At 43.9% G+C, this 1,153,433-nt stretch overlaps 1 protein-coding gene, 3 non-coding genes and 3 pseudogenes across 4 annotated transcripts; 5 read left to right on the top strand and 2 right to left on the bottom strand.

Annotated features, from left to right (window-relative positions):
- Positions 1 to 373,358: 373,358 nt before the first annotated feature.
- On the top strand, positions 373,359 to 1,142,176 carry LOC126416244 (zinc finger and SCAN domain-containing protein 22-like). The gene is made up of 8 exons (XM_050083860.1): positions 373,359 to 374,177; positions 800,928 to 801,066; positions 804,178 to 804,333; positions 869,274 to 869,612; positions 875,298 to 875,467; positions 965,278 to 965,443; positions 1,123,707 to 1,123,790; positions 1,140,293 to 1,142,176. Exons 1-8 carry the CDS (start codon positions 373,971 to 373,973, stop codon positions 1,140,529 to 1,140,531), a joined length of 1,500 nt encoding a protein of 499 aa, XP_049939817.1. The 5' UTR covers positions 373,359 to 373,970; the 3' UTR covers positions 1,140,532 to 1,142,176.
- Positions 510,085 to 510,159, top strand: Trnat-ugu (transfer RNA threonine (anticodon UGU)). The gene has a single exon. It is a non-coding gene; the product is annotated as a tRNA-Thr (tRNA).
- Positions 738,262 to 738,379, top strand: LOC126417312 (5S ribosomal RNA; annotated as a pseudogene).
- Trnal-caa (transfer RNA leucine (anticodon CAA)) lies at positions 868,964 to 869,038 on the top strand. The gene has a single exon. It is a non-coding gene; the product is annotated as a tRNA-Leu (tRNA).
- Positions 917,819 to 917,893, bottom strand: Trnas-cga (transfer RNA serine (anticodon CGA)). Its single transcript has one exon. It is a non-coding gene; the product is annotated as a tRNA-Ser (tRNA).
- LOC126417284 (5S ribosomal RNA) lies at positions 937,078 to 937,195 on the bottom strand (annotated as a pseudogene).
- LOC126417349 (5S ribosomal RNA) lies at positions 1,128,431 to 1,128,548 on the top strand (annotated as a pseudogene).
- Positions 1,142,177 to 1,153,433: the final 11,257 nt, after the last annotated feature.

The raw sequence follows: 1,153,433 nt of genomic DNA, 5'->3' as shown, positions 1-1,153,433 counted from the left end.
ACTAACACAGTCACTGTGGGATAATGGTTATGGTGCTAGACTGTGGCAAGGAGCCGGCCGAAGCGGCCGTGAGGTTAAAGGCGCTGCAGTCTGGAACCGCAGGACCGCTACGGTCGCAGGTTATAATCCTGCCTCGGACATGGATGTTTGTGATGTCCTTAGGATAGTTAGGTTTAACTAGTTCTAAGTTCTAGGGGACTAATGACCTCAGCAGTTGAGTCCCATAGTGCTCAGAGCCATTTTGTGGCAAGGAGGGTCGTGATTTCAAAACTCACACCAACTGTCGAATTTTAATTTCTTTATTCGAGCACATTCTAGAAGTATTCACAAATGCGAAGAATCATTGTATTGGAATGTTCTGTAACTGTATATATACCGTATGTGTTCTGGCCGGAGGCAGTTAGCTCCACGCTCCTGTATGTGCAAGTGCTAAATAACCTTCGTTAAATGAAGTTAGTGTTAGTCATTCAACTAATTACACCTTCTTCTACGTGACAATAATATATTTACTATCATCTGTCAATGGGAATCAGAAAGGTAATCCAGTCACGACTACGACTGGCACTAGTATCAGGCAGTGTGCAGGAGAAGACGTGAATACATATTCCTGCCTATCGCAGGGAGTCATTAGCAATCTACAAAGCTTTCATGGAGCGACTCAAGAGTGTCAGGCTATCACTGCATCCTCTCAGTATCTTCAGGAATTTAGAGTCCTTTCAACATGCAGGTCATTAGAGTCCGAGCGAAAAGTCGGGGTGGAGAATCATGGTGAACAGAAATCGGCCGTACGCTTTCAAAGGAACCGACAGTTCATTCGCCTTTAGCGTTTTTTGGAAAGTAATGGAAAACTTAAATCTGCGTGGTCGGGCGGAGATTTGAAACATTGTCCTACTACGTACATCAAGGAGCTTACTCCGCAATCTATCTTACGGTGGGTGGCGGATGGTGGTTGTTGCGCCACTGCAGTTGCCCCTTTTCCTTTTCCAGCCATGTATAGTTCGCAGGAAAACGATTGCTGGTGAACCGCCGTTTGGGCTCGAATCTCTCTGATTTTATCTTCATGGCCTTTTCTCGAGATACACTTAGGAGGAAGCAATACATTGTTTGACTCTTCTAAGAACGTACGCTTTTGGAATTGTAACAGTAAACCATACAGTGAGATGAAGCGGCTCTCTGGTGAAGTTTGCCACTGGAGTTGACTCAACACATCCACGAGGCTTTCGCATTTATTGAATGAACATTTAACAACACCTATTGCTCTTCCTTGGATCTTCTCTATGTCCTCTATTAGTTCTGTCTGTTGCGGATCCAAGACTGAAGAACACTATTAAAGTATTTATCGAATGATGTTTTGTAGCTACTTCCTTTGTTGACGGTCAACATTTGCTAAAGATTCTTCCACTGGATCTCAATCTGGCATCTGTCCCAACCACAATTAATTTTATATGACTTGCATTTCAAATCGCTCCGTACGCGCCTTTAATGGAAGTCACCCCTTCCAGTGATTTTTCTGAAATCATACACTATGTGATCAAAAGTATCCGGACACCTGGCTAAAATGGACTTACACGTTCGTGGCGCGCTCCATCGGTAATGCTGGAATTAAGCATGGTGAAACTTTCTAGTAGATTAAAACTGTGTGGCGGACTGAGACTCGAACTCCGGACCTTTGCCTTTCGCGGGCAAGTGCTCTACCATCTGAGCTATCCAGCACCACTCACGCCCTGTCCTCACAGCTTTACTTCTGCCAGTACCTCGTCTCCTACCTTCCGAACTTTACAGAAGCTCTCCTTCGAACCTTGCAGAACTAGCACTCCTGAAAGAAAGGATATTGCGGAGACATCGCTTAGCCCCTCCATGAAAAACACGACCACATCATAACACCACCACCTCCGAATTTTACTGTTGGCACTACACACGCTGTCAGATGACGTTCATCGTGTATTAGCCGTACCCACATCCTGCCATCGGATCACCACATTGTGTACCGTGATTCGTCACTCCACACAACGTTTTTCCACTGTTCAATCGTCCAATGTTTACGCTCCTTACATCAAGCGAGGCGTCTTTTGTCATTTACCGGTGTGATGTGTGGCTTATGAGCAGCCACTCGACCATGAAATCCAAGTTTTCTCACCTCCTGCCTAACTATCATAGTACTTTCAGTGGATCCTGATGCAGTTTGGAATTCCTGTGTGGTGGTCTAGATAGATGTCTGCATTTTACACATTACGACCCTATTCAAGTGTCAGCGGTTTCTGTCAGTCAACAGACGTGGTCGGCCTGTACGATTTTGTGCTGTACGTGTCCCTTCAAGTTTCCACTTCACTATCACATCGGAACCAGTGGACTAAGGGATGTTTAGGAGTGTGGAAACATCGCGTACAGAAGCATGACACAAGAGACACCCAATCACCTGACCACGTTTGAAGGCCGTAAGTCCCGCGTAGTGCCCCATTCTGCTCTCTCATGTTGTCTAATGACTACTGAAGTCGCTGATATGGGGTACCTGGCAGTAGGTGGCAGCACAATGCACGAAATATGAAAAACGTATGGTTGTGGGGGTATCCAGATACTTGTGATCATGTAGTGTATGAATATATAATACAGGCTCTTTCTATGTATTGTCAATACGTTACATTTCGTTATTCTGAGGGTCAGCTACTATTCCCTGCAACACACGTCAATCTTCTGCGAGTCTTATTCTATTCCGCTACAGTTTTCTAGCGTTGCGATGTCTCTGTATACAACAGCATCATCCACGAATAGCCTCACTGAACTTCCGACGTTATCTGCCATGACATTTATGTACAGGATGTTTCAAAAAGAATTCCTTCATCTTGTGTGGTAATAATTGTGAAACATGGGAAGTGACGGCATCGAAATGTGTGTTCTTCGAATGGGCGTGGCCAAGAGTTTCAGGCTGGCTCTGAGCACTATGGGACTTAACTACTGTGGTCATCAGTCCCCTAGAACTTAGAACTGCTTAAACCTAACTAACCTAAGGACGGCACACACTTCCATGCCCGAGGCAGGATTCGAACCTGTGACTGTAGCAGTCGCGCGTTTCCAGACTGCGCGCCTAGAACCGCTAGACCACCGCGGCCAGAGTTTCAGGAAATACGCCGTTAGCTATCAGCCAATGCCTCTTCCCAGTTTGCAGACAGCTAGAAGTAAGATGGCGTCCGTTTAACAGAGGGTGTTTCGTGTGCTGCAGTTTGCAAAGAGTGAGTAAGTGATTTCGGTCCAGCATACTTTTCGTCGGCGATTTGGGAGTAATCCGTCCGCACCCAAATGCATTCGTCGTTGGTATCACCAACTGGATGCTTGTGTATATTTGAGAGTCCGGGTCGACCTCGTACTTCTGATGACATGGTGGAAAGTATTCGGCAAACATTTGAGCAAAGGACAGTGTCTCATACAACTGTCTGGCAAGTGTTAAGCATACAGACTAAAATTAGTGCAAGCTCTTCTGGTAAGTGATAAAAGGAAACTGATTGACTTCAGCAATGTTCTGCTAGAGCACGTTTAATTTTCAGTAATGAAGCCACATTTCATGTTAGCGGTAAAGTAAACCGATCTAACGTGTTCATGTGGGGACTCAAGTACTTCATGACATTACCGAACACGAAAGAGACTTACCTAAAGTTAACGTTTGCTTGTGCCATTTCTAGTGAAAAATAGTCGGTCCCTTCTTTTTTGAGGAAAACTCAGTGACTGGAATGAGCTGTCTTCACATACTGCAGACTTGGCTTTTTTCACAATATCAGGAGGGCTCCGATGATTTATTTTTCCAGTAGGCTGGAGCTCCACCACAATGGTACGACAACGTACCTCGGTTTCTCAGTGACATTCTTCCTCAACGTGTGGTACGGCGCACGGGACCCCGAGACGCTGCCCTGCATTCATGGTCTCCAAGATTTCCAGACACAACCCCATGCGATATTTTCTTGTGGCTATATGTGAAGGAAAGTATTTTCATCTCCTGGTGACGTAGAAGAAGTGAAGAACAGAATAATAGCCCCCATAACTTCTGTAAAAACACATCGGGTAACAATTTTGACGATTTTAGTTATCGTCTGGATATTATTCGTGCTGCTGCAGTTGGAGCATTTGTAATAGCATAGCTAAGCATTTAAGACTTTGTATTCTTCAATTTATTCCATGAAACTTCCTGGCAGATTAAAACTGTGTGCCGGACAGCGACTCGAACTCGGGACCTTTGCCATTCGCGGGAAAGTGCTCTACCAACTGAGCTACCCAAGCACGAGTCCCGCCCCGTCCTCACAGCTTTACTTCTGCCAGTACCTCGTCTCCAACCTTCCAAACTCAACAGAAGCTCTCCTGCGAACCTTGCAGAACTAGCACTCCTGAAAGAAAGGATACTGCGGAGACGTGGCTTAGCCACAGCCTGGGGGATGTTTCCAGAATAAGATTTTCACTCTGCAGCGGAGTGTGCGCTGATATGAAAGTTCCTGGCAGACTAAAACTGTGTGCCGGACCGAGACTCGAACTCGGGACCTTTGCTTTTCGCGGGCAACTGCTCTACCAACTCAGCTACCCAAGCACGACACATGCCCCTCCTCGCGGCTTTACTTCTGCCAGTACCTCGTCTCCTACCTTCCAAACTTAACAGAAGCTCTCCTGCGAACCTTGCAGAACTAGCTCAGTTGGTAGAGCACTTGGCCGCGACAGGCAAAGGTCCCGAATTCGAGTCTCGGTCCGGCACACAGTTTTAATCTGTCAGGAAGTTTAATATCAGCGCACGCTCCACTGCAGGGTGAAAATCTCATTCTGGAATTTATTCCATGTTTGAAGTAAGTTTTTATCGATACATTTGAAGTTTTGAAATGAGGTCATTCTTTTTGAAACACCCTGTATATTATGGAAAGTTGAGTGGCTTAACTGCTGCGGGTACTTCGCATGTTATTACTGCTGCAGTTATTTGAGACGGTGCGTCAGCAATAAAAAGTGGTGCAGTCGCAGCTACAGTATCGAGGACACGGTAACGTTTCAGCGGTAGCGGGCCTTGGCTGCCTCAGTACCCAGCAGCGGGCCTCTGCCGGCGAGGAGGCCACACGGGTCGGCGCGACCGTAGCGGCGGTTTTTCCGCGCGGGTGGCCTGATCGACTGCGACATCGATACCCGGCGGTACCTGCTGGTCGCTGCCGCTCCGCTGCCGCCAGCACGCGTGTCCGGGGCTACTGTCATCCGGATCCCGGTCGGCCGTCTCCCCTCCTCTCATCTCTGACTTGGCATTGCCTGCATTCTCTGATTACTCCCCCGACCGCAGGAGCAACTTTTTGGCCGTGACACATCGAGTACCATCTATACATTTCCTCATCCTGTTCTCCTTTGTTCTTATGGAAATCTTCCTCCCTCGGTTAATAGTGTAGTCCGGTTTCCTGAGGGTTAAGTAATGGAGAATTGATGCATATTGGATTCATAGTTCCTGAGGAACATGTCTCGCAAATATACAGAAGAATGGAAAAGAAAATTTAAGGTCTGTTATGTGACAGTCAGGTTGGCCTTAGGAAAGGTAAAGGCACCAGAGAGGTCGTTCTGATGTTGCAGTTGATAATGGAAGCAAGACTGCAGAAAAGTCAAGGCAGGTTTCATACGATTTATGGACCCTGATAAACCGTTCAACAGTGGTCAATGGTGCAAGATGTTCGAAATTCTGAGGCAAGTAGGGATAAGGTATAGGGAGAGATAAGTGACACATGTGTACAAGAACCAACAGTGAGTAGTAAGAGTGGAAGAAAAAGAATGAAGTTTTCGGATTAAAAAGAGTGTAAGGCAGCAGTTTAGTCCTTCACCTCTAGTGTTCAGTCTATACATCAAATAATCAGTGGGGGATATAAAAGTAAGGTTCAAGAGTGTGATTAAAATTCAATGTGAAAGGGTGTCTATGATAAGATTTTCGCTGATGACGTTGCTATCCTCACTGAAAGTGAAGAAGTTGTTGTGTCGGTATCTGGGCCGACACCGTGAAGTTGAGATGGCTGAAAATGAACTCAAGACTAAAGCAGCCGGGCGTGAAGTCTGGAACATGAGAACTTATAAATGAATAAGAAGAAAAGTATGTAGATGCTTATTACTTATCTTTTAATTGTTCTTTGGAATACATCTCTCTTGAATACTCGTAAGCTATAGGCACTGATACAACTGGCGCCTTGCTAGTTCGTAGCCATTAACTTAGCTGATGGCTATTCTGTCTCTCGGCTAATGAGAGCGAAAGGCTTCGTACATCTGGTCGGTAGCTAGGTTCTCGTACAACTGGGCTGTAGCTAGGTTCTCATACAACTGGGCGGTAGCTAGGTTCGCGTACAACTGGGCGATAGCTAGGTTCGCGTACAACTGGGGCGAGTCCACTCTCGTATCACGAGACCTGCCTTGGTGGTGGCGCTAGGTCTGCGATCACAGTGGCGACACGCGGGTCCGACATGTACTACATGGACTGCGGCCGATTTAAGCTACCACCTAGCAAGTGTGGTGTCTGGCGGTGACACCACATTCCTCCCCCGCAAATCGGCGAACGGTTGTGTGATAAGGCTTCCGCCCGCCGTGGGGAGGACCACATGTTGACGTATGCGATGAGGTGGGGAGCCTAACAACAGGCGAGGCTGTGCCACCCGCACCCGGCCATTCGGTCCGAGGGGAGCTAGGAAACGCCTGAAAAACTAGTCCAGGGTGCACGTCAACATGCGGTGTATGCGCCCGTAATGAGACAGGAGGGACCGAAGGGTCGATTTCCATTGCGTCGGGGTAGCCGACGCGCGATGACGTCATGTGGTCCGGAGCGGGCGGGCGTTCCATGGCGGAGGACAGCTGGTCACGGGAAGCGATCGGCGGCGCGTGACCCTGGGAGGCGCTTGGCGGCTGCAACGAAGCGTCGAACGCGGGCGGCGCCGGCGGGAGAACAAGCGGCGGCGGCGGCGGCTGCTGCTGCTGCGGCGGTGGCGGCGCGTCGCCATGGGGCAAAATGGAAGGCAACACCTGGGGATGAGGCGAGCCAGTAGATGGGTCCCCAGGACGCTGACCGGACGGCACCGTCGCTGAAAGCAGACGGGGAGCGGCAGAACCCGAGCGACGACAGAGGCGCAGCCGATTGAGATGCCGACGCACCTCACCAGAGGCCCCCAAAACCAAATACATCGCGCGGCCGAGGCAGCGAAGAATGCGCCCTGCGAGCCAACGCCGTGAACCTCGATAGTTGCGATAAAATACAACGTCGCCTGGAGCAAAAGCAGGAGTCTGCCGCTGCACAGGAACCTGATGCGGCGGATGCAGCAAAGACATCAAGGTGCGATGAGGACGACCGTGGAGCAACGCAGCCGGCGAGCGACCATCTCGGGGCTGAGAGCGATACGAAGACAAAAAGAGCAACAATGCGTCCTCCCGAGAATGCGACTCTTTCAATTTCAACATCTGTGACTTGAAAGTCCGGACCAATCGTTCAGCGGCACCGTTGGACTGTGGTGAAAACGGCGCGGATGTCAGATGTTGAATACCATTGGCCTGGCAGAATGACTGAAATTCTGCGGACATGAATTGTGGGCCATTGTCGGAAACAATAGTCTGCGGAAGACCTTCAATGCAAAAGATAGCAGACAACGCTTGTATGGTGGCGGAGGACGTCGTGGAAGACATCCGGACAACAAAAGGAAAATTACTGAAGGCGTCGACCAGAACTAACCATCGAGCATTCCAGAATGGACCAGCAAAATCAATGTGCAAGCGTTGCCAAGGGGAAGTGGCTTTTGGCCACGCAAAGACTTTCCGCGGCGGTGCGGACTGTTGTTCGGCACACGCCGGGCACGAAGAACACATATGCGTAATCGCAGCATCGATTCCGAACCAAGTACAGTGCTGACGAGCAAGTTGGTTCGTTCGCACTATACCCCAATGTCCTTGGTGAAGAAGCCGTAAAACAGAGGACTGTAACGAACGTGGGACCACGACTCTGGACTGATCATTATCAGAACGCAACAACAAAACACCACGTCGAACAAAAAGTCTCTCCTTGTGAGCAAAAAATCGGCGAACCAACGGATCCTCGATCCGAGACTTTGACAAAGGCCATTGCGTAGCAACAAAACGTAAAACAGTAGCAAGGACAGGGTCAGCAGCTGTGGCTGTAGCGACACGACGAAAATCAATCGGAAACGATTCGACCACTTCATCGGTTTCCGAATCAATGAACATGCAAGCAAGTTCGGAAGAATCGAATGCTTTATCCTCAGCAACAGGCAAACGGGACAACGCATCGGCGTTTCCGTGCTTAGCAGTGGACCGATACAAGATATCGTAGCGGTACTGCGAGAGGAAAATAGACCAGCGAATGAATTTCTGCGCTGTACGTGGAGGTACAGGCTTGGTCGGATGAAAAAGCGATGTCAAAGGTTTGTGGTCTGTGATGATGGTAAAGTGACGACCATACAAGAAATCATGGAACTTAGTAACACCAAACACGAGAGCCAAAGCTTCTTTCTCTATCTGTGAATAATTTCTTTGCGCAGACGAGAGCAATTTGGACGCAAAGGCAATAGGGCGATCATGGGAGCCAACTTTGTGCGCAAGCACAGCACCGATCCCGAAATCCGATGCATCTACCATCAACAAAAGGGGTTTCTGGGGATCGAATGGCGTAAGGCAAGTATTAGACAGCAACGCCGATTTCAACTGGCGAAAGGCGCGTTCGCATGCCGTCGTCCAGAGAAACGGAACACCTGTGCGGCGTAAGCGATGAAGCGGAGCTGAAAGAGAAGAGGCATTGCGCACATTCACTCACACCTTGTGATTCTAGATCGTGTAACGTTCTTGCGACCTCATCACGCAATGCGTGGGGAACATTGCGCGCCCTGAAAAATTTCGGTTGCGCGTTTACCTTCAGTTCTAAATGTGCTTCATAGTTTTTAGCGCAACCTAAGCCCGGTGCAAAAATGTCTGCAAATTCGTCACACAGCCGAGAAACACTGTCTGTAGGCACAGTCTGATTCACCGATAGGACCTGATTTACAATAGACATGTTAAACAACTTAAATAAATCTAGACCAAACAAGTTCACAGCAGAAGAAGAACGAAGAACGTAAAATGACACAAGTTTTGTTTGTCCCTTGTATGTTGCAAGAAGGCTGCACTGTCCTAACACAGGAATTTTCTGTCCGGAATATGTAGTTAGCTTAACATTTGCGGAACGCAACGGAGGTTTGCCCAGTTGTTTGTACGTGTCGTGATTGAGCAATGAAACTGCAGCTCCGGTATCGAGCTGGAATGGTATCACTTTGCCTTCAAAGTCTAAGTCCACAAAAAGTTTATTGTTCGGCTGACGACAAGAGGGACTGTTTTGTGCAATTGGAACAGACACTGGTACAGAAGCACTTGCTAATTGACGTGATTTCCGGCGACGTCGACGCACAGTTTTTGTGGGACGAACACAGTCACCGTTAGAGAAAGTGTCACTGGACGAAGTGGAATTAACGACATGAATGTCCATAGGCGAAGGTCCACGAGCCTGAGTGTCCTTGGTTCTATTCCGGCGCGAAGCAAAGGGCCTGGAATGATTTTGATTGTCTGATCTGAGCTTTTTCTGGCAAACACTTTGAACATGTCCTTTCTTATTGCAGAAAAAGCAAATAGCTTGGCGTGACGGGCAATGTTCACGCGAATGTCTAGTAGCACACCGCGGGCACGATTTCACTACATTTGTGGGCTGGCGCGGCACACCTGGCTTAGCACGCGGCGGTCGCTGTGTCGACGTGCGCAAGGCCCGGTTACCGGGCCGCGCAGCGCGTCCAGCGGGCCGGTTAATGTTACACACGGCTGGCGAAGTTTCAAAAGATTCCTGAGCACAGTCAAGTGTGTCCTGTCTATCCAAGATGTCTATCACTTGTTGAAGGGAGGGATTAACTAGTTTCAAAATTTGCTCCCGTATGCGAACATCAGAAACGTTCTGTGCAATTGCATCACGCACCATTGTATCTGAATAAGAAAGACCACAGTCACATTCAAAGGCACAGTCTCTAGTAAGTCCTTGCAATGTTGCTACCCACTCCCTATTAGTTTGACCGGCCGTACGTTTTGTACGAAAGAACGTATACCGTTTTGCAACCACATTAACTGTTTCTTTGAAATAGGCATCTAATGCAGACAAAATTTCCTCGTAGGACAAAGTTGCTACGTCGCGTCGGGGAAACAATTTCACTATTACACGGTATGTGGACACACCGACACAAGAAAGCAAAAACGGCTGCCGCTCATTACCTTGAATTCTGTAGGCAGCAAGGTGGAAGTTGAACTGGCGAGACCACTCTTGCCACGTCTCATCGGCTGCCACGTATGGTCGAAAGGGAGGTGCAACAGCGTTTAGTGGCAGCGGTAGCGAAGAAGCGGCGGCGGCCGCATCGGTTTGAATGGTACGTTGACCCTGGACGAGCTGTCCAAGGGCATCCAGTAACGCCTGCGTCTGCTGATTCTGCAAGCGATAAAATTCGGACAGTACATCTGGAGAATGTGGCGAAGCCATGACACAATTAAATGTAAGCAATCAGAACACTTTAAATCGTCGCCAATAAATGTTGCAAACGAATTAATACAAACTCTTTTGCTCGTCGCCAATAAATGTTGTGTCGGTATCTGGGCCGACACCGTGAAGTTGAGATGGCTGAAAATGAACTCAAGACTAAAGCAGCCGGGCGTGAAGTCTGGAACATGAGAACTTATAAATGAATAAGAAGAAAAGTATGTAGATGCTTATTACTTATCTTTTAATTGTTCTTTGGAATACATCTCTCTTGAATACTCGTAAGCTATAGGCACTGATACAACTGGCGCCTTGCTAGTTCGTAGCCATTAACTTAGCTGATGGCTATTCTGTCTCTCGGCTAATGAGAGCGAAAGGCTTCGTACATCTGGTCGGTAGCTAGGTTCTCGTACAACTGGGCTGTAGCTAGGTTCTCATACAACTGGGCGGTAGCTAGGTTCGCGTACAACTGGGCGATAGCTAGGTTCGCGTACAACTGGGGCGAGTCCACTCTCGTATCACGAGACCTGCCTTGGTGGTGGCGCTAGGTCTGCGATCACAGTGGCGACACGCGGGTCCGACATGTACTACATGGACCGCGGCCGATTTAAGCTACCACGTAGCAAGTGTGGTGTCTGGCGGTGACACCACAGAAGTATTACAGGATGTGTTGACTACAATGAACAGTCTAATTAGTATAGAATATGGATTGAGAATAAATCGAAGAAAGACGAAAGTAATGGAAAGCAACAGAAATAAGAACAGCGACAAACTTTTAATGAGTATGGGACATAAGTTTTTAATCTGAATAATAAATTTCGGAGAATGTATGTTTTGAAAGTGAACGCCCGTTAATTTTGTCTTTATGTAAATATGTGCACCGAGACAGGCTGTTCACAATAGTAGTTTCAGTTCTGACATTGACAGACTGAACAAGCAAATTATTCTGTTTCGCTTTACACTGCTTATACACTGCATCAACGAACAAAATAATTCCAAGAGATGCACTGGAAATCGACAGATATGTTACTATATTAGTCAAACGTTTAATTGTGTGTAATACGTTAAGTCAGGGGTCGTAAACAATACAAACGCCTCTTGAACTAAGTTGAAATGATTAAGCTTGTCCAGCACTGATTTCTCAGAACCAGTGACAGTGTGCTGAATATAAATACAGAAAACCAGAAATTTTTTGGAAGTATTGCAGCTGCGAGATGGACACCAACTACAGGGCCACCCACAGCTGTGAGTAATAGAGCCATTTTTCCATCCAGCTTTTCCTCATGTCGATACATCAGGGATTCTCATTCCATCGATCGCAATGCCCGTATGAGTCGGAGTCGATCTTTCAAAACCGTTGTTCTAAAGCTACTTAAATGAGCTGTTGTTGTAAAATACCACTTTGCTGACAATCATCCCGTTTAAATGGAGATTTCGTAAACCGATTTCCAATTACCGCTTTTGGGTTGAGACGTAAATACTTCAAAGTCGGTTCTGGAAAATCGCTTCTAGTTGCCGTTTTCCAATTCCGGTATCGGTTTTCGCCTCCATGTAAAAGCAACCGATTTTGAAACATGCTTGGGTTCTCAAGTCACTTCGTTTGAAGGACAAGCAGAAAAATCAAGAATGAGCATGAAGCTGTCAGACTGTAATACTTACGTGAAGAGAAGTAACAACTGTGTTGACTGAATCAGCAACTGGATCAGCTGTTTTCCAGACGGCATATTTAACTGAGGTAGCAAATCCGCTTCAGAGCCTAACATGTAAACACGACAGTGAAAACTGGTATCTCAAAATCGGTTTTCGTCTTTTGAAAAATATGTCGCACGCAAACATAGTGAATGAGTAGTGCACACGGCGTTCGTAGGCGGTAAATCTGGCAGTACTGTCTCGCCCTATTTTGTTCTCATCTGCGTTTCACTGCCTTTAACCGTTAACACGAGTTGTAGAGTTCTGGAGCTGCAGGGAAGTATGAGGTTGTAGTAACTTCCGTATTTGTCGACCATGGAGTATGCGCTGTTGTACCTTCCTATGTTCGGGGGACACGCTGAGTGCTCAGCAACTGCAGTCTGTTACCAAGACAAGCATTGTAAACAACGAACTTAAGAGTCCTCGGGATTGAGGGACGCAGTTAATGTAGTATTTTAAACTCGGTTAAGTCTGCCCCCGGTAGCTGAGTGGTCAGTGCGACATAATGTCAATTCCAAGGGCCCGGGTTTGATTCCCGGCTCGGTCGGAGAGTTTTCTTCGTTCAGGGAATCATTATCATCTCATCCCCATCGACGCGCAAGTCGCCGAAGAGGCGTCAAATCGAAAAACTTGCATCCGGCGAACGGTCTACCCGACGGGAAGCCCTAGTCACATGACATTTTTTATTTAGTTCAGTGAATATGTCCTCACATTGAGGAAAGCGTATGAATGGACTGAATAATGAAGACGAAAAATGCGTATTCAATGCATTGCATATCTACAACATTCCTAAGCATGATCTCTTGTTTTATGCGTGTTTGGACCGTTGTCAGTATTTTACAGCTTTCCTATGGAAGTAAATGTGTGCTGCAGCAAAGCACTCGACACAAGCGAATATTTTGCTACACACCTCGCAACGAACATCTCCAAATCACTACGACGCAAAGTTTCCCGACAGATGCCGAGGGAGTTCACGTGTCTTCCCTGATGAGAGTGAAGAATAATTTTTTGTTACAATGCGTAAAGATGGGTATATGTTTGATATGCAGTGCTGTTTAGTCACACTTAAAAAGGGAAATACTGATAGCCATTTTAGAACAGTTCACAAAGACTTCGAATCGGAAACAGCTCTTACTGTGCGCTGAGGAGGAAGAAACTTTCTAATCTTAAAAGTAAACTGCACCCACAGCAGTCGTTTTTTGTGAAACCTGTGCAAAAAGTCTCTCGTCAAACGCAGCACATCGCGTGTCAGAAGTACTGATAAAACGTGCAAAACCACTTGAGGGTGGCACATTTGTTAAGGAGTGCTTTCTGGCGGCTAGTGAGTTCAAGGCAATTTAAAAACAAGACAGAGATAATACCGGTCATTACCGAAATACATCTGTCAAGATGTGCTGTAACAAGAAAAATGGAATTAATGGCGGAAAATACAAAAGGTCAACTCATAGCAGATTAGCAGTCATGCTTTTGTTTCTTATTGCACTTAGACGAGCCAGTAGATGGAGTCGATTCACCTCAAATTGTGTTTGCAAGAGTTATATAATCGGATTTCAGTGTAAAAGAAGACTTCCTTACAATTTTGCCTTTTAAAGGCACTACAACATTAGAAGATTTTTATAATGCGCTCAGATGCTTCATTTCTGAATGTAATTTCCCAAATCAGAAACTTGCGTCCATTACTGCTGATGGAGTGCCTTGCATGGTAGACAAACACAAAATATTTGTTATCTTGTGTGCGAACGACGAATCTTTCTCACATTTCCTTAAGCATCTTTGTATTGTGCATCAGGAAGTGCTCCCTTAGATACAGTCAGAACTGTCGTGTCAATAAACATCATTCTATCAAGAGACTGCAAAGAAGTATACAGCCAACTTGACAGCTCTGCAGAGTCTGAAAACCAGTTTTTAGACTTCAAGGCGATAGAACCTGTTCTAGCTTTCACAGCTCAACCTTTCCAAAAACTGAAAGTACGAAATGAGTACTTTTTCTCTTGTAGTGAGACTGAACTTCAAGAGAAAACAATTCTATTTCAAAATGACATTTACTTTAAGTTAAAGTACAATGAAAGTAACCTTTGGAAATCAATGAGAATAAATACACTCCTGGAAATTGAAATAAGAACACCGTGAATTCATTGTCCCAGGAAGGGGAAACTTTATTGACACATTCCTGGGGTCAGATACATCACATGATCACACTGACAGAACCACAGGCACATAGACACAGGCAACAGAGCATGCACAATGTCGGCACTAGTACAGTGTATATCCACCTTTCGCAGCAATGCATGCTTCTATTCTCCCATGGAGACGATCGTAGAGATGCTGGATGTAGTCCTGTGGAACGGCTTGCCATGCCATTTCCACCTGGCGCCTCAGTTGGACCAGCGTTCGTGCTGGACGTGCAGACCGCGTGAGACGACGCTTCATCCAGTCCCAAACATGCTCAATGGGGGACAGATCCGGAGATCTTGCTGGCCAGGGTAGTTGACTTACACCTTCTAGAGCACGTTGGGTGGCACGGGATACATGCGGACGTGCATTGTCCTGTTGGAACAGCAAGTTCCCTTGCCGATCTAGGAATGGTAGAACGATGGGTTCGATGACGGTTTGGATGTACCGTGCACTATTCAGTGTCCCCTCGACGATCACCAGTGGTGTACGGCCAGTGTAGGAGATCGCTCCCCACACCATGAAGCCGGGTGTTGGCCCTGTGTGCCTCGGTCGTATGCAGTCCTGATTGTGGCGCCCACCTGCACGGCGCCAAACACGCATACGACCATCATTGTCACCAAGGCAGAAGCGACTCTCATCGCTGAAGACGACACGTCTCCATTCGTCCCTCCATTCACGCCTGTCGCGACACCACTGGAGGCGGGCTGCACGATGTTGGGGCGTGAGCGGAAGACGGCCTAACGGTGTGCGGGACCGTAGCCCAGCTTCATGGAGACGGTTGCGAATGGTCCTCGCCGATACCCCAGGAGCAAGTGTCCCTAATTTGCTGGGAAGTGGCGGTGCGGTCCCCTACGGCACTGCGTAGGATCCTACGGTCTTGGCGTGCATCCGTGCGTCGCTGCGGTCCGGTCCCAGGTCGACGGGCACGTGCACCTTCCGCCGACCACTGGCGACAACATCGATGTACTGTGGAGACCTCACGCCCCACGTGTTGAGCAATTCGGCGGTACGTCCACCCGGCCTCCCGCATGCCCACTATACGCCCTCGCTCAAAGTCCGTCAACTGCACATACGGTTCACGTCCACGCTGTCGCGGCATGCTACCAGTGTTAAAGACTGCGATGGAGCTCCGTATGCCACGGCAAACTGGCTGACACTGACGACGGCGGTGCACAAATGCTGCGCAGCTAGCGCCATTCGACGGCCAACACCGCGGTTCCTGGTGTGTCCGCTGTGCCGTGCGTGTGATCATTGCTTGTATAGCCCTCTCGCAGTGTCCGGAGCAAGTATGGTGGGTCTGACACACCGGTGTCAATGTGTTCTTTTTTCCATTTCCAGGAGTGTATCTACCCCAATATCCTAAAAGAGGCATCTCATGTTTTATAGTGTTTTCTGATCAATTTATCTATGTGAGGCAACACTTTCAACAATAAACATTTTAAAATCTAAGTGTAGAAACGAACTGACTGATCCTCATCTTTCAGACGAAGTATTCACCAGATAAACGTGCCAGTGATATGCAAAGCCAAGTAGGCTTTTTTGAGCATTTATGAGGGTGTAGATTTTAATTTTTTCATTTGTGTACTATCTTGAAAACTGAGTAGCAGGCCTACGATTTTTCGTGGAGAGAAAATTACATTTGTGTGGTTTTTGTAATTAAAATGGTTAATTTTGGCAACGATTTTGTTTTGTGCTTCTGCCTTTAAGAATTTTAAGTCAGTAGATGTCTAAATGGACTGAATTGCGAGCAGTAGATCTCAAGCGTATCTTTTTGCACAGATCCATTATCCTGCATCATGCTAAGGAAATAAAATGGAACTTACTAATGGTTAACCTGAAAGTTTCGAAAACCATTTAAACGAACGTATTGTCTTTAAGCATCAAGCGCCCATTCCCATGTACAAACAAAGGATGTATCTGATGGCATGCTTCAAGTATTTGTTACACATTCTGATCCAAACGGCTCCTTTGATGACGGTATCACGGTAGGTAGACACATGGGATAATATTTCCCTTTATGAAACATAAACGTATGTTTGTTTTGAGGCTGTGATTGATGCAACGTTCGAAGAGGGAAAGTGGTAGCTACTACCTTCAGCTGTCCAGCTACCAGTGGTTAGTGCACAACGTCAGAAAATTGTAAGAAGGCGTGTCCATCACTAACGTCAATTTGCAGTAGTGTTTTGGAGCATATACTGTATTCGAACAAAGAAGAAAACGATTTATTGATACATAGTCAGCACGGATTCAGAAAATACTATTCTTGTGAAACGCAACTAGCTCTTTATACGCATGAAGTAATAAGTGTTATCGACAGGGGGTGTCAAACTTATTCCATATTTTTAGATTTCCAGAAGGCTTTCCACACCGTTCCTCACAAGCGTCTTCTAACCAAGATGCGTGCCTACGGAGTATCGCCTCAGTTGTGAGACTGGATTCGTGATTTCCTGTCAGAATGGTCACAGTTCGTAGTAATAGAGGGAAAGTCATCGAGTAAAACAGAAGTAATATCTGGCGTTCCCCATGGAAGTGTTACAGGCCCTGTATTGTTCCTGATCTATATTAACGACATAGGAGACAATCTGAGTAGCCGTCTTAGATTGTTTGTACATGATGCTGTCATTTACCGTCTTTTAAAGTCATCAGATAATCAAAACGGCTTGCAAAATGATTTGATAAGATATCTGTATGGTGTGAAAAGTTGCAATTGACAATGAATAAAGGAAAGTGAGAAGTTATTCACATGAGTACTAAATGAAATCAGCTAAATTTCCATTACGCGATAAGTCGCACAAATTTGAAGGCTGTAAATTCAGCTAAATACTTAGGGATTACAATTAGAAATAACCTAAATTGGAACCTTCACGTAGATAATATTGTGGGTTGGGCAAATGAAACACTGCGATTCATTGGCAGAAAACTTAAAAGGTGCAAGAGGTCTACTAAAGAGGCTGCTTACAGCACGGTTGTCCGCCCTATTCTGGAGTACTGCTGTGCAGTGTGGGATCCGCACCAGGTGGGACTGACGGATGACATCGGAAAAGTACAAAGAAGGCCAGCTCGTTTTGTATTATCGCGAAATAGGGGAGATACTGCCACAGACATGATACGTGAATTGGAGTGGAAATCATTAAAACAAAGGCGTTTGTCGTTGCGACGGGATCTTCTCATGAAATTTCAATCACCAGTTTTCTCCTCCGATTGCGAAAACAGTCTGTCGGCACCCACCTACGTAGGGAGAAATGATCATCACGATAAAATAAGAGAAATCACGGCTCGCACAGAAAAATTTAAGTGATCGTTTTTCCCTCGTGTCGTTCAAGAGTGGAACAGTAGAGAGACAGCATGAAGGTGGTTCATTGAATTCTTTGCCAGGCACATTATTGCGAATAGCCGAGTAATCACATAGATGTAAATGTAGATGTAGGCGTAGGTTCGGTTATACAATTTTGCATTATGCCCATACGTAAACGTCAAAGTTTATCATACGACATTAGGAACCAATCAGTGAACGGTTGTCCAGCCGTGTCGAAGTATCTACCTTCCTAGATCGAGGGCTAGCCTTAGTTTTTCGGCTGTTTCTCAGAGAGACAGGCTAAGCAGCTGGCGAGTGCTAGTAAGTCTCTCTAGACCTGCCGTGTGGTGGCGCTCGGTCTGCAATCACTGACAGTGGCGACACGCGGGTCCGACGTATACTACCGGACCGCGGCCGATTTAAAGGCTACCACCTAGCAAGTGTGGTGTCTGGCGGTGACACCACACAAACAGACCGGCGAGCTTGAGCGTGGCGTGGTGTGGCTGTCAGAGAGGGGGACTGTGGTCGCGAGGAGAGGGCGCACCGAGCCGAGCACTACGGTAATGCTGGACTCTGACACACGCAGCAAGGAGAGCGGTGGTCTCCGCAGGTGGGGGCGAGTTGGACAGCGCGGGAACGGAAGTTGCATCCGTTACTTGCTGCTCGACTATCCTGCATCATCATACTTGGACCCACAAGGCATCAGCGAGGACAGAGGAACGTGCAGCTAATGTTCGCCTACATGCCATGACAGACGGTACGTGAATCTAGAGAAGCAGCAGATTTAATAGCCAGTGAAGCGAAGTTTTTGCCCTGTGACTGTGCTCGCGAACATACACCACTGTTCATTAAAATTGCTACACCAAGAAGAAATCCAGATGATAAACGGGAATTCATTGGACAAATATATTATACTATGAACTGACATGTGATTACATTTTCACGCAATTTGGGTGCATAGATCCTGAAAAATCAGTACCCAAAACAACCACCTCTGACGGTAATAACGGCCTTCATACGCCTGGGCGTTAAGTCAAACAGAGCTTTGATAGCGTGTACAGGTACAGCTGCCCATGCAGCTTCAACACGATACCACAGTTTATCAAGAGTAGTGACTCGCGTATTGAGACGAGCCTGTTGCTCGGCCACCATTGACCAGACGTTTTCAGTTGGTGACAGATCTGGAGATTGTGCTGGCCAGGGCAGCAGTCGAACATTTTCTGTATCCAGAAAGGCGCGTACAGGACCTGCATCATGCGCTCGTGCTTTATCCTGCTGAAAAGTAGGGTTTCGCAAGGATCGAATGAAGGGTAGAGGCACGGGTCGTAACACATCTGAAATGTAGCGTCCACTCTTCAAAGTGCCGTCAATGCGAACAAGAGGTGACCGAGACATGTAACTAATGGCACCCCATACCATCACGCCGGGTGATACGCCAGTATAGCGACGACGAATACACGCTTCCAATGTCCGTTCACCGCGATGTCGCCAAACACGGATGCGACCATCATGATGCTGTAAACAGAACCTGGATTCATCCGAAAAAAATGACGTTTTGCGATTTGTGCTCCCAGGTTCGTCGTTGAGTACACCATCACAGGAGCTCTTCTCCGTGATGCAGAGTCAAGGGTAACCGCAGCCATTGTTTCGTGCTGATAGCCCACGCTGCTGGAAACGTCGTCGAACTGTTCGTGCAGATGGTTGTTGTCTGTTGACTCAGGGATCGAGACGTGGCTGCACGATCCGTTACAGCCATGCGGATAAGATGCTTGTCATCTGGACTGCTAGTGATACGAGGCCGTTGGGATCCAGCACGTCGTTCCGTATTACCCTCCCGAACACACCGATTACATATTCTGCCAACAGTCATTGGATCTTCATCAACGCGAGCAGCAATGTCGCGATACGATAAACTGCAATCGCGATAGGCTACAGTCCGACCTTTATCGAAGTCGGAAACGTGATGGTTCGCATTTCTCCTCCTTACACGAGGCATCACAACAACGTCTCACCAGGCAACGGTGGTCAACTGCTGCTTGTGTATGAGAAATCGCTTGGAAACTTTCCTCACGTCAGCACGTTGTAGGTCTAGCCACCGGCGCCAACCTTGTGTGAATACTCTGAAAAGCTAATCATTTGCATATCACAGCATCTTCTTCCAGTCGGTTAAATTTCGCGTCTGTAGCACTTCATCTTCGTGGCGTAGCAATTTTAATGGCTAGTAGTGCAATAAAAGTGTATTACAGTTCCGTTCAATACGGGTAGAATCTCACTGTCAAGGAAGTAGGACTCTTGCTCTACTGGAGCTAACGATTGGTAATTTGATAAACTCTGTTCTATTTTGCTGTCTTGTTCATGTAAAGTCATAGAGAAAGGGTGTCCTTGAAAGGAGTCTACTGGGACACACTTGTATGTTGCACCAGAATAAGATAAGAATACTATTAAATTAAAATGAAACTGGTATACTATAAACGATGAATGTCTCTGATAGGCTCCATAATGCGGATCTCTGACTGAACGCGGCCGCAGAAGCAAAGATTATAGTGCTCGAGTAAGAGAACGCTTGGCGCACAGTTGTAGGTTGCTGTCTGTGAGGGAAAGACGATGGAGTAGGTAGTTTTTGTGGTGTGCTGTGTGAAGCCACCCAGTGTTAGATTAATTTAGGTCAGTCAATATTATTGAACCAGGAAGCAGAAGTCTTCATGCAAGCAAGATAAACATGTTAAATAATAATAGTTTTTGTTTTTGCCAGCGCATTAGTAGAGATGAGTTGACTGATAATTCGTAATTGTTGAGTAACACCAGAATGTATGTAAACTGTTCAGTTAGTTATTTCACTTTTGTAATGCTTCTTAGATTTGTTAACAGAGTTTTATGTAATTTAATGATTTGCATTTATACTGATTTAATGAGGATAGATAATACTTGCTATATAAAACTCATTGTTTGTGAATCAATTGTGAGTAATGTGACTTCAATTGTCGGATGTTTTTGAAAAGCCAAACTTAAAGGGTACTACAAATTTGCTACAAAAAAAGAGAGAACTCGGTGTCAATAATTCACCATAATGAGTACCGCTTAGTACACTTAGTGTAGAGTGTAACGTTCTTTAAAAAAATAAAATAATAAACTTCACGATTAGGTTGAACGAATGTCCGATCTGTGGAATGAGTACTGAACTCGAATTGTCGTGTTGCGTGTTGTAAGTGCAAGTGGTGTCCTTACTCTGTGTTAATGTTAGCAAAACTTTGCACGACTTGAATGGGCAATGCAACGCCCAATACCAATAAAGGAATGCAGTCACTACAAAATGCATTCAGCCCCTTAGGCACTGATTCATCTGGCCGTGTTCAAAACGGATAAGATTGGTTCCTGTGCACATAAAACATAAATTAAATAGTATTACCAGTAGAGGAGCAACGGTGTAACGCGATATCTTCTGGTCTCTCATTAAAAAAAAATATATAATTGCTAGCTACAGGCTCAGTAGTGAACATACCAGATGAGGATGTAACGGGCTGCTCCTTTAATTCGTCTGCAAAAATGGCTATCGCAGTCTAGATTCTCGATCACAAAAGTCGATAGGCAGACTCTGTTGTCTTCGATAAAGCATGTACGCTTCATAATGACGTCACACATGACTTAAATAGTGTGCAATAAGACTGACCCCAAGAGTGCAGGCAACGAAATGAACCCTGAAATGTACCGGCAGGAACTGACCATAGCAGGCATTACGACAAATCAAGCGCGAGGGGCGACTTCCAGTACTTTTTTCATCTCGAGTCCTCGCACATTGCATGCTTCCTTCTGACATGTGAAGTGCTGCGTTCGACGAAAGACTTCTTGTACAGGTTACACAAAAAACCGACTTCTGTTGCTGCAGCTTACTTTTATTAGAAAGTTTCTTCCACCTCAAGGCACAGTTAACAACTATTTTCGATTCGAAGTCTTTGTGAACTGTTCTAAAATGGCTTTCAGTATTTCCCTTTTTAGGTAAGACTAAATAGCACAGCATATCAAACATATACACCCATCTTTACGCATTGTATCAAAAAATTGCTCTTCCCTCTCACCAGCAATGAGACTCACATGCACTCGCACAGCGGTATACACCTCTTTGCGCTACGTGAGTTCGTTTCCACCATTATGGAAGCAAGCAGGCACAACTGCGCCCGCCGGCCGGGGTGGCCGAGCGCTTCTAGGTGCTACAGTCTGGAACCGTGCAACCGCTACGGTCGTAGGTTCGAATCCTGCCTCGGGCTTGGATGTGTGTGATGTCCTTAGGTTCGTTAGGTTTAAGTAGTTCTAAGTTCTAGGGGACTGATGACCTCAGAAGTTAAGTCGCATAGTGCTCAGAGCCATTTGAACCATTTTTGAACAACTACGCTCAGTTTTTATCAAGTCACTCACAGCAGAATGTTGATAGCATAGCCAACCGTGTTCCAGATGTAAATATGACAGGTGGCATGCCTTTCCGACGCACATAGTGACCTGCCCCTTCTCATGTTTACAGCAATCACCTTACTCTTAGTAATTCGATTTGGGGAGTTATAGCCGAGTGCTCATTACAATGCTTGCATTGAGAACTCGGAAGATATGAATGTTTTCCTCTCTAATTGCATGCGGTGAAGAGTTGCTATTCCTTACCACGTAGCGTCTCTCGTCGCCTGGTTAGTCCAGAAAGACAAGAGGGACCTGCTGGTCAAGAAAGGGTTATGCCGGCTGTTGTGAGGGACTGGCTAAATGGAGGGATGCTGCCCCGACGTCGACATTGTCAAAAGAGCGGGAACCCACAGTGGGTTCTGAGGGAGTGCCTGGGGTGAGGAATTGCGTTTCTTCGCGGAAATTCGATAAACACACCTTCTGGTGAGCCACGAGCGAGGCGTGGGAACGACATGAGTTTCCAGGGAGTTTTCGCGGGCAAATTCCCGCGTTTTCTGTAAAAGATTACCTATGATCGTCTTGCTCAGGGAAAAGCTCCATGACGTAGCAAAATTGGCGCAGAAATTGGCGCCAAGTATCTCCATTGGTGTAGTAAAATTGATTGGTGCCAAGTATCTCCATTGGTGTAGTAAAAGAGCTTCGGCAATAGAGTGAAATTTTCCGCTGGTTATCAATTTGCCGACTGGCACGTTTAACTACGGCCACTGTGGTGGGGTTGGTAATGTACTGGGTTCGGCTTGTACGTGTTCTCTGCAAGAGTCTGGTCTCACCTTTCAGTCTGAATAGGTTACAAGACTGAGCACTCGCTGCTCTTGACAGTCTGCCTTCCGTTGTCTGTCTAATATACTTCTGTTTAGTAGCACCTGTTTGATGAAGTTGCTGAAGATTCCGCTTCAACGTAACTTTCTGAGTACAGTTGGCAATTGAGCTTTCTGCGTACAAACGGCCTATGCTGTCCGTCTTGAGCAGTTCTGGCTAAAGTTTACTGTATCGGAGTTACTGTGTGACTTCGCTTGTTAAAATCAATCACTGTACCGTCAGTGACTGTGTGGCGAGCTTTCTTCGACTTCCTCAGAGGCGCATTTGAACTGCTAGGAAGTCTTTCGTTTGCAACAACCAGGCCAGGATAATTAGTATCGGGCTATACTCGCGACATTATCATCACCTCGAAGCAACCAGCCATCGTCTCCGGTACGCCAGATCGTGTTCTTGCAGTAAAGAAGACAGCCTGGTGACGTATGTCCGCAGCACCGGCAGATTAGGGAATTTTGCTACGTGATAATCAGGGCTCAGCAGAGCGCGCCTGTTTCCGTTCATTCTATCTTGATTCTGTCTTGCGTTTTCATTGTCTGAGTTCTCACTACTGTTGCAATTAATGTCGGGTTTGCTGGGTGTTTTTGTGAAGATTTGAGTTGCAAGTAATTGGCTCCACATACCGCTTGGTCATAAATATCACAAGCTAGTTTATGGACAACTTCACCTTCACAGTAATTACCTGTGCATAAAATTGACGTATTGCACATGTTTCATGTGTTTTTCATTTTGAATTTAGTCAGAATAAACCCAATTGTTATCTTGAACAGAACTTCCATTCTGTAGTTAGGTAGAGCAACCCTTTCACCTGTCACAACATTAATTAAACTTTCCACTGTCAAATTAATTTTTATCAAATTAAGTTATAGCAGGTTCCAAACTCTTCTCTACTCGACTTGCAGGGTCGATTAGAATCAGTTCGTTTTTCTTTTGTTAGTCCATGTGCAACAGTAAAAGTCGGCGTTAGGAAATGGGGGGGGGGGGGTCTTAGGGAATCATTTCCATATGCAAATTCTAGCTGAGTTTAGTGCTAAGCACACTGCTAGCCCCGGCTCCTCGCAAATATTCAGCTTGGACCACGAGAGATCAGCTTCCAGCTTTTATCAATGTAAATTCGGTAGTCTGTGTCGTGCTGGCCTGCCCGTGTTTTCATTCATGGCTCTTTATCATAGCTTGTGTTCATTTTTGTTACACTGCATCAAAACTTTCTCTAGGGAACTGAATATTTATCGTTATGTTTGTTCGTATTTTGCGTCTTTCCATGTACTAGTAGCTTGGCTCATAGACAACATGCGGATCGCCTGTGTATTCCGAAATTGTGAACTGACTAACTACCACCTATCTGTATCAAGACTAAATCTCACTTCAATGTGTTTAGGTGTCTGTTACTGGTCTCTAGTCTCACGCAGTTCCCGTCGTTAACCAATTAATTTCAAACAGTAATCGAAAATCCTGCTGCACGTGACTAAGAATCTGACACCATCAGAGTCTGGAGAGCAGCAATTCATCAGGAGAGGTTTTTCTAATCTGATGGTACGGAACACAGCGATAGGTAGAACTCCCCTATTTCTACCGTTCGGATCCATTAGGAGCCAAAGTGAACGAGCAAGCTACAGGTTTACCAGCTTAGACTAATTTCAGAGTGCAGCAACGCAGAAGATTAATAAAGCCCAACATTGTCAGGGTGGAGACGGCTGCATTAATGTAATTTATGTAATAAAAATTTCTCATTTAAAATAAAAAAATTAAAATAAGAAATAGTCATTTAAAAAGTTTTTGTGGATTTTTAATGCTGAAACCTGGTTGGTAGGTACTCAGAGAGCGCACAGGATAAAGTTACGATTGTGAGTGGGGCTGTAAACAGTTACTGTGAGTTGCACAATCAAACACGCAACTTTATTTTTCTAAGAATCACTTATTTACACATTGCTTTAAGAGAGCACAATTAGACAATATGGCTCAAGGCCTAGATAAAGAAAACTTGAGGTGCTTTCTGGGCTGAAGACCCAAAACCACACCAAAAACAAGAACGGCTGAAGGCCTGGCTTATAAATCAAAAGCAATTAAAAATAGAAGGTAAAATTTAAGAAAAAAACATGCAATTGAAAACATTTAGCGGCTGATGGCCTACACTACACGTCTGAAGGACAAATATAATTAAAACACATTAATATACAAATTTTCTAACTAAAACATTTCTTTAAAACTACAACAGAACAGCCAAAATCTTAATTAAAGAAATATCAACTTATTGCACGGCTGAAGGCCACAAACAAATTTGAAACAGTGGCTGAAGGCCTGAACAACAAGTCAGACAAACAATTTAAAATAAACCCCTACCTTCTTATAAAAAATTTTCGTATAAGGAACACACACGGCTGAAGGCCTTATTGAAAGGGGTACACTTAAATCCACGGTTGAAGGCTACACATAAGACATTGAACAACTAACGGCTTAGGACCTGGATTACAAACAATTGCAGATAGAACAAATTTCAAGAAAAAAAAAAGAAATAAAATCAATCTTCAGTATTTTGATTTAACACAGCTTTATGTAAACTTTAAAAAGAACTGAATTAATACATGGCCGAAGGCCTCGCACAATACTTCAGACCAAAATGAAAATCAAAATCTAAAACAAACAGAACAAGTGATCCTCAGAAGTGTTCCAAGGGGCTGCCTGAGAAGGTAGCTCAAATGTAAGGTGAGGTGAGACAGGCAGCCAGCAGTTGAAGTTAAATAATCGGATGGCAACCCAAACTTCCGGCACAATGATGGAAAACACCTGCCAAGGACGAGGATACGAACAGCACTATGTCTTCAGAAATTGGCATCTAAGACAGCCAAGGGAACAATAACCACTCTAAGCAAAATATGAACCAAACAACTTAAAAGGCTGTCAGACTACACGCTGTGCCGGACAGCATCAACACGACGAGGAAGGCACACTGCCGGAAAACTACGCTAACGACCATGGCAGGTAAATGGGGTGTTAACGGCCACAGGGCAGAAAATACCGTTGGTGCGCTACACTGGCAAGTTAAAGTTGATTTAATAATTAATCACAATACAGGAAGATGGCTGCAAGATTTCACCGACTCCACCACATCATACGTTGCTGCTAGCCTGAACGGCCCAGGGAGCAACAACCCGCAAATGAACGAAGAGATGAAACTTCCTGGCAGATTAAAACTGTGTGCCCGACCGAGACTCGAACTCGGGACGAGTTCGAGTCTCGGTCGGGCACACAGTTTTAATCTGCCAGGAAGTTTCATATCAGCGCACACTCCGCTGCAGAGTGAAAATCTCATTCTGGAACGAAGAGATGTCACAATAGTTGAGGTTTCATAACAGGTTAACTGATCACTCAACTTCAGCGTCCAGAGTCGATGGGGAACGAACTTCGTCGCTATCACATCTAGCGCCTCACGATCCAACAGCGCGTGCACACCGCCAGCGGCCCCTGCATGGCCACGTGCCGTGGAGACTTCGTCGCTGCTCCGTCCCAACCGACTGAACCTCACACACATCACCACCATCCGGAACTACTAGCGGTCACACCAAAGATAGTACGACAGTACTAGTATCGATAAGCGCTGCTGCTGCTGCCTCACCAGGAGGCAAGCCAGCAACTTCGTTACTCCAGTAAGTAAGGAAGAAACATGACGCCACTCGATGTGACAAAATGCCAAATAACAAACGGCATGAACGCAAGCCGCACATGGCTCAAATGCCTAGAATGCGATTTTTTTCTCCTTAAACAGTTAAAACACTATAGCTAGTTTCGGTAGCTTTCTACAGCCATCTTCGATTCGTTGAAACCAGTAAATATGCGATAAATATGTAGTAAAAACTATAATCATTAGTTGAAATCATTCAAGAACATGCATTCGGATTGTGGGCCGACAAGATAATGACATCATGTAGTCACAAACACCAACGAGATCGACCCAGGTTGTAAACCATAATCTCGATTGGTGACGGCAATAGGCAATGCGAATGGCCAGTTCGTTTAGGGAAAATTACTTGGAAAAATAATGCAAAATGCAGTAATGCAAAAACTCGTCAGGCATTCAATAAGTACCCCAACACATATTTTTATCGACCAAATTCGGCTAAAAAAATTCGGAATTTGTTGTGTGACATTGTGTAATATTCTAGCTTAAACTCCAGCAGTTTTATGAAGTTCCAGTAGGTAGCTGCACTATTCGTAGCCCTCTAAATGGTGCCTGTAACGGAGGCGCATTCCAAGCAGAGAGCTCTCATTGAGTTTCTTTTGGAGAAAAACCAGAGCATCACAGATGTTCATAGGTGCTTGCAGAACGTCTATGGAGACCTGGCAGTGAACAAAATCACAGTGAGTCGTTGGGCAAGGTGTCTGCCATCATCGCAAACTTCATTGCACTGTTCTTACTCGTACACTCTACAGCCCGAATCTCGCAACTTCCATCTGGTTGAGGTACTGAAAAATTCACACTGCGGAAAGCAGTGCGTGGGTGATGGGGGGTTACTGACGCAGCATTACGTTGAATCCGACGTCGACCAGTGGAGTGGTACCACGCGCGCATAGAGGCCCTCGCGGTAAGGTGGCGATGGCCGTCGCACTGAACAGAGGCCGGCCGCTGTGGCCGAGCGGTTCTAGGAGCTTCAGTCTGGAACCGCGCGACCGCTACGGTCGCGGGTTCGAATCCTGCCTCGGCCATGGATGTGTGTGATGTCCTTAGGTTAGTTCTAAGTTCTAGGGGACTGATGACCTCAGATGTTAAGTCCCATATTGCTCAGAGCCATTTGAACCATTTTTGAATGTAACGGAGATTACGTTCGAAAACAGGTTTTTGTAGCGAAAAGAGTGCGGTATAATATGGTGCATTGGAATCCTGAATAAAACTTCCCTGCTTTCAGAAAAAAAGTGTTACATTACTTATTGAGCGGTCTTGCACTCCTCTTCTACGACCTCCTGCAACAAATTTTGCGGGTAGTATTGGCACAGACCACTGAATGTTCAAAAATGGTTGAAATGGCTCTGAGCACTATGGGACTTAACATCTGAGGTCATCAGTCCCCTAGAACTTAGAACTACTTAAACCTAACTAACCTGACATCACACACATCCATGGCCGAGGCAGGATTCGAACCTGCGACCGTAGCAGTTGCGCAGTTTCGGACTACAGCGCCTAGAACCGCGTTGCCACCGCGGTCGACCCACTGAATGTACCTGCAAAGTTATATCGTTGTAAGGCAGAAACTTCGAGTTAAGCGAGAGTTCTATTTTTTCAAGTGTCGAGTGTGTGTGAGAGTATGCTGATTTAGACTGATTTAAGAGCGTAGCAGTGCACGAGATTAAACAGGACGCGGGAACAAACTTTGCTGAGTAGATTGGCGGAACAATATGACTAGTGATTTTTTTCTGGCTTCGCACTTATACCACTGTCTGTAAAAAGCGAAATACTCAGATACAATGGCCTGCAACACACCACGATAAGAGGACGTGCAGAACAGCGGAACCGTAATAAGTGATTTACACTACTGGCCATTAAAATTGCTACACCACGAAGATGACGTGCTACAGATCCAATATTTAACCGACAGGAAGAAGATGCTGTGATATGCAGATGATTAGCTTTTCAGAGCATTCACACAAAGTTGGCGCCGGTGGCGGCACCCACAACGTGCTGACATGAGGAAAGTTTCCAAGCGATTTCTCATACACAAACAGCAGTTGACCACCATTGCCTGGTGAAACGTTGTTCTGATGCCTCGTGTATGGAGGAGAAATGCGAACCATCACGTTTCCGAGTTCGATAAAGGTCGGATTGTAGCATATCGCGATTGACGTTTATCGTATCGCGACATTGCTGCTCGCGTTGTTCGAGATCCAATGACTGTTAGCAGAATACGGAATCGGTTAGCTCAGGAGGATAATACGGAACGTCGTGCTGTATCCCAACGGCCTCGTATCACTAGCAATCGAGATGACATCTTATCTGCATGGCTGTAACGGATCGTGCAGCCACGTCTCGATCCCTGAGTCAACAGATGGGGACTTTTGCAAGAGAACAACTATCTGCACGAACAGTTCGACGACGTTTGCAGCAGCATGGACTATCAGCTCGAATACCATGGCAGCGGTTCCCCTTGACACTGCATCACAGACAGGAACACCAGCGATGGTGTACTCAACGACGAACCTGAGTGCACGAGTGGAAAAAGTCATTTTTTTGGATGACTCCATGTTCTGTTTACAGCATCATGATGGTCGCATCCGTGTTTGGCGACTTCGCGGTGAACGCACCTTGGAAGCGTGTATTCGTCATCGCCATACTGGCGTATCACCCGGCGGGATGGTATGGGGTGCCATTAGTTACATGTCTCGGTCACCTCTTGTTCGCATTGACGGCACTTTGAACGGTGGACGTTACATTTCAGATGTGTTACGACCCGTGGCTCTACCCTTCATTCGATCTCTGCGAAACCCTACGTTTTAGCAGGATAATGCACGACCGCATGTTGCAGGTCCTGTACGGGCCTTTCTGGATACAGAAAATGTTCGACTGCTGCCCTGGCCAGCACATTCTCCAGATTTCTCACCAACTGAAAACGTCTGGTCAATGGTGGCCGAGCAACTGGCTCGTCACAATACGTCAGTCACTGCTCTTGATGAACTGTGGTATCGTGTTGAGGCTGCATGGGCAGCTGTACGTGTACATGCCATCCAAGCTCTGTTTGACTCAATACCCAGGCCTATCAAGGCCATTATTACGGCGAGAGGTGATTGTTTTGGGTACTGATTTCTCAGGATCTATGCACTCAAACTGCGTGAAAATGTAATCACATGTCAGTTCGTAGTATAATATATTTGTCCAATGAATACACGTTTATCATCTGCATTTCTCCGCCGGCCGCGGTAGTCGTGCGTTTCTAGGCACTGCAGTCCGGAACCGTGGGACTGCTACGGCCGCAGATTCGAATCCTGCCTCGGGCATGGATGTGTGTGATGTCCTTAGGTTAGTTAGGTTTAAGTAGTTCTAAGTTCTAGGGGACTGATGACCACAGCAGTTAAGTCCCATAGTGCTGAGAGCCATTTGAACCATTTGAACCATTTCTCCTTGGTGTAGCAATTTTTTATGGCCAGTAGTGTAAATGGCAGAGAGGTTCCGTGCAGGTCCAACAACAAGGCTACTTTGTATGACCGGACAGGTCAGTCATACCTAACGCTCAGTCGGTGCGGAGCTGTTACACGTCCGCAGCTCGTGGTCGTTCGGTAGCGTTCTCGCTTCCCGCGCCCGGGTTCCCGGGTTCGATTCCCGGCGGTGTCAGGGATTTTCTCTGCCTCGTGATGACTGGGTGTTGTGTGATGTCCTTAGGTTAGTTAGGTTTAAGTAGTTCTAAGTTCTAGGGGACTGATGACCATAGATGTTGAGTCCCATAGTGCTCAGAGCCATTTGAACCATTTGAGCTGTTACACGAAGTAGAAACGTATAATCCAGTGCCACTATGCCTCAGCGACATCACAGGGCGGAATATCGGCATGTGAGTGCGTTCGATTGGGCCAGAATGATTGGTCTCCGGGAGGCGGGTCTGTCGTTCGGTGGCACTGCCGCTCGTACAGGGCACGCCGCTTCAACAATCATGCGTTTGTGAAATCAGTGGAAAGAAGAGGGTCGTACACAGCGCCGGCAGCGTAATGGACGGTACAGAGTGACCACAGGGTGAGATTACCGCCATCTTGTCCGATTAACCGTAACGGACAGCACAGATTTATCCATATCTTTGGCGCGACGTTGGAGGACTGCAACCGATGTCGCCATCTGCGTCGACGGTTCGACGCCGTTTTCTGCAGGCTCTACTGGTGGCACACAACCTATTGCGTCGGCTTCAGTTTACCGGTACCCACCAGCGTTGCATATTACAGTGACCACATGAATGCCGACTCTTCAGGTGGCAAGTGACAAAATATAGTGTTCTCGGTCGAGTCCTGCTTCAACGTGCGCTGCGGTGATGGTCGTAGAAGCGTTAGACGTCGCTGTAATGAACACAGTCAGGCAGACTATACTGTTGAGCGACATAGCGGACAAATGGCAAGTGTGATGGATTGGTGCACCATTGCCTACAGCAAGCCATTTTGCCTTGCACTTCTTGTAGGCAATCTGAACAGTACCACTATATCAGGAAGGTTTGACAGCCCGAGTCCCTGGCGCCGGCCTGAGTGGCCGACCGGTCCTAGGCACGTCAGTCTGGAACCGCGGGACCGCTACGGTCACAGATTCGAATCCTGCCTCGGGCATGGGTTTGTGTGATGTCCTTAGGTTAGTTAGGTTTAAGTAGTTCTAAGTTCTAGGGGACTGATCACCTCAGCTGTTAAGTCCCATAGTGCTCAGAGCCATTTGAACCATTTTCGAGTCACTGCCCTTCCCGCAGGCCGTTCTGCATGACAATGCCGGTCACATGTGGCGAGGAACGTGCAAGCCGCCTTCGGAAAACAACGTGTACCACTTCTGAGGCCTGCCCGTTGTTCTGACACGTCGCCGATTGAACATATCTGGGATATGGCTGAGCGTCAACTTGTTCGTTCAGTTCCTCCTTCAGCTCAGCTGGCGCTCTGTGGACGGGCCTGCAGAGTGTTCCGCACCAGGGTATTCGGGCGCGCTTTGATTTCATGCCACGACGTGTAGCGGCTCTGATTACAGCACGTGGTACCCACTCCGTACTGAATTTCGACGGTCACAGCGCATGTACAGCTTTTTAAGGCTAATGATTTTTGTAGAGTCAAGTTCCTAATGGTGAGCCGTGTGCGGCTCGTGTTCATGCCGTTTCTTGCTTGACAGCTTCTCTTTACGGAAGTGTCGTCTCGTTTATTCGATTTGCAGGCATCACTAAGTTGCTGGCTTGCCTGCCAGTGAGTGGCAGCAGCAGCGCGTGTCGATAAGAGCACTGTCGTATTATCTTTGAAGTGTCCGCTAGTATTTCCGGTTCGTTGTGTGTCAGGGTACACTACCGTCCGCTACTGCTATACCATAACCTTAAAGTTGAAGGCAGATAATGAAATAAAAGCAACTATGGTATAAAGCAACAGAGCAGTGTTACCCTCTGAGAGGAATTTTGTTATGTTGACCGTATTGTACCAAACGGAAGTGGCTTATTAGTAGTGAAAGTCAGAATTATGTAAATATTTGAACAGTAACAAACAATATTTTTGACTAGCTATACTGTTTAAAGAATAAGGAAAACGGTCGCCAGCCTAATTAGGCAAGAGAATCATTAACATTCTTGTTCAAGAAAACAGTTATTAGTAACTTTAACGGATAAACACAACCTATACTTTGTCACACGCGAGTGCAATGAACTCTGACACATACATATGTTTACGGTAAGACTGAAGCTAACAGCTAGAGCAGCACAAACTATTGGCAAAAATATAACAGATACCGAAAGTCACTATTAATTTCAGGGCTTGTTCAAACTGAATGGTCTTTATAACATTACTATTAACATTCACTGCAGGATCATAAATAGGACATAGGTTAAGTCTCTTTCAGTTAAATACTTTACTATTTAAAATGAGAGTTAATTGGAATCCACTAACAGGTTCGTGAAATCTTCTCGGGTGATCAGCCGAGTAAAGGCGTCGTCTTCTCGCAACGTTTCGAAGGGTTTCGTACCCATCATCTTCGCTTGAAGATGATGGGTACGAAACCCTTCGAAACGTTGCGAGAAGACGACGCCTTTACTCGGCTGATCACCCGAGAAGATTTCACGAATGGAATACGCCGAGAAAGTCTCAAATCACACTAACAGGTTGCTTCTCACTAACTTTTGAATAAAGAAATTATGGTTTTCATAAATAATGGTCTTCCCGTTACTTGTTACCTAGCATTAGCACAATAGACAAACTGTGAATCCTGTTATACTATTAATATGCACTTCCAATACACAAGAGAGACAAACACTTAGCAATCATGAACATATAATTTTCTACTATTGCAGTTTTCCACTTTTACTTCAGTGAAACACAATGTTGACAAATTTGCAAGAAACTGACTCACCTTTTAAAATTTACTGCAGGTAGCACTATGATCGTAAACTAAGCAAAACTTTATAAGCCACAATTTTAAGAACTTTAATTTATAAAAGAAACAGCAAATTGTCTTTATTACCACAGTCTTCTACTTTCAAGTAAATGATTAAATAGGTCACTTTGAAAATTCACAAAACTACATTTACTGCCTCCCACAATTTCACTAAACCCACAGTAAATCTGAATACTCCCTTCTCATCAAAGATCAAACAACATTATGTAATTAACTGTCTAACTTTGAGGCTTTCATTTTTTTCCACAAAATAGGACACTCGGTAATCATAGTTCAAATGGAGAGGAACCTGAGAGGTGTTGTGATAGAGAAAAAATCAAGGTAGGTACATGAATTCAGTTATAAGTTACCATATATTTGTGCACACAAAAACATCCTATACAGTGATTGCGCAATGTGGTGGCAACTGCATGTTGGTAGGCGGATTTGCAGACAGAATTGCTGGACTCTGTCCCTTCTTGGTGGCGATGATGGATACCAATTCCAGAATCGTTCCAGCTATTTATCCATCCATCCGAGGCATTGGAAACTGACAGAAAAAGCCTCTCTCGGAATCAGCACAATATGAAACTTTTAAACGGCAGTGCACAGGTTGGTAGCTCGTCCCCGACTGACTCTTGGTTCCACCTTTTCTACCTAGGCCAGCCACAATTTGAGCGATCTACACATTTCCGTTCCCGAGGGGAACCACACTACCTCTTATACACAGAATAACAAAGAACCCTAAGTGAGGATCAGCAGTTTACACGGCAGCAAACAATCATTTTAAACAAAACATATCATTTGCACATATAGGTAGTTCTGAACCAAATTACTTAAACAAAGTCCAAATATACAGAGTACGTTTTGTCTCCCTTCAATTGGGACAAAGAATTTAAATGACAGATATACTACATTGCATAGAATCAAACCACGACATCAAGGTTTTAACAAAGAAAGGAGTATACAATTTTGTGTTATCGATTCAATCAGACATATTTACAGAAGCTCAACGATGTAACATTAAATGAAACAAAAGCAAAATAAATCAGTAATGAAACAAAAGCAAAATAAATCAGTAGAGCACTAGAGTTATGGTGTTACAAGGGGTTCAGTCAAGATGGAGCTCCATTGAGGTCTGCACAGCCAGTACTCCCCGACCGCTGGCGACACCGATGCACTGTCCGACGAAAGCAGAATGGAGCGGGAACGACCGTTGATTGGTCGTTCGGTCGGTCGTCCCATCGGGCGACGTGTATTTGGTCGGCGACCGCTTATGGAAACTCTGCGTGTGACGACTTGTGATTCGTCCTTGTTGTTCCACAGTGACTGGTTTTAGAATTGTCGGAGTTCTTGGTGCAAGTGTTTTCGTGGAACTGTGTCTAGCTTGTGTAATTTCGACTGAGCAGTTATGTTAATGCTGTCTGCGTACTAGAGTAGGCAGTCGGTCGGTTGGGTCAGGGCAGAAAATGTGTGTTTCCTCGCCGTTTTGATGCTGTCCGGGACGGCGTGTAGTTCGACAGCCTCTGTGTTTGTTCATATTTATGAGTGGTTATTGTGCCTTGGCTGTTTCTAGACGCCAATTTAAAGACGTAGTGCTGCTTGTATCTTCGTCCTCGGCTAATATTTTCCGTTGTTGTGCCGCTGTTAGGCGGAAGGAAATTGATTAGGTTGTTGGTCGGTCCTTCAGCCATCCCTGAGTCGAGTTGTCTTCCGATTACTTAATCTTACTTTTGGATGCCAGTCCCACCTAACTTTACGTTAGAGTTACCTCCTCAGGCCGACTCTTGGAACACTTCTGAGCACCATATTTCTGTTGGTTTTAGACTGTGATTTTATTTTAGTCTGAAGTACTGTGCGACGCCTTCAACCATCTATTAGTTTACTTTGTTTTAATTTTAAAATAAGGCCTTCAGCCGACTTAAACCAAGCTTTCAAGATTCATTTGTTTAAAACTATGTTAAAAAAGAGATTAGGCTCCATTTGAAATCTTTGTTAAAAGCCCTTAAGCCTTGAGTTGTTCAATGTTTAGTATGTGGCCTTCAGCCGAGCTTTTGGTTCAAATGGCTCTGAGCACTATGGGACTCAATTGCTGTGGTTATCAGGCCCCTAGAACTTAGAACTACTTAAACCTAACTAACCTAAGGACGTCACACATATCCATGCCCGAGGCAGGATTCGAACCTGCGACCGTAGCAGTCTCACGGCTCCGGACTGCGCGCCTAGAACCGCGAGACCACCGCGGCCGGCCAGCCGAGCTTTTACGTGAAATGTTTTTAAGATAAGGCCTTCAGCCGTCTTAAGTTAAAACCTTGAAGATTCTTGTTTAAACTAATTTCGTTTAAAGAAGAAAGAGGAATTTTGCTCTATTGGAAAGGCCTTAAGCCTTGAGTTGTTCTGTGTTCAGTGTGTGGCCTTTAGTCGAGCTTTTACGTGAAATATTTTTAAGGCGGGCATTCAGCGCCGGCCGGGGTGGCCGAGCGGTTCTAGGCGCTACAGTCTGGAGCCGCGCGAACGCTACGGTCGCAGGTTCGAATCCTGCCTCGGGCATGGATGTGTGTGATGTCCTTAGGTTAGTTAGGTTTAAGCAGTTCTAAGATCTAGGGGACTGATGACCTCAGAAGTTAAGTCCCATAGTGCTCAGAGCCATTTGAACCAAGGCCTTCAGCCGCGTGTATTCCTAAAGCAAATATAGTAACTTGTGTTCGGGCCTTGAGCCGTGTTGTTTTTGAATCCTTTTAAGGGCATGTTTGATTAAGTGTCTTCAGGAAAACAACGTTTGTGTGTTTTGTGCAACTAACAGTAACTGATTTTGGCCCCTTTCCACAATCACAACCTGATCCGCTCTGTCCTGCGAATCCAGATTTCAAATGGATGGAATAAATTTCACTGTTATCACATCTCACTGTTGCTTCACCTCTTGTTATCGCATCTCACTCTTATCGCGTATCGTGGTGTTCCAATTTTTCCAAGAAAATAAAAAAAGGAAAATCGTCCGAAGGGGCCTTGAAGGCCCAGCGGTACCGTCCGGCCGCCGTGTCATCCTCAACCCTTAGGCGTCACCAGAAGTGGATATGGAGGGGCTTGTGGTCAGCGTACCACTCTCCTGTCCGTCCTCATTTTTCGTGACCGGTGTTGCTGCTTCTCAATTACGTAGCTCATCAATTGGCCTCACAAGGGTTGAGTGCACCCCACTTTCTAACAGCACTCAGCAGACCAGGTTGGTGACCCATCCAAATGCTAACCACACCCGACAGCGCTTAACTCCGGCGATCAGATGGGAAACGGTGTGCCGCTGGACAATTCCTCCAAACAGCGGTGTAGTAAGGGCTGCAAGGATTCTGGCCGCGGGTTCGATTGGGACTTACCAATACGCAACGGCGGCTCCGGAGACAGACAGAACTGAATGTGTCAAGCTCACCAGTTCATTTGTCTCCTTTTATATGGGTACTTCATTCCCTTTTTTCTCGCCGGCCGTTGTGGCCGGGCGGCTCTAGGCGCTTCAGTCTGGAACCGCTCGACCGCTACGGTCGCAGGTTCGAATCCTGCCTCGGGCATCGATGTGTGTGATGTCCTTAGGTTAGTTTGGGTAGTTTTAAGTTCTAGGGGACTGATGACCTCAGATGTTAAGTCCCATAGTGCTCAGAGCCATTTGAACCATTTGAACCCTTTTTCTCAGCAAAAGAATCCATCCAGCGGGCAGAGTCGACGCTGGAGAGTGATCCGTCCCTGTTCGTGTGTTCTGTTTAAGGGCGGTAGGATGAGAAACGGGCCGACTTGGAGCAGGAGAGGCACCACAGGACATCTTAATTTACACTGTCTATACTTTTACAAATAAATTCATAAAACTTTGTTAGCATGACCAGCAAGGACACTCATAGCAGAGAAAGTTCAAAAACATAACAAAACAAATTTTTTTTTACATGTGAAATTTCATCATTTTTTCACTTGGTATTGGCTGCATTTGTTGCTGTAGGTACACTTTTCTTCACAAGTAAGAGAGATTCTTCGATGAATTTTGCACAGCTTACAAACCATACTTACAGGTGTATGAAACTCTAGAATTTCCCAAATCTGTTAAAAACTGTGGTAGAAATTGAGGTAATTAACTATAAAATTCGAGTTTTCTCTAAACACGAAATTCATTTTTCCATAGATTAAATAAATTCTAGAGTTTCATACACCTGTAAGTATAGTTTGTAAGCTGTGCAAAATTAATCGAAGAATCTCTCTTACTTATGAAGAGAAGTGCACCTATAGCAACAAATGCAGTGTGGTGGGCGTACTGTAAGACCTTCGGTACACACACCATCAGATTATTTGACTTGTCGCTCTAACGAAGTAGGCGAGTGTCAGCAATATGTCTCGCGGTCTTATAGTGGCGTGTTTATCTTCTGCCGTTAGATCAGATGATAGAAATGCCACTTGCACGCTTAGAGTAGCAGATGGACGGAGGCCAACTTTAAACAGAACTTGATTAATTTTCACACACATTTGTTAAAATAATAAAAAGCATAGACATTACGTAACTTGATTCTGGATGCTGTTTAGAATTGACAATCTGAAGTTTCTTTGGTCTTGGTACGTTAATCTTATTCTCACATATCTCTGATACTTGACGAAGTGTCTGTATAAAGGGTGATTAAATAAAAATACCACAACTTTAAAAATGTGTATTTAATGAAAGAAACATAATATAACCTTCTGTTATACATCATTACAAAGAGTATTTAAAAAGGTTTTTTCTCACTCAAAAACAAATTCAGAGATGTTCAATATGGCCCCCTCCAGACACACGAGCAATATCAACCCGATACTCCAACTCGTTCCACACTCTCTGTAGCATATCAGGCGTAAGAGTTTGGATAGCTGCTGTTATTTCTCGTTTCAAATCATCAATGGTGGCTGGGAGAGGTGGCCGAAACACCATATCCTTAACATACCCCCATAAGAAAAAATCGCAGGGGGTAAGATCAGGGCTGGCGGCCGATCCATCGCCTCGGGTAGTTGACGTTCAGGTAGTTACAGACAGATAAGTGCCAATGTGGTGGCACTCTCCATGCAGTTGATTGTGGAATTTGCAGCTCTCTCCTAGCTCTGCGAGTCGATTTTCCTGGGCTGCGAACAAATGCTTGCTGAATGCGTGCTACATTTTTATCACTCGTTCTCGGCCGTCCAGAACTTTTCCCTTTGCACAAACACCCATTCTCTGTAAACTGTTTATACCAACGTTTAATACACCACCTATCAGGAGGTTTAACACCATACTTCGTTCGAAATGCACGCTGAACAACTGTCGTCGATTCACTTCTGCCGTACTCAATAACACAAAAAGCTTTCTGTTGAGCGGTCGCCATCTAAGCATCAACTGACGCTGACGCCTAGTCAACAGCGCCTCCAGCGAACAAATGTACAACCAAATGAAACTTTATAGCTCCCTTAATAGCTCTGCCTTTTGTCTTTGCATAGTTTTAAATTCCTAAAGGTGTGGTATTCTTTTTAAATCACCCTGTATTTCTCTTCATGGTCTATGTACAGGAATATGATAATCTTATTAGGCGCAGACTGAAAATTGACTACAGACATGTGCAGACTAATGCAGACTGACTAATCGGAGGTCTGTACACTCGTTATAATACGTCGCGCGTTCATGTATCACTGCGCGAGTGTGATCCGCGAGGAGAAAAGGTTCTACATTAGCAGCAATCTCATTGGCTGCGTTACTTATTAATACGCGGATCGGCGGAAGCAGAATTTGGTCCGTCTCTATGGCAGCGCCATCTCGTAGAGCGGAGACAGACGAGTGCTGTGCCTGCGCTGTTGTGCTTAGCAGGGCGCGCTCTAGTGGGAAAGTTGTGTAAGCGCTGACTACGCGGAACTATGTACACAACATGCAGCCAACAGTAAGTGAAAAAAAAGATCATGAAATTTCACATACAAAAAATATTATTTTTTCGTGTTTTTGAACTTCCACTGCTATGAGTGTGAATCCTGAACCATTTATTTGTAAAAGTATAGACAGTGAAAATTAAAATGTCCTGTGGTGCCTCCCCTTCTCGAAGTCGGCCCGTTTGACGTCCTACCCCCCCTCCCCCCCCCCTAAACAGGATCAGACTATTATGTACAGTTGGTGCAGAGGCAGGGTGAAAGTTCGCGTTTCCACCTGGACCGGCGCTGTGGAGCTGTCAGTGAGGAAGGGTAGCAGTAGCAGCAGCAAAGGCAGCGGTTCCTGGCGGCTACCGGCAGATGTAATGGGATAAGACGGCGGCGCACGGCGGCCAATAACTCAGGCGCGGCTATCGCGGCCGGCGCGGCCCGGCGCACTGCGGCAGATCGGCAGGCGGGTCGCGATGGCGCGCCCAGATACCGCCGCCGCCGCTGCCGGCAGCTCTCTGCGGGCCTCGTTTTATTTGCGCGGTGGCCGGCGGTCGCCCCTCCCAGCACCTCACCGCGGCAGCAGCAGCAGCAGCTGATGACTATCGCCGCGGCTGCCGATATTCGCAGATTACGAAACGCCGCGCCGCGCCTGTCTAAATCATTGAGGCCCGCCGCGCGGCCGCCGGTACTAAATATCTCCCCGAGGATCCAACTAACGCCGTAGCAGCCACCGTTTCATAATTGGGAGTGCCCGCGGAATAAATGAGACTATTGACACTGCCAGTTAAAGTACTGCTACAGCGATCCGCGAGGTCGGAAAAAGATCCAAAAATACCTGTAACGAGCTCTAGGACAGCTATCGTGAGCATAAGTACTATACGATGGTGTTTCAGTACCTGGCCCGGGAGAAATCTTACAACCGTAACTATCGCCTTTGGTTAACTCTAGCCATCCTTCGTTGCGAAAACGCCTCCCTTCCTGGACCTGAATCTTTCGCCGATCGAAATGTCATCGCCTACAAGACGTGGCATTGTGGTATTGACCCGAAGACGCAAAGTAGACCTAGTTATATTTATAGTAACATGTCATTTTCATTGTATACACGTCCCTGTAGAAAAGTTAGTAATGATAAAAAAATTCATGTATGGATCAAAGGACTTGGTATATTTGCTGAAAATGTAACTGTTACTGGAGATATTACTTTGTACTATAATTATTAATAGAGTGTGATCCCTGACCCCTGTAACCGGGGAGCGTACATCGCGAACCGGTGGCTCAAGGATGGAAATTCTGGTAGTGGTTGGTTTACTCTAGGCATCGTTCGTTGTGAAAACGCCTCCCTTCCTGGACTTGAATCTTTCACCGATCGAAATGTCATCGCCTACAAGACGTGGCACTGTGGTACTGACGCGAAGACGCAAAGTAGACCTAGTTATATTTATAGTAACATGCCATTTACATTGTGTACACGTTCCTGAAGAAAAGTTACTAATGATGAAAAAATTCATGTATGGATCAAAGGACTTGGTGCATTTGCTGAAAATATAACTGTTACTGGAGATATTACTGTGTACTATAATTATTCATAAATTGTGATCCCTGACCCCTGTAACCCGGGAGCGTACATCGCGAATCGGGGGCTCAAGGATGGAAATTCTGGTAGTGGTTGGTTTACTCTAGCCATCGTTGGTTGTGAAAACGCCTCCCTTCCTGGACTTGAATCTTTCGCCGCTAGAAATGCCATCGCCTACAAGATGTGGCATTGGCATTGGTATTGGTATTAACCCGAAGAAGCAAAGGAGACCTAGTTATATTCATAGTAACATGCCATTTAGACTGTGTACACGTTCCTGTACAAAACTTAGTAATGATGAAAAAATTCATGTATGGATGAAAGGACTTGGGGTACTTGGTGAAAATGTAAGTGTTACTGTTGGATCAGGAGAAATCTTACGGCAGTAACTGTCGCCTTTGACCAGAGACGTGAAGGTGATGGTTGTTGCGACCTTACTTCCTGCTGGACTGCACTGCCACTGCAGCGTTATTAAATTTTCACTGGTGTTGTGTGTCATCCTACTCCACCCGTAATTTTTTTAAAATTTCTTTCCGATAAACAGGGTGACTCAAAAATATCTGTACACATTTCGTGGATGTAATGTATGCTTCAAAATAAGAGCAGAACATCAGATAAAGTCTTTTCTGGAATTGATTTGTTTCAGAATTATGCAGTAGAGTAAGGGTCACAAGTGCAACACAAGCAACACTAAATTAATTCTTCTCAGAAAGCAACCACGCAGATGGAACCGAAATTCTACTCAAGGACGTACTGTACGCTTACCCCAAGACATGTTCAGAATGACGTTCATGAAGACGGAGACAGTGACGTGCTCGATTTCTTACTGCCCACGGAATGTTGCAGGCTCATTCTGCACAGTTCCATACCCGTTTTCAGTTCGCTGCTGTAGTAGTGCTACATTGTCATTTGCAACGCCGTATAGGAGTTCCTTGAGACTGTCCCATAGGACTTATAGATATATTTGATAGATATCATTGAATTGCAGTATTCTTTGTTTATGTGTGCTTGAAACATTTTGGAAAGTAGTGTGTTATATGCTACTACCCATCGATTAACTATTCCCAGTTTGTCGCTGTCTCGTGTTCGTATCTTTGCTGTGAAGCCACTGTTTTTGGGTGATCGTCTTCTGTATTTGGGATAGCCATCAAATCCATTTTGCGTGTTGTCGTCCAAGTATGGTTTTGGTTGTTTTATTGTACATTTTCCATCACTCGTACACTGCGAATTGGGATTTCGCAGCCCGCATGGTACGTGAATAACGTTTTTCATTAGTATTTCGTACAATTACGGATCTTCTTGTGACTAGAGGAATTCAGCCAGGACGATTTTGTCCATACCCGTGGGATGAATTCTGTCGTGTAGCCATATGAGATTGTTTGAGTGATGCAGTCCTCGTTTATGCCATTCGATTGTGTACACCCAGCAACTAACGGTTCCAAAGATGTGGTATTTTGTGATGACAAAAATAAAACTCATTTGTTTTTGTCGGAAAACTCGGGCTATTATGTCGTGTCGACGCGTGGAGGCTTGTCCGCATCTTCCTTGTTCTTTGATTTCTGACCAGGACGTGTTGCACGGGATGTTTTCTTATGTAGGTCACAGCATCTTTAGTGTACTCGTGCATGTGTCTCGGACTTCCTGTGTATGATGAGGGTAAGATTGCCATTGTTCCAATGTGGTCAATGTCTCCGTCATTTATGATTGCGTCTCGAATGAGGATGTATTCTTCCGCAGTTTCTTTCAATTCTCTGTTATATAAAGCATCCGTTCCGCTTACGTTTTTGCATAAATATCTACCAGGAATTGTTGGAATAAACAGCGAGTGCTGAGAATGTTTCATTGTCTCTGATCATGAAGCAGTAAGCGTAGAATTGCTTTGGAGTGACTTTGTTTCTAAGCCTGTTTCATGCTGGATTTGTTTCACATTAAAATAATATCCTCTCCGTGCACAAATATTAACGTATCTCGGCAATGCGTTGTAGTCCTTCTCTCCTAAGCTGTACAATTATGTTTTTATAGTCCACAATTACGTCGACGACTCTGTCTACCCGAGGTGCCTTAAATCGATGTCACTGCACTACTTTCTCGTTTCCTCCCTGGTAAGAAACTGACGTTCTAATCCATGACGAGTATTGATTTATATACCCCAACGAATGGGTAGCTCCACCAGCGGCGAATTCCAGAACATACCAAAAAGGCTTCTAATGGTCCACAATGTTCCAGAACATTCCACAACATTCGAGAGTGTTCTGGAATGTTCCAAAATGATCTGGGTTGTTCCAGGATGTTCCCTAATATTCTGTAGTCTTCCCGAACGTTCCAATCTATTCCAAAATATTCCAGAACGTCCCGGATCATTGTGGAACATCCCGAAACATTATGGAATGTTGTGGAACGCTTCCGAACACTATTCAATGCTCTGGAATGCTCTCCAGTACTCCCAAATGTTCTGAAATGTCTTAGAAATTTCTAGAGGGCAAACTTCCAGCATCTACATCTTCAAAAGCACGCTCTTCAGGTAAAAACGGGGACCTTCTTCATGGATGGGGAATAGAGGGCTACCAAACGATATAACTACTTGATCTTACCGGCACTCGTTTCTGAGTTTTAGCGGCACACCCATTGGATACTTACTTTTATAATATAATTTACTGATTATTTAGAGTACATTTAACTCAAGACAATACAGGATGAGTCGAGATGGAAAAATTAAACCAATTAATGTATAGCCTGTATCAATATTGGCCGCAACTATAAGTCATTAGCCGAGAGGTTAATTATAATATTAAGGTTTCTCCCATACTCACGATCATACAAGTCTGTCTTTAGATCGACGGACCTTTGACAAGATTTATATGAAATGCATACAAGTTAGTACAAAAAGCAAGTCGGGAAACGCAGCTACACCGCTGTTGCCACGACCCCGCGGTGCGCGTCAAAGGTATCACAGTAATAAAATAATAAAAAATTGAGTAATTAAAATCAGAGGTAATCAAGTTCTAGACGAGTCTGAGAAGTGACAATTAACTGTTTAAAGGTCAGTGGTCCCATTTAGAACTGGAAGAAAGAACTTCCAGGACAAATAACCATGGTTAAGATTAATCGTGAATTTACTTACGTAATGTAAACGTAAACAAGGCTGAGATATAAACGTGACGCAAGGATCTTCAAGCAATCATCGGAATAGACAGAAAGCAGTACGTGTCACATGCAATAACGACCTAATGACTCATTATGTGAGGGGATAAACAATCAGTAAGCTATATCTGTTTTCACTATTAAAGGGGAACAGTACAGAGTTTTAATTTTTGAAGAAACCAACTGAACGAGGATCATAACACTGGTTACCCCAAGTAGAGAAGTATCAGAGGCAGTTTTCAAAATATTCAAATCTGTGTGAATTTCTGAGGGACCAAACTGCTGAGGCCATCGGTCCCAAGAGTTACACACTACTTAAACTAACTTATGCTAAGAACAACACACACACCGATGCCCGAGGGATGAGTCGAACCTCCGGCGGGAGGGATACAGTTTTCAATCACGTTATCTTTTTTTACAGTGACAGTCAACTGCCAGTTTTAAGCTTGACAAAAATAAGTGTCCAGATATCGTAAATAACAACGAGACTGGTTATAGTCGTGAAGTAATAGATTACAGCTAATGACGAGGTCAGTAAGATTTCAGTAGATAACCACATCAACACAGCATCTAGAAATCTGAGGCATTATTTCCAGTCCACAACCTTCGAAATGAAAGGGCCACAATAATACAAGAATAAGTCAGATGGAGGGAAGCGTTCCTCGATGCAGGCAAGTAATGGCGTCGGCTGTAAACACATTTAATAATAATAATGGCACGGCGTCTTCATGTGAAAATACAGTCCCTGAGGAACACAGTTTAATCACGCAAATTAGGTAGTAATTTATCTTAAAACCTATTTAAGGACTACCCTACATATACAAGATTAAATAATAGTAAATCGAACCAAAACTTTCACCTTTTGAGATAGTGCCAGCCGCTACAGCTGAATAGCTGTAGATATACAGTCTGAAAGACCATCGTTGAAGATCTCCGCAGCAAACGATAAAGTCAGTGGTGTATGAATACACTGTGCCGATCAAGGTTTTGATGGTTCAGAAACATAATGCCATGGCTACCTGAAACTTATTGCGCTAATTACACGAATAAAACAACACCAAACTACAGGAAATTGACTGTGCCAAAAGGTATAATCGCAGCACATTTGTACACAATGTAACCGCTCTCTTCAACTACGAGCATAGTATAACAGCAATTCATCACGAAACGCCACTAAGGGGCACTCCGTTTCTACAGCTAATTTGCATGGTAATGACAACTGAAGAACAGAATGCGGACTAAATCCACAGGTGTATCATTCACCAGAAAGTGCAATGCGACAGCTCTACGGACCTTAACTCAAACTTGGGAGCTATAACAAACCGTGCATTTCTCAGTTTCGGCTGTCGCCATCGGCACTTCTCAGTCGACTATATGAACATCTACTGCCACGGTCTTGCACCCACGGTCAGGCACCACCGCAGCTGTCTACATTCACGGCGTGCCTCCGATCTAACTCCAACTTCCTTCACTCGTCCACGCAGCCAGACTTAAAATCTCCTTTTTCCGGCAACTGTCCTGAGCTCTCGTGGATGCCCGTCTGCTACAGATATTGCATCCTGCCGCTATATCCATAAAAACCTCCAAAGTTTTTGCGACGGGTGGCGCACTGTACAATTTACCCATAAAAGTGCTTGTGTTCCACATCTATAGTGGATAATCGTTTTGTACACTACTTTTTTGTGAAACGTGAAACACTCTGAAGCAATGGTCTGCAACGTGTCACGATAATGGGACGTGCAAAACAGCGGAACCGTAATAAGTGACTGAAATGCAGAGAGGCGGCGTGCAAATAGGTCCCACAGCGCCCTCTTTTGTGCGACTAGAAAGGTTAGTGCTATGCAACGCTCAGTTGGTTAGGAGCCATCATACGACGTGGAAACGTGTGACCAAGAGTGCCACTGCGCCCTCCTGCTATGACTGCAGCATGAGATGAACGTTATCTTGTTTATATAGGCCGTAAATGACAGAACAGCTTTAGTCATAGTGTTGGCACGATATGGGAGCACTGCAACGGGCTAGACATGTCTGCGTCGAAGGTTCGACGACGTTTGTGCGGGATCGACTACTGGCACGCATGTTTAATGCGTCGGGTTGCCGGGTCGCATCAACTCCACGGACTGCAATGGCACGCGAGCGACGACACTCGCATGGTGAGTGGCAAAATGTAGTGTTTTAGGATGAGTCCTGCTTTAGCTTGTCTTATAGTGTTGGCGGCATACGCGTTCGCCGACGCCATAGTGAAAGCAAAAGGGCAGAGAGTAATGTTCAGTGGTTTAGCGGACAAACGCAAAGTGTGGCGGTTTGGGGAGTTATTGTCCATATCACGCGATTTTGCCCCTTCGTCTTGAGGGCAAGCGGAGCAGCTACCTCTGTATCAAGAGATTTTACCGCCCGAAGCACTGCCCCTCCTGCAGACCGTTCCACATGTCGTATTTCAACAGGACAACGCCCGGCCTTATGGGGCGAAGACTGTGAAAGTCTTCTTCGAATAACGACGGGTAGTACTGTTTCCATGGCCTGCCCATTTTCCTGACATGTCACCCATCAAACACATATGGGGTATGGTCGGTCGGCAACTTATTCGTCCAGCCCATCCTGCAGCCACAGTTAATGCTTTGCGGACGCGCCTAAAACCGCATGCCTGAGTACTCCTCAGCACCATATTCAGGTGATCTTTGATTCCATGCCACGACGTCAAACCGCTCTGATCGCAGCACGTGGTGATAGTACTTCGTCCTGAATTTCAAAAGTCATTGTACTTGTAAAGATCTGTGATTCTAATCATTTGGGTAGTGCCATGCCTGTAATCGGTGTATTAAATGTCGTTGTGATCACATCTCTCGGTCTTGGTGTCCCATTTTTCCCAAACATCAATGTAGATACCATTTCACTGTCGACAAGTATTCCGACTTCGACTTAATGCATTTAAAATTAGATTAGATGGTCTAGGGTTGCCGGCACGGTAGCTCAGCACGTTCGGTGAGAGGGTTAGTGGCCCTCTACAATAAAAAAAACGAAAAGAAAAAAAAAAGAAACCAGAGTTAACGGATGAACGACGAACTTGAACAAACTTCATGGGACGTACGCCCGAACAAATACAACGAACAATAACGAACAAAATGAGATTTAAAAAAAGCCAAGAAAGGGGTTAGTAACCAAAACACCCTCGGTCGCGGGTTCGAAACCCGCCACCGCATAAATTTCGATTAATAATCGGCATTTGGTGGCCGAAGACTGCCGGCATAAGAAGTCTCATTCTGCCGACGGCCTTGTCAAAGAGGGCGCAGGAGCGGACAAAGCTTCAGTGCAAACTCTTCTCTTGTTGGTGGGAAACTACCCCTAAAGGCGGAAGAATCAGTAATGGTCAACGGGATGAGGATACTGAAGGCAATGGAAACCACTGCATTAAAGACACATAACGTGTATCCTCAGGTCATGTGGTCTGTAATTGAAAAAGTGTCATGATGATCTCTCCATTGGCAAAAGATTCCGGAACAGTCCCTCATTTTCATCTCCGGAAGGAGACTGCCACAGGGGAGGTGACCATGACAAAAAGACTGAATAATCAACCAAACGATAACGCTTTACGAGTCGGGGCGTGTAATGTCAGAAGCTTGAATGTGGTAGGAAAGCTAGAAAATCTGAAAAGGGAAATGTAAAGTCTCAATCTAGAAATAATAGGGTTCAGTGAAGTTAAATGGAAAGAAGACAAGGATTCCTGGTCATATGAGTACAGGGTAATATCAGCACCAGCAGCAGAAAATAGTATAACGAGTGTAGGATTTGTTATGAATAGGAAATTAGGGGAGAGAGTGTGTTACAGTGAACAGCTCAGTGATAGAGTTGTTCTTGTCAGAATCGACAGCAAACCGACACCGCCAACGATAGTTCAGCCGACGTCACGAGCTGAAGAAGGGAGATGAAGATCGAATAGTCATGAGGGCCTGGAATGCTGTTGTAGGGGAAGGAGCAGAAGAGAAGGTTACAGGAGAATATGGGCTTACAAGGAATGAGAGAGGAGAAAGACTAATTGGGTTGTGTAACAAATTTCAGCTAGTAGTAGCGAACACTCTGTTCAAGAATCACAAGAGGAGAAGATATACTTGGAAAAGACCGGATGATACAGGAAAATTTCAGTTACATTACATCATGGTTACACAGAGGTCCCGATACTGGACTGTAAGGCGTGCCCAGGAGCAGATGTAGACTCTGATGGAAATGTAGTATCGATGAAGAGTAGGCTGAAGTTCAAGAGATAAGTACGGAACAATCAATACACAAAGAAGTCAGATAAAGAAGTACTAAGGGATGACGAGAGATGCTTGAAGTTCCCTAAGGCTATAGATACAGCAGTAAGGAGTAGCTCAGTAGGCAGTACAGTTGAAGAGGAATGGACATTCTAAAGAGGGCAATCACGCAAGTTGGAAAGAAAAACAAAGGTACAAAGAAATTAACTGCGGAGAAGTCATGGGTAACAGAAGAACTATTTCTGTTTATCGATGAAAGAAGGAAGTTCAAAAAAGTTCAGGGAATTTCAGGAATACAGAAATACAAGTCGCTGAGGAAGAAAACAAATAGGAAGCTGAGGGAAGCTACGACGAAATGGCTGCATGAAAAATTTGAAGAAATCGAAAAAAAAAATGATTGTCGGAAGGACTGATTCAGCATACAGGTAAGTCAAAACAACCTTCGGTGACAAAAAAAAAAAAAAAAAAAAAAAAAAAAAATTGCTCTGAGCACTATGGGACTTAACGTCTGAGGTCATCAGTCCCATAGAACTTAGAACTACTTAAACCAAACTAACTTAAGGACAGCACACACATCCATTCCCGAGGCAGGATTCGAACCTGCGACCGTAGCGGTCGTTCGGTTGTTCTAGGGGACTGATGACCTCAGATGTAAGTCCCATAGTGCTCAGAGCCATTTGAACCTTTCTTTTCTTTTTTTTTTTTGTAAAATCATTAGGTGAAGTGGCAAGAAAACGACTATTCACGTTGGTGTGTAGAATGTATGAGTCCGGCGACATACCATCTGACTTTTAGGAAAGTATCATCCACACAATTCCTCCTCAAGAGCTGACATGTGCGAGAATTGTCGCACAATCAGCTTAACAGCTCATGCAACCAAATTGCTGACAAGAATAATATACATAAAAATGGAAAAGAAAATTGATGATGTTTTAGATGACTATCAGGTTAGCTTTAGAAAAGGAAAAGGCAAGAGAGAGGCAATTCTGATGTCGCTGTTGATAATGGAAGCATGACCGAAGAAAATCAAGACACATTCATAGGGCCGGCAGAAGTGGCCGTGCGGTTACAGGCGCTGCAGTCTGGAACCGCAAGACCGCTACGGTCGCAGGTTCGAATCCTGCCTTGGGCATGGATGTTTGTGATGTCCTTAGGTTAGTTAGGTTTAACTAGTTCTAAGTTCTAGGGGACTAATGACCTCAGCAGTTGAGTCCCATAGTGCTCAGAGCCATTTTTGAGCCACATTCATAGGATTTGTCGACATGGAAAAAGCATTCGGCAATGTAAGATGGTGCAAGGTGTCCGAAATACTGAGAAAAATAGGAGTAAGCTATAGGGAGTGACGGGTAATATCCACTATGTGCAGGAGCCAGTAAGGAATAATAAGAGTTGACGACTAAGAACGAAGTTCTCGGATTATAAAAGGGTGTAAGACAGGAATGTAGTCTTTCCCCCTACTGTGCAGTCTGTACATCGAAGAAGCAATGATGGAAATAAAAGAAAGGTTCAGGAATAGAATTAAAATACAATGTGAAAGGATATCAATGATACGATTCGCTGATGGCATTCCTCTCCTGAGTGAAAGTGACGAAGAATGACATGATATCCTGAATAGAATGAACAATATTGTAAGTACAGAATATGGATTGAGAGTAAATAGAAGAAAGACGAAAGTAATTAGAAATAGCAGAAATGAGAATATGGAAAAACTTAACATCAGATTTCATGGTCACGAAGTAGATGAGATTAAGGAATTCTGCTCTCTGGGCAGCAAAATAACCAATGACGGACGGAGCAAGGAGGACGTCAAAGGCAGACATGCCCTGGCAAAAAGTGTATTTCTGGCCAAGAGAAGTCTAGTAGTATCAAACATAGGCATTAATTTGAGGAAGGAATCTCTGAGAATGTACATCTGGAGTACAGCATTGTATGATAGTGAAACAAGGACTGTGGGAAAACCGGTACAGAAGAGAGTTGAACCATTTGAGTTGTGGTGCTACAGAGAGGAACTCTTGGCGGGCCCCGTCAAACCAGTCACAAGACTGATGAACCCTCACAAAAAAAAGACAGCAGCCGCCATTTATACAGCCGCTTTCTTTACGATAAATATGTTTTCCTTGTATCGTCGTCTTCACTCTTCCTGTACGACACTCGATTCGCTATCTTTCTGATAAAGGTTTGTTTTGTGTATTTTGAAGTTTTCTCACCCTAATAATATCTTTATGAGTTTTCGAAATGACAGCTGGATGACGTCGACTTCTTCCACCGAATGCCAACTATACCCAATCTGCTTGCAGCCGAGTCCAACACGTAATGCAAATTGTAACCTATCTGCTTACAGTCGGGTCCAACACTTAGTGGAGGACGGTTTGGTGAGAAAGGATTCTCGCCAGATTTTGCTGGCACACTAAAAATAATGGCAGGAGTGATGTAGTGTTTGATGCCTCAACAACATATCTTAAGTCGCAGTCAAATATAACTGGTTTAGTGGGGCTTGGGGTAGCGTCATACATTAGTAATGAAAGCGTTCTCGGTACGAGGTTCGAAACACGCCACTGCTTAAATTTCGAACAAGAATTATCAGCAATGGTGGGTGAAAACTTCCAGCTGAAGACATCACCCTCATCCTAACAACGGCGGCCTTTTGAAAGAGGGCGAGGTAGTGAACAGAACTTCAGGGCATCTCTACCCCGTGGGCTGGGAAACTGCCCACGAAACATTAACGAAACAGCAGTGGTCAACGGCATGAGGATGCAGAAGGCAATGGAAATCACTGCCTTGAAAACAAATAACCTGTATCCACAGGACATGTGGCCTGTAATTGGAGAAGTGTCATGATCAGCTCTCTGTGGCGAAAGATTCCGTACTGGTCCCCCTTTCGGTTCTCCGGGAGGGGGCTGCCATGAGAGAGGTGACCAGGAGAAAAAGATTGAATAAGCAATTAAAGGATAACTCCTACAAGTCGAAGCGTAGAATATCAGAAATTTCTTCACCGTCAGGCAGAGATTCCGAAATCAGATATTGTACTGTAAGCCGTACCCAGTGCAGTATATAGGCTCAGATGAAAATTTGACCATGATATAGACTAGGTTGAGGTTTAGAAGACTAGTCAGAAAGAATGATTGCACAAAGAACTGGGATGCGAAAGTAGTAAAGTATGAGGAGATACGCTTAAAGTTCTACGAGGTTATAGGTACTGCGATAAGAAACAATTTAGTTGTAGAGAAATGAAAGTGCAGTCACTGAAGTTGGATAGAAAACCGTAGGTGCAAGGAAAGTAAATGCGAAGAATCTAAGCTGGAAGAAATACTTCAGTTAATCAACGAAAGAAGGAAGTACAGAAACGCTCAGGGAAACTTGGAATTGCAGAAACGTAAGTCACTTAGGAATGAAACAAATGGGAACTGCAGGGAAGGTAAGGTGAATTCGCTACATGAAAAATCGAAACAGCAATGATTGTCGGAAGGACTGGCTCAATATATAGAAAACTCAACACAGCCTTCGGTGAAATTAAAAGCATGGGTGGTAACATTAAGAGTGCAGTGAGAATTTTTCTATTAAATAAGAGGGGAGACTGGATAGGCTGAAAGAGTACACTGAAGGCGTTTTCGAGGGGGAGACTTGTCTGTTGACGTGATAGAAAAACAAACAGGACTCGATATAGAAGATGTAGTGGATTAGCATTAGCATTCAGAGGAGCTTTGAAAGACATAAAATCGAAGAAGGCAGAAGGATAGACACATTCCATCAGAATATCTAAAATCGTTGGGGGCAAGTGGCAACAAAACCATTATTCACGTTGGTGTGTATAATGTATGAGACTGGCGATATACCATCAGATTTTCGGGAAAACGAAGTGCACACAATTCCCAAGATTGAAAGAGCTGTCTAATGCGAGAACTGTCGCAGAATCAGCTTAACAATTCATGCATCCAAGTTGCTTACAAGAATAGTATACAGGATAGTGGAAAAGAAAACTGAAGATCTGTTAGGAAGATCAGTTTGCACAATTTTGGTAAACAGTTTTGGAAAACAGTGATCAATTAATTATTATATTTTGACTAAAGTTCAGTCTTGATCACACCATTTATGTTTTAATGATATAGGTAACCGGTTTCGGTTCTTTTTACAAAACCATCATCAGACCCAGCCCCGCCTACCATCCTAATGGAGCCATGGGTCTGATGATGGTTTTGTAAAAAGAACCAAAACCGATTACCTATATCACTAAAACATAAATGGTGTGATCAATACTGAACTTTAGTCAAAAGATGAGTTTGCATTTAGGAAAGGTAAAGGTACCACACAGGGAATTGTGACGTTGTGGTTGTTAATGGAAGCAAGACTGAATAAAAATCAAGACACATGCATAGGATTTGTCGACCCGGGGAAAGCGTTCGACAATGTCAAGAAGTGCAAGATGTTTCCAGAATGAGATTTTCATTCTGCAGCGGAGTGTGCGCTGATATGAAACTACCTGGCAGGTTAAAACTGTGTGCCGGACCGAGACTCGAACTCGGGGCCTTTGCCTTCCGTGAGTAAGTGCTCTACCGACTTTTTTTCTTATTTTTATTTATTTATTTCTTTTTCCGACGCTACCATCATTTTTAAATAATTAATGTAAATGTTAGGCTACTTCCATTTCAGGCGTTGGCCTCTATCACCCACACTACCCCCAAAAACGCTGTCGTAGACCATGAAGTGCAGGCGAAGAGAAAAGCTGACAAGGGACATCATTGACGCTCTGAGCGCTCAATAGTGAACGGTGGCTAGCAGTAGCCATTGACCAAAACTGTGGAAGGGGCTCCGTGGATTAGACAGAGAACCACACCTGCCGATATTGGGGACAGTCACATCTTCTCTAAGACAGCCTGCAAGAAATGGTGCTCAACTCGGTCAAATGCTTGGTCTAGGTCAATTGCCACGAGGGCGCCTTCTAAGCGCCACCACATCTCTACAACAGCTTAACGCCGTGTGTATATTACTGTCACCTCCCAGCCATGTTTTGTCGGCATGAATGGCATCTTTGACAATAGCGAGGATGCGAGCACGAAGAATGCGGGCGAACAGCTTGTAATCCGAATATAATAACTTCAGCGGCCGGAAGTCTTGCGGTCTGCACCTCACGTTTGGTTTTGGAATAGGGATGATCATGCCCTCAAAAATTCGGGAGGGGGGGGGGGGGGGCGGAAGTCTGGATCCAAGAGTTCGCAGCTCATCTGCCGCCAAACTTCCCCCATCAGATCAGAAAAGAGGCTATAAAATTCAAGCGGAAGACCATCAGGTCCAGGTGATTTGTTTCTCGCGCCCCGCGAGAGGGGCATGCGCATTTCTCCCCACGTGTTGGCCTCCAAGAATGTGGCGTCACCTTGCGCACTACCCGAAGGTTGGAGGTCGTGCAGGACGTCCTCAATGCCACTGTCACGCCGTTGATCTTCTAGGTAGAGAGTGGGGTAATAATCTGTGAGCACGTTCCTCTGGGATGGAATCTCGCAATCTCGAACCCGCGTGCCATCCAATCTGTCAGTCGCGATCTGTAGAAGCTGTGCCTGTGTCCGGTCCATTTCGTTCTCTGGCTAAGGTTGTTGCGGCGCTAGTTCCCGCAAGACCTTGTAGTAAAACTCAGAGGTGGATCGGAGCCAAAGCACCCTGTCTCATCCACATGCCATGAGCGTGCGGCGGAGAGCTAGTTTGGCGCAATATGTCCATCATCGTGTCGTGGAATCATAGGTATGACGCCGCCGCTCACATTTGTGCCAGGTATCAGTGTCGTCTACACGGCAAGCCTCTTCTCGGAGAATGTTAACGTTAAGAGTCCAAGGTCCTCTACTACGGCTCGTCTGTTGTCGTGGCAGAGTCAAGGCGCAGATAAAGGCCTGATGGTCAGTGAATACAGTGGGCTACAGCTCAGCACCGCCAATTACTGCCCGAAGACCTCGGCAGACATAAATGCTGTCCAACTAGTTAGCCGAGTGGCTGGTGAAGTGTGGATATCCGCGTCGGTCACCGTGGATTAGCGTCCATGTATCGTGAGGGATCTGATCCTCAGGGCGTAAGACGATGTTAAAGTCCTCGCCCACCGCTAGATGTTCTGTAGCGCCTTGAAACAATGGAGCTACCTCAGTGGAGTAGTAGAGTGTTCGCTCTCGACGCTTCGCAGTACCAGACGGGGCATACAGATTCAAAAGGCGCTCTGCTCCGATAGTGAGCGCAGTGCCTCTCGCTGATGGCAAAAACTGAATATCCGTTGGTTCGATGCCATCGCGGAGTAGTATCGCCGTACCACCACCACTGTAAGAAGATGGGTTGACGTAAGACGCGTATCTATAAACATCCAGGCGCAAATCATGCCGTACCTCTTAAAGAAACACGATATCAATGTCCGCTGCCCGAATCATGTCCTTTCACAACTGAGTTTTGATCGTGGGACTAATGCCTTTGACATTGTCTCTACTTATCCAATACACCAGGGTCATTTGACAGTACGAACACGTATCCTGTAGTCGTTTAAGACAGTATGCGCCACGTCGTCCGTCCGAGCCACCCGCACCGTATATATTATTGATCGACTGTTACAAGATGTCCGCCCGATGATCCGCCGGCCGCGGGCATCTGGTTGTCGCTAGAGTCTGATATCATTCTTTCCATCTCCATCTCGGACGCCCAATCACCAAGCTGGAGGTGTGGTATGTTAGGCGACGCATGACGTTCATCCCATGTTTTAGCCGCAAAATCGCCATGGGGCTCGTCGGTGAGCTGAACATCGTCAACTTGGCTTTGTCCTTGGGCGGACGTTGCCAGCAGAGAACCAGGAATCGTTCATGTGAGGTCCACAGCCCAGGCCGCAGAAGGATTTTCCTCATCCTCTTACAACGACTTCTGCTTGCGGGAACGCGTGTCCGCGTCCTGTGGATCACGAAAAACAGTAGGCACCTCCTGCATCTCCGTGTCCGAGCTCTAATCGATTTGCTGATGCTCTCCTTCAAAATGGTTCAAATGGCTCTGAGCACTTTAGGACTTAACTTCTCTGGTCATCAGTCCCTTAGAACTTAGAACTACTTAAACCTAACTAACGTAAGGACATCACACACATCCATGCCCGAGGCAGGATTCGAACCTGGGACCAATGGAGGCTGCGTCGTTGTAGGTGCGGAAACCGGGCCCGCGGCTGTCGGCAACTGGAACGCACAACTCCCGCGGCCGACATGTTCCTCTCTGCAACAAGGTATGCAATAGGCAGCGTTGTCGTTTACAATGCAGTTGTCGTGTCTGCGCGTGGTACCTGGACGATACGTCGCTGCAGGCATTCAGAGCGTACATGCTCTTCCTGCCCGCACCCTGAACAAGCCCGCGGTTGAACGTCATAAATGACGATCGCTCGACAGTCACCAACGGTCACGTACGATGGGATGTATTTATACAGTTCGATTCGCACCTGACGCTCTCCATTCAGAACAGGATACATCTCGAACGTAAGCCACTTTTCTTCCACGTGACTTAGTACTAGCCGGCCGTTGTGACTGACCGGTTCTGGGCGCTTCAGTCCGGAACCAAGCGACTACTACGGTCGCAGGTTCGAATCCTGCCTCGGGCATGGATATGGGTGCCGTCCTTAGGTTAGTTAGGTTTAAGTAGTTCTAAGTTCTAGGAGACTGATGACCTCCCATAGTGCTCAGAGCCATTTGTGCCATTTTTGACAGTACTTCCCCTTCAGGTCGCAGCGCGTTCACGACAAGCGTGGGCAGAACTTCAAACGGCAGCTCGAAGGTACGTATGTTCCGAACGCCGAGTCCTGCATGGTCGACAGTCCCTACACTCTCGTTGCCGTTAGAGTGATGGAAACGATATCCATCGGTGGAACGACGAAGAAGTCGTTCGCACGCTGCTTCATCGACAAGTTTCAGATAAAATGTGCTGGAGACGATCGAAAGATGTATATCGATACGTTCCTGTGGATCGAAGTGCATTACTTCACGCACGAAACGCTCTACTTCGTATGCCTTAGGTCGTGGGTACTGGGCGTCGAACGTTATTTTGATCGTGGTCTTTCTATAAGAAAGCGCCATCGTCGTTCAAGGTGATTTGTTTACACTGTAACACCACTACCCGCGCGAGTAAACAGCGGCCCGCTTGCGGAGCTCCGTACAGAGCCCCGCGCACGTCCGCTTCACAACACGGCTGAGAGCCGACTTTGTTGGCCGGGAGGTCCCATTCGGTTTCAGCCACCAAGTGAATGTCTTATTTCAGTCGACGCCACATTGGGCGACTTGCGGCCGATGATGAGGATGAAAGTATGATGAGGACAACACAACACCCAGTCCACGAGCGGAGAAAATCTACAACCCGGCCGGGAATCGAACCCAGGCCTAGTGTATGGGGGGGCAACCACGTTACCACCCAGCCAAGCAGGAGGATAACAGCCTGATAAAAGCAGAATATTGGTTGGGAGTGCATCTACGAAAGATTAAGGTAATAGGAAGTAGTAGAAATGAGAACAGCGAAGAACTTAACATCGTAACTGGTGATTTCGAAGTATATGTAGTTACGGAATCCTGCTACCTGGGCAGCAAGATAACCCATGACGGATGGAGCAAGGTGGAAGTAAAAAGCAGACTAGCACGAGTTAAAGAGGACACTCTTGCTCAAGAGAAGTCTACTAGTGTCAAATATGGGTCTTAATTTGAGGAAGAATTTTCTGAGAATGTACATTTGCAATACAGCACTGTGTGGCAATGGGACTTAGACTATGGAAAAACCAGAAGGGAACAGAAAAAATTGAGATGTGATACTACAGAAGAATGTTGAAAGTTAATGGACTGATACGGAAAGGAATGAGGAAATTCTCCGCACAATAGGTGAGGAAAGGAATTGTGGAAAACATCGACAAGAAGAATGGATAGGATGATACGACATGTGCTGAGGCACCAGGGAATAACTTCTGCGGTACTGGAGAAAGCTGCAGAGGGTAATAACTGTAGGGGAAGACAGAGATTCGAATACAGCCAGCTAGTAATTGAGGACGTAGGTTGCAAGTGCTAATCTGAGATGAAGAGGTTGGTACAGGAGAGGAATGCGCAGCGAGACGCAGCAAAGCAATCAGAAAACTGATGGAAGAAAAGGCTGCCGGCCGCGGTGGCCGAGCTGTTGTAGGCGCCTCAGTCTGGAACCGCGCGACCGCTACGGTCGCAGGTTCGAATCCTGCCTCGGGCATGGATGTGTGTGATGTCCTTAGGTAAGTTAGGTTTAAGTAGTTTTAAATTCTAGGGGACTGATGACCTCAGATGTGAAGTCCCATAGTGCTCGGAGCCATTTGAAGAAAAGGCTCGCAGGCGTGTGGAAAGTCCCCTCACTAGCGTCCGACTATCTTTGATGTCTTTGTATTTGACTCAGCAAGTGTGAAGGTGTTTACCTTTGTGGTATCAACGTTGATACCACACTTATTAGGGGTTGCAGTTATCGGCCGCGGTCCATATTAGTATCGTTGGACCCGAGAGTCGCCGCTAGCCCCCCCTCGCTGCTTGTATCAAGTTTCTATCGAGCTCTCTTCCACTCTTGGTTGGGACGTCAAGTAGTAAAGTAGCATAGCCTTCAGTTGATAGGAAGCAACCTCTAACAAGGGGTTTAGTAACGAATGGCCTAAGTGAGGCCTCCATAGCTATCTGTTTATAATTATATGTATGCAGCCAAGAAGAATCCTGTACAACCAGTTAAGCAAAATATATCTTATTTTTTACCAACGACTTCTAATTATTTTGATCGTTGCCGATCCAGACCGTGCAGCCAGCACCTTATCGACGTTACTGACAAATCTGCTGTGATTTATGTGTTTCTATTAAGCATTGGCCACCAGTCAACAATGGTGACGACTCATTCGTCGTCATCATAACATATCTTATGAATGTTGTTGAAGTTGAATGCGATCACTGTACCCAAATAAATTAGGGTCGAAAATATACGGCCTTACCTGCCTCCGTGCTATAGTTTAAAACTCCCTCGTAGCCTGACACGTCGGCAAATGTAGGTGTCACGACCTCCTGCAAGAGAGAATTATAATTACCTACATCTCATATAAAAGTGTTGAAATTCTGATGGCTTATACGAAAAAATTATGAACACTAACACCTTTAAATTTCTGCACACCAATTATTCCTTCATTTCAGTGGCCATTTCATCCCTCCATGTTAACGTTTTGCGTGGCAGAAGGCCAGTTTTGTACTCCTCTTGACAACCATTTTGTTTAGGGTGCCAAAAATCTCCCGACTCTTTTCTTCCGCTTTACTACAATGAAAAATGAAGATGAATATTAGTGACCTCTTTACCTCCACATCCAATGTAAATTATTTGTTTTCTTAAGTTAATGTATATCTTTTGTGTACAATAGAGTAGACTTTTGCTAACTTGAACCGCGATAAAACCTCCATAAATTGAACTAGTAGTCAGCTCCTTTAAACACGCTCGATTCATCGAAGACATCGTGTTTGGGTACGCTCGATACATGGAAGCGATTGCCGTAATAGCATACATTCTACAATTCCAAGTCAACAGCTGTCTGACCCTATGTCATTCGAATTGCTTCTTAATTTCTTTTCGTGAATGTGTCGTCATTCAGCTGTTCAATGCACACCTTTGTCGACTCATCAATACATTATGCACTAAAGTGCATAAGCCAGTTGTAAAAGTAACTTAAAACGTGCACAAGGTTTTTAATCTTGTAGAAAACGAAATAGATACGGCGAAAGCTTTCGAGATCACATCTCCTACGATTTTGACAATCTTTAAGTAACGTGTAGTATAGAGGGAGGAAGAGGATCCGGGAAGATAAGTCCCGCTTCTTAAAAAATACTTATTAAAATGCCTTAGTCAACGATGTCAAACAGTAGCTGCCGAAGATTCTATGATTAAGATAAGATTAAGGCATTCCCTATTAGTATGGCGTTGATGCATTTTGCGCTGGGGCTCACCAAATTAAGGAAGATACATAAAACAGTTTTAAAAATATTTGTAGATAAGGTGCGAACGTTGATGAAAAAAATCTTGTTAGAAAATCACGAGTATGCGGTGTGTTCAGTACTGGCGAAACGAATTTTCTTTCTTAAGTCTCTCCCAGACCGGAAACGGATTTTTAAAGGCGAAGAAGTCATAGGAAGGGAAGTGCAGGTGAAACTAATTCCGTAGCTTGCAATGCACATAGACGTGTCTGAGAATCTAAAACCTCTTTTGGTACCGAAAGCAGCAAAAAAAAAAGATGTTTCAACGTTATCAGATCATTTCTGTGTCTTTCATGCACTAGAATTGCCCTGGACCATAGAATGCGTCTTCTTCAGTGTCACAACAGCCCAGTGCTTGCCTCCTCCTTTTCTTTCTTGCTTCTTTTGTCATTGGCTGAACATCTAACTCTGCTTCACGTACACGAAGCTCATTCAGTTCACACAGTCCTTAGCTGTGTTCTGTCCAAATCTTACTCCAGAACCTTAAGTCTTACATAGTTCCCACCATTAAAAGTTATTACAGCATCAGACACTGTTAACTTTAGAGTCATAAGGCCAACAAATACATTTTTAGGCACATGGCACTACACAACATTATTGAAGGACTCATTCACATTCTGGGTCTTCCCATGTAAACACTTATTTAGTAGCTCAGGATTTGACAAATCTCTGTAAATAGCTTTGATTGCCTCCATTACTGCCAAAGGAAGAGAATGTTTATGTGTAAATTCATGCTGGGTGCCAGAAAATTCAGCTTGCCTATATTTACACCAAGTGTTTGGTGCAGGTGGACACAAAGCATGACATGGATTTTCATCGGTAGATATTCGATGGAAGAAAGTGCTCCACACAGCTTCAAAAAATGGTTCAAATGACTCTGAGCACTATGGGACTTAAGATCTGAGGTCATCAGTCCTCTAGAACTTAGAACTACTTAAACCTAACTAGCCTAAGGACATCACACATATCCATGCCCGAGGCAGGATTCGAACCTGCGACCGTAGCGGTCGCGCGGTTCCAGACTGAAGCGCCTACAACCTCTCGGCCACAAGGGGGCCGACTCCCACAGCTCTTTTCATCTTCTCTAAATTGTCACAGTTATCTCTAATGGCCTTCCCATAGTATTCCTGTAATTCATCAGTTACTTTGTCCGTTAGTCTTCCACCACATTTTATTGTCTTGTCATCAGACAATTTTGTATCAGAAAAAAAGGACCGATTTGTTTACTCGTAATGCCAACTTCTGAGACGTACTAGTAGGCACAAAACAAAGCGATTCACAGCCTTCTAGACACTGTAATTCCCAAGATATGACCGCTGAACTGTGGCAGTACATGCGTAGCCACGAAATTTGACAGTCACACATCAAATTGAAAATATTATTTGAAGGTCTCACAATTGTCTGATTTTAATGTATTCCATACCAAAATGTTCAGGAAAGACCAAACTACATTTTCTTTTTTTTTTTGGTCATCAGTCTACTGACTGGTTTGATGCGGCCCGCCACGAATTCCTTTCCTGTGCTAACCTCTTCATCTCAGAGTAGCACTTGCAACCTACGTCCTCAATTATTTGCTTGACGTATTCCAATCTCTGTCTTCCTCTACAGTTTTTGCCCTCTACAGCTCCCTCTAGTACCATGGAAGTCATTCCCTCATGTCTTAGCAGATGCCCTATCATCCTGTCCCTCCTCCTTATCAGTGTTTTCCACATATTCCTTTCCTCTCCGATTCTGCGTAGAACCTCCTCACTCCTCATTCCTTACCTTATCAGTCCACCTAATTTTCAACATTCGTCTATAGCACCACATCTCAAATGCTTCGATTCTCTTCTGTTCCGGTTTTCCCACAGTCCATGTATCACTACCATACAATGCTGTACTCCAGACGTACATCCTCAGAAATTTCTTCCTCAAATTAAGGCCGATATTTGATATTAGTAGACTACTCTTGGCCAGAAATGCCTTTTTTGCCATAGCGAGTCTGCTTTTGATGTCCTCCTTGCTCCGTCCGTCATTGGTTATTTTACTGCCTAGGTAGCAGAATTCCTTAACTTCATTGACTTCGTGACCATCAATCCTGATGTTAAGTTTCTCGCTGTTCTCATTTCTACTACTTCTCATTACCTTCGTCTTTCTCCGATTTACTCTCAAACCATACTATGTACTCATTAGACTGTTCATTCCGTTCAGCAGATCATTTAATTCTTCTTCACTTTCACTCAGGATAGCAATGTCATCAGCGAATCGTATCATTGATATCCTTTCACCTTGTATTTTAATTCCACTCCTGAACCTTTCTTTTATTTCCATCATTACTTCCTCGATGTACAGATTGAAGAGTAGGGGCGAAAGGCTACAGCCTTGTCTTACACCCTTCTTAATACGAGCACTTCATTCTTGATCGTCCACTCTTATTATTCCCTCTTGGTTGTTGTACATATTGTATATGACCCGTCTCTCCCTATAGCTTACCCCTACTTTTTTCAGAATCTCGAACAGCTTGCACCATTTTATATTGTCGAACGCTTTTTCCAGGTCGACAAATCCTATGAAAGTGTCTTGATTTTTCCTTAGCCTTGCTTCCATTATTAGCCGTAACGTCAGAATAGCCTCTCTCGTCCCTTTACTTTTCCTAAAGCCAAACTGATCGTCACCTAGCGCATTCGCAATTTTCTTTTCCATTCTACATAACTACATTATGGAGTGGAAAACAGAAAATGTCAAATTTCAATAAATGTCATATACTTTGTCCCCTTAACAATATTTTTTTTTTTTACTCTATACCCTTGTTTTCTGTTTTTCTTGACTCTACCTTGATCAGTCAAATTTCCACACAAAAATCACATAGATGCAGTATGTATTGACTCAAAACCATTTGACTCTGTACCACACCAATGATATTATCAAAACTACGATTGTATGGGGTATCAAAGAATATTTTTGACTGAACTGAGGATTTTTGACAGGGAAGACACAGCGTGATATCTTTGATGGTGGTACTATGACAGAATTAAAACCATCCTACATCTACATCTACATCTACATCTACATACATACTCCGCAATCCACCATACGGTGCGTGGCGGAGGGTACCTCGTACCACAACTAGCATCTTCTCTCCCTGTTCCACTCCCAAACAGAACGAGGGAAAAATGACTGCCTACATGCCTCTGTACGAGCCTTAATCTCTCTTATCTTATCTTCGTGGTCTTTCCGCGAAATATTTGTTGGCGGCAGTAAAATCGTACAGCAGTTAGCCTCAAATGCTGGTTCTCTAAATTTCCTCAGTAGCGATTCACGAAAAGAACGCCTACTTTTCTCCAGAGGCTCCCACCCGAGTTCCTGAAGCATTTCCGTAACACGCGCGTGATGATCAAACCTACCAGTAAAAAATCTAGCAGCCCGCCTCTGATTTGCTTCTATGTGCTCCTTCAACCCAACCTGATAGGGATCCCAAACGCTCGAGCAGTACTCAAGAATAGGTCGTATTAGTGTTTTATAAGCGTTCCCCCCCCCCCCCCCAACCCCCCGTACGTGACTGGAACGAGACGAAACTCAGGCACATCCCTTTGAAGTGTGCTGAGACGCTTGACATTCGTAATGGATATCAATGACCCACCAGCAAATATTAAGATCTTTGCAAAAGATGGAGTTATCTATAACGAAGTACTATCTGAAAAAAAGTTGCATAAATAACCAATCACATTTTGATAAGTTTCAAAGAGGTGAGAATACTGCCAAGTTGTTTTATATGTTCAGCAATGTAAACTTGTGGATTTTACAAAGTTCAGATGATAAACGCCAACTATCCCAGGATAGCCATCTTTTTTAGTTTTAGATCCAGTATTAGGGAAAACATCTAGAAAAATTCTTCAAACTCACACTTAATGCTCCCATAGGGGACGTGAAGACGAAGCTGGATTCATTATGACACGATCAGAGGCAGGGTCGCCCCCCCCCATACGTGACTGGAACGATACGAAACTCAGATGAGTGATAGCATGCTTAAGTACCCTCTCCCAAGCAATTCACAGAGGTTTGCAGACCATATATGTGAATGTAGAACAATTCACTGTTTGGTTGATGGCTGTAAGTATAGTAGATTACAACTAGTAAATCCCAGATTATTTAAGGAACCTATCTCCCATGCTTGAAAAAGCTACAGACGTCTGATCAATTTACAAATATGTCAGACAGTTAAATATTTGATTTTAAGCATGTAAGAGAGAAAAAGTTTAGAAAAAGTTTGTAATTATGGTTAAAGTTAATCGGAAGTTGCTAACTGGTCTAATTATTAGACACTGAGTACATGAATTGTTGATAATTCGCGCATCATTTTACGCCAAAGTTAGTTTTTTGCGAATTTACATGTTTATCTCGTCATATCTCCAGAACAGTGTGTCGACAATGACACGGTTTTGAAGTTACTTTCAGTGTATCACAGAGTTGTTGGAGGTGGTTGACGAAAAGAAGAAATTATGTCATACATGATCAAGTTCTGGGAATGACGAGAATTGGAATAGCTACAAGGTGTATAAAAAGAGGATTAAGAAATTAATGAGTGCAGGGAGGCAGAATGGGAAAGAGCATGGGGCGAAAAAGAACGTTCGCTTGGATACAGGAGAGTGGTAGGGGCATGGAGGATGATATGGAAGATGAAAATCGCATCCACAATACAACCTATATCTGTTGCTCAGTGGAAAATGCACTTAAAAAAAATTTCGGTGGAAAAAGGAAAACACAATATCACAGATGTCTGCCGCAAGAAGAGTGCATTAGGTAATGCAGAACATATTCTAAAGGAAGAAGTAAAATAGATGCTGAAACGAAAACTAAAGTGGACCGGGAAGAGACGCGACGGAATCATGGAAATATGGGCCGCCTCAACTGGTGAGTATCATTTGTAAATTGTTCAATCATATTGTAAAGAAGAGGAAATGCCAAGAGCGTTGTGTGTATCATACATATCTGCTATCTATGAAAAAAGGAAACAAGAAGCACACAAATAATTATAGGTGAATTAATGTTGTGGCGTCTATCAGCAGACCTTTAGCCCTATACTGAAAAACAGGTTGGAGAATCAGATTCAGGGAAAGACGTGAGAGGAACAGATGAATTTTACAGTTGGGCGATCTTGATGAATTACAGCGTTAGACAAATAAGTGAGAAGGCGTATTCTAAGGTCAGGAAGTACACCTAATACTTGTGGACTTATAAAAAACGTATGATTCTGTACCCATCAACGCACTATGGGATGCGATGGAGAATATACCGCCAGTCATATTCCGTAGTTAATGTAGGCAGAAAGTTGACTGCGACATTCTAAACTTCAAGGGGATTTGGGCAGGGCTAAAGAATGTAGCCGACCCTGTTTAAAATATATATGCAATATATATTGGAAAGTGCAATCAGTCACGCGAAGGCGTAGGAATTCCCTTCTGGCGTAGTGCTGCCTATTCGTTATTTTTGCAGATGATCAAGTAATGATACCACAAAATGTAGAGGACGCCAAACGTATGTTAACGAAGTTAATGGAAACATCTGAACGAGGCGGGCAGAAAATAAGTGTGAGCAAAACAGAGGAAGTGATTTAGTACTGCCGCAAGAAACTATTAAAGCTGAAAAGCAGTTTAAATACCTACGGTCGATTATTCATTCCATGGAAAGCTGTGAGTCAGGTGTGAACGCACAATACAGCAAGCAAGAGAAGCTTTTAAAATGCTAAGTGGACTTCTGTGGAGCCGGGCATTATCAAGAAGAAAAAAAAGAGGATTCTGCAAACATTAGTGAAAGTATACATACGTTCGGTGCAGAAGGATGGACCTTACGGGAGCGGCAGATAAGCAGAGTACAGGCAGTGTAGATGGATGGGATAAGGAGAGCAGCCAGGATATCCAGAAGAGAAAGGAGAAGAAACGAGGAAAATAGGGAGATAATATACATATGGAATAACCAGTCGTGCAAAGAACTGGGAACAGAGCTCTTAAATAGTATAGCCAAGTACAGAGAATGGAGCAAGGACGATGGCCAGAACCAAAACTAGAATGGCAACTGCTGAAGAATGGAAAAGCTCTCAGCGGTATACTTCGATACAGTCTGTGAAATATATTGCAAAAGAGTTAGTAGTGAAGAAGTAATAAATTAAAATTCGGCCTGATCCTGAAGTTTTATTACATGCCATTTTAAACAAAACCTCATCTAAACGTTTATGACGTCATATTTCCTGAACTACTTGTAGTATAGTAATATTCACTGTCCAGTCACATTAATGGGGTCACCTGCCAAAAGCATGAATAAACACCTACTGCAGTACAGAGCGCTGCCAGTCGAGCAGGAAGATAGTCAGTGAGGATCTGTAACGTACCGACGGGGATGTGAAGCCATGACACCTCCAGTGCCGTGGCCGGCTGCGCTAGGTATCTCGGTTGACGATCCATGGTGCCATCAGCACGACCGATGTGGTACACAGATTCTCGATTGGATTTAAATCCGGGGAGTTTGGTGGGAAGGAGTGTACGGTAAGCACATCCCGCTACCCTTCTAACCACGCATGTACACTGAGAGCTACATCTACATCTAAATGGTTACTCTGCAATTCACACTTAAGTGCCTGGCAGAGGGTTCATCGAACCATTTTCATACTACTTCTCTACCATTCCACTCTCGAATGGCGCATGGGAAAAAGGAGCACCTAAGCATTTTAGTTCGAGCTCTGATATCTCTTATGATTATTTCTCCCTACGTAGCTGGGTGTCAACAAAATATTTTCGCATTCGGAAGAGAAAGTTGGTGATTGAAATTTTGTAAATAGATCTCGCTGCAAAGAAAACTGCCTTTGTCTCAGTGACTGCCACCCCAACTCGCGTATCATATCAGTGACACTCTCACCCATATTGCGCGATAACACGAAACCAGCTGCCCTTCTTTGCACTTTTCCGATGTCCTCCGTCAACCCGACCTGGTAAGGAACCCACACCGTGCAGCAATATTCCAGCAGAGGACGGACAAATGTAGTGTAGGCTGTCTTTTTAGTGGGTTTGTCTCATCTTCTGTTCTGCCAACAAAGCGCAGTCTTTGTTTCGCCTTCCCAACAATATTATCTATGTGGTCTTTCCAATTTAAGTTGCTCGTAATTGTAATTCCTAGGTATTGTATTGACAGCCCTTAGATTTGTGCGATTTATCGTATACCCAAAATTTATCGGATTTCTTTTAGTACCCATGTGGATGGCCTTGCTCTTTTCTTCGTTTAGTGCCAATTGCCACTTTTCGCACAATACAGAAATTCTCTCTAGATCACTTTGTAATTGGAATTGATCGTCTAATGATTTTAGTAGACCGAAAATTACAGCGCCATCTGCAAACATTCTAAGGGGGCTGCTCAGATTATCACCTAGATCATTTATAAAAATCTGTAAGTAGGCTGTTTAGGTTTTTTTATTGGTAACGCCACGTAGCGCTCTGTGTGAGAATCACTGGCTGTGCTGTGTGCAGTCTGTGGCTAGTTTGCATTGTTGTCTGCCATTGTAGTGTTGGGCAGCGGCAGCTGGATGTGAACAGCGCGTAGCGTTGCGCAGTTGGAGGTGAGCCGCCAGCAGTGGTGGATGTGGGGAGAGAGATGGCGGAGTTCTGTAATTTGTCATGAACTGCTATAGATATTATGACTATTAAGGTAAATACATTGTTTGTTCTCTATTAATATCTTTCATTTGCTAACTATCCCTATCAGTAGTTAGTGCCTTCCGTAGTTTGAATCTTTTATTTAGCTGGCAGTAGTGGTGCTCGCTGTATTGCAGTAGTTCGAGTAACCAAGATTTTTGTGAGGTGAGTGATTTGTGAAACGTATAGGTTAATGTTAGTCAGGGCCATTCTTTTATAGGGATTTTTGAAAGTCAGATTGCGTAGCGCTAAAAATATTGTGTGTCAGGTTAAGCACAGTCTTGTATAATTTTTCAAAGGGGACGTTTAAAATCGGCCGGCCGGGGTGGCCGAGCGGTTCTAGGCGCTACAGTCTCGAACCGCGCGACTACTACTGTCGCAGGTTCGAATCCTGCCTCGGGCATGGATATGCGTAATGTCCTTAGGTTAGTTAGGTTTAAGTCGTTCTAAGTTCCATGGGACTGATGACCTCAGAAGTTAAGTCCCATAGTCCTCAGAGTCATGTATGTAAATCAGGAACAGCAGAGGGCCCATGAGACTACCTTCCGGAACGCCAGATATCACTTCTGTTCTACTCGATGATTTACCTTCTATCACTAAGAACTGTGACCTCTCTGAGAGGAAATCACGAATCCAGTCACACAACTGAGACGATACTCGATATGCACGCAATTTGATTAATAGTCGCTTGTTAGGAACGATATCAAAAGCCTTCTGGAAATATATGTGACACGCTGCGTTGTCCTGACGGTAGATGCCATCGTGTCGAGGAAAAGAAAAAGAATCTTCATGGGGGTTTGGACAGGGTCCCCAAAGGTAGATGCATACTTGAGTTGATGCCTTGTGCCTGCCAGAATGACGAGCTCACTCAGGGAATAACACGAAAACATAGACCATAACGCTCCCTTTTCCGGCATGTCCACTTCCGACGATCCAGTTGCCATCTGTCCGTTAGAGCACGTGATTCATCTGAAACGGCCATCTGTCACTACTCAGTGGATGACAAGTTGTGGTACTGGCTTGCAAATTGCTGTCTACATTGCCGACGAACAACCGTCAGCGTGGGTGCATGAACCAAGTGCCTGGTGCGGAGGCCCATACGCAGCAACGTTCGCCGAACGGTCCATGAGAAGAAACTGTTGCTAGCTACTCGTTTCATCTGGGCGATCAGTCGCTCAACAGTTGTACGTCTATTCGCCCCTACACATCTCTGCAGCCGTTGTTCGTCCCTGTCATCTATGACCTGTGATGCATCGTAGTTGCCTTGATGCCAGGTTTGGATAACGCCATTTTTCCACCCACAGTATACTCTAATCGTGGCGACACGGCATCAGTTTACAAACTTAGCCATTTCGGAAAGGCTTCCACTCTTGGCCCCAAAGCCGAGTATCATGTCCTTCTAGACGTCGGGTAAATCGCTCTGTTTCCGCATTACGACAACGACTGCGCTCTTTTCCGCGTACTCCTGACCCATTTTATATAGCCTCCACTGCTAGTGCTGCCACCTGCTGTCTGAGTGTAGTATTGCACGATGACGTCGAAAGTAACTAGTGGTCGCGTTAATGTGCGTGGGCTCTGTAATTTAGTAGGTACGTTCAGTGGTATATACGGATACTGCCTGCAAACTGCGATGCGGGTAGAGTCGGTAGTGAAAAAGTAATAAATTAATACGTCGTACTTGGCTGGCCGGTGTGGCCGTGTGGTTCTAGGCGCTTCAGTTTGGAACCGCGCGACGGCTACGGTCGCAGGCTCGAATCACGTGTGTGATGTCCTTAGGTTAGTTAGGTTTAAGCAGTTCTAAGTTCTAGGGGACTGATGACCTCAGATGTTGAGTCCCATAGTGCTCAGAGCCATTTGAACCATTTTTACGTCGTACTTGATGCTAAAGTTCGACTGCATACACAGCAAAAATATGTAAGGTGTACAACTATGCTTCCGCCGTTTGCCTTGAGGTGGCGACAACGGTAAGCAGCGGTCGAAAGAAACAGATCGCAGACGTCAGGCAGTTAGCTTGGACCTCGGTCAACATAACCTCAAAAAATGTTCAAATGTGTGTGAAATCTTATGGTACTTAATCGATAAGGTCATCAGTCCCCAAGCTTACACACAACTTAACCTAAATTATCCTAAGGACAAACACACACACCCATACCCGAGGCAGGACTCGAACCTCCGCCGGAACTAGCCGCGTAGTCCATGATTGCTGCCACCTAGACCGCACGGCTAATCCCGCGCGGCAACAACATAACCTCATTCAAACATTAGTCGATTTGTGTTTGCATCATAAAGTTGTTCTTGATTGAAAATGTCAGATTACGAGCCTAATTGTCGTCATTTGCGGGAGGTGTTACTGTTTTGTTTCAATAGGAAGAAAACAGCGGCTGAGTCTCATCGAATGCTCTCAGGTACGTGTGGTAAGGACACCTCACCTGTCGTGAGTGGTTTCAACGCTTCAAGACCGGTGATTTTAGCGTCGTTGACCGGCTTAGTGGTTTTCGAAGATGCAGAATTGGAGACATTGCTGAGTGAAGACTCGCGCCAAACTCAAGAATAATTGGCACGATTAGTGGGAGTGAAACAGCAAGCCATTTCAAAACTTCTCGAGGCTATGGGCATGATTCAGAAAGCAGGAACTTGGGTCCCGTGTGAGCTGAAAGCAAGAGACGTTGAACGGCGTTTGTGTGTTAGTGAACAGTTGCTTCAGAGGCAAAAACGGAAGGGATGTGTTCATTGCGATAATCTTAAACACAAAAAAAATCATAGGGGTAACCCGGCCATGCTTCCACGTCGACGGCCAAACCGAATATTCAAGGCTCCAAGATCATGATCTGCATTTGATGCGGCCAGCACGGCGTCGTGTACTATGAGGCGTTAAAACCAAGTGAAACAGTCACAGGTGCTCGTTATCAAACGCAACTAATGCGTTTGCATTAAAAGACATACGGTCGCAATACAGCGAGAGGCACGATAAAGTGATTTTGCAGCACGACAACGCTCTACTCCACGTTGCAAAAGAGGTCAAAACGTACTTGGAAACGTTAAAATGGGATGTCCTACCCCACCCGCCGTATTCTCCAGACATTGCTCCCTCTGACTATCACCTGTTTAGATCAATGGCGCATGGAATGGCTGACGAACACTTCCGATCTCATGAAGAAGTCACAAATTGGATCGATTTGTGGAGGGCCTAAAAAGATGAACAGTTTTTTCGACGCGGGTTTCGTACACTGCCCGAAAGATGGGAGAAAGTAGTCACCAGCGATGGAAAATACTTTGAATGATACATCTGTAACCGATAATTTTCATTAAAGCCTCAAATGTTGGGGAAAAAACGACGGAAGCAAAGTTGTACACCTAGTAGTAAGCGATCAACTTTTAGCTTTTTTCGTTTTGCGTGGGTGGTGGTGGGTTTGGAGGGGGGGGGGGGACGGGGGGGGGGTGTCAGCGAGAAAAGTTTCGTAGTGGTACGAAAACATGCATAAAGTTTATTGCAAGTCTCTACGCTCTCTCATTCTCAAGTACTGAATGGGTATGTGTACTTGCACACTGTCTGTAGCTTTGCCTCAAGACAAAGACACAGTCTTTAACTGTTGTACTTATCATACTATAGTCAGTTTTTTAAAATAGTGTTTAGTTTGTGCCACCACATTCAATTTTCTAATTCGGTCAATAATTACCCCTAATATTAAAAGTTGTGTTTCCCCTTGAATTCGTTCGATAGGCAACCTGAACCTGTCATCTGGTTCCGTGTTGGTCGCTTAGAAATACAAAGAGAAAAAAATGCAACGCCGAAAAGCACAACGTCATTGTGATGTAACAGATATTTCATCGTCAGATACGTATCACAGTAAAGAGTGCCAGAACAGTAGCATGAATACGTAGTGTACACCCTCTGTTAATAACGTAGGCGTGAACTCTGACATGTAAATGATCATATATGACGTATGTTGTCCCATGTATCTTGCGCTTTGTCTTGCAAATTGGCAATGGTTCTTGCATGTTCTGGAGAACAATTCTCGCTTCATCAGTTCCCCCGACACGTGCTCAGTTGGCGAGGGATCTGGTGACCTTGGCGGACCTGGTGATCTTGCTGGTCAGGACAGCTGCTGTGCACCAGGAAGAGCAAGATATGTCGCAGCTGCCGCTTAAGAAAACATAAATTTCTGCTTCTGAACATTACAGTCGTTACATGTCACAATTTTTTATAGACTTGTACCTGTTAAAGGAGATGTTGCAAGTTTCATTGTCACCTTTGAATGCAATGCTATTCCAGTCTTTGCAGTGGGTTACGAATTCTTTCAACCAACCCCTTCTTCTCGTATGGACTGTAGAAAGTTCGAAGAAAGGCAGCATGTTTTGTATTATCGCGAAATATGGGAGAGAGTGTCACAGAAAAGACACAGGATTTGGGCTGGACATCATTAAAAGAAAGGCGTTTATCGTTGCGGTGGAATCTTCTCACGAAATTCCAATCACCAACTTTCTCCTCCGAATGCGAAAATATTTTGTTGACTCCGACCTACATAGGGAGGAACCATCAACACAATAAAATAAGGGAAATCAGAGCTCGTACGGAAAGATGTAGGTGTTCATTCTTTCCACGTGCTATACGAGATAGAGAATTGTGAAGTTGGTTCGATGAACCCTCTGCCAGGAACTTAAATGTGATTTGCAGAGTATCCATGTAGATGTAGATGTAGATGTAGAGTATGAAAGACGTTTTTAACAGACCCCTTGCAAGGTCAGTGGTGGCTAGAAATCACACATTCGCAATTTTCAAACGCATCGTTTCTGTAGACATGTTTACTATAGTGGTGTTTCCTCCTTTTATTGTATGCTTTAACCTGTACCAGTTATCTCTATTGATTATGGTACACCGCGTATATGCAAAAATATTAAAAATTTGGTCAAATGTATTATGAACAAAATAGATTAGAGGAAGGTTGGACGCACCTCATCTTCTGTAAATGACTTCAAGCATCATTCAAATGCGCGTCAGATGTTTCTTTAAACTATTTTACCTGTTACTTTAGACAAATCATTTCACAAAACTTTGGACTGCTTTCTTTTTCCAACTTTTTTTATTTTCGAGTTTTGTTCAGAAAGCATTATTTTATTGACATTTCTTTGCTTTCCTAGAGTTCTCTGTTCTTGAAATGTATTGAATGTAGCGCCTGATTCGAAGGAAACCATTTTGAGACTTAAATATTACACCAATGTAACTACTTAAGCGCTAGATAGCTAGGAATTGAAATGATAAACATTTTGACACTTCAGTTGTCTTTCTAGTCGCTGTCATTGTCGAAATGTCCTAAATGCGGACTTGATTTTAAGAAAGTCGTTTTAAAACTGAAATTTCACACCGGCGCAAATATTTTTATATTCAAGACAGCTACGCCCTCAGGAAAAGAGATTTCTGACTCGCCACCTCCTATGTAGAGTCCTTTGTCCTTGAAGTATTGTAAATGAAGAACCTGATTCGAACAACACCTTTTTGACAATTAAGTATCAGACCAATCTAAGTCATTGTGCGAAAAGCTTTTGTTGATTACCTGATTACTTTCTAGCAGTTGAATACTCTTTTTGCTAAACTACACCCCACGCTGGTCAGTGTGAAAACCCATTTGCCCCTTTCACATACTTCTCTTGACTATCAAAACACTAATTCGTTTCTTGAATTAGCTTCATCAATTTCAATCACATAAATCCTTTTATGCAAAACTAGACTCCCCGACGGTCAGTTTTATACGACCTTTGTCCAGTTACCACTATTTGCTTGTCTATTAAAATTGTACAGTCTCCGTACTCCAACGATTCCGCTTGGCTGCTGTTTTGTTTCACATGTGACCACTAGAGCACAACATATCATTTCAAACTTCAACGACAAGACATAGCCATGCGTCAAGCAGATAAATGCAACATGTTTTCCTAAATTTCGTTAGTTTTGTGCAATTATTGCATTATCTTAGACTTAGACTGTTTCATTCATCGTACGTAAGATATCCAAACACATGCATGAGGTGCCAGCTTAATTTTATACATGTCTGAAAGTTGAGTAGCACTATAATGCTATTGACTTTGAAACGTCCCCTTAAAAAAGTTATAAATGACTGCGCTTAAACTGACACAATATTTTTAGCGCAACGCAATCTGACTTTCAATAATCCCTACAAAAGAATGTCCCTGACTAACAATAACCTATACATATCATGAATCACTTACCTCACAAAAATCTTCGTTACTCGAACTATTGCAATACAGCGTGCGCCAATACTGCCAGCTGAATAAAAGATTCTAACTACTGAAGGCTCTAACTACTGACAGGCATAGTTAGCAAATGAAAGATTTTGGTAGAGAACAAACGATGTATTTACCTTAATAGTGTTCAAGAGTCATTATATATATATATATATATATATATATATATATATATATATATATATATATATATTAAAAAAATCAGTTCATGACATCCAGTTTTACAAAATTACTGTCTCTGATGGACACACGTCCAGATCATCCGCTCTCAAAACTCCGCCATCTCTCTCCCCACATCCACCACTGCTGGCGGCTCACCTCCAACTGCGCAACGCTATGCGCTGTTCACAGCCAACTGCCCAACACTACAATAGAGAATATTTCAACAATGCCAACCAGCCACAGACTGCACACAGCACAGTCAGTGATTTTCATACAGAGTTCTACGTGTCGTTACCAATATAAAAACCTAAACAGCCTACTTACAACTTTTTGAACAAACTATCACCAACCTAATTTATTCAGTATGTTTAACTAAATGTACAGATCATAATGTATGGAACTTGGTACATCTTTACAAACAAAACGCAATGTCCTGACGAACGGACTGACTGACTCATCTTGAAACCGAACCTCCAAAGATAAAAACTTGAAATATGGAGAAGGTTTGTACATTACACTCTAGTCGTCGTGTATGAGGGAACATTTCGAAATTTCTACCCTAAGGGGTAAAATTGGGGTTGAAGTACTACTTGTTTCAGCACTTTTGGAAATTTAACTTTATGGGGTGAAATAGGGGACGAAAGGCTTTTTAGAAAATATGACGTTATTAAAAAAACAAGTAAAGTCTTTTAAAAAGCTACGTCTATGAACATTAGTATTTGACTTCTCGGCTACAAGTAAAAAAATATGTATTTCAGTGTTTATGGAAATTGAACGCCTAAGTGTGTGAAATAAGGGATGCCATTTTTTATGAAAATATTTTATTATGAAAGCATTTTAAAAGGTAAATCTGTTAAAACTTAAATTGGACTTCTCAGTTAGAAATAAGAAATACGTGTTTCACTGTTTTTGGAAATTGTGGAGGTGTAACGGAAGATGCAAGTTTTTACGGAAATATTTCACTGTGTAAGCATTTTTGAAGCTAAATCCATGGAAATTTGCATTTGGATCCTCTGTTGGAAATAAAACATACACATGTCACTGTTTTTGGATATTCAACCCAGAGGGGGTGAAACGATTTATGTAAGTATTTCATTGCAAAAGCATTTTTAAAGCTAAAATTTTGAAAATTGGTGTTTGGCTTCTCCGTTAGGGATGTAAAAAAACGTGTTTCGCTATTTTTGGAAATTCAACCCGGAAGGGAGTAGAATAGGGTCAGACTTATTCACTGACTCATCATCGGCCAGTGCAAACCGCTAAGATTAGAAACTTGAAGTTTCGAAAGGGCGTGGATCTTATACCGTAGACATAGTTTAAGAAGGTTAAGAAGGGATTGTCCGAAATTCCACTCCTAAGGGGATGAAAGGCTTTTTGAAAGTATGTCACAATTAAGGGAATTTTGAAGCTAGAACTACGAAAACTGATATTTGGTTTCTCAGTAAGAAATTAAAAAAATATGTGTTTCAACATTTCTGGAATTTCGACCACTAAGGGGGTAAATTAGTGGGTGAAAGCTTTTTTGAAAATAAATAATTACTGAAGAACTACGAAAGGATTTTTAAGGCTACGTCTATGTCAATTGGTATTTGACTTCTCAGCTAGAAATAAAAAAAAAAGAGTGTTTCAGTGTTTCTGAAAATTCTACCCCTGATTGAGTGCGACAGGGGATGAAAATTATTAAGAAAATATTTCGTCACATTAAAAAATTGTTAAAGCTAAATTTATGAAAATCTGTACACTTCTCGATTAGATAAAAAGAAATATTTGTTGGGGGATGAAAGTTGCTGTGGAAATATTTCCACAAAAGCGCAAAAGACACGAATAACAACAACTCTGGAGTCCAGCTACCAGAATCGGTTTGTCGTCAGAAGTACATTCGGAAGAGACCATGCTTGTATGGCCTTAATTAGCGCGAAAAGCTTAGAAGGTGTTGCAATTTTTGAACACCATAAAAATTAGATTAAATAAAAAAAATCTCTGCAGGTCCTGAAGTCTACGCGATAGAAGCATCGGGCGCTAAGCTAGTAATAGATAACTGTTTAAGAAATGTTCTATCAGGGTGGAAGGGCATAGAGAGTCTTGTTTTTGCTCCGCTCAAACATCTGACCAAAACTAACAATGTATTGAGTCGGCTCAGCATACTGTATTCCGGAGACCCAAAGAGGAACACTAATAAGTCAGAAACATAGTTGACGGGGGTAGTGTGGTAGACTCGTTAATTATTCATTGGATCGTGTGGTAACAACGCCTGAACGAGTAACATTAGGTGCGCAGACTGTTGGTGAGTGTAGAGCCTAGGCTCCGCAAGCGCATCCGTCATCGGTCCGCTCGACGGCGGCGCAGCTTGGCTGCCCCGTGGCCGGACAGGCGCAGTTCAGTTCGTTGCTCCGGTTACCTTCAGCAAGGTCGCAGGGCGGGTCTGGCACGCACTCGCACGCACACGTACGCACTCACTCGCGCACTCACTCACTCGGCGCGGTGCGCCGTTCCAGGAAACGCGGAGAGAAGCGCAGCAAGAACGGCCGCAACGAGACGGGCCGGACGGACAATTGACTTTCCTTGACACAGAGAGAGCGCAATGCTGCCCGACAAGTCGGCGACATTGCGCCGACCGGCTGGGAACTGGGTCTGGCCGGCCGTAGCTGGAGTGGCCGGAAGCGAGGGGCCGTTCCAGGGAAAGGCGACTCTTCCCGGCCGCTAATTGGAGCGCTCGAGTGCATGGCCTCACTTCAATCTGGAACCCACAATCCGCACTACCCTCAAACTGTCTGAAATGATACATAACGATTAACGCTCTCATGTGACGATTATTCTGTTGCAGTATTTACTGTTCGTGACAAAAGCTATTATCCTGTTCCCAGAAACCTTTGTTTTGTGTATTTACTAAATTTTTCCGCTTATTTTTAGAGGGAGATTTCAGTGTTTGGTGTCACTACCAATCTGCGTTGACGGTGGACATAAAACAAATTGAAGACATGAGCGGAAAAACGGGCTCACCCACAATATTAAGAAGTGCAGAAAAATGGGGTTGTGAAAATGAATCAGGAAAAAATACATTCTTTCTTTCCCTCTTACTTTCGCTGGCGTCTTTGTCCCGCAGTTTGCGGGATTTGGCACGTTAATTTAATTCGAAGGGGTGGCCGGATGCCCTTCCTGCCACCACCCCGTACCCCTCCCCCCCCCCCCCCCTCACCACAGGACAGAATCAGTGTACCCCATCTGTCTGCGTCTAGTGTAAAAGTGTGAAATAGTGCGAACGTGTTTCAAATGTCCGCGACGCGTGTAGCTGAGGCCGGAATTCACCGAGCGGGATGTGGAAATCTGCCTAAAAACCACATCAATGTCGGTCGGCACAGCGGCCCTCGTCGTTAATCCGCCGGCAGGCCTACCCAAGTCCAGCAAGCAAGGCGTTAGCGCTCTCGGCTAACCTGGCGGGTCTCAGGAAAAAATATATCAAGGCATTTTATTCTTATTTTTTAACTGAAATGCATACAGTAAGGACCAGTTGCTGTACATGATCTGTCACATCCTTTATATTGGAATGTAATATGAAAAATAATAATTCATAAAGAAGAACAATAATATACGAAGATCTGTTTTGTACTTTATCAAACATCCGCAACCAGAAATTGCCGTTAACTGTAGTAAGAAGTACTGTTAAATGGAAAATTGGTGATAACACATCACGTATCGCTCAAGGAGATCGAGCCAAGGGCCACTATCATAGTCTGATGTCACAAAACAATGCATCATTTGGTGAAAGCAATTACCATAAAAGAATTATTAGTATTTGAACATTCTGATTCTGTTCTTAGATTTTCATAGCCTGTCTAACATGGGACTTGAGTTTTGCTTTTAGTTCTTCTGACCGTTTTTCTCACACGAAATTCAATTGTTAACGTGATAACAAATTTTATAGATGCCACTACGTGGTTTTGGAAAGCCAGTACTGATAATCGGTAAAATATTTTACAGAACATGCCAAGGCTAAGAGATTCCACGCTGCTGTCTTTGCACTTATCTGTTTAGATCTGTACACAGATACATCATGTTGGAGTTCTTTTTCCTCGAGTAGTGATTTGACTGCGTAGGAAAACTATTGACTCCTAGATGAGCCCACGCAAATTCCTTATCCTCATCGCTGCATTTATTTGGGCGATTGTTGCGTCTCACCTGCTTATCCACCTTAAACAAAATGTTTAGCTCTTAATGTAATGTTACACATAAATCTGCCGTTGTGAATGTACTTATAGTGTTTTGTTGCCAAATGAAACACAGAAACTAAATTCACGAGTTCCAGATGTTTTATTTTGTTGATTCACGCGGGATAGGCGTCCACTGCTTATACCGAAGATTGGATAGACAAGTTTTCTTAGAAATTTGAACGTCTCATTCACTTACAGTAACTTTATAGATGTTGGTTGTCTGCCGCTGACTGCTCAAAAATGTCTCTAAGCACTATGGGGCTAGACATCTGAGGTCATCAGTCCCCTAGACTTAGAACTACTTAAAACTAACTAACCTAAAGTCATCCCACACATACATGCCCGAGGCAGGATTCGAACCTGCGACCGTAACAGCAGCGCGGTTCCGGATTGAAGCGCCTAGAACCGCTCGGCCACAGCGGCCAGCGCTGACTGCTCTCTGGATCATCAGTATACCTCCGCTTCACAGGATTCATATTCACACAACCAAAAATATAGGAATTTTCAAGATTTCGGAATTTCGAAACAGTTTCTTCCGTGTACCCGCAGGTACAACATCGAAGCATTTTCTCCAGTAGCCTCAACCTGAACATCGTGATTTTGTCTTTTTCACTATACCCTTGTAATTAACTGTACTCTTTACCTCTTTTTCGCTTCTTCTCGTCAACTTCTTCGCACCAATTCTGTGAATTCCCATTGATTTTTCACGCTTTCGTCAACATTTGCCATTTCTAGCTCCGTCATGTTCGCTATTTTTGTTCTGTATTGAATGTGCCAACTGAAAACTTCAAACACTCTAAAATAGGTTCATAAAGTGATTAATATTACTTATTAAGAAGGATCATATCTCGTGTTTATACTTTCATTAATTCCAATATAATCCACATCAGCCCCCAAGCCTTTTCAATTTACAGTTAGTTATCTATTGTCTGTTGATCGAATGAAACAGTACTGGCCCCCCTCCTTCTCAGCTATTCAGGGAGGGAAGTCGGAGTGTTGCGGAAGATTAGCCCGTTTCTGACGCTATAGACATTATATCTGGCGAAACGGCAGAGATTTCCTATGTCCTATCACATCCTAATGTGACATTTATGGGTAACCCCAATGTCAATTTTGATAGTTCCTCTACCCAGCAACAGATGGCAGCACTTATCTCTAGTTTTTACATTTGAGGGTTAGCCTGTTTCTCCGCGCATGTCTTCAATTGTGAACCCGTTATTGCGGAGCACAAGTAGGGCCCAAAGTGAGAGGAAAAAAATTTTCATGAGAATACTAGTGAAAATTGGTATTGAACTGAAAATTAATAAATAATAAAAAGTGTCATAGTGATTAAAATTCTTCTGGGTATTATGCCGCGTCATTTTTAAAAACTAACAGCAATAATAAACTAAAACCGACGTTTCGGCCGAATTGAAACGGCCTTCCTCAGGGCACGACTGGTTTTGCATGGGGATAGGTGCTTCTATTTATTACAGACTATCGATGTCTGACGTCACTTCGAAAGATCGGTTTGAAACCTCGTCAGCGGAGGACGTTGCATAGCCATTCACTGACGCCTTTTACATATGGTAAGTGTAGCAGTGGAAGCTTCTCTTCTTTGCCTTCTTCTCGTGTTCTGCTCTCTTTGGTTTTACCTATCACGAGATCCATGAAATGATAGGTTCTTCCAATGATGTAGTCAACATTCTTAACACTGCAGGTGTTTACGAACTACGGTGTGAGTGCGGAACTGCCTACATAGGAGAAACAGGGAGACCTGTCAGCTTACGAGTAGCAGAACTCGAACGCTATGTACGATTACAACAACATAACAAATCGGCGTTAGCCGATCACCACAGTGACTGTCGGCAACCCATCAGGTTCCAGGAGGCCCGAGTACGCGAGAACGCAAAATACGGGAGGCGATCGAAATTATTAAACAGCCTGAAAACATAAACAAAGAAGATGGCTTCAAACTCCCGGCTTCCTTGCTGCCGGCCATCCCAGTCCAACGGGCCGCGAGCGGTCGCGGGGCAGAAGCTACACGGGACACGGACGTATCTGCACAAACAGCTGTAGAGCAACTGTCAGTCCACTTCCGCGCACACCAGGAGGAAAACTTGCGGACCACAAGCCGAACGGTGATTGGCGGACAGCTACCAATCGTTGACGACATTGACATCCACGAACAGCCTCTTTCTTTCCATCTTCCCTTACGTCATGACTAACCAATCATATAAGAGGACCAATTAAAAGTCTTACAACAGTGACGTCAGACATCGATAGTCTATAATAAATAGAAGCACTTATCCCCATGCAAAACAGTCGTGCCCTGAGGAAGGCCGTTGCAATTCGGCCGAAACGTCGGTTTTAGTTTATTATTGTTGTTAGTTTTTAGCAATGACCAGCATAATACCCAGAAGAATTTTAATCACAATGACACCGGCCGAGGAAGCCTACTTTCTTATAATGAAAAGTGTTGTCATATATGTATTGTATGTATTGTATTGTATGTTAACCGGGGATCTAGAAACGCCGGAGAGACTCCGTCCCCGCCGCAGTCGCAGTGGCCCACAACCCCACGACGACTACCACAGTACGCTTCACCCCTCCGCCGCCCCACACCGAACCCAGGGTTATTGTGCGGTTCGGCCCCCGGTGGACCCCCCAGGGAACGTCTCACACAAGACGAGTGTAACCCTTTTGTTTGCGTAGTGGGTAATGGTGGTGTACGCGTAAGTGGAGAAATTTGCGCAGCAATCACCGACATAGTGTAACCGAGGCGGAATAAGGGTAATCAGCCCGCTTTCGCCGAGGCAGATGGAAAACCGCCTAAAAACCATCCACAGACTGGCCGGCTCACCGGACCTCGACACAAATCCCACGGGCGGATTCGTGCCGGGGACCAGGCGATCCTTCCCGCCCGGAAAGTCGTGCGTTAGACCGCACGGTCAACCGGGCGAGCTACGTTGTCATATAAGACTCGTAAATATGTTTGGAATTATAGAAAACGCTAGTCAGAGGGAAGCTTGTGTGTAAAGGTGAGCAAAAAGCCTATAAGATCCAATGCAGAGCGAATGCGAGGGCTGTAGATGCATCGAAAGGGAAATGAGAAAACGGTGTCAATAGATTAAGTAGTCGACCCATCGAGCATACAGCGGCCAGAGATTGTCGAAACCTCTACGGATGATGTGCAGATGTTGTTGGAAGGCAATACAGAAGACAGCGATAACATAAATATAGTTGGCAACATTACAGTGCCAGACGAATGTGGTTCGTGACTACCAGATATCGTCCGCTTGCCAACGAATGCAGACACTTGACTGCATATCTTGGGAAGTATTATCTCTGTTGTTGTAACAAATAAACAACCACCAACGTTTTCTTATCGACCGCCAGTAGTTATTAATGAACATTGTGATGCACACTGTTTTTTCATTTGCTTAGCGTTAACGCTTGGAGCAGTAATTCCGTGTGTCGGTTGAGGAAGCTACAGCGGGCTGTGGTGTTGCTATGATTTTATCTCGACATTTTCACGGAAACTCTTCTGCGCTAACTCGAATGCCATGCACATAAACTTTTTGTCTAGTGAAGTACTAGTTTTGAATCTTTGATGCGAGTTTTTGTGATTTATAAACCGAGGGAAAGCTGATTTGTGTCTGTGTGTGTGATAGCTTTAAATACCGGCTTTTAATTTCCATATATGAAAAAATAATAAGAGATCATTCTAACTCCAGATAGTTATTGCAGCCATCCAACATTCACCCGTTCACGAAGAATTCCACTAGACTTTCCCACGTATTACAGTCCTGAAAATTTTCTAAAGTCATTGCGTTAGGGCATAACCTGGATCTTTTCCAACGCAGCAAAGAACCTCCTTGACTATAAATCACCTACTTCCTTAGTTTAATGTCGCCGCACCCATCACATTAATAGTCCATGTCTCTCTTTTCTACGTCGAACATAGTAATCAACATTGTTAACTTGACGCTGCAGGAGGCGATGGAGTGGAATGGCAAAGAACTCGCTTTGTGATGAATGAAGTTAAAAAGTCCTTTCGAGCCACCTCAGTTTTACTTTTCTATGGTTTGCATTAAGTATTCTTGTTGCTCAGACCGTGTCGTGTGTGAGTTTTTATTTCAGGTTGGGGTTGGGTTGTTTGGGGGACGAGACCAAACAGCTAGATCAAAAAAATGGCTCTGAGCACTATGGGACTTAACATCTATGGTCAGCAGTCCCCTAGAACTTAGAACTACTTAAACCTAACTAACCTAAGGACATCACAAAACACCCAGCCAACACGAGGCAGAGAAAATCCCTGACCCCGCCGGGAATCGAACCCGGGAAAAGCTAGGTCATCGGTCTCATCGGATTAGTGAAGGACGGGGGAGGAAATCGGCCGTGTCCTCTCAAAGGAACCATTCCGGCATTTGCCTGGAGCGATTTAGGGAAATCACGGAAACCCTAAATCAGGATGGCCGGACGCGGGATTGAACCGTCGACCTCCCGAATTTTTATTTAGGTTCTACGGTTCGCCCAAGTACGCTAAAGTAAATGAAGGGACCTTAAAAATCTAATACACCAATCTTTTCTGTAAACTTCAGACTCATCTGTAGTTTAATCTTGAAAACCCTATTTATTTTAACAAAAGCACTCCGGGACATCTTTTCTCCTCCGTGTATTTCGTTAGAGGTCCATTCAGCCATTGTTTTCAACTACTCACTGTACAAAAACTCAGCAACTGGTGCTATGACGTATTTGTCAATTTGTACAATTTACTTTTCAGTCTCCTGATTTTTCCTTATTGCCTCACTACTCCAAGCTCCCTGTAATAATATAAATGAGTAGACTTACGGAACCAGTATCCACTGGGATAAAATCGACTTGTTTACTCATCAGTCTTCTGATTGGTCTGACGCTGCCTGTCAAGAATTCCTTTCCCGTGCCAACCTTTTCAACTCAGAGTAGCACTTGCAACAAACGTCTTCAATTATTTTCTGGATGTGTTCTAATCTCTCTCTTCCTCTACAGCTTTTACCCTCTTCAGTCATGTCATAACGAAATACTAAAACAAGGAGCACTGTGGTACAGGGTTATCGGCTTAGATTCACAACGGGAGCGTGCTGGGTTCGAGCCCAGGTACTAATGAAATGGCGACCGAAGACTACCGCGTCTAAGGAGAAACCCTCGTTTTTCCATCGGCCTAGTCAAGGTGTGCTATATGGACAGTGACTGGGGATGCCCCATTGCTCTAGAGGTGGGAAATGACCCCTAAAAGACGAAAGAATCAACAGTGATCAACTCATAAGCATGCAGAAAAGAACCCTGCCTAACACATAATGTGTATTTAAAGGATGTGTGTTGTGATGACATCTCTTTTAGGAAAATATACCGGATTAGACACGATTCAGATTCTGGAAGGCGACTCCGAAGGATGGGGTGACCACGGAAGAAATACTGAATAACCGACGAGAGTGTAATGTTCGTAGAATGGAATGCCGTAAGTCTCAATGTCGTAAGGAAACTAGAAAACCCCAAAAGGGAAATTAGAAGGTGCATTCCATAGTGGGGAGTCACTGAAGTGAAATAAAAAGGGAAATAGGAATGCTAGTCAGACGAATGTAGGGTAACATTAGTAGCAGCAGTAAACGGTTAAGGGCAGTAAGACTTGTCATGAATAGAATGGTAGGGCAGAGTGTATGTTACTACTGAAAATTTAATCATAGGTTTATTCCCATCAGAACCGATTGAAAACCAATGCCAGAAACAATAGTTCAGATACACATGGTGAAATCACAAGCAGAAGATAAAGCATATTTGGATATTGAATGGGTGACCCAGTATGTAAATGGTCGTGAAACTAGAATGGGGTGGTAGGAGAAGGAAAGAAAACAGAGTTATGAGAGAATATACGCTCGGTGTTGGAAATAAAAGAGAACAAAGGCTGGACGACTTGTTCAGTACTTTTCAATTAGATGTTGCTCTTGATAAGTGAAACAAAATTAACTCTCGGTCTACGGATTTGTCGACCTAGAGAAAGTTTTCAACACTGTAACCCGGTGTAAGGCATTCGAAATTCTTAGGAAACTAAGAGTCATCTGTAGGAGAAGACTGGCAATACACAGCATGTTCAAGAACGAAGATGCAAAAATAATAGTGGAAGGCCAACAACGAGGCGGTCTGACTGCAAGAGACGTAAGGTTGTGGTATAATAAGTGTCCACTGTCAATCTACACATCGAATAAGCAGTCGCAGAAATAAAAGAAAGGTGAAAAACCAACGAAAATAGCCGGCCAGAGTGGCCGAGCGGTTCTAGGCGTTACAGTCTGGAACCGCGTGACCGCTACGGTCGCAGGTTCAAATCCTGCATCGGGCATGGATGTGTGTGATGTTCTTAGGTTAGTTAGGTTTAAGTAGTTCTAAGTTCTAGGGGACTGATGGCCTCAGAAGTTAAGTCCCGTAGTGCTCAGAGCCATTTGAACCATTTCAACCAACGAAAATATTTGTTGACGACGGGTATGAAAGCGAGAAAGAATTCTTAGTGGGTTGAACAGCGTTATTAGCGCGTACTATGGAGTGAGCGCAAACCACAGGCGAACGTAATGACGAGTAGTAGAAATGAAATTAGCGATAAACGCAATATCAAAACTGACGATCGCGAAATAGAGGAAGTGAAGGAATTCTGCTACAGAAGCAAAAGAACACAAGATGTACGAAGCAAGAGGACTAAAAAGTATACTGTCACAGATACTGGTATCAAACATCAATTTAATTTTAAGAACATATTACTGATAACGTACGTTTCGAGCGCAACACTGTATTGAAATGAAGCATGCGGTGTGCAAAAACTAGAGAGGAAGAGAATCGGAGAGATAGGGATGTGCGTCAGTTGAGGGTGTTGAAAATTAGGCGGGTGAGTAAGATAAGCAAAGAGAGTGTTTGTTTGCAAAATAGTTGAGGAGACGAACATGTGAAAAACGTTGGCAAGAAAAAGGGAAAGTATAGTACACATGTGTTAAGACATCAAGGAGTAACTTCCATGGTGCTTGGGGAAGTTGTAAATGGTAGAAGTTGTGGAGGATGACGTGGGCTAGAATATATCCAAACAAGAAATTGAGGACAAACAGAAGAAACACCAGTTCCAAAGATGGCCTTATATCACAAACCGAAAGGAAAGAGGAACATAGGCGGCCAGTTAAAAATAGATCTGAGACCGCAACAGGTTGACGGGCCTAGTTTGTGAAGGGCAGGAGGAGAAAAAGAAGATATTACCAAGGCAGAATAGGGCCATCTTTGGTAGTGGAAATGAAGTAGCTAATATCTTTGCAAAGTTAACAACACTACCTTCGACAACTCAGATATTATAGCCGATAATAGGGATGGCGGTTAACTCTGAAACAACCCGGTTTTTGGCATACTGTTTTTTTCTCCACATCAGTTTAACGGAACTGTTAAAATCGCTCAAAATAACCAGTCTCTGAAAAGAAGATTTTAGTTTTTCTATTCCTGTTGGAAATAGAACTAAAACTGAAAAATTTTGACTCTCTCAGTTTCAAGATACATTGAATCAAAATATCAAATTAAATAGGTAAATGAAAGAAAACTTAGTCCGTCCATCGCTCTCTGCTTTTCTCAAAAAATGGTGAATACTACAAAAAAATCATCTGTATTACCTTATGTGTTCTAATTTTTTTGGAATTCAGCTCAGAATCAAGTTTTAGTCGCGGATCATACAACTGTTTGTGACTTACGAATAGTCCGTGCAAAAGGGTGGATACTAAGGATTAATTAGCTTGTTTTCAAGGGCTACAAGTAAATAAAGGCGTATTACCTAGACACAGATAACTAATCAGCTACTTTGTGTTTTTATTGTATATTATGAGTGAATTGTGAAGTTTTTAATGTATTACTGTTACCATAATTTCCTTCTTCATGTTATTTCATAGAAAAGGCAGACAAATTTCTGATTTTTAAAGTAAATGATGCATTATACGTTACTGCTAAGTCACTTCGTAAAAATATTTCCCGACTGGGATTGGTGCCACTCTGCAGTCCAACGGATGTCCGGTGACGACAGCGAGAAATCACAGTATAGACCAGATGGCGGCACGTCTTGCACACTGCACATAACACGCGTCTCTTAAGCCACGACACATGGCGGCAGTAACATTTTTGTCACAGCAATGCTGTAGCAATTCTTATGCCATGTGTTTGTTCCTCGCTTCCGTCGATATTTTTATTAAAACAGCACTTATCGAGTTTCCCATTTTCTATAATAAGCCACTATTTCAGTCCAGTGCAATTTTATGAATAAAAACTACTCCTTTTTTAATAAGATCTATTTAAAAACGAAAACATTGGCTACCTTTTATTTCGTTTTTTTTCCCAGTTATTAATGAGAAATAAGAACAATCTGTTATAAACGTGACCGAACAAATACCAGAAAATACCGGTTATTGAGAAATAAGACACCGGTATCGGTTTTATCCCGTCTGTTTTTCCCATCCCCAGCCGACACTGCATACGCAATAGTTGTGCTGGACATTACTGAAGAATGTGTCCTCAGGTCCGTGTTGTAACTGAGAGTATAACTTTTCATACGTTAAGGGTGGCGGTTATGGAAACTGACGCATGCCTGTACTTCCTTAGTATGGATACAGCTATCGTGATCTGTAGCAACGTTTCCAGCGTACTGGAATAGTGTAATGCTCCTTATGTCGTTAGTTATTAAAGGAAATAGTTTATCTTTCCTTATTAGCTCCTCGTGAGGGTTCATGGAGTGCCAATACTACAGCTTCTTGCCTCACGGAAGTTGAAAGCAGCGACGAATAGTATCTGGGGACCTTCGTGGTGGCTATTACGGAAATTGCAGTTATTCGATGTCCTCATAGGAGGCAGCATGTTGTGAGAATTAGCGATATAACATTGATCACTAAGCAGATTCTAATCAGTTTGTAATCACACTTCTGTTTGGCCTAAAGATCTATGGTCTGACAGTTTTATGGAGCTTACTCAGGGGGTCGAGCGTGCGTTCCTTTATAATTAAGCTGTGAAGCTCTCATGGACTACGGGATGAAGAAAGAAAATGTCTTCCGTAGCTTTGCCTTACCTGCAAGAGAAAGGTGTTGGTATACTGCATTCGGAGTGCTGAGAGCTACTGCGGAATCGCTTTTAGATTTCTTTTTGTGGAATCCTGGTTTAGATAGACCATCTGCAGAGACTACGTTCTGGGTTAATTTAAATGTGTGAGCTTTGTCAGCGAATCGTATGTGTAAGGAAGTAATACAATTAGGTGGAGGAAGCTACGGTCGAAGGAACCGTTTTGACTACATTTTGTGATGGAATACTGTGTATTTCTGCGGTCATAAAGTGTTAACAATTGGAAGGCGGTGGACTGTATTCGCAGAAGCTATTTCCCATAGACACTTATCCCATCGAATTCAACGAGATTTTCATTGCTATCAGAGGTCTGCTGAAAGCAGAGAAACAGCCAGTTTTTATCTTTCGATCCAGTGGTCTAATATCTACAGCGCCCATATAAGTGATTTTTAAGTTGTGGCTGTGATATTCATTTTTATTTCATTTTCGTCAATGACATGGAATTTTTTGTATTTTTAAAGAGCTCAAATTCATTTGTTCCTGATTTTGGTATCTCATTACTGTGACTTAATATTAAAAACTACCAGAAGATACTGAATGCCATCAGAGTACTATACGGCCTGCAGTTGACACAAGAAAACAGGTTTTCAGAAAACAAATAAAAGAGTAGTTGTGACTAATTAATCTTATGTCTCAGATGAAAATTGGGCAGTCGACAGATATTTTAAGCAGCCTAAGTAGCTGCGAGTACGGGAAGCTGATGCATGAGAAGAAATGCTCGGTTTGCAGAGCCAGAAGAATCACTCCCGTTGTGTAAACAGCGTCCACTTACCAGTTCACATTAATTGCAGCTGGCCCCCTTGTTTCGAATGTAATATTGGCAGACTGAATCTATGAGTATAACGGTGGTGCATGTTTGTGTGACTCAGTTGATAAGGTCTTGTAGGCTCAAGACGGAAGTTAAAGTCCGTTTTCCATTCAAGCAAACAGTGTACCTGAAACGTTTAATGGTAGTGACACACCAATATCACAATAGTAATCCGTTGTAGTTGCTACATATTTTATTACAATGAAAAGCATTATAAAATCACAATCACAATAAAACAGGAGACTGCCTTACAAGGCCAGATCACTTGGACAAATAACAAATAAATTTCTTTAACCGAAACAAGACCCATAAAACTTGAAATCTGAATATGACTAATGACTAGGTAAATATACTCAGGTAAAGCTTTACTTAAATAGTACAAATGTCCATACAACTCCCATCAGAACTCTCATTACTTCCAATCGGCTGAGGAACAGATTAAGGATAAGAACACAGATCTTCTAAGGTTTGGCTAGCCAACTTTCCTAAACAAAACTGTATACAAATGTCTAAAACAATTAAGGAGGTGCTTGAATTTTGACCAAACCAATCTTCAAATTTACTTACTCAGTCGATTAATCAACAATATTCTTAGAATGATTACAACTAGAACATGACCATATGACAATACCTCTAAAATGAGGTTGCTTCGATATTGCGTGTGCATTAGCGATAGACGCGAGCAGACCAGGATTTAAATCAATACAAGAGGTCCGCGAGACAGGAAATGACATAGAAATGTACTCAACTTTGCACTGCAATTGAACTTCAGATGTTATAATTCTCCACCGGAAAGATGGAATCACGCAAAAGTGACAACATAACCCAAGATGTAGAGGAGAGGATAGGACCTTAAATATCTCTCTGCCCCCGTGGTGCTCTGCTCCCAGTATGCTCGCGTCGACCGCTGTCAATTATCTGTAACACAACACACATCAACGGCAGACAGTATTCTGAGGCATAAACTACACAATATTATCTAAAGAACAGGTGATCAATAAAGTCAATAAAAACAAATTATCCTCCGTTGAGTTACTTAGTCAGTGCCAGCCCTGAAACTTTGATTAGTAAGTTCGCTAAAAATCATGCCCTAGAGTTAAGATGACAAGAATTATCTCGGCGCACACTTACACGCCAAACTACCAAATGAACTACAATGTAGAATGTAGGACGTATCTCAGAGTGTCTTGAAACGCCAGAGCCGGACTTACTACTCGTTGCACATCTACCTACGGGCCACGCATCATTTCGGTTGGTTGGGCGTCAAGATAGTTAGTCATGACACCGAGGTAAGTGATAAACAACTAAAACAATTCCAAAGGATTTTTAGTACACTGGCGTATTCAATTAAGCCGCACGCAACTCGGCGAGTCCAACTCACTCGGCCGGAGTAGCTTATAACAGACACGAAGGAGCTTGTCCTTCCGACCTCTAGGAAAACCAAATCACCATGGGCGGTGGATCTGCCCTCACGACTCAACACGACGTAGCCGCTGGCCCCGTTCCTTCGTTGTCCGACTCGTCCTCTTGCCGTCCTGCCTACGTACTCAGTCCCACGTGACTCTCGGTCACCGCCGATCCCGACACACCTCCCGAGCAGAGCGCACGCGCTGCCGTTAAATCCGCGCCGCCAAAGATGAGCAGAAGATAAATAAGCATCGAAGTCGACTCAAAGATCAAAATGAGGATCGATGGAAACTGGCGCCAGACATGCACCAGCTGAGTACCTCCTTCAGAAAATTTCGTTTTCGCGTGCATTCCTTCACACAAAGAAGTATTCAGTCTCTACTTTAAGTGCTTCTAAGAAAATGTGACCTTAGCCGTCGTTTTCCCCATTATATAATGAATGTTAATTAATTTTCTTCCACGTACTTTCACTGGCTGTATAGTGCCGTTACTAAAGACATACAGTGAAGGTAAGTAGTATACAACTGCAGTAAACTAATTGGAAATCTGCAAAAGGACCTTGACGTCAAACAAAGCGCAGTACAGTCGCACTCTACACCAGGAAAAGCAAGGACACGCTCTGTATTAGTAGAGTGTGATGTCGAACAATGGGGCAGTAATGTGCTATTCTGCAATTTCATACGAAAACACCGCATACCAGGCTAATTATTACACTAGTTTCATGTTTTGTAAACAGCTTGGTCTCTTCTCGGGCTTTTAAGGTGTTTGATGCGACCCGTCAGTATTTCCTCCGCTGTACCGATTTCTTCGTCTAGGGCTAACACGCCGTATGGCCTCAGTTTAATTTACGTATTTCAATCTCTGTCTTCCCCTACAATTTTCACCCTCAGTGCTTCCCGGTACTATTTTATGAGTTATTCCCTTACGTCGTAACACGTGCCCTATAACCCTGTCGCTTCTTTTAGTTCGTCGCAAACATACATTTCCTTATCTGTTCTTCCTTATTGATTACAGGCCATTCACTCTTCAGAAAAATTCTGTTACATCACGTCTCAAACGCTTCGATTCTCTTATTTTCCAGTCCTGCTCCTTATTCACTTCCATACAATAATGTGATGCAGATGACACTCACCAGAAATAGGTTTAGCGAGAAATGCTCCACTTCCTTGAGCTCGTCTCCTATATCTTACTTTCTGCTATCAACGCAGCGCAATTCATTTACTATGTCTTCTAAACGAGCAGAGAAGGTACGACAGCTCAGTGAAAGCAACTTCTCTATGGAAGAAAACCTCCATAAAAAATCCCACAAGGAGACAATGAGGTGGCAGCCTCGTTATCAGAGGGCGCTAGCATAGGGTCCGAAATTCCATAAAGCAAAATTTCCTTATCAAAAAGCTTCATAAAAATAAGCTGGATGGACAAAAGAGTAAGTCACCTAGGCAAGAAAAGGGATATGAACTTTTCAATATGGGGCAAACTACTCATGGGAACATGAAATGTTCGTGGTTTAGCTAGTAAGGAAACAAAAATTATTAAAAAATTATTTGACAAGAAAACCAATGTAATGTCTCTGACAGAACGAAAAAGAAACTGAAAGGAAGTCAATATAAATGCACCCATCCTTCGTTCATAGCAGAGTTAGTAAACAACAAGGAACAGCTAGCGGAATTCCAATAATTATTGATAAGAAGTTTGATAATAAGATAGAATACTGCACTTTTCTAGATACATTCAACACTGTCATGTAAAATAACTAGTGGTCATTTGACCGTAATTGGAGTGTATGCCCCTGTAGAAGACAAAAATGGAGGTAGTAGAAGATTCTATGAAGAACTAAATAAAGAAGTGAGTAAATATGTAAAATGAAATGAAATCGTTTGGCGTCAGTGGGCGGGTGGCCCCTTACGGGGTAGGTCTTATTACATTAGACGCCACATTAGACGACCTGCTCGCCGGATGGGGATGAAATGATGATGAAAACAACACAGCACCCAGCCCCTGAGCGGAGAAAATTCCAGACCCAGTCGGGAACCAAACCCGGGCCCCTTAGGACGACAGTCCGTCACGCTGACCATTGAGCTATCGGGACGTACCAATATGTAAAATGATATCAGCTCATCACCGGTTAAGGACTTTATAGGTACTTCTGGTGAAGATTTATGAATGGCAACTAAGAGAAGCTGAAACAATTCGCAGGATTTAAGAAATTGAGGACAGCAGATATTTAGAAAAAAAAAGGCATCCATAATTTACTTAGTGAACATGAGCACGTGGGTCGCAACTGACTTGTCATCACGAATAACAGAGTGTCATCACAAGTGAAAGATGTAAGAGGCTCTCGGGGAAGTGACGAACCAGCAGATCACTATGTTCTAACATCAAAAATACATGTCCTGCAAAGGTGGAAGAGAATGAAAAGGTATAGAAGAGCGAATGTAGAAGTGTTGGGGCAAATTTACAAGCACCGTTGAAGGATACAAATGATAGCCTATAAAGAGCTTAAACGTTTAGATAGTGATGGAAAAAATGTAGCAAATATAAATGTAATCGAAGGAGAACAATGGTACAACATCATAGAGATTCAAGGACTAATAACTCGCTGGAGAAAGAAGAAGGAAACGATGGGCTTATTTATGAAACCGTAGATGCCATTATCACAGAGGAATTAGAAATAGCATTAAAAGAGGAACAGGAAGGCTATTGGAGAAAATGGAATTTAATGCTGTAATAAGGAGATAAGGGGGCCCAATACTCAATAGGAGAGTTCTGCAGCTGATTAATAGACGTTGAAATGGATGTCAGATTCCAAGATTAAGGCCACACGCTCAGGCTAGACCTATAATTAGAGAGGGTGTTAGAACAACTGTGAAAATTATAGGGAATATGTGTTTTGACTACAGGATGTGAAATATAGAGTATTAAATAAAAGGTTACGAGCCACCACAGACGTTCTATTACTAGAAGAACAAAACTGTTTTAGATCCTTTAGTTAAGGAGATAAACTATGAAACTCATGCAGCCTTATTTATTACGAAAAAGGGTTCCGCAGAGTAAGCAAGAAGAAATTATGGGAAACTATGACTCTAGAGGTTATCCGAATCATCTAATTAAAGTAATAAACTGTATATATAAAGGTACAACAATCAGTGCATATGTCGGAAAGGGAAGGTAGAGCAAAAATCATACATATAAACCAATATGTAAAGAAAGGTTGTAGCCTGTCTCCTACTTTGTTTAAAATTTGTATTGACCGTCTAATTGGAGAATGAATGTATAAAATTGACGACGTATTTGTATTGCTCCAAATTTTGCGCTTAAGATGCTCCAAATTTTGCGCTTAAGACAAAGCTGTTCGATGGTGATCAGATTCTTACAAGTAAAACTGAAGACGATCTGGGAAGAGCAGTATATACGTTACAGAAGCTACGCAAGGGTCATAATACTAAAATACTAAAATATTTCCATAAATAAGACAGAAACAATGACCTTACACCGTTAGAACCAAAATTGCAATCAGTTAAGGGTAAATACACCGTTAGAACCAAAATTTTAACCAATCATGGCTTTTAATTACCTATTATTAATATGTCAATAATAAACACGGAATGGATTTTAGAAATAAATTATCCATCTTCCGGCATACATGCGGAACAAAAAATCGAATCCTAATAGCTGAAACCAGAAAATGAACACGAATGAAGTTTTATCAAGTAATGGATCTGTAACGTTTATCTTGACAAATGCTGATGAAACGGATACCGGTTATCGAAATGCTGTTCTTGAGAACAGTGAACTTTGTACCCATTCAGTTAAAACTGCAAATGAAAAAAATAGGAGAAGAAATATGAATAAATTCTTTGGCAGAAAAACACTGCAAACTATAGAAATGATTGGAGACAGAATGTAGACAGGATGCCGAGAGAGAGGACCCCAAGAAGAGTGTTGCGCTATAGGCTTAAGGGAACAACATATTCTGAAAGACCAAGAAACGGTGGTCAGGCATGCTTTAAAGCTTGAACAGGTAAAATTCCCTTATTTTTATCCATGGCTTGTGCAGGAGGAGAAGAAGCCTATGTCTTCTAAATCTTCCCCGGTTTTAATGTTAAGTTTGCCACTTATCTCACTGCTAACTGCGCCATCTGTAATACTGCAGGAAAAATTATAATCATTAAATCGGCTAGGATCTCTTATTGAAGGAAATAGTGCGCATATAGTATTAGGAACGGAAAGTTGGTTAAAACCGGAAGTGAACAGTAACGAAATCCTAGACACAGAATGGAATATATACCGCAAGGATAGGATAAACGCCAATGGTGGAGGAGTATTTATAGCAGTAAAGAATTCAATAATATCCAGTGAAGTTATTAGCGAATGCGAATGTGAAATAATCTGGGTTAAGTTAAGTATCAAAGGTGGGTCAGATATGATAGTCGGATGCTTCTATAGACCACCTGCATCAGCAACCGTAGTAGTTGAGCGCCTCAGAGAGAACCTGCAGAACGTCGTGAAGAAGTTTCGTGATCATACTATTGTAATAGGGGGAGACTTCAATCTACCAGGTATAGAATGGGATAGTCACACAATCAGAACTGGAGCCAGGGACAGAGACTCTTGTGACATTATCCTGACTGCCTTGTCCGAGAATTACTTCGAGCAAATAGTTAGAGAACCAACTCGTGAAGCTAACGTTTTAGACCTCATAGCAACAAATAGACCGGAACTTTTCGACTCCGTGAATGTAGAAGAGGGTATCAGTGATCATAAGTCAGTGGTTGCATCAATGACTACAAGTGTAATAAGAAATGCCAAGAAAGGAAGGAAAATATATTTGCTTAACAAGAGTGATAGGGCACAAATCGCAGAATATCTGAGTGACCATAATCAAACGTTCATTTCTGAGGAAGAGGATGTGGAACAAAAATGGAAAAAATTCAGAAACATCGTCCAGTACGCCTTAGATAAGTTCGTACCGACTAAGGTCCAAAGCGAGGGGAAAGATCCACCGTGGTATAACAGTCATGTACGAAAGGTACTACGGAAACAAAGAAAGCTTCATCATAGGTTTAAGAGTAGTCGAATCATAGCTGATAAGGAAAAGCTGAACGAAGCGAAAAAGAGCGTAAAGAGATCAATGAGAGAAGCATTCAACGAATTCGAACGTAAAACATTGGCAAACAATCTAAACAAGAACCCTAAAAAGTTTTGGTCATATGTAAAATCGGTAAGCGGATCTAAATCCCTTATTCAGTCACTCGTTGACCACGATGGCACCGAAACAGAGGACGACCGAAAAAAGGCAGAAATACTGAATTCAGTGTTCCGAAACTGTTTCACTGCGGAAAATCGTAACACGGTCCCTGACTTCAGCCGTCGCACGGACGCCAAAATGGAAAATATTGAAATAAACGATATCGGAATTGAAAAACAACTGCTATCACTTAGTAGCGGAAAAGCATCCGGACCAGACGAGATACCCTTAAGATTCTACAGTGATTATGCTAAAGAACTTGCCCCCTTTCTATCAGCAATTTATCGTAGATCGCTGGAAGAACGTAAAGTACCTAGCGACTGGAAGAAAGCGCAGGTCGTTCCCATTTTCAAGAAGGGTCATAAATCAGATGCGAATAATTATAGGCCTATTTCGCTTACGTCAATCTGTTGTAGAATAATGGAACATGTTTTGTGTTCTCGTATTATGACGTTCTTAGATAATACAAATCTCCTTCATCATAACCAACATGGATTCCGCAAACAGAGATCATGTGAAACTCAGCTCGCCCTATTTGCCCAAGAAATTCACAGTGCCGTAGACACTGGCGAGCAGATTGATGCCGTATTCCTGGACTTCAGGAAGGCATTTGATACGGTTCCGCACTTACGTTTAGTGAAAAAAATACGAGCTTACGGAATATCGGACCAGGTTTGTGATTGGATTCAGGATTTCATAGAAGAAAGAACACAACATGTCATTCTTAACGGTTCAAAATCTGCAGATGTAAAGGTAATTTAGGGAGTACCGCAGGGAAGCGTGATAGGACCTTTATTGTTTACAATATACATAAATGACTTAGTTGACAACATCGGTAGCTCCGTGAGGCTATTTGCAGATGACACGGTTGTTTACAAGAAAGTAGCAACATCAGAAGACTCGTACGTACTCCAGGAGGACCTGCAGAGGATTAATGCATGGTGCGACAGCTGGCAGCTTTCCCTAAACGTAGATAAATGTAATATAATGCGCATACATAGGGGCAGAAATCCATTCCAGTACGATTATGCCATAGGTGGTAAATCATTGGAAGCGGTAACGACCGTAAAATGCTTAGGAGTTACTATCCGGAGCGATCTGAAGTGGAATGATCACATAAAACAAATAGTGGGAAAAGCAGGCGCCAGGTTGAGATTCATAGGAAGAATTCTAAGAAAATGTGACTCATCGACGAAAGAAGTAGCTTACAAAACGCTTGTTCGTCCGATTCTTGAGTATTGCTCATCAGTATGGGACCCTTACCAGGTTGGATTAATAGAAGAGATAGACATGATCCAGCGAAAAGCAGCGCGATTCGTCATGGGGACATTTAGTCAGCGCGAGAGCGTTACGGAGATGCTGAACAAGCTCCAGTGGCGGACACTTCAAGAAAGGCGTTACGCAATACGGAGAGGTTTATTATCGAAATTACGAGAGAGCACATTCCGGGAAGAGATGGGCAACATATTACTACCGCCCACATATATCTCGCGTAATGATCACAACGAAAAGATCCGAGAAATTAGAGCAAATACGGAGACTTACAAGCAGTCGTTCTTCCCACGCACAATTCGTGAATGGAACAGGGAAGGGGGGATCAGATAGTGGTACAATAAGTACCCTCCGCCACACACCGTAAGGTGGCTCGCGGAGTATAGATGTAGATGTAGATGTAGAAAATCCACTCAAATAAAACGAAAGACATTGCTTCATATCAGAAAAATTCAATGATTTATTCAAGAGAAAGGGCATCAGAAACTGAGCAAGTCAATAACGCGATGATCCACCTCTGCTTCTTATCCAAGCGGTTATTCGGATTGTTGTTGATTAACAGAATTGTTGGATGCTTCCTGAGAGATATCGTACCAGATTCTGTCCAGTTTGCGCGTTAGATCACCAAAATGACTAGCTGGTTAAAGGACCCTGCCCATAATGCTCCAAAGGATCTGAAATGGGCAGAGATCCGGCAACCTTTCCGGTCAAGGTAAGGTTTGGCAAACACGAAGACAAGCGGTAGAAACTTTCGGAGTGCGCGGGCGAGCATTACACTACTGGCCATTGAAATTGCTACACCAAGAAGAAATGCAGATGATAAACGGGTATTCATTGGACAAATATATTATACTAGAACTGACATGTGATTACATTTTCACGCAAACTGGGTGCATAGATCCTGAGAAATCAGTACCCAGAACAACCACCTCTGGTCGTATTAACGGCCTTGATACGCCTGGGCATTGAGTCAAACACAGCTTGGATGGCGTGTACAGGTACAGCTGCCCGTGCAGCTTCAACACAATACCACAGTTCATCAAGAGTGGAGACTGGCGTATTGTGACGAGCCATTTGCTCGGGATCCATTGACCAGACGTTTTCAGTTGGTGAGAGATCTGGAGAATGTGCTGGCCAGGGCAGCAGTCGAAACATTTTCTGTATCCAGAAAGGGCCGGACAGGACCTGCAACATGCGGTCGTCCATTATTCGGCTGAAATGTAGGGTTTCGCAGGGATCGAATGAAGGACAGAGGCACGGGTCGTAACACATCGGAAATGTAACGTCCACTGTTCAAAGTGCCTTCAATGCGAACAAGAGGTGACCGAGACGTGCAGCCAATGGCACCCCATACCATCACGCCGGGTTATACGCCAGTATGGCGATGACGAATACACGCTTCCAATGTGCGTTCACCGCAATGTCGCCAAACACGGATGCGACCATCATGATCCTATAAACAGAACATGGATTCATCCGAAAAAATGACATTTTGCCATTCGTGCACGCAGGTTCGTTGTTGAGTACACCATCGAAGGCGCTCCTGTCTGTGATGCAGCGTCAAGGGTAACCGCAGCCTTGGTCTCCGAGCTGATAGTCTATGCTGCTGCAAACGTCCTCGAACTGTTCGTGCAGATAGTTGTTGTCTTGCAAAGACGCTCCTGTCTGTGATGCAGCGTCAAGGGTAACCGCAGCCTTGGTCTCCGAGCTGATAGTCTATGCTGCTGCAAACGCCGTCGAACTGTTCGTGAAGATAGTTGTTGTCTTGCAAACGTCCCTATCTGTTAACTTAGGGTTCGAGACGTGGCTGCACGGTCCGTTACAGCCATGCGGGTAAGATGCCTTTCATCTCGACTGCTAGTGATACGAGGCCGTTGGGACCCAGCACTGCGTTCCGTATTACCCTCCTGAACCCACCGATTCCATATTCTGCTAATAGCCATTGGATCTCGACCAACGCGAACAGCAATGTCGCGATACGATAAAACACAATCGCGATAGGCCACAATCCGACCTTTATCAAAGTCGGAAACGTGACGGTACGCATTTCTCCTCCTTACACGAGGCATCACAACAAGGTTTCAGCAGGAAACGCCGGTCAACTGCTGTTTGTGTATGAGAAATCGGTTGGAAACTTTCCTCATGTCAGCACGTTGTAGGTGTCGCCACCGGCGCCAACCTTGTGTGAATGCTCTGAAAAGCTAATCATTTGCATATCACAGCATCTTCTTCCTGTCGGTTAATTTTCGCGTCTGTAGCACGTCATCTTCGTGGTGTAGCAATTTTAATGGCCAGTAGTGTATTTTGATGAAATGGAAGCCCAGGATGGCTTGCCATGAAGGACAACAAAACGTTGCGTCGATTACCGTGGACGCTCCGCTTTGCCGTACGGATATGAGGATGACAACCAAAGGGGTCATGCCTCAGACCATCCCAGAGGCGGTCGACATTCAGATTGCTATTCCACTGCTGCCTGTGGAGTTCCCAGGCACGTCTTGGACTTGGAATTTCAGTAACTGGAGTAGCATTGTCTTCATTGTTGAGCCGCACTTCGAACTGAGTTTCGGCGATCAACGAAGACTTATCTGGGGACGCCCCTGACAGCGGTGCGATACTAACCCGGCTTTCACCCGCCGTGCAGTCCGACAGCCTGAGGTTATAGTCTGAGGCGCGGTTTCTTTCTATATCAGGCCCCATTTGATTCTCATCCGCGGCACCCTTACGGCATAGCGGTATGTCGACGATTTCCTTCACCCGCGCCAGTTGGATAGAATTTTGCACAATATCCCACAGGAAGACATCCAGCATCTCTGCCAACAATGCCAAGCCGGATAACTGCTTACATAAGGGCCACAAGCGGGCCAACTGGTTACTGACTGTAACACCTCGGTTCAGTTCACAGTGATAAAAGCTATAGAAAGAATAATTTAAAATTAAGAATAGAATTTTTAGAGGGGAAAATAGTGTAGGATCAGAGTTCGGTAATTGCAGATCAAAATTATAGCATATCAGCAAGTAGTTTAACGTCTAAGTACAGCAAACCCACGGAAGCTCCGTCATGGAGAAGGCAGTGACGTTAAACTCTTGTGACGAAAAACCTATAAAAAGGCCTGATCGTCATTGTTGCCGCCTTTTTTTCCTTGATTGTTTCGTTAAAGGGCGGGGAACCCGTGTCAGTCAGCGAGACAATAATTAGATTGGACTTTATCGTGTTAAGATTCACGATAAACTGTTAGAATATTAGGGAGATTAAAAGTGAAGTAGTGTATGATTTCTGACTGTTGGTAGCAACGGAGTATTAAGGGGATTTTAGGACTTTAGTGCTAGATTAGAACTTTACGGACATATAGATGATAGAAACTCAAATTATCTGCTGATACGAGTGAATTCAGAGGCACCGGTATTCAGATATTAACGTGTGGACTTTTGAATGTGTCGTGTGCCGTTAGTTGCGAATCTGGACGTAGAGCGCGTGCATATCGGCATTTGCGAACTATTTAGATTCCTCCAGGCTAGGAACCTTTTAAATAGACCATCATCCATCACCATCTTAACCCTTGAATATAGAGTGAAAGTGAAATACAAGAGTGTTTTACTTATTTTATTTACCTAGTACTAATCAGCGAAGGTTTTACGGAACCAAAGCTATTCAGCAGTAAGTCAGCACCATCTAGCGAAAAGCGTAGGCATTAACTAACACGCCAACTGAAGTGAACGTTTACGTGTTTTACGGACTGTTTAATATGAAATTTTGTGACTCTTTGACGTCCCCACTCCCTCCGAAAGGTGGCGCAGGCTGTACTAATCATAAAAGGGAAGAGTTTTAGCCGGGTAAATTAGTAAATAAAATCGACATTTACAAGACTCGCAGTAATAGCAAAACGCAAGGCCGGCACCTTATCCTAGAGTCGTCGCTGTCACGTCGGGAAGTAAAGCCGGAAAATCTACCGACGATACGTGTCTACGAGCAGGCGTCGACGTGGAGTACCTAAAAAGGGAACCACAAGAGAGTTGGGGATGCTTCATGACTCGCTCAGTTTTTAAAGCTCTTACTCTTGAATAAATCATCTAATTTTTCTGAAACGGTTATTATTTATTAGTCTCTCCAGTCGTCACAGTTCCACGAGGAGAAGAAAAATGGTTCTGAGCACTATGGGACTTAACATCGGAGGTCATCAGTCCCCTAGAACTTAGAACTACTTAAACCTAACTAACCTTAGGACACCACACACATCCATGCCCGAGGCAGGATTCGAACCTGCGACCGTAGCGCGAGGGAAGGAGTCCAAGAGTTTCTTCAGGTATAGCAAAACCAGCTGAAGTCATTTTTTCATGATTAGATGCTGCAGAGTTACCAATTGGTGGATATTTTAGCTGTTACGGTTCACCTGTTGTTACAAACGTGGGATGGTGCGTGTCTGTTCGTCGAACAAGGAACTCATGCTTGTAGCTCTGTAAACACGGTTGTTATTATGCTGGAAGTCGATAGTGTCAGTTGGCTGCTCATCTTCTTTTAAGACATAAAAGAAAGGGCAACACTTGATCGTCTAGCATGTTGAAATACAAAGGTATGAGTGGGGTTTCTGGGGTTTCCTCACGGCACCAAACGTCGTAGAACCTTCTCCGGCCTGAACTACATTGTGGATTAAAGGCCGCATTTCGTCGTCGGTAAACTCAACGTCTCCCAACATAAATATATATATATATATATATATATATATATATATATATATATATATAAGATCGTCGGGCCACATTTCATGTCTCCCGTGACCTGCTACCTAGTATACTAATATTTCTCTATGAATTCGAGGTCTGGTATGTCCCTGTGGCCTATTTTAGGGAACAACCTTCTTCAAACACCGCAATAAAAGCATGCACACAATTGTTGCTGTCAGAGGACACAGAAAACTTCCACGCCAGATATATCTTTAAGAAACCAATTGATTTCTTGAACTCAAACGTTCCAGCTGCCAGTTAAATCAATTGCATTGGTGTCTAGATGTCAAGGAACACAAAGAAGATTGCGTAAGGAGCGGTTTATACAGCAGTGCAAGGGGATTTGATCGTCTAATGTAGACCGTAATGATATGTACTAACAGACGGATGTGTATTTATCTGAATATCCGGGATACCTGAATTACGGCGTTTATCTGAGTACGACCATTTTCTGGAGACACAAGTTTAATCTGTCATCTTGGTAAACTTTAATTCCAGGCAGTGCCAAGAAGATAGTTGTTTCAAAAATACTGAAACTTAGAAGTTTTAGAAAACGTACAATCTGTACCACCAAAGTAAGACACAAATATCCAAATGCGAGAAAGTAATCTCTTATGGCCTGTTGTTCGGCTAGGAACCCAGCAGGCGCACGCCTTTTGACACAGGTTTATTGGGAGTTTGTTATTCGCGTTAAGAGGGACAGTTTTGAATCGCTTGTTATTCGCACGCAGTCTTCTGTCAGAGTAGCTCCGTCGCTAGAAGACGTGTTTGTTTCGTCATCCCTGCTTGGCAGCGAGGAGCGCTGGAATTCTATCGTTACAGGAGCAGTGAGACAACCGCCAAGTACAGAACTCGTGTGAATGTAGACGTAAAATTAAGTTCATTTGTGTTTAAGCAAGGTGGTTCGTGGTTGAATATTGTGAAACAGAGGAATAGGATTTGATTAGTGATTTAGAATGAAATGAGATGTAATGAGATTAGAAAAGAATATGAAGAGGACTGGAGATAATATTTTTAGTTATCGGCACTGCCGTAGCGAATAGCTAGAATCATTGTTGAAGGAGACATTCATACCAGGGAAGTTTAGATTTTTCATTAAAGATTGAGTAATTTTTGCTGTAAGGTAATTTTCATGTTTATTAATGATTTGTCTAACATTTGTGAGAGTAAGAGTTTGGTATCAGCGTTGCCATTCGTGAAGAGCCTCTACTTATGGGCAATTACTAGTGAGTATTCATTCTGAAGTACGACATATGTAATCTGACTGCTGTCTAAAGCTATGGCTTCCGATAATATTTTTTTTGTCAAATTTCTATACGACAAGAGCCGCTCGGATTTTTCTAATCTAATGTATCATCATGTGATGTAACAGGGCCCACTACTTCTGAAGAAGATACTTTTACATATATCTAAAACTAGGTGAAGCGCTAATAAACCTTTGTTTGCAACTGGTTGGCTGATTTATCAATCTTTTATCATGCACAATCGCTGCCAGCTATTGGACATCAGTATGAAAATATCAGCAAATCAACCGAGCAGAGTGCAAGAACTAGTGACCAGAATAGACGGATGTGGATGATTCGCTGTATTGAAATGCGTAATTGAATAATGCTGCTGTTATTTTGCATTGTAATTATTGAATGATCGTTTTACTATTTAGTACAATAGAGAATTTTTCGTAATTAGTTATTCTAGTCCATTAAATGAAAAGAAGGGTACAAAGGATGTTTTGACAATGGGTACATATTTTTGTATAAATTTTGCATCTAAAATCAGTAAAAATTCAGCTAAGAACATTACCACATAAAGAAAAATTTTTCTTTCTCCATAAAAATTCAGATCTGAAAGGGGCAATTTTTTATGTGTATTTTTTTAGGATTTTATTATAATGAACCTCGTTATCGAGTTTGGAGTGCTGTGATGGGTTGTTATGCGAAGTGATCTAGAGCTACACACTTAAGTAAGCAAAGCTCGATAAAACGTAGTCATACACAGCAAACACCTATCTAACGTCATGTAATAACGCCTGTAGCCCTGATAAAGACCTCATTTTGGAGAGAAAGAGAGTACACAAGTTTCTGCACGTATGTCATTACCATTTAAAGCCATTCATTAGTAATTAGATCGCGGTCATCTAGCAAATTGTAAAGATTTTGTCCGCTACGTTGCATCCAGTGTTACAAACAGTCCCTCACATGTTTCATGGCATTAAGTTCGGGTGATGTAGCATGCCGGTCGACGTGAGATGTGGTGCCTGTCTATATGTTGTAGTGCCACAACGACGAAAAATAATATTACAACGATGTCAAACCTTATTGTCATGATATAAAGGAGAATTGACGATATTGAAAATGTAATTATAATTTTATTATTTTAATTTTTGTGCTCAGTGAATCAAAGACTTTATAGTGCACGGAATAAACTAGCATTGTTTGTACTACGAAACTATATATGATTGTTAAGTGAGAACTGATTCTATGTAAGACATTTTGTCTGGGCGGATTTTGTTCTCGTACTGGTCGGTAGAGAAAGAAGAGTTTCTTAATCGATGTATGTAATGTGAATGTATAACGGCTGTAATAAGGAGAGAGAGAGATAATCCTGGCGGACTATCACCATGTTGCATAATAAAAGGTAAATACAAGCTATTCAAAACAAATATCTCTAAAGTGTATCCTCTTGCGATTTCTAAAGACTGAAAATTGCGATGTTTAATCTGAACCTGTCCAGAATAACAGCGAAGAACATTTATGTCATCATATATTTTCTTCGTTTGACGACGGTTGTGATTCGCATGTTACTTTTTGTTACGCGACGTGTTAGGAATATTTTCGTTATACGCGCAAAAGTGCACACAGCTTTAATCGAACCTGCATATTTCGGAAACGATAACTCTTAATCAGTACAATTACGCGAATACCGTCTAAATTTCAACCGTGATCACAAAAGTGTTTCCTGGGCCTGATTTTTATAAATGTGCAGACTTGAAAGCTAACAGCATTGCACCATCGCTGGCTCGCAACAGTTGAAAGAAAACAAAACAGGGACTGAACAACTTTAAATTTTAACGCCGTCAGCGTTATGAAATCTGAACGACTTAAGTTAATTAATTAAATATTAACAGGAAGAGAATTATTAAATTTTAAAGCTTAAATCATAGCAAGAATTTAAAGCATTTTAGCATCATTACTTTTCTTTGCATTAGTACTTGAGTATCAGATACCATCATAGCTATTTAAAAGACAGTGCGTAAATAAAATTGACACCTTTTATAATTATTATTATAGCAATTCAATGTCAAAGTATGAACTATACCTGCAGTTGTGTGTACACGGCTGATTTCATCTTGGAATGCGAAAGTACCCATAGGGTACCCCTCATAAAGATCTGGAAGAAAGGGCAACACTTTATCACAGATTACGTTGAAATTAACAACCAGGAATGAGTGGATCTTATTCATGGTACGAAAATTGTTCTCAAAATGCCTCAGAACCTTCTCCAGCATGAACTAAATCTTCGACCCGCTGTGGGCTATATGGCTCATTGGGCCATCTTTCCACTCGACATCTTCTATCACTTTTTTTTGGACTACATTATTTTATGTCTCCAATCAGTTGCTGTCCAATATGCCAACAATTTTCTATGACTTAGAGTTCTGGTTCCCGGTCTGTCTTGTCTACGTTACGAAACTACCTTCACATATCACTGAAGTAAAAGGCATGTGCACACCTGTTGCTTTTAACAAACAGGAAAAACTTACGCTCCAAAGATATCCTACGTAAACCAAATTCTTCCTTGAAATGAAACGCTTCCGTTGCTAGGTAGATCTTTCGGACTGGTTACCAGGTGTCATTGATTACAAAGAATGTTTCCCGACGGGTAGTTTGAAGCAGAGCGTCTGCGATTTATGCAGCAGTGCTAGGTAATTTGACGTTGTAATGTAGACTGTAACCAACATTTTTGCTTGTATTTGAACACTCCGAATACATTAAAAACGACATTTATGTGAGTATCTTGTGACAGCTATGCAAATTAAGTTTTAGAGAATGTTAAAATGTACTTGAAAGACATGATGTTTACACCAGTGACTGATAAACTTTTTATTTCCACCATTGTAATTTCGACCTTAGGCCATTATCAAGTGCAACTGAAGTACAAAATGTTTATAAAAAATTTTACAAAAATCGTTGTGTATTTTGACATTCGGCTATGTCACTATGTTTACTTACATATTTTGGTTTTAAGCCATTTCTACTTTATACATGTTGTACAAATTAGACATGGCTTAAAGCTAAAGCATGTAAGTAAACATGGTTAATGGTTCAAATGGCTCTGAGCACTATGGGACTTAATATCTGAGGTCATGAGTCCCCTAGAACTTAGAACTACTTAAACGTAACTAACCTAAGGACATCACACCTATGCCCGAGGCAGGATTGGAACCTGTGACCGTAGCGGTCGCGCGGTTCCACATTGAAGCGCCTAGAACCGATCGGCCACACCGGCAGGCAAACATGGTTACATAGCTGAATTTTTCATTTTGTGTATTCGGCCGAATGTCAAAATACACGATTTTTGTAAAATATTTTATAAAGATTTTGTATTATAGCTGCACATGATAATGGCCTAAGGCCGAAATTGCAATAGTGGAAATAAAAAAGTTTAACAGTCACTGGGGTAAACATGGTGTTTTTCAAGAAATTTCACATGACTGTGAATCCCAGTTATGAAAAGTTATTTGAAATATACGTTGGAGTTCGTGTTAGTAGATAACAGCATGCATCTCAGATGGTGGTAACAGCTTTTCTGCAGTCGAAAGTTTAACTTCTTCTTTCAGCGCTATCAAGACTGCATTCGTCTGAAAAACACTGAAAATCAGAAATTGTATAAAGTGTACAGCTGCCACGACAAAATAAGACATAAACAGCCAAATGCGAACAGAATTATCTTACAAAAATAAAAAAAAAATGAAATAAAGAAAGCATTGCGGTGATGTAACGTGTGTGTATCGCAGTATCATGCAGTGAACTGTATTTTGTCCAAACCATGGTCCTCAAAGTAGTTTATATGAATCGTGCCTTAGTTCACGGTAAAGAAAGGCAACGGTTTAGATTCGAAAGACACAGGCTATACTAGCGACCTATCAGTAAGATGCTGTCTTTAAACTTTAGCGAGTACTGCGGGACTGGAGTAGGCAGAGAATACTTTGTCGGCAATAACTTGCCTGTAACAGCACCAAGTTCCCTATAAGGAGGCTCCACTTCCTACGGACGAACGACCGATGCAACAGACGCACAAAATTTATACTTGTGCCGTTTAACAGCCGTATTACAAGCGGCGTTAATCTGAGACCGGGTGGCTGTAATTTAATTACATTACGCTGGCCTTGAGACCACTTTTATAGCTGCCCCAGGCTACGTTGGCTGCTAGCGCAGAGCACGACGTACTGAACCACGAAGGTCAAGGTATTCTGACAGATACAATGAGACAGACCAGTTTCGTAGTACCCATTGTGCCTGTTCTTACCAAACGTGACAGTAAACCAAATGAAAAACTTGACTATAATTCGGTCCGTTGTCTTTCTAATAGTTTTATTGCGTCAACGTGTATTTCAAAGTCACAGCTTCGTCATTAAGGGCTTCTATTGTTATTTAAAGACCTTCACTGCGATACAACATGATATGTTTTGTGTGTAACATCCTAATGAAGCAGTTCAGTGCTGAATATGTAAGAGTTGATTCAGTAGTACTACATATCAACAAATTTCACAGACCTGTGTGTCCAGTGCGTTGACTGACCTGTTGTGAGATTACGGCTACTTTATCGGTGCCGCAGGGCAGCATTTCGGTTGCTGTGTCTGACTCATATAGCGTCTTTGGACACTAATAAGAGCATCAGCGGGCAGAACAACGAGGAACAGTGTGGAAAAGTGGCGAAAGTCAGCGAAAGTCAGCGGGCAGCAGCGGCACTGCCGGTTACAAGGGGTTGACATGTGAGAGGACTACCTCTCTGAAGAGAACGGCCTGGCAGTGGTAGCCACGAAGACCACGACTGAAGTTAGGCCGCAGCGTACCCATTGTAACCTGTGTTCCAGTGTATAACGGATCTTTTACGTTGGGATAAATTTATTTTATTTTTTGTTAGATGTTTTCGTTAAATAGCTGAATAAATTGTAATTAGGAATAATTTAACTAAGCAGAGTAGAAAAGATAAAATCAAAGAGATGTTCATTGGGCGGACATTGTCGTAATGTAACTTCATTGCGTTGTTCGGTTATTAAAACAAGTCGTTTGTGTTCCGTTCTGCTGTTCGGTCGTGAGCGTATCTGAAAGGAATTAATTCGTGGACTAGAATAAACTTTCACATAATAGTTACGATTAGATGATCCGACAAAAGGGGTTAACGTCAGTGTTACCTTGAATAGCGGGCGACAGGACTAGTTTTGACAGATACGTGAAAACGGACGTAACGAAAGTTGTTCCCATATCATCCTTGAACGTGACTTTTATTTAATTAACGATTGCGGGCTCATTAAAAGCTATTATCTCATGATTAGGATCAATGCCTCTTTCCTTCTAGATAGTGCTCATTCATTAAAATTTACGTCATGTAAAACGGATTATTAATAAAAGTGATGTTAAATGACAATTACGTGTTATTCCGTTAGTGTGGAACCGACGTAATGTCTCTGAAATGACACTGATATATAATTTATGTTAAATACTGATCTGAGATAGGAAGTAAATTGAAATTAATGAACATTTGATACTGAGACTGTAGAAGCTGAAGCGCTTAAGATTTCTCTTCTCTAAAATGGGAAAATAGGTACGAACTTTAACTCAGTAGTCGACATTATGTATTGCAAAGACATTAGCATTTCATACTTATTTTGACGACTCGCTGTTAAACAAAGCAACGTTGAGTCTCTGTACGAATAATAAAATTAAATCTAAAAACATAATTAATAACGGCGAACTCCGCTTTAACAAACTGTATTGCTTGTCGTCATCGTGCAATAACTGCTCAACCCTGGAGACTTGTGTGTTGAAATTAGAAGTCGGTATATAAAACAAACTTAAAAATCCATTCAAGCTGCAGTGGAGTCGGCACGACACGACGTGGGCAGTTACAAGTGCTAGGAGCTCAAGTACAAAAGGAGCCACAAAAGAATTGCCGTAAAATGACAATTCAGAGAGCTATCATACGGTGTAGATAATTTTCAATTTTATTGTCGTTATCGCCAAGTTCGTTTAACAGAATCACCGGTGTCAGCAATACAATCTCCAACGTCAGAATGCACATTATAAGAAGGAGAAGAAATATTACTACAGGGGGCGTTCAGTAAGTAGTGCAACACTTTTTTTTCGCTGGCCGATATCAGTTGAAAAATGCGGAGTTCGTTATGGGACATCGTGAAATGTTTCCGCTTCAGACACTATAGTTTCATGAACTTCAGATAGCTCCAAAAAGACATCTTGAATGAAGCTGTTATTGAGTTTCTTTTGGCAAAAGACCAGAGCATCGGAAATGTTCATAGTTTTAAAGAATGTCTAAAGAGACCCGAGAGCGAACAAAAGCACGTCGAGTCGTTGTGCGAAGCGTCTGTCATTATCGCTACAAGGTCGTGCAAACCTCTCCGATTTCCCGCGTGCCGGGCGGCCACACGCAGCTGTGATTCCCTCTGGAAATTTAAGAAACAACTTCACCGTCCGTATTCGTCACCAAAAAAAATGCAAAAGAAATTCTTCTTCCCCATGATAAAGTACGGCCTCGCTCAAGTCCCTGTACTCGAGAGCAGCTAACAAAACTTCATTGGACTATTCTCTCTCAATACCTCACCTTCCGACTTCCATCAGTTAGGTCCAATGAATGATGCACTTCGCGGGAAGAAATACTTGGATGATGGGGAATTTATTGATGCAGCAAGACGCTGCATCCGAAACTGAGCGGCAGAGTTTTACCATGTGGACATACAGGCATTCCCAGTATGGTGGCGTAAGGCTTTCGAATTGACTGGGGGTTTCGCTGAAAAACAAAGGTTTGTAGCCAAAAGATAGCGTGGGGAATAGTACGGCGTGTTGGAATCCTGAAAATAACCAAGTTCCTTTCCGAAAAAAATAATGTATCGCATTACTTATTGATCGCCCCTCGTATGCAATTAGACATTACAAAAAAAAAGGACAGAAAGCACCATTTAAGCTTATTCTTCAGCATTCTGCTGCAGAGCAACAAGGCGAAACCATGTAAAAAGAAGTTCCAGATAATACATTATTGAAACGGACGGGGGACAGCTGGTGATCATAATCTTGTACAAATAAGGGATACCAACACACGCACATTATAAAGTATATTAATCGTGACGGATTTCGACACTCCAGTAGTGTCATCTTCAGGCCCATGTCCTTCAGAAATCAGAATACGTATCGTTATGATGACGACTAACGAGTCGTCGCCAATGTTGACTGGTGGCCAATGCTAAATAGAAACATGTAAATCACAGCAGGTTTGTCAGTAACGTCGATAAGGTGCTGGCTGCACGGTCTGGATCTGCAACGACTAAAATAATTAGAAGTCGTTAGTAAAAAATAATATATATTGTGCTTAACTGGTTTTACAGGATTCTTCTTGGCCGCATACATATAACTATAAACAGATATCTATTGAGGCCTCACTTAGGCCATACGTTACTAAGCGCCTTGTTAGGGGTTGCTCCCTATCAGCTGAAGGCTATGCTACTTTACTACTTGACGTCCCAAGCAAGAGTGGCCGAGAGCTCGCTAGAAACTTGATACAAGCCGCGGAGCGGCGCTAGCGACGCTGGTCGCGACTCGCGGATCCCACGATACTAATACGGACCGTGGTCGATAATTGCAACCCTCTAACAAGTGTGGTATCGAACGTTAATACCACACATATAATGTACTACAAGTAATCCAAAAATGTTGATGCTATTGTCATCATAAGATAAAGGATTTTAAAATGGTTCTTGAAAACATTAATGCACGTGTTGTTGTTGATGTTGTGGCTTTCAGTCCAGAGACTGGTTTAATGCAGCTCTCCATGCTTCTCTATCCTGTGCAAGCTTCTTTATCTCCCAGTACCTACTGCAACCTACATCCTTCTGAGTCTGTGTAGTGTATTCATCTCCTGGTCTCCCTCTACGATTTTTACCCTCCACGCTGCCCTCCAATACTAAATTGGTGATCCCTTGATGCCTCAGAATATGCCCTACCAACCGGTTCCTTCTTCTAGTCAAGTTGTACCACAAATTTCTCTTCTCTCCAATTCTGTACAGTACTTCCTCATTAGTTACGTGATCTACCCATCTAATGAAACTTCCTGGCAGGTTAAAACTGTGTGCCCGACTGAGACTCGAACTCGGGACCTTTGCCTTTCGCGGGCGCACACTCCGCTGCAGAGTGAAAATCTCATTCTGGAAACATCCCCCAGCATGTGGCTAAGCCATGTCTCCGTAGTATCCTTTCTTTCAGGAGTGCTACTTCTGCAAGGTTCGCAGGAGAGCTTCTGTAAAGTTTGGTAGGCAGGAGACGAGATACTGGCAGAAGTAAAGCTGTGAGGACCGGGCGTGAGTCGTGCTTCGGTAGCTCAGATGGTAGAGCACTTGCCCGCGAAAGGCAAAGGTCCCGAGTTCGAGTCTCGGTCGGGCACACAGTTTTAATCCGCCAGGAAGTTTCATATCAGCGCACACTCCGCTGCAGAGTGAAAATCTCATTCTGGAAACATCCCCCAGGCTGTGGCTAAGCCATGTCTCCGCAGTATCCTTTCTTTCAGGAGTGCTACTTCTGCAAGGTTCGCAGGAGAGCTTCTGTAAAGATTGGAAGGTAGGAGACGAGATACTGGCAGAAGTAAAGCTATGAGGACCGGGCGTGAGTCGTGCTTCGGTAGCTCAGATGGTAGAGCACTTGCCCGCGAAAGGCAAACGTCCCGAGTTCGAATCTCGGTCGGGCACACAGTTTTAATCTGCCAGGAAGTTTCATATCAGCGCACACTCCACTGCAGAGTGAAAATCTCATTCTGTACCCATCTAATCTTCAGCATTCTTCTGTAGCACCACATTTCGAAAGCTTCTATTCTCTTTTTCTCTAAACTATTTATCGTCCACGTTTCACTTCCATATATGGCTACACTCCATACAAATACTTTCAGAAGCGACTTCCTCACACTTAAATCTATACTCGAGGTTAATAAATTTCTCTTCTTCAGAAACGCTTTCCTTGCCATTGCCAGTCTACATTTTGTATCCTCTCTACTTCGACCATCATCAGTTATTTTGCTCCTCAAATAGCAAAACTCATATACTACTTTAAGCCACTTATTTCCTAATCTAATTCCCGCAGCATCACCCGATTTAATTAGACTACATTCCATTATCCTCGTTTTGCTTTTGTTGATGTTCATCTTATATCCTCCTTTCAAGACACTGTCCATTACGTTCAACTGCTCTTCCAGGTCATTTTCCGTCGCTGACAGAATTACAATGTCATCGGCGAATCTCAAAGTTTTTATTTCTTCTCCATGGATTTTAATTCCTATTCCGAATTTTTTTTTGTTCCTTTACTGCTTGCTCAATATACAGAATGAATAACATTGGGAATAGGCTACAACAATGTCTCACTCCGTTCCCAACCACTGCTTCCCTTTCATGTCCCTCGACTCTCATAACAGTCATCTGGTCTCTGTACAAATTATAAATAGCCTTTCGCCACCTGCATTTTACCCCTGCCACCTTCAGAATTTGAAAGAGATTATTCCAGTTAACATTGTCAAAAGCTTTCTCTAAGTCTACAAATGCTAGAAACGTAGGTTTGCCTTTCCTTAATCTTCCTTCCAAGATAAGTCGTAGGGTCAGCATTGCCTCACGTGTTCCAACATTTCTATGGAATCCAAACTGATCTTCCCCGAGGTCGGCTTCTACCAGTTTTTCCATTCGTCTGCAAAGAATTCGTGTTAGTCTTTTGCAGCCGTGGCTTATTAAACTGATAGTTCTGTAGTTTTCGCATCTGTCAACACCTGCTTTCTTTGGGATTGGAATTATTATATTCTTCTTAAAGTCTGAGGGTATTTCGCATGTCTCATACATCTTGCTCACTAGATGGTAGAGTTTTGTCAGGGCTGGCTCTCCCAAGGCTATCAGTAGTTCTAATGGGATCTTGTCTACTCGCGGGGCCTTGTTTCGACTCAGGTCTTTCAGTGCTCAGTCAAACACTTCACGTAGTATCATATCTCCCATTTCATCTTCATCTACATCCTCTTCCATTTCCATAATATTGTCCTCAAGTACATCACCCTAGTACAGACCCTCTATATACTCCTTCCACCTTTCTGCTATCCCTTCTTTGCTTAGAACTGGGTTTCCACCTGAGTTCTTGATATTCATGCAAGTCGTTCTCTTTTCTCCTAAGATCTCTTAAATTTTCCTGTAGGCAGTATCTATCTTACCCCTAGTGATGTGCGGCTCTACATCCTTACATTTGTCCTCTAGCCATCCCTGCTCAGCTATTTTGCACTTCCTGTCGATCTCATTATTGAGACGTTTGTATTCTTTTTTGCTTGCTTCACTTACTGCATTTTTGTATTTTCTCCTTCCATCAATTAAATTCAGTACCTCTTATGTTACCCAAGGATTTCTATTAGCCCTCGTCATTTTACCTACTTGATCCTCTACTACCTTCACTATTTCGTCTCTCAAAGCTACCCATTCTTCTTCTACTGCATTTCTTTCCCCCATTCTTGTCAATCACTCCCTAATGGTCTCCCTGAAGCTCTCTACAATATCTCATTCGTTCAGTTTATCCATGTCCCATCTCCTCCATTTACCACCTTTTTGCAGTTTCTTCAGTTTTAATCTACAGGTCATAACCAATAGATTGTGGTCAGAGTCCACATCTGCCCCTGGAAATGTCTTACATTTTAAAACTTGGTCCCTGAATCTCTGTCTTACCCTCATATAATCTATATGATACCTTCCAGTATCTCCAGGCTTCTTCCATGTATACAACCTTCTTTCAAGATTCTTGAACCAAGTGTTAGCTATGATTAAGTTATGCTCCTAGCAAAATTCTACCAGGCGGCTTCCTCTTTCATTCCTTACTCCCATTCCGTACTCACCTACTACGTTTCCTTCTCTCCCTTTTCCTACTGCCGTTCCAGTCACCCATGACTATTAAATTTTCGTCTCCCTTCACTGTGTGAATAATTTCTTTTATCTTATCAATCTCTTCGTCATCTGCGGAGCTTGTTGGCATATAAACTTGTACTACTGTGGTAGGCGTGGGCTTCGTATCTATCTTGGCCACAATAATGTGTTCACTATGCTTTTTGTAGTAGCTTACCCGCATTACTATTTTTTATTCATTATTAAACGTACTCCTGCATTACCCCTATTTGATTTTGTATTTATAAACCTGTATTCACCTGACCAAAAGTCTTGTTCCTCCTGCCACCGAACTTCACTAAGTCCAACTGTATCGAACTTTAACCTATCCATTTACCTTTTTAAATTTTCTAACCTACCTGCACGATTAAGGGATCTGAAATTGCACGCTCATTCCGTAGAACGCTAGTTTTCTTTCTCCTGATAACAACGTCCTCCTGAGTAGTCCCCGCCCGGAGATCCGAATGGGGGACTATTTTACCTCCGGAATTTTTTACCCAAGAGGACGCTATCATCATTTATCCATACAGTAAAGGTGCATGCCCTCGGGAAAAATTACGGCCGTAGTTTCCCCTTGCATTCGGCCGTTCGCAGTACCAGCACAGCAAGGCCGTTTTGGTTAGTGTTACAAGGCCAGTTCAGTCAATCATTCAGACTGTTGCCCCTGCAACTACTGAAAAGGCTGCTGCCCCTCTTCAGGAACCACACGTTTGTCTGGCCTCTCAACCGATACCCCTCCGTTGTGGTTGCACCTACGGCACGGCTATCTGTATCGCTGCCGGCCGCGGTGGTCTCGCGGTTCTAGGCGCGCAGTCCCGAACCGCGCGACTGCTACGGTCGCAGGTTCGAATCCTGCCTCGGGCATGGATGTGTGTGATGTCCTTAGGTTAGTTAGGTTTAAGTACTTCTAAGTTCTAGGGGACTGATGACCACAGCAGTTGAGTCCCATAGTGCTCAGAGCCATTTGAACCATTTCTGTATCGCTGAGGCACGCAAGCCTCCCCACCAACGGCAAGGTTCATGGCTCATGTGAGGAGGTAAGCACGTGTATGAGGAGATATTTATAGATCTATGGTTATGTACATATTACTGACAGGTACTGTTGAAACAAAATAGGTATAATACACTGAAAAAGCGAGAGAGGTGAGTGTAAGATAACGAAAAAATGTAAAGTACGAGATAATTTCTCTTGAAGAATATATTGTATGCTAGAAGACGACGTTCGTAGGTATGGCCTTGTACCATTAAAAGTCTGGAACATAGTTATTGCACGGGGAGAAAGAGTCTTACAAAGGAAAATTAGAAACATAGAATAACAGAGGACAATCATGACTGAAATCTTGTATGGTTCCAAGTTGGGGATACAACGGAAATAATATTATTACCATGACTGTACCGTAGGGCGGTTTGTTAAAAAACTGTATGCAACTAAATAACGGTATCTATTGTGTTAGGAAATCTCAATGTAAAGAACATTGTACCGTAAAGCTGTAAAACACAAAAATTTTGTATAAAGCCATAGTGAGCGCAACGAAAAGAGAAATAGGTATGAAAAGGCTCAGTTACCTGTAAGTAACTCGAAACTAATCCAATCACAATGCTAACGTGCCAAGACTACAATAAATCTCTGAAATACAACTAACGAAAAACATTTCTGTTCGTCATTAATATAAGTCTGTATTTTTAGATAGCAGGGGAAAGAGATAGTCAACAATACATTCGAAAAAGAGAGGTGGGGTTGGGGGGGGGGGGGGCTAAATCGGCAGGTGCAGGCCATACCTGACTCAAACATAGGATAGGTACACACACGCGGTCAAAAAACGTTATAAGGGGAAATGTCATGACCAAAATGAATTTCCAAAATATCACTTCCGATAATCTACTCCGTGCGCCCTCCAATAAAATCTGCGTTTCTAGGCAAAATTAAACCACTCATCCGCGAAATGCGGGGAGAGTCCCATATAAAATACAAAGTTCGCCACCAAATTGTACATGGGTGTACCGTTGGAAAATAAGGATGTTACAGTTGAAAATTACTGTGTGGGATTTCGTATGTAGCTGTTTTATTTTGTAAATATTGCAGCGATTGTTCCTTTGCATTTTACGTTTTTCACAATACTAGTGTATATGACTAAGTGATATTGCATTGCGGATTCTGTGTCTTGGTCCTCCTTATAATGTTTTTCTTCGTTTTATAATGTACAAATGTCCAACTGAGGACTTAATTTCTTCTGTTCGTTTTCTTGAGGCTTGTCCCTGTAGCCCCTGAACAATGTGTGTACTTTTCCTAGTGCGGTCTAACACAGATTGTTTCGAGATTTAACAGTTCCTTTCCTCAGATATCTTCAGTTGTATTTGTATGTGCGTGCTCATTAACACCTTATCTGTTTGACGACTTGACTAGTTTCATATGCTAGTCACTTTGCTTTATTTCTGTAGCATAACATTTCGATGGCGGAGGTCGTGCATCAGTGTGTTACCACATAATTCACCTTATTAATAGTGATTAATACTCTCATGAAATATGTTTGGGCTCGATACTGCAGGCCTTGATATTATACGTATATATAAAAATTCATTTTGACTTATGACACCGATGAGCTAAAAAACCAAAACACTATCACCACCTGCTTAATAGTTTTCTTGGAACGAAGTACATCACTGATTCTGCGTATGTGGTAGGTTTATGGTGGTATGTGACATTTGATGGCAACGCCAAGTTATGTAATTCACGCAAATAACGGGCAGCGGATTTGCCTACGTGATGATGGCGCCCGATAGCGACCCAGATGGGTTCCATAGGATTTACATTAGACAAATATGGTCGCTGAGACATCAACGTGAATACACTATAATGATGCTCAAACCACTGTAGGACTGTTCTGGATTTGATACACTGACAATTATAGTGCTGAAAGCTGACATCGCCTTCGGGGAAGGCGTCTAGCATGAAACGATGCAGGTGACTCGAAGCGTTCAGCGTGTCTTCGATTGCTACCACAGGTCCTATGCAAGCGCAGGATAATGTCTCCCATACCATAATACTGCTCCCGCCAGCCTGCGACCGTGGTGCGCTGCACGTTTCGAGCCGCCGTTCGACGGCGACGTCTGTGGAGACAACCATCGACCTGGTGTAGCAAGAATGTGATTCAAGCCAACACGTTTCCATAGATCTAAGATCGAATTCGGATGGCCCCGTAGCACTGCAGTCGTAATTGACGATGTCGTTGGGTCAACATGTGAACACGTAGGGGGGGGGGGGGGGGGGGGGTCTGCTGCCAAGCTCCATGTTCAGCAATGTACGATGAACGGCGTGCTCCATAACAGTTTTGAGTGTACCAGCGTCGTGCTCTTTCCTTAGAGATGCCACGGATCAACATCTATCCTACTTTACAGAGCACACAATCCTGCGAACGTGTCGTTCTGTGAAGGGTTGTGGACATCGAGCCATTTACCTCCAGTGGTAGTTTCACTGTCCTTCCAGCTCTACCTACTTACGGCAAATAAATAAATTTCACTCTCGTTTGTATGTCTGACGCAGACGTTAAAAAACTATCGTGCTTCAGTCCCCAAGCCAATGCTCCCTACCGTTTCATCGAAATCACAAATGAGGACCTTCACTAACACAGAGCCTTTCATAATCAAGCTGGTACTTCGAAATGCACGTTGACATAATAATAATGCTATAAAGAAAATCGATGGAATTTATCATTAAGCTCTACAATGAAAGTAACTTTCAGCAAAATGGGAGGTCACTCAAAGATAACAAAAATTCTGTGTGTTTCAAAGAAGTGGTGGATGCCTCTCTATCGGACAAAAGTTTGACGACTTCCGTGTTTCTAGCCTATGCAAGCAATCTAACCACACGTCGTTCCTGAAGAATCTTCACATCAATGAGAGGCTAAGGTTGGGTTAACGGCAGTCTGAAATATTTTGCGGTCCAATGAGTTTCGATCCCTTGTTCTATCAGTTTCCAGCAACGTGACTTCCTGCTAGACCGCTCATTCCGATTCTTGGAAAGATGAAACGCAGCCGTTCGGCGGTAATATAAGTCACTTCTCTTTATTCGCTTTTCTTTCAGTTACTTGTACAGAAACTGGGGGAGAGACCTCAGAAACAAACTTAGCAATCAAGGAACACGATCCAGGTTCAGATTTGGTAACTATAGCCAAATGTATAAAATAAGAAGTTGTCATGTAAATCACAGAGTATTAGTTTTTGTCCTTCCTTGTAATACTGCTGTAGTTGAACGACAGGCTATATAGAGGACGTCTGAAATGAGCGCCATGTTAAAGTACTACTTCAGAAAATAGATAGAAAAAGCTGTCAGACTCACCATGATATGAATTTACTTAACGCGGAATACAAAATCTACGCCAAACAGTTACAGGAAGACTAAATATTATGTCAAATATTATCCTGTTGACTGGGAAAAACAGCTCTATAAAAGGATGGTCCTATGCAGACGATATATTTAATATTACACAAATTAATGAAGAACATAGAATACCAGCAATCTACATTTATCGATTTCATAAGCTAGGATCAGCGGTCAAGAGCCAGACTATGGATCCAAAAGTGTCGATCTCAGTACGTGGCCACTCATGGGACTTTTATCTACTACTTTTACTTCTTTAACCCCTAACAGTGTTTGTTAACGTCAACAATATCGAATTACTCCGTGGTTCAGAGTTCACGTTAAGCTGTAGGTCCCACTATGCAGCAGTACACTGGGCAAATAAGTTCAAAGGAGGGAGGGAGGCAACGACATAACATATCCAATAGCATCGTGCCTAATAACCTACTAAGATGACTAAATCAACATTGAAGATGATACCTTTAGCTTTTAGACTACGTCAAAACTTTTGACAGAGTGGTTAAACGTAATCGATGGGCAAATACGGAAGATAAAGGAGTGGCAGCCCATCTGATTAATGCTGCAAGCCATGAAAGCTTATACAGCGAAACAAAGACTGAAACGAGGTAGGCAAAAAAGGTATCAAATAATTATCAGCCAAGCGTCAAACGTCGCTGTCCTTGCTCGAGCCCCACTAATGTGGTCTTGGGTTCTATTCGCGGCCGTGTCAGTGTTTTTCTTCGACCCAGGATTGAGTGTTTATGTTGTCCTAATCATTCCTTGAGACATAAGCCGCCGAAGTGACGTCGAAAAGGAGGACATGCATCACGTGGTAGGAGAATCCCAGATGGGGTCTCCCGGTCAGTTGTACCGTACGATCATTTCATCTCCTTGCTGACTACATTATTTGCTTTTATACAGATAACGTCATGTAAAGCTGGGAAAACTACTTGGCTTTAAAATATGATAAAAAGTTATCAAAGACGATTTTACTGTCTCCAGATGGCCAAGTTATTATGGGAGAATCAGATGATAATTTACAAATGTTGCTGCACGAGCTGTACTTAATGACAATATCATATAATTTCAGTACGTAATTTTGAATTATCTCTACAAAAGACCAAGACACAAGCGTTCACCAGGACACAGTAGATAAGAGCAAATTCTTAACGGGAGACACACTTGAGGAACATGTCAGTGTTTTTAAATACCTTAGTTTTGAACAATTCCAATGGGGCTCAACCAAAGATCAAATAATTCTCTGGTTTATATGGCATGACTACAAGTATTTTATATGACAAATTGAGTCTTCAGTTAACTATACAATTTTACAAAACAGTGCCAGTTCTTAAAATCCCTTATGGAGCAATTATTCAGGCTTTCTCAGTGAGAAGTAAGCTAAAAAACGTCTTTTATTTGGTTTATATTTCAAAGCGGACGCTCAGAATATGCTAGAATATTACTCAAGTATGTGAGACGCATACATTGTAAGAATAACAGGTAATACAGAGAGAATATAATTAAGGGCAGCACGAATAGTCACAAGTTTGTTCGGCCCACGCTAGAGCGTCTTTCAGATACTGAAAAAACTAAACTGAATGGTACTTGAAGGTAGACCACTAACTATCACGTGAAACCCAGCTTACGAAGTCTCAAGAACCAGCTTTGAGTGACGAATCCGGAAATATACTGCAGCCCTCTATATATCACTCCCGCAGAGACTATGAAAACGAGATCCCAGCTCGTACAAAGACATTTGACCAGTTGTTGTTCCCACGGTACATACCAGAAATGAACAGGAAGAAACCTTAATATGTGGTACAATGGTCATACACTTCATAGTGATTTGCCAAGTTTGGATGCAGATGTACGGGAAACTTACAAATCTTTTACCAAGCATGAGAGCGGAACCCTCTCGTTAAAACGAGAAAGTGTCCCATATAACTACACTACTGGCCATTAAAATTGCTACACCAAGAATAAATGCAGATGATAAACAGGTATTCATTGGACAAATATATTATACTAGAACTGACATGTGATTACATTTTCACGCAATTTGGGTGCATAGATCCTGAGAAATCAGTACCCAGAACAACCAACTCTGGGCGTAATAACGGCCTTGATACGCCTGGACATTGAGTCAAACAGAGCTTGGATGGCATGTACAGGTACAGCTGCCCATGCAGCTTCAACACGATACCACAGTTCATCAAGAGTAGTGACTGGTGTATTGTGACGAGCCAGTTGCTCGGCCACCATTGACCAGACATTTTCAATTGGTGACTATGGCGGAGGGTACCATGTACCGCTACTAGTCATTTCCTTTCCTGTTCCACTCGCAAACAGAGCGAGGGAGAAACGACTGCATACAGCGGCGATAGAACCGTTCTGCAGTCGTAAAATGCTGGTACTCTAAATTTGCATAGTAGTTACTCGTAAAGAAAGCGTCCTTCCAATGACTCCCATTTGAGTTCACGACACATCTCCTTAATAACTGTGTGCTGATCAAACATACTGGTAACAAACCTAGCATCACGCCTCTGAAATGCTAGATTGTCTTCCTTCTGTCCAAAATTGATGGGATCCCATACACTCAAAGAGTACTCAAGAATGGGCCACACTAACGTTCTATACGACGTCTCGTTAATAGATGAGCTACACTTTCTACCACCAACCTGACCTGCTCATACCATTTCAAATCGCTCTGCAACGTTCAACCTAGATATTTAATCGATGCGACTGTGTATAGCAACACCCTACTAACGCTACATTTGAACGTTAGAGGATTGTTTTTCCTACGTATCCGCGTTAACTCTCATTTTTTAAGTATGTTTGACGGAAGGTCTTATTAATCGTGATGGTGCTTTCAGGGTGATAAAGTGTGGGGCAAGGTGATTTCTCTAATACCTACAGAAAGGAAACATTTAATGACGTGTGACACGTTCAGCTGCAGCTAATTTTGTTAGTCTGGCATCTGAATTTTAACTCTCCAAGCCCACATTCCGACATAGAGCGCACATGTATTATCACCATTACGCATGCGCCTGCTCGCCATAGATGACGCAATATCCGAAGAGAGCGCGAAACTCGACAGAGGTCTCTCAGGCGGTGGCTGCCTTTGCGCATACGTTTCCACGCCAGTTTATTTTGGTATGAAGTTAGCTGTGTACTAGCAATCTGCAAAACAGACACTCGAAGATGACTGAATGGTTGTTAGCGGAAATATCGTGGCAATAAGTTGACGTCATCCGGCTGCAGTCCCGAAACTCAAAGGGATGAAATAAAAGATATCAGAGTTCAGAACGCAAATAATATAAAACAAGATTGGTTCAGTGAAGCAGCTCACAGTAAAGCCAGGCAGACAGAGAAGTTTTCACATTGCCTTTGTTAAGGTATGCGTTACTCTACTATTACGTCACTAATATCGTCATCATTATCTCCACATTAGGTCTTTATTTTGTTTTGCCTGTTACGGTACCCATCGCATCCACAGTCTTCCTTGAGTTGTTCTACAAACTGGCTTAAATCTTATTTGGCGGAGGTAGTCTTTCTCCATTCATTCTTTCAAGATGTTCATTCCAGTTCTTCTATTTTCTTGTCTAGATCTGTCGGCCCTTTCGCATTCCTTTACTGCTCTTACAAACCTTATCTACGTTGCTTGCATGCGACTTTCTTGACGTTTACATATAACCCACGATTCATTTCCGTAGACAAGCAACGGAACTTCTATTGCCTTATAAAATTTCAGTCTTGTTTCTTTTCTCGTTTTATTTTTTAGATAACTGTTTACTGTTTTACACATATTTCCAAATTTCGTTAATTTCTTCCCTGTGTCTTCGTCATAGCCACACGATACGTCATAATAATTGAAATGGTTGACCTGTTCTAATGTTGATCACAGTTTTAGCCCGTACAGGATATTTTCCTTTCAAAGCCATTGACTTTTTTTTTCTTTTCTGTAATGGTCAAATGGTACTCTCCACAATCCTTACCTAAGAAATCTGTTCCGCTTTGCGGGTCAGCTTCATTAGCCGCTAGCAGTTTGACGTCGTCTGCATGAAAAAGACAATTCAAGCGGGAATTACTGGTAATTTTATTTCCCCAGTTAAAGATCTCCTTCCAGTTCCGAACTGCATCTAAATAAATGTTAAAAAGTGTGGGTCAAATGCTGCACCCTTGTCTTACTCCTTTGTCTATGGCTTTAGGATGTGTTAGAATGCCATTTGTATGTAAAATTACAGTCGTGTGTTTGTACTGACTTTTTAAAACGTTTGTTAGTGGTATCGATATCCTTTTTTTCCCATAATTTTCCACAGTTTCTCTCTATCAACTTTTTCGAATGCCTTAATAAAATGAATGAAAGTTAAATGGGTTTCCCTGTTATACTCTTTCTGTTATTGGATTATTTGTTTTGTTATAAATGCTGTATGTATCGTCGACCTGCCCTTCCGATATCCCATTTGCTCTTCGCCTAATAAGCTCTCGACTATAACCTTTAATCTCATGTTCACTATTCTTGCATCACCTTCGTGTGTGATGTCACGTAATCTGATTCCTCTTTGGTTCTCGCAGTTGCTACGGTCTCTTCACTAATGTTTCTGACGTAAACACACTCTGAAAGCACCAAAACGGGAAAGCATTTAACTGGACAAGGTGCCTATAAAACAACTTGCCCTCCCACAGCAAACGATACTGTTTTACCAGAAGAATGACTGGGCACCTGAAGAGTTCCGCAAGCCAGCGATTTGGAGGGAAACCCGACGTTTACGAGGAAACTGCAGTATGGTAGCGCCGCCTGCTCTTTAATGGCCTTTACAAATAGCGGTGCTAGCAGAGCGCGAGCTATGCCGAACATTCACACATACCAGTGGCAACGACTGAGCAGTAGTAAATCAACTGTCAGCGTGAGAAAGCGCCAGCCGCGCACGGGCACAGAAGAAAAGAAAGGGGGGAAGCGAACGGTCGGCGAAAGAAGCCGCTCCATCATCCGGCACGGCACACGCGGCCGCAGCTGTTGGAAGCGCGCTCCGCCGCACACCGATAGCAGTTGCGACAGAGGTGCGGCGTTAAAACTACAAACGCAGCGAGAGAGAAGCAGAGCGCCGCAGCGTGCTAACTGCCTCTTACCGATGACGACACCACGTGATTGATTACCGCTGGTCCGGCTCGTCGGGTAAGTGTAACACTAAAGCGCCACCAAGGACGAAAATTACTGTTAGGTGCGTGTGTTTGCCGCAACTAGGGTACTGCAGCAGTTTCCGTCGGGACGTATTTGTATGACGGTCGAAAGAAATAGAGTCAAATGAAAAGGGGAACAGGAAAGGAAAGTGTGAGGGGAAAGACGAAGAGAATTTATAACAGGAAGGAACAGGAGCAAGGAGGGAATAACAGAGAGGATAAAGAAGATGAGGTTAGCCTTTTGCATGACGAGAGAGGTATACAATAAAAAGAATATATCCACAGAGGCGAAGATAAGCCACTACAACGCAACAGTGAGGAATGCAGTACTATACGCTACCGAGACGATGACATTAGGAAGAAATGGGGCAGACCAACTAGAGAAAGAAGAGAGGAAAATACTGAGAAAAATACTAGGTCCCAAAAGAGGTGGAGAGAGGTGGATGCGAAGACCTAGGGAAGAATTGTATCAGAACATGAGAACAATATCCGGGGAAATCAGACTGAAAAGGGCAAAGTTTGCTGGGCATGTAGTTAGGATGAGTATGGACATAATGACGAAGAGAGTGTGGGAAACAACAGGGAGGACAAGGGGAAAGACAGAAACCAAGTGGGTTGTTGAATTTCTGAAGGACTGGTTGGAATTGGGGATCAAGGTCGAAGGAAAGGAAAATTGGAGGAACAAATATACACCGACAAATATGCCGGAGATCAATGGCAAAGAAGAATACAGGAAAAGATTAGAATGTCACCAGTGGAGCCGCCAGGAGAAACGGAAACTGAAGATCTCGGAAGAAGAGCGGGGAGGAGAAGAGAAAGAATGAAGAGGTTCTGGTAGATGAAGAGGAAAATGCAGTCTACGAAGGGGCTACCCGTGGTCCTACAGAGGCCGTAACGCAATAAGAAGAAGAAGGAAAACTGGAGACTAGCTGGGAGGGTCCCCAGCGGAGGGATCGACTTTTTGAAATAATCTTATGAGTGATGTATGTTAAGGTGTAAGGAATCACACTGTAATACGTCTGGCTTATTCAGCCATCATATTAGGCTCCAGGACGCTATTCCCAGGGCAGTGGAGATGCAAGAAGCATAGAGATGACGCAATGTGGGATGAGGTAGCGGTGACAGATGTTAGATTCGGTATCATTCCCGTGAGAAAGACCGCCTGCATGATGCTGTTGCTCTGTGATTGGCTGCTGTGTTCGGCGGTAGGGCGCCAAAACGTTAAACTTTAGTTGCTATTATTAATTAAACCTGTCATGCAAACTACTTAATTTTTTTAAATAAACATCTTTCAACAGCCAGCTATCAATCAGTCATTTCAAAATTATTAAAATCAAAGTATTACTAAAACAAAAGACTGACGATATTGCTGCCGATGAACTTGGGTGGCTTTCGGGTCACGCCTTGCTGGCTTGGCGCGCGAAGTGTCTCGGGCAATGCGGCTCTCCAGTTCTGACCGTTCCAGTAGACAGACATGTTGTCTGTTATAGTAGTATTTGTTTCATACAATTTTATTTCTACAGTTCCGACCGTCGCTAGGTACAGACATGTTGTCTGTAATAGAGGCATTGGATTCATGTAATTTTATTCTCCAGTTCTGACGGTTCCAGTAGACAGACATGATGTCTGTGTCAGGATGTATTTCATGTTATTTTAGCCACATATAATAAATCTGGAAAGATATGTTCAATACGTTGTGATCAAGAATAGTTTCTCGTGTATATATCAATAAAAACGCGAGTGGCATCCCAAATGAGTTATAGTTTATTCGTAGCAGCAGTTCCTTGCGACGTTAATTTCAGCCTCAAGAAAAAGAATCCACGACCTGCGTGCTGCTTTCTGCGCTGGGGACATCATCATCATGAAGACAGCAGGTTAGTGAAGTGTACAAGAACTTACGTATTCCACACAGGGCAGTGGAAACAACTAGGCACCTCAAGTGTACTGCATGCACAGTACAAATGTGCTCAGTGACACGTCATCTGCAGTAATGCAGATGAGGTAAAGAAGGATGAAAGTATTAACACTATCTCACTTTTATTCCTTTTCTCTTGCCGTAACACCCAGCAACCACTCACCCTCATGGGACCATGTTTGCGAGTAATCGACCAAAGGAAATTTAGGAATTTCGCATGGTGCTCTTTGGCTTTAAAAATAGTAACAATTTTTTGACTGCATGTACAGTGTCGTGGTTCAGGTAGTGATCTCGTATAAAAAAGGTTTGTGATTCAAATCTCGTAATGTACATTCACATTTTTTATCTTTAACTCTTTATGAAAATGAGTTTGATCATTGTTTTTATTCAATTAATTGGTTTAAATGCAATTTTTTCTATTCTTTGTCAAGCCATATTTTTCTTGCTGTCATTCTTTCTCCATTTGGAAGCTTTGTGCATGTGAATTTAGTTATTTTTATTTATCTGTCATAATGGTTAGACATTTGAAAATGCAGATCTGTCGGTGAAAAAAACCAAAGAGGAAATAGTCTGTCTACATTGACTGTGTAATGGTGTCAGGAATGTATTTTTCGTTGCAAGATGTATACTTTCTGGACGGTGATGGTGACACAAACATTTAAAACATAAATTCTTATTGCACTGCGGACAAAATAACGTGAATGATAACTTAAACAAGAACAGTGATTATAAGTAAAACGAAATTCAAGCAAAATGAGAAACAGAAAAAACGAAATTCCGAAATTTCTTTCGTCGATTACTCACAAACGACGACCAAAAATGGTACAAATGGCTCTGAGCACTATGGGACATAACTTCTGAGGTCATCAGTCCCCTAGAACTTAGAACTACTTAAACCTAACTAAACTACGGACATCACACACACCCATGCCCGAGGCAGGTTTCGAACTTGCGACCGTAGCGGTCGCGCGGTTCCAGACTGTAGCGCCTAGAACCGCTCGGCCACCCCGGCCGGCCAAAAGAGGACCCACGAGGGTGAATGGCTGCAGGGTGTGATCCCTTGGACCTTAACCTCCATCACCGTACAGACTGCTTCAAAACATTGTTGCCCCCACTGGGGACCGCTCTTAGTGAGACAGGAAAGGGTTTTTGTGATCATCAGTCTTCTGATTGCTTTGATACGGCCCGCAATGATTTATTATAACGCTCCAGCCTCTTCATTTCGTGGATGGTGGAGAAAAACAGGTGTCAAAAAGAATTTGTCCACTACAGTCAGTTGTATACTGTAAATGACTCTCCTTGTGATATTATTGTATTGTATAGTAAACTCCGTGCGAACAGGCCTCGGAAGGCCCAACGGTACCGACCGGCCGTCGTGTCATCCTCAGCCCACAGGCGTCATTGGAAGAGCATATGGAGGGACATATGGTCAGCTCACTGCTCTCCCGGCCGTATCTTGGTTTACGAGACCGGAGCCGCTGCTTCTCAATCAAGTAGCTCCTCAGTTTGCTTCACCAAAGGCTGAGTGCACCGGCTTGCCAACAGCGGTCGGCAGACCGAATGGTCACCCATCCAAGTGCTAGCCCAGCTCGACAGTGCTTAGCATCGGTGATCTGACGGGAACTGGCGTTACCACTACTCTGCAAATCCTATAGCTCACCCACCGGTGTCTCAGTTCACATTTCAGTTTGGAAGGAATTGCATTGGAACTGCGTTTGTTGATCGTAAAGACATTTTACGCAAATTCTAGACGTATCGTCGGGCTCAGAAGCGCATTCAGCTGGACATTAGGTCCAACGTCGGCACCATGCGGAACGACCACTTCTCTATTAGAATAAAGTACACAACATAAGTCAAAATGTCCAGTTGTAAATCTGGAGGAAGCGGAGCGAGTGTGAACGTTATTCACCGAGGAGTCTACTACATCAATATCACATGCAAAATATCACGACGGGTAACGAAACCGACAGAAAAGTGTCTCTCACAAAACTCAAGGATCGACTGATATTTGGAATGCTGATATTCTTTTGGAAATGATATGATTGGGGCTTTTAAAATAGAACAGTGGGTACAGATCAAATCTGGTTAAGTGATGACACACTTCCACCTCCTTGGGTAGGTCGAACTAGGGCCACTGGGCTGCTGAGAATCCACAGGTCAAGCTGCTGCTCCACCTCATCAATAGAAAGCCACTGTTTGCCACGCAGTCAGTGCATAATGCATTATTGGGCCCATTTTTATTGGCGAACTTGTCACAGCGGATGAACAGAGACATGTACTGGAACATGAATTTATACCGGCTGCACGACGTGACTCAATTCTCCGTAACTACTGGTCCATGCAGGATGTAGCACGTCCACATCGTATTGCAGACGTCTTCGATTTCTCTAAGGAGACGTTTAGAGATCAGATTCAGATGGCCCCCCCTGCACACCTTAGTATTATCTGCAGATGGTGTGATTATTTCTGATGGGGTTATCCGAAGGACAGAGCCTTCAAAGATGTTGTTGCTGCAGTTTCCAGAGAGATTCAAAATATGTGTGAATTCCTAAGGGTACAAACTGCTGAGGTCATCGGTCCCGAGTCCTACACACTGCTTAATCAAACTTTAACTAACTTACGGTAAGAACAATACACACATACCCGTGCCCGAGGGAGGACTCGAAACCCCGGTGGGAAGGCCGCGCAATCCGTGACATGGCGCCTCAAAACGCGTGGCCACTCCGCGCGGCCAGAAAATTCATGCTACCTAGTAGAATGTTCTTTACGTCATCACGGAATTCAGTTCAAGACTCTACACACTCAGTGCTGCAGAGGGAAAGTACTTTGAAAATATTCTGTATTTAATTTCAAGTTGTTTGCTATAGCATATTTATAAAAACAAGAATTTATGACCTGATATTAGGTTGTAGTAGATAAAAACGTTCTAACAACTATTTTTCGCCACTCCCTAGTTGCACAATCATCCCGCATCCTATTACTGCGCGTATTGGACCTCTGCTTGTCCCTACAATTTTTACACTTCATAGCTCCATCTGATACTGTGGAAGTTATTCCCGATGTCCTACCCTCTAGCCCATTCTCCTTATCACTCTAGTTCCTTTCCTCGCCGTTTCTATTGGGAATCTCATTTCTTATCTCATGGGCCCATCTAATTTTCACCGTCCTTTTCTAGCATCACATCTCAAACGCTTACATTCTCATCTTTTTTCGGTTTTCTCACAGTGGGATGTCGAAGTTTCCCCTGGGCGCAAGTTACCCTGTATATTAAATGATCACACTAAGAAGATTCTCGGCAAGGTGACTAGCGGGAGTTAGTGTTTCCCAAGAGGTCGGAAGGCGATGTATGACGCTGGTCGCTACCAGCTTTTGCTTGCCATAATGTGACCAAAGAGTGTCGTCATTCAATATATCAATAAATTTAAACACTTTCAAATTCAACTACGCATAAAATTTCTTCTATCTTTAACTCCTCTAGTTACAACTGCTTTCGCGTACGACTACGTAACTAACTAAGACTGACAGGGTTGGAGGCAGCGGCAAAGATGTCGCTGCCAACCGAGATCGTTTGACTTTTCTTACTTCTGTTCCCGTGAGCTACCTGGCTGAGAATTTTCTTTTAATTGAAAGAAAAGCTACATATTGAGTGCACAGTATGGTCAGTTGCTGAGATACTCTCTGTTTCAAAAGTAAAATGTAAACGTCGTGTGACTAGGGCCTCCCGTCGGGTAGACAGTTCGCCGGGTGCAAGTCTCAAGGTTTGACGCCACTCCGGCGACTTGCGCGTCGATGGGGATAAAATGATGATGATTAGACCAACAAAACACCCAGTCCCTGAGCGGAGAAAATCCCCGACCCAGCCGGGAATCGAACCCGGACCCTTAGAATTGGCATTCTGTCGTGCTGACCACTCAGCTACCGGGGCCAGACGTTTCAAAATTTATATTTAATAACGCAATTATAACGAAAATAATGGTTCAAATGGCTCTGAGGACTATGGGACATAACATCTGAGGTCATCAGTCCCCTAGAACGTAGAACTACTTAAACCAAACTAACTTAAGGACATCACACAGTTCCATGCCAGAGGCAGGATTCGAACCTACGATCGTAGCGGTTGACTGCAAGTATACATCTATGCTAGATTCCTTCTGTAATATTTGTAGTTGGACGTTTAATATTGTGATATAAATATTTACATACTGTCCCAAGGCACATATCTGCCATGGATACAACTGGGTCATATGATTTTCTGGGCAAAAGAGTACATACGTGTTCATAGAATTTCGTCAAAGAGATCATAAAAATGTTTTTCACGAAAATCAAACTATTTATTAAGAAACACTGACGGTTCATCTCTATAATGGGCATATATCTCGATCTCCTCCAAAATATTTAATAATATGCCTTTATTAGCGTAATGAAGGACTTGCATATTCTGTTGCACCATCCCTTCAGCATGCTGATTAAAACTTAGGTTTTGGCCGAAGACTGATATTGCTCGTGCGGTACCTAATGTATGTTCTTTGTATCGTGTGGTAAAGCTTCGGCCTGTTTGGCCAATGTATATTTTTCTACAATCACCACATTGGATCTTGTGAACCCCTGATCTGAGAAATCTATCGTTATCATTACCTACAGTATATCTTAAATTATTTTGCAAAGTATTGTTAGTTTCAAATAGTATTGTTATTTCAGAATTCTTAAATAAATTACTAATCCTATCCGATATGCCCCCATGTACGTCATTTTTGTGTATTTACGAGATCCTATTAGTGGTTTACTTTGTGACTGTTGCATTTTATTAAACATAATGTCAACTTGACGCGTATCGAAGCATTGGTCTTCGCAATCTGTTTTAGAATAGTTGTTTCTTTTTTAATTTCATTTTCTTCAAGGTGTTATTTTTATCATCCGGTGGATCATTGACTTAAAAAATGCTTTTTTATATTTGTCAGAATGACATGACCTAGCATTAACAATAACATCAGTAGTTGTATGTTTTCCGTATATGGCGAAGCAATGTTTGCCATTGTTAATGGGGATTACGTGATCCAGGTAGTTAATACGTTTTCGATTTTCATGTTCAACTGTAAATTGTAGTTTTGGATGTACAGAGTTCCATTTTGCAGTAAACCTTTCGATTTCACCTTTTGGACCACTATAAAGTATTAAAGTATCATCTACGTACCGTTTATAATACAAAACTTTGTTTGCAATGTCTGAATTATTTTTACAAAATTTTATTTCAATGTAGTTTACAAAAATATCTGAGACTGTGCCAGCTAAAGAATTACCCATCGCTAAGCCATCTTTTTGATAGTAGATTTTACACTCCTGGAAATTGAAATAAGAACACCGTGAATTCATTGTCCCAGGAAGGGGAAACTTTATTGACACATTCCTGGGCTCAGATACATCACATGATCACACTGACAGAACCACAGGCACGTAGACACAGGCAACAGAGCATGCACAATGTCGGCACTAGTACAGTGTATATCCACCTTTCGCAGCAATGCAGGCTGCTATTCTCCCATGGAGACGATCGTAGAGATGCTGGATGTAGTCCTATGGAACGGCTTGCCATGCCATTTCCATCTGGCGCCTCAGTTGGACCAGCGTTCGTGCTGGACGTGCAGACCGCGTGAGACGACGCTTCATCCAGTCCCAAACATGCTCAATCGGGGACAGATCCGGAGATCTTGCTGGCCAGGGTAGTTGACTTACACCTTCTAGAGCACGTTGGGTGGCACGGGATACATGCGGAAGTGCATTGTCCTGTTGGAACAGCAAGTTCTCTTGCCGGTCTAGGAATGGTAGAACGATGGGTTCGATGACGGTTTGGATGTACCGTGCACTATTCAGTGTCCCCTCGACGATCACCAGTGGTGTACGGCCAGTGTAGGAGATCGCTCCCCACACCATGATGCCGGGTGTTGGCCCTGTGTGCCTCGGTCGTATGCAGTCCTGATTGTGGCGCTCACCTGCACGGCGCCAAACACGCATACGACCATCATTGGCACCAAGGCAGAAGCTACTCTCATCGCTGAAGACGACACGTCTCCATTCGTCCCTCCATTCACGCCTGTCGCGACACCACTGGAGGCGGGCTGCACGATGTTGGGGCGTGAGCGGAAGACGGCCTAACGGTGTGCGGGACCGTAGCCCAGCTTCATGGAGACGGTTGCGAATGGTCCTCGCCGATACCCCAGGAGCAACAGTGTCCCTAATTTGCTGGGAAGTGGCGGTGCGGTCCCCTACGGCACTGCGTAGGATCCTACGGTCTTGGCGTGCATCCGTGCGTCGCTGCGGTCCGGTCCCAGGTCGATGGGCACGTGCACCTTCCGCCGACCACTGGCGACAACATCGATGTACTGTGGAGACCTCACGCCCCACGTGTTGAGCAATTCGGCGGTACGTCCACCCGGCCTCCCGCATGCCCACTATACGCCCTCGCTCAAAGTCCGTCAACTGCACATACGGTTCACGTCCACGCTGTCGCGGCATGCTACCAGTGTTAAAGACTGCGATGGAGCTCCGTATGCCACGGCAAACTGGCTGACACTGACGGCGGCGGTGCACAAATGCTGCGTAGCTAGCGCCATTCGACGGCCAACACCGCGGTTCCTGGTGTGTCCGCTGTGCCGTGCGTGTGATCATTGCTTGTACAGCCCTCTCGCAGTGTCCGGAGCAAGTATGGTGGGTCTGACACACCGGTGTCAATGTGTTCTTTTTTCCATTTCCAGGAGTGTATTATTAAAGGAGAAATAATTGTAATTAAGGGTACATTCAAGTAATTCTATAAATTCAATTATTTATCGTTACTCATAGCCTTATGTTGTAATAAATTGTCTTTAATTATATTGATCGTCTCACTAATAGGTATATTTGTGTATAGATTTTTAATGTCCAACAAGGCAAAATTAGCAGTTGCTGGAATCTCTATATTATGGATTTGTTGAGCTAGTTCGTAACTATTTCTTATGCTTCAGTTATCTTCATATACATAAAATGCTTTCAAGACTTCATTTGGGTTATTATTCAATTTGTATGATGGACAACTCTTATAATTAATTATGGGTTGTATCGACTTCTCTTCCTTGTGCAACTTGATCTGGGACCTTATTTTGGTTGTTGGGGATTCATTATTTTTATAGAATTTTTTCCCCAGGTGTCAATAGATGGTCATTGTTATCTACTAATTTTTTAATCCTTATCTATGACTTTGGGGTGGGATCTTTAGTTATTTACGAGATTTCGTTTTCGTTAAGGAACGAAAGTGTTTTAGAAATATAGTCTTCTTCTTTAATGACAACAAGTGTATTCCCTTTATCACCTTTCACCACAATAGCAATTCCAACTAGTAATTTATTGATAATGTTTTTAAGTACTTTATTTTGGGTTTTTCCCCGTAATTTATTCTTCACTTTGATAATCAGATCTTTAGTTTTTAGAGCTGTCTTGCATGCGTCAGATTTATTTTTCTTTGATATTTTACTTGTAGCTATGACATCAGCAATTATATGCTTAACATTAATTTTATTTAATGGCGGTATTAAATTATATTTCAGACCTTTGTCTAATAGAGACATTTAGTCTGTCGTAAACTGTATGTCTGTAAGATTCATTGTCCTTTGGAAAAACGGATGCACATCGTTAACTTTTTCTGAAAGCTAATTTTGTTGTTGGCTCATGAGCGAGTCCATTTTTTTTGGTGTCCCTCAATAATTTTTTTACTTAAAAAATCGATATTCCCGTCAGCGCTGCCCAATAATGTGGAATAAATTAAAGGCGAAACTTCATTATTTATTAACTAATGTGAATTGTACATTTCGACATTTAAACGATCTTTCTCTTTAAAAGCTTCTCTAATTTCGGATTTAATCCATAAAATGCTACTCTCTTGTTGTACTATTTTGCAACATGAGATTTAGATTTGATATTAAATTTAGCATACTTTGGTATCACATATTTGATGACACATAATTTATAGCATTTAATTTTCATATTGAGCTTCCTGATTTTGGTTCTAGTACTTTTAAACTATTTATAATTTCCCATTGGCTGACTAGACAAACTTTGAACAATTTTAATAAACATTTTTGGAACAGTGATAAAAAAATTTATAAAAACTTTTTCTTTTTAAAATTCACTCTTGATCACACCAAATATGCTACAAGAACGTAGGTGACCCGTTTCGGTCATATCACATGACCATCATCAGACCTGTAATTTAATTTAGAAAGTGATAGAAACCTTACTAGATTGACAATAAAATCTGACAAAATGCTTATAAGGATTAAATACAATAAGACTTGTTATACCCATGGCATCCTTCGAAGATGGTAGTTGGAGCACTCTTCTCAGCTGCTGTGATGTCAACTGGGTCCAGCAAGTGATGGACATACGCTTAAATACGAAGAAGCTCCACCTACCTCTTCTCCCTCTACCTCACGTCAACCAATCAGTGTAAAACGGGTTCACATAATCGTCAAAACGTAAAAAAACAAGTTACAATAATAACATAAAAATAGTTATGTATAAAATATCTCTTTACAACCGTGGAACGTATTAAATATTGTATAAAATATCAATTGAAAGCTTTAAAATAACTGTACAGATGATGTATACTCAGTGTACCCTCTATGGGCTAAGGTGGTACTACCACATTGGCTTCAAAGCTAACGATGTTGTGAAGGTCTTTAGCATTGCGGCATCATATTGATTGTTAGTTGTGACTCGACTGCAAGTATACACCTAGGCTAGATTCCTTTGTCTGTCTTATATTACCTTTATTTGGCACTGGAGATATATGTCATAATGGAATGATCAGCTGCATCTAAAATGTCATAAAACTGATTTATTAAAAATGGAATCATATTTCGTAGTATTTCTACATGGAAGTTTAAGATTGTGATATAAATATTTACATACTGTATGATCTCTTTAACGAAATTCTATGAACACGTATGTACTCCTTTGTTCACAAAATCATAGTGCCCAGTTGTATCCATGGCAGAGATGTACCTTAGAACAGTATGTAACCCCAGATGTAGTATGGACGGGCTGCTGGCGGTCTCTACGCGGTGTCGGAGTGTGTGGGGCTGTTCCCATTGCTACCAGGTCCGGCTCACCGACCTTGGAAACGGAAAAAAAAGAAATGGCTCAAAGCACTATCGGACTTAACAGCGGAGGTCATCAGTCCCCTAAACTTAGAACTATTTAAACCTAACTAACCTAAGGACATTACACACATCCGTGCCTGAGGCAAGATTCGAACCTGCGACAGTAGCAGCCGCGTGGTTCCGGACTGAAGCGCCGAGAACCGCTCGGCCACCGCGGTCCGTCCCTGGACACGAAAGTAGAGTCTTGATTTAATCGACCAGCAAGTCAAGACTGTTCACATTGTGTCGTTTGGAGTTAGTTGTCGGCTGTTGGGATATCCCCGCGAACAACAATGTGGTTTTCAGGTTGGAATATTCTAGCCACCTTTCGGTGGAGTTTCACTGTATTTGGTTATTTGAAGTGAAATAGCGGAATCTTCTGCCTTCTGGCCATTAACGTTCCGTTTGCCTGCCCTGCCCACTGACGTAAATTTCAGGCAGTGTAGTTTCCTCATCGTGTTGTTGCTGTCCACCACGGTGTGTAGTTTGACAGCTGCATGTATGATTGGTTGTGGAGGTCAATATCTTCAACGTTGTTCCGTTGAACTCCCTGTTGTGCCGTGGTCGGGTGAGTGGAAGTTATCTTGTCGGTGGGTCCGTTGACTGTCGGTCGGTTGGGTTGTCGTCGGATCGTGAATGGTTGGCCCGACTGCCTGTCTCACCTAAGCGAGCGTTAATGTTTGAATTCCAGGCCGAACCTCGGACATCTGAGCGTCTTTGGGTGTACTACCTTTTATATTTGTTCTTGTTGTTTGTACTTCTATGGCTTTTTTTTAAATTAAGGTTGTTTTTCCCTTAAGGCGTAAGATTCTTTAGGTCTTCAGCCTAATATAAAGAGCTGTTTCACGTAAGACCTTTGGCATTTTAAAGGTTTAAATGTTGTTGAATTTTCAGTGTTGGGCTTTCAGCCGATTTTGAGTTTGAGTTTTTTTTGCTCTTAAGGTCTTCAGCCTAAATTAAATAACTGTTTCACGTAACGCCTATGGTATTTAAAAAAATTTAATGTTATGGAGTTTTAAGTGTTAGGCCTTCAGCCGATTTGAATTTAACCTGTTTGCTCTTGAAGTGTCTGATTCTTTGGGCCTTCAGCCTAACTGAAGAACTGTTTTAAGATAAGGCTTTGCCTTTTAAATTTCTGTTTTGGTTGAGTTTTGCCTAATTAAGAACTGTTTTATGTAAGGCCTTTGCTTTTTTTTAATTAATGTGTTTAGCTTTAAGTGTTGGGCTTTCAGCTGATTTTGTATTGAAATTTTTTGCTCTGAAAATCTCAGATTCTTTGGGCCTTCAGCTTAAATAAAGAACTGTTGTAAGATAAAAGGCTTGTCTTTTAAATTTCTGATTATGCTTGCGTTTTAAGTTATTGGCCTTCAGCCGTTTTTAAATTAAAGTGGCTTTCAGCCAGTAATTAAGTCCCAAAGATGAAAGCTGTATGTTTAAAAAAAATTTTTTGCCTCTTATTATATTTGATCACATAATAAAGTTGTATGTTCGAGTGTAACTGACAGCCCCTTACTCTGGCCCCTTTCCACAAAAACTACCTGTCCGTCCTGCGGGTTAAGCTGGGCGTCTCACCATTCATTTCCTTAAACATGTACAAAATATTGTTGGAGTCTTTTCCTGTATCGATATTTATCAAGAACTTTCTGAAAAACATCTCTGTCGGTATTATTCATGCAGTTAATTCGAATTTCCTGGTTCTAAGTCTTTGGGCAGTCTTATCAGGAACAACGTTCTTTTCGTCTGGTATGTATCTCATCTGTATTCTTGAAATACTAATCCTCAACAAGAAAGCCAGTTCTGCATTAGCTTGCATTTTAATAAGACTGGCGCAGTCATGCGATTGGTCTTCACGATTACGCGCCAACCATCCAACCAAATAATACCGGAAAGTCTCAGACCTCCAAGCAGCAGAAAGTGATTCGTATTGCCTGTAATGTTTCCATTAGCATTCCACAATACATAATATGGAAACAGTTATTTGCTCAGTCGCATCTGCCTCAATATAAAATGATCCTATTAAACCTGGGTGATTTAGTGAGGTTGATTCCATTAATTTACGGTCCAGTGGACCGGCAGCGTTGAAGATATCTCTTAGGGACATTGTGTAAAAAAATCCAAATTGCTGCTGTAGCAGTATAGATTTTTATTGTGATGGATTCAGTTCAGCTAGGTTATCACAATCAGACCATTTGCGAAACTAAATAATGTTTTTATATAATTTTATTATAATGTTATTAATCGTGTTTTCAGGTATACAGATATTATACTTATGTTCATATATCATCAGTGGTTGGTGTCACTCTGCATTTCTTACAGTGTGGTGAGGATTTAAAGCTCTTGTTTTATAGACTGTTTTTTGGTTCGCTGTTGCTTTTAATCGTCTTTTCTCGTAATTTTCTCTAATTTGATGTTTTATTGTCGGATTTGACAGACTGGTGGTTGTGACAGACAAAGATGCTGTATCTTTCCAATGGCTATGGTGTTTTGATGTTTTCATTTTGTAATCGATATGCCTGTGGGAAGTTGTTTGTGACCGTCCTTTACCTTTGGTTAGGAAGTCAATAAGATTTTAAATAAAATGTTCATGTTTTAAAAATGTCATCTCGACATTATATTGTATATATGGATATTTCTCTCTCTCAAAGGACGTTTATTATTAAACCTTTAGGTAATATGTGTAAAATTTTCAGTGCTAATTCCATTCGTTCTACGTTTGTGGGTATCGTTCATGAAGTCGTTGAACAATCTAGACGGATTACTTTCACTGATTCTTGTGTGGTGCTTCAAATGTTCCAAATGACTCTAAGCACTATGGGACTTAACATCTGAGGTCATCAGTCCCCTAGACTTAGAACTACTTAAAAATAACTAATCTAAGGACATCACACACAGGATTCGAACCTGCGACCGTAGCAGCAGCGTGGTTCCGGACTGAAGTTCCTAGAACTGCTCGACCACAACGGCCGGCTCTCATGTGGTGCCAATATCTTATAGTGAAATAGCGTCCTGTCTGTCCTAAGTAAAATTTATTGCAATCCTGACATTCGATTCTGTTTATGGCTGCGTTTGTGTATATTGGTGGGATTTTTTTCCCTGTCTGAAATCTGTGGCGGGTATTTTTGTTGTTTCTGTATACCAATTGGATACTTGTGTTCTTCATTATTCGTCTGTTTGACATTGTGTCCTATTCCAATATAGAGCTAACAACAACATCCGCCATAGATATGGAATAAAATAAAAATGCCATGTAACTTTCGCAGGTGCGCTGCAGATGGCAATCTAGCCGAAATGGATCCATCGCAGTGAAACACTATACTCCTATAGTAACTACTTGGATTGTATTACATAATAAATTGATTCCATAAGGGGAACTTAAATTCACATTTCGTTAATGGTTTTCTACCGCTCAGCTTTTCACATAAACTAGGAATAATTTTCTAATAAATTTAGTAAAGCAAGTAAAACAACGGTTATTCATGAAGAGATAATGCAAGCCCCAGAATCCCAATAAAGATTTATCGTAGTTTCTTACTTGTTTAGCCGGCCGTGGTGGTCTCGCGGTTCTAGGCGCGCAGTCCGGAACCGCGCGACTGCTACGGTCGCAGGTTCGAATCCTGCCTCGGGCATGGATGTGTGTGATGTCCTTAGCTTAGTTAGGTTTAACTAGTTCTAAGTTCTAGGGGACTGATGACCTAAGATGTTAAGACCCATGGTACTCAGAGCCATTTGAACCATTTGAGCTATCTTACTTGTTTAGATGGAAAATTCTTGACTATTGCGAACTTTTTTCAATGCTACACAGCAAAATACATGACTGAGAAACATAACTCGTATGCATGAAGATTGCCTCTTCTGCAGATTAATTGTAACACCAGTGTGCAGTTCTAAAGCATCGAGTGCACACCTACCAGCGCAGCGCCGCGAAACGCATCAAGAAGGCGTTGATCGCGCGGAGATGGAAAGAGCGGGCAGCACACCACCTCCAGGAACACAGAGTTCAGCGTCCCCTGTCAACGCTGATTTAACCAGCCGACAATAGCTTGTGGGGTTTAGTTCGGTTGCAAACTTAGAGAGGGGTTGGGTTGTTTGAGGGAAGAGACCAAACAGCGAGGTCATCGGTCTCATTGGATTACGGAAGGACGGGGAAGGAAGTCAGCCGTGCCCTTTCAATGGAACCATCCCGGCATTTGCGTGGAGCGATTTAGGGAAATCACGGAAAACCTAAATCAGGATGGCCGGACGCGGGATTGAACCGTCGTCCTCCCGAATGCCAGTCCAGTGTGCTAACCACTGCGCTACCGCGCTCAGTGCAAACGTTGAGAGCGTTAGTACAGAGTATTATGAAGGTGATGCTTAGTCTCAGTTGTCCGAGTAGCAATCGAGAACACAATAGGAGGCGCAGGGAGCACGCGAATCAAGAAATATATACTAATATGGATATTGTGTCTGTTCTTTCAGAAACGTCCGAAAGAACAGACACCGTATTCATATTAGTATATCTGCAGTCGCACTTTCCTCTGTGGCCTCGGTGGCTCATATGAATAGAGCTCTGTCATGTAAGCAAGAGATCCCGGGTTCAAGACCCGGTCGGGGCACACATTTTCACCTGTCCCCGTTGATATATATATCAACGCCCGTCAGCAGCTGAAGGTATTAATATAAAATTCTGATTTCGTTCCAGACGGCTGCAGGTCATCAATGGTGTCTGTTCTTTCGGACATGACCGAAAGAACAGACACCATATCAGTATAAGTATATAGTTCTGGCAATACTGGCCATGACCTTCTTCTGTGCGGATGCACGCATATTACCTGAACTCTTGCGGGACTAGGTAAAAATGTCTTCCACGAGTAATGAGTGCGCTGGGTAGGGACACTACGAATGTAGTGTGTGGAGATACAAGGTGAGAATGTGAGTCTCGCGGGAGGCGTGCGAGAGATAGTCTCTGCAGTCGCACCATCTTCTGTGCCCTCGGTGGCTCAGATGGATAGAGCGTCTGCCATATAAACAGGAGGTCCCCCGTTCGAGTTCCGGTCGAGGCACACATTTTCACATGTACCCGTCAGCAGCTGAAGGTATTAATATATAATTCTAATTTGGAAGGAAGAAAAGTTAACTCCATTTCCTTTTTAGAAATAAAGAGTCCAGTTATTCTCCAAGTGATTTGTATAGACGATTTTGTTCTTGATACCGGCCATCGCACATTATCTGCTTCCTTATTTCTATCGATGCTGACTTCCACAGCAGCTGCCCAGAGTTCCAGAACCAGCGCTGCCTTCGCTGTACGCCGCTCCGTCACAGCATGTCAGTAATATTGCTCTCCCTTTTCTTTCAAAGGCGCGTTGCTATTAATTGTTCTTTCTTTTGCCCTTGCTTCTACCTATAACTTGTTGCAGTGCTCTTCTCATTAAAATGCCCTCTAAACCGCCTCCTACACTAACTGCGCCTACGCCTGCGGCTGCTGATGGCTTTGATCTAAGGCAGGTTCAGAAACACCAAATGTTGCAGTTGATGATGGCCGTCTAGCATCTCATTAATGCACAAGACGACGCTGCATCAATCCCGGCATCACAGCCAGCCACATCCAAGGCACCTCCTCTGTGCGTTCCACTGTTCTTGGCCTACAATGACCAGCAACACTCCAGCAACAGGAGTGAAACCAGAATTATACTCAGTTCAACGCTCAGTGTGCGACACAAGGTGCAAGGTACTGTGAAGCTTTCCTATATCTCATCAACGACCGGCACAGGAGTTTACCGCCTCACTCAGACGTTATTCCCGACTAGTAGGTAATGGTTAGCACACTGGACTCGCATTCCGAAGAACGACGGTTCAATCCCGCGTCCGGCCATTCTGATTTAGGTTTTCCGTGATTTCCCTAAATCGCTTCAGCCAAATGTCGGGATGGTTCCTTTGACAGGGCGCGGCCGATTTCCTTCCCTATCCTTTCCTAATCCGATGAGACCGATGACCTCACTGTTTGGTCTCTTCACCCAAATCGACCCAACCCAATCCGACTAGTAGGCCGGAGTTGCTGGTTTTAGATTTAGTTACCGCCCTCACTAAGTATTACTATGATTGGGTACAGCTTGATTGAACTCCTTACAAGTTCTCTATATTGCAGAAAAAGCCAGAACAGACATACTGTCAGTGGTCACTGAACTTCATTGTTTAACACGACAGTGTCGCTTTCAGTGTAGCTGTGGACAGTACTATGGTGGCGCAATGATTTGGCATGTCGTTACGTACAGTAGGATTCACGAACAAATTCTTAAACGTTCTGATCCTACTTTGAAACAAGTGTTAAGAATTACTGAATGTCAGGACTCGTGTGATAGTACCGTGGAAAACTTTTAGATAACTCCCATTTGCAACGTAACGCGAAATGAGAAACAAGCACGGCCTCGCGACCGACCACCGTGCTCAAATACGCCATCACTCCGCAGTCAAAGTAAACCAGAGTCAGTGCATGTATCTGGTGTGAAATCATGTCCCCGGTGCTTTTCCACGCATAAAAGACAACACTTTCCTTCGCTGAAGGCGAGTTACTTTGCTTGTGGAAAGCCAGGTCATGTACCATCCGTGTGCTTGCAGCAGGAAAAGAACTCTACCCATGTTCGCTCTCGTAAGCGCGGAGCACCTTCTAACTCAGTGAATGTAGTTTTTTATAAACCGGCTACCGGTGCTAGTAATGATCACATTTAGGATGTGCCTTCACCCTGGCCAAGTGCTGTGCAAACGAACTGTTTGTGCACTTAGTCACTGCCGGACGCTAAGTGCGACTTCAGTTAGACACTGGCGCTTACACTGCATAATCGTGCCACTTATGAGCAGTTAGGCTCACCGCAGTTGACAATGTTTTGCACGTCTCTTACTGCGTATAATGGTCTGGATATTCCAGTGCTTGGTACATGGTTTGTCTGCCGCATTCCAGTCTCACAGTAGGACAGTGAAATTTACAATTAAGCGTTCATGAGAATGTAAAAATATTTTTGGGTTTCATTCATTTGATTTGTTTGGACGTCGTATTGGTGTGGTAAGACAGTGGTCTTATTGCTGCTGTCCAGGCTAGTCAATGGGCTTCTCCCTCAGTAATCTTACCAAAACCTTCTGCAAGGCTTCGTGTTTGTATTCACTTTAAATCCACTGTGAATCCGCAGGCAATAATTGACATTTATTCGCAGCCTCGCTCTGAGGAATTAATAGAAGGACTTAGTGTGCAGACCGCTGTTTGTCAGAAATTGACTTCCGCCATGCAGATTTCCAAATTCCTCTTGATTAGGAGTCACAGAAAGTGTTTGTGGTCAACTCACATTTTGTGCTGTTGAAACTTTTGCGATTACCCTTTGGCAGCGCTTCCACAACTGGCATATTATAATGCTATTTAAAAAAGCTCATTGTAAAAGTTCCCTTCTGGACGATATTATCGTGTGACAACTTACACATGAGTAACATATCAATAACCTTAGTACACATTATCAAGTGCTTTCAGCTACAGGTTTGAAGTGTCTCCACAACAAATGTGCCATTTTTCAGACTGAAATTCAATACTTGGGCCACATTCTTAATAGCGAAGGCATTCGTTCCTTCCAATCACACTTGCTGCCCATCTGGGACCTCCTAGTCCCCAGGAAGTGACGGAATTGTAGTCAGTTCTAAGGAAGATGACTTTTCTTTTTGTCAGCAGTCTACTCACCGGTTTGATGCGCCCGCCAAGTATTACCCTCCTGTTCCAACCTCTTCATCTCGGAGTAGCACTTGGAACCTATGTCCTCAATTATTTGCTGGATGTATTTCAATCTCTGTCTTCCTCTACAGTTTTTGCCTTCTACAGCAGTCACTGTACCATAAACGTCATTCCCTGATGTCTTTACAGATTTCCTCATCCTGTCCCTTCTCCTTGTCAGTGATTTCGACATTTTCCTTTCCTTTCAGATTTTGTGCAGAATCTTCAAATGGCTCTGAGCACTATGGGACTTAACATCTACGGTCATCAGTCCCCGAGAACTTAGAATTACTTAAACCTAACTAACCTAAGGACATCACACAACACCCAGTCATCACGAGGCAGAGAAAATCCCCGACCCCGCCGGGAATCGAACCCGGGAACCCGGGCGCGGGAAGGGAGGACGCTACCGCACGACCACGAGCTGCGGACTGTGCAGAATCTCCCAATTCCTTACCTTATCAGACCACCTAAATTTCAACTTTCGTTTTTAGCATCACATTTCAAACACTCAATCCTCCTCTGTTCCATTTTCCCCACAGTCCATGTTTCACGGCCATACACTGCCGCGCTCCAAACGTACATTGTCAGGAATTTCTTCCCCAAATTAAGGGCTATGTTTGAGACTAGTGGACTTCTCTCGGCCAAGAATGCCCTTTTTGCCAGTGATAGTCTGCTTTTAATATCATCCTTGCTCCATCCGTCATTGGCTATTTTGCTTCCTAAGTAGTAGGTTTCTGTAACTTCATCTACTTCGTGATTATCAATCCTGATGTTAAGTCTCTCGCTGTTCTCATTACTTTCGTCTTTCTTTGACTTACTCTCAATCCATTTTCTGCAATCATTAGACTGTTCATTACGTTCAGGAGATCATGTATTTCTTCTTCACTTTCAATGATGACAGCAATGTCATCAGCGAGTCGTTTCGTTGATATCCTTTCACCTTGAATTTTAATCCCACTTCTAAACCTTTCTTCTATTTCCTTCATTGCTTCTTTGATGTACAGTTACACCTCTTTTAATCAGAGCGCTTAGTTTCTTGTCGTTCCTTTTGGTTCTTGTACATACCACATGTTACCCGTGTCTCCCTATATCTTACCCCTATTTTTCTCAATAATTCGAACATCTTGCATCGTTTTACATTGTCAAACGTTTTTTCCTGGTCGACAAATCCTATGAATGTGTCTTGATTTGTCTTTAGTCTTGTTTCCATTATCAACCGCAACGTCGGAATTGCCTCTCTGGTGCCTTTACCTTTCCTATAGCCAAACTGATCGTCATCCAACGCATCCTCAAATTTCTTTTCCATTCTCCTGCATGTCTTATCAGCAACTTGGATTCATGAGCAGTTAAGCTGATTGTGCGACTATTTCCGCACGTAAAATCTCTCACAGTCTTCGGGACTGGGTGGATGATATTTCTCCGAAAGTCAGTTGGTACGTCACCAGACTCATTCGTTCTACACACCAATGTGAATAGTCGTTCTGTTGCTACTTTCCACAATGATTTTAAAAATTCTAATGGAACGTTATCTGTCCATTCTGCCTTATTTGCTCTTAAGTCTTCCAAAACTCTTTTAAATTCTGATTCTAATCTGGATCCTCTATCTCTTCTAAATCTACTCCAGCTTCTTCTTCTATTACAGCAAACAAATCTTCCGCTTCATAGAGGCTTTTAGGGCACTCTTTCCACCTATCCGCTCTCTCCTCTGCATTTAACAATAGAACTCCCGTTGCCTTCATAATAATACCACCCTTGCTTTTAATTTCACCAAAGGTGGTTTTGACTTTACTGTATGCTGAGTCAGTCCTTCCGACAATCATTTCTTTTCGTTTTCTTCACATTTTTCATGCCGCACTTATTCATGCAGCAATTCCTATTTATTTCAGTCCTCAGCGACTTGTATTTCTGTGTTCCTGAATTTCCCTGAACATTTTTATACTTCCTTCTTTTGTCGATCAACTGAAGTATTTCTTCTGTTACCCATGGTTTCTTCGCAGTTACATTCTTTATACTTATATTTTTCTTTCTAACCTCTGTGATGGCCCTTTTTAGAGTTGTCCATTCCTCTTCAACTGTACTGTCTACTGAGCTATATCTTATTTCTGTACCTACAGCCCTAAAGAACTTCAATCGCATCTCTTCATTCCTTAGTAATTCGGTATCTCACTTCTTTGCTTATTGGTTCTTCCTGACTAATCTCTGAAGCTGCAGCGTACTCTTCATCAGTGCTACGTTGAGATGAATCTATATCTGCTCCTGGGTACGACTTACAATCCATTATCTGATTTCGAAATGTCTGTGATGTAATCTAACTGAAATATCCCCGTATCACTCGGCCTTTTCTAACAAGGGGAAGGCCTCAGACACGGTCAACCGATTCGGCTCAAATTTGGCAGGTCGCTCGTGTACAACCTAAAACGAAGGAATCTAAGGTATTTTGGGTCAACACCCCCGCGTTTTTTAGAAAATCACCCCTAAAAGTTATGACGAGCAATCGGCTCAAAATTGGCGGGATCGACAGATAATTATAAATAGAGCATTTTTCATCATCAGGTATGGGGTCCGAAAACACATACTTTTCCAGAAATCGAGGTAAGAAACTTTTACAACTGCCGCTTCTGTACCCACATGGTAAACGCTTTTCAGCGACAGCACCGATACCGTAACGGCTAAGGTAACTGACTGGGAATTGGAGAACCTGGGTTCGAATCTCGTAAGAATCCTAGCGGATGTTCTCCTTTTCTTTTGTATTTTTCCATATCTCAAATGATGAGGATAGGAGGGTTAATAAGGCAAGTAAATCAATAAAGAATGATAGTAATATGGTGGGCAAATAAATTTCTCAAACCTCTTGGGATAGTAAGCAACTAAAATGCTACTCCAGGTCACTTTACAATGGCTCTTCCAGTCACTGTTTCGGGTCCTCACTTTTCTTCGAACAAATAGATGGGTGGTACTTGTCATATAAACATTCAAAACAAGTGTACTCACGGCACCAAAACATCTAACGAATGCGATCTTTCGACAGCTGCATTGCTCCTTCCGAAGAGCAGGCGGGAAACAAACCTGGTTTCCATTTAAAAATACGTCTTTTTCGGGAATTAATTTTGATGCGTATCACGCATACGATATCATTGCCTGAAAAATCGGTGCTAAAAGTTGGTTATGAATTATGCTGTGAATAGTTATTGCATCCGTGTAAGTGTGCAATTCTCGCTAGGTTTCCAGAAGCACACTGCAATTCTGAAGCCTGGAAATAGAGTTTCTAACCTGGCGACAGAAATAAATATCACACGGCTGGCACACAGGTGTGCAGTTTGGCGGTATTACTTTTACTGTGAACGTCGTTTCACCCTCGCCATCTATAAATATTGTGTCATATATTGTAGCATTAATTTGTCCACGCTAAGAATCCAATATTAGACAAAACTTGTTATCAGTAACGTATGGTTTTAAAACATTGTCAAGAAATGTTCTGTAAATCGCATTCGTCAGTTTCCCGGATTTGGAGCAGGTAATGTAAACATTTTTCAACGAGTCGGTTAAACGAGTGACCTCTTCTATAACCCGAGGACCAAATGTAACATTCGTTTCTTGTAAACACAGAAAAACCTCAAGCAACACTTTTCCAGAGGCTGTGATGGCATATCGCGCCGTGTGCGAATGTGTTAGTTTGATAGGTGTTGATCACGTAATCACGATTGAAACCGGTCATAAGTGACGCCGTTTACGTGCTGGAAAGAGCCGCCACTTTTTGTATATCTTCTATATTTTGTGCATCCTTAAGAGACAGTTATTTAGTGACGTGACGTTGACGAATTTTATGCTCCGATTTGAAATTTCTTGCAGCAAACGTAAAATCCTTGTTGGCCGTATATTAAAGCCCACTCCTGAAGTATTCTAGTTGTTACATTCTCGTTACGTCAACGAGATTAGACAAATAGGTCGTATGTCCACTTATTTATCACCTGGTATTTGTCGTATCTTGTCCCTCCTTTAACGATATCACTTTCCCACAATTTCAAATCCCTCTTCCTTTTCAGCGCTGTTGTTGCTCCATTCATTTGTAGCGTTTGTAAGTTCCAATTTGGATGATTCCTGGCTAGCGCTACATCCTTTACTTTTACTTCAAGGGGTATAGCGCCGTGGTTCAAGCGTTTAGCAACCGGTTCGTAATACTCATCGGGAAGAGATGAAGCACATATTCTCAGTGACGTGGAGATTTCCGAAGTGTTATGACCATTTTGCGATTCACTAGTCGGTATATCTTCCACTGAATCACCTCCTGCTTCGTCTTCATGGTATAGTACTTCAAGATCAACTAAAGTCATTTCGTTCGTCAGCTCCAAAATCGCTCGACGATAGCCGCTCCTATGAATCTGGAAATCCAAGAAACAGAACTGCCTGCTTCCGGTAGTGTATTGATAATGCATCTGTCTTGCAACACTTTTACAAACCAAAACACAGTGTCGGTAACTTCCCGCTTGCCATCGCCTGTGACAGGCTCCCAAACTACATGTTACAGCGCTAGTCGAAGGGTGTACATCCTCCATTATTCAGACTGTGCACCTGAAAGATATGACACGACAAACAATAGCTAGTTACTACGGCATAAATAGACAAGCTAATTACTGCAAACTACAAACAGTACTCGTCATATGTTACTTATGGAAGAACACTGTATTCATACACAAAACGTATTTCATTCGGCGCATTAACGATGGAAAAATCACTACATGTATCGGCGAGGTTCGCGGCAGCCTAATTACGGGAAACAACTCTTTCCGACTGACTTCTATAAGGCTCGTGCTGGACACCTTCACTCTTCCAGGTTCACAAGTATGATATGACGAAGAGGCAACCGGGACAACATAACTCTCCCTGCGTGCATTCTGTCCCGTGCCTCGCTGTAAACAAGCGTCGCGCGGTTGGCTATCTGTGATGCCTCGTGAGGCATTAGCAGCACTCTTACTCGGAGTTGTTTGTGTGTGACAAGCCTTAGGAGTTTAATACTTTTCTAACTCACGGCGTTTGAGAAATTAGTTTGCCTACCTTATTATTATCATTCCTTATTGATTTACTTACCTTATTAACCCTCCTATCCCTATCAATTGAGATATGGAAAAATACAAACGAAAAGAATAACATCGGCTAGGTTTATTCGAGATTCGTACCCGATTCTTCCGATTCCTAGCCAGTTACCTTGACCGTTGCGCTATCGTCGCTGTCGGCGAAAAGCGTTTACCATGTGGGTACAGAAGCGGCAGTTGTAAGAGTTTCTTTCCTCTATTTCTGGAAAAGTTTGCGTTCGCCGACCCCATACCTGACGAAGAAAAATGCTCTATTTACAATTATCTATCGATCCTCCAATTTTGAGTTGATTGCTCGTCATAACGTTTAGGGGTGATTTTCTCAAAAACGCGGGGCTGTTGTCCCAAAATATCTTAGATTCTTTCGTTTTAGGTTGTACACAAGCGACCTGCCAAATTTGAGCCGAATCGGTTGGCAGTGTCTGAGGCCTTCCCCTTGTGAGTATGCCTCCTCCTCTTGTGTGGTTATTACTAGCTGAAGTTTATTACTGCAGTCAATTAGTCTTTCTCCTCTCTCATTCCTTGTCCCAAGCTCATATTCTCCTGTAACCTTTTCTCTTACTCTCCTACATCTGCATTCCAATCTCACATGACTGTTGATTTTCATATCGATTTACATACTGTATTACTCTTTCAGTATCCCCATATACTTTCTCCATCTCTTCATTATTAGCTTGTGTCGTCGGCCTGTATACCCGAACTATCGTTGACGGTGTTGGTTTGGTATCGGTTCTTATAACAAATTTGTCACTGAACTGTGCAGAGTAATACAGTCTCTGCCCTACCCTCTTATACGTACCGAGTCCTACTCCCGTTATACCATTTTCTGCTGCTGTTTATATTACTCAATAATCATCTGACCAGAAATCCTTCTTTACATTTAATTTCACTGACCCCTACTATATCTAGATTGAGCCTTTGCAATTCCCTTTTCATATTTTCTAGCTATCCTACCACATTCAAGTTTCAGACATTCCAGGCTCAGACTCGTAGAACGTTATCCTTTCGTTGTTATCCAATCATTTTCTCGTAGTCACCTCCTCCTCTGCAGCCCCCCCCCCCCCCCTCCCTCAGAGATCCGAATGGGGGACTATTCCAGTATCTTTTTCCAATGGAGAGATCATTACACTTTTCATTTACAAGCCACATTTCCTGTGGGTACACGTTGTGTGTGTTTAATGCAGTGGTTTCCATTGCCTTCTCATCCTCATGCCTTTGATGATGGCTAATTGTTCTGCCTTTGGGGACAGTTTCCCAGCCTGATGACAAGACTGCGTTCAGGGAACCTCAGTCCGCACCTCCGCTCCCTTTGAGAAGACTTTCGGCAGACTGAGGGTGATTTTTTATGCCGGAAGTCTTCGGTATGCTGTCAGTGCTGATTACTGATCAAAATTTAAGCTCTTGTTTTTGTTTTCTAACTCGGAACTGAGGACGTTTCGGAGAGAGACATATTGCATGCTGTTCATACCCAGATAGCGGATCCGTTGTGTCGTTTGCTCGGGAAGAATGTGCCTTTCGTTTGGACCAAAGAGTGTCAGGATACATTTAAGAAAGAACTGCCATGTTGAGTGTCAGATGCCTTATTCACTTCGATCCCGCTAAACCTCTGGTTTTGGCAGTAGACGCTTTTTCGTACAGTATCAGAGCAGTGTTCCCGCACAGTTTGGTTCACAGGGTAGTACGATTGCTTTCGCTTCCAAGTTATCACCCAAAACTCCATGTAAATATTCCCAAATAAAGGAGGAAGCACTCGCTGTTATCTATGGCTTGACTAAGTTTCACTATTGTCTGTTTGGTCGGAAGTTTTACCTAGTGACGGACTAAAAGCCACCTTTCTTTCACCTGCCCAAACCTGTTCTGCAATGCACAGCTCAGAGGCTGCAACGTTGGGTCTTGTTATGTCGCAGTATCAGTACTAACTACTGTACGGAGCTGTACCCATCGACTTCGTCGCCGCAGCAGATCATTCCCGGCGCTCATACCAGCGCCCGCAGTGTACCCGCCATCGTCATTGACGCCCCTTCCATTTTTCGTCAGGAGGAGAGCGGGCACCTTTCCGGGGATTTTTCGATCGACATCCCCGTCTAAGCGTCGGACGGATGTCAGAGTGCGGTCGGGGCGCGGTAACGGTCCCGCTTGTAGCTCCCGGCTCTTCACGCCAGGCAGCTTCCTGCCTCCCCCTGTCACAATGTGGCACCCTACACGGCAACTGTGAGGCATTTTGGTGGTGGGGGGGAGGGAGGGGGAGGAAAGTGCAGTCCTAAAATCGATTGCACACCGATCAGCGCAGCGCCGCGAAACGGCATCAAGAAGGCACTGACTCACTCGCCGATGAAAAAAGCGGGTAGTGTCACGTCTCCAGGAAGACAGAGTTCAGCGCCCACTGTCAACGCTGATTTATCCAGCCGACCGTCGCTAGTCGGCCCCAGTTCGGTTGCAGACATCGAAAGCGTTGGTGAGTGGACGATTTTGATGGGATTCTGTTAACGAAAAGGGGACATACAATTCGAGGTTTATTTCCCCAAAACAATTAAATAATTGTAATAAATTACACTGTGGCTTACAAATTACAGTGACACAAACAAATCAAGCTGCTTACAATATGAGGTAATAAACATGTTATATACCACAGGTAAACAGAGAAACTTCAAAACTGTTTACACTTTGATACATTAACAAATAATCATTGTGCATTAAACTACATACTTTCACCTAATACAGTTAAATTTTTAAATGTGAAGCACAAATGTATAATTTACAATTAAATTTTCAGTTGAAGTTACTCCTTCCTATACCTTCTTTAAAAGAGTGATAAAATTTTCAACAGGTATCTTAGTTAAAAAAGCCCTAAAATCCTTACCACAACAATACGTACATGACTAAATATATGTATGGCAAGGCCCAACATCAACAGCGCAAAACACATTCAAACTTTCGCCAACATGGGCCGCTTGCCGGTCAAAACATGTTACGACTACAGCAGCGGGCAAACTTACAAAGGTTATAACACAGGCCACCTAGCAATCTTGCCAAAATCAGTTTACACGAAGGATGAAGAAGGGGGGAGGGGTAAACACAATAAATACCATGCGGAAGTGCACTTGCCAAACCTGCTACTGAAAATACAGTATAAAAAGCTCTCAATTAATGACAAATCCGGGATAGGCCCGGCAATATTGCACCTGAGCGCTAGTAGCCAAAAAAGGTTGACGGTTACCAAGGTCTGACATCATCTTAGGGCTAACTGTCACAACAAATAAATAAGAGTAAAAGAACAAGCAAATGCCAATGCCCCAGAATTTAAATAGGATTAAGTACACACGAGGCCAAAATCAATTGGTAGCACCTTGGACATCGTCTTAGGCTTAATTGACACTACATATAAATAAAGGTAAAAGAACACACAAACGACAACTCCCAGCAATTTAAATAAAATAAGTAAGCACAAGGCTGAAAGCAGTTGCTAGCAACTTAACAAGCACACATAAAAATATCAGACTGCTGCCACATCACAAACGGAACAGGCGCGCGCGCAGTCCCCAGCAAGGCAGAAAACCAATAACACACACTCCAGCAACCGAGCCAGCCTGACCACAGTAATTTCAACTCAGAATCAGGGCGCGTGAGCACACCGGGTCCACGCAAAACACACACTGCTAAATAATTCCCACCAACAGATACGGCTGATCCCTGGGCGGGAAAACAGGGGCGACGACCGGGTACACGCCAGCAGACACACCCAGACTCCGGCTAAAACGGAATCATGCAGAAAATATAAACAACAGCTGAAGTAAGGTGAAACGAACCCCGCCACGCAGACCGGACAGAGCAAACACACAGAAAACCTGCCCTGCAGTCCTTACAACTCCTGGGTGCGGAAACCCAAGCGATATCGTGGCACCCTTTTCAGAGGCTGAGAACCTGGAGCGATCTCGCGAGGGAATCCAGCAGTTGTCCACTACACCACATCATCAACACCATCAACACGCCATACCGCCCGACGCCCAAATCAACGAGGCCCGCCAACAACGCGCCGGGGCGGAAGGCAAAATACCACCAGCTCGGTGCGAATCCAACTGCCGAGCCGAGCGCGCACGGCCCCCCGCGAAAACGCTCCAGAGGGCATCAGCCGCCTCAGCGCCTGCGCAGGCCGAACCAGACAGAAACAGAAATACAAGCCGCTATCGATAGTGCCGGATACGCAACGCGCCAGAGAAATGGCACAGTTGGTACTGTATTAGTAAGATGATAGTCAGTCTGCGCTCTCCAAGTAGTAAATAGGATACAGTAGAAGGGTCAGGACGCACAGGAATCGAGAGAAGGTTAACATTATTTTCTTTTTAAAAATTGCTAGTGATACGTGGGGAGGCGCTGGCGCCAGTCGCTTTCTCCGTTCGAATCACCCGGCCTATTGTTTCCCTCTGGCGTTGCTTATCTTCGCCTCATTGGCCGGTAGTGGTGCTGGTGAGCTGGCGGGCGGACTGGGTTTTGGCTTCGGAACGGCCGGTACATGTCGCTGCTCAGAGAGTGAAACTTGTGTTTGCGTGGAGTTAGCTGGATTTGACCGGTGTATGTGGCTCGGAGTGCGGAAGCGGGCCTGTTATTGCAAGTTCTTGAGGCGTGACTGGGCCATGGTCTTCTACACAGGACGCTGAGCAATGTGTTATTCATTTTGACTAGTGGAGTTGAACTATGTACCACGCAGCTGTCTATTGAAGAAGTAGACATTCAAGCCTTCTAGTTTTGCACTCGATCCTACCCGTGTTATCACTAGCTTCTACCTTTTCTTATGAGTCCCAATATTGTATTGGAACTGCGACGTACTGGTGTAATAATATTATGCTTTGTTTTATCATTGACCTTTTAAAACTAATCTGTTTGTCCTGGGGCAGTTTTACATATTTAGAAATTTGAGGTCTACAATTAATTCTTATAACCATTTTTAATTTGCCTTTGTCTTGATGTGAGCCGGCCGGAGTGGCCGTGCAATTCTAGGCGCTACAGTCTGGTACCGCGAGACCGCTACGGTCGCAGGTTCGAATCCTGCCTCGGTCATGGATGTGTGTGATGTCCTTACGTTAGTTAGGTTTAAGTAGTTCTAAGTTCTAGGGGACTGATGACCTCAGAAGTTGAGTCCCATAGTGCTCAGAGCCATTTGAGCCATTTTTTTCTCTTAATGTGATCTATCTTTGCAGAATTTTATCTCACTATATTCTGGGGCTGTTAACATTGTATCTTTTGGCTGTGGCTGAGTGTTTGTGCTTTTCTGTTGTAGTACTGAAGCGGGTACCTAGTCCGTGTCTAAATCGATGTCCGGAGTACGACGCCTTGGCCGACCAGTACCAGAGGGAACGGGAGGTTCTTTTGGCAGCGGGGAAAATGGCAACCGATACGGAGGCCACTGAGTTCTTGGGGTTGCAGTGAGTGGGGATCTTGCATTAAGTTAAGTTTCCTCTGCATTGGGACGCCAAGGCGTCTGTTCCGTTTCCTATACTGCTTATATATTTACCTTCAAAACCGTAAAGGAAGGAGAGTAGTTTTCTGAATTATACCTTACGTGCAGCGGGAGATGAACTCATGTACACGTTAAAGAGAAATACTTGATGGGTAGCGTAAATTGGAAATTATGTGAATTGTCCTATTGCGCTTGCCCAGGTGACCTATTTAAAAGAAACTTATTTCACCTTTATTATTCAAGTGCCCTTTGTTAAATGAAACTGACTTTACCTTTTATTATTGAAGCTCTTACAGTTAGCATAAAAGTTATAAGAAGTTCTTGTTTGCACCTAATTCAATTAGAAAGATATTGTGTAATGTATTTCTCTGACTTGTGAATAATAGACACTTATAGAAAATTTTTGGTAAATACTGTGCCCTTTGGGTTAAACAGTTGATCAGTAATAAATTAATTGTATCTTGCAAGTCCTCTGTACTTGTTATTACTTCACTTATCACCGGTTTGCACGTAAACTCCACGTTGCATCTAGTTCAATTAATCTTCAAGTGATTTGTACAGATGATTTTGGATTCTTGCTACCGATCATCGCGCGTCTTTCATACCTTGTTTGTGTCGGTGCTGACACTCACAGTAACCAACACAACAACCATATTATCTAAAAGCATTCAAGTCTTGATGGATCATTTCTGTATGAGCTTCCCATGTATTAGTCGTAATAAACTATTACTACCTGTAGCCATTTTTCAACCAAAATCTCATCTAAAGCATCCATGGAGGCTGCAGATGATACATTTAAACCACATTCAAATGGTTCAAATGGCTCTGAGCACTATGTGACTTAACATCTTTGGTCATCAGTCCCCTAGAACTTAGAACTACTTAAACCTAACTAACCTAAGGACATCACACAACACCCGGTCATCACGAGGCAGAGAAAATCCCTGACCCCGCCGGGAATCGAACCCGGGAAACTGGGCGCGGGAAGCGAGAACGCTACTGCACGACCACGAGCTGCGGACCCACATGGCATTCTTTTGAATTGGGGGCGCCTACTAAAAGCGGTGTGCTTTCGATATCTAGGAGCAGTGGTGCCCGCATCTCGTGGTCGTGCGGTAGCGTTCTCGCTTCCCACGCCCGGGTTCGATTCCCGGCGGGGTCAGGGATTTTCTCTGCCTCGTGATGGCTGGGTGTTGTGTGATGTCCTTAGGTTAGTTAGGTTTAAGTAGTTCTAAGTTCTAGGGGACTGATGACCATAGATGTTAAGTCCCATAGTGCTCAGAGCCATTTGAACCATTTTGGAACAGTGGCATTTGCCAGTAGCTATCTGTCAAGTTCCAACTTCTCAGATACTTGACACCTTTGAACTCTTAGTATATTTTTTGACTGGCCTCACTGGGGTGATAAAAATCATTTCGTGTGGCTCAACGGCCTGGTGAAATTCTATCAATTGGACGTCACTTCCGCAGTTTGTGTGTCCCTAGCCTGCCTCAATTATCCAACCAAGTAAAGGGGACCAACAGTTTAGTGTGGGATCCGAGCCCCATGTCTTGTCAAGCGAATCCTCTATAAGTTAGAATGAACAGTCGAGATCGCAATAATGCTTATTTATTAACCGGTTTGGGCTTATCAACAAGCCGTCTTCAGAATTTTTTGGCCCCCTGTGGTTGGTGCTGGCGGCTTGTAGGGAAGCAGCATACTCACGCCTTATAAAATTCACATCAGCCTTTCCATTGTGTGCCAGCCTAGTCCGCTGTAACTAGCTCTGACGTCATAAATATTGCGCAATACTTTAAAATGAAGTAAATAACCTGAAACGTTTCTAGCATGTCAGGAGTAATTCAAAATCAATATGTGTTGGATATCAGTTCAATAACTTTAACCATTTTCGAAATTTGGATGGTTTTCTGTAAAAATCATTGGCGCAACAGAAAAGAGCTAGAAACTTAAAAATTTATATTTAGATTTCTTTTGCATAATAATTTAGTAGAAACAGTATTCTGGATCTCACAAATTAAAATTTTAGTTGACATTCATGATTTTCTGGCTTTTATCTTAAAAATTAAGGAAGCAAGATAGATTAAGTAGGCGAATAAATAAAGCTATAGATTAAGTAGGCGAATAAATAAAGCTAGGATGTTTAAATTTAAGTAAAAGGGAGATCCGCTATAACCATAAAGATGTGAGAAGTTTCGAGTGAATAACTATAAAACTACAGTGTTAGCGCATCTCCAAAGGGCAAGTTCAGAGCTCGTCTACTGCGTGTAGTGTAATTAAATTAATTCTCTCGCCCAAAATATTTGACTTAGCCATTTCAGACTTTTATTATGATTACTTACTTGTGTGCTGATTGCACAATTAAATTGAGAGCTTCATCAGCCATCAGCAAAGGAAGCAATGATTTATTCGATAACTTAAAGTGGTGCATTACTAGCCCAGCGGCTAGTCGGGAGAGCAGATTTGATCAGGCGTTCCCTTAGCCGTCCGCACCGCGGCTTTATATGTAAGAACGCTGCGCGAGAGGAGGAAGGCCCCAGTTCTCTCCAGACGCCGATTAGCGCACCACCTGTGCCAGGAGTCGCGTCGCGGTATCGTTGATATAAACAGCCTCGGATGCAGTAATAAGTTACTCAGGATACGCGTAACCATGAAATCGTTTTCGAGTGAAGTGTTAATTCTGGGATGACTTTAATGATCTATCTTCAGTTTTCATATGCCGTATTTTCACGTGCGGCTTCAGGAAAGACATTCTACCATTATTTAGTGTGGCGTTTGATGAACATTATCATCAAATTATGGCGAGCATTCACTTAAACATTTAATTTGAACAGTTATAGTTGCATCAGCGCATTAGACTCTGAACTGCTCTGGTAGTTGGATTGTGTGGATTCGTTTTGGTCTGTGACTTTCAGAGTATAGTGAACATTTTAGAGTGAATGGTTTTTGATTATGAATCCCAGACAATCTCCTATTCCTCAGAGCTATAAGCTGTAGCTATAAATGTATTTCTCAGATGAAGTGGGCACTAGGAATTATAATTACATGTTTCACGTTTTGCTAATCACTTTCTGGTTGCGAATATTGTAGTTAGAGATCTTGTGCTGAGAATGGCAAACAGCATAATTACAAAACATTTATTCTATTATTCCACCCGTCGCCCCACAGGCTCTTCAAATTTTTCTTGATATTACTATTTGAGTGTACGATCATAAGATACACACAAAATTTTTAGAACCTCATGAAAATGAGTGCTGCCTGTAAGAAGTGTCTCATGTTGTGCACATGAGGTCGGTGTCTTGGGGAATGAGTGTCCGCTTTTTATCTCCATCACTTGGTGGCAGTGACCTTTGGTGCGTGTGGACACATAGTTGGTTAGTGCTACACTGTGAACACATCCAGGTTGCAGGCGCTGGCTCCAGTGAGGAGAACATAAAGCAATACCATTAAGCTGTGTTTTATTGCGCCAGCAGCAAGAATTAATGGCAGTCGCAGCCTGAGTGCAGTACACGCCCGGCTTTCTGCCGTTTTGATTTTGTTTCTCTTATTTAGCAGTCTGAGAAACGTAGGCCCCTAAACCTTTATGAAGAAAGGGACAGCTTTAAGTGCCAATGTACGACAAACACCTTGTACATTCGAAATATATGTAACCGGAAACGGAAATTGAAACGAATTTTTAATGAAATGCTTCCATTTCTTTTATTTTGGAACTTGGGTGCGAAGACGGTCCTGACGTAGTTGTTATTCGCTGTTGTTTATTGTTATTATGTTGGATGTAAGAAATGTCAAAACATCGCCTGCAGTTCATTAAATTTACTTCAACATTTCGTAAGTATTCTGCTTCACAGTGTTCATATACTTCATAAATAGCATGTTTTGACATGTAGCCAACTTTCATCTGGATACAAAATATTTATTATTCAACTAATGTCCAGATACTATCCTGCTATCAAGAAACTGACAGAAGATACGACAACAAAAAAATTAAATGGTTATAAAACCACGCTCTAATAAACGTTCGACGTAAAGGCTATAGAGAGGTACGGCGGCTCCTGAGAAGTTATATTATTGTTTACTTCAGTCAGAGTTGCGATTTAATATACGTATTTACTGATTACGACCGTTACGAGCCACATTCACAACTTTTCGGCTTACCTGTAAACTTCGTCGCCGAACATGGATGCCTCTACGTTACAGTACTAAACCCTCCATTTTGAGGTTGATGAACCCGTGCAAAGACACGAATTTGCCGAGTAATACTTTTAATAAGCTGAAAAGACCTGAAAATGTCCTATAAAATATGAAACTTGTAATCACCAAAATAAAATCGACGCTGAAATAAATAGCGTTATAAAATCGCAGTCAATGTATTATGTTGCGGTCTTCATACTGAAAACTGGTTTTATGCAGATCCCTGTGGTAGACTGCCCTGTGCAGTCGTCTTCATTTCCGCATAACTGTCACAATCTGCTTGCTGCATTCCTGCCTTGGTCTCTCTCTACAGCCTTTACCCCCATACTTCCCTCCATGATCAAATCGAAAGTTCCTTGAGCCTCAGAAGCGACCCATCAACCGATCCTTGCCTTTAGTCGGGCTGTGCACAAAACATTTTCACCAGAGTTATATTTAGTGTATCATCATTAATTATTCGATTTACCCATCCAATTGTCAGCATTTTTCTGTACCAAATTTTAGAAAAATTCTGTGAACTGCTTATTCTCCACTTTTCAATTCCGTACAAGGCTGCACTCCAGACAAATAGCTTCAGAAAAACTGTAACTCATACTACGCAGAAACGCCAAAAAACTGGTAGAGGCGTACATATTCTAATACAGAGATATGTAAATAGACAGAATAAAGCGCTAAGTTCGGCAACGCTTATACAAGACAACAACTGTCTGGCACAGTTGTTAGATAGGTTACTGCTGCTACGATGGCAGGTTATCGATATTTAAGTGAGTTTGAACGTGGTGTTATTGTCGACGCATGAATGGAACACAGCATCTCCGAGGTAGCGATCAGGTGGGTACTTTCCCGTACGACCATTTCACGAGTGTACCGTGAATATCAGGAATCCGGTTAAACATCAAATCTCGGACATCGTTGCGGCTGGAAAAAGATTATGCAAGAACAGGACCAACGACGACTGAAGAGAATCGTTCAACGTGACAGAAGTGCAACCTTCCGCAAATTTCTGCAGATTTCAATGCTGGGCCATCGACAAGCGTCATCGTGAAAGCCATTCAACGAAACATCATCGATATGGCCCGCTCGTGTACCCTTGATGACTGCAAGACCGCCGGCCGCTGTGGCCGAGCGGCTCTAAGCGCTTCAGTCCGGAACTGCGCTGCTGCTACGGTCACAGGTTCGACTCTTGCCTCGGTTGTTGATGTGTGAGATGTTCTTAGGTTAGTTAGGTTTAAGTCGTTCTAAGTCTAGGGGACTGATGACTTCAGATGTTAAATCCCATAGTGCTCAGAGCCATTTGAACCATTTTTGAACTGCACGACACAAAGCTCTACACCCCTGCTTGGACGGATGAGTCTCGTTTCAAATTGTATCGAGAAGGTGGGTATGTACGGATGTGGAGAGAACCTCATGAACCAATGGACCCTGCATGACAGCAGGAGACTTCAAGCTGGTGGAGGCTCCGTTATGGTGTGGGGCGTGTGCATTTGGAGTGACAGGGACACCTACGCGTCTACTTACGACTGTGACAAATGCACGTAAGCATCCAGTCTGATCACCTGCATCCACTCGTGTCCATTGTGCTTTCCGACGGACTTGGGCAATTCCAGCAGGATAATGCGACACACCACATGTTCAGAATTGCTAGACTGGCTCCAGGAACACTCTTCTGAGTTTAAACACTTCCGCTGGCCACCAAACATGAACATTATTAAGCATTTCAGGAATGCCTTGCAAAGTGCTGTTCACAACAGATCTCCAGCCCCTCCTGCTCTTACGGATTCATAGACAGCCTGCAGAATCCATGGTGCCAGTTCCCTCCAGCACTACTTCAGGCATTAGTCTAGTCCATGCCACGCCGCGTTGCACACTTCTGCGTGCTTGCGGGGCCTACATGATATTAGGCAGGTGTACCAGTTTCTTTGGTTGTTCAGTGTAGATGTTAACAGATTCCTGTTTTTCAGAAAATGTTTATTGGTGTTGCCAGCCTGCATTTTGTATATTCTCAGCTTTGGACACCTTCACTTATTTTTGCTAACCAAATAACAAAATTTGACTGTTTCTTTGGGTGTCTCATTACCTGAGCTAACGTCCTCAGGATCAACTACCTCATTTAATTCGATAACATTCCATTAGTCTTATTTGACTTTTGTTGAAGTTCATCTTAGTCCCTTTCCAAGACATTACCTAAGTTCTTTGCTGTCTACGATATATCACCAAGTTTGAAATTTTTGTTTCTCCTCCGTGGACTTCTCTGTCCTTGGTTTCCTATATCACCTAATTGATGTGCAAACTGAATAACATCTCCTTACCTTCAGCATCACTTTCATGTCCTTCATTCTTATAACTGCAGTGTGGTTGAAAGCAGCTGCCCCTCTTTTAGATCACCTTACAGTACATAGCTGTCGTCATGAAAATATCCTATTTTGATTAAGATGTGACCCATGAATGAACAACGACGTGTTCTTATTATTGGTAAAGAAATATGTCATCATTAGCGGATTTCCATAACGCAGCTGAACATGTAAAGTGTCGTTTAACATGTGTTAAAGTAATATAGAATTATAACTAAGACTTCCAACCGCCCCAATATAGCCTGTAAGTACGTATGCATCGCTTCTTGTAGAAAAAAGCTGCGCAGTGTAGATGTGACTGCCCTTTGTATACCTAACTCTTATCAACAAGAAGAATCAATCGCTGAAATACAAAGTCTCGTTATATTCATGAGCGCATCACGTCTTTTGAAGTTCTCTGCAGCCTGCAACCTTGGGCAGCTGAAGAATTACATGCAAGACTAAAAAATAATCTGTTTGGTGAAGGTAGATTTATAAGCATTAATTCTGGTAAAGACAGATTATTTTGCAACAAGCTGTGATCGCCTCTTCTCCTACTGAGAATAAACACTAAACAACCACATGTGGATGTGAGCCTGAAAATTCATAAAACTGAAAAGTGGTCTTAGCAGGAAAAGAAATTGAAGATCTTTGAAATTAGCTTTATTATTCAAAATAAACACAAAATATCATGAACAGTCAATACAAAAGGCCTGATGTAGTCCACATAGATATAAAAAAACACATATCGAAAAAGAGCAGAAAATTAATTCCATATACTCTTACAAAACAGTAATACCATTTAGTGAGTGGAAAAGAGTGTGAATGTAAGCCTACGTCCACGGACGACTTAATGAAACACCGATAGTAATCTTTGCATATTCAGATAAAGGCGCCATCGGAACTGGGGACCTAACCTTGCACATAAGGATACACAGGTGCGTACAGATAGTATAAGTCCCTACGCTTCCACGGCCGGTGTCATTTTTAGTAAAATAATTTTGGGCATTGGGCATCTTCATTGTAAACTACTAAAACAATTAAACTACCGACGTTTCGACAGACTTTCTGTGGTCATCTTCAGGGCGCCCTCACCAATATTCCTAGAAGCTGCACTTTAGAAAGGCAGATCTCATATCGTTCACAAGACAAATTGAACTTTAGAGTCGTCAGCTAGCAGCACGATGTAAATATTAACTCGCCAGCTCCATCTCAGTTTGGAGGAAGTATGTAGAGTAAAAATGGTTCAAATGCCTCTGAGCACTATGGGACTCAACTGCTGAGGTCATTAGTCCCCTAGAACTTAGAACTAGTTAAACCTAACTAACCTAAGGACATCACAAACATCCATGCCCGAGGCAGGATTCGAACCTGCGACAGTAGCGGTCTTGCGGTTCCAGACTGCAGCGCCTTTAACCGCACGGCCACTTCGGCCGGCTATGTAGAGTAGCTCCCTACTATGCTGCCCAGTCGAGACTCGGCACTAAGAGACCTTAGTAGTTGAAAAATCTCTGCATTCACTGTACTGCTTGCAGATACGCTGTTTAAACGATGATTAGATCTCGTTCCCAGATGAAAGCCTTGCGTCTATAGTTTTTGTGCCGTATAAATGACTCGCAACTATAGAAGTCATACACAAAATGAAAGGCGTATGTGAAAGATGGCTTCCATTGTTTCTGTTTTTATTTTTTTATTATCCCTGCTAACTTGAAACTTCCAAAGAGTGTGGTCCTGTCAACATTCTCAAAAGCTTTTTCTAAATACACAAATGTTGTGGAAACAGGTTCACCGTTCTTCTGTCAAACTTCTAGTATAAGTTACAGAGTCAAAATTGCCTCATGCGTTTTCTACATTTCTACGGAAGAAAACTGATCTTTCCCGAGGTTGACTTCCACCAGTTTTCCCATTTTTCTCTAAATAATTTGTGCCAATATTTTACTACAATGACTAATTAATCTGATGGTTCTGTATTATTCACTCCTGCCGGCACCTGCGTTCTATGTGATTGTAATTATTATATGCTTCTTGAACTCTGAGGGCATTTGGCCGTCTCACGTATCTTGCGTACCATGTGGTTTCCCTCAAGGATCTCACTAATTTTTAGAGAGTGCCATCTGCTCCAGGGGCCTTCTTTCCACTTCGGTCTTTCAGTGACCTGTTCAAGTTATCTCGTGGTATCTCTCATCTCATCTTCGCCTACTTCCTCTTCTCTTTCTATAACAATGTTCTCAAGTTTATTTCCCTTATATAGTCCCTCTACATATTCCTTCGACCTTTCACCTTTCTCTTCTTTGCTTAGTACTGGCAAGCCATCTTAGCTCTTGGTGTTAAAACAGCTCTTTTTCTTCTCTCCAAATGTCAATTCAGTTTTCAGGTCACTTTAGTTTTCCTATAGGCAGCACATACCTTTCCTTTAGTTACGCATGCTTCTGGAACCTTGCGTTTGTTCTCTAGCCATTCCAGCTTAGCCATTTCGCACGTCCTATCAGTCACAGTTTTCGGACTTCTGTATTATTTAGTACTTCTCGTGTTATTCGAGGGTTTCTAGTGGGCCTTGTCCTTTTAGCTATTTGACGTAGCACAAAGACGCTGCCTGTTAAACATATAATGTGATATCTTTTACCCATATCAGTAGCAGTAATGATAAATTTTGCAGTAGTAACTCCCTGCCGTAAAAGCTGATAAGGGTGAAACAGTGGTTATAAATAGTTCAAAATCTTTAATAGTTTTTAGTTAAGAAACCATATTACCAGCTATTTTTCCTTTTATTTCCCCATATGGGCAATAGTATTGCCCTAACAGCAAAATCAACAGTGATCAATTATATAAAATACATACTATTCTATTAATCATCCCACCAGTGCTGCATTTCTATGTTTTACTTTCTGCTACTGCTTTCGAGTGATGGCTCGTTCTCAGTTGCTATATTTATACAATGAACCTATTATTGGCACACACACACACACACACACACACACACACACACACACACACACACACACACACCGTTCTGAACTGTACCGTACTCCCTTTTGTAAGGGTAGTGCTCGTGAGGGGCAGTCTCCATCTCTCCCACATATTTTAAATCCAGTATGTGTGTTAAGTATAATTCCAGTTATACATGACAGTCGTTCGTCACGTATATACTGCACTAAAGTGTCTATGAGCCTTCAACGTCTTCTTAGAACGACGAGTCTAACTGATAAAAGCTTGGAAATGTATGTGGTACATTTTACATCTATGTACATGGTAAATTCCTCAAATTCATCTCTCTGAGTGACAGTGCCAAGGCAGCACAACCATTTTCCCAACACGGGGAAGACAATTTCAGAGCAGGAAGAATGATGCGTGAAACTACTAAGAAATAATGGTTAAAATCGGTAAGGAAACATCGCGGGAGCATGCCATATAAATGGGAGTTGATTGACGTTAAAATTGGTGCTATGATAGATCACCTGTCTGTAATATCGCAGTAGCTCTGTTTTGTTCGATGTATAGGATCATATGTCGGTTAGTAGGACTGTGTCTTTGCTTTATCCCATTTTAATCCAACTATGACGCTCTTGAACTTACGTTCTTATATGTTCTTCTTGTTTACTACAATTATTTTCCTGTAACCTAAACTTATTTTTCTTAGAATTCCAAACATCTATTCGCTATTCTTCAGAAATCTACAGTCCTGACAGTAGAATCTTTCGGAGACTCTTCCACCTCTGCTGGAAAGTGATTCGAAGAAATGCTATAATGTCATCTGTTGGAAGAAACTGCGAAAAGCTGAACCACAAAATCTCATTCTTAGACCTTTCGTTTCAGGATGAAATACACACCGCGTCGTTTCGGGTATTATTTATCAAAATACTTAAAAATGTATTGTATAATATTATGTGGCGTACTACTGATCTAACTACTTCTGACCTTTGCGGTAGGCACAGTGGAAATTATACTAGTGTCCAAAATGAAAGCAACAAACCGTTACTTCCCGACCTGTGTCTAATTCACGATATAATCATACAGACTGTTTACATATATCCGTTTGATCGTGTTCCTCACGGAAGGTGCCAGTCCACTCAACAGACACCCACGCCAACGATGACGTCAGGGCACCTGTCAAACGGGGTAGTGCTTGCCGGGTAGTCCCACATTCAAAGACGCTGTGTACAGAGTCACAGACGGCGCAGCATGACACAGAGAAGACGCCTACCGGCTTCTCTGCGGTGGACTGCCTTAAGAAGAATGCAACCAGGACAGTTGCAGACTGACGTGTCCCGATGGCTTAATGTGAATCGTTCTGTTGTCTCTAATATGTGGTGATACGTGGCGACGGTTAAGAGCGAAACTGTATCCCGAAGACCAGGGCAGGGCCAACCACGTCTGACATCAGACAGAGATGTCCGTTATTCAGCTGTAAGGGCACCACGGCACCGCCTTAGTACTGCGCGGCAACTGGCATCAGACCTCGCAGCATCCACTGGACGTTTTGTATCGAGGCGGACGGTAAACAGAACGCTTCAGCAGAGTGGCCTTTATTGTCGAAGACCTGCTGTATGTGTACTTCGGACGCGTTTTCACGGTAGGGAACGTCTAGAGAGGAGTCGTCAACATACCACCTGGATGGTCGAACGGTGGACCAATGTTCTTTTCCCAGATGATTCCCAATTTGGTCTGGAGAGTGATTCTCTATGGTTTCGCATCCGGAGTGGACGTGGAACACGATTTATGGACCCAAGAATTGTGGAAAAGGGATTGATATCGAGGAGCATCCCTAATGGTGTGGGCAGGGATTATGTTGACCACGCGAACACCTCTTCATGAAATTGAACCGGTGAATCGACAAGGTTTAACACTTGTCAGGTATCGTGACGAGAGCTATTGTTGCGAAGTGCTGCGTGCCCAGACTTTGTACTGATGGACGATAATGCTCGACGTCATACTACACAGGCGGTTGTTTTCTTGGCTATGGAAGATATTGCGCGCATGGTATGGCCTGTTCGTTCTCACGATTTGAATCCCATAGAGTGTGTCTGTGATGCACTAGCGAAACGGGTTGCATCACGTCAGCACCCACCATCCACCATCCACTCTCCAAGATTTGTGAGCAGCTGTCCAGGAAGAAAGGGCGTTATTGCCTCAGCACGAGATTGGTGACATCATTCACAGCATGCCCCGTCGCTGCCAGGCCTGTATTGCTGCCAGAGTTGTCACACCCCACACTGCCCAAATTAACCAGTTGTCGGAATGCGTATGCGAATCCATTAAGTTGGAAAAAACGAAAAACGTTTTTGTCTACCGTTACACATGTTCAGGTAGGTTAGTACGTGGTGCGTAACGCAATAAAAATACCGTTGCTCTGCAAGTGGTTAACTGTGTTGCATTAATCGCGAGTGAATAACATATTACTAGTCTCGAAATAGTTCTGTGGAAAATGTAGGACAACTGTAAATAGCTTATGGAACGTGCTTCTAGTTTGGATATTCTGTGCTGATTACTATCCGTAGAGTAACAGTTTAGGACAATGTAGACCAGAAATAGCATCCTTCGGTTTACTATGTTGGAAAGCCACGTGTGAATATCATGGTAGAAATTAAGAGAAAAAAGCTTCTTATGAAGGCTAAGCTCTATAAAGCATCACCCGATAATTTCATAATTGCTTACACATAAGGACATCACATGCTGGATGGTTTTGTTGACATACATTGGGTTTCTGAAAGTTAATTGTCTGCCTGGTATTCTAGTTATCGATGTACATTGTATTTCACAGGTCTTGGGTAGTTGTCATACATATTCATGGTAGTCCACTGAGCTTAACATTGCAGTTATTTGTTACGAATTTGTTTTTAATTGATATCGGTTATAATTTGACAGCCCTACCTTCATGCCACCAAATCGTGGATTTTCAAGAAATTGAAACTAAATTGACCTCTCAGTGCGATGACAGTCCTGTAACAACGTATTTATCATTGCAGAGAATAACGCCACATTCATCAGTGCGCTATGAAATGGTGGTAGATGTGGGGGGGGGGGGGGGGCAGTCGAAATATAGTCTGGAAACAATTCTGTGTCTCCTACTCCAACGTATCGTGGAGATTGTTCGAAACCAGTTCTGCGAGCTACTCCAGTATATCAGACACTGCATCTGATGTGTTGATTTCCGCTTTTTAGTTATTCTTCCTTTTATAATGTTACTTAAAATCCGTCTTGATTACAAAATTTTTTTATTCATATGACCGGTTTCGGTTCATTATAGCCATTATCATACATTTTGTTCTTGGTTTTCAGCAATTCCACACGGTTCTCCTACGATTGTACATCACTCTACGTAACAGCATCATCCCCGAACAGTTCTGTAGTATTGCTAAATCGTTTCTGTATATTGATATGCGAAACACTCGCCGTCCAGTATAACACATTGTGTTCTACTAGTTAATTTGTCTGTACTGAGGACTTAGAACGTTTCAGGTAGGTTGGTTTTAGACTGTTCCGAGCTCCATTAGTATGCTGCATGCAAATGGACATTAGCATTTACGTGCTTCATGCCACAGTATCAGATTTTTTTCTGCCTTATGTAAGGCTAACCTATTTCATTGTATTGATGCCCTTGAAGTTTGATCGTGACTGCACGTTGATCAGCAGGACCTGCAGAGGCCTTGAATGCCCCCAGAGGCGTCTGAGAATGGTACATAATTGGAGTTAATACCAGCAGGTTGTCTTCTAGCAGTTAGTCAAAGCCATGCATTCCAACCGACTTGCAGCTGCTGGGTCGCAGGAAAGCAGTACAGGGCCGCGGTTGATGGATGTATAGACAAGATCAACGGTATGGTTGTTGGTATCGCAGTCGGTGCAGAGACTGTCTACCTACTATGCACATTCACATAATTGAAATAGATCATCTGTGGTGTCACCGCCAGACACCACACTTGCTAGGTGGTAGCCTTTAAATTGGCCGTTGTCCATTAGTATACGTCGGACCCGCGTGTCGCCACTATCAGTGATTGCAGACCGAGCGCCGCCACACGGCAGGTCTAGAGAGACTTCCTAGCACTCGCCGACTTTGCTAGCGATGGTTCACTGACAAATTACGCTCTCATAGCCTTCAGCTACGTCATTTGCTACGACCTAGCAAGGCGCCATTATAAGTTGCTATTGATATTGTAAATAATGTACAGACAAGAGCTACGTTCAGCATTAATGGATTAAAGTTAAGTATTCCACCAAGTACCACCTTTTTTCTGAAGTCTAAATACCTTGTCCTGTTCCAGACCTCACGCCAGTCTGCGTGAGCTTAAACGCGTGCCTTTCGGCTTCGTCCAAACCCCGTGGGTTGGCTCCTGCCAATCCACAACATCTTCCAAGTAAATAAAACAATAATACAATCCTAAAACAAAACGCCAGCCCAAACCCCAGCTTAGCATGCCAGGAATAACGCTACGTTTTAATAGTTAGTTATACCTGTGCGCTAAACACATGAAATTAACCTATTATTCCCAGCTACAGCCTAAGTAGTGGCTGTACTGCTCATGTTTCTTCAAGTGCAAACCTGTGACACTGGTCATAGTTCATCTAGATGTAGCACGACAAGTACATTATGTAACCATAACATTCAGTAACATTATACCGCCGAGTTCGAGCTTTCTTAAATGTAGTTACATTGTCAGTTCCCTGTATATTGTGCAGAAATCGTCAGGTGGCTATACAGCTCCTAAAGGTGTGTGCACTGTAGATGAATGAAGTGCCGCTTTGTTGATTTTGCTGTAACATGTGGACCTAAGGACTGATGGACGGCGTTAGATCATCATGAACACGTTCGCATTGTATGTTCTGCGCTGTCACCTTGAGTGCATGCCTTGGAATCAGCAGGAAACGATATCATCTAAATTTCAAAGAACAGTGAAACCACAGCAATGCTTTCGAATCTTACTGGGTTATATAATCCACAAAAGCGACAGCGCCCTTATTGAAGGAAGCACATCCACATTCTTCGGAAGTTATGAGGTTGGTGCATAAGTTCGTTGTGGTTCTTTTTTTCATATTGCTATTCCGGTTACTATGGGTTTATTTGTAGATTGTCACTTTTAATTTGTAGTTCACTGTTGCTGTTTGAGTTTACACATTGTCTTTTTGCCACTTGGAGATAGGGAAGCTGTGAACGCTAGAAAATTGAGGTCCAAGGGGAGAAATCGGATCATTTGCCACATATCCCACTGTTTGAGTTCATAGAGAGGTGACAGCAGCGGAGGTAGCAAGAAACATTTGCAGCGTTTCTAGGAAATGATACTGGACAGGGCAAGGCAAGAAAAAGGATTTTCTTAATTTTAAGGATGGTCTTCTTGACGTTAGTAACCCTCCACGTGCAGGAAGACCTTCGGACGCTACAGTCTGGAACCCCGCGACCGCTACGGTCGCAGGTTCGAATCCTGCCTCGGGCATGGATGTGTGTGATATCCTTAGGTTAGTTAGGTTTAAGTAGTTCTCAGTTCTAGGGGACTGATGACCATAGCAGTTAAGTCCCATAGTGCTCAGAGCCATTTGAACCATTTTGAAGAGCTGCGGGATGTGATGAAGATTGTTCAAAAGCATTAATCCACAACGATCCACATCAGTGTACTCGAGAATGTGATTAATTGTGATCATTCCACCATCGTGCAACCTTTGCAAGCAATGGGGAAGGTTCAGATGTCGGATGAGTGGGTACCGCATGATCTAAGCCAAAATCGCTGAAACAAGCGGTTGGCCATATTTGCATCTCTGCTTGCTCGTCATCAATAGGATCGTGAACAACACAGATCATTCCTATCCTGTATCGTAATTGCTGACGATAAATGCTGTCTTTATGATAACATAAGGAAAAGAAAGGAATGGTTGAACCCAATCAAAGTAGCAATTAACCGTACAAAGACCTTCGCACATTCAACGAAAATAATGTTGTGCATATGGTGGAACACTGACGGTGTGGTATACTACGAATTGCTTCCCAGAGGTGTAACCATTACAGCTGACATTTACCGTCAACAAGTCTGATGTCTTTTAGACGCAGTCCTAGGACAACGACCAGGAAGACTGTGTGCAGTGATGCTATTTCACGATGATGTCCTCCCGCATTCTATTAAACTGACAAAAATCATTACTATCTATTAGGAACATTACGTATGTCGATTGTGGACAGTTGGGAATGTGGGTCTCACACGAAGCGTGCAAGCGATAAGTCCCTGCAGTCGCGCTACTGATCCGTGTCCTGGGTGGCTCAGATGGATAGAGGGTCTGCAATGTAAGCAGGAGATCAAGGGTTCGGGTCCCGGTCGGGGCACACATTTTCTGCTGTCACCATCAACGTATGTCAGCAACACCTGTCGGCAGCTGAGCGTTTCAATTAATTATCATTCATTACTGAAGAGCTGAGTTGGGAAGTTATTCCGCACCCATCTTATTCACCTGATTTTGCACTCTCAGAGTTTCACCTTTTCCGCTCTTGGTCGAACACCTTCAGGGCATTTCCTTTCCGGATGGAAATGCGCTCCGAAAAAGACTCGACGATTTCTTCGCCACAGAACCACGTTATTTCTACAGACGCGCAATCGAAAAGCTACCAGAGTGTTGGCGGACTGTCGTAAATAGTGAACGAGAATACATTATTGGTGACCGAAGTCACTGCTACGTGTATCTTTTATGTTTATCAAACTTACGGAAAACGCTACGAACTTCTGCACCAGCCTAATACACTCCTGGAAATGGAAAAAAGAACACATTGACACCGGTGTGTCAGACCCACCATACTTGCTCCGGACACTGCGAGAGGGCTGTACAAGCAATGATCACACGCACGGCACAGCGGACACACCAGGAACCGCGGTGTTGGCCGTCGAATGGCGCTAGCTGCGCAGCATTTGTGCACCGCCGCCGTCAGTGTCAGCCAGTTTGCCGTGGCATACGGAGCTCCATCGCAGTCTTTAACACTGGTAGCATGCCGCGACAGCGTGGACGTGAACCGTATGTGCAGTTGACGGACTTTGAGCGAGGGCGTATAGTGGGCATGCGGGAGGCCGGGTGGACGTACCGCCGAATTGCTCAATACGTGGGGCGTGAGGTCTCCACAGTACATCGATGTTGTCGCCAGTGGTCGGCGGAAGGTGCACGTGCCCGTCGACCTGGGACCGGACCGCAGCGACGCACGGATGCACGCCAAGACCGTAGGATCCTACGCAGTGCCGTAGGGGACCGCACCGCCACTTCTCAGTAAATTAGGGACACTGTTGCTCCTGGGGTATCGGCGAGGACCATTCGCAACCGTCTCCATGAAGCTGGGCTACGGTCCCGCACGCCGTTAGGCCGTCTTCCGCTCACGCCCCAACATCGTGCAGCCCGCCTCCAGTGGTGTCGCGACAGGCGTGAATGGAGGGACGAATGGAGACGTGTCGTCTTCGGCGATGAGAGTCGCTTCTGCCTTGGTGCCAATGATGGTCGTATGCGTGTTTGGCGCCGTGCAGGTGAGCGCCACAATCAGGACTGCATACGACCGAGGCACACAGGGCCAACACTCGGCATCATGGTATGGGAAGCGATCTCTTACACTGGCCGTACACCACTGGTGATCGTCGAGGGGACACTGAATAGTGCACGGTACATCCAAACCGTCATCGAACCCATCGTTCTACCATTCCTAGACCGGCAGTGGAACTTGCTGTTCCAACAGGACAATGCGCGTCCGCATGTATCCCGTGCCACCCAACGTGCTCTAGAAGATGTAAGTCAACTACCCTGGCCAGCAAGATCTCCGGATCTGTCCCCCATTGAGCATGTTTGGGACTGGATGAAGCGTCGTCTCACGCGGTCTGCACGTCCAGCACGAACGCTGGTCCAACTGAGGCGCCAGGTGGAAATGGCATGGCAAGCCGTTCCACAGGACTACATCCAGCATCTCTACGATCGTCTCCATGGGAGAATAGCAGCCTGCATTGCTGCAAAAGGTGGATATACACTGTACTAGTGCCGACATTGTGCATGCTCTGTTGCCTGTGTCTATGTGCCTGTGGTTCTGTCAGTGTGATCATGTGATGTATCTGACCCCAGGAATGTGTCAATAAAGTTTCCCCTTCCTGGGACAATGAATTCACGGTGTTCTTATTTCAATTTCCAGGAGTGTATTTACAGATCTTGTGGAAATATCTGACGTCTGCACCAGCACCAGCATTCGTCAAAAATATGTGTAAAAGTCACAGCTTCCTAGTTCTTTTGGTTTTGAGTCTGTAGCAGAAATGGAACACGGTGATGTGGTAATTCAGTGGGTAGTACTGTAACATGATAGAACTACATCTACCAATTTCCACCTGTTTTGTTACCTGTGTTTTTCTCTGTTGTTAGAAGACCAGAGCATAAATCTACATGGCCACCGTCATCTCGTGTGGAGCTGCTGGCTGGCGAATAGGTCGCGAACTACATTGAGGACGAGAGCGCCTTGGTGGAGCTGTCGGCCAAGTGGTTAGCATCCTGCCTGGAAAGACTACGCCTGCTGATCTTCCGTCCCGCATCCTGTCTGATGTTAACTCCGCCAAGTGCTCCGGATTGGAACACTTGCACTGAGTGACACTTGCACGGAGCCTGGGGCTCTCGCCAGGCTAACCGGCTTTCCAAGGTACAGGCACGCTAAGGAATCTAGCAGTTCTGCACAGCTGGTCGTGCGAGCTGGCTCTCGCTCACACCACAGCAAGGAGCAATCATGTATCGCTTCAGGGTGGCTCACTAGCGCATTTCGCGGCAGATTTCTTTTTAACACTGTTGCGTAAAAGAGAAGTGACAGTGAAATTCAGTATCTATTTCAATATTCTGATGACACATACAACGGGGGACCGCTAATCAAGAAACATGGTTGATACCTGGTAGTCAAGGGTAGGCAGGATTCGATTACGATTGTGGACGGGGCCGTGATCAGTTCCTAAGGGTTTCCTTTTACAATTACACACAACTTATTTTAAACCAGTACTTCCAGACTCAAAAGTAAATATAAAATACCACACGTTATTAACGAAGGAATAAACAACAGTGTAAATAATAGTGTTTTCAGTGAGTTACAATTTAGCAAATCATCATTAAATACAGATACGACAGATTATGTTTTAAAAGCAAGCCACTGTGATCTGGGCAGAAGGCCTTACACGACAAGAATGGCAATGAATTAAGAGTTGGCCGGCGCTTCCATCTGGAACCGCGCGACCGCTACGGTCGCAGGTTCGAATCCTGCCTCGGGCATGGACGTGTGTGATGTCCTTAGTTTAGTTAGGTTTAAGTAGTTCTAAGTTCTAGGGGACTGATTACCTTAGAAGTTAAGTCCCTTAGTGCTCAGAGCCATTTGAACCAACCAAATTAAGAATTGTTTAAGAATTCGCTGCAATTTCGAGGTATTTAAATATTAAGGTAAGTCGCCACAAACACAGCAGAAGGCATCAGACACTAAGAATGGCTGTAAATAAAGTTTTAAGGTTTGCTGCTAAAATACAAATACCAAATTAGAATTTTACGGCAAATGACCATAATCACGGCTGAAGGACTTACACGCCATGAATGGCAATAATACAAAAAAGTTTCGAAACCTGCTGTAAAATAGCAAATACAATAGCAAAAGTTAATTAAAAAACAAGCAACTGATCCAGACAGTGCTCCAGGAATCGACCTCTGAGAAAGTCTGGCAACAAGAACTTTCGTGAGCGATGAGGCAGGCAGTCAAGAGTTGCATTCACTTCATAAGATGGTAACTCAGACTAGTGGCAATCCAACCAATGACTAATGATAATAACAAGAGCTTTCGCGAGCGATGAGACAGGCAGTCAAGAGTTGCATTCACTTCATAAGATGGTAACTCAGACTAGTGGCAATCCAACCAATGACTAATGATAATAACAAGAGCTTTCGCGAGCGATGAGACAGGCAGTCAAGAGTTGCATTCACTTCATAAGATGGTAACTCAGACTAGTGGCAACCCAACCAATGACTAATGATAATAACAAGAGCTTTCGCGAGCGATGAGACAGGCAGTCAAGAGTTGCATTCACTTCATAAGATGGTAACTCAGACTAGTGGCAATCCAACCAATGACTAATGATAATAACAAGAGCTTTCGCGAGCGATGAGACAGGCAGTCAAGAGTTGCATTCACTTCATAAGATGGTAACTCAGACTAGTGGCAATCCAACCAATGACTAATGATAATAACAAGAGCTTTCGCGAGCGATGAGACAGGCAGTCAAGAGTTGCATTCACTTCATAAGATGGTAACTCAGACTAGTGGCAATCCAACCAATGACTAATGATAATAACAAGAGCTTTCGCGAGCGATGAGACAGGCGGTCAAGAGTTGCATTCACTTCATAAGATGGTAACTCAGACTAGTGGCAATCCAACCAATGACTAATGATAATAACAAGAGCTTTCGCGAGCGATGAGACAGGCAGTCAAGAGTTGCATTCACTTCATAAGATGGTAACTCAGACTAGTGGCAATCCAACCAATGACTAATGATAATAACAAGAGCTTTCGCGAGCGATGAGACAGGCAGTCAAGAGTTGCATTCACTTCATAAGATGGTAACTCAGACTAGTGGCAATCCAACCAATGACTAATGATAATAACAAGAGCTTTCGCGAGCGATGAGACAGGTGGTCAAGAGTTGCATTCACTTCATAAGATGGTAACTCAGACTAGTGGCAATCCAACCAATGACTAATGATAATAACAAGAGCTTTCGCGAGCGATGAGACAGGCGGTCAAGAGTTGCATTCACTTCATAAGATGGTAACTCAGACTAGTGGCAATCCAACCAATGACTAATGATAATAACAAGAGCTTTCGCGAGCGATGAGACAGGCAGTCAAGAGTTGCATTCACTTCATAAGATGGTAACTCAGACTAGTGGCAATCCAACCAATGACTAATGATAATAACAAGAGCTTTCGCGAGCGATGAGACAGGCAGTCAAGAGTTGCATTCACTTCATAAGATGGTAACTCAGACTAGTGGCAATCCAACCAATGACTAATGATAATAACAAGAGCTTTCGCGAGCGATGAGACAGGCAGTCAAGAGTTGCATTCACTTCATAAGATGGTAACTCAGACTAGTGGCAATCCAACCAATGACTAACGATAATAACAAGAGCTTTCGCGAGCGATGAGACAGGCGGTCAAGAGTTGCATTCACTTCATAAGATGGTAACTCAGACTAGTGGCAATCCAACCAATGACTAATGATAATAACAAGAGCTTTCGCGAGCGATGAGACAGGCAGTCAAGAGTTGCATTCACTTCATAAGATGGTAACTCAGACTAGTGGCAATCCAACCAATGACTAATGATAATAACAAGAGCTTTCGCGAGCGATGAGACAGGCAGTCAAGAGTTGCATTCACTTCATAAGATGGTAACTCAGACTAGTGGCAATCCAACCAATGACTAATGATAATAACAAGAGCTTTCGCGAGCGATGAGACAGGCGGTCAAGAGTTGCATTCACTTCATAAGATGGTAACTCAGACTAGTGGCAATCCAACCAATGACTAATGATAATAACAAGAGCTTTCGCGAGCGATGAGACAGGCAGTCAAGAGTTGCATTCACTTCATAAGATGGTAACTCAGACTAGTGGCAATCCAACCAATGACTAATGATAATAACAAGAGCTTTCGCGAGCGATGAGACAGGCGGTCAAGAGTTGCATTCACTTCATAAGATGGTAACTCAGACTAGTGGCAATCCAACCAATGACTAATGATAATAACAAGAGCTTTCGCGAGCGATGAGACAGGCAGTCAAGAGTTGCATTCACTTCATAAGATGGTAACTCAGACTAGTGGCAATCCAACCAATGACTAATGATAATAACAAGAGCTTTCGCGAGCGATGAGACAGGCGGTCAAGAGTTGCATTCACTTCATAAGATGGTAACTCAGACTAGTGGCAATCCAACCAATGAGTAATGATAATAACAAGAGCTTTCGCGAGCGATGAGACAGGCAGTCAAGAGTTGCATTCACTTCATAAGATAGTAACTCAGACTAGTGGCAATCCAACCAATGACTAATGATAATAACAAGAGCTTTCGCGAGCGATGAGACAGGTGGTCAAGAGCTGCATTCACTTCATAAGATGGTAACTCAGACTAGTGGCAATCCAACCAATGACTAATGATAATAACAAGAGCTTTCGCGAGCGATGAGACAGGCAGTCAAGAGTTGCATTCACTTCATAAGATGGTAACTCAGACTAGTGGCAATCCAACCAATGACTAATGATAATAACAAGAGCTTTCGCGAGCGATGAGACAGGCGGTCAAGAGTTGCATTCACTTCATAAGATGGTAATTCAGACTAGTGGCAATCCAACCAATGACTAATGATAATAACAAGAGCTTTCGCGAGCGATGAGACAGGCAGTCAAGAGTTGCATTCACTTCATAAGATGGTAACTCAGACTAGTGGCAATCCAACCAATGACTAATGATAATAACAAGAGCTTTCGCGAGCGATGAGACAGGCAGTCAAGAGTTGCATTCACTTCATAAGATGGTAACTCAGACTAGTGGCAATCCAACCAATGACTAATGATAATAACAAGAGCTTTCGCGAGCGATGAGACAGGCGGTCAAGAGTTGCATTCACTTCATAAGATGGTAACTCAGACTAGTGGCAATCCAACCAATGACTAATGATAATAACAAGAGCTTTCGCGAGCGATGAGACAGGCAGTCAAGAGTTGCATTCACTTCATAAGATGGTAACTCAGACTAGTGGCAATCCAACCAATGACTAATGATAATAACAAGAGCTTTCGCGAGAGATGAGACAGGCGGTCAAGAGTTGCATTCACTTCATAAGATGGTAACTCAGACTAGTGGCAATCCAACCAATGACTAATGATAATAACAAGAGCTTTCGCGAGCGATGAGACAGGCAGTCAAGAGTTGCATTCACTTCATAAGATGGTAACTCAGACTAGTGGCAATCCAACCAATGACTAATGATAATAACAAGAGCTTTCGCCAGCGATGAGAGAGGCGGTCAAGAGTTGCATTCACTTCATAAGATGGTAACTCAGACTAGTGGCAATCCAACCAATGACTAATGATAATAACAAGAGCTTTCGCGAGCGATGAGACAGGCGGTCAAGAGTTGCATTCACTTCATAAGATGGTAACTCAGACTAGTGGCAATCCAACCAATGACTAATGATAATAACAAGAGCTTTCGCGAGCGATGAGACAGGCAGTCAAGAGTTGCATTCACTTCATAAGATGGTAACTCAGACTAGTGGCAATCCAACCAATGACTAATGATAATAACAAGAGCTTTCGCGAGCGATGAGACAGGCAGTCAAGAGTTGCATTCACTTCATAAGATGGTAACTCAGACTAGTGGCAATCCAACCAATGACTAATGATAATAACAAGAGCTTTCGCGAGCGATGAGACAGGCGGTCAAGAGTTGCATTCACTTCATAAGATGGTAACTCAGACTAGTGGCAATCCAACCAATGACTAATGATAATAACAAGAGCTTTCGCGAGCGATGAGACAGGCGGTCAAGAGTTGCATTCACTTCATAAGATGGTAACTCAGACTAGTGGCAATCCAACCAATGACTAATGATAATAACAAGAGCTTTCGCGAGCGATGAGACAGGCAGTCAAGAGTTGCATTCACTTCATAAGATGGTAACTCAGACTAGTGGCCATCCAACCAATGACTAATGATAATAACAAGAGCTTTCGCGAGCGATGAGACAGGCGGTCAAGAGTTGCATTCACTTCATAAGATGGTAACTCAGACTAGTGGCAATCCAACCAATGACTAATGATAATAACAAGAGCTTTCGCGAGCGATGAGACAGGCAGTCAAGAGATGCATTCACTTCATAAGATGGTAACTCAGACTAGTGGCAATCCAACCAATGACTAATGATAATAACAAGAGCTTTCGCGGGCGATAAGACAGGCCGTCAAGAGTTGCATTCACATCATAAGATGGTAACTCAGACTAGTGGCAATCCAACCAATGACTAATGATAATAACAAGAGCTTTCGCGAGCGATGAGACAGGCAGTCAAGAGTTGCATTCACTTCATAAGATGGTAACTCAGACTAGTGGCAATCCAACCAATGACTAATGATAATAACAAGAGCTTTCGCGAGCGATGAGACAGGCGGTCAAGAGTTGCATTCACTTCATAAGATGGTAACTCAGACTAGTGGCAATCCAACCAATGACTAATGATAATAACAAGAGCTTTCGCGAGCGATGAGACAGGCAGTCAAGAGTTGCATTCACTTCATAAGATGGTAACTCAGACTAGTGGCAATCCAACCAATGACTAATGATAATAACAAGAGCTTTCGCGAGCGATGAGACAGGCAGTCAAGAGTTGCATTCACTTCATAAGATGGTAACTCAGACTAGTGGCAATCCAACCAATGACTAATGATAATAACAAGAGCTTTCGCGAGCGATGAGACAGGCAGTCAGAAGATGCACTCACTTCATAAGATGGTAACTCAGACTAGTGGCAATCCAACCAATGACTAATAATAATAACAAGAGCTTTCGCGAGCGATGAGACAGGCGGTCAAGAGTTGCATTCACTTCATAAGATGGTAACTCAGACTAGTGGCAATCCAACCAATGACTAATGATAATAACAAGAGCTTTCGCGAGCGATAAGACAGGCGGTCAAGAGTTGCATTCACATCATAAGATGGTAACTCAGACTAGTGGCAATCCAACCAATGACTAATGATAATAACAAGAGCTTTCGCGAGCGATGAGACAGGCAGTCAAGAGTTGCATTCACTTCATAAGATGGTAACTCAGACTAGTGGCAATCCAACCAATGACTAATGATAATAACAAGAGCTTTCGCGAGCGATGAGACAGGCAGTCAAGAGTTGCATTCACTTCATAAGATGGTAACTCAGACTAGTGGCAATCCAACCAATGACTAATGATAATAACAAGAGCTTTCGCGAGCGATGAGACAGGCAGTCAAGAGTTGCATTCACTTCATAAGATGGTAACTCAGACTAGTGGCAATCCAACCAATGACTAATGATAATAACAAGAGCTTTCGCGAGCGATGAGACAGGCAGTCAAGAGTTGCATTCACTTCATAAGATGGTAACTCAGACTAGTGGCAATCCAACCAATGACTAATGATAATAACAAGAGCTTTCGCGAGCGATGAGACAGGCAGTCAAGAGTTGCATTCACTTCATAAGATGGTAACTCAGACTAGTGGCAATCCAACCAATGACTAATGATAATAACAAGAGCTTTCGCGAGCGATGAGACAGGCAGTCAAGAGTTGCATTCACTTCATAAGATGGTAACTCAGACTAGTGGCAATCCAACCAATGACTAATGATAATAACAAGAGCTTTCGCGAGCGATGAGACAGGCAGTCAAGAGTTGCATTCACTTCATAAGATGGTAAATCAGACTAGTGGCAATCCAACCAATGACTAATGATAATAACAAGAGCTTTCGCGAGCAATGAGACAGGCAGTCAAGAGATGCATTCACTTCATAAGATGGTAACTCAGACTAGTGGCAATCCAACCAATGACTAATGATAATAACAAGAGCTTTCGCGAGCGATAAGACAGGCGGTCAAGAGTTGCATTCACATCATAAGATGGTAACTCAGACTAGTGGCAATCCAACCAATGACTAATGATAATAACAAGAGCTTTCGCGAGCGATGAGACAGGCAGTCAAGAGTTGCATTCACTTCATAAGATGGTAACTCAGACTAGTGGCAATCCAACCAATGACTAATGATAATAACAAGAGCTTTCGCGAGCGATGAGACAGGCAGTCAAGATTTGCATTCACTTCATAAGATGGTAACTCAGACTAGTGGCAATCCAACCAATGACTAATGATAATAACAAGAGCTTTCGCGAGCGATAAGACAGGCGGTCAAGAGTTGCATTCACATCATAAGATGGTAACTCAGACTAGTGGCAATCCAACCAATGACTAATGATAATAACAAGAGCTTTCGCGAGCGATGAGACAGGCAGTCAAGAGTTGCATTCACTTCATAAGATGGTAACTCAGACTAGTGGCAATCCAACCAATGACTAATGATAATAACAAGAGCTTTCGCGAGCGATGAGACAGGCAGTCAAGAGTTGCATTCACTTCATAAGATGGTAACTCAGACTAGTGGCAATCCAACCAATGACTAATGATAATAACAAGAGTTTTCGCGAGCGATGAGACAGGCAGTCAAGAGTTGCATTCACTTCATAAGATGGTATCTCAGACTAGTGGCAATCCAACCAATGACTAATGATAATAACAAGAGCTTTCGCGAGCGATGAGACAGGCAGTCAAGAGTTGCATTCACTTCATAAGATGGTAACTCAGACTAGTGGCAATCCAACCAATGACTAATGATAATAACAAGAGCTTTCGCGAGCGATGAGACAGGCAGTCAAGAGTTGCATTCACTTCATAAGATGGTAACTCAGACTAGTGGCAATCCAACCAATGACTAATGATAATAACAAGAGCTTTCGCGAGCGATGAGACAGGCAGTCAAGAGTTGCATTCACTTCATAAGATGGTAACTCAGACTAGTGGCAATCCAACCAATGACTAATGATAATAACAAGAGCTTTCGCGAGCGATGAGACAGGCAGTCAAGAGCTGCATTCACTTCATAAGATGGTAACTCAGACTAGTGGCAATCCAACCAATGACTAATGATAATAACAAGAGCTTTCGCGAGCGATGAGACAGGCAGTCAAGAGTTGCATTCACTTCATAAGATGGTAACTCAGACTAGTGGCAATCCAACCAATGACTAATGATAATGACAAGAGCTTTCGCGAGCGATGAGACAGGCAGTCAAGAGTTGCATTCACTTCATAAGATGGTAACTCAGACTAGTGGCAATCCAACCAATGACTAATGATAATAACAAGAGCTTTCGCAAGCGATGAGACAGGCAGTCAAGAGATGCATTCACTTCATAAGATGGTAACTCAGACTAGTGGCAATCCAACCAATGACTAATAATAATAACAAGAGCTTTCGCGAGCGATGAGACAGGCAGTCAAGAGTTGCATTCACTTCATAAGATGGTAACTCAGACTAGTGGCAATCCAACCAATGACTAATGATAATAACAAGAGCTTTTGCGAGCGATAAGACAGGCGGTCAAGAGTTGCATTCACATCATAAGATGGTAACTCAGACTAGTGGCAATCCAACCAATGACTAATGATAATAACAAGAGCTTTTGCGAGCGATGAGACAGGCAGTCAAGAGTTGCATTCACTTCATAAGATGGTAACTCAGACTAGTGGCAATCCAACCAATGACTAATGATAATAACAAGAGCTTTCACGGGCGATGAGACAGGCAGTCAAGAGTTGCATTCACGTCATAAGATGGTAACTCAGACTAGTGGCAATCCAACCAATGACTAATGATAATAACAAGAGCTTTCGCGAGCGATGAGACAGGCAGTCAAGAGTTGCATTCACTTCATAAGATGGTAACTCAGACTAGTGGCAATCCAACCAATGACTATTGATAATAACAAGAGCTTTCGCGAGCGATCAGACAGGCAGTCAAGAGTTGCATTCACTTCATACGATGGTAACTCAGACTAGTGGCAATCCAACCAATGACTAATGATAATAACAAGAGCTTTCGCGAGCGATGAGACAGGCAGTCAAGAGTTGCATTCACTTCATAAGATGGTAACTCAGACTAGTGGCAATCCAACCAATGACTAATGATAATAACAAGAGCTTTCGCGAGCGATGAGACAGGCAGTCAAGAGATGCATTCACTTCATAAGATGGTAACTCAGACTAGTGGCAATCCAACCAATGACTAATGATAATAACAAGAGCTTTCGCGAGCGATCAGACAGGCAGTCAAGAGTTGCATTCACTTCATAAGATGGTAACTCAGACTAGTGGCAATCCAACCAATGACTAATGATAATAACAAGAGCTTTTGCGAGCGATGAGACAGGCAGTCAAGAGTTGCATTCACTTCATAAGATGGTAACTCAGACTAGTGGCAATCCAACCAATGACTAATGATAATAACAAGAGCTTTCGCGAGCGATGAGACAGGCAGTCAAGAGATGCATTCACTTCATAAGATGGTAACTCAGACTAGTGGCAATCCAACCAATGACTAATGATAATAACAAGAGCTTTCGCGAGCGATGAGACAGGCAGTCAAGAGTTGCATTCACTTCATAAGATGGTAACTCAGACTAGTGGCAATCCAACCAATGACTAATGATAATAACAAGAGCTTTCGCGAGCGATGAGACAGGCGGTCAAGAGTTGCATTCACTTCATAAGATGGTAACTCAGACTAGTGGCAATCCAACCAATGACTAATGATAATAACAAGAGCTTTCGCGAGCGATGAGACACTCAGTCAAGAGTTGCATTCACTTCATAAGATGGTAACTCAGACTAGTGGCAATCCAACCAATGACTAATGATAATAACAAGAGCTTTCGCGGGCGATGAGACAGGCAGTCAAGAGTTGCATTCACGTCATAAGATGGTAACTCAGACTAGTGGCAATCCAACCAATGACTAATGATAATAACAAGAGCTTTCGCGAGCGATGAGACAGGCAGTCAAGAGTTGCATTCACTTCTTAAGATGGTAACTCAGACTAGTGGCAATCCAACCAATGACTAATGATAATAACAAGAGCTTTTGCGAGCGATGAGACAGGCAGTCAAGAGTTGCATTCACTTCATAAGATGGTAAACCAGACTAGTGGCAATCCAACCAATGACTAATGATAATAACAAGAGCTTTCGCGAGCGATGAGACACTCAGTCAAGAGTTGCATTCACTTCATAAGATGGTAACTCAGACTAGTGGCAATCCAACCAATGACTAATGATAATAACAAGAGCTTTCGCGGGCGATGAGACAGGCAGTCAAGAGTTGCATTCACGTCATAAGATGGTAACTCAGACTAGTGGCAATCCAACCAATGACTAATGATAATAACAAGAGCTTTCGCGAGCGATGAGACAGGCAGTCAAGAGTTGCATTCACTTCATAAGATGGTAACTCAGACTAGTGGCAATCCAACCAATGACTAATGATAATAACAAGAGCTTTTGCGAGCGATGAGACAGGCAGTCAAGAGTTGCATTCACTTCATAAGATGGTAACTCAGACTAGTGGCAATCCAACCAATGACTAATGATAATAACAAGAGCTTTCGCGAGCGATGAGACAGGCAGTCAAGAGTTGCATTCACTTCATATGATGGTAACTCAGACTAGTGGCAATCCAACCAATGACTAATGATAATAACAAGAGCTTTCGCGAGCGATGAGACAGGCAGTCAAGAGTTGCATTCAATTCATAAGATGGTAACTCAGACTAGTGGCAATCCAACCAATGACTAATGATAATAACAAGAGCTTTCGCGGGCGATGAGATAGGCAGTCAAGAGTTGCATTCACGTCATAAGATGGTAACTCAGACTAGTGGCAATCCAACCAATGACTAATGATAATAACAAGAGCTTTCGCGAGCGATGAGACAGGCAGTCAAGAGTTGCATTCACTTCATAAGATGGTAACTCAGACTAGTGGCAATCCAACCAATGACTAATGATAATAACAAGAGCTTTCGCGAGCGATCAGACAGGCAGTCAAGAGTTGCATTCACTTCATAAGATGGTAACTCAGACTAGTGGCAATCCAACCAATGACTAATGATAATAACAAGAGCTTTCGCGAGCGATGAGACAGGCAGTCAAGAGTTGCATTCACTTCATAAGATGGTAACTCAGACTAGTGGCAATCCAACCAATGACTAATGATAATAACAAGAGCTTTCGCGAGCAATGAGACAGGCAGTCAAGAGTTGCATTCACTTCATAAGATGGTAACTCAGACTAGTGGCAATCCAACCAATGACTAATGATAATAACAAGAGCTTTCGCGAGCGATGAGACAGGCAGTCAAGAGTTGCATTCACTTCATAAGATGGTAACTCAGACTAGTGGCAATCCAACCAATGACTATTGATAATAACAAGAGCTTTCGCGAGCGATCAGACAGGCAGTCAAGAGTTGCATTCACTTCATAAGATGGTAACTCAGACTAGTGGCAATCCAACCAATGACTAATGATAATAACAAGAGCTTTCGCGAGCGATGAGACAGGCAGTCAAGAGTTGCATTCACTTCATAAGATGGTAACTCAGACTAGTGGCAATCCAACCAATGACTAATGATAATAACAAGAGCTTTCGCGAGCAATGAGACAGGCAGTCAAGAGTTGCATTCACTTCATAAGATGGTAACTCAGACTAGTGGCAATCCAACCAATGACTAATGATAATAACAAGAGCTTTCGCGAGCGATGAGACAGGCAGTCAAGAGTTGCATTCACTTCATAAGATGGTAACTCAGACTAGTGGCAATCCAACCAATGACTAATGATAATAACAAGAGCTTTTGCGAGCGTTGAGACAGGCAGTCAAGAGTTGCATTCACTTCATAAGATGGTAACTCAGACTAGTGGCAATCCAACCAATGACTAATGATAATAACAAGAGCTTTCGCGAGCGATGAGACAGGCAGTCAAGAGTTGCATTCACTTCATAAGATGGTAACTCAGACTAGTGGCAATCCAACCAATGACTAATGATAATAACAAGAGCTTTCGCGAGCGATCAGACAGGCAGTCAAGAGTTGCATTCACTTCATAAGATGGTAACTCAGACTAGTGGCAATCCAACCAATGACTAATGATAATAACAAGAGCTTTCGCCAGCGATGAGACAGGCAGTCAAGAGTTGCATTCACTTCATAAGATGGTAACTCAGACTAGTGGCAATCCAACCAATGACTAATGATAATAACAAGAGCTTTCGCGAGCGATGAGACAGGCAGTCAAGAGATGCATTCACTTCATAAGATGGTAACTCAGACTAGTGGCAATCCAACCAATGACTAATGATAATAGCAAGAGCTTTCGCGAGCGATGAGACAGGCAGTCAAGAGTTGCATTCACTTCATAAGATGGTAACTCAGACTAGTGGCAATCCAACCAATGACTAATGATAATAACAAGAGTTTTCGCGAGCGATGAGACAGGCAGTCAAGATTTGCATTCACTTCATAAGATGGTAACTCAGACTAGTGGCAATCCAACCAATGACTAATGATAATAACAAGAGCTTTCGCGAGCGATCAGACAGGCAGTCAAGAGTTGCATTCACTTCATAAGATGGTAACTCAGACTAGTGGCAATCCAACCAATGACTAATGATAATAACAAGAGCTTTCGCGAGCGATGAGACAGGCAGTCAAGAGTTGCATTCACTTCATAAGATGGTAACTCAGACTAGTGGCAATCCAACCAATGACTAATGATAATCTTGATGAAGCTACCTGACGTCCGATAAGCCAAATTCAATGATGGAACAATACGCCAAAGCCGGAACCGGCGGTCTGCACTACGTCCCCAGAATACTGTGCTTACAGCGCCCGGAACAAGAAAGGAATCACTACCACCAGAGTAGAAGAATCACCAATAGGCCTAAAATCAAGAAAGCTGTCCAAACTACACGCCTTACCGGAGAGCAGTGGCAGGGCGAGGAAACGTACACTGCCTTACATACACTTACCTCCGAAGGGTAGGTAACTGGGGCGTTACCGCCACGGCAAGAAAAATTACCGCTGGTTGAACTTAACAAATTATAAAAAATTGGGCGCAGTAAATAGTAATAAAAAGTCGAGGAAAGCTAATCAGAACCGTCTTTCCCTAGCACACCACTCGCTGCTTTTTGCCTCGACGACACTACTAACAGCGACACGAACCCAACTCACTGGAGAATCGCGGGATATCACAATGGTGGAGGTTTCTCTACTTGGACTGAAATGCACTCATCTTAAAGCTTTCTGGATCCGGTTTACGACGAAGTCGTGCACCCTCGTGACCACAGCCCTTCCATCCGGCGCAGTGTGGGACTAGCCGAGCGGTCTAGGGCGCCGCAGCCACGGACTGTGCGGCTGGTCCCGGCGGAGGTTCGAGTCCTCCCTCGGGCATGGGCGTGTGTGTTTGTCCTTAGGATAATTTAGGTTAAGTAGTGTGTAAGCTTAGGGACTGATGACCTTAGCAGTTAAGTCCTGTAAGATTTCACACACTTTTTTTTTTTTTTTTTTTTTTTTTTTTTTTTTTTTTTGCATCCGGCAGTCCATGCGTGCTGCCAGCAGTCCCGGCGTGTTCTCCCACTTGCAGACCTGGCTCCTCCTCAGTCCCCAATCGAACTCGCCACTCACACAACTGGCCAAACAACGACATCGCCCCAAAGGCAGGGCAACTAGAGGACAAGCAACGCTTGCGAAGCCGAGTGGCGCCTGTCAACACGAGAAAAAAGACAAACAGCCGCAACCATGCCAACTAAACGATAGCGTCTGGCCTCCAACAAAGGGCGGAAACCTACAAACAGCACCAACGTGAGCCGCAGCTCGGCTCAATGCTGTTTCTTACAACTGCCGTTTTAGGACAAAACTGAAATTAACAAATTTATATTTTGTTGCCAGTTAATTTAAACGTTAAATATAAAAACACAGAATGTCAATGAGTATTACTTATTTTGTTTTCACTAAGTGATCAGTGTCTGATACCACTTTTTGAGGGACACTAATTCGAAGACGAGCTCGTAAGTTTGCCAGTGAGCTTCTGTGGAAGGATTTCGTTTTCTTCATTAAGTAAAAAAGCAGCATGTATATGTAAGTCTAAAAATCGACATAATCGTAACTGCAGACTTGTAAAGTCGTGAAAATGTACATTGAGGAAACAAAAGTCTATAAGTTCCAGCTGCAGCTGAGTTTCCACACTGTCAACATAACCCGAAAAATCAGCGAAACTGTGCAACTCTTTGCAAGCTGAATACCAGTATGATAACTTGGTATAACTGCAGAATCATTCGTTAAGTGTTCCTCCTAAAAATCATTTACATAATGAAAATGTTGTGAACATTCTTGAGACGTTTATTTCTCTGCCCCCATACGATGAATACATTCTTCAGTCACATCACTTAAAACCATGAGATTGCAGGGCACTCTCACTTCTGATTTGGTATAGGGAATACGATCTACGGCGATTTGACTTCATACATTGTGATGAAATGGTGGGCAGCAGTTTATGGCCTTGTTTGCGTGCTCTAGGGAAAGAAATACAGTAAGCTTTACCTGCGTTCAAAGGAACACGGTGGCAACTTAAACGACTGCAGTAAAAGCACGGCATTGGTGGGACGACAAAGCGCTTTTTTTTTCTGGAGAACGATGAAGAGACATTTTCAGACGGCCGCATGCTGCGGTCGTATTGTGCAGAAACACATTAAGCTTGGCGCCACAGACAGGGGCAGACGTCCAGGTATACAGCTTAGCGCCGAAAAGTCGCCGACAGCGCATTGTAGGCCTCGTTAGCGAGCAAGCCGCCAAAAGAAATGTAAACGTTCTGCAAATGTGTGTGGGACAGGAAACCTGGCGCCCCGACTCTGTTTCAAAACATGTTTTGTCAATGCTAGTTTATGGCCGTTCTTTGCAAACTTTGAAATGGACGCAGCAGGGCAGATACCAAGTTGTTTATGAAGGGCTGTGCTTCCACCCTGTATTGTGTTAGCAAAAGACACAGCAAACATGTGGGAAAGAGGCTGTAAAGCTAATTTTTTTTCCATTTTCTGCCAATTAACTTTAAGTCTCTGATTGATCAAATCAGTTTGCAGTGCTAACACCATACACCAAGCTTAGAATGCAGGGCTCCAGCTCGTGATTGGCTTGTGCGAAATTGGGGGGAAGTCAAAAAAGAGAAATGTGCGTTTGGAACCGAGCACAGGAGGCAACATAGAAAAAGGGAGATCGTCTCTCTTGTACAAGTCTCTTGTACTGGCGCTTGGCTAGTAAAGAACTTCAGGTCTCCATCTACATGGTGAGACTTGTGTCCTTTACTAGGGTTCAACTTAGAGCCTGTGCCAGTCACCTTCTGAACCGTCAGAGGTACTGCTTATATCATCATGGTCACAACGAGTGAAGCATGCATGTACTTATTTGTCTTGAGTCGGCTGTCCAAGCATTTGACGTATTCTGACACGCACAGTCATGGTAAGGAGTCAAATTGGTTTGGCAGACCAGCAAACGGGTCCATCTGCACACTGGAGTCCGTCGGGGTTTCAGAGGCTCTGAGAAAAGTACCTGCGTTCTGAATTAACTGAACACGAGACCACGTACTTGCATTTTTCGGGAACACGCATTTAATAACAGATCTCCGTCATCCATGACTTCAGTCGTCGAACGCATCATAGTGTGTCGCATTGACCAGGAGGATGGTAAAGTATACGCTGATGTGACGTAGGGCTAGAATATCTATTTCTCAGCATCCTGTTCTTGTGAACCATATTTTTCCTTTTTTCTTGTATAGTAGAATAAAGATGCTAGGTGGTGGCGTAGTTTGATGCCGTAACCTGGATTCACGTGCATGAAGTGAGATAGAGTGAGTAGTGTTCTGGTTGTGTCATGTGTCGATGCCCGTCAGATCACTTTGACCACCATAGATCCCATTTTAGTAAGGCTTTTGTAAAATAAATGCCGCGCGGGATTAGCCGAGCGGTCTAAGGCGTTGCAGTCATGCACTGTGCGGCTGATTCCGGCGGAGGTTCGAGTCCTCCCTCGGGCATGGGTGTGTGTGTGTTTGTCCTTAGGGTAATTTAGGTTAAGTAGTGTGTAAGCTTAGGGACTGGCGACCTTAGCAGTTAAGTCCCATAAGATTTCACACTTTTTTTTTGCGAAATAAATATTTTTTTGTTGATGATTCTTTAATTACTTTGTTGTCTTGTCTTGTTTAAGATCAATAAATCGATTGTGAATTAGACCCCAGCTTCTCCCTGAGTTCTGATTAACAGTTACTTCGCATTTTTATGGCAGTCTAGATCAGAAACATAAGGACCAGCTTTTTAATTTGGTGTCCACTTCGTGGGTTTTTTACTATATTTACAGTAATCTTCTTACAACCGTTTTTTTCTCCTTTTAAAATTATTTGTGACCATCAGCTTCTCGCTTTTCATTTACCAAGCGTCCATAATGTCTTGCGTGGAATCTGTTGTAATGTTGATGTAAACTGAACTTTTTCATTGTGTTCAAAGGTTTGAAGCACATTAAAAGAACAGTGAACGTATCACGACGTCATCGCATGCAATAAAAAGATTGTCTGCAATTCTCCTGCGCTACCAGGTGGTCGTGCTGGCCTACGTAACGGCCTCTCACTGTTTCATTTTACCGCGGCCGCTTGCAGCCGAGCGAGCGTGTGGGCTCTTGCTTGCCTAGCTGCAACCTCGACAGGCCTGCTGTAGTCTACGACATGTTTAACAGACACTAGTTGTAGCAAATGCTGAGAGATTGAAAAACTGCGACCAGTCACTTTTTATGAAATTTATTTTGTCCTTATCAGTTTCATGTCAGTTTCCTCGTCTTCTAACGGATGGAGAAAATATGGATTAATTGAAAGTCATTTGCCTGCCTTTCGGATGCAAATATCTCATATTCGGTGACCACCCATACAGATTTTGATTCTAAGAACCTCTCAAGGCGAATGCTGCGATTTATGAAATATTTTACAAATTTCATGAGGCACTTAGCCGGTTCTCTGTCACTTCCGCGGGATACCATGAGTAGGTAGTCTTTTTTCGTCCCCCATTAAATTTGTTTACAATATTTACAAGATTATCAATGATTACATGAAACTACTTTTCAATACCTCCAAATTTTTCAATGATTCCGACGTTTGTCTTCGTCATTCTAACTTCTGTGCGTAGGCTACAAAATACAGAAATGAGTTTAAGTTACCATTAATTTGAATTTTTTTTCGAGCCTTCTGAAATCGTTTCACGAGTCCTCACTGCATCTTCTCGAAGGTTTTTTATTCATGAGTACACATTCGGATGCCGGCTAGAGTGGCCGAACGGTTCTAGGTGCTGCAGTCTGGAACCGCGCGACCGCTACGGTCGCAGGTTCGAATTCTGCCTCGGGCATGGATGTGAGTGATGTCCTTAGGTTAGTTAGGTTTAAGTAGTTCTAAGTTCTAGGGGACTTATGACCTCAGCAGTTGAGTCCCATAGTGCTCAGAGCCATTTGAACACATTCGGATGAACTTTTGATATTAACGTATTTATTCTTCTGTTATTATGTGACAGTGTATTTCCTCGTTCTGCTTATAGCCTGGAAGGCGGCCCAAACACTGAACTTGTTTCCACAAACATTGATTAAAATGACAATAGTAGCCAGTAAACTCTATTACGGGAGATAAACTGTCAGCTGCTTGGACGATAGCAATTTCTAAGTCTTTCATCAGAGATGCAGGGTCCCATCCATGGGCGTTAGTATTAATCGCATCAAAAAATCGCTTATGTTTTTCTGGCTGTTTATTTTTCAGCAAAGCTTAAGCAACTGGAATGCTGTTGGCTTCCTCCTAAGAACTTAAAAATGGCTCTGAGTACTATGGGACTTAATATTTGAGGTCATCAGTCCCCTGGACTTACAACTACTTAAACCTAACCAACCTAAGGACAGCAGACACATCCATGCCCGAGGCAAGGTTCTAGCCTGCGACAGTAGCAGCAGCGCGTTTCTGGACTGAAGCGCCTAGAACCACTCGGCCACAACGGCCGGCTCCTAAGAACTATTAAAGTCGGCGTGGAGTAAAAACAACTGTGCAAACTACTTGTTCGAGCTCTTGAATATTCCATCTACAAAGAATGATTCGCTGTTTGATAAGAATGCTTTTCCCTTTTCCCTGGCGAACACCAGCAAACTGAAACCTCCTGGCAGATTAAAACCGTGTGCTGGACCGAAACTCGAACTCGGGACCTTTCCCTTTCGCTGGCTAGTGCTCTACCATCTGAGCTATCCAAGCACGACTCACGTCCCGTCCTCACAGCTTCAATTCTGCCAGTAAACTGTCATTCGGTCCCCTGTTATCATCTGTAAGTAAAAAATTGTTCTTACCATTCATCAGCAAATTATTTACTTGCAAGAATATTCCTCCAGAATCGGTGGGATCTTGTGTAGTTCCCACATATTTTCTTCTAATGCGATGTGACGATTGCCGGCCGATGTGGCCGAGCGGTTCTAGGCGCTTCAGTCTGGAACCGCGTGACCGCTACGGTGGCAGGTTCGAATCCTGCCTCGGGCATGGATGTGTGTGATGTCCTTAGGTTAGTTAGGTTTAAGTAGTTCTAAGTTCTAGGGGACTGATGACCTCAGATGTTAAGTCCTATAGTGCTCAGAACCATTTGAACCATTTGATGTGACGATTGTTACGCACTTCTTTGTGACGGTAGCCTCGATTGAAAAATGTTCAAATGTGTGTAAATTCCTAAGGTACCAAACTGCTGAGGACATCGCTTCCTAGACTTATACACTGCTTAAACTATCTTATGCTAAGAACAACAAACACAATCACGCCCCAGGGAGGACTCGAACCTCCGGCAGTAGGGGCAGCGCAATCCGTGACATGGCGCCTCAAACCCCGAGTCCACTCCGCACGACCCTCGATTGAAGAGCTGCCCTGTTTCTTTTACGTAAACTGATGTATCTGTAAAATCTGTTTCTTTTGTCCACTTCTTTGCACTGACAAAATGTTTTAGCACTTCATTTTCTGCTTCATCTGGACTATGAACATGTCTAGCTTGTCCTGAAACTGCGTTATCTTTTGTGAATAATCTTCCTTTCCATTTGTTCTTCTTAAACTTTGCGCAATGTCAGTTAGACGTATTCTTTGTTTGTGTTGTCCGCTGTATATTAATGTTAGTTGTAAATCAGTAAAGGTTTCTCCTTTATGGTCTCGGCAAGCTCCTTTATCTAAGCACTAAAACTCGGAGCACTCCTTGCTGGTCAGAGGTCAACTGCTGTACTAAACTCTGGGAGAAAGCCAGGCACACTACGAACTGGTGCGGGGACAGGGAACTGTGTGCAGGAAATGGACTTCGGCCTTCCCCTGAATATATCGCAGGTAGTGGCGGATAGGCCGGCGTATTCTGGAACACTCAGTCGGCTACTAAAGTGTTCTGGGCTCCGTACAAGTGTCCACACATTCCGTCTCCGTACAAATGTCACTCCCTGCGAGTGTCGCAAACTGAAGTGATCCGTCCCTGACCAAATCAAGGGTCATCAACGCCGGTGAATCAGGTGGGTCAGTAACTACCAGCCACTCGTGCGACTCTGGCCGCTGCCGGTCAGCGCCATGGAGGAGCTATTTCGCGTTGTATAAATCCTGACAGTCAATGTATTAACAGCTAACACTGTCCTCCTGACGCCCTTGGGTATACTATCGGACCACACTCTTGCAATGTGAGCTTCGCATCCTTCACACGTCGAGACCACAACTCCCTGGGTCGCCACAGTATTACTGTTAGAAACTGTGATACGATTTCGTGCAGCGCAACTCACTATGCGCAAAATACCCAGACTATACTCATCCAGTATTTGAGAAAGAGATCACTTATGGTTGCAACGAACTTTACACGCAATTTCAAAACTTTTGTGAAACTTCTTATCACTGAGAAAAATGTTTATCGCTTACTTTGTTTTCGCTGGTCGTGTAGTGCAAATGTAGCATCAGGAATGAAGTTTTAACCTATCACTTCTTTACTAATATCTGTTAGCAACACATTTTGCAGGAAGTATTCACACATATCAGAAAATGTACCGGCTAAGTTATATAACTGCATGACACACAGTGCAGGAGATATGACATCATAGACGCTGGAATGCGAGAAAAATCAGATGACTCAAAGCTAGCGTTTCATAAAGAGGAGGACAAATTAGTCAGACTATACTCACACTGAATTAGTTTTGACTCCTTCACTACTCTCTGGGTGACTAGTCCGAAGCTAATAAATCCAACACATTTTGGGTTTCACGTCTTCAACCATACTGATGGCACATGCTTAACGTCAAATACTGAACTCATTAAATCTTTTGTAATCAGACGTGTAAAGCTGCTTTTAACATGAGTGTTAAGTTCCGTAACGAACTGGTGGGGAAGATGGGAGGGGCAGTTGCTGATATCGCATGTCACGCGACAATTTGAGTATCCAAGGACAACAACAGTGTCTAGGGTGGATCTTCAGTATAGCAGAGTTTGTGAGTCCCGATTGCGTGGGCGAAGACGCAAATGTGTGACGGGCGGACGTCACGTCGCCTCGGTAGAGCCATACGTGGCGATCCTCCGTGAGGTAGGTTTGAATGTGTGGTGTGTAACTGTCGTATCATCCAAGCGACGCCCTAAGTATTATACTAACTTCCATCTCACTTGCCATAGTTCATCTAGACACCTTTTCCAGCCGACATTCATCACAAACTTTAAAATGCAGAAAAAGTGAGACGAGCAAACGTAGCGTTTGGTAAAGCTGAGTGTAAATGAGCCAGACTATATTCATTCTGCTTTAGAGTTGACTTTTCATTTGTCTCTGGGTGAATAGTTCTAAACTAAGAAAACTAACACGTTCAGGGTTTGCGTCTTCAACCACACAGATTCTACGCGAGTAACACCAACATACTGGGTCGACTGAATAGCCTTGTATATGTTATGAATAACTTATTTAGTATTACTGATTTAGCCGTAAGAAAAACTGCATATAATACATATTTTATTTCGGTCATTAGGTATAGTATAATTTTCTGGGGGTCTGAAAAAACAAATTTACTTAGAGCTTTTAGACTACAAAAAAGAATAATCCGAGCAGTGGTGGGAGCAAAACCAAAGCAACATTCTAAACCTTTATTTGTAAAACTAGATCTAATGAGCATTTCAAGCATATACATCTATGAAACTCTCACTTTCACGAAAAGAAATCCACAACTTTTTGAGGGCAACTGCTTCTCGCATCAATATGATACTAGATATAAAACGAGCTACATCTTACCTACCCACCGATTAAAACCATATGAAAAAACCCCATAGTATATGGGCATGAAATTTGTAAATAAAATATGGAAAGGTATGAGTGACAGAAATGTAAAAGGTACCGAAAGAGACCTGGGAAAATATCTGAAAGATAAATGTTACTATAGCGTTGAAGATTTCTTTGATGGCAACAATGCATTAAATTGTAGTTAAAATGCCTCTTTGAAGATGTTACACCATAGGTATTATTAGTTTACTGTCTGTTTTTAGTGTTATTATGTTGTTGTTGTTGTTGTTGTGGTCTTCAGTCCTGAGACTACTTTGAAGCAGCTCTCCATGCTACTCTATCCTGTGCAAGCTTCTTCATCTCCCAGTACCTACTGCAGCCTACATCCTTCTGAATCTGCTTAGTGTATTAATCTCTTGGTCTCCCTCTACGATTTTTACCCTCCACGCTGCCCTCCAATACTAAATTGGTGATCCCTTGATGCCTCAGAACATGTCCTACCAACCGATCCCTTCTTCTAGTCAAGTTGTGCGACAACCTCCTCTTCTCCTCCTCTCCTCCTCATTAGTTATGTGATCTACCCATCTAATCTTCAGCATTCTTCTGTAGCACCACATTTCGAAAGCTTCTATCCTCTACTTATCTAAACTATTTATCGTCCATGTTTCGCTTCCATACATGGCTACACTCCATACAAATACTTTCAGAAACGACTTCCTGACATTTAAATCTATACTCGATGTTAGCAAATTTTTCTTCTTCAGAAACGCTTTCCTTGTCATTGCCAGTCCACATTTTATATCCTCTCTACTTCGACCATCATCAGTTATTTTTCTCCCCAAATAGCAAAACTCCTTTACTACTTTAAGTATCTCATTTCCTAATCTAATTCCCTCAGCATCACGCGACTTAATTCGACTACATTCCATTGTCCTCGTTTTACTTTTGTTGACGTTCATCTTATACCCTCCTTTCAAGACACTGTCCATTAAGTTATTATATACAGGGTGAGACACCTAACATTACCGCTGGGTATATTTCGTAAACCACATTAAATATTGACGAATCGATTCCACAGACCTAACGTGAGGAGAGGGGCTAGTGTAATTGGTTAATACAAACCATAAAAAAATGCACAGAAGTATGTTTTTTAACACAAACCTACGTTTTTTTAAATGGAATCCCGTTAATTTTGTTAGCACATCTGAACATATAAACAAATACGTAATCAGTTCCGTTTGTTGCATTGTAAAATGTTAATTACATCCGGAGATATTGTAACCTAAAGCTGACGCTTGAGTACCACTCCTCCGCTGTTCGATCGTGTGTATGGGAGAGCACCGAATTACGTAGGGATCCAAAGGGAACGGTGATGGACCTTAGGTACAGAAGAGACTGGAACAGCACATTACGTCCACATGCTAACACCTTTTTATTGGTCTTTTTCACTGACGCACATGTACATTACCATAAGGGGTGAGGTACAAGTACGCACGTGGTTTCCGTTTTCAATTACGGAGTGGAATAGAGTGTGTCCCGACATGTCAGGCCAATAGATGTTCAATGTGGTGGCCATCATTTGCTGCACACAGTTGCAATCTCTGGCGTAATGAATGTCGTACACGCCGCAGTACATCTGGTGTAATGTCGCCGCAGGCTGCCACAATATGTTGTTTCATATCCTCTGGGGTTGTAGGCACATCACGGTACACATTCTCCTTTAACGTACCCCACAGAAAGAAGTCCAGAGGTGTAAGATCAGGAGAACGGGCTGGCCAATTTATGCGTCCTCCACGTCCTATGAAACGCCCGTCGAACATCCTCTCAAGGGTCAGCCTAGTGTTAATTGTGGAATGTGCAGGTGCACCATCATGCTGATACGACATACGTCGACGTGCTTCCAGTGGAACATTTTCGAGCAACGTTGGCAGATCATTCTGTAGAAACGCGATGTATGTTGCAGCTGTTTGGGCCCCTGCAATGAAGTGAGGACCAATGAGGTGGTCGCCAATGATTCCGCACCATACATTTACAGTCCACGGTCGCTGTCGCTCTACCTGTCTGAGCCAGCGAGGATTGTCCACGGACCAGTAATGCATGTTCCCTAGATTCACTGCCCCGTGGTTTGTGAAACCCGCTTCATCTGTAAACAGGTAGAACTGCAACGCATTCTCTGTTAATGCCCATTGACAGAATTGCACTCGATGATTAAAGTCATCACCATGTAATTGTTGATGTAGCGACATATGAAACGGGTGAAAGCGGTGACGATGCAGTATGCGCATGACACTACTTTGACTCAGTCCACCGGCTCTCGCAATGTCCCGTGTACTCATGTGTGGGTTCATGGCAACAGCAGCTAACACACCAACTGCACCCGCTTCTCCTGGGACGGGCCTGTTACGGACCCGTTTGCGTGCTACGACCATACCTGTTGCATACAGTTGGCGGTAGATGTTTTGCAATGTGCGGCACGTTGGATGCTCTCTGTCCGGGTACCGTTCTGCATACACCCTGCAGGCTTCAGCTGCATTTCGTCGACACTCACCACAGATGAGTATCATCTCCGCCTTTTCAGAGTTCGAATACACCATGGTCACAGTTCCTACAACACTACACTGTCACAGACGTCTGGTAACACGGTGTACTACAGTTGGTCTGCGTGCGGAGACGAATGCAGAATAACAATAGCAGCAAGCGCTACATGCGGACACTGCGACAGCTAGACAAAACCACAACAGTGCACTACGACCACACTCGTAAACACGGTCGTCATCGTAAACATGTCCCTGCAGATGCTGCTCGCCGACCGTGGCCCGTGTTTGTTACAACACGCAACTGAACGTCGGAGGTTTCAAGCGTCAACTTTAGGTTACAATATCTCCGGATGTAATTAACATTTTACAATGCAACAAACGGAACTGATTACGTATTTGTTTATATGTTCAGATGTGCTAACAAAACTAACGTGGTTCCATTTTAAAAAACAGGTTTGTGTTAAAAAACATACTTCCGTGCATTTTTGTATGGTTTGTATTAAGCAATTACACTAGCGCCGCTCCTCACGTTCGGTCTGTGGAATCGGTTCGTCAGTATTTGATGTGGTTTACGAAATATATCCAGCGGTAACGTTAGGTGACTCACCCTGTATAGTGTAAAACTGACAAGTCACCAATGTGATTTGATTGTATAAGGCATGTTATGTGATAATAAAAATGAAAATGGAAACACACCGATTCCTTTCTATTCAGACATGTCAAGCTGTTTTATACATCAGTGTTAGATTCCTGAAAGAACTGGTAAAATTGGGGAGGCGATTTCTGGTATCGCAAGTCACGCAAAATTTGGGCATCCGAGGACAACAGTGTCCCCGGTTGACCTTCAATATCGCAGAGTTGAAATTTCCGCCTGCGTGAGCCACCGCCTCTGTGAAACAGTACGGGGCGATCCTCTGTGAGTCAGATTTGAATTTGGGATGTCAGAAACCCATAAAATCCTTTCAAGACAAATACACTACACATGCTTGAACAGCCGACGTCCGACATGTGTTCCAGTGCCTTCCCACGAACACTCATTACAGACTGTTTTGGGAAGAAACTGGGGTAAGAGAGACCTTCACCTCTGCTGGAAGCGAGCGTCCGTCTCATAAGCTGACTTCAGGGCGCTGGCGGGCGGACCCGCTGGCATCTGCACGCTCGGGGCGGCCCGGCCCACGGCTGCTCGCCTCCTTCCTTTTTCCTTGTCTCGGAAGCGAAATTCAGTGGGCAGCCGGCGGGCCATAAGTCCTCGAGAGGTCAACGGAATCCTGAGGGACGCCGCCTATCGGAAGCCGCAAAAAGGCGAGGCCAACGCCGCCGGCCGGAATCCGGCAGCTGCGCGTGTGCCCGGCATAGCAAGCGGGCGGGGCCCAGGAGATGTCGGCCCGGCCTGTTGTTGTGGGAACGGCGGCCTCTGTCCTCCAGTTGCGACACCGCTCTCACCCTGTTTGGAGAAGGTTCCACACGACTAGAAGCTTCTGCGAAGAAGTTTCTTCATTCGTTCTCTAGATTTACATCTACAGTGTGAACCTGAACCGCGTCAAAGTAAAAAATATTGTTGTGTACATAGTTCCGCGTAGTCAGCGCGTACACAACTTTCCCACTAGAGCGCGCCCCACTAAGCACAACAGCGCAGTCGTAGCGCTCGTCTGTCTCCGCAATACGAGATGGCGCTGTCACAGAGACGGACCAAATTCTCCTTCCGCCGATCCGCGTGTTAATATATAACGCAGCCAATGAGATTGCTGCTAACGTAGAACCTTTTCTCTTCGCGGATCACACTCGCGCAGTGATACCTGAACGCGCGAGGTATTTTAACGAGTGTACAGACCTCCGATTAGTCAGTCTGCATTTGTCTGCACCAGTCTGTACCAGTCTGCATTTGTCTGTACCAGTCTATAGTCAAGTTTCAGTCTGCGCCTAGTAAGATTACCATAATCCTGTACTTAGCTATGAAGATAAATGAATAGACACTTTGTCAAGTATCACAGATTTGTGAGAATAAGATTAACGTACCAAGACCAAAAGAACTTCAGATTGTCAGTTCTAAACAGCATCCAGAATCAAGTTACGTAATGTCTATGCTTTTTATTATTTTAATAAATGTGTGTGAAAATTGATCAAATTCTGTTTGAAGTTGGTCACCGTCAATCTGCTACTCTAAGCGTGAAGTGGCATTTCTATCGTCTGACCTAACAGCACGTCACGATAAGACCACGAGACATATTGCTGACACTCGCCTACTTCGTTAGAGCTACAAGTCAAATAATCTGATGGTGTGTGTACCGAAGGTCTTACTGTACGCACACCACAAAAATAAATAAAAAAGTTCTGCTATTCACACTTTCATAGTACACTGAAGCGGCAAAAAAACTGGTATAAGCATGCGTATGAACAAACAGAATACGGCGCTGAGTTTTGCAACGCCTATACAAGACAACAAGTGTCTGGCACAGTTGTTAGATCGGTTATTGCGGCTACGATGGCAGATTATCAAGATTTAAGTGAGTCTGAACGTGGTGTTAGGGTCGACGCACGACCGGGACACAGCATCTCCCAGGTAGCGATCAGGCGGGTACTTTCCCGTAAGACCATTTCACGAGTTTACCTAGAATATCAGGGATCCAGTAAAACATCAAATCTCCGACATCGCGGCCGCCGGAAAAAGATCCTGCAAGAACGGGACCAACTACGACCGAAGAGAATCGTTTAACGTGACAGAAGAGCAACACTTCCGCGTTTTGCTGCAGATTTCAGTGCTGGGCCATCAACAAATATCAGCTTGCGAACCGTTCAACAAAACATCATCGATATGGGCTTTCGGAAACGAAGACCCACTCGTGTACCCTTGATGACTATACGACACGAAGCTTTACGCCTCGCCTGGGCTCGTCGTCACCAACATTGGGCTGTTAATGACTGGAAATATGCTGCCTGGTCGGACGAGTCTCGTTTCAAACTGTATCGAGCAGATGTACGTGTACGGGTATGGAGACAACCTCATGAATACATGGACCCTCTCTCTCTGTCAGCAGGGGACTGTTCAACTGTTCAAGCTGGTGGAGGCCCTGTAATACTGTGGCTGACATACTATTTACTGCATCTGGGATTAGTTAAGATCCTCAGACGGCAGGAAGGTAATTTCGGGAGTACCGCAGGGAAGCGGTAATTTCGGGAGTACCGCAGGGAAGCGTGATAGGACCTTTATTGTTTACAATATACATAAATGACTTAGTTGACAACATCGGTAGCTCCGTGAGGCTATTTGCAGATGACACGGTTGTCTACAAGAAAGTAGCAACATCAGAAGACTCGTACGTACTCCAGGAGGACCTGCAGAGGATTAATGCATGGTGCGACAGCTGGCAGCTTTCCCTAAACGTAGATAAATGTAATATAATGCGCATACATAGGGGCAGAAATCCATTCCAGTACGATTATGCCATAGGTGGTAAATCATTGGAAGCGGTAACGACCGTAAAATACTTAGGAGTTACTATCCGGAGCGATCTGAAGTGGAATGATCACATAAAACAAATAGTGGGAAAAGCAGGCGCCAGGTTGAGATTCATAGGAAGAATTCTAAGAAAATGTGACTCATCGACGAAAGAAGTAGCTTACAAAACGCTTGTTCGTCCGATTCTTGAGTATTGCTCATCAGTATGGGACCCTTACCAGGTTGGATTAATAGAAGAGATAGACATGATCCAGCGAAAAGCAGCGCGATTCGTCATGGGGACATTTAGTCAGCGCGAGAGCGTTACGGAGATGCTGAACAAGCTCCAGTGGCGGACACTTCAAGAAAGGCGTTACGCAATACGGAGAGGTTTATTATCGAAATTACGAGAGAGCACATTCCGGGAAGAGATGGGCAACATATTACTACCGCCCACATATATCTCGCGTAATGATCACAACGAAAAGATCCGAGAAATTAGAGCAAATACGGAGACTTACAAGCAGTCGTTCTTCCCACGCACAATTCGTGAATGGAACAGGGAAGGGGGGATCAGATAGTGGTACAATAAGTACCCTCCGCCACACACCGTAAGGTGGCTCGCGGAGTATAGATGTAGATGTAGAAGGCATCTGCCTAAGACAGTATCTCTGTAAGAGTTTTGTTGACTATGATACAAATACAGCACCATTCTTATCCATCATCTGTCAGAGATCATTCGAACAGCGGAAAGTTCCACGGGACTGGAAGGAGGCCCAGGTCATAGCAATCTATAAAACGGGTAGAAATTCGGATGAACATAATTACCGGCTAATTTCACTTACATCGATTTGTTGTAGAATCATGGAACATATTTTGTGTTCGGACATAATAACCTTTCTAGACTCGGGGAAGCTCATCTGCAGAAACCAGCACAGTTTTAGGAAACAGCGGTCATGCGACACATAGCTGGCCCTCTTCGTGCATGATATACAACAGGCTCTAGATACCGGCTCCCAGGTTGATGCCATATTCCTCGACTTTCAAAAGGCGTTCGACTCAGTGCCGTACTGTCGCTTGCTACAAAAAGCGCGCGCTTACGGTCCATCCAATGACATATGTATTTGGATAGAAAGTTTCCTAACAGGCAGGGAGCAGGATCTCGTCCTGAACGGGGTGACTTCAACAGATACAAGTGTAACTTCAGGTGTGCTCCAGGGCAGCGTAATAGGTTCGCTGCTTTTTACGATTTACATAAACGATCTCGTTGATGGTATAGACAGCGGCATTAGACTGATTGCCGATGATGCTGTAGTCTACAGCAAAGTAGTATCACACAAAAGTTGTTAACAAATCAATGAGGATTTACAGAAAATAAATGCGGGGTGTAATGACTGGCAGTTATCTCTCAATATTAGTAAGTGTGATCTACTGCCTATAACAAGGGGAAAATTCCCATTAATGTACGGGTACAAAACAAATGCCCAGTCTTTGGAAGCGGTAACATCCGTCAAGTATCTGGGTGTGACTATTCGAAATAATCTCAAATGGAATGATCGGATCTGCCCGCATCTCGTGGTCGTGCGGTAGCGCTCTCGCTTCCCACGCCCGGGTTCCCGGGTTCGATTCCCGGCGGGGTCAGGGATTTTCTCTGCCTCGTGATGGCTGGGTGTTGTGTGCTGTCCTTAGGTTAGTTAGGTTTAATTAGTTCTAAGTTCTAGGGGACTGATGACCATAGATGTTAAGTCCCATAGTGCTCAGAGCCATTTGAACCAATGATCGGATTACAAAATAACGGGTAAGGCAAATTCTAGATTGCCGTTTATTGGTAGAATCCTGAAGCGACGCAATCCTTCAACAAAGGAAATAGCTTACAATACATTAGTTCGTCCAGTCTTAGAATATTGTTCGTCTGTATGGGATCCTTACCAGTTGGGTCTGATTCAAGAGATTGAGAAGGTCCAAAGAAGAGCAGCAAGATTCGCGACTGGTGTAAATAGCCATCGTGTGAGCGTTACAAATTTCATAGAAAGTTTGAAGTTTGACACACTTGCAGTTAGACGACGCGCTAAACGGAAGGGCCTGCTCAGGAAATTCCGAAATCCGATCTTCACCGAGGATGTAGAGCATATATTATTATCACTAACTTTCAAATCGCGCAATGATCACCATTCAAAGATAAGGGAAGTTAGAGCTCGTCCTCGGGCGTTCAGACAGTCGCTTTTCCCTCGTGCGATCCGCAAGTGAAACAGAGGGGGTAAATACGACTTTGGCGCGAATTGTGCCCTCCGCCACACACCAGTTGGTGACTAGCGGAGTATATATGTAGATGTCTGTCTAGACAAGACTTTGACAGGTAACACGTAGGCCTACGTAAGCATCCTGTCTGATCACCTGCTTCCATTCCTGTCCATTGTGCTTTCCGACGGACTAGGGCAATTCCAGCAGGACAATGCGGCACCCCAGACGTCCAGAATTGCTACAGAGTGGCTCCAGGAAGGCTCTTCTGAGCTTAAACACTTCCGCTGGCCACCATCCTCCCGAGAAATGAACGTTATTGAGCACATCTGGGATGCCTTGTAACGTGCTGTTCAAAAGATATCTCCACCCTTGTACTCTTAAGGATTATCCAGAGCCCTGCAGGATTCCTGGCGTAACTTCCCTCCATCACTACTTCAGACATAATTCGAGTTCATCCCAAGTCGTGTTGCGGCACTTCTGCGTGCTCGCGGGAGCCCTAAACGATATTAGGCAGATGTACCAGTTTCTTCGGCTCTTCAGTGCATGAAATCATGGATACAGGGTGTCCATAATTAAAGTTCCACTTTCAAAATGCTGTAGAAAGGAAATCACTTTCTGCTCAGAATGACATTAAACTTAAACGGCGTATTCCCGACTCAAGGGGGAAACGTCTGGCAACAAAAAAATAAAAATAAAAAATTAACGGACATTTGAGAATAGTTGGCGCTGCAAGCAACAGAATATGCACATCAACGGACTGTCGGCTCCTCAGTTCGTGCCCGATAATCCAACACGAAGGTCTCCCGGGGATTGCTCGCTGCTGTTAATGCTCCTTTACAGAACGACGAATGACGCCAGCAACCCTGTAGATGTTTCGGACATTCATGGGTATGAAGAAAGGGTATTGGTCCGACGTCTGCTAAGGTTCTGGGGAAAATGATTACAAAATTCGAAAATACACAAACGTTCTTTCTTGAATTTCCTGTTCGCGTGGAAGTGGACAGACAAAGTCCATTGCCATCTTGAAAGACTCATGATTACATAACATGGGAACGGGAAGCCGGCACGCACATCAAGCAGTACCACTTCATCCCGCAAAGGTGTGTGGAGCTAGCTGACGGCTTCGTTTATCGTAGAATCGTACACTACTGGCCATTACAATTGGTACACCACTAAGGTGACGCGCTACAGACGCAAAATTTAACCGAAAGGGTGAATATGCCGTGACATGCAAATGATTAGCTTTTCAGAGCATTCACACAAGGTTGGCGCCGGTGGTGACACCTACAACGTGCTAACATGAGGAAAGTTTATAACCAATTTCTCATACACAAACAGCAGTTGACCGGCGTTGCCTGGTGAAACGTTGTTGTGATGCCTCGTGTAAGGAGGAGAAATGCGTACCATCACGTTTCCGTCTTTGATAAAGGTTAAATTGTAGCCTATCGCGATTGCGGTTTATCGTATCGCGACATTGCTGCTCACGTTGGTCGAGATCCAATGCCTGCTAGCAGAATATGGAATCGGTGGGTTCAGGAGGGTAATATGGAATGCCGCGCTGGATCCCAACGGCCTCGTATCACCAGCAGTTGAGATGACAGACATCGTATCCGCATTCCTGAAACGGATCGTACAGCCACGTCTCGATCCCTGAGTCAACAGATGGGGACGTTTGCAAGACAACAACCATCTGCACCAACAGTTCCACGACGTTTGCAGGAGGGTGGAGTATCAGCTCGGAGACCATGGCTCCGGTTACCCTTGACTCTGCATCACAGACAGGAGCGCCTGCGATGGTGTACTCAACGACGAACCTGGGTGCACGAATGGCAAAACGTCATTTTTCGGATGAATCCGGGTTCTGTTTACAGCATCATGATGGTCGCATCCGTGTTTGCCAACATTGCGGTGAACGCACATTGGAAGCGTGTATTCGTCATCCTCATACTGGCGTATCACCTAGCGTGATGGTATGGGGTGCCATTGGTTACACGTCTCGGTCACCTCCTGCTCGCACTGACAGCACTTTGAACAGTGGACGTTACATTTCAGATGTGTTACGACCCGTGGCTCTACCCTTCATTCGATCCCTACGAAACCCTACATTTCAGCACAATAATGCACGTCCGCATGTTGCAGGTCCTGTACGGGCCTTTTTGGATACAGAAATTATTGGACTGCTGCCCTGGCCAGCACATTCTCCAGACCTCTCACCAATTGAAAACGTCTGGTCAATGGTGGCCGAGCAACTGGCTCGTCACAATACGCCAGTCACTACTCTTGATGCCGTGTTGAAGCCGCATGGGCAGCTGTACCTGTACACGCCATCGAAGCTCTGTTTAACTCAATGCCCAGGCGTATCAAGGCCGTTATTACGGCCAGAGTTGGTTGTTCTGGATACTGATTTCTCACGATCTATGCACCCAAATTGCTTGAAAATGTACACATGTCAGTTCTAGTATAATATATTCGTCTAATGAATACCGTTTATCATCTGAATTTCTTATTGGTGTAGCAATTTTAATGGCCAGTATTGTATTTTTTCAAGGAAGTAAGTCCTTCGGTCCTGTTACCTGTACCGTCTCTGGTAAACGATATGAGAGTCTTGCATCTACATTCAGCAAACCGTTTAAGATCTGTGTAGATGTGAACCATCCTCATTTCTTCCGTTCTATGTTCGGGTAGGGAATAGTGCGAAGGAAGCCCCAACCTCACTGTTGTAGTATATGCCACTGGAGGTGGATGGGCATCTCTGTGACGTTTTCGCGCTTATAAACGAACCGCCGACGTAACGTGCTATTTATCTTTGTATCTATCAATCCTATCTGGTAAGAGTGGCAGTTGAGGAATAATTTGCAATTACTGGTCGAACGAAAGTTTTGTGACCTACCTTGTTCGTGGATATATAGATCCTTGCAATGAAACTCCGTGAGAACTCAACATTACGGTCGAATCTTTTGCTTAATAAGTTAGAAACGAATCATTCTACAAAAGAATATCCACTGCTGGATTATTATTCAGTTTATGATTCTTTACTGACAACAAGCAATATGATGGTTCCACTATCCTATTGAACATACACGAATACAATGCAAAAGGAAACTTTTTAATTCTGAAACAGATTGGAGCTAAAAATGTTCACTAGCACCGTACACTATAGGGCATTCCAGAAAGTAGCTACATAGTCAGTTATATAATTGGGCTATAAGTGTACTTTAAGTCCTACAGAAATGAATATTGCGTAAGTAGTTGGCAGCCTGTTCAAAGACTGTGTAAAATACCGACTCACAAGACATATCTACATCTACATACACACTCCTCAATCCACCATACGGTGCGTGGCGGAGGTTACCTCGTACCACAACTAGCATCAGCTCTCCCTGTTCCACTCCCAAACAGAACGAGGGAAAAATGACTGCCTATATGCCTCTGTACGAACCCTAACCTCTCTTATCTTATCTTTGTGGTCTTTCCGCGAAATGTAAGTTAGCGGCAGTAAAATTGTACTGCAGTCAGCCTCAAATGCTGGTTCTCTAAATTTTCTCAGTAGCGATTCACGAAAAGAACGCCTCCTTTCCTCTAGAGACTCCCACCCGAGTTCCTGAAGCATTTCCGTAACACTCGCTTCATGATCAAACCTACCAGTAACAAATCTAGCGGCGCGCCTCTGAACTGCTTCTACGTCCTCCCTCAGCCGACCTGATAGGGATCCCAAACGCTCCAGCAGTACTCAAGAAAAGGTCGTATTAGTGTTTTATAAGCGGTCTCCTTTACAGATAAACCACATGTTCCCAAAGTTCTACCAATGAACCGAAGACGACTATCCGCCTTCCCCACAACTGCCATCTGTAATGCTACGCCCAAATATTTAATCGACGTGACTGTGTCAAGTGCTACATTACTAATGGCGTATTCAAACATTACAGGATTCTTCTTCCTATTCATCTGCATTAATTTACATTTATCTATATTTAGAGTTAGCTGCCATTCTTTACACCAATCACAAATCCTGTCCAAGTCATCTTGTATACTCCTACAGTCACTCAACGACGACACCTTCTCGTACACCACAATATCATCAGCAAACAGCCGCACATTGATATCCACCCTATCCAAAAGATAATTTATGTAGATAGAAAATAACAGCGGACCTACCACACTTCCCTGGGGCACTCCAGATGACAACTTAACCTCCGATGAACACTCACCATCGAGGATAACGTAAGAAGTCTTCGAGCCACTCACATACTTGGGAACCAATCCGATATGCTCATACCTTAGATAGGAGTCTGCAGTGTGGCGCCGAGTCAAACGCTTTCCGGAAGTCAAGGAATATGGCATCCGTCTTATACCCTTCATCCATGGTTCGCAAGATATCATGTGCAAAAAGGGCGAGTTGCGTTTCGCAGGAGCGATGCTTTCTAAAGCCGTGCTGATGCATTGACAGCAACTTCTCTGTCTCAAGGGAATTCATTATATTCGAACTGAGAATGTGTTCGAGAATCCTGAAACAAACCGGTGTTAAGGATATTGGTCTGTAATTTTGAGGATCCGTCCTTCTACAGTTCTTATATACAGGCGTCACCTGCGCTTTTTTCCAGTCGCTCGGGACTTTACGTTGGGCAAGAGATTCGCGATAAATGCAAGCTACGTAAGGAGCTAATGCAGTAGAGTACTCTCTGTAATACCGAATTGGAATCCCATCAGGACCTGGCGATTTATTTATTTTCAACCCATTCAGCTGCTTCACAACCCCAGGGATGTCTATCACTATGTCCTCCACACGGGAATCTGTACGAGACTCAAACGGCGATATGTTTGTACGATCCTCCTGCGTGAAAGATTTCTCAAATGCTAAATTTAGAATTTCAGCTTTCGTTTTGCTGTCTTCCGTTGCCAGGCCAGACTGATCAGTGAGTGACGGGATGTAAGCCTTCGACCCGCTTACCGATTTTACGTAAGACCAGAATTTCCTTGGGTTTTCAGCAAGATCTTTTGCTAAGGTATGACGGTGGTAGTGGTTTAATGCGTGGCGCATCGCTCTTTTTACAGCAACACGAATCTCTACTAACTTTTGCCTGTCCTTATTCTCCCGATCTTTCTTGTACCATATAACAAATGTCTTCATTCTTGTACTGATGGTCTTCGAACGACATCGTGTCAGATAGCAGATTACAAGCGATGGTTCGTTCATGACTTATTGCATAATAAGAAAACCTGCGAAATAGTGGATATTCAGATTATGTTACATAGTCAGGATGGTTTATGTAACTTTCAGAAAAGTATCTGAACGTGCTGCACAATGTATCTACATTTGCCATGTCATATGAGAACTTTGACAGGCTTTGTTATTGTCTATAGTGGATTGGCTCACATTTTGTAAAATAAATTTTTTACAATGGATAATTATTTTAGTGTCAGTGTTACTACAACTTTTTTACGATCTAAATAACTTAAACGAGGGCTTTTATTGTGCGAAATCGGTGTTTAATAAAGAAAAAAACAGTGGTGTAAATATAGAACTAAGTTTCTCAAAAAGATGGCTTTGAGCACTATGGGAGTTAACATTTGAGGTCCTCAGTGCCCTAGAACTTAGAACTACTTAAACCTAACCAACCTAAGGACGTCACAAACATCCATGCCCGAGGCAGGATTCGAACCTGCGGCCGTAGCGGTCGCGCGGTTCCAGACTGAAGCGCCTAGAAACGCTAAACCACAACGGCCGGCGAACTAAGTTTCTCAGATAACGTAATGCTACCAATGCGAATCTACACAAAATGTTACAAGGAAATCATTCTGACACATTTTAGATGACATTAGTACAGCCTAACAAATGTACTACACACAGCTCGACTTGCACCACTAGTAGGGGCATAATGGGTTGTGTCACTGTCAGTTCTCAACTCTGTTGGTGTTTCGATGGTATCTACCTCAATAATATACTCGATAAGAAAAATTGTAAATTTGTGGTAAGGTCTTATGGGACCAAACTGCTGAGGTTATCGGTCCCTAAGCTTAAGCACTATTTAATCTAACTTAAACTAACTTACGCTAAGAGCAACACACACCCATGCCCAAGGGAAGACTCGAACCTCCGTCTGGGGGAGCCGCACGGACCGTGACAAGACCCCTGAGACCACGCGGCTACCCCGCACGGCTAACATATAAGTTTTTTAAGCGAAAAAGGGCTAACTGCACAAGATGTTTGTAACGATAACGCTTTATTAGCTATTTAAAAGTTGTTTGTGATTACGGTAACAAGTTATTGGATCAGACTGGCTAATTATCATAAATATTCACATTAACACTTTCGGCGTGTTAGAGCTATCGACACGTGTTGAACATTCATAAAACAATGTTTCGTCGAAAGCAAATAGTTCCTTGCATATCAATGTCGTCAATAATAAACACAATTTTACAGAAATGTAGGAACTCATGCGACCCAGTTTCGTCTTCAATAACGATCTTGCTTTAATGAAAAAATTATTGAAGACGAAACTGGGTCGCAAGAGTTCCTAGTGCCATCGCGCCATTCCTTGGTTTGTGGCTATGCACAACTGTGAAGTCCATTTTGAAGCATAGAACTTTCGCTTGTGTGTATCCAATCGTTTCTGCGCAAACTTGCGGTAGTAATTTAGTTTCTCATTTCTGCGTATGTGGAATCAAGAAAAAGATGTCCAGTGAGTATATAGCGAAGCGATTTATGCGGTTTTTTTTTAACCAGTGATAGGATGAAATAATTAAATGTAGTTTTTTTTTCGCGCTAAGTCATTCGATTTCGCTCCCGATAAATGATATTTAAAAGAAAATATATTACTAATGCAAGCTAGTTGCGTTACACTAATATATGGTATTATTAAAAGCAGAGTAACTTCGGCAAAGCACCATTTTCTCGTGTTGTATATGATACCATAGATAAATTAAGCAACTATGGTGCCCCTCCTAAGAATCGTCAGGCACATTTCCGTCGGTGTTTCAGCAGGTATTTCCACTTCCGTTTTTGCAACGTGTATATAGAGCCAGCCCAAACATTTGCTGTACATCGCGTCTTTCACGCGACCCCCAGTGCACACGGAGAGCATAGCTTTGTTTCCCGTTACGAATAAAATGATTTTTAAAGCTGAGTTTAACTTTCATTATCGAAACGCTCCGGGACAAAGCAGGGATACAGAAGAATGAAATGCTGGAGCCGGCAGGGCCCTCTCCGTAAAAAATACCTCGCGTGGCTGCCTACCGTTCCTGGGACGAGGGTGCGTGCCCGATGCATCCGGAATACTTGTACAACGGTAGTCTCCGGCCCGCTTGGGGAGCATATGGAAGGCTGGCAGGAATCTTCCGAGGCAAAAACAGCTGCCAGGGGCTACAGATTCCCGGCCGCCTCCGGTATCCCACGCACGCCATCACCCATCGGGTCTTCGAACTTATGCGTGCTCTCTCTCCCAAGGGCATCGCTGTGCCCTCGGGAACCTACAGGCAAACAACACAAGTATTTAAAAAGACACTGATTTGTTTACAACAATAATGTCATTCTAGCTTAATTAACATAACTGCAACTTCCATTTATGACAACCTCTATTATCCCACCTACAAATCGATTCTATTTACACTTTTTCAGTTTCTGTCCTGCACATAAGTACTGCTTCTAATCATTATTTTCGTTTTTAATCTGTAAGTACAAGCATCACTGAAGAGCAAAACAAAGCACAAAATTAAATTTTTAAACATAACTCAAGTTCTGTTGTCAGGTGACAGAAGTTGCATAAAAACTTATCAAGTGTGTGCTTCAGTTGTACCAAATAGTCGATCGCTGAACCACCTCCGGCTCGTTGAACACATCTTGTCTTAAATGCAAACCTAATAATACTAACAACTATGATACTAGGAGTTATAGCCTACTTTAAAGGTGTTTTTTGTAGATAAAAACAGAAATAAGGGAACAGTATCAAGATACAGAAATCAGATCTACAAATCGCTCAGGGATGTTGTATCAGTACTTTTTGTAAAATTTATAACTAGTTTCAAATTATGATCATCATCAGGCGGATCTACACATCGCAGTATATAAAAGTACATGACATATCGTCGTAACCGTAGTAATAAAAGGATGTCGATGTTACATGTGACCATAAGAATGTAAATGCATGGTTTTGCAAACACAGCATGCAAGCGCAGGTCGTTGACATCAGAAATAAAAGGGAAATACAGCAGCCCACTGTACTGAAGAACTTGTCCATCCAAATCCTTCAGGTATTTCATATACCTTATGTAGGCAAGAGTTCCCACTATGGAGCTCATAATGGCTATAAAATAAACTTCAGTAATAAAATGAAGGGCTATATAAAGATAATATTGTAAAATCGACCAATATAAACATCGAAATACCACACACACATTCGCATACTGAAGTGCAAGCATGGTTTCGTGTAGCCACTACAGGCTTTAGTCACGTGTCCCTGACTTAGGTTTAAATGTGACAGCAGGGGCCTGTACTCTTCTGATGCTCTTTGTACCATGTGCTGTACATGTATAGCTCGAGACATGCCGGGTCAGTGATCCAAAAACATTTAATCTTTCAACGATATGCTTGATCTTTACGTGTTCAAAAACAGTCTCTCCTATACTTAAAAGCTAAGGTCAGAAGTAGAAAAAAAGTCCTGTAAACCTACGTCCGGAAACAAATACTTGTTGAGGTATGGGAAATTCTACCTGCGTCGAGAGCAGTCATTACATAGTGATGTTTGCTGACGCCCGTTGGCTATCTTTTATTTGTGGTGTTTATCTCAGTACTCAGTTCTCTAACCTATAAAAATTCGTTATCGATCTTGGAAGAAAATCATCACGATAACTTTTGTATCAATTTGTAGGCTGAAATAACCTGTGGCAAATTCAGACGGCCATACGATTTGCCGAACAAATTAACAGGTGCTGTTTATCACCATTTTCCGCACTATAAACTACCCACGCTATTCGAAACAATTACCCTTGCGGAAGGACGGCATTTGTGGTTTATGAACGACACGGAACCATGTCGTATTCTATGTCTCATACGACAGTACCTGAGACAAGCATTTACACAGCGGTACAAAGCTGCTCTGTTCATCTGAGCTTAACCCCATGGATTTCCGCCTGTGGCGACATTTAAACACACTGGTGATTCCACACCCATCGAGAACGTGGACGCGGTACAGGAGCGTGTATTCACAGGAATTTTTAATTTTTTGAGAAGGAAGTCTGAAGGACTTGGGCATATTTCGTAGTGTCGTGAACAGATACTCGTTAGGGGACAGTTTGGATCCAGTTAAAAGTAAAGCTGCGAGTCGTGCTTGGATATCTCAGACGGTAGAGCATTTGTCAGTAAAAGAGTAAGGTTCGAGTCCGGATCCGGAACACAGCTTTAATCTGCCAGTAAGTTTCAAATCAACGAACACTCGGCTGCATTGAGAAAATTCACTCTCGAATTAATTCCTTAGGCTGTGGCCAACCAATCGCTTCGCAGTATCCTTTCTTTCAGAAGTGCTAGACCCACAAGCTAAGCAGAACAACTCTCGTGAAGTGTGGAAAGTAGGGCAGAGGTAAATATGGAAATACAGCTGTGAACGAGTGTCGAGAGCCGTGCTTGCACAGCACCGTCGATACAACATTTGGCAGTGAAAAGCAAACTTCTTGGGTTCGAGTCGCTAACAGGCACATAATTCTAATCTGCCGCGAACTATCAATAAGAAGGCTCGCTGGAGTCGCAATGGAAACACTGTAAGATCTCAGAAGTAGTAGCTAGTTCACACATGTAACAATGCTGGAACAAGGTGTCATTTTATTATTAAAAGAAAAGATGCCTTCATTCAACAGTTGGTGAATAACACATAGGGAAGAAGGGGAAATATTCCAGGCTCTTTCAAAGCAGGGCGTCAAATACAGAGGTGACTAGTAGCTATCATTCAAGCCGTAAGTACCAAGCTGGAGAAACTTAGGAAAATGTGTCTTCAGCCTCCAGAACTGCAGTTCCCAGACTTTTCCTCTGACACAAAAATTTGAGAATCTTGGTACTTTGATGGAACACCTTTTTTATTTTGAAGGCTAATAAAATTTTAAAATATGAGAATCTTGTTTTATTTAGTGATTACTTCAATTTTAAATCGTAATTAACAATACACAAATCATAATAAAATTTTAAACAAAGTAATTAGTATCGTCAGGAGGTCGAAAAGAACGCCTTATTATTAATACTTTTTCGCGGAGCACTTGTTCTCCACGCGCAGAACACGAGCGTTTTTTGTTGTTGTGTTCGTCCCGAAGGCTGGTTTTGTGGCACTCTGCACTGTAATCTGTTTCGTGCAAGGTTCTTCATCTCTGGATAACTGCTGCAACCTACATCAGTTTGAATCTGCTTACGGTGGTCAAACTTACCCTGCAACCCTCCCTCCCCCGCTATTTCCCTGGTCTCACACACACTTCCCTCCATTAACAAATTCACTGTTCTTTGAAGATGCGTCCTGTCAGCAGGTCCTTTATTAAAATCATTTTCCCCATAGATATCTTTTCTCCCTCTTCCTAATCCTTTTTCGTCTCCACATTATTACAGTGTAATAGTCGGGTCCTCACACTGAACGTTTATTCCCTTCCTCTCATTTCTCCTTGGTTTACTTTACTATGGGAGACATTATACTGCTCTTGCAGCAACAGGAGATAATTTTTAAGTTCTGCGACTGTAGCCAATATACATAAAAATTCCTGGGCTGTAGACCGAGTCACGTTGTAAGATCATGAACTAGCGTTGCGGCTGCTGTTGAAAACAATCCTTCAACAGGACATTTGACTAATCATATGGCGGTTTAATGATACACAATAGTAAATCAATCGGTCACTGTTTACAGATATTGTTTTCACAACATTTCATTGTGGCTATATTTCTGACATGTTATCTACATCCACATTCACAGTTTCTTCGTTGGCTGTTGTAGAATTAAGCTAATGGGAGGAGAAAACTTATTGTACTTAAAAGAAAAATCTTCCTTCGTATTGAGTTTTCTGTAGCTATCAGAAACGTACAGAAAAGTTCTGGCCTTGTTGCTCCAAAGATTTTCCACAGATCATTCAATGCAGTCGACGCGTTGTTACTTAATTTGGGTTTGCATAAATTTTATAAATAATTTTTGACTTTGCTTAAATCTTAAGAAAAATTTATGGATATACACGTAAAACGTGGTTTAACTGTGATGACACTGGTTTGTCAAATGTCACTAAGAGGCAACGTATATAATCATTTTATCTTGACTTCTCGTAAACTTTCTGAATGGAAAAATAGGACCTGTGATTTCTGGCATATTAGTTGATGCTTTCCTGAGTTCATGGAATGTGGCGACGCGTGGCACGTGCAAGTCTTCGGCAGTGGGCTGACAATAGCGGAATTCCGAGAGGTTTCCCAACAGAAGTTCTCACGGATATCGGTCGCACGAGTAAGCCACATTGAGTGTCTCTTAAGCCAGAGTGCTACAAAAGCGTCTTTCAGAGCCGTTCTAGCCACTAGAGGTCCTGAGAGACTTGGACAAAGCCAATTGGTCGTCTGGAAGACAGAAGCAGCAGTAGGGCAGGGCCACCGCTCTGTTCCTGTTAACAGCATGGGAAGCGAGCTACATTTATGCGCCTGGATATCTTTCCGACAATCGCAAGGCGAGGGCCGGTGTACTGCCTACTTCAGTTTCTTAACAGAGAATACAACAAATGCTGAATAAGAAAACTCTGCAGGCTTTCCCTGTACGTTGGAAGAGATATGTAGATTTTCGGTTGTCACTGTAGCAAGTATATCAATTTCCTCCCCATCTACGGTAATTTTGAACAGTATGCTAGAGACAGTACAGTATACACGAATCAGAATAACTAAGTGATTGACAGTGTAGATTTGAGCGTGGAAGGGGGCAATATTGTCTGTTCGCCGGTGTGTGTAGTGTGGTTGTAGCAGCAACAGCTGTGCGGTTCCTTAGCGGACTACCATCTCACGCCGCGTTTTAATGTGCGATATTTTGTTCGCTTTACATGATCGTGATATCGTTTTGGCTTAGCAAGTGTGTAAAAGGATACGTATTCATATTAGTTGTATACTTCAAGAAAAGCAACAGGAAGAGCATTACCTTTTACAATAATGAGAATGAATCACATTCAGTTGTCGTATTCGATACGCAAGGGGTGTTAAAATCGATCTCAATCGTTCAATTAAATACTAACCAGCAACATTAAAATAATATAAACTGCTTGAGCACTTACCATTCACCGGAGTGTGCATGTAGACTGGCACACTTGTGCAGAGGAGTATTTCTTAATAATGAGATGAGATTTATTGTGCAAATGCATAACACACTATTCAGTCAAAAATACGAAACACAAATACAAAACTGAAGACAAATTATGGCAAAGGGTAAATGCCACTTAATGCTCCCTTAAGAATCTTTTCTCTGAACAAAATTACTCTATTTCTCTGGCATTACTTGTGGCATTGATTCCTCTAACACTTTTAGAATTTCTGTCACAGTGAAGCTTTTGTTGTCTGTTAACACGTAATGTTAATCTGTGCCCAAATCATTTCGATAAAGATGAATTGGTTGTACTGTGGTGGAAGCCTAAGAACCCTTTGGTCACGTTCTTTAGCTATCTCTTCCACAACATACAGTCGAAACTGTGGATGTTCTTTTCACAATTTGCATGATCTCCGCCTTACATAAATCTTCCTGAATTTCCACATTGTGAAGTTTCAGACATTCAACAACGTCGGCGTTTTCATTGCCACGTTAGAACTTTATGTTTAAAAACTGAATGGTATGGGGAATTATCCATCACAATGACATACGGGCGATTTAAGTTTTGTAGTAGTTGGCCCTTCAACCACTTTAGAAAACTGTCGTGGTTCATCTCCTAGTGATAGTCACTTGTTTCTGTCGATAGTTGCGGAACCAGATGCAGTTTCAGGATGTAAGATAATAAGTCTTGCTCCCTTTCTCACGGTAATAGCAAGAATTGACAGATGTGATACCATCTAGAATGATATTGTCACTCTGCAGCGGAGTGTGAACTGATATGAAACTTCCTGGCAGATTAGAACTGTGTGCCGGACCGAAACTCGAACTCTAGACCTTTGCCTTTCACGCGCAAGTGCTCTACCATCTGAGTACCCAAGGACGACTTACGACCTGTCGTCACAGTTTCAGTTCTGCCATACTTCGCCTCCTACCTTCCAAAGGCACCCAGTTCGAGTCTCGGTCCGGCACAAAGTTTTAATTTTTTTTCCGAAAACCGAAAGATCTGGCAACTGTTAACAATGGAGGCTAGCCGCCACTGTATAACTCTGTCTTCCAAAGAATAACGCACTGCTTTTTTATGGTTTGATGTTCTTCTCCCTCTTAACATCCACTCATGTAGCCATGAACAGCATCTTGCTGAAAAGAATTCATGTTTGTTACACATGATTCTGTTCTTCTCTTCTTTCCGGGTGTCCGCGGTTTGGATGAACGAGGCTCTTCCCCTTCTGCACAGTATTTCTCATTACAAATTTTCATGACAGTATTTTTTAATTAGCTTCAGAGTGCCTGCAGTTCTTTCGACTACCCTTACTAGAGGCAACAGAGTTGCACCGTTGTCTCTCTCTCCTTCTCAAAATATTCCCTCACCAAGCACACAAAGTCACGTGTCTGACCACGCAAAACATTTGCAGACCGATGAACTTTCCGTTTAGTCCCAAACATTTTGGCACACTTTCACTACAAGTTTCAAACATTCTGTGGTGCACAATAAACTCGCTGCACAGAGAATCAAAGGACACGACGAAACGGCCCCAGACTGTTTACGTTAACGGACGCGAGCACCGGCTATGGTAACCACTACCCTGCAGTAACAGTGAGATTCCACAACGGTGAACGGAACAGGGTGTGCAGCCAATCGCGTCCTCTGATTGGCTGTTGCAATGGTAGCAGCCCTGTAAACAGCTAGACGTCAATCACTTTGTTATTCTGATCGGGGTACATACGTTCGCTAGGAGTATGGAGGTGTCTATTTCTGGTGGATCACAAGGCGGCTACTCGTGTCTCGTTCGTTGGTAGGGTTGCTGTTCGGAGCACGGCTGCAGCCTGTGTATCTTTAGCGATTTTCGAGTAAGGGTCACGTTTAGCGATTGCGTTTGTCTTAGCATTGCATTGCTCACAAGGTGAGAGTCCGATTCGCAGATTGTCACTGCATTTTATCGTTATTTCTTTATCACACTACGATCTAAAGTTGATACGATCCAATATGTGCTATTTTGTGAGTTACCTAGACTTTGGAAAGTGATTTGCACATCAATCTCCAGTCTTTCACAGAGCATTCAGGTTCCTTCTACACGAATACAAGTTTCATTAACTTGAATATTATCATGTTGGTCATCCAAGGTAGCCTGGAAATTGTTAGCATATTACTGTTTATGTTTTAGATGAATGTAGATACGAATCAATACCACCTCAATTTAAATCATAGTGACCGACATCAACCAAATTAGTATACCTTAAAATAGCTTTTCTCACTCCGTCTTTACCTCCCACAACATTTTGATAAAGCGATACTTATTTTAAAAATTCCTCATTGGATTCTTGTTCGTTGAATTGCAGCCTCACTGTGACGGTGTTTCCAATGTATAGTTGCCGTAATGAGAGACACACTGTTGTTTTACAATCATGAAAACCACCTAGACCATTTTTAATTATATTAATGTAATTCAATTTTTGTGTTGATGATGACATTTCGGCTGAATTAGTACATAGCTGTATGAATATTTTCAACTCTTGTACGATTTTGTTGGATTCTAGCTGAACACAGAATCGCTTGTTTGGTCTTTTGTGTACTGAGTTCACGAGTGTGACTGGCAGACTGCTGAAGCCTGATCGCCTGACACAACAGCAGAGATACCCTAAACGCATCATAATCACCGCAAAATTGTTTCACTGCTCATGACAGTGTACTTAAAGTATATTCTTCAGACATATTCATTAATAGTCTTCTCATTTTTCTTCTAATACACTACTCGCCAATAAAATTGCTGCACCAAGAAGAAATGCAGACGATAAACGGGTATTCATTGGACGAATATATTATACTAGAACTGATATGTGATTACATTTTCACGCAATTTGGGTGCATAGATCCTGAGAAATCAGTACCCAGAACAACCACCTCTGGCCGTAATAACGGCCTTGATACGCCTGGGCTTCCCGTGCCCGGGTTCCCGGGTTCGATTCCCGGCGGGGTCAGGGATTTTCTCTGCCTCGTGATGACTGGGTGTTGTGTGATGTCCTTAGGTTAGTTAGGTTTAAGTAGTTCTAAGATCTAGGGGACTAATGACCATAGATGTTAAGTCCCATAGTGCTCAGAGCCATTTCTTGATACGCCTGAGCATTGAGTCAAACAGAGCTTGGATGGCGTGTCGAGGTACAGCTGCCCATGCAGCTTCAACACTATACCATAGTTCATCAAGAGTACTGACTGGCGTTTTGTTACGAGCCAGTTGCTCGGCCACTATTGACCTGACTTTTTCAGTTCGTGAGAGATCTGGAGAATGTGCTGGCTAGGGCAGCATTCGAACATTTTCTGTATCCAGAAAGGCTCGTACAGGACCTGCAACATGCGGTCGTGCATTATCCTGCTGAAATGTAGGGTTTTGCAGGGATCGAATGAAGGGTAGAGCCACGGGTCGTAACACACCTGAAATGTAATGTCCACTGTTCAAAGTGACTGAGACGTGTAACCAATGGCACTCCATACCATCACGCCGGTTGATACGCCAGTATGGCGATGACGAATACACGCTTCCAATGAGCGTTCACCGCGATGTCGCCAAACACGGATCCGACCATCATGATGCTGTAAACAGAACCTGGATCCATCCGAATAACTGACGTTTTGCCATTCGTGCATCCAGGTTCGTGGTTGAGTACACCATCGCATGCGCTCCTGCCTGTGATGCAACGTCAAGGTAACCGCAGCCAGGGTCTCCGAGCTGACAGTCCATGTGGCTGCTCCCGGCGGAGGTTCGAGTCCTCCCTCGGGCATGGGCGTGTGTGTTTGTCCTTAGGATAATTTAAGTTAGGTAGTGTGTAAGCTTAGGGACTGATGACCTCAGCAGCTAAGTCCCATAAGATTTCACACACATTTAAGCATTTGATAGTCCATGCTGCTGCAAACGTCGTCGAACTGTTCGTGCAGTTGGTTGTTGTCTTGCAAACGTCCCCATCTGTTGTCTCAGGGATCGAGACGCGGCTGCACGATCCGTTACAGTCATGCGCATAAGATGTCTGTCATCTCGACTGCCAGTGATAAGAGGCCGTTGGGATCCAGCACGGCGTTCCGTATTACCCTCCTGAACCCACTGATTCCATATTCTGCAAACAGTCATTTGATCTCGACTAATGCCAGCACCGATGTCACGATACGATAAACCGCAATCGCGATAGGCTACAATTCGATCGTTATTAAAGTCGGAAACGTGATGGTACGCATTTCTCCTCCTTACACGAGGCATTACAACAATGTTTCATCAGGAAACACCGGTCAACTGCTGTTTGTGTATGAGAGATCGGTTGGAAACTTTCCTCATGTCAGCACGTTGTAGGTGTCGCCACCGGCGCCAAACTTGAGTGAATGCTCTGAGAAGCTAATCATTTGCATATCACAGCACCTTCTTCCTGTGGGTTAAATTTCACGTCTGTAGCACGTCATCCTCGTGGTGTAGCATTTTTAACGGCCAGTAGTGTAATTTTTGAATAACTTATAACACAGAAGAAACACGTACAAACCATCCATTATACTACTGGAAAGAAGAAATTAAAAAGGGAGTGAAATTAAAGAAATAAAAATATTTAAAATGGTTAAATACCAGAAATCTTCAAGATAAAATAGAGCTTAATGCACAACAAGCGAAAATCCGGAAAAAGGTTGCAGAAGCAAAAAACAAAGTTTAGGAACAGTCATGCCAAAAAATTGAATCCTATATTGGTGGTAAAAGAAACACAGAAGCATGGAAAACTATAAAAAAAATTAAGAAGGAATTCCAAGGAAACAACACATTAAATATATTACTCATGACTCTTGGGAAAAATATTTTAAAAGTTTATTAACAGAAAACAGGAAGAATACTTGGAAAACCCTGAATATAATGAAATGATAGATCTACAAGCAGAGAATTACATCCGTTTGGAAATAGAGACAGTAAAAACTGCAATAAAATCTTTAAAGAATGGAAGGGCTACAGGCATTGGAGGTATTCCTGCAGAATTATTAAAATTAGGAACAAAGAAATTAATGGAATTGTTAAGAAACCTTTTCGAAAGATGTTTAAATGGGGAAGATGTCCCAAATGATTTGAAAGTAGGATATATTTCAGTGATACATAAAAAAGGAGCGAAAGATGAGTGTAAAAATTATAGGGGAATAACAGTGACCAATACCTTCAGTAGATTATATGGAAGAATTATTAAATATTTGTTAGAACAAGAATACAAAGAAAAGGAGGCTGAAGAACAAGCAGGTTTTAGAGCTGGAAGATCAACAATTGATCATGTCTTTTGTCTACAACAAATTATTGAAAAAAAAAATGGTTCGGGCACAACCTATACATTTAGTATTCATAGATATAGAAAAAGCCTATGATAGTGTGCCTTTATCCACTTTATGGAAAGCTTTAATATCAATAGGAATAAATCCAAGAATAATTAAAGCAATTCAAAATTTATATAAAAGTTCTATTTCAAAAATAAAAATTGGTAAATATCTATCACATGGATTCCAAGTCACAAAAGGATTACGTCAAGGATTTAGCATCTCACCTACATTGTATAAAATATATACAGAAGTAACTTTACAGAATTGGAAGAAAAAATGTCACGCTATGGGAATACCAATAAATGATAGAACAATATACTCGTTACAATTTGCAGATGACCAACTGATTATAGCCCAAGACTATGAGGACATAGAGTATATGACCAGAAAATTGATTCAAGAATATAAAAAATCAGGTCTAAATGTAAACATGAATAAAACAAAGTACATGGTAATTGGTGGAGTGAATGGAGACTTAATATTAGAAGAAGGGATGGGAACAATAACAGCTACTGAGGAATATAAATATTTAGGTGTGAAAATTACAAATGATGGGAAACAGGACAAAGAAATTAGATCAAGAATAAATTCTGGAAAGACGACATCTCTTTATTGAATGGAATTCTCTGGGACAAACACATAACAACTGATAACAAAATAAGGATTTTTAAAACAATAGTTAGGAGCATTATTACATATGGTTCAGAAGTGTGGACAACAAAATCGCAACTGAAATCAAAATTATTAGCCACAGAAATGGATTTCTGGAGACGTTCAGCAAGAATATCAAGATGAGAAAGAATAAGAAATGAAGTAATCAGAGACAAGATGAAATGTAAAAATTCAATTATTGACTTCATCGAGCACAAACAACTTAAATGGTATGGACACATCAGACGAATGGAACAGGAAAGGCTACCAAAATGCATAATCGACTGGGTACCAATTGGAAGAAGAAAAAGGGGACGACCACCTAATACATGGATACAGGGAATTCAGTCAGCAATGAGGAAGAACAACATTCCTGAAGATTTATGGACAAATAGAGAAGAGTGGAGAACAATAATTAGTGACTTACTGTAATCTAGAATAGGTGCTGGAAAAATGTACTCACATTGTAAATCCAGAATAATAATAATAATAATAATAATAATAATAATAATATAACACTTCCTTCACCTATTATATTTAGTAAAACTCTTGTTAGTCAACTTTATAACTCTCTCTTCCCAAGTACTGACCCGTAGTATATCAGAATACCTTCTGTCACAATAAAATGTAATAATTTCAATGCCGTTAATACCCTGACAGGTAGAACAGACTACATAACGGTAGATGATACAGACTAACTTGTTTACCATTTAATCGCAATACATTAAAGGAATTACTTAGAAATAACGCAAGCCAACTATCGTCACGCAACTCGACAGGAACGCAGTGCGCTGAGAATTTTGGCATCCACAACACCACATCCTCAAGGATGATGGATGAACTGAAATTGAGTGTAGTAGAGTAAACGCAGAACTACTGGACAGCACATTCATATGTTCCATTACTAAGAGCGACACAGCTTTACGGTTCCACTTTGTCATACCGTTGCAGAATGATAATAGTGTCACTGACTGTGAGAAACCGCTAAAATCACTAAAATTAATCAGGTCTCCAGAGCCCAATTCGGTCATTGTCATATTATATGCAGAATTTGCAACTGAATTAACTCCACTTTAAATATACCATAGATTCCTTTAACAAGAAACTGTTCCACTGATTGGAACAGCACACTACAAGAATGGTAAAGGAAGAGATCCACAAAACTACCATCCACTGTCGTTGACTTTCTTCTGAAGTAGAATTCTACAATGTTTTCGAAGCTCAAACATAATGAGCTGTCCTTAACAGAATGATGTCCCCGTCACCCAAGGGACTGATTACCCTGTAGTCCCCTTCATTCTCCAAACCAACCAACCAACCACGTCTCTCAGTAGATTTCAATTTACATGACGTCCATGGATCGAAGAAGTTATTCAGATGCACTGTTTCTTAACTTCTGAAAAGCGCTTCGCTGAGCACTAAACAAACGTTGATTAACATAAGTGCAATTATGAGGGTTATAAAGTAAAATTTATGACTGGATTTTGGATTTCTTGGTAGGTAAAGCGCAGCACGTTATTTTGGACGCAGACTCACCGACAGGAGTGAAAGTAACCTCAACTGTGCACCAGGAAAGTGTGAAGTGACCATTGCGTTCACGTCGTATATCAACAACCTGGCAGACAATATCAATAGCAACCTTAGACTTTTTTGCAAGTGAAGCATTAATCTACTGTGCGTCTTTCCTGTGGGTAGTCAGACGCATTTTCTCTGGTGTTTCCCCACGTATGCACATTTTCGTTTTCGCAACATGTAGCTGGAGTCAGCCCAAACAAATCCTGATCATCACATCGTTCATACGACGCTCAGTGTCGATCGAAAGCGTCGGTTTGTTTCCTATTACAAATAATAGAATTTTTAAAGTGGAATATTGCGTACCCATTCGAGAGAGGGGTCGCAGATTAGTCTAGTGCGTTATTCGTTTTATTGATATATATTAACAGAAACAGTAAAACACGAATAATAACAAGTACTGTAGCAGAGACTAAGCAGCGCTTCAAAATGGCGGTAGCGGTCAACTTCGACAAGGGCGGAGCTATCGCTGCTGGAAGTACTCGTTATTCTTCGGGTTTTACTGTCCCTCTTAACACACATCGAAAATAGGGATACCGCGCTAGATCACTTGGTACCACTAAGTCGAATAGGCTTTAAAAATCACTTTGTTTTTAACGGGAAACAAACCGAAGCTTTCCATTGACAATGGGCGTCGCATAAGAGACGTGATGGTCTATATTTGTTTGGGCTAACTCCTGTTACAGGCAACAAAAAAGAAATTGCAAATATCCGCCGAAACACCACAGAAAATGCACCTGACCACAATTAGAAGAGACACCCTGTATAACAAGTTTCTGTCTGGAAAAAGCTACAAAGAAATCTCGATAAGATTTCAGAACGGTGCAAAGATTGGTAACTTACATTAAACGTACGGAAATAAACTATGTACTACACAAAAGCATCAGGGGTTTACTGGTTCTAAACTAATCTGTCACTTGTATGACCATGTATGACCAGGTAGAAACCACAACAAGAGAAGACAAAGACAATAATTCAAAGTCGAATCGGTAGACAATGTGCTAAACCAGAAAAAGGCAAAAATTGGTGACCCACATATTTACTATAGTTCGCGGGCTACCACATCATATGACGTGACAGCAGAGCTCCTGGCGCATAAAATCAGGGGTGAGAACTGTGTTTGTTGGCAATTCTTCGGTGGGATCGTCAACTGTCCACTGGCCGCTATCCCACCGTGTTTTCGTCCACAGGTACCGTTACCACAAGTTATCTAATCCTGCCTTTTCCATGGGAACACTCGGCAGAGCTCTACAACATTTCCAGAATATCCGACAAATAAGTCTGGTCATGGGAACGGGGCGACACTCCGTTCTCATCTTTTACGTGATGGTGGGAGCTAACGAATGGACTTCCAGTTCCCTCACTGGAGGATCAATTAGACCCTTTCTGGGATTGGCTAGAAAGATTGTGCTAGGTGTCTTCAGAGGTATCGAGTAAGTCTAGCAGAAAATTTAGAGAGGCATTCTATTTCGTATTCTTATTCGAATGCTCATTCTGCTTCGGATTCCGCGCTTACACACGTCTTTCTCGACTTCGATCTTACGCCAATTACTGGCATCCACAACTGGTCATCAGAAAGATGGTGAGATCCACCACTGGCCATCACACCACAACGGCCCAGGACAGCAACAGTTAGCAGCCATGGCAGCATGGAGCACAGTGACTCGTCTGCAGTGTAGCGGATCAAACACTGTCATTCAGTGACCATTAAAGTAAATTATTCAACTTAAAAGCCCCAGTCCTCCAACCATATGCAATAGTTTAATATGTTATAAAATAACGTTTCCAGTGGGCAGGGCAGTTGATTTTCCAAGTAACGTATTAGCTTCATGGGGGTAACTAACGTTTTACATGATGTGAGGTGACACAATTAGCATGAATCTAATCTGCACAATCACGATGCACCTGATGAGCAAGTGTTCGTGATCACAGCACACCCGGCTTCTGGCAACCAAGAAAACAGTAAAATTGATGCCACGTAGAGGAAAGCGAAACACTGGGGAATATGACGATGACTGGAAATGAAAACACTGTTTAATAACATTCGTACTCCTCAATTAAGGAAAAAAAACCTCCTTACATAATACCAATTACTTGGGCGATGCTACTGATAATGTGTACGGCAGTCAACGACGGTTCTTTAAATTCTAAAATTATTGTTTTAATTACGTCTCTCCGCAATTGCCTGTAAGCTGTTGTTGAGCAAAAGTGGCTTTTTATGTTATATCCCTTCACTACAGATAGTGATTCGCTACGGAACATCCAAAGAGCTTTATCTTTGCACATCGTAAAGAAATAATACTCCGTCGATTTCTGCTGGAACTGGGAACATTCAGTATGTACTTTCTCTTCTTAATGTGAGAGATTATGCGGAGAAACTTAGATAAGACGTGCGGAAACACTTGCGCGAAATTAACAAACAACTTTATGCGTGAACCGGCCACAGACGACTGTTTTGTTATCGAGCTTATGGTTCACATTGGCACATTCCGTGAGCAATCGGTAATTTTCGTGCTCTTGTCACCTACCAACATCTGCGATCTGTCAGTGTGTAGCGTAAGCAGTAAATAAGGCACTGCTCTCCTCCGAGGTAGTGGACTGTTTCCTCCACACTCCGTAGGCACAGCAGATGGCCCATAACCTCGGGTCCAGACTGGAAAAAGTGTTTCTCTTTGTTGTTCAAATACAGCCACGGCGAAATAGCATCGCACATGCGCTGAGTAAGCGTTAACTTCCACTTGTCTGCGCCATCAGCTGCAAACCAGAGGCGTCGGTGGAAATATCCGAAAACGCATCCCGGGCGGAGTACAATGCGAACGCCTCGTTCTCTCTACCACGAATTTTTTCGGCGGCATGAATTGAAATCAATTGTGTGCCTCATCCGGCCCGCGAGCTACCAGTTGCCCACCTGTGCGCTAGGCGAATACACTGCGCAATGACTTAATCCCCAGAAAAACGCACGTACTTGACTTTCAGCGGTTTTTATAATTCGATTCAAATGAGCAGCAAGGTGCTCCGGCCAGGAAAGCCTACCGTACAATTGTCAACTTGGTGACGAAGGGAGTCTAAAACCACTAATCTTTCTGTTTCTTTTTTTTTTTTTTAAATAGACAGATAGAACTCCATAATACGCGAATATATTTTATGAAATGTACAAATGACAAAGACAATCTCAGGATTATCTTGAAATATAGGCTGATTTAAGACAGAGAATATAAGAAAAGCAGTCAAAAATATTTTATTCACCTCGGTGGAACAAGATAAAAATCCAACCATCGTAAAGAGATGAGAATATGTACTGTAGAGGTTTATACAGACAGAAGCCTCGGTTAAAAGATCAGCGAAAGAAAATCTGAATCCGGTCGGAAACTGAATTGCGTCAGTTCAGCAAACCACCTCCTGTTTGTTACATACCAGGGCGGAAGTCATAGCTACGGAGCGGAATCCTGAAGTTATCAGTCTGTATTCAAATAATCTTAGGAGGGCTGTATTTCGCAGAATCCTACAAAATAATATATACCTTCTCAGATTCCAAAAAAACGTATGATCGAGAGTGGCTAAAATGGCTCAGAGGACAAAATCCAAATTATTGTCTGAGAAAATCAGGACTGTCTTAGCAAAACGCAATAGTCTTAAACGATATGAGTGAATTCTTTTCCTCAATGAGGAAAACTGTGGAGGATATTGATTTGCAGAACAAATCTCAGCTGACCTATATGCAGATGAATAAGGTTGTCAAATGAACGACAAGCAGACGAAAGGAGTTTCTCTGAAAATGGAAACAAAGCGGTTTATGCAACGACTTGCGTAGAAACAGCCAACATGTCACTATCTGAATTTGCGGTAATACCACAAGACGTTTTGTCCTGCCTACGGCTACATTAAAATGTACAAAATTTATCTGAATATCGTGCCATTTTTCAAATGGATTGCTGATAACAATTAAAGAATCCGAATGTATTAATGAAGACAGATTCCTAACGCAGCTGAAACATTCTCAATCTCACCTTGTTCCTGGACACCGCATCTCTGTTGTTTATGGTCATATGTCTCATGAAACTTTACAGCCGCTCCAGAACAGAGAAGAAAATAAAGCAAGTATCGTGTACTAAGCAATCCATACAAGCCTGCAGTCATGTGGCAGATCATTTCAAGCCGCTAAAATCGTGCTAAGATAGTGAATTATGAATTTCATTCCTAACACAAAAAGGGAAACGAAGATCAACAAACTAAGATTTCGAAACATTTCCAGCACAGCGTGGATGTAAATGACGACATCAGCTGTTGTAGAAAATTGATTTTGTTGGACGAGCTTCTTTTCTAGCGAATGAAAATGCTTTGGCTGAACACAAGCTCTTGCCGGCTACTACATCGTCGTGCAAAGGAAATTGAGCTTCAGCCTGTGTCACCTCCCGCTAGCCTACTTCATGATAATTCTCCTGTCTCTTTCCACGACTTCTTGCAGTCTCCAATGAATCTTCAGCCAGTAAACCGAAAACACCTTATTACCTTCCCAGAAAACATGAATGAAATCCGATAAACGTTGTAGAAGAAAATAAAAACGTCATCTCAGTCACACTGTTCCAATAAATTTCAGGCTAATAAGAGACTACACTTACAGGATGAATCATCAGAATCTTGTAGAGAAACAGGTGAAGGTGAAGATACAATTTATAAACTACGGCCCACTAGTATCACCGAAATTTGATAAATGAATTCAGTGTCGAGGCAACGTCAGGGAATGGTCTCATGAGAAATTTGTCTCTGCAGTAGGGAAGGATTTTTTGTGGAAAATGTGTTGTTATTGTAATGTAATATATACATCGTTGTTCTGACAAGATTCACTAGACTGATGACCTGATTCATCTTAGTTCAAGAAGACGAATTGAGTCATCCAGCCCATTCTGCAGATAAAATATGTAAAATTGTGTGAAGGATATGGTTGGTAAGGAATTACAAATAATTTTTTTGGGGCTGTAACAAATTTTTACCCGATTCAACCGACCTTACCCCTAGACATCAACAAAGTGGAGACACAATGGGCGTCGTAAAAAGAGCTGTCCCCAAAGGAAGTGACCGTTCCTCTGCGAACTGGTTGCATATCTTGCGCACCACTTCTACGGCAGTGATTACATTAGCACGGTCGGTCAAGCACTTGGGGAGCGGAAATGGGGCCATGACGTCATGCCCATCGGTCGATATAAGAGGGTCCGAAACGACCGTGCCGACCAGTACGACAGAGGGCAGCGTCAATGAAGCGTCACCCAAATGTATACCATTCCCAGGCAATACGATGGACAGCGGTCTACCCAGCTGCATCGAGTTGACCGCGTCTTGGAGCTATGGAAGACTGGGTGGTTCTATCGTCGTATGGAACCACACGCGTCGTTGTTGACGGCAATGGATATGGGAAGGCACGCATGCACGACATGTAGGATCTAGGAGTCCGACACGCACCACAAGGAGGAACAGCTGACGGATTGCCTGCAACGAGCGAAGAGATCGAACGTCAATGATAGAGTCCATTCAGAGAGCTGGCCTACCTTCTCTGCAACATCCCGTAAATGCTAGTACCATAGGCAGGCGGTTTAAGACTCAGGATTAGTCTCATGCCGACCGTTACGATGCCTACCACTCACACCACCGTATCGCCATGCACGACTCTCCCCGTGTCGGCAAAAAAGGGCATTCGGCCCTGCGAAATGTCGGTGGGTAATTTTCTGTGACAATTCCTACTTCTGCTTTGGGGTCGACGACTGCCGAGTCCGCGTATGGGTTCGCAGTGGAGAGCATCACGATGAGCGGCTTGTGGTCTGCAAAAACACGTCCTGCCAGCCTAGTGTGATGGTGTGGGAAGCGACATCTTATGCTTCAGTTTGTTCTTTTATGCTCCTAATGGGCTACATGACAGCCTCACGGCACATGGGAGAGGTCATGAAATCGGTGGGTGTGCCATTAGTAAGCGCCAATGACCATGCCCTATTTCACTGGCAGAAAACTCGTCCCCATACCGTTGCCACCTCCCAAGTATGCGTCGCAGCTGTAGATATTCTGCCACGGCCAGCCCCATATCCAGATTTCTCCATAGTTGAGAACATGTGGCGTGCTATGTAACGTGTCATCACGATTACATCTCCATCCACCAATCTGCGGGCACTGTGTACTGAGGACCAACGGATCACAGGACTACATCCGAGATCTGTACTGCTCCATGCCGCGACATCTGGACGCCCATATTCACAATCATGTGGGTCTGACGCCATACTAACACGGACGTTTTGTGACCGGACAGTGCAACAAATGTTGGTTCTTCAAAGATGCAAGTGCAATCATTTCGTGAGTGTGGTAGTGTCTACACGCCTATCAACGATGCTCCCAGTCCGCTTCGTTCTTTGGGATGCAGCTCTTTTTAAGGTGATCAGTCCACCTGCAATTGAAATAGCGTAGCGAACAGTACTAGCACAAAATCCACTGGTGTTCAAAACTTCAAGACAGAAGTAATTTTCACATCATCTGTCACTGCCAAGTACACTACTGGACATTAAAATTGCTACACCAAGAAAAAATGCAGATGATAAACGGGTATTCGTTGATACTAGAACTGACATGTGATTACATTTTCAAACAATTTTGGTGCATAGATCCTGAGAAATCAGTACCCAGAACAACGACCTCTGGCCGTAATAACGGCCTTGATACGACTGGGCATTGAGTCAAACAGAGCTGGGATGGTGTGTACAATTTCTGCTGCCCATGCAGCTTCACCACGAAACAACACTTCATCAAGAGTAGTGACTGGCGTATTGTGACGATCCAGTTGCTCGGCCACCATTGACCAGACGTTTTCAGTTGGTGAGAGAACTGGAGAATGTGCTGGCCAGGGCAGCAGTCGAACATTTTCTGTATCCAGAAAGGCCCGTAAAGGACCTGCACCATGCGGTCCTGCATGTGCAACCAATGGCACGCCATACCATCACGCCGGGTGATACGCCAGTATGGCGATGACGAATACACGCTTCCAATGTGCTTTCACCATGATGTCGCCAGACACGGATGCGACCATCATGATGCTGTAAACGGAACCTGGATTCATCCGAAAAAATGACGTTTTGCCATTCGTGCACCCAGGTTCGTCGTTGAGTACACCATCGAAGGCGCTCATGTTTGTGATGCAGCGTCAAGGGTAACCGCCGCCATGGTCTCCGAGCTGATAGTCATGCTGCTGCAAACGTCGTCGAACTGTTCGTGCAGATTGTTGTTGTCTTGCAAACGTCCCCATCGGTTGACTCAGGGATCGAGACGTGGCTGCACGATCCGTTACAGTCATGCGGATAAGATGCCTGTCATCTCGACTGATAGTGTTATGAGGCCGTCGGGATCCAGCACTGCGTTCCCTATTACCCTCCTGAACCCACCGATTCCATATTTTATTACTAACAATCATTGGATCTCGACCAACGCGAGCACCAATGTCGCGATACGATAAACCGCAATCGCGATAGGCTACAATTCGACCTTTACCAAAATCGGAAAAGTGATGGAACACATTTCTTCTCCTTACACGAGGCATCACAACAACGTTTCACCAGGCAACGCCGGTCAACTGCTGTTTGTGTATGAGAAATCGGTTGGAAACTTTCCTCATGTCAGCACGTAGTAGGTGTCGCCACTGGCGTCAACCTTGTGTGAATGCCGTGAATAGCTAATCATTTGCATATCACAGCATCTTCTTCCTGTCGGTTGAATTTCAAGTCTGTAGCACGTCATCTTCGTTGTGTAGGAATTTTAATGGCCAGTAGTGTAAATAACATAGCTCGGTGAAATTTGGACCATACAAAGCAGGAACGATGTTAGTGTGGTACAGGAGCTAACTGGAAGAAATACTGAATGAGGCGTACAGATGTGACATTTTTATGCAAAAACAATAATTACACTGAAGTCACTGCGATTTATGGTGGTCCCCTGGACATTACAATACGTGGGACATGGTCCATAATGATGTGTGTGTGTGTGTGTGTGTGTGTGTGTGTGTGTGTGTGTGCACATTCTTACAGACTACAGACAAAGTGCTTCGTGAAGGCCGCCGACTGACCAAAGGAACAGAAGGGCAGAGTCTTTTTCCGCCTGTCAGGTACTGCTGCGGCCGCTCATAGCTAATTGCTGACGTGGCATAAACTAATTAGTTTCCCCTGCCGCTTACTAACAGCGACTCAACGGAGACGGCAGCGTTTACGGGCGTACTCCTGCGAGGAAGGAGACGTCAATTACCGCCGCCTCGCCAGCTCCGGCTGTAGCGCTGCCCGTGGTCGTTAGGAACGACACTGACATCCAAAATTTCATATTCCGAAGACAGATGCCGTTCTCGCATGACACCAGATCCGAACTTCCCCTCTCCTCCTCCTTCCTTCTCCGCATCTCCTCCATTACACACTTTCGGTTTCTCCGGCATCAGACACACACATACGCGCGCGCGCGGGCGTGCGCACTCGAATGCACGTGCTAACAAACTGAAATATGTTAGCAGCAAGAAACAATCGATGCCTTCTCTGCGCGATAGCGATGGAGATACAATCGTAGACAGCGCTGGCAAAGCAGAGTTACTAAACACAGCCTTCCGAAATGCCTTCACAAAAGAAGAAGTAAATATTCCAGAATTCGAATCGGGAACAGCTGCCAACATGAGTAACGTAGAAGTAAATATCCTCAGAGTAGTGAAGCAACTTAAATCACTTAATAAAAGCAAGTCTTCTGGTGCAAACTGTATACCAGTTAGGTTCGATTCGGAGCATTAGTTCCATACTTAACAATCATATACAACCATTCGCTCGACGAAAGATCCGTACCCAAAGACTGGAAAGTTGCACAGGTCATACCAATATTCAAGAAAGGTAGTAGTAGTTATCCACTAAATTACAGGCCCATATCGTTAACGTCGATATGCAGCAGGATTTTAGAACATACATTCTGTTCGAAAATTATGAATTACCTCGAAGAAAACGGTCTATTGACACACAGTCAACATGGGTTTAGAAAACATCGTTCCTGTGAAACACAACTATCTCTTTATTCACATGAAGTGTTGAGTGCTATTGACAAGGGTTTTAGAACAATTACGTATTTCTGGATTTCCGGAAGGCTTTTGACACTGTGCTTGTGGAATATGTGGAATATGTGACTGGATTTGCTATTTCCTGCCAGAGAGGTCACAATTCGTAGTAATTGACGGAAAATCATCGAGTACAACAGAAGTGATTTCTGGCGTTCCCCAAGGTAGTGTTATAGGCCCTATGCTTTTCCTTATCTATATAAACGATTTTGGAGGCAATCTGAGCAGCCGTCTTCGGTTGTTTGCAGATGACGCTGTCGTTTATCGACTAATAAAGTCATCAAAAGATCAAAACAAACTGCAAAACGGTTTAGAAAATATATCTGAATGGTGCGAAAAGTGGCAGTTGACCATAAATAACGAAAAGTGTGAGGTCATCCACATGAGTGCTAAAAGTAACTCGTTAAACTTCGGTTACACGATAAATCAGTCTAATCCAAAAGCCGTAAATTCAACTAAATACCTAGATATTACAATTACGAAGAATCTGAATTGGAAGGAAAACGTAGAAAATGTTGTGGGGAATGCTAACGAAAGACTTAGTTTTATTGGCATGACACTTTGAAAATGAGACAGACCTACTAAGGAGACTGCCTACACTACCCTTGTCCGCCCTTTTTTAGAATACCGCTGCGCGGTGTGGGATCCGTAGGACTGACGGAGTACATCTAAAAAGTTCAAAGAAAGGCAGCATGTTTTGTATTATCGCGAAATATGGGAGAGAGTGTCACAGAAATGATACAGGATTTGGGCTGGAAATCATTAAGAGAAAGGCGTTTTTCGTTGCGACGGAATCTTCTCACGAAGTTCCAATCACCAACTTTCTGCTCCGAATGCAAAATTATTTTGTTGACACCGACCTACATACGGAGGAACGATCACCACGATAAAATAAGGGAAATCAGAGCTCGTACGGAAAGATATAGGTGTTCATTCTTTCGTCGCGCTATACGAGGTTGGAATAATAGAGAATTGTGAAGGTGGTTCGATGAACCCTCTGCTAGGCACTTGAATGTTATTCGCAGAGTATCCATATAGATAAAGATGGATGTAGAATAGAAGTAAATGACTCATTGGCATCACAACAATGACAGGCGAATACGCTCTCTGATGTAGGCACTATTCACAAAAGGTGAGGAAGCATAATCCAACACAATTTGGTAGCACGTAGAGTGGCTGTGTTGAAGGACTGCCACTTCTGACTCCAGAGTGCCGTGTGTGGGAAGCTGTGGAAAGACATCTCCAGTACCGCCGCGAGAGTCTGTCAAGAATGCTTTTTTTTTTCCAGTCTACTGACTGGTTTGATGCGGCCCGCCACGAATTCCTTTCCTGTGCTAACCTCTTCATCTCAGAGTAGCACTTGCAACCTACGTCCTCAATTATTTGTTTGAGGTATTCCAATCTCTGTCTTCCTCTACAGTTTTTGCCCTCTACAGCTCCCTCTAGTACCGTGGAAGTCATTCCCTCATGTCTTAGCAGATGTCCTATCACCCTGTCCCTCCTCCTTATCAGTGTTTTCCACATATTCCTTTCCTCTCCGATTCTGCGTAGAACCTCCTCATTCCTTACCTTATCAGTCCACCTACTTTTCAACATTCGTCTACAGCACCACATCTCAAATGCTTCGATTCTCTTCTGTTCTGGTTTTCCCACAGTCCATGTTTCACTACCATACAATGCTGTACTCCAGACGTACACCCTCAGAAATTTCTTCCTCAAATTAAGGCCGGTATTTGATATTAGTAGACTTCTCTTTGCCAGAAATGGCTCTGAGCACTATGGGAATCAACTGCTGTGGTCATAAGTCCCCTAGAACTTAGAACTACTTAAACCTAACTAACCTAAGGACATCACACACATCCATGCCCGAGACAGGATTCGAACCTGCGACCGTAGCAGTCATGCGGTTCCAGACTGTAGCGCCTTTAACCGCTCGGCCACTCCGGCCGGCTCTTGAAATGCCTTTTTTGTCATAGCGAGTCTGCTTTTGATGTCCTCCTTGCTCCGTCCGTCATTGGTTATTTTACTGCCTAGGTAGCAGAATTCCTTAACTTCATTGACTTCGTGACCATCAATCATGATGTTAAGTTTCTCGCTGTTCCCATTTCTACTACTTCTCATTACCTTCGTCTTTCTCCGATTTACTCTCAAACCATACTGTGTACTCATTAGACTGTTCATTCCGTTCAGCAGATCATTTAATTCTTCTTCACTTTCTCTCAGGATAGCAATGTCATCAGCGAATCGTATCATTGATATCCTTTCACCTTGTATTTTAATTCCACTCATGAACCTTTCTTTTATTTCCATCATTGCTTCCTCGATGTACAGATTGAAGAGTAGGGGCGAAAGGCTACAGCCTTGTCTTACACCCATCTTAATACGAGCACTTCATTCTTGATCGTCCACTCTTATTATTCCCTCTTGGTTATTGTACATATTGTATATGACCCGTCTCTCCCTATAGCTTACCCGTACTTTTTTCAGAATCTCGAACAGCTTGCACCATTTTATATTGTCGAACGCTTTTTCCAGGTCGACAAATCCTATGAAAGTGTCTTGATTTTTCTTTAGCCTTGCTTCCATTATTAGCCGTAACGTCAGAATTGCCTCTCTCGTCCCTCTACTTTTCCTAAAGCCAAACTGATCGTCACCTAGCGTATTCTCAATTTTCTTTTCTTTTCTTCTGTATATTATTCTTGTAAGCAGCTTCGATGCATGAGCTGTTAAGCTGATTGTGCGACAATTCTCGTCAGCTCTTGCCGTCTTCGGAATTGTGTGGATGATGCTTTTCCGAAAGTCAGATGGTATGTCGCCAGACTCATATATTCTACACACCAACGTGAATAGTCGTTTTGTTGCCTCTTCCCCCAATGATTTTAGAAATTCTGATGGAATGTTATCTATCCCTTCTGCCTTATTTGACCGTAAGTCCTCCAAAGCTCTTTTAAATTCCGATTCTAATACTGGATCCCATATGTCTTCTAAATCGACTCCTGTTTCTTCTTCTATCACATCAGACATATCTTCACCCTCATAGAGGCTTTCAATGTATTCTTTCCACCTATCTGCTCTCTCCTCTGCATTTAACAGTGGAACTCCCGTTGCACTCTTATTGTTACCACCGTTGCTTTTAATGTCACCAAAGGTTGTTTTGACTTTCCTGTATGCTGAGTCTGTCCTTCCGACAATCATATCTTTTTCGATGTCTTCACATTTTTCCTGCAGCCATTTCGTCTTAGCTTCCCTGCACTTCCTATTTATTTCATTCCTCAGCGACTTGTATTTCTGTATTCCTGATTTTCCCGGAACATGTTTGTACATCCTCCTTTCATCAATCAAGTAAAGTTTTTCTTCTGTTACCCATGGTTTCTTCACAGCTACCTTCTTTGTACCTATGTTTTCCTTCCCAACTTCTGTGATGGCCCTTTTTAGAGATGTCCATTCCTCTTCAACTGTACTGCCTACTGCGCTATTCCTTATTGCTGTATCTATAGCGTTAGAGAACTTCAAACGTACCTCGTCATTCCTTAGTACTTCCGTATCCCACTTCTTTGCGTATTGATTCTTCCTGACTAATGTCTTGAACTTCAGCCTACTCTTCATCACTACTATATTGTGATCTGAGTCTATATCTGCTCCTGGGAACGCCTTACAATCCAGTATCTGATTTCGGAATCTCTGTCTGACCATGATGTAATCTAATTGAAATCTTCCCGTATCTCCCGGCCTTTTCCAAGTATACCTCCTCCTCTTGTGATTCTTGAACAGGGTATTCGCTATTACTAGCTGATACCTGTTACAGAACTCAATTAGTCTTTCTCCTCTTTCATTCCTAGTCCCAAGCCCATATTCTCCTGTAACCTTTTCTTCTACTCCTTCCCCTACAACTGCATTCCAGTCGCCCATGACTATTAGATTTTCGTCCCCCTTTACATAGTGCACTACCCTTTCAATATCCTCATACACTTTCTCTATCTCTTCATCTTCAACTTGCGACGTCGGCATGTATACCTGAGCTATCGTTGTCGGTGTTGGTCTGCTGTCGATTCTGATTGGAACAACCCTGTCACTGAACTGTTCACAGTAACACACCCTCTGCCCTACCTTCCTATTCATAACGAATCCTACACCTGTTATACCATTTTCTGCTGCTGTTGATATTACCCGATACTCATCTGACCAGAAATCCTTGTCTTCCTTCCACTTCACTTCACTGACCCCTACTATATCTAGATTGAGCCTTTGCATTTCCCTTTTCAGATTTTCTAGTTTCCCTAGCACGTTCAAACTTCTGACATTCCACGCCCCGACTCGTAGAACGTTATCTTTTCGTTGATTATTCAATCTTTTTCTCATGGTAACCTCCCCCTTGGCAGTCCCCTCCCGGAGATTCGAATGGGGGACTATTCCGGAATCTTTTGCCAATGGAGAGATCATCATGACACTTCTTCAATTACAGGCCACATGTCCTGTGGATACACGTTACGTGTCTTTAATGCAGTGGTTTCCATTGCCTTCTGCATCCTCATGTCGTTGATCATTGCTGATTCTTCCGCCTTTAGGGGCAATTTCCCCCAGGACAAGAGACTGCCCTGAACCTCTATCCGCTCCTCCGCCCTCTTTGACAAGGCCGTTGGCAGAATGAGGCTGACTTCTTATGCCGGAAGTCTTCGGCCGCCAATGCTGATTATTTATCAAAATTTAGGCAGTGGCGAGGATCGAACCCGGGACCGAAGACCCAGCAAAAAGATCACTTTTATTCGATGCATGGATGCAAGGGCTCCTTAACACCGATGACTATGGACCGTTGATGTAGGGTCTGATGGCCTTAGTAGTTTAGTCTCCTTAAACAACAAACCAATCCACCGTGCTTGAAGTCGGTAATTTAACAGTCAGCATATCAGTCGAATCGCAGCAACGATTTAGATAACTTCACATTACCCGTGAGAAAAAGAAAAGTCGCTTATCTTTTTCCGGTAACATTTGTCTAAGGGAGAAAAAATCCCTTCAACAACTCCAAGAATGAGGACCGAGTTTGAACTATAGACTGAAACACAGTTTACATGTTCCACCTTTTAATTTATCATCATATTTCCAATTGATTGCAAGATGACATAATTGTATTAGCCAGAATAAACAAATACATAAATAGTTCTTCAGCAACGAGTAACATTTTTGTAATAACCAATTCGCGTAAACAACTGACCTTTCTTTATAACGTGGCTGCTAACTTCTGTGTACAACATGGCTTGGCTACCTACCTCATACTATCGCTGCCATTGCTGTTCTGGCGTGATCTCAAAACGATAGATTTTAAACAACGAAGATGGAATTTAATACGGGGCTGCGCTTCAGCAACGGTGCACGCAGAAAATTGATAAGATTGGAAAAATTACAGCCAAACAGCTGCAGAAAGATTTATTAACCCTTTACTATGCCTTTGACACATGTAATTTTGTCTACTTCAGAAGGGGGGACTCGTAGAATCCTAAGGCTCTTGTCTAGTACTGTGTGAATTTCATCTACAACTATGAACAGTTAAAATGTGTAGTTGATGAAACTAGTGCAATGCTGTAGGATTTTGACATAAAACTTTTAAAGTAAAACACAAGTGCCACTGGCTCCAGCTGACATTTAGAATGGGTTTGACGTAAAACTGGTGTTACATTTCAAAGGATTTATGACGAAGTCATACTAAATGTCAGCTGGATCTAATTACGCTTCCGTTTTATTTTAAAAGTTTTACGACAAAAACCTATAGTATTGAACTGCTTCCTTCACTTGTGCGTTTTAGCTCCTCACATATGTGGTTGAGATGCAAATTGTATTACAAAAGAGCCTTTTGGCTTCATCATGAGTTTTTGTCAATAAGTAATTCTACGAGTAGACTCCCTTCTGAAGAAGACAAATTTATATTTGTCGAAAACAATGGTTAATAAACCTTCAGTTCTTAGTTGACTGTTATTTTCCAGATACACCACAGATGCAGTTCATTATATCTACAGACACTTAAATATAAACAGTGATGAGTATTGTGCAGAATAAAAAACAAAAAATTAAAAAAAGAAGTTGATGTGTTGTTGTAAAATACAGTTTGTGTTAAGTTTCATAATTATGTTTTTTACTGTTTGTTTTAATTACACGTAAAAGTACCAGACTGACTAACTTTCCAATAAAGAAAAAGTAAAACTGAAAAGTGTGTAAATACACCACGCATTCCTCCAGAAACCGAGAATCCCGCAAATACCAATAAAAGCTTTACTAGGTTAACCATATGAAAAGATGTTGTCGACAGATTCAATTTAGATTCGAGAGAATTAACCATGTATCTTTACAAGTTCGATAACTGCGGCACAGGTGCAGCTACATCTACATCTACATTTATACTCCGCAAGCCACCCAACGGTGTGTGGCGGAGGGCACTTTACGTGCCACTGTCATTACCTCCCTTTCCTGTTCCAGTCGCGTATGGTTCGCGGGAAGAACGACTGTCTGAAAGCCTCCGTGCGAGCTCTAATCTCTCTAATTTTACATTCGTGATCTCCTCGGGAGGTATAAGTAGGGGGAAGCAATATGTTCGATACCTCATCCAGAAACGCACCCTCTCGAAACCTGGCGAGCAAGCTACACCGCGATGCAGAGCGCCTCTCTTGCAGAGTCTGCCACTTGAGTTTGTTAAACATTTCCGTAAGGCTATCACGGTTACCAAATAACCCTGTGACGAAACGCGCCCCTCTTCTTTGGATCTTCTCTATCTCCTCCGTCAACCCGATCTGGTACGGATCCCACACTGATGAGCAATACTCAAGTATAGGTCGAACGAGTGTTTTGTAAGCCACCTCCTTTGTTGATGGACTACATTCTCAACCTGGTACCCGCCTTACCAACAATTAATTTTATATGATCATTCCACTTCAAATCGTTCCGCACGCATACTACCAGATATTTTACAGAAGTAACTGCTACCAGTGTTTGTTCCGCTATCATATAATCATACAATAAAGGATCCTTCTTTCTATGTATTCGCAATACATTACATTTGTCTATGTTAAGGGTCAGTTGCCACTCCCTGCACTAAGTGCCTATCCGCTGCAGATCTTCCTGCATTTCGCTACAATTCTCTAATGCTGCGACTTCTCTCTATACTACAGCATCATCCGCGAAAAGCCACATATAACTTCCGACACTATCTACTGGGTCATTTATATATATATATATATTGTGAAAAGCAATGGTCCCATAACACTCCCCTGTGGCACGCCAGAGGTTACTTTAACGTCTGTAGACGTCTCTCCATTGATAACAACATGCTGTGTTCTGTTTGCTAAAAACTCTTCAATCCAGCCACACAGCTGACCTGATATTCCGTAGGCTCTTACTTTGTTTATCAGGCGACAGTGCGGAACTGTATCGAACGCCTTCCGGAAGTCAAGAAAAATAGCATCTACCTGGGTGACTGTATCTAATATTTTCTGGGTCTCATGAACAAATAAAGCGAGTTGGGTCTCACACGATCGCTGTTTCCGGAATCCATGTTGATTCCTACATAGTAGATTCTGGGTTTCCAAAAACGACATGATACTCGAGCAAAAAACATGTTCTAAAATTCTACAACAGATCGACGTCAGAGATATAGGTCTATAGTTTTGCGCATCTGCTCGACGACCCTTCTTGAAGACTGGGACTACTTGTGCTCTTTACCAATCATTTGGAACCTTCCGTTCCTCTAGAGACTTGCGGTACACGGCTGTTAGAAGGGGGGCAAGTTCTTTCGCGTACTCTGTGTAGAATCGAATTGGCATCCCGTCAGGTCCAGTGGACTTTCCTCTGTTGAGTGCTTCCAGTTGCTTTTCTATTCCTTGGACACTTATTTCGATGTCAGCCATTTTTTCGTTTGTGCGAGGGTTTAGAGAAGGAACTGCAGTGCGGTCTTCCTCTGTGAAACAGCTTTGGAAAAAGGTGTTTAGTATTTCAGCTTTACGCGTGTCATCCTCTGTTTCAATGTCATCATCATCCCGGAGTGTCTGGATATGCTGTTTCGAGCCACTTACTGATTTAACGCAAGACCAGAACTTCCGAGGATTTTCTGTCAAGTCGGTACATAGAATTTTGCTTTCGAATTCACTGAACGCTTCATGCGTAGCCCTCCTTACGCTAACTTTGACATCGTTTAGCTTCTGTTTGTCTGAGAGGTTTTGGCTGCGTTTAAACTTGGAGTGAAGCTCTCTTTGCTTTCCCAGTAGTTTCCTAACTTTGTTGTTGTACCACGGTGGTTTTTTCCCGTCCCTCACAGTTTTACTCGGCACGTACCTGTCTAAATCGCATTTTACGATTGCCTTGAACTTTTTCCATAAACACTCAACACTGTCTGTGTCGGAACAGAAATTTTCGTTTTGATCTGTTAGGTAGTCTGAAATCTGCCTTCTATAACTCTTGCTAAACAGATAAACCTTCCTCCCTTTTTTTATATTCCTATTAACTTCCACATTCAGGTATGCTGCAACGACCTTATGATCACTGATTCCCTGTTCTGCACATACAGAGTCGAAAAGTTCGGGCCTGTTTGTTATCAGTAGGTCCAAGATGTTATCTCCACGAGTCGGTTCTCTGTTTAATTGCTCGAGGTAATTTTCGGATTGTGCACTCAGTATAATGTCACTCGATGCTCTGTCCCTACCACCTGTCCTAAACATATGAGTGTCCCAGTCTATATCTGGTAAATTGAAATCTCCACCTAAGACTATAACATGCTGAGAAAATTTATGTGAAATGTATTCCAAATTTTCTCTCAGTTGTTCTGCCACTAATGCTGCTGAGTCGGGAGGTCGGTAAAAGGAGCCAATTATTAGCCTAGCTCGGTTGTTGAGTGGGGAGCGAGCGACTTATACGGAGAAAGTGCAGGGCTCCAGCACTACAACAGCTATTGGGGTTGACGGCACCCATACTGACATACGTCTAATGTGAGCTATGCACAACAGTGACGCTTTGTGGCTGGATTGGTGCATACTGCACATTGTAGGAACCGTGCATGGACCGCGATGTGACCCCAGGATCCTAGAAGACTGGTTAGATTGTCAGGTGATGACACCCACTGGGTGACCTCGCCTCTGAAGATCCAGTTCAAATCCCTGAACAATCAGTGCTAGCTGACAGCTTATAGACCAACAGCTTCACCAGCCTCTGTGGCCGAGCGGTTCTAGGCGCATCAGTCCATAACCGCGCCACCGCTACGGTCGCAGGTTCGAATCCTGCCTCGGCCATGGATGTGTGTGATGTCCTTAGGTTAGTTAGGTTTAAGTAGTCCTAAGTATAGGGGACTGATGACCTCAGCTGTTAAGTTCCATAGTGCTTAGAGCCATTTGAACCATTTCTGAACCAACAGCTTCATCTAGCTAGCGGCAGTGCTCGACACCTCTCTATGAGGCTATAGTAGCTTAGCCGCACATTCACCCGAAGAAAGGAGCAGAGAATGTTCTGGTCGAATGCATGGGTCTGGAGGAATGCTGATCTGAGACCGTATGTCCTCGATTCAGCTAGATGTGTTATGCAAGAGGCTAGACTCTCGTCGGGTAGCCAGCTGTAGAAATGCTGCGTTGTGCTTCGGTGTATAGCAACCCAGTCAGCGATAACGGTAGAGCGCTTTATTGCAGATCGATGGCTGCCCCGCATACCATGTAGCTGCTTGCACACGCCTCGTCTGAAGCTCTTGCTGCAACAATCAAGTTCTGGAAGAACAGCCTACTAGACTGTAATGCAGGATTCAGAGAGCACAAAAGAAAAATGCAATTAAGTTCATAAGTAAAACATAAAAATTGAATCATAAAATACGAAGTTGTACTTTTTCTTACACAATCGATTTCGATCCAACATCAGACCATCTTCGAGTCTCAAAAACAACTCAACTATACAGATTCACTTGTAATGTGTTTCTGCTATCGTATTTTCAGCTTCCGGAGTCACAGACATGGAAAGTCCGAGAATGACTCTGTAGGTACCTTCGGGAGAATGGTACGATACTACTGGGAGAGAGTTGTGGTCATTCATTGCATATTTTCCTCTGTACATTAGCACAACTATTTTTTTCTTTTGAGCCAGTAGTCTTCTAACTGGTTCGATGTGGCCTGCTACTACTTCCTCTTCCCTGCCAATTTCTTCATCTCAGAGTGGCACTTACATCCAATCTCCTCGATATTTTATTGGCTATACAATCCCTTCCTTACCCTGCAGATGGCTTCCTATTGTACCGTGGAAGTTATTCCTTGACTTCTCAACACACGGCCTATTAAACTGCACTTTATTCTGTCCGCTGTTTTCCAAATATTCCTTTCTTCGCTAAATCTGTGGAGGAGCGCCTTACTTCTTAGTATCACTTCACTCAATTTTCAAACGCTTCCATTTTCTTCTTTTATGGATTTCTGACATGTTTCTCTCCGTTCGTATGTATTTATTCATGTACTTTAGCTAGCTTTCGGATTGTAATATTGTTCTTTTAACGAGTAAAGGCCCCTTTGTCTTTGCTGATATGCTTCTCATATCATCTTGGCTTTCTCCGTCGCGCATTGGTTTACTATGGTAGTGGCTCTATTTTTTGTTTCACATTCAGCGTGGACAGCGATGTCTTCGGCAAATCTTATGACTGATGCGCTTCTGTTGAGCCCCCACACTTGAGCCAACCGAGGTGGTTGTACTTACATCCTACAACTAAGTAACGTACGGTTGCTGGATCTCAGCCCATAAAACTGTTTAAGATTTCTCATTTTATATGTCAAACAGCTTACACCTATTTTCCGAGAATTTAAAAAGCTTGGCCCAATCTGTTGTAGAACTTCATTAATCGGCAAATCTAATGAAAGTGTCTCAGTTTTTCCTATCATCTGCTTCCATCACCTACCGAGATGTTAGAAATGCCTCTCTGATATCCTCACCTTTCAAAAAATGGTTCAAATGGCTTTGAGCACTATGGGACTTAACATCAGTCCCCTAGAACTTAGAACTAATTAAATCCAACTAACCTAACGACATCGCACACATCCATGCCCGAGGCAGGATTCGAACCTGCGACCGTAGCAGTCACGCGGTTCCGGACTGAAGCGTCTAGAACCGCTCGGCGGCAGCGGCTGGCCCTCACCTTTCCAAAATCCAAATATATCATTGAAAGATCTTCAATTTCCTTTATCTTTCTTATGTACATTATTCTTGTCAACAAGCTGGATGCACGATCTGTTGAATTGACTTACCTGCCAGGGCTGTCTTAATGTGTCGATGATAGTTTTCCTGCATTCAAAAACTGATAATAGTCTTGACCACTCTATTGATTAATTATAAACTGCCTTTTGCGTTTCGGCCTCGCTCCATTCTCAAAGGCTGAATATATCTGTAACATATTCTTGGGTAAATCGGAACTAAATTTGTTAGACGTGGATACAGATTCAGTTTGTTTTACCTAAGAATGTGTTAGCTGAATCAAGAATGAAATTTTCACTCTGCAGCGGAGTGTGCGCTGATATGAAACTTCATGGCAGATTAAAACTGTGTGCCGGACCGAGACTTGAACTCGGGACCTTTGCGTTTCGCGGGCAAGTGCTCTACCGTCGGAGCTACACAACCTGCCTGGAAGTTTCAATGTGTTAGATATTTCGAGCCTTTAGAAAAGCGTAAAGCTGAAACGCGTAAGGCAGTTAACTTAATAAATGCAGTGGTCAAGACTCAAATCAGTTTCTGAGTGCATTAAAAAGTGGCCGCAACATCTCACAAAGAATATACATATTTTCCTACTGTTAGTCTCATGGTATATCTTTAGTCTCATTGACTCTAAATACCAACTTGAACAGTCGTCTACATAAGAAAATGAAACACATACGGCCGTCCTTTTAATGTTATTTTATCATACTGCAGGCAGTTTCATGACTCAATGCATCACCCTGAGCCCTTGACTGAAGCTGAGGGAGTGAACTCCAGTCGTATACATAATCAACTTCAGTGGTCACGTCTGTGAACTGGCTTCCTTAGAATACTGTAAAACCGACGTTGCATCTGCAACCATCAACAACCAGTTTGGCAGTTGTGGCTGCGGAGCAGCAGTCGCGAAGCATGTGGCAGCACCGGTGGCCAGAGAGGAGCAGCGGCGGCGGCTGCGGTTGTTCAGGCGGGCAACGCTTGACGGTGCGAACAGCTGAGCAGGAGAGGTAACAACAGCAGCACAGGCCTCCGCCGAAAAACGTAGTACCCGCGGCTGATGAGTCGTGGCGAGGCGCCGGGCCTGTACTGGGGCGTTTACTCAAAACATCTCATTCAGCATAGCAGGCCGAAGTTGTCGCACTGGTGGCAGATGCAGCTGCCGGTTTAAGAAGTGGACTAGTCAGACTGTCGACAGTCAAGAAAGTGAAGCCTACTCCAACGCTGGTACACCCAGAAGCCGAGTTTGGGACTTCACTAACAGTCGGCACGAGATGTGGCCGCTGTGTTGGTTACAAGCAACCCGGTGAGGTAGTTAGTGTCTTTTCCCGGGCGAGAGGGTGGCGATTCCAGAGGAGACACAGACGGGGGCTTCCACGACACAAGAGGAGCTCTATCAGGACGCTTTAGTGATGTTGTCATTAAACTGAAAGTAATTATAATCGAGTACAATCTGCAATAGTGACATGCGTTCTGACAACTGCAACTCACTTAAAGTTTTTTGTTGTCGAATATTATTTTCAATAATTTTAAGAGTGATATCTACCGGAACATTAGTGCATAAACCTACAACGTCAAACGAAACAAACCGGGAGGAGGTAGTGCAATCTACCGATTTTAGCTTGTTTATTAACTCAGCACTAATTTTAACGGAATAATTATCTTCAAAAACGAAGGCTTCTTTAATTTTAGTGTGTAAGAATCTCGCTAATTTATGATGTGGACTCTTTACTCCACTGACGATCGGATGAATTGGGTGTTGACTTTTCTGTACCTTAAATTGACTATCGGCGTTCATGTTAATTAAAGTTTTATTTTGAAACTCTTTCATAAGTTGTTTAGTTTAGCCTAAAATATCCCTAATTTCCTTTTTCAATGTCGGCGTAGGATCCTGCTCGATTTCAGAGATCCCATTTTCCTCTCGGTGAAACTGTGTGCCCTAGTGCTTCCACACTCTCTTCACGCTAGTTCACAGGCTAAGTACCAATAGTATGCCATGTTCGTATCGACCATCTCTTCATAATTATACTGTACAGATGGAGATGATATTTTAATTTAACAACCGACGACGGCTTTGACACGATTGTTTTATGCATCTCCACTGCGGGATGTGACTTTAGTAAGTGACTAAAAGTTTTTGTACTTATAATACTTTGGTAATTTTCATGGTAACTTAAAGCTATAAGTGTTTGTTTTTTTCTTCAATCTCAGTTATGTTGCTAAGTTTTTTGCTAATGAAGGTGTCTTCCTGTTCAGGTGCATTTTTGCTTCTGATGAAGGTATATTTAGATATACTGAAACCGTGGTCAAGGATTTCAATAAATCTTTATCGTGCAACTGTTTGGCTGTTATCATTTACCGTGAAGATTCTCAATAGTTGATGCTTCAGCCATGTTTAAAATTTTGGCATATATGGTCATTGTGAGGCATTTCGCCATTATTAAATCTTGGTCATGATGATTTATGAAGTTTCTAAATAGACTTAATTTATGAAATCCCTTCTTACAAGTTATTTAGTAGTTAATATGGCCCAAACAAACTCCGTCGTATTATATTCACTCCTAGTAACAATAAACTTTAGCAGCCGCTGCTGCATGCTGCTCCGAAAAAGGCAGCCATCTAAAGAGGTGAGTGCAAAACGTAGGGCCAAAACAAAGAAACAGACACACCACAACATGTCATGTACTTTAATCCAGTAAATTCCATTGCACAACAGTATCACTTGTAAATTCTTATTCAAATACGCAGTCAGATGGCATATCCAAATGTTAGTTTTAAATTTTCCGCGTAACGATCTGTTGAGGGCTTAAATGGCAGTAAAACTGGCACTCATACAACATGCACACCGTGTTATGCAGCTTAGATTCGTTTACTGACGGCTGAGGCTGCTTATCAAGCCCGTTTTCACAGACTAACATAGGCATATTTGTTGCATATACGTCACATATTGATTCCCTATAGGTTGTAGCCTCTCGACGGTTGTCATCAGACTAAAATGTCGTTAAACATCGACTGTGAGTGTCCTAAATAAAATCCGTAATCTGAGAAAATTTGGGTGCAGAAGTTCCTACAGTGAAAGAATGGTGCCGGTCTGGAACCAGGACTCGTTTATTAAATTAAAAAATTAGTCAAATGAACCGCAGTTGCTACGGTAGTAGCTGTATGGCTAGAATTTAAATATAACTCATCAGTAAGCGGCAAGAATGATCAATAGAATTCATATAAAATTGCATAGGGTTATTTTGACAGTAATGTGCGTATAAAATTCTTCGGCTGAGTCAGATCGATCTTCCGTGAATATAATGGACCCATATAGTAGAAACAGACCGTGGAGAGCATGGATAGAGATCCAGAATTGCACCTAACGTAGTGACAAAGTGCTGTCGGAGGAACAAGTTGTTTTTGGTTGAGCGGAAGCTCATTTACCGTAAATATCAGGGGCTTCGAGTCAAGATGCCTTAGAATCGTGACGTCTGCTGTGGTTATTGGTATAACGGCAGCAGGCAGACGTGCTATACGTTCCCCATTATTTTACTTGAAGATGCCTCTTTAAGGTGTGAAACCGGTTGTGAGTCTTTGCAGGCTTATGGACTTTCATTCAATTTAATTATAATTTTCTAACTGCACCTTGCTTAACATTATGGTATGAAAGTTCCAGTTCCATCAATCATTTGTTATGTTAGCTGTGGCTGCCCCACCTATAGAGTATTTTGTGAGCTAGACTATTACAGTGTGACAATTAAGATAAAGAAGCATAGCGATACATCTTACACAGGTGATTATGAAGATCTGTGGTAACACAAGTATCCAAATATATGGAGATAATGAGAAATGAACAGAGGATATTAACTAAGTTCACGAGGCTTTAGCCTTTCGTCACTGCCCTTTAATATTTTCACTAAGGAAATTCCACGGTAATAGAGATTGAAACTCCAGAATGACTCATATGATCTTAACCAACAAAATCTCGAACAGTGAAGATGGGTTACAGAGAGGTGCCTATGTAGGAGTGAAGATTACCACTACATTTTTGGCAATATATTCCTCAAGTTGAAAGATGCATTGATAGGCCAGTTAAAAGATGGAAGGACCAATGTAGCTGCAACAGTCGAGCAAGGACTAATGTACGACAGAAAAGTAAGAAGAATATTAATTTTACTTCATGGTCCCGTTTCTTATTCTCTTTAAGTAGTCTGATTTAAAATTTTATCACGACCTTGATTAGCAAATGTGATGCACCAGCAGAAGAAATAAATTCATATGCAGTTTGTAAAAGTTTAATACGTTTGGCATGGTGGAAATATGTTTATATTACACTGGCCGAGCGGTTCTAGGCGCTTCAGTCCGGAACCACGCGGCTGCTACGGTCGCAGGTTCGAATCCTGCCTCGGGCATGGATGTGTGTGATGTCCTTAGGTTAGTTAGATTTAAGTACTTCTAAGTTTAGGGGACTGATGACCTCAGATGTGAAGTCCCATAGTGCTCAGTGCCATTTGCTTAAACACTATATTACACTGAGACCCATAATACTCGCACATATCCGTCATCGAAATAAATTGTTTGCAAGTGTTTCCTTGTTAGTCTACTGTTTCCCATTGGAAGCTGTTTTGGAGAGACGTTCGTTCGCGTCGTATAACGTGCCTTGCATTAGGAAACATGCAGTCAACAGAATTTTTTCCACACCGACTACTGTCCTGCTACCAGCAGCTCTTCTTATGGCTCTTATAAGTATCACTTCAGGCAGTAAAACTCATTTGTTGAGAATACGAACATGACGGGAGCTATTTATTAGCTTCCGAGAGCCCGGGGGCACGAATAGGGTTTGAGGTATACACCAAGCGTCTGGAATGGGAGCTCGAATGTATTTAAAAAGACATAACAGTCCTACCTGCAATAAATAACTCGAGATAAGGTCTGGGAAGAAGATTGAGTTCAAAATCTGCTTCCTAATACGAAGCGTTTATTTTGTTTAAGTCTCGCACTGGTTGCGCGTAACTTCTGAAACACGGGCAATATTTATGACTTTTTCGCATGACGCGATGAACTATCATTAGGAAGCGCAGTACATTTCTCTTACAATCCATTTTGTTTCTTTTCACAAAAAGAAATGTTAGCTGTTACACGCTGGCTCTATTCAGAATTATTTAAAATGAAGAATAAACTTCTTTGTCAGAGTTAAGTTCCAGTTTAGTATTTGGGCGGTCTTATTTCAGATGTTACTGAATGTATGAAAATAAATGTGAGGCTAACCACTGCAAGTCTACGCCTTTCGTTGGCCCTAAATTTGAAAGTAGGAACTTTCCATGGAAAATATTTCCGTACTCTTAGTACTGTTATTCTAATTCCGGAAGCCCAGATTAATTACAGATTAAATAAGGAAAGGCGAGAGAGACGAATGTGTGTCAGAGGAAATGACTGACGCTTGAACAACTTGCAAAATCATTTTGGAAAATATGGGTAAGGGAAGACAATTCCGCAGTCAGAAGAGTAAGATAAATTGTTGTGTTTCACATTAGTCACCTCTCCATAACGTCAACAATTTTAATTAAAATTGTCAACAACCGTGCAGGAAAACAATGGACTATCAAAAACTTCATAGGACAATGCTGTCTTCAGAATTGAGTGCAACGAAATGGATCATACCCAAGCCGTAGGAAGTTATAGAACAAAGCAGTGAATGTGTATGCCACTTTCTCTGGAATTCATATATTTTGTAGAAACTTTTGACTCAGTTTCATTGAAATGTGTCCGTGGGACAAAAGAGAAAGTCAGTGATTCAACCTGTGATAGTATACAGAGGGGCGTTCCATGAGAAATGTACCACTTCTTTTCTGAAAGCAGGTGGGTTTTATTCAAAACCTGCAATACACTATACTATTCTCAGCTCTTTTTCTGGCAAAACCCTATTTTTCTACATGATCTACGTTCAATGCGACGCCCTTGCGCCACCTGTGGGAGGGCCTGTGTACCCGTATCGTACCGCAATACTTGTGGACGTCGGAGGCAATAACTTGCAGCATCACTAACCTCCCCATCATCCAAGTACTGCTTGCGGGGAAGTGCATCCTCCATTGGACCAGACAGAGGGAAGTCGGAATTGCGGCATCGGGCGCGATCTATGCGGCCGCGCTTTCAATTACGCACGCCGCCAGTTAAGCCGCTGCATTTCCTATAGCCACCACCGTAGCGCGAACTATTGCGCCCCTGCCACAGAGGTGCAAGAATCCCCTCTCTGGAGCTCCAGCGGCGTGTGCACTTTAGTTCGAATGTTTACGCCCTGTCCCTATTTCGTGCGATTGTCTGTTGAATAACATGCGTAAGGTGGTTATAAATTCGCACCTTACAAGAACTCATCTACATACTTTGCTGTGATTTACAACCGGAATTAGGTATCATTTGATAGGTTGTACATCGTATATATGAATATTTAAAGAACACTGGCATTGTCACGTACACCTTGTAAATAATTATTAACGCCTACTGCATGAAGTGTGACGGAATGTCTTTATTATCAAAACGGCAGAGGTTGGAACGCCGGTGGAATTGAAACGGCAGGCATAAATCAAGCCCTAGGTGGAAAAGCCTGCACAGGTGTGTTGGTCCTGCATCACACAGGAAGTGCCAAGACGGACAGTCTGGGCACCTGAACGCGGAAGCACAATACATCCGGCGGCCGGCCGGATGTAGTGGGGGCCGGAAGCATAACCAGATAATACTTCGGAAACTCTGAAAATCTTGGACGCAGCAGAAAGGAACGAGGAAGCGTTACCTCGGAAATCGCAGGCTGTGTTATTTCCGAGGATTTTTACTCTGAGAAGCGTACCATTGTATGATTATAGGATTTCCTCGCAAACTTTCCGCGCTGAACGACAGAAGACTAAAATATGGTTGGTCGGCGTGTAGAAGAATCTGTAGAGAGGGAAAATATTCCGTGGTTTCGACAATATGATTCGACTTCTGAGTTACGAGGGAGGGGAGCCGAGCTTTGCTGGGAAGCCAGCAGTGGAGAGAAGAGGTCTTCCGTTTTGAGCGCCTGGGTATGACGGTCGCTCAGTATCAGCTTTTGTTGGTACATATGGACTTGCTGTCTTTACTCTCAGAAGATTTTATAGTTAGAACGGTTAGGCACTGTACTGTTACGAACTTATACCATACTGGACTTCGCCTTAGGGTAGGGAGTCGTCGTTGAGCACGTAGCGTTCAGTGATTGAGAGCTCTTCTTCTGCCTATACTCAAGTTGAGACGATATCTGAACTCTGTCATTTTTGCTGAGAGTTCGCGTTTCTTGCCTGTAGAACACAGAGAGGAGGAGACAGTATTAGATTATAACAGTCAAAGGACCGGCTTCTGCAGTCCTAGTGTTTGAAAAAGTTTGATTTTGTGGCTAGGGTCCTTCCATCTTTTCAGACGTGTACAAGAACCATCACTACGACATACCAGATGCAGTGCATACTATTGTATTGCTAATTGCTTCAGTTTATTAGGGCTACACTGCTGTGATCACGTAAATTTTATTTCCACTGAGGTTGCACACCATTGTAGATGATATTTGAAAGTAGTGTCTTCTACTGTTTCGTATGTAGTCAGTCTTCTCACGTTATTTACCTTAGATCGCGTAGCCATAAAAAGGGACAGATTTGAGCAACTGGTAAATCGTATTAGTTAGTAAATTTATTCGTATCTCTGTATGTCCATTAGTCATCGATACATAATTATGTGGAGTATAAAGGGGTTTTAATCTACAATAAATGTATTAATGGAAACAGCATTCATCATATGGTAGTTACTAGTTCCCTTAATCATTCATTTATGTGTATGTTGTAATTTATACGTTAAAGAGCAAGAAGGAGATGATTGTCATTAAGAGATCCTAAGATCTATCCCAGGTGGTAGTCAAACAGGGCCCAATCTTCATTTTCGCGTTCAGTATTTCCTTTGCACACATTCATTTTACATCCGCCATCTTGGACATGTACAGACATTCATAGTGGCCATTACTCGATACAATTTTTCGTGTCTGTGTACATCTCTACATTCAAAACGTGTTAGCGACTGACCTCTCAAAGTTACGTATTTTTATTACTAGTTGATATTAGGTAGAATAAATTAATATCTGAATTCTCTGTTCATGGACTGAATGTGTTCATATCTCCTGCATTCACTTAAGAACCACAAAGCGCAGGAAGGAAATTAGAATGGTGCGAGGTACAAGGTGTAGCGTGGACGAGGAAGAACAATCAAAAAAAATTTTGTGAACTCCTCACGCTTGCTCAGAGATGTATGAGGCCTGACTTATCATGCAGAAGGAGAAGTTCGTTTCCATTTTTGTGGCGACGAACACGCTGAAGTCGTTTCTTCAATTTCCTGAGGGTAGAGCAGCTGTGTGCAGCCGGCCGGCACGTGCAAATAGGACAGGTTTGCGCTGCCTTGTTGCAATGATGTCAGACGGCACGTCCAACCACTCACCGTGCTTTTGTTCACTGCCAGGTCTCTGTAGGAATGCACCTCCGTTATGGATGCCATTCTGAAGGCTACGTATAGCGCCACCCCCTATCGGAACTTCATGAAACTTTAGGGCTGAAGCGGGAATATTCCGCGACGTCTCACAGTCAAGCCTGCATTTTTCAACGCAAACCTCGCTGAGAAAAAGAATGTGTTGCGTTAATTATTGAATTCCCCTCGTAGAAAAATATAGAGGGGGAAGAAAAAGCTCCTCACTTGGCAATCGGCATGCGATTCCTCATCTAAGTTCAAGAGAAAAATGCCGAATGATACAACGATGGAAAACAAAGAGTTTCATCAGCATCTTCGCTCTGAATTACTAGAATACCATGTCAATAACAATGTTGTGATTCCATTAGTCCAGGAGTATGTGAGACTGACAATAATGAGGTTAAGAAGAACTAAGCACGAAGACCTGATAGAATACTGGCAGAAGTGTTGCATCAGCTAATGGATCAAATTGTCTCACATACAACAGTGTTACTACACGAATGACTTTTCCAAAATCAGGAAAATCTCGAATATCATTATAGTAGGCATAAGCCCAAATCTTGGAATAGCACTTTAACGGAATGGACAGTGTCTTGATAGGAGGATATAAGATGAACATCAACAAAACCAAAACGAGGATAATGGAATGTAGTCGAATTAAGTCAGGTGATTCTGAGGGAATTAGATTCGGAAATGAGACACTTAAAGTAGTAATGGAGTTTTGCTATTTGGGGAGCAAAAAACGAATGATGGTCAAAGTAGAGAGGATATAAAATGTAGACTGGCAATGGCAAGGAAAGCGTTTCTGAAGAAGAGACATTTGTTAACATCGAGTATAGATTTAAGTGTCAGGAAGTCGTTCCTAGAAGTATTTGTATGGAGTGTAGCTATTATGGAAGTGAAACATGGACGATAAATAGTTGTGGTGATGTCTCGTGTAAGGAGGAGAAATGCGTACCATCACGTTTCCGACTTTGACAAAGGTCGGATTGTATCCTATCGCAATTGCGGTTTATCGTATCGCGACATTGCTGCTCGCGTTGGTCGAGATCCAATGACTGTTGGCAGAATATGGAATCGGTGGGTTCAGGAGGGTAATACGGAACACCGTGCTGGATCCCAACGGCCTCGTATCACTAGCAGTCGAGATGACAGGCATCTTATCCGCATGGCTGTAACGCATTCTGTAGCCACGTCTCGATCCCTGAGTCAACAGGTGGGAACGTTTGCAAGACAACAACCATCTGCGCGAACAGTTCGACGACGTTTGCAGCAGCATGGACTATCAGCACGGAGACCATGGCTACGGTTATCCTTGACGCTGCATCATAGACAGGAGCGCCTGCGATGGTGTACTCAACGACGAATCTGGATGCACGAATGGCAAAACGTCGTTTTTTCGGATGAATACAGGTTCTGTTTACAGCATCAAGATGGTCGCATCCGTGTTTGGCGACATCGCGGTGAACGCACATTGGAAGCGTGTATTCGTCATCGCCATACTGGCGTAGCACCCGGCGTGATGGTATGGGGTGCCATTGGTTACACGTCTCGGTCACCTCTTGTTCGCATTGACGGCAATTTGAACAGTGGAGCTTACATTTCAGATGTTTTACGACCCGTGGCTCTACCCTTCATTCGATCCGTGCAAAACCCTACATTTCAGCAGGGTAATGCACGACCGCATGTTGCAGGTCCTGTACGGGCCATTCTGGATACAGAAAACGTTCGACTGCTGCCCTGGGCAGTACATTCTCCAGACCTCTCACCAACTGAAAACGTCTGGTCAATGGCGCCCGAGCAACTGGCTCGTCACAATACACCAGTCACTACTCTTGATGAACTGTGGTATCGTGTTGTACACGCCATCCAAGCTCTGTTTGACTCAATGCCTCAATGCCCAGGCGTAACAAGGCCGTTATTACGGGTGGAGGTGGTTGTTCTGGGTGCTGATTTCTCAGGATCTATACAACCAAATTGCTTGAAAATGTAATCACATGTCAGTTCTAGTATAAAATATTTGTCCAATTAATACCGTTTATCATCTGCATTTCTTCTTGGTGTAGCAATTTTAATGGCCAGTAGTATATATATATATATATAAAAAACCTCCAGTCAGAGCATGAACTTCCTTTATACGGCGAACGCATCATCATATGGTGTGGCTACACGGCTACCTACATCACCTTTTTGAAAAGGATGGCGCTTAAGGACCAAAGACGTGCAGTGTGACTGGCCAGCGTTACTGCGACATCCTTCGCCAGCATGTCATAATCGCCCTACAGGAGAGAGACGCATTGAACTCAACAGTTTTCATGCAAGGTGTGGCCCCACCGCACGTCGCTCGTGAAGTGCACCTCATTCTCCGAAACACATTTGGAAACGATCCAATTGTCACTGATAAATTCCAAATGCTTGTCTGGCACGATCACCTGATCTCGCTCCCTGTGATTTGTGGCTGTGTGGCTACCTGAAGGACAGGGTTTACCAGGGGAACATTCACACATCTGCTGATCCGAAGCGGATCATATCAAGAGAGGCAGCTAATATACCTGCGGACATGCCTCGTTCTGGTGTGCAGGATGCAAGCCTGCGCTTTCAGATTCTTCTGGACAGTGATGGGCGCCGTAATGAGCACCTTTTGTGTTTGAACCCCTTTTGTAGCAGTAATGGTACCGGAATGTAATGGTATGATGTAGACGCACGTTAAAAGTGTTTCAATTGAATTGATCCTGATATCTCTTCCCCATGTCCTTGACATTAATGCTACCAAGTATGGTCCTCGTAAAGTAATTAGTTTCAGTGTTATAATGTGTTAAATAGAGAAAGTTTAACCATAACCACCCGATACATATATATACAGGGTGAAGCGAAATTCGCTCACTCAAACTTGGCAGCGCGACTCCTCACATGCCAGCGATTAAGAAATGTCTGTCACAAAATTTCGTCTGGCGAGTACATCCGGAAGAAAAAGGATGTTAAAGAGCGGAAAAATGGCAAAAATGTAACCACATGTGCGGTAACTACCTCTCTCAGCACTTATCAGTAGTGCTGTTCGGTTGGTGCAGTGAATAGAGTTATGGGTTCGCATGCAGGAAGTCGATGGTCCGATTCTCGATTGGGGTGCATTTCTTTTTTATTTGCTAATTTCATTATGACATTTCATACTGTAATATACAATGTTTCTTAGGTCAGATGTATCCTAAATTTACAATATTTTGTAACGCTGAACATAACAAGTACGTGGTTAGACAAATAAGTAGACAATTGAAACAAATGACCTATCATAGAACAGAATAACTACAAAAACAATATCAGTTTCGAGAGGCTAAAGATGATAGCAAAGCACACTAACACAACATGTGCTTGTCATTTATACTATATGTAATATGAGTACTCAGATGTCGCTCATTAGCAAGCAGTGACAATAATAATGTCCATATTAATGAGCACATGACCTTCACAACAGAATATGTTGCCCTCAGAACAACAGATGCTCAAAGCGACCTCCCTGTCCAACCATTGCGCAACCTGCCGGATCATACAGCTCTGGAAGCTTCACAGCAAAGTTGCATACACAGTAACAAGAGCAGTATGAACACGTGCTACCGATTCTTCCACGTTCATCAGTGGAGTAGAGTACACATGCTCTTTCAGATGTCCCCACTGGAAGAAATCCAGGGGATTTAGGTCAGGTGAACGCGGTGGCCATACAACTGGACCTCCACGTCCGAGCCATTTCCCTGGAAAGGTTCTGTCCAAATACTGTCGCACATTAATTCCAGAGTATGGAGGTGCTCCATCATGTTGGAACCATATCCTCTGCCGAACATGTAGTTGAACATCTTCCAGTATGTCAGTCAGTTTGAGAGGAATGCATGATGCCATCGTGCTGTCAACCGGTCAGACAATGTGTAGGGTCCATAACACCTGTCGCCAAATATTCCGGCCCAAAGTGAACTTGATATCCACAATCGGTCACAGATGACGTACGGGTTAAGCTCACACCAACACTAGGCACTGTGCATACTGAAGACACCTTCAAGAATCAATGCAGCTTCATCCGACCACATTACGGTGTTCACGAAGTCATTGCTGGCTTCCTGTTGTTGTTGGAACCATTCACAGAATTGCATCCGCTGATGGCGGTCTGCAGGATGTAGATGTTGCGTGAAAGTATGATAGGGTTGCAGCCCATTCTCGTGCAGTATGCTAACGACCGTGCATTGCGAAACAAGCAGATGCCTTGCTACGCTATGTGTACTTCGCTGAGGTTCTTGGTGTATGACTCCAGAATAGCTTCCCTAGTAGCTGGAGTATGGCGAGTCCGTGAACGACCTCTGTCACGCGATGGTGGAAGGAGAGGACCTGACTTCTGAAGGCGCACCTTCAGACGACGAAACACATTTTTATCTGGATGGCGTCGACGAGGATATCTAGCAGCTTATTCACAAGCTGCAACACAAGACCAATTATCAGATGCACCAAGGACCAGAAGCACATCCACATAATCATCGTTTGTGTATGCCATACGTCTGCCACACTCGTTTACAGGTTTAAGATGAGAAAATTCGATACATGTACGCATGTACATTGGAGTCTGTCACGGGCGCGTTACTCCGCTCGCAACTTGTCCCTGTCTGGTGGACAGCGAATACAGTACAAACACGCCATTAGCCCTGCGGACAGTTCCACCTAACTCGCATTACCCCTTTGACAGATATTGTTCCGCATGATTCATCCCGAACCGCTAATTGTGAAATGTTCCGCTTCGAATTACACTGTTTCTCTAAGGGTAATAGACGTGATGTTATCACAATCCCATCGATAGAATAACAATAATAATAATAATAATAATAATAATAATAATCCTTTGAGATACGTACTAAACAGCATGCAGTTACCAGACTCAGTGTTGAAAGGCAAAATTAGTGGGCCATGGTGATGACACAAACAAACAGTAACCGAGTTTGGAAATTATTTGCAAAACACGTTGCTAGTGCTACTGATAACGAAAGACCCTAACGAAATATAATGAGCCTGAACGAGGCAAGAATAATAGTTGGTGCTAATCCATGGGACCATTGGAGAAGGGTACAAAGAGAAAGCAGGTTTCGCATCTACTACATGAAGTGGTGCGAATAAATTCACGCCCCGACATGGCAAGGGCTTCTTTCAAAGCTGACCAATTTTCCATTTCTACGATTGTAGTATGTAAGTGCAAATGATTTCTAGAAGACACTCTGCAGTCGCTGTTGACGATTAAGATGCCAGATATCGTACCACCTGGACTACATTTACCAAATGAAAACAATATACCTCAACCTAGGATCGAACCGTCCATCTCCTGCATGCTAACCCAAAACTCTATCCACTGCACCAACTGTACAGCGCTACTTGCATCCGCTGACAGAGGCAGTTACCATACATGCAGGTACAGTGTTGCCGAGTGCGACTCTTTAACGTCCTTATTCTGCCGGCCGAAATTTTTTGACTGACGTTATTTTACCGCTGGTGTGTGAGGAGTCGCGCTGCGAAGCCCGAGTGCGCGAATTTCACTTTGCCTGTGTGTGTGTGTGTGTGTGTGTGTGTGTGTGTGTGTGTGTGTTCCAAGTCTGCCTCTAAACCACTGAACCGATTTCAAGAAAACTTGGTACACATATACGAGGGCAGTTCAATAAGTAATGCAACACTTTTTTTTCTGAAACAGGGGTTGTTTTATTCAGCATTGAAATACACCAGGTTATTCCCCAATCTTTTAGCTACACAACACTATTTTTCAACGTAATCTCCATTCAATGCTACGGCCTTACGCCACCTTGAAATGAGGGCCTGTATGCCTGCACGGTACCATTCCACTGGTCGATGTCGGAGCCAACGTCGTACTGCATCAATAACTTCTTCATCATCCGCGTAGTGCCTCCCACGCATTGCGTCCTTCATTGGGCCAAACATATGGAAATCCAACGGTGCGAGATCGGGGCTGTAGGGTGCATGAGGAAGAACAGTCCACTGAAGTATTGTGAGCTCCTCTCAGGTGCGAAGACTTGTGTGAGGTCTTGCGTTGTCATGAAGAAGGAAAAGTTCGTTCAGATTTTTCTGCCTACGAACACGCTGAAGTCGTTTCTTCAATTTCTGAAGAGTAGCACAATACACTTCAGAGTTGATCGTTTGACCATGGGGAAGGACATCGAACAGAATAACCCCTTCAGCGTCCCAGAAGAATGTAACCATGACTTTACCGGCTGAGGGTATGGCATTAAACTTTTTCTTGGTAGGGGAGTGGGTGTGGCGCCACTCCATTGATTGCCGTTTCGTTTCAGGTTCGAAGTGATGAACCCATGTTTCATCGCCTGTAACAATCTTTGACAAGAAATTGTCACCCTCAGCCACATGACGAGCAAGCAATTCCGCACAGATGGTTCTCCTTTGCTCTTTATGGTGTTCGGTTACACAACGAGGGACCCAGCGGGAACAAACCTTTGAATATCCCAACTGGTGAACAATTGTGACAGCACTACCAACAGAGATGTCAAGTTGAGCACTGAATTGTTTGATGGTGATCCGTCGATCATCTCGAACGAGTGTGTTCGCACGCTCCGCCATTACAGGAGTCACAGCTGTACACGGCCGGCCCGCAAGCGAGAGATCAGACAGTCTTGCTTGACCTTGCGGCGATGATGACACACGCTTTGCCCAACGACTGTACCGTGCTTTTGTCCACTGCCAGATCACCGTAGACATTCTGCAAGCGCCTATGAATATCTGAGATGCCCTGGTTTTCCGCCAAAAGAAACTCGATCACTGCCCGTTGTTTGCAACGCACATCCGTTACAGACGCCATTTTAACAGCTCCGTACAGCGCTGCCACCTGTCGGAAGTCAATGAAACTATACGAGACGAAGCAGGAATGTTTGAAAATATTCCACAAGAAATTTCCGGTTTTTTTCAACCAAAATTGGCCGAGAAAAAAATGTGTTGCATTACTTATTGAACTGCCCTCGTACCTTACTGTCAGGTGACAATCGCTGTTGTTGGGGTAAGAACCAAAGGGGTAGTAGGTACGGGAGTGAGAAAGGAGCACAGCCCGCCAAACGTGAATTGCCCGACTTCATTTATCCAGCAGCTGAGAAAGAGACTGTGGGGTCCTGCCCATTCGTCTCTTACAGGGTGCCTAAAGGATGCTGTTTTCTCGGATAGCTATACAACAATTCAAGCAAATCACATTGATGATTTTTATTACAATAAAGTAGAGCGACAATACTTAACTTTCGTTTACATCAAGTTGTCGCAAGCGATGGGCGACATTCAAGTAATCAGTCCCCTTCGCTAATTACAGTGTCCGCGCAAGTTATTCACACTGGCTCGTAAGTCACTGCTATCGTTAATATCACTGTTCTTCTTGGCCTCTGCGCTAGTGTCCGTCTTCTACTGTCCGCCGAGGCTGGCAGGAGTGGCGCTTATATTCCCTTCGGACAAAGGCCACTCCTGTCGTGGTGCGGTCCTAGTCAGCGTGCTATTGGCAGACGTCGTCTCACAGCCTTCTCTGTTCTTGTGTTCATTTTCGTGCCGGCGCTTGTTGTTACGCCGGAACAGACACCATTTACCGACTTGAAATAAACATTACACATCATTTCAAGCCCTTCCAAAAAATTTTCTAGTTGACAACCCCTAAAAAATGATGAAAGGGAAAATATTTGTCACTTACTACTTTCCGTTGTTCACGCAATAAAAGCACCTCATTAAGCATGACGTTATAATTTATTACTTCGTTACTACTAATTGTACTCACGACGAATTTTACAGACAGTATACACGTGTACCACTGAATGAGAGTAAAATACAGGGTGATTAAAAAAGAATACCACAACTTTAGGAATTTAAAACTCTGCAACGACAAAAGGCAGAGCTAAGCACTATCTGTCGGCGAATTAAGGGAGCTATAAGGTTTTATTTAGTTGTACATTTGTTCGCTTGAGGCGCTGTTGACTAGGCGTCAGCGTCAGTTGATGCTAAGATGGCGACCGCTCAACAGAAAGCTTTCTGTGTTATTGAGTACGGCAGAAGTGAATCGACGACAGTTGTTCAGCGTGCATATCGAACGAAGTATGGTGTTAAACCTCCTGATAGATGGTGTATTAAACGTTGGTATAAACAGTTTACAGAGAATGGGTGTTTGTGCAAAGGGAAAAGTTCTGGACGGCCGAGAACGAGTGATGAAAATGTAGCACGCATCCAGCAAGCATTTGTTCGCAGCCCAGGAAAATCGACTCGCAGAGCTAGCAGAGAGCTGCAAATTCCACAATCAACTGTATGGAGAGTCCTACGAAAAAGGTTAGTTATTGGCACTTATCTGTCCGTAACTACCTGAACGTCAACTACCCGAGGCGATGGATCGACCGCCAGGCAGCCCGTGACAGAGCACTTCATCATTGGCCTCCAAGAAGCCCTGGTCTTACCCCCTGCGATTTTTCCTTATGGGGGTATGTTAAGGATATGGTGTTTCGGCCACCTCTCCCAGCCACCATTGGTGATTTGAAACGAGAAATAACAGCAGCTATTCAAACTGTTACGCCTGATATGCTACAGAGAGTGTGGAACGAGTTGGAGTATCGGGTTGATAATGCTCGAGTGTCTGGAGGGGGCCATATTGAACATCTCTGAACTTGTTTTTGAGTGAAAAAAAAAACCTTTTTAAATACTCTTTGTAATGATGTATAACAGAAGGTTATATTATGTTTCTTTCATTAAATACACATTTTTAAAGTTGTGGTATTCTTTTTGAATCACCCTGTATTATAACATTTTAAGACTCATAGTTCAGGAGATACGACGCCTTAAACATTAAGCACGAGGCCAGACGCTGTGTGGCAGCTGCGCGGATCCACAACTATAAATAAATAAATAAATACCTGTGCGTCATATTCACAGCAAGTTTAATATAAATTTAAGTGTAGGTAAGTGATTTATGAACTTGGCGGACTGAAGTAAAACGAGGCCGATGTGCGGGCGTAGACAAGAAGAAAACAGCAGCATTTGAAGAGTGGCTTTACAGAAGAATTTTGATGATTAAGCGGTTAATTTATACACGTAAAGTAGAGTTATTGACTCTAACTTTCGAAACACGGTTTTCAAGTTACGACTTGACTAAAATAAAGTATCGGAATGTGCAGCACACAGGCAACGAAGAATATCAATTTCGTTACGCAGGAAATGGTTGGCGATAAACGTTGATTGGACCTGACTGCAGTAAGAAGGTTCATGTGGATGTAGTGTGAAAACAGCTATGAATTAATGAAGCGGTTTGAACAGGGTATACTAATGCAGAGAGCTGCACCAAACCATTCTTCCGACAACAGCGTCTGTGACTAATGCTGTTCTGCTAACGGATTCGTAAACGTCTCAGAGGACCATCTTGCACACAAGACAAAAAGCTGCATCGTGAACATACCATGTAACGGGCAGGCATCGACAACGACTTAACTATACACCTGGAAATAAGACACCTTTAATAAAGCATTTGATTTTGAATTTCCGATGTAATCAAAGACCAGCTGTGTGATTCACAGCAATAAAACGTCAGAACGTAGTTCTATAAGCTGCCTCCTCAAGTTAGTATTTTACTGAATGTATAATTAGCATAGGTTTATCACACATCTCTATAATACTCCCTGCGATTTCTGCAGAGTAGTATCTTACGTATGAATTTATGGCAATATTTACGCTTTTTATAACATCCAATGTAGCGCTTTCAGACGCTTTTAGTCATTTAAGCATGTTCTTCTTGCTGCAGATATCAGAGTCATAAATTGTCGACACTATCCACCAAGGATATTACGTGAAGTATGGAAGGTAATCCTTGTCGCACTAAACATTCTGTTTCCATCACAAGTTCATAAAATACTGACCGTTGTGTTTTCTCCCTTGACGCATGCGTAGGAAGCGAACCAGTTATGCTCGTTTTATTGTCATCCGGTAATTAAGTTGAGCGTGATAGTCATTTAACAAATCACTGTCACTTCCATCATAATCACTTTATCACACATATACCAATTTTTTATCCCCCAGGTATCCATCATATACACACTGTAAATGAATAATGGTCAAATGAACTAAATTTCTTACTACAACATTTGTATAACGATTTTATTGTCAAATACACGACAACAGTACGTAACTATTGATGACAATCCTTTTTTATGGAGAAACCAATGTATTGATTTCAGTTACCTATTACAGATTACAAAATAAAACATGATGATTATTAGAAAATTACGCGGTAAAGCTGTGAAATATATTCCTCGAAATATCACTTGCATTTTATATATCTATGGATACATTAGTTTAAGTTTTAGACTACGTCAGCGACTTTTATCAGTTGGAATATCCATGAAACAATACCCGAATTTAGTCTCCGATAGGCTTATCGAAGTTGACAGTTGAGAATTCCAAAAACCGTTACGCTAAGCACAGATTCGTAGAAATTTAGATGATAATGTGACACATTTCGGTCGCGTGGTGACTGAGTGAATTTAGATTACTCTCACCAAGACCCTTCCGTAGCAACTTTTTCTTCTGGGGAACCAGATGATATTCTGTCATCCTTTTGGATGTGTAATGAAAGGCCGTAATATTTGATAATGTTTTGCATTTTTGTTCGACGAAGTTGAACCATGAAACCTACGTACATTCCTGGGAGTGTGATGCGAAGAATGTCATGAGTCCATCAGTCCACGCAGAGGGAGATGGGGTGAATCACTGTACTGACAATACAATTATATCCAACAGTATATTCGAATCATGGAGCGCTGTGTTACCCAGTATAGGCGTCGGTACCCAGAAACGTGTAATACGGCTTACGTCAGTTCACTCTGCCACCGAGGCAAGTGAACAGTTCATGGCTAAGTTGTTCCAAAATGCTGGAAACCAGCTCTTCCACTGACCAGTAGACAGAACCATATAAAACTCCTTTGAGAATGTATGCTGTAAATGGAACTAGCCACTCCCCCATGGTTCTCAGACAGTCTCTGAGTGAGATTTTGTGCTCCATGAATGGCTGGCGAACTTTAAAAAATAATCTGTTTCGCTACTGTGGTGACGTCAACACCGAGGCTGATAGAGTGCTGTGGTATTTGTCTTTACTCAAATATGAGCCCTTTTAACCAGTGAGAGTACTGGGACAAGGGGGACATCAGCCAAAAGTGCCATTATCCAAAATGGTGACGATGACGTCATCCAAGATGGCGGCAGGGACGACAGTTTATGATTGATGACATCATCCAAGATGATGATGCAAGTACCGTTAACCAAGATGGCGGGAAAGTGCCACACCCCCGATTGTGGAAAGTTTGAATTTTTGAGGGAAGATAGGTCAATTGGGCTATCTCTACTAACCTAAGAAAATGGTGGGAAGATAGGTCACTTGGTCTACATCCACTAACCTAAGTCACCTGACCGCCACCTCTTCCTAGGGATTGGTGGGAAAAGGACCCAGCCTGCACTAGGCTGCTGGACAGAGGAAGGAGTGTACATTATTTATTTTGAAAGGGTACTGGGACTACCTGCACTAACCTAAGTCATCCAACCACCTCTTCTCCCTAGGAAACAGTGGGGAGAAAACTCAGCTTTTGTTGGACATTACTCTTTATTTTGCACGCACTATTTTATTTAAACAATTAGAAACAGTACAGTCATCCAGTGTGGTCGCCAAGGGGTCTTGAGTCCAACTGACCTAGTACGTAGTGCCACCACCGGAGGGTGCTGTCATCCATTTCATGATGTAATCCAAGACGGTGGGGGAAAATTGAGGGAAACAGTGTGATCGCCATGGAATCTGGTCCTTGTACACAGTACTGCCACCAGAGGGCTCTGTCATCTGTTCTGTGATATAATCACATATGGCAGGGGGAAATGGTGGCAGACAGTGTCTTCACCAAGAGAACTAAAGTCCAACTGACCTATTACACAGTACTGCCACCAGAGGGTGCTGTCATCCCCCCTGTGAAGTTATCCAAGATGGTGGGGGGAAATGGCAGGAAACAGTGTCGCCAACATGGTGTCCAGAGTCAGGCTGACCTAGTACACAGTACTGCCACCAGAGAGCACTGTCCTCCATTCTGTGAAGTAATCCAAGATGGCGGTCTGGGGTGGGGGGAAAATGGCGGGAAACAGTGTGTTCACCACGAGGTCTGAGCCCAACTGGCCTAGTACACAATACTACAACCAGAGAGTGCTGGCATCCATTCCATGATGTATCCCAAAATGGCTGTCTTGAGGGGAAAAAGACTCAGCCTGCACTGGGCTGCTGCAGAGAGCAAGGAAGAAGTGTAATTTACTTATTTTGCAACAATTTATTTAGGGAAAGGTTTAAAGAGATAGTGTATATATTACACTGATACAAAACACACTCTCTGACATGCTTGGGGTCACACCAGACAGCCTACAGAGCGAAATAACGCACTACAGTCACACAAATAACTCCTAATTTACCAAAATAATTTCAGCACACAACACACAGACATGCAAACTCCTCCTAAATAATGTAGTACAGTGATGTGCAGAGACGAAATCAACTCATAAACGGTCCAAAGCATAGTACAGCCTACAGACCTGCTCACAAAATAATGCAACAGAGACGCAGTCAACATGAGCAAGCACACCCTGTCCACTGGACGACACAGGAGGCTACTGGCAGCCTCCGTGAAGTGACGCGGCTGTCAACTGCCAAGCCAATCGGGTCCCTCTAGCATGAGGCGGCAGCATCCCTTTCATACTTGATGTGGTGTCACCGCCAGACACCACACTTGCTGTCACTGTCAGTGTCAGTGATTGCAGACCGAGCGCCACCACACGGCAGGTCTAGAGAGACTTCCTAGCACTCGCCCCAGTTGTACAGCCGACTTTGCTAGGAAGGGTTCACTGACAAATACGCTCTCATTTGCCGAGACGATAGTTAGCATAGCCTTCAGCTACGTCATTTGCTACGACCTAGCAAGGCGCCATTATCAATAGATATTTAACTTGTGATGCCTGTACCGTAAGACCGATGTACACCGATTATGGATTAAAGTTAAGTATTCTACCAGTTACCTCCTGTTTTGCTAGTCTTATTTCTCTGACCTGTTCCAGACCTCACGCCAGACTGCGTGAGCTCAAACGCGTGCCTTTCGGCCCCCTCTAGCAACACGGTGTTGGCTCTTCTGCCAACACTTCACTTGACTCCTGAGAAATTCCTCTCAAAATACTTGATCATCTAGGCACCATTGCTGACGTGACAGGATGGGAGCAAAGACCTATCTGCAGAGTGCAGTCGCTCCCAGGGCACGTGCACCGAAGCTACTGCGAGACGCAAGCCAGCATGAGCCAGTGCTCTCACGCTGCTGCTGCCTACAGCGACCAGGTGAAAGTTGGGTCTATTTTCGGGTATACAGTTAGAGTTCTTCGCAGAATGGCACAGGGTGCATAGTACCTAATGGGGCATGCAAGCTATGTCTAGGCGTGCACACATTGTAAGGTGGTGTGGTCTCCTGACCTTCATTTCTTACATATTCCAGCCTTACCATCGTATTCTGCATATCAAGACGTTTCATTCGAGGCCAAACTCGATAGGGTAGTGACATTTTACATATTTCCATTTAATCGATATGCAGATCTAATAAATAAATCGCAAGTGTGCACCGAGATAAAAAGTCGAGGCTGGCGTACACAAACATTCAAGACATGATGGCCACAGGAGTTTTCGTTCGGCGGAGGCAACCAGCTCGCTGGAAAGTCCGTAGGAGGGTGAGTTAGCATGCAGCTGCGCTGGCCTGCCGACTGCCCATGCGCCCATGGACCAAAACTGTTTTTGCCAGAGAAATGGATAATGGTGTGCGTGTTGACCTTAAAAAGCAAAATCCGCTGTATTGTTTGGGAGAGCCCCAGCATACGCATTTTTTTGAAGGACCTAGTGTGCAGTTTCAGAGTCCTCACAGGGGGGCAGCAAACACCTAAAGCAGATGCTATATATTTCCGGATTTGTCGGCTTAAATGGAGCGCCATTCTCCTGTTTGTAAGAGTAATGGTGATTGGTGGACTATTTCTGACGCAGTGCACCAGAAGAATGAGTGAAAGACAGCAGATGGTATGCCCTTTCGCTTTTTGCATGGAGGGAAGTCGTTCCGGTGATGCTCTTGTAGTGGGATCACGTAGCGGGAGCGAGTGCGCTCGTGAGTGTATGCAGAGAGCGAGGAACAAAGTCTCTACTGAGTACTGCACTGAGAGATCACCTCTGTTGATAGCGAATCGGAGTGATAATCTATATTGAGTCGCTCATGATTAAGCGTTTGTTCACTCTGTTGGCCACCACACTTAATGTGCGGTGTGAACACAGACAGAGTATTAGTTAGTGCCAGTGAGCAAACATTGTGTGGCATCGTGGTGGAATGGTTATCTGACCGGTGTACCACGCCAATAGTTACACTAGGGGCAGATAGGAGTCCTTGACTTCATCAAGGCATAGTGAGAGTTCGATTGGCGAAGGTCAATCCAGATAGAACGAGATAGTTTTGTTATTTTTCAGCGGCGAACGACGCAGGCAGCAGTCATTGCAGCTCACTGTATTGTCCGCTATAGCATAAGCGAGCCCCATCTTTCCTCCATTAGAAATAACATACTTCATTCATGTCACTCCATACATTTCTCACGTGACAGCCTCCGCCGTACATAGAAAAATTCAATGAGAAAGTTGAGTAGGCGCTGCTCTCAGCCATTCTGCCGAGTAAAGAAAAGGGATTAAAGAGCTTTCCCACACGTTCTATATGAATGTCATTAAGAGGATTCCTATCCATAAGAGGCAACATCCTATTCCAAAAAGAACCCAGAAATTTATGTATTAGTTTATAAATAAAAGTTTCATTTGATTTTTCTTAAATTTGGCAATAAATAATATTTTCAGTTCGTTTACTGTTTTTCTTACACTAACTAGCAATACTCCAGTACCCAAGTATCCCATTAGTTACGTAAGAAAACAGAATATTTTTGTGTCTTTTCCTTACAGTGAGCGACTCCAGAAGATATTTATTGCTGAAAGTTTTTCAGGCATTTCCTTTTGGTACGTCACGAGCATTCGTCTGACTTCTGTGGTAGTGTGGGGTGGATATTCCTTCTTGCAGGAGCCAAAGGGTACTTGTCAGATCAATCTGTTGCGCACCTCATCAACATGAAACCCTCACACAGACACAAGGTAGGTAAGATAGGTAGGTTACCAAAATAGGACAGTGTCAGAGTAGGTGATAGATGATAGTTAGGTACGGCAGGTTACAATCTCAGTCCAAAAAAAATTTTTGGGGTGTTACAGGAAGTTTCTTGATATTTATGCAATGTTAAGTTAAGTGAGAAGAAAATAATTTTAGTTTTTTTGCAAAAAAATAAATTTAGCTAATAGGAGAAAAAAATTTATGTTAGGGTGCATTATCACATTGAAAAATTTTCTTTCATGTCTTAAAAGTTATTTGCAAAAAATTTAGGATCAGAATAGATATAAGTAGCGAGAAAAGCAGAATTTTAGTAAAAAGATCTTGTGTTATTGTGTTGGAAAACTTTTGGATTTTTACGATTTTTGAGTAGCTGCTAGGGCATAGGATTTTATGGTGATAGGCACAGACGCAGAGTGACGCAGAGGCGCAGAGTGACGCAGTATCAAACAAGTTAGAATTAAGAAGTAATATTTTTACACCCTTTGCAAGTACGCAAGTGGAGATTGGAGACTGTAGCAGAGCAGACAGAACAGTAGCCGAGAATTCACGACGTTGTTGTTGTGGTTCAACCAACTGGTAAGTGGTCGTACAGTTTTGTAGATAGGGTTGTGGTGTGTTGAAAGAACTTCCATGTTAACGAGAACGCTACCCAAAAGGTGACGTGACAGACAGCAAGTAGACAAGATGGGGGAGAATCAGCCAGATAAACAGCAAGTAAACGAGCTCGTTGAGAATAGGACAGACGGTGAACCAGAGGACAGTCGGTGAGCTGCAGAATCAGCAGGCTCAGGTAGATTTGGATAGAATTGAGGCAGATCAGGCAGATGGGAATCGAAGGGACGGGAACTCCGAGTTTTCATAATACGAAATACCGTGTAGGGCACATTCTGAGCCAGAAACAGACAGCCCATGAAGGAAATGGCAAAAATTAGCATCAAAACGAGCTCAGAAAACTCGTTTGCTTGCCGCATATTCAGAGACAGAGTACGCGTCAATACAGTCAATGAACCAGCAGTTAGTTAACGTTCAAAGAGAAGTAGACAGTGAGGAAGAGGGGGAACATTTAGAATATGTCGAACCTCTTGTACACATTCTAAATATGCCTCAGCAACAGCCACAGAATTCTGTGGAGTCTGTGGAGTTACGAGGGCCGTGAAAAAGTACCGTAACAGATACAACTGTACCTGCTAACATAAGACATACACAACAGAGAGGGCGGTGTGCGGAGTTGTTAGCGCCACGAAATGGTTCAATGACTAACGCAACTTCCGGCCGGTGTGGCCGAGCGGTTCTAGGCGCCTCAGTCTGGAACTGCGCGACCGCTACGTTCGCAGGTTCGAATCCTGCCTCGGGCATGGATGATGTGATGTCCTTAGGTTAGTTTGGTTTAAGTAGTTCTAAGTTCTAGGGGACTGATGACCTTAGATGTTAAGCCCCATAGTGATCAGAGCCATTTTTGACAAACGCAACTAGTCATCAACATAAAGAGCAACAGAGGGAGAACGGAAGACAGCACGGATTGTTGCAGTTTTCGAACTTAGAAGCGTCACAGCACAGTCCAGTAAACGATGTAAGTGACCGAGTAGAAAACAATAGATACAAAACACACAGTTCAGCAGAAAATAGTGTTACAGGACAAGACGCTATTATGGAGATGTACCAAAAAACGAACGATAGAACGACACAAATAGCGAAACAGAATCAGGATATTAATACACAGATAACGAAACAGAATACACAGATGACGGAACAGTATCAGGAATTGAAACAGGGTAATCAGGAACTGAGACAAGAGATTAAAACACAGATTCAACAGGTTAAAAATCCAGATGGAAGACGGGATCTCCAGAACTGATAGTCACATCACTCAGATAAATAAAGACGCGAAGAATGTAGGGAAAGAATTCAGGTACTAACACAAGGTCAGCTGCAATTACGCACTGACGTGAACAAGGTCCAACTGGATATCGTAAACGTGGACAAAAAGGTGGAACGTTTTACGAAAAAGACCACTCGAACAGCAATACAAGTTTCGGAAGAACAAGCGATTCAAAGCAAGATCACAAAAGTTGCACTGTGAAAATATGATCAGCGGATCAATAAAATAGAGCTTAAAAATAAAAATCGGTTTGAAAAGCTTCGAACAGAGTTGGTACAAACTATCGAAGAAAAGATCGAAACCGACTACACCTGTAGCGAAACAACTGATACGTCAGCATTAATTCAGAACATGAACACGCGCCGTCTAAGAAAGTTCAAGTAGATCAAAGGCCAGGAGTAACACTCGCACAGAAGTCGATACAGAAGGCCCCAAATAAGTGACACATGACACGCCACAGAACCAGGCACAGTGTCTAGGAAAACGGGACACATACAGTCAGCCAATACCAATGGAAAGACAGGCGACTGAACCAGTAAACCCGATGACACAATATGACAGTAGCACAGATACAGTACGCGAACGACGAGAGTAGAGGCAAACGGACAACAGTTTTGTTTACCAGTGTTACGATATGATGCGAATATGGGTCAGGAAATTGAGAATATGCAGACAGGCAGTAGATTGCCAGAGAATAGGCAAGACAACACAAGCAGTGGCAGATTATTTGAGTCTATGAATCAGCCACAACCCGGATCTATGAGTAGATACGATGCAGATCACTTTTTGACCGTTAGAACATTCCAGCATTTCAAGTACGAAGGCGGTAGCTTGCATGCACGCACATTCATCTATCAGTTCCAGGTAGGCTTGCCAAATCATTGGAGCTTGGCTCACAAACTTGACTTTATTTGCGCACACAAGTCAGGGTCAATAGCGGAGGTGATGCAAAATATCGCTGCTACCTGTACGTCTTACCTACAGTTCAGAACAGAACTTCTCGAAAGTACAATGAAGGCTTTCACGACCGGATGGTACTGTTGTTGATAATTTTTCCGGATTATATGGCCGTGGTCCATGGAATACTTCTATTCCTAACGTTTCGTCCAATACTACGTTGGACATCCTCAGAGGTATGGCTGGTCCTGTTGAGTCGGCAGAACTCGAAAGATATTGGTCTAAGGAGGCACGAAACAAAATTAAATACGAGTTACTTCAGATGACACCATATGATAACTCAGGGGAAAAAAGCGTGGTAAAATTCTTTGACACAATGGACAAAAAGAATCAGTGCTTAGATAAACCATAGAGTAACGGAGAGCTAATACGTCTATGTAGAATGAAGCTACCGCTAAAGTATCAACAGGCGACTGTAGGAAAAAATGAAAATACCCAGGAATTCAAAGAGGTCTTAAGGCTACGGCTCTGAGCACTATGGGACTCAACTGCTGAGGTTATTAGTCCCCTAGAACTTAGAACTAGTTAAACCTAACTAACCTAAGGACATCACAAACATCCATGCCCGAGGCAGGATTCGAACCTGCGACCGTAGCGGTCTTGCGGTTCCAGACTGCAGCGCCTTTAACCGCACGGCCACTTCGGCCGGCCAGGTCTTAAGGGAGCTAGAATTCATGTTTAAAGAAAACGAGGCGAAAGAAAAAAGAAAAGAAAGGGAACAGTAAAAAGAGAGGACTAGGAACGAATATTCTAATAATAATAATCGTAATCCTAATAATAATAATAATTTGAGGCAATTTAACAGCTCAGGACAATGGCATAGTGGAGGTAATTGGCTTAGAAATGGGAACCAGAATAATTGGTACCGAAATAGTAATGGTAATGGACACTCATACAGTGTTGTGTATAGGCCTAGGAATCAAAATGCCAACGGTCAAGGGTACTTTGAAAGAGATCACGATGCCAGAAACAGCAACTGGCGACACCAGGGTGCGAATAATTACAGAGGAAATCATGGTCCACAGAGACAAGAACAACACAGCAAAGGGAGACCAGAAGTTAGGCCACCGAAGCCTGAAAAACGTAAGGATTGACGGGAAAATACGGAAGGTGTTAGGCAAACTAACGTCCACCCATTAACACAATCAAAACAGAACATTCGTTTCTTCGTAGTTAATTTTCGGTAACGCGGCGCTCTAGTTTCACAAGCGCCGCGTTACTGAAAATTAAGTTGGTTCCAGACAGGCTGTTTAACATTTCAACTAGAAGAAGGAAGCTTTTGAATTCTGATAAGTATTTGTTTATTTGGGCGAAAGTAAGCAATGGCAATTGTAAGATTAAGATTGTACTCTATGTTGTATTATAGACAATAAATGTTTACCTTCTTATCTCTTGTTTTATTTATATGACCTTGAACGCAAACGGTACCACACATTGGTCTTCCCAAAAGCTGAGAAGTAATTATTCTTGGTGCTCTCAGGGGCACTCCGGGATTCACAGAGTATCTCTGGGTACCTCTGGGAGTCTCTGTGTCCTTGAGGATAGAGCTGGAAACGTGCTTTTTCCCTTTTCTTTGGTCTCACCTATAAGGCGCTGTGTGGACTTGAGCTGAGCAGGGAACACGGCACTCTAGTTTTACAAGCACCATGTTACCGAAAATTAACTTCCAGTGATGGTGCAACCGTTAGGTAGCGGCGTACGGAGGTTATAAATAGGGCGGAAGTCGTCAGATTTCTTCTAACAAGTAGTAGCAAGAAGTATGGGTACTATCTGCTGTACTCCAAGTCTTCTAAGCCAAAATGTTTGCATCAGGAAATGCTTCAAGGCCACCATAGTCTGCATGACTGCCCCATTCAACAGCCAAGGTCAACCATGTAAACTATAGTTACCCTATGGTAGCTTCCACCCTGTTTATAACCTCAGTATGCCATTATCTACCACTGTGCTTGTAAAACTAGAGTGCTGCGTTCCCCGCTCAGCCTAAGTCCGCTCAATGCCTTATAGGTGCGACCAATAAAAAAGGAAAAAGGCACATTTCCAACACCATCCTCAAGGTCACAGAGACTCTGCTTTTTCCTTTTTTATTGGTCACGGCTACAAGGTGTTATATGGACTTAGGCTGAGCAGGGAACGCAGCGCTCTAGTTTTACAAGAGCCACATTACTGAAAATTAACTTCCAGAGATTGCTTAACTGAAGTTGCGCTTAGATACAAACGTACTGATGTTATAAATTTCATATCTTGATGTGCACATTTTGACTTGGAAGAACTGGAATATAGCGGAGAGTAAAGGACTACTATTGAAGATTCCCTATGGTACCGTGGTACCAGACACGCCATTTAACATCTCAACTTGAAGAAAGAAGCTGCTTACTTCTGACGAGTATTTGTTTATTTGGGCCAAAGTTATCTGTTTATTCAAAAATCTGAAAGCTCTGCTGTCCCATCTTATAGTAAAAAACAAACAAATAGTGGTTGCTGGTGACTTTAATGTGAATTTGTCGAAAAGCTCTGTCAGTGAACAATTATTGCAGTCAGTAATACTATCATTCAAGTTAGTTCCTACTATGAACTTTGCTACTAGGATAATGCTCTGAGACTGCTATTGATAATATCTTTGTAGACAAATCTAGGGAAAAAGTCATATCACAAAACCAACAGTAGGTGGGCTACCTGATCATGACATACAGCATCTTGTGTTAAATGTTGAAACTTGTCAGCATAAAACTCTGTTAAATCTGAGTACAAGGAGGGGGGGGGGGGAATAGGTAAGTCAAAGATTGAGAAATTCAGGAAATTGCTTAAAGACGTCACAATGGTACTTGAATTACGTAACCATTACGGCACCTCAACTCAACCTCGCGATACCAGCAATACTCTACTGCGTTTCTGTAAAGTAGTTAACATACTTCTGAGACAACATTCAGAGTTGATTTCATTAATGTAGAGGTACTTTGATACATCGCTATGTTTATATTGCAATGATATTATTCTTATGTGTATTCTTTCTTTTGTCACTATCATCTTTGACGTACTTGTAACTCTTGATTTTTGGGCGCGCAAGCAGTTTGTTAGAGAATTAGAGATTGAAAGGTCAAGTCTTGATCGTCATGTTGAAAAGACGCATATTGTAGGCAGTTTATAAAATGTGAACTTTAACAGTGAGGAAGATGTTTTCAAGTATGTTTTGCATTGTGAAGTGATGTTTTGTATGTTACGTGATGTTGCAGCAAAAGTAATAAAAAAGAAGTGTAACTTAAATTCGGAGTGCTGATTGCTTTTTTACATCACCATTGTGCTAACTTTCAAAGGTTTAATCTTCAAGAATGGTTTGTGAAACACATCTACAAAACTTTTGAATATCGCAGAATAAAACCTAGGCCTCTTTGCATCCGAGCTTGGAATCATCACCACCTACATTTTCGACGATTTAGCCATCATTTTACAACGAGACCAGCGTGAGAAACACGAAAAGATGAGTGCCTAGTTTATTCACTATTACATGAAATGACTTTGTTAACTGTGCTCTAATGACACCTGGCACATAATAACTTTGTTGTTGCCCGAAAATGCAGTATTTAGCAGCGTGAGCAACACCACAATCATTATTAAATTAACGAAAATTTCAAACAGTTGAATGAAAAACAGGACAACCTCAATCAATCGAACAAACAACTTAATGAAAATTTCAAACAGTTGAATGAAAAACAAGACAACCTTAATCAATTGAACAAACAACTTAATGAAAAACAAGAAAACAGTTTCAAACAGGTTAGTGAACAGATTACAGCCGTTGCCGTAAAATGTCATGATACTAAAGAACAATTACGCGAGGAAATTAAGGCTTGTGCTAGGAACAGTAGTGAAGAAATTAGATCTGTTGCACAAGAATTAAGTAATACGCAAGCAGCCACAACAAAATTACTTAGAGATGAAATTAGTGCAGTTGCTAAACAATGTTCAGAAAACGCAACACAGTTACCCGACGAGTTTAAGTTAATGTCAGCATAACTTTCACGCACATTGGATGCGAAAGTAGACGAAATTCGACCAACAGAAAAGCCAAATTGATGAACGTTTTAATCACCACTTACAAAACAATGAAACGCGTTACCGTAAATTTATACAGGAACAGAATAAAGTATAGAAACAAGTCATGGAAACAATTACTGCACAGAGAGAGGAAGATAAGCGTAAAATGTTTACAAATGCAAAAACATACGTAGACAACAATATTGCTACAGTATCAGACGAAATCAAACAGTTGAACACCGAATTGCATGATGAAATTTCCGATCTTAAAACAAAAACAGACACACACGCATTAGACTTTCAGACAATGACCAACAGACTTGAAAAGTTGGAACTAATACAGGATCCCGATGCCATCAAAGCAGACGTTAAGAAATTGAACAAAACCACATGTAAAATACAAAAACAAATTAATGCTTGTGACACTAAAAACGACGATCACGTAAAAGCACTGACTGCAAAATTTGATGAATTGGCCAGTCGTATTGACGTTATCGAAAATAACAATGACATCAAATCAGACGATACTTCACCAGTTTCGTTTAATCAAACACCCGAATTCCAAAATTTACAGCAGACAGTCAGTGAGATAGGTTCGTCCAACAACACATTGCGTAGAAAATTGTCATCTTTACAGCAATAAGTGACAGAAATAAAAAAAATTTCAGCATCTAACACGTCACCGCATATGCCACATTCTGAACATTTGTCACACTTACACAGCCAGTATAGCTTAGGTAATTTACAGAGAGTATGTGACTTAGATTCCGAACAGTCACAGACAAACAGATTATCATTCAATCCTGAACCTGTTCAGACATACAGAGACGATAATTTTGATTACAAGCACTTTCTATCTGTTAGGAAATTTAAGGTATTTAAAAATGACAGAACACAGATTCACCCTTTGGATTGGATACAACGATTTACTTTGGTATTTTCACCGGCATTGCCTTTAAAGCAGAAACTGAAATTTATTTGCAGCGCGTAAGAGACCTCAGGGGATTCATTACACTTCGATGAATATGTGCCGCAGCGTGCACAGGGCCCCGAGCCGTAGCAGTGCTATTTCATGTTTAGTTTTCTGCGCTGCTGCCTTCTCTTTTACTATCCTTTATATCTTTCAAAACAACTCTTCAGCTATCGGTCTATCTAGGATTAAGAATGAGTGAAGAAAACCTGATATGACAAGTTTTACCGAAAGTGACAGTTTTCATTAGACACTCCCGAAATAACAAGAACTACCAGCATAATTTTAACATCAGAGAAAATTTTAGTTATCAGTAACCTCATAATTATCAGCAACAGCAACAGCATTTTGGCAACAATAGAGGGTTTTCCCCACATCAGCAACAAAACCAGCCGGTTAGCATACCTAACAAACGATGTATTGTGCAAGGCCAACCAAGCTTTAATGTTTCGCCGCCTACACATATAGCGTCGGCTCCACCAAATAATAACGCACCGCAACAAAGGAATCGGTACCTACAGAAAACACATAATTTCAATTCCAATCGCAACGCGCCGTATAGCAATGACTATCATGACAGGCGTAAAAGTAATGAGCACAGTTTTCGGCGTAACAGTCGGTCTTACCAGCAGCAGAATCATCCCCAACAGGTTATCATGAATGAACCAGACAGTAGGTATCATCCCGAACCTAATGCGTCAGGACGAAATAGCAGAACAGTACAAATAGTTGAAATGCCACAGTATCCTCCCGCAAATAACGGCACGTCAGAAAGAGTTTGACTAGATATAGTACAGGTTGCATCTTCCAACAACGTAAGCACTACTTTTGACACGCAGAATGTTGTTCACGAAAATGTTATTACTTTTGACGACATCCGAGACACTCTTTTGCATGAAAAACCTGTTATTCAAAAAACCATTTCCCACCCTGTCATTGAAGTAAACACTGGATCATCCACATTTTCAGCAGTAATCGATTCTGTATCACCTACGTCAGTTATAAATGAAGAAACCTTCAACGAATGTAAGAAAGAGAATATTTATCCTACGTTACCATTAGGCAAAAGTAAAGTAAAAGGACCAGTATCTAGTAAAGGAGTAGATGTAAAATTACAAACACACTTATCATTTTGTATTGCAGGTCATACGTTCCACTCAAATTTTTGGATTGTTCCGTTGTTGACAAAAGACGTTATTTTAGGTACGAATTTTCTGGTACAACATGACGCAATTATTGACTTTCAAAATTTCTATTTAATGTTAAAGGATGAAAATGTACAACTGGCATTAGAATTTCAGCACGCTTTATCTGCAGAAGAACAAGCAATTAATCGAGCAGAGGTCATTTCGACATCGCGTAACATAGACTGTCATTCCACATTGTTCACAGATACGTACGTACACAATTACAATCCACCAGACGAAGCCGACTATGACGTTATGCAAACGATTTCTGAAAAAGTAAAGCAAAGCAGTGCAAATACAGACGACGAACGTACAGAGCTACGCAATATTCTTTTACAGCAAGCTCCAGTTTTTGGCAACATCCCTGGTATTATGTCCGGTTTTATGTATGAATTTCAAGTTAAACAGCATGACACATTTAAACCCAAACATTATCCTATTCCGTATATCTACAGAGAACAAGTTAAGAAAGAATTACAAGCAATGCTAGACCAAGGAATTATTGAACCGGCAGTTAGTCCGTACATAAACCCGCTCCATCTTGTTAAGGAAAAGGATGGCTCACTTCGCCTCGTACTTGATTCACGTCACATCAACGACATTATTATTAATGAAACAGATCGCCCACAGACACTAGAAGAACTTCTACAGAAATTTTATGGTACTGCTGTTTATTCCACATTAGATTTGAAATCGGGATTTTGGCAAATTCAGCTCCATCCGAACTGCAGGAAGTACACAGCTTTTCTCTGTTTTGGTGATTGTTATCAATTTTGCAAATTACCGTTCGGATTAACAATTTCTTCAGCAGCATTTATTCGCGGTTTAAATACTATACTTCCGATAGAACTCAAAGACAGAATCAGTGCATATGTAGACGACATCCTTATCGCCGAAGCTAACTGGTCTGAACACAATCTGATTCTTGAACAACTGCTGCAAACTTTTCGTGCACAAGGACTCACAGTTAATCTTAGCAAATTCCACTTTGGCAAAACTTCCATAAAATTTCTTGGACATGTAATTTCAGCAGAAGGCATTGCGCCTTAACCGGAAAAACTTCAAGCTTTACGTGACATTACTGTTCCAACGACAAAGAAACAACTACGCAGTCTTTTGGGTTTAATTAACTTTTCCGTAAATTTATTCATTACTCTGCTTTAGACACTCCTAGATTATGCCAATTACCGGGTAAAAACGCTATTTGGTTCTGGGATAGCCAAGCACAGTTTTAGTTTGTTAATTTGAAACATGCCTTGTTGAATGCACCACTTTTATCACATCCAGATCTTACTAAATAATTTTCCATTGCCAACGACGGTTCTGACACCGCTTTAGGCGTACACATTTTTCAGGAAATTGAAGAAGACGGTACTACAATAATTAAAAACATCGCCTTTGCAAGTCGCAATCTGTCACCTCCTGAACGCAATTATTCTGTCACAGAACTTGAAACATTATGTGTTGTATGGGCATTTACGAGATTTAGGCATTTTCTTTATGGAAGACATACGACCGTTTACGCAGATCATAGGGCTACACAGTTTTTACTTTCCGCAAAATTTACACACGACAGATTAAGCAGATGGAAACTTTATTTACAGGAATTTAATTTTACAATTGTTCACATTCCCGGTACACAAAATGTTGTAGCAGACGCACTCTCCCGTTCTCTCAGCAACAATCAGCAAGACATCGCAACGAACTTCTGCCAAGCAAATTTTAGCGTCATGTATATTCAACAAGTTGCATTCGAAAATTTCATTTCGTCGTCATTACGAGACATAGCACAAGAGCAGAGTAGAGACAACGTATGGAAAGAAATTAAACACCTTTGGCAAGATAAGAATAACGTTACCATTAGAAACCATTATACTGTTCGCAATAATATTCTGTTTCGCCGCTCTCACCCTGACAGCAACAACTGGATATTACGTATTCGTGACGAGTTTGTTAACAAATTAATTTGGTATAGTCATTTAAGTTACGCACATTATGGAGCCAGGAAATGTTTTCTTATACTGAGACAAAATTGTTATTTTGCGAACATGGAGAAACGTATTCGACGAGTTTTAGCGTCATGTAAAATCTGCCAGAAAGCTAAATCAGACACGACTTCACATATTCCACCGTTACATCCCATTGTACCCCTTAAATTGAGACACATGGCCGCTGTGGACATTTTTGGTCCGATTCCCAGATCTAATAGAGGTTTTTGTTACATCTTTGTCGCTGTTGAACTCACTTCGAAATTTGTTACCTTCATTCCGTTACGCAAAGCTACTGCTAAATCTGTTTCGAATGGATTTGTAAAACATTTTCTATTTTATGTAGGGCATGTATTGAAAGTAATTTCCGACAATGGACCACAATTTCGATCTGTGATATGGACACGTATGTTACGAGCTAGAAACATTTCACCGATCTATATATCCAAGTATCACGCTTCTTCGAGCCCTTGTGAAAGACTGATGAAAGAAATTGGTAAACTATGTAGAATATGCTGCCATAAAAAAAATATTATTCGGGACGCGCACATACTCTCATTCCAGGATGTAGTTAACTCCGTACCAAATGAATCTACTATGCTATCTCCGACTGTTACACTAAAAAATGTTGAACCACCCAACAAAATTAAAGAATTAGTATCCTTTCCTACATCTCGTCGACTACGCCACCATGAAATAATTGACATTATACTCAACAACATCAAACGTGCCGCAGAGCGCCGGAGAAGACAGCAAAAACAGGTTTGTACACGCTGTGACTTTCTCAATGGACAGAAGATATTAGTACGCACGCATTATTTATCCAACAGAGGAAAGAGTAGATGCAGTAAATTTGAACTTCTATTCGCAGGTACATATAGAATACGAAGCATTCCTCACCCTAATGTAGTGCATGTCGAAACTTTAAGAACCAGAAAAAGCAGAGGCAATCACCATGTCTCCAACATAAAACCCTTTATTGAATGAACATACTTTCTGATTTATCACACTGTAATGCCATTTCCAGATTTTTATATGGCCACTTATGCAATTATATTTATGTGACTACTTACTGATAATGATCGTATTTTTTTTCTTGGCAAGTGTCGGGCAAGATAAGGTTAGCAGGTCGCTTTTCTTGTCGTTATATATCAGACCGCGCACATTTTCGATTTTTTGTGTATGTATGATTGTTTTCCTATCGAAAGTAGAATTTTTGTCTGTATGCACTATGAAATGTTTAAGATGTAACAGACACCAGTTGACTTTGACATTTTGCCTTATGATATCTCAACATCTTTACTATTCTACATTTTTTGCTACTACATTATGATACTGTGTATACATTTTTTGCACTTGAAAACTGTCTATGTTTTTGACGTAATACGTTTTCTGTCATGCTATGCCGTATGCTTAGTCGTATCACTACGAAACAAGTTTTTATTTAATGGGTATATGATTAAAATGCAACATATTAATCCTTATTCATCTTTTTCATAAAGCAATAGCGTGTAGAAGAAATAAGTTAAACAAACCACAGTGGTTTACTATGAAATGGGAATTTCACCTTCGTAATGAAGGAAAGAAAATGCAATATCTTGTCATGAAGAGTAAATGGATCAGAATTAACAAGCATCAACCAGAATATACTATACACATCGTATGATAGCAGTCTTGACTAATTATTTCTTTCAGAATACGAGCCGATTGATGCAAGCTGTGAGAGAGAACTACACATGTTAATTTTAGTGACGAAATATGCTAGAAATATGAAACTCTATACTATGAATAGTTGTATGAAGTAAATGGTGATACGAATAACGAATAATAAAGTGTCTATTTTTTGCAGATGATAATAAATGATGATGAATAGTTATATGAAGAATATGGTAATATGAATAATGAAGTTTTTCTTTGCAGATGACGATAATGATGACGTTTATATATTTACTGTTAGTTAAGAAATGCTATGTAGTTATTTAAGTATTTGTTGCGGTTCCTTTTGACAGCATCTCTAATGTCGCATAGTATAATGACAGAATGTTTTGGAAAAGACAGCTGGAGTACATACATATTGAGTACACGTTTCATTACCTGTTAATTCGAAGTTTATTACTTTTCAGCATAATATGAATACATTTCTTCTTTCAGCTCAATAACCCATTTTGTAATTTTTCCAGGAGAAGCTTTTTATGATGTTAATATGCTATAAGCAGTTAATACATCCTATCTTTTCTCTGTTCTTCTTTGCAGGACTAAATTTTGTCAGAATTGTATCTATATTATAATTTCCCTGTCGAAAATGAAATTGATCCTCCTCCTATACCTTTTCAGCCTTTCGTTTACACTCTTGAATACTCTCATTTATAAGCCTGATGGGTCATACTGGCTGTCCCATAGATTTCACATTCATCCGTCGTCCTTTCTCAGTTAATATTTGGCTAATATTTTTTCAGGATTTTTTGAGCTAAGCCCGTTCTCTACAATATCCATTCTTCTACGGGTTGTAGTACTATAAGGTATGCAAAGGACCGTCTACGGAGTTTGGAAAATACTATAGAGGTACTGGTTGGATAAGTTGTGAGGGTGGCTCCTGAGTCATGAGTAGAAAACGTTGTAAGATGTAAGAGTTAAGAGCTCACATGTTAAGACTTTCTTGGAGAGAAACAAACTTTCCTCAAAGAATCAGCGTGGGAGTAGCAAACATCCGGTGTGAAACACAGCTTGCTTCATTCATATACGACATGCAGCAAATAACAGATCCAGCTAAGCACGTACGTTCCATCTTCCTATATTTCTGAGATTTCTGTAAGTCGTTCACGCTGTACCACATGGTCATACAGAATATCTTCGTAAATATACACTGAAGTGACAGAAATCATAGGATATCTCCCAGTATCGTGTCGGCCCTCCTTTCGCCCGGCGTAGTGTAGAAATTCAACGTGGCATGGACTCAACAAGTCGTTGTAAGTCTCCTGCAGAAATAGTGAGCCATGATCTTCCATAGCCGTTCATAACTGCGAAAGTGCTGTCCGTGCAGGAGCTGGTGCACGAAGTGATCTCTCGATTATGTCTCATATATGTTCGATGGGATTCACGTCGGGAGATCTGGGTCGCCAAATCACTCACCCGAGCTGTCCAGAATGTTCTTCAAACCAGTCGCGATCGAATGCGTCGAAGTGACATCGCGCATTGTCATACATAAAAGTTCCATCTTTTTGGGAACTTGCCGCGCGTGGGGTAGCCGCGAGGACTCAAGCGCCTTGTCAAAGCTCCCCCCCCCCCCCCCCCCCACCGACCCGTCGGAGGTTCGAGTCCTCCCTCCGGCATGGGGTTTTCTGTTGTCTTTAGCGTAAGTTACATTTAAGTAAGCTTAGGGAGCTATGACTTCAGCAGTTTGGTCTCATAGTTCTTACCACAAGTATCCAGTTGGGAACTTGAAGTCCACGAATGGCTGGAAATGGTCTCCAAGTAGCCGAACACAACCATTTCCAGTAATAATCGGTTCAGTTGGACCAGAGATCCCAGTCCATTTCAAGTAAACACAGTCCACACCATTATGAAGCCGTCTCCAGCTTGCACAGTGCCTTGTCGACAATTTGGTTCAAATGGTTCAAATGGCTCTGAGCACTATGGGACTTAACATCTGTGGTCATCAGTCCCCTAGAACTTAGAACTACTTAAACCTAACTAACCTAAGGACATCACACACATCCATGCCCGAGGCAGGATTCGAACCTGCGACCGTAGCAGTCGCGCGGTTCCGGACTACAGCGCCTAGAACTGCATGGCCACCACGGCCGGCCGACAGTTTGGGTCCATAGTGTTTGCGCCACATCCGAAACCGACCCCCAGCTCTAACCGGCTGAAATCGGGACTCATCTGTCCAGGCCACGGTTTTCCAGACGTCTAACGTCCAACCGAACCACTAGCCCAAGAGGGGCGCTCCAGGCGAATCATGCTCTTAGCAAAGGCACTCGCGTTGGTCCTCTGCTCCCACAGCTCATTAAAGCCAAATTTCACAACACTGTCCTAACGGATACTTTCGTCGTACGTCCCACGCTGCTTTGTGCCTTTATTTCATGTAGTGTTGCTTGTCTAAAGGCACTGACACCTTTTTGCATACGCCACTGATCCCGGTCGTTAAGTGAAAGCCGTCGACCACTGCGTTGTCTGTGGTAAGAGAAATGCTTGAAATTTTATATTGTCAGCAGAACTGTTGACACTGTGGAACTCTGAATATTGAATTCCATAATTATTTCTCAAATGGAAAGCCCCATGCATTTACCTCCAACCATCACTCCGTGTTCAGAATCTTTCTATTCTCGTTGTGCGGCCTTGACCACGTCCAAACCGTTTCATGTGAGTCACCTGAATACAAAAGTGGCAGCTCATCAAATGCAACCTCCATTTGTACGTTGTGTACACGACACTACCGCCATCTGTATAAGAGCATTTCGCTAGTCCATCACTTTTGTCACCTGAGTGTCTGTTTGGCACAGGGGAAATTTGACCAACTGAGCGCAGTACGTTGTACTGGACAATCGATGTTCCCCAGAAATTAAAGAAACATCGAACTTGTCCCAAAAAAGCTATACAGTATCTCCAGTGTTGCAATATACATAAACGACTTACCAGATACTGTCAGTAGCACTATAAGGTCGCCGGCCGGGGTGGCCGAGCGGTTCTAGGCGCTATAGTCTGGAACCGCGCGACCGCTACGGGCGCAGGTTCGAATCCTGCCTCGGCCATGGATGTGTGTGATGTCCTTAGGTTAGTTAGGTTTAACTGGTTCTAAGTTCTAGGGGACTGATGACCTTAGAAGTTAAGTCCCATAGTGCTCAGAGCCATTTGAACCATTTGAACCACTATATGGTCGTACACTGACGATGCTGTTGCGTACATGAAAGTTTCATCGTTCGACGGTCGTAAGGAATTTGTAGAAGACTCAGGGGTGTCGTGGAAGTCAAACGAATGAGAGCTCTCTCTAAACCTGGATAAATGTAAAATGATACCTGTTTCATTTTTCAGTCATCAGTCTCATAACTGGATTGAAGCAGCCCGCAGCGAATTCCACACTTGTGCCAGCCTCTTCGTCTCAGGTGAGTGAAAGGACCGGGCTGCTTACATGGGTTCTAATTCAGAAGATTTATTAGAGAAGAAAACAACTTTCATCTATCATTTTGAGGCACCACGGCCCATTAAAAACGCAAAATCAGGTTGCTTCGCAGACAGTTTTCTTCGAGTTACAAACGACATTAATTAACTTACTGGTTGTCTTCAGCAGCCCTATTCTGATAACAAAACTACCTCCACAATCTCCTCGAAGGTAGCTTGTCGCTACTGCTTAACTGCTGGTGACATTACGGCAAGTTCAAAAAGAGAGAGTGAAGGAGAAGTGATACATACTGAAAGGTCTCTGTTGGATACCTTTCAAGTTAATTTTTTAAAACTGTTGTCATTTACGGCATACATTCCACTTCTAAATTTACTATGGTGTTTCTGACTATCTGGGAGGAGACTGAGCAGTGGAACGTGTTACTTTTACACATAATCAAGGACGATCTGTCACACTACTACTCTTTAAAGCACAGTTTATATGTAACTCATGTCACACGGTCTCATACGGAACCTACATCCGCTTTCTTTTATATACTGTATATGATAAGATACTGTCATCCCCCTTCCCTTCTGTGTGAGAGGATGAATGAGCAAATGTATTTCTAGTTGCATGCTTGACGGTAGCAGACAAGCCTGTCTGCTAGAGAATAGTAGGACCAACGTCGGAACAGGTAGCTACGCTTTCTAAAAGCAGAGAGGTTTCTATTCTTAGTATGGTCCTGTCCGTCCCTTGTCATGTTGGTATAGCACTTGCCCGCGAAAGGCAAAGGTCCCGAGTTCGAGTCTCGGTCAGGCACACAGTTTTAATCTGCCAGGAAGTTTCATATCAGCGCACACTCTGCTGCAGATTGAAAATCTCATTCTGGAAACATCCCCCTGTCTGTGGCTAAGCCATGTTTCCGCAATATCCTTTCTTTCAGGAGTGCTAGTTCTGCAAGGTTCGCAGGAGAGCTTCTGTTAAGCTTGGAAGGTAGGAGACAAGGTACTGGCAGAAGTAAAGCTGTGAGGACATGGCGTGAGTCGTGTTTGGGTAGCTCAGTTGGTAGAGCACTTGCCCGCGGAAGGCAAGGTCCGGAGATCGAGTCTCGGTCTGGCACACAGTTTTAATCTGCCAGGAAGTTTCGTTTATTATTCTGCTGCTTATTAATACTTGTGAAATAATAGAATGATAGCACGCTATTGAGCAATGCTTTAATTTGAAATTCAAGTAAATGCGCTGTTTAGTTTGTCTGATATTAATAACAGAAGATCGCTGTTTTGTCGGGCAACTACCAACGCAGCAGAAATCGCGGAGGAGCGCAATTTAGGCGGTCTCTCTCATGATACCCGTACTGAACAAACCATATGTCATCGGTACTTCACACCACATTACGTCACCTTTCCACAGCTGCCATTTCAACTGCTCTAAAGAGCACATCATGTAACCTAATATGATGTCTGCAAAGCCATAAATATTACAACATGTAGAAATATTATAACACAGAGATTGTATAAGACATCGGTTTAGTTGCTTAACAACCCGACAGAGGGAACCTTGGTCCTTCATGCAATGTCCATAAAGAATTAGTTTACTTTGAATCCTTGAAAAAAATGGTTCAAATGGCTCTGAGCACTATGGGACTTAACATCTGAGGTCATCAGTCCCTAGAACCTAGAACTACTTAAACCTAACCAACATAAGGACATCACACACATCCATGCCCGAGACAGGATACGAACCTGCGACCGAAGCGGTCGCGCGGTTCCAGACTGAAGCGCCTAGAACCGCTCGGCCACTGCGGCCGGCCTTTGAATCCTTGACTGAGATACACAAGAAGAGACGTAAGTTCAGCTTAGGTCCCGCGTTCATCAAAGATGTTTCATACCGTCTGCCAAACGTTGGTTTATTGACAAAAAATTAAGAGTGTACGCTGCAGTAAGACAATGACTCGATGCGCCGCAGCAGTCTTTGCAGCGACTGGAGAAAGGTGAGAGGTGTGCAGATACTGAATTGACCTTCACAGTCGTCCGACTCTAACCCAATTGAAAACATATGGCTTTACACCAAAATAAGTTGTTGCAATAAAAAAATTTGTTCACTTTGAAACAACTATCAACACAAATTCGACGCATTTGGATGTTTATTCCACGTGAATACCCAGAAAATTTGGTTTCAAGCATGCCTCGGAGATGCGAAGCAATTGTCAACGCAGCAGGTGACTGGACGTATTATTGGTTATAATTGGAGTTTTCTTTTGTTCCTGTATGATGTATGTATGTATTTTAGTTTGTTCTCAAACACTTTTTCAAGTGATTAACCCGACCAAACTCTTACTTAATGGACCGTGACTGTGGTGTCGTTACCCCACCACACTCAGCAACATTTACAACCAGATCGGCCACCAACGTTTGAGCTCTCGTCCAGATGCAATCATGGAGCCGGCGGCCTGTTCGACTTCCCTCCGCCTAGCCGCAACCCACAAGACTCCGCCGCCACTCGTAACCTGCTGTCGTCAGTCGAATAGACACAACCACCCTTCCCACAACGCATAGCGCTGTCACTCGGCGTAGCCTCTGCGAAATTCAGCTGCCATGCCGGCAGTAACGGGTTGGTGCAGTGTCCATCACTGCACAATTTTGCTGCTCCAGGTTTCCAATACATTGCAAGAAAATTATTGAGTCTGACACATTAGGTTTCGGGCAAGGTGTAGCGCAACGAGCGATACCTACAGCACAGATTATATCTCCTGCTCTCGGTTCGCCGGAAGTCTAGAAAATGACTGCGGCGGCCTTGGGCCGGTCCATCTGATACGCGCCGGCCCCGGGCCTAATGAAGCGGCGAGGAGACGGGCGCCTGGGACGGGGCGATAGGGGAGCTTGCCGCCTGGGGCAGTGGCAGAGGGGGCCGCGGATGACACATCTGCATAATGCGCGCTTAATAAGCGGCCCGCTGATGACATCCTGCCGCGCGGACACACCCCGCCGGCTAATGACAGCCCTGGCGGGCCGCCGTAATGGCACTCGCCAGAGGTCCGGCCGACCCAGCGGCTCTCAGGCAGCACTGCGACGCGACACGCCACTCCGCTGGTCTACCCCGAGCAGTAACGCTCTCTTCGCCGTGCATAGCTTCCCAGGAAATACCGACGTATACGCTCAGGGGTGTCGTGGAAGCCAGATGACGTACAATTTAACAACTTAGCTTACGTCATTTCTACTGCAAAATACACTCTAAGTAAAACAGAAGGAATTATCAGAATGGGGAAGAAATCAGTAGATGTGATTTGCATGTCTAGGCAAACAAGGACTACAATTTCAGAAAAAGTGGATGATTTATTAAAGAAATTCACAAAATAAGCGCATCAGTAACTTGTTGATCCACCTTTGGATCCACCTTTGACCATTATCGAGCAGTTTTTCGACTTGGCATTGAGTGACAGAGTTTTTGGACGTCGTTCTTATAGATATTGTGTTAAATTCTGTCCAACTGACGCGTTAGATCGTCAGAATTCCGGGATCATTGGAAGACAACCGAAGAGTCCTGCTGAAAGTCATGTGTATACATTTACTTTAGTGAAAGTGTCTCTGCAAAGTTAAATGTGCTTTTAATGTTAATTTGTGTGTTAAATACGAAACTTTGGGCTTCCTGATTCGAATGGTGCGCATACCAGACCTTTGCTGACAGACGTTGGTGAAAAAAATCAGCTATGAGTATGCATAGAGAAATCTGTTCGTTTTTTATCGCAAAATGGACAGCAAAACGGGGCTTAGAAAATCGTCAACGTACCGCTGTGCTGTGAGGGCGCCGCTGATGACAACCAAAGGGGTCCTGTTATGAAATGAAATGGTTCAAATGGCTCTGAGCACTATGGGACTTAGCTTCTGAGGTCATCAGTCCCCTAGAACTTAGAACTACTTAAACCTAACTAACCTAAGGACATCACACACATCCATGCCCAAGGCAGGATTCGAACCTGCGACCTTAGAATTCGCGCGGTTCCAGACTGAAGCGCCTAGAACCGCTCGGCAACCGCGGCCGGCAATGAAATGGCACACCATCACGTCTGGTGCACACCAGGCCTTCATTTCTGCTTGTCGGGCCGTATGGCGGGAAACAGTCAGGTTGGTACCCCGCTGCTGTCTGGGGTTTGTCCAGACACGTCTTCGAACTGAAACCTCGTCGACTGTAGTAGAACTGTCTTCAGTGATGACTACCACTTAGAAATGAGCACATAGTACCAGCGATGAGTGTCTACAGACGACCTGATTGTTGTTCGATATGTGGTCAGTCGACTAGGAGTACCAGCGTGGGGTGCCGTTACTGTTGTCTGTAGATGTACATCTCATCTACCGATTTCCATTCCATCCTGACAATTCCTTTGTGTGTTCTTCCTTTTTTCCCCCCTTCTTAAAGGTTAAAGAGCTTCATTTTAGCAACCATGTACGTCAACGTGTTTACTGGTGAGGCGAACGGTACATTGTCCATCAGCATCATTTCGCTATATATGATTCCATCTACTGAATTAAGAAAGATAGGCTACATAATATACCTGGAATACACTGCTGTGCAAAACCTAAGGGCGAAAGTAACTGCCGAGTAACTTGGACCATACGTAGAAAGAACAGGTACAATAACAGAAGGTAACTGAAAGAAGTAAGCAATGAGGCCAACAGAAATGACTCTTCTATTCAAGGAAAATAATTACAGTGAAGTTTCCGCGATTTATGATGATTCCCTGAACATTACAAAAAGCGGGAAATGTTTCTTAATACGGGGTGTGATCACTGCAGACGACAACGCATGCTCTGTAACGCGCTCTCATGCTAGTCACATGACTGGAAGGAGTTTTCATGGTGGGGTGTTCCATTCTTTCACCAGCGTCATTGACTAGCACTGGATAGTCGTTAGTGCATGTGAACGTGCTGTTATAAGACTCCCCAACAAATCCCAAATGTGCTCCATCAGATATAAGTCGGAGGGAACGGGCAGGTCAGTCCATGCTCCGTTCCGAAAGCATCTCCGGGTGAGGCATGTTGTTGTTGTTGTTGTGGTCTTCAGTCCTGAGACTGGTTTGATGCAGCTCTCCATGCTACTCTATCCTGTGCAAGCTTTTTCATCTCCCAGTACCTACTGCAACCTACATCCTTCTGAATCTGCTTAGTGTATTCATCTCTTGGTCTCCCTCTACGATTTTTACCCTCCACGCTGCCCTCCAATACTAAATTGGTGATCCCTTGATGCCTCAAAACATGTCCTACCAACCGATCCCTTCTTCTGGTCAAGTTGTGCCACAAACTTCTCTTCTCCCCAATCCTATTCAATACTTCCTCATTAGTTATGTGATCTACCCATCTAATCTTCAGCATTCTTCTGTAGCACCACATTTCGAAAGCTTCTATTCTCTTCTTGTCCAAACTATTTATCGTCCATGTTTCACTTCCATACATGGCTACACTCCATACAAATACTTTCAGAAATAACTTCCTGACTCTTAAATCAATACTGTATGTTAACAAATTTCTCTTCTTTAGAAACGCTTTCCTTGCCATTGCCAGCCTACATTTTATATCCTCTCTACTTCGACCATCATCAGTTATTTTGCTCCCCAAATAGCAAAACTCCTTTACTACTTTAAGTGCCTCATTTCCTAATCTAATTCCCTCAGCATCACCCGACTTAATTAGACTACATTCCATTATCCTTGTTTTGCTTTTGTTGATGTTCATCTTATATCCTCCTTTCAAGACACTGTCCATTCCATTCAACTGCTCTTCCAAGTCCTTTGCTGTCTCTGACAGAATTACAATGTCATCGGCGAACCTCAAAGTTTTCATTTCTTCTCCATGAATTTTAATACCTACTCCGAATTTTTCCGGGTGAGGCATGTTGCATTGAATTTAACGCCACAAGAACTTGCCAACCTTGTGGCCAAAAATACAAAAAATAGAGCAAGTCCCACAGCATGCGTCGCCGTCCGTGGTGACCATCCACCGTACTGAGAACCATTCCCCCCTTTTTGTAATGTCTAGGCAACCAACATGAATTGCAGTAACTTCAGTGCAAATATTGCATTTGAATAAAAGTGTCATTTCTGTTCGTCTTATCTCGTATTTCTTCCAGTTTCCTCCTGTCTTGTACCGTACCGTAATATACGAGGCCTATTTGGAAAGTAAGGTCCGATCGGGCGTGAAATGGAAACCACAGTCAAAATAGGATGAAGCTTTCCACAACGTGTTGGGCTGTGTCTCTGGTATTCCCATCGATCGCCTTATGTCGCTCTTTTCAGATCTGAGAGCCCAATCACCGCGTAAAGATGTCTAGAAAATAATGTCTCCCTCCGAATATGAGGGCCTGGTGAGAGATTTCGCCTGATGTCATGCAACCCACATAACACAACTGTCATGCTTTTCCTTCTTGAAGACAGTTCTCGGCCACACTCTGCGGGGTCAATGAAGATGCTCCTGCGGCGTTTTCGATTGTGAAGTGTTTGATGACCCATACAGCCGATAATTTGCTCACCCTGAGTTTCATCTCTGCTCACACAGACCACTGGCTACGAAGATAACATTTTTGGCACAGACAACGAGCTGCAGACCAGCGTATAGAGTTGGTGGAAAGCACGGACAGCTGCCTTCTACGGCGAAGGTATTGGAAAGTTGGTACAACGCTACGTCAAATGTCTAAGCGGAGCGGTGACTATGTAGAAAAGTAGCTGGAAGGTGAAACTAACTCTTGCAAATAAAACATTTTTTTATTTTCACAGTGGTTTCCATTTCGTGACCGATGGGACCTTACTTTCCGAATATCCCTCGTAATGTAGCAGTATTTCTTTGTCACCCTCTACACTGTAGCAGTCCTTTCTGTGTAAGGTCCACGTTTCGTTGAGCTGCGTGACATGGAACTGGCTTATCATGCGAAAGGTACCTTCGCCCTTAAGCCTCGCACACAAGTGCACTTAGGACTCTTGGAGGTAAGCGCATCTATGTAACTGTGCGTATTATAGGTTTTTGGGACCATACATGGTCTCCAAATGTGACACGTTCAACTTTCCGCTGGTTTTGTACCCTATCTGGTAGGAGATGGACGGTACGCTAATTCCAGAGCCATAGGTACACTAAGCCATGTGCTCCACTAATGTGTAGTCTACAAGCCCTTAAGTCTAGAAGGGAGACAGCAGCTTCAGGGGACCCATGTCTACCAGATAGTGCGTAATACGCTGAAATTTCAGTACGTTAATGTAATATCTTCTGTCTTCTCACAGGGAGAATAAAAAAAAAAAGAGTGCTGACCAACTACTGTGACACAGGAATGTGACGTGCCTTGGAGGAGTGATAAGGTTCAACGAAAGGATAGGAATGGAAGGAAGATGGTTCAGGAGAACTTGTCTTCGTTTCCGAAGTCATGTTGCCCACAAATGCGAAGTCATGTTGCCCACAAATACAAAGTCGAGACTAAAAGGAAGACCAGACAATGGGGGCGACTGTTTTCGGCGTGCACTGCCGACTTCTCTAGCGTAGAGGTGGTGTGATGGGAGATACTCCAGTACACCGCTGGAGAGGCTTGTAATGGCAGTATGGGAAGCAAACTTTATTATTATTATTATTCTTTTATTATTTCTCTTATTCTTAGTTTTTTTCTGGACATTAGTCGGAGCATAGTATCACTGAGTATTTCTAATGAATAAATCAGTTACGGTTCATAGCTTCTTTTTAGAAGAAACAAATGCAGGCTAACGCACGCTGCCGGAAAGATAGTCCGCCGGCAGGTAAAGAGGTCACTAGTATAGCATGGGTTTCGGAATTTGTATTACAGACTTCTATGGGTTGCTGAGGGGTCTTAGTAGATAATGTTTTGACAAGAAACGCATTTCTGGGAAGTTATCGTTTGGATGTAGAATAACTTTGACGGATCACTGTAAATCTCCCGTTTCACGATATGCACTCAGCGGAGCTATACAGTCTCGCCTTTGTTCTCTGCTGGGGCCAATTGCATAATCAGTTTTTTGAGTACTCATGGTTGGGTTCTCTCCTACGTGGCGAAGCACATACTCTTCGAAATCGTATACGAAGCGTTGTTGGAGCACCACAGTCAAACATCCTAGCTGTGAACTACCAGTTCCTCGCAGCCGTCATTTTAATCATACGAAATTTGTGTGTGATGATTACGAAAGGGTCTGACGACGACGTCTTCTTTACTGTATCGTGCGTACTGTGAAGCGGAAGATTGGAAAAGTTTTCCGATCTTCAAACTTATTTTGTACCCAGATGGTACATCTCCAGATGTGGGTTACTCATAAAAACTTTGTCTACTAAGTCCCTTTTGCGATTCCCAGAAGACTGTAATAGAAATTGTGGAATACCCTGTGTGTTATGTACTCTATGTAAATATTCTAGGTTGCAAGAACATGACTGTATATGTGTGCTTTTTCCAGCTCGTTTCATAAAGTAATGTATAGAAATCAGTCAGTGATGGCTATCAATGAAGATAACAAAATGTAAAATGATTTCTCCTTTCCCATTCCATTTGTAGATGCTTAGCGAGACCGAATATATGAATCCGATTATCTCTTATTTCAGTTTCGTTGTTGTTATACAAGGTGTTTCTTCAAGAAGTAATATGCTCATTGACTTGTTTTAGAATGTTAGATCTCGTAATTGTACGTGTAAGGCCTATCGTGATCCAAGGTGCCTTTCATATTACGTCTCCCCTTGCAATTTCTTGAACAAATCTGTGATTCCCTCACACTCCCTAGATAGAACCAAGACGAATCGTGCAGTCCTGCTTTCAACCTTATCTCCCTGTTTCATAAATCCAGTCGATTTCAGTGACTGGCTGACTCTACATCCAGTTTGCTTATCACACTAGCTTTACGAGCTTCATAGATGGTGTATTGAAGTACCTCTGTTTTCAGCGTGTGTGTGATAGGCGACTCTATTAGGCACAACAATTCCAATACGTAATAATTTCATTTCTCTAGAATTATTCTGCTAAGCCTATGTCATCACCCTTTTCCACTGTTTGATGTATGATACAGTTACGCAATAATTTCTTCGAACAGAAACTCCAAGACGAGGATTGTGGCAAATGCCATGGGTCTGTTCGCCATTCTCGTAGTCAAACTAAAACGTATCTTCTCTCTGCTCACAATTAGAGACAGCTTCCTACACTTGCACCAGGGGCTTGCCATCAGCAAGTCTCTCATTCATGACAAATTTCTGTGGATATCACGTTCTTGTTGACAACTACGTATCTTGCAAATAATTTCCTGAGACTGAAAACGTTATTCACTAGTTCATTTATGTGTACCGTAACACTTGCGACCCTATCACACATTCGCGGGTTACACTGGTTGCTACCATTCTTTACGACGACGCCTATGTATTAATGAGTAAGTAGTATAAATGTGCCAGTACAGGCAACCGGGGGAAAATTCAAATAGTTGTGAGGGTATCGAGCACTAGCAAAGACTGTACTGTTGTCAGATTTCCAGTGATGTCATTCATGATGTCAGTATGCAACATTCCCAGATACCCCTCCCATAGCCCACATGTCTGACGCCACAACCCAATGTATAAAATGGTGGCAAATTCAACAAATGGTTGGTTGGTCGGGTCATGGGAGGGGACCAAAAGTGAGGTCATCGGTCTCGACAAACAGTGGGAAATTAAAAATATCTTAGTTGTACTACATTGTTTTCCCTCATTCCTATGTCAAATCTCACAGATTAAACTGGCATAAAACTAAAAAAAAGCTCTTGATGGACAATTATCCCATTGAGTGAAAGTCCATGATGCCTAATCTAGAGATACCATCACAGCTTCATGACATCACAGAGATGACTGAGCTGGAGACACTAGCGCAACCCAGTGACATCACAGTCCAACATGACTATCCAAGATGGCTGGGAAGATGAGCACAGCCTGCATAGTTGCCAAGTTACTTGATTAAAACATTTTCAAGATTGTGGACCTCAGCAGGCAAGCCTAACCTGTACAGTTGCCAGATAGCATGTCCTATGTTAAAAATGATGATACCCCAGTTGTCATAAGTTAAACAATATTCCTCACACCCCTAATGTTACAGCTTGACATCCTAAATCTTGAACCCAAGAGGTGACAGCCTCAGTCCACTTGTACTGCGCTCCAACAGTTTCCCCCAGCCAGTGTTACCACCACCACGGTAATGGGATGGGAACAAGTGTCTTCACTAAAAAAAAAAAAAAAAAAAAAAACTCACACAGCGCCAGGGGACACGCCACACAGCCCTACAAGTCCGGCACAACGCCATACAGGCAGCCACTAACAGGGCAGCACACAAGACTGCTGAACACTTGCTGCCGATTAGACTAAATGACGTGATGTACGAGATAGTACCTCCCACGCCTGCCTCTAATCCGTTGTTAGTGGTGACACTACTGCCACCACCACAACACGTTTGACATCACAGCTCACTTCACCTACGCTAAAATGGTGAGAAAAGCACACCTATGATTCAGCCCATATCGAAAAAGGCAATATGAACAGTACCCCGCATAGGCGTTCTGCAGGGCAATGTGAAATCATACTCATCTCCTGCGAGACAACAAGTTCAGATAGCTAATGAACAAAAAAATGGGCTCTTAGTGCTACGTTTATTAACTGCACCATCAAAAATTAAGATGTAAGACGTGCAACAACTATTACAGCAGCAGTAATCTTCTTCGTTTATAACAAAAACCCGGACCTGCCAAAAAGGCGTCAAACTTATACGCACTCACCAAGTATCAAGCACATTTGAAGGCAAAATACATAAGAATGAATAAAATGAATCATAACGGTCATAAACATACTAAATGCATGTAATGGTCGATAGCATTCGTATTCACAGCATCTCAACATAAAAAGACTGTCACCACTGCCACACGCTGAACCACAGTGAATCGTAGTGTTAGGACCTGGAGAGTGCAAGGAAAGAGTCCAGAGTAACCAGATAAGAGGTAACGATGCACGAGAGTATGAATAATGTCCCCATAAGACTCCAAAGTCCACCGCGCTGAGGGCATCATTCAGCTACCGAGTTTGTGGCAACAAGTGCACAAGTGCTCCAATGCCCATGTGTCCTGCAGTAGTAGTGATAAGCGTTGCATCTGCTTAGCGAATTCTGCCACCAGATCCTGTCAGTTTAGCAAAGTGTTTTCATTAGTTTTAACTATGCTTTATTGCCTGTAATACGCACAATAGCATTTAGACACAATGTAACCTTTTTATTAAGCAATGTAATAGCTTTCACAAAACTGCTGACCGGAAATTGCGGTAAAACTGAAGACAAAAACATGGTTAATTGAAAATACATCACATTTTACAGGAAAAGACACTTGAAATGTATATTCCACATCACGCTGTGAACAGTTACGTATGGCAGGATTGAGACAGAAAGAAAATCACTGACTATTGTTACACAAAGCAGATTTTTTCTCACAGTCACTTTAAAGTCCATCAATTAATGTATTTGTAGAAAACAAGGTACAAAGCGGTGTGCAATCTTCACACAATAAACAGTAAACAAAAGAATATACACAATATTTATCTCACAAATTGCAGCAGGTTCACAGACTGGCGCATTTATTTTTGTTTTCAACAAACTGAACCACTCTTTATAACCCGATGAACATCCACAGTTTACAGTTGATGTTGACGAATTTCCGTATTTTCGGCAGCTTGTAATAGTCACAGTCAAATATTTCTTTGTCTAATAGTTGCACTGATGCACTCAGGTATGTCCTCAGCAGTGTCAGGGCCTAGAGCCGACTCTGACAACAGTCGTAGGTTGGTCGTAGCTCAGGGAAACGTAGCATTTCCTAGCATTGTGGAGGTGGTGGTGACTGAGATCGCATGATGAAACTTTACTGAAACATCTCTGTTTATAATAGTCATTTAGTAATTTTGAAACGGCTATGGGGTTGCAGAAAATGGGAAGCTGTTGCACGTCGATGACGTAGTAGACTGCAGATGTGCCAGACACTGATGTCAGTAATTGCTAGCGTAGAAGGCAGCACGCACTCGTAGCGATGGGTGCCGCCATCAGCGTGGCCGCCAAGAGCTAATGCTGCCGTCTCCTACCAACGATTTGTGACGGGTGCAGCTCTTGCTAGCCTACCTGCATTGCGGTTTCAGTGTACAACACTGGGAAGGGCGGTGTTGGAATTATGGTACACGCCATGGCCAAAGTTGAAGACAAATGCCTGGACTACGAAACTATCGGAAACAATGAGGGCTCACAGGAACCGGTGCACAGCAACAGAGAGGCAAGGCAGCACCCAGGCCAGGCTCAAACTTGCGATCCACCAGGGAGGTGGTCGCCCGCAAGAGGACAGTATCCTGGCAGGTCACTGAACAGTGCTATCGCATTGTCTGCATACGGTCGTTAGCTCTGGCAGAAGCCTGAAGCTATTGGACGTGAATTACTTGTAAGATGATGGATCTTGGAAGCCGACGGACGCTTTTTCTTCTAGGGTGACGGATGTTGAAGGTGATGGATGCTTCACCTGGTACTGCAGGCCTTCACAAGTAATGAAAGAACTCCGATACGATTGGGTTCAGAGAACATGAGCAAGCATCAGAGTGGTGAGGGTGGGGGGGGGGGGGGGGGCAGGATTTATTCATATGAGCCTGCTGGCCAGCGCTTCTCCAGCTGCACAACCGCCACACAAAAAATGGTTCAAATGATTCTCAGTACTATGGGACTTAATATCTGTGGTCATCAGTCCCCAAGAACTTAGAACTACTTAAACCTAACTAACCTAAGGACATCACACACATCCATGCCCGAGGCAGGATTCGAACCTGCGACCGCAGCGGTAGCGCAGTTCCAGACTGAAGCGCCTAGAACCGCTCGGCCACACCGGCCGGTGAGCTATGAACCGTAACTGATTTATCAATTAGAAATACCCAGTAATACTGTCATCCGTCATCAGTCCCCTAGACTTCTCGGTACTTAAACCTAACTAACCTATGAACATCACACACATCCGGCAGCGCGGTTCCTGACTAAAGCGCCTAAAACCGCTCGGCCACAGTGGCCGGTACCCCCACACAGAACTGGCAGTAGCAGCCTGATATCGCCACTGAATGGCGATGGCTTCTTTTGATGTAATTTTCCTCTTTAGCGAGCTGTCAGAGCCACCATATTGCCAAACGTGCACTTCAGAGGCGCTGATTAGTTTCTTCCACTTCGTCACATTCTTGTAAAAGTTCTCTTTTATTTTGAATACATCTTCAACAAATATCTCAACTTATTTCTGCAAGTCGACAATAACATGCATTTTTCTTCTTCTTCTACTTCTTGCTATAATTCTTAGCATATACCGCCAGGTTCGTTCGCTCTTTCTTGATCTAAATGTTATGTACATTGTTTCGCCTAGTCCAATGGCAACTGGTGCACTGGAAGCTCTAGAGGTCGTGTGGTTTTCTGCTTGATGTAGAAACTGGCTATAACACAAACCAGGGTCAGAATCATAACGGTATGAGAAATCGACTCATGGTCATAATCCTGTTACACTGCTCGTTGTCGTACTGTCGCACATGCTAGAACATTTGCTCTGCGGGAATAGCACTTTTCTACATGGCTGCCAGTTCATCCACCGAATAGAGGAAGTTTCGTTTTAATGTGTTCTTTAAGCAGGCTGGTTATTTAGTCGGCAACGAGCCTGATGGTTTTTCCAGCGAATACAAAGAGGGCTGCATTGCGTTCTTTATAGTTATCGCAATGATAATAGTTGAGAGACGGAATGTGGTCGCCACTATTTCGCCGGTTTTACCGTTAATTACTATGCCAGTACTTCGGAATTCCTTATCATTACGCCCTTGGGTTGGGATCGACGCTGATCATAGCAATTCACAATCACTATTTCTAGCGCAAACACAGAGTAAATCCGGTATTCCTGCGCTTTGGAAGTACGGTGCAGCGTCAGAACTCTTCGACATCTTTTTACGCATAAGTATAACTATATATAACACGTTTAAATGTCAATCTGGACTATCGTACTTTCGTGTGCATAACTCGTTTTTTTTGTTTTTTTTTTGTATAATTCGAGCTCATTCATTGGTGTCAACACCTAACATTCTTTCATTCTGGAAATTAACAGTAGACTACTTCCTGAATCTTCACCTGTTTATATTTGCACATAACTTCCCATTGTACCGGGTAAGAGAGGATAATAAACATACCCCTATTCAAATTATGTGAATTACCATCTACCAGTCTCATTAGACGAAGTCGTAGCAGCAAATGTAAAATAAATTGCCTTATACTAATAAAGCATAACAACTCCATTAGAGGATGCTGTTATAGCCGTAACCTTTCTTACCACAAACCTGATCTTCGTTACTTCATAAAACTTGATACTCACTGTCACGACGTGAATGCGTACAGCACGTAGTATACATTCTGCATGCTAGCTTCTGTCTCCTTCCTTCTCATTTTGCCTTTTGCTTGCTTCGTAGTTAATAACAGACTACCTTTAGAAGGTTTGACTCACCCTTTGCGGACAACGGAAGTTCGCGTCGGTAACTGCAACTTCATATTCATAGGAGACATCTATATGACCTGCTATGGCCCTTGGTACCATATAAGAAATTTCGTCATTTGTCCCTTTGTTGTATGGAACTTGCTGACATGATCCATTAGCCAATCCTGTACTCAGGTAACTTAACAATATGTCACCCCATTCTTTCTAGCTACGCGAGGGCTTTTGTATTTGCTATATTCACTTACTTTCACACATCCTTCAGCGGTTTTGCAACATTTTGTACTGACTGTTCATTTTTTCCAATTTTAGGTTTAAGAACTCTGAAAGGCTATGACATCTTCAGAACTTTTACCACCTCATACTGTGAGAAGCCAACGTTCTCAAGCACATTTGAATCACATGTAGCGATGACATATGGTAGATAAATGTTCCACTCATCGTTGTAACTATTCACTTTATAATTTAATATTTTACTGATGGTACGGTAGATACGCTTAGTCCCCCTATTTTCCTGAGAGTGGAAGGGACTGCTCCTCAGGTTGTGGATTCGCGATAGATGACATAGCTAGTTAATTAGTTTATGTATGAAGTTGTTGCTCTGATTCATGACTTTTGCGTCAGGTACACCAAACTCCAACAATAGGTTGTTCTCTGTTGCTCATACTACTGTACACGCTTGTTAATTCAGTAAGGTAATTCCATTCCGCTTTATTTCACTTCTTTGACATATACACTCTCAGGAGCTCATTGATATATCTGGTTTTTGACTCAAAATGCATACCACTACCAGGTAGCTCCCATCACAGCGTGGGATAAGCTCGTTTTCAAATTCAGAAATACCAACACAAAGCTATTTGTTAATGCCTTTTTCAATTCCTTGAATACAGATTGACAGTCAGCCATGCACTGAAATTTCATATCCTACTTCAAGAGAAGTGTCAGTGTTCTAACAATGTAACTAAACTCGTTGAGGGATTTTCTACAACAACTAATATCCAAAAAATGGCCGAAACAGTTTTGTAATTTGTGACACGGAGAAATAATGGACAGGACAATCTATCTCTGGTCAGTTTTCACACTGTTTAGGCTGATCAGATGATCTAAAAGCTCATTTTTGTCAATGGGAAATCACACGTTTCAATTCTTAACGTTAAGCGTGTTCAATGCAGTATCTTAAAGTCTTTTCCAGCTGCTGCGTGTACTCCTCCAGATGCCTACGAAAAACAGCAATAATGTCTAAATAGACTATACGGTGGAGTGGTTTTGACCCCTCAATACCTTATTCAATCATCGCTGAAATATGGTCGGAGATCTCTTAAGCTCGAAAGGCGTGTGCCAGTATTGACAATGCCCTCATGGGATGGCAAATACAGGTTTACACTGGTACTCTGGTACTACTTCCAGAAACCACTTTTTAGATCCACTGCTGAAAAATACTTGCATTGAACCAGACTCCCCAACATTTCCTTGATATTCAATATAAGTCATGCACCTGTGACAGCTGTGGTATTTACGTAACGATAGTCACAATGTAATCTTTATTTCCTCGTCCTATAAGATGATTTTTTGGGCAAGATGACAATATGCATTTTCTTCAATAGTGCCCCCATTCAACTGTCAGTTGATGAAATCCTTCATTTTTGGTTATAGGTGACGAGTTATTCTGATGGCTTCTAATATTTGGCACGATTATACCCGGTCAGGATACTGTGTTGTCACAGGTGTCACAGGCAGTTTCCACTAGAAACTGTATCAATAGCGTTTCTATAGCTACCCTACATTTTTCATTCAAATGCTTTACTTCTCCATGTAATGCCATTATTGAAGGTTTGCTTATGGAAAAGGTCCACACTTCATCTGCCAAAGTATCCTTGCCCAGGACGTCCAAATTGTCGTTTAATAAACCCTTTAGCTAAACCACCTCGACGGTGTCAAAATTACCACACTAACTAGAAGCACACATTCTCCATTCGCTTCCAGCGTGTATGCCATACTCCTACATGTAAAACAATGCGATGTTTCCAAGTTGTCGTTAGTTTCCTGTGGTCTCTGACATACAAGGTATCACCAGTAGGTCAATACCTATACTTACCCAGGGTAGTTTTCCTCAGTCTTTTGGCAGCTCATCATGTGAACTAAGCCTTCAGTATCATGTACACATTTTAATACGTTTATCTCATGCTCGTAGGACCTTGCAACAGCCTACTGTTTGCAGCAATCTCTTCCAGTCAGAACAATATTCCAGTGAATTCGACAGTGTGCTGTGAACGATCAGTTTTTGAATGATGCTTATTCAAGAAATCCAACCTGGAATGTAGCCTGCTACTTCTTTTCTGTACATCAAGTTTGAGTTTACACTGCATTGATTGCGATGCGCAGAAGCTGCCAGTACAGCGAATACTTTTATTGTTGATGCTCATCTGTTAACTAGCGAATTGTCTTGACCAATGTGCGACATTTTCATACTAAAAATTCTCCTTTCTTTCCCTGGGCATTGGAATAAGTAGGACACATACTATGGCTGCTTGTCTTATTATTAATGTACTAATTATTCATGTTTTTCATAAATAACAAAATGAAATTTGAAGGCAATGTCCCCAACACTAGCACCACTTGACGGCTAGAACTTACATCCTTCTACTGACAGCTGTAAGCTGACACCATCATTAAGCGCATGTTTTCATACTAACACAGAAACTTTTCTGCTAGTTTTTGGTACATGCACTCTTAATAACATATTTTAACTTTCTAATTTTTCATCTGTCCTACCTTCATGTTGTATAACAAACACCTATCACTCTTTATGTTCCTCTAATCTCTACTGATGCCTGACGATGGCAGAATCCAGAAGGTGAAGTAAATAAAGCAAGTATTCATAGCAATCTAGGCCGTTATATTCACAAAATTTTCCTGTGGGAATACTCTTTTTTCTGTTATGAGCTGAAACTTAGCATCATCAGGATGACAGTTTAAGTGATGTGAACATTCTCCTAATTTACGACTTCAGCAAGTTTTTAAAGTGGTGCCTGCGTGAATTTTAGTGAACGAGTCCAGGAAGCGCAGCATTGTATTTTGGTGATTTTGTTAGAAAATGAAACATATTTCTCTGTGCTGTCGGTACACTGATCCAATACTTGCACAGACTGAAACCAACCAAGTTCTCAGTGAAGAAATAAGCATCATATCTGCCCAAAATATGGATGAGAACTGCCATTTCTCTTGGTATTTTGCAACTGCAGTTGCAGGAATGGTATTTACAACCAAGGAATTTGTTTTATGCAGTAATTCCTTTGCGGTATTTTAGGTTTATGAGCTAACTGCTGATCACAAATATAGCAATGAACTGCTTTCTTGTACAGTGATCTGTCTCCGTGCATGTTGGTGATAGGAACGTTGGCATAATAGATCACATCAACTTTCCTTGCAAGGTCTTTCAGAGAGCAACCATGCCACTGTATACAAACCAAAACGGTTAAAACTCAGTTCATATGCATGTACAACTTGAGATGGTGTCACAAAAGACATGTGTAGTTCAAGCAGGGTAGTATGTGAGGCAGGGAGGAGCCAGGAGGCACTGGAAATTGGCGTATGTAGCAAAGGGTTCTCGCTTCTTGAAGAGAAAAAACTTAAACTTTTATAATTTATTTGCTTCAGTGGACACCTGTAACGATACTGTGTCCTGTGAAGAGCAATCCATCAGATTTTTTGTTAACTGCTAATTCATAATAAATGTGTACAGGCACCCAAGGGGTAAACACAGTTTGTAGCTCAGTTTTCCCAACTGGCGGGGAAAGAAGGCAGGACATGTTTCTTATCCAGCAGTAGTTTCGTCCCTCATCCTGAGAGCTCAACAACAAATCTCCATATGTTGCACACTGACCAACAATTTGTAGAAGTGACGATAGTCAACAACTTTTTGCATATAGTTGTGCTGCACATCGTCATAATCATCATCTTACTTGCCTTCACCCAAACTATACACGCGAATAGATATGTGGGGATTCTACCTCCCATATTTACCAATGTCTTCGAGACTTACGAAGAATTCAAAACCAACACATTTATAATGCTGCTTCTTCTTCTTCTTCTTCTTGACTGCAACGAGTAAGATACAGTTTGTGCAGTCTTCACAGAACTGATTTCTTGGTCTTTCTGTATCTCTCTTCCCTATAGGTTTGTAATCTGTTACATATCCCATTTTTTCACTATGCTTCTACCATCATGTTATCCAATTTCATATTATTTCATTCATGAAAAATACATTTAATACTTTCCTTATTTTAGAATTCTTTATCTAGTCCCTCAGGGAACATACTGTTACCTTCGTTAAGAACTTCATTTCAGTTGACCGTGTCCTTCTCTGGTCCTTCTTATTGCTTGTCCTGGTCTCACTTTCCTATGTGAGCATAGTTGTCGCCATTATTTTCTATACCTTCGTCTTTGTCTGTTTCCTGGTTTTATTGGCTAATGTCCTATGTATAGTGCCACATACCAACTGGAACTTTTTAACATTTTGGAGATGTCATCGTATTCTCAACTTACATCACATTGTAATAGCTGAAAGTGAGATACCTGTTCAACTGACTTACCATTTAGCATTATTTTAGAGTTCTCTGCGTATTTTCCTTTGAAAGCTGTACCTTAGCTTTTGTCTTCTGTATTTTCGAGTTACAGAATTTACATACAGAATCCATACAATGTAGAAAAAATTAAAGTCATCCTTCGTCTCTTGCGCCGGCCGGTGTGGCGGAGCGGTTCTACGCGCTACAGTCTGGAACCGCGTGACCGCTACGGTCGCAGGTTCGAATCCTGCCTCGGTCATGGATGTGTGTGATGTCCTTTGGTTAGTTAGATTTGAGTAGTTCTAAGTTCTAGGGGACTGATGACCTCAGAAGTTAAGTCCCATAGTGCTCAGAGCCATTTGAACCATTGTCTCTTGCAAAATTATTTGGTCATCAGCAAAGTTTAAATACTTAAATAAGTGTTTCTAGAAATTAATTTTACGCCTCAGGTAATTTATTGTTTTATTTCTCTAACAGTGTTGTACTCATTTGTATAAATTTTAAACAATGTGGGTCCTGTTCGCCTGTATTAATTAAAATTTCGTTACTTAAATACAAATCTTTTATTACTTCCTTTAAATGTGTAGGGTAACTCCGTCCTTCCATTGCATTTCACAGTATGTATCAATTCACTCTATCAAAGGCATTTCATAAACTAAGAATGCAATGTGGTTCTCCATATTACGTTGTCATCTCTTTCCAGTTATCTGCTTATCTACTGTAATACTATCACTGCATTATTGTCCTTTTGTAAAACCATTTTGTTCCTCCAGTAAGAGAGAGTCAAACATTCTTTTCAATCTGTTATTAATTATATGTCCACATAATTTACTGTCAGTGTACAACAGATTTCCCTGTGTAGTTTTAAAACATATCTAGCGCTTTTACACTGTGATATACTTCCGCCAGTTTCCACAAGTTTGACGTCGTCTTCCATTTCCAGCACTCATTTAATAAATGCACACCCTCAGTTATAACATGAAACTTCCACATTTAGGAATGTATACATTAATACTCATATTATCAAGCCCTGTTGTTTTTCTATTCTCCATCTGCTTTAATGCTTCTTGTATCTGCTCCAGTGTAATATTGTTCCTTGGTATATTTCATAATGGTGTTATTTGTCCTGGTCTATTTCCATTAGCTCGATTTTATTCTTGTTTTCTACCCATAATACCTGCCAGTGTTTCTTACAACTATCTTTGTCTGTTATGTTTAGTTGTGCAGAATCCTTTTCCTGTTTGTTGAGTTGTTTCAAGAGTTTATAAGCCATTTCTTGTCTACCATGCAGATCATTTTCAGTGTTTCATATCTTTCTATCCCAGGTATGTTGAAGATCTGCTTTCACTATTTTCTCAGTATAGTTATGTTTCTCTTTATACTGCATTTTCGTTTTTTTGTATTGTTCTGTAGATTTGTAATGAATCTTCTTGTTTTCATTTTCTATATATTCATTTCATATTTTGACACTCTGTCTCCTCCTAATCCTTTTTCCTCCCAAATGCCCACATCGCCATTTGGATCATACTTGCTTTTATGTTTTCCCATTCTGTGTTTCTGTTTAGTTTTATTCTGTAAAAATGCGTGAGTCGCTACTGCAACAGACTTCATACCCTGTCTTGTTGCAGACGGCAGACTTTGAAAACTTCGTCATCAAGTTTACTGTTCGTAATAATATGTTCCTTCCATCTAATAATCAGGTTTACATTGGCAATCTCCAGGAAATGACGTGATTCAATGCCGCTACCTCTATGTACAGTTAGATCCTCTATCAGTCCTCTCAGCTTTTGGTTCACCACTGAGCCGTGACTGCTCCTGTCAATAACTCATGCGTTTTCACTTTTTCACTGTTGCTGAGCAACAGCTTCGGGCATGACACCACAGAGGGCGTGCGCGTCAATTCCGAGACTTTTACGGACGTACTGGTATCACGAATGGAGTCATGATCTACTGGTCAAGAGTCAAGGTAGCGACTCTCAGCTAGAGCACCCCCGGCAGACAAGCTAAGCGGTTGTCTTCAGAGGAGGGCATGGCTGATTATATGGAGCCAGCGCTGGCAGGTGCATCAGTGAGGGCACAAGAAGCAAGGTGGGCAGCTATACACCGAGGAGCCAAAACATTATGAGCATCTTCCTAGTAGCTTGTTTGTCTGACTTTGGAAAGAAATATGTCACTGATTATGCGTATCAGGAATCCGACAGTTTGTCGACAGCTTTGTGGATGTGTGTGGTATTAGATTACGCAGCTGATTTGCGAACGCAAACGAGTCCCGATGGTTTCCTGGCCACTGTAATCGAAACTGACGATGTCTTTGGGTCAACATGTGAACGCGTCCGGGTGGTCTGCTGCGGAGCTCCATGTTGAACAACGTACGATGGACGGTGTGCTCCGAAGCAATTATGCTTGTACCAGCATTGTGCTCTTTCCGCAGAGATATCACAGATCATCGTCTACTCTACTTTACAGAGCAGTCAGCCTTCTGAATTCCACGTTCTGTGAAGGCTCGTGGGTGTCCAGCCATTTAGCGAATACTGGTAGTTTCACTGTGCTTCTACTTCATTCCGTAGGTGCTCACGACAGTAGAACGTGAACATTCTACCCGATTCACCGTTTTCGAGATACCAGTTAACAAGCTCTGCGTAATAATAATCTGCCCTTTGTCCAAGTAGCTTATCTGAATGGATTTCCTCATTTGCGGCCAATAACTTCGCTAGGCTGATCTCCCATCCTTGTGTGCTCCACCTACATACTTTCTTTACTGCGTCACGTGACCGTGGTCGGTGATCACAATGTTTCTGCTTATCAGTGTAGATAGGGTGAAGAAATTGCCGTACCTCTTGAGTCTGCCAAAGGAAGATTGGTGTACCAATGCCCACTCAGGACAGCTTCTGTTAAACCGGAAGAACTATATTTCATGACGTTTCAGAACTTTGCCTGTCGTAAGTGTGCCGCAAAGCTGACTTCATAATACAGTACAATCTCTTCAGTGTAGTTTACCAAACCTTTTTTCTGTTAAGGGCATCAACATGTTACTTGGTGGTTATTACTTGTCGATATTTTCGAAAGCAGTGGACTACTTTCTACCTTGCGTGGTTTCCGCCCATCACTTGTTCTTGTCATTAGGGATCATTAAATGTTTCGTGTTATTTTTTAAACTGCTCATTTATCAGTTCATGCCCTGGGTTGGACAGGAGAAAAGTTTGTGTGGTACAGCTGTTCTTACCTTGCTTAGTCAGTGCGTTTGTCCCTACGTTTTGCTGAAGTGATTTCTTGTGACTCATCTTATTTGAGGCTCCACATCGCTTCAGCTTCTTTAAAATCCTCAAATAACTCTGTCATCGTAAGTTTCAAGTTAGCTGTATTATGCTTGTACCATGTTTATTTACCAGGACTTCCTTTAGCTCTTCAAGAATCTACTGCAGTTGCTGTAAGTTATAACTACTATGGTTTGAACATGTTCTTATTTTTTTAATTATTTACGATTTGGCTGTTGTTGGACTGTCGTCATATAGAAGAACTGTTTTAATTAGTTCGTATTTGAATTTTCGGAATTTAAATTATTCAACCGTTTGTTGTTTAGCTATTCAAAAGTTAACAGCTTCTGTCATAATAAAAATGCATTGTTGGTTTAACTTCCCTCTTTTATTTATGGGGTTAGTACCTTGAATAATTAGTCTTAGATATTTCTGGATAGAGCAATGTAATGTGTAATTTTGGGAGAGTTTGAATGAGGCGTTCGCTTGATGAACTGGTTCCTGTGTGTTTTTGTTAGGTTTATTTCTATTTTTGTTTTAGAAGTAAGTCACTGTGTTACTTCGCAAGATCCTGTGGAATGGTGCTCCCGGCATCTCGAACAGGTGCCAGCTTTGAGTCCTGACACCATTTTCTCCATTGTAAAGACTAATTTATTGGGCGTTTATTTGACATTAAATTGTATTGCCATTTATTTATGCTACAGTGCTGGGGAATTGAAATAAAATTTTCTTTTATGCTGCGAATGATACTTGAGGGTCGAGTCCTATCACTCCCCAAGACCTTGCTCTATGCTCATTTCAACTACCGTAGTCAATAATCGGTCCAAAGCCCCTTACACTAAATTTGATTTACTAATATCCTTATTCCTAAAGAAACGGTTCGTAATTTTTATTTCGTTATATGTTACAATATGGCAGCATATGCTCAATAGGCTGGGGCAGTAACACCTCAGGTAACGCCTCTGTGACCACTTAGCAGCTCTACCAGGAAATCCTTTTGCAGCCTCCACGAAGGTGTAAACTGCGTAGCCCCCAGAGCAATGAACTCGCTGCAATAACTGTTGTAATTTTGGGCATGAATAATGCCTTTTTTATCAGCTATGTCCTATAAATGTGGGATGTAGGAGGACACCCCCACAAAATGGATCAACACATGCACGTGAACATCGAAATACAGGGAAAGAGCTTCCCCCCAATCTGTTTCTTTGGTTGGTTTCAGGATATACTTTCAAACCACTGATTGACTGAGATGCCCCACGATATCATGCCATTATCACGTGGCTTATGTATGACGGTGTTTTTAGAAAGACCATCAGGTTTCAGCAGAAGAATAAAGTCATAGCATTGCATAGCACTACACTTAATGGCGGGTTACAGCAGATTTACAGTCTTGGATAGTTCCCTTTCCGCAACTGATACGTATCCATTTCGCAAACCGGTAGGGTCATAATACCCGACTATATTATCGATGCAAACAATATCCTATCCCCAAGTGCTCCTCCAAGTGTACCATGATCAGTGTGGTGAAACTGACGCCCCAGTAGACAATAAAGAAGTTTACTGTAAGCAGAAAAAATTATTATTCACCTTCCAAAGAAAACAAAAGTAGTAAACCACTCGTAGTCTCTTATAAAAAACTACTGACACTTCAAGTCACAGTCTAACTGTTTGCCAGGAGTGGCTAAGCATTACGGAAAAAATGGTGAGATGACTCTCTCTAACACAATCACAATATGAGTCAAAATAATAAAGTCTGGGAGATCTCAAGCATCTAGATGGCAAGTCTGTACATTGCCAGGATGAAGATTTGTTGGCTGTTGCAATTGGATCTAGAGAGCGTGATCCCAGGCAGGCAGGCTGACTGGCAGGCTCGTTGGCTGGCTGGCTGCAACTGCTTGATACAATCCAGGACATTTGATTAAGTATCAGTGGACAGATGAACTGCTAGTGAACTATTTGCAGTCACGTGATGTGGTGGAAGCAAATAAAACTACAGTGACTATGTTTCCTAGGAGTAAAGTTGCTGCCATCTATCAGTGAGATTATGGCCAGTGGCATAGTGTTGGTGCATGGAATTGTGCTCAATAACATGGCTTGTAATTGTCACTCCTGGGATTGACACATGATGTTTTACTCGTGTCGTCGTGGCTCCTGGACTCTTCGGCACATGCAACCCATGGCGTAGTAATGTCATGCCCGAGGGCTATCTATATGCCCCCCCCCCCTCCTAAAGACGAGATGTTGCCACATCTGGGCATCCCAGAAGTCTATGGTGCTGCTGTTAATGTCCAGCTGCTGAAGAGGCACCAGCCAGGAGATTTATCTGCAGGTCTTGAGGCTGTGGCAGCCTAGAGCAGTGGCCACCATTCCTGGATGCTGCGTGGACAAGATCTGGAACAGAAATCCTCCCCCTGCGCAGCTGTGAGTGTACCAACGGTGTACTTGATTGAAGAGCTTGCAGCATCAGTGTGATCTGTCAGCTGGACCCCGACTATTTCCCTGCCTAAGAGGCATGAGATGCTAGCTGGCACTCAGTATTGGCGACCCCTGGAGAATACTGTCCCATGTCGTCCAGAAGGATACAGCGATGACAGTAATGGCGCTGGGAAGCTGTATGTGTGAGTGGATGAGATATGTAGTGCTGGGACCATTGCAATCGACCACATAGCTTGTTGAGCTGGACCCATTCTGTATTTTGGAGAGGAAGAATAAGAAACACAGTAAGCAGCTTTTCGATGCTTAGCTTTGAAAGTGCAGACTGACCACTGGAAGCTGCATGGAACAGTGCTGTATGGACCAAAATGATGCCGTTCTCCTCACCAAAGTACTGAAATTCTACTAGTGTGAGTTGAGGACCATTATCTGCTACAATGATTTCTGGTAACACTCCAATAAAAAATTGTGTTACAGGACCTGTACAGCTTTTTCGATTTTTCTGAGGCACTCAACTGCTTTCGAGAGGCTCGGGGAAATTTGCTCCCAACATCAACCAAGAGGAATCCAGACAAGACCTGGTGAAATCAAAGTGAATCTGGGGCACTGAGTTGTTGCCTCGGAACATACGAAATACTGACATGTCAGGCTCACCTGCTTACCCTGCCATGTCCACTTCTGATCTTCATAATTCTTTTACTTGGTTTGCCGGCACTTATTTGTTCACTGTGCTTGATCTGAATCAGGCCTATTATCAGATTCTCTTAGCCGAAGAATGTAAACACGTTACAGCATTTTGTACTGATTGGAATCTGTTTGAGTTTAACAGGATTCCCTTTGGTTTAGCTACTGGCGCAGCCGTTCTCACTTGTTTGCTGGATAATATTCTTGGAGACTTGAAATCAGTCTGTGTTTATAATTACTTGGACGTCTAGGTGATTTGTAGCCGTTCATTTCAGAAACATTTGGAACATAACCAGTAAGTGTTTGCTAGGTTGCAGGGGACCAGTATGACTCTTAAACCCAGTAAGGTGACATTAGCCAGGCAGCAGGTATCCTTCTTAGGTCACTTAGTATCAGGCGAGAGCGTTAGCATTCCTCAGGAGCGTACTAAGGCATTGCGAGCTCAAAATGGTTCAAATGGCTCTGAGCACTATGGGACTTAACATGTGTGGTCATCAGTCCCCTAGAACTTAGAACTAATTAAACCTAACTAACCTAAGGACATCACACACATCCATGCCCGAGGCAGGATTCTAACCTGCGACCGTAGCAGTCGCGCGGTTCCGGACTGCGCGCCTAGAACCGCTAGACCACCGCGGCCGGCCATTGCGAGCTCTCCCGCCGCCTATTGATAAACGTGGGATTGCTAGGTTCATAGGCATGACGAATTATTTTAGACGTTTTGTCCCTAATTCTGCTCAGTTGGCGGCTCCTTTAAATGAATTGCGTCGAAGAGGGGTGCGTTTTGAATGGAGGCCATTTCCAGGAGACCGCGTTTGAACACATTAAGGCAGCTATAGCCAACCCTCCCGTTCTCGAAGTGCCTCATTTTAATAAAAAATTTACTGTACAAACCGACGCATCTAATGCGGGAATTTCGGCCGTCATCCTGCAGCAGTCCGAGGGTCAAAGGCAGTCATTAGCGTACGCGTCTCGTCGGTTAACCAGTGCCGAACTTAAATATTCCGTTTATGAACGTGAGGCATTGGCCATCTTGTTCGCGCTGGAGAAGTATCGCGTTTCAGCTCGAGGTGAAGCATATTAGAGGCACTGAGAATGCGCTCGCGGACTGAACAACCATCTAGTGAGGCCGCTCGAGAAGCTGCGGAACGCAGTCTTAGTTGCGACGTGTTAGGCGATATTCCTCATTTGTTTACTGACGTTGCCGACCCTCAGGATCAGGACCCCACTTGAGGGCCGGTTAAGAAACGGCTTTCGGCAGGTGAGCATTTGGATGCATATATTGTCAGGAAGGGTATTTTGTGTAAAAGGGTGGGACGTACCAAGGAGGTTAAGATCTGTCTACCAAGCACCCTAATACACTCGTTTTCCATTATTTTCACAACTCGTTGATTGGCGGGCATTTATTTTATTTATTTATTTATTTAACCTGATCATATTAGGGCCATCAGGCCCTCTCTTACATCTGACCAGTGTTCCACACATGCAGCATTTCAGACATCAGAGTTACATCATGACCATAGTTTAAATGAGAAAATTAGCTTACTCTAGTGACAATATGTATAAAGAGTAGTGACTAAGACCTAATAAAGTAAATGCGGCAGTATTTTTACAACAGGTGCTATACATACAGATTATGATAAAAGCAATAATAATAACAGTAAAAAAAATCAAATAATAATGATAAACATGACTGAGACCTAATAAAGTAATGCTGGCAGTAATTTTACAACAGGTGCTATACGTACAGATTATGATAAAAGCAATAATAATAACAGTAAAAAAATTCAAATAATAATGACAAACATGAGAAAGATTGGCAATAGTAATGAAGGTTTGTGCAGATGTACATAATATCTTGGTGTGTAAAGTAGAAGTTTACTAGTATAGCGAGTTTTGGGGAAGGGAGATTTAAGGAGGGGGAAAGAGGGAAGTAATGAGGTGAAGTGCATTCATGTACAGAGGAAGGCATTACTGTTGCTTAAGTAGATACGTCATTAACTGTTTTTTGAAGCCGGACATGTTTTTAAGTTCTCTAACATAACGAGGGAGGTTATTCCAGAGTCGGGTTCCCGCTACTGTAAAGGACTTGGAGAAGGTGACTGAGCGATACAGTGGAACGGAGAGGATTTTATTATAATGGGAACGTGTGTTTCTGTCATGTTGTTCCGACATGAGCGTTAGGGACGAGGAGAGATATGAGGGACAGTGTACATTTACATGGCAGTAGATGAGACAGAGTGTATGGAAATCTCTGCGTTTGTCTGCACGCAGCCAGGACAATTTTGCATATGCTGGTGAAATGTGATCAAAAAGTCGAGCGTCATAGATATATCGGACGCAGGCATTCATGACCAGTTCTAGACGTCAGGAATTTTCCTGAGAGAGGCCTTGTAGGATAATATCGCTGTAGTCAATGATTGGGAGTATAAGCGTTGATACTAATTTCTTTTTCAGATCGAAAGGGAAGAGTTTTTTATATTCTTGTAGGACATGAAGGGATGCTGATGCTTTCTTGCACACTGCAGTTACGTGCTCTGTCCAATTTAGATTTTCATCTATTATTACTCCTAAACTCTTTGCTGAGGGAGAGAAGTTAATATTTGTTCCATTTAGGACAAGAGCTGGTACGGATTTCCGATGTTTTGGGCTAATGAGCTTAGAGTGACCAACAAGTACCGCTTCGGTTTTAGATGGGTTTAGTTTTAGACCTATGTCCTGTGCCCATTTTGACAGTGCATCGAGGTCAGTATTGAAATTTTCAGTAGCTTTCTTGAGATTGCTTGGTTTCGCACTTAGATACAACTGAAGGTCATCAGCATACATATGGTTTTGCAATAGGTCAGAACCGATGACACATCATTGACATACAGAGAGAAGAGTATAGGATCTAATACTGAGCCTTGGGGAACGCCTGACACTACCTGCCACCATTGTGATTTTATATTCCCAGACAGGTCGCGTTGCTGAAGAGACGTCATGTATGAGCGAAACCATTGCACTGCACTTGGTGAGAAATTTAGACCACTAAGTTTGGCCAGTAAGATGTCGAAGTCGACAGTATCAAATGCTTTGCTGAAATCTAAGAAGCAAATGATAGTCGCTTCTTGTCTGTCCATGGCAAGTTTCAGGTCATCTGTCACCTTTATCAGAGCGGATGTTGTGCTTCGATGTTTACGGAAACCTGATTGGTATTCGTCTAGTAGGTTGTTAGTAGTTAGGTATATGGTGAGCTGGTCATGAACTATATATTCTAAGGCCTTTGATAGTGCAGGAAGAAGGCAGATGGAGCGGTAGTCAGAGGGTGCTGTGGCGATGTCCTTTTTAGGCAGTGGCTTAATTTGTCCCAGTTTCCAGGCCTCAGGGAAAACACTTGTGATTAATGAATCGTTGAAAATGTCTGTTATAGAGGGCAGTAGTTGGTCAATAATAAGTTTTACCATCTGGATAGTGATACCATCATGCCCAGTAGATGCTGATCTAATCCACATTATGGCTTTCTTGACAGTACTGCAAGTGACGTGCTGTAGACAGAATTTTTCTTTGCCACAGTCGTTCATCCCCATGAAGTAATCAATGATCCTCTGTTTTTTTTTTTTTTTTGTTTTTTTTTTTCCGGTTCAAGGCGGTTTAGTTCTTCAGCTGGGACCATGTGATTTTCTGAAATTTTTGTTTTGCCTAAACCGAGACTACGGAGATTTTTCCACAGGATAGCTGGTCTACATCTATTGTCAGCTAATGTACGTGCATATCTGAGCTTAGCGTTTCTCAGCGCTTGACTGACTTTGTTTCGTTTCTGCTTGTATACAGCATGATTTTCATGTGTAGGGTGTATCTTGTATGCTCGATGTGCAGCATCTCTGAGATTCATGAGCTGTTTTAGTTCATCAGTCAGCCAAGGTGCAGGTTGCCTTTTTACTTTTCTGGTCTTTATTGGAGCATATTTGTCATATAGTTGAGTAATTTTGTTAGTGAAATCCTGGAGTTTGTCGTTTATGTCTATGAGGGGAGTAGAGGTCATCCCCCAAACTATTTCTTGTGCCTCAGTTTCGAGTTCAGGCAAATTTATGCGTTTGAGGTCTCGTACGTAGACAGTTTTTGTTTCTTTCTAGGACATTCTAGTGAATACGTCATGGAAATGATGTTATGGGCAGACATGCCAGGCGCAGATATTTGAGAGGCGCGGATTATTCTGTTCGGAGATTTCGTTTCGAATATATCTATCAAAGTGTGACTGGTAGTCGTGTGATGAGTAGGTGCCAGCTGAAGTAGCGTCATATTTGAGGAAGAAAGCATCCTCTTAAATTTCCCAGTGGAAGGACTATTGCACAGAAAATCGATGTTAGTGTCACCTGCTATAATTACATGTTCATATGACGATTCGAGACTAGAGAGGGCAGTTTTGAAGCAGGCGAACCCACCTACTTTAGGAGGTTTGTAAAGGACACATATTAAGCACTTTCTGTTAAGTGATTTGATCTCTATGAACATATATTCCACTTGTTTATCTACATTGTTATCGGATGTGTGCAGTACTGTAGGTGACAAATCAGAGCGTATGTACGCCCCTACTCCGCCCCCTCGTCTGTTGCATCTGTCGTGCCTGAGAAAGATATGGCCATCTAGGTTTACGGAAGTTGTAGGAATACTTGGTTCGAGCCAAGTCTCTGACAAATGTATTACGTGTATATCAGCAGTTTGAAATATATATTTGAACTCGTCGAAGTGAGCTGGCAGAGACTGGACATTTGCATGTGCAATATGCAGCTTGGTGCGTTCGGGTGTTGATTGCCCGAGGAGGCTGCCGACCGATGTTTGCGGGTCGTGGTTGGCGGTGACAAAGAGGGACCTATAAGGCCTTGCAGAAGATAAAGAAGCATCTGACTTGGCCGTCTATTGATCGAGACGTTAGAAAGATTGCGTGTCGGTGTCAGTTGTGTCGTATGGTCAAATCGAACAACGCTCTTCAGCAGGGGTTCCTTAGCTATGAGAGCGTGAGTCTTGCCCCTTGGAGAAACTCTATATTGATTATGTGGGACCCTTACCTCTCACCAAAAGATGACATCGGTACGTATTGGTTGTTATTGACGCGTTTTCGAGGTTTACCTGGCTCCTTCCGAGTCGTAACGTGACTGCTGCTACTACTATCGCGCATTTAACTAACATACACTCCTGGAAATGGAAAAAAGAACACATTGACACCGGTGTGTCAGACCCACCATACTTGCTCCGGACACTGCGAGAGGGCTGTACAAGCAATGATCACACGCACGGCACAGCGGACACACCAGGAACCGCGGTGTTGGCCGTCGAATGGCGCTAGCTGCGCAGCATTTGTGCACCGCCGCCGTCAGTGTCAGCCAGTTTGCCGTGGCATACGGAGCTCCATCGCAGTCTTTAACACTGGTAGCATGCCGCGACAGCGTGGACGTGAACCGTATGTGCAGTTGACGGACTTTGAGCGAGAGCGTATAGTGGGCACGCGGGAGGCCGGGTGGACGTACCGCCGAATTGCTCAACACGTGGGGCGTGAGGTCTCCACAGTACATCGATGTTGTCGCCAGTGGTCGGCGGAAGGTGCACGTGCCCGTCGACCTGGGACCGGACCGCAGCGACGCACGGATGCACGCCAAGACCGTAGGATCCTACGCAGTGCCGTAGGGGACCGCACCGCCACTTCCCAGCAAATTAGGGACACTGTTGCTCCTGGGGTATCGGCGAGGACCATTCGCAACCGTCTCCATGAAGCTGGGCTACGGTCCCGCACACCGTTAGGCCGTCTTCCGCTCACGCCCCAACATCGTGCAGACCGCCTCCAGTGGTGTCGCGCCAGGCGTGAATGGAGGGACGAATGGAGACGTGTCGTCTTCAGCGATGACAGTCGCTTCTGCCTTGGTGCCAATGATGGTCGTATGCGTGTTTGGCGCCGTGCAGGTGAGCGCCACAATCAGGACTGCATACGAACGAGGCACACAGGGCCAACACCCGGCATCATGGTGTGGGGAGCGATCTCCTACACTGGCCGTACACCACTGGTGATCGTCGAGGGGACACTGAATAGTGCACGGTACATCCAAACCGTCATCGAACCCATCGTTCTACCATTCCTAGACCGGCAAGGGAGCTTGCTGTTCCAACAGGACAATGCACGTCCGCATGTATCCCGTGCCACCCAACGTGCTCTAGAAGGTGTAAGTCAACTACTCTGGCCAGCAAGATCTCCGGATCTGTCCCCCATTGAGCATGTTTGGGACTGGATGAAGCGTCGTCTCACGCGGTCTGCACGTCCAGCACGAACGCTGGTCCAACTGAGGCGCCAGGTGGAAATGGCATGGCAAGCCGTTCCACAGGACTACATCCAGCATCTCTACGATCGTCTCCATGGGAGAATAGCAGCCTGCATTGCTGCGAAAGGTGGATATACACTGTACTAGTGCCGACATTGTGCATGCTCTGTTGCCTGTGTCTATGTGCCTGTGGTTCTGTCAGTGTGATCATGTGATGTATCTGACCCCAGGAATGTGTCAATAAAGTTTCCCCTTCCTGGGACAATGAATTCACGGTGTTCTTATTTCAATTTCCAGGAGTGTATTTACTGTTTTTGGACCCACTAAGCAAATCGTTAGTGATAATGAGCCGGCCTTTCTTTCGGTTCCCTTTTTAAAGTGGTGTGCAGCACGTGACGACCACTCTGTATTACCTGCAGGTCTTATTCGCAGAGAGGGTCAATTGTAATCTTTAATCCGCACTCATTATCTTCCATCATAAGGCTCCCAGTAAGTGGGATTCTAGTCTCCCTTGGCTCAGTTTTGCCTTCAATACCGCCAGCCATTAGGCTTCGAAAGCTTCTCCAGTTTCCTTGATCTTTGCTAATCCTGTTAATTCCCATTCAAAATCTAATCCCTGTGGATATTACCACTCAGATCGTCAAAGAAAACTGGAATAGTTCGAGGCGCAATATTCTCAGAGCCCACAACAAACAAGGTGACCGTCACAACCGTAATCGACGAGTCTTTAGGGGTAAACCAGGAGAGCAGGTGTATGTTCGTAATTTTCCCAGGAGGGAGGTGCGTGTTGGAAACCTTGGTAAGTTCACTCCCCGTTTCCTGAGTCCCTGTACTATTATGCGTATTTTATGCCCAGTTAATCTTCTGGTTAAGGACAACAGAACTAGTAAGCAATACCGGGTCTATCTTAATCAAATTAAGTTTGGTTAGGCCATTTCTTGGGTTACCCCCCCCCCCCCCTAGTTCGTGTTTAAGGGGGGGGGTATAGCCGTGAGCAGTTCGTGTTAGTGCCGTTGGTAGGTTGGCATCGTGTAATAGGGATAGTGGCATCTCGTTATCTTCTTCTGCTTACTGGAGCCACTACATTTGCTAGCGTTGTCTGTCGGCGAGTGTCAGCAGCATCGTTTATCGATATCTAGTACCCGTACTATCTTCGGAAGGACGTGAGGTATTTTCCGGGTCGAGTGTGTTGGTAGTTCGGTTGGGACGGAGCAGGAGGAAGGTCCGGCAGTGCGCGGACATGCCAGGACCGCTGGCGGCACGCAGGCATTGCCGGATCAAGGGGCTGTATGTAGTTGCGAGGGCCACGACCACGTTGTCCATCGGATCCAGCACGTTGAGCTGAGTGAACATTAATACAGTAGTGCAACCTCCACTATCTTGTGAACACGCCGTCTGTCTGTGCGTTGTTGCTCGAGGGTCGCCGTGAGATGAACAGTAGCAAGTGGAGCGTGTCAAGTTGGCAGAATCTATTAACCGTCTTCTACTGCCTGTTATTAGTTTTTGAATTTCGTGTTATTGTTTGGTGAAGTGCAACCAGCGGCATCTTACTGCCTAGTGGCCGCTAACACCCCAGTTACGTGCCCTGGAAGTTAGCGTATTTTGCGGCAGTGTACTTCTCATCGTCTTGCCGATGCTACCCGGCATGGCGTGTAGTACGACAGCTTTCTCACTTGCGGTGTGAATTGTGGTTTCTTTGGTCTACGTTTGTTGTAGTGGTTCCTCATGCCTTTCGACGTTTTAAACACCGGATTCTGAAGACGCAGTGCTGTCTGTCCCTTCACCCTCACTTGAATTATTCCATCATTGTACTGGTTATCACACATTAGGTGCAGTTGGTAAGAGGATTGGTCGGCATTTAAACTGTCCCTAGTTTGAGCTGCTATCCTCTTAGGTGAGCATAACTTTTTTAATGATTGTTTTAAAAATTATTTTGGTATTTTCAACGTGTAATTGTCTTCCTCATTTGTGATTCAAGCCTTCAGCCGTTAATTGTTCTGAAGTATTGCTTGTGGCCTTCAGCCGACAAATAATTTTGAATTCTCTCCTAATAAGGCCTTCAGGCGTCAGTGTATCTTGTGTTACAATCAATTTTTTTAAATGATTGTTTATAAAAAATTATTTCCTTAAATAAAGTGCATGTGTTTACTGTGCAACCAACGTTAACTGATTAGGCCCCCTTCACAGGTTTTCCTGATTCCCTAAGTCCCACGTTTAAAGAAAGCTTATATATTGGAAATATCTCATAACATAGATAAGAAGTAATATTGGATGTAAAAGATTTAGTTTGGTATTGTAAAAAACGGAAGTGGATCTGTGCATACCTTAAAAATCCTCTTGTCATTAAACGTGTTCATTTTAATTTGGACCTCACGCCAACTGTTCATGAGAGTGGAAGCCAGTGGGTTAGAAAAGATTTGTCATAACTAAGATATTTAAGAACATAAAGCACCTTATGCAGATGGCTATGTGCATATAAAGGGTGAGTCACCTAACATTACCGATGGATATATTTCGTAAACCACATCAAATACTGACGAACCGATTCCACAGACCGCACGTGAGGAGAGGGGCTAGTGTAATTGCTTAATACAAACCATAAAAAAATGTACGGAAGTATGTTTTTTAACACAAACCTACGTTTTTTTTAAATGGAACCCCGTTAGTTTTGTTAGCACCTCTGAACATATAAGTAAATACGTAATCAGTGCCGTTTGTTGCATTGTAAAATGTTAATTACATCCGGAGATATTGTAACCTAAAGTTGACGCTTGAGTACCACTCCTCCGCTGTTCGATCGTGTGTATCGGAGAGCACCGAATTACGTAGGGATCCAAATGGAACGGTGATGGACCTTAGGTACAGAAGAGACTGGAACAGCACATTACGTCCACATGCCAACACCTTTTTATTGGTCTTTTTCACTGACGCACATGTACATTACCATGAGGGGTGAGGTACACGTACACACGTGGTTTCCGTTTTCAATTACGGAATGGATTAGAGTGTGTCCCGACATGTCAGGCCAATAGATGTTCAATGTGGTGGCCATCATTTGCTGCACACAATTGCAATCTCTGGCGTAATGAATATCGTACACGCCGCAGTACATCTGGTGTAATGTCACCGCAGGCTGCCACAATACGGTGCTTCATATCCTCTGGGGTTGTAGGCACATCACGGTACACATTCTCCTTTAACGTACCCCACAGAAAGAAGTCCAGAGGTGTAAAATCAGGAGAACTGGCTGGCCAATTTATGCGTCCTCCACGTCCTATGAAAAGCCCGTCGAACATCCTGTCAAGGGTCAGCCTAGCGTTAATTGCGGAATGTGCAGGTGCACCATCATGCTGATACCACATACGTCGACGCGTTTCCAGTGGGACATTTTCGAGCAACGTTGGCAGATCATTCTGTAGAAACGCGATGTATGTTGCAGCTGTTTGGGCCCCTGCAATGAAGTGAGGACCAATCAGGTGGTCGCCAATGATTCCGCACCATACATTTACAGTCCACGGTCGCTGTCGCTCTAGATGTCTGAGTCAGCGAGGATTGTCCAAGGAACAGTTATGCATGTTCCGTAGATTCACTGCCCCATTGTTTGTGAAACCCGCTTCATCGGTAAACAGGTAGAACAGCAACGCATTCTCTGTTAATGCCCATTGACAGAATTGCACTCGATGATTAAAGTCATCACCATGTAGTTGCTGATGTAGCGACACATGAAACGGGTGAAAGCGGTGACGATGCAGTATGCGCATGACACCACTTTGACTCAGTCCACCGGCTCTCGCAATGTCCCGTGTACTCATGTGTGGGTTCATGGCAACAGCAGCTAACACACCAACTGCACCCGCTTCTCCTGTGACGGGCCTGTTACGGACCCTTTTGCGTGCTACGACCATACCTGTTGCATACAGTTGGCGGTAGATGTTTTGCAATGTGCGGCACGTTGGATGCTCTCTGTCCGGGTACCGTTCTGCATACACCCTGTAGCCTTCAGCTGTATTTCGTCGACACTCGCCATAGATGAGTATCATCTCCACCTTTTCAGAGTTCAAATACACCATGGTCACAATTCCTACAACACTACACTATCACAGACGTCTGGTAACACGGTGTACTACAGTTGGTCTGCGTGCGGAGACGAATGCAGAATAACAATAGCAGCAAGCGCTACATGCGGACACTGCGACAGCTAGACCAAACCACAACAGTGCACTACAGCCACACTCGTAAACACGGTCGTCATCGTAAACATGTCCCTGCAGATGCTGCTCGCCGACTGTGGCCCGTGTTTGGTACAACACGCAACTGAACGTCGGAGGTTTGAAGCGTCAACTTTAGGTTACAATATCTCAGGATGTAATTAACATTTTACAATGCGACAAACGGCACTGATAACGTATTTGTTTATATGTTCAGATGTGCTAACAAAACTAACGTGGTTCGATTTTAAAAAACGTAGGTTTGTGTTAAAAAACATACTTCCATGCATTTTTTATGGTTTGTATGAAACAATTACACTAGCCCCTCTCCTCACGTTCGGTCTGTGGAATCGGTTCGTCAGTAGTTGATGTGGTTTACGAAATATATCCAGCGGTAACGTTATGTGACTCACCCTATACACACACACATATATATATATATATATATATATATATATATATATATATAATTATTGTTTCGTATTTCGCTTTATATTCTTCAAAACAATAAATATATTGCACTACATACTTTCTGAAGTAGCCTATGTTCTTCCTCAGCGGTCAAGCTACCTCCACAGCAAATTTCGTCAAAATCGGTTCAGCGGTTTGGTCGTGAAATCTTAACAGTTAGTTACTTTCACGTTTGTAATACTAGTAAGGATTAAGCATTGCACCATGGTGGAAAGTGGGAGGGGGGGGGGGGAGGAGAAAATAGCGAACATGTACCCTGGCCGTAGAAGTAGCAGTGCATAGGTTCAATAGATACCTTCAAACTACAAAATATATACAAACTTTCTGTCAGCTGTGTGTACCAGCACATAATCATCAGAAATGGTAACAGAGCTCAACTGGTAGTAACTTATACCAGAAAATAAAAAAGAGAGTACACAACAAAAAACCAGAGCAAAGAAAAATACTGTAACAATAAAAAGTTTATCATTACGGCATAGCGAGGAAGACAGTCAGAAAACACTTTCGAAAATCAAATGTCTCATTTGAATTCAATGCCTCCAACAAAATTAGGATTCAAACTTAACCATAAAACAGAAGACCACGAGCATAAATACAACTGCAAAGGTGTTTACAAATTAGAATATGTTAAATGCAAAGGGTTTTAAATAGGTAAGACAGGCCGTTCATCATTCGTCCTGTACAGGGAGCAGACTGGGGACAATAACACCGCCAGCTTCGGAGATCACTTAAAAGGATCTAAAAACAGTATAGATGATGTGCAGCATAACACGAAAATTTCACACTGTACGCCTAAAGGGAAAATTCACGCGATCTCGAAATATTATAAATATACAGGGTGGTCCATTGATTACGACCGGGCCAAATACCTCATGTCAAACGAAAAAACTACAAAGAACGTAACTTGTCTAGCTTGAAAGGGGAAACCAGATGACGCTATGGTTGGCCGGCTAGATGGCCATAGGTCAAACGGATATCAACTGCGTTTTTTTTTAAATAGGAACCCCCATTTTTTATTACATATTCGTGTAGTTCGTACAGGAACATGAATGTTTTAGTTGGACCACTTTTTTCGCTTTGTGATAGACGGCGCTATAAGAGTCACAAACATATGGCTCACAATTTTGGACAAACAGTTGGTAACAGGTAGGTTTTTTAAATTAAAATGCATAACGTAGGTACGTTTGAACATTTTATTTCGGTTGTTCCAATGTGATACATGTGGCTTTGTGAACGTATCATTTCTGTGAACGCATGCTGTTACAGCGTCATTACCTGTAAATACCACATTAAGGCAATAAATGCTCAAAATGATGTCCGTCCACCTCATTGCATTTGGCAATACCGGTAACGACATTCCTCTCAACAGCAAGTAGTTCGCCTTCCGTAATGTTCGCACATGCGTTGACAATGCCCTGACGCATGTTGTCAGGAGTTGTCGGTGGATCACGATAGCAAATATCCTTCAACTTTCCCCACAGAAAGATCCGGTGAACGTGCTGGCCATGGTACGGTGCTTCGACGACCAATCCACCTGTCATGAAATATACTATTTATTGCCAGTTCAACCGCACGCGAGCTATGTGCCGGACATCCATCATGTTGGAAGTACATGGCCATTCTGTCATGCAATGAAACATCTTGTAGTAACATCGGTAGAACATTACGTAGGAATTCAGCATACATTGCACCATTTAGATTGCCATCGATGAAATGGGGGCCAATTATCCTTCCTCCCATAATGCCGCACCATACATTAACCCGCCAAGGTCGCTGATGTTCCACTTGTCGCAGCCATCGTGAATTTTCCGTTGCCTAATAGTGCATATTTTGCCGCTTTACGTTACCGCTGTTGGTGAATGACGTTTCGTCGCTAAATAGAACGCATGCAAAAAATCTGCCATCGTCCCGTAATTTCTCTTGTACCCAGTGGCAGAACTGTACACGACGTTGAAAGTCGTCGCCATGCAATTCCTGGTGCATAGAAATATGGCACGGGTGCAATCGATGTTGATGTAGCATTCTCAACACCAACGTTTTTCAGATTCTCGATTCTCGCGCAATTTGTCTGCTACTGATGTGCGGATTAGCTGCGACAGCAGCTACAGCACCTACTTGGGCATCATCATTTGTTGCAGGTCGTGGCTGACGTTTCACATGTGGCTGAACACTTCCTGTTTCCTTAAATAACGTAACTATCCGGCGAACGGTCCGGACACTTGGATGATGTCGTCCAGGATACCGATCAGCATACACAGCACACGCCCGTTGGGCATTTTGATCACAATAGCCATACATCAACACGATACGAACCTTTTCCGCAATTTGTAGACGGTCCATTTTAACACGGGTAATGTATCACGAAGCAAATACCGTCCGCACTGGCGGAATGTTACGTGGTACCACGTACTTATACGTTTGTGACTATTACAGCACCATCTATCACAAAGCGAAAAAAGTGGTCCAACTAAAACTTTCATATTTCTTAACGTACTACACGAATATGTAATAAAAATTGGGGTTCCTATTTTTTAAAAACGCAGCTGATTTTCGTTTGGTCTATGGCAGCGCCAACCATAGCGCCATCTGGTTTCCCCCTTCAAGCTAGACCAGTTTCGTTCTTTGTAGTTTTTTGGTTTGATACTTATTTCGTGAGATATTTGGCCCGGTCAGTATCAATGAACCACCCTGTGTATCCATAAAAATGACAAGCCATTTTGAAGACTACTTATCGCACCGCCACCTATCGGAACTTCATAGAACTATAGTGAGTGAAGTGGAAACGTTCCACTATCTCCCACAGCACATTATGCTTTTTCTTTCAATCTAAGTAGACCGAGGGAAGAAATGTGTTGCATTGCCCCTCGTACATTTGCTGTGGTAACGATCACGTACAATTGTTCTTTTAAAACTCAGTCAGCCAACTTACGCGAGTTAGAGTGAATAAAAGGAGAAACTTACATGTCACGTGCATCTGACACGTTTCTTTTTACGGTGATGATGTTTGAAACCTTAATTGTGCTAGATACACACTGAATGCATTTAACATTAACACGTTTTTAGCAAATTTTTAGCTTGCTTTCGAACATGCTAGGTTGCTTCTGGTTTAATAGCTGTCGCCCATCCTACACACTCATTATTCTTGTTGAATTTTATAAACACGGTACTAGAACCCCCCCCCCCCCCCCTTTATTTTATTTCTCACCTGTCTGCACTAGTTCTCTATGAAGACACGCGTACATAAATTCAGCATTTCCCTTCGGCACGTCTGTCCGTGTTACTGCTTATTTTAAACTTAGAATAAATTTGAATTTCCCGCCATTTTCAAATATGGGCTACATGATAACTGTGCTTCCGACATTCTCAAATTTCCACAATACTTTAAATCAGGTCACGTGGGTTTTGATGTCAAAGGGATTGTGGTTACTGCTGCAGAGTCATCTGAAGCAACGTATAAGAGGTAGAAATTGGAACTATTATCCTGCACTTTGTGGCAAGCTGTCTCATCAGCAGCGGGTGCTCCTCATTCATCAGTGGCTCTGTGCTTTGAGCTGTTAGGGGCTTTCTGCGTCCTGGATCGTGCTGTGTCAAACTCGTATGTTGGTGCTGACAGCTTCCTGGCGTGGTTCGAGCAGTATTTGCTGCAATAGAGATGCACTTGTTCCCATCGTACAACAGTGGAGGTGGGGTAAAAACACAAATTGTTCGGCAAATGGGTGGTGAAAATAGTTTAAGCATAGCACAGATTTGGGTTCCAAACTTAGGGTGGCAAGCTGTGACGTCCGATATGTGCGGGTAAATGTTTAAACTTAGGACAATTGGGCTATAACCAGTTTAAATATAGGGCAAATGATCTGGCAACCTTGCATGCTTTGCTTGTATTCCCATATCAGCCATCTTGGATTTGACATCATTAAACTGTGCTCGTATCTCCAAGTTGACCATCTTGTATTGTGCTGTCATGGAGCTGCGCTCATATCTCCAGGTGAGTCATTAAGTATTTTCAGCAAATAAGATAACTGTCCATCTTCGTATTTTTTTTTCTCACCATTTTGCATGTAGGACAATTGAACTCTGAGATGTTACATCATAGAAGCCGATGGAGAACCCTGTAGCACAGCTGAATTTTGTTTTGTACAGTACTGTCATTGTCGCTGGAGAAAGATTGTTCAGCAACTCTGTTAACGCACTTCTAATGAAGTCATCTTCATAATATCAAAGTTGTAGGAACCTTCATACACGGTTTGGTGTGATGCACAGCTACCAACTTCAGAATACTCAGTTGTACTCTGATGTTGTTACTTGTGCAACACACCATACCACGTGTATGTAACTAAATCCAACGACCATAATAGCAGTGTACAAAATAAAGTTACATACCTATAAAATGGTCGCATGCCTCTTACGTGACTACATCCCACACCTAAAAAAAATTGAAGTTCCCACCATTTTTTGAATTTCCTACGATTTTATACGTTAGCCTGTGGCGTTAGAGGCGTGGGGTCGGCGTAGTAGAGGAATCTGGCAACATTTCATGATGATGTCACTAATTAAATCAGTAGAGATCTGGCAACAATGCATGCTGTACCCTTACCCCCAGTACTAACTGAATTTCCCATTATTCTGCAGAGCAGGTTGCCTATCTGCTTCGCCCCTGGACTAGCACCAGCACAGCTGTACTACCATAGTAAGTTCTTTTTCGTAGTAAATAATAAACTCAAATGCATCTCCGATTACAGTCTATGTTTCCCAAGTAAAGAAGAATTCGATGTGAGTGAGATAAATAGATAGTTCTGCGCATAGATCTTGCCATCTTTCTTGTGGATTTTCTGATCCTGCTCAGCTACAATATGGCGAAAACATCCAAATTGACTGTATACACACCGAACATGTGATCTCAGCAACTGAACGCTCACTGTTGTTTTTGGAGGCCCTTGTGCTGTTTGCAGTGTCGCAGAGATCTATGTCTGCTGTCGAAGGAGGATCACGTCATTGAGGATTGACAGTGTAGGATGCCCCGTTTTAAATTTGTTTCGACTCTACAATGCACGACAACGAACTGCTGCCCACACTGTTCAAGTGAATAGGAACTTACAGCTCTTTTATCGCACTCAGTGACTACCACTCCAAACTGCACATGCGAAAGTTACTCTGTTCAGCGTTTTCAAGGCCATATCATGATGACTACTGCAGCTATATTTGAAGCTGATTTACTTGCTTAAGAATCACGCCTGATTCCCGCCATTGTCAAGTGGGGACATATCCTTAATTGGGTGTTGTAAACTTCGTTAAATTGAAGTGTGTGATCGTCATTGTCAATGTCGTCATCCATTTCCTGTATTGACTAATTTCTGTGACCAAACAAACTGATCACTGCATAAGCGAGATGATCTTCCGGATTGCTGCTTCTTCGAGGTTAACACTGGGGCACAATGTGACAGCCGATTGTCCTGAAACGTGACAGCACAGTGCCGCAATTTAAAATGGTAATTTCGGAGCTCTAATTTTTCTGAGTGGAATTGTTTTCTTCTTTCTTTTCTTTGTATGTACACTTCATGTGTCTCCCAAACTTACAGAACTTAAGAATACATAAACGTCTCATCTGTGAGCTGTTTATTCTTAGTTTTAATTTGGCTAAGAGTTCAGAATTCACTGGCATATGGAAGAATGTGTATCGATGTTATACTGTGACATGGATATGAATTTCTTTTTCCATTTGTTTATCCAAGTTTCTACTGGAAACATCATTTAATTTGATGATAAATTCTACACAAAACTACTCAATCCTGCGTCCATTTAAACTTGCTTATTTTATTCCATTCTTGGTCCTCTTCTACAATTTTATCTCCCACTCCATACATGCACACATCCCTCAACTACCGAATTAACTATTTCTTGATACATCAGTATTTGTCCAAGCGATCTATCCCTTCTTTTAGTCAAGTTTCCCCAGTTCCATTAAGCATCTCTGCATTCATTATTCGATCCACTCATTTAATCCCTAGTATTCCTGTACAGCACCACATTTGGAAAGCTATTCTCTTCTTGTCTGTACTGCGCGTGATCCATGCATTACTTACACACAAGACTTCATTCCAAACAAATTCTTTCGCAAAAAATTTCCTAACGCTTAAATCTGTATTCAATGATGACATTATTATTTTTCATAGAGAAACTTATTTTACTCTTTCTGTTCAACATTTTATAACCACTTCACTGTCACCGTAATTACTTTTTTCTGCCTTAATTGCAAAACTTATCAACTCCTTTCTGTGCGTCACTTCTTAACCTACTTCCTTCAACGTCACCTTACTAAGTCTGATACAGTTTTAACCTCGTTTACGTTTGTTGAGGTCATCGTATAATCTCTTTTCATCCTTTCAACTGACCTTTCAAGTCCTTTACATCACTGACAGAATCACAATGTCATCAACAAACAAAACTTTTCATATTTTCACCCTGAAATTAGATTCCTATTCAAAATTTCTCCTTGGTCTTGTTTACTGCTTAATCAATGTACAGACTAAATACTATGATGGACAAGCTACAACCCTGTATCACTCTTGTGTCAATTACTCTCTCTTTTTCATGGAATTCCACTACAATCTGATTTCTGTACAAGTTTTAGATAACCATCCGCCCCCTGTACTTCAATAATAATGAGAGGCTATTCCCTTAACATCGTCAAATATTTTTCCAATATTCCGAAGCTGTTGTTGTGGGTTAACCTTTCTTGAAACATCTTCTCAGAAACGTCCATAGTATCAGAATCGCTTCCCGTGTTCCTACGTTTTTCCCGGAAACCAATCTGATCCTTCCTAGCCCCGTCAGCTTTTGCCAGTCATTCCAACTTCCTGTACACATTTTGTGGCAGTATTTTGCAAGTATATCCTTTTAAAGTGAGTGATAGTTCGATGATATTCACACCTGTCAACTCTTGGTCCCTTCTTGAAGCCTGAGGATATTTCGCCACTCTCATATATCTTCCATTACAACTGGAACAGTTTTGGTGTGAGAGGTTCTCCCAGAGTTATTAACAATACTGAGTAAATGTTGTCTAGATGCACCGTTTTGATTTACGCCTTCCAATGTCCTGTCAAATTCTTCAGGCAGCGTAGCATCCTCCATTCGCTTCCTCTTCTCTTACCTTGGTATTGACTTCAAGTTTCTTTCCTCCTTCATGTTTCTTCTATCCTTCAATTTTTCCTTCTTTGTTCAGTACTTGTAGGCCATTTGAGACGTTGTGCTTCGGTACCGCTGCTTCTCTTTTCTCTAAAGTCGTTTTTAATCTCCTTATGACATCTGCCTGTTCTACAGTCAACGATTCTAGACTTGTGCATTTTTCTTTATGCCATTCTTCCTATGGCACTTGGTTCTGTCAATTTCATACTGTAGGCATTTATATTCTATTTTGCCTCCTTCAGCTGCTGAATTTTGATATTTTATCATTAATCAGTCTAATGTAACAGCTTCTGTGTATCCAAGAGCTTCTTCTAGATCTTGCCTTTCGCTCACTCTTTTTCTTTGATTCCTTTACTATTTCGTCGCTCAAAGCTACTCTTGTTGATCATTTTGTATTCCTTTCGCCTGTTTCGTCTACTACTTTCATAATACTCTGAAAGTCTCAACGAACTCAGTTCTTTTCATCTATTCGTGCGTCAAAAAAATGGTTCAAATGGCTCTGAACACTATGTGACTTAACATCTGAGGTCATCAGTCCTCTAGAACTTAGAACTACTTAAACCTAACTAACTTAAGGACATCACACACATCCATGACCGAGGCAGGATTCGAACCTGCGACCGTAGCGGTCGCGCGGTTCCAGACTGAAGCGCCTAGAACCGCTCGGCCACAACGGCCGACATTCGTGCGTCATCTCCTTAATTTTCTACTTATCTTAAATTTAATCAATTTCAGTTTGCATCTGTAAATTACAGAGTCCTTATGTGCTCCTCGAAATGTTTTGCGTTTGACAACTTGATTCGAAATCTCTATCCTACCATTATATAATTTATCTGAAACCTTCCAGTGTCTCTAGGACTCTTCTTCGGCCTGAATCTTCATACAAGATTCTTAAAACAAGTTACACTGTTCCAATCGTGGTCGGTGCAAAAATTCTGCCACGCAGTTTCCTCTTTCATTTATTTCCACCAGTCTCCGTTCTACTGTTTTCTTATTCTTCCTTTTACAGGTATTAAATTGCAGTTCCCAATCACAATTATGATTTCTTCTCTTTTAGTCTACTGAATGAGATCATTTAACTCATCAAAGTCTTTCTCACTATCTTCATCATCTTAGGAGCTAGTAGCCTTATAACGTTGTACTACTGCGATGGATCGTAGCTTTGCATCTGCCTTGTCTCTCATAATCCATTCACCATGCCGTTCACAGCAGTTTACCCGCATTCCTACTTTCTTGTTAATTGCTAGTCCTACTGCTGCATTACCCCTGTTAGAGCATATGTTATGTCAACCGCACTTCAGTAATTTCCGTTGTATCTAAATTCATCCTCTCTATTTCTCTTTTCATGAGTTTAAAGGGTCTACCTTTCATCTCACTGACCCGTGGAACGCAAGTTTATTTTTCTTCAAGACTCGGCCAGAGTCCATAAAGATTTTATCAAATAGCGTTAAGCCAAACTGCTGAGCTGCATGTTATGAGGAAGTATGGAAAATGGAACAGCTATAGTGTTTCCTTGCATTCAGCGGTGAATGACTGTAGTACTTTCTTTCTTTCATCGTAATGACACTACCAACATACCAAAGACTGACCAGTCGAACACTAGGATGTTGCTATGTAACTACTGAAAAAGACTACTGTACGCCTTCAGGGGCTTGTGTTAGTATGGCCTCTTTTCAGATACTCTTTTGACATGGTTATACTTAACGGTCTGACTATTTGTGTAACTGAGGGCCGGATTGTGGCGGTACGCCACATAACGTGAAGAACTTCGCAAATATAACAAAACTGACGTCATAACTAAATAAATATTGCGCAGAAAAATCACAAAGACTCTATAATTAATTAATGTGATCTGCTACTGTAATTGCAATCTCTGTTCTTTTTGAAAAAGGATCGACTCACTTCCCTTCTGTTTCTTAGTAGTTCAAGAAGCTATTTTGTGACGAGGCATGAAAATGTGCAAGTTTCATGTAATATTGCTTAAAAGTGTAGCTAATGTTTTACTGTGACGGATCTTACATCCATGAAGTGAATTACTTAAATGCTTTATGCAAATTATATAGGGGAACATTGGTGCAGAGGTCAACGCCATTGTTATAAATGATAACGGCCCAGATCGTAATAAATATTTTAATATTTGCCAATTTTGACAAATAAAAATAAATGTAAATGTAGGAGGATTCTCATGATTAGCGGTTCTTCCTTTGAAACAGTAAAATTAATCCGTTCTTCCAATACTGAATCATATTTCTGTAAAGTGACTCCAGTAAATTTTTGGAACCTTGTTTAACGGAAATTTCGAGAATCTCCTCAGCACTGCAATTTCACTAATGCAAAACAAATAATCAACAAATATCAACTGCAATAACAAATTTATTTGTATGCACGGGATATCAGGTGATAGTGGTGTCCTTTAATATAACGGAAATTTCGAGAATCTCCTCAGCACTGCAATTTCACTAATGCAAAACAAATAATCAACAAATATCGACTGCAATAACAAATTTATTTGTGTACACGGGATTCCAGGTGATAGTTTTGTGTGTGTGTGTGTGTGTGTGTGATATGTTACAATACAGCATCACCGGTCTATTGCGGTCTAACTGTGTTGGTGAGGCAGTAAATTTCCACAGGGCAGTGACTGCGTCACTGAAATTCACTTTGAAGGTGTGGCGGTGGGACTTGTAGTCCCGTACCACCCTCTGACGGTGACAGTACTACATGAGTCAGGCAGAAAAATTTAGCCTAACATGGGCAGGTATGATTGGAAAGTATTGGACGTAGAATGGGGGCTAGTCCCGCCAAAGGATGCGTCCGTGGTGGGCGTGCCAGACCTATCGTGAGCCATGGTCGGAATCCGTTTCCTCTAGGATGGTTAGGGGAACCGGATGTCGATGCCAGCGGCGTGGAAGTGTGGTCCCAACACGGCGTAACCCATGGACAGTGTCCCGCAAGGCATCCACTTTCTCATAGAGCCGCCGCGCGTTGTTGCGTATGGTCGTCTTTAGGGGGACGATATCCGCTTCCTCGTGGAGAGTGACAATTTTCGTGAGTGGCGGGGCGTGCAGGCTCCACCTGAGCACCTTGTTCTGCAGGCGCTGGCCCATGCAGCAGATCCATACGTGAGGGCAGGCAGGATAACTGTTCGGTATATGCGGAGTTTGTTATGCAGGTTAAGTTCCCTACTGCGAAAGAGCGGGTACAGAGGCCTGGTTAGCTTTTGCGCCTTGTTGGTGACATACTCCGCATGAGAGTGGAGGGGCAGCTTGTGGTCCACCTGGACCCCGAGATAGGTGGTTGTCGGGGACCAGGGCACCTGCACGCCTGCAATCGAGATATTGCGGCGGAGGGCTGGGCGCCGTTTCGTGAGGTAAGCTGCCGTAGTTTTGGCGGCATTGACAGCTATTTTGTTTGACCGGCGCCAGGTGATAGTGGCGTCCGCATGTCGCTGGGGGCGGGCGACGGCGGCGTCAGTGGTGCAGCCAGTGGTGTATAGCGCTGTGTTGTCAGCGTATTGTGCAAGGGGGCACTCGGGGAATAGTGTTGTCTTTTAATATAAAAACATCGTAACGAGCAAACGAACTGCGAGAAGTACCACAACCCAGTCACTGACCTGAATGATTTTCCAGTTGTGAAGCAGGCAGAATAATACCAACTCCAACTTCTGATTACATATAAATACCAAAATACAAAAAAAGAACCACCACAGGATCTCACCTAACTGAGGCAAGGCTCAAAGTTCGCTGAAGAAGGGAGGGTGAGGGGTAAATGTATCTATAAAATCTATTACTTGTACTATTGTTCAGTTAAGTAACAATTCAGTTCTTTGGTTTTACTTGAGTGCAAATTGGGCCAGTGTATCTACCCGTTGCAGAAATGCAAAGAGGAAACCTTTCAAGCTCCACGAAAACAGCACACACCACTGCCGTCCTTCAGGATAACTGATTACTCTGGCGCAGGAAAGGCATGTTATGGCAGAATTAAAATATTTCTAATTACACTTGTACAGTAATAGCTGCCCATCGGTAGCGGACCCCGTCAAAGCGGGTCCCATGTTGAGGAAAAATAAGTGAAGACTTCGCAAGAAAATTAGAAATTACTATTTTACTATTGTGGCTTTTTCGAATCCTCTGCACTTTGTTATTTGTATCCCATCGTTATCAAGTAATACGTGTCTGAAATTAATGAAGCATTGGTACTTTCAGGCCATTCTATTTGTGAGGTTTCATGCACTCGGAGTTTTGTGTGGTAGTGGTGTCTTGTAATACAAAAACATCGGGTCGGGCAAACTAATGCGAGCTGCAGAAATATTTTCAGAAGAATGAGCAGTAAGTGGATGCGCCTGGCTTTCATAATGAATCTCGTCTCCGCATTTTAGAAGTTTTTTTTTTTTAACAAACTGATTCATATTTCCGTAAGAGGCACACAATTTATAATCGGTTAGCTCAGATACCACATACATGTATGCTGCATTCACTGTCAACGGATCGCACCAGTATATTTGAAAGAATCCTTATGCTGCAATGTTTGTCTGTGACGCATACAGTGCATCTCCTGAAGTGAAACCTCTGGCCACTGTAGCAGCTTAGCGAATAATATTCGACAACCCACAGAATAAATTATGTGCAGATACTGCTGCACGCATTTTAGGACGTTTGGTGTATTATGCGTGCGCTTTCCGTTTACGTTTTACGTGTCTACCACTTTACAAGCTTAATCTCACATCACCATCACTTTTTGCCGTATCTTAAGAAGTAGTTTCTCCCCTGTTTTCAGAAGATTTTTTAATGAACACTGAAATAATTGTCTGTGATTAAACAACATTCGAAAGCAAATAATTAATGTTTCTTTCTTTTCATTTCATCGTCACAACCCAAGTATGGGTATCTTTTTACAAACTGTTACTAGTTGAGGACCATTGCATACTGGGTCTTTTAGATTATTTTGTTGATCTGTAGATGGGTATAATAACGCAAAAATAGGTATCACTTGTAAACAGCAAAAAATGTGTGCGATCTGTGACGGTGAAATAAACATAACTTTGAACTGTAGGTAAAATGTTCTACTTTTTTAGACCACGTCACATTCCCCTCAGTTTCTTCCTACACATTCGACGCTTTGACGCCTCTGCTGGCGTCTTGTTCAGTTTCTGCTGGTTTTGCCTATTAGCTGAACATAGATAACCGGGAAGCTCCCAGTAGAGGCGTCGAAATATCCATTGTGTAAGAAGAAAGTGAAAAGGAACGTGACACGATCTAATTACCTAGATTTCGTCTTCAATGACTTACAAAACTTTTTATTTTCAAGAAGACTGTTAAAAACTATTAACTTCGTTCCTGAACTGTCAAAATCTCAGGCGAGAAAAGTCTTTGTAGAACTTTTAAGAACGTCAGGTTTGGTTTGAAAATAATGGAGAACATTTAGGAAAATGGGCATTGAAATTAAGTAAATAAGGCTGTCATCAATCTACTTTACTATCCATGATCTTTTTTAGTATGCTGATGCCTTTTTCTGACATTTTAACTGGCTTAGCAAACCAGCAACAGTGGCTAAACTGTTTAACGTGTATTCCGAACTACGCTGCAACTAGATAATTTTCACTTCCATAAGCCTTGCCAGAGGTGACAGGAATAATAAATGAAATGAAAAACCATGGGTGATCAGGTACGAAATTGCGACCTTTCCATGCGCTTGCATATTATAATTTTTTTTTTTTTTATCTCTGTCTGTGATGACCATTAAGCCTTTGGTTTTGTGGCAGACGTCGTATTCAAGATTTTCAAGTTCCAATCGTAATACCAACGAGACGACTTTCATTTGTCATTTGTCTGTCCCCGTACAGCCACCCATAGGACATACAGGTCATTGATCGATGCACACATTCGGTAGTCGGGTAAGGTCGGGTAAGTTGACGAGGAGCGAATTTTGAATTTCTCCGATAACTCAACAGATGGTGTTACGTGCATTATGGTACTGCTTCCTTAAGGTGAATTTACATCTGTGCGACTTGCACCTAGTCGCCGTGCGGCTGTGCTTGCGTAAGTAGAGGTACTAGTCTCCCCGTGTGGTGTGGGGAGACTCTCGCGACCCAGTGCACAAAATTCAGAGACGTGTGCGACTGTGCACCGCTGCATGCGCCTCCTTGCCTGTTCGTGCAACAGCTACACGCGCCTAGTACGCACGGAAAGTTGCACAAGTGGAAACGCAACCTTAGGGCGCTCTGCAGGCATGACTATTTAACTGCACTCGCTTGGTCGCATTGTTTTGTTGAGAACAGAGCCATGGAAGTAGACGCTGCACTTGTAACAATTTTCCCTACACCTTAAATAACTTAACAGAGTGAAGTGGTGCAGTGGTTAGCGCACTGGTCTCATATTCAGGAGGACGACGGTTCAAACATACGTCCGGCCGTCCTGATTTATGTTCTCCGAGATTTCCTTAAATTGCTTCAGGCAAATGCCGGAATGGTTCCTTTGAAGGGTGAAAGGTATCTGTTGGATTCCTTTCATGTTTAATTTCTTAAATCTGTTGTCATTTACGGCACAAATTCCTCTTCTAAATTTACTGTGGCGTTTCTGACTATCTGGGAGGAGACTGAGTAGTGGAACGTGTTACTTTTACACATAAACAAGAACGATCTGTCACACTACTACACTTTAAAACACAGTTTATACGTAATTCATGTTACACAGTCTCATACGGAACCTACATCCGCTTTCTTTTATATACTGTATATGATAAGATACTGTCATCCCCCTTCCCTTCTGTGTGAGAGGATGAATGAGCAAATGTATTTCTAGTTGCATGCTTGAGGGTAGCAGACAAGCCTGTCTGCTAGAGAACAGTAGGACCAACGTCGGAACAGGTAGCTACGCTTTCTAAAAGCAAAGAGGTTTCTATCCTTAGTTTGGTCCTGTCCGTCCGTTGTCATGTTGGTATAGGAAGCTGCCCCTCTGGCCACTTCCGTTTGTATTTGTGAGCCACCCCTCAGGAAGGGACCAGTCAGTCTGTCCGTGGCGAGCGTCTGAAGTGGTAAGATCTCCGGCTAAGCGCGTGTCTGGTAAGTCCGTAGGACAATGGATTTCTTAAGTTCAGCCTAACTAAAAATTTAATTACCTTTATTTCAGGTTTAACTCTAAAATATCTAATGTTATCTTAAATTGCAGCGCAGTGTAATTCTCGTGTGAAGTTCAGAATATATTTCGGTAGTTGCTTTGTCACTACTTTGTGAGTAAAGTGGAACCACGTGTTGATCAGTAACTCTAACTAAGTTAATCAATCTTAAATGAAAATGTGCGTGAGATTATAACGTCTCGTTTTGACAATATTTTTCAATATAGCAACTTTTCTTTATGTTCAACCCACGTGGGGTGTACTTTGTGAGACCACTACCACGTGCTTATATAATTGTTTGACCCATCAGGTTAATAGTAAGACGTTAGTAACCAGTTCGAGATTTTTCTTTTGTAAATTGCTTTTCGATCTAATTTATTTTAATTATCAGAATTATTGTGGAGTTATACGCTTTGTGTAAACCAAGTTGACCACGTGAAGCATGTGGTGTAATCATCAAAGTAGCCCTCAGCTATTTTTTTTTGGGAAGATTTCACAGAGAGTTAGTATGAATTTAGTACACCAGTGTGTGGTAATTACATGACGGACAGGATTGTGCTACGAACGTAATTTCTTTGGGTGAAAATTGAATCGGTTGGTTGTGGTTAATTTCATCTTGCATATGTTTCAACGTTCTTCGTGTGTTATTTTATGAATGCAGTGTTGTATGCAGTCTCCCAATCTTGGCTCCATATTTGATGTGTTCCGTAAGATTACAATCTCACATTTTCACAATCCTAAATAAGGCACCAGCTTAGTTACGACTCGAGTTTAATGTGCTGAAATTTCAATGATCAATGTTAAAATAAATTTCCAAATATAAACTGATTTATTTCTTTTTATTTAAATTCTCTTTTTTATATATATATCACCGGTTGTCGTATGACTATTAAAAGATTATAATTAATGTTTGTCTGGTTGGGAATTTGGTAAGCTAGACTGGATACCTGGTGAAACAGTTGCGCAGTAATGCAAGGTTAGCATCCCCAGACAGCTCACAGCTTTTAAACCGCTTTTATTGTCTATCAGCAGCGCTTTCATAGCAAATTAAAGTAACAACGTTACAAGGGACACGGCTCACTTCCTTTCCCGTCCTTTCCTAATCCGATAGGACCGATGACCTCGCTGTCTGGTCCCCTCACGCAAATCAGCCAACCAACCTTAAGTAAGTTTCATGTAAGTAATACTTTATATAAATGAATAGTAGTTAATTTCTCTTTTTCCTTATAGATTTACTGATGCTTTAATAACTGTTTAATGAAATTATTCTGCAACACTTTGTACTTGTTTAAGTCAGCATCCACAATGGCGATTGCGGTTAAGATGGCGAAGTATGCAGAGGCTAAGATGGTGAATTAGTCATCTTATCCGCTTCTCCCTGTTGCCAGGCTTCTAATTCATATGTTACTGTATTTTGATCACACGCTACGTAATAAACACGGGGAAAGTGTATATAGGGAAGAAAGACCGACAGAAATAGAGCAAGAAATCAACGGAAGAGGCAATGCAGCATGTAAAAAATGGCACTCCGCCGCTAGGAAGTTAACGCCACTGCTAGGAAGTTCAAGCTCCCTGAGCTATTTTACGTCGCTACGTAAAGAAAAAAAAGAAAGCATACCGATGAAGTAGCGTCTGCTGTTATTCATATCTCAGTATATTTGAAAATCTCATTTAAAACTAATACTTCACCTACTCATTTTTCAGTGAAAGTAAAATTAAAATCTTTCTCATTTAATTCCTGAAAAATCTCGTTGTGGACCTAATAATTCACACTACATATTTTATTTCATGATGCAAAATGGTGGCCCATTTAAAAAGGCATTTGATGATGATCATTTACAAGAACTGGAGCAATGTCTCATTGATTTGAAATGAAGAGCTTTTGGATTCGCTAGAATTGTCTACAATTATGCTGAACTTATGAATATAGAGTGCAGATTCATCAAAGCTAAAAGGACGGCAGGGAAAGGTTTTATTCAAAATTTCACGACAGAGTTCAATTTTCCCTTTTGTAAACCAGAACCTAGTCGACAGCTAGACTGGCTGCACTTAAAGACGTATATATTGATGGATTCTTTAAACCATACAGAGAAATAAGAACAAAATACTAATTTGAACCCCACGAGATTTTTAATATTGGTGGGACAGAATGTTCAAGTGTTCCCGCAAAGGTACCACCAGCAGTGAGTCCTACTGTCAAAGAAAGAGTCACAAACGTTTTATCTACAGAGAGGGAAACAAATTTAAGCGCTTCTTGCTGTGTTGGTGCCATAAGTCAGTTCAAACTTCCATTTTTTATTTCTCCGTGGCTAAGAACGCAGCCAGCATATTTTGATGGTGCACCACCTGCATCTGTTGGAATCGGCCCTGAATCTCGCTGGATGAATGCTGAGAGCTTTGTAAAATAGCTGGAGCATTTCATTAAACCATTAAGACCATCAGAAAGAAATCCAACTCTTTCGTTTATGGATAAACGTAATTCAGATCTCACATTGGAAGCTGTTACTCCCTGCAGAGATAATTTCATAGCTCATTTGTGTTTCCAACCTCACACAAGCCACAGATCGCAACCGTTGGGTGTGTGATTTTGCGCACTTCTGAAGACTGCCTATAGCCAAGCTGGTACAGACTATCTTGCTAATAATCCAGGCATACCCGTCATTGCATTATTTAACTTTGCCTTTAGCAAAGCTGTATCTTTAAATAATGCGATTAAGGGTTTTATAGACGCAGCAATTCATCCATTAAATTCACTGATGTTTAGTGATGCAGGCTATGCTCCATCAGTAACAAAGGACAGTGCCATCAATGAAATTCGGTCCGAAACTCATGCTCTACCTGGGATATGAGCAAACCCAATTCCAGAATTTGATGCATTACCAGGGCCTTCATCTAACTCCACAACTACCTCTACGTTGCCTTCGTTACCCCAAGCAGGATCTCTACCAGGGCCTTTATCTAACTCTGCACCTGCTTCTACTTTATCTCCATTACCCCACAAAAATTTGCGCCATACTTACGCCTAACTCCGCATCTACCTCTGCTTTACCTCCGTCATCTCAAGCTGCATATAATGGAGGTCCATGGAGACGAAGAAATAAGTTGCCATCTCTACAAGTAAAAAGCACACCCGCGATAATAGCTCTGGAAGGAAAGACACAAAGAAAAGAGGACAATGAGAAGCAGAAACGAGAAAGACAAATAATAAGAAGACAAAAAATTAAAGGAAAGGACGAATGCAAAAAAAGAAAGTGAACGAAGGTCCTAAACGTAAAGTTGCATTCAGCGGTGGATTCGGAACGAAACAAAGACTTCTGGGAGCCATCTACAGTCTCATCCACCGAAACTGAGTACGCCGACAGCAAGTCCGATTATGTTGATGACAGAAAAGTGGTATCAATATTCTCGGTGTCAAGAGTGGGCTCACGTTCAGTGTTCGGGCTAAAATTACAGAAAAGTAAATAAGAAATGATATACTTGTGAGTTTTGTGATAAATAGATAACCATCATTAATTTTTTTTTCTAAATGAAATGTTTATTTCTTCAACTTCATCATATCCCAGAGTCATCTGACAGTCCGTGGAGGATAAGTTGACAAATGTTACTACCACCAATAAAAATAGATCTATGTAAAAAAGTCTTTAGTTTTATGAATTGTTTAAGAACTTCAATCTAAAAAGGATACTTGAAGTAATATTTTTTATGAATAAACTATTTGACTTCACAGTAAGGGCCAGAAAAATCATAATATATCTTGTTGTTGTTGTTGTTGTGGTCTTCAGTCCAGAGACTGGTTTTATGCAGCTCTCCACGCTACTCTATCCTGTGCTAGCTTCTTCATCTACCAGTACCTACTGCAACCTACATCTTTCTGAATATGTTTAGTGTATTCATCTCTTGGTCTCCCTCTACGATTTTTACCCTCCACGCTGCCGTCCAAAACTAAATTGGTGATCCCTTAATGCCTCAGAACATGTCCTAGCAACCGATCCCTTCTAGTCGTGCCACAAATTTCTCTTCTTTCCAATTCTGTTCAATGCCTCCACATTAGTTATGTGATCTACCCATCTAATGGCTCTGAGCACTATGGGACTTAACTGCTGTGGTCATCAGTCCCCTAGAACTTAGAACTACTTAAACCTAACCAACCTAAGGACATCACACACATCCATGCCCGAGGCAGGATTCGAACCTGCGACCGTAGCGGTCACGCGGTTCCAGACTGAAGCGCCTTTAACCGCACGGCCACACCGGCCGGCTACCCATCTAATGTTCAGCATTCTTCTGTAGCACCACATTTCAAAAGCTTCTATTCTCTTTTTGTCTAAACTATTTACCGTCCATGTTTCACTTCCATACTTGGCTACACTCCATACAAGTATTTTCAGAAAAGACTTCCTGACACGTAAATCTATACTCGATGTTAACAAATTTCTCTTCTTCAGTAACGCTTTACTTGCTATTGTAAGTCTACATTTTATATCCTCTCTACTTCGACCACCATCAGTTATTTTGCTCCCCAAATAGCAAAACTCATTTGCTACTTTAAGCGTCTCATTTCCTAATCTAATTCCCGGAGCAAAACCCGATTTAATTCGACTGCATTCCATTATCCTCGTTTTGCTTTTGTTGATATTCATCTTATATCCTCCTTTCAAGACACTCACTGTCCATTCCGTTCAGCTGCTCTTCAAAGTCCTTTGCTGTCTCTGACTGAATTACAATGCCATCGGCGAACCTCAAAGTTTTTCTTTCTTCTCCATGGATTTTAATTCCTACTCCGAAATTTTCTTTTGTTTCCTTTACTACTTGCTCAATATACAGATTGAGTAACATCGGGGATAGGCTACAACCCTGTCTCACTCCCTTCCCAACCACTGCTTCCCTTTCATGCCCCTCGACTCTTATAACTGCCATCTGGTTTCTGTACAAATTGTAAATAGCCTTTCGCTCCCTGTATTTTACCCCTGCCATCTTCAGAATTTGAAAGAGAGTATTCTAGTCAACATTGTCAAGAGCTTTCTCTAAGTCTACAAATGCTAGATACGTAGGTTTGTCTTTCTTTAATCTATTTTTTAAGATAAGTCGTAGGGTCAGTACTGCCTCACGTATTCCAACATTTCTACGGAATCCAAACTGATCTTCCCCGAGGTCGGCTTCTACCAGTTTTTCCATTCAATGTCGTCGACTTACCCGACTTTCTCCAACATTTCACCAACAACACTGCATGAGTTTGACAGATACGGAAGGAAACAGGCCAAGCACTATTTAAAGGAATTGTCCCAGCATTCACTTGAACTGATTTAGATAAACAAGGGAAATCCGCCGTCGTGGACTTGTAACTGGATTCTTCCGAAAGCGAATCCAGCGCGTGAACCTTACCTCGACCGAAGGAAATGACCTTGTCGACGTAACTTACTTCAAAAAACCGATTCGTGAGTCCCGAAGAAAGTGAGAACACGGACATGTCGATCAGTCTCGACCACTCTCTTCCTCGATCGTTTCGTGCTTATCACTTTCGCTCCCTCTCTGGGGCAGTGTGCTCGCCTCGTGCGTTACGTAACCACAGCTCTCGCTCGTCGGCGCTGGCCCATCGTAACCTCTAATCTCCCGTGCCACTCCACCTCACTCCCCCCCCCCCCCCCCCATATGCTGTCACCGTCGCTTCCACACGACTACCCGTCAGCCGCGGCGGAGGCAGGCCGGGAGAAGAGCCTGTGCTCCTGTGACGCTTCTGCTGCCGACCCAGTAGCAATTATGCTGCCACTTAATGATACAGTATTCCAATCAGGTACTCGGTCTGGAAACAAAAATAAAAAAAAAAGCCTGGGAGGTAGCGCGCGCCGCCGCCGCTGATGATGATGATGAACAAGAAAAGCGAGCGCACGCGGGGAAGGAAGGAGCTAATTTTCTTTTTCTGTTTTTGTTGCTGCCCCCTCCCCCGTTTTAATTCCGGCCACTCTTTTCGTATGACGGCGGCGGTCTCCGGCGCATGCTTACCAATTTGTAGAATAAGAGCAAAAGGTGCCTCTGTGTGTGTGTGTGTGTGTGTGTGTGTGTGTGTGTAGTGAAGTACAGTGGCCCCCGGCTTTATTACGAGGGCAGGCGGTCGCCTCGCCTTCTACCTGTGTTACGACGCCGCTTTTTTGTGGCGCGGTCGCATTCCGGCCGCGTGGCGATGACTCCACGGCGCCCCACCATCGCTCGCGTGTGCGCGTGCACAGCAGCCTCTCCTCTCACGCACACGCACGCACGCCGCTGTCCCCTCCCGCCGGCCAGCAGCGAGACACGCGTCTCGTCGCGCGCCTATCTGATGTTTGCGGCCGTCGGCCGTCGGTCGGGCGGAAGCGCACGCCGCCTCCGCGGCCGCCTTTTGTGGAGGTGGAGGCGGCCCCCCCGAGTTGATTTGCATATGTCAGTGAGCTTCGGGAGCCGCCGTCGAAGGCCTGACGTGACGACAAGGACGGGCAGGACTGAATATTAAAACACAGTCCCTACCTGTCTGCGTCAGTTTCCTCTGCGTCATTCCGCAGCAGTAGAGTGGGACGTGTGAAAGTGAAGTAATAATTCTGAAGGTCGTTAAATACCTGTGTTCGAGGAATTTCATTCTGTCCATAACAGCTATTCTTGTTTTGAGGGAAATACTGCGCAAACACCAAAATTGCAGATCAATAACACTACATGCAAGTCCAATACGCTTCGCTGCGAAAGTCAGATACCTCGGTGTTTGGCTAGACCGGAAGCTTACATGGGGGGACCACATACAATACATGACCAACAGGGCAAACGCGAGGCTCAAACAACTCTATCCTGTGCTCAACAGGAACAGTACACTGAATAGGAGGGTGTCTAGGACATTAGACATGACACTGATTAGACGGCTGATGACATACGTAGCTCCTGTCTGGGGATACGCAGCGTCCACACACCTGGACCGCCTCCTGAAAATACAGAACAAGGTATTACGTATCATAAGCAATGCTCCCTGATACACACGGACAGCGGACCTTCACCGAGAATACCGACTGGAGACTCTCCAGGAGGTATTCAAAAATACTCGCCACACGACTGTACAAGAAATCAAGTCACTCGAACAATCCTCACACCATACACCTGGGCAACTACGATCACATCCATAGATGGAAACACAAGCGCCCAAAGACACTCCTTAGGGACTAACCATGTATGGTAACTTCGTAACTACGCAGACACAATGAGGCGAGCCCCTGCACTTCAGCCACTGACTAGCTTGCTAGCTGAGCCTCTGCCATGAGAACTGGCAATCGCAGGGAAGCCACACACGACACACAAACAAACTCCCAACACATATCACGCTGCCAGTTCCTTCAGGACCATCGAACTGACAAACCTACAACGACATGGCTATGTTACAGGAGCAGCAGCAGCAGCAGCTGGCCCAGGAGACATCGTCGGTGCCCAGCAGCAGCAGCGTTCACCTCCTCGAGAAGACTGATCATTCCATAACAATCTGGCATTGCTTCTATGATACTGATGCATGATACCCAACCCCTAACATAACCTTACCTTGCACGATCTGTCGCAGATAACAAGAAACCGCTACTGCCCTTACTACCCAGAGGTTCTTTTCCCTTGGCACTTGCCTTGGCACTTCTTTACCCTCTGCCCTACAAACTATCACCAAGATGCGCCCGTATTAATGGGTAACCCTACCCAGACGTACGGATAACATCGCAGTTCCTCGCTCCTGCGATCTCCTCGATTCTAAATACTAACAATGCAGAGGTGACAGTAGACGTTTTGAGTTGGTCACCATGCTTGTGCGAGCGTGGAGGGGCTCACACCAAAAAAAAAAAAAAAAAAAAATGAGGGACCCGTATCTTAGTCGGTATATGTAGTGCGTAGGATATACACTCTGTGATCAAAAGTATCCGGACACCTGGCTGAAAATGACTTACCAGTTCATGGCGCCCTCCATCGGTAATGCTGGAATTCAGTGTGGTGTTGGCCCACCCTTAGCCTCGACCACAGCTTCCATTCTCGCAGGCATACGTTCAATCAGGTACCGGAAGGTTTCGTAGGGAATGACAGCCCATTCTTCATGGAGTGCTGCACTGAAGAGAGGTATCGATGTCGGTCCGCGAGGCCTGGCACGAAGTCGGCGTTCGGAAACATCCCAAAGGTGTTCTGTAGGGTTCAGGTCAGGACTCTGTGCAGGCCAGTCCATTACAGGGATGTTATTGTCGTGTAATCACTCCGCCACAGTCCGTGCATTATGAACAGGTGCTCCATCGTGTTGAACGATGCAATCGGCACCCCCGAATTACTCTTCAACAGCAGAAAGAAAGGTGCTTAAAACATCAAAGTAGGCCTGTGCTGTGATAGTGCCATGCAAAGCAACAACTGGTCAAGCTCCTTCCATGAAAAACACGACAACATCATAACACCACCGCCTCCGAATTTTACTGTTGGCACTACACACGCTGGCAGATGACGTTCACTGGGCATTCGCCATACCCACACCCTGCCATCGGATCGCCACCTTGCGTACCGTGATTCGTCACTCCATACACCGTTTTTCCACTGTTCAATCGTTCAACGTTTACGCTCCTTACACCAAGACAGGCGTCGTATGGCATTTACCGGCGTGATGTGTGGCTTGTGAGCAGCCGCTCGACTATGAAATCCAAGTGTTCTCACCTCCCGCCTGATTGTCGTAGTACTTGCAGTGGATCCTGATGCGACGGCCGGTGTGGCCGAGTGGTTCTCGGCGCTCCATTCTGGAACCGCACTATCGCTACGGTCGTACGTTCGAATCCTGCCTCGGACATTGATGTGTGTTATGTCCGTAGGTTAGTTAGATTTAACTAATTCAAAGTTCTAGGGGACTGATGACCTCCGATGTTAAGTCCCATAGTGCTCAGAGCCATTTGAACCATTTTTATCCTGATGCAGTTTGGAATTCCTGTGTGATGGTCTGGATTGATGTCTGCCTATTACACAATACGACCCTCTTCAACTGTCGGCGGTCTCTGTCAGTCAACAGATGAGGACGGCCTGTACGGTTTCGTGCTGTACGTGTCCCTTCGCGTTTCCACTTCACTGTCATATCGGCAAAGTGCACCTAGGGGTACTTAGGAGTGTTGAAATCTCTCGTACAGACTTATGACACAAGTGGCACGCAATCACCTGATCACGTTCGAAAGTCCGTGAGATCCGCGGAGCGCCCCATATCGCTCTCTCACGATGTCTAATGACTACTGAGGTCGTTAATGTGGAGTACCTGCAGTAGGTCGCAGCACAATGCACCTAACACGAAAAACGTAATTTTTCGGGGGTGTCCGGATACTTTTCATCACATAGTGTATGAGACAGTCGAAATACCCTCGGACTTCAACAAGAATGTAGTAATTCCAATTCCAAAGAAAACAGTTGCTCACGGGTATGAAAATTATCGAACAATGAGTTTAGTGAGTCATGGTTGCAAAATATTAAAACAAATTCCTTACAGAACAGTGGAAAACCTGATAGAGCCCAACCTCGGGGAAGACCAATTTGGATTTCGGAGATATGTAGGAGCAGTCGAGGCAGTACTGATCTTACGATATATCCTACAGGATTAGGTTAAGGCAAGGTAAACCTACGTTTGTAGCATTTGTATACTTAGAGAAAGCTTTTGACACTGTTGACTGGAATACTCTGAAATTCTCAGGAGAGCTGTGGTAAACTACAGGGAGCGAAAGGATATTTACAGCTTGTACAGAAATCATACGGCTGTTATAAGCGTCGAGGCCATGAAAGGGAAGCAATTGTTGAGAACGGAGTGAGACAGATTTGTAGCCTACAACTGATGTTATTCTACCTGTACAGTGAGCAAATCAAACAAAACCTAGGAGTGAGAATTAAAGTTCAGGGAAAAGAAATAAAAACTTTGAGGTCTGCCGATGACACTGTAATTCTATCAGAGACAGGAAAGGCATTCTAACAGCATTTGAACGGAATAGACAATGTACTGAAAGGAGGATATAACGTAAACAACAACGTAAGGAACACAAGGATAGTGGAATATAGTCGAATTAGGTGATGTTGAAGGACTTAGCATAGGAAACAAGACACTTAAGGTACTAGATAAGTTTTGCTATTTGGGCAGCAAAATAACTGATGATGGACGAAGTAGAGAGCACATAAAAGGCAGACTGGCGTTTTTCTGAAGAAGGAAGTATAAATTACAGTGTTTTGTGGGAGTATTTGTGTGGAGTTTTGGCATCTATGGGTCAAATATGGACTACGAACAATTTAGACAAGAGCAGAATGAAAGTTTTTGAAATGCGCTGCTACAGAAGAATGCGTAGATCACGTAGTTAATGAGGAGGTACCGAATATAACTGAGGAGAAAAGAACTCTATAGTCTAACTCGACTAATAGAGGGGATCGATTGATAGGACACATTCTGAGACATCAAGAGATCCTAATTTAGTATTGGAGGGAAGATAGGGGGTAAAGATTACAGTGTGGGATTAAGAGATGAATACAGTAAGCAGATTCAGAAGGATGTAGGTTGCAGTAGTTATTCGGAGATGAAAAAGCTTGCACAGAATAGAGCAGCATGGAAAGCTGCATCAAACCAGTTTTTGAACTGAAGACTATGACAAACAACCTCAGTCAGTAAAAACGCCACCCTTGTGGGATCACTTTGTTGTCTGTGTGTCTGTCTCTCTGACTGTTATAAATCCTTTTTCTCAGGAACTGATTGACATATCAAGCTGATATTTATGCCACATACTAAGATCTACGGCCCGTTGGCGGTGTAAAAAAATTGAAGCTTGTAAGTCAATGAAATCAGAAAAATACGGACACATATTTTTGTACTCGCAATCTCACTCGCGAAAACCCTTAGGGTACTTCTCGTTGACCTGGTATCATGAAATTTGTTAAGCAGAGAACTTTCACAATACAACTAAAGGAAAAAGTGAAAATTGTTGACTGCAATTACATTAGACGAAAAACACTTATTTGTTTATTTGTTCCCTGACTCTCTGACAGTCTGTCTGTCTGTTAATATCTCTTTTTTTGAGGAACGGGTGGAAGTACCAATCTGAAATTTGTCACATACTAAGGTCTAAGGTGTCTTGGCAGTGTAACAAATGTAAGCTTCTAAGTCAGTGCTGTCAAAAGATCCTTCCATTTACGCCACAAACCTTGACACTCGAAAACTCACTCATAACAATCTATAAAATATTTCCGCTTCGCCTAAAATCTCGAAATTTGGCAAGAAACAAGGTTTCACAGCTCAAGTAAAGGAGAAAAAAAGGCAAAATTGTTGTTTTCTAATTACGTACCACAAAAACTGTATTTCTTTTGTCATTAGCTATCCGACTTCAAACTCGAAAGTAAAATATTCTCAAAAGTCTTGGAATTCCCAAGACCAATATATTGCCAGAATCATTGTCGGTACAGGCAAATATAGTCAATATTGTAGACTCCCGAGATTGATGAACTATCTATATACGTAATTAAATTTGTACGGAACCCTCAGAGCGGGTGAACTAGTCGCACCTGGCCAATTTCTTTATTTCTTATTCAGAAAACGCGGTTCGACAGGCATATTAAATTAAAACAAGAAATTAATCGACGTACTGTCAGTGACTCTGAAATTTATTACAGTCTGAAACGTCTGTCAGTTAAGAGTAAAGGTAAGGCCTATAATGTGTTGATAATACCAATGTTGTGAAACGGGACGGAAACAGTCGCCATTACACAAAAACATGAAGAGAACTTGTTGATCCTGGGTCAGAAAATCAGGAGAAAGATCTTTGGACAAATCCGCCAACAGAACATCTGGAGACGTAGAAAGATACAAGAACCATACGACCTGATGAAACTGCTGAACATCGTGCAGAAAACAAATCCGGAGAACAAGCCTTACAAGGCAAATTCCTAGAAGGCCAAATATTTAGCGGGCCTAAGCGGGGCTTACGGAAAAACGTAGTCCAATTGGGAGGCCAAGAAAGAGATGGAAGGTTGAACTGTAGAACGGCCGTTAGCAGTTGGTTGTCCATTAGAACTGCATCCAAAATATACAAGACCGTTATCTACGGAGAACACTGTAAAGTCAGCACATGATCTTCAGGCCCCGCGATCGCTAATGTTTGTATATGTTCAGCAAACCAGTTACAGTCTGTCTTTGACCATGTTCAGGCCTAAAATGTTATTTCAGAGCCTTTGAATCAGACACCTAGGGGTGACAGAACATGTCATGGGGAAGAACGTTTGTTAGATGCAAAATGTTCGTTGACATTTCCCAGTGGAGCTAGGAGTTCTTTAGTATTCGCTTGCCCTGTGATGATGAGACTTCACCGAACCAACCAAGTGTACTAACTAGGTGCCACATTTTTCCATTTTTACTTTCTTTAACATTCAGGTTCCTACAGGTTTGATGCGGCCTGCCACAAATTCCTAGCGTGTGTTATCCCTTCGAGTAACACCTGCACCTTAGTCTTCAATTGTTTGCTTGATGTATTGCAATCTCTGTCTTTCATCACTGTTTGTAGTCGCTGCAGCTCCCTCCAGTGCCGTAAAGGTTGTCCCTTGATGTCTGTCCTAATATCCTGTGTTTTCCATATGTTCCTTAGTTCGCCGATCCTTCGGAGAACCTCCTCATTCCTTATCTAATGAGTCTACGTGATTTTCCATGTACTTCTGTGTCACCACATCTCAAACGCTTCGATTTCATTCTGTTTCGATTTCCCAATGTCAGTGATGAACTACCATACATGCTCCAAACGACCATCCCCAGAAAACTTTTTCTCGAATTAAGGCCCGTGTTCGATAACATCGACTTCGCTTGGCTAGGAATGCCACTTGCCAGTGGCAGTCTGTTTTTTATGTCCTCCTTGCTTCGTACACAGTGGATTTGTTTTCAGCGTAGAATTCCTTAACTTCGTCTACTTCGTGATCATCAACACTATGTTAAGAACTTTGCTATTCTCATTTCTATTATTTCTCATTACTATTGTCTTTCTTCCGCTGACACTCAATCCGTATTCTGTACTTATTAGACTGTTCATCCCATTCAACAGATCCTGTCATTCCTCTTCACTTTCACGTCGTTTGATATTGAATTATAATCCCATTTTTGAACCTTTCTTTTATTTCTTGCTTCTTCGATGTACAAACTAAACAGTAGGGGCGAACGACTAAATCCCTGTCTGAGCCCCTTTTTAATACGAGCACTTCGTTCTTTGTCCTCTAGTCTTATTGTTCCATCCTGGTCCTTGTACATAAACTACGTTACTAATCTTTTCTATAGCTCAGTCCTATTTTTTTCAGAATGTGGATTATCTTGCATTATTCTATGTACATTGTCGAACGATTTTTTCAGGTGGACAAATCCCACGAACACGTCTTGATTTTTCTTCACTCTTGGCCCCTTTATCAACCGCAACGTCATGAATGACTCTCTGGTGCCTTTAACTTTCCTAAAGCCAAACTGATCATCATCTAAATGTTACACAATTTTCTTTTCCATTCTTCCGTGTATTATTCTCGTTAGCAGCTTGGATGCGTGAGCTGTTAAGCTGATTGCTCGATACTTCTCCCACTTACTTGCGTTTGCTGTTTTCGGAACTGAATGGATTATGTTTTTCCGAAAATCTGATGGTATGTCGCCAGTCTCGTAGTACTACACACCAACCTGAATAGTCGTCTTGGTGCCACTTCCTAACATGAAATCTTCCAAAGCTCTTTCAAACACTAATACTGAATCTCCGATCTTGTCCATAGCGACTACAGTTGCTTCTTCTACCACGTCATCAGACGTTTCCCCGCCTCACAGAGATCTTCTACGTCTTCTTTCCATCTACCCGTTCTCTCCTCAGCATTTAATTAAGAGGTTCCCATTGCACTCCTATGTTACCATCCTTGTTTTTCATTTCACCGAAGGTTGCTTTGACAGTTGTGTATGCTGAATCAGTCCTGCCAACGATATCTTTTCCATTTCTCCACATTTCCTGCAGATGTTTTACATTCGCTTCCTCCACTTCCTATTTATTTCATTCCTAAGTAATTTATATTGCTGTACTCCTGTCTTTCCCTGAACATTTTTGTACTTCTGTCCTTCGTCAATCACTTGAAAGTTTCTCCTCTGTTACATTCTTTGCACCTACGTTTGTCTGTACAACATCTGTGATTGCTCTTTCTGGAGATGTCCACTTCTCCTCGACTGAATTGCCTACAGCGATCCACATCTTTAGCGAGCTTCAAATGTGTCGTGTCATTACACAGTATTTTCGTATTCCACTTCCTTTCACACTGATTCTTCTGTACGATTCTTTCAAACTCCAGCATATGTTTCATTACTAAATTGTGATCTGTATCTGCTCCTGAGTGCGCTTCACAATCCAGCATCTGATTTCAGAATCTCTGCGTGACCATGACGTAATCCATGTGGAATGTTCCAACTTTTCCAAGCTTTTCCGAAAATATCTCCATCTCTAGTGATTTTTGATCAGTATATTTTCTATTACTCAGTCTTTCTCCTCTCTCATTCCCACTAAAAGTCAGCATTCTCTCGTAAATCTTCCCTCCCCCGCAACTGCATTCCAATACACCAAGTTCAGTAGATTTTCATCTCCCTTTACGTACGGAATTACCCGTTCAGGATCCTCGTACTTTTTCGTACCTACCGCAGTAAATTTATAGAGTGGGTTTGAACAAGAGAACCTTGAGAGAGAATATCAGTAAGAGGAGAAACGCATTTTATAAGAGAATTAGAAACTCGACCCACCTCCTTTCACACAGAGCAGACGACGGTATTATAGGTAACACATTTCACATACACATGCTGCAGACGGCCTAGTCCCTGTCGCCTCTGAGAGGCATTACCTGTAATAAAAGGCACCTAGTGTTGCCGGGAAGTGTCAGCGGACATGTTGTCGCTAACAAAAGTTGTTACCCACGATGTGACCTGTCAACCCTAGACGTTTGAAGTAATACTTTTGGAAAATCCTGCGTAAAGCATGATACAGGACAGAAATTGCTGTATAATAAATAAAACTCAAAATTTCACACTTATACTCTGCCTGTTAAAATAGAAATGATAAAGAAGGGATAAAATTGAATGGAATGCACAGGGAACTGTATATGCAGTGAAATTCCTACTATAACCGTTTAACGAAAAATACCAATCTGTGTTTTGCTATTTTATGCCCTTCTGGTGGACGCAAGCTATTAATCAGTGTGAGCAAATAGATATCGGAACATTATTGAATTGCTCGACCTGTTATTAGAAAGCTATGAGAGAAGAACCTTTCATAAAAGTACTAGCGTGGTATGATTTAAATAATAAAGCACTGCATCAGTTACATTCCTTCATGAGTACCACGATGTGTTTCGGAATTAATTAATTTATTCTCGTTATCAAGCGCAAATATTTACAGTGGTATTTTATGTGATGTTTGCGTGTGCGTTGCTTTGCGTCTCTTGCCCTGCTGTCATCTTTCTGTGGTTTCACAGTCCTGTACCACTTTGTTTATGCAGAATACCATATACAAGCAAATCATCATTCACCGTGTCTGTTTACTTTAAATCAAAGTATGGTACAAAGGTATTCGACAGTATCGTTGCCCAAACAGCATGGATACGGTCAGAGTTGTTCCGTTTCCCGTGGATTACATTAACTGCACCGTGTTATTATTCATAACTTCTACCCTAATACTTCTGACAAAATTATTGATTGTACTTCATATTCTATTGCATGCTACACTCATGTTCAGAAAAAAACAGAAAACCTTGACTGACTAGAGACAAGATGTTCATATTCATAGGACATGTCCATTAGTATGTTCTGCAGAAATCATTATCAGTTCAGTCACCTTGGTTCAGCGTGTGTTCTGTTGCCTACTAGACACAGTGTCTCCCATGGGCCCAGATAACTTGTTCCATTCTTGATGGCATCCTGTGGTATAGCCATCCATGTTGCATTCACCTGGTTCCAAAGTCCGTACGTGGTGTTTGGCATTCGATCACAGAGCTGCACCCGTCGTTTCACGATATCCCACAGATTTTCATTGGCGACAAGTCTGGTGATATGGCCAGAGCAAAACCAAGAAGGCACGTGTTCTCGTAGCAACATGTCGTCGTGCATTGTTTTGCTGAAAAATGGCGTCTGTGGTGTTGTGCAGAAAGGGTATGGTTACGAGTCGCAGAATGTCATTCACATAGGCCACAAGGGTCCAGTGAACTGGACAAGCACCAGCTACGATTTGTCGTCGTACCCAATAGCGCCCCGCATCATAAGGCCTTCATATGGTGCTGTATGTCTTGCGCGAATGCAGTCATTGTGACGCTACTACCCCTCTCTGTGACGAACCAGTTCGGCCATCATTTTCAAACAAACAGAACCTGGATTCGTCCATTCGGTGATACCAAAATTACCCTTGCAAACTACATTAGAGGAAAATGTTAAAGGCAAACAAGGAATATAATTTTCGGGAAATATTACCGAAGATACAGAGTGTTATAAGATCAGCACAAAAATGAAAGAAATGGAGATCCGTTTCAAAACAACTAATGATTCACGCACATATACGATACAGCCAAGTTTCTATGCATTCGAGACACAGTGCTACCACACAGTGCTTTGTATACGAACAGTACATGAGATTTATAGGGTAGTGAAGAAAAAAATTAAGTATGTCCTCCATTCACATGTTTCGTAGATGAATGGAACACACGATTTTAGATATTAGGTGCCCAATAACATCCAACAAGTGGTATAATGCTGAGAGACGAAGGTTGTTGTGGGATATTACCATTTTTCCGTCAAGACAGTCAGCTTTCCTAAAAAAATTTGAATTTTATTACAGCTTTACTAGCAAGTTTTGAATTAGGAAGCCAATGACACGCGCATCAGCATGAAATTCATTCCAGAGCTCAATCACTCCTCAACTCCATCATCATCGTCAGCTGCAGTATCAGTATCAACACTTGCTCGAAAATGTCATTGTCTGAAAATTCTCCACGCAAACTAAACGCATAAAATTTGTTACTCTACGTTTTCTAATGCTACCTACATACCTTGCTTTCTTCCTTCTTCTAGCTTTTTTCTTTACCTATTAGATCCAGCTAGCAAATTCATTTCCCTGTAATCATATGTCCCGCCTCCAACGTTTAACTTTCGTTAAAATCTTATATAAGCCTTCAACTCTAATTTATCCGCTGCTTGATACATTTGTTTGTCTTTCTATTTCTTCCAGTAATCTTCAAGATGTATCTCCCCACGTTTCGCTGAGAAATAGTTTTTGAATGTTTTTCACATTAAAAATCCACGTTTCACCGCTTCAAACCAAAATTGGTAATCTACACTCATTGTAAACTTTCCTTTCTAGATGTATCAGAAATTTTTCATTCTTACTCTTCTGTTTGTTTCTACATTCGTCCGTTCAGGCGATGTCTTCACTAATTTGTTCCACTTTATTTACTGTGTGTCGATTATACAGTGTTTTAGTATTATCGTAATTGAACTCCGATTCAACCTTTAGGTGCTGCAATAATTTCTTCCATAAGTTGTTGAATTTTTCGCAGTAGAGGTAGCAGCTTAGTCACCAAAACAAAATAAATTCTTGTAAAGTTCCGTTCACACACATTCCTTCATACTCCTAGCATATCGATGTGAAAATCTCTAAGGCTGATGAGAACGTTTTTGGTGATGTGGAATCAAATTATCTAGTTTCTTTCTCCAATTTTTTTGCCATCCTCATAAAGCCCAAAGGAAGGCACACATACTATGCGCCCCCCTCCCCCCCCCCCCGCCCCCCACAGTATTTTATGGCTGTGGAATCCAGAATCTTTGTCAAATGAAGACAACCGCACAGCAAGAGCTAAGATATTATTGGACGAAAGAAAATCCTTAGAAAGGAAATAGAAAAGTGAAAATTCTTGCCCCTTGCACACACGGAGAAACATGTTCCCTATGGGCGTTTGTTTATCCTCCAACTGCAACATTAATGCTGCAGTAATTGCAAATATGTGAAATTTTTAGGTCAAGTTAGGAAATATCACCTGATTATGAAATTGATAACCTGGGATTGAAAAAGCTTTGTGGCTATCTTCCATTGCACGCCATTATTCGTACGGAGGTGGTAAGTATAGTCGTCATGCAATATATCCAAATACTTGTGGGCCAAAATAAGTCGTTTTGAATTTTTGTGAAACAAGAGAGGACATGAAAACTCTGCGATTAGGCTCTGAGGACCCACGATAGTTACCCGACCGCCGTGTCATCCTCTGTCATTCATCGCATGAGGAAGAAATGGCATGAGGTGAACACCATCCCTTCCCTGCCGTTCATTAGGTAAACCTCCAATTGGCATCACGATGTTGAGGGTACTCTGGTCCAATCATTCCACCAAGGAAAAGTCCGCAGCAGTAGCGGGAATCGAACCCGGGTCTCCCGCAAGAGGGTCTGTCACGCTGCTCACTTTTTAACGAAAAAGGAAGTGGCACAACGATTCTCTGGTAGTATGGGGGTGAAGTGGGCAGCAGTTACAATTCGATGCCTGACCACGACGACGTCCCCATAACCAGTGTTAAGAAAAGAATAAAAGCTTTTATTTTCGTACCGGCTGTGCTCAGTCAGACTAGGCTTGTGGACTTCCCTAACGGCTCAAGGCCTGCAACATTGGGGGCATGACAAAAAACAAAAACAAAAAAGGGGGAATAAAGGAGAAACCAAATAAAGATTAGTGGGTAGGTGTAGCGTGCACTTCTTCGAGCGCGTCTACCGCTCAGTGGATCACTCAGTTAAGGACACTGACTTAGAAGTTGTATACAAACAGGATACTATGGTGACACGATGGATGTCCTAACATTTTAAAAGACCAAAACAGCTGCTGATAAACTTATAGTTCTTCCTCGCAGTACTTCAGTATCATGTCTGTCTCGGGAGCAAGAAAATACCATCACGTGACACTGTAAACGCTCTAGTAGTTGCAAATTTAATGAACGCCACTATGTTGAGAACTACCATAGAGCGTTGACCATAACAGTATTGTGATCTCCCATGACGATTGCAATCAAAGCTTCATGAAATGTTCCTCCCAAAATAATTCCGTGTCTGTCCTGGTTTGCCGAGCGGTTCTAGGCGCTTCAGTCTGGAAACGCGCGACCGCTACGGTCGCAGGTTTGAATCCCGCCTCGGGCATGGATGTGTGTGATGTCCTTAGTTTAGTTAGGTTTAAATAGTTCTAAGTCTAGGGGACTGATGACCTCAGCAGTTAAGTCCCATAGTGCTCAGAGCCATTTGAACCAATCTGTCCTTGTTTGAATCGTATTTACATGGGAAAAAAATTCAATGATGGTGATTTTGTTATAAGTATTATCATACATAATTTAACATAAATATCTGACGTGTTTGTTTACATGTCTTGCGTAAGTTTCTTCATCACTCCATTACTGTCATGTCTCTTTTGACTGGCAGGTGGGGAGAATTTCTGAAATTGGTGTATACAAAGAAAAAAATAATATTTTTATGTGAAGAATAACGATTATTTTTTAACAAAAACGGTTCAAATGGCTCTGAGCACTATGGGACTTAAGGTATGAGGTCAGTCCCCAAGACTCAGAACTACTTAAACCTAACTAACCTAAGGACATCACACACACCCATGTCCGAGGAAGGATTGAACCAGCGACCGTAGCAGCAGCGGGGTTCCGGACTGAAGCGCCTAGAACCGCTCGGTCACAACGGCTGGTATTTTTAAAAAGACCCCTTATTTTCACAGAAAGACACTGCTAGCGATGTCAGCGATTTTGCATGAAAAGTCGCACAACACTTAATGTCACGTCGAACGCAAGTTTGATTTGCGAGTTTTTCACGTAATTTGTTGTTTCTAAAAAAGGTAATAAGGTTAGGGCGTGAAATCCCGTCAACGCTGAAGTAATTAGGGACGCAGCTCTTACTAAGTTCGAGGAAGTATCGTTCGTTTAGAGACAGGCTAACTATTACGTAATTTACTTGTGGGCGTATCGTCCTCAAATTTATCGAAATAGGCATTTCTTATAGACAATACAGTCTTAGGTGTTTGTCAGTATCCATTACAACTACACAGCTATGAAATAATAGATGGGTAAGTCCGACAGCAGTGTGGGCTGTTGGAAAATTGATATTGCTCATTTAATATTTTTTTCTTTTTTACAGGTGTACTATTTGCCTTTTATTTCTAATTTTTTTACACAGATAATTAATAACGGGTACACTATCCGTGTGAAGGAACAGAAGCAAATTTACAATAGAAGTGACTGGGCAAGAGTCTGGTTTTGTTTCGTAGACATTACGATTCCACGATGGAAGAGCGCTCTTATTTTTAAGGACAGCTCCGAGCCAGATGCCCTGTTGCGTGCATTCCACAGATAGCAAACATCGCTATTTGAGAAATCAGTGGTGTCAAGCGAAAGCTCATTGGAGGACAGAGTGGCGGCGTGTTGTGTTTCTTGGTGAAAGCTGATTCCGCTTCGGTGCCAGTAGTGACCAAGCTTTGGTTAGGTGCAGACCAGTTAAGAGCCAGCAACCAACCTGTCTGCATACTAGACACTGGAGGTACACCTGGAGCTATGATCCGGAGTCCGATTTCGTATGACAGCAGGAGCACAACCGTGGTTATTCCATACCCTAACTGCAAATTTATACGCCAGTCTGGTGATTCGACCTTTTGTACTGCCATTCATGAACAGCATTTCAGGAGGCGTTTTCCAACAGGTTAATGCTCGCCCACATACCGCCACTGCAATCCAACAAGCTCTACAGAGTATCGATATGTTGCCTTGGCCTATTCGATCACCAGATCCGTCTCGAATCGAGCACATGTGAGGCATCACCTGACGAGCATTCCAGCGTCACCCAGAAATATCGTTAACCGTCCCTGTATTAACCGACCAAATGCTACAGGCAAAGAATTCCATCCTGCAAATTGACACCCGGCACCTGTACAATACAACATTCTGGCGGTTGCACTGGTTACTAATGTACCAGCATTTCACATTTGCAATGGCTTATCTCGCACCTACATTTACCTGTGATTTTGAAGAGTTACTCACTTAAATATGTTACATCGAAAATTGTATTCCCGAAATTTCATTATTCTACATTAATTATTTTCTGGCTTTGCAATTTTTTCCGACAGCATATAATCCATTCATTTAGCCGGTTCACTCATGTGCAACACCTGCATGCTACAAAATAAAGAGACACGTTTTTTCGTGACAAGGTCAGAGAGATATGGTGCCCACATGCCAAAACACAAGCACACATCCTCAGTTCGGATGCCGTGACATATTCTAAGAGCAAAAGGACTTCCGTAAACTGGTTAAAGGTACACGCAGTAGTCTACTATATTCTAAACGATGAAGAAGAAAGTACGGAAGATTTCCTGGTGTATCTCACAATACCGCATCAATGGCTATAGGAAACAAAACAGTATAAAAAAGTTTTGCAGACTGCTGAAGTAAAACGATAATGTAGTAAATACGGTAGAAAGAAATAGTAGGAGGCGTGTTTTTTAAGTAAATACCATTTTGAAACTAAAAAAAAGACGTGCTAAGATGTGTCAATAATTTTATTGACATAATTTCCGTCAATATTGAAGCACTTGTCATAACGTTGTACCAGTTTTTGAATACCCTCCTCATAAAAGTCTTCCGCCTGACTTGCTAACCACTGCATCACCACTGTTTTGACTTCGTCATCGTCTTGACGACGCTGACTGCCCAGGTGTTCCTCCAAGTGTAGAAACAGATGGTAGTCACTGGGCGCAAGATCGGGGCTGTACGGAGGATGATCTAGAGTTTTCCATCGAAAAGATGTGATGAGATGTTTGGTCTGACTCGCCACATGTGGACGGGCATTGTCTAGCAGCAAAACGATGCCCTTGCTCAAATTCCATGGACTGTTGATTTGATTCTCGTGTGACGTAGACCACCCATGTTTCATCACCGGTAACAATTTGGGTTAAGAAACCATCACCGTCGTTGTGGTACCGCTCAAGGGAAGTCAACGCAACTGTCTAAACGTTTGGTTTTGTGCACATCCGTCAACATTTTCGGTACCCAACGTGCGCACAATTTTCGGTAATTCAAGTGCTCAGTCACAATGCCATACAAAACACTACGAGAAACATCAGGGAAGTCATCCCGCAATGAGGAAATCGTACAGTGTCTGTTTTGTCTCAACTTCTTGTCCACTTCCTGCACCAAACTTTCATTAACGACCGAAGGACGCTCACTTCGTTGTTCATCATCCACATTTGTACGGCCATCTTTAAATGCTCTCACCCACTTCCTTACCATTCCATCACTCACAATGTTTTCTCCGTAAACTGCACAGATCTCACGATGAATATCGATCGCTTTTAGGCCTTTAGCACTAAGAAACCTACTTCACAGTCGGCGGTACGATTATCGGAGGGCCGGCCGCTATGGCCGAGCGGTTCTAGGCGCTACAGTCTGGAACCGCGCGACCGTAACGGTCGCAGGTTCGATTCCTGCCTCGGGCATGGATGTGTGTGATGTCCTTAGGTTAGTTAGGTTCAAGTAGTTCTAAGTTCTAGGGGACTGATGACCTTAGAAGTTAAGTCCCATTGTGCTCAGAGCCATTTGGTTATCGGAGGCATCTTAAACACTCAGTACACAACGTAAACAAGGAAGAATCAGACTGTATTGGCGTCAGTGCGTAGATTAAGGTACAGGCTTTCATTTAAAAATAAAATTATTGAGATATCTTAGTACGACTTTTTTAAATTTCGAAACGGTACTTACTTAAAAAACACACCTCGTAAAAGAAGACTGCCGCAGACCCAATCGAATAGAAAGGAAGTGTCGTCTTAAGTGATTTTAAAGACTTTCTACGTTACAGATCTGGGGACTGTACCTTCAAGTAAAAAAGGAGAAGTGGAAGTGACGTTACGACGAATTATTTCATAAGGGATCTCCCTGCCAATAATTTCTTCCATTTTCGAAGATTTGTTTTAAGTATGTTTAGCTTATAATTTGTGTGTTCCATGGATTGTAATTGCGACCTCTAGCTATGATGTAGAACTACTATCACTCTTTTACCAAATGTTCTACATTCTAATGAATGTAACGAAATGAGACTGCGGCACAGTTAACCAATCTGTCAAGCAAACTAGTCGATATCAAGGTGGAAAATCAGCATATATTTATTGCTTTTATAACAGGACCCTAGAATTACGTTAAACCGTAACCGGGGAAGTGAGATTACTTCAGTGGGCACTATATGTTTCCACTTTTTCCGTGCTGTTCTCCTCCTGCAAAGAGAAAAATTAAGTAATAAAATTACTCCATACCTGTTTCAGTGATGGCACTCAAAACGCAACTATATTGAATGGTACCTATTTTTGGTTGTTTGTTTGCAAAGACGAGCAGGTGCACTGCTTCCGAAACCGGCTCCCGTTTAACAGCGAGAAAGTCAAATCTCGAAACTGGAAACACTGGTTTAGGGCCACATGCCTTTCGTAGATTCTGTTTTATGTTACCTGGAGAACATCCTTCCGAAAATTACGGGAATTGTCAACATAATTCTTATATTTCTTATAATAAATGTGAGCGGAGAGAATTTAGTGCGACACAGAAAGAGTGTTCCGATGCTACGCTCTGATCACTGTCATGGTAAATATCTAAATTGAATGCATTAGTAAAATGGTAGGAGTGCCACTTCTACTTGTGGCAATTACGTGGTCACGAATTACGTCACATAGTGTGACATTTACGGGCACGTGTGTCTCACGCACTGGAGTGCAATGAGAGTGTCTGTTCCGACATGCTAGAACTGCAGTGATATAAACTATGAGGGAACACAGAGATTTCTAATAACAAAGAAAAAGTCGTCCCCCCTCCCTGCCCCTGAACCGTGGACCTTGCCAGTCGATGGGGTGGGTAGCTTGCCTCAGCGACACAAATAACCATAGCATAGGTTTCAACCACAACGGAGGAGTATATGTTGAGCGGTCAGACAAACGTGTGTTTCGTGAAGAAGGGCAGCAGCCTTTCGAGTAGTTGCATGGGCAACAGTCTGGATGATTGACTGATCTTGCATTATAACATCAACCAAAGCTGCCTTACTGTGCTGGTACTGTGAACGGCTGAAAGCAAGGTGAAACTACAACCGTAACTTTTCCCAAGGACATGCAGCTCTACTGCATGGTTAAATGATGGCGTCCTCTTAGGTAAAATATTCCAGAGGTAAATAGTCCTCCATTCGGATCTCAGGCGGGAATAACTCAGGAGGACGTCTCATCAGGAGAAACATACCTGGCGTTCTACGGATCGGAGTGTGAAGTACTAGATACCTTAATCGGACAGATACCCTAGAAAATTTAAAAGCGCAAATGGATAGGCTGAAGTTAAATATAGTAGGAATTAGTGAAGGGTTCAAAATGGCTCTGAGCACTATGGGACTTAACAGCTGTGGTCATCAGTCCCCTAGAACTTAGAACTACTTAAACCTAACTAACCTAAGGACATCACACACATCCATGCCAGAGGCAGGACTCGAACCTGCGACCGTAGCAGTCGCGCGGTTCCGGACTGCGCCCCTAGAACCACGAGACCACCGCGGCCGGCAATACAGGGTTATAAGCACAAAATCAAATAAGAGTAACGCAGGAGTAGTTTTGATAATGAATAAGAAATTAAGAACATGACTATCATACTACGAACAGCATAGTGGACACATTGTTGTAGCCAAGGTAGACTCAAAGCCAACACCCACGACAGTGGTACAAATTTATATGTCAACTAGCTCCACAGATGATGAAGAGTTTGAAAAAAATGTAGGAGGAGATGAAGGAATTATTCAGATAGTTAAAGGTGACGAAAATTTAATTGTGATGGTGGAGTGGAATTCGATAGTAGAAAAAGGAAGAGGAGGAAAAATAGTACATCTCTGTATGCCCATCTTTTCGGAGATGGTTGCGGGACTCGGCTGTTCGATACAAGATGTCAAATCAAACACCTGTCTGCCGTCTACTTTCCAAACATATTCTATTTGGCTACCAGTTTCGGCGATTTAGTACGCCATTTATAGGCCCCTGGCTGCCTTGCAGGTAGATTCCATCTCGATTCTGGTCAAAACAGGGTCCACCAATACTGGTATTAGTAGATTACTGCTTGCTACGGCGATCAATTCAACCATCATCTGACGAGTGAAACGTTTGATTTGACATCCTGGACAAACAGTAGGTGGATATGGACTGGGGGAAAAGAACGAAAGGCAAGCCACCTCGTAGAATTTGGCACATAGCATAATTTAATCGTCGAGAATACTTGGTTTAAGAATCATGAAAGACCGTTGTATATGCAGGAGAGACCTGGAAACACCGCAAAGTTTCAGAAAGATTGTATATTGGTAAGTCAGAGATTTAGGAACCAGGATTTTAAATTGTAAGACGTTTCCAGCGGCAGGTGTAGGGTCTGACTACAATTTATTGGTTATGAATTGTAGATTAAAGCTGAGGAAATTGGAATACGGTAAGAATTTAAAGGGACGAGACCTGGATAAGTTGATAGTTTCAGAGGGAGCATTAAGCAACGGATGACTAGAACAGGGAAAAGAAACACAACGGAAGACGATTGGATAGCTTTAAGAAATGAACCAGTCAAGGCAGCAGAAGATCAAATAGGTAAAAAGGCCAGGCCTAGTAGAAATCTTTGAATAACATAAATACTGAATTTAATTTCTGAAAGGAGGAAACTTTAAAATTCAGCAAATGAAGCACATGAAAGGGAATGCAATGGTGTAAAAAATGAGATTCACAGGCAGTGCAAAATAGCTAAGCAGGAATGGCTAGAGGACAAGTGTAAGGATTTAGAAGCATATTTCACTAGGGGAATGGTAGATACCGCCTTCAGGAAAATTAGAGGCGTTTTGGAGAAAAGAGAAGCAGTTGGATGAATACCAAGAGCTCAGATGGAAAACCAGTCCTAACCAAAGAAGAGGAAGCTGAAAGATGGAAGGAGTATACAGAGGGTGATGAACATGAAAGCCATAGTGTAGAAAGGGAAGAGGACGTGTGGGAGGAAGGGATGGAAGACATGGGATAGCGAGCAGAATTTGACAGATCACTGAAAGACCTAAGTCGAAACAAGGTCCCGGGAGTAGATGAAATTCCGTCAGAACTAGTGACAGCCTTGGGAGAGCAAGCCACGACAAAACTTTTCCATGTGGTGTGCAACATGTATAAGTCACGTGAAATACCTCAGACCTCAATATGAAAGTAATAATTGCAAATTACAAAGGAAGCAGGTGCTAACAGATGTGAAAGCTACCGAACTATCAGTTTAATAAGTCATGGTTCTAAAACAGCAACACGAATTCTTTACAGAAAAATGGAAAAACTTGTAGAAACTGACCCCGAGGAAGATCAGATTGGATTTCACAGAAATGTAGGAACACGTGAGGCGATGTTGACCCTACGAACTTATTTTACGCGATAGGTTAAGGAACGGCTAAACTATATTTGTTGAATTTGTAGACTTAGACAAAGCTTTTGCTAATGTTGACTGGAATACTCTCTTTCAAATTCTAAAGGTGGCAGTGATAAAATACAGAGAGCGAATGGATATTTACGATTTGTATGGAAGCCAGATGGCGTTTATAAGAGTAGATAAGCACGAAAGGGAAGCAGTGGTTGAGACGGGCGTGGGGCAGGGTTGTAGCCTATCCTCGATGTTATTCAATCTGTATATTGAGCAAGCATTAAAGGAACGGAAATAAAAATATGAGTAGGGATTGAAGTCCAGGGAGAGGAAATAAAAACTTCGAGGTTTGCCGATAACATTGTAATTCTGTCTGAGACAGCAAAGAACTTGGAAGAGGTGTTAAACAGGATGGACAGTGTCTTGAAAGGAGGATCATGAACATAAAAAAAGCAGAAGAAGATAATGTAATGAAGTCGAATTCAATCAGGTGTTGCTGAAGGAATTAGATTAGGAAGCGACACACTTAAAGCAGTAGATTACTTTTGCTACTGTGGCAGCAAAATAGCTGATGATTGGCGAAGTAGATAGGGTATGAAATTTACACTGGCAACAGCAAGAAAAGAGTTTCTGAAGAAGAGAAATTTTTGAACATCGGATACCGATTTAAGTGCGAGGAAGTCTTTTCTGAAAGTATTTGTATGGAGTGTAGCCATGTATGGAAGTGAAGCGCGGATGGTTTTACTGTGTTGACAAAAAGAGAACAGAAGCTTCTTAAATTTGGTGCTACAGAAGACAGCTGAAGATTACATGGGTAAATCACGTAGCTAATGAGGAGGTACTGAATAGAGGCGATGAGAAAGATATTTGTCGCAAAACCTGACTAAAAGAAGAGATCGATTGATAGAACACATTCTGAGACATCAAAGGATCATCAGTTTAGTACTGAAGGTAAGTGTGGGGGAAAGTCGTAGAGGGAGACCAAGAGATGAATACAATAAGCAGATTCAAAAGGATACAGGCTGTAGTAGTTATTTGAAGAGGCTTTCACAGAACAGCGTGGTATGGGGAGCTGCATTAAACCAATCTGCGGACTTAAGAACACAACAAAAACAACAACAACAAAAATCATAACTTATAGAACTAGATAGTCAAACAGATGAATGAACCTTATGTTTGTCAACTTTTTATTTTAATTGAGAAACTCATATTATCATAGCAGACATAGGCCACATATAAGGACGAAATGTTTCATATGTAGTTGAAGAAAAAAAAAAGAGGGTCAAGGGAAGGTAGTATCTGCGACTAACAGCTTTATATCAAACGACCTAAAAATATAAAAAGTGATGGAGGAACACAACGAAAAATAATAATAAATATCATTAAAAACAGTAAGATAAATGTTGACGGTGGGAAATCAGGATGATAACATAAATAATTCCCGTATTTTGCAAACATTGAAAGGAAACAGGCATGTTGTTGTTGTTGTGGTCTTCAGTCCTGAGACTGGTTTGATGCAGCTCTCCATGCTACTCTATCCTGTGCAAGCTTCTTCATCTCCCAGTACCTACTGCAACCTACATCCTTCTGAATCTGCTTAGTGTATTGATCTCTTGGTCTCCCTCTACGATTTTTACCCTCCAATGCTAAATTTGTGATCCCTTGATGCCTCAAAACATGTCCTACCAACCGATCCCTTCTTCTAGTCAAGTTGTGCCACAAACCTAAGGACATCAAACACATCCATACCCGAGGCAGGACTCGAACAGGCATGGACACTGTTAAACAAACAGAAGTTATTCAGGTCTGCAAGTTTGTTTCACGACAGTCTAATGCTTCCATTGGCCACGGGAGATTTTGTTGTCAATTCATGCTGACGAAACGCGTAATATCAACGTTGGTAGTGTCGAGTGCCTCGCTGAAATCGGTTGTTCAAGCACCAAATTTACTTTAAATAAGAAAATGACTGTGATTAATATCATCTTCTGGCTAAATAGATCTAAGTGTTCAACCCAGTCACTCGTTGGCCACTCTGGTGTGGCAGTAGAAGATAGCGGAATTTCGAAATTTCGTATTTAAGACTTCGTTGAAGCGGGAGAATCGTGCAATCAGTTCGTCATTTGATCATCCCGTATCGAGGACGTAGTAATAATTACCACTGGTGTAGAGAAAATGAAAGAGTTGAAAGCAAATAAGTCACCTGGTTCTGATGGGATCTCAATTCTGCTTTACAAAAAGTACACTACAGCGAATATCTCGGCCAACGCAAACTCCCAAGCGATTGGGACAAAGCGCAAGCGATTCCTGTAAAGCAGACATGTAGTATTACATACCAATATCTTTAACACCGGTTTGCTGCAGAATCCTTGAACATATTCTCTCTTCGAATACAGTAAATTTCCTTCAGAGGGTAAAGCTTCTGCACACAATTCAGCACGGTTTTAGAAAGCATTGCTTGTGTCCTCACATGATGTCCTGCGAACCACGGACGAAGGCCAAAAGGCCGATGCCATATTCCTGGATTTGGCAAAGTGCCATACTTCTGACTGTTAACTAGGGTACAAGCAAACGGAATAGGTTCCCACACAAATGAGTGAGTCGAAGACTTCTTAAGAAACAGAATCCATTACATCACATCAGATGAATTGGAAATTGCTAGTAAGGACCACCATCAGCGCTAGAATGGAAAGACAACAAAGAAAATTTGGGTCTGGCCTTGAGTCGTGGACGGATAGCCAAATGACAAGATAAAAATAAAAAAATTAAACATATTATAAAAATTAAAGAAATAAATAAATAAAACAACATAGACGAACCCACTACATCCTCTTCCTGATAGTTTGATGCTCGAACTCGTTGCTTGGGCATGGAGGCGGGATGGTCACGCCTCGGGTGTCGATCCCTGCCCTACCCGTCGTCCTGCTCCTGCAGCGGTTCCTTACAAAAAAAAAAAAAAAAAAAAAAAAAAATGGTAAGGCGATTGTTTGTGATAAGAGGTAAATCAGGGTTCGAGTCCCGATCCGGCACAAATTTTCAATGTCGTCATTCCATTCTACAGCTGATACAGTCATTATTCGAAATTTCGAATCCATCTGATATATTTAGTAACGGCTGTGGTCGCCGCAATGAATTGTCATCAAAATAACACAGGCATTGCAAAATCGCATTGAATCCACTATGTTGTTCTCGACGGCCAATGTTCGTCAGAGACAGGGGTACCGTTAGGGGCGTCCCGGGGAATTGTGACAGGACCGCTGTTATTTTCTGTGCGCATAAATGATCTGGCGGACAGGGCAAGCCACAATCTATGGCCGATGCTGTTTGCTTGAGTGACCGCAGGAGGACACGAGATGACTTGGACAAAATTTCTAGTTGGCGTCATGAATGACAGCTAGCTTTAGATGTAGAAAAACAAAAGTTAATGCAAATGAGCAGGCAATACAAACACATAACGTTCGGGTACAGTATTAGCAGTGTGCTGCTCGACACAGTCACGTCCATTAAATATCTAGTGTAACGTGGCAAAGCAATAGGAAATGGAATGAGCATGTATGGATTGTTGTAGGGAAGGTGAATGGTCAACATTGGTTTCTTGGCAAAATTTTAAGAAAGTGGGGTTCATCCGTAAATGGTTCAAATGACTCTGAGCACTATTGGACTTTACTGCTGTGGTCATCAGTCCCCTAGAACTTAGAACTACTTATACCTAACTAACCTAAGAACATCAAACACATCCATGCCCAAGGCAGGACTCGAACCTGCGACCGTAGCGGTCGCGCGGTTCCAGACTGTAGTGCCTAGAACCGCTCGGCCACTACGGCCGGCCATCTGTAAATGACACCGCATATATCACACCAGTCCGACCAATTATTGAGTACTGTTCAAGGGTTTGGAACCCGCAGCAGGCTGAATTAAAGAAAGAGATCAAAGCAGTTCGGAGGCGGGCTGCTAGATTTGCTACCGGTAGGTTCTAAAAGCAAGCAAGCATTACGTAGATGCTTCGGAAATTCAAAAGGAAATCGCTCAATGGAAGGCGACGTTCTTTCCGAGGAGCATTATTGAGAAAATTCAGAGAACCGGCATTTTAGGCTGATTGCAGAATGATTCTATTGCTGCCAACGTAGATTTCGCGTAAGGACCACGGAGATTATATTAGAGGCATTAGGATTCGTACGAATCCACGTAGATAGTCGTTTTTCTCACGCTCTGTTCGTGAGTGGAACAGGAAAGAAAATGACTAGTAGCGATGCAGAGTTCCCTCCGCCAAGCACAATACGTTAGCTTGCAGGATATGTCCGTAGACGTAAATATACGAGTCTTTGTTACCTTGATGAAACTTGATTTATCATTAACAGAAGCACAACGGTTGGCTTCTCAAACATACCTATCGGTGGCATTGCGAATGTTAACCCACCACCTCTGCTGCCGCTACCGGTTTCAGAATATAAACACCCCATTTCAGTTATGAAGCCAGTAGCGTCAGTAAAGACAGAGATGGTAGTTTACATTAATATTCTAATGACAGTGTACTGGCGACACACTTATCTAAAGATGGAGAAGCAGTATCCTTGGTAGTAACGGAGCCATATCCATTTGAAAACTTATTCTCTAATGGCTGTGACTTCGAACGCAATTTACAGCTGTAACTTTTAAAAGAACACGAAGACACTGAAATGTGACAATAAGCGAGGTAGCGTAGTGGTTAGGCCTCGCATTCAACAGGCATTGCGTTCAAATGTCCGTCGAACCACATATTTCGTTTCTCCATAAATAATTTCAGGCGAATCTCTGGAAGGTTCCCTCTACAGGATCACAGCCGGTTCCCTTCTCCATATAAGTGAAATGCGAGCGTGTTTACCGTCTCCACCTCGTTTAAGGTATTCTTCGTTTTCCCTTCGTTGGATCCTGCAGGCAATTTTTCAGATGTTTAAAGTAAGATACACATACGATCTAATGCTACCCTGTTGAGTAACAGCTGCATCGTTTTTTGTAGCTTTATTACAAAATAGTACCTGAAAGTTTCTCCTATCACTTAGTGCAAAACCATTCATCGTTTAATTCACTAGCAAAGTGATTTAAACATGACTGCTCGGGCCGGCCGGAGTGGGCGTGCGGTTCTAGGCGCTACAGTCTGGAACCGGACTACCGCTACGGTCGCAGGTTCGAATCTTGCCTCGGGCATGGATGTGTGTGATGTCCTTAGGTTAGTTAGGTTTAAGTAGTTCTAAGTTCTAGGCGACTGATGACACAGAAGTAAAAGTGCTCAGAGCCATTTGAACCAATTTGACCGCTCGGCATCAGTTTTCAGTCGGTATCAGGAAGCACTGTTATCTGATACGGTCTCGACGAACATCGTAGTCAGACAAGAAAAGTGATTTATTTGTTAGACCACACACTCTCAATGACCGATTTGCTAAGCTATTCTGAGCACTTACAATAATTTCTGGATATACCTGTCGAGGTGAATGTGTCTTTATAGCAGAAGTCTCCATTTTGAAATACTATGTTAAATGCTGGAAACTTGTGAAACTTTGCACCTGAGTTTACTCCTAAATTTATTTCGTTAATACTATTTTTCTTATCACTCGTCCCTTATTATAAGTCCTTGAGTGGTTCATTGTCTTCATCATTTCACCTAAAAGTATACACCTATAGTTGTTCAGTCAGCGCATTAACTGCATAACACATCAGTGTGCAGTTACTCGTTTCTACTTCAAAGAGAACATGACGCACATTAATAGAAAAAAAATTACTCTCTTCATTTGTTTTTCGTTTTCTTGCTATTCCTATTGGCTGTCGATGGATTTAGTTGTATATTATCGAGTTTTATCCGAAATCTACAGCCACCTTCGGGTCATTATTACGCGGCCTCTTATGCTTCAATACTGCTCTGACCTCCCAGACGAAGCTACTGAATATCGGTAGGTATAATTGAAACAAAAGAATAGTCACTTTCCTGTACGGCCTTCTCGAAATCTACTTGGAAAGAATTTACACTTTTTATGTTTTAAATCTTGATACGTTCAGCGGAAATCACAGGTGCAACGTGACCTCCGTTTTTGCTTCCTGTGGGATATGCAGGCCTTGCGTGCGGGCGTGAAACAAACTGGATCATGTTTGCGAGGGAACACAGTCGTGAAAGGCAGAGGTGTTTGCGTGGTCGTTTCTCAGTCGGCTTTCATCCCACGTCATTCCTTGTTCTGGCTCACTCCGCTTCTGAGCAGTCTCCTTATGTCCACTAGTGATTTCTTTAGTGAGCGAAGAAAATGATCGAGTATTAAGTAGCACCATTTTTCTCTCCTTTTGTCAACTTCTTTTAATCGCTTCCAGTGGTTAGAAAAGCATTTCGAGATCCTTCGTTAATCCTTGATCGCAGAATAGCTATGTCTCGTCACTTCGGTGACGGTTTTCCAAAGTAGATGATGATGAAGTCCCATACTCCTTTACAGAGCATAGGAGACGATGCGGGAGACCCACTAGGCAATGTCGTAGCGGAGGTCGTTTGCCATTGCCTTCCTCCGGCCGTAATGGGGATGAATGACGATGCTGAAGACGACACAGCAACACCCAGTCATCTCAAGGCAGGTGAAAATCACTGACTCCGCCGGGAATCGAAACCGGGACTCCATGCTTGGGAAACGAGAACGCTACCGCCGGACCACGAGCTGCGGACTCCAAACTAGAAATGCTTCAAATATGAAGCACACGTAGGGAAACGTTTAACAGCACGTGGACGTACTGAAAATTACAAACACATGGCAACATTCGTGAGGGACTGAATAACACGGAACCGTTAATTCTTTCCAGGCCCGAAATCCGCTATACACTGCGAGCAGAAGGAGTACTAGAGCTTGTAACGAAATAGGTTGAGTTTTAATCTGTAAAAAAATGATGAATCCGTAAAAGTGACAGAAAATTGTAACAGTCAGGCCACCTTTCTTAAGCTATATTGGCAATATTTTCCAATAGGGTCACTACTAAAGAAATACACGCATTATGTGAACTATCGTGATTGCGTAAACAACTTATAACACGACATTTCGAGAGCAAAAAAAAACTGATTTCTTGCATTAATGTAGTACTATAACATATCTCAGGGGTGCCGATACCGACAAGTAAAAAACATTTTGATGAAGGAGGATGTAGTTGAAGGGCTGATGGCAGGAGCAGCGACTCATTGTTGAAGAAGAGAAGGTTCTCTCTTCTCCTTCTTTTTTCTTGTTTTCTGAACGGCCTACCCAACGATAGCGAAGCACGTTCCGATAATTTATCAAGTGTTCCTTCGCTTAATGTGTGCGATGGGGGACTGCCATTGCTGCCGCATGACTTTCCCTATACACTGCAATCGTATTTCATCATTTCAACCAGTCTTTAGTCAAGGGGCGAGTATACGACGTGGTCTTCTGCTTGCAATAGAACAGTGCTATGTATGTTAGAAGAAAATGTAAAAGTATTCTACACTTTATCAAAAATAGTTGATAATAACCTCAATGTATGGCAGTCCTCTTACTTCACATTTATGCCTTTTTTTCAAATTTTGGCTTTTCTCCACATTTTCTGACTATCAGTCATGAAATGTCCCCGACATCTTATATTTATAATTCTCATACACAGGTCTATTTAATTCGGTTTCCAATGTGACTCATTTATTTTTCGCATGTTAACTATTCATCATATGATATTTGAAACCAATGGAGATAAAGATTTCAATTCTAAATTATACACCAGACTTACACAGTGACCGAACATCTAAAAGCCACACGAACTGGCGATCTCCTATGCCCAGATCGATACTTCTCGATCTTTCTCGTCGAGCTATCGTACTGGTTCATAATCCATCTCGGAGGAAACTGAATCTGCGAAGATGCCTGTCTCAGCAGAGTCCTACTAGGAAAAAATAAACTTTAGCCGTTAACGACATGCCGAAGAATGCTGCAGATCGTTCCCTGCTTTAAAGACTACCTGTTGCTACTATAAAACACGCCAAGCGACGAATTTGATTAGTACGTCTGCTGCGTTCAGCGCCTAGTTAGACCGTAATACTTGGAAGCACTATAGTATTGTAATATTTCACATGTTATATGTTGATATTAAGATGACTTCCGTTTTCATTTACTTGATTTTAGTACTGTTTAACAAGTAGCGAACATCCTACATCACGCAGAAACAATGAATCAATTTATGACACTTCACGTTCCTTCATCTCGCTTCTCCAGCTTTCTTTCATTTACTATTCTTTAATTACAACCACAGAGTTAGCTGGCATGTCCGTTTAGACATTGTGCTCGTATTTTGGACGATGATGGTTCAAACTCCAGCTGTTGTTGTTGTGGTCTTCAGTCCTGAGACTGGTTTGATGCAGCTCTCCATGCTACTCTATCTTGTGCAAGCTTCTTCATCTCCCAGTACTTGCTGCAACTTACATCCTTACTCCAGCTAGTCTTCCAGATTTAGGTTTCACGTGGTTTTCTAAATCGTTCGAGGCAAATGTCAGGATCGTTTCATTTAAAAAGGAAATGGCCTAAATTATACAGAGTGAAAAAAAAGCGAAGCATCCAGAAGGTGAGGAGGAAGTGAAACTTCACGGGTTCAGAGAGTATGCGATACTATCGGCAGTATGAGCCCAGTATCAGCATGATATTGCAGCCCATATGGAGTGTATTTACGCTGTGATTCGATTGAGCTGACCCACAACTGTTACAACTGGTCTTTGTGTCCCGGATATTGGCAGTGGAATGGAGGAACTGATCCCATACATTTACTGGGGACAGACCTGGCCACAGGAGTACCTCTGCATCACAGTTAATAGAGATACGTGCCTTATGTGGACGAGCATTGTCCAGATGAATAACGGTACCACGTTACTGTCGCATGAGGGTAACAAATGAGAATGCAGGATGTCCATGACTTACTGTTGTGTCGTCAGAATTCCCTCAATCACTAACAGCCGCACTTCAACTCATACCCGAGAGTTCCCTCACACGAAGCACCAGAACTACCAATGCTGTTCCTCTCCGATACATTAGAAGACGAGACCTTTCCTGCTGACTGCCATACTCGCCGACGACGGTCATCTGGGGTAGTATAAAACCACGATTCATCTCTGAACACAATGTGACGCCATTCATCGGCAGCCCATGCTTCCCAGTCAAGGCACCACTTCAGACGAAGCCGTTCCTATTGTGGAGTGAGACAGTAATTCCCAAGGACGGCTACTGCTACTCTCGGACCATTGGCAGTCAGAGTGTGCCTGCCCACACGTTCCCATGCTGTCCACTTATGAATGTCCCTCAGATCTGGATATTGCACGATTCAATCAACCGGCTTTTCGGGACTTGATCGTGCCTTTGGCGGGTAGGTGCCCTGCCGACTCGCGTGCTCCCCTCACAGCTTTACTTCAGCCAGTGACTCAAATCTTAACTTCTAAACTTCAGAGAAGTTCTCCTGCATATCTTGCGGGACTAGCACTGATAATGTAAAGTTCAGCATGCTGGCCCTAGACGGGACAATCTGGCCTATTGACCACCGTGCCATTGTCTGTCTATGACGTCACTGGATGCACCATCGTTTGACATGTGCTCAGCACACAACTCTTCCGGTCGTTGTTGGCTTTCTGGAGCTCGGAACCCCTACTACTCGGTCAAAAAGCTCCTCGGATGGCCTCACGAGGCTGAGTGTACCCTCTTCCTTCACCAAGGAAACATCCCTGGCAGTAGGTATGGCTTAGCACAGCTTGGAGGGATTGCTTCCGGAATGAAGAGTTGGCGGCCACCGCTCGTGCCTCTCGGCAAGCCGCGGCTCGTTAGCAACAGCTGAGAATTCCATGGTGACGTTGTGTCAATGAAGGAGACATGCCGGGAGTGCCAAAGATGGCGGATTTTGTGAAACCTTTATGGAAGACATTTCACAGTTCGTATAGGAATTAATAGTAGCCGATGAATCACGGTGCCTCAAAAAGAAACATGTATGGTTCAAGTGGCACTGAGCACTATCGGACTTAACATCTGAGGTCATTAGTCGCCTAGAACTTAGAACTACTTAAACCTAACTAACCTAAGGACATCACACACATCCATGCCCGAGGCAGATCGAGGTCTCGCGGTTCCAGACTGAAGCGCGTAGAACCGCTCGGCCACACCAGAAACATGTACATTACCATTATTTGCACGACGGTTCTGATGATGTAATCAGATTTTCAATATCTTTTTTAGTTTAAAGTTTAGTATCTGACGATAAATTATACAAGTAACACCCAGAAACGAATTTCCAAAAAGCTATTAGTGTAAGCCCAAATTGGTATGAATTACAGGCATGTAACTTCAATAGTACATGAATTATTGGACATCAAAGTGGCCGATTACTATCAAATACGTCAGGTCATAGGTACCCCACAGATACAACAAAAAACGATACCAGCATACTTATAAATATATTTATTCGTCTATGTCTTTGTTTATATCCGATACATACTATCTATGAAGAAATTGGTTAAATATTTACCGTGTTTTAGAAAGCACAGAGACATTATGCTATTGGCCTATCTTTTGTTTCTCTTCCTTTTATAAATGTTTATTTGATTTGGTTATGTATTTAATAATATGTGTTAGAGCTTGTTTATGGTCCAGCCGTAGAAATACTTATTTCGTTTCAAGTCATTTAAATGTAAATCAAGTATTTCGTATGTGTTTCAATACGTTTGGCTTGGAGACATTGCGGGAGTGCTCTAACCAATCACAGCATTCGTTAACGGGGTGACTGTATGGAAGTGGGGGAGTATGGCACAGGACAGAAGAAGTGCTGAAAGTACGGTCGCGGGAGAGACTTGGAGAGTGGAGCAATTTCTGCATGGTCGCGGGAGATAGAAATATTTCGTAGTGCGACTTGTGCACTTGTGAGACTTCCGTGGCTTCTGCAGTGAGGACGTAGTATGCGTTTAGAAGTGAATATCTCGCGAGCTGTGTCGTTCATATCTAATTACATGAAATAGGAATCTATTGTTTCCCTGTTATTCAACTTATATTTTATTTAATTGCTGGACCATCGACATCAATAAGTGTTTTACAGTAAAAAAGGGCATTCTTAAAGGTACTTCTGGTATCGTACTCATCATTTAAAGTCGTTAAATAGTACCTGCAGAATTTATTTAAGTGCAATTTTTCATTTATAAATCCATGTTACTTTTCAAATTCTCAATTGCCGAGTGATAGGAACCTTCGACCATTCGATTCCTGAGTCTATTCATATTGTATACTGTAGACTCAGCAGTATTTGCCCTGTAATGTGGCAACTACGTATCCGAGCCCCTAGACAACTAAACGAGCCAAAACTTTTAATATTTCAAGCCAGAGTCAGAGGGTACGTAGTTGAGGGCCACCACACCACTCATCATTTAATTTTAAAGCCCGCAATTGGGGGCTCGTCCGGGATTTGTATCCTGCAAAGTGGTAATTCCTTTGCTCTCTGTTATTCAGCGTACTACGCGAATTGTAAAAACCTTTGCAAAACCAGTAGAGATTTTTGTAGAGTGAACCTCTCACAAAACACAGTGTGAGATCGGGATTTTTCGCAAGCGGGTATCTGCAAATAGTGAAATTGCGCAGTAATTTTCACAAATCTCACATGCTATCGATAGAGGTCCTAATCTATCACGTTAGAGGCAGTTTGCGTGGGGGCTCAGAGTCTAAATAAGTTGAGTGCAAGGAACAGTAGCGGTTAGCGCGCTTAACGGACAGCAGTATCGGGGACGGTTGGAACATGCGGTAACCGTCAGCAGCTACAACTACATCAGGCGACTTCTCCAGTGGCGGACGCAGATCAACAGCAATACGACGGCAGTGTCTTCGAGTAAAATGTCGACTTCCACTACAACCAACGGCAATCACCATGGCAGAGGGAACCATCTCAGATTAGATAAATACTGCGCAAATAGTGAGATAGTGTTTAACTCTGAAGTTCAAGCTCCACTTACAGATCTCGCGAATATAAAACAGTCACCTAGTATATGTAATTCTGAAAACGGAAGTGAGCCGGTTAGTCCGGAATCAGAGAGAGAAAGTTAACTAGTAGGAATTCAGGCAAGGGGAATGAATGTGAGGGAGATATGATGTCTCAGCTAATGCAAATGATCCAGGGAATGGCAAATAATATGAGTACAATTTGAATAGATATGGTTACAATGAGAACTGAAATAGGTTTCGCTGTGAAAGAGGAAGTTTAAAAAATTGTGGGTAACCTTAAAAAGCAATTGATGATAAATTACAATGTGTCTGAGTGGATATGGGGAAAATTACAGATGAAGTTGTAATAGTAAAATCTAAAATCGAATCAGTGGAAAAATATCTCGGCGAAAAATAGATAAGGTACAGACGGAACTTCGGGGAAGGTAAGCGGCTGTATACAAACGCAAGATGCTCATAAAAGCAATATAAGTTTAGCAATTTGTGAGACTGCCAATCGTGTAGGTGATGGGGAGAAAGAAGTGGGCAAAATTAAAGATAAAATAGTCTAGTATCACTAGTGAAAATGAATTTAAAAAACAAATGCAACAGATGAAAAGTGATTTAAATTCGTTAGCCTCCCAACAGTCCACGCCGGTTATAAATAGCCCTTGGGCGAATATCGGATCTGTGAAATGTTACACAGATGATGGAAGATATCACCCAGTAAATTTCTTGGCTGCGTGTAGGGACGCTTTTGTTCCTATGTTCTTCACTCGGCAAAGTACCACAGTGTACCACACTGATGGCTGGTAACTGGGTCTTATCTTTGCTGTTGAAAATAAACTAGGTCGTGGTGCTCTTCACATGGTAGGAAATCCGATTCATGAAGGACTTCAGAGTTTTTGTTAGCTATGTAGGACACTGCACACCACTCTATGCAGGCAGTCGAAGGAGCAGTAGAGGCAGCTGAAAGCAGGGTACAGTCTTCAGTTGTTGTTTTCTGTGCAAGAATTGGTCAGTAACGCAGGAATGTAGCCGTTTGTTGAGCCAGTTAATTTTGTTACCTCTAACTCTACTCTGAAATCTTTACACGAACAAATGTGATGTATTATCAGAAATCAATAACTATGGCGTCAACGTGCCTATCCATCAGTTCACCGGGAGCGATTATTATTGGTGCTTGTTGTGTTAATTATTGTGTTTTCTTACATTAAAAAACATGAAACATTTATCAAAAATCTGTAAGAAACTGACTTAATCGAATGAGGTTTGCAGTTCTGCACATCTGCCCCACACGATCTTCTTAAAGACTGGAATGACCAGTGTCTGCTTCCCATCACATGAGACCCATCTCTGTCGAACAAACTATCAACTTCCAATCTTTCTGTACACCATGTCGGTCGACTGATTATTCAGCAACAGTGACATTCACATACCTAAAGAGCACGATACTACGACATTTCGTGATAGGCTCCATCGTCACACGTCGGTTGTATCTTCTAACTAACTAGTATGTAACGTAGCTAATTAGGAAAATGTGAAGGAATAAGATTAATTTTGTTCCCCATTCTTGTTCATTTGGCATTACTGAGAAGCAAGTACTTTGATTCCTATTTAAATTGAGCTATAAATAATGTAATATTCACATCTTATTTTCTTAAGCCTTGATTAACATACAATAAAAAAGTTTCTTTGTTTAATTGCATTTCACAGATACTTTATCAGATGTCTAAGAAACCTAAACGAAAGTAGATAATACACTAACATTGACTCTTTCATCACTCATGGAATTTGACAAGCAGAATAAAATCTTGAGTGATGAAATGAACGAAGCTGTTCCTGAACTTGCTGTTTTAACATCGTTAACTTTGAATCAGATTTAAATATTTGAGAAGGGTAATCTTTACTCATATTACAAATTGCAGGCAAAACATCACCTGCTAAATTTCAATTAGCTTAGTACATAAAGTGATTCATACATTCCCGAGTTAAATTTCGATCACATTTACGTCTGACAATCTCAACTGTAAACAATATAACTAACTACCAGATTATATAAGCAAATTCGTTTCTGAAATTGAAGGCTACAAGTCCGTTAGACAGCTTTGCACAAGAGGAATAACTTTAAATACCCTCTAGGACAAATCCTTTATTGTTAAATTGTGGAAACAGCTTTTATTTCTGAATCGTATTTTCACTATTACTAACTTTTCATCATTGCTGGCATTAATGTTCCAGCAATACGTAAGAAGGACGCTGATTGATTACAAATTAGCAGTTACATTGTCGAAACACCCACTGTGCCTTTCGTCGCTAATCCATTAACGTGTGACAATTATGCTGAAGAGGGTACGGCAGGGTGTGGGGGGGGGGGGGGGGGGAGTTAATGCAGATTCTCTCGAATCGAAGCAGCTGTCTCAAGCAACACCTGCTCTTACAGGACTATAGGTAATCTTCCAGTATCACCGAAAGAACATGAACTTTCCAAGGATAAAGTAAAACGAAACAAAACTTCTTGGTGGCCTCATTACTCCACTTGACGAGAGAAATACTCATTTTCTACCTATGAAGTCAGTTTATTAGTCACGAAATTGTTATTTTCCCCTCTTGTGAAGCCCACTTTTCCATTGCCATTAAATACGTTTAAAAGTTTCATTGCAAATGTAACGTTTTTTCCTATACCGTTCATTACGTACACACATACACAAACACACACACACACACACACACACACACACACACACACACACACATACAAGCGCTCACGCGACAACGCGCGCTTGCACATCTGTACGTACTGATCATACGTGTTATAAAATAGTGCAAGATGCCGTCATACGCTGCAGGAATAGTGTACTGGACAGCACACAAAACAAAGAAATCAGAGACGGAATCAGCACAACACTCAAGTGAATAAACGATCTCGTAAAATTATTGCTTAAAAAGTAAGTTGAAGATAAAAGATTAGCTAGATCTTGAAATCTCTTAGTTCAAGAGACGGAATTTACTTCTCAAGAAAATCACAAATTGAAGTGGAAAGTATTGCTGTTGTGACTTCAACGCATTTCAGACCCCATATGGAAATACGCACAATGTTTCATCTGGTGACTTCGATGCACGGTTGAGAAACGAACCGTCTAAGAAATAAAAATACGATCTTTCAGCTGCTTTTTAAACCTTTTGTTCTTAAAAAATGTCAATGGTGTCTTCTTTTTCAACCTTTCTGAATAAATATAAGGAAAAATCGGATTGTCTCCGATCTCAGTCCCCGTACGGAGACCAACAGAGTCCTATGCGGTGATTTCTATGCCCGATTAAGCAAGGAGCTCCCTAAGAGATAATATTGCTATCTTCCACTTGTTTTTTTCTTTCCATTCTTGTTTCTCAAGAAGTTTCAGCACAGCTTTCCTTGAAACCCTTCTGAAGAAATACAAAGAAACCACAAATTTCTGCCAAACTAGTGTTTCTCAATCCAGCACTGATAAGACCTTGTTAAAAAAAATTACCGAGCAGTTTCACTCGTTTACTTCGTGAAAATACGTTTCACACGTCATTCTAAACCAACATTTTGCAGGAAACACTTACTGGGTATTTTTAGTAACTAATCAAGGGATTATTTGCTTTAGTTCTCTGTGTTAAACAGTTCTGCTTGGAACAATTCTTAAGCAACAAGTCATGTAATTTTGTATATTCCATCCATTACGATATCTTAAACTGATAATCTAGATCACTGAGTCACAGAAATTTCCTTTCCGTCTGAAAACAGAGGCCTTGAAAATAAGTTAATGACAGTAAACGTAGAGGGAATACTGTGAATTGCCAACCAGAAACGATTTGTGCAAGTAGTGTTTACAGATGTTACTTCGACTACTTATTAGATAAGTAAGATAATTAAAGTGAAATTCTGGCATAGGTCAGACTGTTTGGTAGATAAGTTAGATATTTAACTGAGCTGTATAACTGGCATCCGTCATATCGAAAGTAACCCGTGCAAGTATATAGGGTGATTCAAAACTAATTTCGTGGGTGTAATGGATGCATCAAAATAAGAGTAAAACATTAAATGAAGTTTTGCCTGAAATTCCTATATTTCAGAGTTGTGTAGTAGAATAGGGATCACAAGTGCAACATAAAAAACACAAAATTAACTCTTCTCGGAAAGCAAAGAAACCAAGGGATCCTAAATTTAACTCAACTACGTGCTGTACGTTTATCCCAGGACATGTTCAAAGCGACGTCCATGTAGACGAAGACAGTGACGTGCTCGCATTCTTACCGCTCTCGAAATGTTGCATACTCCATTCATTCTGCAGAGTAGCTGTTTTCAATTCGCTGCTGTAGTTGAACTACGTTCTAAATATCCTTGAGAGATGTCCATGGGTTAAGATCCGCAGATCTGGCGGGCCAAGCAATTGGTCCTGCACGACCTGTCCATTTAGCAGAATAAGCAATTATACACTCTCTTGTTTCCTGAATGAAATGTGCAAGGGTACCGTCGAAACAACATCAGTCAATATATAGGCGAACACGACACGCCAAATGCTTATACTGACCCATGATGTAAGGCTACGAAAATGCCATTATCATCATAACAAGGAAATAAATCAGTCTCAGAGAAAACATCATTTAACATTTTACTCTTATACTAATCCATACATTACACCAACGAAATGTGTATGTTTACTTCTCAGTCACCCTGTACAAGCTGTAACGAAATTTATGATACATTACAATGACAGTGACCGCAGTTAGCTAAGAGAAGTGTCTAAGAAAAACATGTTTCACTGTAGATATTTCTTAGAAAAACGTACGTGGATTTTATTGAGACATGGCTATACTGGTTTACAAATTCACGTAATATGTAGCTCGAGGGCTTCTTATTACAGTCACTAAATCTATGAACAGTAATTAGCTTGTAAATTAAATGAAGAGTGGTTCATCAAATTTGTGTGTACAATATCTAAAATGCCAAAGAAATTAACCACCGAAAGGGAAGTACTTGTAAACGAAAAAGTGCAGCAGAGGAGGTGGTTCAGTCACGTGCGTTTCCTCGTTGCCTTCCCCCTCCGCTCCTTCATATGAGAGAGGGCAAGCAGCAGTTGCGTCAGTGCACGAGACTGTACCCCAATCTAGATTACATTTTACGATAGCCCCGCCGCGGACGTCTTCAAGGACTAGTGTAGCCTGGTAGCAGAAGCCCTCGCACTCGCATTCTGCTCGATGCTTCTTTTATGACAGTGCGGCGCTCCTCGCTACTAGCTGATTGTGTACGTAGCGGAGCTCTCCTATTGGCTCGGGCGCCGGCAAAAAGGAGAAGGGAATTCCGTTCTGGTTGGTAGATACTCTCTCCTTTGCGCCGCCTTCCTGGGAGCTTTTTTGCTCTTGCGCGGCCGGTTTTTTTCTCCCCCTCCTCCCCCACTCTTCCTTCGGCGCCAGGCCACCTGCCGCCGAGGTGCAGCACTTGTTTTAAGGTACGGGCGAAAGACAAGGAAGCGGTAGAAGTAGCAAGGGGGGGAGCCGCGCAAGACGTTAAAAAACACCCGCCGAGTAGGGGGGCCAGGGGCAGAGGTAGAGAGGGGACCGGCGGGTGGTGGGGGGCGTCTGGCACGGGGACCCCAGCTGTTTTTTCGCCTTGTTGCCGGTAAGAAGGTAGCGGCCAGCGGTAGTCGGCTGGGGCGACCGACGTCTTGCGGCGCGGCCACAAATCGTAAGGTGGCCGGAGAGGGGCGAGGTGGGGGGGGGCGGGAAGGGGAGAAAGGTGCGGCGATGGTAGCCGCTCGCGGGTCGGGGCAGCAGCACCACTCAGTTCTGCGCCCGGCGTTCGCCAGCGCGATACTCGGGATACAAAAATCCTGCCCCTCAGCTCTGACGTCGCGCGATCGGAGGTGGGAGAGAGAGACAGAGAGGTGCGGAGGGGGGTGGCTCCGAAGAGGGGGGTAGCAAGGTCAAAGTCAAGCTCGCGCAGATCTGCTCCTCCCGCGATCGCCAGCGGACGGTCGTGTGACCCCGAGCGGCTTCCTCCGGCTCTCAAGAGTGGGCGTTGTCTCTTCTCGAACTGGTGCCTACTGGCGGACAGCAATGGGTACAGCACGTGGACTTGGCAGCGCGGCGACCGCGGAGTGACACTGTGCGCCTCTTCGCGCTCTCGCCGCCACTTGTCTCTGTCGCGGTAGCGTCTTCGCGGGTTGACGTTCGTGTTCAGTGACAGTGCGTTGGTTTGCGCCCGGCAAGCGAACGTCGTTACGCTCGGACTCGGACGTATTTCCTCACACCCTTTCGGTCGCTGTCAGCGCCGCACTGCTTACACGGCAATTTCCAGTGACACTGCGTGTGGAGTGAGACGTGTTGAATGGAACCTCTCCCGACTGACGAGTGCGCGCGCTGAGCCTTTGACAGTTGACAAGACGGCCCTTAGCGACTACCAGACTCTCACGATGGAGACGTGCGTGCTGATCCCTCAGGAGTTCTCACTCGTGCTGACGGCCACGAGCCCCGTGGACAGGAACGCCAACCGCCTTCCCGAAATGCGCGTCAACGTGTGGACCAACGCTCGCATCCCGCAGGGCACGCTCATCTACCCGTTCCAGGGCACCATCCGGCTCGACAAGCTCGAGGTCTACGGCTACCTGGACGACAATGACGTGAGTACCGAAATGCCTTTTGATCTGTCAGTGCGCGAGGACCACGTGGTGCCGCCGGATCCACGCGCTGCACGCATCCGACGCGGAAGTGTACCGACCACTCCCGTGAAACTCGCCAAGAAAGCGATCCGACTAGTTGTGCGGCATTTCCCTTTATCCGGATGCGAGGAGCTCCGACCTTCGCGCATGACGCTCTCTTCTGTAATTCTTGGACGCTGACGCGGCGGATGACCGTGCCTCGCGTTGTGTAATCTCCTTAACAGTCCGCGATGACAGGTGCAGTACGCCGTTCACGTCTCGATGGCATCGAACTCTGTCGATGCTCGTACTACACAATAAGCTATAGGAGTATTGCGTGTCAGCTCCAATGCATTTTACCTTTCGCTTTGCATACTTTGCGCAGCACGGCATCGCTAATTTGCTTAATACAGTGTACCATAAAATTTTCTCGATTCCTGTACGAAACCACAGACCTTTCTCTCCGTTCTCACCCCAAATTAAATGTTGACGACGTCATGATTTCTTCGGACGTGAACATTTCAATGCCTGTACAAGTACCTTCCTCAATAGTCATCTTTCTTGAGATTACTGAACACCAAATGTTTATTCCTCTGAAGAATAGACTTGAAGGCTTTCCAGGCAGTGTATTTGAGTTTTGGGTGAAAAGTTTGGAAATATTCTTGAATGACTACCCTTCGTTTCTTTCGAAACAGCGACCAGAAGACTGAGCAACGACATGCATTGTTAATTTCTTCGCTAACCAAAACAAATATCTGTACTGCAAAAGTATTATCACTGACTCGGACCATACAGTGTTTGTACATGATCAGGCAGTCATGTGCGAACAATATATGGTCTTATGCTAGTGAGTGATAATACTTCTACAATACAGATATTAGTTTTGGATAGCGAAGACATTAATAATGACACACGTATACAGGTATCCTACCATTTTAACAAGCAACATGTCTGATGAATTCTTTTCGGGTTATCAGCAGAGTGGTGGCGTCGTGATAACCAGAGAAGAATTCATCAGTGGAATACGCCGAGAAAGACTGCAGTCGCAAAAGCAACATGTCTGGCAATGTAACGCTGCCACTGACACAACTGTTCAAACTTTGACAGATATGAAAAACTCTATATTTGACTTTTATTTGCCACCAACTACTCTGTGAATGAATTTGGGCAGGTTCATTAGTTCCTTCGCATTATATTTCAGAAATCGTTCTGAGAACACAAATTTTGCATAGCGCGACAACTCTGTATGACCATTGATACCAGCACTCATTATTTGTATACTGTCTGACACATTACTCGCAGCGAAACGTCACAGCTTTTTCGAGTGTACAACAGCTTTACAGCAGGAAAATTGTTTCACATTAACACTTTACTAAATCTTGGCAGTTCCTCAGATTTTATCGAGTCAGAATGACAATTCATTTGTTTTACCATTAAATTTTGATGCTGAATCATACGGACCCCATTTTGCACTCTGTTATTTCCCAGTGAAATTCTTTACAATTCTACATACTTGTTTCTAATCTCTTTTGTACTGTCACTTTGTTATATGTAACAGAGCATCATCGTCCTCAGTCATTAAGTGTCACCGAGGGGATGTAAGAATTTTAAAAAAATTCTGTTTTTGACTTCATAGATATTGTAATTCAGTGCTAGAAAAGCTGTCCCTATGTTTTTCTCGGTATAGCGGTTATAATAATACGCGTAGATAAATGAAAGCTTATCGGATGAAGTTATCGGACGTATCCACAGACATGAAGTTTCAAATACGAAGAAATATAGTTGCAAATATTGCACTGTCCACGTTCAAATCTAGCGCCTTTAAAACCTTTCACATACAAACGATAGTTACAAAATTAGTCCAATGTGTCAGTCATCAAATATTTCACATGAATTTTAGCATTAAGACTGTCATCGTAATGTCTGCAAAAATACGCCAAACTGACTGGAAAACGTTTACTGAAATGCGATCATGACATGCAGAAGTTGAAACAGTGACACGATGGCAACATACACACAATGAACTCAGGACGTTTGTTAATTTTGAAACTATCCAGTTCATATCACTACGGAAAGCAAATATTGTTTAGATACTAAAGCTTTTGAGTATTTTTTTCGTTTCAAAAATATCAACTGCCAGTAGAAATATCTGACACAGTCCTACAACGGTAGAAAAGTGTTGCGAATTTCTGAGCTTACGTAGAGAGGACAACATGGCTATGTACACGTCTTCCGGCTATCCCCTATTGTATTGAACACACATTCACCTTCAATATTACGGTACAGCTGTATATAAGTCCTATTTCCCTAGCGGGATTCGGTTATTGCGAAGAAAAGTTTTCGCAGATCTGAATATCGGAAAAGAACTTTTCGATGCACGCAGAGAAAAGCTGCAATACTCGATATGTTGAAATGTTGCCAGTATTTGTAGTAGACATAGAAGGGTCGTCAGAGCCACCGAGATTGGAAGATATTTCGTCAGTCTGAAAACACTAGAAAATAATCAAGAGAGATTATTTTACACGTATACTGTTCAGGCAGACATTTATGTTTTAAATCTACTTGGGCAGTTCATGGTGCAACATGACGCCATGTGCTACATTGACTAGGATAACGCTACTTGTTACAGCGAAACTGCCAATGTTCTTGATACTTCGGTGGAAGTCATAATTAACCTACAAAATAATGAGTTGATCGTGTTTTGGATGAAATACGTATCATACGAGAACATTTTTATGTGCCAACTGCAACTGATTATACGACGTCTGAGAAAGAGACAATAATAGTAGAACCGAGAAATGACGATTGTGAAACTGCTCGACAAACTGAACACCGCCGTTTACGCATTTCAACAGACTTAACACAACCACAGTAACCAAACCAAATCATATTTCAGTTTACCATTACGTAAGTTTCAAGAGGGTCAAAGTCACAGAAACTTAAAGACTTCTTAGGATGGTTCAGTGGATTTGGTCAGTGAAAAAAATTAATGCGTTATAAATATTGCTCGGTTTGCAGTAGTAGTTACGGTGATAACGTTGGTAGCCAAAGTACGAACAATGATTTGCCGCGGATGAGGGCCGGCTACTTTGTGGATAGATCTGGGCTTTCTCCGTTCCAGCGGTATAGCACGGCGCGAGGCGTCAGAGTGTGACGGCTGTTAGGGAGCTAGCAGACCGGCAAACTGCCGGATTGTGCCGCTCCGCTTGCCTCCTGCGCTGTGTGCCCCACGTGCAGACCACGTGCGATATGCAGGGGGTACCCACCCTCTTCGTTCCACCCTAAACGTTCGCGCGCGTACCTTATGGCAGGAGGGGAGCCGTCGCGGCAACAAGTGGTCTCACGTGTCAACAGGTGCAATACACAAATCCCCTAGAGTCAACAGGTGGGGGCCAGTGGCACGTGGGGTGTGGTTTACCGCCTCTACAAAACAAGAACTGGTCGATACGTCAGCTAAAAGCCCTGTTGAAATCATTTGTTTAAAATTAGTCTACTGTTGATAAAACTAAAAATATGTGTTCTGCACCACATCTTATTGCCAACGATATATCCTAAGTTATATTTGCATGTTTTCGTCCTTGATCTAAAGGAACTGAAGAACACACAGCTGCTTTGTGCTATTTCGGGTTCATTCGTGGAAAATTACAGACAAACGTAAAAAACAGGCCTGGATTTTTCGAGTTGTCCATTAAGTAAAAGGTAGCAATTAGCTTACGTCTTGTACCCGCACTTCTCGCTTAAATATTTCCAACGCTCCACCTGCGTAGCCTTAAGTTGTTGCAAGCAGCTGGCTGGTATTCTTCATTTTAAATCCCTGTCTTATTCACGGATGTAGCATATAGGCGAGAGATAAAATAAGTAAATAAATCAGAAACGATTCGAAGCCACATCTGCCATCTTATAAAATCAAGAGGCAAAATCTACGCTATCATTAGCTTTGTAGCCCGAAATGAGAGCTGCTAACATTGTAATTCTAATAGTGTGAAATGAAGAAATACAAAGATTTCCATTTTGACGGTATCATGTCTCTAATTTGGAATTCGAACTTTCGTGCTTATCAATATTTACGGTGTCTTCTGCGATAGTTTAGGTAGTTATCAGCGGAAGAAAACTACAAGATTTTTTTAATTGTTATTTTACTACGTTACTGCGGGGTTCGTTGTAAATCATGACCGTGAGCGTCCCATGCCTGAGATTAGACGTAGCTAATAAATTGCCAGATACATAAACCGCTTATCTATGATGAATTTAAAGGTTTTCAGTATTACCTCTCTGCACGGCTGTCAAATATGACTGAGTTTACATGCGTAATACATAATAGTGTTATTTGCTATGTCATTTACGAATATTCTGTAAGACAGTGTTCTCAATGGGAGAAGACAGTAGATTAATATTCACGTTTCCTCATGCGGAAGTTTTTAGCCATGATGCAAAAAGAGAATCAATGGGGGTGACAGAGAAAAAGGGCTGTGGAACCAGCAGAGATTATTATCACTATATTCAACAACTGTTGCCCGACAACAGGGAGTTCGAAAAGTCAGTAGGGGCCCGCGACAGTTCGCAACACCCCATTTAGCGCTTGGAACCCATTTTTAATAAGGTAGTTGAGATAAGAGTGGACTTGACATTATTTTTTGTGTGCGTTATTTCTTGAAACATACGGTAACTCGGTATTCAGTCAAGAAAAGTCCCTATTGTGTACCTCGTGTTGTGTATGAAAACTGAATAAAGAATGGGCTACAATAGAAATCACTGCACTTTAATACACCATCAATGTGCCATTAGTGTTTCGTTTAAGTGTATGGTTGAAAAACCATACAGAAACAGCTTAAGTCGTCAATGTCTTCTTACGCTTTATTGTTCTTTGTTCAGACACCCATTTTTATTGAGAGAGAAAGGAAACCATAAATACAGTTGCCAAATGTAGTCCTAAAGTGCTTATTCATGTATCTCGTTGAGTGACAGGAGTGTGAGTTATGTTCGTCGGAAAATGTCAAGTGTCATAATGCATGCAGCTTTCTGTTCTACTGTGTAGATACTTCAGGCTGGATAATCGGTACGTCACAATGATGAACAAAATACTTGTACGATGAAACTGTTGACAGCAGGACGCTCCAGCAGTACTGAACACGACGTCGATGTCGGATCACAGAACCATTCAGTACCGACGTAAACTTACTACCCTCCAGTTGGCACTGAATAATGAATACCGAAAAGAAGTTTCAGTTTCGACAATACCTTACTGACTCTGTTATTTAATTCCAAATATCTGTGCTGTCGTCTGCAATGGGAATCTGAATCTGAAGCGTATTTGTTTTGACGATGAACTTACCTTCTGTATGTCCTGATGATCCTTTTCTGTGTACGGTTGTCTTCAAAACGAGCCTCGATTCACGTGGTTCAATCATAACAGACCAACAGGTTTCCTAAGTTTTCTTCTTCATTTTCTTCCTCTTCTTGACTTCAAGGACCAGCTTGCAGTCCGTTCCGTCATCACTGAAGCCATCTGTTCCTAAGGCGTCCTACACGTCTCTTTCCTGTTGTTTTATAATATGTTACTTGTTTAACGAACCTGTCTTCCTCCATTCCTTGTTGTTTCCACTTCATGCATCCTTGCTCATTTTGTTATATTTTCATTGACACAATATGTACTAAGCTCTTCTCTTATAATACTGTTTTGTAGTTCATCTCATTTTACTTACCTTAAAAATTCCATTTTTGCCGCCTGTATTCCTCTTTCGTCTTTCTAGTCAAGTGGCAGATAGCTCAACAAGAGAGCACCTAAATAGTGCAAACAAATTTACTAAATATGAACAGGCTTTCTTCGGCAATGGACTTTGTAGAGAATAAAGTTCGCGTTTTTGTTCAAAGCCGTTCATTCTTAGGTTCATTAATACGGACTACCGGTGTCTACGAATAAAGTATCTCTTTGTGAACAGACTCTTTTGTGGGAATAATCGCCATCAGATGTAAAATTAATGCTAAGGCAATTAAGGTTCACCTCAGTATCTGTATACAGGATTGAGGACTGAGTGTATACCAATGGCTTTAAATGTTTTATCAGCTTTCCTATTGGTTATCCATTACCAATTTTACAATAATATAGCTCAAGACTTAACGATCGAAATAACATTTTCCCTCCGGAAGTCTGTGTTAATTTCTGTTTAAACTTTTATCCACAAGGCTCCAGAATGGCGCAGGAATTGCTTGTTAATTACGAAACACGAAAAACATCCTTTTAGTGCTTCAGTTACTTTTTATTTTAAAGTCAGTCATCCGTTAACTTCGTAAAATACACTTGCAGCAGAGAGGTCTGTTTTAAGAACGTATTGTGTCGTCTTGGAGAAAACATTAGCTTCGGTTACCGCAACTATTTTGCTGGAGAACAAAGTCTACATCAGTTCTAGGAACATACCAATTACACTTATTAACTGGTAGCTGGGACTTCTACGTATTTTTACATACAACGTGTTGACTTGAGAAAGCTTTTATATAACTTTATTTTGCTGTTATCGTCTTCGATTTCATCAGCAAGAGTTTGAATCATAAAATGGCATACAGCAAAGAATATTGAATATGTGTATTTAATGCTGTGAAAGCATGTGCGCCTGATGTATGGCGCAGCACCGAAAACTCAGTTTTGTTATAAATAGATGAAAGGGTCGAATCTAGAAGAATAATGACTTCTATCAAAGCTGTGGAGCACAACTTACTCATGATTTTATCTGTCAAAATAAACATTGCTGGTAAGTTCCAAGTTCTTACTCTTGGGACATGCGGGGTTCTACTGTGTTGTTTTACATGCAAACACCGTCTTCCGCGGCCGTTGTTATCTTCCATAAATCTTTTCCGGGTATGTGGCGGAATCATCACTTTGCTCTGTTGACCAACGTGTCGCCCACATTTTTAAGTCGCCATCATCAGATTGCTATACATACTGCAGGGCCACTGCCGCATTCATGTTTTGTATAGTGTAACTTAATCCTGCTTATAGAGCCAGTTTGTCAAAAACGTCATTCAGCTCTATTTTCATACGTGTTTGGTATGGGAGAAATTTAGCATCTACGATGGTATCTATTAGGACTATGTGACTCTAAGACTTCTTAAGTAATAACACCCACTACGTTGCTCTCAACGCGAATGTTCATCAGAGACAAGGGTATCATCAGGAGCTACCCAGGGAAGTGTTCTTTATACACATAAATGTTCTGACGAATGGGGTGAGCCGCAGTCGGCGGCTTTCTGCTGATGACGCTGCGGTGTACGGAAGGCTTTGTCGTTAAGTGACGATAGGAAGATGCAACATGACTTAGACAACATTCCTAGTAGGTTTGATTAGAGGCAGCTTGCACCAAATGTAGAAAAATGGAAGTTGATGCAGATGAGCAGGGAAAACAATCCCACACTGTTAGAATACAGCATTAGTAGTGTGTTGTTTGTCGCAGTCGCGTCGATTGAATATCTAGGCAAAACTAGGACTTAGGGACGGTAGTAGGGAAGGAGAATGGCCAACATCGGTTTCTTGGCAGAATTTTAGGAAAGCGTAGTTCATCTATAACGGAGAACGCATGTAGAACATTCTTCTTCTTCTTTTAATGTTCAACCCTGAGGTTGGTTTGCAACAGAGCTCCATTCCTCTCTTCTGTCTGCATTCCTTGTCTGCATTCCTCTTGATTTCCACGTACGTGTTACATCCAGCATCATTCATGATCCGTTGCATGTATTATATCCTTGGTCGCCCCCGCCGATTCCTTTCCTCAATACCTCCTTATGCTATTGTTCTAATGATGATGTTGTGTCTTAGCTTGTGCCCTACAAGTTTGTCTATAGTGCAACTCGATCTTGAACACTGCCCAAGTATTTCGGATAACCACCAGGCCGGAGTAAAGGAAGACATCGAAATAATACAAAGGTGGGCTGCGGTATTTGTTCCAACTCGTTTCGATCAATACCTGAGTATTATGGAGATGTCTCGCGAAGTCAAATGGGCATCTCTGGAGGGAACTCGACGTTCGTTTCGCGAAACACTATTAAGAAACCAGCATTTGAAGATGACTGGAGAACGAGCACACATTTTGAGTAAGTACTACGCAGATAAGAGAAATTAGGACTTGTAGGGAGGCATGTAGGTAGTCATGTACCCCTAGCTCTGTTTGCAAGTGGACCGGGAAAGGAAATGACTAGTGTTCGCAAAAGGTACAAGCCGCTTGCACGATACAGTGCCTTACGGAGTATGGACGTAGATGAAGAAGCGGCTAAAAATACCTGAGTAACTGTACAGGGTAAAACCGAAATCCACCAACCAAATTTCAGAAGGTGTTCAGGGACGTTATCAGAATATTTTGGAATAACGTACCTCTGAATTTCGGTAGCTCGTTTGAGACTTAAAATGTAATATTGACGCACTCCGCCTGTTCCCCCAGTTGACTTTGTTTCAGTGATAACGTCTTTAGAACAGTAAATAATCCTGTAATATGGTACCAACACGACGTACAACGCATGTAGATATACAATAGCACTGTGACTTGGTAGCCGCCCATGCGTGAGCAGCTAGTGTCGTTGTTGTGCCCCTTCCCGATTTCACTCGATAAACCGTGCTGGAGGTGCACTTTGCTCAACGCATCGTCAGTAAATATACCTTCACCGCTACGTATCACTTATAGCGTACAACAAACACTGATGGAAAAACAAACCCGATACGTAATCGAGCAGTAGGCCTACTAACTGTAAGCTTGACAGCGAAGAGTGGTTATTGCTATTATTAACAGCAAGTATGAAATCACACGAAATTTATTTACTCTCTGACGAGCCACTGCAGAAAATGCCCATGAACAGCTTCCGCAATTTTGTCGGTGGATTTCGGGTTCAGCCCGTATAATAAATTTGTTGGGTACAGATATATATATATACATACACTATCAGTTTTCCTGAACAAGAAATGCCTAGCGGGATTCAGTTGGCGCTGCAGAGGCGCCGAAGACAAGCAGCCCCAGAGGAGACGAGAGGCAAGGTGTATTGACGGACATCCAGTACAGAAGTTGCGCTACGCGTTGCCCTTTATTTACTGCTTCGATAAATGACACGTGTTTCGCTGGCGAACCACTTTTTCTCCTCCCTGGCATCGTCCCCGCTTGCACGTCATGCGCGCCATTTAAATTGTAGAGAGCGTGTACTCGGGTGAGGAAAAAAGCCAGTGCCGCCTTAGCAGAACCTGCTCGCCGCTTAATTGCTGGCATTGTCTCCCGCCACGCGCTGAGATCTGGGATGAGACTCACTGCTACTCACGGCATCTCGGTGCCGCGTCAGAGCCCGCCAGGCAAACACGGACAAGTCCGACGTATTCTGCGAGATGATGCTGAAACGCAAGGCTAGCTGGCAGGATATAGAAACGCCAGGACGGCTTCTGATATACACTACCGGAAAAAAAACCGCAGCACCTCCTAGCACAAGGACATTTTATTTACAAATGAAGTGCTAGGTAGTTATCATTCCAAGAGTATATAATCACAAATTCAGATCAAATAAAATACATACGTCACAGAAAAGGGTGCCCAAACAGTCGCATCGGGACACAGAGTACCCTCAACTCTGATGGCAATGTAAGCATTATTCCCGTATGCAAACGATCATAAAGCTGCCGTTGGCATCCTTCGACGGGCTGTCGCAAGCATTTTGCGCCTTCCGTTGCAAGTCAGCAATGCTTCTCTCTGGCCCTAGAGAACGAGTAGGTTCCCGCTTTACCATGTCCCATATGTGCTCAATTGGTGAGAAATGTGGTCTTCTCCCTGGCCATGGTAGTTCAAATGGCTCTAAGCACTATGGGACTTAACATATGGGGTCATCAGTCCCGTAGACATAGAACTACTTAAACCTAACTAACCCAAGGAGATCACACACGTCCCTGCCCGAGGTAGGATTCGAGCCTGCGACTGTAGCAGTAGCGCCGTTCCGGACTGAAGCGCCTAGAGCCGCTCGGCCACAGCGGCCGGCTTGGCCAAGGCGGTTGCTGTACACTAAGAAGAGCGCATCGCGTCGCAGCAACTATATGGGGATGTGCATTGTCTTCCTGAAAAGACACATTAAATTCCTATAGAGGAAATGGCAGTAGGATGAGGATAAACACCGGTGCAGTGTAGGAGACACTGATTACCTTACTCTGCACAAACAGCAAATGTGACTGCGAGTAACTGATGTCCCTCCACGCCATGAAACCTAGGCTGGGATCTATGTGTCTAGGGGGAGTAAGTCTGGAGCAGGCAGCTCACCAGATCTATGCCATACAAGTGTACGTCCATCACTCGCATGCTGGCAGAACCTATTCTCATAACTGGAAACAACACAGCGCAATTCCACTTTCCAGTGAATTCACTCACGACACCAAAGTAGCTATGCTTGGCTGTGTCGTGGTGTGAGTTTTAGCCTAGCCAAAGGCACGCATGACTTTAATCCTGCTGCAAGCAGACGGTTCCCAACTGTCCCTAATGACACAGCTGGTGCAACATGTTATCCCCGGACGATGTTCCGTCAGCTACCGCTGCTCTCACAGTGAGTCGATCTTGACGTGCATACTTACTACACGGACGTCCAGAATCTGGTCTACATGGGGAAGGAATGTTCCACAGACCGCTCCTGAAAGTAGCGACACACGACCGATACGTTGTACGCAGCATATGCATCAGTCCATCGATATATCCATCCAGCTTTGCCCAAGTCCACAATACGACACCGTTCAAAAGATATACGTACTCGTCATTGGGGCGTGGTTGTACCCTAGAATGAATGTTAAAATATTGTTCATCTCTAACCTCAGCACAGTTACTGCGTGCAGTGCAAAAAACAAAGAACGCACAGCCAGTCTCTGAGCGCCATCTGGCTACCGATGACCGTGATAAACTAATCACTAGCACTACAACCTCCCTCCTGCCACTGAACACAATCCCTGAGGCCGTCAGCTCTCACGGGTCAATAGCGACCGTGTCATCCTCTTCCAAACGGCATCATGCGGTTAATGTACGGGGAGGCAGGGGGTCAGCATACAGCTCTCTCGGCCGTTGTCGGATTTGTAAACCTTGTAGCCGCTATTGCTCACCAGTCTATCTCTTCAATTGACACCACAAGGCTGAGTGCATCCCGTTTCAACCTCACACTACGGGAAAATCTCTGGCCAGTACCGGGAATCGTACACGGGTCCTCCACATGCAACCAAAAACGTTGACCACTGAGCTTCGGATGCGAGCGTGTCATATATGTGCGTGTGCAGTGAAAAGTACTGTCCGCAGCTCGTGGTCGTGCGGTAGTGTTCTCGCTTCCCGCGCCCGGGTTCTCGGGTTCGATTCCCGGCGGGGTCAGAGATTTTCTCTGCCTCGTGATAACTGGGTGTTGTGCGATGTCCTTAGGTTAGTTAGGTTTAAGTAGTTCTGAGTTCTAGGGGACTGATAACCATAGATGATAAGTCCCATATTGCTCAGAGCCATTTGAACAATTTTTTGAAAAGTACGTTTCCAAGAAATATCAGCTAGGACCTGCAGTCTCTTAAGTCATTCATTATTCTTTTGATGAGTGATCCGGTGTTAAGAAGAGAGCCCCCTAGTGTGCTCAAGATCTATGTAATCAGTACCAGGACAATTACTTAAATAACAGCGCCATGGAACCACCAAATGTTGTTGTTTATTCACAGGCAACTAGTTCCGGCCAAGACACTCTCTCCTATACATCAGTCTGGAACCGCGCGACCGCTACGGTCACAGGTTCGAATCCTGCCTCGGGCATGGATGTGTGTGGTGTCCTTAGGTTAGTTAGGTTTAAGTCGTTCTAAGTTCTAGGGGACTGATGACCTCAGATGTTAAGTCCCATAGTGCTCAGAGACATTTCCTATACACGATTACCATTCCTTCAAATCTAAGGAAACTTCCTCCCCGTCAAATATGTGTATTTGGGACTTCTGTCACACAGATGTGCGTCTATTACCTTACGCATTTTTCATTCGTCATCAAGTGCAAAAATCGAAAGCACATTATAGCGTTTACAATATTGTGTAGCCAAAGTGTTATCAGTTACCATAAACCTGACGTAGTGTTAATCCGTGACTTGCGTGTGACTACTCGAACTAACCTAACCTAACCTAACCTAACCTAAGCTATTTGTGTATTTGTTGGGTCCGTGACGCCGTTCTTTAAAGACACTGAAACCGTGCAACAAGATAGACAGAAAATATTTTGGACATTATCTCGTAGATCCTACCACCAGCGTGTCGCTATATACCTTTATCAGTGTGGAATCTGGGTTTTAATTACATTGTCTGTGCATCCAATCACGAAACATCATTTGGAGAGAACCGTGATTGTGTCTGGATATCAAAATATTTTTGGCCGATACAGCAATCACATATATATTGCCAGTTTCAACAGTGAAAAGACAGGTCATCTTCACATTAATGTGCAGCACAACAAACATAGCCTCATTGAGTACCAGGAACTGCCACTTGTAAATTGCGCTCTCTGCCTAGGGTGCTGCAAATAGGTCTGAATTTGAACTTTTGTAACGGCTCAAGCAAGTAATCTAAAAGTATAAAATTGATAATGTCTGGAAATAAAAATTATTTTAGTAAACGCGCTTTATGTGATTCTTCATCGTTTTCATGCCGCATACAAATGGCAATCTTCGGAGAGAAACTGAAAACGTTCGTTTTCATTTTACAGTAAAGTTCCTCAGAGCGGAAGGTTCAATAACAGGAGGTTTGAGTTGTCTTATTCGAAATATGAACTGGTGAATTAGTAGGACGCATTCAGCTGTATTCCTCTTGTTCATTGTTATTCTGCATTATGTGAACCGAGCGATTCAAGATTTAATAATATGTTGACATATATGTGTCTTTGTACGAAGTATTCGACTGCAGTAATACGATAATTTATGTTACCACAAGAAGGCAATTGAAACGGTTTTGTTCTTGAAAGAGAGACGAACGATCCTGCGCCTTCCTGAACTGTGTCATACACTACAGAATATAGTCAGCTTTGGCTCTAAGAAGCATACGAATAATAAATGTGACTTATTACCCGGAACTTTTGACTCACAGATTAACCAGCCATTTATAATCGAAAAACTGACGGTATTTCTGAGTGGCTCCTCACATTGCGTCTCCAAAGCATCTATTAATTTTGAAGACGAGATGTTATGCATTGATTATAGAAGTAGACGTCTTCTGAAGGAGACGAGCGCCAGTTTTTTTCACACTGATGTCGTGATGATTCCTTGACAAATATTGCAATTTTATTTCTGTACACTCTCGCGTGATAATCCTTGCTGGGCACAGTTAGAGAAAATCCAGATAAAAAGATATACGATTATATATGAATGAAATGTCAATTGGATTTACTGGAAAACCAGCAATGTATTGTTCGAATTCGAATTTCTAGATTTCAAAGCGTTATCAAAAATCCACCGACTCTTATGTATCGCCGATATTATGCCAATCTCAAGTGTCCTGTCCATGGGCCATTGCAAGTTGCGAAGAAAAAGTTTTACAGCGTTTTGTGTGAGTTCTTTTGCTACCTAAGCTTTCTTGGATGTTTTCTTTCTACAGTAATTTATACCAATCTGATGGTAACGCTAATATCTTTTCTTGCACGATTTTTCTTTATGAAGCAAGGTGTTCAATTTCTAAACTCGTCACAATTTATTTCCCCTATGGTTAAGCAAGCAGTCTACGGTGTTAGGTGGTACTGCGCTCCTTGAACGAAAATCGGTAATTACACTCTAAATGGCAGCTTCATCCAACTAGTGAATGAGATAACACCAGAAAAAAATTCAGTACTCAGGGAATCACCACAGTCACTAATGTCGAAATAGAATATAAGGCAGATGACAGCTGGTTACTTCAGCGTTGGAAATAAGGTTTTAGTTTTAGTTAATGAAGACACTAAATTAGCTCGTAATGGCAAAATTTCGATTTGCGTAAGAGGTTCAAGTGAGATCGAGACAGAATGTTAACTAAGCTTCTCGCATCGACTCATACAATAATATATTCTCAGTAACGCACATAAGAAGTCATGGAACAATATTCCTGTCCTGTCACAATCACAATTTTGAATAATTACGTCCAAATCCACTGTAGTGACAATCTGTATGTCACAGGCAGCACTTTTTTAGCTTTCATCCACACGTTACAACTAACCTTAATTTACATTGGTGATCATTTATTTTCTGTATTTCCTGGTACAACAGATTCTAAAACCTTAAGCTGGGTTTGATACCCACAATACGCTAGTAACGAAAACAGTCCATCCATTAGCTGCAGCACTTCGTACAGCAATGTTTGGAGGGAAAGGAGCATCCCGACGGTTTTAACCGTGCATAGAATTTCAGTTTGGGAAGGGATTTGACTACAAATAAGTCGATGTTGTTTTAGACACCATTTGTCTAAGTGACTAAGGGAGTCGACTTAAGCCATAAGTGTGTATAGGCAGACAGGGATTTATAACTTCATTCCTGCCGATTGCAAGACCAAAGTCTTCGCTTTTACTTTACAAAACGAGTAGAGCATACAGTAACCACAATTATTGTACGGAAAACACAACTAGAAAATTATTCCCTCTTTCTTTGATAGACGTTTTTGTAATACTGAAATGCAGTCCATTTGCATTTACGGCGAATGTGCGAATCGTCTTTTAACACCAAACACATCCATAGAAGAATTTCTAGGTTACAATAACGAAATACGTAAGTTTTATCGTAGCATGCACTTCAAAAATGAATGCTTCTTGTGGAACGTTAGTACTTTCTTGTAGATACATTTTTGGGATGTGTTTGACGATTTACAAAACGAGCACATAGTCAGCTGTGTATTCTACCTCAGCCACACCTCAGTGATGTAAATACGGCTGTTATTTAGAAGGCGACAGAGTAAAACCCTCAACCCTCTAAACGAATCATCGTTAAGGAAAGTTGTTTTGGTAACTGTAAGCAATGCATTTTATGTACTTGTAGTTTAATTTGTAAGATTCAAAGGCCTCTCTTCAGAGCCAGTATGGATATTTTTACGTAAAAGTGTCTGCTATTTATAAACAAAATTATCAAACATATATATCTGTCGACGAAATTTGTGATACGCATAGCAATTCTTGTGGACATTTTAATAAAATACCGCGTTTGCGATAAATCTACGGTTGTTGTTGCAGGCGTCCTGATGAAACTCACTGCAATAATGTCGGCAGTTTTGTCACACCATAGCGCAGCAATACGCCCAAAAGACTTTTATTGAAAATTTGTGGACATCCTTCACTGACGTTTCGGTCGATAACCGAACTGCCTGCAAAGACTGGCATTTTCTCGTCCACTGAGTCGCAGAAAATCTGTAAACGTCAAAGACGTTAGCATATTCTTCAAAGATGAAACCAGCACTCGTAGAGTTTCGGCGGTTGTAAAGATGTCTGCGTCGATTTTTTCAAATCACAAGAACACAAACACACACACACACACACACACACACACACACACACACACGCACACATACCCGAACACGTACATGCAGAGTATGCAGCGCCCTGGTTGCAGGCTGTATCTCGGGTTGCCGCACGACTTGATGACAGGCGCAACGTTGTTGTTCCACCCAGCTGAACTGCAATGAAAGTTGCGGAGAGGAAGAAGATCGAAACCGCGCATGCCTATAATGTCCTCGGAACACGGACCACATCAGCGTTATTACATGGTCATCAGCTCCCAAGCAGCCTCCAATCCCTATTAACATCCAGCGATATATCAATGCATAAAATGCTGCAAGATTTCGTCAATAATGCCAATGTCCACATATAGCTCGCTGCATTACTAATCTAACGCTCTTGGTACGTAGAATGGGGAAGACCAAACTATGACCACGTGCTACTCAGCAGAATATGGTACGCTCAGCCTGTAAATGCATGTCACTATGTACTTCCAACAAGTACGTGTCTAAGTACGAGTGGAACTATACGTATAGCTATGATACCCAAATCTATTTACTCTGTATTGTTCTCATGTTCTGCCTTGATGCTACTTAAAATGACATATTTAATTCTGTATCCGCCTCTTTTGAAACATTTCTTACAGGACACATAAAAGAAGTTTTTATTGGTAATTTGGATGCATAGTCATTATTATGGATTGAATTTGGAATGCCCCAGATGTCCATCAACTGTGATATATCATTTATTATTGTTTACCAGTAGGATTTTTATGGCGCACTGCCTCTATGTACCCTATGTTACATTTTCGTCTTGTTCATTTGTTTCAGTATACAGTAGACGTAAAATTTCTTTAATGTCGTAATCTGTCCTTTCTTAAGCCTATGTCACATCGTACGAAGGTACTACTTAAACGAATGTGTACTCTAGATTGTCAAAAGAAACAGTAGTGTAACATTTTCATTGTTGGGATGGCTGTATGGGCAGGTTCCGAAAGCCAATTAACCAAAATATAAAAAATAAAAGGAAAAAAGGTCAGAGTTTAGTACCCCACTGACATCGAGATCAGTAGCGGCGAAGTTGAAACTCATAAATGCAGGAGGGAATCAGTCAAAGACCTTGCGGAAGGTATCATTCCAACTTTAGCCTGTAGCGATTCAGATGGACAACTGAAGAACTTAAAGAGTGGGCAGAGAATCTTCTCATTCCCAGTACGAACACCGTGTCTCGCCAGTGACTTACGTAGGAGTTGGTGTCTTGTTTGGTATACAATTTTGCAGGTGTATCAGTCTGCTGAAGAGACATAGAGATACACCTGTCACGCGAAATGGAGACCTTCGCGAAGGAATACTATATCCGTCGCTTTTGCGTCATGTCTTCCTCGACACAAATGGACAGCTACTGTCGACACGCTGATATTTTAATCCCGCTGCGAAGCATCCCTAAAAATTGATGGAAGGAGAACCGTTTCTGAGTCGAGACGTAAGTTCGTTTGCGTCACTAGCACCTGTAGTTTCTTCGAACGTGACGCAGCGATGCCATAAAGGTTGACCGCACTCTCGGATCGTGGTCTCTTATTCGACGTAAACTGCCCGCTTTCCATAACAAGCCGCATATCTCCGACCGCTGCTCGTGCCCAAGTCAAGGTAAACAGCGAAGTCGTTAGAAAACCAACTAATGGGATCAATCAAAAACGTTGCGTCTAATAACTTCCGACGATACGATCGTTGCTCACTCTACCAAGAATGACACACGGTGCATTGTAAGGCGTCCACAAAAAATCAAAGCGTCCTGTGATGAAATAAATCTTCATAAGTGCATCTTGGGTAGTTTTCCACATCATGCGCGTCGTTGGCATGCATGCTTGCATTATAATCCCACCAGCATTGCCTATTGCTTCCTCCAGTGGCTGTAATGACTTTGCTATCGCAACTGGCATATTCCAATCCTTAAAACTAAAATAAATTATCCATAAGCATTTTTTATTGACGACAAGAGGGCTAAACAACCCGATCTGCGTTTCATATAGACAAGAAGCATTAGGAAGCGTGTCTTTTAGCTATTTTCCTTTCCTTTGTAGCCTATAGCAACAACTATTACATAGCTACCGAGTTGTGTTCAGTTGGGCACATCAACAGTGCGATTACGAAAATGCGTGGAAATGAAGAAGTTCAAAATAAAAGAGCAAATGAACCACATTCACTTCATAAAATTTACACTACAATAAAACTTATCTTTCCTGGGGAATCACATCAACTGGTTGTTTTTGAAAGGTGCATGTTCAAAAAATTTTACAAACAGCGCTTTACAAGTAGCTATAAGTAATAGGAGGCAAGTAATAGTGCACTGAAATCAGCAATCACTCTACCTGGAGCAGCTAAAGGAACCATGTGAAGCAACATCTGTATGTAACAACACCTCTGAAAAATCAAATACACTCTTAAGTCTTGGCATACATATTCGATATAATAAGATCTCGCGTGGATGTCGTAGTAAGGCAATTTCAGTAGCGCTGTTCATCACACCACATCCTGATAAGTTTGTTCTGCAATTTATGCTATATGTTGCATTGATTTTGTTATTATTTTGTGCATAGAAGACATAGTCAAACGTGATACAGCTCGGTTTGCTTTTCGAAACGCCTAAGTGACTGCAATCCAACATCAGTCACGTAACATTTCTCCTTGTTACCCGGTTCTTCTTCTTATTATAGTTAAGTAGTTTTCGCTGAACGCTCAAGGCTCAAGTTTCGTTACTGAAACTACCAAGATAAAAAATAAAAGCCAATGTCATGATCAGAGAAGGAACAATTTTTTAAGATTCTAGTAGCAAAGCTGTTAACATTGTTTGTGGGTTTTGCAACATGTAAATATTCGCGAGCTGTTGTAACCATTTCCGTGTTCACATTTCATTGTTATTTCACGTAAAATGATCTGATTTTATGAGAGGTGTTACCGACGTAAATAATTGATCGATATGAAGCACGAAATAAAGAAAACTACTGGAACAATTAATACGTACAGTGCGGTTGAAAAGTAGATCCTAACACTCCTGTTGGTAAACAATTACCGCCGTTCGCGAACTAGACCATTATAAAGATGCCTTACAAAAATATAATTACTGGGTATTGAGATGATTTACAGACGCATTTGTGAATTCGCAAAGTAATTCCAATGTTCGATCTTCTTGCGTACACATCTTTTCAAGTCATCTTAGCGTTCTAAACAGATTCCGCATATCATAAATCTCAAGAACAAAACCACCATAAGGGCCAAGCAGAATTATCACCGTTGAGCTATATTATTGTTTGGAACATATCAAATTACACGGTTTATCTGTTATTTCAGGGTTGAAAAAACATATCCTATTATATGACCAAAGCACTGTCTTCTAAAATAATTCAACGTATTTTGGAGGTAGTCTCTGTTCGTTCCATCCTGTAAACAGTGTTCAGTAGCAACTGCTCGACTTAAATTATTGTTCTCCACACCACTATACAAATTTTCGGAGCAATACTTTTGGAAATATGCATCAAAGTAGTTTGCGGATTTTCGAAGACACACAATATAAGATCCATATACATAATATTGAAATCTCGTGAGTGACAACATCTTTGTCCATAAGTACAGTTAAATGCATTTATACATGATTATGAACGGAGCAATGGTAACCTCTTTTCATCTACTCTCATTCCATTTGCATATATAAGTATACTGCATCTGCCAGTGCAAATATGTAGCTTCATATATACGAAAATGATATCTTTAGATAAAATTATCCTTATTACCAACTCCTCTTAATATCTACTGCATCCCTTTCAAGAAGAACAATGAGAAGAATCGGAGCTCAACATAAATTTGATCTACGCACTCGATGTTATATGATACGAACTAGTGTCAGATGTTCACAAGAAGTCATATTAATTCATTTTGCCAAGTCATCTGGGTTTTTATACAAGTAATGGCAAATTATAAGTAGAAGCGACAGTTTGTCAACGAATTCACTACAAGTGCATTTGCTGACAAATCAAGCTTAATACTTTTCTAAGAAAATTATTGCGACTATTTGTTTATGAAGGAAAATAAAAATTCTAGAAAGTCAACAATTGTTCTGTATAGCAAGTCTAGTCATAGTGTCGAGGGATACTTTCTTCTGACGACGACAATTTTTCGACTTCAGTCATACCACCAAAAACAAACAACCATTATTCAATTACTTCCGATTGAACAAATAAGCTAAACGTCTAAAGTCACAAATGTCTGCATTAATTTCAGAAAAGTTGGCTTCTCTCCCCGAAAATAATCTGCCATATGTGAAACTAACGCGTTGTGGGGGCATGCTTAATTTGCACGGAGGATTCAGAAGTTTACAGATGCTAACCCCATATTAGGTAATAGTAAAGTTCAACATAAAATGTCCATGTTAATGGTATAATCGGGTATGCAGATTGTACTATAACCAATTTGTGTTAACGGGTACAAAATCCGAAAGAAGCATAATAGCTTAGAATTACAACTGTCGTTGATACCAATGATAAAGTTAAACGTCACACCAAAGGGCATTTCAATAGACACGACGCAACGGCTCCGAATGGTCAAGAGAGGGTGGAGAAATCTGGACTGGCCAAGTTTTTAAAAACTCTTCCACTTTTTGCCTGACATCTTTTAATGAAAACACGGAAAAGCTTAATCTGCATGTTTGAGTAGGAGTTTGAAAGATAGTCATTCCAAATGCGACTTAGTGCCTAATCCATAATCGCGCCAGTATTCAGTGCCGTTTTTGTCGGGGTCAGTGTGCTAGATATTGTGCTGAGCGGCAAGATTTTTTTAATACCACACAACGCCTCTGCATCTGAAATTTTAAATCTTAGACATTGATTCACAGTTTTTCGGCATTGTGCTGCAACCGAAAGGAAAGAGAGGGCTGTTACGAAGTCATAGACGAAGCTGTCTGTTTAAATATTCGCACAAAAAATTAATTTTGTTATTAATCAATGATTTTCCGTAATCTGTATTTGCTTTCACTCGTAAATGGGTTTTCTAACTGTACGATGTTATTACTTCGACACGTCAATCTCATTTATTAAATATATACCCATGTCTCATTATGCTGCTTGTTTTCTTACTAACAGATCACGTCAATTTATCTTATGTGAGTGTCTCAAAATAGTTCTTGTTTATCATATCTAACTCTTAAGACGGAAATCATTTAACATTTGAAAATACGTTTATCTATATTGGAAGAAAGGTACTTGTTATTCAGTCATTTTAAATGTCCGATGACCTGATATCTACTTAGAAAGAAGATTTCTATTTAAATTTTGCATTCAATGCAGCATATAAGGCAAATCTTAGTCTGCTGTAACAGCAGCAAAAATTCTGAGCGCTTCTGTAGTTTTCTATAGCAATTTTATCAATAAATAATATTTTCTTCTTTCTTACACTATTTTCGTTTGATTAACTGCCTTTATGCGTGCCATGTAATAAACTCCATGCTTACATTTACGTAAGATTGCGGAGATGTATACTGCTGCAAAGGCTTTACTTCAGAGACATGCAATCTCTAACACCCGTGTAATTATTTGCAACTACGTTGAGCATAGTATTCATTTCAGCCTCGCGACTGCACAGTTTTGGTTGTACTGTTTGTAAGCAGAGTTATGTCTGCCTGGGCAGCAAAAGATACCGATTCGATCTCGGCTTGCGACTAACATTTTAAACAAATGAATCATACTGGCGAAGACTTCCTGTATCAAAAGAGACGGTGAATGTGGTAGTGTGTCACACTACCGCACTGAATCTGCCGTGCATAATTTCTCCTAGAACGAGGAGAAATCAGTAACTGACTACGGTATTGAGATGTGTAAGGTGGGAGCGAAATCAGCATTAATGGCTTGATATATATATATATATATATATATATATATATATATATATATTTCACGCTATTAATGCTGATATATATATATATATATATATATATATATATATATATATATATATATCACGATGATTTTTGCCAGTCCTCTGTGCAGATGTCGAGTGGAGAGTACTTGGTTGGCAGCTATCGCTGGGATACGTTTCGCCATAAATATTTTTTGGTACATTATGGGTTTTGGTTTTGGTTTCGGTTTTCCTCTCGATAAACATTCAGAAGCGGATCTTTAAATTGTTTCAGACACGTTTTGGTCTTGTGTGAACAAATGAAATAAGGTAATTACTCTTTTGCTAATAAAACTGAGACTAGAGTTCCTTTAGGTCCAGGAGGCATTGGAGTACAAGGTGAAGTGTTATTTTTTTCTTTCTTAGCTGTTATGGTGAGACGAACCATGGACCAGGCGTTAATTTCACTGAACTCGCTGCAACAAAAACAAAATGTTTTGCATTTTTACTTCTGCATTTCTTGTTCGAAAATGTTCAAATGTGTGTGAAATCTTATGGGACTTAACTGCTAAGGTCAGCAGTCCCTAAGCTTACACACTGCTTAACCTAAATTATCCTACGGACAAACACACACAACCTTGCCCGAGGGAGGACTCGAACCTCCACCGGGACCAGCCGCATAGTCCGTGACTGGGTCGCCCTAGACCGCTCGATCATTCCCCCGCGGCGCATTTCTTGTCAGACGTAGTAAACGGCTTCATCACTGCTTTTGTTTCATCTAGAAGTATACCGTCAGAGCTGAAAAGAAGCGTAAAGTAGCAAAGAAAACAAAAATACATGGGATGATTTCCAAAATGCTGGTGGTTAATTAGACGACGAAAACATTGTTCCATTAAACGCTCCTGACAACTAGTGTAGGTAAAGCTGTTGACTAATATCTCTAACATGTCGAAAGGTACATCGCTGCTGACTTCTCTGGTGTTCAAAATTACATAACATTAAATGAAATGAAACAGCTGGGTATGCCACAGTACATATCACTGATCGCGTTTAGTTGTAGATTCAGTGGACGTATCTTCAACCACTAGTACGTTTAACCTCTATTACTTCTCTTTCATCAGCAGATTAAAACTGAAACGTACACCATTTTAGGTGCCCATTCAACGCGGAGGATACACGCTCTGTATGCGTTATAGTATCCTATATCTTACCGAGGACGCTGTACATGGAAGGAAATGTACTAGAAGAAGGAAGTAAGGAAGTTTAGGATACAAGGTTCCGTGGATAACAAGGACACTAGAGAGTACAACGTCAGATTGAGGGAAAATGAGGAGGGATATCTGCCGTACCTTTTCATAGGAACGATTTTGGCTTTCACATCGAGCACTTTAGAGAAAGCATGGAAAACCTAAATTTGGATGGCTTGGCGATTGTTTGAAGTGGCATCCTACCGCCTGAGTGTCGAGTGGCTCACCACCGCTCGTGGGAGGTGATGCCCCGAGCGCCCTGGACCGTGCAGCTGCGCCGGGCACACGTGCGTCAGCGATTCGCCACGAGTCGTCCCCGGCGACCCGTAGAGCGTCCGTCTGTCCATTACCATTACGTACCGCGAGGTGATGCCCGCCGTTCCGTGACACGGCCGCGGGGGCGGAGACGCTAACGTGGCTCAACTTCTTTTGTTGGTCCATCTCGTTCCCCACACGTGCCGCCTTCCGCGTTCCTCGCAAAAATACGTCGATGGAGATGTCGAGACATTCCTCAGCGTCAGTGTCACTCACTATCTTTCGCCTCAAGTCAAATCGTTGTAAATTGGATCCCACATGCAACCATCGTTATTTTTTCGCTTCCGTTTAGAATGGTTTCGCTATGCCTTCCAAGAATATCCTGCTAGCACCGAAAAACCGCACTTAATTATGTGTGCTTCAATAATAACAGTTCAAAACCAACAGCTGTATAGTATTCCAACGTCGTTTATTCAAAACATGCTACCATTTCGACGCCAAAAAGCTTTACCTTCAGGCCCCAAGAGTTATTTACCATCAGCGAACGAACCATAATTACAAAGACCAACGGAGTATTCAAATAAAAACATTACAACTTACTAAGATGTGCAGTCATCATGGCCAGACGACAACTGGTTTCAGATTACGCTTGGGGCCTGAAGATGACGCTTTTTGGCTTCGACACTGGTAGCTTGTTTTGAGTAAACGACGTTGGATTACAATACAGCTATTGGTTTCAATTATCATTATACAAGTACTTGACGTCAGGCTGGTCTCCCATTGACCCCGATGCATTACCAGAGACTTAACTCGTGTGTGTGTGTGTGTGTGTGTGTGTGTGTGTGTGTGTGTGTGTGTGTGTGTAAAAATTAAAATGTTTGTATGTGATCACTAGTTTTTGTGTCGGGTGTGCCTTCAGTTTCCCCATTGTTCACTATAATAATTGTGAGGTGATAGTTGTCATATGTTGAGCTACGAGTGTTTTAAGTGGTCCCCTCACGTAGCTGTGGTCTTCTTTCTCATTAATTCGTTTTTGAAGGAATTAAGGAAGAGCTGTATAATGCTCTCAAGCTTTTACTGATATTCTTGAACTTTAACGAATGTTATCAACTGATCTAGAATATTATTCTCGAGCGTTCTAGATTACAACTTGTAAACGGCAGACGTCGCACTGAACTGCATTCCTCCAGAGTCATTTCAACTGATGAACTGTTTAAACGTAGTAAAAACAGACGAATAAATCACCGCTTACGGAGAGGATCTGCGTAAACAAAGAAACACCGTATGAGTGAACAATTTTAACAACAAAAATGATTCAATTCAACATAAAATCGGCGAATACAGAATATGATAGCAGGGGAAGGAAGAAATAATGAAATTCATTGATACAGTGGTGGATATAGACGAAAGCATTCAGTGATCGACAGAATTCATAAGTTCGCTCCAAGTTCCCGCTATTCCCTCGCAAAAAAAGTGAGAAACAACATCATAGGACCAGAAACATTAACTGGAACAGAAAAAGACAAGTTGGTATTCATATCTCGAATCCCAGTTACTTCAAATTACTATTTATTTTTAAAAGGTTCTGATTTCCGGTAAGAGTACCGTGCAGTATGATTATCAATAAGCCATAATGGCAAACATTCCAGTATTGAGGGGTGAAGGTAAAAGACTTGTGTATCTCGAACGGACAACTATACATAGTGTGTTCAAGTGTTCTACAACAACAGGAGCTATTCGTCTTTGTAACCAAGAGCAAAACATCAAATATAGTTTGTAAGATTATGCTTCGAATAAAAGGCTACGCAAATGAGATGATTAAATGTACATTCAGAAAACAAATGAAGAAGGACTAAGTGAATCGTATCCTCCTTAGTTAGCAACAGCAGTAATGACAGTATGCTCCTGCAGTTTCCTCCAGAGCTCTTTCACATACTATATTCATCCATACGTCTGTAACATTCCTTAGCTTTTGTTCAGGTGATCCAGTCATTGTTAACTGTAGAACGATCACACGTTTATTATTTCGTAATTATTTTACGTGCGCAACCAGTATCCCTCCAGAAAGCAAAATCGTGAGTTATTTTAAAGGAGATATGTCACATGCGTCTCATTCTATGTCAGTTGCGTAAATGTATTCCTGTTTATATTTGTGTTTCAACTGTCAGTCTGAGAAGCAGACTGAGATTTGGCTAGAAGACTGTGGAAAGTGTGCGAATGTGGTCAATCACACATACAATATTGGATAAAATTTGACTGGCGAACGTTTGTAATTTCAGCCATAGAAGACCATAACATAGGTAATGTACCTATACTGTTACAGCGATTGTCATGGAAAGTAAAATAATAACATCCATTTTCACTGACTCGTACAATATAGCGAAAAATTTTGATATACTTGCTTTCACAAATCAATCTGGTTTGTAGAAAGCCATTAAAACAACAGCTTTCTTTTAAATCGTACTATAAGCCCACATGTGCACTATCTGCCTTTTGTTCTGTCCACTGACTCGAGGAAAGTGAATGTTACTAGAGACTAACCCACCCCATGCGTACTGTTCGTGAAGTCGCAATTAGGAAGCTTTTCAGTTTTCATATGGGGAATGCTAAATTAGGATCTTCATCTTGAATTGTTCAACTATGCTACTGTGTTAGCAGAAAATAGTAGTTACTAATGTCGCCTTGTTTGGACAGAAACAAGTATAAAGTTCTGTTCTTGTAAGAAATAACATCTTGATAAGCATAACGAAGCTTGTTTGAAATTATAAACATTTCGGCAACCGATGAACCTTTCACTGAGTCGTTTTCTGGTCTTCGTCTTTTATAGCTACAAGAGAAGAAATTGTAAAGTTTTTCTTTTCTATATGTGACGATTCTTATATAAGCAAAGCACCTACTTTACTCTACCACAAGTCAATATCCTAAAGGAAGCTTAAGGTTTAACATTCCGTCGACGATACAGATCTGTTGAACAAACTAATGCCCTCCTTTCTTTGAAGTATCCATTCCAGCTTTCATCTGAAATGTTTCCGTGAAACCAGATAAAACAAGCAGCTGCAAGTAAGGACTGGTGAATTTATACATCAGTCGAGTGCTGAAACTAGCATTTCCACCTGGTCTGTGCAACAGGACACTTACCCTCTCCCAACGTTCGGGTTAGCTCAGTCCAAGCTTCAATTTTCGAAACACACACTGCAGACAATAACAAGTCTCATATCATTACAACCTTCTATTCTATGGGGCACGATGTCATTAGTATGTGAATAGTTAAATATAAAACGATCATAATTGGACCAAAAACTTGGGGGACAGAAACCTTTTGGCTATCGACCACAAAGAAGAATTTTCGATCCTTTTTGTATTTCCACGCGCAAAATAGTTTCGATTTTGTCAACGATTATGAAAACATTTGAGCCTCTTATTATTATTTTTATTATAATTATTAACTGTGATAGAAACATCACATAAATCATAAGTACCCAACATATTTCGACAATAAAAAGTAAGAATCAATTAGAAGTTACTCTTATGAGGGAATAGAATGAATGTAATAAAAAAGTTAAAAGTATTAGACCGTTTAGCCTAGAAACGTATCGCTCAGTGCACTTGTGGTGGAATAAAAAATCAGAATTAATAATAAGTTAAAAGTGTTACATACTCTGAGTTTATCCCAGAACTATGTCACATACAATTTACATGATTTCTTTTTCAGGTTTATTGTATAGGCTTTGAAGCCGGGGGTGTATGAACATAATTGTATTTTGGCACAATTACGTACTTTTCGGACATTAAGAAATTCTCAGCCGCACGGGATCTTGCTACACCTAGCAACTCTAGTTCCCTGGGTTCAAGCTATTCTCCTGGTAAGACTCAATGGAAGGCCATTTAATTTAAAAGCCTCTCCAGTCAAGCAATGGATAGTCGCTTGAAGTCTGCAATTGCAACGGAATGACGATTCTTCATTGATCATCCACTCCATGATCCAGAAAGTACATGATACAACCAGACTCCTGTGTGACACATCCAACTTTACATTCGTCAATGACGAACATTCGACACTAAGAATTTAGTTCCAATGGTAATGAGTTGAGTATGCGTTGAATGTCTGCGAAGATGGAATCTTTTCTCATCTTATATTGTCAAGATGTCGTGTTCGAATAATACGAATTATGTTCGATACGAATGAAGCCTCTTAAGATAGTATGTGCACGTCATTTTTCATCATTATTGTAATGTAAAAGGACTAAAAGGGGGAAATCGGATTCATTCTTTGCGGCAGTCATCAGATGGCAGTAGACGCGATGTAAACACAAAATATTTTTCAGATGTTGAGCTTGGACATTAAGCACGTGTAAGGTCGGACACCCCGCGGTGTACTAAGTCCAACAGCCGTTAATCACAGCACGCATAAACGACACGGCACAAAACTTGTGAGTTTACTGCGGTCATTCCACATGCAGCACAATCCGCAGGCGAGAGATCCTTTTGAGATTTATAAGGTTTGCAGCGTACAACGGGAGCGACTTTACCAAACGGAATTCAGGGTACTTCATTACACTTCGTTTTATTTTCATCCTGACGCATCTAAATACAAACTAGGGCTTATTCTAAGCGCAAATTCAATTACGAAAACCTCAACAGTCCTTAGAATGTGCTTTGTGAAGGCAATCAAATACCTTAGTAGGCTTTATTAGCAACCACACAATTTTTTGTCATGAATCACAGTAATTTTTCTTTTTCAGATCTTAAATAGAAATAATGTTCCTTCAAATGACATGTACTTCTAAAAATATACCTAAATGACCGACGTTACTGACATGCTAATGCCGTCTTCTGTACCCTATACGTACAGTACTTCAGCGTAGCACTCCCTGTCTAATTAATAACTTGACAAAATATAACAGTATACACAGAGTATTATAAAAAGGATGACCTGATTTTGGACGTTAATAATTACAAGACTGGAACATGTTGGCTAGGAAATGTGCGTTGTTTGAATGGGCAAGGCCTAGGGTTTCAGAAAATTGCAGTTAGTTGTCAGTCAAAGCGTTTTCTCAGTCAGTTCGCAGCCAGTCAGATGTAAGATGACGTCCGATCTACAGAAGGGGTTTTGTGCACTGAGGTTTGCAAAGAATGAGTCAATGATTTCGGTCCAGCGTGCTTTTCGTAGGCGTTTTGGCACTGATCTGCCTGCAACGAAAAACATTCTTCGTTGTTATCGCCAATCGCAAGAGACAGGAAGCTTGTGCAAACGTAAGAGTCTGGGTCGACAACGTACTTCCGATAACATGGTGTAAGAAATTCGACAAACGTTTGAGCGTGGTATACGAAAGTCTACTCGCACCGTAAGCAGAGAACTGGGAATGCCTCATACAACTGTCTGGCTAGTGTTAGGCGTCGTTTGGTCTATAAACCATAAGAATTACAATTAGTGCATGCTCTTCTGGAGGTGACAAAAGGGAACAGTTTGACTTCAACAATGCTCTGCTAGAAGACATGGGAGACTATACGTTTTTACAGCAGTTAATTTTCAGTGATGAAGCATCAGTCCACGTTAGCGGTAAAGGAAATTGACATAAATTGCGCATATGGGGACTCCAGGACCCTCATGGCGTTACTGAGCACGAAAGAAACTCACCTGAAATGAACGGTTATGTGCCATTTCTCATAAAAATGTGTACGGTCCCTTCTTTTTAGAGGAAAAGACGGTGATTGGAATGGGCTATCTTCAGATGCTGCAGAAGTGGCTTTTTCCACAGCTTAGGGAGGACTCTGACGACTTAATTTTCCAACAGAATGGAACTCCACCACACTGGCACAAAAGCGTACGTCAGTTTGTCAATGACACTCCGCCTCAACGCTGGATAGGGCGTAGGGGACCACGAGACACTGCCCTGCACTCTTGGCCTCCAACATCGCCAGACATGACCACGTGCGATTTTTTCTCGTGGAGATATTTGTAGGACAGTTTGTTCCTCTTCCCTTTACTCCGTAACATAGAAGGAGTGAAGAACATAATAACAGCCACCATAGTCTGTGTAAAAGCAGAAACGTTGTGTAAAGTTTATGACAAATTTAGCTATCGTCTAGATGTTATTCGTGCTGCTCCTGGTGGAAACGTACCGCAATAAATATGGAATTTAGAAATCAGGTCATTCTTCTTGAAACATCCTGTATGTTATGGACGACAGACGGGAAGAACGTAACAACCACGTTCTAGTATGTGGTTGACCCTGTCATGGATCGTACTCTTTTTTTTTTTAATACCTTTTTCTACGTTCTTTTCACTCTCCAGGTAGAACGAGCTGTTTAAATAATGACCTGTGAAGACTATGAAATTTTTTAGCCAAATACTAGGCGAGCTACTAGTGCGACAGACGGAGTCCCACTCCGGGATAGATATATTCGAAAGGCATTAACAGGTACATATACATATAAATGTTTTCTGGCGGGAGGTTTACGCACCGGAAAAAAAGTTGAAATTCACGGATTCGGTAAAGGAAGGAAAGGTGCAAGGTCAGTATTTAGCATCCCATCGACGACTGGGTCTTTAGATATGGAGCTAAAGCTTGGGTTTTGGGAGGACTGGAAAGAAATTTGTGGTGTCCTTTTTAAGGCAAATATTTCAGAATTTGCCTATGTGAAGAAAACACGGCTCGAATACAGTTTCCTGACCGTTGCTCTTGTTTATGGTAATTGCCAACCAGGTAGCTCTGTAGATGTTTCCACTATTTATTGGTGAATTCTCAATTCAATTATGTTTAAGCTAATATTTTCACTGAAAATGTAATTAACTGTTCACAAGACTGTGTTGTTGCGTGTAAAAAGGTCAGTAAATCAAGATTTACATTTTCAATTTCGGTGATGAACCTATCATGCTAACACCTTCGCACTTTCTGAATTTCTTCGTTCCCAAACATCACTGTAGACGTACTAGGGTACTCCGACTTTTCTTGAAAGAATTGGATATTTGTCTGTGCCATGTTCTATGCTGACAACATAACTACAATGGCGTGGCCTTTTACTGTTATAGCGATATGATTAATAGCGGTCTTTTTGTAACTTCTGAAAGCTAATAGTAGCTGTAGCGTCACACCTGCAATGTTTCCGCTTGAATATAATAGCAGGACAACTGTCACATTCACTCCATAAAACAGGTAATATACACTTCAAAGCTATTCGAAAATTATGTGCCTTACAAGCACGTGTCTTAAATACGAAGACTGGCGTTTTATCTTGCTTACCAGTTGTGTAATTTCAGCCACAAAATTTGAGGAGCGAGCACTTTTTGTACTTTAATGCAATATTGGATAACTACAATTACCGTCAATAAAAGTCCGTAATTACAGTATGACGAACATCTTTGCAAATTGCTTCGTCACAGGCGTATTTCAGAAGTTACGCTTAATATTCTCCAAACAAATGATTTTTTGCGTCGTTAGTGACCATAATAAATATGGTTTTCTCTAAGATAATTAGGAACTTTTAAAACAAATGTACATTCTCTCTTAGATAAATTTTATTCGTATGCGTCCAGAGAACTGTTCACATATCCTGTGGATGAACATGACGTAAAGCAGTGGTCAAAGAAAACCACAAGTGTCCCCCTCAAAATGTTTAATGAAAGGCACATTTATCTACGGAAACTGACTATTTGCTGGAACATTAATTCTCATAACGAAGGAAAGGGACTGTGTCTATTATCTCACTTTTCTGCTGTCTCTTTACATCGTCATAAAGGTTAGCAAATTGTTCTATTACGTACTTAAAAAGTAGCATAATTCATAAACTTTATAGTAGGTCATAACCTGCGTTTTTCGTTGTCAAGGAGGCTAGCTGTACGTCAGTATTTCGTAAATTTTACAAGTTTGTGACGTAGCTTCTGTTCTCACCTATGCAGCGTTTCTGACTACTAAACTAAAAGCTGCAGTTATTAGTGATCGGCACATAAGTTTCTTTAAGAATTATGTATCTCGTTTCATTTCTCTCTCTCTCTCTCTCTCTCTCTCTCTCTCTCTGTGTGTGTGTGTGTGTGTGTGTGTGTGTGTGTGTGTGTGTGTGGTTCATTCACCGTCTTATCGGGTGAATATTATGACAAGTGAAAATGAAATATGATTAAATGAGTATTTCGTCTTTTTTCTTTAATATTATTGTCATAATAGTGCCAAGTGTCTCTGATAATGTCCCCTAATGAATTACAAACGTGTGACCTTTCGCTACACGTTGAGCACCTTGAAGAGAAGTAGATTTGACTTTTACATTGAATCCAGCAGTTGAAATCGGTAGCTCCAATAAGATTTAAAAAAATTTTGTTATTTAAATGAGCCGTGATGTAAGACTCAGGAACGGTTTTCACCTTCATTGTGAATTGAGTAACTGTGTTACAATAGAAATGTAGAAATATTCACTAAGTGGTACACTATAACTGGTAAATTGTGGTGACGTGCACAGCTCTGTTTATGCTGCCAATAGGGTGTAGAACTTCCATGAAGAGTGACAGATACCAATTCGCCCACATATCGAGCGATCGAAAAATCATATATATATATATATAACGTATACGTGTAGGTTTTGTCGGCCATTAATGATAACTAGCGTGAGAGTTTTGTTGAGCGGCATTTTAAAGAACTTTTGACGCAGACTGGCTTGAGAAACGCGTTTGGCAATCATAATGTGTAATGTTCTTGTACGTAAAAATGATTTGAAACACCGAAACTGATTGTATAATGAACTAGCAGTTGTCTCAGTCTACACATTATCGGTTTCATACAGAAACGTAGAAATCTTATCATCCATTAATCGGTTAAAATGTCAGTAGTTACATTCATTTCAAAATGTGAATACTTAACAACATACATACATTCAGGGTTAAGGTTCACTTCTAAGGTACACTTTACAGACTGCGTTAGCCTTTTTTTAACTGACATACTAATTTGTATGCAAAACTTGTATGGAGGTTATTGGACAACTATGATGGCCGAACGTTGCTACAGTCCTCAGGAACTCGTTCAAGTGAAGGTGATGCTTAGTATGCCTTTCAGGAGACCAAACAGTTATGCTCATTAGCCTACTACTCTAGCCCCCACCCCCATCAACTCCCAAGACAGAAGGGGTGTACCCAAACTGCCTCCTTATAGCTTAAAATCTGTGTGTCAGCGTGAGAAAGTGATCTAAGTTAAATGAAGCTGTATGTATCCAGAGACCATTTAAAGTCTCGAACATCTGTGATGTACATATACGGACTGAAGCAATGTATACAATACCGTTCGATTTTAGGAGAAATAAGAAGGGGGCTGAGACTTTGATGGGAATTTTAAATTGAAGAGGGAAGCTTGCTAGAATACCCTGTGCAATTATGCTAAGCCCTTGTGCCATGGTGGCGTAGCGGTTAACGCAGTTGCATAGTGAGCAATAAGTATGGCCTGGTACAAATTTTCATTCGTCGCTTCTAAATATTTTGTATCTGAGGCAGAACATGAGAACCAGCCCAGTGTTCACCTAGTGAGATGTGGAAAACGACCTAAAAACCACGTTCGGGATGACCGGCTTACCTACCCCTCGTCGTTAATCCGTCAGACAGTTTCGATCCCGGGTCGGAATACCTTCCCGTTCCGGAAGCGGTCACGTTAACACGAACGTCTACCCGGGCGGGTCCTTCATGTGAGTTACAACTATTACCTACTTCAAAGTTTGCGGAGATGACTTATTTTCGTCCCTGATGCCGAGGGAAAACATTAAAATTTCCCGAGGTTCGTTTGGTTGAATAGAACTGTCCAAGTTGATTAATGCACAAAAGAGGCCTTGAAACATGTGATGTAACACTCACGTAACGCAGTACAAGCCTTAAAACGTGTGCAGTGTGCTCAACGTCTGCGGTCCTCGTGGACTGTGAGAGGCCGACAGCTGGATGTAAATCCTGCGACGGAACATCAACGCACGCCGAGCTGATTTCCGTTTCCGACGCGGGCGGAGCGCCAGCTATGGTAATTTAATCGTCGCTTTGGGCCGCAGGGTCAACGGGCAAGGGCCACGGGTCAGGAGCGCGATGCGCGTGCGCCATCTATTTCACTCGCGTATCCCCGCCCCTCACAGGCCAGCGGCCGTTGCACTCGCTTTTTGACATCTTCAGCTGCCAGCGCCGGGGACGGGTCATCGCCGTCGCCTGCCCCGCAATCCTACATTTCGTACGCGTTGCTCTGATACAACGTTTTCACCGCAGGAACAACCACATTCCCTTTCAATTTTTTACTCAAAACAAACATGTGGAAACTGCTCTGATAGACCTAATTAGAGAGGGTCGTCAATACTTCTACTCCGTCAAAACTGACCTTGTTGGGGAAAGAAATTTTATTCTCTTTATGCTGGTTTATCTGTGTCCATACCAAAGGCATCCTACTTGCTGGTTAGGAACAAGCGCCTCAGCCACTAATGACGATCGACTCAGTGATCTTGTGGCTGATGTCATTGGCATGCAATGCTGATCTGTAGGTTAAGAGCTATGTATGAGGCACACATCACTTTGAATAGCCCTTCAACATCAACTTCTGCAACTATATTTGCAGGCTACAGCCCTAACTGATTTTGCATAATTCTACAACAGAAAAATCCAAATTTACAATGATTTTGTGCTTTCTTCATTACAGTCCTCAGCCTCTACACTTAATTTATTAATATATTATCCTTTCAGGATACATTTCCGGAATTTCTTGAGGCCCTCTCGTCATACATGGTAACTTTCTGATAAATCGTCAATAATGTAGAGTATTTTACGGTTTTATTCCAAAGACAATTTCTTTTTCTGTTTTCATAAAATATATGTGTCATCGAAATTATTACTGTAATTGTTCGCTTTTTGAGTAGTTACACGTATTCCTTTTATTCTCAGACTACTTCAAATCATAATTTTTACCGAAAACGTCTAGTGGTAAGCCGCGCGGGATTAGCTGAGCGGTTTAAGGCGCTGCAGTCATAGACTGTGCGGCTGGTCCCGGCGGAGGTTCGAGTCCTCCCTCGCACATGGGTGTGTGTCTTTGTCCTTAGGATAATTTAGGTTAAGTAGTGTGTAACCTTAGCGACTGATGACCTTAGCAGTTAAGTCGGATAAGATCCGACAAACATTTGAACATTTTTTCTCGTGGTAAAGAAACCTGGTAGTTTAACTTTTGGCGGACTTCATCAAGCCTCGTCGCTAATGTAGTTAACACAACTTGTGCTATTGTTCAGCTAAGAAAATTGAAGAAAATCTTTATCATTGAAAAACAATATCGGAAGCAGTTGACATTCAGAGTCAAAAATATGGTATATTAATTCAATAATTCTCTTATATTCACTCTTAATAACACACTGGCTACTAGTACAACTATCACCACATTACTAACGTCAATTATCACATCAATAATCTTAAGAATAGTATTATAGCTATATTAAATTTATATTTCAACCGTATTTCCCCTTTCCCCTTTGACGAACTTGCCTCTTCCAGCACTGTATACAGTTTATCGTTCCCTCTGCCTATCAGTTTAACATATTCGTGGGATACAGCATGAAAATGTTGGGGTCTTTTAAAACGGCCAGCAAGGTAACGATACAGGAAACGTAAATTTTGCTGAAATTTGATTGTGATGCCAATGTTTCGGAATTTTCTGCTTAGTAACACGGAAGTTGGCACTGCAGAGGTACATGTAACGGTGATATAACTATAATAGTGTCTTAAAAAGCATTAGTTTCCAAATGTTACTAAAAACTATATCTGTATCACGGATGCGAAATGCTTGGAATGGTACGAATAGTTCTCACTCCAAAGAAACTTCTCCAAGTGTCGTTAGCACTCTACAGTTCTGTTCGCTAGTACTCACTCAGTACTTCTCTTACTCACAGCAGTAACTCTGAGCTGTTTTACTGCGGTATAGCTTAGTCAAAGACACTGAAACGCTGATACGAGATATTTTATGGAATAATTCAGAAAATTTCTGATACTCCTTCGAGCTAAACCAAGACAATGCACATCACTGCACTGTAGAAACGTCTACGAAAGTATGTTGCGGTTACGCAACTATTTTGACATATTTCTTACTGTTATAAGTTATTCAGGCGACTCTTACCTGCACCATCCTCGAGCGATCGTCTCTCTTAAAGCTCATTTCCATTAGGTGTCACAAATGAACCAATATTTCTTCATAATATTTTCTTCAGCCATGTCCAACACGATTCTTCCTGCTAACCTGCTAACCATTCGTGAACGATCCAAAGCGAAACGTCTACACGGTACACAGGATCCACCACAAATATGGCGAACAACGACGTTAAGGCAACACGAGATACTAAGTTTGCGTGGAAGTAAAAATTAAATTAAAGAAAGCTCCCAAACTTCCCACGATTGCCTAAGTAAGTATTTCTTTAAGTTTGAGTATGTGTCCTATCAACATATCCTTCCTTTTAACCCAGTTGAATCGAAAAGTCTTCCCTCGTGGTTAGATTGAGTATCTTTTCATTATTGACCCGATCGACCCACCTAATCTTCATCAGTCTTGTATTTCAACACATTTCAAAATATTCAGCTTCTTCATATCGCTTCCGTATAAGCATCAAACAAAGATATACTATTATAAAAGGCTTTTTAAAAACTTTAATTTACATTCGAAGTTTGTTTTTCGCTATTGTCAGTGACATTTTATATCGCACTTAATTTTGCACTCGTTATTTATTCTGCTTGACAAACAGCAAAATTCGTCAGTTAACTTTAGTGACTCATTTTCTAACCTAATTCCCCGGATCACTTCATCTAATCTGGCTACTCCCCATCACCGTTATCTTGCTTTTACTACAGTCGATCTTATGAAACCTTTTTTAATACTTTTCTTTCCGTTTAATTGACTTCTGGCCCTCTGCTCTCTCTGACACATTTACATTGCCACCAGAAGACCTTAAAGGCGTTTATTTATTCCCTATGAACGTTATTTGCATTTCCAAGGAGTAAATAACGATGTAAAAATTATCTTTAACTTTCAGAACCGCGAAACTGTATTGCCCTATGTTAAATCCTACATTAGGTCCTAAATTTCCCCACTTCATAGATCAAATAATGACTTTTTGCTTAGAATCCTTTGTTCAGTGCGCATCAAAGTATTTTGTGCCCCTCTGAAGGCCATAGATCTCGTTTACTTTTCCAATACCACTTTGAATATGTTCTTTTATTGCTGTTTGCTTCCATCAGCAATCACAACCAATATTGCTGTCGGGGATCTACCATGGGCAATCAGTAACCCTACAAAGATCGTACTGCTACACAAAAAAATTTTATCGTGACTTAGTGCGTATATTAAAACAGTTGGAAATTACCATAATTTAAGACCTTCGTACACTACAAACATTCGCTTGTTGAATTCGCAAAAACGTTACAAACATTTCCAATAAAATGTAATCCTTTTACAAAATGAAAATGTGATATGTGATATAGGTTATATGTAGTTTCAATTCATGGTTAGTTCACAAAAAACTGTTAGCCTACGGTTCAGACTAACAGGGGAAGATCCTCTTACATCTATAGCAGGTTTACTGATTTTTCTCTCGTTTGTTATGCGAAAATTATTTTGCCAGGCGTAACTTTCTGCTGAAAATTTAAAAAGATTATATCTTGCAAATACCACAATGATGTGATACACTTGAGCAAAATGGAGCATAATAATAATGATAACACATTTTAACACATGAATCTCTTTTTATGTCATGAGTGAAGTTTTATTGAAACTGAACGTGCAAGAACACCATCAATGCTGTTATTCTCCTAATGGTGTGCTATTTAATGCTGACCTCCTTACGCTTTTAGAGCACTTCACATTTTTCAGGCTGCTCACCCCATGACTTTCAGAAAACTGTACACATATTTTATCTGATAACTTTCCAACGTAAGAGTTATATACATTTCCGAATGTTATATAACAGCTACATCGGCCTTCTGAATAAATGCTATATTAGATGAATTTTTCTTGTCTCTGCTGATTTTTAGGTGTTCATTATCTTCTGATCCTCTACCAACAGATTCCCAAACAAATAAATTCTTGCTTTATTTCGTCCTGTGCATTGTAAGCTTTGCACTTTGTGATTTTTTTTCGCAGTCCTAACTAATTTCTCCGTCACGTCCTTAGTTACATTCTCTCTTGTTCAGTTTTTTCTTTTCTTTTTTAAAAAATTCCATAATTACTGATGCTACTGATGCGGAAGTGAGATAATCTAGACTTAGTATTTGTAGAGTTTCTTCTCTTGCACGATCCACCACTTTATTGTGTCACGTTACTCGGTACAGCGAACAGTAATTGCTTGTGAAACATAAATATCTAATTAGTGATTTATTGGCACTATTTGTATGACCGTCCTATAAAATGTTGACAGCGATAACGATATGAGACTGCCAAATTTTAATTTTAGAGTAACTGTGGACTCAATCTGTTATGTTGATTGCATTATTTGTGTGGTTCAACATTATAAAAGGAATAGTCATAAAAACACATTGGCACTGCAGAAACTTAGCAGAAGCAAAAATTCTCAGATTATTAATGAGAGGAATGAGGTGTACCCCAGCTCTTTCGGATTCTCGTATGTTGTATTCCACATACCTCAAATATTTTTACGTTGTGTTATTAAGGCAGAGACGGAAAATAAACAGACACTGGAAACTATTTGTAGCCTACAAGCCACCGTACGACGTACAACGGAGACTACAAACATTTTTGCTCTCGGAACAATGACTGTCAACGTTTGTCGAATTTTTCAAATTTTAACGATGTGGTCGTTGCAAGGGGTAACACTACTGGAGCGTAGAGTAGCATAATTTGAAGAGGAAAGGTTTTTTCGCTTTGTACAACACACTTCTTGCAGCGTATTCTGTTGGTATTTAACATTTCATTGACTGCCTCGCACTTACTAAACAATACCGTCACGCTCAACTGTTTTTTGAATTTTTTTTCTGTCTTTTACATTAGTTCATCTCGGTGAAAGTTCTAGACCGACAATCAGCGCTAAAGATTTGGTCAGACGGAAGTTCCATAAGCGACATCCTCCGTAAGTGAATTAAAGTTTGCTAAAATTCTTCCGATGAATCTCAGTCTGCCACCTGCCGTCTTCACTGTTAGAATATACAGTAGATCTAATTTACATCACTCTGGTCAGAGATTCCTAGATACATGAAGGCTGTCATTAACAGGCTGATCGGTGCCGTGTTGTGAAACAACGGGAGGTTTCGTCTAGTTATGCACATTATATGGCATTTACTGGCGTTTTATAGTTAGCTGCCAGTCCTTGTGCTGACCTTTCATCATCTGTAACCTACTCTGCATTTCAAACAAATTTTCTAATGACGACTCCTCCGAGAACACAATCGTTACGGCAGATAGTTCCGGGAGATCTAGGCTGAGAGGCTGCTCTCGATATTGAAAGCTATTCAGTGCTGTTTCACCTCCATCTCCGAAGACATCTTCAGGGATGAATCAACGTTTATTCCTGGCGATGTTTGCGACAGAGTGGAACGAAACGTCATAGGGTTATTTCATACATCGTCCGTACAAAAGTTTAGAGACTTTTATTCCTGGCGTGTAAGCGACGTCAGCGCAATAGCTAAGGTAGCAGCTTCAACAATAGAGGTGTATTCGAGCAGTTGTGAGCAGACATTTTAAGTAGTGACCTTTCGACTGTAGTGTGTCAGCGTTGCTTGTGCCACATATCGCAATGAAAGACATCTCTAAATCAAGTGTTCAAGACATTCTCCAAAGTGCTCTAAGGAACAGAAAACTGTGCACAAAGTTTGTCCCGCACACCTTGACTCCACAAAAAAAGGACGGTAGACGCCTGCAGCAATTTCATTGAAACGCAAAACTATTTTCTGGAAAAAAACATCACGAGTGACGGAATTTGAGGTAATCAATACGAAATACCAAAAAACGACAGCGTGCAGAGATTCACATGAAAGTTCTGCGCTTTGACGACATAGCGGACATTCAACCCAATGTGACGCACGAACTGAACAACATCCTACAGAAGAATTTTTCTGACAGTTCCATACGGTTGCACGAACGCTGGGTGCGCATTGTACTCAAATCGTGGAAGACTGTGTTGAACATCTTAAGCATTAAAACCACCATCTTAACCTTTGTCTACTTTTTATTAATCCAGTATCGAAGCTTATTTAACTGACGCGTTGTGTCCTTTCAAGGGCATAATCTATATTCCCTCTTGAAACTGAAACGCACACCTCAGAACTACCGCTTAATTCCTACCATGAGAGCATTCAGAGTCGATATTGGTATTATAGCTCAGACACTGACACTGAAATATATGATTTTATTTATTTGTTTGGATCATCAGTATCCTGACTGGTTTGATGCACCACGTCACGAACTCCTCTCCTGTGCCAACCTTTTCATCTTAGAGTAGCACTTGCAACCCATGTCCTCAGTTGTTTCGTAGATGTATTCCAATTTCTGCCCTTCTCTTGAGTTTTTAGCCTCGACAGCTCGCTCTAATGTCATAGAAGTTATTCCCTGACGTCTTAACATATGTCCTATCATCCTGTCCTTTCCTCTTGTCAGTGTTTTTCACGTATTTCATTCCTCGTCTATTCTTCGGACAACCTCCTCATTGCTTACCTTACTGGTCCACCTAATGTTCAACATTCTTCTGTAGCACTACATCACAAATGCTTCGATTATGTTCTGTTCCGATTTCCCCACAGTCCATTTTCCACTACCATACAGTCCTGTGCTACAGACGTAGATACTCAAAAACTTCTTCCTCAAATTAAGACGTATGTTTGTTACTCGTATACTTCTCTTGGCCAGGAAGCCCACTTCGCCAGTTATAGTCTGTTTCTTACTTCACTCTTGCTCCGTCGGTCATGGGTTACTTTGCTGCTGCGTGGGATTAGCCGAGCAGTCTAAGGCGCTGCAGTCATGGACTGTGCGGCTGGTCCCGGAGGAGGTTCGTGTCCTCCCTCGAGCATGGGTGTGTGTGTTTGTCCTTAGGATTATTTAGGTTAAGTAGTGTGTAAGCTTAGCGACTGATGACCTTAGCAGTTAAGTCCCATAAGATTTCACATACATTTGAACATTTCTGGTTACTTTGCTGCCAAGGAAACAGAATTCATTTACTTCATCTGCTTCGTGATCACCAATTTCTCAGTTTTCTCATTTCTGATTCTTCTAATTACCTTCGTCGCTCTTCGATTTACTTTCAGTCCGTATTCTGTACATATCAGACTGTTCAGTCCATTCAACAGATCGTGTAATTCTTCTTCACTTTCACTGACGGTAGCAAGGTGATCAGTGAATCTCATCATTGACAGCCTTTCACCTTCAATTTTAATCCCACTTTTGAACCATTGTTTTATTTCCCCCATTGCTAGATGGAACAGTAGGGGAGAAAGACTACGTCCTTGACTGACACCCTTCTCATCCCGAGCACTTCGTTCTTGGTCTGCCACTCTTATTTTTCCCTCCTTCTCGCAAATATCGTCTTTCGCTATAGTTTCCTCCTCTGTTTCCCAAAATTTCAAACATCTTGCACTGTTTCAAACCGTCCAACACTTTTATTCATATCGACAAGTCCTGTGAACGCGTCTTGATTTTTCTTCAGTCTTGCTTCCATTATCAACCGAAAAGTCTGAACTGCCTCTCTGGTGCCTTTACCTTTCCTAAAGCCAAACTGATCGTCATCAGACAGACCCTAGATTTTCTTTCGCATTTTTTTTATTGTCAGCAACTTGCCGCGCGGAGTGGTCCCGCGGTCCATGTCACGGATTGCGCGGCCTTTCCGCCGAAGGTTCGAGTCCTCCCTCGGGCATGGATGTGTGTGTAGTTCTTAGCATAAGTGAGTTTAAGTAGTGTGTAAGTCTAGGAACCGATGAGCTCAGCAGTTTGGTCCCTTAGGACTTCACTCAAACACACACATGTTGTCAGCAATTTAGCTGCGTGAGCTGTTAACCCGACTGTGCGATAATACTTGCACTTGTCGGCTGCTGCAATCTGCGTAGTCATGTGCTTGATGTTTGTATAATGTTGTAAAATCTCGCATGATCGATCCGTCAGTGGAGCATCTGCCTGTCTCATCAGTATCTCCATAAGCCACTAATGAGCGTACTTTCACCGGCCAGTAAAGATAAATAAAGAAAAAAAGTTAGAGTTACAGCTTCGCAGACACTGACTGAGGATACCAGTCTGACGTCGTCGCTCGCCTGTCCGCGACGTACTTGTTGACGGTGCTCAGCATACCGCAGTAAACAGCAGAGGCAGGAAGCGGCGCGCCCCGCGGCGAAACTTGGCGTGTAGTGCGCGGTGCCGCCCTGCCCCTAGCAGCACGGAACCACGCGGGAACCGTCAGAGCCAGGCGGCGACGCCTGGCGGGAAAACCTCAGAAACTGTCTCCGCTGAAGCAGCGCCAATTAGAGCACAGATCCTGCCGCCTCGGGTGACTCGTGTCGCTAATGGTTGCGAAATTACTTCCTGCTACAGTGGCTGTACCGCAACGTAAAGCAGGGTCTTTGTCGCGAAAAGCGTATTCCGCAACCAACAGGTAGTTTTCTCGCTCTTCCCGAACAGCGATTTACGCTTCATTGCCTTTATGATTACACCAGTTTTGAAAATTTATCACTGTCACAAGATCTCTTTTTTCGGTCACTCACAATAGGCTTCACCCATTAGTGGACTACTTTTATAATGAGTCGACTTATTTATCCAAGGTACGGTTGTGATAACGTTAATCAATAACTGCAATGCCACAATGAAAAGCACCTATCACAGCAGAAAAAAATGGGTGAATATGTCTTGCCGACCAGAGTGGCCGAGCGGTACAGTCTGGAACTGCGCGACCACTACGGTCGCAGGTTCGAATCCTGCCTAGATCATGGACGTGTGTGATGTCCTTAGGTTAGTTAGGTTCAAGTAGTTGTAAGTGCTAGGGGACTGATGACCTCAGAAGTTAAGTCCCATAGTGCTCAGAGCCGTATGTCCTGGGCAGAGTTAAGGATGTAAAAGAGTGCATCTAGCTCTTCGACTTATCTGGTAGCTTCAAAGACATATAAATCAAAAAATCTTGACATATCGGCGCTTTTCATTAGTATCACTACCATCGTCACGTCATGTAATATACATAGAGGTGACAAGTCTGGGCTACCTCCCAATATCGTTCTCCAGGCATAGTGCAGCAAATAGACGTGGAATGGACACAACAAGGTGTTGGAAGTTCCCTGCAGCAATATTGAGCCACGCTGCCTCTATGGTCGTCGATAACTGCGAAAGTGTTGCCTGCGTAGGACTTTGAGCACGAACTGACCTCCCGATTACGTCCCATAAATATTCGTTGGGATTCAAGTCGGACAGACTGGTTGACTAAATATTCCACTTGAACTGTCCAGAAAGTTCTTCAAACCAATCACTAACAACTGGGTCCCAATGACATGGCGCATCACATCCATAAAAATTCCATCGTTGTTGAGGACCGTGAAGTCCATAAATGGCTGCAATGGTTTCAGACTAGCCGAAAATTACCATTTCGAGGCAATGATCGGTTCACTTGGATCAAATTACCCGGCCATTCCATGTAAACACGGCGCGCACCGTTATGGAGTCACCACCAGATTGCACAGTGCCTTGTTGACAACTTGCGTCCATGGCTTCGTGGGGTCTGCGCCACACTCGAAACCTACCATCAGCTCTTACCAACTGAATTCAGGACTCATCTGACCAGGCCACAATTTTCCAGTCGTCTAAGGTCCAACGTTCCAACGTGGCCACGAGCCCAGGAGAGGAGCCATAGTTGATGTCATGCTGTACGCTATGGTACTCCCGCAATTTTACGCAATGTTGCTTGTCTGTTAACACTGACAACTCTACGCAAAAACTACTGCGTTGTCCGTGGTGAGAGTTAATGCCTGAAATTTATTATTCGCGGCACTCTCTTGACACTGTGGATCCCGGAATACTGAATTCCCTAACGATTTCCGAACCGGAGTGTCCCATGCTTCTAGCTCTAACTACCACTCCACGTTCAATGTTGTGCGGCCATAATCACGTCGGAGACCTTTTCAAATGAATCACCTGAGTACAACTGACAGTTCCGCCAATGCACTACCCCTTTATACATTGTGTACGTGATGTCACCACCATCTGTATATGTGAGTGCCCCTATTCCATGACTTTTGTCACCTCAGTGCAATGCTTCGTCATACAACATGGCATTTGTCATGTCGTGCAGTGTCACACAACGTGTCATTAGAGTTTAGGATGCATGCATCTCACCAGTCTGGGCTACTTCCTATTATAGATACACCCCTACTACCTGACGCTTGCTATTGTACATGTTTCTCATTCTCTACAAGCACTTAAATGTATGTCTATTTCTTATTACACCCCTCCCCACACACGTAACAGGAGGTCGGTTTGGGGGATAAATAGTCCCCTCAGGGAAAAAGTACACTTCCTCCATCCAGAAATGAAAAAAACGATTTTAAATTCCCCACAGGAACAAATCCAACTCAAGAAATTCTATTTCCCCCCATCCAGATAAACTTTTTCAGATATTACATGTATGGTCTTCAACCGTAAGCCATTATGTTTTGATCACTATGGCTGGCGAATTTTCTGAATTTTCGTCACATGATCCCGGACTAAAGCCTATAAATTGCACTGCAGCTAAGAGAGTTCACAGCGATGGTAAAGTAGTGTTCACTCGAGAAAATCTGCCAATATTTCTATGTCAAGATATTTTCATGTGAATGTCGTGAAGCTGCCTGATAAGTCAAAAGACTAGTTCCCTTCTTTTACATCCCTAACTCTGCCCAGGACATATTCGCCTTTTTTGTATTATGCTAGGAGTATTTTTCATTCTGATTATAAATTTTTACTATACTATAACGGTGGCATTAGACCGCCATAGCATGGCAGCCGATATAAACTTTTTCAGACTCGGGCGACGACATATCCGGTACACATTTTTTTAAATTTTCTTTGGAACGATATTAGATGTTTATATCGTGGCTACGGATAAAGCTTTCACAAGACAACAGGAATACTATTTAATATATGTATCTGTGTATCTTCTTACGAATTTTTTACCGACTCGCACAAGTATGAAACATAGAAGTAGTGCGTATAAAGAAACTCACAAAAGAAAATGTTTTTGTACGTAAAATTCGAATGAAGCTAGATTTTTAAAGCAAGTTCTCAATTTCATTTTTAGAATTCATTTTTATTCATTTGATTCACTTTATACTGTTTCTGTGGATCCAGTTCCGTAAGTACCAATTTTACGTGCTATATTTACCTCAAATTTAAATCATCGTATCTCAGCAACGGATGAAGATTTTTGGATGGAAAATATGGTGTTTATTTGATTCATTTACCTACCTTCGTGCAAAGTTCGAACCGACTGGTAGAAGTTCAGAATCTACAAACGGCGCGTATCAAAATCCTCCGAAAAAACGTGTTTCCTGCGGGTAAAATCCAAACGAAGCAAGATTTTATTCAAATGGTTAAAATTTATCTTAGGCCAAGGTCCGATACGAACAAATTTCAATCATCCGGTTCGCTCCAGTCCGGAGTTATTCAAAGGTGACTGTTTTTGCACGTAAAATCTGAACGAGGATGACTGTTTTTGCACTTAAAATCTGAACGGTGCATCACAAATGCACATACAAATGCTGTCATTACCCGAGAATTAATTTCAGTCCAATTAAAATCTTTGACAAAAGGAATTAATCGATCCGCAGAATTTTCCTGACTACGAGCTCTGGCTCGTCATTCAAACCTTGCCTAATGTAGGTAGAATAAGACAGATGCTCGAATGGCTATACGATTGGCCGCTAGTCCGGGATAAACCAAAAACTTTTCTCCCCATGTTCCTAGCTCAAATAGGAGCCCCTTGTAAATCGTGATTTTGAGAGCGGCTTTTCAAACATATTTGTTACAGAGGCACTGCGCTGTAACTATACCCCTAAACACCACACGTTTCGTTTCGTGCCCACTAACGGTCAGGAACGTAGTATAAATAACTCCTTTTAAAAGAACAGTTCTCAACATGTTCTCCACAGTAATTCATTGTTTGGAGAGGGAAGAGGAGCTTGATCTTCCGCGCTTTGTGCCACTGGTAACCTCTTATGCTTCATCGCCATACCATCCTGTCGTTGTGTGCGCGTCGCATACATTTGAGTTTAGGAATTGTCGATGTGTATGCCGTCATTAGTACCGTAGCTTTGATCCTCTTGTGCGACATTTGTGTCATTTTTATCACTTCAAGGATTTTTTTGAACCACGCACCGCAGAAATTTCGAAACACTTTCTTGTTTTGAATCACAATATGACAGAAGTTTGAGCGTAGATCGATCTTCAGTTTGTGATGATCTTACATGGTAGTGAGGAGAGAAGGATATGTACGTGATTGATGTTCGTCGAATGTGACTTACTATCAAGTGAAGGGCGACTTTTTAACCCTCAGTAAGGACATTTCAGCTGTTTGTGTCAGAAATTAAAGAAAGAGAAGCGAAATAACTAAGGAAGAAACAACAACGAAGTTTTGTAAAACAGTCGCTGCGACAGTTTTCGTGCTAAGTAGCGACGGATAGTAAAATAGAAGGAAAATGACGTCCAGAATAGCATGATCGGAGGAAATAAACCCGTGGAATACTCGTAAAATGATGATGGAAAGGAAAATCCAGGTGGCTCAAATGGGGTGTCTAAAGCCACTTCTAAGAAGAGAGATCAAAGTGGACATGCGATAGCAGCTGAAAACCATGAACTGAGAGGGAGAGAAATGAACTGTGGCAAAAGACCCGCAGACGTCGCCCCCGGGAAGAAAAAGTAACTTTGACTAAATGCAAGACGGGTCCGACAACACCAGATTTTGCATATCGTAAGGTTTATATTGGTGGAAGAAGATATTCCGTCGACTGAGTTGGTCAACAGTTAATTGATAGATGGCAATAGGCAGAAACTTACTACGACTCTATGAAATGACGAAACCGACATAATTGCACCAGGACTTTGGTTTTCTTTAAATGGCGACCAGTTTCGAACCGTAGTTTATTTTCAAGCCATCCACATACGCTGGTCACATTGCTTCTGTGAGTGGCTAAGTACAAGGTGCTTTTTCCATACGACTATCCAGGTCTGCGTGCACACAACACTGGACTGTGTGCCCTTGCGGCCATCTCAATAGTGGAATGGCGGTTATGATATAACGAAAGTAAGGACAATACGACATCCAGTCCCCAGCGGTGGCTCGCACCCAGGCCCCTTCGGTTAGCAATCTGCGCAGCTACCCAGTCGGACACGCTATCTGCCTTCCAGAACTATCCAGAAACAAAATTAGCGTATCTGTGAGCGAGGCATTTTTCGTTTTTGTGGATAGGAGTGGCGTAGCGTCTAGAGCGACCGTACTCTCACTGGGGAGGCGTTTTCACTCTCCCCTCTGCACTTCCTCCTCCTCGGGGCCGGCAGCTCTTCCTTCTGGTAGCGTCCTCGCTCGTCGCTGAGTGATCTGCGTGAGAACAGACCGGGAAGCGCACAATGAGGCTAGCCTCGAGAAGCTCAGAGCGGGGCACTCCGCCATCAGCGAAAGTCTGGGAGATCTCCCACAGCACAAAGCAGGCCGGCTGACCTTGCACCCCGAAACGAGCGTTTCTCTTTCTCATTTGCTTTAATTTTTTCCCCTATCCGCCCACTTAGCAGCAGGCGCTCGAGCCCGCCTGTGTGTGTGTGTGTGTGTGTGTGTGTGTGTGTGTGTGTGTGTGTGTGTGTTTGTAGGAGACCAAGGAAAAGGTGTTTGTCCTCTTTGCTGCCAGCGTCGTTTCGGTCACAAAGACGTCATTATCACAGGCACGGAGTATCCCACGGCGAGGGTACACGCGCACATTAGTCACACATGAGGGACGCCTCAGGCTGGCTGCTCGTATCTCGAGATTCCTGTTTAGTCGCGACGCTCACTGATGTGTCCGGGGCTAGCTCTTTTCTAGTTCCGGTTTATGGTGCTAAAACGTGGCGTGTGTGAAACAGGACGCGAAGTGGAAACACGTGGACTTGCCTGAACGGAGAACGCATTTTCACTTTAATAGTTTGCAAGTCGAAATGAGCAATAAGAAAACTTGTTTAATCCTCGCAATACCAAGGGGGGGGGGGGGGAGGGGGGGGGAGGGGGGGGGCTTGTTTTATAACTATCTTTTGAAACTATGTTAATCTAGCCAGTTATTCTACATTTTAAAATTTTAAAAAAAATTTATTATTGTTTTCAATGATTTCTTCTACCTGACTGCATAATTCTAAATTTTTCAGACCCAAAAATTAAAGTCTTCTTAGCAGATTTCACTTTACCCAGTGAACGTCGTATTCAATATTTGTAGTTTCAGGCTGGGCATAAAGAACCCCTCCCTTGGTAGTACACGTCACCGAATATGTTTTGATGTTGGTAAGCGTGTGCTAAAATATATTTTCATCTTCTAGACCCTACTGAGTCATTAGCACTCTTTAAAAGGTATGTTTTTCACGTAATTCAACCAAAATTAAGGAATTATTAAACTTTTTAGGGTGAGCGCAGAAATGGAACATACGTTGGTATGGTTAATACAGATGGTTAATACAGATGACTGATATAAAAATGTAATTAAACAGTCGTCATGCACCCTGTCGTGAATGGGTCCTAAAAAGGAAGACAAAGGATAGAAGTTCAGTCCCCGACGATGTCGACAGAGATGGAAGTCAATTCAATTGTTTCACCCATGAGAAGGTTCAAATGGCTCTGAGCAATATGGGACTTAACATCTGTGGTCATCAGTCCCCTAGAACTGAGAACTACTTAAACCTAACTAACCTAAGGACATCACACACATCCATGCCCGAGGCAGGATTCGAACCTGCGACCGTAGCAGTCGCGCGGTTCCGGACTGCGCGCCTAGAACCGCTAGACCACTGCGGCCGGCTCCCATGAGAAGGGAAGCTGCGTTTGAGGGCGGCAGGATATTGCCCGCGTCGACTTTATAGAGCCAATACTCAGTGGATTCGCTACAAATTTTTCGTTGTTCGAACTTGAGTCGCACGTGTTGGAGTAAAAAATATTGGTCCACTTCTTTTAGCTTGGGTTTCATGAAGACCGAAAAGTTTTATACATGTATACACCGCAGAGCAAAATGATTACTTAATACGATAAAATTAATTTCTTACTGTTTCAATCTCTTTCCCGTTGGTGTGATTACCCAGAATTCGTTGTTTCACTAAAGTTGTCTCTGAAAAAAGTGTGTCGGGTATCAACTGAGGCAGTACGCCCTATGAATATCTAGGTGGGTGACATCAAAAGGATTGAAAATTCAGATGGTACAGACATCTAAAAACGTAGACGAGTGGACAGAAACTTGTCTGACAGAATAAATGACGAATAAACAGGATGCATTCGGCGTATAAACTTAATTTGGTCATCTGGAGCATCGCAGATGTTCATAAATGCTTGCAAAATGTCTTCAGAGACCTGACAATGAACAAAAGCACTGAGAGTCGTCTGTCGTCATAGCGAAAAAGTCGCTCAAACCTGTCCGATCTCCCGCGTTCCGGTCGGCCACACACGGCTGTGACTCCTGCAACGTTGAAACGTGCGGACACTCTCATTCGAGGTGATGGACCAGATATACAGCAGTTGCCAAATGGAAATGAAAAAAAACATAAAAATATAAAACGCTTTTGTTTTTTCAGAAGACAAGCTGCATATTGTGCTGTAAATTCATAGCTACCATCACACACGTCTAATAACTTCATTTGAAGTATATATCCATTTTAGTACCAAAATCACTATGAAGCGAAAATCTATATACATATCGTAGGTGAACAAGATATAATGCCGCAACACGGTAATGTACACTCCTGGAAATTGAAATAAGAACACCATGAATTCATTGTCCCAGGAAGGGGAAACTTTATTGACACATTCCTGGGGTCAGATACATCACATGATCACACTGACAGAACCACAGGCACATAGACACAGGCAACAGAGCATGCACAATGTCGGCACTAGTACAGTGTAGATCCACCCTTCGCAGCAATGCAGGCTGCTATTCTCCCATGGAGACGATCGTAGAGATGCTGGATGTAGTCCTGTGGAACGGCTTGCCATGCCATTTTCACCTGGCGCCTCAGTTGGACCAGCGTTCGTGCTGGACGTGCAGACCGCGTGAGACGACGCTTCATCCAGTCCCAAACATGCTCAATGGGGGACAGATCCGGAGATCTTGCTGGCCAGAGTAGTTGACTTACACCTTCTAGAGCACGTTGGGTGGCACGGGATACATGCGGACGTGCATTGTCCTGTTGGAACAGCAAGTTCCCTTGCCGGTCTAGGAATGGTAGAACGATGGGTTCGATGACGGTTTGGATGTACCGTGCACTATTCAGTGTCGCCTCGACGATCACCAGTGGTGTATGGCCAGTGTAGGAGATCGCTCCCCACACCATGATGCCGGGTGTTGGCCCTGTGTGCCTCGGTCGTATGCAGTCCTGATTGTGGCGCTCACCTGCACGGCGCCAAACACGCATACGACCATCATTGGCACCAAGGCAGAAGCGACTCTCATCGCTGAAGACGACACGTCTCCATTCGTCCCTCCATTCACGCCTGTTGCGACACCACTGGAGGCGGGCTGCACGATGTTGGGGCGTGAGCGGAAGACGGCCTAACGGTGTGCGGGACCGTAGCCCAGCTTCATGGAGACGGTTGCGAATGGTCCTCGCCGATACCCCAGGAGCAACAGTGTCCCTAATTTGCTGGGAAGTGGCGGTGCGGTCCCCTACGGCACTGCGTAGGATCCTACGGTCTTGGCGTGCATCCGTGCGTCGCTGCGGTCCGGTCCCAGGTCGACGGGCACGTGCACCTTCCGCCGACCACTGGCGACAACATCGATGTACTGTGGAGACCTCACGCCCTACGTGTTGAGCAATTCGGCGGTATGTCCACCCGGCCTCCCGCATGCCCACTATACGCCCTCGCTCAAAGTCCGTCAACTGCACATACGGTTCACGTCCACGCTGTCGCGGCATGCTACCAGTGTTAAAGACTGCGATGGAGCTCCGTATGCCACGGCAAACTGGCTGACACTGACGGCGGCGGTGCACAAATGCTGCGTAGCTAGCGCCATTCGACGGCCAACACCGCGGTTCCTGGTGTGTCCGCTGTGCCGTGCGTGTGATCATTGCTTGTACAGCCCTCTCGCAGTGTCCGGAGCAAGTATGGTGGGTCTGACACACCGGTGTCAATGTGTTCTTTTTTCCATTTCCAGGAGTGTATGTCTTAACAGTGTACTGTACGCAAACTAATGTAAAATATTTGTCGCTTAATAATAGCTAATTTTACAAATGTAAAAACTTTTGTGCCCAAACCTCATAAAACGCACACAAGGGATTCTCATATAACAACAATTCTTCACTAAGAAAGTTAGCAAATAAACCCACTGAAGATAGCCCAAAAAGTGCTGAAACATGACTGGGTGAAAACAAAACTATACGACGGTGTCACGCATAAGGCGGAATTCCTCTGCAGATTTCCAGTACTGGGAAAATTAAGTATGTAAGCACTGGCTTGCAACAGTCTCTCTCTCTCTCTCTCTCTCTCTCTCTCTCTCCCCCCCCCCCTCTCTCTCTCTCTCTCTCTCTCTCTCTCTCTCTTACACACACACACACACACACACACACACACACACACACACACACGCATAGCCAGGCTCTCTAGTCAGGAACTAGGCCTTTCCTCTACTCAGCTTAAGAGTGTTGGTCAGTTCACTTGCCCAGGAAACAGAAAGCCGGATTGTCTGCTTTTTTCCTGTAACGGGTGTGCCGACAAGTATAGTAGTGTCTGTAACGAGAGAGCCTGTGTGTGCGTGTGTTTGTGCGTTAAAGAGAGAGACGGGTAGAGGAGTTGCTGAAAGCCAGTGCGTGGCTGGCGCTGCCGTACGGTACGCCACATGCGGCGCCGGCCGGTAGTGAAATACAGCGGCCGGGGTCAGAGGTCAGTGCTGCATGGCCGCCTCCCGGGGTTAGAACGCGCCGGCTGCCCTGGGAAGCCAGATGCGGCGGCTGCGGGGGGCCGCACACCGCCGCCGCACTTCGACCACTTCGAGCTGCTTGCAGTTGGCAGCACTGAGTTCACTCTGAGCCGTTTCTTTCTGTATAGCTCACGAATCGAAACATCTGAATTCTGTCTGAAATTTCTCACCGAATGTGATCACAACGACTGCTGAATTGTATCTTCCGTGGACGTGTTTCGAACTCGTGCACAGCTGATGAACCCAGATTTTACACTGGAGAGACGCTATAAAACCAACGATATTGTTCGAACTGTGTGTATAGCTGTATTACTTCTCCAGAATGAGATTTTCACTCTGCAGCGGAGTGTGCGCTGATATGAAACTTCCTGGCAGATTAAAACTGTGTGCCGGACCGAGACTCGAACTCGGTACCTTTGCCTTTCGCAGGCAAGTGCTCTGGGTAGCTCAGATGGTAGAGCACTTGCCCGCGAAAGGCAAAGGTCCTGAGTTCGAGTCTCGGTCCGGCACACAGTGTTAATCTGCCCGGAAGTTTTGTATTACTTCTGCTTATTCTGTAATGTAATCCACTGGTCGTTCTACATTTAAGGATCTAGTAAACTGTACTTTTTGTGTCATCATTCATAGACTGGCTTGACGCTACCCGTACCAATTCCTCTCCTGCACTAAAGCCTTCATCTCAGAGGAGTACTTACACCCGAAGTCTCCAGTTATTTGCTGGATGTATTCCAGTCTCTGTCTTCCACTTCAGTTTTTACCATCTACAGCTCCCTGTAGCAGAATGGGAGTCATTCCCTTATGTCTTAACGGATGTCCTGTCGCTTTTTCTTCTCAGTGTTCTCCACATGCTCCTCTCCTCGCCAATTCTGCCGAGGACCTCCCCACCTTACCAAGCCACCTAATTTTCAGCGTCCTTCCATAGCGCCGCCTCTCAAACGCTTCGTTTCTCTCCTTTCCCAGTTTTCACTTATACGTGAGATAGTTGGAGGTACACAGTATCCTTTTTCTCTAATTGAATGACTCACAACGGAAAGGCTATCCTCCGATCCCGCAAAGTTCATGCGAAAATGCGACGGCCTCCGCTGGGAAGTCCTTTCACTTGCTAGCTGCTGGAACAACACCACAACGTCACGTGGGAGCTGACTGGTGTACGGCACTTTTGTTTACATTGTCTAGGAGTTCTGGTTTTCCGTAAAGCGCGAAAGTAAACACATTGTGTCTCCTCTGTTGACCGGAAAATCCACACGTTATTCATTTTTTTGTTTCATCAGCATTCTTAATAGTTTTACTGGAATTACTGTTTACCCAGTAAATAGTTTTCTGAATCCAGGTTGGCTGTGTCTCTTAAGGAATGAGGATGTTTAGATCTTATATCATCACGGACAATATCAGCATACTGGTTCAGTTGGACGATAGGAAAAGAAATCAGCTTGACCTTCTTGAGAGAAACGTCCCAGTATAGACCAGCAGAATTTAGCGAGACAAGGTAAACGTTGATCTGGATAGCCAGGTGGTATTTATTCCTGTAAATTTCTCAAGTGGTATCTCTCACCCTTTTCTACCCTTCTTAGATCTAAATACATACTCCGCAAGCCACAGAACAGTGCGTGGCGGAGGGTACCCTGTACCACTAGTAGTCATTCCTCTGGGCAGTGATGCAGCGTGCTAAGTTGAATCCATAATTTATTAGTTACATATTCCATAGATCATTTGAACGATTCTTTTATCGCAATTTTCACAAGAAACGTAACTCTACACTTTAAAAACCTATTTATTTTTTTTACAGGCTACTAGTTATTAAATAAAAATTCGCTGACGGAATAGGAGTTGTCCAGGAGGAACGACTTCAGGTTAGATTTAAAACTTGCTTCACCACTCGACAGATACTTTACGGTATGGGCCAAATGATAAGAACATTTTGTTGCAGCAAGCTGAACACCTTTCTCAACGAAATACAGCTTTAATATGGGGTAATAAAGGTCATTTTTTCCACTGCTGTTGTAAGTATGGACAGCACTATTCTCCTCAAACTCTAATGCGTTATTTACGATAAGTCTTATTAGGGAATATATGTGTTCTGCTGGTACAGTTGAAATGCTTAACACCTTTAAGAGGTGCCTAAATCACTACCGTGGGTAAACTCAACATTGTTCTTACTGCTCCCTTTTGTGCAATCCATTTCTTTCTAAGTAATTATTCCATGAGGCAATACTGAGTGGAAATATGGAAAATAAGTCTTGAGATTTATTCGTTTTGTTTCCCAGACTAGTAATTATCAAACGAGCAAAATTAGCTGCACTTGATTGAAAAGCTCAGTAATATGGTTTCTCCATCTAAGGTTTTTATCAATACGTACACCCAAAAATTTGAGCCTTCTCCTCTCTTCACTAACTCCTTCCTGTTCATGTGCTACATCAATTGTTTGTATGTCTCTGTTGTACAGAAATGAGTATAACGTATTTTCTCAAAATTAAAGGAGAGGCAATTTTCACAGATCCACTTAATAATACATGAGAAACATCATTAAAAATCTTTCCCACTAATGGTATTTTTTATAATATTAGTGTCTTCTAGAAACATATGCAAACTCTGCTTGGTGTATGTTAAGTGGAAGGTCATTCACCTACGTAAGAAATAGGAGAGACTCGAAAATTAAAACTTGTGGGACTCCCTTCGTGGTTTCTGCCCAGTAACTAAAATTTCTTTTTCTTTCAACATGGTTTGAATTATTCAGCGCAACATTTTTGCATCCTGTTTTTTTTTTTAATTTTGTACACACCAGTTTTGCTGAAAGCACCAATTCCATACAACTTATGTTTTTCTAAAACGGTAAAGTGAGCTACGCACTCAGACACCTTCGCAAGATCGCAAAAAATTTGAGCTGTCGATTTTTTTTTATTTAAATCACGTAAATGTGTAAAATACATTCTCTGTCGAGCAACCCTTCTGAAAATGCAACAGTGATGTACTATGTAAGTTATTTCTACGTGATACTGCTCTTGAGTATAAATCTTCCTGGCAGATTAAAACTGTGTGCCCGACCGAGACTCGAACTCGGGACCTTTGCCTTTCGCGGGCAAGTGCTCTACCATCTGAGCTACCGAAGCATGACTCACGCCCGGTCTCACCGCTTTACTTCTGCCAGTATCTCGTCTCCTACCTTCCAAACTTTACAGAAGCTCTCCTGCGAACCTTGCAGAACTAGCACTGGTTGGTTGGTTGGTTTGGGGAAGGAGACCAGACAGCGTGGTCATCGGTCTCATCGGATTAGGGAAGGATGGGGAAGGAAGTCGGCCGTGCCCTTTCAGAGGAACCATCCCGGCATTTGCCTGGAGTGATTTAGGGAAATCACGGAAAACCTAAATCAGGATGGGAACTAGCACTCCTGAAAGAAAGGATACTATGGAGACATGGCTTAGCCACAGCCTGGGGGATGTTTCCAGAATGAGATTTTCACTCTGGCGCGGAGTGTGCGCTGATATGAAACTTCCTGGCAGATTAAAACTGTGTGCCCGACTGAGACTCGAACTCGGGACCTTTGCCTTTCGCGGGCAAGTGCTCTACCATCTGTGAAACAGGGCGTGAGTCGTGCTTCGGTAGCTCAGATGGTAGAGCACTTGCCAGCGAAAGGCAAAAGTCCCGAGTTCGAGTCTCGGTCGGGCACACAGTTATAATCTGCCGGGAAGTTTCATATCAGCGCACACTCCGCTGCAGAGTGAAAATCTCACTCTTGAATATAGTTTCTCGAATATTTTAGAAAGTGATGTCCGTAAGGAAACTCGATGCCAACTATTATAATCTTTCTTGTCACTTTTCTTATAAAGACGATTAAAAATTACATATTCTAAGCGGTGTAGGAAAACATTACTTTTCAGAATTTAGTTAGAAATTTCATCTACGTCGTATAGACTTTTATTTTTCAGCACCTTTATATTACTGTTAATTTCAGTGAAGGATGTTTCTGATAATTGCTTCTGGTTTGTGGAATGACTTTTTCATATATTCTCTTGCTTCTTCAACTGAGTAATTTAACCTATTTCTGCTACATTTATATACCGATTGTTATAAATATTTCCAATCTGTAAATTACCAGTCACAGCACTGTTATTTGGTTCAATGGTTATGGTACCTTGAATATTGCTTATCTTGGCTCCCGTTTCACAGTGTCCCATATAATTTTAACCATACTATCTGCATTATTAATTTCTGTCAGAATATGCATATTTCTGGACATTTTAAAGACTTTCATTAAAATACTAGAGTATTTTTGTGGAATGCAACTAACTGGGATCTTGACTTATTCTCGCCACCATATAAAGTTCCCTTTTCCTCTTATTTGAAATTTTAATTGCTTTTGTTATCTATGACTTACTTGTTTTCTTAACAGACTTTGCAAATACTTGTTTTGTTAATGAAACCGCCTTTCCAAATAACTTTTTAGTAAATCTTCTTTCAAATTCTGACACTAATTTATTATAGAATATACTGAACTTCACATTAGTACCTCTTTCTATCTATACCTCATCCCATACCACCTCCTAACTTATTCTTAAAACGTTGGACTCTGTCGTCATTAATAAGAGACACTACTTTATGTGAACTTCCATCGTAGCTCCAGTTATGTTGTTGAGATAGTTCAACAATTGAAATCTTTCAGATATGCTTAGCCAAACAAACAATGACACATCACAGACCTTCAAATTAGTATTCTATTTTTTGGTGAATTATAGAATTCAGTTTATTGAGTTAGCTGCTTTGTACCTATTGAACTGAATTGAAACATGAATTCTTTCACATTGCGTTAGCTGTGCTGCTCATGGGCATAGTTTCATCTTCCAGTGCGATATGCCGCACACCGAATGCCTCAAATAAACGTCTTGCACCGAGTCCATCATATCGTGGGTACGCTATTTTAGCTATGTCCATTGGCCTTTGTGAATTACCTTTCTGAATTATCAGCGCCAAACATTCTCGATTTATAAATTTTTACGTTTAATGCAATTCAGACACTTCTTCTTTCTGCTTTATCGTACCCATGGCAAGTTTAAGAGGGAAACCCACCTCAGAGTTACTCATTGTGCCGACGTGAAATAGTAAACTAAAAACTCGAAACAAATCATTATTTTCTGTATCTGTTACTTTGGCAACCGCAACTACAACCCAAATTTTACTTATAATTCATGCATAGCCATTGACGGTGAGAGGCATCTGTTCATGAGGTCAGTATTGTGGATCGCTATTGTATTAAAACCATCGTCAGTAGTGCCACACCCAAAAAATGGGAACAAATATATTTACTATTTCATACATGTAATCCAGAATCTAAACCTTAAAAGAAGTTTATTATGTACAGTTAAATACTGGCGTATCTGTTTCCTACAGTAGGCTCTGTTTATTACACAAACTTCTACACGTAAATCAGTTAATTTCTGACTTTGTGCCTATTATCGGGTGATCTGTCCTTAAAGGACAAGCAGCTGATCGTGGAAACACACACAGATTTGTCTAATACTATAAATTTAGCGTAACAAATAGAAAAAGATACCACTTAATAATTTTATACAGGTCTTCGGCCCCAGTTTTAAGAATGCATCTACGTCTAGCTTGTCATTCAATCTCACAAAACTGCTCTGCTGTTTGATCTTGAATCCAGAAACAAGTATGACAGCCTGTTCCAATATCATCAGTCCTTACCCTCTATTGTCGAAAGTACCAGAGAAACTGAGGACTGTAGGCAAGTGTTTAAACATTTCAGTATTTCAACACTGCGGTGTCGTGACTTTTAAAGAGCAGTTCTGCTCTCACGTTAACGTTGGGAAGCGTATTCCTCAGAAAACGCGAACAATACTTTAACAGAAGCTTATGCTTTTGTGACTTGTGTGTGGCTATTACGCCGGCCGTTGTGGCCGAGCGGTTCTAGTCTATTCAGTCTGAAACCGCGCGACTGCTACGGTCGCAGGTCCGAATCCTGCCTCGGGGATGGATGTGTGTGATGTCTTTAGGTTAGTTAAGTTTAAGTAGTTCTAAGTTCTAGGGGACTGATGACCACAGATGTTAAGTCCCATAGTGCTCAGAGCCGTTTGAACCATTTGTGGCTGTTATTAATTACGGTGAACAAAATTCCACCTCTGTCACTATGCCCTCTATGAAAAGCAACCCGTTTCAGAAGATCGGTCCTTATTCAAGCGTAACTCGCTCTTGCAGAAAGGGCGTATTTATAGCAAGCCCATTTGTTCTCTGTATTACGTAAGCAGATGAGCAAAGAGCTACATCGCTGCAATGACCACGAATGTTTTGTAACGATGAAGGACCTTGGACTCGAAAGACTTAACGCCTTGAGTGTAGCTACGGCACGACCAGGGAATAACACAACTCGGTGGACGCGGTACTCTGTCCACATCGTTCCTGCTAAACTCTCGCCGGAGTATCTGATCCGTGAGAGGATAAGCCGGCCACAGCGTTCACAGACGAGTTCAAGAACAGTTAGCACTCCTGTTGTGGTGCTGCCGGGACGTTACGTGCCAATAGTTACGCAGCCATCAGGAGAACAGGGGCAAGCTTCCAAGTGCGCTCTACAGCTGCAACCAGCTACTTATGTATCTCCGCCTTTATTGCTCGGCAACAGCGAGCTTACATTACACACAAGTTATCTGTTTAAGTTTATTCCAAGGATCACCGATAAAACAAGTTTAATCTTTTAATTGACAATGTTCCTCACAGACAACACTGGTATCCAATAGTCACTGCGCGGGTACTAAGTGACTCTGAATGTAGTTTAATGGATATTGCTACTCACCTTCATCCATCAGCTGCACACAGTTTGAACTGCCTATGTTTTCAGCGTGATATTTTGTTACCAGTCGCCACATTAACGGTGGACTGGGCGGAAGAAGCAAAAACTTCACGCTTGCCCTAGGGACGTGTGATGCTACTCTTGTTGTTGAAGTTGTTGAAGTAAACAAATAAGGGATATTACATTATATTGGGGTGTGAATTTGTTTATTATTGGGACACTTTGTGGTTAGTAGTAGGTTTACTTTATTGTGTAAAGTTTAAGAGTAGTGATGAGCTCAGTTGCAATTGGTCATTTAGGACCAGCTGGGGATTTAGGGCTAAGTGTTTGTTAATTTCAGCTTTTCCTAAATGACCAGTTGCAACTCAGCACATCAATACTCCTAAACTTTACACAATAAAATGAACCTGCTACAAACCACAAAGTGTCCCAAAAGTAAACAAATTCAGACCCCAATATAATGTAATATCCCCTATGTGTTTACATTCCTAACTGCAACTCAGTTGTAACAATGTGATATTTCGTATATATTAATGCACAGTTTTCTAATAACAAAATGTTACCGCCAAAGAAAACTTCGCTGTTGTACAACCGACGATTTATGTCCAGTGCAACTGTTCACAACAAATACCAAAAAATTGTAAATTTGTAATGGTTCAAATGGCTCTGAGCACTATGGGACTTAACATCTATGGTCATCAGTCCCCTAGAACTTAGAAGTACTTAAACCTAACTAACCTAAGGACATCACACAACACCCAGTCATCACGAGGCAGAGAAAATCCCTGACCCCGCCGGGAATTGAACCCGGGAACCCGAGCGTGGGAAGCGAGAACGCTACCGCACGGCCACGAGCTGCGGACGTAAATTTGTAATAATGTGTATTCTAAATAATTCTAATTGTTGTCATATATGGTACTGACAGACCATAAAATGTGGTTTTTTATGTTAAAGAACAGTTTTTAAACATGGCTGCAACAGAAACTGTTGAATTTCTTCTCGCGCATTACACTAGTGCCCTCTCTCGTTAGGTGTTCCATAGCGCAAGCTTTATCTGTTTGACACTAGGACACAGGTAAATTGGTTCTATATTTTCTATTTTACATAAATGTTTTTAAATGGCCTGATACGTTTTATTTATTATGACAGAAAGTTTGAATTAACACAACTTTTAACAATTTTTGATGCGCTTATGTATGTATTCATGGATTTTAATATGCGCGAGTGTCTGGCACATACAAGTGCCCTCTCTCGGCGAAACCATCTTCCCTAGTGCTTTCACACTCTTGTCTCGATATTTCATAGGCGAGGTAATGGTGCTAAACTGTTCGCTTTGACCCTGTGCCCATAGTCATGTTGTACAAATGGAGAAGATGTCTCAATTATTGACGACGCCTTTGGCATAATTGTTTTATTAATCTCCATTATATGATATAATTTCAGTAAGTAACTAAAGATTTTGTGCCTGTATTACTTTGTTAATTTCACTGTTACTTAAGCTTTTGTTTCTCACTTCCGATGCTATAGCTTTTCTAATGAAAGTGTCTTCCTGTTCAGGATTTTTTACTTCTGATGAAGGTATATTTATATGTACCGAAACCTTGGTTAATAAATTTTTATCCTGCAACTGTTTTTGGCTGTCATCCTTTATCGTGATTAAAGAACAGTTTTACAGAACAAAGAGTCAAAAGACCCGTTTGACAATTCCAAAACAAAATCACAAGTAAAGATCGTATGTAAGTGCATTGTATCTTAGTCCAGAATGTTTGTTTCGTAAGAACACAAGATACTTGTAGACAATAGCCATTAGTTACCTGAAGATGGCCTAGTAAGCCGAAAACTAGTTCATATTAGTAGAACAAAAAAACCGCCTAAGTATTATTCAACCCTCAATTGGCAAGAAGTATCGGTGTGGCTCAGCAAATAGTGCCACTGCGGTTTCTGTACACAAATCGCTATATTTTCGTTCACCAGCAACGTGCAAAAGAGAAGACAGGAAGGGGAAAGAAATGACGTGTTGCTACATGTTGTTTTGCGACATTCACGGTGGCCATCGCTTTCGTAATAAGAAGACGTTAAAACGCGTACTAAATGCCGGGCGCCTGCGCTTTAAACACGACATAAACGGGGGAGATACGTCTTCGGCAAGGACTTCCAGCCTTTGGAGGAAACACGGCTCTGTTCGGGGCAGTAAACCTCGCTGCGAAACCGTCCATCAAGGGGCATCAGGAAGACAGTCAAAAGCGGACGGAAAGCGGACTGTCCTGCCGTAAATGGCAGTTCAGCGCTGCGGGAAGAGGGTCCTAAGTCGAGAACGCGCCGCCTGTAATGACGGCTGACCGCAAAATGTTTAAAAATAATAGTAATAATAGTGGGGGAGGGCTTCATCCAGGGAGACCGGCAACAGGCCCGTGTTATGGGGCGGCGGCTGACAGCGACCACAAAGCCGTGTTTACACGACCCATTGTGCACGCAGTCGTGCTAATGGAGGCAAGTCCGCCACTCCATCGCATATATATATAATATGTGTGTGTGTGTGTGTGTGTGTGTGTGTGTGTGTGTGTGTGTGTGTCTCCTAAGAATCGTCGGGCGGATTGCCTCTGGTGTTTCGGCAGATATTTGCAATTTCTTTTTTTGTATTGCGTAGCTGGAGTGAGCCCAAACAGCTAGTGTTCATCACGTCTTTCGTGCGTCGTCCAGTGTCAATGGAGAGCGTCGGTTTTTTTCCAGTGACTAGTAAAATGTATTTTTAAACCGAAATTTCACGTGCTCATTCGGTAGAGTCCTCTAAAAGTGGTCCAGTTTAATATTCGTTTTAGTGATACGCGTTAACAGGGACAGTAAAACTCGGAGAATAAACAGCATTCCAGCAGGGAATCGGTTGCGCTGCACGCTCCGGGGTAGCAGTCAGCACGGATCAGGGAGGTGCTGTAGCTGCTAGAGTGAAACTGGACTGATTTTAGAGTGCTCTACCAAATGAGCACTTGAAATACCACTTTAAAAATAATTTTACTTGTGACTGGAAACAAATAGACGCTACAAAATGTAAATACCGAACTGAAGATATCTACTGAGACACCAGAAGAACTGTGCCTGACTACTCGTAGGAGAGACGTCCTGTATATACTCCTAGATATATAGATATATGGTGTCCCAGGAGGAATGATGAATGTTCGGGGATATGATCTGGACGCTCATTTAAAGCAAAAAGATACATATGGATATAAGCCCTATTTCAAATTGTTTCTGAGGTACCACATATTTGATATACATTTGTTTTTGGGTTAGTGGCGCACACGTATGCGCCTTACCCACCCAACCTCTTCGATTTTCTGTTCTAGGTCAATATAACTCGTTAGTGTCAGCCACTTTGCTCGGAATGTTTTCCTGCCATTAAGCTAGCCCGTAGAACACACTGTTGTCCATGGTGTGTTGTGAGTGAAGCACTGTGAGGAATTGAGAGTATAACAGAGAGAAGTATCGCTTAAGTGTGTTTGCACAAGCGTTGGCTAAAATGCCGCAAATTTACACTGATGAAGAATATGAAGATAGTGTTGTGTTACTAGTGGGGACCGAAATGCACGCGTTTCAGCTCACGCAGGCTGGCGTGAGGAGGGAAGAACTCTACTGATGTGAGGTCTGGAACATGACAAGGAATTAGAATTCAGAAAGCGGCCGTAATTAGTTTGATACTTAACTTTAATTCATTAATGATGAACGTCGCTCTTGGCGGTACATGATTCACAATACTATCTGTTCAGGATACATAGTAACTGAATATGGCACCTGGCTAGGTCGTAGCAAATGACGTAGCTGAAGGCTATGCTAAACTGTCGTCTCTGCAAATGAGCATATGCAGACAGTGAACCATCGCTAGCAAAGTCGGCTGTCCAATTGGGGCGAGTGCTAGGGAGTTTCTCTAGACTAGACCTGCCGTGTGGCGGCGCTCGGTCTGCAATCACTGATAGTAGCGACACGCAGGTCCGACTTATACTAACGGATCGCGGCCTATTTAAAAGCTACCACCTAGCAAGTGTGGTATATGGCGGTGACACCACAGATAGCGTGTTACTTTACGGCTTCTGCGATGGTTGTGCTCCGCGTGCTGTCGAAGAACACCATCGCCGCTTTCCGGTATGGAAAATACCTGATCGTAGACTGCTTAGCAGAGTTTTCAGCTCATTGCACGAAACAGGTACTGTTCCCGAGTTCCCATTTTTCTTCGGAACACGCAGGTCAACAGCATGAGCAGGCATAGCAACACATTGTGGAAATGGCGCAGCGTAGTCCTGCTATCAGCACACGGTGGGCCTCTGCAAGCATCTGTGTCCTACGAACACGTGTATAGTGAACATTACAAGTGTAAAAATTTTACTCATATCACATACGGCGTGTTCACAATCTTCACAGGGACCGGTGACCTAGCAGTTTGGTCCCTTCTCCCCCTTTTTTAAACCAACCAACCAACCAACAATCTTCACATAGCCAACAATGTCACACGCCTTGAATTTTGTCACTGGTTAAATGGCAATTGCCATTTATTTGCATTAATACTATTCACTGATGAAAGGAACCAGCAACGCGCGTAATAATCAACGATGGCCGCAGGAAAATTCACAGGCTACAGTGAGTTCAAATTTCCAAGTTCGGTTTTCGATCATTGTTAGGTGCGAGTTGATCGGAACATTTTAATAGCTCATTTTAGAAGAGCGAACAGCGGGACAGAATTACTTGCATTTTTTTGAAAAATTCGTTTGTTAAACACCTTGAGAGCGTTCCTCTGCACACGCAGACCGCAGTGTATTTCCAGCTGGACGTCGCCCATCCATCTCTTACCACACGCGTGTGCGAAGATCTCGACCGCACCTTAACCTAATCGCTGGAGTGGTTGTGGTCGTACGCCAAGATCGCCAGATTTGTCTCAATTAGATTTTCGTCCATATGTTTGGATGGAGTCTGAGGTGCACAAACGAAAGGCGAATACACAAAATGAACTGCTTGGTCACGCCATGGACTGTGCTGCGTTCGTCAGGGAACAATCAGAGGCATTCTGGCAGCAACATAACATATTCTCCCAAGAGAGTAGAAATGCAATGAAGTTGGCTGTTCGATATTCGAACATTTATTTGGAACTGTACAACAGCTGTAATGTGACGTATACGATAATGCTTCTAGGTGACTGTGTTAAAAATATGTATTTTCCTATTCATATTTTTATACAACAATGTTGTAATGTTTACTAAGAGTTTTAATTGTGTATATGTGTAAACATGGCAATGTATTGAATAATACATAAAATAAATATCCGGCCGCGGTGGCCGAGCGGTTCTAGGCGCTTCAGTCCGGAAACACGCGGCTGCTACGGTCGCAGTTTCGAACCCTGCCACGGGCGTGGATGTGCGTGATGTCCTTAGGTTAGTTAAGTTTAAGTAGTTCTAAGTTTAGGGGACTGATGACCATAGCTGTGCCCCGCGGTATTAGGCACTGCAGTCATGGACTGTGTGGCTGGTCCCGGCGGAGGTTCGAATGCTCCCTCGGGCATGGGTGTGTGTGTTTGTCCTTAGGATAATTTAGGGTAGGTAGTGTGTAAGCTTAGGGACTGATGACCTTAGCAGTTAAGTCCCATAAGATTTCACACACATTTGAACATTTTTTGAACCTCACCTGTTAAATCCCATAATGCTTAGAGCCATTTGAACAGAAAATAAATAACAAATTACATTAAATGTGTTTTATCACGAAGACAGTGGGAATATGGACTATTTCCATATTAATTATTTTGCTTCAAATGATAGTTCCTGTCATATACCTGAAAACTGACCATTCCCACTGGAACACTCTATATAAGACGACTTCTAACGCGCCAATTTGGTCCAACTCTGAGAGGTAGAGCCTGTGTCTTCGCCATTTCAAAAGTGAAGTGTACAGCACACAGAATTGTAAACAGTTTGGTTTGTAGCATTGGTACGTGACCTGCACAATGGGGAAGACAGAAGTAAAAGAGTTAGGAGATTGATATGTTTTAGCAGGAGACTGTTGAAGAGTAAGGAACTAATGTGAATGCCAACAAGTCACAGAGAAAAAAAATGCCTGATAAAGAAGGTAAAGTGTATGGGCATGAATCGTTACTGAAAACAGTAGTTGAAGGAGTGATAGGGTGAAATAACCTCAAAGGCAGGCTTAGGCAAAGCAGACTGTCGAGGACATAGGGTTAGAGTAGTTATGCTGAAATTTAGAGCGTACCTGGCAAGCGTCAGCAACTGAGAAGTGCATCAGAACAAGTAAACCTGGTGATCGGAACAAAAACAACATACTACCAGTTGTGAAATGCAGTATCCTCGAGGTAAATTCCGCATACTAAATTTCTTATAATTACTGTTTTTCGGCGTGTGCTTAGCTGTTGCTTCCAATCACCTCACTCCCCACCTGCGTGCAGACGGTGGTGATTATCGCAAAGGAAGTGTTCTCCTCATCTGGAGCTGGGTGGTCATCGACCCAGCGTCCAGCGCCCTCGTTCGCCAGTAATTGCGCGAGGCGGGCGGCCTGTCACGGCCCGCATCAAAGCGTCCAGAGGTGAGGGAGGGAGGGGGTAACGCAACGGTGGGGACGTGACGGGGGAGGGGGAGAAATGAGGCGAGCTGAAAAAGTGCGCCATAAAGTGTCTCGGGCGCGCCGGCGCGTTGTCCACAGCTTTGTTCGCGCTGAGTGATTCCTAGTTTAATTAGCTGTCACGGGTAATTGCCTCCAATGCGAGGAAAGCTGACCATGTTTACAACTAATTACGCGAACCCTGAACTTGGGCATCGATCATGCAAATCCGTATCACCGCTGGCTGCCTGCCGACTCTGAGGCTTCGTTGCCGTCTCCGGCTTTGTTGTGCGTAACGCAGCAGACAGGCGGACAGGTGAAGCATAGGGGCTTTGCTGCGGACTAACCGTATCTCCGCACACTGTCACCTACAGGTACCTGGAGAACTGAACATTCTGTGTAATATCCTCACAACGCTAGTACTCACTATAGCCATATACATCTTTTATGTCAAGTGCATTTCTTTTTCTGTGTAGTCCCTTCTCAGTTCTAAGCAATGCGCTCAAACTTTTTCCCGTGAGTAGGCTGCATATTCCATCCCTGAACTGTGATTATGTAAAGGCCGCAAAGTAGTACTTACAATCTATTCAATGGATTCAAAATTGTTATCCGATCGGGGAATGTGTGCAAGTCTGAGGATGTATAAACTTAAGAACTAGGCTGCTGTTGTTGGAATCCATACTTCATCAGTTCTCCATCTGTCAAAGCACATTTCTGTGCCCTGTTGAAAAATGCTTTGCCTTCATTTCTGTAATTCAAGGGGCTTCTCATATATACGATACTCACCCAGCTCAAGCAGCCGGTTAGGCCTGGTCGTCAAAAGAAGAATCCTTTGTACTTCGAGGAAAACAGGTTTTTTTTATGTTTTCCACCTGCTGAGACGAATTACACATTTTCTTCGCACGGCCACCATCTACTATACAGTAATTTCTTTATTGTTTCGTTTCTAGTGCAAAGTGTGAACCTACGTCCAATCAACAGTAATATAGCGTCACCAAAATCAGTTATATCTTTTTGTACGAGGTCCAAACATCGCTGGGAAATTAGGTTCGCAGTTCCTCCTTCTGTCTCTTCTTACCGACAAGTTGCTGGTTTTTAAAAAGCCTGAAAATTCTTCGCGTGGGAGAGCATGTACAGCAGTACAGCACTCCGTCTTCAGGCCACAGCTGGCCCATCGGGACCATGCAACCGTCGTGTCATCCTCAGATGTGGATGCGGTTAGGAGGGGCGTGTGGTCAGCACACCGCTCTCCCGGTTGTTGCGATGGTTTTCTTTGATCGGAGCCGCTACTATTCGGTCAAGTAGCTCCTCGGTTGGCATCAAGAGGCTGAGTGCGCCCATAGCAATGATTCCTGCAATGTCCGAACGTGCGGACACTCTCACACGTGGTGCTAGGCGGATAACAAATACCTCGCTCCACAACTAAACATCTCTGTACACACTGTTGACACACACTTCCGCCAGTGGGGCAATCAGAGGTGTGGGCCTGCTGGGTTCCTTGCCTTCCGACTTTTATCTGTTTGGCCCAATGAAGGATGCACTCGGCGAGCAGCAGTACGTGGATGGTGGAGAGGGTTATTGGTGCCGCAAGACGTTGTCTCCGACGTCGACCAGCAGTGTGGTGACGAGAGGGGATACAGGCCCTCCCAGGATGGTGGCGTAAGGCCGCCGCTCTGGATGGAGGTTACGTTGGAAAATAGGGTTTGTTAGCTGAAAGAGTGGGGGAATATAACCAACCTGCTTTCGGAAAAAAACTGTGTTACATTACTTATTGAACGCCCCACGAACTGGGACCAAATCTGTTGACATGAAGTTGCAATGGATGTACAATCACTCAGTGGAAAGATTGAATCTGATGATGATGATGATGAGGTCCCATACTCCGAGGAGCGTAGGGGACGATGCGGGAGACCCGCACCGCTGTACTAGGCAAGGTCCTAGTGGAGGTGGTTTGCCACTGCCTTCCTCCGACCGTAATGGGGACGAATCATGATGACACAACAACGCCCAGTCACCACTAGGCAAGAAAAATTCCTAACGCCGCCGGGAATCGAACCCGGGACCCCGTGCGCGGTAGGCGGGAACGCTACCGCAAGACCACGAGCTGGGGAAAGGTTAAATATATAATTTCCAAAGATATTTAGCCTTCCAATGGAAAAAATGGCAGAAAAAAGCTGTTCATCTACGACCGCAACGGGAACTAGCTTCTGTAGAAGGTCAGACATAGGCACAGCGTGTTGGCGTGCGCTGGTGGCGGTGGAAAGCAGAACGCCGGTACGAGGCTAATAAACAGGAGTTCCTACGGGCGTGCAACGACCGGCCGGATCTGTCAATTACCGGTCGCCTCGCGGAGTCGGGCCGACCTCACGAGTGTGAGCGGCGTCTGCGCCGTCCCCCCTTGTGCTGTCGCAGTTTGCATGCAGCAGACGACATGACGGCACGTCCGCGACGCCTGTTAGCCGTCGCCGTGCCGCCGACCGCTCTATAAAGTGCGCACCTTGTGGGAAAGATCTTGCTTCCATCTGCCGACAGCAGATACCGAACCGACAGTTCGCTGCAAACTTGCTGATCACCGGTTAGAGTACCGTAAGTAGACGAAAGAAGCCAAGAGTGGTGACGAGAACTAAAGACTTTTGTCAAAAAGAAGGTACACAGGAAGGGGGGCGGGGGGGGGGGGGGAGAATATAGTAAGAGACAAAAAAGAAAAAAGAAACGACGAAACACGAAGGAATTATCTGACTGAGGCGGAAGCCGGTAGATATGATGTCTACGCACAGACAAAGAAATGATTACAATTTCAGAAAAACTGGAAGAGAAAGAGCTTCGCAAATTGAGCAGGTTGGTCAGCTTTTGAACCTTTCTGCAAGCAGCTTTTCGCCTTGCCATTGATTGATAGAGTTGTTAGATGTCCTCTTCAGAGATATAGTGCGAAATTCTGGCCAGTTCGTGACAATCGCCAGGTGGTTGAATGTCCCTACCCTAATGCTCCAAACATCCTCAATTGAGGAGTGATCCGGCGCCCTTGCTGGCCAAGGTAGTGATTGACAAGCACGAAGGCAAGCAGTAGAAACTATCGCCGTGTGCGGGCGGGCATTACCTTGCTGAAATGTAAGCCCAGGATGGCCTGCCATGAATTGAAACTCAACTGGGCATAGAACATCGTCGACGTACCGCTGTGCTGTAAGGTCCAGCGGATGATAAGCAAAGGGGTCCTCTTATGAAATGAAACGGCACTCCACAACAACACTCCTTGCTGTTTGGCCATATGACTGGTGACAGTACGGTTGATATTCCACCGCTGTTCAGGCACTCTCCAGACACATCTTCGCTGGTCATTGTGGCCAGTTCGAAGCGGAACTCGTCACAGAAGACAATTCTACTCCAGTCCATGAGATTCCACGCCGAACACATTTTTTTTAGTGTAAAATGGAAACACATAGGACGGGTTTGTTCACTTTGAGCCGTGGGTCTCTAGAAGAGCGCAGCGTTCCAAAAGATTGGAAAAGGGCACAGGTCATCCCCGTTTTCAAGGAGGGACATCGAACAGATTTGCAGAACTATAGACCTGTATCTCTGACGTCGATCAGTTGTAAAATTTTGGAACACGTATTATGATCGAGTATAATGACTTTTCTGGAGACTAGAAATCTGCTTTGAAGGAATCAGAATGGGTTTCGAAAAAGACGATCGTGTGAAACCCAGCTCGCGCTATGTCCAAGAGGCCATAGACACGGGTTCCCAGGTACGTGCCGTGTTTCTTGACTTCCGCAATGCGTTTGATACAGTTCCCCACAGTCGTTTAATGAACAAAGTAAGACTATCAGATCAATTGTTTGATTGGATTGAATAGTTCCTAGATAACAGAACGCAGCATGTCATTCTCAATGGAGAGAAGTCTTCCGAAGTAAGAGTGACTTCAGGTGTGCCGCAGGGGAGTGTCGTAGGACCGTTGCTGTTCACAATATATATATATAAATTGCCTTGTGGGTTACATCGGAAGTTCACTGAGACTTTTTGCGGATGATGTTGTAGTATATCGAGAGGTTGCAACAATGGAAAATCGTACTGAAATGCAGGAGGATCATCAACGAATTGACGAATGGTGCAGCGAATGGCAACTGAATCTCAATGTAGACAAGTGTAATGTGCTGCGAATTCATAGAAAGAAAGATCCTTTATCATTTAGCTACAATATAGCAGGTCAGCAACTGGAAGCAGTTAATTCCGTAAATTATCTGGGAGCAAGTATTAAGAGTGATCTAAAATGGAATGACCATATACAATTAATCGTCGGTAAAGCAAATGCCAGACTGAGATTCATTGGAAGAATCCTAAGGAAATTCAATCCGAAAACAGGGGAAGTAGGTTACAGTACACTTGTTCGCCCACTGCTTAAATACTGCTCACTGGTGTGGGATCCGTACCAGACAGGGTTGATAGAAGAGATAGAGAAGATCAACGGAGAGCAACGCGCTTCGTTACAGGATCATTTAGTAATCGCGAAAGCGTTACGAATATGATAGATAAACTCCAGCGGAAGACTCTGCAAGAGAGACGCTCAGTAGCTCGGTACGGGCTTTTGTTGAAGTTTCGAGAACATACCTTCACCCAGGAGTCAAGCAATACATTGCTATCTCCTACGTATATCTCGCGAAGAGACCACGAGGATAAAATCAGAGAGTTTAGAGCCCACACAGAGGAATACCGCCATCCTTTCTTTCCACGAACAATACGAGACTGGAATAGAAGGGAGAAACGATGGAGGTACTCAAAGTACCCTCCGCCACACACCGACAGGTGGCTCGCGGAGTATAGATGTAGATGTAGATGAATGTCGAAGACAGCATCAATCTTGGGCATCAACGAATTAACGGGGCTGCATTAAAAATAATCCAGTTTTCATACTTCACATCTTTATTTATCAGTGGACATTAATTACTTTACCTTTAAAGTACGCCGTGTGAGAAACAATTCATTTGTGTTAGGGCATGTTTCGGGTAGCCGTTCAGAGGTATAATGTACTGTTTCTCACACGTGTAGCGTGTATTACTCTAAGAGGGATATTCATCTTGGCTTACATGGGACCTGTGGTCGTACTCGAAGACACCATGACAGCCGTGGACAGTGTGAACACTATTATCCATGCTTGATGTATTCCTCGACGTCGATGGCATCTTATAGCAAGATAACCGTCCGTGTCACGAGGCCAGAATCGTGCTGTAGTCATTTGAGCAGCTTGATAGCGAAGGCCGGTTGATGTCATGTCGACCAAATTCGACTGATACGAACCCGATGGAACACATCTGAGACACAATCAGGCGACGGCTGCCCGTTCCCCAACAACTGGTCTTTAATTTACGGGAACTGCGTGTGTTCTTCGTACACATCTGGTGCCATATTTCGCCAGATACCTCCTAAAGGTTTGTCAAATGGGCTTGTCAGCTTCGCGTCAAGAAGAATCGCTGCCGTGTTTCGTTCTAAGGTTTGACTAACACGTTAATAGGCAGATGGTCATAATGTTCTGGCTCATCAGTGCATTTCGGGGTATTACAATTCTGTCCTGACATGCCCTATTTCGCAATAGAGCAGTCGCCATTTGCACACATCAACAGGATATTTTCGTCACCCTTCGTTTCGAAATTCATGGAACAGAAGACAAAAATTGGCTTGAAGCAAGCATATATATTTATGGGTCCATATCACTGAATAAAAGAAAAACCGTCTGTTGCCTATTGGATGGGGGGGGGGGGGGGGAGGGGGGAGGCGGATGGGAGGGGAGGGGGATAATGGCGCACAACCCTTCTAAACAGCGGTAACTCGTGGCGGAAGGCACCTTTGCTAGACGTTTGTATGCTTCCAGTGAACATTCTGGCGGTTAGACCGGCTGTTAACATACCAGAATTTCACATGTACTATGTCATGTGTTCTCGCAATGTTCATCATTTAAGTACGTCACCTAGACAAATGTATTCCGTACATTTCATTACTCTACTTTAAACATTTTCGGTGTTGCCGCTTTTTTCCCGTCAGTGTGTTTTGATGAAATGTCAACCATCAAACGGGAGAAATGTCATGCGATTCTCAAAAAAAGTCTGCCAAAACATAAAATGAAATGAGGCGATTGTGAGTTAATAAAAATATTGTGATAATGAGCGACAAATATGAACGGGACTATCAACGCCAATTACGTCGTCCTCAGAAGGTGGTGCGCTGAGAATTTCGCCGAGTGCGGCTCGTCTGCTTTACGGGCAGACCTCACGAGAACGGGCCGGTCGCGCATTACCATTAAACGCTCGTAATAACTTCATCCGAACGGCCTGCGCTGAAAGCGGCGTGGGCGACGCCCGCCGCAGTCACACGGGGCCGGCGGGAGTCGTGTATTTATGCCCTGGTACGCGGCCAAGTACACGCGCGCTCGATTAATGTGTCTCGCGGCTTTTCCCAAGCTCTCGGGGCGGGTTCCGACCGCGACCGAAAGAGAGAGCAAGCGGGCGGCGGCAGCGGAGGAAAACAATAAACGGAGGGAGGGAGGCAGGCAAATGAGAGGAGGGAGAGCCGCGGGTAATTGTACGAGTGTAGACGGCCGTGTTTGTGTGTCGGCGCTATCGGCGCGGCTATCGCGGCCTGCCTGGGAGCCGGCGGCCATTAGGCGCGGCGCGCGCCGGCTACTGTGCGGCGAACGGCGCACCGCGCATGCGCTGTCCGTCTCTCTACCGCCGGCCGATACAGGTCTGCAGCACCGACGGGGGCAAATCTTTCGTCGTTCCCGGCGTGTCTGCGCGTGGATTCGGCTTCTGCTTTTGTTGCAGGTAACTCCGTACAACTTCGGCGTCTACAAAACAAAATAAACCCATAACTCAGGTGGAGACTTTTCTGTACCGTATTCTACGTAGCGGGTTCTCTGGGACTCCTATCTTTAACCCTAGAAACTTACACCAGGGTCAGTCTTACTCTGAAGTTGTTTGTTACTGTGCATGCGCCACCGCACGTTCAAAGCCGCCTGCCTCAAATTTAAATTCAGTATTGAGTGAGACCTATGAGAGGACTGACGTTCTAGGTTGTTAGATATTTGACATAAGTTGATAGAAATGTTATTCAAAGGGTCACTGTGACCCTAGAGTACACGTTGTATAACTGTTCTGTCGCTCGATATGACGGACAAATGGTTCAAATGGCTCTGAGCACTATAAGACTTAACATCTGAGGTCATCAGTCCCCTAGAACTTAGTACTACTTAAACCTAACTAACCTAAGGACATCACACACATCCATGCCCGAGGCAGGATTCTAACCTGCGACCGTAGCGGTCGCGCGGTTCCAGACTGAAGCGCCTAGAATCGCTCGTATGATGGACATTAATGTGAAAATGACACGTACAAGCGACATTTTACTAACGGAGGATACCGTGTGCGAAGCACTATCAAAGAATCTCAGTTGTGAACGTTACGTAAGTGATGAAAATGATGCTGAAGCTGTGGCTTCTGCAGCAGTTATATACAATGGAGAAACTGATTAGCCTCCTGAATTTTCAAAATTCAAATGTTCAAATGTGTGTGAAATGTTATGGGACTTAACTGCTAAGGTCATCAGTCCCCAAGTTTACACACTACTTAACCTAAATTGTCCTAAGGACAAACACATACACCCATACCCGAGGGAGGACTCGAACCTCCGCCGGGACCAGCCTCACAGTCCATGACTCCAGCGCCTGAGACCGCTCGGCTAATCCCGCGCGGCTGCAGAATTCTCAGAAGCGATGAAGAAAATACAGTCGTCCACAGTAAGAATGGTCATTGTTAGAATACGTCTGTTCCTAAAAGAAAATGCCAGCCAGTTATCGATAACATTATAATTCATATTCCAAGAGTGTGGGAATGAGGAAAGAATAGTTTTGTGATTAATTGAGAACACTCAAAATATTTGTATAATACATGCATAGCATTAAATGAATATCATCTTCATCTAATTAAACTGCAATAAAGCATATAGATCGGTATCACTTTCAATTATCATCACTGAAAAGCCTCCACGACAGTTTTACTGACTCTCGAATTGTGGATGCATTAACACAAATATTGATTGAGAAACTACATGACAAAGGTGAAATAAAATAGTTTTATTATATGAGAGCGAATTTCATTATAAAATATTCTATAGTCAGTCAATTTTTCCAGCAAATAATTGAGGGTCAGTGTGACTCTGGTGTACACTCCATATGACAGGTTCAGCGGTCTACACTACTACGGTTAACACAAAAATTACGCACAAATCATGTGAAATTTCTGGTTGACAATTACTTTTACAATTATTTAAGTGTTGTTTACATATTGCTTGTTGATTTTACTGCATTAAACAACACCTGCAATATCTTAGTTTGCCGGCCGGAGTGGCCGTGCAGTTCTAGGCGCTGCAGTCTGGAACCGCGAGACCGCTACGGTCGCAGGTTCGAATCCTGCCTCGGGCATGGATGTGTGTGATGTCCTTAGGTTAGTTAGGTTTAAGTAGTTCTAAGGCCTAGGGGACTGATGACCTCAGAAGTTAAGTCCCATAGTGTTCAGAGCCATTTTTGATAGAGTGCACTTATATTTACACAACAGTAAAAATTACAGTAATCATTTCTGTTAGTTTCATAGGGAAGTCCTTCAACCATTTAAAAAGGTAAAGGTAAAAAAATGGATTGCGCAGGACACGAACCCTTTATCAATTCACCCTCGGTTTTGCAACATGATACCTCAACGAGCTGTGCTACGCTAAAACTCATCTTTTAGCGACCTCGTATTTTATGTTACGGTCTTGTAAAGGCTTTGATCGTCGAAATGTTATTGATCTATAATCATAACAAATCCTAATAAGAACGACACGTTTTCATGAATCTTCAACGGGTATTTGCCTTAAAACGGCTTACTCTCATCACACGCGAGTTATAATGCGAAAATAACTAAATATGAATTGGTTCAACCACTAAGATGACTTTCCCCGTCATTTTATTAGAACAAATTATACCAATAACGAATCATTCTCGCGAGATTCAACGTGCTGGAGGTTAGAAACAGCACATCGGGTGTACCATCGAATATGTGCCTCTACTGAACACGACAAATATAGTATGGCGTCTTGCTTCCTGCTTGTCACGTAGGGAGCGTTCTTGCTTCACATTGTTTCTTTACGTAGCACATTGGCGAAATATCCTACAACTTATTTTGTGTTTCACGTGGTGAAATGGTTGCCCAACAAGGAATAGCTGGAAATGACGTCACAAAGTTCGTAGAGCGCCACAACAACGTTATCTAACGCCTCCCGCGTGCCGACAGCTGTAGTAAACAATCATTCACGTTAGTAGCTTTTTTCCCCTCTTTTCTCTAGGGCAAGGTCGGGTGGTTGGGGCGGTAGGCATTAGTCCTCTGGCTGGTTTGATACGACAATGCACAAATTCCACTCCCAAGCCGTCTTCATCTCCGAGTAGCATTTCCCTCTCATCGTCCTCAATTATTTTTTGAATATGTTACAGTCTCTGTTTTCCCCTACAGTTTGTACCCTCTTTTGTACCGGGCAAGCTATTCCTTGATATTTCAGCAAATGTTACATCATCCTTCCTCTTCTTCTTGCTATTTTTTCCCACGGGTTCCTCCTCTAGGCAATTCGGCAGAGAAGCTCATTTCTTCTGTTATCATTCCACCTAACTTTCGATATCATGACATAGTACCACATCTCAGACACTTCGAGTCTCTCCGTTTCCGTTTTCCCGAAGTCCGTGATTCAATACCTACACTGCTTCTAAGGAATTTCTGCCTCAGATTAAGTAGACTTCTTTTGGTTAGAAATGCCCCCTTTGCCTGAGCAAATATGCTTTGTATGTCCTCCTTCATTACATATTGTACAGTCTTAGATGTTCACATACTGTAAATATCAATAAAAGTAAAACAAGAGTAGGAGACGGTTCAAATGGCTCTGAGCACTATGGGACTTAACTTCTGAGGTCATCAGTCCCCTAGAACTTAGAACTACTTAAACCTAACTAACCTAAGGACATCACACACATCCATGCCCGAGGCAGGATTCGAACCTGCGACCGTAGCGGTCACTCGGTTCCAGACTGAAGCGTCTAGAACCGCTCAGTCACAGCGGCCAGCCAAGAGTAGCAGAGTTTAGTCAGATTAAATCAGTTGGTGCTGTAATAATTATATTAGAAAAGAGACACTAAATCCAGTAGATGAATTCAGCTATGTAGATAGGTAAATAATTGACCAGAGTGGAGACGATATAAAATGCAGATTGGAAATAGCAAGAAAAGTGTTTCTGAAAACGAAAATATTGCTAACGTCGAATACTAAATTTTTAGGAAATCTTTTCTGGAAGTATTTATCTGGAATGTAGCCATGTGCGCCGGCCGGAGTGGCTGAGCGGTTAAAGGCGCTACAGTCTGGAACCGCACGACCGCTACGGTCGCAGGTTCGAATCCTGCCTCGGGCATGGCTGTGTGTGATGTCCTTAGGTTAGTTAGGTTTAAGTAGTTCTAAGTTCTAGGGGACTTATGACCACAGCAGTTGAGTCCCATAGTGCTCAGAGCCATTTGAACCATTTTTTTTGTAGCCATGTGCGCAAGTGAAATGTGGACTATGAACAATGCAGCCTGAGGAAACTAGCTTTCCAAATGCAGTGCTAAGGGAGAACTCTGAAGATTAGACTGATAGGATAGGACGACTGACGAAGAAGTATTGAATGAAATTGGGGAACAAAGGAATTTATGACAGAACTTGATTGAAGAGTGATAGGACACATTGTGAGGTATCTAGGAAAGGCAGTTTGGTAATGGAGGGAAGTGTACGGGTTAAAAGTCTCGAAAACATTAAGAAGGTTCAAATGGATTTAGGTTGCCGTAATCGTGAAGAAATGAATAGGCTTGCACAGGACAGACGAGGGTAGAGAGCTGCATCAAACTTGTCTTCAAACTGGAGAGCACAACAACAACATCAGTTGCCCGACTAGAGTCCGCTGCAGATTGAATTTCATTTATGATCTTAAAGTTCATGGCAGAGGTTCCATAGATTTCTGTCGAGTGAAAGTCGTATTGGATAGCTTTGTGACGAGTGTCTCTCGTAGTTCGACAATCGCTTGGGAAATATTTGTGTTTCCACTAGATGAACCTAGTTGCTGGATGCCCATTTAGTGTGTCTCGCTACCTATCTTAATTCTAAATTTCTTTTACTTTACGTGACCATAGACGTAAAGTAAAGGAAATTTATTTTATATTCGGGTCACTGTTTTATTCGCGACCATGTCGCAGCTTGGGTTATTTTAATTCTACTTACCAAATTTGCTCATTTTTTCACTTAATCGCAACGCATTTAGAGCTATGGGACTCTATAGTCATTCCACGTAGTCATAGTATAAATATGTAAATAATGCTGAGCCTAATTACTACCACTTCAGGTTCAATGAATATAAATGGTTTATGGCGTAGTTAGTTAGGATATACGCTAGAAGTTAAGCTGTCCCCATCATTCACATTACAATGTACATTTTCTCTTTGCTAGATGTAGACATTGTATTTAATTACGTTTTTTTAGTGCATGTAATTGTCCTGCGCGTGTGCTATCATATTTACGTATTTGGTAACTGAAAGAAAGAGATCATAACGCTGTCTCCTTGAACGTGTCTCTAGGTACTCCGTTTTCGCTTAAATCAGGGTTAGCTGCATTATATCAATTCGAGATTAGAAGTGGAGAGATATGTTTGGTAATATATTAATTTGAGATGTTCGGTAACACCCTGAGTTACGTAGCTTAAACATTTTTTCAGATTTTAGTTCAAAGATATCTCTAGTACTCTTGTTCTTATTATTTTGGTAGTGTTACAGTTTCTTATGAGGAGGAGTGAGTTTTGCTCCCAATGTAGGAACGACGTAAACATCTAGAGCGATCTGACATGCAGCAAACAGTCTTCTAAATTTTGTAAACAAGAATTTGTTTTACATCACAAGCTACCATCTCCTTTTCTTGTGAAACATCCACCAGAAAGAAAGTAGTACCACTGACAGATAGTGGGATACTGTGCCAAATAAAAAATATAAATAAAAAAAGAATGCGCTTGTGCTATAGTTTACTCACATCATAAAACAGATTTCTGGACAGTGCACATACGTACAGTCACATGAAGAGAAAGGGCCCCAACATGTTGGAAGAAAGCTCCTTAGTCAGCACTGTGCGATTCACTCCTTTCTTTTGTTGTGCTATGGGTAACATTCTAGTATCCGATTCAAAATCTGGAAACCTCTCATGTGAGTAAAAACGGAGGGTACTGATCATACATCATCCTCCCAAAACATATCAACTGCGGCGCCTGTCAAGCAACATTACAATGAAAGAAACGTGAAATAAACGTCTTAATAACCTAAATGTTTCAAGACGCATGACGAAGCCTGTAGCTATGTGAAAGTATTACGTGGTTGCGCTATATTTGTGATAACTCGCAACTTATTTCTTGTTACCAGTTTTTCTCACATGAAACAGAATCAGAGGTTTCTGCTGCGGTTACTTTTGTATGCAAGGATTCATCTTACATTGTACCGCCGGCAGTTGCTGGTACAAAAAATGCTGCAAGCAGGACAACCAGCAAAGCCTTGTTGTTTGTTACTAGTCTCACGGTACAAAATGAACCGCTATTCGTTCTACGTGTTTAGTAATTGAGAGGGCAACGAATCGCAAAATACACATTTTTGCGAATGAAGAGCAACAACTCTACTCGCGAAATGAATCATTCGTCACGAACGGTTATCCTTTTTAGGTGGCGAGTTGACAGAATGATTGCTCTTCGGAGAAATCGCTCAGGCTGCATCGACCTCAGATAGGGGGCGCCGAATATCCCGGTAGTTTAGGTGGGCGTGTGTGTTTCGGAACTTAATTTGGACCTCGCCCAAAGAACTCATGCAAATGGCTGGCTGCCTATTACGCGCCACCTTCTGCATATTCGTCTCTTTGTATGTGTGTGTGTATGTGTGTGTGGGTGTGTGTGTGTGTGTGTGTGTGTGTGTGAGTGACCGTTCGTGTACGCGTCCGCTGCACGTGGGAAAATGGGCCGGCATTCGATTTAAAAGTCCGCTCGAGGCATGTAATATAAATGACTCTAAACTGTAATCAGAACAGTGTGGCGCATTAATCACGACTCCCGACACGGTATTATTTATTTCTCAATAGATCTTTGTTGTTCGAGGGATCGGTGCCAGTGAATAAATCAGATGGGGACCAGTCGCGGCGCGCCTTGACTTTGGTTAACACATTGCACTTAATCCAACACCGTAATTGATAATCGCTGTCACGCAGACCGTCGCACGCTTTCCATTACGAAGCCGCGAGCCATTTGATGCAGATTTCGCACTTTTCCAACAAAATCTGTATTCCAGTATCCCATGACGAAAAGTTGTTCCTTTCCTCAGTTTTATGCAGAAACAGAATTAGGAAAATCAAAGAGAAACAACAACCAATAGTCAAATATATCGCGCTATCATATGCATATGTTGGCAAGACTGCACAAAGCAGAACACTGCAGAATGACGAGAACGTCACACGCTTTCGTGAGATAAGTATCTATTGCAAAAAATGCAAGACCGTTGCAAAAAATGCAAAGAGCATTTTCAGCAAGTATGCTCGTGTAAACAAAATTCGTTGAATGAATCTGTCTAACGAATTTCGGACCTCTCAAGTTGCTTCTCAGTACATTACGCGTGTTACAGAAATCAGTCTCAGCTTGTTCCCCTGCACACAGACATCCCCTCAAATTATCACTATTGTGTGGTGTTATCAGTAACTGAGGAGTGGACCGAGCGAGGTGGCGCTGTGGCTAGCACGCTGGACACGCATTCGGAGGGCGACGGTTCTATCCCGCGTCAGGCCATCCTGATTTAGGTTTTCCGTGATTTCCCTAAATCGCTTCAGGCAGATGCTGCGATGACACGGCCGACTACCTTCCCCATTCTTCCCTAATCCAATGAGACCGATGGCCTCGCTGTTTGGTCTCTTATCCAAAAAAAAAACAACGCCGCAACTGAGGAGCGTCGCGCGGAGTGACCGCGCGGTTTGAGCGCCATGACACGGATTGCGCAGCCCATCCCGCCGGAGGTTCGGGCCCTCCCTCGGGCATGGCTGTGTGTGTTGTTCTTAGCATAAGTTAGTTTAAGTTACTTCAAGTAGTGTGTAAGTCTAGGGACCGGTGCCCCCAGCAGTTTGGTCCCTTAGGAATTCACATGCATTTGAACATTTGAAGTGAGGAACGAGAAAAATACAGTAATTACAACTCTTCGAAGATCTACGTCAACGAATGTATCAAACAAATTGTAGGATACTTCTTAGCGTGTTGGGTCATGCACACAGGAACTAAAGTCCATCCTAACCTCCAACCAGTGCGGCTTAGGAATATAATTCGAGTTTTGAAGTCAGAGCCTCACTGTCTATGTCAAACCTCATCAACACAATTCCTGTATTTTACTTTTCAGTCACAACGTTGACTTCCTTTTGAAACTCTAGTTTAGTTCACCAAACACACTCCAGGCCATTTGGAGTTATCTGTTTATCGAACTATTCGTTGTTCTTAACTATCTGAACTATAAAAGCGTATTAACTGTTTCTTTAACGTAACTGTTAGATTGTGCAATTTTGTTCTCGACATATAGGCTACAATCCTTTTTCCAAGCCTAGTACACTACAGGCAAACAGTACAAAAACTTACTTATTCGGAAAGTGAACGAAAATTTGGAAATTTTTGACAAATCTAGGAAAACAGTGGTACACATAAACGAAGGAAGACACGAAACGGAGCACAAGCTTGTTGAGGAAAAGGGTGCAGAGGGTCATAGGTCCTTTCGAAATTCACACTCCCCTTATATTACTCAACTGATATGCCGAAACCATGAGAAGCCGAAATGTGGGCAGCCGAACGGGGTCATCCGGAATATGGCTGGCTCTGAGCACTATGCGACTTAACTTCTGAGGTCATCAGTCGCCTAGAACTTAGAACTAATTAAACCTAACTAACCTAAGGACATCACACACATCCATGCCCGAGGCAGGATTCTAACCTGCGACCGTAGCGGTCACGCGGTTCCAGACTGAAGCGCCTTTAACCGCACGGCCACACCGGCCGGCATCCGGAATATGAGAACAGCGCTTATCCACAAGGGTGCAAGAAAATTTGAACCTAAACTTCTTCCGCATAGGAACGGCTCAGTGATGACTACGCCACCTCACTCTAAGTCTGTGTCACCTATTTGTTCAATGCTGACTATTAAAATTGCAACAGACGTTGCATTTGCATGAAGTCAGATATTCATATGCACATAATTATCATTTCAGTACAAACGCACAAAGTAGTTAGGAATAACGTCATTTACACTCTGGGCGTAAGGAAAGATTTCGGAGCGCGTTTCTGATTCAGAAATAGCATTTGAATGTTGGTTGTTCGCGAGCACATGTCGGAATTCGAAAGTGGAAGAATCTTGGTCTATCGAGACAATGGTTTGTCGTTCTGCGTTAGTGTTGTTCGCGTTGCTCGGGATCCCACGACTGTCATAGAACCGATAAGAAGATTTTACAGATATGCAGGATCTCAATGAACGGGCAAGATTTGCGCCAGAGAGGACAGCCACGCTGTTCGCTATGTCAAGCTGAACAACAACGCTGGACAGAAGCGTGTCACCAAGTCGTCTTTACAGATGAGTCTCAGTTCTTTGCACAGTATCCCTGTGTAGGCTGTCCGAGGAGAACGAACGTTACCAAATTACTTCTGCCATCATCATACAGGCTTAGCAGCTAGTGAGATGGTATGGGATGCCATTGAGTACTAGACACGATCACCTCTGGTTGACACAGTTGATAATTTTTAGAGCAGGCGCTACACTTCTGTGCTGTTGACACCGATGGCTGTTCGTCATCGTGAAGTTAAATGGTTCCAATGGCTCTGAGCACTATGGGACTTACCTTCTGAGGTCATCAGTCCCCTAGAACTTAGAACTACTTAAACCTAACTAACCTAAGGACATCACACACATCCATGCCCGTGGCAAGATTCGAACCTGCGACCGAGCGGTCGCGTGGTTCCAGACTGTAGCGCCTAGAACCGCTTGGCCACTCCGGCCGGCATCGTGAAGTTATCTTTCAACAAGATAACGCAAGACCGCATGTTTTCCTTACTGTCCTGTTTTATCTCGACAGAGAGAAAATGTTTGACAGTTGCCCTGGTTAAGACTTTCTCCACATCCCTCAAGCACAGAAAATGTCTGGTAGTCAATTGACGAGAGACAAGCACGTAGCCACTCGCCAGCCACAAAGATTTCTGAACTCTGTCATGAATTCTTGCAACAGCATGATATAATGTGCCTTCATCTATGCTCGACGCCCAACCGAGTTGGAGCCATTGTTACTGCCAGAGATCGCAGCTCATTGTACTAAATATCACTACCTATATACCCGCAAAACACTCGAAAATTTTATTTCTTCTCCCTGCTGTATTCCGTATGTACACTAAGTTAGACATCATTATTTGATATTCTTTCCAGAGCTGCAGTTTTAACGGCCGGCAGTGAACATGACTGATAAACGATGGGTACACTAGGAAGTCAAGCATAGAAACAGCCTCAGGTACAAGCGACATACCTTACAAGCTTGCTCGAGCGACTGCCTTACTCTTTGTCGATAAAGCGGGCGGCGAACCCTGGACTGTGTGGTAGGGCTCCGCCTTGTCGGTCACGAAGCTGTCATACACACCGCTCCCATCAGCGTGCGTGCGCCGGCAGCGGAGATCGGAAGGAATCGAGCGGAGAGAGCCGCGTGTGACCTTGTTCTGTCACCGCAAGAAACTGCATACCTCCCTTTCCCCAGGCGACGGCCCGGCCTCGCCTCTGTGCGGGCAGACGATGCTCCCTGCCAGTAATAAGAGCGGCCGGTCTACATCGGCCGCGGTTTCCTTTTACAGTTGCCCGCGGCCGCCAGCAAGGTGTGGCCGACCCGTAATGGGCCCTTGATTTATCCGACGGCGACCGCAACGCTACCGCGCGCCTCGCGAGATCGGAACACCGGGTTAAGTTTTCGGTGGCGCGGAACGCGTACGGTATTACTGCCGAGATGCCTAACCACTGTAGTGCAGCATCTAGATGCGTGCGTGTACGAACTATTAAAATCTTGCTATCTGTATCTTCATAATTCGACAAAATGAACCTTGACTAAAACAATAATTATTGTGTGAGTGAAGTTGAGTGTGAAGTGGTGGGAATGATTGTGTGAGTGAACTTGAGTATGAGAGTGGAGTGGTGTCATGAGTTGTTCATTATTATTATTATTATTATTATTATTAATATTCAAATGGTTCAAATGGCTCTGAGCACTATGGGACTTAACTTCTAAGGTCATCAGTCCCCTAGAACTTAGAACTACTTTTACCTAACTAACCTAGGGACAGCACACACATGCCCGAGGCAGGATTCGAACCTGCGACTGTAGCGGTCGCGCGGTTCAAGACTGTAGGGCCTAGAACCACTCGGCCACTACGGCCGGATTATTATTTTCTTATTATTATATTTATTAATCTACTGTTATTACAACTGTTCATCTTTCTGTTATTATCTCTGGGGTACAGAGGTATCTTGAAAATGTTCCTGGATCCATTGCCTTTCGTTATTAGAGAGAGTGTCCAGCTTTGTAGAACAAGATAATTTACACTACTGGCCATTAAAATTTCTACACCACGATGATGACGTGCTACAGACGCGAAATTTAACCGACAGGAAGAAGATGATGTAATATGCAAATGATTAGCTTTCCAGAGCATTCACACCAGGTTGGCACCGGTAACGACACCTATACCATGCTGACATGAGGTAAGTTTCCAACCGATTTCTCATACACAACTGCAGTTTACCGGCGTTGCCTGGTGAAACGTTGTTATGATGCCTCGTGTGAGGAGGAGAAAAGTGTGCCACCACGTTTCTGACTTTGACAAAGGTCGGATTGTAGCCTATCGCGATTGCGGTTTATCGTATAGCGACTTTGCTGCTCGCGTTGGTCGAGATCCAATGACTGTCAGCAGAATATGGAATCGGTGGGATCAGTAGGGTAATACGGAACGCCGTGCTGGATCCCAACGGCCTAGTATCACTAGCAGTCGAGATGACAGGCATCTTATCCGCATGGTTGTAACGGATCGTGCAGCCACATCTCGATCCCTGACTCAACAGATGGAGACGTTTGCAAGACAACAACCATCTGCACGAACAGTTCGACGACGTTTGCAGCAGCATGGACTATCAGCTCGGAGAAAATGGCTGCGGTTACCCTTGACTCTGCATCAGAGGCAGGAGCGCCTGCGATTGTGCACTCAACGACGAACCTGGGTGCACGAATGGCAGAACATCTTTTTTTCGGATGAATCCAGGTTCTGTTTACAGCATCATGATGGTCGCATCCGTCTGGAGACATCGCGATGAACGTACATTGGTAGCATGTATTCATCATCGCCATACTGGCGTATCACCCGGCGTGATGGTATGGGGCGCCATTGGTTACACGTCACGATCACCTCTTGTTCGCATTGACGGCACTTTGAAGAGTGGACGTTACGTTTGAGATGTGTCACGACCATGGCTCTACCCTTCATTCGATCCCTGCGAAACCTTACATTTCAGCAGGATAATGCACGACCGCATGTTGCAGGTCCTGTACGGGCCTTTCTGGATACAGAAAATGTTCGACTGCTGCCCTGACCAGCACATTCTCCAGTTATCTCACCAACTGAAAACGTCTGGTCAATGGTGGACGAGCAACTGGCTCGTCACAATACGCCAGTCACTACTCTTGATAAACTGTGGTATTGTGTTCAAGGTGCACCTGTACACACCATCCAAGCTCTGTTTGACTCAATGCCCAGGCGTATCAAGGCGGTTATTACGGCCAGAGGTGGTTGTTCTGGGTACTGATTTCTCAGGATCTGTGCACCCAAATTGCGTGAAAATATATTTGTCCAATGAATACACTTTTGTCATCTGCATTTCTTCTTGGTGTAGCAATTTTAATGGTCAGTAATGTAGGTGGTCCAGTTTTTATAGCGTAGGGGTTCACAATGTTGCCGCCTGGAATTAGCCGAGCGGTCTAGGGCGCTGCGGTCATGGACTGTGCGGCTGAACCCGGCGGAGGTTCGAGTCCTCCCTCGAGCATGGGTGTATGTGTTTGTCCTTAGGATAATTTAGGTTAAGTGGTGTGTAAGCTTTGGGACTGATGACCTTAGCAGTTAAGTACCATAAGATTTCACACACACATGCACAATGTTGCATGGGCGTACTGACCTACGAATCTTTGAACACGGTGCGCTCACCGGTGAACTTTATTGTGTGATTGTAGTCCCTCCACATGGGCGTCCTTTCAGGGGTGCATTCGGCATTCACTTCATTTTTATGAATGACAATGCGCGACCGCATTGAACAGCGCAGGTGGAGAAACTCTTGGAACAGGAGTACTTTCGGTGAACGGACTGCCCTGCCCGTTCCCCTGAATTAAATCCCACCTAGCACTTGTCGAGTTCGTTAGGGACACCTAGTTCAGGGCTTCCAAATGCACCAGAGACCATCCAGCAGGTGTCAACCGCGCTGGTGGAGGAATGCGACGCTCTAAAGCAAGAACTCCTTACCAACATTGTGGTCAGCATCTGAGCACGTTGCAGACATGTGTTGCCGTCCGTGATGATCACACATCTTATTAGCGACCATGTCCCGTCCTTTTTAATGTCACTGGGACCACCATGAATGGCGGTGACTTCAGTGTAATTATTGTCTTTGAATTAAAGTGTAAGCTCTGTTCGTCTGACTGCGTATTTATTTCAGTTACTTAATTACCTTCTGCACTATACTGTAGCAGTTCCTTCTGTGTACGGTCCAGTTCTCATCGACTTATGTTAGTTGGTAGTGGCACGTCATGTGTCATCCGTAAGGTTTGCACACCAGCATATATACGGAGTGCAACGTGAATGACTGCAGATATTTGTACATGCGGTACGTTAATACGACAGGGAAGAGTGATTTGGTTGTTTCTTTTTTGTTTCTCTGTCATACCGTCTTCTCACAAACATGTCACTAATCTCACGATCTGATGTTTTCTATATGACTGTACCTTTGCCTCAAAATAAAAAGCTAGGCGCTTTGCGACCACACGTGCGCATTTGAACTCATCATCTGCTGCCCTGGGGAATATAGGAATTAATGGCTTGCTCTTTCCACAAATACTTGGAGACGCTGCCCAACCAAAGCACATACGGCTTGTAATAGTTATAATCGTTAGTGTGTGTAAGCGAGTGCAGGAATACACAAATCTCGTCAAAGAAGAAAATGACAACCGACAGATAAAGTATTCTAGGACAGACCTAGGTCGAACCGTCTTCCTTGCAATTTATTTTTTATCGACTGATCAACTGTCCTCTCAGCCGCCGAGCATGGAAATGCTGTGAAAAGAATATATAAAATGAGGTAAAATCGGTATACAGGGCAACTACCTCTTTTTTATTACGCTAGCGACAATACTACCGCAATAAACTGGTAACTGTACTTAACGTAAGAGTCGTTTAGCTAAAGATGAATATGGTACTTTCATCGAGCAAGATATTTTACAGTTAATTTGTTATTCATGACACCGTTGTGTTTTAGGTGGAGTTAAAAGGGGTCATGTGTCTCTGCTTCTCGTGTCAGAAAGGATTCTTGCGAAGTACAGATGCTTACTAGAAATGTGTTAGCAATTGACTTTCAAAGCCAGTTCGGTGAAACTAATTCCCTCTCACAAGAAAGAGAAAGGAGAAGACAGGTGAAGGCTAAAAAAGTGGACCTATATTTCCTAGGCCTTCCATTTCTGACACACTGGCTGACACATTGTGAGAACACCGCTATACTGTCTCTTCCGACCGGTCCCATCAGCCCTTTATTAAGGTTTCCTAGGAAGCAAACTGCTTCTTTTCGCGTGCAGATTGTTAATTGATTGCTTCTGCAGTCCACAGCCTGTCCTTCAAGTCTGCTGACGCGGTAGTTTTTCGAGTGCACTTGAGCACATGTTAGTCAAACATCGTGCACGACCGTCGTGGAGGTACGGTCGTTTCATGCGGTTATTGCAAACAGTCTACCGAATCCTATCAATGGTGCTGATTATAGCCCATCTAGAAGAACATCAGTAAGGCATTTCTTCAGCATTTTAGAGTTGTCTTCACACGCATTTGAAACTAAATCATCGTTCATACTTTTATTTTCGTACTTTCGCTTGTGTTTGATACGGTCACAGTTTCTACTATTACGCGTCTTTTCAGTACACGTAATACCTTGTGAAAATACGAAGAATTTTAATCAACTACAAACAGCAAAATGAGTAGTTAAAGCCGGCCGGTGTGGCCGAGCGGTTCTAGGCGCTACAGTCTGGAACCGCGCGACCGCTACGGTCGCAGGTTCGAATCCTGCCTCGGGCATGGATGTGTGTGATGTCCTTAGGTTAGGTAGGTTTAAGTAGTTCTAAGTTCTAGGGGACTGATGACCAAAGAAGTTAAGTCCCATAGTGCTCGGAGCCATTTGAACCATTTGAGTAGTTAAACTTCCAGTGTCGCTCGCGGTGTTTCAAAGCAAGAACCACATCGCACTGCAAGATATACGCCTAATTATCAGTAATTTTATAAAAGCATGGAACACACTCCACGTCTTATGAAAGATGCAATTAATATTCATTAGTATCCTCGAAAATGTTTTACAAAACATCTTCTGTAGCAAATATTTGGAATTTTCCTTTTTGAATATAATATCCTCCGCATACACTCTAAGATAGCTTGCGAAATACAGATGTAGCTGTGATAGGTCTTAACGGCTGCTTCCAGAACGAACCATTCACTCAAAAATGAAGTTACGGTAATCCATAACATCTGTATTTCTAGTATATTTTAATGGAAAAAGTGGATAACTCAACTCTTTTACGACCGGATTCGTGACCGTAGTGATTTGTAAAGTTTAATTTCTTGTTTTTTCTCTCTGTAGTTTCTTACAGCCACTACCGGCAAACTAGCTTAGCGTGAATTATAATCAAGCTCCTTTATCCGTCTGGTTCGGAAGTTCCCGTCAGACTTTCTTTGTGCTTCCGTCGTCTTTCGTATAACTCATCAGGCCGCTGATCAAGGTATTGTAACTCGGGATACCTTACAATAGCTTTATAAACATTGTTCAAATAATGGCTCCTTTTACGATTAATGAAAGTGCAAAGAAAGGTGGATGAGTTATTAATTTTCATGAGTCTTTAGCTTTTGTCCGAAGCCAGAGTGGCTCGAAAATGAACTTAATAGCCTTCTCAAGATTACGCTGCTAAGCTGCAACTGTTACACGCTGTGGGCGCTCGGTGATGTCGATGCACGGTAAGAACAGTAACCTCTGAGCCATCAGCTGCGATTGTTTCGTGTTCATTACCGGTTGCAATTAAGCTCTGCCACAGAGAGGGCCGGAGGCCAGAATCTTTCTCCCTTTCCCTCTTGCAGCTCTCCCTCGTCTCTCCAGCGGCCAGCCGCGCCGCCAGTAGCCGGCGTGCATTACGGACGACAGCACAATGGTATATTCGGGACACGTTTAATTGCCCTTGTAGAAGCCGAAAGTGAGATTTTGATCGCGGCAGAGATCGATTCTGAAAGGGAAACGAGATAGCGGGAACAACACCCACTCTGGCCGTAAGAACGAACATCTGGTATTCGTGTTGCGTGCCACTTGCGACACATTTACGGCCTGATTTCAGCCGCTAGCTTCTGCGTATCTAGATCTGCTGCCAGCCTACTGTCGCTGAGCAATACGCAGATCAAAGAATACAAAAGGAATAGATACGCGAGCCTCGTGAAACCCTGATTGAGAATAACATTTTTACTGACTCTGACTTGTATGCTAGCGTACAGTCGTGTTCCAGAGGCGCATTAATATAAATAATTCCTGTTGTGTGACACACAACTGGTACTGTGACGCTTATATCTCTACATGAAACATTCAGACATCTGTATCGTTCACGCAGTTGAGATCATTGACTCCCACTGAGGTGGAGAAAAAATACGTACTTCTGTTGAAGATAAAAATGTCCTCTAAAAATTTTGATATCTTCTACTGTCTTTTTCAAGCCTCCTCATCACAGCGTACTGCCCAAACTGTTTCTCGAAGAAAAAAGTTTTCACAGTTGTGTCGTTTGCTGACAACAAAATTATTCTTAAAACAACGACTTTTCAAAAGTTGAGGTCTTTTGTTTTGTTCAACAATATGGTTCACAATTTCGCACAGTTAATGTGCAACTATAGGAATTATATTAAACTAGTGCAATGATATGATGAAATTTTTCCAAGTCATTTGTGCGCTGATGTCCTAGTCTGCTTTTTATGTCTGCCTTGCATCATCCGTCACCGGTTACTTTGCATCTAGGTAATAGAATTCCGTCACATCATCTACCTCGCGGCTACCAACTTTGATGTTGAGTTCATCCGTAATCTCATTTTTGCTACTCCCCATTACGTTCGTCTTTCTCCGGTTAACACTCAGTCCACATTATGTACTAATTAAATTGTTCATGCCATGCAACAAAACTTGTACTTGCTCTTCTGAGGATAGCAGTAATTGGTCTTTCGAGGATAGCAGTGTGATCAGGGAATATTATTGGTGTCCTTCCAACCGTGATTTAATCTGATTCCTGAATTTTTCTTTTATTTCCGTCAGTGCTTTTACGGTGTGTGGACCTAAATGAAGTCAAAAGCAAGCAACAGGTCTCCGCATTGTGGCCCCAATGTGTTAATCGGTACCGACCGACCGCCGTGCCACCTCCGCCAATGACGTTACTACATGCGGCATCGAGGCCAACGAGATACAGGGGCCCTGCGGCACGTGTCACAACACGTGACGCTGCAGGTCTTACGAATACCAGAAGTTGTCTCCGGCTCGGAACGAGTTACAATTTCGCAAGAACTTCAAAGGTATGAACTGTACGTTTAAAAACATGCAAGCTTTCGATGACACACAACAAAGCTAAGACCTTTAGTGGATTCCTTTTCACTGTCATATTGGTTTCACACGGGTCTTTCACGGAGCCGAGCGTTTGCGGTCTATGATGGGTGAGGCAACTAGCGTATCGTGACAACTTCGTTGTGGGGCCCGTATATACCGCGGGCCCTGGAGGTGCGTGGAGTCACCATTGCGCCCTCCAAGCTTTTGTCGGCCTTCTTGGTGGAGCCGCTACTCCTCGCTCAATTAGCTCCTCATCGTTAACATTACGAGCCTTATTGCACCGCGTTGCAGTCCTCCCACCAAGGAAGAATTATTGGAAGTATCGGGAATTGAATCTGGGTGCTTTGTGTAGCGGCTACACAAGCTGACCAATGAGCTACTGTCTTTCTGCGCTGAATTTTTTTTTTTTTTTTTAGATCTTCAAAACTATTTTTTAACATTGTAAAATAGAGACCCAGCTGCTATTTCATACAGATATAAAAAGCAAACCCTGCACCCCTAAGCTTGTTATCGAATCACGATCACGAATGATCTACCACAATACTTATGATCAAGCATCTGAGCCCCAAACGACAACTCTGTTTGATCAATAAGCTAATAAACATATCTCAAGAGTAGCGATTGATAGTACATCATAGTTCTTGAATTGTTCATGCCATTTCAGTACATTTAAATAACGTATCATCCTTAGGCTGCACACGAGCTACAGAGGCGGACATAAATGTAACAGCACGGTGGAAGTTTCCAAACATGTTAATAGCGAACACTGTTTTTTAATGACGAGGAGATTGAGCGAAAAGTTGTCAAATTTCAACTTGCATGTGGTCCCGTTCAAAGCAAATTCAGAAATAAATTTAGGACAGAAATGCAGAGAAATTTTGTAAAGTAATGGTTTTACCTACATAGTTGTGTGATAGCAAATCCTGGGTGCCTACTCAAAAGCAAATGAGCAGAATGCAGTCGGTAGAAATGAAGTTTTTAAGGAGTCTTAAAGGATGTAAGAGTTTCGATAGGGAACGAAACGAAGGTATCAGGGAAGAATTAAATACATAATCATTGCATAATAAAATATTACGTAATAGACAGAATGGGATTGATCACTTACAAAGATTGGTGACTACCAGGTTTCCCAAGGCAGTGCTGGATTACTTGCAGAGGGAAAGAGGAGATCGTGGACGATCCAGGTTACGATGGAGACAACTGTGAAGTTGGAATGTGCAAGAGTGTATAACCCATGCAGTGGAGAAGAAGTATAAGAAGAAGTAATAGAGGTAAACACTTACGAAGTGTACAGGGAAGACCCACATAGACAGGCGCGCCTGTTAGCATGCCGCTTCTTGGATACGAGGAAACGCGCCGGCCCTGGATCAAATTCGCCTGAGGACCTGTGTGCTGGCTAGCCTGGATGTGGTTTCTAGGAGATTTCCCACTTCTGACTACATTTACGTCTACGTACTTCAAGCAACCGTAATGTTTACTTTCCTGTTCCAAACGCAGATAGACCGAGGAGAAAGCGATCTGTCTATATGCCTCCGTATGAGCCCTAATTTGTAGTATCTTATTTTCGTGGTCCTCGCGTGAAATATATGTTGGTGGTAGTAGGTTCACTCCCCAATCAGCTTCAAATGCCGGTTCTCTAAATTTCCTCAATAGTCGTCTTCCCTCCAGAGACTCCCATTTCAGTTGCCGGAGCATTTCCGCAACATTTGCTTGATCTTTGGTCTTCCGGTAACAAATCTAGCAGCCCGCCTCTGAATTGCTTCGACGTCTTCCTTTAATCCGACCTGGTGCGGATCCCAAACAGCAGTCAAAAAGAGGTCGGACTAGCATCTTACATGCGGTCTCCTTTACAGATGAACGACACTAGGTGATACCCATGTTGCACCTTAGTTACACGATTCGCAAAAGCATCGAAAACATTCTCACACTTCCACATGTGTTAACACTAGTTGCAGACAGACGGGGTTCGTAGAGGTAAGGTGGGTGGCGACAAGAAAAGCATCCGACCACCCTCTAACACTAACATTGACTAGTCCAGATTAACATGCCGATAAGGTATAAAGGCCGAGAAATTGAAGGAATGTGCACCTGGAAAGAAGCATCGATTAATACCTAGAGTTTGAACACGGTGGGAAAAAATCACCCTGTATATAATAAAGTTTCAGAAATTAATAACTAATACATAATTATTATTATCCAAGGAAATGTGATTTGTGTAGCCTGCTTTAGCTTTTCAGAAAATAGGCTGTAATAATAGGGAACAAATTTTAGAAAAAGTCTATCAGAATGCGGGCGGGCGTTATCGTGGAGTAGCATCAGTTTACGCAGTCTTCCTGGTCGTTGTCTTGGATTGCGTCTGCAAAAGTCTCAGTTTTTGGCAATAAATGTCGGCAGTCATGGTTACGCCTCTCGGAAACGGTTCGTAGTGCACCATACCGTGAATGTCGGATTGATACCCACGTTGCACCTTAGTTACACGATTCGCAAACGCTTCGAAATGTTTTAAATGTTTGTGAAATCTTATGGGACTTAACTACTAAGGTCACCAGTCCCTAAGCTTACACATTACTTAACCTAAATTATCCTAAGGACAAACACACACATCCATGCCCAAGGGAGGACTCGAACCGCCGCCGGGACCAGCCGCACAGTCCATGACTGCAGCGCCCCAGATCGCTCGGCTAATCCCGTGCGGCACGCTTGGAAAACGTTCTCACACTTCCACATGGGATAACACTAGTTGCAGACAGATGGGGTTCGTAAAGGGAAGGTGGGTGGCGACAAGAAAGGCATCCGACCACCCTCTAACACTAACATTGACCAATCCAGGTTAACATGCCGATAATGTCTAAAGGCCGAGAAATTGAAGGAATGGTGTACCTGGAAAGGAGCACCACGGATACAAAAAAATTAAAAAGAGATGTATGCCTCTAATGACCTCGACATCAACGGCAGTCTAAACACTACCACTCCTTTTTCCTTCATGGTTGTTTTTCGTTCGTCTGCGTCTCACTCTCTGTATATGTGTGTGGGGGGGGGGGGGGGGGGCGGGGGGAGGGGGGGGGTGTTTATGAGGGAGAGAATGAACCGTGAGTGGCTAGAGACAGACGGAAAGAGAGAGAGAGAGAGAGAGAGGACATTGGCCAGAGCTTAATGAGGCTGGAAGATTGCGAGACAATTGCGCGCTGCCCGGTGATTGCGTCCGAGCCAACGTGTGCGGTACCGTGGCCGCGCGCTGCTCCTCTGTCGCTCCGATTAACCGTCTTAATTGTCGGCGCTTAACTATCGCGCCCGACATCACGTAAAATATTGCGTTTCCTGGCGCAGCTGTCCCGGCGCCCCGCGCCTCTGTCTCTCTCTCCGCGGTCGTAATGGCCGCTGCCGATATTATCCCGCAATTTACGAGGGCTGCCGGCGCTGCGCGGAGCAGTGGCCATCGCCGGGTCGACTATCCGCCGTAATGACGCCGCCTCGCCTCGCCTCGCCTCGCCTCGCTTCGCCTCACCTCCGGAGCGGCGCACCCTCGCCGCGCGGTGCCCGAGTTCAGATTTAGGACCACTGTGCGGCGGCACAGTGCACGCACAGCCTGCGTGTGGGGCACCGCACGCACAACACGCACCGTAATGAAGACCGCCGCCCCGCTACTAACTGTGCGAGTAACTTAGGCTCCCGGCGTCCCCGTACTGCCCTAAGCCCGCCTCGCTTTCTGAGTTACCGCCGACACGATCCGCCTTTTTCTACTACTGCCGGTTGTAATGAGGGCGTAAGTCCTTCCGCGGCTTCTCATACCGCAGTTGCCTGAATAATGTCTTCATCTTTCAGTAGCAGCGATCGTTGTTACCACCTGTTTGCACGTCGGCAGTCACTATTGTTGTGCTGCAAATAACGAGAAAATTTTGTACTGTGCGTGTTCCGCAGTGTCAATAAGTTAATGCAAAGAAAAATGAAACGAAAGGAACCATTTAATAGAGGCAGCGTGAAAGAAAAAATTGCTCTGAGCCCTATGGGAATTAACATCAGAGGTCTTCAGTCCCCTTTACTTTCAGTGGCTGTGTAATTGCTTTGCGTCGGAAATCTAAATATTCAGATTACATATAAAGTTTATACAGTAGCACAACAGTCACATATGGTATGTCAGATGCGTTGTATTGATAAGGACTGCATGTAATGTATGTAGCAATGCATGTAAGTACCTTAGAAAAAGAAGTTTCATATGCAGTACAACTAATGTTTACTTGCAGACTGTAGCCAGCACATACATCAGGTACACAGTCAATCTAAGGCAGTGGTCTTTAAAATGTTTTGGCTCTGAGCACTATGGGACTTAACTGCTGAGGTCATCAGTCCTCTAGAACTTAGAACTACTTAAACCTAACTAACCTAAGGACATCACACACATCCATGCCCGAGGCAGGATTCGAGCCTGCGACCGTAGCGGTCGCGCGGTTCCAGGCTGAAGCGCCTAGAACCGCTCGGCCACCCCCCGGCAGCGTGAAAGAAAGGCTGAAGAAAAATTGCAAAAGGTTCAGTAGTTACATCGAGAAGATAATAGTATAAGTAAGGTGAATTAATAGGCCCAGGTCCAAATTTACGTGCGGCTGGTAACACATATTGGACGAGAAGGAAAGAAAATATACAGAATATGAAAAAATCGTCTCGGCTACTTCTACTAAACTAAACAAAGTTTTCGATATAAACATAGACTTCCGTGGTCACTGTCACAGCCGGTCGATGTGGCCGAGCGGCTCTAGGCGCATCAGGCCGTATCCGCGCTGCTGCTATGGTCGCAGGTTCGAATCCAGCCTCGGGCATTGATGTGTGTGATGTCCTTAGGTTAGTTAGTTTAAAGCAGTTCGGTGTCTAGGGGACTGTTGACCTCAGATGTGAAGTCCCATAGTGCTTAGAGCCATTTGAACCTTTTTATATTTTTCACTGTCAAAGTCGACAAAATTTTTCTGGGTTTGTGACCGTATTGTCAATATGTAAAACACCCTGAAGAAGGTCATTTGCAACAGTGACAGAAGCGTCGGTAGTTTTACATATTGTCAATGCGGTCATAAACCCAGAAAAAATTTTACTGATTAAAAAGGGTTTCTTTATGCTTTAGTCTCCTCTGATCCCTATGTGGAAATAACACAGTTAAAGTTAGTTCCTAGTTTTCAATTATTCTAATGTGAATACTGTGACCTGGTCAGAAAGCAATGAAGTGACATCTCAGATGTGTGTTCCCTGTTCAATGGATCGGACGAGGGGGTTCAGTTGCATGGCCTGCTCGTTCTCCGGAACTCAACCTGTGCGATTTCTTGTTATGGGGCCATCTTGTGTACGCAGAGCACATTCCAGATGTGGAGACACTGGAGCAGCGTATTCATGCTGCCTTTGACACTGTTCGGATGCAGCCTGGCCGATGCGAACGGTGAGACAGAACATGCTACGGCGCGTACACGCGTGCGTTGAGGCACATGGAAACCATTTTCAACACATACTGTAACTGTGACTGCATGGAACAGCGCGTTTTAGACCGCAGTCACTGTAACAACGTAGGATTGAATACATGGTCTCTAGCATGGAAACCATGCATTTCGAGACTTAAGTTTATTAAACGATTTTTGTTCCGTATCCTCTCATCGATCAATCGCTAGAGTTTGCACATTGTGGAAAGAGTCAAAGCATGTGTTAAGACATAGCGGAATAACTCATACGATAATAGAGAGAGTTATAGGGGCAAAACTCTAGATAATGGTAATGGCAGCGGAACTGTCGTAAACTCTTTCTCGAAAACCGTTTCTCTAAATTCTCCGAGCAGGATTTCAATAGAACGCCACCTTTGTTCCATTTATGCCTATTTAAGATTTCTGAGCATCTCTCTTTCACATTACGAATGTAATGAATACAAAATATTCATAGCACTTAGCTGAATCCTTGATCATTGTTAGCCACCGTATTTACGTGGACAAACTTCACGCAATCAAAAGCAGGCTAATGTTTATATACGAAGACAGTAACTTATTCTCGAAAGAACAGTTACCGTTGATGACCGTGCAGCTTTTCCCTGGAATAAATGATGACTAATTGACAACCTCAGCTGCCGACAGGTGTTGTTTATATACCTCGATGTGGACAGCTGAAAATGTGTGCCCCGACCGGGACTCGAACCCGAGTACGACATCGAGGTATATCAACAACACCTGTCGGCAGCTGAGGTTGTCAGTCAGTCATCATTTATTCCAGGCTAATGTTTATCTGTAAAGTGCTATCAGCGAGAATACTCCTCCTCTTTAACGGATGAGATCCACATTATAATTCAGTGTAATATAAGCCCAAGCCGCCCATGTTCGACCTCTTTTAATAGCAAAACCGGTATTGCAGTGGTTGGGAGACTCTTGGTGGAGATGACCTTACAGCTCTTGACATTTGTAGCGGCGTCATGACTGACAGCATGGCGCCGTCAAAGCTGATGTCTTCATTCGTGGGAGAGTGCAGAGGTCTCACGGCGGCCCCCGCCATCCACCTGTGCCGGCGACGACCCGTCCCGCTTCTCATGGATGCCATCCGTCACAGTTAGCTGGACGCCCACCCACCAGAAGGCGCAGTCGAAACGTGCTGTGATCTCCGTGCTGACAAGGGCCCAAAGCGCGACCGTGGCAAGATTGATTGACCAATTAGCAGCCGCCAATTGCTGCGCGATGAATGATGTGGCAGCCAACACTCTCCGGGAAGACGCATAACCGAGCTTTTGGAAGGGCTACATTTGGCGGTGATGGATGGAAAGAAGTTTTCCTACAGTTTCGCCGAGACGTTCTCAGAACACTGTCGAAGCACTGTCATAGGAGCCGTTACACCAGAATTAAGGCCAATAAATCTTAAATGAGTGTTAAGTATTGTTCTGAACAACAATTGCAAAGTATTATATTAGCAAAAGAGCTCAAGGTATTACAGCTGACAGAGCTAGAAGGCAGAATGAAATATGCATTCCCATTGCAATACAAACAAAATTCCCAATCCCAGCTGGAAATAAATATCTATGAATGGCAGTAAAGTGAATTTGGGAAATCAAGGAGACGTAAATTGGGACGGTCAGACGGTGATTTAAACTACGCTCCCCCCCCCCCCCCCCCCCAAAAAAAAAATATAGATCTAGGCTCTGCTTTGTAACCAATTTGCAAGCTCTCCGCCGATCCTCTAGGATTCTGATTTTCAAGTCAGATATCTACACATACAACATGCTAAAACAACCAGACAAAATCTGGTTTAACCAAATTGAATGTTAGTCTTCATTGTTTATAAGTATCCATTAACCTTCTCTTTTGATACATGGCATCATCCTTATACATTATTTTCTGTATTCCTCAATTTTTCTTCCATTTAAGTTGTAGATTCCTATGTTTTTCCGGATGGTATCATTTTTTAAAATTTGTCTCTTCTTGTTACTCTCTGGACTCTTCTCAAAAAAACTCATTTCGACTGTGTAGAGTCTACTGTGTCTTCTAGTGTTCATAGTCTAGTTTTTACTTCCATGTAATCAACAGGTAAGTGTCGTAACTTTACAAAATTTTAGCACTGTGTCTATTCCTACTTTTCCCCTGGGCGTTCTTTTAACGGTGCCATATCATATCAATCCATTTCCCAATATCAGCTTGGCCGAGAGATGAATGTCGTTCAGTTCTTTTGTTTCCTAATATAAATTTACATCTTTAAACTTGTGAGGCTCGGAATCCCGTGGATTCGTCTTATTTGTTGAAATGTTTCAATTATGTTGCTCTGCAGTTTCATATAGCTCATATAACTCGTTATCGTCATTATCTGCAACTATCAGTCAAAGTAAACGAATAATCTGTATTCTTACTATGTAGCCAACTGAATAAACCGAGAGGAGCAAAGAATGCTTTGACATGATCCAAGTGCACTCTGTCATTCACTTAGCTTTTCACAAATACATGGAAGATGAAGTACAGGGTTTTTAACGGTGTTTTGACGTTTTAAATTTTGAATGACACACAAACCAATCACGAAACAAAGTTCAAAATTTTACACAAGGTTATTTATGAAACGCCACATCGGGAAAATGACGGCCATTCACAGGTACGTAATAGTTGAGGCGTTTCGCCCAGTTTTTTAACACATCTTTCGTTATCACTGGAGGAATTCTGGAAATGTCATTCTGGATTCGATCTTCCAACTGTTGCAAGCTTTGGGCACGTTTCCGTTACGAACGATGAGCGATTTCCTGTAAACTGCTACGCACACCGATATTCTCAGGAGCTCGGACGGTTTATCGAAGGGCAGTTGACGTTCGATTCGATGCACTGGCAATTGCAAGGATGTTTCTGACCGAATTCAATATTGATTAATGAGCAGGAATTGTATATCGTGGCTGAATCTTGAAATGCTTACGAAAGGCACGTAACAAGCGCACTACAGATTCGCCGTAGCGAAAATAGCACTCCACCGCGAACGGACGATGTTGCTTCAGCTAGTACGACACGATTACTGACCAGTTTATGGGATGAAACTTGACACTCTGCACTACTAATAGTCGGCGCCACCTTCGCTGTGTCTTGTCTTCAGCGCTCGTTGTTACTCAAGTTTGAAATCGTCAAAACATTGTGAAACACCCTGTATTTACCAACGAATTGAAGCTATCACTGTCCCAATACTCCAGCAGTCATTGGGTGTTTAAGGAGGCGAAACAACGAAGGTCATCTGTCTCATATTCACCCTCCAGCACAGAAACACTGTACTATCTGCGTACAGAGTAAATTCTGCGTGCAAGTGTGAGGAAGTGTACTAAATGTTCGTGCAGCGTGTATCTGAGGCGGAACATGGGAACCAGCCCCGCTCTTAACCCTTTCGCTGCTGCACACGTGTTATCTGCATTCGGAGCTGAGGGCTTCTTTATTTATTGACGTACTGCTCGCAAAATGCTGACGCCTGTGCTCAGAGAGGACGTTCTGGTCGACATGAAGTACTTATCATCCGACTCGGTGAAAAAATCTGATTTTGGCACATCTTAGGTTCTGATATCTTCACTGAATAAAGAATTCAATTTCTTTTCGTTATCCGTCATACTTGCTGCGTTGCAACAAATTAAATAAAACGTTTCACGAAATCTTAAAGAGGTAGCAGAGGCAAAAACGCATTGTGTAAACTTTGTGTATGGTTGATTTCAGCTCATACGTTGCAATGAGTGAAATGTAGGTGAAATACAGACTTTTTATTTAAATTTGCGAGTATTAGGTTTTATATCCGACGGATGCTCGGGCACGACGTGCCCAATTCCATTCATACGGATTTGTCGATTGCTCTGAAATACTTATCATCCGTTTTTATGAAAACTAGTAGATGAAAAAAAATGGATTTCACATCTCTTATAGTCTGGTATCTTCGCTTCATAAAGGACTTAATCTATTTTCGTTATATGCAATAGTTACTACGCTGCATCAAATAAAGTCAAATACTGCACGAAATTTTGCAGATTTAGCAGAGGTAAAAACGCACTGCTTAAACTTTGCGTACGTTTGATTTTAGCTCAAATATTTCAGTGTATAAAATGTAGATAAGATATCGAAATTTAATGTAAAATTGAGAGCTGGATAATACCTCATTTCGTTCTAGAGTTCTTGTGTTTTATATGCGAAGGATGATCGCGCACATCGCGCCCATTCACGTCCTTGGGCGTTGCAAAGCATATGGTGAAAAAATCTTCATATCTCTTAAGTGATTCAAGATATCGAAACGAGGTTTTTTGCAAATGATACCACACAATGAGGCACATACGTTTTTTTTTTTTTGATAAATACTTAAAACTTTTTCTTTCACGGAGATATGGAAGTAACTCGTTCACAGCAGTGAGAGGTATCAGGAATTCAGGACGCATTCAGACGTCCATAGCACTGTAGGAAAGCCGGCCGGCGTGGCCGAGCGGTTCTAGGCGCTACAGTCTGGAACCGCGCGGCCACTACGGTCGCAGTTTCGAATCTTGCCTCGGGCATGGATGTGTGTGATGTCCTTAGGTTAGTTAGGTTTAAGTAGTTCTAGGTTCTAGGGGACTGATGACCTCAGAAGTTTAGTCCCGTAGTGCTCAAAGCTATTTGAACCATTTGAACTGTAGGAAAATCCAAGCCGCGCGCGTATACAAGACTACAACACCTGAGGAACGCGGTAGCAGGATGTGTATACCGGCTCACGGCAGCGGAAGGGGTATAGTCTGATGTGGGAAGCCGCCTAAAAACCGCATCCAAGCTGGATTGAACACCGACACATAATCGTTAATACCTATGGCTTGCCAGTCTGTCGTGTAAATTGGACAGTAACATGCATTGTACGACGCCTGTGTTAACGGGTGAATGCCATAATAGGAAAGCCACGTCAGGGTACACCGATTTTAGCCTGCGTATGTGAACAAAAGCCCAATTATACCCGACTTGCCCTCGAGGGTGGTGGAAGCTTCATTGTCCGTGCCGCGCGGGATTAGCCGAGCGGTCTTAGGCGCTGCAGTCATGGACTGTGCGGCTGGTCCCGGCGGAGGTTCGAGTCCTCCCTCGAGCATGGGTGTGTGTGTGTTTGTCCTTAGGGTAATTTAGGTTAAGTAGAGTGTAAGCTTAGGGACTGATAACCTTAGCAGTTAAGTCCCATAAGATCTCACACACATTTTTTGAACATTGTCCGTGGCCGGCCGCAGGCCGTAACCAGCAGCCGAGCCAGAGCAGTCGCACGCACTTTCGCAGCGCTCACCGCCAGGAAGTGCGCGGCGGAGAAGGCGTGCGGCGGCGATTTCAGGATGGGACGAAAGGCTTTCCACTCTCCCCGAGAGCTGTGAGCGAGGAATGCGCCGCCGCTCCTAGTCGAAGCGCGGCGCTCCTGTCAAGAGGCGGCGCGACGCCGGGTGCGGCCGACCGGGAAAATCGACCGCCATCCTCTCAGGAAAGCGAAGGCCCGGCTAGAGACAACTACCTGCTGGTACAACGACCATCAATTGCGCCTCTCTCCGGGCCGTACAGCTTTTGCGATCACAAGCTGTAGCCAGGCAGTCTGCGACCAATACCTCGCTAGAATATGGCCGATAAGTGAACGTTTTTGAAGCAGACATAGCTGCTGTAACTTCTGTTATGAGATGAAGATATCTGCTCAACGGAATTGTGGCATCTTTGCCGTCTTCCAAAAACTGCGAATACTATAGTACCGCGCGTCACGTGCCTTGCACGATGTCCGACCTTGTACTGGCTCAGGACTTGCAAGTACACTCCTGGAAATGGAAAAAAGAACACATTGACACCGGTGTGTCAGACCCACCATACTTGCTCCGGACACTGCGAGAGGGCTGTACAAGCAATGATCACACGCACGGCACAGCGGACACACCAGGAACCGCGGTGTTGGCCGTCGAATGGCGCTAGCTGCGCAGCATTTGTGCACCGCCGCCGTCAGTGTCAGCCAGTTTGCCGTGGCATACGGAGCTCCATCGCAGTCTTTAACACTGGTAGCATGCCGCGACAGCGTGGACGTGAACCGTATGTGCAGTTGACGGACTTTGAGCGAGGGCGTATAGTGGGCATGCGGGAGGCCGGGTGGACGTACCGCCGAATTGCTCAACACGTGGGCGTGAGGTCTCCACAGTACATCGATGTTGTCGCCAGTGGTCGGCGGAAGGTGCACGTGCCCGTCGACCTGGGACCGGACCGCAGCGACGCACGGATGCACGCCAAGACCGTAGGATCCTACGCAGTGCCGTAGGGGACCGCACCGCCAATTCCCAGTAAATTAGGGACACTGTTGCTCCTGGGGTATCGGCGAGGACCATTCGCAACCGTCTCCATGAAGCTGGGCTACGGTCCCGCACACCGTTAGGCCGTCTTCCGCTCACGCCCCAACATCGTGCAGCCCGCCTCCAGTGGTGTCGCGACAGGCGTGAATGGAGGGACAAATGGAGACGTGTCGTCTTCAGCGATGAGAGTCGCTTCTGCCTTGGTGCCAATGATGGTCGTATGCGTGTTTGGCGCCGTGCAGGTGAGCGCCACAATCAGGACTGCATACGACCGAGGCACACAGGGCCAACACCCGGCATCATGGTGTGTGGAGCGATCTCCTACACTGGCCGTACACCACTGGTGATCGTCGAGAGGACACTGAATAGTGCACGGTACATCCAAACCGTCATCGAACCCATCGTTCTACCATTCCTAGACCGGCAAGGGAACTTGCTGTTCCAACAGGACAATGCACGTCCGCATGTATCCCGTGCCACCCAACGTGCTCTAGAAGGTGTAAGTCAACTACCCTGGCCAGCAAGATCTCCGGATCTGTCCCCCATTGAGCATGTTTGGGACTGGATGAAGCGTCGTCTCACGCGGTCTGCACGTCCAGCACGAACGCTGGTCCAAGTGAGGCGCCAGGTGGAAATGGCATGGCAAGCCGTTCCACAGGACTACATCCAGCATCTCTACGATCGTCTCCATGGGAGAATAGCAGCCTGCATTGCTGCGAAAGGTGGATATACACTGTACTAGTGCCGACATTGTGCATGCTCTGTTGCCTGTGTCTATGTGCCTGTGGTTCTGTCAGTGTGATCATGTGATGTATCTGACCCCAGGAATGTGTCAATAAAGTTTCCCCTTCCTGGGACAATGAATTCACGGTGTTCTTATTTCAATTTCCAGGAGTGTATATTTGGTCACGGCCAGATCGTTCGGATACTACATTTCGCGCACTAGGTTCCATAGACGCCACTGTGCCCAGCGAGAACAGTGAGTACCATGATTCGGAGAAAGCCGCCACCAGAGCAGTACCATGATTCAGAGAAAGTCGCCACCGCAGTGTTTGAGAGACAGTGGGTGCCATCATTCACTGTAGATGAAATAAGTGGGTCACTCCGAAAGAAATGCACACAATTTTTTTAAAAATTTTATTCTACATGTCTGAAAGTTTTACAGTGTGTACATAGATCCTATAGGAGCAATATTTTCATTTCTCCACATAATTTCCATCCCTCTCAACTGCCTTACGCCATCTTGGAACCAGCGCCTGTATACCAGCACCGTAAAATTCTGGACCATTCCGTCGGAGCCACTGTTTGGCAGCGTGCACAAGGGAGTCATCATTTTCAAACCTTGTTCAAAATGTTCAAATGGCTCTGAGCACTATGGGACTCAACATATTAGGTCATAAGTCCCCTAGAACTTAGAACTACTTAAACCTAACTAACCTAAGGACATCACACACCCCCATGCCCGAGGCAGGATTCGAACCTGCGACCGTAGCAGTCCCGCGGTTCCGGACTGCAGCGCCAGAACCGCACGGCCACCGCGGCCGGCTTCAAACCTTGTTCCACGAAGAGAGTCTTTCAGTTTCCCAAAGAGATGATAGTCACATAGAGCCAGGTCAGGAATGCAAGGCGAGTGTTTCAGTTTTGTCCATCCGAGTTTTGTGATCGCTTCCATGGTTTTTTGACTGACATGTGACCGTGCACCGTGCGACTGCTACGGTCGCAGGTTCGAATCCTGCCTCGGGCATGGATGTGTGTGATGTCCTTAGGTTAGTTAGGTTTAAGTAGTTCTAAGTTCTAGGGGACTGATGACCACAGAAGTTAAGTCCTATAGTGCTCAGAGCCATTTGAACCATTTTTTTGTGACCGTGCGTTGTCGTGCAACAGCAAAACATACTGCTTTTGTCGATGTGGTCGAAAACGACACAGTTGAGCGTGAAGTTTCTTCAGTGTCGTCACATATGCATCAGAATTTATTCTGGTTCCACTTGGGATGATGTCCACAAGCAAGAGTCCTTAGGAATCTTAAAACACCGTAGCCATAACTTTTCCAGCAGAAGGTGTGGTTTTGAATTTCTTTTCTTGGGTGAATTTGCATGATGCCACTCCATTGATTGCCTCTTCGTTTCTGGTGAAAAATGATGGAGCCATGTTTCATCACCTGTCACAATTCTTCCAAGAAATTCATCTCCACCATTCTCGTACTGTTCCAAAAAGCTCTCTGCGTACCGTTTTTCTTGTTTCTTTGCGAGCCACTGTCAACATCCTGGGAACCCAACTGGCACAAACCTTTTTTAACGCCAACACTTTCAGTATTCTGCAAACACTTCCTCCCCCTATCCCAACGTAGCGCGACAATTCGTTCACTGTGATGCGTCTGTCAGCAGTCACCAATTCGTTAACTCTCTGCACATTGTCTGAAGTGTGTGCAGTACGAGGCGTGCAGCTGCGAGAACAATCCTCAATATTTCCGTGTCCGCTTTCATCATGTAACCTGCTTGCCAACCGACTAACTGCACTGCGATCGACAGCAGCATCTCCATACACCTTTTTCAATCTCTTATGAATGTTTCCCACTGTGTCGTTTTCACAGCACAGGAATTCTATGAAAGCACGATGCTTCTGACGAACGTCAAGTGTAGCAGCCATCTTGAAGACGTTCTGTGCCGGCGCCACTCACGGGAACAGGTTGAACTAAGTTTGAAAACAAGCTGGAAGGGTGTATCTACACACTGTAAAACTTTCACACATGCAGAATGAAAACTGTATTTTTATAAAAATAGTGTGCATTTCTTTTGGAGTGACCCTTGTAGTAGACAGGCCACAGCGTAGCCCATCACTCACCAATTGAAAGTTGGACAACAAAAGTTGATAATCATCTCTATTATCCACACACAAAACTCTATATCTGCGCTTCTCCATACTGCACATCAAAGAGGATATTTTCACTAAAGCCATTACAGCCCTACTGGATGCTCCAAGCATCTAAAGGGATTGTCTGGGCTGATGAACTGCGGTTCATGTTGATGCGCGCCGACAGTATGTCCCAGAAGAAACGGTCAGTATTCAGGGATATGACAGGAACGACCATTTAAACCAAAAACATATGGACATATGCCCAATTCCGAACGGTTTCCGAGATAGAACACATTTAACATATGTAGTGTCATCGTATTACACCACTCGTCCGCTGGTCGACAAAGGCCGCCAGCGCGAAATTCAGTATCTGTAGATCGCGAAGGGTGGCGCCGGCATGGCAGTATACGCACCTTCCCTCTGCGGGAAGCCTATGCGACACAAGTGCCCCCTCCGTTGCTGGCGTAAAGGACGCGAACGATAGCACTCTTTGACCAGTTCCTCAGCGCAGATTGTCTCCTCAGCTCGACAGCTCGACTCTATGGGACAGCGGCTGCCGAAGTCGTAGTTAGTTGGGTCCGTAAGAACCAGCGCAGCTAGAAAGACAGTTTACTATTGCGTTGACAAAAGAATTTATTCGGAGACTGAAAATGCTTGTTATGTTTTGAATGTCTGCTTCTCAAATGATAAGTAAATGTATTTGATTATTGAATTATAGCACTGTCTATTGATGTTATGCAGTGTGCGCAGCTACCCTGTTCTGTCCCTTGTTTCCTAGTCTAATAATTACTGTTGTGACCACCCGAGATCCAACACCGTACATCGTTGTTTAGTTGTGTTATTCATTATATTGTCCGGTTTGTACATCTAATAAAGTACAACAATATCAAACACTGCATATACGAGACCAGCTTGGATATCAACTCCGTTCCAGTGGCAGTTACCAGGATATCAAGGCCCAATTACAACGGTGGTGGGCCGGCCGGAGTGGCCGTGCGGCTCTAGTCGCTACAGTCTGGAGCCGCGTGACGGCTACGGTCACCATCAAAACATGTATAGGCATTATCCTATACGTCACATTGCAGCTGTTGTACAGTTCACAATAAATATTCGAATATCCCACCGACAACTTCGTTGCATTTGTGTAGACTTCGTCCAACCCCATAAACAAAACTCTGATGCCGTACAGTCTGGCGATCTTTGTGGAGAGCTAATTGTACTGTCACGACCAATCAAGCGATTAGGGTAATGCTCTTGAGACATTCGTCTGTAAAATGTCGAGGGGCTCCGTCTAATGGAAGTATATTGTAGTCCGCGTGGCTAAATCAAGGTGTTCAATAAACGAATCTTCCAAACGCATCTAATTCTGCTCCGTCATTCACTCTTCTAAAATGACTCAACATCTCACCATGTATATTAAATTTGCTCCATCGCGGAAACCATTCAGAGTATGCCAAATGCCATATGAAGTTTCCCGTTAAAAATGATCCTATCACTGAATATTGGCCTTCGCGCTGGGACACAAGGCAGCCGAAGACCACATGTTACATCTCTCTTGTCTGTAGGTAACGGATGAGACATGTGGTGGAGGTACTCATGTGAGAGTGATGTTTACTTGGGATTAAATAGGGTCCCTGATCTTCAGCAATCGTATCTCATTAGCTAACGCAACATGAAGCTAACTCAAGATAATATTCATCCAGTTGTCGGCGTAAACCACGCTACTGAATACACGCCCGAAAATATGCAAGACAGCATACTACCTCATCGCCACTGAATTGTTTTGAGGAACACTCATGGATCGAGTGTTACCTCATCCTTCCCCCTCTCCCATTCCGCCTTCCCCTGGCCTCTGCCCCTGCCACCTATAGTCAGTCATACCGGTCACATATGAAATCGACCCAGCTCCGACCAACTTCCATGAACTGTGGACAGCAGTTAACTGCTCACGGACCGAAATGCATTTCGTAGCTTTTGCCGTGTCCGTTTAAACGAGCTATTTTCAGAAAATTTCCGTCGGAATTGCCTTGGTGTTAACCTTGAAAAAATTTAGTGTACACGCTTCATCCAGCGGTCGGCACTGCGACACGTGGCTCAGATCTTGAACATCGCTACACTCATATATGAAGGGTTTATTTCAATAGTGGTACAAGTCCACTACCTCCACTTTTCTGCCTATAATGCTTCTGAAGTTAATGATCCAAACAAACAGAAAGAAAGGTTCATCTCTAGCAAGAAGCCATATGTTTGAATATATCTGGTATCTCAACTGCAGATTTTTCAGCACTCATTTAACTTTAGGACTCTGTGTCTCAAAATGAACACAAATGTACTTGTACCATTATTGAAATAAGCCCTTCTTATAGCATCTGCTTTATCCAGGAGGAGGCCTCACTTCTGCACATTGGTGCCGTATCTTGGCACTCCCGCCAGCCGGAGTGGCCGAGCGGTTCTAGGCGCTTCAGTCTGGAACCGCGCGACCGCTACGTCGCAGGTTCGAATCCTGCCTCGGGCATGGATGTGTGTCATGTCCTTAGGTTAGTTAGGTTTAAGTAGTTCTAAGTTCTAGGGGACTGATGATCTCAGATGTTAAGTCCCGTAGTGCTCAGAGCCATTTGAACCATTTGGCACTCCCACTACGATCCCGCTGAAAGTTTTTCACACAGGATAGAAGAGTTCTCTACCAGAAGCAGGATCTTCCTTTGCAAGGATATCCCTTTCCTCTAAGGATATCCCTTTCTTCTATTCTGTCCATCAATCCACAAACTGATACTGATGCCAACCCATGAGGCCATCCGTTCTTTGCATGAACCATCCAACGTCTGGCACAGTGTGCCAAATCGTTTCGCTTACGGAGCTCGGATCCGTGATGATACCCAGAGAGAAGCGTGCATATTAAGGAGTAGGTAGAGCCCCTAGACATTGGCTGTGAGCACGCCAGGTCGCCCCCAGGAAGCCGCAGAGGTGATACGTGCTAGCAGGACGCTGGCCGGCGCTCGACAGTCTGGTCACGTACGTGCGAAGCGCCGATCGCTCAGCCGCTCCTGCCCAGCACCAGCCGGCACCCGCGCTGCTGCCCAGACATGACGTGGTGTGGGCGCCGCTTCCGGCTTTGCAGCGCCGGCGTCGTGACGGCGCTAGGCACCAGATGGAGCTGTCCGCGTCACCGCTTTCCACACTCACCGGTACACGGACGTGCCGTGGCTCAACAGCGCTGCTCGAGAGAATTAATGCGTTCTACAGCAGACTTTTAAAAATTCACTGCCTGACAAAAAAAATGTAAACACCCAAAATGGAGGAGGAAACTAAATGCAATTGAAAGAGTGTTACAGTGAGGAAATTTAGAAAGGATTTGGCATTGTGAACACGTGCCTGGATGCTTACACCGATCCAGTAAGGGGAGGTATCATTAAGCAACTGTATCCCCTCCTGAAGCAAACTGGCCCACCACCGTTGTTCAAAATGGTTCAAATGGCTCTGAGCACTATGGGACTAAACTGCTGAGGTCATCAGGCCCCTAGAACTTAGAACTACTTAAACCTAACTAACTTAAGAACAACACACACATCCATCCCCGAGGCAGGATTCGAACCTGCGACCGTAGCGGTCACGCGGCTCCAGACTGTAGCGACTAGAACTGCACGGCCACTCCGGCCGGCCCACCACCGTTGTAATTGGGCCTAGATATCCTGGTAACTGCCACTGGAACGGAGTTGATATCCAAGCTGGTCTCGTATATGTTCTATAGAGGACAGAACTGGGTATCTTGCTGGCCGTGGAAGTACCTCAACACGACGTAGACAGTTCATACAGACACATGCCATATGTGAACGAGTATTGTCCTGATGAAAAGTGGCACCTCGATACTCTCACATGAGGACGCAGAATGTCCGCGACGTACCAGTGTGCCGTCTTTTGTATCCCTCCTGCAAGGCGCGTGGGTCTGCTCCTGAAAACTGAAAGGTTGGCGGAATGAAGGGAGTGAGTAGGAGCAAGAAGAGGTAATACACGTCGGTACTGCAAGAAAGTAAACGTGGTTTACTGGTGCATGAATATATACAGGGCATACATAACTTGGTAATGATGAGCAAGCCTTAAACCCGTCGTAAGTAGAGCAAAGTATATGAAGCGAAGTGCCCGGCCGTCTGCTCTTGATCAAATGGTCAGAATCTGGAGCGGAGCTTGTAGATCTCTCCTGCGCCGGCTAGAGGGCGCTGTCGTCGGTGTCTGTCATAATGCCAACCTAGCAGAGCGCTCCTACGTTGTGGCATCGTAGCTATCGATACCACACCGTGAGTTGCCTTAACCGCTTCTAGCCGTGACTTGAAGTCATTCCCAATGGCTCGCCAATCTATGACGCCAGGAGATACACCGCTACCCAAAACAGTGGAAGAATTTGACCTCTCCCCATGTCGCTGCCATACACGCCGATAACGACCATCCAGGGTAGGGGAGACCCACTGAAAACAATGCGAACCTATTCATCAGCAGTCCATGCTTGCCGGTCACTTCACCACTTCAGGCGCAGTCGCTTGGGTTGTAGTTTTAAGCAGCGTACACCGAGGCCATGATTCGCTAGTCCGGCTGATGCTGGTCTCCAGCCAATGGTGCTGGATGACACAGGATGTAGTTGGGAGTCCATCACTTCTTCTCGGACGGCAGGCGCAGATGTGGAGGGGTTCGTGCACGGTCGACCAGAAACCAGGCAGCAGGCGCGCCTGCCCTCACGCTCTTCAACATCGGACCACTGTCACATCCGAACGCCCCACAGATCTGGGTATTGCATGATTCGACCAGTTGGTCAAATGGAGACACAGAATCAGGCCACTTTTAACCTCTGTCAGAGCTCACAACTCTGCCTCAGACGAGTACGCGACCTCTTTTCCAAATGGCTCTAAGCACAATGGAACATCTGAGGTCATCAATCCCCTAGACTTAGAACTACTTAAACCTAACTAACCTAACGACATCACACACAACCATGCCCGAGGCAGGATTCGAACCTGCGACCGTAGCAGCAGCGCGGATCTGAAGCGCCTAGAACCGCTCGGCCACAGCGGCCGGCTACGCGGCCTCTCCGCTTCGTTCTCAGTTATCACTCAACATCTGACGACCTTCACATTGTTTACATGATCTGCAACACCTGATGTAAACATTAAACACGACCTACACTAACGCGCTCTTGTGTCCGTTCTACCTGCCACAGAGAACTGCAACACTAATCATGTACATACGATGTGCACGTATAAGAAGGTACGTCAACATCCAGCCCTGTCTTCTGGGTGGTTGACTTTTTTGGACAGGCTATTGGACTGCCGCAAATATGTGTCATCGGCACCAGCGATACACCGCGACGGCACATACACCAGAAAGGATAGAAAATTGTTCCGGCGTAACGACAAGGACCGGCACGACGATGAAGAACGGATGAGCAGAGAGGGCTGTGAGATGACGTCAGACAATAGTACGCTGACTAGAACGACACCGAGACTTGAGCGGCATCTATACGAAGAGAATATAAACGCCGAGCCGCCTAGCCGCAACCGCATTGGAAGACTAGCCGTCTAAATACGCTACAGCAGTGACTTTGAACTATTTCGTTTTGCTTGCATTGAAATTGTATACACTGAAGGACACTGATCACTTCCATGCTGCCATTTGCTCGCGGCTCACGTTTGTGAATACGCAGATTTAAGTGCTGTCAATTTAACTTACGGTAACAAACTCCATTAACATGATTTTCTCGAAATGTTGACTAGCGATCCGAGAAAACAGCTTCCTAGGCACCCTGTATTAGACGAGTGGGCAGGATACTACACAAATAATGAAATTTTACACAAGTGGGAGAATGTCCAAATTTGTGGGTGAATTGGAGGTGTACAGGGTGCGGAATTTAGTGCACAGAAGTGTAAGTATTGGCAGCAACAGTGACTCCAACCCTATAGCGAATCGAGTCGTACTAAGATTGGATTGAAAATAGGGGTATATCGTCCCATACTGCTTCAACTTTGTGACAGTCTCTCGGCAGTCTACGACGTTTCCAATGGCTGGGTAACCTGAAGATATTGCTGACAATGGTGTCGAACATCATCTGTATCGAGAGAGGTCAGGGTAGCATTGTCAAAATGATGTCGTTTTCTTGTTGAGAGACACCGTCACGGACACCCCAACGATAGGGCACGGCCACCGGCCTTACAACGTAACAAATATGCCTGCTATTATTTTGGAGTGTATCTACTGGAACTACTATACCATCATGCAAGGCTCCGGGCCGTTAAGAAATGGAAGCTGGCAACGTCTGTTCTCCTCGGATCATCCACAGAAAGATACGCTCACTGTGAAGCTGTACGCAGAACCAGCACCGGTCTAAAAAAGACGACATGGTCTATTACTGTCGTCAGGCGCACGTCTGCCGGCGCCGCTCTCTCTGCTATTACAAGAAGGAAAGCTGCAGCAACGGTCACAGAACTGACAGTCCGGAGCAGTCCAGACTATGTCGCACTGCCCGTGTGGATACTTGCTGCAAAAAAGCCAATTTCCCGACTCAAGGATGTCACTTGAGTTTACAATTCTGAATTGACCAAAACAGTGTGTGTGTCATTTCGGGTGGAGACATTGAGGTGGGGTCCTTCTGAACCCTTCAGTTCCATATTCGCATGAAAGGCGTGGGTTCCGAAGCATCGCGAGCAGCAACATTCCAGGATGGTAAACCGTAGTGTCCATTGGCCATGACGTTGCTGCTGCCGAATTACAAAACGAGCTGGTAAAGATATCTCCTTCTTACACGAACCACTTCACACCATCTTCTCACAAATAACTAAAATGTCACTGACTGTTGGAGGTGTTACTCCCAATCTGCGAGATTAGGTGAAATTCTTATAATTTCCGTATACAAGCATGAAGTAGGCTTCAAGTCAATTTATCATTTGTTGCGTGCTGCCTATAAGGTACTGCACTCTCAATTGCCAAGGCTCCAGTTTTATCCCGCTGAGATAAGCTGGGGCAAGGGCAGACAAATGTGAGAACTACCATGCAAATCATCTTGAAAGTTCATCTATCTGACCTACTGACAAGAATGACCTACAGAAGAATAGAAAATGAAGCTTAGGGTCTGTTTGTCTATAGGGAAGGTGAAGGGAGAAGAGATATATTTTTGATGTCACGCTTTGTGGCAGTTAATAGTATTCGACCTAAAAAAAAGTGATAACGTAAAGTGATGGAAGATATCTGAAATCTTGGAAAACATTATACTCTATAGGTAAAGACCGGTAACATACAACATGTGTAATAACCAAGAGCCAACAATAACGGAGGAGCAAAAGAGAAATGCTCGGTTTAGAAAGGGAGATACAGTTTCTTTTCCTCTCATGCTCAGTCTCTACCCTTCAAGTAAGTTATATCGAACAAGCAATGAAGTTAGTCAAAGTGGGGTTAAAACATAGCGGGAAAGTATGTCGATGACAAGACATGCTGATGAAATTGCTGTCTACCGTGAAACTGAGGTAGATCTGTAGTGCATATTAAATGGGTTTAACGCTACTGAGCACTGAATATGGATCAATAGTAAAATAAAGACAAAATTATGAAGGAGATGCTCAAAAGATATTATCAACGAACTTAGTATCGAAAATGGGTATCTTGGAGGTAAGATAATGTTTGATGGATGAATCGTAGAGGACATAAGAAGTAGACTAGCTCAAGGCAGACTAGCTCAAGCAAAGAAATCATTCCTCGCCAAAGGAATTCTACTAATAAAAATTTTGAGATGAGCGTGAAATTTGAAAAGTTGGTGCAGTAGAGGAATTCTGAAGACTGAGAGGTTATCCGGGGGTAGTAAACGCTAACTAGAAGAAGAGATAGGATGACGGGATATTTGATAACACGTCAGAGTATAACTTTCATGGTGTTACAGCGTCGTGTAGAGAGCAAAACAGTGAGACTCAGTAGTTCGACAAAAAGGGTTCATTCCATCGTTATATTAAGTACCACCTCTGTCTAGAAGGCAGTTCTTAAAGAAACTTTAGGTACGCAAGCATAGTCACTTTTTTGAATTAAGGTAGGAAATGAAGGTTTAATAAAGATTCGTGTTAAGTGGTACATACATCTCGACATCCTTTCAGCTGGTTTACATTTTAGGTCCGTCTGCATGTAATACGTTACCATGCTAGTTGCGTATCAGCTGCCTTGTACGGCTATGATGTAGCGACTCCCTCTCGTTAGCGAAGAAGGTACGATCTGATCATTGCTCCGCGACATGGTAACTAGAAACAGCTCCTTAACCTCTAATTTCCAGGCCTGGTTGCCGCAATGGTAGGCGTTAGTGGAGTGGATAACAGTGGGGCTCGGAGCTAGCTGAGTTTCACGCAGACTTTGCGAAAAGAATGAACTTTCTCACAAGGAAGCTTCGTTTGGACAGGATGTTCTTTTACATAAATGACGAATATTCCTATATGGAATCTACGTACATGGTTGACACGAGTGCAATGTCGTCTTAAAAGGAACGATATGCATTGACGTCACCGGCCGCGGTGGCCGGGCGGTTCTAGGCGCTTCAGTCAGGAACCGCGCAACTGCTACGGTTGCTGGTTCGAATCCTGCCTCAGGCATGGATGTTTGTGATGTCCTTAGGTTAGTTAGGTTTAAGTAGTTCTAAGTTCTAGGGGACTGATGACCTCAGATGTTAAGTCCCATAGTGCTCGGAGCCATTTGCACCATTTTTTGCATTTACGCCCTTCACAGTGAGTATAACTTGACGAGAACTTGAACGGATGTCATGTGACGTCCGCAACGACGAAACACAAAGATCAACAACGAAAGGAAAAAAAAAGTCGTCAGCGTGACGGATTGCCGTCGTACGGGACTAGGTTCGATTCCCACCTGGGTCAGGGATTTTCTCCGCTCAGGGACTGGGTGTTGTGCTGTCTTCATCATCATTTCATCCCCAGATCGCCCAATGTGGCGTCGAATGTAATAAGACCTGCACCAAGGAGACCGGACCTGCCCCGTAAGGGGCCTCGCCAATGACGGCAAACGCTCATTTCCAGCGATTCTATTTATTTTCGAGTAACCAAAGTCTAACGGATTCATTTTAGCATTCACATAGATGTCCTCACACTTTTCATTATTCAGGGTTAATTGCCATTTTTCGCACCATATAGATATGTTATTGCAATTGGTTTTGATCTTCTGATGACTTCACTAGACGATAAACAACAACATCATCTACAAACAATCTGAGACGGTTGCTCAGATTGTCTTTTAAATCTTTTTATAGATAAAGAACAGCAAACGGACTGGAACACTACCTTGCCAAAAGCCAGAAGTCACGTCTGAAACACTAAGGGACTTGCTAAATTTAGGGACGCATACGATCTACAGACAGCAAGCAGTCTTCCATTAACGACGAGCGTGATGATAATGATTGCCGAAACCTTCAGCTTCAACTCTAATACGGTATGGCTTATGAATATATCAACGTTCGAAAGGTGTCGGACTGTACAGACCCGTGTACCGGAGTTTGCGGCACATTTCGTAGCTCCTTAATTCGTTAAGACGATCGCCGCGTATAGGCTTTGGGTAGGGATAATTAGCTAATACGAGCGGCCAGGGTTGAGACCCTGCGGCGGTCGCCTTAGCGCGATTGATGGCTCAGCGGCCAGCCATCCCTATTAGCCGCTGCTTCGCCTCGCATTATGTTTATTCAGCGCGGCCCTGCCGAACGGCGAGGCTCCGGGCGAAAAAGGAAAGGCGGAACTACGCGGAATAATAAAAACACGAGGTGCCGAGGAGGAAAGAGAAAAAAGGGAAAAAACACCGAGCACTGAAGACGCCGCCTAATGTGTTGTAATAAGTTAACGAGTCGACGTAAATTATTATGGTAATTAACGATTGCTTGTATCGAATGTCTATATCCGATGGCCGAGTCGTGCCCGCTGGATGCGGAGGACGTGGGAATCGTGAGCGTCTGGGCAGCCCACTACGGCGGACGCGGGAGTCCGCAGCGGGGGTCACAGTAATTCGTCGGCGCAAGGCAGCTCCCTATTTCACGGCTAACGGGCAGATATTCGCACGTTCTGAGCCCGGCTTAAGGGTCTCACGCAGGATCCCGTTTACCAAATGCCCAATCTTCTTGTTTAAATCCTTTGAGCGGCAGTGGTCTCATCCTGAAACCACCATTTCATTCAGCGTTTTGGAGTACCAGTGCCTTTTGAGTGAAACTACCGATTATTGCAAGACAGAGACTCCAAGCGGCACACTGAGGTACACCTACGAATGTACTGCAATGGAGAAGTCACTCACAGCATTGAAAACGGCAGTTTTTGTTACGCGATTGCTGGAGATTCTAATCTGCACATTTTTGTTACATATAGTAATTCCAATCCCAAAGAAAGCAGATGTGAAAATTACCGAACTATCAGTTTAATATAATAAGTCACAGCTGCAAAATACTAACGCGAATTCTTTATAGACGAATGGAAAAACTGGTAGAAGTTGACCTCGGGGAAGATCAGTTTGGATTCCGTAGAAATATTGGAACACATGAGGCAATACTGACCCTACGGCTTATCTTAGAAGAAAGATTAAGGAAAGGCGAACCTACGTTTCTAGCATTCGTAGACTTAGAGAAAGCTTTTGACAATGTTGACTGGAATACTCTCTTTCAAATTCTGAAGGTGGCAGGGGTAAAATACAGGGAGCGAACGGCTATTTACAATTTTTACAGAAACCAGATGGCAGTTATAAAAGTCGAGGGACATGAAAGGGAAGCAGTGGTTGGCAAGGGAGTGAGACAGGGTTGTAGCCTATCCCCGATGCTATTCAATCTGTATATTGAGCAAGCAGTAAAGGAAACAAAAGAAAAGTTCGGAGTAGGTATTAAAATCCATGGAGAAGAAATAAAAACTTTGAGGTTCGCCGATGACATTGTAATTCTGTCAGAGACAGCAAAGGACTTGGAAGAGTAGTTGAACGGAATGGACAGTGTCTTGAAAGGAAGATATAAGATGAACATCAACAAAAGCAAAACCAGGATAATGGAATGTAGTCGAATTAAATCGGGTGATGCTGAGGGAATTAGATTAGAAAATGAGACACTTAAAGTAGTAAAGGAGTTTTGCTATTTGGGGAGGCAAATAACTGATGATGGTCGAAGTAGAGAGGATATAAAATGTTGACTGGCAATGGCAAGGAAAGCGTTTCTGAAGAAGAGAAATTTGTTATCATCGAGTATTGATTTAAGTGTCAGGAAGTCGTTTCTGAAAGTATTTGTGTGGAGTGTAGCCATGTATCCAAGTGAAACGTGGATGATAAATAGTTTAGACAAGAAGAGAATAGAAGCTTTCGAAATGTGGTGCTACAGAAAAATGCTGAAGATTAGATGGGTAGATCGCATATCTAATGAGGAGGTACTGAATAGAGTTGGGGAGAAGAGGAGTTTGTGGCACAACTTGACTAGAAGAAGGGATCGGTTGGTAGGACATGTTCTGAGGCATCAAGAGATCACCAATTTGGTAGTGGAGGGCAGCGTGGAGGGTAAAAATCATAGAGGGAGACCAAGAGATGAATACACTAAGCAGATTCAGAAGGATGTAGGCTGCAGTAGGTACTAGGAGATGAAGAAGCTTGCACAGGATAGAGTAGCATGGAGAGCTGCATCAAACCAGTCTCAGGACTGAAGACCACAACAACAACAATTTACTTGACGTGTGGTTTCTGGATAATGGTCACATTGAGGATGTCACTGACAGCGAATGTAAGCAAATCTAAAGTTTCTGTAACGTAAATTTGAGTTTGTACTGCATCTTTAATGAGCAAGAATTGGAACTTTGTGTACTTTTATGCTTAATTCTGTAGTTGGATGTAAATTTATTAAATTTCAGACCAGTCTTTTGCTTGTTATTTGTCTTAGGCATTATGTGTTTATGGAAGTTTCGAGACGTCACCAGCGATTCAAACGTCCGTCGTTTTAGAAGAAGAAATTCCGAGTGATTTGTATTCAGACGCATTTGAGGCAGAAGCTGGCCCTGAGGATGCTTCTATGAATGTTCTTCAATGAAGCACGTCAGGGAGTTCAACTACTTAGCTAGGTCCTGAACTACTCACTGAAACGCAGTTCATGACGATGTTGCTAACGGCACCGGGGATGAGCCTACCATGATAAGCTCACAAACAAGATTGTTTACATCTTACACATTAGAAGGTGTGCATGACCTTTATGAAGAGGTCGGACCGAACATTGATGCAAGCTGTGAATCTCGCGTGGATGTTTTTCTGAGCTTTATTCCACAAGAAATGATGTGATGTTGATAACTTTACGTCTCAGTGGTTGCAAGGTGAGACCACCCCCATGAATTAATCGGTGGTTTATTTTTTGACAATTTCTTGTTGTATTCGTTGCTTATGATGACAACAAATCTTAATGTAGTTAAAAATCTTAAAGTTGCCTATAAGATAAATTGAGAGCTGAGGACCCCATCAGTACAATCAAAAAGCCAGGAAAAATCTTACGAGAAGAGCGATTGGATGTCACAGGAAAACACCACGAGTGGAATTTTAAAAAAATTTGAAAAATATTTACATTTGTAGATTGTTGAACAAATATAATAAATCTAACAAAGAATTATTTTATCCGTCTGGAGAGGAGGCGGTACCTCTATACCCAAACAAAATGGTGAGAACCGTGAACGAAGACTGTCAAATAACCATTTTAAGAGGACAATAAATTTTTGGTATAGCAAAATGACGCTGATGAAGGTGATTGAGAACTGCGCTATGCATTTTGAAATCATAAAATATAATGAACGTTTTATTGCTAACAGAGATAAATTAGTACTTACGTGCTCCTCTTGATAATTACAGAACATAATCTTGGTATTTCGACAAATGACAGTAAAGCTAAGACATTAAAACTTCAGGATCTATTAGGTGCGAAACAGTAACTGGAAATAAACAAAGAGAAAGAACGTAACTGTTCAACATTCTGAGGTACCAGAATACCTTGTGAAGTGCAGTGAAAAAGAAATAAAGATTACAGACAGCAGGAAAGAGGTTTCTGAGAGGAGCTGCAGGGTGCACAAGAAGAAAAGGAAATTACGGAAAAAGGGTAGAATTATAAAGTACAAGTGATAGTATACAGGACTACAGAGTAAAATGAATAAACCGCTTTCTACTGGATCACCTACTGCTAGTAGTAAGTAAACGATGAGGCAATCAACGCGGCCAAAAGAAGCACAACGTAATGGACCACACAGTACGATACGCGGTGAAATAATGACAAGAAACTTACAGGTCGTATGTGAATCAGCTGAAAGCAGACAGTTGTCATTCAGTGTCTGCTGTGAACCACTGATTTGCTCAGATTTAGGGAATAGTGGAATTATTTGATAAATAAGTTAAGTAAACTGTAAATTTAACATCTGCATCAAGTAAATCACTATGACGCACCGAGTTTGGATGAACTGCACTGTCTGCATCTGCAACTACATCTGCCTTTCGCAAGCTACCTTGCAGCGTGTGGCGGAGGGAAGTTTGTGTACCGGTGTCATCTCTCCCCACCCCCTACCCCTTTTCCTTTACTCTTCCAGTCGTGAATGGTTCGCGGGAAGAACGATTGCTGACCATCCTCAATGTGGGCGCGAATCTCTAATTTTCATAATATTTTCGCGAAATATACATAAGGAGAACCAATATATTTGTTTACTTTTTTAGGAAAGTACGCTCTAGGATTTTAAACATAGATCCACACCGTGATGCAAAACGCCTCTCTAGCAGCGTCTGCCACTGAAGTTGGTTAATTATATCTGTGACTCCTACGTGCTTGCTAAATGAACCAGTAAAGATATGAGCTGCTCTTCCTAGGATCTTTGTCTTCTCTATCAGTCCGGTATGGATCCCGTACTGACAAGCAGTATTCATGCATCGGTCGAAAGAGTGTTTTGTAAGTAACTGCCTTTGTTGATGGATTACATTTTCTGCGAATCGTTCTAATGAATCTCAGTCTGGCATCGGGATTACTCGTAATTAATTTTATGCGGTCGTTCCATTTCAGATCGCTCCGTTAGCATACTCCTATATATCTTATAGAGTAATACTCCTAGATATTTTATGGAAGTAACTGCTTCCAGTGATTGTTCTGCAATTGTGTAATCATAAAGTAAAGAGTATTTCTGTCTGTCTATCTGCAAAACGTTACATTTGCTTGCGATGAGTGTTAACTGCCGCTCCCTGTACCAAGCACTACTGAACATATCTAGCTGATCGACAAAAAGTTATCATTTCTCGCTAGTTTCCACCCTTCCTCTGAAACTTCCGTTCGAATCCCGGTTCGGCACTCCGTCTTAATTTGTCATAAACGTGAATACAGTGTGTACCTCGTTAATCCAAAACAGCTTAGAGACTGGATCAATAAAAAATATAGAAAATTGAACATAGTAGTTTAAATGCTTCATGTGTGCTACATAGTTTATCCCGTCTTGAGTGTCGTCGAGCGAAATTATCAGAAAAGTCTTTCTTTGGCTTTTTTTTCAGTGAATCGATTGTGGACGAGGAAATGCGACTGTGATTTAAATTGGCAATTTGTCTGGTAATAAATATGCAACCGGTCGCTTTTTTTTACGATTTATTCAACCATGAACATGTTTTAGAGCCACTGCAGGTTCGTCATCAGATGGAGGTGTTACTAGAACATTATGCTGTGGACCTAGTATAGCTAGATGCAGTGCTGGTGCTACTGGCGGAAATGACGGAAATTTAGTAATCGGCGACGAAACGTTTACGAACCCGAAAGTTTTTTGTGTTTTAGGTACTTACAATGCACTGTCTTGTGGTAACCATATCAGTTCTCTTCCTGTAATGTATATTATTAAGCTATGTACACAGATATACACAGCATTTAACTGCACTTGGTTTTACACTGATTCACAAATGACTCTGAGCACTATGGGACTTAATGTCTAAGGTCATCAGTCCCCTAGAACTCAGAACTACTTAAACCTAGCTAACCTAAGGACATCACACACATCCATGCCCGAGGCAGGATTCGAACCTGCGCCTGTAGCTCCTAGAACCGCTCGGCCACCCCGGCCGACACTTCCATTGTTTACTTTCTGTGAAACATTTCTAAGTAGCACGCAGGAAGATAGCTGTGTTAGATAAAAAGGTTAAATATGTTTCGCGGGGCTTTGTATATTCTCATTCAGCTTCTAGACAGTTCAACACTTCTAGGGGAATCTACCAAGACATGATCGCAACCAAGTCATCGAAATAAGGTAACGCCCAAAAGGCTTGCAGATACATGGTAAGATAAAAACTGCATTACCTGTATGTTACAGCCTACGGTAGTTTTACAACTCCACTCGAGCGTTATCATTAGACACGTGTGGTCAGCGTGACGGAATCTCAATCCTAAGGGCCCAGGTTCGTTTCCCGGCTGGGTCGGAGATTTTCTCCGCTCAGGGACTGGGTGTTGTGTTGTCCTTATCATCATCATTTCATCCCCATCGACGCGCAGGTCGCCGACGTGGCGTCAACTCGAAAGACCTGCACCAGGCGAACGGTCTACCCCACGGGAGGCCCTAGCCACACGACATTATTATTATTAGACTCGTTATTTTTTCATAAAAGTTGAAGTAGTCCTACAGCACGGTAGCCTGCAGTAGTTACACAAATCTACTTAAGCGTCGAAAGTTAAACATCCAGTAGTCCCATAGCGTTGTTCGTTGTCACTTATCATCAGCTTTTAAGTTACCATCATCAGTGATAGGTGACTGTTTGATGCGCAACTTTCGTAAACGAAATTGGCTCTGATGATGACTCATGAGCGTCGAAATCGGTAAGCTAAATTAAGTCCACCAAATCAGATCAAGACAGTTATAATTGAGACAGTAATTTTCGCGACAAATAGCGTGCTCTAATCTGACAATTTTAAATTTCACTGAACAAGTAGGAACGCCACAACACCACAATAGATAGTCAACGCAGAAAATGCTTGTTACCAGTGAGAGTAAGAGACTTGCTCAAAGCTCTGTTTAATTTTTTTAATTCTTTTTTTTTTCTTTTTCTCCATGGCGTGCCCATACAGCCATCTCAACAGTGTAATGACAATTATGACGAGCCTGCCGCTGTGGCCTTGCGATTCTAGGCGCTTCAGTCCGGAACCGCGTTGTTGTTACGGTCGCAGGTTCGAATCCTACCTCGGGCATGGATGTGTGATGTTGCTCAAATGAGTGTGAAATCTTATGGGACTTAACTGTTAAGATCATCAGTCCCTAAGCTTACACACTACTTAACCTAACTATCCTAAGGACAAACACACACACCCATGCCCGAGGAAGGACTCAAACCTCCGCCGGGACCAGCCGCTCAGTCCATGACTGCAGCGCCCGAGACCGCTCGGCTAACCCCGCGCTGTGTGTGATGTCCTTAGGTTAGTTAGGTTTAAGTAGTTCTAAGTCTAGGGGACTGATGACCTCAGATGTGGAGTCCCATAGTGCTCAGAGCCATTTGAAACATTTGAATTATGACGATGCGAGTGGAAGGACGACACAGCACACAGGCCCCGAGCGGAGAAAATCTCCGACCCGACTGGGAATCGAGCCCAGGTTCCTTTTTTTAGCAGTCCACTAGCTGACCGCGCAGCTACCGATGCGCACCTGCTCAAAATTAGAAGTGCTATGGCTCGCGCGCTCCCGATATGCCTGGCGTGGCTTCCTGTTTTCCTGGATGTCAGACGCCGCGGTCGGCCCGCGCACAATTTATGCCTCAGACACGAGGCCTTATCGATTAGGCTACTCTGTGGTTAGAGGCACCAGGAGGCCGAGCGCGGGCCGCGAGGCGGAAACCGAGTCGTGAGCCGGAGTGCGGTCTGCAGGGCGGGGTAGGAACGCCGGGCAGCGTGCGTTATTTACACTTGGCGTGGAGCGGGCGGCCGCGATGGAGCGGTCACTGTGCGCCGAGATGCGCGCCCGATACCCGGCGCTAACGTACGACCCGCGCCTGACCCCAGATCGCGACCCGCCGCTCTGAACCCTGCGCGGGCCGGCCGACTCACGCCCACGTCGGATCGTAAACATGGGCAGATCTGCGGGCTTTATGGAGTAGCAAGCCGCCTTCGCTGAACTGCTGAGTAGCTGCTCCACTCTCCCGTACATGCGTCAGTACTACCAACGTTGTTCAATTTTTAATGTTTTGTGATAACCAAAGGTTCACACAGATCGACTCACTCACTCTAAAATGGCTCCGAGCACTATGGGACTTAACATCTGAGGTCATCAGTCCCCTAGAACTTAGAACTACTCAAACCTAACTAACCTAAGGACATCACACACATCCATGCCCGAGGCAGGATTCGAACCTGCGACCGTAGCGGTCACTCTGTAACACAATGAATCATCATCTCAGATCTTCTTTCATTTATTTCATTCCTAAGTGATTTAAGAGTAGTTGTATAAATATGATAGAAGAGCACGAAAAAAAGGTTATTCGTAAACAAACCTTACTTCCCCACATCATCTCCTTTGAGGGAAATACTCCAAGATGAAAAACAACATAGGACGGCGAATAGACATACACTATGTCATCAAAAGTATTCGGACAAACCTCCCCCCAAAACATACGTTTCTCACATGCATTGTGTTGGTACCCACTGCCAGGTACTCCATATCAGCGACCTCAGTAGTCATTAGACATCGCGAGAGCAGAATGGGGCGCTCCGCGGGACGCACAGACTTCGAACGTGGTCAGGTGATTCTGTGTCACATATGTCATACGTCTGTACGCGAAATTTCCACTCTCCTAAACATCCCTAGGTCCACTCTTTTCGATGTGACAGTGAAGTGGAAACGTGAAAGGACACGTACAGCACAAAAGCGTACAAGTCGACCTTGTCTATTGTGTGACATTTGAAGAGGGTCTAAATGTGTAATAGGCAGGCATTTATCCAGACCATCACACAGGAATTCCAATCTGCAAATACTATGACAGTTAGGCGTAATGTGAGAAAACTTGGATTTCATGATCGAGCGGCTGCTCGTAAGCCACACATCACGACGGTAAATGAAAAACGACACCTAGCTTGGTTTAAGGGGCGTAAACATTGGACGATTTAACAGTGGATAAACGTTGTGTGGAGTGACGAATCACGGTATACAATGTGGCGATCAGATGGCAGGGTGTGTGTATGGCGAATGCCCGGTGAACGTCATCTGTCAGCGTGTGTAGTGCCAACAGTACAATTCGAAGGCGGTGGTGCTAAGGTGTGGTCGTGTTTTTCATGGAGGGGGCTTGCACCCCTTGCTGTTTTGCGTGGCACTATCACAGCAGAGGTCTACATTAATGTTTCAAGCACCTTCTTGCTATCCTCTCTAGAACAGCAATTCGGGGATGGCTGTTGCATCTTTCAACACGATCGAGCACCTGTTCATAATGCACGGCCTGTGGCAGGGTGGTTACACGACAATAGCATCCATGTAATGGACTGACCTGCACGGAGTCCTGATCCGAATCCTATAGAACACCTTTGGGATGTTTCGGAACGCCGACGTCGTGCCAGGCCTCACCGACCGACATCGATACCCCTCCTCAGTGCAGCGCTCCGTGAAGAATGGGCTCTCATTCCCCAACCTTCCAGTACCTGATTGAACGTATGCCTGCGAGAGTGGAAGCTGTCATCAAGGCTAAAAGTGGGCAACACCACACTGAATTCCAGCATTACCGATGGAGGACGCCACGAACCAGTAAGTCATTTTCAGCTAGGTGTCCGGATACCTTTGAACACATAGTGTAGTACACAGGTGATTCAAGTTAAAAGGTTCACGACATGATTATGGCCGCACGACGGGAATTAACAGACTCTGAAAGCGGAATGGAAGTTGCAGCTAGATGAATGGGAGATCCTATTTCGGAAATCGTTAGCGGCTCAATATTCTGAGATCTACAGAGCCAAGAGTGTACCGAGAATACCAGGTTTCAGGCATTACCCGTCACCAGGGACAACACAGTGGCCGACGGACTTCACTTAACGACCGAGAACAGTGACGTTTGGGTAGAGTTGCCATCGTGTGATGTTCGACGAACGTATCCGTAAGGTCAGTACAGCGAAATTTGGTGTTAAGGGCCATGGCAACAGACGAGCGACGTGAGTGCCTTTCGTAACAGCACGACACCGTCTTCAGCGTAGAAAACTGGAAACCTTTGCCTGGTCAGATGAATCCCGACTACAATTGGTAAGAGCTGATGGATGACAGGTTTCGAGTGTGAGGTAGACCCCACGAAGCCATGGACTCAAGTTGTTATCAAGGCACTGTGCAAGCTGGTACTGGCTCCATAATGTTGTTGACCGTATTTACGTGAAGTGGACTGGGTCCTCTGGTCCAACTGAACCGATTACTGACTGGAAATGGTTATGTTCGGCTACTTGCAGACCATTTACAGTCATTCATGGACTTCATGTTCCCAAAAAACGATGAAATTTTTACCGATGTCGATGCGCCATGTCACCGGGTCGCAATAGTTCACAGTTAGTTTGAAGAACATTCAGGATAGTTCGAGCGAATGGTTTGGCCACCCAAATCGCCTGACATGAGCCCCAGCGAACATTTATGGGACATAATGGAGAGGTTAATCCATGCGAAAAATCCTGCACCTGTAACACTTTCGTAATTACGGACGGCTAAAGTGGCAGCATGGCTCATTTCTCCAGCGGATTTCCAACAACTTGTTGAGTGCATGCAAGGTCGAGTTGCTGCACTACACTTGGCAGAGGGAGATCCGACACGATATTGGGAGATATCACATGACTTTTGTCACCTCACTGTACATTTAGTCCAGCAAACCTCCAGCATCTTCGCCTCATCTGAAAAATAGGTTCTGAAAAATACTCGTTGACTACAACTGTCACTCCCTCGTTTGATGAAAATTTCTTCTCAGCAAGCCAAAGTTTCAATTTAGGTTTGAAATGGCTCCAAGCAGTATGGGACTTGACATATGAGGTCATTAGTTCCCTAGACTTAGAGCTACTTAAACCTAAGAACATCACACACATCCAGCAGCGCTCAATTTAGGGAAAAGAAAGAAGTCACTTGGGGCTAAGTCTGGTGATTAGAGTGGAGAGGAATCAAGTCAAAGGTCATTTCTTTCGCCGGCCGCGGTGGTCTAGCGGTTCTAGGCGCTCAGTCCGGAACCGCGCGACTGCTACGGCCGCAGGTTCGAATCCTGCCTCGGGCATGGATGTGTGTGATGTCCTTAGGTTAGTTAGGTTTAAGTAGTTCTAAGTTCTAGGGGACTGATGACCACAGATGTTAAGTCCCATAGTGCTCAGAGCCATTTTTTTTTCATTTCCTTCTTTTTTCTTTACCAACCCAACCGTGGTCTTTTTTCAGACGGAGCTTGTATCAACCACCCAACAATGGAGCGTAATAGTGTCCGGTTATGGTTCTGCGTTTTTTCAAGTAATCCATGGTCATGGAAATCCCAAGAAAACAGTGGCCATCCCCTTACTAGCCGACAAAATAGTCTTTGCCTTCTGCGCCACACTTTCACGAGCTTTTTTTCTTTGTTTTGACCGCCGTTTTGACTCTGGTGTGTAATGATGGATGCAGGTTCCATCATCAGTCACAAATCGGTGCAGATAGTTCAAAAAAAAATGGTTCAAATGGCTCTGAGCACTATGGGACTTAACTTCTGTGGTCATCAGTCCCCTAGAACTTGAACTACTTAAACCTAACTAACCTAAGGACATCACACACATCCATGCCCGAGGCAGGATTCGAACCTGCGACCGTAGCAGTCGCGCGGTTCCGGACTGAGCGCCTTAACCGCGAGACGGTGCAGATAGTCTTGCGGATTGTGTTTAGACACAGCCAGACATGGTGCTGGAATGTAGCGCCAGATGCGCTTTTGGTCGACTTTGAGCTTTCGCAATACCTCTCCCGCATATAGCTTCTTTATAGCCAGTGATCCGTGCAGGATATTATGCACAAGCTCAGATGAGATGCCTACAGTATTAGCAATTTCTAGAATTTTTATTCGGCGGTTTTGCATTAGAATCTTATGGGTTTTGTCAATGCTTTCCCTTGTGGTGACCTCAATTGGACGGCTAGAACGCGCTTCCCCACCTCGCTTGTCCGGCAACGATATCCGAACACGATTAAATTCATTAATCCAAAACTAAATGCTCCTTAGTGATGGTGCAGAGTCCGTGTGAACTTCATCCAATTCTGTTTTGATTTTTACAGCAGTGCGTCTCTTCAACTGAAAACTTTTAATAACAGCACGAATCTCGGTTTTCTCCATTTTTAATCGCAGTCGACACACTGACCGATTCAGACGGCGATCAGCATTGAGCTGTACGCCACAGATTGTTGAAATTCTTTGTACGATCCTTGGAACAATCAAGCTTAGCAACGATGAAAGCTCAACAAAAATATTCCATTCTTTCATGGAAATTTACCAGTCTTATCAAACCACCTTTATTCCTGTATTCCCGTCTTTCCCTGAATATTTTTGTACTTCCTCCTTTCGTCGATCATTTGAATTATTTCTTCCCTCTTATGCTACCCGAGGTTTCATGGGAGTTAAAACAAAATAGCACGATGAAACAGGCACGCCGGCCGGTGTGACGGTGCGGTTCTAGGCGCTACAGTCTGGAATCGCGAGACCGCTACGGTCGCAGATTCGAATCCTGCCTCGGTCATGTATGTGTGTGATGTCCTTAGGTTAGTTAGGTTTAAGTAGTTCTAAGTTCTAGAGGACTGATGACCACAGAAGTTAAGTCCCATAGTGCTCAGAGCCATTTGAACCATTTGAAACAGGCACACATACAAACACGCACAAACACACACACACATATGTTCGTGAGTGACACGCGACACATTCCTTGACAGTTACAATTTACATCCAACTTTAAAACAAATTCCACAGGTAATTTTTGTCCAAATTCTTCGTAAACAAGAGGATTAGCACACGAAAAGGGAGTGCCTGATGCATGCAGGCCAACTCCATAATCAACCAGTCGGATTCCCCTGTTCTTCGTGGGCGGCCGAAAAAGCTGTGAGTAATATCCTGGAGTTGCCCACAGTCCTAATATGGCGATGTTACCAGCCTGAGTCTATAAAGTTATCGCTGAGAATTTCAAGTTGGCAATGATCCTCACAAACTGTTTCTCTTTACTGAAATCTAGGTCCGGCCAACAGCACGACACTGGTAGTTTGGTAACTGTGTTTGCACAGCTGCGAACTGTAAGATGCACTCTGGAAACAACTATTTAGTCTGTAAGTAGGTTATTGCTTCAGAAGTGCTAATGCAGTAGACATGACCTCCTGTGGAGTTCGGAAAGTGAGCTTGAAGGTGATTATTTTATCTTTGCTTGTGTCAATAGTATTGCAATATGTTACTGATGCAAACATTCTCTGTCTGAACTATTATTAAGTACATTTCTTCAATTTTGTAAATAAAATCGCCTTTTTATTGCTGCTCTGTGTTTTATTTCTTTCAGACGCGTTTCACCTTTTACGTTAAGGCATCTTCAATGGAATCCAGAATGACACAGATTTTTTTTCATATGCGATATTTGTAGGTTTTAAAACAGTTCACGTCTTGTTTTGTAGGTACATAAGTGATTACTTAGTTATTCGAGTCTTTGATTGCATTCTGAGTTTCCTTTCATCTGGTCACATACTGGAGGTCACCCTACAACTTCACTTACGAAACATATGCACATTTCGACATTACGATCTGTTTTCTTCACAATTAGCGCAAAGAACATGCAAACCGTAAAGAAAAATGCTCCTAATCTGAAAATGTGCTTATGTTTCGCAAGTGAACTTATAGTGCTATCAGCAGCATGTGACCTGATCAGAGGACACACAGATGCCACCCAAAAACTTGAATAAATGTAATTAATGACTTATTTACGTGGAAAAAAAGACGTGAACTGTTCTATATTCTACAAATATCATTATAAGTGCCACTCAAGATGCCTTAAAGTAAAAGGTGAAACGCAACTGGGAGACGTAAAAATTACATTGCAGCAAGAAAAATGCGGCTTTTATTTACAAAAAGAATATTTCTGTGCTTGGTGGACTGATGGCCACGCAAACAGACTTCTTACATTTCTTCACGACCGGTGTTTCGGCGTATTCGCTGTTCAAAACTGGAGGTGGTGATCTACTATGTAGAATACCGGACTCTGCCCGGGGAGTTGCCGGGCTGAACCTCGTGTAGAAAGAGTGACTGTTCTTCGTTCCATTCTCTCCAGGTCAGCCCCAGGTATACTCAACGTGCTATCAAGTGAGTACTGGAGACATTTTCGAAGAATGAAAGAGAGCTTAGGAGATTCGCTTGTCAGTCTTCCCCTCCCAGTGCCACGGGCTCAAAAGGTTACACCATGAATCCTGAACAGCACATTTCAAGGCATCCCAGATATGCTCAGTAATGTTCATGTCTCAAAAAATGGCTCAAATGGCTCTAAGCACCATGGGACTTAACATCTGAGGTCATCAGTCTTCTAGACTTAGAACTACCTAAGCCTAACTAACCTAAGGACATCACACACATCCATGCCCGAGGCAGGATTCGAACCTGCGACCGTAACAGCTGCGCGGTCCCGGACTGACGCGCCGGCAATGTTCATGTCTGTGGAGTTTCGTGGCCAGCGTAAGTGTTTAGACACAGAAAAGTATTCCTGGAGCCACTTTATAGTCATACTGGACGTATGGGGTCTCGCATTGTCCTGCTGGAATTTTCCAAGTCCGTCACACTGCACAATGGTCATCAATGGATGCAGGTGATCAGACAGGATGCTTACGTACCTGTCACCTGTCAGAGTCAAATCTAGACGTTTCAGGCGTCCCACATCACTCCAACGGCACGCGCTGCACTTCACTACAGAGCCTCCAGGAGCTTCAACAGTGCCCTGCTGACAGGGTTCATGGATTCATGAGGCTGTCTGCATACCCGTACACGTCTATCCGCTCGACACAATTTTCAACGAGACTCGTCTCACTATGCAACATGTTTCCAGTCATCAACAGTGCAATTTCAGTGTTGACGGGCCCATGCGAGGCATAAAGATTTGTGTCGTGCAGTCATCAAGGGTACAAGAGACGGCCGTCGGCTCCGATAGTCTACATCGATGATGTTTCGTTGAATGGTTCGCACGCTGACACTTGTTCATGGCCCAGCATTGAAATCTGTAGCAATTTGCAGAAGGGTTGCACTTCTCTCACGTTCAACGATTCTCTTCAGTCGTCGTAGGTCCCGTTCATGCAGTACCTGTCTCCGGCCGCAGCAATGTCGGAGACCTGACGTTTTACCGAATTCTTGATATTCACGGTACACTCGTGAAATAGTCTTACGGGAAAATTCCCACTTCATCGCTACCTCGGAGATGCTGTGTGGCATCACTCGTGCGCTGACTACAATACCACATTTAAACTCACTTAAATCTTGATAACCTGCCATTGTAGCAGCAGTATCTGATCTAACAAAGGCTTCAGACACTTGTTGACGACCGCAGCGCCGTATTCTGCCTATATACATAGCTCTATACCTGAATACTCATGCCTATACCAGTTTCTCTGGCGCTTCAGTGCATAATTCGCTTTCCAGATGTCTTATTGGTTCGCTTTAGAGGATACTCAGTGTACTGACTGAATAACACAGGGAGCAGCGTCTCACTCTCCTTTCTATTAAGCCGACCTTAATGCACGAGGCGGCGCCGACGTTTCCGCGACATCGGAGGCGATCCGGAATGAGGCCGCCCCCGTTTCCGGGCAACAGCTCGCCGCGCCGGTAGCCAGAAGTCTCGTCTCCCACACGCGCTGCTCTCCCTGCTCGGCGGTCCCACGCGCAGCCAGGCAGCCAGGGCCCATACGGCACGCTAGGGCGCTGGGCGTAGGGCGCAGGGTGTGCCACCTGCTCGCCTCGCTCGCTGGCCTTCACGCCTCGATAGTCTCCATCGGCCGGCCGAAGCTCCGCTGGCCGAGGCCTGGCGCGAACAACAACGTAAAGAGCCGCGTACACACGTGACAGCACAGCTCGGTGTATACTACATTGCTACCGTTTGAAACATTCATTTTGTGCTTACCTCGGAGCTCCTGGCTTCCGTGGCGTAACGCGCGACGACACAGTCCCATCCGCGGCCCGAAACCACGCGATACGCTAGACATACTTCTCCGCGGATTTAAAAGGATGGCGAACCCGAATGGAATCATTCTAAATAACGGTTGCCAGACCCGCATTGACCTGCGAGACAGGGTTAAACTTCTCACTACTCCTGACGGCCTTGGGAGAGCCAGTCCTGACAAAACTCTACCATCTGATGAGCAAGATGTATGAGACAGACGAAATTCCCTCAGACTTCAGGAAGAATATAATAATTCCAATCCCACAGAAAGCAGGTGTTGACAGATGTGAAAATTACCGAACTATCAGTTTAATAAGTCACAGCTGCAATATACTAACGCGAATTCTTTACAGACGAATCGAAAAACTGGTAGAAGCCGACCTCGGGGAAGATCAGTTTGGATTCCGTAGAAATCTTGGAACACGTGAGGCAATACTGACCCAACGACTTATCTCAGAAGAAAGATTAAGGAAAGGCCAACATACGTTTCTAGCATTTGTAGACTTAGAGAAAGCTTTTGACAATGTCGACTGGAATACCCTCTTTCAAATTCTGAAGGTGGCAGGGGTAAAATACAGGGAGTGAAAAGCTATTTACAATTTGTACAGAAACCAGATGGCAGTTATAGAAAGTCGAGGGACATGAACGGGAAGCAGTGGTTGGGAAGGGAGTGAGACAGAGTTGTAGCCTCTCCCCGATGCTATTCAATCTGTATATTGAGCAAGCAGTAAAGGAAACAAAAGAAAAGTTCGGAGTAGGTATTAAAATCCATGGAGAAGAAACTTTGAGGTTCGCCGATGACGTTGTAATTCTGTCAGAAACAGCAAAGGACTTGGAAGAGGAGTTGAACGGAGGATATAAGATGAACATCAACAATAGCAAAACGAGGATAATGGAATGTAGTCGAATTAAGTCGGGTGATGCTGAGGGAATTAGATTAGGAAATGAGACACTTAAAGTAGTAAATGAGTTTTGCTATTTGGGGAGCAAAATAACTGAGGATGGTCGAAGTAGAAAGGATATAAAATGTAGACTGGCAATGGCAAGGAAAGCGTTTCTGAAGAAGAGTAATTTGTTAACATCGAGTATTGATTTTAGTGTTAGGAAGTCGTTCCTAAAAGTATTTGTATGGAGTGTAGCCATGTATGGAAGTGAAACGTGGACGATAAATACTTTAGACAAGAAGAGAATAGAAGCTTTCGAAATGTGGTGCTACAGAAGAATGCTGAAGATTTGATGGGTAGATCACATAACTAATGAGGAGGTATTGAATAGAATTGGGGAGAAGAGGAGTTTGTGGCACAACTTGACTAGAAGAAGGGATCGGTTGGTAGGACATCTTCTGAAGCATCAAGGGATCACCAATTTAGTACTGGAGGGCAGCTTGGAGGGTAAAAATCGTAGAGGGAGACCAAGAGATGAATACACTAAGCAGATTCAGAAGGATGTAGGCTGCAGTAGGTACTGGGAGATGAAGAAGCTTGCACAGGATAGAGTAGCATGGAGAGCTGCATCAAACCAGTCTCAGGACTGAAAACCACAACAACAACAACAACAACTCCAACGTGAGTAATCAAAGCACTGTAGCAGTCCAACTACTTTCAGAAAGATTCAGAGATCCGAATAGTTGGCTAAACTATTGTATATCAGCGCTTACAGTTCCTACCGGACCCATCCTGGCACCTAACAGCTTCCGCCAACAACACGTAAAAACAAAACAAAAAAAAAAAAGAACAGGAAGGCGCTTCAACGCGAATATTACACTTTTTTCGTATTGATTTTCATCTCTGTGTCATCCAATGCTTCTCTCCATCTTCTCAATCTCTTTTCCAGCTCATCCTTGTTAGTGCTAATACTTCGATGACTATATTGAAAGTAAAGTCTAAGACAAGAAAAAATAAACAAAAGCACCATGAAAAAGTTATGCAGATTAGCCACCAATTGATATTCATACAGCTATCGGCGGAAAATGTGAAATTATAGGCTTTGGTAGCCGGTGGATGAATGTGTGACGATCCAGTGCAGTTTCACTACGCAGCTGTCAGGGATACTAACATCGTAAATGTCGATACGAGGACATGAAGTCATTGCGAATTTCATTCCTTGTACTCAGATGGACTGTAACTATGCATCACAGGCAGGCGCGTGAAAAACACACACATATCCCAACAGTTGAGAGAGGACTTGTGGCTGGGCCCATAGAAATTTGAATATGGGCGATGCAACTATCTGACGATGTTGACAGGGATGGGTGAATCGTGGCCAAACACAGTGTCAAGAAGGAAGTAATCGAGCTAGAGAGACGACAGAAAGGATTTCAGACCCCTGGATTCATCACTGTCATCGATCGGACCTACTACTGATGCTTCGGTACCCACACGGACCATTAGTACCCGACTCACAGGAATGGGGCTGAGCTCAAGGCGGGTATAGCCACCTACCATTGACTTCTGTTCACCGACAAGACCTTTTGTGGAGGTGTCGGGAACATTCGGCCTGGAATCTGCGCCTCGATGACCAGGGAAGACATGTCTGGAGACGCCTCAGACAGCGGTCAGATACCAACCAGACTGTCGCCTTCCACAGGGCCCGACAGCTGAAAGTGACGGTGTGGGCTGCCATTTACTTTCATAGCAGGACCCTTTTCGTTGGCAGTGTCCTGTGGCCAGCTCAGGATGTTGACGATATAACCCGCCAGTTGGACAGAATTTGCCACGATAACCTCCAGGAGGCCATACTACAACTCACTCAATTCCAAGCCGAATAACTGCTTGCATAAGAAGGGCCAGAGGTGGACCAACGCGTTGTTGACTTGCTCTTTTTTCTTGAATAAATTATCCAATTTTTTCTGAAATTGTAATAATTTCTTTGTCTGTAAATGTACATCACCTCTACCGATGGTGTAATTCCTATGCAATGCATTTTTTTCCCTTTTTTTCGCTTAGGGTGTATTACGCCAGACTGTACCAGCGTTGACACGTCTTCACCGTAATTTTTGTACGTTACAGAATGGGAATGACCATCTGAATGTAACTCAATACACAGAGCGTCCTCATGGCAGCACCCAAAAGCTATACGATCCAACACGACCACAAACACGAAACAATCTAGTGTTTCCACCCAACACTGCCACGCAGATACCTGATTAGACAATGAAGAACTGTTCATCTAAAGAGATCGACTACTGAAATAACTTCACTCTGTCAGTCAGAGACTGTGATATGCTTAGCAGTTGAGAGCCAGTATACAGAATGTCTTTGCACTACGTTAGCGATTCACAACTCACACAAAAGAAATGGTTTGAAAGGCAACGTTTGATGAATGGCCTTGACTGGGAAAACTTTTAAGAGGTGTGCTGTTTCTGTCTCTTGATCATCTGTCTTCGAACTGTATACCTCTTTTGTTGTTGTGGAGATTATCGGCAGGAGCTGCTAGGGACCAGATGGAGGTGGTGTATGAACTGTTAGGTCCAGTGTTCGGATCTCGGAATCTGTCTAAAAGTAGTTAGACAGCTATAGGGCTGTAATTATTGACTTTGGTACTATGAGAACGACAGTTCTGTTTCGCACGTCAAACAAAGTCTGGGAACCCTTATTTATTCTGATTTAATAGGGTAGCAGGGCAGAGCATTAATCCGGGTCCAGCTTATAAACGTTACCTAGTAGAAAGGACGAAACGAATATTCCGACAGGGCACCAGCAGTAAACGATTAAGACTGGAAACGAAACAGAGTGTACATAGGCACAGCATCATTCTCTCGTATGTGATATGAAAGTGTCTCGCTCAGCTCAGTCAGTGTACGATAGTGACACGAAGGGGAAACGGAAAAGCAAGGTCCAGCATCGACCTCCGACACAGCAAAGATCGCCGTAAAGCTTCTGATTGATATCTAGCAGAGCAGAGTGACTTGTCTCTGGGAACTGAATTTCGGATGCTGCCAAGACGCTAATACATTTGTGGAGGCAGTAGATGACGTATACTACTCCAACTCATGCGTTATTAAATTTTTCTAGTATTTATTTAAAGCGGGGAAGTGAAACCTGATAGAAATCAGGGTACATCTGAGTGGGATGTTGACTAACGTAACCCCTGATACCAAGACAGTGGTCGTTAATCTCTTCTGAGAGGTCGGTAAGACACGTTCTCGAAAGATACACTCCTGGAAATTGAAATAAGAACACCGTGAATTCATTGTCCCAGGAAGGGGAAACTTTATTGACACATTCCTGGGGTCAGATACATCACATGATCACACTGACAGAACCACAGGCACATAGACACAGGCAACAGAGCATGTACAATGTCGGCACTAGTACAGTGTATATCCACCTTTCGCAGCAATGCAGGCTGCTATTCTCCCATGGAGACGATCGTAGAGATGCTGGATGTAGTCCTGTGGAACGGCTTGCCATGCCATTTCCACCTGGCGCCTCAGTTGGACCAGCGTTCGTGCTGGACGTGCAGACCGCGTGAGACGACGCTTCATCCAGTCCCAAACATGCTAAATGGGGGACAGATCCGGAGATCTTGCTGGCCAGGGTAGTTGACTTACACCTTCTAGAGCACGTTGGGTGGCACGGGATACATGCGGACGTGCATTGTCCTGTTGGAACAGCAAGTTCCCTTGCCGGTCTAGGAATGGTAGAACGATGGGTTCGATGACGGTTTGGATGTACCGTGCACTATTCAGTGTCCCCTCGACGATCACCAGTGGTGTACGGCCAGTGTAGGAGATCGCTCCCCACACCATGATGCCGGGTGTTGGCCCTGTGTGCCTCGGTCGTATGCAGTCCTGATTGTGGCGCTCACCTGCATGGCGCCAAACACGCATACGACCATCATTGGCACCAAGGCAGAAGCGACTCTCATCGCTGAAGACGACACGTCTCCATTCGTCCCTCCATTCACGCCTGTCGCGACACCACTGGAGGCGGGCTGCACGATGTTGGGGCGTGAGCGGAAGACGGCCTAACGGTGTGCGGGACCGTAGCCCAGCTTCATGGAGACGGTTGCGAATGGTCCTCGCCGATACCCCAGGAGCAACAGTGTCCCTAATTTGCTGGCAAGTGGCGGTGCGGTCCCCTACGGCACTGCGTAGGATCCTACGGTCTTAGCGTGCATCCTTGCGTCGCTGCGGTCCGGTCCCAGGTCGACAGGCACGTGCACCTTCCGCCGACGACTGGCGACAACATCGATGTACTGTGGAGACCTCACGCCCCACGTGTTGAGCAATTCGGCGGTACGTCCACCCGGCCTCCCGCATGCCCACTATACGCCCTCGCTCAAAGTCCGTCAACTGCACATACGGTTCACGTCCACGCTGTCGCGGCATGCTACCAGTGTTAAAGACTGCGATGGAGCTCCGTATGCCACGGCAAACTGTCTGACACTGACGGCGGCGGTGCACAAATGCTGCGCAGCTAGCGCCATTCGACGGCCAACACCGCGGTTCCTGGTGTGTCCGCTGTGCCGTGCGTGTGATCATTGCTTGTACAGCCCTCTCGCAGTGTCCGGAGCAAGTATGGTGGGTCTGACACACCGGTGTCAATGTGTTCTTTTTTCCATTTCCAGGAGTGTATTTCTTTGGGCAGTGCTATCAAGAGCTGTCAAGAAGCTCTCACAAGTACTCTGCGTTTTTGCATAAATCTAAAAAACACAACAGACACAATTAACAGAGACATTATTCGTTAATAAAATATTCTCCTTCACTGTTTATAACAATCTGCCAATGCTTAGGCAATTTTTCGACTCGGCAACTGGAGAAATCACGTGGTTTTGAGGGGAAGAACTCGTCGAGCCCTGTTCGGAGCGCATTTTCAACCGGAAAGGAAATTACTTGAAGGTTGTTCGATACAGAGGGGAAATGGCAAGAATCTGAGGGCGCAAGATCGAGTGAATAAGGTGCGTTCGGTATGAGTTCCCAAACCTACTCCTGTATAGTGTTTTTGTCAAACTAGCAGAATGCAGGTGCGAGCTACCGTCGAGTAGCGTCACTTCACGCATTCTTCCCGGTCGTTGTTCTTGGATTGTGTTGCTACACGCTAGTGAAATCAAGGACACAGTAAAACTTCTGCTCACACACCCCTTTATTTTCACACGTCCATTTTACAGTTATAGTTCAAATATATACGCTGCAGAGGGCAGAAGACCAACAGATGGCGTAGGAGTCTTCATTCCCCAACAGATTGCGTCTGCAAGGCGTCTCCATTCTTGACAATAAATGTCAGTAGTGATAGTTACACCCCGGAGAAGCAATTAGTAGTACACCTCACCTCGCTGTTCCACCAGAAGTGTAAGATTATATTTCGTGGATGCACGCAGGTCTTTGTACGGTTAGCTGCTGCTTTGTTCGGGCTCAACCATTCCTTCCTTTTCCATATACTGGCATAGAGACACCATTTTTCGTCACCAGCAAGCATACAAAGTAGGAATGGTCGGTGTTGTTTACGAGATGACTGACGATGAGCAAGCAGAAATGCATATATTATCACCCGCTGATTTTTGTAATTTTGGCGTAGAGCATACGGCACCATTACATCCGACTTTTGAAGCTTCTTCAATGCGTGCAAATGTCGCACGATTCGGGAATTACCAAAGTTCATCACATTTGCCAGTTTTCGAGAACGCTGACATGCATCATTGTGGATTAATGCGGTTTAAACGATCTCCATCAAATGCCCGAAGGTCTTCCTGAACGTGGAGAGTCATTAATGTCAAAACTATGCTCATTAGAATGCGAAAACCATTTTATTGCCGTGCTCTGTCCAGTGGCATTATCCTCATACACGTCGCAAATGTTTCTGGTTGCCTCAGCTGTTGTCACCCCTCTAACGAACTCAAACAGAAGAGTACGTAGGAAATGTTCCGTTTTCTCCACCCGGCTCTCCATTTTCTAGTGTCCACAGTTCCTCTCACTACCTCCAGATGACAAAATGACGATATGAAAACTCAAATAGCAACATTAAACTATAAATAAAACATGACAATCGATAAATAAACTAGCAACAGAAATATCAATTTGCAAAACAAAAATGCTGCGAACTTACGCACCAACCTAATACTACGATGCTTCTGTGAAAAGGGACGATGTTACCGAATTCCGAGGGGTCAACGAAAGCCGAGAGCGCACACGTCACGACGTAATCCCGGATTCCACGCTCGCCGTGTTGCGCCCTTTTCCCGGGGAAAAAAAAGGAAAAGCGTTTGGCACGACCGCGGCCGCGACTGGGGTAGACTGATATATAGTGTGGCGGGTACGACACGGCGGCCACGACCGTTGTTATGAGGTGCGCGGATTAAAAGCGCAGCGAGGAATAAATTGCACGTGCCTCGAGCCGCGCAGCAGCCGCCGTGATCTTCCCTTTATAAATAATCGCCGCTGTCAGCTCCGGAAATTTCGGAGATACGTTCTCGGTAAAGAGCGTAGCGGTATGTGAAGCGCATTAATAACAAGGACGGTGCGGGGGAGGGCAGGCGTAGAGACGCAGAAGGGAGGAGAGGATCTGAGGAAGTTACGGAGGAGGAGGAGAAGTAGCAGTAGGAAGCTACACTATGGCAAGCAGTTACTAGTCGCTGTGCTCGGAGGATTCACACAGCGCGGTAAAGAACTCTAAACATGAAGCTGCAGTCGCCACCTCCACTCCTAAACACGTCCTCGTAAACAAAGCCCCGTCAGCGGAGATGTCTATTTTCAAGTGTCCTCTCCAGAATGTCCAGGAAAAAAACGCGCAAACACAGTCACACGTAAATGAGGACTAACTGAAACCCTCAGCTGCCGACAGGTATTGTTGATATACCTCGATTGTGGACAGTTGGGAATGTGAGTCTCACGCGAAGCGTGCAAGCGATAAGTCCCTGCAGTCGCGCTATTCATCTGTGTCATCGGTGGCTCAGATGGACAGAGCGTCTGCCATGTAAGCAGGAGATCCCGGGTTCGAGTCCCGGTCGGGGCACACGTTTTCAGCTGTCCACATCGAGGTATATCAACAACAACTGTCCGCAGCTGAAGATTTCAGTTAGTCATCATATATTTCAGGGAAAAGCTGCACGGTCATCAACAGTATTCTAATCTTTCGAGAACAGTTACTGTCTTCATATATACAGTCACAGGTGATGCCATCATAGTCGCAGCTATCCTACTCTATTACTCGACAAAGCAAACCGTAGACTCTACCGGGACTAACTGCGGCCGGCCAGTGTGGCCGAGCGGTTCTAGGCGCTTCAGTCTGGAACCGCACAACCGCTACGGTCGCAGGTTCGAATCCTGCCTCGGGCATGGATGTGTGTGATGTCCATAAGTTAGTTAGGTTTAAGTAGTTCTAAGTTCTAGGGGACTGATGACCTCAGATGTTAAGTCCCATAGTGCTCAGAGCCATTTGAACCATTTGACTGACTGCGTCACGTAAATATAGTGCAGTCGCTGTTAAGTTGACCCCTGACAGCTGCAGTGGGCCGGGCGCAGCAGCTTCGTGGGCCTACGCCAACCAACAGAGTAATGCGATTCTGTAAACGTTTCTATGGCAACGCCTCAGTTTTGTCACAGCTCTGTAGACGGCAACTGTTTTATCCTGCTGCCGTCAGCACTCTACAGCTGAAAGCGGGCAACAGCGCTGCGAGCTGTCAGGAATCTTCTTACACCGCTTCGACTATAGTTACATTTTCTCCCCGGTTCAAATTTGTGCGCATTGTTAATTCGCAAGCGGAACAAGCGGAACATGGGAAATGATATCAGGAAATGACGTTTATTGAAGATGAGAAGCAAAAAGTAGTTCAAATGCAAACAGAAACGTGCAAGAAAAATATTAAAGTTGAGTAAAGCGATAGCCTGAAAATTAAGTCAGTGCCAGTGACACGACGCTGCGATTGGAGCTGAAGCCTCTACCCAAACGAAGAAGAAGTGAAAGCAGATACATTATCCTGTTGACGATAGGGACAGTTTTTTATTAGGCAGCAATTTTCATCTCCATCTACATCTGCATCATACTCCGCAAGCCACTTAATGGTGTGTGGTCGAGGGTGCTTTCGGTACCACTATCTGATTCCACCAACCATGTTCCACATGCGAATTGTGCGTGGGAACAATGACTGTCGTTAAGCCTCTGTTTTGGCTCTAATTTCTCGAATTTTCTCCTCGTCGTCAATACGCGAGACGTATGTGGGGGTAAGTAATACGCTGTCTGACTCCTCCTGAAAAGCGCTGTCCCGAAATTTCAGTAGTAAATCACTCCGTCATGCACAACGCAGCTCTTGTAACGTCTGCCAACGGAGTTTGTTTAGCATCTCCGTAACGCTCTCTCGCCAGATAAACGATCCCGTGACGAAAAGCACCGCTCTTCTTTGGATCTTCTCTATCACCTTTATCAGCCCTACCAGACAGGGATCCTAGATAGATGAACAATACTCAAGAATCGGGCGAACAAGCGTCTTATAAGCCACTTCTTTCGTGGATGAGTGACATTTCCTTAAGATTCTTCCGATGAGTTTGAGTCTGGTGTCTGCTTTTATCACTATCTGTTTTATGTGGTCATTCCACTTAAGGTCGCTCTGGATATTTACGCCTAGATATTTTACGGCAGACGCTGTTTCCAGCTGTTTGTCATCAATAGTGTAGCTATACAGTAGTGGATTTCTTTTCCTATGTGTGCGAAATAAGTTACATGTATTTACGTTCAAGGTCAACTGCCAGAGTCTGCACCATTCATCAATTCTCTGCAGGTCGTTCTGCAGATTCTTACTATCTTTTTCTCTTACTATATTTTTTGTAGTATCATGAAAAAGTCAAGGAAATAACAGCGTTCAGAAAACTTCACAGCTCTTGTCGTTTATAAATGGGCTTCAAGGTCAGCAAAGAAGGGTTGACTGTGGCGCTCCAAACAGACGCGCGGCACTCATGACATTGAAATGGTTCAAATGGCTCTGAGCACTATAGGACTTAACATCTGAGGTCATCAGGCCCATAGAACTTAGAACTACATAAACCTAACTAACCTAACGACATCACACACATCCATGTCCGAGGCAGGATTCGAACCTGCGACCGTAGCGGTCGCGTGGTTCCAGACTGAAGAGCCTAGAACCACTCGGTCACTCTGGCCGGCTCTTGACACTGAAGAGGACGTCCTTCGTCACGTAGCAGAAAACCAAGGAGAAGTACTAGAAACATTTCCCTTGCCGTGGGCTCCTAAGATACACAGATCAGAGCTGCACTGAGTGTGTAGGCTACCGTGAAAAGGGAGGTCTGAAAGTGCAACGATCTTGGAAGTTATTTTACATCCAAAAGGTACATTTCCGGACACGGGCTCCATACCAAAACTATCTATGAAGTCTCACCTCTACAAGATTGCAATACTGTGAAACATTGTGTAAAAGTAAAACTAAACTCCGTCCGAACAGGCCTTGGAAGACCCGACGGTACCGACCGGCCGCCGTGTTATCCTCAGCCCACAGGCGTCACTAGATGCGGATATGGAGGGGCATGTGGTCAGCACACCGCTCTCCCGGCCGTATGTCAGTGTCCGAGACTGGAGCCGCTACTTCTCGGTCAAGTAGCTCCTCAGTTTGCCTCACAAGGGCTGAGTGCACTCCGCTTGCCAGCAGCGCTCGCAGACCGGATGGCCACCTATACAAATGCTAGCCCAGCCCAATAGCGCTTAACTTCGCTAATCTGGCGGAAGCCGGTGTTGCCACTGCGGCAAGGCCGTTGGAAAACATTCTGTACAGCGCTTAAGGAATACAACAGTCTGCAGTTGTAAGCGTGTTCTGTTTATTACGGCCGGTGTGTCTTTGACCATCACTTTCTGATGCTCAGTTTTAACCGTGATGATGGTCAATGAGCGAACCGGCCGTAACAAACGTTATGGTCTTACAGATGCGCACCAGAAATTCTTTGAATATTTAATAGTATCAAAGCTTTGATAGTGTTACTTTGCAGTCACAGACAGACAAATATTACTGGATATTCTCTACTCTTCATAGAGGTCACAAAAGTGGTGACAGATCGTGTGTTAATGTTACGTATAATCCATCTTGACTGCAAAATTGTTTTTTATTCATATGAACTGTGGTGTCACCTCCAGACACCACACTTGCTTGGTGGTAGCCTTTAGCCGTTAGTATACGTCGGACCCGCGTGTCGCGTGATTGCAGACCGAGCGCCGCCACACGGCAGGTCTAGTCTAGAGACTCCCTAGCACTCGCCCCGGTTGTACAGCCGACTTTGCTAGCGATGGTTCACTGTCTACATACGCTCTCATTTGCAGAGACGACAGTTTAGCACAGTCTTCAGCTACGTCATTTGCTACGACCTAGCAAGGCGCCATACTCAGTTACTATAATGACTATCTTCAAGAATGTCTTCTGAACAGATAATATTGTGAATCATGTACCGTCAAGAGCGACGTTCATCATGAATGGATTAAAGTTTAGTATCAAACTAATTTCGTCCGCTTTCTGAATTCTCATCCCTTGTAATGTTCCAGACCTCACGTCAGTATAGTTCTTCCATCCTCACGCCAGCATGCGTGAGCTAAAACGCGTCCATTTCGGCCTCCACTCGTAACACCGTGTTGGTTCTACTGCTAATACAAAATTACCAGTTTCGGTTCATCCTGAACCATCTTCAGACCTGATATTTCAGTTACAGGAGTAACCCGTCCAAATCCAGCAACTTTCACATGCTGCGTCACAATCAAGACGGATTATACTTAACATTATAAATCACTGATTGCTGCTATCCCATCAGACATTATGTCTGTTCTTGCAAAGATCGTGTCTTCTTCTTCTCTCCTACTGGCTACGACAACAGAATGTCAGAGTTTAAATTCTTTGGTCACTAGGCCTCGCATCTGGATGTTGCATCATATCGTCAGATATGCGACGAGAGCGGCACGACCCACCTCCGGCTTGTGCTGTATGCGATGAGAGAGGTAGGCCATTCTCACCTGCTGGTGGTTCCACAGCAGGACGGGCAACGGCGCTTCCTGCCTGCCTGCCTCTTCAGGAAGCAATTTATTTCTCTGACGCGGCTGGCGGCGTCGCAGACAGGAAATGAGCGCCGTCCGCGATTTGTGACCACTGCTCCGCAGGAAGGGAGTGGCAGCCACTCGACGCTCACCTCGGATAAAAGGTGCCGTCTAGCGTAGCGTCTCCGTCAGCGCACTGCAGTTATCTTTCCTTGTGGTTCAGTAGGCGTGAAGTAACGGTGCATCAGGCGACGGACTGGAACCACTGTCTTTTCCTCTTTTATTTCTTTAGATTCATTAGACTATCGAGAGCTCTAAAGGTTTTAAGCGCTTCTAGCGAAACTCTTGGGACAGTTACTGTGGTGTCACCGCCAGACACCACACTTGCTAGGTGGTAGCCTTTAAATCGGCCGCGGTCCGTTAGTATACGTCGGACCCGCGCGTCGCCACTATCAGTGATTCTAGAGAGATTCCCTAGCACTCGTCCCAGTTGTACAGCCGACTTTGCTAGCGATGTTTCACTGACTAGATACGCTCTCATTTACTACGACCTAGCAAGGCGCCATATTCAGTTACTATAACCTGAAGAGATAATATTGTGAATCATGTACCGTCAAGAGCGACGTTCATCATAAATGGATTAAAGTTAAGTATCAACTAGCTACGTCCGCTTTCTGAATTCTAATTCCTTGTCATGTTCCAGACCTCACGTCAGTATAGTCCTTCCCTCCTCACGTCAGCCTGTGTGAGCTAAACGCGTGCATTTCGGCCTCCAATAATAACACGCTGTTGGCTCTTCAGCCAACCCAACAGTTACTCTTAAAATCGCATATATGTTGCTGGTTTTTAGAATGAGCCTGACCACAGCTTGCAAGATGGTGGAAATGAAAAGAAATTAAATGCTGAACCCTGATACGCGTCGTTGGTGTGGTTCTCAGTACGAAGTCTAGTTTCATGCAACTGTGCACGCCAGTCTGTCCTGTGCGGGCCTCTTCGTCTGTCTTAAGACTTAGTTTTCCTTTACAATTTTTACCATCCATAAGTCCCCCAATTCCCTCCACTGCCATTTACAAAATAGCAATCGACGATTCCTTGATGTCTAGAGCGGTTCTAGGCGCTTCAGTCTGAAACCGCGCTGCTGCTGCAATCGCAGGTTCGAATCCTGCCTCGGGCATGGATGTGTGTGGTGTCCTTAGGTTAGTTAGGTTTAAGTAGTTCTAAGTTCTAGGGGACTGATGACCTCCGATGTGAAGTGCCATAGTGCTCAGAGCTATTTGAACCAACCTAAATGTCTCAGGATAGTTCTGTCAATCGATTTTTTCCTTTCGACAAATTAAGTCACAAATATTTTTCTTTCTAAGTTTCATTTAGAACCAATTTGTTAATTATACGATCTAGCTTTCTGACCTTCTGCATTATTATGTATCAACACATTTCAAAGCTTCTATTCTCTTCTTGCCTGAATTGTGTACCATCCACTTTCCACTTCTGCAAAAGGATACACTACAGACAAATTTCCTTCAGAAAAGACCCTCTGACAGTTACACTTGTATCTGATGTTAATACATTTCTGCTTTTCAGAAACTTTTTTTTCCTTGTTGTTTCCCGTCTGCTTTATACAACCTCTTCATTTCTTCTCTCGTGAGGTACTTTGAGAGTACAACTACTTTTAGTGTCTTATTTCCTATTGCCAGTCACTCTGTATTGTCTGATTTCACTCGACAACATTCCAATACCCTAATTTTACTTTTGTTGATATTCGTTTTATAGCCTCTTTTCAAAGCATTATCCATTCCGTTCAACAAATCTTTCAAGTCCTTTGCCTATCTGACAGAATTATATTGCCATCAGCGAAAATCATCCGCACTTTTCTTTTACTGCTTGCTTAATATACAGATCTAATAACATCTGGGTGGAATAAACTCTGTTGCACTACTTCCTCAGCTACTGCTTGCCTTTCATCACCTCGACTGTTGACGCGGCAGCATATTTCCTGGACAAATTGTAGGCAACCTTTCTCTTCTTGCTTTTCATCCTTGCTAATTTCAGAATTTCAGGGAGCGTGTACTGCTGTGAACGGACACCAAATGGGTCATTCGAGATCTCATCAAAACGGGATCTTCACAAATTTCGTGGTACTTCCTTGTGTGGCTACTTGGCGACAGCAGTCTCCAGTGCGATTCCGTCATGTAATGTCGGCTTTTTCCAGGTGGCCGGAGCTGTTGGGATTTTCCAAATACGAAATATTTGCCCTTGTCGGTTTGAGAAGATGTTGCCTTGGAGTCTAGAACCAGTGCAGAATCGTGGGCTTCACGTTCAGAAGGAAGGAAGAAAGAGCGTGATTTATCTTTCCATCAATTGCGTGGTCATTAGACACCCTTCCCAAGACCCCCTATTTAGTGCGAACATGTCCCGACGCTACACGTCTCCTAGGAAACAATTCCGCATTCACTGAGCTCGGTGTTCGGAAACGAATCTGCACTGGTCTTCATATAGAGATGTCCAACAGACGTAAGTAAAGAGACAGACTCGTTAGTTACTTCATTTTAGATGGCCCACAACGCTGTTGGATGGGATATCTCCACGCGAATTCCTATTCTGAATTTGTTGCCGTACATTACATTGGTGTCTTTCTGGAACGTTTGAAACGTGCTGCTTAAGGAGGCAACAGCGTGACACATTGTCACCTGATGTGTATATTGAAATGTCTGTAGTTCATTGCTATTAAGAGTATCGTAAATCTGAACACTTTTTTCTTTCTTCTTGTTAACAGATACAGCAAATACCTTCCTTAGATCCTGAGGACTGATGTGGAGTCCTCTAAATGTCATACACGCATATATATGGAAATGTGTATCGCTCAAGCGCGGGTGCTGTTGGACCGCGGCCTAACAGTCGCAGACCATTATCTCAGCTGCCATCTGGCCAGCTCAGCGCAGATACAATATGAAGCTTGGAGACACGCAATTTACTGGACCGTTTAACTGCCTTTCGTGCGCATGATTACCCAACCAGTCCACTCTCTACCGGCGCACATGTCCTCTCCACCGAGTACCCTGCGATATGTATCTAGACTTGAATTATCAGCCAGCAATCAGGACCGGGACAAAACGGTTGGATACAATTTAGATTTGTGACGTTCACACAGTCCGCCAGCATTAGAAAGATGAAATATTGGCAGACTTATTTGGAGCGGACATCGCACTTCCCCCCCCCCCCCCCCCCCCCCCCCGTGCAGATATTCGCGGTAAGTTGTCGGCTGACGTGAAGGTCAACGGAGAACGCAACGTGCGGGGCCTTTCCTCGCAGGCTATGAATTTCCATTACAGCTGGCCGTCTCGTGCTAGCAATGAGAAGGCATATAATTGCCTTGTAACGATTCATAAGGCTTGATGAGATGACTGGATCTGCTTGATTGTCTGTCTGCATAGTCTGGTGCTCGTGTAGCTAAACTGTCAGTACTGCACGATGTGATTCTGGCTCGTAAGCCATCTGGTCATTAGATATTTCTGGAGAAGAATGCAACATTTTTACTGATATCCGGTAATCTTTCATACATTTTCGGCGTTGAGTACAACTTTGCTAACGTCAGACATAGCGGAAACATGTACGAAGTGTGGCTGCGTTCTTTAAAGGCTTTTTTTCTTTTTTTTAACTTTCCTTGCAAATAATAAAAAGTTCTAGCAAATTATATACTCTACACGAGAGAAGCAATGAAAGTTAACTAAAGTATAGGTAAATTCTCACCGAAAGTGAGATAGCAACCATTAATTTTGGAAGACACGTCTCAGTTTGTCAGTTAGTCAGTTGCAATTATTGACATACGCTTCAAATGTTCAAATGTGTGTGAAATCTTATGGGACTTAACTGCTAAGGTCATCAGTCCCTAAGCTTACACACTACTTAACCTAAATTATCCTAAGGACAAACACACACACACCCATGCCCGAGGGAGGACTCGAACCTCCGCCGGGACCAGCTGCACAGTCCATGACTGCAGTCCCCTTAGACCGCTCGGCTAATCCGGCGGGGCAGATACGCTCCGTTGAACCAACCAAAAATACAGCTTTTCGTCTCACAAAACTGAATTCATAATTTGTCGACAAGATTACAAGATATATTTCTGTCTAAGGCGCTACAGTCATGGCCTGTGCGGCTGATCCCGGTGGAGGTTCGAGACCTCCCTCGGGCATGGGTGTGTGTGTGTTTGTCCTTAGGCTAATTTAGGTTAAGTAGTGTGTAAGCTTAGGGACTGATGACCTTAGCAGTTAAGTCCCATAAGATTTCACAAACATTTTTGACATTTTTCGCTTTTCGTGAAGTTGAACTGCGTCACTGTTTTGACGGTTATTCACGTTGGTGTAGGACAACTACGTTTCGATAAGTTTGGAAGCCTTTACACGTCATCAGCTCAGATGTCTCCCCACGCGATTTCCATATTTTTGGAACCGTGAAGAAAGACAATCAGCCCCCCCCCCCCTCCACCTATTTGCTTCGGACGAAGTGGTGCGCCGGCCGGGGTGGCCGAGCGGCTCTAGGCGCTACAGTCTGGAACCGCGTGACCGCTACGGTCGCAGGTTCGAATCCTGCCTCGGGCATGGATGTGTGTGATGTACTTAGGTTAGTTAGGTTTAAGTAGTTCTAAGTTCTAGGGGACTGATGACCTGAGATGTTAAGTGCCATTGTGCTCAGAGCCATTTGAACCATTTGAACGAAGTGGTGCACGTCTGGGTGCAATCATAGCAGGGACGGGGAAAACCGACCGGTTAAAACCTATACCGGTATTTTAGTACAGAATACCGGTATTTTTAGGAATATGTGTCATCCTCGTTAGGAGAGGTGCTTTTTTAATTATTATTTCTTTATTTTTTTAAAGTAATAACCGGGTAAATACATCGACTTACCAAATAGCCAGCGGTAAAACTTTTTGTTTTCAAGTAAACCTGTTTTGAAAAGAGTAGCCTAATTTTTATTCGTAAAACTTCCATTGCTTTGAAATATTGCGTTATTATTTCAAACTGGAAAAGGGACGAGTGTTATTTTAATAGCAATACCAACAGAAGCGAGCAACAAAGAGGTGGCTTAAGAATTGATACAGCACTGCTCAGAGGGTAATGTGACAGTTACCATGAGCCGTGGGGTGTCGGATGGTATGCGTGTAATCGCAGCGTGCAAGACCCAACTGGTCCGCATGGCAGTCTCTCGCTGTCGTCGTCAGATGTCGGTTGTAGTTCAGAATGGCACCATCCCTAGTCTGGAAATAATGCGGTAGGAATGAAATACAATAGCGGATTTCGTTTGAGAGATTGAGAACAGGAGGAACCACAACAAAATTGCGACATTATGCAAGGAGAAAATAGAAAGTGCTGATACGCTGCCTCTGTCTACTGTCCACTTGTAGCAATTGAAAATGGAAAAATTAACAGGAAAAATAGATTTCTTCATCCTCAGTTTGTGCCCTTCAGCACTAGCTATTCGTAATGTCCAAATAATAGAACGATCTTCGATTACACGGGATTTTTGAAAAGAGTTTCGAAAAAATAGAATCCATGGCAGAACAGTGGTTGTTTCTCAGTAGTAACCAAGCTCTTATCACTTTTCTAGAAAAGAAGTGAACGGATGACAGACTAAGTTTTTTTTCTTTTTATAGTTCCAATGGCTCTAAGCACTATGGGACTTAACCATCTGAGGTCATCAGTCCCCTAGACTTAGAACTACTTAAACCTAACTAACGTAAGGACATCACACACATCCATGCCCGAGGCAGGATTCGAACCTGCGACCGTAGCAGCAGCGCGGTTCCGGACTGAAGCTCCTAGAACCGCTCAGTCACAACGGCCGGTTTTTCTGTTTAATTTAATGTTTAGATTCTATGTATCTTGAAATGGAGCGAGTCAGAATTTTTCAGTCTTTGTTCAATTTCTACGTTTATAACAGAAATAACAGAAATAAAAAACTGAAATTCGGTCATTCCACAAACAGGTTATTTTATGCGGTTTTCATTTGACTGCTCCGTATAATTCAACACCCGATATGTGACGAAACTATCGACAATGTTTGATAAGCGCCGACCGGTGTGGCCGAGTGGTTCTAGGCGCTACAGTTTGGAAACGCGGGATCGCTACGGTCGCAGGTTCGAATCCTGCCTCGGACATGCATGTGTGTGATGTCCTTAGATTAGTTAGGTTAAAGTAGTTCTAAGTTCTAGGGGACTGATGACCTCAGACGTTAAGTCCCATAGTGGCCAGAGCCACTTGTTTGATAAGCACTGGACTGGTTCTCCATAGCGTGACACTTCCGACTCCCATCGCTTTATAAGAAAATGAACCTCGCTCTCGGTGTAAGTCCCGTGCATCGTGGCCAGCGCTGCGTTTGCCGACCAGGTGGGGTCATAAAGCTCCGAGCCGAGCGGCCTGCGAGTTGGTTGGAAGGCTTCCGGGGCGCGCGCCAGATGCGGAGCCAGGAGCGCGACCCGCGCGACCTCCCGGCCGTCCTTGCATTGTCAGCGGCAGCGACCACGGCGCCGGCGTCGCCCACGCCGGCCGCCGACTCTGGAGGCCGCGCACCGACCTGTGTCGCAACTTGCCTCTGTCTCTGTCTCTCTCTCTCTGTGTTTGTGATTTCGCAACAGGCGGCGGCGGCAGCGGCAGGCAGGGCGTGGCCACGCAGGTGTCCCCTTATCGGCGACATCTCACCTGGCCGGCTGCCGCTGCTACGGTCTGGCCGATCACACACGTCCCGATCTGTCTTCTCCGTCGTCTGTGCCCCGCCACTATCGGCTGTTTTTCCCACCATCCCAGATGACGCGAGCTCCAAATATCGCGTTCCACTGTAAACAACGTGCCATCCACAAGAATTATCTGAGCCGCTTGCGTCGAGGTAGACTTCCAGCTCACTCGGTGGTATTGTAAGTAGACGGGGTGAGCACCAATTCCTCCCTCGAATGGACTCAGTGAGGCAAATAGGACCTTTGTTTCTTTGTTTTTTCGTAAGAAACGTGTCCAGATGCTGAATTAATTAATGCCACAGTGACATAACAAACAGGTTCGCCAATAACGGTCGTGAACTAATTCATCATCAACTTACGTGCCGGCCGGGGAGGCCAAGCGGTTCTAAGCGCTACAGTCTGGAACCACGAGACCTCTCCAGTCGCAGGTTCGAATCCTGCCTCGGGCATGGATGTGTTTGATATCCTTAGGTTAGTTAGGTTTAAGGAGTTCTAAGTTTTAGGGGACTGATGACCTCAGCAGTTAAGTCCCATAGTCCTCCGAGCCATTTGAACAACTTTTCAACTAACTTACGCAAAAACAACAAAAATAAATCCATAAGCATTCCAGAAATGGATGCATGTATAGAGGCTGTTTGCAAATTCCCTATACCAATTTTTAGTACTTGTAGAGGGGAGTGAGTACGTAAGTATTTTGAATAGGATCCATTCTCCGTAAACGTCATGCATAGACGCTACAAAGCGGCGAAGTTATAGGCGTCGGCGCTTGTAAATGTATACCAAAAGAGCCAGCAAAATTTTAACAAGAGTACAGGATGCTCCACTGAACGATTCGAGGTTGGGAACCTGAAGTCGGAGAAGCCAGTTTAAGAAGATAATGGAAATACAATCACACTACTATGTACTTTTTTACTAAATACCATCATTGACATAATGGACGTACCATTTGTACTCTATCTTACAAAATGCTTTGAAACTGACGGTCATCAGCCTCAATGCAAGAATGCCATTGGTCTCAATATTCTGACGCACCCTGACAAATATCCCTGGTGTGTTTGGAATCACGTCACATGCAGGTACAATACTGACAACTAGTCCCTTCTCGGCATCCTCTGCGGTCTCATACTCAAGTGACTTTAGATATCCCCATAGGAAATAATTAAGGGGATTAAGGTCAGGTGACCTCGCAGGCCACGGAATAGCATCTCCACTTCCAATCCAGCGACCCGGAAATAATCAGGCTCGTCCTCCTCCTTTCCTTGCAGGAAATAAAGAATGTTGAAAATGTTCAAATCTGTGTGAACTCCTAAGGGAACAAACTGCTTAGGTCATCGGTCCCTAGACTTACACATTACTTAAACTAACTTATGCTAACAACAACATACACACCCATGCTCGAGTGGGGACTCGAACCTCCGGCATGAGGGGCCGCGCAGTCCGTGACATGACGCCTCAAACCGCGCGCCCACTCTGCTCCTTAAGCTGGCTTCTGCGACGCCAGGTTTCCTACCTCAAACTATTCAGTGGAGCATCCTCTGTCTCCCGTTAAATTTTGGGCGCTCTTATGGAAACATTCTGTATATACAGTGTGATTCCCTGATTTTCAGTCTGGAACCGCGCTGCTGCTACGGTCGCAGGTTCGAATCCTGCCTCGGGCATGGATGTGTGTGATGTCCTTAGGTTAGTTAGGTTTAAGTACTTCTAAGTTCTAGGGGACTGATGACCTCAGATGTTAAGTCCCATAGTTCTCAGAGCCATTTGACACATTTTAACTTTTTTATTTATAGTCGTCACACTCCCTTTTGGAACAAACGACATTCTGTCTATGGAGTGCGTGATTGATTCTCTTGTAAAATTTTTTTGTTTACTTATAGACACAATCACATGTTTATGACACAGCCATAACTGATTTCGGCCACACTATGACCATCTTCAGGTGCTAAAGGCAGCATACACTGCACACAGGTTCATGCATTGTCAAACCAATGCATGAACCTGTGTTCAGTGTATGGCGCCTTTAGCATCTGAAGATGGTCATTGTATGGCCGAAACCTGTTATGACTGTGTCATAAACATGCGATTGTGTCTATAAATAAACACAAAATTTTTACTTTCCTTTTTTTTCAGACCCTGACAGAGGAAAGGCAGAAGAATACTACCCTTTGTCTTTAAGTCTGTGAAACAGTATGGAAAATGATGATACATAAAGAAGTTATTCACAGGTGTAACTCTTTCGTGACTTTAGGCCAAACTGTACAGATATGGCGTTAATGACATGCGTCAGCTTTTGTCTGAACCAGACACAAATTCTGCACTAGGTGCAACGAAATGAGAAAGCAAAAGCTATATGAAGATCTTCGGTTTCTTCAGGCCAGAGAATGAGGCAAATAATTGTCCAAATGCACGGTGGTAGCTGTCGACAGTCGTATTTTCTACCTAATGAGCGGCTGCTTTTCTCCTGCGCACTTGGCACCTGTAAATCAGTCTCCTGTCAGTGTAGCCACCGCGGCGTTAAGCAGCAAGTGTCAGACAGACGCACGCCTCGTAGCTGTAAGCCAGTCGGCGCCGCAGTGAGCCGCAGCGCGCCCTCTTACAAGAGGAGGGCTAACCGGGGCGCAGTGCCCGCGGGCTGCGGCGACTAGACGGAAGCCGGCGCTACCGCCGACCACGCCGGAACTAAATAAACCACGCACGCCGCGGCCGCGCCTCGGCCAGCTCTTCATTTACATTCAAATGAGCAGCGCCTCGCCACAAATCTTGCGCAGCCAGCCCGCGGGCACGGCCACCGAAAAGTCCCGCCACTGCCCGCGCCCGCCTAAGCCCGCCACTACGTGTTGTTGGCGCGGAGCCCTCGCTCGCGTTGCGGAGGCAGTCGCATTTCCACTGCTCGTTACCGCAGTGCGTGCTCCGGCTCCACTTCCTCCTGCTGTCAGCTCTCATTTCCGAAGATCACTTATACGATGAAAAAGGATTAGTAAATCTACAAAAATTCAAATGGCTGTGAGCACTATGGGACCTAACTGCTGAGGTCATCAGTCCCCTAGAACTTAGAACTACTCAAACCTAACTAACCTAAGGAGATCACACACATCCATGCCAGAGGCAGGATTCGAACCTGAGACCGTAGCGGTCTCGCGGTTCCAGACTGTAGCGCCTAGAGCCGCATGGCCACTCCGGCCGGCTTTTTTGGCAAAATGATATTGCAAGTTAAGTTCGTCCATTCAGAAACATCTGACAACTGAAGTTACATTACTCGTATTTGATTCACAAACAATTAGATTTAAAAAGCAAGTATTACCTAACTTCATTAATCTAACATAAATGCGAATCATCAAATTAAATATAGCTCTGTTAAGAAATCTTAGAAACATTTCAAAAGTGAAATATCTAACAAGCCTTTTTATCAAAACGGTTTACGTACATTCTAAGGTTACTCAATAATTACAAATTGTTATTAAAATAGATTAGAGAAGCATTAGACGTGGCTGTCAATTACTCTCAAAATCATGTACAGCAAATGAGATGCCGATGGACGATTTAAGGTTTGATGTTTAACCCTAGGATCTTAGAATTGGAAAGACTCTATAAGATGTTTATCTCAAGCAATTTCACTCAGTAGTGTCCTAACGTAATTTATGAATGAGCATCTCAGACGCTGTACATGATTTCGAGCACCATACGACGGCGCATCAAATCTTTCTCTAATTTATTATTATTATTATTTTCCAAATCATTTGAAGCTATGAAAGGAACAGAAGCGAAGGCATGAAGTTCATTCAGCGTCATCTCCAACGCGATAAATGCTCTGCATGAACTGTACAGTGACTTGCCTCCTATTGTGATAACAGTCTAACACTCTGCGTGGTGTCTGTTTGTTCTAAGTCGTGTCTCCCTACCACTTTCGCGCAACGACGCTCTGAGCGTGTTTTTTGGGGAATTGACTAGTTTGAACCTGGGACCTGTTGCTGGTAAGGAGACGCCAGACCTCACATGACATGTAGAGTTGAGAAGAGTTCAGTGAGACTAGCAATGATATAATCAAATACTTAATTATTTCAGCGTCAGCTCCACTGCACTCCCTGTAAAACAATCTTAATACTAATTAAATTTAGTGGAAGGGGTTCAAGGCTTTCCTATTTTTAGTTAGCTGGTAAAATAACGTCGAAAAAGCAGTTAAGTTTGCCATTAGAATTTTTACTCTACTCACAAAACACTATTTACAAATTGCGCTATTGATGAAAGGAAATATTTTAATACAGGATGATAAAAACCAACTGCGTTCAACAAAAATGTGAACGAATATTCACTGAATGGGTTTCCAAGTTCTACAATGGATCGAAGGATGACCTGTGCCATATCACATCTCTAATCTGGGCTTAAGTTAAGTTTCATAAAAGAGAAAACTATCAAAATGGTCTACAGTGACCCTCAGTTATCTTTAATTACTTATTTAACTTGTCGTAAATTACAGTGGCTGATGTGGCTTCTCTATAATTATGTAACAGAAAAATCATCGCGTTTCAGATTTTTAACTTCCAGTAGCAAATGTGAATACCGCGAAGTTTAATTGACGATCGACACTAGTATTACGTAAAAAGCGGATGTAACAGATGAGACTTCTGCAGTTCTGAGTGAACCCTTATGCGCTCTTATGTGGCATCGCGTGCCTTCATTACCCTGTCGGTGGTTAGGCAGCGTCAGGGAGCGGCGGGCGGCACACCTCCACACACCTCGCCGTCTCGGTAGCAACTCTCTCTAACCTCTCCTTACCACAATTTCTCGAAGTTGGTTTAAGAAAAAATATCTAGCTGTGTTTCCAACTGACCAATCAGGGTCTCAATGTTAACTTTAAGCTCCGCCTACAAAAATTCTGTCTATCCAATGAGAAACGTTATACTTTTCGTGGTGGGGCAATGTTTTTAATGTTTGCAACGTAACAGAGACGCGTATAGTGTCACGCTAAAACTTGCAGTTGGTGTGACCCTTTTAGTGTTATCGTAAGACCTATACTGTTCTTCTTGAGGGCTCGATCTTTTAACATGGGCTGGGGGCTGCTCTTGGCGATGTGGGTGTCCGTCCCTTATCGTAGGGCCTAGCTTACACGACTCTGCTCTCGGCTTCTGTTCTCGTTTCTCCCCTCGGAACTGCGTCTGTTTCACGGTGGGAAGGTATGACATGCATTTAGGTGTTCTTGTGTTAGTCTGTGGTATTCCATTTGCTCACTCGTTGGTAGTATTACTTTGGTTAATTTAATGTCAGGATTTATTCGGAGCTATGTGACATACCGCCGGGTTTGCTGTCATGTCAGGGTTTTCATGGAAGGTGTTGGATTTGGCTGACACCTTACAACAGCACAGGGATTCCATCAGTAGCTCTAAGAACGAAGTACGCGGCCTGTACACAGTGCGTTGAGTGGAGACAGTTCGCGCTGGCCGAGTCCCCCCGGAGCCGCCATGAGCCGCACATTCCGCGCTTTTTCGCGCTCGCCGCCCAGCTGCGGACGTTTCTTGCAGCGGCGCCGCGCAACTGGGGGAGGGAACGCACACTCTGCTGTCACAATGCGCCGCGCCGGCCGGGCAGCCGCGGTCCCGTTATGCAGATTTCTTGCGAGCACTCCAGCGCACCAGTCGGCCGGTAGCGCCTTACGTGTGTACGACCGGCCGCCGCTCGCCGGGCCCAGCTCGGCCCGCCTGCTGGCTAACGGAACAGCACTTCGATGCACCTGACCGTTCGGCATCTACGTAAGCGACTGGATATCTTGTACTTTCACGTGCAGTGACATGAGGTGCTCGTGAATCGGAAATACACGAGACAGAATGCCACCTGACGGCAGTGACAGCAGGTGACGCAGCAGTGTGACAATACAGGCGGTTCAGAGACGAATGCTCAGTTATTCTAGGGAAATTACGAGCCGACATAAGTGGCGATAACAAAGGGCAGATTGCAATGACGCTGTACCTGGTAACTAACATCTCGGACACGTTGTAGATGATCAGCTGTTCGCGTCCTACTCCTGTGATTATCTACAGGATGTTACAAAAAGGTACGGCCAAACTTTCAGGAAACATTCCTCACACACAAATAAAGAAAAGATGTTATGTGGACATGTGTCCGGAAACGCTTAATTTCCATGTTAGAGCTCATTTTAGTTTCGTCAGTATGTACTGCACTTCCTCGATTCACCGCCAGTTGGCCCAATTGAAGGAAGGTAATGTTGACTTCGGTGCTTGTGTTGACATGCGACTCATTGCTCTACAGTACTAGCATCAAGCACATCAGTACGTAGCATCAACAGGTTAGTGTTCATCACGAACGTGGTTTTGCAGGCAGTGCAATGTTTACAAATGCGGAGTTGGCAGATGCCCATTTGATGTATGGATTAGCACGGGGCAATAGCCGTGACGCGGTACGTTTGTATCGAGACAGATTTCCAGAACGAAGGTGTCCCGACAGGAAGACGTTCGAAGCAGTTGATCGGCGTCTTAGGGAGCACGGAACATTCCAGCCCATGACTCGCGACTGGGGAAGACCTAGAACGGCGAGGACACCTGCAATGGACGAGGCAATTCTTCGTGCAGTTGACGATAACCCTAACGTCAGCGTCAGAGAAGCTGCTGCTGTACAAGGTAACGTTGACCACGTCACTGCATGGAGAGTGCTACGGGAGAACCAGTTGTTTCCGTATCATGCACAGCGTGTGCAGGCGCTATCAGCAGCTGATTGGCCTCCACGGGGACACTTTTGCGAATGGTTCATCCAACAATGTGTCAATCCTCATTTCAGTGCAAATGTTCTCTTTACGGATGAGGCTTCATTCCAACGTGATCAAATTGTAAATTTTCACAATCAACATGTGTGGGCTGACGAGAATCCGCACGCAATTGTGCAATCACGTCATCAACACAGATTTTCTGTGAACGTTTGGACAGGCATTGTTGGTGATGTCTTGATTGGGCCCCATGTTCTTCCACCTACGCTCATTGGAGCACGTTATCATGATTTCATACGGGATACTCTACCTGTGCTGCTAGAACATGTGCCTTTACAAGTACGACACAACATGTGGTTCATGCACGATGGAGCTCCTGCACATTTCAGTCGAAGTGTTCGTACGCTTCTCAACAACAGATTCGGTGACCGATGAATTGGTCGAGGCGGACCAATTCCATGGCCTCCACGCTCTCCTGACCTCAACCCTCTTGACTTTCATTTATGGGGGCATTTGAAAGCTCTTGTCTACGCAACCCCGGTACCAAAAGTAAAGACTCTTCGTGCTCGTATTGTGGACGGCTGTGATACAATGCGCCATTCTCCAGGTCTGCATCAGTGCATCAGGGATTCCATGCGATGGAGGGTGGATGCATGTATCCTCGCTAACGGAGGACATTTTGAACATTTCCTGTAACAAAGTGTTTGAAGTCACGCTGGTACGATCTGTTGCTGTGTGTTTCCATTCCATGATTAATGTGGTTTGAAGATAAGTAATAAAATGAGCTCTAACATGGAAAGTAAGCGTTTCCGGACACATGTGCACGTAACATATTTTCTTTCTTTGTGTGTGAGGAATGTTTGCTGAAAGTTTGGCCGTACCTTTTTGTAACACCCTGTATACATTGTATAACGGATCTTTTACGTTGGGATATTTATTTTATTTTTTGTTAGATGTTTTCGTTAAATAGCTGAATAAATTGTAATTAGGAATAATTTAACCAAGCAGAGTAGAAAAGATAAAGTCAAAGAGATGTTCATTGGGCGGACATTGTCGTAATGTAACGTCATTGCGTTGTTCGGTTGTTAAAACAAGTCGCTTGTGTTCCGTTCTGCTGTTCGGTCGAGCGCGTATCTGAAAGGAATTAATTCGGGGACTAGAATAAACTTTCACATAATAGTTACGATTCGATGATCCGACAAAAGCGGTTAACGTCAGTGTTACCTTGAATAGCGGGCGACAGGATTAGTTTTGACTGATACGTGAAAACGGACGTAACGAAAGTTGTTCGCGTATCATCCTTGAACGTGACTTTTTATTTATTTTAACGATTGCGGGCTCATTAAAAGCTATTATCTCATTATTAGGATCAATCCCTCTTTCCTCCTGGATAGTGATCATTCATTAACATTTACGTCATAAGAAAAAGGATTATTAATAAAAGTGATGTTAAATGACAATTACGTGTTATTCCGTTAGTGTGGAACCGACGTAATATCTCTGAAATGACATTGATATATAATTTGTGTTAAATACTGAACTAAGATAGGTAGTAAATTGAAATTAGTGAACGTTTCATACTGAGACTATAGAAGCAGAAGCGCTTAAGGTTTCTCTTCTCTAAAATGACAAAATAGGTACGAACTTTAACTCAATAGTCGACATTATGTATTACAAAGTCATTAGCATTTCATTCTTATTTTGACGACGCGCTGTTAAACAAAGGAACGTTGAGTCTCTGTACGAGTAATAATATTAAATCTAAAAACATAATTAATAACGGCGAACTCCGCTTTAACAAACTGTATTGCGTGCCGTCATCGGGCAATAACTGCTCAACCCTGGAGACTTGTGTGGTGAAATTAGAAGTCGGGCATATAAAACAAACTTAAAAATCCATTCAAGCTACAGTGGAGTCGGCACAACCCGACGTGGGCAGTTATAATTGTGACGAAGTGTTGGACGTCCACGTCTCGTCACAGAACGTGCAGGTCGGATGCTTGTCCACTCGCTAAAGCAGGGTAGGCAGCGATCTGTCACAAATCTGCTGCAGCATGCAGAAAAGTTTCGGAAAACACCTCTCAGCTCACAATGTTGAAGGTCGAATGTACCCAGTGCGTCGCCTTGTTGACAAAGCGACATCGCCAGTTACGATTGTAATGTTCACGGAATCATCAACAACGGACCGTTTATCAGAGAAAACGTGTCGTCTAGTCGGGTGACTCACATTTCTTGTTGCACCAGGTCGATGGTAGCGTCCGGAGGCGCCTTTAAAGTCCAGGTGAACGATTGCTCGAAACATGCACTGCACTACGGACGCACGATGGTGGGGACATAACTGTGGTGTGGGAGACATTCAGCAGGGCCTATTGTAGCAGAAGAAGGTACCATATGGACTGCATTCCGGACTATCTGCATCCTTTCATATCTGATGTCTTCCCCGAAGGTGATGGCATCTTCCAGCCGGATAATCTCCGTATCAGAAGATCGGAATCGTCCTACAGTGATTTTAGAAGTACGATAGTCACGTTGATGTACTGGACACGGAATTAACCTGATATAAATCCTGCGGCCAGAAATCTCCGGCCCATAATTTACGGGAATTACGTTGCATCAGCGCAAGCATCTGGTGCCACCTACTTCCGGAAGCCTATCGAAGATTCAGTTTATGCCACAAAGAATCACTGCCGCATTTCGTTCTAAAGGTGTGCAACATGATATTAAGCAAGTACTAATAGTGTCTTGGATTATCAGTGTATACGCAGCAATATTCTGTAGACTGGTGTATCTGTGCTACATACCTCCGGTGCCGAGTTCAACGCACTGTAGTATAGTGAAGACTGATCATTTCATGCACTGGAAGGAAATAAATTTTTTACTTCAGAATTTGGTTAGTAAATGAACAAGAGTAGAACGTATACAGTTAGTTATTCCCCGTAAAACTGCGTGAATGTCCTGAACTAAGCGACAAAGCTTTCCTTTGTCTCTTGGAGTGACTTCTGTTGACCGTCCATCCGTCCTTCGTGGAGGTACGCAAGAGGAAGGAAAAATGATCATATTTTAACTTCCCGTCGACAATAAGATCATTTGAGACGAAGCACAAGGTTCTTTCAAAAGAATCATCTTAGTACTTGCGCTAAACGAGTCAGGGACGTTGCAGAACACTTTAATCTTGATGGCCGGAGGGGATATCTGAACTTGCTGTCCTCCTGAACAAGAGTCCATCGTCTGACCATTGCCACATATCGCTTGATCTACTCAGGGGGGACATTTATGTACTGGCAAAGTTTTTCATCATCTCCATTTTTCATTTTCTTCCCCACCCATAACAACGGGCCGGCCGTGGTGGCCGAGCGGTTCTAGCACTTCAGTCCGGAACCGCGCGACTGTTGCGGTCGCAGGTTCTAATCGTGCCACGGGCATGGGTGTATGTGATGTCCTTAGATTAGCTAGCTTTAAGTAGTTCTAAGTTCTAGGGGACTGATGACCTCAGATGTTAAGTCCCATAGTGCTCAGAGACATTTGAACCATTTGAACTATAACAACGGAAACACAATAGTACACCAATGAGACCGACGCACGGAACAGTCAATCTCCGTGTTCGACCAAGCGATAGGCTTCTCAAAAGTCGCTGTCTTGGGTGTATCTCATCTACTTCGATTCTGCTTCATCATGTATACCTGTTTAATCAACTATAACACCTTCGGCAAGATATTTTATCACACCGTACTACCCAAATTCATTCCGAATGATTTCAAGAACATCCAGTGACACATAAATGTAGATCGACGTTTAAGATTCTAAAGTTGCATCGACGACAAGATCTTTGGGGACGGACCACATGCTCGGATTGGGGAAGATCTGAGATTAAAAATTACGGTGCTCATTTCAATGAAAGATCCCAGCAGTTGCCCTAGAGGTTTCGGTGTCGATCCACTACATCTAGTGATTAATACCCCGTTCCTCCTGCAAGCGTTTCCACTGCCTCACAAATGCACCAGCTCGTTCGATACGTGTTTGTGTGGTCGTGCAGTTAGTCTGAGACCAGTCATATATCATATCTGTAACACGACGTGTGAGGTGTGCGCGACTTCGACAAGCTTCCGATCATTTTTCTTGCGTGAACTGTGGGTGGCTTGAGGCAGTCATCGCTCAGGACATCCCCCCCCCCCCCCACACACACACATACACACAACACATACACAAACAAACACACTTTCGGTTCCTCGTAAGATTAATCCTACGATACGCCGTCGCAGTCAGCAGGAAGAATAAGTAGGTTAATAATTCAGGTCACGTCCCCATCTGTAGATCACGTTGGAAAAACATTATTCAGAGTCACATCACATCACATCTAAAACGTTGTAGGGGTCAGACGAGTATATATTCTTTGTGAAGAAAACGACCTATCACCTGAACCAACGAATAAATGGCTCTCAGTTCCTTCTTCATACCAAAAGTCAGAATCTGGATGGATACTTCACTGACTACGGAAGAGGTTGAAAGTATAAAGCGAGATGCAGCTAGGGAAATGTTTATCAAAATAGGGTTATCCACCTGTTATTCCCCATTCTTAAAAATAATAGTCTTCGAAATTCAAACCATGATTACATGTTGCTTAGGCAGATCTGCTTATCGACGGCAGATTCGTGAATAACTTAGATCATAAATGTTGTCGTAGCGCTGTCCGATGTGTGACGATAATTTGGAAGCTATGCTTCTATGCTTTTTGACAGACTACACAACAAGCATTGGCCAACTTGTATTATCGATAGATGAGAAATCGCAGGTTAACAGTAGGACTCATACATTTTCCTTATCTCTGACGGGTACTGCTGTAGACGTTCACTGAACAGGCAACTCATTCAACATGTTTACATCAGGTTACGGGGAGTAAAGGCGCCCGCCGTTCCGGCCGAGCGGTTCTAGGCGCTTCAGTCTGGAACCGCGCGACCGCTACGGCCGCAGGTTCGAATCCTGCCTCGGGCATGAATGTGTGTGATGTCCTTAGGTTAGTTAGGTTTAAGTAGTTCTAAGTTCTAGGGGACTGATGACCTCAGAAGTCCCATAATGATCAGAGCCATTTGAACCATTTTTTCGAGTAAAATTAGCAGAGGGTGCAGCGTGACGTATAGTCCTTACTGCGGGTTTACGCCGGGTATCCGTGATCTTCAGAGCTTTCGACTGACTGTTAGCGACCCGGAGTTTTTCTCCGGCTGACAGATTCCCTCCTCCGCAGCCCACCGAACATTAAAAATTTCTCTTTGATCGTTCCACAGTCAGTCAATGACATTTATGAATGTGTTTAGGATTTTCCGTCGGAATAAATTTCCGTAACACTCTCCTGGGTTGCCGATCGAATGACACCGTAAAACTAACAGATGTCTGGGCCGCTACTGCAAGTGGCATTCCATAGTTTGTACCATTTTAAATCACGGATGTTTGTACCTTCTAATTGCTGAATAAGTTAATACTACATCACTGTCCTCCACATGGTTGGAATTCCAGATCTCGCGAAGCCGGCGCTGTAAGTAACAAATGATCCACTGCAGTACATTTTAGCCTTGGAAGTAAGGAATGATTCGCGCAGGGAATATTTTCAAGTTCTTAACCTACCAGACTGCACTACGATGTTGCCTACAATTCTGCCTGCTTAGTCAAGAGATTTAAATGGTGAAGCGTATCTATATAGCAGCAATATCACGCTGAATATTTCTTGGCTAAAGGTAAACGCAGAAAAAATAAGATGCACCCATGATCTAACATAACTTAATGCTAACTGCGAGTTAGGCCCAGTCTGGATTATTCCTTAATCTTTGTTTGCTAGATTAGTAGTCGGAGCACGTGTTACAAATTCCAGCAGAATAAGACATAAACCAAATTTGCAGAAGTTCAGACAAGTGCTAATTTCAATCCGGGCGAGGTTGCCCTATGGTAAAGCAACAGGTCTAAGTTTGAGGATGAGCAGCGATGGAATCTTTATCTTCATCCTGATTTTGGTTTCACGTGGCTTTCCTCAACCTCCCCGGGAAAAATTTTGGATGGTTCCACGAACGACTTCAGCCAGTGCTCAGTCTCCAATAATTTCGATGTATAGCAAACATTATACAATTTCATAGTGTATAGTAGTATGACTGTTTCTCCAGAGTGACGGCATATGAAAACTATACATATTTATAGAACATATTCATAGTTACTTGAAGACAAAAGTGCCTAACCGAAACCAATTATTCCTTACCGTTTGCTGTGGTCTAGTAGGGTATTTAGACAAAGTGACTCCGAGAAACTTCAGTAATGGGGGCTATTTAGTAAAACATTAATTCACTTTAAGATAATTTCATTTATGTTAGAACGCTCTCAAACGTTGTGTAATTCTTCAGTTTTGCAATTCTTCAGGTGTGTAATTCTTCGGTCAAATTAGCTGATTGAAATTAAACATTTCATAAACATCCACCATTAATAGACCCAGTCCATATGGTAATACAAGCACATTGCTACTTCAAAGAACTGAAGGAGCAACCTCAGTCGACCCTTTACACATACGTGTTGTTGACAATATCAACTCATTGCGAAGAAACTGCAACATTCAATAAGTGAACACAAAACGCAAAAACTACAATACTGTCCATTAAAATTGCTACACCAAGAAGAAATGCAGATGATAAACGGGTATTCATTGGCCAAATACATTATACTAGAACTGACATGTGATTACATTTTCACGCAATTTGGGTGCATAGATCCTAAGAAATCAGTACGCAGAACAACCACCTCTGGCCGTAATAACGGACATGATACTCCTGGGCATTGAGTCAAACAGAGCTTGGGTGGCGTCTACAGGTACAGTTGCCCATGCAGCTTCAACACGATACCACAGTTTCTCAAGAGTAGTGACTGGCGTATTGTGACGAGACAGTTGCTCGGCCACCATTCACCAGACGTTTTCAATTGGTGATAGATCTGGAGAATGTGCTGAACAGGGCAGCAGTCGAACATTTTCTGTATCCAGAAAGGCCCGTACAGGACCTGCAACATGCGGTCGTGCATTATCCTGCTGAAATGTAGGGTTTCACAGGCATCGAATGAAGGGTAGAGCCACGGGTCGTAACACATCTGAAATATAACGTCCACTGTTCAAAGTGCCGGCAATGCGAACAAGAGGTGACCGAGACGTGTAACCAATGGCACCCCATACCATCACGCCGGGTGATACGCCAGTATGGTGATGACGAATACACGCTTCCAATGTGCGTTCACCGCGATGTCGGCAAACACGGATGCGACCATCATGATGCTGTAAACAGAACCTGGATTCATCCGAAAAAATGACGTTTTGCCATTCGTGCACCCAGGTTCGTCGTTGAGTACACCATCGCAGGCGCTCCTGTCTGTGATGCACCGTCAAGGGTAACCGCAGCCATGGTCTCCGAGCTGATAGTCCACGCTGCTGCAAACGTCGTCGAACTATTCGTACAGATGGTTATTGTTTTGCAAACGTCCCCATCTGTTGACTCAGGGATCGAGACGTGGCTGCACGATCCGTTACAGCCATGCGGATAAGATGCCTGTCATCTCGACTGCTAGTACTACGAGGCCGTTGGGATCCAGCACGGCGTTCCGTATTACCCTCCCGAACCCACCGATTCCATATTCTGCTAACAGTCAATGGATCTCGACCAACGCGAGCAGCAATGTCGCGATACGATAAACCGCAATCGCGATAGGATACAATCCGACCTTTATCAAAGTCGGAAACGTGGTGGTACGCATTTATCCTCCTTACATGAGGCATCACAACAACGTTTCACCAGGTAACGCCGGTCAACAGTTGTCTGTGTAAGAGTAATCGGTTGAAAACTTTCCTGATGTCAACACGTTCTAGGTGTTGCCACCGGCGCCAGCCTTGTGTGAATGCTCTGAAAAGCTAATCGTTTGCATATCACAGCATCTTCAACCTGTCGGTTAAATTTCGCGTCTGTGCACGTCGTCTTCGTGGTGTAGCAATTTTAATGGCCAGTAGTGTATATGAAATTGGACACACCGTCGTTAATCATTATACAGAAAGGTGTTGGCATGCTTGATTTTCAGTAGGCTAGCAGCAGAACCGTAAAAAAATTGAACAATAAACCTCAAATTAAATGTTTCCTTATAGCGCAGTCCTTCTATTTGGTACAGGAGTAAATTTAAACTTGATACGTCTACTCATCCTGAGAAAAAGGGTTCTCAACAATCGGACGGACAGACAAATAGACAGACGGACGGACAAGAAACCGATCTTCAAGGGATCATGTTTTTACCGACTGAGACACAGTTAAGCTAAAATCTAAAGCTCCTATTCTGATTCAGGAGCAACGTACAACTCTAACTTGCCAGAAAATGTTAAAACAGTACACAGTGCTCGCTGGAGGGTATGTTTTGTTCTGAGACAAAAGAAAGTCAACACAGTCACGGCACCGCAAGACGTACGAGCCAGGAAGACACCCGCGGTGTCCAGTTGTTGGGAGTGGAGCGGTGGTCCATTGCGTGCGTGTGCGTGTTGCGCGCGCCAGATCCCGCCGCCGCCGCCGGCCGGCGTGTCCTTGGCGTGGCTGCGGGCTGGGGGCGTTGTCCGGCGCTGCCCCACATACCGGCCGAGCGGCCTTCACGCGACCCCGGGTCGCACCTGCCGCTCCAGCCTCGCCGACTGCGCCCTGCATCAACCACCGGCACCGGGCTGGCTCTCTTCTCGTCATCCGACGAAGTCTCTACAAAGCGGGAACCCTGTCTCCGACGTTCCAAATCGACTCCTCTGCAGCAGTGTTAAGGGACGGTTTCCACACACGACAGCGTGTTCCGACTGTGCTTCGGCTGTGCTCCTGTCGGGTGACGTCTCGTGCATTCCCACTTAACATACGGTGTGCGAGCGGTGTTCGGTCAGCAATGGAGCAAGTAGACGAGGATGTTGTTGTGGCTCTCGGGAATAATTTAGATATGCTGAGGAGTATACATGAGCGGGAAGGGAAAAAAAACCGCCGTGACCGGATTCATCTTCTATTCAGAGCTAGAGAAGAAGAGAGAGCGCTGCAAATGATACTTAATAGGCTCTAACACACGTCGTGATGAAAGTCTCTTGCAACAGTGGCTGACATGCTGAATCACTGTTTTGCAATATGACTGGTCAAATAGTCAATAATTTTATGGAAACTGACACTGGCCGTGAAGTCTGACGAAAATAAAGTGTAGAATGTTATGAAACTATTCAAACGAAATTTATTTACAATTGGAAGTACGTGATGTGAATAAAATCCTAGAGCATTAACTGTTTTGAAAGAAGTCAAATTGATAATAATAATCGCTGACAGAATTCCGTTGTTAGAAAACTGTGAGGTGTTACAACTGTTTTTCCCCGTCTCCCCACCTCCCGTCTCCAGGAAATTTTGTCCCCCATCTGTTTTTGTGTATCGTGTTATCCATGTGAAAGTGTAAGGTGAGAACGTTTTCAAAATGTTTGTGAATCCTGTAACTGAGCCGGGGCGAGGAGCCCGGCGCGGTATTCACATAGTCGGATGAGGGACCACATCCAGGCCTGCCGGCACGCCCGCTCTCGTCGTTAACAAAATGGTTCAAATGCCTCTGAGCACTATGGTACTTAACTTCTGAGGTCATCAGTCCCCTAGAACTTAGAACTACTTAAACCTAACTAACCTACGGACATCACACACATCCATGCCCGAGGCAGGATTCGAACCTGCGACCGTAGCGGTGGCGCGGCTCCAGACTGTAGCGCCTAGAACCGCTCGGTTACACCGGCCGGCCCGTTGTTAACACGCCGAGCGTATTTGATCCAGAGATGGCGCACCCCCCCCCCCCCCCTCCCTGAATCCTGAAAGCGGTATGCTAACGCACACGGCTCTTCGGGAAGGTCGAGAAAATTATTTACGTGTATTAATTCAAATGATCAATCTCATCTCTTTTGAGGTATGTCAGCGTCTCAAGAGAGATTCGGAAGTACTCCAGGTCAAATAAAAAATGAAGGAAGGTAGATTGAGATTTAATGTCCCGTCGACATAGAGGTCATTAGAGACGGAGAACAGGCTTCGATTGTGTCAAGGCTAGAGAAGGAATTCGGCTGTGCCCTTTGAAAGGAACCATACCGGTATTTGCTTCGAGAGGTTTAGGGACATCGGGAGAAACCTAAATCTGGATGGACGGACGCGGGTTAGAACCGTCATTCTGTGCCCATTGTCCAGTGTTCTATCACTTCTCCACCTGACTCGCCAAGACAAATAATAAAACAGTAATAGATCTATAAAAGCTCTACATCCAGTCAAATGGAGAAAATTCGCTATGGCTAAACTGTAATAATATCTTTTATTAAAGTCTGTTGTCACACTTATTTTCACATTCTTCACCGGTTTCGTGAATGTCGTCAGATCCATCGTAGTTGTATAGCAACCATCGGTTACATATGTTGTGTACAGCGTTAGTGACTTCCCATTGCGATAAATTTAAAGATGTTTAGTTTGGAATCAGAATAAAAATAACAACGACTTACAATACATTATTACAGTAGCACCTTCCGTAAGTCTCACAATGGTGTATTCCTCGTTAGGTACGACTGCATGTGATCCACATTGGTGCAACGTTATGCCGTGGTTATGGGCGTGCAGTGAACGAATGTAAAATTTATCATCAGTACAACTCAGTCAGTTTTAGTGGTTACTCAGGCTACAGACAATACACATTTAGTTCCTTGAAGTACGCATCTTAATACGTAAATGAATAGCTAAGTCCAGTAACAAGAAACGAACGCACTGTTGTCGGATATACCTCATCACGCGTGCGCAGTCGCAGTGAGCAGGCGTATCCGAGGCTGACATTCAATTAAGCTGGGGGGCGGAGACGTGAAGCACACGCGGTTCCCGTAATTTCACACTCAGCTGTGTACCGAAGCACTAAAGATGTAAGCGCAACTCTTAACAGCACTCCATCCCAACATAGAAGCAGTGATTAAATTCCAGGACCCTTTTGTAACACATTTATCTTTACTGCCGAATGGGTAGTAGAAATTAAACTGGCCTGTGACTTTGCGAAGCATGCAACTGTCCGCCCACAATCCTCACGGAGCCTCATAACAGATCTTCGACTGCTCTTCTGCAACTCCTTCTGTTTACTAATGTTATTAAAACAGAAGTTAAGCTGCGTTTCCTGCTTGAGAAATAGATTTTCGCAACATTAGAGACAGACGACGATTTTTCTTTTGTAGCTGTTTTTCTTTCTTCCTAACGCAACTTATATTGAATCTGGTAAGTCAGTTCATAGACAGTCATTTAAATAATTTGTCACTTGACACGCAACACCATATTGACAGCTTGCAAGTAGAGAAAATCGTTAGTCCGACAGTCTGCCATTGCTTCCTTCGAGCTACGAACTGAACTTCGAAAACTTATCCAAAGTCATTCTTACAAACAGCTGGACAGTATTTACAAATTAAGCTGGTGGTACGATATTGAAGTGCCTGTCTTGTTAAGAAGAACAACGCAGTGTTCCTTTGGACATGACTGCAGCGACTACAGCCGTTATAAGATACATTAAATTTGGCGGCCGCTGTGACCGAGCGGTTCTAGGCGCTTCAGTCGGGAACCGCGCTGCCGCTACGGTCGCAGGTTCGAATCCTGCCTGGGGCATGGATGTGTTTTTCGTGTTAATTTGTCCGTTTTCAAGGACTAGAGGTAGATAAAGGCGTTCTGTAATACAACTGATGTTCGACAGCGTCAGTGAGAAAACACGTCTACAGAACAGATGGGGCAAGTCTAGCAAATTGCATGTACATACGAACCGTCTAATAGACCACGCGACACGGTAACAGGTAAATTATTTTCTCAGCATGTGCTTGTTGCTCGCTTCTGTCGGCATTGTTATTAATATAGCACTGATCGATTTCCCCATTTTCTAAGATAAAGCAATATTTCAAAGCAGTGAAAATTTTACGAATAAAAATTACTCATTCTCAAAGAAAGGTATACTTGGAAACGAAAAAATTTAGCGCTGCTGCTGTGGCTAATGGGTCTTTATCAAGTTATTAGTAAAAAGTAGAAACACCTGTTGTAAGTGAGACCAAACAAATACGAAAAAATACCTGTTATTCAGAACTAAGATACCGGTATTCGGTTTTAACCGATCGGTTTTTCCCATCCCTAGCGAGTAATTGATACACTACTGGCCATTAAAATTTCTACACCACGAAGATGACGTGCTACAGACGATAAATTTAACCGACAGGAAGAAGATGCTGTGATATGCAAATGATTAGCTTTTCAGAGCACACACACAAGGTTGGCGCCGGTGGCGACACCTACAACGTGCTGACATGAGGAAAGTTTCCAACCGATTTCTCATACACAAACAGCAGTTGACGGGCGTTACCTGGTGAAACGTTGTTGTGATGCCTCGTGTATGGGGCAGAAATGCGTACCATCACGTTTACGACTTTGATAAAAGTCGGATTGTAGCCTATCGCGACTGCGGTTTATTGTATCACGACATTTCTGCTTACGTTGGTCGAGATCCATTGACTGTTAGCAGAATATGGAATCGGTGGGTTCAGGAGGGTAATACGGAACGCCTTGCCGGATCCCAACGGCCTCGTATCAGTAGCAGTCGAAATGACAGGCATCTTATCCGCATGGCTGTAACGGATCGTGCAGCCGCGTCTCGGTCCCTGAGTCAACAGATGGCGACGTTTGCAAGACAACAACGATCTGCACGAACAGTTCGACGACGTTTGCAGCAGCATTGCCTATCAGCTCGGAAACCATGACTGCGGTTACCCTTGACGCTGCATCACAGACAGGAGCGCATGGGATGGTGTACTCAACGACGAACCTGGGTGCACGAATGGCAAAACGTCATTTCTTCGGATGAATCCAGGTCCTGTTTACAGCATCATGATGGTCGCATCCGTGTTTGGCGACATCGCGGTGAACGCACATTGGAAGCGTGTATTCGTCATCGCCATACTGTTTCGCACTGACGGCACTTTGAACAGTGGACGTTACAATTCAGATGTGTGACGACCCTTAGCTCTACCCTTCATGCGATCCCTGCAAAACCCTACATTTCAGCAGGATTGTGCACGACAGCATGTTGCTGGTCCTGTACGGGCCTTTCTGGATACAGAAAATGTTCGACTGCTGCCCTGACCAGCACATTCTCCAGATCCATCACCAATGGTGGCCGAGCAACTGGCTCATCACAATACGCCACTCACTACTCTTGATGAACTGTGGTATCGTGTTGAAGCTGCATGGTCAGCTGTACCATCCAAGCTCTGTTTGACTCAATGCCCAGGCGTATCAAAGCCAGAGGTGGTTGTTCTGGGCACTGATTTTTTAGGATCTATCCACTCAAATTGCGTGAAAATGTAATCACATGTCAGTTCTAGTATAATATATTTGTCCAATGAATATCCGTTTATGATCTGCATTTCTTGATGGTGAAGCAATTTACGTTGGCTTGGAACCAAGTACATCCTACCAGTGAGGTGACGCCGCATTCTGACAACGTGTCCTAGACGGAAAAGCAGTGGTAAGAGAATACCGCGGTGGTAAGGGTGTGATTCATTCGCGACTGCGTCCACAGCTGCTGCGTCTGCCTTTCGAGCGCCACACACCGGCTGCGCCCACGCCAGCGTGGCGAGGCCGGCCCCTGAGGTGTGTGCCTTACCGCCCAGCTTAACAGCCAACACGGCAGCCGGCCGACGCGCAGCCAGCGAGTCTTGTAGCGGAAGCCTCGCAGCAGGGCGGCGCCGTGTTCAGGGGCGGGCGAGTCTGCGGGAGGTAAGGCTCGGAGCCGCGGGGCACAATTCGACAAGCACCGCGGCACCTGCGCGAAAGCCTTCTGGGAACCACTAGCCGCCGCTAAGGGCAGCAAATGCGTGCGGGCCGGTTCCCGGCCGCTTGCTAGATCATTTGTGCAGGTGGCGAGCATCGTACCGCAATTTATTGCAGTCGGTTTTATAGCGGAGTGCTCTACCATAACGACCGAAAAGTTCTGGCTGGAAATGAGTACCGAGCGGCTGTACTGCATATGACGATCCTACACTAACTCACTTGTGTTTATCTCTTGACGTATCCTATTTTATGCTTCTTGAGGGTGTTTCCGTTCTGTCGTCGAAACTACAAAAATGCGCGTTTTTTTTCCACCACACGCTTTTCGCATTATTGAGGTAAAGCATCATCAGTAGTCTGTAATCAAGTTGTTTACATTTTGATTTGCTTTAAGTTCGAAAAGCAGTTTGTTAACAATATGTTGCTTTTTACTATTTCCGCTAGATTTCTCGCCTTCTGCTGCCAGTGTCTAAAGAAAAATATGTTCAAATGTGTGTGAAATCTTATGGGACATAAGTGCTAACGTCATCAGTCCCTATGCTTACACACTACTTAACCTAAATTATCCTAAGGACAAACACACACACCCATGCCCGAGGGAGGGCTCGAACCTCCGCCGGAACCAGCCGCAAAGTCCATGACTGCAGCACCTAAGACCGCTCGGTTAATCCCGCGCGGCTGTCTAAAGAAGAAAAACATCAATAATGTGCTAGCTGAGGGCATTTCCCGATGTAGGCGACAAACCAAGCGGAAATCGCCGTATGTAAAAGCCAACCTAATGTTAACGAAAGGTTTTTCGATATTAAAGCAAATCGAAATGTAAACAACTTAATTACAGACCATTGATCATGCTTTACCTCAATAAAGCGAAACGCGCCTGGTGGGAAAAAAAGTCACGCATTTTTGCAGTTGCGACGATAGAACGAAAACACCCCTCAAGAACCGAAAAGCAACTATGGACAATATGGCCACACAGATGAAGAATTTAATGACGCCTTATGAACCCTATTTTATGCCTTTTCACTAGGCGGCTTATCGTGCCCTGCACGGAATCAAATCGATCCTCAGGCCTCCGACAAAACGCTCAACATTTACTCGGGACAGTTTTACTGCGGCAGTTCTCAGAACACGTGGCGACTACAAGAGGCCATGCTAGTGCAGTCTATCTTACGTCAGACAAACAGTGTGCACTGTAGGACAATTCAGGAAGGAGCATGTGCCTTAGTGGGGCACACTCTGGAAAGTGGTCACCGGCTCATATTTGATGGAACCTCTGTCGTGACTCGCATTCACGCCTTCTGGAACTGTATAATTAAGGTAGCCGCCGAAATAAAAATCAGTGATAGTACCCTTAATAGAGACAGCGCTGTGCAGTTCAGCACAGCGACAGATACAGCAAAGGTGAGGATGAAGCGGGTACAACGAACTCCAAGTCAACGTTTGCCAATATATGGCGATGCAGTGAGTACCAATGACGTTACAGAAGACAGCTATAATACATGAGGCGTACCAGCAGAACATCAACAGTCATTCACTTGACAAAGGGCAGGGAGTATCTGGTGCATTTCTAACAACTGACGCGGGAACATTTTATTCAATGCTATAGCTGCGAGATTCTGCGTCCTGTAAGACTTTTCTTACTTCTCTGACCAAGACTTTTCGGACACTTTGTACACTATTGGCGCTTCATGATTGTTCTGATCTCGTATTTTATTTCCACTTATACAGTTTCAAGCCGGCCGGTGTGACCAAGCGGTTCTAGGCGCTTCAGTCTGGAACCGTGCGACCGCTACGGTGTAAGGTTCGAATCCTACCTCGGGCATGGACGTGTGTGATGTCCTTAAGTTAGTTAGGTTTAAGTAGTTCTAAGTTCTAGGGGACCGATGACCTCATATGTTAAGTCCCATAGTGCTGAACCATTTTATACAGTTTTAGTGCAAACTGTCATTCACTAGGTTAAAAGAATCTTTTTTTATTTTTACTTCCGAATATTCACACATTTGTAGCGACCACAACAGCCGACAAATAACAGTGCCGTCATTGAAATTTTCTGGAAGAGAGTATACAAGTACTGAAGTCTATTAAGAAAACGGAATGTAAGAAAATAAATTTTACGCATTGGCCTTGTGGCGTATATATACGTTACCAATGCTGGTTCTTTTAACACATCCTTCGTATGTGATAAAATTGGGTTCACATGATATTTGCTATGTGCGTTGTAATTTTTAAACTCTCGACTGCACTAGGATTGGACTATTCAATCATTCGTTTTTACAAAACAATTTACACATAGTATTCTAATGCATTAATCTCATTTCTTTCCTCTGAAGCAAGGATGAACTATTCAGTAACCATAATGACAACTTTGTCCCTCGTAGTTAATTTTTTCTCTCTCTCAGCAGTACATAGCATCTATCTTTAACACACCATAAGAAGATCCATGACAGATGGCCGTGGGGTTGCCAACTTTCAAGTGCGAAGTGCATTTACACAGGCAGTACTGCATGACATCCACAGTCACCTGGAACACCACTGAGGCGTTGCGATAGGAAAACAAAACAACAATACATGATAGACCATGGTATGTGCGCGAAGCAGCAGCAGGAAGCCCATGTTAACTGCCACATGTCTTCTTTCACCGTAAAGATACAGCACAGTCGCTATCAGTGGTGTTGCAATCTCTCGTACATGAGTTGTATTGTTCCTGGTTATGCTGACCACGGTAGCATAACTTAACAAACGCTGAAAGCAAACAAGAGATAACCTGTATTCCATTTTCTTAAAATGGAATACCTAGACAAAATCATGTAGCGTTTGAGCAAGTACAGAACTTGAAGACATGCTCTATTGCTCGCAACGTCATTTTACGATAAAAAATCAGTAGCCAGCTCGTAAGTTCCGCTCATCCCATGGTCTTTCTAAAATAATTACGTACGCGCCTTTCACGGAATATTTCCTGTCGGTCGAACGAGTCTACTTCACCGCCTGATACGTTCTAACAACGTAGCAATGAAAGCTTCACTAGCTCCTCACTGTGAAAGTAGAAAGCAGGGTCGACACTCCTTCCTGACTTTTCTATCATCCAACAGGCGTGGTCAGCGCCCATTGAACCTTCACGAGCATGGTTTATATTTAGACGTACGATTTTTAATTTCCCACCGATGTGAAAGGTTCTTGAACGAATAAGATCAGTGTTTCTCTTTCACGTGGTCCTACCTTGGAGCTGCCGAACATCAAATTCTGGAAACTTCACTAAGATGAAATAAATGTTCGCACGTTCCTTAGAAGTTGAGGTACCATGTTCAACATCAGATGCGGTACCGACGTCCAGATATCGTTCTACTATTTAACATCTCCCATACTTTTCATGTCCCCCACTTTTTTTTTGTGAATCGTTTACTGACGCTCATCATTTACACAAGCGTATGTCAGGCCATTAGTTATTGCATGTCTTTCACTTACAGTAATTCTGTACAAAAAATCTGATATAATATAAACGGATAGAACAGTGGTCACCTCATTAAGGAAGCACAGTTGCCGCTTTGGTGCACTAAAGATGGTTTACAAGTGGTATCGGAGAACCATGTGACCACGCACCACACATGGTAGAGACAGTAACTGCTGCTTTCAGAGGTGCAGCTCGATCTAAACCGGTTTCCGAGTGAACACTGCGAAGAGAACTGCAAGCGATGCAGATTTGGAGCCCGATATCTGCAAACGGCAATTGCTCAAAATGGCAGATAAGGCTGTACGTCCTGCATGGGTCAAAAATAACAAAAGCTGTACAGCAGCTGACTCGAGGCGTTCATCGTAAGTTGTGTGCGATGACGTGCCTTCCGAAGTTACGCGTGACATGGTCGTCCATGGACACATCCTCGGGAAAGGTAATGAATGCACTATTCGGGGATAGTATCCGTTGGCAAGTAAGAGGTAAGAGATACGTAACTTTTCAAGTCATGTGATTTGTGTTACATTCTACCTCCGAAGATTATGTGTCCACATATATTGTGCATTTAGCAATGAGCTCACGCCGGCCGTTGTGGCAGAGCGGTTTCTAGGCGCTTCAGTATGGAACCGCGCGACCGCCACGGTCGCAGGTTCGAATCCTGCCTCTGGCATGGATGTGTGTGATGTCCTTAGGTTAGTCAGGTTTAAGTAGTTCCAAGTTCTAGGGGACTGATGACCTCAGATGTTAAGTCCCATAGTGCTCCGAGCCATTTGAACCATTTTGAATAAGCTCACGCTCAAAACTAGCTAGTATGAACAACGAAAAATGTAAAGTACGCTTGTTTTATGTGTTTGATTGCAGGTACCAATGAAACACCCATTCCGTAGTACCACAGCGCACCACAACGAAAACGAAAACAAGATGGCTCAGGCCATTGACAAAATGGAGTATTGTGCTGCAATTTGTTTCCCTACAGCAGCGGAAATATTGCGTCCAGTCAGGAAATCTAAATGACCCCTTTAGCCATCTGGACTGGCTTCACAAGGATGAAACATTTCTGCTGTTGGCGAAAACGAATTGCCACTCGATACAAGTAAATATCAGTGTGCAACGTCATTTTGCTTGGCTCCTGTAGCGGTGTGCTGCCGTACTGCTGGGCAGGTGCTGTGCTATTAAATGGCATTGCAGTTGTTTACTCACGTTCTACAAATGGAAGCCCACTTCAGATGATGCTCAAAGTTTTGTCCAGATATACCTACCATCGACTTTACATTGAATGTATATACCTGCTGTATCTCGAAGACATCCTGCTGCCGTAGCAATCCTGACCACTAGGTCCTCCGACGATGTAACTGGTGTCTCATACACAAGGCCCTTCATATACCCTCACAGGAAACAATCCATTGGTGACAGATCAGGTGATCGTGGTGGCCATGCGTCTGGTCCACCGCGACCAATCTAGTGGTCGGGAAAAGCTATCTGCATATGATCTCTTGTTTTGCTGCTGAAATGCGTGGGAGCTCCGTCGTGGTGAAATAGAATATGGCAACAAATAGCCATGAGAACATCATTTAGCACCTCTGGCAGAACCTCTCGGAGGAACGCAAGATAGGTGAGTCCATCAAGTCGGTGCGGGAGAATGTACGGCCTAATTTAACAATCATTTAGTGAGCAATGTCCTCCTCTGGTAGCTGAGTGGTCAGCACGACGGAATGTCGTACCTAACTGCCCAGGTTCGATTCCCGACTGTGTCGGAGATTGTCTCCGCTTAGGGACCGGATGTTGTATTGTCCTTATCACAGTCATTTCTTCCCTATCGACACGCAGTCGCCTAAGTGGCGTCAACTCGAAAGATTTGCACCAGGCGAACGGTCTACCTGACGAAAGACCCTAGCCACACGGCATTAATTTTAGCGAGCAATGACAGCCCTCTCGTGACTGTAGCGTCCTCTCTTGGCGTTTCCGATCCCCGGTTTTTATGTGATTACTGATTCTTGTTCTATGCGTGATGTGTCAGTTTGAAAATGTCGTTTTGAATCACCCTGTACACACAGGGTGCTTGTCTATTATATATACAAACCAAAATGGGTGACTGAAAGTCAATAACCCTAATAAACACAGGAAACCAATCGTTCCCTTTGTATGGCAAATTACGAGAGAGCCAAGGAAGATCCGTTCCACAGGATCGAAGCTGCGAATACGCGCTACAGGACAAACACATTACTACAGGTGTTCCGCATGACCACCTTCGCGTTAAGGCAGGCTTCAGAATGTCTCCTCGTCGATGCCCGTAAGCGTTTAAAGTCCCAGACGTGTTAAAAATGCATTATGTAGTTCATCCCTGAGTTCATCGATGCTATCAATAGGTCTGGAATACATCAAAAATTTTAAAAATCCCTACAAAAAGAAAGAGTAGAAAACTCTTAGGAGGGATACCCTCCTACCATTGGTTAGTACGAGTAGCTTCCGTAATTTCACGATAAAAGCTGCGAAACATCCAAAAGTTCTACAGATCTGCGGCAACACTGGCACGTTGCCATAGAGCACCAAATAAAGTGGCGTTGCTTAATTGGCTATGGCAAACGCACTAATCGACCACGGCAAGTGCTCTTTTAACTGTACGCCACACGAACTATAACTATAGTTGAGATGGCGAAAGACGATCCCTGACGGGTGCAGTGGGCTTGGCGAAGGTGTCCGCCTCGATAGCTGAATGGTCAGCATGACGGCTTGCCGTCTTAAGGGGCCCGGGTTCGATTCCCGGCTATGTTGGAGATTTTCTCCGATCAGGGACTGGGTGTTGTGTTGTCTTCATCATCATTTCATCCCCATCCTGTACGAATGTCGCCCAATGTGGAGTCAAATGTAATAAGACCTGCACCAAGGCGGCCGGACTTGCCCCGTGAGGGGGCTCCCGGCCAATGACGCCAAACGCTCATTTCCATTTGGCGCGGGTGTTCCGCGCGTCTACCTCAGTCAACCACATAATAGGATTTTGTATTCTCATTGTGTTCACAGCTCCTAGCTCCATAAGCGACTGTCTTGTTCGACTGCAGCCTTTGCACTTCGTAGTTGAAAGCTGACATTAACGCAACCACCTGTCAGGGATGTTCTTTCAGCGAGTCAACTAAATTAGCAACGTAATAAAGTACACATTTAAACTAACTGCCTTGTGAAAACGATGTTGTTCTTTAAATTTATCGAGGCTGTGGTGGGCACCCAGAAGGACTCAAAAAAATGTTCAAATGTGTGTGAAATCTTATGGGACTTAACTGCTAATGTCATCAGTCCCTAAGTTTACACACAACCTAAATTATCCTAAGGACAAACACACACACCCATGCCCGAGGGAGGATCGAACCTCCGCCGGGAGCAGCCGCACAGTCCGTGACTGCAACGCCTTAGACCGCTCGGCTAACAGAAGGACTCAATCTCACACATAGTTCGAAGCAGCTACCCTCACGATTCGGAGACGGCTATCATCGATGATGGCCATTAGGAGCTGGATGGAATACTGCGCTGGCGAATGTACGAGAGAAGCCAGAGGAAAGGCGATACCGAGGGCAGGGCCGCTTCCGCGGATGCTGGGACGGGAGCGAACCGGAGCGGAGAAGGAAACCGGTCAGCGCGGCCCCACTGGCCGAATTCGGCGTCACAGCGGGCGGAAGCCGCGCTCCGGCATCAGTCCTCAGCGCTGCTGCGGTAGGCGCACCACACACACCCAGACACGGAGCCTGCGTGCATGCGGTCCAGCGTGAGCGGTCAGCCTCATTAGCTGCGCCTGCAGCTGCCGTAGCCGCCAACTGCCCCCAGTCACGAGTGTACGCAGCACGGCACAGCATCACCTCCCGACAAATAACCAGCTGCAAGGCGCGGAAAAGTCTGCTGTACCCACGGAATGAAAATCCCTGTTACAGGCAGAAGCCGCGAGGCCTAACCTACCGTAGTTGCCTACTGCACCAGCAGGTGTAAAAATAACTTGCGTGTTGATCTCACTGTTCTTTTTCTCGCAAATTCTATTTCACTACACGGGGATGAGTGAGCACCGTTTTAGATATTCCAATCCCAAACAACACGTGAAACATACAGGGAATCAAACCAAGGACCCACAAATTCACGCACAACCACACTTGACGAGCGCGATAAAAGTGGTATGTGGATAGACCTCACCCAACACATGCAAATTGTGGATATTGAAGACCCCATCACGCCCAAACTTTGCTTCGTTTGTAAACGGCACAGAGGACGGAAGTGTAGGACGCATTTCACACTACTCCAGGCTCCACTGCGAAAACTGGGCAGCCGGCCGGTGTGGCCGTGCGGTTCTAGGCGCTTCAGTCTAGAACCGCGTGACCGCTACGGTCGCAGGTTCGAATCCTGCCTCGGGCATGGATGTGTGTGATGACCTTAGGTTACTTAGGTTTAAGTAGTTCCAAGTTCTAGGGAACTGATGACCACATATATTAAGTCCCATAGTGCTCAGAGCCATTTGAACCATTTGAACCAAAACTGGGCTCTGAGAGGATAATAACATAGTTCCAGGTTGTGCATGTGCTGTAAGTCAAATGGATTAACATTTGCTCATGAATAACGGTTCTTGCATTTGTCTGATTCGTCCCCATGTTATGCGCACTTGCACGAGTGCTAAGAGTGATTACGCCCTCTGCCGGATTAAAAATCGTTCAAGATAATTATGATATTAGAAACAAAATGTTTGTCTTAGTGTTCCGTGCAGCTTTTCAAAGTTTGTCGGTTTAAATTTTTTTCGCTTATATATATATATATATATATATATATATATATATATATATATATATATAATGCTGGTTTGTACATAAGCCACATCTTCCCTTACTGTAAGTCAGTAGCATGCATCGCTGTCAGCGTGGTAGACCGCCAACTATTGGAACCAAAGTGGCGAAGCATATATAGATGATTTTCTTGTTGTAGTTACGACATTCCTCAGTGAGTGTAGCAGTTTTAAGAAAATCTTTGCACAAATGTGCCCATTTTGATCCCAAGAAAATAATGGATATCTAGGATGCAGCACCCACTCTACAGGGACATTGATGTAGCGATTTTGAATACCTACGAGAACTAAACACATACGTATTCTGGTAGGTCTAACATTTTTACTAGGGTCTTCTGTTAAAATGCCTACTCAAATGCTATAGGAAACACGAGAAAACATGTATTCTCGATTAATCCAAATAGGTTGTATCCATAGCTGTTCCCTCAGTTGAAGAATTAATTGCAGTCAGATAACAAAGCACGTTCTACAGAAACTTACAAGGAGGAAAAGAAAGTTCAAAAAATGTTCAAATGTGTGTGAAATCTTATGGGACTTATCTGCTAATGTCATCAGTCCCTAAGCTTACACACTACTTAACCTAAATTATCCTAAGGACAAACACACCCATGCCCGAGGGAGGACTCGAACCTCCGCCGGGACCAGCCGCACAGTCCGTGACTACAGCGCCTAAGATCGCTCGGCTAATCCCGCGCGGCAGCTAAGAGTGATTACGCCCTCTGCCGGAATAAAAATCGTTGAAGGAAATTATGATATTAGAAACAAACTGTTTGTCTTAGTGTCCCGTTCAGCTTTTCAGAGTTTATCGGTTTAAATTATTTTCGCCTATATATATATATAATGCTGGCTTGTACATAAGGCACATCTTTCTACACTGCATTGTAAATCGTTTTCGACTGTATACATTTGCAATTCAGTAGCATGCATCGCTATCAGCGTGGTAGAACGCCAACTATTGGAACCAAAGTGGCGAAGCATACATAGATCCTTTTGTTGTTGTTACGACATTCCGCAGTGCGTGTAGCAGTGTTAAGAAAATCCTTGCACAAATATTCACATTTTGATCCCAAGAAAATAATGGATATCTAGGATGTAGCACCCACTCTACGGGACATTGATGTAACGATTTTGAATACCTACGAGAACTAAACACATACTTATTCTGGTAGGTCTAACGTTTTTACTAGGGTCTTACGTTAAAATGCCCACTCACATGCTGTAGGAAACACAAGAAAACATGTATTCTCTGTGAATCCAAACTGGTTGTATCCGTGGCTGTTCCCTCAGTTGAAGAATTAATTTGAGTCAGATAACAAAGAATGTTCTTTACGTTTAAACTTGTTATTGTCCAGACAAACGTACACGGAGGAAAAAGAGAGTTACTGTTTAAAATCTCGTATACGCTAAGCACGTATAGAGAGAACAAAAACTAAGGGAAAAGTTGCAAAAGGTGGAATCGGTTGTGATACTTTTCAGACGATCCTTTCTGGCATTCCCATGAATTCAGGAAACTAATGCCAACCTCAGTCTGGATAGTCAGACGTGAACTTCAACCTCGCCCCTCCAGAATTTGAGTTCAGTGTGTTAGACATAGAGCAATATCTCTGCGCTGAGTTAAGTCGACGTGAGATTTACCGAAACATACAGCAATGGAAATAGTGTTTATGTCATGTTAATGATGGTAACAGCAGAGTAGTTGAGGACAGAATCCTTCTTGGGCTTCGAGAATACTGAATCAGACACTTTTTTCCAGTGGCTACAATGCTTTACTGTTCTCATATTTGAGACCAGTTTAGTGACCAAAGAGTTTCGAGCAGTACTCTTCATACAAATCTTTATTCCACTGAAACTTCTGTTTTCTTGTTTACTTAAATAACGCCTGCTATTTAGTACCTTTAATAATATAAAACAAGGACGGGAGATTAGGGGTTAACTTTAGTGTTAAAACACAAGCTTTGTATGGGAAAGAAATAGGACGAACAAAAGAAGCATATCCTTTTTGAAGGAACGAGCCCACATCTTACCTTAAGCGATTTAGGGAGACCATCTGAAAGCTGAACCTGACTACCCAGATGCGGATTTATTCCTCTCTTCCCAAAGGCGAGCTCAGTGTGTCTACCACTGCACCACTTTACTTACTTCGCTGTTTGGCAACCTACCAAGAGGCACAAGAAAAATATTTTTTATACGGTGTACAATCGTTTAATTTCGACTGGTTTTACAGTCTGCCTTGGATATAGTGGTCAGAAGGAACAGAAATATTGGGAACTAAATAATAAAAAAAAAATAATGTCATTCGGTTTCTCCGCTGTTTACAGGAGGCCTTGCGGGTAACTTTCCTTGCTGTCTATCTGGAGCTTTTCAGTTACGTACGCTAATACGCTCTGCATGCTGTGGGAGTTGCTACACTCGGCCAGCAAACAATTTTTTACGAGTTGTTCTTCAGCATGAAGTCGTCTTTTTATGCTGACCCCTAGATGTCCTCAGAGTGCGGTTGCCTTCCTTTTCCGCACTGGGAAGATTTGTCGATAATGTTCTGAAGGAAACACGTTTTAATGCCCCGAGAAGCAACATCCATACAAAACCGAAGCCAGAAGAGTATATAATAAGGTTCGGAAATAACATCGCGCGTGATGGATTGCACAGTGTCCACTGCGGTGTTTAATTCATTAACGCTTTAGGAAGTAAATATCAATGTTGTCGTAAATGTCTCTTAGGGAAAAATGTTTCGTAATCATTTACGTTGCAAACAACAATTATGAACATTATTTTAATTTTTACTTTGAGCTAGTGATTATTTACCAAGAAGCTCGCCTTTCTCGGAACTTGAAAACCGAGAAAAGTAATACGAAAACACTTTCATATCGAATGGAAATGAACGTTTGGCGTCATTGGCCGGGAGGCTCCTTACGGGGCAGGTTCGGCCGCCTTGGTGCAGGTCTTATTACATTCGACGTGAGATTGGGTGACCTGCGCGCCGGATGGGGATGAAATGATGATGAAGACAACACAACACAACCCTGAGCGGAGAAAATCCCCTACCCAGCCGGGAATCCAACCCGGGCCCATATGACGGCAATCCGTCGCGCTGACCATTCAGCTATCGGAGCTGACATATCGAATGTTACTACGAGACGTTACAGTGGTGTAGCCAATTATGCTCTAAGTTCCACTACCATAAAATAACGCTCTAAGCGATTCCAGATTCTGACTTTTGTTAACCAGTAAATGGTGAGTTACTTTACATGCTACTTCCTCTTTTTCTGTGGCTCTCCAGTTCACTGTGAACCTTGGCCTAGTCAACAATTCTCTGCTAGTTATCACGATCCAAAACTTGAGATTTCCATTCCCTACAGCCCATTTCCTGCAGATCGTCTGAGAGTCCATCTGGTGCTCGGTCAACCGTGTCCACTTTGACTCTCTGGACTTCCATTTAATACCCTTTTGGTTACCTCCGTATCACTCATCCGTGCCACGTGTTCCGCCTATTAATCTCTTATTTCGTAAGGGTTGTCATCGGAGTGGGTAACTGTCAGTAGAACGTATTTATGCTGTTCAGCTCTGACAGACGTATAATTGCCGTGTGTTAGTGAGACTGGTATGTTCTCCTTACGTGCTTTCCAATGTGTCATAGATTTTGTTTACTGTTGTGTATTATTCAATCTCATATTCATATTGGTCTGCTCAAGTGTGATGAATGTCATCTCCATTTACTTTAGATGTTACATGTACCTCTTTCTTTTTTTTTTTTTAGTACCATCTTACGATCATTCAACTACGACCTGCTTGTTTTATCAAAAAATGGCTCTGAGCACTATGGTACTTAACATCTATGGTCATCAGTCCCCTAGAACTTAGAACTACTTAAACCTAACTAACCTAAGGACATCACACAACATCCAGTCATCACGAGTCAGAGAAAATCCCTGACCCCCCGTAAATCGAACCCGGGAACCCTGGTGCGGGAAGCGAGAACGCTACCGCACGCTTGTTTTATCACTATTTCATTTCGTTTGAATTACTTTCCTTTATGTCAACACAATAGTGAGAAAGATTAGGTTAGTCTTCATTTTTATGTATAATATTCTTCTGCTCTTTCTTTCTCTGTTCCTCAACCACCTGTCCGCCTTGCCCCTCCCCCGCTGCTGGCCGATGTTGCCGAGCGGTTCTAGGCGTTACAGTCTGGAATCGCGTGACCGCTACGGTCGCAAGTTCGAATCCTGCCTCGGGCATGGATGTGTGTGGTGTCCTTAGGTTGGTTAGGTTGAAGTAGTTCTAAGTTGTAGGGGACTGATGACCTCAGCAGTTAAGTCCGATAGTGCTCAGAGCCATTTTTTTAACCTCCCCCGCCACCCCCTCCCTCCACATACACACACACTGATGTGATGCTCTCCTTCTTTATTTCCTTTCTTTTGATGACCTTTTCAGTACTACTAACAACATCTCCAATAATCTGTTTCTAGTCTTTGTCTCTTCCTGCCGTTTGGTCCCCTCTACTGCTTTTTCCTGAGCCAAGGTAACCGCTCCTCGATCCTGTATCAGACGTTCCACTAACCTGCCCCTTCATCCTTTTCATTTTGACGAGGCACTCACAACACTAACACACAGTATGAAATATTGAAATCTCAAGAGACTGGAACAAGTGAATTACTTTTGAATACATTATGGGAATGAACATTGTGTTATAAATATTTACTATCAAAAACCAAAAACAATCTTGATCACGATTTATTACGGTGACTGGTTTCGACCACTTCAGGAGTGATTCTCCAGCAGAAGGAGGTTCTTACTCATTGGTCTGAAGATGACCACAGTAGTGGTCGAAACCGGTCACCGTAATCAATAAATTGTGATCTAGACTGTTTTTGATAGTAAATATATGGAACAAGTGAGCTTGCAAAACGAGCAGCATTATAGCCACCTCGATTCCACTTCCATTTTCACTCTCTAGTTTCTGAATATGTAATCTCTAATAGTGCTCGAATTTCCAGTTGTCAGCATCAACGCGTTGGGACATGGACACTAAAAAGTAACTACAAGGTTGGAAGAACTTTTGAGTAGGCAAGTAGCGAGTACGCCAATATTTCTACTGCGTGGGCAGCTGCTCTTAGGCACCATACATGAATGATTCATGAAAGTGAGGAGCACCCAGCACCGCAAGTAATGTACGCGTAACCGTCGATCCGGTGTTTGTTTAAACGCTACCAGGGTCAGCTCCATCCGTTTCGGCCCGGACTATTACGCAGGTAGCGGGGGCACTTTCTGTGAGTGGCGGCCACGCGGCGGTAATAACAACACGCGGACGCCGAGCCGTGGCAGATATGTATCGTCGTGGTCCCCACACGTGTGGGCCCGGCGTCCAGCGTTCAGCGCTCCGAGGGGCGTACCCCTGCCGGTCGCAGACGGCCGCGTAATTGACTGGTTTTGTTCGGATGTAAATAGCCCAGGAAGCTGTCCCACTCATCGCCTGATCCATACATCATACGCGATATCATCGAGCGTTTTGTTGCACAATGTGTAATAAAGGTCCCCCTCCTAGGTTGCTGGAAAATTCCGCAGGAAAAAAAAATGGCGCTGCCCGCGCAACTTGCTATTTCGTTGCGGCGCAGAATGGACAGCGTATGATTTCCGTGGCGTGTGTCGCAAGGCTTATCCAGCTATCTACACCGCGGACAAGTAATCCAGGTGTGCACCAGAGGCCGCGCTGGTTAACAACGCCACAGGCACGGTGCAGGAACTCTGGTACGGGATTGTGAAAGGTCAGGCAGGTATTGTCTTCGTCTTTTTCTTTCCAGTCTCCCGTTTACATCGGCAATCCTTGCGTTAGCAGCGCCCGCCTTGCGAATTTTACATTATCAGAGAGACTTAACAGAAACATTTTTGAAACCACGCAATTACTTTCAGTAGTACAAAGCGTCACCTCCACGTCTTTCAACACACATAAACTTTTTCTCCACAGTTGTAAACAAAGACAAAAACTGCTTACCATTTCTTTGTAAGCAGCTTTCAATAAATAAACGCATCTGTTAATTCCTGGGGTCATCTACGTTTCGGAAAACGAATTGGCTACGAAGTAATACACTACTAGCCATTAACATTGCTAAACCAAGAAGAAATGCAGATGATAAACGGGTATTCATTGGACAAATATATTATACTAGAACTGACATGTGATTACATTTCCCGCAATTTGGGTGCATAGATCCTGAGAAAGCAGTACCCAGAAGAGCCACCTCTGGCCGTAATAACGGCCTTGATACGCCTGGGCATTGCGTCACACAGAGCTTGGATGGCGTGTACATGTACAGCTGCCCATGCAGCTTCAACGTGATACCACAGTTTATCAAGAGTAGTGACTGGCGTATTGTGACGAGCCAGTTGCTCGGCCACCACTGACCAGACATTTTCGATTGGTGATAGATCTGGAGAATGTGCTGAACAGGGCAGCACTCGAACATTTTCTGTATCCCCATCTGTTGACTCAGGGATCGAGACGTGGCTGCACGATCCGTTACAGCCTTGCAGATAAGATGCCTGTCATCTCGACTGCTAGTGATACGAGGCCGTTGGGATCTAGCATGGCGTTCCGTATTACCCTCCTGAAGCCACCAATTCCACATTCTGCTAACAGTCATTGGATCTCGACCAACGCGAGCAGCAATGTCGCGATACGATAAACCGCAATCGCGATAGGCTACAATCCGACCTTAATCAAAGTCGGAAACGTGATGGTACGCATTTCTCCTCCTCACACGAGGCATCATAACAACGTTTCACCAGACAACGCCGGTCAACTGCTGTTTGTGTATGAGAAATCTGTTGGAAACTTTCCTCATGTCAGCACGTTGTAGGTGTCGCCACCGGCGCCAACCTTGTGCGAATGCTCTGAAAAGCTAATCATTTGCATATCACAGCATCTTCTTCCTATCGGTTACATTTCGCGTCTGTAGCACGTCATCTTCGTGGTGTAGCAATTTTAATGGTCAGTAGCCTAATTACTAGAAATTAGTCATCCCTAGAGAAATCATTACAAACATCGTTTAATACCGTATAATTCTGGCTCTTGGCTTGATAACTGCCTGGATTCGGTTGGGAAGCGAGTCCAACTTGGCTGTGAAGGTACGTCACGTCCGGATTAAGCCACTCGCTGGGGATTTTATCGCTCAATTCCACCAAATTGCGGGGATGCTGATGTCGACGTTTCATCCACTGTTCCAACAAGTCCCACAGATTATCTGTGGGATTCAAGTCAGGTGGTTTTTCAGGCCGAATCGAGATGTAATAGGGTGGGAAAGTGTTCAAAAATTAGTCACATGATTTTCCAGCCCGATGAACTATGCTATTGTCTTCTTGTAAAGCACTGGTATCAATAGCACACTCATCATGCAGAAGTTGACTGAACTGCAACTACTGATCATTCAGAATGTTTAAATAAACATGTCGGTTTATGTTAGTGGTCACCTCAGTGAGCGGACCCAACCCGTGATAAGAACTACTGTGTGTTCTGCCTTACGGCAGGTCTTGTCGTGGGGGTTAGCCTCGTCAGAGAGGTCCATCGCATGAGCGTCTAAGGAAGCGATTCCAGTGACGGTTTCCCGTTGCCTTCCACTGATGATGATGAAATGATAATGAGGAAAATACAGCACCCAATCCCTGAGCGGGGAAAATCTCCGACCCAGCCGGGAATCGAACGCGGGCCCCTTGGCGTGACAGACCGCCGCATTGACCACTCAGCTATCGGGGCGGACCGTGGTAAGAAAAATACCCCCAAAACATCACAGACTCACCTCCGGCTTGCACCACACCTCATTCAGGACGGAATGCTTGATTTGGCCTTTGGTTCACTCTACGATGTGCATTTGAATATAGGCAAAAGCGTGATTCGCCAGTCCACATCACTTTCCGCCAGTAGACAACTGTCCGTGTTCGATGATTTCCAACCCACTATAGACGAGCTGCGTTATTTGTGTCTGTAAGCATTAGCGTCTCGCGAGATAACCGACTCATAACGTTCATTGCATGCTGTTCCTGTCGCAATGTTCTCTCTCTAAAAGATTGGGGTGGATATTCATTCCTTGCCTGCACCAATTCCTGTCGTATTAAGAAGTGGTTTCGATTCTAAAGTATTGAAAAGCATCTCTGGTTTCTCTCATAAAGTATGTCTTTACGACCACAATTCCGACGCCGTGTTTCGTGGCCATGTGTATTACACCGCTGCTAGCAGACATGGTAAACAGTCCGCTGCGAAACGCCAACAATCCGGCAACTCCACGCGCCGTACGGCCACGGGCACGGCCAAACACGATTGACTCTTTTTGCCACTCTGTCACGTCCTTACATTTACCCATGTTTTCCGTACAACGCTCGCTTGAAACACAAATGTCTCACTGATCGCTACTACCTTGTACTCACGTAGAGGGAGTACGCGAGCGGCTGAGCACGTGACTTAATGATTCATCTATGCTTGCACACTGGGGTGCCTAATTTTTTTGTCTCGTGAGCTTACATGAGGGAATTAAATAAAACTGGATATATTTCTCGCTTGAAACACAAATGTCTCACTGATCGCTACTACCTTGTACTCACGTAGAGGGAGTGCGCGACCGGCTGAGCACGTGACTTAATGATTCATCTATGCGTGCGCACTGGGGTGCCAAATTTTTTTGTCTCGTGAGCTTACATGAGGGAATTAAATAAAACTGGACATATTTCGCGAGTTATCAAACAAGTTTAAAACTGTACGCAACTTTTCTCAGAAAATAAATAAATCCTAGTTTGTAAGTGATTTAAAGTCCCTGAAATATTCAGATATGAACGTGACGGTAAACATCTTTTTTAAGACAACAAAGGGAGAGTGGTTAGGATTCATAACCGGTTCGTCTAAAATTGTGAGCCGTATGTTTGTGACTATTACAGCGCCATCTATCAACAAAGCGAAAAAAGTGGTCCAACTAAAACATTCATATTTCTTTACGTACTACACGAATATGTAATAAAAAATGGGCGTTCCTATTTTAAAAAAACGCAGTTGATATCCGTTTGACCTATGGCAGCGCCACCAAGCGGGCCAACCATAGCCCCACCTGGTTTCCCCCTTCGAGCTAGACGAGTTTCGTTCTTTGTTGTTTTTTCGTTTGTTGCTTATTCCGTGAGATATTCGGCCCGGTCACTATCAATGGACCACCCTGTATATGTAGACGTAGCTGTGGCATATAGTACCAACTGCTGTTGCAACGCGACGAGGAATGTGCGTAAGATCAATTGCTGATACGAATGAATTGAAGCTTGATAAATAATCGCTCCAGCGCTTACGTCGGCAAAAGGCGGTCCCTGGCCTGCCCGCTGGCTCGGGCGCGCAGTGGTTTCCGCGCGGACCCCGGAGACCCCTGGCTGAGTTACGGGCTTTTCCCGCCGCCGGCTGGCGCGGCGCTACAATCGCCGACCCGCGGCGCACCACGCCCGCGCTCGCGCACAGCAGCCGCGGGCGCCCGAGGCCCGACACCGCGGCCGAAGTGGAGCGGCAGCTAACAGCGGCGGCGGCCGGCAGCTACCGGGGAGAAAGCCTGCGAGGGGTGGGCGGCGGTCAGCACGCCGGCACCTGCGGCGCGCCTCTGCCCAGCCTCGCGTTCCTGTTCTGATGCCCTACTATCACCCGGCCGACGCCCTGCCCTGCCATCCGACGCCGGATGCAGACGGACGCTGCGCCGATCCGCCCGCTCGCCCGGCTGGAGAAAGCAGACCACGCGCTCCCGCCTGCGTGCGTGTGTGTTTGTGTGTGATCTCTGCCTACCGCCCTAGCCGAGGGATCGCGGATTACTCGCGCGCCGTACTGAACTAGGTGCCCGCAATGCCAGAACGATCACGTGTTGCGGGAAGGAATCCACGGTACACCTCTTCATCTTTTCTTTTGTTTACTTTCGGCGTCTACTTCTCTGCAGTAAAGCACCACGTGAGATGAGGCATGTAGCCGGCCGTTGTGGTCGAGCGGTTCTAGGCGCTCCAGTCCGGAACCGTGCCGCTGTTACGGTCGCAGGTTCGAATTCGGCCTCAGGCATGGATGTGTGTGATGTCCTTAGGTTAGTTAGGTTTAAGTGGTTTCTAAGTCTAGGGGACTGATGACGTTAGATGTTAAGTCCCATAGTGCTTAGAGCCATTTGAACCATTTTTTGAGGCAATCTATGTTGATAAGTTACTGCTACTGAGTCAGCGAGTTGTCACTGAAATGTGAAAAAGTCGACAGCGGAAGATGCGACCAACGGCTACCACAGGCAAGAGGGTTATGATTGTCTAGAGGGAACGCGTAATAGATCATTTAAGTGGCACAATTAAAGTGCGGAGTGGCCAGCTGATGAAATGGTGTTGCCAGGTTCAGTTGAAAAATGCACCAGTGGTGTATTAAGGCAGGACAGAGGGTTTTTTTATTTCCCTAGAGGATTTATCCTCTACAGATTCTCTGGTTCGCAGGAGAGCTTCTGTAAAGTTTGGAAGGTAGGAGAGGAGGTTCTGGCAGAAGTAAAGCTGTGAGGACGGGGCGTGAGTCGTGCTTGGGTAGCTCAGTTGGTAGAGCACTTGCCCAAGAAAGGCAAAGGTCCCGAGTTCGAGTCTCGGTCCGGCACACAAATCTGCCAGGAAGTTTCATATCAGCGCACACTCCGCTGTAGAGTGAAAATTTCATTCTATTCCCTGATGAGTTAACACACGTCCATTCAACCTGTTCCTCCTCCTTCTCAGTCTTTTCAACGTATTTCTTCTCTAGCTGATTCTGTGAAGAATCTCATGTATGTACGCATCCAGGCTATTGTTGTCATTGCCATTGATGGTTAAATTTTCTAGGTTGTTCAGACGCCGACCGCGGTGGTCTAGCGGTTCCATGCGCTCAGTCCGGAACTGCGCGACTGCTACGGTCGCAGGTTCGAATCCTGCCTCGGGCATGGATGTGTGTGATGTCCTTAGGTTAGTTAGGTTTAAGTAGTTCCAAGTTCTATGGGACTGATGGCCACAGATGTTAAGTCCCATAGTGCTCAGAGCCATTTGAACCATTTTGTTGTTCAGACGCGTCTTGTTTCTTCTGCGCGATCAGCGTTTCGAGCCCTCTTCCAGTGTCTTCTTCAGGACAATGTTATGTTCACGGTTAGCTGAACGGCGAACACCACAAGAGCCTAAGGATGATCCCAGCAGAGGGGTCGAAACGTAGATGGTGTAGAAGAAACGTGGCGCGGCCTAACAGCCAGGAAGATTTTACCTTCAACCTCCTCGTTTCATATCAGTCACCTAGTTTCCACTCTCCTATAGCACTAAATCCCAAACGCCTCGAATCTCTTCTTTTGTGTGTTCCCATAGACCTCGCTTCACCACCATACGAGCTGTGCTGCAAGCGTACATTCTCAGAAACTTCATCTTCACAGTAAGCCCTATTTTTGATAGCAGTAGACTTCTTTTGGCCAGGGATGCCTTCTTTACCTGTGCTAGTCTCCTTTTTATGTCCCCATTGCTTCGCACATTAAGAGAGTTATGAGTGTCCCTATCAGGAATTAACTGAATTGCAGGGGTGAGACTCTGCACTCCTGTGTGAAAAGTAGCACAGTTTTCAAACGCCATAGGCTGATCAGATACGTCCATGTCGCTTTTGGCACACACACACACACACACACACACATACAGAGCAAGCTGCAAGCTACTCCATTGAGAGAAAGGACTTCGTTGCGTAACAGGACCTCATCCCTGCTGAGTTCTCAAAGAATTCAAGTCTCACACTTCACAATCAACAAACGCTATTATCCAAGTTTTAATGACCCCGCAGATCTAGCCTGGGTACGGTGCGGAAGACCTATACATTGTATCACACTACACTGACATAATTATGACCTCGGTGTGGGAGGCATTTTGTGTGCTCGACAGGGAAAGCGCTGAAGAACCAGTGACATCTTATAGGAAAGGTATACTAGTTTCCAAATAAGTTTGCCAATATAGGTAAAAACATGCATGGTTAACCACTCGAAACTGCCAGGGAGCCACGCTGTTTACATTGGAGCAGAAGACACTTGCCTACACTGGCTTCTAATGGAAGATTATTAGGATTCTGAACGAGTATCCGTTACGACATGCGTCGCACTTGTTTTGGAAGATCATATTGCAGACTTCATGTATGTGTGAAAAATACTCTGTAAGAAATGCATAATTCGTCATCATGTTACAGTGTTTTGTTTTCACAATGTAGCCAAATGCTGGAGGCGTTCGCCTGATACCTATAGTCAGCAGCTTTACGTTTTACTGTCCCTGAATTTCTCGTAATGTATGTACCGTACTGAGTTTACCTGAGCGTTGGTTATAGCTAAGAAAGAACGACAGATCACGAACAACAGCGACACTCTGTCCGTCTTTACTCACGCGTTTGGCAAGACTAGTGGTCGACGTCCTGCAAAAATTAGGGAAGGAGGAAGGATGGGAAGAGAAATCGGCCGTGATCTTTCGAAGGAACCACCGCTGGATTTACGTTAAGCGATTTACGGAAAAACTTAAGGTGGCCGGACGGTGATTTGAACCGTCGTCCTCCCAAATGCGAGTCCACTGTGCGAACCGATGCAGTACTTCGCTGGACGAAAGAAATTGAGAATACTACTACATATTTAAAATATATATGTACCTATACAACCAAAAACATGCTTCCAGAATGAAATTTTCACTCTGCAGCGGGGTGTGCGCTGATATGAAACCTCCTGGCAGATTAAAACTGTGTGAAGGACCGAGACTCGAACTCGTAACCTTTGTCTTTGGCGGGAAAGTGCTCTACCGAGATTAAGCTACCTAAACACGACTCACAATCCGTCCTCGCAGCTTTACTGTGCACTTGCATTTGTCCGCGAAAGGCAAAGGTCCCGAGTTCGAGTCTCGGTCCAGCCCTCTGTTTTAATCAAACGGCTCTGAGCACTATGGGTCTTAACATCTGAAGTCATCAGTCCCCTAGAACTTAGAACTACTTAAACCTAACTAACCTAAGGGCATCACACACATCCATGCCCGAGGCAGGATTCGAACCTGCGACCGTAGCAGTCGCGCGGTTCCGGACTAAAGCGCCTAGAACCGCTCGGCCACAGCGGCCGGCCAGTTTTAATCTGCCAGGAGGTTTCAAAAACATGCTTCCTTTCCAGAGTAAAAATCATCCCGTAATTCGTTCACTTAACTGAAATTAAGTATGACCTTTAGAGACATGTGTTAGTGCTGCTACTTTTTCTGCCAATGGCTTGGTTGGTCCCCTCTAAGGAGAGCTATGTGGACAACACAACGTTAAAGGAACCTTCCGCGAAGCATATAATACATGCTGCTAACAAATAATGTTAAAATTAAGTGAATAGATTAAGAAAGAAAAGAAAGAATAGTTAAAAGAATAAGCGATGAAAGAAGTCTATAGAAGTCCCTTACCAGAAAAGTTTCACCGTTTCGGCCTCAGATAAGCCAGTCGTGAGCGACCGCCCTCCGTGTAATCCTCAGGTAACCGCATCATTTGGAAGCGGTATGGAGGGGAGTGGAATCCGCACACAAAATCTCCCTGCTGTTGACGGCTTTGTAGCTTGCAGATCTTGTAGCTGCTACTTCTCAATTGGCATCACGAGGCTTAGTGCAAACTGTTCCAGTCATCCAACCAAGGCAAAATCACGAGGCCCACCCACACCAGAAGGAGGAACATCTTAGTGGAACATTTGATACCCCGTCTGGGAATGTTTTAGCTTTAGACAGAAGCAGTACCTCGGCATGGTGGGGGAACAGACGAAGACTAGAATACTCATAGCAGCAGAAGAAACCGTAGAGGTTGTTGTGTGTAGTACTCACATGGACAAGAAAAGGATTCTTTTAAGGTAGCCAAATGCCCCTTATGTAGGAAAAGATGAAGGGTAGCATCAAAGTAATCGATAGACTGACAACTCAAGAAAAAGCACACAATGACTCCGTACCTTTTGGTTCGTAGCATCTAAATCTACATCAACATCTACATTTATACTCCAACGGTGTGTAGCGGAGGGCACTTTACGCGCCACTGTCATTACCTCCCTTTCCTGTTCCAGTCGCGTATGGTTCGCGGGAAGAACGACTGCCGGAAATCCTCCGTGCGAGCTCGAATCTCTTTAATTTTACATTCGTGATCTCCTCGGGAGGTATAAGTAGGGGGAAGCAATATATTCGATACCTCATCCAGAAACGCACCCTCTCGAAACCTGGACAGCGAACTACACCGCGATGCAGAGCGCCTCTCTTTAAGAGTCTGCCACTTGAGTTTGCTAAACATCTCGTTAACGCTATCACGCTTACCAGATAACCCTGTGACGAAACGCGCCGCTCTTCTTTGGATCTTCTCTATCTCCTCTGTCAACCCGACCTCGTACGGATCCCACACTGATGAGCAATACTCAAGTATAGGTCGAACGAGTGTTTTGTAAGCCACTTCCTTTGTTGATGGACTACATTTTCTAAGAACTCTCTCAGTGAATCTCAACTTGGCACCCGCCTTACCAACAATTAATTTTATATGATCATTCCACTTCAAATTGTTCCGTACGCATACTCCCAGGTATTTTACAGAAGTAACTGCTACTAATGTTTGTTCCGCTATCATATAATCATACAATACAGGATCCTTCTTTCTATGTATTCGCAATACATTACATTTGTCTATGTTAAGGGTCAGTTGCTACCCCCTGCACCGAGTGCCTATCAGCTGAAGATCTTCCTGCATTTCGTTGCAATTTTCTAATGCTGCAATTTCTTTGTGTACTACAGCATCATCCGCGAAAAGCCGCATGAACTTCCGACACTATCTACTAGGGTCATTTGTATATATTGTGAAAAGCATTGGTACCATAACACTCCCCTGTGGCCCGCCAGAGGTTACTTTAACGTCTGTAGACATCTCTCCATTGAGAATAATATGCTGTGTTCTGTTTGCTAAAAACTCTTCAATCCAGCAACACAGCTGGTCTCATATTCCGTAGGCTCTTACCTCGTTTATCAGGCGACAGTGCGGAACTGTACCGAACGCCTTCCGGAAGTCAAGGAAAATGGCATCTACCTGGGAGCCTGTATCTAATTTTTTCTGGGTCTCATTAACAAATAAAGTGAGTTGGATCTCACACGATCGCTGTTTCCGTAATCCATGTTGATTCCTATACAGTAGATTCTGGGTTTGCAGAAATGACATGATACGTGAGCCAAAAAGATGTTCTAAAATTCTACAACAGATCGATGTCAGAGATATAGGCCTATAGTTTTGCGCATCTGCTCGACGACCCTTCTTGAAAACTGGAACTGCGTGTGCTCTTTTCTAATCATTTGGAAATTTCCGTTCCTCTAGAGACTTGCGGTACACGGCTGTAAGAAGGGGGGCAAGTTCTTTCACGTTCTCTGTGTAGAATCGAATTGGTATCCCGTCAGGTCCAGTGGACCTCTACATCTACATTTATACTCCGCAGGGCTCATCTTCAGTAGGGCATCGGCCGCCTTCACGTTTGTAGGCCAACCATGGGTGTGGCAGAACATGCGAGCCTCACACGCGGTGTCACGGAAAGGAAGGAGGCGAGAGAGGAGAGCGAGAGAGAGAGTTAGACATAGAGCAGGGTCAGAACAGCGGCTGGGCGCTCTCCAGAGGAACGGTCTTCTCTTTCAGCCGTTACATGTCAAATTCAGGTTCCGACTGCAGCAAACAACAAAGAGCCCCTGGCGGTTTCGGTCTCGGCTAGCGAGGTAGTCAGAAATTAAAAAATAATAAAAAAAAACGGTGAAGGACATGGGGAAAGACGAGGATGGTGTGTAAAAGAAACAAACGAAAACTAGAAGACGAAATAAAAGGAAACAAAAGAAGAAAGGACTGCGGAGGCTGGAGAGAAGCGGTCGGGAAAGAGAACAGGTATGGTAGCGGCGCGGCCCGCCAATTTGAGATGTGTGTTTATGTGGCTGTAATGGAGACCCGACTGGAACGCGGCTGCCGAAGGAAGATCGGCTTTCGCCGCAGCGCGCGGTGGCCGCCTAGCGGGAGTTCTCCAGAGCCGCACTGGACCTCTCCAGTCTCGATGACGCGCGTGCGTGCGGGATTGTAATCGGCCGAACTCGATCCTCGGGCGCCCGAGGTCAGCGGCCTCTGGCGACGCCTCGCCGATCTTCTTACTGCTCGCTACGTACCTTCAGCAGGTGTTCGTCTCTTGAGAAGTGGCCGACGCGCTTTCTGTCGCCTTTGGTCGCTGCGTCCGCATCTGGCATGTGACGATATAAGTCTCTTCGTTTTCTGTAAACCCCTACTCCATCTGCGTAGACTTTTCAGGTACTGAAATAATTGTTGTGACTGTCGGCCAACAGCTCAAAAAAACCATTACGAGGTATTCACAGTCAGTCACAGTCGGTGGTGGCTCTAATAAATTTTTCTTCTATCCTATCATCTTTTTATGTTCTTCTTAAAAAAACAACAAAATTTTATTTGTTTTCAGCCTTAAATTATTCTTATTTTAAAAACTATTATTCTTTGTAAAATGTAGATAAAAACAAAGTAAACAAAACTGCACAAAAAGAAGAAAAACGAAAACTGTAAGACGTACGACTCCCTCTTCAGACCACAAGTGGGCCATCGGCACCATGCGACCGCCGTATCATCCTCAGATGAGGATGCGGATAGGAGGGGCGTGTGGTCAGCACACCGTCTCCCGGTCGCTATGAAGGTTTTCTTTGACCGGAGCCGCTTCTGTTTGGTCGAGTAGCTCCTCAAATGGAATTAGAAGGCTGAGTGCACCCCGGAAAATGACACCAGCGCATTGCATCCCGGTGGTCACCCATCCAAGCGGCCGCCACGCCTGAATGTGCTTAATTTTGGTGGTCTGACGGGAACCAGTGTATCCACTGGGGAAAAGCCTTGCACTTCTTTTAAAACATCAGGTAATAGGTCTATAATGTATCACTAAATAAATAGAAAATAAATAAAAGTACCGACAGTCCCAGTTGCAGTTCGGCTCCTCGTCATTTCAGTTCTGTTACGGGAAGAGTTTCTTATTTTCTGCATCTATTGCATTAGGCCTAGAGCTGCGCTCTACCAAAGCTACCGTGCTATAGTTTTCGTACACTACATAAATTACGTACTAAATGGTGGGATTACCGGTAGTACTGGCAGCATTGGTAGGGAAAAAAAACATAAATGATTGTATGAGAGAGGAACTGGGAGCCAACGACTTCTCTTTGCTTCTTTGTTTCGCGCATAATTAGAACCGCACATCGTTCAGTGTTAGCATCTTGTGTATTTTATATCCTTACAAAATATAAATTCCATCTTATAAGTAATAAAAATTTGCTGATAGCGTAACTTCTGCGCTTTAATGTAACCAAAGCAATTACTTTTGATGCAAGTACAGTTGACATGCACAAACATAAAAGAAATCTATGTTAGAATTCATGTTATTCTGTACCCAGCAGTACGTTCTTCATCATGATCTAAGGCAAGAGTTTCCTCTTCTCATTGGGAAGTACGAAAGTTGTTTATGAAGAACAAAAATACCTTCTGTATAGGCTTGATGATGCACTGAAGCAGTGTTTGACATGTTTTCGATCTGCGGGTCTTTAATATTACCTTCATTTGAGCAAATTGCCTCTCCTAGCGCTATATGATAAATATGTAACTTTTTACGGTATATTGATAATTTTTCTTTTTGGACCGTTTGACTACAACTGTATGAAACGCAATTTTTGTGTCACACTCGTTTCGCCTTTATTCTCTGCAAGGAATCTTCAGTGGCAGGTTGCGTGGACGATTTTCGGCGTCATGTTTAGGTATTGTTTTTTCGAATATTGCACCTTAACCAACATCGTTCTGCAATTGAGTTCGACTTTTATGCCACTGTAGAACCGTTTTTAACCTTTTTTTATTTTTACGACAGCCTCCGACTGTTTCACGTTACAAATCAACCATTTGCGAATAAAAATTTTGTTATAAGTACTGTCTTCAGGAGGATGACTATGTAGAATAAAAGTGTTCTGTAGGCTAATCAGCTTTTTGTATGTGCTCACTCAGCTTCTTGACGGTTCACCGCTTACGGTCTCTAGGGGTATCCACTAAGGCACCGATCGTATTCACAAAAAAAAGGGATCGAAAGGAGATAAAGCCCGACAGATAGGCAACACAGCTGACGCACGGGTATCGCGGTTACTACCTTAACTGACCAAATACTTACGACAGTCTGCAATAGCCTACGGTAGTTTTGCAACTCTGGTTCTACATCTATAGTCGTGCAGTCAACTGACAAAAATGAACATATAAGTAGAATTGCAGAAAAACTTGATACTAAGGCGAACTCCAGCATAAGAAGTCAATTGGTCATAGGTATCGTATTTATCAATGTGGAGCTAAAGCTATAAAAGAGCAACAACCAAAGAACGTGGAAAGGTTTTTCAAGTAATGCAGACTCACATAGAAACAAAAACACACACACTCACTATGGGCGCATGCACACACATTCAAATATACCATTATTACTAAATGTCTGATTGATTCGTCTTACCCTCATTTCACCTATGTATGGAGTTATAGTTCCCCATCGGTTCATTTTTCACTTTGTGTGTGTGTGTGTGTGTGTGTGTGTGTGTGTGTGTGTGTGTGTGTGTGTGTGTGTGTCATGAGGCAAAAGATAAGGTGAGGAAATAGGTAGATGAGAGAAGAATAGCAGTTTGATAATAAAATCAGAATGTAAAATGTGAGTATGCTAATAGAATCTGTCAGACACCTTATCAATAACCGTAAGTCTCTGTTGGATGGTCTGGAACTACCAGCATTGTGTGGTAGTCCTCAACTCATCGTCTAGTCGTTAGCAATGCTGCCTCTAGATAGTGAATTCCCAGTTCGATTCACTGGTGTCACAGGCTTTCTTCGCTCGGGGATTTCCGTTTCGATTCCCTGCGGCGTCGGGGATTTTTCTCACTCGGCACTAGGTGTTCGTCTTGTCCTTTCATCACTGTGCCTAAAACAATAATTCAGAATTCTGCGAGACACCCGAAAATCGTGTTGGTCAAAACTGAGATACCGCCTACGTCATACTAAAGCCGTATTATTAAGGGGTTTGTCTTGATTTCTCACATAAAACATGTATTTTCTATGGATTTTCAAGTTTAACAATTTACACAAATTATTAGATATATTACAGTATTTCCATTATTTTGTGTACTTTACATTAAATGTCAGTGGAGCGAATTCAAAATTCATTTCATGTTTCTTTATGCATTTACTCATTATATCCGTGAAGCCCTGCTAATTGATGACGTTAAACAAATTGGAGTGATAGATTTGAAATGTTAAGCAGGTCTGGTTTTGGCGATGACGGAACTAATGTTATTAATACGTCGAGAAAGGTGAGCAACACCTAAATATTAGTTGTTTTTCTGTGCAGTAAGACGAAATTTTCAGAACGATTACACAAAATGTAAAAATAATTTTGATAATGTAGGGGATCTTCTGGTTGGAACGAGCAGACACGTTCAGTAATTTTTAAGCTCATGGCAATCGACAAAACGGTGCTTTCACCAGAGACCCTCTGACTATAATTTTAGTTGTATATCTTAGATCACAGACTGCTGACGTCACTCAGCGGGAACCGTTGACCTGTGACGTAAGAGGTCGCGGACCACTGCACGCGCCGGGCGGCCGGTCCGGAGCCGCCACGTATTAACGTACCATTTCAACTGGCACGATGACATCAGCCGGTCGTTTTTTTAAACCCTCTGCGGCATTCCGCTGTCAGACTTTCTCCCCGTCGATGCTCGAAACTGAAAAGCACCGAACGCCAGTCTGACCGGAATGTGCCTATATGTTGCTATCGCGAAGCTACGTTTTGATGAGCTACTCTGTTAAACAGTTCTCCACAACAAGTTGAGCTCACTGCGTTACTATTTATTTGCTAGCCCCTTCTGACAGGTTATCGTTTCCGGTTACCAAAGAATATTCTTCAGGATTTGTTTCCTGTATCTCGTATTTGTGCTACGACGTGTAATAATGGGACTGAATTACCACCCGCATCAAAGGTCGAACAATTTGTTCCTTGCAAGAATTACTGGCGAATTAAACAGTGATATTTATTTTTCATACTTATATATAGTGAAATGCTCACTCGTTTGCTTTCTGTTACTCTTGGAAACGGTTCTCTTTCGTCATCATTTCAAGAAAGACTAGAGACGGAAATGTGCTGCACAATGTGTGTTTGTACTTCTGAATTTAAAAGCGCCTGCGTGAAACATTTGAGTTACTGGCGCACATACAAAGATATCATCATATGACATATCATAACAAATACAAATTGGTTAGGTACGAGTAGGACTCACACACTGTGGGTTCCACAAAAACGTGCTGGTATACTGCTTATTTTTGGTGTTTTACTGTCCTCGTTAACACATAACAGTAAATTGTATATCGCACTGAACTTATGTCGGATTGCTCTATCGATTATCTGCAGAATATCCACAGAATAGAGACGTGGTGGAAGGAGGGTGGGGATGGGATGTACCTGTTTTTACGTCAACCATTTGCCTTATATCTTCACTTCGCGCTATGTCGCCTACTGTTAATCCAATATGTTCTCTCGAAACCTCACGTAACTGCTTCAGTTCTTGCTCATCTTCTTTTCTGGGACTACAGTCTTCACTATTACACATAACACACCACGTTATGAGGTCTTGGTGTTACCTATTTCCTCATAGTTTTGCCAAGGTACCCCCTCAGAAAACCACTTATAGCGATGTATTTTCGCATATTTTGAAGCACGTCTGAATTTTTGTATCCTTTTTCTGTCCCATGATATTTAAACGAATTTATCTGTTCTGTTATTTCTTTATCACTATTTCCGCTCTTTAAATGTGTTTCTCTTCCATTGCCATTATTTTTGTATTGTTTACGGATTTAGTCATTCGATAAGTGTTATGTATGAAACGGAACTATGAGCCTCATGAAAAAAGGGTGACCCAGCTGAGTCCCGCAATTTGACTCTTAGTCTGGTCACGAGGTGTGGCCATTAATTGCACGCGTTGATCACATAGGCTGACGTGAGGATCAATGAACTATACTTGACAGGATGTATGTGGAACATCTTAGGTGATTAGAAAGTTAGTAGACTGGAATACAATTAAATACTTAGCTTTAATTCAGCCCCAGCGATGAACGTCGATCTTGACTTTGTACAATAATATTTACAAGTGCAGTTATAGAATGAACTGCGAATACTTCTGTACAATTCTGATTGCTTTTCACATATAGATCAACTGTCAATGCATAAACTGTATGTGGCGCCTGGCTGGGTCGTAGCTACTGACTTAGCTGAAGGCTATGCTAACTAGCGTCTCTGAAAATGAGATCTCTGAAGCTGTAACAAGTGAACCATTCCTATTAAAGTCGGCTGTAGAACTGGGCAGTGCGCTAGCTTGTCTCGTGAGACCAGCCGAGTGGCGGCGCTCGGTCTGCTATCGTCGACAGTTGCGACTCGCGAGTCCTATGTGTACTGACGGACAGCGGCCGATTTGAAAAATGGTTCAAATGGCTCTGAGTACTATGGGACTTAACTTCTGACGTCATCAGTCCCGTAGAACTTAGAACTACTTAAACCTAACTAACCTAAGGACATCACACACGTCCATGCCCGAGGCGGGATTCGAACCTGCGATCGTAGCTGCAGCGCGGTTCCAGACTGTAGCGCCTAGAACCGCTCTGCCACCCCGGCCGGCAATAGCTCTTCGTTTATAACTTTTGCTGTCGTACAGTGCTTTAATGGAGTTCAACAAATTTATATGTAAATTGTAGTCATTAAGTACTGGCTGTAGATTCACCCTTCGTACGTCGGGCCTGGTGGTCTAGCGGTAAAGCAAGTGTCTGGGAAGAGAGAGGTCGTAGGATCCGTCCTCTGTCAGACCACGAATTTTTCAGTCTTTGTTTCTACCTTGTCTCCACCTCTCAACGATGTGAGGATTCGTCAGAAACAACATTTGGTTCGGGTTCCACGGTAAATTGTAGGCCACTTCCTGCAGCTGGATAAGTGGGATGGATTAGGGACACTCAAGTCTGCGAAGTGGAAGCACTTCATTAGGCCATTGAGCTATACTGAAATGATCGTTCGGCATTGTTGGCCGGGGTGTTCGGCCGCCGAAATTGCAAGTCATTTTTAGCTGACGCCACGTCGGCGACTTGCGAGTCAATAATGATGAAATGATAATGAAAGACACACAACACCCAGTCATCTCGTGGCAGAGAAAATCCCTGACCCCGCCGGGAATCGAACCCGGGACGTCGTGCGCGGGAAGCGAGAACGCTGCCGCAAGACCACGAGCTGCGGACAGAGCTATACTAAATTATTATTACTATCACGCGTCCTACCTTATCGTAGGCCTCTTCCGTTTTTTGTATCAGACGATATTCTGTGCTCAGTAGACTCTTCCATTCATCAGGTATCGCAATTCCTCGTCACTTCGACTACGTTCGCAGATGTAGTAAAACTGGTAACCTTACAGCTAGTGCACAGTGCAGGGTGCTACAGCCCGTACCGACGAAAGATACTGCAATACTCGCCCTGCAGGCAGAGGATGCAGTCGCAGCACGCGAAGCCCTGCCCTGCCGTGTCGGATATGTATGCCAACCCGCCCGAGGCGGTGTGCGGGCATCCCTCCCACCGCGGTACCGTTAAAACCGACCGACCGCCGTATTTAAAGTAGTTCAAAAAATTCCCTCACCTCGCCTCGCCCTGTCCGGAGCCCGTCACGAAGAGCACAAAAAAAAAGCAACGCCACCAGCCGCAGGAGCAACGGTAGGAAGAGACCGAGAGCTCAGGAGAGAAAGAAAAAAAAAAAAGGGCAACACGCGAGCGGCCAGCCGCACACCGCCTGCGGGCGTGTGTCGGGCCGCACTCTGCTCTTGCATACACGGCCTGCGCCGGCCGCCGGACCGCACCGCTTCATCCCTCCCCCTCCCGCACCCCGGGGCGTCTCGCCGCGTTTCTCATTAGGCCCCTGCGTAATTCATAGCCAAGAAATCACTCCTAATTACAGTGCGCTGCGTTTCGCCTCCGCATCCCCCATTACGGGTATCTCGCCGCTATCTTTTTTCCGCCTTTTACTCCTGGAAGAAGCCCGGCTGCCCATTCTCAACCCCGTTCCGTCGTGGCTCATTTTCTACCCTTCCACCTGCCCCTCACGAAGCGCGTGAACCTGCTTCCCTCTCCCCCCTCCTCTCCCCTCCCACCTTTCCCCCCTCCCGCTTGCTCCCGATTCATTTTTAATTTTCCCGCTCCCGCTGCGGCTTAATTTTAAATGACCTTGCCCCATCGAGATTCCTCCCTCCCGATTATTTTTAATGGCGTTATTAGCATATCGCTACGGCCTGAGCGCCTCCAAATGTATACATAAGCGGGACAGGTGCTCTGGCGGTATCAGTTAACGCTATTGATTAAGCTCCGTATCGACGCGACTTATCTTCGTAATGGATCCGTCTCTGCGTAATTCCTGTCGCAGTGAGACACGGGAAAGGCGTCAGATTCTGTCGATAAACTGTGGAATGAGGGGTCGCGAGTAAACACGGGGCTAAGGAATCGATGAATTAGCCCGACAGTTGCCCCACTCCTTCCCTCGACACCCCCTCTGTCACGAACACACACACACACACACACACACACACACACAGTTACTCTCTCCTACACATTTTAGCACTGTCAGAGGTCGGTAAATGCAGGCCAGTCGATGAGCAGAGATCGCATCGCATTGGTAGCAACTCAAGAGCGCTCTGAGACGTTCCCTGCTTCGAGCGCCTTTACCAACACCATTTTTTGCGCCAGCTACGCTGCGGAAAAGACCAGTACCGTTGAAGGTGGTTGCAATGGAAGCACTTTCTTCATTGCTTAGGCCACAAATTTATATACACTTCAGGTCACACCAGTTATAAATTCCTGTCACGCTGAGAGAGAATGCAGTCGACCAGAACGTTTCCAGTGCTTGCCTTTGTTATACCTGATAGCGCAGCTGCCGCGTGGTAAAAAATCCAAGTTGGAGTCCCGTACCGATCACTGGTGTGAGATTGAAATGTTGTTCCCTGCAACATGTATCTCCGGAATTACTATATTTCCTTCGAAAATTCTAAATTCATGCCAATTCCGAACCTCTACCTGAATACCAACACAGGTACTGTTATTTCGTATTTATTCTCCAATTCCAATATGTCCAGCCTGGACGGGAATATATATAATGTACGAGTGCAGGTAGTGACACATGAACGACCACGTATGGAAGTATACGGCTTACAGTAATTCGTGCAAGGATAGCCGAAGCGGTCAACGCGATCGCTCGCGTAAAGCGTGAAATATATGTTCGAGTCCCAGTTCGGCACGAATTTTCATTGTCCTCATTTCAATACATAGTCGATGGTGATTCATATTCGCCACTGCACCGTCCTTGACAATAACACAGGAGCTGCAATTTCGTATTTCATTAATCATCTCGAATAACCATTCTGAGATCGTGGCATTTGGTGATGGTGTTAGCCCTTCCCTATATACTCACCATGTATTGCGACACATTTTTCCAACGATGGATCACTTGGCGGGGAGCTTGGTTGTCTCCATTTTCGCCGTCCATGAAATCTCCCACTTGCCAATTCACCTCACCGTCACTCTAAAATTCCTACGAGGCAATGGTTTCTTTGTCTGAGGAAACAGTATGAAGTCACTGTGTGACACTTCAATAGATTACGAGAGGGGGGGGGGGGGATGGGATGAAGCAAACTTTGATATCACAAATATGTATCACGAATGTCTGTTCGCTGTCCAGAAAATCACGAGATTTTCGTAGTACCCTCCCATGACGGGTGCACTGTACGGGCATAACCAGATAGCACCACAACACTGTAATTCCCAGTCTGTTCTGTACCAAAGACGTACTGCCGGCTATACTAATACCAAGGACAGTCAACGAAATGAAACGTTCTATTCGTTGTATTCCAACACATACTTTTCAATGTTTTATTGGGGGACTGAGCATTTTAAATCAAGACACCGGCACTTTTCGACCACTTTCTGAACAGAGGGTGTCCGTGTTGAATGAAACTAGTCGTGGCTTAATAAATGCACCTAAAGTAATAGCTGCCGTTACATTTTTTCGTTAATCAACTGTCTAAGCATGAGATGCTCAAAAATTTTGAACATCATCTTTTTCCGCGTTTTTCTAGGCTGGTGAATCCACGTGTTTCCAGCGCTTGCTTTCCCCTTCACCTCTAGGTCGGTAGTTGGGAGGCTAGACAATTCATCTGGACAGGCCTGACCCAGCTGCAACATTTCAGCTGCTGCCTTAGTTACCCTATGGTAGCGACAGTGGGAGACGGCAGTACAGGGCTGGCAATTTAAAATTAACCAGGAAAATGTCTCATGAGCGTTAAGAGAGGCATCCCATGGGGTAAGCTGAATTGCCTATCGCCAGACGTATGGAATACTTCGGCGTCAGGTTTATTTTCCCCCTACTGAATATTCACAGTCCCTTCACTTAATACTTACGGAGCGGGGCGGTGCAGTGGTTAGTACACTGGACTGGCATTCGGTAGGAGGACGATTCAAACCCGAGTCCGGCCATCCTGATTTAGGTTTTCCGTGATTTCCCTAAATCGCTTCAGGCAAATGCCGGGACGGTTCCTTTGAAGGGCCACGACCCTTTTCCTTCCCCATCCTTAAGTAATCCGATGGGACCGATGACGTCGCTGTTTGGTCCCCTCCCCCATATCAACCAACCCACTTAATACTTATTTCTAAAACTCCATAAGTAGGTTTTTGAATCATAGAACCATTTTCAATATCTACCTAGGTTGACAGATTCTTTGTACAAGATGTTTATTTCATCATGTCTTTGGAAGCGAAAGGACATGTCGTGCAGCTGAATACATTATGCAGGGAGTTAGAAGAGGATTCTGAACTGGATTTTCGTTAGATGACGTATTACAAAATGTGTTGAAGGTACATGGCTATGTATGCAGATGTCGGACGTGTTTGTGTGGGAATGAGTATCTGTTACCACGTACTATTAAAGTTTTCCTTTCAATATGACTCACATATCACTGACGCAACTGTAAGAAATGTAACTAAGTGTAGGGATGTTAAATTACTTATTTACCTGTTTCCTTTGTTAGTATTATTATGAAGGGCTTTTGAAGTGACCATAGGCCGAAAGTGGCCAGTAATGTAATGTATTGCACGACGAGATAAAGAATTAGACAGCCTAAGGTGGATATTTAAAATGTTTTCATTGTTCAAAAATTACGTCGAGGCTGTGGTCCCACACATGAAGAAACCCCGTAAGTATGTTTCCGCGGGATAGCTGACGTCTGCCGGAAACTGTGGCCGAGCGGTTCTGGCCACTTCAGTCCGGAACCGCGCTGCTGCTACGGTCGCAGGTTCGAATCCTGCCTCGTACATGGCTGTGCATGATGTCCTTAGGTTAGTTAGGTTTAAGTAGTTGTAAGTCTAGGGGACTGATGACCTCAGATGTTAAGTCCCATAGTACTTAGAGCCTTTTGAACCATTCTGAGCTGACGTCTGTTAAGTGTATCACTTTTAGTCTTATTTGATACGGGTCCCCGACATTTGAGCACTTCAGTTGACTCGTTTCGTTTCTAACAGTTGGCGCTTATGGAAGCACATAGAAAAGTGTCGCATTAGCTAGCTATTATTTGAAACATCGTAGTGGGGATTACCAGCAGAGATTTGAAAGTAGTCACCCCGTCTTGTTCTGCTCCGGTTAAATGAAAAACCCGCACGTTTAATAGAATCGGTGAAAGGAGATACTCGCCACTGTAAGTTGTAACAAGTGCGGCGGCTTCTATCCGCAGCAGCAATTACTGGCGGTGAGCTAGAGAGAGAGAGGATGCAGGAAATAATTGGTGCCGGCCAGTGGAGAGAGCAGTCAGCCTGTGAGTGCATGCGTGTGTGTGTGTGTGTGTGTGTGTGTGTGTGTGTGTGTGTGAGTGTGTGTGTGTGTGTGTGTGTGTGTGTGTGTGCGTGTGTCAGAGGAGCGACCGCAAGTGTCGCCGCGCGGTTCGCATCGCGTCGCGTCGCGTCGCATCGCATCGCATCGCATCGCATCGCATCGCACGGAAGCTGGGCTGCGCTGCGCGGCACCGAAACCCGGTCCGACCTTCTGCGGTCTGCGGACTCGTCTTGTAGTCTTGTGTGACGCGAACCCCCCCCCCCCCCCTCCCTCACCAGCAGGGAAATGGGAGTCCAGCTGCGGTCGCGGCGACTCGCGTGGCGGGCAAGGTCCGCGGGCTGACCGAGATGCAACTGCGCAGTTATTGGCTGACGTCTAATGTGGAGCAGGCCTGGTGCAAGGGCGTGCGGTTTTATCCCTCGCTGCACCAGTCACTCATAATTAACGAGCCGTGTCGATCGCCAAGTACATACATACACCGCAGCCTTCCTCGTAGCAGAGCGGAGAAGGTCGATTCCATGTGCAACTGTTCACATTTGTATTGCCGGAGAGACCACCACCTACATGTTTACGTCTGGGGGTACGTAGTGGTCCGGTATTTTTTCTCCGTACTCACTGTCTCCCTCCCCGTGCACCTGCGCCGCATAATCAATTGATTCCTTCTACATCTGCACGGATATTCTGCAAATCACATTTAAGGGGTTTGGGATGACAAATGGGCGGACTAGGAGCAGGAGAGGCATCACAGGACATTTTAATTTCCACTGTCCAAACTTCTAGAAATAAATTCATAAAACTTTGTCAGTATGACCAGGAATTATTCAGGATACACACTCATAGCATTGGAAGTTAAAAAGCATAGCAAAAAAATTTTTGTATGTCCAGAGAACTTAATAAGAATTGAAGACGTTCCTGACCGAGGAACACCTCTCCGGTCTGCAGCTACTTCACAGGAAGCGTCCAAGGACGCGACACGAAATTCCAAAATATGAGGTTGCCTTTGTGTCGAAAAGAAAATTAAGCGCAATTCAAAATGTCACTCCAGCCGTTCCTGCTGCTACAAGTAGGTCATACTAATTCTGTTATGTGTTTTACCGGTAACAATACTGTGTTCGCATTCTTCTTTAAGCCATGAAATTTATGTACAAGATGAAATAGCCAAACTGTAACGTGTTTTTGTGACGAAGAAAAGTGAGTACTTTCTGTAACAAGTACTTCAGTTTCGGTTCTGCTATCACTGTTTTCCAGTAAGAATATCCTGTGATTTATTTCGTAGTTTTGTTCTTTCATTTGCAAATGCGTCTTAATTAATAAAGGCTTCTTACTTTTTGCCCTTTTAAAACTTTGCGTAAATGGTACTGGTCATTGTGTATAATGCCAAGGAATCGTATAGAGTGCGTAGGTAAAGTCTGTAACATGTTCACAGAAAAATTGTACTCCAAAGTTTGCCCAAAATCATCCGGTATTCAATACATTACCTAGGCATTCTATAGCATATGCCTGGTCTGTAGAAAAAGAGGTTCTCGTACTGTGACCTTTGTACTACATTTGTTCTACGTCGCTTCAGCTGTAACAAAATTTCTGCAGTGCCGCATCTCAAAATATGCAGTTCAGATTTTTTTTTTTTACCGTCGTACATCAAGCACCATACAAAAATCAAAAACAGTATTCTGATGTGCGTTTTTCATCGATACGTTTTATTTGCCGATATTTTTGTGAGCAAGACTGAAGTGTAGGATCCAGTTAGGGCTGTTAATAAAATATCGATATATAGATGTTCCCCCAGAAAATGTCGGTAATATTTTCCCTCCGATATATCGATACATCGATATCAAAACGGAAATATTTTTATTCTATATTATATTTTTTCACAATTTTAGGAAAACATTTGAAGCTGTTCTCTTGAAATTGTAGTAGGACATAATTTTACTTTCACTGTGTGAAGAAGTCTCACTACTTTTTGAGCTTTGATCACGTGCAGTCATTCTCTTTGACTGTTTGAATTAGATGCATGTGGTAGGAAAGAAGAACACCGATTGGACTGGGGGAGGGGGCGGCGTATATCGAATATCAAGATTTTATATGTCTGGAAACAGCACACTATATTGCGTTAAGAAACAATTTTTAACGCAACTAGTGTACTATTTCTTCATATTGACATTCTTCAAAAACAGCTGCTGAAAACGATGAGCAAAAATCTAAATGAGAAGATTAGTCGTTGCAGTGGGCGTAGACATGTGAGGGGAAATGCTGATGTAATCGGCGCTATCAACAGGGACCGCAACGTTTAGCTTCACCTACTAATTTTGATATTACATCTGCTAGGCCGCTGGCCTCTGCAGAAACGAAAAAAACAAAAAAACAAAAAAAAAAAAAAAACGGGAAAGTCGACATGAAATGTTCCGGTCAAATCCGATATGTGACGAAACCGAACGACGAATCTATCTGACATTTTTATTGTGCCACTTACCTGCAGTTAACATTGTTAACAAAGTGGTTACCGCCAAGCATGAACGTGAATTCTTTTCCTTTCAATTCTTGTTCTAAGTGGGATAGGCAGGCTACTAACTTGTTGATTTACAGAATAGCCAACAATACTTAAATACGTAACTCTAAAACTGGCAGTATATTTACAATGATCAGCCGATATTTCTATAGGCCGGGGTGTCGATATTTTATCCACCGATAGATCTTTATTTCTATTCAGTTTTCGGGATATCGATAGCCGATAATGATATTTCGATAAATATCGATATATTGCACACACGATATTTTTAAAATTATCAACAGTCATAGATCCAGCAGGTAACAAAACAATATTGTAGTATCCGATACACGACTTAAACAGTATATAGTACCCGATACACGGCCTCGTTCGTAACAAGAGCAAAACTACTACTACAGTAAACAACACAAGACCTGTGACGATTTATCTGCACATCAGTCGCTGTGTCTCCTGCAAGCGAAGCCTGCGTTTGCTAAATGCTGAGGCTTATCAAATAATCATGCTAATAAAAATTTTGATCAGTAGAGAACGTTCGTCAGAAGCCGGTATCACAAGACCTGTGTTATATTCGGGTCACTGTCCGAACTGTAAGCTATACGCAAGATGACTGTTTGCTGGTATGTACGGGGCGCGTTACAAACACTCATTCGGCAGAGCGGGAGCAACACAGTCAGGATCGTTCGGGGAGGCATACGTGATGGGCCTTAATGAGCAGGGTACAGCGAGACGTCGAAGGCCAGTTTTACAGCCCAGCCCGGGAAAAAAAGCAGGCGCTGCGGGCGGCTGCGATGCGGTGCGTACATCAGGTGGGCGACGCCAGCCCGTGGCAGCTCCCGTGGCCAGCTCAGCCCGCCCCATAAAGCAAGGCTCGCCCCGTGTAATTACGCTCCGCGACACGGTAGTCGGGCCGCTCTGCGCCGGCGCTGCCCGCGTGTGACGTACGTTACGAGGGGCGAATCCCATCCCACGCCGGGGAGGTCGGCGCCTTGGGCTTCCTCCCGGTCTTCCTGCACGCGGTACGCGCTTGCTTTCCTCACTCTTTTCTTTTATTTCTCGACAGTCCTCCCGAGCACCTCTTATAAGAGCCGCGTAAATCCCCCACCCACCTGACTGCACGCCTCGTGCTGCCTCACAAACTCGACAGCCTATCACACGGGTGCCAGCATTCAGCTGATATACTGCCAGGCTACAGAAACTGATTTCTGTTTCCAGCTGCCCTCGGGCACAGTCGTAGTTCCTCTTATCTTGCTGTATGGAAACAAGAAGGTACCTGTAATAACAGCGACGATGTAAGCAATGGACGTCACGTGGAAAAGGTCTTGAATGATATGTTTATAGGTAATCAACTATGTGTGGCGTGGGTCAAGCGAGAGAACAGCACTTGTCAGTCGGTAGTCATTCAGTTACTACATTAATTCTGCGTCCGTAGTTTGGGGCTCGCTTTACTAGACCCTACGCTGTAATCGAAAATACATTGGTGTCTAAAATTGAAGCAACAAACCGCTATTCCCCCTTCCTGTGTCCAGTTCACGATACAGTCATGCACACTGTCAACCAGATGTACGTACATCGTGTCCTACACGGAAGATGGCATTCTGGTCAACGGACAACCATGGCACAGAGAAGAATCTCTGCGGTGGAGGGCCATAGGAAAAAAGGAAGCAGGAGAGTCGAAAACTGATTTGGCTCGATGGCTTAATGTGAATCGTTCTGTTCTTTCTCCGATGTGCCGACGATTTATAAAGACCGAAACTGTATCCCGAACACCAGGGGAGGGCCAGTCATGAGTGACTTCAAAAGAGAGGGTCGTTACTTGGCTATAAAGGCACGACATTATCGCCTTAGCACTGCACAGCAAGTGGTACGTACGAAGGAAACGGTGTGCAGAAGCCTTCGGCTGGTGGCCTTTACTGTTGGAGACATGCTGTATATCTGCCTCTGACGCGTCTTCATCGAAGGGAACGTTTAGAGTTGAGTCACCAACATGACACCTGGACGGTCAATGTTATCACAGGTGAGTCTCGATTTAGTCTGGAGAGTGATTCTCGATGTATTCGTATCTGGAGTGAACGTGGAACACGATTTGGGGACCCAGGCAAGGTGGAAAGAGACCGAGATCGAGGAGGATTCCTAAGGCGTGCGCAAGAATTATGTTTACCACTCGAATCCCTCTTCATGAAATCGTTGGTGTGAATCGGCAAGGTTCAATTGCTGCCAGAAATCGTGACGAGATGTTGGGGCCTAATCTGTGGTTGTTGCGAAGTGCTGCAGCCCAGACATCGTATTGATGGACTATAGTGGTCGACCTCATAGAGCACTGGTGTCTGATGATTTCTTGAAAACGGAAAATACTGCAAGCATGGCGTGGCCTGCTCGCTCTCCCGATTTGAATCCCATAGAGCATGTCTGGGATGCACTAGGAAGACGCGTTGCATCACTTCATCGTCCACCAACCACTCTCCAAGAGTTGCGACAAGGTCTGCGGGAAGAATGGGCGTTATTGCCTTAACGTGCGACTGACGACATCATTCACAGCATCCCCCGACGTTGTCAGGCTTGTATTGCTACCACAGATGAGCACACCCCATAATGAGTACATTAAACAGTTGTGAGAATGCGTGTGCAAATCCGTTAAGTTGGATGAAACGAAGAACATTTTCGTCTACCGTTATGCACATTGTATTCGTTTGCATTCTGTATTCTTTACATTGTTCACACGCTACTATCATTTGTTTGCACTGTTCTGTGGCAAAATAAACGCAATCTTGGAAAGTTTCCTTTTGTTGTTTCAATTTTGGACACCAGTGTATTGTACTACGAATACGGAAGAAAATCGCATAATACGCAGTAAATTAGTTACATTTGCCTGTACAACATGGAAAAGGGATGAAATTTTATCTCTTACGTTTTCTCGGTGTGTTCACTGATTGACGTTGAATCGAATTGTTGAAACCATTTCTCTCCACGATATTTTGACGACCGACCCAATCTTCTTCTTGTGGTGCTGTGGACTCGGTGGCTGGACTCAAGCCACATGGTGAACTATTACTGGTGGCATGTTGCTACTGTAGTTACAGCCGTGTTCGACTCCGCGGTCGTCACTGTTGGGTTCCCGGCAGAGGGTGTGCATAACGGCACATTTCGCAGCACATGAAGATGACGCCTGGACTGGTAGCCGAAACACCCTACTCTAACAACAAACTCGATTTTGGCACGTTGTGGAAATGCAGCTTCGCCTAATGCCTGAAATGCGTTATAACTGCTACCTGCATGGTGGCTCCTACGGGCGATTAAAAGCATTGTGGGCAAGAGGCACGTACAGTGAGAACACATCACACAGCACTGCCACACACAGACAAAGAATTTTCGTCACGTTTGTGTTAGGGGTGGGTACAACCGACCGGTTAAAACGAAACCCGTATTTTAATTCTGAATAACCGGTATTTTTCTGTATTTGTTTGGTCTCGGTTTGAAAAGGTTTCTTTTCTATTTTCTTTCTAAGGGCCGGCTAAAAAACCGGTAGATCAATTTTCCAGAGCAGCACTGCTAAAATTTTAGGTTTTAAAATAAAACTTTTTCTAGATGACTAACGTTTATTCGTAAAAGTTCAAATGGTTCAAATGGCTCTAAGCACTATGCGACTTAACATCTGAGGTCATCAGTCCCCTAGAACTTAGCACTACTTAAACCTAACCAACCTAAGGACATCACACAGCCTGGAACCGCGCGACCGCTTCGGTCGCAGGTTGAATCCTACCTCGGGCATGGATGTGTGTGATGTCCTTAGGTTAGTTAGGTTTAAGTAGTTCTAAGTTCTAGGGGACCTCAGATGTTGAGTCCCATAGTGCTCAGAGCCATTTGACATCACACACATCCATGCCCGAGGCAGGATTCGAACCTGCGACCGTAGCAGTCACGCGGTTCCGGACTGAAAGCCCTAGAACCGCTCGGCCACAGCGGCCGGGGTAGAAGTTCCATTGCCTTGAAATACTGGGTTATTATAGAATGTGCAATACGCAAAATTGTTTAACTTCGGTTTTACCTAACTTGAAACGTGTAATGTAAAAATCTGAAGGAGTCTTAGAATTTTTCTACCTTACTTTGATGTCTCTATATAATACCAATAAGAATTCGAGAAGTAGAACAGAAACAGGGTGTTTTGAGTGGTTTCGATAGTCATTTTAAACTAGATATAAAGAAAGGATATACCGGAAAACCAGTTGTTTATGCGATAACCGTCAAAATGTTCAAATGAGTGTGAAATCTTATAGGACTTAACTGCTAAGGTCATCAGTCCCTAAGCTTACACACTACTTAACCTAAATTATCCTAAGGACAAACAAACACACACATGCCCGAGGGAGGACTCGAACCTCAAAAAAAAAAAAAAAAAAAAAAAAGTTCAAATGTGTGTGAAATCTTATGGGACTTAACTTCTAGGGTCATCATTGCCTAAGCATACATACTACTTAACCTAAATTATCCTAAGGACAAACACACACACACACACACACATGCCTGAGGGAGGATTCGAACCTCCACCGGGAGCAGCCGCACAGCCCGTGACTGTAACCCCTTAGACCGCTCGGCTAATCCCGCGGGGCGATAGCCGTCATCCCTAGTTTGTATACCAGATCACGTACGATACCTAACTTGCAGATAGGGAACCAGAAGTAAGTTTTATACGATATTTTACAGAAATAAAGGAAGACGAACTGAAGAAGACTCATAACTGTCGAAACAGAGAACCAGAGACAGCTTTACACAACATTTTACAGAAATAAAAGAAGAGGCATTGAAGAAGACACGTAAGAGTCTAAACCTTATTGGGCAAAGAACCAAATACAAAAGAAAAGGAAAAATTAGCCTTTTGCAGGAGGCGGAGCTTCAAAAACGTAAAAGTAATTCGCAAACAACGAAGGGCAGCAACAGTAACTTCCAATACCAGCGAAATGATATTTCGCCTGGCAAAGTAAGTAAGAGTTTCTTTCAAATGATTTCCACATTCATTAAGGTAAACGTTGGTCAGCTATTTCATAACCACCTCTGAAGCACAAGTCAGTTGGAAGTCGAAAATACACGGAAAATTATTACGATCAGTTTGTAAATGCCAACATACATATTCCACTCTGCAGGCCCTGATGAATGCAAAACACAGAAAGCACAGTTTAGAATATTTGCCGACTCGACTGTACTGGGCTGATTTTAGACGGTGCCACGGGCTGTGAGCTCTTCCAAACTAAACTACCTGCCGCTCAAATGGTCTTTAGCAGCTTCCCGCTGAACTCCAATTCACGGTGCCATATTGACGCTGCAACAGGCGGCCGTAACGAGAAATCTCGCACGCAAGCTGGAGGCGTTTCCAATTTAAATATATATTAGAAAGCCGGCTACCGACTGCTCCGCGGGAGTCAACAGCCGCGGGCGGTTAACTCAGATGGGCGGAAGCTCAGCGGCAGACAGCGAGGCATTTGTATGCGCCAGCTACTACTTCGCACCTTGCTCCTCACCGCTCGCAGTTCACTCTCAGACACGCAGCAGTCTCGTGCGTGGGATGACCTCACCGGCTGCTGCAGTCATGGGCAGCATTCACTAGGCCCGGCCAAGTGAACAAGCCAGTGGTACCATGGGCAGGCCTAATGTTTTAGTTGTCAACTCCCGTGGTATTTGTAACACATAGCGTGTGTATGTGCGACTGTCTAATGTTGCCTCTGCAGTGGAATTCCCAAGCCTACATATTCCAGGCTTTCGAAATGTGGTGCTACAGAAGAATGCTGAAGATTGGATGGGTAGATCACATAACTAATGAGGAGGTATTGAATAGAATTGGAGAGAAGAGAAATTTGTGGCAGAGATTGAGCAGAAGAAGGGATCGTTTGGTAGGGCATATTCTGAGGCATCAAGGGATCACCAATTTAGTATTGGAGGGCAGCGTGGAGGGTAAAAATCGTAGAGGGAGACCAAGAGATGAATACACTTAGCAGATTCAGAAGGTACTAGGAGAGGAAGAAGCTTGCACAGAAAGAGTAGCATGGAGAGCTGCATCAAACCAGTCTCTGGACTGAAGACCACAACAACAACAACATATTGCAGATTGGTAGAACGTATGTTCGTCTTTCTGTAGATACCGCCACTCCCTCCACCTCTCCTAAGTTATTAAATGGACACAGGTTTGCTGATACAGATTAGCAGTGAGAAACGGACGTCCTATATCCAGTAAACGCTCAGTGGACAAGTAAATGGAACTCAACACATTAACTCTGAGTGTTCCCCTATCCGCTGAACTGGAGTGCGTATATCACCTGCTGAAGTACAGACGGCTGTTGCACAGCACCGATGATTTGCTCGCTGGAGAGTTGTCCGCTGTGCACATGATGAACTTGGTGTACCCGCAATTCTCCGCCTACACCGTGATCGCAATATGCCGTCCGCAAACTCCTAGGGCTGAAATTATCTCAGCACAGGATAAAACACAAGTCAAGATTTGTGTTTGCTCACTAGCCAAGAACAGAAGTCCGACTCAAGCATTCTCCCGTAAAGAAGCACTCCATAGTGTGTCAGAATACACAAAGAGCTAAAGAATCGTCACTCGATTAAACAGAGTAAACAATCTGTCAAGGAGAAACGATGTCGCGCAATCCCTGTGTCAAAAGCAACACTCCGCAAAATCTAACTGCCAGACTCTCCACTTTGTCTCTCACGAGCGGAGTCTCTACATCGACCCCCAGGAGGAACTGTCTTCAGTCGAGCATGGCGGGGAAGTGTCCTCTATCGATACGCAAATGAAAGTGTTCTCTCTATGCCACACCCCGCTCCTTCCTCGTCATGCAGTGTTTATGTTTGCGCTCAGGGAATGCATTCCAATAGCCATTACAACAGCATTACCTCCCACTATATGAGTCATGAATCTGCCCGCCAATCGCTTGAAACTCATAATACCGTCAGAAGATTTTCTGGGAGTTCCCGTTTCCCCTCCTACAACTTTAGCAGTCCGACAATCAAAAACGAGTCTCCATTTTTCGGCGGGAAGTTACCTTGGTGCTTTCCTTGAGAAGATTCCTTAAGGCGGGGTAGGACGTTAAACGGGCCGATTTGGAGCAGGAGAGGCACCACAGAACAATTTAACTTCCAGTGCCTATACTTTTAAAAATAAATTCATAAAACTTTGTCAGCATGACCAGGAAGAATTCAGGATTCACACTCATAGCACTAGAAGTTCAAAAACATAACAAAATAATTTTTTTTAGATATGAAATTTCATCATTTTTTCACTTACTGTTGGCCGCATTTGTTGCTATAGGTACATTTTTCTTCACAAGTAAGAGAGATTCTTTGATGAATTTTGCACAGCATACAAACCATACTTACAGATGTATGTAACTAGAATTTTCCAAATCTACTAAAAACTGTGGTAAAAGTTGAGATAATTAATTACAAAACTTGATTTTTTTCTAAACATAAAGTTTAAAACGTAACAGCTCATTCACTTTTTGATAAATAAAATAGATTATAGAGTTTCAGACACCTGTAAGTATGGTTTGTGTGCTGTGCAAAATTCATCGAACAGTCTCTGTTACTTATGAAGAAAAGTGTACCTATAGCAACAAATGCCGCTAATAGTAAGCGAAAAAATGATGAAATTTCACATGTAAAAAAAATTATTTTGTTATGTTTTTGAATTCCGCTGCTACGAGTGTGATTCCTGAATCCTTCCTGGTCATGCTGACAAAGTTTTATGAATTTACTTGTAAAACTATAGACAGTGGAAATTAAAATGTCCTGTGGTGCATCTCCTGCTCCAAGTCGGCCCGTTTGACGTCCTACCCCCCCTTAAAGGAAGCTTGCGACTATCGTTTGTGACCCCACGCGTTCCGTCACACTACAATAATATCTTGTCACCTTTTTCCGTTCCTAACACTCTTTCTCCAGATAGACTATTCTGAAACTGCTTACGTCCCACCAGAGCGCCTTCTATGGCCATGCTATGGGGGTTCTGCGGCCTGCAGCATTGTAAACCGCCACCTCCACACTCTGCTCTCTCTCAGGGCAGCAAATGTGCACCCCTACAGAAAATGAAAAGTCTCTTCCTAGTCTCTCTTCAGCCAATAGCTGCGTCTGAGCAGTGTGTGACCAGGTCTAGCTCACTACCAGACATGCAGTACTACAGAAATTGCTAGTGATGGTGCTAGCTAGTATCGGCTAATGGAATGATTAATTATCCGATTGTACATCGTAAATGGTGATCTAATATAAATATAAGTCTGAAAGAATATTGAATATATGGTGGCAAAATCTAGCTGCTTTCCATAATTATGACCTCACCTCAAGAAAATGAAGCTGCTCCCACGAAACTTGCTACTGCCTTTCTCTTTCCAATCATCCTCTCCAAGGATGGATGACGTCGCAGAGACGATAGTTGTGGATGTCTGCATTTTGACTGCTCGGGAATTTCACATTATACCAAATAACTTCATTAGTTTTTGCAAAAGAATATAGCGTAAGCGGACGTAAACTTTTTTAAGACGTAATTTATATCGTGTAAGATTTGCACGGTTGTTAGTGAAGCCCAAACGGTTTACTTAAGCATCGCCGGGGGATTTCCTCGAGTAAGGTCACTCCTCTGAAAATAAAATATCACCAATTTTACGATCGTCAGGTCGGATATCAATATTTGTAAGAAACTGGAGTAGCTGACTGGTTAGTGTATCTAGTATAATTTATTATTGACTCTATAGTGCGAAGCGACCTTGTATTTTGTGTTCCGGTTGGGAAGGAAATCAACCAAAAACGATACACGGATTATACTCCTTTTGGTATCCAACCTTGCTCCTCTGAAGTGTCCAACAAGTCAACAAGCGAGACGAAAACTTTATGGGCGATAAAGTGTCTAATTGACGGACGCATTTTAGCGACAGGAGCGTTCACGGTCCGAGCAGAAGGAATCGTTTGGGAGCGTTACGGGTGGTGGGCTTGTTAGGAGCGGCTGCTAAACACCCAGGTTCCCGCGACAGCCGGCCTGCATAAAACACTTTGCGAACGATCCGCTGCGCCTGCCCGGCAAAAACCAGCTGTCACCGCTCAGCTCCTCGCCGTACCACCTACCAAGTCCGTCCTCTCATAGCATTCTCTCTTTTCCCAGTTACTCCCGTACAGCACAAACAGCAGAATTTCTGAAAGTGAGAAACACGTCCACTGGCACGTATCAATAACGCCATACGGGCGACATTAAATTTTACTTTTAAACATTTTTTTTTAATTGTAGTTACCAAACTACATGAGTTGCTAGCCTCAGTGCTGAGCGCTACACAAGGCGAATATTAATAAAACCGACATACTGTAGCTACGGATTCCTCACTGGAAAGGGAAGAAAAAAGATTGTATGAACATGTGTCTGGAAATGCACGGTAGATGGCGTTGACGAATGACAATTCTTTTGACCACGTGATGTCTTTCCCATGTGTGTTGCAGGCAGTGCGACTGACGCAGCGTACTGTAAGCAGCAGAACGGTCCGGTGTTCACGTCCGGAACAAGCCGAGTCGTTTCCAGAATGAGATTTTCACTCTGCAGCGGAGTGTGCGCTGATATGAAACTTCCTGGCAGATTAAAACTGTGTGCGAGACCGAGACTCGAACTCGGGACCTTTGCCTTTCGCTGGCAAGTGCTCTGCCAGCTGAGCTACCCAAGCATGACTCACGCCCCGTCCTCGCACCTTTACTTCCGCAAGCAGGAGAGGTTCTGTAAAGTTTGGAAAGTAGGAGACGAGGTACTGGCGGAAGTAAAGCTGTGAGGTCGGGGCGTGAGTCGTGCTTAGATGGTAGAGCACTTGCCCACGAAAGGCAAAGGTCCCGAGTTCGCGTCTCTGTCTGGCACACAGTTTTAATCTGCCAGGAAGTTTCAAGCCGAGATGATGTTTGTGTACGGCCAAGCAGATGTAATCGGTCGAGAGGTAGCGCGACTATACCAATACAATCACAGACACCAATCACATTTCTAGCCCTTTTTGGGCGTCTATGTCATCATGAGTCCTTCCAGACAGACGAACCTGCAGGATCACGGCTGAGTATTCGTACACCTGATTTGGATGACCGGGTTCTACATCACATTGAGACCAACTCTAGTACAAGCTTCAGGCAAGTGGCAGGAAATGAGGGAAAAAAGGTCCTATGAAGATGTGTCCGGAAATGCATCGTTAACACGGTAGATGGCGCTGACGAATGACAGTTCCTATTGTTCAAATGTGTGTGAACTTCTAAGGGACCAAACTGCTGAGATCGTCAATCCCTAGACTTAAAAACTACTCAAACTAACGTAAACCAACCTTTGCTAAGCACAACACACACACCCATGCTCGAGGGAGGACTCGAACCATTCGGCTGGTGTGGCCGTGCGGTTCTAGGCGCTTCAGTCTGGAACCGCGCGATCGCTACGGTCGCAGGTTCGAATCCTGCCTCAGTCATGGGTGTGTGTGATGTCCTTAGGTTAGTTAGGTTTAAGTAGTTCTAAGTTCTAGGGGACTGATGACCTAAGATGTTAAGTCCCATAACGCTCGGAGCCATTTGGACCATTTGAACAAACTTCCTTTTATTATTGAGACTGCTCTGTTTCTCTCTAGTGCAAGTAAACTGCAACAGCCAATGGATTAAGACTTTAGATTTAAAAGTAGACCCAAAAAAGCAGAATTTAAAAAACGAAACAAAACTGTAATAAACACAAGGAAAAAGAAAAATCTACAAGTGATTAACTCTGTATAAGAACCAGTTAATGTCTTTTTTGAATTCAGGATAGTTTAAGACTTCTGGATAGCTAAGAACAATAATTTTGAAAAGTACAGTGTAGACAAAAAAACTGTCCCAAAAATATTGTATGCAGCTTAAGACAGGCATACCAACATACGTCATCCAGACACGGAACAGATGATGAAAGTTGGGTTGCCTGTCTTAAGGTGCATGCAATATTATCTAGGTGAGTTTTATTTTACCCAACCTACAAAAGAGATGAGCCTGCAGTACTCTGGTAAACTAAGTCGCGTTTTGAAAAAAAAAAAAATACATAAGAAAAGATAGTTTCTCTTGCGTCTGTAAATGGAAGAGCACAGTCATGAAGTATTACCTGTTTTAACGTGCGGAAGGGAGACTTTTAATTTGAAAATCAGGCACAAAATGAGGATTTCTCCTCGATCAGTAGAGAGATACAAGTTTGGAGTTAAAAAATGTTCAAATGTGTGTGAAATCTTATGGGACTTAACTGCTAAGGTCATCAGTCCCTAAGCTTACACACTACTTAACCTAAATTATTCTAAGGACAAACACACACCCATGCCCGAGGGAGGACTCGAACCTCCGCCGGGATCAGCCGCACAGTCCATGACTGCAGCGCCCTAGACCGCTCGGCTAATCCTGCGCGGCGTTTGGAGTTATTAGGACAGACAGGAAACCAAGCAAATGGATGAGGAAACAGAATGGAACGGAATATATAGTGGAAATGAAATGGACGTTGATGGCATAATATTGCCATACGAATAGATCGTAGATGAACCAAGAAAATTATTTACTGGATTACGACAGATCAGAAAGGGCCAAGACGGCTATTTAGTGGAATGTGGGTGGACGATACAACAAATTATGCAATACATCATGGTTAAGTGCACAGGAAAGACGGTAACGCCTGGGAAGGTCTAGGGGATGCTTTTATCCACAAGTGAATGTCAGCTGACTTACGGTCATTACACGGAGTGAATCATGGAAGGTACTGAAAAACCTTTAGTAGTGGATCCGTGGTTGTTTACCGTTCTGGAAAGAGAAGCCCTGTGTCCCGCATTTGTTACAGAACAATAGGCTAATTCTTCTCCGTAACCACACTGTAGTCGACTTTATGAACCATGTAAAGAAGAACAGTACAGCACAGTTCTGTAGTAATATGTAATCTATCACACGCTAATATTGAACAGAAATTTCAAGAACCACGGGACACGGCATTACAACACATACGATTGTATCTTAAAGGAGAAATGCACATAATCGATGAAATCCTTAACATTGGGATCAAACTGTGCTATTAGATTAGTCACCCATTGCTCCTTTTCCTATGTTGTACTCGAGAATTCTCTGACCTAACTCACAGTTGATAGTCAGCTACCCGTCGCCAACTAAGATTTCTGACAGTAAGACAGGAAACAAAATCGCGCCGGTATTCTCAGGTTGCAGCTGTCTGGCGGCCGCGCCTCACGTAAACCCGCGTCTTTAAGCGCGCGTCACACTCACCATCGACGCCAAAGGGGCAGACGCGGCAACGCTCACTGCTCAGACGCCACCAGCCGACCAAACCTTTTTACGACGTCCTCGTAGTCGCGAAGGTCTCTCGCATGCGGCGCCAAGCTTTTTTGTTAAGATGTTATGGTTACTGGCTCGGAGCCTTCTAGATCGTCGAACGTATTTCGAAAGAGCAGTGAGGTTCACAGTAGTGGCGCAACAGGTCCTTCGCAGAGCTAAACTAAAAGTGCCTATTGCAAATAAATATACAGGGTGCTTATAATTAAACTGACAAAACGATATAGAAATAACAAAACTGGTCAGAATGACGTCAAATTTCAGCAGAATATTATCGGAGAAGGGGGAAAACGTATGGCAAAAGAAAAATAAATAGCTACAAAGTGTAGCAATAGATGGTGCATTAAGCATCATAATTTCATAGTTGTCGAGTACAGATGACAAATGAATCATACAACAATGCCTAAGGTGTACGTCTGACGCTAAACAAACTGTACTACTCAGTGTGAATGGGTGTACAGGTGTGAGACTGTTAGTTACGTAAGCCGATCCACCACGGCGAGGTCATATCATATCGGTTGGGAAAAATCGGTTTTTAATTGTCTTGAGGCCAAAAACCTCATGAAAAGCATCCATCAAAATCAAATCGGAATATTACTTTCCGTCTGACTGGCGCAAAACATGTTCAATATGCTGTCCACCGTTTTCTGCAACAAGTTGAAGTCGAGAAACTGCATGTTCTCCAACTGATCGATGTGTTTCCGGGGTCACGTTTCGGAATGTGTTGCGCAATGCGTGCCTTCAGTGCAGCTAAGTTTGCTCTGAACACAATGTCTTTCAGATAGCTCCACAGCCAGAAGTCACAGGGATTAACATCAGGTGATCGGGACGGCCAAGCTGTAGGGAAATGGCGGCTGGCAATTCTAGCATTTCCGTAATGGTGCTTCAGCAGTTGCTTAGCTGGATTTTCAATGTGCGGAGGTGCACATCCACGCTGTTGCAGAGCTTGAATGACTTGGTTGCGCTAAAGACACTCATAGCGCTTACCAGCGACGGTGCAGGTAACAGGACTGGAAGCACCTGTCTCTTCGAAAAAATACGACCCTATGATAAATGATACCGCAATCCCACACTACACAGTGACATTTTCAGGATGAAGTGGTACTGGTTGATTTTCGTGGGGATTCTCCGTTACCCTTATTCGACAATTCTGGGTATTGACGTATCCTGTCAGATGGAAGTGGGCTTCGTCTGTCCACAAAATCTTCCACGGCCAATCATTGTCCACTTCCATGCGAGCAAGAAATTCTGAAGCAAAGGTCTCTCCTGCTGGCAGGTCAACAGCAAGAAACTCTTGCACATGGGTAATTTTGAATGAATAGCAAAGAAGGATGTTTCGTAGGATTTTACGGCCCGTGCTCACGGATACGTCCAGTGTCCGGGCAGTTCTCCGTGCACTACGCGTTTGCACAATACCACTCGTCTTCTCCTGCACTGCTGTGGCCACTGCTCCTACTGACGTCGAATCAATTCGTTTCCTCCCTCTATCAGGTTACACACTAAAAGAACCCGTCTTTTCGAATTTCCGAATCATTTTTCCTTACCCACGGCAGTTATCGGACGAACGCTTTTTCTTAAACCCTGCAGTGTCCGGAACTTCTGCAGAGATACGTGTGCACAGTCATCATTCTTGCAATACAGCTTTACAAGCAGAGCGCAATCCTGCATTGAGACAGCCATGGCGAACGTCGTAGACGCGAAAGGAGAAAAAGCCGTGTAGCCTGCGTGTTTGTACCAATTTCAATAGGTCATGAGCATGACAGATGTTTTCATTTACGTATTCTGACCCATACAGCGCCATCAATTGATCAATTTTCACACTAATTTTTTTTTCTTCTGCCGTATGTTTTCACCCTTCTCCGACAATATTCTGTTGCAATTTGACGTCATTCTGACCGGTGGTGTTATTTCAACAGCATTATATATATATATATATATATATATATATATATATATATATATATATATATATACGTTTATCTGCCCTCTAAATTTCCAAATATTATTTTATTTGGGCAACTAGTTTCGGCACTACGTTACGCCGTGTTCAGACCCCTGTTCTTTCGGACATGTCCGAAAGAACAGACCTTACACAGACATATGATAGACATTGGTAATTTTCTGAACGGATTTTAAGAAACTAAAAAGTTGCAAAGCTGTTTGTAAGCAACCTACATCATATGTTCACAAATAAAATTTTTCTTGATGGTTGTACATACTGAAAAAGAGAAGAAGATCAAAGATTAACGTGCAGTCCACGTTGTAATTATTGAGATAGTGCTAGGCAAGTACGCTTCATTGCCTTATCATCTTTCCTAATTCTGAAAACGAACTTAAACATGCGTGGAATGTTCTTGGACCTACACACTTCTTTACGATTTCAGTGTAAACTGTTCACCATGCCTGATAGTAATCACGCCTATGAAGATGGCAGCACAGAAACGCTCAGTAAAGTGCCCTTTTGCGGCAGTTTGAAAACTTTATTACTGCTTCAGAAGCGGGCAGATGCGACCCGCCGAGCTGACCTCTCACTCCCCTCTCAGGTCGTGACGCGGAAAAGAGGCTTCTTCAAGTGGGCGGCTGGTAACCCGCGCGCCATGACACGACGTTCAGGTTCACTGAACGTCCGCGGTAGTCCCTGCGCGTCCTAGGCGATGACGTCTGCGCCGCTTACGGAAAGTCGCGCGATTAATTGCGCTAACACCAGCAGTATGAGGTGCAGGAGGCCGGCAGAATGGATTAACTCCTCTCGTGTGACCCTGGGTCCGTTCCCTCTCACCCCGGTCCCACGACGGGCGGCCACTTTACGGCTGGACCGACCCGCACGACGCCCGAGGAATCAGTAATGAGGCACCGCGGCAAGAGCTTTTGTTTCGCTAGCAGAGGAGGGTAGAGGAACACCTTCCGTATGGCGCCGGCGGCTTCGCTTTTTGACCACCATAGCATTCGACATGTCCATCTTGTAATGGTACATGAGTTACGTAACCATTATGGCACCTCACCTGAACCTATCGATACCAGCAATATTGTACTGTGTTTCTGTAAAATAGTTAACATATTTCTGAGACAACGTTCAGATTTGATTTTAGTAATGTAGAGGTATTTTGATACATCGATATGTTTATATTGTAATGATATTCGTATGTGCATTCTTTCTTTTATCAGTATGATCTTTGACGTACTTGTAACTCTTATTTTTGGGCGCGCAAGCAGTTAGTTAGAGAACCGGACCTTCAGAAGGTGAAGTCTTGGACGTCATGTTGGTAAGACGCATATTGTAGTTAGCTTATAAAATGTGAACTTTAACACTGAGGAAGATGTTTTCAAGTATGTTTAGTTTTGTGAATTGATGTTTTGTGTGTTACGTGATATTGCAACAAAAGCAATAAAAAAGAAGTGTAACTTAAATTCGGAGTGCTGATTACTTTTTTACATCACCAGTGTCCTGCAAAAGTGTAATCTTCAAGAATGGTTTGTGAAGCGCCGCTATAAAACTTTTGAATATAGCAGAATAAAACCTAGGCCTCTTTGCTTCCGAGCTTGGAAACATCAGCACCTAGATTTTCGACGATTGAGCCATGATTTTACAACGAGACCAGCGTGGGAAATACGAAAATATGAGTGCCTAGTTTATTCATTATTACATGAAATAACTTTATTAACTGTGCTCTAATGACACCTGCCACATAATAACTTCGTTGTTGCCCGAAAATGCAGTATTTAGCAGCGTGAGCAATGCCACAATCATTATTAAATTATGACCTTTGTTGTGGTAGGGTTGTTAGAATCTGCAGCTGCAGTTTTGCAAACAACCCTGTTCACACAGTCATGAGACACACAGATACTCACGCACATGTACACACACGCACACACACACACACACACACACACACACACACACACACACACACACACACACTGTAACTTCTGTGTGATGTAAAAATATATGAACTACTTCCATAGGTAGCAATAGTTAAGCACTGAACCTTTAACCTATGAAGTAAGCGTAAGGACAGTTCAAAAAAATGGTTCAAATGGCTCTAAGCACTATGGGACTTAACATCTGAGCTCATCAGTCCTCTAGACTTAGAACTACATAAACCTAACTAACCTAAGGACATCACGCACATCCATGTCCGAGGCAGGATTCGGACCTGCGACCGTAGCAGCAGCGCGGTTCTGGACTGAAGCGCCTAGAACCGCTCGGCCACAACGGCCGGCGTAAGGATAGTCAAATGATAACTAGATAGGTGGATAAAAAGCAAATAAGCTTGTAATTATTTGAAAAGTAATCAACATAACTGCTGATACATTTATGTCACTGTGTGACAGGATCATCAATGCCTTCACTGAAAAACGTTTGCGATCGTACCCAGGAGAGCAACAATTTATCTGCAACAAATCGACAGCAACGAAAGTCGAATGAAAACGTTTTTCAGTCCTCTAAATTTCCAAATGTTATTTTATTTGAGCAACTAGTTTCGGCACTACGTTACGCCATATTCAGGCCCCTGGATACAGACAATAATGGCAACATTGCGAAATATACAATAAAAAGACGCAGTAAATCATATATACCTTGGTAATATGTATTAACACATAATAATACCAAACTGTACAGCCAGTACCATCAAAGTTCGAGATATATTAAGGAATAAAATAAGAGAACAGTTTCAAACTGTATTAACATAAACTATGGAGCAAAATATAAATGTGCGATATAATCGTAAAAGGAACCTACTGAACTTAGGTCAATATTGCATGTTATGCATTGATAATCACGGTGTAATGCTAATTTGAATGTCTGCGAAACATCTGGAGAAAAATCATTATAGTCATATACTGATGAGTAGAAACAGGGTAAAGTATTTACTTACATGTTGTCATATACTAGTAAAACATAATTCGCTTACTGGATGTCAATCTCACAACTATCTGTGTCATCATGTGTCATATACGAATAATAACTAATAAAACTAAAGCATAAAGTTACATCAGTGCAATCTAACAATCAAGGATTCATAAGGTGTCACATATTTAATAAAACATCCCTAATGAACAGACTGCAAATCTAATTTAATATACCGTAACGAATTCCCATTAAGCAGTATGTATTAGAATATGTGGAAAAGATCACAAAAAATGGTGCAAATGGCTCTGAGCACTATGGGACTTTACATCTTAGGTCATCAGTCCCGAAAAGGTCACAACCAACGTTGTTATGGAAGTGATAAGTCTGTTGGCAAGCAGATTTATCATTTACCTTCGGTTTGTATTCATCAGTATATGACTAGAATCGTTTTGTTCCATATGTTTCACGGGCATTTACAGTAGCATTACACCGTGGTTATCTATGCACAACATGCAATATTGGTTTCCGTTTAGTAGGTTCTTTTTCTACGATTATACGGCATATATATTTTGTTTCCTAGTTTCTATTAATACAGCGTGCAACTTTCTTCCCTTATTTTATTCCTTAATTTATGTTTGATGTTACTCCCTGTAGAGTTTGGTATTGTTATGTGTTACTATATATTACCACTATGTATAAGACTTACTCCGCCCCTTTTGTTACGTACTATATTTCACAATGTTACAATTGTTGTCTGTACACTGTGATCTGAAGATGGCGTAGCGTAGCGCCGAAATGTGGAAATGTGAAGTAGGTGACGTTATTATCAAATGCGTCCAAACAGGACAACGTGCTGTTATTGTTTTCTTGGCTTCCGTAGGCCAAACACCGGTAGAAGTCCACCGGAAAATGAAGAACGTCTGTAGAGTAGCTTCTCTGTCGAAAACCATCACTATGGAATGGCACTCCAAGCGCGGCTCCTGCTTCATGATAACGCACTTTTCCATGTCGCAAGAGTCGTAACGCAGAGGTTACTCCAAATCGAATGGGAGACAGTCGAGTAATCGCCATAAAGTCATGGTCTCTCTCCATGCGATTATCACGCTTTCGGTCCCTTAAAAATCGCCTGGAAGGATAGACGATTCCTGTCGAACGAGTATGTGCTGCTTGCAGTTGTGGAGTTCCCCACGCAGCAGCACGCAGCTGTTAATGTGGAGAAGAGGCAAAGGAGAGGAAAAAACACAGTCTACTTCCTCTAAGAAGATACCATCATTCCAAACCTGACAATGGTAAAACTTCTCACGTTAGCCGATGAATGCATCGGTTTTGACACATTCGTAAAATTTTAGTGACCTCAGCCATTGAATTGGGCACATTATCAAAACCTGTTCTGCGAGCGACATGAAAAAACACTCGTGGCAAGAGCAGGAAGCCCGGACCAGTAGTTAAAGAATGGTCCCCGTAGGTCGTACGAGACGTGTCGTCCGGTGGCAGGGTACAGCCAATTTAAATATTAATTGCGGGGACGATTGCTGTGAAGGACAGGGACAATCCGAATGCAAATATTGTCCGTGTGCCATGAAGACAGATGAAGTACCGCAGGACGAGTGGGCGAAGAGGCACTCGAGGTGCTATTTGGCGTCGACAAGCCAGTTGTAACGTAAACGTTTCTGCCAATGCACTGCGACATCTCGGGGAGTCACCCAAATATAGCATCGTACATGTGCTAAAGCATCGTTCAGTGCGAAATGTAGGTGTGTATGGACGCCCAATATCACTAGAAATGTAGTGGGTGATGAAACACCGTTGGACATTGTGCTACATTACAGGGTGAAGCTTAAGTATCATTTACTTGTGGGAAAAGAGAAAAGAAGGTGGAAGATACATAGAAAGCAGTGCTCATGGGTGGTCTGATTGTATACGACCTTTGTTAAGTAATGCCCCATTTTTTTGTCAGGACATTAGGATGATGAGCCAAAATAATTATGACCACCTGCTTAATAGCTTGTTTGTCCGTCTTTGGAAAGAAATACATCACTGGTTCTGCGCGTCATGGATACGAGAGATTGTTGATAGGTTTTTGAGGTATTAGAGCCATTAGATGTCTACGCTCAGATAACGTGATTCGCGTAAATAACGAGTCGCTGATTTGATTACGGAGTGATGGCGTCCGACAGCGAACCAGATGGTTTCAACAGAATTTACATCAGGCGAATTTGGTCGCCGGCACATCAACTTGAGCTCCTATAATGTTCTTCAAACCATTGTAACACGGTACTGATTCTGAGACGCGGACTATATTGCTGAAAGATGATATCGCCATCGGGGAAGTGAGACACACTTTCAATATGAGGAGAGCATAATTCACGCAGTGAAAAAGCGGCCACGAGTGCAGGACGAGAATATATACTAACATCACATGCTCTTATATAAATCTGGCGTAAGATCCTAGAACATTATAAACACTATAAAAAAGTACTATATGTAAAAGAAATATTGACTGATATTCGAACTCCTAACGTTAAATACATTGAATCTTGTGGTTTGTTGCGAGCATTTGCGCAACCTATCAATATCCAAGAGTCTTAATTGGTTCACATGCACGTACAATGCTCACCGATAGCTGTGGAGTCAACTGTCGAGTCTTGATGCACTAGTGGGCATGAACAGAGCAATCCGTGTGATCCACAACGTCGGGAGCAATACCTTAGATAGGACGTTCCAAACGTGGCCGTATCATGGAGCTCAGTTTGTGTACTTCTTGATACTTTAACTCTCTCCACCCATCGCCCAACAATACACATACCAACCGCATCATTATCACACACTGCACATTAGCGTTTAGAAATGTTTCCGCAACCAACAGTTCAATTACGGCACATTGCTTGTAACGAGTGTCTTGTGCACGTGCTATTTTGATGGTTTACTTACGGCTGTGTGATCTCTTGCAATTGTTCGAAACTTCACACACATGCAGATGAAACATGTGATTTGAAGCAACTAACAGGATGTTTTCCTGCATAGATTAACGACAGCAAGGAATTAGTTGGGACACTATATAGCGAACGATCCTCGTAGAACCAGATCATATTTGCAGAACATGGAACTTAATCCCAGAGAAAGTAACAGCTGCATTTTGCGAACCAGAAAGATTTTCCTAAGTAACCTTTGTTGATAGTGGCACTAGCCAATGTTCGTGATATCTGGAATCTAATTGTATTGTGACAGACTTGGCTGCAACTGGTTCAGCCGGACGGTGCGGCCGTGTGGTTCTAGGCGCTTCAGTTTGGAACCGCGCGACGGCTACGGTCGCAGGTTCGAATCCTGCCTCGGGCATGGATGTGTGTGATGTCCTTAGGTTAGTTAGGTTTAAGTAGTTCTAAGTTCTAGGGGACTGATGACCTCATATGTTGAGTCCCATAGTGATCAGAGACATATATATATATATATATATATATATATATATATATATATATATATATATTTTCAACTGGTTCAGCGGTTCAAGGCGCTTCAGTCACGGTTACTGCAGAGGGAAAATCTTTTGGACTTCGCATGTCATATTTCATTCATAAATAAACGATACTTGGTAAACAGTCAACAGTCTTTGATATTTATTGCACAAAACACGCTTCAGAAGCGTTTCTCCATGATCAACTAATAATTTAAGTTCTTACTTTAGCAACATTGCTCTCGGGAAACTGAAGATGTCGATAATTCTAAATTAGGTAAAATTATGCAAAATAACATGGTTTTCAGAACTGATGTCGTTTTGCAATAAGTGGTGTATTCGTGTCGATACTTCAACATCTGAACCTCACAATGTTTGCAATTTCGGGTATTTAGATTCCCCTTAATTACAAAGACGTTACAAGTTTTGTATGTCTTCTGGCTTGGAGAGATTATTACAAATTCCAAAACTGCATTTATATAAAAGTGGTTATTTACAAATATTCTTGAATGTAGATGTAAAACACAATAAAATTATGTTGCGCCAAATTCGTATGAGCAGGATTTGGAGGAGAAGCATGTATTGTTAAGATAGTTTCCGACCTTTGTGAACTGCTATTCTGTCACATCAGAGCATTGCTGTAACCTTTAGTGTCTGCTAATTTCGTGTTTCTTTAGGACGTATAATTTTACTCCATTTGCGAGTGTAAGCAAAGTGGTAATCCAATGCGTGTCATCCAATTAGAGTACTGTTTCGTACAGATATGCTGCGATAGCTGACTGCTGACACGTGCGCTCTATACCTTACGTCATATGCTTCTCTTGTCTCTCCGACATTGATGTTGTAAAGTGGTCTACATTTTGTAGATTCTGTTTCTCATAAATTCATCTTTTATATTTATAGTATTTCGTAGTGCCCATCTTAGACCGTTTTTGTTCGTTAACATTATGTTTATCCTGTGTTTCTAAAGCGCTCTGCCGGCCGTTGTGGCCGAGCGGCTCTAGGCGCTTCAGTCTGGAACCGCGCGACCACTACGGTCGCAGGTTCGAATCCTGCCTCGGGCATGGATGTCTGTGATGTCCTTAGGTTAGTTAGGTTTAAGTAGTTCTACGTTCTAGGGGACTGATGACCTCAGATTTTAAGTCCCATAGTGCTCAGAGCCATTTTAAAACGCTCTAGTACAAGCACAAAATCGTACATTATAATATGGAATGAAGTTTCATTTTCTAATTTTTCCCCTTTCTACGGTTTGTTAAAAGCTTAAGGTTTCGGCTGTTATCAGCGATGCTAGTTTAAATTAAAAAATGGATTCAGATGTTCGATAGGCTGTACTGGTCGATAAGAAAGTTTAATGCTGCATTCCACGGTAATATCTGTACAGCGTGGATGCCCACTTTCTTCGGTTGTATAAAAATGCAACGATCCCTTACCATCGAAGAAGAAGAACATGCAAGTACACTTATGGCGATGGCTTCCTAGCAACAGCTAATGGCTCAGGATAGCAAGAACGATATAATTACAACGGTCATGCGTAATCAGGTTCGGTCGGCAGCCACTGAAAACTACAAGGCTGTTCTACCGAGAATTGCACGAACACCGTTGCTGAAGAGGAACGATGAAATCGACCAGAACATTCTCTTAAGAAGCCGTAGAGTTGTACGTACTATCTACGTCTAGAGCGGTAAGTCCGCCAATGCGTCGCTTGTTTAGAGAAAGTTTTCGAACCAAGTCACGATTCAGTTACACAGACTCGGTAACTTCTTATGATATCGGCAAAGTAAAGTCTGGTATTTAGCGGGCAGATACGTGTGTCGACACAGAAAGCCTTTTCCAGGCACGACAAAATCTTTCGCTAATAGCTTCACCTTCATTAGCGCTCTCGCGAAGTCTGACTAAATGCTTCTGTTTATGTTATATCATTGTGTTGGCTTGCGTAAGGAATTCCGTTAGTAAAGCACATTGCAATTGCTTTACGTCCTGCAGAAGGAAGAAAAACTTGCCTCTTGCTGTCGTTCTCGTGTACACTTCGGAATTTCCAACCTGGCGATACACTAACACTTCTTACACCTTGATGTAGAGTATGTACACTGGTTGGTCTGCAGACTCGCAGGCGTTTGTGGCATACGCTGCAACTATAGAAAAATTTTCAGGTTTTGCGCATCGACGTAAGTCGACGCTCATCTAAGACATAGACTGATCGCTTTGGCTCTTACAATCGTTCTAGAAAACGTCTCCAAGTGTCGTGCGGTTAACGCATCCTGCCTGTTTTGCTTGGGCGAAATGCTACATGTCAGTTACTAAATACCTCACCTGCTTCACTTTAATGAGCAAAGTGAACATATTACGCCTTTAAAACTATTCGAGTTGACAATGAATCATCCGAGCACTTCAATTAGCCCACAAAAGTAAGCTTGTTCCTCTTGCTTGCTACACCAGTGAAGCTATACTAAAAATTGAACGACTAATCACCGTTTCTAGTAGAGACACCCCTACGGAAAGATATAGCTGCGCGGTCAGTGCGGCGGATTGTTGTCCTAGGGGACCCGAGTTCGATTCCCTGTAGAGTCGGGGATTTTCTTCGTTCAAGGTCTGCGTGCTATGCTAGCCTTACGTTCGTATAATGAAATTCCAGTGTTGAGATGGCTGTACGGGCACGTCCCGAAAGACAATAAATAGAAAAAGAAAGACATAATATTTTCTTTATCTCCAGTGACGTGGCCGGGACGTGGCGTGGTCCTGGACTCCACGAGACATTAAAAAGATTGGGAATTCATGCCCATCCACGACCGCTCAACTGTCGTCTACAAGCAGCATTGCTCGAAACAAGGTCCACAGCGTGCACATCGCATTCGATGACAAATAGGCCGTTTCCAGTAGGATTAATGTAGGGTAATTTGAATGGCTCACAATCACGATATCAGAGTTCGTCAAATTATTCTACTTTGGAATCGACGGGACGCGCCACCGTCTTGTTGAATGTCCAGGTCGTCTGCTTAGTGCTGTTGGCGAACAAACTGATGCACACAATCAGGCATTAGGGTCCCGCAACGCTCACGAATGAGACACGATGGTACACGTACCAGGCGCCAGTGTTCCATCACGCAAGTATCTTCATCAGGAGAATAACTTCATCATTTGCCAGAGCATCACGCAGTTCACAAGCCGACTGAGCCGCCTTGGCATTAGGCAATCTTGTTCTACACTTCGAGCATCCCGTTTTGTGGTCCTGAGCCCTGCTAATCCCGGAACGCTGTCTTCTCTTTCGGGATCTACTCGCCAAAAATGCTTTCAGTTTTAAGCAATATGTTTATTTTTGAGACTGTCAATGACACGAAGAGAAAAATATGCTCAACGTAGTCCTATCATAATGTACTTTCACAGTCAAGAAACGGAAATAGTTCTCGTACTTTATCATTTTAGAAATATCTCCGTACTATAGACCAGTGGCGACAATCATATCGTTTTGGAACTCTTGTAATCCAGTTCCTTTCTTCTGGAAGAAATGAGCGAAATACGTCCTATATGCTGGAACTACCCCAGTGCAAATTACTCCATTAAATGGTCATAACAATGTGATTCGACGGCTTATTTACGAACTTCGCGTCTTCGGACCAGGGTTTAGAGAGAAATTCACGTAAGTAAAATATGACTGTCGGTTATGAATCAGCCGGCCGGTGTGGCCAAGCGGTTCTAGGTGCTTCAGTCTGGAACCATGCGACCGCTACGGTCGCAGGTTCGAATCCTGCCTCGGGCATGGATGTGTGTGATGTCCTTAGGCTAGTTAGGTTTAAGTAGTTCTAAGTTCTAGGGTACTGATGACCTCAGATGTTAAGTCCCATAGTGCTCAGAACCATTTTTTTTAAAATTGCGAATCCTATGTGCATGTATGGACAAAAATTCTTTTGCTGCCAGCGGAAGTTTCAAGAATTCGAATGCGAAAAATATTACTAGTGAAGGTAAATAAATAGAATTTTTGAAAGCTAATGTAAAAATTTAAAGATGTAAGCTGGTAGAAAAAGTCCACGTTATGTTATACTATCGAGCATGTCTCTGGAATTAAGACAAGAGAACTGTGAATTTCAATGAAGTGTATAACTATAACTAAGCGAGTATTCACTGTACATACAGAGTACGCAAGAATAAACTGACAACGCTGCCAGCAAGTGAGAGGCTGCGTGGAGACCGAGGAGAGGGGGTGTTGGAGGGGTGGGGGGGGGGGTTTTGAGGGGGAGGCGTGAAATCCACTTAACCCCGGCGGAAGGAATCGTGACCGCGTTGCGGCGAGTGCGGCTAGCTAGCGGCTCGTCTGCAGACGCCATCAATTGCCGGGGGCCTAATGGCCCACGGAAACCAAAAAGGAAGCCACCAGCTGACGAGCATCCTTCCACCGGTCAGGATGCGCGGACAACGCGGACGGTCGCCGTTTCTCAGTCAGCCCCCGGGGTCCTGAAACGCTCTCCAAGGTCGAGAGCCTCACAGATTGGATGCACCACCACTGTCACTGCACTCTACAAGAGGATATATTTACGCAAAAATGTACACCCTGAAACTGTTTACTTTCACGTTGAAGCAAAAATGTATTACGTGTTTAAATTTCGCGCTAAACAATGTTCCCTCTGATGTGGGCTACGTTTGGCGCAACGTAAACCGTTATGACGTACACTGAGCTGACAAAATCCGTGGAACACTTCCTAAGATATTTTGGACCTCCTTTGGTCCGGCGCAGTGCGGTAACTCCACATGGCATGGACTTATCACGTCGGAGGAATGTTGACCCATACTAACTCTATAGCCGCCCATAATTGCGAGAATGTTGCCGACGCAGGATTTTTTGTCCCATAAATGATCGATGGATCTCACGATCTGAGTGCTCAAACTATTCGCTCAAACTGTCCGGAATGTTCTTGAAACCAGTCACGGACAATTGTGGCCCGGTGTGATGGCCCACTGTCATCCATAAAATCCCCGTATCAAATGGCTGAAAATGGTCTCCAAGTAACCGAACATAACGATTTCCAGTCAATGATCGCTTCATTTGGACCGGAGGAACCAGTCCATTCCACGTAAACACAGTCCACACCATTACGGACTTTCCACCAACTTGCACAGTGCCTTGTTATCATCTTGGGTGCATGGCTTCATGGGGTGTGCGCCACAGCCGAACCCTGCCACCAGCTCTTACCAACTGAAATCGGGACTCACCTGACCAGGCAAAAGTTATTAAGTCGTCTAAGGCCCAACCTATATGGTCACGAGCTCAAGAGAGGCCCTGTAGGTGATGTCGTGCTTGTTGTGTTGTCACCAAAGTCACTCACACCGGTCGTTTGCTGCCATAGCCCGTTAAGCCAAAATTCGCCGCACTGTTCTAACGTGTACGTTGGTCGTACGTGAAACATCGGCAGCTCTAGACAAATACCACTATTCTCGGTCGTTAAGTGGTCATCAGCCACTGCCTTGTTTGTGGTGAGAGGTAATTCCTGAAATTTGGTGTTCTCAGCACATTCTTCACGCTGTAAATATCGGAATATGGAATTTCCTAGCGATTTCCGAAATGGAATGTCATACGCGTCTAGCTCCAACTACCGTTTCCGACTGCCATTCCCCCACTCAAAGCCTGTTAGTTCCCGTCGTGCACCCGTAATCACATCGGCAAACTCTTCACATGAATCATATGAGTACAATGACAGCTCCACCAACGCACTGCCCTTATACATCTTGTGTACGTGATACTATCGCCATCTCCATATGCACATGTTGCTATCCCATGACTTTTGTCACCTCAGTGTATATTCCCATTGGTTTCGGGCCACCTGCAGTATCAGTATGGAGACCTCATTGGTATGGTTCTGTTTCAGCTGTACATCCTCTCTAACCGTCTTTCGGTCAGAGATACTTTCTTTTCCTGTGAGGGGTACTGGTGGAGGTCTTGAAAGATGTACACTAAACATTCTGAACATCAATGATCTACAACGCTACTTCTCAATCAAGTAGACCCTCAGGTTGACTCACAAGGGCTGAGAGCACCTCGCTTGCCAACAGCGCTCGGCAGACTCGATGGTCACCCATCCAAGTGCTAGCCCAGCCCGACAGCGCCCAACTTCGTTGATTAAACGGGAACCGGTGTTTCCACTGCAGCAAGGTCGTTGGCTTAGCAACATGAGGGCGGGTATTATTCTGTGACAGAATTATGCCGTCCGTGATCATCCCTGGACGTTTGTACTTGATGGTGGGCTTCAGTTTTTGAAAAGTGACCATTGTTCACGTTTCCCTGTAACGGACATACAAAGTAAATCGATTATGATCCCTCCAAAATCTCTAGATGAGTAACAGTCTGGATATTCTCAGTCGGCGCATCTTACTTAGCAGTAAGATGATGTACATAATAGAAGATTCTTAGACAGTAGACATTTGCGACATACGTGGCTGCGTAGAAAAGACTGACGTCGACTATGATGACGATACTGGAAGTATGCTTCCAAAAATGGTTTATGCTGAAAATTGAAGTAGTCTGAATTGTAGCCAACAAATCGTAACCGAATTCAATGTTGGAGTGCTTTAGAAACGTTTGCCATAACTCCGACTGAATGTTGATTTTATGCTTAGATAGGCTACGTTCATTTACCACTGCCCCAGATAACGAGCAATGGAGAAAATTAAATAGATGAAATTAAACGATTACGTATGTGGATGCCAAATGGCAATAGTCACATACTTTCATTGGGTCTAAGAGAGTTTGTACAGGGGAAAATGTGCAATCTGTTCGAAGTTCCAATGGACAAAATTCTGACGAACGTCTTTGTTAGATGGAAGCAGCACGTTCCTCGAATAGCTCTTTCATATTTCGAGTGAGTGTGACCTAGTTTCTATCGCAGAGGACAGATTCTTCGTGAGAATACAGTAAGTTTTCGAACCAATATTCTTCTCTCATCTGCCTAATCCTTGCTCACTCATTATAATAATAATGAGAAGATCATAGTACTTTCAGACGAATGAATCCTTAAGGATAAACATTTGGTTTATATGTTGAAATGTGTAGATTTTGTTAAACATAAAAATCAATAATTTATTTCCGTCACAAGAGACAGTCTTACTCCGTCGCCTTCGTTGCATGCTCCCTCTGCACACACGTCGTTATACGAGTGCTGTGTTGTTAAATTCCTCTTCGTGTGTGAGTCGCTTTCCGTTTTTGAGACGAACTGTTGCCGCCTACTGCTGCTGCCGTCACTGAGGCTTTCGACGCTGCGAAAGGTGCATAATAATCTCGACAGTAAACTCCAAGATTTTACTGTCGACTTCATTTCCTCCCGCTATATCACCAGTCGCGAGCAACCGGAGTACACCTATCTTGTTGCTTACTTGTCTCTCCGGCTATCGGTCTCTCCATCTGTCGCTGACCTTACAGAGAGCACGCGAATCGTACGTCACACGCAGTTCTTGAGCAGTCGAGGGGCTGCATTTGAAAAGTGGAAATTATAACGTAGTAAATGTCTTGAGCGCGGTGCAATCTCGGTGCGTCTGGGGAACGTCTGTCGGAACTCTGGAAAGATCAGATAGGCGGCAAGGGAAAAACGTCCGCAAAAGAAAAGGAAAACCACTTGGTACGACGGGGGCTCATTAATGCAGTAACACGTTGCGTCCGACGTCGACCAGCAGAATGGTACCATACGGGCATATAGGCATTCCCAGTAAGGAGGCGTAAGGCTGTCGCAGTGAACGGAGATGAACGGAGATTATGTTCAAAAACAGAGTTCTGTAGACAAAAGAGTGGGGAATAATATTGCCTATTGGAATCCTGAATAAAACCAACCTGCTTACAGAAAAAAATGTGTTGCTTACAAGGGAGCCTCCCCATCGCATCCCCCTCAGATTTAGTTATAAGTTGGCACAGTGGATAGGCCTTGAAAAACTAGACACAGATCGATCGAGAAAACAGAAAGAAGTTGTGTGGAACTATGAAAAAATAAACAAAGTACACAAACTGAGTAGTTGATGCGAAAGATAGGCAACATCAAGGACACTATGAGCGCAGGAGCGCCGTGGTCCCGTGGTTAGCGTGAGCAACTGCGGAACGAGAGGTCCTTGGTTCAAGTTTTCCGTCGAGTGAAAAGTTTAATTTTTTATTTTCAGTTTATGTGACAAACACTTATGTTTTCACCACTTTTTTGGGAGTGATTATCACATCTACAAGAAAACCTAAATCAGGCAAGGTAGAAGAATCTTTTTACCCATTCGCCAAGTGTACAAGTTAGGTGGGTCGACCACATATTCCTGTCATGTGACACACATGCCGTCACCAGTGTCGTATAGAATATATCAGACGTGTTTTCCTGTGGAGGAATCGGTTGACCTATGACCTTGCGATCAAATGTTTTCGGTTCCCATTGGAGAGGCACGTCCTTTCGTCTACTAATCGCACGGTTTTGCGGTGTGGTGGCAAAACACAGACTCTAAACTTATTACAGTGAACAGAGACGTCAATGAACGAACGGACAGATCATAACTTTGCGAAAATAAAGAGAGTAAACTTTTCACTCGAGGAAAGACTTGAACCAATGACCTCTCGTTCCGCAGCTGCTCACGCTAACCACGGGACCACGGCGCTCTTAAGCTCACACTCTCCTTGATGTTGCCTATCCTTCGCATGGACTACTCAGTTTGTGTATTTTGCTTATTATTTCGTAGTTCCACACAACTTCTTCCTGTTTTCTCGATCGATCTGTGTTCAGTTTTTCAAGGCCTATCCACTGTGCCAGCTTATAACTAAATCTGAGGGGGGTGCGATGGGGATGTTCCCTTGTTAGTAATTGAACACCCTTCGTAGTGATGGTCTAGCAAACTATCCAGTGGATCACAGATACGTGCATTTTTACAGTTTTGAATGCTTGGCAAACGAGCCATATACTGTTTTAGGTGATTTGCTAGGCCATGCTGATCCAGCCTTATCACTGGTCTGCCTATACTTGCAGCTTGCAGCGAGCACTCGAGGGACACGTCGGCTGTCCAATTAGGAGGCAGGTGGTCACTCGTGCCTCTGATGCTGAACGACTCTGCCCCCGCTGCCCGTTAGGAGGCGGGATGTCGTCGACTGGTATCTTACTGCCGCCCGCTGCAGCCTCGGACTCGTAAACGTCGGGTTTCATTTCCAGCCGGCCTTCGTTAGGCACGAGTGTCGCGTTTTTCTACCCGCATCTTCCTCTACTTTTCAGATTCTCGATCGAAATGCTCTTCTGGCGCAAGGCTATTCAAAGCGATGTCACGTTCCACATCGCGGTACCGTTCGTTAGTGTAGAAACGGTGAAATACAACGACGGAGGGCTGACTAGAGGTGTTAACAGGACGCACTCTCGATCAGTACAAGCAGTGCAGTAAATCGGAACCCTGCCGATGAGAGTGTGCTGTGCGCCCATTTCCCCCACTTCCCATCTCTTGTCTTGTTGTCTTCGTGGCACGGAGCGCTTGAAAAATTTACTGTGAAAAGCGAAACTGGAAGCACGCTGGGATGTTTTGAAACTATCCACGTGAGAAAAGCAATGGTCCACCCTCGTCAACTGAATGGGACGCAGTTCAACTCCGGCAAGAGCTAACGTAACCATTTAGATGGGGCTGATAGCCTCGCTCTGTTCTAAATCAGCTTACTTTACACGAACGTCTTACCGAGCTTTTTTTCTGTTTGTTTCTCGTCGGATTTGCTTCAGAGTGTGGCACGCATTGCGTGTGGTCCATGAGGAGACACCCACCACAGAAAGTATTCATTCGTGATTAGTGAAGATCGACTTTCAGAAGAGGGTGGAGATGGCAACTGCAAAGTGGTTACATGTGCTGTTGAAAATTTGCCTGGTAGTTGCAAAACGTGCAAAAGCATCCTAAGCAACAGTGCCACGTCCTGCAGGATACAGATTAGTTTGTTCTTACCGACTATTATTCTGAAAACATGTTAGCTAGTCCCCCGTTCAGTACGAAACGACGAATAGTCAATGGGAAAAGTCTCCAGCAACTACCCAGAATGACTGCGAACAATGCCGCACCCGTGTCGTCTCCTCTTTACTCTTTGCCTTTTCCCCCTAGTTTACTCTTTCCAGCAGCCTGAGTCACTCCAATCGGAAATTGTCAACCCCTTTTCATCCACTGCTCAGCCAGTATATAATTCCCATGACAAATATGGGCGTCCCCTTTTAGTTATTTTTGGGCTCCACACAAACGCTTTCTTAGACTACTTGTTGCTGCTTGTTCTCTTAACTTTCACAAAACAACTGACATTCACTCTCCAATCTGTTCATTATAAACTATGTCACTTCCATTTTTACCTTAATTTTGATGTTTTGATCTCATCGAAATGAGTGAACTGCAGCCATCTTCTCACAGTTCCGCTGTGCTCGACTTGCTCCTCCAGTTATTCATAAGTAAAAGGAATATCCTCTTTTCATCTGTTAACTAATACTATTGTTTCAAATAAGTCCATGTAGGGACGTTTTAATCTTTTCATATTCCATGAATCACGTCAGTTTTCTTTGCTTTTTTTTTTTTTAATCACATATTATAATGTCAAATGATGCTGATAGGAGGGATGGTTGTTTCATTCCACGTGAGTTGTTCTCTAACTGCCCAAATGCTTGCTAGTAGTGGCAATCGCGGCTGCAGCTGCCATATCAGTACGAAAAAAGCAATAGTTTTTCAGCAAACGATAGCTTTCGAAGACAACTCCACAAGAGGGAAGTATGTACCATTCTACAGAGGCAGAGAAGTCTGTAATATCTTCTGCTGAACTTAGTGGCTCATAAGTAAAACAAACAAATAAAATACATATCGCGATCAGTCGCAGACAATCGCACAATGCCGATTGATTATCGTATTATTCTTTGCCATATGGCATATGCAGAATTTAGGGTCATGGGATTAACAGACCAAAAAATGGTTCAAATGACTCTGAGCGCTATGGGACTTAACAGCTGAGGTCATCAGTCCCCTAGAACTTAGAACTACTTAAACCTAACTAACCTAAGGACATCACACACATCCATGCCCAAGGTAGGATTCGATCCTGCGACCGTAGCGGTCGCGTGGTTCCAGACCGAAGCGCCTAGAACCGCTCGGCCACTCCGGCTGGCTCAACGGATCACTCTCCCAGTCGTTGTCGATTTGGATCCGCTACTTCTTACTCAGTACCCTATTTAATTTGCATCACGAGGCTCAGTGAACCCCATTATCGTCTTCCCACCAAGGAAAAACCGCTGGTAGTATCGGGAACTGAACCTGGGTCCCCCCGCATGCATGCGAGCTAGCTACAATGGCTCATAAGTCAGAAGCCGTCAACTGATAGTTCCAACAATTTTCTTTTCTGCATACGCTGACACACGTTATATTTATGCCTAGGTATTACACTAATTAAGGCTTATTGATGTTGACGGTTTCAAACCCTAAAACAATGGCGAACAATCAGTTTAATCTCATTTTTGCAACCCACCCTCATTCCCAATGCTGGAAACGAACAAGCAACCGATACTTTACGAGATAACGAGACTGCCCTTATATCAGGACGCGTTCGCGATGTACAGTGGGCGGTTGCAGCACGCCAACTCTCTCGAATGTACACACCATTACTTCACCGCATACAGAAGGACTATCAAATGATGACCCTAAATTATTGCGCTGGCTCAAAGTCATGTATTTGGCATACGTAGCGTTTTTCTTCGTCGATCCGCGAGAGACCATGCTGTCGGTCTTCTATATACAACGATGGCCGGGGCTAGAGGTCTCACACGAATGAGGACCGAGTCATCCCGGTGGCAGCGTAACAACTGGAAGCTACTTCCCACTTCAAACAGGCCGCCGGCCCACCCAGGAGTGGTACTTTCGACATTCATTACAGTACCCTCACTGTTGGTAAAAGTACTAATTTTACGCTCGTGACTGCCCCGCAAGGCCGAAATTTCCCCGCGCACGTCTAAAAGTCCCCATTTATCAGCGACCGGGAAATAAATCACGACTGAAGGATCTCCGTTGACCCCATGAATCACTTGTCGGGACGTTCCACGCGAGTTCAGCTCGCAACAGCCGCCGTCACGCGCCGAATGTATAGTAAGCACTACAAAGGGACGTAACATCCGGTGGGAGAGCGGAAGAGAGGTGAAAGATACTCATAAATCTGGAAAGAAGCAACGTGAAATTGCAAAATCTCCAGGACCAAGAGCGAGAGAGAGAGAAAGAGAGAGATAGAGAGAGAGGAGACATAAAGAGGCCGAAAATACGAGTAAATAAAGTACGAGTAAATAAATAAAAGGAGCCACGAAGTATTGCGGCGAACGTCTGAGATAAAGTGGCAGGCAGTAAATTAGCCATTCGTCATACTTAGCGCCGTGCATCTTTGGGCAAGCGCTGGCAAGTCGCGGCCGGGGTGCCCAGATTTAGTTCCAGCGTTTGCCGGACGAACTGCCGGCCAAACCTGTTTTCTGGAAGGCGGTAAACACCCCCGCCGCCGCCGCCGCCGCCGCAACGGCAGCCGCCTTGTACTTGACACCGCAATTATTGTCCGGTGCGCTGCTTGACGCGGCGGCCGCAGGGGCAAAACAAACGGCAGCAGCGGCGACTGAGCTCTCCTTTCATGTTCTGTTTGGATTCTTTTGCGTCAAAACAGGTGCACTTTATAAACTCGGACGCTCTCGCCGTGGGTATTGCAACGTAATCTTCGTGTCCGCCGGAGCGAAACGCGATTTATACGCTGTCGTTTTCGTGATGCCACGCTTGGTGCGGATACACTTAGGTTCTGGGTGAAAATTTTAGCAACATCAGAACCGATCAGTGTTTGTATTGAGAGAGTTTACAGCACGGTCAATTTTTTTTTCTCTTACAAAAAGAGTAGTATGCACTTTGTAAATAAATTGAACAACAAAATAAAGCTTGTGGTACAAGCGTACGAGGAAAGTGACATTGTTGCTGGAATAAATTAAACTAGACCTGTGGAAAAAAGTGTCTGTTGCACTCCCAATGAGCTGTTTCATTCGCCGATGATGCACGGTAAGGATAAAGTCCGAACTTCTCTCTTTTCTTGTTTCATCTCTAGCTCCTTGTTGACCGTCCTTTTGTCCTTTTAGGCCGTACCACTTTGTTAAGAACGTTTTTACCGAAAATACAGGATTTTAATTACTTACACTGAGGTGAAAATGAGTCGCAATGGATAACGTGCCCATTCTTAGCTTCAATTCAACAAGGTTATATTTCTGCTAAGCACAATGAAATCGTATTGAACTGCTGGTCAGAAAACTATGACATTTCATCCGGGTAATCTGACATTTATTTAAGCTGGCATTGGCCTTTAATAAGAAAAATGTAGGTGACTAATGACTGCTTATACGAGGCGCGTTCAATAGGTAATGCAACTCTCTTTCAGCAGGTTGGTTTTTGTTCAGTATTTCAATACACTGTATTATTCCCACTCCTTTGGCTACAAAATACTGTTGTTCGACATAATCTACGTTCAATGCGACGGCTATACACCACCTTACGGGCAGGGCCTGTAAGCGCGCAAGTTCTCACTTAACTGGTTGATGATGGAGCCAACGTCTTGCTGCATCAATAACCTCCCCATAAAACAAGAGCTGCTTCCCTCGGAGTGCGTCCTTTATTGGACCAAACTGACCGAAGTCGGAAGGTACGAGATCCGGGTTGTAGGGTGGATGAGTAAGAAAAGTCCAATGAGTTCTGCGAGCTCTTCTCGGCTATGCGGACTGCTGTGAGGCCTTGCGTTGTCATGGAAAGGGAGAAGTTAGTTTGCTTTTTTGTGATGACTAACACACTGAAGTCACTTGTTCTGTCCGCTGAGGGTAGCACAATACGCTTCAGAGTTGATCGCTTCACTGTTAGGGAGGACATGAAACATAGTGGCCCTTTCAGAGTACCAGCAGACAATGGCCATGACTTTATCCGACTGAGTGTGCGGCTTTGCACCTTTTCTTCCGACGCCACGCCATGGATGACCGTTTTTGGATGACCGTTTTGTTCGGGGTTCGCAGTGATGAACCCATGCTTCATCGTCTGTGACGAAGATCGGCAAAAAATTGTCACAATCAGCCACGTAATGTGCAAGGAATTCCTCACAGATGGCCCTTCGTTGCCCTTTACAGTCGTCTGATAGGCGACTAGGAAAGCAGCGTGCACAACCCTTGATACCCCAAATGGTGGGCGAGAGAAATGGAGCTGAGCAGATAAGTGTCTGATAGTGACAGGTCGAATGAGGGTGTCCGAGCGTTCCAGCACTGCGGGAGTGACAGCTGTGTCCAGCCGACTGCCTCGCGGGAGATCGAGTACGTTTGCGCGATCTAGTTGTGATGATAACAGGCGCCACGCTCACCGACTAGCCGTGCCTTTGTTCACTGCCATGTCTCGGTAGTCATTCTGCAATGCTCTGGTTTTCCACCAAAAGGGAGTCAAAGGTAGCTCTCTGCTTGGACCCATCTCCGATACATACATTTTGGAGGCTATGTATAGTACAGCCATCTGACAATACCTCATTAAACTATAGGGGTTAAAGCACGAATATTCCACGATGCTCCACCAGAAGTTCTGCATTTTTTTAAACCGAAAATGATCGAAATAAAGTGTTGCAATACTTACTGAACGTCGACGTACTATTTTGTTATTGTGTTGCTGATGGCGATGAGAGCGAGAGTCAGAGTCAGATAGATAGATAGAGAGAGAGAGAGAGAGAGAGAGAGAGGAGAAAAGTGGACAGCAATAAAATCACATGCTGTCACTTCGTGGCATACTTCTCTGAGGCGTCGTACTTCGCCAATGACATTTGTGGGCCTTCTATACAAGATGCTTCACAATTCGTGTTGCAGTCCTGAAGGTATTGAGTGGATAACGTTTTGATAAGGGATCCATTTACCGAAATGTAGCGTTTGGATATAAAATAAGTTTGAAGATCGAAGGGCTTTAAAATCACTGTTCGTACGTAATTGTATAGCTGCACAACTCATGCATCGAGAACGTTTCCCGCTCTCCTCAGTCCATCACATACCATTATCGTAAGACTACAACGATAGCTGCTAGAAAGTGGTACGTTAGCAACTAGGAGGATTGACTGTGGTGCTCCACGGATGCGACCAGAGTTTTTATTTTTAAATTTTTAATATGTTGGCTGTTTGGCCTAGTTTATTCAGGCATCTCAATATTAACGTCAATTATGAAAGTAAGGACAACGCAGCACACAGTCCCCGAGAGGAGAAAATCTCCGACCCAACCGAGGACCAAACCCGGGCCCTTCGTTTAGCAATCCGCCGCAGTAACTGTGCAACTGCCGAGGCGGACACACACACCACGATCTGTGGACAGTGTGTATGAAATCATAGACCGCAGACAATTCTTTTCCAACACATAGCAGGCTCATCACGTCAAGCAGTCCCTGTGCATCCAAATGGCACATTTCCGGGCAAGGGATTCCCTATCGACTGAGACCCTTCTACAACCACTAGAAGCTTTTAATATGACCAGGCCTCAACCACAACACCTTCTTCCTTCCATCTGCAGCTTCACTCACATTACTAGTGGCGAGGACATGTTCCACCTCCGCAGCTCGAACCCCTTACCTCCCGCTCGGCTGCCATTGCCCTAGTATTCCTTGGCATTCTCGGAATGAGCGTTGCCTCTGGAAAATAAGTAGTATTCCACAGGTTGCAGTAGCTGATGTACCATCACATGTGTGGTTGAGGTGGTAGGGAGGGGCGGTTAATGCACGCGTCGGATGGTCCCGCGGTGAAGGATGCTGCTGACGGCTGCGGCCTCGACCCAGCAGAATGCCGGCGTTAATTACCACCTGCTGCTCTGCTCTGCTCCAGTAATTACGCGCGAGCCGTCATTAAGATATCGCCGGCCCGCCTGCCTTGTCGCAGGAGACGCAGCGAGCCAACAGTCAGAAGTTGCTGTCGCAACTGACTGTCTACCTTCTCCTGAATTGTCCCTAGAAGTAGATATTGAGTCCCCCCACGCATCACAAAAATACCAAAAATAAAAAATAAAAAAAGACTGATATTAACAAGAAACTTTGTATGGTGCACAATGTACTATTTTTTGTAATACACAGGGTATCATTACGATTTGCAAGGAAATATCACCTCCTGAGAGGTGGATCTTGTATAGATAAGGATTAAGGATAAGGAAGGGAACTTCATTTAATTTCTATAATAATGAGTCAGATCACCAACGAGTGCGATCTTTTTACAGTTGTCAACACCTTTCACCCACACTGAGACAGATTCAGATTCATTTATTTTACGATGATTCCTGGTCCTGAGAACCAAAGGCATAGTCGACATGTAATACGATGAACCCTTATCTCTGTTGTAAACTTCACAAATCTGAAATGTCTTATAAGCGATGACACCATGTGCTTTGAAATTATCTAGCCCTTCTACTTTATCGACTTTTGGTTCACGTACAAGAGCAACGGTGACCCAGCCGTTACCGTGTTCATTCGTATCCTTGTTAGCGAGAGTGAAGTTCAAAACTGCACCGCAAAACACCGATGGCCCATGCAGGATGACTTGGGCGCCTACGTAATTATTCATAGTAACAGAAATGTTGTCTATTGCTTTAAAAACTGTAAGACGCGAACTCCTACTGCTCTTAAAATAACGCGGCATAACGTTTGTGGCCTGAGGGTTGCCATAACCTGGTAGTCTTCCGACTTCCCCTTGCCAACTAAATGGGACATACTAACTATCCTTGCCCATTTTCATGCAGAGGTTTGCCTTAGTGATGCAGTACCAACCATTGGAAAGGTGGCGTTTTACTACATCTACCATAAGGAAGAAGACATCCGTTCAAAACTTACATGATTTATAATGGTTGCCGCGATTTTGAGTAAATTATTAGCTCCTCCCAAATTATTAGGAACAAGAAGAGCTTAATCTATACCGCGGCACTCTGAACACTGGAACTGTTTGCGTTCAGCTACATGTGTCAAACGTAGGCCTCAATTTGAGGAAGAAATATCTGAGAATGTACGTCCGGAGCACAGCTTCGTTTATTAGTGAATCATCGACAATGGGAAAACGGGAACAAAGAGAATCGAAGCGTTTGAGATGTGGTGCTACAGAAGCGTGTTGAAAATTGGGTGAGCTAATAAGATAAGAAATCAGGAGGGTCTTCGCGAAATCGGCAAAGAAAGGAACTCACGGAGAACATTGACAAGAAGAAGGGACAGGACATGGGCTAAAACATCAGGTAATAGCTCCATGGTACTAGAGGGAACTCTAGAGGCTAAAGAGGATCAGTCAGAAGACTGACAACTTAAACAAAGGAGTGTTGACAATATTGTTCGTATAACGTAGTGTTGGTTGTTCATTCATGCGTCGAGGTCTCCACGTAATAAATTTCTGTATGAGTACTACATTTGAGATGGTACTATGCCCTGACAAGATTATGGACCACGTAACTCGGCCAAGATTTGTTAATTCAGTACCATCAAAACCATAAAAATTTAATCTACACCTCGAAATGAATGACACAAAGTATTTCGTGTAGGAACTAATTGTTTCTTTTTGGAGTAACATGAAGGATTGTTTTATGCTCCACACTCGTTTCGAGTTTTTATTGAGAACAACAACTTTTGGCTTCTCAGGTACCTTTAAGACTATTACTGTGCTTCCATATGCACATACTAGACAGGTAATGTTGAAAGTCTCTTAGTCCGACGATTTCACTTCCCTTGTACCGTATTATGTTTTATGCTTTCGGGTAACACGCACCCCATTTATCTCAGTATTTTATTCTTTCCATGACCCTCGTTGCTGTAAGTACAGGTTACTCGCGATAACTCGTTCGTGAGGCCGTTTAGAGACTCGGCAGAAAAACTAGACGTAAGAAAACATGTTATTATTCAGAATGAGAAAGTAATAGCCACCGCAGAATTGTGGTTTAAATCTTCTTTCTTTTCTTTCGATAAACCGACTTTACACGTCGCTTAATTGAGAGGCTACCACCTAACCGTTCGAGAAACGGAATGGGCAGGAAAAAAGAAGGTAGGCCTGATCACGAGGTAGATAATTAGTCCAATTCTGGGTGTGGCAGAATTCCATACGTCATTACTAGCTTTCAGAGCGGGCTGCCCAAAAACTCTAAATGCGTGCACCTGTTCCATCTCCTTTATAAATAACCCGACATTTGCTAATGGCGCTTGACTGCTTGAGAACGCCGGTAACTGATCTAATCGTTCCGCGGGTAACGGCTTATTAAATTCTGGACCGGCTCGGCGAAAAGCGACGAACCTGCTGCTAATCCAGTTCTAGAGCTTCGTGCTATTCCACCAGTGTCTCCGAAGCACTTGGCAGACGCGCACTATAGCAAACGGAAGAGGTGCAAACGAGTAATAAGCGCCATGGCGCCGAGCGTTTCGCATTTTATTTGGTGCCATTATGGAACTTGTTTTCGTCGACCGGAGGCGAGGTGCTAATTCGTTTTGCCACCATAGCATTGAACTTCTCTTTCAACAAACTGCCGTCTACCAGTGGCTGGTAAGGCTGTCACAAGTATGTAGTTCGTTCACCCACCTAAACAAGCTGTTTCAGCTGCAGGCTATACAGTTGTAGTATCCGTAAGAGCCACAACACCGAAAGCGAAATATGCTCTTTCTTGGTCGTGTCAGTCATTGAACTCCTGATGGATGTGACTAAGAAAGTGGTGTAGAAACATCATCATATCTTTCCACGCCCCTATCGTGTTCAGAGTGTGATCCCATAAAAGTACGACATAACAGTACCTGTTACTAGACATTACAGAATAATTACAATACCATAAATATACCGTATATACCGAATCACAGGCTCTTTAATTATGTTAACGTACGTTAACTTATGTCGAAGTTCTCAGTTCCAATCTATGAAAACACTATCGTATTACAGTAAGACAGGCGGTTGTAGTTTATGAACAGAATAACACAACGGTCCCGGATGATGCCCTTACCTCGTTCAGCAGAATACATGCAACATTATTTTATTAAGTAATGAATTAATAAATATGACATAACCAGTCACAGTTGCTAGGTATCAGGTTAAAAGTAAAAGCCAGCAAGTAAATAAACAAATACGATGTAGGATGATATGAAGCTCTGTAATGGTAGCTTCTCTATAACGGTGGCCTATCGCACATCAGACTGAGGACGAAAACTGTTCGTGAGAGATGCACTGAATATTAACGATAGAGAGGATTATAAGATTGTACTATGGCGTAACACTGCATAAATACTGGATGTCACCAATACACTGATATGGCGCTATGGATAAGATACAAATATCACATTCCACTACAGAGTAGGATTTGAGATGCAAGTCCAGTCATCCGGATTTAATATCTTGTTGCTTCGCTGGATCAACATTAAGGATATTGCTGAGCACGCTCGAATGGTTCATCTCCGATTTCTGTCGCACCATCCCTGCCTGCCTGAGCTGTTATTCTGTTACCGATGACCACGCTGACCATTGGATGCTTAACTTCTGTCTTCTTTCCCTCCTTCTTCTGACGCTGGCATCTTATGAATTACATTAAGATCAAGATCAGGCATCCACCTAATCCTTTTGCAGCCATGTTACCGAGAAAATACTGTCAATATATATGCCTAAAATATGCCTAATATACTGTAAATATATATATGCCTAGGCGAACAGAGATCTTGTCTCAAGTTGTCTGCACTGGCATTTTTGTTTATTTACAAGTCTCTTAGATTTGGTTTTACTTATTTGCATCTCGCACCCTGATAATTTTGTTCATATTTTTCTGAGTGTTTACAGTAAACGTTTCTCAGTTTTCCGCCAACAGTGGAAAACTTAACGCATCTGTTACCTCACAGAGAATATAAATGGTAGTAATTGGAGGAACAGTAGTTTTTCTCCTTAAACATTAATTAAGTAGAGATGGCCTTTTTTTCCCGCTCTCTGGGAGGAATGAATAGGCGGGGAACGACTAATATCAGCACTTAATACCCTCTGCCACATCGAGTATATTTGCAGTTGTAGATGTTGGGGATGTGGATGCAGTAGAAGCTAGGGGAAGAGAAGACTGAATAGGCAAGAGCGGAGAGGCTGTTGACCGTAGGTCATAAAAGCCGATCGGCATACCAGCTAGTACGACGGCCGGAAAAAGCGCTTGGCACAAGGTGTCTAGACAGGCGCCACATCGCAGAGGAGAGCGGCCGCCGCTCTGTTCGTTTTTCCCCTGCGGTATCAAATCAGGTGGACGACCGGAAATTAGCCTCGGATCTGTAGCGCTCTTAAACGCGATCCCTTGCTCGTCTTGTAATGAAGAATTTACAGTGCGGCAGCTGTCGATAGAGACCCACAATTTATTGGATTCCTGCATATTCTTATTATGAACATCACAATTTTTAGTGTGTGATGTCTTTTTTCCTGGGCTAGCTATGCCAGTAGCATAATTTGGTTCCCTTGCTCGCTGATCGGAGTCAGTATTCTGCCCTCCTGGGTCAGATCCGACGTGGGCACAAGTGCTTTGACCTGACTGCTACCGCTCGACCGCGTCACCCACCCTGCTCACCGCACAGAGAACTCACGCACGGAATTAAGTACATACCATCATCAACTTACTCTGATGAGTCGAAAGATTATGACCACTTTTGCCGGCCGAAGTGGCCGTGCGGTTAAAGGCGCTGCAGTCTGGAACCGCAAGACCGCTACGGTCGCAGGTTCGAATCCTGCCTCGGACATGGATGTTTGTGATGTCCTTAGGTTAGTTAGGTTTAACTAGTTCTAAGTTCTAGGGGACTAATGACCTCAGCAGTTGAGTCCCATAGTGCTCAGAGCCTTTTTTATGACCACTTTTGAACGAAATACATCAGCCATTTTGCATGTCATGGATTCGAAAATTCCTTTTTTAGTTTCCAGAGGTATATGGCACCAGATGTCTACGCGAAAATCGCGCAATTCCCGTTAATTGTGGACTAATATGGGTTCGCTGTCGTATTACTCAGACTTCTGTTGCACGATTTTGGCCCAGTGACTCGGACAGTTATTCTGCCATTGCAATCAGGTAAGACAAAAAACATGAAGGATACAGAGGGTCCACAATAATTTTCACATAGGGCACAGATGTAATGGTGTCCTCATGGATGCCCAGATTTATGGCCACCATACCATAATATTTGGCGTGCGTCCGTGTTGGGACGCTTGGGACGCTTGTTTTGAGCAAACTGTTTTCCTGGATGATGGCGTATTAGGTCATGACCATTGTAACTTGATTTATCTCACTAAGTGACGCGTTTCTATTGGTTCACGGTCCATACCCAATGTCCCCGCGCCCACTCCAATCTTACGGTATGTAGGGGTCGTCTGGTGTGCGAACGGCGTGCTCGGAAATACTTTTGCCTGCATCAGCAATGTGCGTTGACGTCAGACCAGCCACAGATCGTCGCCTATCGTGCTTCGCAGAGCGGGCAAGCAAGTTCCGTGATGAGGAGCCTACAGCCACCTACTTTAGCCACTCTCCATAGGCACTCGCGACAGCAGCACACCAACAGCCGAGCACCTTTTCGAGATGCTCGTTCCCAGCCACAGGGTCGTAATAATCTGCCCTTTGTCAAAGTCGCTTATGTCAGTGTATTTCCTCATTTGCGGTCCGTATCGTAACTAGAGTGATTCCTAATTCACTTTACACATTTTTCTTAAGGTGTAACACGCCCACAACGCCACTAGGTGGCATTCAATGTCGAGTGGGGCATGGTCAAGAAGTTTTGGCTCATCAGCATGTACACTGAGGTGAGAAGCGTCAGAGGGTACCTCCTAATATCTTGTCAGACTTCCTTCTGCCAGTCGTAGTGCAGCAACTCGAGGTGGCATGGACACAACAAGTCGTTGAAAGTTCCTTGCAAAAGAAATTGAGCCATACTGTCGTCCATAACTGCGAAATTGTTCCCCGTGCAGTATTTTGTGCACGAACTGATCTCTCGATTATGTCCCACAAATATTTAATGGGGTTCATATCGGGTGATTTAGGTGATCAAATCATTCTCTCAAATTGTCCAGAGTGTTCTCCAAACCAGTCGCGAACAGTTGTGGCCCGCTGACTTGGTGCATTGTCATCCGCAAAAATGCCGTGGACGTTTGAGAAGGTGAGGTCCATGAACGGCTGAAAATGGTCCGCAAGTAGTCTAAAGTAACCATTTCCAGGCAATGGTCGGTTCATTTAAGCCAGAGGACCCAATCCATTCCATGTAAACACAACCAACACCTATATGGATCCACCGCCAGCATGTACAGTGCTTCTTTGACAAATTGGGTCCATGGCTTCGTGGGGTCTGCTCCACAGGCGAACCCCACCATCCATCGTCCATAACTGCGAAATTGTTCCCCGTGCAGTATTTTGTGCACGAACTGATCTCTCGATTATGTCCCACAAATATTTAATGGGGTTCATATCGGGTGATTTGGGTGATCAAATCATTCTCTCAAATTGTCCAGAGTGTTCTCCAAACCAGTCGCGAACAGTTGTGGCCCGCTGACTTGGTGCATTGTCATCCGCAAAAATGCCGTCGACGTTTGGGAAGGTGAAGTCCATGAACGGCTGAAAATGGTCCGCAAGGAGTCTAAAGTAACCATTTCCAGGCAATGGTCGGTTCATTTAAGCCAGAGGACCCAATCCATTCCATGTAAACACAACCAACACCTATATGGATCCACCGCCAGCATGTACAGTGCTTCTTTGACAAATTGGGTCCATGGCTTCGTGGGGTCTGCTCCACAGGCGAACTCCACCATCCATCGTCCATAACTGCGAAATTGTTCCCCGTGCAGTATTTTGTGCACGAACTGATCTCTCGATTATGTCCCACAAATATTTAATGGGGTTCATATCGGGTGATTTGGGTGATCAAATCATTCTCTCAAATTGTCCAGAGTGTTCTCCAAACCAGTCGCGAACAGTTGTGGCCCGCTGACTTGGTGCATTGTCATCCGCAAAAATGCCGTCGACGTTTGGGAAGGTGAAGTCCATGAACGGCTGAAAATGGTCCGCAAGTAGTCTAAAGTAACCATTTCCAGGCAATGGTCGGTTCATTTAAGCCAGAGGACCCAATCCATTCCATGTAAACACAACCAACACCTATATGGATCCACCGCCAGCATGTACAGTGCTTCTTTGACAAATTGGGTCCATGGCTTCGTGGGGTCTGCTCCACAGGTGAACCCCACCATCCATCGTCCATAACTGCGAAATTGTTCCCCGTGCAGTATTTTGTGCACGAACTGATCTCTCGATTATGTCCCACAAATATTTAATGGGGTTCATATCGGGTGATTTGGGTGATCAAATCATTCTCTCAAATTGTCCAGAGTGTTCTCCAAACCAGTCGCGAACAGTTGTGGCCCGCTGACTTGGTGCATTGTCATCCTCAAAAATTCCGTCGACGTTTGGGAAGGTGAAGTCCACGAACGGCTGAAAATGGTCCGCAAGTAGTCTAAAGTAACCATTTCCGGGCAATGGTCGGTTCATTTAAACCAGAGGACCCAATCCATTCCATGTAAACACAACCAACACCTATATGGATCCACCGCCAGCATGTACAGTGCTTCTTTGACAAATTGGGTCCATGGCTTCGTGGGGTCTGCTCCACAGGCGAACCCCACCATCCGCTCTTACCAACTGAAGTCAGGACTTACCTGACCAGGCCACAGATTTCCAGCCGACTAGTGTCCACCCGGTATGTTCACGACCCCATGAGAGGCGCTGCAGGCGATGTAGTGCTGTTACCAGAGGCACTCTCGTCGGTCGTCTGCTGCCATAGACAGCTGCGGGAGGACAGTTGCTGAATCTCATAAGGTCTATTTATCTCAGTGTGGGCGCACTGGGCGGTTTGCATTACTTCGGGCATGATCTGGACCACAGCTATTGAATGCTAGGAAACCCTGGCGTCAGTTTACACCATGGCCACCCCACAACTCCCAAATAATATTAGAGTATAGCATTGTTTCTTTCCTGCGCGACTTCAAACGTCAGGACGCCGCGACAATATCTGACCAGCTTGGGACAGTCTGTTGTTTTCATTCAAAAAACTTGGTTAGGCTAATAGTACTGCACCGCTCTAGATAGAGTTCTTAGCGTGTAAGATTGAGTAATCACGAAGACTGTTTCTCGGCCGTCACATTGGCAACAGCATGCCCTCGGTGTAGAATGTTTTAGGGAGTATACTGCTGAGGGCACTGAACTTGGATTCTGAGCTTTCTGTTCCGGGCCATAGGGGGGAGAGCTTTCCGCTCCAGACCAATGCAGAGTGCATCATCTCAAGGCACCGTTCGGTGCTGTGTAAGGAAATGTAAGTAGCGCAATTGTGCTAGTAAGATCTATATTCTGCGCATCTCGTTACTTGCTTACATTGTAACGCAACCTCTGTTGTTCATTTCGGTTATATTTTGGACTTCTTGTTGTACCGTTTACTTTGATTACGTGTGCTGTCCAGGTCACATATTGTTGCGCTAGCCCCACACAGTTTCCACAGTTTTTGTTACCTACCGACGTATTTGCGTCATTTCGTATTTTAATTTGAGTTATACAGAACTTTGCTATCTGTGAATCTCATTATGGTTTATGTTAGTCACAACTGCAAGCGTCTAGCTTTTAACCTTAATCTTGACGTATATTTAGAGATCTTTTGACTTTTCCTATAACTTGTACTGTTTAGGCGACCCATTAAAAAAATAGCCAGTTGTATTCCCAATAGGTTCATTTACTGTGTCGGCATTGTCTTTGTGCACAGTGACCTACAAATAGGATGGCTTTCTTACTATTTTGTCTGAGCAATGACTACTGGATTCGCTCATCTTATGTCTATAGACTGCGCTCTTAAGTGTTGTGAGAAAGCGACCAGTACTGTACACGTTCGCACGTTCGACTCACATCAATTGTACACAATGATATATATCATACACACACCCAGGGCTATTCACTACCCCTACATATCAGCTTTATGCAACCCTCAGTGCTGTCAAAACTTACATGAATGATCCTCACATTCTCTCGCTCGCTATGCTCAAACTATTAGTCCAACAGGAAACCTCTTTGTAGGAAATTTAATGTAGTTAAATACTGGTATATGTTGTCGCTAGAGGCAGCAAAACGTACAAGACTGCCCTTGAAACACGTTTTACTCGAATAAGCCGAGTACTATGGCCTCCAGCGGAAACGTATCCCAGCACAAAATTTAATTACATTAAACTTCCTACAAAAAGGTCCTATTTATTTTTCCTGTAAAACTAATAGTTTGCCCGTAGCGAAAGAGAGAATATTACGATCTCACGCATGGCTTTTGAAGGTGTTGTGGGTTGCATAAAAACCGTAGGTAGGGACGACTGAAGCACCCAATATATACATACTGGCTGCACGAGGGACTTGTACTTTTTCAAGAGACAGCAATAGTTTTGTTCTTTTATTGAGGATGCCTTAGATAATTAATATTAACGTTGAGGACTTCTTTGGGGCTGAAATTCGTGACTCCATTTTGCCTCCACTTCACTCTCCCTGGGCAACTGACATTTCCGTGTTCACCTGCAGCTACACATGACACTTGTGCAGTGACAGCCTGAATGTAGCCACGTTTGCCGCGCGGGATTAGCCGAGCGGTCTTAGGCGCTGCAGTCATGAACTGTGCAGCTGGTCCCGGTGGAGGTTCGAGTCCTCCCTCAAGCATGGGCGTGTGTGTTTGTCCTTAGGATAATTTAGGTTGAGTAGTGTGTAAGCTTAGGGACTGATGACCTTAGCAGTCAAGTCCCATAAGATTTCACACACATTTGAAATTTTTTTTTTTTTTTTTTTTTTTTTTTTAGCCACGTTTGATGACTTCCGGCGAGAGACTTTTTACACCATTCGTTGATCAGGAACGAGACGAGAGAAACGAGAACTTACAGGCAGATTAAAATCGCGTGGCGTACCAGTAATCGAAAGTGAAACCTTGTTCTCTCGTGTTAGTGTTTTACCGATTGAGGTACCTTTCTCCTACATTCGAGAGAAGTGGTGGCGTGTAGTTAGTAGGAGCTAGACTGCTGTAATGTTCTATGCTTAACGCTAAGCATGTCCTCACCATCTCGTAGAGTAAGAACATGTAACACTGTTGACAGGCATTAGGTTTGATGTTATTCGAGAGGAAACATCGAGTAATGAAAATAAGTACTGAAAGAAGTCGACTGTTATTTTGTGTAAGGAACAAATTTGATATTTGCCTTAAGTTTTTACGAAAACCAAGAAAAACTACCAGGAGAAATCGACCTTCATCTTTTTCAAGGAATAATGGTTGTATTTGCCTCAAGTGTTTACGAAAACCAAGAAAAGCTCTCCATAAACCTGAACCCAAATCGTCCAGAGTGAGAGCCTAATACCTCAGACACTGCTCTCCCCCGAAAGGTCACCAATTTTTCGATTTCATATGCATAGATACGGAAATGCTTAACAATACAAAACGATACACATATGAACCGTTACATTCTGAAATTTAATAGGTTTCTCACGTTCTCAATAGCATATCGGTACGTAGTGACAGTTAACGCTGACATAAAATAGCGTTAATTACTCTCTCACTGGACGGATAAAAAGGTATTTGTGCAAGAGATGTAGTGGTATACTTGTCAGCACCAGATACTTTACAGAAGTAACTGTAGGTGTGTAAATGCATTTAATACACCAGTTTTCCAGTGGACGAGAACCTGTAGAAAATGGCCCTTTTTCTACGTGTGGTGACTTACCTTTTATCTCCATTGCTTCAGTTACAAGAAGCTGTGGCTCGTAATACAATGCCGGCCGCGGCAAATTGTCTGACCGTAACAGGTGACGGCGGGTTTGGTTGCCATCTTCTTTCGTCAGGCATTTCCTCATTCCCTATCACGTTAGCGAAACTGTGTCCACAGGTTACAATTGCTGCCATCCGTGTCTCTTTCCCTCCCTCTCTCTATCACCTTCTTCTTCTTTTTCTCTTCCTCTCTCTCTTCTCTAGCAACGACTTTGTGCTAAAAAGCAGCAGATCTGATTTGTGAAGGTACGACAGCTGTCAATGAAGCGTGTAATGAAGCATCAAGTAAAAGGGATTGGCAGAGCGTTGGTTTTGTCGCAAGCGTAGTTGAAATTCCCCCGTCCCGCCTTTTGTCGAGTGAGTATCGCGGAGGCAGCATTTGCTTTGCACTCGTGCATCTGGCTTCGTTCTGCTGTTACATACACATGAGATGCGCGCTATGTTCGCTGTTGTAACTCCATTTCTAAGCTGCCAAGTGGTAAAGTTCGATGTTTTACGCAGCTGCAAAAATAAAAGTAATGAAACACGCAACAAGATAAACCTCCACGTGTGATGACGTCACTAATTAGGCCCTCACCTTAGGCGCGGCGATAATTTCTCGAAGGCTGCCGACAGTAGCTAATGCGGAGTGTTTAGAATTTTCGAGCGCTGGCTCCAAGCTCCGTATTTTGTCCTGTATTATAATTCCCGACGATGTCTGCAAACTGCACCTAAAGTACTAATTAACATCTCACGAGAGGTTAGTCAGCGCCCGTAACAGAGTAAAACACTGTTGCTGCGGTGAAAAATAACACAGAAAAGGCGGTTGCTGCCAAGTCGGAACTGGGAGAAAGGAGGCAGCGACGACTCTTAGAGGTGGGCAGGTTGGGAGTGGGAGACTATAGAGGTAAGCCGAGGAGGAGCAATAGTTACCCGGATGGCGAACTCGAGAAAAAGAAAGAGAATTACGCCACTAAAGAGGTAGAAGGGATGTGATACTCTCTGACGCCAAGCCGTAAACGCAGAGGCTTAAAAACATTTGCATCCATTAAAACTGGTTTGCCGGATCAAATGGGCGCCGAGCGAAGGTTCTTAAGAGCGCGTAAAACGTGCATAAGCGCAGTGGTGTTGCCAGCACGGCCCGTCACATTACGCACAGTAGCTGGAGACGGGGCTACAAGAGTAAATCGCGGGAGACGATGGAACGAGCTGCCACCTGAGGGAGGATGGCGGCAATGCGAAGAGGACCTGCCTAAGCTGCCGGCGTGGCATTTTATCAGCGGGCGAACGTAATGGAAATGGGTAATTTTAGAGGCGAAGCCATTAAAACCTCCTAAGAGAAAAACGTCCGGTTGACACTGAGACTTTAAAAATTAAGGAAAGGTTTCATTTCAGTATTGTAACGCGACCGCTTGCAAACTCCTTCCCTAGTATCAAGGGAACCTCCCCATCGCACACCCCTCAGATTTAGTTATAAGTTGACGCAGTGGATAGGCCTTGAAAAACTGAACACAGATCAATCGATAAAACAGGAAGAAGTTGTGTGGAACTATGAAAAAAATAAGCAAAATATACAAACTGAGTAGTCCATGCGCAAAATAGGCAACATCAAGGATATTCTGAGCTCAGGAGCGCCGTGGTCCCGTGGTTAGCGTGAGCAGCTGCGGAGCAAGAGGTCCACGGTTCAAGTCTTCCCTTGAGTGAAAAGTTTACTTTCTTTATTTTCGCAAAGTTATGATCTGGCCCGTTCGTTCATTGTCGTCTCTGTTCATTGTAATAAGTTTAGTGTCTGTGTTTTGCGACCGCACCGCAAAACCGTGCGATTAGTAGACGAAAGGACGTGCCTCTCCAATGGGAACCGAAAACATTTGATCGCAAGGTCATAGGTCAACCGATTCCTCCACAGGAAAACACGTCTGATATATTCTATACGACACTGGTGACGGCATGTGCGCCACATGACAGGAATATGTTGTCGACCCACCTAACTTGTACACTTGACGAATGGGTAAAAAGATTCTTCTACCTTGCCCGATTTAGGTTTTCTTGTGGATGTGAGAATCACACCCAAAAAAGTGATTAAAACATAAGAGTTTGTCACATAAACTGCAACAAATGAATGCAATAGTTTCACAGTCGCACAGTTTTCCCTGTGCTCTGTCAAAACATTTGTTTTTAAAGCTTTCAAATTTTTACGTGTGTAGACCGTCAAATCCTGCATATGTCCAAGCAAATCTGAACATGTCCTGGAATTTTGGAGAGCGAAGTTGGTTATGCGTGAGTGCCTGAACTTTGATAATTGTCTGAAAATAAATATTTTTTCATTCGAGGGATGACTTGAACCATGGACCTCTCGTTCTGCAAATGCTCACGCTAACCACGGGACCACGGAGTTCCTCAGTTCCTGCTGTCCTTGATGTTGCTTACCTTGCACATGGACTACTCAGTTTGTATATTTTGCTTTTTTTTTCATAGTCCCATACAAGTTCTTCCTATTTTCTAGATTGATCTGTGGTCAGTTTTTCAAGGCCTATCCACTGTGCTGACTTATAACTAAACTAATGCTTCTGTTCAATTTGCACGCTGCTAGCTTCACGGCTGCCGTGGTGTATGGTACATGATATAACAGACACAATCGGTACATACCTCCACAATTATACCAAAATTGGTGCAAACGTGAAACAACAATGACATTTATATAACTAGTTAGATATATAAAATGTTTCTCTGGTTTCAATCGAACTGCTGTGTGCCAATATCTTTAGCGCATTTTTTTTTACTATATAGAACTATGAATGTCTAAATTTACGTGAGTTGTTGATGTTTCATGAGCAACTGATGTGAAATATATTATTTGGAATGGGGTTTGTGACATGATCTGTCTATTGACTCAATGGTTGTACATTTACGTACGTGAATTTGCGTGATTAAGGTTACAGTTGTATAAATAATAATGAATTATGAAAATTACTAAGCTACGTTCTTGTGAAACTAAAGATCGGAGGGATATAGTAACATGAAGTGTCTATCATGAGATTTATATTGTCAGGGATCGTAACGTTTCAGTCGAGTTCTCTTTCGTTAAATGTATGCGGACGTGAACTACTGCAAATGGATGTATTTACATTCTGTGAATAGCTGTGAAACCAAGTGTAGCTAAGTACTGTGTATATTTGTATGTGCACCTGATAATCTACATTATTGTAAAGAGTTTGCTATGCTTAGCACGGTGCAGTGTACTCCACATCACCAAAGCGTGTAGTTCCAGTTAGTGCAAGACACAATGTTCTCGTCCAACTCCATCTGATGACGAGCATGTAGTGGCTCGAAAACTTGTTAATGTTACAGACAATAAATCGTATAAAATCCAGGAAATGATCGGTTGCATATTTATATCCAGATAAATCGCCAATTTAAGTCACAGTTGCAGTTCGTCATCCATAATGGATATACGTATGTTATGATTTATGCTGAAGATTAGATGGGTAGATCACATAACTAATGAGGAGGTATTGAATAGAATTGGGGAGAAGAGGAGTTCGTGGTACAACTTGACTAGAAGAAGGGATCGGTTGGTAGGACATGTTCTCAGGCATCAAGAGATCACCTATTTAATATTCGAGGGCAGCTTGGAGGGTAAAAATCGTAGAGGGAGACCAAGAGATGAATACACTAAGCAGATTCAGAAGGATGTAGGGGGCAGTACGTACTGGGAGATGAAGAAGCTTGCACAGGATAGAGTAGCATGGAGAGCTGCATCAAACCAGTCTCAGGACTGAAGACAACAACAACAACAACATGATTTATCGCTACTTTTAAAACGCCACTTCTCGCCACAGTAAAATCAGCCAGTGAAGTTTCCTAGCACAGATAGCAATAATAAACCTCAAAGGAAGTTCTACTAAATTTACGATGATACAGTAAATTTCAAGGGCAGGATTAATCTGAATAAAAGTAGACTTTCAGAATTTATTTTTTTATTAGAAGCACATAGATTTTGTGAAAAACCACCTCAGAAATGAAGTTCGGATTTTTTTCTGTAACTGCTAACTGCAGTCCAACATTAGCGTCCATGTTACGCTCACTATGTTCTGATGCTGCGTGCTTTTACTTACCAAACACGCTAATTGTAAAACTCTTATAAAAAATTTTTGATCATAAGGTTTTGCTGCACTTGGCGTGACCCGTGCTTGTAGACAAATTATATAAATTGCCTTGATCGCAATGATACATTAAAACTTACTACTGTCTTGGTTGATAGATTTGTTGCAGATACGTAAAAACAACAATAAGCAGAAAACATTGTTAAGGTTAACATGAATTTTACAGTCTTTGGGAAGATACATTATTTCAGAGTAACAAACGTTAAGTTGTGAAGACACAACACTCATGCTAGAAGTTCTATATCCATGTGCACTGCACATAGGGTTTAATGCCAACGTGTGAAAATGTATCTCGCCACCACGTAAATAAATCGAAAGTGCCTAAAAGACAATGTGAAAAAGTAACAGTTTTAAGTCATACACTATTTAAATAGCTGTTAGAGTGCAAAAATAAAAGCAATGAAACATATAAAAACGTACCAAGCTCACTAATTAGTCAAATATCAATAAACTGTTTGTTATTTCAGCTTAAAACATACCTTCGGTAAGGATAGAAGCTGAAAAAATGATTAAAAATTTGTGGTATGGATGATACTTGAACCTAAGTGTCCTGCTTACTAAGGCAGAAGTAAAAACCACTAAATCCCATAGCACTGTAGCTACCACAGTTGCACTGAGTGCCTTAGTGCAGTGAACTCCCTGTCACTAACTTCAATTCACACCTTCAACCCGTTTCCCTTTCTTAAATCGTCAGTTTGTGTTAAGGTGAGCATTGCACTAGGGTATCCGTGCAGCTGTGGTAGCCACAATGCTACTAATGCGATGTACTGCTTAGTACATCTGCCTATAAAGCAAGAGACCTGAGTTCAAGTCCGACTGTGGCACAAATTTTAATTCACTGCTTCAGCTGCTATCTTACCGAAGGTAAAATTAAGGGTCATAAGTGTCCAAGAAAATGCTGTTCCATAAATTATTACTTTTACTAAAAGATAATTTTTAGTTTGTCTCAGTATGACTAATGTTGAAGAATATGGACTTATGTGAAGAAATACGAAATCCTATTATTGTGGCTGACTCCAGCCTGTAATAATTTTCGGAATGCCTCACTCACTTCTGGAGTTATCGAACGGAGCAATCACGCAGCTGTACCGCACAGGTGCATACACGGAAGACGCCGTTGCAAATACTGCTAGAAAGACGAAACCTGTTGGGCACGTTTCACGTAGTCGGCAGTCTGAGGGACCCCGTCCATTCCGGACAGACAGACAGTCGCTACGATGCGATCGCCTCTCTCTCCCTCTCCCTCTCTCCCTCTCTCTCTCTCTCTCTCTCTCTCTCTCTCTCTCTCTCTCTCTCTCTCCCCCTCCCTCTCCTTCTCACCCCATCCCATCCCATACCAACCGACGCCAGCAAGCGCGCCTCAAATCGGACGCCACGCAGCCGAGCGCCGGCCGAGCAGCCAGTGTTATTAGAAACTAAACAGCATGTCAGCGGCGACGGCTATCGACAGCTTTTTCCAGCGTCAGCGCCTCTGCCGCCGTTAAGTGCTGTGCTGCGTACAGTCCGGTCCCTGGACAGAGTTCAGTGGCCGCGAAATCGGCCTTTCCTGCTCCGAGGCTACCCCTGCAGTAACTGCCCATAATCCCTCCAGCTCATCCGACGTCTCTCGCCGGCGTAATTATGCTTGTCAGTCAATCTTTGGACAAGTATCGCAAATTTCGTGCCATTAAAAGAAGCAAAAGTAGCACCGCAAATACGATGACTATCACAGGCAGTCAGAGGCGGCCAATTATATGACAGGACGTATTTTGATGTAAATCTGTATAAGGGTTGATATATTTTCGTTTCTTTTCAGAATTTTAAAACTCCACAAATTGTGGAGAATCTAATTTTCATTACGAATGGGACGACAGATCGCATATGGCCAGATTCAAAGGTATTATCCCGGCACACCTTGCAGTAATTTCGTAAAATTATGAACAGCAAAGAAGGAAAAATCATTTTCTCCCAGGCAGTTCTCTACACTAACGGCCCTTTCAACGTTAAGTTATTATAGACCTCACTTCATTCAAAATAATCAAACCTAGCGCTGCATTGGACAAGAAACAGCGAGACCAAAAAATGAGCAGAAGTAGCAGTAAGAGCGTCACCAGAAGTTTCTCTAAGATTGTTCTGTGAAAGAAAACTTCAGCGATGGGTAACCGTGAAGTGGAAAAATTGCGTGAGATAACAGTGTGCGTAACTGCATTCCATAAGACACACCACTGTATAAACAACATCGCAAAAACACATAAGTAAAGATCATTTACTACTGTCACTCTCGAGAAACTATACAATTTTTTGACCAAATGAAAACATTTATCGCGACTACCGTAGAATAAAATCCAGCAGGCCAGCCTGTAGAATCTAAACATAATACAGCATAATGGGCAGCAGTCGTAACAAAATATTTGCGTTAAGTTATAGTTTTGGGTCTAAAAGAGAAAATTCAACAAAGAATTGTATAGTACTGTACATAAATGAACAATGAACATGTAGTGGCGAAAAAAACACTGCATTTTGCATGTGATGGCGTTTTTCTGATACCAAATTCACACGTAAGAATGTGGTAAGGTGCTGAAATAGGAATACAAGATAACATTTACATACCCACTAGCGTGCTTCACAATGACTTAAGAACAAAAATGGTCAGTAATGCTGACTAAAGAATTTATTTCAACCGAAGCACTTGTATGGAACTTGTTATGCTCTTCTCTGAAAAAATGAAAGCTGACTTTTGACCTATAGATTTCTTTTTAGATGATCGGTGTAAAATACTAGGAGCCAGCTGGTGGTTATGTGCGAGCTATTGACCGCGTACATTTTCCTGTCCGCTGGTAGAATCTCGAAATCTTTCTGAACCCAATGAAGGAGATACAGAGTATAAGTCATTGGCTTCGGAGCAAGTTTATCCCTTTTTTAACGGGTCAAATAGAGACTGGTGACTCTCATTTTCATTTAAATTATATTTACCTGTAGCAGCGACTATAATTTATGTTTGTCTGTCAATAAACGTTATGCCATTCGATCTTCAGAGCAACGCGTCAGTTAATTTGCCTGGCGTGGATTCCATCTTAGGTAGAGAATGAGTTTCTTGCGAAGTTGCATCTCGGGGACGTACAATAAAATATTACACAGGTGGGGAGACAGAGTACAAATTAAAATATGAAGATAGGACTGGAAAAATCAAATGGCTCCGAGCACTATGGGACTTAACATCTGAGGTCATCTGTCCCATAGAACTTAGAACTATTTAAACCTAACTAATCTAAGGACATCACATACATCCATGTCCGAGGCAGGATTCGAACCTGCGACAGTAGCAGTCGCGCGGTTCTGGACTGAAGCGCCTAGAACCGCTCGGCCACTCCGGCCGGCTCTTACCTTAGGAGAGTTAGAGATAGCAATAAGGAAGCAAAAGAATAAATGGCTCCAGGACCAGACACCATAAATATAGAACTCATAAAGAATTGAGGAGTTTTATTCAGACTCCACCTTCTTCATCTCTTAAACACCTGCTGGCTTACAATGAAGATCCCCGATACATGGTTATCGGCAACTGTTTCTTTTACATTTAAGAAAGGGGAAAGAAATAAACCTACAAACTACGGAGTTATAAGTATATTAAATTGAAAATATACGCTGGTATATTAAATAGCCGATTAAAAGCAAAGCTTGAGTAGAATGGCTTCCGGAAATGGAGAGCTTGTATCGACTTTGTATTCCCTGTGAAAAAGCTAACAGAGACAAGCAGGAAATACAATTTGCGCACTTATATGGCATTTGTAGATCTAGAGAAGGGCTTCGATAAGGTAGACAGGTAGAAGTAGGAAATACAATGCCTAAACGGACTTACGCTCACCGCGTAATAATGTGTATAAATAGTTTGCATAATGGCTCGGACTCAATCTGTCTAATTACAGTGGGGGAAATATGGTTATTAATGAGGGAGTAAGACAAAGGTATGTACTATCATCCACGCTTTTCAACATATATGTGGACGATATCCTACACAGATGGAGGGATCAGGCACCACTGGAATTAAGTTGGGAAGAACACTTGAAACGCGCTAGCATATGGTACTTGAAAACTTAGTGATTATGTAAAACGCTGAAGAAAATCTTCAAAGAGCTATTTTTGTACTACGACGGATCTGTAATGAATATAACTTTAAAATTTCTGCCTGCAAATTAGTAAACGGGGCATTCCAGGACGAACAGCCAATAAGAACAAAGACTAGTTTGGATTACAGAATTTTTGAATAGGTTCAACATGTTAATTATCTCGGTTCTGACACCTCGTATGACAACAACAGGGAAGCAAATAATAAATTAGGTAGATACCAGGCAATGTTTGGAAATATTCGACGAACACTGAAAACAGCATGGATGGAAACACAGCTGGAGCTGTACAGGATGATGGTACTGCTGGCTCAATTTAGACACAGTTTCGAGATTTTAATCGTTTTCCTCTCTGAGGTAATTCGGTGATGTAGCTAGGTAAATAATCCACACTTGTAAGTGGTAGCAATTACCTAAGGCTTTATTCACAGTAATCTTTCGTCATACTAGGGTGCATTCCGAATAGTTACGTCGCAAAGACAAATTAAACTTTTGCCTTGAAATAATTTTCAATGTTGTCTGATCGATTCAGCAAGATCTTTGCTACAGTAAGGCCTCAGCATAATCCATCGCAGATATGAGGCTCATGAAAAGGCGACTATGCCTTTTATATTTTGGAATATTCAGCGAATAGAACGAAACTGACTAGAGTGATGTGTGAATTACGTGCCCAAGCTTGTTTGGAATCTAACTCGACCGACAATCAAAGACACGGAAATCAAGTAAAAATGACTTGAAGAGAAATAATATATTATAACGGGATAAAATGGACTAATATAGAAGAAAATGGGAAGCACATTTATAAAGAATGGGTAACACAAGGTTTTCGAAAATGGAGCTGTCATACAAAAATATTGGCCGAAGAGACCGAGGAAGACCGTGGCAAAGATGGATTGACGTCGGAATAGGACGAACTGCTTCATACGTGAAACAATGATGATGATTATGATGATTAGAAAGGAGCCTAATTTGAATGACTGTATCAGAAGCAAGACAGTAAGAGAGGTAAACATGTAGAGCAAGTGTAGCCGAAAAAATCTTCAAAGGATATGTTGTGGAGGAACCTGAAAGCAAGTGAGAAGGCGCGTTGTTGTGGCCGAAGAGCAACATTCGAGAGCAGTATAGGGCCCGTGACACTGACCTTAACTTCTCAGCTGCATAATATGAAAAAATGTCCTAATTCGAGTTGCATATTTTCTAACGGAGTACTGACAGAAATTCTGCTATTAAGTCAAGATGCGACCACTTGTCACTTAATTGCGCGGGTCTGGTCAATAAACTACAACCGACAGGGAAGGCCAGGGCCAGTTACTAATAATAATAATAATAATAATAATAACGCTGAGGCCGTGATTAGAAAGCGCCGGGCTTTCCAAGGCGGCCGGCGTATTTATTGCGAGTGTGTGGCGTGCTCCAGATCGCGCGCGGTGTCCTATCTCCGGAGCTCCCTGGCTGTCAGCCGTCAGCCGACCCTCCATCAAGAGAACGGGTTCCGGCACTGCTGACGTCATCCCTACTGCCTGGCGCCCTTATTAATGTCCGCTTAACACCTGCGCGCGCCCTCATTCTCTCCACCGGAAGCGACGAATCGCCAGGGCGCATCATTCACCAAACCCGTAAGCACATATCATCAATTGAAAATGTTACCTCCGAGCACAGAACAGTTAGTCGGCTTCTACGCCTGCATCTCCATATATACTCAGTAAGCCACTATGCGATGCATGGCAGAGTGGTACATCATATCAGTGTTATCTGTTTACTGTCCTAACGCATTTGCGCATTAATCGTGGAAAAAAAGGTTCACTATACGTCCCCGAATGCTTCTTTGCACGTATACGTGATTTTCATGATTTTTTTTCAAGTAAAATAAAAATTAATGCTAAATCTGATGATATAGTTTTATTCCTTACATTTTTGTCTCCAGGAAATCATTTTTGTGCCCACGTGGGACGCTCCCTGTAACCGCTGCAGCAGGTGGAAAAATCTTTTGCACCAGAAACATTGGACATCAGTGGGAATTTGTAAAGTCCTGTAACAAAATAATTTTATTTGAGTCATTTTCAATTTATTTCTATTATCAAACATAGGAAAGTCAAAAATATTAAGTTCTAACAAAATGGTAACGTGCTGAAAAATTTTACTTCGTCTAAAGTGTTGAGTCAAAAGCGTGCACCGTGAATAAACTTCTGAAGGTATCGCAAAACGGCTATGTACGCTGATAGAGAATTCAGTTCAGAATGCCGGTATCAATTACTGATCAAATTCACATGTAACGTTCTCCCGCCAGCTCGAAAAATACGGTTTCCCTGAAAATGCGTTTAAAGTTTTGGGTTACATTTTTTCCAGTTCAACATGCTAGTAAACGGCCTCTGGACCACAGAGCAATCCTTCCGGATCCCAAAGGAGTCCTCCTCCATGTTCTTAAGTTCTTCGTGGGTGTGGAGGTCGTGTGGCCCTCTTTGACAGCTTCTGTCATCCGCTGCTCTGGTCGCTCGATACGCTTTTCGTCCTGTTTTTTGCAGAAGGTGTAACAGGTTGATTCGTTCTTATAAGTTCGAGCACATTCATAAATTCAGGAATGCCTGCTAGGCCGTCGTTGAAATTAGTTGCTGCCTCATTGACCGAGTCGTCAGTTATGTTTTTTCCACTGTGAATCGTTTCTGAGAGACGTTTTCACAAGGTGCTTTGTAACTCAATAACGGAGCCATGAAGAACTTGGAAAGCAAGAACACTGCAGTAAAGCATAACGCTGGGTGCTGGCTTGCGACAGTATGGGCGGCTTTTTTCGTTAGTGTCCTTCTGTCTGCTTCCATTTTTATGGTTGGTTGGTACATCACTTCGCACACTTTAACACAATGTATATTAATTTACCCTCTGACAGTGAAACTTTGCCAGCATCCAGACTTGTGCCGTACAATTGTTGTACAGCGCATGCTCGTTACTGCCGATGTCGTTCTGTTAGCAAAGCCACTCGCGTTGGTCGTCTGCTACCATAGCTCATTAACGCCAGATTTTTCCACATTGTTCGAACGGATATGTTCATCAAATGTCCCACATTGATTTCTGCTGTTATTTCACGCAGTTTTGCTTGTCTATTAGCAGTGACTGCTCTACTAAATGCCGCTGCTCTCGGTGTTAAAGGAGGGCTATCGGCCGCTGCGTCGTCCACGATAGGAGGTAATGCCTTAAATTTGATATTATCGGCACACCCTTGACACTGTGGATCTCGAAATACTGAATTCCTTAACGATTTCCGAAATGGAATGTCCCAAGCGTGTATCTACAACTACCATTCCGCTTCAAAGTCTGAATTCCTGTTGTGCGGTTACAATCACGTCGGAAACCTTTTCATATGAATAACCTGAGTGCAAATGAGAGCTCCACCAATGCACGGCCCTTTTATACATTGTGATAGCGATACCGCCACCATCTGTATATATGCATATGGTAATCCCATGATTTGTCACCTCGATGTATAATTAGGATTGGAATGACTTGTAAAAGTGTCAGTGTGACACTTTGCCTCTAGGCAGTATCATATGTAGCTTTCAGATCGATGACTACGACAGATAACTCATCCTAGTTCTAGAATCCAGCTTCTACGAAGGTTGTTACAGAGATAATGTTATCATTTCAGTTCATCCTTCTTGTTCAGCTGATACATTTTCACAGATTTTGCGTCCCGTGGGTAGTGTTAAGTGAACAACAAAACACTGACAATCAGACGATCCACGAGATCTGCTGTTAAACCACATATCAGTTTATGAATGAGTCGACAGATGGTCCTTCTGGGGACTATTCCTCTATAAAGCAACGACAATGTGTCTGAGTTCGTCAGTAAAATGTCTGTGGGAAGCAGGTAGGACAAAGGGTTAGAAACCCGAAACACATTATGTATGTTCTGGCACCAGATGATGAGCCCTTAACTCAGGTATTACTTCTACACTGTCAAAGAGTCTCTGTGACTCGGTATACATTTCCACCTGCCATTACATTGCAAAAAATCGTTTTCCTCCGAAGTTTGACGATAGCTACTGGGCCCCTGCGCCTGCTTGTCTGGCAACCCACGCAACCAGCCTGTGATACGGATGTTACGAAATTGCGAACAGCTTCTCGCAGTCTATCATCAGACAGAAGAATAACATAGCGTTGAAAACGAAAAATAATTCTGACATGTTGCTTATTGTAAATCTGAATTTTTTACTCGTAGTTCATGTAAAACTTAGGGAAGCAGAAACGTTTCGTAGAGATTTATGTAAAAGCAATTTAAACACTGAATAAACAAAATAAGGAGCAAATTGGTTTGGGACTTGTGGCTGAACGGATGGTAAATGCTTAGAAGATATGATAACTTACCACCCCAATCACAAAACATCTGAATGATGCAGTGTCGAGAATGTAGTACAAAAGTTTGATGCAGTCTTGAGTTTAAATAAAAATTATTCCTGATTACTTCTTAGACGTTTTAAACCAAACGAAATAGTTGTATATATTCCAACGGTAAATAAATTTGCTATTTTCCCACTTACAAAAAAAATTAGGATTAGATAGTTAAAAGATGCAGCTAAGACGATTCCTATGGTATGTCAGCTTTTACAAGGAAAGTACTGGCGTTGTTATAAACAAACATATACTTATTTATTCATTTATTTACGAGCATCAGTTCAATTATCGAGAAGTTTGTAGCGTGCAAACACACACACACACACACACACACACACACACACACACACACACACACACAGAGAGAGAGAGAGAGAGAGAGAGAGATATGGAAAACTGAAATCTCGTTCCATGCATACTCTTAGTAGTGACAATATTTCAGCTGAGAAAACTTGGGCCGTGTGTTCATGTCCCATCCCCAAGGGTGTGGGTTTTGAATGCGCCTCAGGCTAAAATAGAAGCCCATCGACAAATCTTCAGAGGTGCTACTACGGAACAAAACGAGATAAAAATAGCTAGCAATCATAGGCAGTAATATACTTACATAAATAGCCATGGGCAGTTGTTCATTTTCGCTGCTGGGAGACAATATTTTCTACTCAAAGCCCTCTGGTTTCCATATTCTCAGAGACTGTAGTATAGATCAAAACCAACAAAAATACCCGTTCAATATGGGCTCTAAAACGCATACCTCAAGAACTATGAGCACTTGCTCAGTCGAAGAGATGTCTCTCACAGTAGCGAAGATGATGAAGTGCTCATTGCTCTTAAGATATGAATTTTAGAGCCCATGTTTATTAGACAATTTTTTCTTGCTTTGACTGAGACTATCACCTTTGAAAGTTTGTCAGTAATGTTCCGTCTCACCCTGTATATTCAAATGCAGTCTATTAGCTGAGTTGACTCCGATTCCGTAGAAAATACAGAATGTGAATGAGATACAAGGAAACCATGTATTGCGTTTTCAAGGATAAATGAACTGACTCCTGTATTGCACAGTAAATAAAAAATAAATAAACATGAAAAAGAGATACATGTATACGAGATTTTTTGGCAGGTCACTAATCCATTTTAGGCTGTAAAATTAATTACCTGCCGAAGGAATGCTCTGTTGTGAAGCAAAACTGTATTAATTGTTTCGGAATTTATTGTTTCGCGCATAAAGGGAGAAGTAGCGGAGCGGACTTCGCCACTAGAGACTCCCAACATCTGGCCCTTAGCCCCCCCCCCTCAGCCCACCGAACCTCTCCCCACCCTCAAACATACGATTTTTTGACTCTTACATAGAAAATTACAGTAACCAGCCACTTTTTACACTGCTATTTACTTATTTAAACAGCGCCGTTACCGGTTTCGACCCGACAGTTTCGTCTTCAGACGACTAGTTCACATTTTACATTAGATTTCACCTTTGTTTCCCCAACTGACGAAATTGCTTTGGGGTGGTGGTGCCCTACAACCAAAACAAGATATGAGACAATGTCGTTTCAAATGTAATTGTGCCTCACAACGATTTTAAGTGATGTAAATAAATTATTAAGGTGGAGATGTTTAGGTTACTTATGATGAAGAATCCGCGCCATTATGTTCCAGTGCAGACTGCTTATGATCTTGCTGGAGCGAAAACAGTGTAATGCACTTTTTTATGTATATGTATGCACATAATATAAAGCACCACCCACGCACTAAGAAGTTTCATCACATGGAGGTATGCATAAGTGTGTGTAGGACATGTTTAAGACGTGAACTAGCTCTCTGAAGATGAACCTGTCTGTTCGAAACCGGCAACGGCGCTGTTTAAATAAATAAATAGCATTGTAACAAGCGGCTGGTTGCTGTAATCTTCTATGTAAGGGTCAACCTACATTTTGTATACAGCAGGGGCTCAAAATGTCAGTTTTGACAAAACAGCATTCAGTTTTTGACTCGGACAATGGATTTGCTACAAGGTACGATGCTTGGGAAAATGCCTGCCTCAGATTCTCCACTATATTCTTCAAAGTGCTGCTCTCGCGGTAATGTAAGAGCACCTGCGCCTGTAAGAGCAATAGATGAACTACTGTCAGATTGAAGTTTCAGTAATGCCGACGAGACATGCACGTATGGTTCGCTGGGCCAGAAACCACCCTCTAACAGAAAGTGCTAGGATTCCGGTTTCGGTTCAGCAGACAGTTTTGGTTTGGTACATGATATGATGAATTCCGCTTGTACTCTGTCTCTGTTTCTGTTGTACTCCTCACAGTTCAGTACTGCTGCGAGGACGCTCAGGCGTGAGTTATGTCCGCCTGGGGCATCCGCGGAGATTGCGGCTCTGCCGGCGTTCCGCTAGGCCAGCGGACCGCGTCCCGACAGTGTTTTGTTCCGGCCGCTTACGCGGGCTGCTGAGCGGCTACATGTCGTTTGGCGCCAACTCCTGCTGCTTGCGACCACGCGGGAAGACGTCTGTGTTGGCTCCGGACGTTTCGTTCCACCTTGGAGACGAATCCACAGTGCTGGTTAACTGCACCAGATCGTAATCTGTCGAATGCTTCACCTATAGATTCAGTAAAGTTATTAAGGCTGCTGAAAGAAAACCAGTGCCGCTACATTTTTTTCTTGAAGAAAAGCTGGACGGATAAATATTTAATCGTCCCATTGTAGCGATACGAATATTTTGATTCCTCACCAACAAGCTGAACGTTTGGTACTGCGTAATGTGGTCCAGTATTACAGAGTCTAACAGAGCCTTAGAAGACTTGCAATCAAATAAGGTCGATAACATTCCTTCGGAATGTTGCTGGGGGATGTGGCAACCATTCGATTATTCGAGTCGCTATGCACAATCCAAGAGTCTGGAGACATACCATCAAACCTTAGGAAAAAAATGTTATGCAAACAATTCCGAAGTTAATAATGGCAGATAAGTGCGAGAACTATTCTCACATTCAGCTTACTGGAAAAGAATATAGAGTAGTTGTTAGATGAGGGTCAGTATGGCTTTAAGAAAGGTAGGGACACCAGAGAGGTAGTTCTGACGTTGTGCTTGATAACGGAAGCAAGACTTACGAACAATCAAAACACGTCGACCTAGAAAAAGTTAGACAAAATGGTGCAATATATTCGAAAATCTGATAAAAATAGGAGTAAGCTATAGGGAAAGGCGGTTAATATACAACAAGTACAAGAACAAAGAGGGAATAATAAAAATAGAATACCAAGAACGAAGAGTTCGGATGAAAAGAGGGCACGACAGGGATGTAGTCTCTCGTCCCTATTGTTTAATCTATACATTGACGAAGCAATGACGGAAATAAAGAGAAGTGTGGAATTAAAATTTATGGTGAAAAATGTCAATTATAAGATTCGCAGATAACACTGCTATCCTCACTGAAGGTGAAAAAGAAATACAAGACCTGCTGAATGGAGTAAACTTTCTAATCTGAGGTCATCAGTCCCCTAGAACTTAGAACTACTTAAACCTAACTAACCTAAGGACATCACACACATCCACGCCCGAGGCAGCATTCGAACCTGCGACCGTAGCGGTCGGGCGGTAGTGACTGCAAGAACATAGTAAAAGAAGACAATTGAAGCGTTTGAGACGTGGTGCTATAGAAAAATGTAGAAACTTATGTTGATTAATGAGATGAAAGGAGGTTCTCTACAGACTATACGAAGGAAGGAACATATTATAAACACTGATAATACAAGAGACAGGATAATAATAGTAATAACGAACCAATTCCCTTTGATCCAGTGGATTTTTATTTCGTGTAATGTATGCAGTTACTCTTTCAGAGAAATTGTAGATTTACATTTGCTTGGCGGCCATATTTTACAAAATTATTTCAGTTAACCGTACTGGTGCAGTCGATGTCTTCAGGAATTTATTGATCTCAGGTGAGGAGACAGAGGGGTACTACCAGACAGATTTTACGCACAGCGTGTTTCATTTCCCCCTTTTTAGGTTTCAGGGTCTTTCTTCAAAAGTAACAATTTGTCTCATGATTTCAGATACTTTACTCAGTGACATGTGCATATAAATTCGGCAGAAACTGAAGTACAGATGAGAGGGGGGAAAAAAAGCAAGGTGACCAAACCCCGACACTGTAGTTAATTTATTCAGTTTACAACGTTTTGGAAAGTTAACTTTGATTATCAAGTGCAGTCACGCGAATAATTATTTCCATATGGATGAATCCAGAGCAATCTTCGGCTAAGAGACTGATCCAGTGCCTCGCAGTAAAATACCCAGGAAAATAAACCATCAAAAGACAAGCAATATTTAAATAATGGCCTACTTGGGTTAGGAGGCTTTATTTTTTGCACATTTTGCTGCGAGGTATTGTATCATATTTTTCACTGTAAACCGAAGTTGATTAGATCGTATGAGGTTAGTTTTAATTTTTCGCACTAGCGCGCCTGATGATGGAAGCTAGTCTTCCACAACTAACTGCGAACTGAATCTTACCCTCTTGCTACCATAGACGGTCACAACATCACCTTTAAAATACTTTTGCTCTGTTTAGGAGAGAAATGGGTGAGTGAGAACTTTTCTGCAGGTGAGGCGATTGTTATAGCAGTGCATAAAACATGACTAAAAGTTGATAAAAGCACATGCAGGTGCACATGTCAGAGATGTAGCGTGAGTACCCGATTTAAAGAAGCCAGCGCCACCATTCAGCAGCAGTGGGAAACTTCCTGGTTACATGGGAGTTTCGTCTGTAGACAACGCCCTGCACCATTATTGGAGCGTTCGTTCTACACGATTTCTTGTCCTCATGTAACGGACTCCATGGTGTTGTGGTGTGCGGCGTGATACTCACCATGTTCTTGATAGAGATATCCATCATGTAATCGTCTCCTAGCAGTTTGACGCGATACGTGAAGCCCTGTGACGCCTTCGAAGGCAGAATTCCGTGCTGGAGAACTCTTCCCGAAGTTTCTTTGACTCAGAATCGTAGACGTCGATCATCCTGTGCACCTGTAAAACGTAGACGACCTATGTGGGCTAAATTATCAAATGGAACAGATTCTGTCAAATGAAACCGATTCTACGTCTACATCACATCACTCTGTATCCGGTGCACACTTCGAGCAACTTCGCAGCCTTCTCGCATAACGTGATGTTACAGACCTGATCACTGGACGCGACTGTCTTTCGTGCCATGATGGATATTCACGCTACTGTATCACAGACTTGTTTAATGCTTTCTTACTGATGGATTTTTTCAACTGAAATGCCTCAGTCCATTCGAGTGCAGCGTCCTACTCTTAGACAACGCTCATAGTAAGTGTGTATGTTTATAAACAATGCCAGGTGTGTCCTCACTATCGGTATAGGAACAGTCACAATAGCAACGCAGCTATACCACTTATAAAGCTGATGCGGCAATTTGGTTGAAGTGTGTAGTAGAAAGAACACGTACAAGATGTGTAGGAGGCTTACATTGTTTTGGCATTTATTTTACAAATATGTTCAGTCAAGACACCAATTTGTTTATCAACGCTTCTAGTTTCGGCACTGGCAGCATCAGATCACTGCATGCGTCATCCAGTGCCACAGTGGATTCGTCACATGAAACAGTCTCCATCTAGACTGAACTTACTAGCAAATATAAATAAATAGGTGTATATTATTACTTAAATGGGGCCAGATATTCAGTGCGACATGTTTCCTTAAGTTAACGGACACAAAATTCTCTGAAGTATAGATTCAATCGTGTATGTCAGCTATCGTATGTGAGTTTACGTTATCGCCAATTAAAGTGGAAGCAACAGATCGTAAACATTATCTCGTTCGTATCGTTTATAACAGTTACATAAGAGCGTTAATCACCAATTAATTGCTTCACTTTCAATTAGAGCGGTATTCGGGAAGGCAACCACCTCTTAAAACTGCCTCCAGCCCCTGGAAACAGTCTACAAAGTAACACTCTAGCGAACCCTAACGGCCTCGGATTTACGACGCGCTGTGGCCGACACTCCCTGGTAAGAAGAAATACACGGTGCGAGGCAGGCAGCCGCCAATTTTTATTGGACGCAGCCGCTTGTATATCAGGCCAGATTCCAGGTAAGCAGATAAAACCGAACCCACCTCGCGCCGGGAGCGCCGGAGCAAATTACGCCCCTATCTGAGGCGTCCATCACGCCGGTCGGCCGAGCACTTTGTTATCTGATGCATAATTACATAAAATCCCTCGCCTGCTTATGACTAATTAGCGGTTCACGAACGCGGGGATCGTTAAATAAGCCGCACTTACCGTGTAGCACGGGGGCAACAATAAAACAGACGACGGCCGCTTTCCGCATCTCCTCGCTGTCTCCCGTATTGGAACGAAGCAACCGCAACTCGCTTCGATGGTTATCGTTCTTATAAGCCAAAAGTTGTCATTCTCGACACTCCTGAACTATATGGGAATGCAAGCATTCTCGGAGAATTTCGATGATGAAGTCTTCTCCGCTTATCAGCCGAGTCAAGGCCTCGTTCTGCGGCAACGTTTCGGCAAGTTTCGCTCTCGTCATCTTCAGACAAAGTGTCGGGATACGAAATGGACATGACCCTGACAGTTCGGATGAAGATGATTAGGAACGTCGTCGCAGAACGACGCCTTGACTCGGCTGATAATCAAACTTCATCATTTCTCGAGCATTTCTCAAAAGTCTCATTTCGGATTTTTAGCTGGTGTCTAGATTTGACGGTGTCGGCAGCGAAAGTCATTCGGCTGGAACTGAGTGACTTTTAGATGGAGACAGCAATCAGTGCTAACTTACGCGGAGACGAGACGTGAAAATGGAAAGATCTCCACCACTGTGCAGAAATCGATCGTCACACATACGGGTCTTTAGTGACGCCGAGAGATCATCTGCTCAAAATAGCATGGGGCGTGATGGGCTACGATCTCTTTTTTCTATTTTTCTTTGCGTTGAGTACAGACGGCTAATTCACCATGACGGATTTCCGAGAGCTTCGCGGAACTATTCGAAGTGTTACAATTATGTTAATACCTTCGGCTGCTGACTGGCGTTGATATATATCAACGGGGACGGGTGAAAATGTGTGCCCCCACCGCGACTCGAACCCGGGAGCTCCTGCTTACATGGCAGACTCTCTATCCATCTGAGCCACCGAGGGCACGAAGGATAGTGCGACTGCAGGGACTATCTCGTGCACCCTCCCGTGAGACACATTCTCACCTTGTATGTCCACACACTACATTCGTGGTGTCCCACCCCAACACACTCATTACTCGCCGTACAAGTCGAACACACCTCTGATTTATTTATATGGATATGGTGTATGTTCTTTCGGACACGTCCGAAAGGAAAGACACCATATCCATATAAATATATCAGAGGTGTGTTCGACTTGTATGGCGCTGCGAGAGAGGGCTCCTTGTTGTTTGGTAAAAATAATATTAACAATTGACGTCTGTATGGTGTTCGGTGGGGACGCGGTGGATACCTGCTGCTTTAATCACTACGTTCAGCGCCCGAAGCCTATAAGACTGCTGCGTTCTGAGTTCGAACGAGTGGAAGCTAGCAAACCACGTGCCTGCTGCGCGCCTGATACAGTAGTCACTGGAAACCACGATGTGAGCGGCAGAGGCCCATCGGTTAAGCCAACAGATGTCTTCGGAAGCTCTGACGGGGCAACCCAATCGGGTAGTCACAGGGATCAAACTGTATTCGGTGGGAACCACACCGGAAGCGTGTTTGCCTTTCTGCTACTTATTCATTCGCATCATTTTGCGCTTCTGGTTCCACCTCTCCGTTTCTCCCACATTAACACTGGCACCCGTTGCCGCAGATAAGGAAAGATTTTCTTTCGATTGATGAGAAGATCTCAAAGGTCAGACATAACTGGAAACATCGTAAGGACCTGAGCAATTCGAACAAAACTCAAAGTAATCGTTAGTTACGCAGTATTCAATAAATCAATGCCGACAAACTTGAAAGGACTGTAGATGATATTTTTGAGGAACAAACTGAGCATAAGGACTCGTGTTGGGAAACATCATCCGAAGACGGTGCCGGATGTTGAAGTTACAGGAAAAAACGCCTTCCATTGAGCCACCCACTCGGTAGCAAACGTCAATGTGGTTGTCGACATTTCTGCCTCCATGGCGCTTAGTGCTCTCAACAGTCTTGTTGTAGCTTTCGACACCTTGAAACATCGTGAACACTGTCAGCCCCACTGCGAAACGTTTCGTTTTGGATTCCTTGACGGCTCACAATTTCATGTGAGGTTTAGGACGTGTTAATAATGTCACGTTGCCACCAAATTTAACCACAATTTTTCCCAGCGCCTCTGTAAACGTGTCACATGATAGGAAGATCGGCACACCCAGTCTTACTCCATTTCATCTCTTCTTTCGGCGGCTCTCCGATGGAGATCAAAACTGCGATGCCCAGCGTTGAAAACACGTGATTTTCTCACAGGAGGCTGAAAAAAGCATTTCTGACGCACCGCCGATCAGTACCAACACAAAAAGGCATTAATGGGTGGCATCAAGCGCTGCAACGAAGACACTCCTTCTGTTGGGTCGTTCATTCCTGCACAATTCGTGCTCGAAAATAACAGTTCACAGTGCGATGACCAACAGAACAACGTTCTTGATGCCATTTGACACTGATGATAGCCCCCACCCCCCCGTAAAATTCAAATCTGTCACGAAAAAGTGGCCCTTTAATTGTGCTGCACGGTGTAGTTGTGTAAGCAACTCGCATCTGAATTAGATTACCTACCACATTGATCATCATCGGATCTTTGTGGTTGCATAAGCAAACCGCCGTGTCTGTAATGGACACGCAGTATACACAGTACATTAGAAGATGATGATGAGATTTAAGTGACATTGTGAAGGGCATCCCGTCACAGACAGAAGCGCCAGGCACGTGGCCAGTAAGACTCACGGGAAGCGGTACCTGCAAAGCGAGATAATGGAAGGAAGACAGCAAATTTAAAAACACATCTATTTGCAACTCTTGCTGTAGAATGCGACTAAGATTTCACCTGTATGATGGCAGCGCGAGCGGTGATGTAAAAGCTCTCTGGTCCGTTAATTTCTCCGGGAGTAACAGGCCTCTGGGCTTGGCTAGGTCGACGACAGCGAAGTAAAAGGACTAGCAAAGTACTGACCACCTGGGCACCACACAACCGTGTACCCCGGGGAACAGGTCAACTCGCCGAGACGCGGAGGCGCTCGTTACGTTAACAAACAAGTGAGAGGCGAGATGGCACAGATGTGCCGGACGCGCTATCTCGCCGTTCGGATAGGAATGCGCCGCCCTTCCCTAATTAAAAACAAGTTATTGTAGCGGACGCGCGACCGCCGGGCAGCCGACATCGCGGCTGTACGTGCAGGGTCGCACGCGTCACCTCGCGCTCTGCTCCAACGGTGGAACTATTGCGCCTTGGTCCCCACCAAAAAACCTACCGCACTTCCTCCTACGCTTCGTCGCAACAGCGCAGAGGAACCTGCACGGAGGATTCGAGAACAAAATCCGAGAGCAATGGACAACTCACTGGCCTCGTATTCGGTGTAAGTACTAAGCTTACACCTGTGCACTGTGTGTTCCAATTCCGTTAAGACTGCTTGTGTGAAATTCCAAACAGCAGTGCTATTTCGCAGCGACCTGTGGCATTACAATCCTTGAAGTTTCGAAAACAGCTGTGGAAAAAATTCAAAACTGCAGCAGGCATCCTGTCCGAGAATGTAACAGTACGCGTCTCACACTCGTCGGAAAATGGCAGTGGAGCAGTGAGGCAACACATGTTTTTAGAGTCCACCAGCGTTTGTGGGCGAGAGTTCAGTGAATTCGACCCGAATACCGAGGGGCAGGTTCCTAGTTGCTCCTCCGTGACAACACCCCAGCCTACATAGCGAAGATTTTGCACGAGTTTTTGTACAGCAGCAAGACCACAGTCCTAGATCATCCACCGAATTCGCCAGATATTCCCCCGGCTGACTTTTGGTTGTTTCCCAAATTGAAGATGGCAATGACATCATTATGGCGCAGTTGGCAGTGACACCGTTATGGTGCAGTTAAGGAAATCCCAGGAAATTCTACTGCAGTGCTGAACACAATTCCAAAAAAGGACTAAGATAACTGTTCCACAACGATTTCAGTTGTGTTTTGAGTCAGGAGGAGAATGTTTCGAATAACTACAGTGCTTTTGTGAACATTATCCATGATTTTTACTTTCCATAGCCACAGTCCTAACGGAATTGCGACACACTGTGTCTTAGCTATACGACGGGGATGCGTTATCAATTGTTAGTTATTATACAACAATTAATTTTTAATCACAATCAAAAGCAAGTGTTCCAGCTGTTGCCGATTATTCGAGCTAAATGGAGCTGCAGCGGGCTACTTACCTCTCATTTTCCTGTGCATGCGTTAATTCTGCCCACCCTGGGAAATGTTCTGACCACCCTGGGAATTCTTATACAGAATGATCTTGCCGAACGGGGACAAACTGCAAGAAACGATTGCTAATAGGATAAGGAGATGAAAACGTCAGATGGAGACATGACTAGTAATGTGTTCTAACGGTGGTAGAAGGTACTGCAGAATACGACCCTAGTATCAGCACTAAACAGGCGACCCGCTAACATGGGGGCAAGCCCGGTGCCCCTGTGGAACATAATCTCCGTATTACTTACAACGCCTTATTTCTTACAGACTTGCCTCCGTGACTTCGGTTTTGTCACTGGTTCGTTTTTCTGATATCCATCCTGTTCACAGATGAGGCTGCCTTTGCGAGGGAAGTACTGGCAGACTTCACAGCATCCACCTGTGGCTGCGAAGAATCCATATGGTATGGCGGCAGAGTCAGCCTCAGTGTGTGGGCAGGCACTGTTGACGACCGAACCTTAGGTTTTGAGCTGAAACACTGTCACAAACATTCACACTTCCCTGGTGTCTTTTTATGTGTTCTCTCGGTCACTGAAAACTAAATTGTCATAGATCTTTGACATCCACCTTCAACAGAGTCTACCTCCCTTGGAATGCATTTCCGACCGTATGTCCTCGGGACCTCTTTTGTTGCTTATCCTCTCCTCTCAGGGATCATTTTCTTGTTTGTCTCCATTTACCAAAAGCGATCTGTATTGGGCGGACGCCCTGTCTATCAAGACAGTGCGAAATTTTAACTACTGAGGCCGATAGCGGCGGTAGGTATCGAAAGATGGAATGTTTCAGTGGCCACCACATCAGACTCGTATCCATGACGACGACGATTCAACCGTGTATATTTAGGTTTTCCGTGACTTTCCTACGTCGCTGAAGCTAAATGCTGGGATGGTTCCTTTGAACGCAGCCTTCCTTAATCAGTGCTTGTGTTTCATCTGTAATGCCCTCAATGTCTATGGGACTTTAAACGTTATGTAAATTGGCATTCGTTGAAAATACAGGACGCCGGCCGCGGTGGTCTAGCGGTTCTAGGCGCTCAGTCCGGAACCGCGCGACTGCTACGGTCGCAGGTTCGAATCCTGCCTCGGGCATGGATGTGTGTGATGTCCTTAGGTTAGTTAGGTTTAAGTAGTTCTAAGTTCTAGGGGACTGATGACCACAGATGTTAAGTCCCATAGTGCTCAGAGCCGTTTGAGCCATTTGAAAATACAGGACGCCGCGGAAGACTCAGAGATTACTAACATATTTCACAGTCGAAATCGTCTTGAGACTGTAGAAATACGTAAAGTAGTTCGGGTATTCATTTTGCCAGTTGCATTTTCTGCACGTTGTGTACAGCTACTTCCAGTATCTACAACACAATTTTTTAAACGTCTCTTTGGCAACGTCTCTTCATAACTGTATAGACGGCTATTTTTTTCGCCTACAACCCCTTTGCGCCTTGCAGTTAAAAGCTGTCAAAAGCGCTGCTTAAGATAACTCGACTGTAGGAGTGTCTTGGTAATAAAGGATAAATGTATTAAGACTTGACGCAAGATGCGGAATTTTTTCAGGCATCTCAGTGATTATGACGTTGTATCTCTTGAACAATATGGCGAATAATTCGTGTAGCTACATTCAGCGGCATATATGGATACTGTGTGCGAAATATGTCGTGAAAAGTGTTAATAGCAAAGAGGCAATAAATTTAAACATAGTGCCCAATGCAGCAGTTTGCATGTATCTCAGTGTTTATGGCGTATCACTATTTTTGTAGATATATTCAGCGGCATGTATTGATACTTTCTGCAAATTATGTTGCGAATACAGTTAATTTCAAAGCGGTAGAAATTTAAACATCATGCCAAATGCAGCAGTTTACACGCATCCCAGTGTTTAAGACATGTCACTCCTGAACTGTGTTTGCTACGTTGAAATAAATTTTTCGGTGCTTTTAACGGCATATGTAAATACTGCCTTCGAAATTCATTGCGTGTAAACGTCATGCATCATGCAGTTTTTCAAGGATGACATCGTTTATGACGTCATATCTCCTGAACTATGATAGATATGTGACTCTTAACCCCTCACCCCCTCCACAGCGACTGTTCTGGGATGGTAGGAGATATGTGTACCACGTTTGGTTGAAATCCGTCCAGTGATTTAGGAGGAGATATGGAACGCGCGCGAACACACACACACACACACACACACACACACACACACACACACACACACACACAACGCTTGTATACGTCCATTTTTGTAATACCTGTTGATATAATGATTACTATATGCTAAAACATTACGGAGTCAGAAATTTAAAAGACCATCACAATAAAATAGTAGCACATTAGTAATAAAGATTTCAGTCATATGCAGTCAACTACAGTGGATCCCGCTCAGTTTGAAGACGTCGCCCTTACCAGTTTTCCTTACCTGAACAAAATTCCGATCGACAACTTCCGCAACTTAAACTTTGGAGTGTTCTTATAAAGTACACTCGGGGCATTAAAGACAAACATTTTTCATTTTTGCTGATGTAATCCTTTCGCAAGTTGCTACCACTAAAAAGATTTGTAAAAAAAAAAGTAACTTTAAAAATTGCAACTGTTTTGTTGAGAATCACAAAAGCCATGCGATCATGACCCACAATAGGTGAATATAGCCTGTTACGTCTAAGTTCTTCATTGCTGATATGTTGCTATCTTATGATTAGTTTTTAATTGCAGTGTGCTTATGATGGAGAGGTTGATGTTGAGAAGATCTGTTTCTCTTATGAAGCATGACTGCGTTTATTAACGTAGGTGAGCGCTCTGAACAACTGACGCTGGAGCTCTAAAAATCCTCATCAGCTACAACAAAACCTTCTGCATGACTTAAAGTTCGGAGTATGGTGTGCAATTTCTCTAATACAAATTATTGTACGATGTGATGGATACATGATTAATATGCTGCAACAGAGAACAACTGACGAAAGGATTTAGATTTATATCAGGCAGGCCAATGCAAAAACAGACACCGCCTGTGCAGATACAGCGTTACAGATGTTCCTGATGACAGAATTTACTATTACCAAAAATCTAACAAAGGCATTTAGTAGTGGCGATCTTTCTCTGTGTAGGACTGGTAACCAGAAATTGACTTAATTATATGTCGAAAGTCGTAATAACTGTAAATGTCGTTTGTTATTCTTTTATATTCGCAATTTAGGTTAACTGTCAGTCAATCATTTGGAAATTTTACGAATGTGCTCGAATGTTGACGAATGGTGTCGAATGTTCTAGAATATTCTTGTTCTAGAATACAACTTGGAAATACATCGCTTTGATATCCGTGGAGGTTTCTCTGAAACGACGACGAACTTTTTTTTTTTTTGTATGTTTGTCCATTTCCGTCTGTATTAATCTCGACGTCGATACGACATTAAAATCTAAAATAAGTTTTATGTAAATGCATTCTTAAGACACCAATTAAGTGTCAGATCGGCGCATATCTCAATGAAATTCAAAATTACACAACGTTTCCATAGTTTTAAGAGCTACTATGTCTCAGAATACTTAGATCACTACAGAAAAAAGTGCACTGAGTAGGGGGTTGTACGGCAGTTGTATGTGATGGGTAGCGCGTTCCAACAGGTGCGCCTTACTGGTTCGTCTGCAGGCACTCCATAACTGGAGGCGCTCACCGTCTGTCAGTTGTATAATTACTACCAGTGTGCGTGTGTGTGTGTGGGGGAAGGGGGGAGGGAGGAACCGCAATAAGCTGGTCTGGCCTCTTCATCAGACAGTTCCAAAGGAGGCCACCTCTTCCCTTCCCATCCTACGCTGCGCTGCTGGCCCCAGAATGGAAAGCATCAAAGCAAAACTGGAGACTGTTTAGGTGTTACGCGTCTGTGTTTATTCTGACACCGCTGAGACTTGGACGTTGCGTAAATCTTAATTCTTTGTCGCTAATATTTCATAGACTATGCAACTGTCTGCGTGCAATTTATGCAAAGTGATTTAAAAGTTTGAGTACAAACTGACGGAACTAATAGAGAATCCGAAATACAAAAACTTGGAATAGGAACGTATGGTCTTGGAAGGAATCATGAGCTAGTGAAAGCTTCAGGTTTTCAGCAACAACGGGACTGTCAATGCACACGCCTTTCGAAGTTCTACAAAGACGGTGTACTGTGTAATTCAATGTCGTACATCACAGAAGGCATTCCAATGGGCGGCCACCACACACAGTACAGGTACAACATCCAGCAGCCGGCCGGAGTGGCCGAGCGGTTAGAGCCGCTACAGCCTGGAACCGCACGACCGCTACGGTCGCAACTTCGAATCCTGCCTCGGGCATGGATGTGTGTGATGTCCTTAGGTTAGTTACGTTTAAGTAGTTCTAAGTTCTAGGGGACTGATGACCACAGAAGTTAAGTCCCATAGTGCCCATAGTGCTCAGAGCCATTTGAACCATTTGAACATCCAGCACTAAATTCTGGAGCATTCTATCAAGTCAACAAGGCATCGCACGAACCTAATCAGACGCTGCAATATCCCATCGAGAAGTGTATATTCACTGCTGTTACGTTCACGAGGCTTTTGATACTTGGAGAACGCGGTCCCAGCAGCCAATAGCGACGTACCCTATCCTGCATTTCAGCGCCTGCCTGTCGGTCAGCTAGCGAGTCTGATATTCGCGTGAGTCTATCGACACCTCGCCTACAGACAGTGTGTTTACATTACTTTGTTCCCGTGTACGAGTGGACGTTGTGGATTCATTAGGTTGTCGCTTGTGACCCCGTTGCTTCTTGCGTGTTGTTGTTCGTAAGGTCTTGCTCGGTCGTCCGTCGTTGTTCGTGTCCGTCCTTTCCCGTTCGTTTGTTAGTTCGCGGGCAGTTCCCGTTTGGTCCCGCCGCGCTTCGATCTCGACATCCCAGCGACTGTTCCGGCCGCGGTCACAACAACCAACCCCTTCTGATCACATTTTTGATACTGTCTCTGTCTCTCGCCCTATTTTTCATTTTGATTCAGAATCCTATGTTCTTCTAAGCGAACGTCATCCGAAGCTCGTCACTGATGCTCTTCCGAACTAAGCGCCTACTAATCTTCGGCCTTAGGTATTCCTCGGCAATCAAAGGTCAGTTTTGTTTACTATGGATTTGTTTACGATATGCGAGTACCATTCACAGGGGAACATGGCTTCACGTCCATGGTAGTTAACAATTCCATGTCGAACGTATAAGCACACAAGGCATGGCACTCGAACTGAATACGACTGAAATTAGGGTCGTACTAAGGGTCATTTTTCCAAATGCTCATCCACTTGAGTGGACGAGACTTTCCAATTGCAGGTAGATTGTGACTCATGGGGAGCGTTCCTGTTGCACTAGTACTGCCAGGTCAAAAACATTAATTACGAACTCGGCAGTATATTTAGACGGACTTTTGCCCTAACATCAGGACTACATATTTTCAGTCGCTTATTAATAGTCAATCAAACTCAGTTTCTTTCCGAAATCAACCTTAAACGAACATAAACACAAAAGAATCAGCCTTATTATTTCGTAATTATGACAGCAAAGTGCTCAGTCTTCTTAATTGGTCAGTCTTCTTCCTAAGATAATCTTACATTAAAATAAATTAAAAGTTCCTTCTTTATTAAACAAAAAGCAATTAGCTATTATTCTTAGGCGCAAAATGAAATGTTATTTAATAACTTTAGTCATTTCATTCAGACTTAAAAAGAAATAACAGTAAACTGATGTTAAATATTAGTATTGCTCACTTGGACTTGACGAGAGAGGATTGGCATCGGCTGATCGGCATAGTCTACTCTGACTCGCCAGCCCTGCACGTAGAGTGGTTGTGACGCTGTTTGTTAGCTTCGTTCAGCCGGCGAAGAAGAACGTAGGACACAGAAATAAGAACAGCATTGTTTGATATAGCTGTACATTCTTACGGTAATGTACACGTATATACATCTGGCCGGATACGACCGTGAAAAAGACAGACATCTGTCAACCCTAAGTAGGCCATGACTTAGTGAGCGGGTAGTTTCCAGGAATATTGGGCCCAAATTTCACAGATCTTTGTAGGGGCGAAGTTTCCATATATTCGCGGCGCACACAAGCACCACATAGGTAGATGCACAATGAGCGGACGATTTGGATGGGATTCGGTTAATGAAAAGGGGACATACAATACAAGATTTATTTCCCCAAAACAATTAATTAATTGTAATAAATCACACTGTGGCTTACAAATTACAGTGACACAAACAAATCAAGCTGCTTACAATATGAGGTAATAAAAATGTTATATGCCACAGGTGAACAGAGAAACTTATTTGTGTCGTTTGAATCACTGCCAAACAAAACTGTTTACAATTTGATACATTAACAAATAATCATTGTGCATTAAACTACATACTTTCACCTAATACAGTTAAATTTTATAATGTGAAGCACAAATGTATAATTTACAATAAAATTTTCAGTCGAAGTTACTCCTTCCTATACCTTCCTTAAAAGAGTGATAAAATTTCCAAACGGTATCTCAATTAAAATGCCCTAAAACCCTTAACACAACAACACGTACATGACTAGCTCGAATAATAAATATATGTACGGCAAAGCCCAACATTTGCTTCCTTACAGAAAGTTTGCTGATTTCAACAGCGCAGACCACATTCAAACTCTAGCCAACATGGGCCGCTTGCCGGTCAAAACATGTTACGATTGCGGCAGCGGGCAAACTTCCATAGGTAATAAAAGAACACAGACCACCTAGCAATCTTACTACAATCAATTTACACGAAGGAGGAAGAGGAGGAGGGGGGGGGGGAGGTACATAATAAATACCATACGCAAGTGTACTTGCCAAACCTACTACTAAAAATACAGTATAAAAGGATCTCAATTAATGACAAAATCCGGGATAAGCCCGGCAATATTGCACCTGAGCGCTAGTAGCCAAAATAAGGTTGACAGATACCAGGGTCTGACATCATCTTAGAGCTAACAGGCACAACAAATAAATAAGAGTAAAAGAACAAGCAAATGGCAATGCCCAAGAATTTAAATACAATTAAGTACACACGAGGCTAAAATCAATTGCTAGTACCTAGACGTCGTCTTAGGCTTAATTGACACTACAAATAAATAAAGGTTAAAGAACCGGCAAATGACAATGCCCAGCAATTTAAATAAAAATAAGTAAGCACAAGGCTAAAAGCAATTGTTAGTAACTTAACAAGCACACATAAAAATATCAGACTGCTGCGACATCACAAAACGGAACAGGCGCGCGCGCAGTCCCCAGCAAGCCAGAAAACCAATAACACACACTCCAGCCTGACCACAGTAATTTCAACTCAGAATCAGGGCGCGTGAGCACACCGGGTCCACGCAAAACACACACTGCCAAATAATTCCCACCAACAGATACGGCTGCCCCCCGGGCGGGAAAACGGGGGCGACGACCGGGTACACACCAGCAGAAAACTCGACATGTAGACTCCGGCCAAAACGGAATCATGCACAAAATATAAACAACAGCTGAAGTAAGGGGAAACGAACCCCGCCACGCAGACCGGACAGAGCGAAGATACAGAAAGCCTGCCCTGCAGTCCTTACAACTCCTGGGTGCGGAAACCCAAGCGATATCGTGGCACCCTTTTCAGAGGCGGAGAACCTCGAGCGATCGCGTGCGGGGATCCATCCGTTGTCCACAACAGCACGTCACCAACACGCCACACCGCCCGACAGCCAAATCAACGAGGCCCGCCGACAACGAGACCACACCTCCGTGCCGGGGCGGAAGGCACAATGCCACCAGCTCGGTGCGAATCCAACTGCCGAGACGAGCGCGCGCGGCCCCCCGCGAAAAACGCTCCAGAGGGCAGCGGACGCCTCAGCGCCTGGGCAGGCCGAACCAGACGGAAACAGAAGTACAAGTCGCTGTCGATAGTGCCGGATACGCAACGCGCCAGAGAAATGGCACACACATGACAGTATGTTATTAGGTCAAAAACATGACCCCCGAATACTGCTATACGTGTCATGCCGAAAGGTAGACGACATACTCTCGTCACGTGTATGGCTTTGCGAGGATCTACGCGAGAACGATTTTAAAAGGTTCTCACGCCAGGAGAGTAAAAAACAGGTGGATGGAACTTTGAGAGTTGCACATCAGTAGGTGGTGGAGTAACCGGTCTGCGGCCAGCTGTTAAGTTTCGGGAGCTTTTTGCGGCGCTCGGCATTAACGCCGGCCACAGCTCCGGTCGGTCCGTCCGTCAGTGGTTGCCGGGGCCCGTGGGCGCGCGAGCTGAGTCACGACCCCGGGCGCATTCCCGCGTGTCCAGGAGCCGCTAATGGGTCCCCAGCCGGCTGTTTATCCGCCTGTCTGGAGCACATTTGCATGCCGCGGTCCGCTGCGTCTGCTCGGCAGGAGCCGGCCCGCTGTGGGAATCACGGGCGCCGCCGATCACCCGGCGCTGCGCACTTGTCAGCAGGGATGGGAAAAACCGACCGGCTAAACCAGGCAGCGGTATTTCAACTCTGAATAACCGGTATTTTTCCGTATTTGTTTGGTCTTGGGTATAATAGCTATTTTGTATTTTTTACTAATTGTTGTCGTCAGCTGATACTCTTATCCGAGTTTTCATTTCTCTCCTGAGATTTCCTTTGTCACGGTTCAGGCGTGGAAGTGTCGTCGATGGCTTAGCAATCCAATCCTAGCGTGGAACAGGCGGCCACAGACATTACAGTTGATGGAAGGTGGAGGACTTGGCTGAGCCTGGAGGAGTTTACGTCTCCGGCGTTTGTCACTCTCCATTCTTCGACGTTCCAGCTCAAAGTTTTGAAGAGCATTTGAGGTAACTGAGCGCCAGCGACTTCGATCTTCATCTATTGTGGACCAGTTACTCGGATCGATTTTCAAGTTTTTCCGATTTTTCTTGTATTGATCCTTATAACGTTTGAGAGGGGCACCTCGTGTCCTTTTACCTGTACTCACTTTACTGTACAGCATTTGGCGTGGAAGTCCGTCATTTTTCATCCGCTGGACATGTACAACCCATCTGAGTTGATGCCCAATGATAAGAGCTTCCACGCTATACATTTTTGCTTTCTCAAGAACAGCCGTGTTGGATATGAAGTCATCCCATTTCAGTCCACAGCTCGTGGTCGTGCGGTAGCGTTCTCGCTTCCCGCGCCCGGGTTCCCGGTTCGATTCCCGGCGGGGTCAGAGATTTTCTCTGCCTCGTGATGACTGGGTGTTGTGTGATGTCCTTAGGTTAGTTAGGTTTAAGTAGTTCTAAGTACTAGGGGACTGATGACCATAGCTGTTAAGTCCCATAGTGCTCAGAGCCATTTGAACCATCCCATTTCAGGTTCATGATATATCTTAGCTTCTGTTGGTTGAAGCCTTCTAGTTTCTTCAGATCACAGCAATATAACGTCCAGGTTTCGCAACCATATAGCAGGGTGGAAATGACTACAGCTTTGTACACCATCAGTTTGGTGTACAGTGTTAGGTCTTTATTCAGGAAGACACGCTTTGTAAGACGTCCAAATGCTACGTGGGCAGCTCGTAATCTATTCCCCACATCTTTTCCAGATGAGCAGTTAGATGACAGTATGCTTCCTAGGTAGAGGAAATGGTCCACTTGTTCCAAGGGTGTATCATAAATGGATATGCTGAAATCAGGAACGGAGGAGCCAGGAGGTGGCTGCGGCATCACCTTTGTCTTTGGAATATTGATGGAGAGACCAAATCGTTCGTACGCCCTGCTGAAGGAATCAACTGACAGCTGCAACTCTGCAGGTGAATGAGCTGCAGAAGCATTGTCATCAGCATACTGCAGCTCTGTCACACGAGTGGTACTGGTGAACCTTTTTGAATGGAGTCTGGACTGGTTGAATAATCCTCCATCAAACCTGTACTTTAGTTCTATTATTGCATTGTTTACGGATGTCTCGTAAAGCGTAGCATTTTTTACTAATAACCGAGTGAGAAAACCTTAATTAGCCTTAGCGGCAGTGCTAAAATTTATCCTTTTGAAATAAACCTTTTTTAAAGAAAAACGAGTAATTTGTATCCTAAAAAATCTGCGTTGGTTTCAAATGTTGCGTTATTATAGAAAATGGGAAAAGCGATTAATACTATTTTAATAACAACGCCGATACTAAAGAGAAACCAAGACATGGCATGAGAACTGGTACAGCACTGCTGAGACAATAACGTCCCTGTTGCCGTGTGTCGTGGCTTAAGGCGCGAGTGTACTGTAGTGGACAAGGCCTGCCCTCACCTGGTCCATGCGGTAGCTTCTCGCTGTCGTCGCAGACGTTCGTCGTATTGCAGAATGGCATCAACCTAGTCTCGAAATACGTTTGCGAAGTGACGTAACATTGAAGTACAATGCTCATTTGCTTTGAAAGGTTAAAAATTTGTCTGTCATTTCTAAGAAATAACAAAAGAAGAAGGAATTATGCTCACAGTAATAAATTAAGAACTTAACAAAAATCCGTTCACAGTGTAAAAAGAAAAACAAGATAGCTGATCTCCTGCCTGTCTCTACATATGCTTTTACCTGCTTGCAGCCCTTGAAAACAGACAAATGAACAACAAAAAAACAGAGTGCAACAAACTCAGTTTTTACCCTTTAGCACAGAAAATTTGTAATGCTCGAATAGTGGCATGCTCCCCGATTACAACATGATTATCGAGGGGAGTTTCAAAATCTTAATCAACAGGAGAATACCATTTTTTCTTTTTTTTAAGTATTCAACCACTTCTCTCTTTCGGCGAAAAGCAGTTAACCTTGGACAGACTAAATTTTCTTTAATTTTCCAATTTAATTTCATATTTTGATTCTACGCATTTTGAAAGTAAGAGAATCGAAATTTTTCAGTCTTTGTTCGATTTGTACGGTTATAGGAGTGAAATGAATGGAGATGCACGACACATGAAACGATATCACTGCAAATTTTACTCCGTCGGAGAACTTCTGGAAGTTGAGTTTGGAAATCATAGACGGACACACACACGTCAGTACAATAAAGTTTGAGTCAGACCTTGAGGCGAGCAAAATAAAACAAAATAAAACTGCTATGGAAAATATTTTATGCATCACTCTATACATCTTAATACATGCAACCTAACGTACATAATGTGCTTCGGGTTTGGATGATGTAAGGTGGGTTGCCTATATGCAGATGCATAAAACATTTTGCGGTCGAATTGCTGTCTCTCTCTCTCTCTCTCTCTCTCTCTCTCTCTCTCTCTGTGTGTGTGTGTGTGTGTGTGTGTGTATGTGTTTGGTGGGTCGTGTTTTCTCGCTCTCCTCTTTTCACTTTTTGCTTCCTACTTAATACAATGTGAAGGATGTCTTTATAGCAGTTAAGATTTGTTTCAGTATTTGTCCAATGATGTAGTTCATTGTATTTCATTTCACCAAAATACGGTATAAAAAGTACTCATAGTTTACCAGTTAAGGTGGCTCTTTCCATTGAGCAAGAAGTCTCGGTTTGAGTCTCGGACTGGCAAAGACTTTTAATTGTCAATAAATTTTCATTATCCTTTTATTATTCATGTCAGCTGTTTATAACGTCCTTTATATGAGGGACGATAAAATGGAGCATCCGCTAGGGTATCATTCCTTAGATAAAAGAGGCATAACACTCTGCATTTAAGCTCTGAAGATTGCCTAGTTCGTCCTAATCCATAATACACATATGATCTAGACTGTGCTTTGTTTAGAAAAAAATACAGAATCATAGTTTATCCTTGCGAAGCAGTACTGGTTTTCTGTGAAGCGATATAAAGTTACTTGTTTCTTTATATATTCGTTAATCATTTCAACCATTAGAAAAGTAATTCGAGGCAAAATTATGTTTAAAAAATTGGGTTTGAGCTTGATTCCATTTGAAATCCCCACTACGAGAGTCTCCCAACTGATGCACTACCTTTTCGGGCATTGATATCACCTTTTGCTAAAGAAATATTGAACAGTAAATAGGTGTCAGCCGCTGACATGTCTGCGTAAATTTGACAGCACGCAAGAGGCAATGAGGAAGAGGTCGCACAACACGACCTACAGAGAAAGAGAGAGACAGAGAGAAGGGGAGAGGAGTAAAGTGTTTGATAAAGCACCTCGCATGGCAGAGCTGTCTTGTAGCTTAATTAAAACTTTATAGTTTCTCGCCTGACAGCAGGGCCCCTCCGGTTGGCTGCAGCGTGTAAAATGACGCACTGCGATCGCACACTCGCCGCATAAATTAGACGCACGGCGCGAGCTTCCTCCCCTCCCCGCGTCACATCAGCCGACATGAGCGTTATCTCAATTTATTCTCCACAACTGCTGCACGGACGGCGACGGACGGTAAAGGCCAAATCTCGACCGTTTCCGTGGAGTCCGCTGCCAAAAGTCCAAACGGAGGGTGTTGTGTGGAATTTGTCTCGTTAAAAACGTGATGGCTAAATTAGAGGGTGCCCGCTTGATTTATTTCGCCGTGGGAGTTCATCAGCTGGGCAAAGTTGGAGAAGGGAGAGCAAGATAGACGGGGGAAAAGCAGAAAAACAACGTAGCGTGCATACGTAATGGGATACGTGTCCGAGGGCCTTGAGGCCGGGCATGTTTCATTAAAATTTACCTGTTGGTATTACGGACGTCCGCGCGCCGCTGAAGGGGGAGGTTGCCTGGGGGCAACACGAGGTGTTGTGACGTCAGCGAGGAAAGCCGTTAGCGTGGGGTGGGAAGCATGGAGAATTCAATTAAAAAATCATTTTCCGTCACGTGGTGCAAGGAAAGTCTAGGTTGGTATTTTAAAGAAGTATCGTGTCTCGTCTACATCCTTAAGACTTAATTTTGACGGTATGTGTATAGTAGCCTGCAAACAGTGCTATGCCAAGTCTGGTAGAAGATGAATGTTTTTACCCGAAAGAGAACATTATGCAACTTGTTAGCTCTACTGGAAAGACTTCAGCTGACATGGTATTACCTCTCTTAAGACATAACTTAATGTCTGTGAGTGACCAGGTAAGACGACAGTAATATATTTGTCCACTGTATTTCCATAAATGAACCAAATATCTTCTTCAGGCCTTTAACATTTTGTGCCTAAATTCGAAGTTTATTTATTTAGCGTATGGCTAATACAGACATATCATAAAATTAAATTACATATACATATGTACATATTGACACACAAGAAACTTAAGTTTGTCTTTACAACGGAATATCCAGTCCTTCAATCCAGCGCACTCCATCTGGAGTTGCTAGCAGGAAGTCCTCTTGGGCGCCGTGATAGGCTCGAATCCTGCATTCACTGACAATGTGGTGAACAGTCTGGTATGGAGCTCCGCAGTCACAGGCTGGATCACGTAGCTTCTTCCACTTAAAGAGAGCATCCCTGCATCGGCCATGGCCGGTACGGATTCTGTTTAGTCCAGGTCTTGCGTGGTAGGTCGAATCCACTTGGAAGTTTAGCACCTGAGAAGATGTTATGCAGGTGCAGATCTGTCACTGCTTCCCACAGACCTTTCCATTCTCCAAGAGGTTTGAAATCCCTAGCAGCCATGTCAGCAGCTTCGAACAGAATTGGATGGCGTGATTTCAGTCTCTTACGATTTAAAAGTGGCAGGTCGCTATGCACAGGTAGGTTAGAATTCCTGGACATCTTGTGGAATTCTCTCACAAGGGCAGTACATCTGCGTAAATCAGGAGGCATTATACCGGTTAACTGTGAACTGGAGCAGATCTGATTGCGCCAGATATTATGCGCATTGTCGTATTCACCTGGGTATCAACAAGCCTTGTGTGATGACTGTTTCGTCCAAACAGGTGCCCAGAGCTGAAGATCTCAGGGTGGTTGCTGAAGATCCCAAGGTAGTTCCGCATAGCTTATGGAGGATGTTGTTTCGAGTCCGCAACTTTTGAGCTAAGTTAAGAAGGTGTTGTTTGAAGCATAGTGTACGATCCAGGATGACACCAAGATATTTTGGGTTCCAATTATGACGAAGAATTCTGCCTCTGAAACTTACTTCCAGTTTTACGTTCGCCAACCAGACTATCCATAGGATCTCCTGGCAATGACATATCAACTAAATAGCAGAAACAGTTCTTTTCAGAGCCCATTAACAAGAAACATTTCGCAGTTGAATGCGTGCTACGGAAATAGTTAAACTGGCATTGAAAGAAGTAGACGGTAAAAATTGTACGTGCAGACAATTGACAAAGTGTATGAAACAAGTTCTTCAAGTTATTTGATTCTAATGGGTCTGCAGTGATGAAAAGCAGTCACTAGATAGGATGAGATAGAGAGCAGTACTATAGCCAGCAAGAAATGATGGCTTAAAAATGTATCTGGGTTCTCGTTCAGTAATACCCACAGAGTAAATACGACCACTTACTAAATTTGTCGCAGTTGTGTGGGCTAGGTAAAATAGATGAAAATCTACACTCCAGCCAGCAGCTATTCAACACCATGGAGTGCAGTAACTTTTGCTAATGACTAGCCGAAGTAGTACATACAAACGTAAACTGCGAAGGACAAACTAAAACATACTATCAGTCCCGTCAAGAACACACAATGTGCTTGCTGTCCAATGATTATTCAGCTTGAAGAATGTTGTACGATTATTTGTCATAATGAATGAAGCTGTCTACAGAGTATATCACGACGAACAGAATAAGAGGTGAAAGTATGGAAGATTCTCAAGAGAAAACATCTGGTAAAGTCGTGCTCTGTTCTTTTTTTTCCCGAGATACACATCACCGAAATGGGACGTTACATTTGGTTTATTGTTATGAATTTCGATTTATAGCTTATGTTCCACAAGCCAAGCCAATTGCTCGCCTTTTTAAATGCTTATGAGTAAGGAATAACTTGAACTAGACACCCGTTTACGATTAACTACACAACACCTGCAAAAGTCACTGAAGCTGCGTGCAACACATTTATGTTATATACAAAGGGTAACTGTCAGTCAAAGCAAGTAACCATCACTCAAATCACTTGTAAATTTCATGGCTATTTTGAGTTTCATTGTAAATGCCAACCCGTTTTCACTCCAGAAAAAAGGGACGGAAACGTGAACATAAAAGTACATTTACTTGTACAGCGCTATCAACACAAATAAAATCCTTTTTATGCTTCCGTATCTCAGTCGCTAAAAAAAGGATCCCTTACAATTTATAGGATCACTTTGTTGTCTGTCTGTCTGTCCGACTGTAAGGAACCCATTTTCTCAGGAATAGGTACATGTGTCAACTTTAAATTTACGGCAAACACTATGGCCTACAGTCCTATCACGATGTAAATAAATTAAGGTTCTAAGTAAATGCATTCTAATGTTACGGTTGTTTATGTCACAAATTTTGATACGCGCAAACTCACTCATCGAAAGCTGTAAATGAACTATCTATACACATTATTAATTCTGTTTCGGAAAACCATAGGGCGCGAGTGCTACTCGTAAGTGTTAGGTTTTTTGGGTACAACATTGCGTCATACAGTAAAATGACATAAATGAAAGGCCAGTATTACGACCGAAATTCAAACCAGTTTGAAAGGCTTCCCACGGTCTTCTTCGGAAGGTCTACATAGCAAGTCGTGAAACTGCCTCTACGAGATCGTTGAAGCGTTCTTGGTTTATGGTGTCATTCTCTTTTAAATACCTTCTTTGAAGCTGATATTAACTCAAATCATGACGATGATAGCCGGAATCGGAAATTTAGGCTGAAAATTAGCTACTGGAATACTTCGTTTGATCGTCTCGAATACAGCTTCTTTTTCCTTTCTGTAATTTCATTCCCCCTCACCGCACGAGATCTGGAAGGGGGGGGGGGGGGGGGGGAGGCAGCTGTACAATCAACCCGCTCGCCAGTCAGTAGCATTATTCCTTGACTTCATGCTAAACACAAAACATGGAGGCATATGTACCATGAGTTTTAATTTTTTTAAAGGTGATGTTAACGGAAGAACGTAAGAAATAATGCTGTCTTCATGAACAGCATAGAAACAGCGATACAAATGCGGGCAGACAGCACAGGTAAAGACACTTGAAGAACACTAAATACTTGCAAAAACACTTGAGAATCAACGAACTGGACAGAAGAGACACTGACAATTAGTAACGGAAAGGACCTGCCGTGGGGTGGTAGATAGCTGATCGAAAGAAAGGTGGATATGGAGGGAGACAGGAGAGTGGTGGTAATGAGGACAGAGGACTGGTAAGAGTTGGTGACGAGGGAGGGGTGGACGTGGAGGACAAGGCGAGAGAGGTAGCTGGTATTAGGATCTATAAATCTGAAATGAAAAGGGGCGAAAAGGAAAAGGGAAAAAGGCTGAGATGTGGTATGGGGAGAGGAGGAAGCGGGAGCCCTTGAGGGTTGGGGAGGGGGGGGGGCAATAGGGTGGGGTGGTTTCAGAGTTGGTAGAACTGTTAGATGTCGTGGCGGAGTCACGTTCCGGGAGAGGTAGAGGGTTGAGATTTCTATGGGAGGGAACGTGGTGTTCGTGCTGGGTGGAGGGCTGGTGGAATGAGTAGATAGAGGCGCGGCAGCGTACAAGGATCGTAAGGGAGTGGGGCACAATAGAACTGATGGAGTCGAGTTTGCGAATGCTGTAGGCTATTCGGAGGTGATCATTGTGAATGAGGAGAGGTGGGGATTTGATGGGTTCGTAAAGGATTCTTGGGGCGAAGGAAAGTCGATGCGGAAAGTGAGGCGGAAAGCATGGCCGTCGAGAATCCGGAGGGACTTAAAGAACTTGGGTGCGGTAGCATTTGCAGAGCAAAGGATGGGGCAGATAAGGGATTTGTATATGTGAAGGACAGTGAAGGGGCATGGACACCGTGTTCGGTCAGTTAGTAGTTTTATTGTATAGTGGGTTTTCTGTTGGATGGTTAGTGGGTGAGTTTTCCATGTAGTTGCCGCTCGAAGATTAGTCGGATACAACTAAAAAAGTTTTCTGTATTCATACAGCTAAGAAATCCACAACGGATTGAGAATCATATGTTGCATTACCGCCACAACAGCGACTTCCTGTCGACGACGTACGTCGGTCTGTTGATAGCATCGGTCGGTCGATAGCGCGACATGAGGTATCAGAGGCGATGGACCGTTAAAGCCTCGGCAGTCGGAGCAAGCTCAGCCCGTGTATGTAGAGAATGCCTGTGGCAGGTGGCCGGCGGGAGGTGTGGCATACCAGCAGCGCCTCGGTAACAACACGGTTCGGGTTTCCGGCGGCGCTGAGTTGCGGCCGCTGCAACGCCATCTGAAGGCGCCCCATTAATCCCGGCGCCCCGGCAGGCGGCTCATAACGCGCTCGCTGGGTCCTGTTACAAGCCCTGGGACGTCTCTGGCTCTCCTAGGTAGGCGGGACGCGACATGAGGCTGCCACACAGCGAAGTGTCAAGTTGAGAGAGACTTCTGAAAAGTGCTAATGACGCAAACAACTAGCGGCAAGTGCCAGCACGATGCTCATTCTAAGAAATCGCAGAAGCTGGAGCTCGATTCATCATGTAAACTCACTGGTTCGCTAAACAGCTTATTTGTAAAATGAACATTGAATGGACCACACCTCTGACGGCCTCGGCTCCAATGCAAATGACGCGAATCTACTGTCCACCGCATTATTTTATCATTCGAGACCCCATAGCGTTTGCCATTCGGAAAACTGAAACAGGAGCCAATTTCTGAATAGTTTATTTTTAATATTTAATATACCGTTCAACAGTATAACGACGTTGTACAGGGTTATCGATAAGTATCTGTGGGGTTTCGGAAACGGCAGCTCGGAAACTACAATACATATAGAAAGTAAACACGAACCAGTGTCTCTCCGAGTTTTTGACGCTCATTACAGCTGCTCAGCGTGGGCACCATATATGGCGCAGCAAATGTCAATACGTGGCTGCAATACACTGAAGCCGGCCGAAGTGGCCGTGCGGTTAAAGGCGCTGCGGTCTGGAACCGCAAGACCGCTACGGTCGCAGGTTCGAATCCTGCCTCGGGCATGGATGTTTGTGATGTCCTTAGGTTAGTTAGGTTTAACTAGTTCTAAGTTCTAGGGGACTAATGACCTCAGCAGTTGAGTCCCATAGTGCTCGGAGCCATTTGAACCATTTTTTGAATACACTGAAGGTGCTGACAGTAAATATCAGGGAAAGCGAGAAAGCAGCCTGCTTTGGACATCTGTTCGTTCGGTTGCCTGTCTGTGGAAACTGTTTCGAAGGAAGATTGGGTTTAACGTCCGGTCGAAAAACGAAGAACTAATTCGATACGACAATACAAGTCGATGAACGCACGCTTGTGCAGAGGTGCTCGACGCGGGGTAAGCCGGTTTGAATCCTTGTAGTGGAAAAAATTTTCACTGCCGGTATATGGCCGGCAAGGGGAGGAGAGGTGGTTCAGAGGTGGTGGAGTTAAAGCTACTTATCATATGACTTCGCGCCAATGTCCTGGTTTAAACAGCAAAACTCTCCGCAGTTTCTCATGAAGTGAGGGCATGTGACATCGTTGTTTGTGATCCGTCCGTCGGATGGGGACGTTAAGCTTGTCGGCATCTTTGGTGCTTATTCGTCACGAGTAGACTATGTGCAGGCACCGGGTTCCATTCTCTCCATTCCCTGATCATCATCATCATCATACAACATAAACATTACACTACCCTACACTACACACACACACACACACACACACACACACACACACACAAAATGGTTCAAATGGCTCTGAGCACTATGGGATTCAACTGCTGAGGTCATAAGTCCCCTAGAACTTAGAACTGCTTAAACTAAACTAACCTAAGGACATCACACACATCCATGCCCGAGGCAGGATTCGAACCCGCGACCGTAGTGGTCGCGCGGCTCCGGATTGTAGCGCCTAGAACCGCTTGTCCACTCCGGCCGGCTCACACACACACACACACACACACACACCACACACACACACACACACACACACACACACAAACACACACACACACACACAAACACACAAACACAAACACACACGAATCGAAACTTGGACAGATGCTCTGTCCACTCATATGTTTCATTTCTCTGCATGTGTTATAGTTTTAGTCTTCCGAAACATCAAAGGTAATTACGAAAAATGATAACTCATTTTTCGTAATTATGTGTCAGTGTTTGCTCCGCTTACATACGTTTGTTGGCGCGTCACGTGACCGCAACGTCACCAGGAGGCATCCAACATCGCATTGGCAATGGTCATAATATTCTGCCTTAGCAGTGTACTTCTTCTGCCACTGTTATGGATGATGCGAGGTTGGTAGCCTATTTTAAGTTGCATGAACTGTTTTATACCTGTTTCATATTATCTGCCCTTTACAAGAAGTAACTGATAACTTGTTTGACGTTTGGAGTATACCTACCCGCCAAATCATTACGAGTGACAAGCAAACGTATCAGTAATTCGTGTGCAGTAGTCTACTCCTAGGTCACGAAGCTGAAGATACGCTGAGCAGAATATGAACATTATCTAACATCTCAATTGCGACAACTATCTGTGCATCACAGATGGTATCCTGTTTACTATTAAACTATAATTCTCAGATCTTTAATTCAGTAAATAAGCGGAATGGCTGTATCTTAAACGTTGCTGCAGGCGTACTTTTAGTGCTGCATACCTTGTTGGACTACCGCTCCTGGGAGAAACCTGCAGTGACAAATTCATTCTGGAAATATCCTCTTGTCCACTTTTTCATACGTTTTCCCAGAAGTGGTAGTCCAGTAAGGTAGACAGGTAAGCTGGGAACGTAAGGAATAGAAGTGGATCTGTGAGGCGGCTCGTGAGTCATGTCATTGTAGCTGAGTCGGGAACAACAGTGCCCGTGAAAGCCCAGATCTCGGATGCGATTCGCATCCTGGAAAGTAACTATAGTCTGCCATAAAGCTTCAAAAATGGTGTGGACTGCGGGCGTCCTCTTTGATTAATATCTCTCTGCCGCTGATAAAGACTAATAAAGGCGTCCTTGTAGGGCAGATACCTGGGCTGTAGGGCAGCACATGCACAGTGGAAATAACACAGACCAGTGAACAAAAAATGTTCAAATGTGTGTGAAATCTTATGGGACTTAACTGCTAAGGACATCAGTCCCTAAGCTAACACACTACTTAATCTAAATTATCCTAAGGACAAACAAACACACCCATGTCCGACGGAGGACTCGAACCTCCGCCGGGATCAGCCGCACAGTCCCTGACTGCAGCGCCCGAGACCGCTCGGCTAACCCCGCGCGGCAACAGTGAACAGTAAAATTTGGTAACGCTGGTTATAGCAATTGTAGAATGCAGGTCTAGCCTATCTGTCATGCTTTGACTACAGTTCCATGAACACAAACTAAATAATGTTCTGCCATAAAGCTTCAAAACTGGTGTGGACTGCGGGCGTCTTCTTTGATTAATATCTCTCCGCCGCTGATAAAGACTAATAAAGGTGTCCTTGTAGGGCAGATACCTGGGCTGTAGGGCAGCACATGCACAGTGGAAGTAACACAGAACAGTGAACAAAAAATGTTCAAATGTGTGTAAAATCTTATGGGACTTAACTGCTAAGGACATCAGTCCCTAAGCTAACACACTACTTAATCTAAATTATCCTAAGGACAAACAAACACACGCATGTCCGACGGAGGACTCGAACCTCCGCCGGGATCAGCCGCACAGTCCCTGACTGCAGCGCCCGAGACCGCTCGGCTAACCCCGCGCGGCAACAGTGAACAGTAAAATTTGGTAACGCTGGTTATAGCAATTGTAGAATGCAGGTCTAGCCTATCTGTCATGCTTTGACTACAGTTCCATGAACACAAACTAAATAATGTCCTAATCTAGTCTTCGGTCTTTATATTCTATTCGAACAATTCTAAACTAACAGCATTCAGCTAAGTCCCTAGGTAGGCGGTCTCTGCCCGTACGCGATAATTCTATCTACTGTCCTATTTCTACTGAAGACTAACCACGGTGTATCTGTCGGCCACTGTTTCTATCTCACGCGACGACCTGAAGAAGTGACGAACGTTCTGCAGTAATACCCTAGCAAGACTCGGATTGACTGACAACCTGCAGCTGCACAGTTTCTTAAGGGCGCGTCTCTCAACCTCGTGACTCTGCTGCTCCAGGACCCGTTATTCTCGCGGGCAGAGTGATTGGTTTTCGCGCAGAGATGCCCCTGTTATGGACGAACGTCTATGGTATTTCTGGTACCAACTGTCGGAAACTCTCGTTGTGTAGTATCTCAGGACACCAAAAAAACTGCGCATGGTCCACTGAATCCCAGTTCATCAATCGTCCATCTCGTTTCCACGATGTTCACTGAGATTCCTTTAGCTGGTCCACGCCATACGGTTTGACAGTTGAAGTACTGTAACACAGAATTAGATTTTCACTCTGCAGCGGAGTGTGCGCTAATATGAAACTTCCTGGCAGATTAAAACTGTGTGCCGGGCCGAGACTCGAACTCAGGACCTTTGCCTTTCGCGGGCAAGTGCTCTACCAACTGAGCTACCCAAGCACGACTCACGCCCCGGCCTCACAGCTTCACTTCTATTATTACCTCGTCTCGTACCTTCCAAACTTTACAGAAGCTCTCCTACGAGCCTTGCAGAACTAGCACTCCTGAAAGAAAGGATATTCTACATCTACATCTACATTTATACTCCGGAAGCCACCCAACGGTGTGTGGCGGAGGGCACTTTACGTGTCACTGTCATTACCTCCCTTTCCTGTTCCAGTCGCGTATGGTTCGCGGGAAGAACGACTGTCTGAAAGCCGCCGTGCGCGCTCTAATCTCTCTAATTTTACATTCGTGATCTCCTCGGGAGGTATAAGTAGGGGGAAGCAATATATTCGATACCTCATCCAGAAACGCACCCTCTCGAAACTTGGCGAGCAAGCTACACCGCGATGCAGAGCGCCTCTCTTGCAGAGTCTGCCACTTGAGTTCGTTAATCATCTCCGTAACGCTATCACGGTTACGAAATAACCCTGTGACGAAACGCGCCGCTCTTCTTTGGATCTTGTCTATTTCCTCCGTCAACCCGATCTGGTATGGATCCCACACTGGTGCTGCATACCTTGTTGTGTATTTCTTTAGTTTTCTGATTTTTTGTTTCCTTTTGTATTAGAGTTGTCTTCTATAAAATATTCTGATCTTTAAAGTTTGATTGTGGTGGTTATTGGTCGCCCCAGACCGCTCGTGAAAATTTTTTTTTTAATGAATTAAAAGTACTTGATTGTTTTTGTTATTGTTAGGTTAAGATGTTATAACCTCAATAGAATAAAAACATCAATGTCCTGCTCAGACCCACAGCCGTAGGCCATCCTATGAAATGGCCTCACGGTAAGTGAGGTCTCCTTGTCAGGGTGACTTAAGTAGGCAAGTAAAGAAGTTCTTAAAATGTTATCTCTCTCATTGGGTGGTGTATCGACTTTAGGTGCGGGGACGGTGGGCGGAGACATGGCTTAGCCACAGCCTGGGGGATGTTTCCAGAATGAGATTTTCAGTCCGCAGCCGAGCGTGCGCTGATATGAAACTTCCCGGCAGATTAAAACTGTGTGCCGGGCCGAGACCCGAACTCGGGACCTTTGCGTTTCGCGGGCAAGTGCTCTACCAACTGGGCTACCCAAACACGACTCAGGTAGAAGAGAAGGTACTGGCAGAAGTGAAGCTGTGAGGCCGGGGCGTGAGTTGTGCTTGGGTAGCTCAGTTGGTAGAGCACTTGCCCGCGAAAGGCAAATGTCCCGAGTTCGAGTCTCGGCCCGGCACACAGTTTTAATCTACTGTAACACATTTTACGACGGATGTCTCACTAACTTTGTGTAACGTCGAACAGCAGGAGTCCCCAGAGCGAAACGCGAGTGCAAATTATTTCCTGCTGCGACCGTAACGGAGCTCGCAGCACGTTATTACGGCGCGCCGCCTGCCCCTACGGCTCGGACCTGGCGCTCTCTCGCTATTAATTGCCGTGTAACAGCGCACTAAGAGCCGTGAACCAGGCGCTCGCTTTCAGGGCCGCGTGTACCTAAACCGTAATTGATACGTTACCGAGGGCCCTGCGCGGGCCGGCGGGCTTGCATAATCTGCATCTCAGGCCGGAACAGAATCGCTTAATTCACGCGATAAAGAGTCTGCGACGGCTTTTGTGACGGACGAGCGTCGCTCGAGCCCCGCGGATAATTTGCCGGCACGCCGGCCGCTACCCAAAGCCGTGATCCACCAGTTTCACTGTGACGGATCTCGTGAATGGTAATACGGCGTACTCAGTTGGATAACGAATTAATCGTAGATGCAGAGCTCAAATGAACATGATGTTTAAAACACTGTATCATCAATTATTTGTCTTTGTCGGTGTATATTAATAATTACAGTATTCCCTTTAGACGATGATCTGGAAAGGAATCGACCTTTTCGAGGAATTACAACGTTTACTGTAATGTTAAATTATGTTTTGACTCACGTGACATTCATGGGTTTTGTAATCGCTTTCGATAAAAGGAACAGAAGCAAGCTTTGAAAACACCACGGAAAAACTAGGGTATACGATTCAAATGGCCAGGTGGCTCTGAGCTCTATGGGACTTAACATCTGTGGTCATCAGTCCCCTAAAACTTAGAACGACTTAAACCTAACTAACCTAAGGACATGACACACATCCATGCACGAGGCAGGATTCGAACCTGCGACCGTCGCAGTCACGCGGTTTCAGACTGAAGTGCCTAGAACCGCACAGCCACACCGGCCGGCAGGTGTACGATTCATTTAGCGTTTAAGTCCGGGACAGTTGGACCAAATTTTTTTCTTTAGCGTAAAATCTGTGTTTTTCAACTTTTCGTTCGTACAGAGCGTAATATAAAATACGTATAATATATTATTGAGGCACTGCCACTTGAAATACAAGTGCGATGATAAAACGAAAACACATATGAGTGGTGCAGGTGAGACGGACCAGTGTAGTGGCAGAGATAGGCCACATAAAAGTGGCTATATATGAAGAAAAAAGTCAATTACAATTTCATATTTCTATTTGGAACATGACGTCATGAATACAGAACTATACACTGAAGAGCGAATGGAACTCATACACCTGCCTAAGATCGTTTAGGTCCCCTGCGAGCACGCAGAAGTGCCGCAACACGACGTGGCATGGTTCAAAATGGTTCAAATGGCTCTGAGCACTATGGGACTCAACTGCTGTGATCATAAGTCCCCTAGAACTTAGAACTACTTAAACCTAACTAACCTAAGGACATCACACACATCCATGCCCGAGGCAGGATTCGAACCTGCGACCGTAGCGGTCGTGCGGTTCCAGACTGTAGCGCATTTAACCGCTCGGCCACTCCGGCCGGCCCGACGTGGCATGGACTCGAATAATGTCTCAAGTAGTGCTGGAGGGAACTGACACCATGAATCCTGCAGGGCAGTCAAATCCGTAAGAGTACGATAGGGTCGAGTCTCTTCTGAACAGCACGTTGCAAAGCATCCCACATACGCTCAATATTATTCATGTCTGGGGAGTTTGGTGGCCTTCGGATGTGTTTAAACTGCCTCGGATATGGACGTGTGTGATGTCCTTAGGTTAGATAGGTTTAAGTAGTTATAAGTTCTAGGAGACTGATGACCTCAGAAGTTAAGTCCCATAGTGCTCAGAGCCATTTGAACCATTTTTTTGCAAGTGAGCGATACTTCATGATTCATCCCATGTTGAATTTACCACAGCAGTAATGCAGATCTATCTCATTACCGCACAAGACGATGGGTTTTCAACCAGTTTCTGAGATTTAACGCTCAAATATCCACTTCTCCCGGTCTTCCCATTCTGGCACGAACGTTTCCAAGGACATTAAACAGCCGCCGGCAGTCGTGCGTGACGTTTCTGTTATGTATAACAGCGTTCAACGTTTCCAGCTGATAGCCCCTGATGAGAGAGAGAGAAGGGCTTGGGAGCACTCCGGCGGAAGCCGACGAAAAGAAACGCAACTTGCCACTGCAAACTGCGCACCGACGGTTAGGAGCAAATCCGCCGCCGAGGCGGTAATCTCCGACGAAAATTACATATCGAAATTACACATCGCGGCCAGGGCGCAGTCGATCAGCGCGGAAGCTGGAAAGGGGGCAACAGACCGGCCTCGCCCGCGGCGGCCGCTGCCGCAGTCGGACGGGAGCCCATCGACCCTGCGACTATCGATATTGGGCGGTAGGGGAGGTCCCGCGCGGTACGGCTCGGCGCGGCGCGGCGCTGCACGAGGCGCACAACCTGCCCATTACCGATTTGCCACGTCACACAGCTGACGGCTGCCGGTACCGCTGCTCCACTAATCACAGCCCTTACGAGCCGGCCGCGCTCTACGCTTATTTAGCGGCTATAAATTTATCGCGAGTCGGCGGCATACCGTCCGGCAGCGTCGGGAACAACAACAGCAGCAGCAGCGGCGGCGGTAACAACGAGAGCACCGCCTCGAGATGTAGCCACAGGAGACGCCAGACACGCGTAATGGATGGTGGGAGCTGTACGCTCTTCGCTGGTCGGCGCGGTTTTCCATTGTGTTTGTACTGACGCCCGAGTTCAGTCCGCTTTGCTATTGGACGCGAGGCACGTCCGGCCCCAATTAATTATCAGCCCGATCGGAGATAATGGTCGCAGATTAAAACGTAATCAGGGCCTCCGGGGTGATGAATCGCCGCGGACGCGTGCGTAAGTCGAAGCGTGCAGTTGCTGTAGGTGTCTCACCCACATATGTACGTATGTGTGTGTATGTGTGTGTGTGTGTGTGTGTGTGGAGGAGCTACATAGGCCGCGTCAAGTCGACGCCAGCGCTTCTGAGAATTACCTCTCTCCCGCGAAGTCATAAATTGCGCCGATATGACGGCTGACCTGCAAGAAAGGGGCATTTAGTTCTAGTCATGTCTGAGGCGTGGCTTGGTATGCACGTTACTTGTCTCTATAGCGCCTTTAAAGTTTGATCTTCGAACACGAGAGAAGAATTCAGGAGTATCCGTAACATATTTTGAGCTCTGTTGATACGAAACAGCGCCAGGTGTCACTGATATCTGTGACTATAGAACTTGGCAAAGATGTAAAGGAAATGTCCACACTTTTTTGAGACTCCTGTCTCTTTTCGATTTTGGCCTGAATGCCCGAGACAGTTAAGTTATAGGAGCTCAACTATGAGCAGTTGACGAGTCGTCAGTTAAAACTCAAACATGTGTTTCCATTTTAAAGGAGTTTTGAGGGACATACAGCAGTTCTCGTGATCATGATACGATATCCGTGCTCGGATGAATGTGAAGATTCCTTGCGTTGACATGGATTATACCAAAAACGAATTAGAGAGGGTGTATGAAAACTAATTTAAAACGGCGTTTCTAGTGTTTTATTTATCGCTTTTGATTATGGACACGCACTGGAGTTCGAAACAATGAAAGAAAAACTATTAATCTCCAAATATTGTTTTTCTGTTGACAAATTTCTTCGTCCGATAACTTACCTGACATATATTCGTCTTCATACAGTAATTCCGCCATGAACTTCTACCGTTACTGTAAATATGATGTTGATGATGTTTGGTTTGTGGGGCGCTCAACTGCGCGGATATCAGCGCCCGTACAAATTCCCATTCTTTGCTCAGTCCAATTTCGACACTTTCATGAATGATGATGAAATGATGAAGACAACACAAACACCCAGTCATCTCGAGGCAGGTGAAAATCCCTGACCCCGCCGGGAATCAAACCCGGGACCCCGTGCTCGGGAAGCGAGAACACTACCGCGAGAGTTACTGCAAATAGTTGGGTCACATTGTTCAGTGTTTCGCCATGAGTAATACGAAGGAATACGCTGGACGAGTTGATGCGGAACGCATGAGTGTGGTTGGGGGGACGGGGGGGAGGTGCTTGCAGAACACAACGTCCGGCTGGATTCCATAGAATGGCCTATTTATCGTGTCGGGCACGTAGCGTTCGTTGCTGTAACAGCCTCCGACGGCGAAGAAGTTAACAGGAGTGTTACGAGCCAGCGGCACCGTTAAACGGGGCGAACAGTAGCGAGTAATTAACGCAACGACTTCGCTTGCGTAAAGCGCGTGAAATGAAAAAAAAAAAAAAACAACATATCGTAGAAAATACACGTACTCTGCTAAAGCAGATTCTTCGGTATGAAGTTGCATAAGCTACTGAAACAAATATCACAATCTACAACGGAACGTAGAAAGTCTCCTCTATTTTTTCTCGTTTTTCGCGACATTTTCGTGCCACAAATGCTGTCCGAGATGTCAACGGAATAAACCCCACCTGATGATGATGGAATGATGATTGAAAGGCGTGGTGAACTTGAATAAGCAGCAACTGAAGCAGAAATTCGATGTCATTTTCGTTGACATTTCTAATATTTCTTAAAAAGTTCTAATTATCGGAGCACTTTCGATGAGTCACGCATTTCGTTGTACGATTAATGCTCACTTTTTTTCATCTATAGAGGCGCTGCAGCTGCTGTGTTTCATATGAATGTGGCGGTGTACTTTACAGTCGATAAACAGGGGAATTTAAAGCACTAAAACTATGAACCATTCAAAGAGGCTTTCTCTGCACTAAAACATATTCCAACAGGAAGACAAAAATGTGCCACATGTGATGGCAAAGACGACAAATTGCTGTAGCTTCGCCCCATCATCAACAGAAACAAGCCGGCTGGAGTGGCCGAGCGGTTCTAGGCGCTTCAGTCCGGAACCGCGCGACCGCTACGGTCGCAGGTTCGAATCCTGCCTCGGGCATGATTGTGTGTGATGTCCTTAGGCTAGTTAGGTTTAAGTAGTTCTAAGTTCTAGGGGACTGATGACCTCAAAAGTTAAGTCCCATAGTGCTCAGAGCCATTTGAACCATTTTGAACAGAAACAACTTATCACGGGGTTTAAAATCATCTGCCGTGGAATACGTTGGCCTCACATCAACCCCAGGGCGGATAAGGGGGCGGGGGGGGGGGGGGGGTGAGAAATGGTACCAACTGCAATGGTAAATATTACGAGGGTGTAGTAATGTAGGAATAAACACACTTCTTACAATCGCCTCTTTCAGTGCAAACATTATTATCAATATGCTACTCTCCTCAGTGGTGCTAGAAAACCACGTCGTTTTAAATCAAGAGACGCAATTACATCACTATTTCAGTGGATTAAAAAATGTTTCAAACATTAATCGTATACAAGAGAAATCGCGAATTTTTTTACTATTATTTTCTAAAAATAGTATATGTTCGGTTTACAAATCATGGAGTTGGGATATTCATTTGGAAGCAAACAAACTTCATATTTACATAAGAACGAAATTCTTGACCTCGACATTGTTGCATAAAACGTTCCTTGTTTCAGTATCGCTTCAAATCCAGGTAAAACTTCGAGTTTTCGACGATCACCTCCAGCGACTTGGAGGTGATCATGGAAAGCCTGAGGTTGAATCCATATAGGACGCGGCAAGATAATGGAGAATATTTTTTATTTATATGTAATGGATTATTTCATTTGCAATGAGCATGACTATCTTTGATACTCATCATCTGTATGCAACACACACATTCAAAATCTGTATGCAAAAAAGACACAAACACACACACACACATACACACACACACACACACACACACACACACACACACACACACACACAGACTCATACGCAACATGTGGTCTAGCCCTGCCACACTGGCGATCGCTTACATCATACGCACTACAAGGAAGTGCAATACTCTGCAATTGCGAATGAGTTGTACAGTTTATATTGTGCGAATCCGCTACTTTATCTTTGCTATTTTCGACGGTGCTCGCGCCCAGAACTTGTCACTTGACTATTCTTTCTATGCTAGTGCGTTTTCCTTTCTTTGAGCCCAGTTTCCGTGCTTTTAGCCGTTTATTTTCATGCGCATCGCGGCGGTGGCAGCTCTACTTCAGTTTACTCGTAATTGACAAAAGTAATGGGATACCTCCCTATATAGTATGGGACCTCGTTTTGGCAAGCGTGGTGCAACACTCGACGTATCGTGGACTCAACAAATCGTTGGAACTCATCTGCAGAAATATTGAGCCGTACTGCCTCTCTTGCTGTCCGTAAATTGTGAAAGTGTTAGCCGTGCAGGATGTTGTGCACAAAATGACCTCTCGGCTATGTCCCACAAATGTTCGATGAGGTTCACGTCGGGCGATCTGGGTGAACACATTATTCGCTCGAATTGTCCTGAATGTTCTTCGAGCCAGTCGCCTACAGTTGTGGATCTGGCAACATCGTGCAATGTCATCCTTAAAAATTCCAACGCTGAATTATTGCTTTTGGTCTTCAAGTAGGCAAATGTATCCATTTTCAGTCAGTAACCGGTTCAGCTGGACCTGAGAACCCAGTTACTTTCATACATACACAGCCGAAACCATTATGGAGCCACCACCAGCTTGCACAGTGCTATTGTCAACTTAGGTCCATGACTTCTTGGGGTCTGCACCGCACTCGAATCCTACCATCAGCTGTTACCAGCTGAAATCTGGATCAGGCCAGAGTTATCCAGCTGTCCAGAGACCAACCGATATGGTCTCAAGACCAGAAGAGGCGCTACAGGCGATATCTCACTTTTAGAAAAGGCACTCACGTCTTTCGTCTGCTACCGTAGCACATTAATGCCAGATTTCGAAGCATTGTCCTAAAGGATACGTTCGTCGCACGTGCGACATTGATTTCTGCGGCTATTTCACGCAGTCTTGCTTGTCTGATAGTACTGACAACCCTACCAAACGTCGGTGGTACCAGTCGTTAAGAGAAGGCCGTCGGCCACTGCGTTACCTGTGAGGCCTGATATCTGATAGTCTCGGCACTCTGTTGCGGAATATCCACTACTGGCCGTTAAAATTGCTACACCAAGAAGAAATGCAGATGATAAACGGGTATTCATTGGACAAATATATTATACTATAGCTGACACGTGATTACATTTTCACGCATTTTGGGTGCATTGATCCTGAGAAATCAGTACCCAGAACAACCACCTCTGACCATAATAACGGCCTTGATACGCCTGGGCATTGAGTCAAACGGAGCTTGGATGGCGTGTACAAGTTCAGCTGCCCACGCAGCTTCAACACGATACCACAGCTCATCAACCATTCAGATTCAACACGATACCACACTTCATCAAGAGTAGTGACTGGCGTATTGTGACGAGCCAGTTACTCGGCCACCATTGACCAGACGTTTTCAATTGCTGAGAGATCTGGAGAATATGGTGGCCAGGGCAGCAGTCGAACTTTTTCTGTATCCAGAAAGGCCCGTACAGGACCTGCAACGTAAGGTCGTGCATTATCCTGCTGAAATGTAGGGTTTCGCGGGGCCACGGGTCGTAACACATTTGAAATGTAACGTCCACTGTTGAAAGTGCCGTCAATGCGAACAAGAGGTGACCGAGACGTGTAACCAATGGCACCCCATACTATCACGCCGGTGATTCGCCAGTATGACGATGACGAATACACGCTTCCAGTGTGCGTTCACCGCAAAGTCGCCAAACACGGATGCGACCATCATGATGCTGTAAACAGAACCTAGATTCATCCGAAAAAATGATGTTTCGCCATTCACGCACACAGGTTCGTCGTTGAGTACACCATCGAAGGCGCTCCTGTCTGTGATGCAGCTCAGGGGTAAACGCAGTCATGGTCTCTGAGCTGATAGTCCATGCTGCTGCGAACGTCGTCGAACTGTTCGTACAGATGGTTGTTGTCTTGCAAACGTCCCCATCTGTGGATCAAGACGTGGCTGCACGATCAGTTACAGTCATGCTGATGCAGTGCCTGTCATCTCGACTGCTAGTGATACGAGGCCGTTGGGATCCAGCACGGCGTTCCATATTACCCTCCTGAACCCACCGATTCCATATTCTGCTTACAGTCATCGGATCTCGACCAACGCGAGCAGCAATGTCGCGATACGATAAACCGCAATCGCGACAGGCTACAATCCGACGTTTATCAAAGTCAGAAACGTGATGGTACGCATTTCTCCTCCTTATACGAGGCATCACAACAACGTTTCACCAGGCAACGCCGGTCAACTGCTGTTTGTGTATGAGAAATCGGTTGGAAACTTTCCTCATGTCAGCGCGTTGTAGGTGTCGCCAGCTTGTGTGAATGCTCTGAAAAGCTAATCATTTGCATTTCACAGCATCTTCTTCGTGTCGGTTAAATTTCTCGTCTGTAGCACGTCATCTTCGTGGTGTAGCAATTTTAATGGCCAGTAGTGTAGAATTCGCTAACGTTTTCCATAATGCTGCCACCGCCATCTACCATTGTGCATTCAAAGTCTGTTAGCTCCCGTCGTGTGGCCAGAACCACGTCGTAAATCGGAATCACCTGAGTACCAATAACAGCTCCGCCAATGGACTGCCATTTATGTCTCGTGTACGTGATAATATCCCGTCTCTAAATGAGCATATCGGTATTGCATGACTCTTGTCACCTTAGTGTATCTTCACCGCGCTTCATAACGCTCTACCTAGGGAGTCGTCACTTCGTAACTCTGGCGCCGAGGCAGCCGGCGAAGCCGTTTCCGTGTCGCGCCTCGGCCGCTAGCTGCAGCTTTACTTCACGCGCGTGTCGGGGCAGTTTTACTGTGCGGGCGCCCTGCCTAGAGCCGACAGTCGACACCCGGTAACTCCTCGGCACCTGCGGCCATCGGCGCCGAGTCCGTTCACCTGCCGGCCGGCCAGCCGCCGACTGCCGACGCCGACGCGCCGGGTCGGTCGTTTTCCCCTCGAGTTACGCGCAGGCGTTGCCAACCGACGGCCGCGGGAGCGATTTTTGCGTCGCCGCTGCCGCCGCCTCGTCCCGGCACGCGAGATAACTTATTTAATGAGCCGTAAATAAGCGGCGCCGATCGTAAGGCCTGCGAACTAACTGCGCCGTTATCTGACCCGCGGCTGGCGTTACTTATCAATATTTCCCAGTCGGCCGACGTCCGGGCACTGTGCTGGCTGTAAATATCCCGCCGTGCGGAATGTTGGCCGTCATTCCGCGCAACTCTCTTCTTCCTTTTCTCTGGTCTCTCCCTCCGTCTTCCTCCTTTCTTTCTTCATCTAGTTGTTAATACACCATAATGGAGCCAAGTTTATTCACGAGTGTCTTTCGAACCAATAAGACGACCCGTTTGCTAAAGTCGTACGGAAGCTCTTAACTAGAGCGATCCCAAGCCTCAAAGTCGATGAACACTTGCCAGTAGTGACGTCATGCATCTACACATCCCACTCTCAGTTATCAGAAACTTCCACGTCTTCCATTCAGTCTATGTACTCGGGATAAATTAATAAATTACGTAAACCAACCGATTGCATGAACCATCTCCGTAGGCGTGCTGTGAAGCAGTTCCACTACATTTTTGACTATACAGCTGCGCCACATTTGCATAGACAAGAATTGAATGCGGTCATACAGTCACAGTAGCTAATCAGAACGTTTGAAATAAAGAAGTATGTTGGAAATCAAGCAAAGTAATATTATAAGTCGCCAACGGCCTTGCCGTATTGGTAATACCGGTTCCCATCAGATTACTTCAGTTAAGATCTCTAGGGTTTGGCTAGCACTTGGATGGGTGAAAATTGGAAATTTGTGGTAAGGTCTTATGGGACCAAAGTACTTAGGTAATCAGTCCCTAAGCCTACACGCTACTTAATCGAACTGAAACTAACGTACGCTATGGACAACACACACACCCTTGCCCGAGGGAGAACTCGAACGTCCGACGGGGGGAGCCGCACGGACCGTGACAAGATGTTTAAGACCGTGCGGTTACCCCGCGCGGCTTGGATGGGTGTCCGGCCGGGTCTGCAAATAGTTGTTGGGAAACGGGGTGCACTCAGCCCTTGTGAGAACGACTGAGAAGCTGTCTGAGAAGTAGCGGCCCCAGTTATAAAAACTGACAAAGGCCGGGAGAGCAGTGTGTTGACCACACGTCCCTCCATATCCGCAACCTGTGAGGCTTATAGGGTGAGGATGACACGGCGGTCAGTCAGTACCGTAGGGTCTTCAAAGGCCTGTTCAGATGGATCTAAGTTTTTAATGGGTGAACACAGAAAAAGAAATGAAAGTGAAAATGAGACAAACTGAGTGGCTTTATCAAGGCACACAGCAGGTGTTGAAGTAAAGTAAGCGTGAAGGCTACACTTCATTAATATCTATACTGAAACTGATATTACATTAGTTTAGCAAAAGAGATCAACGTAGCAGGGATTGCGTAAGCCATTAAGCATTACTTAGATCTCTGACGACCAGCATTGAGGTAAATATTTTTGTTACTTTTCCAGATAATTATACATTATTCAGAATAAATTATAAGAAACCCATATCGGTACGGAAAAACTTTAATAGAGACAACCTTTAGGAAAAATTCATATAATACCTCTTTTTCTTATTTATGTTTCAACAGCCATTAGCCGGCCGAAGTGGCCGTGCGGTTAAAGGCGCTGCAGTCTGGAACCGCAAGACCGCTACGGTCGCAGGTTCGAATCCTGCTTCGGGCATGGATGTTTGTGATGTCCTTAGGTTAGTTAGGTTTAACTAGTTCTAAGTTCTAGGGGACTAATGACCTCAGCAGTTGAGTCCCATAGTGCTCAGAGCCATTTGAACCATTTTTTGAACAGCCATTAAACGGATTCAAACAGATAATGGTTCCAATGAGGCTATATATGGTGATTCCGTGATGTTCTTATAAACTTTCGGAAATGATGGAGAAGGGTAAACGTATTAAAGTGAGGTAAAGAACTCTGGTCTGGAAACGATCGAGTCGAAAGATGTAAGCGAACATCTCTCTGATATTTCTGATACTGGATTTCTTGTCTGCTATCTCTTTCTTTTTCTTATTTTGCAAGTGGTAGTGCGAACCAAAACAATGAAAAAAATGTCCGATAAAAATGTGATCTAATGTGCATACCTTAAGAGGTGTGAGAATGTGTTCATTTTTGCTACTCTGCTCAATAAGTGTTCGTAGCTTTTAAGATATGCACTTCAGGCAGTATGTTTATTAGGAAATTTTTTCTTGTATTGATCCAAAATATGGAAATCGAAGAGCTTGCAAAGGAAGAGGTCGGAGATATCAGACCGATTTACACTTGTAACTATCAACTCAGCCGTTCCCAGACCAGGGTCGCTTACCTAAATTTAATACACTTATCCTTCTCCATCATCCCTGAAAATTCGCTTGTTTAATGCCGACTGTGTTTCCGCCAGGTAAGTTAATCTATTAAAATTTTGTCACATCTTCATAGAAGTATCCAGTATATCATTTGAATATGTTGTCACGAATCTGGTGGTTGGTTTGAACACAGGGCGTTACTTAGCACGGCTCAGCTGGAGGTGATAAGCCACAGTGTTCCTCCCATCTTTGCCGCGCGGGATCAGCCGAGCGGTCTAGGGCGCTGCAGTTATGGACTGTGCGGCTGGTCCCGTCGGAGGTTCGAGTCCTACCTCGGGCATGGGTGTGTGTGTTTGTCCTTATGGTGAAGTAGTGAGTAAGCTTAGGGACTGAAGACCTTAGCAGTTCAGTCCCATAAGATTTCACACACATTTGAACATTTTTTTCTCAGAGCTTTAACTTTGCCTACCTGTCAGTTATAGGTGGACCCAGAGTTGTTTATCTTTCACCCCGAACCAACGTGCAGATCGGCATTTTTCACGTTAAAAGTCGTTGCCAGAAGTGAAACAAGGGACAGGAGAGACCAGGTTCAAATGGTTCAAATAGCTCTGAGCACTATGGGACTTAACTTCTGAGGTCATCAGTCCCCTAGAACTTAGAACTACTTAAAGCTAACTGAACTAACGACATCACACACATCCATGTCAGAGGCAGGATTGGAACCTGCGACCGTAGCGATCGCGCGATTCCAGACTGTAGCGCCTAGAACCGCTCAGCCACTTTGGCCGGCGAGAGAGCAGGGATCGAACCCGTGAGCTCTGGAGTTGTAGCCTGGGACCTCGCCTCTGTGCCACCAATATAAACCGCTTTATCCGCCACTGTTGACTGATGTAAAAATACGAGTCATTTTCAGATATATCTGTAATGTTCTATCAGCAAATAGTGACGTGCCCGAAGCACCTCATCAGTCCAACTGTATATAAATCACACAACAGAGCAATTTGCCACGTGGAGTGGCCGCGCGGTTCGAGGCGCCATGTCATGGATTGCTCGGCTGCTCCCACCGGTGGTTCGAGTCCTCCCTCGGGCTTGGTTGTGTGTGTTATTCTAAGCGTAAGTTAGTTTAAGTGAGTTTAAATAATGTAAGTCTATGGACCGATGACCTCAGCAGTTTGGTCCCTTAGGCATTCACACACAGAGCAATTCACCAGGCAACTTTGCTCATACCTACTGGTCAACTAAGCGTACGACGTAAGTGAGCGTGTGAGTGTAGACTGACAATGGCGAGTCGTTACCTCGCCCGTGCGGGGGCGTTCGCCAGGTGGCAGGGAGGTTCTTTAAGCAGAGTGACAAGTGCGGAGCCGGCGAGCGCATCCTGTGACGCAGTTTCACAGGACTGCCCGCCTCCCACCTGCACGAATTTTCAAGTGTCGGGTCGACGACCGAGTAATTCGCCGTAAATTCTGTCTCCATTCTCATAGCCGGCTGCCGTCCCCAGGGGACAAAATGGCAGAGACCCGCGCGGAGACGCGGTAAGTGCGGGTCCGCCGCATGCAACGTGGAAATTTAAATTCCAGCCGGCGCTGCTCCGTGCAGGCCCGGCCGCTGGGAAACGCCGGGAGCCAATTAAGGACAATGGGTCGGGGGCGGGTGTCGTGTGAAAGCCGCGGGACGCCTGCCCGCGAGCACAATGGGCGCCACGAGCAAGGCCGCGGCGGGACCGACGGGCCGCGCGCCCGCCTGCCCTTACGTAAGCCCCCGGAGCTAGCTGCCGGCTGGTGGCTGCCGCCCTCTGGAACGTGTCGCCGCTGCCTGGCACCACCGTTAACCTGTCGCTCCAGCGCCGGCGGCCGTCGTCTGTCAAGAGGTCGTTAGTGGTTTGTTTAGCCGACCTCGGAAATGGCAATACTTGGTACTCTCAAGTAAACCACAGTTCCGATGCCAGACAGGTTCTCATCCGAAAATGTCATTTACGTATTCGCATAAGGAATTATACCAAAATTAAATAACAGAATGGCCCCAATCAGTACATCTACATCTACATTTATACTCCGTAAGCCACCAAACGGTGTGTGGCGGAGGGCACTTTACGTGCCACTGCCATTACCTCCCTTTCACGTTCCAGTCGCGTATGGTTCGCGGGAAGAACGACTGCCGGAAAGCCTCCGTGCGCGCAAAATTTTACATTCGTGATCTCCTCGGGAGGTATAAGTAGTGGCAAGCAATATATTCGATACCTCATCCAGAAACGTACCCTCTCGAAACCAGGACAGCAAGCTACACCGCGATGCAGAGCGCCTCTCTTGCAGAGTCTGCCACTTGAGTTTGCTATTCTTTGGATCTACTCTATCTCCTCTGTCAACCCGACCTGGTACGGATCCCACACTGATGAGCAATACTCAAGTATAGGTCGAACGAGTATTTTGTAAGCCACCTCCTTTGTTGATGGACTACATTTTCTAAGGGCTCTCCCAATGAATCTCAACCTGCCACCCGCTTTACCATCACCTCATCATACTATGTCTCTTGATTGTGGCCGGCCGGTGTGGCCGTGCGGTTCTAGGCGCTTTAATAGAGACAACCTTTAGGAAAAATTCATATAATACCTCTTTTTCTTATTTATGTGTCAACAGCCATTAAACGGATTCAAACAGATAATGGTTCCAATGAGGCTATATATGGTGATTCCGTGATGTTCTTATAAACTTTCGGAAATGATGGAGAAGGGTAAACGTATTAAAGTGAAGTAAAGAACTCTGGTCTGGAAACGATCGAGTCGAAAGATGTAAGCGAACATCTTTCTGATATTTCTGATACTGGATTTCTTGTCTGCTATCTCTTTCTTTTTCTTATTTTGCAAGTGGTAGTGTGAACCAAAACAATGAAAAAAATGTCCGATAAAAATGTGATCTAATGTGCATACCGTAAGAGGTGTGAGAATGTGTTCATTTTTGCTACTCTGACGCATATCTCATCTGCTCAATAAGTGTTCGTAGCTTTTAAGATATGCATTTCAGGCAGTATGTTTATTAGGAAATTTTTTCTTGTATTGATCCAAAATATGGAAATCGAAGAGCCTGCAAAGGAAGAGGTCGCAGGTTCGAATCCTGCCTCGGGCATGGATGTGTGTGATGTCCTTAGGTTAGTTAGGTTTAAGTAGTTCTAAGTTCTAGGGGACTGATGACCTCAGAAGTTGTCCCATAGCGCTCAGAGCCATTTGAAACATTTTTTTTCTTGATTGTGACAGAAGAACTGAATTCTTTCGGTGTTAATTGTGAAAGTCGGATAAAAACAGTGCAGGAAGTGGCACTACATACTTCAAGAGATGTACGTTACCTGGTCAAAAGTTTGCGGACAGCTCTATGTAATGGGGTGTTGACCACTGCATGTCACGAGAGACTCATCCGCCGGTATAGAAGGAGTAGCAGCAACAGTAGTATACCAAGTCAGAGCTGAGTGACTTCGAAGATGGAGGAGTAATCACTGACTGTCTCCTCGATCATTGCAGAGGGTGACTGTAAGAAACAACATGAAATCAGTGGAATAAATCACTACTGAGTTACAAAGGGCTACCAGCTCTCCAGCTAGCACAATGACTTTGTGTGGCAATTTAAAATAAAGAGGCACACTGCTCGAGCAGCTCCTCATAAGCTACACCTACCCATAGTCAATGCTAAGCGGCGCTTGAGGTTGTGTAAGGACTGACGTCAGAGGTCGATGGATCACTGGAAACGTGCGATTTGGAGCAATGAAATGCACTATACCCTGTGACAGTAGGATGGAAGGGTGACGCTTGGAGACGATTGCCTTTCTTTATGTTGGGTGCCAACAGTAAAGTATGGAGGAGGTGGCATTAAGGTAACGGGGTGATTTCGTGGCTACGGTATTGGTGTGATCCTTTATTGCGCTTAAGAAAACGCTAGTTGAGGAAGGTTGGTTTGTTGGTTGTTTCGGCGGAGAGGATCAAAAAACGAGGTCATCGGCCCCATTGGATTAGGGAAGGATGGGGAAGGAAGTCGTCCGTGCTCTTTTAAAGGAACCATCCCGGCATTTGCCTGAAGCGATTTAGGGATATCACGGAAAACTTGCCGGGCGCAGGTTTGAACCGTCGGCCTCCCGAATGCGAGTCCAGTGTGCTAACCACTGTGCCACCTCGCTCGGTAATTGCGGAAGGATATTTTTCTGCATTATGTACTGTGTACATTACAGGAACAGTTCCACGACGACTGTATCAGCATTGCAGTGTGCCATGTCATGTAGCAGCATCTGTGAGGCCATGGATAGTGGGCAATCATATTCCTGAAGTTGAATGGCGTGCACAGAATCGCGATCTGAGTCAAATGGAGCAATGAACACCCCTGGGATAAAATATAACGTCGACTTCACTCCAGATTCTAGTTTCAGACATCACTACTATCTCCGGTTTCGGCTCGTGGTAAAGGATGCGCTGCCATTCCTCCACAGACATTTAGCTACAAAGACGGTGGAAATGTCGGAGGTTTATTTGTTTTTTATGCTATGCATTTACGAGGTCTAGCATCCACAATTACTTGATTAAAATTGACAGCTGCAGTGAAGTCCTTCGCACCTGTAGATTAGGAAAAGTTTGGTCGATCTTAGCAACAACAATATCTCAAAAGTTTAGTAGATCTCACCTTATACTTAAGAACAGCTGTTCACTCGATCATTTTGTTTACTTATACATCAATAACAACACCACGAGCCGCCTTATGGTGTGTGGCGGAGGGTTCTTTGTGGACTAACGTTTCTTCCCCATGTCCATGTTTCAATTGGAAAGCCAACGTGTGAGCTCGGATGTCTATAATTTTACCATCATAGTCTTTTCATGGCATGCTTAGTCAGTCCAAAACAGTTTCGATACTGAGTTAATAAGAGATAAAGTAAGGTTAAGACGGTGCTTTTAATGCTTCAGGGGTGTTACATAATCAACCCCCCCCCTGCCCCCCCCCCCCCCCCCCCCCACTTCTCCCGCCCGGCACTAAGGCGCAATGTACATGTGAATCTGTCAGAAAAGTCCTTCTTTGGGATGTTGTTCAACTCACGCTTCACATTGGCTTGAATGTCGGATATGCCATCAAAGTGTTGACCTTCCATATGAACTTCTGCAGTTTTCCGTTCTTTCGCAGGTTCGAACCGATAACACCAAATCTCCGTCATGATCCTTTTTTTTTTTTCAGGAGTGAGCTGTAAGCGTATTGCTTTTCAGTCAACTCGTGGCAGCAGTCCACACGTCCTTATTTCTGTTTGGGAGTCGAGATGTGCGGAACAAACTTTTCCCATAATTTCCTCTTCTTCAAAACAGTCCTTAGAAAGTCGCAGACACTTGATTTAGAGATGTTGCTCTATTGCAATTTGTGACTAAAGAAAGTGGAGACACTGCCTACCATTGCATGCTCACCACTGACTGGTCGAATGCGCACTCGTTGTTTAGCGTTGTTAGTTCAAGCTGCACCGCAGCTACTGCGTTGACATCGCTCATACGCTAAAGCCCTGTATCGTACTCCAGGAATACAATCAGTCTCGGAACTTCTCGGAAGGACGGTGTACATGTGAGAAAAAGCAATGCTTTTATTGACTCTTCTGGGTGGGAGCACTATCGGAATTTTAACAGTAAACCACACCTTGCAGCACAACACCTCTCCTAGCATCGTTAGAGTTGTTTGAGCACACCTGTGACGCTTACCAAGCGAATCTGTAAGAAAACGCGTTTCTCTTCTTTGGGTTTTCTCTATTTCCTCTGTCAACCATATCTGATACAGAGCCCAGAGTGAAGAGCAGCAGTCAAGCATCGGTCGAACGAGGGTTTTGTAAGCTACCGCTGAAGGGGGTAAAATACAAATTCTGGGGACTCTTCCTATAAATCTTCCTTCATACGAATTATTTTGTAATTTCATTTTAAATTGCACCGTATGCAGGGTATTTCCGTAAGAGCGTGCAAAAATGTAACACTAGACAACTTGAGGTTGGGCACCTGGCCCCGGAGAAGCCAGCTTAAGGAGATATGGAAGTAAACTCGCCTACCGCTTTATCTAGCATTACTGTTTTCCAGCTTAATTACAACTAACATGCGTACAAGCTTACACGTACTGTGCTGTTTATTTACTTGAACATTCCTTGTTTCCTCCAGAGAAACCAGGAGGACGAGCCTGATAACCACGAACTCATGATGCAGGTATTGTTTACTTTACTTATCCATAAGGTGGCCCTGTTGTATCGTATTAGATTGTCCCATGAAAAAACGTGCTATGAATCAACGATAGATCCATTCATTACTCAGTGCTATTCAGAGACATACAGTACAATACGATGGTGCGCTACCGGTAGTTTCGCAGAACTCACTGACGTGCACCTTGTATATGGAGAAGTACGTTGCAGTTCCCTAGCTGCTAAAACGCTGTGCTGGGAACGATTTCCTTACAGGCGTCATCCGTCTCTCAATCGACGAATGCGGAAGACTGGTTCATTGGAAAGAAGAAACGAGAGACTAGGCAACATTAGGATCACTCGCACTTCCGTTTTTGAAGAGGAGGTGCTGGAACGTGTTTCAGTGGACCCCACTCCAAGTACTCGTCGTATTCCACGTGAGATGGCGAGTACTCCGCGAACAACAATTACACCCGTATCACCCACGACGAGTCCATGCAACGAAGCAATGCTTGTGACTGACTCGGCACCAAGGTTCGCATTGTGTCAGTGATTGCTCCAACAATGGATTGATTGGCCAGATTCCCTCCTAAACGTGCTGTTTGCTGACGAGGCCTCATTTGATCGTGATGGAATCTGAAACTAATATCAATAAAAAAGTACACATTAGTGTGTTTTTATCCTATTATGTCCTTAAGCTGGCTTCTCCGACTTCAGGTTCCCTACCTCAAATTGTTCACTGGAGCATCCCCTACGTCTTGTTAAATTTTTGCACGTTCTGACGGAAGCACCCTGTATATATTCTCAGACATTTAATGGATGTGAATGTTTCCAATGACTCGTTGCCAGTACTGTAATGTAAAAATAACGCGTCTTCATAATTACAGGGTTATTACAAATGATTGAAGCGATTTCACAGCTCTACAATAACTTTATTATTTGAGATATTTTCAAAATGCTTTGCACACACATACAAAAACTCACAAATGTTCAATATGTGCCCCTTTAGTGATTCGGCAGACATCAAGCCGATAATCAAGTTCCTCCCACACTCGGCGCAGCATGTCCCCATCAATGAATTCGAAAGCATCGTTGATGCGAGCTCGCTGTTCTGGCACGTTTCTTGGTAGGAGGTTTAAACACTGAATCTTTCACATAATCCCACAGAAAGAAATCGCATGAGGTTAAGTCGGGAGAGCGTGGAGGCCATGACATGAATTGCTGATCATGATCTCCACCACGACCGATCCATCGGTTTTCCTATCTCCTGTTTAAGAAATGCCGAACATCATGATGGAAGTGGGGTGGAGCACCATCCTGTTGAAAGATGAAGTCGGCGCTGTCGGTCTCCAGTTGTGGCATGAGCCAATTTTCCGCGGGCTACGCGTGAAACTTGCCCGCACGCGTTCAACCGTTTCTTCGCTCACTGCAGGCCGACCCGTTGATTTCCCCTTACAGAGGCATCCAGAAGCTTTAAACTGCGCATACCATCGCCGAATGGAGTTAGCAGTTGGTGGATCTTTGTTGAACTTCGTCCTGAAGTGTCGTTGCACTGTTATGACTGACTGATGTGAGTGCATTTCAAGCACGACATACGCTTTCTCGGCTCCTGTCGCCATTTTGTCTCACTGCGCTCTCATGCGCTCTGACGGCAGAAACCTGAAGTGCGGCTTCAGCCGAACAAAACTTTATGAATTTTTCTACGTATCTGTAGTGTGTCGTGACCATATGTCAATGAATGGAGCTATAATGAATTTATGAAATCGCTTCAATCATTTGTAATAGCCCCGTATTTATACGCAGTAAGCAATTACATTTGTTTATGTTGTGAGTCAACTGCCAGTTTCTGCGCCAACCGTCGATTCTCTGCATATCTTCCTCCATTTCGGGACAATTTTCTAGCGTTAATAGTTTTCTGTACCCAACAGCATCATCGCTGGAAAGGCTCATGCAGCTTACGAGGTTATTGGCACATTTACTCGCCGAAATTTTAATAGCTTTAAGCACCACATTAGCAACAGTCTGTAACCACTGTCTCCTGTATAATTTTACTGGGAAATAAAAAGTGAAATTTTGCTATGGCGCATACATGCATGCGTCGAGGCACATGGAAACCATTTTCAACACATACTGTAACTGCGGCTGCATGGTATAGCGCATGTTAGAGCGCAGACTCTGCAACAAAATATGATTGAATAAATGGTCTCTAGCATGCATTTCCGGACATATGTTCATTAAACCTCTCATCGAACAATCCATAGAGTTTGTACATGGTGGAAAAAATCACCCTGTATAGCTGGCAGGATTTGTTATTTCTGCTGATGTCACAGTTATTGTCAGATATAGCAGACACACCGGAACAGACTAAGACGTAAATGTCTGTAACGCATTATTAATTACTAATTTGATAGTCGCCTCCTCCTTTTGTTTTTACAGAACGAAAGAGACTTGTAAACTAAAATATAGAACAGAGAAGTGAAAAATGATTACATAAGAGAGCGATCAAAATTTTTTGGTGCACATGTTGATAATCAATAACGATTAAATAAAAATGTGCACACACATTCTGACTGTGCCGTTTATTTTCTCCACATGCGAACGTTTGTCGTTTGCGACAGCAATAAATTTTCACTGAATGGTTCTAAAATAAATTTTCCGTACAACCACTATGTGTGTGTGAGTGTGAATTTGTCTATTATTTCGAATTATTACAACTTTTTCTAGAATACGGAATGACTGTTACATATAGAACTGTGCAAAACAAAGACTGTGTTTTCTTGGTGTCATTTACCACAGAAGCATAATATGACACACAAAATTGTGCAACGCAAGTAATGGGTTAAGACTGCATTAATGGAAAAGTTGGTCCACTTTTCATGACAAATGATTCCATATTGAGATTCAGAAATGTTTCCGAAGAGCATAGAAAAGATAAAATTTCTCACAGCCACATCTGAATACTGTGTAATCTACGGAACCCGCTGTCGTAGTAGACTAACAATGAACATAATCCTCAATCAATTACTAAATTGTGATGTTGTCGCAATTCCTGATGAAAGCAACAGTAACTGATTGCTCCTGCCAGACGTAGTATTGTGATTGAAATGAAAGCGGTTTTCAGTATCCACTTGCTCAATACGTGCGGCGTTTATATTTTTCTTCTTGTTTCTGCTCGCGACAGCTCACTTTAAATCGCACAAATAACTAGTAGCTACTGTGCGTCTGTGAACGGTGTTGAGGGGCGATAAATCATGCAAAGCGTTCACCAGCAGCGCTCAAGGAGACGTTTATCGGCTGTTCGCCGTAAGCACTTACCCGGCCTTCGCTCTGTGCCTTGGTTAGTACCCAAGACTGACTACACACTGGCTTTATGAACTCTCCCCCTAGCTATCTTTATGGGCCTGTGTATTAAAATACACAGCTGATGGAAAGTTATGCTTTCGTCGCCGGCAGTTGTGACTGCTGCGTTACATACCAGGAGCGACATTTCGCAGCTCCCTGTGTTGACTGGTATCCTTTAGTAAGTGCGACGCCTTTCGCAATGTTACAGTTATTATTATTGCTATAGTTGTAATAAAGATTGTCTCCGGGAAGAGTAAGGGAGATGACCATTAGAAACTTAATAGCAGAGTACTTACGAATGGTCACTGAAAGACTTTCTTCCTTGTTGTAACAGAATGGTGACGGAGGTCTATAGGCCAATATCCCTCCAACTCATGTGGAACACTAGGGTTCGACTATCAATGACTACCTTGGTGAATTCATCTGTTGCGAAAAAGACGGGAAGGGGGTTCCCTTTAGACCTTTGAGATCAACTAAAAAGCTGTTCAGATATTATAAAAATCGACTTCGACACGTATGCCACCAAAGAAGATCCAAATCGGAAGGCTCCCACGAGGATGAGCGTCTCGCAGTAGTTAGTGATTTTCTTAACATCCCTGTTACTCGGGACGGAGAGGCGAAACATACCTAATAAATTACTTGTTTTTGTCTGTAGAAGGATTCGCTTCCGTTCGGTTACTCTTTTTTGACGATAGCCTTGGTGATATTGCTAGTAGCGTGATGTGTGTTCAATGCTGCGTGGACGACGAAAGAATATTAAATCGTATAGTTTTGTCGGTGTTAACACCATTAGAGATGAATCGATCTGTGAGGCTAGCGTGAGAGAGAATTTCAGAAGCGCCACTGGTTAAGGAACCATGCCAACGAATTCCTGAAGTGACACAGGGAACCAATGGAAAAACTAAATGACGATGACTTGTCATGGACTTCATCCCATCTCGTTTACAATGTTTGTAGGGCACCATTTATCTCATCTTCGATGACGAAGCATTTTACTGCAGTCGTGCCTGACAGGGTCTGCGTTTGCTCTTCACATTTTCCACAGACATATCGTCCAGATGAAGCACGTTAAATTACTTTCCTCTCTTTCCAATCACTGACATTCGTCGACGATGATGTCATTGGAGACGAATCACTTGATCAGTTGGTGGAGGAAGGGGTAAGAAATCCGACGTTGAAAAGCATAGTAGCTTATTGTCTGTGTCTTAAGAGATCGGAGTTCCAATACTCCTTGAGTGGTTGTGGATCGTAAAACGATACCACAGATTTCAACAAAATGGTGCCCATCCAACGTGGCACGTTCTTGTGACTTAAAGCAGAGAATGATGGGCTATATTTCGAAGAGAACCTGAAAGAAGCAGATTGATAAGCAATTATATTGTCACTGGAAACAAGATCATAACTTTACAGACCCTCAGGGATACTTAAACCTACAAATACATGATCTAGATTTATGACAAGCAAAGAAACGTCGTTTTCTCATGTCTCAGTTTTTGAATAGGCCCTAAGTGAAAGCTATTTTATACTTCAGGAGAGTACGACGAAGAAAAAAATAATGCACTACACAATAAAAACGTTCCATTCGACCCTTTAGCTTACATTTTACTTTGCGTAAGCACACGGCCTGATGCCTACTCACGAAGAGAAGGCACCGTATTAGTGCCAATCTAACGTCGCCACAATAACGAGATTTCATTGCAGCAAGTAAGCTGAAATGATCTCACCCTATTTTTTATTCACTGCAAAATCCCCAGTACAGCATGGACCCCCACCAGACAAAAGCAACGTCTTCTCCAAACACGGCTCCACCAAAATATGGGTCCACTATCACCAAGCCTACAACCGACCCGGAACAGCACACAGACTCGAATGTGAAGTAGTAAAGGCGAATATTCTTTTAAAAAAAAAACCGAAACACATGGCCTGCAGCCAGCGAAGAATTCTCGTTGATCGAAACTGATTCTCCAAAGGCGTAAAACTGCATCACTCACCAACAAAGATGATGCTGCTGTGGTTGTATCGATCAATCGAAACTGATTATAGCAGATTCGCGTGAGGTGTGGCGTAGACATATATTGCCATATACAACAAACAAAAAATAATGGGAGGAAATGAAAGTGTCGAGTGAACAGGTTCCTTTCAACAGGAACAAAGTGCATCTGAAGCAACTGAAAAATAGCCTTCCGCTACGAAAGAATAAGTAGAACTGTGTCAGCTTTATTTATCATCTTATGGATCACTGATTGGCATGGATTTCCTGGAAGTGATCAGTTGTCTGCTTTAATTTTCATTAAGTTAAAAACTAGTCAAGTGTCAGTTCCTATCTTAATATGACACTGGTGTTCTAATTAATAAACGATAAAGAAACTGCTTACAAGATGTTAACGGAAAAAGTGCACTGCAGGAAGACGTATATATACATTTGAACCAATGAATACCACACATAAAAACAAAACAGAAAAGGTCCAAAGAACATACTAGTGTATAAATACAGTTCCTTGTAAGTAAAAGAACATTGTCGGCTTACGTAAGGAATCAAAGAAACAGACAATGTGCACACAGGTGTCAACATCCGCTAAAGATGATAGGCCACATCTTCTAAAGACGTTCACAACTGTATGTGTGAATTCCGTATGTTTTACCCTCAATGTAAACTAGTAACGCCCTTTGACTTCCAAAGCACTGGCTCTGACATACCTGTACGATATTATTATGTTCGGTGTCCATTGGTACAAATGTGTGCTTACAACGACGTTTAGTGTGCTTTTTCCTTCAATAATAGTAATTTGCATTGTTATCTTTTGCAACGTGTAACTTCAGTGCCGTATTATGATAACAAATAATACATGAATAAATGTAGCAAAATGAGACATGAAGCAGACAGCTGGGCACTTCCGGAGAAGGAGATACACATTTCAACTATTGATCCACATCGAGAGAACGGTGAAAGCCTTGTAAACGCGTCCCGCAAGAGAGTAAACTTATGTAACTGAAAAATAGTCGACATTCGAATACAGCACAAATGTGAAGGATCGAGTAAGCCTAAGACTACATTAGAAAAACAGGTATCAAACAGTGACTTCTATATTTTGGTTTAGTAATGGTGTTCTCTGGTATCACTTCCCTGTAAGTAACTTGTTTGACTAATATTCTTAAACAAGCAAGGAACGTGAAGCTTTATCGTCCGCCCCGATAGCGTGAAGCTTTATCGTCCGCCCCGATAGCTGAATGGTCAGCGTGATGGACTGCCGTCCTAAGCGGCCCGGGTTCGATTCCCGGCTGGGTCGGGGATTTTCTCCGCTCAGGGACTGGGTGTTGTGTTATCTTCATCATCATTTAATCCCCATCCGGCGCGCAGATTGCCCAATGTGGGGTCGAATGTGATAAGACCTGCACGAAGGTGGGCGGACCTGCACCGTAAGGGGCCTCCCGGCCAATGACGCCAACGCTCATTTCCATTACCGTTCCATCGACAGCAGATTGGAAAATGAAGCATATATTAGGAATCTGTCGTAGTTTTATCAGGAGAACTATCACGTCACCCTTCATAAATAATTTAGGAGAACCACTGGTGACGTAAATCCAGATACGTGTAAGGAGATTTGGCCATCCTGAAAGCGAGTCCATCGCCTTAACCTCTGTGAGCCTCAGTGCCTGAAAGATTTTGTCACAATTTTATTTTCAACTCGGTTGAACAAAAAGTACTCTAGCCCCACATGAGCAAGTGGTTACTGAACGGGTCAGCAAATGGCAAACAGCCAACGCAGGTGGGACCGCTGCATTCCGTTTGCACTGTGCTGTACAGTAATTTCAGCCGCGTGTGCTCCGCCGAGGGACCTTGGCGGCCTCGAGGAAGGAGTAGGAGTGTTTTTATAATCAGGAGCAGGTAGCGCTGTGGTTTATGGGAATTTTCATTTCTTGTAATTACCCGTGGGAGGAGCGGATGCAACCGAGGTTAAGCAGTCTGGGCCTTTGCTCGCGGGGATTTGGGTGGTAGAACGGGTGGGGGGGGGGGGAGGAGGGGGGGGTGATGGGCAGCGCGGAGCGAGAGGCCCAGGAGGAGGCTTTGCTCCACGCCGCAGTAAAACAGCAGTACTAGCTCACCATTAGTGCCCTCTGCAACTGCACTCCACGTTTTGCTGTCAGCTCCACGCAGCGCACATTAACGCTGTTTTATGAAATTCTTGTGTCGTCATCAGCCAGTCCTAGAAAAGCTAATGGAGCAACTGCTTCGTAGGTGAACACTTTTGTATACGTATTAATTACAGATAATAGTTTCTTCATATAGTGTTTGCATCGAAGAATTTTAAAGATTACCGATCTTCAAAGTCGAGGTCATTAGAGTTGGAGCACTAGTTCAATAGGATAATAACTGGTACCGATGTCGTCAGTAATTTAAGAGAGTCATCATGGCAAACCTGGGATGATTCAAGGGGAAACATGGAAAAAGTAACAGGGTCGGAATAAGTAGTCATGAATCTCAGAATCGTATGAGTCCCATGTTATAAACAGAGCAAACGCGCTAAATCGATTATTTGACACCTCGTGGACACTGATGAGCCTAAACGTTGTGACCACCGCCCACCGCAACATTGGATGCCGCCTGGTGGTCTTGCGAGCACGTGATGAGGCAACAGAAGTATGTGAGAGGATCAGACATGGACAGGGGATCACCCTGGCGAAGATATGGCCTGCAAATGGGGAAATCCATTGAGATAAGCGACTTTGACAAAGGGCAGATTATTATTACGCATAGGCTGTGAACGAGTATCTCGAAAACGGGGAAGCTAGTCGGAGGCTTGTCTGCTCAGTAAAGTAGGATAGATGGTGATCTGTGGCATCTCAGCCGTAAGAGCACAATGCTGGTGCACACACGAGTGTTTCGGAGCTCATAGTTCATCGTGCACTGTTGAACATGGTGATCCGCAGCAGACCACCCCTACGTTTCCACATGTTGACCCAACATCATCACTTACGATTACTGTGGTCACGGAACCTTCGGAATTCGACCGTCGATCAACGAAAACGTGTCGGCACTTGGGGTGAATCACGCTTTTGCTACACTAGGTCGATGGTCGTCTTAACAGACGCCGTCGTCGAGGTGAACGGCGGCTTGAAACGTGCAGCTCGCCACGAATGCACGCTGGCGGGAGCGGTATTATGCTATGGGAAACATTATCCTACCCTTTAACAGGACATGTGGTAGTAATCGAAGACACGCTGATTGCTGCGAACCACCTACACCCCTTCCCAACGGTGATGTCACTTTGAGCAGTATAATTGTCCGTGTCTCGGAATCAGAATAGTGCTACAGTGGTTTGAGGAGCATTATAGTGAACTCACGTTGATGTCTGGGTGACTAAATTCAACTGGTATAAATCTTGTGGAACCCATCTGGGTCGCTATCGGGTGCCATCACCGCGTATGCAGATCACCAGCCTGTTATTTACGATTTACGTGAGCTGTGCATAGACATCTAATGCCACAAAGCTACCAGCAAACTGTGGAACCCTCGATAGCAGAGCCCGTGATGTATTTCGTTCCAAAGACGGACAAACAATAAGGTAGTCGTAACGTTTTGGCTCATCGGTGTATGTTTGCGAAGTATGTAAGCAGCGCATCATTTTCGTGGCGCAGTTAGCCTTGTACAGATAGGCTCATACAGAATGGCAGTTACTTTTTGTGAGAAAGTTCATTGTTGACGTAATTTGAATTTCAAATAAATACGCAGGGTGATATCGTGATGATGTTACAAACTTTCAGGGATGATGGAGGCGGGTAGATGTATCAATTTGATTTAAGGGACCCTGGTCTGGAAACGACTGAGTCGAAAGTCATAAGTGAAAATCTTTCTGATACTTATGACAGTGGACCTCTTCCACTGCAAGCTCTTTCAAAAAATGGTTCAAATGGCTCTGAGCACTATGGGACTTAACATCTGTGGTCATCAGTCCCCTAGAACTTAGAACTACTTAAACCTAACTAACCTAAGGACATCACACACATCCATGCCCGAGGCAGGATTCGAACCTGCGACCGTAGCAGTCGTGCGGTTCCGGACTGAGCGCCTGAACCGCTAGACCACTGCGGCCGGCGCAAGCTCTTTGCTTTCCGTATTTTGAGAGGGGGTAGTGGGTAGTATAGACCACAACAATAAAAAATCTGTAGGGAGCATGGTCTCTGAATGCAAACCTTAAGAACTATGAGCAGATGAGCCGGCCGATGTGGCCGAGCGGTTCTAGGCGCTACAGTTTGGAACCGCACGACCGCTACGGTCACAGGTTGGAATCCTGCCTTGGGCATGGACGTGTATGATGTCCTTAGGTTAGTTAGGTTTAAGTAGTTCTAAGTTCTAGGGGACTGATGACCTCAGCAGTTAAGTCCCATAGTGCTCAGAGCCGTATGAGCAGATGTTGAATAGAAGAGGTGTGTTTTACAGTAGCAAAGGTGAACAAGTGGTTGTACCTCTTAAGGTATGTACTTCAGAGCCCATATTTACTGGACGCATACTACTTCCTCCCAAAATATGGAAAGCAAAGAGCTTGCAATAGAAGGGGACCGCTGTCCGAGGCATCAGAACGATTTTCGCTTATAACTTTCATTCGGTCTTTTTGTGGACCTCAGCTTGATACATTTACCCTTCTCCATGATCCTTGAAAGTTTGCAACATAATCACGGAATCATCATGGATGAATGAAAGCCCCTCATCACGGCTTCAGTCTGTGCGCCAGGAGTGGAGGCGGTCATGAATCACAGTGGCTTTCGAACATCTTCGGTAGGCTCGTGGCGTCAATGCCTGTATCAGATTTTCATCTCTAAATCAGCTGCCCAGGACTGGATGTTGTCGAATTTGTTTTGGCACCTTCCTCCGCCCTATCGCCGACCAATACTGACAAGGAGACGGCACGACCGGGGGTCGGGAATTTGTCCGAAATTTTGTGTGGTGAAAGAAGACCTCCAACACCTCACGTGGTTAAAATATTATGACGCACTACCAGGAAAACCCCGGGAAAAATCAATCCAAAGTTTCTTAGGTGCCTTATTAGTATGAAATGTTGGTCCATTGCCGAGCCGCCGTCTGGTCTAGATGATGGCGCCACGGTAACTCAACGTGTTCGGTCAGAGGGTTAGCTGCCCTCTGTAACAAAAAAAAAACTGAGTTAATGGATCAACGACGAACTGAAACGGGTGTCTTACGACGTCCGCCCCGAGCAGATACAAAGAGCAAAGACGAACAAAATGAGATGCTTAGGCCTCGGAGTCTTACGCCAGAGGTCTCGGGTTAGATTCCTCCTCCGGCACTTTTTTTCATCTGTTTCATTTTCTTTTGTTATTCCACCAATTATTCAGAGAGTTTCCCAAACCTATATTATCTTCAACAAATTAGTCACATTATGGAATAAAAGTTATTTTCTTTTTGTCCTGCAACACAATTCATGGCGGTGGGTTTTCCATTTCTAATTGTAAATTATACGAGGGGAAACATTGGGTTTTTAATCAGAATAACGAAGTTGATTAGGAAACATTTAGTTTTTATACATATAATAATTATAAACAGGAACCGAAGTGGTAATTATCGTAAAAACAAACAAAGTAATAATTTTTTCCACACCTTGCGCAACATATAAAGGCGGATTTTTTTTTCAATCACAGGGCGTTTGCAATAAATCTGTAAAAAAACATTCCCCATTGACATTTACGAAAATGTTTTGAGTTTCTGATAATTTTGAGGCAAATCAGGCATATTGAATCATGTCTCGGAATATTGGTGACGATAATTGACGGTGATTTATAGAATGAATTTTTATACAATCTTCTCGGGAATTAATTTCACGATTCTTCTGTAACAATGTGCTGCAATTTTGCAAGCAACAAAAGAAATAAAAAGTGCGGGAGGAGGAATCGAGTCCGAGACCTCTGGCGTAAGGGTCCGAGCGCTAACCATGTAGGCCAGACGGCGGGTCGGCAATGGCCTAACATTTTATACTCATAAGGCACCTAAGAAACTTTGGATTGATTTTTCCCAGGATTTTCCGAGTATTGCGTCCTAATATCTTAACCACTTGAGGTGTTAGACGTCCTCTTTCACCACACAAAATTTCGGACAAATCCCCGACCCCACGGTCGTGCCATCTAAAAATGGTTCAAATGGCTCTGAGCACTAAGGGACTTAACTTCCGTGGTCATCAGTCCCCTAGAACTTAGAACTACTTAAACCTAACTAACCTAAGGACATCACACACATCCATGCCAGAGGCAGGATTGGAACCTGCGACCGTAGCAGTCGCGCGGTCCCGGACTGAGCGTCTTAACCGCGAGACCACCGCGGCCGGCTTCGTGCCGTCTCCTTGTGAGCTATACTCCTGGAGCACAGCGTAGTCCTTATAGAAGTACTCACCTTGCGCGCTCGGTCGGACTGCAGTGTACGCCCGCAGACTGCGCGGTACCGTTGCCGGGCAACGTGATTTCTACGTGGAGCCCGGAGGCCGGGCCCGCAAGGTGCAGGCGGTATTGTGCCGTCCGCTGTCGCGCGCCGGTCACGCCCAAGCGCGGGCTGCGAGACAATAGCGGCCGGGCCTAACAAGCTGTCGCGCGCCGTGTTAACACGGCCAGATGCCGGCCCGATACGCCACGCCACGCCACGCCACGGCGCTGCAACAGGGACAGCGACAGCGCGCTGGTCTAGTCCGGGCAGCCCACGGTGTGGCGCTATGCTGCCCGCTGCACGGCTCTCCAACCACTACACCGGTCAACCCGCCGCCCCGCGAGGAACAGCCTTACGACTGTAGACTGATAGCGCTGGTAAATTTCTGTGAAACAGCTACGTGTTTACTAGAGGGTGAGTGATTGAAATCGGTATTGTTCAGGACATAAATAAAAAAAAGAGATAGTTATGCTTATCCATTACGGATATTTTAGAACCGTGACTGTATATTGAATGTAAATAGGTTATACAGAACTGCAACCAGTCACTTTTTTGTGTAATTATGTTTTATTCCATGAACCGGTTTTCGAACCTTTTCAGGTTCATCTTCAGATGGTTTCAGGAAGTTACATCATTACTGCTAGCATACTGCTGGGTGCTGGCTCTATGAGAAAAAGATGGGCCACACTTTAATGTATCGCCATGACTATAGCTTATCTGACGATATGAATGTAAATTTAGTTTTTGCTTGCTGCGACAGTATAGACGGCTTTTTTCTCGGTTAGTATCCATCTGTCTGCCTCCATTTTGATGTCCGGTAGTTATATCAGTACACACACTTCCACACAAACTATATTAATTTACACTTTGACTGCGAGACTTTTCCAGAATCCAGCATGCGCTTTACAATTGTTGCTTGTAAGAAATATCTTGACAGAAATATATGGCATAGGCCTCCTTTGTACAGAGATGTAATTTGTTGTTCTTTACATGTATTAAAGTCGATAAAAGGGCAAGTATTTTAATCAGAATGACTATAACGTGAGAGCACAAGATAAAACAAATAAATAAATAAATTACTACAAGAGCAAACGTCAGGTGATCTGATATCTTATTTCTATGATGTTTAGCAAACTCAAGTGGCGGACTCTGCAAGAGAGGCGCTCTGCATCGCGGCGTAACTTGCTGTCAAGGATTCGAGAGGGGGCCTTTCTGAATGAGGTATCGAATATATTGCTTCCCCCTACTTATACCTCCCGAGGAGATCACGAGTGTAAAAGTAGAGAGATTCGAGCGCGCACGGAGGCTTTCCAGCAGTCGTTCTTCCCGTGAACAATACGCGACTGGAACAGGAATGGGAGGTAATGACAGTGGCACGTAAAGTGCCCTCCGCCACACACCGTTGGGTGGCTTGCGGAGTATAAATTTAGATGTAGATGTTTATTATTTCATAGAAATGACAACAGATTTTTACCCTTTTAAAACAAATGAATATTTGTACTTCGTTGCTACGTCACTTCGTAAAAATATTACAAGACCAGGGCTGGTGCCATTCTGCAACACAACGGATGCCCAGCGACCACAGCGAGAAACCAGCGTATAGACCAGTGGGGGCAGGTCTTGCCGCGCTGCTCGTACACGCGTACCTCAAGCCAAGACACACGGCAGTAGGGACATTATCCTCCCGGTAATGCTGCACTGACTCTTATGCCATGCGTTTGCTCCTCGTTTCTGCCGACATCGTCATTAAAACAGCACAGATAGCTTTTTCCATTTTCTACAAAGCAATATTTCAAACCAACAATTTTATGGGTAAAAATTACTCCTTTTTTTGTAAAAAAATAAGTATGTATAAAAAGGAAAAATTCTGCTGCTAAGGCTAATTTTTTACTCAGTCATCAGTAAAGAACAGAAAAACACTTGTTTTAACCGAGACCAAACAAAAATCGAAAAGTACCGATTCACAACTAAAACACCGGTATTGGTTTTAACTGGTCGGTTTTCCCCGTTCCTAGTCTGTCTTAGAACGTTGTACATGTACTGAGTAAAATATACACGAGATGTGAATTCCCTTTCTTGTTGAATCCTCTACGAAACCTTTTATGCCTGTTCTTGGAGTACAGGAATAATTAACTTTGTTTCTAGCATTGACTGTTCCGAGAGAAGTTGAGCCGGCGTGTAATAGACTTATCACCGGCTGCGGCCGGCCGCGACCTGTGAAGGCGTCTGGGGGGGAAGTGAAATTAAAGTGCTCGTCACGACCGCGGTCGGAATCAATCTGTTCCTCTGAGTAAAACAGCGCCAGCACTTTTCTACAAAGGGCTGCGGAATCCACTAAAAACAACGCCAAAGGCGGCCAGCTCATTCTCTTGCCGCCGAAAGGTAAGTCCGACTGCAGCTGTGCTGCATAGACGGGCGCGCGTGCTTTTCTTGTACGGCGCCGCTAGCTAACTGTTCCCAGCTTTTCAGAATTTAGTCAAACCCCTCCTACCTTCCCTCCCGCATCCAAAAACTAGTGAATTATTTTTTTTATTGATTCGAGAGACAGCACTGTGAACCCCGGTTCAGTTATCACATCTCAGACTGCTCTCACAAAACGAAAGGCTTCTGTTGGAGGTACCATTCATGACATTCGTATAATGTATACAGGATGTTCAAAAATTCAGTGCCCAAGCTAACAAGGATGCTGATGGAAACAAAAACAAATATATTGAAAGGGTACAGTACCGCCCGACATTGAAAATAGGTACAACATACTTCATTATTTTTGTCAGAACAACACATTTTTTTGTAAAATAACTCAATTTCAATTAATACAGCGAAGCCGGATACCAGTGTGGGAAAGAATGACAATTTATTTATTTAATTGATCACATGTGCACTCCCACAAAATAAACCCCTACATCCAGTTTGGTGAGATCTGTGAAATGAATGAATGTATGGTCGTCTGCTAACTGCAGATAGTGATCATCTTTGAGACGATCCTTTGGCCACCTTTGGTGGGACCAAAGAGATGAAATTTACCTGAGCTTTGAGTGCCTGAAATGTGGCTGACCAATATGGTAGCAAGGTGCTCCCCCACTTCGGCAGAGGTGCGAGAGGACCTGAAGAACGGCCATGTTTCAGCACTCTGCCGCTGGATCTTGTGCTGTTAAGACCTGTCTTAGGTGTGCTCCGTAAAGACAAAAGAGTGGAGACATGGTATGCATGTGGAATATTTAAGAGTAGTTTGACATAATAATTTCTCTATTTCAGGAACTTTTGTGGGGAGAAATAAATGTCAGGCAGGTAATATTAATGGGATCGTAGTAATCTTCGGAAGTGACCAACGGTCACAATGAAACCACGTGTAGCAATAAGTTGAAATACTTCCATGTGCTTAAGTTAAGCTGAATTACTAGCGTGTGTACTAAGAGTTGAAATATTTCAGGAATGGCGTGCGCAGGACTTGAAATTAGAGACGAGTACTTCCACGTGGTGAGTACTGTGTGAGTCTCAATCTGTGTATGAGACAAAGGATAAAGAGAAGTACTCGTCCATGGTATCAGTTGAGGACTAGCGTGTGTGATGAATATGCACTTAATATTACTTTGCATGTTATGTTTCCGTGTGACGCTTGATTCAAACTATAATACTCTGAGAGAGAAGCAAGGTGAGTCAGCCGTCTATCCAGCAACGCCACTTGGCTTGCATTGCACAGGAAGACATGCATATGTCTCCAGAGTTCATAGTAGGAAAGAAGAATTACGAAGTGGGGCAGTGTCGTGTGAAACTGGGACAAATACTAATTGAAGTGGGAAAGCTGAAAGTGATAGTGTTGTGACTATTTATTGTGTTGTATTCCATGTTGTAGTGTGGTGTATGTCATGTAATTTATGTATGTGTGGTTTGCATAGGAGAGTAGCAAGGTAGTTGCAGAGGTAGTGGGTTATGCTTGTTCCTTCTGTACCGCTCGGTCTGGAGGAAAGTTTCGTGATGATGATTATGAGAGTCGAAGTGTGAGATATAAAAAAGATCCACCATCCTATCCAGAAAGTGCACTGTAGCGTTGAAGAATTACGAGACCACAAAATAGAGAATCATCGATGTAAAGCCATGCCCTCTGGGCGGAATTTCTCATGTGTCATTGTTGTAGGTTATAGAATTTGTGTGTTTAGGTTATAGGATTTATCGGAATAAATAAGATAGTGAAAAGAAAAAGATTGGTGGCCTTTTCCTTCGAGTTCTATGTTGTCATGATATCCAGAATTTATAATGTGTGCGCCACTCATATTCAGTGCGATGGCCACGTGTTGATAAAAGCCGTTAAATAAAAAAAGAAAATGTGGTATTGCCAGTGCGTAGTGAACAGTCAGAGTTCTGTAAATTACTGATAGTCAGGTCTGCGTTTCCGTTGCGCATTATTCATACAGGAGGATAATTTGTAACTTTATTGTGAGTACTAGAGTTCATGTTACTCGACAGATAAGAACGAATCCACTCGCTTGGCAGACCACTCATCTTGCAGGCCTGACTGCTTGATGCCACAGCATGAGCAAGGCAAGTGGGTGCCTCTCAATATTTCGTAAAGCATCTCCAACAAAATATTGATGAGGCACCGAGCGTGCAGGAGGTTATTGCGTGTGATCCTGAATAAAACGGTATTAAATGTTTTTCATTGCTTTATTGATCTCATCACTATTACGTAACAATAAATGTTCAAAATGAGCATTATTAACTACAGCACAGAGCCGCTATCGACGTAGCAAGGAGTCCCATGATCGCTGGAAAATGCGTGATTTGTTGTGTGTTTCTGTGGCTGCCTCAAGGATTCCTGCAACCAATTCCGCCTACGTTTCTTTGGGGTAGAATACAACTCGGCTCGTCTGGAAACGAGCGACCGCTACGGTCGCAGGTTTGAATCCTGCCTCGGGCATGGATGTGTGTGATGTCCTTAGGTTAGTTAGGTTTAATTACTTCTAAGTTCTAGGTGACTGATGACCTCAGAAGTTAAGTCGCATAGTTCTCAGAGCCATTTGAACCATTTCTGAACAACTCGGCTCTCATGTAGCTTCAGAGAAAGAAGTCTAATGGGCTGAGATCGGGGATCTTGCAGTCCAATGTACAGATCCTCCCCATCCGATCCACCGATTTACGGAAGTACTGGTTGTTACTGTGCGGATTAGTTCTGCAAATGTGCGTTAGGGCCCTGTCGAGCTGAAAGCACATCCTCCCGTTGCCTCCTGTCTTCTGCTGCGCCCTAAACACAGTGAACATCGCGCAGTTCTCCACACGTGTAGTGCACTGTGCTGACACTGCAATTGTCAAGTAGGCACTAGTGCTACCGCTGTTTACTGACTCAGTGTATAGGTGCATAACATCACAACATACTATGTATCTCGAACTAACATTTAGTGTAACAACGTTAGACACGATGACTTTTATCTGATCCACTCGTGTATTACTTACGCATGCTCAGAGCTCACGCAGTATGGATTTCCGACACAAGGTTGCTTGACGAAATATATTCATTTTTGTCTCTTGTATCATCCCTGTTAGTTTGAGCACTGAATTTTGAACACCCTATGTATACACAAAACTGTATATTTTCATCTCCTCATAGTTGTCGAATCAATTGGAGTACACTGCTGAGAATTTTAAAAGGTGTTGGTATAGACTGGAAAGATACACGGATAACAAAGGAAAGTGACAAGAGTAGAAAAAGAGGGGACGGGAGAGAAGCGCATTGGAAGGGGAGTAAGGCGAGGATGCTCACTGTCACTGAAGCTGCTCAACGTAAAGGGAGAGGAATTGATAGGTAAGGCCTCCCATGATGCAAGAAGCATTGTAACTAGATGAGAAAGGAAAGGACTATAAAACTTGAGGATGATCGAGAAGTGCTAACGGACTCGGAAGAGGAGCTACAGAAGATCTTGAAGAGTGTTGCAAGAAGGGCAGAGAAGTATGGAATGAAGATTAATATAGGAAGGATAGAAGTGATAATAATAAGCAAGAGGAATCTCCTATTAAATTATTCTTACACGGAAGAAAGGCAGAACACGTAAAATCCTTTCTGTTTCTGGGAAGTTTAATGACATGGAACAGAAGCTGTGCAGAAGAAATAATGAGGAGGATATCAATGGGAAAGAGAGCATTTGGAAAGGCGAGCATTAACTAATACCCAGAAGAATTACAGTGGAGCTGATGAAAAGACTTTCTTAACGTTATGTCTGGAGTATAGTGTTATACAGCAGTGACTCATGCACAGACAAAAAGAAAAGGAAGAAAGATATGAAGAAATTCATGAAATGTGTCCATGGAGAAAAATGCATGAAGTGAAATGGAATGACAGATTTAAGATTGAAAAAGTAATGAAGAAAACAGGGGAAGAAAGAAGATTACTGGACCTAATTAGAAACAGCAAAAAATCTTGGCTGGGACATTTAATGAGTAGGAATTGAGTGCAACAAAGAATTGTAAAGGGAAAAGTGAAGGTAGTGAAAGGAGGAGGTAGGAAGGAAACTGGGACGATGGACGACAAAAGAGGACGAACTTGTGGAGAGATGAAGTAAGATGCTCAGAACAGAACGCGATGGAGAGCCTCCTGTTGAATTCTGTTACAAGACAGTCAAGATAAATAGGGAGAGAGTTACTGATGACGATGAAAGCCCGCAGCCCCAAATATTTTAGTAAACTTAACAGTTTGGATTGGTAAGCTTCACGGTTAGTTTCGCAATTGCATCTGTTACTAAACAAACAAGTTGTCTACGATAACAAGTTGTCACCTAATTTTACGTGGTTTTCCTACGTGGTAAAATGGTATAGCGAAATAACAGTGGTCATCGGGTATCCTGCATGGGCGTGTTTCATTGAATCAATGTTACTGCGGTTGTTTTCCGAGGTACATATGAGAAAACGTGTATTTAGAAATGGATCGTGTATGATGCAAGAATAATCATCACCAATAAAGTGGAGCCCGAGGAAGTCTGTAACCTTCCATGCAATAAAAGTCTGTCTTTCGTTCTGAACCACGTTACAGTTTACTTCCTATATTTCTAGTTCTCCCTGCTAAAAAGCTAAGTACCTTGGTGACGAACTAGATCTTCCTTTTTCTCCCAATTTTTGGAGTACAATAACAACTTACGCAACTGTAACTCCAATTTAGCCAGCCTTGGTGGCCGAGTGGTTCTAGGCGCTTCAGTCCGGAACCGCGCTGCTGCTCGAATCCTGCCTCGGGCATGGATGTGTGTGATGTCCTTAGGTTAGTTAGGTTTAAGAAGTTCTACGTTCTAGGGGACTCATGACCTCAGATGTTAAGTCCCATAGTGCTCAGAGCCATTTGAACCATTTTTGAACTACAATTTAAATAGCTTAGCTGTATTGGAAAACATTTAATTTAGCAAAGGAACTCTTATAATAATAATTATTTACTTTTACTTAGTTAGTAGGCCCTTTAAAGACCACTATAAGTTTACATTCATTAGGACAAGTGTTGCAAGTTTTTATTACCACGTTTAACCCAGATGTTTTTCATCCATTCATAGTGCCTGCTACGGTGTTCTTGTAACCATTTGGCACCAATCACGAGAATCGTCAAGCGCTGAAGATATCTCGGTTGTGAGCTCCTTTTCGTTGTATAGCTATTTTATCTAGGTCTGTTCTGACGTTCATTTATTATTATCATAGGTGTTATTATTATGACACTTTTTGTACCACTCCTTAGAAATTTGGGGAAAAAATATTGTAGGTTTTTTTTTCCCGAGTAAATTAGGTTTCTCGAAATTTTAAGAAAATACAGCACGTTGGTCATAAGTATTATCTCCAGCGCCTAAAGTACGTAGTACTTTACTTTTATGTAAACCAATGCATACGTACCCGTATACATTTTTTTAAATATAAACCGACGAAGTCTTCATTCGTTTCATTCACGATCAAACTGAAATTAAAACAAATAAAAAAGAGAGAACTACTTGGCGTTCGTCAGTTCACATTTTTTGCGTAACCTGCAGTGTTTTGGTCTACCGACAATAAAATTCCACGACAAAAAACACAGATGCTGCCAAGAGCTGTAGCCAATGTATATCCTTCATTTACAATGCAGTGGTCATACAGTGGCTTGAACAAACTATAGTCACCTCTTGCTGCATCTGCTGTCAGCTCACTCTCTCAATCTCTTCTCTCTCTCTCCCCTCCCCCCTCCCTCTCATACATATATACAGGGTGAGTCACCTAACGTTACCGCTGGATATATTTCGTAAATCACATGAAATACTGACGAACCGATTCCACAGACCGAACGTGAGGAGAGGGGCTAGTGTAATTGTTTAATACAAACCATACAAAAATGCACGGAAGTATGTTCTTTAACACAAACCTACGTTTTTTAAATGGAACCACGTTAGTTTTGTTAGCACATCTGAACATATAAACAAATACGTAATCAGTGCCGTTTGTTGCATTGTAAATTATTAATTACATCCGGAGATATTGTAACCTAAAGTTGACGCTTGAAACCTCCGACGTTCAGTTGTGTGTTGTAACAAACACGGGCCACGGTCGGCGAGCAGCATCTGCAGGGACATGTTTACGATGACGACCGTCTTTTCGAGTGTGGCTATAGTGCACTGTTGTGGTTTGGTCTAGCTGTCGCAGTGTCCGCATGTAGCGCTTGATGCTATTGTTATTCTGCATTCGTCTCCGCACGCAGACCAACTGTAGTACACCGTGTTACCAGACGCCTGTGATAGTGTAGTGTTGTAGGAACTGTGACCATGGTGTATTCGAACTCTGAAAAGGCGGAGAAGATACTCATCTATGGCGAGTGTCGACGAAATGCAGCTGAAGCCTGGAGGGTGTATGCAGAACGGTACCCGGACAGAGAGCATCCAACGTGCCGCACATCGCAAAACATCTACCGCCAACTGTATGCAACAGGTATGGTCGTAGCACGCAAACGGGTACGTAACAGGCACGTCACAGGAGAAGCGGGTGCAGTTGGTGTGTTAGATGGTTCAAATGGTTCAAATGGCTCTGAGCACTATGGGACTCAACATCTTAGGTCATAAGTCCCCTAGAACTTAGAACTACTTAAACCTAACTAACCTAAGGACATCACACACATCCATGCCCGTGGCAGGATTCGAACCTGCGACCGTAGCAGTCCCGCGGTTCCGGACTGCAGCGCCAGAACCGCATGGCCACCGCGGCCGGCGGTGTGTTAGCTGCTGTTGCCATGAACCCACAGATGAGTACACGGGACATTGCGAGAGCCAGTGGACTGAGTGAAAGTAGTGTCATGCGCATACTGCATCGTAACCGCCTTCACCCGTTTCATGAGTCGCTACATCAGCAATTACATGGTGATGACTTTAATCATCGAGTGGAATTCTGTCAACGGGCATTAACAGAGAATGCGTTGCAGTTCTACTGTTTACCGATGAAGCGGGTTTCACAAACCACGGGGCAGTGAATCTACGGAACATGCATTACTGGTCCGTGGACAATCCTCGCTGGCTCAGACAGGTAGAGCGACAGCGACCGTGGACTGTAAATGTGTGGTGCGGAATCATTGGCGACCACCTCATTGGTCCTCGCTTCATTGCAGGGGGTCCAAACAGCTGCAACATACATCGCATTTCTACAGAATGATCTGCAACGTTGCTCGAAAATGTCCCACTGGAAACACGTCGACGTATGTGGTATCAGCATAATGGTGCACCCGCACATTCCGCAATTAACACTAGGCTGACCCTTGACAGGATGTTCGACGGGCGTTTCATAGGACGTGGAGGACGCATAAATTGGCTAGCCCGTTCTCCTGATCTTACACCTCTGGACTTCTTTCTGTGGGGTACGTTAAAGGAGAATGTGTACCGTGATGTGCCTACAACCCCAGAGGATATGAAACAACGTATTGTGGCAGCCTGCGGCGACATTACACCAGATGTACTGCGGCGCGTACGACATTCATTACGCCAGAGATTGCAATTGTGTGCAGCAAATGATGGCCACCACATTGAACATCTATTGGCCTGACATGTCGGGACACACTCTATTCCACTCCGTAATTGAAAGCGGAAACCACGTGTGTTCGTGTACCTCACCCCTCATGGTAATGTACATGTGCGTCAGTGAAAAAGACCAATAAAAAGGTGTTACCATGTGGACGTAATGTGCTGTTCCAGTCTCTTCTGTACCTAAGGTCCATCACCGTTCCCTTTGGATCCCTACGTAATTCGGTGCTCTCCGATACAAACGATCGAACAGCGGAGGAGTGGTACTCAAGCGTCAACTTTAGGTTACAATATCTCCGGATGTATTTAACATTTTACAATGCAACAAACGGCACTGATTACGTATTTTTTTATATGTCCAAATGTGCTAACAAAACTAACGGGGTTCCATTTAAAAAAACGTAGGTTTGTGTTAAAAACATACTTCCGTGCATTTTTTTATGGTTTGTATTAACCAATTACACTAGCCCCTCTCCTCACGTTCGGTCTGTGGAATCGATTCGTCAGTATTTGATGTGGTTTACGAAATATATCCAGCGCTAATGTTAGGTTACTCACCCTGTATATATGCTCCGACGTATAGTTTTAATCGATTTCGAAATTTCGGTGTACTGCTTTAATACTTGGTTTATTTGTAATGAAGAAATCTGATAACCGAAGGTCTTCTTGTATCATTCATTTCAGTTCACTGCATTTGGCCATAGCAATATGATGGCTACCCTGCTCACCATAGCCTCGGTCTGCGCTGTTGCGTGCCAGTTCACCAGCCACTTGCTCACATCTTAAAGAACTGCTTCAAACAACACAACGCACTACACCCATTTACTTGCGACCCTCTGCATAGCTGCGTTGTTAGTCAGGTCGTAGGCCTCCGCAGTATTTCAACCGCAATCATTGATCACCAGTCTCGCTGCGGATGCCGGAGACTTTCTCGAACAGGTTCACAGAGGTGCCGGCCGATAGCCGCCCTGCCACATACTCTGTACTCTGCGTTGCGGCTGCACGTACTGTCGGCGAGGGCGCTCCGTGCAATTTACGGTGCCGCATTCCACCGCACTAGTTCGCTCGATGCCGGTCGTCGCAGACAACTCGCGGGCAAACTTCACGACGGGAAATTATTGTTGCACAACCGCCTTATCGTACCTAGCATCGTCCTTGTTGCAGCGTTTCACTCGCCGCATACTTGTTTGTCTGTGTGTGTGTGTGTGTGTGTGTGTGTTTGTGTGTGTGTGTGTTTGTGTATGTGTGTGCAGCTAACGCCGCGGCGGCAAACATTAAGCTGGGCCAGATTACCCTTCGTGTCCCAAAATCTTCTCCTGTCCTTAAAATGAATCCATCATAACGATCTGAATAGTTCTGTGAGAAGTATAGCTCTCCAATCTAGGTTACTGTACAGTCCTCAAGCATCCGCTGCACACCGACCAGCGCAGCGCCGCGAAACGCCATCAAGAAGGCGCTGATCCGCGCGCCAATGAAAAAAACGGGCAACGCCACACCTCCAGGAAGACACAGTTAAGCGTCGCCTGCCAACGTTTGATTAACCAGCCGCCCATCGTTGGTCGGCCCCAGTTCGGTAGCAACTTCTCTCCTTTCTTGTTTGTGTCGGTGCTGATTCCCACAGTAGCCGACACAATAGGTCATTTCCTGTTTTCGAGCGTAGCCTGATTCTACGGTTCGCTGTGAGATATTTTTGGTGTTATCTGCTGCAGTGACGGTAGAGAATGTGCAGAATTTTTCACGTACAGCGCGAGAGACATGTCCAGCAACGAATAGCTGAAAGGCAGGCTTCGATCACCGCAAATGCTTCGGTGCGTTCGTCGGACTCTTGCAGGTGACGTCCCGTTTTCGCGAGCTGCAGACCAGTTAGTCTACAGAGTGGAAAGTAGGCACTCCAGTTGGCCATTTCCCATTAACGCTCATAGTATTTCCCGTAAGGTGCATGTTCCTGACAGGAGGCCCCTGGGGATACCAAAAAATGCTATTCGCACCGCCTGTGCAAGACCCTTATGCGCATCCGGAGATATGGAAAAAAAACTCATGAATATTGTCGCAGTCATTTTACCTTTCGAAGCTGCGAGTGGAAATGGATTTCTCTAAACGGTGCTGTTTTTTACTTATGTGGGGGCCAAGAAAGGCCAGTGAGTGTCGTTGAAGTGGGAGCTCTTCGGAATACGCTCTGCAGAGGCTCGTTGACGCGTGGTGTGACCGCTGCGAGTATAGGTTCGGAAAAAAATGTTCAAATGTGTGTGAAATCTTATGGGACTTAACTGGTAAGGTCATCAGTCCCTAAGCTTACACACTACTTAACCTAAATTATCCTAAGGACAAACACACACACCCATGCCCGAGGTAGGATTCGAATCTCCGCCGGTACCAGCCGCACAGTCCAAGACTGTAGCGCCTGAGACCGCTCGGCTAATCCCGCGCGGCTTAGGTTCGGAATACATGTAAGGCCCGACCGATGACAAGGCTGCACTGTGCCGCCCAATTTCATCGTTAACAGCAAGCGACAAGCACCGCAGCGTGCATGCCCCTTTGGTTATTCACAGAGAGCGACAATGCTCAAAGAACTGGAACAGCCTGTGCTAGAACAATGTTATTTATACAGACACCATACCCATAAGTATATAGTTCTATCAATACCGGCCATGACTCCTTCTTCTGTGCGGATGCCACATATTACCCGAACTCTTACGGGACTTGGTAAGAATGTCTTCCACGAGCAATGTGTGTGTTGGATAGGGACACTACGAATGTAGTGTGTGGACATATAAGGTGTGAATGTGGGTCTCGCGGGAGGCGTGCGCGAGATAGTCCTTGCAGTCGCACTCTGCTCTGTGCTCTCGGTGGCTCAGATGGATGCCAGCACGGTAGCTCAGCGTGTTCGGTCAGAGAGCTAGTTGGCCTCTGTAACAAAAAAACTGAGTGGATGGATCAACAAACGAACTTGAACGGATGTCATGTGGCGCCCGTAACGACCAAACACAACGATCAACAATGAACACAATGAAAAAAAAAAGAAAAAAAAAGATGGATAGAGCGTCTGCCATGTAAGCAGGAGATCCCGGGTTCGAGTCCCGGTCGGGGCACTCATTTTCACCTGTCTCCGCTGATGTATATCAGCGCCCGTCAGCAGCTGAAGGTATTAATGTATAATTCTAATTTCATAATATTATTTGTTACGCATGTTGAAAGTTAACGTAGGCACGTAACAGATCATTGTTATTTAGTTTCATAAGGTTTCAAAAAACATGATTTCTAAGTTAACTTTTCTTGTTGCGAGTAATTAAAAGTACATTACTAAAAAATATCTTCAGGGAGGCGTTTATAAATAGTATCAGACAGGCCATTACGTCTTCCAGCATTCTCTTACCAATAAACACAGTCAAACTGTTTTGGCTTCTCTTGGGCGAAATTATTAGAACTTCGACCACTGCAAGTTGATCGGCTCAAACACGTCTGGATTGCTGTCTCACTGTGTGACCGCATCTCCTTTCAACGAAATGTACAGTCCATTGTGAAGGTTAGATGTTTTTAAAAAATGTTACGACAGCTCTACTACAATTTATTAATCGCCTTACATCAGTCTTCTTTTCTTCGTTCATTGCTATCTTTAGAGCCGTGCACTCCAGCACAGTATTATGTCCAACTACCATTGGAGTCTCTTACATTGACGAAATACTACAGCACTGTTTGCACAATGCTATATAAATCGAATGACCATAATATCTTTTTGAAGCCATGTTTAATGCTTTCTCCTGACTCTTGAGACGTCATAGTCTCATTTCTTTAGTCCAAGAATTCGAGTCCTTTCCCGTACAAAAGTTCGCAGAACAGTTCCCCCACTCAAGCTGATTTTTGAGAACTGCCAATGAGTTCCTTTCTTACCCGTGGTTGTAGAAAAAAATCTCCCATCGCAACAGGCTCTTGGCACTTTTTTGTAGCGACGCTTTCACCGAGTGGTGAAAAACCACGGTCTGAATTGTTAAGCTGCTTTTGGGAGTGCAGGCCGATAGCGACCTGTTAAATGATTTCTGCTTTCACTTGCCTTCGGAGAATTCACTGGGCGAGATACACTGTGCACAGCAGGAATCACCTTGGCGGAAGAGGCTAGCTGTAAAAATACCTATTTGTTTATTGGGACGAGCTGGCCAGTGTGGCCGAGCGGTTCTAGGCGCTACACTCTAGAACCGCGCGACCGCTACAGTCGCAGGCTCGAATCCAGCCTCGGGCATGGATGTGTGTGATGTCCTTATATTAGTTAGGTTTAAGTAGTTCGAAGTTCTAGGGGACTGATGACCTCAGAAGTTAAGCCCCATAATGCTCAGAGCCATTTCAACCATTTTTAGTGCTACATCAGATCAGTTTTCTCGAGATTGGAGACAGATAGAGACCCGCGCCCAAATCTAAAGAAAAATTCAGTATGTTAGCTAAATTTCGTTCGCAGCAACATACGATGTAATATACAGCAAAACACTATTTTTCATTGCATGCTTTTTAGAATTTCGCACAGTGTCTTACTTCCATGTAAATATCACAATAACTACGACCATCAACGAAAAGATGGGCGCAACATCATGAAGCCGACATATAAAGCTATAACTAATGCAGAAATAAGATTGTTTACCGTTGTAGCCGAGCGGTTATAGGCGCTTCAGTCTGGAACCAAGCGACCGCTACGGTCGCAGGTTCGAATCTTGCCTCGGACATGGATGTGTGTGATGTCCTTAGGTTAGTTTGGCTTAAGTAGTTCTAAGTTTTAGGGGATTGATGACCTCAGAACTTAAGTCCCATAGTACTCAGAGCCATTTTAACCATTTGAACCAAATACTTTCTGCAAAATAGTTTGAGAAATATTGCAGGGGATGCGTCACGATTTTGTCATCGTCTACCGGCCGAAAGGCGGCCAACACTGTCGTCCTCTCCTTAGCGAACAAACGAGTGAACTCGGCCTGCGCTTTGAGCGAAAATTGGTCACTGCACATCGGCCGGCGTATGCTGCACGGACTCCACATGTGTGCATACACGGTTTCAGTTCTGGTCTGCAAGTATGGAAGAGATCCGTTATTGCCAAACGCAGCGCCATTCGCCGCAGATGACCGAGAGGCTGAGTCGGCACTGTGGATACGCGAACGGTGCATAGGTCTCCCACCTGGCCGTTCCCAATTTGCTGCTGGAAGAGCTCAATCCTTGCCGGCACGCGCCACCCGCTGCCCTCTGCCCCCGGCCGGCCCGTAACGCCAGCCGGTCAACGAGCCCGATCATTTACATTCACTTAGCATCGCGGCTGTAACCAGAGGAACGGACCCGCCGCCAGCGAGCGGAATATTATACCGGGCCGCATCACACACGCCGGGCCGTTACTCCCGCTTCCCATCGCCGTTGCCTCGCAACAGCACACGCCATCACGACGGCTGTTATTACGGCCTGCGTCGCGACCTCCTCCCCGTAATACGGACTCGCGTTTCCCAACCTGTGCTCCTCCTAACCACCGCTGGTGCGGCTCGGCAGGTAACAACCTCTCTGTGAATTGTCATACGCTGCGAGAATTGAGAGGCGAGAGCGCTACAGCTCTGTTATTTCTTTGTGGCACCGCAAGATACAAAGTGGTGAGTCGTTCTTGTCGATCATGTAGGCACTGCAACACAGCTGGATGTCTGGTACACAAACTGTAACTGCAGTCAACGAATATGCCACTTCTGCTATGCATACTGAAGCGTTCTCGTTTTATTTATTTTTTTCTGTGTGTTTCAAAAACTTCCTCCCCATTTTATAATATAGGGTGGAGTGTTGGTAAATGTATAGTGAGAATTGTTTTAAATTATACTGATAATCCAAAACATTACGACTACTGCCCACAGCGACACTGAATGCTGCCTGGTGGCGTTTCGGACACATGATTCGTTAACAAAAGAATGTAGGAGGAGCTGACACCGACGGGGGATCACCCTAGCGACGATGTGGGTTGCAAATGGGGTTCAAATGGTTCAAATGGCTCTGAGCACTATGTGACTTAACATCTGAGGTCATCAGTCCCCTAGAACTGAGAACTACTTAAACCTAACTAACCTAAGGACATCACACACATCAGTGCCCGAGGCAGGATTCGAACCTGCGACCGTAGCACCAGCGCGGTTCCGGACTGAAGCACTTAGAACTGCTCGGCCACAGCGGCCGGCAAGTCGCCTTCCCTCCAGGGATTCCCACCCGAGTTCCCGAAGATTCTCTGTAAACTTACGTGTTGTTTGAACCTAGCGGTAACAAATCTAGCAGCCCGCCTCTGAACTGCATCGATGTCTTCCTTCAGTCGGACCTGGTAAGGATCACAAACACTCCGTCATTACTCAAGAGTAGATTGCAACAGCGTCCTATATGCGGTCCCCTTTACAGGCAAAACACTTTTACCTAAAATTCTCCCAATAAACCAAAGTCGACCATTCGCCTTCCCTACCAAAGTTCTCACATGTTCGTTCCATTTCAAATCGCTTTGCAACGTTACACCCAGATATTTAAACGACTTGACTGTGTGATGCAGGAACTAGTAATATTGTATGTGAACATTACAGGTTCGTTCTTCCTACTCATCCGCATTGACTTACATTTTTCCACATTTAGAGTTACATACCATTCATTACACCAACTATAAATTTTATCTAAGTCTTCCTGTATCCTCCTACAATACTCAGCTTCGACCCCTTACCGTGCACACAGCATCATAAGGGAACAACGGCAGACTGTGTCCCACCCTGTCCACCATATCGCATAGGTACGGTCTTCAATGGAATTTTAATGAAGAACACCTCTTTCCCTCTCTCCTTCCTGAACAGAGACCGATGACCTCGCAGTTTGGTCTCTTCCCCCAAACAACCCAAACCAACCCTCCCTTATAAGGCACATGCTGGTAACGTAATAGAATTTAGAATGGAAGCCCCCAGGCAGCTGAAATATGCGTTAGCGATCGCGACCTCGACTTCTTCCTCTTCTTCTTATTTCGTTTCAGAAAATTAGTGCTGGCCACCCCTGAAAAACAGGTGGCATCATTTTGATGTAATTATAATTATTTTTCCTTTCTAGTAGCGACTGATCTCTTGTGTCACTCTTGTTTGCTCTAGTTGCTATCCTAAGTCTTAACTTCATATTCTGTCTCTCAACGGTAGTGCGGCATGTGCCACGCGAAACCTTATCTCAGCTGCTTCAGTTTTTCGTTACTCCTCTTTTCTTACCTTCCGGTTACGCTTAGCCACCACATTATGCTGTCTACGTGTTACAGGAGATGGAAAAAGATATGGAACCTTCAAAAAACAACACATTACCATATCTAATGCGGTGTAGGAAATCCATTGGCGCTCAAAACAACTTCAAGCTGTGTTGGAATGGATAAATACAAGTTCTGTACGGTTTTGGAGGGAATCTCATGCTTATATTCCAAGTTCCAGTATCCAGTAACGATGATGGAGATGTATAGCGTTCACACGCCCTTCTCTCCGAAGTAGACCACAACGGTTCAATGACACTGATTATTATATATATATATATATATATATATATATATATATATATATATATATATATATATATATATATATATATATATATATATATAGGATGTTACAAAAAGGTTAGGCCAAACTTTCAGGAAACATTCCTCACACACAAAGAAAGAAAATATGTTACGCGCACATGTGTCCGGAAACGCTTACTTTCCATGTTAGAGCTCATTTTATTAGTTCTCTTCAAATCACATTAATCATGGAATGGAAACACACAGCAACAGAACGTACCAGCGTGACTTCAAACACTTTGTTACAGGAAATGTTCAAAATGTCCTCCGTTAGCGAGGATACATGCATCCACCCTCCGTCGCATGGAATCCCTGATGCGCTGATGCAGCGCTGGAGAATGGCGTATTGTATCACAGCCGTCCACAATACGAACACGAAGAGTCTCTACATTTGGTACCAGGGTTGCGTAGACAAGAGCTTTCAAATGCCCCCATAAATGAAAGTCAAGAGGGTTGAGGTCAGGAGAGCGTGGAGGCCATGGAATTGGTCCGCCTCTACCAATCCATCGGTCACCGAATCTGTTGATGAGAAGCGTACGAACACTTCGACTGAAATGTGCAGGAGCTCCATCGTGCATGAACCATATATTGTGTCGTACTTGTAAAGGCACATGTTCTAGCAGCACAGGTAGACTATCCCGTATGAAACCATGATAACGTGCTCCATTCAGCGTAGGTGGGCGAAACTAAAATGAGCTCTAACATGGAAATTAAGCGTCTCCGGACACATGTCCACATAACATCTTTTCTTTATTTGTGTGTGAGGAATGTTTCCTGAAAGTTTTGCCGTACCTTTTTGTAACACCCTATATATATATATATATATATATGATGGCTTTGGTGGCGAGGAGAGATGCGACAATTCATCCTCGTACCCACAAAACAAATCCTTGACGATGCGACCTATGGGAACAGGGCCGTCTTGGACCACAGTATCACCATTGGTGAACAAACACTGTACCATGGGATGGACCGGTCACATAATTCTTCGCAGTAATGCGACTTTTCAGGATAACCGCGGGTACCGTGGAATACCACTATATGGTTGTCGAAATCATCACTGAACTCCTGACGTATTTCACTCTTGGAACGTAAACTCGGCCAAAAGTTAGAAACAGAAAAAAATGGTTCAAATGGCTCTGAACACTACGGGACTTAACTTCTGAGGTCATCAGTCCCCTAGAACTTAGAACTACATAAACCTAATAAAACTAAGGACATCACACACATCCATGCCCGAGACAGGATTCGAACCTGCGTCTTTTCTAATATTTCTGCCATGCTATCTCCAATTTCTGCGTTATATTTCTCTATATTTTGAGCCATATCGTTACGTACAGTAACGTGGGACGGATGGGAAACACGACGTTTACAAGTGCTGCATAGGAGGCCACTCACCCTGCAGAGCACCGGTTCGGTTCCAGGCCACGGCACTTTCCTGATGAGACCTGCCTACTCAGCTAGAAAATTCGAGCCGTCCAGTCAACACCACCTGCGCATTCCCTCCCACTTTTGCGTGCTAATGCCTTCACCGCAGATCCCCCACCTTTCTCTCGCGCCACGAACCACTTAGCTCTCCTCTCATATTTTCTTGCATCGCCGTGCTTGCTCTCCTAAGAGATTAAACTCAGTACCACAGCTGACTCTACGGTGGACACCAGTTACCGCGCCACAAAAAGACAGCGCCTTTCATTGTCTATTCTTGTCCGCCTTGGGTGGCCGTTCTTTTTCCCGTCGCTGGCTTAATGCAATTACTTGCACCCGCTGCGAGGGCTGAATAGCGTCGGGTTTGACGGGGCGGTCCAAAGCCGACAAGAACACGCCTCTACGTCGTAGCCGCCCGGCTCCGGGTGACGGTGAGTACGTGTCTCACCTGCGGTAGGCGAGGCGCAGCCGGGCAGGTAGCCCAAAAAGAATAAATAAAACACTCGAATTGACACCGGCGGTCGTGCCAGCAGGCTGCTTTAACAGAATCGGTGACTTTTTACAACACGAAAGCCGTGCCGCATCAGCGGATACCGGCCTGCAAACGTACCCTGGTACTGCTCCGTGGCAGTGATCACTAATTAGGGACCGAGCGAGGTGGCGCAGTGGTTAGACACTGGACTCGCATTCGGAAGGACGACGGTTCAATCCCGCGTCCGGGCATCCTGATTTAGGTTTTCCGTGATTTCCCTACATCGCTCCAGGCAAATGCCGGGATGGTTCCTTTCAAAGGGCACGGCCGACTTCCTTCCCTAATCCGATGAGACCGATGACCTCGCTGTCTGGTCTCCTTCCTCAACACAACCAACGAACCACTAATTAGGACAGCCCCTTGAAGGTCCAGTGACGCAGTGAGGGCACGCGCTAGAAGGGACAATTTGAGGAGACGAGCAACGAACACAATGAAAGACAAGAGACTACTGACTGGTATGTAACAGGGAAAAAGATGCGACAGATGGCGTGAGTAACAAAACTTCTTGATATAAAGGGGCAATTGTAATTTATGGAGCAGATATTAAGGAGATTCGATGAAAGAATGGTATGGGCGTCCTTACTGCAGCTCCTTCGTTGTCTGCCTTGAAACGTGGTGGGTATTTCACGACAAGAAACAGTATGAAGTCGTATAAGTACGTCGCCATTCTGGACGTACCTTTGAGATCACAGAAGTGCCCGTGTAACTAAGCTTAGGTTCAAAACAACGATGTTTTCTCTTACGGATAAAGTTAGTAACACATATATAGATCCTACATTACAGACGTCTGTTTTGCTAGAACTGTAGTCGTCTCCTGTGAGTGGTAAAAACTGAAACTAGTTGTAAGAAAGTAAGGAACAGCGCTAGCTTCTTTGCTACATTTCAGAATATATAGTTTTGCAAGAGTGTTCTTGTTTTCAAGTAGCTATGTTTACGGTATGATACACGCGTTTCATGTATGAATTTTGGCCAAACATAACAGCTCCACTGTGGTCTCTCGATAGTGGTGCGGCTGCTTGTTTGATTCCAACTTTCGAAAAAGATGTGTATTTTATATTTGCTGTCACAGTGCCCTACTTAGATGCAGAACAAAAGCCGATATTGTAATACAATCGACGGCGAACGATAAATTGAATGTATTATAAAATAAATAAAAAGTGACTGAGATTAAGCAGTAAGTGCCGGCTCTACGGCTTAAGACAGCCTAGAATAAATTTGTTCCATATTTGTACATTTCGTCAGCCTCGATATTCTTGTAACACTTTTTTCCCTTCTATTTGATCTACAGAAGTACATTCAATAACATACCGTGCGGGGTTTTGTTGCGGTCAAGATATTGGATTCGCATTTGGAGCAATCCCTTCCAGCACTCGAACTAAGATGCTCCTTAGTTTCCCTAAATCACAGCAGGCAAATTTCCGTAGAGTGTTTCAATCCTAGCTTGTGCTGATGTCCATGCTGAAGGGACTTCCGTCGGTACAATTAATCATTTTTAAACTAACTTCCTAGTGAGCTAGATACCTGAAATTTTAAACTAAGCTCACAATGTCATAACAATGCAACATTAACTTTCTTTCTTGTCTGGTTTGTCGCGGAGGATACTTTTTTTATCATTATTGTTTCTTGAAGAGCGAGAGACGCTAAACTTACATAGCTCATAACCGTATGATAGCGCAATATTTGCCGGAGGACGCCTTGTGTACCACTGCTACTTACCCTTTTCCTGTTCCACTTAGCGAATGTGTCACGGGAAGAATGATTGCTGCCAAGCCTCTGTGTGAACTTGAATCCTTCTAATTCTTACCTTCACGATCTTTTCCCGAGATATACGTAGGACGAAGCAATATGTTGAGTCAGGTGATGAGAAACTGAAATAAGCCTGAAATAATCTCAAATAAATGTCTGAAAACGATGAAAACATTTGACACACACAAGACTAAATGGGAGGGAATAGGTGTTTGAATAAAAATGAATTTTAAATTATCACGTTTCTAAAGCAAGTACAAAATAATTTCACTTCGCCAGAGACAGATTCCTTATCCCATACAGATAGTCTTGAAAATTTGTGATTGTGAATTTTTAACACCTATGAAAATACTTGTAAGTTTTAAAACAAAAACATGGGACTCATGCAGTACATAATTCGTGCATGGATATTTCACCTCCTTACTGTTACACTGCTTACTAATTGATACATGAGTAGTTCACCTCCTTACTATTATCTATTGTGTGTTTCCCGTTTTAAAACCAACAGGTATTGTTTTATCTGTTAAAATTCACATTCACAAATTGTGAGGACTGTCTGTCTGGGTTAGGTATCTTTATGGGGCTAGTAGGAAATTTGCTTTTTAGTTCGATCTGAAAACGTGTGAGATAAAAAAATCTTTTTTATTTAAATAATAATAATCATTAATATTGAGATTCTCATCCGCCTCTCCATACATACTGCAAAAACCACAGTATGGTGCTTGGCGGAGGGTACCCTGTACTACCGCAGGTCATTTTCTTTCCTGTTCCATTCGCAAATAGAGCGAGGGAAAAACGAGTCTCTACACCCCTCCATACGAGCTCTAAACTCTCCAATCTTATTCCTGTAGCCCTTACGCGAAATGTTCGTTGACGTCAGTAGAATCGTTCTGCATTTCCGTAACACTCCCTTGTTGTTCGAACCTGTCGGTAACAAATCTGGCAGCCCGCCTCTGAATTTCCTTCATTCTGACCTGGTGCGGATCCCAAACACTCGAACAGTACTTGCACTAGTGTGCTAGATGCAGTCTCCTTTGCAGATGAACCACACTTTCCTAAAATTATCCCAGTAGACCGAAGTCGACCATTCGGCTTCCTCACTACAATCCTCACATGCTCATTCCATTTCATATTACTTTGCGACATTACGCCTAGATACACTACTGGCCATTAAAATTGCTACACCACGAAGATGACGTTCTACAGACGCGAATTTAACCGACAGGAAGAAGATGCTGTGATATGCAGATGATTAGCTGTTCAGAGCATTCACACAAGGTTCGCGCCGGTGGCGCCACCTACCACGTGCTGACACAAGGAAACTTTCCAACCGATTTCTCAAACAAAAACAGCAGTTGACCGGCGTTGCCTGGTGAAACGTTGTTGTGATGCCTGGTGTAAGGAGGAGAAATGCGTACCATCACGTTTCCGACTTTGATAAAGGTCGGATTGTAGCCTATCGCGATTGCGGTTTATCGTATCGCGCCATTGCTGCTCGCGTTGGTTGAGATCCAATGACTGTTAGCAAAACATGGAATCGGTGGGTTCAGAAGGATAATACGGAACGCCGTGCTGGATCCCTATGGCTTCGAATCACTAGCAGTCGAGATGACAGGCATCTTACCCGCATGGCTGTAACGGATCGTGCAGCCACGTTTTGATCCCTGAGTCAACAGATGGGGACGTTTGCAAGACAACAACCATCTGCACGAACAGTTCGACGACATTTGCAGCAGCATGGACTATCAGCTCGGAGACCATGGCTGCGGTTACCCTTGACGCTGCATTACAGACAGAAGCGCCTGCGATGGTGTACTCAACGACGAACGTGGGTGCACGAATGGCAAAACGTCATTTTTTCGGATGAATCCAGGTTCTGTTTACAGCATCATGATGGTCGCATCCGTATTTGGCGACATCGCGGTGAACGCACATTGGAAGCGTGTATTCGTCATCGTCATACCGGCGTGTCACCTGGCGTGATGGTATGGGGTGCCACTGGTTACACGTCTCGGTCACCTCTTGTTGGGACTGACGTCACTTTGAACAGTAGACGTTACATTTCAGATGTGTTATGACCCGTGGCTCTACCCTTCATTCGATCCCTGCGAAACCCTACATTTCAGCAGGATAGTGCACGACCGCATGTTGCAGGTCCTTTACGGGCCTTTCTGGATACAGAAAACGTTCGACTGCTGCCCTGGCAAGCACATTCTCCAGATCTCTCAGCAATTGAAAACGTCTGGTCAATGGTGGCCGAGCAACTGGCTCGTCACAATACGCCAGTGACTACCCTTGATGAACTGTGATATAGTGTTGAAGCTGCATGGGTAACTGTACCTGTACACGCCATCCAAGCTCTGTTTGACTCAATGCCCAGGCGTATCAAGGCCGTTATTACGGCCAGAGGTGATTCTTCTCGGTACTGATTTCTCAGGATCTATGCACCCAAATTGCGTGAAAAGTTAATCACATGTCAGTTCTAGTGTAATATATTTGTCCAATGAATACCCGTTTATCATCAGCATTTCTTCTTGGTGTAGCAATTTTAATGGCCAGTAGTGTAAACTGGGTCCGGTGCATGTTACCATAACGAGAGGCACGCCAAAATCGTAAGTTCTAATGGCACCGCAAGAAGAAGGTGGTACGGTACAGAGCAAACAGGATATGAGAATCTCTGAATCCTGACCCTTATAAAAGGTGTTGGCAGGCCAGCCGCGTGCCTGCCTGGAACGTGGGGAGACCCCGCGCCTTCTCGGCTCGGCGGCCATGACAGACGGCGCCGCCCGCGAGCGCCCATTAGCGGCGATGTCGGCGACCAAAGCGCCCATCTCGTACAGCAGCGCGCCCAAATGGACCCAGTTCCGCCGCCGATCGCCGCCACTTATAACGCCCTTTGGCGGCGAATCTGCGACACTGGAATCTGTGTTCGGTTTGCGTGTCCCTCGCGGTGCAGATTAAAGGCTCGCCAGCTCTTTAGACCGCAGAGCGTTACCATTTTTCAGTACGACTGCTCTCAAAGCGGCAGCGCCCATTTGGAGTAATTGGGAGACGAAAGGGATCCATCACGGGGAGACGTCCGGTCACTACCGTGGCGCGGCGGCCGGACACACCGGCTTGCGCTGTAATCGCTTTGTAAAGGCGTCAGGCTCGCCGCAGAGCGAGATTTGTCGTCGCGGCCAAAGGACGCCGAAGTCCGCAGTGCTGTACGGGCGTTAGTTGGACGGAAAGTAACGAACTGAACTTTCCGCATTGCCGGTCCCGTCTCTAACAGCTGCGATGTATCGTCGTCTGGCACGACTGTCTCCATAAGTGGAAAGGCCACAGGTAGGCTTTCGAAAATGCGAGCTGTGGAATTTTAATTTGCAGGTGGCCGACTGTTACTTCGGGACATTCCAAAGGAAGTCCGCGTGTCAGCCAACGCTGCCGACGGCGAGAGCCCTTTCGAACAGCAAAGAATTCGTAACAGGCGGCCGGATTCGTTCATTCATTTCCTAATGGGTTTGCCATATGGAGAAAGCACAACCGCCATAAAGGGACTGAAAGTAAAATCTCGTTCTGATAAATCATTCTTGAGCGAATCACCTTGATGCGACAGGTATATTCTGTATAAGATGAAATGCAAAAGGAAAAGCCGCCACATACGGAGAAAAAAATTACGTATGCGGGCGGGTGTTCTGTACAAACTTAATTTTGTATATAAACACTTCGTCCATCCCGCGAATCGAGAATGTCGATGATTTTTGGCTGTTATCGATATCGATACTTGGCAGTTATACATCAAGTCGGTCCTGAAAAAAGGAGTTCTTAACAGAAGGACAAACAGGCAGTCGGATACAAATGCGAACAATTTTTTTCGTTACATATAATTCAGAATTAACAATTTCCGGATTTTTTCCTTTACTTGTACTGTGAAACCTTGCGTTTCGCCAAATTTCATGATTCTACATCAACGGATGTCGCGCTTGATGAGTGAATTTTCAACTATCAAATTATGTTACATAAACGGTCGTATCTTTTGATTGCATTGGCTTAGAAGGTTAATTTTTTTTACCTTCCAAGAGACCGTAGACCCTAGCACGTCATATAAATTTGAAACAGATATGTCAATCCGCTTCTTAGGAAAAAGGGCTTAACAGACTGTCGGACAAACAGACGATCAGATAATAAGTGGTCAAAAAAAATTTGAAACCTTGCTTCTTGCCAAATTTCATGATTGTAGGTCAACGTGAAGTGCTGTAAGTCTTGATGAATGAGTTGTAGAATGTCAAAATATGTGACATAAATGACCTTATTTGTCGAGTTCATTCATTTAGAAGGTTAAGTTTTTCACACCTCTAAAGGAACGTAGACGTTATTATGTGACGCAAACCTAAATTTAATACTTCTACCCTTTCCTGAGGAAAACGGGTGTTAAAAACATTCAGAGAGACAGACAGTCCGACAACAGATTACAAAATAAATATTTTTTCGTGTGATAGAATTACAAATTAACAAATTTCGTTTTTTTCCCTTTACTTGTACTGTGAAACCTTGATTCTTGTTAAATTGCATGATTCTAAGTGAAAGGCAAGTACCCTATAGGCTTTCATGAGTGAGTTTCAGGGTATCAAAATATGTGACGTAAATGGATGTATCTTTTGATTGCATTGACTTAGAAGCTTCTATTCTTTACACAGCTAACGATCAGTAGACCTTAATACGCGGCATTACTTTCAACTCGATACGTTTACCCGCTCCTGAAAAAAAGGACTTTTAACAGTCGGACAGGCAGAGAGACGAACGAGAAAACGACCCTATAATGATTTCGTTTTTACCGAAACTCAATGCTGGCATATGATTCCAAAAAAATGGTTCAAATGGTTCTGAGCACTATGGGACTTAACATCTGTGGTCATCAGTCCCCTAGAACTTAGAACTACTTAAACCCTACTAACCTAAGGACATCACACACATCCATGCCCGAGGCAGGATTCGAACCTACGACCGTAGCAGTAGTGCAATTTCGGACTGAAGCGCCTAGAACCGCACGGCCCCACCGGCAGGCCTATGATTCCAATTCTGGCTTCAAAATGTTTCATTTTACACTGTAGGAAGGACAATTACTTCTTTTGGTTTTCTCTGCTCTTCATCCACCCTCATACACACACGTAGCAACCATTTCATAAGCCAGTAACATATCCAGAGACGACATTTTCCGTTGTCTAGTACTTTTTGTTTGACAACTTCTATTCAAACTTGTTAAACCTTTCGACTCTTGAAAGCATCAAGCAAAAGTAATTCCAGATGCTTGGGCTTGCACCAATACTTTGCCAGCAGCTCTTAAGTCAAATTTAAACTTCTGATAGGCATTGTTCCTTTTCGGTATCAAAATTTTCTGTCGTATGTTCCTTTCTATATTGAGGTTATTCCAGTTCTCCTTTCTAAGTTAGTACTGTAAAATTTTAGGACTCTTTGTAACTATCATGTATTCCTTTTTTCCTGTAGAGTGTTTTTAACTTAAAACTGTCTCCGTTCTCCTCGGTTTCCCTGAATTTCATCAGCAACAATTCTGTGTGCTGTTTTCATTTAAAACACTTCTCCTTCGCAAAATTCATCTCAAACATGTTAGCGAGTACGTTGCTTTTTCTTGTTATTTCACTCATTTACAGACGCAGTGCATGTTCTCGAATGTTGAAATACTGGTAAGTACATTGGCAGTCGGCTGCAAACTTTGACTAGAATGTTGTATGGTTGGTATCCCTTCAGACTGTAATTTCTTTTAGTATCGGCCAGTTTCATTGCTACTTAGTTTAAAACCGCAGTTCGTTCTGTAGAATCTTCAGAAGATATTGGCCATATCTGTAAGAGTCAGTGAGTACTCACAAATTCGTAGTAACAGACGAGTTTTCACCTGAGGTTCACTGTGATGTCTACAGTGGACGCAAGCGAAATCTGAAATTATCACAGCGCAATGCTGGATGCCGAATATCTGCGGTTTATGTTCCGGACGCGAGAGTGTTACGCATAGGAAGCGGCTTTGACGCAGTCTGCTGGTACGGCCCCCAGTGCGTGACGTGAGAGTAAATGCGTCTGCATGAGCGAGCGAGCATGCGTGCGTGTCTGTGAGAGATGACGAGAAGGCCGGGAGAGGAGAAAGAGTGGGTGGGGGGGAGGGGGGAGGAGGGGGGGAGGGGGGGAGACAGTTGTCGGCCGCTGCGTGGCGGGCAGCCTTGAGGCGCAAGGCCGGTACGTGACCCGCGCCGCCCGGCCCCCTAACTCACGCACTGACCTCTCCCCTCACGCACCGGGCAACGGGCCACGCACATACATCATCGCGCCGACACCACCACCTGCTCTGTTCCCGCTGGACCGTCCTCGATTCCGATCGCATCAGAAGCATTAGCTCCCACATTGGGAACATCTGGGAGTGGATCTCCAGTTTCGGCTTTTACCGAGCAACCAATAGAAAACTAGTTTCAGTCCTGATTTGAAGTTTATACTTTGGAAAATGTGTTTCCATCGTAGTAGCAGAACAAAAAGGTTAATTTATCTTATCGAACTCAGCAGTGCATCCTAACACTATTGGAATGGATTTTATGTTATAGCACCTCTAGCTGATACTCTAATGACAGTTTACATATGAAATTCTAGCCAAACAGTTTCATTAAGTGGTCATACCGGACTCAAGAGTCCATTACCGCAGCATTTTCGCCATCTGTCCCTGTCTTGGGCTATTTCCTTCCATTCACCTTCAATACCTAGGCTCCTCAAATCAGCCTTCAAATTGTCGTCCCATCTACGCCTCGGTCTCCCCACAAGACGTTTCCCCTCTAGGTGCCCTACCAGTACTCTGCGTGCTGCCCTGCCCTCATCCATTTGAGCTACGTGACCCGCCCATCGCAGCCTACGCGATTTAATAATACTGATTATGTCAGGGCTTGAATAGAGTTCATGAACCTCTTCGTTATGCAGTTTTCGCCACTCTCCCCTAATGTCGTCCCTTTTTGCTCCGAAAAATATTCTCAAAATTTTGTTTTCAAATACTCGAAACGGCTTTTCATTTTGCACAGTGAGAGATCAAGTCTCACATTACCGTCAAAAACTTTTATCTTTTTTAATTAGTTATGACTGTATTAGACTTGCAAGTAAGTGTAACTGCGTATTATGTGTATATAATTCACAGTTTTTATTTTGGATCATTTAGTTTCAGTAAATACGAGGATCCATTGCACACCTGATAAAGTCATGTTCTCTAGCCTGATTGTCCCTGTTTAGTTTTTCAGTTTCTGTGAACCCTCCGCTCACAGCTCCATCATGTATCCATGAAAAATTTAGCTACCAGTGTTGTTGTTGTGGTCTTCAGTCCTGAGACTGGTTTGATGCAGCTCTCCATGCTACTCTATCCTGTGCAAGCTTCTTCATCTCCCAGTACCTACTGCAACCTACATCCTTCTGAATCTGCTTAGTGTATTCATCTCTTGGTCTCCCTCTACGATTTTTACCCTCCAAGCTGCCCTCCAATGCTACATTGGTGATCCCTTGATGCCTCAGAACATGTCCTACCAACCGATCCCTTCTTCTGGTCAAATTGTGCCACAAACTTCTCTTCTCCCCAATCCTATTCAATACTTCCTCATTAGTTATGTGATCTACCCATCTAATCTTCAGCATTCTTCTGTAGCACCACATTTCAAAAGCTTCTATTCTCTTTTTGTCCAAACTATTTATCGTCCATGTTTCACTTCCATACGTGGCTACACTCCATGCAAATACTTTCAGAAATGACTTCCTGACACTTAAATCTATACTCAATGTAAACAAATTTCTCTTCTTCAGAAACGCTTTCCTTGGCATTGCCAGTCTACATTTTATATCCTCTCTACTTCGACCATCATCAGTTATTTTGCTCCCCAAGTAGCAAAACTCCTTTACTACTTTAAATGTCTCATTTCCTAATCTAATTCCCTCAGCATCACCCGACTTAATTCGACTACATTCCATTATCCTCGTTTTGCTTTTGTTGATGTTCATTTTATATCCTCCTTTCAAGACACTGTCCATTCCATTCAACTGCTCTTCCAAGTCCTCTGCTGTCTCTGACAGAATTACAATGTCATCGGCGAACCTCAAAGTTTTTATTTCCTCTCCATGGATTTTAATACCTACTCCAAATTTTTCTTTTGTTTCCTTTACTGCTTGCTCAATATACAGATTGAATAACATCGGGGAGAGGCTACAACCCTGTCTCACTCCGTTCCCAACCACTGCTTCCCTTTCATGCCCCTCAACTCTTATAACTGCCATCTGCTTTCTGTACAAATTGTAAATAGCCTTTCGCTCCCTATATTTTACCCCTGCCACCTTTAGAATTTGAAAGAGAGTATTCCAGTCAACATTGTCAAAAGCTTTCTCTATGTCTACAAATGCTAGAAACGGAAGTTTGCCTTTCCTTAATCTTTCTTCTAAGATAAGTCGTAAGGTCAGTATTGCCTCACGTGTTCCAGTATTTCTACGGAATCCAAACTGATCTTCCCCGAGGTCGGCTTCTAACAGTTTTTCCATTCGTCTGTAAAGAATTCGTGTTAGTATTTTGCAGCTGTGGCTTATGAAACTGATTGTTCGGTAATTTTCACATCTGTCAACACCTGCTTTCTTTGGGATTGGAATTATTATATTCTTCTTGAAGTCTGAGGGTGTTTCGCCTGTTTCATACATCTTGCTCACCAGATGGGAGAGTTTTATCAGGACTCTCTGAAGGCCGTCAGTAGTTCCAATGGAATGTTGTCTACTCCGGGGGCCTTGTTTCGACTCAGGTCATTCAGTGCTCTGTCAAACTCTTCACGCAGTAACGTATCTCCCATTTCATCTTCATCTACATCCTCTTCCATTTCCATAATATTGTCCTCAAGTACATCACCCTTGTATAGACCCTCTATATACTCCTTCCACCTTTCTGCTTTCCCTTCTTTGCTTAGAACTGGGTTTCCATCTGAGCTCTTGATGCTCATGCAAGTGGTTCTCTTATCTCCAAAGGTCTCTCTAATTTTCCTGTACGCAGTATCTATCTTACCCCTAGTGAGATAAGCCTCTACATCCTTACATTTGTCCTCTAGCCATCCCTGCTTAGCCATTTTGCACTTCCTGTCGATCTCATTTTTGATACGATTGTATTCCTTTTTGCATGCTTCATTTACTGCATTTTTACATTTTCTCCTTTCATCAATTAAATTCAATATTTCTTCTGTTACCCAAGGATTTCTACTAGCCCTCGTCTTTTTACCTACTTGATCCTATCAGTATGTTAATGATATTAAACGTAACATGTACTTCTGAGACTACTGGTTTTGTTTCTCCTAAGAGGTCACATTGTAAAAAATGTTTAAATGTGCGTGAAATCGTATGGGAGTTAACTACTAAGGTCATCAGTCCCTAAGGTTACACACTACTTAACCTAAATTATCGTAAGGACAAACACGCACACCCATGACAAAGGGAGGAATCGAACCTCCGCCAGGACCAGCCGCTCAGTCCATGACTGCACCGCCCTCGACCACTCAGCTAATCCCGCGCGGCAACACATTGTAGTATATACATCTTTTTCAGCACCTATTAGTTAAAAAGAATGAAAACTCGACCGTTGCTTCAGCTATAAATAAGTCGATATAACTGTCTAAATGGTTCTAATGGCTCTGAGCACTATGGGGCTGAACTTCTATCAGTCCCCTAGAACTTAGAACTACTTAAACCTAACTAACCTAAGGAAATCACACACATCCATGCCCGAGGCAGGATTCGAACCTGCGACCGTAGCGGTCGCGCGGTTCCAGACTGTAGCGCGAAGAACCGCTCGGCCACCTCGGCCGGCTCGATATAACTGTCTCCCATGAATTTTCTTTGTTCTTCTTCACACTGCTTCCGAACGTCCTTCTTTTTTTCCCAAAAGCACTGCATATTTACTCAACCATTAAAATCGGATTGTGAATCAAAAACAGCTTTTATCTTTCCTTAGGTCACTATTTCTTCGTAGGGTCGTCACCTCTCGACAGAATTTTTTAGTCTGCCTTGACAACTGCAAGAGCACCTATCATCAACATGTTTATTCGTTCTATTTAACTGTGTTCGATAGTAGCGAGATAATGTCACGTGATGTTTTGATAATCTTTATGTATTTAAATGTTTTGCCGTTTGTTGTTTTTTACTCTTAAGAGGAAGTTCTAGGCCATTTAACGAGTTTCTCAACTATTGTAGCCAGAGATGCTGAAATATATCTTTGATTTCACTCATTTGGCTGTCACTGGTTCATGTGATTTTTCTTGACGGGAAACTACACAACCACGCAAACATTTTCATTTGTTGTTTCCAATGTGGGTATCACGGTAGTTCCAGTCACAAAAAATTATAGAAATAATAATAATACTAACAATAATAATAACGTCTGAGACAGGAAAGAGAAATAATAATAATAATAATAGTCTGATGTGCTGCAGCAACGGTTCGCAAATTTTCCGTTGTGGAAACAATTAGTACGCGCATGGTCAGTGGTCGACGCAGCACGGCTTCCGAAAGCCATAAAGTGTGTAAATTATCGTCAGTGTTAGCTCTCCCTCACTGACTCTTCCTTGTCTTTCATCATTTACAGTTATAGGCCTAATTCATATTACAAATAAGGCTGACTGTTAAACTAACCCTATCCTCATAGCTGCATGATGGCACCAAGCAAAACTTAATTTTTAGTACGTTAATGATATGAAACGCAACATGCACTGCGTCACGTGTGGGCGGAAAAAAAATGGCTCTGAGCACTATGGGACTTAACATCTAAGGTCATCAGTCCCCTAGATTTACTTAAACCTAACAAACCTAAGGACATCACACACAATCATGCCCGAGGCATGATTCGAACCTGCGACCGTAGAGGTCGCGCAGTTCCAGAAAGAGGGTGAGAACTGTAGGGGAAAACAAAGATTGAATTATCTCAAACAAATAATTGAGAACTGCAGGTGTTAAGAGTTACTCTGAGATGAAGACTTTGGTACAGGGGTGGCGGTCCGCATCAAACCAGTATACACCTAGATGATTTCTCCAAATTTGATACCTGTAGCTCATACTACCATAACCTACAGGCGACATCTATAGATGACTGGTTTGGCCCACGGTCCGCCGTACTCTGTTCGCCACCCGAGGGTGACGACATTTGAAGGCGTTCACCCATCCCTGCTTTAGAAGTGACCGATTACCCGTTCCGACTGGCATGGCGCAGGTTTCTGGCCTGCCACAGTAGCCGCCGTATGCATCGTGAATATTCGCCGGAAAGAGGCACGAGGCTAAAGAGTACTTTTCCACGGAGCAGGGGCGCAGGCAGCCCTGCGGAACAAACAAACACTGCAAGTCAAGCGTTCGCCCACCGCGGCCAGAAGAAGTGGGCGCCGTTCTTGCCCCAGACCAGAAGTCCGGCCGCAGTTCGGTAAGGCGCGCTCCAGACCGGTCATTCTCTGGGCAGGCGGGCAGCCAGCTGGTGACCGCATCGTTAGCGAGGGCGGCCGCGAGCGGTCACGTGGCTCGCGACCGCAGCCGCAGTCCGGGACGTGCCGCCTCGCGGGCCGCCAACTCCTCCAGCCACCGACCACCGACCACCGACCGCCACACGTGTGCCTGGCCGTCCCGCAGCCTCCCCGGGAGGGGAATGACACCGCCGAGGGGACGCCTCCGCGACCGACTGTCCGTCACCATCGCTCTGTTCCCGAAAACAACCGACGGACACTATTATAAGCAAGTCACCCAGCTATAGATGCTTAGTACTATCCGTATGAAGTAAGGCTAGGCTGCTAGTCTGTTAATAACCATGCTTTTTTCCCTGGTGGTTATCCTTCTTAATACGGAGTCCGCTCGTCAGGATTTGGGAAATGTTACTTTAGTATTTAATTTTGTGATACGATATCCTTCTTAAACACACATTCGTCAAGTAGGCTTAAGAGATGGAAGTCTTGTGTGCCATCTGTCTGCAAATCGTGTAAACGTTCTCTGTGGGTTATCGTCTTGTAACTGTTTCTAGACGTAATTTGGAAACCAGACCAGCATTTGCTTGAACAATCCTGGAAAACCGCCTGAAAACCACACACGCCGGCCGAAGTGACCTAGCGGTTCTAGGCGCTGCAGTCTGGAACCGCGCGACCGCTGCGATCGCAGGCTCGAATCCTGCCTCAGGCATGGATGTGTGTGATGTCCTTAGGTTAGTTAGGTTTAAGTAGTTCTAAGTTCTAGGGGACTGATGACCTCAGATGTTAAGTCCCATAGTGCTCAGAGCCATTTGAACCATTTTTGAAAACCACACTCAGGACAACCGGCGGCGTAAAAGCCCACAGTAGTTCATATGTCGCGTGGGTTCAATCCCAGTCGGGTTCACCACCCTCACTCGCAAGCTAACACTGTGCTCGTTACGCTATACGAGCAGATAAATATCAAACTATAGCTCTCTCCTGTTACTGAGATAAAACACTTCAGGTCCTATGGGGCTTTAAGAATCAGTTACGTGAGACCGTACCAGAACGTATTATAACACAGAACTGTAATAAACAGACAAGGTAGTTAAATTATTTAATTTTATGGAAAAATCTACTACAAGATATAGTCTTTATATGTACTGTAACAGTGAACATCGAAAAAACTCCAAACAGCCAAGATCGCTAGTGAAGCATTTATTGAGATAACTGGTGACGGTAAGACCGTGTTACCAGCTTTGGATTTTCAACTTTACAATTCATACAATCTCCGCCATCTGCGATTTTTATCGTGTCATATAACAAATGAATCTGTAAACATCGTGTCGGCATGTCATAATTAAAATAATTATATACAAAACATGAGATTAATGCGCCTATTACCAATGTTCCTAATCATACCAAAGCTGAATACAGAAAACACTAATCTATATTCACCTTCTAATTCTGTCAAGACCACAATGAATTCTTCAAAGCTCACATTTACTTTAACGGTAGTGAGCTTAGGGAAGTGGATTGTGTTTGTCAGAATGAGACTCTTCTACAATGCGATTTTCTTCTTAAACACATCTCCATCAAATCAGAAAGAACTTGTTTCTCACCTTGCAATATATTACTGTGGTGCAGTGTGCCGTCAAGTCCACTCAAAATGCAAGATCTGCAATCCATTCCGGATGTTTTAACTTTTGTTCCTGCAGTACTTTTTCCTTCATAAATTCCACACTAGCGAATTTTAAATCGAAAACTTGGAGCAGGCTTGCCCCTTGACTTAACCTATGTACTTTGCAGTAATATGTAATACCTCCACAGTCTTCGTTCATTTCCGTCGAAAGCTACTGCACCTGACTGTGGAATAATGCTAGCGACTTCAGAAATTTCACTATTCATACCACAAGGTCTTCACGTACTGCATACGTGTAAAATTAGCACTGTCAAATAAATCCCATCTATCGATCACTGAAACTTTTTGCTCTTTCTTTTAAGTCAGTACCGCCATTAGACTGTTTTTTATTTGCTGTGTTACATCTACTCGATAATGGTTTCGGCTTCAAAGTGCCATTATCAAGTGTTTTAATGTTATACAGTGCCTAAGATGGCATACTGTCGCATTTAAAATACACTATACTAAAATACGACAGTATGCCATCTTAGGCACTGTATAACATTAAAACACTTGATAATGGCCCTTTGAAGCCGAAATAATGATCGTGTAAATGTAACACTGCAAATAAAAAACAGTCTAATGGCGGTACTGACTTTAAAGAAATGTATTATGACTACGGCACCACATTATGGAAAAATTATTTTTTGCTCTTTCGTTGTCAAGTAAGTCTTAAAAATCTTTCTGCATGGTATGTAATATCGGCCAACGGCCTTGCCGCATTGTAACACCAGTTCCCGTCAGATCACCGAAGTTAAGTGGTGTCGGGTTTAATTAGCATTTGGATGGGTGACCGTCCGGTCAGCCGAGCGCTGGTGGCAAGCGGGGAGCACTCAGCCCTTTTGAGTCCAGTTGAGGAGTTACTTGATTGGGAAGTAGCGGCTCCGGTCACGAAATCTGACACCATTCCGTCTTCAAGGCCTGTTCGGACGGAGTTAGTCAGTTATTGCAATATTATTTCAGCAAATCTGCATTACTCGTCGCTCATGCGATTACGTAATGGGTATTGAGAATTCTCATCCCTCTCTTCGGTCATTCACATTTATTTTAAGGGCTTGTGACGATATAACCTTAGACTGTCTCTTTTTGTGAAAACATCCACTAGTTCTGTGAACGTCCGTCATACCACTAACAAATTGCGAAGAGCAAAGAGCGCTGACATCACGATTCTACCGAAATGAAGAGACCTGTACCGACGGAAAAATGACACCCCGCGGTAATGAATGAAATGTCGGGTTGTATCAGGTACTTCTTGGAAAGGACGAGATATGCTGAATCGAGGCCCGCACGCGGCCCGCACACTCGACCCGCGTGGAGTTCGGCATGCCATGGTTGTCTCTGCTCTAGAGCAGCCAGACTCACATTTGCATAAGTAAACATTCACGGTACATATGATACCGCACTTTACATGATCTTCACCGCTATAGCCTACTATTACTGAGCCTGATGGGTTACTCTTTCCACAACTGCTTTCTCTAGGTTTTAAGAAAATATTTTGTATTACTGGTATGCAAGTAATTTTGTCTTGTTGGTATGTTAACCTGCCAGCCGCGGTGGCCGAGTGGTTCTAGGCGCTTCTGTCCTGAACCGTGCGACTGCTACAGTCGCAGGTTCGAATCCTGCCTCGGGCATGGACGTGTGTGATGTACTTAGGTTAGTTAGGTTTAAGTAGTTCTAAGTTCCAGGGGACTGATGACCTCAGATGTTAAGTCCCATAGTGCTCAAAGCCATTTGAACCGTTTTGTATGTTAATCATTGCTCCTGTGTTTTTCAAGCACTTGGTAGTCCTCATTATAGTCAACTGCGCACCTAGTTAATTAGTTAGTTAGTTAATTACAAGTTCCATAGGTCATCTGAACGACTGGAATTGAGGGAGAGTCCATTTCCAAAGAAACACTTAAGAGTTCTTTGCAGAAACATTATTTACACACTCATCTGCTGCTTTCTCATTAAACGGATGTTTTATAACACTAGGACCGTCTGCAAAAAGTACAAATATTGTTTGTTGCATGTTAAGTGGATGGACATTCGCAGACATAAAGAATAGGAGTGGGCCAAAACTTGAACCTTGTGGTACTCCCTAACTGATTTTTTTCCCCTCTTGGTCACTAAAATGGGGCAACGGCCTTGCCGCAATGGATACACCGGTTCCCGTGAGATCACCGAAGTTAAGCGCTGTCGGGCATGGTCGGCACTTGGATGGGTGACCATCCAGGCCGCCATGCGCTGTTGCCATTTTTCGGGGTGCACTCAGCCTCGTGATGCCAACTGAGGAGCTACTCGACCGAATAGTAGCGGCTTCGGTCAAGAATACCATCTTACGACCGGGAGAGCGGTGTGCTGACCCCACCCCCCTGCCATCCGCATCCTCCACTGCGGATGACACGGCAGTCAGATGGTCCCGGTAGGCCCCTCGTGGCCTGAAGACGGAGTGCTTGGTCACTAAAATTCTCTGTCTTTCCGACATTGTCTGAATTATTCAGCACAACTTTTTACATTCTATTTGTTAAATACAATTCAAACCAGCTTTTCGTAAGGCTATCAACTCCAAAACAATTGTTCAAATGGGACTTAAGTTCTGAGGTCATCAATCCCCTAGAACTTAGAACTACTTAAACCTAACTAACCCAAGGACATGACACACATCCATGCCCGAGGCAGGAATCGAACTTGAGACCGTAGCAGCAGCGCGGTTCCGGACTGAAGCGCCTAGAACCACTCGGCCACACCGGCCGGCTATCAACTCCAGTTTCATTTGGTAAGAGATACTATCACAGGCTGTGATAGTGACAAATAGAGACAAATCTAAGAAGGTACAGTTAGAGAAACTGATGTCTCTCAGTGAAAAACAGAGTTTCAAGCCCAATTATTTTGGGGGGGGGGGGGGAAGGAGGGGGGCGGCAAGGTGTCCGCACAGGCGTGGCATTCCGATGCAGTGCGAGGTATGGCGAGAGCCGTGCAGCAGGGCTGGCCACGGTTTTTTGGCTCAGCGGGAGTCAGGAGTCAGCGACCGCAGGCAGGCTGCCCGCTCGTGGCCGACGTGCCTCTCCCAATCACGGCGCCAATAGCGCGTGACGCACACCGCAGCCGCAGCTCTGCGCCGGAAGCGCGGGCAGCCGCCTGCCAGCTACCTGTTGCGCCTGGGAGGTGGACAACCCGCGTGGCGCGTGGCGGCCATCCCCGATATACACCAGAGCTCCTGAAACTGTGGTCAGCGAACGTGCCGTTCACTGACATTTCCCAAAAGCCGTGTCACCAGAGCCTGCACTTGACACATAGGGAAATAACCATCAGGCAACAATGAACTATTTCTCATTGTACGATCTGAGCATACGGTCAATGGGAAAAAGATGGGGATGGGAAACATCGACCGCTTAAATCTGATACCGGTATTTTAGGTCTGAATAACAGTTACTTTTTGGTATTTGTTTGGTCTCACTGACAAAGTTATTTCTCCTTTTTAATGATAATCTGGTGTAAAAAACGGATGTATAGCAATTTGCCATAGCAAAGCTGCTAATATTTTTAGTTCTAGATAAAACTAAAAAAAAAAAAAAGTTACGTAGAACGTTCTGTAGCTTTTGAAAGTTGAATACCATCTTTGAATGGTATTGTTTCTGGTGAAAGGAGTCAACTTACAAAGCAACACGTAACACGTACTACATACGGACAGACTGAACAATAAATATTAGCCGCTGGATTAATTCATTATTGAAATTCCGACTATTTTCAGGTAATAATTCCTGGTTTTTCCCACTATCTGAATCGTTAATTTGAATCTTCTGAAAGAGCATTTTGCTTTTAGTATTTAAACTAACATTTAAAAATAAAGATACATGTTTGACCAAAAAATGGCTTTTTCGAAAAAGTTTAAGAATATTAACGCTATGGATTTTACTCATAAGCTTATTATTTGTGTCCCTTTTCTATGAAATAATTAAAAAAGAAAATCATGGCATGAGTAATGGACTACAAAATTAACAATTCACTCATAGTATAATAAAAACAGAAATTAGTTGATCTGATACCTGTGTCTACATAATATGCCATTATCTGCTTCCGACCTCTAGAAACAGACAACGTAACATGAAAACGTAACATGACAACGTAACATGAAAAATAGAATTCTCGAACGTTAGCTTACAACCTTTGGCACCTACTATTCGTAATGCCTAAATAATGGTATAACCCTCGATTACATCGTGATTTATTGATGGAGATTTAAAAAATCTGAATCAGTATGAGAGTACCGATGAATTTTTTGTAGTATTCAAACCCTCATTACTTTTCGAGAAAAAGAGCGAACGGTGGACAGACTCTTTTCTTTTGTTTACCTATTTTATTCGATAATTTGATTTTATATATTTTGGAATGAATAGCTCAAATGTGTGAAGGAGTCGTAGACATTTTCAACCTTGGTGAGATACCCAAGTATATTGTTGGAAATAACACCGATGTAAAACCGGATATCGGTTATTTCAGATATCGATTATTTTGAACGGTTTTAACATTCAGATTAAACTGAGGATGAAAATAACCAGTGTAACTGAAAACCTATTGTTTCGGCGATAATAGCCACCCCTAGAAACGCAGTGACGAACCTGTAGTCTCTTTACTACATTTTACAGCCTTCTGTCACCCACTCGCTGAAGAAAATTCATAACCAGTGTTAATTTATGCGACGAGGGCAAAACTCACGACTTGGAAGAACGGGCTACCATGGACAGTACTATTGTCTCGGTGTGAATACGACGCAGGTCTTGCGCTGCAATAAGAAATTGCATAGTCTCTCTGAGGTGTGAATTCAATGAAGCAACAAATTACATCCAAATCAGTTAAGAAAAAAATTGAGTAGAATCATGTAGAACCTTACTCTTCCTAGTTTAAATTAATTATTTCTTTGTTTACTTATTTAAACTAAATTCGGAATTTTGTTATTTCATGGCAGTGGTTTGCGAATTAAATAGCCTAACTTAAAATATGTCTTTACGTAGGACAATTGCTTGTTGCCGTGTGAAGTCTTCTAAATACGTATTTTTCGTGAATATTGGAAATACGGATGTGTATGTCGGTAAAAGCAATGGTCTATACACACTAAGTGTTCAAATTCGGAAAATATTTTTTGTTGTCCACTTTAACTAAAAGCCGACGCCGTCAGGTTACTGAATTCACTTCTTTCAGCGTCTTTATCTCGTAGGATTCCTTCCAGATCCCAGTTCTAAAATGGTGTTGGTGCACGTTTGCATTTAGTATTCCGTGAAGCAGCGATAAGCAGGAAAAGAAATAATGATGACTTTGAAATTTGAATACTAGACTAAAAACGATGAAACTATTCACAAAAATGAATATTCGGTGGTAAGAATATACAGTAGACGATTGTTTCTTTCATGTTTCTACAATAGGTGTGCTACAGTACTCCCCAAAAAGCAGAAATGCATAAGCAAATGGTTATTCCTAAGTTCAGAAATCACGGTCGGTACCGTTCCAGTGCCTCCAGAAGAAACCATTGGTTCAAATGGAAATTGAACGTGGGTCACCGCGCCGGTTGTTAGATATATAACCATATTTTTTAAAGGATCTTTTCATTTATTATGACCAGTTACGCACCATTCAGCAACTGTGGTCATTAACAGTAATGTGATTTTGAATCCTCTGTTGATCACAAACCTAAGCGCTTTACGTTAAATTCACGAGATACGCGAGCCAAAAGACATGACAATGGTTAATGAAAAGAACTAAAATCATTCATGATAAATAAAAAGCCTTTTTCTGTTCCAGACTGTGGGAAAACGTTAATAATTAATTATTTATTCAAACTTTTCTTTAATGTCTGGATAAATGATCACTTGTGAACAGAGAAAAATAAAAAAATAATTTTAACCACAGAGATAAAGGATAATCACGAAGTGAACTGTAACAAAGGCAGCAGTTATTAAAAAAATACGTGCAAAGAAAACCACACAACACTATACTCTGAATAGTCCTTTTAATATCGCACGCGAAAAGCTTCTTTATATAAATAGATGGTATTCTGCCATTAATGGAAAGCTTAGTAGAAGTTACTGATTGTATTAATGTGGATTACATTAAACTTGACATCCTGCATAATTAACAAGGTTATATGTGCAACGTGAGTCTGTTCAGTTGCGGGTCATGGATTTTGGCACAAAGCTTCAACTCCTGTCAATTATAATTCCAATCACTCTGGACATAGTTTCACGATCTGGATAATCCTAATTATTTTTGGTTAGTTACCGGTGACTCAACATTACTCTCTGTGCTTTTTGCATGGAGAATTAAATTTCCGAGGTTTAAAGAAATGGAGGAGCTTAAGAAAGACTGGTCAAACAAAAACATTAGCACAAATATTAAGTGTGTGTGTGTGAAATCTTATGGGACTTAACTGCTAAGGTCATCAGTCCCTAAGCTTACACATTACTTAACCCAAATTATCCTAAGGATAAACACACACACCCATGCCCGAGGGACGACTCAACCTACGCCGGGACCAGCCGCACAGTCCATGACTGCAGCGCCTCAGACCGCTCGGCTAATCCCGCGCGGCAGCACAAGTATTAAATTAAGTTCATCCATGACATTAGGACTGCTGCAAACAAATATATAAACGAATAGAATAAAAATGAGAAAGGTTTCATTATGTGACTGATTTTATTTCCAGAAAAAGCTAGTGCTATAGTTCAGAAATGTTCAAATATGTGTGAATTCCTAGAGGACCAAACTTCTGAGGTCATCGGCCCCTAGACTTACACCACTACTTGAACTAACTTCATCTAACTTATGCTAAGAACAACACTCACATCCATGCGCGAGGGAGGACCCGAACTAATCCGCGTTATCCGTGACATGGCGCTTTACACCACGCGGCAGCGCTTATAGTGAATGGATCTATCGAGAGCAGCAGATGCCAAACGCGGAAATACAACTCGAAAGCAAATTGAAAATTAACAACTCATCGACGACGTGTGATAGGAAGACAATATGCCGACGTCCCGCGAAAGGCACTACTCCGATATCAGCCTGATGTGATTCAAAGAAACCTCGGAAAACCTAAATCCTGATGGCCAGACGGGGATTTCTCCACTGTACGACTCCACTGACGTAACATTCTGCACCATTCCACTGGGTATGAAAACACGAAGCGGTCGCATGCACGTACACGACTGCACACTGCATGTTTCTTGCACTGCCCTGTATTGTCAGAAGCAATCCGTCACTCGATAAAGAAACCGGCTCGAAACTCGACGTGGCTAAAAGGTGTCACCGTAAAGGATCGCGGCCCGTTCTGCTCGTGTAATTACCGGATGTCCGTAAAGGGCCTCGTAGCGTCGTGAGAGATGCCGGCGCGCCGTCGCCGCTTTTTGCCCCGGCCGGGCGCGACCGGACATAAACCAACAAGTGTTTTGAATTGTTTCTCGCTTTGCGGCGCTTCTTGCTTCGCCGCCGCCTGTGTCGGCGCCCGCTTTTTGCCGGGAGCCTCCCACCGAGGCGACGTGACGGCAGCCGCGAGACCGTGCCCTACCGCTGACGGCGGGCGAAATTTCCCTTCGGCGAAACGCGACGACAGACCAGCGGGTTTCCCGGCGGTTTCCGCTCCGCCGCGTCGTTTATAAATTTTCTATTTATTTACTTATTAGTTTCCGCAGGACCATGAGAGTCAAGGCTACTCAGTCATTGAATGAATCAGTGTATATTGTTAAATTTATTTACAATTCGTCTTTGCAACTGCTAAATAAATTCGTATTTATTTTATTATACGCGTTTGATTTGATTCACTTACAGCAATAGTCTGCAACGAAACATGTTTACATGTTTGGTTCACATTAAAGATTTAGAAACAGTCCGTTACAAAAGATATTGAAGTTTGATATTTACTTATAGCATTTTCCCCTGATTTCTGTTTGCATCTGCAAATGTCGTCTGCTTTCTCATTTAGTAGGTATTTTCCCGTTTGACAGTGATGTTTTTAGCAAGGTTTCACATTGGTTTGCAGCAGTTAAAATGGCTCAGATGGCTCTGGCACTATGTGACTTAGCATCTGAGGTCATCAGTCCCCTAGAACATAGAACTACTTAAATCTAACTAACCTAAGGACATCGCACACATCCATGCCTGAGGCTGGATTCGAACTTGTGACCCTAGCGGTCGCGCGGTTCCAGACTGAAGCCCCTAGAACGGCTCGGCCACAGCGGCCGGCCGGTTTGCAGCACTAGATATTTCTCACTAGTATGCAAACATTAGTGTGAAACGTAGGAATTCTTGGAAAATCAGCAAACAGATGGAACAAACCTTCACGTATAATCGTCTCTTTCTACTGCTTCTGCTCCTACTGATAACGCTAAGCTCCATCTGCAGAAAATGCTCAAGTATTCGCTGGTTATGAGATAGACACCAAATGCTAAATGTCAAAACGGACCACTGGTAGACTAAATAGCCACGCCACAGCACGAATATTAGCGCTCAACGTCTACATCTACATGATTACTCTGCAATTCACAACTAAGTGCCTGGCAGAGGGTTCATCGAACCACCTTTATACTATTTCTCTACCGTTTCACTCTCGAACAGCGCGCGGGAAAAACTAACACTTAAATCTTTCCTTGCGAGCTCTGTTCCCCCTATTTTATTATGACGATCATTTCTCCATATGCAGGTGGGCGTCAACAAGGTATTTTCGCACTCTGAGGAGAAAGTTGGTGATTGAAAATTCATGAGAAGGTCCTGCAGCAGCGAAAAACGCCTTTGTTGTAAAGACAGCCACTCTAGTTCCTGTACCACATCCGTGGCACTTGTCCCCTATTTCGCTATAGTACGAAACGAGCTGCGCTCTTTGAACTTTTTCGATGTCCTCCGTCAGCCCCATCTGAAGCAAATCCCACACCGCGTAGTAATACTCCAGAATAGGATAGACTACCGTAGTTTAAGCAGTTTTTTCAGTAAACCTATTAATCTTCTAAGTGTTCTGCCAATAAATCGCAGTCTTTGATTTGCTTTCCGCACAACGTCATCTATGTGAGCGTTATAATTTAAGTTATTCGTAATCAAAATCCCTAAGCATTTAGTTGAGTACACAGCCTATAGGTTTGTGTGATTTATCGTGTAACTGAAATTTAGCGGTGTCTTTTTAGTCTCATGTGGATAATTTTACACTTTTCATGATTTAGAGTCACATGCCGCTCTTTGTACAGGTATCTTGTCTAAATCATTTTGTTATTCGTTTTCGTACTGCTACAAAACACAATGCATAGTTTCTGTCGTCGAACTCTTTTCGAAACTGTACTAGTCTGCTTTTTATGTCGTTCTTGCTTCCTCCGTCAGGTGTCATTTTGTTTGCGAGAGAGTAGAATTCTTTAACTTCGTCTACATTGTGGTTCAAATGGCTCTGAGCACAATGGGACTTAACATCTGAGGTCATCAGTCCCCTAGAACTTAGAACTACTTAAACCTGACTAACCTAAGGACATCACACACACCCATGCCCGAGGCAGGATTCGAACCTGCGACCGTAGCAGCGCGCGGCTCCGAACTGAAGCGCCTAGAACCGTTCGGCCACCGCGGCCGGCTGTGGTCCACAATTTTGATGGTAGCATAAGTTTCTCTTTAATCTCATGCCTGCTACTTCTCATTTCTTCCGAGTTTCTTTGTTTCATTCTCAATCCTCAGCGTGTGCGCTCATTAGACTGTTCATTCCATTCAGTATGTCCTGCAGTTCTTCTTCGCTTTCACTAAGGTTAGCAATGTCATCAGCGAATCCTTTCGTTGGTAACCTTTCACTCTGGATTTTAATACGTGGTTGCTTCTTCGATTTATAGTTTGAGTTGAGTGCTGACTGCATCCCTGTGTTTCATTCTTTTTAATGTGAGCATTTCGTTCTTAGTCTTCCATTCTTATTGTTCCTTCTTCATTTTAACATAAGGCTGACGAAGGCCTTGTTGGCGGAAAGCTCACTTTCCAACCTTTTTGTTATGCCTATCTGCGACTCAGCATCTCTGCTTCTGCGACTTAGCATCTCTGCTGTACAGTGAGTACCAACTATCCTTTTCATAACATTCATTATTACATTCCATGCTGGGTTTTCCATTTATATATATATATATATATATATATATATATATATATATATATATATATATATATATATATATAACCTTTACGGTCCGTAAAGTGAGACTGACCGTCATTAAAAGATCCACTATTTTGTTTTCCATTTTTCTGTATAGTGTTGGTACCATGGCACTTAAGTATCCTCATTTCCCCTTCCTCTTTCGCAGTTGCAAGTAATTGGCCTCCGCCATGTCCCGTAAAGTGGCTTCTTCAGTAAATGTGTAGATATAGAACAGTTGCTCTTATCTACAGTCAAGGCAGACAGACGTCTTGTTACATTAGAGGTAATATCTGTGTAGCCTCTTCGTTAGCATCTGTCGTCGGTAACTTGGTATATTTGAAAAGTATACTAGCCGCGCGGTTTAGGCACCATGCCACGGATTGCGCGGCCCCTCCCGCCGCAGATTCGAGTCCTCCGTCGGGCATGAGTGCGTGTGTTGCTCTTAGCTTTGTTGTTGTTGTGGTCTTCAGTCCAGAGACTGGTTTGATGCAGCTCTCCATGCTACTCTATTCTGTGCAAGCTTCTTCACCTTCCAGTACCTACTGCAACCAGCATCCTTCTGAATCTGTTTAGTGTAGTCATGTCTTGGTCTCCCTCTATGATTTTTACCCTCCAAGCTGCCCTCCAATACTAAATTGGTGATCCCTTGATGATTATGTTCTACCAAGCGATCCCTTTTTCTAGTCAAGTTGTGCCACAAATTTCTCTATTCCCCATTTCGCTTCAATACCTCATCATTAGTTATGTGATCTGCCCACGTAATCTTCAGCATTCTTCTGTAGCACCACATTTCGAAATCTTCTATTATCTTCTTGTCTAAACTACTTATCGTCCTTGTTTCACTTCCATACATGGCTACACTGTATACAAATACTTTCAGAAACGACTTCCTGACACTTAGATCTATACTCAATGCTAATAAATTTCTCCCCTTCAGAAACGCTTTCCTTGCCATTCCCAGTCTACATTTTATATCCTCTCTCTTTCGACCATCATCAGTTATTTTGCTTCCCAAATAGCAAAACGTATCTACTACTTTAAGCGTCTCATTACCTAATCTAATTCCCTCAGCATCACCCGATTTAATTCGACTATATTCCATTATCCTCGTTTCGCTTTTGTTGATGTTCATTTTATATCCTCCTTTCAAGACACTGCCCATTCCGTTCAACTGCTCTTCCAGGTCCTTTGCTGTCTCTGACAGAATTAGAATGTCATCGGCGAACCTCAAAGATTTTATTTCTTCTCCATGGACTTTAATTTCTACTCCGAATTTTTCCTATGTTTCCTTTACTGCTTGCGCAATATACAGATTGAATAACACCGGGGATAGCCTACAACCCCGTCTCACTCCTTTCCCAACCACTGCTTCCCTTCTATGCTCCTCGACTCTTATAACTGGCATCTGGTTTCTGTACAAATTGTAAACAGCCTTTCGCTCCCCGTATTTCACCCCTGCCACCTTTAGAATTTGAAAGAGAGTATTGCAGTCAACATTTTCAAAAGCTTTCTCTAAGTCTACAAATGCTAGAAACGTAGGTTTGTCTTTCCTTAATCTATTTTCTAAGATAAGACGTAGGGTCAGTATTGTCTCACGTGTTCCAACATTCCTACGGAATCCAAACCGATCTTCCTCGAGGTCGGCTTCTTAGCATAAGTTAGTTTAAGTAGTGTGTAAGTCTAGGTACCCATGACCTCAGCAGTTTGATCCCTTAGGAATTCACACACATTTGAACATTTGAAAGTACACTAAAATGTTGGTGAGAGTGGTCGACGTGACCGCTCTAGATACATCACTGAAGGACGCTGAGTATTCTACAGCTTCTGCTTCCTCTTTGTTAGAATATACTGCCGGATATACGCGACCATCAGATACCCGCCAGGGTAGCCGAGAGCACAAAAAAAAAGAGCACTAACGCGCTGCTTCCTGGACTCTGGAAGGCGCGCCGGCCCCGGATCGAATCCGCCCGGCGGATTAACGACGTGGGCCGATGTGCCGGCCAGCCTGGATGTGGTTTTTAGGCGGTTTTCCACATCCCGCTAGGTGAATACCGGGCTGGTCCCCATAATCCGCCTCAGTTACACGACTCGCAGACATCTGAACACATTCGCACTATTCCATGGATTACACTCGACGCAGACAGTTGGGGTACACTAATTCCGTCCCGAGGGATACGGTGTGCCGGCAGGAAGGGCATCCGGCCACCCCTTAAACATTAACATGCCAAATCAGATTTACGATGGCTAACCGTGCGTAGCTGCGGGACAAGGCTCAGGCGATAGATAGACAGATACGCGACCATCAGATACGCCGCTGAATTTACTCTTCCGCGGGGTGGAAAGAAACAGAAAGCTGAGTGCTGCACAGTACTTGACGAGCGACGGCAACTACCATTATCACCGCAGGGATCTTATCGAGCTACTCGGACGGACACAGAAGCGCCACCTGTCAGCCGCGCGTAATGTTTCAATCACGGCGAAAACGCTGACGTGCGGCCGTAAGCGTGTGAGCGGCCGGCTCCGCAGACGTGCAGTGAGTTTGCGCGCGCGGACCCCGCGATGGCGCAACCAGTACCGCGGGAGCGACCGGCCACAAAAAGCTGCGTGCGCTCCAGTCCCGCTCCAGGTGCGCGCGCGACAAAAGACTGGAATGACATGACGTACTGTACACCGCGCCGCCGAGGCCGCCGCGCCGGATTCCTCTCCATTCTGCCTGTCACACACGAGTCATCCTGTCAGACGGCTCGCCCATAGTCACCGTGTGTGCGTGCGTACGTGTGTGTGTGTGTGTGTGTGTGTGTGTGTGTGTGTGTGCGAACGCACTTGTCGGTTTCATTCATACGGGACGTGGCAGCGGACGGAGCGAGAGATGAACGAGATGTCGAGGACCTGGACGGCTCTGCGCCTGCGCGCACAGTAATTGGTGGCCGGCGTGCATCGTGTACCACTTGTGGTTTGCTCTGGTCATTTCCTGCCTCAGCCCTACCTGCGGCTCAGCTGATGAGCTCTGGACCAAATGGAAGAGTGGGCGTCGTGAATAAGCAGAGCACAAGTTGCCGGCGCCAGCAGAGCGCATCTGTCTGCGCACTCTCACGTACCGCGAAATAATTATTTCAAGCGTCTCTTATACTAAGTACGCACCGACTGCAACGTAGTTATAGAGGAAACTGGTGCGGTTGAAAGCAAAAAATGTCCTAATTAAACATGTGTCCGCAAAAGAGACTTTTACGAGATAGCTGGGATGTGTGTTTACAAATCGCCACTGACTTGGATATGAATTATCCTCCTGAAACTTTCTGGCAGATCAAAACTGTGTGTCAGACCGAGACTCGAACTCGGGAACTTTGCCTTTCGCGGGAAAATGCTCTACCATCTGAGCTACCCAAGCACGACTCACGCCCCGTCCTCACAGTTTCGGCCAGTACCTCGTCTTCTGCCTTCCAAACTTTACAGAAACTCTAGTGCGAACCATGCAGAACTAGCACTCCTGAAAGAAAGGATATTCTTCTTGCATAGCTCAGATGGTAGAGCACTTGCCCGCGAAAGGCAAAGTTCCCGAGTTCGAGTCTCGGTCCGGCACTCAGTTTTGATCTGCCAGGAAGTTTCATATCAGCGCACAATCCGCTGCAGAGCGGAAATCTCATTCTGGGAACTATCCTCCTGATTGGTAGAAATGTAATTTAAACGTAAATATCTCGATTAATCGATACACAAAAAACTGGTCTTGGTTGCACAATATAGATTTATTTAATCTTCACATGTGACGAGTTTCTCCTGTCCTAGACATCATCAGGCAGTCGAAGAGAAACTCTTGCTAATCTTGACAGAGGAGTCGAACGTAATTAAGCTCCCATAGAATCGGGAGGTGACAGCCAGATAGCCGCAGTCGATGCTTCATTACGTCATCGATAAAATTCTACCTACTCGTATCCGAGGCGTCAAACGTGATTAAAAGTCCCAAAGAACTGGGAGGAAACAGCCAGATAGCCACTGCTGGCTGTCTAGCTGTTTCCTCCCAGTTCTTTGGCACTTTTAATCAAGTTTGACGCCATGGACAGACGAAGAAAGAATTTTATCGGTGATGTAATGAATCATCGACTGTGGCTTTTTGGCTGTTACCTCCCGATTCTAGTTCAAAATGGTTCAAATGGCTCTGAGCACTATGGGACTTAACTTCTGTGGTCATCAGTCCCCTAGAACTTAGAGCTACTTAAACCTAACTAACCTAAGGACGTCACACACATCCATGTCCGAGGCAGGATTCGAACCTGCGACCGTAGCGGTCACGCGGTTCCAGACTGAAGCGCCTAGAGCCGCACGGCCACACCGGCCAGTTCCGATTCTAGTTCCCAAGCCATAATACCTGGACTTTAGAGCAATCTCATTTTGCCGGATGAACCTTATTGAACATTGTTTTCTACCTCTGGCCGAGTTTACGTCCCGAGAGTGAAACACTGCGGATGTTCGGTGATGATTTGGCAGCCACCTCGCGGCATTCCAGGCACACCATTTGGTCTGCAAGAACGCATTACTGCCAAGGATTAAGTGACCATTTTGGCTGATCTAGTCCATCCAGTGGTTCAATATTTGTTGCCAAATGGTGATCCTGTGCTTCATTACGACAGAGCCCCTGTTCATAGACTTCGCATCGTCCACGACTGGTTTTTGGAGCACGAGGATGGATTGTCGCATCTCCCCTGACCAACACAGTCACCAGACCTCAGGGCTTTGTGGTCTACTTTGGAGAGTAGAGTGCCTGATGTCTATGCATCCCATCTCGTCATCTGGACTTGTCACTATTTTGCAAGAAGACTGGTATAAGATTCCTTTCATAACCATACAAGACCTATATTTATCCGTTTCCCGACGACCGTATGCTGTCTTGAAGTCCAGTGGATTTCTTGCAAAGTGTTAAGGATGGTAAAGTTTGATATCTGTGATGTTTCCACATTTTTGTCTACTCTCTGGATATTGAACTAAAAACCACAATGGAATCAAAATCCTGAAAGGGAAGGAAGAGGTGGCTCCATTGATATCGAAACAAACGAGGGGTTTATTCCATGAAGTGTAAAAGAATAATAGAATATAGGAAGTTAAACAAAAAGGGTGAAAGCTGCTTTTTTATTTTTTTAGTTTTTTTAATTATTTATTTTCCACCACACGATTTCACACACACACGACTTAACATGCTGTTATCGCATTCTTACTCCAGTCTTGCAACGAAAACGTGGATTTGCTGCTCCCTACATTGCTCTACGGCTGGCCACATTCCCGCCTCGCCGCCGCCTCTATTAATCCGGATCACGGCCGGGTGATCCTCAATCCCCCCCGCGCCGGCACAAGGTACAGCTCGGGAATTATTCGTCCCGCCGGTGGTCCTGTCCTGGCGGCCCGCTCCACTACAGACAGCATTTACATTCTGCGGCGCGCGCTGCTTTGTTCCCACGGCGGACCGCTGCCCGCCTTTGATCGAGGGGGTTCCGATTTCGGCGGCAGATTTCAGCGAAACGTTCCAGACCGCTCCTTCTCCTCCTCGTCCCCACTACAAGTCTGCCGACGTGGGCCTCTTGTCTGCCATTAATCCGTTTCGGCAGAAAGGGAGCAGCTGTTCTTTTGCCGTTCGGGTTCTCTCCCGTGTAGGAGCTCCCGAGAACATCGCGAGGGGTGATGCCGATGGAAGGGAAGGAAGGGTCGCCGCTCGAATGACGTAGTGGCGTTGTTTACGGCGGACCCGATGAACTACGAAATGCTGAAATAACAGGATGCCGACTACTGATTACGTATCAAGAAATAAGTTTATATTGCAGCTGAACTGTACCGTAATTTGTTGCTAGCTGTTATTTTATTCGCAAAAATCATAATGGAGCACATTCTTCTTCTTATTCTTCTTTCCTTTCACGCGACTTTGAGGTACGTTAAATCAATCAGTTTCGAATGTTCTCTCTATTTCTATTACCCCAGGATTGTTTCATTTTTTTCTAATCTTGCTTTCCATTCTTCTTCAGTAGTTGGATACCTCGATTAGCCTTCATTTTGAATCGGAACCTCTCTTTCGTGTCTTTAGCTTTTGCACTTTCATCTATGAGCGTATATTCTGTTATTTGGTGTTCTCTTCATTCCTTCTGCGTTTCCTTAAACTACGAGTAATTAAAAAAAAAATCTTTTTAAAATTCAGTCTTGATCACACCACGTATGCCACAAGAACATAGGTGACCGGTTTCGGTCATATTACATGACCATCATCAGACCCATGGCATCCTTCTCAACTGGTCCAGTTGAGATCACAGCAGCTGAGAAGAGTGCTCCACCTACCATCTTCGAAGGATGCCATGGGTCTGATGATTGTCATGTGATATGACCAAAACCGGTCACCTATGTTCTTGTAGTGATCAAGATTGAATTTTAAAAAGAAAACTTTTTTTAAAAAATTTTTGATCACTGTTTCAAAAAATGTTTATTAAAATTGTTACGAGTAATTTGGCTGGTATCTTATCTTGCAGAAGAGCTCAGTTTTTTAAGCTGTTTGTCTTCATTCTCAGGATGTGTTCATGAAAAGAAACTCTTCTCTTCCTCGTTGTGCCTGCGAGTTTTTCAGTAGTTTTCTTAAGGATTTCATTTCTGCTGTGGATTAGTTTGTTTTTGTGGAATCTGTGGACAAGGGTTTTTCTTAATTTTTTTCTTTTCTTTAGTCTCCAGCCTTTCAACTCGGCCATGGTTGGTGGTTGACAGTGTTTCGGCTGCATACAGGGTTTCCGGTTTGATTTCTGTGTTGTAAAGTATTATTTTTACATTCCATGAGAGGGACTTCCGTTATTTGTATTTTTGGTGAGTTGGAAGGCCAGTTTCAACCTTAATTATGCTACATTCCATTGCCTTTTTCTCGAGGGCATTCCAGCTGATACATTCTCCAAGATATTTGAATTGTTTGTCTATCTCTACATTTTTTCCTCCCACTTCAAAATGTTTTGGTGGATTTTTCATGTTTGCCAAAAGCGTGGTCTTTTCGATGGAGATTTTGCAACGTATTTCTTCTTTTTGGTTTTTTTAGCTCGCAGGTCTGTACTTTGCCTTCTTCGCAGGTCTCGGATACTTGGACCATATCTACATCTACATCTACATCGATACTCTGCAATCTACCTTACCTCTTGTGACGGAGGACACCCGGTACCATTCCAGACATTTCCTTTTCTGTTCCACTCGCAAATAGAACGAGGGAAAAACGGCTGTGTAAATGCCTCTGTATAAGCCCTAGTTTCTCCTCTCTTATCTTCGCGGTCCTTAAGCGCAATGTTGTTCAAGCGAGCAGATTCTTTCTGCCGTCAGCTTCAAACGCCAATTCTCTAAATTTTCTCAACAGCTTTCATCGAAAAGAGCGTTGCCTTCCCTCCAGGGATTTCCATTTGCGTTCCCGAAGCATCTCCATAACATTTGCGTGTTGTTCGAAACTACCAGTAACAAATCTAGCAGCCTGCCTCTGAATTGCTTCGATGACTTCCTTTAACCTGACCTGGTACGAATCCCAAACATCCGAAAAATGCTCAGGAATAGGTCGCATTAGATCCCGTATGGGATCTCCTTTATAGATGAACCCCACTTTCCTAGAATTCTTTCAATAAACCGGGTTCATCTAAAGAAGATAGACAATCGACTTTGATGGCTTTGTTTTTTGTTCCTAGGCGAATTCCACTATCGATCTTCGTGTTCCAGTCTTTGATTACCTGTTCTCAAGCCCAGTTAAATACCAGTGGGGAGAGCCCATCTCCTTGCTGTACAGCAATTGTTATCTCAAAAGTGTCAGAGAATTCTCCCACGAATTTGACTGAGGAGTATGTGTAGGTTTGGGTTTCTCTGATTAGGTTTGTGGCTCTAGATTTAACTCTTTTAGTATAGAGATGAGATATTCGCAGTCTACTGGGTCGTACGATTCCTGAAAGTCAATGAAAGTAGGAACATGTGACTTTCGTCTTGGTTTTGGAAGCCCATGAGGTTCTTGTCCTAGGCAGGATCTTCCTTTCCTGAAACGTGCTTGATGTTCTTCAAGTTGATTCTCTAATAGGGATTCCGCTCTGTTTGGTAGAACTTCTGAGCATATCTTGTATGTTACGTCTAGGAGATTATTATTAACTGTACAGTTTATTTCCGTCAGTGTTGACGTACCTCCATGAGTCATAACATTGTGAACATTTGCTTAATAGCTTGTTGGTTCACCTTTGGAACACGATACAGCAGCGATTCTGCTTGACGTGGATTCGAAAAGTACTTCGCAGCTCTCTGGCGGTATGTGGCACCAGATGTCTCGACACTGTCACGTAATTCCTCTAAAATAAGAGCCTGTGGTTTATTGGCTGAGAGAACCGTATCGATATATCGTAACTGTTGCATTTCCGTCAGTGTTACGGAAATATTTCAACAATTATTCCTTTCATAATAATTTTTAATTACCACTATTTGAAATACTTAATAAAAAAATTTTAATTAAAAGGAAGTAAAATGACTAAGAACATAATGTTATAAGAGAACTAAGCTGTAATACTGTAGTTTTTTTTGCCTATATATGCACGTAACCATAATTACTACTCCGATTACTGTTCCGGTTATTATCACGATTCCTGTTCCGATTCCTGCCTTATCATTGCACTGTTATTATTGTTGTTGCGATTGCTAATACTGCTTGTTGTGTAAGGTATTGAAAATATACCTTCCTATTTTAAAATGTGTATCGAGCGTTTTACAAAAGTATTACCTGCGTCAAGTCGGCGTAATTTTCATCGTTCAAAGATATACTTTGAGTGACTAGAATTTATTTAAAAAGAGAGAAAAATGCTTTCTTTACTGCTTAGAACTGAAGATTTGTGATATTTGACGTTAAATTTATTTATCAAGTTTAAAGTGAACGATGAAATTGACTGCATTTTAGTGCAAACATTTGCAAAGGTTAACAGTATCGATTTCGACATTCAGGTGTTGGTATAAAATTTCAGCACTGGAGACTGTTAGAGTCTCTCGTCGGAAGTAAACTTTGAGCTAGCTGGAACGTTTTGATAACTTGTTTATGAATATTTATTGGCCTGTCTAGAGAACAAAAAATAGGAAAGACAATAAAATTTGCAGACCTTTAATTAAAAATCGGAATCAATAGTGCAGATCAGATAATTACATCGGCACAGCCTGTTTTGTCGTGTCCGCAATAAACAGTTCATTAGTATCGCACGCTGTGACTATACACTGTTTGAAATAAATGTAAACGAGATGTGTCTTCTTGAAGCGGTTCTTAATCTGTTTTCTTGTAAGTGACCAGAGCATAAAAAATGGGTTGAAACTTCGTCGATGTATTATTCAAATAAAACAAAATAAGAGCAAGCACACTCCGGCAACATTTACGCCGAGATCTGCACACACGAAGACGCCACAACCCAAGAGAACCACATGTTAAAATATCTACATTCAAGACAAGACCACGACAATCCAGCACCAGCTTCAGCAACCCACATGAAAGAATAATGGATATGCTTAGGGAGCTTGAATGGGAATCACAAAACAATAACACCGATTTTCTTGCGAAACTCTCTTGTGTAATTGAAGTGAACCACCAAGGGAGAATAGGAGATACCTTCAATTCAGCCACACAGGCCCTCCACATATCCAATGAACTCTGCACGCATGAGCTCCACTATTTGTCAGATGCAGTAGATGAATCGTTCAACCAATTGTGTGATTGGATTGAAGAGTTCCTAGATAACAGAACGTAGCATGTCATTCTCAATGGAGAGAAGTCTTCCGAAGTAAGAGTGATTTCAGGTGTGCTGCAGGGGAGTGTCGTAGGACCGTTGCTATTCACAATATACATAAATGGCCTTGTGGATAACATCGGAAGTTCATTGAGGCTTTTCGCGGATGATGCTGTAGTAAATCTAGAGGTTGTAACAATGGAAAATTGTACTGAAATGCAGTAGGATCTGCAACGGATTGACGCATGGTGCAAGGAATGGCAATTGAATCTCAATGTAGACAAGTGTAATGTGCTGCGAATACATAGAAAGAAAGATCCTTTGTCATTTAGCTACAATATAGCAGGTCAGCAATTGGAAGCAGATAATTCCATAAATAATCTGGGAGCAGGCATTAGGATTGATTTAAAATGGAATGATCATATAAAGTTGAAAAGCAGATGCCAGACTAAGATTCATTGGAAGAATCCTAAGGAAATGCAATCCGAAAACAAAGGAAGTAGGTTACAGTACACTTGTTCACCCATTGCTTGAATATTGCTCACCAGTGTGGGATCCGTACCAGATAGGGTTGACAGATGAGATAGAGAAGATCCAACGGAGGATCATTTAGTAAGCGTTACATAGATGATAGATAAACTCCAGTGGAAGACTTCGCAGGAGAAACGCACTGTAGCTCTGTACGGGATTTTGTTGAAGTTTCGAGAACATACCTTCACCGAGGTGTCAAGCAGTATATTGCTCCCTCCTACTTATATCTCGCGAAGAGACCACGAGGATAAAATCAGAGAGATTAGAGCCCACGCAGAGGCATACCGACAATCTTTCTTTCCACGAACAATACGAGACTGGAATAGAAGGGAGAACCGATAGAGGAACTGAAAGTACCCTCCGTCGCACACCGTCAGGTGGCTTGCGGAGTATGGACGTAGATGTAGAACCTTAAAACACATCAGTTCTCACTAGGAAGAATACCAACCAAGCACTTCTCCTGCCGACAGGTAGAGTCTTGCGCAAATTGCTTTTCATTGGGCCACAAGTAATGGAATACGGAAACGAGGGCTGCGTACAGAAGAGCCAAGGAGTGTGTGGTAATGCTTCCCAATGTGTTGTTCCCTGCTTACTTAAAATGCAGAAAAAATATCTGAATGCATATCTAGGTATCTAGCTGGTACATCATTTCCTGCTTATGTTTCAGAAACTGCCGTTGAACGACAATTAAGACCGTTTTATGCTCAATTAATGCTTTCATATTAGCGGTCTGAAGCGGAGCACATACATCACGAGCAAAAACATTACTCACTTGCTCCTCAAAAGACGTTTATTACAAGAGGAAAAAAAACGGGTAAAAAAGACCGTAATGCACGTAATCCCTCGTACGTTTCCGTAAATTGCCGCGCGCCCATTGTGGATGAATTATGCCGCCGCGATCCAGCACGGAGGACCAGTGAACAGCGGTTAGGCCCGACGGAAGGGTACTAGATCAGGCACAACATAGCCTCCGTCTTTTTAAGTATAATGGTCGGTAGTAGCTCCAACACCCTCGTGTGTGTGTGTGTGTGTGTGTGTGTGTGTGTGTGTGTGCAGAGGTGCGTGTGCAGGAGACCGTGGGAATGTAATCCGGGAGCAGAGGGCCCAGCCAGACCGCCGGCTCTGGCAGCAGGACCTGCCCGGTCGGTTTTATAGCGGCGCTCCATAAACAAGCCACCGCCACTGGGGATCCGTATCGGCGCCAGCAACATCGCCTCGCAGGCTGCCATTTACACCTGCCGCCACGCGGCTTTACATGGCACTGGTCTTCACGTCACGCTGTTTTAGCGGCCATCACCACCACCATCATCATCATCATTTGTCACCCTTTAGCTGTTACGCTATTAGTCAACCCCCCCTCCCCCCCCCCCCCCCCAAAGGGACACACGAGTCTCCTTGGAGCGCTGTAGAAGGCGCACAGTTAGCACCAGCTTCTTTTCCTTTAAAAATCACTTTTATTGATCTGGAATTAAGGGTTGATTGGGTTGTTTGGGGTAAGAGACCAAACTGCGAGGTCATCGGTCTCATCGGATTAGGAAAGGACGGGAAAGTAAGTCGGCTGTGCCCTTTCAAAGGAACCATCCCGGCATTTACCTGGAGCGACTTAGGGAAATCACGGAAAACCTAAATCAGGGTGGCCGGACGCGGGATTGAACCGTCGTCCTCCCGAATGCGGGTCCAGTGTGCTAACCACTGCGCCACCTAGCTCGGTGGAATTAAGGAACGCAACAACAGTTCACTTCATATCTGAAAAATAGTAAGCGGCAGGTTGTCCTCCAATATGAACAAACGGGAAACAGGTTTGAATCTGAGTGGGGTCATGCAAAGTGGCGGCTGACACATGGCTGTGTTCTGCGTCCGTTGCTTTTCTTAATATACAGGATGTTTCAGAATTTTTGCATCGTACGTATAGGGGCATGGAGAGCTGCATCAAACCAGTCTTAGGACTGAAGACCACAACAACAACAACGTCATGGGGAACAGCATTTGTTGTAGACATAAAGTTCGCTGACCTTTCCCGGCGACGATAAGCGTAGTTTTACTGAATTATCCAGCTTTGGGACGACGAGATTTCCTCGAACTAGCAGGGTCTAAAAATCTCTCTGAGCACTATGGGACTTAACATCTCAGGTCATTAGTCCCCTAGAACTTAGAACTACTTAAACCTAACTAACCTAAGGACATCACACACACCCATACCCGAGGCAGGATTCGAACCTGCGACCGTAGCAGTCCCGCGGTTCCGGACTGCAGCGCCAGAACCGCACGGCCACCGCGGCCGGCTCAAAAGTCATGTCCCATACGACGGATCCTACATTGGTGATGCAGCAGCCTTGACCCAGAGCAGGAAGTATCATGCAGGGGTGTGACAAGAATGATCATGTGAAGAAAAGAAGTGTAGCAAACAATTTACTCGAAAATGCATACCTCACGAGTAATGACCACTTCAGATTCTATACTGTTCTTACCATATTCTTGGAAGAGGCAGTATGGCCCAAAACAAGAACAAAATATACAGTAAACATGGGCTCTAAAATGCGTACATTAAGGGCTTTGAGTGCTTGTTGAGTAGAGGAGACATGTTTTATAGTAACGACGATGCACTAGAGTCATCGCTATTTAGGAATGCATCTTAGAACCCAAGATTACTGGACTTCTTTGCTTCAAATATTGGTTCCTGTCATATTCCTGAATAAAACTTTCTCCTACGGACCAAGGCTATTGAATCGGCAATGTACACCTCATCCTATGGGACATGAATTTTGAATGACCCTGTATTTTGGAAGCAGATGAAGAACTTGTCCTCCCCTCTTTCATGCAGAGCAGAAAAATCGATTATAGGCAACACATCTTGCATAAGCACACTGCAGAATGCCTTCGCCCTACCGTCTTCAAGAGCCATAATCGAAAAGACGCCTGTCATCGCAGGAAAGTGTCAGCGAATATTCTGTCTCTATCAAAAATTCTCCTGCATGATGTAATGTACCACACCTACATGTGTGATGCAAAGACTTCGAAAAACTCTGTACATCAAGGATCTGCCACTAAACAGGATAGAGCACTTAAAAATGTTTCTCCCTGCAGACGAGGCAGGAGTTATTGCGAATGATGTGGAATGTAATATAAATGATGAACCTGATAGGATGGTCAGTGATATGAACACGTAAGTTTCAGATAATACGTTAACGATTAAGTGCAACAAAACCAACTGCATACAGTTTCTGACATGGAATTCTTGTAAAAAAATGTGTCATCCCAAGGTGATCAGTCAATGAAAACTGTTGTAAATTTTTAAAACTGAGGTTAAATGGGAGGCTTTCTTGCAACTATCGCGTTCGTGGAGAAACTAAATTCTGCTCTCTCTATTACAAGAGAAGTTTCCTCGGCCTCTGACACACAGCACGAAAGAGCGTCCACACTGGTATGCCGTACCAGTTCGTGGACTTCATGTAGGTCATTGTCCAGTTGTCTAGGAGCCATAATTCTGCTGTCCCTGTACCTGTATTCCATCAAGGTATTTTTTGTTGGCAACATTGACCCATTCAAAACAAACTACTACATTTGTTCATATACACTTGGATAACACTTGCTAAAGCATTGTAAGTAAGTGTGAGGACTGTTCAGCTCATATCTTTTTCAGTAGGCTTCTAGCAGAAAGGAAAAAATTGAGTAATAGACTGCGAGTATTCAAATTTACGTTGCAAGGTTCGCTTGTGACATGCCTCTTCTCTTCACTGCATAATTTCGTGACAGTAACTGAAAACTTTTCCCTCCAATTTTTTCGTAAACCCTCAGTTCTTTCACATTTTGATGATTCTTTAATCTTTTGTAATTTTTCTAATCAGGATTCCGTAAACTATGTACTGATTCGTTACATAACGCAGTTGCTCTGGCTCCCGTGGTCCTATGGAACCATTTAGACAAATATAAAATACAAATAGAAAATTGAGTGGTTAACACAATGTTTGAAAATTTATTGTATCAGATCGATAGATCACCTACGCCTGAGCTACAGGCAGGATTTCCCCATTACGTCCAACACAGTGGTTCTGTTCCAATACCGGAGCGCCTCGGCAATAGTGACGATCTAAGAAGGGGAAAATAAGCTGAAGATGTGATTTGAAGTTTATGATAGGGAGGGCATTGCACTAGGATAGTCCATGCAGCTATGATCGTTATAGTGCTGTGGTGGTGTAATGGCGAGCAGAGAGACCCGCGTTAACGTCCCGTACGTGCCACAAATTTCGATTCATTTCTTCAGCTTCTATCATTATCGTAGATTTTAAAATTTGTGCAGATGAAGTATCTTGTAACAATAATGACACGAAATGGATAATGGCAAGAATTACTAAATACAACATATCAAAATAATTCAAAGAGTTCAAGTGTTGCAGTTTCAGTCAAGAGGACACTAGCTTTCATGTTTCACTTTCATGATCCTCATCCACTGGTTATATTGCAAGTTAGAGGTTTGTTGTGGCTGGGTGTCGGTGGAAAGTTGACTCCATATACAGGGATAACTCCGCCATCCATCTAGTGCCGACTTCTTCCCAAATCTTGAAGCGCTGTGTTGCTGCATCTTGATGTTGATAAGATCACATAGGTTTGGTAGCGTTGTTGTACAGTTTATTGGGTAGCGTTGTTGGTGATATTCGTCACAGTTTTTAAAGGATGTTACTAACAGCTCTAATGGTTCCTGTCAGTAAATACTGCTCCATCTCAGACAGCTTCAGAGCAATCACTGCATAGAGAACTGCGTGCAATGCTCATTTGCAGCCGGGTATCTCCCCAAAGGTCGTTCCTCACGACGGCATATCAAGCTGCAACTCTTGAGCGCACCAAAAAATACAGAAACTGGACTGTAGCTGGATGGAGCTTCTTGGTTGTGGTTCGACGAGTAGTGATATAAGTAGCCTCTGTAGAAGTGATGCAAGGCGTCGAATGGACCGACGGGTGTTAATCCCGAAACGTCTGGAGGGTATAGTTGAGACTGGAGGTGGTTCTGTGATGTTTTCCGTCCCATGACTACGGCCTACACTTTCGGTTACCGTGAACATGAAGCAAGATTTTTATATCATCTCTCTCGAGGATCAAGTGCGGGCCCTTCTTCTACATTTCCACGATGACTGCGTTGTGGACGCACCCGCCTTCCAAGATGACGACAACCGTGTTGACAAAATAATAATATAACAGTCTAACGTTTAGATCAGAAACACTGTCCACAATCCAAATAAAACATTTGTGTTTAAACTAAATCATCATAAAACCAGTAGGAGAAACTCACAGTCGGTTGCTGTATATTGAAAATGATACAATACGTACAAACATTTGTTTCACCACAAACTGAATCAACGTTGCCTTGCAAAGTGCGAAATCGATAAGCTTGTACAGCAGGTTGTTGTATATTGAAAATGATACAATACGTACAAACATTTGTTTCACCACAAACTGAATCAACGTTGCCTTGCAAAGTGCGAAATCGATAAGCTTGTACAGCAGGTTGTTGTATATTGAAAATGATACAATACGTACAAACATTTGTTTCACCACAAACTGATCCAACGTTGCCTTGCAAAGTGCGAAATCGATAAGCTTGTACAGCAGGTTGTTGTATATTGAAAATGATACAATACGTACAAACATTTGTTTTACCACAAACTGAATCAACGTTGCCTTGCAAAGTGCGAAATCGATAAGCTTGTACAGCAGCGGTGACCAACCTTTCAGCTTATCTAGGTCACATCGGTAGAAGATGAGTATATGGTTCAAATGGCTCTGAGTACTATGGGACTTAACTTCTGAGGTCATCAGTCCCCTAGAACTTAGAACTACTTAAACCTAACTAACCTAAGGACATCACACACATCCATGCCCGAGGCAGGATTCGAACCTGCGACCGTAGCGGTCGCGCGGTTCCAGACTGTAGCGCCTAGAACCGCTCGGCCACTCCGGCCGGCAGATGAGTATATTTGAGCCGCACGTAATATACTTAACACTAACAATAATAGCTGAGAAATATACGGGACAGTCGGAGGTACGCAGTTATCACACTTAAGTAATTTAGAATTTATCATTTTATGATTCTTTATTCAGAAAAAGCAAGATGAAATTAATTTGACGTTTCATATGTGAAATTTCATTAATAATTCAATTTATAAGTAATTACATATCATCGAAGTATGTGACATTTGACCTTAAATTTGAGAAACTAGTGTATCAATATCAGATTCGATCAAATTGTAGTTCTCAAGGCGTTCTTAATGTGATGGTCTGAGATTTTTGTTCTATTTTTAGTCTATATGTGATTTACTCCTGGAAGTAACTTTTCACATACGTACGTGCGCCCAGATAAAGATGACATACAAAATGCATGACTATGCAGCAAGGAATACTTTCCCTGGGCAGGTGTGATCTGTACAAGTCCAAAAAAGACACATGATGAATTTTGTTTGAGGTGGACGCCAGCCTTCAACTCTATGCATTCCATCTGTAAATGTTTTGGCGACGACAAAAATTTTGATTATTTCTTGAAAATCCGAAAATCAGTTTTCAAAAAAGTATGGCTGCACGTTTCATCCCGTCTTTAGGTTTATGTTTGGCTAACGTACTGAAACGAAAAAAAAAAATGTTTGTATTTACTTGTGCTTGTCGTAATGTCAAATGGTTCAAATGGCTCTGAGCACTATGGGACTCAACATCTTAGGTCATAAGTCCCCTAGAACTGAGAACTACTTAAACCTAACTAACCTAAGGACATCACACACATCCATGCCCGAGGCAGGATTCGAACCTGCGACCGTAGCAGTCCCGCGGTTCCGGACTGCAGCGCCAGAACCGCACGGCCACCGCGGCCGGCTGTCGTAATGTCAGTTTCATTTGGAAAGCGTTTGTTGTCTGAAACATTGCACTGATAAACAGGTTTCTACAGTGCATACGCCTGTTTAAGTCACCTACATGAACCGTCAAATCTATGACAATTGGTAAATCTACCAACCAGTTGGTAACCGTCATGTTCTGGCACAGATTTTGACATCGTGAGGGATCTGATTACATTAATTATGCTGTAGAATTTTTTTTAACATCTGCCCACGAGAGGCACCTACTTTTGAAAAATATACGATACCACCACAGTCAGCATCCAAATTTCTGAGGAATTCCTGGAAGTGGCGATGACTCATTACTGCAATAGTACAGAAATAACACAGACTTTTCTTGTATTTCCATAAATTAATTTAATTATACGCCTCTAAATCTCTAGTTTTGCATATACAACTGAAATAGCCGAAAGATAACAGACCAGCAGGTTTGACGGATTGGCCGGTAATAAGAACGAGCCTCTGGGGGTAGTGTGCAGAACGGAATGGACGAATGAGAGAATTGAAACCGAATTTTGTGGATTCTTTTTAATTTTTTTAATTTATTACTATCTATATTTTTTATCGATCATGTGATAGATGCTTACTTTTTGGGCCACATTCATACTTGCTTTGCACCGCAGGCGGCCTGCTGCCCGCTGATTGAACACCCTTGGCCTACAGCGTACATTCACCACTATCACCTCTCTGGCATTAAGATATCCGTAGGAAGGTGTGGACATAGCAACACGGCCAAATACGTACCACTGAAGCTTTATCTCTTATCCTGTTTCACACTGTACCGTTCCTCGATCAATCGTAGTTTCTCAGCTGTGGGATCCGGAATCGTAACGTTAAACGCTTCGCAACAAGGAACAGAAATATCGGTGCTACATTAAAAAGGAAGCAGACCGGATCCCGGACTGAATATCCGAATCTTCGATTTACTTCAGAGCCGCCCTGTTTCATGTCACTAGGAGCAGTTGATAAACTCAATAAGACCGCTGTAAACACTAACCATTTCGTAAATTAAAGTGAAACAACTAGACTGTGAGACATAGGTACTTGATTAAGTAAAAAGAAAACTGTGAAGGTTATCCAATTTCCGTTAAACATTTAACCGTGAAACTGAAGCAGATTCACATCTTATAGCGTGTTGGCACGATTAGCAGGTATTTCCATTTTCCGGTAGCAGGGCCCTAAGTTATAAAAGCTATCTTTCTCGGCTTTTTTTTTCTCAACTTGTCGTCGGAGAATTCTCTCACTGCAGTTAACGAAGTGTGCTACTAAAATGATGGGAGCAGGAAAAGAAAATTCACGCCAAAGTAATGTTAAATAATCAGGGAGCTTCACGCTATCACAAGTTGTTTCCTTATTTAAGGTAATAACCTTACTTGGTCAATAACTCGCGAGCTGTGGCATAGAGTGTATAAAATCAAGACTGCAGGTATTGTGAGGCATTAGCGAGAAGCTTGTTGCTTGGCGCTCAGGTAAATGGTTGTCGGACACGCACCGGTAGCTGAGGCGAGGGACGAGAAACACAGGTGGTTACGAACAGACGTCCTATTTGGAAGGGAAAAGAAGGCAACAAAAGAACTATTAATGATCTTCTTCCACTCTGTATTGGTGAAAAGTGGCGGATCAAAGCGAGAATCTCAGATACCTTAACACCGTAGTAGAATAGGCGAATAGTTAAAAATTATTGAAACAATTAGTTTCCCATACATGTTTGGTATTTTCTAAACAATAATTTATCTATGGAAGTTCACATTTAAAGAAGATAATTGCTTGTTTTTTTTATTCTGCTTTTACCCAAAAAAAGGAAGGAACGCGCAGTTGACATTAGGGTGTACCATACTGCTGAAGTACACAGTTTTCTTTAGAAAACAAATAAAATATTGCAAATCAGAGACAAAGCTGTGTGCGTCTCAATCAAAGAAGTAAATTTGGAAAACAGAATTTATTTCGTACTACATACATCTTATTGATATTTAACTACAGGGAGAGCAGATTTTCAGATGATTACTCGACAACAATTACGGTGCGTAAGACATTAGATTCAAATTTGACTTGTGGAAAGACAAAAATAAAAAAATAAATCAAAAATCAATGAAAAAGAAAGTTAAAGCAGTTCAACAATTCACACGGTTGTGAGTCGGCATTCATTGGATAACAGAGATGTATACGAATGGTCTTTCTGGTTAGCAGGGCCTCACTTTCGTTGAACAGTAAGTATTACATAATTTCTGTGAGAGATGGCATAAACTCTGATCTCTTTGTCTCATTTCTGAACATCCACAGTGAGAGCCTCTCGCTTGTTACGAAACCAATATTGGCACAAGTATTCACATAATTTATCGGATATAGTAAGACTTGTTCAAATGGTTCAAATGGCTCTGAGCACTATGGGACTTAACTTCTCAGGTCATCAGTCCCCTAGAACTTAGAACTACTTAAACCTAACTAACCTAAGGACATCACACACATCCATGCCCGAGGCAGGATTCGAACCTGCAACCGTAGCGGTCGCGCGGTTCCAGACTGTAGCGCCTAGAACCGCTCGGCCACTTCGGCCGGCGTAAGACTTGTCATCTCGTAAGCCTGCTCCAGGCAGTATAATACATTAATCAAATAGAACATGATCTACATAATACTTCATTGTTTTTTTCCTCATGTGTAAGAATTTTGCGATGAAGACAGCAAACATTGAATTATGAAACGAAACAACAAGACGAAAACTTTAGCAAAAAAGGGTCATGATTAATGGAGACGAACATGTAACAGGGAATTGAGTTCAAAAAGTGAAAGCACAGACTATCACATCGAAATTTCAGCAGTATTTAGTACTGTACATTCCTGTTGGTAGGTGATGATGCCGGTGAAGTCTCGACTTGACCTGCTGCGTGAGTACATCATTCAGAGCGACGTCTACTTTTACTGGAGCTGTTATCAGTGTTGTTGTATCGGAACCAGGTCACAGATAGGGAAGACAGGCTACTATACCACAAATGGTTCAAATGGCTCTGAGCACTATGGGACTCAACTGCTGAGGTCATTAGTCCCCTAGAACTTAGAACTAGTTAAACCTAACTAACCTAAGGACATCACAAACATCCATGCCCGAGGCAGGATTCGAACCTGCGACCGTAGCGGTCTTGCGGTTCCAGGCTGCAGCGCCTTTAATACTATACCACACTATACGAATTATTTACCGTGAGCACAGCTAGCGTGCGTTTTGGCATATCTCGGTCGATTGATGTATACGATAAAAAATGTTGATTAGGTCTTAGCTGTAAGCTTGAAAGCCAAAATCCTCACAAAACAGAAAAGCACTAATTTAACGCCTTTCGAAGGTACATCCATTCATCATTAGAAATATTTTCTTCGGGGAATGATTGTTTGTAAATGAATGCTACGCATTGAGGTTTCCTACGTGTGGAATTACTGATGATGAACGTGTATACCTTCGAAACGCGTTAAATTAGTACTTATGTGCCTGAGCCTATACTTTGTAGCTTTCAATTTTTTAAAAACATGCTGGTTCCTTCTGAAAGAGCACTCGCATCATGTCTGTTCTAATCAGAATCCTACCAATCAGCAGTCCGCCGCCGCTCCTTTCAGAACCGTGTTTGAGGAAGAGTCTAGTTGAAGGTCCGCGACTTGAGATTACGGTTAACACGGAGCATCACACGCGAGTTGAACATTACAAGACAAAGGCGGGAGCGGGTGAAGCAAGCCGCCATGAGGTACGCTGGCTCAGCGGTGTTAGTTCTGCTGCTAATAGGGGCTGTTAATTTAAACTAATAATTATGTCTGCGTGCCGTCCTCATGGGAAGCATGAAATAAACAAACTGCAGACAGCGTCAGCCAGCAACTGCCATGTCATACCTTAACCGTCTAGCCAAGCCGTTAACTTCCAGATCGTAAAGTGCAGTGCGTTTGATGAACAGCTACCGTGGATGCTGACTGAACCGATTTGGTTCACCTGCATCTCGACGCTTTCATCTACCATTAACAGAGTACGTGCAGTAACAGGAAGGTAACCCGGCAACAGAACTGAAACAAAAATTATTGCAGAATCGTGGATGTGCGATTCTGTCACCAGCAGACTGTGCCACTGACAGCATGAACGTCGAAAGAAAAGAAAAACAGCAGTAGTAATCTTACAGATATTTGCTTAGAGCAGGAGTGTCCAAAACGCGGCCCGCGGGTCGCATGCTGCCAGTGCAAGTATCAATATGACCCAAGAAGTGAGCACGTATCACATGATCGGTAAAAATAAATAAATAAATTAAGAAATACATAAAATTCCGTTTATGAAAAGTTATGATAAACAGAATATTTTCAATTTGAAACTTCCGCCACAAGATGCTGTTATCTCGTTGGTCGATTCCGTTCGGCACATTGCAACCCGTGTTGTACTTGAACCCCAGAGACTCGTTCTTATAAGCGACAAATTCTGCACATTGCCGCCCGTGCTATACTTGAACAGCCAAAGACTCGTTCTTGTAATCGGCAAATCCGACAAACGTGCTGGTCTGTCGACTTTCGGCTACTTCAGATGGAACTGCCAAATTAGAGATTTAGATACTTCTAATTAAACAAATTTATGGAAATACAAGGAAATTTTGTGTTATTTCTGCGCTACTGTGGGACTCAATCATCACCAATTCCAGAAATTCCTCAAAAATTTGGTGGCTGAGTGTGGTGATACCGTATATTTTACAAAAGTAAGTTGGCTCAGTCGAGGCCAGATGTTTAAAAGATTTTGTTACCGAATTAATGAAATCAGATCATTCATCATTCAGTCAATCAAAAACCGAAATATGTGTCATAACATGACGATATCAACTGGATGGTAGATGACTCTGCCTATTGAGCGAATGCACACTCGCTCAGAGTCGACACTTCCCAAGAAGGCCACAGAGGTTCAACCCAAATGAATGCCCTCTCACGGAACCGCACTTTTGGACTCTCTCAATTTTCCGGGTACTCACGACGTCTATAGGCTATGACGATGTCAGCGGGTTCCCGATTTCGAGAGTTCCGAATGCCTTCCTCAAAACCATGTTACCATTCACGCTTTCAAGCCAGTCTTAATCAGAAGTATAATGTTGGCACATTCATTGGACAATTATCCGCAGCTCGTGGTCTAGTGGCTAGCATAACTGCCTCTGGATCACAGAGACCCGGGTTCGATTCCCGGCCGGATTGGGGATTTTGTCTACCCGGGGACTGGGTGTTTGTGTTGTCCTCATCTTTTCATTATTATCATCATTCGTGACAGTGGCTGGATTGGATTATGTAGAAAAACTGGACTGTGTAAAAATTGTGACTTTGTACAGGCGCTGATGACCGCGCAGTTGAGGGCCACACGAACCAAACATCATCATCATTGGACACTTCCAGCATCCGCTTGGAGCACTTCTATAAGTTTCCCTGCAAAGGGTATTGAGAAACACAGGCCATCAAGAGAAAATTCCTCGTTCTTGAAATGAGGCTTGTCAGCCCATTTAGGAGTTTTAGGCAAAGATCGACCCATCATCTTAAACTCGCACAAATCCCTCTTCCCCTGCCACCGAGAACTGGCCGTGGCTACAACAGCAGTGCACAGGAGTAGCCCACAAGAGCAGTGAAGAGGCACGGCCAGAAAATAACTGGTCGTCAAGATAAAACTGGCCTTGAATATGGCCGGCGGCTGTGGCCGAGCGGTTCTAGGTGCTTCAGTCTGGAACCACGCGGCTGCTACGGTCGCAGGTTCGAATCCTCCCTCGGGCATAGATGTGTGTGGTCCTTAGGCTAGCTAGGTTTAAATAGTTCTAAGTCTAGGGGACTGATGACCTCAGATGTTAAGTCCCATAGTGCTTAGAGCCATTTGAACCATTTGAACCTTGAAAATGTTTCACTTGCCTTAAAATAGGCAACCAAACAACCAAATGCGGCTGATGTAAGTTCGGCTGCCTTTCTCTAGGTGCATGAAATATTTTCCAGACCAGTTTTTTTTCTGCCCACGCTGTGTGTAACGCCATTATCGAAGCTTTTGGGACTCTCGCACGAAAGAACCTTTCAGGATCCACCCTACGTTGCCATGACGTGTCGTGTGATAGTCTGTGATCGCTCACCAACCACGTCTTGATTCACAACCAGTTATCGATTCACAACTAGTGCGAGAATGGCTTCAGATCGATCCGCGTATTGGGGTGCGACCTGGACTCGGTATCTAAGGAGCGGTGCAGATCGCGCCCCTCTCAGAGCTCCTGCTTGTCGACTCTTTGAACCCCGCGGCGTCGGCGTCGGCGTCGCCTTGTGACACATGGAGTAATGCGTGCCGGTCACGCGACCACTTCGCGTGTACGGGCCCCGAGGAAAACAGCGTCCCAACACTCCGCTCCGCCGCGCATAAACTACGAGCGCGAAGTGGTGGCGGGGAGGACAAAAAGGAAAGAAGGAAAAAATGGGCCGCCAAATTGAGAACTCAGATAATCTGCCTCAGCATCTTTCGTTTCTCCCGCCGGCCCTAAACGAAGCTGTTTCGGCCGGCGCTCGTTTTGTTCGAAGCGACTCGCGGAATGGGCCCCAGATGCAGGTACCAGCAACGGCCGGGATAACGTCGAGCGCAGACTGTAAAAATCCTTATCTGGCAGATAAATGTTCTCATTTAGCGGGGTGCCGGCGCTGTATAAGCGGTAGCTAAGAGTCGCATTAGGCCTTTCCCACAGAGAACGCCATTATCCTTCCCGGCAACCTGTTGTCTTCCCCCCGGCCGGCCGGGAGCTGGATGAATATTCATAGCTGGTAGTGACGCTCTCGCCGCCCGTAAATCGTCTCATCTGCGGTGCTCGCGGACGCGGACGATAATTTTGATTTAACGCGGCTCCGGTGGTGTGTTCCACTGCTGTGGCGTGTTCTAGTCGCATATTAAATGGAAATGACGATGGATTGACCTTGTTTTTTCCTTCAGTGCACACCGAATGGCGTGTTGGGTCGCACTTATGAATTATGGAAGCTGCAGTCGAGGGAATTAGGATTCGAACACAAAATGGAATTTACGTCTGTAGTAAAACTGTATAATATGCGAAGCTGCGTCACGCCAGCGTTAATCTAGCCTGAGACAATTCAATGATTGTTATTCGAAACATCAAAGCCGAAGGTGTCTTAGAAAGAGCCTTTTCAACAACTTTCTTATGATCTGGCACCGATACAACTCCCTCATGTACTTAAAATAATAAACAAAAGAGTTTACGTAAAATTAAAGAATTGTCACGTAATACGTAAGGTAATATGTTCACAATATTCTCAGAAATCCATTACCGAAAATTAATTCAGCAACGGTACAAGTACATTAGAGTCGATGGTTTCAGGATCAGTAGATTTAGCTTTACGTAAAATTAGAGAAATGTCACGTAACAAGTAAGGTAATATGTTCACAATACTCTCAGACATCCCTTACCGAAAATTAATTCGGCAACGGTACAAGTACATTAGAATCACTGGTTTCAGGATCAGTAGATTTAGCGGTATGGAGGAAAGATTTTAGGCAATAGAGCGACAATAGCAACAGTTAAACATTTCACCTCACTTGACGGTGATTTCTTGGCGAAACAGTAAGTCATTACGCAAAGGAAAATTTTTTGCACATGTTTCACAAATTTATTACACGCGATCTATATTTACAAACCGGACTAGTGTTACAAAGTCAATTTGAATACATCTTTGAAATAAACCAGGCATGTGATTGAAGCCAGTGTCGCGAAAAGAATGCACGGGCAAATACCAAAATTATATCACAAATACAATAAGACGTAAAATTAAATATACGAACATATTTAAAAATTGCAGATGAAATCAGGAAGCAAGACTTTTTTGCTAGCATATCCCGAGAACCATTTCTAGAAGACCAACGAAAAGGTTTGTACAAATCTGGCAAACTTATAAGGTTAATCTAATTTCTTTAGAAAAATTCGCAAGTATCTGTAGAATACTGTCACACACAAGCAAGGAACTGTGAACAGAAAACAAAATAGAAAGTAGACAGCGAACTAGGGCTAAGTCGAAGCCAAAATAAATCTAGAACACAATGAAGAAATTTAACAACAGGATAGAGGCAGGAACGCGAGGTCAAAATGAATACTGAAGAAAGGACTATGGCGACTTAGTTTCTTAAACTTGTTCGTTCAATTCGTTTGTAATAGGAAGAAATGAAAGTACATAACGTAAAATAGTTGACAATCGGACATCATGTGAATACTGCCTCAATTTTTCAGTGAGTCTTAAGCATTTCTAGATTCCAAGTGTAAACTTCAAAAGTCTAAAACATTTCCTTACCGCTAATGGGTTTATTATAGGTAGATACGTCAAAAAACGTTCCTGAGATAGATAAGTGAAACTGGGTAATTTGTCAGGTTCCAACCGACTGTAATATTATTGCATTTAAAAATATTAAGTTCCTGGTCGATCGGACGATGTGAGTCAGCCGTATCACCGTGACTCTTAAATAGCGAAGCTTGCGAGCGTTACCGAACCGTTACCGCGGGCTTTTCTCACACGGCACTTGTTTTATTAGCCAAGGACACGAGTGATTACTCACATAGCCATTGTTCCTGGCTGCTGTCCACAATAAACAAAAGAATGGCTGCAACGCTCGCCTCCCAGATGGCCGATAAAACGCTGGTTGCCTTTCTTCCCGCGTGATTGCTCTTTATTATATGATTCACGAGCAGACTGCGATCCGGCCGATAGCAGGTGTTCATTGTGTCATTGTTAACACCGGCCGCCCCTCGCGGGTAACACCAACAGCGGCCGCTGTCGACGGCGCGCCGGCTCCCACCCGCCTTAATAGCAGACCTTCTTCGTTTTGGGCCAAATCGGTAGGTTTCATTGAGCTCCGGGACCTTCTGCCTCTTAGCAGGAGATATGCTGCTCTCGCTACTGTCTTTCCATTCCCTCCTTCACCTTATTTTGTTCGGCTTCTAACATACTGCTCACAACAATATCGCTGGTGTTGGAAATCTTGTATGCTGGACTGTGATTAGGAAACTGACTGTCTGTGATATAAAAGACAAATAAAAACAATTGTATGTGCCGCCTTTATTTTTGTTTTCATTCATGACGCGTTTTAAGGGGTTATGCCCGTCTCTTGGACCTTGCCAATTTTCTGTCTTAACCTTCATTTTGAAGATACTTTAGAAAAGTCAAGCTGCAGGTCGTTGTATAAATATATTTGTATTACTACCACAGATAAGTTACACAGATATGTTTCTACAGGAGGGGGGAGGGGGGGATGTAACTGGCCCGGAAAATATTTAATGCACCTTATGATAGGCAAAACAATTTATATCATCCACCCTAAGTTCAAATTATGCCTATTTTAAGGTGAATTAAATATTTTCTGGGCCGCGATTATTTTGAACCCTATATATAGCGTCCTGCTGTGTCTTTTTTGCTGGAATAACTCCGAAGTGAAGCTTAAGACAGACAAATGGCTGCATGCAGGAAGAGAAACACTTGTGTAAACCACCCCAAGGTGAAAGGACACACGCTCAAAACGGATCGTGGAAAAAGATAGAAGTGACTGACAAAAATTAAAAATAAATAAAATATTGCTCTAATTTGCCTTTTATTTGGGTTACTTGAGCAAGCAGTAAAGGAAACAAAAGAAAAGTTCGGAGTAGGTATTAAAATCCATGAAGAGGAAATAAAAACTTTTGAGGTTCGCCGATGACATTGTAATTCTGTCAGAGACAGCAAAGGACCTGGAAGAGCAGTTGAACGGAATGGGCAGTGTCTTGAAAGGAGGATATAAAATGAACATCAACAAAAGCAAAACAAGGATCATGGAATGTAGTCGAATTAAGTCGGGTGATGCTGAGGGAATTAGATTAGGAAATGAGACACTTACAGTAGTAAAGGAGTTTTGCTATTTGGGGAGCAAAATAACATGATGGTCGAAGTAGAGAGGATATAAAATGTAGACTGGCAATGGCAAGGAAAGCGTTTCTGAAGAAGAAAAATTTGTTAACATCGACTATTGATTTAAGTGTCAGGAAGTCGTTTCTGAAAGTATTTGTATGGAAGTGAAACCTGGACGATAAATAGTTTAGACAAGAAGAGAATAGAAGCTTTCGAAATGTGGTGCTACAGAAGAATGCTGAAGATTAGTTGGGTAGATCACATAACTAATGAGGAGGTATTGAATAGAACTGCGGAGAAGAGGAGTTTGTGGCACAACTTGACTAGAAGAAGGGATCGGTTGGTAGGACATGTTCTGAGGCATCAAGAAATCACTCCATTTAGTACTGGAGGGCAGCGTGGAGGGTAAAAATCGTAAAGGGAGACCAAGGGATGAGTACACTAAGCAGATTCAGAAGGATGTAGGCTGCAGTAGGTACTGGGAGATGATGAAGCTTGCACAGGATAGAGTAGCATGGAGAGCTGCATCAAACCAGTCTCAGGATTGAAGACCACAACAACAACAACAACAAATTGTATCAGAATATCAGGAAAGAAGCCACGTAGAATACCGAGCTAAAATTTTAAAAAGAATCGTTATCATCAACCTTTACGTAGCCTTGTGCACACAGTTTCTGACTCATTCCACGTCTTGTATAGTCAAGCCTCTGTTCTCTCCCTTTCTTGCTGTGGTATTCCTCTCACTGCAGAGGCTTTTTTCCGTATTCTTCAACGTAATCTGTTGCAGGTGTTATCTAAACCTTTTCAATGGTTTCATTCTGTAGTCCAGAAGAGCACATCTATTTTTTTTTCATAAATTACGTTTCAGTGGATATTGAGTTATCTTTCCTTGATTTACAGTTGTTCATAGTTCGATAACGTATGGAAAACGCATACATTTCTTTGGCAGTTCACAGCTACATATCATTACACATTAATCTATTGTACAAAACAGTTTGGAATCAGACACATTATGTAAGCTTTTAATTCATTTAGATAGAACGATATACTGTAAGACACAGAGTGTTATGCTCAAATACTTCGATGTGGATGCTCTGTAATTGTTTCCAAGGGCATCAGATATGAAAGAACTTTTTATTCCCTATTGGAGTGGCACAGAAGCAATTGATGAAGCAGAATTTCTTTGGCTGCAGTGACTGTCACGAGTGGTATACAAGTAAAGTGTGGTTCCTCATGTATTTGTAGTTACTTATATATGGTTTCCGTCATTTCTACACTACCTTAAAGTATAGGCTTTTACCGCATTTATTTCTTCATGACATTTTACTTCAAGGTACAGTGCATTTTCGGAACGTATTTCTTCATTATTGTTTTCTCCAAACGACGCTGCATCAAAACGTTTTGAGAAATGCGTTCTAAGGAGTGTGTACTACTATTTTCAATAGTAGCCATCCCCTAAACCATCAATTACAGGCCATTTTCACAGCCTCTCATCACGTTTTACCTACATGGCTCAGCGTATACAAACAATTCTCTTTTCCATGACAACAGGATGTTAAATATTTGGTTCTCTTTAGTCGGCTAAATTTGCGATAACGATCTGAAGAAATATTTACAAGATTTCAGCCTAAGAAGAGTTACACTCTGGTGTGGTACTGCGAATGGCCACCTACGAGTAGAAAGTACCGACGGAGCTGTTGATCGGGAAGACTCCGTCAGCGAAAATCACCGACGAGCTGTGCAACCCACATGCGGCACACCTTCTCACATCCTCTTCCTCAGAAATTGTTACCTTTTATCGCCCACTGGAAGATTACGTTTCGCTCGCCTCGGCAGTAGCGACACTCTTGCTAGGAGTGCAGCAGTAGCGGCCCTGGTGGCCAGTAGGCCTATCAATTATGTTTCCATTACGGGCGCTCATGTAATGCTGATGCGAGCGCCTCGCCGGTGGCCTGCTTTACGAGCGCCGCCGCCAAGTCCCGAAAGAGAGTCCGACGCCCACCCGAGTCGGCAAAAACCAGCGGCCGCGGCTCGTCGCTGGCCACGGTGAATAGTGCCACGCGGCGGCGACAACCGTTGCCATGGTAACCGGACTCCTAACGACACCGGTAAGCCGGAGAGTCAACACACTATTTACGTACAGCGGATGGACAAAAACATGAAAACACCTAATCACATCACATTATCTTGCCGAATACTGTGTGGGGAACACGTTGGCATTCATAACAGCTACCAGCTGCCTCAGAATGGATAGATACAGGTCCTGTACGGTTTCCAGGGGAATATTACACCCCTTCCTGGAAAACAGTGCCAAGCTTGATGATGACGGAGGTGGATAGCGATCACAAGCCCTATTTTCAAAGGAGACGGCAAAGGCTCAATAATACCGAGAGCTAGTGACTCCGGTTGCCAGGGGAGATGCAACAGTTCCTCCTCGTGCAAACAAAATCAATAGCGGACTACGTGATCTGTGCAAACATTGGCGATGTCTTCTTGGAACACAACATTTCCAGTGAGGAACAAACGTGGCATTACACGATAGACCTGATCAACGAAAATCCTTTGCAGTAATGCGGCCTTCCTGAGTACTCATAGGGGCCATGGAATATCACGATATTACTACAAAAATCATCAGCGGAGCCCCCGCCATGTTGTGATAATTGTAGCTGTCTGTGATGTGATTCGAAACACACCGGAGATATTTGTCAACGTGCTTCAGAATCTTGTTCGCTGATGTCATGCTTGCATTGAGGTTGATGGCCGTCAGTTTCAGCACATTTCTGAGGTACAGTACAAATGGTACGTTCGTTGTGTCAGTGTTGGTATTTGCAGTTAAGTGTAACTAACGTAAATAAAAAATTACACAGTAGTGTGATTTTATTCCTATTACCTCCTTAAGCTGGTTTCTCCGACCCAAGGTTCCCTACCTCCAGTTGTTAAGTAGAGCATCCTCTATGTCCTGTTAAATTTTTGCTCGCTCCTACGGAAACACCCTGGTAAAAGGAAGCATATCAAGAGTTATCACATTTATTATAACTACGGACTGCACCTGTAGGTTATGCTGCCCTCAGATTTCCTTCTTACATCGAATTAGTACGCATCTGCAAATAGACAACCCAATCACCAGACATGAAAAGTGGCTACCTTCGCGTCTTCATGCACACATCACGTCAACGACTTGCACCTAGGAATTGATGCTTGCCACATCACAAACGAAGCCCCAGTCTTCTTCTGAACCTACGGCAAGAAAAAGGAATAAAAGTGAGATAGTGTTAATACTTTCATCCTCCTTTACCTCCTCTGCATTACTGCAGATGACGTGTCACTGAGCACATTTGTACTGTGCATGCAGTACACGTGATGTGCCTAGTTGTTTCGACTGCCCTGTGTGGAATACATAAGTTCTTGTACACTTCACTGACCTGCTGTCTTCATGATGATAATGTCCCCAGCGCAGAGAAAGCCTTTTTCTTGAGGCTGATATTAACTTCGGAAAGAACTGCTGCTACGAATAAACTATAACTCATTTGGGATGGCACTCGCGTTTTTATTGATATAGACACGAGAAACTATTCTTGATCACAATGTATTGAACATATCTTTCCACAGTCATTATATCTAGCTAAAATAACATGAAATATATCCTGCCACAGACAAAATGTCTGTCTACTGGAACCGTCAGAACTGGAGAATAAAATTACATGAATCAAATACTACTATTACAGACAACATGTCTGTACTTAGCGACTGTCGGAACTGTAGTAAGTAAAATTGCATGAAACAAATACTGCTGTAACAGACAACATGTCTGTCTACTGGAACACTCAGAACTGGAGAGCCGGACTGCCCGAGACACGTCGCGCGCCAAGCCAGGAAGGCGTGACCCGAACGCCACCGAACTGCATCGGCAGTAATATCGTCAGTCTTTTGTTTTATTAATACTTTGATTTTAATAATTTTGAAATAGCTGGCTGTTGAGAGATGTTTATTTAAAAAAATGAAGTTATTTGGATGACAGATTTAATTAATAATAGCAACTAAAGTTTAACGTTTTCGCGCCCTAACGCCGAACACAGCAGCCAATCACAGAGCAGCGGCATCATGCAGGCGGTCTTTCTCACGGGAATGGTACCGAATCTAACATCTGTCACCGGTACCTCATCCCACATTGCGTCATCTCTATGCTTCTTGAATCTCCACTGCCCTGGGAATAGCTTCCTTGAGCCTAATATGATGGCTGAATAAGCCAGAAATATTACAAACCCCAGGAGGTATTTATGAATGTATGTCCTACCAATCTCCCCTTTGGAAAACGAAACAGCGGGAAATATTCCTTTCATGTTGTTAATTCTACGACGTTAATTACGAGTGCATTAATGTTTCGATATAAAATTGGTAGTCAGAGGGTGAATGCCGCTTTTCCTTACCCCTTCTTTGCACTTTGGCTACGGGAGCCACTTGCAGAGGCCGTACGCATCCGCAGTTATCACGCGACACCTCCTCACCGACGTTGTGGCAGATCAGCAGTTGCGTCACGGGCGGTCCCGCAGGAGGAGCTCCGAACAGGAAACGGCGCGCAGTGCAGTGACCCGACTCCAGGGCGGCAGATAATTTCGCGGCCGTAAATACGTCACCCGTCGCGCCTGCCCCCCACAGCCGTCATGCAGATAAGGAAGAGCCCGCGGCAGCCGGCGGGCTAATTCTGCTGTCCATATTTAGACGGGGACGGCGCCTGTTAGTCAGCGCGGGACAGTGACATTTGAATAGCGGACTACAATAGCAGTTCTTAACGTACGATGCTTATCGCTTTTCGTAGAGAAGCGTACGTCTCCGGTCGGGCATAAATAACGGGGCCTCGCCGCATGGAATTACCGTGCGTAATCCGGCGGCCAGCTTCAAAGGGCTGCCGCGGAAATTCTGGGCCCTTTGGTGGCCTTAGCAAATGTCAATTGGGACGGACTTGCTGCGCCGTATCTGCTTTGAATGTCGCTTATCTGCTCGCGAAACGAGCTCAGAGTCCCTTACCCGAAACGGGAAATGTCTTCGTGCGCGATGTGAAGTATGGAAAATCACTGAACATGTGTCGCGACGTGTGTGTCGTTCGTTACGTAGCGGATATACCGTCACTAGGAGTGTCGGCTTCCTCAGTTCCTACTTACACAAAACCTTATTACAAACTATGGTTCAACTACCCGGCTGTACCCCAAGCATGGATGTGGAGCGGTGTTACAGACGTCTGATTTGTTTGCCGCCTTTTGACGATACACATTTCATGGCAGCAGCACATCACGTTATATGCATTCTGGGATGACGAAATCATACTTCCCAAGAAACATTTTATGCTTTCTGGACCGTGAAATGGGAACTGTATGCCACTCTTCCCCAAACAGAACAATTCCTGAACTATCGTGAAGGGAGCAATGATAGAATAGGAAGCAAATGCGCTGATTCTTTTAACAAACGAAAGACATTAGGTGCACGATCATAAGGAAGCCATAGATAGAACAACTACAAACATGACGAAGTCTTTTACAATAGACACGTGGCCCTCTCTGCCACACTAACTACATAAAAATGTTGCCAGGAACTCTATACTTCTTCTCAATAGTTAGCTCTTTGAGTTAGTAGTTTGATTAGTGACGTGATTTAATATACAGCTTATGTGTAACAAAATTTCAAGTAGGTCATTAAAAGCTTAGAGCAGCCCCAAGTCGCATCTAGCTCTCCGTTCTTGCCTTCTTGCCTGTTTTTCTGTACGCAGCTATATATTAATCCTACGACAAAATAGAAAAAAAAGAGCGCACCACAAAGGAAATATCCAAATGCGACGGAAATCGGTAGGTGTGACTTATCTTCTCCATCTTCCTGCGTTACGGTCTCTGTAGGACCACGGGTAGCCCCTTCGTGGACTGCATTTTCCTCTTCTTCTCCCAGAATATCTTCATTCTTTCTCTTCTTCTCTCCCGCTCTTCTTCAGAGATCTTTAGTGTCCTTTTTTCCTATCGGCTCTACTAATCTTTTCCTGTATACTTCTCTGTCGTTGATCTCCGGCACATTGGTCGGTGTACATATGTTCCTCCAATTTTCCTTTCCTTCCCTAGAGAAGAAAATATGTTTAACGGCCAGTACGAAGAAGGTTTACTTAAATAAATACACAGACGAAGCCTGAATTAATTGTAGCCAATTTTTTCAATTACTTTAATACGCTTTCTGCATACTAAGCCTTAACGAAAATGGGAGAAATTCCTTTGGTATCCTTAAACTGTGGGTCAGATGGCACTACTGAAGTATGAGCACAATGCATTTAAGCTTGTGAGTAATAGAGATATTTACAAGTATAAGGCTAGAAGTTATAGTTTGCTATATCCTACACGGAATGACATATTGGAACGGGGATGAGTGAAAGGTCGATGCAACGAAATACACTTAAAGAGCCAAAGAAACTGGTATAGGCACGCGTATTCAAATATCGAGATGTGTAAGCAGGCAGGATGCGGCGCTTCGGTCGGCAACGCCTGTATGAGACAGCAAGCGTCTGGCGCAGTTGTTAGATCGGCTACTGCTACTACAATGGCAGGTTATCAAGATATAAGTGAGTTTCAACGTGGTGTTATAGTAGTGGCACGAGCGATTGGACACAGGGTCTCCGAAGTAGCGACGAACTGGGGATCTTCCTGAACGACCATTTCACGAGTGTATAGTGAATATCAGGAATGCGGTAAGACATCAAATCTCCGACACCGCTGCGGCCGAAAGAATCGTTCAGCATGACAGAAGTGCAACCCTTCCGCAAATTGTTGCAGATTTGAACGCTGGACCATCAACAAGTGTCAGCGTGCGAACTATTCAACGAAACATCATCGATATGGGCTTATATACTCGTGTACCCTTGATGACTGCGCGACAAAAAGCTTTACGCCTAGCCGGCGCCCGTCGAAACCGACATTGGACTGTTGATGACTGTAAATATGCTGCCTGGCCGGACGAGTCTCGTTTCTAATTGTTGTATCAAGTGGATGGACGTGTAAGGGTATGGAGACAATCTCATGAATCCATGAACCCTGCATGTTATCAGGGGACTGTTCAAGCTCTGTAATGCTGTGGAACGTGTGCAGTTGGAGTGATATGGGATCCTTCATACGTCTGGATACGAGTCTGGCAGGTGACACGTACGTAAGCATCCCGTCTGATCACCTGCATCCATTCATATCCATTGTGCATTCCAGAAGGACAATGCGACACCTCACACCTCCATAATTGCTACAGAGTGGCTCCAGGAACAGTCTTCTGAGTTTAAACACTTCCGCTGGCCACCAAACTGCCAAGGCGGAAACATTATTGAGCATATGTGGAATGCCTTGCAAGGTGCTGTTTGGAAGAGATCTCCACACCCGCGTACTCTTACGGATTCATGGTGTCAGTTCCCTCCAGCACTACTCCAGACACTGGTCGATTCCATGCCACTTCGTGTTGCGGCACTTCTGCGTGTTCACGGGTGCCCTACACGATATCAGGCAGCTGAAGCAGTGTCCTTGGCTCTTCAGTGTTGTAGATGTTCAATGTCTGCAGCAAATTTTATTCCCTGACGCTGAAGTAAGTCCGAACACCTATCGGGGAAGAGACCACTGCTGCTTGCAGCATCTCCGGAAAGCAATTAGGTTAGCTGTCACAACATTTTTTTTTTTTTATCAGTAGTCCTTCACCCGCTACAGTACCAAGAAAGCTGCTCGACCACCACACGTGCGTGCTGACCCTGTAACAGTTGCACGCCGCTCACTGTGCGTTGGGAGGCAGGAAAGGCGAGCGGGGGCGGACAGCAGAGCAGTGAGTGCCTGGCCGGCCGGTGAGAGCAGAGCAGAGGGTAGGTTCTCAGTGAGTTATGAGCGCCGGCCACGGCTGGCTGCCCGGATCCGGCTGGCTGTGTGCTCTTGCTCAAAGCACTCGACAGGGCTCACCCGCCATAATGCGATTACGATTATGCTGAAATATTATTTCCAGTTTCGACCGCGTAGATCGAAGCTCCACAGCCAACAGCCTTGGACGAAAGTGGAGCCCTTTCTCAACTCTACGGCTAGATCGTTCTTAAATCTTCGGGTACATCTTAAGTCAGCAATGTAGAGCGGCAAGAGTCTCCTCTTCTTAATTTGTGACTGGTTTGATGCGGCTCGCCACGATTTCTTTCATGTGCAAACTACTTCTTCTTTAGAGAAGCACTTACAGCCAATGCCCTCAATTGCATGTACTCCAATCTCTGCCTTCCCCTACAGTTGACCCTGTTCAAAATGTTCAAATGTGTGTGAAATCTTACGAGACTTAATTGCTAAGGTCATCAGTTCCTAAGCTTACACACTAATTATCCTAAATTATCCTAAGGACAAACACACCCACGTCCGAGGGAGGACTCGAACCTCCGCCGGGACCAGCCGCACAGTCCATGACTGCAGCGCCCTAGACCACTCGGCTAATCCCGCGCGGCCGTTTCACCCTGTACTTCTCCCTCTAGTTTCTCCAGTATATCTTAACAATTGTCTTATCATCATTTCTCTTCTTCATATGAGTGTTTTCCACATGTCGCTCCCCTCGCCATTTTGTGGAGTACTTCTTCATTTATTATCACTCGACATTATCCAGAAAATCATTCTATAGCAGCGCATCTCAAACTCTTAGATTCTATTCTGTTTCGCTTTCCTCACAGTTCATGATTCCTTCCGTACGCTACTATGCTCCGAATATAGGTTCTAAGAAATTTCTTCCTGTAGGGCCCATCTTTGATCCCAGCGATTTTGACCAGGCATGACATCTTTACCTTTGCTAGTCAGATTTCTAAATCCTCATTGCTTCGTTCGCCGTGTGCAATTTCGCTTATAATATACCAGAATTCTTTCACCTCGTCTTCTTCGTAATGCCCAATTTTGATGTTGTGTTAATCGCTAGTCCCATTTCTTCTACTCCCCGTTACTTTCTTCAGTCTCCTTTCAGTCCATATTCTTTGCTCAAATTCAATCCATTGAATCGACACTGCAGTTTATTCACGTTTTCACGGAGGGTAGTCTATTGGGAAAACGTAGATCTGTGTCAGCTTTAACGAAGAGGGGAGGGTACACCCTGAAGATGATAAAATATTTTATTCGACGGGAAAACCTCAAGAAACGCAAAGAGGTGAAGATTCCACACAGGGTGTTAAAAATTATTGTGACTTATGAAGCAAGATTATAAACGACAGAAGTCAGTAAGCTGGTAGGGCGATGAACACAAGTCGGTAACCACAATATAGTTAGTGATAACGATACACAGTGTATCAGATACAGTTTTGCTTCCTCCTATTCCACTGGCGAGGGGAAACGAAGTAAGATTAGGGTTTGACGTCCCGCTCACTTCATGGTAACTTGAGACGTAGTACAGACTTGGATTCCTTTCAAAGGACCCATCCCGACAGGTTCCTCAGGTGATTTTGGTAAATCACAGAAAACCGAAGCCTGCACGGCCGGACATGGATTTGTCTCGCCACTCTCACACACACGAGCCTATTGTCTTACCATAGTGTCACCTCGCTCGGTTATTTTAAGGAAAGAAGAGCATCAGTAAGCCTAATCCTCTGCATTGTCTCGAATTCCTCTAAGTCCAATCGTTGCGATGTTCCGGAGAAGATTTGCAACTGTTGTCCTCTCCTAACGATACTAATAACAACGTATTGCACTTACTGAAATTGTGAGCTACCTAAAATATCCATGCAAGGTTCTGAAAGGCTCCGAGCTAATTTCAAGCTGTGCTCTCCCTACAATCACTCTTGAAGCAAACAAGAAGGTAATCTTCACCTAACTCATCTAGAGAAGCTAGCTGCGTAGCGACCACACACACATAACATCGACATCCGTACCTTGTAAAACCATGTGAAATCCATGGCAGGGGGTATTTCTGACTACATTAGCTGTTAGGGATTCTTCCCACTCCATTCACATATGTAGAGCGGAAAGAATAGTCTTGCCCCCCGTAATTGATCTAATATTGTCCTACCCCCTCCCAAATTCTAAGGGAACGATTGTAGACACTTGTAATATATTGCTAGATTACTCACTAGTTTCTGAAGCTTTTTTAGCAGGCGTTAGTGGGCTGGTTGGCATCTGCCTTCATCTGTATCCTAGTTGACGTTTTTCGGTATGTCCGTGACGATCTCACAAGGATCAAACAAATTTGTGACCACTCGTACAGCTCATCTTTCTATACGTACAATATCCCCAGTCAGTCCATTTTGGTTCCACACAAATGAGCAATATTATACGGCGGATTGTCCGCATGGTCTTCTTCTACAACTGCACTCGATGGTTTGGGCACTTGCGCCTGCCGTCTTCACTTTTCACTGTCACCTCGTTCTTGGTCTTTCTACGCCCCTTCTTGGATGATACAGTACTGCCTGACGAGGGATTCTCTATGGGTTCGTCCTCATCTTTTATTTTATTCAAGTTTTTCATTAATATTGTAAATATCTCATTCACTCATAATATCTTCTTTTTTGTACGGTCTTGCCTGGTAAAATCTTTCACTTTCTTAAGTAATCTCATTTCTGTTGCTTGTCGTTTACTTTTAACGGATTTTTTTATCCATCAAAATTTTGTCCATAAAATTTTAAATTTGTTTCCTTCCTTATTATGTTCAGACATGTTTGGTTTATCATTCTCCGTATTTACTGATATTTGTCATCCTCATTTAGTGTCTCCTTGTCCATATCATAGCTTACGTTGCATCATAAAGAAAATGAAGCTAGAGACCTGCCCAAGTGACGTATTATATATCATTATATTTGAGTGGATGGGGTATTCACCATGATGGGATATGAGTTTACTTTCGACTGTTGATAAGAGAAGGTTTCATTCTATTTTCCCTAACTGATTTAGTTTACACGCTGCTTTTTGTAGCCCATCTCCACTTTCTTCCAAAATTGTAGCATCATCTGCTTACATAACGACATTAACCTGTATACGCGGATTGAAATTCTTTCTCCAGTTCTTAATGAAATTATTTATACAGGTTGCAGATAATTTCGTATGTGGTATCTAACATGTACACACTTAAGTGCTTTTTTTTTTTCTGCGTCGAACAGTGTTCCCACAACAACGTCACAAACTTCACGACCTGACGTTTTCTGCACGGCTCTAACTGCGCCATTAAGTGAATTGCACTTCTCAGTATAGACTAACTGTTTTGCGTCTGTTCATCCATACTTCAAACCTCACATGCTGGCCAGGGCAAAAGAGGCATTAATGGCTTGTGCTTGCCACAAGTACTTGAATGTACTAACCAACCTAAAAACATAGGACTTGCAACAGCTATAATTATTAGTCTGCAAACGACATCAGTACTGATGTTACGTTGTCCAGTTCACTGTCTTCACTCACCAACAGACATCTTCACTTATACACATTAAACATTTTATATACACTCCTGGAAATTGAAATAAGAACACCGTGAATTCATTGTCCCAGGAAGGGGAAACTTTATTGACACATTCCTGGGGTCAGATACATCACATGATCACACTGACAGAACCACAGGCACATAGACACAGGCAACAGAGCATGCACAATGTCGGCACTAGTACAGTGTATATCCACCTTTCGCAGCAATGCAGGCTGCTATTCTCCCATGGAGACGATCGTAGAGATGCTGGATGTAGTCCTGTGGAACGGCTTGCCATGCCATTTCCACCTGGCGCCTCAGTTGGACCAGCGTTCGTGCTGGACGTGCAGACCGCGTGAGACGACGCTTCATCCAGTCCCAAACATGCTCAATGGGGGACAGATCCGGAGATCTTGCTGGCCAGGGTAGTTGACTTACACCTACTAGAGCACGTTGGGTGGCACGAGATACATGCGGACGTGCATTGTCCTGTTGGAACAGCAAGTTCCCTTGCCGGTCTAGGAGTGGTAGAACGATGGGTTCTATGACGGTTTGGATGTACCGTGCACTATTCAGTGTCCCCTCGACGATCACCAGTGGTGCACGCCAAGTGTAGGAGATCGCTCCACACACCATGATGCCGGGTGTTGGCCCTGTGTGCCTCGGTCGTATGCAGTCCTGATTGTGGCGCTCACCTGCACGGCGCCAAACACGCATACGACCATCATTGGCACCAAGGCAGAAGCGACTCTCATCGCTGAAGACGACACGTCTCCATTCATCCCTCCATTCACGCCTGTCGCGACACCACTGGAGGCGGGCTGCACGATGTTGGGGCGTGAGCGGAAGACGGCCTAACGGTGTGCGGGACCGTAGCCCAGCTTCATGGAGACGGTTGTGAATGGTCCTCGCCGATACCCCAGGAGCAACAGTGTCCCTAATTTGCTGGGAAGTGGCGGTGCGGTCCCCTACGGCACTGCGTAGGATCCTACGGTCTTGGCGTGCATCCGTGCGTCGCTGCGGTCCGGTCCCAGGTCGACGGGCACGTGCACCTTCCGCCGACCACTGGCGACAACATCGATGTACTGTGGAGACCTCACGCCCCACGTGTTGAGCAATTCGGCGGTACGTCCACCCGGCCTCCCGCATGCACACTATATGCCCTCGCTCAAAGTCCGTCAACTGCACATACGGTTCACGTCCACGCTGTCGCGGCATGCTACCAGTGTTAAAGACTGCGATGGAGCTCCGTATGCCACGGCAAACTGGCTGACACTGACGGCGGCGGTGCACAAATGCTGCGCAGCTAGCGCCATTCGACGGCCAACACCGCGGTTCCTCGTGTGTCCGCTGTGCCGTACGTGTGATCATTGCTTGTACAGCCCTCTCGCAGTGTCCGGAGCAAGTATGGTGGGTCTGACACACCGGTGTCAATGTGTTCTTTTTTCCATTTCCAGGAGTGTTCATTGAATAAGGTTGCAGTGGTTGGTAGCGATTTCTTATGTTTTATTATCACCGACTCTTAGTATTATTTTTGTGTCTCGTATAAGCTTTCTATAGTTCAGTAACATGTCTACAATATCCAGCTTTACTCGTTACGTCCCATAGTTTCTTTCTGTTCACACTGTCAAAAGCTTTCTCAAAGTCAATAGAAGCTACATGTAACACGTTTATAAACCATTTCCTCTACCTTACAGTGCCTACCACTCCCAACACATCTGCATCAACATCTACATCCATACTCCGCAAGCCACCTGACGGTGTGTGGCGGAGGGTACTTTGAGTACCGCTATCGGTTCTCCCTTCTATTCCAGTCTCGTATTGTTCGTGGAAAGAAAGATTGTCGGTATGCTTCTGCGTGGGCTCTAATCTCTCTGATTTTATCCTCACGGCCTCTTCGCGAGATATACGTAGGAGGGAGCAATATACTGCTTGACTCCTCGGTTAAGGTGTGTTCACGAAACTTCAACAAAAGCCCGAATCGATCTACTGAGCGTCTCTCATGCAGAGTCTTCCACTGGAGTTTATCTATCATCTCCGTAACGCTTTCACGATTACTAAATGATCCTGTAACGAAGCGCGCTGCTCTCCGCCGGGTCTTCTCTATCTCTTCTATCAACCCTATCTGATACGGATCCCACACTGGTGAGCAATATTCAAGCAGTGGGCGAACAAGTGTACTGTAACCTACTTCCTTTGTTTTCTGATTGCATTTCCTTAGGATTCTTCCAATGAATCTCAGGTTGGCATCTGCTTTACCGACGATCAGCTTTATACTATCGTTCCATTTTAAATCACTCTTAATGCCTACTCCCAGATAATTTATGGAATTAACTGCTTCCAGTTGCTGACCTGCTATACTGTAGCTAAATGATAAAGGATCTTTCTTTCTATGTATTCGCAGCACATTACACATGTCTACTTGCGTCAATTCGTTGCAGATCCTGCATCCTCCTGAATTTCAGTGCAATTTTCCATTGTTACAGCCTCTGGATATACTACAGCATCATCCGCAAAAATTCTCACTGAACTCCCGATGTTATCCACGCGGTCATTTATGTATATTGTGAATAGCAACGGTCCTACGACAGTCCCCTGCGGCACACCTGAAATCACTCTTACTTCGGAAGACTTTTCTCCATTGAGAATGACATGCTGCGTTCTGTTATCTAGCAACTCTTCAGTCACACAGCTGTTAGTCCATATGCTCTTACTTTGTTCATTAAGCGACTGTGGGGAACTGTGTAGAACGCCTTGCGGAAGTCAAGAAACACGGCATCCACCTGGGAACCAGTGTCTATGGCCCTCTGAGTCTCGTGGACGAATAGCGCGAGCTGGGTTTCACACGATCGTCTTTTTCGGAACCTATGCTGATTCCTACAGAGTAGATTTCTAGTCTTCACAAAAGTCATTATACTCGACTAGCTCGACCAGCTGATGTGCTGTGATTAGGCGAAGTGACAGGAGAAGAAACAGTGTGACTCGGCAGTGTATGCACGTGAGGAGCATTGAAGGTCTGAATCCTTCGCGCGACACTCGAGTTCACCTGTGGGTTAGACACGTCAGCTTCCCTCTAATGCCCGTAGCTGTGGAACGCACCATCAGCTGCGATCCACAATACGACTGTGAAAACGTTTCACAAAAGGCGTACAGTGGCATGTGTTTACACTGTGAAGAATCTGTGTATGTGTGTGTGTGTGTGTGTGTGTGTGTGAGAGAGAGAGAGAGAGAGAGAGAGAGACAGACAGACAGACGCCAGTAGCGGACAGAACGCGGCTTGACAGGGAAATGACTGGAATTAAGCGGACGCACATTTTCCGGCTGGCTCGTTATTACGCGCATGCGCGAGCGCGCGCACCGTGCATAATTTGTACAAACCTAGCGGCGGCCAAATAAGCCCAGCGGTTAATAGCGAAGCTGTTACTCTGCAACTCTGGCCACAATGGCGGGCGCTCCTTTTATTTGGGCGGCCGCGGCTGCCTATCTGCTCGCCCTTTGATAGGGACGCACCATTAGAGCCGACTCATCAGCGCCGACCGCCGGCCACAATGGCCGCCAGTCATACGGCGGAGTAGCGGCGAGCACGTGACCGTGCAAATCGGATCGGCCGCCGCCCAAAGCCGCTTCCGTCTCCCTCCGCCGGTACCGCACGATTCGGCACGCTTCCAGGTGCTACATTCACTCCTGCAATTGTACCCCGCCAAACGGTGTGTTGTACTAGCAATCGTACCAGAATCACTCCGCCATTCCGTCCGTCCTCACACACGCAAACCCCTGTGAACTACATCCTTGGTCGGTCATTAAGTCTGCTCTACCACTTTACTTGCAAGCTGTTCTGGCGCCACTGTAAAACTGCTCTGACAGATACGTCATACAAGGAGCTGCTGCTTGGAACAAGTATGAGAGCTATGATTGATTACAGTGAAAATAAACAATCGTCAATAATATGGCCCACTACAATTTTAAAATTTTTCGCATCGTAAAAGGAAGGCACAACCTGGTTTTTGGACATGTGTCCCATCTTCAGGTGCATATACGAGGTGTATTCGGAAAGAAAGATACGAAACCACTGTGAAAATCCGATGAAGCTTCAAATAGATGTGTTGGACAGTGTCTCTAGTACGCCCATCGATCGCATCACGTCGCTCTTTTCAGTTCTAAGCGCACAGTAAGCTCTTAAAGATACCTAGAAAATAGTGTCTCCCGCCAACCACGATGGTCTTGTGAGAAATTCCGCCTGAAGTTATGCAGCCCACATCACATAACTGTCATGCGTTTTCTTCTTCAAAACAATTCTCAGACGCATTCTACAGTGGCAATGAAATGGTTCAAATGGCTCTGAGCACTATGAGACTTAACTTCTGAGGTCATCAGTCCCCTAGAACTTAGAACTATGTAAACCTAACTAACCTAAGGACATCACACACATCCATGCCCGAGACAGGATTCTAACCTGCGACCGTAGCGGTCGCGCGGCTCTAGACTGTAGCGCCTAGAACCGCTCGGCCACTCCGACCGGCAGGGGCAATGAAGATGCTCCTGCAGTGTTTCAAGTGGAAGTGTCTGATTACCCACAATAGAGCCCATAATTGGGCCCCTCTGAGTTTCATCTCTGCTCACATGAACTGCTTGCTACGAAGACAACGTTTTGACACAGACAACTAGCTGCCTGTCAGCATAGGGAACTGGCAGAAAACACTGGCGGTTGCCTTCTATAACGAGGGCATTGGAAAGCTTGTACAACGCTACGACAAACGTCAAAGTCGGATCGGTGCCTATGTAGATAAGTAAGATAAGTAGCTGGAAGTTATAGCTAACTGTTGCGGATAAAGCATTTTTGATTTTCACAGTGGTTTCCAATTCACCATCGCTCGGACCGTACTTTTCGAATATGCCTCCTAAAATATGAGCCCATAAAAGTCGAATAACAGAGGCTCAGTTAGGTTAAAACAAAGTATTCCTGGTACATGGCATAAAACGAGAGACTCACAATTCCTAGGCCTGCTAGAAAGATTATTAGAACTCAGGACGAAGGTCTGGGCATAAATGCCGTGCCAAACATGGATGTGCATAAGATAGATAGGCGGCCTTTCAAACACACTGTTGCATACACACCCATCAGGTCTATGCCAAACACGCACCAAAGTTGAAATACCGGGAGATTCATTGGTCTCTGGCCTAAGGTTTTTTGGAGTATTTGTTTCGTTGTACTGTCCTTGTCCATTTCGTTTGTCAAACCCACTGTATATTATACAAATATCACTATTTGGTGTTGTCTGTGTCAAGTATGAACGTACTCATCCTCACATAAAATGAAAGTATAATTAATAACAAGACCATCAAACTAAGACGTAATGCACCCCAGACAAAACCTGACTCACGACTGGTCTGCTAGCGCGCTAAATTACAATAAGTTCTTCTGTTACTTGAGGTTCGAAAAAGCAACGTCAGTTATTTCATAAAACATTTAGCTTTAAACAAATTTAAAATAGAATTAACAAGAATAGGTTTTGCTTCCGACAAATGAGAGTGTGCCACCTACCTTCCCCGCCGATACATTAATATGCTTACTTGTATCGCTTCGGACACCGCTAGACCCTTGATGGTGAAAGTAGTACATTTTTCGCTCATTTCAATGTCTTGTGCTTATTTACGGCATGCATGTATCAAAGCTTGATGGGTTTCCACCTTACTAAGCCATGTGACCACTGTACCGTTGGCTACTCGCGTGTGTGAACTTCTTTGACGTGAGTTTCACTGGCAAACTTTAGCTGCGTGCTTCCGGCCTTGGGTGATTGGAAAAGCCGAGTCTTTCTTATCCTGTTCCTGCTCTCTAGATCGCATTCTGCTGCACTCTCACTTTTAACAACCATGAAGATGACTCTTGATAGCCGAAACTGATCATGAACAAAATGTAAATTTCGATCCAGACGACGAATCAAATATACTGCGAAATTAAATTGAGTTCTTGATCAAGATTCGATGTTTCTTTCCCAACGATTGGTTATTGAGTGATCTCACTTGCCTGGTATGTTCGGCAGGAAGGATCAATATCACCTATTGGTTAGTTACCACATGACGAGGCGTTCTAGTACGGATAGATGCATGCGCGGTAGCCGCAGAGGTGCATGCGACTCGACGCCGTGGGAAACTATGCTCGCAAGCAAATCTGAGCGTGGCGTGGCGAGAGCAGATATACATCAGGGCACCCATAAGTGATAGCACCTGTGTGTGTGTGTGTGTGTGTGTGTGTGTGTGTGTGCCTGCTGCTACCAAGCGGGGGAGGTCCGCCGCGATTCGCGTGATTTAGGCGCGGCTGTTTATATAAAGCCGAACGAGTTATTAATATTGGACGTAAAACCGTCCGCCTTAATGCCGCGGGTGATTAATCCACGGTCCAGTTGCGGCAGCAGCGGCAGCAGACGCTACAAATAACTTGCGGCCATACGGCGCGCGCCGCGCGGGGTGTCCGTGCTTTATCGCCGCTCAGGCTGACTTACAAGGGCGAGTCCGCACCCGCACACCGGTCTTTTCTGTTTCCGTGAGGACGCCGTCGCCTCTAGGTTGTTGTGCCCTCGTCAGAAAGGTGTCAACACATTGGACCTGTAGAGGACAGGGTTATACCTTTACGTGACTAACGAACTCTCCAAGTAGCTACAGACCGATCAAGGTGGTGCAGTAATTAAGAGACTATACTTTGTAAGGTAGAACGAGTAGATCCAAGCCACTGGAAATAAATAACGCCTCTTTTTGTAATATTAGCCACTACGACTGAAGGCACCGTGAGTCCTATAATATAGTAAAAAAAGACTTACTCCCCTTTGGTCACTTTTTGCGTTTTTTTGGATTAACACTTTCGACGTTTTTTTACAAATAATCTTAAAAATCATACCTAATTATCGCAGTTCATCACCAGGCTACCATTCCGTTACGAGTTTTAAGCAGGGGTGAACATTCTGTTAAGAGCTTACTGACGAAATGTGATCTCCAGTAGTTATATATGAATCTGACGACGATTTGTAGCAAAGGTCCAAATCGGAAATCGGAATAAATATGAAAAAACAAGATATTTACACTTGGCAACAACTCAACAGGTTCAGGACACTTATGTCGGTATGTCTTGAGCTGATAAGCGAAATACACACTCATCGCCCCCCATCCGTACATACAGCGAGCAGATGGTTTACTTTTTAAAGCACACCAGCCTCCCGCAGAAAGCCGGCCGAAGTGGCCGTGCGGTTAAAGGCGCTGCAGTCTGGAACCGCAAGACCGCTACGGTCGCAGGTTCGAATCCTGCCTCGGGCATGGATGTTTGTGATGTCCTTAGGTTAGTTAGGTTTAACTAGTTCTAAGTTCTAGGGGACTAATGACCTAAGCAGTTGAGTCCCATAGTGCTCAGAGCCATTTGAACCATTTGAACCTCCCGCAGAAGCGTAAAACCAATTTTTCATACACATCATAGTTCTTGCGTTAACGTCTGAGAAGTTTTGCAGTTTATACATTGTTTCTAGCTATCTATTCCCTGGAATTGCTCAATCTTGTTAGTTCAATTCGAAGAGCAAAGGACGACAGTAGACTAACGTTTAGTTCCTCCGCCATTAGAGGCACTAGACGCGGAGCGTTTACTAAAGTAGGTAAGGATGTGACAGGTAGTTCCCATAGGACATTCACTTGAAGCGATTTCACAGAACTGTGAGAAACAAAAAACGCGATATCCGGATAGCGACTTTAACTTCTCGCTTTCTGAAAGCAAACCCTTTGCCAACAAGTGCACCAGCTAGCTTATAATGTGCCTTATAAGGCGATCCATGTGTCATCCTTTTCCCTATACTTTATAATTTTTCTTCTATCTTAAATTCACCTTTGCGGGCAAAACAAAATCGGTAGTTTGAACCACGTGTTTCCGCGTCAGCCGCCGACAACGTAACCCTAAAGAGACTAGGGCAGAGTACGACTGTCGGTCACAATCGCTGTGTTAACTGGTAGTCGCACTGCTTCCTTCGCGTGTTGTATAATTAATTGCAGTTTCCAATGTGTCCACACAGAACGACAAAAGACAGCGGGAGACCATTTGCATTTGTAATCCCTACATTAACATGTGCATCTGAAACGGTGCCAGAATCCGCACGTGGTAGGACTACAGTATGTTTAGCTCAGACCTACATGGTTCTGCTTTTTTTGTCAAGGCGGGGGACTACTTACGGTCTGGATTCTACAAACGACTCGCTATGAACCGTACGAAAGCTACCAACCACGAAATTTGCTCTATTGGCGTTTTTATTTTTGACCATTTTAACTGTGGGGGACCAGTTGTCTTCTGCCATCTAAACCACAAATAAATTAAACAGATAAATAACACAGATAAATTATCTGGGAGTAGGCATTAGGAGTGGTTTAAAATGGAATGACCATATAAAATTAATCGTCGGTAAAGCAGATGCCAGACTCAGATTCATTGGGAGAATCCTAAGGAAATGCAGTCCAAAAACAAAGGAAGTAGGTTATAGTACACATGTTCGCCGACTGCATGAACACTGTTCACCGGTGTGGGATCCGTACCAGATAGGGTTGACAGAAGAGATAGAGAAGATCCAACGGAGATCAGCGCGCTTCCTTACAGGATGATTTAGTAATTGCGAAAGCGTTACGGAGATAAACTCTATGGAAGACTCTGCAAGAAAGACGCTCAGTAGCTCGGTACGGGCTTTTGTTGAAGTTTCGAGAACATACCTTCACCAAGGAGTCAAGCAGTATATTGCTCCCTCCTACGTATATCTCGCGAAGAGACCATGAGGATAAAATCAGAGAGCTTAGAGCCCACACAGAGGCATACCGACAATCTTTCTTTCCACGAACAATACGAGACTGGAATAGAAAAAATAAAATGTTCAGATGTGTGTGAAATCTTGTGGGACTTAACTGCTAAGGTCATCAGTCCCTAAGCTTACACACTACTTAATATAAATTATCCTAAGGACAAACACACACACCCATGCCCGAGGGAGGACTCGAATCTCCGCCGGGACCAGCAGCACAGTCCATGACTGCAGCACCCTAGACCGCTCGGGACTGGAATAGAAGGGAAAACCGATAGAGGTACTCAAGGCACCCTCCGCCACACACCGTCAGGTAGCTTGCGGAGTATGGATGTAGATGTAGATGTAGATTCCCGAAAAAAAGATCGCAGTGACGCAATGATTCAGCATGTTTTTCTTTGGCCTCTATCTCGTCCCCTTTTCTCTACTGAATATAGACGCATAAAGCAAGATAAAGGGTGGTAAAAAAGGAAGGTTTTGATTGACAGAATACGTCCTCAGGTTTCAACGAATCGTGAATTTGGTAACTGAGAGAAACGTGGACGGAAAAAACTGTAGAGGCAAAACAAAGTTTGAGTATAACAAGCAAGTTCAAATGGATGTAGGGTAGAGTAGTTACGTAGAACCGAGAAAATCAAAACAGGAGTTCGACAAGGAGATGGACTGTCCCCAATTGTCTTTAACTTGATCTTAGATAAAATAGTAAAAACATGGGAAAACACATTGAAAAACAGGGGCACAAAGGGTATAAGCATGGGCCAAGGAAAGAACAAATTTGAAGTGAAATGTTTAGCCTTTGCGGATGATATGGCATTGATAACTGAAAACCGAACAGACGCAACAGTTATGCTTGATCTGTTACACGAGATTGCTGAAAAGACTGGGCGAAAAAGATCCTATGAAAAAACCGAGTATATAGAACACAAACATAATACAGAAAAGTTTATGAAAACAAAGTATGGAAAAATTAAAAGAGTTGATAGATTCAAATTCCTGGGAGAGTGGATCCAAGCCAATGGACTGGATAACACAACAAATAAAGAAAAAATAAAAAAGTTGGAATTTGCATATAAATTAACAGAAAACTACTACAATAAGAAATCAATATCCATACAAGCAAAGATTAAACATTACAATTGAGTTATTAGGACACAAGAAACATATGGATCAGTTTGCCTAACATTGAATAAGAAAGGCGAATTAAGAGAACTAGGAAAAAGAGAGAGAAAAATATTAAGAAAAATTCTAGGTCTTGAGAAAAACAAGGGAAATAGGTGGATTAAAAGGAGAAATGAAGACCTATACAGAAATACAGAAAAGATCACAGACACAAAGAGGGAGAGACGGCTAAAATTTTATGGACATTTAAAAAGAATGGAAGAAACACGGATTACAAAGAAAATTTTTAATTACGTTAGTAAGCTGAAAAAAACTGTAGCATGGGTAGAAGCAGTAAAGAAAGACGCCAACAAAATAGGTGTTACAGAAGAAATAATACGTGACAGGAATAACTTTAGGCTACTTATAGAAAACGCAAACTATGAAGAAGATGCGCCAAAACCTCGACCCAAAAGAGTGTGGACAGATGAGCAGAGACGAGCAGTTGGCGAGAAAATGAAGAAGTACTGGGAAGAACGGAAGAAAAAGAAACACCATAAGCCTTAAGTTGTATGCGGTCCATAGCTGGCTAAATTCATAAATAAAAAAAAAAGAGACGAGGAGACTTCCGCAGGCCTATGGAGAGCTGTTCCAAACCAGTCTCTCGACTGTGGATCACGTCGACAACCAAGAAAAATAGCAAGAGCAATACTTTTTTTTAACGGACGCTCTCTTGACACTGCACTGTAAGGCGACAATATTTTTTTTGCGAAGGGAACGTAATCGTCGCCTTTTTTTAAATACCTGATTCATCCTTTTGAAACCTCAAGCATCGCTAACACCACTGTTATGTTGTTGCCGAAGCTACCGAGCAGAAATTTTCAGCCTGCTAACAGAATAGAGCGGGATGACTAAGTTACATTTAATAGGAAAGCCACCGGACCGGATGCCCCGTACCGCCGCCACGTAACGTCGTATAGAAAAGCATTCCAGGTACCCTTTGGGAAATGCGAAGAAGAGGCCGGCTGCTCCGCAAACAAACAAAGCGGTGACGGTGGAGGCAAAAATTTTGGGCAGTGGACCATCGCCGGCGGCGGGTCTTCTTACGGCGGTGCGCGGCGACCGCCCGTGACGCGCCGGTGTCAACGCTTTTCTGCTCTGCCGTGGCACGTTCCACTCGGCTGTCCCCATTACGATAGCGCAGGTGGCGATTACGCCAGCGCGGTGCGTCGCCGCCACCGGACAGGAGTGGCGACCAGTCGTTACGTGAACCACCAGGCAGCGGTCAACGGCTGGACAGTCCTCAAACTGAAAATGTGTACTTCCGGGCTGCTCACTTTGTATTTCACTGCCGAATGCGGTGAAATCAGTGTCGGTGGCTTTCTTTCCACAGGAAGAAAGTCTCAGGAAGATAATCCATTCGTACTTCAAGTGTATCCATTGTAACACCCCACCCGTCACTTATCCGGTTTTGGTGTGTGTTCACCCCAGGTAACTGACTAGCAGATCAACAGAGAGTGCAAAACTGCCGCAATGTCGGATAACGCAAAGAAAGTAATAAGGCCCTGTGACTCCTGATTGAACTGCGGTGGCAGTGTTGATATTAATTGGTTCAGAATTGATCCCCTTTAATTATAAAGGGGTGCACACTGATGTTATATTCAGCTATTGAACACCAGATGCAAATGTTGAACATAAAATTAATTAAGAAAGTGACTTGGGATTTCAACTACTTGATTGAAAACAGATGCAGTCGATTAGCACAGATTTATTTTAACTCACGACCTTCAATCATCACATTACATGACTCTCCTAACAGGCAGTTTGCTTGGAGTAAAGTGCGATAAATCAAATGTAATTCCTATCGACTGACCCAGGCGTAATGCGAAATGCGAGAAGAATTCTACAATACACGGCCCATGAATCCCTCGTGGAAACATTGCCAACGTGATCCAGCAAATTAATCAGTGGCCGGAGCGAGCGCAATATCACGGAATTCAGCGTGGCGGAGGGGTGTCGTTGTGTGGACGTCGGCCGACCTCGTGGTGCTGCAAGGCTGAGCTCGTCTATTCACTCCTAGCTATCTTGCTCAGTAATAGCTGAACCAAAACTTCCTATATCCAAGCTCAATCGTTCCATTTGCTAAGTCCTAAACTGTAGAGATGCTCACTCTTTCTCAGGCAAGCTGATTAAAGAACGCCACGTCTGCACTCTAGGAAAGCTGGGAACGCAAGAACTCTATGGAGACTTCTCACAGTCTGCTCTTCGCCTTGGTTTCCCCTCCAGCAAAATGACTTTCGCCAATTGCAGCCCAAGTCGCGTTAATTATGCGTCGCTTCCCAGCACCGACCAATGCCTGCTCTGGGAAGTGAACAAATTCCCACAAAATTTCCCTTCCTCTCAACTTCTGTTATTTAGCTCCTCCCAGGCCACCCATCAGGGTTAGTGTCTGCACACCAAGTTTTCTGGAATTCTGACTCCCAGGAGAGTACTTTAAATTCCTTGGTCCTACGTTCCCATCGGAGGCTGGCGTATTTCATTCTGTCGCTCTTCACCTGATTTGCTTCAGACTCTGCGGACCGTGAATTCAGTGTGAAGTTGCTATAGTCACGAACATGCATATTTTGAACTCTGTTGACCGCTCCACCGTAGCTTTGCGTGGCTTTCTCGCATGTTCCACAGAAAACGGGATGATGGACATTTATCAACAGGCGTACAAGTTCTCCGTCTGTTTCACGGTACACCAGCATGGAGTCGGAGTCAACCACCCACTCACTGTCACTCATCTTAAGGCGGCTGGAGGCTGCGCCCCATTACCACTTTCTCAGAGCTTGAGCCACCCTAAGCTGCCTATTGTCGCTTCCCTTAGCCGCTCCCCCGGCGGCCACAGTCAATTCTGAGTACTTCCCTGGGGTAAACTAGCCTCCAGTAAATCGACACGTTTCCACAAAGTTTTCATGTCATGTGAATTACTTTAAAACCATCACCCAACATTAATTATTCCAATACGTCCATACTATACCCTCTACAAGATGCATTGTGCCTTGTCAGTCATTTTTGTTCAGCCCTACTGTTCGCTCAACGTGAGTTAGGTGATCTTTAATGACTTCATGCAAGGGGCATAGTTCTTGCCATCTTACACCACATCTACCTGGGGCCACTCACTGATTTTGCGGGGTGGTTGACGTACAACCGGGTGCCAGATTGCACATAAAACCCAGAATATGTTGTCGTGTAGCCCTGTGAACTGACTTGAAAAACGGCAATGTCCACAGCATGGTCTTCATGACGATGTCGAGCAAAGAGTAACACTCCACTACCGAAGATGTTGAAACAGTTATCTTAGTTTATGTTTACGGCAACCTGAAGGACTAGGTCATCGTCGTCATTCAGTGAACACCCCAAAAACATCACAGAACCACCTCCGGCGTTAGCTGCACTCTCCACCCACTGTGGGGTGAACGACTTAGTTAGTTAGTTCAAAAATGGTTCAAATGGCTCTGAGCACTATGGGACTTAACATCTGAGGTCATCAGTCCCCTAGAAGTAAGAACTACTTATACCTAACTAACCTAAGGACATCACACACCTCCGTGCCTGAGGCAGGATTTGAACCTGTAACCGTAGCAGTCGCGCGGTTCCGGATTGATACGCCTCGAACCGCTCGGCCACTGCGGCCGGCAGTTATTTAGTTGCTTACATGGTTGCTTACATGTTCCATATGTCATTTGATCAGTGCTTTTAAGGAAACTGTGTGGAGAAATTCAGACTACAGTATATTTATCGTTAGCGTTAACATTAAACAGAGCATTATTTTTAAGTCCCACTCATGTAACTACACTTAAAAACAAGCCTTTATTCAGGCTACCAGTTTCTAAATAGAAATTTGTTCATGGAATAAGGAGTTGTTCAGGAGAAATGATTTTACGTTGCGTTTAAAATCTGCTTAGCTACCTACAGACATTTCATGTTACTGGGCAAATTATCAACACTTTTGGTGCTGCATAATGAACTCCTTTCTGAGCCACCGACAGCTTTAATAATGGGTAATAAAGGCTGTATTTCCCTCTAGTACTGTAGATATGGACCTCTCGGTTCTTCTCAAATTGTGATGGATTGTTCATGACGAATTTCATTATTGAAATATATCTAATGTGACAGAGCAGTTAGAATGCCTAGCTCGCTGAAGATGTGCCTACATGACGTCTATGCTGAACACCATATATTATTCCCACTGCTTGCTTTTGGTCAATCAATACTTTCTAAGTGGTGAGTTACCCCATAAAATTTTTCATAACACATTATTGAGTGTAAATATGCAAAATATGTCAGGAGTTTTATTCTTTTGCTTGCAAGATTAGGAATTATACGAAGTGCAAAAGTGGCCGCACTTAATTGTTTGAAAAGCTCAGTAATATGCTTCTTCCTGTTCAACGTCTCATCAGTATGTACATCTAAATGTTTGGAGCATTCGACCATGTTTACTGACGCCTGCTCATGTACTCCACCAGTTGTTGGTATATCTCTATTTGTTGCACATAACTAATTAAAGTACGTTTTTTCAAAATTTGGGAAAAGTTTATGTAGTGAACGCCATTTAATAATTCTTTGGAAAACATCTTTTATTTTATTTTCTGTTACTTTATCTCTAGTGGGATTTATTTCAACACTAGTATTGTCTGCACCGAGTAACAGTTCTGCTTTTGAATGTTAAGTGGAATGCAATTCACACGTGTAACGAATATGGGTGGACCCATATTTGAAACCTGTAGGACTCCCTTTGTGATTATTCCCATTCAGTAAAATTTTCTGCCCATCAAACCCTGTTTGCATTATTCAGTAGAACTTTTTGCGTTCTGTCTATTAAGTATGATACAAATCGGCTGTGTGTAAAGCCATCAATCCATAAAACTTCTGTTTTTACGAGAGAGTATACTGCCTCGGAAAGATCACAAAAAAATTTTGGGACGTCGGTGCACTCGAAGCTCTGCACCATTCGAAAAGGGACAAAGTCGCGACGCGTTGAAGAATATAACACACCTTCAGTCAGCCACAGCGTTGTTCTAAGTTGTTTGGGCCGTTGGAGACAAACAGCTTTCTGTGAAGCTGCGACAGATGACCTTTTGCTGGATACCCGACTACACATGAACACTGCAAGTATTTCCTTTCATAGTGCTCGCTCAGAAAGTGAACGATATGGTCCTGCTTTCACTAGCAGAGGTGATTTCTGTTGGTTTGAAACCGACAGTCACCGAAAAGGCTTGTTATCCTTTTACGACCACTGTTCTTGCACCGAGTTAAATGGCTGCAAACGGTACGCGATTCATTGTAGATACGTTGGAGAGATCACATTCATCAGATCGGGCAACTTCGTTCTCCGAATGGTGGTGGGCCCGTCGAAAAACGATAACTACTTACCACCATTTTCTGACATCTCCGTGTCTATCTTTCTGCATCGACACCATATGTCCGATTATCAAATATACACCAAATAAATGTCTTGACTTACGTCAGCGTAGGAGTGTTACATGGCCGCCTGGTACCAGTTCTACACCACACTGTTCTTTTGTTTTATTTATCCACTGACTGGTTTAGCTGCCATCCTGTCCTCTCTTCTTGTCAGAGTTTTTCAAACATTCATTTCTTCACCAATTCTGCGAAGACCATTCTGACTCCTTATCTTATGATTAACTTTCAACATCCTTCTGTAGTAGTACATCTCAGGCGCTCCGATTCTATGCTTTCTGGTTTTTCCACGCTATATACAGCGCTCTCAAACGACCAGTCTCCTCTTTTATGCGGGTTAACTTAGTTCTCGTGTAGTAATGAGGGCGCTCTTGTCAGCACCATAATTGATCTGGTAAGTCTCATAATGGAGGTGTCTTCAGATCTTGTACACGGGAAAGTAGCGAGAGATGAGCTAGATGTGGTGTATGAAAACGTTTCGTCCAGGTCAGTCCGGGGTGCCCAACGAACAACCATGGTCTGTTTCATCTGATTTGATTTGCGAAAGTGCAGTACGCACCTACTGCTCGAATGGTTCGAATAGCTCTGAGCACTATGGGACTTAACATCTGAGGTCATAAGTCCCCTAGAACTTAGAACTACTTAAACCTAACTAACCTCCTGCCCGAGGCAGGATTCGAACCTGCGACCGTAGCAGTCGCGTGGTTCCGGACAGAAGCACCTAGAACCGCTCGGCCACCGCGACCGGTGCACCTACTGCAAAGAACTCTTTTGTACTTCTCGTATCACAAGAATGTTTTTAAATGAAAGTGTTCGCTATGAGAACTGCTGTCGGCTAAGTGCTGCTTCGTCTCTTTGTTGCAGATCCGACACCGGTTCGGCTGTTACGACGAGATCACAGAAGTGGACAGGCGGCGTGTCCGCCACTGCAACTGGGTACGTTTCCTACGCGCCGTCCACGAGTACACGGAAGACGTCAACCTCATCGGCACCAAGATAAAAGGTAGGTCCTGCAGAGCGCTAATCCGTGGCGCCATCATCACAAACCTTTGACAACTTTATGGGTGCCGTGATTGTCATGCTACAACATATGGACTCCAGAAACTGTTTTTGTGTGATTATTCTAGGATGTTATCGTTGTTGAAAGTCAAAGTCATTTTTACTCGTTAGATAAATGAAAACTCTCTCCAAGACAAATGATAATGTATAGTCCCAATGAAAATAAACATTTCTTGGCGTCAAATAATGGGGTTGACATTATCTTGTGTAGAGAAGTGGGAAGGGTAAATAAAAAGAAAGACAGCTAGTCTTTTACAAGTAAGCAGTTTGAAGCAACTCTGTACTACACTGCCTGACAGAACGGGAGCACCCAGGGAGACGTCGAATGTCACACGTAAAGGATGTAAACGATTAGAGTTGCAATTCTCTGTGACAGGTAGAAAGTCTACCCGAGTGTATTAGTGCTGTTACCAGGTCAGGTGGAATATACAAGGGCTGCGAACAGCACCAGATGTTGATTGAGTACTGTGAAAGACACGGAGATGTCGCATACTGGTGTGAGACAGCGTTATCGAAACCTGACAGAGTTTGAAAGCGAACTCACTGTGGGACTCCATTTGGCCGCTGCTCGAATCGTGCTATATCCAGCTTTGAGGGGTATTCTAACGTGACAGTGGTCCGATGTTGCACTGCTTGAGAGCGTGAAGGCAGACGTACTCGTCGTCAATGGTCCGGTCGACCACGCCTCGACTGCAAGGGAGGCTTGACGTATTGTGCACTATGCACATAGTAGCCCCATCACACCTGCGGCTGCCATCCGAGAACAAGTAACGGACTCTATTCAACTTTTTTTGTGTCATCCCGCACCATTAATGGGGACTAACAGCAGACGGACTGGGCAATTACAGTGCGATGCACGGGCTGCTTTTAACACCAAAACACACAATTCTGCACAAGCACAGCGAAAAACCAGTCCAGAGTTGCAAATTTTACTTTTTGTTTATTCACTCGATGACTAGTTTCGGGCCGAGACCCAGTTTGAAATCATCATAACATTGTGAAAAACTGTATTTCCGAATATGTGAAAACCGCGTCAAAAATGTGCAGTGAACATCTACAGCGCGTACAGATTACGCTGTCACTGTTAGATGCACGTTTTTGACTTGTTTTTCACATCTTCGAAAGTGCCATTTTTGACTATGTTGCTATGATCTGAAAATCGGTCTCTGACAGAAACTAACCCTTGAGTGAAAATTTGCAACTTTGTACTTGTTTTTCGTTGTACTGTTTCACAGAAGTCGATGACCCACAACTATTCCAGAATACTGGAAGTTGGTACCAACTTCTGCGTTTGGAGTGATGCCGTGACAGGGATGCATGGACTGTTGGTGAACGGCGTCACAACGTGGTCAGCGGTGACTGGCAGCTCTGGGCTACCTGGATAACCACGGCCGATATGACGGCGACTTGGAGAGGTGTCCCAATGTTACAATGTTTTGGAGAGGCTCAGAGGTGTTACTCCAAGCGTGCGTTGGCAGACATCGGGTATGACTTCAGGTTAAGGCTATAGTGTGTGAGGGAACTACGACGGGACAACGCAAAGTCAGAGACGTCCTGCGTCCTGATGCGTTACCTCTCAAGCAATAGGATCGTGGTTCCGTTTTTCAACAGAAAAATGCTAGTTGTCTCCCTCTAGAACGTGTCTGTATGCTCTGCGTCATGTTGAGACACTCCTGAGATCTGCAAGATCCCCAGATCTGCCCCCGACAGATGCGTCGGACCAGCAGAGGATACGAAGGCTTTAAGAGACCCAACCGAATCAGTGGATGCGCCGAGACCACTATGGGTGCAACAGCATGTTGATAATTGGGCTCACACTGCCAAGTTCCTTAACTGAACTCGGTTTTGTAATCACTGAAATAGGAACAGATAACCGTGGAGTTTTTCATCTTTTCCTTCTCCGTACCTCCCCCCTTCCCTCTCCCCCGCCTCCGGTCCCGCTCTGTGCTTCACTTTTTTGTTGGGCATTACAAAAAGTACAAATACAAATTGTAAACCGTAAAAGTTTCAGTATAGTGAAATGTTTAAATACGCTGAATAACAGTTACGTTTTTACCGTAACTCCTATTGATATCAACTGAGACTACAAGTGTACTGCAACCAGCCTACGCGTTTCAGAGTTTTAACACTTCATTATGAGGTGGATTTATGCGAATTAATGCGACATCAGTGAGTCATAAATGCGACTTTGGCGTAACCAGTGCCTGTAACTAGTAGCAGAAGACATAAACAAAATACTCTTTTAGTACAAGGCTCAACATTTTGTAGATGTCTTTTGTTGCAACCGTCAAAGAAAAAATAAGTGTGAAAATACATTCATTGGTTACAGCCGCCTTTTCTTCTGTCGTTTTCGCATCACATACATTTTACTAACACTCAAGTAAGCAATTATTGTGCATCAGTTCATTGTTTACAAAGAGTATGTGTTGTAAACGTGACATAAAAAGGAACCTGTAACCACTGGAGTAATTTTTACATCTACATTTTTATTCGTATATGCACTCAAAGACGTCCACAAGTTCGCTTCAGTAGCTGCGAGGTCACTGTGGCAGATTACCAGTCGAAGGGACCCGGGTTCGATATCTGGCCGGGTCGAAGATTTTCTCCACTAGGTAACTGGTTGTTTTGTTATCCTTACTTTCTTGTCGTCTCCATTACACAATCGTATAGTCTTTCCATTACTGAGATGGCTTGAATGGCCATAAACCGAAGGCCAATGAATTCCTATTAAAGAAATAGATCCCCGCAATACTTTGAGCCATATACGAAAAGAGTGTTTTGTCTTCGTCTTCTGGTCCTAAGCAGTACCACAGGTTGCGTCAAACCCGTACGCACATCACATACGTGTTTTCTGATTCCAAAATTATATGTTGTCTGAAGTTATCTTCATCGTACGAAAAATTCGGCTAAATAACCAAATATCTTGCAAAGCTTGACAAAATTACTCGAATAGGATAAAGAAAATGAGAATCTGAGAGGATGGGAAACACGTGTGATATAAATGCGAAGTACTGGCTGCAGAAAAGCGGAGTATGGCTGTGGGTTTCGTCCACAGGGGAGCCCATGTACGAGGTGGTGAAGACGATCCCCGCTAACTCGGAGCTGGTGGTCTACTTCCTGCCCGAACGGCCCGAGGAAGTATTCTTCATGCCCGCCGTGCACTACCTGCGTACCTCCATCTACCGCCGCACCATGGACACCATCCTCGAAGGTGAGTACCAACACGATATCTACAAACTAACCTGACTGCTTGCGGATACAAGCTAAAAAGTTTTAGTTTTAAACAATACAGTTTCTGTTTGTTGCATGTTTGCAAATGATCCAAAGTTGATAAGTCCACCACAGGTCAGACGAAGGGAACGCTAAATCTTGCCCTATCAGTACCTACTTTTACTTGATTTACAAAAAATCTGTCGTTTGCCGTGTTGTTCACTCAGATCGTTCGTGAGTTCATTAAAATTGTATATAACGATTATTCTCTTCTTTTCCATTTGGCCTCCCCATTTCTCTACAGGGTTCGCATTCAAATATGTCCTTTTTGTCAGTGATAGTGGCATTTCGTGGACGGATACCGTTCCTCAAGCCATCACATTCTCCGAGAATAAATCTGTGTACCCTATCTGCCTGCATTTAGTGTAGATGTCATGGTCAACTGTGATAACATTTTCGAAGTTTTTATTGGTTTGGTCCATAGGATCGTAGCGTTTCTCTCTAAGTTAAAAATACAACTAATAAACACAACAGACACTTTAGTCATCAGTAACATATTCTCCTTCACTATTTACGACATTCTATCAACGCTGTGGTAACTTTTAGACTCCATAACTCTAGAAATCAGGTGGCTTTGAGGTGAAGAACTCGTCGAGTCATGTTCCGAGCGCATTTTTACCCGTGAAGGAATTTGCTTGAAGGCTGTTCGACAGACAGCGGAAAAGATGAAGACCTGAGGGCGCAAGATCAGATGAATAAGGTAGGCGCGGAATTACTTCCCAACCGAACTCCTGCATAGTGTTTCTTGTCAGTCTAGCAGAATGCGGGCAGGGGTTATCGTGGTGCAGCATCACTTCACGCAGTCTTCCTGCTCCTTGTTCTCGGAATGCGTCTGCAAGACTGCCGGTTGCTGGCCATAAATGTCAGCAGTGATTGTTACACCTCGGGTAAGCAAACACTGAACCGACGCTGTTCCATCAGGTATACAACAATATCTTTCGTACATACTTGTTTTGTAAATAAAACTGCCTTTTCCTGCTGCTAGTTACTTTCTTTATCCCATACGCGTTTCGTCCTTCTCCTGTTCTAAAGTATCATCAGTGGGATCTATAACGATACGGTTTTGTTAGTTTTAGATTATTAAACAGTTCACTTCGCGATTTTTTTGTAAAAAAAGTAATTACTTACGATTTGCTGATCTGCGTTTCCTCACGTCTGGTCCGGAGGTCGCAATACCACTTTTATCACTGCGTTATAATCACATCTTTGTGTTCTCGCCTCCCACACATTGTTCACCATATTTCTCACTCTTTTTTGCGGTGGACTATTTTTCTTTTGTCACCCGATACAACTATTTCGTCCTACACTGTTTTTCACAAGGTAAATATTGCGACTCCATTACGTGTTTCATCTTCTTTGGTATGTTTACCTATTTGTTACCCACCTAACGAAGTATATGTTCGAGACTAACTTCTATTTTTGATGTTTATACCGTGTGTGTGTATGAGTGAAAGAGAGAGGAGGATAGAGCCGACGAGTGCTTTATTTTTTTTATTTTTTTTTTTTGGGGGGGGGGGGATGTACTGGCTGTTAGCGAGTGGTTGAAGACTTTGGTGACAGCTGATTTGACTTTTCGTTTCAGTATTCTGTGGAGGGGTTCATGGATGAGTGAGCGTAAAGATGTTGTGTTCTATTATTATTATATTGGACAGTATTAATATATAATACTTTTTGCGAACGTTATTCTATTATTTTATCTATTAGTGTAAATAACGAATTGCTTGGCATGTGTACTTGGTCATTCAACAGGATTTTCCCCTCTGCTTTGGTTTTCTGTATGTGGTAATTTTCTTGCGTGGTTAGGAGGTGTTTTTTACTGTTGATTCTAATTATTTTCATGTCATCTTCTCTAGTGGTTGGTTTGTGGTGATTTTCTCATAGGTGTTCTGCAAATATGGATGGACGAAGGTCTTTGTACGGGGAGATGCTACTTTGTGTGGGCTCAGTCATTCCTTTCTTTCCCTCACGTCGATATAAAGGCGACACAATTTCTCGTCACTAGTAATGACACAGGATAGGAGTGTTTGGTGTTGTTCACGAACCACTTGATGACGAGCAAGGAGAAAGGCAGCTAAGGCACCCGCTTACTTGTGTGATTTTGGCTTCGAGCGTGCGGTACCCGTACACCGATTTTTGAACCTTACCCATTGCAGATAAATGTCCCACGATTCTGGTATGATCACAGTTCATCACATTTACCACTTCTCGAGTATACTGCTGTCAATCATTGTGGATTAATGCGTTCAAAAGAACTTTATCATCCCTGAAGGTCGTTCTGAACGTGGAGATTCACTTAACTCAAAACTATCCTATTGAAAATGAAGGATACCATTTCCTTGCCCTGCTCTGTACAATGGCATTATCCCCGTACACGCTCAAATGTTTCTGGCTGCCTACGCCGCTGTGACCCATCTGCTGAACTCAAACAGAAAAGCATTCGGAAATGTTCCGGTTCCTCCACTTCGCACTCAAATTTCTAGCGTCCACAGCTCCATTCACTACCTTCATATGACAAAACGGCAACAGTGAGCTACAATTAGAAAACGACAATCGATAAATAAAACCATATCAACCAGAATATCAACATGTAGAACAAAACCGCTACGACCCCATGCACCAAACTAATATTTATCATGTCTGAGACAAGACGTGGGTACCATCCCGGTATTCACGTAGTGGAAAACCGCCTGAAAGCCACATCAACGCTGGCCGGCTCTCTAACCATCGTCCCGCGAGACGGTGTCGATCCCGGGCTGGCTCCCCATTCCCGTATTCCAACCGTGAGCGCGTTTGCGGTCTTGACTATTCCGCCGGGTTAATGGTTATCAGCCAATGCTCGAACAAATCTTGTTTATAGGCTGTCCTGTTTCGACTATCTCGGTCAAGAAGTACTGTGGGCTATTGAAAATAAGTAAGAGGTCAAATCAGTAAAAGATATTTGTTTGAACATTGATTAATAACCTATATAGTAAAAAATGTGTTTTTACAACACCAATGCGCTGGGATGAAGCGCATACCATGCGAACGTGCATTTTTTTCTTTCTTTTATATAGATCATCAGTCTTATGATTGGTATGATAGAGCCCGCCACGACTTCTTCTCCTGCACCTAACTCTTCTTATCACTCTTATATCCGTTATTACTTATAAACTGTTTGTCGGTATATTCCAGTCTCTGTCTCCTCGCACAATTTTACCCTCTATGGCTCCGTCTAGCACCACTGCAACTATGCTCTTATGTCTTTAACAAGTCCTGAAGTCCTGCTCTTAGTCAGCATTCCTCGTATATACCTCTCTTGTCTCTTCTGGTTCACACACAATCCATGTTTCACTTCTACATAAAGTTGTTCTCCAGACGTACATTCTTTGCCTGTGTCAGTCTGCTTCTGAAATACTCCTTGCTTTGTCCGATATACTTTATTTTGCTTCCAAGGAAGCATACTTGCTTCATTTCGTTTACCGTGTTTCCCCTAAATAAATTTCCCATCAACCGAATGGTTAACTTGAATACCACAGTGGTTTACTAGTCACGATCCCTTTGGATTGTGCTCTTGCCTTCCTCCTAACTTTGAACTACCTTACCCAGACTGCTATAGAGTTATAGTTTAACGTCGACTTTGATCCACGAACAATTTTGAAATTTTTTACACCAATAGGTAAAGGAGATGACTCCTGGAAGTGGTCAGGAGATGAAATCCCAGACGTTTGTATTCATCGTATGGCACTTAACCACTGGGCCACGTTCGGCAGAAAAAAATAGATATGGCGTGATTCGGAAGCAGTAGGAGAAGCGTTTGGTCAACACACCGGTCTCCCGGCAGTTCTCGGCTTTCTAGATCTATAGTCCGATTAAATTTACTAGATAGTTCACATCTGTCATTTGCCGCCACCGTATTGCTACAGCGGCTGCCGTCTACTGCTCCGGTATGGGCGACACACAAACACTGCGGGTCTCTTGGTAAATGCTGTTAGTGCGTCATGTTGGGAGTGGCCGCCGCGAGGTATGCTGAAAATGCGGAATGCTCTGTCGACAGCCGACTTTCAGTGACTGATGACTTAACCTAACCACAACCTCGTGATGTGCAATGTATCCGAGGAAATGGCGGTCGGCGGTTACAGCTAACCTCTACGCGCAGACACAAGCCAGAAAAAATTCCGTTTCAGCGCTAAAACAAAACTGTAATTTCTCGCTATCGCTGGTTACCTGAAACTATCCTCACAATGGCCACACGAGCTGCCGCGTTACCAACCGATGAGCGGTCCTCGTTGCACTTCGTTGCCGACCACAGGCGACACAGGCAGATTCCAAACGGAAAAGGAGTAGTAGGATGAAAATACGGTGATGAAGATGACGCGGCAAAGTGCTACAAATAAAAAAATTTGAATAAAATTATGATCATACTCTTTACATTAGATTTAAAAATGAAAAAATAGCAATATTTGACGAGATTGCAACTTAGGACCTATTACGCGTTAAGTTTATAAGCCAACCATTGCGCTATGCCACAACATTGGGTTAAGCACTGACATTGACGACTATGGGACCCAGTGGTAACGATGAATTGCAGCCTACAAGAATTGGGCCTGACGCAATGTCGTGCGAAACTTATCTAATGTAGCCTGATCTCTGTGGTTATGATAACTGTATATGTAACTCTGAATGACGTCTTTTGCGCAAATATCCAGTATGTTTGGTTAGTGCTGCGTATGAAACGTGTGTATTTTATTAGCATCCTCACGAGTGCATACTGTTTATGTGGCTATCATGTATGATGAAATACGAAATGAAAGTACCAGACCCATGATTCGGGATCCAAACATACCAAGAAACAAAGTCTAACAAGGACCAGGAAGTGAGCCGTCCGCGGTGGCCGAGCGGTTCTAGGCGCTTCAGTCTGGAACCGCGCGACCGCTACGCTCGCAGGTTCGAATCCTGCCTCGGGCATGGATGTGTGTAATGTCCTTTGGTTAGTTAGATTTAAGTCGTTCTAAGTTCTAGGGGACTGATGACCACAGATGTTAAGTCCCATAGTGCTCAGAGCCATTTCAACCATTTGAACCTGGAAGTGAACTGAGTAACTTTTGTGGCAGTTTGGCAACGATGAAGGTCGACCGTGTGGCTGACACCCAAACCTCCAAACGTCGGACACTCACACCAAACGTTGTATGTCGACAGAGTATCAAGCTCCGATTTAGTTCGTAGTAGGAGCTGTCGTCCAGCAGTACGAGCGTAATCGTTAAACAAAAGTAACTACAGAGCGAAGCAAAAGCAAAACTGTGAGTAACTGAAACTATAGCATCCGTGGGAAAGTTTGCAGAGCGCTAGATCATCGTACACAGGGTCTGACATTCAAATCCCAATGGCGTCAATTTTTTTTACTGTATTATTGCTAAAGTGTTACACGGGCTATTAATAATTCGGCACGAATCATGAAGTTGTTTCTTTATTCTACTGTTCCGATTGTTCACGTTTATTCTGTGAAACTACAAATGCACTAGCTGCTTCATCATGAGTGGTGTCTGTTCTCTCGGTCATGTCCGACAGAACAACACGCCCTTCTGTATAGCCGTGCTACATATGTTTGCTACTTTCAACTAACGAAGTGAAAGCAGACTGGCAAAAGAACATTACTACAAACTCCGAAAAATACTTTTAGATGTCAGGAAAACGTTCTCCCGTGTAACAGTTTCACGCGTAAACAAATTTAAAAAAAATGAAATCAGTGGGTTTCGAAAGCAGGACTTTTGATACGACGACCCTAAGCTCTACCCACCCACCAACGCGGGATCTGCGAACCATTTCTTCACAGACGTCCGCAGCTCGTGATCGTGCGGTACCGTTCTCGCTTCCCGCGCCCGGGTTCCCGGTTCAAATGGTTCAAATGGCTCTGAGTACTATGGGACTCAACTGCTGAGGTCATTATTCCCCTAGAACTTAGAACTAATTAAACCTAACTAACCTAAGGACATCACAAACATCCAAGCCCGAGGCAGGATTCGAACCTGCGACCGTAGCGGTCTTGCGGTTCCAGACTGCAGCGCCTTTAACCGCACGGCCACTTCGGCCGGCCCGGGTTCCCGGATTCGATTCCCGGCGGGGTCAGGGATTTTCTCTACCTCGTGATGACTGGGTGTTGTGTGATGTCCTTAGATTAGTTAGGTTTAAGTAGTTCTAAGTTCTAGGGGACTGATGACCATAGATGTTAAGTCCCATAGTGCTCAGAGCCATCTTCACAGACACGCTTTTCCTCTGCTTCGTAGTTTTGGTGTTCCTTTTAAAAACCGTTTACGCATGTTCTACTAGATGACAGCACGTACCACGAACCAAATCGGTGTTTTGCTTGATACTCTATCAACGTACAACGCTTGGTACCGATCTGAGTGTCTGACATCTGGAGGTTTGGGTTTGAGCACTCTGACTGGTGCAAACCAGCCCCAACACGTGAAGTGCCAACCGTCAAGTAATTTTAAGCGGATAGTAGGAGCAGCTGCTTCTCATTCGAGCAGAACATCACGCGGCTGAGTAGAATTCGTTCCACTCATCCCACCGAGGAAAAGTACCTGCCAGTAAGCGCTGACTACTCCTGCTAGGGAGGCGGACCTGTTATGACCGCAGGTTAGCATAATTCCTTTATTTCGTGTCAGTGATGCTAAGAGTAACGAAAGTGTCGCTCAAGCAGCAACACTCTAGACAGAGTGGAGAATTCCTGAGAGAGAGACACGGCAATGAGCAGACGGCGGAGCAGCGTCTGGAGCAGGCGGGTAATGGCGGGTGTGGCCCGCTGCCTTCCCATCCGGCGGCGCGGCGGGCTGTGAGAAAGGCGAGCGGAGGCCGGGCGCCCGCGACGCTAATGACGCGGACGTTAAGCGCCGCCTCCGCGACGAGGCGCCCGGGGAGTGGCCGCGCTGACGAGCCGCGCTGACGAGCCGCCCCGTCTGCGCTCGTCGCCCGCCAGCGCATAAAACTCGTCCGCGGTCCGCCTTTACGGCCACTTACATTTAATACTGCCGCGAAAGCGTCCGTATTGTTTTACGATTATGGCGGGCCCCGATGTTTTACTGATGCGTAATTGTATTTTAATACGGCCATGAATATCGGTAGGCGAGCAGCACCGGGGCGAACCGGCCCGCAACCTAGCGACGCGCCAGCCTCGTGGACTTTGTAGTATCAGTAATGAAGCCGTTGTCCTCTCGTCCGCCGATTTATCTGCGTCGCTGCCGTGCGACGCTCCCCTCCGTGTCCGTACGGAGGGAGGTGGCGCAGTGGTTGAAATCGGCGAATTCGTGTTCGAGAGCATACGGGTTCAAATTCCTCTTCAGTTAGCTAGATTTTAGGACATTACACAGACAAAACGGGAGGAAATTTTCTGACCTTTTATAAAACAGCGCCGGCCGGAGTTGCCGTGAGGTTCTAGCCGCTACAGTACGGAACCGAGCGACCGCTACAGTCGCAGGTTCGAATCGCGCCTCGGGCATGGATGTGTGTGATGTCCTTAGGTTAGTTAGGTTTACGTAGTTCTAAGTTCTAGGCGACTGATGACCCCAGAAGTTAAGTCGCATAGTGAATAAAAAAAAATACAACAGCATAAATAAGCTACTCTACTGGCCATTAAAATTGCTACACCACGAAGATGACGTCCTACAGACGCGAAATTTAACCGACAGGAAGAAGATGATATGATATCCAAATGATTAGCTTTTCAGACCATTCACACAAGGTTGACGCCGGTGACGACACCTACAACGTGCTGACATGAGGAAAGTTTCCAATCGATTTCTCATACACAAACAGCAGTTGACCGGCGTTGCCTGGTGAAATGTTGTGATGCCTCGTGTAAGGAGGAGAAATGCGTACCATCACGTTTCCGACTTTGATAAAGGTTGGATTGTAGCCTATCGCGATTGCGGTTTATCGTATCGCGAAATAGCTGCTCGCGTTGGTCGAGATCCAATGACTGTTAGCAGAATAAGGATTCGGTGGGTTCAGGACGATAATACGGAACGCCATGCTGGATCCCAACGGCCTCGTATCACTAGCAGTCGAGATGACAGGCATCTTATCCGCATGGCTGTAACGGATCGTGCAGCCACGTCTCGATCCCTGAGTCAACAGATGGGGACGTTACCCAGACAACAACCATCTGCACGAACAGTTCGACGACGTTTGGAGCAGCATGGACTATCAGCTCGGAGACCATGGCTGCGGTTACCCTTGTCGCTGCATCACAGACAGGAGCGCTTGCGATGGTGTTCTCAACGACGAACCTGGGTGCACGAATGGGAAAACGTCATTTTTTCGGATGAATCTAGGTTCTGCTTACATCATCATGATGGTCGCGCCCGTGTTTGCCGACATCGCAGTGAACACACATTGGAAGCGCGTATTCGTCAACTCCATACTGGAGTATCACCCGGCGTGGTGGTATGGGGTGCCATTGGTTACACATCTCGGTCACCTCTTGTTCACATTGACGGCACTTTGAACAGTGGACGTTACATTTCAGATGTCTTACGACCCGTGGCTCTACCCTTCAATCGATCCCTGCGAAACCCTACATTTCAGCAGGATAATGCACGACCGCATGTTGCAGGTCCTGTACGGGCCTTTCTGGATACAGAAAATGTTCGACTGCTGCTCTGGCCAGCACATTGTCCAGATCTCCCACCAACTGAAAACGTCTGGTCAATGGGGCCGAGCAACTGGCTCGTCACATTACGCCAGTCACTACTACCACAGTTCATCCTGTGGTATCGTGTTGAAGCTGCGTGGGCAGCTGTACCTGTACACGCCATCCAAGCTCTGTTTGACTCAATTGCCCAGGCGTATCAAGGCCGTTATTACGCCCATTGTTGGTTGTTCTGGGTACTGATTTCTCAGGATCTATGCACCCGAATTGCGTGAAAATGTAATGACATGTCAGTTCTGGTATAATATATTTGTTGAATGCATACCCGTTTATCATCTGCATTTCTTCTTGGTGCAGCAATTTTTATGGATAGTAGTGTATTAAACAAAACAACATTGCGTTTTCACTTATCCACTAAAAACAGTAACATAAGAAATGTCCATAAAATCTGAAAATATTGTGCTCAGCCAACAAGGGAAATTTTCTGAACACATTGGAGGAACTAGTAATTTACAGTGCAAACAGGAACGAATCAAATAAACTGCTTAATGGACACGTATTTCACTATATGCGATGATCTCGCTCTTTAGAAAGCTGCCCATCAATCAACCCATACCCGCTGTTCTGGTGCACTCGTCGTGCTGCTGACGACTGCGAGACGGCTGAAACTGACGTAAACAAACTAACAGTCCAAGAGAAAGCGCCCTGTAGCGGGCCTTGGCTTCGACAGCTTCGTGTCAATATTTTCCTCTCTCTCTGACAAAGTAACGTGATCTTACACTGAATATTTACATTCCGCATTTTACCCGCCAGGTTAACCGAGAGCTCTAATGTGCTGCACCCTGGACTCGGTTAGGCGAGCCGGCCCCGGATCGAATCCGCCTGGCGGATTAACGATGAAGGCCGGTGAGCCAGCCAGCCTGGATATGGTTTTTAGGCTGATCCCCATGTCCCGCCCCAGTTACAAGACTCGCAGTCATTTGAAAACGTTCGCACTATTTCGTGACTTACATTTGACGCAGACACCTGGAGTATATAACCTCTGTCCTGGGGGGCACGGGATGGAGACAGGAAACGCATCCGGCCACCCCCTGAAACTATTTTCAAATCTATAGTAATAAGGCCGATCCCGCTTTGAATTGGGACAAAGGCCCTCGAAAATGATGATGATTTACATTCCTCATTTTAACAAAACAGTTTAATACGTGTAACGTATTTTTTCTCGCTTTTGAACCGTATGTCAACAGTCGATGGGGTTTTGTTTTCAATTCTACTATATAAAATTTAACAGAAATCCTTCTGAGCTAGAGATAACGCATACTCCTCCTGTTATGTACACTATCTAACCAAAGTATCAACATACCTCCGTGCAACGCGAAATTGACCAGTAGATGTCCCGGGAGGCAGATCCGCCAGTATAAAAGGAGGCGGCAAGTATTGCGTTATCAATAGCGAAGCTGTAACAGCTGACTGGGTCCCTCAGAAGAGCTCAGTAACCTCCAGCTTCAAAATCTGTGCAAGTCGACCCTTCAAAATCTGTATATGTGAAGCGGAAACGTGGAGAAATAGCCACAGCAAACCCGAGGCCAGGAAGACCACAAATACTAACGAACACGAACCGTCAGTTACCAGCGGAGGGTGCTTGTAAAAAAAAAAAAAAAAAAAAAAAAAAAAAAAATCGCATGCAATCAGCAGAAGGAATCACTCGTCAGATCCAGACTACTACGAGAAAGTAGTCCTGCAAGCACAGAGTCTGTGTGCAGGCAGTTTAAAAGGAGGCGGTACAGTGTTCGAACAGACACACATCTCTGTAGACAATGGAAAACGCCGCTTAAGGTGATGCAAAAAGTGTTGCCACTGGACGCTGGATGACAGCAAATGAGTGATTTGAAGTGATGAATCACATGGCAGCCCAATGCAATTATCTTAGTTTGGTGAATGTCTGGAGAAAAATATCTGCTACCGTGTGTAGTACAATCAGTGAAGTACAGAGGATGTGTACGGTATGGAGGTGTTTTCAGTGGCAACTGTTGGTTGTTCAGTTGAATCAGGTAGAGGGCACCGAACAGCGAGGTCATCGCTCCCATCGGATTAGGGAAGGATGGGGAAGGATGCCGGCCGTGCCCTTTCAAAGGAACCGTCGCGGCATTAGGCTAAAACGATATAGAGAAATCACGGGAAACCTAAATCGCGATAGCCAGACGCGGATTCGAATCGTCGTTCCCGCGAATGAGTGTCCACTGTTTGAGCATTGTGTGATTCCTTTATTATCCTTATCAAAACGTTGAATGTGGAAGTATATGAGCACATTTTACAACAATGTGCATAGTAGAGGAATAGTTCGGAGGCGATGATTGTTTGTACCGGCATGACAACGCACTCTGTCATAAAGCAGCATCTGATAGGCAATTGTTTGTGGACAATAACATTCCTGAAATGGACTGGTCTGAACACAAAGGAACACATTGGGATGAGCTGTAATGCCTACTTCGGTACAGGCTCCGTCATTCAGTACCACTATCTGGTTTCGGCTCTTGAGCAAGAATGGACTGCCATTCCTCCCCAGACGTTCAGACGCGTTATTGAAAGTGTATCAAGTTGTCATAAAGGCGAAGGTTGGACACACTCCATATTCATGTCCACTTTGCTTTACGAGACTGTGTCAAAAAATTAAAAAAAATAGTTGAAATGTTTTAGCAATCAAGACCTTTAGCCGATAAAAACAACGTACTTTCTAAGGTTGTAGGATTCTTCTGACAGTCGAACATCACTCGTTTTCAGTACCAGTCAAAGTTTACGAGGGTGCTTCAAAATGTAAAGTGACAAGACTTCTGAGAGGAATGATTTATTCAGGAAATCAGAGAGACGCACAAACCTCCTAATGCTATGACGCATTACTATTCCACTAAGTACCCATATTCTTTCTAAGCAATCGTTCCATCAAGATATCAATAAGCCGAAACCGGCGTGAAAGAAATCAGTGTCCGGTTCCAGGAAGAACATGACGACAGTCCCTTGAACATCGGCATCTGTTCTCAAGTGGCAATCTGCCAGGTCCTTGTTTATAGTCCGAAGACACAGAAATCGCTTATGCGAGTTCAGGGGTGTCTGGAGGGTGCCCTAATACAGTCCATAGGAAGCGTCGGACCAAATCACCCGTGTCCGAGATCTGATTCCTGGTCCCATAACCACGCATATTTTCATGACATTACACTTACGTTGTAAACTTCTACTAGTTTGTGATGAAATGCAGCTGGGGATCTTTTCTTTGAAGGCCAACACCTCTTTTTCACGCTTCGAACTTCACTCACGGGCTATGTATCCATCAAAGCTTCCACCTTAAAAACAGATTTCTAAGCTAACACCGTCTGCTGCGCTTAGGAGATTTTATCGTTTTTTCTGCTGCTCTTGACTACGAAACTGGTGTAATTAATAATTACCACATAAAAAAATACATTTAATGCCTTAAGTGGAATGGGCGGTGATCTTGTCATTACAATCACGATGGGTTTCACAGAGTTCGTGCGTCGACAAAAATTTATCAACTAGTTCTCTAAAGAATCGAGCTCCCGTTTATAAGGCAGTTTATAACGTTTGTTTGCTTTACAGGTGACTTAATGTGCTAATTATTTGATGTGAAACACTAAGCGAAAAATGTTTGTAAATGTATTAAAATTATGTTTACAGTGTCTTGAAACCCACTAACAGGCATTCGCAATATCAAACGCTGGATCAGTATAGTGTGGGTGATTTGCACTCCGTTTTAAGCAAGAGCTGGTTTCTCACGCATCTCAGTGAGTATGACGTCATTACCTCCTGAACTATGTGTTAATTTTGGAGGTACATTCTGCGGTACATGTGGATACTGTCTTAAAAATATGCTCCAAATAGAGTTAGTAAAGACGTAATAAATTAAAACTTCATATCTCTTTCTGTAGTTTTACTGCATGGACAGTGAAAAGACATTAAGGTACAAACAATTTTCTTCTGATCATTTTACTGCTTTTGGCAAATTGACAACTGAGCCACGCTATGTTTACACATTATTTTTTATTCCAATACCTTTGTCGTATTAGCGATAAGATTCGCTAATGTCATTGCTATCCCCAGTGACAATAAGGGAGAACTGAAGGGCCTGTTGAACTGAATGAACCGTCTATTAAATACAGAATATAGACTGAGAATAAACCGAAGAAAGATGAAAGTAATGAGGATTAGCATAGCAGATAAGCGACAAACGTATCAAAAGAGATGACCACACAGTAGACGAAGGCAACGAATTTTGCTACCCTGCAAGCAAAATAAAACATGACGGACGAAGCAAGGAAGAGGTAAAACGCAGATTATTACAGGCAAAGAGAGCATTCCTAGCCAATAGAAGTCTGGTAGCATCAAACATCGGCCTCAACCTGAGGAAGAAACTTGTGAGAGTATACTACGGAGATAACCATTCATTGTGTTGTAGTGAATCATGGAGTGTGCAACAACCGAAAAAGTAGGGAATGGAAGCAGTTGAGATATCGTGCTATGGAAGGGTGATGAAAATTAGGTGGAGTAACAAGATGAGCGAGGAGGTTCAGCAGAATCGATAGAAAGAGGAACATAAGGAAAATATTAACAAGAAGAAGGGACGGGATGATAGCGCATGGCTTAAAACAACAAGAAATATGTTCCAAGGTACTAAAGGGGACTGTAGAGTGTAGAACATAGAGGAAGAGAGAAATTGGAATATATCCAACAAATAATTAAAGACGTATGGTGCAAGTGCTAGTTTAAGATAAAGAGATTGGCACAGGAAAGGAATTCTTGGTGGGTTGCATCAAACGAGTCACAAGAGTGATGACACAAGAAAACATTTTACAGAATGTGGTCCCCACTGACCTTATGACGGTGCCAAATTCGTAAGTGTGATCTGACACAACAATGCATTATCAATTCTAGTTGGTGCGCTAATGTAGAATTAATGCGTTAGTCAGTTTGTGACTTTTGGGTATTGAGTTATCAGGTCACATAATATGTGTATTACACAAGAAATGCGTATATGCGTATTGACTCGAAACTAATGACTTTAATATAGCAGAAAAATCCAGTTGCTACTTGCTGAGTATACCAACATTTACAGGGGAAGATGGTAAGTTCTCTGCTTGGCACAGAGATGGTGTTGGTATCAATGAAATTTAGGTTTTGAGATTTTCGTTCATATAGTGCAAAATGTAAGCCAATAATCAACCCGATAAGCGAAACAATTTTGTTTGCATTTTATATTTTTTAAGTCCCTATTTGTTTCGCTCAAACGGATAAACTTGGCAGTTTGTAACGAGTTATAAGCGATGAGCGACGGAAATCCAACATGCCCACATTTATTGGAAATGATTAATTTAAAAAGGCCACAGGCGAGACATGGAAATACAGGTGATGATGTTTCCTCTCATAAATGCTTGTAGGAAGCAACCGAGATAAGGTCTATAAACGTTTATCAGCAAAATTTAAGTAGTAACTATTCGTTTTGGATCGTTAATTAGTGGCATGATCGTTACTTATATTTGTAAATTAATGCAAGCATCTCACTATCGATGGTTTTCAGTTCTAACTTCCAAATTCCAATGAAGACAGACGGTGAGATATCCTTTAGCATATTCAAAGACGATAATTTACTACCTGCTCGAACTCTTGCAGGACTGCTGTTTTTCCACGGACTTCTTGGCCACGAAAGGGTCCCCTCAGTGAATAGGCTGGTTCTAATAAGGCTGCAGATTTATAACTACACCAGCTGCCTGGACCTCCGAGTGGAGAATGTCACAGTAGCAGAAGGTTGTCCTTATCTCTCACATCGCTGGAGTTGTTTCAACGACCGCTGCATCGACTGCCACAGATCAGAGTGTTAATACCTGGCTCCATTCAATACACAGCCCCTGTGGGACAAGTACATATTTTGAAAACTCCAATTAGGGTTAAGCTATTAAGTAATTCATGAGTGACACACAGGTATCAGCTTCGATTCTCGCTGTATGAGGGTACACCCTGTCGTTTGGTTGGGCTCTCCCGCTGCCCGAATGAGTGGGAGGTTACTGTAGTTTGTGTTCGCGCTGCTCGAGATTACGTCTTGTTTATGTTGTGTTGAACACGTTTATTGCTTCAGAAGCACTGTCCTGTAATAGGTTTCCCTTATCTTACGGCTTAATTTGCTTGGGAAGGATGTGCCCTCTATGTTACTGTTCGTGCTTTAATTTAATGGCTTTTCAACATTGGTTTCGAAACATTTTTAGGGTTCCCCGTGTCACTAAGTCCATTACGCGGCACTCTTTACATCATTCGGCGCTATTCTGCCTAAAGTTATTACATATTGGTTGCGACACTGTTCAGCATGTTAGTATGTAGATCTATTTCGAATATAATTCACACTTCATGTTTATTTCCATGCTCCGGGAGAACGTCTTGCAAACAACTGTCACAGGGACACCTTATCTTTGCGTTCATTACGTGTTTGCTATCAGATTAACGAAGTCTGAAGAAGAGGGCAATTTGTGTGCGAAGATTTATCTTGGACATTAACTGTGAAGTGTCAATTGCTTGAAGGTTTGACATTTCGTTTTTTTTTTAACGTCTGGATTTATATTTTTCAGAAATACAATACAACTTTGATTAGGAGATAGCCGTAAGTGTCATTTTTCTTGTTATTGTCTCAAAGTGGATCAATAAATTTTGATGGGTAGTAGGTAGCCGGATGAAAGGAAAGTGGGCGTAAGACTAAACCTTTAAAATATAACGCCAAAGCATGTGCTTGCATTGTGGTGGAGTAATGAGAATCCGAAGGATCTATGCGATATCTCATTGGAATTGCTCCCCCTGAAGCTTTTAGGAATAGGTCATCAGCATATAATCTATATCTACGTGGATGCTTTGCTAATCACACTTAAGCAAAGCTCTGCCATTCAGGGGGTGGGGGTTCGATCTGACCCGACAGACAGCCGTGTTACCCTCAGTCGATGGCGTTATTTGGATCTGCATTTGCAGACTTTGGAGTCGCTACCTCTCATTACTCCTCAGCTGACATCACGAGGCTGAATGAAACTGATTCCAATCCTCCCACCAAGAGAAAATCGCTGGCAATACTGGGAATTAAACCTTGGGTACTCAGCACAGAAATCATCCACGTCCATACTCAGACGGAGAATAGTTATAGCCAAACTGATTTTAAAATATCTGACTAGAAAACAAAAAAGAATTGTTTACGTTCATCGAAGAAAATTTGGTATAAATAGTAATAGTTTGCCATACAACACTAGGGCACGTGAAACATTGAGATTAATTTGGTTAGTGCCTCTCTTAGCACTACAAAACTGACGTGTCAAGCAAAGTGGACAGGTTTAACACGATGTTCAAAGGACAGGCATCTAAAAAACAAAATGTTGGGAGAAGACACATATGAGTCTCTTTAAATCTTTTGTTCTTTGGGGCCCGCTGTGCAAAATATGTCTTTTAATAACATGATTATTATATATATGAGCCAGCTCATCGTGACTAATTTATAAAATAAAAACCATTTAAAGAACAGTGTAGCAGACTGATACATATAATACTCTTTTTAAATCGCTCATTCTTTTCATACTGCTGTCAGGAAGCGAGAAATAGCATTTATGGAAGAAATGAAAACCCTTGCAGGTGAACATAGCGTGAAACCTTAAAGCCCTAACCAGAAAGGCCCATTAATCCATATTAATTCGACCATGAATGGCTAAGTAACTTTGAGATTTCACGATAAACGTTTCTAGATGCTCTTGCTACAATTAAGTATCCATTATACACTCTGGTTTATCCATACTGATGCTCAGCTGCTAAGTCCGTCAAAGCGTACGGAGAGCATTTGCGTTTGGCGTATGATCATTTTTCTTTCTGAGGGGGAAATGAAGGACAGAGAAGATGAGCACGCATGGTCCCAACGTTTGATTTTTGCTAGTTCAGTGTTATGCGTCAGCCCCAAACTTTCGTATTCCTTTCTACGGGTTCATAGCATGTAGCTCGCATCATTCTTCTCTCCAGCTGCAATAACTTGTTCGCCGGCAAAAAGAGGAGTTTAAAAAGTTTTTCCTACTATAGATATTGCCATCCTCTTCTTCAACGTCTTTTTGTTGTACTCTTAAACACAAATTTTCCTGTCTTTAACCGTTAAGTACGTTTTGTTTCATTTTAATATCAAGATTATGTAATCGGGCTCTACTGTAAAAAACCTGACAAGTGCGAGTAGGAGTCGCCCTCTGAGTGTTATGTACAACCTTATTTATGTATATATAATAAAAATAATAATAATAATGATGATGATAATAGCTTCGTATGGCTCAATGGCCTGGTGCAAGTCTCGCTACTGGACGTCACTTCAGCAACTTGCGTATTCCTAAGTTACCCCAGTTATAACGGGGGAAGAGGACCTATAATTTAACGTGAAATCCGAATCACGTGTTGTTTCTGGCGTTTCCTCATATCACTGAGAGGTAAAGGCTAGATTGAAACGACGACTGTGAAATCCGATATCCGACCGACATTCTGTCCCGAGATCTCTCCGTTTCCAGTCACGCGCTTTACCGCTAGATCACATTTTCTTCCTGTTGCGTGTGATGTGGCAGCTTCTTTATTGTTTGTTATTTATTTAAATTAACTCTACCTAACTGTGAATTACATGATAAAAAAACTTTTCATTTCGTGCAATTGAAAAAGGAAAGTAGTAGTACTATAAATTTTTTATGGTTGTATATTCTTTCATCTTTAAAATGTAAAGTAATTTTTGCTTCTTCTGCCAGGACAGACATGTATTAGGTTGGTTCATTCAAAGGTTTTGGTGAGTTAGTTAGCGAGTATCGAAATATGTGACAGAACTCTGATCTTTTGAATGCACTGACTTAGAAGCTTAAATTGTTTGGATGGCTAACGGGCAGGACCGTAGACCTTAGTATTTGATATAAACCAACTTGATATCTCCATCCGTCGCTCAGAAAAAGAGGTCTTTCAGACAGCTGTATCTTCTGATCGCACTGACTTAGTATCTGCCATAAATTTCAGCTTGATACTTCTGCCAGTTCCTGAGGAAAAGGGGTCTTTACTTTCGGACAGACAGACGGACAAAGTCATCCTATAGAGGTTTTAGCGACTCAGGTACAGAATTGCTCTAAACGGAGAGATAATAAGAATTGCTCTAAATGGAGAGATAATAAAGAGAATCAGAACTCTGATCATTTTCTTGGTCCACTCTCGCAAGGAACTGGCCTCGCAGAACGTTTTTCGTCACCGACTCAGCCAGTATTGGGCGCTATACCGAAGGTCGTGTTAGCCGTCCTTCCCCCGCTGCCCCCACCCTCCACCCCATCCACCCCCCTCTGCCGAGAGGTAACGACCACGCCCGGGCCTGCTGTTAATAACACGGCCCTGATGACGCGGCGCCATTAGCATAACCGAATTATCCCGACTGACCGCCCCTCTGGACCTGTAATTAAACGCACGCTCGCTTCCGTCAGTCTACTTGCCCCTGCACTCAGCAGACGGGGGCGGAGCTTGACACGAACTGCCGACAGGTACACCTGTCTTAGAATCACCCGCGGCCAATCTCAACTACTGTTAATACACCCAGCAGTAAACTTGTAGCTGTTGCGCGGCGTTGCTGGTTTCGACGTTGGTAATCGCGGGACCACATAAAATTAGTGAATGCGACCGTTTGCGTGTTATCTGCTTCGTTTCCCGATTCCCAGGATCTGTTCATTCCTTTATTACTTGTTTCATTTGGTGTCTGATTTTGTGTCTGACATCTCGACAATTTAAACAAGGCTGAGTTACTCACCCTTTCTACATTATATCCACGGTGAACAAACTTACCGAACCGCTCTTTACGTGCATGAAAAAGTTCTTCGCAGAGATGGTTTATGGATAAACAATTAATACCGAAAGGAAGAGTGAAGCCACCATTGCTTGGAATCTGCTGCAGACTGGACAAATTGCGAAGGTGGTATAAAATTACTACAGTTTAACAGAGCTCTCAAAATTCAACTCCTGATTTCGCTTGGGCCTTTGTCAGTAAAAAGAGCAGAACCGACAATATTATCGTAACAACTATGTAGGTGCCAACGGGTAAATAAAAGCTTAATGAATTAAACAGAAATGTTGAAGGACAGTGGATACACTTGAATAACAGTATTAATGTCGTAATGAGGATAAAATGACAGGTAATTTGTACTTTAAATCGTGATTTTTTTCAGATTTAAATTTAAAAAAAATTTGAATATCCTTCCTCTATAGCAACACTAAAGTGAAAATTTTTAAACACATCCTCCAATATCCTTCTTCTCTTTAAGCGTTGTTCATTTCTTCAATGTCAGCAATACTGGTGAGAGATATTGTGCAATTTGCAGAACATATCTAAAAACTTACCTGATAAAAAAAAAAAGAAAATCAAATCTTGAGCGCTTTAGTTAAACGACACCAAATTTTGAATGTCATTCTTATCTGAAATTTTGCCGAATACCTCGCTTCCTTCCGTTTGTGGCAGAATACAGGCGACCTGAGGATAACTGATCAGTTTGATGTTAAAAGTCTGCCTAACAAGGACTTCATTACGAACGGTTCGGAGGTAGTGTTATCGAGAAAAATGTTTGGCATGGTAGGTCCAAGACACCCCGTAACTATGTACCTTTTTTAAAAGTTGATCTGAGTATGGTCACACTGGGAGACTGGAAATCTACGCCAGCAGCCGAATCAAGATTCGAAACCATGACATCTAAGTTGTATCTGTCTTATAACGTCAGACATCGTTTGTCTTTCTTCACTGTTGTGAAACTGCTCGAATTTACCGTGAAATTGTTGTTCAGTTCCTCAAGTAATTTATTATTCTTGTTACACAAGCTACAGCACCTGCTTGTTTTAAACAACGTTACTATAGCACGTAATTCCACCAGAAGTAATTGACTAAAAATAAGCAAATACTGTTACTTTAGTAATTTGTTTCTTTACTAAGAGGATGAAATCATTTGTATGAGAATCTGAGGCGTCTTTTTTCGCTATTTAAATTCTCGTCGACACTTGAATTCAAAAATTTTGCTTATTCTGTCTCAATAACGAAGCACTATCTACGTACAACATCTGTCAGCAGCGTAGGTCTTGTGTTTCTTTTTAAGCTAGTAACCATTTTACAAAAAGACATATATTGGCTGTCTCAAAAACGTTACTTAGAATTTCTTGTATTAATTGCATATGTTTAGAACAGTGTCATCTTCGACCAGGACTACTTCTTAGTCTTGTGAGTTAAACGAAAGCTCAGTTACATTTACGAGAGGCGCTGAATTAGTAAAGCAACGCAATTTTGTGTTGATAACAGGTTGATGTTATTCAGCATTACACTACACCGTATTACTCCTCACTCATTTGGCTTTAAAACACTATTTTTCAACATAATCTCCGTTCAATGTGACGGCCTTATGCCACCTTACTGGGACTGCCTGTATACCCGCATGGTACCACTCCATCGGTAGACGTCTGCATCAATGACGTCACGATCACCCTCTTCACGCACAAACAATTCCGCACAGATGGTCCTTCTTTGCTCTTTATGGTCTTCTGTTAGGCGGCGAGGAACTCAGCGGGCACATACCTCTGAGTACCGCAGCTGGTGGACGAGTGTGTCAGCACTACTAACAGAGACGTCCAGTTCAGAAGAGAGGTGTTTCACTGTGATCCATCGGTCACCTCGAATGAGAGTGTCCACACGTTCCTACATTGCAAAACTCACAGCTGTGTGCATCAGGTCGGCATGCGGGGGATCGAACAGGTTTCGCGAACTTGTTGCGATGATGACAGAGGCTTCGCTCAACGACTCACCGTGCTTTTGTTCACTGCCAGCTCTCCTTAGATGCTCTGGTTTTCCGCCAACAGAGACTCAATGACAGCTCTCTGCTTCGAACGCACCTTCGTTACAGACACCATTTTGAAGGCTGTGTATAGCGCGGCCGCCTATCGGAACTTCATGAAACCACAGGTACTGAAGGGGGAATATTCCATAATGTTCCAGAACAAATTCAGCATTTTTTGAACCAAAATTGGCCGGGAAGCAAAAATGTGTTACATTACTTATACACTACTGGCCATTAAAATTGCTACCCGACGAAGAAATGCAAATGATAAACGGATATTGATTGTACAAATATATTATACTAGAACTGACATGTGATTACATTTTCACGCAGTTTGGGTGCATAGATCCTGAGAAATCAGTACGCCGAACAACCATCTCTGGCCGTAATAACGGCCTTGATACGCCTGGGCATTGAGTCAAACAGAGCTTGGATAGCGTGTACAGGTACAGCTGCCCATACAGCTTCAACGCGATACCACAGTTCATCAAGAGTTGTGACTGGCGTATTGTGACGAGCCAGTTGCTCGGCCACCATTGACCAGACGTTTTCAATTGGTGAGAGATCTGGAGAAAGTGCTGCCCACGGCAGCAGTCGAACATTTTCTGTATCCAGAAAGGCCCGTACAGGACCTGCAACATGCGGTCGTGCATTATCCTGCTGAAATGTAGGGTTTCGCAGGGATCGAATGAAGGGTAGAGCCACGGGTCGTAACATATCTGAAATGTAACGTCCACTGTTCAAAGTGCCGTCAATGTGAACAAAGGTGACCGAGATGTGTAACAATGGCACCCCATACCATCACGCCGGGTGATACGCTAGTATGGCGATGACGAATACACGCTTCCAATGTGCGTTCACCGTGATGTCGCCAAACACGGATGCGACAGTCCTGATGCTGTAAACAGAACATGGATTCATCCGAAAAAATGACGTTTTGCCATTCGTGCACCCAGGTTCGTCGTTGAGTACACCATCACAAGTGCTCCTGTCTGTGATGCAGCGTCAAGGGTAACCGCGGCCGTGGTCTCCGAGCTGATAGTCCATGCTGCTGCAAACGTCGTCGAACTGTTCGTGCAGATGGTTGTTGTCTTGCAAACATCCCCATCTGTTGACTCAGGGATCGAGACGTGGCTGCACGATCCGTTACAGCCATGCGGATAAGATGCCTGTCATCTCGACTGCTAGTGATACGAGGCCGTTGGAATCCAGCACGGCGTTCCGTATTACCCTCCTGAACGTACCGATTCCATATTCTGCTAACAGTCATTGAATTTCGATCAACGCGAGCAGCAATGTCGCGATACGATTAACCGCAATCACGATAGGCTACAATCCGACCTTTATCAAGGTCGGAAACGTCATGGTACGCATTGCAACTGCTTACACGAGGCATCACAACAACGTTTCACCAGGAAACGCCAGTCAACTGCTGTTTGTGTATGAGAAATTGGTTGGAAACTTTCCTCATGTCAGCACGTTGTAGGTGTCGCAACCGGCGCCAACCTTGTGTGAATGCTCTGAAAAGCTAATCATTTCCATATGACAGCATCTTCTTCCTGATGGTTAAATTTCGCGTCTGTAGGACGTCATCTTCGTGGTGTAGCAATTTTAATTGCCAGTAATTTAGAACGCCCCTCCGATAAGAGACAGTAATGATCTATGACAGAAATTTGTGGGACACATTAATGATTCCTGCAGAACAAGAAAAATCTCCTAGGTCTATAACTGCTGAGTAATGCAGCCCAGCGAATTAAGAATACGCTCGGAAAGTGTAAATAAGATAGAACCCGGGATGGACATTGGTCCGTCACGAAAAGGAAGGCTCCTAAATGAAAAGAAATGGGCAGGTCGGAGTGGCCGAGCGGTTCTAGGCGCTACAGTCTGGAACCGCGTGACCGCTACGGTCACAGGTTCGAATCCTGCCTCGGGCATGGATGTGTATGATGTCCTTAGGTTAGTTTGGTTTAAGTAGTTCTAAGTCCTAGGGGACTGATAATCTCAGAAGTCCCATAGTGCTCAGAGCCATTTCAACCATTTTTGAAAAGAAATGAAGAGGTGGAGGGGGCATCGAAATGCCAAAGTCTCATCAAGCGTTCAGTATGACGCCATTCAGAATAACCACGAAATGTTTGTGCCGTAACTTGGACCGCTTCTTCCGTCCTAACAGGCTTATGGCCAAATAACGACCCTGGAAATGACAAACACTCCAATCTGTTAAAATTTAGTCACGCCGTATGGAAGAACCTTTCGCTTCTGTGCAACCGAGGACGTGCAAATGAGAAAGTTTAAATGATACTCATCACTTCCTCAAACTCGATCCGACCTTAATGTATCTGGGTTCATTAACACTTGTTTCAGGCTTCCATCGTTTACATGAGACTCGACTCTGAACTTCGCCATGTTTCAAAATACAAGCTTATGTAAAACTAAAATTTGACAAACTCCAGTGTCCTCCCACGTGTTCGTCGCCGGGTCTCCTCGTTCCTAATGGAGCTGCACGGTGTCACCGCACAGACGGGTTCCATTACAGCCCGGGACGAAAAATCGTATCGGAAACGAGAAAAACCTGTGCACCGGCTCGGTCGCGTCGCACGAATGAGGACCTAATCAGCATCGGAGCAGAGCACGGCCGGCCGGGTCGACACAATATTTGTCGCCACGGTGGACGCTAAGCAGGCGGCCAGCCTTCATTTAATGCCTATCCTATGTAAATACGGGCGGGAACCGCGCCAGCCCACGTTAAATAGAGTTTGGTCCCAATTCGTTCTGGTTACAGCATCCACTTTTCTTGTCCCCCTTCTCGGAAATTACTCCTTGCCTCCTCTCGCGCACTTCTCCCCGACAACGCCGCTCTCTTCCACACACCGCCGTTTCCTTTATCCCCCCCCCCCCTCACCAACCACCTTCTTCCCCTCCCTCCCACACACGCCTCCCCCCTCGCAGAGCGGCAGGCTACTTCTCGGTAGCGGGCGACAAACAGAAAATCATCAGAAGTAGAGTAAACAAACAATTAATTCCCTCCCGTGCCGGAGAAGCGCCGGGCACGCTCTGGGGAAATTGCTTCTTCCCCGAGCTATAAAACAACGAGGCACCCGGCGACTGAGCAATCCTGCCGCGAAGCTGACACGTAAGAAATGGATTGCTCCTACACTGCTCCACTGTTATTTGCCGGTGTTCTTCCTCTCTCTACGCTCCTGTTTTGTTTCACGTTTTCTCATCACTCCCCTCCCCCTCCCACCTTGCGCGGCAGCGTGAGTCGTCACCAGAGCGCAGTTTTCAATCTGTAGGCCCTCCTCGTGCGTGGCACATGCGTGGAGAATCGCGGCAGACAATTGAAGTTCGTTATGCGGACCCTGATGGATTTTTTTAACTACGGCATCAAAGTTTCGGTCGGCTGGTCCTTTCGCCGTTCGTCGACGGAGCAGTCGAGCTCCATTTATCTGCCAACTGTTCCGTACCTGACGAGAATTTGTTGGTTTCTACCGTAATTTCATCCGAAGTGATACTGCGTTCCTTGATCGGTGGACTCGTATTCGGGAGGACGACGGTTCAAATCCCTTTTCGGCCATCCAGCTTCAGGATTCACGTAATTTCCCAAGAATCGCCTAAGAGAAGTCCCTGGATGGATTCTTAGAAAGGCTATCATTGATATCCTTTCCCATCCTTCTCTGAAACCAGCTTGTGCTCCTTCCTTTTGCCTTGATAGCATGTAACAGAATCCATACAACATACTGAAATCGCGCAAGTGTAACGTAAATTGGGTTAGATAGAGCAGCAATCAGTCGTAGAGTTAAGTTGCTTTAATATGACATTTATAGTCACAACCCAGATCAGATTTCGACCTGTGTCATGTCATTATCAATGCAGTGCGGAATTGTAGCAGTTGTTCGTGCTCAATGGTTGAACAGTGTAAGCATTCACTTGATCGCGAACAACTGCTACAATTCCGCACTGCATTGATAATGACCTGACACAGGTCGAAATCTGATCTGCGTTGTGACTGTAAATGTCATATTAAAGCAACTTAACTCTACGACTGACTGCTGCTCTATCTATCCCAATATAACCACAGTCGTTGCGTGCACCCACCCCATGGAGGGCAAGCTTATGTAACGTAAATGTTTTCGCGTCCTCTTGTGGCGTGATCAAGGCGGGGGTGGGAGGGGGGGGGGTGGGAGGAGGAAGGAGACATTGACACATGAATGAAGCGTGAATGAAACGGAAAAACCCTCACTGGCATCCAACAGCCTGTGACAACACTATCAAGCACCTGCAGGCAGGCTACGCGATGCTGCTCTTCCTACACTACACTGCCATTCTTGAGCCTGACAGTAGGCTATCCGGAATCGGGGAATATCGAAGGGGTTGCCATTCTGCTATCACCTAGCAGTTCGTCACGCACTGTATCCACAGATATACGAGGGTTGTACACAAAGTAATTGACCGCATTTTTTTTCTCAGCCGAAAATAATGCTACGAATGCAGAACGTTATGTACGTAATATTTGAAGTCTCGCGAGTGAGCGCGCTAAGTTTCCACGAGAAATAGCGTAGTAGCTGCTGGAGAGTTTCAGAATAGCGCCTGTAGGTGACGTACGTTACAAGCCAAGTGCCGTCATTGAATTTCTCACTGCAGAGAAAGAAACTGAGGGGAATATTCACAAACACTTGTGCAAAGTCTGTGGACCGTCTGCTGTCGACAGAAGTACAGTTAGTCGCTGGGCACGGAGGGTGATGTCATCAGAAGGCGGTTCGGCGGAGCTCCACGATCTGCAGCGGTCGGGGAGGCCATCAACGGCTGTCGCACCTGATTTGTTACAGAGAGCTGATGTCATTCGCGAGGACAGACGCATTACGACTTGTCAGTTGGCGCTGCATGTGTCAAACAGCAAAGGAAGTGTGAATGCAATTACCCGCTCTCTTGGATATTCAAAAGTGTGTGCAAAATGGGTCCCGCGGTATCCACCGATGGACCACAAATCGCATAGAAAAAACGTTTGTCTTAATTTGTTGCAACGTTCTGAAGCTGAGGGGAAGGCCTTCTTGTCCCGGATTGTGACAGTTGATGAACCTGGGTTCACCATTTTGAATCCGAAACAAAACGACAGTCGATGGACTGGCGCCATTCCCACTTCCCACGGAAGAAAAAAATCAAAGCAACTGCTTCCGCCGGCAAAGTCATGATCACCGTGTTCTGGGACTGTGAAGGTATGATTCTAATCGATGTGATGCCAATAGGCGGTACCATTAATTCAGAAGCATATGTCAACAGACTGACAAAACTGAAGACGTGCTTCCGGCAACTTCGGCGCCACAGCAACCCAAGAGATGTTTTGCTGCAACACGCCAACGCTAGGCCACACACAGGTCTGAGGACTGCTGAACACATCACAAAACATGGTTGGACAGTGTTGCCCAGCCCTACAGCCCTGAGCTAGCCCCTTCGGATTTCCACTTGTTTGGGCCACGAACGGGTGCCATTCGTGGAAGACATTTTTGGACGATGAGGAGGTGATTCGAGCAATGGCTCCGCCACAAGGACAAGGATTGATAGCGACAGGGCATACACGCCGTTGTTTCGCGCTGGAGGAAGGCCATAGAACGGGAGGGAGATTACGTGGAAAAATAGGGTGTGTAGATAAAACACCACTCTTTCGTGTGTGTAATTCTCATTATATTCAACAAAGAATTTGAAGAGAAAAACGCGGTGCATTATCTCTGGGCAACCCTCGTATTTGTAAAGCTCTAAATAATTGCCACCGATGGTTTTACCTAATTATCTAACTAGTGGGTGGGGACGCGGGGGGGGGGGGGGGGGGAGATGTTAGAGGGACCCTTCGCCACGTTGTTCACTTCACGCATGTGTCAATGCTGCAACCCCCTGTGCTGTGATCATACCACAGGGCACAAAATTGGTGCGCTGAGAAGCGTAAATAAGCACCCTGCTTCGGATCACGTTCAAATTTCGTCGAATGGTTTTGAACGGTCCGAAGTGGTTCCAACTTCCACAAGAGACCAAAAATTGTGATCGCACTGCGCACTAAACTGGCGGGATCGCATTCGATGGTGATGCAGCACCACAAGGTCCTTGTAGTAGGGCTGAGATGCCCGAGAGTGTCAATGGTTTCAAAGGCTGTGCCCGTCGTCCTATTGCTCAACGCACTGAGAACTGGCGTCTTCGACAGCGAAATGTGTGGGAGTCAACGCTCCAGGGAAAGGAGTGGTTTCATTGAAAGCATTTATGCCACCTCCTGCGACCTGTTCTTGCCGATTCTGAACGGCAGTGTGCCTCGAATGTTTCGCTCGGCCTCCCATAAGAAAAGCGCGTGATTTCAACAGTGGGCGTCGCGGTTCTGGCCTCCATTACAGAGGCATCAAAACGAGGGGTGAAATGTGGATAAAATGGTGTGTGACGGCCTTACCATTGAGTGGAAAGTAGTGGGCAGTAGTGTGGTGAAATGTGATGCTAAGGTGACATCATTAACACACCTTATACGTCACGTGAGCTTCTGAACTGTGGCCTCTTCTTCTATATGTATCGACACCTTGCTTTTTGAACTGGCGTAGAGCCCGAGATTGAAGAAGTTTTTTAGGCACCTTTGAGCCAAATTTTAAATGTAAGCATCGGAATGGGTGGGACTGACGGGTTTTCGAAAAAGGGATCCTCTCTGTTGCACAGTCTACTTTACCAAGATAAGCGATTAGGATTCACTGCCCTGTGGTATGTAGAAACGATAAGAGGTTAATAACCTTAAGTTTTGAATATACTCTAATGCATTTTTTTATGAAGACAGGATACAATAGTCATAGGCCGCATGAGCTCTACTTATCCACTTCTCCAAACCGTGTGTGAGAGTACGTCAAAATTACACATTGGTTTCAAGTCTCTGGATGGGCGATGCCTTCTGCAAGCAACTTGTAAGTTCTCTGATCCAATGGTATTCTGCTCTCTCTGGAGCAAAGTTTCTGAGCACTGTGCAGTTTTGGTGCAGACAATGTGCTAAGTTTTGTGAGCATCAATTACTAGTGTTGTAGTTTATTTCGATTTCGTAACGCTGTATTGTCTTGAGCAACGAGAGCTACTTATAAATGGAAACAGTAAGTCTTGATGGCAAGTAATTATACAAATAAATTAGCGAATTATTACCTGGCAGATAAGGCTATCATTTTGTGGGGAAACTGTCCAGAAGAGGAAGAATACAGCAATTACCTGCCATTGAATGAAGTACGATATGACGGTTTCTGACGTCAGCCTCATCGTTGCCAAAGGGAAGATGTAGGCTTTGCCCTCAGGCGTACTGAACTGTGAATATTTGGAAAATGTGGAATTTTTCTGCGATTTATACTAAAAAGAAAGTGTTTCAAGTCATTTCACAAGAGATGCTGTAAAATATAACCATTGTCTCAGTCACAGGAACAAAATTTTAATATTTCATAATGGAGCACCAAAGCGCTTTTACGGGCAATGAAACGTACACGTACATGTTTCGTTCGGTGAGAATGATTCCACAGTATGTCAAATAGCGTTAGTAGGTTAACTCATATCAAAGAAATAGTTTTGTTTAAATGTGTCGCAAGATATTTCTTGTACCAACTGCTTAGCAAAACAATTCTCCCTTGACACCAATACCTAAAAGGGAAGTAGGAGTAATCCGCTGAATTACAGGCCTATATCACTAGCGTTGATTTGCAGTAGGGTCTTGGAACATATTCTGTATTCGATCATTATGAAGTACCTCGGAGAAAACGATTTATTGCCACATAGTCAGCACGGTTTCAGAAAATATCGTTCTTGTGAAACACAACTAGCTCATGATGTAATAAGTGCTATCGACAGGGGATGTCAAATTGATTCCATATATTTAGATTTCCAGAAGGCTTTCGACACCGTTCCTCACAAGAGTCTTCTAACCAAACTGCGTGCCTACAGAGTATCGCCTCAGTTGTGCGACTGGATTAGTGATTTCCTGTCAGGAAGGACACAGTTCGTAGTAATAGACGGAAAGTCATCGAGTAAAACAGAAGTAATATCCGGCGTTCCCCAAGGAAGTGTTATAGGACCTCTATTGTTCCTGATATATATTAACGACATAGGAGACAATCTGAGTAGCCGTCTTAGATTGTTGCAAATGATGCTGTCATTTACCGTCTTGTAATATCATCAGATGATCAAAACGACTTGCAAAATGATTTAGATAAGATATCTGTATGGTGCGGAAAGTGCCAGTTGACCCTGAATAAGGAAAATTGTGAAGTTATTCATATGAGTACTAAAAGAAATCAGCTAAGTTTCGATTATGCGATAAGTCACACAAATCTGAAGGCTGTAAATTCAACTAAATATTTAGGGATTACAATTAAAAATAACCTAAATTGGAATGATCACATAGATAATATTGTGGGTAGAGCAAACCAAAGACTGCGATTCATTGGTAGAGCACTTATAAGATGCAACATGTCTACTAAAGAGACTGCTTACACCACGCTTCTCCGCCCTATTCTGGAGTATTGCTGTGCTTTGTGGGATCCGCATCAGGTGGGACTGACGGATGACATCGAAAAAGTACAAAGAAGGGCAGCTCGTTTTGTATTATCGCGAAATAGGGCAGATAGTGTCACAGACATGATACGTGAATTGGAGTGGCAATCTTTAAAACAAAGGCGTTTTTCGTTGCGACGGGATCTCATCATGAAATTTCAATCACCAGTTTTCTCCTCCGATTGCGAAAACATTCTGTTGGCAACCACCTACATAGGGAGACATGATCATCACGATGCTGTTGTGGTCTTCAGTCCTGAGACTGGTTTGATGCAGCTCTCCATGCTACTCTATCCTGTGCAAGCTTCTTCATCTCCCAGTACCTACTGCAACCTACATCCTTCTGAATCTGCTTAGTGTATTGATCTCTTGGTCTCCCTCTACGATTTTTACCCTCCACGCTGCCCTCCAATGCTAAATTTGTGATCCCTTGATGCCTCAAAACATGTCCTACCAACCGATCCCTTCTTCTAGTCAAGTTGTGCCACAAACTTCTCTTCTCCCCAATCCTATTCAATACCTCCTCATTAGTTACGTGATCTACCCACCTTATCTTCAGCGTTCTTCTGTAGCACCACATTTCGAAAGCTTCTAATCTCTTCTTGTCCAAACTGTTTATCGTCCATGTTTCACTTCCATACATGGCTACACTCCATACAAATACTTTCAGAAACGACTTCCTGACACTTAAATCTATACTCGATGTTAACAAATTTCTCTTCTTCAGAAACGATTTCCTTGCCATTGCCAGTCTACATTTTATATCCTCTCTACTTCGACCATCATCAGTTATTTTACTCCCTAAATAGCAAAACTCCTTTACTACTTTAAGTGTCTCATTTCCTAATCTAATCCCCTCAGCATCACCCGATTTAATTTGACTACATTCCATTATCCTCGTTTTGCTTTTGTTGATGTTCATCTTATATCCTCCTTTCAAGACACTGTCCATTCCATTCAACTGCTCTTCCAAGTCCTTTGCTGTCTCTGACAGAATTACAATGTCATCGGCGAACCTCAAAGTTTTTACTTCTTCTCCATGAATTTTAATACCCACTCCGAATTTTTCTTTTGTTTCCTTTACTGCTTGCTCAATATACAGATTGAATAACATCGGGGAGAGGCTACAAGCCTGTCTCACTTCCTTCCCAACCACTGCTTCCCTTTCATGCCCCTCGACTCTTATAACTGCCATCTGGTTTCTGTACAAATTGTAAATAGCCTTTCGCTCCCTGTATTTTACCCCTGCCACCTTCAGAATTTGAAAGAGAGTATTCCAGTTAACGTTGTCAAAAGCTTTCTCTAAGTCTACAAATGCTAGAAACGTAGGTTTGCCTTTTCTTAATCTTTCTTCTAAGATAAGTCGTAAGGTTAGTATTGCCTCACGTGTTCCAACATTTCTACGGAATCCAAACTGATCTTCCCCGAGGTCCGCTTCTACCAGTTTTCCATTCGTCTGTAAGGAATTCGCGTTAGTATTTTGCAGCTGTGACTTATTAAACTGATAGTTCGGTAATTTTCACATCTGTCAACACCTGCTTTCTTTGGGATTGGAATTATTATATTCTTCTTGAAGTCTGTGGGTATTTCGCCTGTCTCATACATCTTGCTCACCAGATGGTAGAGTTTTGTCATGACTGGCTCTCCCAAGGCCATCAGTAGTTCTAATGGAATGTTGTCTACTCCCGGGGCCTTGTTTCGACTCAGGTCTTTCAGTGCTCTGTCAAACTCTTCACGCAGTATCGTATCTCCCATTTCATCTTCATCTACATCCTCTTCCATTTCCATAATATTGTCCTCAAGTACATCGCCCTTGTATAAACCTTCTATATACTCCTTCCACCTTTCTGCCTTCCCTTCTTTGCTTAGAACTGGGTTGCCATCTGAGCTCTTGATATTCATACAAGTGGTTCTCTTCTCTCCAAAGGTCTCTTTAATTTTCCTGTAGGCAGTATCTATCTTACCCCTAGTGAGATAAGCCTCTACATCCTTACATTTGTCCTCTAGCCATCCCTGCTTAGCCATCTTGCACTTCCTGTCGATCTCATTTTTGAGACGTTTGTATTCCTTTTTGCCTGCTTCATTTACTGCATTTTTATATTTTCTCCTTTCATCAATTAAATTCAATATTTCTTCTGTTACCCAAGGATTTCTATTAGCCCTCGTCTTTTTACCTACTTGATCCTCTGCTACCTTCACTACTTCATCCCTCAGAGCTACCCATTCTTCTTCTACTGTATTTCTTTCCCCCATTCCTGTCAATTGTTCCCTTATGCTCTCCCTGAAACTCTGTACAACCTCTGGTTCTTTCAGTTCATCCAGGTCCCATCTCCTTAAATTCCCGCCTTTTTGCAGTTTCTTCAGTTTCATTCTGCAGTTCATAACCAATAGATTGTGGTCAGAATCCACATCTGTCCCTGGAAATGTCTTACAATTTAAAACCTGGTTCCTAAATCTCTGTCTTACCATTATGTAATCTATCTGATACCTTTTAGTATCTCCAGAATTCTTCCAGGTATACAACCTTCTTTCATGATTCTTGAACCAAGTGTTAGCTATGATTAAATTATGCTCTGTGCAAAATTCTACAAGGCGGCTTCCCCTTTCATTTCTTCCCCCCAATCCATATTCACCTACTGTGTTTCCTTCTCTCCCTTTTCCTACTGACGAATTCCAGTCACCCATGACTATTAAATTTTCGTCTCCCTTCACTACCTGAATAATTTCTTTTATCTCGTCATACATTTCATCAATTTCTTCATCATCTGTAGAGCTAGTTGGCATATAAACTTGTACTACTGTAGTAGGTGTGGGCTTTGTGTCTGTCTTGGCCACAATAATGCGTTCACTATGCTGTTTGTAGTAGCTAACCCGCACTCCTATTTTTTTATTCATTATTAAACCTACTCCTGCGTTACCCCTATTTGATTTTGTATTTATAACCCTGTAATCACCTGACCAAAAGTCTTGTTCCTCCTGCCACCGAACTTCACTAACTTTAACCTATCCATTTCCCTTTTTAAATTTTCTAACCTACCTGCCCGATTAAGGGATCTGACATTCCACACTCCGATCCGTAGAATGCCAGTTTTCTTTCCCCTGATAACGACGTCCTCTTGAGTAGTCCCCGCCCGGAGATCCGAATGGGGGACTATTTTACCTCCGGAATATTTTACCCAAGAGGACGCCATCATCATTTAATCATACAGTAAAGCTGCATGTCCTCGGGAGAAATTACGGCTGAAGTTTCCCCTTGCTTTCAGCCGTTAAAATCACGATAAAATAACAGAAACCAGGGCTCGCACAGAAAAATTTAAGTGCTCGTTTTTCCCGCGTGCCGTTCGAGCGTGGAACGGTAGAGAGACATCTTGAAAGTGGTTCATTGAACCTTCTCCCAGACACTTTATTGTGAAGAGTAGAGTAATCACGTAGATGTAGATGTTGAAATTATCAAGTACTAAAAACTCTCATTTCGATATCTTGAAGCGATTATGTAATATTACAGTCTTGCGAGTCAAACTATGTGTACAAGAGAATACTGTGAAGATGATCTTCTTTCAGCAAACTGACTTGACTCCGTTGAGGAAACAAAAAGTGGAGGAGTATGTTGAAAAGTAGAACCAAGAATTGTGGTACAGCTCAGGAGGAGCTCTGTTACCCGATGTTCCCGTTGAAGAGCAGTTGAAACTACATTTTAAGCAGCTCGGGAGGAACCGATTGATTGATGTCAGTCGTTACAGCTGCAAAGTAATCTTGATGTTGTAACAAGCCCAATTGCTCGCACTGAGAGTGTCTGTACATGAAAAACCCAGACACAGATCACTGCCAGTTGTCAGCCATTTGTTTCGGTCGTAAACAACCTACACACGTCGACACGACAGTTCGAGAATCACACCCGTTGCGGAGGACGAAAACCGCTAACCGCACTAAAGGAAAAAGTTGAGCCCTGTGTCGCTGGAAATTCTTCTCTGTTTGGCATCTTAGTGGAAATCCGGTCTCCAAATTCCGGGAATGCCGACACGAATGTGTCTTTCTTCGTTGAGTCCTGTTTCTCTTTTTTTTAATTTATTTCTGCGCTCGGCGAGTCTGATTTTTGTCAGTCGGAGGCGGTCGTCGACTCTACGCGAACGTGCTCTGGCGTAATCAGCCAGAGTGACGCTTGGAAACTTGCCCGTGTCAACAGTGGGGGCCAGCAACCGCCGACTGTTGACTCGGCCCTCCGGAGTGTTTGAACGACACGGACGACTGGTCATAGAATCTGCCGACACGTGGCTCCTTGAAAAGTTTCTATCTACATCCATACTAGAAAGACTGCTTTACAGTGTGCAGTGTGTGGCGGAGTGTATCTGTGGTGCCTGGGAAGAGCGACTGTCGATCAGCAGCCGTATGCGTTGTAATTCTTCTGACTTTCTTGTCTTAGCCATTTCCGTGTGACATTATGGGAGTAATTAATTTCTTTCCCGAGTCTTCCTCGAACGTATGCTCTCGCAGCCTCTCTTGCAGTGACTGACACTTGAGTTTCTTGAGCATTTTTGTAACGCTTTCGCGCTTGCAAAATGATACGCGAGGAAACGAGCCGCTTCTCGTAGGATCTTCTCTATCTTTTTGGTGATGCTTTTTGGTGAACGGCTCTGCGGTTGGCAACACCTATATAAGCGAACAAGTGTCTAGCGCAGTTGTTAGATCAGTTACTGCTGCTACAGTGGCACGTTATCAAGATTTAAATGAGTTCGAACGTAGCGTTATACTCGGCGCACGAACGATGGGACACAGCATTTCTGAGGTAGTGATGAAGTGTGGATTTTCTCTTACGACCATTTCCCGAGTGTACCGTGAATATCAGGAATCCGGTAAAACATCAAGTCGACATTGCTGCGGCCGGAAGACTCGTTCAACGTAACAGAAATGCAGCCCTTCCACAAATTGCTGCGGATTTCAGTGCTGGGCCATCAACAAGTGTCAGCATGTGAACCATTCGACGAAACATCATCAATAAGGGCTTTCGGAGCCGAAAACCCCCTAGTGCACCGTTGGTGACTGCACGACAGAAAGCTTTAGGCCTCGCCTGTGCCTGTCGACGTCGACGCCGACACTGGACTGTTGATGACTGGAGACACTTTGGCTGGTCGGACGAATCTCGTTTCAAATTGTATCGAGCGGATGGACGTGTACGCGTATGGAGACAACCTCATGAATCCATGGACTCTGCATGTCAACAGGGGACTATTCAAGCTGGTGGAGGCTCTATAATGATTTCGCTCGTGTGCAGTTGGAGTGATGTGATACCCCTGAAACGTCTAGATACGAATCTGACAGGTGACACTTACGTAAGCAACCTGCCTGATAGCGTGCATCCATTCATGTCCATTGTGCATTCCGATGGACTTGAGCAATTCCAGCAGGACAATGCGACACCCTATAAGTCCAGAATTGCTACAGACTCGCTCGAGGAACACTCTTCGGAGTTTAAACACTCCCGTTTGCAACCAGACTCCCCAGACACGAACATTATTGAGCATATCTGGGATGCGTTGCAACGTGCTGTTCAGAAGACTGTACTGATACGGATTTATGGACAGCCCTGCAGAATTCATGGTTTCAGTTCCCTCCAGCACTATTTCAGACGTTAGTCGAGTCGGTGCCACGTACTGTTGCACCACTTCTGTGTGTTCTGCGTGCTCTGGGTAACCTACACGATGTTAGGCAGGTGTATCAGTTTCTTTGGCCCATCAGCAAATATATATGGTTATCCGTCTTCTGATTGGTTTCCTGGTTTGATGCGGGCCGCCACGAGTCCCACTCCTGCACCAACGGCTTTATCTCACAGTAGCACTGTTGCATTGCAATCTCAGTCTTCATCTACAGTTTTTACCGCCTACAGTTTCCTCTACTGCCACGGAGAAAATACGCTGATGTTTTAACACATGTCCTAGGTACCTGTCCCTTCTTCTTCTCAGAGCTTTCTTTGCCGATTCTGTTGGCCATTCAGACTTTTGACAGGTGGTGACATTAATGCGACTGGACAATTTAATAGCGGTGTACAAAAACTAGAATGTGGAAACCAAACAGGTACAGGTGTACAGTAGGTACATGAAAAGTTTAGCACAAGGCAGAGTAAGATGGAGGACAGCATCAAATCAGTCGCAGGTCCAATTACTTAAACAACTAACTTATCCAATGGCCACCGGCCATATGGACCATGGGATCCGAAACTCTTTCTCTGACGGAACACTTTGAGAATTCTGTTACTTTCATAGAAAATCTTGTATATCTTGAAGGCTAAAAATTTAAAAAAATGGATACTTGTTTTATTCATTGATTACTTCAATCTTAAATCATAATTAATAACACAGGGCATAATTATTTTTTAAATAATTAGTATCGTTAAAATATAGAAAAACTCGCCATGTTGTTAGTAGTCTTTCACAGAACACATAATCACTTCTGAGGAACACTAGTGGTCGGCGAAACAAAGTTTGCGAAACCCTGCTGTAAACCAAGCGCTGCGTCAACAGTCAATCTACATTGCATTCTGTCTATTGCTGATTCCTCCCAGTTGACAGCATTCAAATCTTACTCATCTTTCCCTACATCGTCATCCCATCTGTTTCTTTGCGTGCCCACCGGTCTTTGTGTTGTAATGTGGGAAATGAAAACTTGATTAGGAAGTCGGGTCTCTGGCATACGGATTTCGTGACCTGCCTATTGGAGTCGTCTGCTCTTTTGATATTGTAAAACTTGTACAGGCTAATTATCTCATAAATTTCATTACTCTTTCTTGCTCTTCATGTATTTTCGTTTCTGGTCGGCCCCAGGATCTTCTCACTGCCTTTCTTTCAAATGTTAGCGCCGAGCGGGATTAGCCGAGCGGTCTGCGGCGCTGCAGTCATGGACTGTCCGGCTGGTCCCGGCGGAGGTTCGAGTCCTCCCTCGGGCATGGGTGTGTGTGTTTGTTCTTAGGATAATGTAGGTTAAGTAGTGTGTAAGCTTAGGGACTGATAAACTTAGCAGTTAAGTCCCATAAGATTTCACACACATTTGAACTTTTTTTTTTCAAATGTTAGCTTTTGCTTTTCTCTTTCAGTTAGTGTACAGCTTTCTGAACTATAGAAGACAACAGGGCGTATAATGGCATTGTAAGTCATCATTTTCGCAGCGCGTGATATGGCTTTAAATTGAATGTATCTCTGAGACCATGTAGACTTCTGGAGCCAGCAGAAGTTTTCATTTGCATCCGTAAATATTTGGTTGACTTGAACGTGTCTCCGTCAGCTGTGATGCGCTATTCGGAATATTTAGTTCCGCCTACTTCCAAATGTCTTGCATTTCATTTGTTGATGAGTAGTCCTGCTTCACTTGCTACCATGGCGACCTTTTGTTCATCTCCCCAAGATTTATTTCACTCTCGCTCATTAACGCTATGTCGTCTGCGTAAGTAAATATCTGAAACTTATCATCTACCAATCTTGGCCCATTATACTCTTCAACTTTGCTCTCTTTTATCTATACAACTAAACCGCTGAAAGGGTCGCACGTTCCGAGATGTAAGTTGCTTCAACGAGCACAAACTTTTATTATCTGTACTTCATACAATTATCGACCGAATTTAATAATTTTAAATACTGACATAATTTTCAAGCCAACGGCGTTACCGCATTGGTGACACCGGTTCCCGCCACATTACCAAAGTTAAACAATCTCGGGCTTTACTAGTACGTAGATGAGTGACCGTTCGAATATGCCGAGCGCTGTTGGCAAGCGGGTTGCACTCAGCCATTGTGAGGCCAATTGAGGAGCCGCTTGGCTGAGAAATAGCGGCTCAGGTCACGAAAGCTGCCACCTGCTGGGAAAGCGATGTCCTGCCACATGACTCCCTATACCTGCATGCAATGGCGCCAGTTGTTTGAGGATGACACGGCGGTCGGTCGGTACCGTTGAGTCTTCGTTGGCGTGTTCGGACGGAGATAATCTATAACTGTAAGACATTAGCTTAACACATAATAAGTCAACTATCGAATTTGGAAACTGTGTTTATGTGAGGCAGCGTTAACTCACGACTCGCAGATTACCGAGATACTGTATATCCAGTATTTGAGATTAGAGTACTTAGCGACTTCGAACAATCTGTAGACATGAATTCAAGCCTTATGGACACTATTTCTCGTTGACAATGTCCACAAAATAATGAAAGTAAAATAGTTCATCGCTTACTACAATTTCTTTGTCCCCCGCCGTAGAACTTCAGCATCAGGCGTCACGTTTTCAATTATTAATCCTTTACTAGCAACTCAATCCGTAACACATTTTTCAGACATACGTATTCCACTGAATGTACCTGCAAAATTATATGGCACGTAGTTCAAGAAATGTGAAGTCATAAGCACTAAAAATTGTGAAACGGATGCTTCATACATGGGAGATCGATTCTTTAAGGAATCGGTGGTGGCGCGGGAGGGGGAGGGCTGTTAGTGTTTCGTGACTAACGCTGCAAGCTAACTGGTTTCTGTTCACTGTTTGCAATGATGGCATACAAAAAATCACATTTTTCGAAGATTACAACGCTCGTAATGCACTAACAGTTTTGAAAATTGCAGCTCCTGGGAGTATACGTGCGAGTGAAATAGTGTTTTGGCGCATATTTTATACATGAAAACGCGCACTTCATGACCTATGACTTGGAGAATTCAGTATGCGATTGAGCGTGCTACTTAAACGGCGATTCCGTTCAACAGTAGCAGCAGCATCACAAGTAATTGCCTAGGGTACGTGTGAACTCTAGTAGAAATCTTTACTTTTGCTTCTTTACTTATTGGAAGCCATGTCGTTTAAAATATGTCATTAACTGTCTTCAACGCTGTGAATAAAGTGCTTTATTATGGAACGCTGAAACATATCAGTAAGGACAGATTCACAAGTTCAGACTCACAGCAGTCCTCCACCCTCCAATTATCTACTTCTCGTACCTGCTTCCCGTGATTTTTCCTCTTTCACGGGTAAATAATTCCAGCTGTCCGTGATTTTCCGTGGATATCCTTCCTATAGACGTTTATTAATACCGAGTAAAGCTACGGCCCCGACTTGCGTAACGCGTCTGGGACCCGCAACACCTGGGCCAGCCGCGACGAAATGGAAACATGGCAAGCGATAAGCCGGGAGCACCAGACAGGACTAACAACCTCATTAATCCGAGCGATCACCGACCGCAGAACAGACGGCCTTCCCCCCTTTATCTCGGAATATATCGTCTGCTCGCAGCAATATGTGTGGATTTCGACGTCTCGGGTAGCATTTCAGTCTCACCAGACATACGTCTCCTTGCTTTTCCAGACGGCCCAGTTCGCTGTAGGTTACTCAAGCCCTCCAACTGGTATAACCGATGCCATTTATGACGAACTAGATCCTTCTCGCAGGTGGCTGCTTCTTTCTGCTCCAAAAAGAAACACATATTTCAGAAAGCTTATTTATAAACCAGGTGGCCACTACCACCGGGTAACTAAATTGATATTTCTTGTTCTCGCATACAAATTAAAACTATGTTACTATCGTTTTAAAAGTGATTTTATTTTTCTCTTCCCTGAATCTCTGCATGGTATCGTAGCCAAGAACACAGACAAAGGAAGTGATGCGAATTTTTGTGATGAAACAGATGTTTACCGCCAGTATTCCGCCACACAAGAGAATGATTCCGATCACTAGTCTGACAAAGTCCTGGGATAAAGCTCAGATCCATCCGCAGAATCTCATGGATCGGAGATGTGGGATACTGAAACTTCCTTACAGATCAAAATTGTGTGCCAGGCCGGGACTTGAACCTAGGAACGCTGCCTTTCGTGGGCGAGTGCAGAGCACTTGGCCAGGGAAGGCAAAGTTCCTGGGTTCGCGTCCCAGTCCGGCAGTCCTGTATGAGACACATAGTGAACTCAATGTAGTTACATTTCGAAATAACAGTTTTCGTTCAAATATCTACAATTATTGACAGAAGACGATAGTGCACGACAACAAAAAGGCCAAACAAGATGAAAAGTGTGAAGAGAAAAGTTCGGAACGTAAAACATGCTTATGTTACGTAAATAGAGCTGTAGTGCGAACTCAAGCGTGTGAGTGGATGAGAGGAAACGCAGATGCCAACTAAAAACGCGAAGAACTACCCCACTGAGGTTGTCTTGAAGTGAAAAAAGGTGAAACCTAGAACTTATAACTACTTAAACCTAACTAACCTTAGGACATCACACACATCCATGCCCGAGGCAAGATTCGAACCTGTGACAGAACCCGGTCGCGCGGTTCCAGACTGTAAGCGCCTAGAACCGCTCGGTCACCTCGGCCGGCCAACCGCTTCTGGGAGAAATAAAATACAGTGCAACAAGAGAAGAAGTTTTTATTTACAGAAAAAGTATTTCTGTGTTTGCTGCTGAGGACGACCACGTAAACAAACTCGCTTTTCGATGTTTTTTCTTACTGATATCTCCCAAAACATAATGAAGGCAGAAAACTCGAGCTCTTATTGTGCTTACGCTGTTCATGCAGTCAAACTACAGCATGAGGCAGGGTGTTTTAATTTATTGCTTCGTTACTACTAAATCCATTCACGACACGTTTCATTTGGCAGACAGTATAGACAGTACCACTCTGACTGTAGCTACAAAATAATATCACTCAATCACCTATAGCTTAGGACAGCGGTTCCCAACTTTTCTGAAATGATTACTTCTCCAAACCCTTCCACCACGTCATCAACATTAGCGCTTAATCAAACTTCAGAATGAAGGAAAATTTAGTATGAAGACTTTAATTTTTAAAATGACGAAAGGTAAACCATACGCACTTTTTGTAGGAGTTCTATTAAACCACGAACTAGGAATCAGAAGGACAATTTCCACTGTCTATTTACAACAACTTCAAAAAAAAAAAAAGAAAAACGAAAAGAAAAACTGAATGATGAAGCAGTTCTCAGTGCATCGAGAGTGATACCTATAACTCCTTCTAAGAAAAGGAAGCTTACTGTCCACACTGAGGGTAGCCACTTGTTACAAAACATTTTCCCTTCCCACCACTCGTATCCCTAGCTACAACTGCTTCACTCACGCCCTGCACCCCTTTTAAAATCAGACAAACTACAGTGCGTGCACTATATCTAGGCCTCATGTTCTCCAATTCCGTTGGCTGTTGCCTGTTTACTTCTGAACTGGCAGAAAGTGGAAGACTGCACCCCGTCAATGCTTTATATCTCACCACTGCCACTAATAACAATAACAATGAAATAATCGTAATAATAATAATAATAATAATAATAATAATAATGTGTAGACGCTACAGCAGTATAGTAGCCATTACACAGTTAATGTTGTATTGTGATGTCAATTAGTTCATATATTACCAATCATGCAGAAAACTTCCGTTTCACACCCCATCTGAATGTCTTTGACGTCGTAACCCCTGAATTACGAGAGTAAAATGATATAATTTCGCAAGAACATCCAGTAGTATGTAGATATCGTCTGCAAAATACGTTGTGAATAGAGTTGGTAGTACAGAAGCGGTAAATTAAAACGTCATGCATGGACGTCATTGCTTCGACAGCGAAAATACCGTAGGCGGATGAATATTGCCTAGGTAATTTACACGCCGTGAGTTGCACTACCTCAAGACATATACGAATTTCCAACTGTGTTACATCTTTAAAGTAAGAGTATTCCTATTAATGAGTAGATTATAACACGAATTTAAATTTTTTAAATTCGGTAGAAAATTATATGAAACCGTTAGACAGCCAACCTGCCCTTGGGATCGTGCTTTGGGTTACTCGTTTAGTAATACACACTGTTGGGAAAAAAAAACCTCAGTACCACGGATGAGTTGTGCAACGTAAACGAAAGTTGGTACGCGTGTGGCGTCCATTCAAATTTCGCGCCAGTCGCATAAGAGTGGCTCTAGGTGAGTCACTATGAGGATGCAAATCAGGTTTGCTTTAACTACATGCTCTAAAGGTCGTGAGCGTTGATTATCTTCGACATTGGACTTGGTGAGTTGATGTCAGTCAAGACTTCCTTTAAAGCGACAAAGACGCATTATCAGCACCTCACTGAGTTTGAACGACGACGTGTAATAGGTCTACGAGGAGCTGGACGTTCCTTCTGCGATATTGCAGAAATACTCGACAGGAATAACACGCCAGGGTAGCCGAGAACGCTAACGCGCTGCTTCCTGGACTAGGGTAGGCGCGCCGGCCCCGGATCGAATCCGCCCGGCGGAGTAACGACGACGGCCGGTGTGCCGCCAGCCTGTATATGGCTTTTAGGCGGTTTTCCACATCCTACTAGGTGAATACCGGGCTGGTCCCCACTTCCCGCCTCAGTTACACGACTCTCAGACATCTGTAACACATTCACACTATTTCACGATTTACTCTAGATGCAGAACAGCTGGGGTACACTACTTCAGTCCTGGGGGTATGGAGTGGCGGCAGTCATGGCATCCGGCCACCCCTTCAAATTAACTATGCCAGTTCCATACTTAACCCTGCCGATCCCGCGCACAATGCGGGATAAAGGCAGTAGCGAAGGAGGAAGAAGAAGAAGACTCGACAGGAACGCAGCCGGTGTACATGATTGCTGACAGAGGTGGTCACGAGAATGTACGGTCACAAGACGACTGGGTTCCCGAAGGCCACGTGACATTACCGAGAGGGAAGACCATCATGTTCGGCGTATTGCTCTGGCGCATCGAATTGTATCTACAGCAGCAATTTGAGCAGCTCTTGACATCACAATGACACAGTGAACTGTTACAAATCGGTTATTTCAAGGACAGCTCCGAGCCAGACGCCCTGTAGCGTACGTCCCACTTACCTCAGACCACCTCCATTTGCGACTGCAGTGGTGTCGAGCAAGAGGTCATTAGACGGCAGGGTTGAGGTCTGTTGTGTTTTCGGACGAAAGCTGGTTGTACCAAGGTGGCGGTGATGGCCGTGTATTGGTTAGGAGGATTAGTTATGATCTGGGATGCAATTTCGTATGACAGCAGGAGCACTCTCGTGGGTAATCCGTCATCGATCAGCAGGTCTGCTTTCAATCGAGTTCATATGAGACATCATCGTACAACTCCAACATCATCGAGAACCAGCATTAACCGTCCCTATAATGACCGACCTATTGCAACAGGCATGGAACTCCATCTCATGAACTGACATTCGATACCCTTACAACACAATGTGTGCACGTTTGTACGCAGCCATTCGACATTCTGGCAGTTACACTGCTTATTAATGTACCAGCAGTTCACATTTGCATTGACTTCTCTCGGACTTACGTTATCCTCTGGTCTTGCAACGTTAAACAATTAAACATATAACTTAGACAAATGTATTTCCTAATTTTCATTAGCATACTTTATTATTTAATTGCATAGATTGCTGGGAAGCGAATAATAGAGTTATTTGTTGTCTATCATAGGAACTACCCACAATTCGGGTAAGGCATTTTCACGAGATATTTAAGCATGTCGATGTACCGGGTGATCAAAAAGTCAGTATAAATTTGAAAACTTAATAAACCACGGAATAACGTAGGTAGAGAGGTTAAAATTGACACACGTGCTTGGAATGACTTGGGGTTTTATTAGAACAAAAAAAAAAAAAGTATTGCTAGACGCGTGAAAGATCTCTTGCGGGCGTCGTTTGGTGATGAACGTGTGTTCAGCCGCCTCTTTCGTCATGCTTGTCCTCCCAGGTCCTCAGACCTCAGTTCGTGTGATTATTGGCTTTGGGGTCGCAAATGTATCGTGATCGACCGACATCTCTAGGGATGCTGAAAGACAACATCCGACGCCAATGCCGCACCATAACTCCGGACATGCTTTACAGTGCTGTTTACAACATTATTCCTCGACTACAGCTATTGTTGAGGAATGATGGTGGAGATATTGAGCATTTCTTGTAAAGAACATCATCTTTGATTTGTCTTACTTTGTTATGCTAATTATTGCTATTCTGATCAGATGAAGCGCCATCTGTCGGGCATTTTTTGAACGTTTGTATTTTTTTGGTTCTAATAAAACCCCATGTCATTTCAAGTATGTGTGTCGATTTGTACCTCTCTATCTACATTATTCCGTGATTTATTCAGTTTTCAAACTTATACTGACTTTTTGATCACCCTCTATATGTTAGAATTATACTACCAAGGGGCATGGCAGAAGGTACGGATATGTGTGTAGAGGGTGGATTAGCTGAGGAAGATGTTCATATACTCGGTTTACAAACTATTGTGTATCATGTTAATGATAGTATGTAAAAAAAATGTAATTATGGTAACGTAAGTAGTGATTATAGACATGAACTGTTAAAAATAATTTACTTCTGTGACCAAAAGACAATTTAACCCTTTTCTTACCCCTCAGGGAATTATATTTTACCCCACAGGGGCTGTGAACTAATCGTTTTGGTGATACGACGTCGTAAATATAGAAATGCATTCGTTAAAACGGAGCTGGTTTATTTATGTGAGTTAGACAGTGTAACGAATCAGGTATGCGGCGAAGGGGGCGGGGGGGGGGGGGGGGGGCAGTGGTTACGGGTTTATTTCTGAATCACATGAATGGCTCGGCTGCTCTGTGAACCTCAAGGCAACGCTGATAACTCCACACGTGGAGGCCTCATAATTTAGCGATGTAAAGCGATGAAGTCGTTTTGATGGAAAGTAATGAGTGACAAAAACGACAGAATTTATGCCAACATATGGTCCGTGGCCGTTATGGAAAGATGTAATTTTTTGAACGGTATTTTCAGCTGCCCTAGCTGTAGCAGTTCCGAGGTTTAAGTTAGGTACCGTTTTCTTAACGAGAAGTGATACGACAGTACGGATACACACTATCCGCGAGATAGAGGCACGGCAGACAAGCTGCCACGGTCGCAGCAGGGTTCCCAGACGTTCTGGCGGCCGTAGGCGTCATATGGAGGACCAGCCGGCAAACGTGCACGGTGAGCGGGTTGACGCCCGCAGCCGTCACACGCGTAACTCGGACGGGACGGGTCGGCTGGCCGGCTACGTGTGTATCGGTTCGGCGATCGCGGCATCCCACGCACCGCATTCCGGAGCGGGGGTCCCACGTCTGGGCGCGGCCCGCAGCGTTCACACGCTCCGGCCAACCAATGGCACCTGCTGAAAGCAGGCCGCCAGACACACAGGCTGCTGCTGTGGCGGAGTCAGCGAAGGAGCCCTGACAGGTGTCTTGTCGCCCCCACTTTCCGTGTCTTTCTCAGACGCGATTTCGTATACGTCTCTATAGCATGTAACCTCCCCCTCACTTATCGACCTTAATGCCAGTGAAATATTAAACCGCGTGTACCTAATGGAAATTTGGGAAAAGCAATCGTCACCGAAGTTAATCTGTCGGTAAAGAGGGAGGAAAGGGTTACATCTAAATGAAAGGAAAAATGCAAATGAAATTGGTGGAAATTAATTTTGAGAAAAGGGTAAAATTAATAAAGAAAGTAAATGTGCGGGGCCGTCACATTAACAGTTAATTGGCATTAATTAGATACTTGAGATTTGGGGAAAATTGCGGTCGCCAGTCCCATGGACAACTACTGTAATAACTGAAAATGAAAGATTAATGTACATACATTTAGCACTAAAAGCGTGGCAACTGAAGGTTGACACGTGTTGTGTGAAAACTGAATGTTTGTCAGAAGTAATAAATTTCGCTACACTCTGACTTAATTTAGCAACAGAATTAATAAAACCGGAATTTTGAAAGTTAATGTTGTGACTGAAATTAATAGTGAGCTTTGTTTCTGAAGCACTACGAAATTCAGTAAATTAAGATTAGTCTTGGGCTACCTCAACAATCATTTCAAAAGCTACTTGAATCTACGCAATTTAGAAATAAGAGATTTAACTTTGAACTTGAATTAAATTATTCTGATTAACAAAAGTAAAATTTAGTACGTACCAAGCTGAGCTGCAGTCACAGGTAAGCTAAAATATGGTAAGAAAACTCACACTCTTAATTTGTGCTTGTGTAAACTAAATATTGTAGCCAGCTGTGAATACTTTAACTGAACTTTGAAATTAAAGCAGTGAAATGGAATAATATTACTTTAATGCTGGCGTTTGAATTTCAATGACACTCGGGTTCATTCCGGAAAAGGAAGGGACCCTGCTTGGTAATGCAATTGGGACAATGAGCAACAAAAGTTCATGCAACGTTCCTGCAATTTAGTGAGAAAAATTTAATGGTTTGAAAAGCTGAGGTCTGCCATGTAGTTCTAAAACTTTACGTGCTTCCAGTCTTGCTTGTTGGTTGATTGAAGGTTTGAAGTCGTCGGTCGAGGAGGTAGCGACAGTCACTCATTGTCGGCCGTCGCTCTTGCAGAAGCTGGATGTTGGCGCGCCTTCTTCTCGACACGGCCACCAGGCGAAACGGGCTCTTGATGTGCGCCAGCTAATGCTTCCCGTCCGTGACACCGTGTCAGAAATTACCATAGCAAGTCGAGCGCAATTAACATGCTGCCAAACACCGAAAGCGCGGCAACTCGCGGGAGCGTCACACAACACACCTGCTCCACCGCCCTACTCCAGCCACAATCTCCCTGCCCGCGCTCCATGCGGCAGAGTTAACACTACCAAAGATCCTAAACACTTTGGTTCTTCACACGACCTATCGATGTAATCGTTCGATAGCATAGTTTTCCCTACGCAAGACCTAACGTAAAAATACAAATAATATTTACAAAACAAACCAATTACATATCGACATAAATGCATAAATGTATATTTACACATAGTAAAACAATTACAATATATAAAGACACAGAAATTTCATATCGTCAGGTAACAAAATAAGGAAAAATTTATAGCACAATAGATGGAAATAGGAGAATATGCATTTCCGGCGTTACAAGCAACGCAGCAATGTTGTCACAGCTCTGTCTACGACGGCTATTTCTGTTCAACCACCGATCGGTCGTGAAATTAAAACCGCGGTGAAAATCCAATGAAAAGATGGGCAAATGTGTTGTGTAGTGCCTGGTACGCCTGTTTATCGCGTCACGTTGCAGTTTTGAGTTTGGAGTGCACAGTGAGGGCTTAAATATCCCTACAGTAGACTTGTAAAACTACCGTAGGCCACCACAAGTAAGCTTAGACCATTGTAGTTTTCCTTGTAGCTTTCGTCAGTTACGATCGTAAACGTGTTACCTTTGTGTTAGGGCCGGCCGGAGTGGCCGAGCGGTTCTAGGCGCTACAGTCTGGAGACGCGTGACCGCTACGGTCGCAGGTTCGAATCCTGCCTTGGGTATGGATGTGTGTGATGTCCTTAGGTTAGTTAGGTTTAAGTAGTTCTAAGTTATAGGGGACTGATGACCTCAGAAGTTAAGTCCCATAGTGCTCAGAGCCATTTTTGTGTGTGTGTGTGTTAAGTGTGTTGCACACTTATCGGGCGTTACCTTGCTTCGATCACCCCATTTGCTTATGCAGTCAGTGTCTTGCTAGAGTCCCCAAGAAACAGGATGTGGTGAACCGTCTATAACAGAGGTCGTCAAACTTTTTTGCCTATAGCATTGTGAGGCAGTACCTCAGGCTACATGTGTACAGATACTATTAGTAATAGGTCACGTACGTAGATTAATAAGTAATGAGACCCCATTACACCAGCTGTTGTAAGGGCGAATTAAGTTGGTCGCCGGCCCACAAGTATTGATCCTTAAACCTTGGCACCATTCGGAACACTTTGTGTCGAATGTTTCCCGATTCAGATAGCTGTCACTCTCAGTAATCTCCAAACTTGTGACACTGTAATTGCCTAAAGGAGTATTGATGTGTTATCTGAGTGAACTAATTATTAATTGATTCAGAATTATACTTGAATGCATTCTGCAATATGAGACACGGTAATTGCATAAAGCAGTATTGTTGTGTTATCTGAGTGAACAAATTATTAATTGATTAAGAATTATACTTGAATGCATTCTGCAATATGAGACACGATCACTAAATGTTTTGAATATCATTTACACTGAGGAGGCACAACATAATGACCACCTGCTTAATAGCTTGTTTGTCTGTCTTTGGAAGGAAAACATCAATGATTCTGCGTATCAGGGATCCGACAGTTCGTTGGAGGTTCGTTGGCTCATTGGAGGTATGTGACATTAGATGTCTATGCACGGACGTAATTCGCGTAAGTAACGGGCTGCTGGTCTGCGTACGCGATGATGGCACCCGATGACGACCCAAATGAGTTCCACAGGTTCACATCAGGTGAATTTGGTCGGCGAGACATGAACGTAAGTTCACTACAAGGCTACTTAAACCACTGTAGCACGGTTCGGGCTCTGAGATTTGGACAATTTTACTGCTAAAAATGCTATTGGAGAAGAAAAGAAGCATGAAGAGATGCAGGTGGTTCGCAACTGTCAGCGTGTCTTCGATTACTACCACAGGTCCCATGCGAGCGAAGGAGAATGTCTCTCACAGCGTAATACTGTTCCCACCAGCCTGCGTCCGTGGTTGCGCTGCATCTATCGAGCCGCCATTCACCGCGACGATGGCGTTTGTGGAGACGACCATCGACCTAGTCCACCAAAAATGTGATCAGCCGGAAGAGCTGACACGTTTGCATTGATCGACGGTCGAACCCCAACGGCCCCTCGTCACTGCAATCGCAACTGACGATGTCGTTGAGACAGTATGTGAACCCATGGGGGTTGTCTGCTGCGTAGCTCCATGTTCTACAATGTATGATGAACGGAATGGTTCGAAACACTGGTGCGGATGTAAGAAAAAATGACCCGAATGAAGTTTTATAAATAGTGGCCACCCCAAAATTACTTTACGGAAGTGAGTCATGGGTCATTGACAAACTACAAGAAGGTAAGGTCCAGGCAGCTGAAATGAGAATTCATAGGGCTGTGAAAGGCTGTACCAACGAAGACACATTAAGAAACGGTGATTTTAGGAAAGAATTAAACATATATAAAGAAAGAAAAAGAGGACAAATGTAAGGATGTAGAGGCCTATCTCACTAGGGGTAAGATAGATACCGCCTACAGGAAAATTAAAGAGACCTTTGGAGATAAGAGAACGACTTATATGAATATCAAGAGCTCAGTTGGAAACCCAGTTCTAAGCAAAGAAGGGAAAGCAGAAAGGTGGAAGGAGTATATAGAGGGTCTATACAAGGGCGATGTACTTGAGGACAATATTATGGAAATGGAAGAGCATGTAGATGAAGATAAAATGGGAGATATGATACTGCGTGAAGAGTTTGACAGAGCACTGAAAGACCTGAGTCGAAACAAGGCCCCCGGAGTAGACAATATTCCATTGGAACTACTGACGGCCGTGGGAGAGCCAGTCCTGACAAAACTCTACCATCTGGTGAGCAAGATGTATGAAACAGGCGAAATACCCTCAGACTTCAAGAAGAATATAATAATTCCAATCCCAAAGAAAGCAGGTGTTGACAGATGTGAAAATTACCGAACTATCAGTTTAATAAGTCACAGCTGCAAAATACTAACACGAATTCTTTACAAACGAATGGAAAAACTAGTAGAAGCCAACCTCGGGGAAGATCAGTTTGGATTCCGTAGAAACACTGGAACACGTGAGGCAATACTGACCTTACGACTTATCTTAGAAGAAAGATTAAGGAAAGGCAAACCTACGTTTCTAGCATTTGTAGACTTAGAGAAAGCTTTTGACAATGTTGACTGGAATACTCTCTTTCAAATTCTAAAGGTGGCAGGGGTAAAATACAGGGAGCGAAAGGCTATTTACAATTTGTACAGAAACCAGATGGCAGTTATAAGAGTCGAGGGGCATGAAAGGGAAGCAGTGGTTGGGAAGGTAGTAGTAAGACAGGGTTGTAGCCTCTCCCCGATGTTGTTCAATCTGTATATTGAGCAAGCAGTAAAGGAAACAAAAGAAAAATTCAGAGTAGGTATTAAAATTCATGGAGGAGAAATAAAAACTTTGAGGTTCGCCGATGACATTGTAATTCTGTCAGAAACAGCAAAGGACTTGGAAGAGCAGTTGAATGGAACGGACAGTGTCTTAAAAGGAGGATATAAGATGAACATCAACAAAAGCAAAACGAGGATAATGGAATGTAGTCGAATTAAGTCGGGTGATGCTGAGGGAATTAGATTAGGAAATGAGGCACTTAAAGTAGTAAAGGAGTTTTGCTATTTGGGGAGCAAAATAACTGATGATGGTCGAAGTAGAGAGGATATAAAATGTAGGCTGGCAATGGCAAGGAAAGCGTTTCTGAAGAAGAGAAATTTGTTAACATCCAGTTTGATTTAAGTGTCAGGAAGTCATTTCTGAAAGTATTCGTATGGAGTGTAGCCATGTATGGAAGTGAAACATGGACGATAAATAGTTTGGACAAGAAGAGAATAGAAGCTTTCGAAATGTGGTGCTACAGAAGAATGCTGAAGATTAGATGGGTAGATCACATAACTAATGAGGAAGTATTGAATAGGATTGGGGAGAAGAGAAGTTTGTGGCACAACTTGACCAGAAGAAGGGGTCGGTTGGTAGGACATGTTCTGAGGCATCAAGGGATCACCAATTTAGTATTGGAGGGCAGCGTGGAGGGTAAAAATCGTAGAGGGAGACCAAGAGATGAATACACTAAGCAGATTCAGAAGGATGTAGGTTGCAGTAGGTACTGGGAGATAAAGAAGCTTGCACAGGATAGAGTAGCATGGAGAGCTGCATCAAACCAGTCTCAGGACTGAAGACCACAACAACAACAACAAAGAAAGAAACAAAAGTGTAGACACGGAAAAGAATGGAGTGAACGTCTTCACAGTATGGGCGGTGGCAGACTTCCTTAAGAAGTCAGAAATTATCATCCGTTAGGTCACAAAAGACTGAGAAGGCCAAGGAAGAAATCAGCGTGGTAACAGGCAACTGCCTAATAATTGCAATGGAGAAGAAGAAGAAGAAGAAGAAGAAGAAGAAGACGAAGAAGAAGAAACATCACAACGTTGTCACACAGGCGAAAATTTGTAAGAGATCATTAATTCATGTAATCAGTTTATGTTAGCGTCGTAATGGTCATGCGACTGAAGCTACTAGTATAACAAAGATTGAATTCAATAAACAGCCCATGGTGGCTAAATAATTATATGGGTACTGTGAAGCTGTGCAACACAGTTCTGATAGTGAGAAACTCTAGGAGGATGTTTAATCTTACTGTTAGGCCCATTCTGAACAGCTGGGGTTATGCCCCATGGCTTCAGATTCCATGTCGCACCATTAACAATCATTAGAGCGGGCTCCTTCCATTTACACTGGCGAGTAGCAGGCACATGTACCGCCTAACTACGCAAACACAACATACCGGCTTCTTCCCTCCAACGAAGCCAGCTGCTGTAAATTAGAAATAAAAGAAATCAGCAAGAGTGTGGTGCTATTCAGACACGGTTTGAGAGCGAAGTTCATTTCAGTTAAGCGAAAAACCGTGACTCGGATGTCTGCGTCTGTTTTTCTTTACGGCGGCTGCTGTGCATTAGTCTACATTACAATGCCGGGCCCTCTGAGAAGTGTTCGCCTAAATCGCTCCCTGTAAATTGGCCGAACTGCCGTTACCGCGGAGGGTTTTGCCGGTGGACCTGTAATTTCGCAGCTGGGACGCAGGTAGCATTAAGCTGTGACACAAACTGGATGTTGCTCCGTCTCCTAGCAACGGGTGGTGCGTTATAATATCCTGCTGGTCCGTAAACGAGTTCGCTTGGCTCGTAAATACTGTTGTCCGCTGGTCTCCGCAAAATGAGTGCCACGCGCTCCCTTGTACGTTCTTTTCTGCCTGATAGCAACGTTCAGACGTGGAGCTCGTATTGTCTTGCAATCTGAATTTTCGTAGGCGCTTTATTGATTCTGCGTCGACGATGTTACTGGAGGATACTATAAAGAGGACTGAAGACTGGACTGAACATTTTAACAAGCGGAACACAAGCTCGGCTTGCACAAGGACAGGGAAGAAACTCGGGCGTACCTGGTCAAAGGGATCATCTTGGAATTTACCTTAAGTGGTTCAAGGAAATCTAGATTTTCGGACGTAGGTCTGAACCACCGTCCTCCCCTATTCGAGTCCCGTGTCTTAAAAGAATATACAGCCGAACACACCCATTAGCAACACACATACACGCGCCAGGGCGTTATTTTCTTTCTAGGACATTGTGACACGGAAACAAAATTAAAATATTTTCATTTCCCCATTTCAGGGGGAAGTATTAAAGGCAGCTTTCACTTTGTTGTAAGGCTAATGACAGAACTGGTGCTGACTTGATGCACGTTCATAGGCTATCGCGGCAGTTGTCAAATTCAATGAAAATCGTCTGGGTTGCAGACGGTGTCATTTAGAAACGTGATTTACGCACTGTCTCGGCCACTAATGCAACGACCTTCATCAGGGCATGTAATACTAGTACTAGTATGAGAGCTGTTCTGTTTAAAAACGAGCAAAGTAGACTATTCAATAACACTTTTAATCTGCTGTGACTAATTCCGACAGAGTGTCATCATCTGGCAGACGTGACGACCCGAAGTGGCAAAAACCGTATGTCCATGACTATAATGTACTTCAAACATAATCTGTAATTAGCAGAAGGATATAATTCATTTGAACGATATTGTGAAAGAACAGTGAATTAAATACTACAATACTACGACGCTAACATGGAAGAGAAGAAAGGAAAAGATACAGGGGTAGAAGTAAAAGGCCTAGGTGGCAAACAATGAAAAAACTCAAAGCTTCTGTGAAATTCGCAAAAAATTAGACAGCAAGAAGTGGAATTAATTCACAGTTGATTAAATATTAAGCATCATTACACACCTAAAATTGTTACAAGCGTTTAACATGTGCTGGAAGCAAAAAGATCTACCAAAAAATGAAAGAAAGCAAAAGTCCTACATGTATATAAGAAAGTAGGAATAAAAGATACAGGAGGATAGGCTTACTTAAACATCATATAAACTGTATTTTCTACAGAAGACAAAACAACACAGTTCACTAGTGGAAGAACTGGTCGGATTTAGGAAGAGACGCTGAACGACTGATGCAGTTTTCCTTTTACGACAGCTTACTGAGAAGCAAAGAGAGGTTAACAAAGAGGTACAGAATGATTTTATAGATTTTAGAAGGCTCTTAGAATGTGGTTAAAGAAAAATTATGGAGAATAACGGAGCGGTGAGTTCACCTCTTACAGCTTGTACCAGTTGTCAAACATGTGTAAAGAAACATCAGCAATGATAAATATAGCAGGCATGTGTACGGAACCGATACAAATAAATAAAAGGGTGAGACAAGGCTGTAGTTTATTCCCTACCATGTTCAATATTTACACTGATGATGGAGTTCGCAGATGAAACTGTGGGATAAACACCGGGGGAGAACTGATCGATTTGGTAAAGCTAAAATCACTACAGTGCGCTGATGATTTTACATTGATTTTTCAAAGCGAAAATGATTTACAAGAAGGAGTATATGGACTAAAGAAAATATATATTGCATATATTATGGAAAAAGTGGAACATATCGTGGAAAACATACAATGAAAACTGCGATAGTAGTTAGTGAAAAAAAAAATTAAACAGGAAAAATATCTTGGACGTAAGATATCGTGTGAATACGAAGAAGGTATCAGGTTAAGTTAAATTGATTAGAAAATACCTGTAAGACAACTAACAAAACTTCAAAGAATAAAAGAACGGGAAAAAACACGACTGTAATTCTGTAAAATAATCGCTTTGCTACACCTGCTATGTGGTAATGAACTGTAGGTATTGAATGAAAGACAAGAAAAGCAAATACAAGGAACGGAAATGAGATTTCGTAGAGCATTAAAAGGATGAAAAAGAATAGATAAAATAGGAAATTGTGATATTCGAAAGGAGCTGGAAATTGTGATTGCGAACTGGATAAAAAGAAAAACAACTGGAATGGTACAAAGAACACATTCAAAGGGATTGTCACCTCAGGTTGTTGTTGTTGTTGCGGTCTTCAGTCCTGAGACTGGTTTGATGCAGCTCTCCATGCTACCCTATCCTGTGCAAGCTTCTTCATCTCCCAGAACCAACTACAACCTACATCCTTCTGAATCTGCTTAGTGTATTCATCTCTTGGTCTCCCTCTACGATTTTTTCCCTCCACGCTGCCCTCCAATACTAAACTGGTGATCCCTTGATGCCTCAGAACACGTCCTACCAACCGATCCCTTTTTCCAGTCAAGTTGTGCCACAAACTCCCCTTCTCCCCAGTTCTGTTCAGTACCTCGTCATTAGTTATGTGATCTACCCATCTAATCTTCAGCATACGTCTGTAGCACCACATTTCGAAAGCTTCTGTTTTCTTCTTGTCAAAACTATTTATCGTCCATGTTTCACTTCCATACATGGCTACACTCCATACAAATACTTTCAGAAACGACGTCCTGACACTTAAATCTATACTCGATGTTTTCAAATTTCTCTCCTTCAGAAACGCTTTCCTTGCCATTGCCAGCCTACATTTTATATCCTCTCTACTTCGACCATCATCAGTTATTTTGCCCCCCAAATAGCAAAACTAGTTTACTACTTCAAGTGTTTCATTTCCTAATCGAATACCCTGAGCATCACCCTCCTTAATTCGACTACATTCTATTATCCTCGTTTTGCTTTTGTTGATGTTCATCTTATATCCTCCTTTCAAGACACTGTCCATTCCGTTCAACTGCTCTTCCAAGTCCTTTGCTGTCTCTGACAGAATTACAAAGTCATCAGCGAACCTCGAAGTTTTTATTTCTTCTCCATGGATTTTAATACCTACTCCGAATTTTTCCTTTGTTCCCTTTATTGCTTGCTCTATATACAGATTGAATAACTTCGCGGAGAGGCTACAAACCTGTCTCACTTCCTTCCCAACCACTGCTTCCCTTTCATGCCCCTCGACTCTTATAACTGCCATCTTCTTTCTGTACAAATTGTAAATAGCCTTTCGGTCCCTGTATTTTACCCCAGCCACCTTCAGAATTTGAAAGAGAGTATTCCAGTCAACATTGTCAAAAGCTTTCTCTAAGTCTTCTAGGCGCTACAGTCTGGAACCGAGAGACCGCTATGGTCGCAGGTTCGAATCCTGCCTCAGGCATGGCTGTGTGTGATGTCCTTAGGTTAGTTAGGTTTAATTAGTTCTACGTTCTAGGCGACTGATGACCTGAGAAGTTAAGTCGCATATTGCTGAGAGCCATTTCAACCTTTCTCTAAGTCTACAAATGCTAGAAACGTAGGGTTGCCTGCCTTAATCTATTTTCTAACATAAGTCGTAGGGTCAATATTACCTCAGGTAAAGAACATTAAACCAAAAACAGAAAGATCCTGCCAGACCGAGAAAAACATGGGAACAGTTACAAGCCACAACTGGCCTAATACAGGAAGTGTAGACGGAGCAGAAGGAGAAGAACTAACAGTATTTATTTCATATCGGTTCATAGTATTAGCGTTAAGTAACTGTATGTCTTCCATCAGAAGGAGTCGAACCGGCGATCTCTGAGTCGGTTGCGACCTCAACAGCCTGTATTGGCGACCTAGTTTGCAGAGAAGTATTTTCAGTGTTGAGGCAAACGTACCTTCAAGAAACTGGGTTACAAATTACACGTATAGTTAGTCGTAGGACAGAAAGCGTGGGAAGGAGTGGAAGTGCAGGACAAAATAGCAGCGCGGAGGGCCTTCCCACAGTGGCTGGTGGCGACGTTTTGGGACAACCCGAGCGCCCCGTGGGAGCGGGCGCTCCTGGTAAGGATCGGGCCGGTCCTCGGGAGTGCCTGGCATTCCTCCGGCAGTGCCAACAACGTTGCGGGCGTCTGCATTCCGGCATCCGTCATAGGCAGAGCGGCCGGCGCGGCCGCCACAAAGGCAGCGGCAGAGGCTGCCTAACGATCGCGGATGCCAAACGCGGGGCAGCGCCGGCCTGGACCGGGCTCGAGTTTCTGTCGCACTCTCCTCCATGGCGTTCTGAGTAATCTCAGTCGATACCAATAAGGATTCGCGACCGTGTATATTTTTAGCTTCGTGAAACGCGGAAAATGTCGGTAGGGTAATGACGGTTGTGCCACTAGTACTCTCCGCAACATACTGTTGAGTGTCTTGTAGAGTACACGTGTAGAAGCGATGTATGCATAAACTGAATTAAGGGGGGTAGGACGTCAAACGGGCCGACTTGGAGCAGGAGAGGCACCACAGGACATTTTAATTTCCACTCTCTATACTTTTACAAATAAATTCATAAAACTTTAACAGCATGACCAGGAAGGATTCAGGATTCATACTCATAGCAGTGGAAGCTCAAAAACGTAACAAAACACAATTTTTTTTACATGTGAAATTTCATCATTTTTTCACTTACTACTGGCTCTATTTGTTGCTATAGGTATACTTTTCTTCCTAAGTAAGAGAGATTCTTCGATGACTTTTGCACAGCATGCAAACCATAGTTACAGATGTTTGAAACTCTAGAAGTTATTTAATTTATGAAAAAATGAATGAACTGTTACATTTTAAACTTCATGTTTATAAAAAATTCAAGTTTTATAGTTAATTACCTAAATTTTTTCCACAGTTTTTTAATAGATTCGGAAAATTCTAGAGTTTCATACACCTGCAACTACTGTTTGTATGATATGAAAAATTCATCGAAGAATCTCTCTTACTGAGGAAGAAAAGTGTACCTATAGCAACAAATGGAGCCAGCAATAAGTGAAAAAATGATAAATTTCACATGTAGAAAAAGGTATTTTGCTACGTTTTTGAACTTCCACTGCGATGAGTTTGAGTCCTCAATCCTTCCTGGTCATGGTGACAAAGTTTTATGAATTTATTTGTACAAGTATAGACAGTAGAAATTAAAATGTACTGTGGTGACTCTCCCGCTCCAAGTCGGCCCGTTTGACATCCTACCCCCCTTAAAACTAAAATTATTAGTAATTCCGTTTTTCATTTCATTTACGTTATTCTTATCCTCTCTGTACCCTTTACTTCCTCCTGTGGTGCCGGGTCCGCTGTTTTCATGACTTGGAAGATTTGTTTCGTTTTAAATTTGTGGTCGGATGTCCTTTCTCTTGCCCAGCCGGGAGGGAAACGGTGTGTGCCATCTGTCTATAAATCGTGTAAATTTTGGTCTGTGTGTTGTCGTCTTTTAAACCACTGTGTGTCGTATTTTCAGAAGTGATGATTGGGGATTATCTCAGGATTCGTCTAAATTAATTTGAAATAGCTGCCTAAGAACCACACTCACTTAGGTCGGTATACGACGCCGATGGTCGTTAAGCCGTCGTGTTGAGCCGATAAGGGTCACACACATTCGTGTCTCTCAAGCTAGCGTGTCGCACATTTAATCTATACAGGCAGGTCATCTTTATTCACATTACCTTAATTCAATTAAACCAACGCATTTGAATAGAAAAGTACAAAAAACTAATTTTACTTCAGATACTGTTCATTTTTTACCAGTACTTCATCTGTTTTAATGTCTCCCTCCCATTATATCTCCATCCATCTAGGGTGGGTGTTTTCCTCCTTACACCCACTATACTTTGTAATGGCTTTTCGCGTATTCTACCCTTTCTTGGACCCCACACCTTTTCCCTTCTAGTATTTCTTCCAGTGTTAAGGCAGTAGTGCACGCCGCAACGTTAGTTCTATCCACCTGCCTCTTTTACGGGTAAGGATGTTCGATGTTCTTTCCTAACATGTTCCTTCTGCTAAATGTTCATTCAGTATCTTGTCTGCCGAATCAATTTTTAACTTCCTATATGTCAAATATATCGCCTGCCGGTGTGGCCGAGCGGTTCTAGGCGCTTCAGTCCGCCACCGCGCTGCTGCTACGGTCGCAGGTTCGAATCCTGCCTCGGGCATGGATGTGTGTGATGTCCTTAGGTTAGTTAGGTTTAAGTAGTTCTGAGTTCTAGGGGACTGATGACTTCCGATGTTAAGTCCCATAGTGCTTAGAGCCATTTTGTCAAATATATCTAACACTCCAGGACCAGAAATGTTTACAGCATTCAAGTCCCATACTTAATTTATCGTGTCCGGAGCTGTCAATTTTTCGACCCAATACCGGATCAAGTCAAAAGCTTCAGGCTTGTTTAGCGAGAGGTCGGCTAGGGAGCAACGTGCAGGACAATTTCGGCATGTTAGAAGACATTCCATGTTTTGTATTTCTCCACAGTCGCAGTTATTGTCATCGAGTTCTAATGGGCTCCATTTTATCAGCTTGATTGTTACAAGGGCTACACTAGTTATGTTACGGTTTAGAATTTTCCATGACATGAAGTTTAATTCAATATCACTCGGTTCATGTTCTAAAATAGTCTACCCTATCAGGGGTTCATTGAAGGTGAAATTGAGGAAGCGATATCTTGATTTTAGACTTTTTCATCAGTAAAGTGGTTTGCGCTCATCAGATGTGTTTTTGAACTGCTATTTATGTTCATGAGCTACCCTACGAGGTTTGGGACTTCTGAAACCCGAACCTCGGTAGTGCTTTTCCAGAGGTGTGGGCTTCATGCATCCTGTGATTAGCCTATACGTTTCGTTAAGGTTTATATCGAGCACGGAGGGAGCTTCCAAGTGAACGTCTTTACTCGAGACCATCCAAAGACATGAAAATGCCGACGCTTCCTGGAAATGATGTCCATGACGGCATCGACCACCGGAGAAAATCAAACCAAATCAAGTACCACAGCAGAATAAGGCGCGTCAGAACGGAAGTGTTCCGTCAGGGAACTGGACACTCGCTGTAATAAATAAATAATTTTTTTTTAAATGATTTAAGTTCTCTTCCACTGAATTTGAAAGACCGCATGCAACGCACCCAAAGAGCCTTTCAAGAAGAAACCTGATAAAAGAAACAAGAAGAAATGTTTTAAAGTGCCAGACTACAAATCCTAAGGTCTCGAGTTCGACAACATGCCAATCCAAGTATTTTATGTCTTACTTGTCGCTCCTTTCTCCTCTGGAAATGTTTGTTGATCTGAAAAATGGCTCTGAAGCCACGTTAAACTGTAGGTCCCCCTATATCTGGATGAGTAAGTCAGTTAAAAAATCGGAAGAAGGCAACGGCATACCATCTGCAACGAGACCGTGACTAGTAAAGCACTTGGGTGTTCAAAACAATCTTCGGACTGATGACAGCTTTATTTGACGGCAGGATAAGTAAGTTAAAAGCACTGGATGTAGTTGGAAATTTGTATACGTTACAAGGTACTCTAGATGTTTCATCAGGTTGGGACGAAACGCGTACGGCAAAATATAAAGTGAATATTATTTTCAGCTGCTCGCAGACATAATCTCAATATGATTAGCACAGAACTCTAATGGAACGAGTATATCACAATAAGACACTCAAAACAGTGAAAGATTAAAAGCTAAAATAAGTCGCTTTAGGCTTGGGCAGCTCAGTCGGTAGAGTACTTTCCTGCGAAAGGCAAAGCTCCCGAGTTCGAGTCTAGGTCCGGAACACAGTTTTAATCTGCCAGGAAGTTTCATATCATCGCACACTAAGCTGCAGAGAGAAAATTTCATTCTGGAACCATCCCCCACGCTGTGGCTCAGCCATATCTCCGCAGTATCCTTTCTTCCAGGAGCGCTGATCTTGCACGGATCGCAGCAGAACTTCTGTGGAGTTAGGAAGGTAGGAGACGAGGTGATGGCGGGAGTAAACCTGTGAGTACAGGTCGTGAGTCGCGCTTTGCTAGCTCCGTTGGTAGAGTGGTTGCCCGCGAAAGACAGAGATCCCAAGTTCGAGTCTCGATCCGGCACACAGTTTTACAATGCCCAGTTTCCCAAGAAAATGAAAGAAAAAAAGAGAAACACCCTTGAATGTTCAGTGAGGAATGGAAGCAAAATAATGAAAAGTACCATTAGAAAGAACAGTTCTTGAAATATTGTAATACATGTTATGGAGTTCGCTGGGTTTGAATCTGGAAGGAACGAATTATTCACTATGAAGACCACAAATTATATTTCATTTGCGTGCGCTGATATGAAACTTCCTGGCAGATTAAAACTGTGTGCCGGACCGAGACTGGAACTCGGAACCTTTGCCTTTCGCGGGCAAGTGCTCTACCAACTGAGCTACCCAAGCACGACTCATGCCCCGTCCTCACAGCTTTACTTTGCCAGTATCTCGTCTCCTACCTTCCAAACTTTACAGAAGCTCTCCTGGGGGATGTTACCAGAATGAGATTTTCACTCTGCAGCGGAGCGTGCGCTGATATGAAATTCCCTGGCAGATTGAAACTGTGTGCCGGACCGAGACTCGAACCCAGGACCTTTGCCTTTAGCGGGCAAGTGATCTACCAACTGAGCTATCCAAGCACGACTCACGCCCTGTCCTCACAGCTTTACTTCTGCCAGTATCTCGTCTCCTACCTTCCAAACTTGGTAGAGCACTTGCCCGCGAAAGGCAAAGGTCCCGAGTTCGAGTCTCGGTCCGACACACAGTTGTAATCTGCCGGCCGGAGTGGCCGAGCGGTTCTAGGCGCTACAGTATGCAACCGCGCGACCGCTGCGGTCGCAGGTTCGAATCCTGCCTCAGGCATGGATGTGTGTGATGTCCTTAGGTTAGTTAGGTTTAAGTAGTTCTAAGTCCTAGGGAACTGATGACCACAGCAGCTAAGTTCCATAGTGCTCAGAGCCATTTTTTTGAACAGTTGTAATCTGCCAGGAAGTTTTATATTTCAGTTATTTGTCAGTACCTGGCACTTGCCTGCGAGATTATACTGGGCCTTGTCGATTGGTATCACGGGCTCCTTTAGCGAACAAACAGTCGCCCACCACTACCCGTCACAAAAAAGTAAAAATAAATAAATACAAGAGAAACGCTTTTCAGATGCACAAACTACTGCAGGAAGATCATCAGGGGACAGGTAAGCAGCTAGGAACAAGCTCTGCTGACCAACGTGCGTGAGCGATGGATTGATCGCTCACTGCACGAACGTATCAATGGCGACGAACCGTAGACTCCTACCTTCGACGCAACACGAAGTGCCGTCGCGGGGTAGGCCGTGTTAACAACGAGGACGTCGACGCAGAAGTCTGGTTTCCGGCCTGCTGGAATGGTAACGGATTTGTTACGCGCTGTCCATCAGTCGTACTTCGTCCCTCGCTTCACCGCCGGCCCCACGACGCGATGCCGGTAGCGGCCATCGCAGACACCTCTCCGCCTCCGGCCGCTGTCGCCCTGAATACTTGAGCAGATTCTCCGCCCTATTGTACTGTCCACCACCATCAGCAGCCTCTCACTGGACTGTCCCCCGCCGCCCACTCCAACCGCTCGTCGGGAATTTTTCAAAAGAGCGCCGTGGTGCAGCCCGCCATTGTGAGCTACCGCGATACGCCAACTTCTTGTCTTTTCTCCTTCCCGCCCTTACATTCCCCCCTTTTTTCCCTTTTTTTCTCCCTGTGCTGTCGCCCCGTTCTTCTTATACCCCGATTGCGTTCCGCTACGGTGGGGAAGGAAGAGAAGGTATGGCCTGCGTGAATGTGAAATGTTTACGGAGCGAGCTTTGTTCCAGATGCTCCCGCGGAAGATCTGACTCGTGATTATGTATCAGGGATTATTCTGCTGATGGAAATATGGTGGCAGGCGGGCCGCGACGCGTTTGTTTAGCGGCTCACCTTTGTTCTGTGCCGCCTGCGCATTTCATGCTAAGTGGTCTACAGATTTAATATTACGTTTATTATTCATGAAGCGCGGTTTAAGTCTCGGCCTCGAGGTTTCGTTTAAGTACTCTTGTTTTGGTTGCTTAAATTGAGGCCATCATTCTCTAATTAATGAAAAGTTGCAGCAGAACATTCAGTCAGTCACAGTAACAAATCCGGAACATTGGTTAAGACCCTAGTATTGATGACAGTTAAATTTGTTGTCTTTTTCGACTATATTCACCTTTGGACAGAATTACGTAAGGAAATTTATAGTTTCACAGAAACCAATTTATTTTTGCAACTCTGTGATTCACAATGGATGTTTTTCATGAGTAAATATCTCCACCAAGTAGTTGTTTATTGAAACGATATTACAGCTCTTTACCTGCTTTCTTCTTCATTATGTCTTGCGGATTCTGATGATGGTGGTCATTAACATAAAAAGAATATCGTTCTTAATGACCGATCGCTATTTAGTACGCAGCGACTCGTTCGTTTCAGAATCATTAACTCGGCTTGTATTAACGTTAGGACAAACGCAAATATTCTAATAGAGCTACTGTACTGTTTACATAATAATTCATGTACAGCCGGCCGCTGTGACCGAGCGATTCTAGGCGCTTCAGTCCGGAACCGCGCGACTGCTACGGTCGCAGGTTCGAATCCTGCCTCGGGCATGGATGTGTGTGATGTCCTTAGGTTAGTCAGATTTAAGTAGTTTTAAGTTCTAGGGGACTGATGACCTCAGATGTTAAGTCCCATAGTGCTCAGAGCCATTTTTTGTTTTTACGTACATATCTTCTGAATAGTATCATTCCCGTTTCATGTTCCCAAGCAAGCTTGATGTTACTTTATTTTTCCATGATTTTATCTCATTCATAATGAATTCCTAAATACTGATACTGACTTCATTTGCATATTCTCGATACGTCCGGTACTGAGCTTAATAAAGCACAATCTGGCGCTCCATTAAAGATTTCCTGAATGTCAAACTTATATTAGTCGTATCGGCGCTGATCATGATATTTCGAACTGCATGAAATGGAGATTCGAAATCTTCACGATGACTTACATTTTTCAAGATTCAAGATTAGTCAGTCTACGTCTCGAACATTGTCATCATCATATTGGTGCTGCTTCAAATATTTATTTCTGTTCTCTCTTATCACTTTTCATTCCTTGGTAAAATTTGTGTCCCTCAACTTCCAAGAATTATTACCATGTAGATAGAATTTTGCCTTTAAAAAGTTCATTATCCATTCGAAAACCAGAGCACAGGGCAACAAGTTTCTCCCTATATTGCTTACAGGACTTCATCATTTACTTCTCTCTAGGTGCAATTCGTCCGTGTGACTGCCCTCCAAAACTACATTCGTGTCGGTTGTAGCTGCTGCCTATGTTTTCCGTTCTTTCCCCTTTCTTCTTTTTGCCTGTTGTTCATCTCTCGTTTCAGTGGAGTAGCGCACTCCAGATGAAGTGTTTAGCTAAAGTCCTTTGTTGTCGCAATGTTAAATTGATTTCCTAGTTAACAAAGTTCTATTGTTCTGGAACAAACGTTTAGCAAGAGCTACTGTTTAGTTTCTGGAACGCAATTTTCTTCAGAGTTCGTGCTCTCTGAACTGATAACCCCTCACAAGTTTCGATATTCCGATTGTCACGGTTGCTATGATTTAAGGACGATTCGTCCCCTCTTTTAAATATTTCTTGTTTTTTGGTTTAATTCATTGAGGGAAGCTGATATACTGATGTGCAGGTAAGAAGGCGGTTGCGTGATGCGTTTTGTTGATAGAGGTCCAGAGAATACATTACGACGCCGTTAGTGTGGTATGAGCGTCCGTTCCACGACACCCTCATCATCATTTACTTCTCTCTAGGTGCAATTCGTCCGTGTGACTGCCCTCCAAAACTACATTCGTGTCGGTTGTAGCTGCTGCCTATGTTTTCCGTTCTTTCCCCTTTCTTCTTTTTGCCTGTTGTTCATCTCTCGTTTCAGTGGAGTAGCGCACTCCAGATGAAGTGTTTAGCTAAAGTCCTTTGTTGTCGCAATGTTAAATTGATTTCCTAGTTAACAAAGTTCTATTGTTCTGGAACAAACGTTTAGCAAGAGCTACTGTTTAGTTTCTGGAACGCAATTTTCTTCAGAGTTCGTGCTCTCTGAACTGATAACCCCTCACAAGTTTCGATATTCCGATTGTCACGGTTGCTATGATTTAAGGACGATTCGTCCCCTCTTTTAAATATTTCTTGTTTTTTGGTTTAATTCATTGAGGGAAGCTGATATACTGATGTGCAGGTAAGAAGGCGGTTGCGTGATGCGTTTTGTTGATAGAGGTCCAGAGAATACATTACGACGCCGTTAGTGTGGTATGAGCGTCCGTTCCACGACACCCTCTACAGCCGTTGCTTACGCTGGTAACAGGTAACATGTGAACAAGCTACACATGGACCATTGTTTCTGGTTCTGACTCTCTCTGGATCATTTTATATGCTCGGGAAACTATCACTGTAATAATGCAAGAGACTACACGTCCTCACCAACCCAAAACCAAGGCTAAATGTTTCATCCCCACCTAGAGGCACACAGAACTTTTTGGCTGGATCGTCAGGTGGTTCACGACTGCCACCGACCTTCTTATGTACGTTTCGATACAGTACTGTTATGATTCTTATTTAACAATGATATTCGACAAGAGCCGTGCTATTGAGATGTTATTTTATTTTGTTTTACTGCCAGTTTCGGCATTTCATTATGCTATCTTCAGGCCCCATATGCATCTCTCGAAAATAAATGGTATTGGCGTACTAGGCCATATGTTGCTGGATGTCGTGAATTCTAAACCGTATACCAAGTGCCTGCTTCGAAGACCTGACTGCGATCAAGTCCTTTAAGAAAGCACTTGTTATACGGTTTAGGTTTGTCCCAGTATGTCGATATCGTTTATTTTTGAGAGATGCATGTGGGGCCTGAAACTGGCAGTAAAAATAAAATAAAATAACATCTCTTCTGCATGGCTGTTGGAGAATTTCAGCGTTAAATACTTGGCGGGCTGCTGTCTCATGTCCACAACGGATCAACAGAGACAATTATCATTTTGAAACTTCCTCTCAGATTAAAACTGTGTGCCGGACCGAGGCTCGAACTCGGGACCTTTGCCTTTGGCGGACAAGTGCTCTACCAACTGAGCTACCCAAGCACGAATCACGCCCCGTCCTCACAGTTTTAATTCCGCTAGTACCTCGCCTCCTACCTTCCAAACTTCACAGAAGCTCTCCTGCGAACCTTGCAGAACTAGCACTCCTGGAAGAAAGGATATTGCGGAGACATGGCTTAGCCACAGCCTGGGGGTTGCTTCTAGAATGAAATTTTCACTCTACAGCGGCGTTTGCGCTGATATGAAACTTCCTGGCAGATTAAAACTGTGTGCCGGACCGAGACTCGAACTCGGGACCTTTGCATTTCGCGGGCAATATCTCCGCAATATCCTTTATTTCAGGAGTGCTAGTCCTGTGCCGGCCGAAGTGGCCGTGCGGTTAAAGGCGCTGCAGTTTGGAACCGCAAGACCGCTACGGTCGCAGGTTCGAATCCTGCCTCGGGCATGGATGTGTGTGATGTCCTTAGATTAGTTAGGTTTAACTAGTTCTAAGTTCTAGGGGACTACTGACCTCAGCAGTTGAGTCCCATAGTGCTCAGAGCCATTTGAACCATTTGAACCATTTTTTTTTGCTAGTCCTGCAAGTTTCGCAGGATAGCTTCTGTAAAGTTAGGAAGGTGGGAGACGAGATACTGGCAGAAGTAAAGCTGTGAGGACGGGGCGTGAGTCGTGCTTGGGTAGCTCAGTTGGTAGAGCACTTGCCCGCAAAAGGCAAAGGTCCCGAGTTCGAGTCTCGGTCCGGCACACAGTTTTAATCTGCCAGGATGTTTCATATAAGCGCACACTCCGCTGCAGAGTGAAAATCTCATTCTGGAATTATCATTCTGTTAATATACCAAGTCTACAGCTTAACTACACCTTCAAAAAATAACGAGAAACGGACAGCCAATAGGAAATTCTATGAGCAAAATGGCTATCAGGGAAACAGTTGTATCTTTGGTCTACTGAGCCGTTCTTAACAACAGCGCCAATGTTCGCAGACTCGCCGCTGGACCTGTCGATGTCGCTGCTGTCGCGGGTGCTCGTTAATAGCCCTGGCGCCGGCGACACCGACGAGCGCAAGTCCGTGTCCGGGGAGTCGTCCACGTCGTCGTCGTCGTCATCGTCCACGTCGTCGGCGGCGTCGACGGCGGGCGACCTCTCGCTGTCGCTGGCGCTGGAGGCGGCGGCGGCGGCGGCGGCGGCCGTGGCGGCGGCGGCGCCCGGGCCCAAGGCGGCGCGGCCGGCGCGCGGCGAGCGGACGCTGCTGCCCTGCGAGGTCTGCGGCAAGGCCTTCGACCGGCCGTCGCTGCTCAAGAGGCACATGCGCACGCACACAGGTACGCCCCCTGCACGCCCTCCACTACGCTCAGGGTATGGTCCTGACACTGGCGGCTTATTTCAGACACGACCCGTCGTTGCGCAGGAACCAATGCTTGTGACTCTGGCTCCGATCACTGCATGCCAACTGGCCTGTTTCTGGGACACCGGCATCGGTTTTAACCGAAGTTAGTATGGGCTTCGCCAACGGCCTTGCCGCCGTGGTAAGTCCGGTTCCCGTCAGATCACCGAAGTTAAAGTGCTGTCGGGCTGGGCTAGGACTTGGATGGGTGACCATCCAGTCTGCCGACCGCTGTTGGCAAGCGTGGTGCACGCAGCCCTTGTGAGGCAAACTGAGGAGCAACTTCTACGTCTACATCTACATCCATACTCCGCAAGCCACCTGACGGTGCGTGGCGGAGGGTACCTTGAGTACCTCTATCGGTTCTCCCTTCTATTCCAGTCTCGTATTGTTCGTGTCGGTATGCCTCTGTGTGGGCTCTAATCTCTCTGATTTTATCCTCATAGTCTCTTCGCGACATATACGTAGGAGGGAGCAATATACTGCTTGACTCCTCGGTGAAAGTATGTTCTCGAAACTTCAACAAAAGCCCGTGCCGAGCTACTGAGCGTCTCTCTTGCAGAGTCTTCCACTGGAGTTTATCTGTCATCTCTGTAACACTTTTGCGATTTCCAAATGATCCTGTAACGAAGAGCGCTGCTCTCCGTTGGATCTTCTTTATCTCTTCTATCAACCCTATCTGGTACGGATCCCTCACTGCTGAGCAGTATTCAAGCAGTGGGCGAACAAGCGTAGTGTAACCTACTTCCTTTGTTTTCGGGCTGCATTTTCTTAGGATTCTTCCAATAAGTCTCAATCTGGCATCTGCTTTACGGACGATTAATTTTATATGGTCATTCCATTTTAAATCACTCCCAGATAATTTACGAAATTAACTGCTTCCAGTTGATGACCTGCTATATTGTAGCGAAATGATAAAGGATCTTTCTTTCTGTCTATTCGCAGTAAATTACACTTGTCTACACTGAGATTCAATTGCCTTTCCCTGCACCATGCGTCAATTCGTTGCAGATCCTCCTGCATTTCAGTACAATTTTCCAACATTGAGAATGACATGCTTCAATCCAATCACACAGTTGATCTGATAGTCCATATGCTCTTACTTTGATCATTAAACGACTGTGGGGAACTGTATCGAACCCCTTGCGGAAGTCAAGAAACACGGCATCTACCTGCGAACCCGTGTCTATGGCCCTCTGAGTCTCGTGGACGAATAGCGCGAGCTGGGTTTCACACGATCGTCTTTTTCGGAACCCATGCTGATTTCCACAGAGTAAATTTTCTAGTATCCAGAAAAGTCATTGCACTCGAACATAATACGTGTTCCAAAATTCTACAACTGATCGACGTTAGATATCTAGGTCTGTAGATCTGCACATCTGTTCGACGTCCCTTCTTGAAAACGGGGGTGACCTGTGCCCTTTTCCAATCTGTTGGAACGCTACGCTCTTCTAGAGACCAACGATACACCGCTGCAAGAAGGGGGGCAGGTTCCTTCGCGTACTCTGTGTAAAATCGAACTGGTATCCCATCAGGTCCTGCGGCCTTTCCTCTTTTGAGCGATTTTAATTGTTTTTCTATCCCTCTGCCATCTATTGACAGAGAAGTAGCGGCTGTGGTCTCGGAAACTGACATACGGCCGGGAGAGAGGTGTACTGACCACATGCACCTCCATGTCCGCATCCAGTGACGCCTATGGGTGAGGATGACACGGCGGCCGGTCGGTACTGTTGGATCTTCATGGCCTGTTCGGGAGGAGTTTGGGTTTTTTCGTATGGGTTTCAGAAAGGAGTTCGAGACAATTAAAACATCTTAGAGAGGCGTGTCAGTAGAATCTCCTCACAGTGGACAGTTCTTATCATGAAAAACATCTCGCAACATTGTCACAGACGCATTGTTCCTGCATTATATTGTACAAAATAACTGTAGGTCTTGTTAGTTCCCTGAAAAATAGTTGCAACATATTAACCACGTAAGTGTCAGACGATTTAGTTTGCTGGGGAAACACTGAACCATTAGTTGCACTAACTGCACACCACACGTCTCGTAGAGATTGTCGATGTAACTGATGAGGTTTTTCCGATCCCACCGTCAGCTGTCTTCCAGTTCATGTATCCCATTAAATACAGCCATGTTTCACTAGGGAGAAAAGAGAGTTTCACAGTCAACCACTACTTCACGCTGTAATGTTGAGTTTGGAAGGAGTGAGGTTGGAGGTTTTGCAAGTGTGGGCCCAATTTCGTAAACTAGTTGTCAAACATAAGATATCGTTAATGACAACTGACAACAAATAATAAAATTGAGCTTTATCTCCTGTCGAATTACAGTTCTTGGAGGCAGTGCTTGAAATAAGAGGATAACGACATCAAATCACTTCAGCGCAATATAACAAAATTTAAATAAGACTTCGCCCCAGTACGCAAAGTTAGGACATCAAAAACCGTAGTTCACAATATACGTCCCTTAGCCACAGACACCAAAACGGCCAATGAAAAAACGGCTTCCTCAAATAACAATTTGAACAAGCAAAAATTAGAAAACAATTCTCTGGCCTAATTAGGGATTACTTGGGTTAACACTCAACTAAATATTAATCTCGTCACCAATTGCTCACCAAAGCATAGCTATTATTTAGTCACTTCAACAGCGCCACGCAAGTTTCGCAATTAAAGTTTCGCAATCGCAGTTTTCTGTACAAAGGGGCATAAAAAATCAGTCATTGCTTAATAATGACAAAATAATTTTCTGTAGTATTGCACATACGCTATCAATCACGCTCACTGCGTAATAACGATGAAATAATTTTTCATTCTGCACGTACACAATCAATAAAGCTCACATCGTAAAAATTAACGAGATCAAAATGGCTTTCGCTTAGGGGAAGCAACCGTATGTTCAGCGTGCCAACACAGAAAAACCCAAATACGCTGACTGTACACACGACCCTTGTGTGGAACCCTTGCATTTGGAGCATTGCTGGTAGTTCAACACATTGAATGCACAGACTGCACTTCTCGCTGTATTCTACATTGCACCACTCAACCGACGATGAAACAGCTATCGGTCATTAAAGCCTCCTGCTAAGGCTCTTCTTGTAACGTGGAAGCATCTGTCTTTGTCTCCTCTGGAATCGTCATTCTCTCATCCGGGAAAAGACACCAACCGCCCTAATGTGTTGCTTGTATGCACCTAAATTTGACGCTCCTGTTTGCCACAGAATTACTGAATAATTTAGAACAGTCATACACTAGCAAAGCATCACTTCTCATCGGGTACAATGTTCAACATTAATCAAGTTCATTCCATCAGAAACTCGATGGCGTTGACTGCTGTAGCTGACGTCTCGAACTGGGCAGAGGGCTTGCATGCTCGACACTATATTGACCTCAGCGTGAGGACGCTGCCGTGATTGGGATAGAAGCGTAGCCATTTGTAGCGTTTCACATACGTCGTTACGGATTGAAGCGGTCCTTCGCTAATGTCTGTCGTATCGATTCGCGTTGCCGACTTTGCTGTGAGACCTTGATCTCTGGACGTTACCACAAACTCGGTTCTTGGGCTCATTAGCTTTGGAGCTGGCTTCGTGTTCTTAGCGCCGGCCGAAGTGGCCGTGCGGTTAAAGGCGCTGCAGTCTGGAACCGCGAGACCGCTACGGTCGCAGGTTCGAATCCTGCCTCGGGCATGGATGTTTGTGATGTCCTTAGGTTAGTTCGGTTTAACTAGTTCTAAGTTCTAGGGGACTAATGACCTCAGCAGTTAAGTCCCATAGTGCTCAGAGCCATTTGAGCGTGTTCTTAGCTGTCCACAGACTCCATCATCGACTTCTCCTCGCTCCACAGCCACATCGGCGCTCGTGTCGATCACGTGCGCGAGCTCCTGCCCTCTGGCGGTGCACCAAACCGACAAGCCACCAAGCTTAACTCTGGCCATGGGCGAAACAAACGAGCCGCTCTCCATTGCACGATGTACGGACTGCAGAAGCTAGTCGTAATTCTGATACAAGCCAGTGGTATTTGAATTGGTCACCTGATGTACTACAAATACTTGGCAGTGTTTTCATCTGCAGGTTGTGCACAGCTTTATGACCAGATGCTAGTGACTCACGAGGCTGAATTTCTAAATACGGCAACAGTTTAGTAAAGATTTCTTTCCTAAATCCAAATTCGTGCAGTTCTAAAACCGATACACCGTCTGGTAGAATCCGAGAATCCAGTGCATATGCAATGCCCGGATACTGTCTGCCTCCTTTTGGTTTCCTTTTAACACTTGACACAGCTGTTACGTCGTATGTCGAACACCCTGTAGAATTAGTGTGCAGGAAAGCGTGCCACAGTAAATGGAAACGGAAACTCAAGAAATTTACTGGTGCAATTGGGGGTAGACAACAGTATCTTAAGCAGTTTTCCTCGTCCCTCACCCCATACATACTTTCGAGTACTAGTTCGCAGGGAGGGGGAGCGAGGGCGATAGAGAGATAATGTTCCATTCCCAGCGTTTAACAGACGTCATTTAGAGAAGTACGGTAGTGATTTACTGTTCCTTATGACCTGTCTTTCCTCAGTTCCGTGGATTAAGTGCCAAACGGTTCCAGAGCATTTCATAGAGTTAACCATTTTGAGAACATTAGTGATATTAAGCTCGGCGACCTATTTCATGCTATTCCAGAGGATTCTCTCTCTCTCTCTCTCTCTCTCTCTCTCTCCCTGTCGTCATCTTCATGAACGTAGGTATCAGGCAACTCTCCACTGTACAGCGACGTGATTCTGAAATCGAAATGGAACAGATACTCAGTTCATGTGCTACAGTGATGCAAGTTCTGTGATCCTATCTCGGTACATGAATGCACATCGCTTCCACCTATTCAAACAAGGCACAACTTTGGGTGCTAACAAATGATTAGGCAAACAAATTGTACAACATATTTTCAATTATGCGGTTTTTTATTTTTTTCGCTTCATGTTATGAAGCAAAAGTTCTCGGGAAAAAGGCCGGATAGTCGTGTTAGACTTGCACAAATTTCGCCGACAGTACGATTTGTCGACATCAGATGCACTGATGGACTGATGCCTGAAAACTGGGCGATTTAAGAAACAGCAATAATCTAGAGCAGGATATGGAAATGGAAAAGCAAAGATCAAATAACGTGTTTCACAGAGTATGTTGACGAATATTGGGCCTAACGATAGCGGTAAAAGCGCGACACTGGGGCGAGGACTGAGTGCGAAAAGCCTAACTCGCCATCTACTTCGGCAGGTGCAGGTTGGGCAAAATAAAACCCGACCAGAAAATATTTACTGCACCTTTTTAAGATAGGCAGCCCAAGTTACGTCATCCTCCTAAGGTTTGGAAGCTGTAAGCTGGGTTGCCTATCTTAAGGCCCATTAAATATTTTCCCGACCAATTTTACTCTGCCAATCCTGTACAAACCGTACCATTCCCGCCTCCTGTCATTAGTCTGTCAACGCGCCTCATGGCATAAACTCGATTTCTCTTCGTTTGGTCGTCCGCCCGAGAACTTTTCTTTCATATATTCGGTGCAGGACGACAGGGCTACCCCGACAAGTTCTTACCTCAGTGGCGATCTGTCTGCATACGCATATCACCTTTCTCCTGATTCTTGCAGGTGAGAAGCCGCACGTGTGCATGGTGTGCAACAAGGGGTTCTCGACGTCGAGCTCGCTGAACACGCACCGGCGCATCCACAGCGGGGAGAAGCCCCACCAGTGCCAAGTCTGCGGGAAGAGGTTCACCGCCAGCTCCAACCTCTACTACCACCGCATGACGCACATCAAGGTCAGTCGCCAGCGCACTTTTCTCCTAGCAGATCTCGAGCCAGCAACATCACAGGCAGCAACTCTGACATCTCTGACGAGAACACACTATCTCCATGTATGCCATTTCCGATACATTCGTGACCCAACTTGACTGGGTGAAACCACCAATCGGTGACCCACACAGAAACCAATGACGTAAAATGAAAACAATGTCGACGCAACATGTTGCAACCTACTACTAATCCCATGTCATCAAGTGGAGTCGTTCCTCGAATCCAACTCTCAGCATCTTCGTTAAGGAATCTACAGCATTTACTGTCAAAATTATGTAAGTGGTACAGGCTCCTAAATTGAATACTGCAAGATACGGAGTAATGTTCGAAAATTAACATTTAATTTTTTTTTGTTGCTATGGACTTGAATAGTTTTCGAGAAGTGTGTTCTTTCTTTTTAAGTTACAACCGCGAAACACGAAAATTAAGCGGATTTGCTAAAGGGAAATTGAGAATTGCACAAGGCAAGGAAAGAACGTTGCTACGCCTAAGACGAAGAGATCTCCAAAACCGGATTACATTAAGTACTGTTAATGATGAAATATAACCGGTTAGGGAGCTGAAATAGAAATGGGCACGATATGTTGCAAGACGAAGTGATGGTAGATGGACGTAAGCTCTGTTAGTGTCGAGCACAAGAGAGAGAAACCGTCCACTAGGGGCCACTTCTGTTTTGCTCACACTGTATGTGGGTGATTACTACCAAATCGTCTGCCACACGATCCACCACCATTTTCTCACATTCTACTGTGCAAACCACTCTCTGTCTAGAATCCTAACCAGCACCCTGTGCCTTCAACAATCCTGTTCCTCGTAATCCTCTGCCCCTGGCAATAGATTACTTCCAGATACCTTGACACATGTTGCTAAACATTCAGTTGACTTTCCGGATGCTAAATCTTGTGAACCAATGCCAGTGAGATAGACTTTTATTAGTTATGAAATAAAAATGGTACACAAACGCTCATATTTCACGCGTGTTACTCATTCAAAACCGCATATCACCTGGCAAAATCATTTCTGATCGCTGGTTCTTCATTTCAAAATTGGTGCCGAAAGCGCACTCGGCCATAACAGGCGGAGTCTACCAAGCCTAGATCCAGTAAGAATGTGGATTTTGTTCGTTTATGAATTGTAGTGTGCAGTACATTCGACTCCGAACCGACATAAACTGTGTCACGCTCACCTAGGAGGTGGGGACTCAAAATCTAATTTTCACCGGATTTAAAAACGCTTTAAAAATTTTGCTCAGTGTTGAAGTCTTTATACTACAATCGACTGACCTTTTGACAAAAATAACAACGACAATGTCTGATATAGCCCTAAATTTTCCATTCATTCATTCATTACGGAACAGGGTGACTTAAGTTTTGAGATGTCAGTAATAATTAGAAGAAAATTTATTATTTATTAGCCGACATGCGCAGCTGAAACACAACAAGCTGGAAAATTTCTGAAAATTACCGATATTTTGGAGCACTACTTAGGCGAGTCTTGTTTGTTAGACATTGTCTGAGCACCTAAGCGGGAAGTGTCAGCTAAAAGTGGACGGATATCGCACTTTCTACCGTGAAAAATGCTTCTTCCTTTACGAGTATGTATCGTAATTCCTTGGACGTCTCTTATGTGATTCCATTGTAATATCAGCCGTCGCCAATGCTGATTCTGATGGAATGCGGTGATCCATATCGCCAATAAGTATATAACCTCCTTTCCTCCCCATTCTCTTTCTCTGCCTCCTCATTCCGCTCTCCCCTTGCGTCTACTGCTTCTCTACACTCTTCCGTGCCACATATTCGGTGTTATTTCATTTGGCTCATCATCTACATCTACATCTACATACATATTCCGTAAGCCACTGATGGTGCAGAACGGAGGTTACTAATCATTACCTTTCCTGTTCCACTCGCAAATAGAGCGATGGAGAAACAACTGTCTATATGTCTATGTATACGTCCTGATTTCTCTTACCTTTTCTTCGTGGTTCTTGCGCAAAATGTACTATGGTGGCAGTAGAATCGTTTTTAGTCAGCCACAAATGCCGTTTCTCTACATTTTCTCAATAGTGTTTCTCGAGAAGAACATCCTCTTCATCCAGGGATTCCCATTTGAATTCACGAAGCATCTCCGTAATATTCGATTGTTGATCGAACCTACCGGTAACTAATTTATTAGAACCCTTACAGTTGCTTCCATGTATTCCTATAATCAGACCTAGGGGGGACGCCTGACGGTCTATCAGAGCTGAAGAAATGGTCACACCTGTGTCCTATCCGCGGTCTCCTTTATAGATAGTCTCATCTTCTAACCGTTTTTCAACACCAACTATTTTCTTCTCGTATTTCTCTTATCGTTTGCAATTTGATTCTCATCGCGTTTTTCTGTCTGTTCCTCATTTATAGGTAGGTTTTTATACTTCGGACATATTGTCACTTAACAAATAACAGCATATTGTATATTGGTCTGATAATCATTATTTACACATCATCGGTTTCTTAACCTCGTAATACATTATATACGCGATTTCCACGATCTGACGTCGCTCACAACCACCCCCTGTGATGGCTTCTACCGAACAACGAGGGAGCAACATCGACTACACCTACGGATTGTAACCTGTAGTGGATACTTTATCGGCCGGCCACTGTGGCCTAGCGGTTCTAGGAGCTTCAGTCTGGAACCACGCGACCGCTGCGGTCGCAGGTTCGAATCCTGCCTCGGGCATGGATGTGTGTGATGTCCTTAGGTTAGCTAGGTATAAGTAGTTCTAAGTCTAGGGGAGTGATGACCTCAGATGTTAAGTCCCATAGTGCTCAGAGCCATTTGAACCATTTGAGCCATTTGGATTCTTTATCTAAGATAGAAAGGTAGAGCCAAAATTGGATGGACGGAAAACCGTAATAGAAAACCGCATGGGGATACCAGGAGTTAATAGGCTGGGCAGCATCAACGAACTGCAAAACACGATTCCGACAAGGCAGAAGATGCAGAGGCCGACGTCCATCTGCCGGCCGTCAGAACGTCCCGCTGGAGAAGGCTGACGGCTTTACGGCGAGAGGCAGCGGGAATGCGTCCAGAAGGCAGCGGCGGTAACCGCAAGACCGGCCGGTTGCAGCAGAAGCGCCGTCTAAGCACAATTATTGTGAGCGCTTATTAATGTTGGAAATTACTCCCTGCGCGGTAGTAACCGAAAATTAGCGTCCGGCCCTCTCCGTAATAAATCAAGAGGCCATCAGCTTTTGGAAAAACGGAGGGAGTTGGCGGCACTGGGGGCGGGGAGCGCCTTGATGGACTCAGCTCGCCGGGCGGACGGTCGCCGGATAATTCATCACTGGCGAAACTAGGGCCCGACCACTCTGGTCTGGTCCGCGCAGGCTGGCTTCCACCGGCCTCCACTGGCCGACCGCTGTTTCATTTTCCCTCGCACGGAAACGAGAAAAACGTGCTGCGAGCGCCGTCCCATTCCCTGTAAGATGAAACCCATTCTTTCGGACACCTTTTCATTAAAATTTGTTGCGTTCTTACTGGCATTTCAGCTTTATCCAAAAACCTCGACATACTGAAGTGACTACAACCAGTCCACTACAATGTACCGTGTGATCAAAAAGTCAGTATAAATTTGAAAACTGAATAAATCACGGAATAATGTAGACAGAGAGGTACAAATTGACACACATGCTTGGAATGACGTGGGGCTTTATTAGAACCGAAAAAATACAAACGTTCAAAAAATGTCCGACAGATGGCGCTTCATCTGATCAGAATAACAATAATTTGCATAACAAAGTAAGACAAAGTACAGAGTATGTTCTTTACAGGAAATGCTCAATATGTCCACCATTATTCCTCGACAATAGCTGTAGTCGAGGAATAATGTTGTAAACCGCACTGTAAAGCATGTCCGGAGTTACGGTGAGGCATTGGCGTCGAATGTTGTCTTTCATCATCCCTAGAGATGTCGGTCGATCACGATACACTTGCGACTTCAGGTAACCCCAAAGCCAATAATCACACGGATTGAGGTCTGGGGACCTGGGAGGCCAAGCATGACGAAAGTGGCGGCTGAGCACACGATCATCACCAAACGACGTGCGCAAGAGGTCTTTCACGCGTCTAGCAATATGGGGTGGTTCTAATGAAACCCCATGTCATTCCAAGCATGTGTGTCAATTTTTACCTCTCTATCTACATTATTCCGTGGTTTATTAAGTTTTCAAATTTACACTGACTTTTTGATCACCTGGTATTTAGAAGAATTGTACATCCACCGTCAGTAGATTTTGGTTGCCAGTATGAATAAATAATAATGTATTTATGAAAGCTGTTTTAATGGCTAAAATAACAAATCTAACACGACGCAGTTACACAGAAAACTGTTCGCTGCTTATCAAACTCTGAGCAGATGTTCATCACATAACGAGTATCAAATAATTAAGCTTTCATTATATTTGGAACTGATGTCCATAAGCGACGTCAGTTTGAATTGTGACATCCACAAGCACAAATACACACTTTCATTTCTCGTGATATGGCAGCTAGCAGCCTTTGAGTATCATCCTGAGGAGTATCACGCCTGAAATAGTTCAAATGGTTCAAATGGCTCTGAGCACTATGGAACTTAACATCTGAGGTCATCAGTCCCCAAGAATTTAGAACTACTTAAACCTAACTAACCTAAGGACATCACACACATCCATGCCCGAGGCAGGATTCGAACCTGCGACCGTAGTGGTCGCGAGGTTCCAGACTGAAGCGCCTAGAACCACTCGGCCACTAGGGCCGGCCTGAAATAGTTTATGAAAATTTCTGGCTGGAGGCAGTTATGAAGGTGTGAGGGTTTATTCGGATTACCTGGGTAGTTGTGACAGATAACCTCCTTTAGTGTTGGAGCCCTTTTATTTACTTCGCACACTACCACACAGCTTACCAGAGTGCCTATTAATTACGCTCCTGTTACACGTAGGTGCATTATATAAGCAGATTAGCTATGGATTAAGAACGCCACCACTAGGCTTTATCACACAGAAAGAATGAAAGAAACTTCGCTTCATCTTAATATCAAAGTCAGAACCGTTAACCTGACCATTTAATAACTCGCTATGATGGTGGCTGTACAGTGAGGCACAGTAAAATTTTTGTAACCAGTGAACAATATTCAATTTTATTGCTTTAACAGCACAGAACACGAGACAAAAATTCCTACTACGATTATCCTAAGACGTTCACACTTACCGACATGCAGCTCCAATCAGGTCCTATAACTAAATCTCTGTCCTGGCGAAGGCATCCTCTACACGATTATATATCACTTTTTTGGAACTCCGTCATTTTATCGCACTGCATCACTGAAGTTCGAAATTTAGCTCAAACGTGCCCATAACCTTCTTCCGTAATGGCCCTGCGATGACATCCTCCAGCTCGACGATTCTTCACACAGCAGGGCGAACACACAGTAGGATGAAGACACATACGAAAACAGCTCACAAGTTCATGTGAGGTGTACGATGGGTTAATGATGTCACATTGGCTCCAAATTTAATCACACTCCTACGTGACGCCACCGTGGCCGTATCACACCAGGGAAACGTCATCACACACCACGTCTCAGCCTTTGTCTTTCCGCTTCTCTAATGGGGGTCAGAGCAGCAATGTCATTATTCAGTTTTGTTGTAGATTACGGGAGAAAACATTTCGAGCACACCACTGTTCAGTCTAAGTCACAATTTCATTGTATTTTCGATGACTGGTTTTAGCCTCTATACTCCATATTCACATATAAAAACTCATAGAGGTCACTGTTGACGACGCGCAACACTTGCTGCGACGAACTCACTATATTATTCAGACAATGTTGTTCAATCTGTATATTGAGCAAGCAGTAAAGGAAACAAAAGAAAAATTCGGAGTAGGTATTAAAATTCATGGAGAAGAAATAAAAACTTTGAGATTCGCCGATGACATTGTAATTCTGTCAGAGACAGCAAAGGTCTTGGAAGAGCAGTTGAATGGAATGGACAGTGTCTTGAAAGGAGGATATAAGATGAACATCAACAAAAGCAAAACAAGGATAATGGAATGTAGTCTAATTAAGTCGGGTGATGCTGAGGGAATTAGATTAGGAAATGAGGCACTTAAAGCAGTAAAGGAGTTTTGCTATTTGGGGAGCAAAATAACTGATGATGGTCGAAGTAGAGAGGATATAAAATGTAGACTGGCAATGGCAAGGAAAGCGTTTCTGAAGAAGAGAAATTTGTTAACATCCAGTATTGATTTAAGTGTCAGAAGTCATTTCTGAAAGTATTCGTATGGAGTGTAGTTATGTATGGAAGTGAAACATGGACGTCCCGGGTTCGATCCCGGCGGGGTCAGGGATTTTCTCTACCTCGTGATGGCTGGGTGTTGTGTGCTGTCCTTAGGTTAGTTAGGTTTAAGTAGTTCTAAGTTCTAGGGGACTTATGACCACAGCAGTTGAGTCCCATAGTGCTCAGAACCATTTGAACCATTTTTGAAACATGGACGATAAATAGTTTGGACAAAAAGAGAATAGAAGCTTTCGAAATGTGGTGCTACAGAAGAATGCTGAAGATTAGATGGGTGGATCACATAACTCATGAGGAAGTATTGAGTAGGATTGGGGAGAAGAGAAGTTTGTGGCCCAAATTGACCAGACGAAGGGATCCTTTGGTAGGACATGTTCTGAGGCATCAAGGGATCACCAATTTAGTATTGGAGGGCAGCGTGGAGGGTAAAAATCGTAGAGGGAGACCAAGAGATGAATACACCAAGCAGATTCAGAAGGATGTAGGTTGCAGTAAGTACTGGGAGATGAAGAAGCTTGCACAGGATAGAGTAGCATGGAGAGCTGCATCAAACCAGTCTCAGGACTGAAGACCACAACAACAACAACAACAACAACTCGTAGAACACAGAGATGTCTGTGGTGTCTCCGCGACAGCATGAGGCAACCTTTGAGTGTTACGAAATATTACTGTTGCATCTCCTATAGCTTCCCAAGGCTCGACTCCAGGAATTCTCCAACTCCTGGAATCGAGCCTTGGGGAGCTATAGGAGATGCAACCGTATAGATCCCGCGAATCACTGAGAACTTATAAGAGGTAGTCAGCGGACGTACTGTCGACAGTCCGACGGCAACAAACGGAAGCGACACTAGTCGATGAGCACCACAGGACGCTAGTTTATTTACTCTAGCTCAGCACCATGGAAGTGTTGTTGTCGACGAACTGCTCATAGGAACTCGCGATCTGAAGCCAGCTTCCATTAACCCGTACTCGACTTTTCGTGGCGATACTACTCGCGTAACTTCTGCTCGGATTTCTGTTTACGTCATCCACTTTTTCGCCAGAGTATTTCGAACAGTCCTGCAATCTACTGGCGGTTAGGTCTTTCTGAAAAGACCAGTGCCTACTCTTTTCCCCGTACTATTGTCCTGAGTCCGTATCGTCACCACTTTTTCATCAGACATTACTGCGATTTAGTACTGCTGACAAGCTGTCTGCGATTGCCCGTTCACACATTGCAAAGAACGGTAAAACACGAAACATGATCGAAAGCAAAGATAATATTTTACCACATGCTTAACCAGCTGTTTTTTCTGTGAATAAAAGCGTGTATATGGCTTGAGGCATTTAATTACACATTTCTTCATGTGTTAAATGCCCGTTGAAGCCCCGCTTAGGTGTACCCCGTCAGTAAAAAAAGTTTTCAGACTGGATTAATAAAAAAAAATATAGGGAAGGTAGGATGCTGGTCTTCATATTTCTGGTGTTCTACACATCTCCACTCACTTGAGTACATGCACAGAACATCATACAACAATGTGGGACTGTCAGAAAGGTCAACTCACGCGTCACATTGGTTAGAAATGTAGGTTACTTCGTCAAAGTGCTCACTCATTACGTAAATTTCTACACTTTGTCGTTATGTGGTAGGTTAGTACTGACATCACCAAGTCTCGTCACAAGCGGTAATTGTTTCCAGAAAAGAACTGTCAGCGTTCTGCATTTCAGTCAAGTCGCGACAGCCGTGCACGCGTCGTTCTTGTTGTTCGGGGCACAGAATGTTCGGAGCAACCTCTGAATACACTTTTCTTTTCTTCAAAACATTCTGGAAAATTTCGTGAACACTTTATTTAGAGATGTTGCTCTACTGCGATTTGTGACACAACAACATTGACAAGCTACGGCTGCATGTCCGCTACTAAATAGTGCCTGCTCACGACTGACTGATCGAATGCACATCTGTTGCTTATAGCTATTGGTTCAAGCTGCCACCGTAGTTACTGCGCTCTCACCGCTTATACACCAGGAATAAAATCAGTCTCGGAAATTTTTGGACAGGCGGTATAGGGTTTACCGAAACTGACACTCAACTATGTTTTAGATATTGTAATTTTTAATCAGTTGATGAAGGTAGACGAAATGTCGTTGTAAATAAAGAAATATGTCAAGCAATGTAGGTGGCTTTATTAAAAAATCGCGAAGGTTGCAGACTCATTCAGGAATTTTATTTTATGTATTAACAAATTATCCAGCTGTGGTGCATGATCAGCAGCCAGCAGCAAAGATTTGACTTACAAGCTGATGGTGCTTGGGTGAATAAGAACTCTCATTTTAAATGTTTTCAGTCTTGAAAACTTTACTGTGTCCGTGGACCTAGGCGCTAGTAAATTAATGGATATACGAATATCTGAAGCTGTCACACCGGAAATCTGACTTTTGATTTGCTGCGTATCTACTAGAAATTCATTGGAAGTCGAGGATTATTCGGGAAGGGAGCTCTCATCTGTCGCGAAATGGAAACTACGGTGAAAATCAAAAATGTAGGAGTTTCAACAGTTAGCTACACCATCCACCTACTTCTCAACATAGTCGCTGATCTGATACCAGTCGTAGCATTGTACCAACTTTCCAATACCCTCGTCATAGAAGGCAGCTGTCTGTGCTTTCCGCCAATTCTCTAGGCTGACATGCAGTTTATTGCCTGTGCCCAAATTTTGTCTTCATAGCTAGCGGTTCATGTGAGCAGAGATGAAAATCAGAAGGAGCTACGTCCGGGCTAGATTGTTGGTGATCAAACACTTTCTATTGAAAACGCATCAGGGAGTATCCTCATTGCCCCTGCAGTATGCGGCTGAGAAGAAGGAACTGCATGACAGTTGCGTTGTGTGGGCTGCATAAAATGAGGCGAAATCTCTCACAGGCACTTATACTTGGCGAGAGACTATTTTTTAGGCATCTTTACGTGCTCACTATGCGCTCATAACTGAAAAGAGAGATGTGACGCGATCGGCGGGCATACTAAAGAGACAGGCCACTATTGTATACAAAGCTTCATCGGATTTTCACTGTCGTTTCCACTTCGCGATCGATCTGACATTCCTTTCCGAAAAACCCTCATAGAACCGAACAGGTATCTCGCCCTAATATTGATTTCTGGAGAGCAGTTGATTTTGGATTTATACGGTAGGGAGGAAGGCAGTAATTACAGTGCGTAGAGAACGATGCAGGGCAGCGAACATTAGAACGGCGCGCGCAGTTGGTCTGTTGTCCGCTCGGGGCCATTTGTGAACGCCTCTAAACTGCTACTGCTGGCTGGGCGCGCGACGTGAATGAGTTCTAATTCAGCGTGCGCGGCCGCGATGCTCTGTTATTATGGGACATGCAGACGTGGCCGCTTCGCCGAATCGCCCGTGAGGCGGCGCCGACTGGACCAGCACCCAGCCGCCGCCGCACTTGTTTGCCCGTGGCGCTGCCTGCGATTAATGAGCTGTGGGGGCATCGGAAACGAGTAGCCGGGTGGGCAGCACACATGCACACACACACACACACACACACACACACACACACACACACACACACACACACTCGCACACATACGTATATACATATATATCACACATGCAGGAGAAAGAGGAATTGGAAAGAAAGGTGAGGAGTGAAAGAAGTCAAAGAGGAGAGAGAGGGAGACAGAGAGAGAGAGAGAGAGAGAGAGAGGGAGGGAGGGAGAGAGAGACTGGAAATGAGCACGGGTCATTAGTTTTTTCAGAAAGAATTCAGCAAGTTAATAGTGTTCAGGAAAATGTTTAAGATAGGTATCCCAACTTATATTATCCTTACCACGAACAGAAGATGCAAGTCAGTTTTCCTACCTTAAGCACATAAAATATTTTCTGGGTAAGTTTCCTTTTGCTTAAGCTGTACAGCGTTTACTCGGTATGACGCACCAATATCGTTGACGTCCATCTGTAGCAGGATCCTACAGCAAATTCTTCCCACAGAAAATTTGAACTTATACAGAAAAAAAAATCGCTGGTACGACATGTTCCAAACAACAGATGCAGGTGAACAGGTAGATTCCGTCTTCCTAGATTCGGGAAGGGCATTCGACATTCTACCACATCGTCAGCTAGCGATACAAGCCATAGTATGGTCACACACAGTATCTTCGAAAATATGTGTTTATGTGAAGGAATTTGAACAACAGATCCTAATAGAGCCGAATAGAAACGCACGTAACAATGTCTGTGCCCCAGGGAAGAGTGATAGGACCTCTAATATTATTAACAAACACAAAAGATAGGGTCAGCAGCAGTACGAGATTATTCGCTTACGTTGTCTTAATGTGGACGACAGTGTCACCGCTGGTCGGCCGCAAGAAATTGTAAAAACACTTGGACAAAATATACACTTTTTGTACTTAATGTCTGCTCTCTTTAAATATCGATAAACGTAAGATGATGCCTATAGCAAAGACGAAGAACGGCATATTAGCTCATTACAAAATTACTGGTGAACATCTCGAGGCATTTGTCACTGTTCCGCCCCCCCCCCCCCCCTTCCCCATAGAGCTTATTGAGTATCGGATCATGTTTGCTACTGAATTCAAGACTTCCTTGCAGATAGAACTCAAAACGTTCCTCTTAACGGAAGAAAAGTGACAGATACAAAGTGATCTACCGGGGGGGGGGGGGGGGGGGGGGAGGAGAGGGGGGGTGTATACCCCAAGAAGGGCGATGGGACCATTACCGTTTACAATGTCTGTAAATGATCTAGAAGGATGCGTCGGAAGCTTTCTAAGAGTGTTCGCAGCTGATGTGGTTTTCTCTAAGAAGGTGGCAACGCCAGAAGACATAGGGAACAGCAGAAGAGGATTGATGAATTGCGCACGGACTGGCAACTGACTCTGAACATAAATAAAAGTAACATATTGCGCGTACGTAGGAAAAGAAATTCACTGTTGTGCAGCTCGCTATTGATGACAAGTTGTTGGAAAGGCAAACTACCGCATAATATCTAGGAGTATCTATCTGGAGCTACCTTAAGTGTAATGACCACATCAAACAAATAGTAGGAAAACAGATGCTAGACTGGTATTCATAAGAAGAATGTTACGGAAATGTTACTCATCTATTAAAGAAGTGGCTTATAAGGCGCTTGTTCGACTGATTATCAATCTGGGACCCTTACCAGGTAGGACTGATAGAAGAGCTAGAGAATATCCAAAGAAGAGCGGCGTCACGGAATCGTATAGTCGGTGCGAGAACAGGGCAGGCAAGAGAGGCACTATGCATTACGGGAAGCTTTATTATCGAAATTTGGAGACAGTACATTCCGGAAAGAATGGGACAACACGTTACTTTCTTCCTTCCACATACGTCTCATGAAGTGACCACAACTAGAAAATTCTAGAAATTAGTTGTACGAGAAGTACCCTCCACCACACATCGTCAGGTGGCTCGCGGAGTATTGATGTAGATGTAGAAAGCCACGTAGTTTTCACGAAACCCTTCTGGGTAGACTTAGAGAAACTGTCTACAAAGAATACCACACGATCGTTTTGCTGCCAACAACGTATTATCTTGCCGGGTTAGCAAAAATAAGATAAAGAATAGTCCACAAACGTAGGGATGAATCCTTTACTCATAACGTGAATGGGTCAGGAAAGAAAATCGATAATATTGGTACGAAATCTCTACGTCATGCACAGTACAATGACTTGCGATGTTGATGTATAAGTAGATGTAGATAGACGTACTAACTTCTCGGGCCGGAAGTGTGGGTTTATAGAGCAGGCAGTTTTCGGCTATTGTAATGGATCGAACGATTTCTGGGCGGGAAGTTAGACGAAAACGAAAAGAAGGAACTGCAGTGTGTGTGTGTGTGTGTGTGTGTGTGTGTGTGTGTGTGTGTGTGCGTGCGTGTGCGTGGTGGAAGGGGGTTATGACCTCGGTAAGTGGGGACCGGTCGCGGGTCTGCGACCTTGCTGCCAGCCGATAAGCTACTGCCGGGGAAAGCGATTACCAGCCCCGTAATTTCCGATAGCCATCACGCACCGCTGCCCGCCTCTGTACTGATTTAAATTCCAGTAGCCACTTCTGCCTCCGGGCCGGAGCTGCCGCGCGTTCTTCACGCAGCGGGATTAAGTAAGAGCAGAGTGATTTTTAGTTCATCGTTGAAGCGCTAATCAGCCAGATGTCGTGCGCCCTAAGAGAAACATAATTGATTGTTAAAAATATCCATTTACTTGTGCTGACTCCGATTAACGAAGCTTTTCCGCAGGAAATTTGTCCCTCTACGTCTCCTAGCACCATGTCTTCAGTGCCATCAACGAGTTCAGCAGAAACTGTTAAGAGAAAGACAATGATTTCTTACTGTTGAATTGTCTATTTTATTTTCATATTTTTAGCAGTGGAAATTCGCAGTTCGATTTCACACATTCAACGTGGGGCGTTCGTGTATTAAGTTATATCTGCGTGGCAGTGATTTCTATAGTCATGTACTACTGGAGACATTTCTGAACATGAAATTACTCGAAGAGAGAGGGACAGGAAAAATAACAGAACCATAAAATTTTAATAAAGAAATGTGTGGTGCACGCTCTACTTAATCATGCAGCACAGAAATTAAATCTCGTAAATCGCTTATACCCAAACAAACATGTGTGATTCAATCAGGAACACAGATAATTACGTGTATAAGCAAAACAGATAAATTATGAAATCAAGATTGTATGAGCGTGTCCCACCCAACTTCGCTACCTAACATACCTCTGAAATAAAAAAAAATGTGAAAACTCATTTGGCCAGGGATCCACCTATGCTAGGAGCTCACGTTATGGATATGATTGCACAATACCTACATTTAAAGAAACATCACTTTCAACACAATGTTACCGTTTTTTTTGTAATGGCATATGTATGCTTTTTCTGCCGAAATGAAAACTAGATGTACAATTAGTGACGACAAACTTTCTTGGTTTCACTGCTCTAAAGCTTATACCTTCTGGAACACTTAAGACTTTAAATAATGGACACGGTGCCAGGTTCTGTCGTAACGCTGTAATGTAGTAATGCGGGTTGCCTGCACAGCCTTGAAGCGTGCTGCAGGCAACTCTGCGCATGGCGGCAGAAACTGTGGCGTCGTTACTACCCTTTGAAGTCTACGTATTTCAGAAGGCGTCAGGTTTTGAACAGTGAAAACAAGTTTGCTGTCATTAATTCTATCTCTAGTTTCCATTTCTGTCGAAAAACCATACGTGTGCCTTTACACAAAAAAAAAAAAAAAAAAAAAAAAAAAAAAAAACGTAACTTTATGTTGAAAGTGAAGCATCTTTCCATTTATGGATTGTGCTTTCCTCCCCATTGTCCGAGCCCCTGAAATAGGTGCATCGCTCGCCATTTGCATTTTTCACATTTTGTTTCGTTTCGGAAATATATGTGATGGCAGAGTTAGGTGGGACACCCTGTATAAGTTAAGCAGCGATGTATTACGAGCGAGGGTTTTTTAGCTAGAGACTGAAATTACACGAGAAATAAGCAATCAAAACAGGAATGTGTTATGAGCAAGGGTTCTTTTTTTTGCTATAAAATGAAATCCGACATGAAATATGCAATCAATTCAGCACCGTGTTACGAGTGAGGGTTTTTTTTCTGGAGAACGAAATCCTACAAGAAATATGCATTCAAAGCAGCTATGTGTTACGAGCGAGGACTTTTTTCTGGAGAATGAAATCCTACTAGAAATATGCAATCAATCCATTTCGAATTCGGTATATTGAAGGGCTGTATTTTTCGTAGTAGTGGCTCCGACACTCTAAAGAACCCTCCACCATGGACTGTAGAATGGCTTACGGAGGATGCAGGAAAGGAAAAAGTATTGAACAAGTATAAAAAACCCTCCGCCATGCACTATAGAGTGGTTTACCTAGTGTGTATGTAGAGAGAATGGCGTTGACTAGGTGTAAGTAACGCTCCACATTGCACTGTAGATGGGCTTACCGAGTATGTATGAGAAGAAAAGTTACTGACTAGCAGTCTAGAATCTCTCCGCCATGCACTGTAAATTGGCTTACAGAGTAGGTACCCAAAGGCAAAGGAATTGACTAATTATGAAAAACTCTCCACCATGTACTGTAGAGTGGCGTACGGAGTATGGGCAGGGAAAATTGACCAGCTCTCCTACTAGAAATATGCAATCAATCCATTTCGAATTCGGTATAGTGAAGGGCTGTATTTTTCGTAGTAGTGGCTCCGACACTCTAAAGAACCCTCCACCATGCGCTGTAGAGCGGCTTACGAAGTACGTTTGGGAAGAGGAAGTTATTGACTAAACATAAAGAGCCCTTCGCCATGCACTGGCTAGTGGAGTACATACGGGAAGGAAGAGTTGACAAGGTATAAAGAACCCTCCGCCATGCATAGGAATCTGAAAGGTGATGATTCATTGTAGACTCTCTGCCATGCACTGTAGAGTGACTTACGCAGTATGTATGGAAAGGGAAAGCTGCTGACTAATTAAAAAAACCTCTCCACTATGCACGATATAGTGGCTTACGCAGTCTATATGGAAAGGGAAACTTATTGAATTGGTATAACGAACCTTCCGCCATGCACTGCAAGTGGATTTCGGAGTACATATGGAAAAGTAAAGGAATTTTTTTATTATAAAAACGCCGGCCATGGTGGCCGAGCGGTTCTAGGCGCTACAGTCTAGAACCGCGCGACCGCTACGGTCGCAGATTCGAATCCTGCCACGGGCATGGGTGTATGTGATGTCCTTAGTTAGTAAGGTTTAAGTAGTTCTAAGGGACTGATGACCTCAGAAGTTAAGCCCCATAGTGCTCAGAGCCATTTGAAGCATTATAAAAACTGCCCTACACGCTCATTAGAGCGGCTTATGGTGTATGTAGGGGAAAGGAAAGTTATTGACTAGGTAAAAAGAACCCTTCGCCTTTCAATTTAGTCTGACTTAATGATTATCTACCGAAAGAGAAAGGTATTGACTCATAAAAAAAAAAAAAAAAACCTCTCTCCCATGCACTGTAGAGTGGCTTACAGAGAATATATGCCAATGGAAAGTTATTGACTAAGTATGTACAACCCTTGCTGTGCACTGCAGAATGTCTGACGGGGTAGGTATGGAAAGGGAAAGTATTGACTAATTGTAAAATTATGATTCAATTATAAAAATCTCTCTGCCATGCACTGTAGAGTGGATTAGCGACGACGTACGGAAAGGAAAAAGTACTGACTAAGTGAAAGGAAACCTCACCTTCGCGCTTTCAATGTATGTGCGGAAAAGTATTGACCGAGCATAAGGAACCGTGGGCCATGCACTGCACAGTTCGTGTAGACGTCGAGGGAGATGAAGCGGCCACCGGCGGCTCCCGCGCTGCGCCCACGTGTCCGGCGCCCTCTGCAGCCACTGGAGTGGGTCTGGGCCTGCGGGCTGCTGCTGATGGCCTGGCCCGGCCCGGCTCCCAGGAGCCGCCAGATGTATGTGTTTTATATTACGGCGCTGTTAAGTGCCCCCAGACGCCCGGGGCACGCCGGTCGCTTGTTAAAATTGTTGCCTGCCGCCTGCCCGCTGCTAGCCTCCATTTCTTCCGCGGCCACACTCGCTCTCCGACTCTTTCCGCTTTTCCCTGCCAACCGCCGTTCACCCTCGTAATAGAGATTCCACAACATTGACTCGATATCGGAACGGTGATTCCGACCACGGGCACTACCTGCCTCCAGTAGATTTGAATACAACAAAAGAAAATAAATAACAGAGTGAGAAAGAAAGCACTTGGATTCATGAAAATGGAGAAAGATTAATTGTAACAGAACATACATGATTACCGCTGAAAGAAGATTACGATCGCGCCATAAGGAAAATATGTACATTTTTTGGCCATTTACTGAAGGTTTTCTATAAAAGCACTCCGTCTTCAGGCTACGAGTGGCCTACCGGGACCACCCGACCGCCGTGTCATCCTCAGTGGAGGATGCGGATAGGAGAAGCGTGGGGTCAGCGCACCGCTCTCCCGGTCGTTATGATGGTATTCTTGACCGAAGCCGCTACTATTCGGTCGAGTAGCTCTTCAATTGGCATCACGAGGCTGAGTGCACCCCGAAAAATGGCAACAGAGCATGGCGGCCCGGATGGTCACCCATCCAAGTGCCGAACACGCCCGACATCGCTTAACTTCGGTGAGCGCACGGGAACCAGTGTATCCACTGCGGCAAGGCCTTTGCCGAAGGTTTTCTACAGGCGTTGTCTTTTTACAAGCATGCGGATATCTTCATTCAACGAACAATGCGCTTGATAACACATTCACAGTGTCACGCTTTCGAGCTCTCCCTCCTCCACACTTATTGCTCCATTGTCAGCAGCTCGTGGTCTTGCGGTAGCGTTCTCGCTTTCCGCGCACGGGGTCCGGGTTTCGATTCCCGGCGGGGTCGGGGATTTTCACTGCCTCGTGATGACTGGGTGTTGTGTGTCTTTCATCATCATTTCATCCCCATTCACTCGCAAGTCGCCGAAGTGGCGTTAAAGAACTTGAAGTCCGGCGGCCGAATTTGCCCGCATGGGGCCTCCCGGCCAACAGTGCCATACGCTCATTTCATTTCATTGCTCCATTAACCAATCCGAGTGGCGAGTTCCTCATTCTCTACTTGTGTGGAAGTTGTTAGTTTCGCGGTATCTCGTATGGAGAGATTAACAAATAAAAAGTACAAAAATTGGCCAGGTGTGAGTGGGATTTGCGCACGGAGGGTTTCGTACAAACGCAGTTATGTATATAAACAGTTCATCAACTCCGGAATTCGAGAATCTTCGACGATTTTAGCCTGTTACCGTCACCGATTCTGGCAAAATAGTGGTCCCAGGGATTCCAAGACTTTCGAGGATGTTTTAATTTCAAGTTCGTCGTCGGATAACAAATGACAAAAGAACTATTTTTCGTGTGATATAATTAAATATTAATAGCTTTTCACTTTTTTACTTTACTACTATTGTGAAACCTTGCTTCTTCCCCAATTTCATGAGTCTACGTCGACGAGAAGTACCCTGCAGCTATTAATCAGTGAGTCGCGAGTGTCAAAATATGTCACGTAAATGTCCGTATATTTTGATTGCATTGACTTAGAAGTTAATGTTTTTATACCGCGAAGGGATCATATACTTTAGTATGTGACATAAATTTCAACTGGATACGTCCGCGCATTCCTGGGGAAAAATGTTTTTAACAATCGGACAGACGTACAGACAGACGGACAACAAAGTGATTCTGTAAGAGTTCAGTTTCTACCGAGTGAAGCACGGAACCCTAAAAAAAACGTACAAAATGATGTGTGTAAATAATAACGAGCTCTAGTTTCACTAACCCTTTCCTTATCAAAAATTTTTAAGGTGAAAAACATTATGCTACCATTATTTTAATGAATTTAGTAGTCAAGAGTAACAAATGAAAAAAACACGAGGAAGTCCTAAAACGTGATGCCTCCCAAGCTTCCACGTGGAAGCTCTTAAAGCTTTTTAAATAAAACAAACGTTTTTAACATTTACGCCTTTGAAACTTCCTGGCAGATTAAAACTGTGTGCCCGACCGAGATTTACGTCTTTGTTCTTTATGTCTACATACGTATTACTGAACGTAGTCACCCCAGCGACGAACACTTTTTTTCACTCTAGGGACCGTTTTGATGATACCGTCCTTGGAGAATCTTTTACTTTATGGACGGAATCACAACTATGCCTCTCTCTGCACCACATCCATCACTATCAAAGACGTCCTTTAACGACTTTCTTAAAGTTTTCAAAACAGATGAAAATAGGATGGCTCCAAGTCAGGACCGTATGGAAGATTGTCGGTGACAGCGAACCCAAGGCGTCGGATTGTTGCAGATGTCGCAGCGCTCGTGTGTGGTCTGACATTGTATGCTGAAGGAAAGGCTGCTCCATGTGTGGACGAACGTTTTCTGCGGTTAGAAATTCGATTATAACACGCTGTTTCTCACGTACCGACATAGTTACGTGACACGCTGCCATGTTACACGCTACAGTTCAGAGCCCTCTGCAGACATAAAGACACAAAGAATAAAGGTGAAGAATGTTAATAACTTTTGTTTTATTTAAAAACTTTGACAGTTTTCACGTACAAATTTTGGAGGCATTACTTTACGAGACGCCCTCGTAATTCCTTTCATTTCGTTTTACCGTGTGAGTAGAGGTTGTAACTAACCGGTTACTACGGGTTATTCCTTATTATTGGGAATGGAAATACTTATTGCTTATGAAATCAACGTGAGAAGAATAGGGTCGCCACCGACTCAAACCATACAACTAATCAAAGATTTGGTCGAGTCGGAAAATAAATTAATTTGATCACAGACCAAAAACTCACAAAAATGCATACGTTGTGAGGTCGCTCACAGCGGATACGATGTAATTAATAGTATTGCCCGTGCGCTGTTCACGACAATCAAACATTTAAAATAAAAAAGAAAATGCATGAACACTGCATAAGATCAGCTCCCAGCAACACACCTGAAAATATGACTTAATCTAAAGCATTTGTTATAAAATACAAGAGGAGACTAATCACTGGACCTGTGCATAAGGAAACGCATTGGATGTGCTAATGGGAAAGCTACGAGGTGAGTGGCTTAGGCGCAAAAACGTAATCTCGGAACACAAGAGAAAATTGTAGATAAAATCATTTATTCCTAAACTAAGGATGTGAGGCATGTACACGATTCCTGATAACACGTGGTTTGTGGAGGCACAATTTCTAGGTATAGTGCCAAATTCCAACAATATCACATCATACAATCATGTTAACATTTTCTAAAACAAACATGCGATCGGACAGTTAGTGATGCCGGTAGCCCAACAACTATAATGTTCTACCACGTGGTTGGCTCCCCATGGACGAAAGACACGGAAAGTAAGGAAAGTTTACGAGAAGGCAAGGCTCTAAATATTTAGAAAGGTGAAAGCTTATACAGGCACAGCTGAAGGCAAATAGACATTCATACAGAAGCGAGTGCTCACTTCTTACCGACACCTTTGTGTGGCGCTCTTCCGGCGGATCCAAGTCTGCTACAGAAATTTGCTAAAAGAAAAATCTGCCAAAGTTTTGCATTCCTTGCTGCGACAAGGCAAAGCAATCTTCCAGATTTGAAAAGCGAGACCAAAGGCTAACAGCTCTCCCCTCGCCAAGTAACAACGCGCCACGCGGTCAGTCTAACTCACCCTTCTTCGACTGGAGCACAGCTGTGGACGCTTCCCGTACCGGCGGCAGACTGCCTCCCGCTTCTCCAGCCTCTTCCACGCTCCGCGTGGACCGGAAAACCCCAAGATGCCATTTCCGCCACCAACCTAACGCAGGTGGATTTCTCACAAGTAGCGGAAACCTCTTTGCCTACTAGTCCACTACGAGAGTTGGCTATTCTGTGCAACTGCTGCTGAATCTGTACGACTATCGCAGACTTTCTGCAGCAGACTACGCCATCGTCTAGCAACGTGACACACAACCACATTCATTCAATCACACTACTATGAGAGTAAAGAGAATAGAGAAACAAGGAAAAGAAAGAGAAATGGTAATGAAAATGGGCTACCGGACTAATGAAAGGTGGCTACAGGACCCCTTCAAGGTGGAAAATACAGGTTTAGTAATAAGTATCCCCAATGTTTTAGAAGGTGGCAGCACACAAACTACGAAACATACAGAAAACAGAAACACATCAGTGGATAGCGGATCTCTCCAAGTTCTCAGGCCAGATTAGAACTGCTGAATATGTGAATAATTTTTGACTTGGCAAACGAAAATATGGACGTGCTACTGACAGACACAAATTGTCAGGGAAGGCACGACAGCACCCCGCTTTGCAAATCTATTCATTGGGTTGCCTAATTCGATGCGACCATATGGAGTGGAGTGGAGTAGAGGGTTAACGATGAAACCTGAAGATAACACACCCTACAGGTGGAAGGTACAATTGTAGGGTTATTGCAAAATCTTCCCAGGCTTCCCTGTACCAGTGGGACATTGATATATAACAATAACATGCAGCTAATTCCCACTGTTTCTCTGATAACTTCTTGTCGAATAACACTTTCCAGTGGTAGTGAAAGGGTTAGGGTATAATCCCTCTGCTGTTGGAGGATTAGACACAATCAGAGTTGCCAGCCATTGTGGCCGAACGGTTCTAGGCCCGTCAGTCCGGAACCGCGCTGCTGCCACGGTCGGAGGTTCGAATCCTACCTCGGGCGTGGATGTGTGTCATGTCCTTAGGTTAGTTAGGTTTAAGTAGTTCTAAGTTATAGGGGACTGATGACCTCAGGTGTTAAGTCCCATAGTCCTTAGAGCCATTTTAAACAATCAGAGTTTCACTTCCAACGCCACAAAGATATTTAATAATAATGTGAATGTCCTGGTTTCCGCTCTTGCCAGGAGCGTCTTCATACCGCATACCGCATGGTCCCCTATGTTCAATTCTCAACTGCAGCAGTAGGGCATCTGTCGCTTCTTTCCGTTATCGACAGCCAATTATCACGTAGTTAAGATCTCTCTCTGCAAACCCGTGTTAGGGGAGACTTTTTTGCCGTTAAATTTCATGTGCGCTGCCGATACATTACAACAATATAACTACGTTGTCCGTTACGCCTGCAGCCTGCATATATGTAGTGCAGACATTTTTACCTTTTTCACTCGAGTAAGGACTGGAAAGTCGCGGATCCCAATAATAAAGAAAGACTTAACAAAGGTATAAAACAACACATGACACAAAAAGAAATTACTTGCAAAAATATGGTACAATGTTCTAAGAGACAGAATGAAGAAGAAAATGAATTGATTGTTGCCTGGGGCGAAAGCCGAAAATGAAGATTTTTCAATCAATGAAGAATTGTTGGAAACAAGGATGAGTTTTCAGTCTGCACCGGAGTGCGTGCTGAATTGAAACATCCTGGTGGATTAAAACTCTTTACTCGAAACTGGGATCTTTGTACAGATCCAAATCCCAGTCCCGATTCCTCACACAGTGTTAATCAGGGAGGAAATTTCAATTATTGAAAAATTTGGTGAATTTAGGTGGTATCTAGATGGGCAAACACGAAACGAAAGTTATCTTTTCCTACTATCATTTTTGTAATATACCAGTGCAGACTTCGACAGTTAAAATTATTTATTTATTAAGTTCACTAGTGCAGTGTCGAGTTTTGGCCATGGACAAGTAACGCACTATGAAAATTTCGTGCTTTGGCAGATGTGAAAATATTTACAAATTTCCGCATGTACCAAAGCATGAAACTTCCGCAATATTCCACACGCATCAGGCAGTATGCACTGAAAATCTGTTGGCAACAAACAATGAATATGTGCAGTAGTTCACTGCTAGGTATGTAAGGATGTCAAAAATGTTGTGCGCAGACTTTAGCGAGAGAGCAAATGTGTGCAGAAGGACGCGGAGACTATTACGTTCATGAGTTTATGGCTTGAGAAATTTTGTAAAATGTTCTGTAACGAGTAACTAGAACACGAAAGATATTTCAGTGTCTCTATGTGGGCTTTTGCCCCTTGTTTTCGTCTGAAGAATGCACTCCAAAGTGAGTAAACGTATTTTTGACACATCCTATACACAAAGTATCAGATCGAGAGCTACGGACAACATAGATGTACAGGGTGCTCAAAAAGGCACTATAAGTTTGAAAACTTAATAAACTACGGAATAATGTAGATAGAGAGGTAAAAATTGACACACATGCTTGGAATGACATGGGGTTTTATTAGAACAAAAAAAAATAAAATTCACAAAATGTCCGACAGATGGCGCTGGATAGCAAAACTGCTACCGGGACGCGTGAGAGGTACACCGATATGTTACAGAATCGCATCATCCCGAGCCTGGCTGATAAACACCTGCTGGAACGTACGATGTTTATGCAGGATGGCGCTCCACCCTATATTGCTAGACGCGTGAAAGATCTCTTGCGCTCGTCGTTTGGTGATGATCATGTGCTCAGCCGCCACTTTCGTCATGCTGGGCCTCCCAGGTCCCCAGACCTCAGTCCGTGCGATTATTGACTTTGGGGTTACGTGACGTCGCAAGTATATCGTGATCGACCGACATCTCTAGGAATGCTGAAAGACAACATCCGACGCCAATGCCTCACCATAACTCCGGACATGCTTTACAGTGCTGTTCACAACATTATTCCTCGACTACAGCTATTGTTGAGGAATGATGGTGGACATATTGAGCATTTCCTGTAAAGAACATCATCTTTGCTTTGTCTTACTTTGTTCTGCTAATTATTGCTATTCTGATCAGATGAAGCGCCATCTGTCGGACTTTTTAGAACGCTTGTATTTTTTTGGTTCTAATAAAACCCCATGTCATTCCAAGCATGTGTCTCAATTTGTACCTCTCTATCTACATTATTCCGTGATTTATTCAGTTTTCAGATTTATACTGACTTTTTCATCACCCGGTATATCACTGTATTCGTGTCTTATGTGTGACGCTTTATGTCCTTTGTCTGTTAGCAATGAGACTTTGAACAATAGCTGTCGCTGTTACACGTCGTCGTAAGGTAACGCTGAGAAAAACAGACTGATGACATTGCGTTCACCGTCGAACGGTGAGACTAAGCGGTATTCCAGCGTTGCAAGCAGGGCTGTGTCTCTGCTTCTCGAACCAATTACACCAGCAGCAAGAAGCGGCCGGGACAACTCCACCGCCCACCCCAGGTTCCAGACGCTATCTCGTTAATGCAAAAGCGCGGCTAATTTATTGTTTCTCTTAAAAGACAAAATACTAATTAAATTGCAAATTAAATGAGCGAATGACAACCGATTTGTCACCTTTCGTGAATATATATTAGACAACAACTTAAGCTCGTTAATTAATTCCGAATGCGTAATCATCTGATTGGCCCAAAAAAGTGTTTGAATGGACGCATGATTATTCAAATACTTGTCCCCATTAACGTCGGGAATAATCAGAATCGACGACTGTGAGCGGTGGCATCCGTTGTGTTTCTCTGGAGCTACAGATAACTTGATTAGTTCATTTCCTCACATTGCGGTCCCCAGCAGCAGTGACCAGAAATGGCCAGCAGTTGATTCAAATTAGATCGCTAGAATAACTAAATTCGGTTTGTGAAGAGGAAGGCCGTCTCACGGAGGGGAACTGTTACAAATTCTAGGATACGAAATGGGCAAGGAAAAGAGGAAGAAAAGGAATTACAACCAAACCAGTCAGGAGATGGGTGACGAAATAAGACAGTACACATGGATACTGAGGTGCAAAACAAAGGAAATGTTACCTTCGACAGTGCAACTCTAATGTAACTGAAAATGTTAAAGCTAAGTAGATGTAAAGGATGTAAAAGTAACATATCAGAAAACATTAAGAGTAAACGTCGGAAACATAGTATGTGACGTGTGTGTGTGTGAGCGGAGATAAAGAAATCTTCGTCTCTTAAAATTTCCAACTGGTGCTCCGTCATATCACACCAGTGTGCCTCCTTTCTTTCAAAGTATTTTCGAATGTGTTGACTTGTCACAGCAGCTTATTTCTAGTGCGTACATTGGTTTCTTCAGTGAATATTAAGTGGAAGACATCGTATTAGCGCAAGTAGTCATTAGGTGTTCTTGGCTATTGCGAAACAACTAAACGCGATTATGCTGAAGCATGTAGTTACGTTACTTATCTTTGGAAGTTTTTTTTATGCATGCCGTATTGTACTGTTTCTCCTTGGGGGACTTGGGTTTTAAAAAAATGTAAACTAAATATTACGATAGATTTTATAATTAATCGACAAGTACGCCAATGAAGAAGAGATAGAACTACAATGGACATGTTATTCCATAGACTCTTGCGCTTCTATGCATGAGCTAACTTTCCTTTGTCATTTGCTTATCTCATCTGCTTGGATTCGGACCTAAGAGGACGTTCTTGTGTAAAGCTCATCTTGCTGTACCAGCTTATAATGTAAGTTGTACTTAAAATCTGAAAAATATAATGGTTATTTTGTCAAAAGAATTTGTGTATGTGGTCAATTAATTGATCGTCTGATACGTATACTGTCTTAAGTAGATATGGGCCTTAACAAAGAATTTTCATTGTTAGGCACCATCTTAGAAAAATCTTTAACATTTTTCTTTTAGCTCATCTACGAGACGTGCCGTCGGTTAGGACAATTAACTTTATTTCAGATCCCACGAGACCGGAGGCAGCTACTAATAATTTAACAATTTTGTTTACAGATTTTCTTATATGACGAGATAACATCCCAGGCAGAAAAGGTCTGGTCACAGGATTCCAGTTCCATTATAGGATTTCATTTGTAGATGCTACTCTCGTTATCTTATATTGGGGAATCGAGACGAAACCACGACATTAAGTTACGTACTACAGTAGTGTACATCGAACAGACTTGGCAAATATTCTCTGATGCAATAAGCACACGACTTCTCACGAGCCTAGTGTTGGATAGATAACAAAAGGACAATTAATTATCGAAGATTGCGTTACTACCCTGAGAACTGAGCTAGTTTACTGAGTGCTTATACACGTCGGGCTAAATTAAACAACATATTACACTGTTAATTATATTCCTACATTAGTTATTTCTCTTTTATGCTGAGCCATTGTATTAATTTGTGTTTCTTTTTTGTGTAAGTCACGGCTCATATTTTATTTTAGTACATTACACTAATAGCCGCAAAACAAATAAAAATTTTTATTTTATTACATTACAGTATCTACACTGAAATCAGAAAGGCCCATGAAACTGTTAAGGCATGACTACGTCCTGTTTGTACGTAAAGGTCATTGAAAAACTCAGTTATTTCGGACTGACGACTTAAACGCGAACAGTGACATGTTGAGGTCTTGAATCTCTAAACGCTTAGCTGTGTATTAACGTAGATATACTGTGTGTTGTACGATAAATAAATGTTACATCCTTCTGTTTGTGACACTGTAATTTCTAAAAAAAAGAGAAGTGAACTGATGGTTTGCATTACATGCAAGACACATCAGTAAAAATATTAAGAACGACTAGGCTTCAGAGTTAATGCGAAAATAAAGGAAAAACAGCAGGTCACGAATTACTTTGCCATACTGTGAAATACATTTGTCATATCATACCGGAAGAGTGATTGTTTATGTGCTTCTGAGAGTCGTAGTTTCTACGGGAGCGATATCTCAGTTGCTGAAAAATATTTGTGAAGTAGAAATTCTCAAGATATTCGATGTCTTTTTTCGAGTTCCTTCCAATTAAGTCTTTCGTGTCACACTTGCCCTTCTTGATACACTTTTCATTTCCTCTTAAGCCCGAAGAGGTATCGGCGTAAGAGACTTGTGTTATATTAGAGTATGGAACGTATAGGTAAGTTCTTTATTTAATCTGATTCCTTGCAATATATCTGTTTCGATACCTGTGAATTATTTTTCCTGCAAGGCATTCATAACTGCACCCTGTTACTTTCAGGTATTTGTGAGCTGGGTCTCGTTAATGGTGCCGAAATAATTTCTTACGTTTCGAGAACATTTTTCTCGTTTAAGACGTCGCTTTTAAGATATGGATTTTGCTGCAATTTTTATGCCAAAGCGCTTCCTCGTCGACAGCTTACATTGCACGAAGATATTGCTTAAAATTTTAAGGTTTCAGTACTTATTTACGTCCTCCCCCAACAATTTTTTTGCTTTTGCTCCCTCTCCCGTTACCGTTTGATTTTCTCTTTTAATAGTTTCATCGATTTGTTATGACCATAAAGCGATGTTCAGACTCCTTCTCATGCAAAATCTGTATGATATAGGAATTCATTACAAACATATGGAATCACTATGAAATCTTTAGCCGCGTTATGTACTGTGATAGGCATCTGTCGGATCCTTCAGTGATTCCATATAGTGTTATACTTCCTTGAAAGACTGTAATTTTGATTTCGAATTATTGCCTTATGTGTAGGGTGTTCGCAAATTCTCATTAAATACTTCTAGAGCTTTTAGAAGAGAAAGAGTATATAATATCTTGAATAAGAACCCACGTGCGGAAACGTGCCGTTTCCGTGCTACATCCGTTTGAAAACATGTTTGCTAGGTAGGTTTGTAACAGGGTAGTCATGATGAAGGGTGCTTACGTCGGATTGTCTCATGTCATTTGACATCTGTCCTACCTCTCTTCCCTGATTCGATCCGCATTCACGTATCTGTAAGTGTTAGAGCAACATGGTTGACTACATGTTTACAGAATACACCGACATGGTCATTCAGTATGGCGAATCTCACGATAATAGAAGAGCTGCTCAAAGCCTTTATTAAAATCGATATCCACAACGGCCGGCTCCATTGGATACACTCTTCGCCACAACTAAGCAACGGCTTCGAGAAAAGGGTACCAACACCGTCAGCAGGGGTGAGTATGGTGCTCCAAGGAGACGTCGCACACCTTATTTGGAAGAGGCCGTACGGCATCGCGTTGAAGGGAACCCGTCAAGGAGTACAATAACAATTGCGTATGCAATAGATGTCCCTCCCTGCACCGTCTGGTATGATGTTGTGGACGACCGACAACTACATCCATTGCCACTCTACTCTGTCCGGAAGGCCAACAGTGGCGAAAGGCCGCCGTGTCAGCCGATAGGCGTCACTGGATGTGGATGTATATTGGCCTCCCGGCCGTTGTCAGTTTTCGTAATCGAAGCCGATACTTCCGAATCAAGTAGCCTCTCAGAAGGGCGGAGTGCAACCTGCTTGCAAACAGTGCTCGTCAGACTCACAACTATTCATACATCTACACACTTCCAACCCTGCATACCACCACTGACACAGACACGCGAATGATGCTCGAACCAGTTAAGGGAGGTAGGATTGGCGTCAAATGGCATCAGCCAATCCGACGTAAGCACTCCCCGTCCCACCATGACTACCCTCTAGCAAACTTGCCAAGCAAACATGTTTTCAAACGGGTGTAGCACAGAAACGGTACGTTTCCGGACATGGGTACCTGTTTCGAGTATTAGGTACTCATTCCCTCTACAAGTCCTAACAGCTTCTAACGGTAATTTCCAAACACCTCGTATGTCACAATGTCCGTATTCACCTTTCAGATCTGAACAGATTTACAAAGAGGTTCGCGAACTCGTTTATCTTGCATGTAGATCATCTCGGCTTCGGTTACAGCTAAGGCCCTTTCTTCCACTTCACTATTCTCGGGTTTCCCAGAAGCTCTCTGCCTTGTCCCGATATTTATTGCTTACTCAATGTCTCAGACGCTCTTCCATAGTGCTCTCGATTACAAAAAAGAAGGCGGCCCGGGAACAAAGAGTGAGATGAGGGGGCGGAGAAGTTTTGGCGGTTGTGGGCGGCAGGCGCCCTCATCTGCTTCGTTAGCCGGGCGGTCACGGCGACACAGGTATGCAGCTACCAATTAGTGCGGACCAAATCTGACCCCTCTGCCCTCTCGCCGTCATCCCGTTCTGCCGCTGGCGTGCTTTACCAGTTTTTGTCGGGGGCCTCCTCCAGCTTTTGTTTCGGCGGCAGCAGTCGTCCACCAGATCAAAGAGTCTAAGAGACTGTGGCCACTTCAAAAAATTCCTAGTCCTTCAGTTCTGTTGAGGTTTTTAATGGACACAGAGAAACCAAAATCAGTCTACTTTATTCTCCCATTTACGTCTACATGACGCCTCTGCAATTCCAATTTAAAATCCTGGCCCTATTTCGTACCGTTCCACTCTTGAAATACGCGCGAGAACAACGAACCCTTAAATCCTCCCGTGCGAGCTCTAATTGCCCTATTGTAGTACAATAATCATCTCTCTCCCTCTGAATTTGTGGGTCAGCGGAACATTTTCGCGTTTGAAAGAGGAAACTATGTGTTCTGCCGAACGGCAGGTCTTGTCATGGGGGAATCCTCGTCAGAGAGGTCCACTGCATGAGCGTCTAGGGAAGTGATTCCAGTGGTGGTTTCCCGTTGCCTTCTACTGACGATGATGAAATGATAATGAGGACAACGCAACACCCAGTCCTGTACTGTGGTGTCAGCATAGAAGAATTAACAGCATTAGGGGTCGGGCAAGAGAGCTCAGTAACTTGGGACGTGGGCTAGTCGTTGAATGTAAAATGGCTCTGAGCACTATGGGACTCAACTGCTGAGGTCATTAGTCCCCTAGAACTTAGAACTAGTTAAACCTAACTAACCTAAGGACATCACAAACATCCATGCCCGAGGCAGGATTCGAACCTGCGACCGTAGCGGTCTTGCGGTTCCAGACTGCAGCGCCTTTAACCGCACGGCCACTTCGGCCGGCCGTTGAATGTAATCTGAGAATAAATTCATGAGGAATTTTCTAAAACTTCCAAGGACGACTGTTGGACTATTGGTGATGTGATTGTGATGTTGAAACACGAAGGAACAACCGTAGCTAAAGCAAGAGGATTTTGTGCATAAACTGACCTCTCGATTACGTCCCATAAACGTTCAATGGGACTCTTGTCGGGAGGTTTGGACGACCATATCATTCGCTCGAATTGTCCAGAATTTTCTTCAAACTTATCGAGAACATTACTTTTGAATGCATTATGGGAACAGCAGTGATCAATGTCTTGTAAATAATTACTATTAAAAACAGTCTTGATCACGATTTATTTTACAAGGTGACCGGTTTCGACCACTACTGTGGTCATCTTCAGACCATTGAGTAGGAACCCCTTTCTGTTGGAGAATCAACAGATGGGGTTCCTACTCAATGGTCTGAAGATGACCACAGTAGTGGTCGAAACCGGTCACCTTGTAAAATAAATCGTGATCAAGACTGTTTTTAATAGTAATGATCGAGAACAATTGTGGCCCGCTGACATGACATCGTTGTTGGGGAACATGAAGTCCGTGAATGGCTGTAACTGATCTCCAAATAGCCGAAAATAACCATTTCCGCTCAATTTGGTCGGACCAGAAGACCCAAACCATTTCATGTAAACATAGCCTACAGCGATATGGAACTACCACCAGTAGGGACAGTGACTTGTTGACAACTTGGGTCCATGGCTTCGTGGGGTCTGCTCCACACTCGGACCCTACCATGAGCTCTTACCAACCAGGCCAGGGTTTTCCACTCGTCTATGGTCCAACCGATGTGGTCACTATCCTGGAGAGGCACTGTAGGTGATGTCGTGCTGCTAGCAAAGGCAGTCGCATCGGTCGTTAGCTGCCATAGCCCATTAACGGCAAATTTCGCCGCACTGTCCTAACGGATACGGACGTCGTACGTCCCACGTTGATTTCTGAATTTATTTCATTCAGTGTTTCTTGTCTGTTAGCACTGGCAAGTCTACGCAAATACATAGAAAGAAGGATCCTTTATTGTTGATTATATGATAGCGGAACAAACACTGGTAGCAGTTACTTTTGTAAAATATCTGAGAGTATACGTACGGAACGATTTGAAGTGGAATGATCACATAAAATTAATTGTTGGTAAGTCGGGTGCCAGGTTGAGATTCATTGGGAGAGTCCTTAGAAAATGTAGTCCATCAACAAAGGAGGTGGCTTACAAAACACTCGTTCGATCTATACTTGAGTATTGCTCATCAGTGTGGGATCCGTACCAGGTCGGGTTGACAGATGAGATAGAAAAGATCCAAAGAAGAGCGGTGCGTTTCGTCACAGGGTTATTTGGTAAGCGTGACGGCGTTACGGAGATGTTTAGCAAACTCAAGTGGCACACTCTGCAAGAGAGACGCTCTGCATCGCGGTGTAGCTTGCTGTCCAGGTTTCGAGAGGGTGCGTTTCTGGATGAGGTATCGAATATATTGCTTCCCACTATTTATACCTCCCGAGGAGATCACGAATATAAAATTAGAGAGATTCGAGCGCGCACGGAGGCTTTCCGGCAGTCGTTCTTCCCGTGAACCATACGCGACTGGAACAGGAAAGGGAGGTAATGACAGTGGCACGTAAAGTGCCCTCCACCACACACTGTTGTGTGGCCAGCGGAGCATAAATGCAGATGTAGATGTAGATGCAGCTGCTCTCGGTTCTTAAGTGAAGGCCGTCAGCCACTGTGTCGTCCGATGTGAGCGTTTCGTAATATCAGCACACTCTTCACACTGTGGATCTCTGAATACCGAATCCCCTAACAATTTCCGAAATTGAATGTTGCATGCGTCTAGACCCGACTACCATTCCTTGTTTTAAAGTCTGTTAATTCCCTTCGTAAGACCACAATCACGTCGAAAACCTTTCCACGTGAACCTACTCAGTACAAAAAACATGTCCGCCAGTGCTTTGTCCTTTTATACCTTGTGTCCGCCATACTACCGCCCTCTGTATGTGTGCGTTTCGCTATCCCCTGACTTTTGTCACCTTAGTGCATATGAATGTTGAACGCGCGCTTATCATAACTTTTATGGCCGCAAATAATAGGTCCACCTCCTGAAACTTACCGTTTTAACAAGTGGGCTCTTCTTATTAGCGGCCAAGAAAGCGATGATCAACACGTCCTGAGTACTAAAATGCGTCGTCCAGGAGATCAGAATCGAAATAAATTTTTGCGACTGTTTTGTCATACTTTTCAATTTCCCAGCTATTGCTTTCACCGGTCAGTGCTTGGTACATTTCATAAAGCACAGCTACACCTCGTAATTGTTTTTCACTCCGTGGGCGAATAACAGATAAGGCGACACCTCTCGCATGATAGGTACATTCTAAGTTCAACGACTGGCAATAAAGACGATGTAATGCGTTCGCCTCGACGCAGAGCGAAGTGAGCCTTAACTCACGACGCCCCAGATCGGTATCGGACGCAGAATGCCCCCAAACGTGGCGGTAATTACGCTCAACGACGCGCTAAGTGGCTCAGGCGACGCTGCGAAAGGGCGCCTCGCATTATTTATGGCGCCAATAAGGTTCTACGGCGGCCTGCCGTGGGAAACATTACGGTGGCGGTCGGCCGGCACTGCGCTGCCGTTAGGAGTTTCTCAGAGCGGCGCCCACCGACGTCGCTTACCCGGCGATGTTCGACGCCGATGCGCCCACCGCAATTATGCGGGCATATTTCTCTGCCGAGAATTAAACCGCCGTCTAATTAGGATATCTGGGTCCATCGCGCGGCGCTCAGCCGAGCCACCTCGTAAAGAAAGCGCCAACAGATTGCGCGAGAGTGATTAAAGGCAATTTACTGTCGCCTGTTTGTTTCGGCACTTCCAGAGCCTCCGTCTCTTGTCTTCTGCCGCACACACGAACGCTCAGCGGTTCTCCAGCTCTCTGCTGTGCGTCATCTTCTTCCACTGCCGCCAGCGACACCTGATGCTAATTGATATCCTTCACAATATAACGAGTCTCGCAAGTCGCCAAGCATTAGCTATCTCTGACGGGTAAGTTCGGTTGCGGCGCGAATGCCTCAATCATTCTGAGACATGGTAAGCAGTACTAATGGTAACCTCAGACATTTTGCAGATGATATGCTCATCTGCACTCATGTTCCAAAAAGTTATGGGATAGAGATATACGCACATACAGGTGACGCTAGTATAGCGTACAAAGGATATAAAAGGGCAGCGAACGTGCGGAGCGGTCATTCGTGCTCAGATTAATCATGTGAAAAGGTTTCCGAACCGATTATGACCGCACGTCGCGAATTAGCAGACTTCGAACGCGGAATGGTAACTGGAGCAATACACGTGGCACATTGCATTTCGTAAATCATCAGGGATACTTGAAGCGTCCCCTTTGAAAAATTATGACTGTGCTGGTAAATTTCTGCGTTATTTGATTTTCAAACAGCTGAGCAAAACTCAACATAGTCAAACACATTGCTGTATATGTGTGGATGGATATGTGTGTGTGTGCGAGTGTATACCCGTCCTTTTTTCCCCCCTAAGGTAAGTCTTTCCGCTCCCGGGATTGGAATGACTCCTTACTCTCTCCCTTAAAACCCACATCCTTTCGTCTTTCCCTCTCCTTCCCTCTTTCCTGATGAGGCAACAGTTTGTTGAGAAAGCTTGAATTTTGTGTGTATGTTTGTGTTTGTTTGTGTGTCTGTCGACCTGCCAGCACTTTCATTTGGTAAGTCACATCATCTTTGTTTATTTATATATATATATATAATTTTGAGACATACAATTAAACAAATTTCCTTTTCTGAAGGAAACACGTCCAGATCGTCCGCTCAAAATTCTGGCATCTCTCTCTCCACATCCACCACTGCTGGCGGCTCACCTCCAACTGCTGCACAACGCTACGCGCTGTTCACATCCAACTGGCCAGCACTACATAAGCGAATATTCCAACAATGCCAACCAGCCACAGACTGCACAAAGCATAGTCAGTGATTTTGATACAGAGCGCTACGTGGTGTTACCAACATAAAAACCTAAACAGCGTAATTACAAACTTAGTATTCCGAGATCCACAGTGTCAAGAGTGTGCCGAGAATAGTAAATCTGAGGCATCACCTCTCACCACGGACAACGCATTGGCTGACAGCGTTCACGTAACGACCGAGAACAACGACGTTTGCTTACTGTTGTCAGTGCTAACAGACAGACAACACTGTCTGAACTAACCGCAGAAATCAGTGTGACAAGTAAGGCTAAAGAGAACGTTAGGAGAGTGCGGCGAAGTGTGGTGTTAATGGGCTATGGGAGCAGACAACCGATTCGAATTTTCCTGCTAACAGCACGATATCGCCTGCAGCGCCTCCAAACTGGCACGTCAAAATTAAGTGATGAGCTGAAGATGTGAGGAATTGAAGGAAAGATTTGTTGCCACGTTTCCTTGAAATCTACCTATTTTGCGAAGTGCCGTCACAATGGTTGTGATGTGGTGTTCCCATTTTATACAGTACATGTAAATGTCGTGTCACTAGGGCATCCCGTCTGGTAGACCGTTTGCCGGGTGCAAGCCTTTCGATTTGACGCCACTTCGGCGACTTGCGCGTCGATGAGGATGAAATGATGATGAGCAGGACAACACAACAGCCAGTCCCTGAGCGGAAAAAATCTCCGACCCAGCCGGGAATCGAACCCGGGCCCTTAGGATTGACATTCTGTCGCACTGACCACTTTTTTTTTTTTCCTTAGTGCCAATCACAAATTTAAAGGAAAAGAGATGTATTTTTTTTATTTATTTATTTTCAATAAAGGTCACTCTGTTAAAAGGAACATGTAGGTAATTTCATGTTATAGTACATGCATTACATATGGAGCGGTGAGAGAAGCGTGAGGTTCATTATCAGCTGTCAAATGTGCACACCGACTGCACCCGGCACATCCCAACTGCGTGGGGGGTCGAGGAAGACTGCCTGAAGATAGTTAGCATAGGTTTTCCGATAGTGTGGCCATCTATGAACCTCACTGTGGGCTTGCTGCAAGAAATACCAAAACTCAAGTCGCGACTTGGCAGCATCCCCATAGAGGTACGCGATCGTCCAACCTTTGACCCAGATGATCGACTGTGATTTAGTCGCCGGAAAGTAGTCGCTCTCCGGATGTAAGAAGGAAGCAGGTGTAATATGTTGCGGGGTCACACGGAGGTAGCAAGCTACCATTTGTCTTCCTAGGAGCCAGACGTCCTCCGCCGTGATACAAGTTAAACTGTGATTGTCGTCATCCACTTGGCGACATTTCGGGCATAGTGGAATGTCCACTAGTCCAATTGCATGTAGCCGTTGGTTGGAGTTGAACTTGCCACAGGCGACAGAGAATCACAGTGCCCGAACGAAGGTAGGAAGGAATTTTTGGTGCACATGTCTCCAAATCTTCGGCCAATGCAACCAGGGGTGTTTGAGTTCAATGACATTACGACTTATCCGTCGTAGCAGCCAAACATAAAAATCCTTCGCGCATGGCGGTCTCGTGCGCGGAACCTCGTCTCTGATATAACTAAGTTCCACGATAAATGTTGATACATGCGCAATATGTGGCGTAATGTTGCCCACCGCCACCGGTCCACTCAGCTACCGGGGGGACGGTCATTCTATACAGTGTAAAATAGGTCTTCACAGCTGCAGCTCATAGTGGAACTCAGAATATCTTCGGAGAAGGATAGCAATACGAAAGTTACTTAAACATTTCTATGGACAAGCTGCACAAACATGTGATGAGGCAGCTATTTCAACCAACGTGCTAATTAGTACAAAATTTACAACTTCAGTCGCACAAAGAAGAACAACAAGGATATCCCAAGGAAATGGTCATTGCCTCTTACTGAAAACCTGTTTTGAAAGGAACTGGAATAGACGACTGGCCAAGAGCAGAGCGAAAATCCGATTAATATTTGTATAGATGTGTATGAAATTGTCTTTAGTATGCCCATCGACACCGTTACGTCACTCTTTTCAGTTCTGAGCATACAGTGAGCTCGTAAAGATGCCTAGAAATAGTAACATACGCCAAGCATGAGGGTCTATGAGAGTTCTTGCTTGATTTCATGCAGCCCACACAACATAACTTTCAAGTATTCCCTACTTCAGCGGCGGCCGTTGTGGTGGAGCGGTTCTAGGCGCTTCAGTCCGGAACCGCGCTGCTGTTACCGTCGCAGGTTCGAATCCTGCCTCGGGTTTGGATGTGTGTGATGTCCTTATGTTACTTAGGTTTAAGAGTTCTAAGTCTAGGGGACTGATGACCTCAGACGTTAAGTCCCATAGTGCTCAGAGCCATTTGAACCTTCTTCATGACGGTTCTCGGCCGCATACTGCAAGGGTAGTGAGAAAGTTCCTGCAGCGTTTTCGGTTGAAAGTGTTTCATCATCCGCCATACAGCTCGGACTTGGGCCCCTCTCATTTTCATCTCTTCTCACATGTACCGCTGGCTACAATGATAATATTCTGACACAGACAACAAGCTGCAGATCAGCGTAGAGAACTGGCAGAAAGCACAGACGGCTGCCTTCTGTGACGTGGGTGTTGGAAATTTAGTACAATGCTGCGACTAATGTATCAGTCGGAAATCGAGTATGTGGAGAATTAGCTACTAGGGGTAGTTAAATGTTGCAAGTAAAACTGTTTTTATTTTCACTGTGGTTTCCACTTCGCGACCGATCGGATGATACTATTCGCATAGTTCTCGTATTACGAGAAAACACAACATCTGATCCAAAACGGCGATTAGTTACTCGTAGAGGAGATGTGCATTATGAGATACGGTGTGGCAGTGGCAGTAAAGCGACACTAGGCGTTATGTTGCCGAAACAGTTCTTATGCAATTGTTGTGCGTTATGAGTGTGTTAAATACCAAACGTTTTGCAGGAATGAATTTTAATCTTCTCTGACTGCTGCTGTGTAACCAAGACTGAAAAGAATAGGAGCTTATTTAGAATTTCGTAAATTATTTGTTATAGTGAGAATATGGCTAACGCTTACGTTTCAAGATTTGAAATATGCTCTATTACGACCCTGCTGCTGCTACGAAATGTGATAGATCATTTTGGAAATGTTGTGATGGTTACTTGATGATATACGCTTTCGCAGACGGAAAACTTCAGAAATTTTGATATTTGACAACACGTATCGAAGAGAAGAATCATCGGTACCATTCCCGGCCGTATTGAGAAAAAGTTATTCTTGAGTACTGCTCGAGCGTTTGGGATCCCTATCAGGTCGGACTGAGGGAGGACATAGAAGGAATTCAGAGGCGGGCTGCTAGATTTGTTACTGGTAGGTGTGATCATCACGCGAGTGTTGCGGAAATGCTTCAGGAACTCGGGTGGGAGCCTCTAGAGGAAAGGAGGCGTTCTTTTCGTGAATCGCTACTGAGGAAATTTAGAGAACCAGCATTTGAGGCTGACTGCAGTACAATTTTAGTGCCGCTAACTTACATTTCGCGGAAAGACCACAAAGATAAGATAAGAGAGATTAGGGCTCGTACAGAGGCATATAGGCAGTCATTTTTCCCTCGTTCTGTTTGGGAGTGGAACAGGGAGAGAAGATGCTAGGTGTGGTACGAGGTACCCTCCGCCATGCAACGTATGGTGGACTGTGGAGTATGTATGTAGATGTAGATGTAGAAGTGTCAAGATCGCAACCGACAGGTGTCTTATTATCGGCGTAGAATATAACTGCATTGATACCGCCCATTAAATAACATGGGTAGCATAGAAAAATGTAGTCCATTTATATTCTTCTACCAACTTGGCAGTCACTTAAGTTATCGTTTTCTCCAGTAGCGTGTGACGATGCTCCACTTGTAACAGCACGGAAGTCTATCTGCCTCCCATCTCCGTTGTCGAGAGTAGAGACAAGAGCTGCCACTCTGACCGAGAACGATTTATTCTTTTCCAGCTGTTGGTGCTCAATAGAACGACATCTTCTCTGCTGCCCTCACTCAGCTTATACCGTCTCCAGTTCAATCTCGAACAAGGCTGGCGACGGTAGAATAAGAAATTATAATACTTTGTATCCTTTCCGCATTATTATCGGCGGGAAGGTCCTTGAAACGCTGGTGCAACAGACCAACTGAAAACTAGACACTTTGCCCCCGCGCGTGCGTAAAGACGACCGGCTGCGTGTGACGTAGTTCCGCATCTCGCCGCATGGCGCTGAAGGCCCGCGCCGCCGCAGCGTCCACAGGAGCAACAGCATCTTCTAATTGGTCCATTACAGCGACTCCAGCGCCCCTTGGCACACTCCCCGAGGAATGCGATCCAATTAGAGGTTGGCCCGCGTGGCTGAGCTCAAGTCTGAGAGCCCTCTTCCCCCCTCCCAAAGTCTGCCTAAAGGTTTTCCCGCGCTATCGGCTGCCGAGACTGGACTCGGAGTCCCACTTCCATTAACAGCAGCGACCGAGTGTCGTCCGCGTCTAATTGGGAAGACGATGCCTGAGTTCTGACATAGCACCTCGTCTGTTCCCAAGAGTGTGGGTCTGAGTACGCACCACATTTCGCACTCACCTGTACTCTCGGCTCCACACGGCCTCGCGTTCCATTGTAAATTATTGATTTGAAGCCAGATTTGTCTGAGGAATGATCTGCATCGGATTACGCAGAACTCCTGCGACAAATGCGGTCAGCGGATAGGGGGAGTGCGAAGTTGGGATTACTACACTGTAACATGCGTTTTTCGCTTAGTTACTTGTCCCATAGGATGCCTCGTAAAAATGTGGTACGTGTCAATTTACAGAAAATCGGGCAACGCATCCTCGCAAATAAGTACATGAACTGGCAGATGAGTACATCCACCAGCACACAACATTCTATTTCGGCAGGAAACAAGTGTGTATGTTTCTATACAAACGAACACTCACAAGGGCGATCGCAAGGGGTATATTTTGGGATCCCACGTATCACACCCTGAATCTACTCGTCCCGGCGGGCTATCTTTTGCGTGTAAATGTCAAAAAAGAATTTCAGAATTCTCGTGATTCATTAGAGCCTTGAAATATTCCATAGTTAAAAATGGGGTTATAGCCTCGTGACGTGTTATATGGCTGGTATGCTGAACTTTGTGTGTACATATCCCGTTGGGTGCAGTCCATACTTTCATAATTACACTATTTTATTTCCTCTAATTTTTCTTCCTTTTATTCTTTTTACTTCTTGTAACTATTTCCCCTGTACTTTTAATTACTTTTACGTATTTGCTTTGATTTACCTCCTTCCTTTTCATCATCTTTGTCCATTTTATTGCAATCGATGTTTGTGTCCCTCGTTTTGCTTTTACTTATAAGTGTGCTCAAGGTCCGTAAAAAAATAAGGTTGAGCAGTAAGCGTTCTGTCCTGCCATTGGCTGAGGCTGTGACGTCACGAAGGAACCGCCGCTGCCTCTGAACAGCGCTACAAGACGCAGTCCGCGCATTTAAGCGAAGTATTTGTGAAATGTTTCAGTTTCTACAGAAATAGTAAAAGGTAAATTGTTATTCTGCTATTTCTAGAAAGTTACTGGTATATTCTGTAACTTGTCCAGCTTTTAAACAGACACTGCTGAGTGGTGACTTTAATAAAATCAAGCGTCTATAGATCAAACTATACAAAAATAAGTGCAAAGTACAGTCTGTTTTGCAGTTCTCTACGAAGTAAACGTTCGAAATGAGCATTTGATTTTCTAACTTTGGCTCTGGGAAAAGTGTTAACTTGTAGACAAGCTCTATGTAACGCTCATTTATATTCTGTTTACATCATGTCTACAAAAACACTTTCATTTTCACTCAAGAAATTATGCAACTGCCTTATTTGTAGGAAGCATTTGAATTACCTACCTGAACTGACACACACACACACACACACACACACACACACACACACACACACGCATACACACATTCTTAATTTTCTCACACCTCAAACCTTGGCTTATATTTTTATCAAGGTGGCTGTATAATGTTTGCCCTAGTTGTTAAAATTCACTTATATAAAAGAGCATTGAATCAAAAAAAGTGCTGCAAAATACGATTTACAGGAAATAGTGGTAAATTAACTTACCGAGTCCGCCGTTCAGCAAAGTTGGTATGTAGTGTGGGAAACAATAAGCCAATCCTTGACACTGTCAGTGTAGAGTCTTGCTTGTTGTGAAACACACAGTCAGAGGACCTTCACTTCTATCACTAAGTTTATATATTATTTAACTTTCACAAATAATGTTTATTTCCATTCTAAAGCGATGACAAATACCACTTCCTTGCTTTCCGTTGCTGAGCGGCAACTGCTTTCTTCGACTTGTCCTTTGCAGACAGCCAACGCAGTCGGATAAAGGTTCTCGTCCTAGCATAAATCTTAATGATTTCTGGGTGAATAGTGGGGAATCGCTCCGTAAGTATAGCACACAGGTTCTTGATGACACCAGTTTCCCTGGACAAACTGTCGTGTCCATGGATCTGGGCAAAAATTAACTCAAATCTGCTAATTGTTTCGAGCCACGTTTCTGAAGGCACAAGCAAACCCCCACGAGAAACCATGCCCAGCCATCCTCTCGATGTCTCCTCAGGCAGTGTCAGTAACTCTCCAGTGGGTGTGGCCAGTGATCTGTCATACTGTCTGCATCGATAAGCTACATATCCAGCAAGATATTTAAATCCTTCAGTGCTGCAATCAGAAGCCAGTGACATTGGAGGCACATCGGATTCTCCTACTCCAAAATCTAAATCTTCTATCTCCTTCTCTCCTTCAACCATTGGCAACGCCTCAGACATATCAGGCAGGATATTGCCAAAAACAGTTGCAGTCACGAATCTTCCTTCTTCATCTGGCTCAACAGACGATGCATTTGAAAGTGGAATATCATGAGCGTTTGCTCCCAACAACAACAGTCTTATTCGGCTCTTTACTTCGACTGGCGATGGGTGATCATAAAAACGTCCAAGGCCTCTTATAAGAGAAAAAAAGTTCTCCAAGCAGTCTTGATTTAATCTTGCTGTAAGAATATATTCAATATTATAAACAGCTAAGTCACTGAACAGACCCAAAAGTGACCGAACAGTTTTCAAAAATCCTTTCTGGAAGGGTAGGAGATGTTTTGAGTTGCCAACACGCATCTTCTCACAACACTTCGAAAATTTACGTAGGCACTGTTCTTGGGCTTGAAAATTGACACCAAATCCACAAGCTAGTGATTTATTACTTTCTTTTGTCCTTGAATTAAGTACATCGAAAGTCTCATCCACCATCTGTATGAAATCACTGGCGTGTTCTTCTTCAGGCATCAAATACCGAATCGCCTGTGCAGTTGTATTTGATAGCAGCTGAGCTGCTAAGCGTACTCGCTGTCGCTCTCTGCCCTTCACTATAATGTGTTGCTGAGATAACTTGGGACATATTTTCATCTCGCCACTGTCCAGAACTAACAGTTTCTCGAACACAGTTTTTGTCACAGCCTTGTTTTCCAACACTATTCCTTGATCCAGCACGTGGTTCCTTAAGAGTTTGAGCAAATGGGGAACGTCAGCAAACACCCACACACGTCTCAGAGAATCACACGGGTGTGGAAAACAAGTATTTTCATGAGTAATGCCAAGCTCCTTCCAGACAGAACTATTCTTTGCACCCATGTCTGCTACTGCAGCCACAACATTGTAGCAAATGCTGGCCAGGGAAACAATTACTTCGTTCAAGAGTGCTGCTGTCATCTGAACGTCAAAATTGAAATAGATAGGTTGCTTCCACGTTGCAAACAAGCCTCGGACCATGACAACAAGGACATTACTGTGAGGTCCAAGAATCCTGTCATCTTGCTGATCGTAACAAATTCTACTGTCAATGTTCATTTCATCAAATGACAAAACGCAAATACGTTCCCTGTCAGTCAGTGTTGCAGCCTGCATTTTCATCATCACTAAAACATCCTTCAAAATTCCTGGTTGGCAACTGAAACTGCGATTAATCCAAGAACGCAAGGTTGACACTGCAGGTAGAGGATATCCGAGTTTTTCTCTGAGGAAATTGTAACTCTTCTGCGACAGAGCACGTAAAGTAATAGACCTACAAATGTCCTCTCTGCCCCATCGAACCCGTTTTGAGCCATGCAACAAGCTTCTAATTTGATTGGGTGAAAATATTTTGCCCAGTATTTGATTAGTTTCACGAGACACAAGTTCCTTTTTATTAAATTCTTCTTCGTGCAGACGTCGTTTCATTGAGGACAGCTGACCTCTAAGATATTTATTACGTGCTCGCAATTTCATGCACATGTTCCTTAGATGAGCATTTCTCCTCTGTAGTGACGCTACAGAATTCTGTAAAGTGACTTTATGTGGATCACTACAAAGAACTTCATCTGTAAATGTATACTTGTCAACATTCCTCTTCAATGGTGAGAGCTTCTTTAAAGTCTCTAGGCTTCTTCTACGAATTTCACGTTTGTTAAAACGTTCTTTCCTTTCTTCTATTGCAATCGGTGTGTTATCACTGGCGTTACTACCACAAGGCAAATTGCAAGACGGATACGCATCACTCTTAAGGATCAGTTTCCGCGGTAAATTTAACAGCTCTGAACGTAAGTCCCGGATATAATCCGTTTCCTTGAAATGACGAGAGCATATTCTAGCGTTCCCTACGTTCACAGGATCTTTCCTAAAGCATTTTGAAAGCCAAACCTTTTGCAGACTTTCATCACGTGGGAAACAATGCAACACTATTTCAGTCCCTTTTGTATTGCGATTGTGAGAGTTACAGCCAACAACAGCACAACCTGGCATTGCTTCCACACACTACATCTACATGACTACTCTGCAATTCACATTTACATGCTTGGCAGAGGGTTCATCGAACCACAATCATACTATCTCTCTACCATTCCACTCTCGAACAGCGCACAGGAAAAACGAACACCTAAACCTTTCTGTTCGAGCTCTGATTTCTCTTATTTTATTTTGATGATCATTCCTACCTACTCTAATACTTCGGACAAACACTCACTGCACAAAGATAACCAAACGGAAACGACAACACGCACGAAACACAACACGAACGAACCACGGCAACACAAAGCTCAGACGTACACTTCGCGCGCGCCAAGAGCTGTTCCTTAGTGACGTCATGCGCAGAACGTCAGAAATGGGTTTGCTTCTGCGCAGCAGTTACTGCTCCCTCGTGAGTGTGCTTTCCTTTAAATCTTAACCTTAATTACTTTTTGCTATGCTGTGAAAAATGTATGTATTAACTATTTGTATGACGATTGCAACCTGAAACAACGGAGCTCAAACCCACAAGCTTCAGCATACCAGCCAATTAATTTACCCGCTAGTTTGAGGCGCCGTTTTCATAATACTGCTATTTTCAAGGATCTGATGGGTCACAAAAAGTACTGAAATTCGTTTATGCCAATTACTGGCAAACGAGGTTCCACCAGGGTGAAATGAAAACTGAGACGTTAGCACACGGCGCGGCATCGATGAGACTGCTCGCTTTATAGAATTACAGAGCGTCTTGCACCCTCGTATTGCTGAAAACTTGTTGAGCATGGACTTAAAGCAGCATCACAGGGCGTACTAAGAAGCAACATATTAAATAAATTGCTTTTCTAGTAAGTGCTAATCTTCGCTGTTACGTGAAGTAATCACATCGTTGAAACTTCCTGGCAGATTAAAACTGTGTGCCCGACCGAGACTCGAACTCGGGACCTTTGCCTTTCGCGGGCAAATGCTCTACCAACTGAGCTACCGAAACACGACTCACGCCCGGTACTCACAGCTGTACTTCAGCCAGTACCTCGTCTCCTACCTTCCAAACTTTACAGAAGCTCTCCTGGAGGTTCGCAGGAGAGCATTGATTCCTTACGTTACTGATCTGATGATGTCATTTTACCGAAACACGTAATTAGAACGAATAAAATGTAACCTAGACAGAAAAAAAATTGCGAGTAAAATAATGAAACAATGCACCAGTTACGTATTTTTTTCATGCCTAGCACAACGCCCTTCGATAATTTATTCTCGTTGTCAAGTGTAGATATTTACGTGTGTACTATGTGCGATGTCTCCATGTGTGTCCTTTCTTGAACTGTAGTCGTCTTTTAGAGGTGATATTGCGATCAGGCAGTCGGAAAAAATAAAACTTGGGAGGTTTTTTTTTTTTTTACCTTAGGAACAGTAGAAATTCTTCCAATCCATATGTGGCATACAGCAACCAGTGCTTAACAGTATTGGTTAAAAACAGTCTTGGTTGCATTTTTAGTCTTTTAGTTTTCAACGACGCGTTTCGCCTTATTTAGGCATCTTCAGGTTATCTACATAGAAAACAGAGAACAAATACATATATTTAAGAATGGCGATCGCGTTGTGCAGACTTGGATAACCTACAAGCATGTATAAACAGATCAACTTAATTTGGCATAATGCATGATGCTTACTGCCTGAGCCCCCATCTTGCTCTGTTACTGGCTCCTGTGAACGGGAACGCGGTATGCAGATCTTGGTGCCTCTCGCGTCCATCTAGAAAAGGTAACGATTTTACTATTTCATATTTCTAGTTTTCACTGAATTTAAAGAAGGCGATCTTGGCCTGATATATTCGACGATGCCCTTGGCTACACTGACTAAAGGATTCTTGCCCGCCAAGTTGGTCGAGCGGTCTAACGCACGGCTTTCCTGGCGGATTCGCGTCGAGGTCCGTTGAACGGGCCAGTCTGTGGATGGTTTTTAGGCGGTTTTCCATCTGCCTCGGCGAATGCCGGCTGGTTCCCCTTATTCCGCCTCAGTTACACTATGTCGGCGATTGCTGCGCAAACAAGTTCTCCGTTCTCCACTTACGCGTACAGCACCATTACTCTACCACGCAAACATAGGGTTACACTCGTCTGGTGTGAGACGTTCCCTGGGACGGCGGAGGGGTGAAGTGGACTGCGGTAGTCGTCGTGGGGTTGTGGACCACTGCGGCTGCGGCGGGAACGGAGCCTCTTCATGGTTTCTAGGTCCCCGGTTAACTCACAATACAAAGGATTCTTCCAAGAAATACCAAATTAAGGTATTTGCTCTTTCAATAGTTGATCCGTTTGTACATGCTTATAGGTTATCCAAGTGTGCACAACGCGATCCTGATTCTTAACTAGATGTATTTGTTCTCTGTTTTCTATGTAGATAACCTGAAGATGCCTAAATAAGGCGAAACGCATCGTTGAAAAATAAAAAACTAAAATTGCAACAAAGACTGTTTTTAACCAATATTTAGGAAAAGTATATTTCTCTGTCTACATACACCGTTTACGATGAACGAAATTAAGGGGGAAAAAAATGTGTTTAAGTGCCTCATGGTCGCAGAGCTCTACGAAGGTTTCCTGCCTTCCATCAATAGGTGATTAGGCCAAAGTGGATCTTAGTGGATTTAAGTGAGGACATGCACCTTGGGAGCAGTCCACGATAGATTGTTACCGGCCGACCTTCTGCACCAGGGCTGGTCCAGTGCATAGACTGGTACTCGGCGCACAGTAGAGCGGGCGCATTCACACGATCCCCGGTAGCGGCGCGCACTCTGCTGGCCTCTGGGCGCACACTCAGCGCCGCGACAGGTTGGCGGTCCACATCAAAGGCCGAGAGCCCGCCGCTACCGCCGCCGCCGATAGTACTCGTAAAAGCCGGGCCGTCGCTGATTTACGACGGCGCGCAGTCCGGTAATATTTTAATTAATGCCTCGGGCACCGACTACGGACGCCGGCTCCCTCACAACGCGGTCTGCGAGCCTCCTTCAACTCTTCGCCCACGTGTTGTTAGCGGTCCATACCCTGCGTCTCGCGGTCTCCTATTTAAACGCAAAACGCACGCTCTTCCATTCAGTTACGTTCACATAACTGCGTCCGTTACGGTTCATTGTTCTTCTTAGCTTGTTGTTGAGATTGTGGTCTTCAGTCCTGAGACTGGTTTGATGCAGCTCTCCATGCTACTCCATCCTGTGCAAGCTGCTTCATCTCCCAGTACGTATTGCTGCCTATATCCTTCTGAAACTGTTTAGTGTATTCATCTCTTGGTCTCCCTCTACGATTTTTACCCTCCACGCTGCCCTCCAATACTAAATTGGTGATCCCTTGATGCCTCAGAACGTGTCCTACCAACCGATCCCTTCTTCTAGTCAAGTTGTGCCACAAAATCCTCTTCTCCCCAATCCTATTCAATACCTCCTCATTAGGTAGCACCACATTTCGAAAGCTTCTATTCTCTTCTTGTCCAAACTGTTAATCGACCATGTTTCACCTCCATACATGGCTACACTCCATACAAATACTTTCAGAAACGACTTCCTGACACTTAAATCTATACTCGATGTTAACAAATTTCTCTTCTTCAGAAACGCTTTTCTTGCCATTGTCAGTCTACATTTTATATCCTCTCTACTTCGACCATCATCAGTTATTTTGCTCCCCAAATATCAAAACTGCTTTACTACTTTAAGTGTCTCATTTCCTAATCTAATTCCCTCAGCATCACCCGACTTAATTCGACTACATTCCATTATCCTCGTTTTGCTTTTGTTGATTTTCATCTTATATCCTTCCTTCAAGACACTGTCCATTCCGTTCAACTGCTGTTCTTAGTTTAGTGTCTGCAATATCCAATATCGACCCTTCATTCGACCACAGAAGTAACCCGAACTCCGTTACTATAGCACACAATACTCCACAGTCCGTCCAAATCAAGTTCTATTCTCGAACGTTAAAGAAAACACCTCCCTTGGCGTTCTTTCAGTTTATCAGTATTGTTAATATTATCTCCCACTTACCAGTTTTTTTCATCTCGGTGTTCCATTGTAACTTGTTTACATTTATATCTCTTATCAGAACCAGTATGACAGTAAATGCGCCGGCCGGTGTGGCCGAGCTGTTCTAGGCGCTTCAGTCTGGAACCGCGCGACCGCTACGTACGCAGCTTCGAATCCTGCCTCGGGCATGGATGTGTGTGATGTTCTTAGGTTAGTTAGGTTTAAGTAGTTCTAAGTTCTAGGGGACTGATGACCTCAGAAGTTAAGTCCCATAGTGCTCAGAGCCATTTGAGCCATTTGACAGTAAATGCAACGAGTCAATCTGGGCCTCTCAAAATAGAACTGAACCATTGATTTCACCACTCTATAGATGGCGGAGAAAAGCCGTAATTGTCAAGGCAAGGCTACAGAACGATGGTAGAGCAGTCGGAGGAGGGGAGGGGGGAAGTCGAGGCAGCCATAGTGACGCTAGAAGTCTCTGCCCTACCGATATACTTCAGAAGCTGAAGAGCTGAATCAGTAACTTTTAGATGTTGATGTTGATGATGATTGGATTGTGGGGCGCTCAACTGCGCGGTTATCAGCGCCCGTACAAATACTCAACATTTTCTCAGTCCAGTCTTCCACTTGCATTAATGATGATGAAATGATGAGGACAGAACAAACACCCAGTCATTTCGAGACAGGTGAAAATCCCTGACCCCTCCAGGAATCGAACCCGGGACCCCGTGCTCGGGAAGCGAGAACGCGACCGCGAGACCACGAGCTGTGGACAATAACTGCTAGCGAATAAACTAATTATGTACCTACGAATCACCTCTTCTTCTCTAAATGAAACTGAAGTACGGGAGAGTTACTTATATTTGACCGGCTCCTAATACAGGGTTATTACAAATGATTGAAGCGATTTCATAAATTCACTGTAGCTCCATTCATTGACATATGGTCACGACACACTTCAGATACGTAGAAAAACTCATAAAGTTTTGTTCGGCTGAAGCCGCACTTCAGGTTTCTGCCGCCAGAGCGCTCGAGAGCGCAGTGAGACAAAATGGCGACAGGAGCCGAGAAAGCGTATGTCGTGCTTGAAATGCACTCACATCAGTCAGTCATAACAGTGCAACGACACTTCAGGACGAAGTTCAACAAAGATCCACCAACTGCTAACTCCATTCGGCGATGGTATGCGCAGTTTAAAGCTTCTGGATGCCTCTGTAAGGGGAAATCAACGGGTCGGCCTGCAGTGAGCGAAGAAACGGTTGAACGCGTGCGGGCAAGTTTCATGCGTAGCCCGCCGAAGTCGACGAATAAAGCAAGCAGGGAGCTAAACGTACCACAGCCGACGGTTTGGCAAATCTTACGGAAAAGGCTAAAGCAGAAGCATTTCTTAAACAGGAGATTGGAAAACCGATGGATCGGTCGTGGTGGAGATCATGATCAACAATTCATGTCATGGCCTCCCGACTTAACCCCATGCGATTTCTTTCTGTGGGGTTATGTGAACGATTCAGTGTTTAAACCTCCTCTACCAAGAAACGTGCCAGAACTGTGAGCTCGCATCAACGATGCTTTCGAACTCATTGATGGGGACATGCTGCGCCGAGTGCGGGAGGAACTTGATTATCGGCTTGATGTCTGCCGAATCACTAAAGGGGCAAATATCGAACATTTGTGAATGCCTAAAAAAACGTTTTGAGTTTTTGTATGTGTGTGCAAAGCATTGTGAAAATGTCTCAAATAATAAATTTATCGTAGAGCTGTGAAATCGCTTCAATCGTTTGTAATAACCCTGTATATACCATTGTTGATACCCAGATGCAACTGAAGCATGAATGACTTAGTATATATTATTCTATCTAAACAGAGTGCGGCTAACAGGTTTTAAAACTAAAAAAAAAGACAAGGCACAGTAAAAGATATTGCAAGAACGCAGCAAAAAAGGAAGTTACCTGACTCAGTAAATTATTCTGAAGTTTACTTGTGTTGTAACTTACGTGGCACCACTGCTGCCTGCCGATGACAAAAAAACACCTATGTGAATATGATTTCTGCCTAAAAACATGATAATTAACTGGGCAATAAGCCAAAAATGTAGAGAGGAAGGAAAGATCACAACAAAGCACACTGGACCTTGGGCATTCATATATGAAGAGCATTAAAAACACTACGCATCACAAGTAAAGGAATACTTTTTTGAAACGCCGTAATTGTTTCCAGTTGCAACATAGAAGTTTGAAATTTGGCTCAAAGGCGTCTTCAACCTTCCTCTGCAATAGTGCTAAAGTGTAGTGCCCTGTGACGTCACCTGCGGGATCGGGGACTCTTCAAACAGCAAGGTGTTCACACATGCTAGAAAAAGGTCAGAGATCAGAAGTTCATGTGAGATGTATGGAGGTCAATGAAGTCACGTTGGCACCAGACTTCATCAAAATTCTGTCCAGCGCCACAGTGGACGTGGTACACGATGGGAAGGTCGTCACAGTCACTGTTACCCACGTTTCACCCGTTCTTTTGACGCCTCTGCGATGGAGATGCGAACCGCGACAAACAGCGTTGAAATCACGCAGGGTTCTTACTAGTGGCCTAGGAAAACATTTCAGACACACCCTCGGTCAGAATTGACACGAAAAGGCCTCAGGGGATGACATAAAGGGCATCAGTGAAACAATACCTTCCTTTGGGGCGTATATTCCCACATTTCGCGGTCGAGAAAGACAGCTACAGTGCGATGAGAACAAGATGAATTTCTTGCCACCAGTTGACATTGCTCACACCCCCGTATTCATTCTGCTTTATATCTCGTCAGACGCTCAGTTCTTCTAACTTTCTAGCGCTTGATTCACAGTCACATAACCAAACAATTGTGGCACCTACTGCCTATTTAGCAGCGGTGTATTACATTTACGTTGAGGATCAGCTTTGACCAGATGGCGATCTGAATATATCTTTCTTCACTTCGCTACGATCTACTTGGCTACTATTTACCTACATATAAAATTACAATCAACGGACAGCCCCCTTGAGTTTGAAGATTTCTGCCTGATAAAAATGACTGTGGGACTGTTGGAAAACCAGAACAGAAGAGAACTGAAGCATTTGAGGTTTGGTATTACAGAAAAACGTTGAAAATTAGGTGGACTGATAAGGTAAGGAATGAGGAGGGCGAGGAAAGGAAAACACGGAAATCACTGACAAGAGGAAGGGACAGGATACTAGAGGCAGCTGTAGAGCGGGAAAACTGTGGAGAAAGAAAGAGATGGGAAAACATCCAGCAAATAATTGTGGACGTACGTTGCAAGTGTTACTCTGTGATGAAGAGGTTGGCATAGGACAAGAATTAGTGATGGACTGCATCAAACCAGTCGGCAGGAGACTGATGACTCAAAAAGAAAGATAATCACAAAATTGCTCCTACTGCTGATGATCCTAAATAAATGTACTTCCTTATTTACACTTTTTAATATCTCCATGTTTCTTAGTTTGTTATTCCAGTTCACATCTATCTTCGCCCCGACACACATATCGAGGCTCTCAGACTGCCGCAATTTTTACCTCTTCGTAGTGTACATCTCGGAGTACGACATACACTAATCAGAAGTACCCGAACACCGTTACGAAATGCCGAATTGACCACTTAAAGCCATGAGAGACGGACGTGCCATTATGAAAGGAGAAGGGGAGAGTTGTGTTGTCAGTAGAGACGCACTAATAGCATAATTGGTCGTCAAGAAGGCTCAGTGAATTCGAATGTCGTCTAGTCGTATGATGTAATCTAAGTAACAAAGCCATCAGGGACATTCCAGAGCTTTTAAAGTTAACCGAATCCACTGTTGATGAAGTAACTGTGATGTGGAAACACGAGGGAACAACCAGAGCTAAACAACAATCATGTAGTGAAGGCCAAGGACCAGAGAGCACGGCAGAGAGTGATTGTAGAAAAATCGCATTAAATCAGTGGGAAAAACCACTCGTGTGTTCGAATGTGCTACGAGAAGCCCAGCAAATCACAGTTTCTGAGCGTAGGGAGTTAAGAAAATGCGGTATAGTGGTCGAGGATTTCCCATAAGCCACACACTTCTGTAGCCAGTGATAAGGGATGCTTGTGATGATGTAAAGAGTGACGTCACTAGACCATGGATGACCGAAAACGAGTGATTTGGTGTAATAAGTGGCGCTGTACCCTGTGGTTAACCGACGGATGGGTGTGCTTGGAGAACGTTAGCTGGTGGTGGTAAGTTCCTATGGGACCAAAATGCTGAAGCCATCGGTCCCTAGGTTTACACATTACCTAATCTAACTTGCGGTAAGGACAACACACTCACCCACACCCGAGGGAGGACTCGAACGTCAGACGGATGGAGCCGCGCGAACCATGGCAAGGCCCCCTAGACCGCTCGGCTACTCCGTGCGGCGAGAACGTTACCTGCCCTCGTGTGTAGTCCCAAGAGTGAAGTACGGAGGAGGTGGCGTTATGATATTGGGGTGTTTCTCGTGGTTAAGGTGTGGTCCCCTTCATGGATTCAAGAAAACGCTGCATATGGAAGGATATGAACACGTTATGCAGCATTGTGCACTGAGTCCACTAGAGGAACAATTCCGCATATAATGATTATGGTTGGTACGAGCATGAAAACGCACCCTGTCAAGAAGCAGAGTGTGGAGGAACTGGTTTGTGGACAGAAACATAACTGAAATGGACTGGCTAGTCAGAGTCCCAACTTGAACCAAAAAGGTACACCTTTGGAACGAGCTACAACGTCGAATTCCCTCCAACGTCTCTCCTTGTCTGGTTTGAGCTGTTGAGAAAGAACGGGCTGTCATTGCTCCATAGACAGTCTGCCCCTTCACTGAAAGTGGCACCACTAAAGTTCAAGCAGTCATAAAGGCAATGGGTGAACACGCCCATTATTAATATGCACTAATAGGTGTCCAGATATTTTAAATTAAATAGCGTGTCTCTACATAACTCACGTATATTACTAGTCTTCTATTTCAATGTCGGTTCCTAGAGTAGCAGGGCACGAGGAAACGGGCTACGGAGATCAGCGTCAAACGAGGACAGTGTACATGACTTGCCCAACAAACACAGCACTCTGGCCCGACGTCGCCCTTCAGCTTTAAGCTGTAGCCGCGTGGGTGCCGGAACTAACCACAGCTCCGGCCCTGCCCGGTCCGCGCTGCGTCGTGTCGTGTCGTACCGTTCGCTGGGCTCTGTCTCTACACAATGCAGATTTATTCGCCATTGTTCGCAGCCGTCAGTAGCCGCCTTCGTCAACCTCCTCAGCGGCGGGACACCTGCGTCCGACTGGAGTCTGTAAGACAGAGTGCGACAGAGAGAAGATGACAGAAAGACAGAGAGAGAGAGAGAAAGAGAGAGGGAAGGAGTGAGGGAGGGAGAGGGAGACAAGGAGACGTCGACGACGACGGCCGTGACAATAAGACGGGCGGAATGGAAATAGGCGGCTCCTTAACAGGCGGCGACGGCCGCGGTGGGCCCGCCTGCCCGCTACGGCGGCGCGCAGAATTGAATTACTCGGCGACCACGGCTCGCTAACTCGATTACCGGGGGTGTTCATTAGGCGCGAGGAGGAAACGAAACGAGCAGGGAAAGCTTCGGCAGCGTCTCGCGTCGCGCCGCGCCGGGAAATTTGAGATGATTAATTGCGGGAGACCTCGGCACTCGCGACGCCTGTTATTAAACTCGAAAAATTGAAAGAAGAAGAGGGAAGTGGGGAAGAGGGAAAAAAAGAGCGTAAAGCGGCAGAAGAGAAAGGATTCCACAGCGCAACGCGCGCTGCCGGCGCTAAGCAAACAGTAATTAGCATTGCCCACTCTCCACCTCCGTTGTGACCGAGACAGGTTCATAAAAAGAGAGGAAGGTTTATTCGTCTCGTTTGAAGAGGGAGCCTTAAAGACGACACACTACCTCTATTGCAAAAGGACGAAGACGTGTCTGCCTTGTACGCTGATTGTCAAGGAGCTCCGTATGAACAGATATGTGAAGTTACAGGCGGTAGACATAAATATGGATACAGCAAAACATAATACTGCGGCTAATACAGTGCAGATGGCACTCAAAACAGCTTCTTGTCGTCTCGGAAAGGAGAAATGCAGAACCTGTACGGTTTTCAGGAGAGTCTTAGGCCGTTCTACATGAAAAACAGTTACAAGTTCAGTTAATACTCAAACTCGATCCCAAAGACTCAATAACAATGTGATCTGGATGGCCAGGGGAGATGCGACAATTCATCCTCATGCTCACAAAACCGATTTTGGGAGATGCGGCCTGCCGGAGTGGCCGAGCAGTTCTAGGCGCTACAGTCTGGAGCCGAGTGACCGCTACGGTCGCAGGTTCGAATCCTGCCTCGGGCATGGATGTTTGTGATGTCCTTAGGTTAGTTAGGTTTAATTAGTTCTAAGTTCTAGGCGACTGATGACCTCAGAAGTTAAGTCGCATAGTGCTCAGAGCCATTTGAGATGCGGCTGTGTGAACAGGACCCTCTCATCTTGGGAAACAGAATCACTATTGGGAAACAAACACTGTATCTTGGGCTACACCTTATCTTCGAAAATGGTCACATAATCCTTCGACATAACGGCGGAGCACTTGGAATACCAGAAAATGGTTGCCCAAATCCTCACCGAGGCCCCGCCGTGATTACTCTTGCGAAGTAAAATCGGCCAGAAGTTGGAAAGAGTGTGAAACAAGACTCATGTGACCAAATAATTGTCTTCCGTTTCTCCATACTCCAGGTTTTATGACCGTGCGAGGTGGCGCAGTGGTAGCACACTGGACTCGCATTCGCGAGGATGACGGTTCAAACCCGCGTCCGGCCATCCTGATTCAGGTTTTCCGTGATTTCCCTAAATCGCTCCAGGCAAATGCTGGGTGGTTCCTTTGAAAGGGCACGGCCGACTTCCTTCCCCATCCTTCCCAAATCTGATGACACCGATGACCTCCCTGTTTGGTCTCTTTCCCCAAACGATCCAATCCAATCCAAGTTTTATGATTGCGATACCACTGTTTTCTGTTATGTACAACTGCACCATTGACGAGTGGCTTTGGAGTACGAGCTCCCTGCAATTCCCTGTTTATAGAGCTTTGTGTTGCTTTGGTGCTAACAAGGTCCGTGAGTACGACACTCAGTTCTACGGCTGTCGTAGCCTTGCTTTTCGTCACAGTCCTCCTCAGCTCACTCTGCCCTCCGCGTTCTGACCTAGCGGATGATGATTTTCCGTTTTCCCTGTAAGTGATATAATTCTGTTCTACGATGCCTCTTGAAACGCCAAACATTTTGGTTCACTTTCTTACTGAAGCATTCACTATACCAGCACCAACAATTTGCCCACTTTCGAAGTCACGTAGTTCCGACATAACGTACTCACATCTGCACATAACACTGTTTTGACCACGACTGGCATTTGCAACATATTGAGGGACATTGCACAGGTACCGTTCGTGGTGACATACAACAGCATAACCTGCAAGGGCTTGGCCAACATTTACATTTTTGTTCGAGAATGGATTTCTCGCGGTGTTTCCCTGTGCGTAGTTGTTTCAGCAACCAGACGCGTCTGCTTCTGAATTACTCATCAGAATACTGTGGTATGCAACTGGGTGGTCTGTGTTTTAAATAGGTAACCGGTGCACGTAGGATGGGGTGGGGCAGGGGAGGACAGTGGAGAAAAGGTGGAGGGAAAGGGGTTGGGGGACGGGACTATACGATTAATTAGCAACAACTGGTGTCATTTATGTACTATTCTTCCGGTAGTTTTCAGTCCGAAGGCTGGTTAGATGCAGCTTTTAAGGCTAGTCCATGTTTTGCAAACCTCTTCATCTACGCATAACTAGAGCAACCTACATCAGTTTTAACTCTACTGTATCAAGCCTTCCTCTACCAGTTTTCCATTCCCCAATAACCCCCCCCCCCCCTCCCTCCATCAGCCATCTACAAACACACACTTCCCTTCATTACTAAATTGTTTATTAATGCCTAATGACGTGCCTTATCATACATCACCAATCTTCTCTTTTAATCAAGAACTACGTCTCACAAATACCAAAGAACAACAGCGCACGAGACTCCGAAATGGGACGATCGGATTTTATGCGATGGATACTGTTTACGTCACGCTGTTTAGGCCACGCTTCCCACCCATCCCTCTCCCTCCCAGTATAACCTGCAGTCACTCACAGTTACCGTGTCACAGACGCCTGGCATTTTAATAATAGCAGTACAATAAATAAAATGTTTTAATATCAACATTAATTTGCTTATGTCATGTTTTTTATAGCGCTTAGCTTCTTGTGGGGTTTGTGATGACCCTCATACATCTCCCCATCCCGCCCCCTCCCCATAAACACACACACACACACACACACACATACACGCACGCACACACACACACACACACACACACACACACACACACACACACACACACACACACGTGCGCGCGCACGCACACACATACACACACACACACACACACGCACACATGAAGATACAGAAGAAAATGCACCCTGTTAACACAGCTGATGGTTATAGAGTAATATTATCACTTTACTTCATTTGTACAAAAACTTCTCACATAGTACACTCGTCATGGAAAAAAATAAATAAATCTAGCCTACATAAAATTGGTTTTCTCCGCTGCGCAACATCTGCAGCTACATGCAATTTGCTATGATTTTTTATCATATACATTATTGTTATCAGTCTTGCTTGACGCTTACGGCTATCCTTGCTAAGATACAGTGTATATTCTTGCTCCATTTTAAAACAGCGTTATTAAGAAACTTCTGTAGTGCAAAGTTAATCTTGCCTGTAAAGTTATAGCGACGCTTTATAATCATGTACATTTTCGTGTTAGACACCTTGTCTGTTCCGAAACAAAGCAATTTACAGCTGCTCGCACGATCCCCTTCTACCTATGGCCACAGACCCAATGGTAATATGAAAACAATTAACTGTTAACGTTCGGATCTCTCTTCACTGCGCGTAAGGGATTAACTGCTTGGTTGTAAAATTACCCTCCGATATTTTGTTTGCTGTTAGCCTTCTGTTTATTCTTTACAAAGTTAATTTCTCTCTACCACCAGTCGCTGAAAATAATGTGCCTTTGCATGCTGAAGAACGTCCATTTTTATATCACCAGTTTAAAGAATAGTTACGTGTATTACGGTTGCAGAGTTATGAGCTTCTTTCTCCATCCTTTTGAAACTGTGGACAGTGTCAGCATGAATAAGCATCAGCATTTTATTCTCTTTGCACTGTGCAGTAAGCCATTAACAAATACCTTCGCATAGCCTCTTCACTTGTAACAGACATCCAAAGCATTTGGAGCTCAAGACAACCGAAGGTACCTCTCAGTTACTTTGAACGTAAGTTACACTCGAAGTACATGTGATAAATACCTTCTTTTCAATCAGAAATAATAAAGAAGTTGCTTTGTGAAGTATTTTATGTTAACTGCAACGACAGGCAGCCTCCGATAATTTTGAGAACTGACAGTAACTTCCACTGCTATTAAACAACTAGGTACATGCGAACCGAGGCAGCACCGTTCCCTCCATTTGAGCAGTAGGAAAATTTCTTTGGTTTTACAATACTTTACAACAGTGTTCAGAAAGAAATACTAGTAGTTTCCGAGACTGAATTGCCATGCCAGATATATACAGGAGCCGCTGTAATAAATATGAAGAGGTAAATTTCGTTACCTCAAGTTAAACCCTTACAAAAGTCCTCCCACCTCTCCAGGAACTCTCTTTGTTTTAAGAAGGGACAATAGCACAGCAGGTGGCTAGCAATACGTTACCAGATACAGAATGTCATAATGTTGTCAGTGGCCAATGTAACTATTAAATTAACAGTTCATTTTCTTAGAGACAGCAATGAGTATGCTGCCTAGCTGAAGAGACGTGGAAAAAGTCGTGAGAGTAATACCACCGAGCTGAGCAGCTCCATCTGGGAAGGGTGACCTCCTGGCTAGTGACGAACGCCCGGCTGCTGATGGGATGCCCACGTGTATTGAAGGCAGAGCGTCATCTGCAGCTAAGTTGCGGCGTCTGTCGCAGCTGCCTTGCTCGCCGGCTTAATTTGTGTTTTCTTATTACGAGCCGCGTGTGTCCACGGTTTATTAAATTAGGCGGCCCCTCGCCTACATCTCTCCCCTCCCTTCCACCCCCCCCCCCCCCCCCCCCCCACCACTGGACGAGAGTCGCCTTTTTGCGGCCCGGGCTCGTGATAAGTTACCTCCGGCGACCGTGGTGAATCTGTGTTTGGATGAGCCGTCACTCGTGAAATATGTGGCGATTGCATGACGCCTTCCTTCGCCTTTCGTTCCGGCGGCGTCTGGTCTTCTGGGAGAGGTAAGAGGGGGGCGGTGTTGCCTGCAGGGGAGAAGGGAATGGAAAGGGGGGAAGGAATTTAGGGGATGGGGGTCACGAGCGTGAGTGTGGTAGGGCATTAGTTAGCTGCAGCCACTGCTAATGTCCTGAAGAAATTAAACAATAGCGCCTATAAGCCCTAATTAATCATCTACTAAGTTTTTAATGTGCCTCAGAGGTAACTGGAAGAGGCTAGGAATTTTTTGATACAATATTTATTCTGATACTTTAATTTTCTCCATATTTATGTAAGAAGTAGCTGATTACTATATGTTATTGATTATTTATGTATATCATATTCTGTTCCATAAGAAAACAAGGTCATTTTGTAGAGTTAAAGAAACAAGATTTTTATCTTTTTAAAGGGTATGAATGCCGTATTCAAATTATTAAGTAAATTCCTTCACATATTCATTACAAACTCAATCTATAATGAATGTTTTCAGTATCCCCTCTAGGTGGAATCATTAACTTTCACGGCTTCCTCTTCCCACATCAACTTCCATCACGCACGATGCTTGCTCCAGAAATATTTTCTTCAAAGCTAGTGAGCTATACGAATACGAAGTTTGGTCTAAATTTCTTCGTCCATTCATGAGTTACGCATACCACGTCATCCCTACACCTAGTCATATACCACGAACTTCTGTGGGGTATCGTAGACCCAGAAAGTTTGTTTTTTTCTGATCATAATATTCATACTAATATCCGATGAATTTCCTCCAAATATCAAGTGTTCCATTGTTATGCTTCAGATGTCACCCTTGTCCACCGCCACATATCCCCCCCCCCCCTCCCTCTTCCCTGTCCAAACTTCAGCCGTTCAATGTCATCAGTGTCATCACGACTAACGACAGCAGAAAATTAAGGATTCTACATCAAAATCGTAAGTATACCATTATTTTTCATGACAACCATTCACACTACCAACTCATTTTTAGGGATATTAGGATGGCTTACCCCAATAGCATTTTTTTTCTATCTATCAGTACTCGTGTACTGCCTGATTGAAATTTCTCCTGGCATTACAGTTATGCTTATCCGACACCACATTCCCATTCCTTTCCCACAAATAAAGATGCTAGTGCTGTATTACCGCCACAATAATTGTGTCTTTCTACTAAGTGATATGAGTACTGAGTTTGGTTGAAAGTGCTCCATACTTACCAGAGTTACGGAGGAAAGTAGTTGGGAAACACACACACACACACACACACACACACACACACACACACAAACACACACACAAAACTGGAACTCCAAGAGAGAATAAGTGTTTTTGATACATGACAATATAAAAATGATTAACATTACAGAAATGCCTTGGAGAAACTGATGTTACATGCTTTGAGATATGTTACCATCATTAGTGTGAGTCACGAAACTCTGATATTTATTCCATTCACACACTCCAGCACGGGAGCATGTGGGATGCATATTCCCGCCACGACCTCAGAGTTCAAGTGTCTTCCTTTCATGGCACTTGCTACCGGACTGCCCTACTAAAGTGTGTCTCGCCTATCCAGCGCTAGTATCTCACGACCGCTGCCTATAGCAGCTGTAGCGAAGTCCCAGTCACCTGACGCTCCGAAATGTTGCACTAAACGTAGCATCGGATGTGGCTATCTCTTCAACACAGCGACTATCTCTTATTCAGTTGCTTAAGCGTCTAAAAATTCCCTGCTGTGTGGCTTTACATTTCTAGTTCCTGTCGTACTCTCGACAAACTGCATCACAGAACAGGGAAGACAGGAATGTAATGGTACGTTTCTCTGGATTTGCTTCTTGTGCTCACGATCGTACAGTGATTAAATTGCACACACAAATTAATTAACTGTTTCTGCAGAAATCCAGCCGCAATATTTTAATATAGGATGTCCATAACGTCCCGCTGTCATTTCCAAACATCGTAACTTGAAATCCTATTACAGACAGAGCATAGTTTAGCAGCATTCATTGTTTTATTTCGGCCATGTCAGAATTTCAACGAGAGACTAACTCTTCGCTTGCAGAAGATCAAAGTGATATTAGAATTCTGCCTGTATGCGGATCAGTACTGCAGCATCAATAGTTCCGATTGCTTCATTGATTCGTGCTCGAACGGTGGCAATGTCATTGACTTAATGTGTAGTCGGGATCCTTGATGTAACCTTACAAAAAGAAGCCTAATCGTGTGGAACCTGGAGTGCGCAGGGCCATTCATCTGGACCATCAAGACCCATCCACCTCTCAGGAAATGTGTATTTCTGAGCACCCTGCACATTCAAACACCCATAGTGAGGGTAAATGACCTTCCAGCATCATGCTGAAATGCCTTGGCTGATGGATGCAGCTCTTCCATCGGTGATAGCAGGAATTGTTCGAATATGTTCAAGTAAACATTTCCCGTTGTGGTTTCCTCTGCGATGAAAACTCACCCCATTGAGCATTAGGCCACACCAAACATTAAGCTTCTGGGTATCACGCATATGTTCATGTGCGATGCGTGGTGTTCTGGAGCCCAGTCGTAATGTTGTGGCAAGTCACTTGTCTAGAAACGTGGAATGTTGCTACATCTGAAACAGGCATTTTTTAGGTATTCATTGCCAGAATCGATGGTGGCCAGCATGGAGCACGCGAATGCGTTACCGCAAGGGACGGTCGTTTGGTTGCAGTATTTGGACCATTTGCACTTTGCACGCAAAAAGGTGGAACCCCTATATAACACTTTATGGACAGTTGATCTTACTTCCTGCAATTCGCATGATGGGCGAAGAATCGACTTCTGGGAGCAGCACTGAAATACAACTTGCACTGTCAAAATGTGGTTGAGACACAGGTGGATGTCCACTTCCAGGAAAGTCTCTGAGACGGCATCGTTAAATATTTTGATGCACCTCATAATGCTTGTTTATACCGGTGGTGCAATCCCATATAGGATTCAGTAACACTGCAGTAATGTTATCACAGATTTGAATTCTGCAACCAGATGACGCGTTTTCCTTCTCCTGCTCTCTCGTCATTTTGATGCACTCCCAAGTAAAATTTGCGACAAAGGGGAAATACTTTGAGAGCTGTTAAGAGTTTTGCAATAGACCACGTTTCTCTAATAGTTCCCAGGTTATGATTGTATGAGATGGTAACGGGACTTCACGGATACCCTGTATTTTTTAAATATCAGTACTCAAAATGTTATAGATATTCCAGCTGTTGGCCCGCACGAGAACTGGACATCGCTCAGTTTGAAACTGAAACTGGTCAATTGTTTCATTCCATTACCACTGATTTATTGCTGTGTTTCCTAATGAAATCTTCTGAAAAAGTGACATGGATTGGTGACAATATATGTCCTGGAAAAATTTTGTGATCACCCAGAAAATGATGGGTTTTTACCGGACGCGTAGCAACTTGTGAGTTAGTTGCTGATGAGTGTTCCAGGCTGTATGGAAGAATGAAGTTTCGTCTAGAGTTGCGTTGGACGTCTTTGGAGGTGCTCCTGGCGACTCTACGTCTTAGTATCCAGGAGCATATCCAAAAACGTCCAGCACGACACTAGACGAAACTTCAGGAACCGAAGATTTTCTTCGACCATGCCCATACCACCTGGAAGACTTATTAGCAACTGTGACATCCGGTCGTGAAAGCCCGCACTGTGTGTTAGTGTCTTTTTTTTTAATTTTATTTTGTTTATTTAGAAACTAGTTTGTTAAAGAAAGATGCAGAGCTAAATATTCACTGCCCTTCTTTAACGAATTATCGTTGGTGAGAAATTCGTGTTATAATTTATTTAGGTTTTTAAGTTTCAACTGGATGAATTTATGTATACGACAGAAAAAAGCTTATGAATTTGCAAAGGCTATTTCGGTATAATGCTAGGACAAGGGGACGTATGAAATGGTCAATAAAAGCAATGGCTATTTCAGTAGAAGTTAAGAATAGTGGCTTACAGTTGGAAGTGCTGTGGATATCTAGTTAATTAGTGGCGAAATATTAGCTCAGAGGGACAAAATTGTTGCTGGAATGAGAAATCGTGTTTTTGACGGAATTATACGACTATTCGTCGGAAGTGACTTAAAACCACAGAAAATCCAAGAATCATGGTATTACGACTTCAATTCGCTTCCTCCGCCGTACGCTTTAACACATCAGCAGTACGCTTAGGGTCGTAGAGTCTCTTCCGAGCGAGGAAACGATTTTTTCAAGAAATACTGGGTTGCAACAGTCTGACCGACTCTGTTAGAATTAATAACGTGTAATTACTGTCATTCAGCGTCGACACGTTCTCAAATAAGTGCGCCTGGAAATATTTAATAGCAAGTGTTCTTCGGGAATTATTCCGTGATCCTCACCTGAAGTCTCGAGGAACCAGAGGTCGATGTGTAAATGCACACGGCAGTAATTGGTTGAATGCAATCAATCTTTATCGCTAATTGCGTCACACTACGTGCCGTAGCTGGGCACGCGTGAAGTTAAGCGGGACTTCGCGTGGGAGCGACCGAAAAAGAATGAGCCGCATGATTAAGTGCGCTGCGGTGTGCTGCGACCAGAAAAAGGGACCGCGGAATGTCTTCCGGACTTAATTAACGAAACGATTAAGCTACCGTGCGGCGGCTGCGCACAGACGCCTTAATTATTTCACGTCGCCATTTATTCAACTTCATTTTCCAGTCGCATCCTCCGCCTCCGCTCCAATCGACCTCGTTGAACTCGTGTTCTTCTTCTTTCTTTAATTTTGTTTCTCCGCTCTGGCTTACCTGTTTGGTCTCTACGTGGAAGAGGAACCCCCTCTTACCTCTCGACTTAATGGAGAAGGAGCTACCGCTATTTCGCAATTAACAGTGAAGGCGTAAATGAGACGCCACGCGGCAGTCGGAAACTTTACACGTAGTTTTATATCTCCTTTTACAAGTGATCGACTGTCGCACGAAGTACCACATTCGTGTTTTTGACAGATCTTAGAGTACTCAGTTTTAAGCCATATGGTACCATGAATCACATGCAGCTTTCTGATTCATTTTCGCTATCGGATAATATGAATTCTCCGTCTTGCCACGCCCATTAACAGGCAAGTTTAAGTTAACTTAGTGAGCTATCTCGCAAAGTCCCCATTCGGTGTCATAACTGCCGTAACATCTCTTCTGGCCCCGCAAAAAAACAGTCGGTTTTTGGCCTCTTCAAGTATCCTACATCTGAGCGCTCTGTTCTTGGCATATTCTTCGCTTGCCCCAAGCATCTGAGGGTCCTTGGTCACCTGGTCTCTTCATCTTATTTTCGGCCTACTTAAAAGTCCTCGCCCTTCTAGTTTCTTTTCTGACGCTTCTCTCAATCTCGATCACTCCCTGCTTCACTGACGTGGCCACATCGTCTCAGTCTCCTTGTCTTGGCTTCCGCATCATCTCGTTCGTTACGTATCTCCCTGCGCTCTCTGTTCTTTCTTATTCGCCATTCTCTTCCCTCACAAATTAGTCCAAATATTTTTGCATGATTTTATTTTCAAAAACCTTTATCTTCCTCTATTTACACTTATCTATTCTCCACATTTCTGTCCCTTTAATAATACTGGTCTAATCTAGAAACTAAACTAAACTCCTCCCGAACAGGCCATGAAGGCCCAAAGGTACCGACCGGCCGCCGCGTCATCCTTAGCCCACAGGCGTCACTGGATGCGGATTTGGAGGGGGATGTGGTCAGCACACCGCTGTCCCGGCCGTACGTCAGTTTCCGAAACCGGAGCCGCTACTTATCAATCAAGTAGCTCCTCAGTTTGCCTCACTAGGGCTGAGTGCACCCCGCTTACCAACAACGCTCGGCAGACCGAATGGTCACCCATCCAAGTGCTAGCCCAGCCCGACAGCGCTTAACTTCGGTGATCCGACGGGAACCGGTGTTACCACTGCGGGAAGGCCGTTGGCGGTCTAATCTACCGTCTACAATTAATTAAAATAATAACTGATTTAAATTTTAGTGCATGTTTTGATGTGATATCTCTATGATTGTTTTCGGCATTGCAGAAACTGTGGCTGCGATGTGCATATGACTGAAGCAAATAAAGGTGGAAAAGTACCAGCGAGACATATTATGTAAATATCCTGTGAATTTACGAGCTAACGATCTGTCTGCAGTGATTTTCGACCTAAGTCTTTGGAGAACAAATAACACAAGGCTAAAATGGCAACCTCAACGTGTTTCGGTCGTATGTGTATAACAGTCAGGTCTAGAATAAATTGGTAATTGTTTTCAGCTGCAGTCCTATGATTTAGTTATGGTTTATGTAATGATATCATCTTTCAGCGTGTCGAACAGACAAGAAATATGGAGCATATATGAACAGGACAGAAAACTGAATTTATTCCAGAGAAGTATCATCCCTTTGGAGAGAAAGTTGTTCATTTCATTCTACCTGGAATGGATTAGAATGAGGACATAAAATACAAGTACTGGCAGTTGAGAAGCGTTAGGAATTAATTAAAGGAGAATAAAAATTGAGTTGTTGATTGAAGCCTTAGCTCTCACATTTTAAATCTGTAAATCCAACTGAATACGATCTAAATGTCTTTATCTTATGCTTTAAAGAAATATTATTTCTTGCTGAAGTTGTGTCTGTTGAATATGGAGCGGAGAAGAGATAAGATTGTGACTGAAGGGCCACTGAAGAATAAAATGTGACTGCGCCATAGGCAGTGTGTCTGTGCATCTCTCAGTCTGAGTCTGTGTCTTGTCGCAAGTTAATTTATTCACTGAACGACTCACTTCCTGATTGCAAAAAGCCTGGCTCTCTTTTCCGACGGCTCCTCTTTAAGTACTCTAATTAACGCAGAAAATTGTCAGCGAAACACGAGTGGTCGGAAGAGCTGTGTTAAATCTGATGGGCGCGCGTCACTGCTCGTGTGGCAAGTGATGTCGTGAGGCCTTAGGACAGGCGTTCTCCGTGACAGGCAATTGGTGACCACTTTACATCATTTAATGAGCCTTAACTTGGGCCATTTGTTTAGTTTTTGTTCATTAAAGTAAGGCAACGCAACACCTGTAGTCATCAGAAAAACAATTGAAGGTTGACTCTTACCGTCCCTTCGACAACTGGATAATCAATACGGAGACATATTGGACTAATACGGGGCAGGAAGCAGACAGCAGCAATTTGAACGAACAGTTCTGACATTTGGCAGTAGTGCTTTAACAGAGGTTCAGAAAATCTACATACGATTGGCTAGACGAGGACTTGAGCACCCCACCTCTCTCGGGTGCTACACCAGTACGATAACGCAGCGACACTTCACACGAAAGCTTTAGACGACTACATCACTTTAATGCTGCAGGAAGAAATGATTCCCCCTACTAAGGTAATCTTGCTGTGTCATTCGTCTTTTCAATGTTTTGACATCATCTGATAGACACTCTTATTGTGTTTCTTGGTCCGTCCGTGTGCTCCGTCGTCAGCTTCCTTCCGCAGCTAAATTTGCAGCTGCAGGTGACTTTCTGCAAATTCATTAGTGGAAAATGGCGCAAAATAAGCCTTGGATACAGTAGAAACAGGGGAATATAGAGTTAAGTGGAAGGGCCATGTGAAAAGAATGAGGCCACAAAATATGTACCATACGGATAAATAAGTATTTTAAGGCTCCAAAGAGACGGCGTGAGTATGGCTGCCTCACGAAGAACGGAACAGTCGCGACTCTTAATCCCTGAAAGAGAAGCTGACTGTGTTGGTGATGATGACGGAAACAGTGAGTTTAGGTAGATAGTTGATCGGTTATAAATCAGCGTGGCTTCTGAACGCATTCACTGTCTGGTAGAGTCTATTTCACGACGCATCGCTGCTGTCCTTAGGGTGAAAGGGCATCCTATATATTGAGAAGGTGCATCTAATTCACTTATTTATATGGGTATAAATTAATGATGTTGCCCGCACTTTACTGTCCTGGAATACTGTAAATGCCAATTTTCCTCCGTGGTTTAGCGATGACCTTCCAACCAGAACTGCTTGTTTCGTTAAGCACGTCAAAGGGTTAAAACACCGTTCGAAGCGCTAGACTGGACTATTAATGACATGACAAATAATTGTAATTTCAGACTTTTTTCAGGGGATGTAGACATCTATAGCAAATAATTGTGTGAAAAACGTTAGACAGAGATTCAGTCAGACTTTGATAAGATTTCGAACTGATGCGAATATTGGCAGCTTAATACTGTGCACTTCAAAGAAAAGAGAGGAAAGTTAGCATTCTATGATTGTAGTACCAGTAATTCACTATTGGAAACAGACAAATATCTGAGTGTACCAGTTTGCAGGGGTATAAAATGCTATGATCGAAGCCGCAGATACAATACGTGACAGCCTTCGGTTCATTGTTAGAACATCAGTAAAATACAAAGCTGATTGTTTACAAAACATTTGTTTGACATGCCCTAGATATTGTCCAAGTAACGGGATCCAGCGGCTGATACTGAACGTGTACAGAATAGGGTAGTACGCATGTCACAGGTTTACGTATTTGATAAAGGGAGAACTTCATGGAGATGATGGAAACCTAAGCTGGCGAATGCTTGAAGGAAGACGCCAGTTGTCCCTGTCGGAAGTCTATTTACAAGGTATCGAGATCCAGTATTAAGTGAGGGATCTGGGAGCACTGAATAATCGTTGTCGAAGGAATCGCAAAGATTAGATTAATGTAGCGCGCAGAGAGATGTTAAGGGAATAATTTTTACAGCGCTCCATACGAGAATGGAAGGGACAGAAGTCATACAGATGAACCACTGGCAAGCGGTCTCCGCCATGCACATCGGAGAGTTTTGCAGCCTACTGATGCAAGCATAGCCGCAGAGGCGTCGAATAAATGCAACTACATTATGTGGTGTCGATGTCATATTGCTTTTAATGCTTTTGTGTAGGTTCCAAACAGCGAATATACCTGTTATGGAAAACTCAGCATGACGTACAGGCGACCTTTTAAGGCGTTTGAATCGCTTGTCTGTGTGTGTGTGTGTGTGTGTGTGTGTGTGTGTGTGTGTGTGTGCGAGCACGCGCGTGTTTGTGTGTTTGTGTATCAATCTTTTGACTGACTTGATGCGGCCGGACAGGAATTCTTCTCCTGTATCAACTTCGTCACCTCGGAGTAGAACTTACACCGAACACCCTGAGTTGTTTGTTAAATATATTGCAGTCTCTGTATTCCCCAGTGCTTAATACCCTCTGGTGCTTAATACCGTCTGTAGCAGCCTCGAGTACCACGGAACACGTTCCGTGACGTCTTAACACATGTCCCCTTATGACAGCAAGGTTCTGTGGAAACCGGTCATAAAAAAAATTTAAAAAAAAGTGCTGAGCAGATCGCGCCAAGGCTGACGATTTCAGATATATACACTACTGGCCATTAAAATTGCTACACCAAGAAGAAATGCTGATGATAAACGGGTAGAACTAACATGTTATTACATTTTCACGCAATTTGGGTGCACAGATCCTGAGAAATCAGTACCCAGAACAACCACCTCTGACCGTAATAACGGCCTTGATGCGCCTGGACATTGAGTCAAACAGAGCTTGGATGGCGTGTACAGGTACAGCTGCCCATGCAGCTTTAACACGATACCACAGTTCGTCAAGAGTAGTGACTGGCGTATTGTGACGAGCCAATTGCTCGGCCACCATTGACCAGACGTTTTCAATTGGTGAGAGATCTGGAGAATGTGCTGGCCCATCTGTTGACTCAGGGATCGAGACGTGGCTGCACGATCCATCACAGCCATCCGGGTAAGATGCCTGTAATTTCCAGTGCTAGTGATACGAAGCCATTGGGATCCATCACGGCGTTCCGTATTACCCTCCTGAACCCACCGATTCCATATTCTACTAACAGTCATTGGATCTCGACCAACGTGAGCAGCAATGTCGCGATACGATAAACCGCAGTCGCGATAGGCTACAATCCGACCTTTATCAAAGTCATAAACGTGATGGTACGCATTTCTCCTCCTTAAACGAGGCATCACAACAACGTTTCACCAGGCAACGCCGGTCAACTGCTATTTGTGTATGAGAAATCGGTTGGAAACTTTCCTCATGTCAGCACGTTGTAAGTGTCGCCACTGGCGCCAACCTTGTGTGAATGCTCTGAAAAGCTAATCGTTTGCATATCACAGCATCTTCTTCCTGTCGGTTAAATTTCCCGTCTGTAGCACGTCATCTTCGTGGTGTAGCAATGTTAATGGCCAGCAGTGTACATTACGCTTTCTTCTTGTTGTGTTCTCTCCATGTTCCCCTCTTCGTGAGCACTATTTACTACCACCCGGACACTGTACTCCAAACGAACGTTCTCAAAGATTTGTTCCTTCGTTTCGTCCACTCCGCGTTCCCCAATTGTGACCACAGGTTTCTCACTAATCTCATTTCTGCTAGTCGTCGTTACTTTGGTTTTTTGTTCGGTTTTTCCCTCAAGCTGTAGAGTAGGCCCACTACTCCGTTTATTCCACTGACTTGGTCCGGCAGTTCACCTTCACGTTCAAAGACGTCAGTCGCCTTATACCAAACATAATGAGCCACAAGCGGAATGCGCGCGCTATCCGCCCATCTGCGACCTTCCAAGGAGGCGCACTCAACGGCCCGTGGCTCGTCCGGCCTAGATAACGGTAGACAAAAGCCTCCTCGGGTTCACACGCTCTGGGAGCGGCCGCGCGTGGCAGGTAAAGGCATGCCGCGGCGTCTAGAGGCGCCGTGAGAAAACCAGCCAGACAGGCGAGCGGCGACGCTTGCCCGACCGAGACGCCGGCGCCTCGGACACCGCGACGCTAGGGGCGCGGCTTACTGAGGGGAACGGCAAGGAGCTGGCCGGGCGTCTTCCTTCCGAGGGCAGGGGCAAGGCGAGACAAGGCAAGGCATATGTCGTCGCAGGATGTGCGTGCGCGCTCCGCTGCCCGCCGAGACGAGGTGCTTATTTATCGCCGCTAGCACCAGCCACGCATGAGGCGCACCAGCTGCTGCGGCGTCTTGCCGGTAGCTGTCAGTCCGCGGAAGATCGGCGCCGCGAGGTGAGCGTGGGTGGTCGAGCAGTGCGGAGCAGCTGTGTGCACGCGAGTCGGAGTATTTCTAATTTACCGTCCCCTTTTGTACAGTCATGCTCGAGAAATCTGAAACAGCCATAAAGTACGACAGTAGGAGGCTCCAGAATGTACCTTGAACTCTGCGTCGGAGTGTGCGGTGGTTTGTAACTTCCTGAGTGACTGAAACTGTGTGCCGGACAGGTGCTCGAACCTGAGGCCATGCCTTCCACGAGCAGTGGTGTTGCCGACTGAGCTACAGACGCGAGTCACGAACGACCCTCAGGCACAGATAGCTCAGCAGGCGTAAGTCAAAGATCCGATTTCGTGTCTCAGTCCGGCACAGTTTTAAACAGCAGTTTTATTCGATACAGTTCCCCACAGTCGTTTAATGAACAAAGTAAGAGCATACGAACTATCAGACAAATTGTGTGATTGGATTGAAGAGTTCCTAGATAGCAGAACGCAGCATGTCATTCTCAATGGAGAGAAGTCTTCCGAAGTAAGAGCGATTTTAGGTGTGCCGCAGGGGAGTGTCGTAGGACCGTTGCTATTCACAATGTATATAAATGACCTTCTGGATAACATCGGAAGTTCACTGAGGCTTTTTGCGGATGATGCTACGGTATATTGAGAAGTTTTAACAATGGAAAATTGTACTGAAATGCAGGAGGATCTGCAACGAATTGACGCATGGTGCAGGGAATGGCAATTGAATCTCAGTGTAGACAAGTGTAATGTGCTGCGAATACATAGAAAGAAAGATCCTTTATCATTTAGCTACAATATAGCAGGTCAGCAACTGGAAGCAGTTAATTCCATAAATTATCTGTGAGTAGGCATTTGGAGTGATTAAAATGGAATGATCATATAAAGTTGATCGTCGGTAAAGCAGATGCCAGACTGAGATTCGTTGGAAGAGTCCTAAGGAAATGCAATCCGAAAACAAAGGAAGTAGGTTACAGTACACTTGTTTGCCCACTGCTTGAATGTTGCTCACCAGTGTGGGATCCGTACCAGATATGGTTGGTAGAAGAGAGAGAGAGAAGATCCATCGGAGAGCAGCGCGCTTCATTGCAGGACCACTTAGTAATCGCGAAAGCGTTACGGAGATGGAAGACTCTGCAGGAGAGACGCTCAGCAGCTCGGTATGGGCTTTTGTTGAAGTTTCGAGAACATACCTTCACCGAGGAGTCAAGCAATATATTGCTCCCTCCTACTTATATCTAGCGAAGAGACCATTAGGATAAAATCAGAGAGATTAGAGCCCACACAGAGGCATACCGACAATCTTTCTTTCAACGAACAACGCGCGACTGAAATAGAAGGGAGAACCGATAGAGGTACTCAAGGTACCGTCCGCCACACACCGTCAGGTGGCTTGCGGAGTATGGATGTAGATATAGATGTAGATGTAGCTAAGAAATTTAAAATCGGCGCATATTCCGCTCCTGGATCAACATTTATTTCGGAAACAAACATCTAGGCTGTGACGAAACCATTTCTGCGTAACCAGCAAACACACGATTCTCCATAGCATCGAACACACATATATAAAAAAAGTTTCAAACGTCTGTTTACTTTACAAAAGAGTTAATAACTTAAATATTTGTATTTTAACTACAAGCGAGAAAAGTTTAGGAAATGTTGGAAATGATGCTTAAAGTTTGTTGAAAATAGTCAAGTACTCTCATAATGAAACACTAGATGAATACAGCCTGGCTACTTCGCGCTTCATTTTAAGCTAAAGCAACTTTTTCACGCAATGTCTCGTGCAGCGGTATTATTTTCCTGGTACATTCAGTGACACGTGTAGAAATCGTCAGCAAAGCGTGTTGTGAATAGCGTTAGTAAGAAATAAATTCGGACGTCATGCATGATGTTGAAGTTTAACTGCTCACCATTCTAATCAGGAGTTAGTTTTCGAGCGTAGAATGTCTATGGCGCTATGTCTCCTAAAATACGTGTCGTACAATGACGTAATTTCACGGGAAGGTCACACTGATTTGTATACTGGATAATGCGAGCTTTGCAGCAAATAGTGTTAGCAGTAAAGAAGTAATAAATTAAAAGATCATTCCTGATGCTGAAATTTTATTTCTCGAGCAGCAAAAGTGAAGTAAGTGATCAAGTTATGCAGCAGCGAGATCCGTCGAAAAAAAAAGCGAATGGTCCGAAAAACAGTTCATCTTCTACGTCCGAAGAAAGTTTATGATTTACCGCAGCGCCAACGAAAGCTCCGTAGAGACAGAACGCAAATGGGATTAGACGGAGATGGGAGAGAAATCTGGCCGTGTTCTTTCCAGTCAAGCTAATCTAGCACTTATCAGAAACGATGTAGCGAAATAAAGCAAAAGTCAACTCTGCATGCCTGGACAGTGAACTGAACCGCGCGCTACCCGAACGCGACGCCACTGTCGTAAACGTCACCTCGCTCTTTCATAGCAATGTTACTCTCCCGTTTACAGTTCAGGAGAACCGACATCTCACGATGGTTGTGACATTCCGTTCGAGAGCAGAAACTACTTTGTTAGCAAAGTACTTCGGAATATAGGTGACGCCATAGATTACAAAACCACCAGGTAGCCACAATTTCTTTTTCTTTCTGGGAAAGCATTATCAGAGTGGCAGCAAAAATTCTCGCAATTGACAATTTAATCAACAGCCACATCATAAACTCGAGGTCATGGAGCCTGGCACGTTTCGTGGTGAAGTCCCATGATATACGCAGGACAACGCAGCAATAGTAAGAAGAGTTAATCTGTGCATTCGTGGTCGGCAAACTGCTCCTCCCCCTCCATCCTGCCGTTGTTGTCACCTTTGAATACAGTGTCCTATATCCAGGTGCTAGTGTTGAGGGATACCGCTGTTCGGTGCCTGTACCATCCGTTCCGCCACGACAATTATCGTCTTGCTAATCGGACATCTAGCAACAGTTAACATGATCATGTTCAGTCGTCGAGTAGGTGATCAATTGAAACATTGGAAAGTTTGTTCGATGCAACGTTCTAAAACCTCACCAACGAACGTTTGGTTGGTTATTGCGTTCATCGTCAAATCAGCGCAATAGTTTATAGTCGAAAAGAACAAGGCCGGCTTTTTGCTTTTATGTGTATTTTCAAGGATAGGAGAATTGAGAGCAGGTAAATACACCATATGGATACGAACCCACTTCCTCTGGGGCAAACTCCTATACGTTGTAGTGCCTCAGCGGTCGTAACAACTGAGGCGAATTCCGTAAGGAAAATGAAACTACTACAATCAAGGTCACAGAAAGATGTATTTGCGACAGTAGATTAAGTTCATAAAGACCAACCTGTTTTCATCACATCTGCATGCTTTACGTCAAACAGACGGAACAGCTTTTGAGAAATAACCTATAAAAGTTTTCGATGATACTGAGTCACATTATGAAATATTTTTTGGAAGAATAAACCACCATTTCACTGTGTAATTCCTGTATTTATCTTTTGTACTATCCAGATTTCAACTTTTATGTCATTACCGAGTGCAATAATGGCATAAAAGCAGAAATCTGTATAGTACAGAAGATAAATACAGTGATACACAGTTAAATGACGGTTTACTATTTAAAAATACATACGTACAAGTGTCAGTGCATTTCCATAAATACCAAAGTTTTACTTACGCTTTCCTCCAGTCGATGTGTTATTTTTCTCCGAAAGAATCCTAGTCCACTCTAGGTAATCTTATTTACAGTTTCTGTTAGTTGCCAACAACTATGAAAAATCGAGACGAATTGTGAAACAGAGGTCTTTGGATACACTTAGAATCCTGCTTGTAAACCGTTGACGAAGACTTATTACCTGACGTTTTACATATACGAAGGGTGGAGCTTTAATAGTGGCAACTGTTCATTTACAGCTCGTACAAAATAGATACGTGTTTCAAAGTTTTACTGACCTCTAAGCTGGTCGTAGGTTTTGTTCCAAAAATTAATAGCATAGAAACTGAAGTGATGACACTTTCTGCAGGACCTGTCCAACATTTAGCAGGACAATGCTCAAGCACGTACAGTGCAAGCTGTTATTGATTTGTTTGACTGATGGGGTTGCTAAGTGCTATCTATACCACCTACTGCACTCCCCTGACTTAAGCCCACGTAAGTTCAACTCGATTTCTAAATTGAAGGAAACACTTCACGGTATTCGTTTCAGAACTGCTACAACTTGACTCCTTCTGATTTTCATCTCTTCGTTCACATGAGCCACTGGCTACGACGACATCATATTGGTACAGACGGTGAGCTGCAAACCGGTTTATGGAAATTGAGGGATAGCACAGCCTTCTATGACGATGGTACTGGAAAGCTCAGTCGGAGCAGCTACTGAGAAGTCGCTGGAAGGCGTAGCTATATGTTTCAGATAAAACATACGTGATTTTCACAGTGGTATCCATTTCGCGAACAACTAGAGGTTTAAAAAGAGTAGCTCTCATACTTCGCTACCGAGTTGAAAAGGCAAGCCACTGCCTGATCTCCGTCTGACACCCAATGCTTGCTGTCAGTATCAGATGCTTTTCATGACAGCGTCTCTTATTTTTAACACTCACTTTCATCGTAAGCATGTGTAGGTTTGCAACTACGCTGTGTTGATAGCTTCACTATGTTTGTGGCCGCAGGGTGCATTATGTGCTGTAATTAAGGCATACTGTCAGCTGTCCCGGCCTGCAGTTCCCAGAAGTCGTGCACAAACAAGGCAGCGGACTACTTACTCACATCCGGACACGTCATTCTCGTCCCGCTGCGAGCGAGCCATTCACTGGAATGTCTGTTTCCTGCGCTGGCAAACACTTGCCTACCGTAAACGTGACTAATTCGTCACTACACAATACGCTGCCAGTCTCGAGCAGTTCTTCTATAGCACAGCCGTCGTCCGACGCTTTGTGTCAAAGTATGCGGAAACTGCCTGTGATAGCATTGTCAAAAATACTGGAACACGAAAATAAAACCAATTCCGTGATAACCCGACAGCAGTATTTTTACAGGTACAGCGTTAGACGCTTTCCCGAAGGCTTTGTCAAAGAGAGTATTAGCGAACAAGTAAAGCTACTTAATTTTTCATCAAAACATAGCCCATTACGTTGCAATACTTGCATTCTCAGTAGCTTCTAAGGCACCTCTTCTTGCAAGAAACACAGATGTTGATATTTACGATTCGAGCTGTGTTCCTAAATTTTTCATGACATCATCATAGACTCTCGATCACATTGAAAAGGGAAGGAAAAATAAGATTTGTTGCATCATATGTTGCATCACTGTCTCATCTGGAGCAAATTACGAATGTACAAATCAAAACTAATTTTAAATTTTATATTCCATGCTATGCCTCACTGTTTCCACCTGTGTTGATCACTGGACACCATCCTGAGAACGGCAGCATCAAGGCATCAGTTGCGTGAGTTGTGTTCGACAATTCAGCAGAGAAACAAATGGTATAGAAGAAATGGTATACAATTTCTGTGAAGAAACATGTTGCTCAAAGACAAACTACGAATCCCATAATACTAATTTTCTGATACCACTACTAACCAGTGTTACGGGGACGTACTATGAGTTCACATACTTCCATGGATAGTGTCATCTGGAATGAAACCATTCTGAAAATGCCCAGAATGATTTGAGTAAAATTCCCGGGTAGTCGTTCGGACGTACACTGTTTAGCACTTTGCCATGATATTGTCATAGTTTCTGAAAATTTGATTACAGTATTTGCTGCTGGGAAAAGTTGCAGAGGAAGTTGATATTAAAAAACTGTTTGGGAAAGCCAAATCTCTATGCAATGTGAGGATATTACGTAAATCTTAAAACACAATCTCGGAAAACTAATAGGTTATGATGCGGAATTTCGGATCCATTGCGTTGTTTGACTAAGTCACTTTACAACGCTTTTCTACAACACTCTTATTTAGATGAAAGTATACACTTCACTTCATTAGACAAAGAAGCCAACACAAAAGTCATGGAATAGCGATATGCACATATACAGACGGCAGTAGCGTAGCATACACAAGGCATAAAAGGACACTGCATTTGTCATTTGTACTCAGATGATATATGTGAAAAGGTTTCCGACGTGATTTTGGCCGCCCGACAGGAATTAAGACTGAACGCGGAATGGTAGTTGGAGCTAGACGCATGGGACGGTCCATATCGTAAATCGTTAGGGAATTCAATATTCCAAGATCCAGTGTCAAGAGTGTGCCGAGAATACCAAATTTCAGACATTACCTCTCACCACGAACAACACAGTGGCCAACGGTCTTCACTTCATTTACCGAATGAGAGCAACTGTGTCTGCGTAGACTTGTCAGCGCTAACGTACAAGCAACACTTAGTGAAATAAAAGTAGAAATCAATGTGAGACGGAAGACGAACATATCCTTTAGGACAGTGCGGCGAAATCTGGCGTTAATGGGTTATGGCAACAGACGACGGACACGAGTGCTTTTGCTATCAGAACGACATCGCCTGTGACGTCTCTCCTGGGCTCGTGACCATATGGTTGGGTCCTAGACTACGGGAAAACCGAGGGCTGGTCAGAAAAGGCCCGGTTTCAGGAAGAACTGATGGTAGGGTTAGAGTGTTGCGCAGACCCCAGAAGCCACGGACCCAAGTTGTCAACATGACACTGTGCAAGCTGGGCGTGGCACCATAAGAATGTGGGCTGTGTTTCCACATAATAAACTGGGTCCTCTGGTCCAATGGAACCGATTCTTGACTCTAATTAGATATTTTAGGCTTCTTGGAGACCATTTAAGCCATTCAAGGGCTTTATATTCTCAAACAACATGGAAATTTTATAGATGAAAATACGCCATGCCACTGGGCCACAGTTCACGATGTGTTTAAAGAACATATTCGGCCTTTCGAGCGAAAGATTTGGCCACCCTGTTCGTCCGACATGAATCCCACCGAACATTTATGTGACATAGTCGAGAGGTCAGTTCATGCACAAACATACATATCAGATACTTCGACAAGCAATCAGCCTCGCGGATGCTCTTGCGCCTGAGGGTTAGGCAACACCTTCGACACACCTTATATGAGGTTTGCCTAACTTCAGGCGATATAGCAACCTCCAGGCTGAACTGGTGTCCAAGTTTCTCACAGGTACTTTTGTAAAGCGTTCAACTAAGTTGCCTGTATAGCGCCGAGAGAGTTGGTGGAGGGGGGAGGGGTCGGGGCGGAGCCGTAGAGGGACCCCTGGTCGCTTACAAATAGCTTTCTGTCGAGGGCAACCGCAGCTGAAGTAATCCGTGTTTCCTAAATAAACCGCCTTCAGCTGTATAAGCACTTTTACGGGAACACGACCCGTTTCGTGATAACTGATCATATCGTCACATGTGCGTCTACAAGATAGGAAACGTGCAATAAACATTATGATAAAAAACAAATACCTCTCATAATATGTTCTATAACAACCAGCATGAAAGACTCACACGTCGGTTAAACAGTTAAGCCTTGATACCGAAAGGAGGGGGACTGAACCTTCTCAAAATGAAATACTGTCACCCACAAAAAGCAGGGCGTCATAGTTCAAACTGATCTGTTGAAAGACTGACATGTTAAAAACGCTTCAAACATGTTAGTTTTTCAACTAGTTCAAGGAGGAATGATCGAGGAGTTAGAAATGAAACTGACTGCAGATGTTGCAGAATACTACAACAATAACCACCTAAAGCTTAACCCATCCAAAACACAGGTCTATGCGTTTTACTTGAGAAACAGACAAGCTAGGAAAAAAGTAGAAGTGACTTGGAGTTTGGGACACCGCTACATCCTTCGGAGTAAATCTCTACCGCAAACTTAAATTCAAAGACCATTGCGAGAACATGAAGCTGAAAGTCTGCAGCTGTAATAACATTATATGCAAGCCCACTAACAGCACATCAGGGGCTCTGTCTCTACGTTTTCCTACATGATAATATGCTGCGTCAGACCGGCAGAACTCCGCACACACCAGGCACGTTGACCTCGCTCTTTACGAGACAGACCGCTTTGTAACCGGTCGCATTCGACCAATTACAGTGGACAAAACGTACATTCTTATAGAAATAGCAACCCCCGCATATCAGACGAAGAACATCAATAGAGGGTGAGACGGAGAAACAGAAATATGGTTCCAGGCATACACGATTGAAAGCGAAGCTTCATGTCCTCGGCTGAAGTCGAGAAAGAGCCCTCTTCGAACAAGTGAAGCCATTACATCATCACCTTCCGATGGCCGAAAAGAACTCTCGCGAAACAAGACAACTGGAAGTAATAACCAAACCCAAAAGAAGAATCTCGCAACTGGCTTCCAATTTCCCTACCAGACTTTGAACAGACTGAGGACTGAAGCAACGGAGTGCAAAAAATACTTCTACATCTACATCTACATCCATACTCCGCAAGCCACCTGACGGTGTGTGGCGGAGGGTACCTTGAGTACCTCTATCGGTTCTCCCTTCTATTCCAGTCTCGTGTTGTTCGTGGAAAGAAGATTGTCGGTATGCCTGTGTGTGAGCTCTAATCTCTCTGATTTTATCCTCAAGGTCTATTCGCGAGATATTCGTAGGAGAGAGCAATGTACTGCTTGACTCCTCGGTGAAGATATGTTCTCGAAACTTCAAGAAAAGCCCGTACCGAGCTACTGAGCGTCTCTCTTGCAGAGTCTTCCACTGGAGTTTATCTATCATCTCCGTAACGCTTTCGCAATTATTAAATGATCCTGTAACGAAGTGCGCTGCTCTCAGTTGGATCTTCTCTATCTCTTCTATCAACCCTATCTGGTACAGATTCCACACCGGTGAGCAGTGGGCGAAGAAATATACTGTAACCTACTTCCTTTGTTTTCGGATTGCATTTCCTTAGGATTCTTCCAATGCATCTCAGCCTGGCATCTGCTTTACCGACGATTAATTTTATATGGTCATTCCATTTTAAATCACTCCTAATGCCTACTCCCAAATAATTTATGGAATTTTCTGCTTCAACTTGCAGACCTGCTATATTGTAGCTGAATGATAAAGGATCTTTCTTTCTTTGTATTCGCAGCTCATTACACTTGTCTACAATGAGATTCAAATGCCATTCGCTGCACCATGCGTCAATTCGTTGCAGATCCTCCTGCATTTCAGTACAATTTTCCATCGTTACAACCTCTCGATGTACTATAGCATCATCCGCAAAATGCCTCATTGAACTTCCGATGTTATCCACAAGGTCATTTATGTATATTGTGAATAGAAACGGTCCTACGACACTCCCCTGCGGCACACCTTGAAGGGGTGAGGCTACGTTACTGGAAGTGTAACCTGCGAATGTCGTCAACTTCAAGATAGTAAACACCTCCTGGTCTGGCAGACGTTTCCTGAAGCCTGCACCCTGGAGGATCTGGCTTCAGCATATGTCCCAGCGGTCAAGACGGCCTAATTTTGGGCCTCAGAATCAGTCTGACATCTACAAAGTCTCATGTACATAGTGCAGATATGTTGAATTTATGAATATCTGTACCGTACTGTCCTGGACACTCAAATTATAATAATAATATATTATACCAAGGTATTTCTAGCAGCCTCGACAGCCACAGGCACTTCTGTAGGAAAAGACGTACGTAACACGTGGAACCCGTTGCGGCCAGCCACGCTGACGTAGTGCGGAGGGCCTCGCCAGGGTTCGCGTGCTGCCCTATCGCAGCGCCTTCTGTCCGTTCTCCCGTCGCCCATAAGGCGTCGTTCCTGTCCCGCGACTTCCTCCCTAGCCGAGGCGCACACCATATGGCGCTTCCTCTGGCCGCTTCCTTTTCCGCGTCTGCGCAGTCTTATCTACCCCTGACCCCCGTCGCTCCTTTGTTGCTGCCCCCCTTCGGCTGGCAACTCCTTATGTCGCCCTCAATTATCATATTATTGGCGCCACGCTCGGCTGGGCCTAACCCTCCTGAGACCCTCTTCTGGAAACGTCTCGGCGCGCCGTTCCGCCTCGGAAAGTGCAGAAATAGCCCATCGTCCACAACTACCTAGAGGGCCATTCTCCCGTCCAAAGGGGGGCGTTATTCTCGAAATCGAAATTACGAGTACTTCGTGTCGTGTTTGAAATGTCTATAACATGTAAGGGAGATTTGGTGCGATCTGTTTACGTCAGGTCAGCAGTTTTGTTTCTTACACAGACTAGCCGTACTTTCTTGGGGCAACAAAGTGAGATTCTTGTCAACGATTTTTAAATCTACGTATCTTAGACTCTGTTCACGCAAATGGTGTCATTGTCGCTGTCGAATTCTTAACAACTCATCATCAGACAGTCTGTTTAAAACGAAAGAGAAAAGGCAGATGGGTAATTTACATAGTCACATGGCCAGATATTTTTATTTCCGCTTTTCCCAAACCATTAAAAAAATGAGTACATGAGGTATGGCGCTCAGATCAACATCGCGATGTCTGGTCATCTTAGTAACGGATGCCTTTCCGATACTGTTGAAAAACTCGAAATTTTGCTGTCTAAAGAGAAAGATATCATCATTTGTCAAATAAATATAGCATATTTCGCAACAAAGACGTTACAAGGATGTGAAAAAACTACGGACGAAAAATTTTGGCAAGACGTGTCACTGACAGGTAAAATAACTCGATGAAACTCATATCATACGTAGAAAGGACTGCTGCAGTATGTTAACAGTACACTGCAGCAAGTAAGGTAACGGAAAGAAGTACATAATTAGAAGAACAGATACTGCACTTTTGTGCAGAGACAATAATTACACTGAAGAGATCACGATTCATCATGATCCCCCGGCCATACAAGGGACTACAGATAGTCCTCAAAGGGATGTGTGGTGACCACGGACGGCATTTCCCGCTCTGCAACGTGATCCCATGGTGGCCACAAGGCTGGTTCTTGTGGTAGGGAGTTCCATTGATCGACAACTGCTGGACGCTCGTTGTTATACATGGACGTGCTGCAATACGTCTCCCCAACGAATCTCACAGGTGCTCGATGGGATTTGAGAAGGGAGAACTGGCAGACCAGATATTCTCTCATTCCAAGAGGTCCTCTATCTGCACTGTTCGATGTTCGCTCGTTGTCGTCGATAAAAATGGTGTCAGGGTCCTAAGCAACCCTGAGAAGGCACACATAGGAAGCAGGTCAGTGTCACAATAGAGCTGACTTGTGAGTGTACAATGTTCAAAGATTTGGAGGTCAGTACAGCCATGCAACTTTGTGTATCTCCACACCATAACACAGGACCACCAAAACGTTCCTATTCGATAATGTTCCTGAGTGGATTATGCGTTCCCATCACTCGATATGTGAGAGTACGTACAGCATTGTCGCACATGATCATTTTTGTCACCAAAATTTTCAACACAGTGCACTCAGCGGTCAAGTTATTGGAACACTGTATTCCTTGGATGTACGTGTTTTCAGGTTTACATTCGAACCTGATTTCATTTCCATAGACGACAATGCGCGTGCGCATCGAACAGTGCAGGTGGAGGAACTCTTGAAAGGAGAGGCTATTCGGCGAATGGATGGCCTGCCCGTTCCCCTGGATTAAGAGGCACCGAGCACATGTGGGATGCGTTGAGTTTTTCGGTTTGATTTTTATGTGGGTTCGCATTTATGTAATACTAGCTAGCTTCTGCAGTTCTTTCACGATGTATCTTTACCGTACACCCGCGACGCAGATCATCCCTGGATGGTCATCATTTATTCCGCTTCTAGTTTTTAGGTACCACTCACCTACCCACCAGTTACACTATTTTTAATAGTTTTCAAGATTAAAAAGCCGCTTCAGCTGTATTTAGTATGTTTATTATCAGATCACAACAGGTTTCAAGGCACTAAAATTGTAACGTCACCTAAGAAAAATTATAAATGACTGTGCTGGTAAACTTCTACGTTATTTGATTTTCAAACAGCTGAGCAGAACTGAACGTACTTACGCATTTCTCTCTTTACTTATTCTGATCATCACTAAACTGACACACGTTTTTTTTTATTTATTTTTTAGCGCAACGCAATCTGTCATCAATAATCCCCACAAAAGAATGGCCCTGACTAACAATAACCTATACCTTTCATTAATCACTTACCTTACAAAAATCTTCGTTATTCAAACTACTGCAATACAGCGAGCGCCAATGCTGCCAGCTAAATAAAGGATTCTAACTACTGAAGGCATTAACTACTGATAGGTATAGTTAGCAAATGAAAGATTTTCGTAGAGATAAAACGATGTATTTACCTTAATAGTGTTCAAAAGTCATAATATATATATCAGTTCATAACATCCGGTCTTACAAATTTCCTTTTTCTGACGGACACAAGTCCAGATCGTCCGCGCTCAAAATTCTGCCATCTCTCTCCCCACATCCACCACTGCTGGCGGCTCACCTCCAACTGCGCAACGCTACGCGCTGTTGACATCTAACTGCCCAACACTACACAAGCAAATATTCCAACAATGAGTCCAACCAGCCACAGACTGCACACAGCGCAGTCAGTGATTTTCATACAGAGCGCTGCTTGGCGTTACCAACATAAAAACCTAATCAGTCTACTTACAAAACCATATCGTAAGGTGACTTGTAACTATGCCGTAAGTGCTAAGTAGCCTGGAGCATGGAGCCCAACATTCGTTGTCAGACCAAACTAATAAACAGCTAAAGGGCAGTACGTTAGTGTATGAAAATCAGCCGGATGTAGGGATCCAACTCCAAAAAGGTCGGTGAAGGCACACAACCCCAGTCTACCAGCATTCCCGTAGCACAGGATAAGACCGTGAAATGTATATTTCAAGAACCACCCAGATTCTTCATACAGGGTCATTCAGTTGCTCCTACCTTTGGGTTTTATGCAACCTGCAACGCCTCCAAAACGATGTGCAAGATTTCATATTCTCTCACTAGGTATATACAAACTGTTAGTCCCACAGAAAATACGAACAGGACATTTTTGTAGGAAATTTAATGTAGTTAAATTTTGTAGTGGGATACGTTTTCGCTGGAGGCCATGGTTTCCCATTTATTCGAGAAAAACCTGCTTGAAACTCACTTTTGTACGCTTTTCTTGATATTTTAGGGGGTTGCAGTTTGAATGAACCCCACAGATAGGGGCACCTGAATCACCCTGCAGAAGAGAACAACTTTATCTCATATTTTCATTCGTTTCAGCAAAATGCAATTGTATCGTGCAACTGAACGGACTCAAAGTTTACATGCTGACGAGAGTAGAAGCTTTCTGGAAAAGAAATTTAATGAGCATCTAGTGAAAAGTGAACTTGTAACATTGCAAACCGTTCCTCTATTCTGTGTTCGTGAAAAGTTTCCGCTGTTCCTTTTAAACGTGTTCAGATTGGCATTCACAAATATCATAAGCGGTTTTTACCATAGAGCCAAGTTCTGCAGTCTGGTTTCTTATCGGTAACGACTGGAGGAACTTCTAATACAGAACTACAGAGAGTCCATGTAAACAGATATTTCTTTGCTAAAATCTCAGTAAAATAGCTGAAACGTTCAATACAGAAGAAGAATGGATAAACTAGAGATTATAACGATGTTTTGCACGTATACGTAACAAAATTAGTCATCGCCCGTATGGAAAGCAGCGGTCGTTGTAATAATTAATGTGTTATTTCCAATAGCACGCAAACTTTGCCTGTTTATCTATACATTAATGTTTCTCGAAGTGAAATACGTGATTGACTTTTTGTAAGGATTCCCTACTACCTTAAATAATTACCTGGTCGCAAGTTTTATGTGTGCATTTCTTGATCTTTAGTAGCCAATCCACCCATCAAGGAAAAACTATCAGGAGGAAACCGCGCCGGCCGCGGTGGCCGTGTGGTTCTAGGCGCTTCAGTCCGGAACCGAGCGACTGCTACGGTCGCAGGTTTGAATCCTGCCTCGTGCATGGATGTGTGTGATGTCCTTAGGTTAGTTAGGTTTAAGTAGTTTTATGTTCTAGGGGACTGATGACCTCAGATGTTGAGTCCCATAGTGCTCAGAGCCATTTGAACCATTTGAGGAAACCGCATCCTCTGGTGCATGTAAATTTGTTTGCTTGTCCAGATAGAGTGATCACTGTGATTGGTTTCATTCGTCAGCGCGTGAAGGATTACAATAACATTACATTGTTTTGTAGGTAAGCTTCTGCCCGCGCTAATAAAGGCACAATGTGTGACTGCCTTGCCCTGTAACATATGCTTATGTGGCCCACATTAAGACGCAGACAGGTGAGGCGCTTCCTCCCGGACGGTTATAATGGCGCGGCCATATGCCACAGCCCAACTGCGCTGCGCCGTATGGTTAATGAGCTGAGGACACACGGGTCCCTCCTGCCACTGCACCCTTTCCCCACATCCCTACCGACTGCTTCCTGCACCTGTTTGTCATGAGCTTACTCCTCATTTCCTTCTGGTCTTCCGGCGGTCTCGGGGTTTTAAGTAAGAAATCCTCTGCACTCTCGGAAATTTTTCCATGCTGCTGTTACGGTCGTAATAACATCTACCTATTAGTCGCAATCCTACACCTCAATAACTCACAAGTTTAAGGGCATCTGTTCTGTGTTACTTGACGAGACGGTGCTGTATATCGTTTGGCGAGGTAGGGAAACAATGGGCAACGATGAGCAATGTCAAGCCTGTGTATTAGATCCCTCTATTCTAAGAGACAATCACTGTGCACCGTGGATCCACAGATTAATTCCTCACAGAAGTTGCGTTGTTTAACGAAATTTCAAGTACTTTTACGGTGGCTGTTTATTACGCTACCGCCGGCCGCGGTGGCCGAGCGGTTCTAGGCGCTTCAGTCCGGAACCGCGCTACTGCTACGGTCGCAGGTTCGAATCCTGCCACGGGCATGGATGTGTGTCATGTCCTTAGGTTAGTTAGGTTTAAGTAGTTTTAAGTTCTAGGGGATTGACGACCTCAGATGTTAATTCCCATAGTGCTCAGAGCCATTTGAACCATTTATTACGCTACCACCAACATTGCCAAATCCAGTAATACCACTCAAGAGCCATTTTGCATCTGGGATGCAGTGTATCAGTATATGTTTTGGCATGTAGAATCTGAATCTACCTTTGAAAATGCCCTAGAATATAAGAATTTGGGTTTTAAAGATTTTTTTTTACTGTCAGGCCTTGAATCATTTGAAAAAAAAGTTTTTCAGTTGATTGAAACAAAGCTGAAAGAAGATGTATTTGATCCATCGTGAAAAAGAAAGGTGATGAAGGATCCAACCTTTGATACCAGCTGGTCCAGGCTTTTTGATTGAGATAACCGTGTTTCCATTATGAATGATCTGACCGACAGCTGCAATAACATTCGGTGCAGAATGTCGCTTGATTTCTTCCCAGAAAGTTTTGGTAGCCCAAGCGATGGGCAGGTTGAACACTTACAATAAGACACCTGTACGATGGAACACCATTATCAAGGTCACTGCAACCCTTCGATGATGGTCGACTGCTGCTGGCGTCTTGTTAGGGACAGAGATCAAACGGCAGACAAAACGAGATCATCGCTGTCGCACTTTTCGAACACCAAAGAAGATTAAAGGTGAAAATGGGTGGGATTGTGTACATAACATTTTGAACAAAAAAATGGTTCGTGTGGCTGTAAGCAATATGGGACTTAACATCTGAGGTCATCAGTCCTCTAGAATAAAGAGCTACTTAAACCTAACGAACCTAAGAACAACACACGCATCCATGCCTGAGGCAAGATTCGAACCTGCGACCATAGCAGCAGCGCGGTTCCGGTCTGAAGCGCCTAGAACCTCTCGGCCACAGCGGCCGGCTATCATTTTGAACAGGAACTCGTGTACGGGAACTACTGTTCCGGTGCTACAGACGTTTGAAAACATATTTGCTAGGTACGTATGCGCAAGGTAGTCACAGTAAGGGGGAGGGGTGCTTATGTCGAATCAGCTAATGTTATTAGACGCGTAACCTACCTCTCTGACCTTGTTCGAACCGCATTCACATGTCTGTGAGTGTTAGAGCAACATAGTTGAGTAAACGTTTTCAGAATACACTGACATGATTCATGTGTATACAAAGCTCATGGTAATGATAGGGCTGCTCATCGCCTTTATCAAGATCGTAATCCATGACGTCCGACTCCATCGCGTATCCTTTTCGTCAGAGTATCTCACTCCAAGGAGACTCCGTACACCTGAATTGGAGTTGCAATTGTTTGTGAAAATTGAAAAAGTTTCCTTCCTGTTTCTATGGTTATTAATGAGTGGAACTGTAAAAGAGGGAATGTACTGGGTCACACCTAATAAATTAATTGTAAAAGTGGTCGGATTACCAACGTGTTTCCAAATGGTTGTATCACGGAAATGGTACGTTTCCGGACATGGGTTCCTACCCAAACTATTATGTACTCATTCCCCTCTACAAGTCCTAGAAGTGTGTAACGGAAGTTTCCGAACACTCTGTATACATATTACATGGCACTGAGCACCAAAATTCTGATTACTATTTGTTGCTTGTTTTAAATCTTCCAGTATTCTACTGTAATGTTTGTGATTTTGGTTTATATCTAGGAAACGTGAACTGATAGAGAAAACTCGATTTTACCAGTGAGTTCAGCAGCGCAAAATTATGTGCATCCACCCATTTATAGACCAGATGCAGAAAAAAGTTTGTTGAATAGGTAGGTGCCTACCGGCTGGAGGTACAGGATAAACGCCAAGGAAACGAAAAAGGAATAGGTGAAAGGTTACACCTTGTCGCACTTCCCTATTTACCCTTGCGATACTGTTTTTAGTTTCGGCGATTTTTGTATAGTTTCTGTGTGACGTTATGAACTGATTATCACTTATTCACATTTGCTGTATACTCTCGTTATCTCTGTGGTGTATTAACACGGCAGTGGTGTGTAGGGGTGTGGTACACCCCTTATTGCGAGTTTCTGTAATTAATTGCTAGGTGGCATGTCACATTGCTCTGTGGTTCCTGGTAATTGTTACGAGATGTCAGCAGAATGGTACAAATGCGTTTTTGTAACTTTAGTTGGGAATATTCATGTTGGTCTGCTAGTGCGACCGTTAGTTATGTAACGCATGCATGTTGGCTGGTGACTTAATGCACATCCCGATCTGTACTGTACCCGGAAACAAAACGAAGAGGACGGCGGCTGTGAAGTCACCGGTTCATTTGGCTCGAAGCGCGGTACCGGTTGTCTGCAGCTTCTAATGCAGCAGCGAGAAGTAAAGTTGGCCGTTTTATTCGTCGCCATCCCTGTAATGTGGCCTGCGCGTTCATTAGCGGAACGGTCTCCTGGCATTACGTGAGATTGCTCCTGGACACCGCAGACAGGCATGTACAGGACGCTCTCCGCAGCAGCGAACAGGAAGGCCGGTTAATTTAGTGCCGTACGCGCTCTACGGCTGGCCGGGCAAAGTGAGTCATCACCAGCGGAGGAGCGCCGTCGTCACCGCAGGAGGTGCGAGATTGTGGTGACGTCACAAGAAGTGATGAGCAGCCTCAGTGAAGCTGGAACATTAGCTGTCTACATTTACAGTCATAGAAAAAAGGTATTCATACACCGTTGTTCATGTAGGATAACTGTATTTATTAGAACTAAATATCGCAACCAGAGCCGTTATTTGGCAAACTAACAGTCTTCTGGGTTTCCTTTCCCAATCCGTGCATATAAAAGGATTAACTAAGCTAGTTTTCCACAAAAAGTAAATAAAAATTCTGCCCAGTTGGCTTTACACAGTGGGGAAAAAGTATTCATACACACAAAGAAACTTGAAATGCACTTAAATGTAATGAAAATGTTAACAGTTACTTCATCAATGTATCACTTTTGTAAATCTTTTTTGCATGCAATGAACCAGTTTATTGGTAGTCTCTGAGGTAATACTGGGTAGGGCAGTTAAAAGTGACGTGGAGGACAGACTTCTAGTGTACAAAGAAACACAGCAGAGGAAAGGAAATACAGTACTATCTTAACTACAGTGGATGTTTAAAGTGACCACTATTCATCTCTTGGCACTTTATGGCTCTGGTCGGCAAGCTGCTGAAGGCAGATCGAACGTGGAGTGGTGGAATTGCTGCTGTCCCAACCGTAATATTCTGCTGCATGTCTTGAAGATTATGAGGATATCTGCAATAGACCTTAGGCTTGACGGCTCTCCGTACAAAGTAATTGCGCTCTGCCACTTAAGGTGACCTTGCTGGCCAGCTAGCGCCACGACCAGACTAATCCCTGTTAACAACTCTGTCAGACGTGAAGATTGTGTAAATGTGCTCCAAGGTTCGGCCGGCTGTGTGGGCGATAGCTCCATCCTGTTGGGAGTAACTGTAAGTGATTTCGTCCTCCGTTAATGCTGCCACAGGAGATGAGACCAATAATGCTATATGTAGACACTGCACATCAAACCCCAACCCTCTGATCATGCGATGGTGTTTCGTGGAAGTTATGCGGATTCTCCAGTGCCCAGAACCTCTGATTCTGTGAGCTGACATAACTACTCAGATGAAAACAGGCTTTAGCAGACATAAAGAACAGACCCAAGTTCAAGTCTTTCACTGTTATCTCAGTGAACTAACAAAACTGGAGGTGATGGGGACTGTCTGCTGCTTTTAGTGCATGAGCAACAGACACTAGGCAGGGATGTATGTACAGGTCAAGGTGAAGTATTCTTCCACAAAGTCGACGCGATATGCCGGTCTCTTGCGATAGGTGTTGGGTTGATTTGGAAGGACTGTGATCCATTTTCTGGTGAAGCACAGCCACATTTTCTGGTGTGCGGGCACGTTTCGAAATGTTTCTTGTTGTTCAAAACAGATCCTATCTGACTCCATTTTCATGGCACTGTTTGCTGGCAGTTTGACACCATTAAACTTTTCAGGAAACAACGGACCACACGGTGTCCACGCCTTTGTTGTCGTGTAACTTTCCACAACGAACATCAGCTGCTCCACTGTGAGTACCATCGTCCCCTTTGACCTGCTCCACTGGCAGTGATAAGTGGGTGCGCGTCACGGGGTGTGACTGTATGCATGCAATCACGTCCCATCACTTCCACTCGCCCGGGCCACTTTTATTTGCCGCCTCCCTCTATTTCGCAATTGTTGCTGTAGACGTTATTTCACAGCAGTCTTTTTACGAATTTCTTGTGTTCTGATCATTCTTCCAAGCGTATTCAAAAGATATACCACTGAATTAAGGTCTGAGCTCTGTGTGCGAAACTTGAAAGTATGGGGAGTATGTCACAACAAGCACAGACGAACAACTTTCGCTGTAGGCTTATGGTCATTGTCTTGTTGAAAATAATTATCTGTGCCTAAGCCCAACCTATTAGCACCATTTTCCACATTTTCCTTCAGGATATTTAAATACTGAAATCTACCCATGTTACTTTCAGCAAAAACAAGTTTCCCAACAGCAGATGTAGACGTGCTGATCGAGTTCTGAGCCATTGTAGAATCAGGGACTTTTCAAATAACAGGCGTGCGGGTAGTGGGACAGAGGTTAAATATTTGGAAGCGGATTTCCCGGACGGCATTTACCTTAGAACCAAGCGAAACCTTTCCAAAACATTGGTTAGAACCGAGGCAGACGGAAATTACATTGCCGGAATAAAAAAATTAGTTCATTACCAGCTTCAAGTTATTCGCTTGTTCATTGTAAGTGCGCACAGCCATCGTCGTCAGGTAGGACAAAGTAGCTACCATAAAGCGTCAAAAGTTATACGTGTGCCGCCGTGTGAGAGATTTTGGTTCACGCTGGTGTGTAAACGAGCGCGTTCATTTGTCGTCAGAGAGAGATCAGCGCTGAGCAGATAAAGAGGCAACGCCGGCGTGTGTAGGCCGAGCAGTGCAGGCTGAAGAAGATGGCACGGTGTCCGTCCCGGAGGAGAGCGATGGCCGTGTCCGACTGTCTCCGTGTAGCACGGCGTCCGCGGAGGCGCAACCAGCAGCTGGCTGCTAGCTGCCTCATCTGCATGCGGCAGGGTGCATGTCCGCGTCTCTGGAGCGCGAGGCAGCCACACCTGTTAGCATTAGTCGCTGCCCCCAACGTACAAGGGTACTTGTCCATCTGCACGACCGCGTCGCCTTCATGCTGTACTCCAGCTCAAGCTTAGATGTCGTCCCATCATGAACCTATTCGACTTCGCCTTAGTTGTTTGGCTACCTGGATGTACATGCCGTTTTTTCCTATCTGAAATGCTTCCATATATTTATTTATTTAGTGTTGGTGCATTCTTCCACCTAAGAAATAGAGCAAGTCGTAGCTTTTTATCGTTTATAATAACAAGTAATAATATTATTCGGTAACTATTTTCAAGGAAATAATAATTATCAGCTGACCCATTAATTACTAATGTAACATTATCCAAGATGAACCGAAATTGAAGCTCTCGGACATCGCAGTGCAATTTCTCGCATTTCAAATGTTTAAATGTGTCTCAAATTATATGGGACTTAACTGCTAAGGTCATCAGTCCGTAAGCTTACACACTAATTACGCTAAATTATCCTAAGAATATATACACACACCCATGCCCGAGGGACGACTCGAACCTCCGCCGGGACCAGCCGCACAGTCCATGACTGCAGCGTCCCTGACCGCTCGGCTAATCCCGCGCGTCTCTCGCATTTCATCCTGTGCATATTTTCGGTAGAAATTTCGTCACGTGCATATTTTCGGTAGAAAATGAACGTTAAATGGTTCAAATGGCTCTGAGCACTATGGGACTTAACTTCTGAGGTCATCAGTCCCCTAGAACTTAGAACTACTTAAACCTAACTAACCTAAGGACACCACACAGATCCATGCCCGATGCAGGATTCGAACCTGCGACCGTAGCGGTCGCGCAGTTCCAGACTGTAGCGCCTAGAACCGCTCGGCCACTCCGGCCGGCAATGAACGTTAAAAAGGGCAGTTTGGCAATGCACGACACGTATCTTCACATGCAAATGTGTAATTTTGCATTAAAATACTCGGATTCGTGATTTCGACTGCGGGTCTAGTTGTAATTTCTTTTTGTTTTCTAATTTCAAATTTCTGGAGTCTTACAACAAATTTTATACAAAGGATATGCGGTCATGGACGCCTGCAGAAATTTTTCTAAGAGTGGCCAGATTTAAAATATGTCAGTTTTGATATAACTGATTCTGTGAGTCTGAAAACGTATCGTACCCCAAGAATTAAACTTGGCAATAAGTACACAATAGTTATTGTATCTGAAAAGACTGACATTTATCTACGAATTTAGTATTCTTAACGTATATTACTTTGGTGCCGTATTTTAGGGTAGATTTCTTTGGTACCTAACCGGAAATCATATGACAGTAGCAAAAGCAAGTAATAAATTTTTATGTTATTATTATGAATAAGGATGTCCCCTCCCTCGCTTCAACCATCTAAAATTACAACCACATACGATTAAATACAGATTACCAACAAAAATGCCACATTAATACTCATCGAAGTGAACGAACTTTAAAAATAGCTTATACAACTCTTCTATATGTAACGCCTTGTTTGCTTATAAAACTCACGTCCGTTCACATTAACGAATTCATTGGATTATTTTCATGTCTGCGTTCTAGTGTCAACTTGCTTAAAACAAGTTGGACGAAATAGTTTCTGAATACTACATTTTTTGGGTAGGGTGCCCAGGAATTACATACGATTTACATAGACACAGAATATTTGTCGTACATATCTTTACACGGTGTTGCTAAATTGCCCTTCTTTGAGGCCAGTTTTCTACCGTGGATACTTTCTCGGCTTCTTTTTTTTTTAACTCGTGCCACTCTGATTCGTCTCGTGTGATTTTTTTCCACTGTTCCATCCCCTACCTCAATTTTCTCGTAGGCTGCATGGTAACGCATCTGAATATATCGTGAAAAATATTTTGCTTCCACAGATTGGTCTTGTAAGCCTGTGCAAACTTCAGTAATACGTTCTCCTGCAGTGTGTGTAGAGCTATTTCATATATAGCTCGCCTTGTCCTATGCAACCTCTCACTTGCTGTTCAAAATAAAACTGACCCATAAAATATTTCTTGAACACTAAGGAAGGCAACACAGCTGAGATCATGTGCCTGGGAGTCCGCCTGCTTAGCTGAGTGCTAACGCGCTTGCCTACCCTGCGGTGGGCCCGGGTTCGATTCCTGGCCGGGTTGGAGATTTTCTCCGCATGTGGACTGGGTATTGTGTTGTCCTCATCATCATTTCATTCTCACCACCAGCCCAATGTGGCGTCGACTGAAAAAAGACTTGCACTCGGCGGCCGAACTTCCCCGGATGGGGCCTCCCGGCCAACAACGCCAATTTTTTTATCTGCCTGGGAGTGGGTGATGCAAGATGGGTTGCCTACCTTAAGGCGCATGAAACATTTTCTGGGCTAGTGATTCCACTCTCTAGTATAGAGGCAGGTACGTCTTTATAATGATTTCTAGAGGTAGATGCGACTTATTTAGGCTCATCGTTGGCGTTCTATTCATACAACAGACCTCACTGCCACAAATTTCAATGATTTTGTGGAAAGATTCTCATCAACATTCAACCCCAGATACTTTACTTAGCTGCTGCACATTTTTGATCAATTGTAAGTAATTGTTTTAATTTTTTGTGTATCAGAGTCTGACTTTTATCATCACCTACACGTGTTTGTTTGTAAACGTTTTAAGTTTGCATCCATAAAACATGCAATTAATTTACAAAAAAATGTTTTCGATTTGTCGCTCCTTCAGTTGTATCACTGTACAGTATTTCAAGTTGATTGTCATTTAGCGTCATGGTCATGGTACCTCCGAGATGTCTGAGGTAGTCACCTCGAGTCAAATCCAGGGTCTCAGAGCTGTACTGCGTTAAATATTAGATCACGAAAAGCACACTATTTTATTTATTGTCCCTTGAGCCCTTAAGCCAAGCTTCGCCTCTGAATAGGACTTGCCCACTTATCACTGTGTCTTTCTGATTCCACAGGAGAAGCCCCACAAGTGCGGTCTGTGCTCGAAGTCATTCCCCACGCCCGGGGACCTCAAGTCGCACATGTACGTCCACAACGGCTCGTGGCCCTTCAAGTGCCACATCTGCAACCGGGGCTTCAGCAAGCATACCAACCTGAAGAACCACCTCTTCCTCCACACCGGTGAGTACCCCTTGCTGCTTAACGGTGGCACAGAAACCAGATCACGAGTATTTTCAGAGGTTCCACAGCGCAGTCTACCAAAGAATCAAGCTACAGAAGGCAGATTTCACCAACAGATCCAGCTTATACCGGGTTTACCATATTTCAATTCCAATGTTAAACAGATGGTAATAGATCCCAAACTAAGCACTTCGACGCAGGAATTGGTGCGATGTTGATGGCAATGCACACAAGGAACAGCAAACTTCAGCAGAAAATGTGTTTTCGAACTGATGTATACGCTCCCGGGACGGAGAAGAAAAAGGAAATCACGAGCAGGTGGCGGAGGGTACCTTCTACCACTGCTAGTCATTCCCTTTTCTGTCTCACTTACAAACAGAACGAGGGAAAAACGCCGAATATCTTTGTACGAGCCCTAATTGTACTTTCCTTGTCTTCGCGGTCCTCAAGCTCAATGTGCGTCGGAGGCAACAGAATTGTTCTGCTCTCTTTTTCAGATACAGGTTCTCTAAATTTTCTCATCATTGTCCCTCCAAGAACTCCAATTCTAGATCACGAATCATCTTCGTAACACTCGCGTGCTGATCGCACCTACTGATAATTAATGTAGCTGCACGCCTCTGAATTGCTTCGACGTCTTCCCTCAAACTGGTCTGGCGGAGATCCCAAACACTAGAGCAATACTCAAGAACGTCTACGTAAGAATTCTATTCGCAGTCTGCTTTGTAAATAAGTTACAATACTCTAAAATTCTCGAAATAAAATGAAGTCCACCACTCACCTTCGCTACTACCGATCTTAAGTGCTTGTTCCATTTCATATCGGTTTGCAGTGATATGTCTTAATATTTATTCGGCTTGACTGTGTCAAGCAGCTGAACACAAATGGTGTATTCGAACGTTAAAGGATTGTTTTTCCTACTCATCTGCATTAACTTGCACATGTTTACATTTAGGGCAAGCTGCCATTCATTACAACAAATAGAAATACTGTCTAAGCCATCCTCTATCCTTCAACAGTCGCTCAACGGTAACTCTTTCCTTTGTAGATAGTGCGTGCCAGTTCCTCTAGGACTTCTTATGTGAAATTCTAAAATGCAGTGCTATCTCGTGGCCACTGAGGCATTACGATCCTTCAAGTTCCATCAACAGCCGTGTAGAAGATCGCTGAAGCAGGCCTCCTGAGCGAGTGTAAGAGCTTGTATCTGAAACTCGTCGCAAAATGGTGGTGGAAGAGCGAGGCAGCCTCCAGTTTTCTGTTGAGCTTTTTGCGTTTTGGTCGAGAATTGGTCGAATCCGATCTGAATACTCATAGTCAATATCCTGGTCGCTCTCCATAACATCGCTTCAGCCCACAAAGTGAAGATCGTGCGAGAGTTTTCAGCCAGCAAACGGATCACAATCCTGGATCATCGGCCCTGTTCGGGGAATTTGGCCCCAGCCGACTTCTGGTTGATCCCCAAATTGGTCAGTGGAAGCAAACGTTAACGACGCAGTTAACGATATCCAAGAAAACTGCGCTGCAGGACTAAATGCAATTGCAAAAAAGGACTGCAGTGACTGTTTCAAAACGCTTTTAAAGCTATTTCAGCTGAGTATGGCCGGCCGGAGTGGCCGTGCGGTTCTAGGCGCTACAGTCTGGAACCGCGAGGCCGCTACGGTCGCAGGTTCGAATCCTGCCTCGGGCATGGATGTCTGTGATGTCCTTAGGTTAGTTAGGTTTAGGTAGTTATAAGTTCTAGGGGACTGAATGACCTCAGAAGTTGAGTCCTATAGTGCTCAGAGCCATTTGAGCCAGCTGTGTATGGATTCAGGGAGAGGCTGTTTTGAATAATTACAGTGATTTTGTGAAGATAATACACGACTTTCATTTTTCATAGCCACAGTCCTAACGGAACTGGGACTCACTAGGTACTAAGCGTCATCAGCAAACAATCGTAGATCGCTGCTCATCATATCTCTAAGGTCAGTTTTGTGTGCAGAGAATAAGAGTGGTCCTGTCACACTTCCCTGGTGCACTGCTGACGATACCTTTGTCTTTGACGAACACCGGCCGTCGACGAGAAAGTACTCGTCATGTTACTGGAGATGTTTCCGAGTCACGTCCGTGTATGGGAACCTATTCCTTATTTTGCAGTGAAGACATATTGTGTAGTGGGGCGATCACTCTGTTGTAGAAATAATTCAAAAGGCAAGATCACTTAAAAACTGTTTATTGGATAACCGGTTTCAACACACTAACGGTGCCATCATCGGATCTGTGAAGATATAACATGACAGGTTTGAGGGAGGACTCACATGAGTTACACAATATACATTACTATTATTACAGCACCACATACCTGAGTGTAGCTTAACGTTAATAAACCATTTGGATATAACGATACATGAGGCAGACCAGCTGGTATAAAATCATTGTTACAAAAATAAAAAACAACTGCTCTTATGGTCATTCTTTTCCATAAGATATGTAAAACCTAAGTCACAAGATAAAACTCTTTGGTACGTGACCGCTGCTCGACTAACAACGGTCGGCATCACACTGCCCTATCACGGGCCGGTTTACCTGCTGCGATTGTAGTGGCTCGCAAGAAAATGACTCAAATGGCTCTGAGCACTATGGGATTTAACTTCTGAGGTCATCCATCTCCTAGAACTTATAACTACTTGAACCTAACTAACCTAAGGACATCACACACATCCATGCCGGAGGCAGGATTCGAACCTGCGACCGTAGCGGTAGTATTACTGCTAATCAAATACCCACGCAAAGAACACTGTCGCATACACTTACTGTACATACTATACATGCTATGCAAACTATACATGCCGGCCTGAGTGGCCGAGCGGTTCTAGGCGCTACAGTCTGGAACCGCGCGTCCGCTACGGTCTCAGGTTCGAATCCTGCCTCTGGCATGGGTGTGTGTGATGTCCTTAGGTTAGTTAGGTTTAAGTAGTTCTAAGTTCTAGGGGACTGATGACCACAGCAGTTAAGTCCCATAGTGCTCAGAGCCATTTGAACCATACTATACATACTATGAAATACGGTCATCCAGTAAACAGTACTCAAGCGATCTTGGCTTTTGAATTATTTCTATTCCTTATTCTTGAAACCATCTCTCACGGTTCGCATGATACGTGTATGAGGAAATGGCAAGCGTATTTTCTCACGAGCAATGATTCCTAAATCCGTGCTGATTTGTGGACATAGGCTTTTCTATACATAAAATGTATTCACAGTTGCGAATATGGACAACCATCAGCTGTATGGAAAGACGACAATGAAAATTTGTGCTGGACTGCGACTCGAACCCAGATTTCCCACTTACCGCGAGCGGTCACCTTACGATTACGCAATCTGTCCACAACTCACGGCCAGACCCAAACTTCCATATGCCGTCAAGCATGTACTTACCTTTACTCGTGCACCCGTTATGTATGTTCCTGTACAGGTGAGACATTTTACTTGATAGTCATTTGCACGGTGTCGGCGGATAAACACGACATTGCGATACCAGTGCTATTCCGAATTACGATGCATTGTTCCTTTGGACGTGCATGCACCCAACGAACCTATGAAATTCGTCGCTGTGGTTCCCTGCCGCTAATGCTCGGTATCGGTCAGGGCGACCGTGTCGCAAGACGAATGGGGGCAGCGCAGGTCGTGGGCGCGCGCATGATGGATGTCCCCCCCCCCCCCCTAGGCTGCAGCCTCCGGTGACGTCAGGCGCCCGCCGACTATTGGAGATGGATGGGCGCGCCTAGCCAGAACTTGGACGGGCGCCTCATTAAACGCTCGTCTGCCTCCCACGCGCCGCCCTGCTACTGTGCGCTCTGTTTGGAGAGCAATCGTCTGCCCGCCCTTATCCAGATCGTAATAGCGCGCTTGCGAAATATACACTCACTAATGCTATCCTGCAGCCTGCATATCATATTCGTATTAGAGTAACTGTAGCTGTGGTATACAACGGCATGGCTCTGCGCTATTTACTAGGGGCGTTCAATAGGTAATGCAATAAATTTTTTTCTCGACCAGTTCCGGTGGAAAAAAATGCGGAATTTGTTGTGGAATATGGTGAAATATTCCCGCTTCAGCCGCTCTAGTTCCATGAAGATCCGGTAGGTGGAGGCGCTGTACATGGCCTTCAAGTGATGCCTCTAAACGGAGGTGTGTTCCAAGCAAATAGCATCGCACATATCCAGAGGCGCTTGCAGAATATCTACGGAGACGTGGACACGAACAAAAGCACGGTGAGTGGTTGGGCGAAGCGTCTGTCATCATCGCAAGGTCGCGGAAACCTGCCCGATTCCCAGCGTATGGGAAAGCTGCAAGCAGCTTTGACTCCTGTAATGTTGGAATGTGCGGATATGATGGATCACAATCGAACACCTCGCCGCATAACTGCACGTCTCTGTGGGCAGTCCTAACACATTCGTCCACCAGTTCGGCCACTCAAAAGTATGTGTGCGCTGGGTTCCTCGCCACGTAACAACATACCATAAAGAGCAATGAAGGACCATCTGTGCGGGATTGCTTGTGCATTGTGATCTTCATCGTAACAACTTCGTCGAACGTCGTATCTGGCGATGAAACATGAGTTCATCAGTTCGAACCGGAAACAAAACGGCAATCTATGGAGTGGCGCGACACTACCTCTCCTCCAAATGTTCAAATGTGTGTGAGATCTTATGAGACTTAACTGCTACGGCCATCAGTCCCTAAGCTTACACACTACTTAACCTAAAATATCCTAAGGACAAATATACACACACCCATGCCCAAGGGAGGACTCGAACCTCCGCCGGGACCAGCCGCACAGTCTATGACTGCAGCGCCCTAGACCGCTCGGTTAATCCCGCGCTCCTCTCCTCCGAAGGAAGTGTTGAGAGCGGCACATTCAGCCGATAACGTTATGGCGAAGACCTTGTGGGACTCTGAAAGATTTATTCTGTTTCATGGTCTCCACCATGGTGCAAATAGTATTGTTTTACCCTCAGGAAACTGAAGAAATTACTTCAGCATTTTCGTCGCTACGAAAATGTAAACGAACTTCTTCCTCTCCATGACAACGCAAGGCTTCACATAAGTCTGCCCGTCCTAAAGGAGATGACAAAACTTCATTGGACTGTTCTTCCTCATCCACCCTACAGCCCGAACATCATACCTTCTGACTTCCATATGTTTGGCCCAATGAAGGATGCACTCCAAGGGAAGCAGGATATGCATGATAAGTAGGTTATTGATGCAGCAACACGTTAGTTCCGACGTCGACCAGCAGAGCTCTACCACACGGACATATCGGCGCTCTGAGTAATATTCCGTAAGGCCGTAGGACTGAACGTATATTATGTTAAAAAACAGAGTTATTTAGCCGAAAGAGTGGGGAATAGTATAGTGTATTGGAATCCCGAGTACAACCAACCTGCTTTCAAAAAAAAAAAAAATAAATAAATAAAAAATTGTAGCATTTACGTACGTGATAACCCATTTCCCTCTGCTTGTTGATCCAAAATACGCAAAATGTGTGACAATTGCAACTCCAACGCCTTGTGATTCAAATGAACGCTATACGAGGGTTGAGTGATAACAACAACTCTACTACTTTACACCCAGAAAGTTGATTTATCTACGTCATCCAGTTTGAAGCCGTTTCACGTTGCACTGCCTTTCAGTTTGCTTGTTTTGGGTGCAGATGGAAGGCAATGAGTTGCGTTTTTGAGGGCTTTCGTTTAAAGAAATTATCTTGGTAATTTTCTGACTGGGCATTTAGAGCGCGTATCAGGAGTTTCTGTGCAACATTTAAGGACGAAAGCGACTTTCGCATGGTGTCCCACTGCCAAGTAACACAGCTCGCTGAAACTTGGATCATGCGTAGAAAGATCTGATACAGTATATTAGAGAAGCTAATTCAAAGAAATGCGCAATGAGACGAACAGAAACGACAATAATTACACTGTAGTCACAGCAGTCATGATGTTCCTCTGGGGACGCGCGGGATTAGCCGAGCGGTCTAGGGCGCTACAATCATGGACTGTGTGGCTGGTCCCGGCGAAGGTTCGAGTCCTCCCTCAGGCATGGGTGTGTGTGTTTGTCCTTAGGATAATTAAGGTTAGGTAGTGTATAAGCTTAAGGACTGTTAACTTTAGCTGTTAAGAGCCATAGGATTTCACACACATTTGAATATGTTCCTCTGGGCATTACAAAAGGTGGGACATCGTGCTTAATAGGGTGTGTAATCACCACTGAAGGAAATGCAGGCTCTGTTATGGGCTCCCATTCTGGCCATAAAGTTAGTAACGAGTTGTTGTGATAGGGTCTTCATTCCCTCCACCAGTGCCATTCATAACTGCTGGATGGTTGTTGTTTTCGTGTGAACATTCTGCATTCGCCCACCAGCGCAGATGTTGGTTGCGTCTAGACCTTCTGCAATACGCTTCCCCATCTAATCTCAGTCGTGCTCGATGGGGTTGAAGTCGGGGGAACGGGCGGGCTAGTCCATTCGCCGAATATCCTTTCGTTACAAGAGCTCCACCATCGCCACTGTTCGATGCGGTTGCACATTGTCATCCATGAGAATAAAATTAGTGTTGAATTCGTGCCTGAAAAGAGGCACATAGGGAAACAGTACATTGTCACAGTAACGTGACTGTTGACTGTACCAGGTTAAAATATTTGGAGGTCTATACAATCATGCAACATTACGCCTTCCCGTATCATAACACCTGGACCACCAAAACGGTCATGTCCGACAACGTTTCTGGGTGAATCACGTGTTCCCCTCTCCCGCAACAAGAAAATACGTCCAAAACCTGTACTCGTATTGAATTTGCTCTCATCCAAGAAAAACATACCCCATAACTGCGTCGCGTTGTGGGGCAAGTCCCATTTGACGCTATAGCCACGCTGATCTCACGCCATGAGCGACATCCAGTTTTCTATGCACGACTGCGACACCTTTGCCAACATGCTCCAGCAATTTCATGCATTTGAACCGAGTAACTACAAAGAGCACATCACCAAGCTTTCTCATAAAGTTGCTGCAAGGAACAACATACTACATAAGCTCAGTGGTACCACCTGGGGAACCCCTGCTGACTGTCTTCGTTTAACTGGCATCAGTCTTGTGTACTCTGCTGCCGAGTACTGTGCACCTGTCTGGTTGGAAAGTGTACATGTGAAGAAGGTAGACACAAAACTTAGCTACACAATGCGCTTAATTACTGGTTCCATCAAGTCAACCCCATGCCAATGGTTACCTGTACTGAGTCACATCCCTCCACCTCACTTAAGGCGGAAACAAGCTATACTAAGGGAGGCCAAGAAAATCTCTGCATCACCCTCTCTACCACTGCACCAGGAATTCTGTCATCCGCCACAGCAACGATTGCGATCAAGAAGACCAGCAAGTGTTACTGCAGGACAACTCATCGCGGCTGATTTTGCTCTAAACGAAAGCTGGAAGCATGAATGGTGAACAAAAACATTTGGAACAGGAGCCTATCACCTCGATCCCACAAAGAAGCCAAAAGGTTTTGACCTACCGAGGAACGAGGACTGGACATGGTTGTTGTAGGTACTTCAGGTACAAATGGGGATGGATCAGTTCTCTTACGTGTGAATGTAACCAAGAAGAGCAGACAATTGAACATCTAGTCCAACGCTGTCCACTTCATTCATACCCTGGAATTCCCGATGACTTGTTCGCTCTCACACCCAGCTTAATTAACTGGTCGAAAAACACGGACTTTAAGGTTTAATCTTGTCTAATATCATATGTATATAGTATAAAATCATTTGCCTTATATCAGCTGTATATTGTATAAAATCACCATACGATTAAATAAAATAAATAAATGTGTTATGTTGCTTTATCGATCTCGTCCTTAAGTTTTGCAGAGCAGTGTATTTTTCTCCCTCCTCAAAACTCTATCCTTGAACTGTGATGGCCATGTCGTCGTCGTACAGGATGTGAATCGCGTAATATAGTGTTAATTGGTCGTTGGTATACAGGTTGAATTGGAGGGGAGGTAGCTTAGAACATTAACTTGGGCGATCCCACTTTTCTGCAGCTGCAACAGTCTCTTTCTGACTTCCAGCGTTACACGGAAGATTCTGTTTTGCTGCAGTGTATCAGAGAGTTTTACAACTCCTTTATTTTTAAGGGTGTTATACAGTTTTTCCCAGGGTATCCATGATTCTCTGTGTAGTGTGCAGAGCTTAGTTCAACCAAAACTAGTTCAGTAAGGGACAAGGTTAGGCTGGTGCCTTTTGGCGGAGGAGACAAGGGTTAGTGATGCCTGCTATGCAGTTCTATATCAGTTGATATTTAAAAGCAATATCACGTGATAGTGCGTCAACAGTGCTATTACTTTTGCATTTCACATTTTCCCCACATCTTTCAGGTCCTCTACGTCTTGAGGATCGATCGTGGGATTGGCTGAATAGGAATATTTAAAAACATTGAACACAGAAAGTTTCATTAGAACTCCCTCTATAACGAGATATAATCATTTTCCGTCGAAGTCACTTCGTATTTGGCTACACGTTTTGTCAACGATAAAGGCCGGCCGCTGTGACCGAGCGGTTCTAGGCGCTTCAGTCTGGAACCACGTGACCGCTACGGTCACAGGTTCGAATCCTGCCTCGGGCTTGGATGTGTGTGATGTCCTTAGGTTAGTTAGGTTTCAGTAGTTCTAAGTTCTAGGGGACTGATGACCTCAGATGTTAAGTCCCATAACGCTCAGAGATATTTGAACCATTCAACGATAAAGCAGTTCCACGAATCCCTATCGGAAAAATGTTTCACCTTCAGATTAAACAACTAATTCCTCACGTGAAACCTATTCGCAGTTGCGAATACGGTCAACTATCAGCTGTGTAAGTGAATGATGACAATGAAAAACCGTGCCGGACCAGGGCTTTACGTGAGCGGTCGCCTTAACCATAAATTCTCAGTGCGTTACACATTTCTTCTCTATTCCTTATAAAAGTGCTGTGGCCGTGAGATATATAGTTTTTAATATGTTTCTCGTTTGTGTCTTCGAGTTTCTGCAACCTTTATTCATTCCATCAGCTTCGTTCTTTCATAATTCTGATCGTGCCAAGTCTATATAATTTTACCGCAACATGGACAGTAAAAACTAGTGTAGCTTTACAGGCAGAAAATGACTTAATAAGAATAGCTCAAGGTGTGATCTAATCGGACATGCAGAGGAAAAAGTCGCATTGTGTAGAATAATTTACAGCCTATTCTCAAACGAATCCTAGTAGTAATTTGCTTTCTCAGCCGTCTATCTCGATTTGTCTTAGCTGCAAATAAAGCAATTGGTAATCCAGCAACTGTACGTTTGAATAATAAATGATAACGTGTGACATTTAGGCTCCTTGCCTGTTTCCAGGACAGTCGCTCGGTCGTGCATTACGACAGTCGACCATCTCATACCCACATCGCACGGAGGAAGCATTTTACGTTATACTGCTCTTCTGTGCGGTCATACTATCCGAGGCTACTATATAAGCAACTTAACAACACATTTTCTATCTACGTAAGCGCTACATTCACTAAAAATCCATCACAGCAGTTTCTCAGTTTTCCTCATCTCTTCGTCACTAACATAGAGATAAATTTTATTTTTTGCTTATTTCTCGATTTCTTCGTGTTTGTCAATGATTTTGTAGCCCATAAGTCATTGGCAATGTTACGTATTTCACAAGATGTTGAAGCCAGTATTATAATATCGAGTTATATATCCGTAACACATGAAAATATTCAATACAGTTCCGTCAAGAAACAATCATCGGAATATTTACTATCACGTCCACTTCATCAACAAATCGTCCTTATGGCAGAGACACGGCTACAAGGGCCTTTCCCATACTTAAATTTATGCAGCTGATTCTCTCAAACGAATATCAGCTGCATTCTTCTCGATTGCTCTCGTCTTCTACACCATCATGTAGGAGAAAATTGTGGCTCAAATTGACTTCACAGTCGAAATTTTTCTGAGGTATATTTTCCAAAAATATGTACCTTTTTAAACTTTCACCAACTGTCTGTTGTATTGTCTGCTCAATTTACATTTAATATCCTACTCGATATGACATCTCGGAGTCCTATAAGCATTTTACATCGATGTTCTTTAAGTCTAGTGACCCGCAAAGCACCGATTTTACTACTTTGCCCCCTTCATATCAGTGTTTCTCTTCATAATCAACAAAGATCTATTTTGTGAATGCCGCTTTGCAAAGGACAATTTGCTATTTAATTTTATTTTAGCAATAAAGGACATCACACACATCCATGCCCGAGACAGGATTCGAACCTGCGACCGCAGTGGTCGCTCGGTTCCAGGCTGTAACGCCTAGAACCGCCACACAAAGTCACATGTATTTTCATTTCTGCATGAGCGTTAGGCTCAACAGTTCGGTAACCACGGGAGAGTGGACGATACACTTTACCGATACAGGCCACGCAGAAACCTCCTTCGATGCTTTGTTAGCTAATTATTTACCACATGATGTGGTTTGTACTAGTTGCCACTCAGTTCGTGCTATAGCAGGTAAAGTTATTTATTGCTAAATGCTTAACAAACTCTTGTAGAAAGATCACCTATCAAATTCTGTGACTGGTTCTTATCAAACAGGATTCACAGGAGAGATTCAGAGTATTCCAATAACACATTTACAGCTTTTCACGGATTAATTATTCTACTTAAGAGCAGAAGGTTCACAGTGGGATTAAGATTCTAGGTGAAATGATGTCATTGACAAGATCGTCAAATACTTACGTATTCCTCAGTGAAAACGCGGAAGAATTACAGGACATACAGAATGGAATGGACAGTCTCTGAGCACGGAATATGGAATGCAAGTAAACCGAAGAAAGACGAAAGTAATGTGCACTAAAAGAAATGAGATTAGAAATAAACTTAACATCAAAATATGTGAGCAAGACGTAAATAAAGAGAAGGAAATCAGCTAAATGGGAAACAAAATAACACATGTCGGACGGAGCAATGAGGAAATAAAAAGCAGAGTAGCGTGAGCAAAGAGGGCATTCCTGTCCAAAAGAAGTTACTAGCATCTATCACAGGCCTCAATTTCAGGATGAAATTCCTAAAAATGTACGTTTGGAGGACGAAATAAGGAATCGAAGCGTCTGATATGTTGTGCAATGGAAGGATATTGAAAATTGGGGGGACTTTTGGGAAACGAGTCGGTTGTGCGCAGGGTTGCGAACAAAGAAACATGAAAAACTCTAGCAAGAAGAAGGGAGGCGATGATACGATATGTGTTGAGACGTGAGGGAATTACTTCCACGGCACCACAAGGGGTATAAAGGGTAAAACATATAGGGGAAGACAAAGATTGGAACATATCGTATATATTCAAGGGTGGTGGACCGCATCCAACCAGTCAAAAAATGCACGAGCAAAAATAAAAATGAAATGTAAGAAAAAAACTTTTAAAAAGCTTTGAACAGCTTCCAGTGGAGATTTTGGAAGACAGATATTGCGCTTTATAGAAGGAATTTCACTAAAATTTCGAAGAGTGGACGTATCAAAATGACACAAGGAATGTGTTGTTTTTTTCCATATAAACCGCACGTAATGAATTGTGTGGTAATATTATGTAATGAAATTCAATGTTCAATGGACACGTACCGACAATTGTGCTTGTTATTGCCACTGAATAAAACAGAACTGGGTAGATATGGGAATAGGAAAGGGGAGCAGAACGGGCAGTGAACAGTAATGATACATTATGAGTAGCCTCCAGCAGGCAAGGCACGAGGGCTGCGGACTGTATATGTAGATGCAGAACGATATGGGTCAAGACTCCAACGAACGTCCGGTGGACAGAAACACTGAATCAAACACCGTATTTCAGCGAAGAGTCCAGTAACGTTCAAATCACCACGATTATCCGTGATATATCAACGCGCGCTGTATAAACAAAGCGGAAGGCCGGACAGCGGCGGGGTAATCACTTGAACGGCGAGGCCGCATTTCTCGCTGGGGTGACACCGCCCCGGGCCGTGCACAGTGGTCGGTCGCGTAGGCAGTCGCTGGTCGCTGGTCGCTGCCGGCTGCCGGTCCCAATACCGGTAGGCCGCGCGGCCGCGATGTGATCGCCTAATGCCGCCTAATGGCGGGGCTCACCAATAATTGCGGTGATTACGGCGACGTGAGCTGAGTGGCTGCCCGCGCCGGGGGCCACCAAGCACCAGACACCAGCGCGAGCCGTGTGGTCTCCTCTCCCGGCAGCGGAATCTCTGCGGGCGACGCGAGCACCTCTGCCTGTCTGCCAGTGCGGCCACTACACCGGAGGAAAACACCCTGCTCCAGCGGTCTCACATTAGCCGAGACTCATTCAAGTATTGTACGAGGGACGTTCAATAAGCAATGCAACACATTCCTTCTGAAAGTACACTACTAGCCATTAAAAATGCTACACCACGAACATGACGTGCTACAGACGCGAAATTTAATCGACAGGAAGAAGATGCTGTGATATGCAAATGATTACCTTTTCAAAGTGTTCACACAAGGTTGGCGCCGGTGGCGACACCTACAACGTGCTGACATGAGGAAAGTTTCCAACCGATTTCTCATACACAAACAGCAGTTGACCGGCGTTACCTGGTGAAACGTTGTTGTAAGGAGGAGAAATGCGTACCATCACGTTTCCGACTTTGATAAAAGTCGGATTCGAGCATATCGCGATTGCGGTTTATCGTATCGCGACATTGCTGCTCGCGTTGGTCGAGATCCAATGATTGTTAGCAGAATATGGAATCGGTGGGTTTAGGAGGGTAATACGGAACGCCGTGCTGGATCCCAACGGCCTCGTATCACTTGCAGTCGAGATGACAGGCATCTTATTCGCATGGCTGTAACGGATCGTGCAGCCACAGCTCGATCACTGAGTCAACAGATGGGGACAACAACCATCTGCACGAACAGTTCGACGACGTTTGCAGCAGCATGGACTATCAGCTCGGAGGCCATGGTTGAGATTACCCTTGACGCTGCATCACAAACAGGAGCGCCTGCGATGGTGCACTCAACGACGAACCTGGGTGCACGAATGGCAAAACGTCATTTTCTCGGGTGAATCCAGGTTCTGTTTACATCATCGTGATGGTCGCATCCGTGTTTGGAGACATCGCGGTGAACGCACATTGTAAGGGTGTATTCGTCATCGCCATACTGGCGTATCACCCGGCGTGATGGTATGGGGTGCCATTGGTTACACCTCTCGGTCACCTCTTGTTGGCACTGACTGAACTTTGAACAGTGGACGTTTCATTTCATATGTATTACGACCCGTGGCTCTACCATTCGTTCGATCCCTGCGAAACCCTACATTTCAGCAGGATAATGTACGACCGCATGTTGCAGGTCCTGTACGGAACTTTCTGGATACAGAAAACGTTCGACTGCTGCCCTGGCCAGCACATTCTCCAGACCTCTCACCAATTGAAAATGTCCGCTCAATGGTGGCCGAGCAACTGGCTCGTCACAATATGCCAGTCACTACTCTTGACGAACTGTGGTATCGTGTTGAAGCTGCATGGGCAGCTGTACCTGTACACGCCATCCAAGCCCTGTTTGACTCAATGCCCAGACGTATCAAGGCCGTTATTACGGCCAGAGGTGGTTGCTCTGGGTACTGATTTCTCAGGATCTACGCACCCAAATAGCGTGAAAATGAAATCACCTGTCAGTTCTACTGTAATATAGTTGTCCTGTGAATACCCCTGTATCATCTGCATTTCTTCTGGTGTAGCAATTTTAATGGCCAGTAGTGTAGATTGGTTTTATTCAGGATTCCAATACCATAGTATTCCCCACTCCTTTGGCTACAAAACCCTACTTCTTATATAAACTCCGATCAATGAAACTGCCATATGCCACCTTGCTGGGAGTGCCATATTCTCGCTGGTACCAATCTACTGGTCTATGTCGGAGCCAACGTCTTACTGAACTGCAATAATCTCCGCATCGTACATGTACTACTTCCCCGCAGTGAATTCTTCATTGGGCCAAACAGAAGCTCTTTATAGACTCCTGTTTGGCAGCGAGGAACCCAGGCAGCACACACCTTAGCCGGTCGGGGTGGCCGAGCGGTTCTAGGCGCGGTTCTGAAACCTCGCGACCACTACGGTCGCAGGTTCGAATGCTGCCTCGGGCATGGATGTGTGTGATGTCCTCAGGTTAGTTAGGTTTAAGTAGTTCTAAGTTCTAGGGGACTGATGACCCTAGAAGTTGAGTCCCATAGTGCTCAGAGCCATTTGAACCAAGCACACACCTTAGAGTATCCCAGTTGGTGTATGAGTCTGTCAGCACTACCAACAGAGACGTCCAGCTGGTCAGCGAGGTGTTTGATTGTGATCCGACGGTCACCTCGAATGAGAGTGTCCGAACGTTCCAACATGGCAGGAGTCAAAACTGTGTGCGGCCGGCTGTCACGCGGGAAATCGGACAAGTTCCTGCGACCTTGTTGCTATGTTGCTAGACGGCGCCTTGCTTAACGACTCACCGTGCTTTTGTTCACTACCAGGTCTCCATCGACGTCCTGCCAGCACCTGTGAATATCTGCGATGCTATGGTTTTCCACCAAAAGAACCTCAGTGGCAGTTCTCTGCTTGAAACGCACCGGCATTACAGACGCTATTTCAAAGATTAAGCACAACGCTGCCACTTATAGGGCTCAAGAGGCCTTATTCCACGATATCCCACGACATATTCCGCAATTTTTCAGTTGAAATCCGCCCAGAAAAGAATGTGTTGCATTACTTATTGAATGCCCCCTGTTGACTGCGTATATTCACCTGCCACAACTGCAGCTTCTGGAGATACATAAATATCGAAATGTTTCTTACTCTTTGTTTACATTATAGCGATAATAATACTGCTAAATACGTTAGGGTACTCGGTGCTACCGCCTCTGGCAGCAACAGCAGTTCTAGACAGGCTGGGCATGAGTTGAACCGAGCTTGGATGATAAAAACGGGTACGTCATTCACTTATGCTTCAACATTTTTTCAGACTTAATTATCCGAAGCGGCTTGTTAGTGGCGGCGTGCTAGTGTCTCGCCAACACATGAAAGGATGTTTTCAGTGAGTGAGGGATATGGAGAACCTGCTGGCCAGTGCAATGGTCGAGGTACGCCACGACAGCATGGGTAAATTGCAATCTTGTATTATCTTGTTATGTTCTTACAAACAAACAATACTTTAACGCGATTAATGAATGAGAAATCCACTATGTAACCTTTCCTTATGTAAAAAATGTGATGGTGTTACTCTTACATACTTACGACTGCTCAGATATGCTAACGATTTGTATATCCGAACAAGTACAGTACCCTTCGCAATACCAAGGGACGGAGAGAGAACTTTATGCCCACCTTTTGAAAGTATTCCAATCTAGTCAGCTACTGTACATTTCTTAATTTTGAAAAAAATATTTATTGTTTTTAATAAATCCTTCTACCAGATTCCATAGATGATCTGAAGTTTTCAATCAAATTTAACCTAATGACTTTAATCTTCGAAGATGTTACTTCTCCACTGTATTTCATATTCAACATTTTCAGGTTCAGGACCTTAATTACACATCAGCATCTCTTTCAGTAGTATGTTGTAGGTAAAAGTCAACAACAGTTAACGAAATTTTCATATTTAAAGGTGTTTCTATGCTGGACATAAAGTATCTCCCCAATTGGTAGTATACGAGGGCAGTTCAATAAGTAATGCAACACTTTTTTTTTTCTCGGCCAATTTTGGTTGAAAAAACCGGAAATTTCTTGTGGAATATTTTCAAACATTCCTGCTTCGTCTCGTATAGTTTCATTGACTTCCGACAAGTGGCAGCGCTGTACGGGGCTGTTAAAATGGCGTCTGTAATGGATGTGCGTTGCAAACAACGGGCAGTGATCGAGTTTCTTTTGGCGGAAAACCTGGGCATCTCAGATATTCATAGGCGCTTGCAGAATGTCTGCGGTGATCTGGCAGTGGACAAAAGTACGGTGAGTCGTTGGCCAAAGCGTGTGTCATCATCGCCGCAAGGTCAAGCAAGACTGTCTGATCTCCCGCGTGCGGGCCGGCCGTGCACAGCTGTGGCTCCTGCAATGGCGGAGCGTGCGAACACACTCGTTCGAGATGATCGACGGATCACCATCAAACAACTCAGTGCTCAACTTGACATCTCTGTTGGTAGTGCTGTTACAATTGTTCACCAGTTGGGATATTCAAAGGTTTGTTCCCGCTGGGTCCCTCGTTGTCTAACCGAACACCATAAAGAGCAAAGGAGAACCATCTGTGCGGAATTGCTTGCTCGTCATGAGGCTGAGGGTGACAATTTCTTGTCAAAGATTGTTACAGGCGATGAAACATGGGTTCATCACTTCGAACCTGAAACAAAACGGCAATCAATGGAGTGGCGCCACACCCACTACCCTACCAAGAAAAAGTTTAAAGCCATACCCTCAGCCGGTAAAGTCATGGTTACAGTCTTCTGGGACGCTGAGGGGGTTATTCTACATCTACATCTACATCTATACTCCGCGAGCCACCTTACGGTGTGTGGCGGAGGGTACTTATTGTACCACTATCTGATCCCCCCTTCCCTGTTCCATTCACGAATTGTGCGTGGGAAGAACGACTGCTTGTAAGTCTCCGTATTTGCTCTAATTTCTCGGATCTTTTCGTTGTGATCATTACGCGAGATATATGTGGGCGGTAGTAATATGTTGCCCATCTCTTCCCGGAATGTGCTCTCTCGTAATTTCGATAATAAACCTCTCCGTATTGCGTAACGCCTTTCTTGAAGTGTCCGCCACTGGAGCTTGTTCAGCATCTCCGTAACGCTCTCGCGCTGACTAAATGTCCCCATGACGAATCGCGCTGCTTTTCGCTGGATCATGTCTATCTCTTCTATTAATCCAACCTGGTAAGGGTCCCATACTGATGAGCAATACTCAAGAATCGGACGAACAAGCGTTTTGTAAGCTACTTCTTTCGTCGATGAGTCACATTTTCTTAGAATTCTTCCTATGAATCTCAACCTGGCGCCTGCTTTTCCCACTATTTGTTTTATGTGATCATTCCACTTCAGATCACTCCGGATAGTAACTCCTAAGTATTTTACGGTCGTTACCGCTTCCAATGATTTACCACCTATGGCATAATCGTACTGGAATGGATTTCTGCCCCTATGTATGCGCATTATATTACATTTATCTACGTTTAGGGAAAGCTGCCAGCTGTCGCACCATGCATTAATCCTCTGCAGGTCCTCCTGGAGTACGTACGAGTCTTCTGATGTTGTAGACAACCGTGTCATCTGTTCGATGTCCTTCCCCATGGTCAAACGATCAACTCTGAAGTGTACTGTGCTACTCTTCAGAAATTGAAGAAACGACTTCAGCGTGTTCGTAGGCACAAAAATCAGAACGAACTTCTCCTTCTTCATGACAACGCAAGACCTCACGCAAGTCTTCGCACCCGAGAGGAGCTCACAAAACTTCAGTGGACTGTTCTTCCTCATGCACCCGACAGCCCCGATCTCGCACCGTCGGATTTCCATATGTTTGGCCCAATGAAGGACGCAATCCGTGGGACGCACTACGCGGATGATGAAGAAGTTATTGATGCAGTACGACGTTGGCTCCGGCATCGACCAGTGGAATGGTACCGTGCAGGCATACAGGCCCTCATTTCAAGGTTGCGTAAGGCCGTAGCATTGAATGGAGATTACGTTGAAAAATAGTGTTGTGTAGGTAAAAGATTGGGGAATAACCTGGTGTATTTCAATGCTGAATAAAACAACCCCTGGTTCAGAAAAAAAATGTGTTGCATTACTTATTGAACTGCCCTCGAACAATATTGGAAATCTATATATATTACTAAGAGGGGTGCCAAAAAATAAAAAAATCAGTGGGATTTTTTATAAATAACGTTCTGCTGCCTGTCACTATTTTCTTTTATTTATGTTTTAGTCGACGCGATTCGGAAAATGGTTCCCATTTTCAAATGTGTATTTCTTACTGCTATGCCATTTTTTCGTAATGTTTCCGATGTGTGAGGTTCTGCATTGTTTTGTTGACTTTACTGCAATACATCAAAAACGCGCAATTTTCAGTTGGTTATCGATTTTTATATGTGATTGGTAGCGAAATTTTCGAAAAACGTGCACTTAAGGAAACTGTAAGTACGAGTTCTTCCAAATTTCGCCACTAAATATGTACAAAAATCGGTAACTAACCAAGGATTGCGCGTTTTTTGTATGTTTCAGTAAAGTCAAGAAAACAAAGCAGAACCTACAAATCGAAAACATTACAAAAATGGCATATTACAAAGAAATACGCACTTGAAAATGGGAATTATTTCCCGAAACGCGTCGTGTAAAACATAAATGAAAGAAAATCGTGACTGGTAGCAGAAAGTTATTTATAAATAAACCCACTGTTTTCACAGTCGCAGGCTTTCAAGAAAACTATTTATAATGAACAAAATCAGATATTTTCAGGTTGTGAACCCCATTTTAATATAAGTCAACAACAGATAACATTTTTTTCACTTTTTTAAGGTGGGCATAAATTACGCCCCACCCTCTTGGTAATGCACGTTTTGGAAAACGCGTTGGTATTGTTAGGCGCACACTTCACGAAAATTTGTGATTTTTTGCTTCCCGCCTTCATCGAATCGGAAATTTGTTGTAGGGTCTTATGGGACCAAAGTGCTGAGGTCAGTGGTCCCTAAACCTACACACTGCTTAATCTAACTTAAACTAACTTACGTTCTGGACAACACACACCAATACCCGATGGAGGACTCGAACCCCCGACAGGAGGAGCCGCACGGACCGTGATAAGGCGCCTGAGACAGCGCGGCTACCTCGCGCGGCTTTAAAGACGATCGGAGTATCTTCTGCGAGCAGCACAATGTTCACTCGCTTTGTTCGTGATCTTTACACTGCTTATGGTGTACAGATACAGCGTATCACGAAAAATGTAACGAATACGGAGTGCTGCATATTGGGTAACGAGAGTAACAAGTAACGAGTAACGAGTATCGAGCACAAAGTACCAAATATAGACTTCAAAGTTAGGAGTACCAAGTAACTGGCAACGAAGTACAAAGTAATGAGTGACTAGTGGCGAGTACAGATTAATGGGTAAGGAGTACCGAGTACCAAGTAACTCGCGCAGCGTTCCTGTGTCGTGGTGTGGAGAGACTCCGGTCGCTGCCGGGGAGGCCGTGCGATGCGACCGGCGGCGCCCACGCACGGCCCCGCCCCCACTGTCGCTGTTTTTGTGGTCGCCGGTGCGCCCGCCCGGCCTGGCTGTAATTAATGCCTGCAGCCGGTAATCAGCAGGTAGCAGCCACACCAGCCGCTACCTGGCGCGCTCTGCCCGCATTCCTGGTGCACGGCGCGACACCGCCGCCGCCGTCATCACCTACGTCACTGTCATCACCTCTGTCACGTCGCTCCGACAGCCAGTAGCTGAGCACGCGAGACACTTTCTCTCTTCTTATTAAATGTGTATACGAAGAGGTTGTCAAGAATAGCATCGGCAAAGCCACATTACCAGAAACAGAAACGTTTGTTACGCGACAAACTGCGTTCGTAGATAAGAAAAGGGTTAACATCTTGGATATTCGGGAATCCAGCCGGATGTTCGCGTCGTTCTAGCACGATATTTCAACAGCGTGGCTCGCTGTCTTCTTCAGGTGCTACCTGAGACTGGTTCTCGGGTCGATCGAGTCCAGCATTTATGCCTGGAAAGAGCTGGGCGTTCCCAAATCGGTCCGCGCCGAGTGTTCCGTCGGTGGTCCACGCCCGCCAGACTCGGCTTCAATGGACCCCACCAGTCGCGGATCTTCCGACTGCCGTCCGCGCCTGTTTTGGCCATCCTCAACGGTTTTGGTCGTCATCTGAGGTGTGTCAGACCCCATCTGAGATGTTGGGTACTCTGTCTCATGACTGTTACTATGACAATGTAACGCCCAGCTCCTTCCAGGCATAAATACTGGACTCGATCGACCCAAGGACCAGTCTCAGGTAGCACCTGAAGAAGACAGCGAAGCACGCTGTTGAAATACCGTGCGAGAACGACGCGAACATCTGGCTGGATTCTCGAATATCCAAGATGTCAACAGATCTCCGGGAAAACACGAAGAATTACGTAAGAAAACGGTTGTTTAAACGCTTCGTGTGGAGAGCTTCTCTGTGAAAGCTGGACATTGGAGAAAACAGACGAAACTGAAGCTTTAGAGATTTGTGTGTTGGAGCAGAACGGAGAAAATAAAGTGAAGAAAAGTAGTGGTAAGGGTGATAGAAAAAGAACTCTGCTAAACCTGGTTAAGAAAATGAAAGAAGACTCGGTGGGACGTATTTTACAAGAAAAGGGAATTCTAGAAAGCTATCGGAGATAGTGGAAGCACATATGAAAATAGGAAGAGGAAGAATAAAAATGCTGGATGGGCTTAAAAAGGGAAAGATAAGAGGCAACGAAGCAGTTGGCCTGAAAGAGGTTCAGAGGAAGACAGCAATGGAGCCAGAAATCTGCCGATATGCAGTCTTATCTAAAATCCGTAAATTCAACTAAATGCCTAGGTATACAATTACGACCAACTTAAATTGGAACGAACACATACAAAATGTTGTGGGGAAGGCTAACCAAAGACTGCGTTTTATTGGCAGGACACTTAGAAAATGTAACAGACCTACTAAGGAGACTTCCTATACTACGCTTGTCCGTCCTCTTTTAGAATACTGCTGCACGGTGTGAGATCCTTACCTGATAGGACTGACGAAGTACATCGAAAAAGTTCAAAGAAAGGCAGCACGTTTTGTATTATCGCGAAATATGGGAGAGAGTGTCACAGAAATGATACAGGATTTGGGCTGGAAATCATTAAAAGAAAGGAGTTTTTCGTTGCGACGGAATCTTTTCACGAAATTCCAATCACCAACTCTCTCCTCCGAATGCCAAAGTATTTTGTTGACACTGACCTACATAGGGAGGAACGATCACCACGATAAAATAACGGAAATCAGAGCTCGTACGGAAAGATTTAGGTGTTCATTCTTTCGGTGTGCTATACGAGATTGAAATAATAGAGAATTGTGAAGGTGGTTCGATGAACCCTCTGCCAGGCACTTAAAAGTGATTTGCAGAGTATCCATGTAGATCTAGAACAGTATACAATGATGAGGATGATTATGTTGGCTCACAACGTCTTAGGAACATGAAAAAGAAACATAGTTCTCTCTGCATCACTCAAGAACGAATCAGGAGGGTACACGAAGTTCCTCCACCACTCATTGTGAGGTGGGTATCTTAATAAAATTTTTAGCGTTTCTCAAAATTGTCAGAATCAGAAACAATTAATGGAATAAATCGAATGTGTAGAACAGTGCCCCAACAGCTAGTGATTAAGGTTGCAGAGGGACTGTAGGTGGGTAGATCTAGCAGCACTTTCTGTTGTGAGACCAGGGATGATAGTTTTACGCCAAACTCAGAGTCTTCAAACGAAGTGGGAATCTGAAGGAAATGTAAATTGTGGTAGCAGCGTCATTCGCATCTTTCTGGCATAAAATTAATTTTATATGAAGTTGGTATCTGTTCTTTCGGACATGTATATGAAGATACCATTTTCACATAGATAAGGCTTACCGACCTTTGATCTTCTTCAGTGCAGATGCACTCGCATTGCTCAAACTCTTACGGGAATCGGTAGATTGTCTGCCGCGAGTAATGAGTATATTGGGCAGGGGCACAATTTAGTGTGTGACAGTAAGTTGGAAGTGTGGGTCTCACGTGGAGCGTGCCACAGATGAGTCCCTGCAGTCGCGCTATGCTCTGTGTCCTCGATGGCTCAGTCCGATTGAGCGTCTGCCATGTGAGCAAGAGATCCCAGGTTCGAGTCCTAGTCGAGGCACACATTTTCAACTGTTGCCGTTGATATTTATTAACGACTGTAAGCAGCTAATGGTCCAGATTTAATTGTAATTTCATAAAGTTAATTTTAATGGAGCGGTATGTTCAGTTTTTTCATGAAGTACTGCAGCAAACTGCAGGAAGATGTGCAGAGGATTGATGATTGGTGCATGAATCCGGGGCGACGTAAAGTTGAATGCCCAGTATAATAAGCAGGAAAAACAGATACCAGGCTGAGATTCATAGCAAGAATCGTAAGGAAATTCAATATATCCACGACAGAAATGGCTTGAAACACACTATAAAGTAGAGATGTAGATGTGTGGACCTCATTACTTAGTAAATGTAGGATGAGAATGCTCAAAATGTTTGCGAGGAATCAGTTCCCAAGTAATTATCTAATAATTACATTCAGAGGAGATCGATCTAGACTGAGCGAATCTGGACATGCGCTTCGAGGTTAGTAACTGGAAAATTTTAGAAATTACGAGAACATGTTGTCAAAGAACAGGGAACGCTTAGGAGATGGACATCATTAACCAAGGTGGAAGCTTTGAGATTTTATGTTGGAGTACGACAGAAAACATGAAATTATCAACAACAACAAAATGAGGAGATGCTCAAAGGAGTGAATGCAAATATTTCTTTTCGAAAATATCATTCAAATGAAATTAGCTTGAATTGGCCTTATTTTGAGATATAATTTTCTTATAAATGATGCTATGGAAAGCTAGATAAAAGGTGAACTCAGTGGAAAGGAGAAGAGCCTATTAATAGGCAGATGAAGGAAGTAGTAAGAGATGAAAATAAGTGGAAAACCAGAACCAAAACCTGAACCTTACGATTGGTGGAAGTATTCATCGCCATTCATAGGTCCACGAGTAGGCGGACCACTGTTTATGATGAACAGACTGCGGCATATTTGAAGAAACTTACGGAACAGTGTATTGGCCCAAAAAACGTGCTTAGTGTCGTGCATCTTAATGCGACTGTGTAGCGTTCAGCCATCTTCAAAGTGAGCCAAATGACTGACGCTCTAGCACTCGCTCCGTCCTTTTAATGCAGAGGACAGCGCCACTGTGGATGCAGTCACAGGTACACAGGTGCGAGAGGCGTTGATTGACGGCAAAGAGGTACAACACATCCGTGAATTACATTTGCGGCTGTACTGTCATCCATGATGGGATTTCGATGTATCATGCGAGCCCTACGGTGGCGACGTCTAATGTAGTTTTATTACAGCAAGTGCCGGTTACCGTGATTTATCCGAACTAAAGCCGCTATGTATATTAATTAAATTCGTCACCAACCGAATTTCACTTGCTTCTTTCATTACTGAATCCCAAAAAGATGAAGACGTGGCTAAAATTTCGATGTCTTCGTACTCCATAGAGTAACCAGTGCCAATACTGGGCTCTACCACCGTCCTGTTATTAGGTTATAAAATTCGAGTGTACCGGCGGTGTTCTGTGCACCTTTCATAGATTATAAGTGTCGTCTGTACGAACGGCCACACTCACAGGGGATCTTGTAAACCCCAGATTTTCGAAGCAACAAATCATTTTAAATAGGACACAGGATTGCTGCTGTCTTTGTTGGAGGACGAAAAATCATTTTGTATCTGCCGCGCGGAGTGGCCTCGCGGTTTGAGGCGCCTTGTCACGGACTGCACGGCCCCTCCCGCCGGAGGTTCGAGTCCTCCCTCGGGCATGGATGTGTTTGTTGTTCTTAGCATAAGTTAGTTTCAGTTAGTTTAAGAAGTGAGTAAGTCTAGGGACCCATGACCTCAGCAGTTTGGTCTTTTAAGAATTCACACTCATTTGAACATTTTTTTTTTTCGCTTTGTATTTACTGAGAATCCGATCTATTTTTGACGACAGGTTTCCGGCATATGATAGGAAAGCCAAGGATTTCAAACTTTACGTGTTTTCTTTTGCATTCCTTTATGTCCACTGTTGGTTTCATTCGTAGTACCTTAAGTATCTTCTGTGGAGAGTAACTGTTGGCTTCAAAAACTCTTCTCAAGTGTAGGAGCTCGTCCTCCACATTGCTCTCGTCAGTAATGATGTGTTCTCCGTGTACCAGTATTATGAGAACACCCATCGTCTGGGAACGATGGTGGGAGCTATTTGTACGTAAATATAAATCCGTATGCGTCGATTTCCAATCACTGCATGTCCCAAAGTGCCATCATCTTTACGTCGTACCAAAACATGCAGAAATCGAAGGCGTCCTTCTTCTTCGATTTCCACTGTAAACTGGTTTGGTTTGTCTGCGGATGGTATTCATATGGTTTAAAAATTCTTGTACTTTATCTTCACCATGGGCTACACTACAAACTTGTCATCAACATACCTCCAAAATACAATGAGCTTCAAGCTAGCAGACTCAAGCGCGTCGAAGTCCTCCATAAACAAGATGGCCACTAAGGGCGTCAAGGGACTATCCATGGGGACACCGTCAGTCTGTTCAAAAAATTCGTTATTAAATAAAAAGTATGTCGAGATCATGTCATGGTTAAACAAAACCGAAATCACTTTATCAGAGGTTTTGCCAATTAGGGATAATGATTCTGCTTACTGCTGCTTGTTCTAACATCGCAACGGGGGTAATGCTAGCGACGCCTTTCTCCCCTTCCTCAAGCCGTCGGCACACGGACCGTGCTGTCGAACGTTAACGTTGAGCGCGCCAAGTTCAACGTGCTGCTGGACGCTCAGGAATGATGCGACTTGTGCGCCCCAACGTGGTATACGCGATCGCAACGCACTCCAGCGGCAGTTGAGGGATGTTTCTAGTTCGTAAATCACACTGTTTACTCAACGGGCGTGCGTAAAATTCCCACATTAGCTCTATTAAAACGCACATTTCCTCCATCGTCCACGAAAAGGAAAGTATCATGTCCAATCAATAAGGACACAGACTTACAGAAATTCCATTAAAAAGAGTGCGGTACAAATTTGGAATACTTCTCCGCATAAGATAAACATTATTTCATCATTCCAACTTTTAGTAAAACCGCATGATTAGTCTTACTTGATCACTGTTCCTACCCAGTAGCAGAATCTTTGCAACATGTGAATTACGAAGCGCAAAAGAAAAAGGAGCAAAATATCTTTATACAAGTAGCGCAAGCTGTCCTGTAGATTAAGCCAATCGAACAAAGTCACTCCTCAATAAAAGGTGAACTTATATTTACATAACATCAAATATTATAGCATATATTTATATTAAACTAATAATAAAGTATCAGAACCTAATAAAAACGCGAATGTTAGCACAAAAAAAAGTGTTTAGACGCGAACCACCGCCCCAACAAAAATTTATGAGTAGACAGAGACCAATACTTACCTTATACGTAATCAAATTGTATTACCCCTTGCTAAAAACGTTAATTGTAGATAATTATGTTCCTAATTGAAATTTAATTATAGCAAATTGTACCAAGAACAATGTGCTTTGGGTGGATCTTGAGTGTGTCGCTGCCTTCAAATAGCCTACTCTCATAATACGCAAGTTACAATACTTCTTTTGCTACGAATATAACGTTTCTCATTATTTTATTGGTACGAATCACACAACTAGCAACGGGTTTTGCAGTGATCCTCAATTTGCTGGTGCTCAGAAACAGCATATATACATATAGGCTTGAAATGAGTGGCAATATGGCGTCTCACAACTCGGTACTGAAGGGAGACGGCGTGCGTGTGACGTCGGTGGCGTTGTGCAATCTCATTGCTCAACGCTCAGACGCACGCTCAGAATATTTGACATGCCAAATATTGCTCCGCACGTTCGGAAAGACTCTCGAAATGCTATTCCACGCTATGACGTCAGAAACTCGGCACGCTCAATGCTCAATGTTCGGATACACGGTCCGTGTGCCGACGGCTTTACCCCCGTTGTAAGTACGGTGGCGCCTCGTCTGGGCCACGTCGCCGGGAGCCGTTAATGACTGGGGGACCAGCGTGGCAATCTTCGCTGGCGCCGAGAATTCCTGCGAGATGGATGTTGGGGCTGGTGTATGATGCGCGCGCCGCCCCTACCTCTTCCATTTTCATCAGCGGGAGGTATCGCACGCCGGGATCTGGATTAGCCTGTCTACCTGCGGATAATTATGTGTTCGGACGCGGCTCGCCCACCGGTAGCGTAAACCTGCTCCCACGGCGCGCCGGCCGGCCGCAGCGAGAAAAACGACGACCGAGACGACGAAATAATAACAATAACAATTACTTGCCGGGCGGCGCGTAAGGTGGGGCGCACGCTGGTCTCACATTGGATGCAGCCAGGCGTTGGGACTCACTACTTTGTGCCCTGTGCAGTTTCTCGTCGCTCAGAAATTCCCGGTTCGCGATTACACAAGACCTAGTATCGCGTTGCCCTCATTTCCCAGTAACTAAGCTTTTTAGTTTGTATAATTTTATACACTCTTATCAATTTCATTTCATGTACTTGGACCTTATTTACTGCTTTTAACAATGATCTAGTTCAGGTCTCATGGAGCCACGGATACAGGGTTCGGTTGAGACGTTGGCTGGTGTCTTCTAACACAAGAAAAAATCGCATGTGGTTTTGCCTGTCGATGTTGATGGCCAATAATGCAGGGCAGTATCTCGGGGTCCCGTGAGCCCTATCCAGCGTGGAAGCAGTGTGTCTTTGAGAAACTGATGTACGTTGTTGCGCCGGTGTGGCGGGCCCTATCCTATTAGAAAATAGTCGTCAGCTTCCTCCTGAAGTTGTGGAAAAGACCAGTTCTGCAACATCTGAAGACAGCTCACTCCAATTACGGTGTTTCCCAAATAAGGAAGAGGCAGTACACTTTTTCTTGAGCCCATGCGACTTTTGCATGCAAAGATATGTGAAGGAAAGTATGTACATCTTCCCTTTATCTCTTGACGTGGAAGAAATCAAAAACAGAATAACAGATGGTTCAAATGGCGCTGAGCACTATGGGACTTAACATCTATGATCATCAGGCCCCTAGAACTTAGAACTACTTAAACCTAACTAACCTAAGGACATCACACAACACCCAGCCATCACGAGGCAGAGAAAATCCCTGACCTCGCCGGGAATCGAACCCGGGAACCCGGGCGTGGGAAGCGAGAACGCTACCGCACGACCACGAGATGCGGGCTGAATAACAGATACTCCGTCCGAACAGGCCTTGGAAGCCCAACGGTACCGATCGGCCACCGTGTCATCCTCAGCCTACAGGCGTCACTGGATGCGAATATGGAGAGGCATGTGGTCAGCACCCCGCTCTCCCGGCCGCATGTGAGTTTACTAGACTGGAGCCGCTACTTCTCAGTCAAGTAGCACCTCAATTTGCCTCACAAGGGCTGAGTGCACCCCGCTTGTCAACAGCGATCGGCAGACCGGGTGGTCACCCATCCAAGTGCTAGCCCAGCCCGACTGCGCTTAAATTCGTTGATCTGACGGCAACCGGTGTTACCACTGCGGCAAGGCCTTTGGCGCAGAATAACAGATACGTAGTGTAAAATTCATGACGAATTTAGCTATCGTCTTGATGTTGTTCGTGATGCTACTGGTGGACACATAGAACATTTATAATAGCATAGCTAAAACTTAAAGATTTTGTGAGTATTTTACATTTCATTAGATGTTTGTAGTATGTTTCTATCAATAAACATGGAGTTTTTGAAATCAGGTCATTCTTTTTGAAACACCACATTTTATAATGTAATAATAATAATAATTTGTTTACCTCAGTGAACAGTACACTGGGGTAGCAGTGCCCAAGAAACTTGCGATTCAGAGAAATGAAGACGGAACAGCATTCGTCCGAAAATTTGAGTAGCAAATGTGGCACACAATTAGTTTAAGAACTATAATAGCAAGAAAACTTACAAAACTTTGATAAGTTCATAATTTATGCAATATAAAATCGAAGGGACCACTCACTATTATTAGCACTAAGATTGTGAAAACAGGTCTGGAGACAAAGACCATACCAGCCTGTAAATGTGGCGTGAGGATCTTTTTTAAGTGAAGATCCTCAACCTCTTCATGTTCCCTTCCTCAACTTTCCTGCTGAAATGGTTTTTGCGGGTTGTCAGACCACAGTGCTGTCAACGAGGGCAGACCTTCACGCAGGCTGTGGAAAAGTATCCAATGTTAAATGTAGATTGTAAGTTCTTGAATTTCTTACCATTTTCGGGATTTAGTGTTCATTCTACAGTATTCTCTGAACAGAAAAATTAGTAAATGACTTATATACAAGGTGTTTCAATGTCTTTGCATCACACGCCTAGGAGTGATTGATCGCGTCGAGGAGAACTACATTTTTAGAGGCAAAATGTTCTTTGAAGCTACCCAGCGAAAGAAGGCATCCTTTCGTATGGGCTGTGCCCCAGCCAGACGCTGTGGCCGAGCGGTTCTAGGCGCTACAGTCTGGAACCGCGCTGCTGCTGCGGTCACTGATTCGAATCCTGCCTCGGGCGTGGCTGTGTGTGATTTCCTTAGGCTGGTTAGGTTTAAGTAGTTCTAGGGGACTGATGACGTCAGATGTTAAGTCCCATAGTGCTTAGAGCCATTTGAACCATTTTTTTTTTTTTTGTTGTGCCCCTCAGAGGTGGTAGGGAGTAGGCACAATACAGTGTGCGTATGTCCTCCGTGTTGCCTATAAGACAGTCATCTGATTCATATGAAAGGCTGCACATTCAGCGAAATTTAAACTTCTGATTTGCTCGTAGTATATCTTTCTCCTCCAAGAGACATCCATTCTTAAAATCATCCTATCAGTTTACTGTGGCAGGTGGTACGCAGATGGTGGTTTGAATGCGTTAGATGTTCTACCTAGTCTCCCCCACACTTCAGTACAACACAAAAAAACGTTCTTACAAACACGTGAAACTGTGAAAAAATCCTTCTTTGGGATGTTGCTCAACTCCGGTTACGTCATCAGAGCGTTAACCCATCTTGTGAATTTCTACACTTGGCTGTTTTGTTTTAGATTCATATTGGTAACACTAAGTCTCGTCACCCGTGATGATTTTTTCCAGAAAATAATTGTCTGCGTTTTGCATTTCAGTCAAGTCGCGGCAAGCGTCGATACTCATCTCCTTTGTTCGGGAGTCATTGTGTTGCTAACAAACTTTGCCCACACTATTCTCTTCTTCGAAACATTGTGGAAAATGTCTTAAAACCTTCATGCAGGGATGTTGCTCCATCGCGATTTGTGACCCAACAACGTTAGCACACTACGGCTGCACATCCACATTGCCTGCTCGCAGCTGTCTGGCCGAATGCACAAGCGCAAGCAGCTACTGTCATTACTGCACTGTTGGTGCTTCTACACTGGTATAAAATCAGTCTCGGAATTTTTGGACGCACCGTGCGTAATTCACAGATGAGAAATCATGGTTCAGAAACGAGTGAGTCAAAAGTTACGTAGAAAACATATTACGGAACAACTCGGCCAGTTGAATGTCACGAACTAAGAAACGCGTCGTTTGTATGATGCAACAACCTGTTTCCATGCACGTGGTAGCAAAAGTTGTAGAGCAGGCAAATCCGATCAAGACAGAGACGTCCATCATTAAAGATGATCACAAGTGGAGAAATCTACAACTGCACAATCACGTTATTGGTGACAAACCACTGGAAACAATAAATACCGCAAAGTACGTAGGAGCAGCCATCCGGAACGACGTAAAGTGGAATGATGGTGGAAAACAGACCGTGAGGCCAGCGGATGCCAGGCTGGGATTAATTGGAAGAATCTTAAGGTAATGTAATTCATTCATGAAAATGTGGCTTACAAATCACTCGTTCGACTGATACTTTATTATCAGTAGGAGAGAGAGATAGATAGCTAGATAGATAGAGAGAGTTAGAGAGAGAGAGAGAGAGGAGAGAGACGTACGTTTCGTCACTGAATTGTTCAGTCTGCGCAAAAACGTTGCGGACATGTTCAACGATCTCCGATGATAGACGTTACAAGAGAGGCGTTTTGCCTCATAGAGAATTTCGGTGCTGAAATCCCGAGAAACGACGCTCAGGGAGGAGTAGGACAATATATAACTTCACCCGAAATACGAGTCGCAAAAATGATCACATCAAGAAAATCCTTGAAACCGGTGGTAATTAAGATGTTTACTGACCGCCATCACTCCCGTGCGACTTTCACGAATGGGACGGACGAGGGTGTTGTGGACAAGTACCCACCTCTACGCACAGCAACTGCAATCAGTTTTGGAAACAGGCAGCAACATTTTTAGCGCAAATTTCTGTCGTAACGAATGGGAAAAACGAAATCTCTTTGTATCTCAAAGCAACTTTACTTTATTACGCTGGCTGGGGTGTCGTTTGAATCATTTTTTTTTTGTGGAGCTTTAGAAAACTATTTACTACAGAAAATGAGTGAACCAGCAATATAATAAAGGTAAGAAAAAAACGGAAGGGGAAGCGGCAAGTCAAGTGAGTTAACAACAGCTATGAACATAATTATACTTTGAAGAAGCTGAATTCCACTTCCACATATTTACAACTTTGTTTTTCTTCACAATCTTCAATTCAGTTAGCTACTCATTAGGTGCAGCTAATATCAGAAGCTGCTGCCTGAATAGCGCACACAGCTGGCAGACCTAGCATGGAATTCATGCACCATGAAAGCCTACAATGTGCATTCGAGCATACCGGGCGGCAAAATGCCCAACTGCATATTCTTTATAACAGTACACTGACGATTCCAGAATGAGATTTTCACTCTGCAGCGGAGTGTGCACTGATATGAAACTTCCTGGCAGATTAAAACTGTGTGCCGGACCGAGACTCGAACTCGGGGCCTCTGCCTTTCGCGGGCAAGTGCTCTACCAACTCAGCTAGCCAAGCACGACTCACGCCCCGTCCTCACAGCTTTAATTCCGCCAGTACCTCGTCTCCTACCTACCAAACTTCACAGGAGTGCTAGTTCTGCAGGGTTCGCAGGAGAGCTTCTGTGAAGGAGGCGGCGTGAGTCGTGCTTGGGTAGCTCAGTTGGTAGAGCACTTACCCGCGAAAGGCAAAGGTCCCGAGTTCGAGTCTCGGTCCGGCACACAGTTTTAATCTGCCAGGAAATTTCAGTACACTGATGAGCCAAAAACATTATGACCACCTGCTTAATAGCTTATCTGTCCGTCTTTGGAACGAAATACATCACATCATTCTGCGTATCAGAGATCAGAGAGTTTCTTGGTAGACTTGTGGATACGCGGCATTTGACGTCTACGCACAGGTCATGCAATTCGCGTAAATGACGGGCCCCTGATTTACGAACGCGGTGATGGCGCCCGATAGCGACTCAGACGGGTTCTATAGGATCCACATTAGGCGAATGTGGTCATCGAGGCCTCAACGTGAGTTCACTGTAATGCTCCTCAAACCACTGTAGCATGGTTTTGGCTCCGAGACACCGTCATTTATACTGCTGAAAGATAGCATCGCCGTCGGGGAAGACATCAAGCAGGAAGGGATACAAATGGTTTGCAGCTGTCAGCGTGTCTTTGGTTACTACTATAGGTCCCGTGCAAGAGCAGGAGAATGTCCCCCATAGCATAATACTGCTGCCACTAGCCTGCGTCCGTGGCGCGCTGCACGTTTCGAGCCAACGTTCACCTCGATGACGGCGTTTGTGGAGACGACCATCGACACAGTGTGGGAAAAACGTGATTCACTTAAAGAGTCGGCACGTTTCCATTAATTGACAGTCGAATCCCGATGGTCCCGTGCCCACTGCAATCGTTAACTGACGATGTCGTTGGGTCAACATGTGAACACTTAGCTGCAACGGAGCTTCATGTTCAGCAATGTGCGATGAACGGTGTGCTCCAAAACACTTGTGCATTCACCAGTATTGTGCTCTTTCGGGAGAGATACCACAGATCACCATCTGTCCCACCTTACAGGACAGGGAAGTCTCCGAATCCCACGTCCTGAGAGCCCGCATCTCGTGGTCGTGCGGTAGCGTTCTCGCTTCCCACGCCCGGGTTCCCGGGTTCGATTCCCGGCGGGGTCAGGGATTTTCTCTGCCTCGTGATGGCTGGGTGTTGTGTGCTGTCCTTAGGTTAGTTAGGTTTAAGTAGTTCGAGGTTCTAGGGGACTGATGACCATAGATGTTAAGTCCCATAGTGCTCAGAGCCATTTGAACCACGCCCTGAGAAGAGTTCTCGAAGCCCAACCATTTACCGCCTAGTGGTAGTTTCACTGTCCTTCTATCTCTTTCATTCGTCGCTCACGACAGTAACACGTGAATATGCGACCATATTCGCCGTTTTCGAGATACTCGTTCACAGGCTTTGCGTAATAATAATCTTCCCTTTGTTAAAGTCGCTTGTCTCAATGGATTTCTCCATTTGCAGCCCATATCTTTGGTAGGGTGGTACCCCGTCCGTGTCTGTTAAGCTTACATATCTCTGTAACCTGCCCGCAACGCATCCAACGTCGCGGTGGCCAGTAATAATTTTTTGGCTTCTCAGTATACAACTTATTGATTATTTTGTTTTGGTTCAAATGGTTCAAATGGCTCTAAGTACTATTGGACTTAACATCTGAGGTCATCAGTCCCCTAAATGTCATCTTCCGGGGCAACAGTGCACGGGTGAAACTGTCCCTGTCGACTACCGCGAGTCGTAACACAGTATACACGCGTCACCGAACAGAACGTGACACGTCCGCTCAGTGTTGAACAAAAACAGCCGCAGAGGAATCATAAGATCCAAATACATCTGCTCTCGTATGTTCGTAGGATGTCACACATGGAATCAGTTCCCAGAAAATTAATAATGTAGGTTAGAATGCGTAATACTGTAAACTGATGAAAAAGCTTACCGACCACTTTGGGCAGGTGCCTTCATCGCGGTTTTACATGCGCGGTCTACCGCCTAGAAAAATTTTATGGAAACCATCTGCTCCTATTGGCTGACAAAGTTATCAATCCTAGCCAGTCAGCCACTGTTCGCCTTTCGTCACAGGGAACAATTATGGGATCAGCAACAATTTCCTTAAACATTCGAACCATGGAGAAAGGTCTCCTAGGTTGACAAGGCGTGTTACACATCGGTACATAGTACGAATACACCGAATAACAGATGAGGCAGAGCGCCGTTCAGCTAGGTGCAAATGGCTCTAAGCACTATGGGATTTAACATCCGAGGTCATCAGTCCCCTAGACTTATAACTGCTTAAACCTAACTAACCTAAGGACATCACACACATCCATGCCCGAAGCAGGATTCGAACCTGCGACCGTAGCAGCCGCGTAGTCCCAGACTGAAGCGCTTAGCCGGCCGGAGTGGCCGAGCGGTTCTAGGCACTACAGTCTGGAACTGCGCGACCGCTACGGTCACAGGTTCGAATCCTGCCTCGGGCATGGACGTGTGTGATGTCCTTAGGTTAGTTAGGTTTAAGTAGTTCTAAGTTGGGGGGGACTGATGACCTCAGAAGTTAAGTCCCATAGTGCTCAGAGCCATTTGAACCATTTTTTTGAAGCGCCTGGAACCGCTCGGCCACCGCTTATTTTGTTTTGTTCTGTTATGTATTTGGTATAGTGTAGATGATTCTCTATTTCTTTTTATAAGTTATCCTTCACTTTTTCAGTTCTTTGTAGTTTTCTTTCGCTTTAATTATTAGTTAGGCCGTAAATCAATACTTTTTTGTAGCAACACGATGTATTTTCCAAACAGGAGTAATAATAGCGTTGTAGAATCTTACAGTAAGCAGGTTTAAACATGAGGGGTGACCACAGAGTCACGCAGCATGTGGAAGAAAAATAAAAGGGGTTTACGAAATATTCCCAGTGGACTCTCAGTTGACTATAAAATTACAAGATTAGTGTCCTTGCAGTACCGTAAAATCCTTCTGACGTACACGTGCGTAACATCACATGTGAACTTTTCCAGCCACGACACTCCAACGTCGCTGTCGCCATGGCAACTAATGCATTTTTTTCCCACGTCAGAGCGGCGTTTTTTCCCCTTTTCCCTCCCGTGCACTACACACCTGCCGCCAGCGGCAGGCAGCCTTTGGAGTAATTGCAGCCTCGCCCTTGATCCTGGGGCAGGTACTACCGTGAAACGCTGTTTATATAACGACACCGAGCGGCATTCTTTGGCGAGCGAAGCAGTGTTGCGAAACGCTAGGCTACTGCTTAGTACCTGTAGCGCCGACTACACAGGAGCCGGTCGGAAGCCGGCCGCCAATCGCCTTCCCTTTCTCATTAGCTGACAGAGTACATTGTCGCTGTGGACTAGGGCCAAGGTTAACGGTTGATATAATAAAAGCCGGTGCGTTGAGCACAGTGCCGGCACCTCGCAGGATATTCTGCGTGGTCAGTAAAGTGACGTTTATTTCTCCACGGTGCTAGTAGTTGAATTCCGTGCCTGTGGATTAAATTAATTAAAGAAATCCGGCAAGCACCCAATTTTTGAATCATCATTATCATCATTTAAAACTGCCTTTCAGCGTTCAGTCTGGAGCATAGTCCTCCTTATAAAATTCCTCCATAATCCTCTATTCAGTGCTAACATTGGTGCCTCTTCTGATGTTAAGCCTATTACTTCAAAATCATTCTTAACCGAATCCAGGTACCTTCTCCTTGGTCTACCCCGACTCCTCTTACCCTCTACTGGAGGCTCTTGGGTAACCTTGCTTCTCCCATGCATGTAACATGACCCCACCATCTAAGCCTGTTCGCCCTGACTGCTACATCTATAGAGTTCATCCCCAGTTTTTCTTTGATTTCCTCATTGTGGACACCCTCCTGCCATTACTCCCATCTATTAGTACCTGCAATCATCCTAGCTAGTTTCATATCCGTAACCTCAACCTTATTGATAAGGTAACCTGAATCCACCCAGCTTTCACTCCCATAACTTAGTCTTGGTACTGACTTCCTTCTTGCAGAAGAGAGTAGATCGGAGCTGTGCGCTCACTGCATTAGCTTTGCTACACCTCGCTTCCAATTTTTGAATAACTTGATTTATTCCAACAAGAATTTCGGTATTTCACCCTTGTTCAGTTTGCACATTATACTTATTTATTACTATATTTATATATTCATCACTAGCTATACGCCCGTGCTTCGCAATGGAAATTAAAAAGGACCTTTGTATATCGTCGCCTTTTATTAGTCTAAACCTAAATTGATAGAAACGGAATCCTTATAATATTGTTGACCTAAGTTTAAATTTCCTCGTCAGGAAGTCAAATATGAATGAAATCTATCGAAAGAAGCAAAACAATTTCGTTAAGTTTTTGATACACGAAGCGAAATCAGTAAATCCACATACCCTAGGCAAGTAAATTTAATGTCTGTCTGTATTCGTAAAGAATGCTTGCAGCGCTTAATTCTGTCAGTGACGTAAACTTCCAAAAACACTTCCAACACGGAGTTAAAAAAAATTAACAGCGCCATCTGTTGGTTCTTTGGCGTGCTACGAAACTAACAGCGCGGTCTATTGGTTCCTTTGTGTACTACGCCGTCACATTCGGAATACGAAGCTGAGCAGACACCTAAAACTTTTAATTGTGATATTTTTTTCTTCGTCATCCGATTTTGATGAAATAAAGCCTATACGTTGCCCTAAGCTACACTCAAATTATCTGTATACATCCCAGGAAAATTAGTCTACTAGTTTTCGAGAAAAAACATGCTCAAATAGACAGACACGACGGTTTTCAGACAAAACTTTAAATCACGATATCTTTCCTCCATGATTCGATTTTAATGAAATAAAGCCTTTATTGATGCTAAGCCGAAGTTCCCTCTGAATACCAAATAAAAATTCATCTAGTATTATGGAAGATTGGTGTCTTCCGGCAGACAGACATGGTTTTATAGTTTTTGTATTAGTATAAATAGATATACATATATATTTCTTAGTTTACAACGCCTGCAATTTGAATGCTGTAGCTGCCTGTGCAGAATAACTACATAAGCCACGTTTTCCCAATCGTATATCTACGTTTAACTTGCAGTTATGTGCACTTACCTTTATTCTTTATATCTTGTAATCACTTGTTTGCCATACTTGCACATAACATACACTCTTTTAAATGTACTGGTATACTGACCCAGCGCTGAAATACCTTGTTGGAACTGTTGGTGTTATAATAACGTAGTGTTTTCCCCTTTTCCATTTTTTCCCACTCTCTTCTGACAAGATACTCCATCTTCTGGATGAAGGATTGTACTAGATTTTCCTATTTGCTATTGTAAATAGCTTCTTTCGCAAGGATATCAGCGATCCCAGTTTGTGGTATGTTGATACGTGTTTTTATCCAACGAAGTGTTGGATGAAATGTGATGTCTCTTCCTAGTCAGCTGATAAACATCGTTTTCTGTTAAGTGGGTGGGCTGGCTGTAAATTTTATTGCTGTAGACGTTTAGAGTAGCTGATTGTTTGGTATTTGCGTGTCGACGTTCAGTAGGGCACCATACAGATATAAACGTAAAATAGTAGTAATCTCTCACATTACAAGAGAATCTACTAGTGCAGGTGGTATGTCCTAGCCTTCCCTGATTTAATACGACGTTCTGTTACACCTTATGTATTCTTCTACGACTCAGTATTTGTTTACCATATGTAATCTAAAATGGGACTGCAACCAGTGAAAAAACAGTCTTGATCGCGATGGTTATTTTATTAACATGACCGGTTTCGGTCTAAGGCTAGGCCGAAACCGATGATTTTAATAAAATAACCATCGCGATCAAGACTGTTTTTCCACTGGTTTCATACAGATTAAAAGACCACTGTTTTCTCAAAAATTTTAATATGGGTCTATTTAATCTTTGAATTATGTTAATGTTACACGGGGCTGACTTGATGGCTCGGTGAATAAGTGTGATACAACGTCCCTCATCGGACCTAGAATTTGTTCGTGGCTTACCTCATCTTTCACTACTCGCAATGATTGTGGAAATCTAGCCAGGTTCCTAACACCGCTAGTGTCTTGGGTGCTCTCAGGACCGTTGCCCAGAAGAGCTGCCGTTGTGACCGACCGCCACCAGCAGGTGTCTGAGACAAGCGGTGAAAAGTGTTGGGGTGTCTGCCCCACGCCGCCCACTCATGTTTATTCCACTCGCGGACGGCAGCTGCCTCAGATATTCGCTATTCACGTGCGCCCCCGCTCTCTAAGGGCCTTGTCGGCGACAGCAAGTCTTCTCCACGACCTAACACGGCAAGGGACGCTTATAGTGCTGGCACACACTAATCATCCGCCTTGTCCGCTGCCTGTAAGGCCTACTTGCATCGCCTTTGGAGCATAGTACAGTAGCTCTCTATTAAGCAGGCACCTTCAGTCTTATCCTTGGTGCAGTCCGCTACTGAAAATTGCCAATGCCTGACTTCTAGTTGGAGGTCATTTCAATACTTCGCGTAGGTATTTGGGAAAAAAGAACGGGGTTGCCTTGTCCACACAACCCTAGAATGACAGCAAGAGGGAAAAATTCTTTCTTGATATGTTGTTAGTCAATCGAAGAATGTCTCGCGGTGTGTTACAGATCGTTGCTTTTAACAAAAAGTTATAGCATTGAGATGCCTTTGGAATTGCATTTCCTGTAGTCTTCGAGGTCATCAGGTGCAGTAACTCAACTTACCAAGAACGGAGAAAAATGGTAGCATTTGCCTATAGTTATTATTTTAGATTTTCGAACGAGTATTCGATCGTCACAACTGGAGTACTGTGCCAGAATGTTAACCACTCTACCCTGATACTCGATGCGGTCGTTTAAATTTTTTTTCATTTTTTTGATTTTTAAGGAATTTTCAGTTAATCACGATGAATTAATACTCCGACATAAATTATACGTCGTAACCGCATGATAGTGATGAGGCGGATGACACGGTGTTAAATCTATATTTTCAGAGCATGACCGACCATTGGTTCCAGGAATGGTTACACATATCACTCACCTTTCAAGTCCGCCCCCGGCAGCTGAGAGGTCAGCACGACAAATTGTCAATCCTAAGGGCCCGGGTTCGATTCCCTGCTGGGTCGGAGATTTTCGCCGTTTACTGACAGGGTGTTGTGTTGTCTACCCGACGGGAAACCCTGTTCACACGACATTTCTTATACTTACCTTTCAGATGGAGTAATGGTTTGCGTTTGCTAAAACTGCTGCATTTTACCTTGGCTGGAATTTTACATTAAACTGTACGCCTTCCGTAACTGCATCGGTGAAATTTTACGGGCCGGAATGAAACGACGCACTAGCACATAATTTAGTGAAGTAAGTAGTTGCTGGAACATCCAAACATCTTGTCGATGATTAGCTTACTTGTTATATACAGGACAATTACCGGGTGATCAAAAAGTCAGTATAAATTTGAAAACTGAATAAATCACGGAATAACGTAGATAGAGAGGTACAAATTGACACACATGCTTGGAATGACATGGGGTTTTATTAGAATCAAAAAATACAAAAGTTCAAAAAATCTCCGACAGATGGCGCTTCATCTGATCAGAATAGCAATAATCAGCACAACGAAGTAAGACAAAGCAAAGATGATGTTCTTTACAGGAAATGCTCAAGATGTCCATCATCGTTCCTCAACAATAGCTGTAGTCGAGGAATAATGCACAGTAAAGCATGTCCTGAGTTATGGTGAGGCATTGGCGTCGGATGTTGTCTTTCAGCATCCCTAGAGATGTCGGTCGATCACGATACACTTGCGACTTCAGGTAACCCCAAAGCCAATAATCGCACGGACTGAGGTCTGGCGACCTGGGAGGCCTAGCATGACGAAAATGGCGGCTGAGCACACGGTCATCACCAAACGACGCGCGCAAGAGATCTTTCACACGTGTAGCAATATGGGGTGGAGCGCCATCCTGCATAAACATCGTACGTTCCAGCAGGTGTTTATCAGCCAGGCTGGGGATGATGCGATTCTGTAACATATCGGCGTACCTCTCACTCGTCACGGTAGCAGTTGCTGTCGAGCGCCATCTGTCGGACATTTTGTGAACTTCGCTTTTTTTGTTCTAATAAAACCCCATGTCATTTCAGGCATATGTGTCAATTTTTACCTCTCTATCTACATTATTAAGTGGTTTATTAAGTTTTCAAAATGATACAGACTTTTTGATCACCCGGTATATTCATACTAGAAAGAGATAATCATCATGAGTAAGGAAACAGACATTATGTTTACAATAACCGTGGTATGTTTTGAGTAAAGTCCTTGCAGCAGTAAAACAGTGTTCAAAATGGAGACTGATAGACAAACAATGGTAATAAGTCGAATAACAATGACAACAACGAATCGGGTAATTCCAGAAAGACAATCGGCATGTAAAGTAAAGCATTAGCTAAGGCCCTCATAATATATATTACTGCACCGGTAAGTCGGAATAAGGTAGCGAAAGAGATGGCCGCAGTTTAAGCAGGCATGCACTTGTAGAAGTGACGCTGCACCTGCGTCAGAGAGCTAACGTCTGCGGCCGCCCGTTCTCTCACGTCGCCACCCGACAGCACCTGCCGGTGCCTACGGAGCCCCGGGGCTGGCAGGTGCGGTGTCTGCAGGCGCCATGCTGGGCCCTTCTCCGCGGCAACCATCAGCGCCGCGATCCATATATCCCTCGCGGGTCAGGCGATGAGACGCAGGGGTGCCCGACGACTGCCGCCCGTGACAAAACTGGGCCCAGCACGGAGCCCTGCGGATGTAGTCCATCGGCTTCGGCAGCTGCGGGCGGGGCTCTCTATTGGGCGCCGGCCACCGTGAAGAGCCGGAGGTGTCTCATTGTTCTGGAGATTCGTTCCGCAGCACCCTGCACAATGGTGTCGCCGGCAGTGAATACCTGCCGGACGTTAAACCCCATCACCTGCACCCAGGGCGCCGGGAGGCGACGCACCTGCGCCGCGAACGCCAGTCACCTCGCTCCTCGTAGCGCTTCAAATTGCACTTGTCCGCAGACGAGAATCTTTAACATAGAATTCGCCCTTTTGGGCGTTCAGACAGATTGGCAACGCAGTTTTTCTGCTCGTTTTCTCGTCTGTTTATCCGTCAGATTTCTTGACCAGGTACGGCAAACACGTCTAAAGGTAGAGATTTTCACTCTGCAGCGGACTGTGCGCTGATATGAAACTTCCTGGCCGATTAAAAATGTGTCTCGGACCGAGTCTCGAACTCGGCAACTTTGCCTTTCGCGGGCAAGTACTCTACCATCTGAGCTTGTTTGGAAGGTAGGAGACGAGGTACTGGCTGAACTAAAGCTGTGAGGACGGGGCGTGAGTCGTGCTTGGGTAGCTCAGATGGTAGAGCACTTGCCCGCGAAAGTCAAACGTCCCGAGCTCGAATCTCAGTCCGGCACACAGTTTTAATCTGCCAGGAAGTTTCACGTCTGAAGGTGCGTGTACACTTGCGAGCCGAAGTCAAGTATCCCGTCATACCGTTCCTCATACCGCTCGATCAGGCCTCTGAATCTGGTACTATTCTCTTACGCATGGCTCCGGCGAGGGACCATCATTCCCTCCCCCTCCCCCCCTTCTGTGATGTCTGTGTCGTGCAAATCACTGTGCGCTATATTTTAACTATCGAGAAGAACACGGCAAGTGCCATAACCTGATTTCCCAGAAACTCCGCTTAGTGGAAGAGGTTTCAAAATAAACAAACGAGACGTCTCGGCTTATCCTTAGATACTCGACCACTCCTGAAAATACGACGGCCAAAGGTTACGATGTGTTTTCGAGGTCTGTAAGTGTCTTATTACCGCACGATCTCACCAGACTAAATGATGGCTCAGTGGCTAGCGTCACGGTTTCTTAATTTTGCGCCCTGTGTTCGAAATCCGAGTACTGCTTTTATTTTTGTTTTTCGTTGATAAATCTATGTTTGTACACGATTACAACACGAATGTTTTGCAGTGTATGTTGATAAAACTACTTATTCGTCTACTAATTCTATGACAGATGAATAAAATTAAAAAAAAATGGGAAAATTATTTGAAATTGTTTTCGGTGAATTTCCCATACTGTAATTTGATTCACGATCAACTGTAAGCGCCACTTTTCGTAAAAGTGATCCGTTATGCATGGTTTGCCGCGAAATTGTTACCAACGCACGAAATCTTCACCAATGTTAATGACGTTTCTTTACCGAGTGAAATTCATTCGAAGAAATGTCACTGTTCAAACGGCTTTCGTGCGATGCTCGTGATGTTCGGAATATCTGTGTTTGGAATGTTTCTACGATCGGTATCATCCAAAGGACTGGACCCAATCTGCTTGAAGAATGAACATGTGAATAACGTTTGAAAATTAATATAAGAATTGATATGAGAATTAAATACCAGAAAATGACAATTTAAAAAGATTGAGCTCCTGAACATAATTTACATACACGTATTATATGATAAATGTGTGACTCTTATTGTGAAATCCAGTTGTTTTACACCCTTGTATCTCCCAATTTGATAAGAAACATTCGTGTATGAATTTTCTGTGGACATGGGTATCTAAATGAAAACATGAAGACTAAAATAAAATAAAATAAAAACAATGATTGGGTTTCGAACATGGGGCGCAAAATTACGAAATCGCGACGCTAAGTACTGATCCACTACGACGGCTGAGGATATCGTGCGTTAAAGGCACATATAGTACTTCGAAAATATCTCTAAAACTTTGACCACTTTTTTCAGAAGCGGGCAAGTGTCTATTGATAAACCGAGACACGGGTTCTGTTATTCTGAAGTCCATTCCGTTGAGCGAAGTTCCTGGTAAATCGGGTGATGGCACTTGCTGTGTTTTCCTTGTGAGTGTGATCTCTAACGCGATGAGAGGGTGGAAACGAATTTCATTGGGATCTGCGCTCTATTTTGGCTGATGACGTGGTGAGTGCGGTCAAAGTTTCAAGGTTTTCTGATGTGTAGTTACAGACTACAATCCAGAGCCCTCTAGCGGATGAGAGTTGCCACTTGCGTTAGCGAAGTGCGGAAGTTGACCGAGTAATATCCATGTCATGTAATATCTCGACCGATATTGAGAACAAAATCTAAAAAATCAGAGGCATGCCCTCATATTACACTCTTAGACCAAGTTCAACAGTTTTAGCAGATTATGTCCTGGAAGAACAATCGCTGTTAAGTCTACGCATCTCAAAATTTCTCAGTTACCCAGTACGACGGTCAATAAATGGCATTTGCTTCCAATGAGGAATCACGTCTTTCTACTGAACGCTAGTCTGTTGGCTTAAGTGTCAGTTTTGCTCCTTATTTTCTGTAGCAGCTTCTCGGTTGGTCTGAGGGGAAAAACCCATTACAGCTCTTCTCACCAGAGAAAAATAATTGACAGTCTTTATCTATCGAATCCACGACCCCCACGACCGTAACCGTCGACATTACAGGATACAGGCATGCGACGGGCTACCCGCAGGACCATTCTCTAGATTCTTGTGATCGACTCTCGATCTTCCTTGGAACGTACGCTCTCAGCAACCTCCTGTAACAGTGTAGACTGTTTAGCATTTTTGTGACAACCAGTAACCCCCTACCGACGGTTCTTTAAAGAATCGAATTCCCGTGTGTATAAGAGCTTCATACATCTCACATATCACACATATTTCATGGCTTGTAAAAGCTAATGGTTGAATAAGTAAAAAACCTAATTATGTTTGTTTTATTAGTTTCGGATTATTCGCTCTTACGTTGACGAAAAAGTCATAATCAGTCTTTCTAAACCACGTCTCCTTTCCTTCTGAAGTCGACGATCCCGAGAAGTAAGACTTCTATTTGCTTTTAATAGTTGCCGTAAAGCTTGGAAAATATTCGACAGTATGGCTAAACTTCGTTTGAAGTCACTAAGTGGCCTCATAATCACACTGGAGTGCAGTCTGGTACTTGGCGCTCCATGATAAGGAAACGTAGTTTTTCTCGCATCTCAGTGCTTTTTATGTCATATCTCCTGAATAGTGTGTCGTACAATGCTACAATTTTGTAGGTATATTCAGTATTCTATTTAGACACTGTTGTAAAATATGCCGCAAATAGAGCTTCTAGAGACGAAGTAAAACAACGTTTTGCCTCATGCTGAAGTTTTACTGTATAACTAACGAACATGTAGTAAGCGATAAACTTACTTCCCTTTCACTATTTTTTAGGGGCTGTCGGGGAGAAAAAGTTTCTAAAAGGGTTGGAATTATGAGTAAAGTTTGTTGGCAGTCGCTAAGTGGTCTCATCGTCAATTAATGGGTGAACAGATTCGCACCGTTGTGAACCACGCTACATAAACTACGCAGTTTGTAACATCAATAGTTCGCTAAATGAGGTGAATTTTTATAGAAGATCATACGTCTTAATGAATATATTAAGAGAGTATTTAAAAGTTCTGAAGTCGACCAGTGATTATACGAAGTACTGAAAATCAAAGTTTTATCGCCGCTGGAAGCCACTAGAAAAGCAAGTCGCAACTAGAGCTGTGTGACTTGTTCAGCAATTTATTAATACACTGTACAAGTGCTGGCTAAGAAATGCCGCAGCGAGTCTGGAATATCATGATTCACTGATGAGTGATGAGTGCGTGGTGTCTGTTTGTTCTATATCGTATCTATTCTGCGTGGTGTCTGTTTGTTCTATATCGTGTCTCCCTACCATTTTCGCGCAACGACGCTCTGAGCGTGTTTTTTAGGGAATTGACTAGTTTGAACCTGGGACCTGTTGCTGGTAAGGAGACGCCAGACCACATATGACATGTAGAATTCAGAAGAGTTCAGTGAGACTAGCGATGACATAACCAAATACTTAATGATTTCAGCGTCAGCTCCACTGCACTCCCTGTAAAAGAATTTTAATACTAACTAAATTTAGTGGAAGGGGTTCAAGGCTTTCCTATTTTTAGTTGGCTGGTAAAATAACGTCGAAAAAGCAGTTAAGTTTACCATTGGAAATTTTATTCTACTCACAAAACATTGTTTATAAATTGCACTATTGATAAAAGGAAATGTTTTAATACAGGATGGTAAAAACCAACTGCGATCAACAAAAATGTGAACGAATATTCCCTGAATGGGTTTCCACGTTCTACAATGGATCGAAGGATGACCTATGCCATATCACATCTATAATCTAGGTTTAAATTAAGTTTCACAAGAGAGAAAACTATCAAAATGTTCTACAGTCACCCTAAATTATCTTTAATTACTTATCTAACTTGTAAAATACAGTGGCTGATGTGGCTTCTCAATAACTATGTAACAGAAAAATCATTGTGTTTCAGATTTTTACTTCAAGTGGCAAATGTGAACACCATGAGCTTTAATTGACGATCGACACTAGTATTACGCAAAAAGGGGGTGTAACAGATGAGACTTCTGCAGTTCTGAGTGAAGCTTTATGCGCTGTTATGCGGCATCGCGTGCGTTCATTACCTTGTCGGTGTTCGTCAGGGGGCGGCGGGCAGCACAGCTCCACTCACCTCGCCGTCTCGGAAGCAACTCTCCCCTAACTTCTCCTTACTACAATTTACCGAAGTTGGTTTAAAAAAAACTATCTGGCTGTGTTTTCATCTGACCAATCAGGGTCTCAATGTTAACCTTAAGCTCCGCCTACAAAAATTCTGTCTATCCAATGAGAAACGTTATGCTTTTCGTGGTGGGGCAATGTTTTTAAAGTTTGCAACGTAACAGAGACGCGAAAAAGTCTCACGCTAAAACTTGCAGCTGGTGTGGTCCTTTTTGTGTTATCGTAAGATCTAAACTGTTCTTCTGGAGGGCTCTAGCTTTTAACATGGGCTGGGGGGTGGTCCTGACGTAACAGAGACGCGAAAAAGTCTCACGCTAAAACTTGCGACTGGGGTGGTCCTAGCGGTTAGCTGGCGACGTGGGTGTCCGTCCCTTATCGTAGCTGACACCTTACAGTCTGGCATGTGACTTCCCCACGACTAGAATGATGTAGACTGTCTGAAACTCCAGCGAAACCCAACAACTGCGGAGATACAGACTCTGCGTTAATTTAACTAGCGGGATTTTTGTTAGTAGCTAAATGTTTTGTGTACCTTTTTGGTGCGTGATGATGAACGTCAGTGTTTCGAAAACGGGCGCTAATGACATAAATAACAACACCGGTTGCAACCTTCGGCTGATAGCTGGCTCTCTGTCCGACTGCAGCGAGGGGAGCCGCAGGAACCGGCTACTGCGACATAAATCGCGACCCACCGGCCTGGCTGCCGCCACGTGTCATGCTGCAGGGGACTTACCTGCGGCCGTGGCGACGGCAGCGCCAGTTGCGTGAGGCGTGCGAACAGACGCAGAGATAGGAGGAGGCAGCTGGCAGGTGCGCGACGCGAACTGCTGGGGCGCCTTCCCCCTGCCCCCTGCCCACACCCGAGCCCTGTAGCTCACCTGGTTTCTCCACTATCAACGTACGCCGCAGCTCTGCCGAAACATTTGTACCCTTACTGCGAATGCCGCAAAACAGGGTCGTGCGTAAGATGAATGAGGAAGTTCTCCGCAGACTTAACGAGGAAAGCCCTCCTCTACGCAACACCGACTCAAAGGAAGGCCTCGGCGCTTGTTGGTGACGTCACGCCAGCTAGGCATGGCGAACGCCAGGTCTGTTGCAGGCAGAAACGCCTGGGCGTGCTTATCACTATAAATCTCTTATTTTTGGAGTTCGGTATTGTTTTAGATTCTGCAGTTTTATTTAGGTGAAAGATTTTCTTACTATCGTAAAGCTACAAATGAAGATCATAGTTCTGTATTACTGAATCCTGTCGAAACAAACGTAGTCAATATGAGGAGATGCTTTGCCTCGTTGCAAGCTTCGGAAATTTTACATTCAAGTAACTTTATTTACTTGATTCATTTTGCTATCGAAACTTACCCCAACCCCCTTACAATGAACTCGCTTCTTTTATTTACTTATTTATTTTCGTTTGACATCCTCACTGGAAATGTGAACTAATTTGCATGTGTAAATATCCAACTGTTGCCAGTCATTAGGCTACAGTCGTTTTCAACGAAACGAATTCTAAACAGGAAACAAAATAGCTTCATACATCGAAAATACTACTGAGCTTAAACTTTTTTAAACATGCACATTAGAAAAGATAAATATTCATGTCTTGCACCTGAAAGGAGGAACTTCATAAGACAAAAAAATTTTATTTGATAAAACAAGTGCCGGCCGCGGTGGTCTAGCGGTTCTAGGCGCGCAGTCCGGAATCGCGCGACTGCTACGGTCGCAGGTTCGAATCCTGCCTCGGGCATGGATGTGTGTGATGTCCTTAGGTTACTTAGGTTTAACTAGTTCTAAGTTATAGGGTACTAATGACCTCAGAAGTTGAGTCCCATAGTGCTCAGAGCCATTTGAACCTAATTTTTGAAGGCTGTAGTTAATCGTAGTGGCTGGATAGTCAGGGTCATAAATACAACGAAATTTTACAATGGGATTGCGTAGAACAGTGATTAGCGCATTAATACGCCTTGTGGAAGGTCGTAGCACCGAAGACTTTCGCTATTATTTTTACTCACTTAATTTGTGTAAATGTATTTTTTAAAATTTCCAATACTTTGTCACATCAGTTTCATCATCGTATTGTTTTTATTCTCTCTTGCTTTTCATTGTTTTTATTCTCTCTTGTTTTTCTTACAATCATTCCTTTCTCGTATGGAATCTGCTTGTCTCACCTGTAATCTGCAACCAACTACCAGTCAAGGCTGCTAATCGGTTGGCAACGTGGCAGTCCGTGTAGTCAATGTGAGGATAGTTCCAAGTACCCAATGACAGCGCGAAATTACAGTTTATTTTTAACGCCGAAATTGAAATTTTTCTGTCTTGAGTTTGCTCTTAGAGGCTAGCCTTAAACGCCATGAACAAAGCGACCGTGATTTTGGTTCCGTCGCAGATTGTTGGTCGCCGTTTGCTCAGATACAGATCACGAGTTGGTGGTTCCGTTAGGACATGACTTTAAATCTAGTGCTACAAAACGCGTCATCTGCTGCCGATCGGCCAGTGGGCACTTAAAATCACCTGTCGGCAGAGCGTCTCCCCTTTCCTTCGTAACTCGTGGCGGCCGCTTCCAGCAATGCTCCTCGTTACACATTAATGGCGTTTGTGAAGTGACCGCCGTGTTTGTGAATCGCGTCAGCGGATGTGGCAGCACTGTAGCGACAAGTGACAGACGTCAACTAACAAGTAAATTTAATCGAACTATAGAAACTGTCCAACACAACTGTGCAAAGCTGCGTCATACTTTCGCTGTCGTTTCCTTTCAAAGCTTTCTACATACAAGGCCTACGCACAGCGGCGATATTGGCACGTGACGTCACAAACTGTTGGCCAGCTTATCTTTAGTCGGCAGTCCTGTTGACGTGTATGTTGTGTTCAAAGTGTGAGCTACGTGGAACTGATATAGATTTCATACAGTATTCGCCTACAGTTGTTCGAAATACGGGATACAAGTGTGGCGTTCCCTTTTGCCAGGGAAATTATAAATCCCAAAAAGGGATTTTCGATTTCCCAAATGTGTGAAGTTGAGAAATCGCTAGATTGCAGCTATTCCCAGAAAGGAATTTGTGTCTACGCATCATTCAAAGGTAAGTAAATGACAAAAAATTTATAGCGTGTTATTTGTTTCCATTGCACCACATTTGCCAATTGTTTTTAAAAGCAGTTACGTATCATATACCAGTATAATTTGTTTCTTAATTCCGGACCATTGCTGCGAGGTAAATGCGAAGCTGGCTGTGAAACGTCTCTCATAATTTGCAACTATTGTCACACAGAATAGTTAAATTAATTAGTGTGGCTCGAAAATGTTTAGTATTCCTTATCATTCCTACCAGATTACTGAGTTTCCAGTACTTTTATTTGGAAGAGCTACAGAATGATTTTGTTCAGTTTTACATGTACAGCTATTCGGAAATAATTTCAATTTGAGTAAACCAACTTAGGAAATTGTTTTAATGAATTCAGTGTTCGACAAATTAAGCAGTATATAAAGCAGAATTTCGAGGTAAGTGCATTGTGATTAAATTAACAGCACTCTGTGACACGAATTTCAGTCAAGGATATAGGAGAAACAATCTTTTCACGTTTAAGGTTCTAAAGTTCTGGAGAAACAGGGAAATAAAATATTTTTCGGGTTTTTTGATTTATTAAACATTATGTCAGGAGGCCCTCCATTTCGTCGAATGATCTGAGTTTCGTAGGAGGTAAGCAAATTTTGAAGTGGAGAGGAAAATTTACGAAAACAACCGGTGAAACAAATTCTTAAATTCTGTAGGAGCTCCAGCTGCTTTATTTAAAACCGAAAACGGCTGCTTGTTGTTGCATATTGCCGATTTTTTACTGCAAGAAAACGTAGATCCTGAGGTAAAAGAATTTAAAATTGTTTGTATTCAAGCCTAGAAACGCGTATTTAAGGTAAATCGTCAAAATAATTTTCCATCTTGAAATAACATAGGGCAGTTTTGTTCAGATACTTTCAGCAATGATATAAATTTCCATACTTTCATTACAAGGCCATGTAAAAGAGGAAAGCACGGAAATACCTATGCGGTCTCAGGTCTAAAACTCGTAAAGTTCGTATAGCTGCAGAGTGCGTAACAGGAGCGTTCCGATACAGACCCGGCCATCAGTATGTGACGTCACAAGTGTGCGCGCAAGCCTGTAGTCTAGGTGGTGTTGTTCCATTTCGCGACCGATCGCCCCTTGCTTTCCGGATAGCTACAGTAGATACAGTGCACATGCAGTGAGAGAGCCGGCACGCGGAGATAGCGAACACAGGCCGCGACTGTACGGCGGCGGCGCACCTGTTGCGAGGGCACGCGAGGCTACCGGGCCTCTTGTGTCCGGCCGTTGGCAGCGGGCGTGGGTTCCCCCTTCCGGTTGATTTGTCCCGTAATGAGCGACTGCCCCAGGCACCTGCCGCGGACGCGAGCCGTGGGGGCGGAAGCGGCCCTTTTTACACGGCCCGCGCGCGCCTCTGACGGCTAACGGAATTTCCCTTCCTGCGCCGCGGGCGGCTGCAGAAGTCGATAGCGCCCGTCCGTACAGGTGGTCCCCAGCCAATTTCTGTTCTACTGCCGGGGGCTCCCCTACCACTTGACTCGGCAGCAGATACTCAGAAGCTTCCTCTGATCGTCATCCTGCTTTTCTCACTGAAAGTGTCCACTAGCTATTCTCAGGCTTTCTTAACACAGGACTGTTCATAAACACCTCTGGGGTCTCAGAAGATAGCGAAAACGATTACCCTTACAGTAAATAGACCCGTATCAGTGGATAGGTTTTAACTCACATTACAGTTGCTCAATATGGGAGCCATTTCCGACACGGCAAACGTCAGTATCTGCGTGCTATTACTCGAAGTCGCTGACACTAAGTAGCAGGGAGGGCGCGACGGCAGTCCGCTTTGGATATCTGTTCATTGGGTTGCCTATCTGTAGGCGCGAACTAATTCGATACGACAGTATGGCGCGAATAATTTGTCTACAAGTCATGCGGTTCTAGGCGCTACAGTCTGGAACCACGCGACCGCTACAGTCGCAGGTTCGAATCCTGCCTCGGGCATGGATGTGTGTGATGTCCTTAGGTTAGTTAGGTTTAAGTAGTTCTAAGTTCTAGGGGACTGATGACCTTAGATGTTAAGTTCCATAGTGCTCATAGGCATTTGGACCATTAGGCATTTAAATGTCTTTGAAGCTGCCAGACAAGTCGGAAAGATAGTTTCCTTCTTTTATCCCCCGAACTCCGCGCAGGACATATTCGCCTTTTCTGTGCTACAATAGAAGCATTTCCGATTCTGGTTCCAAACTTTTTACGCCACCATAATTTTTACATTAGACCACCATAGCTCGGCAACCTATGTAGACTTTTCAAGTCTCGCGCGAATACTGCTCCGATGCAGATTTTTTTTTTTTTAATGTCTTTAGAACCATATTGCTTATGTCGTCGGAACGGATGAAACTTCCACAAAACAGCAGGACGACCATTAATTACATGTATTTATCCAGCTCCTTACAAAATTTTAAAGGATTCGGACAAGTCTGAAACATAGAAGCACGCGCGTAAAAAAAAAAAAAAAAAAAAAAAAAAATTAAAAAAAACGTGTTTCTTGCAAGTATAATCCGAATGAAGCTAGATGTTTGAAAGATAATTTTCAATTTTATCGTAAAATTGTATTTTTATTTATTCGATTCGCTTTAAAAACAAAAATCAAACTTTTGCAATGCCGTGTACTTTCTGTCCTCCTATATGTGGTAGAGACATGGACCGTAAATAAAAACAGGGAAAAGAAGCTGAAGGTGTTTGAGTTGTGGTTTTATAGGCGGAGCCTGAGAATACCTTGAACCCAGACCGTGACAAACGTAGAAATTTTGAGAAGAACGAACACTACACGTAAATTAATCAAGATAGTGAAATGCCGAAAGTTGCGATATCTAGGACGTATCATGCGGAATACAAATAGCTATAATTTGCTAAAAACCATACCCCAAGGGAAAATAGACAGCAAAAGAGGTCCTGGAAGGAAACGAATAAATTGGTTTGACAGCCTTAGATGTTGGGTCAATATGTTTTCAACAGAACTATTTCATGTCGCTGCCAACCAGAGCCATCAAGATCGCCAACATCCGAACCGAACAGGCACCGAAAGAAGAAGATAATTCACTTTAAACCGTTGCGGCGCATTTATTTCACCTGAGAACAAATTTAACGTTCTTTCTTTACCTCGACTTTAAAGCATAGTATCTCGACAGCCGATAAAGATTGTTGAATAAAATAATTTCGTATTGATTTTATCCATTTACCTACCTTCGTGCTAAGTTTGTACCGATTCGTATAAGCTTAAAGTACAGAAGTGACGTGCTTTAAAAACCTCCCAGAAAGACGTGTTTTTTTTGCACGTAAAATCCAAACTAAGTAAGATTTCTCAGACGGTTAAAATTTAACTTAGACCAAGGTCCGATGGACAGGCGGACCAAATTTTAACTGTCAGTCTCACTTCAGTTCGCAGTTATTTAAGGGTGGTTGTTTTCGCACGTAAAGTCCTAACTAGAGTGTTTTTACAAGTAAGGTCCGAAGCGTGCACGTACAAATGGTGCCATTAGTGGAACATTAATTTCAGTCCCATTAAAATCTTTTGGAAAAGGAGTTAATCGATTCGCCAGCTCCGATTCGTTGTTGAAACCTTGCTTAAGTACTGTGACATAGCTACATTAAGACACATGTTCGAGCGGGCCGAGCGGTTCTAGGCGCTTCAGTCTGGCACCGCGCGACCGCTACGGTCGCAGGTTCGAACCCTGCCTCGGGAATGGATGTGTGTGATGTCCTTAGGTTAGTTAGGTTTAAGTAGTTCTAAGTTCTAGGGGACTGATGACCTCAGATGTTAAGTCCCATAGTGTTCAGAGCCATTTGAACCATTTTGAACACATGTTCGAGTGCCTATATAAAAGGCCGCTGGGCCGGACTAAGTCAAAAACGTAACCCCTTGCTCGTAGCTTAAATAGGAACCGAGCCGCAAGAACCCCCCCCCCACCACCACCACCACCACCAACAACAACAACAAAACCGCGATTCTGCTCGCGGTCTTTTTGGACTGCTCCCGTGATGTAACGATAGCACTTTGGTCAAAGTACTATATTGACGAAAATGTTTCACTACGCCAAACATTGAAATGTAGTGCTGCGGGGTATCGTTCTTGATTGTTCTTTATCCGCGAGCAAGAGTACTAACGGATCTAGCTCAGCAACGCAAGGCGCTCGGAGTTCGAGTGCAGACCGGGAGCACACGGCTGAGTGCCCGGGGCCGATTGAGCTTATCGTGATAAGGTTGGTAAATAGCCCGATCCCGGCTTAAGGACCCATCGGTTCTCAGAGCGCGGCGGACGTAAATTATGCATGAAGACAAACTAGCAGGTGGGAAGAAAAATCGCCGGGGCCCGGGCGCGTCGATTATCGGCGTGCGTCCACCGCCACCGTATTATTCATGCGCCAGATTACGATCCGAAAATTGGACTGCCGGCCGAAAGCATTTTAATTACCCGCTAAGGTATTCATACGGCGGCGTTTACTGGCAGGCAGCGCTCCATCACGGTGGGCGCGCCGGGGGTAGCCGGAAGCCCGGGGCAGCTCGCTCCTCGCAGACGTCTCCGCCAGCCCTGGGCGCAGGCCCGAGTCCCCGAGACCTACTCGTAGATCTGCGGAGCCCGTCACACGTACCTTATGAGCTCCGAAAGCTCTAGGGTTGTTTGAATACTGTCTTGTACTGAGATACCACACTAGAAGCGTTTGTGACAAGTGGTGCCAGAAGTACCGAGGACGTTCGTCCACAGCAGGAGCATCGCTGCGAGCAAACCAATCACGCTGCTCGCGAGAATCACGCCACCGTGGAGCGGCAGCGCCAGCAGGAAGAGAGAGAAGCGAGCTTAAGTAACCGTGCACGAGGAGACGTTGTCAGTTTCGGGTTGAAATTCAGTCCGATTCTTGCGGGAGTTCCCGCATAACATTCGTCGTGTCTTCAAGTCTTCAAGTCGTCGAGGGAGACAGAATCACTTACCGATAGATAAACAGTGTTTAGTCTTCAGTACAAAGAGTACAGTGAATAGAATTGTCGTGCATGGGCAGAGACCGCCTGCCTAGAGACTTAAATGAGTACTGTTAGTCTGGAACTGATCTTCGAATAGTACACCAAGACAGAAGATTAGTTTTCTTCTCACTTTAGTACAGACAACAATATTTAGCTTGTGTTCTTGGCACTGTAGTCCACGCAGGACGGATAGGCTAAATCCGCATTCTACAACTGCTGTAACCAATGATACAGGGTGTTTCAAAAAAGACCGGTATATTTGAAACGGCAATAAAAACTAAATGAGCAGCGATAGAAATACACCGTTTGTTGCAATATGCTTGGAACAACAGTACATTTTCAGGCAGACAAACTTTCGAAATTACAGTAGTTACAATTTTCAACAACAGATGGCGCTGCGGTCTGGGAAACTCTATAGTACGATATTTTCCACATATCCACCATGCGTAGCAATAATATGGCGTAGTCTCTGAATGAAATTACCCGAAACCTTTGACAACGTGTCCGGCGGAATGGCTTCACATGCAGATGAGATGTACTGCTTCAGCTGTTCAATTGTTTCTGGATTCTGGCGGTACACCTGGTCTTTCAAGTGTCCCCACAGAAAGAAGTCACAGGGGTTCATGTCTGGCGAATAGGGAGGCCAATCCACGCCGCCTCCTGTATGTTTCGGATAGCCCAAAGCAACCACACGATCATCGAAATATTCATTCAGGAAATTAAAGACGTCGGCCGTGCGATGTGGCCGGGCACCATCTTGCATAAACCACGAGGTGTTCGCAGTGTCGTCTAAGGCGGTTTGTACCGCCACAAATTCACGAAGAATGTCCAGATATCGTGATGCAGTAATCGTTTCGGATCTGAAAAATGGGCCAATGATTCCCTTGGAAGAAATGGCGGCCCAGACCAGTACTTTTTGAGGATGCAGGGACGATGGGACTGCAACATGGGGCTTTTCGGTTCCCCATATGCGCCAGTTCTGTTTATTGACGAAGCCGTCCAGGTAAAAATAAGCTTCGTCAGTGAACCAAATGCTGCCCACATGCATATCGCCGTCATCAATCCTGTGCACTATATCGTTAGCGAATGTCTCTCGTGCAGCAATGGTAGCGGCGCTGAGGGGTTGCCGCGTTTCAATTTTGTATGGATAGAGGTGTAAACTCTGGCGCATGAGACGATACGTGGACGTTGGCGTCAATTGAACCGCAGCTGCAACACGGCGAACGGAAACTCGAGGCCGCTGTTGGATCACCTGCTGCACTAGCTGCGCGTTGCCCTCTGTGGTTGCCGTACGCGGTCGCCCTACCTTTCCAGCACGTTCATCCGTCACGTTCCCAGTCCGTTGAAATTTTTCAAACAGATCCTTTATTGTATCGCTTTTCGGTCCTTTGGTTACATTAAACCTCCGTTGAAAACTTCGTCTTGTTGCAACAACACTGTGTCCTAGGCGGTGGAATTCCAACACCAGAAAAATCCTCTGTTCTAAGGAATAAACCATGTTGTCTACAGCACACTTGCACGTTGTGAACAGCACACGCTTACAGCAGAAAGACGACGTACAGAATGATGCACCCACAGACTTCGTTGTCTTCTATATCTTTCACATCACTTGCAGCGCCATCTGTTGTTGAAAATTGTAACTACTGTAATTTCGAAAGTTTGTCCGCCTGAAAATGTACTGTTGTCCCAAGCATATTGCAACAAACGGTGTATTTCTATCGCTGCTCGTTTAGTTTTTATTGCCGTTTCAAATATACCGGTCATTTTTGAAACACCCTGTACCTACAGGGTGACATTATTGCACTGTATGAAAAAAAGTAAACTGGTTGTATGTATGTATGTATTGAACTGGGGACCTAGAAACGACGCAGAGGCTTCGTCCCCGCCGTAACCCTCAGTGGTACACAACCCCAAAGCAGGCTACAGCAGTCCACTCACCCCACCGCCGCCCCACGCCGAATCCAGGGTTATTGTGCGGTTCGGCCCCCAGTGGACCCCCCATGGGAACGTCTCATTCCAGACGGGTGTAACCCCAATGTGGTGCGTGGTAGAGTAATTATGGTGTACGCGTACGTGGAGACAGTGCAGCAATCGCCGACATAGTGTAACTGAGGCGGAATAAGGGGAACCAGTCCGCATTTGCCGACGCAGATGGAAAACCGCCTTAAAAACCACCCACAGACTAGCCGGCACACCGGACCTCGACACTAATCTGCCTGGGGGATTCGTACCGGCGACCGGCACGCCTTACCGCTCGGAAGGCGTGAGTAAGACCGCACGGATGGCCGGGCGGGCTAAAATTAGTTACGAACTACGGCGTGTACACGCTTTATTCAATATGTAATCGTCACTACAGATATTCAGATTAAGGTTGTGACATGTTCGATATGCCTGCTATCATTGACAATGAAGTGGCGCAGACGAATAGCGAAATCCTGCATGACCCGCTGAAGTGTCGGAAGGTCGATGCTGTCGATGAGCTCCTGAACGGCTGTTCTCACCTCAGCAAGGATTTTAGGGTTATTGCTGCACACCTTGTCTTTAATATAGACCCACAAAAAGGAGTCGCATGTGGTCAAATCCGGAGAATATGCCGGCTAATCGAGGCCCGTGCCCGTGACCTCTGGGTACAGCAGAGCCAGAATGCTGTTCCTAAAGCGCTTCTCCAGAACATCGAACACTCTCCATTTCGATGGGGTCGAATTCCGTCGTGCATGAAACACAGTTGTCAAAATCAGGGTCACTTAGGACAATGGCGATAAAATTATCTTCCAAAACCTTCGCGTACCGTTCGGTAGTCACCTTACCATCAAGGAATATCGCACCGATTCTTCCGTGACTGAACACTGCACTCTAAGCAGTCGCCCGCTGAGGGAGCGGCCAAGGCTGCAGTCTCTCTTCCTCGGCCAGCTATTCAATCGATTCCCGTCGCCGATCTACGGAGCGTTTCATGTCGTCGTGTTGTTCTTTTATGGCACGCACATTGGTCGACACTTCCCCATAATAAATTGCGGGACGTGAAAGCTCTTCCTTGTGCTTGGACCTCTTCCTCCCGAACGCGTCGTCGGGAGGAGGTAATTTTAACTCGACTCCGGATAGGGCACTGTCTTTTTAGCCATCGACATCTTTTAAGCGGCGATCCTCCCCCACTCTGTCCCCACTGCTCTCAGCTGTGGACGGTAAGACACCTTTTAATTGAGTGCCCCTATTTTACTCCGTTACGCGCCCGTCTACAGCTGTCGCCTGATATATCGTCAATTTTAGCAGACGACACGCGCTCGGCCGATCGCGTTCTCGAGTCTATTAGTGCCAGTGAAATGACGTCAGTCATGTGAAGTTTTTTTTTGGGGACAACCAACCCCTTTCTGTAGTGGATTTTTAAGCCTTCCTTCTGCTTTTAGTTTCTCCAATTTTTTGAGTTTCGTTCCCATTGCTGCTGGTTTCCATTTTCGGTTTTTTACTGTTTCCTAAGTCACGGACCGGGCGCTAATGACCATAGCAGTTTTGCGCCCTAAAACCAAAACAAAAAAAAAAAAAAAAGAAACCGCTGAGGGTGAAGAGACTTCTCGATGGTGAACTGCGGATTCTCATTCCCCCAAATGCGCCAGTTTTACTTATTGACGAACCCATCCAAATAAAAGAGAGCTTCGTCGCTAAACCAAACCATACAACGCATACTAATTCCAATCACGCCCCGCGGACACCGTGCAATTTGAACGCCCTAACGCAAACCGTTGAGAAGTTGTGACGATTTTATTTCATATAGTTCAATAATTGTATGTTGAGTAATGTATTTCACTATTCACTATTCTGGGCTCCCTTCACCGTGTGTGTGTGTGCCGCCCTGGAACACACGCATCCGTCCTACCAGGACGCTTTCTTAGTCTTTTTCAGCTGTAGAGAGATTTTCAACAAATTGACGCCCCCAGTCAGTACCAAATGCAATGTCGACAAACTAAACGGACATTGCACTTCAAATCTAGAAGAACATGCGTCACGCATTACAACTTCGTCCCTGATCGGGAGTTCAAATGAGATCAGTAGCTCTAGCGGCCCATGTGCTGCCAGTTGCGCTATGCGAGCGCCATTTGTGGACCGATTCAAAGCTGGAACTTCCTATGTCTCTTCCATACAAATCACTGGAAAGCTTATGGAGGACGATATTTTTTAATGTACCATTTGTTAAGGATTATTGCCATTCCATTCAGGTATTGAGCATGGGAAGAACATCTGAACAACTGCTTAGTTGCTTGATCTCTACGGGATGGATTTCCAGGGAGCAGATAAATCAAAAGTATTAATTAGCCGGAATGGGGCCAGAACCTGGAAATTATATTGTGGAGCCATCGACAATTAAAACTTGAATCAGAGCACGGATAGATGTCTCGTAGGGTTTTGGGTTCGACCTCCGCTCCGGCATACTAGTTTTGTTTGCCATAAATATCCGTCACGATGTTATTAGAAGTGGCAGTAATTTCACAACCTTAACGTAATTTTAAATACGGTATGGCAAAAAATTAAGATACGCTTCTGTAATAATCATATATGCGTGCGTAATCTCTCCAGAACGCTAAGGCTGCAGTTTGGTGCTACATTTCTAGGATAACGTTCGATGAATCTCACTTTTATTTTTATTTTACTTTTTTTCGCTGCCGTGAGAGTGACTGTAATTTCTTTTAGGACATTACGTTGAAAAGTCAACAGAGAAATGGGGTTGCAAGAAGATGAACCCTCTAACCATAGGACTAGGGATGCCTCGCGAACTCAGATGGGAATATTTGTAGATAACACCACGTTCTTTTCGCTGAATATTATTAAGAAAATTTAGAGAACTGGCATTTGAAGCTGACTGCTGAACGAATCTGCTGCTGCCAACACATATTTCGGCTAAGGACCACGCAGATAAGAGAAACTATGGAATATAGATAGTTGCTATATTAGCGACTGGAACAGGAAAAGAAAGGACTAGAAGCGTTTTAGAATACCCTCTGCCATGCACCATTTGGTAGTTTGGGGAGCAGTTACGGCAACGACTGCGATGCAAGCTCTTCGATAAAATGTATCAGACTCGTGATTTTAGTTTTTGAGCCTTTTCCTTGGCTACAAACCTTATTTTACTTGTCTGTCGATGACTTTGTTCCGAGGAGTTCCTTCACATCATATGAAGTCTTTGCTTCCAAACCTTGTACATTACACGAGTAAAAAGCTTTCATCAGCGAAGACTCTTAGTCGTTTCAGAGGAAATGTTTGTGCATGCGGTATGGAACATTTTTTTCAACGAATAGTTAAAAAGCACTTCACGTTTTCAGTGTAAAACTTCGAGGACAATGAAACCGATGTACTTCGATACAGGTATTTTCGTTTAACGTAAATTTTTTCCACTCAATTTTGAAATGCATGCGGCACTCTTACAAAGCTTCGTATCTGGTACGTATCATTAACAGCGAACAAGTGTGGAAAGACTGTGTTTATCGTAACGACGAATGTAGGTGTCATCACTATGAGATCGTTACGAAATCGCTCTTTGAATTTAAGCGGGAGGCACTATTAGAAAATGTGCTAGTCTTATGTGGGAAACATGAGCAAACGGATAAGGAAGTGAACTTTTATAACAAAAACTGTGTTCTAGCGAAATGGTAGCGGGATTATTTTTCGGCAGCTCGACGATTTAGCTTCACACTCTATGATATGAAGTGGGCACCGGGGCAGGAGCCATTCACCATCATGGGTGGCTCCTGTCCTTCAGGGCTGACGGACGGCGGCCGTTGATGAACGATTGATTGATTGATGGCGCTCTCTGAAAACACCTGTCGAGACACGCCCAGCTGTTTGTCAGGACTCTTGCACAGGTGAACCATCTATCAGTGAAAACAACGACTAATTACAGAAGACCCGAAATTATTCTTGTTCAGGTGTTTACAACTTAAGTGGACTTTTTTCCCAAATTTCATTGTTCACTGTCCCGTTTCTCGTGTAATGAAGAAAACGAAGACAAGAATTAAATTTAATGTGAAAGTTTTTCTTTGACAAAAAACGTGCGGTCAAGATGAATAACATGCCATCGCACTGTATTCGGTGTTATTGAAATATCAGTGGACCTGAGGCATCTTTAAAACAGTATCGCTAACAACTCCATGAGAGTCACCCCATAGTAAGCTGTCATCTTTCCTTATATTATAGAGCATTCGTTTGCTGCAGGCTTGTATGTGTATCCTTGATAAATGTTTATAGAAATTTACACTATCTCATATGTACCTTGTTTAAGCAGACGGAAATTTTAACTACAGCTTATGAAGTTTGTTGTAAATAACACAACGCAGTTCTTAAGGAGCAATGTTGTCATTAATTACAAAACCAGAACAAAAAATAACCTTTATATGAATGCGGATAGATGGCGCTTTCCAGCTGCTCTATGTTTCTCTCTGTATTTTCGTCTTCCACACTCGCTCTACAGACCTCTATTTACCGACATCTGCCGTATTACCTCATCAATGAAAAACTACTTACCGCAAGCTGTGGGAACGTGGCGTGTTCGGGGAATATAACTTCTCCTTGGATACCACTCCACGCACCGGGGTATTAAGACAATGGCGTTACAACAAAGGGGACTCGACAAAGGGTAAATTAAATATTTAATCCGCAGCCATCGTCAGCTGCTGGCAGGCGTAAAAGAGAAAGGTTACCAGCGATCGGGCTGCCCGTTTATTAATAGGAGAGGAACAGAGTAATTTTCGGCATTCGACAGCCACCGCAGATTTTTCATAATGCCGGCGATGAAAGGGAGCGCGCCAGGTGAGGTACCATTTGTTTCCGCGCGCCCTTTGTCCCGGTAATCCCTGGGGAACTGCTGGGAACGGCGCGATCCCACTAGGTCACGATCCCTCCACGTCGGCCTGTGTTCTTTCCGCCAGCTCAGACTGACGTAAATGAATGCCGAGGCAGCGTCTTATATCAGTTCCCGCCCGGAAATGCGCATCCAGCAACGCTGAGTGCTTTCAGACAAGGGAGCAATTCATCTGTCAAAACTTGGCTGTTGCCACCTGTGTCTGTGTGTGGTCGTACGAGTGGACCTTTTGATGGACAACAATTATCACGTTGTGCTGTCGGTTGCTGTGCATTAAGCTGCACAGTTCTCGACTAGCGTCTTCAGTGATTAAATTTATACCAATGTAATACAGTTGTTTAACATTGTTACCAAAAATCTCGAAAAGTTATTGGTAGCTTTACCTCAAATTTTGACACTATACTCCAATACACTGCCGGATGGATCTAAGCTACATTTTTAAAATATATATCGTAAACAGGGCGTTTCCATAAGAGAGTGCAGAAATTTAACAGGACCTACGGAACGCTCCACTAAACAATTTGAGGTAGGGAACCTGAGGTCGGAGAAATCAGCTTAAGGAGATAATAGGAATAAAATCATATTACTGTGTACTTTTTTATTTAAATTCGTCAACTGCAAATACCATCACTGATACACCGAAAATACTATTTGTACTGTATCTTACAAAATGTGCTGAAACAGATGGCCATCAACCTCAATGCAAGCATGACATCGGCGAACAATATTCTGACGCACCTTGACAAACATCCCTGGTGTGTTTCGAATCACATCACAGGCAGCCACAATTCTAGCAACTAATTCCATCTCTGTACTCACTGGGGTCTCATACACAAGTGACTTTAGATATCCCCATAGGAGGACAGGTGACCTCGCAGGCCATGGAGTAGGATCTCCCTTTGCAACCCAGCAACCAGGATATACTGTACGGGTACTGCTCCATCGTATTGGACTGTACGTCTCTAAATAACATTAGGTAGTGAATGGGTTTGTCGTTGATTCGTAGCACGTTCTGTCATGGGACAGTGTAAATACGATACACAGAGCCACCTTATGGACAAGTAAAGTAAACAAAACCTGCATCATGACTTCCTGGTAATCAGACTCTTCCTCCTTGTTTCCTTGCAGGAAATAAAGAATATACATAAACAGCACAGTATGTGTAAACTTGTACGCATGTTAGTTGTAAATACGCTAGAAAACAGCAATGCTAGGCAAAGCGGTAGACAAGTTTACTTCCATACCTTCTTAAGCTGACTTCTCCGAACCCTCTATCTGTATCTCAAATTGTTCAATGGAGCATTCTCTATGTCCTGGTGCATTTTTGCACGCTCTTACGAAAACACCCTGTATAAATACATTACAAATTCTCGAAAAGTTCTTCACGGATTTACTTCAATTTACTTCAAATTTTTACACGATATGCAAATAAACGTTCGAACGGTACAGGCCTTCAAGGTCTTTATCCAAATGAGAAAGCTCCCCGTCTCTAATGACCTTGTCGGCGCATCGACCTTGAATTTTAACTTACCTTCCGTTCTTACTACGAGCGTTCACCTTCTGGAATGAAGTTTTCGAGGGAAATGAGAACATTTTTAACATCTTAATAATGCTGCATTTATGGAAATTAGATTTCCTGTTTGTTGAGCGTGTCACTCACCGATAATCGTTAATAATTACAACGGAAGAAAAACACGATATAAAATTTTATACAGAGTGTGTACAAAATAGTGTCGGAAAGCTTACTGATTTATTCTTGATATCAAAACGTTATAAAATTCGTATGAACAAGAGTACGACAGTCATTCGTTAGAGGAATATGAAAGGATTTATTATTAATGGCAAAAAAACTTATACATCTATTAAAACGTTTACATGTATGAAAGAATGTATTATTCATGGCACGAAACGAAACATTTACCAAAGACAGTCACACTTACGGGACAAAAACTGCTCGATGTGATCATCTCCTGTTTCAGTGCATCCCGTGAGCATGCGTTCCATACTTGCAACACGTGGTGCGTTCAATATTCGGTCAAACGCATTTGGGATACTCTCGCTGAGATCATCGACATTGTGTGCGGGAGTGAAAACAACAAAGATGTTAAATACCCCAAAGAAAAAAATTCATTCCATATAATTCTGGCAATGAAACGCATCCTCCTCGACCAATCCATGTGTTTCGAAACTGGTTATCGAGATACTGGCGAGTTGAGCACCATAGTACATAAACTTCATTCTTTCGATGACGTCTAAAGGTACATCATTAAGTAAATGAAGTACCTTATGTCTGACGAACTGCACATACATTTGTCCAGTAAGACGTTGCAGAAAGAGGTAGGGGCCAATGTGATGACCATGAATGATTCCACACCGCACGTTGTGGCTGAACCTCAATTGATGTCTGTCTTGTCTTACTTCATGAGGGTTTTCATAAACCCAATAGTGAGTGGCATAATAACTGAAGATTCCATCACGTGAAAAGTCAGCCCTCATCAATGAATAATCTACACTGTTAGAATTGCAGAAACACAGCACACTGCCGTAACGTGCGTTGAGAGAAAGTCAATCTTAGCTGAATAACTGCTTCATTTAATTCTTGCACCCACTGTAGGCGATACAGGTACAGAAGATTTTTCATGCACAATGCTCCAGATCGTCGTGTGATTAACACCTCCCCTTCTCTCAGTTGATGGAGTTTCATTCACCGGACGAAGACACCGATCTTCAAGCTCAGGCATTCGTACAACACATGGCCTCATTTCAGACCCCCAATACGTCGTTATGGTGTATTGTAATGCGTGTTAATCTAAAACAGGACAAATGGCAACTAGACAAAATGAAATGAATGTCATGGCCAAACGGAAACTAGAAAGTGATTAAAAGGCCACATTTCAGGTAATTAAGACAACCACCAGTGACTACAGGGAATTTCTTTCACACTTTCATAACGAAGGATTTTCGGACCCATGCGCATATGAACTTATGGCACTATTTTGCCGTCAAAAATAAATCCCTAAACTTTCTGACACGTGTTTTTATACAGGCTTATATAACCAGTAAATAAATTTTTGGGGACACTACAAAAGAACCAACCTTAACTTGGAAAAGTTGAAAAAAGTCAGCCAGCCAACTGCAATAAAGGTTTATTGGTACCTTTCGTCTTGAAATTCATAATTATAACATTATCTTGTTCGGAAGGTGTAATGGATCGTATTACATCACAAGCTGGTAAAGGCCACTGAACAAAGCCAAACGCTCTTGACATACAAGACATTATTTTGAAAACAAAGATATCACAATCCATAGCATAAGACTAACAACATAGCATTTCTGGTGTGAAGACATTAAGTCAAGTTGGCATAAGCCTTTTGCGAAAGTGAAAGTTGATTTATATACAATAAAACACAGTGATGGCGTCTGGATCGTAACAGCATGGGTACCGCAATTAGCAAACATCAGCTCCAGTAGGCACATGGAAAACAGCAAACGTCAACTCCAGTTATGTCTGCTATTTGCCACATGCATACTGTTACAATTCACATGCCATCATTGTGTTTCATTGCATGTAAGTCAACTGTTACTTTGACAAGAGCCTTATGTCAACGGAGTTCTACACTTGGCATTTAATCTTCACACCTGAAACTTTTTTCCTTTTTTTTTTTTTTCTTTTTCCTCGCGGTGAATGTCTACGTCTACATACATACTCCGCGAGCCACCGTATGGTGCGTGGCGGAGGGTGCCCTGTAGCACAACTAGTCGTTCCCCGTTACCTTTCCTGTTCCACTCGCAGACAGAGCGAGGGAAAAACGACTATCTAAACGCCTCCGTACCCCTGTCTCTGATGAACACTCGCCGTCGAGGGCATCATACTGGGTTCTATTACTTAAGAAGTCTTCGAGCCAGTCACGTATCCGGGAGCCTGCTCGGTATGCACGAGCCTTCGTTAGCAGTTTACAGTGGAGTACCCTGTCAAATTCTTTTCGTAAATCTAGAAATATGGAATGTCTTATTGGACAGGAGCTATTTGGGTTCGTTCACTTGACCAGCATGTGATGCAACAAGGCACATTACTCCTTCTCAACATGATAACTTGAAGACTTGAAATAAGAAATGCTGTAAGTCCCAAAATCATGACTTTGAGGAATATGAGTTTTAAACACACTAGGATATTAACGGCCATAATTGCACAATTAAGTTGAGTGTAGTTTACATAGGGAATTACAAGAAAATGGCTCTGAGCACTATGCGACTTAACTTCTGAGGTCATCAGTTGCCTAGAACTTAGAACTAATTAAACCCAACTAACCTAAGGACATCACACACATCCATGTCCGAGGCAGGATTCGAACCTGCGATGGTTTTACCGTCTCCAGACTGTAGCGCCTAGAACCGCACGGTCACTCCGGCCGGCTAGGGAATTACAAACATCGTGTTATAATAGTATGGAATACTTACTGAAAGTGGAAATGCGATGAAAAGTTCTAAGTGCCATTGTTCAATAGTCAGCAAAGCGATAATAAAATTTCATTCTGCTTTTGTAAAACTGCATATGGTCATTATTTATCAGGTGCTGCATTCTTTCAATGAAGTCTTTCTTTTTTTCCTTATAGATGTGGCTTGCAACACCCACTGCAGACACCTGCATTTTCTTGACGTCTTATACTCTCACAACTTTTCTCAAAATAGGAATATCTTCCCAGACCTCAATCTCATTTAAGCTTCTCCTGGTCTTAACTACTTGAGGCTTCTGTTTGTCCAACCGTAGTGACTGTACTTTCGATATGTTTAGATTTGCTGTGTTTAAATTACAATCTGCAGCTTCCTTGAAATCTAAGAAGTCAGATACATTCATGGTACTGACGGTAAATGGTTTTATTTGTCTTGTTTGCTGTATCGTGTCCCTTACATCTTCTGGAACAATACATTTGGTACCTCATGAGTAATAATTCTGTCCAGTTGTCGAGTAGGTTAGTGATCAGTAACGAGACATACCACTTGTGCTGGACGTGCTTTTACTGGAATACATTTATTGTTTTAAATTATGTATTCATTTTTCAGCTTTTTCCTCATTGCTGTCACAGTACCTTCTCCTTTCAACTCAAAATGTTAAAGCATTTGCTGCCTCCGTTATTTTGTCTAACAGTAAGGAACAAGCGCACGGAGCATGGAGTCTTTCACATGTTAACAGTAGTGGCTTTTAAACTACGTACTATCTCCTGATTGCATTTGGTACTATATTTTCATACGTGGCAGTTGGAGGTCTTTATACTTTATTGGGCTTGGCTTGTAGATCCCATCTCACACAAAACCTAAAATTTTCTTATTATGGCTCTCATAGTCTCTATTATTTCTGCATTTGATAGCTGTCGAGACCTAGATCAGGGGTTCGAGTGAACATTTATTTGCAAATGGTTAGCTGATTTTTTTTTCAACCTCTCCAAGTTTGCCGTCGTACAGTTGCTGAATTACAGTCACGTTTAAGATTTTAGAAACATAGCGTTTCGTTTCAGCACTTGCAGACATGACGCATAAGTTCACCGACACTGACTAAGGACTGGGTTCTTGCACTGTCGATACGACCTCAGAAGTAGCTTTAATTCGCCGTGAATGCTCCTGGGAGCCAGTCTTTCGAAACCACTTAGATGCGAAAGACCTTAACACAGGATGAAGCTGCAGCTCCCTTGCTGGAGAAGTATTGTTCGTTAACCGCAACTTTATTTAAGGCCTAAATATATACGGCGGCCGTATATCGCGTCAGCTGCCGAATAAATTACCCCTCCGCTAGTCGCGGCGGTGGCGAAAACCACATAATTCAATTTGTCGGCCTCAAAGCCGGCACTAATGCGCCTGTTTGAATGCCTTTAATAAAGCTCCGCGTGGAGAGGCCGAGGGGATTTCAAAGGTCTCCCCCCCCCCCTTCCACACCCCTCACCTTACAGCCTCTTCGACTCCCAGTGATTCAGTCGCTCTCAGCTTTGAGACTTTCCCCTCCACCCCCCTCCACACCACACCATCACCCCAACCCTGTACAATCCACCCTGTCATCGCCTTGTCGCGCCGCCATTCGTCTTGATTTCGCGCCAGACTGTGGCCGTATCTCAAGGGCCTTGGGGACAATTTTCGTAATAAACTAGTTAACACTGTTATTTATGTAAAACGCCAATTAGGCATTGTGCGGGGTTTTTCATCGCCCGGGCGACGCCGTAACGTACTGCCTGAAGTGTTAATCAGACTTAGGAATAAATCAGCACCGTTATGGCGAAGCGAGGGACAGCCCCATAACTCGCCGCATTAGGACCGCTCAGACGCATGGAGCCCGGCTGGCCGCTGTCGCCAAAACTGCCCGCCAGGTGCCGAAAACTGGGCCCGCAGCCACCTGCCTGCCTGCTTCGCTCAGCGTGCGACAGTGGTTTGCCTTCTGAAAACCTTGACGGGTCTCTCACTCAAGTCTCACTGAACTTAACTCTAATGATACTTTAATTTCATAATTACTGACCAGAGCAGACAGGTCAATGTATCGATATGATAAACACATGGCTTCCATCTTTGTAAATGAGTTCGCTTACTAATGCTTGTGTGTGGGCACACGATCCAGTGGAGGCAGGTGGTCCTGCTGGTAGAAGCAATTTCCATTACCAGTATGTGCACGACAGGGGAAGAAGAGGAACTGGCGTTAAGTTTCTCATGCGCAAACTTTGCCCCAGTTGTCTGGGTTACATTCTTACCCCATTCGCAGCGCCGCGCGGGGTAGCCCGCGGTCTTGGGCGTCTTGTCACGGTCCTCGCGTCTCCCACGTCGGAAGTTCGAGTCCTCCCTCGGCCATGTGTGTGTGTTCTCCTTAGCGTAAGTTAGCTTGTTAGATGACGTAGTGTGTAAGCTTAGGGACCGATGACCTCAGCAGTTTGGTCCCGTAAGACCTTACCACAAATTTTCAATTTCCCATTCGCAGCATCTCAAGGAGTGAGAACGTATGACACTATGGACGATGGTCCATCAGCAAGACATTGATGTAAAGCACCGAAGCCCCCTATTCGTTGATTAAGAAGCGTTACTCTCACCCTTTTCTCTCACTGACTCGTCAGTACAAAACAAATAAGGCACAACACTACACACACTAACTCCAGTCAAACACCATATTCAAAGATACAGGGTGTCTAGTTTATCTAAAGGAAATGAAATATCTCGGAAACTACACAACAGATCCAACAATTTGTAATAAAAATCCGTTCGTTTCGGATGGGGACATCCAATCATACTAAACTCAGCCCCCACCCCATCCCGTGTGTGTGTAAGAAGAGCAACTTTGAAATCTTAAATATGAAACCCATTTTTTATTGTAAATTCGAATTCTATGGAAAAAATACACAGCTTTTGTCCCAAACGTTTTTTATCGTTTTGTGACAAAAGGAGGTGTAATCGGAAAAATCAAAGTGGGTAGAAAGTCGCATGTTTCAAAATGCTATCCAATGACACTTGAATTAACCCTCCACCTCTACGCTACGAGTGTAAAATAGGCAATTATTCCATTCAATTCGAAACCTCAATCTCAACGTTGTACTCCTCCATCAAAATCACATGCTACTGTGTAACACACAGCGAACGTACTACTTCTCATAGAAGACAGTGCAGTGCCGACAGTAAAAGGTTCATTGATTAGTTTAACGAAAGCTACGTTTAGCGTTACACATGAACAACGACGTGGACGTGTAGTTTTCTGTTCACTTTGGGCAGCTTTCTTAATCTGAGTCCCCTTGTGAGTGTGGAGGGTTAGTTTAGTATAATTTTAATAATAAATTGTTTGGATCGTATGAGTGGTCTCCGAGATGTGTAAACGTCTTCAGATAATTTGAACACCCCATATATGGAGCAATCAAACACTGCCGTTCTGGCCACAGACAAGTCAACTGGAACCGACCGAACACTGTGTCATTCTCCGGCAATGGCGTCATCTGGACGCGATTTGGAAGGGTGGGAGTCAGCACACAGTTCTCCCAATCGTTGTCGATTTAGCAGAGCTGTTGCCGCTACTTCTCATTTAAGTAGCTCCTCAATTGGCATCACCACGACGAGTGTCCTCTGTTCGTCCCCCTCCCTCCCCCCCCCCCCCTCCCGTATCAAGGAAAAACCGCAGCTGTACCGGGAATCAAACCGGGTCCCCCCGTAGAGCTCACCTACGCTGATCACTCACCTATGAAACGGACTTCCAAGTGCATATATATTGACGAAAAAAAAAGCGTGCCTATTTGCATTTGACATGCATGTCGGAGAGCGACTGTTTTCTACCTTAAAGCGTATATCATGCTGTCACAAGTTTAAGCAAAATCTATCTATTCACTGCCAGTGGAGAAGGAATTTACTACGAAACGCGTTGTTACGCTCCAGTAGCGTTTCAGCGCAGCCTCACGGAAACTGAGGTGCAAAAACGTCTCAGCGGTTGAATGAAACATTGCAGACGTTTGTGGATTCATTTGGGTCCTTATCTGAAGGCAACTATCACTATTTGGGTACTTTTGCTACGTAAACAAAAATTCTGTGCTAGTCTCCTGTTTTTTGTGACTGGCCACATACATGACATTTTCCGGTGAAGCCCAAAATCACGTTTACATTAAACTGCTCTTTCACGCTCGATAGAGTTGATCATTATTAATGACATTTGTCAAAGTGTAAGGATAAAGTTCAGGGTCGAAAGCTGCTGCGCACTTATAGGGCATGAGATTTTCCTTTTTTTGTAACCTCCCGTAAATTCATAGATAGGAAAGCCAAGCTATTGAAATCTCATCCACTGAGTGCACCAGGCTGTTAGGCACGGTGCCAGGAAAGTTTTCCTTCTTTAACTGGCTCTCGGATGTGATAAGAGAGCAATGTTATATTTAAAATAAATAAAAATCCTTGACACTTGGCTGTTCTTGAAGATAATAAAGTTACAACCATTATGTGCATAACAGATTAGTATTGACTTTCCGCATTTCTACTGTCAAAATTTTTTTCGATATTGTCAACTATTTATTACGCATACTTGTGCAACATGGCATGCAGCTTCGTAATCTGACGTTAGTGCAGTATTCTATCGTATTAAAAAAGAAAGAAACCAAACTGGCAATTACCTCTCTCGCTAAAGTTTGTATACTGCCATTATAGAACTTCTTTTAGTAAGTAAATAACTCTTTAAGGCTTGAAGAGGAATAAAAAAATCATTTCTTACTGTGATGTAATTCATCATAATGAACAAGATTATTTCACTGTTTTTGCTTTCGTGGAAGCTTCATATGACTCTGAAATAGTTCACAGATTTTCTGCCAGCATCCAGCTTAACAGGGTGAGGGCTGGAATAGATACAGTATAAAGTTGATGCTCATTTTGGTGGAGTAATGATCCCGACATCCCAATTCAAGAATCCCGTAGTTTAAGAAGGTGTGTTCAGCGATCGTTCCTTTAAATACACAGCTGGAGAAAAATTAGTACACCTGGGAAGACGACATCGATTTTGATCCGATGATGTCATATGCCACCCGGGGAACAGTAGATGTACTGATAATGATTTCAACTTCGTCCGCCAACAGACAGTGTAAAGACACAGCCACCAGAGGGTCATCTGCACTACTCATTAATGCTCACTACGCCGGCCGTTGTGACCGAGCGGTTCTAGGCGCTTCAGTCTCGAACCGCGCGACCGCCACGGTCGCAGGTTCGAATCCTGCCTCGGGCATGGATGTGAGTGGAGTCCTTAGGTTAGTTAGGTTTAACTAGTTCTAAGTTCTACGGGACTGATGACCCCAGATGTTAAGTCCCATAGCGCTCAGAGCCATTTGAACCATTTTTTTTTTTTTTTAGCTGACAGGCATAGTTAGCAAATGAAAGATATTGAGAGAGAGCAAACAATGTATTTACCTTAATAGTGTTGTTTAATTGGATGTCACTATGTATATAGCGTTGTCCAGTTGGAGGTGAGCTGCCAGCAGTAGTGGATGTGGGGAGAGAGATGCCAGAGTTTTGAGCGGACGATCTGGAGGAAATTTGTTTAATTGGATGTCACAAATAATATATATATATATATATATAATCTTTTGTGACATCCAATTAAACAAATTTCCTTTTTCTGATCGACACACGTCCAGATCGTCAGCTCAAAACTCTGGCATCTCTCTCTCCACATCCACCACTGCTGGCGGCTCACCTCCAACTGGGCAACGCTACGCGCTGTTCACATCCAGCTGCACAACATTACACAAGCGAATATTCCAGCAATGAGTCCAATCAGCCGCAGACTGCACACAGTACAGTCAGCGATTTTCATACAGAACACTAAGTGGCATTACCAACATAAAAACCTAAACAGCCTACTTACAATGGGTCGATATCTGGTACATCGGAACCGCGTGTGCTACTGATCTAGTCGACGTGCACTGTTGCGACAATGTATCTTGAGTGAATTGGAAACTTCTAAAAGCTCCTACAAATTTTTTCTGTTAGTGTATCTCACAGTCGAATACCTTCGCCAACATTTTGGAGCTGCGGCGGTGTAATTAATGGTATTTAGTATATATTGAATACCTTAACAGTGCGGTGGATGACGTATGACGATGAAAAAATGGTAATGAAGACTAAAAAAAGCTAGACACGCCTGCCTGACGCGTGAAAATGTGTGGCGAACGAACTGGCCTACCGGCAGGTAGCTAGAGGCTGGACATCCCTGACGAGCACGGTACTGTACGGCCGGCCGCTTTATTAATGAGAAATCCCGTGTGGGACTGCGCGTAATGAACCTGCCACGCAGCCGCTCCTACTGCGTGGCCGTGTACCGCTGTCAAATTTGTCAATGGCAGCGCGGCCGCAGCACTGAGAGTTTTTTTCCCCGCCGCCCTCGGTACTCGGCGTTAATGGGGGCGACGTGATTGTCATTGCACAGCAGGACCGGCGACGGTCGCTTTTGTCTGTTTTGGCCGAGACGGCGCACCGACGGCGGGGCACGGCGCTCAGTGCACGGAGAGGCCATAAATAAAGCTACTTGCGCTGCCTTCATGACTGGCCGATTGAGTCCGCCGGCGTCCGTATGACGGCCACTTTTTCCCGGGTGCGCTCGCCGGCACGCGACACCCGTTTTGTCGCTGCCACTGGCGACGACACGCGCCGACAGACCACCTGCAGCTCAGTGTGAGCAACGCCGAACTTAATAGCTGCAGCTCAAGAGGGTGCTCCGTACCTTCGACTACGCAGTGGAGACGGCGTATTTCCTCAATGCAGCAACAAAAATACACTACTGGTCATTAAAATTGCTACACCAAGAAGAAATGCAGATGATAAACGGGTATTCATTGGACAAATATATTATACTAGAACTGACATGTGATTACATTTTCACGCAATATGGCTGCATAGATCCTGAGAAATCAGTACCCAGAACAACCACTTCTGGCCGTAATAACGGCCTTGATACGCCTGGGCATTGAGTCAAACAGAGCTTGGATGGCATGTACAGGTACAGCTGCCCATGGAGCTTCAACACGATTCCACAGTTCATCAAGAATAGTGACTGGCGTATTGCGACGAGCCAGTTGCTCGGCCACCATTGACCAGACGTTTTCAATTGGTGACAGATCTGGAGAATGTGCTGGCCAGGGCAGCAGCCGAACATTTTCTGTATCCAGAAAGGCCCGTACAGGACCTGCAATATGCGGTCGTGCATTATCCTGCTGAAATGTAGGGTTTCGCAGGGATCGAATGAAGGGTAGAGCCACGTGTCGTAACACATCTGAAATGTAATGTCCACTGTTCAAAGTGCCGTCAATGCGAACAAGAGGTGACCGAGACGTGTAACCAATGGCACCCATACCATCACGCCGGGTGATACGCCAGTACGGCGATGACAAATACACGCTTCCAATGTGCGTTCACCGCGATGTCGCCAAACACGGATGCGACCATCATGATGCTGTAAACAGAAGCTGGATTCATCCGAAAAAATGACGTTTTGCCATTCGTGCACCCAGGTTCGCCGTTGAGTACACCATCGCAGGCGCTCCTGTCTGTGATACAGCGTCAAGGGTAACCGCAGCCATGGCCTCCGAGCTGACAGTCCATGCTGCTGCAAACGTCGTCGAACTGTTCGTGCAGATGGTTTTTGTCTTGCAAACGTCCCCATCTGTTGAGTCAGGGATCGAGATGTGACTGCAAGATCCGTTACAGCCATGCGGATAAGATGCCTGTCATCTCGACTGCTAGTGATACGAGGCCGTTGGAATCCAGCACGGCGTTCCGTATTATCCTCCTGAACCCACCGATTCCATATTCTGCTAACAGTCATTGGATCTCGACCAACGCGAGCAGCAATGTCGCGATACGATAAACCGCAATCGCGATAGGCTACCATCCGACCTTTGACAAGGTCGGAAACGTGATGGTACGCATTTCTCCTCCTTACACGAGGCATCACAACAACGTTTCAACAGGTAACGCCGGTCAACTGCTGTTTGTGTATTAGAAATCGATTGGAAACTTTCCTCATGTCAGCAGGTTGTAGGTGTCGCCACAGGCGCCAACCTTGTGTGAATGCTCAGAAAAGCTAATCATTTGCATATCACAACATCTTCTTCCTGTCGGTTAAATTTCGCGTCTGTAGCACGTAATCTTCGTGGTGTAGCAATTTTAATGGCCAGTAGTGTATTTGGAGCACAGCAACGTTCCATAGGTTTCCATTCTTGTACCAGTTTGATTCCCAACTTACAGGGGCTTTATACGAGGGGTGTTCGGTAAGCAATTCAACACATTTTTGTCTGAAAGTAGTTTGGTTTTATTCTGAATTCCAATACACCATGTTATTCCCAAACGTTTTGGCTACGGAAGCCTATTTTTGAATATAATCTCCGTTGAATGCCACGGCCTTAAACCACCGTACTGGAGGGGGGGGGGGGATCTGCATGGCCGCTTGATACCCCTCTACTGGTCGACGCCAGAGCCAACGTCTGGCTGCAACAATAATCTCCCCGTTATCCACATACTGCAGAGTGCATCTTTCATTGGGCCAAATATTTGGGAGTCGGAGGTGCCAGATACGGGCTGTAGAGTGGATAAGGAAGAACAGCCCAGTGAAGTTTTGTGAGTTCCTCTCGGATGCCCATATTTGTTTGAGATCTTGCGTTGTCATGGACAGGGGGAAATTCGTTTGCACTTTTGTGTTGACGAACACGCTGAATTCGTTTCTTCAATACAATAAACTTCCCAGTTGATCTTTTCACCACGAGGGCGGACACCAAATAGAATAACCTCTTTAGAGTCCCAGAAGACGGTCGCCATGACTTTGCCTCATGAGAAAGCGACTTGGAAAAGTTTCCTCGGACGAGAGATGGTGCGGCGCCACTTAACGTGCAGATTGTGCACGATGGATGTGAGAATGGTGAAACTAGTGGATATAGACAAGTTTCAACGTTTACTGTTGATCTTCTATTCGGACACTCTCCGGTTGAACATTATGGCATAAATATCCTTCGTGCTGGTGGAGCTTCACAGAGTTTTACCCTTTTTTTAACCATGATGTTCACTAATACCCTCACGATCTGTGACATTTTGTTGTGTTGGTACGTAGTAGATGAATCACAAACAATGGGAGGGAAGGAATCTCTACTGATCAGAAGCATTTCATTAGGGAGGGGGGGGACAATATATCTTGCTGTGATCATCACGCACCAGCAAGCTGGGGATGTAGTCCCGAGGCGAGAGGAATTGCCAGGCGAGATGACCGTAGTCTGGTCCTCGCGCTGGTGAACGCAACCTCGGTCGAGATCTGTGGGCGCGACGCATTGTTCCGTGGAGTGCATCCATATTCAATGTCCGGCGGGCGCCGGGACAAGACGCATCCCTCATTCCGATTCACTGCCCGCTATCCGATCGCTTCGGCTTGAACCGCAAAAACTGGGGGCAAACGTGGCACGGCGTTGAGTGACCTATAGCAGCGACGAGGGGCGCGCGGCAGACCATTAACATTTTACAGCACTCTAAAAGAGTCCCAAATTAAATGGGACGTATCTAATAAAATATAATGAGCTATAAAAACGGAAGCCATTTTCCATTATAAAGGTAGTCGTTTTACGAGTGCCGCGGCCAGTGCTGGTCGGGCACCTTCTCACGCCATCTCGAAGCCGCCGTCCACATCCACCGCCAACATGGACCGTGCTGTAGAGAGAAAGATGGTTTATACGTGAGATGGACAAGAACATGGAAATGGCAAAACAAAATCACATTAACACGCCTAGTTGGGTATAGGAAAATCCCTGGAATTCAAAAAACTGTAGTCTCAGAATGGATAAATGGAAGTCCTGGACAGTTTTCAAGGGAATCTTATAACACTCTTCCTACAAAATAGTGGCAAACGCAGATAACGAAGACAGAGTAGATAGCGATCACGCACTCATCTCTCCAAAGCTGACAACAAAGGGTCAGTAATGTTGAGTTCTGGTGACCAGATGAGATGCTACAATTATCGTCATGCTCACAAACCCAGACCTGGACGATGCGATCTGTGAACAGAGACCTTGTCGTTTTAGAACAGCCGGCCGTTGTGGCCGAGCGGTTCCAGGCGCTTCAGTCTGGAGCCGCGCGACCGCTACGGTCGCAGGTTCGAATCCTGCCTCGGGCGTGGATGTGTGTGATGTCCTTAGGTTAGTTAGGTTTAAGTAGTTCTAAGTTCTAGGGGACTGATGACCTCAGATGTTAAGTCTCGTAGTGCTTAGAGCCATTTGAACCATTTGTTTTGGAACACAGTATCACCGTGGGATGGGCCTGAGCAGAGAAAATGGTCACATACTCCTTGGTGACCTTGCAGAATATCCATGGGGCTCATCAAATACCACGATATGGCAGCCCAAATCATAACCGAACCCGTTTTCCATTCGTCACGACCACAAAACACACGCTTTCGTACAGTTGTAACTTAGCGAATGCTCTTCAGTTGAAACTTCCGGGCTGATAGGTCGTGGTCGATGTATAAAATTTGTGCCTGACGTTTCGTCTCCATCTGCGGGAGACATCTTCCGGCAGTAGCCGGACGACCTCAGAAGATGTCTACAGCAGATGAAGACGAAACTTCAGGTATAAATTTTATACATCGACCACGGCCTCTCAGCCCGGAAGTTTCAACTGAAGACAACACCGGCCGTGAAAGCCTACATTGTATGATTAGCGAATGCTGTTTGTCCGCTTTCCCTGTATGCGCCATAAATCTTTGATATGGCTCCTCTCGGAACACCAAACACTTCGGCTACTTTCCTTAAGCCCGTCTCACACGGAGCAAGATTCGCTGTAAGTTTCCTTGCTGGCTCGCGCGACGATTACCTTGCGGGCTCCGTCGTCTGCTAGCGGGCTACCTTGCTGGAAACCTTGTAAGGTTTCCAGGATAGGTCCTGTGCTATTTCTCTTGTAAGGTTCCCTGCGTGCTACCTGCGTTGGCCAATCACGAGACGTTTCGTTTGTGACGTCAGAAGCGGAAAGCTTGGGCGGCAAGCCTTTGCTGATAGTCGCTTTTCTGCTGTTGTGAGGTGCGGTAGGGAGTTCTTATAATTATTAAATAATGGCCCCGCAGTGGTCCAAGGAGGCGATTGAAGCATTGATATGTACTTATAGGGAAGAATAGTGTCTGTACGTCGTGAAAAGGGCAAACTATTATAATAAACACTTCCGTGCAGAAGCACTCGAAAGAGTTGCAAGTGCCGTGTGTCTTGTTCGATCATATCCATTCGTATAAAATTTGCAAAGGATGTACGATCTTCTATCCTATAAAATAAAGTCGTATATAACAGTCATTATTGGTATATTTATAAAGTCAAACAGTAATGAAATGGTGATACTTTTCAAACAAAAGTAGGTGTTATGCGAACTAACCTCAACTCTTTATGAAGCATGGATAGCACATATTTTCCAGCGTTTCTCCTCTTGATCCAGTTTTTCGTCCATTCTTTCTTTCTTCTTCTCTCATTAGCATGGATTACTGCATTGTTTAGCACCAGCTAATAACGCCAGTTTGCTCTGAAAATCTGTTCCTGAAGCAGCCATCTTCTTTCGATACTACATGCAGTCGATCGCAACACAACTAGCTGCCGATCTTGCACCGTGGGAGAGCTTCGGCATGGAAGATAGCCGGATCCTTTCCCTGCAAGCTGGCAGGCATGCACGCCATCTCGCAAACTTGCGGCGAACCTTGCTCCGTGTGAGACGGGCTTTACGGAAGCTGCCACCTCCATCTACAACAATGCTCCACAAGCCGCCTTACGGTGCGTGGCGGTGGTTACTTCTGACACCACTAACTGATTCTCCCTCCTCGTTTCCATTGGCGAGTGGCGTGTGGGAAGAACGACTGTCGGTGAACCTCTGTGTTAGCTCTACTTGCTCGAATTTTCATGTTTTGGTCGTTTCGCGGGACGTATATGGGAGGATGTAATTTGTTGTCCGACTCTCTCGTAATATCAATAGTAAAGCTCTCCATGATGCACAACGTCTCCCTTGCAGCGTGTGCCACTGGAGCGCCAAGTACTCAGCCCAGTTCCGAAATAGTGTAGCCATAACCACGCAGAGCACTGTTATGACGACGACTGCCTCTTGAAACGTTTGAGAAAATGACAGAGGTGCCGTTTATGGTCGAATACAACAGCCTACACTGCAGGCTTGGTTAACATCTGCATTTGTCTTCAAGCGCGCATTTCTTGTAATGCTTCCATACTTTTGTCCAACCCCAGTACTTCGAAAGTGCGTGGGGGACAGTACATCCATCCAGTATTATCGATTATCTTTCGATCCAATTAGCGTATTGGACGAGGAAAAATTGATTCTCTTTAGAGAGACGTTGTTTCTACGCGAACGGCCAAAGGAAGTGACGAAAAAAACGGCGCAGTCGATAGCTCGAATGGAACGTCCGAGATTTTGGTCGATTGTCGCTACTCCTTTGAGTGAGTTAGAGCGCTCGAGCGTTTCACTCGCAACAATTTAAACTGTGCTGTTGGGTTCTGAACCAACCAAAACCTCAGAAATCGTATACTATTTCACGCCATGTCGACTCGTACACGCTGGTCGACGTACATCACCAACGTTCCACACAAGTGTGACGTCACTGCCTTCGGCCGAGCGGACTGAAACAACGTCTCTGCTCTCAGCATGTCTCTGTACATTCCCTAATGCCTCTTTCCTTATTTTTATAATCACTACACAAAATATACAATGGTGGCACCACAACGGTCGAACGATCCTTTTCGGACAATTTCCTAAATTTACCGCAACTAAGACTTCTTTCTACCAAATATTCCCTGCAAATTTCCGAGCACTTCCGTTACACTTTCGTATTGGCAGCACTCACTTCTTACACTTCTCCCAACGCGTTCGATGTCATTGTCATGTCTACCTGATAAATTACGGGGGTGCGGCGTACTCAAGACTATCACCAGAAATCTTCTAATCGGATACTATCGTATTCTTCCTCCTTTTTGTGGACATTACCTTACACTTACCATCATCCAGGACGTAGGAAAAGTTCGAAGGAGGACAGCTCGTTTTGTATCATAGCGAATTAGGAATACAGTGTAGCGGATATGATGAGAGAGATGATGTGACATTAATTGCAACAAAGGTGTTTTTCGGTTGACGGGGAATGATTTAAAAGTATTTCATTCACCAGCTTTTCCTTCCAAATGCCAAAATATTTTGTAGACCGCGACCCACATAAGTAGAAATAACCATTGCAATAAAATAAGAGAAATCAGAGCTTGAGAGGGGAACTGTCGAGAAAGAAAGAGTGGTGCTATGGTTCAAAAATGGTTCTGAGCACTATGGGACTTAGCATCTGTGGTCATCAGTCCCCTAGACTTAGAACTACTTAAACCTAAGGACATCACACACATCCATGCCCGAGGCAGGATTCGAACCTGCGACCGTAGTGGTCGCGCGGTTCCGGACTGAAGCGCCTAGAACCGCTCGGCCACCGTGGCCGGCAGTGGTGCTATGAACTTCCTTCCAAACACTGAAGTGTGGACTGCAAAGTGTTCACGTACGTGTAGACGCTACGTGCTAGGGCTATCTATAAAATACAGATCAATCTACAGGGTGTCCAGAAAAGGACTCCCTGATTTCAAAATTAAATGTCTCGAAAACAAAGATCGATAGAGGAATGCAGTAAACGTCATGTTTATTGTGAAAGCTGTAAGAAGTTTATACAGCAGTTTGAAATAACAGTTACGAAAGCTGATAACAGATGGCGCTGTAATCGCCATACGTAATGCCTAGTATAAATAGTGATCCGAAGCCCAGAGCGATCAGTTCCACTATTGAAACGTGAAAGGAGGTTAGCGTACCGAAGGAAGAGATTAAAACCATGTACTCCATTGAACAACGCGTTTTTCTGGTGCTGGAGTACCACAGGTTAGAAGAGAGTCCTACGGCAACAAGGCGAAGTTTTCAAGCACGATTCAATGTTCCAAAAGGACCCGATGCGGAAACCATTCGTACGCTCTTCGCAAAATTTCAACGAATAGGCAGCGTAACTGATGATCTAGTGGGGCATGTTGGCCGCAAGCAAACTGCAGTTACGCCTGAAAATATCGCCACAGTTTCTGGAATTATTCAGCGAAATCCAATGTCATCCGTCCGTAGAATTGCGTCTGAGACTGGTTTGAAGCGTTCCAGCACGCAGAAAATACTGAGAAAGAGCCTACACATGTTTCCATTCAAAATTCAAACGCACCAGGCCCTACCCGTACGAGCTGTGCAACAAAGGGTTGCCTTTGCTAATCAGATGCTCACAATGATTGATAGTGAAGGATTTGATGTTCGCTGCATCTGGTTTACAGATGAAGCACACTACCACCTGAATGGATACGTGAATAAGCAGAACTTGCGATTTTGTGGTTCCGAAAAGCCATATTGGTGTGAAGAGAAACCCCTGTATTCTCCTAAAGTTACTGTGTGGGCTGCAGTATGCAGCAGAGGCATTATTGGCCCTTTTTTCATTCGAGAAACGGTCACTGGTGCACGTTACGTTGCAATTTTGGAACAATTTGTCTCCACACAGCAAGCGTTAGAGGATCGACCAGGTACTGAATGGTATATGCAAGACGGAGTCCGACCACATCGGACCGAACAAGTGTTTCGCTTTCTTGAGGAATACTTCGGGAATCGAGTCATTGCTTTGGAATATCCCAAATTTACTGGTGCAGGTATGGATTGGCCTCCATATTCGCCGGATTTGACTCCCTGTGACTTTTTTTTGTGGGGCACAGTGAAAGACATGGTCTACCCGAAGCATGCCGCCACGCTGGACGAGCTTGAATCGGCGATCTCTGTGGCATGTGAATGCATTTCGGTTGAGACACTACGAAATGTGATGGCGAATTTCATTCTTCGTTTGCGCCACCTCTTTAGTGCCAATGGGGAACATTTTGAAAACATTGTGATGTGATTGTTTGCAAAGATTGTTTTCATACGATTATTTCACTTATGTATGCTGACATGAGCTATACAGCGTACAGCGCCATCCGTTAGCAGGTTTTGTAACTATTATTTCAAACTGCCGTATAAACTTCTTACAGCTTTCACAATAAACATACCGTTTACTGCATTCCTCTATCGATCTTTGTTTTCGAGATATTTAATTTTGAAATCAGGGAGCTCTTTTCTGAACACCCTGTATATCTTTGCCAAGAAAATTTCTCCTCGATAAATCGATATCAAAATAGCAATATCGAGTGCAGATGTTTTATTTTATGTTATATTTTATAACAATTTTTGACAATTTTCGATGAATATTTGAAGCTGTCCTTTTGACTTCACTGTGTGAAGAAGTCTTACTACGTTTGGAGCTTTCATCAGGTCCAATCTTTTTCTTTGACTGTGTGAAGCAAGTATATGTGGCACAGAGGAAGACGTCCGATTGCACTGGAGAGTGGCGGTGTGAATGGAATAAAAAGGTATCCGTTGTGGAGAAACAACACGCCGGTTGCGTCAAAAAACAATTTTTAACACAATCGCCATTCTTCAAAAACAGTTGCTGAGAATGATGAACAGAGATCTAAATAACAAGATTTGTCTTTGCGGTTGGTGGTCACGAATGAGAGAAATTGCCGACGTAATCGCTGCTCGCCGCTACCTACAGAAACTGCAACTTTAGCCTCATCACACAATTTTGATACTACAACTGCTACGTCGCTGGCGTTGGCAGAAATAAAAAAAAAAAACAGGTAAGTCGACATGAGATGTTGCAGACAAAATCCGATATGTAACGAAACCGAAAGGCCAGCCGGGGTGGCCGAGAGGTTCTAGGCGCTACAGTCTGGAACCGCGCGTCCGCTACGGTCGCAGGTTCGAATCCTGCCTGGGGCATGGATGTGTGTGATGTCCTTAGGTTAGTTAGGTTTAAGTAGTTCTAAGTTCCGAAGGCAGCAAGAGCTGACAAGTGCGAGAATTATCGCACAATCAGCTTAACAGCTCATGCATCGAAGCTGCTTACAAGAATAATATACAGAAGAATGGAAAAGAAAATCGAGAATGCGCTAGGTGACAATCAGTTTGGCTTTAGGAAAAGTAAAGGGACGAGAGAGGCAATTCTGACGTTACGGCTAATAATGGAAGCAAGGCTAAAGAAAAATCAAGACACTTTCATAGGATTTGTCGACCTGGAAAAAGCGTTCGACAATATAAAATGGTGCAAGCTGTTCGAGATTCTGAAAAAAGTAGGGGTAAGCTATAGGGAGAGACGGGTCTTATACAATATGTACAACAACCAAGAGGGAATAATAGGAGTGGACGATCAAGAACGAAGTGCTCGTATTAAGAAGGGTGTAAGACAAGGCTGTAGCCTTTCGCCCCTACTCTTCAATCTGTACATCGAGGAAGCAATGATGGAAATAAAAGAAAGGTTCAGGAATGGAATTAAAATACAAGGTGAAAGGATATCAATGATACGATTCGCTGATGTCATTGCTATCCTGAGTGAAAGTGAAGAAGAATTAAATGATCTGCTGAACGGAATGAACAGTCTAATGAGTACACAGTATGGTTTGAGAGTAAATCGGAGAAAGACGAAGGTAATGAGAAGTAGTAGAAATGAGAGCAGCGAGAAACTTAACATCAGGATTGATGGTCACGAAGTCAATGAAGTTAAGAAATTCTGCTACCTAGGCAGTAAAATAACCAATGACGGACGGAGCAAGGAGGACATCAAAAGCAGACTCGCTATGGAAAAAAAGGCATTTCTGGCCAAGAGAAGTCTACTAATATCAAATACCGGCCTTAATTTGAGGAAGAAAGTTCTAAGGATGTACGTCTGGAATACAGAATTGTATGGTAGTGAAACATGGACTGTGGGAAAACCGGAACAGAAGAGAATCGATGCATTTGAGATGTGGTGCTATAGACGAATGTTGAAAATTAGGTGGACTGATAAGGTAAGGAACGAGGAGGTTCTACGCAGAATCGGAGAGGAAAGGAATATGTGGAAAACACTGATAAGGAGAAGGGACAGGATGATAGGACATCTGCTAAGACATGAGGGAATGACTTCCATGGTACTAGAGGGAGCTGTAGAGGGCAAAAACTGTAGAGGAAGACAGAGATTGGAATACGTCAAGCAAATAATTGAGGACGTAGGTAGCAAGTGCTATTCTGAGATGAAGAGGTTAGCACAGGAAAGGAATTCGTGGCGGGCCGCATCAAACCAGTCAGCAGACTGATGACCAAAAAAAAGTTCTAAGGGACTGATGACCTCAGAAGTTAAGCCCCATAGTGCTCAGAGCCATTTGAACCATTTTTTGAAACCGAAAGACGGACCCCTCGGACACCTTTCATTGTGCCACTTACATGCAGTTACCATTATTAGCGCAGCGGTTATCGCTAAGCATGAACGTACGTCGTTTCCTTTCAATTCTTGCTGTAAGGGGGATAGGCAGGTTGCTAGCTTTGTGATGCACAGAATATCTAATAATAAATCAGAATTTAAATGTATAGCTCTAAAACGGGCAGTAAATTTACAATGTGTGGCCGCTATTTTTATAGGCAGATACTTCGATACCTCTTCGTCGATACATCGATATATCGATACTTCCTCACCGAACTGTCGTGAGCTGATATAGATTTTTTTAAATATCGATATATCGGATTCCCGATATTAAAAAAAAAATATATCAGCAGTCCTGCCACATACCACAGCTCCGCGTAGATACGCTACCGCTGCACTTACGAGAAGCGATTCACAGCTCAGCCCGCCTCGCTGATTGCGGCCATTTAATTGTTTCCCCGGTGCCGATGTTCGGACGGGCGGGCGGGCGCGAGCGCAATCCGATAGCGCTCCGGGAATATTTAGTGGCGTCGGCCGCGTACCAGCCAATTAAAACGGTCTCAGCCCGAAACAAAAGCCCGCCGCGCTCCGATAGGCCGATAACGGCAGCCCTATCTGCAGCCATCGAAGATTTTTAATTATCTTCCGCCGGTGCCACACGCGCGGAATTTGCATTGTCATAGCCCGTAATCGAAAAATAAAAGCCCTCGCCCAGAGTAAATAAATAGCGTTACGCAAAGGCGGTGCCGTCCCATAAGATCCCCGCCGCCGACGGACCGGTTTTTTAGCTGTTTCTGGCCCGGCCGGACCCTAATAAGTGCACCAGTATTCTCATTCCAGAGATTGATTGCGCGCGGTGGATTATTGGTACTGCGTCGTTATCGCTTTCAATAAATCACGAACACCTTATCGATTAATGAGATAATGCGGTGCCCGTATTTTAATTTAAGCCTCGGTTTGGTGGAGATTGTAATTAAGATCGAATTAAAGAGTGAAATCGAATGCTTCCAGTACTTACGGTTAACTATGCGATGCTCTCCGTATAAATTTAATGCAGTAAATAACGCCAACATGAACTCGTAACCATGATCTAATTAGAGGTGCACAAGGGCGAAGGCATTTTGTTTCGGCGTAGCGATACCAAAACAAGTGCCATTACTCCATTTGGCGCTGTACGGAACACTATAGTGATCGGTACTCGTGGAAAATTAAAGAGATCGATATCCCCTGCAAGATGAAATTTCAGAGTTACCATTTCGCAGTATGCCGTACATTCTCAACATGGGAAGCTCGAATACATCGTAAACAAGTCTAAGCAGCGACAACCAGTAGCCAGCAAATAAAAGTACGCAAAGAAGCAAATAATTTTCTGTGTATGTAACGCTTGAAACCTATTCATTTCTTAAAAACAGGTTCAAAAAAATGGTTCAAAGTGGGTCTGAGCACTATGGGACTTAACATCTGAGGTCATCATTCCCCTAGAACGGAGAACTACTTAAACCTAACTAACCTAAGGATATCACACACATCCATGCCCGAGGCGACCGTAGCCGTCGCGCGGTTCCAGATTGAAGAGCCTAGAACCGCTCGGCCACACCAGCCGGCCATTTCTAAAAGTTGGTAGTCCTTTTCTGAATGGCTCCATCTTCAAACCGACATTACCTCACTGATAGAGTCCGCTTAAAAAGAATCGGAAACAATCGTATGAAACAGTCACCATATCTTAACTGACGGGTTCCTGATGTTGATGGGAGCATATAAGGCAAAAATAAATTAAATTATTAATTTTCATTCACATGTCAGAGCTGCATTGTAAATTTAGAGGAAGAAAGTGATTAGTGAGGGCTAATATACTGACATTCAAAACAAAATATCGTTCAGAAAACTGAGGCGCGTGTATATCAGAGAACCAGTACATAAGTCGGGTATGCAATGAATTAAGTACTCAGAATGTAGCGCTATTTACTAACTCATAAGGTGATGGTTATTGTATAACCAGCAACCTCATTGTGCAGAATATGTGGCTGCTTAATACAATTTTTGCTGTCGTAAATCGTGTTAATAGTGTTACAGTTTTTTACCTCCACAGGCAGATATAGGAAACTTGTAAGGCAGAAACTGCATACTTGCATAACAGCCGATTATTTTCTCTTCAAATCCGTCGCGAAAGAAGTCATGTGTGGCTTTTCTCCTTTTCTATGATTCTGCTTATATTTATTTACTGCTGCTGTCACTTCTCGCCTCCCAGCATTGTCGCCCTGTCCTTATTCTATCAATCTCCTACAAAATGACATTATTACTACTTTTTTCCCGCAGTGTATTTACAGCTGCCAAAGAAATAGTGTGTGACTTTTCTTTTTTCCTATGATTCTACAGTAATTTTATGTACTTACCGCTGCGCTGCTGTCACTTCTTGCTTCCCAGCATTCACCTCTCCTTATCCCGTCAATCGCCTACAAAAACACTAGCGCTACTTTTTTCCGGCGGTGTATTTGTAACCCTTTGCCACCAGACGATTCCGAATTGTAGCATTTTACTTGATGGTGTGTAAGGCAACTACTCGTACGTCAGTGCGTCGGAAACAGTGAGCTGTAATCGAATCCGAAGTGTTCGTCCCTCTCTGTAAGTATGAGAAGTCAGACCACACACGAGCGCTGCGACATCTGCGACAATCCGACGTCTCGGGTTCACTGTCTTCGGTCATCCTCCATAAATTCCCTACTTGACTCCCATCCGATTTCCACCTGTTTCTAAAAGTTAAACACCTTCGAGGACTTTCCACTGATAGTGATGGAGCAGTGCAAGCCGAGGTGAAGTTGTGGCTCCATCAACAAATTCAAACATTCCACAGTGGCGATATGAGCAATTTGGTCTCGCATCGGTAAACATGTGTTCCCCGCCAGGGTGAGTAAGTAGAGAAATACTTGCGTAGACATGAAGAATAAAGAAGCAGAATGTTAATGACGTTTGTTTTATTTAAAAAGGTATAATGATTTTCACATAAAAATTCGGAGGTCTTACTTATCAGCACGCTCTCGTAGATGTTGTTGGTAATCCTCGTTGTGAGCTCGAATCTCTCAGACCTTGCTGTCACTTTCAAAAATATACTGGGTTATTCACAAGTACCTTCAGAGTTTCAGACGGCAGCACGACATGTTTATTTATAGAGTGAGTATGTATTTTACAACAATGCATATGATACTTGCAGCTTTAAATATATACGACAAAGGTTATTTGGTTCATTTTTGTGACCGTACCATTTTTACATATGTCTACTCGATATGCTTAACGAACTCTGTATTCAGATCTGAAAATGGTTATTAAGAACAGAACTTAATTACGTCTTGTATGAATGGAATTGGCGTCATCTATCATGATAGTGCCACTGTAGAAACGTTTGAACAACTTAACACTAATTTATAATCAGATAGGCCAACGATATACTGATCCATATTCGCCTCGGCGTATGGAAGTGCTACTTGCATTGTCCTAAGCGCAGCTGTCATAATAGTTATTTCCACAGGTAGCATGAGCCTCCTAGACTGTGACAGCTGATATCCATAGTACGAGTACAAATATAACCCACACTTTTTCGTTCTTGTAGGTGTCGGTGTAGATCCACTTTTTGTGACGGAATAAGTTGAAACGTACGCAAAGTTTTTCGGCGTAGTGGTGTTAACAAGTTGTTACTGTTGATGTCACATGTTGTAGGCATAATCGTAAAAAATCATGAAGAGTTCTCTTCGGCAAAGCGGGATCAAGCAGTTCCATTGCGACCTGCTCTGAGCGCGACAGTACAAGCAACTGCGTTTTGCAAAGGTAGACACAGGCTACACCAAAATGTAGAAAAGTCCTGCTAAACACTTCAGAAAATCTGAACTCGAAGGCTATTAGAGAGAGAGCATTGAGATTGGTATAAGATGTTTATCAGCTCTCAATTTCTATTTTCTGTTACGGCAGAGTTTCAGTGAATGCCCCACCCGCCGCTCGTAAAATATCAAGGAGATACTTGAGCTCTACCCGTGGACATTTCGACTCTGTCATTGATCCGTGCACGAAGAGTTACTGTGTCACCGACTCGCGTTGTGTATAAGCGATCCTTGACATAAACACGCAAAAAGAGGTCTGATGGCGTGACGTTGGAGAAAACGTGAGGGTTATGCCATGGGACCTTCATGACCCATCCACTTCTCAGGAAATGTGACATTTAACATTTCCAGCCTCGTTCAAACTCCATTGTGAGGTGCACCATAATTCTGGGAGAGGGACGGCTGTATTCTTCATTCTGTGGTAGCAGGAACACTGTTCGTTATTATCTCTGCCAATAAAAATGGGCTTATCGCCCTATCATGCATAAGGCCACACAAAAAATGATGCTTCGATCTATCAATGATGTGTTCACGTGTTTGTGTACGTTTCCGGAGCACCAAACCCTAATTTTGCGGCGATTCAAATATCTAGTAATGTGGAACGTTACTTCATAAGAAAAGACGCACGTTCCCAGGTAATTTATAAGAAAAGATGCACATTTCCAGGCAGTCTTTATCTGCAACTATGGAGGCAAACAAGGCACACACGATCGCATACCGAAGAGGACGATCATTTGGCTGCAGTGTTTGGACCATTGGTACTTTGTACGCAGCATCAAAGGAATAGACTTATAAACTAGTGTGACAGTAATTGAGACATCATTGTCATATGGTATCAAGACTACCTGACGTTCTTAGCAAACCATAGCTCTACAATCGGTTGAATTACCTACTTAAAAATTTGAAATACAGGGTGTATCGAAAAGAATCACCTGATTTAAAACAATCATAACTACTATATTATCTGAAATATGTGCGCCAACAACGTACTATTGGAAAGAGAAAACTCTCGAGTTTTACATAGTTCCCGCTAGGTAGCCACCCTGATATCTGGAAGTGCGGAAATTTTTAAATCAAACGATTACAGAACGATGAATCAGTCGCACTGGACCAAATGATTCAGTCTTACATTACTGGCCTCCAAGATCACCGGACCTGCCTGTATGTGATTATTTCTTGTGGGGGTTTATAAATGACTCTGCTTATGTGCCTCCAACAACAGTGAACGAACTGAGACATCGCATAATAACAGCTGTGGAAGCTGTAACTCAAGACATGCTCGCTGCAGTGTGGGAACAATTTGAATACCGCATTGTCGTGTGCCTTGCATCTCAAAAGCGTACATACTGAACACCTTTGAAAAGATATGGAAAAAAGCTTTTTGAATTTCCTGTTCATCAAAAAAACAAAATTAATTGTATATGTGTACCAGATTATGTGCGTTTCACAGATGACCTGAAGATGGCAATCACATCGAAATAGGCCCATAGCAATAAACAATTAATCAAACACAGCAATATCTTTGGTCTCATAACACAATATAATAATGCCCTTGTATGACATATACGACACTATGGACCGTAAGTTGCCGACTTTATAGACAACTGATTTGCGCTCTGCAGTTCGTGCGATGCACGACGAACTGTCTTCTAGGGGCCGAGTTGAAACGCAGTTTACATTCTGTCAAAATGTGCTTGAGACACAGGGGGAGGTATCTGACAGTGCCTTTCTCGTTTAATTTTTAGATCCAACTCATTCTGCTTGTTTCTGCATACTGCATTCGATATATCCCCAGTTCCGTTGTCACGAAATTGTGTTCTCCATACCAGATGACACTGTGTCTTTTCCTTGTCTGTCTTCATTTTGATGCAATAGAACTGAAATCTGCAACAAAAGAATAAAGGGCAAAGGAAACAAACTTTGAGAGCTGCTAAACGTTTTACAAGAAACCACGGTTCTCTGTCTCTAGCAGTTTCCAAGTTATTATTTTTTTATTTGATAATGGGACTTTATGGACACCCGGTACCATTATGTGACGCCTACGGTCTGCGGCAAGGGAAGGGTTGAGCTGAAAACCGACGGAGCGACGTTCAACACAAGAAATATGCGAGTCGGACATTCGGCCAGGCACGCGCGTGCAGTCAACAGTGAGAAAATCGCCAATTATGAGACCGAAAAGTCGGCGGCGCGAGCACCAAGGACTGCTCGTGACCGCGAACAGTGGCCCCTTCTGGCACCCGGCAGGCTGCAGAAAAGACCAGAGGGCCGAAATTTATCGCGCACCGAACAGTGTCGTTAAACGGGAGGCCGACGGCGGTGTCTGCCGAGAGGGCCTTTGCGGCAGGGAGATCTCCAGCCAAAAAGAAACGGGAAGAAAAAGAGCGGGGAAGGATGGCACTGGAGAAAGGAGATAAAGCTCCATCGTTACGTCAGGGAGGCGGACGAGGTGGTGGGAGGAGAGACAGATGTGAGGTAGGGCGCGTGGTCAGGGACCGTTGAGCCGCGGGACGTAAAAAGGAATCCACTGTAGGTCCGGGCCCCGACTGTCAATTAAGACGGGATGATGGAGAAGATCGGGGACAGAATCGCGTGGGGCCATCTGCTGGTGCCTTGTGGAGGCGGGGGAGGAGGGGATCGGGGGAGGGTTACTGGAGAGAAGGGGCTGAGAACACCACGGGGCAAAGAAAAGGGCCCCCGCATTCGAGATACGTCAGCTGCAGCGAGCGTGTGGAGTAAAGCTGGGCCGATGGAGTTCGACAATTTGCGTACTGAAACAGTGCAGCTCAAGTCACTTATCCACCTACAGGTGTAATCTCTATGTTCCTGCAACTGAATCACGGGGAGCTAACATAGCATTACGAAGTGGCGCCGAATTCCCAGGTGGAATAAATTTCTGTCGCCAGTACTTGGCCAGTAAGGAGAGAAGACATGGTAGCCTACAGTATCTGGGGACGAGACGCTGTTGCGACGTCCTAGGTCGAACTCCACTCCTCATTTTGTCATAGACCGAAGGCGTGTGTTACTGTACATATGATGGAGGAGCCGCGCGGGACTAGCCGAACGGTCTGAGGCGCTGCATTCATGGACTGTGCGGCTGGTCCCGGCGGAGGTTCGAGTCCTCCGTCGGGCATGGGTGTGTGTGTGTTCGTCCTTAGGATAATTTAGGTTAAGTAGTGTGTAAGCTTAGGGACTGATGACCTTAGCAGTTAAGTCCCATAAGATTTCACACACATTTGATCATTTTATGATGGAGAATAAATAGCGCCCGAACATTTCAGCACGCCTCTCCTGTACTGAAGACTGTCGTTAAGACATCGAAGTTGTTTGCTTTTTCAGCACTGTTGTTTACGGGAGATATATATAATTTTGTAGGTGACGTAGATCGAACAAACTGCAACAAATTTCCTTTGAATTTCATTCGTGAAAAAAGTAAAAAAAAAAAAAAAAAAAAAAAGACTTCTCGGTGGATCTTTTTCCCCTACGAAATTGATCATACAGCTACAGACCCGATCCAATAATATTTTATGCAAATAGGAACTGTGTATTGGAGACTCGTTATCACTCTTTATTTTAACATACTATATGTTCATCGCCAGGATGAAAACACAGACTGTTGATAATTACCGATCTTCGTGTTTTAGCAAACCATCGTCGTGTCGCATAGTACCTTCTGCTACCGTAAGCTTCATAAATTACGTGATACTGTCAAACTGGAAGGAATGACATAACTTGAATATGATTTCCTAAACGAGCGGAAATAGTAATCACAAAAAATTATACTCCGTCCACAGCTCGAGGTCGTGCGTTAGCGTTCTCGCTTCCCGCGCCCGGGTTCCCGGGTTCGATTCCCGGCGGGGTCAGGGATTTTCTCTGCCTCGTGATGACTGGGTGTTGTGTGATGTCCTTAGGTTAGTTAGGTTTAAGTGTTTCTAAGTTCTATGGGACTGATGACCATAGATGTTAAGTCCCATAGTGCTCAGAGCCATTTGAACCAAAATTATACTCCAATCCTGACTGTGAAATAACACACAAAAAAAGGTAACATACTAAAAGATTAATTTGAAGGAAATAAACAAATCTATCTTCAGCAGTCTTCTTTGCGGGAAATGTCCTGGCCGTTCTAATCAGGCGAACACACTTTTGTGCGATTGTCACCAACACTGTAAACAGTTGAATATAATTTATTTTAGGTTATGATGCTTCCAGGGATTTTGTCCCCTTGTCACGTGTTTAGAGTGTGGATAATGTAGTCGTAACAGTCGGTATAAAATTATTTTGTACTTCTGTCTAGATATGCGGTTCGATATTCCATTGTAAGTTGTGGTTTTATGCAGCTATCCATGACAGTCTATCCCGTGCAGGCCTCTTCATGTCTGTATGACTGCCGCAACCTCCATTCATTTGAACCCGCTCAGTGTATTCAGGCCTCGGTCTCCCTCTACAATTTTTACCTACCACGTTTCCGTCCATAACGAAATTGACAATTCTTTGGTGCCTTAATATGTGTCCTACTAACTGATCTATTCTTTTAGTCAAGTTGTGGTGCAAAAATCTCTTTCCCCATTCCGATTCAGTACATCCTCATTACTTATTCGACATAACCATCTAATCTTCAGCCTTCTTCTACTGCACCACATTTCAAAAGCTTCTATTCTATTCACTTTCATACAGGGCTAGGGCTCCAAACAATAACCTTCAGAAAATACTTCCTAAGACTTTAAAATTTATGGTTTGCCCGAAACTGCATTTCATTAAACAATCAGTTTCGGTCGGAAAAAGACCACCCTCAAGTATAACCTGAGATCATTAATCAAATGCACGACAAATCTTGTCAAAAATCAACATGTTAAACCGAAGTATAATCCTGGAGTGCAAAGAGTACGTAGTGGCTGATCCCACCTCTGGTTTTCGAATGCTACTAACAGAGGTTTTCCCACGTATGAATGACTATGAAAGTTTGTGTGAGGTTTGCATTTCTGTCTGGTTTCCGCTGATACCGTATCATAGCAGTTTCACCTCGATCATCCATTCGTTTCATTTCAGCGCATCTAATTCAACTGAGCATCATCAAATCTTTGCAATAACTACAGACCTCCCCCCTTCACCACTATGTACTTCACTCTTCCCCAACGGCCACGGGTGTCTGTCAATAAACAGCAGCAAACTGAGCGTTAAGGACTGGTCACACACTTATTAGACTGGGTTCACAGTGGCACCGACAACGGTCGTCGGAGGTGTCTCGATAACATCGGCTGACAGGTTGGTCATGGGGGGTCCGGTCGCCTTCATGAAATTTTGGCGGGGTCAAGGGTGTTAGGCTAGGTTAGAATCTATGAATGAAGTAGATAAGATTTTAATATCCGAGGGTGCGATGGATATCACTACGCCTCTGCGCTTCGAGACGAGGGCAGTAATGCGGTGTTTGCTATTAAAAAGATGCGGAATGCATGTAAATGAGCTACATCTTTCTCGAAAAGAACGTGGGGACTACTGTTACACTCTGTCATCAGCTAATGGAATTACCAGACAAGTTTGACGAAGATATGGGATGAAGAGAAAAATACCATACGACACAAGATAGAAACCCTTTGACTCTGTTCACCATTTTCCTTCCCCCGCCACGATTGCCATCAGAAGAGGCTGCCACCTTTGAATCTAACACGTCGTACTTGATGTTTTTCATATTTATACGTGTGTGTGACGAAAAATGTGGTTTCGTTGATACATGCCATTAAGGGTCTCTCCAAACACGTTGTTTCGAGTATTGGTTATTACGTTACAGTGGCAGGATGTGGGACTTCGGTGTATAAAGGTTTTGCGAATGAGGCTATGAGCACATAATGGTTAAGTTATGTGGTGAAAGTAGATGATGTTTCTATCATATGATGTACGCATGAAATTTGTGTTTAAGCAAGCATTATTTAATTAATGAAAGACTGATTTGTAGTTCACGGCAGCTCGCTTTGTTCTGAAGGAAGGTGCAAATGACAGGCCATAATGGCAGTATGTTCACACAGTCAGATTCTACTCCTAGAAACTTCAATACTCTCTAAACATTTGTCCAGCGGATTTGAGAAAGCCGACCGGCGTGGCCGAGCGGTTCTAGGCGCTACAGTCTGGAACCGCGCCACCGCTACGGTCGCAGGTTCGAATCCTGCCTCGTGCATGGATCTGTGTGATGTCCTTAGATTGGTTAGGTTTCATTAGTTCTAAGTTCTAGGGGACTGATGACCTCAGATGTTAAGTCCCATAGTGCTCAGAGACATTTGAACCATTTTTTGATTTGAGAAAAGAAGTAAGAAGATTTCTGGAGGCAGTATTATTTCAGATTCGGAGTAGCTTTTAACAAAGGAGGTCAACTATGTTACAGCCTCTTTTACTAGTGCACTTGCACAAACGATAGCTCCAAAATTTGGTATAGAATAAATTTAATATTTCTCATAGTATTTGGAGTGCAAGAGTGAAGATATTCAATTTAAATTAGTCCTTAGAATCCAACATATCAACCAAAAACAGTGAAACTGAAATTCAGAACCTGGTGTAAGCCTAAATGTTGTAAAGATTTAATCGCTTGTTGTCATATCCGAATGTCACTTCTAGTTTCACCTGGGCCAGAACTGCATCTTTAATGTGCGTCTCGGATTCCTTAACCTCTAAATCATTCAGCTTACGCGTGAAAGAGAAACACAAAATTTAGAATAAGATTCGATCAACACCTGAAGGCTAAAGGACTGATGAGTATAGACACATACATCACATTTGCAAACCACTTCATGTAACGAAACCACCACCCCTCTGGCCCAAACGGCTGTATACAGTAATAATATTCTGTAGACAACTATTTTCCACCTACAACAATCCAAAAAAGACCCACTACAATAACCTGAAGCATAAGACGCGCCAGCGCCGAAAAACATTTTTTTTTTTTTTTTTTTAGGTTATAATTTACACCTAAAATTTCCTACAAAGATTGTGTCTAGTTGAGGTTTCCAATAAATTTGCGATTTCAGTCCATAGCTTCCGAACTACATGTCGATTATGGTATTTTTATCCTCTGGAAGCCACAGACTCATTATGTCTTCGATTAAACTCATCACTTCCTCACAGTTCATGTTTTATGTGGAGGAACGTCCGTCGACTTGGCCGAAGATAATGAACTGATTTGAATTTCACCCAATGTCGTCGGATGTCTTTACATTCGGACGATGAGATCGGCTACACTGCACAACGCTCATAGCGGTAAATATCGGCAGAAGGTAGGAGTATTGCGTTTAACGTCCCGTCAACATCGAGGTCTTTAGAGACGGAGTCCATGATCGGATTAGGAAAGGTTGGGAAAGGAAAACGGCTGTGTCCTTTCATAGGAACCATCCCGGAATTTGCCTGGAGTGATTTAGGAAAATCATAGAAGAGCTAAATGTGGATGTCCAGACGCGGGGTTGTACCGCCGTCCTCCCGAATGCAAGTCCACTGTGATAATTACCGCGCCAGCTCGCTCAATAGCTCATAATGGCGCACAGATCTTAAAACATCGGCCGACGTCGGTCGTCGGTGGAATCGACCGATGTTGAATAGCTCATAATGGCGAACAGATTTGAAAACATCGGCCGACGTCGGTCGTCGGTGGAATCGACCGATGTCGGTGTCACTGCGACCGCAGCCTTACCGGCGCCTACGCCAGCTTTGTGCAGAGCGCACGTCGTACAGGTCCTGTGGCATCCTCCCTCCAGACAGTGCTGGAAGACCAAACGCTAGCTGCGGGGTCTGCAGGCACCTACGGCGGCCGAGCTAACGAGCGGATGGCTGCCGTCAGCGCGGAGCCCTGGGCGCTAAATTGCGAGATACTGCCGAGCCCAGCCGCGCCCCTGATTGCCTTTTGGAAGTCGTGTCGCCAACTAACGACCGCCGGCCTACCTACACCCAGGCCCCACTAACAAACGCACGCCCCAACTCAACCACCGTAACATACAAGCTGGATTTTCTGAACGGACACTAAGCCAGGAAGACACTCAATACGCAGTAGCTTTCCAAAGCAATATTACGTGCAAAGCAATATTACGTCTCAATATTACAATCTCACTATAAGTCCGTTTTGCAACTTGTACCACGCAAGTAACGAGCAGCCGTTAGTGGCTCGCCATCACAGTTTTCTTTATCTTAAATATCTTTGTGACTAATGCCCTTTTGTCATATTTATTATTTTATAAATGACATACAAGTACTGCCAGTCTTTCACGATGATTCCGTACTTATACTCTGTATCATACGTCTTTAGTCATAATTCTGTAACCATATTATAGACCATTCTTTGATTTAAATTCTGAGGAAGACACTCCTAGCAGTGTTGAAACCCGGTTAATTCGTTAAAAATAGTGACCGACGGCTGTTTTCTTTCAATTGAAACATAAATGAGTGCCTAAGAGAGAAAGTGGGAGCTGAATACTTCTCTTTGTCTTGATGTTTATTTAGTTGTTTGTTTTAGACACAATTAGAGCCGCACGTCATTCAGTGTTAGTCCAATGAGTAATTTATGTCCTTATAGGATATAAATTGCATTTGATAAGTAATAAAAATTAGATGAGTGCGGAACTTCTGGGCCTTTATAAAACCAAAGCAGTTACTTCTGATACAAGTACAGTTTACATGCACAAACATAAAAAAAAATAATTATCGTTGTAATTTTTTTCTCAATAGATTGTTCTTCATCATGTACAAGGGCAAGAGTTGGCTGTTATTAATGGTAAACACGGAACTTGTTTATTAAGAAGAAAAACGTGTTTCATATATGTCTGACAAAGTGTGGAAGCAATTTTGTATCCTGCCTGGGAGGCGGAGCGTGGGTAGGAACGGGAAAAGGTAATACAAGTCGGTACTGCAAGAAAGTGGTTTACTGGTGCAATAACAAGGTGATAAACGATTACATAACTTTGTACGTAGGTGCGATGCTGAAGCGAAGTGTCCTGGCTAGCTGCACCTGATGAAATGGGCTGAAGCAGTCGTGGAGCTCTTAGACCTCGACAGCACCTGCTAGAGGGCTCTCTCGTCGGTGTCTCGTAGTAGTTCCAACCTTCAAGAGCGCGTAGCTATCGATACCACAAGCAATGTCTGGTATATTTTGGATGACTTCTCCTTCTGTAGTGGTCAATCCAAGGATTGGTTTGCAACAGCTACAATGGCAGCTTGTCTCCATTCTGTGCGTTTTTCAGCTTTTCTCTTCATTTCTTTATAGGTGTTACATCCCACATCTTTCACGATTTGATCCATGTACCTCAGTCGTGGTCTTCCCCTTGGTCTTTTTCCCTCGACGAAACCTATGTAGAACAAAAATGTTCTATAGGTTACCCAGCCCTTTACATGTCTTACTCAGTTTCTAAACAGTTCACTGCTTCCAGTTTTTGGGAGAATACGTTAAGACACTGATTGCTTGCGTAAAGAAAGCACTGGTAGTGACGTAACGCCCGACAGGTATGCAACCCACCTAACACTCATGTAACGCGAATATAATCTTAACTGAGCAAAACTAGTAGGAGAACCACCGTAGCCTAATCTTAACCGTAGTCTACGGTAGCCTACAGAAGTTTTACTGCTACAGCTCTCGGTTCCTCTAACATCTTGGTCACCTACTGACAGACAGACTGCGGCACCTAGGCAGGCACCATGACATAATGCTGCGACAACGTTTTATGGCAAGTGGCCCCCATACGGCTGCGAATGGGCTTGCATTTGACTCGTCCCATTATGGTCAAAAATGACATGGTATGTTATGTTTAGTGGGAACTATTCAGTCCAATCATGTTGTTGTTGTTGTGGTCTTCAGTCCAGTGACTGCTACTCTATCCTGTGCAAGCTTCTTCATCTCCCAGTACCTACTGCAACTTACATCCTTCTGAATCTGTTTAGTGTATTCATTTGTTGGTCTCCCTCTGCGATATTTACCCTCCACGCTGCCCTTCAATACTAAACTGGTGATCCCTTGATGCCGCAGAATATGCCCTACCAACCGATTCCTTCTTCTAGTCAAGTTGTGCCACAAATTTCTCTTCTCTCCAATTCTATTCAATACCTCCTCGTTACTTATGTGATCTACCCATCTAATCTTCAACAATCTTCTGTAGCACCACATTTCGAAAGCTTCTGTTCTCCTTGTCTAAACTGTTTATCGTCCATGTTTCACTTCCATACATCGCTACACTCCATACAAATACTTTCAGAAAAGACTTCCTGACAATTAAATCTATAACCGATGTTAACAAATATCTCTTCTTCAGAAACGCTTTCCTTGCCCTTGCCAGTCTACATTTTATATCCTCTCTACTTCGATCATCATCAGTATTTTGCTCCCCAAATAGCAATACTCATTTACTACTCTGAGCTTCTCATTTCCTAATCTAATTCCCGCAGCATTTAATTCGACTACATTCCATTATTCTCGTTATGCTTTTGTTGATGTTCATCTTACATCCTCCTTTCGAGACCATGTCCATTCCGTTCAGCTGCTCTTCCAGGTCCTTTGCTGTCTCTGAGAGAATTACAATGTCATCGGCGATCCTCAAAGTTTTTATTCCTTCTCCGTGGATTTTAATTCCTACTCCGAAATTTTCTTTTGTTTCCTTTACTGCTTGCTCAATATAGAGATTGAATAACATCGGGGAAAGGCTACAACCCTGTCTCACTCCCATCCCAACCACTGCTTCCCCTTCATACTTCTCGACTCTTATAACTGCCATCTGGTTTCTGTACAAATTGTAAATAGCTTTTCGCTCCCTGTATTTTACCCGTGCCACCTTCAGAATTTGAAAGAGAGTATTCCAGTCAACATTGTCAAAAGTTTTCTCTAGGTCTACAAATGCTAGGAACGTAGGTTAGCCTTTCCATAATCTTTCTTCTAAGATAAGGCGTAAGGTCAGTATTGCCTCACGTGTTCCAACATTTCTACGGAATCCAAACTCATCTTCCCAGAGGTCAACTTCTACCAGTTATTCCATTCGTCTGTAAAGAATTCGCGTTAGTATTTTGCAGCTGTGATTTATTAAACTGATAGTTCGGTAATTTTCACATCTGTCAACACCTGCTTCCTTTGGGATTGGAATTATTATATTCTCCTTGAAGTGTGAGAGTATTTCGCCTGTCTCATACATCTTGCTCACCAGATGGTAGAGTTTTGTCATGACTGGCTCTCCCAAGGCCGTCGGCAGTTCTAATGGAATATTGTCTACACCCGGGGCCTTGTTTCGACTCAGGTCTTTCAGTGCTCTGTCAAACTCTTCACGCAGTATCGTATCTCCTATTTCATCTTCATCTACATACTCTTCCATTTCCATAATATTGTCCTCAAGTACATCGCCCTTGTGTAGACCCTCTATATACTCCTTCCACATTTCTGCTTTCCCTTCTTTGCTTAGAACTGGGTTTCCATCTGAGCTCTTGATATTCATACAAGTGGTTCTCTTTTCTCCAAAGGTCTCCTTAATTTTCCTGTAGGCAGTATCTATCTTACCCCTAGTGAGATAACCCTCTACATCGTTACATTTATCCTCTGGCCATCCCTGCTTAGCCATTTTGCAGTTCCTGTCGATCTCATTTTTGAGACGTTTGTATTCCTTTTTGCCTGCTTCATTTACTGCATTTTTATATTTTCTCCTTTCATCAATTAAATTCAATATATCTTCTATTAGCCAAGGGTTTCTACTAGCCCTCGTCTTTTTACCTACTTGATCCTCCGCAGCCTTCACTACTTCATCCCTCAAAGCTACCCATTCTTCTTCTACTGTATTTCTTTACCCCATTCTTGCCATTTGTTCCCGAACGCTCTCCCTGAAACTCTGTACAACCTCTGGTTTAGTCAGTTTATCCAGGTCCCATCTCCTTAAATTTCCACCTTTTTGCAGTTTCTTCAGTTTTAATCTACAGTTCATAACCAATAGATTGTGGTCAGAGTCCACATCTGCCCCTGGAAATGTCTTACAATTTAATACCTGGTTCCTAAATCTCTGTCTTACCATTATATAATCTATCTGATACCTTTTAGTATCTCCAGGGTTCTTCCATGCATACAACCTTCTTTTCTTCCCAACCACTGCTTCCCTTTCATGTCCCTCGACTCTTATAACTGCCATCATATAGCTGGTCTAATATTCCGTGAGCTCATTTTTCATTCATTAGGCGGCAGTGATGATACGTATCGAAGTATGGAATCATCCCTGAACGACCTCCAAAGCTTTGTTGGTGGAGTTATTGCTGACACAGTATAAATATGACGTGTTTAGTCGCGCCGCAGCGGCAGCCGCCTCCCGCGGTTGGTTTGCGGCCGGTCGTTCTAAATCAGGCGTCACGCCGCGTCGGCCGCAGTGCTGCCCCGTCGACGCAGCGGACACGGGCCGAAAATCCCCCCGTCCACAAATCAGGGGCAGAGTTCCCGGCGCGGCAGGGGCGCCGGCGGCTGCCCCGCGCGATGCCACGCCACGCCGGACTACCGGCACGGAGGACCAAAACACAACAAGGCACGGCACGGCACGCAAGGCAGCGCGCGTATTTCTCCCTGCGACGGAGCGTGTCGGCTGGTAATTGACCAATAACTAAACACCGGCGCGCCGTTCGTCTGCGCAGGCGCGGCGAGGCGCGGCTGGAGAGCGCCGGCGGCCACTGGAGCGCTGGAGCTGCCGGTAAGGCCTTCCGCGGCTGCCGTGCCAGCCCGCCGGGCCCGCGGGCTGAGTTTTAATTTAGAGCCGGCCGCAAGTGAAGGAGCCAGCGCGCCGCGCCGGTTGTTTAGCGTGGGAAACCGGCCCGGCCGCGTTAATTGTGAGCGAGATTTAGTGCGCCGCGGGCGAGGTGCCGGCTGCGGCTGCGGTCCTCTTCTTGTTCCTGTTGGACGCGCTGCTCGCACCCGCGCTCCTGACAGACCCCGCCACGGCAGCCGAGCACCACACCTCGCCGATATTTTCCGTCACGAGCGGAAGGAGGGGGCCAACAGCCGGAGAGTGAGAGTTGTATTTCGTCGGCCGCTCGCCAGTAACTCATGTGACGACATGTGGCCATTAGTTAATAAGGTTTCAGAGCCTGATTGCGAGCGACGAACAGCGACGCGGGTGTTGTGCACTGTGTGTGTGTGTGTGTGTGTGTGTGTGTGTGTGGCTGGGTGGGTGTGAGAGAGTAAAGGGTGGGGGATAAGAAGGGGGGAGTGTGGTGTGCGTACTGTAAGACCTTCGGTACACACACCATCAGATTATTTGGCTTGTCGCTCTAACGAAGTAGGCGAGTGTCAGCAATATGTCTCGTGGTCTTATCGCGGCGTGTTCATCTTCTGCCGTTAGGTCAGACGATAGAAATGCCACTTGCACGCTTAGAGTAGCAGATTGACGGTGACCAACTTTAAACAGAACTTGATTAATTTTCACACACATTTATTAAAATAATAAAAATCACAAACCTTACTTGACTTGATTCTGGATGCTATTTACAATTGACAATCTGAAGTTCCTTTGGTCTTGGTACGTTAATCTTATCCACACATATCTCTGATACTTGACAAAGTGTCTACACATTTCTCTTCATGGCTATGTACAGGAATATGGTAATCTTATTAGGTGCAGACTCAAACTTGACTATAGACTGGTACAGATTAATGCAGACTGGTACAGACTAATGCAGACTGGCTAATCGGAGGTCTGTACACTCGTTATAATATCTCGAGCGTTCAGGTATCACTGCGCGAGTGTGATCCGCGAGGAGAAAAGTTTCTACGTTAGCAGCAATCTCATTGGCTGCGTTACATATTAATACTCGGATCGGAGGAAGCGGAATTTGCTCCGTCTCCAAGGCAGCGCCATCTCGTAGTGCGGAGACGAAAGAGCGCTGCGCCTGCGCTGTTGTGCTTAGCGGGGTGCGCTCTATTGGGAAAGTTGTGTACGCGCTGACTACGCGGAACTATGTACACAACAGGGAGTCAGGCAATAGTAAAGGGGACTACCCACACTTAGTTTAGCTGCGCAGTTACCCCTCACTACAAAGCGGTTCGACACTGGATGAGCCAGCCGGTGTGGCCGAGCGGTTCTAGGCGCTTCAGTCTGGAACCGCGCGACCGCTACGGTCGCGGGCTCGAATCCTGCCTCGGGCATCGATGTGTGTGATGTCCTTAGGTTAGTTAGGTTTAAGTAGTTCTAAGTTCTAGGGGACTGATGACCTCAGATGTTAAGTCCCTTAGTGCTCAGAGCCATTTGAACCATTTTTTTTGACACCGGATGAATAAAAATTAGACAGATACTTAAGATGGTATTGTATTGTATTCTATGTTCACCGGGGACCTACAAACGACGGAGAGGCTCCGTCCCCGCCGCAGCTGCAGTGGTCCATAACCCCACGACGACTACCGCAGTCCACTTCACCCCTCCGCCGCCCCACACCGAACCCAGGGTTATTGTGCGGTTCAACCCCCGGTGGACCCACCAGGGAATTTCTCACACCAGACGAGTGTAACCCCTATGTTTGCGTGGTAGAGTAATGGTGGTGTACGCGTACGTGGAGAACTTGTTTGCGCAGCAATCGCCGATGTAGTGTAACTGAGGCGGGATAAGGGGAACCAGCTCGCATTCGCCGAGGCAGATGGAAAACCGCCTAAAAACCATCCACAGACTGGTCGGTTCACCGGACCTCGACACAAGTCCGCCGGGCGGATTCGTTCTGAGGACCAGGCGCTCCTTCCCGCCCAGAAAGCCTTGCGTTAGACCGCACGGCCAACCGGGCGGGCTACTTAAGATGGAAGTTTTAATGCTTTAGGTGTTTTAAACAGTCGCTCCCCAGTTGAGTACAATGAACAGAACCTTCAAACAACCCCCTTGCATCTCTCAGGAAAGCGTTTTTTCGGGATATTGTTCAACTCGCGTGTCACACATTGGCTTGAAAGCCGGTTATTTTCTCAAAGCGTTGACCTTTGTCCTTTCGCGTGAATTTCTGCACTTTGTCGCTTTGTGGTAGCTTGCTCTAGATGACTACAAGTTTAATCCCCTATGATTATTTTTCCTTGAAAAGAAATGTCCTCATATTGCATGTAACCAAGTTACAGCACACGTCCACGCATCGCTGTTTTTGTTGATACCTACAGGACTACTCCGCCGTTAACACTTAAGTGCCTGACAGAGAATTCATCGAGCCACTCTCACTCTATTTCTCTACCGTTCTGCTCCGAAAAGCGAGCGGGAAAAATGAAGACATAGCTTTTTCGGTACGAGCTATCCTTTCTCTTATTGTATTATAGTGATCATTTTTCTCTGTGTGGGTGGGTGTAAACAGAATATTTTCGCATTTGGAAGACAAAGTTGGAAATGAAATTCTGTGAAAAGAAGGAACGAGAAACGCCTTTGTTTGCCACCCTAACTCAAAATGGTTCAAATGGCTCTGAGCACTATGGGACTCAACTGCTGAGGCCATTAGTCCCCTAGAACTTAGAACTAGTTAAACCTAACTAACCTAAGGACATCACAAACATCCATGCCCGAGGCAGGATTCGAACCTGCGACCGTAGCGGTCTTGCGGTTCCAGACTGCAGCGCCTTTAACCGCACGGCCACTTCGGCCGGCCCCACCCTAACTCAGTCACTTCTGTTATACTCCATGGCTTTCCGTCAGTTACTTCGAACTGTGACCTTTCCGGCAGACGATACTCCGTAGACATGCGATCTAGACTTATGGAATCAATTTCAGATCTGCTGTGCATTCATTACTTCGTGACAATAAAGAGCTAGATTTGTTTCACATGAACGACATCTCCCATTCCAAAACGAAACGCTGACAGTAACGAATCACTACAACAAATGGCAAGTCGTTTCAAAAATGTAACGAACACGAGAGACTGTAAATGTAGAAAGAGTTCGAAGCGCACAGTGTGGATTTGAATCACAGACCTTTAGTATGAGACTTCCGAGGACGTTCACATCACAGAAGACTAGCAAGGAGGAATTTTAAGGAGCACCCATGAGGAGACTATATCAGTTCCACGAGTGATCCATGACTAACTCATACTGTCTTATAGGCATCAAGATATACAAAGAAAACGAACGACGTACAGCTTTGCTTTTAAACTTTAGTCCTCTCAATCTACTAGTTACAAATCTCGGCGATTCAGACTCACAAAAGAATCATTTATTACACAGCATAAGTTACAGGGTGTTTCAAAAATGACCGGTATATTTGAAACGGCAATAAAAACTAAACGAGCAGCGATAGAAATACACCGTTTGTTGCAATATGCTTGGGACAACAGTACATTTTCAGGCGGACGATTTTTCGAAATTACAGTCGTTACAATTTTCAACAACAGATGGCGCTGCAAGTGATGTGAAAGATATAGAAGACAACGCAGTCTGTGTGTGCGCCATTCTGTACGTCGTCTTTCTGCTGTAAGCGTGTGCTGTTCACAACGTGCAAGTGTGCTGTGGACAACATGGTTTATTCCTTAGAACAGAGGATTTTTCTGGTGTTGGAATTCCACCGCCTAGAACACAGTGTTGTTGCAACAAGACGAAGTTTTCAACGGAGGTTTAATGTAACCAAAGGACCGAAAAGCGATACAATAAAGGATCTGTTTGAAAAATTTCAACGGACTGGGAACGTGACGGATGAACATGCTGGAAAGTTAGGGCGACCACGTACGGCAACCACAGAGGGCAACGCGCAGCTAGTGCAGCAGGTGATCCAACAGCGGCCTCGGGTTTCCGTTCGCCGTGTTGCAGCTGCGGTCCAAATGACGCCAACGTCCACGTATCGCCTCATGCGCCAGAGTTTACACCTCTATCCATACAAAATTCAAATGCGGCAACCCCTCAGCGCCGCTACCATTGCTCCACGAGAGACATTCGTTAACGATATAGTGCACAGGATTGATGACGGCGATATGCATGTGGGCAGCATTTGGTTTACTGACGAAGCTTATTTTTACCTGGACGGCTTCGTCAATAAACAGAAATGGCGCATATGGGGAACCGAAAAGCCCCATGTTGCAGTCCCATCGTCCCTGCATCCTCAAAAAGTACTGGTCTGGGCCGCCATTTCTTCCAAAGGAATCATTGGCCCATTTTTCAGATCCGAAACGATTACTGCATCACGCTATCTGGACATTCTTCGTGAATTTGTGGCGGTACAAGCTGCCTTAGACGACACTGCGAACACCTCGTGGTTTATGCAAGATGGTGCCCGGCCACATCGCACGGCCGACGTCTTTAATTTCCTGAATGAATATTTCGATGATCGTGTGATTGCTTTGGGCTATCCGAAACATACAGGAGGCGGCGTGGATTGGCCTCCCTATTCGCCAGACATGAACCCCTGTGACTTCTTTCTATGGGGACACTTGAAAGACCAGGTGTACCGCCAGAATCCAGAAACAATTGAACAGCTGAAGCAGTACATCTCATCTGCATGTAAAGCCATTCCGCCAGACACGTTGTCAAAGGTTTCGGGTAATTTCATTCAGAGACTACGCCATATTATTGCTACGCATGGTGGATATGTGGAAAATATCGTACTATAGAGTTTCCCAGACCGCAGCGCCATCTGTTGTTGACAATTGTAACTACTGTAATTTCGAAAGTTTGTCTGCCTGAAAATGTACTGTTGTCCCAAGCATATTGCAACAAACGGTGTATTTCTATCGCTGCTCGTTTAGTTTTTATTACCGTTTCAAATATACCGGTCGTTTTTGAAACACCCTGTAGAATTCAAATAAGAACCTGAACAAAGACAGAGGCATCGGTTTATCGCCACTATGTGTGTATAACAGCCGTAGGGAAGAAGCTTAACTCGAATGTGCTTCACGTTGTCAATGTGACTGCAGAAATAGGAACATTGGTTTTTCCACTTGTTTTTCTTCTAGAAGTCTACTTTGACCTCTATTGACATAACGCAGTGCTGCGTAATTCTTCACATGCAAAAACAGGATACTTGCTTTGCCTGCAGATAGCGTTGCAAAAACTGGTTTATCCAGGAGGATGCAGAGCCTTTTAACAAGATTTCTGCTCTACATGCCTCCCATACGTCAGCGCATTGATTTATAGCTGCCGGCCGGTGTGGCCGTGCGGTTAAAGGAGCTTCAGTCTGGAACCGCGTGACCGCTCCGGTCGCAGGTTCGAATCCTGCCTCGGGCATGGATGTGTGTGATTTCCTTAGGTTAGTTAGGTTTAAGTAGTTCTAAGTTCTAGGGGGCTGATGACCACAGATGTTAAGTCCTATAGTGCTCAGAGCCATTTTTGATTTATAGCTATTTGTCTGCCTTTTCGTTAAAAAAAATAGTTGTAGTTAATAGAAAATAACTGCACGAATTAGCCGCGCGGGGTAGCCGCGCGATCTAGGGCGTCTTTTCACGGTCCCCGTAGCTTCCCCCATCAGAGGTACGAGTCCTCCCTCGGGCATGTGTGTGTGTGTTGTCCCTAGCGTAAGTTAAAATTAGCTTAAGTAGTGCATAAGCTTAGAGACCGATGACATCAGCAGTTTGGCCTCATAAGACTTTACCACTAATTTCCAAAAATTTGCACGAATTAGCAGATCTCTAGGGAAATAAGCTAGGTCTCTTCAAGCAGTCAAACTCAATTCAAAACGCCAAACTTTCCCTAACGGATCATTCGATTTGCATCTGAAACGTTATATTTTAGAACGATAGACTCATTTCTCGAGTTCATCCTTCATTTTCTGGAATCAGTTGGTGCGATGCTAATAGTACTACGGTTTCTGATGGGCAGAAACAGCATTGTTCGTACACTCCTGGAAATGGAAAAAAGAACACATTGACACCGGTGTGTCAGACCCACCATACTTGCTCCGGACACTGCGAGAGGGCTGTACAAGCAATGATCACACGCACGGCACAGTGGACACACCAGGAACCGCGGTGTTGGCCGTCGAATGGCGATAGCTGCGCAGCATTTGTGCACCGCCGCCGTCAGTGTCAGCCAGTTTGCCGTGGCATACGGAGCTCCATCGCAGTCTTTAACACTGGTAGCACGCCGCGACAGCGTGGATGTGAACCGTATGTGCAGTTGACGGACTTTGAGCGAGGGCGTATAGTGGGCATGCGGGAGGCCGGGTGGACGTACCGCCGAACTGCTCAACACGTGGGGCGTGAGGTCTCCACAGTACATCGAAGTTGTCGCCAGTGGTCGGCGGAAGGTGCACGTGCCCGTCGACCTGGGACCGGACCGCAGCGACGCATGGATGCACGCCAAGACCGTAGGATCCTACGCAGTGCCGTAGGGGACCGCACCGCCACTTCCCAGCAAATTAGGGACACTGTTGCTCCTGGGGTATCGGCGAGGACCATTCGCAACCGTCTCCATGAAGCTGGGCTACGGTCCCGCACACCGTTAGGCCGTCTTCCGCTCACGCCCCAACATCGTGCAGCCCGCCTCCAGTGGTGTCGCGACAGGCGTGAATGGAGGGACGAATGGAGACGTGTCGTCTTCAGCGATGAGAGTCGCTTCTGCCTTGGTGCCAATGATGGTCGTATGCGTGTTTGGCGCCGTGCAGGTGAGCGCCATAATCAGGACTGCATACGACCGAGGCACACAGGGCCAACACCCGGCATCGTGGTGTGGAGAGCGATCTCCTACACTGGCCGTACACCACTGGTGATCATCGAGGGGACACTGAATAGTGCACGGTACATCCAAACCGTCATCGAACCCATCGTTCTACCATTCCTAGACCGGTAAGGGAACTTGCTGTTCCAACAGGACAATGCACGTCCGCATGTATCCCGTGCCACCCAACGTGCTCTAGAAGGTGTAAGTCAACTACCCTGGCCAGCAAGGTCTCCGGATCTGTCCCCCATTGAGTATGTTTGGGACTGGATTAAGCGTCGTCTCACGCGGTCTGCACGTCCAGCACGAACGCTGGTCCAACTGAGGCGCCAGGTGGAAATGGCATGGCAAGCCGTTCCACAGGACTACATCCAGCATCTGTACGATCTTCTCCATGGGAGAATAGCAGCCCGCATTGCTGCGAAAGGTGGATATACACTGTACTAGTGGCGACATTGTGCATGCTCTGTTGCCTGTGTCTATGTGCCTGTGGTTCTGTCAGTGTGATCATGTGATGTATCTGACCCCAGGAATGTGTCAATAAAGTTTCTCCTTCCTGGGACAATGAATTCACGGTGTTCTTATTTCAATTTCCAGGAGTGTATTTGCTGCGGTAGTTTCCACTGAGCCCCATCGAGAAAAAGACGAGAAACCGACGGAATATATCAATGTAAACGACCCCCTGTCCAGTCTGTACAGCTTAATTGGAGGCGCCGAGGAGTAATGACACTGGAGTACGGCGACACGGTGTGCAAAAGCAAAGTGATTTATTTCGCGATTAATTTGCACACTTTCAGAAATGCGGTCTTGTCCGTTTGCCTATGTATGAAGATGTGCGCCGCTGTGAGCACTTACGCCCCATTATGCTGTCGACTCTGGTCCGGGCGTGGTTTACGAGCTCTCCTGGCGGCCGTGGGCGGAAGGAGCCGCTACCGAGATGCTAACTGGCGGGTGACATTGGACACTGACGTGATCGTGTTGGCGACTAGCCTTTTGCGTCTAATTACATCTTAATTACAAGGTGGCTACTGCCGTAGCTATTCTGCCGTTGTGGGAAAAGTCTACCCTACCTGAACCAAAAACAACTGGAGTATGATAGAAATTTCGTATGCCTTCATAACTTCAAGTTTACGAAATGGAGTCAAATCTGGAGTGGAAGCTACTCCTAAGGGTGGAAGAATCTGGAGTAGTAGCGACATGAAATTGAGGAACGTAGTGGGAACTACTTCTATTAAGACACGTAACCCACTGGAAATAAAGCCTACCGAAATAATTTACGGATGAATACTCCCTTTACCAGAAGTTCTGGAGGTAAATTAGTCCCTGTAAGGTTTGGAATGCCCAAAGGAGGACTATTAGGACAACGAAGAATGGGCTTAAAATTGTACAAATGGGCGCGTGGTATTTTAAAAGTTTGAATGTTGTAGGGAAACTGAGGAATATTGAAAGAGCGAGAGCAAATGGCTAAGGAGTAGACTTGATAGTTTTTGCGAAGTGAAATGGAAAAAAAAGATAGTTACTTTGGGACAAATCATTGTGGCGTAATAACGAAGGGACAGTTGCTGACATCGCTATAAAAGTGGTAAGAATTATGAGCAACATGGTGACTGAATTATTCTTCTGACGATCAAGAAGAAGACAAAACGAACGACCGTTGTGCAAGCTTACATGCTTACATCACAAACCAATAATGAAATAGAGAGAATATGTGAATAAATGAAGACAATGACAAAATATTTGAAGAGGATTGAAAATTTCATAGCACTAGATGACTGTTGCTTTCTGTAGGGGAGGGAAAACAAATTAGATCTGCTGAAGACTGGAGATAAGGGGAAGTAGGAGGGAGACGATTCAACAGTTCTACCGTATGATTCATCTGGCTGTAGCTACTAGCCTCTTCCGAAATGAAGAGAAAAGAAAAAATACTGAAAAAGTACGAAGACGGACAGTAACATTTCAGTTGCATTACATCATGGTTAGATAAATATTTAGAAATCAATTAGATTCAGACTGTAACGTAGTAGTCGTGATGAAGAGCTAGCTAAAATTCTATAGGTTGAAGAAATAAGAAAACGCCATGAAAAGGATGAAAATATATTACAGAGTGAGATGAAGCGGAATTTCTCTGTGAATTTCATTGGTAAACAACAGTGTTTTTCTTCCGTTGAGTCATTATACTTGACTTTAGTCTTCTTGTAATTGATTTTCGATGCCATTTTAAAACTTGCTGAGTTTTTCTATTCTTTGTTTATTTGCGCTAGAGGCAAGCAGTTTAAATATCAAAAGCCTTTGTAATCTGGTCCCTTCAAACCCTCCCCCCCCCCCCCTCTTATAAATTAATGTGCAGGAAATATGGGTAATTCGGGTAATTCACCAATAAAAGAGAAATATCAGTTATTTTCGACAACTGGGGTGTTTGATATATTGTGTGCCATATTCATCAAATAGCTACATACCGCTTCTAGTGAAGTTCAATATCTTTACTATTTTTGACAGGAAATTAACTTTGGAAACTTGGGAGCTTTAGTCCTTTACGTTATTAGAAGTTGGATGGTTGTCGCAAACCTTCATACGTATCTGCTACTCACAGATTCGATACATATTTTATCATCCTCTTGAAAACTAACGTTTCGAGCCATATCTTCTGTAATATCATTGATATATTACACCATCTCGCTATCGTCATCATACGTTTGCTTTTATGGAAAAAAAGAGCGTACGGCTATTTATGCTCTTCCACCGTGTTCCCCATAAATATGCGCAGCCCCTAATGAATATGGATATGAGCCACTTCAGTCGGCATAGCATAATCTACGGCTGCAGTCAGCCCACGTTAGTTGGCGCTGCTACAAGAAATTACCCGCTTTCGTCAGCAACTCTGGGCAGGGTGAAGCGTACTCAAGCATACGTTATTTCCGTGGACTTTGAGCGGCTCAAGATGACCATTGCGCTCGGAAAGGCCAGCGTGCGGTCAACAACGACCACTGATCTGTAAGTGCAGTCTACCTCTACATCTACATTTACGTCTACATCTACATGGATACTCCGCAAATCACATTTAAGTGCCTGGCAGAGAGTTCATCAAACTACCTTCACAATAATTCTCTATTATTCCAATCTCGAACAGCGCGTGTAAAGAACGACGTGTAGATCTTTCCGTGCGGACTCTGATTTCCGTTATTTTATTATGATGATCGTTTCTCCCTACGTAGGTCGGCGTCAACAAAATATTTTCGCATTCAGAGTGGAAAGTTGGTGACGCAAATTTCGTGAGAAGATTCCGCCGCAGCGAAAAACGCCTTTCTTTTAATGATGTCCACCCCAAATCCTGTATCACGTCCGTGACACTCTCTCCCCTATTTCGCTATAATACAAAATGTGCTGCTCTTCTTTGAACTTCCTCGGTGTACTCCGTTAATCATATGTGGTACGGACCGCAGATCACGCAGCAGTAGTCCAAAAGTGGACGGACAAGCGTAGTGTACTTCGTGTCTGAATTAGATCTGTCATATTTTCTAATTGTTCTGTCAATAAAACGCAGTCTTTGGTTTGCCTTCGGCACAACATTTTCAATGTGTTCTTTCCAGTTTTAGTTGTTCGTAATTGTAACTCCTACATATTTTGTTTAATTTACGGCCTTTAGATTTGACTGGACGAAAAGTAAGTTTAGAAACAAATATGACTACGAAGTCTTTCGCGACGGAGTCCTTGCAAGAAAAGCTCTCGGTTTACTTGCTGCGTCAAATTTGGATAAAATCCCGAGCTTTCGATGACTACCTTCGTAATCTTCGTGAGGGGTAAAACTAACTGTCGTGGACCTGTGAGGCTTCCTCAGAGGGCAACTTCATACATTCCTCGAAGTTCTCCGTCTGTGCGATGGATGGCGCTGCAAGCAACGCTGGATAAAAGCAGGCAAATAAAAGTCTATGGACATAGAGGCCACCACCTCCGTCGCGCCGTTTTCACTGTGACGTCATCCAGCCTATGAGAAGCCATCCACTGCTTAAAAAGCGAAAGTCTCACCGGTCCACGACAGTCAGCTTTACCCCTGACGAAGATGACGGAGGTAGTCATCGAAAGCTCGCCATTTTATCCAAATTTGACGCGTCAAGTAAACCGAGAACTTTTTATGCAATTTTAGGAACAGATCGTAAAGAATTACTCCCGAATCCTGTATCGCATCCATGACAACACAACTCATCGATCGCAACTGGTATGTGACTGACTGATGTATCACTGCTCAGCACGGTCAGTGAAAATATATTGTAAATATACACTCCTCGACAGAAAAAGAGTAGCACCCAGAAGAGACTGTCGGATCTCTACGTAACTTCGTACTCACACACGCAGTCGGCAGGTATGTAAATGATTAGAGTTTCAGTTCACTGTGACAGGTAAACCAACCATTAGAGAGCCTTAGTGTCGTCCGTGTTGCAGCTATGCCTGGTAGCGTGTAAGATGGGCGTGAGCAAATGTTGATTGATGACTGTGAAGAACATCGCGTTTTCGCTTGAGAAAGAGTTATCAGCACCCGGCAGAGTTTGAAAGGGGTCTCATTGTGTGTCTCCATTTCGCTGGCTGGTTATGTCGTGAAATAGCCAGATTTGTGGTGTATTCAGAGTGACAGTAGCCCGATGTTGGACTGCTTGGGAAAGCGTGGCATACTCACCGTCAAGGTAGCAGTTGACCACGTCTTACCACCACAATGGAGTATCTACGTATTGTGTACCAAGCACATCGTAACCCCTTCACATCAGCGTCTGCAGTATAAGAACAAGTAATGCACTGCCTAAAACTTACTGGGTCATGCCGCACCACTGTCAGGCCCTAGCAGCAGCCAGACGGGTAACTACTGTTCGGTGTACAGGCTGCCCCAAACGCTTAGGGAGGTGCCATGACCGGCAAGCATAGACTGCTGATGAACAGCGTCGCACTGTGTTCAGCGATGAATCGTGGTCGGGAGAAGTTTGCGAGACACTCGTCTTACTGGAAAGTGAGGTCAAACTGAGGTGTCAGTCGGTGCGACAGACGCCATATTGATTTCGTCGTACATCACGGTTTTTGTGCTATAACTTGCATTATTTCGTTTCAGAGTAACAGTGCCATCCTTGATCCGATTTAATATAATTAAATATAAGTTAATGACGCATTGGTGGCAAAAGCCTAGAGAAGATACTAAGGCGAGTAACTGAAGTTAAGAGTTGCATGTCTTTGGCGGAGTGTAGTGGTTGATTACGTGGATTTCAGAGTCAGAGGAAGTAAGTCTGTGTCCTGATATATCCTAGTATATTTTTTTTGTCATCTTAGCGTTTATGAAAGTAATGCAAGCATGTCCTACAATACTCGATGTCACTTACGTATAAGAGTGAACCCTCTCGGAATGAGTTTCTTCGATTTTGTGACTTCTGTCTGATTAGGAAACGAAGAATGAAATCGCTACTGCAGTCCAATAATAACAATCAACAGCCGTTATTTTGGTTTTGTTTGTTAGGCAACCAGTTTCGGCATTACATTATGCCATCTTCAGGCCTGCATACATCGAGTAACCCTCGTGTTAGAAACCAATGCAACACCGCCCACCTGGTATCGTGAAGATTGTCTTCCCACTGACATGTGCACTCCTTGGTTGGCAGTGCTGCATTGGTTTCTAACACGACGGTTACTCGATATATGCAGGCCTGAAGATGGCATAATGTAATGCCGAAACTGGTTGCCTAACAAACAAAACCAAAATAACGGCTCTTGTTATTTTATTATTGGAAATCGACCAGCCGAAGTCCCGCACACCAGACTTAGGAGTTACATTTACTGAAATCGCTGCAAGTGGAACGACCAGAATACCATTTGTATTCTCAACATAAATATTTGGCTGTTTATTTCGAAATGTGTTGGGATTCCTGAGGCTTTGTTTAGGCAGAAACCTTAGAGGAAACCTTAAATTTCTGCTAGTGAAATATTTATCTGTTGTTTCTGCTACTTCCAAGGATGCAATAACTCACGGGACAAGCTGGCGCCATTGCCACCCTCGACTTAGTAAAAATTTGTGGCAGGACACGTGCACGTCATACCGATGTCACTTCCGAGTAACCCGAGCGTGTCAATACTTTCGCCCACCGCTGTTCTGCACTTCCCCAGATGGCCATCGTGGACGAGTATGGCTGCCATCTCGGGAGATATTCCGTTCTTCCAATGTTTTGGAGTGGCATAGGCACAACGATGTTACTTCTGGCTTCTGGCGTCTTGGTGGGTGTGTGTTTGGGGGGGGGGCATAGGGGGGGGGGTTGGTGGAGGGGCGAGGCGAAGGGGGGGGGGGCATCATGCTGACTTCAGGTGGCAGCTGGTAGTGATTGGGGGAACTCTGACTGCACAACGCTATGTCACGGACATCCTGCGTCCAAATGTGTCACCTCTCAAGCGACAGTATTGTGGTGCCAATTTTCAACACAACAACGATCGTCCACCAGTGGCACATGTCTCTACGAACCGTCTGCGTGATGTGGCCAACAGCAGCCCCTGATCTATCCCCGATAGAACATGTGTGGGATTAGCTCGGAATTCTTTCACTGTATCGGTATCCAGGAAGTCAAAGACCAGTGTATATAACCAGTTACAACCGTTTTGGACCAGCTTGCCTCATCAGAGGTGCAATGGCTTCGTGATACCCTGTGTAATCGAGTCAGTGCATGATCCAGGCCAGATAGCCTCATACTACCAAGTTCTTTGTTAATCTGACTTGATTCTGTAATCACTGAAATAACTTCACATACTTTGCCAACTCGTAAAGTTTCATTTCGTTTCCTCCTCCCCTTCTGGGTAATTCACTTTTTTTTACAAGGAGTATATATTTTAAACGTCAGAATCTTGATTCAGCCAATGATCGAAACCACAAGTAAAATTAACAATGTGCGTATTATAAATTACGGATATGTTTCACCAGCCATGCGCGAGCCTTTTTTACGTCCAGTGCAAATTAATTGTCGTTGCAGTCGTTTGTCCACAGACACACTATTTATAAAGGTATGAGTAATGCCAGCCACAGGCTAGGAGGGTTGTTTAATAGAGAAGGTAACGAGAGTCGTCAAGGGTACTAAATACCGCGTGCGAATTAATATCTTGACAGAAGAGACGATCAAAGCTTGCCACTGATGCTGAAGAGATAGAGATAGTTGTGCCGTTGAGGGTCGAAGTATACTGTCAGAACGAAGGCGTTGATGGATGCATGGTTGCCGAGAGATGTGAGATATGTTATAAGGTTTCTGCTGGTCGGAAGACGTGTCATCTCTGTTGACAACGTGTACCATGCAAAGGGGTTGGTCCAAGCCGTTTGTCGCTTTCGTATGAGGCAACACGTCCATTGGCAGTGTAATGTATGTCGCACACAACACATTGGACTGTCGGAAGACGTGTTATCTCTGCTGGGCACCACGACAGCTCTTAGCCAGGAATAAGGCCAAGAGAATGGGGTTTTGCCTTCAGCACTTAATGTGGTATCAAGCGAAAGACGTTCCATTCCTGTGGCGTATCGTTACCGAGACACATACCCCTCCCTTTCACATAACAAGTTGAAAACAACGGTATCCACATTAGTGGAAATCTGCAGACATTCATCCGGGGGACAGGGGGAATTAATTTTCGTAGGCGACACTAGAACGTATTTTATTCCACATGAATTATGCTTATCCACTTACTTCTAAAAGTGTATGAGACTTCTACAATGAATAATAACTCTGTACTCCAGATTACAACGGGTGGGGGGGGGGGGGGGGCAAGTGCCCCTTCTTAACACGCATTCCCTCCCTCCTTTAGGGACGCCAATGGGTACAGCCATTTGCGATAATTTGAGCGTGCCACAGGTTAAATTCCTCACCCATGCAGAGACCCTGAATACTACTAGGTGTTTAGCCACACTGGAATGTTTGCAAGGGGCAAGTCGGAGAAAACGATCGTAACTGCTTCCGAAAAGTGTCAACCTGTTGCAAGCCAGGTCGCAAAGGTATCCAATCTCGATTGTGGGTAATTTGCTCCATCGTTTCCGATGAACTATACGGGAACAGCCTCCATACAAGCCGCATCTAGAACCAAACGATTTTCATATCTTTGAGCTGTCCGGTTACCATGGTGCTAGTGTCATTTATCCAGGACACGGCAGAACTCCCTCTTTCTCTGATAACTGTGACGATAATCAATGGCATGGACTTCTCGATACACTCTAAATGATGGGGTATCATATTAATGCTTGACCACTACCCTTCGTCCACACTTCACAGATATCATTCGCGCGTACCTCGCTCTATTGATTCCGATATGTCCTCACTCGTACGGAGGGCAAGTGACTTTAGAAACAACACAGCGTCCTCATGTCCATCCCCGCGCCTTTAAAGTGTCTTTCAGTCCATTGTGGTACATTTGGTTGCTTCCGACAGGGTCCCCTGAGGTTGGGCTACCAAGCGACTGTTCTTGATCGGACAGCCCGGTCGTCTATTGTTTGCTTCTGAGGGACGCTAGAAATCTTGTACAGTCCCTCGTGTTATCCCGAGTGAAAATACGCCACACGAGAATACTGTCGAAGCCTAGTTGAACGGCGCCCTACCTCATCTATTATTCGGTGTATTCTTACCCTGCCTTCGTCGTGTACTAATGTGTAACGTGCCTCTTCAAACCAGGAGACCTTCTTCCATGCTTCGAATGTTTAAGGAAATTGTTGCTGATTCCATAACTGTTCCCTATGACGTAAGGCGAAGAGTGGCTGACTGGCTTGGGTTGATAGCTTTGTCAGCCAATAGGAGCAGATGGTTTCCATAAAATTTTTCTAGGCGGTAGACCGCGTATGTAATACCGCGATGAAGGCAACTGCCGATAGTGGCCGGAAAGTTATTTAATCAGTTTACAGTATTACGCATTCTACAACCTACAGTATTAATTTTCTGGAAACTTACTCCATGTGTGACAACCTACGAACGTACGAGAGCAGATGCATTTGGATCTTATGGTTCCTCTGCGGCTGTTTTTTTGTTCAGCACTGAGTGGACGTGTGACGTTCTGTTCGGTGACGCGTGTATACTGTGTTACGACTCGCGGTAGTCGTCAGGGACAGATTCACCCGTGCGCTGTTGCCCTGGAAGATGACATTGGAACCAGTGATTTTACGCTAATCGACAAACTCGCAGAACGCATTTGCCTTAGTGGCGGTGAAGAGCCCAGCGCCATGACAACTTTGGAGATGAAGCGTTCCAAACGCCTGGTACCCACGATTAGGCCGCGATGAAATACGCTGGCAGCACACATTTTGTCCATCCTACGATGAACCGTGAGCCGGACGGAGAGTAGTCTCTAGCGACACCACCAGTTAAATTTCAGTTAATTTGATGCACCGAATTGTTCACCTTGACGGCAGCGGCTCACTCCATCGAACACGGTAGCTGGCTGTAATTGAACTGTTCATGTGCGTACGTGTACTAGAACCTTGCCAGCGAAGCTAGCGTTTTCTTCTTCTTTTTTTTTTTTTTTAAAAAAAAAAGACTCCAACGCACATTGATTAAGCATTGGATTGACGTTATCTTCGAAGTGCGATTAAATGCTCTAATGATAGAGTGTACATATCATCAGTAAAAAATGTAGTCCTATTGCAGACGTATGTAAGACACGAAGAAGGTATACTGGAATCTGTCTTCCCACACTCATAGCAAATAATGCAAATGTGTGCGAGAGAACCTGAGACGTCATAGCTCAAAAGAAAGGGACGGAAACGATCGCCAATTGCTTGGTGAATTGAAGTCGGAAATTTGTTCCGAGCGCTATGAATTACATATTCAGTTTGCAACACGGCGTGTATTTGCAAACCTAATTGACCGGGTGTGGCTCGATTGCAGCTCTTAGAATGAGTCAGACGAAAGGTTTGCCACCGCCACCTGTTGAGCTTGCTCTCTGCATCACCTTAAGTCTCGCAGTAGAGAGAGACTTCGTCACTTCCCAACGACTACTCATTCTCTCACTGTTCCACGAGCTTCAAACGAAGGGACACATGAAATTGTGTGTCTCTAGTCCAGAGGAGCCGATTGCAGATGAACGAGTCACCTTAACTTCGTAAGGGACAAAAGCATTTCATAACTGGTTCGAAAAGACCTTAAAATTCCTACTAATAGAATGCTTCTGTACTTATATCTCACATTCCATCTCTGTCCTTTCCCAATTACAATCGCTTCCCTTCACCGTGATCTACCCTCTGTATCATCCGTTACCCATCTCACTCCTTACGCGCAAAAATCAACCCTTGAAGCCACGTTTTCCCTGTCTAACAGCAGTCCAACCCGCCTCCCACCAGATGCATCTCATCTATTAGTGCTGTTTAGTATATAGATCCAAGATATCTCCTACAATATCCTCTCCAAACCTACAGAGAAACAACCTCCCGCCTAGTGCAACCAAGAGCCCCTGCCACCGTCTTCTCTAAACAAAGGAAAGAACTCAGGTCAATAACAACATGCTATGTAATCACCACTGTTGCATCCCATAAAGAAGAGAAATAAATAAATTAGTAAATGTAAAAAAATACTACTTGTAGATAATGATCCACAACTTCCCTATTCATTGCTCATCATTAAGCTTTGCAGAATTACATACCTTTACTGAATATTTATTGTTGTTATTGTTATTTCTAGTTGGGTATTTTATAGTTATATTTACCAGCCCAGATGGCTGTGTGTGTTAATGTACTGGTTCGGGGACGTTGAGGTATACCAGCACCGGATCAAATCCGACCAGCGAATTAACGACGCGGGTCACTGTGCCGGCCAGCCTGAATGTGGGTTTTAGGCAGTTCCTCACATCCCACCAGGTTAATAGTAGGGTGGTACCCAAGTCCCGCCTCAGTTACACAATTCACATACATTTCGGAAACTTTCGCTCACTTTCACATGAATAACACTACACGCAAACAGTTGGGGTATTCACATCCCCAGGCATAACTGGGAGCCGACAAGAAGGTCATCTGGCGAACCCTTAAATTAACGATGTCAAGACTGTTAATAACAATGACGGCCCATTGCAGGAGCGGAACAAAGGTACAAGTAAAAGGGGAAGAAGTTGTAAATCGCAGCCGGCCGGTGTGGCCGAGCGGTTCTAGGCGCTTCAGTCTGGAACCACGAAACCGCTACGGTCGCAGGTTCGAACCCTGCCTTGGGCACGCATGTGTGTGATGTCCTTGGGTTAGTTTGGTTTAAGTAGTTCTAAGTTCTAGGGGACTGATGACCTCAGATCTCAAGTCCCATAGTGCTCAGAGCCATTTGAACCATTTGTAAATCGCAGTTAGTTACATGTTTCATAAGTCATTTGAACGTTTCTTTTATCGAAATGATGTGAAACAAGTCAGTTAATGGATACTAGCTGTTACCTATGACTGTGCTCGCATATCGGCAACTTGGTAATGATGAGCCATGGTCAGTAAGTAAGCAAGCAAGCTGCTGTATGTGCAGTAACGTCAGGTGCCCTCACGTGTCTGTCTGGGTGTATTGCTGCTGAGCAGTTTGTGGAAATGGGCATGGGCAGGAGCGAGCATCTATGCATCATATTACTGAAAAAATTATGTTAAATCAATCATAATATATACCTTACCCTACAAATTTTACGATTTATTAGCTTTATGTTCACTGATGGCAAAAAGAAGGTTTCATTCCCACCGTCACCCTATTACGCATCAACTTTCTTTTTTTTCTTACAGACATAGATACCTTCGCATTTTATGGTACTAGTATGGAGGTATGGATTAAACTCGGCAAGGACTGTAGATCCATCGTATTCATTACTTTGAATCGTACTGCGTAGAACATATCAACCAGTAAGAGCAATTTCATAAATATGATAAAGTTCAAAAATCAAACAGTAAACAGCCTTTTCAAAGAATGAATGTTTTTCCCTTATTCACTAATGTTGTTCGAATTAATAAATGTCTTGTACTACACGCATTCTAAAGTAGCCGATGATCGTCTTAATGCTTCAAGCTATTTCCTTACCAGATTTAATCGAAATCCGTTCAGCGGGTTAGTCATGCATTTATAATATTAGTATGGATGTATGCACGATTAGTTTTAACATTGATGAACATAGTATCTTTCCTGTTTTACTCTTGCAGCTTCACTTATAGCCTAGGCTTTTTTTTTTTTTTCCTCAACGAGCTACAACTTTCTAAATAAAAATTCTTTCACGGAATACAAGGGATTGTCCAGTGGAATAAAAACCAAAACAAACGAATAAAGCCTACTGGAGTAGGTTAAGAGATCGGGTGCAGACTGACGACACTATGGAGAGGCGTAGCTATTCAGTCTGACGGTGCCAACAGACCGTGAACCAGTGAGAGGACAAGGATCTGAAATCGATCTTGTTTTCTAGAACGAAACGTAAACAGCTTGCTTCTTATGCAGAAGCGTTTAGTAATAGCGCGATACGAATCCAGTACCGAGAAACTGTGAAAGAAGGAGCGACCTGGCTGATTGTGCGCTGAGCGACGGAGCGGTCGGCATCTTCCTCTGCTGCTGGCGGTTGGCAGGTGGGTCGATCTCATTTATCGATAGCGGTGGTCGGAACGCCGAGCTTCCCGTGGCGAGTGTGGCGGTCGGACGCCGCCCGCCTTGTGACACAGGCGGCCGCGTGGGAAGGCAGCGCGAACCGAACCGAGGCGCAGGTGTCACAGCCGCCGCCGTAGCTGCAACCCGCCTGTAGAGGCGTTGCGTAACGCTCCAGTCCTGGCTGTCCGGCCCTCATGATGGAAAGTCCCCTGTATATATATATATATGTGTGTGTGTGTGTGTGTGTGTGTGTGTGTGTGTGTCAGCGTATCTGAACGTTGCGTTGGCGTTGTCAACAGCGGTGCGAAACATGTAGTAACCCAGCGGCAGACTATTTCTCCTGCTACGGGCTTAGCGGATGGCGAACATTGAACAGTCTAAATTACGCCGAAGAGCCAAAGAAACTGTACACCTGCCTAATATCGTGTAGGGCATCCGCGAGCACGCAGAAGTGACGCAACACGACGTGGCGTGGACTGGACTAATGTCTGATGTAGTGTTGGAGGGAATTGACACCATGAATCCTGCGGGGCTGTCCATAAATACGTAAGAGTACGAGGGGTTGGAGATCTCTCCTTAGCACCACGTTGCAAGACATCCCAAATGGCCGGCCGGAGTAGCCGAGCGGTTCTAGGGGCTACAGTCTGGAACCACGCGACCGCTACGATCACAGGTTCGAATACTGCCTCGGGCATGAATTTGTGTGATGTTCTTAGGTTAGTTAGGTTTAAGTAGTTCTAAGTTCTAGGAGACTAATGACCACAGATGTCCCATAGTGCTCAGAGCCATTTGAACCATTTTAAACAACCAAATACGCTCAATAACTTTCGTGTCTGGGGAGTCTGGTGGCCAGTGAAAGTGTTTGAACTGAGGAGAGTCTTCCTGGAGCCGTTTTGTAGCAATTCTGCTCATGTGGTGTGTCGCATTGGCCTGCTGGAATTGCCCAAGGTCGTCGGAATGCACAATGGACATGAATGGATGCAGGTGATCCGACATGATGCCATACGTGTCACCTGTCAGAGTCGTGTCTAGACGTATTGTAACGTCCCACTAGAAAGATTTGAAAGTGACGGTGCTGGAAAACCTCTTACATTATTTGATTTTCAAACAGCTGAGCAAAACTGGACGTACTCAGACAGTTCTCTCTTTACTTATTCTGATCGTCACTAAACTGACACACAATATTTTTTAGCGCAACGCAATCTGACTTTCAATAATCCATACGAAAGAATGGCCCTGACTAACAATAATCTATACCTTTCATGAATCACTTACCTCACAAAAACCTTTGTTACTCGAACTACTGCAATACAGCGAGTGCCAATACTGCCAGTTAAATAAAAGATTCTGACTACTGAAGGCACTAACTACTGATAGGCATAGTTAGCAAATGAAAGATTTTGATAGAGAACAAACAATGTATTTACCTTAATAGTGTTCAAAAGTCATAATAAATTCATGACATCCAGTCTTACAAATTTCTTTTTTCTAATGGACACACGTCCAGATTGTCCGCTCTCAAAACTCTGCCATCTCTCTCCCCACATCCACCACAGCTGGCGGCTCACCTCCAACCGCCCAACGCTATGCGCTGTTCGCATCCAACTGCCCAACACTACAATAGTGAATTTCCAACAATGCCAACCGGCTACAGACTGGACACAGCACAGTCAGTGATTTTCATACACAGCGCTACCAACATAAAGGCCTAAACATCCTACTTACAGTATCAGGGGTCCCATATCACTCCAACTGCACACACGCCTCACACCATTACAGAGCTTCCACCAGCTTGAACAGTCCCCTGCTGACATGCAGGGTCCATGGATTCATGAAGTTGTCTCCATACCCGTACACGTTCATCCGCTCGATACAATTTGAAACGAGACTCAGCCCAGCAGTCAACATGTATCCAGTCATCAACAGTCCAATGTCGGTGTTGACGGGCCCAGGAGAGGCGTAAAGCTTTGTGTCGTGCAATCATCAAGGCTACACGAGTGGGCCTTCGGCTCCGGAAGCCCATATCGATGGTGTTTCTTTGGATGGTTCGCACGCTGACACTAGCATTGAAATCTGCAGCAATTTGCGTTGAACAATTCTCTTCAGTAGTCGTTAACCCCGTTCTTGCAGGACCTTTTTCCGGCCGCAGCGATGTCGGAGATTTGATGTTTTACCGGATACCTGACATTCACGGTACACTCGTGAAATGGTAGTACGGGAAAACCCGACTACATCTCTACCTCGGAGATGCTGAGTCCCATCACTCGTGCGCAGTCTATAACACCACATTCAGACTCACTAAGATCTTGACAACGTGCCATTGTAGCAGCAGTAACCGATCTAACAACTGCATCAGTCACTTGTCTTATACAGGCGTTGCCTTATTCTTCCTGTTTACATATCTCTATATTTGAGTACGCATTCCTATACCAGTTTGTTTAGCGCTTTAATGTATTAACTGCAAGGAATACTTTCCAGTTCCTACTACTTCTAGAAACGTACTAATTCACCATCAGATTCCATGTAAGTTCGCATTATTGTAGCTGTGTTCCGAAGCGCTTTGTATCTCCTTTTTCTTGTCCTCGCTTTCTTCATCCTATCTCTTATTAGGCATAAATTCCTGTTACAGTCTCAGGCCTCCACTTCGGAGATTTTCCCACATCTCTTCTACCTTCGGGTTGGTATTTGAGGATTTTCCGGGACTCCAGCCAGTCTTCATCCGTAGAGCACGTGTCGCGTCCCCAACGTGAGCGTTGTTTGGGATTGAGTGACAGGGTTCGGGAAGAAAGGGAAATGGTTGGCCTAAGTGAGAGCGAGACTTGACCCTAATATGTTGTAAAAATTCCCGTTTACAAAAGCTAAGGACTGGGATTAGTACTGACTCACGAATGAATATTTCGTCCATAAGGGATGGCATTATGAGGGCCGCGACTGTTGATCGATACAAATAAAACAGTTTCTGCTTAAGTTACTTGTTTATTTTATCACTATGCGTTTAGAAGTTTCACAGCATCTTCTTCAGGTGCAGAACTGTTTATTTACATGGCTGGTGTTGCTGAAAAGTACAGACGCCTCTTCACGGTCGCAGACCAAGGCCACTGTAGTTTATTTTGAAATTCATGAGAAATGGTTGAGTTAAAGATCTGCATACTGTTGACTGATGTATGTCCTCTCCACTGCACACTACTTTTACATTGTCAAAAGGCGCAAAATAACCTACACTGACCTTGGTCAACAACCGTTACAGACGTCTGTACTCTTCGCCAACACCAGCCATGTAAATAAACACTTCGGCATGTGAAATTGTTGATGTGAACCATTGAAATGTGTGCTGGCAAAATAAACAATGTGACTGACGCAAAAACTGTTTTATTTGTTCTATATGACGAATACTGAGTGTTTTACTGCTTCTAACTTTATTCAGAGAATACCCTCAACCTAGTATACATTTGCTCTAAATGAGTTGCATCCAGGAAAGACCAAGTAGTTACACAGAGACAATGACTAAGTAGCACTGTCATATTTAATAAAGGAGCGAGCCGGCCGAGGTGGCCGAGGGGTTCTAAGCGCTACAGTCTGGAACCATGCGACCGCTACAGTCGCCGGTTCGAATCCTGCCTCGGGCATGGATGTGTGTGATGTCCTTAGGTTAGTTAGGTTTAGGTAGTTCTAAGTCCTATGACCTCAGATGCTAAGTCCCATAGCTCTCGGAGCCATTTGAATAAAGGAGCGTGTCAGCGCGTCCGCAAGGGATGGCATTATGAGGGCCGCGACTGTTGATCGATACAAATAAAACAGTTTTGCGTAAGTTACTTGTTTATTTTATCACTACGCGTTTAGAAGTTTCACACCATCTTCTTCAGGTGCAGAACTGTTTATTTACATGGCGTCTGCACTCTCGACACGACACGACGGAGTCCTCACGTATTGAGCTAGAACTCCATCTACTGTTCTTAGCTACTGCAGATAGCTCTGTGCAGCCCTGCTCGGATAATAACTTCGGCTGTTTCTGCCAGTACTGCTGTCAATCGCCGGCCGAGGTGGCCGAGCGGTTATAGGCGCTACAGTTTGGAACCGCGCCACCGCTACAGTCGCAGGTTCGAATCCTGCCTCGGGCATGGATGTGTGTGCTGTCCTTAGGTTAGTTAGGTTTAAGTAGTTCTAAGTTTTAAGGGACTGATGACCTCAGAAGTTAAGTCCCATAGTGCTCAGAGCCATTTGAACCATTATGTTATCTATCCACTTCCGTTAGAACTTGCCTGTCCTTTCTATCGTGTACTCCTGTGTGTTCTAACTGCCGTAACTCTCACTTCGGAACGTTCGCATCCACTTCCTCCCCGTCAGTCACTGACTCGGCATAACGTTGAAAGGTCCTCGTCATCTCATTGGCTCCAACTATGCACTATTTCAGAGAAGGTGAGTGGAGAGAGGGAGGCGTTTGTTGTAAATTAATGTCTTAGACCTACTATAGGCTCTTCATGAACCATATACACCCTTTCCAGAGACTGTCTTCGTTATCGTTCTCTTACCCTCTCTCCGAAATGATACTTGCGGCTCACAGAGTTATTTCTGAACGGCAGCAGGCGTCTCCGTGGCGCCACCGGCAGGAACGACTCCTTCTACGTGACTTGAAGCATCTGACATTCTATGTAAGTCTGTTGTCAAGTTGATAGTGGCTAATGTCAGTAAATGATTTTCTCATTCATAAAACGTACTTGACGAAATGTGATACAATATGAAGAGGCAGAAGGAACATAGCTTCACTTCGAAAGGAACTTACTTCATTCCCCATTCTGTTTCTAGATTTTGATTTTCCGCAGTCACCATGAATCACTTAATGGGAACGTATCCAACAACTTCACCGTCGACAAACCATTAATCAGTGCGATGTCAGGCAAAATTGGATTGTCGTGGCAGCGTCGTCGAAAGAAATGTAATGTCAGTCGCTGAAAAGCCGAACTTCCGTATCTACTGAGCGAGAAGCAAGTCAGCTCCGGTGCCAGAAAGTGTAGCGTCCATGTTTGGCAACAGCTGCGCCGGCATGCAGCGCTGGCCCAGTGATGGTCGTGTTCTCCTTTTTGGGAGTGTCGCGGCGTCCCGCTGACCGCTACTTAGAAGTTTTCGGGAAAAGATATCACCGCGGCTTAACAAAGAGGTTGGATTCGGCACGGACGAGTAGAAGGGGCCACGCGGGGGCATTTCCTCTCGCGATTACATTTGCTAACCAAATGACTCTTCCCCTCTTGCTCCCCGCCCGCCATTGTGTACCGATCCCAATCTGTATATAACGGCTGTAGTTATTTGCTCGGCGACAAGGCTGCGCTACCGGCCAATCAGATGCGAGATATCGATCGTCCCGCGCTGGCCGGGGGAAGGCCGATGGAACAACCGGCCGAAAAAGGAGCAAGTCTTCAAAGCATCGTGGCGCGCTTAATGCAGAATCTTGTCCGGCTGTTTACCAGCGATCTCGCGCCATGCCTATTCGATCGTTGCAGATGCTCGCGTCTTCCAGGTTCTTTCTCTCTTACGCTTCTCCTTTTACCCTCGCCCCCTCCCCCCATTTTCCCTCGACGTTCATCTGCGACATTAATGTATGTGTCCCCTGATTCTGTAGCCGGACAGATTCCCAAGTCGTGCATAATGATGCCCGGTCTTCTGTAATTGGCCCGTCTCCTCAAGCGGAGATTAAGATCTCATTAATTGCGTTACGGTGGGCCGTCGGCAGACTGCGTTCGATCTCGGACGTCGCCGGCGCGGGTATGGCGAAGCGACGTCTCTGTGTGTGTGTGTGTGTGTGTGTGTGTTCGTCCGTGGCCGTCTACCTCCGCGAGTGGCCCTCACAGCCACTGTGCTGTCCGCTGAGTGGCAGTTCTGTGCGGTCGACCAGCGGGAACGGAGACAGAGTTAAACACAAGATACGTGTCGCAGGTGTCTATCCAGCGGAGTTCCACAACAGTAATGCAGAACAGCAGACGGGTGGAATTCTCTAGACATGTCACGAAACTTCATAAATATATCGCATGAGAATAGAAAACATACTCAGCATTTCAGAGATTTGACGGGTTGTCTGTTCATGCTTCACACTTTGGTCGCCCTTCTACACTGAACAGACAAATAAACTGGCACACCTACCTTATATCGCAAGCACGTAGAAGTGGCGCAACACGACGTGCGATGGACGCGACTAATCATGAAATAGTGCTGGAGGGAACTGACACCATGAATCCTGGAAGGCTCTCCATAAATCTGTAAGAGTACGACGGGGTGAAGTTCTCTTAACAGCACAATGCAAGGCATCCCTGATATGCTGAATAATGTTCATGTCTGGGGAGTTTGGTGGCCAGTGGAAGTGCTTCAACTCAGAAGAGAGTTCCTGCAGCTACTCTGTAGCAATTCTGGACGTGTGGTGTGCTCATTGTTCTGCTCTAATTGCCCAAATCCGTCGGAATGCACAATGGACATGAATGGATGCAGGTGGTCAGACAGGATGCTTACGTAAGGGTCACCTGTCAGAGTCGTATCTAGACGTATCAGGGGTCCCATATCACTCCAACTGAGCACGCCCCATATGTTTTCATCCTGCGTCGGTCGCCCCCGTTTTAACCTCGCTATGACCGGGTCCCGGGCTATGCTGAGCTGCAAACCGCCGTCCTTGTTGATGGTGTTTTCAGAGGTTTTTATTTCAATAGCTTCTTCTGTAATTGGCCCGTCTCCTCAAGCGGAGATTAAGATCTCATTAATTGCGTTACGGTGGGCCGTCGGCAGACTGCGTTCGATCTCGGACGTCGCCGGGAGATCGACAGGAAGTGCAAAATGGCTAAGCAGGGATGGCTAGAGGAAAAATGTAAGGATGTAGAGGCCTATCTCACTAGGGGTAAGATAGATACCGCCTACAGGAAAATTAAAGAGACCTTTGGAGATAAGAGAACGACTTGTATGAATATCAAGAGCTCAGATGGAAACCCAGTTCTAAGCAAAGAAGGGAAAGCAGAAAGGTGGAAGGAGTATGTAGAGGGTCTATACAAGGGCGATGTACTTGAGGACAATATTATGGAAATGGAAGAGGATGTAGATGAAGATGAAATGGGAGATATGATACTGCGTGAAGAGTTTGACAGAGCACTGAAAGACCTGAGTCGAAACAAGGCCCCCGGAGTAGACAATATTCCATTGGAACTACTGACGGCCGTGGGAGAGCCAGTCCTGACAAAACTCTACCATCTGGTGAGCAAGATGTATGAAATAGGCGAAATACCCTCAGACTTCAAGAAGAATATAATAATTCCAATCCCAAAGAAAGCAGGTGTTGACAGATGTGAAAATTACCGAACTATCAGCTTAATAAGTCACAGCTGCAAAATACTAACACGAATTCTTTACAGACGAATGGAAAAACTAGTAGAAGCCAACCTCGGGGAAGATCAGTTTGGATTCCGTAGAAACACTGGAACACGTGAGGCAATACTGACCTTACGACTTATCTTAGAAGAAAGATTAAGGAAAGGCAAACCTACGTTTCTAGCATTTGTAGACTTAGAGAAAGCTTTTGACAATGTTGACTGGAATACTCTCTTTCAAATTCTAAAGGTGGCAGGGGTAAAATACAGGGAGCGAAAGGCTATTTACAATTTGTACAGAAACCAGATGGCAGTTATAAGAGTCGAGGGACATGAAAGGGAAGCAGTGGTTGGGAAGGGAGTAAGACAGGGTTGTAGCCTCTCCCCGATGTTGTTCAATCTGTATATTGAGCAAGCAGTAAAGGAAACAAAAGAAAAATTCGGAGTAGGTATTAAAATTCATGGAGAAGAAATAAAAACTTTGAGGTTCGCCGATGACATTGTAATTCTGTCAGAGACAGCAAAGGACTTGGAAGAGCAGTTGAATGGAATGGACAGTGTCTTGAAAGGAGGATATAAGATGAACATCAACAAAAGCAAAACAAGGATAATGGAATGTAGTCTAATTAAGTCGGGTGATGCTGAGGGAATTAGATTAGGAAATGAGGCACTTAAAGTAGTAAAGGAGTTTTGCTATTTGGGGAGCAAAATAACTGATGATGGTCGAAGTAGAGAGGATATAAAATGTAGACTGGCAATGGCAAGGAAAGCGTTTCTGAAGAAGAGAAATTTGTTAACATCCAGTATAGATTTAAGTGTCAGGAAGTCATTTCTGAAAGTATTCGTATGGAGTGTAGCCATGTATGGAAGTGAAACATGGACGATAAATAGTTTGGACAAGAAGAGAATAGAAGCTTTCGAAATGTGGTGCTACAGAAGAATGCTGAAGATTAGATGGGTAGATCACATAACTAATGAGGAAGTATTGAATAGGATTGGGGAGAAGAGAAGTTTGTGGCACAACTTGACCAGAAGAAGGGATCGGTTGGTAGGACATGTTCTGAGGCATCGAGGGATCACCAATTTAGTATTGGAGGGCAGCGTGGAGGGTAAAAATCGTAGAGGGAGACCAAGAGATGAATACACTAAGCAGATTCAGAAGGATGTAGGTTGCAGTAGGTACTGGGAGATGAAAAAGCTTGCACAGGATAGAGTAGCATGGAGAGCTGCATCAAACCAGTCTCAGGACTGAAGACCACAACAACAACAACAGCTTCTTTTATGACGCTATACCAAAATCCCTTCCTCCTCTTAACGACAGATGTTTCGTCGAATAGAATTCGGTGTCCTTTACCATATATGGCGAGGAAGAGAGCACTAGTGACGTCACAGCCAGCAGTGCGGCTATATAACGACGCGGCCACGATGACACAGCAGTCTGTCTTACCACCATGACAGTGACAGAGGAGAGCTCGGTCGAAAGCTCGTGGGATTTTAACCACCTGGCGCGGCTGGAAGCCCGAGAAAATTTTATTAATTCATATTGTCGTGAAACCATGCATTCATATATTCCGTTTCATGTCACTACAAATTGTTACACCCACGTATTTGTATGATTTGACCGAATCCAACAGTGACTCATTGTTATTATAGTCATAAGGCACTCAGTCTCATGTGTCATAGTGCATCGCAGATGAGCACTTCGGGTCAGGTGAGCCACTTTCACCACAGGCACAAGCGTGTGTCTGTTTTAGGCCAAACATATAGAGGGCACAGACCGTGTCCCTTGAGAAAGTGCACCACGAGGCTTGTTGGATTTATGTACTTCAGATTCATCCGCTCTCGGATACTGGGGACGAAAGAGTAGGCCGGTCTTCCCGTGTCGGTTGTGTCCCATTCTGTATGCCATGTATCAGTCCTCCACTTGTCTAATTTCCGATTGTTGTTTATTTCCCTTATTTTGTCGCGTCTTCCCCTCTTCAGCCAGTAGACCGCTGATCTGCGGCGAAATGTAATATGTGTAGGGTTAACTCCCATTGCCACCTCCAGTTCTTCAGTCGAGGGTCGTGCCGAAAGATCGTCGAAATTCTGAGTAGAACATTCCTCTGGTCATGCCTCACGATGGCTGTAAGCGTACCGAAACATAATCGATGTGCCCAAGCACCAGGCGCAAAATAAGTTATTGAATGGATCAAATGGCTCTGAGCACTATGGGACTAAACTTCTGAGGTCATCAGTCCCCTAGAACTTAGAACTACTTACACCTAACTAACCCAAGGACATCACACGCATCCATGGCCGAGGCAGGATTCGAACCTGTAGCGCCTAGAACCGCTCGGCCACCCAGGCCGGATAAGTTATTGACTCAAAGAGAGCTGTGTAATATCTCCTCATTGTCTGTATAGGTAGTCTATATCGTATAGTGTTCAGTTTTGCAAGTTTATGCATGATTTCGTCGTTTTGTTGATTGTTAGACCGGTACGTTTGTTAAAGTGTGAATGTTCATCAATATAAAAGGCCATGTAGTTTGCCACAGCTTTTCTTTTTATAGGTACGTTGCTAAACTTTATATTGGATTTCTTTTCATGGTTGCTTTTAGAAGCAGGTAAACAGTTTTGTTGGTTGCTTTTGTGAGGTTGTTGCTCGTGCATCATTCACCGATGAACACGAGGAGCCGCGTGGCTTTGCTCTCTAACTGGGACCTGAATTTTGCAGATTCCACGGCTATAAGGTCATCAGCGTACGCAACCATCCCATTCGCCATGTCATTATCTTCCAGTATATGCAGTAGTAGTTCTAAGGCTATGTCACAGAAAATCGGTCTGCATATGGATCCTTGCGAACAAAAGTTGGTTACCCTCTTTATAACCTGCGACCAGTCTGCCATTCCATTACCCTGTTTTTACAGTAATCTGTCATACAGAGCCAGCGGAATACTCTTCTCTCTAATTCTTCTGAACAGCGCCAGTCGCCAAAGGTTGTCTAAAGCACCAGCTATGTCAGTTATTCACTTGTCATGTATTGTCGGTGTCATTTCTATGAGTATGTTTACTGTACTGTCACTGGATTTACGCTGTCGAAAACAAAACTGATTTGGGCTAAAGCGAAAGAGTTGCCGTGCGGCGGCCCGGTTCCTTCCGTCCCTTTAGGATGAACCTGCACCTGTTGTTGTTGTGGTCTTCAGTCCTGAGACTGGTTTGATGCAGCTCTCCATGCTACTCTATCCTGTGCAAGCTTTTTCATCTCCCAGTACCTACTGCAACCTACATCCTTCTGAATCTGCACCTATCTCTGAACATTGTGTCAGCAGATCATCAGTAGGGAAACCGATCGAAATCTACTGTACTTCGACGTGAACCAGGTTCCAATTAAAGTCACTTATCTACTTTTCGAGAGAAAATTTTCACGAAATGAAAGGTTGGAAATTTTGTCCTTAATTAATATATTCTGAAACTAAAGTGAACAAGTATCACTGTCAAGCCCGTGCTAGTCTTAACGCAGTCACTCACAATCCCTTTCACTCAAGTTAGCAAGTTTATGGTGTTTCATTTCCCGAAAACGTTATAGCTACAAAAATACGGATTGTTTTTGATTGAGAATGCTCGACAAATATTAAGTCTGTCGGCACCTAATGCAGTCACAGTTTTTAGCCACCGACCTGCTCAATATGCCACGCGGAATTTATGTCTTTTCTCGGCACAAAAGTCACTTAAAAATTTCGAAATTTCTACACAGCCATCGGAATAATTATGCCGTCACTTTACAACGCTTTTGATGTAATAAACACTGCTAGATCCGGCAACTTATCATTTTCATCGGAACTACTAGTACACACGTCCGAACTGTTTCATGGCTAGGCGCCGACTCCTCTGTAGAATACTCTAAGTCTTCTCTATCAGCAGCGAAGGGGCGCGAGTAATATTGCTTTACCATTGGTCAGTTTACTCAACAGCCAAATGCAAAACAACGTTCTCCCGCGTCAGTCCGCGCTTTTCATTAATAACCAATCGCAAAATAGTAAGCCTAATGACTGCTCTTTTTACCGACGTAATTATCTAATATGCTGAAGTTTTGTCTGTGCATAAAGTTATTTACTATTGTTATTTATACCTGAATTAACTTTCCCTTTACCATAAACTTACTTTACAAATCTGTTCTACTAAAATCCCCTTTGCCCACATCCATACTTTTTCGAAATGTTCCCCACACTAAACCCCACTACATAACTCGTTAAACAATTATCTTCATATTAACCTTAAACCACACTCACGCATCATTCATAGGGCTAAAACACATTTATAACATTTTACATACACAAAAAGACATAATAACACTTTATGAAAATACTAGAACAGCTTATGAGAAACATTCTGTACTTAAGTGCACTCTAGTGGGCACAATCGAAACTAAATCACAGTCCCCTATCCAATACTGTCCTCTTTCGGTTGATACATAAACTACGTGCGCGTCCAGTCTCAAAAAATGGTTCAAATGGCTCTGAGCACTATGCGACTTAACTTCTGAGGTCATCAGTCGCCTAGAACTTAGAACTAATTAAACCTAACTAACCTAAGGACAGCACACACACACCCACGCCCGACGCAGGATTCGAACCTGCGACCGTAGCGGTCGCTCGGTTCCAGACTGTGTGCCTAGAACCGCACGGCCACTCCGCCGGCCGTCCAGTCTCGCAACACTACCTGTCACTAACCAGCACTGAGACACATCTCCCACTTAACCGCCTCCAAGTCAGGATCGGTATACGGCGCTACGCCTCAGCCGGTGCGAATGAAATCTGTCGCACAGCTATCTCTCCTGTGCCTCTGTCAGAATGTTACTGAGCCACATTGGTCTGTATCTCTTAGGGTAAGTCAGGCCATTGTCATCTGCTTACTTGATTATAACTTCATTTGCCGTCTTCCATGTATTCTGTATTCGTCCTTCTATTGGAGTGTCACTCAGTGAGACTGTCAGGTATGGAACGGCAAGTTATACAGTTAAAAAATGGTTCAAATGGCTCTGAGCACTATGCGACTTAACTTCTGAGGTCATCAGTCTCCTTGAACTTAGAACTACTTAAACCTAACTAACCTAAGGACATCACACACATCCATGCCCGAGACAGGATTCGAACCTGCGATCGTAGCGGTCGCGCGGTTCCAGACTACAGCGCCTAGAACCGCTCGGCCACAGCGGCCGGCCAGTTATACAGTGACAGAAGGTGAAGCAAAATAGTTGGGCTCACAAAACCGATCCAAGGACGTTGTTTAGGTTTACGCGTTGGCCTGTGGCGGACGCCACACGAGATAATAGGATTCCCGAGGCAACCGCTGAGCTGAGGCGCAGGTGCGCGCGGCCCAGAAACAATCGCCGATCGGCAGCACAGTAGGGCCCCGACAACAATGTCGGTCCCACTGGCCGACGGAGCGTGTCCGCAGGCGCCGCCGGGACAAAGGCGGAGGCTGCGCTATGAATGGCCGGGGATATTGTCAGCCGGCCGGCCGCCCGCCATCGCTCTTGCGGTAATGTTTTATACATCGCCCGCGCCAGCGCACAGTAGCTGCCGACGCCTCCCGCCTCCTCCTCCTCCTCCTCCTCCTCCTTCACCATTTTTGTCGTCCGCCTGCGCGCCTTCTTCGTGGCACTGGCCCATCTCCGCCGCTGTCACGCCGCTCTCCTCATCCGCGCTTTCCTCTCGCTGTCCTACGCATTTCCTCTCCTCACTTACCTCCCACGCCACCTCCTCCCCCCCCCCCAACCCCCTACAATTGCGTCCGAGGCCGATCTACCTTTGGGGAACGCGCCCAAATTACGAGATATTTCCTTTTAAATGCGGTAGCGGCGGCTACCCGCACTCCACTTCACAAGCGCACCGCCTTTATAAATCAAGACCCTCGACTTCGGAGTATTTCGGGTGGATTCGGCCATTACTCGGCTGTAAGTGTCTCGACGCCTTTGAGTCCTGGCTTCAGTCGCTCCACCTTTCTCACTACTACTACCGCTCATGTAACTACGAGGCAAGGTATACTGTAACATGGGTATGGTGTGTGTGTGTGTGTGTGTGTGTGTGTGTGTGTGGCCCGCATCTCGTGGTCGTGCGGTAGCGGTCTCGCTTCCCACGCCCGGGTTCCCGGGTTCGATTCCCGGCGGGGTCAGGGATTTTCTCTGCCTCGTGATGGCTGGGTGTTGTGTGATGTCCTTAGGTTAGTTAGGTTTAAGTAGTTCTAAGTTCTAGGGGACTGATGACCATAGCTGTTAAGTCCCATAGTGCTCAGAGCCACTTGTGTGTGTGTGTGTGTGTGTGTGTGTGTGTGAAGGGGGGGGGGGGCGGAAAGTCTGGTTAAAATTGCTACCGGTATTTTACTTCTGAACAACCTGTATTTTTCGGCATCTCTTTGGCCTCGGATATTAGAGTTTCTTTTTTTTTATTTTTTACTAGTAACCAGGTTGAAGAAACGAAATATCAGTTACCCACAGCACCAATGCTAAATTGTTAGACAACATAGTTGTATGGAGATAACAGCGATTAATTTACTTATAATCAACTGTTCAAAATGACAGTCACAATCGCATTACTTTTTTTTTATTTTGTCGCCAACTGGTTTCAACCCGCGATGGGGCTATCTTCAGGGCAATTTACAATGCGAAGTTATAATATTAGTAAGTAATCATGTACGTAATCTACAAGCAATTAGTCAGAGCTACATAAATAAACAGACTTTTATACCCATTTCGCCGCTCGTTGGAGTCGCCACCCCGCCAGTGCGCGGTTGGTAACTATGCATGGTTCGCTCTCTGCATGAGCTTAAATAACGGCCAACAACACGTGGGCAGACGGGAACGCCCTCCACGGTGACCAACAGTAGTTACATGCTTAAGCAAGAAATCGTAAATTTTAAAGTTTGTTCCAGTTGTAATATAAAACATAATAAATAATAGTAATAAATACAACTAATTAAACCTCGAGAAATTTATAATTATTTAAAATTCAGGTAAATGTTGTCCCATTCATTTTTCACATCATTTGTAGGTAGAGCAGAGCCCTATACGAAGCGGCTACCATGACGATAGCGTCCGAACCACACAGGCTAGGGGGCGCTTGATATATACTATCGCCCATGGCAGCGGCGTCCCTATCACAAAAGATACAGGGCTCTGCTCTATCCACTAATGATGCCTCCCGAGGAGATCACGAATGTAAAATTAAAAAGATTCGAGCGGGCACGGAGGCTTTCCGGCAGTCGTTCTTCCCGCGAACCATACCCGACTGGAACAGGAAAGGGAGGTAATGACAGTGGCACGTAAAGTGCCCTCCGCCACACACCGTTGGGTGGCTTGCGGAGTAAAAATGTAGATGTAGATGTAGACTACGTGAAACCGATGTTTTATAAGTGGCAGTTCGATTCTTTTAAAGAATTCTAGGTGGGAGTTGATAATCCAAGAAGGGCCGGGCGGCATATGACTTTCTCCCACATACTTTTCGCGGGAAGACTATGACGACAAATTCAGAGGCATTAGCGCTCATATCGACAGTTTCTTCGCACACACCATTCACGAATGTAACACATCAGTCAACTTATTAGCAACCAACGTTAAAACTTGTCCGTGGAGACATTTCATGTAACGGCCTTTTAGACTTTTATTGCAAAATGACGAAAGGCACTTCATCACATGACCAGACTTAATTCTGTAACAGGCAGAACCGCACCACGCTTCATCATGTTTCAACTTCCTCTCCTACTCCCTCGTCATCTTTTTCCCTGTGCACCTGACTGTTTAATTAGATTTTTATTTTGCTGGAAATTTTATTTCCTTGTCTGGCTTCAGGTCAGTGTCAATTATTCTACGTCTCGCTTCTTCGGTTAATCGTGACGCTACTACCGCTCTCGCCTCTACCCCAGACAGTTATTAAAGCAGCGCCCATAGCGATTGAACGAGGTATTACCCATGGCGGTCTACTATTAGAAAATCAGTAAAGGCAGAAGCCGCAGAAGCGTGTGAAATATAATTGCTAAACCGACATATAATGCTTACGCTGCAGGAATTGTGGCGTTTCCCAGTCGGGCGTTATTGTGTGGCTTAATTTCACAGTTGGGTGGAAGTCGTGCACGTTTTCCAATAACCGATATCGGCCCGCAGCGCAATACGTGTGCAGTGCGGCCAGGGAATCACCGGAAGGCATCCTCGTTCGTGATACCTATCGGCTCAATATGCCGAGTTTGCTCGATTTCGTAAGACAGAAATAGTAACTTTTTCGAAGGTTCTTGTTGTATCTGCTGTTTGGAAAAGAGAAGGTGACTACTTCGCCCACGCGTCGCCATGTCACCGACCTGGCTGGATGGTGCAGTGTTAAGGTACTGGAAGTGGAAAGAGGCGGTGTTGAGATCTCCACCCGGTAGTCAACTTCGAGCTTTCCGTGATATTACAAAATCACTCGAGCGGAAAACAAGCGTATTTCCTTCGAAATGCACGTCCAGAACTATCTGCGTAATTGTTTTCTAGTCCTAGATTGAGCTTCGTCTCTAATCACTTCACTGTCGATAAAACGCTAAACTTTCTTTTTTGCATTATTTAAATAACGAAAAACTGCAACAGTTACTTATTTTTGCATGATAAACACAACGAGTTTCGAGAACTTATTCTCATTTTCAGGTGCTTCTGTTTACATGAATATTTTTGGTGATGTCTGCATGTGTGATTTCCTGCCTCTCTTGCAACGTATACCTTTTTTTTAACTGATAATATATTGTGCCTCAAAACGACACCTACAGTACAAGAAAGGCAAAAATTACACGTGCAAACATCATCAAAATTATTCATATACACAAATCTGCTTGAAGATGAAAATAAATTCTCGAAACACGGTGTGCTAGATTGACCATTTTGCGTCCATCCGCTCACATCTCGACGCCTGACCTGCTGCCCAGGGGAAAATTATCATTAATATCTTGCTCTTGCCACATGTATTTGGATGTATTATTCAAGATAAAACTACTTTAAGGGTTATAATTATTAGTCTGCAAAGGACGTAAATACTGATTTATTGTTGTTCAGTACGTACCAAAAATGTTTTTCAGTCCAAAATAGAAATATCTGTACTTATACACGTTACATCCTACATATTGTCACATACACTGAAGCGCCAAAGAAACTGGTAAAGGCATGCGTATTCTAATACAGAGATATGTAAACAGGCAGAATACGGCACTGTCGTCGGCAACGCCTATATAAGACAACAAGTGTCTGGGGCAGTTGTTAGAGCGGTTACTGCTGCTACAATGGCAGGTTATCAACATTTAAGTGAGTTTGAACATGGTGTTACAGTCGGAGCACGAGCCATGGGACACAGCATCTCCGAGGTAGCGATGAAGTGGGGATTTTCCGTACGAACTTTTCACGAGTGTACCACGAACATCAGGAATCCGGTAAAACATACATTTCCGACATCGCCGCGGAAGGAAATATATCCTGCAGGAACCGGTCCAACGACACCTGAAGAGAATCGTTCAACGTGAAAGAAGTGAACTCTTCCGTAAATTGCTGCAGATTTCAATGCTGGGCCTTCAACGAGTATCAGCGAGCGAATCATTCAACGAAACATCATGTTTATGGGCTTTCGGAGCCGAAGGCCCACTCGTGAACCTTTGATGTTTGCAGATTCATTGGGAGAGTCCTTAGAAAATGTAGTCCATCAATAAAGGAGGTGGCTTACAGAACACTCCTTCGACCTATACTTGAGTATTGCTCATCAGTGTGGGATCCGTACCAGGTCGGGTTGACAGGGCAGGTAGAGAAGATCCAAAGAGGAGCGGCGCGTTTCGTCACAGGGTTATTTGGTAAGCGTGATAGCGTTACGGAGATGTTGAACAAACTCAAGTGGCAGACTCTGCAAGAGGGGCGCTCTGCATAGCGGTGTAGCTTGCTGTCAAGGTTGCGAGAAGGCGCGTTTCAGGCTGAGGTATGGAATATATTGCTTCTCGCTACTTATACCTCCCGAGGAGATCACGGATGTAAAATTAGAGAGATTCGAGCGCTCACGGAGGCTTTCCGGCAGTCGTTCTTCCCGCGAACCATACGCGACTGGAACAGGAAAGGGAGGTAATGACAGTGGACGTAAAGTGCCCTCCGCCACAAATCGTTGGGTGGCTTGGGGAGTATAAATGTAGATGTAGACACAAAGCCTCACGCCTTAGCTGGGTCCGTCAACACCGACATTGATTGGACTGTTGAAGACTGGAAACATGTTGCCTGGTCGGAAGAGCCTCGTTTCACATTACATTGAATCGAGCGGATGGAGGCATACGGGTGTGAAGACAACCTCATGAATTTATGGACCCTGTATGTCAGCAGGGGACTGTTCAAGCTGGTGGAGGCTCTGTAATGGTGTGGGGCGTGTGCAGATGGAGTAGTATGGAACCCCTGATACGTCTAGATACGACTCTGACAGATGACCCGTATGTAAGCATCCCGTCTGATCACCTGCATCCATTCATGTCAATTGAGCATTCCGACGGACTGGGCAATTCCAGGGTGACAATGCGACACCCCACACGACCAGAATTGCTACAGAACGGCTGCAGGAGGTCTCTTCTCAGTTTAAATACTTTCGCTGGCCACCAGACTCCGGAGACACGAAAATTATTGAGCATATTTGGGATACCTTGCAACGTTCTGTTCAGAAGAGAGCTCCACTCCCTCGTACTCTTATGCAGGATTCATGGTGTCAGTTCCCTCCAGCACTACTTCAGGCATTAGTCGAGTCCATTCCACGTCGTGTTGAGGGTCTTCCGCGTGCTCGCGGGGGCCCTTCACGATATTAGGTAGGTCTACCAGTTTCTTTGGCTCTTCAGTGTATTACTACATAGAATGCACAGTTAAAAGCTAACCGTCGATATGAATTGCCACCTCACTGGCAGTCTCGTACACGACTTTAATCACACATCCAACCCACCCTCGCATATGCAATTCTTGTATAAACCACCACTCTTCCCAAGTGGTACAGCTGCTTAACACGACACGTGAATTGCTTTACATATTCAACTACCTACTCCCACTTGTATCATGTAAAACTGTTTCTCCTAAAACAAAAATATAGGCTTTTTCTGTAATTGTACCAGAATTTTCGAACAACGAATGTGTGTTTAAAATCAGTACCTGTCGAACTGTTGCCTAAATAATACAGTATATAATAACTTATCGACTGAAAAGTTTTCAGTTAATTGAAGCCTTCAAGGTAGAAATGAATGGGATGGTAAGACGAAGAGATATGGAGGCGAGTTGGGAAAGAGAATCAGTGAGAGAGTGAGTGCCATTAGATGAGTGACACTGCTTCCACCTCTCTGCCGATTTCAGTAACAATCACCTTCGCGTGCACGTCGCACGTAGAGTATTTTCTAGCCGCACGGGAGAACCCCGTGCACGCACATGATGTTCTCCCGCGCCTCGATCAACGGGCGTACAAGAAGTCGTGCCGGTTGGCTCGGCGAGCAGTGAGCTATTAAATTGTTACCAGGGCGCCGCCAAAGAAACGTGCCGACGTGCAGCGCCGCTTTTGCTGGCTCCACGGGGCGCTTCACGCTCCGCTTCGCATCTTTCTGCAATTTGCTGCGCTCCTTCTTTTCAAATATTTACATTATAGCCGACGCCGGTACAGAGTGCAGTAGAAATACTTTTGTCGGTTTTCCGTGGCAGTGCAAAAGTTAACCTCGTAGCTGATGAAGCAGCTGAAACAGAACACCGCCACTCATTAAAATTGCCGCAGGAATGATATAAATAACATATTTGTTGACATCTTGGATATTCCGGAATCCAGCCGGATGTTCGCGTCGTTCCCGCACGATATTTCAACAGCGTGCCTCACTGTCTTCTTCAGGTGCTACCTGAGACTGGTCCTTGGGTCGATCGAGTCCAGTATTTATGCCTGGAAGGAGCTGGGCGTTCCCTAATCGGTCCGCGCCGAGTCGAGTGTTTCGTCTGTGGTCCGCGCCCGCCAGACTCGGCTTCAGTGGACTCTGTAGTACTCAGAGTACCCAACATCTCAGATCGGATCTGACACACCTCAGATGACGACCACAGCCGTAGAGGACGGCCAAAACGGGCGCGGACGGCAGGCGGAACATCCGCGGCTGGAGGGGTCCATTGAAGCCGAGTCTGGCGGGCGCGGACCACATCCGGAGCACTCGACTCGGAGCGGACCGATTAGGGAACGCTCAGTTCCTTCCAGGCATAAATACTGGACTCGATCGATCCAAGGACCAATGATCACATACACACAAATAAGCAATAGCGATAATTGTAATAACAGTAATAATAAGTAAAAGCGTAATACTAGTCTCTGCTAGATATAATATACACTAGATCCAAATCTACACCCTCTGTATGTACATAAGTCAAACACAGAATGCAAATCTGCCAAATATAAAAATCCAATCCTGTAGAAGAAAGGAAAAACAACATCTAAATTTATATTATTATGTTTACTCCATTCTTTCACCATTAACTATATGCTCTCTCTCTCAAAATCAATATCGTTACGATACATTTTAAATGAATGTTTCCTTTCCTGTTAATACTTATATATATGCTTCCTTCTTATTTATATGTCTCTTTCTTAATTATATGCTTCCCTTGATGCTTTCATAAATGTCTCTTGAATTTTAAAATCAAAATAGTATAAATCCTGTATTTTACAAAAATGATAATGTTTATCCTATATTTTACAAAAATGATAATGCTTAGCACAATTGCAAGCAAATGTAATCAAAAAAGCAAAAATTGTATTGTACACCATCGGCCGAAAAAGAGCAGCAAGCTCTAAAAAGGCGCGCCCTCCCCTTATGGGGACGGAATGAAGTGTGCTAATAAAAAAATAAATAAAAAAAACAAGGACCAGTCTGAGGTAGCACCGGAAGAAGACAGCGAAAAAAAAAAAAAAAAAAAAAAACCAAGGACCAGTCTGAGGTAGCACCGGAAGAAGACAGCGAGGCACGCAGTTGAAATATCGTGCGAGAACGACGCGAACATCCGGCTGGATTCCCGAATATCCAACATGTCAACAGATCGCAGGGAAAGCATGAAAAATTACAGCCGGCCGAAGTGGCCGAGCGGTTCTAGGCGCTACAGTCTGGAACCGCGCGACCGCTACGGTCGCAGGTTCGAATCCTGCCTCTGGCATGGACGTGTGTGATGTCCTTAGGTTGGTTAGGTTTAAGTAGTTCTGAGTTCTAGGGGACTGATGACCTCAGAAGTTAAGTCCCATAGTGCTCAGAGCCATTTGAACCATTTTGAGAACATCATGGGGAACACGAAGGCAGGACGCGGACACCGGTCTTAGCATGTCAGAAATTGGGCGGCGGTTGTCCAAGAGGCCGAGTATGTGAACTAGAGTTGGTAGCGTTGTGTACCCAGTGGCACCTGATACCATCACGTTTGAGAATCCAGCTTATTTCGTGGGAGAAACTTACTTTATTCACTGGTTACTTCGGTTTTGAATCGTAACTAGTAACACAGAAGTCATAATAAAAAAATAGAAAATAAGAAAAATGTCGAAAAACATCGAAATATTATTAATAGTTTTTGGTGAATCACTTCCTCACCTCCCGTGAGACACTAATGTTTCGCGGAATGCAGTCTAGGAAACCCTGGTCCATTGTGATGTTGTACACAGAAATGGGACTCTGAACAGATAACGTGGTGCCACTCCTGTGTCCTCCTGTTGTTGGGGACACCAATATGGGTGTGGGGAGTCTCTCGCAGCTGTCGCCTCAAACGAAACCGCTACTATGGTCGCCTTGATTACGGGCATTGATCCTACAGACGTCAAACTGTCGTGTGGGTATTTGGCGTGCTGTAAACAACCCCATTCCTGCAATGGAGGTATGTGAAGCTGCTGGTTCGACCGTGCAGGGCCAGCCGAACAATATGTCTGTACTCTCGGGAGCTAGTCGCATGTTGCCGTTGGCTTCCTGCATGGGTTTGAGTATGGCTCTTCCTGAACCCACTGATTCCATGTCCTCATGACGGTCTTTGGATCCCTACCAAAGTGAGCAGCAATGACGCACAGCGACAAACTCGGAATGTACGAGAGTGTGCTGATAAGTAATGCCTCTGAATTTTTTATTTGAAAACTCTCAAATTTTTTTAAATAAAACAAATTTTATTAACATTCTACATCTTCATTCTTCACGTCTACATATTTATTTCTCAACATAGTCTGCCTAGCGACGAATGCGTTTTTCACATAATCACCCACACAGTTTTAATTGTTACATGTATTTCAACTAAAGGCACGTTTTTTGCGATTAAGAATTCGACACAGCACGCTATTTCTCACTCACCGACGTAGTTACTTTACACACCGCCATGTTACACGCTACAATTCGGACCTCTCTAGCGGCAGAGGGTTTTAACTTGCGTCAGCGAAGGGGGAAAATCGGCAGAGTAATGTTCATGACATGCAATACCTCAGTAGATGTTGACAACTTTTCAGTACGTCCTCCTAAGATAGGCAAATGCCATGATCCTACTGCTCTCGAATTCCGACTCGTGCTAGTTTAGTTTTCTCCTCTTTACACGAGTTATAACATGATTTTCTGTCAAAAACCAACACCAAATCAGAGTTTTGTTTGGGAAACTAGATAGGCAAATCTTTCCTTACAAAAATTTTTACATTATGTGGATCGTGGTATTCCTATTTATTTGGGCGGTTGTGCTGAAATGCTGATCATTTACATAACCAGCATGTAGCACTTCGTGCAGGCCGACAATTGTTGGATTTCACATTCATAGTTTTGCAGCTATAATAACAGCAGAGAATCCGTAAATAAATAAGGGATATGAAAGAATTATAACTTCCTAGAATTGACGAGACAACACTCGGCGGCATGAATATCCGAAAAAAGTTATGTTTCGAAAACTACATTGTCTAAACCTCTCTACTTCTGGAAAATCACAGTTGCTACATGTCAGATTCTGATACCAGTTTCAGGTTTGTGGTCTGAGCATAACCCGCCACCATTCATCTTATTTGTCTGTCGTTGGTCCTGGCCCGTATAGGACCCAAAATGTACACGACCTATTTGACACAAAAACGAGTGATTAGTTCATGCTGATATGACGAAAAAATTACAGCATCTACCAGACTGAGAGTTGTTGGTGTTGTAATATTTAAAAATAGTCTGCCATACATTAAATCTTATCATGAAACGGATTAAGCAAGACAAACGTAAAGGAAATACAGTTATTCGTTACCCACAATTAATCAGCATTACATCTGAGAAGCCTGGTATTCCTCTGCGGGGAGATGAGATGCTGATAGCAAAATAAAGAACAATTTCACGTGGCTTAACGGAGATAAGTTATATCGACTTTAAATGAAGTGAAATCCAAGTGCGTTCAACGAATGTGAAAATACGTCTACGATTAACAAGAGGCAAAAGTGGCAGAAAAAATTTGTCAGTGAAGAATTTTCACCTAAGTGCTCAGTGTCTCGCAGTATGTGAGTCAAATTTGAGAAATAACAAATGGGTATATTGAAAAAGAAAATCGCTACTTAGTAAAATGAGGTTAAAGACTCAAAGCCCTAAATCTTTGTGTTCGTGTAGAGAACACAGTTCATCACAGTTTTGCTTTCTTGCTACTTGTACTTCAAGCACCTACAAGTATCCAAAATTTCATGTAATTATCACCACAGGGAACATTTTTAATTTTTTTCTACCTTTCCAGGTAACTGTAAAAATTTCAATCACTGAGTTATTGTCAGCAATAACGAAGAGAAAAGAAACATATACATTATGAATAATGAAGTGTTTTATCCGCTGTGAGAGGATTCACGTTGTTACTGCTACATAGGCTAGATATAAGCAAACAAATAATTAATGAAAAAACTTCTAGTGGTCGCGGCATAAAAGATATCGCCGGCTGACAGTTCCCATTGATCACGAGCTTTTCATGTGTTCTTTAACTTCTTCCATTGCTGGAAGCCACTTCTCATAATTCCAGCTAGCATACGTTTAGCTGTTTTACGGTCTACAGCCATTATCTCTCGGACGGGTAACAGCAGTAGTCGGTGCAGTTAATTAAAGTGTGTTTTTTCGGTTCTTTCACAAAGCAAAGCGCCGATTCCTTGACGTTGTTTATCACTGCGGCTGAGGGCGTTCACATAAATGCAATTAAGGACACTGCTGCAGTAAATTGTGATCACTGCTCTTTATGTCCCTGAATGATGAGGTACTCCAATTTCGAGCAGCGCTGCAGACGTTCTGTGTATTGGAAACGGAATTATAACGTATCGCCTAACACAGTGTGCTCAAATTACCATTTAAATGGCTCCCCCTACAAGTACTAAATCGGACCGCAGCGATTGGCCTTAGTAGCAGTTACAGCGGCGAGAAATGCTTCACAGTAATGAAAAGCGCTTCTCAGGGGTGATACTCCGCTTCATTTAGCAGCTCTTCATAACGTCAGTGGCTGTTTATCTCCGAAAGCAGCGAAGGTAAAAGGATAGAAGCACAATTCGTGTTGTATTAAGGCGGTAGTGGAATAGCGCTACTGTATCCCAACGGAGAGACGCATACTCATTCACCATACGACTGTCCGATTAACAAAAGATCCATTTGAAGTCACTGAGAAGAAAATCACATTAAACGCAGAACATCTAAGGATTTGCAGTCGACAAAGAGAAAGATCCTGATGCAGTCCAATACCAATGCTGTCCGAAGAACTGCTGCCATAGCAACGATAAACTATAGCAAGTATCTGAGAGAAGAGTATCGACATTCGTATAACTAAATTCCTTTTGTAAGTAGGCTGTTTAGGTTTTTATGTTGGTAACGCCACGCAGCGCTGTGTTTGAAAATCACGGACTGTGCTGTGTGCAGTCTGTGGCTGGTTGGCATTGTTGGAATATTCGCGTGTGTAGTGTTGGGCAGATGGATGTGAACAGCGCGTAGCGTTGTGCTGTTGGAGGTGACCCGCCAGCAGTGGTGGATGTGGAGAGAGAAATGCCAGAGTTTTGAGAAGTTACTATAAGCGAACGACCTGGACGTGTGTCCGCCATAAAAAAGAATTTTGTAAAGATGGATGTCATGAATTGACACACACACACATATATATATATGATGTCTTATGAACATTATTAAGGTAAATACATTGTTCTCTATCAAAATCTTTCATTTGCTAACTACGCCTATCAGTAGTTAGTGCCTTCAGTACTTAGAATCTTTTATTTAGCTGACAGTATTGGCGCTCGCTGTATTGCAGTACGTCGAGTAACGAAGATTTTTGTGAGGTGTGTGATTCATGAAAGGTATGGTTATTGTTAGTCAGCGCCATTCTTTTGTAGGGATTATTGAAAGTCAGACTGCGTTGCGCTAAAAAATATTGTGTGTCTGTTTAGTGGTGATCAGAATAACTAAAGAGAAAACTGTTATAGTACGTTGAGTATTGCTCAGCTGTTTGAAAATCAAATAACGTAGAAGTTTACCAGCACAGTCATTCATAATTTTTCTAAGGGGACGTTACACTCCTTCCGAATAACGTCATTAGAAGTTTGGACGTGATATTCCGGACAAAAGAATATGGTTGGCTTTCTAACATCCTTATAATAGCAGCTGAATGAGCTTTTTCAATAACTACACTTGATATAGTCTTCATTACTGACTCGAGTTTTCCGAATTTTGGCTTTCCTAGTGGCATGCCGTACAAAACGAATCGATTAATTCTTTCACTTCAGTTATCCTTGGGCACACAGAAGATTTTGGTGTGCCGTTTTCCCGTAGAGCAGAAATATAAAGTGACGCATAAAATTTGACGAACTGCATTACATCTGGAATATTACGATACAACGCGCATCAGGGCCCCAAATAAATCTTTGCGTAAAAATAGCAAAAAATCTATTGAGACATTAAAATTGCATCATCACACCCATAGGCAATAATGTTAGGTCTATTGGGAAGAACGCCAAGCGTATTAGAGAAGGATCAGGAAGTTTATGAAGAACGAAAGAACAAGGCTGGAGTTTAACGTCTTCTCGACGATGAGAATGTTAGGGACTGAGCGCAACTTGTGTATTGGCAGAGTAATAAGTTGCATTCGTGAAACATTCAGTCGTGTACAGTGTATTGCAATAAAATAAAAATATTGTTTTGAAATGTTCATTTCATTTTCGACCTTATTTAAAGTAGTGGTTAGCCCGGTACAATTCCATTTCTGCGGCACAGCCCTATGGGGTGTGCCAGATGGGATCGATAGCTTTGGATTCCAGCAATAAAATTCACAAAAATTATTCGCTTAGGATAATGAGAACCCGGAGATTCCCATTCTGATTGTACCCTGGCCTCAAATTATTTTTTTTAAATCTTGAGATTTAAATCTATTTTGAGCTCTTAAAATATATGAAGTGCAGAAAACGTTGAAACACACACATTTGTTTCCAAATACAGTATTAATTTTTTAGTTTTTGAGATGTGATCTTGTTTAGCAAGACGTGTCAAATACGTATAGTTGGTAACCGTCTTGTATACTCTGCGCCATCGAAATTAGTGACATTTAGCCGCCACGAATATTGGACGTATTTGGCCCAATTTAATCATCTCGGCAGCAGAGTCTGCACTTTCCTGAAACTTTTCAACTTCACATAAGTTTTCCCTTATATCTTTGATCGACTAGTACTTCTGAGAAAATAAAATATGGGGGAAAAATGACTTCTGCTTACATTGAAAAGTAATCGTAGGAAACAGGGCCGGAGCTGCGAGGACTGATCGTGAATCGCGCCTGGATAAATTAGTTCTTAAGATTATTAACCGAAAAGACAAGTTTGTAAATTGTAATCGCGATCCAGCACACACACCTTTTCTTTATATGTCAGCCTGTATCGTTATTTTATCTTCGACAGACACTGGAACTGGAAATATGGTCTGTGGCGATAGATTTTCATAGCAATTTTTGCATGCTTAATTTCTACTGAATATGATTTATTGAATGTAACTGCTGTGACTTTCGTAATTATGAACGAAAATGTAAACCACACCACATTCTTCCACCATTAGGAGTAAAAAGCGGAAGTGAAAACGATTCCATGGTACTAGTACTTTCACAAAATAAAAACGGAAACAGTGGACAACGGTAACTAATACGGAAAACGGAATTCGTAAAGCTGCTTTGTAGAAAACTGCAAAATCGTTCATTCTGTACAAAATGAATATTGTGCCCTTGATACAGAGTTAGCAACGTCAAATGTGCATATTTCGTGCCATTTGCTGTTGAAGAACCTATTACAGTTGCAATGTACGTTTGTCATGTCACTAACGGAACTACTTATATTAGCAAACTGTCGTCATACTGTAATCTTAGCACTAAACAGATTGTTAAAAGCGATTCTCATTTATTGTATAATGCACTACATCTAACAGATAATTTTCCAAGCAAGGGAGACTGAAATCGCTTTAGTCTCTCTGAAATTAAACAAATTAAATTATGTGAGTTGTATTTCACCGATTCTGACCTTCGTTGTACAGATACACTGATTCGTGAGAAACAACTTCCCTTACACTTAAATACATAGCCACACAGGAATGGCGTTTGCTTTAATCTGTTATGAAATGCATCAGAATTGAAACTTACTGCATATTAAAACTGTTCACTGTACTGGGACTCGTACGTGGACCTTTGCCTTTCATGGGAAGCGCTCCACCCACTAAGCTAACCAAGCGCTACGCACGACCCCACCTCCCAACTTCAGTTCTCACAGTTTTATTTCCGCTAGTACTTCTTCTCCTAGCCCGCAGACTTCACGGAAGTTCTACCACATACATAGCGGTACTAACACTCATGGAAAAACAGGTAGACTGGAAGTTTGTAATGTAGGTGAGAAAAGGCACTGGCAGAAGTGAGGGTATGAGGGGGCGGGCTTTGAGTTGTGCTGGCGCAGGACATTTGGTGGAGCACTTGCGAACGACAGGGAAAAGTCCCAGATTCGAGTCCTGGTTCGACACGCCGTATTAATCTGCCAGGAAGTTTCAGATCAGAACTCACTCCTCGGATACAGAGTGAAAAGTCATTCCGGAAACCATTCGGTGCGGATCTCACTATGGAGTTATGATTTCCGATACGACCCGTTGCAATACAGGTCGCGCGACGCGAAGGTTACCGTGTGGCAATTGTGTCCTCACTGGAGTGATACTGTTAGCAACAAGACACATTAGGTGGCAAAAGCCTCGTGTGTGGCCCATTGCTGGCAACCTCATCAGAGACAACTTCCAAATCTGTCAAGTATTTATTCAAGAGTGGAAAGAGGTATGGATCTCCTACCAGAATTAAAATCACTTTTGATGCAACAACTACACAGCACTGATTGTCCAAAATTGCCCCAAATACAAACTGGCCAGTGACTACATTACTTATTGCAAATGTTTCAAAATATGTGCTGTGTTTTAGTTAATTTAGAAGTGTCCCTTAAACTATGGACAATGGCGAGAAGGAAAACCAGTTCATTATCAAGCTGTGATATCTGACTGTAAGATCATAAAAAAGTCGTTTCTTTTACAGAATAGTTTCCCAAGAACATAATGAGAAAGATTGCTTAGTGGAGAATATGCGTGGATCCAAAACAGTGGTGTTTAATTATTTTTATATTAAAAGTAATGGTTCAAATGGCTCTGAGCACTATGGGACTTAACTTCTGAGGTCATCAGTCCCCTAGAACTTAGAACTACTTAAACCTAACTAACCTAAGGACGTCACACACATCCATGACCGAGGCAGGATTCGAACCTGCGATCGTAGCGGTCGCGCGGTTCCAGACTGAAGCGCCTAGAACCGCTCGGTCACTTCGGCCGGCTTTAAAAGTATTAGTATCAGTGAGAAACTAAGGACAGAGACAGATGAAGCATTGCTTCACCGGCGTAAAACAGCTTTTTAGGCATGTCAGATGCCTTGCAGTTTTCCTCCCCTTTACCGCACAACACAGTTGCATGGAGCAACCAGCACTCCAGGCTTCGCTGGATGATACGGCAAAGAATCATTTCAATGTTGTATCGCTGTAATCTCAGTGTGAACCAGTTAAGTTTCCTCAGCTTCGTTTCTATATGCTCCACCACTGCAAATTACTTCTACGTCGTAATATGAGTTGCGTCATGTATCATATTGGATGTTGCATCTTGTAAGTGAGAACAGTGCCTTATAACTATTTATCATATATGAAAAAACCACCTCGCTTTATAGTAGGCAGGCGACTGCGTTTCACCTTGCGGAAGTACCTAAATGCATGGTAGAAATGTGGCGATAGCAGGGCGATTTCCTACCCTCTCTCTATACAGGCCCTCTAATCTGAACACAGTTACACTCCCTCTACCCTCCCCTTCACATCTCCATCGAATTTACACTGCTGGCCATTAAAATCGCTACGCCACGAAGATGACGTGCTACAGACCCGAAATTTAACCGACAGGAAGAATATGCTGTGATATGCAAATGATTAGCTTTTCAGAGCATTCGCACAAGGTTGGCGCCGGTGGCGACACCTACAACGTGCTGACATGAGGAAAGTTTCCCACCGATTTCTCATACACAAAAGGCAGTTGACCTGTGTTGCCTGGCGAAACGTTGTTGTGATGCCTCGTGTAAGGAGGAGAAATGCGTACCATCACGTTTCCGACTTTGATGAAGGTCGGATTGTAGCCTATCGCGATTGCGGTTTATCGTATCTCGACATTGCTGCTCGCGTTGGTCGAAATCCAATGGTGTTGGCAGAATATGGAATCGGTGGGTTGAGGAGGGTAATACGTAACGCCGTGCTGGATCCCAACGGCCTCGTATCACTAGCACTCGAGATGACAGGCATCTTATCCGCATGGCTGTAACGAATCGTGCAGCCACGTCTCGATGCCTGAGTCAACAGATGGGGACGTTTGCAAACAACAACCATCTGCACGAACAGTTCGACGACGTTTGCAGCAGCATGGACTATCAGCTCGGAGATCATGGGTGCGATTACCCTTGACTCTGCATCATAGACAGGAGCGCCTGCAATGGTGTACTGAACAACGAACCTGGGTGCACCAATGGCAAAACGTTGTTTTTTCGGACGAATCCAGGTTCTGTTTGCAGCATCATGATGGTCGCATCCGTGTTTGGCGACATCGCGGTGAGCGCACATTGGAACCGTGTATTCGTCATGGCCATACTGTCGTTTCACCCGGCGTGATGGTATGGGGTGCCATTGGTTACACGTCACGGTCACCTCTTGTTCGAATTGACAGCACTTTGAACAGTGGACGTTACATTTCAGGTGTGTTACGACCCGTGGCTCTACCCTTCATTCGATCCCTGCGAAACCCTACATTTCAGCAGGACAATGCACGACCGCATGTTGCATGTCCTGTACGGGCGTTTCTGGATACAGAAAATGTTCGACTGCTGCCCTGCCCAGCACATTCTCCAGATCTCCCACCAATTGTAATCGTCCGGTCAATGGTGGCCGAGCAACTGGCTCGTCACGATATGCCAGTCACTACTCTTGATGAACTGTGGTTTCGTATTGAAGCTGCATGGGCAGCTGTATCTGTACACTCCATCCAAGCTCTGTTTGACTCAATGCCCAGGCGTGTCAAGACCATTATTACGGCCAGAGGTGGTTGTTCTGGGTACTGATTTCTCATATTCTATGCACCCAAATTGCGTGACAATGTAATCACATGTCAGTTCTAGTATAATATATTTGTCCAATGAATACCCGTTTATCATCTGCATTTCTTCTTGGTGCAGCAATTTTAATGGCCAGTAGTGTAAATACGCTTTGAGATCAAAGATAAAACAGGATGGTTAGATGGACGTTTTAAGCCTGCTGCTTCGAATCAACGAATAAAAATCTTTCTTCTTCCACTAGTTGCAAATACGTATCTACTGCCATCACATTTTTTTCACGAATATTTTCCATACAGCAAAATATTTTACTCTCGACGAAGTATATGTTGCTGAACCGTTCACAGAACATAGCTGTGTCGCCTTTACGTCGGACACCTTTTACCGGCCGTGTGGAGGAGCAGCGCGAGTGGAGAGACGGAATGGCCGCCCAGAGAGACGTCCAGATTTGGGCGCGCTGGTCCTCTTCTGCTTAAAAGGCTATCACGGCGAGGCGACACGTCGGCCACAATGGCCTTCCGTTGCCTCGCCTCCTCTGTGGGAGCCGCGGCCCGCGACAGACGGGACGGGACTGGACACGAAATATGCGGCCCGCGGCCGCGGCCTCCGCCGGCCATGCGTCACGCCAGCCGCCGGGCCCCACTACAAAGGCGGCTGTCGCTCAGCGCTGGTCAAGGGCGGACGCCGCGCCAAACCCAGGAGCCCGCCAGCCTCGTTAGACACCGCGGGCCCTCCTAACAACTGCCTGCCCTGCCCCGAGTGCTCTCCCAGGCATCCGGACCAGTTGCGCGCCCGGGATGTGACTGCGGCACGGTAATGTGGGTGTGTCCCACAGGGCTCCGTGCTCGGACCACTTCTGTTCCCACATTCGCGGCCGGAAATGGAAAGTGTTACACCGTGAAGCACCAGTCTTCCGTACATCAAACTTCGTAGGTGTGTTCACCACATAACGAGTATTAAATGGTTAAACTGTCATTACATTCGGAACTGGCGTCGATCATCAACGTCAGTATAAATCCTGACTATTTGGACATGCATACTTTCTTGTTTGGAAGCAGTTTCTCCATTACATCATGAGGAATGCCTTGCCATACCTGAAGTACATGCTATGTCATTTCATGAAGTTTATTTGCTGGAGGCTGTTATGAAAGTCCGATTGCACCATGGACACGCTCTATGGGTGAAAAATCAGGGGACTCTGCAGGCCTGTCAAGGATCTGTGCATTCATCCAGGCGTTAGTGATATGAACTGTTGCGTGAAATCTTGCATTATTCCGCTGCAGTATGCCATTTAGTACTTTGGTCGTGAAGGGTATGACGATAGCATTAAACATTATTGCCACGAGTTTATGAAATAACATACACCTCAACAGTCATTTCATTAGTACGATGCGTTTTGTCAGTATGCTGTTGTCATCAGGTGTATTTACAGTTACTTCTACGTTGTAATTAATGTGAAGTGATGTTAGTTTCCTTTGCGATGTGTGCCAGTGAGGTTAGGTGTTCAAAAATACGCCTGTTCAGGAAGATAAATATACTCTATTGCGTAGATTATTAGTAAGCGTGATTAGTCATGCTGTTAGCCGGCCGGAGTGGCCGTGCGGTTCTAGGCGCTACAGTCTGGAACCGAGCGACCGCTCCGGTCGCAGGTTCGAATCCTGCATCGGGCATGGATGTGTGTGATGTCCTTAGGTTAGTTGGGTTTAAGTAGTTCTAAGTTCTAGGCGACTGATGACCTCAGAAGTTGAGTCGCATAGTGCTCAGAGCCATTTTTTCATGTTGTTAGTGCATTTACATTTTTGTTGGTAAGTGAGGTGTGTGGGACATGGCGCACAGTAATAATTACATCTCAACTTAGCAATTTCAAAATCATTTGCTTACATTTATTCAAAGAGTCGTAAAAGCTAAGAAAAACTAGTTTCTATTGCTGAAATAATAGTATATAGTGAAGATGAACATTTACACCTAGATGTATTTATGTCTTGAAGCCGGCCGGTGTGGCCGAGAGATTCTAGGCGCTTCAGTCTGGAACCGCGCGACCGCTACGGTAGCACGTTCGAATCCTGCCTCAGGGATGGATGTGTATGATGTCCTTAGGTTAGTTGGGTTTAAGTAGTTCTAAGTTCTAGGGGACTGATGACGTCAGATGTTATGTCTCATAGTGCTCAGAGGCATTTGAACCTTTTTTTTTCTTGGGATATATTAGGTGAGTAGCTGGTAAGGACAATTTTTTTTTATCTTTTTTCGGCACATAACCTCACTCGCACACACAGAAAATGAAAGTAACCTCACTTCATATTAATTACAATGTAAGAGTAATTGTAAGTGCACCTGATGATGGCAGCGTGCTGCAAAATGCGTCGTGCTAATAACATATTAGTAACAAGCGACTGTTACACTACACGTTATTCCATTGAAATCTTACAGTACAGACACAACCCTCAAGTAACATCCATACAGCATGGATAAATTTAAGATTATTGCCACATACTGGTAAGCATTCAGACAACCTCAACAAATACCAAATTAGCCCTGTTGTTGTATTCAGTAGCTCCCCACGCCATGACTGCAGGCATCGCCGCTTACTGTGACTTTCCAACAAGTTGCCTTGAGGACACGTTGCCGTTGACCTGACGGCCACTGTCGCAGCAGATTCTGGCCTTACACCATGCAACCGTATTTTGTCCGCCTAATGTTCTCAGCGGTACATAACGCATGCCAGCTCGTGATCTGAATCCCGTTTACTGTTGTCCATTGAGCACAGTTCTACCTGTAACCTCTGCCTGGAGTCGTTTGTCATCTGTCAATTCGTCAGAGTCAATCTAATCATCCTATGGTCTTCTTGTGCTGTAGTCGTTCTGGAATCTTGCCTGCTTATTCTTCATGTCACACTGTTGTCATGAACCCATCTCGTTACCATCCGTTCTACAGTCATTGTACAACAGCCATCCGTTTGTGCCCTCTGTCAGTATGATACTCTCAAGTCCATGCCGATGATTGAACCGTTCTCAAAGTTCAGAAGATGGAGATACGGTGTTAGTGGACGTTCTCTGGCCATGTTTTGTTGCAATCTTCATCTAAAATGTTCCACTAATATCAGACATATCCAATAGCCAACATGTTTAAAAAATAATGTGAAATGCCATAAACAAGACAAAATGAAAACATAGTTATTAATGACCCACAATTAGGTACTATTACAAGAGAGAAGACTGCAGTACCACCTGTGGAGATTATGGTGGGAAGCTTATTCTGTTCTTCATCTATACTGGAAATACGTAGGCATGAAGAATTGAAATTTTGATCAACATATCCTACATTCATAAGAATGTTGGTGTATTACTTTGCGACATGTTTGATTTCTTACAGCATTTCTGAGACTAAATTGGTGCTGTTGCCGTCTTCAGGCCTCAGACTGCTTTGATGCAGCCCTCCATGCTATTCTGTCCAGTGCAAGCCTCTTCATCTCCGAATAACTACTGCAATCCATACCTATATGAACCGGCTTAATGTATTGCTTTCTTGGTCTCCCTCTGCAATTTTTACCTTCCACACTTCCCTTCGACTCTAAATTGATGATTTCTTAATGTCTCAGTATCGACTGACCCATTCTTTAGTCAAATTATGTCACAAATTTATTTTCTTCCCAGAAATTCAGTAGCTGTTATTTAGCAACGTGATTTACCCTTCCAATCTACAGTATTCTTCTGAAGCACCACATTTCAAAAGTTTCTAGTCCCTTCTTGTCTCAATTGCTTACCGTCCATGTTTTATTCTGTACAACACTACTCTTCAGACAAATGCCTTCGGAAAGGACTTTCCGACACTTGAATTTAATGTTAACAAATTTTTCATGGCAAGTATACGTACTGTATCGTCTCTGCTTCGACCATTATGACTTATTTTACTGCCCAAATAGGAAAACTCGTAACTACTGGTATCGTCTCATGTGCTGTTCTAATTCCCTCAGCATCACTAATTTAATATGGACACATTCTACTTTCGTGCTTTTGCTTTTGTTAATGTTCATCTTATATCCTCCTTTAAGACATCGTCCATTCAACTGCACTTTCAAATCCTTTGGTACCTCTGACATAATTACGATGCCATCGAAAAATCTCAAACTTTCTATATCTTCTCCCTGAAGAATAATTCCTTGTCGGGACTTTTGCTTGCTTGCTTTACTGCTTGATCAAGTACAAATTGGATAGCATTGGGGATAGGTTAGAACCCTGTCTCACTCTCTTTTCAACCACCGATTCTCTTTCCCGCCCTTCAACTGTTATTAACTACTGTCTGGTTTCTGTACAAGTTGTATATAGCCTTTCACTCCCACTACTTTATCCCGTCTACCTCCATAATTTTAAAGACTGTATTCCAGTCGACGTTGTCAAGAGGTTTATCAGAGTCTACAAAAGCTATAAACATGGGTTTGCCTTTCTTTAAACTATCATCTAAGATGATGTAGAGTCAGTACTGCCTTAAGTTTTATTGATACATTTACTAAATTTTTATGAAACGTCGAGAAATTTTGTTAGGTGATGTGACATATGGTAACAGATATACCTGTAATGGTTTATTTAGACTGTAAGAATGATGCAATACCAGAGCATGTCGCACATACCCTCACCAACATTTTTCTTTTGCAGTCAGATTATAAACATACAAAAAAGAAAACTGTTTCTCTCTCTCTCACACATACGCACACACACACACACACAAACACACACACATTATATATATATATATATATATATATATATATATATATATATATATATGATGGTCGTGTAATGATATTTTATTTTAAACATTTATACATTGGCAGCATTTGCAAGCAGAGCATCTTCACAGTGATCACTCTACATCTGACGTTGTTCATGCCCCTTGTACGCCCTACCAGGCTTGACAACAACGCTAAGCACGAACGACACTAACACACTCTGATGGTCTTTCTCCATGTCACAGAGAACTTTTTTCTTTTTGCTTTATTGAGTTTCGATTCCCCTCGAAGGGGGCGGGCTGGTAGCAGCTTAGTACGCCGCTCTTCAGCCTACAGATTTTTAAAACAGAAGAAGAAGATAATAAACAATAAAAGCAGGCGATAAAAGCGGTGACTTAAATTGTAAAATGGAGGACAATTGTGGAAGTTAAAACATAAAACAAAGGGTTGGCGATGCTAGTAAAATACACAGGAAGCAGACAGGGAAAATAGTAGACAGGCAATTGAAAAAACACGGCGACCGTCTGGTTTATGTTCGCAAGAGATATAAAAATCACACCCAGGGACAGTATGATTTCTGTTCGCAACACTTCGGAAAATACGCACAACACTTAACACTCACTTAAAACACTGCACTAAAAAGTTGGCACGAAGATGGCACACCACAGCCAAGGGCCGATTGGGGGGGGGGGGGGGGAAGGGGGGAAGGAGAGGAAAAACGAAGTGGGGGGGGGGGGGGGGGCAGGAGCCGACGGAGGGAGAAGTCACAGAGAACCGCAATTCTTATCATTTATATCCGTCGATGGTGTGTTCACGAACAAAATTCCATTTATATACGACAATGTCGTTTGGGTGCTTCACTTTTTTTGACAGGCATTATATGAGTTACAGATCAGAGAGAAGCTGGTTATCAACATTTGCTCCTTCTTGAAGGATCTAATTCAGGATCGAGCCTTACCGTGCCAGCGTGCTTTAGCCGGCTTGGCTGCAAAAGCCTTCTGTTGTAGGCCACATGAATGGTAGCTGACATTTGTGAACGAGTGCTGACTGCATTGCGGGGTCCACGAGCAATACTGGCCCCGCAACGGACTTGTGACGTCAGAGTGGTCGCCTTGTCTGTCACGCTTCGCGGACGATCGGGTCCGTGGAGGGTCCACGGGAAGTAAATATGTCAGTGAAAGGTACTTATTAAAGGACTTAATTTTGTCGACTTCTGTCGAGAGCTAGCATGTATTTAAACGCGCAGTTAAGAATTAGTAAACTCGTCTGCAGTACGAGGTGCATTCAGGTTCTAAGGCCTCCGATTTTTTTTCTAATTAACTACTCACCCGAAATCGATGAAACTGGCGTTACTTCTCGACGTAATCGCCCTGCAGACGTACACATTTCTCACAACGCTAACGCCATGATTCCATGGCAGCGGCGAAGGCTTCTTTAGGAGTCTGTTTTGACCACTGGAAAATTGCTGAGGCAATAGCAGCACAGCTGGTGAATGTGCGGCCACGGAGAGTGTCTTTCGTTGTTGGAAAAAGCCAAGTCACTAGGAGCCAGGTCAGGTGAGTAGGGAGCATGAGGAATCACTTCAAAGTTGTTATCACGAAGAAACTGTTGCGTAACGTTAGCTCGATGTGCGGGTGCGTTGTCTTGGTGAAACACCACACGCGCAGCCCTTCCCGGACGTTTTTGTTGCAGTGCAGGAAGGAATTTGTTCTTCAAAACATTTTCGTAGGATGCACCTGTTACCGTAGTGCCCTTTGGAACGCAATGGGTAAGGATTACGCCCTCGCTGTCTCAGAACATGAACACCATCATTTTTTCAGCACTGGCGGTTACCCGAAATTTTTTTGGTGGCGGTGAATCTGTGTGCTTCCATTGAGCTGACTGGCGCTTTGTTTCTGGATTGAAAAATGGCATCCACGTCTCATCTATTGTCACAACCGACGAAAGGAAAGTCCCATTCATGCTGTCGTTGTGCATCAACATTGCTTGGCAACATGCCACACGGGCAGCCATGTGGTCGTCCGTCAGCATTCGTGGCACCCACATGGATGACACTTTTCGCATTTTCAGGTCGTCATGCAGGATTGTGTGCACAGAACCCACAGAAATGCCAACTCTGGAGGCGATCTGTTCTACATTCATTCGGCGATCCCCCAAAACAATTCTCTCCACTTTCTCGGTATGTCGTCAGACCGGCTTGTGCGAGCCCGAGGTTGTTTCGGTTTGTTGTCACACGATGTCCTGCCTTCATTAAAGTGTCGCACCCACGAACGCACTGCCGACACATCTATAACTCCATCACCACATGTCTCCGTCAACTGTCGATGAATTTCAATTGGTTTCACACCACGCAAATTCAGAAAACGAATGATTGCACGCTGTTCAAGTAAGGAAAACGTCGCCATTTTAAGTATTTAAAACAGTTCTCATTCTGGAGAAAAAAGGCCTTAGAACTTGAATGCACCTCGTAGTTACTCGCTTTCTGCCGGAGACGGTTAATGATACTTGTAAGGCCCGCAGTGTCATCTCGTGGGCCTCGCTTCATAGCGAACTACGTCAGACGCGGTCCTAAGGTAACTCACAAAATCGACACAAGACGGAAACCGAGTCCGGCGGGCAGGATTTCGGCAGCGGAGAGCAGGGCAGGGTCGGGAAGAATGGACCGTTGGGGCCGTCCGGCGCAGAACACGGGACACCGCGTTTTTGCTCGACCGGGCCGGGCATTTCATTTGGTATTCCGGAGGAACAAAGGGGCCGCCTTTCAGGATTCAGGACCTGCGCCGCGCCGTGACTCGCGGGCTCCACTTCTTCTGCGCCTCATCCGGGGGCCCGTGGCCGTACCAGTGGCGGCAGCGGGCAACGGTTTCGCGGAAACAAAAGACCGGACTGCTCGGCAGGGAACAGCAAAGTCGCACCACTTCCGAGATCGCAGACGACCTGGGACCACGATTATCGGGCGCAGTCAATCCTCTAGTCTAGAAGTTACTGTTTCAAAGCCTGAGACGAAAACTGGCACTAAATCGTAGTCATCTACCCTAGTGGGCCACGATTATCTGTCGCAGTCAATCCTCTAGCCTAGAAGTTACTGTTTCAAAGCCTGTCACGATAACTGGCACTAAATCGTAGTCATCTACCCTAGTGAGTAATGCCATTATACCACGACTGCTGTTCTTCACCGTGAAATTGTCACTTTAATTAGCATCACTTTTGCATATTTACTCTGCATGCTTATACCTGTGTATTAATTTTTGTGCTCTGGAAATGGCTTTTTTTTTTTTTTTTTTTTTTTTTTTTTTTTTTTTTTTTTTTTTTTTTTTTTGTGTTAGTGTGCCGTACCTCATTGGGTGGGAACAGGATCCTTCAGTATCACCTTACTGTCCGCCTGTTAAGACACCTCTTCCTGGAGAACGGGCAGAAATATCAACTTGAAATTTGTCACATATAAAAGACTATAGTTGCTTGACAGTATAAAATATGTGAGGTTCTAAATCAATGCAGTCAAGCGATATGGCCATCTGTGTCACCTATTTTGATACTCGCAAACTCAATCATCAGAAGCTGTAGATGAACTATCCATATATACAATTAAGTTTTTACGGAACCCGATAACATTAACGTTAAGGTGACTGGACCGTGTACTTTTCTCAGCGCCTGACGCGCCCTCAATGCCTCCACGTGGCCTCTAGTCCTGTGGTGGGCAGTGGTCGTGATGTTTGGGTTATCAGCGTATATGTTACAAATTCAGCATTTTCGAGCTTGGTAGGTGATTTCCACGGCGTCTATAGCGAGACGCATTGAGGATTCTCTTGTCTCCCCACGCCATGTAATTTTATTTCGTCGTTACAGCAGTCAATCCCCCCACCACGGCGCTAAGAGCGTAGCCTATGGGTCCTTGGGGGCAGTACCAGCACTCGCGCCTCGGCAGCTCGCTCACCCGACTGCAGCGGCGCTATCGCTGCCCGCATCTGGCCCGCGCCGAGCCGCGCCGCGAGACCGCGCCCGTCCTATTATGGAAATGCGGCGCCCGGCGGAGCGCGGCGTGCTCCGTTATTACGCGGCCCAATGACGTGCCGGCAAACAGTAGCCGCGCGGGCCGCCGTTTAGACCCGATAATGCCCGCAGCGGCCACTCCCGAAACGTGTCAGCTGGCGGGCCTCGTGTCTCGGCTCAGAACCAGAAGCCGGCTCCGGCGGGCGCTCCATTCTCTCCTGCGCCACGACGGCTCACCTGTACACAACTACAGACTGGCAGTCCCATTACGTTACTGGCTTAGCTCCTAGGGTCATCCAGAGTGAAAGTTCCTCTGCGGCTCTATAAAGTGAAGGAAATTATGTTTTACTTTGATATACAGGTCAACGATATACTCCCAGAATTGACAAACAGCTTACCACCTTTTAATCTTAAGCATGCCCATCAACGTAGTTGTGGTCGCTAATATACACTCACGTCATGGCGCTCGATCTGGAGATAAGCCGGTTCGAATCCTAATGGTGGATGAAATTTTCACTGCCCATATTTGGCCGGTAAGGGGAGAAAAGATGGGGACGTAAAGTTCCTGATCACCAGTCTTTGCCCCTGTGTCCAGCGTTAAATTCCAAACCTCTCCACAGTGTATCACGAAGCGACGGCATGTAACATTGTTAGTGGTGATCCGTCTATCGGATATGGATGTTAAGCTCGACATCAAATGGCTCTGAGCACTATGGGACTTAACATCTGACGTCATCAGTCCCCTAGAACTTAGAACTACTTAAACCTAACCAACCTAAGGACATCACACACATCCATGCCCGAGGCAGGATTCGAACCTGCGACCGTAGCGGTCACTCGGTTCCAGACTGAAGTTCCTAGAACCTCTCGGCCACACCGGCCGGCAGCTCGACATCCCCTTGATGCTATATACTGGCACTGTTTTTTACCCTCTCGTTTCTCGCATCACCTCCAACACGAACATGACACTACACTGCACTCACACATTCATATTACAGTCATCTATACTTAACAGGTACACTTACCCTCATAGCTCTCGTACTCCGCGGAGGGAAGGTGCCCACGGTCTCTAAGGAAACATTAACGTTCACTTAGGTGAGACAGCTGGTGGGCCCAACTACACTTGATCCGTCGGTAACCCAACCAAGACCGACCGACCATACGACTTGCTAGCCACCAATCGGTACATAAAACTCAAAGACTAAACTGTTACGGACGTGATTATCCACAATGAAATATGTGTTAAGCTGTCAAAACTACACACCATGTTGCACAGCGACAACAGGTGAGGACGCTGCCTGAAATTACGTTAATGGCCAGGGAAGGTAACCGGAACACTAAGGGCCACAAGGCAGAAAATTCCGATGGTGCACTTGAATTGTAATGAACCAATGTAGTTAATTCCAGAACATGGCCGCTCGATTTCACCACTACAAACACTCGGTGTTGTTCACAGGAAAAGCTCCCCAACAGCGAACCACCGAAACGAACGACACGACATGAACGGACGTGGCTTGTGTACTTAACACACCACTCAACTTCGACGTCCTGGGTCGGTGAGTCACGAAGCTCGTAGCGATCGGACAGCTCCACACACGCTCCGACACTGCACAGGGACCGCCAGCGGACCCAGCTGACTGCACCGCACGGAGATGTCCTTCGTGGTCCGCACCAACCGATCGACTACCCTCAGAATGCCGACAACATCTAAAATAGTCGTCAGTGCAAATAACGCCAACTACACACACAACCTGTCAAACACTTGAACGAAGACCTGAACCATATACAACAGTAACTGAGCACGCACACACACACACACACACACACACACACACACACACACACACACAGCCCACTCATGAACGATCGGCGAGACAAAACGCGTCGTCGGGTAGGACGACCGACCGACAATCCACAAAGACCGTGGCCCGGCTCAAGTGAAGCGTGGCGGCAATGGTCGGGCGAGCCATGTCGCCGCATAGCTCACTGCTGCTCCAAGCCGACTGCACCAGTGCCGCACTGCAACTCTCCGACTGGCAGGTCTGGACTGCGCTCCAGACGCGTTCCAACTGACTGGCAGCCTGAGCTCGCTACCCGAACTGCGTTACGACAGACAATGACGGGGAAGTAATAGCAGTCGCGCAAAGAAACTACGAGAGGGGATATATTGATACGCGCTGCTAGCGCTTCTCACGGTCAGGCAAAGCAGCAACTCAGTGACACCAGTAACTTAAATTAACGTAGTGAGGTGGAAATACGTTAAAAACAGGGTGTAAAATACATGATGACGGGAACATGAGCTACGCATGGCTCTAGTGTCACACCGTTTGGTGCATTGACACACCATAGCAGTAACTTACCATGTAACGAAGGATACGGGAGGGTAACATCCTTATTGCAGTATTAAGTCCGCAACACCTGTGCTATAACGATTCTTTTGTTCTGTGTTCCAGGAGACAAGCCACACGCGTGCGACTTGTGCCACAAGAAGTTCGCTCTGGCGTGTAACCTGCGGGCCCACATGAAGACGCACGAAAGTAAGTGTCACTCAAGTGATATACGATAGTAAAATGTTCTACACATCGTTACAATTTTCTTATTTACCAGCGCATATTTTCAGTAGATTGTCTTGTGCATCTCTGGCTTTCCAGGATTAGGAAGAATAAACTGTTCCAGTTTCCTTATCTTTTTTTGCCGATTTGCCCACTGAGCTTCTCCCAAAGCATTTGCAGTGTAACGCATTTTTTTCTGTCCCTGACTCCGAAAAACGCATAATGTGTCCCATTACTTTTTCTTCTGAGTGGATTTCAGTTTTGATGACATAACACTAGCTCTGCCCTCATCTATTTGTTCATTGTTTTATACTCTTCGCTACCAACTTTTACTTGTAATGCATATGTAGGCCGTTCTTGTAGGCGTACTTACGTACGAAATCTGTATGTACACCAAGATCTGTTTTGATTAACGCAGAGGCCAATTTGAAGTGAATGGCAAAGGATAACTGGTGCGTTATTTGTTCTGCTACATTGTCTGTCACTCGCAAATTAAGCGCTGAAGAATTTGTACAGACGGTAAAATCATGTTACTGCCCGATTCCAGTAACGGTACTTAAGACTTACCGTTTAATGTGTTATATCTAAATATTCCCATATAAGACGCAGAGCATCTCCGTAACTTTCACACTGGCTGAATCGGACGGTTGCAAATGAAGCAGCACGAATGAGAATTTCTTCTAACTCCTCTTTTAATGCAACCTGAAGAGATCGCCAAAGACTCATGCTCTTTTCAAGAGCAGATCACACCAAAATCTAGTTCACTACACACAAAATTCCCAGAACTATCGCAATAAATACAAGTGTAACCGAATTAGGTCATTTTTTCTTAAAAAGCACGGCGAGTCACAGTGGCTTGTTACTGAGCCTAACTTAAAAATATCTATCTCATTTTTCTAGTTGTAGGTGATTATTGATCATTTACCACAGTTTTACGACGCCGTCGATACGAATCTACACAATAATGTCAACACCGAATAAAACAGGTCCCGCTTTATGAAGATAAAACGTCCTCCCTTGAAACAATTATAGTTCTTAAACAGTCACGTATCCCACCTAGGCGGGATACAGTGGCCGTTTTGTAAACGAAATTACCATATGATCAGCAAGTATGTTTAGAAGGTAAGGAGCCTTCCTGGCCCGAACAGGTCTCCTTTCACGAGTTACTGTGTAAACCATTGAAATCATCTGATGAGGTCTTATTAAAGAAGTCGAAAGCAGTTATATAATTTATGTGACCAGAAGCTGAAAAGTCAATAAAAGAATGATGGTTCTTTTTTTCTGAAAAAGGTAAAATAAATATTAATGCCAAACTACTGTTATAGATTCAGTAGAAACAACATGCATTATTTACATACCACTGTTCTGATACCCTCAGTTCTCAAGATGTAAGAATAACAATCATAGAGGGAGGAAAATGTTAAAATAGTTCTTTAATTTCATTCCTTAGCCCCTAGTAACAATATCATACGGTCAAGCAGCATTTACTTACAATAAGTGAACAATGAGTAGTAGACTTTTCTCCTTACCTGTTCTGGTAAGTACTTCTTTATTTCGTGCTTTATTTGATCACTTAATTTATCATCCTATCATAGTAACAAATTTCAGATGCCTCCAGAGCTTTATCAGGAGTTTCGGTAGCCCCTCGTTTCACTTCCGTGCAATGCTGTGTTCCAGAACTACCTTTTGAAAAACTTCCTCAATTACTTATCAGTATGTGATACCATTAGAGTTGGTTATCGGAGAAAGTTTTGTTGGCCCGTGCTTCTCCTTGTGTCTTCCTTCATTCTGGCATCACTGTTTTCACCATTTCTCTTAAGTATTTAATTATTCTCCTTTCTGCTATTATTCATAGCTTCGTCTTGGCTTTGTTTATCCTTATGCCATATTCTGATTAAGTATGTTGTCCATTCCTTGCTTCAAGTCTTCGGAGTGTTACATCCAGCGAGAAGGGCCATGATCTGTTCCTCTTCCAGTTTTTTTGCTATTCTGTCCGCCCCCGGTAGCTGGGTATTCAGCGCGACAGAATGTCAATCCTATGGGCCCAGGTTCGATTCCTGGCTGGGTCGGAGATTTTCTCCGCTAAGGGACTGGGAGTTGTGTTGCCCTGGTCATCATCATTTCATCCCCATCAACGCGCAAGCCGCCGAAGTGGCGTCAAATCGAAAGACTTGCACCCGGCGAACGGTCTACCAGGTCTACATTTTTTTATTACTATTCTGAAATTTCTTCCACTTTCTCCGTGCCTCCTTTCAAGCACAAATTGATCAAGAGTACTGACAACTTGCTTTACACGTTAAGCGAGGATTTAAACTGAAAAGACCAAACGTACCTAACAATAACAAGAGATTCACATGTTTGTATCTTGCTTGACAAAATGCTGTTAACCATAGCACATCTCAGACGTAATGTAAGAAGGATTTACTGTGAGACACACACGATTTCTTTTTTAATTGTACAAAAAAATCATATTGTTAACATTAGAGCATTTTTTTCTCAGTTCCTGCATCAACTACGCTTTATCATAGAGATAGCTAAATTCTTCGTACTTTGCAACTACTTGTCTCATTTGTGTGTACCAGACAAGTCCCAGCTGTTCATGCTAGGCATCATCAGTGGTATTCATTTTTATGTCAGCTCTAAAGAATGTGAGCAACAATAAGTTCAGTGTGCTACAATATTGGCTCCGTGCAATGAAATGGAAGAAACAAGTACTATATGTATCTAGTCAATACAGAAGATCACATAAAAATCTATACTTCTCTACATTCCTAGCACTAATACGTGAAAATTATTTGGTTCGCACAAGCTGCAGAAGACGGACTCTTCTTTTCTTATCTGCATGATAAAGCAAAATTGACTATTGAAATCTCTACTCAGAGTGTGTCAGGGTTTCTGAGAAATAATCAACATTCAGGAAGGTCTCTTCTGTGAACGTTCCAGCCCCGCGCGCTACCAAGAAACAGCAGGAAATGATTAAGAAAATAGGGTGTAGCCATCGTTCCGCCTGGTCGATTTCGTCAATGAAGCAATTTTATGCAGATACTTGCATTTTGCGGCTACCATTCAGAGAAACCAACGGGCTTTTGGAAGGCGTTTTCGCAGAACGTCCTCGAGTAAGCGTTGATTTTGGCTTCACGGTTCGCCCACGGCGTCGAATTCCCAACGTAAGAGTTGCCGAGAGTCTGCAGTAAGCGCTTACAGACCACAAAGAAAATGTCGTTTAATTTGAACCAAAGTGGAGAAGCCAAACACCGCCGATTTATATAATAATGACGAGCGTCCTGAAATAACAGGCCGACCGACAGTTAACTATGCCCCGGTCCCGAGGTCGTCCGTCGTCCATCCCGACCTGGCCAGATTCGACGATCCCAATGACACCAGATGAGGGTGCAGGCACGGGGCGGTACGTATACAAAAAAAGACGGGAAATATCTGTGGTTTTGTCGCCGTCCGCAGCGATATATATCCTCCTCTCGGTTTTTTGTGAGCCTCCCGTACTCTGGTGAGGCTCAGAAATTGGCGTGCGCGGGCTGTCCCCCACCCCGGTCGGACGGCAAAGTGGAATTTTATTCATGAATGGTAGTTACTCGGGAAAAGGGGGGAAACGGTCGCTTGATGGTCCGCGGCTCTGCGGTTCCTTCAAATGACGGGGATTACACGGAGACCGCCCTTCAGTAATCACGTCGCCCATGTTACATACCCCTACATGACATAATTAGAGGGCCTTTAAGACGGTGAATAGAAATTCTAAAGCCATATTTATCGCTCAAGGGAACCGTATGTGATACCAAGTCAGTGGGGGTGGGAGTGGGCAGCCGGGAAGGGGGGAGGGCAAGTGGAGGGCGAGGACAGGCGAAGAGAAAAAGAGGAGCGAGGAAAATGAATTGTTGGTAGCGCAATAATAAAGAGCGAGAGAGATGGGAAGTCAGTGGGAGCGAGAGGCGAACTAGCGAGGACGGCTGTGTAGTGCGGTAGATTAGACCGGTCTAATGCCACGTAATTTAAAGCAATCGAGGTCAATTTCGGTGGAATCTGTCGTACCGTGTGGCGCCGCAAGATAATATGTTTGTAAAGGGCGCGCATCAATCCTCTTCCCACGCGCTGGCCAGACTCTGTTCCGCCGTCCAGTGCGCCACAATTTGCATTCGGTCGGCAGTCTGATGCCGCTGCCTCCTCAGTCTTCTGTAATTTATTTTATTACGCACATAATCATTTCGAAATACCGTAAATTCTTGTTACTGGGACGAAGAGCCGGCGTAGTGTGAAAACAAAAACTGGTACTCAGCAAACAGCACGTGCAATAACTTCTGTATACCAATATTGTAATCTGACATTTGTACCGTTTCCAGATTTCAAGCGGTGTGCTTACCTAATACGAAGCGTGCCTGAAAGGGATCGATGAACTGAGCTCTATCTGAATGGCGACGTGCATGCCGGAAACTCAACGTACCGTTGATCCACTGTTCCATTTCGTAACTGCGACACATGGGCAGGCACGGTGGTTGATATCAAGTGACTAAGATGGGCTTGTAACAAGACAATTGATGTATTTTTATTTTTCTCTTTACCTTGCTTTTTAATTTATTTTTAAATTTAATAATAACCTCGCATTTTGTCTTTTCGGCAACGGCCTTGCCGCAGTGGATACACCGGTTCCCGTGCGATCACCGAAGTTAAGCGCTGTCGGGAGTGGTCGGCACTTCGATGGGTGACCATCCGGGCCGCCATGCGCTGTTGCCATTTTTCGGGGTGCACTCAGCCTCGTGAGGCCAATTGAGGAGCTACTCGACCGAATAGTAGCGGCCTCGGTCGAGAGTACCATCTGAACGACCGGGAGAGCGGTGTGCTGACCCCACGCCCCTCCTATCCGCATCCTCCACTGAGGATGACACGGTGGTCGGATGGTCCCGGTAGGCCACTCTTAGCCTGAAGACGGAGTGCTTTTTTTATTTTGTCTTTTCTGCATCTCTTACTGCCGAAGATGAGTCGTAAGAGTTGAAGCCGACACCATACGTTGCTTGACCGAGGGTACAACGTACCACTGCTAGTCATTTCCTTTCTTGGTCCACTCACGAAAGGATATAGAGAAAACCGACTGTCCATATGCTTCCGTACGAGCCCTATCGTTACACAAGATGTATATTAGTGGCAGTAGGATGATTCTGCAGTCTGTCGCAAATGCTGGTTCTCTTAACTTTCTCAATAACCATTCGGGAAAAGAAAGTCGTCGTCCCCCCAGGAATCCCATCTGACTTCACTGAACATTTCCGTGGTACTTGCGTGATGAACGAACTTCGTTACAGCAAATCTAGTAACACGCCTACGAATTGCTTCGTTGTCTTCGTTTACTCCGAGCTTGTCGGATCCCAAGCACTCAAATAGTACTCAGGATTGTGTCGGACAGGAATTATACACGCAGTCTCCTTTATAGGTAAGCTAAACTTACGTAAAAATCTTCCAGTGAGCCGAAGTCGGCCATTCGCTTTCCCTACAACCGTCCTTGTGTGCTCATTGAATTTCATGTCGCTTTGGAATGTTACGCTTAGATAGTTAATCGACAAGACTGTGTTGTACTAACATTGCATTCAAACATTAAAGGATAATTTTTTTGTACAACTGTTAATTAACCTACAAATTCGCACATTTAGAGCAAGCTGCCATTCATCACACAACATAGAAATTCTGTCCAGGTTGCTCCATACAATCCTTGAAATATGGAATCTGCATGTTACCTATCATCTATGGTGCACAGGATATTGCAAGAAAAGAACAAGTCGAGCGATGATTTCTAAATCCATGTTGATTTGCGGATAGAATCTTTTCTCTTTCAAGGAAATTTATTATATCTGGAAAACGCTGCAACAAATCGACGCTAAGGATATTAGTGTGTAATTTTGCGGGTCTGCTTTTTTATACGTTTCGTATACAGTCATCACCTGTCTATTTTTTCTGTCGTTTGGGGCATTTGCTTGGTGAGCGATCCGTGAGAAACGCATGCTGAGTAAGTGGCCAATGCGGAAGACGAATTCGGATTCGATCAGGACCTGGCGATTTATTTCTTTTCAATTTTGTCAGCTGCTTTTCATTGCGAAGGATGCCTATTTCTATGTTCTCCATACAGGAGTTCCTGATCTGGGCGTTGTATTTCACCGATATTTCTCAGTTTATATTTAGTCGACGTAGTGATCGGATGGGAATAACAGGTTGTGAAATTTACTACAGAGGACAGCTTCGAAGGAAGAATTTTTATCAAAACCCTTACGTACACTTGCGACCAGAAAACGAAGATAACCTATAGAGAGCGCTGTAGGAAATGTATAAAATAACAAGGCATATAATTTAATCATGTCGACGAATAAAACCAAGTCCTTATTATGCCAAGGCTTGCAACCCATAAGACGTAAATTAGCATTTGGGAACAAAGCTATTGAAAGAGTAGACATTTTCAGATTCTTGGGCTGTGGCATATATCTCGGCGAAGTTGATACTGAAAAAAATGATTGTAGGATTCAATATGATGTGTGGTACCATCAAAATAACGCTAAATGGAATAGGCTGTTGTAATTTATTTCAGTTCATGGTGCACTGAAAAAAACACGTGAGGCAATACTGACCTTACGACTTATCTTAGAAGAAAGATTAAGGAAAGGCAAACCTACGTTTCTAGCATTTGTAGACTTAGAGAAAGCTTTTGACAATGTTGACTGGAATACTCTCTTTCAAATTCTAAAGGTGGCAGGGGTAAAATACAGGGAGCGAAAGGCTATTTACAATTTGTACAGAAACCAGATGGCAGTTATAAGAGTCGAGGGACATGAAAGGGAAGCAGTGGTTGGGAAGGGAGTAAGACAGGGTTGTAGCCTCTCCCCGATGTTGTTCAATCTGTATATTGAGCAAGCAGTAAAGGAAACAAAAGAAAAATTCGGAGTAGGTATTAAAATTCATGGAGAAGAAATAAAAACTTTGAGGTTCGCCGATGACATTGTAATTCTGTCAGAGACAGCAAAGGACTTGGAAGAGCAGTTGAATGGAATGGACAGTGTCTTGAAAGGAGGATATAAGATGAACATCAACAAAAGCAAAACAAGGATAATGGAATGTAGTCTAAATAAGTCGGGTGATGCTGAGGGAATTAGATTAGGAAATGAGACACTTAAAGTAGTAAAGGAGTTTTGCTATTTGGGGAGCAAAATAACTGATGATGGTCGAAGTAGAGAGGATATAAAATGTAGGCTGGCAATGGCAAGGAAAGCGTTTCTGAAGAAGAGAAATTTGTTAACATCGAGTATAGATTTAAGTGTCAGGAAGTCATTTATGAAATTATTCGTATGGAGTGTAGCCATGTATGGAAGTGAAACATGGACGATAAATAGTTTGGACAAGAAGAGAATAGAAGCTTTCGAAATGTGGTGCTACAGAAGAATGCTGAAGATTAGATGGGTAGATCACATAACTAATGAGGAAGTATTGAATAGGATTGGGGAGAAGAGAAGTTTGTGGCACAACTTGACCAGAAGAAGGGATCGGTTGGTAGGACATGTTCTGAGGCATGAAGGGATCACCAATTTAGTATTGGAGGGCAGCGTGGAGGGTAAAAATCGTAGAGGGAGACCAACAGATGAATACACTAAGCAGATTCAGAAGGATGTAGGTTGCAGTAGGTACTGGGAGATGAAAAAGCTTGCACAGGATAGAGTAGCATGGAGAGCTGCATCAAACCAGTCTCAGGACTGAAGACCACAACAACAACAACAACAAATGTTATTTATTTAAAAACTGTCTTAATATTAAAAAGTATATCCACCATTAATAAGTATGGTGATAAAATAATCTCTTAGTACATACACATGCACAATTCTTATAGATATAGGGTAATTTTTACTTTTACCAATCAGGTTTCTCCAAACTGTGATATAAGGTTTCAACAGATTAAAAATTACTAATTAAAGTAATTTACGACAGAGAACCAGTAGTTCTGTACTGACAGGTTACTCTGTAACTGCAATATATGTTATGTTTGCATTTTAATACATTCAGAAAAAATGTTTTGTAAACTAAGATAGGTCTGTCAGTAGCTACATAATCTCTCTTGTTAATTATATTTTTAACTTTATCTGAAAGATCTGCAGATGGGCATCTAGCCTGAAACCGGTTATTGAAAATAGGAAAATAGCGATCAAAGACTGAAATGACATATTTTTAGGCCCAAATTCGTCTCCACAAACGCCGTCATCAAGGTGAACGGCGGCTCGAAACGTGCGGCGAGCCACTGACGCATATGGGTGGGAGCACCATGGGATACATTCTCCCGCGCTTGCATGGGACCTGTAGTAGTAATTGAAGACCCGCTAGGAGCTTCGAACCACGTGCTTCTGTTCATGCTTGATGTCCTCCCCTACGGCGACGTAATGTTTCAGCAGTATAATTGTCCATTTATTGGAGCCAGAACCGTGGTTTGAGGAGAATTGTTGTGAACTCACGTTGATGTCTCGGCGACCGGATTCGCTTGATGTAAATCCTATGGGACCGATCTGGGTCGCTGTCGGGTGCCATCCCCGCGTACGCAAATCAGCGGCCCGTTTTTTACGCGAATTTCATGACTTGTGCGTAGACTTCTAATGCCACATACTTCCACAAACCTACGAAAAAACTGTCGGAACCATGATACGCTCAATCATGATGTATTTCTTTCCAAATCGGACAAACAAGCTGTTACGCTACTGGCCATTAAAATCGCTACACCAAGAAGAAATACAGATGATAAAAAGGTATTCATTGGACAAATATATTATACTAGAATTGACATGTGATTATATTTTCACCCAATCTGGGTGCATAGATCCTGAGAAATGAGTATCCAGAACAACCACCTCTGGCCATAATAACGGCCTTGATACGCCTGGTCATTGAGTTAAACAGAGCTTGGATGGCGTGTACAGGTACAGCTGCCCATGCAGCTTCAACACGATACCACAGTTCATCAACAGTAGTGACTGGCGTATTGTGACAAGCCAGTTGCTCGGCTACTATTGACGTTTTCAATTGCTCAGAGATCTGAAGAATGTGCTGTCCAGGGCAGCAGTCGAACATTTTCTGTATCCAGAAAGGCCCGCACAGGGCCTGCAACATGCGGTCATGCATTATCCTGCTGAAATGTAGGGTTTCGCAGGTATGGAATGAAGGGTAAAGTCACGGGTCGTAACACATCTGAAATGTAACGTCCACTGTTCAAAGTGCCGTCAATGCGAACAAGAGGTGACCGAGATGTGTAACCAATGGCACCCCAAACCATCACGCCGGATGAAACGCCAGTATGGCGATGACGAATACACGCTTCCAATGTGCGTTCACCGCGATGTCGCCAAACACGGATGCGACCATCATGATGCTGTAAACAGAACCTGGAGTCATCCAAAAAAATGACGTTATGCCATTCGTGCACCCATCGCAGGCGCTCCTGTCTGTGATGCAGCGTCAAGGGTAACCGCAGCCATGGTCTCCGAGCTGATAGTCCATCCTGCTGCAAACGTCGGGGAACTGTTGGTGCAGATGGTTGTTGTCTTGCAAACGTCCCCATCTGTTGACTCAGGGATCGAGACGTGGCTGCACGATCCGTTACAGCCATGCGGATAAGATGCCTGTCATCTCGACTGCTAGTGATACGAGGCCGTAGAGATCGAGCACGGCGTTCCGTATTACCCTCTTGAACCCACCGATTCCATATTCTGCTATCAGCCACTGGATATCGACCAACGCGAGCAGCAATGTTGCGATACGATAAACCGCAATCGCGATAGGCTACAATACGACCTTTATCAAAGTCGTAAACGTGATGGTAAGCATTTCTCCTCCTTACACGAGGCATCACAACAACGTTTCACCAGGCAACGCCAGTCAACTGGTGTTTGTGTATGAGAAATCGGTTGTAAACTTTCCTCATGTCAGCACGTTGTAGGTGTCGCCACCGGCACCAACCTTGTGAGAATGCTCTGAAAAGCTAATCATTTGCATATCACAGCGTCTTCTTCCTGTCGGTTAAATTTCGCGTCTGTAGCACGTCATCTTCGTGGTGTTGCACTTTTAATGGCCAGTAGTTGGTGGTCATAATGTTTTGGCTCGTGTACTTTATTCACAAACTGTAAAATGTAATTGTATTGTTGAACGCTGCTTTGCGCTCGCTAAGTGTTAAAGATACTGAGGAGCAAAGACCGTTGAATTTTGCAGTACTACCACTCGCAATGTTTAAAATGAATGATTGGTCTGAGAGACTGATGTTTCGTGATGACAGTTAAGGAATGAACAGGAGGTTGTGGACGGATATAGGAAGAATGGGCGATGAAGGTGTTCTGCAACAACGGCCACGGTACATGCCTATAAGACGAAGGAATACTAGTAGACCCACGAGGGGATGGAGGGGACCATAGGTCACAGTGGACTAACTGGTCCGATGCTTGAAGGAGGAGAAGAAGGAGTAGATGTTTATCCCTCCGAAGTCCGCCTGGCCCAGGTGAGTTAGTGAGGTGTCGGCGGCTCCGTTGCGCAGGGTGGCACAGCCAGCCGCCGGCTACACGGCGCAACCGGCGCCGCCTCCCGCCGGCATTCCTTGCGCCGCGGCAGCCTCAGCTCGGCGCGGCTTATCTGGCGACGCGTTGCATAATTGCGGGCAATTTGCATCGAATATCGGCCGCCGCGATGCCGTGATTGCCGCCACCGCCACCGCCTCTGCCACGGCCTGCCGCCGCATCCCATCCCATCCCATCCCATCTCATACCGCCCCCGTTGTCTCCTCGTGTCCCGCCTTGCCATGCCCCGGGTAATTTCTCTCGCCTCTGCGCCAGCGCTACTGCCTCCGCTCTCCTCTTCCCCAGTCCCCGAAAACCACGTCGCCTAACCAACCGCCAAGCTCAGTTGACTCAATTGACACTTTTTTTTTTTTTTTTTTTGGTCATCAGTCTGCTGACTGGTCTGATGCGGCCCGCCACGAATTCCTTTCCTGTGTTAACCTCTTCATCTCAGAGTAGCACTTGCAACCTACTTCCTCAATTATTTGCTTGACGTATTCCAATATTCCAATCTCTGTCTTCCTCTACAGTTTTTGCCCTCTACAGCTCCCTCTATTACCATGGAAGTCATTTCCTCATGTCTTAGCAGATGTCCTATCATCCTGTCCCTTCTCCTTATCAGTGTTTTCCACATATTTCTTTCCTCTCCGATTCTGCGTAGAACCTCCTCATTCCTTACCTTATCAGTCCACCTAATTTTCAAAATTCGTCTATAGCACCACATCTTAAATGCTTCGATTCTCTTCTCTTCCGGTTTTCCCACAGTCCATGTTTCACTACCATACAATACTGTACTCCAGACGTACATCCTCAGAAATTTCTTCCTCAAATTAAGGCCGGTATTTGATATTAGTAGACTTCTCTTGGCCAGAAATGCCTTTTTTGCCATATTGAGTCTGCTTTTGATGTCCTCCTTGCTCCGTCCGTCATTGGTTATTCTACTGCCTAGGTAGCAGAATTCCTTAACTTCATTGACTACGTGACCATCAATGCTGATGTTAAGTTTCTCGCTGTTCTCATTTCTACTACTTCTCATTACCTTCGTCTTTCTCCGATTTATTCTCAAACCATACTGTGTACTCATTAGACTGTTCATTCCGTTCAGCAGATCATTTAATTCTTCTTCACTTTCACTCAGGATAGCAATGTCATCAGCGAATCGTATCATTGATATCCTTTCACCTTATATTTTAATTCCACTCCTGAACCTTTCTTTTATTTCCATCATTGCTTCCTTGATGTACAGATTGAAGAGTAGGGGCGAAAGGCTACAGCCTTGTCTTACACCCTTCTTAATACGAGCACTTCGTTCTTGATCGTCCACTCCTATTATTCTCTCTTGGTTGTTGTACATATTGTATATGACCCATCTCTCCCTATAGCTTACCCCTACTTGTTTCAGAATCTCGAACAGCTTGCACCATTTTATATTGTCGAACGCTTTTTCCAGGTCGACAAATCCTATGAAAGTGTCTTGATTTTTCTTTAGCCTTGCTTCTATTATTAGCCGTAACGTCAGAATTGCCTCGCTCGTCCCTTTACTTTTCCTAAAGCCAAACTGATCGTCACCTAGCGCATTCTCAATTTTCTTTTCCATTCTTCTGTATATTATTCTTGTAAGCAGCTTCGATGCATGAGCTGTTAAGCTGATTGTGCGATAATTCTCGCACTTGTCAGCTCTTGCCGTCTTCGGAATTGTTTGGATGATGCTTTTCCGAATTGACACTATGTATGTTGAAAGCCGCGAGGGTTTAGCCAAGCGGTCTCAGGCGCTGCAGACATAGACTGTGCGGCTGGTCCTGGCGGAGGTTCGAGTCCTCCCTCGGGTATTGGTGTGTGTGTTTGTCCTTAGAATAATTTAGGTTAAGTAGTGTGTAAGCTTAGGGACTGATGACCTTAGCAGTTGAGTCCCATAAGATTTCACACACACATGTTGGAATTTTCGGTGCAACTGATTTTTATGCTGACGCTACGTCTGTAACCTCGCTCGTTCAAAACATGGCTCTGAGCACTATGGGACCTAACTTCTGCGGTCATCAGTCCCCTAGAACTTAGAACTACTTAAACCTAACTAACCTAAGGACATCACACACATCCATGCCGGAGGCAAGATTCGAACCTGCGACCGTAGCGGTCGCGCGGTTCCAGACTGTAGCGCCTAGAAACTAACCTCGCTCATCTACACATTGTGCTACATTGCGGATGAAACCCCGAACATATGCAAAATCAGCGTGGTAAGCTAGCCCATCTATTTAACAGTTAGTGATTCTACTTTGGAACGTAGGAGGGGCATTTGAAAAGTCCGTGCAAAGCCCGAGAGATGGCACCACCGGCGCGTATCGAGGTCATATTTAGTTGGTAGCATCTTTGCAAATTATGCACACCACGTTTCAGCCATACTGGTCTATTTCTTTCTGTTTGGCATTCGTGTGAATTAAGGAAGTCGAGGGATTGTCAAAAAATGAACGACAAAGATTTTCGTTTGGTGGTTAAACATTACTTCCTTACAGTCCTTACAGTGCCGACTTGGCCCCATCCTATTTTCGTCTGTTTCCAAACTTGAATAATACATTCGAGGACCTCACTTTGATAACGATGAAGCGGTGGAAGCAGAGGTGAGGTTGGGGCTCCATCAACAAGGTCAAATGTTCTACAGTGACGGTATCAACAAAGTGGTCTCTTGTTTGGAGAAATGTGTTTGTAGCCAGGTTAACTACGTTGAGAAATAAACATGCAGACATGTAGAATAAAGATGTAGACTTTTAATAAAGTTTGTCTTATTTAAGAAACATCCAGAGTTTTCACATAAAAAAATTTGGAGCCATTACTTTTCAGCCAGTCTTCGTATTATGTCAAGTACACAGCACCCGACTAACATTTGAAAACAACAACTCACAGAACTGTGTTCTTACAATGCACGTCTAACTCTAAGAATTAATTATCACGAAAAGATCTTGGATGAGATTTGGCTGCCAGTACCTGTAGACTTATCCAAGTTAATGCTAATGTCCACATTGTTACTGTGTATTGGCTACGAAGCCAATGATTTTCTAATCATGAATCTGATATCAAAAGGGCTACTCGCAAATTTATTTTTCTTCCTCAATCATATTATAATGTATCTAAGATGGCAGAGCATCCAAAAGCGTCTGTACACTGCACCACATTCAAGACAGAGAGAGCACCCGACACAACGGCTGCCGTCAGCTCCAAGTGGCATTTCGGACGCAGTTGTGTGAACCCTGTCCGTGAACTTGGCCGGACAGCCTCTGAGGTCAACTATTACCAGATTCACCAAGCTTACCACAGGGATATAGTAACCACGTGTGTTCAGATATAAAGGTCTGTGGTTGGGGTAGCGGACAGTAGCTAATCGGCGTAGCGATGAAGATGGATTCATAAATAAAACTACAGCCACCTCTCAACGTAAATAGTAGAAACAGTTGTCTCATCCGACACTCTGCACATACCCAGTCTGCATGTTAGCAGCCGGCCGAGGTGGCCGACCGCTTCTAGGCGCTACAGTCTGGAACCGCGCGACCGCTACGATCGCAGGTTTGAATCCTGCCGCGGACATGGGTGTGTGTGATGTCCTTAGGTTAGTTAGGTTTAAGTAGTTCTAAGTTCTATGGGACTGATGACCTAAGAAGTTAAGTCCCCTAGTGCTGATAGCCATTTGAACCATTTTTGCATGTTAGCAAGCAAAAATCAACCGCATTTGGTATTGCCGAAACCATTCAAATGTAGTGGTGGCGTCCCAGTTATCCCACTCAAGAGGCGTGTGCCACCTCACAGCTCCTAGAGTGTTTGCCTAGTGCACCACTTCTCGATGTTCTGAATCCAGATACTGCTCCGTCTGACCTACCACCAGGCTTAGTTGTCCCATTCGACACTAGCACGGAAGCAGCAGAAGCACTCTCCGCTTGAGACGGCACAGTTTTACAAAGTAACCTGTCATTCGATCCCGCTGCCTGGCCATTTGTTAAATCCTAACGTGATTTTGTCTTAAATCGAAGTGGACGATTGTTCGGATGGTTTTTAAAATATGTCACAGCCGTTTGCTAAATTGCTCACTTGCTCGAGTGAGAAATGCACGAAGTACTGCCATAAACGCATGGAATTGAAAGTGCATGGTACTAGAAACAGAAAAGTTTAGTGCAAATGGGCTGTAAACTTCTTATCTTAACGGCTATGAGCACTTATTCAACTTCGATGGTGCGAAACAACTATCTTCAATGGCAAGCTCTTTGATTTTCATATTCTGGACTAAAACAAGAAAACATTTTCTAGTAAAAATGGGATAATGCATACTTTAAGAGCTACGAGCATTTATGCAGTAAAAGGGACGTGTTTCACGGTCGCTTATAGGTGCAAGTGCTAATAGCTCTTAAGGTACCGGTATGCATGTTAGGGCCCATGTTTACTAGATTTTCGTGCTTCTGACACAGTGTGCTTTCAATTGTATGCGTTCACGCCATTAATGCTCATACACGCCATATATTCTCCCTGATACTTGGGTTGTCTTATTGTTATTTCTTTCCATGTGTTGCGTTTTCTCTTATACACTGAAGAGCCATAGAAACTGGTACACATGCCTGATACCGTGTACAGTCCCCGCGAGCATGCAGAAGTGCCGCAACACGACGTGGCATGGACTCGACTAACGTCAGAAGTAGTACTAGAGGCAATTGACACCATGAATCCTGCAGGGCTGTCCATAAATCTGTAAGAGTACGACGGGGTGGGTATCTATTCTGAACAGCACGTTGCAACGCATCCCAGATATGCTCAATAATGTTCATGTCTGGAGAGTTTGGTGGCCATCGGAAGTGCTTAAACCCAGAAGAGTGTTCCTGGAGCAACTCTCGAGCTATTTTAGGCGTGTGGCGTGTCGCATTGTCCAGCTGAAATTGCCCAAGTGCGTCGGAATGCACAATGGACACGAATGGGTGTAGGTGATCAGACAGGATGCTTACGTACGTGTCACCTGTCAGAGTCGTATCTTGACGTATCAGGGTTCCCATATTATGCCAACTGCACGTGCTCCACAAGCTTGAACAGTCCCCTTCTGACACAAAGGGTCCGTGGATCCTTGAGGTTGTCTCCATACCGTACACGTCCATCCGCTCGATACAATTTGAAGCGAAACTCGTCAGACCAGGCAACATGTTTCCAATCATCACTGTCGGTGTTTACGGGCCCAGGCGAGGTGTAAAGCTTTGTGTCGTGCAGTCATCAAGGGTACACGAGTGCGCCGTCGGCTCCGAAAGCCCGTATCGATGATGTTTCGTCGAATCGTTCGCACTCTGGCACTTCTTGACGCCCCAGCATTGAAATCTGTAGAAGTTTGCGGAAGGGATGCATTCCTGTCACGTTAAACGATTCTTTTCAGTCGTCGTTGGTACAGTTCTTGCAAGTTCTTTTTCCGGCCGCAGCGATGTCGGAGATTTGATGTTTTCCCGGATTCCAGATATTCACGCTACACTCGTGAAATGGTTGTCCTGGAGAAAACCCACTTCATGGCTACCTCGGAGGTGTCACATCGCTCGTGCGCTGACTATAACGCCACGTTCAAACCCACTTAGATTTTGATAACCTGCCACTGTAGCAACAGTAAGCGATCTAAGAATTGCGCCAGACACTTGTCTGTTTACATATCTCTGTATTTGACTACTCATGCCTTTACCAGTTTCTTTGGCGCTTCAGTGTAAAACCTGTAGTCTTGTTTTACTACAGAGTGTTCGAATGCTCCTTGTCTTTGGTCTTGAGTTTTGACAGGTCATCTGAAAATTCCGGGCATTTTATGACTGTTTATCTGCACTTGTTCTTCCTTACTGAAATCTTTTACCTTTTCTTACCTATTGTGTCCTGTAATCTACTGTAGAATCTCAAGAGGTAACACTTCTCTTATTCTGTCCTCAGGTGATCCCCAGGAGGAGTGCGTCCGGTGCGGCAAAGTGTTTCTGGCGGCAGGAGGCACCCAGGTGGCGGTCCACGGCCTCTGCGGAGCGTGCCTGGCCACCAACCAGGGCCTGTCCCCTTTGGTCACCAAGGAGGACTCTTCGGCGTCACTGCGGTCTTGCGGAGACTCAGCTGGCGAGGAGTCGAGCGCTGCGGGCACCGAGCGTGACGAGGACGACTCCAATGGCCACCCGGAGTAGAGTCCTGAGCAGAAGTCCTCAACTCCCAGCCAGCTCTCCTGTCCAGAGGTGGATCCTCAACGGCGTCTACTAGGACTCCAGAGACCACGCTGAAGACAGCATGTGCCGACTCATCAAGCCAGCCCGGATCTGTCGGTCTGCCCAAGTGTTGCCGACATTCTTGTTGAGACCTGTGATACCAGACTTTGTCAGCATGTTTTGTGTTACTCTGCTACTGTCCAGTAATTTGCAGAGCACTTCAACACGAAGAACTAAACAGCTGTTCTTGGAATGACATCCTCATGTTTATCTGAACTGTTTGGTGTTATTTGTGTGATACATGATATTTCTTAATTTTATTTTCATCTTTTTGTGGACGTTGTCCCGTTCACATCACAACGAACAATGGACGCCAAAATTTGTGGCTGGGACATGACTATAATTTTCCGTATTATAAGTGTATTACATTGAAGCGTCTCGATCTCTTAGGACATAAGCTGACGAATAGCAAAACACATCATATATTGAGTGTTAAAACTGATTATGAGTCCCAGATATAGACTTGCTTACGTATTTGGTGCTGGTGATAATCCTTCCTGTGCACCATAGTGGAATTAACATTCGTTTGTGATCATACTTTGGCAGAAAGGTGATGCAATTGCAGTACTTTGATCGCTGACAGGACACTACAGCCAGCACCAACCCAATTGACGGTGTTTTTCCCCGATACTTCACCGCAGAAGGAGTTTGGGAACTCCGTGTGGCACAGTGATTCTGAACTGCACAAGAAAACAATAAAACAGAGAAACTTAACTGTAAAGCTAATGTGAACTAGATCTCGTTTGACGATATTCTTTGCAGTGTGTGATACGAAATTCTCGAAAGTTAAGGGAAAGTGCATTGTGAAGTTGAAGTAGTGTGACAGTTACAGGACAAAATTTCCAGTCGCGATTTCTGAGAGACTTTCGTGTGAAAGCGCAGTGAAAGAATGTGTTGGTGTAAACCATGAAGAATGTGATTTCCGTCCAGTAAACTTGTTTACGAAACTCTGAAATATTAATAAGTTAATGTGACATTATAATTAATCCAAGATGACTCTGTAACTTGATGCATAGTGCGGCAGAGAACTGGGCTCACGTGTAGACAGTTCTGAGTTCGCATTTGTTGGCAATTTTTACTGACGTAAAGTTATTGAGTAAAGTTTAATTGTCTCTGTCAAAGAACTCAACACTGAACGACGTTAGTGGGAGCTCTATAATATTTATCATGGCTTTGGTTGTATGAACATAGTTGTTTGAAAATACTTGTAGTGTTATTGGTTCATGTCATATAATTTGAACGTAACAAATCTGTGGTAGAATGGTTCACACATCTGTAACAGATGCCATAGCGTTTGTAAGTCTTTCCCGTTCACTCAGTGAATATTAGCTTTAAGGTAAGCTCGATGCTTAAGGTAATGCATAGCAGACAATAAAGATAACAGGGTTTGTCTGTTGGTAAGTGAAACATAAGCGTTTCGTACAGCTGTCGATTCATTGTACTTCGATGTGGAGATTTCTGCATTGTTTGTCTTTATCTCTTCTCTACACATACTAGTACTTTTGTAAATAGTATCTTCTTTTACATCTCAGCGACATTAAATAAAGTGAATGTTTATTTATGTAACTTCAATTTGTTTTACTATGACACCCACTCATTAACTTCAGAACCAGAGAATAATGAAACAAGTCTTGTTGTTTTGTGTTGAAGATGCTTTAGTACTAGCAAGTTTGTATTCATATTAAAAATATTTGTGTATGAAAAGAGGTAAGTCAGAAGTGTGCATCAGAGGCAAACATACAGGGAACACATATGAAATGGCAGTTGAACGTTTCAAGAGCAAGATATGTAATATACACATACTTCGAAATATATTGATAAATGATACATGAAATGAAAACCTGACTGAACAGTTCGTTTTACAAGTGCAGTTACAGCTCACACGGCACACCTGCAATCGACAAGTGAGTATTTCTCTTAACAGCGCGTCTGGAATAACTGATGTGACAACTACTTTCAACCTGCAACTCAGGTAAGGTTTTTCACAGTCAAACGTTAGCGGGACACGTACATTGTGTTTGTGATCAACTTCCAATACATGTGGTACCAGAGTAAATGAAAACAGAGACCACCATGTTAATGGTGTTTGACCAATAGTAGAAAGTCCAGTGACTGGGGACACTGTCATTGAACGAATTGTGTACACATTATGGATGTGCACCCGATGGCAAGTAAATAATACTTCACCTGAAGTTTTGAAAGGGAACTGTAATGTAGCACAAGATAAGTAGTTTGTTTCAGAAAGTCTGCATTCGGAATGTGGGACAGAAAACAGTCAATTCTGAGGAATTTCAATCACTCTGAAACACTTCACGATATTTTACTAGCCTACAGACTGGCACATTATGATTTCAATCCCATCAAGGTATTTTTAGATTCGCCATCGAAAGCGGCGCCCGCAAGAAAGTCTTCACTGTCAACGTTATTTCTTACACACAGGCACGCAAAACTACTGTGGCTCTCAGACTCTGTAACACCTGTAAACGATACCGGCACAGTTACATGCGCTTCCTTAAGTGTTCTATACACACATTACTGGAAATATGACGCTTCATGGCTGATCCATGCTAAAGATTTGTTAAGGCTAAGCGTGAAATACTCTCTCAGATCTGACAGATTGATTACACTACATAGTAGTCATTTACCCTTTACTTTACTAAGGACATCAGTGATTTCACTCTGGCAGTATTATCTCTGATGTTACTATCACTCAGGGATCACAATCGAACTTAGAAGTGAAAGATTTACTGTTCACTGTTGTATAAAGCAGAAAGCTCTCTATTTAGCGGTTATTTTTCTGAAACACCCCTTACTGTCATACCCCGAGAGAACGACACTGCCACGTATCGGGATCACGAAGACATATATCAATAATAAACATAAGAAAAACCCAAATTTTAGAATTCAATTCGACAGGAAACGATTTTAGAAACGCAGTCTCAGGCGATACATACAGGTACATACATCATCACTGAAAAAAGTCGAACATGTGTTACTAAAAAATAATGTATTGTCTCTCTATGCACGAATCGCTGCTGTAAAATAAAAGTAGCCGTCTACAGATATAAACCAAAATATAACATTGAAAACAGCTATAGTTTGAAAGCAACTTAACTCATTCACCATACAGTGTTTAATATGATTCAACAAATCAACCGTAGCAAATAATCATTTGATTCATCCAGTTAATAATAAATGACGCAGGAAGTAAAAGGAAAGTAATGCGTATGCGTAAAGGTTGGTCCAAAACATTTTTTCTCTTGTCATAAATGTTAAACATTAATTTAAATTTTCGTTTGATTTAAAATCGTACTTTTGCTTGTAGACAAGCGACTACAATTTCAAATTCATTTCTGTATCATTTTCTCACATTCAAAACAACTAGTGCTGCTTATGATTATGTCGAGTGCAATTTGTGCCAAAATTAGTAAGACAATAGCTCTTAGTCCCGAACTCACGATTTAGAAACATGTTTAAATATGTTATCACGAACTTAGTGAAGGAAGAGTTTTTATGATGGACCCAATTTTTTGTATTAACTACCTAAATTTCATTTGTAACTACATTAAACTTGCTAAACACGTCATGTGACATGTCTTTCATTTAGTTCTCATGCAATGAGGAATTGTGGATGAAGTAAAAAAAATCGGTTTTAAAAAACGTTTATAGTCTGCAAAGAAAAATTCGTACAGGTACTATTGGCTTCATGGAATAAGTCCAAAAACTCACCCGAAATTGGAAGAAAGACACTTTCATTAAATTAAATATAAACATTGCACAGTCTACAAATCCAAGGTCATCCCAAATTTTAAATTCATTAAAGAAATGCAATATATAATGATTTATATAACTTTAATACTTTCAAGAAAAGGAAGTCTATCTACTTACAAAAATGACACACGTAAATACGTCTCCCAACCAACACGTTCGTTGAGGATTTACATTCCACGGGGCATGGACTGCATTTTACAAAAAAATGCAAGCAATGTTGTTACTGACAGGCACGCTAAAGCAAAATATAGTCTCAGGCATCGATTCATCCGAATACATGTCAGAATGGCATACCTCACCATCAAAATTTTAGGGAAAGAGAAATAGTTGTCTTTTTAATTGTAATCTTTGTTCTCCACTATTTCATGGGGAGATTACTTCTCTAAATATTACTAACTTATATCATATCATTTTGTCTCCTTTCTGCATTTCGTCTCACATTCTCTTTCTGCTCTCTTCTGTTCTGGAAGTTGTATCGCCAGTTTACAGGGAGAATATGTTAACAAGGCAGACTTTTCTGACTTAGTGTCTTTGTCCTGTTTTACTTTGGGTTTGAGATGGACAAAATGTCTCTTGCTAGAACAGTGATGTCGATGAAGAAAGCATGGAGGGACAGGACGTTTCTCAATCCTGAGCACATGACAAAATACTCTGTTTACAATTATCCGCTGTGTTGGCTGAAAGAATAGTGAAATTGTACCTACTGAGAATATGCAACAGCAGTTGTATCATTAGTGAAAAGGCTTCCTTAGTTTTGTTGGAGACTTTGCAGATCCAACGCTACTATGTTGCCTGTGCTTGTAATTAATTAGAAAGACATCGAATATGCCTACTGAAATTCGCCCTTTCTAAAATAATCTTTCTATTTCTATGAAAACTTTCCTGCAAACGTTCTATAACAACATAGTCTAACCTAAACTTGTGAATAATAAGCAGCACTTACTTTGTGCAGTAGTTAAACAGGGCAAAGAGTATGCGTAAACCATGTTAATTACTAAGCTTCCTAACAGAAGAATTACCACTTGATATTCGAAAAGTTTAGTACGTCTCACATGGTAGAAAACAAGTGCATAGAGGATGCTTGGCTCTCAAATGTTATCCTAAATATCATTCCACAAGAACCTAGAAATATTGTATATTCGAAGAATATTGTTCGGAACATAATAATTTAACGATGGGAAGCTGTGTGAATTAATATAATTACTGAAACCCAAAGGTACAATTTTTTTAGATCAACCAATGTTTGAATAATCATGTGGTGGCTGTACAGTGGTCAGACGAAGGCATCATTCACAAAGTATTCTTGAACGCTGCAGAAACGAAACGAATCGTTTGGTGAACGAAGAATGGATATTGTGTTTTTCAGTATGAATCAGATGCAATGTACGAGAAATTAAACTCTGACACACGCTAATCAAAACTGTGTATCCTACTGCACTATTCATTGTGGCTCAGTACAGAAACATACACTTTGCATCAGTATGGCTCGCAAAGCTACATACTACAGCAAATATTAATTTGTCTTCCACACGTCACACACATTAAAATGAAGGCTGCTATTCCCATAACAAGCTTTCACATACAGGGTGTGGTAGATAAGTAATGAGACTGGCCGCCGCGCGGCGCCCCAGTCGCTCGCAGGGCGGTCTCCACCTGTACGTCACGTGGTGGGGGATCTGAGCTAACAATAGAACCGGTTCGCAGTCGCGTCGGAGCTCTGGTGCAGTGAGGGTCGAGCTTCGCGTATTACGTTGTTTGTGTGCCCGTGACACTTGTGAAAACGCTGAAGACGGATCGCTCGATAGAACAGCGGTATGCAATCAAATTTTGCTTTCGCTTGGGCAAAACTGCTTTGGAAACTTTTGCTATGATTACGGAGGCCTACAAAGAGGACTCCCTATCAAGAGCTCAAGTGTTCCGGTGGTTTAATGAATTTAAAATCGGGAGGGAATCCGTTGAAGACATGGAACGGTCTGGACGCCCTTCAACGAGTCGTGTGGATGAAACGGTGGCCAAAGTGAAAGAACTCCTGGACTCCGACCGTCGTTTAAGTCTCAAAATGATCGCCGATGAGGTCTCCGTGAATAAATTTACGGTTCACCAAATTGTTACGCAAGATTTGATGATGAGGAAAGTTTGCGCAAAATTGGTTCCCCGAGTGCTCACCGCCGAACAAAAGCAACAACGAGTGGACATTTGCCATGAGATGTTGAATGATTTGGAAAATAATCCACACTTTTTAGACAACGTAGTAACAGGCGACGAATCGTGGACATTCCAGTACGACCCGGAGACGAAAGCCCAGAGCTCGGAGTGGCACACACTGGCATCCCCGCGGCTGAAGAAAGCAAGAATGTCAAAGTCCTGCATCAAGACAATGCTGATTGTGTTTTTCGACAAGCGGGGGTTAATTCACAAAGAGTTTGTCCCTCAGGGGAAGACTGTCAATGCCGAATTCTACAAAGAAGTCCTTCAGCGATTGCACAGAGCCGTCAAACGGAAGCGACAGGACCTTGCTCAACGCTGGCGTCTCCACCACGACAACGCTCTGGCACACACAGCGTTCCTCGTGACCTCCTACTTGACCCGAATTGGAGTTGAAGTTTTGCCACAGCCACCATACAGCCCTGACTTGAGTCCTCCTGATTTCTTCCTATTTCCGAAGGTCAAAAGATGCCTGAGGGGTCGACGATATTCCGAACATCCAACGTGCTGTCACGAAGGCACTAACTGGGATAACTCAAACGGACTACAGTGGGGCCTATGAAGCTTGGAAAACGCGCTGGCAACGTTGTGTCGACGCCCAAGGCGAGTACTTTGAAGAATATTAACATTTTGTACAAATTGGATCAATAAATTTGTTTTTCTAGACTGAGTCTCATTACTTATCTACCACACCCTGTACATACCCATCAACCACTGTCCTTCTCTCAATGTATATCATAGCAAAAACACTTCCAACACTTCCTTCTTACAATAACACCACAGTACAGCCAAGAATAGGGTAGAAATCACCAGACTCTTGTTACACTTCAAGACAGGGGCCATGATGCACACTCTGACGAAGCTTCCACACACTCGAAAGGAAGTTGTTAAGACAAACCAACACTGCTGAGTTCCAAGTGGCTGCACTAAAGGTAGCAAGACACGAATGGAAAATACAAAACATCCATTAATAAACTTAGCACCTTATTTGAAAATTGTTTTCCCCTGAAGGTATTTCAAGTTAAGCACAAGTCTAATAAGAAACCATGGATCACACAAGGGATAAAGATATCATGTGAGACAAAAAGGAAACTCTATCTGATATGCAGGGACACCTTTGATACTAGCATTATAGCTCATTACAAAAATTACGGTACTACAAAATATTGACGAAGGTTACTCAGAAATCTAAACGCCTGCGTTATGAGAAGATAAATACATCCAGCAATAAAATAAAGCAATATGGGATATAGTTAAGTCAAAGACAGGTAGAACCAGAAATCAGGAGGGACAAATGGCTCTAAAAATAATTGAAACCCTGGTAATAAATGCATATTGTGTTGCAAACCATTTAAACAATAATTTGTCTCTGTTACTGATAGCATAGGGCTGTCAGGTTCAGTAAATAATGCAGTGGAATACCTGACACCAATGCACGCAAGCAATCTCAGTAAAACGGAATTGACACTTACTTCACCCAAAGAAATAGAATCCATCATAAAGTCGTTGAAATCAAAGCATTCTAGTGGTTATGATAACATATCAACAAAGTAAATAAAAGAGTGTTCATGTGAGCTTAGTCATATCTTAAGTTATTTGTGAAATCAATCACTTATCACAGGAACATTTCCGGACTGGCTGAAGTATGCTGAAGTTATACCTCTCCACAAGAAAGAGGACAAAGAAATGCCATCAAATTACTGACTGATCTCACTTCTGTCAGATTTTTCAAATATCTTTGAAAAGGTTATGTTCAAGTGTCTACTTAAGCACCTTAGTGAAAATACATACTGTTGAAGTCACAGTTTGGGTTTCTTAAGGGTTCTAATATTGAGAAGTCTATTTATGCTTACAGTGAAAATGTCCTTAATTCATTAGACAACAAATTAGAGGCAACTGACATATTCTCTGACCTGTCAAAGGCTTTTGACTGTGTGAATCACAGCATTCTTTTAAGTACATTAAAATGTTATGGCATCACTGGTAGTGCTGCAAGGTGGTTTAAGTCAAATCTAACTAATAGAAAACTAAGGGTGTCATTATGTAACACTTCAGCAGTAGGCAATCAGACATGATGTGACTGAGAAGAAATTACATGTGGTGTTCCCCAAGGATCCATATAAATATAAAAAACTGACATGTTTTGCTTATTTTCACTCTATTGTATCATATAGTATCATATTTAGGGGTAACTCCACAAACCAAGAAAAAATTTTCAGAGTACAAAAGCGTATAGTAAGAGTAATGTGTAGTATAAATCAAAGAACATCATGTCAAAACCTATTCAAAGAATTGGAGATGCTAACCACAGTTTCTCAGAGTATTTATCCCTTACTGAAGTTTGTTGTAAATAATACATTCTTTATCCAACTAACTGCTTGGTACACAGTATCAATACTAGGAATAAGAACAATATACATAAAGATTTAAATCACTTACTCTTGCCCAAAATATAGTCCAGCATTCAGCAAAGCATATTTTCAATAAGTTACTAGCAACCATTAAGAGTTTAGTTTCGGACAAGGCACAATTTTAAATATAATTTAAAAGAATTTTTGGTGGCCAACTCTTTCTGTTCCATACATGAATTTCTCAACAATTGCAGTAGACCATCTTAATGAAAATTTATTATACTTCAATTTTTGACAATACTTGGTTGAAACAGCCAAGTAACTACCAACTGTGTGGATGACGGATGTATGGAAAGCAGATGTAAGTCTTAAGTTTGTAAATAGCGGAAGTTTAATTTTAAATCTTGTACATAATTTGACTGTTCTTAACTGAGGATCACTGAAATGAATAATTTATTTTAATTTTCGACAATACTTAGTTGTAATAGCCAAGTAACTAGCTACTGTTTGAATAATGGGTTTAATGAAAGTGGATATAACTATTAAACCTGTAAATATTTGAAGTTTAATTCTAATTCATGTACATAATTTTACTCATTAAAATTAATCAAACTCGAGTTTTTCTAATTACATTTTTGTAATGTGTTTATCTGAAATTTTCCACATGCAGGAGGATCCTCTGTTTTGTGGATCTATGGAATGAATAATTAATCTAATCTAATCTTATCTAAGCACAAATTATTACAGAAGAGACTGAGATCACAAGCACATAAGGCTTTGGAAGCGGATAATTTTATCAGAAATTTTCGTCAGACATACTCTGAATAAAGGACAGATTGGAAATGTTTTCTGTAGAATGATCAGAAGTGCACATTATAAACTAGTTGTCTACCCTGATCATTTGAAATCTTGGTCTTCATTCACCAAAACATTACAAAATTTACAGTATTTTTAGTCTACTATTGACCTGAATATGCTCAAGAACACAGAGTCCTGATGAGCCCATACAGAAGCAAATGTGTATTCATAAAGACATGGCGACCAATAAGCAGAAACATAATGCAACACAATTGATGTATAAATACTTGTTTAGAATGCTGGTGAGCAAGATATCTGAGACAGGCGAAATACCCTCAGACTTCAAGAAAAATATAATTATTCCAATCCCAAAGAAAGCAGGTGTTGACAGATGTGAAAATTACCGAACTATCAGTTTAATAAGTCACAGCTGCAAAGTATAACGCGAATTCTTTACAGACGAATGGAAAAACTAGTAGAAGCCGACCTCGGAGAGGATCAGTTTGGATTCCGTAGAAATATTGGAACATGTGAGGCAATACTGACCCCACGACTTATCTTAGGAGCTAGATTAAGGAAAGGCAAACCTACGTTTCTAGCATTTGTAGACTTAGAGAAAGCTTTTGACAATGTTGACTGGAATACTCTCTTTCAAATTCTGAAGGTGGCAGGGGTAAAATACAGGGAGCGAAAGCTATTTACAATTTGTACAGAAACCAGATGGCAGTTATAAGAGTCGAGGGACACGAAAGGGAAGCAGTGGTTGGGAAGGGAGTGAGACAGGGTTGTAGCCTCTCCCCAATGTTATTCAATCTGTATATTGAGCAAGCAGTGAAGGAAACAAAAGAAAAATTCGGACTAGGTATTAAAATCCAAGGAGAAGAAATAAAAACTTTGAGGTTTGCCGATGACATTGTAATTCTGTCAGAGACACCAAAGGACTTGGAAGAGGAGTTGAACGGAATGGATAGTGTCTTGAAAGGCGGGTATAACATGAACACCAACAAAAGTAAAACGAGGATAGTGGAATGTAGTCGAATTAAGTCATGTGATGCTGAAGGAATTATATTAGGAAATGAGACACTTAAAGTAGTAAAGGAGTTTTGCTATTTGGGGAGCAAAATAACTGACGATGGTCGAAGTAGAGAGGATATAAAATGTAGACTGGCAATAGCAAGGAAAGCGTTCCTGAAGAAGAAAAATTTGTTAACACTGAGTATTGATTTAAGTGTGAGGAAGTCGTTTCTGAAAGTAATTGTATGGAGTGTAGCCATGTATGGAAGTGAAACATGGACGATAAATAGTTTGGACAAGAAGAGAATAGAAGCTTTTGAAATGTGGTGCTACAGAAGAATGCTGAAGATTAGATGGGTAGATCACATAACTAATGGGGAGGTATTGAATAGGATTGGGGAGAAGAGGAGTTTGTGGCACAACTTAACTAGAAGAAGGGATCGGTTGGTAGGACATGTTCTGAGGCATGAAGGGATCACCAATTTAGTATTGGAGAGCAACGTGGAGGGTAAAAATCGTAGAGGGAGACCAAGAGATGAATACACTATGCAGATTAAGAAGAGTGTAGGTTTCAGTAGTTACTGGGAGATGAAGAAGCTTGCACAGGATAGAGTAGCATGGAGAGCTGCATCAAACCAATCTCAGGACTGAAGACCACAACAACAACAACATGTTACAAAAATGAAAATATTGAAGTATCCAAGTTGTTATTACAAGAAACTGATTGTTCAAATAAGATATTCTTCTTAAAATTGCAGTTAGTGTTTCTATGCAAATCACTTAGTTAAAATTATTCAGATATGTTTACATATGAGTTACTTATGCTTTATTCACACAAATGAAAACGAACGAGTGACATTGTATGACCAAGTTGTGGTCTAAATGGTTACACATTTGTAAAAAAAATTAGGTTATATAGTTGAATGAATGTAAGAAATTATCATACTAGTGTTCAGCTCCAGGTCACAATGATCACGCAAGTATTTATTATCATTCTCATACACCAAATAATATGCAAAAGCCAGGTAAACGTCGATATTAATGTATGGTCTCTCTGTGTCCTCACTGAAAACAAATAAAACACCAACACCCTCCAAAATTTCTTAAATAATTAAGCATGTGAGTATTTGAGCATGGCCTCTTTGTGGCCTCAATGAATTTCAGTAAAAGACTACAAAAGTTTCTTAATGTATTCATAACACAAAACGAAATATATGTTTATAATTCAATATGAAAGATTATAACGATACTGTATAGTAACAGCAAGATACTGTTGATCAGGTATAGTGAAATAAACATTAGATGTGTGACACTCACATAGCCATACCAATTAAACAAAGAAATTACACACAATACTGACTTACTTTCCATAATAGTATGAATGACATTGAAAAATTACTGTTTAATAATGCTACTATCGTCATGAGTGTACATTTGACAGTAGAACATTGTACACACAAAACTGCATAATAATGGAAGGAAAATGACTAGTATAGTCTAGCTTACTTAATGAATGCCTCATAATGGCAAAATATTATTCGTTCATATGTTTTCCTAGTAGAGGAGGTAAAGTTGCACTTGTCATGCAGTTTTTCCAATTGTTTTTCACAGTGCTGATACACACTCAAGGACTTCAGATCAGTTAGTCAATCATATTGTACTTCTGTCTGACACGACAGCAATTATTTGACATGGTTCAGATTGAAGACATAATAACATTTTGTAGTATAGCACAAATAGGCTTGGTAGAGTTGACCACACACAGAATATTAACTCTGTTCTCAGGGTAACTATTATGACTTCATCGAGTTAAGAGGCCTCCATCATAATGTTCCAGTATGTGGATTGGAAATATTTTCAGTTTGGAGTGGTTTTGGTCTCATCCTTTCACATGTCTCCCAGGTAGGCTCAAGTATACAACATTTTATACGAAACATATCGAAAAAATGATAAGATGATACGTTACAAAGCTTTTCCAAGCAAAACATAACGCCATCTCCTACAAAGAGTGATCACCATACTTAATAGTGAGAAAGCTTATTCACTGTGTCATCAACAAACATTAAAATACATAATACCATATCATACTGAACGAGAATTCAGATATTTTCACCCCCGGCATAGCTTATCACAATGTTAACGTATCTGTCCAAAAAAATCACATGTGTAACACATCAAGAGCAGTCTTTGCTTGTAGCTAGCTCGAACTTTAACTATGCCTCTACAAAACTGGCCAGATTTTATAGTACCACATTACATTACCAAAATCTTTTGCCAGACTACTCCTGTTGCATTATCCACAGTAACTCAATAAATCTAACTACACACTCCTTATGGTATCAAAAATGTGATGAGCATATTACAATCTTCAGATACAACTCTCAGAAATTGATTCATTCTTAAACTTTTCCAGCCAAAATCCTTACATCTATACAAAACCTACACAAAGATATTCATATATCATTAGCAATAGACATACAAGAAAGACTCTGCTCCACTTAAAGGAAATGATCATAGTTGTGAAAAAGTACTATATCATTAAGAATTAATGCTATCATTGATAAATATATCTGTTCCAGTAATCCCTTCATGGCGACAAAATATCCATGAGAGACACAATTACAGGAAACTTATTATACAACTTAGGAAACACATCATATACAATTCAATATCAGCATAACTCCT

Source organism: Schistocerca serialis, chromosome 8 (assembly GCF_023864345.2).
Source record: "Schistocerca serialis cubense isolate TAMUIC-IGC-003099 chromosome 8, iqSchSeri2.2, whole genome shotgun sequence".
Taxonomy (NCBI): Eukaryota; Metazoa; Arthropoda; class Insecta; order Orthoptera; family Acrididae; genus Schistocerca; species Schistocerca serialis.
Note: the sequence above shows the minus strand (reverse complement) of the source record. Positions and strands in the feature narration are given on the sequence as shown.

Excerpts from the sequence above, each read along its gene's own strand:
- LOC126416244 (XM_050083860.1), top strand. The coding sequence starts at position 373,971 with ATGGAGACGTGCGTGCTGATCCCTCAGGAGTTCTCACTCGTGCTGACG. Across the intron at positions 374,178-800,927 it reads GCTACCTGGACGACAATGAC|ATCCGACACCGGTTCGGCTG; the intron begins GTGAGTACCGAA and ends TCTTTGTTGCAG. Across the intron at positions 965,444-1,123,706 it reads CCACCTCTTCCTCCACACCG|GAGACAAGCCACACGCGTGC; the intron begins GTGAGTACCCCT and ends TCTGTGTTCCAG.